The sequence below is a fragment of the Amblyraja radiata genome, chromosome 3, assembly GCF_010909765.2.
Source record: "Amblyraja radiata isolate CabotCenter1 chromosome 3, sAmbRad1.1.pri, whole genome shotgun sequence".
Lineage (NCBI taxonomy): Eukaryota > Metazoa > Chordata > Chondrichthyes > Rajiformes > Rajidae > Amblyraja > Amblyraja radiata.
Genome location: NC_045958.1, coordinates 85,546,763 through 86,700,195, shown reverse-complemented (window position 1 = coordinate 86,700,195; position 1,153,433 = coordinate 85,546,763). Strand labels below are relative to the sequence as shown.

General features: G+C 42.6%; 7 protein-coding genes, 2 long non-coding RNA genes and 1 other non-coding gene across 18 annotated transcripts; 2 read left to right on the top strand and 8 right to left on the bottom strand.

Annotated features, from left to right (window-relative positions):
* Window positions 1-89,137: 89,137 nt before the first annotated feature.
* On the bottom strand, window positions 89,138-96,329 carry saxo1 (stabilizer of axonemal microtubules 1). The gene is made up of 3 exons (XM_033017200.1): window positions 96,000-96,329; window positions 92,956-93,158; window positions 89,138-90,168 (listed from the first exon to the last, which is right to left on the bottom strand). The coding sequence occupies exons 1-3, from the start codon at window positions 96,257-96,259 to the stop codon at window positions 89,138-89,140; spliced, it is 1,494 nt and encodes a 497-aa protein (XP_032873091.1). The 5' UTR covers window positions 96,260-96,329.
* A 42,784-nt stretch (window positions 96,330-139,113) lies between these two features.
* haus6 (HAUS augmin like complex subunit 6) lies at window positions 139,114-177,252 on the bottom strand. Of its 5 annotated transcripts, XM_033018244.1 has the most exons (18): window positions 176,678-176,771; window positions 175,599-175,707; window positions 173,518-173,613; window positions 169,015-169,093; window positions 167,481-167,613; window positions 166,287-166,431; window positions 162,679-162,744; window positions 161,716-161,761; window positions 160,584-160,757; window positions 159,040-159,224; window positions 157,781-157,910; window positions 156,399-156,501; window positions 153,710-153,818; window positions 150,680-150,737; window positions 150,366-150,554; window positions 149,168-149,303; window positions 142,547-143,758; window positions 139,547-139,708 (listed from the first exon to the last, which is right to left on the bottom strand). In XM_033018244.1, the coding sequence occupies exons 3-18, from the start codon at window positions 173,607-173,609 to the stop codon at window positions 139,623-139,625; spliced, it is 2,943 nt and encodes a 980-aa protein (XP_032874135.1). In that variant the 5' UTR covers window positions 173,610-173,613; window positions 175,599-175,707; window positions 176,678-176,771; the 3' UTR covers window positions 139,547-139,622. The 5 variants fall into 5 exon arrangements, with proteins under 5 accessions (XP_032874132.1, XP_032874133.1, XP_032874135.1 ...); XM_033018241.1 differs by lacking the exon at window positions 175,599-175,707 and having other exon boundaries at window positions 139,114-139,708; window positions 176,678-177,240; XM_033018242.1 differs by lacking the exon at window positions 175,599-175,707 and having other exon boundaries at window positions 139,268-139,708; window positions 153,710-153,812; window positions 176,678-177,252.
* Window positions 151,869-152,000, bottom strand: LOC116971672. The gene has a single exon (XR_004411549.1).
* A 19,446-nt stretch (window positions 177,253-196,698) lies between the features above and the next one.
* Window positions 196,699-228,914, top strand: LOC116971245 (perilipin-2-like). 2 transcript variants are annotated; one of them, XM_033018239.1, is made up of 8 exons: window positions 196,699-196,793; window positions 197,046-197,085; window positions 197,706-197,901; window positions 215,851-215,933; window positions 218,375-218,639; window positions 219,628-219,806; window positions 221,196-221,330; window positions 228,165-228,914. In XM_033018239.1, exons 2-8 carry the CDS (start codon window positions 197,065-197,067, stop codon window positions 228,558-228,560), a joined length of 1,275 nt encoding a protein of 424 aa, XP_032874130.1. In that variant the 5' UTR covers window positions 196,699-196,793; window positions 197,046-197,064; the 3' UTR covers window positions 228,561-228,914. The 2 variants fall into 2 exon arrangements, with proteins under 2 accessions (XP_032874130.1, XP_032874131.1); XM_033018240.1 differs by having other exon boundaries at window positions 228,168-228,907.
* A 34,691-nt stretch (window positions 228,915-263,605) lies between these two features.
* On the bottom strand, window positions 263,606-274,205 carry LOC116971244. The gene is made up of 3 exons (XR_004411446.1): window positions 274,196-274,205; window positions 273,594-273,595; window positions 263,606-263,721 (listed from the first exon to the last, which is right to left on the bottom strand). It is a non-coding gene; the product is annotated as an uncharacterized LOC116971244 (long non-coding RNA).
* Window positions 274,206-274,958: 753 nt separating this feature from the next.
* plgrkt (plasminogen receptor with a C-terminal lysine) lies at window positions 274,959-301,459 on the bottom strand. The gene is made up of 5 exons (XM_033018237.1): window positions 301,302-301,459; window positions 288,656-288,753; window positions 277,709-277,839; window positions 276,882-276,991; window positions 274,959-275,266 (listed from the first exon to the last, which is right to left on the bottom strand). The coding sequence occupies exons 2-5, from the start codon at window positions 288,734-288,736 to the stop codon at window positions 275,145-275,147; spliced, it is 444 nt and encodes a 147-aa protein (XP_032874128.1). The 5' UTR covers window positions 288,737-288,753; window positions 301,302-301,459; the 3' UTR covers window positions 274,959-275,144.
* A 28,261-nt stretch (window positions 301,460-329,720) lies between these two features.
* On the bottom strand, window positions 329,721-576,421 carry jak2 (Janus kinase 2). Of its 4 annotated transcripts, XM_033018234.1 has the most exons (25): window positions 575,995-576,421; window positions 521,153-521,236; window positions 427,987-428,248; window positions 405,218-405,341; window positions 400,864-400,981; window positions 398,178-398,323; window positions 394,350-394,671; window positions 376,846-376,965; window positions 365,860-366,017; window positions 363,981-364,092; window positions 362,714-362,900; window positions 361,692-361,816; window positions 360,333-360,467; window positions 356,477-356,564; window positions 354,114-354,241; window positions 352,067-352,205; window positions 348,073-348,224; window positions 345,826-345,976; window positions 342,654-342,790; window positions 341,169-341,358; window positions 338,969-339,093; window positions 338,283-338,455; window positions 332,680-332,797; window positions 331,487-331,600; window positions 329,721-330,614 (listed from the first exon to the last, which is right to left on the bottom strand). In XM_033018234.1, exons 3-25 carry the CDS (start codon window positions 428,201-428,203, stop codon window positions 330,507-330,509), a joined length of 3,387 nt encoding a protein of 1,128 aa, XP_032874125.1. In that variant the 5' UTR covers window positions 428,204-428,248; window positions 521,153-521,236; window positions 575,995-576,421; the 3' UTR covers window positions 329,721-330,506. The 4 variants fall into 4 exon arrangements, with proteins under 4 accessions (XP_032874125.1, XP_032874126.1, XP_032874124.1 ...); XM_033018235.1 differs by lacking the exon at window positions 521,153-521,236; XM_033018233.1 differs by lacking the exons at window positions 521,153-521,236; window positions 575,995-576,421 and adding an exon at window positions 450,454-450,701.
* A 13,212-nt stretch (window positions 576,422-589,633) lies between these two features.
* On the bottom strand, window positions 589,634-592,999 carry LOC116970691. Its single transcript, XR_004411268.1, has 2 exons — window positions 592,796-592,999; window positions 589,634-590,173 (listed from the first exon to the last, which is right to left on the bottom strand). It is a non-coding gene; the product is annotated as an uncharacterized LOC116970691 (long non-coding RNA).
* A 148-nt stretch (window positions 593,000-593,147) lies between these two features.
* Window positions 593,148-881,168, top strand: dnah6 (dynein axonemal heavy chain 6). Its single transcript, XM_033018232.1, has 78 exons — window positions 593,148-593,257; window positions 600,650-600,747; window positions 608,388-608,636; window positions 614,379-614,564; window positions 616,220-616,470; window positions 625,150-625,417; window positions 630,767-630,901; window positions 635,891-636,014; window positions 637,602-637,722; window positions 637,810-637,984; window positions 639,320-639,508; window positions 642,776-642,976; window positions 648,698-648,818; window positions 651,757-651,908; window positions 653,640-653,792; window positions 655,562-655,813; window positions 657,884-658,012; window positions 662,861-662,974; window positions 663,302-663,445; window positions 667,079-667,291; window positions 672,796-672,888; window positions 674,021-674,140; window positions 678,385-678,565; window positions 682,240-682,336; window positions 684,026-684,239; window positions 688,278-688,442; window positions 689,417-689,530; window positions 691,719-691,844; window positions 694,832-694,987; window positions 695,579-695,740; window positions 697,420-697,557; window positions 699,202-699,369; window positions 702,129-702,277; window positions 706,859-706,966; window positions 711,781-712,336; window positions 713,438-713,560; window positions 718,610-718,792; window positions 720,759-720,902; window positions 724,670-724,891; window positions 726,849-726,996; window positions 736,984-737,141; window positions 739,805-739,936; window positions 740,273-740,444; window positions 743,960-744,106; window positions 745,624-745,697; window positions 749,198-749,352; window positions 751,448-751,679; window positions 756,520-756,672; window positions 769,662-769,802; window positions 771,410-771,652; window positions 773,073-773,240; window positions 773,822-774,057; window positions 777,157-777,418; window positions 784,498-784,621; window positions 790,518-790,714; window positions 793,375-793,578; window positions 799,057-799,182; window positions 800,466-800,630; window positions 801,033-801,100; window positions 806,444-806,624; window positions 806,979-807,158; window positions 809,993-810,226; window positions 816,823-816,958; window positions 817,385-817,560; window positions 828,864-829,054; window positions 831,801-831,961; window positions 835,038-835,126; window positions 843,188-843,334; window positions 844,582-844,720; window positions 845,515-845,634; window positions 848,134-848,255; window positions 850,365-850,494; window positions 853,980-854,107; window positions 861,779-861,964; window positions 869,881-869,953; window positions 873,803-873,954; window positions 875,581-875,803; window positions 880,718-881,168. The coding sequence occupies exons 2-78, from the start codon at window positions 600,682-600,684 to the stop codon at window positions 880,819-880,821; spliced, it is 12,639 nt and encodes a 4,212-aa protein (XP_032874123.1). The 5' UTR covers window positions 593,148-593,257; window positions 600,650-600,681; the 3' UTR covers window positions 880,822-881,168.
* A 29,164-nt stretch (window positions 881,169-910,332) lies between these two features.
* Window positions 910,333-1,103,838, bottom strand: LOC116971571 (neuronal acetylcholine receptor subunit alpha-7-like). Its single transcript, XM_033018804.1, has 10 exons — window positions 1,103,799-1,103,838; window positions 1,087,098-1,087,237; window positions 1,024,600-1,024,644; window positions 1,020,040-1,020,149; window positions 1,001,808-1,001,887; window positions 993,863-994,030; window positions 978,297-978,491; window positions 970,036-970,122; window positions 943,687-943,796; window positions 910,333-913,153 (listed from the first exon to the last, which is right to left on the bottom strand). Exons 1-10 carry the CDS (start codon window positions 1,103,836-1,103,838, stop codon window positions 912,638-912,640), a joined length of 1,491 nt encoding a protein of 496 aa, XP_032874695.1. The 3' UTR covers window positions 910,333-912,637.
* Between the last annotated feature and the right edge of the window lie 49,595 nt (window positions 1,103,839-1,153,433).

Below are 1,153,433 nucleotides of genomic sequence, written 5' to 3'. Positions count from 1 at the left end.
AATGAGCATAAATCATCAGTAAGGGCTTAAATATGTGCTGTGGATGGTTGTTATCCTGCTGCTCTATACATTCTGACAATGAAACATCCCCTCTGTGCTGCACACAGCCACTGTGCATTACACACTCCTCCTATTGTGTTATGTACTCCCAGCAGGTGTTCACCATAATGAAGGCCATGGAGGCCAAGCTACGGAATATATTTAAAGACGAGGCAATAGGTTTCTATGCACAAAGGGTACAGCAGGAATGGGTGCAGAGATCGGTGATTTGCCACCCATAAGCAGTAATATGGAACAGACTCAAAGCGAGTGGCCAATGCTTGTAAAGATTTCCTTAAATTCGGCGCATTCATGTTTAAACTCTAGGTTTTTCTTTAAGTGGTCAAGGAATTATTGACATCCATCAGAGAAATAGGCCCTTCAGCCTATCCTGCCTGGACCGATCATCAATTATTTAACAGTAGTAATTATTATTTCTATCTTAGCCCTAGGACCTTCTATGGCCATTGTGTTTGAAGTGCTTGTCCATATACTTCTTGAACAGTCCCTGCCTTCCACCCCACCCCCTCAGGCAGGCATTTCTGACTTCAGGCCAGCTCTGAGTGGAACATTTTCTTTAAATTCCCTCTAAGTTCCACCCCTTTCTGTAAATAATTACTCATAGAAGCCTTTGTTCAGGAAAATTGTTTCTCACAAAATCTCCCTATCTATGCCCCTCATAACTTTGAATATCTCTATCAGGACCCCCTCAGCATTCCATTCTCCAAGGGAAACGATCTCAGCTTTATCCATGTGTAGGAAGGAACTGCAGATGCTGGTTTACACTGAAGATAGACTCAAAGTGCTGGAGTAACTCAGCGGATCAGGCAGCACCTCTGGAGAAAAAAGAAAAGGTGACATTTCAGGTCGAGATCCTTCGTCACATGCTGCCTGATCAGCTGAGGCACTCATGTATTTGTGTCTATCTTCAGCTTTATTCATTCTCTTTTGTTTCTGGAGCTAACTAATATGAAGTAAATCCAGAATGGAAACACAGCCTGTCCTAAAGAGAAAGGTGCTAGTTCCCATTATTCAAACAAAATCCTATTTTCTACAGTTCATAAGTGATAGGAGCAGAATTAGGCCATTTGGCCCATCAAGTCTACTCCACCATTTAATAATGGTTGCTCTATCTTTCCCTCTCAACCCAATTCTCCTGTCTTCTCCCCATAACCCCTGACACTCATACTAATTAAGAACCTATCAATCTCCACCTTAAAAATATCCATTGACAGCCTCCACAGCCTCTGTGGCAATGAATTCCACAGATTCCCCACCCTCTGACTAAAGAAATTCCTCCTCATCTCCTTCCTAATGTTCCGTCCTTTTATTCTGAAGCTATGGCCTCTGGTCCTAGACTCTCCCACTAATGGAAACATCCTCTCCACATCCACTCTATCCAGGCCTTTCACTATTCACTAAGTTTCAATGAGGTGTCCCCTCATCCTTCTAAACTCGAGTGAATACAGCCCTAATGCCATCAAATGCTGATCATATATTAACCCAATCATTCTCATAAACTTCCTCTTGACCCTCTCCAACACTAGTACATCCTTCCTCAGATATGGGGCCCCAAACTGCTCACAATACTCCAAACGTGGTCTGATCAGTGCCTTATAAAGCCTCAGAATTACATCCCTGTTTTAATATTCTAGTCCCCTCAAAATAAATTTGCCTTCGTTACTACAATTCATTGCATTTGCCTTTGTTACTACCAATTCGACTTGCAAATTAGCATTTTGGGAATCCTGCACTAGCACTCCCAGGTGCTTTTGCACCTCCGATTTCAAAGGCTTTCTGAAAATCTAGGTAAACAACATCCACTGAATCTCCTTTGTCTGTCCTGCTACTTACTCCTCGAAGAACTCCAACAGGTTCGTCAGGCAAGATCTCCCTTTCCCAAAGCCATGCTGACTTCGAAGTACTCAGAAAACTCATCCTCTATAATGGACTCTAAAATCTTACCAACCACTGGTCAGGCTTACCATAGTTTCCACACTTCTGCTTCGCTCCCTTCTTGAACAACAGAGTAACAACATTTTACAGCAAATCCTTTTACAGCAAATCCATTTTACAGCAATCCCCTCTCCTTCTGAATCGAAAAATCCAGGGCAAAACTCCAGGGTTAACAAAGACCACCTGCAAATTCAGAAATTTAGTTGCAAAAAGTGAGTTTTCTTCAAAATATTTGGTAATTCATTAGCCTATTTAAGAAAAAGAAGTAATTAATGAATAGAACCTAGCTCAATCTGCCCGAAGTTCATGGCATGATCATTGCATCCAGCACCCGAATAGCAAAATAAATTCATAAACAATTACATAGTTGTCCCTTTGCACAGATTCACATTTGAAGAATTCCATTTTATTCATGTGTAGGTGGTGTCCATGGCAAAAAAATAGTTGTGTAGTTGGCCTCTGTGCTTAGCTTGGTTTCATTATTTAACAAGGGATGCAAATAAAGTAAACTTGCGTAAAGCTATAAAGATCATCAAGAGAAGGGATTTATTCAGAGACTCATGCTGAAAATATATTGTTCAAAGGATGATTATGACATGTGAAGGAACTTTTGGTTGGAAGATCATTGACCATCATCTTGACCTCAGTCGTGTACAATTGTCACTAAAACCTTGAATTTTTGGCAATGTCTTTACTAAAAGGTGTTTGATGTTATTTTTCCACCTAGGTATTCAGGAGGCAATTGTCATTTGCTTCAATAAACAGACGAGAGAGAGGGCAGATGAAAGTTTGTGCAGCATCTTGGTTCGCCCTCCACGGCTGCTTAAAGTTTGCAGGCTGGGTCCCTGCCCTTCCAGGTAACTCCACCATCATTATAGTGTATGTATTTTATTCACAATTATCGCAAATGCAAATGGTTCCTGTTTTCTGGATAGTTATTCTGTCCAGCTAATGTCAGCCTTGAATTCATTGTAACTTTGTTGCATGATGTTGGACCACACATAGAATATAAAAAAGAGATGTATTACTGAGGCTTTATGAGGTTAAGGTCAGACCGCATTTGAAGTACTGTGAGCAGCTTTGGGCCCCATATCTGAGGAAGGATGTGCTGGTGTTGGAGAGGGTCCAGAGGAGGTTTATGAGAATGATCCTGGGGATGATTGGCCTAACGTATGATGTGCGTTTGACGGCACTGGGCCTGTACTCGCTGGAGTTTAGAAGGATGAGGGGACACCTCATTGAAACTTACTGAATAGTGAAAGGCCTGGATATAGTGGATGTTGAGAGGATGTTTCCACTAGTGGGAGAATGTCGAACCAGAGGGCGTACCTTCAGAATAAAAGGGCGTATCTTTAGAAAGAAGATGAGGAGGAATTTATTTAGCCAGAGGCTGATGAATCTGTGGAATTTATTGCCACAGACGACTGTGGAGACCAAGTGATTTGGGTATTTTTATGGTGGAGATTGATGGATACTTGATTGGTGAAGGGTGTCAAGCGTTACGGGGAGGATGGAGAATGGCATTGAGAGGGAAAGAAAGATCAGCCATGATTGACTGGTAGAGTAAGACATGATGGGCCGAATGTCCTACTTCTCCTCCTATGACTTATGAATGTACCTGAGATATAAGCTAAGGTTTCTGCTTTGTAAACAGAATTAATGAAAGTAGAAAGTGCACAAATCTGGGCTTCAGTTCAGGTTGCACTTCAGGGCACTCATCCAGGCTCACAGCAGAAGTGTAGATATGTATGTGGAAGAGTGGGTAAGTGAGGTGAATCTGTGCCTTTAGTCATGGAGTGTAATTGTGTTTGTCCTCAAGTCATGTTGCTCTTGAAACCCTCCATGAAATCACTACATAGTGACTCTTGGGAATGCATTATTCTCCTTTATAACTCCACTGACATCAGTCTGAAGAAGGGTCTCGACACGAAATGTCACCCATTCCTTCTCTCCAGAGATGCTGCCTGTCCCGCTGAGTTACTCCTGCATTTTGTGTCTGTCATTCTCCTTTATAACTCTTAAAACTAGTTATTCACTCAGGCTCATTTAGTATTAGATTCAAAATACGTCACTTTATTGTCTACAAGACAGAACAACTGAATTGATGGGTAAAATTAACATTGAAAAAAGTTATTTTGAAGAAAAATTACTCCAATTTTAGAACCATTCTTTCAATTGTATTGAATTTGTGCAGCTGTCCAGCCTGTGATCATTCCCAGTGAGTCAAATTTTACAATGTGTCTGTTACATTACTTCTGGCAGTCATATTCTCGTCTCCACTGTGATTCAACAGCACATGAACAGAGCTGTCTCTGCATCCCATTATTATTCTGTGCAACACGTTCCTGCGTTGGAACCATGACAGTTTGGAGCAGTATTGGTAAAAACTTTGGATTTGTTTTGTGCTTGGTTCCGTGTTCTTTAGTTCTCCATCCAAAATCATTATCCAGCTGATTATAGTGGCAAGATTCTTTCAATTATATTCATTTTTTGATGGCTTTTTGCAAATAGAGCAATCTGAAACCAGAGATATTGTTCATTAACACATTCCTGCCTCAAGATGACATCAGTGGTGCTCACAATTATAGATGTATGAAACTGACAAAATTTATTGGTTAAAATATGATTCATTTTTAAGGTTTGCTTGTGCTCACTTGGGTTGGATTTGTCATGAGTTTATAAAGAAAGCAGGACAGAAAAATAATACTAATTGTAAGAGATTTTTGAATAGGCACGTGGATATGCCATGCATGGAGGGATAAGGATATATTGCAAGTAGATAAGCATTGGTCTTGACATTATGTTCAGCAAAGATGGAGTGGGCCGAATGGCCTATTGCTGTGCTGTACTGTTCTGTTTTCTGTATAGGCCTCCACAACCTTATGTGGTGAATTCTACAGATTCAACGTTCCTGAGTGAGGACATTTCTCCTCACCCCAATCCCAAATGTCTTAACCCATTCCTTCTCCCTTCCAACCGAATCTCCCTTCTTAGACAGTAACGTTACATTTGCGAATTTCCAGTCCTCTGGAACCATTCCTGACACTAATGATTCTTGGAATATCACTACTATTGCATGCTATCCAAACATGTCAGATGTACCGTACAAAGACACAGTCAATTCTAACTCAAGTACAATACATAGACCAAAGGGGAAGACACAATGTGGTTTTATATTTACAGGTAGAAAAGAGATTTAAAAGCATGGAGCAATTGTATTGGATGGTAGTAGATCCTTCTTTAGAGCTTGCAAAGTCATCATGTTCCAGCACCATCATGGTGTCGTCATGGCCCTATGTAATTGTAGTAAGATATGATTATTTCTTTATTCAAAACCTATATGCAATGATGATCAAAATACCATTTTCCTCGTTAGCTGGCTGTCTTACCTTTTAGGTTTCCATGACTGGTCAACAAAGATACGCAGGCCAGATTATACATCAACATTTCCTAATCTGTCACCATTTAAATAAAACTATTTTCTTCTGTTTTTGTACTGAAATGGATAACTTCACATGTATCCACATTAAGCTGGATCAGCCAGGCATTTGCCCACTTGCTCAACTTGTTCAAATTAATTTGAATTTTCAATGCATCCTCCTCACAGCTCATAGCCCCACTCAGCTTTGTGCCATTGGCAAATTTAGAAACATTACATACAGTTCCTTCATCGAGATCATTGATATTTACATTGAGTAACTGGGATCCTAGCACTGATCTCTGTAATACTTCATTGATCACTACATGCCACCCAGTTAAAGATCCTTCTCTGCCTAGTTGTACGGCATGTTTGCGCAGCAGTAGAATTGCTGCCTTACATCGCTTGCAGCGCCAGAGACCCGGGTTCAATCTCAACTACAGGCATTGTCTGTATGGAGTTTGTACGTTCTCCCCGAGACCATATGGGTTTTCTCAGAGATCTTTGGTTTCGTCCCACACTCCAAAGATGTGCAGGTTTGTAGGTCAATTTGTTTGGTATAAATGTAACTTGTCCCTAGTGTGTGTAGGATAGTGTTAATATGCGGGGATCGCTGGTCGGTGCGGACTCGGTAAGCCAAAGGGCCTGGTTCCATGCTGTAACTCTAAACTAAACTAGTTTATCTTTCCTGCTTGTTATCAATTTTCAATCCCTGCAATCCCATACCTAATATCGTACATTAATTTTGGAACTTTACTGAAAGCCTTCTTTAAATTCAAAACACCACATCCACTGTTTCCACCGTATCTTTTTTTGTTGGTTACATCCTTAAAAATCACCAATAGTCCTGTTAAACAATTCCCCTTTCCTAAATTCCCATTAACTTTGCTTAATCTCATTGATATTTTCAAAAACATGTCTTCTTATCACTTTCTTAAAATAGTTTCTTATATTTGGCTAACAGCTAATGTAGGCTAATTTGACTGTAATTCCCTGTTTTCTCTGTCCCTCCTTCTTTAAATAATGGGATAACATTTTCCACCGTCCAACCTACAAGAGCCTTTCTGCTGAAGAAAAAGTAATGTGAACATTGAAATTTAAAACTTGTTGACCCCCATTTCCCTTTTCGGATTCCCTTGAAGGATTAAAATAAGAACAGAAAATGCTGCAGCTATTCAGCATGCCAGGTAACATTTGATTAGAGAAAAATGTAATCATTGACTTTCCTCATAAGTTCTGGCCTCAAATGTTAACTCTGTTTCCGTCTCCACAAACCCAGTTTTCCACCATGTTCTGTTTTCATATCACATTTCCGGTTTCTGCAGTTTTTACCTTTGGAAAGTTCACTAACAACTCTGCAGTGGTTGTTCAGCTTTCACTGACTTTTACAGGTACACATGGAGACTGTTCAGCCCATCAGACCTGTGTCAGCTTTCCAATCAATATTCCATCTTTGCTGTCACCACGGTGTTGCATAAAGCATTATTGTTGTATTATTACAAATGCAAAATCATGAATAGAAATTAGACTTTCTGCTGCTGTGTATTCCAGGCACTATTGTAAGAATCATAAAAAGGGTAGTAAGACTGAGTTGTAGAAACTCCCGAGGTCCCTGGTTGCAAATTATTTTTTTTAAATGGTAGCTATGAAGGAAATGTAGATCAGAGAACGTTTATATTTTGCAACCACAATTTAACAAATAATTGACCTTAATATCAATGCTGAATTGTGGAAAATTTTAATTTCCCTTGGGGAAAATGGATGTTATGATCCTCAACATCTTTCAACTGGAACAAACCTCTGCATTTCTGTATTTCTAGCTCTTAACACAGAAAAATGAGTGAACCAAAGTGACATTTATCTTGAATTGACATTGTGGGAAGACTTTGGTTCAATGCTGGCAAAGTCTGTCTCTGTTTGTCTAGCCTTTCTGTCAATCTATCATCAAATACAATCCATGTAGTCAGAGCATGCAGCTAAAAGATTAATGTTTCCAAATCCTGTGAAAAAATATTATTCATAAATATCTGGGGAATGAGGTACGGCATTAATCCTAACAAAGCCCTCATTATTCCAAAAAGGACCCATGGTTTGGTTAAGATTCTGGCTGAAATGTGATAAAGAAGAAAGAAACAGACATCAAAAAAAATCCAATGCGGTAATACCAATGGGGCAATTTACACGCTTCATTGGCAGGGACCATTAGTTCAGGAAGTCTCTTTGTCCATTTTCTCTGGCTGAAACTGAAAGAGTCGTGTTGTTCCATCTACAAGCAAGCTAACACATGGCAGATTGTCACTGATAGTATCCTAGATTACTTTTTACACAAAAAGATATAAAAATGCAAACTATTAATTTGGGGAAAAATCCAAAGTAGAAACCAAAACACAGAGCCTTTTGAAACACTTGAATGCCTGTGTTCTTTCAAGTCTGGAGGAATAAGAGGAGAAAATATTGAGATTTCAAACTTCTTACAAGAGTCTACAAGTTGGATGCTGAGGTAAAAGATCAGGTGTGAATTGAAAGGATACAGAGAAGGCCATATCCTGCTCTTAAGTTTGAGAATAATTGAAGTTCTGAATGGTTACCATGCCTCTATTAATTTCAAACTCAAGGAATGAAGCAATAATCAGCCAATCATGCAGCATCTGTGTGAAGCGTCAACATTTTAGACCAATGACTTACATAAGATTTTGGAAGTTAGATATCAAACATACTTGAAATTGTGAAGAAGGCTGGATGTTGTGGCAGGAGGAAAGGGAATCCCCTTGATCAGGTAGGAACTACGAAAAACTTAACGATACATGTCTCTGCTTTTATTTCAGATTTCCAGATCCCTTTAAGGTATTTGAGCAGGTAACATTCACGATAACCTTTCTGAGAAAAAATGATGAACGCCCTGGACTGTGTCACTCTCTTGCCCCATTTTTCTCTAAATTTCTTCCTCATAGAAATTCCCTTCCTAATTCTGGCAGTCCCCCTCCCGGTCTCCCTCTCTTGGCCTCACACGTAACGTCCCAAAGCCTCACTTCATCTTATGTTTTCCCACCCTCCTTCCTGTGCTCCCCCACTGACACTCCCTCCCCTCAGCTGGACTCCCTCCTGCAGTCTCCCTCTCCCCAATCTCTTGCTCTCTCCCTCCGGCACTGTCCCTCACACCCCCTGCAGTGTAACTTGATCACCCTCCTTCCCTCCTTCCTGTAGTCTCCTTTGATCTCCCTTCTTCCTGCACTCTTCCTCACTCCCTCCATCCTACATCCTTCCTCCCTCCTGCAGTCTCCATTACCCTCCCCCCCTCTTGCCGTCCACATCAATCTCCCTCCGGTTCTCCTTCCTGCAGTCTCCCTCAATCTCCCTCCATCCTGCAGTCTCCATTGATTTCCCTCCCTCCTCTACCTCCCTTGGTTTCTCTCCCTCCCCAATCTCCCTCACTGCCCCAGTCTCACATTCCTCATCAGTCTAACTCAATTTCCCTCTTTACTGCAGACCCCCTCTCTCCTGAAGTCTCTTTCCCACAGTCTATCTCCTCCCCCTCAGATTGAAACATATGAGATTTTCTGTGGTTTTGACAGGATGGATATGGAGAGAATGCTTCCACGTGGGAGAATCTGGAAATAGAGTTCAATATTTTATTGTGGTGGGTCATCCATTTAAGGCAGAGATGAGACGATTTGTTTTCTCTCATCGGGTTGTGAGTCTTTGTCTTCTCTTCCTCAAAGTTTGGTGGAAGTAGATTGAGATCTTCAATATTGATGGCCTTGGCTCCTTGGTTGGCACAGACATTGTGGGCCGAAAGGCCTGTTCTTGTGCTGTACTGTTTTATGTTATTATGTTTAAAGCCACAATCCCAGGAACCAGTCTGGTAATTCTATGATGCACACCTTTCCTTGGATAGTGATTCCAGACCTGTATATAAAATTCTAGATGTGGACTCAACAAGCCCTGCGTGATTGTAGTAAGTCATCTCTATTCTTGTGCTCAAACCTCCTTGCAATAAAATCTTTCCTAACTGCGGTACTTCTGTGTTAACTTTCAATGAGTTATGTACAAGGGGACATGCCGACACCTCTGACTACCAACACCTTTCAATCCCTCACCATTTAAAAGCTGAATTCTATTATCATTCTCTCATCTGACCTAATCTGTCAAATTGAGTTAAATGTTGATCTATGTTTAACTGTAACCTCATACTGAAACATAAAACTCTAATTTTGATTACCCGTCACCCCAAGGCTGAGGAGAAACTCTACTCAATGACACAATAGAGATTAATTCCATTCCTTCATCTGTCAATTGTCATATTCTGGCCCATTAATGGCCAATCATTAATACAAATCAAATCATAGTCTCATTAAGGTTTGAAACTGCAAAATATGACATTGACTGTGAAAGGTTATCTTTAAACAGGAAATAGTCTTGACATGTTTACACAGCTGTAGGAACTTAGGCCATCAAAAGATCCATTTCTAAACCCCATTCATGAATTTTCAAAGGTTATCTCCTCAAAGAACAAAATAGGCAGTGAAAATTAAACAAAAAAACTGCAGATGCTGAAAAATGGACTTAAAAAGAGCTGGAAGTGTTCAATGGGTCAGGCTCCATCTGTGGCAATTGAAAGTGAGTTAAGCCCCTGTCCCACTGTGCGAGGTAATTCAAGAGTTCTCCCTAGTTTAAAAAAAAATCAGACTCTTGGTAAGTACACAGAATGTACTTACCGGGAACGTCTGAGCTTGGGACGTCTCTCAGCGACTCGTAACGCTAACGGCAGGTACCCGGGAAACGCGGTAAACTCGTGAAGATTTTTCAACATTGTGAAAAATTTCCACGAGAGCCCCAAGTACCCACAAATGGCCATTACCGTAATTCTCCGAGTTCGAATCAGGGGAAACTCGGGAGAACTCTTGAATTACCTCGTGCAGTGGGACAGGGGCTTTAACCTTCAGGGCAAAGACAGAACTGGGAAGGAGATAAAAGAAGCTGCCAGGAAGTTGAAGGAGGGGCAATGTCTGTGATGCGTAAAACTAGGGTGAGTATGAGGCCAAACAATAAAGAAGGTTATCTGGTCACTGAGGGAATGGGAGCAGTTAGAGAATGAGATCATAGGCAAAAGAATTGTTGCAAAGTGCAGAGCAAGTACATCATGCCCGGATCAAGCTGGGCATGTCTTCCACTCCCAGAGGAACTAAAAGATGGGAAAAAGGAAAGAAACAAACTCACAAAATCAATGATGAATAACTGATGTAGTCAGAGATCACGTTAACGAAGATTGGAAATCTGAGAGAAGTAAAAACTAAAAAGTGTGCGATTAACCTAAAGGGGCTGTCCCACTTGGGCGACCTAATCCGCGAGTTCTGGCGAGTTTGCCCTTGACTCATACTCGCAGCATGGTCGACACGGGGTCGTAGGAGGTCTTCGTAACTCTCCTTCATGCTCGAGAGTGGTCTCCACGTACTCGAGGCCTCAGCTAGGTCGCGGCGTTTTTTTCAATATGTTAAAAAATGCCCGCGAATAAAAAAAGGTCGCCATGGAAAAAATCGATACTTTTACTCATGGGCTTAGTAGTAGTAGGTCGTCATGTTAGTCGTAGGTAATCGAGGGTAGTTGAAGGTAGTCGTAGATAGTCTTCATCATGGTCGAAGGGAGGTCGAAAGAGATCGAAGGAGGTTGTCTTCACTCTCCACTATTCGGTGCCCAATTTTCCCGAAGTTAGTCATAGCTAGTCGTAGCCAGTCGAAGCTGGTCTTCAACATAGTCGAAGGAGGTCGAAGGAGGTCGAAGGAGGTCTTCTACATATTCGAAGGAGGTCTTCAACATGTCATTTTTTCAAACTCTTCTAAACTCGCCAATTAGGTCGCCCAAGTGGGACAGCCCCTTTAATGTATTAGAAAAAAGTGGTTGTTCAGTGTGAACTCTTGCTTACTCATTAAGATCATTTGTTTTGGACTATGAACATTTTATTAGTTGCCTATTTATTGCAGAAACAATAAAAAATGAAGCACGCTGAGTGAATGAACCCCACCAGGTGTCAGGACAAACAGACTCTCGCTGTCAGGCATTCAAGCTTTCTTTCATTTGTGGTTCATAGCAGACTTAAGATCATACACTGCATGTGAAATCTTCCTTGACGGATTGGGTTTACTCCACATTGGAAAGGGAGCATCGCATGTCAAACTATGAGTCTGATAGGAAGTGCTGTGTTTTGATGTGGGAATGGGGTAGGGATGGATCTGTATTGGTCAGTAAGTGCTCTGTGTTGGGTCTTTTTGGATTGAAGAAATCGCAGGTAGCTAGAATATTGGACCTTTGTTAATCTTATAGGATAGATACAGATAGAATTTGTAGGTAAATTGGCGTGGTATAAGTGTAAATTGTCCCTAGTGTGTGTTAATGTGGGGGGATCACTGGTCGGTACAGATTCGAAGGGTCTATTTCCACACTGTAGCTCTATACTAAACTAAACTAAACTAACTTCAAAAGCACCAAACTGTCGGCTACATAGAATCAGAGCATGATCTCTCCCTTTGTAATTTTGCAGGTGGGAACTTGGAAGGTGGAGCGCCTGTTCATCCAGCTGTGGGGTCGGGCTGCAGACGAGAGACGTCTTCTGTACGCACCTCTTATCTCATGAAACTAACGAGACCGCGACCATCGAGCACAAGAACTGCCCACAGTCAAAGCCGGACAACGTGCAAGCTTGCAATCACATCAACTGCCCCCCGGACTGGAGTGCGGAGGAGTGGCAACAGGTATTCACTCTCGTCTGTCTGAATGATGATCTTACACCAATAAAGGCAACATTCTGTCCCTTCTGCTTGCGCCAATCTTTGAATGAGCTCGAGAGCAACATCCCTGCTTTTGCCCACTTCTCTGCCACTGATTCACAGCAAGCTTTTTAAAGCTGATTGTCCTGCCCTCTCAGGTATGTTTCAGGTCTTAACAATTGCCTGCATGCAGAAACTTCCCCTTGGCATGTTCTTTCATGCCAACTACACTGAATTGGTGACCCCTAGTTACAGACCCATTTGCCAGAAGACACAATGTCTCATCATCAAAATCCCATATAATTTGAACTAGCTCAGCAGACGGATTGTCCTTATGGCCAATGCTCTTGGATGAAAGCACTCCCATCTCTCTGCATGACTAAAAGGGCCTTATCCTTGAGACCGTTCCTGTAAATCTCTTCCCCATCCTTCCTGAAGTGCTTTTTTTTCAAATTTCCTTTGGTACTGCATTGGGACTAAAGGTCACACAGCAGGAGATACATGTGTGTTACAGAAGCACATCACTCCTATATGCATTATAAGTAGATGGGATGGATCGGTGCAGGTAAAGTGCAGTCATTTCCATGGCATGCCTTGAAATGTTTTAGAACCAGAAAAGATGAGTGGCATGTGACCAATCAGGGAGTGAGGGCCGGATCACAATCAATTACTCGTGGGCTTTAGATTCATGACTGAATGAGGACAAAGAGTACTTAAATAGCATCTGCCTTCAGCCAGCAGTGAACACTTGGAGATCGATCTACCATGCCTGGCATTCCTGAGAGGGTGAAATCTGAAACAGTTCCTCATGGTCTATACAGGCAGCTATAATGCACAATCATTGTTTGAAGCCTTCACACATGTCAGAGGACTCTGCTGGTTTGCCCAGTGGATGTACAAGGGACATGGAGGTATGTTTGAGGGGAGTAGGGGTTGGATCACTGCCATCCATTCTGGACCAGCACGGTCTGACTAATGCCAAATAAGAGAGATGGAGGAGCCAGACAGACGACAGCACCTCCATTTTATTTTTAAACTGATCAGCAGTATTTTGCCTGGGCTGCTTTGGGAAGAAGATCATTTTATGTAGAAAACCAACTTGAAAAGTGAATTAATCTTCATTGATTTAGCATCTTAATAGTCAATAGTCAATCGTACTTTATTTTTCACATGTGCAACTGCACAGCAAAGTTTATTTGCATTTATTACACAAGCAGGCTCTGCCATTTTTGGTGCCATTATTCAAAGTCCAGTCGGCCATTTCGCTCGATGTACTGGAGCAGTTCCCGCAAACCGATGTCCCCGACTTAACTGATTTCCACCCTGCTCATACTTACCTTTTCCAGGTGTGTGTAGGCCAAACCTGTAGACACTCTACCTTGGGATTGAAACAGTGGTGAAGGGGCAGTGTAATGAGGAGGTCCAACCGCAGCAACTGGGTTGCAGAGATTTTCAGCTGTGATAGTTCTCATTGATATTGATAGTGTTTATGCAGCTGTTGAAAATTGAATGATTAAAAATAAAAATTAAAACCATTGTCCTGTCGGACACAATAATTAAAAATAGTAAATTAAAGCAAAACGATTTACCGCCACCCCCCTTTCGCTACAAGACCTTTGCTCAAGTTCTTCCATTGAAATCACTGAGGCATCAGATCCTGCACCAGATTTAATCTGGCACCGGCAACATCAGGCAAAGAATAAATGCATAAATTAGAAGTTCATGTTACAAGGATAATGCAATATTTCTGCCGGACCTCAATCTACATATTGATTGGGCAAACTAAATGAGCAGTAATAGTTTAGTTTTAGTTTAAAGATATAGCTTTGAAACAGGCCCTTCAGCCCACCGAGTCCATGCCGACCAGTGATCTCTGCACACTAGCACTATTCTACAGATTAGGGACAATTTACAATTTTTACAAATTAACCTACAAACCTGTATATCTTTGGAGTGTGTGGGTGGAAACCGGAGCACCCGGAGAAAACCCATGCGGCCACGGAAAGAACGTACAAACTCCATACAGATAGCACCCTTAAGGGCCTGTCCCACCTTCACGACCTAATTCATGACCTCTGCCGAGTTTGCCCTTGCATTACTCGAAGCATGGTCATCACAAAGTCGTAGGAGGTCGTAGGTAGGTCGTGATGCTAGTCGTAGGTACTCATGGCATCAAGTAGGTCGGGGCGTTTTTCTAGCCTGATGAAAAATGTCCACGAGTAAAAAAGGTCGTGAATTAGGTCGTGAAAGTGGGACGGGCCCATTAGTCGGGATCAAACCCGGGTCTCTGGCTCTGTAAGGCAGCAACTCTACTGCTGTGCCACCGTGCCGCCCTTGCTGAGTTCCTCCAAGTACTTTGTGCTTTGCTCAAAATTCCAATGGTGTTGAGGCAGAACACCTGGAATGGATAAGAGATGAAGACACAAGATGGACATCTTGAGTTAAAAACAAACTACTGGAGGAAATCAGTGGGTCAGGCAGCATCTGTGGAGGGAAATGAACGGTTGACTTTTGGGGTCATCAGGTCATAAGCGATAGCAGAATTTTTTCACCCCGGAGCTATTACCTCCGACCACCTCCGACTACCTACGACTACCTACAACTAGCATCACAACCTACTACGTCCTACCTATGACCTACCTACGAGTAAAAAGTATCGATTTTTTTTTATGCCAACCTTTTTTTTACTCGCGGACATTTTTTATCCGGCTAGAAAAAATGCCGCGACCTACTTGATGCCACGAGTACATGGAGACCACACACGAGCATGAGGAAGACCTCCTATGACCTCGTGGCGACCAAGCTGCGAGTATGAGTCAAGGGCAAACTCGGCAGAGGTCGTGAATAAGTCGTGAAAGTGGGACAGGGGCTTCAATAATTCAGTTGTTTAGGAGCATTTAGGGAAGGGTGTGCCTCATGATTCAACTGATACTTTATGTAAATTCAATCTGAAACCAGGGTCTTTAATCTAATCAAAGTAAAATCCAAATGTATGAGGCATGAAGTGGCTACATAGATTGGGAAACTGCATTAAGCTGTATGATAGTATAAAAGCAATGGTTAATATTATTATTAAGGAAATTTGAGAAAGTAATACAATTGAGCTTAGTGGGCTCAGATTTATGAAAGACAAGTTTTGAGGTCCCTTCAACCAGCCACCCCCATTTTCTGTCATTTTGCACATTCTATATTCTAATCTAATATATTCTAATACAATTTTCTCCACTCGCTTTTTCTGCCTGTGATTTACCAGAGGAAAGTACCTTATCAGTCATTGGCACAACATGATCCTTTGGCTCATTCTCACCCAGAATGGCCTTTTTTATAGCGTGATGATGCTTAGCCAGGCAATGCTGGGTTAAAATGCATTCTTCAAAATCTCAGGAAATTGTCTATTCTGTTGCAAAGTTCCTAACACATTTTGTTTTTGAATGGGGAAGTGTTCCCAGAGCTGCGGCCGTGGGGTACAGATTCGACGGATCTCCTGCAGACAGAGAATGGCCGATGGGAGTTTCAGGTACCTGGCTGAGAAATTCTGCCGCACTCAGAAGCCAGACAGTCGTCAGCTCTGTGCTAGTGTGGACTGCCCGACTCAGTGGATACCTTCTGAATGGTCACAGGTAGGTCCATTGCAACCTGGTCCCTGTAGAGTTTTTAGGCTGACATTGAACTTCAGATTTAGAATTAGGATTCACTCATTGTAATAAATAAAGACAAACAGGTTACCTACCCAGAAGAAGATCGAGGAAAAGATTGGGAATAGTTGGGATAAAATGTATGTGTACTATCTTGGACAAGAAGATTTGCATGTGAGATATTAAATATTTCAGAAGCAAAGACTAATACTTTCACCCTATGTGTCCTGCCAGAATCCAAAATTCAACTTTCAGAAGGGATGTCTGAAAAGGAGTGTAGGAACTATAATGAAGGAAGAAGGTTGAGATAGGTACTGGTGAAGAGGCTTCAGCCTAATGGCCAAGTAGTTGGCTTAATCATTTTGGAGAATATATATATATATATATATTTATATATATTCCCATTCTATCTTTCACATGGTGGTAGGGGTTATTTTAATATGCACATAAGAGGATAGATGAAGATGTCTTGGAGCAATGTTTATGGAGAGGAAGGACATTTGTCATTGTCATGGCAGACAGGTAGTTGTGTAAGGCAACAGAGGCCTGATGTTGAACCCTTCTCATTGATCCTTGACCTTGCAACGGGGGAATGCTGAAGGATGCCAGTATATTCCATGTCCACATAAATTTCAGGATCACCTCTCTGAGATTTTCAAAGTTCCTTTGAAATCTTGGATTTTGACATTAGTTTTTTTGGAAGTAATCTTTGGGCTGCACTTTCAACAGCCAAAACATTGCTCCTGTAAGAGCATTTACTGTTTATTGTTAATGTAACTGACAATGCCTTGATTAATGTGATTAGTGTTCCACTACGTGTGGGGAAGGTTCGCAGAGACGTGACGTTGTTTGCAAGAAAATGGGCCACGGTGGTATCTCCGTCAGTCTCAATGCTTCCGATTGCGCCAGTCTCTCTCGCCCACTACTGCTCCGAGCTTGTTTCGTCATGTCCTGTGCAAGTGAGTTCTATCAGTTCATATGCTTTATCTTCTTTTGATAGTTTAGAAACAGTGAAACACAGTTAATAGCTGTTTGATACCTTTTTTAATTTAGAAAAGTGATGGTATGAATAAATAAATAAATAAGATAGCTCTCAGTCATAATTTTTTTTTAAAGGAAATTGTTTTCCTACTCAGATTTGATTGTGATTTTAAGATTTGTTGTTTAGTTCCAGGAGTGAACAGAAAGGAGAACAAACCTTTTCATCGGCATGGCCCTCATATCCTGGGGCTTCGAAAAATCTATGTCCAGCTGAGGAAAGAAAGGAAACTCCAGTTCAACATTGGTGGACAGGCATATCTACTTCCCAAAACATCTGTGCTTATCAGGTGCCCTGTTCGAAGATTTAGAAAATCCATGATAATTTGGGAGAAGGATGGAAAACATTTGTCCAGCTCGACTCATATCACAGTCACTCATTTTGGTTATATCAAGATAAACCAGCTGAAACCAGTAAATGTTGGTACTTATACCTGCGTCGCAGGACCTGCTCGTGATAATTTTGTGATTAAAATAATTGGGAGCAATAATAAGCTGGTTGAATCACCATCATCCAACAGACAGGAGGAAACAAGTGGCATTTCAAACGAAGCACTGAGTCCAAAAGACAAACATCCACCTTGGGTGAGGAGGAATAGGACAGATAAAAGTCGATTCTTCGTTCATCCCCTTGCTCAGTACGATGGAATTATTCTTAAACTGCTTGAAATAAAAGGTTGGTCTCAAGAGAGTCTGGATTCAAGGGAGTCGCAGGAGTCCACGGAAAATTACTTTGTTTCTGTAGAAGATGCCAGTGTGGAATCCATCGTTCCATTAACCCTAGTGATAGATCAGGAGAGACTGGATGAAATCAGTGGAGCTATATCAAGGCAGAACGATAATCTCAAGGATACTTATGCTACCCACGTTATTGCCCAGTTAATTGCAGAGATTTCCAAGGCCCAGTCAAATGCCAATGAATCCAAACTGAAACTTAGTGAGAGAAGCAAAGGTGCCAGTTCAGTGGAGTTTTTGTACCATAAAATTACTACTGATGACCATGGATTATCAAAGTTATCCTCAGTGGAACAGTCCAGTTCGAAGGGACCCATTCGTACATCTACAGAACCATTGAAGGCACCAGTAATACGGCAAAAATCCAATGGCAAGATGTTAGCTTCATTGACGGAGGTGATTGCTGAAGTCGGTCGAACAGTACTGCTGGCCAGCTGGACTCGATCACTGACACTGAGCTGTGAGGCAGAGGGAAATCCAAAACCTCTCATCAGCTGGACCAAGAATGGCCAACTGTTAAAATACAGCCAAAGGTATGAGCAGTTTTACTCTTAAAAAAAATATTGCAGAAGGTCTCAAATTAAAAACATCGATTGCTAGAAATATTCAGCAAGTCAGGCAGTGTTGGAGCAGAGGGGAACAGCTGATGACAGGACATGGAGCTGAAGTCTTAACTTGTTTTTTTACTCTGCAAATGCTGCCTGGCCTGCAGAGCATTTCCAGCCCTTTCTGTTTTCAGTCTGATTCATTATGTTTGCAATTGTCAGTCCATTGGTCACCTGTGACTATGTTGGGCTGTTCAACACTTTTACTTACATTCCAACCCTCAGAAAACAACCATATTAAGCTTGCTGCCCTCAAAGCTGTTGATATTTCTGAAAGTTCACTTGCCTGTGGGCTGAATCATCTCTGATTTTTCCGAAAGAACCTGTTCAGAGTGAGCTTTAGAAATGTAATTTGAAAAGTTATTAAATTATTTTCAAAAATATATTATTACAATATTAAGCAATTAAAGAAAGTGATTTGCCAAATATATTTATTTAGTTAGTTGTTGTTATATTTTTAATTCATGTTTGCAAGATTCAGATATCTCTGGCAAGGCCAGCATTTATTGCACATCTCCAATCGCCCTTGTGAAAGTGGCGATGAGCTGTTATCTTGAACTTCAGTCATTGCACTGTGGGGAGAACTCTCGCTAGAAGGTCATTGCTGAAGCTGGTTGGAATGAGGACTCTGCCCTCAGGAACCCCTGGGGTGGTGCCGTCGTGACCTCCTCCAACCACAACCGCCTTCTCATCTCGGTTTTAAAGGGGGGCAGTGTTAGCTGTGAGGAGGATGCTAGGAGACTGCAAGGTGACTTGGATAGGCTGGGTGAGTGGGCAAATGTTTGGCAGATGCAGTATAATGTGGATAAATGTGAGGTTATCCATTTTGGTGGCAAAAACAGGAAAGCAGGCTATTATCTAAATGGTGGCCGACTAGGAAAAGGGGAGATGCAACGAGACCTGGGTGTCATGGTACACCAGTCATTGAAAGTGGGCATGCAGGTGCAGCAGGCAGTGAAGAAAGCGAATGGTATGTTAGCTTTCATAGCAAAAGGATTTGAGTATAGGAGCAGGGAGGTTCTACTGCAGTTGTACAGGGTCTTGGTGAGACCACACCTGGAGTATTGCGTACAGTTTTGGTCTCCAAATCTGAGGAAGGACATTATTGCCATAGAGGTAGTGCAGAGAAGGTTCACCAGACTGATTCCTGGGATGTCAGGACTGTCTTATGAAGAAAGACTGGATAGACTTGGTTTATACTCTCTAGAATTTAGGAGATTGAGAGGGGATCTTATAGAAACTTACAAAATTCTTAAGGGGTTGGACAGGCTAGATGCAAGAAGATTGCTCCCGATGTTGGGGAAGTCCAGGACAAGGGGTCACAGCTTAAGGATAAGGGGGAAATCCTTTAAAACCGAGATGAGAAGAACTTTTTTCACACAGAGAGTGGTGAATCTCTGGAACTCCCTGCCACAGAGGGTAGTCGAGGCCAGTTCATTGGCTATATTTAAGAGGGAGTTAGATGTGGCCCTTGTGGCTAAAGGGATCAGAGGGTATGGAGAGAAAGCAGGTACGGGATACTGAGTTGGATGATCAGCCATGATCATATTGAATGGCAGTGCAGGCTCGAAGGGCTGAATGGCCTACTCCTGCACCTAATTTCTATGTTTCTATGTTTCTATGTTTCCTTTGTGCGAGACATGACAGCACCCAAATAAATGTTTTCCTACACCCATTTAAATGCTCAGTCCACGTAAACCTACATGATCCCCCGGTTGCTAAACACCTTAATTCCCCTTCTGTCCTGGACCTCCTCCACTGTCAGAGTGAGGCTCAATGCAAATTGGAGGAATAGCACCTCATATTTCGCTTGGGCAGTTTACAACCCAGCGGCATGAATATTGATTTCTCTAACTTCAAGTAACCCTTGCTTTCCCTCTCTCTCCATCCCTCCCCCACCCTGGTCCTCTGACCTGTTTTGCTGATTTAATTTTATCTTTGTATGCTTTGTTGTCACCTTCCCCTAGCTAACTATTCTACATTTTCCTTGAACCTCGTCCCCTATGATGTCTCGTTTTCACACCTTACCCTTCCATATCTCTGTGTCACCCTCTCCCCTGACTTTCAATAGGAAGAAGAGTCTCAGCCCGAAATGTCACCCATTCCTTTTATCCAGAGATGCTGCCTGTACTGCTCAGTTACTCCAGAATCTTGTGCCTAAAATGTTTTCCTATACCCATTGACTTTATTTGTACCAGGGCATCCTGATGCCGCACTCGGTCACACGCTGCCATGGTGTCAAGGCCAATCACTCTTATCTCACCTCTTGAAATGAGCTCTATGCGCTAAGACCACGTTAAAGTGTAGATCCCGATGACCGTCTGAAACCCAAACTGGACATTGGCGAGCCATTCATTGGAGAGAAAGTACATCTTGATAGCATTCCACAAATTGAGAATTTTATTAACGTAATCAATAATTGAAGATCTGGGCATCATTGGCAAGGGCAAAATGTATTTCTGGCCCTAATTGCCTTTGAGAATGCATTCACCCTATCTATTCCCCTCATGATCTTATACACCTCTTGGCTAGATCCGATTCACGCCTACATGCCACTTTGTGTGGATAGGCGTATGTGGGCTTTTTTTTTTACACCAGCAGGAAAATGCCAGTGTTGTAACTATTGAAACCTCTTGGCTGAAGGCACGGTAAGATATGAATTACATGTGTGAAAGCCTCATGTTGAGCATTTAGCCGACCAACTAGTTTGTAATTATCGTACTTCAAAAAGTGAGTGCTGCATTTTATTGGTGTTTTTATGATTATGAGTTTTATATACCCATGTGGTCCTCTTTATATGCTTGTACTCAGTTACTAAGTGGAGTTTTCAAAGGCTATTGACAAGGTTGGACAATTCAAGGGGATTTTTGTAACAGCTTGAAGTAAGAAATTGACCAGAGGACTGGTGAATAGCGAATATCTAAAAAGGGGGATGAAGCATGTTCAGGAAATTATACTCCAATCAGCTTAACATCATTGTTAAGAAAAATCATGAAATCCCTTACTAATGGAAGAAATAGAAATAAATAGTATATAATGAATTCAAAATTTTATTTGACCAACGTTATTGAATTTTTGAGACAGTAATGGAGAAGGGAGACAACGTTAATGCAGTTGAAATAGCTAATCCACATTTTCAATCAGCCTGCAATAGTGTACCCCTTAATAGATGAGTGGATAATGTCATAGAATAGAGTGGGTTTGAAAGAAAGTGGGTAGTGTAATCCCACTGGTTAGTGCTGGGACTGCTACTGTTCACAATTTGCATGGACGATTTAAATTGTATAATCTAAATAACAATTTAAAATGTGCAGATATAAAATAAAGGGGGAGGGTGTACATTTAGGAGGAAGGAAACAAAGCAGAATCTATTAATGGACTTGCAGAATGGGCAAATAACTGGCAAATGAAATTCAGTGCAAATAAATACGAAGTTTTAATGGAAAGAACAGAGATGTGTAAATCCAGTTGAAACAAAGGAATCTTGAAGTACAAATGCACAATGATTTTCTCTCTCTCTTACTCTGTCCCTCAAGATCAAGGATAACTTGCTTTCACTCTGCTTTGGTTTTGAAGTGACTGATGAAGCCAATGTGGAGGCCAAAGATGCTTCCAAAGATGTGCAGGAGGTGCTGGTAGGACAGTGGGAGGACAGTTTGTGTGCTTTCCATTGCCTACACAGGACGTATGGGTGTTCCCAATAGATGGCCTCAATACCATCCCAAATACTCCTTCTGCACTTTGAGTGGCCATGAGCCAGAGAGTCCCGAGTGTCAGTGAGAGGTTTTATGTCTTCAAGGAGGAGATAAGAACAACCTTAAATCTTTCCCTACGACTGCCTGGTAAACGTCTTCCATGACATTGCTTCGAATAGAGTATCTCTTTCAAAAGTATCGTGCTGAGCACTTGCAAATATTTCTCCCTTCTGCTGCCTCCCCCTTATCTTCCCACATTATTACTTCTTGCTTCACAATTTGCAACTTTTCAATCCTTCTGTCTCCCATTTTCTGTTTTAATTCTGGCCTCGTGTTCCAACCCTCTGTCTATCAAAAAAAAAACCCTGGCCTGTATCCACCTATTACTTGCCATATTTAACACGCTTCTCCGCTCTCTCAGCTTTCTCCCCCCCCCCCCCCCTCCACCCCACCACCACCACCTACAATCAGTCTGAAGAAGGATATAGACCCAAATCGTCACCCAGCTATGTTCACCAGAAATGCTGCCTGATCCGTTGAATTACTTGACCACCTTTAAGCCCTCTGCAAAGATTTATTTCTAGAGGGATATAATTGAAAATTAGGGAAATGTTCAACCAGTTTCAACTTGGATAACTGTGTACAGTTCTATCTGCCATAATATATAATGGGTGTCAAGGCACTGAAGTGGTTTCCTTCAGATGCTCCGAGTTCTTCCCATGTCCCAATGATGAGTGGGTAGGTAGATCATTTGAGAAATTGCAAAATTGTCCCTAGTACATGGGTGAGTGGCAGAATCTGGGAGCAGCTGCGAATGAATAGGGAATAAAAAAAGATTGGTGTAGGATTAGCATAAATCAGTGGTCGATGTGAACTTGTTGGGCCGAGGGACCTGTTTATGTGCTGCCTCGCTTTGTGAGGTTGCACTGTTTTGCAAGGATAATACCAAAATAATAACAGACAAATATGTTCTTTCCTCTGAGGGAACGAAGCTGAGGGGTGACTCCTTGGAGAGAACTTAAAATAATGAAATGTATTGAAGGAATGGATGCAGAGAAATAATGTATCTATTTGTCAGGAAGATTGTAACTGGAAGCCATCAATAAAACACAGACTCCGAGCATTCCAATAAGGATTTCAGAAGAGCGCTTGAGAGATTATGTAGATGCATTGATGATAGACATAAAATGCAGGAATATCTCAGCGGGACAGGCAGAATCTCTGGAGAGAAGGAATGGGTGATGTTTCCGGTCGAGACCCTTCTTCAGACCTCAAACATTTCTTCTCTCGAGAGATGCTGCCTGTCCCGCTGAGTTACTCCAGCATTTTGTGTCTATCTTTGAATTAAACCAGCATCTGCAATTCTTTCCTATACATTATGCAGATGCATTTGAGGGTGGGGACGGGGTAGGGTTGGACAAGCATGTGAGGGAGAGGGAAGTAAATTGTTACACTGATAGATTTAGAGGATGAAAGAATGGGAGAAGCTGGAGAGGGGCACAAAAGCTGGCATGGAATGGTTGGGCCTAATGGTGTGTTTCTGAGCAATTTGTAAAGTCTTACAGCATTGGCTGAAATGCAAAACGGGTGTCAGAGATATTCATATTTGTTATTCATATTTGGGATTATGAAGATGGCCGTAAAGTATATGAGGTTTAAAACTGTTGCAGGACTGTTGTTCCGTGAGAAGAGAGTGATGCTGTTTGACACAAAAATATTGTAGGTATGTGCATCGCAATCTCTTGGATACTTTCCCTGACAATAGCTGCAACCCAATCTATTAAAGGTACATTATTACCATGTGGTTTTGAACACTGCACCTATTTGAGAATTGCTTCAGAGTTATACTTGCAGGAATTTATAAAATCCTCTGGCTTTAACATCGTGACCTCCTTTTGGAACTGGAAGACAATAATGTGGAGACTGCCAGTCACTGTGTCCATTCCAGTAATAATAGCTGCATGAATTACTTCCCATTTTTAACTTTGGTTTCAAGTTTTTTATATGCAGTGGGAAGAACAAAAAGCACACTTGAGAGTAGATTGATATGTTAAAACTTTTGGTGTGTCAGCACGACGGGCCATCCAAATGCACAAAGAAGAATTCAACGGATTGACAAATGGTGCAAAGGGATATTTTATTCTAAAGTATTCCAGACTTAGAAAGCCTAACCTTTCTGAATTAATTCACTGTACTTTACATTTAAATAAAGAATAACGTAAAATGAGGCTTTCAGGAAGCAGGTCAAACATTCCATAGTCTAAAGCATTTGAGTTCAACTTCAAATTCTGTGATGGACTGCCAATACATCAGCATTGTCCTGTTTAAAGTAATTACTGGCCATTGAAGCCATTAGAAATTGTACAAATGTTCAGTTTTTAATTTGCTAATGCGTCATGTCGTTGGCTTGCAGAAATATTAGAAAGGAATCAAAGTCTAAACACCCTGCCATGGAGAATTACACCTTGCAAGCTGTGCACCACACCTCCCCTTCTCCTGTCTATAGTCTGATAATTATGAAAATGAATCCATAAATGAGACTTGTTGGACAGACAGAAAAAAAAACAATCTCTGGACTGATTGCAGAATGTCGGAAAACAGGAAAGTATATTCTTGGTCTAGGAATCTATTCACCTACACATTAGTGGGGCCCTCTCAGAATTACCATGTTTCAAGGGTGCTGCTGTCAGCAGTTCCAGTCCTCAGCTGTGAACTCCACTTGAGTTGGTTCCATTTTCACTTGCTTTCCTTTATGCCCCATGCCCTCACTAACATACAAAGGTTGGTCCATTAAGGATAAATAATGTATCCAATGCAATGTGGAAACAGGACATTTGGGCCACCAAGTCCACACCAACCAACAATCACCCGTACACTAGTTCTATCCTGCACACAACGGACAATTTACAGAAGCCAATCAACCTACAAACCTGCACTTCTTTGGAATGTGCGAGGCAACTGGAGCACCCGGAGAAATCCCACTTGGTCACAGCGAGAGCATAAAACCGCAGTACAGACAACACCCGTGGTCAGAATTCAAGCCGGGTCTCTGGCACTGTAATGCAGCAACTTTACCGCCATGCCACTGTGCTGCCCTGGTTTCTCGTTTGTTTCTCTAAGATAGAAAGGACCACGTTGTGGACTCCAATTGCAGTGCAGTGCACTTGATTGGACGAAGCACTGCTTCCTCTGAGAAAAACAGTTTTTATCTCTGAATGGTGGGAAAAGAAGAGATGAAAGGGCAAGTGATGCTTTCCACATGGTCGTTTGGGAAATTGCCATAAGTAGGCAGGATGGTCTGTGGGAACTGAAGACTGGAGCAGGAAGGCTCAAAGGGAATGGTCATGTAAAGTGTTGAAAGAGAGAGAGGAAGATATGTCTGGCGGTAGAATCTATTGAAGGATGGGGGGGAAATGTAGAAAATGATCTATCGAATGTGGACGGTGATGGGATGGAAGATGATGACCAGGGAAACTCTTATCTTTCCCTTTACCTCCCCCTCGACTCCATCCAAGGACCCAAACAGTCTTTCAGGTGAGGCAGAGGTTCACTTGCACCTCCTCCAACCTCATCTACTGTATCCACTGTTCCAGGTGTCAACTTCTCTACATCGGCGAGACCAAGCGCAGGCTCGGCAATCGTTTCACTGAACACCTCCGCTCAGTCCCTAAACCAACCTGATCGCCCGGTTGCTCAGCACTTCAACTCCCCCTCCCATTCTTAATCTGACCTTTCTGTCCTGGGTCGGCTCCATTGTCAGAGTGAGGCCCAATGCAAATTTGAGGAGCAGCACATCATATTTCGCTTGCATAGTTTACACCCCAGCGGTATGAACATTGACTTCTCTAACTTCAGATAGCCCTTGCTTTCTCTCTACTTCCTCTTCCCCTTGCCAGTTCTCCCACTGTCTCCGCCTACATTCTATCTTGGTCCCGCCCCCTGACATCAGTCTCGACCCGAAACGTCGCCCATTCCATCTCTCCAGAGATGCTGCCTCACCCGCTGAGTTACTCCAGCATTTTGTGTCTACCTTAAACTCTTATCTTTGTTCTGACCCAGTGAAGAGAGGGTGATAGCAGTGGCACATAAAGTGGATGAGATGAGCCCATGGGCTTTGTTAACAATGGTAGACAGGAATCCACGGTCCAAATGAAGGGAAATGTTTCAAAAGCATCTGTCCGGAAAGTCTCATCAGCAGAATGAGTGTGGCAATTGCATGACACCATATAGAAACTTTGCATCTTTTTACACAGCAACTAGCTCTTGTTCAGAGAGCAACTTCATTCCTCTGGATCGGAAGTTGTGGGTTAGTTCCACTCCAGAGAGTTGGGGGAAATTTTAATCCTGATGCTCAACCAAGAACTGGATCAATGCCACACTATTGGACGTCAGTCTTTTAGATGAGGTGTTAAAATTGGGCTTGCCTTCTCAGGTAGACCTGAGGGATTAAATGGTAACATTTCAAAGAGTGTAGAACTTCTGCCAAATGTCTTGGTGGATAGTTATCGTGCTCAACATTGTCAATAAAACAGATTATCTCATCACTGTCACAGTGCTACTTATGGGAGTTTGCTGCACGCACATAGGCTGCCAGATATTTCCTTACAGCATCGAAGGAGGACTGAGAGACCAATCCCATTCCTGCACTATTTTTCCTTGGAAGGTATTCTCCCCACATTTTCATTAACTCTCCCCAGATTCTACACACTATGGGCAATTTATCAAGGACAATTAACCGACAAACGCCCACTTCGTTTGGGTGCAGGAGGAAACCAGATTATCCAGGGAAAATCGAAACATTCACAGAGTGGATGTGCAAACTCCACACAGACAGCACCAAAGGTCATGGTTGAAACTGAGTCACGGGATCTGTGAGGCACCTGAGCGCCTGTGCTGCCCTGCAACATAACAGTGACCACACTTCACTGGCTTTTTCATTGGCTTTTAAATACTTTTTGCTGTTCAGAGAACGTGAGAAATGCCATGAAACTGCCGGTTATTTCTTAAACTGAGGCACAGAATGCATTAGCAACAAAGTTACATTTATGCCTCAGCTAGAGAGCTCGCTACTGTTTCAGAATCCTAATGCCCCTGTCCCACAGGCGATTTTTTTGGCGACTAGGCTATCGCCACATGGTCGCCGGGGTGTCGATTGTAAGGTCTCCTCAGTCGCTCAAAGAGCATTACCTTTTTTCTGGTCGCCGCTGGAATTTGAAATGTTCAAAACTTTTCAGTAACAGTCGGCGCCCGTGGGCTTGACGCCAACAATCATAGCCTGACATAGGTACTGCCGCCAGGATGACATAGGTTGTCACCAGGAGGACTTGGGTTGTCGCCAGTGCTGACTTCGGTGAATTCCATTGGCGACTACGTCAACCGACGTCAACCAGCGATAGGTACCGGCGACTGAATGGTCTTACCTTGTCGTAGCTTGTCGTGGGTGGACGGTGGTTGTCGTAGGTGTGGTCGTAGGTGGGTCCTAATGGGTCGCCGGTTGTCGGTAGCTTCCCGTAGCTTGACATCGACTAGGAGGTAGGTTGTTGGATACATTATCGTAGACATTGTCATAGGGGGGATCCAGACGCTGGTTTTTCGGCGACCTGCTACAACTATGACAGTCGCTGATAAAAATCGCCTAAGTGGGACAGGCCCAACGCTCAAGAGAATATGTCATGGGTGGAGTAGATGGAGAGGACAATTACATGATAATACAATTGTGCAAAGATTGGAGATGCTGGGATTCATTAAGTATAGTGCTTGAAATCAGGAAATTATCAAAGAGGAACAGTGTCGGCTGGATAATAATAGAATAGAATAGAATGCCTTTTATTGTCATTCAAACAGATAAGGTTTGAACGCAATTTCATTCCTGCAGACATGACATTACAAAAAAACCAAGACACACACTTAACACAATTTACACAAACATCCATCACAGTGAATCTCCAACACCTCCTCACTGTGATGGAAGGCAAAAGTCTTATTTCTTCCCTTTGTTCTTCTCCCGCGATCCAGCAGTCCAACTGCAGCATCGAAGCGACTGGGGCTCACGATGTTAAAGCCCCCGGCGGGCGATGGTAAATCCTGCGGCCGTTTAAGCTGCGCGGGGTGATGTTAGGCCCCGCTCCGAGTCATTTAAACCCCATGATTCCAGCGGGATAAGTCACTAACCATAGGACATATATTGTATTTGGTCAGTGTGTACAACTAGCAAGTGATGGGAAAATAAGTGCTTATTTCACAGTGCAAGTGAGTGATTGATTGATTGATTGATTGATTGATTGATTGATTGATTGATTGATTTGAAAGAAAGTACATGGAAACAGGCTCTTCGGCCCACCTAATCCACACTTGCCATCAATCACCCTATGTTATCCCACTTTTGCATCTACACCCTACACACTAGCACAGAGGCAATTTTACAGAGGCCAATTAAACTCGCCTACAAATCCACACATCGTTTGGCATGTCAGAGGAATCTGGGGCACCCGGAGGAAGCTCAAGTGGTCACAGAGTGAACGTGTAAACTCCACACAGACAGCAGCACCGGAGGTCAGGATCAAACCCGGGTCTCTGGCATTGTGAGGGAGCAGCTTTACTAGTGGCGTCACTGTGATCTGGAACACGATGCTTGGTAGGACAGTGGAAGCAGAATCAATCAAGCTTGAAAAGATAATCGGTTCATTAGCTTAAAAGGACAATAGTTGCAGGACTGTGGGGAAAAAGAATGAAAAAGCTCTTTAGATATTTATTGGAGTACTACTTCAAAGAACTGGCAAGGGTACGATGGGCAGAATAGGCGTCTGTGTTGTAGCCAACGCTAGGAGGAAGGAACACAGAGATTCACACTGAGTGTAAATGTTTACTTTAACTTGATAATGAATATGCTGTCCAAAAATTGGAAAAAATTAACTATATACTCATGACTTCAGGGCCAAGCTGAATGCTGAAAAAACTCAAGAAGGAAATGGATTGTTGTTTTGCAGAGCTCCGTAAATACTGAAGTAATGTATGTGTAATGGAGCATGGTGAATATCCCAGCGTTTATATAAAGGAAAAGGGCACGAATCTGGCAATTGGAGGACAGTTAATGTGAAATATATGGTGCACAAAATCTTTCAGGTGATTAACTGAGACACTATAAAATAATCTCTGAAGAGCAGAAGTAGCAGAGGGAGTAATGAGATGTAAAGGTTCATATCTTAACAACACACCGGAATTCTTTGAGGAGGTAATTAAGCTCCTGATGGAGGAAAATCCAATAGAACTAGTTTGTTTAGATTTTTAAAAGGCTCCCTTGACATTAATGAGGTAATTTTAAGGGCTAGGAAACGGATCCTAAATGTGTTGAATTGTCCGATGGTTTAACCCAAGTAAGCAAGAGTTAGTGGCAAATTGAAAATATGTACCTGGAATAAAACCAGTAAAGCTCCACAAGGAAACTACAGCATGATCCATGTTATTCATAGTATTTTTGAAGTGAGGCCATTCAGTCCCTTGAGTCTGTCCTCTCATTCAATTGGATCATAATTCTAACACAGCCACATTTGTCTACTTTAGTCCTGCATTCCTTGATAATTCAAAGGTGAATTAAATCTATCAATTTCAGTCTTGAAAGCTCCGACTGACCCGGCATCCGCAGGATTTGGAGCAGGAGAGTTCCAAATTTCTGAAATAAAAACAGAAAATGCTGGAAATATTTGGCAGCATCCTTTCAGCCAGATTTCAGGAGAAGTGCTCCTGATTTCACTCCTGCTGTTTTCATACAAGTGATGGTTTTTCATGAATAACGGTGAAGAAATAATTTTGGGGCCATATAAATGTGTTGATTATGTGAATACATTTGCTCAAGGACAACTTCTGGGAATAAATTAGCAAGAACTGCCACAAAGGTTCCTCCTGAAGACCTAGTGGCGAAGAACAAGTAGCAAAGGAACCTCATAAAGGAACCTGAATATACACCAAAATCCTTGCAGGCCTTTCAAGGGCAATCACCTGGAAACCCATGTTGAGGACTTTGTCACCCCAGGTTTCCTGGAAGTCACTAGGATATGGCAGACAATGATATGGAGTTACACACAATTGCTGGGGAAACTCAGCGGGTGCAGCAGCATCTATGGAGCGAAGGAAATAGGCGACGTTTCGGGCCGAAACCCTTCTTCAGACTGATGGGGGGTGGGGAAAGAAAGAAGGAAAAGGGGAGGAGGAGGAGGAGCCCGAGGGCGGGCGGATGGGAGGGTGGGAGGAGACAGCTAGAGGGTTAAGGAAGGGGAGGAGACAGCACGGGCTAGCCAAATTGGGAGAATTCAATGTTAATGCCATAAGGACGCAAGGACCCCAGACGGAATATGAGGTGCTGTTCCTCCAATTTCCGCTGTTGCTCACTCTGGCAATGGAGGAGACCCAGGACAGAGAGGTCGGATATGTGTGATATGGAGTTGACCACTTGCTTGCCCCATTTTGAGCATTGACTTGAAATTCCTACCTCCTTTTATCATCTGATCAAAAAACCAGTGTGGAACTGAATTTAAGCAATACTTTTGTAGAACTCATCACTCCCTTGACCTGTTCATGAACACAGACTGAATATAGCAGTCTCACAAGTGAGAGCACATGTTATTAATCTGATTTATTTGCTAGCAATTTAACCGCACAGAGAAGAACTTTTTAGAAACAAGGAAATGCAGACGCTGGGTTACAAGAAAAGTACACAATGTGCTGTAGAAACTCAGTTGGTCAGGCAGCATTTCAGGAGACCATGGATGGGTGACATTTTGGGTTGGAACTCTTCTTCAGACTGATGAAGAAGAGAACCAACCTGAAACGTCTGCCAATGAAGTCATTTTGGTGCTTTCTTTAATGCTGATCCCTATTTCCTTTCTCAACACTATACAGCAGCTGAAAACACTTGTACAATGTACAAATAGGCAGTTCCAATATGCAGTTGTTAATGTTCTGATTACCCTCAGCAATCTTTGTGTTGGCAACATGGGTTAAAGTGGACAGCTTCCACCATGCCATAGAGGTAGCACTGCAACACACAAGGAAAATGAGCTAAAATCTACTATGAATATTTAAAGCACAGCACATTGGTATAGGAAATTTAAATTTTCATCAATCACACATGTAAGTGATTGACCAATTCATTGTCGAAATACTAAAGAGGAAAGTCGACTGCGCACACCTTCTCAGGCCAGAACTTCTAATTGCTTATTTTCCCCTGCAGAGTTAAAATTCTTCCAGATCAGGCCTTGCAAATACTTGATCCAAATGAGTCTGATGTCGGAGTCTACAATTGCACTGCCACCAGCCCCGTTGGTTTGGATTCACGGTCGTCCAAAGTTGTTGTTGCAGGTTTGCTATACTTATAATCATCTATTCCTTTCAAAAAGGAGAAATTTCAAGTAGTAATTGATAGCCCGTACAGTTAGTACATTGCCATTTTAATATAGTCCATTAGATCAACAAAAGATCAAGAAACTAAACTAAACTAAATTATGAATATGTCAGTTCATTGTCAAATGTATATTAAACTCACAATACAATGAATGACAGAGTTACTGTACTGTACAAGGAAATGCTTGCACTCATTTTTGATCTTTCATTGAAAAAGGAAATTGAAGTTCCCTGGATGTTTCATGTAACCATGGATTTTTTCTTGTTTGGTTTAGGCAAGCCGGTAATTAAAATGTCCAAACATGACTTGGTGAATATTAATTCAACATCTTCCATTGTGGATGTGGGCAGTGTTGTGATCGCCAGACTAGGAGCCAATATCACAATCAAGTGCCAAGTCAGTGGTAAGACTTCTTTTACATGAACACATTTTGTTTTAAAATAACAATTAGTCAAATAATTGAATCAGTGTTTTATGTACTTTAAACTTTTAAAAGCAATGTTTACTACCATATTGCATGGTACAATAAATTGTCTGACTGTGACCTGAGCTCAATTGGATGATATAGTTGCTGAATGACTGGTGTGTCACAGTTCATCAGTCTGTGGGTCTGGATTTAACATGCAATCTGATCCTAATTGTTGAGCTCCAGAGTTTCAACTTCCTTGGAGAAGCTAAACCAGACTTCAGGTCCAGCACTGATCAAACTCAACTATTGTAAAGCTGTTTGTGTGGGCTACTCACATCCATTCCCGTTGAAGGGGTGGAGCATGCTAGCTGGCACACCACAGCAAACTTGGGATAGCTATGGAACTGAGGAAAAAGCTCCAGAGGGGTGCAGGATATCCTGTATTGGAGGGTAGAAGAAACCCATTTCATCAACTATCAACCTTCCTGCAAAAACTAAAACTGCACTGCCTGGTCTAATCACCCCCTCCTCCACTCCCTCACCCACCGCTGCATTCTTCCACTGGACCCAGGGGTCGCACCGCTAAATATCCACATGCCGGCAATCCTTTGCTCTCAGAGTTTCATGATAATCTGTACTCAGAGACTAGTGATTTAGTCAATGAGGTGGAGTGGCATTGCACACATTCTTTTCAGGGAAACCATCAGTGAATTTCCAGGATAATTAGTACAGGAGTGCTGTTGACATTTTCTCAAAGTAATATATTCCAAAATTCCTGTTCAAACCTCCAGCAGCAAGAGATTTCTCCCTAAACAGGGCTACAAATCACCTGTAATAGCTGCTTTAGTCCAATTCAGCTGTTTAAAGAGAGGGTTAGGGCAAGCACTATCCTTAATCAGCCCCAGCAATTTAAGTGACAATCAGATACATAACGATCTTCCAGATGGATGTTTCTAGTTTAAGCTTTAACTGCTTGCCAAAATCCTGTCTCACGCTAACAGCTTAAGACCCCATCTTGGCCACCTCAGAGACTCTATGATGCCTGTCAACTGTTGGAGATCAGCCATTTACACCAGTGTTGCACCTGGCTTAAATTAAACTCAAGGAAAAGTTACCCATGCAGTCTCCAATCACAAATTGCTGAATTCACAGGCTTGGAATATCCAGTGGAGGGGTCCATGCCATGGTAACTATGGGCATCCATGAATATATCCAGCAACAAAGGGGGGGATAGCAGGTGCACAGCCATAAAAACATCAAGAATTAGCAGAAAATATATTTCACCACATTCTACTCATCAGTGGCTCCCAGCAGTAAATCCCAGGGAGGGTTTCTTTCACAGGCTCCGGGATAGGAAGGAAACATAAACGGACTCTTGTCTCCTGTTGCTAGCTCACAGCCAAACATTTCCTCAGACTCAAAAAATATACAATTAATATTTCTGCGCACATATCTATTTTCATACTGCTTTACTCTTCCATCTATTGTCCTGGAGCCTAGCTTGACTCCTAGTCCAGTCCTTTTCTCAGTCCCTCTCCAAGCCCTTTTGGTCCCTCAATTGGCCACCCCACAGTCCCTGCCCTGGGCCCTATCGGTGTCTATATCCTACATGATTGTAACTCAAAGCTTTATGGTACAATGAGTATCTTAGCACTGTGGTTACCTGATCTGCTAAATTATTTGTGTGGTTCACAAGCAGCTTCTCACTACTTCAGAAGTGTGAACAGTTTACTGTCGGATCCCAGTACCCGCCTGAGAGCGGCAATCAAATGGGCATGGGAGTGGGGTTGGGGAGGGATCAGTGCTGGAAGGGACATCCATGGAAAGGCAACATTGTGAAAGCAGAATGTAACCATATCATCCTGGTCTGGATCAGCAAGCAGACAAATCTGATGGGAAATCATGAAGATCATGTGAAATGTCAGCCTAATGCCCCTGTCCCACTTTGGAAACCTGAACAGAAACCTCTGGAGACTTTGTGCCCCACCCAAGGTTTCCGTGCGGTTCCCGGAGGTCAGTCTCCCTACCTGCTTCCAATACCTGCAACCTCCGGCAACCACCTGCAACCTCCGGGAACCGCACGGAAACCTTGGGTGGGGCGCAAAGTCTCCAGAGTTTTCCTTTCAGGTTTCCTAAGTGGGACAGGGGCATTACTCTCCCAGAACCAGCCTTCCATTATTCTGCCCATTACATTGCTCTAAGTCCCTTCATTCATCGCCTAATGTGATGACTGGGTTCTGCTACCACACTTGCCATCTGTCTTTGGCCCTCAAGGATCATTCTGAATGCCACGATGTGAATGTAGCTCATAGGATCTTATTACAATAGAGAGTTAGGTGATTAGGTGCCAGCCGGGACAAGGGGTGGGAGTTATGTGCTCAGAGCCAAATAAGCTCTGAACCTAGACTATTATTTTTATAATTGCTCTATTATTGTTTTTTATGTGCCCCTATGTGTATGTGTTCATATGTGTGTGGGATATATATATATATATCATATGCATGTATGTATGTATGTATAAATTATATATGTATGTATATATTTGTATGTATGTATATATTAATAATAATAATAAACTTTATTACGGACTCAAGGTCCAGACAAGGGGCAACATTACATTAAAAAAGCATTGCATATCAAATATCATAAATACATATAAAATCTTGGTATATCACTTATAAAAACATCATAATTTATATATTTTTGAAACACAATACTTAAGTTAAAAATCCAGATTAAAAGATGATCAATGTCCTACAACGAGACAACGATACCAGTGTCTCCACAGCTGTGATTCGTAGCATGTAGTGCTAACCCTTATGTTTGTCAAGGCCACAATAAGCACATTTTTAGAGTCATTTATCCTGCAAATGAATTTATACATGTGGTGTCTTAGGATAGCTTCTAAAGTACTGACTCCTGCAGCCACAAACATATTACTGGCACTACACCATCTAGGTTGCCTTAGCAGTGTTCTCATGGCATTGTTATATGCCACCTTTAGTCTCTGCACACTTGTCTTTAAATAGTTTTGTATATATATAGATATAGATATATACAGATATAGATATCTATATTATTAAAAGTCTGATCTTGACCGCTTTTGGCCCACTGTGCTGCGATTTCTGAGAGAACGCCGCCACCTACGGCCATCATTTTTGGCCACCTCGCTCGGAGCCCTCCTCCGCATTCCGGGACCAGAGGATTTTTCCCATCGATGAAAAATCAGAGAGATATTAATATTTTTACAAAATTCCCCATTCTCTCTGCTGCCCCCGCTGGAGGCAGGGGGGAGGGTGGAGGGACTACAAAACGCGGAAGTGTCGTGCCTCACCCAGTGTCTGCCAGACCAGGAAGTGAGAGTGTCACGGCTCTCTGAGCTATGAATAACACTGAACGCACGTCTACGCCACGGTGAGTCGCCTCGATGTGGCTGCTGCCAAATTGTTTGCCTTTTTATTTAAAGTTTGTGTTCACAAAATGAATTTTGGTTGTCAGGTGGCTGCTGCCCAATTGTTTGCCTCGCCTTTTTAAAACAGTTTGTGTTCACAAAATGAATTTTGGTTGTCAGGTGGCTGCTGCCCAATTGGTTGCCTCGCCTTTTTAAAAAGGTTTGTGTTCACAAAATGAATTTTGGTTTTCGGGTGGCTGCTGCCCAATTGTTTGCCTCGCCTTTTTAAAAAATTTTGTGTTCACAAAATGAATTTTGGTTTTCGGGTGGCTGCAGCCAAATTGTTTGCCTTGGCTTGGCTTTTAAAATCGTTGCAACAGTTGGCTGCCAGCCCGAGAATCCATTCGGCCCACAATGTCTATACTAGCCCTCTGGAAACCAGTACCTTCGGCCCGCAACACCCATACTAGCGCAACAGAAAGCTTGCCCCCCCCCACTGGCGGGCAATATTGGAATTGGTGGAGAGGTGGAATATTGCGTTGATGACCAGCCCTCCCGTGTGATGCTGGGACCCAACGGGTCCCACTTAGTCTAGTATATTTAGATAGATAGATAGATAGATAGATAGATAGATAGATAGATAGATAGATAGATAGATAGATAGATAGATAGATAGATAGATAGATAGATAGATAGATAGATAGATAGATAGATAGATAGATAGATAGATAGATAGATAGATAGATAGATAGATAGATAGATAGATAGATAGATAGATAGATAGATAGATAGATAGATAGATAGATAGATAGATAGATAGATAGATAACATTCCCAGCTATTCACACCATCCTTCTACACCACCTTGCCAAGTCCTCCCTTTCCCTGCCTCCTCCATCTTCCCCTCTCACTTCATTGCTCCGCACAAGCCCATCCCACTCTTTCCCATCTGGGTCCTATTTCTAGATTGCCAAAATCTAGTCCAAACAATTTGTTTCTGACTTATTATTCTTGATTTGATTCTAATCCTTACAATGGCAAAATGATTAATCTAGGTAATGACTATAAGGATTTGTTCTCATCAAAGGGTGTGTATGTATAGACTTTGTTCAAATGTTCTGGTCTATTATTTGCATTTTGTTTATCATTCTGAATTCATTGTTTGTGGTTTTGCTGTGAGTCTTGTACAGCAGTCTTGATAGTAACTTAATTCATGTATTTAGAAATGTTGTGTTTTTAAACCAGAATAAGACCATGGCTGAGAGGCCAGCATTTATTGTCCATTCCTGTTGTTGCTTAAGAATGTGATGATGAGCTAGCTCTTGTACTGCTACAGTTTTTCTGCTGAGTGTACTTCCACAGTGCTATTGTGGGGGATAGCTCCAGCATCTCAACCCAGTGACTTTGAAGGACAGGTGATACATTTCCAAGTCAGTTGTTGTGCAGCCTGGTGTGGAAATTATAAGTTGTGATGTTGTACTTATTAGAAGAGGTAGCAGTTAGGGAAATGCAGTGGAACTGCATCGGTGCAATCTGCAGCTACAGCCACACCAATGGTGCTGCATTCATTAAGGTAAATTGAGAAAGTTGCATCACCTTCAATAGATGGGTACATAGATGGCGGGAAACTTTGTGGAGTCAGGAAGTATTATTAGTGTTGATTTATGTGCGCCAGTCATGTGCGCCTGGATGCAGGCAGATAATATCACATGTACGCACATCAGGTTTTGCAAAGGAGAAAGTAACAGCGTGCAAAATACAGTATTACAGCTATAGGGAAGGAACAGATAAAATAAGTGCAAAGACCGCAACAAGGTTGATTGGGAGATCGGAATACATCCTTAACTTATGAGAGTTCTGTTCAAGAGTCAGATTAGAGTGTGGAAAAGGCTGTTCTTGAATCTGGTGGCACGTGTTTTCAGGCTTGTCTATCGCCTGCCTGTCAGGAGAAGGGGAGAACAAACAATGACTACGGTGTGAGTGGTCTTCAGTGTTTGACTGAGGCAGACTGATTTGTTTGATGGTTTGGGCTACATTCACAACCCTCTGAAATTACTTGTGGTTTTGGGCAGATCAGCCGCAGCAGAACACTCAACCTCTGACCCACTGCTGTAAGCAATCTATTTATTTATTTAGCCGAGCTGAGTTCCTGGGCTATATGGACCTCCAGCATGTTGATGATTAAGGAATTGGTGATGGTAATTCCAGGACATAGAGGAAATATCCCGGCAGTCTCTCTAAAGCAAGACCGATCAAAGCTTGACATATATGTGCCACTCCTAACCAGATCAAAATCAATGTGGATGATCACAGTTCTTTAAAGATAGCTATTTGCTTAAATACTGTTCAACACCTTGTTGTGTCTTTCCTTGCTATTGTTTATTCTTTGATTTCGTAAAAGTTGGGTTGTGATCTTAACTCCTTCATAAAAAGTGGGAAATGCAAAGACTGTAATAGATCAGCTCAATGATTCTCAACCTTCTCAAGGCAGATATTAAGGGATAATATTCCTTGTTCTGCATGTTTTAACTTAATTGATGATTATCAACAGTGTATTATTTTCAAAGCAAATTGTCTGGAGTTCATGATCAAAGACCCCACTGAAGGAAGAGAGAGAAAGACACCAGGTTCTGGAATAACTCAGCAGGTCAGGCAGGAAAACATGGACAGGTGACATTTCGGGTTTGGACCCTTCTTCAGGCTGATTGTGGGGTTGGGGCGGGGGCTGGACAAAGCTGGGCATGTAATAGTTGGATACAGGTGAGGGGGGTGTGTGTGTGTGGGGGGGGGGGGGGGGGGTATAGGCAGATAGTTGGGCAAAGGCCAGAGATGAAACGGCAAATGGTGTGACAAATGGATTGAAGAGTTGAGAATTGTGAAGCTAAAGGAAGGAATGTTGGTGAAAAGTGAGGGGGAGGAGAGAAATTGGTGTGAGTCCAGATGGGGAACAGGGTAGAGGGGTGGAGGGGAACAAAAGAGGGGATGGGGAAGAAGGTGGTGTGGGAAGTAATGTACCCACTGTCGGAAACTAATGTGTCTATGTGAGCCTATGGAATCAGGCTCACATGAAAATAAATGGATACTGGTTAGACCATGGTTTGTGTGATACCTGAACACACAACACTGTGCCCAACTTTAATCCACGTTGCTGTACCTACTTCCATCCAAAGCATTTTTTCATTATTTTTCTTATTAAAGTTAAGTTAGGAGATGACAGTCCCACTGACTAGCACTAAACTGACCTTCTAACCCACACACACAGAGTGACTGTCTCACTCCCGAACTAACCCAGAGTGACAATTCTACCCCATAACTCAGACCAACAAGTGACAACCAGAACATCCTGTATTGCAAAGCTCACCTCTTTCAAAATTTTATGATGCAATCATCAAGTCCATGAGATTTATTAGCTTTCAAGCTCACCAATTTCTCTACAACTAATAGTTAGTTCGTCCAATTCCTCATCCTCTCTAGACATATGGTTCCCTTAAATATTAGCCAAGTTCTGTGTCTTCTTCTATGAAGACAGACACAAAGTAATTGTTTAATTCCTCTGCCATTTCCTTATTTTCCTCTTTAAATCCTCCTCCCTCCGTGAGGGGCCTACATTTACTTTCGCAAGTCATTTCCTTTTTACGTTCCTATTAAAGCTCCTGCAGTCTGTTTTAATATATTTTGCTGGTCTGGTCTCAAATTCTATCATGCCTTTCTTTATAAATTTCTTGGTCCTCCTTTGCTGAATTCTAAAATGCTCCCAAACCTCAGGCCGACTGCTATTTCTGGCAACGTTATAAACTTCTTCCTTGGATTTAACACTATATTTAATTTCTCTGGTCAGCCACAGATGTATCACTTTTCCTTTTGGGTTTTTTTGCCTTAAAGGAATATATTGTTGCAACTTGGCATTGCTTCGTTAAATGTTAAGCATTGTCTGTCATGCTGTTCAATATATGGTCCCAACCAACCATAGCCAACTCTCCTCTCAAAACATCATAGTCTCCTTTGGTTACATTTGAGACTCTAGTTTTGCATCGGACTACATCACTTTCAAGTTCACTGTCACACTATCATTTACAGTCACTCTATCCCTAAGGCCCCTTGATCATGAGACTATCATAATCATTGAATTGTACAACACAGAAAATGTCCCTTTGGTCCAACTTGTCCATGCCGACCAGGGTACTACCTAAGCGAATCCCATTTGCCTCCATTTAGTTTAGTTTGGTTCAATTCAGTTTAGTTTAGTTTAGAGATACAGCATGGAAACAGGCCCTTCGGCCCACTGAGTCCATGCAGACCATGATCACCCATTTCCTAGTTCTATCCTACACACACTAGGGACAATTTTACAAGTCAATTAACCTTACAAACCTGCACCTCTTTGGAATGTGGGAAGAAACCAGAGCACCCGGAGAAAACTCAAGAAAAATGTGCAAACTCCGTACAGACAACACCTGTAGTCAGGCTTGAACCCGGGTCTCTGGCACTGTAATCAGGCAATTTTGTTGCGCCACTGAGCCCCCCCCCCCCCAAAAACGTATTTATCCAAAATCCCTCTCAACCCATTCTCTTTATATATCTGTTCAAACGTCTCTTAAACGCTGTGATTATTTCCAACTCTAGCACTTCCTGTGGCAACTCATTCCATACATCTATCACCCTCTGTGTGAAAACTTGCTCCTCACGTCCCCTTTAATTCTTTCTCCTCTCATCACAAACCTACGCTCTCTGATTTTAGACTCCTCCACGCTGGGTAAAGACAATGACTATCTACCTTATGTTGTGCTGAGCAGTCGGTTTCCAGCCTGGAGGGAGAGCATAGCAGGACAGTGTGAAAAAGAGCCATTTGGTTAGCTCTTTCAGAGGTGCAGCAGCCAACCGTTAGAAAGGAAGCTGTAGTGGAAGAGAGACACAAAATGCTGGAGTAACTCAGCGGATCAGAAAGCATCTCTGGAGAGAAGGAGTAGGCGACGTTTTGTGTCAAGACCCTTCTTCAGATTGAGAGTCAGGATGAACGGTCTTGACCCGAATCGCCACCTATTCCTTCTCTCCAGAGATACTGCCTGACCCGCTGAGTTGCTCCAGCTTTATGTGTCTATCTTCGGTTTAAACCAGCATCTGCAGATCCTGCCTACACACAAGCTGTAGTGGAGCTGTCTATTGGGAGCAGCCATGCAATGAGGCAGAGTGCTGTGTTTGGGGGTATGTGCTGAGGCTTTGGCGGTGGCAAGGAGGCTGCGGGTGAAATAGGCTGAGGTCTTTTCCTTTCACAAGTTCCTTTAGTGAGAGTGCGGTGAAAATGACAGTCAATTATGGGCCTGTCCCACTTAGGCGACTCTTTAGGCCACTGCCAGGGACTGGTTTTAATGAAATTCATCTACGACACCTGCCGCCAACCTACGACAGTACCTACGACAACCTACAACAGTAAAAATTGTGGCCACTGTCGGCAACAATGTTTCAACATGTTGAAAATTTTGCGGCAGTCGCCCGTAGTCGCCCAAGAAATTGCCTAAGTGGGACAGGCCCATTAGGGAATTGGTATGCTCCTCCTGCGTTGGAAACGCTTCCAGCTGCAGCTCCTGACTGATTGCATTAGGGAACTGGAAGCATGGCGGGATAACTCCAGGATCGCCTGGGAGTATGAGAGTGTAATAGATAGATGGTAGAGTGAGTAGTCACACTCAGGGTACAGGCAGAAAGTAGATGGGTGACCATCAGGAAAGGGAGTAAGCAGATTGTGCTGGAATCCCCTGTGGCAAATCCCCTCCCAACAGGTGGACTGGAGAGTAACTAAAGTTGTTCCTTTGTTACAGAAGGCAAGTAGAGAGAATCCAGATAATTATAGGCTGATGAGCCTCATCTCATTGGGAGGGAAGATACTGGATAGGTTCTTCAGCATGGGATTTACTCTTATTTGGAAGAGGGTGGGTTAATTGCGTACAGTCAGCATGGCTTTGTATGCAGCATGTTATACCTTAATATTAATGAGTTTTTTGAGGAGATGATGAAGGTGATCGAAAAGGGTAGTGCAATGGATATTGTCTAAATTGATTTTAGTGAGGCATTTGATAAAGTCCTCCATAGTAGGTTGATCTAGAAGATTAAGATGTGCGGATTTAACAGAGACTTGGTGGTATATCCCACTGGCCTATAGTTCCCTAGCTTGTCTTTCCAGTCCTTCTTCAATAAAAGTACATTAGTCACTGATGAGTCCATAGCTGATGAAGATACAAATTTTTCTGCTAGGCCTCTGCAATTTTTCATTTGCTTCCAACAGTGTCGTTGAATACACTTAAGGGCCTGTCCCACTTTCCTGAGCTGCTCACAAATTCTCCCGAGTTTTCTCCTTGATTCAAACTCAGAGAATGTTTGTAACGGGTCCGCAGGAGGCCGTAGGAGTCCGTAGATATATCGTAGCAGCTCGTTATGTCAGCCGTAGGTACTCGGGGCATCAGGTAAGTCGGGACGTTTTTTGCAGCATGACAAAAAATGTCCACGAGTAAAAAGATAGTTGGGAGGAGAAAAATTGCAACATTTAATGCCCCGAGTACCTATGGCTGACATAACGAGCCGCTACGATATATCTACGGCCTCCTACGTCCTAACATTCTCAGAGTTTGAATCAAGGGGAAAACTCGGGAGAATTCGCGAGCAGCTCGGCCCTTAAGTCAGACCCTGGGGATCTATCCATCTTCATGCACCTCAAAACCACCTTCTCATAATGTCACTTTGTTTCAGGATATCACTGTGCTTTTCCCAAAACTAGCTTCCATGATCTTCACGGCAGTAAATACAGAGGAGACTCAACTTTTCTTCACTATTGTAAACAAGATATAAAATTGCCTTCCCTGAGTTCTTTCTTAAGTTTATCTTTCTGGAAAAGCCTCACAAGTACATTCCATGAATTCACCTTCTACCTCATTGCAGCAAGTATAGGATGTCTCTGTATGTGGATGTGGACATTACCCACAGTAGAGGGTGCTTGTGAGAATGGACTCTACAGGAGGTACGGCAGGTGTGCAGGGTAGTCACAGAGCAGAGGTTTACTGAAGTGGCTTCCTTGAGTTGTGTGCCAATATTCCCAGAGAGCATGTTCTATGTATGTAGAATGTTCCGACTTTTTGTGTAGCTGTGTGATATAACGTCATCAATGTATTAAACATAGGAAACTTATTTCATTTCTCATCAGTACTCTGGCGCCCTCCTATGGAAGTGTTAATAAGTAGGAAAAATGAAATCGCAGCAACACTGAAATTACAACTGCTGTTAAGCAAACTTGCAATTTAGTGTGCTTGAAATACAATTTCTGAATCCACACTGTACTTTTCAAGGTTCTACTTTCTAAGTTCACCTATCATTTGTGATGTTATAGTTTAAGAAATGTGCTGTCTGAAGAAGGGTCTCAACCCAAAACGTCACCTATTTCCTTTTCTCCAGAGAATCTGCCTGACCCTCTGAGTTACTCCAGCTTTTTGTGTCTATCTTTGGTTTAAACCAGCATCTGCAGTTCCATCCTGCACCTGCTGTTTTTATTGCAGAATTTACTTGCTAGTTTAATATGTTGTGTGTGCTGGATAGTCTGCCAGTTCACGTTGTCAGGTGGCTGAGGTGAAGCATAGTGATTACATTTGAACTAAACCTGCAAAATAATGTCCCGGTTAGATCTGGAATTGCCACCATGGTGAATATTGCTGTTTGCGTACATCCTGTGTTATGTAGAGGATGTCCATGAAATAAGTTCCCTTCAAATTTTATGGATGATAAGCCAAGGAGAATGTCTCAGAATAAATGTGGTATCAATGTATCTTGAATATGATTTTTAAAGGACCTAACTCTCATTTCAATACATTGCAAACTCCACAGATATGAGAGGTTCAAAACAGCCCTCTGCCCGTGCATGGACATTGTACATCCAGTATCTGGCACCATTGCCCTCTCTACTGAGCAGTCTACACCCTATAGCCAATTCTATCCCCTCTGTACATGGAACTCCACACCCAGGGTTTGCTTCCAATCTGTCTGCACAGTGCAGTGTACACTCTGGAGCTGGCTCCCTCCCTCTGTGTACTGGACACTGTGTATCCAGGGCGACATGGTGGCGCAGAGGTAGAGTTACTGCCTTACAGCGCCAGAGACCGGGTTTCAACCCTTACTACGGGTGCTTGCCCGTACGGCGCTTGTACGTTCTCCCCGTGACCTGCGTGGATTTTCTCTGGGATCTCCGGATTTCACCCACACTCCTGAGGCATACAGGTTTGTAGGTTAATAGGCTTGGTATAATTGTAAATTGACTCTAGTGTGTGTCGGGTAGTGTTAGTGTGCAGGGATCGTTGGTCTGTGCGGACTGCGCTGTTTCACTAAACTAAACTAAACTATCCTGGCTGTGCACTTCCTACCTTACGGCAGTCACCAGTCTGTTGCTTGAAAGCATGTGAAGTGTTTTGGACATCCTGAGTTCATGAAAAGTGCAGGTGATCCAATTACAAGTGGAAAGGGTTGATGCATTCCCTGGATGCATAAATTTACAGTACGCTTCACCTTGCAAAACCCTTTTATTCATCTTGTTCTTCAATGGCAGAAATATTATTAGAATTGTCAAATAATTAATATTTGTATTTTGTTGATAACACCTATATATAAATGAAAACTGCACTTCATCTAATTGACAAACACTTGCATTGTAATTGTTCTTAAAATCCATACAATTGACATTCTTTGAATGCTGTGCCCTGTAATTAGAGTCAACGTGCAGTTTCAATGTTTATTACGTGCAAGTAATATATGTTGAGTATATGACTTCTTCAGCCTGAGGAAGGGCCCTGACCCAAAACGTCACTTATCCATGCTCTCCTGAGTTGCTGCCTGACCCTCTGAATTGCTCCAGCACTTTGTGTCTTCCTTTGTAAACCTGCACCAGCAGTTCCTTGTTTCTACATTCTTCTAACTATATTACTTCATGGCCAAGTACTACAGGTTTACAAAACCTAGAGGCTATGATGGTGTTGGATTATAAGCAAACAAGGAGCTTGGCACTTTATTGAAAGTACATGGCATTGTGTGGAGGAGACCTGCAAGTCAACTGGTCAAGGTGATAAGCATATATATTGGTCTCATCTGAAACATGTTTTCAAATTTTCAACACGAATATACAAAATAAAAGAAAGTGACCGTTATTATGACATAGAAAGAGGCCATTCAGTCGATCAGGTCCATGCTGGCTCCCAGTGAGCCAACCTCTTAAATTCCATCCCTCTATAGTCTTGTAGCTGATTCTCATGCGCCCATCAGTTCACTTTTGATTATTTTGCTGCTTAACTACACTAAGGGGCAATATACCAACATCAACAAATTTGTGCATCTTTGACATGTGGAAGGAATCCGAAGTTCCCAGAGGAAACCCATATTGTCACAGAGTGAATATGCGGTCTCTATACAGACAGCGCCAAAGATCAGGATTGAATCAGGGTACCTGGTGCTGTGAGAATTACTAAGCACCAATTACAAAATCACCATGAGCAGCAATATGCTACACACCCATCAAGCTCGATCGATCATTTAGTGGAGTCCTCCAGATAGGATCATCAGCCTCCTCCCTTAACCTGCTTGACCCCCCCCCCCCATAGCTCTTGACTCTTCTGTCATTCACAAGTCTGTGAATTTCTGCCTTGAATATTATCAATTACTCTACCTCATCGATTCTCTAGAGTGAAGAATTGCAACATCAAACAGCCATTTGTGAGAAAAAAATTGTCCCCATCTCTGAATTAATTGGGTAAGTCCTTATTCTGAAACTATGTCTCCTCACTTCAGATTCGGCATAAGCAGATACATCCTCAGAGGATCAGCTTGTCAAACCCCCTCCAGAATCTTTTGCTGAGTAAATGGCTATAAACAAACTGTTTATGCTGTTTTCCTAATAATCCACTTGGTAACTGCTCGGCTCTTGACTACCTGAACCTGCAGAGTGGTGAACATGTCCCAGTCCATCACAGGCTCATCACTTCCTTCCATCCAGTCCATTTTCACGGTGCATTGCATCAGCAAGTTGGAAAGCATTGTCGAGAATGACTGTCACTCTGTTCATTCCCTTTTTCTCTACTACTTTCTTGGAGATGATGCAGGAGCTTGAAAACCTGGGTCCAGACAGCTTCTCTCCCTCTGTGCTCTGACTCTTGAGCCAATCACCTCCTTCACATGCCATTCCCGGAAGTGCTGTCATGTACTCTTATTCTTAACTCTACCTCATCGGGTTATTCTGTTTAGAGATAGAGAGTGGAAGCAGGCGTACCGAGTCCATGCCAACCATTAATCACGCATCTTTCTATGTTATCCCTCTTCCGCATCCACTCCCTGCACACTAGAGGCAGTTTACAGAGGCCAGTTAACCCACAAACACATGTGTTTGGGATGTAGGTGCGCCTCTAGGAACCCCACTGGATCACAGGGAGCACGTGCAAACTCCACACAGAATGCACCTGAGGTCAGGATCGAACCCAGGAATCGTGCACTGTGCTGTCCTTTGTTGTACATTACATTTCTTTTGCACAACAATCTTGCATCATTCTGCTCTTTTGCACTTGTCATTGCATTTATTGGTGTATTTATTATGACTCTATTAATTTGTTTACTCTGTGAGCTTCAATGAACAATGAATTTCACCTTGATGTGTATGACAATAAACTAATCTGATCAAATTTAATATTACCTTCATAAAAGTGAAATGGAAGTCATATTAATGCTGTGCTACACTGATCTTGATGTTTTGAAGGTATTCCCAAGCCCTCCATCAGCTGGACAAAGGAACAGGCTCCACTTGGTGCAAATGTTCATCTTTTCCAAGATGGATCTCTCTCAATAATCAAAGCTAACCCAGCCAACCAAGGATTATATTCCTGCGTGGTGCTGAATACCCAAGGCCAGGCAACAGGAGCAACAAATCTGATATTACATGGTAAGAGAGATGCCTTCATCACATTACACACAGTGCACCCGGCTTATCACCAATCACTGAGGGAGTTCTAATGCTTGGGATCATTGCTGCTGCCGAGCAGTGATGGCACTCTCACTGTGTTTTGTTTCCTAACCACTCTTCACACTGAGCTCATTCCTACTGCTCCTGCTCGTCATTTCAGTTCATAATTCCAATTCCCTTTCCTCCCCCCTCCATGATGTGCTTGTTGGAGCTTGGTTCTAAGGTATGAGGCTCCCTGCCTTCCCCTAGCAACCTCATCTTGCACACATCCCTGCACTGGCCAGCCTTACTCCAGGCACCCACCATTCCTACCCGGTCTGTGCCCCACTGTCTACTGCCAGTGCCACTTTATCTACTATCTGTGATGTGCTGTCTGTCCTTGGTATTGCCACAATCATCAGGTCATAGAGAGATGCAGCAACGAATCAGGCCCATTGGCCTCCCAAGCCCACATCGAACATAACCACCTATTTATACTAATCCTACACTCACTATATATTTTTATTTTCACCACATTCTCATGTATTCCCCTCAGGTTCTGCCACTCACCTCTACACTCTGGGTGAGTTACATTGACCAGTAAATATATCAAAAAAACAGGACCGTTGGCCTCCCAACCCCACATCGAACAGAGTGTCAGGTTTGTGTGTCAGCTTGTGGTCAGTTTAGACTTATGCCCCTGTCCCACTTAGGAAACCTGAACGGAAACCTCTGGAGACTTTGCGCCCCACCCAAGGTTTCCGTACGGTTCCTGGAGGTTGCAGGTGGTTGCCGGAGGTTGCAGGTAGTGGAAGCAGGTAGGGAGACTGACAAAAACCTCTGGGAACCTCCGGGAACCGCATGGAAACCTTGGGTGGGGCGCAAAGTCTCCAGAGGTTTCCGTTCAGGTTTCCTAAGTGGGACAGGGGCATAACAGTATCTGTAGTCTATACTACTGCAGAGGGCAGTGATCATGTCGCAGTCCATCACAGCCTCATCACTTCCTTCCATCCAGTCCATTTTCACAGTGCATTGCAACAGCAAGATGGGAAGTATCGTCGAGAATGACTGTTCAAATTCCCTCTTTCCCTACTCTTTTTTTTCTACCTCTTTGATGACCCTTGGACTAACCTTGATCAGACTTTGTGTTCAAGAAGGAACTGCAGATGCTGGAAAATCGAAGGTACACAAAAATGCATTTTTGTGTACCTTGATCAGACTTTGCTGGCTTTACCTTGCACTAAACGTTATTCCCTTATCATGTATCTATACACTGTAAATGGATCGATTGTAAGTAAGTAAGTAAATTTTATTTATATAGCACGTTTAAATCAACTCGCGTTTAAACCAAAGTGCTTTACATACAAGAAATAATTAAGTTTCCGTACATCCATAGAAAAAATAAATAAAATAAAAATGACACAACACATTATAGAATTCAACATGAACGTCCCCTCACAACAGAATCAACATTTTCCACTGCAGGGAAAGGCATCAGAAAGTTCAGTCCTGTTCCTCTGTGATTGTAATCATGTATTGTCTTTCTGCTGACTGGTTAGCATGCACAAAAAGCTTTTCACTGTACCTCGGTACATGTGACAATAAAATAAACTGAATTGAACTACTAATTTCTTGGAGAAGATACAGGAGCTTGAAAATGGGTCCAGACTTAAGAACAGCTTCTCTCCCTCTGCACTCTGACTCATGAGCCAGTCACTTCTCCCACATGCCATTCCCAGAGATGCTGCCATGTACACTTATTCTTAACTCTACCTCATTGGGTTATTCTGTTTACTCTATCTGTCTGCTCTCGGTGCTACATTATGTGGTGTCTCTGCCACATTGCCTACTATCCATCCCTCTCTTCTTGATGTCTATCCCACTCTGCCCAACATCAATTCCACTCTGCTCTGCCCAATGTCTGTCCGTCTCTTTGTGCCTGCCCAAGTCTGCAGTAATGGCCAAGATATGCAATGCACATAAACTACTTCATCCCATTGAAAACTACTTCAAGTGATATTACCACTTTAAATATTCTGTTTTTTGCCCTCCTTCCAGTTAAACACCATCTGTTCAAAATTCAATCTGTTACAGATCCCCCAAGAGCCTTTCCAGAATTTAAGGACTTGATGTTGAAGTTAGCAGTGGCAGGGTACGACTTTTGTGCTGTACTTGCCTCTAGTCCTGGCACCAAAGAGTTGCTGAGTTTGGGAAGCAATGTTCTGATTGGTAAGTGACTTATTTTATTTTAATCCATGTTGGATTCTACACGTGCATATTTTCTCAAAGTAGGAGGTTAGAAAAATAGAATTTCAAGGTGTTCCATTGCCTTGGAAATTTGATCTTTGGTTAGTGTTATGATTAAGGTGTAAATGTCTCAAAGTGCTTCACATAAAGTGTGATTTTATGTAAGAAAGCATAGCAATCCATTTTCACAAGATGATGCAGGCCAATTTGCACGTCATACCTGCATTGAATTTTTGAAAGAATTATCAAATTAATTTTACTTCCTTGCAAATTTTCCATGCAAATAACCAATCAAATTTGCTTTTATATGAAGGGGAGACATTGGCTGAGACAGGAAGCGTTCAAATATTGCTAATGGATTATTATCCCATTCTAAGATTAAAACCTCTCTCCTGTGCCATCTCTCCCACTCTGCATTCCATTTTATGTTTGCATGGAATAACCACACGAGACATGGATTTACATAAATGACGAAGTGCCATCAACTGTACGAATAACAGCATTGACCCTTTTTGGTAAGAATTGACTCTATCCTACATAGTGAAGGCTGTAAGCATGATCAAGGTATGTGCAGGCTTTCAGAAATAGTTGAAAGTGGTCCCATGTCAGTCCTGCAGAGCAGAAGTGACAAGACTGCTGGGGAGGTAACAACGAGATCTAGATCAACAGGAAAAGTGGGCTCGGGAATGGCAGGTGGAGTTTAACTTGGACAGGTGCATAGTGGTTCACTTTACGACATTAAACCAGGGCAGAGCATATGTAATTCTGGGGACAATTCTGCTGCTTGCTTCAATAAAAATCCCTCTATATACACTGATCCTAATGGCCCTGTCTCACGCCGCGAGTCCACCCACGAGTGATCCCGAGTGAAAGAAAAAATCACACTCGTGGTTGTCTACGAGATTCCAAGTTTGGAATGCGCAGGCGTCATTAATCTGTCTGGGGCTGACAAGGTTCTTGGGTTAGGCTGGGATCATTCTATGCTCTCATCTCTCTCTTTCTGTGTGTGCATTAGCAGGGGGAAGAGCGGTCTACCTCTCTGGGGCACGAGACCTCTTCTGCCTGCCTCTTGCAGCCATCAACTTGTTTGTTCCTTTGGTGCACCACATCTGCCCTGCTCCCATCCCAGCCCTGCCCCAGCTCTCTGCCCCATTCTCTTGGAAATGTCGCTTCCGCCGCTGTAACGAGGAGGGGTCCAGTTGGCTGGCTTGGTGGGTGGGTGGGTGGGCAGGGAGGGGGAGTGGGTACAAACCACCGAATCCAATCTCAAAAGTCGGGCAGAGCCGTGTAGAACTCACGTTTCTCTCTGCTTCATAAACGTGGGAATTCCCTCCATATGGTCACTTTCCACGTGTCTACCAAAGACTACCAAAGTGTCTGCCCACACAGTCAGTACACCTCTCCTACACTTGTCTCCCGTACTGTTTTTCTTTATATTGGTGCTACCATCTACAATTACTCGGCAGATCAGGCAGCATTCCCAGGGAGTGACAGAAGTAACAATTCACATCAATTACCTTTTATTAGAAGTACAAACTACATTTGAAAAATAAAGAAAACAAAGGAAAGAAAATGCCAAACAGAAAACAAATGAGTGGGCAGATGCTGTATAATATAGATAAATGTAAGGTTATCCACTTTGATGGCAAAAACAAGGGGGCAGATTATTATCTCAATGGGGTTAGGTTAGGTAAGGGGTAGGTACAGCGAGACCTGGGTGTCCTTGTACACCGGTCACTGAAAGTTGGCGTGCAGGTACAGCAGGCATTGAAGAAAGCTAATGGAATGTTGGTCTTCATAACAAGACGATTTCAGTATAGGAGTAGAGAGGTTCTTCTGCAGTTGTATAGGGCTCTGGTAAGACCACATCTGGAGTATTGTGTACAGTTTTGGTCTCCTAATTTGAGGAAGGACACCTTTGTGATTGAGGCAGTGCAGCGTAGGTTCAAGAGATTGATCCCTGGGATGGCGGGACTGTCATATGAGGAAAGATTGAAAAGACTAGGCTTGTATTCACTGGAGTTTAGAAGGATGAGTGGGATTTTATAGAAACATATAAAATTATAAAAGGACTGGACAAGCTAGATGCAGGAAAAATGTTCCCAATGTTGGCCGAGTCCAGTACCAGGGGCCACAGTCTTAGAATAAAGGGGAGGCCATTTAAGACTGAGGTGAGAAAAAAACTTTTTCACCCAGAGAGTTGTGAATTTGTGGAATTCCCTGCCACAGAGGGCAGTGGAGGCCAAATCACTGGATGGATTTAAGAGAGAGTTAGATAGAGCTCTAGGGGCTAGTGGAGTCGAGGGATATGGGGAGAAGGCAGGCATGGGTTATTGATTGGGGACAATCAGCCATGATCGCAATAAATGGTGGTGCTAGCTCGAAGGGCCGAATGGCCTCCTCCTGCACCCGTTTTCTACGTTTCTAAATATATCTTTCGATTGAATCATTCCATCTTTCTATTTTAAGTATTCCCGAAATTCCGAATTAGTGCATTCCACATGCCGTTTGTTTCTCATGCACCAGTTCCTGAGGGTATATGTCAGGGAAAATATAACTTTTATTTTCTTCACAAGTATCAAAAACTCAGATGAGTAGAGATAAACATGTGGCTTAGCTGCGGAAAGTTTTTTTCAATGCTCCCAAGAGATGAATCTTGTTTGTAGTTGCCACAATGTTACTCCAAGTCTTGAATTTAAGCAAGTTCAGGGTAAATCTTTACCTCTTGGTGACATATAACAAACATGAATCTGGGAATGTGTACACAAGTGATGAGAGTCGGTGCCTGTTTAACCTTGTCAAGCCCTTCCTGGTCCATGGTACACAAAAATGCTGGAGAATCTCAGCGGGTGCAGCAGCATCCATGGAGCGAAGGAAATAGGCAACGTTTCGGGCCGAAACCCTTCTTCAGACTTCTTCAGGGTTTCGACCCGAAACGTTGCCTATTTCCTTCGCTCCATAGATGCTGCTGCACCCGCTGAGTTTCTCCAGCATTTTTGTGGAAAAACTTTGATTTTCCAGCATCTGCAGTTCCTTCTTAAACATCTTCCTGGTCCATGTTCTATTCTTATTGGCTTTGGATATGTTATAAATATTCATGGCCCTAGTCAGTGGAACCAGCAGCCTGATGAGATGAAGGGAATCCTTCACACAAAGGTATACACCTAAATTATACACACTCTCATACACATGAAAACCATGTACATGCACTCTCTCACTCTCCCACCCACACCAATGAATGCACATGCACAATTATTGAAGAAATCTGAGTCTGAAGAAGGGTCTTGACCCAAAACGTCACCCATTCCTTCTCTCCAGAGTTGCTGCCTGTCCCACTGAGTTACTCCAGCTTTTTGTGTTTATCTTTGGTTTAAACCAGCTTCTGCAGTTCCTTCATTCACATATGCACAATTATCTAAATTAATTTACTTTCACACATGCCTACTCTCACTCATTTACTCATACTTTCTCCCGCATGCCCAAACACGCTTACACATGCACATATTAACTTACGTTTTTAGACGTTTAATCACACATCTGTGTTTCCCCACGCATTCTCAATTACATTCACACCAAGAGGCACGCACTGTCCACCCCGTCATCATGCACCCAGTCTAGCTGAGGGGCTCACTGATGTCCTGATGATGTGTGGTTTGCTGCCCTTGGCATAGTGCAATGTTGAGCCTGGTGGAGGTCCCTGCTCTCAGGCTGCTCATTCCTGGCCCATGACTGTTTATTGTAGGAGCTGCCTGTTCCCCAGACCTGGGGAAAATCTCCAGTGCTAATTGTGGAGAAAAACTGACTGCCAAATGGACACAAACCATTCTCACCTACAGGTTCGTATCAAAGAGCAGTAGACAGGACTGGCTCATCTTGTTTCATTTGCCACCAAAGGACTAAGTTTATTGCTATGTAGTCTTTGAGTAGTTTACATCAGTTTCTTCGTGGCTGGTGTCCCTAATGCACAACAAGCAGATCTATTGTGAGTTTGACTCTGCTCATCTCAAACTGCTCCCTGTTTACTGAAGAAGTTTATAAACTGAATTTGGTGTAAATCTAGAATATAAAGAGGCAGATGAGTGGCAGATACTACCAGCAGGGTGAATACTTCCAGCTCATTGCCCAGGCAGTGGGAATGCCAAGTGTAGGTGCAATGCAGGACATTTATTACTCGGGTCCTCCACCAGAGAATGCAGGAACAAACAAGTAACGTGAAACTCAAAGAAAAGCCGGGAAAGTGAGGATCTGGGAAATAATAGAATAGAAGTAAGAAAAGGACGAGAGGTGGAGTCAAACATTCCCCAGGAGTTCCATTTGCCAGCCAATAGATGATGGTGGTAGCAGAATTAGCTCTGGATACTTCCAGTTTCCAGCTCTGCGACGTGGATGGTTCAGCTATGGGGCCACCAAAATGTATAAAAATGGCCTTTATTAAAATCTGACAATGTGCACTTTAACCACATGTGGATTTTTTCCATTACAAATCTCAAATTGTGGAGTACAGAGGAAAATAAATAAATGATGGGTCTTTGTCCCAAACATTATGGAGGGCATAGTTTGGCACAGATTTACCTAAGTTACTGGCTACATTATGAGTCATTCAATGAAGCATATGAGCACTTAACATCCAGTAGACAATGGTCTGTAACGAACGAGCCTGGCCCTGCATTAAAACACAATTCTCCAACAATAAATGCAAGCCAAGGCCCTGGAAAACATGAATCATTTTCTATATCTCAGGAGCTAACTCTCGGTGAAGAGAGACGTCAACAAATAAATTCACCACCACCTTTGATGCATCAGCAATTGAAGAAAAGGTATTTTGATATCAAAATCTCAGACCAGGCACAAAACGCTTGGTTTACTGGGCAGCATAATCCTTACAGTCGTAGTTCCTTCTAAAACTTGGACTACTAATCAATTACCACCGACGCTGTCTGTGCAAAACCTTCACATCCATTGCCGGATAAGCAGCCCAATGTCAGTGCCCTCTCCGGTACCAACATCTCCAACAATAAATGCAAGCCCTAGCTCGAAGGGCCGAATGGCCTACTCCTGCACCTATTGTCTATTGAAGCCTTTGTTAAAACCAGGCTAGTGGACAAGATTCAAGCATTGCGTGTCCTTGAAAAATTACAAAATCCATACAGCGTAGAACAGTATAGTACCAGAACAGGCCCTTCAGCCCATGATGTCTATGCCACTCATGGTGTATCCTTCTGCCTACACATGCTCCATATCTTTCCATTCCCTGCATATTAATGTGCCTATCTACAAGTCCCCTAAAAGCCACTATCACATCAGAATGCCATTATCGTATCGCATCGTCTCTGACACTTGGCCCATGACCACTCAGGATGCCACTGAGAACCGCAAGGCTATGCAGTACACAGACATCCAGTGGAAGGTGTGCACCACGCCATCTGCCTTGATGCCATCTGCTTCCCTATATGCTCAATCAGGTGATTCTATTGCAACTGTAGAAGAGTCTGCTGCTCCCAATATTTCTTCATTAGTCAGCACAGAGCCCACATTAATGGAGTGGATTAAGTCATTCACAATCACGAGGGACTGACTAAGAAGAATAATGTGAAAGCCACTGTGTCAGTGTTGAAGGTATCACACCCACAGTCTGCAAACCTCTACATCTGGTACACAAATGTCACTGCTAACATTGCTAAAGGTTGGCAGTGTTTTATCTGGCCATGTCAGCAGTCAAAGTATGACAACTGTAAATTGATGGCCGACTTTACACATGTAAATAGTTACTGGTGAGTGATATTCAACAGCAGGCTAGCTTCATTTAAATGCTTAAATTATAATGTTGGCTTGCTTGAGAGGAAATTGAATTCAAACGCATCTCAAAATTAGCCAAGACCAGTTTCACCCTCCCTTCATAGAGAGAGGTTGTGCAGACTAGGACTTTATTTGTTGGTGTGTTGGAGAGTGAGGGGTGATACAAAATCATTTGAGGCATAGAAAGGGTAAATGGATCTAGCCTTTTTTCCAGGTTTGGAGAATGAAGAACTAAAGCTTTCGATAATATAATGAAGAATTTTTTAATCTCTCAAAATGGGAAACATTATTTCCTTCCCTTGTTCTTGCCACTTGTGCATACTATGGATTTCTCAACACATTGCGTGAGATTGTTTTTAAGAATACATTTTCAGTGCTAATTTGCTCCCTATTATTTATCCATGTTATAAAATTTTGAGATGTTTAAAATCAAGTCTGCAATTTATCCCATCAGATAAAGCATAAAAATAAGTTTAATTTGACACCTAATTCACTTTCATATCTTCAGTATTGAAAAGGTTATGGCCGTTTTCATACTCGGAAATTAGCATCTTGTTCCCTATTGCTTTTCCATTGACTTAGCACAAAAGCTGTGATCGAGGACAGTCAAAAGCCCATAACTTTCTTAAAAATTAAGAGAACTGAATGAAATTTTCAGTTATTATAGATTGAAGCATTCTGAAACAAATATAAACCATCTTACTTGGACGACCTGAAATTAAAGCATATAATTAGTTAATTACCTAATTGTAGCTAATTACAAAATTGACCGTTGTGACGGAAATGGTAATAAACACCCAGATTGCCTTGAAAATACAAAAATGTGATATTCTCAAGATCAGAACTTTAATATTATTGTATTCTATGCTGTAAGTCCGTAACGGATAGGTAAATAAATTACAATTTCTAGCAATAGAGTCTTTATGGAGAAGATCAGTTGCTTGCTGGTACATTGGCATTTCATAATCAGTAGCATCACCATACTCCTCAGGTTGTAACCAATAATCAACTGTACTCCTTGTTTTTCCTCAACTTTTCAATTTTGGCATTGTAAACTACAAGTTTTTACTCTTCAAACCATGCTTGACATGCCTTTCTGCCCACTACTTTCTGCCCACTACTTTCCCATTAACAATGTTCTGTAGATTCCATTTCTTAAGAAAAGGATATATTTTTTAAATAGCCTAAGTATCCAAATAACAAACTAATCCCATTCACACAAGAATTCACAATATAACATGATTGTTAAATCTCACTGTCATGAATTTATATGCCAGATGGAAGGAATTTAATGTTTAATTCCCATAAATTAATCCAGAAACATCCACTCAATATAATCAAAATTATTATTTTTTGCACAATAGATGGGACTAAAACTGTTGTGAATATTTAGTTTAAAAATAATGATCATGGAGAGAGAATAACACAAAATATAGACAATTTAGACGGCTTATGACATGATTGTCCAAAAAATATGAGCATTTTAATCATCTTGCTTCTGGAACGCGATCGTTTAGAACGTTGCATTTGCGGTGAATTTGAACCCCATATCGGCAGGAAAGACACTGACAGTTCGTATGGGGCCCAAATAACATTTTCGCAATGTAAAATTAGATTAAAGCCATCCCAAGAAGCAAGATTATATGTAAAATAACCGACTTAACCTTTGTTTTTCCCGTTCTTGCGATCCGTCACGTTGTAGGCGTTGAGGGCATTAGAAGTCGCTTTTAATTTTAATTCAATTATTAAATTGTCCGGCGAATTTTTTTTTAAATAAACCGCGAACAGAAGTCCGATCGATTTTTCTTCATCAGCTAGCAGCCCGAGGAAATCCGCCTCCGACAGGCAGTAAAAAAATGGATTTTACTCTCCCCTCCCCCTCAAAGGTGCCAAAGTCACGCACATGGCCAGTGGCAGAACTGCAGCGCCGCTGAAGGTAGGTATTGTAACATCGCTATATTATTGGACTTATTGGATTTAACCAGGAAGTTTTTAAATAAACTATTTTGAAGAAGCGCAAAATGATGACGACTGAATTAGAGCCGTAATTAGCAAGATTGAAACATTATTGAATGAACTAAATTTGATACAAACCAATAGTACCAGAAATAATACTACTTTTTGCTTTATTCCTCAGGCTGTCCTGTTAAAGGATTTCCCAAGCCTGGCATCAGCTGGTCATACAATGGCAGACCCATAAACACAGGATTAGGACCAGGCCAAGTTCTGGCTTTACAACAGATCCTTCAAATACCAAATATCACTGAAGAACTCCAAGGAGATTACAGCTGTCAAGCTCAGAATGAAGCTGGCTCTCTCACACTAAAGGTGACAGTGGAGATAGCAGGTATGTTGCCAAATGAAAGTTTTTGGATCCCTGCACATTGCCTTCAGAGACAATTTCCATCCATGGTCTCACATTATCAGAAAAGTTTTACAATCTAGTGAAGCTCAAAATGGAAAAAAACATATTTTGGTGAGAAAGTTGAGGGGCCTGCGCATGGCTCAGAGAATAAGATGGGAAATGGGATTGAGAAACAGAGGGCTGTGCTGTGTTCCCTCCAGCTGTCACACATACCCCCTCATCCACGTGCCAACGACACAGTTTCCACACAGTTGTGCACACAGGCAAGGATTATGTTTTGGAACCTAATGTTTTGGAACCTAATAGCACTAATGTTTTGTCGCACAAAAATTGGTAGATTTTGCAGAACACATTGACCAGTTCCTGCTCCTATTCTATTGAAACCATTTGGAAGTGCTGGGGAAACCATAAAGTAGATTGATTGAATGTTGCTGTAACTGAATGGTTTAGATTTCCAGCATCTGTAAGCTTTTTGATTATCTGGAACTGAGTGAATCTGCCTGATTAACTTTGTCAGGATTCTTCCTGTGGGAGATGATCTGATTGAGATCCTTATAATTATATGAATGGCTTGATGGAGCAGAAAATAATGCTGATGATAGGAAAGACCAGAACCTGCCACCTTGAATATAATTAATCCAAATAGCTTGCCCAGAGAGCAGCAAGAATGTGAATTTTGCCACCACAAGTGCTAGAGGTGAAAGCCACGGTGTGAATTTAAAGGGAAGCTGAATAAAGAAATGAAGGGAAATGCTATAGAAGGATGTGGTGATGCAACATTTGAAGCCTGCAGAAGGAGACTCCTGTGGAGTGCAAAGATCAAATTGTCCATTGCTAAACTGTAGACGTAATGTAGTACTGTTGAAGCTGTGAATAATATCTAACACCTGTTCTAGGGAAGGCAGCAGACAATATGCAGTCAGGTGAGAATAACCTGTAATTCTCAATAATTCCTTCTGCAGCTGCATGGCTTTGTTTTAACGTATAAATATTAATAAAATCCAGATATCTAACGACACTGAGTCTCATTGAAAGTGATCATGTCCCATTCCTAGTGTCGCTATCCTGCGTCCCTTGGATTTGGGCCGAAGGTATTGACTGATTTGCATCAAATCTAATTTCATATAAAGCTCGTAGTTTATATTAGATACGTTGATTAGAAGACTGCATTATACATCAGCAATTGTACCGATCCTCACTGTTTATAGAAGAAAGATTCCCTCAAATTGATGAGGCCAGATGGCTTAATCCCTGCACCATACCCAACACCACACATAGTATTTGCACCCGAATGGGATCTGTTGAGCTCCTGGCCTCACTGTGTGGAAAACCCACTAGTGATCCTCGTGCAACCACTGGTGCAACCACCTCTGCAACTGCCCCATGAGGTGGAGTGTTTGCCCAGCCCATGCTCGGCCGGTCCAGTGCCAGTCCTCGCTCCTGTGGCAGAGAGAGCCATGAGGTGGAGCAGTCAGCAAGGAGCCTCAAAGCCCGCTGCCCCTGACTACCAGATGGCCTTTAGGCTAATCAATACTGTCCAGGGTCTTTCAGTTCTGTTCATCAGTAGCTTCTCATTTGAGGCTCCTCGTAAAGTCATTCTCATTTAATCTGCGGCAAGCAGTGCTTGCATCCATGTTTAATGAGAGCTGGAACTAAGTTGTCTTGGCTAAAATCAAATTGGGCATTGGTGAGCAGCTTATGAGTGCTGATGGAGTTGTCAATGTCTTTGATCACAAATACTAAACATAGAAACATTGAAAATAGGTGCAACCATCACCGCCATTCAATATGATCATGGCTGATCAGTACCCCATTCAGGCTTTTTCCCCATATCCCTTGATTCCCTTAGCCCCAAGAGCTAAATCTAACTCTCTTGAAAACATCCAGTGAATTGGCCTCCACTGCCTTCTGTGGCAGAGAATTCCACAGATTCACAACTCTGGGTGAAAAAACATGTGCGAAGCTGCTAACCTTCTGTATCATTGCAACCACCGGAGCCAGAAATGTGAGAGGACAACAGTTAATGATCAATGCTCTCATCCTAATGCCAAAGGTAAAGCTTCTTCCCTTAATGCACATTGAAGATTTCTAGAGCAGTACGGAGGTGATTCATTTGTTCTGGAAAATGTTCAAATGGATTCCATTTATTTTGCACTATTGCAATAAATTCACATCTTATGTTTTCAGAGTATAAGTGGGTGATTGGCGGCCTTTTACCATGCTCAGCTCCATGTGGGAATAAAGGCCTGAAGTTTCCAAAGCTAAAGTGTCTGCAGGACAATGGCACTGAGGTTGACAAGTCTCTCTGCAAGGGGAAAATTCACCCAGACCTTCAGCCCATTGAATGTAACATAAGGGATTGTTCTCCAAGGTGAGTAAATCATTTCAGAGCTAAACATCAAGATAGCTCATATACTCAATTTATTGTAGAACTGTAAAGAATAATCAAAAAGCAAAATAAATAATGTTTGTGTTCCAATATTGTAAACATCATAATTGATCCAACCCTTGGAACATATCATTGGAGAGGGATTATTTGTTTACCTTGGCACAGGTTGTATGAGTCCAGTTTAGAAATGGCCATAGTTTTGCAGCACCTACCCAGAGTACAGTGAGTTTGGGAGTGTGAATGGACACAAGCGAGAGTGTAGGAGTGGGTAGGTGAGTGAGCAAAGGTTTGAATGAATAATTATGACAAGTGAATGAGGGTTTGAGAGTGTGAAACCACATGTGAAAGTGTGATAAAGGTTCATTCTGATTCAGTCACATAGCCCACATGTTTGCCCTGGGTCATTTTTTAAGTTGAAAGTTACGGCCATCAAAATGGAATAGATTAATATAGAATTTAGAAAGAATTTAGAGAATGGAGAGAAGCTGAATAGACCATTTATGGTTAATGCTAATGCAGCTGCTCTGAACATCTGACTGTAGTTATGTTCCAGGTTGGCCCTGAGTTAATCATTCCCTGGGCTCACCGATTGAAGTGTCTGGTCAGATGACCATTCACTGGGAGCTTTTTATTAAATTGCATTATGTGAATTTTCCTGTAATTTTCCATGAAATGCACCTGCTAAATATGTATTCTCCTGAATTACAAATTCAACATGAAAGAAATTAACATTTTACAACCTGCATCGGAAACAATCAAATGCTATGAATAAGCAGGAACGTCTGATGGCTAAACGTCCTTCACTGCCTTGCAGTTTCTCCTAATCTTAATAGGTAACATCATAAAGTCATACGGCACAGAAGCAGGTCCTTTGGCACACCATGTCCATGCTGACCATCAACTACCCATCTTCTCTATACACATTTAGCAGTACTTGGTCCGTTATCATTTATTCCTTGATGCTTCAATTTCTCATTCAGATACTTCTTCAATGTTATGAGAGTCTCTGCCTCTCCCCTCTCAGGCAACAGAGCCCAGATTTTATTCCTGAGTGAATAATTCTTCCTGAAAATCCCTCTAACTCTCCTAACCTTACGGTAGAACCATGCCTTTTGTTTTAGATATCTCTACAATGGGGAAAAGTGTCTTACTATCTACCCTACAATGTTCCTCTTACCTTCTGTTTTCCTTTGAATCTCTTCCTCGCCAAGGAACTCAAATCAGGAACCTATACTTTAAACTTCTCTTTCATAACTTATTCTTCATTACATTATAACCTTTCATATCACAGAATGATATTCTATAGCCTCTGAAGAATAAACAAAGTGCATTCATTAGAATAGTACAACCAAACTGTCTTCAAGCTGTGCTTGGCACAGTTATACAGCATGTAACAGGCCCTTCAGCCAATCATATCCTTGCTGACCATCCAGTATCTATCGATAGAGACATAGAGTCATCCAGCACAGAAGCAGGCCCTTTGGCCGAACTTGTCCATTCTGGCCATGATGCCCCATTTAAGCTATCCTAGTCACATTTTCCTTATGTGCCTTGGTGCGATCAATGCTTAGTTACCTAATCTCAGCTGCAACAGTCAGGGATAGCATCAATATTTTAAAGATATAGAATCTGCCTTTTTTCACCGATCTGACTTTAGTAGTATTTGAACAAAAACAACCTACCAATACATGGAATGGCCTGTTCGGATTTGTAACGGGTGAAAGGGTAGGAGATGCTGCGGGAATCTAGCAATGTCATCCTAGCAGGAGTCGGTACCTTCAGGAGAGAACGAGAGAGAGGAAGCCTTTGCAAAGTTAACAGTGAGTGAATGGTACACAGCAGGATTGGATAATGTCACAGGTGGGCACTTCTCCAGATTCCAAAAGGGTTGCTGTAGGTGTCAATGGTCAATAGTGTTGGATACAGAATCATGAATTGACTAAAAGGTAGGTTTCACAAGGGGTGATCTATGGAACTGAGAAGAGGAAAAGCTCTTGTTAAATGGTTTCTGTGGAATAATTAGGGGTGAGCCCAATGAGTGAAGGACAAGTGATTTGCTCGTCTTGGTTTAGGAGATCAAATAGATCCATAGTGTGGGTAGAGATCCAAACGAGGAAGGGTCTCGACCCGAAACATCACCTATTCCTTCTTCCAGAGATGCTGCCTGTCCCGCTGAGTTACTCCAGCATTTTGTGTCCATTTTCGATTGAAACCATCATCTGCTGTTCTTTCCCACACATTAAGTTGTGGCTTGATGTTAAACAAACTTTATTCCTTCAACATCCTTTTGTAGGTGGACTGTGACCAGCTGGTCCCCTTGTTCCCAGCTCTGTGGGGGAGGGACGCGGAAGCGAAGGGTCAGTTGTCAGCAGGTAACAGCACGTGGAATGCTCATCGATTTGTCACCCGGCTTCTGTGCTCAGTCGGGAAAGAAACCACCGGATTCCCAGACCTGTGACAAGCAACTGTGTTCGCAGTGGGTTACGTCAAACTGGAGCCAGGTCTGTACCAACTGGGTCAAACATTGGGCTGGGTTTGTGGTTGTAATGATAATAGAGCTATTGCCACTTTCCATTATTTCAATGCGAGATTAACCACAGCTGAAAGTGCCCACATCTGCCCAATTCAGCATGGAAATCCACAGGTTGTGTCTGGGAGACTTACTGCTACTTCGCAGCCTGTGCAGTCTTGAGCCATCTGCTGCAGAATTAGTGATGTTTTGAATCTTGCCTTGTTGTGTTATGAAAAAATATTACAGATTATTGAATGAGACATAAATGAGTTGAATGTTAACAGTGTGTGTGTGTGTGTGTATATGTATGTATGTATGTATATATACATGCATACTGAACTTTTTTTTTCTCTCTCGTTTATTATATTGTTTACAGTGTACTCTATGTTTACATAACCTGCTGTGCTGCTGCAAGTCAGAATTTTATTGTTCTATCTGGAACATATGACAATAAAACACTCTTGACTCCCATGTTTCAAATCATCCTAAACTGCCTTTCTGGCCTGAAAACCTAATTATTGCCATATAGCATCTAAATACCTTCAAAATAATTATTTCAGAATTCAATGCTTTATAAAATAATAACAGAACGATTTTATTCATAGTTTTATTATAATGTTATTATATTTTGTTTATTTGTGATATTTCATCTTCTACCCAAATCTTGTGCATGTCCCAATCTTTATTTTGCTATGTGCAAAATCTTTAAAGAGCAAGTTAAAAAATATGACCTTTTACCTCCTGGTCCGTGTGTCTATTAGATTTATTCTGTGTGATTGGCCAGGTTGGTGGACATTGCTCTGAAGGCTAGAGATTCTCTATTGAAGGCACCTTATGTCAGAAATTAGAAATTTATGTCATGGCTGCAGAATTTCTCTGAAATGGTGATGAACCCTAATGCATAACTGCTAACCAGGAACGCAGAAATGATATTAAAGGTGGTGTCAATAGACTATGGGAAATAGTGCAAAGTTAACTCATTTTAGATCAAACCTGGTCTCGGGTACTGTTTTACCTAAGTGAAATGTGTTTTACTGGGGTATTGAAGATTTTTGTGTCACATTTTCATTGAAGCAATGTGCGCTTCACAGTCTGAGCCAGATGTAATTGCCCATTCCTAATTGCCCTTGAGAAGATAGTGGTGAGCTGCCTTATGCCTTGAGGGGTGGGTATACCCTCAATGCTGTTATGGAGAGAGTTCCAAGAATTTGACCCGGTGACTGTGAAGGAATGGCAATATATTTCCAAGTCAGGATGGTATGTAGCTGTATGTAGTTGTATGTAGTATGTAGCAAGTCAGGATGGTATGTAGCTGTATTTAATTGTATGTAGTAAGTCAGGATGGGATGTAGCTGTATGTAGTATGTCGCAGACAACTTGTAGGTGGTGATGTTCCCATACTTTTGCTGCCTTGTCCTTCTAGCTGGTGGAGGTCATGGGTTTGGAAGGCGTTGGTTAAGGAGTCTTGATGAGTTGCTGCGGTTCTTCCTGTTGATGTTACAAACTGCTGTTACTGTGCTTTGTTTTTGGAATGAGTGAATGATTGTGGATGGGGTGCTCATCATGTAGGCTGCTTTGTACTATATGGTGTCTTGTTTCATTTTGCTTTTAATTTCCTGGCACGTGTGAGACATGAATGTTACATGCCATGTATCAGCCCAGGCATGGATGTTGTCCAGGTCTTGCTAAATTCAGTTGTGAGTGCACCATTATATGAGGAGTCAAGAATGAAGAACAAATGTAGACAAAGGTGCTGGAGAAACTCAGCGGGTGCAGCAGCATCTATGGAGCGAAGGAAATAGGCAACGTTTCGGCCCGAAACTTTGCCTATTTCCTTCGCTCCATAGATGCTGCTGCACCCGCTGAGTTTCTCCAGCACTTTTGTCTACCTTCGATTTTCCAGCATCTGCAGTTCCTTCTTAAAAACAATGAAGAACAAATGTTATAATTGCACACAGTTAATAATGAAACACATTTTAAATTGAAAAAAAGTCTATAATTTTATTTTGGCTTCAGGGCATTACATCCAAGTGCCTCTGCAGACTAGAAATCAGAGTTAGCGACTTGTAAAGAAATGCAGAGGCATCTCCCAGAAAGCTCACAACAGCCTTTGTCATTAGGATGTATATATACCTGAGGAGTGGTGGGGCAGGGACTCTTGTAACATTGAAGTAGATTTGGATGAGTACTTGATCACGAAAACAAAGAAGGCCATAGAAAGTGGGATTAATATAGATGGGCAGCCACAGTGGCCAAGGGACCTGTTACAATGTTCATTCACTCTAGGATAGATTAATTGATTAATTCACAAACTGACTGATTCATTAAAAATGGTTGTTGTTCCAGGGATGGGACAGGGGCTCCAGCTCTCTTCTCACTTTCCCCCAGTCCTTCACCATTAAATCTCTCCAGTCAACTGCTCCTGTAGCATCATGTCAGCTGGATGTTTGCATCCATTTGGCAATTAAATATCAAAATCTCATTCTTTTACTTCAAAAATGGCTGCATTCAATATGAGAATACCCTAACAGGTTGATGCTGGAAATGCCATGTAACTCACTCAGATTCTTACTCATAGATTCTGAACTCCTCTCACTTCTCAGTTTAAAACCTAGAGACAACATTAAAGTCATTTGGCTGAATGCAATAGATTTTACAATTTTTTTCAAATAAACAATAGATAGATGGCATGTAAAAAGAGTGAATATGTGTTCTTCAGGCTCTCCCTGAGAACAATGTGCAGAGTGCCAGGGAGAGGGTCCCAAAAGTTGGATCAGAAGGAGGCACAATTATAAATCAGATCCTTCCACGAGCAGCAGTCTTTAGATGTAGTAGTCTTATTTATCAGCCCCTCAGTAGATGGAGTATAGATCAGGATGCCCAGCGCAGTAATCTGGGAGCAATATATCTGACAGTTGTTCCTTGCTGGCATGAAGCCACTAACCTAGAGTGACCCATCATTGATGGTTGTAGTGTAGGTTAGCTGAAATTGCATAGCGCATTTGTGGTTGTTTTAAGCACTTTCCTAAAGTTTTGACATTCATTCAGCAGGGGGTTGGGCCCTGTCCTGCCTTTTTGCATCTGCAACTTGCACTGCCAAACATTTAGGGAGAGACCAAAGCAATAGTAGCTGTTTCCTCACTCATCTTGCACTATATAATACATTTATATAATGAGGAATAAGATTATTTCTTGCCCTCACCTCTAGATCATTATGTTTACTAAGCCATTCTTCGGTTTTGAGTGAAGTCAAGTTTCCTTGCCTGGCAGAATTGTGGCTGATGCCCGCTGCCTGACTAGTATTTATATGTTAACATCATTAATAAACTGTAGGTATTCTTATGGACATTTTTGTGTGCTTATTATAATAATGTACGAGTACATCTAAATCTATGCCTCTCCATACTCCCTCCCCTGCGATGTTCTAACAGTACTCAAATGTATAATCGTATCCCACCAATCTAACAGGAATGAAATGGAATGTAACCATTTCCATTAAGATCGGTTTCTGAAATTGCTGATTATTGTCCCTGGGGTTAAAATTGTACTTTCCAGGATCCATAACTACACAATAAAATTATCCACAGCCAATCCACTAATTTATCATATGCAATAAGTTCACTTTCAATCACTTTAAACAGATTTGTTTATGATCTGCAATCTATAAAAGCTCTGATATGTATCACAACTAGTAATTGCCTGGAGTAATTCACATTCATTTAACTAATAAACCTGTTGCTACTCAAGAATCGGGCTGCAGTTCAGGGAACCCCCCCACCTCTCAGAACACCAAGATTACAAATTCTATGTCAGCAGCTTCATACTCAGAAGACAAGATCGCAAACTCTCCCTCAGGAAGTGCTGCTGTGTTATCCACAAAGTTATTGACCATCTCCTTGTTTTGCCAGCCTTGATATTAGACTAAGACAAGGAGTATGCTCTCCCTGCTGTTCCCTGCCCACACTTTCATCTATTGCACACCACTGTGTGCAAGGATGCACACTCTCCCATTCTCTTATCTACCATGCCCCGTTCTATCTTTTATTCCAAGCAGCTTCATGATCCAAGCTTCCCCTGACCAACTCTCTCATTTTCCCCTGCACGGTCTCCACACAAACATTCTGCTTATGATTTATCAATTGGCCTATAGATTGAAGAGAACAAAGTTGCTTGTGTACGAATGGTGATGAATAATGGGATCTATTCACAATAGTTCTCTGTAATAGTGGCCCAGATCCAGCATTGGGGTAAGGTTTGCAATTACAATTAGTCATTAAAAGCCTTATGATGCTTAATAAAGATCATAATGCAATGTAGATCTGGAAGGGTAATATGCGAGATAGCTACTTGAATCAAGATTAAGGCCAACTTCTAAACAATTAACTAGAATGTTCATGGTAAATTGGGCACTTCTACAAAATAGTAGCCCCAGGAAATCAACGGGATTTTTGGGGGTAAAAAATAATGCAACTTAAATCAGGTTATACCCTAAACTTGCCTCGAAACGGACACAGACATCTAAAAAGATAAAGGGGAACATATAATGAGTACAAAGAGACAAAATCAAGTGCCTCAGAGATACAAAAGGACAGTTAAAAGTGACAGAAAAGCATGAAAATAAACCCACAAGGCACATCAAAAGCAGCACGAAAATATTTGGGAAAAGTGGATGGTCAGGATAATGGGTACTGCAAATAAACCTAAACGATCTTGATTACTTCATGTGACTTTTTGTATGACAGAAAGATTGAAGAGCTCTTGACAACATGAGAAAACTAATGTTGAACCAGGGCAAGAACTTGCAAAATATTAATCTAAGTGGAATATCAGTAATGAAGATAATAGTGGTCGTGAAGATGGACAAGTTCAGAGGAATAAATCGTTTTCATCCGAGGGTTTTAAACAACTAAGAATTGATTTTACAGATGATCTAATGATAATTTTTGCTCCATGAATACAAACAAAATGTTGAAATCTCTCAGAAAATAGGTTACATTTGGATAAGTTTCACAAATTCTCCTGATTTAGTAATATTTTTAGATTGGAAAATTGCCCACTTTAAGAGAAACAAGGAAGTGAAAACGTGGACTAATAGATCAGTTAGCTTGCTACGTGCTGTCAAGTAAGTGAGTCGAGATAGTCTTTGAAGAAGACAGAGTGACTGAAGCTTTTTGGTTGATCAGACTGAGCACGTGAATTCAGGAGTGCGAAGGATGCTGGTTTAGACCAAAGATGGATACAAAAAGCTAGAGTCACTCAGCCTGGAGGGAAGGAATGGGGGACGTTTCGGGTCAAGACCCTTCTTCAGACTGGATGGTCTGACCCTTCTTCAGATATGAATTTAGGTCATGTGTGATAAACCAATCAATTTGTTGAATGGCCAGTATAATACAGGATGGGCAATGGCTGTCGATTGATGTTATTTTTTACAGATCTCCTGAAGGTGGTGGCTGATTAAGATGTATTGGGTCCCTGGGCAAAAAGACAACTAGAGGCCCCCAAGCTCTGTATGGGCAGAATCTGATGTGCATTGACTTGTGCAGGGCTTCACTGTATAACAGAAAGTACGAGGGCTACTGTACTCAAAAAGTTATGCAGGGATGATAATCCAAAGGATCTTACAGCCCGATGTGCTTGTTCAAGACAAGAGTCAGAGTGTTTAATATACATGTTCGAGACAAGTCAAGAGTGTACGTTTAATTGTCATATGGCTGATAATGGAACAATAAAATTCTTACTATAGCTTAATTAAGCTTTTAAAGAGTTTGTTGAAATGACTATTGTGCCAACAGGGAATCTGTTACACAGTTATAGACCTGTCTCCACCAATACTATACCCCAGTTTATGCAGATAGATCTGCCCCAGTTTATGCAGATAGCCCTGTATCAATGCTGTTTCCCAGTGTTGTAAAGTCATAGATATCCCCAACAACACTGTACCTCAATGTTACACGGATAGACCTGTCCTCACCAATGCTGCATCCCAATGTTTTCCATGGATAGACTTGGCCCCACCAATTCTGTATCCCAGTGTGGTAGAGAGATAGACGTCCCCACCGACACCATATCCCAGTATTATACAAATGGACCTGTCCCCACCAATACTGTACCCCAGTGTCATAGATAGACCTGTGCCCACCAATACTGTACCCCAGTGTTATGGTCTCGGGTGTGCCTGTACCAACGGTTACTGTGGCAGACATGAGATGTGTCCTCATGAGAGTGGATCCGCAGAAAGCAACTGGCCCGGCTGGTCCCTGGCCACGTCTTCAGGACCAGCTGGCAGGGGTATACACAAACACCTTTAATCTCGCAGTATTCCACTCTGAGGTGCTCACCTGCTTTAAGAACATTACCATCATCCTAGTACCAAAGAAAAGTAAGGTGATGTGCCTTAATGGCTACTCTCCAGTGAATCTGATATCCACCATCATGAAGTGCTTTGAGAGACTGGAGATGATGCACATTAACTTCAGCCTCCCAGACAGCCCCGATCCACTGCAGTTTGCCAACCATTGCAACAGCTCTACAGCAGCCACCATCTCCCTGACCCTAAACTCATCTCTAGAACACCTAGACAGCAAGAGTACATCTGTCAGCATCTTATTTATTGACTATAGCTCTGCCTTCAATACCATAGTCCCATCAAATACTTCTGCAAACTACTGGACCTTGGAATCAGCAACCCCCTCTGCCACTGGATCTTCAACTTTCTGACCCACCTCTTTCTCCAGCAATACTATACGTCAGTGTGGAATATTGATAGATTGATTCCCACCAATGCTGTAGATGTGAAACACAATGACTGACCTGTCCCCACCAGTTATGTCTCCCAGTGTTATACAATGACAGAATTGTCCTCACTATTACTCTCCCCAAGTGAGATGTACGGACAGATCTGCCCCCCTGCAATTTTCCCCACTGTGAGACAAACCTGACTGCACACCATCATTATCCAGTGACCTGTCCCCATCAGTATTGTACCCAGTATTATACAGTGACAAACCTGACGCTGTTAGTACTGCACCCTAGTGTTATACAATGAAACCTGTCTCCACCAGCACTGCATCCAGTTTTATACAGGGGCCTGTGCCCACCACTAATGTATCCAGTGTTATATTGTGACAAACCTGAGCTCATCAATGCTGCACCACAATGTTATACAGTGAAACCTGTCTCTGTCAGCACTACATTTTATTTCCGCTACCTCCTGTACCCATCAATCTTGTCTCGCAATGTCGAGTTAGAGATTTTCAATTAAGATTGAATGATACGAACAGATCCAACATGGGAAGAGAGATACATCAAATATGCTTTGATTCACTCCTCCTTTAATGCTGCCTCGCTGAAACTCTCATTTGGTCTTAATTTCCCATGTGTATAGAACAGCAATAATAAAAAGAAAAGTCTTGCAAAAATCCCCTGCCCCTTCCTCTGTCGGCTATTCCTATATCGTTATAGAGATTAACGGATATGCATTCGATGAATGACTTTTATTATGGAAGGGTGAACTCACTGAGGATCTCATATTGCAGTTGTGGTATCCAAAAAGACTGAATTAAATTGTGACACAAAATGTTCTTTTCTGTAGTGCAATGGTCCGTGCGTGGGGCTGAGATGGGGCGTGCAGTATCGCCAGGTGATCTGTCAGGCACAAAACTCAACCAGTTTGCCTTCTCAGCAATGCAGCAGCAACACAAGGTATCACAGTTTTCTGAGATTTGTGATAGGATGTAATTTGTTTTTCATTCAGCATCAACATTTTGTTATGTAACGTTGCTGATTTCCAGCAGGCCTACATCACCAATGGTCTGATTGTAAACTCAACTTTACATTCCAGTCTACCCCTGGTAAACTTTCACTCCGTTGCTTTTCAAGAATCTGTCCCCCTTTACCTTAAAAAATGTTTAACTGCCTACTTCCAGTGCCTTTTGAGGAAGAGTTCCAAAGAGTTTAGTGTAGTTCAACGATATAGTGTGGAAACAGGCCCTTCGGCCCATCATGTCCGTGCTGACCAGCAATCCCTGCACACTAACACTATCCTACGCATACTAGGGACAGTTTGCAATTTTACCAAGCCAATTAACCTACAAACCTGTATGTGTTTGGAGTGTGGGAGGAAACCGTGGCACTCGGAGAAAACCCACGCAGGTCACGGGGAGAACGTACAAACTCCATACAAACAGCACCTGTAGTCAGGTTCAAACCAGGGTCTTTGGCGTCTGTTATTGCCGATTGTCCGCTATAACCGAAAGAGGAATTATCATTTTGTGTAGTTGAAACAAAGAATTGCGAATGGTGGTTAACACACAAAAGACACAAGGCAGCCGCTGGAGAACATGGATAGGTGACGTTCGGGAGTCTTCTTCAGACTGATTCAGTATGCTGAGTTACTCCAGCACTTTATGTAGTCTCACCATAAAACTAGGTGCCAATGCCGCTGGTTTGCACCAGCGAGCCCTTCCTCACCAGCTGCTGTACAGTTTAGTGATACAGCTGTTGTTGCGCCTCACGTTGTAGCTGCTGGCCAACAGTGCTTTCTTCAGATCGCTGCTAATGACTAGACCCACTCTGTCACCAAATCTTTAGTCAGAAGTTGGTGAATCTGTGGAATTCTTTGCCATAGAAGGCTGTGGAGGCCAAGTCAGTGGATATTTTTAAGGCAGAGATAGATTCTTGATTAGTGCAGGTGTCAGAGGTTATGGAGAGAAGGCAGGAGAATGGGGTTAGGAGGGAGAGATAGATCAGCCATGATTGAATGGTGGAGTAGACTTGATGGGCCAAATGGCCTGATTCTACTCCTATCACTTATGACCTTATGACCATGGAACATCCTCCTTTCACAGCTACTGCTGCCTCCAAGATGGAGTATGTCAACATAATAAGATGACATTTAATTGAAAATGTTTTTCTGACTGTTTTAGGTCTTCCATTGCTGGGGAATTTTTAAGTACGTAGATTTGGAATATTCTGGTTAAAATATACCCTGTGTTTGATGTTATATTGTCTTTAAATGATCTGTGGGCATGCATGGTGGCTCTGTATATTAAAAAAAAAACACTTGAGAATGTAAGTACGTCCACACTGACGTACAGAATGCAAAAAATGGAACCTTTAACTATGCAGAAAACAAGCTGAATTGAAAGCAGCAAATTCTGAAAGTGCATAGTAGGACAATTGCTAACTGAAAGGAGGGTAACATCTCTGCTGAAATCTAATCAGAGATTCATAATTACAGCAGAATTGTGTAGGAATCGTTTGATTTTTGGTATGTATCCTGTGAGCCTGTGTTCATCCAGTGCTGCCAACAGGATTCATGTGGAAAGGATGTTTCTACTGGTGGGTAAGTCTAGGACCAGAGGTCATAGACTCAGAATTAAATGGTGCTCTTTTAGAAAGGTGGTGAGGAGGAATTTCTTTAGTCTGAGGGTAGTTAACCCGTGGAACTCATTGTTAAAGAGGGCTGTAGAGGCCAAGTCAGTGGATATTTTTAAAGCAAAGTTAGACAAATTATTGATTAGAACGGGTGTCAAGGGTTATGGGGAGAAGGCAGGAAAATGGGATTAGGATCATTGGGATTGGGATTGGCCTAATTCTACTCCTACAATTTATGAAGTGTGAAAATACCTTATTTTTCAACATTCCCCTTAACGGATGTTGTTGAATTTAGGCCAGTCAGCACACGAAACTGCACCTCAGATGTTTGCACAGTCCAATGGCGGAGTAGTTCCTGGACCCCATGTACGTCGTCCTGTGGAAATTATGGCTTCCAGTCCAGAAGGGTCGAATGCGTGCATCTACGCACGAACAGGCAAGCAAGGGAGCAGCTGTGCTTGTGGAAGCACAGGCCAGTGAACTGGCAGCGATGTAACATCATCCCATGTGAAAAATGTGAGTCCAGACTGCAACAAAGAAACCATTTATTCTGCTGTTATCACTGTTGGCAAATTGTAGTATCGGTCAAAATCAGCCCTCAATCTTTCCTTCCAGGGGAGATCAGGCTCCCAACTGAGATTAAAGTATCTTCATGCAGAGAAAAACTTGGAAGAGGAAGAGAATCCACACACCATTTATCCATTTATACAGTGCATTCAGAAAGTATTCAGACCCCTTCACTTTTTCCACATTTTGTTACGTTACAGCCTTATTTAAAAATGGATTACATTTTTTTTTATCATCAATCTACACACAATACACCAGAATGAAGAAGCGAAAACAGGTGTTTAGAAATTTTTGCAAAGTAATTAAAAAGACATAACTGAAATATCACATTAACATAAGTATTCAGACCCTTTGCTATGCCACTCAAAATTGAGCAAAATTGACCGTAGACCTCCGTGACAGGATTGTGTCGAAACACAGACCTGGGGAAGGGTATTAAATAATTTCTGCAGCATTGCAGGTCCCGAAGAGCACAATGGCCTCCGTCATTCTAAAATGGAAGAACTTTGGAACCACCAGGATTCTTCATAGAGGTGGCCGCCCGACTAAACTGAGCAATCGGGGGAGAAGGGCCTTGGTCAGGGAGGTGACCAAGAACCCGATGGTCACTCTGACAGAGCTCCAGTTTTCCTCTCTGGAGATGGGAAAACCTTCCAGAAGGACAACTATATCTGTAGCACTCCACTAATCAGACATTTATGGTAGTGGCCAGACGGAAGCCTCTCCTCAGTAAAAGGCACATGACAGCCCGCTTGGAGTTTGCCAAAAGGTACCTAAAGGGCTCTCAGATCATGAGAAACAAGATTATCTGGTCTGATGAAACCAAGATTAAACTCTTTGGCCTGAATGCCAAGCGTCACGTCTGGAGGAAACCAGGCACCGCTCATCACCTGGTCAATACCATACCTACGGTGAAGCATGGTGGGGGCAGCATCATGCTGTGGGGATGTTTTTCAGCGGCAGGAACTGGGAGACTAATCAGGATCGAGAGAACGATGAACGGAGCAAAGTACAGAGAGATCCTTGATGAAAACTTTCTCCAGAGCATTCTGGACCTCAGACTGGGGAGGAGGTTCACCTTCCAACAGGACAATGATTCTGAGCACACAGCCAAGACAATGCAGGAGTGGCTTCGTGACAAGTCTGTGAATGTCCTTGAGTGGCCCAGCCTGAGCCCGGACTTGAACCCAATCGAACATCTCTGGAGGGACATGAAAATAGCTCTGCATCGACGCTCCCCATCCAACCTGACAGAGCTTGAGAGGATCTGCAGAGAAGAATGGGAGAAATTACCCAATACAGGTGTGCCAAGCTTGTAGCGTCATACCTAAGAAAACTTGAGGCTATAATCACTGCCGAAGGTACCTCAACAAAGTACTGAGTAAAGGGTTTGAATACTTATTTAAATGTGATATTTCAGTTATTTATTTTTAATTAATTGCAAAAATTTCTAAACACCTGTTTTTGCTTTTATATTATGGGGTAATGTGTGTAGATTGATGATGAAATAAAGGAATTTAATCCATTTTAGAATAAGGCTGTAACGTAACAAGATGTGGAAAAAGTGAAGCGGTCGGAATACTTTCTGAACGCACTGTACATCTAGAGTTCTTAAACTGTCAGTTGAAATCACTTGCTTATTCCAAACATATGTAATGCCTAGATTGGTCTTATTCAATTTTAGTTTGTCAGTGAAAGGCTTTCTTTTTCTTCCTTGATACTTAAAACCCTAATTCCTGTAATATTCTACCTTATTTTCTTCCAAAGTTTCTCCATTCTAGAAATATCCTCTATGGCAGTAGCAGGCCTGGCATTGCAGACTATAAGGTGATTTATAGTTTTTGTACAAAAGGTTTGAAGCAACTGGCAGCCAAATCTAATTCTGTTTTCAATGCATATCCAGATACAGAATACCGATCCCGTTAGGTGAGCAGAACGGATGTTCCCAAATTATCACCACACTGTGGTCTCCATAGTTAGAACAAAGTTTCATTAATTTTGCTGATAATAGCCGATGCATTGATTTGAAACCCTCTGTGAACGGTCTACTACTATTGTTCAATTACAGTGATTTATTGTCAATTGTAGTAAGATGCTGTTAGAATTATGTTTAATTTATGGTTTCATTCACTCACAGCGGAATGCAGAGACACAACCAGATACTGTGTAATGGTAAAGCGGCTAAGACTCTGTCTCTTACCCCAGTACAAACTACGCTGTTGTGAATCCTGCAGTGGGATCTGAAGATGGCTGCTATTCCACAGTTCATCCTGAAACATTGAAATGATGGGGAAAACAAACTCAAATTTGTCCCATTGTTTTGAACTTGCAAAAGTGCTCCCTGTGCTTTTTTTTATGACTATTGACAGATGACTATTGAAGAGAACATCTGCATTTGAACAGGCACGCATCTGTCAGCTGCCATTCCAGCTGTAATACAGCTGTTACAATACATTTAGAAACACTGTACATTCCTTTATTGCCGCTGTGCTTTGGAGGAGGGTTCTAGCCTTTTGGGTGGGTGCTTTTGTTGCACTGACGATGATGCTGGGAAACAGCACCTGCATTGGAGCAGACAGTGGAGAAGTGCCAACGTCTGACCCACACCTCAACGAATATATGCTGTGCCCCAGCAATCCATGAGAAAGGGTGGGAAACATTCTGGTGAGAAACAAACCGCATTCTGCCCAGAGTTCTTGCAAAATAATCCTGCCGTTGGTGATTAAGTTAAAATAATCTAATTAAATTGATTCCCCTCTTGCCTCATCCTACCTACCATTTTGTCTGCAATAATCTTACAAAATAGGTAGGATAAGGCAAGAGGGGAATCATATTTGGGGGTGGCACAGTGGTGCAACTTTAGAGTTGCTGCCTTACAGCACCAGAGGCCCGGGTTCAATCCTGACTATGGGTGCTGTCTGTACGGAGTTTGTATGTTCTCCCCATGACTGCATGTGCTTTCCCTGGCAGCTCCAATTTCCTCCCACACTCCAAAAAACTACAGCTTTGTAGGTTAATTGGCTTTGGTAAAGATTGTAAAATGTCCCTAGTGTGTTGGATAGTGCTAGTGTACGGGGATCGCTGGTTGGCGCCGTCTCAGTGGGCCTAATGGCCTATTCCCACACTGTATCTCTAAACTAAACTAAACTAAACTAAACTGAAAACATCAAAAAATGAGGATTGATATAGCTACTGCTTTGGTTTATGCCCCTGGTTATTTAGTGAAATGTCATTTTATATCAACCTCTTGTCCCAACAACCATGTATTTTATCTCCAGGACCAGCCATTCCCAAGCCACTCCGTGCCTGACCATTTCCCAGCCAACCAGGATTTGTGGGCATTGGCAGCTCAGAGGTGGAAAATCAGTCCCTGTGGAGCCAAAACGTTGTACTGAACAAGTTGGCTCAACAACCATTGTGTTGCAATTTGTCGTAAAAACTTTAAATAAATGTAATCCCACTCCTCACCAGCCCCCCCCCCCCCCCCCCCCCCCCCCCCCCCGCCCCCCAATGCACTGTGAGGAAAGTAGTACGAAAGCTCTGAATTATTCACCAGTCTCTAAGTCGCAAGGTGTTTGACACACCCTATTATTAAAAATATATTTGCATAGTTTTGTCATTGCTACAGATTTCCCCAAACCACATGTTGTTTCGGCTAGGTTCAGTATTAGTTCAGATAACCAGGGAGGTTGTCTGAGAGGAAGTCTATTTTTACTCATCACTTAGCTGCAGAATATAAATTCAATATTATGGAAAGATCATTTTCAAGGTATCTCATTGAGCAGTGAAGTGCATTGGATTATTATCACATCCTCCTAATTCCCTGTCCTCATTGTCAGAGATTTAAAGTATTTAAATATGATCAAGTGTCTCAATTAATATTATAAGACAGATTCCTGACTCCGTGTTATGCTCTTTCCCCTTTGAAAATGTAGACAAATCTAAAATGTTCTAGAAATGTCCTTAATTGAATCAAGGTAATTCTCAAGCAATTTTACAGTTATTGTGAGAAACAATGCTCATCACAAGGTTATCCTGATGGTTATGAGTAAGATATCAATTGTATGACTTGTATTAAATGTTGTCTCTTGCAATCCAGTTCCAGGCCGGTTTCTGTAGTGTGTAGAACTATCCTTGCCAGGCCATTCCACACCTGGAGGAGCAGCTCTTATTTCAGCTAAGTGGGCCTGAAGTCTAAGCAAACTAGTTCATTAAATTTATGTATAATTTAAGATCAGACCTTTGTAAAATAAGCTCTCTATACCTATTTATTAGAAAGTCTTGTTGAAAATGTGCAATATACTTTAACTGTACATTATATTGTCCAGAAAATACTATTTTGGGTGAACTTATATTTTCTTATTACCAAAGCTTTTTTTTTTGTTACTTATTCTTTTGCAGGAGTATTTGATTTTTTATTCTTTTTAATAGCACTTCCATTGAATACCTTTTTGCTCTTTGTTTAATGTTTCACTGCTGGAAGTTTCATCCTCAATTGTTGAAATATGCAGCACGTTCTCAATGTGTTGGGCTGTTGCACTTCTATTTACATTCCTATTGATAACTGGTTTCCCAGACTTGTTACTATATACATACTCCAATGTTTCCTCTGGGGCAAACATTTAAGGATCAGAATCAGTATACAAAGAGAATATTCTTTGTTATCATGGATGAATTTGTCCATTTGACTAATTGATATTGGATTTCATTGGAACAAGTCTTACTACAAGACGTACATTAGAGGATACATGGATTAGGTATCCCATTTACAATGGTTTATGTTCCCAAGTTCAACTGTGGGTCACTGGTGTAGTTACAACTTCCAGATCAGTTAATTGAATTTGTTGTGAATGTACTTTAGTTCTATGCTGTGACAAGGACCCAGTGACACATCTCTAATGTCAGTTGCTGGATAAAGTCTGAGATTACATACCAAATGCCTATTTATGTCTTTTTTTTGTACTAAGTGTGCTTGAGCTCAAATTTTTTGAACTTACAATGTTTCATTCCGTGCTTTTCATAATACTAAAATTTAAACACTGTTAATCAGTTTTGACTTATTTCTTCAAAATATAACAAAATAAAACACCTAATTTCCTCAAAAATAACCCCCAAAAACTGCTGGGCTAGAGTTGAGTTTGAGGTTAAAAATGTTAACATTTCCTTCCTGGACCTTAAACATTGCCATGGACGGGCAGAATGGAGCAGGAAATGTGGCTGGGAGCCAGGTTGTTTGCCAGGCAGCAGGTTGGAATTTTAAACGTTATTTTGAAGCTCGCAACATACATTCCCTGCTCTACAGGTTAACCCCAGCAGCCTGCATTTGCCAGCTGGCTTCAATAAACCAGCAGCTGAAAAGAGGCGGCAGACAGATTCAGTGAGAAGCTAAATAATTTCTCAGAGAGGCACAAAATGCTGGCGTAACTCAGCGGGACAGGCAGCATCTCTGGAGAGAAGGAATGGGTGACGTTTCGGGTCGAGACCCATCTTCAGACTGACGTCGGGGGGGGGGGGGGGGGGGGAGATTGATAGACAGGGCTGGCCTTAGGAGGTGCGGGGCGCAATTGGGAAATTTTTTAATAGAAATATAAATAAATAATTATAAATGAGTCACATGTCATGAGTAACATGACAATTCGGGGGAGAGTTTCTTTCACAGCGTGTGGGGAGTCTAGCCATGGGGTAAAGTTGCGGGGAGCGAAGGAGCGTTGAGAAGGAGAGGGTCGGGGTTCATGCCAGTAACTCGCTTCCTCCCCGCTGCCACGGCGCTCCGGGCGCCACCGCATTGTGGCCGGGGAGGGAAGCAGCTTGCGTGGCTACGAGCGACCTCCATCACCGGACAGCGGAACCGACTGCCATTTCAGCGCCTTCTGCTGGCCCGCTCACCTCTGGCAGTGCTCTCCGTCTGAACAGTGAGGGGACCAGCTCAAGAGCAAAGACCATAGAGCGGAGCGGGTCAGCGGGTGATGGATAATATCACAGCGGGCGGTGGAGCTTAATCCTGTGTCAGCGCGAACAAGGGATCAATTGAGGTTACTCGCACTGACATATGGAGTAAGCTCCACCGCCCGCTGTCCTGTTATCCATCGCCCGCTGACCCGCTCTTGAGCTGGATGATCCCCAGCCGACCCCCTCCTTCTCAACCCTCCTGCCCTCTCCGCAACTTTACCCCTGGACAGACTACCAACACGCTCTGAAAGGAACCCCCCACCCCAGCAGCGCTGTCCTTTTACAGCCGCTTCCCACTTTACAGCCGTTTCCCATCAGCTGCTAGCAATGAGGGATAGACTTGGCTATACCTCAGTACAGCAACATTGTTCTTGATGTTGCTGTACTGAGGGATAACAAAGTCTATCTTTCTTGGTTAACAACCTAACCTTCGGCCTCCAAGATGCAGGTACATTTTCTAGCAATGTTACAAAAATTTGAGGATTTTTAAAATCAAGTCTGCAATTTATCCCATCAGAAAAATAAGTTTAATTTGACACCTAATTCACTTTCATATCTTCAGTATTGAAAATGTTATGGCCATTTTCATACTCGGAAATTAGCATCTTGTTCCCTATTGCTTTTCCATTGACTTAACACAAAAGCTGTGATCGAGGACAGTTAAAAGCCCATAACTTTCTTAAAAATTAAGAGAACTGAATGAAATTTTCAGTTATTATAGATTGAAGCATTCTGAAACAAATATAAACCATCTTACTTGGATGACCTGAAATTAAAGCATATAATTAGTTAATTACCTAATTGTAGCTAATTACAAAAGTGACCGTTGTGACGGAAATAGTAATAAACACCCAGACTGCCTTGAAAATTCAAAAATGTGATATTCTCAAGATCAGAACTAATATTATTGTATAATATGCTGTAAGTCCATAACAGATAGGTAAATAAATTACAGTTTCTAGCAATAGACCAGGTCTTTATGGAGAAGATCAGTTGCTAGTTGGTACATTGCAAATCATAATCAGTAGCATCATCATACTCCTCAGATTGTAACCAATAAGCAACTGTACACCTTGTTTTTCCCTCATCTTTTCAATTTTGGCATTGTAAACTACAAGTTTTTGCTCTTCAAACCACGCATGACATGCCTTTCTGCCCACTACTTTCCCATTAAGAATGTCCTGTAGATTCAATTTCTTAAGAAAAATACATATTTTTTAATTAGCCTAAGTATCCAAATAGCAAACTAATCCCAATTCACACTAGAATTCACAATATAATATGATATTTAAATCTCACTGTCATGAATTTATATGCCAGATGGAAGGAATTTAATGTTTAATTCCCATAAATTAATCTAGAAACATCCACTCAAGATAATCAAAATTATTTTTTGCACAATACATGTGGCTAAAACTGTTGTGTATATTTAACCTGCCATCTCTTAGTGCTAACAGCAGGTACTTGGGAAACGTGGTATATCGTGAAGATTTTTCAACATGTTGAAAAATGTCCACAAATAAAAAAAATATACTCAGGATGTAAAAATTTGATACTTTTTAACACCTAGTCATACCGTAGTAGCTCGTGAGTTTACCGTAGTAGGACCTGGTGTCCTATATCACTATTGTATGTTCATGATGGAAATAAGAATACTCTGTATATTCATTACCTTTGAATTGTAGTTTTATGTAATCCTCCCATAATTTCTGAGTTCCATTTCACAATATCTATCAGACATACAGAATGTTGCAAGGTAATACCTTGCCCAAACTCCGTTTTATCTTTCTATCTCAATAAATATCACAAAATATGTCATTGCGGTTTCAGCCACATTATGACAAAATATAGAATGTAGGTTATTTGTTATCAGAAATCCCATCCCAGAAACAACAGTACTTAAAGAACATTTGTTTTACTAATTTACGAGCATGTACCATAGGTTGATCCATATCCAACAAAAAGTTGTGATAATTGCATAAAATGTATTATTGTCTAAGGCATTTGGTGTGGAATGATAATCCATCCCAGTACACATTTAGGCAAGTCCCAAGCTATAGATACTTTTCCCCCACCCCCAATCCCTCTCGCCCGATCTTCATTAAACCTACCATTTGGCTAATCTTTTACTCAGCTGCTGTAACGTTTCCTTCCTATCAAAATGTCTGTGTAGCATCTCTGTCCCTATCTTCCAATTCCCACTTTGAAATAAAATACAACTCTCGACTTTCGATTTTCGACTTAAAAATGTCGCAGCAGGATCGCTATATAAATGCAAATATATGGTATTTTATCCTAGCATCCCCCCCCCCCCCCCCCCAGTTTCTACCATTCACATAAGGGGCAATTTACAGAGGCCAATTAACCTCCCAACCTGCGCGTCTTTCAGGTGTGAGGGTGAAACCGGAGCACCCGAAAGGAAACACACACAGTCACAGGGAGAACTCCACACAGACAGCACCTCAGGTCAGAATTGAACCCGGGTCTCTGGTGTTGTTCCATTTGTAGCAATTGTTGGTAACCCAAACAGTTCACGTCAAAAAACAACCAAGGGCAACATATAGTTAAACCAAGGTGTTTAACTCAACCATTTAGATATTACCGTGAACTGTTCCCACACAGTAAAATATGTATGCAGCCCCGCAGTAGCCGGCAAATCTATCGCGTAAGACTCCCTCCCATATGCTCGTTCACATGTTTGTGCTGTACAGTTGGGAGTTTGTTAATTTGAGGAGCACCTGTATGAAATTAATACCGGCAAGTGGGATCAGTATTAAGAGGCATGAAGTCGGCATAGATGTGGGCTAAAGATTGGGTATGCTCTAGAACTGTATTACTGTAATAGTGAATGCCACTGCTTCACCAACCCACACAAACCCCAAGCCAAGCTTCACCCTACTATAATGCTGCTTGTAAATATCTGCCGTACTCCATATTGAGTTTGTTAATGTCCACAGTTATAGATAATTATAATAATTATAAATAATTATCTACGTGAGTTCTAAATTTCAATTTTCTGACTACTGTATCCAGATGGCAAACTCCAATCAACTGATGTAAGAAAGAACTGCAGATGCTGCGGTAACTCAGAGGGACAGGCAGCATCTCTGGAGAGAAGGAATGGGTGACGTTCTTCAGACTGATGTCAGGGGAGTGGGCGGGACAAAGATATAATGTAGTCAGAGACAGTAAGACTGGTGGGGGAACTGGGAAGAGGGAGGGGGATAGAGAGGGAAAGCAAGGGCTATTTGAAGTTAGAGAAGTCAATGTTCATACTGCTGGGGTGTAAACTACCCAAGCATAATATGAGGTGCTGTTCCTCCAATTTGTGCTGGGCCTCACTCTGACAATGGAGGAGGCCCAGGACAAAAAGGTCAGATTGGAAATGGGAGGAGGAGTTGAAGTGCTGAGCAACCGGGAGATCAGGTAGGTTAAGACAGACTGAGCGGAGGGGTTCAGCGAAATGATTGCCGAGCCTGCGCTGGGTCTCGCCGATGTAGAGAAGTTGACACCTGGAACAGCGGATACAGTAGATGAGGTTGGAAGGAGGTGAAAGTGAACCTCTGCCTCACCTGGAAAGACTGTTTGGGTCTTTAGATGGAGTCGAGAGGGGAGGTAAAGGGACAGGTGTTGCATCTCCTGCGGTTGCAGGGGAAAGTACCTGGGGAGGGGGTGGTTTGGGTGGGAAGGGACAAGTTGACCTGGGAGTTTCGGAGGGAACGGTCTCTGTGGAAATCAGAAAGGGGTGGAGATGGGAAGATGTGGCCAGTGTTGGGATCGCGTTGGAACTGGTGAAAATGTTGGAGGATTATATGCTGTATGCGACGTTTGATGCGGTGGAAGGTGAGGACTAGGGGGGCTTTGACGTTGTTATGAATGGGGGGGAAGGGGAGCAAGAGTGAAGCTGTGAGATATCGAGGAGACCCTAGTGAGAGCCTCATCCATAATGGAAGAGGTGAATCCCCCCGTTCCCTAAAGAATGAGGTCATCTTCGATGCCCTGGTATGGAAAACCTCATCCTGGGTACAGATTCGGCGTACACGGAGGAATTGGGAATAGGGGATAGAGTCTTTACAGGAAGCAGGTTGGGAAGAAGTGTTGTCTAGATAGCTATGGGAGTCAGTAGGTTTGTAGTAGATGTCAGTCCAACGTCTGTTTCCTGTGATGGTGACGGTGAGATCTAGAAACGGTAAGGAGATGTCGGAGATGGTCCAAGTGAATTTGAGTGCAGGATGGAAATTGGTGAAGTTGATGAAGTCAGTGAGTTCTGCATGGGTGCAGGAGGTAGCACCAATGCAGTCGTCAATGTAGCGGAGGCAGGGTTCGAGCATAGGGCCAGTGTACGCCTGGAACAGTGATTGCTCAATGTACCCTACAAAGAGGCAGGCATAGCTAGGGACCCATGTGAGTGCCCATAGCTACGCCTTGGATTTGGAGGAAGTGGGAGTCGTCGAAGGAGAAGTTGGTGAGAGTAAAGGGCCTGTCCCACTGTGGCGACCTAATTCGTGAGTTTAGAAGAGTTTGCCCTCGACTGATACTCGCAGCATTGTTGACACGAGGTCCTAGAGGTCTTTGTAACTCTCCTTCATGCTCAAGAGTAGTCCCCGTGTTCTCGAGGCCTCAGCTAGGTTGCGGCGTTTTTTTTAACATGCTGAAAAATACCCGCGAGTAAAAAAAGGTCGCCTTTTTAGTCGAGGTAGGTCGTAGTAGGTCGGCATGGTATTCGTAGGTAGTTGAAGGCAATCGAAGGTAGTTGAAGATAAAGCTCGTTGAGATAAAAAAGGTAAGTAAATGCCCACAAAACTTTATTAAAAGTTGTCTGGCTTCTTACAAGTGTCTCCACTCTTTCTCCCCTCCCCCCCCTTCTTCCCTCTTCTTCCCTCTTCTTCCCCCTTCTTCCCCCTTCTTCCCCCTTCTTCCCCCTTCTCTCCCCTTCTCTCCCCCACCCCCAGACCCCCCCCCCCCCCCCCACACTCTCTGGACCAGGTGGGAATGTCAGGATGGAGTAGTGTGAGGTTAAAGATGTATGTGAATGCCTCTGCTAGCTGGTCCGCACCAGTACCTGTACTGAGAAAGCAACTAGGAACTCCATCCGAGCCAATTGTGGTGGATTCACTCCCAAGGCCAATATTACATCTGCCATAGTAACTATTGGTTCAGACGCGGGGGGGGGGGGGGGAACAATGAGGTGGAATAAATTGACCCTTTTCAGGCTGGAGAGATGATCGGATCTTGTTCCTCAATTGGTTAATATTTACTTTCTGATTCTGTTAAGGGATCAATAGATGGAGCAATTGGGCAAAAATGTGGCAAATTAAGTTTAATACAAGGAAGTGTGAAATCATGAACCTTCAGTAAGGAATCAACGGGTGGATTATTCTCTGAAGGAGAGAGACTGCAAATAAGTGAGTTTCAAGGGGCTCTATGTGTTCTAGTGTATGCAACACAAATAAGAAAGCAGCTCCACCAAGTAGCTACAAAGCAGACTGCTGGAGAAAGCACTAGACAGCATCTGCGGAGGAAAATAAGACAGATGAAGTTCTTAACCATGTTCTGGTCCAACAAGTCGTTGAGAAGTGTAGATTGGTTACTTCTTACTAACCAATTGTAGTGCTTGTTAGTAGAAGCTCCGCCTACTATGCGGTTTATATTTTCAGAAGTCTGCTTATGTAATTAGTCTGAGTAGTTGCTAACTTACTGTAACACTATGCAGAAGTGTGCTGTGAGTAGCATGTGTTGTACCCTGACATGCATATGATTTGCTTCATTACAAGAAGGGAAACAGCAAATGGCATGTTGGCCTTTATTGTGAAGGGATTAGTGTTTAAGAATAGAAAGGTTTTGTTACTGTTGTACAGGATAGCTTTGAGCGTGGGGAAAGGTGTCTCACCAGTTATAGTATAGAGGTATATAAAATCACAAGGGGTGAATATTCACTGTCTTTTCCCCAGGGTGGGGAAGTCTAAATCTAAAGGACTAATGCTGAAGGCAAGAGGGGAGACATTTAAAAGTGGCTTTGGGGGCAACTTGTTAACACAGAGAGTGATGTACAAATGGAATGAGCTGCCAGAGGAGGTGGTAGGGGTGGGTTCAGTAATGACATTTAAAACACACCTAAATCGGTGCATGATTTGAAAAGTTTCCAGGGATATGGGCCTGATGCAAGGAAGTGGGACTAACTCGGTTAGGTAACTTGGTTGGCTGAGATGAGTTGGGCTGAAGTGCCTCACTCTATGCTGTAAAACTCTAAGCAAGTCACAATATTGACTGGACAACATACCATTTATTTAATGATAATAAATTTATTAAATCACCAAGAACTAGTAAACATTCGGATTGGTTAAACACTGATTTATAATACAATAACAAAACTTCAAAAAATTTATAAGAATAGCTTGAAGTTAAAAATATTTCTTTCACCACACAAGTAGGATATCCATGAAGCAATCTTGCCCCTTATATTTTTATCTGATTTCATTTATCTTATGATAAGTATTCTTCATGATAACATTGGCACATCTGCATGCTCCGACTGAGACTGGGCAAAGTTTTACAAGTCACTGAAGCTAAGAAGTTCATTCACATGTAAACATTCAGTCCAAGAATGACAAAAGGCACAGTACCAAACAATGGGCCAGCAATAATTAGTCAATAGAAATCTGGCTAAATACATCTCAAAAGAATTTCAGCCATAACACTGGCACAATATAAGGAAATATTACAAACATTCCTGAGAAGAGATTTTGAAAAAAATATCTTGCAACAGGAGATTCCACTTGAGTTCTTTGTTGCAGTGATAGTTACAGTATTAAATGTTGAAAATGTGTGGTGAGTTAAAGGAGTTCTTGAGCTACTAGGTAACGTCAGATCTACCAAAGAATTTGCAAAGTTTTCTTCAGATCATAATGTCACATCTTTAGCAAATGAAAATTTAAAAAAAGTTGAAGTATACCTATTTTCACTCGTAATTTTTTTGCTCAGAATGATTACATTCTGACACTACTAATACTTGGCTAGAAACAAACAATATAGAAACAAAGTTTTAGAGAGTCACATGGACACTTCAATTTTTTTTGTGGTGCGATTATTATGTGATGATGTTCGCATGCTTACAAGCTTATTAATCAAAACCATATCAATTTTCAGAAAGCACTAGTCAAAATACAAACCATTTTCAGCTGACTGTTCTGGTCACAGAGATTATACTGTAGGTTTGGGAGTAACTGAGGTGAGTATTTGCAGTGCATTTTATACACGGTGCACACTGCAGTCACCAGGTGAAGGGGTAAATGAGTGTTGGGTGGTGGGTGTGCTCCTTTGTCCTGGATGGAGTTGATCTTGGGACGTATTGAAGCTGCATTCATCTAGGCAAGTGGAGATTGGTGTAGAGATTGTTCACAAACTATATCAACAATTTAACTGACCAAATGAATCATATCCAAATTTCCCGACGATATTGAAGAAGTTTGAACAAACTATACACTTGTCAGTGTATGGAAGGGGACATAAAGAGACAAGCTGAATGAATGGGAAAAAAATATGACAAATAATGTGGATAAATGTAGTATCATCTAGTTTGGTGAATATTACAGAAAATCTGAGTATTTGTCACTTTAACACAAGGATCTACTGGTGCTGGTTTTCACAAAATAGATGAAGTGTTGGATTATCTCAGCAGGTTACACTGCAACTAATCACAAATTACCAATCTCTGCTTTAAAAATACCCAATGATTTGACCTCAACAGCTGTCTGTAGCAATTAATTCCACAGATTCATCACCCTCTGGCTAAATGAATTCCTCCTCATCTCCATTCTGAAGGTACATCCTTTTAATCTCCTCTCTCCCATCAGGCAAGAGGTATAGATGAATGAAAATGCATACCTCTAGATTGAGGGACAGTTTCTGCCCAGCTGTTATCAGGCAACTGAACCATCAACTAGAGAGTGGTCCTGAGCTAGACCCTCAGACTATCTTTAATCAGACTTCACTGGACTTTATCTTGCACTAAATTTTATTCCCTTTACCATGTATCTGTATCCTGTAGATGGCTTGATTGCAATCATGTATAGTCTTTCCGCAGACTGACACCCAACAAAAAGATTTTCATTGTACCTCAGTACATGTGACAATAAACTAAACTAAACTTTATTCTGAGGCTGTGCTCTCTAGTTCTGAACTCTCCCATTGCTGGAAAGATCTCTTCCATGTCCACTCTATCTAGGCCTTTCATTATTCGATTGGCGGTGATAACCCCTAACAGCACTGTATTGGGCAGAGACCTCTGCATTGTGTGGACTGGTGGGGTCATCGCTATTACTTTGTGATTTATTTGTAAGTTGGCATTTCAAAGTTGTACAATGTGTCAGTAAGTTACATCATTTTAACACATTTGATTGTCACTGCTCATGTGCACAGTCTGAGGACCTCAAATAAACCAGCCGCATCTTTTGCACTTTACTCTGCACACTCTGCAAGTTACTACAGGATCCTGGAACCTTGAGCGAAACACAAACATAGAAACATAGAAACATAGAAAATAGGTGCAGGAGTAGGCCATTCGGCCCTTCGAGCCTGCACCGCCATTTGATATGATCATGGCTGATCATCCAACTCAGTATCCCATCCCTGCCTTCTCTCCATACCCCCTGATCCCTTTAGCCACAAGGGCCACATCTAACTCCCTCTTAAATATAGCCAATGAACTGGCCTCAACTACCTTCTGTGGCAGAGAATTCCACAGATTCACCACTCTCTGTGTAAAAAATGCTTTCCTCATCTCGGTCCTAAAAGTCTTCCCTCTTATCCTTAAACTGTGACCCCTAGTTCTGGACTTCCCCAACATCGGGAATAATCTTCCTGCATCTAGCCTGTCCAACCCCTTAAGAATTTTGTAAGTTTCTATAAGATCCCCCCTCAGTCGTCTGAATTCCAACGTGTACAAGCCAACGTGTACAAAGCACTGGAAGAACGCAAAGGGTCAGGCAGCATCTGTGGAAGGAATGGACAAACGACCGTTCAGGTCGGGAGTAGGGAGGGGAGAAGGCTGGAAAAGAGGGGCGGGGGAAGAACATAGCCTGGCAAGTGATAGGTGAATACAGGTGAGGGGGACTTGATTGGTAGACGTGTGGATTAAATGTCAAAGGCTAGAGGTGAAAAAGAGATGTGAAGGATGTCAGATAAGGAGAGGAGTAAGGCTGAAGGGAGGGATACAGATGGAAAGGGATGGGGAGGGGGATAAGGGGTGATACAAGAGAGATAGGAGATGGGAATGGGAGATGAATGGACAAAGGAAGAGAAATCTGCAGGATGATTAGTTGGGGGGGGGATGTGGGAGAAATAATTCAATATTCTTACCATTGGATTATAAGACACCCAAGCAGAATGTGAGTTGCATTAAATAGAGAAGTCAACCATGTACTCTCATATTCCATTTTGTAGCCATTGAAAAGGGAGAGCTGCATGGTCCTAAATGTCAGCTTAGCATGTGTAGCTATTTTCGATTAGGATTTAAACTGAGATATGAATTGCAATGTAAAATAGAGTTTAGTCAAATGAGTTAGTGGAAAATTTTAAGCTGCCTGATTCCTTGCACAGGAGAAATTTGGAATCGCAGTTCTGAATATTGAGCCCATGTTTCACATTTCGCTTATTTAACTCTATTTTTGAAATTTGAATCAGGTTTTCAGTCTTTTAACTCCATGTGTTTGGAACTGGGGAAATGTGTTGCCTTAGAACATTTGCAACATTTGAGACTGCTACTGGTATTCACACAAAGATAGACACAAAATGCTGGAGTAACTCAGCGGGACAGGCAGCTTCTCTGGAGAGAAGGAGTAGGTGACATTTAGGGTTGTGATCCTTCTTCGGACTGATGTATTCACACAGCAGTTTCAGACGATGAATACGGCTGCCATAGTAACTATTGATTCAGACGCGGAGTGGGGGAAACAATGAGCTGGAACAAATTGACCCTTTTCAGGCTGGAAAGATGTAGCTACTGAAATATCCAAGAGATCGGATCTTGGGACTCAATTGGTTACTATTTTCTTTCTGATTCTGTTAAGGGATCAATAGATGGAGCAATTGGGCAAAAATGTGACAAATGAAGTTTAATGCAAGGAATTGTGAAATCATGAACCTTCAGTAAGGGATCAAAGGATGGATTATTCCCTGAAGGAGAGAGACAGCAAATAAGTGAGTTTCAAGGGGCTCTCTGTGTATGCAACACAAATAAGCAAGCAGCTCCACCAAGTAGCTACAAAACAGACTGCTGGAGAACTCTGCCACTAGGCAGCATCTGCGGAGGAAAATAGACAGATGAAGTTTCAGGTCTTAACCATGTTCTGGTCCAACGAGTAGTTGAGAAGGGAAACGGCATGTTGGCCTTTATTGTGAAGGGATTGGTGTTTAAGAATAGAAAGGTTTTGTTACTGTTGAACAGGATAGCTTTGAGCGTGGGGAAAGGTGTCTCACCAGTTAGAGTATAGAGCTATCTACAATCATGAGAGTAGTAGATAAGGTGAATATTCAGTCTTTTTCCCAGGGTGGGGAAGTCTAAATCTAAAGAACTAATGCTGAAGGCGAGAGGGGCGAGATTTAAAAGTGGATTTGGGGGCAACTTGTTAACACAGAGTGTGATGTACAAATGGAATGAGCTGCCGGAGGAGGTGGTAGGGGTGGGTACAGTAATGCCATATAAAAGACACCTAGATTGGTACATGATTTGAAATGTTTCCAGGGTTGCGGGCCAGATGCAAGGAAGTGGGATTAACTCGGTTAGGTAACTTTGTTGGCTGAGATGAGTTGGGCTGAATTGCCTCACTCTATGTTGTAAAGCTCTAAGCAAGTCACAATATTGACTAGACAACATACCATTTATTTAATGATAATACATTTATGCTCCAGTATGCTTCACTGGAGAGTTAGGAAAATGAACATGTTGCTCCAGTTTAGTGGCAGGATGATCAAAAAGTTGATCAAAGAGGTAGTAGGTTTCCTGGAGGGTGTTAAAGGAAGAAAGACATAAAGATGTCCAGCGAGAGGATTTCAGAATGTGAGGTCAAGGTGGTCAAATGTTAGGGGAATGGGGTAGATGTCAATGTTAGGGGAATAGGGTTGGGAGCTATCCATCTCACACAGGGTGATAGCAGCAGGAATGCTTTTGGGTGCCAGAATGTTAAATCTGGGGACGTTCATGGAAATGTGGGGAGAATAAAATGGGTCTAGTAGGGTTGGTACAACAGCTGATGGGGGCACAAAGCTGGTGGAGTGAGGGCATTGCTTGGCTCTGTAATTCAATTAAATAAGCTAAAGTCCATTGAGGCTAGAAGAGTATCGTTAACTTTTAACTGCACTTTGAAATGTTCCAGTGAGTCACTCAGCTCATGAGGTAATTATCGCAATGTGAAATCTCCACAATTCATTTTTCTTCCTGAAATAATGACTCCAAACTCTAGATTTTCCAACAGGAGAGATCAGCCCCCTCCCCCCCCCCCCCTAGCAGCAAACATGTCAATTAGAAACATACATCTCAATGAGATCATCACTCAATCTCCTAGTCTCCAGTGAATATTGGCCAGCCTTTGCCCACCTCTCTTCATCCCAAGGAATTATACAGCAATTATTATAGGCGTTGATTTGAGGTTTATTTTACCAAGTTACCAACCTGAGCCACAGTGACCAGAACATATCCATCCTGTAGAGAAGGTACAAAAAGGTACAAAGAGAAGGTACAATTCACCGTTTCTAAACCAATCAGTGGGGTATTTTTTCTTCAAAATGAGGAGTTTACTATTTCGTACTCCATCGAAATAAATCAAAAGGAAGCACATCTGCAACCAGCGTTAATTAATGCTTCTCAAATATATATATATATATTTAGAGATAATGATTTGCTTTTCCATTAAGCTGCAATGATTGCATCATTTGGGAAACTTGCTTTCAAATCATTGACAGTCCTTTGAGGGCTTGGTATTTTTGAAATCAGTGTGGGGTTAACATTCTCCCCGTCATTTACTGGTTGATATAGCTTATGACCAAGGGCATCGGTTTCCACATATTCATAGCCAGGGGGTACGGTGAACGAGGCAGGACACACATCCACACTCTTCGACGTGTAACTGGTTTGATACGTGGTTTCGTTATCTAATGCTATTGCGCTGGGAATGTAAGAATTGCGGGGCTTGTAGGAGTGCATGAGGTTAATCTGGTGTGGTACATAATGAGCCCTGAATGTTGTCATATCATCCATACGGCCAACAGCTTTCTCCAGTTCCTGACGCGGCTTGATGAGAGGTTCCCGTGTAGAGTCCCAGTACTTGAAGTCTGCCTTCATGGTCGACTGCCCTTCAAAGGGAATATTGTGCCCACTCATCGCAAGTATGGGGCGGATAGGAGCATAAGGTAGGATTTTATGCCCAACAAAGTCAGTTTGAGTGGTTGTGCTGAGATGCATTTTCCCCTCTGGAACCATGGGCTCCAGAGCTTTGTGAACCTGAGGTTGATCTATAGTCCAGCCTCTGTACTTGTCACGGGATTCAGTTAAGTCGTAGAACTGCTGATTGGAGTTGAGTTTGGTATAAGATGGCCGAAACGGCTTTGTGAGCTCTCCAGGCTGACCCTTGAAATCTCTCCTGTGCACAGTAAGACCATCAAAAAGCATATCATTTGGCTTGTATTGTTCTGGTTCGCGTCTTTTAGGGGGCTCCTGTTTGTAAAGTACATATTCCTGGCGATAATTGGTCTTGTCATCGAAGGGCATATCTAATAGCCTTGCTGCATTTGGAGGTCTAAAACTCTGGTTGGGAACTGGAATCTTGTATGAATAGTCATCCTCAAAAGTGGTTGGATTTCCAAATTTAATGGCTGGTGCTTTGAAAGTATGTTCTGGTTTCATTGTTTCTCTTTTTGAAAGTTCCCATTGTTTGTAATGATCTGGAACAAAAATAAATGTTTTTCTTTTACCTTTCCAAAGCATTCAGGACATAAAAATCAGAAACTGAGGCTTCCAACTAAGATCAATGGGACGAGGACCATGTTCACCAGCACACACGTATTCCTTAAATCCCCGTAATCACGTATATCAACCATCTTACACACTGTACAGCAATAGTTTAATGACTGAGATGTTAGCACTTGAATGACCATATTTATTGCCCAAGTCAAGGTGCCGCGCAGGTACAACTCATGTTCATCTGCTCTAGTATTGGTTCTGATGGGGTTCTGATGATGGTGTTGGCTGGGAACCCGGTAATGATGAGTGAACAGCACGAGAAATATGAAGTGTAATTTGGAGGACATGATCAACCTGTGTGCTCTTATCTATCTCCTTGGTAGAAGTTGGTTGTCTGAGAGATTCTGTAAAATAAGTGCAGTCAGAGGAATGGGTCACATGGCAATGAATTCCAGTCCTTCCATGTGGGAGCTGAGGTAAGGCTGGGGACAATTCCTTGAAAACCTTGAAGAGGTTCACGAGAAGTTAACATAGAACAGTACAGCACAGGAATAGGCCACCATTTCCATTCCAAACATGCCACAAAGTTAAACTAATCCTCTCTACCTGCACATGATTTATACCCCTGCATATCCACGTGTCTATCTAAAATCCTCTTGAATGCCACTATTACATTTGCCTCCACCACCACCCTTTGCAGGGCGCTCCAGCACCTACTGCTGTGTAAACACTTGCCCTGCACATCTCCTTTAAACTTTGCCACTCTCACTTTAAAGCTATGCCCTCCGGTCTTTGACAGAAAAGGTTATATCTGTCTATGCTATCTGTGCCTCTCATAATTTTACATAAGTTTATATGGATCTCCCCTTAGTCTCCGACTCCATTCTTGCTCACTTGCTCATCAACTCACTCTGACTTTCCCCAACTCACACTCACACTTTACAGCAATCTACCAACCCAAACAACTTAAGACATGTGAGAGGATTGAAGCATCTGTGAGGAAACCACGCAAAATGAAGGAGGGGGGTGGCACGGTGGCGCAGCGGCAGACTTGGGGCCTCACTGTACCAAAGACCCAGGTTCGATCCTGGCTACGGGTGCTGTCTGAACAGAGTTTGTATGTTCTCCTCGTGACAACTTGGGTTTTCCCCGGGATCCCTAGTTTCCTCTCACACAGGTTTGTAGGTTAATTGGCTTGGTAAAATTGTTCCCAGTGTGTGTTGGATAGTATTAATGTGCAGGGATTGCTAGTCAGTGGGCCGATGGGACTGTTTCCATACTGTATCTCTAAACTAAACTAAACATGCACATGGGTAGATATATACATGAAGATATATAAACATTTGTATAGATACAAACAGCATGGAAGGGTAAGCACATGATATTGCAGACGCACACATGACAAACATGGGTACTTGCACAAATAAATAAACACATACACACACAAGCACGTGCACGCATGTATCTGTATGTGGTGTGGTAAATTGGATTAGTAAGTATGCAGATGACACTAAGATAGGTAGTGTTGTGGATAATGAAGTAGATTTTTAAAGTCTACAGAGAGATTTAGGCCAGTTGGAAGAGTGGGCTGAAAGATGGCAGATGGAGTTTAATGCTGATAAGTGTGAGGTGCTACATCTTGGCAGGACAAATCAAAATAGGACGTACATGGTAAATGGTAGGGAATTGAGGAATGCAGTTGAACAGAGGGATCTAGGAATAACTGTGCACAGTTCCCTGAAGGTGGAATCTCATGTAGATAGGGTGGTAAAGAAAGCTTTTGGTGTGCTGGCCTTTATAAATCAGAGCATTGAGTATAGAAGTTGGGATGTAATGTTAAAATTGTACAAGGCATTGGTGAGGCCAATTCTGGAGTATGGTGTACAATTTTAGTCGCCTAATTATAGGAAGGATGTCAACAAAATAGAGAGAGTATAGAGGAGATTTACTAGAATGTTGCCTGGGTTTCAGCAACTACGTTACAGAGAAAGGTTGAACAAGTTAGGCCTTTATTCTTTGGAGCGTAGAAGGTTAAGGGGGGACTTGATAGAGGTCTTTAAAATGATGAGAGGGATAGACAGAGTTGACGTGGATAAGCTTTTCCCACTGAGAGTAGGGAAGATTCAAACAAGAGGACATGACTTGAGAATTAAGGGACAGAAGTTTAGGGGTTAACATGAGGGGGAACTTCTTTACTCAGAGAGTGGTAGCTGTGTGGAATGAGCTTCCAGTGGAGGTGGTGGAGGCAGGTTCGATTTTATCATTTAAAAATAAATTGGATAGTTATATGGACGGGAAAGGAATGGAGGGTTATGGTCTGAGCGCAGGTAGATGGGACTAGGGAAGAATAAGTGTTCGGCATGGACTAAAAGGGCCGAGATGGCCTGTTTCCGTGCTGTAATTGTTATATGGTTATATGGTAAACATGCAATGCAAACACATACACAAACATTGCATGCACACAGATGCATGTGTAGACATGCAGATGTGAGCTTTGAGATACAGATGTGCAAAAACACAAGGTCACATGTAGACCTGCACATACAGGCTAATGTGCTCACATGCATTTGGCAACATGTACATGTGCAGGAACGCACATTCAAAAGTGTGTGCAGGTATGTGCTCATGAACACACAGACAAGTGGACGGGCACAGCTTCCTTGCAATGAAGAGCATATTTGCAGATTCAGATACAGGAGCAGCCGCATGCTCACATGGAAAAAATAACTTCAGAGCAAACATTTAAAATAATGGTGAGAAAGATTTACCTTTGTACGTAGGAATTGTCAGCATCTTTGCTCTGGGGAGGTGCTTCTGGTCTGCTGGCTGGGTTGAGGCCACTGGCTGGAGTGGGTGAAGGTTAAAATTCCGTCTGTAAGTGGTGTCCAAGTTCATAACTCCAAGGGGATGCCTGGCCTCTTCAGTTACCATGCTGGGTCTAGGTGGTACATCATGAGGAACAAAATCTGCCCTGAGGTTGGTGGAGAATGTGCTCAAAGTTACTGAAATATAAATCTGATGCAAAGAGCTGATTTCCTCCACTCTACCAGCACAGATAATGTGGAGCAGCAACAATAACATTGTTTATTTTGCCTTGGACGAGGCTTGTCCTGGACCTCAGGGAAGCTGCGGCCAGGGCCATTCTCCACAGAAGCGTGGTTGATATTTGAAATCTATTCCACAAATGGTATTGATGGCTCAGTCAATTGCTTTGTTAACCAAAAGCATTGAGAGAAATGGAACAAGTTGTGTATATGTGGTTAGGCCACAGATCAGCTGAGGTCTGGACAAAGGGGCGGAATGGAATCTCTGCCTCTCCGGAAAGATAACAATGACACCACCTTAATACAATTTTTTGCCATCAGAAGTTATAAAAAAGATCTGCAGATACTTTTTTTCAATTAGGCTAGAATCACAGGGCGAGTTGTTTTACACAGATGGTAGGGGGTGGGCTAGGGATATGGTGGTGCCTGGAACATGTTGCCAGGAGTGTTGGTGTGATAGTGGCGTTCAAGAGGTTTTTGGATAGGCAGGGAACGGGACAGGGAATGGAGGGAGATGAATCATGTGCAGCAGTGTATACTCTTGGCATCATATTCAATACGGGCATTGTAGGCACAAGCACCTGTTCCTGTGCTCCACTGTTCTATGTTCTATGCTCCCACAACAACCTGTCTGTCCTCAACCTTTTCCAGTCTCATGCTGTGGCCAAAAGCAAACAAGAAGAACAATTCATCATATTCTGCTGGGGTTGCCAATAATCCAATGATATGAATATTGAATTTCTCAATTTCAGGTATCCAACATCCTCTGTATTATTTTCCCACTCCTATTGGCCCACATAGTTTCTCTCTCCCTATGTTCACCTTTTCCATTACCTAATTTAGCAACCCTTGATCGCCTGGTTCCATCTGCTAATCACCCTTTCCTTATATGGTTCCATTTAGCATCTTCCAGTCTTTGTATCTATCTTTCCTCTTCCCCCCACATTTGCCCATTTTTTGTTCTTATCAGTTTCCATCTAGCCTTCTATCAGCCTTTGTCTCAAAACTCTCCTCCTGCAAATGGCTCCATCTGCCAACCCCCACCCCTCAACTGGTTCCATCTATCACCTACCAGCCCCGCTGTCACCCCTCTCTCTCACACATCCTTTTACTGGCTTCGTTCCATCTACTCTCTCAGTCCTGATGCAGGGTCTCAAGCACCCCTTTGCCTCCACTGGTGCTGCCTGTCCCACTGAATTCCTCCCGTGGTTTGTTTATTTTATTGCAGATTCCATTTTCTGAAACCTCTTGTGTCTCCACTATAATGGTCTAATTAACAAATATGTATGATGCTAATTGCTTTAATGAGACAACAGGCAGGGAACTGAAACGAAAGGATGTGAAGAGCAGTAATTATTTACAAAAATATTGATGCTGTGAACTGAGTAACAAATGGTGATCAATAATACTCAAATTTCCTGTTTATTTTCAGATCATGAAAGTCAGAAGTGAATTGTAACTTCCCAAGACTTCCCACTACAATATATCTCACTGATTCACAGAAACATATGATCAAGAAAATAATAAAAAAATGCAAAAATATTTAATCCCTTCCTCACACATCCTGCACATTATAATGAGAATAGACACAAAAAGCTGGAGTAACTCAACAGGTCAGACAGCACCTCTGGAGGAAAGGAATATGTGAGGTTTCAGGTCGAGACCCTTCTTCAGACTAAAAGTCAGGGGAAAGGGAAACGAGAGATATACATGGTGATATAGAACAAATGGATGAATGATGTGCAAAATGTAATGACAAACTGGGACGACTGATGGCACAATGGGCTAAGTGTTCGGCTGGCAACCGGAAGGTAGCTGGTTCGAATCCCGCTTGGAGTGCATACTGTCGTTGTGTCCTTGGGCAAGACACTTCACCCACCTTTGCCTGTGTGTGTGGATGTAATTATGTGAAGCACTTTGGGGTCAATGCAAGTTGACTAAAAATGTGCTATATAAATAAAAAGAAAAAAAGAAATGATCAAGGAAACGGTCCACTGTTGTCTGTGCGTTAGGTGATAACGAGTTATACACGCAATGAAACTCAACAGATGACAATCAAATTAGTATGACAACTAAGGTGGTTGGGATGGGGCGAGAGGGGATGCAATGGTTACTTGATGTTAGAGAAATCAATTTCATACTGCTGGGTTGTAAGCCGCCCGAGCAAAATAAGCCCAGCGGTATAAATATTGATTTCTCTATCCCCTCTCTCTCTGTCCCTCCCTCATCCTAGTCAACGTACTAGTTTCACTGTCATTCTGGTGAGTTTCATTGCTCGTTAAAGTGCTGTTTCTTTCCCTTTTTCCTTCCGCCCACAATATTTAATATGTAAAATAATCTGTGATCCTGTTCCATTCTGTTTGTATGTCTTTTTGCACAAAGTCCGCGAGCATTGCCACTTTTCATTTCACTGCACATCTCGTATGTGTATGTGACGAATAAACTTGACTTGACTTGACTATAACTCGTTATCACCTAGCCCACAGCCAACAATGGACCGTTTCCTTCATCATCATTACTATTTTGTATATCTTTGATTCATTTGGCCTATATCACCGTCTATATTTCTCTTGTTTCCCTTTCCCGACTCTCAGTCTGAAGAAGGTTCTTGACCCAAAGATTTTCCCCAGAGGTACTGTCTGGCCCCCTGAAGTTACTTCAGATTGTTGTGTCTATCTTCGGTTTAAACCAGCATCTGCAGTTCCTTCCTATACATTATAATGAGGTTGCATTACCCAAAGTCTGATAGGATGTGTGATCTGGAGTACCTGAATGTGGTCATGGATGGCATCTTGCCTGGGTGACGCTGATAATCTTCTCGTGGTCTGTAGGATTCTCTTGGCTCAACAATTCCATATGGAGCAAATTTCTCCACATACTCAGAAATTAAGCATGGTTTATTAATCTTTTCATAGATTGTAGAAGGAAGGTGTGGACAGCGATGACGCCTGTTGAGAAAAACAATGTTCAAGCTCAAGTCAAAAGCATTGCAGAGAAAGTCATTACACCATGGAACATATTCCTTCATTGAAGTTCAACAATAAATGTTTGCTACTCTTCCAAGCCAGATGTAGAAATATGGGCAGACAGATGAAAAGGTATTTAGTCCAAGAGTTTGTGATAAAGGCTGATTTCTGATGCGACTCCAAAATTTTTCAATAACATTTTAAAAAAATGCTGGAAAATTTCAGCAGATCAGGCGGCAGCTGATAAGAGAGAAATTGACTCAATGTTTCGGGTTGACGAACTGTGATAAAAGCTTTCAAGAAACTAGCAAAAATGCATTAAATCTAGGTTAAAAAACCCCACTGTATTTTGATGTAATTGCTTTTAACAGTAAAACTGCTATTAACAGTTCACCATTCTCTGTAAAAGAAGGGGAGAGGGAGAGGGAGAGAAAGATAGATAGAGAGAGAGAGAGAGAGAGCGAGAATAGGAAGGAGAAGGAATGTGGGTAAGAGTGAGAAGGGGTAGTGAGAAGGAGTGAGACACGAGAAGGGGATAGAAAAAGAGTGATAGCAGAGTGTGGCATCGGGATTGACGCCGGGTTCATCATTGATCACACCGTCCTTCGCAGGAGCGTGAGCTGATGTGATATGTATTATTTACAATGATAAGAAAGTCCCGGACTACAAGGGGGAGGCTGTCCCTTGTCATTAGGGTGCATAAGAGGCGAGGCTGGCGATCTTGGGTTTGTCCCGGCAGCTCAGTAGGCTGAAAAGTCCCAGTGGCCAATCCAATTTCAGCTAATTGGACTCCGCTGATTCCAGTGATGCTGAGGATTGGCCTCTCCTGGCCAGTCAGCCAGTGATAGGGATCAGAGCAGCATCTGAGGAAAGGACGGAGCAATGGAAGGGGATAGATAGAGGAATGGAAGAGAATAAAAGGAAACAGTAGAAAGTGAGAGAAAGTGAGTGAGGGGTGAGAGCAGCTAACAGATTACTTTTATTTTTGTTTGATTTCCTCTCTCTCTCTTCCTCCTTGTCACACTTCCTCCAGAGAGACCAGCTGTCGTTACAAGCCTTCTGCACCCTCTTAATCAATACCATCCGGAAACATTCATCTTCTCTTCGATTCCATTCTAACTCAGTTGTTCCCTTTCTTTTCACAACTTTCCCCTACAATTTAATGCAGCCTGTTGTAGAAAGCAGCCTGGTGTAATAATACATATCACGTCAGCTCACCCTCCTGCCAGGGGCGGTGTTGATCACTGATTAACCCAGCGTCAATCCCGATGCCACACTCTGCTATCACTCATTATCTATCCCCTCCACCTGTCTCACCCCTTCTCACTCTCACTTCCCCTTCTCACTCTCACCCACATTCCCCTCTCTCTCTCTCTCTCTCTCTCTCTCTCTCCCTCTCTCCCCTGAAAAGTTTACATTTCCAGCCTTTTCTGTTATTTTAGAATAGCATAGAATGCAATTTATTGTCATTCAAACCTAGGTTTGAACGAAATATCATTTCTACAGTTTTTTACATTACAACACAATCCAAGACCCACACTTAACACAGTTTACATAAACATCCATCACAGTGAGTCTACAACATCTCCTCACTGTGATGGAAGGCAAAGTCTTTATCTCTTCCCTTTGTTCCTTCTCCCGTGGTCCAGCAGTCCAACTGCAGTGTCGAGGCGAACTGGGGCTCCGATGTTAAAGCCGCCGTCGGGCGATGGTAAGTCCTGAGGCCGTTTAAGCCACGCGGGGCGATGTTAGGCCCCGGCTCCATGTCCTTAAACCCGCGATTCCAGCGGGAGAAGTCGCCGTTGCGGAGCTTGGAAAAGCGGTCTCCCACCAGGGACTTGGAGCTCCCGATGTTCCCGTCCACCGGGCCTGCGGCCGGTGCCTCCGAACTCCAAAAGTCGGGTCGCACCCGCGCGCCACCACAGCTCTTCCCGCTCCAAAGCTGGCCAGCTCCGCGATGTCCGTTCCGCAGGCTCTGCAACTGGAGCCCCCGGGTTAGTCCCGGCCGGAGGTCGCCGCCGGCTCCACGATGTTAGGCCCAACAACATCCGAGACCCGACAGGGAATAGTCGGGTCCCCGCACAGGGAAGAGATTTAAAACGGTTTCCCCCACAGCCCCCCCACCACCCCCCACATATACACAGCTAAAAAAAATAATTAAAACTAACTCAAGACATACATTTAACAAGACAAAAATAAAAAAAGACAGACGACTGTAGTCGAGCCGCTGCCGTTAGGCGCCGCCACTAACTCCTAGTCACACTAACTAATTTTGCTGTGTGACTCTCTTTCTCTTTGATCCAGACCAGTTGGGTAGGTGGGCCAAGGGATGGTATATGAACTTTAACTCTGATACGTGTGAGATGTTGCCCTTTGTTACACCAAACCAGGACAGGATTTGAATATTAAATGGTAGAGCCATGGAGAAGGTTATAGAACAGAAAGATCTGGGTATAGAAGTACATGGTTCTTTGAAAAGAGGCAATACAGGTGGACAGGGTGGTGAAGAAGGCATCTGGCAGACTTGCCTTCATTGGGAAGGGTACATAGAAACATAGACATAGAAATTAGGTGCAGGAGTAGGCCCTTCGAGCCGTTGAGTATAACTGAGTATAAACGTTGAGACATCATGAAGCAGTTGTACAAGCTGTTGGTGAGACTACACTTGGTGTACTGTGTGTACGTCTGGTTACCCAGCTTTAGAAAGGATGTAATAAGTTAGAAAGGGTGAAGAAGAGATTCACCAGAATGCTATATCGAGTTGTGGCTTGAGATATAGAGAAAGATTAGATATGTCGGGTTCTTTTTCTTTCCAGCCTGGAAAGCTGAGGGGTGGACTAGCCCAGAATGCCAACTTGGCTGACATCGCCAAAGTGGGCCGAAGGGTCCGTTTCCATGCTGTATATCATTCTAATAGTGTTGCAAATTCAAAGAAAATCAATAAGCTAAACCTGGAGGAGTGCAGACAAAGTAGAGCAATGTGAGACTGGAGGTGATTCTAGAGGCAATGAGGTATGAGGTCATAGAATGAGAATGAAGAAGTGTTATCCATGAAAGTCAGTGTCTATCGAGGTGACAGTGGGAGGTTAACCAGGGAATAATTGGAAACATTCTAATTGGATATCAATCAAAAACAATCACATTGACATTTTCCAGATAAAAATTCTTATGCAGAAGAAATGTTAATTGAAATTTCAGTATAGCTCGTTACTATACCGTAAAGAGTACTAAATAGATAAAGTACCAATGTACATTATTACAATTTCACTTTTCCTGTTCCCAATTGAGATTCTCATTTTTAGAAGCCAGCAGTTTAATATCAGCATTTACCATTTGCTGCTGTAGACCCATGATTATTCTTAAAATAGATGAATGATTAACGCTACAGCATTCCAGTTAAACCTCCCCCGCGCCCCAAACTGCCAATCAAAAGGGCCTAGATTGTGAAGGAGTCAAATAATCAAATGTGCGCACACATGCACACATACACACGCACGCACATGCACTCGCGTGCATGTTAATGTGCACACATACGCACACGCACACGCATACACCAAACTTTTCAAAAGGAGGTTTTAAATGTTATCCCTTTCTGATTCTGTCAATGTTTTAGGTAAAGGAAGCCTTAGCATGATGGGAATAGAGAGAAGAGAAGCATATTAAATTTCGGTGAGGGAGAGGGCCAAGGAGAACAGTAGAAAACGCCATTGTTTTTATTACCTTTTCCCATTCGAGCTTTTTCCTCCTCACCTGTGAACCTGTGTTAATGGGGAATAACTCCTCCATTCATCTGTATACCCTCACACGTCAAGCATATGACTGGCAATTACCATGCCAGTTATGGCAAAGACATAATCAAGAACTTATCCATTTAAAATGTCGATTCATAACACTGACTCTGGAAAATTGTACATCATAGACAGTTATAGCCAGGAACATGAATGCCTAAAAATATTCTTGTGACTATATTATTCATATCATTCAGGTCATGTATTATTAAGTAATTTATTCAAATATTAACATAAAATTTGCTTTTATTATTCAATGTAGCATGACCTCATCCAGGACTGGGAATACTTTGACACACGATTGGATAACATTGAAATAGAAACACTTCATTCTTGTCAAGTAGCAAGACAAAGCTATTCTATTTCTTTCTTCTGTTTTTGGTGTGAGACTTTTCAACAAGGCCAGCATCTTTTACCCATTCCTGAAACTACTCTTGAGAAGATGGTGGTGATGTGTCACACAGAACTGCTGTTACATCCTCCCACTTTGCTCATTAGTAAGGTGTCCAGGAATGATGAAGGAACAGTGATCCATCTCCATGTCAGAAAGGTGTGTGGCCTGAAAGTGAATCTGCAGGAGGTGGTGTTCTCCTGCATCTACTACCCTTGCCTTCTTAGTTGTAGAGGTTGCGGTTCTGGGAGGAATTCGATATTTATGAGACACAAAATAGCTTCTCAGCTCCTCAATTGTCCTAAATGTTAATTGATTGTGGAAACATTTTGACAGTTCTGTAAAACCAGTGAACTAAAAAAAGCCAGCTTGAAGAGAAAAAATAACTGTAGATACTGGAAACCTGAAACAAAAACAGTAAACTCCCAGCAGGTCCGACACATTGGCACTTTTGACTGTTTGCTTGTGGCTGATGGACCCCTGACATTCCCCAGCATTCTTGTTTAGTTCAGATTAAATAACTATGCACTTAGTTTAGGTTTAGGTTTATTATTGTCACGTGCACTAAGGTACAGAGTAAAGATTGTTTTGCATGCCATCCAAACAGATCAGATATACTATTCATAGATACAATCAAGTCAAACTCAAATACAGCAGATAGAGCAAAGGGGAAGATATGGATTGCAAAATATTTATACAATACAATACAATACCGTTTATTGTCATTTGAACTAAGTTCAAACGAAATTTCGTTTCTGCAGTCATACGAACAAGAAAAAAGACACACAATTAACACAATTTACACAGACATCCATCACAGTGAATCTCCAAACACCTCCTCACTGTGATGGAAGGCAAAGTCTTGTCTCTCCCCTGTACTTTATTCTTCTCCCGATGTTAAAGCCCCCTGGCAGGCGATGGTAAGTCCCACGGCCGTTAAGGCCGCGTCGGACGAAGTAAGGCCCCGCTCCGAGTCGGTTTTAACCCCGCGATTCGGGCGGGAGAAGTTGCCGTTGCGGAAGCTCTGATAAGCGGTCTCCCACCAGAGACCAGCGAGCTCCCGATGTTACTGTCCACCGGGCCTGCGGCTGGACCCTCCGAAGCTCTGAAGTCAGGTCATAGCCACGCGCCACCACAGCTCTCCACGCTCCGAAGCCGGCCAGCTCCGCGATGGTGAGTCCGCAGGCTCTGCGACTGGAGCCCCAGATCGATTCCGGTTGGAGGCCGCTCCACGGTGCTAGGCCCTAACGACAATGGAGACCCAACAGGGAAAAGGTCAGGTCCCCGTACAGGGAAGAGATTTAAAAGTTAAAAAGTTTCCCACGCCCGGCCCCCCCACATATACACAGCTAAAAACTAAAACCAAAAACATACACCTAACAAGACAAAAAGAAAGAAAAGACGGACGGACTGCAGTCGAGCCGCTGCCACAAGGCGTCGCCACACCAAACACCACCACACCAAACTATTTCTCAGCACTGCAGCTCGTCGGTTCCATAGTCAAAATCCAATGTCCACAATGGGGTAGAGGTGAATTGGACAGTACCCTAGCTTAGGGGAAGAAGCTGTTCCTGAGTAAGATGATGTTCGCTATCAAACTTCTGTATCTTTTGTCGGGTGGAAGGAGGAAAAAGAAGAAATGACTAGGGTGAGACGTCTTTGATTATTTTGGCTGCTTTCTGAGGCAGCGTGAAGTGTAGATGGTGTCAACGGTGAGAATTCTGGTCTGTGTGATGGACTGGACTACATCTCCAACTCTCTGCAAATTTTTGTGGTCTTGGGCAGAGCTGTTCCTAATCTAAGCTGTGATCCAACCCAACAGTATGCTTCTGATGGCGCATCTGTAGAAGTTTGTAAGAGTCATTGGAGACATGTCAAATTTCTCTCAGGAAGTAGAGGCGTTGTTCCTTCTTGGTTGTCGTATTAATGTGGTTGATCCACGACAGACTGTTGGTAAAATGAATGCCAAGGAACTTGTAGCTCCCACTATTTCCACTTTAGCACCATAGATGCTGTTTGGGGCATGTACTCCACCATGCTTTTTGATGTCAATAACTATCTCCTTCATCTCGCTGACATTGAAGGAGAGGTTATTGTCCTGACCCTATGTTATTAAGTTATCTATCTCCTTCCTGTATTCTGTCTCGTCATTGTTCATGATCTGGCTCACCACAGTGTTGTCATCTACAAAGTGGTAGATTGAGTTATAGTCGAATTTGGGTGTACCGTTATGATTGAGTAGGGAATATAGTAGGGGACAGAGAATACTTCAACAATTAAGACTAAAAGTGACTGAAGTGTAAACAGTAAACAATGTGTAAAAGTCAAAGCTTTGCCAAATTAGATGGCACTGCTGCAGAGTTTGTTTTAATCTAACTGCAGCTTTTGTTTCCCATTGTACAGTGATGCAGCAGTTGGTGCTGCTACCCCACAGCCCCAGTGAAGCAGGTTCGATTCTGAGCTCAGTTGTTGCCTGCGTGGAATTTACATGTCATTCCTGCGACTACCTGAGACCCCTCCAGGTGTTCCAGTTTTCTCCCAAAAATATGCTGATAGGTTGTGTAGGAAGGAACTGCAGATGTTGGTTTAAACCGAAGATAGACACAAAAGGCTGGAGTAACTCAGCAGGTCAGGCAGCATCTCTGGAGAGAAGGAATGGGCGATGGTTCAGGTCGAGGCACTCTGAACAAGGGTATCGCCCCGAAACGCCACCCATTCTTTCTCTCCAGAGATGCTGCCTGTCCCGCTGAGTTACTCCAGCATTTTGTGTTTATGCTAATAGGTTATTTGGCGATTATAAATTACCTCCAGTGTAGGAGAATTAGGGCAGGGTTGATGAGCATGTGAGAGAGAACAGGTTCCAGGGAAATTAATGGGGCCATGGGATTATTCTGATTCAATGGGCCAAATGGCCTGCTTCCATGTCATAAGAAAATATCAGAACACACTGTTTTGCCTGTGTGCTAATTAATGTGAACATTGAAAATGTACACAAGTGTGTTTCATTGTTACAATGGTTACAAAACTATTCGGAAGACATTATGGAACTCACTTGAAATTCCAAAATGAGGCCCTATCTTCCCATACACAGTGTGTGTGAGTGGATGTATGATGGGCATTACCAGCACTTCAGCAGCAAACACTTAACACACTTGAGCACTAAAAATGGTGCCATATGGTCAATCACATTTCCTGGTCCATTACTTCCCTTGAGGAGCCCCTTGACAACAAAAAAACAAGCTGATACCTCATTGAATGCATGTAAACCTTTACCTTTCAAGCAACTATAAAACTTGCAGCAGTAAGATTTTACGCACATGCTTACACCAGCACTCAAATAATTTGGTGGTCTATGATAAATGGCATATATTGAAAGAATAATGCAATCTCTCAAACCTGAAGGTGACCTGATCAATATGAGGTTGTGAGTGTATGATAATAAGGGAAGGTGTCCATTTCACCTATTAGCGGGTTTGGAAATGTATATTTCATCTTCAGCAAGTCAGTAACCAATGGAATACTCCTGTGTAGGAAGGATCTGTGAATGCTGGTTTAAACCAAAGATAGACACAAAAAGCTGGAGTAACTCAGCGGGACTGGCAGCATCTCTGAAGGAAAGACTGAAGTCTGAAGGTCTCGACCCGATAAGCGTCACCCATTCCTTTTCTCCAGAGATGCTGCCTGACGCAAGGGAATACTCCTGGTTCTTTAAATAAGAAAATGGTAATTAATTTATTTTAAATAAGCTGAAGATGGGACCTCACAGTTTCACATATCTGTGAGGCGTTTACTGGCCATTATCTATCTTACAATTGGAAATTAATATTAGAATCTCATCAGGTCAAATGCTGATGTACCTGAATGCCTGTGCACTAGAATGAATCATCCTTTAACTTGAGAGCTTTAATTTTAGCATGGTCCTATGTGGTAAGCTTTCAAACAAAATAGAAAATGATCAATTATCTAAACAGACACTAGGAACTGCAGATGCTTGATTCCATAAAGGACACAAAGTGCTGGAGTAATTCAGAAGATCAGGCAGCATCTCTGGGGAACATGGGTAGGTGACATTTTGGGTTAGAACCCTTCTTTAGACTGTTGGTGTGGGGGGCTGGAAAGCTGGAAGAGAGGAGGGACAAGACAAAGCCTTGCGAGTGATAGGTGGATACAGGTGAGGGGGGTTACATTTGTGCAACTCAGCAGTCCCAATAACTGTCACAGCACCTGTAGATGTCCAAAAATTACTGCATTCATGATCTTGAAATTCCAAAGCCTTCAATTTGCCAGGCATGAAGTAATAATCACTACTGGATAATCTTCTAGATCAAATATTACATATTCCAGCTTCCTCCATATTAGCATCTCCCATATTACATATAAGCACCTTCCAGCTTAATGAAAATAAATTCTGTTTGTTTCGAGTAACATCAAAACAATTTATATTTAAATCCCAAATGTTAAAGTCACCCAGGCCATTAATATACTTATAAATCAACTACCTTCAACCTGTCCCTCTAGCTATTTACCCTTCAGCCAAGCTAACTTCCCCTCTCTGACTGAACATAATTACTGCTCCACTTAACAGTAAGGTGGTTAAATCCTCACATTGAATCTACTCTGTAGTCCAAGTTAGCAATTCCCTTTCCAATCAATTCCATTATTTCATGGCCTAGAAAGTGCACAAGTTGGAGAGGAGCCCGCGTACTTTATGAAGGCAAATCCTGCTTGCACAGTTGCTGTGAAAGGCTCCACTCCCTACGGGCTGGTTTAAAGCTCCAGACATAAGGTGTTTGTTTTGACGAGCCAGCAGTGCATAAATCTGGCTGCAATCCTCACCAAGGAGAGTTGGTGATCTTCCCCTCGGCTCATAAACCTCTTACAGAGAAAAATATTAAAATATACCACATTGACTGGTTTAATCCTGGATCAATCTAAATATTCTGGGCATCCTTGAAAAAAGTGTATCAAGGGGTTTACAAGATTAGCATAAAACGTGACCTATATATCATGTAGTCAAACGGGTTTCTCAGTGCCTGCAAATGTTGTCGTCTATAAGGCGATGATTGGCATTTCTCTGGCCAGACAGAATAACTGTTACATTTCAGACATTCACAACCATATGACCACTTGGGAAAGGTTCCACTGTTACATTAAAATTAGAGTGGAAAATTCCATATGTAGGTTACACCCTTAATTAATGAATTAACAAGACACGTATGCTGTGGCACAAATCATGTTATACAAAATACGAACAAACTTTACTTAGCTTACAAAGAACTCTAGGTTACTTTAAAATGCCCTCCTGGCTCTTGTTGTTCACCAACAACAACACAATGAGTGGAACTACATAAACTAAATGAATAAAGAATTCTCCCACACCGTATTATTAGAGCCTGTATCGGTAGCCTTGGTCTCGTCTCAAAGACATAAGTAACAAAGCCATTGGACCTCAGAAATGGAGGTTTAATACTGGAAAGAGGGAGAGATGTGGGAGCAAGAGAGTGCCTGCTCTCCTAAGAATAGTCACTCAACAAGACAGTAACAGAAAGGCATTTACAGCCCAGTCAACCCAGCTATAAATTACTCATTTTGCGGATCATACCACATTTACGCACTAATGTTTTATCAGCTTCTGCTCTACATCTGGAACAGGTCTTTGTTTGCATATCTCCTCCAAACTATTTATTTGAAATCCAAATAGATGTTGGGTGTAATATAAATGAAAATCCAAGTTAGCGACAGAGATCAGGAGGCAGCTGCACCCAACTCAACTACTTTATTTCTGGCTGGGATAGGCTGTCGTATACTTTGCAACCGCTAAAGAAAATATCATAAAGCATATCGTCATATTGTCCTCATCCTTCAACCCATCATCTACTGTTCAACCCATATCCAACACATCATCATCACCATTATCATCTCCTCCAACAGGCTCACCACTAGTCACATCTTCCCACCTCCACCCCTTTCTGCTTTCTGCAGAGACCATTCCCTCCGCAACTCCCTGACTCACTCATTCCTTCCCACCCAAACCACGCCCTCTCCAGGAACTTTCCCCTCCAACCACAGGAGATGCAACATCTGTTCTTATGCCTCCTCCCTCAACTCTGTCCAGGGACCCTAACAGTCCTTTCAGGCGAGGCAGAGGTTTACTTCACCGCTTCATCTACTGTATCCGATGTTCCCGGTGAGGGCTCTTATATATCGGCGAGACCAAGCGCAGATTGGGCGATCGTTGCACTGAACACTTACGCTCTGTAAACCTTAGCCTACGCGATCTCCTGGTTGCCAAACACTTTAACTCCTTTTCCCATTCCCATACTGACCTTGCTGTTCAGGGACTCCTCCATTGTCAAAGTGAGGCTACATGCAAATTGTTGCAACGGCACCTCATATTTTGCTTGGGCAGCTTACAACCCAGTGATATGAAGATTAATTTCTCTAATTTCCAGTAACTCCTGCATTCCGGGTCAAATGGTTTGTGTGTGGTGACCATATATCCCCTAGAGTTGAGAGCTCCTCGATATTTCAGAACCTCACTCCATGTCACACTCTCCAATAAGTCTCCATTTCAAAGCAATCTTGTTACGTCTGCAAACACTTTAATCGCCTAATCTACCACGAACATTTGCAATGTACTGATTATTAAAAATTACTGCACAAGTATTTCTGCGAGTGGGGATTGAATTGTGTTTCACTTTTGTTGTATATTAATGACGTGCCATATATTTATTGAGTCATTATATGTGCAAAGTACTGAAAATTAACACAGTCAAACCATTTAATCAATAATTGTTAACCTTCCTGAAAGACTCATTTGACCTCCAGCAGCTCTGATCATTGATTCAACAAAGCAATTTTTCAAAGTAAACCAAAAGGAAAAACCTATGAAACAGTGATATAAAGATTTAGTAATTGTGTCATAAAGTCTTATAGCACACAAACATGTGCTTCAACCAACCACATCCATGACACTTTTTGGCCTATCTACATTAATCACATTTGCTCACATTATTAGCGTACCCTTCTATGCCTTGCCTACTTATATGTCTGTTAGGTGTCCTCTTAAATGTAGTAACTGTATGAGTTCATCACTTTCTCTGACATTCCAGATATCAACCACTCTCAGTGTAAAAAAACGTATCCTCAAATTAAGGGCGGCACAGTGGCGCAGTAGGTAGAGCTGCCACCTCACAATGCCAGAGGCCTGGGTCAATCCTGGCATTGGGTGATGATTGTGTGGAGGCTGCATATTCCCCCTGTGAGCGGGTGGGCTTCTTCTAGGTGCTCCAATTCCTCCCACGTTCCAAAGACGTGGGTTTGTAGGTTAATTGGTCTCTACACCTTGCCCCTCATATGTTGGGAGTGGATGAGAAAGTGGGATAACGGAAAATAAGTTTGAACGGGTGGTCGGTGTGGACTCAGCAGCCTGAATGACCTGTTTCCTTGCTGTATATCTAAACTAAATCCCCTTTAAAATTATTTCCTCTCAGCTTATGCCCATTTGGTTTTGATACCATCATCATAGAAAAAAGATTTTGACTATTTGCCCTATCTACGCCTCTCATAATCTTATATACTTATATACAACTCCATAAAGTAATTACAACTCCATAAGTGATCACAACTTCACAAGTTTCAAGAATGTTTAGGGGCAGGTCTGGATGTTGTGTCTATAATATGTTGTGTCCATTTTTTATTCTTTTTTTAAAAAAAATTTTAAAAACCTTTTTCTATGGTTTGCAATGGAACTTATTATTTAATTTATGTGAAGCACTTTGGGGTCAATGCAAGTTGACTTAAAATGTGCTATATAAATAAAGTTTACTTACTTACTTACTAGGTCGGGATGTTGGGGGAAGGTACATATTTGGGGTAAGGCAGATTACAATGCCATTGGGCAGGATGGAATGGGAGTAGTTGTTATTGGGTAAATCCACAGATGGCATGTGGAAGTCATTTGAAGACCAGCTGATCAAATGCAGGATCAGCATGTCCCAATAAAGAGGGGGGATAAGGACGGCGATGTAAGGGAACCGTGGATGCCCAAGGAGGTTGTAAACTTGGTCAGGAAGAAAAGGGTATGTCAGGTTTAAGGTGGCGGCATCAGTTGGGCTTTATAAGGAATTTAAAGCAAGTAGGAAATAATTTGTGGGGAATTAGAAGGGCCAAAACGGGCCATGAATTGTCATTAGTGAGTCGGATTAACAAAAATCTCAAGGCTTTTTAATACATGTGTTAAAAACTGGGATCTGGGAGCAGGTTGGACTGCTCAAGGATAAAGGAGGGAATCTATGCTTGGAGGATGTAGGTAAGGTACTAACCAAGTACTTTGGTGCTGTTCCAGTTGTCAACTTCTCTACATCGGTGAGACCAAGCGCAGGCTTGGCAATCGCTTCGCTCAACACCTCCGCTCAGTTCGCAATAACCAACCTGATCTCCCAGTGGCTCAGCACTTCAACTTCCCCTCCCATTCCGAATCTGACCTTTCTGTCCTGGGTCTTCGCCATTGTCAAAGTGAGGCCCAACGTAAATTGGAGGAACAGCACCTCATATTTCGCTTGGGTAGTTTACACCCCAGCGGTATGAACATTGACTTCTCCAAATTCAGGTAGTCCTTGCTTTCTCCCTCCTTCCCCTCCCCTTCCCAGCTCTCCCACAAGCCTACTGTCTCCGCCTCTTCCTTTCTTTCCCCCCCCCCTCCCCCGACATCAGTCTGAAGAAGGGTCTCGACCCGGAACGTCGCCTGTTCCTTCTCTCCATAGATGCTGCCTCACCCGCTGAGTTTCTCCAGCACTTTGTGAAACGTCACCTCTCCATGTTCTCCATAGATGCTGCCTCACCCGCTGAGTTTCTCCAGCACTTTGTGAAACGTCACCTATCCATGTTCTCCATAGATGCTGCCTCGCCCGCTGAGTTTCTCCAGCACTTTGTGAAACGTCACCTATCCATGTTCTCCATAGATGCTGCCTCACCCGCTGAGTTTCTCCAGCATTTTTGTAAACCAAGTAATTTGCATCTGTATTCAATGAGGGTAGCTTGGAGGACGACAGTGAGAGCTTCTTCTTCTTTCGTGTGGCGTGCACAGCCTAAAGTTGTAGGACAACTTGGTCTATTTGATCTGCTGTTTGACAGTGAGATCAGTGTGGAGAAGAGACATATGCTGTGGCAGTTTGAGATTGCGAATGACTTGTTCTTATGGGGTTTCAGAACTGGCTTATTCATAGAACGGAGAGGGTTATGGTGCAAGGAAAATATTCCGGTTGGAGGTCTGTGCCCAGTGGATTCCACAGGGATCTGTGCAGGGACCTCTGTTGTTTGTGTTATATCTAAATGACCTGCACATAAATGTAGATAGGTTGGTGGGTATGTACGCTGACAACACCAAGATTGGAGGAATTGCAGACATTAAAGATAGAGTTTAACCCAAGCAAATGCGAAATTTGCACTTTAGGGGGTTGAATGTAGGGGGAGATTGTACAGTTAATGGCAAGATCCTTAACAGCATTGATATGCAGAGGATCTTGGAGTCCAAATTCCTGGATCATTGGAGGTGTCAGCACAGGTAGAGAGGGTTATAAAGAATGTGTATGGTATGCTTGCCTTCATTGCTTGGTGTATTGAGTTTCAGAATCAAGAGGTCATGATGCAGCTCTAAAGGACTTTGCTTAGGCCACATTTGGATTACTGAATGTAGTTCTGGTTGTCCCAAGACAGGAAAGATGTGGAGGTTTTGGAGAGGTTGCAGGTAAGGTTTACCAGAATGCTGCCTGGATTAGAGGGTTTCAGCTACAGGGAGAGTTGGATAGACTTGGATTGTTTTATCTGGAACGTTGGAGGCTCAGGGGAGACTTGATAGAATTATATAAAATTATGAGAGGCATAGATAGATGGTAGATAGTCTAAACCTTTATCCCGGGATGGAAATGTCCAATACTAGAGGGCAAAGCTATAAGGTGAGAGGGGGAATGTTTGCTGTCAATTTGATTCACACGGGGAATAGTTGTGGTCTGGACCACATTGCCAGGGGTGTTGCTGGAGGCAGATATGATATTGGCCTTTAAGAAGCTTTCAGGTGGGCACATGAAAGCGCGGGGAATAGAGAGATATGGATCATGTACACGCAGATGAGATCAGTATAACTTGGCATATTTGGCACAAATATTGTTGTCCAAAGGGCGGCCCATTCCTGTGCTGTATATTCTATGTTCCATATTTTCATATAGGTTTGCTGCTCAGCTCCTTCACTTGAGGGGAAAACAAGCCCAGCCAAAGTAATCTCTCCGTTTAATTAAAATCTTCCACTCCAGGCAACATCCTGGTGAATCTCCACTGCGCTCTCTCAGGTGCGATCATGCGTTTCCTATAGAGTGGCGACCTGACTTTGTCCACGTTCAGCCTAATCAATGTTTTGTACAGATGTAACATAGAAACATAGAAACCTAGAACATAGGTGCAGGAGGAGGCCATTCGGCCCTTCGAGCCAGCACCGCCATTCATTGTGATCATGGCTGATCGTCCCAAATCAATAACCCGTGCCTGCCTTCTCCCCATATCCCTTGATTCTACTACCCCTTAGAGCTCTATCTAACTCTCTCTTAAATCCATCCAGCAATTTGGCCTCCACTGCCCTCTGTGGCAAGGAATTCCACAAATTCATAACTCTCTGGGTGAAAACGTTTTTTCTCACCTCAGCCAACTTTCAGTAACATGACATCACATCTTTTTTATTCTACGCACTGATGCGAGAGACAGCATGTCATTTGCCTTTAGCATCCTAGCGACCTGTGTGGCCACTTTTAGGGAACTATACATTTGAAACTCAAGGACCCACGGTTAGGCAACATTCCTTAGTACTCTACCACGTTCTGTATATTTAGTTTAGTTTAGATATACAGCGCGGAAACTGGCCCATTGGCACACCGAGTGCGTGCCGCCGAGCGATCCCTGTACACTAGCACTGTCCTACGCACACTAGGGGCAATTTTATAATTTTACCAAGCCAATTAGCCGACAAACCTGTATTTCTCTTTGGAGTGTGAAAGGAAAATGGAGCTCCCAGAAAAAACCCACGCAGGTCGCAGGGAGAACATACAAACTCTATCAAAGCTGGACAGAAAATGCTGGAGTAACTCAGCGGGTCAAGCAGCATCTCTGGATAGCATTCCTTCTATCCAGAGATGCTGCCTACCCCGCTGATATGTCTGATTTGTGTCTGTCTTCAGTTTAAACTAGCATCTGCAGTTCCTTTGTACAAACTCTATCGCCGCACCACCATGTTGTCCTTTCCCACCATGTTCTACCTCTCCAAAATGCGTCATCACCCTACATTTGGAAGATACCATTCCATAGTCCATTGCTTGAAATCCTGCGACAGCCAGGTGATGTGATCCCTCCAACTTGTAATTTATAAAGAAAATAAGAAAAGAAGATTCTGTTTGATGTGGAGTGGAGTGTAAAGTGAGGGTTCAGAAGTAGAGGCTTGAGTAATGCAAAGTTCTACTGCGAACAGTACAAGTCCCAGCATGTAATAGAAAACAACTGCAGCAACTGGACATCAGAAGCAGCGTTATGCCCCTGTCCCACTTAGGAAACCTGAACGGAAACCTCTGGAGATGTTGCGCCCCACCCAAGGTTTCCGTGCGGTTCCCGGAGGTTTTTGTCAGTCTCCCTACCTGTTTCCACTACCTGCAACCTCCGGCAACCACCTGCAACCTCCGGGAACTGCACGGAAACCTTGGGTGGGGCGCAAAGTCTCCAGAGGTTTCCGTTCAGGTTTCCTAAGTGGGACAGGGGCATTACTCACTATCAGTAAACCACAGATTAATTTACAATTCTTTGTGTGCGAATTGTTTCCTCAGGTTGTTATAACTGGGAAAGAAAAATGTTGGTCAGTGTAACAAATGCCACAATTGTAAAGTTAACCCTGCAGATAAAGGCCCATTCTTATTCCCTTTTCACTGGAGCTTTCCAGAGACATGTTTCACAACCAGGATAAGAATGCGTAAAGAGATCCAATCTCTAGGGTTTCTTTTCACATGAAGTCCAGACCCATGAATGGATTTTCTGAAAGTACACTGAAAAACATCAGCCTATTCACCAGCAAATAAAGATCAGGATCATTTATTGAACAGACTATGCACGTAAGTTCAAAAGGTCTGGTACGATCCACACTGATGCTCAGCCCTTTCACTGTTATTTCACATCATTCCTTCCCCAGCACTTAGATTTATTGGGTCAATAAAAGGTCACTGGGAGCTCGCTGCAAAAAAGTGCATATTTTTCCTCTAAAATAGGACAAGTAACGTCATTCATGATTTTAATAATTTAATTTGATAATTTCACCACTGGGTGGCGCCCGTAATGGCCGCTTCGCCAACAGTCTGTCTCCCTTCTCTCTTTTTATTATTTTAAGTATGTCTTAAATATATGTTTCAATGTATGTTTTATGTGGGGGGTGGGGGGGATCGGGCGAAACTTTTTCCAGTCACTTACCTCAACGGAGATGTGATTTTTCTCCGTGTCGCATCTCCGTCCCCCCCTGCGGCCTACAACGCGGAGTGGTGCGGCCTTTCCTGGACACCGGCTCAGAGCTTCAAGCCGTGGACGTGGACTTACCATCGCGGAGCCTGCGATCCTTTGCCGAGGAATGCCAGTGAAAGGACTCCGACAGCAGGGCCTGTGGACTTTAACACCGTGAAGCCGTGGCCTCCGGTAAGAAGAGGCCGATTCAGGAGCTCCACGCTGATCCGAGTGTTCCGATCCGTCCGTCCCAACGCCGGAGTTTCGATCATCTCGACAAGATGGCTTGGACATCAGACCGTCGGCAGTGGCGAACTGCAGAGGGTTCAAAGGCTCCGACCACAGGTGAACAAAGGAGGAAGATGACTGAACTTTATTGCCTTCCATCACAATGAGGAATGTGGATTCCACTGTGGTGGATGTTTATGTTAAATTTTATTTTATGTGTGTATTGTTGCTTTTCACTTCGTATGGCTGTATGGTAACTCAAATTTCACTGTACCTTAATTGGTTAAGTGACAATAATTGCAAACTTAAACTTGAACTTGAATAAATGAAGGAAAAATCCAACTAATGTGTTTTGAATTCAGTAAACCAATTGAAACTCAGAAATCCTCATCTGCATTAATTATTTTGAGAAATGTTAGATACCAAATGATACAATTAATGTAATTCAAGCAGAGATGGATGAGGAATGACCTGGTAGTTTTGTTTTAATAAAATCATTGCCAATACCTGCTGTTGAAAACAACAAGATGGATGGTTAAGATCGTAAATTGTTGAATTGGATAGCAAACGGAATGAGTTGGAACTTCAACACCGTCTCAGTAATGTTTAGCACAAATGCAAGGAATAGCACCTCTCCTCCATCTGGGCCGATTACACCTTTCTGGATTCAACACTGTTCAACATTTTAAAGGTAATCCGCTTCATCTATTTATGTTTCAGATGCCCAGCAGTTGACCCATCTTTCTTCGATAACTTCAGATAATTATTCAACATTCATAGCTCTGCTAGGCTAATCTTCTGTGCTTTCTCTCCACTTTATTTAATATCATACTATTGTTCATATTGTCAATGAATTCTCCTTAAACTCCCAGACTACCAGTGGAGTGCCCTCACTTTCTTTGCCAGCTCAGCTCCCAGTTCTGATGAAATATCATGAAACTTAACTTTGTTGCATGATGTTGTGTGATTAGCTCAGCTTTTCCAGCATTTTCAGTTTTTGTATCATGGAGCAAAAGAAAATTAAATGTGTATGATGTAGATATATACGCTCTTTTAGAAAGGAGGTGAGGAGGAACTTCTTTAGTCAGAGGGTAGTTAATCTGTGAAATTCATTGCCACAGAGGACTGTGGGGGCCAAGTCAGTGGATATTTTTTAAGGCAGAGATAGACAAATAGACGGGTGTCAAGGATTATGGGGAGAATGCAGGAAACTGGGATTAGGAGGCAGAGATCAGCCATGATTGAATGGCGGAGTATACTCGATGGGCTGAATGCCCTAATTCTATTCCTATAATGTGAACTTGTGAACGAGTTGATGGTGCATATTTCATATCCTCTAAGGTCGTTTAATACTGGTGTTACTCTGGACGGAAAAGATGAATCCACAGGAAATGAAGTGATTGATTTTGCAGAAATGATTTTGCCAGCTCAAGAGATGATGAGCCTATGTAGCTGAAATCTGGGTGAAACATGCCCATCAGGAAATTCCATCCCTGGTTTTCCGGCAGGGTCTTTTCTTTCCAGCAGAAAACTCCCGTGATGGAAGTGGCAGGAGTGCAAGAGCTAAACTTTATCAACCTCACTGCTATGAAACTTGACAGTTCTTACTTACTCACAAAACAACACAGCTTTAGTTAAACTGTGCTATTCAGAGGTCCAGCACTCAAAATAGCTTTCTTGCCCTGCACGAGACAGAAGCTCCTGTTACACCACCTCACGTGTATGCTTGGACTACTTTGCCTGTGGAGGTCAAGGTCATGCTCACTCTCAAGGCCTCAGGGCCATTCGAGGTTGATGCTGATCCCTGCACATTCCACAGTTTGCTGCTCACTGCTGCGTTAGGTAGGTCAGGCAAATCTTACATTCAAGAAGAAACTTCATATATGTGTAGGAAGGAACTGCAGATGCTGTTTTAAACTGAAGATAGACACAAAAAAAGCTGCAGTAACTCAGCGGGTCAGACAGCATCTCTGGGGAAAATAAATAGGTGACGTTTCAGGTCGAGATCGTTCTTCAGTCTGAAGTTAAGAGTTATTGCTCTTCCACTGCAGTCCTTGAGAAGATGGTGAAGTAGCTTGTTAATGTGTGAAGGTTTCTCACGTTGCTATCGAAGAGAGCACCCGGGATTTAGACTCTGCAATGAAGAAGGATGGATGACTTTATTTCTACATCTAGATGGTGCGTGACTTGGAGGAGAATTTAAAGTGGCAGCGTTCCCATATTCCTGCTGTTCTTGTCCTTCTTGGCAGACGAGGCTGTTGTTTTGGGAGGTACTTTCAGAGCAGCCCAGATGAGTAACTGAAGTGTATTTTGTTTATGCAGCCACTATATGCCAGTGATGGAAGAAATGAATATTTAGAGTGGTGGGTGGACGCTGATCAAGAGGCAGCTTTGTCGACAGAGTCCTGAGTTTCTTGACGACCAACCAGAGTAGTCCTGCACACTGCTGCCTTATGACTTGGTGGAAAAGCTTTAAGGGTATCAGAAGGTGAGTCAGTCACCATAGGATAGTCAGCATCTGACTTGCACTTGTAACCAAACTATTTAGTAGAAATAAGAAACTGCAGAAGGTACACAAAAATGCTGGAGAAACTCAGCGGGTGCAGCAGCATCTATGGAGCGAAGGAAATAGGCCACATTTCGGGGAGATGCTGGTTTACAAAAAGTGACACGAAGTGATTGAGTAACTCAGCAGATCAGGCAGCATCTCTAGAGAACATGGATAGGTGGCATTGCGTGTCGCGACCGTTCTTCAAACTGGTATTCATGTGGCTGGTCCGGTTAGGTTTCTGGGCAATGGTGATCTCATTGTAGACACAATGAATCTAATGCCATTGAACGTCAAGGGTAGGTGGTTGGAATCTCTCTTGGGGCAGTTTGTCATTGATGTCATTGAATAGCATAAATATTTAGTTTAGATTAGAGATAAGACATGGAAACAGGCCCTTTGGCCCACGGAGTCTACGATGACCATCCAATCACCTGTTCACACTAGTTCTATGTTACCGGGTCGAGCAAAGCGGCTGACGGAAGCAGCGGCTGGGGCCCGGGTCGACACCACGGAGGCGTGAGATGGGGTGTCGACAGCGAGGAGGCAGCGGTGGAGCCTCACAACGAAGGGGCCTCAGTGGTGGTGAAGCCTCACGGCAGCGGAGATGCCTCGCGGGTCGACCCGCGGTCACGGTCGCTGAGAGCGTGGAGGACCACCGTGAGGGGGGGAGGAGAAGAACAATGGAGTACCTGGCCTGGGGGAACCACCATGAGGAAGGTGGGTGGAGGACAATGGACAATGGGGACCTGGCATGGGGGGGTCAAAAGATGGAGCTGGCGAGCTTTGTAACTTTATCAGCGCCATAGGTGGCTGCTATTTGTATAGATTGGATATGCAAGAAAATAATCTCACTGTGCCCAGTCACAGGTGACAATAAAGTATTCCTTCCTAATTTCTTATGCATCCACTTCCTACTCTCGAGGCAATTAACCTACAAACTCGCACTTCTTTTGGGATGTGGGAGGAAACTGGAGCACCCAGAGGAAGTCCACACAGTCACATGGAGAACGTGCAAACTCCACACAGTCTGCACCTGAGGTCAGGATCGAACCTGGGTGCCTGGCGTTGTGAGGCAACAGCTCTATTAGCTGCACCATTGAGCCGCCCTTGCAACTTGGGTAGTCCATCCCGGAATGTAAGCAAGCCTGTACAAGAGTGTCCATTCCGGTTTAATCTACAATGATACAGGCCACTGAAGGTTGCCCCAGCAATGCAAACCCACATACTGCTCTCATGTAATATGAATCTTTACAAGGACATCTTTTGCATCCTGTCCTGGTGATTCAAACCCCCAGGAGCACTCTCCGACTCCATCGCTCTTTCACTATAACATCTATTCTTTCAAATCAACTTCCCAATTGCTGATAGAGTGTTTCTGGTATTATAGTGCGATCCCTAAGAGTTGATCGTTAACTTCCAACACATTGCAATTAGATGAACATGTTAACATTGTGTTGAAACTGACAGAGCATGACATTGTACAGTGAAGCCTAACAAATATGTTATGTTGTTCTTCACCATTGAAGATTTCCATCTCCACTGTTTTAATTCCATAAAAGATGTAGGGGCAATTTGTTGGCCAATGGGTCTGCAGCCTGTCCATGTTGGATCATTCATTGTTTTGCGTTGAAGACATCCCTTAGGTTTCCCTCTGCTGGAGGAATAAAAAAATGCCTGTTGCAAGGTCTGTGCTGGAATGATGTTTTCTTAGATGGAGTGAGATAATCACAACCCCTTCCACATCTTCTCTGGTCTCCTCCTTCCCCTCTCCTGTCAGCGATTAGCTGAAGAAGGTCGTGGGATCCCATGACCATTTTGATCCTCAATCTCTAGGTCTTGGACAATCATTCACCACCAGGGGTGGCATGGTGGTGCAGCGGTAGAGTTGCTGCCTTACAGCGCTAGAGATCCATGTTCGATCCCAGCTACGGGTGCTGTCTGAATGGACTTTGTATATTCTCCCCGTGACCGCGTGGGTTTTCTTCGAGATCTTAGGTTTCCTCCCACACTCCAAAGACGTACAGGTTTGTAGGGTAATCGGCTCTGGTTTGTATAATTGGCATAAGAGTAAATTGTCCCTATTGTGTGTAGGCTTGTGATGGTGCGGGGAGATCACTGGTCGGCCGGGACTCGAAGGGCCGAAGGGCCTGTTTCCGCTCTGTATCTCTAAAACTAAAACCAAAAACCTGTGGGGCACAGACTAAGGCAGCTTCAGTGTAAGTTTAGCTAGTCAATAAATATACTCATTTATCTGTCAGCAGAAGCCAAACAGCAAATGGGAAAAAGGCATAAATATAATGAGATTCCCAAGTCCTAAATTTTGACCAAAGGTAAATCGAAAATAATGCGCAAAACTATATATTGAATTAGATATATTGTTATATAGAGTTACTATTGAACAACATGGCTGTGCCTGACTCAATCTTAATGCATATCCTGCCACCTAGTGGTAGTATTTGATACAGTCGCAACCTGTATTTGGACTGCATGTATACAATCCAGTTAAGCCTCAGTGTTGAGGGTGAGGGTGACAGGGGGTGAGGGGTAGGGGGTGGTGGGAGGGTGGTGGGGGTGAGGGGGGGAGGCCGGAATGACCCGTCCTGTCTTGCGAGTGCATTGTGACGTCGCTCGGATTTTCTTTCTCCGAAATGGGTGAGTTTGAAGAAATTGGGCTGTTTTTTAAATTTCAACAATTAATAACTTCGGAAATATAGGTGGAAATGCGACGGGAAGATGTTTATCGCCACCACGGGAAAAATGTGAGTAGGATGTGTGAAAATGGAAAGGCTGTGACCTAACTTTTGGAAGAAGATAGGAATTAACCAGATTGACACAGAGACACATCATGGGCACAAACAAGACAAAGACTTTTAGTTATATAGAGTTACTATTGCAACTCACATTTTAGCAGGGGTAGACACTGAAATATTACAATATTTTTAGCATCGCAGTGATGCAGAGTCTCGAGCTACTGGCTCAGAGTTCCAGCAATGTGTATTCAATCCTAACCAACAGTGCTGTTTGTATGGAGTCTGTTTTCCCCGCGACCCTGTGGGTTTCTTAAGGGATCTCGGGTTTCCATCTGTTTCCCGAAGACGTGCTGGTTAATAGGTTAATTGGCCACTGTAAATTGCCACTGCTGTAGATGGATGGCAATTAATAAAAAATGTGAGAGAGTATAGGGCAACACAGTGGTGCGACAGTAGTGTTGGTGCCTTACAGCGCCAGAGACCCAGGTTCAATCCTGACCATGGGTGTTGGACGTACAAGGTTGGTACATTTTCCTGTGTGGGTTTTCTCCGGGTGCTCTGGTTTCCTCCCATATTCCAGAGATGGAAATTGCCCCTGTGATAGAACTAATGTACGGGAGATCATTGGGTGGTGCAGTGACCCAAAGGGCCTGTTTCTACACTGTTAGAAGAGCCGACAAAGACATGATGGGCCAAATGCCATCTTCCCATGTCATGAGAAATAGGGAGCAACCTTGGATCTAAATGGAAAAGGTCACCCAAATGATCAGTTTTCATATTTCCCAAGGATTGTCATGGAGCTCGGGATGCCAAATAATAGTCATTTGGGAAGTTTGGATGAACGTGATATGCTTAATTGACGCAGGTCATTTGATGCACTTTGAGTAACTCAACTCCATCTTTTCACTTCCCTCAGTTGTTTTATTTTGCCATACTATTGAGTTAATAAACAGCAATATTAAAGCAGATAACATATTAAGAACTGCAGTTTAGTATACCTCATCAATTTAGTACAAAACTTCAAATTCTTCCTGCGAGTCTCTGCGCTTGTCGTGATGAATCAAGCTGCTCACACTGTGCATGGAAACAAGGACTGAGTTACGTGCAGTACTGGCTATCACAGGGTGTGTTGTGGGGGGAGTGTGTTGTGAGGGGTGTGGTGAAGGGGTGTGTAGTGGGGGGGGTGTTGTGTTGTGGAGGGAGTGTGTTGTGGGGGGGGGGTTTGGGGGAAGTGTTGTGGGGGGAGTGTTGTGGGGTGTGTGTATTGTAGGGGGAGTTTGCGGGAGGCTGTTGTGGGTGTGTGTGTGTGTGTGTTGTGGGGGGTGTCGTGGGGTGAGTTTATTGTGGGGGAGTGTGTTGTGGGGTGGGAGTTTTTTGTGGGGGAGTGTTTATTGTGGGGGAGTTTATTGTGGTCCTCAATGAGAAGATTTCGACAGTTTCCAGAAATATCTGCTGGGAGCATCATTCAATGGGACGGTTCCATTAGGTGGAGGTCAAGATCTACTTTCTTGTGTCAACAGATGATTCTGGGATAAATACCTTCTGCAAAACATACTGATCCAGATTACAGAATCAGAATAGGAGTCCTAAGTGGAAACTTTGCCTCCCCAGATGCTGCCTGATCTGCAGAGTTCCTCCAGCACTCTGTGGTTTGATCCGGAACAGCATGGGACTCGGTGGTCATGGGACTGGGTGCTCAGGTTGGGAATATTAGTTGAGAACAAGATAATTCCATACTGATATCGTACAAGGCAGCCAATTTCTGATTTAACTACCATGCAAATTGGGATTGTTGGCAGCTAATTGCATTCTGAAATTAAAATTCCTTAATTTCATCTCCAAATCTCTGCCAAGCCCTGGCCTGAGCAGCTCTGCAACTGTTTTCAGTTTTATGTCTTTCCCAGATGTTGATCTTGTAAGCAGTTCACCCATTAACAGTAATGCCTTCAGCTTCATCTGCTCATTCCCAAAATCCCTCTGCCTACATCCTATAGTTGCATCTCTTCTCCAACTATCATTGCAAAGCAAACATTCTCTAAACTCATTTTCTCAACTGTTTTTGGCAATTGTCCCTAACTCTTGATACTATGTCAAGCTATCTTAATAGATAAAGACACCTGCCATTGTAATTCTACTGTACATTTTCTATATGCACAGCACTATGCAAAATAAAATTATTGATGCATTATGTTTCAGAGTAAGAAGAAAATGCAGGCCAAAATGTAAAGAGCTAAATATCTTGAAGACTCCATTCTTTAAAACATAAAGGCCATCCACAGAATTGCCTCATGTGTTTACTATGTTCCTATTCATCCAAACCAGCGCTAGGTTCTCCTGTGCAGGAAGGAACTGCAGATGCTGGCTTACACCGAAGATAGACACAAAATACTGGACGAACTCAGCAGGTCAGGCATCCATCCTCTCTGGAGAAAAGAAATAGGTGAATTTTGGATCGAGACCCTTCAGACTGGGAGTCAGGGGAGAGCGAAAGTGCCCTCTAGTTTCCCTTTCCCCTGACTCTCAGTCTGAAGAAAGGTCTTGACCCAAAACCTCACCTATTCCTTTTCTCCAGAAATGCTGCCTGACCCGCCAGGTCCTCTTGGTTCTTTTTTAATATCACAAAATCATAGAATCCTACAACACAGGTCCTTTGGTCCAGCTCGTCCACGATGGCAGTGATGCCTATGAAAACTAATATCATTTGCCCCCATTAGTCTAGTATCAATTCCATACTGATATCATATCTATTTAAATATTGCAATTGTATCTTCCTCCACTTGTACCAGATAATCAACAATCACTATGTGAAAACGTACTTCTCAGATCTCCCTGAAATTTCTCCCTTCTCATCTTAAACCAGCGCCCTCTAGTTCAAGACCACCCTACCCTGGGAAAACTACTGACCAACCATCCTATCTAAGCCTTTCATAATTTTACAACCGTCAAAAATATCACCTCTCAGCCCATCATGAGAATAAATCTGGCCTGTCCACACCCTTCTGATAACTACAGCCTTCTATTCCAAGTAACATCCTGGTGAATCATTTCTGCATTTTCTCTGCTGCTAACAGACCCTTCCATTGTTTGGCAACCATAATTGCACAAAATACTCCTAGTACAGTCGAATCAATGTTTTGTACAATTGTAATATGACATCCCAACTCATATATTCAATGTCTTGGACTATGAAGGCAAGCATACCAAATGCCTTCTTCGCTACCCGATCCACCTGTGTTGCCAGTCTTCACTGAGCTATGGAAAGAGCGTTCACGTTGCGGCCCTGTTTCAACCAATCTTTCCACCACCTCGCACAAGAAGCACAAGAAGCGCAAGACAGACGCCATTGTGCAGATGTCGAGAAGTGTGTTCAGCTCTGGCTGAACAACTTCTAATCTTGTGTGTGAACTCGATAAGAAGAAGACTGAGCTATGTAGTCCAATGCCCCTCTGTACATCAATACTGCGAAGATCACTGCCATTTACTCTCAATGTCGTACCAGGATTTATTTCTCACAGTGCATTACCCCACACTGATCTGGATTAAACTTCATCTGCCACTGTCCTGGCCTACTTTCCAGCCAATCTCTTTCACATTGTATCGCAGACAACTTTCTTCACCTCACCTTTTTAGGCTAGGCTTGTTTTAACCACCAATTTTTAGGACATCAGCAAACATAGTAAGCAGATCACCTACACTCTCATCCAAAGCTTTCATGTATATTACATCATCTCTTCCCTTAATTCTCTTCCATCTTCCCCCATGCCCTCTCATGGTTTATCTTCAAAATCAATGCCCTCAACTCCAACTAATATTCCTAAAATACAACTTCCCTTGGTTCTGATGATGAGTATATTTTTTATTTTCCCTTTGAAAGCTGTATCAATGTCGTGTTGAGAAATGCAAAATTCATCCTTGGACAAAACTACCTCCCTGCAACATCCCCTTCCATCCCAAAGGCACTCAATATACTGACACCCATTCAGGAATGGGGGGCTGAGAGAAACAAAGAGACATAAAAGCAGAGAGACAGATAGAGGGAGAGGGAGAGAGGAAGGGAAGGGAGAGGCAGTGAGGGGCGTCCATTGTCCATTGTCCATTGTCTTCAGCTTGTAATATTTGTCCATTGTCTGGGGCTTCTCAGTCAAATGGTACTTCATGCCCTGTGGAATGAATTGGGGTGACTGAAAGCTGGTCTCTATGATGATGAAGAAAATCATGATAGATCAACTATTTAGCACTTAGGCCTGAACATGGTTGTGAGTACTTGAGCCTTTTTTTTGTGTTCTGATTTGGCCCCGCTATCATTGACGACGGGATGTTCTTGTTCCTGTTCACCTTTTGACTCTTCACCACCCTCAAGCAGGAATGTCAGAACTGCAGAAAACTGGTCAGATCCAAGACCGTGGAATCACTCCTCTCTCTCTATTGCATGTTTGTTTGCCATTTAGAAGCCCTGGGTTGCCACCTCACTTTTAGGTACATTGGTGCTGCTCACCCTCCTCAATGAAGCAGGGTTGATCCACTTGCTTGTTTGTTATGATGAGGAATCTGCATTTTTGCTGCTATGATCCACAGCTTACAGAAAGGGTTCTAGGAAGTAGAGTAGAATTAAAGCCATCAATCTGGCCAGGCATTATCTTATAGTGTGGTGGACTATGCTTGAGGGGTCATATGACTTATTCCTGCTCCCACTTCTTCTGTTCCAAATATTGCTTGCTTTTTCTCAACCCATTTCCACATCTCCAGCCATTCAAGGGCTCCATAAATCTTCCTGAGGTCTCGTGACCAACATTGAACTTACTAGATCCCCCACATTGGTGATAATTCAACAGGGTGTTATGTACATTGCAACACAAGTAATAAAACACCGAACCCAGTTGGTCTACCTTTTCAAGTGAATTATGTTTGCAACATAGCGACATCACAAAGCCATTCAATCTAATCTGGGCAACATATCAAAATACTTCCTTTGCAAACAAATCACTTCTCATTATCAACTCTAAAGAACAGACATGATCAAAGAGCCTGCCATACATCAGATGAAAGCAGCAACTGCTTTCAAAATAGCCTTTATACTTATAGGTTATTAATATAAAAATTCACAATAAACTCAAATATTTAAATTAAGCTAAATTATGGAAAGAAAATGCAAATTACATCATGGTGGAGAATTAAGCTAAATCAAAGGGGCTAAATCTCACGGCAAATTAGGTACAGAGGGAGAGAGCAAGAGATAGAGGGAAAAATTAGATTCAACAAAAGAATAGAGAAAAATCTTGAATTTAAAAGCAAATGTCATAAAAAGAGCCCATAGAAAAAAACAGTTCAAAAGAGACTGCATAATTTCAACCGGATTTGCAGTGGCTGAGATGTTCTCTAGCAACAAGTAACACTTAACAGGTTGCTAACCGTGCCAAAGTCCTTTTCACAGAGAACCCTTTGATTTCATCAATCAGGAACGGTGGAACTTCCTTCTCCAATGCATCAGGTGCACAGAAACAGTGTGCCAAAGTACTTTGATAGCATTTCTCAAATCCTTGACTGCCAAGAAAAATAACAGTGGCTGCATGACAACACACCTTCTCCTTGTCACACCCTTCCTGTTCAGAGCATCAGCCTTCAACACCACTGGCCCAAAATTCAGCAACTCCATCTCACAATCTTATATGTTTCAATGAGATCCCCTCGCATCCTTCTAAACTCCAGAGTATACAAGCCTAGCTACTCCATTCTCTCAGCATATGACAGTCCCGCCATCCCGGGAATTAACCTTGTAAACCTACGCTGCGCGCTCCTTCAATAGCAAGAGTGTCCTTCCTCAAATTAGGGGTCCAAAACTGCACACAATACTCCAGGTGTGGTCTCACTAGGGCTCTGTACAACTGCAGAAGGACTTCTTTGCTCCTATATTCGATTCCTCTTGTTATAAAGGCCAACATGCCATTCGCTTTCTTCACTGCCTGCTGTACCTGCATGCTTACTTTCATAGACTGATGTACAAGGACCCCCAGATCCCGTTGTACTTTTCCCACTTGACGCCATTTAGATAGTAATCTGCCTTCCTGTTTTTGCTGCCAAAGTGGATAACCTCACATTTATCCGCATTAAACTTAATCTGCCATGCATCTGCCCACTCCCTCAACCTGTCCATCACCCTGCATTCTCATAGCATCCTCCTCACAGTTCACACTGCCACCCAGCTTTGTGTATACTCGCAGCATGGTCGACACGAGGTCCTAGGAGGTCTTTGTAACTCTCCTTCATGCTCGAGAGTAGTCCTCAGCTAGGTCGCGGCATATTTTTCAACATGCTGAAAAATGCCCGCAAGTAAAAAATGGTTGCCATGGAAAATAAATCGATTTTTTTTTTTACTCGTAGGTTTAGTCGAAGTAGGTCGTAGTAGGTCGGCATGTTATTCGTAGGTAATCGAGGGTAGTCGAAGGTAATCGAAGGTAGTCTAAGGTGATCGTAGATAGTCTTCAACATAGTCGAAGGAGGTCGTCTTCACTCTCCACTATTCGGTGTCCAATTTTCCCGAAACAAGTCGAAGCTAGTCTTCTACATAATCAAAGGAGGTCTTCAACATGACACTTTTTCAAACTCTCCTAAACTCTTCTAAACTCACCAATTAGGTCACCGCAGTGGGACAGCCCCTTTACAGCGCTTACAACGACAGAGAACCAGTTGCTGTCTGTACGGAGTTTGTACGTTCTCCCCTTGATCACATGAGTTTTCTCAGAGATCTTCGGTTTCCTCCCACACTCCAAAGACTTAAAGGTTTGCAGGTTAATTGGCTTGCTATAAATGTAGGATAGTGTTAGTGTGCGGGGATCACTGCCAGAACGGACTCAGTGGACCGAAGGGCTTGTTGCTGCACTGTATCTCTAAATTAAATTAAACCTTAACTTCACAAGAGCATTTGGGGAAGCATTTAAATTAGGGAGCATTTAAAGGTATTAAAATGATCACTGTATTTGGATACCTTTTCCAGGCCATCGTCCTCAACATCAACACCTTAGTCACACACAGTTACTTAGGTCCGGCCATTCCATTCACACAGCTGACACTGAACTCATGAAAAGAGACACAAAAAAATGAATTAACTCAGAGGATCAGGCAGCATCTCTAGAGAAAAGGAATAGGTGACGTTTCCAGTTGAGCCCCTTTTTCAGACGTTCCCCCATTCCTTCATCTCTACTATGGATGTTCAGTCACTCTACATTCCATAAAGCCCTGTTTCTTCCTCAACCACAAAACTAGCCAAAAACAAATTTGAGTCTGAAGAAAGGTTTTGACCCGAAACGTCACCTATTCCTAGTCTCCAGAGATACTGCCTGACCCGCTGAGTTACTTTTTGTGTCTATCTTCGGTGTAAACCAGCATCTGCAGTTCCTTTCTACCAAATTCATGAAACAGGTACTCTAATTCTAGCTCTGAGGAAATATTCCCATCAGATGAACATCTGAAATTTTTAACGGATATGCCCAAAGCCTGCTTGAAGAAATTTTAAATCCCTACTGACTCCCAGGAAAGACAAAGAATGAGCATTCGGGACGGTTCTGAGAACCACGATTTCGTGCAACAGGAGTATACTGGGGCCCTGAGCAAGTAGCTGAAAGAGCATGCTACAACTACCCACTTCATCAGCCACTTCCTTTCCCATCTATTTAAAAATCTGCAGTCTCCACATTGACGTCATCCATCACAGCAGTGCCCACAGATTGGAGTTGAAGTCATCCTCGGGCCTGAGGGACTACATAAGAATTATTGCTTAAGACAGGTATAACATAACAGGATTATTTTTCAAAGCTTTAAGCAATCGATTGGATGTTTTTCTCTGTTTTATACACACCCACACTGACAGCACCAATACAGATTGAATGACCTTATACAATGTGAATGCAGCAAAAAGCATTTTACAGTCCTAAGCGGCTTGACATTGCACTGATTCTAAGAGGATTATCATTATCTCCACCATCAGTAAAGTTATTATAATGATGCAGTGCCTGAAATAGACTGAGCAACTGCTAGGGTCTGCCCTATCTAATGTAAATCTCTGTCATACCAGCCAACCTGCTGCCCCCCAATGTACCTGGTAAGCTTAAAAAATATATACTGTAGCCTTCAAAATACGAAGGAATCATTGAACCGGAAACTCATGACAATTGTTCTTACTGCTAGTTGTTCTTGAGAATTTATATCATCAAATATCTAATTTTAAACAATATTAATCTGGGAAATTAGGAGTTTTTCAAAGGCAAATTATGTACAGATATGAAATGCAAGCCTGATGAGTTGAATTTGACAGCATAGTGTGAATATAACATGACTAATATCAACAGTGTGTGATTTTTGGCATTCTTGCCTTCATTGGTCAGGGCACTGAGTACAAGAGTTAAGATGTCACATTACAATTACATACGATTTTGGTGAGACTTGGAGTATTATGTCTGTACTGGTTGCCAAACTAAATAGGAACAATGTGGTTAAGATGGAAAGGGTGCAGAAAAGATGCACAAGATGTAAGGCTTAACTCAGAAGGAGAGACTGGATAGACTTGAGTTATATGGAGAGAGACTGGATAGGCAGTGATTTATTCCCTGGAGTATAGGAGGCTGAGGGTTGACCTTACAGAGGTATATGAAATGATGACAGCATAGATAAAGTAATAAACTTTCTCCTAATATAAAACTAGAGGGCACAGATTTAAGACAAGAGAGAAAAGATTTAAAGGTGATCTCAGGGGTACATTTTCCACACAGTGGGTAGTGGTTATATTGAAAGCTGCCAGAGGAAGTGGTTGAGGCAGATACAATTTCAAAAGAGATTTGGATAGGTATATGGATAGAAAAGGTTTAGATAGACCAAGTGCAGGCAAATGGGATTTGCACAGGTACACAATTTAGTTGGCATGGATGAGTTGTGCCGAAGGACCTGTTTCTGTGCAGTATAATCTCTAACTGTATAAACTTCCAGCAGTGTGTGACTAGACAAATCACTCCAGCAATGTATGTTTACAAGACAACTAACTTCAACAATGTGTGATTAAAAGGATAATCGCGGCAGTGTTGTTGCAGAAACTATAACAGTGTGTGATTACAAGATAGCACAATAAAGGAAAGTATGATTACAGGACACAATAATTGCAGTTTAATTCAGAGATATAGACAAAAGGGCCTGTCCCACTTAGGCGATTTTATCGGCGACAGCCGAAAAATAGGCTGTCGCCTCATGGTCGCGGCGTGACGCCTGTATTGTCGTGAGCTATCTCCTCAAGTCGCCGACCTGCCTGCGACTAAACGGGTGTCGACAGTCACCGAAAGGGTCGCGTAAGTGGGACTAGGCCCTTAACTGTTTATACAGCTAATAAAACAAAAAAAACAAAAAAAGTATTATTGATATAATCTGCATGTAGGAATCACATTTTACAGGACATTATCAGCCAATCTTCCATGACATCAGCACATTCTCTATGACACAGAAAGAGGCCATCAAGTCAATGCAGGCTCAAATGACAAATGGAGTTTCATTCAGATAAGTGAAAGGTTTGCATTTTAGGAAATCAAACCAGATTGGAAAGTTTGCAATTGGAATGGCCCTGGGGAGTGCTGTGGAACAGAGGGACCTTGGAGTATTTAGAACATTAAACAGTAGAGCACAGAGACAGGCGCATAGTTCCATAATTTCGGTTCCGAATATGATGTCAAGTTATATTAATTGTCTTTGCCTGCCATCATGTTCCTCCTTTCCCTGAATATCCATGTATCTACCTAAAAACCTCTTAAACTCCACTATAGTATGAGCATCCACCAATACTCCTGGTAGTACAAGTACACAGTTCCCTGAAAATGGCACCACAGGTAGACAGTGTGGTGAAGAATGCTTGTCCTCATCAATAAGAGAATTGAGTAAAGAAGTCAGGATGTTATAATACAGTTATATTACAAGACATTGGCAACACCACCCTAGGAGTGTTGTGTTCAGGTTTGATCAAGCTGCTATAGGAAAGTAGTCATTAAGCTGGAAAGAGTGCAGAAAATATTTACAAGGATGTTACTAGATCTCAAGTAACAGAGTTATTGGGAGAGGCTAGGCAGGCTATGATTTTATTCTTTGGAGCGTAGAAGATTAAGTTGTGATCTCATAGAGGTTTATAAAACCATTGGAGGCAGATATAGGATAAATACGCAGTCTTTTTCCCAGGTTAAGAAATCAAGATAAGTTTATGGTGAAGGGAGAAAGATTTAATAGGAACCTAAGAGGCAACATTTTCACATAGAGGGTGGTCGGTATATGTAGTGAGCTACCTAATGAAATGGTTAAGGCAGATACATAACAAAAGTTCCAGTTAGACAGGTACATAAAGGAAATGTTTAGAGGGATATGGGCTAGACCCATGCAATTGGACCAGCATAGACAGGCATCTTACTCAGCATGGAGAAGTTGGGCCAAAGGGCCTGTTTCCGTGTTGCATGACTGATCAGCTGGAACTCTTTAACAAGAGGGCTATTCTAGGGGGAAATGAAGCAGGAGAAGCATTAGGCAGGTGCATTCAGAGAAGGGGGATTCTCTGTCAGTGTAGAGCCAGTGAGGGTGGAAAGGAAAGTGGCAGAGAATGAAAAAGATTAGGATTTATGGGTGGAACAATCTAGTCAGTTTATAGGCTGTGAGCAAAGTGCATCTAAATATTGCACAGGAGGAGGGAAGTGGTGGTGTGGTCCGAGACGAGTGTGGATGGGGGTAGAAAGTTTAGAGAAGAAAGTCGTTCTTCTCCCTTCAGGCCAACTAGTCTTGGTTAATTGATTACTTAGTTGCTGGATCCAATTGTCTCGATATCACATGCTCTGGGAAACACTGATCGTGGCTGTTCAGAGCACACATACACTCCATGCTGGAATCATGTAGCTTCATTAACAGAGGGCTTGATAAGCCAGACCAGGAGTGCAAGTTGTGCAAAGGGCATAATAAACCTGCAAAGGGAAATTATCAAGTGACAGGTAAGAGGCCGATGGGGTATAATATCGGAAATGCAGTTATCCACTTTGGAAGGAGAAAAGAAAGAGCAAATTTGTTTTTATAAAGGGGTGAGACTACAAAATGGGTTAATACAAGGGTTTAAAGCTCCAAGTACATGAAGCAAGAAAACAAGAAAAGCCAGCATAACATCAATAATTAGAAAGTTTAGTGGAATACTGGCCAAAGTTCATCCCGATTGTTCAAACCGAAGGCTTTGCTGAGGTCAAAACGGGTCATGTCTGGTGCTGTCCTGCATGTTTTATTGGAGTTTAAAACCGCTCTAATTTGCTCTAGATAGATAGAATTCTCACAGTGACTCATAGAGGAGTTCTTTGGCCACCAGGAGGAGGTGGTTGAGGAGGATCCTATGGCGGACAGTAGAGTCATCGTTCTGTGATGACAATGGTTGGATTTGTCCACTTGAAGGTAGTCTTGATTAAGATATTGCTGTAAATTGCTTTTATTGCACACATGCACATTGAACACCCTCCTCAAATTTGGCTGCCCACATAAATATGCCTCCATGTTACATTTGAGTCCAAAACATAATCCATGGTGCTAAACAAGGGGTCTACAGCAAAAATAATCTCAGTGAATATAGGCTACATTTTTGCTCCAGTACTTTTCTTAATCTTTCTCACTGCAACGTTGCAGTTCACCTCCAACAGACTTTGAATCTGTTCAGTCGAAATTGACAGATATTTCTACCGCAAGGGAGTTACGGAGAGCGCAGGAAGGTGATGATGAGGCCAAGAATGGATCAGCTTTTGAGTGGTGGAGCAGGTTCAAGTGGTCATCTAACCTGCCTGCCGTTGTTTCTTACATTGTTTATGCTTATAATACATCAATATATGGCGATATTGATCTTATGGCCTATTCCTGGACTATTTTCCTTTGTTCTTGCAAACTTGTAATTTTGTGACTCACATGTGAGCCGCAAGTGTGGCAAGTCAAGGCCATTGCAAACTGAATAATATTTCATCTTCAGACTTTAATAATCCCCACAAACATAAATCTATTAAATACTGTTTATTCAACGGTGAATGTCAATGTCTAAAGCACTCCGGATTATGTATTTTGAGATCACATTTGCAGTTGCCTGAACATGACCACTAACATCTATTTTCTCCTCAATCTCTCCCTGCTTCATTTGCCAAACATTTTTTAATTGAGTGTTTCTCAAGGAGAACAGAGCAGTTATAAAAAGAAGCAATCTTAAATTTGGTATGTTGATTTCCCTTTAGTTGGACAAGCCTTATATTTAGTCATCATCCTCGATTGTCCTTTCAGTTTGTTTTAAAAGAGAGAATGGGCAGGCAGAGGTTGGGCTCCCCTGGAGTTTTGGATTGTTGTCTCTGGAACACCAGAGGTTATGGGGAGACCTGACAGAAGTATATAAAATTATCAAAGGCATAAATCGGGTAGACTGTCAGAATCGTTTTCCCAGGATGGAAAAAGTCAAGTACTAGAGGGCATAGCTTTAAGTTGAGAGAGGCAAAGTTTAAGAAGTGTGGCGCAAGTTTTTTTATACTGTGGGTGATGAATACCTGGTGGTTGAAGCAGATACATTAGTGGCATTTAAAAGACTTTCAGATAGGCATAAGGATATGCAGGGAACAGAGAGTTTTAGATTATGTGCATGTAGATAAGTAACGATCATAAGTAACAAACCTAAAAACCCCATCAGAGTTCAAAGTAGGCTGCATGTGTCTGTTGTCGCTCCTGTGATATCACTCAGCAAGTGGTTTCTTGCCTTCGGTCTACTTCTGGTCTTCTGCCTTCGGTCTACTTCTTGTCCAATTCCCATATTATTTCATTTCAGTAAATTCCAATGTGGAAAGGTAGTTATGGAAATAGCTACGGTTGGTTTTCAAGTTAGGGTCTTGATTGGGCGAAGGCTGAATTCAGCAGTTTAAGTGACTGGTGAAAGTCCAAGAACTAAAATGTTGAAGATAGTGAGTTCAGAGAATGATACATGGATAGTCTGGAGATTTTCAATTGACAGTAGGGATCCCTCTTGAGGCAGCATCTCATGTAGATGTTTTCAATGGAGGGGAGCGCTGTGCATGTGATGGACCAGACTGCGTTCATCACTCTCTGCAGCCTCTTGCATTTCTGTGCATTGGAAATGCCATACCAGGCCATGACGCAATCATGGATACATTCCACAGTACATCTGCAGAAGTTTGTGAGAGCATTCAGAGATGTGCCAAATCTATTTAGATTTACAAAACAGTGGATTTGCTGGTGCACCTTCTTCATGGTCGCATCTAAGTTCTGGGCCCAGGACAGTTCATCTGAGATGTCAATACCCAGGAATTTTAAGCTGATAAATCTTTCCAGGACTGATCCACCAATGAAAAGTGGGGAGCTGTCTCCCAAAGTTTATTTCTTTCTGAAGTCAACAATTAGTTCCTTGGTCTTGTTGACATTAACCAAGAGGTTCACTGGTACAGCACCACTCAACCAGGTGTTCTATCTTTCTCCTATATGCTGACTCATCACCACTGATTATACCAACCGTAGTGGTGTCATCAGCAAATTTATAGGCAGCATTGAAGCTGTGCTTAGCCACATGCTCATGGGTGTAAAGAGAGAAGAGCAGGAGGTGAAGCACCAGTCTTGAGATGTTGCCAAGTTGATGGCCAGTGAGGGGGAGATTTTGGTACCAATTCGCATTTTTGGATAGTCTGGCTTTATTTTCCCTGGAACTAAGGAGACTGAGACTGAGACTGAGACTGACCTGATAGAGCCATACAGCACGGAACCAGGCTCATTGACGCAACTTACCTATGCTGACCAAGATGACCCATCTACACTAGTCCAACCTGCCCATGTTAGGGCCAAAACCCTCTAAACCTGCCCTATCCATGTACCTGTCCAAACCTGTCTTTTAAATGTTGTTATAGTACTGGTATAAACTACCTCCTCTGACAGCTTGTTCCATATACACACAACTCGCTGTGTGAAAAGGGGTCCTAGTAAAGACTCTGTGCATTTACCTGACATTATCCTCCTGTGCTAAAAAGATTAAAGGTCTAGCCTGCCCAACCTGTCCCTATATAGCTCAGCCCCTCAAGTCCTGGCAACATCCTGGTCAATCTTCACTGCACTCTTTCCAGCTTAACTATATCCTTCTTATAGCAGGGAGAAAAAAACTGGACACAATACTTCAAATGTAGCCTCACAAATATCTTGTACAACTGTGACATAACATCCCAATTTCTATGCTTAATACCCTGACTGATGAAGGCCAATGTATTAAAAGCCTTCTGGTCCACCCTATCTACTGTGATAGACACAAAAAGCTGGAGAAACTCAGCAGAACAGGCAGCATCTCTGGAGAGAAGGAATGGGTGATATTTTGGGTCGAGACCCTTCTTCAGACTGATAAGGGAAATTGGAGATATAGACGGTGATGTGGAGAGATAAAGAACAAAGAATGAAAGATATGCAAAAAAAGTGCATAATAAAGGAAACAGGCCATTGTAAGCTGTTTGTAGGGTGACAATGAGAAACTAGTGCGACTTAGATGGGGGGGGGGGGGGGGGAGTTTACCGCAAAACGATCGCCCAGTCAGCGTTTGGTCTCGCCGATGTATGTCCACATCTTGAACAACGCATACAGTAGACGAGGTTGGAGGAGGTGCAAGTGAACCTCTGCCTAAACAGAAAGGACTGTCGCGGTCCCTGGACAGAGCTGAGGGAGGAGGGAAAGTGACAGGTGTTGCATCTTCTGCGGTTGCAGGGGAAGGTACCTCCCAGATCCCTATCCTCTACAACAGTTCCCTGATTGTGCCATTCGCTGTGAAGGTCCTCCCCTGGTTTGGCTGCTCACAATGCACTACTTTGCACTTATCTGCATCTGAATTGACTATTCCTCGATCCACGACCAATAATCAAGATCCAGCTGTAATTTCTGACAACCATCTTCACTATCTACAATACTACCCACTTTAATATCATCTGTAAACTTACTAATCATGGCGTCTACATTCTAACCCACATCATTGATATAAACCACAAACAGCAATGGGCCCAACGTCAACCCCTGAGGTGCACCACTAGTCACAGGCCTGGTTTAAAATCTACATCTTGGATGTAGACTACATCTAAAGGTTTCATTTTGACTAAACTGACAATCACATTCTTAAAAAACTCTAGTAAGAGTCACTGCCATCCAAGACATAATTTGTTCTACAATGCTCCTCCAACAATTGTATCATACAAAATTGGATAAAATCAAAGTAATCCAGGAGGGTGGAGATAGATCACAAGGACGTTGCCTGGATTGGAGGACTTGTTATCAGGAGAGATTAGATAGGGTGGGTCTGTTTTCCCTAGATTGAAGGAGGTTGGGAGATATCATGTCTAAAAGTAGAGGGCATATGTTTAAGGGAGGAGACTTAAAGGAGATCTAACGGGAATTCAAAAAGATATGCAAGTTGGCATTGATGTCATGTGCCAAAGGAGTATTTACATGCTGCGCCACTCTTTTTTTTTTAAATTAGAAGTACAATAAGTTGCAGTAATACACACCACATATATCTCATTACATTTGTTGTACCCCTTCATTTTTTGAACTTTAAAAAAGATAGAAATAAAAGAAGTAAGGAAAGTGAGAAAGAGTCGTGAAGGTGCAGGAAAGTGTTGGGAAAAGAAAGCCCATTAGAAAAGGAGTTAAAGAAGAAAGTTAAGAAATAGACCCTAGAAAAGAAAAAAAGAAAAAGTAACAATCGCTCTATTATAAAAATTTAAAAACTCCGCAAAAAGGGATACACCAACCGTATTTTTCACCCCCCATTACCAGATCCTGGCACCATTTATTTTTTAAATTACTATTGCACCTTATGCTTGTAATACGTCTATAAATGCAGACCACGTCTTTTGGAAGTGGTCTGCTTTGCCTGCTAGGAGGAGTCTCATCTCTTCCAGATGTAATGTTTCGAACATGTTTGAAATCCACATTTTTATTGTTGGTATAGGAGCATTTTTCCAGAATTTGAGTATAAGCTTTCCCCCCCATTATTAACCCGTAATTAAGTAAATTCTTTTGAAACACGTTTAGTTCAGGGCTACCTTCCGTTATTCCAAAAATAATCCATTCTGCTTTTGGTATGAGTTTTATTTTAAATAGTTTTGTGAAGATTTCAAATATTTCGTTCCAGAATTTTTATACAAAAAACAAAAGTGCGCTATGGTAGCTTCATGAGACTTACATTTATCACAAATGGGTGAGACGTTAGGGAAAAGTTTATTTATTTTTGTTTTTGAATAGTATAGTCTATGTAATGTTTTGAATTGAATTAGAGTATGTCGTACGTTGATCGAGTATTTATGCACATATAGTAAATGTTTATCCCAGCTCTCTATTGAAATTTTTATAGCTAGTTCTTGTTCCCAATCTCTTCTAATACCATCAGTTGTAGGTATTTCTATATTTAAAACAGTGCAGCATTCCATTTCCCGCCTAATGCCACACCACAGGCATGATTGGTCTTACAATTTGATAATTTGAGTCCTTTTGAAAGACAGTACAAGTTGATAAGGGATCCATTCAATTTTGGGCATCATACTTTAGGATTGTTGTCATGGTCCAAAGAAGGTGCAAAGGAGATTCATCAGAAATGTATCAGGGTTAAGCTGCCCCATGGGAATTAAGTAACTGGAGTTGTTCTCCGGTGTCAGAAGGATCTCAAATGAAAAAAATATATATTTAAGGTGATTAGCAAAGATTAGCATGAAGAAAAAAGTGCAAACATTGATTTTTTAGAATGTCAAAACAAATGGCTAAGGAATTGTGCCGGGAAATGGGACTGATGTAGAGCATAAAGAACCAACATATGCACAATGAACTGAATTACTTTCTTCTTCTCATGATTCTACTATTTCAATTATACAGCAATTTCATGACAACTCTGCTTGAAAAGTATTGATAAGTATATAAATGTTGACGTAAAATCCTGAATCTATTTTATCTTTAAATCTGTGAGAATCTCTAGTCTGTCATGTTTTGGCCAGGTGAAGCTATAGATCTCTTTGGAATTAAAAGACAAATCAGTTGTGCCAAAATCAGCAAGTTTCAAACAAGAGGATGAAATCAGGGTAACAGGCAGATAGATGGTGGTCATTAGCGCCGTTGCATACTTGCTATCAGCCAGTCACAAAGAAGCACATAGCCACAAACATCACAATTTTCCACCCACAGGTCTTGGCTAGCGGGTGGGGATACAAAATAGTTATCAAAAAATCCTCATTACATTATTTTGATTGCGAGTTTTGCTACTGGGTCTTCTAAAAATAATATCGTCTGAACTGCTCATTTGATTCTCCCTTTCCGTGTAGTTCCCCAATCATCTGGCGCTAATCAGATTACACGCTCTCTGTCTCTCTCGTTATATTAAACTTGCTGTACAATATATGTCCCCTTACAGCTATTATTCTGATATTTCAAAACTGACAGCACACATTTTACCAAAGTACCTTTTTCCCCCCAATGGGTGGACTATGATTTCTTGTATCAATAGCACATGTGATAACTGTCGATGGTTTGCCAATTACCAGGAGTGTTTGCTTTAGTCACAAGGCGATTTCATACTGCCTGCATTCTGATATTCTGCAACTTTACTTTGATTAGTTTCATCACGTTTAAGAATTGATGCAGCTCTAGTCGACGATCGCTGTACTTGCAATAATGCTATATATATAAAATAGCAGCAGTTAACAGGCAAGCGTTTCTATGGTTACGGTTTTATGTATTATACGTCTCTTCACTTACATCATAGTTTTATTGCTCACCCAGTGCATAAACATTTTTGTATCGCTCAAATTGAGTAAACGGGTTGCATTTCCATGGTATGTAAATGGTAGTCCTTTCTAATTGTTCAAATCAATGTAACATTTGTAGTTCACACATTATGGATTTTAATCAACGCAAGTTAGATTAAAACAAAAGTGACTCGTGATTCGTCTAAATAACGACCAAGGCAAAATTTAACGCGTGCTATACATCCAAATAATCGATTATCAAAGGATATTTTGCGAGCAGAAACCCAAGTTTATGTGCAGCTGAGAATCAATGTTATTCTCCAGTCAACGGAATAAACCAATTTCAAAATCATTATCCTAATTTTAGTTACAGCTCCGTCAGGAAACAGGGACAGATCCCATGAGAACATTCTGGGACGGAGCATTAACTGCATTATTATCTATGCCCCCAGGTATTTGCACTGTTTACGTACCCACAAGTGCAGAGCTCACAAATGCATTTCCTCTTCATGGTATGGATTGCAGTCGGTGTCTGCTTTGCACCGTGCGCTCTGTGTTGGTTATAAATCCGTGCGGGTATCTAAGAAACCCGCCCGAGTAACAGATGAATTCGGAACACCTCGACCTGGCGGCGCATTACTTAAACATGCCACATGACGAACATTACCCTTTAGCCGAGATTAAAATTCAGCAGTTCCCCCCAGCAGAAACAGAAAACAATCGTCAAATCGTGCAACTGCAATTTAGCTTCTGTAAAAGTCTCCGCGTTCGATTTGCTCGTTTAAAATAAAACCTGTTAGGTGTTGTAATCAAAACCGGAAAAAGTCGCGTTTTGAAATTGAGCTGTGCAAATATAGGCCACAAAAAATTACACGGAGCGATCAGACATTCCTGCATATTTAAAACAATAATCTTAAACTGGCGAGGCTTTGATATTGAATAAGAAATATTCGAGGTATTGGTGGTTTCTCACTATAGATGCTACCTGTCTGCAGTTCGCCTTTGGTTCATGGAGAGACAAACCTTTCACCTCACCCAATGGATGCTGGTATTTATGCTCCAGTAATTCCTGTAAATATATCAGTGTAACCCTCCATTCCTCACCCATCTCGTCTGGCCTTCCGTTAAATGCATCTATAATATACACCTCAACCACTCCCTTTGGGAGTGAACTCGGCACTCTTACGGTAAAGTTTCATCTTAATACCCCACTGGATTTCTCAGTAACTGCCGTCTATTTCTAGACTCTGGGTGTGATCTACTCAACAAGTGAAAACATTCGCTCTGCCTGTACTCTTTATCAAAATATTTCATAGAACGTTGAACAGTATAGCTCAGAAACGACCTTCAGCCCACAATTCTGTGCTGAACACAATACCAAGTTAAGCTAATATTTTTGTTGGCACGTGATCCATATGCCTTGATTTCCTGCTTATCTATGTGCCGGTCTAAAAGTCTCTTAAATAGCCCTATCTTATCTGCCTCCACCATCACTCTTTGTGTAAAAGGTTTGCCCCATACATCTTCATTAAACATTGCTTCTCTCACCTTAAAGCTATGCTTCCAGCCTTTGACATGTCCACCCTGAGCAAAAAAAAAAAAAGTTCTGACTGGTCTACCCTACATTTAGAAATCTTTGAAGGTGAATTGACACAACGGATATAGAAACATTTAGAAAAAAGGTATAGAGGCAGAGGCAGACATGTCTATGTCGATGAAGAAGGGTTTCGGCCCGAAACGTTGCCTATTTCCTTCGCTCCATAGATGCTGCTGCACCCGCTGAGTTTCTCCAGCATTTTTGTGTACCTTCTGTCTATGTCTATGATGTGCTACAATGTTGAGAACTATATTCTGCATCCTATCTTCTTTGCTCTATCTATTGTAGTCTAGTTTGACCTGATTGTATTTATGTATGGTATATTTGATCCATTTGGATAGCATGCAAAATAAAGCTTTTCATTGTACCTTGCTACACCTGACAAATCTAAAAGAAACACTATTTCCCTCCGATGTTAAGTCAAAAAACAGATACAAGTTGGATAGAGTGTAATTGATTCAGTTAACCATTCATATAAAGTAATAAAATATGAATTGAGCAGCTTCATAAGTTGAAGATGGAAAGATATTTTTTTAAAAACTAGAAAGAAATTAAGCATTTTATACAAAGACCAAGAAACTTTGACAATTACAAACACTCTATTGTAAAACATTTTTAAAGTACAAAGACTGAAGTAACAAATGGTTTACAATTTATTTTGAAGAATCCTGAAGTAAATAGTATATTTCAAGATTCTGCAAAAAATCCCAGTTATGTTAAAAAAAAAGTAGGATGTGCAGCATTTGAGGGAGTGGGGGGATTGATAGAGAAGGGCGCTATTAAAGAGAAGGAGGGTGGGGAAGGCAGGAGACAGCAGGTTAAAAGGCAAACTGAGCAGTGGTGAGGAATGATGTAGCCAGTTGGGGGACAGAGAAGGGTGAAGTTTGGATACAGAGACTGACAGGTGAAAGCAGACAAGGAAGAAAATGCACAGAGCAAGGTAGGGAGGCAAGGGTGAAGGTAGACAGCTGTTGGTGGACGATAATTAGGAAGACAATGGCAACAACATACTATTTGTAGACCGTGTTCTTGCTTATTACCCCCCCCCCCCCCCTCCCCAGCAGTCTCCACCTTCACCCTTTCTACCCCACCAAAATCCATGCACCTTCCACCCCCACTATGTCTGCTCTCTCATATCACATCATCATCCCCTCAGTTCGATAATCCCTCAGCTTTCCTCGGCCCTTGTCACCTATCAACCTCTGTCTCAACCCACCCCCTCTCCTCTTTATATCAGCTCTCACCCCTCTCCACTCAGTGCTATGTAGGCTTTCAGCCAGAAAACTTTACCCCCTCCCCCTAAGAATTAAGAATGGGATACAACCATTACTATATTTCCAGTCTAATCAAAAAATTTCATAAACATAAAGTTACTGGATATCCCAAATCTGCCAGACATTCCTGTAGAATTTCAAAGGTCGAATTTATCCTAAACATCTGATAGCTTTTGCAGAAGAGATTAGTTGAAATAAGATGAATTTAATCTGGAACAGTCCAAGATTGACTTTTACAGTTCTTTAAAAAAAATGCAACTGTTTTATAAATACTTCTATACAATAAATCTATGGAAAAAAATCTATACAATACTTTACTTACGCCATAGTAAATTTAAATTTTTTATTTACCACAAATAAGAAAATTTGTCTACGGTTAGGTTAAACATGGTGAAATGTACAATGGAACTAATTTTACACTTGAAATGTCTTATTCCAAATTTCAAAGATGGTTGTTGTCGAAAAGCAGGCATCAATGTGTCAAGGTTTGCAGACTTTCACTCTGGGGTGGATTTGATTCCACTACTGTAGTTAGTCCCCATTAAAACGTTATTAGTTGTCCCACTCCATCAATGCTGACAGAGGATGCTTCAGACTGGGCAAGATATGCCATTTGAGGCACTTCATCTGAAAATTAGACCAAAAATTACATAGAGGAACAGGAATTCTGCTTTTCAGCAGCGTTGATTAAAACATTAGGGTGAGGGACCAATTACTGGTTGTTCATCCAAATTGAGAAGTGTTGCAGTTTGTAATATGTCAGTAATCCTCGTACAACCTGTATCATCATATTCAAGTGATTCATGAATGAAGAAACTGTAGCACAATATTTACAATTCAATCTACAATTAGCTCACAAGTTATAGGAGTAGAATTAGGCCATTCAGCCCATCAAGTCTACTCCTCCATTGAATCATGGCTGATCTCTGCCTCCTAATCCAAATTTCCCACCTTCTCCTCATAACCCTTAACACCCGTTGTAATCAAGAATTTGTCTATCACCGCCTTAAAAATATCCACTGACTTGTCCTCCACAGACCTCTGTGGCAATGAGTTCCACAGATTAACTATCCCGACTAAAGAAGTTACTCCTCACCAGTGGCGGACTGGCCAGGGTGTCAGCTTGCCCAATGGAAAGTGGGCCCCTGATGAAGTGGGCCCCCTTTGTCTCCTGGCAACCAATATTTTTAGACCCAGTCCGCCACTGCTCCTCACCTCCTTCCGAAAAAAGCACCTTTTATTTCTGAGACCTCTGGTCCTACTCTACCACCAGTGGAAACATCCTTTCCACATCCACTCTATCTATGCCTTTCATTATTCTGTAAGCTTCAATGAGGTCCCCCTCAAACTTCCCAGTGCTGACAAGCGCTCATTATATCCTAACCTACCCACTCCTGAAATCATTCTTGTAAGCCTCCTCTGGACCCTCTACAGAGTCAGCACATCCCTCATCAGATATGGGCTCCAAATTTGCTCAGCATTACAAATGAGGTCTGACCAGCTCCTTATAGAGCCTCAGCTGTGCTGCGACACAGATCAACGCTGAAGGGATGCGCTCCACTCTGCAATAGAATGGGTTTTCTGGAGGAAAGCCAATGAGTATGAAAATCACATATACTCCCTGACCTGCTAAGCTTTTTTCAGCATTTTCTATTTTATGCTTACATTGCTTATTGTACCCGACACATTTTTTTGGTACTAGCGCATCTAGATATATCTGAACATTTAATATTGTTTTACACTATTTAAATAATAGTCTGCCTTTTTATTTTTCTCTCACTGACACACCACCCCTAATTCCACTGAATTGAAATCCACCTATCATCTTTTTTTTTGTGAACCTACAGCACTTTGCAAAACTTTGTGCCTCAGAATCAATCTGATTGTAGTTAAACTAATAAAACGTCAAGACGGTAGATAGACTCACTGGCAGATGGGTCAAAAATCCCGTAAAATAGGCAAAGGGAATTGGCAACAGAAGTAAAATCTCTTTTTAGAGCAGATCATAAGGATCTGGAATGCACTGCCAGATGTAGTAGTGCAATCAGATTTAACCATAGTTTAATAGGGAACTCGGTAAATGCTCCAAAAAGGGGACAATGGCTCAATGGAAAAGTGGAAAAAGTGGAAGACTTGTAAACCAGTCAGAATGCAATGTGTCCAATGGCCACTTACCTGTGATCTGTTGTAATCTGTAATTTTCCAGGCTACCTCATTGTATCCAATGGATACAAGGTATTCAATCAAAATCGAATGGTTCTGTAGCACAACAACATAAATACCTAACTCACACTCAAAGGTGTGTGTCCCTGACCATTGCTTAAGTCTAGGCTACTCCATTGACCATGTGATGTATCGCTTTCCTGGATCAAACTGCTCAGTAAATGTTTCCTTTCCCAATACATTAATGTCTGTAATTCAGAATCTCACTTAACACATATGGTTTCTGGGGATATTTTGGAACTCTTGCAAAACTCATCCATTAAAAGTATGTTGCAAAAGTAGCACATTGCCCGGCCTACTAATCAAATTCTAGTTTTATACATCTGTTTTATTAATGAATTCAGCTACATAAAATGAATTGGTCTGATATGTATTTTTATAATCTCTGTTTCAGTCTGAACTTACCAAGCTGCAATTTAAAGGTCAGCTAAAATGAAATTCATTCAAGATGATCTCAATATTGGCATCTATATCAATATATATATATCACTAAAAGTCTGTCTTTCTGTCTACCTATCTATGCGTATGTGATCTGGGACCTACGCCAAAACGGTACACAGTAGCTCAAACAAAATTGCACCACCTTACTCAACTTTGTTCCTATAAAGTTTTGTTCACATTGATGTTATATTTCACAAGTTATTCATAATGTTTAAGTTTAAAAGGATTTAATAGCTAAATCCTTACTGGCCCAGCTCGCAAAAAAAGTTGCAATAGAGCAACAATCAGTCCTTCCAGCAAGTTTTTAGATCAACAGGAGTGGGAGGGGGCAATTGCATTTTTTAAAGTTCTTGAAGCGAGAGAGCGAGAGAAGAAAAAAAAACACTCCAGAGGGACAAGAGATAAACTGAAATACACAAGGAAATTAGGTTTCCGGTTCATACACACAAATCTTTCAGTGGGAAATCTAGGGCAACACAGCAAATTGAATTTGGTTGCCACATAGGAGGACTAGAAAGGAAGCAAAAGTAATTCACTAGGATAATGCCTGGGATGCTTGTGCAGACTAATTCCAGTTTTCCAATGAGTTGAAAGTTGAGCCCTGCAATTTTTTTTAATACATAGTACTTATGCTATTGCTTGTTAGTGCTTTCAAAACTACAGCATAACAAATGGTCAACTTTTAAAACTGGCATTTGACCATTATCAATGATGAATACTATTCTACTTACCTACTGCAAGTGAAATTAGAATCATTTATTTGTTGCCATTAAAACCATATACAGTATTACACATACTTACTTGTAGTAGAACTGAGCAGAGAAGAGTCAAAAACATCTTGAAGTTCCATAACATTCACTGAAGAGCTGCTCAAAGAAATAAGATTTAAACCAGATTTTTGAGTTTCCAAAGAGGTAAGAGCTTTCATCGATATTGATTCTTGGGTAAACAGTTTGTCAGTATTGACAACTTCATCATCCATGCAGTCTATTTTGCAAGTAAGTTCCAACTTGCATTGATCTTTATTGTCAGTATTATTCTGGAAATGAGAATGTCCCATATTTTCAACTAATATTTTCTTTTCACTTACACCACACGTGAAAACAGCCACACTCCTCTTTCGCAATTCCTCCATTCTATTCCGCAAGTCTGTCATGTCCAAGTGAGGATCATCTGGCTGATCAACACTGGGACTTCTGGTGCTATTCAAACTGACATTGCCAAGGACATCAGGAATAGTCTCATGCAAAATTCCATACCTTGGCGGCTTCAATGAATCATTTGGAGTAGTAATCACATTCTGTGACTGATTCCATGGTAAAGTACTATCCGAGTTACATTCACCATCAAAGGATGTATAGAGCCCGGAATTCTCCAAAGTATCATTGTTTTTGCACATTTTCAAAATGAAACTTTTTGACAATTTTTCCTTTTTAATTGGAGATGGTGGTTTTAATTTTTCAAGAGGCAAAAATTGTAGAGAGCGACTAAGTTCATCATCCATTACATTGTCGATGAGGCTTACAGAATTTGTTTTGCCATAATCTTCACTAGAACAGAAAACTTGAGAAGAAACTGGGGAGAGAAATTTACCTGTCAACAAACCATTTGCATCATTACTTCTAGCTTTACCATTGAAGTAACAATCCTCATCTTCAGATCCAACATCTGAGCAACGTATTTCTGGTTCCCTACAGTTATTCCACTTTTCATTTCTGATGGAACGGCAATTTGAACTAGCTGACTTAACATCAGGACTAAACAGTGTCTTACTCCAGGTTTCCACTTGATCAATTTCAGCACACTGAAGCACAGACGTATCTGGAGGAGCATTCTCACAAGATCCGGACACCTTCATATATGTTGCAAGTGGTGATTTCTCAGGTTCCAACTGAAATTGGTCATTTGCATAGTTTGGCTGTGTTGGATGTGTTGATACATTCTCCTGCTGTTTCATTTGCTCATGCTCAGATTCCTGAACTGCACATCTCCAGGTGTTTCTAATATCTGTAACTGCAAGATCAGAAGAGTTATTAGAGACAAGGCCAAGTGGGACCCGTTGGGTCCCTGTCTCACGGGAGGGCTGGCCCCCAAACGCAATATTCCACCACTCACCCATAGCCCCCAACTGCGCAGGCGTGGCTGACGGGTTCCCGTTGTGACGCCAGAGATCCCCGCTGTGACGAGTCACGGCAACCGTCGCCAACTGTGCCTCGCCATCCATCTTCCTACCCCTATCCTCTGTAAGACGTGGATAAGTTACATTTTGGATCAAGACCCTCCTTCAGATTTATTTAGTTAGATTTAAATCCCACAGATGCCTTAGAGGGATTTGAACACCTTTCTCTGGTTCAACAATCAAGCACAGTTTATTGATTAGGAACATTGACCTGTGGAGTAAATCTGACAATTCCAATTTGGAAAATATCCAATGTTGAAAAGTTGTAGAAAATTTGTGGAGCACTTTTTATTTCTCTTGGGCAGCTTACAAGCCAGGATTTGAACGTTGATTTATTTAATTTCTAGTAACGCTTTCATTCGCTCCTTTCCCCCCCATCCCCTGCCCTATCCACTCACGTATAGCCCCCGACTGCACAGGCGTGGCTAGAGAGAGAGTGGGAGGGGGGGGCAGAGAGAGTGGGAGGGGGGGGCAGAGAGAGAGGGAGGGGGGGGCAGAGAGAGATGGAGGGGGGGGCAGAGAGGGAGGGGGGGCAGAGAGGGAGGGGGGCAGAGGGGGAGGGGATGGGGCAGAGGGGGAGGGGAGGGGGCAGAGGGGGAGGGGGCAGAGGGCAGAGGGGGAGGGGGCAGAGGGGGAGGGGGCAGAGGGGGAGGAGGCAGATGGGGAGGAGGCAGATGGGGAGTAGGCAGATGGGGAGGAGGCAGATGGGGAGGAGGCAGATGGGGAGTAGGCAGAGGGGGAGGAGGCAGAGGGGGAGGGGCAGATGGGGAGGGGAGGGGGCAGAGGGGGAGGGGGCAGAGGGGGAGGGGGCAGAGGGGGAGGGGGCAGAGGGGGAGGGGGCAGAGGGGAGGGGGCAGAGGCGAGGGGAGGGGCAGAGGGGAGGGGAGGGGGCAGAGGGGGAGGGGAGGGGGCAGAGGGGGAGGGGAGGGGGCAGAGGGGGAGGGAGGGGGCAGAGGGGAGGGGGCCAGAGGGGGAGGGGCAGAGGGGGAGGGGGCAGAGGGGGAGGGGGCAGAGGGGAGGGGGCAGAGGGGGAGGGGGCAGAGGGGAGGGGGCAGAGGGGGAGGGGGCAGAGGGGGAGGGGGGCAGAGGGGGAGGGGGGGCAGAGGGGGAGGGGGGGCAGAGGGGGAGGGGGGCACGAGGGGGAGGGGGTGCAGGGGAGGGGGGGCAGAGGGGGCAGAGGGGGAGGGGGCAGAGGGGGAGGGGGCAGAGGCGGAGGGGGCAGAGGGGGAGGGGGCAGATGGGGAGGGGAGGGGGCAGATGGGGAGGGGAGGGGGCAGACGGGGAGGGGAGGGGGCAGACGGGGAGGGGAGGGGCGGGTTGGAGGTACTCTCGTGCCCGGAGTTTGCGAGAGGACTGACGGTAAAAAAACTTGCATTTTAAAAATGTGGAAAATGTCATTGGAGCGCGCGGAGTGTCACGTCCTGCCTTGCGAGTGAATTGTGACGTCAATTGGAGTTTTTTTTCTTTAAAATGAAAGCTTGAAAAAAAAATTGGTATTTTGAAACCGTTTTTAAAAGATCAGTAACTTGGGAAATATAGGTTGAAATGCAGCAGGAGGATTTATCGCGTCCGCGGGAACAATGTGAGTAGCATGTGTGAAAATGGGATGACTGTGACCTAGCGTTTGGAAGATAGGAATTGAGGAGATTGAGCGTGTGAGTATTGCGCAGATAGATTAAGCAGGTAAAAGAAAATTAGTTAAATTTGAACAATTAAAAAAAATCTTCAATTGGGAAATATTGTGGATTTCAACATATTGATAGCAACAACCCAGAATATTCTCTCAAAGTAACGGTGCTTTCCAGCGCTATTAAGCCTCTCCAGCAATAACCCCCTCCCCCATGACCCACCTGAACTCCCCCCCCACTTCGCACCCCCTCACACTACTTTCCTCTCTCCCTGGCTTCACAATCGACATCTCTTCAAACCTGTCTCAAACCTACTATTGTTAGCGCTGGCCTTGGTTCCAACCGTTTGCCTGTAAAAAAAATCCTTCGACTGTGTCGACCCATTATCTGCCAATCTTGTTCATGCCTCTCCTCCTTTCCAGCTCACCCCCCACCAGTCTAAAGCGTCTCGACCCAAAATGTCACCTATCCATGTTCTCTAGAGATACTGCCCGATCTGCTGAGTTACTCCAACCAGACATGATGTTAACATACAGAAGAAAAGTAGGAAGTATTGGCTGGGGAGTCCTAGAGGCCGGCTAGGCCTCCGGCGGGGTCCAGGGGCAATGCCCCGGTGGGGGTTCAGGGGACTCCTACATTGTCAATAAATTGAAAGTAATTCTTAAGCTTTCTGCTGCTGGTTTACACATAGAAGCTTAGATTTTTTCCTCACAAATAACCAGTAAAATAACCCACAAAATAAAAATATTTCATGAAATAAAATACCATTCCCTTTCCAGTTGCAGCTCTATATGGGGAAACACTATATTTTCCCCACAAGAGGGGAGAGGGAGGGGATCTACACCCCGCTGCCATCACCCCAGTCTCAGCTCACGCTCACCGAGCCCACGCTCCCGTTTGTGGCCCGCGTCTCATGTGCTCCGGTTCACTCCGATAAACGGGCACCGTCACAGCTCGCACGACGCCGCTGGGCTGATCTCAGCCAGCGTAATTGAGTTCCTTCCACCCAAGGCCTCCCTTGTGCGCCCCCCCCCCCCCCCCCCCCCCCCCCCCCCCCCCCCGCCGCCCCGCTATTGGCTGATCTTGCTGACAAGCTTGCCCGCCTCCAGACCGGTACCTCCACTGACACTTCTTCCTCGCTCTTTTATTTTACGATCTTGCCAATTAAACGGTGTGAAAATCATTATTAGGAAAAGAACAAAATCCGAATTACGATTTAAATCGGAAGAATATCATGCATGTCCTACACTGTGTGTCCTTTTGTGTATTAACCAACATATGCACTTCTGTTTCTAAATAATAAAAAGCCAGCATTGAAGGCAGCTATTTGCCAAATTGTGTCAGCTGATGAAACCTGGCCCAAAACAAGCTACCCTGACAGCAGCTACATTTTGAAACTGCAATCTTTAAATCTTACTCATTATGCTTTAAAGTATCTGAAAAATTGCCATCCCAAATACTGTTGCACTTCAGCAAGCCCGCTGCTTGAATAATGCAGCATTTTAGGGATTAGGAATAATTATAGCAAAGAAAAGCTCTCGACACTGCTGAAGGCATATTTGATAACACAGATTGTAATAAAAATAAAAATGTAGCCATGTCTCAAATGTTTCCAGAGGGCATTTCCAAGTAATTTTCCTATTAATGAAGGACAGAGGTGAAATAAATTACCACAATTTAGCAGAGCAGATTAAAATAGCTCCATGGTCGACTATTACGCCTCCAACTTGAATTTACTGTTTCACTTCAACAATGGGGAAATGTTGCCTTAATGTATGTAAGCAATTTGTTTAACTTTGAAATAAAGACATTTTGAACTTAATTTTAATAATCACCTGCAATAATTTACGTGCAAGTCTTCTGACTCAAGAAAAGCTATGATTTGCATTTGCAAATTTTTTTTTTGGCACCCCATCAAAATTCTCACTGTCCTGCATCACCTCCATTGTCAGAGTGCAGTCAAACGTAACTTGGAGAAACAGCAACTCACATTTCGCTTGGGCAACATACAACCCAGAGGCACGATAATGATTTCTCTCACTTCAAGTAACCCTCGCATCCCCATCTCTTCCCGTCCCTCCCCCACCCTAGTCGTCATACTATTGTCACCCTGTTGAGTTTCATTGTCTGTGTAGCTTGTGTACCTCACCTGGCCCACAGCCGATAATGGACCATTGGAGGGAAGTGGCGGCGCTGCCTTGCAGCTGTGGCTCGCCTGCAGTCCATTTGTCTTTTCTGTTTTTTGGTTTCTGTTGTCCCGTTTTTAGTTTATTTAGTTGTGTATGTGTGGGGGGGGGGGGGGGATGCGACCTTTCCTGCCGTATCCCCCGTCTCCGTGTCCGTCTGCGCTGAGGCCTATTGCGGAGATGGCGGCCTCCAACTGCGACCGACCTCGAGGCTGCGGAGTCAGAGCCAGGACTTACCAACAAGAGGCTGGCCGACTTCGGGGCTGTGGTTGCGGTGCGACCCAACTTCCGACCCGACTTTGGAGGCTCGGCCGTGGGCCAGTGGACAACATCATCGGGAGCTCGAGTGCCGTTTTCCGGAGCTCCCGCAACTACAGCTGCGTCCGCTGGACTGGAGGACGGCAGCTACGGCAGCTTCGACCGCCCCGGGCCGCGGAGTTTGAACCGGCCCGTTTGCGGAGCACGGTTTCAGCCGCAGGACTTACCTACCATCACCCGGCGGGGTCACAACATCGGAGGCTTGGATTGCCTCAGCGCAGAGGGAGAGCAAGGAGGGAAGAGACAATGACTTTGGGACTTAAACTGTGTTGAGTGTTTGTTATTTATTCTATGTTATGACTGCAGGCTAAACCATTTTGTTGCACTGAAAAGTGCAATGACAATAAATTGAATCAAATCAAATCAAATTGTGGGCTCCACCTTTCCTTGATCATCTCTACTTTTTGCACATCTTTAATTTGTTCTATATGACGCTCTCTCACCGTCTATATCTCTTGTTTCCCTTCCCCTGACTTTCAGTATGAAGAAGGGTCTCGACTCGAAACATAATCGATTCTTTCTCCTAGAGATACTGCCTGACTCGCTGAGTTACTCCAGCTTTTTGTGTCTACCTTCATTTTAAACCAGCATCTGCAATTCCTGCACATTTTTTTTAACTTAGTTTTGAGATAAGCAAGAAAACAGGATCTTTGTCCCACCGAGTCTGCGCTGACCTGCAATCCCCGCACGATAACCCCATCCTACACACACTAGGGATAATTTACAATTTTTATCAAGCTAATTAACCTACAAACCTGTACATCTTTGGAGTGTGGAAGGAAACCAGAGCTCCCGGAGAAAACCCACGCAGGTCACGGGGTGAACGTACCATCTCCATACAGACAGCACCCGTCATCGGGAACGAACCAGTCTCTAGCGCTGTAAGGCAACAACTCTACCTCTGCGCCACCGTCCCACCCTTGCACATCTTGAAATCAAATCATTAATTAAAAATGTAATAGAAAACAACGGTAGATGCTAGTTTATAGACCCAAATTGCGGTAGTAACTCAGTGGGTCAGGCAGTATCTCTGGAGAGAATAGGTTACGTTGAGTCAGGACCCTTCTTCAGACTTCTTATCATTAATTAAACAATTATGCAGAAAACTTACTCAAGTTTTCAGGTGTTCTTAGTAGCTCACTCTGAACAATAAAAGGATTGGTGGTCCATGACAAATTATCGCCTTCTTCGACCAGATCTTGACTTTGGAATCCTCCAGGTGAATCGTTTGTAATGTTATCTGCTACCTGTAGGACGAAATGTATTAAGTATAACTTCATGTTGATTATTAGGATGATACCACTTGTCACCTCAAACAAGTTGAAGGGCAAACAAGAGGATATGAAATAGCACTGGTGAGCATAACAGATAACACTTTTCAAATATTCTAAGTATTTGAAGGGCAGGATGGTAACCTGTGGGGGGAAATAAGTTCTATTTGGGACCAAAGAAGCATTCTTTACGTGTTGTTATGGAATGTAGATGTGGTCTGAAAATGAGGCATTTACATGTTCTCAGGAAAAAAGGATTAACTATTCAAACTGAATCTCCATATAGAATGCTGATACAAATGAAGGCTGAGATCAATGATTTTAGAGCTGATATACTCCAGAAATGGAAGCACAAGGTAAAGTAATACAATTTGGAATGAAAGAGGAAATAAAATGGAAGAGAAAGCTGGGGCTCACACAACTTTAAGGTGACAGGACAAATTGATCAAATAGTCCAATTCAAGTGAAAAGGCTGCAGCGTCCTTATTTTCATGAAATACGACACAAATGGAGAAGCAAGGAAGTTATGGATACATGTATACATTTATAACATTTATTGGTCAGCCTGCAGTTAAAGAAGTGTCGAATTCAATAACCAATTGATTCAATAGAATCAATGCATAGAAAATTATAGTTTTGTCAAAACTACTCCAGGAACTTCTGGATAGAATAAAAACATGACTGCTCCAATAGCAAGAGGTTAATTTAAATATAGTATTTTTACAGTTTAAATTATTTAAGTGGAAATTGTTTCAATTGACAGAATGATTGTCAAACAGAAGGCACCAAGAGTCGAAAGGAGAGCATGAGCAAATGTTCCCATGCGTGGTTATAACTTGCAATTGAAGCTAAATTAATCTGTTTCAATAGCAACTTTCTAAAAGATGGACCTTCTTGAAAACAGACAAATGTACATCAATTGGATGAAAACAGGGAAATGCAGTTAACTGTTTAGTTCTTTAAAGAATTAGCAATACAACTAGTCAAATAAAAAAATTATTCTGTTGCAAGGATGTGATAAGAGGAACTGATTCTTACTGCTTCTGCCAACTGGTCAGATGTCTTTTGATGTGGTTCATTTCCTTTAGAGTAACTCTCTTTAGGTTTATTTAAAAGTAATGGACTTCGTTCTTCGTGCGTCTGCCAAGTTTCTATTTCATCCACGCATGGAGTCTGCAATCTACTTTCATGAGGTTGTTTAGTTACCAGCGGTATTTCAATTGATTCCTAAAAACACATTTTTTAATCAAGTAAATAGAAGTAATAATGATGGCAAATTGTATAGTCAACAAAATAATGCATTGATGCAAGTGAAATGTCCCTTGTAAATATAATATAAAAAGATATCTTACATCTCCAAGACAAGTAGAATTTATTTGTCCATTTGTATTTCTGATGGGAGGGTTGAAACTGCAAAATCAAAAGGAGGAATTAATCTTCGTTCTATTGATTCAATCCAAAATTCAAGGCAAAGAGTTAATAAAATGTGAAAGGATATTCAATGTTCAAGGTGCATTGGTGAACTTTACATTTACATGAACGATACCAATTCTTCATACCCATCTCTGACCAACTTCACTCCGTTCCAGCTCAGATATCATTGTTTGTTTTGCAAATACTTAACACAAATCAGTACCCTTGGAGGATGGATGTCTTTTCAGCAAATCCACTCCAGCAGCTGGCCACATGAAAGCTGTCAAATGTTCTTCAACAGCACTGATCATTTAACCCTGCACCTATCTTCAGTTCTATATTTTTCATCTTGCTGCATTAGCTAAACAAATTTTCAAGCAATAGGAAACAAACAACTCCAATGGAATCCATCTTCGACAGCTATATCCCATTGTCACATTTTCAATCAACATGCCCAAGCTGTCCAAATTTTCAATCAAACAAATCCATTCACAACTCCATTTGATCCAAATGATTGGCCTTCAATTGATCCTGAACCACTCATGATTTACTAGGTATTAATTCAGAGATCAAAACATCTGTCATTTCTTTCTCCTGGTACACAAGACTCATCATTCTTGTTTGTAACTTTGTTGTTAAAGGGCCTGTCCCACTTTCACGACCTCTGCCGACTTCGCCCTTGACTCATACTCGCAGCATGGTCGTCACGAGGTCATAAGTAGGCCGTGATGCTAGTCGTAGGTACTCCTGGCATCAAGTAGGTTGGGGCATTTTTTCAACATGATGAAAAATGTCCACGAGTAAAAAAGGTCGTGAATTAGGTCGTGAAAGTGGGACATGCCCTTAACTATCAGCCACTTTTCCACTTGCATGTCCTCCCTCACTACCCGTGGCCTATTGGTTTCTCTCTATTGTTTTATCAAAAATAGCAGTTTAGACATTTCTTTCTCACCTCAAATTTTGAACCCTACTACCACCCCCACACTTATCGAAACATTCACTATTGAATATTTTAATAGCTTTGAACTGAAAAGTCACGCTTATCATTGCATACACGATTCACAAGTTTAATTATGGGGAACACACCATACTTGCAGCACCATTGAGCACCACACCAAGTGCAACATCTTTTGTTCGCCTCGTATCTGTCCGCTCCGATTTCTCTCAAGTCGGCTCGGTCATCAAAAGGCTAATTTTATTCTAGGGAGATGTTCGTGACAACTAGAGTAAATTTAGCTCTAGTTATGTATCAGCCTCCCAAGGATTAAAAACAATAAATAGTACCAGACTATTCCAAGTTAGTTACCCATATTATACAATCAGAAAATGCTCATAAAAATAGATAAAAGCGATGCAGCAAGCTTTTGCAATTTGCGGTATTTCCTTAGCATTAAAGGTTGAAGAATTGAAAATGAAGTCCTACAATATTAAACCAGATCTATTCCTCCCACCTCCCATACCGTCCCTCATGTTTTAAATCCAATTAGATCCAATTTCAAAGACAGCTTCGTTGACTATTTAGCATGACAATAATAATCCCCATTCTTTTGCTAAACATTCTAATGGAAAACTTAGAGTCTGCAATGTTCATCCTGTTTGCATCCACGGTTTATAAACTTTTCAAATCCATCTCCACACAATACTGCTCCTCTAGTTTTCCATGCTCCATTGGGTGCATGATTAAGAATCATACTGCACCAAAACAGGTCCTCCAATCCAACTTGTGCATGTCAACCAACTGTTTAAGCCTGTCCCTTTTGCCTGTGTTTGGGCCCCCGTTATCCTTCTAATCTTTCGTCCAGGAGCAGAAAAGGCTGCAAAGAGTCATAACCACTGCCCAGTCCATCATCGCTTCTGACCTCCCTACCATCGAGGGAATCTATCGGTCGCTGCTTCAAAAAGGCTGCCAGCATCATCAAAAACCCACACCATCCTGGCCACACACTCATCTCTCCGCTGCCGTCGGGTAGAAGGTACAGGAGCCTGAAATCTGCAACATCCAGATTCAGGAACAGCTTCTTCCCCACAGCCATCAGACTATTAAACACAACTTCAAACAAACTATTAACTATAACAACCTATTGCACTTTATCTGTTTAATATATATATATATACTAAAAATTATTGTCCTATCTGAGACACATGACAATAAACTCACTTGAGTCTTGACTCTATCCATGTACCTGTCCAAAGGTAATTTAATGTTGATATTGTATCAACTCAACTACTTGCTTTGGCAGCTTGTTTGATATGCCCACCACTGTTGTCCCACAGGCTCCAAGTAAATCTTTCCCCTCTCACCTTAAACCTATGCCTCTATTGGTATCCCTACCTACAGTGCCCTCGATAATGTTTGGGACAATGATCCATAATTTATTTATTTGCCTAAGTACTCCACAATTTGAGATTTGTAATAGAACAAATCACATGTTGTTAAAGTGCACACTGTCAAGATTTTAAGAAAAGCCATTTTTATACATGTTGGTTTCTGCAACTAGAAATTACAGCAGTGTTTATACATAGTTCCCCCATTTCAGGGCACCATAATGTTTGAGGTAACATAATACAGAGGTAAATAAACGATGGGTCTTTGTCGCAAACATTATGGTGGGCACTATCTTTTCCCCTCTTGATTTTATTATACACATAGATATCACCACTCAGCCTCCTGTTTTCCAAGGAATCAAGTCCTAGCCTGCTCAACCTTTCCCTACAACTCGAGCCTTGCAATCCTAAGTCTATTTTCCAACTCAGAATATCATAAACAAACTAAGAATATCTTAAACAAATGCTTAACCATTAAGATAAAATTCAAAAGTCTTTATTGCTTTATTGCCCAAAAAGTTAGAAGTTCTAGAAAAGTATGATTTAAAATTTTCAGGGCAGCCAGAAATGCAAGATTTCCAAACTTGATTGGATTCAAAGACGAGGTCAAAATGAAAAGCAATTGAGTGTACTACAAAACATACCTCTCTGAACACTGGTGTTCTGATGTGCTTGGATCATTGGAAGTTATTGAAATGCTACTGATCCCATTGTCATCTCTTCCAGAACCTTTTGTGCATTGTTCTTCTAAATCTCAAGGATAAACACATCGGTTAATTGGCTGCTGTAAATCACATTATTGTACATTAAGTGGCAGAAGAATCAGATGATGTTGATGAATACGAGTGTAAACAGAAGAATTAGAAGCTCCCTACTATATTCTCTATACATTCACGACTGCAAGGATAAATTTGGCTTTAATTTAATCTACAAATTTGCAGATGACACTATGGCGGGCCGAATCACGGACAATGACGAGATGGAGTACAGGAAAGAGATGGAGAACTTTCTTACATGATGTCAGTACGACATTGCTGAAGGAGCTAGTTATGGTTTTCGGGAATTATGGCAGAGTACATGCCCCAATCAGCATCAATGGTGTACTTCCCGAAGAGACTAAGGAAATTTGGACTGTCTGCAGCAATTCTTACAAACGTTTACAGATGAACCATAGAAAGCACATCACTGATTGACTTTAGAACAGCTCTGTCCAAGACAGCAAGAAATGCAGAGGTGTGGATGCAGCCCTGCCCATCAGAAACCAGACTTCCCACCATTGTTCCATCTAAACTTCATGCTGCCTTGGTCAAGCAGCTAACACAATCAGACTTCTCTCACACCACCCACCCCACTCGTCCCCATACCTGAATTTGCACCCATTTCTCCCCTCCCCCCTCTGCCCCCTTCTCCATATATTCCTTTCTCCGATTTGACAATTTTCACTTCTATTTTTTTATTTATTGCACTTTTGGCTTTTCAACTCTGGTCTTTGTCCAACCATCTACCAATTACCCCCCAAAACCAAGCTTTCAGCTTTCTCCTCCCCACACAGATCCCAACCCAAAATATCACCTATCCGAGTTCTCCAGAGATGCTGTCTGACCAGCTGAGTTCTACAGCATGTTATGGCTTTTTAAAAAAAATTCAAAGACTTATTCCACACCAGTTATTCCTTCTTATCCCTGCTCTAGCAGAAAGTACAGAAGCTTGAAAGTGCACACTACCACTGAGGAACTGTTTCTTCCCCTCAGTTTTTGGGCTTGTAAATGGTCCTTCCATAAGATAGGATACTGTCAAACCTGCCTCTATTCCCATTTGTCTATGATGCACTACAATGCTGAGAACTATATTCTGTAATTGATTCAGTTAACCATTGATGTAAAGTAATAAAATATGAATTGAGCAGCTTCATAAATTGAAAATGGAAAAGTATTAAAAAAAATCTCAAATATCCTAGCTAACAAAAATGAAAACAATAATCATCAAAGTGCATCTCCATTGAAGTTAATGATTTGAACAAATGTTAAACATTTAAAATCAGCTAAGAACAAGGGTTCAACGTAGTTTTAGTTTATACTAGACCAAGTGCAGACCCGTAGCTACCCCAGAGGAGGAGGAGGGGGGGAGAGGAAGAGGAGAGGGGGGGGGGGGGGAGAAGAGGAAGAGGAGAGGTAGAGGAGGGGAGGGCGGGGGGGGGAGAGGAGAGGAGAGGGGGGGGAGGGGAGAGGAGAGGGGGGGGAGGGGAGAGGTGAGGGGGGGAGAGGTGAGGGGGGGGAGAGGTGAGGGGGGGGGGAGAGGTGAGGGGGGGGGGAGAGGTGAGGGGGGGGGAGAGGTAGGTGAGGGGGGGAGAGAGGAGAGGGGGGAGAGAGGAGAGGGGGAGAGAGGAGAGGGGGAGAGAGGAGAGGGGGGGGGGGAGAGGGGGAGAGAGGGGGGGGAGAGGGGGAGAGAGGGAGGGGAGGAGAGGGGGAGAGGGGGGAGAGGGGGAGGGGAGGAGAGGGGGAGGGGAGGAGAGGGGGAGGGGAGGAGAGGGGGGAAGGAGAGGGGGGGGTAGAGGAGGGGGGGGGGGAAGAGGAGGGGGGGGGAGAGGAGGGGGGGGGAAGAAGAGAGAGGGGGGGGAAGAAGAGAGAGGGGGGGGAGAGGAGAGGGGGGGGAGAGGAGAGGGGGGGGGAGAGGAGAGGGGGGGGAGGGGAGAGGGGGGGACACCAGCGAAAGACAGTTGTTTTGGAGACACTCTCTCCAAATTAAAGTGGAAGAACTGATGCATCGCTGATTCATCTTACCCCATACTTCGGGTGAAGCTGCGCGTGTCTGGAATTTATTTGCTACAGGCAGTTGAACACAAAGATGGTTTTCTTTGGGACTAATGGTCCCAATTAATGGACTAATTTACCATAATTCGTCAACAGTTCAGTTTTAAGCAAAACCAGCAAGAGAGGCGATAAAGTTCCATTCGCCAGTATGTTCAAAAAGGAAATTCAGTTCTAAAAATGGAATTAGCTATCAGTAGGAATGGTAGTGTGGAGAGAAAAGGAGGATTTGTCAAGGAGTGGGACTATCTTTATGGAGCACAAGTACTAGCAAAGTATTGTACAAAGTACAATTACTGTGTTGAATGGCTATGAAACAGTACACACCAGTCTAATCACAATAATATGACCATCCTGTACTGCTAATTATTAACATCCTAAACAATTCAATTTTGCAATAGATTTTCTTATGTATTTTATTAAAGATACATCTTACTCACATGTTAATGGGATATTCATTCCAGGCAAAGAAAATCAAATTAGAAGGAATTGCTATTACAGTGTAACAATCATTTTCTGAACTCACCTGAAAATGTTGCAGAGTGTAAATAAAATATACTGCTTTTATAAGCTTCTTCTGAAACAGGCACAAAAGATAAAGTTGGCATGGTTGGGAGAAGATCAAGGACCTTTAAAAGAACATTGATTATGATGCTGATGGAATGAATGTCCATATTTCAAACAGTACATCAAGATACACATGGAATATTCAAAGGCAATATGATCACAATGACGTTTTAGGATTTATTCACATGATATTACTTGCAATTTTACCATTGAAGGGGACGAGCAAGTTTCACAGCTATGATTGGACTACTATACTTTTCTTTAAATTTCGGAGTTACTTAAAATCATTTACATTTTCTAGCAATAATGGTAGGATTTGAACGTCATTCCAAGTAATAATGCAGATCGTTGGCTGCTAAATCTGCAATTTACCCAACGTGCTATCTTATGTGATATCTATCTATCTATATGCAATTACGACTCTCATCTTATCCTATTCTGCTTTGCGTTGTTTCCACATTTGCGCAAAAATGGTGCCCAGTAGCGCTACGATTTTTCGCCATCTTGCTCACCATTCTCCTGTGGTGCAAGTGCTACAACTTTTGTTCCAATCGGTGGAATATTACACAAGTCTAAGGTTTAAAAATCATATAAACCACGCAAGCGCAGATTGGTCTCCTCTTCTATCTTCTCTCCTGTCGTTTGCTGGGACGGCGACGCAACCTCCGGCACCCGCTGTCAATCACAGGCGACGAGGAGAATAAAGCTGAAGGAGCTGAGTGAGCAGAGTGTGGAGAGTGGGTGCATTTGCGGGCGGAGGCGACCACCTTGACAAGCTGGGCGCCGCTGAGTGAGACCGGAGCAGGGAGCCACTGACTGAGGCCGATTTTCCAGTATCAATGGATCCAAAACGTTTCTGAATTATCCATTTTGCCTGACCAACAACGGTCACGGTCTCGAAGAGGAAACCAACGGTACTGGAGCAGTCCGTCTGGGTAGTCGACAGGAGGAATCGGCCCACAAAGTTGGCCTTGGAAGTTGACTATGGGAATGGAGTTCACAAGCCCCGGTCGCAGGGGAATTTCAAGCTTGCTCTCGTAATTTTGTCTGGATTAAAGAAAGTACCAGTTGGCAGACCCAGTATGTTAACAAATATGTTTCACGCTCCAATATTTTCCATACCGAAGGTAATGTCTCTTCTTGTACAACTTTTCTATTGATCACTAAATTCGTTTTTCGACTCCTGTCGAACTCAAAAACATACAGGTCTACAGATTGGGGTTCATTAATGGCATCCACACTTACATTAATAAATTAAAACTGACTTTACCTGTATAGGAAAGGAAAAAGGAAAAAATAAAAAAGGAAGAAAAAAAAAAATCAGCAAAAAGATCTACTCACAGGATATTTTTTTCTCATTTGGGAAAAAACAGTGTTATTTGAATACTGTTCCCATTTCATGTCCCACGCACTTTCCATTTCAGCTATTGATTGCTGGATAGAGGGGAACACTTCCTCTGTTATCTTCTGGCTGTAAAAAGAATTTGACCAAATAAAAGAAAATCCAGAGAAATATATTCTATTGAATACTGATGGACCTTCAAGAATTTCTTACAGATGTCACACAAATTGTGATTTTGATCCCTTAGTTTGTGAATGATAATCAGCTGCAAGAAATGGAAAAATGCTTGCTGGCCACCATAAAACGCCAAAATATCCCCAAACCACATGATTTTATTTCGAAGTCTTGTGACGAGACTACGTGAAGAACCAGCCGGTACGCACGCGCATCAATACGTTGATGCATGGCGCGTGATTCGAATTGATTCGGAAGGGGAAGTTGATATCGGGAATTTCCCTGAAGTACACCTTCACAGCTTTAACGGTCGAAGGTAAGGTTTTTCCCCAGGAACTGGTTTCAACGCTGGTTTGATTTCCAAAATGGACAAACCAAGAAACAAGAGGAAACAGGCAGCTGAAAATTCAGCGGGGAAAGAGGACAACGAGCAAGATCGTTGGCTGTCGGTATCAAGCTCGGAGACGCTGGCAGGCGTGACCTTCACAGCAACCTCCGCAAAAGCTCCGAAAGGGAGCAGCTTGTCAACCCCGGGCTCAGGGAAGACCAAGTCAAAATGCGCTGTCCAAAAGGACAATACTGGCCAGGGAGGCACTGCCTCAACATCCAATTATGTTATCAGTCAACTCACAAGACTGGAAAAATGGATTGAGAGGCTGGTTGAAGGACATGTGCACCGCACACGTGTCTGATACAGGCAGTTCAATTCAAATGTCTGAGGCGGCAATACCCGGTCAACGGCTGGATTATGAAATCTCCCGCTCAGAGGCAGGGAGATTTGAGGATTAATACACGGCAGACACTGACTGTGTGGCAATCGACAATTAACGAGAATTCTCTCAACAAGCGGAGAATACCTTTCAACTCATGGCTAAATAGAGCTGCCGGCACTCGTGACCAACGTTCCCTCTAATTTTTAGTAGTTCGTGTTCGCAGAAATCTTGTATTGTGCAATTTATGCTGTTACAAATGTGTGTGTGCGCACTGAATTAGTTCCCTATGAACAAATACTGTACAAACCTAAATTTCAAGGTAGCACTTGCCTCCTCCAACACAAATGGCAATAGTTAAACCACGCATTTACCTTTTCTCTTTCATTTCAATTAGTTCACTTTTCAATGATTTTGCAAGCTTTTCCAACGAAAGATTTTGTTCCAATTCTGCTGAGCCTGCTTCGATGCGCTGGTCATTAAGAAGTCTGAGAGACCAATAGCACAGCTGGATTATCGCTACAAGATTCAGTTCACCAGCTTTGTACAGGTCATCAATCTGTGAACAGAATCACAGGTTAAGAGCAATAGATAGTGTTTATTCGAACTGAAATTTTAATTACTGATAGAGTCATAGAGTGATACAGTATGGAAACAGGCCCTTCGGCCCACACCTGCCAACATATTCCAGCTATGTGTGTGTGTATTATACACATACAAATATATATATATTTATAGTTATATATTCATATATAAATATACACTGTTTAGTTTTCTCATTTATAACATTGTTTACAGAGTACTATGTTTACATATTCTGTTGTGCTGCTGCAAGTAAGGATTTCATTGTTTAACTGGGACGTGAGAGAATAAAACAATCTTGACTTACATTGCTAATGTGTGGGATAGAACTAGTGTACGGGTGATTGGTGGTTGGCGTGGACTCGGTGGACCGAAGGGCCTGTTTCCACGCTGTATAAATTAAACTAAAAACATTAAAACCAGAGGGAGTCTAAAGAAGGGTCTCTACCCTAAACGTCACCCAATTTCCTCTATCCAGAGATGCTGGTTGCTCCATGCAGTTCCCCCGCACAATTAAAGCCTAGAATAGTCTTCATCCTACCATAGTTACCCAACCAGACGCAACTAAATTTAAGGTAGCTCTTTTTTCCCCCAAGAACCCTTTTTTGCTTAAGTCCAAGTCGAGAGTCAAGAGAGTTTTGTCATGTGTCCCAGATAGGACACTGAAATTCTTGCTTGCTGCACCACAACAGAATATGTAAACATAATATAGAACAGGAGATAAAAGTTCAGTGGATCTATATACCATAGACCATACATATACACACAATAAATAAACAAATAAAGTGCAAAAGGCTGTTATTGTTCAGAGTTTGGAGTTTGGTTGTGGACCCCCCACCACCTCCAGCTTAAATTCCATTTGGAATATTTTTGGAGGACCAGGAAACCAAGAAGCAAGAGTTACTCCAGGGAGTTACTCCAACTCCAGGGAGTGATTCTGCGTTTATTCAGCATTGGCGGGCCCCCCTCTCTATCTCTCTCTGTCTCCACCCGCCATATCGTGTCCGGGCCGCCAGGTCTCCGCTCTCCGGCCGCTCCTCATCCACTGGCACGGCCGGCCGCCTTGCACATGTGCACTGCCACAGCCAGCACATTGGGATATGGGCCATTGCAGGCATTTGGGACAAATGTAAACGGGGCATCTTGGTCGGCGTGAGCAGGTTCGGCGAAAGTGCCTTTTTCCTTGCTGTATCACTCTATGGCACTATCGCCGACGCAAAATTTCCATTCTAGCGAATGTGAAGCACTTGAGTTTAGATTTTTTTTTTTGTCCATTTACCAAGAGTGCAGCAAAAAGAACTTTAGGCAGAATTGATTATTATAAAGCAAAACCCACCTGAGCACCTTCATTTTCAATCTTATTTAATAGTGATCTTGAGACTTTTAAGGCTACATCTGTTCCATCAAGTATGTCCAGGTCTACACGTCCCTCCATTATGGAATCAATAATTTCTCTTTCTTTTTCCAACTCCATAAGTGCATCCATTACTGTGTTCCACATCTTGCGTAGCTGAATGAAAGGTGTATGTAGTGTGAATAAATTAGTTTCAGGTGTGCACAATATCCGTATTTCTTAATCATTCCTAGTTTCTCTCATTGCAGATTGAACAACCAATATTCTCTGACTTAGTTACTACAATTATAGACTAGGTCATTTCTTACAATCAGTTTTCAGAACGATACAGTGACAGAAATATTGATTGACTAAACTTAATGTAGTTTAAAAGATTCCTTAGATTATACAATAGCAAAAGAAACGTGCCTTCAAAACTGGATAAAAGTTTGATATATACCAAACAAAGCCAGTGAGCAAATCAAATATTTTTAAGAGTGTAAACAAGTAGTAAATAAGGCACTTAATAACCTTTTAAATGATGGGGATATAAAATACTTCAACCACTAGAATCTGGAGCAAACTGCTGGAGAAACTACAAGATCCCAATGTGAAACATTGATAATTATTTTCCTCTTAGACGCAACTCGACCCGCTGAGTTCCTTCAGCAGTTAGTATGTCCTCCCCCAATTGTAGTATGGCTTTGGTACTTCCAGGAAAACTCAGATCATTGTTTACCGTTTTGCTCTGCTGCAGGTTCTCAAAAAAACCCAACTCCAGATACGGTAGGAAGAGGCCTGCTTACCAGAATCCCCACACAAGCAATAAAGTTAATAGCAACAAACAAAAATCACCAGTTTCATAAAATGAATTCCAATGTAAAAAAGGGATAATAAATGAAGGGGCGGGTACAAGCCAAAACACTCAATTTTAGTTGCAAATTTGTTTATAAAACAAAAATCATTGCTTCCTCTGAAAAATGTATTATTTTATATTACTACCTTTACAAAACAAACAATTAAGCCCAGATATATGATGAAATATGACATAAAACCAAACGTCTAGTTTGCTAAAAGTAAGAAACCTTTAGCTGTCGCTTTTTGAAAACTAAAGAAAATTAAATTTTATACAAACCTCTTTCATTTCTGGATAATGTTCTTTTGCGAAGCCATTAGCAGATCTAGCAAAAAAGTTTAAAATATTTTATTTTAGGTTTTCTATAAATGGATTTATTCACTACATATCTCTTCATGGAACACATGCAAAACAAGATATTTAGGATGATTACAGAAATTAGATTTCACGAAAAATATATAAATTTCACATCAGGCGCTATTATCAAGGGCCGGAGGTTGAAGCCACGAGAATAAAAGGACTGAATGAAATATTCTGTAACTTTTTCGCCATTATATATGCGGTGACTCTTTGTGTACCTTGGGTATGCAAAACAAAGAATCTCACTGTCTTAACCTTCTGGAACAGCATACCACATTAGACCTCAGCAAAAACCTTTCTAAAAATTCTATATAAACCACATCTACCATCATCATTTTTCTAAGTTACTTTCTTTAAAAACTTGAGGCATATTTCTCCTGCCCACAATACATGTCATTCTCCAACCATGAACTGGCATCCTGTTTGATCACTGCCTCCAAAAGAAATGAGCACGGGCTTTAGGGCAAGATTAACTAAGCAACATTATCATCTCCAAGTTGAATTTCACAACAAAGTAATCTCGAAAAACAATATACAAGAAGTCTGAAGAAGGGGTTCGACTCGAACCGTTGCCTATTTCCTTCTCTCCATAGATGCTGCCTCCCCTGCTGAGTTTCTCCAGCATTTTTGTCTACCTTCCATTTTCCAGCATCTGCAGTTCCTTCTTAAACATACAAGAAATCATTTCAAGTTATCCTCAACTGCAATCTTTCAAAGTATCATGCTTGAGAAATTACTTTTACTGAGCTCAAACAACCTACTGTGGCACTTCACTTTAGGTCTATTTCGTCACAGACAATTATTGTCACATTAAAATTACTCAAAAGCCAAAGCTCATAATCCATTATGAATCCACAAAATAAAACACTAAATGAATCTTACTTTTCCAGTGCATCTTTCATTTCTTTATGTTGTTTCCTCAAGGCTTGATTTTCATTAACAAGTAATCTAGACGCAAATATAAATTAAAGTTCACTTGTTATAAAAGGTCATTTATCACTATTAATCAAGTAATGCCAATTTCATGTCCTGAAAGAGGGAAAAAAAAACAAGGGTGGTTAATCTGTAGAGGCAGTCAGTGGGTATATTTCAGGTAGATATAGATTCTTGATTAGAAACATAGAAATTAGGTGCAGGAGTAGGCCATTCGGCCCTTCGAGCCTGCACCGCCATTCAATATGATCATGGCTGATCATCCAACTCAGTATCCCGTACCTGCCTTCTCTCCATACCCTCTGATCCCCTTAGCCACAAGGGCCACATCTAACTCCCTCTTAAATATAGCCAATGAACTGGCCTCGACTACCCTCTGTGGCAGGGAGTTCCAGAGATTCACCACTCTCTGTGTGAAAAAAGTTCTTCTCATCTCGGTTTTAAAGGATTTCCCCCTTATCCTTAAGCTGTGACCCCTTGTCCTGGACTTCCCCAACATCGGGAGCAATCTTCCTGCATCTAGCCTGTCCAACCCCTTAAGAATTTTGTAAGTTTCTATAAGATCCCCTCTCAATCTCCTAAATTCTAGAGAGTATAAACCAAGTCTATCCAGTCTTTCTTCATAAGACAGTCCTGACATCCCAGGAATCAGTCTAGTGAACCTTCTCTGCACTCCCTCTATGGCAATAATGTCCTTCCTCAGATTTGGAGACCAAAACTGTACGCAATACTCCAGGTGTGGTCTCACCAAGACCCTGTACAACTGCAGTAGAACCTCCCTGCTCCTATACTCAAATCCCTTTGCTATGAAAGCTAACATACCATTTGCTTTCTTCACTGCCTGCTGCACCTGCATGCCCACTTTCAATGACTGGTGTACCATGACACCCAGGTCTCGCTGCATCTCCCCTTTTCCTAGTCGGCCACCATTTAGATAATAGTCTGCTTTCCTGTTTTTGCCACCAAAATGGATAACCTCACATTTATCCACATTATACTGCATCTGCCAAACATTTGCCCACTCACCCAGCCTATCCAAGTCACCTTGCAGTCTCCTAGCATCCTCCTCACAGCTAACACTGCCCCCCAGCTTAGTGTCATCCGCAAACTTGGAGATATTGCCTTCAATTCCCTCATCCAGATCATTAATATATATTGTAAATAGCTGGGGTCCCAGCACTGAGCCTTGCGGTACCCCACTAGTCACTGCCTGCCATTGTGAAAAGGACCCGTTTACTCCTACTCTTTGCTTCCTGTTTGCCAGCCAGTTCTCTATCCACATCAATACTGAACCCCCAATGCCGTGTGCTTTAAGTTTGTAAACTAATCTCTTATGTGGGACCTTGTCGAAAGCCTTCTGGAAGTCCAGATACACCACATCCACTGATTCTCCCCTATCCACGCTACTAGTTACATCCTCGAAAAATTCTATAAGATTCGTCAGACATGATTTACCTTTTGTAAATCCATGCTGACTTTGTCCAATGATTTCACCACTTTCCAAATGTGCTGCTATCCCATCTTTAATAACTGACTCTAGCATTAGGATGGGTGTCAGAGGTTATGGGGAGAAGGCAGGAGAATGGGGTTAGGAGGGAAAGGATAAATCAGCCATGATTGAATGGCGGAGTAGACTCGATGGGCCAAATGGCCTAATTCTGCTACTATCACTTATAATCTTATGCCTATCTTTAAATCACCAATAGTAAAATTTTACCAAAGTATAAATAGAAGTACAACCCTGAAAAAGATGGCAAGAGCTTAGTCAAAATAATTAGTATTTGAAAAGATTTCCATGGAAGAGGTGGTGATCAGAAAATAGGAATATTCAGGAGGCTACTAATGGGAGGAGTGATTAACATAGGAGATGGAGAATAAAAATATGCAGCTTTTTTCTAAAAAAACAAATCCTTTTGCATCATTGGGCAATCTTCAACGTCACTGCATATTTCACCATTCCTTATTTTCTCAAAACTTATACTTTTACTTATTTTGAATATTGATGTCCCTAGCAAATCTGATGCCCATGTGATGCCCAATTTTGACTGAACTAAGGGTGCAGTTAAGATACAATCACCTTGAATGGCATGGAGACATGCCCGAGGCCACGAAATCTCCTATATTAAAAAATCCTAATTTTAATAAAATTCTCCAAGATTATGCTCTTGGGTCTAGTTGTCAAATGTCTTCACCGGGAAATAATTTGAGATTATCCATAGGGAAAAAAATGCCATCTCTAAACTCTCCAGTAGGTAACAAACAAACTGTTAGATACCCCTCTTTTAGCATACACTTTATTTTATTAAACTGATGATAGTTTTCTTGCTGATTAGAAATTAGCTCCCACCCACCAATGGCCTGAAACTCTAAATGGCTTCGCACTAATGGTTTTTTGTAGGGAACAGTGACAGCGGGTGGCATTTTGGCACCAATGCCCATAATGCTATTAGTTTTAAAGTAATTAGGGAAAAGGATTGGACTAGTCCACAAGTTAAGTTTCTATATTGGGGCAAGTTTCTATGTCGGAGGCATTTAACTTGGAGGTTGATTAAGAGAGCAGTTTGAACACAAGGGGGCGGCTGGCAAGTGAGAGGTTGAGGCAGCAAGACTACAGGTCTAGCATGTGCCAGTTAGAGTGACGGTCATAGGCTGGCAAGTTTAGGGAACCCATGTTCACAAGAGATGTTAAGGTTCTTGTTATGTAAAAGGAGGAAAAATACATCAGGTTTAAGCAGTTGGGTCAAGTCACACTCTCCGCGAGGACAAGGAGTGTCGGAGTACACTTAAAGCAGCAATCAGGAAGGTTAAAAATACAGCTTTGGTCAGCATGGACAACGTAGGCCAAAGGGTCAGTTTCTGTGTAGAAAAGAACTGTAGATGCGGTTCAAATGGAAGAGACACAAAATGCTGGAGTAACTCAGGGGACAGGCAGCATCTCTGGAGAGAAGGAACGGGTGATGTTTTGGGTCGAGACCCTTCTTCAGACTGATGTCAGGTGAGTGGGAGGTACATAGATAAGGAAGTCTAGGGTGTGAAAACATAACCAAGGGAATGGCGATCATGGATAGACATAGAATAAATAGATCATTGTTAGTCGGGAGGTCAGTTTCTGTGCTGACTAGTCTTTCAAGCAACTATTCCATTTACAATCCTACCTCAAGATCAATACACTGGAGTGTTTCAAATAATCAGGTATACAGCTTCTAATTATTTAATGAAAGGCTTGATGGGATGTGAAACGGTGTAGCTTTTCTTTACAAATAAATCTATTGAACCTAAACTAAGCAAAAAACAAATTGTGGCGTTGGCGTCAATCATCATTATACCCTTTCTACCACTGCACCTACCATCCTGCTCGCTGCCATCCAAAGAATACCAATGAACTGGGCTATAGTCAATGTGTTTTATCCCGCTTCATACAGGGGCAAGTTAGTTTGTTGCATCACATCTGTGTTGAATAGTTCCGGGATAGCAACCGGATGCAAACCATAGCTTTATGAAAATATAAAACAATAGACGATACAAAAAAACCCCCACAAAAACTGAAATATACTCACGACTCCCTTCTTTTATATTCTTGAACAACGAAAGCTTCTTTTTGAATCCCTTCTGAAAACTGGTTTCGCTCAATACAACACTTCACAGCTGCCAAATGTAGATCTTGTGATTTTCCTACCACTGTCTTGTGGCACGAGTCACTCTCTTTTTAAAAACAGGTGTAAAAAGATAGAACATAGAGTGAGATTTTTCCTCCTAACCTGAAAGAAGCCAAAAAAATCTCATGGACGCACTCCATCCCAAACCTGAGCTTTCAAAACAGAATATCTAATGTAGATCCTTTAAATTGGAAACCCCAACTTGGCAACCCCTACAAATTTAATATCAAGATGAAAATGTTCTCACAAATTAGAACATTTTGGTATGGGTGTAACTTGCATCCCTTTATATTTAAGGAATGCAACTTAAGGAATACACCCATACTCACGTTCCCCTTTTCGGCAAAATCTCCTGTTCCTGCTTTGGATAAAAATCACTTTTAACTTCGAAAAGGAAAGAAATGTGACCATGTTCTTTACATAGTAGTCAAAAGCAGAATGAAATCTTAAAATATCCTGCCTGAACTAAGATTTACTACTGCTGGTGAATAGGATCTAACAGTATCTGTACCCAATTTTTATCTGCACAACAGTAGATTCCAAGTATTCGAGTACAAAAACAGACTTTCAAGTAAAAGGTAGAATGCCATTGGCAACATACTTTCACAAACCTAGCTAAAATTAGGTTAATCAACTATGCTGCTCTGAATCATTTGATATAGAACTGACCAACACAAAGCAGAAACCAAAATAAATACCTAAATTACAATTGTGAAAAATACTAGACTAAAAAATTGATTTTGGCAAAGCCTCCTGAATATTCCGACACCACGAACATAGAATCTGGTCAGTGACTTTCACGATTCGTTATCAATGAATGTCATGCAATCAAGCAGATTGCAGACATTATCTACGAAGTGAAGAACACAAGTTCTTCCAAATCAACTGTTAATATTGCCAACAGGTATGTTGTCAAACTAAATGCACAAAACTTTTTTTCCCCAAAAATTCTGTTGAGATTTAGCATATCAGTTAGTCATTTGCAAATAACTATTTTAGAGTCAGAGAATTGAAAGATCAATAAATGTATTATTTATGCATTGAAACGTACATGCTAAAAGTTATTTTGGGCTAAACTTAAAATAATTCACTTACTTTCAATTTGTTTTTTTAACTTCTGTGTGAGCACATATATTGAAAAAGCATACATCAGATTGCTAAATTTAGGGCCTCCTGGAGAAAGAAATAAAGAAGCCACCACTTGAGGAAAACCATTTCCAACATCATCCTTCAGGGGTGAAAGAAAACAAAGATTTAAATTAAAGGCATATTAATTCATTGGAATAGAATATTCTATGACCACACAGTTGAATTTTATGCTGCTACCTTCTTATAAAATATAATCATGGATGCAATTTCAAACAACAGAAAGTTATCATGGTTTTCTTACGTTATTACCCAACCCCGACCGGCAAATTTTATTGGCCTTTACCGACCACTTCTCCCCACCTCTACCAAAGGTGGTTATAATATGCCAATAAAGCAATGAGACAACAACAGGTATATTTGTCTGCAGCAAAGGTAGTTAGAATGGTATTCCAACCAGTCAAAAGATAAACATTAGTTCCGTTAAAGGCTCTTGTTCCACAACAATATTGGACAATTAGAAAGATTGTGCTTTCCCCAAGTTTTACACTGCAGGATGCTACCTTACATGCCATTGCCTCTCTTCCAAACATTCCTTTAAAATAACAAGGGATCTCTGATCACTTAGATGCAGTTTATTGAACTTTTGCCATCATCCCTTCTACTTTTCCAGAAGGAATCACAGGGCTCACCTTCTACCACTGAACTATTTACTTAGAAGAACTTGCCTTGGCATATCCATAATGATGCTAGCAAACACAGGTAATAACCACCATCGTATCCAAAAATTCAAGTTAGCTTTTAAGGACTGCCGAAAAGAAATATGGATACACAGGACAAAAATCTATCTGGACTTGGCTGAAGCAGCTGAATGTATAGCTGGAACCAACAAAAACAGAGATGGTGGCCAATATGTGCTGGGGAAGAGGTAGGAAATGGACAGAGTTTTGGATAAGAGTAGGAGTATCAGCAGCAAAAGGGCTGAGACATGGTGAGGGTGCAGTCAGACTACAACATGTTAGGGAGAAACTCATGATTAAAGTCATAAGCAACTTTGTTTGTTTCAGACAATTGCCAGAGTAAAGGACAGAGCTATGACAAGAGTTAATGTCTTCTCAACATTAAGCTGCAAAAATTTGGACGAGCAAAAAAAAAAAAAACTGTGCATAAAGATACTTAAATCATTTCCACTGGGTTCTATCAACAATTACAATGTTTCTAGCATCTTGATGTCCAACGGTGACACTTAATTGGATTAAATTGCATAAACGACTCAATGATGTGTAGGAAAGAACTGCAGATGCTGGTTTAAATCGACACAAAATGCTATAATAACTCAGTGGGAGAGGCAGCATCTCTGGAGAGAAGGAACGGGTGACATTTCGGGTAGAGACTCTTCTTCCGACTGATGTCACTCCCGACATCAGTCTGAAGAAGGGTCTCGACCTGAAACGTCAAGCTCATTCCCCTAACATCAGTCTGAAGAAGGATCTTGAACCGAAATGTCACTCCAAACATATGTTTTTTTTGTTTAATTACTTACAGCAATTTTCTTCATCCATTCACAACAGGCTTTTCTGAAGCACGCAGCACCTTTCTTATCATAAATGGGCCAACAATCTCTTTAGGAAAGAAAATGAATGGAACAGTTGTTAACTTTGCAATTAAATACAAAATCAGAATTTTAAACAACAGCAATCATAGAAAATAACAAGCAGCTCGGCCAATATCTAGGGAGTGAGACATTTTCAAATAACTTTAAAATATTAGATCAAACTGATTTTAATCAACTGTAAAGGGCACGGAGAGAATGAATTATATAAGATCATCAGCCCAAAACAAATTGCATCTCCCACCACAAACAGCCGAGTGCAAGGCATCTATCATTTTGTTGAACACCTTCACTAAGTCTGCCTTGGCCTACGTGATCTCCCGATCCTAGTTGCAACGCAATGCCAAATCCTGCTTACAAATTGGAAACAAGGTCTTTGGCCCAACTCATCCACGCCAATCAAGATGCCTTCCTCAGCTTGTCTGCATTTGGCACATACAATTCTGAATCTTTCCTATACGAACCTGTCCAAAAGTCTTTCAAACCTTGCAATTCTACTGCTTCTCATACTTCCTCTGGCAGCACATTCCATATACCCATCAGCCTGTGATAAATTTGCCACCAAGTCCTCTTTAAAATCTTTTCTTCTCATCTTAAACCTATGCCCTCTAGTTTTAGACTACCGTGGGGGATAAAAACTATGAAAAGTCACCGTATCTATGCCTATAATGATTTATAAATCCCTACAAAAGTCACCTCTTGGCCTCATTCTGGCACATCAGGAGTAGGTCAGCCCACAAATTATCTGATTTTATTGAAATCACAGAATTCTAAGTAAATGAATTCACAACAGCATGCAAATAAAGCTGCCACCAAAACTTGGTCTCAACAACATACAAATGCAGCCCCAAAGAGGTAGACTTGGGCAATAATAGTAAAACAGTTCATATTTATACTCATTATCCAAAACAAGCAACAGCATTTTGTGTGTGGACCAACAGAAATATATCAAGTCATTATGCTCACACCTAAATAGTGTATAGGAAAGTAGTTTGATCACACATCAACTGCTGCTCAAAGCATAGGTTAGTTTGCAGCTCACATTTATATTGGTACTGTGTATCCTACAGTAGCATATATAGTATGAAGGAAACTAGTTTCATTACACAGCAACTGCTGCTCAGAGCACTGGTTGGTTGGCAGCTCACATATTTGTATTGGTACGGTGTACATATCCTGATTAGCTCGAGCCAAAAAATTTCTGGCTGTTCAGTAAAAATCAAAATAGAACTTCAGTATGAATATTATGGGTATTACCGAGTACTATCTTTATATATCTATTGTGTTGCTGCAAGTAAGAAGTTTGTTGTTCACTTTTGGGGCATATGACAGCGGATATCCGGGTTCGAACTTGACTACGGGTGCTGCCTGTACATTTTTCCTGTGACATGACTAGGGTTTCTCCGAGATCTTCAGTTTCCTCCCATATGCCAAAGACGTACAGATAAGTAGGTTAATTGGCTTGGTGTATGGGTAAATTGTCCCTGGTATGCGTAGGATGGTGTTAATGTGCAGGGATTGCTGGTTGATGCAGACTCAGTGGCCCATATCCATGCTGTATCTCTAAAATAAAATAAACTAAATATTTCAATAAAATAGTTTTGACTCTTGAAATATTTGCAATCTTGAAAATACTCAACTGTTAATTTTGTGAATAACTGATTTGCTCAAGCAAAATTTAGAAATTCTAACAAAGTAGACGTCTGCTTCACCTGCATGTAAATTAACATTTCAAAATAATATCCCATGCATAACACCTGAGATTTAGTGCTCAAGGAACTCGGTAAACCAGGCATTATCTGTAGAGGTGGACAGGTGACATTTCAGGACAGAACCCTTCTTCAGACAATCTGAAGAAAGGTGCCAATTTGAAACACAAATGCAGCCTGGCCTACCAAGTTCCTCTAACAGTTTATTTTCCTCAAGATTCCAGCATGTGCAGTCCCTTGTAATTTGACCTCAGATCTATAATCTGAATTAATCTATAATCAAATACTGCTACATTCCAAGGAATGTAGACTGAAAATCTATGTTTACCCAATTATTCCGATCTTTATTTTAAACCATATTAAAACAAATCACAAATGTAACTTAACCTTACTACAACCAGACTCCATACTGCAAACTAGTGCCGTCCACAATGTTTGAGACAAAGACCTGTCATTTATTTATTTCCCTCTGTAGTCCACAATTACGGTGCCCACCTTTTCAGGGCACCGTAATGTTTGGGACATGGCTCCGTATATGTTTGTAAATGCTCAGGTGTGTTTAATTGTCTCCTTAATGCAGGTATAAGAGAGCTCGCAGCACCTAGTCTTTCCATCACCTTTGGAAACTTTTATTGCTGATTATCAACATGAGGACAAAGTTGTGCCAATGAAAGTCAAAGAAGCCATTATGAGACTGAGAAACAAGAATAAAACTGATATCAGCCAAACCTTAGGCGTACCAAAATCAACTGTGGAACATCATGAAGAAGAAAGAGAGCACTGGTGAGCTTATTAACAGCAAAGGAACTGGCAGGCCAAGGAAGACCTCCACAGCTGAAGACAGAAAAATTATCTCTATACTAAAGAAAAATCCCTAAACACCTGTCCGACAGATCAAACACACTTCAGAAGTCAGGTGTGGATTTGTCAATGACCACTGTCCGCAGAAAACTTCATGAACAGAAATACAGAGGCTACACTGCAAGATGCAAACCACTGGTTAGCCGCAAAGATAGGATGGCCAGGTTACAGCTTGCCAAGAAGTACTTAAAAAAGCAACCACAGTTCTGTAAAAAGGTCTTTTGGACAGATGATACAAAGATTAACATATCAGAGTGATGGCAAGAGCAACGTATAGAGAGAAGGAACTGCCCAAGATCCAAACCACACCGCATCATCTGTGAAGCACAGTGGTGGGAGTGTTATGGCCAAGGCATGTATGGCTGCTGATGGCACTGGCTGACTTATCTTCTTTGATGATACAACCGATGATGGTAGTAGCATAATGAATTCTGAAGTGTATAGACACATTTTATCTGCTCAAGTTCAAATGAATGTCTCAAAACTCATTGGCCGGCGGTTCATTCCACAGCAAGACAATGATCCCAAACATACCGCTAAAGCAGCAAAGGAGTTTTTCAAAGTTAACAAATGGTTCATTCTTGAGTGGCCAAATCAATCACCCGATCGGAACTCAATTGAGCATGCCTTTTACATGCTGAACAGAAAACAGAAGGGGACTGGGGATGTCCATGAATTGCAGACTTGATGCAAAGGATATGCAACAAAATACTAAACATGATGCTTTCATTTACATGACATCGCTGTGTCCCAAACATTATGGTGCCCTGAAATGGGGGGGGGGGGAACTAGTTATAAACACTTTTTTTAATAGAGAAACCAAAATGTATGAAAATGGCCTTTATTAAAATTTGACAATGTGCACTTTAACCACATGTGATTTTTTCCTATTACAAATCTCAAGTTGTGGCATACAGAGGGAAATAAATAAATGGGTCTTTGTCCCAAATATTATGGAGAGCACTGCAGATACAATGCAACTAGGAAACACTATTTACATTATGCAGACTGACTGCATAAAAACTGTCTTGCAAAAATGTCTTGGGGGAAAAAAATGTTACTTCCTTGCAGTAATCAGACACCATTGTCTGCCAAGAACACAGTCCGTCAGTTTCACCGAAGGTGGTCATTGAAATTCACACAAGCAATTGCTTCTATTGACATTTGTTTAATGTTACTCGATTAAACAAGGTAACAGACAATAAACCCTCATTGTAACCGACCTCGAGGGATGGTGGGCTGAAATGGTGTTCATTATTGCTAATTATTGTCTATTGTCCTCTACAAGTACAGCATTGCAGTAGAATCTACTAAATCCCACGACAGAAGGTAAAGGGCCTGTCCCACTTAGGCATTATTTGCGCGACATAATTCAAGCGTCACGACGTGACATCATTTACGCTTCGTGACGCGCGCGTGGTGACGTAGGCAGTGACGAGCGGCGCCCCAGGATTTTGGAATTCACCAAATCTTCGCACGCCAACTGCGTGACGCGCAAATGACGCCCAAGTGGGCCAGGCCCTTAAAGAACAAACGACACTTAGCTGAGGAAGACACCTTATGTCTAGTTTATTCCAGAAGCCTCTTTTTACCTTCATTCTCACTAATCATAACCCGTGTGCAGATAAGGCCAATTAGTGCACCTGACCTTGGAATTATTGAGCTCTTGCAGCTGGACCTTCTTGTGAGGTTGCTGGCGCAAAACTAATGTGGGAGTTAAGGCGTCACGGTATTATCATTGTCGAGCCCGCAACTCCCTTTTCCCTATAGACGCAATTACTTTCCCAACTTGATTTTCAATAACAAAGTTTCTTTGGAACAACTACTTACTTGGATCAGTGGATGTAAGCTAAACTAATCTTACCTGAAGACAAAATTGGCACGTGTCTGGTCCAATTGCAAGAACAAATAGTACACAACAATTTGGAACGCTTCCACATTTGGTCTGTCAAACATATTCCTGTTGAAGAAATTACATTATCTTTATTATCAGCTGTACTGAAAGCTTAGCCATGAACGGCAACAGATTTTCAGAACTATATTCTGCCCAGTATCTATTCTACATAAATTTGACTTGATCGCATTTACAGTGCCATCCATAATGTTTGGGACAAATACCCATCATTTATTTATTTGCCTCTGTACTCCACAATTTGAGATTTGTAATAGACAAAAAAAAAAAAAATCATATGTGGAAAAGAGCAGTCAGATTTTATTAAAGGGTATTTTTATACATTTTGGTTTAACCATGTAGAAATTACAGCAACGTTTATACATTTCAGGGCACCATAATGTTAGGGACACATGGGTTCCACAGCTGATGACAGAAGAATTCTCTCTATAATAAAGAAATATCCCCAAACACCTGTCCGACAGATCAGAAACTGTGATAGACAGGTGTGGATTTGTCAATGATCTCTGTCTGCAGAAGACTTCAGAAACAGAAATATGGAGGCTACACTGCATGATGCAAACCACTGGTTAGACACAAAAATAGGATGGCCAGGTTACAGTTTGAGCAAATAGCAAGAGCAACGTATTAAGGAGAGAAGGAACTGCCTAAGATCCAAACCATTCCACCTCATCTGTGAAACACGGTGGTGGGGTGTTATGGTCTGGGCATTTATCTTCATTGATGATGTAACTGCTGATGGTAGTAGCATAATGAATTCTGAAAGGTATAGACAGACCCATCCAATCTGCTCAAGTTCAAACAAATGCCTCAAAACTCATTGGCCGGCATTTAATTCCACAGCAAAACAATGATCCCAATCATACTGCTAAAGCAACAAAGGAGTTTTTCTAAGCTAAAAAATTGTCAATTCTTGAGTGGCCAAGTCAATCACCTGATCTGAACCCAATTGAGCATGTCTTTTAGATGCTGAAGAGAAATGTTAAGGGGACTAGCCGGAAAAAACAAGCATAAGCTTGGCATAAAGATGGCTGCAATATAGGCCTGGCAGAGCATCACCAGAGAAGACACCCAGCAACTGGTGATGTCCATGAATCGCAGACTTCAAACAGTCATTGCATGCAAAGGATATGCAACACAATACTAAACAGACCTACTTTCATTTACATGACATTGCTGTGTCCCAAACATTAAGGTGCCCTGAAATGGGATGGGGGGGGGGGGGGGGGGGGGGGGCTATGTATAAATACGGCTGTCATTTCTACATAGTGAAACCAAAACGTATAAAAATACCCTTTAAGAAAATCTGACAATGTGCACTTTAACCACACGTGAATTTTTCTATTACAAATCGCAAATAGTGGAGTACAGAGGCAAATAAATAATGGGTCTTTGGCCCAAACTTTATGGAAGGCACTGTATGTACATTATATCTGATCTGTTGGGGGTAGCATGCAAAACAAAGCTCAATAGACAATAGGTGTACGAGTAGGCCATTCGGCCCTTTGAGCCGGCACCGCCATTCACTGTGATCATGGCTGATATCCACAATCAGTACCCCTTTCCTGCCTTCTCCCCATATCCCTCAATTCCATTATCTTTAAGAGCTCTATCTAACTCTCTCTTGAATGTATCCAGAGAATTGGCCTCCACTGCCTTCTGAGGCAGAGAATTTCACAGATTCACAACACTCTGGGAGAAAACGTTTTTCCCCATCTCAGTTCTAAATGGCTTACCCATTATTCTTAAAACTCTGGCCCGTTTCTGGACTCCTACTGTACCTCATTACACATGACAATAATGTACCTCATTGCACATAATAATAAATCTAAACAGATAAAAATGGAAGACCCAAGACCCATTATTCAATTTCAATAAGAGCTAACAGAACCGAAATGAACATAACACAAGGGCCAACAATCCGCTGGAAGAACCCGACGGGTCCGACTGCATCTGTGGTTTTGATGCAGGGTTTGAACCCAAAACATGCCCATTCTTTTCAACCCACAAATACTGCTCGACCCACGGAGTACCTTCGGTTAGTTATTTAATGCTTCAGTTTCCAGCATCTGCAGTTACTTGTGCCTGTACAAAACAAGGGGCCTGCTGGAGCGAGTAACATACCAACACTCTTGGATTGATCTTTAAACAGAGGAGAAATTAATAATTAATGAACTGCAGATGCTGGTTTACACTGAAGATAGACTCAAAATGCTGGATAACTCAGTAGCAGCATCTCTGGAGAGAAGGAACGGATGAGTTTCGGTTTTCAAGCCTAAAGGAGCTGTCCCACTTGGGCGACCTAATTGGCAAGTTTAGAAGAGTTTGAAAAAATAACATGTTGAATATCTTCTTCGACTATGTAGAATACCTCCTTCGACTATTTTGAAGACTAGCTTCGACTAACTTCGGGGAAAGTGGACACCCAATAGCAGAGAGTGAAGATGACCTCCTTCGACCTCCCTTTTGACTATGATGAAGACTACCTTCGACTACCCTCGATTACCTACGAATAACATGACGACCTACTACGACTAAACCTACCAGCAAAAAAAGTATCGATTTTCCCCCCATGGCAACCATTTTTTATTCGTGGGCATTTTTCAACATGTTGAAAAATATGCCGCGACCTTACTGAGGCCTCGTGTACCACTCTCGAGCATGAAGGAGATTTAAAGACCTCCTACGACCATGCTGCGAGTATGAGTCGAGGGCAAAATCGCCAGAACTCACGGATTAGATCGCCCAAGTGGGACAGCCCCTGAAGGATCTCGACCCAAAACATCACCCAATCCTTCTCTCCAAAGAAGATGCCTGTCCCTCCGAATTACTCCAGCATTGTGTCTATCTCTAGAGGGATTAGTCGCCATGTTCAGGTGGGAGAATTTTTATCACAACTCCGTCTTTGCACAAGGGACGCTTACAACAGTCAGGAAAGTCTGCACCGGCAGGAAGCGAGTGGGGTTTAATTGTAATCGTGTAGACTTTCCACTGGCTGGACTGGTCAAAATGAAACAAAATCTTTTCACTGTACTTCGGTACACGTGAAAACACACTAAAGTAAACTCTCGGACAGTTACAAGTTGATAGACATGGGCACGCATTAACTCACGCGCCAAAGACGGGGCGCTTCGCCGTTCGCAGCTTATCTCCTGGCGGCGTGAAGCCAAGAACCAAAAGCGTCTTCCACAGGCTCTCCTTTCGCCATCCTCCCGCCATCCGCCGCGGCCCACCACGTCCCGGTCCGACCCACGCAAAGCTCGGCCTCTGCTCGGCTCCGACCCTGCTCCAGCGCACCGCGGTCTGGTCCGGCCCAGCCCGTGAGCGTCTCGACTCCAACCCGGTCTTCCCAGTCCTGTGCGCGGCTACAGGCTGATCCGGTCCGCTACGGCGCGACTCGACCCGCTCCTTTCTGGCTCAGTCGTCTCCCGCTCCACTGCACAGCGGCGGTCTGATCCGTGCGGCTCCGGCGCTAACCGCTCCTATGCACCACACTCTCCTTTCCTCCTGGGTCGTCTCCTCGCTTCTATGCACTATGTTTACGCTCCCGCTCCTGTGCAGCACAGTCCGGCTGCTTTCACCCGCTCCTGTACAGCTGCAGCAGCAGCAGCACCGCCACCGTCACCTCGATGGTTTCCGCTTCAAACCGCCCGCAGCGTCTCCCCGCTCGCTCGCTCGCCTGCCAATCAGAGCTCGGCGGTGACGCGCGGCGGGAGCCAGCTCCTCGCTCTCATTGGTCGAGGCGGCGAGCGCGCGCTGGCCCGCGCCCTTTCCGTTGGCAGGAAACAAAAGCGCCAATGACCTGAACCGTGGAAACCAACATGGAGAACAGGCGTCTTTGAGCAGCGCCGACGACCATCTATGATCTTTGAGCAGCACCGCCATTCAAAATGATCGTGGCTGATCATGGGGTGGAAGATTGCAACCTTCACGTGGTCCGCCCTGTTTCAACTAATGCAATCAACTCGACGTGCACAAACAGAAGATCTAATAATAGAACAAGTTGTCCTACAACTTTAGGCTGGGATTAACCTACAGGGCCACAGTCAAGAACACCCAGCACAAGTTACTATCAAACCATGCTGGGAAAAGGAGAGAAGGGAAACAAAAAGTTTTGGATGGACAGTGACCCAGAGAGCAGTACAAATCGGCATAGCACAATTAAATGTGGTTCCAACAGTTCCATTACCTTCAATTCCACCTTGGATACTTCCAGATGCAACAGTAGACTTTACAACATTAGAACAGGAAAACAAGGATAAACAACATAGGTATAATTCAGTCATCATACAGGAATACATTGACAGATACTACAGTTTTGTCCAAATTTATACAGATGCATCAAAAGATTCAGTAGATAAAGTAGGAGTAGCATTTATTGTACCAGAATTTCACATCAAAGTAGGGAAGAGGATCAATAATGAGGTCTCAGTATACACAGGTGAAATGATTGCAATATTGTTAGCGGTACAGTGGGTCGAGGATACTAGGCCTTTAAGGACAGTTATTTGCTCAGATTCAGGTTTAGCAATAAAGAGTTTACAGCACAGCCATTCAGACAGTAGACCAGACATTTTGATTGAAATACAACAAACACTATTCAGAATTCAAATGATGGGGCTTACAGTCATATTTTTATGGGTACCAGCACACATTGGCATTAGAGGAAACGAATTGGCAGATAAGGTAGCAAAAGAGGTAGCAAAAAGAAGTAAAATTGATTTAAGTATTAACATAGGTAAAACTGAAATCAAAGACATTATTAAGCAAAGACTGAAGGAAAGATGGCAAAAGCAATGGGATGAAGAGCGGAAAGGACGGTGGTTCTACAGAGTCCAGAGGAAAGTGGGAGAAATGAGATGTGCAGGAAAAAACAGAAAAGAGGAGACAGTAATCTCAAGAATTAGATTTGGACACACTGGTCTGAACAGTACACTTTTTATAATAGGCAAGCATAATACAGGTAGATGTGAATACTGTGGGCAAGAAGAGACAATAGAGCATGTCATTGTACATTGTGAGAGGTATGAGGAGGAGAGAGAACGGATGAGTGAGCAGTTCAGAAAAGAAAGAATACAATTTGATTTGGTAGATATTTTGCAAGGAAGTTCATATAAGTGCTATCAAATCCTGTTGCATTTTCTTAGGGTAACCAATTTGTTCGGAAGGATATAGGTTATTAGTATATGTAATGGTGTTGTTTGATCCACACTCCATGCCAGTTGGTGGCGGTAATGCACCAAAAAAGTTGTTTGCCAACCGCCAAAAAACACCACATAGAAGAAGAAGAAGGAGAACTTTAGGCTGTGCACGCCACACGAAAGAAGAAGAAGACGAAGTGCCCCGTTCCAGCCTTTCCCCCTATATCCCTTGATTCCACTAGCCCCAAGAGCAATACCTAACTCTCCCTTTAAAACATCCAGTGAATTGGCCTCCACTGCCTTTTGTGGCAGATATTTCCACAGATTCACAGTTCTCTGGGTGAAAAAGTTTTTCCTCCTTTCAGTCCTGAAAACCTACCCCTTATTCTTAAACTGTGACCCCTGGTTCTGGAGTCCACCAACATTGGGAGCATTTTTCCTGCATCTACCCTGACCAATCCTCTAAGAATTGTATAAGTTTCTATAAGATTGTTATATGTTTCTATAAGAAATATCAGAGAGACCTGGCTGATGACTCCCAGAGGATTAGTACATGGTTATAACTGGTGTGCGAAAAGAAGACCCAAACAAAGATCCTTAAAATTCTTGGTTATGGGGAATCCAAGAAGATATCTCCTTCACATCCAGTATCTTCTTCACATCCTACACAAGGAAATCCAGCTGCTGTAATCCCATTCACATCCATCAAATAACACCTGCAGACCTTCCAGGTGTGACGGGGATCAAAATTGCAAGGAATTTCAGAGTTGTGGATGCAACCCAGTCCATCGCACAGACCAGTCTCCCCATCATTGAATCCATCTACACTTCACACTGTGTAGATGAGAAAAGAACCAAAAAAAGATCCTTAAAATTTGTGGTCACGGGGAATCCAAGAAGATTTCCTGCACAAGGAAATCCAGATACTGGAATCTCCTTCACATCCATCAAATGGCACAAGCAGGTGAGACGGAGGTTCAAAACTAAGAAATTGCAGAGTTGTGGGTGTAGCCTAGTCAATTACACAGACCCATCATTGACACCATCTTGGGAAAACAGCAAATATAATCTCCAACACTTTGTAATTTGCTCAGGAAATCCATATGGCCAAAGAAGGAAGTGGGAACACACGTTCCAAGGTTGAAAAATATAAACTCAGAGACTACAAAGGATTCAACAAAGGCGACCAATAAATAGATCTCAGACAAGAGAAGGTTCATCCAGAAAACACATAGCTAATCCCTGGACCAGTATAGGATCCAGAAGGCATGGAGTAAGAGGAAGATCAACTTAGAAGAGAGTATTAGGAATTATCAATAATATCAATAATTTTATTTCTATAGCACATTTAAAAACAACTCTTGTTGACCAAAGTGCTTTACATCCGTGCAAGTACTAACGTTCTACAAACAGGGTACATAGATCTAACAATACATACATAAATACATACATACAGTGCTCCCTCAGAGGACCTCAAGAAACGCTTGTGAGTAAAAATAAGTTTTAAGTCTAGACTTAAAAGAATTGATAGAGGGGGCAGTTCTGATGGGTAGAGAGATGCTGTTCCATAGTCTAGGTACTGCAACCGCAAAAGCGCGGTCGCCCCTGAGCTTATGCCTGGACCGGCGGATGGTCAATCCCACGTCGGCCGACCTGACGGACCTGGAAGTAGTAAGGTTGGTTAGCAGATTTCTGATGTAGATGGGGGCAAGCCCGTTAAGGGCTTTGTATACATAAAGGAGTAGCTTGAAATTGATTCTGAACCGCACTGGGAGCCAGTGGAGAGAGGCCAAAATCGGGCTGATGTGGTCCCTTTTCCGGGTGCCCGTCAGAAGTCACGCTGCGGTGTTTTGGACCAATTGCAGGCGGGACAGGGATGTTTGGCTGATGCCAGTGTAAAGGGAGTTGCAGTAATCAAGGCAGGAGGAGATAAATGAGTGGATGATCTTTTCCAAGTCGTCAAAACAGAGGAATTAGGCTGTGGGCCGAACATCAAAAATGTGTCTAGAAATCGATTTTCGTGACCCACGTCACGGAAGTACAGTGGCTTGCAAAAGTATTCATACCCCTTGAACTTTTCCACATTTTGTCACGTTACAACCACAAACGTAAATGTATTTTATTGGGATTTTATGTGATAGACCAACACAAAGTGGCGCATAATTGTGAAGTGGAAGGAAAATGATACATGGTTTTCAAATTCTTTTACAAATAAAAAACTGAAAAATGTGGCGTGCAAAAGTATTCAGCCCCCTTTACTCTGATACCCCTAAATAAAATCCAGTGCAACCAATTGCCTTCAGAAGTCACCTAATTAGTAAATAGAGTCCACTTGTGTGTAATCTAATCTCAGTATAAATACAGCTGTTCTGTGAAGGCCTCAGAGGTTTGTTAGAGAACATTAGTGAACAAACAGCATCATGAAGCCCAAGGAACACACCAGACAGGTCAGGGATAAAGTTGTGGAGAAGTTTAAAGCAGGGTTAGGTTATAAAAAAATATCCCAAGCTTTGAACATCTCACGGAGCACTGTTCAATCCATCATCCGAAAATGGAGTATGGCACAACTGCAAACCTACCAAGACATGACCATCCACCTAAACTGACAGGCCGGGCAAGGAGAGCATTGATCAGAGAAGCAGCCAAGAGGCCTATGGTAACTCTGGAGGAGCTGCAGAGATCCACAGCTCAGGTGGGAGAATCTGTCCACAGGACAACTATTAGTCGTGCACTCCACAAATCGGGTCTTTATGGAAGAGTGGCAAGAAGAAAGCCATTGTTGAAAAAAAGCCATAAGAAGTCCTGTTTGCAGTTTTCCACAAGCCATGTGGGGGACACAGCAAACATGTGGAGGAAGGTGCTCTGGTCAGATGAGACCAAAATAGAAGTTTTTCGCCTAAATGCAAAGTGCTATGTGTGGCGGAAAACTAACACTGCACATCACCCTGAACACACCATCCCCACTGTGAAACATTGGTGGTGGCAGCATCATGCTGTGGGGATGCTTTTCTGCAGCAGGGACAGGGAAGCTGGTCAGAGTTGATGGGAAGATGGATGGAGCCAAATACAGGGCAATCTTGGAAGAAAACCTGTTAGAGTCTGCAAAAGACTTGAGACTGGGGCGGAGGTTCACCTTCCAGCAGGACAACGACCCTAAACATACAGCCAGAGCTACAATGGAATGGTTTAGATCAAAGCATATTCATGTGTTAGAATGGCCCAGTCAAAGTCCAGACCTAAATCCAATTGAGAATCTCTGACAAGACTTGAAAATTGCTGTTCACAGATGCTCTCCATCCAATCTGACTGAGCTTGAGCTATTTTGCAAAGAAGAATGGGCAAAAATTTCAGTCTCTAGATGTGCAAAGCTGGTAGAGACATACCCCAAAAGACTTGCAGCTGTAATTGCAGCGAAAGGTGGTTCTACAAAGTATTGACTCAGGGGGGCTGAATACTTTTGCACGCCACACTTCAGTTTTTTATTTGTAAAAAAATTTGAAAACCATGTATCATTTTCCTTCCACTTCACAATTATGCACCACTTTGTGTTGGTCTATCACATAAAATCCCAATAAAATACATTTACGTTTGTGGTTGTAACGTGACAAAATGTGGAAAAGTTCAAGGGGTATGAATACTTTTGCAAGCCACTGTACATGAAATTTTCCACAGGTATAAATTAAATATAATTGAGAAGGATGTCATAACTCGTCAGTGCCAAAAGTTGCACATTAATTAATTAAATTAATTAGAAAATGCGATCGGGAAAGTAAGCGCCATCTAGTGGCCAATGCCCATATTACAGCATGGGCAGCCTATTTCCGTGATGCAGTCCATTTCAACTATATATTATTATACCTATACATATATATGACTTGTAAATATGGCTGTAATCATATATAATTAAGTATAATTATATTATATAAAAATAATAATATGAATATAATTGTGTGTTTTTTTAATGACACTGTCGCAGAGGTCCTGCTCCTGAACCAGCCTAATTAATGGGTGAGAGCAGTTTTTGTGGGTTCCTCCCTTTACTGAATCCCATTGATTGCCAGTGTGCAGAGTGGGGGTCAGCACCATAGTGGGATTGTGGCAGTTCCAGGCTGGGGGACAGTCCTGCAAGGCATCTTCCAGTCACTTTAATAGGAAATTAATGAGACTGCAGCAGAGGTCCCAGGTTTTAAGTGCTCATGAACCTGCCTAATTAAAGGGTCAGGACAGATCCTCTGGGTTCCCCTGTTTACTGAACCCCACTGACTGCCATAGTGCGGAGAATGGGGGTAACGGCCATAATGGGACTGAGGCAGTGCCAGGCTGGGTGACAGACCTGTAAGAGGCCTGTCTTATTTCTGATGTAAATGTCACATCCTGACCAATGTGTGTGTGTGGATGTACGTGTGCATGTATGTGTGTGTGTGTGCATGCATGGAAGTGTGCGCATGGATGGATGTGTGTGTGGATGGGTGGGTGGACTGTCACACTGTCATCCACTAGCACGCCATTACCATAAGTAATTCACTCATTGTTTAAATAATTTGACCAAATAAACAGTGAAACGATAGACATTAAAATAAAACTTTATATAATCATTTATTTCCCCTATTTATTTGTTTACATTGCATCTAATCTATCTGAATATTCTTCATCAGATTCCAAGTCTTTTGATAAGTTTTGATAAGTTCTTTGATAAGTTAGTTCAAGTTCAAGTGGAGGGTCAGGCAGAGGCTACAAAAAAAACATCTCATAGTCATTAAATCTGCATGGATTATTATATGACAAGCCGACGGCAAGAATACTAACCAATAACATGTTATCTTCAAAATTTCAATTATCAAGGGGCAATAGACAGGGATGTGCATTATCACCCCTGCTATTTGCCCTTGTGATAGAGCCTTTAGCAGAAAGTATAAGAATTCATCCGAATATTCAGGGATATAATACCAAAGACTCAAACAAATACTAACATTACCCAAGGATATCAATGATAGATTTTCTCAATACTATCAAACACTTTATTCAACGAAAACGACAGAGCGTTCTGCAGGAATGGAATCATTTTTACAGAAATGTAATCTTACAGGTTTAGATCTGAAAGAGAGGAAATTATTAGGGGTTGATATATCAGTAAAAGATATTGAAGAGTCTATTAGATCTTTAAAAAAGGGAAAGGCCGCAGGCCTTGATGGCTTAAATAGTGAATTTTATTTAAAACGTTATGATCTGATCTCTCCACGCCTACAGACATTATATACTTACGCCTTTACTCAACAGAAATTACCAGAAACTTTAAATGAATCAACAATAATACTTATACCAAAAACGGATAAGGACCCTGAGGACCTAGGTTCATATAGAGCAATTGCTCTCTTAAACACTGATCAGAAAATATTAACTAAAATTTTAGCCCATAGACTAAGTTTAGTGATTCATAAATTAATACACCCCGATCAAACAGGCTTTATTCCAAAACGTTATTCATTTTATAATCTGAGACGATTATTTAACATTATATACTCAAATAGAATAGCTAATGTAGATTTAGCAGTTATCTCGTTAAATGCTGAAAAAGCATTTGATTAAGTGGAATGGCCCTATTTATTTCCGGTGAATAAAAAATTTAAACTGGGTGAGAAGTTCTGTACATGGGTTAAGTTTTTATATACTAATCCAACAGCTAGAATAATGACAAATCAAATGTTGTCAACAAAATTTGATTTATCTACAGGTTGTAGACAAGGATGCCCGTTATCCCCGTTATTATTCGCCTTTGCTATTGAACCATTGGCAGAAAATGTTAGAGCCCACCCAAAAATATTTGGGTATAATACTAAAAATACATCTCTTTATATGCAGATGATGTATTACTATATATTACAAATCCAGAAACCAGCATTCCAAACTTGCTAAATCTCATAACTCAATTTGGCTCATTTTCGGGATATAGAATTAACTGGAATAAAAGTGAAATTATGCCAATAACGGAACTTAACATATATATTGCACCAATCTCCCTTTAAAATAGTCCATGAAAAATTTAAATATCTAGGAATTTATGTGACCAAGGAATATACTTCTTTATTTAAACTAAACTTTCCGCCTTTACTTAACAAACTGCAATAAGAATATTCAATATTGAAAAACACTTCCCATTTCAATGCTCGGTAGAATTAATGCCATAAAAATGTTTTTCTTCTGCAATTACTATACCTTTTTCAATCAATCGCGATATATCTCCCAAACATTTTTTTTTTTAAAGTTGATTCTATTGTCACAAGTTTTATTTGGAATTATAAGAATCATAGAATAAGTAAAAAACATCTATGTAAATCCAAGACGAGTGGAGGATTAGTTTTATTAGTTTTATAAAAAAAATATTTTACTTTTGGGCAGTCAATATTAAAAATATGAACTTTTGGTTGGAAGATATGGATCAGCGACCAGACTGGTTAATGATGGAAAAGGAGGATTGTTTGCCTTTTGAAATTGGCCCGATTCTGTTAGCTCCCACAAAACTGAATTAAAAATCCTATAGTGAAAACCCTATAATATACAGTGGTATACGAATTTGGAAACAATTAAAAAATACATTAAAATTGGATAATTTATCACTTTCTCTCCCCATTGTAAATAATCCTTCATTTAAACCTTCTGTGTTGGATAAAGGTTTTGTACAATGGAAAAATTATGGAATTAAAAAGGTGGGACATCTTTATAGAAAAGGTATTTTTCTTTCATTTCAGGAGTTACAACAGAATTATGGATTACATTCAAATATTTTTTTTAGATATTTACAATTTAGAGATTATGTTAAATCACATACACAAGAATACAGAACTAGAGAGCCAGAGACTCTTGATGAATGTTTGAATAAACTCCCTAATACAGTTAAATTAATATCTCGCATTTATAACACTCTTAGGTAGTGAAATCCCGTCGACGGAATTATATAGACAAGCATGGGAAAATGAATTAGCTCAACCTATAACAAAAGATATTTGGGATGAAAGTCTACAACACATACATCAATGCTCGTTAAATGCTAGACATTTTTTAATATAATTTAAAGTACTACATTATTCTAAACAAAATTAAATAGAATTTTTCCTAATATCTCCCGTCTGTGACAAATGTTAATATTCAGCGGCTAATTTAACCCATACTTTTGTAAATTGTATAAAAATTAAAAATTTCTGCACGGATATTTTAAAAATTGTTTCCGAAGTTGTTAATATCCAATTGGATCCCGACCCTAAACTAATAATATTGGGAATATCAGAACAATGCTTAAAACTTACAACAAGCCAAATAAATTTCCTTGATTATAGTATTTTAATATTAAAATTTTGGAAAAACCCAACAACCCCCACAATTAAAATGTGGATTATGGAGATGTCGGTGACCTTACCTACGGAAATATCTCCTAAGCTGTATGTAAAAGGACTTGCTCGACACACAAAGTCTTTTACTAAGTATCTTTATTAAAGGCACTACACACATTATGCCCTAGCTGTCCGTGGTCATCACTGGAACTAGAGAGCGAGCTGGAGGTGGGGAAGCTACAATTATACAGGAGACAATGGGGAGTGGTTAGTAGTGGTGAGGTCACTATGTTAAAGGAGCATGCACTGATCTACATCCTTCCTCTTGGAAACAAAAGCGACCACGGCTCATACGCTAGAATCAGACCATAAGCAGGGAACAGTTAGACAATCATGATACAGACTACTCGCACACTCCGTACCGGACAGGCGGCTTGACCAACCGCCCAGAGCGGGTGCGCAACCCGCCTTCCCCTTCAACCGCAGGAGCTGCAGGAACGGGGGCAGGGACAGAGATGGGAGACCCTGGTGAAGAGCGCACCGGGGAAGGAGGAGAAGGGGGGGGGCGAAACAGGTACACCTGCAGGTGAGGCAGGAGAAGGAGGCTGGTGTGTGCGGGGCACAGAGAGCTGAGAGGGCAGTGTCCGGGGCATGCGAGGAGTGACAGGAGCAGGAGGAGTTTCGGGCAGTGGGGAAGAGATCGGCGGCGAAAACGGGTCCGCGGGGGGCGGAGCAGGCTCGTTGACAAGCAGCAGGTGCTGGCGTGTCCAACGGTACACGGTGCCCTCGTAATCAACCAGGTATGACCGGGGAGAGTCAGCATTGCCAACGACAATGGCCAGCCGGTGATGACCGGAGGTGGACTTCATCCGGACAACCTGGCCTGGGAACAGACGGGGAAGGAGACGGGATGATTTGTCAAAGGAGCGCTTCTGGATGACCTGCTTCTCGATGATGCGCTCCGTGACAGCGGCAGGGCTGCGGACCGCGGGCTTTAGGGATTGTTGAGAGACCGGGAGAGGGGGTCGAGTGGTGCGGGACATGAGGCGCTGGGCAGGCGAGCCGAGTGCGGGGTCCCGGGAAATGTTGCGGAGGTTGAGGAGGGCAAGGTAGAAGTCCGAATGAGAAAGCCGACAATGTTCCAGCAGCTCCTTGGCGCTGCGGACAGCGCGCTCTGCAAGGCCATTGCTTTGCAGGTACTCGGGGCTGCTGGTGATGTGGCGAAAGTTCCATCGGGTGGTGAAGGCGCCGAACTCCGCGCTGGTAAACTGGCTGCCGTTGTCGGATTGGAGAGTCACCGGGGAACCAAAGGTTGAAAAGTGGCGGCGAAGCTTCCCGATGACGGCAGCAGACGTGAGGGACAGCAGCTGGTCCACCTCGAACCAGCTGGAGTAGGAGTCCACCAGGACCAGGAAGTGTTTGCCACGCCATTCGAATATGTCAGTGGCGACAGCCATCCACGGCAACTCGGGAGCCGGCTGCTGCATGAGAGGTTGGCGCTGTTGATGGGGCCGGAGACTGTTACAGGCAGCACAGGCGGAGACCCTGTCCTGGATGTCCTGAACCATGCCAGGCCAGTAAAACTGGGCTTGGGCCTGGGACAAATTGGCTTCCACGCCGGGGTGGCCGTTGTGGGCGGTTTGAAAGTAATGATCCCGCAGCGCGGCCGGCACCACGACCTTGTGACCCTTCACCACCACGCCGTTGTGCAGCACCAACTCGTCCCGAACCAGGAAGTAGGGCACGGCACCAGCCGGTAGGGAAGAGCGTCGGTCAGGCTAGCCACGGCGGATGACGCCCTCAAGCTGTTGCAGGGCAGGATCAGCGGCAGTGTGTTTGACCAGGGACTGCATCTGCCAAGAGGGAATAATGTTAACGTTCAGTACCATCAGGTCAGACGATTCGTATGGATGGCGGGCAACGGAAGGGAGCGGCGCACGGTACAATATGTCGGCCACGAACATTTCCTTGCCCTTGCGGTACACAATTTCAAACGTGAAGCGTTGGAGCTGCAGCATCATTCGCTGCAAACGTGAAGAGGCCGCGTGGATAGGCTTGTTCAAGATAGAGACCAGCGGCTCGTGGTCAGTTTCAATGGTGAAGGAGTTGCCAAGAATGTAGTCCTTGAATTTGGAGCATGCGAACACCACGGCAAGGAGCTCCTTCTCGATCTGAGCGTAGCGCTGCTCAGCAGGGGTCATGGTGCGAGAGGCGTAGTGAACAGGCAGCTGCCGATCGTCATAGAGCTGCAGGCAGGCGGCACCGAGGCCGAACCGAGATGCATCGCAGGTGAGGACGATTGGCCTGTTCAGGTCAAAGTACTTTAAAGTCGGGGTGCGTGCGAGCTTGGACTTCAGGGCCACGAAGGCCGACTGGTGGTGCGGGAGCCAGACCCAGGCATTGTCCTTCTTGGTCAGCTCCCTCAGGGGGGCACTCAGTTCACTGAGGTCGGGTATGAACTTCCCCAGGTAGTTGACCATGCCCAGAAAGCGCTGCAGGCCGGGCACGTCGGTGGGAGCGGGCATTTCGGTGACCGCTGCCGTCTTCTGGGGGTCTGGCTTTAGTCCCCCGGCCGTGAAAACGTGACCTACGTAAGTGACTTCCTGAACACGGAACCGACACTTCTTCGGGTTAAGTTTGAGATTGATCTCACGAGCCCTGTCCAGGACTTTGCGGAGGTGCAGGTCGTGCTCAGCGACGTCCCTCCCGTACACCAGGATGTCATCCACAATGATAGCGCACGGCAACCCGGCAACAGCTGTTCCATGGTGCGCTGGAAAACCTCGCTAGCTGAGTTGATCCCAAAAGGCATGCGGAGAAAACGGAACCTGCCGAAAGGTGTGCTAAAGGTAGTCAGGAAGGAGGAACGTTCATCCAGAGGGATCTGCCAAAAGGAGTTCTTGGCATCTAGGACCGAGAAGACTGTGGCCGGACCGACCTGTGCAGCGACGTCCTCCACCGTCCGCAAGGGGTAGTGCGGGCGTTGGATAGCAAGGTTCAGGTCTTTTGGGTTGATGCAGATCCTGATCTCGCTCGCATCCTTCTTGGCAGCGACAACCATGGTGGAGACCCACAGGGTGGGAGCACTCACCTCCTTGAGGATGCCCGTGGCCACCATGTTACGCAGTGTGGACTCCACGCGGCCCTTCATGGCAAAAGACACCCGGTGGGCCGGTCTAATTACCGGGTTGACCCCCGGGTCAACAACGATTTTGTAGGCACAGGGCAGTTTGCCCAGAACGTCATCAAAACGGTCGGGATACTCGTTCAGGGGGTCCATGGGAGCCTGCACCAGGTGGATGTCGTGGTGGAAAGAGACCAAACCAAAGTCCTGGCATGCACGGGCGCCCAGCAGGGTGACGTTTTCAGATTCCAGCAGGAGAAAAGTGAGGGGCCGAGAGGTCTCGAGAACTGTACAGATAACCGTGGCCTTCCCCACGGCGGCCAGAATACCTCCCCCATAGGCATGAAGGCGGGAGTCATCGGGAGTCACCCTCTCCCCTGAGCTTATCTGCTTGAAGAGGCTAACAGACATAACATTGGCAAACGCACCAGTATCGACCTTCGCAGGGAAGGAGTGTCCATTGACAGTAACATGCACGGAAGGATCTGTTATCAATGCAGGTGCACCCAAAAGCGAAAACGCAGTCGAATCACCATGGGAGGAACTCGTATCAGAATCAGGGAGTTCAAGCTGGTACTGGGAACCAGGCGCGCTATCACAGTCCGCAAGGTTGTTTAGACTCCTTCTAGGAGCAGGGACAGGTTTCCCACGCGACCGACAAGCTGCAGAAAAATGGTTCAGCTTCCCGCAGGAATTACAAGTTTTACCCTGCGCTGGGCAAACGTTGAACTGGTGTGAAGAGAAATTACAATTGGGGCAGCGACAAGGGGTGACCTTAGCGGGTGCAGAGGGGGTGAACCGGCGTGGCGGGCTATTGATCCGCCGGCGGCCAGCGGTACCGGTGAAATTGATGTCCTGGGACACCGGTTGAGATACGGAGCCAACAGCAGAGGCCATGCGAGCGGAATGCATGGCATCCTTTAGCGATAGATCAGGCTTCATCAGGAGCTCTTCACGCAGTTTAAAGTTTAGGAGACCGTTGACCAGGACGTCCCTGATCATTTCGTCCGGTGTAATCACTTCAAGGCGGCACCGCCGAGCCATATGTCGCAAAGAGGCAATGAAAGCGTCAATGTGCTCACCTGGAACCTGACGCCTTGTGAAGAACTTGAAACGCTCAATAATGTTATTGGTGGGTATATTGCATAGGGCAGTGAATTTGGCTATGAGACATACCGGGTCGTAACGGTCTTCCGGAGGGGCGAACTCGAACGATGCATAATGTTCCATTGCCTCCGGACCAGCCAGGTTGAGGAGTAGGTGAGCCTGTACCGCAGGAGTGGCACCAGGATGAGCGATCGCGATGTAGTGTTCATAGTCGCGCTGGAAGACAGTCCAGCCGGGCACGATGTCCGCGTCAAAAACGAGCTTGTCGGGACGACGACACGAGTTAGCCATAGTAAAATGTAGAGGTGGGGACACAACTGGGATAAACAAATAATAAAATAAAGCCGATTAACAGGAGACGCAAGTCTACCGCGCTGACACCATGTAAAAGGACTTGCTCGACACACAAAGTCTTTTACTAAGTATCTTTATTAAAGGCACTACACACATTATGCCCTAGCTGTCTGTGGTCATCACTGGAACTAGAGAGCGAGCTGGAGGTGGGGAAGCTACAATTATACAGGAGACAATGGGGAGTGGTTAGTAGTGGTGAGGTCACTATGTTAAAGGAGCATGCACTGATCTACACTGTATTATTGATAATTTACTCTATTTTTTTTTCATTCTTTTTTTTTCTTTCCTCTCTTTCTATCTATAAATAAAAATAAACAATTAGAAGCAGTGTTAATACGTAATTGATAAATGAGGACCACATCTATTTTGATAGCTGGGACCCCGGGACCCTAGATACTAATAATATGTAATCGTTAAACAAAGTCTGTATTGGTTTGGATTATGACATAAGACATACTAAGAAACATTTAAAGCACACATTTAGACACACTAAAAATAACAAAAAGGGTTAAAGGACTAACAGCTGCTGGTGAGGCAGCCACTGCGGGGACCCAAGTATTAATGTCAGAGTTAAACCACTTGGTAAAATTGCACAATGCCAAAATTCAAATGGGAGCCATTCGTCGAGCTGCACTTGATGTCAAAGAGCCATGGAAACAGGATATTTTTCAAGGGAGAGAGGTGTCAATGGTAAACATCACAATTCAGTTTGAAAATAATGATCAATCACTTTGTGGAGTAACTTCTATTTTGGTAAAGGTATTATCCAACATTGTCAAATTATCCAAATGTCATGCTGATTTTCACAATCAAGAGATGTTCAAGCTAAAGGCCTATACATAACACCAGCACCCTACCAAACTTGACCTGCCCTTAACATTAACCATCTTAGAATATTTTGCTCTTTTTGTCTGGTCATCTCTTACCATTACAGAGCTCAAAATGTCTATTTAGGGAGGGTGGTGATGGGCATGGGAACAATGCCCAACTTGAGAGTGTGGAGTGGAAACAATGTATCATCAATTCCGAGAAACTCAGCCCTTAATGCTGTATCCAATGACTTGGGAAAGGATTGCTGTGTTTACCCTTCAAGTCGGTTTGGAGGTATTTTTCCAGTAAGGTGTGATACCTGCAGGAGGTTGCCCAGTTCCTAGATGCATACAAGAGGGCATAGATCACTGTAGCCTGGTAGACAGAAGTTATGTACCAGTCTGAGCTATTGATTTTCAAATATTTTTTCCCTTTGTTGAAGGCAATGATGGATATCATCATTTATAGACCTTATTTATACAAAATATACATGTACTTGTTTACACCATAATGTATGTGCAAATAAATTACCATTGTTATGACCTGTAATTCTTTGCCTGAACGGATGGTGGAAGCAGATTGAAATGTGGCTTTCAGTAGCAAATTTAAATTATTTTTAAACGAGAAACAATGCACAGCTACAACAAAAAGAACCTTAAGGTTATTGCTACCAGGATCTTTGTGGTAATGTGTTCTCTGATTACGTGGGTACTGAATAATTTTTAATGTGTCATAACATAAATCCATAGTTGAGTAATTTACATTACCAGAACCATGGAATTCTTTAATGACCACTACTTCATCCTTTAGGTGATGTAGGAGGGAATTTTGTACTATACCCGTACCCTATATTGACTTTACTCGGATAGGCACATACACAAAATAAAACAACTCATAAATCAGTGGTGAGTCTATCGAACAAATCAGTTTAATAAAGGCTTTAGCGATGTACTTCAGGAAACAGTGTGAGCAAGCTCAAGTTGCTTCAACAAACCAAAGTAACTGGGATTTCTATACCCTCATGACACAATGGTTACTTGTGTAGTTGAAATAAACCATCATTAATCAATGTCTTCATAACCTTTCAACTTTGTGTTTCCCTGAAGTTAACTTTAATCTTGAGTTTCTTGGTGTTCCTCTCATAATCTTCCTCCCATATATCTAACATGTATATATCATAAATGTTCAGATTCTACTCACCAAATTGAGTCCCCTCGTAAAAGAGGTAATTTGTTAATCTTTGGGAGACTTGCCTGCTAAACACAATGACCAAGAGCATCTGTAATGCAAGATTGCAACAGAGAAGAACCTAGACTGGACTGCAAAGGACTAACCTCTCACCTACTGATAAGAAAGCTTGCTTTTCAGCAGAATGTTTCAGCTTTAGCTATTTTAACTACATTCTATCTTGACCATTTTCCACATGCTCCCCAGTATGTGAGCTCCAGGGTTAACCAAACTATAACCTACTCATGGGTAGACACAAAATGCTGGAGCAACTCAGCGGGACAGGCAGCATCTCTGGAGAGATCGGCGACATTTCGGATCGACACCCTTCTTCTGTCTGAAGAAGGGTCTCGACCCAAAATGTCACCCATCTCTTTTGTGTCTACCTTCGATTTAAACCAGCACTTGCAGTTCTTTCCTACACATATAACCTATCTATCTATCTATCTATCTATCTATCTATCTATCTATCTATCTATCTATCTATCTATCTATCTATCTATCTATCTATCTATCTATCTATCTATCTATCTATCTATCTATCTATCTATCTGTCTATCTATCTATCTATCTATCTACTTTTAAAACTCTGTGGGTATGTGGGTGTACGGCATTTTGCATTTGATTCGTTACTCCGCGCAAACCGCTCAAAAACAGCAACATTTTTACCATTTCACTAGCGATTTTACTTTTACATTCGCACATTCACTCCTTGGTCAATTATTTCCCCAGATTTGAGTAAAATTGATCACAAAACTCAATTTTTAAGATCTGAACGGCTCTTACCAGCTGCTGATGCCACAATGCCAACCAATCCAAGCCGCTTCTCACTCGCTCTTCATTTGGCAGCCTGGCTCTACTCCACTGCAAATGGTTGTGTGGGTTGAAGTAAAAATGCACTGCAAATAGTTGTTTGGGTTGAAGTAAAAATGCACTGCAAATGGTTGTTTGGGGTGAAGTAAAAATGCACTGCAAATGGTTGTTTGGGTTGAAGTAAAAATGCACTGCAAATAGTTGTTTGGGTTGAAGTGAAAAGGCACTGCAAAGGGTTGTTTGTCTAAACTTGACAACTTCCTGTTTGCACTATATTGATTTTAGGTAAAACGCTACCACTTACGGCTGTGATTTTTGCCCATCTTACTCAGTCCCCCTCCGCTGATCAGGTGCAGAGGATTCTTCCCATCAATGAAAAATAAAAGTGTTCTTAGTGTTTAAAAAATGTTGAGAATCTCTTAACTGTCAATCACGCCATGAAGGCCATACCTTTTCCGGTGGAAAGGGGAGGGATTATAAAACCCGGAAATCTGGGTGTGGCTCAGTCTCTGTATGATGGGGGAGGGAGAGGTCACAACTCTGTCTGAGCTGTTAATCAATTGAACACACTGAATGTCTAATGAACTATGTGTGTGGTTTTATGGTGGTTTCATGGTGGTTTCACCTTGCTTGAAATGATATGAAACTGCATTAGAATGTTGTGGCCTTGCACCCTGCATGAAATGGTATGAAACTGCATTTGAATGTGGTGTCGTTGCACCCTGCATGAAATGGTATGAAACTGCATTTGAATTTGGTGGCCTTGCATCCTCCTTGAGTGGCATGAAACTGCACTTGAATTTGGTGGCCTTGCACCCTGCTTGAAGTGGTAGGAAACTGAACCTGAATTTGGTGGCCTTGCACCTTGCTTGAAGTGGTATGAAACTGCTCTTGAATTTTGTGGCCTTGCACCCTGCTGGAAGAGATAAGAAACTGCACTTGAATTTAGTGGCCTTGCTCCCTGCTTGAAATGGTAGAAATATGGATTTGAATTTGGCGGCCTTGCACTCTGCTTGAAATGGAATTTCAAGGAATAGCCGTGAGTCAACTGCCAGCCCACCAGCTGTGAGTGAGCTGCCGGCACATCAGGCTTGAGGGACTGAGCTGCCACCCCAAGAATTCCTTTGGCCCACAATGTCCATACTAGCCCTCTGGAGACCAGTATTCCATGCAGCCAACAACACCCATACCAGCACTCCAGAAAGCCCCCCCCCCACTGGGCACCAATATTGGAATTGGTGGAGAGGTGGAATATTGCGTCGGGAAACCAGCCCTCCCGTGTGAACATGGGACCCAACGGGTCCCACTTAGTCTAGTAGACAATAGGTGCAGGAGTAGGCCATTTGACCTTCGAGCCAGCACCGCCATTCAATGTGATCATGGCTGATCATCCCCAATCAGTACCCCGTTCCTGCCATCTCCCCATATCCCCTGACTCCGCTATTTTTAAGAGCCCTATCTAGCTCTCTCTTGAAAGCATCCAGAGAACCTGCCTCCACCACCCTCTGAGGCAGAGAATTCCACAGACTCACCACTCTCTGTGAGAAAAAGTGTTTCCTTGTCTCCGTTCTAAAGGGCTTACTCCTTATTCTTAAACTGTGGCCCCTGTTTCTGGACTCCCCCAACATTGGGAACATGTTTTCTGCCTCTAGCGTGTCCAAGCCCTTAACAATCTTATATGTTTCAATGAGATGCCCTCTCATCCTTTTAAACTCCAGAGTGTACAAGCCCAGCTGCTCCATTCTCTCAGCATATGACAGTCCCACCATCCCCGGAATTAACCTTGTAAACCTACGCTGCACTCCCTCAATAGCAAGAATGTCCTTCCTCAAATTAGGGGACCATAACTGCACACAATACTTCAGGTGTGGTCTTATTAGGGCTCTGTACAACTGCAGAATGTGCTCTTTGCTCCTATATTCGATTCCTCTTGTTATAAAGGCCAACATGCCATTCGCTTTCTTCACTGCCTGCTGTACCTGCATGCTTACTTTCATAGACTGATGCACAAGGTTTATTAATGTACATTAGTTTAACTTGACATCATGTTTGGCATGTTCTTTATGGGCTGATGGACCTGTTCCTGTGCTGTACTATATGTTCTATATTCATATATTTAGATGATTTTAAACTTAACAGTGACCTTAAATTTCAGTTGAATGTTGTAACAATCTTTCATCAATAAGTTTAACCTCTTTAATATGATGTACTATGGATTTTATTTTAATGAATCCTAATTAAATCATTGCACATGAATTGAATAAAATATTAATTAGATAATTATGTAATGGGAGCCATTGGCAAATATACTTTGTATTGAGATGAATCTACTTGCCTAATTTGACCTTGATCATCTGTTGATGTAACCAATTATTGCATGTGGAAAAGGCAATGTGCCTCTGACAACAACCAAAGCAACTTACAAGTAGCCAAAATAAACATTAAAATCCCATGAGTAATTTCAGCAACAGTGATCTCTCCAAAACTGAAGCCAACTACCCTTCAAACTACTGTATTTACCAAAGGGATGAAATGCCCTTCATTATAGAATTCCAGATTCCATAGAATTTAACAGTGACACCCCCATTGTGTCGCTGAAAGCGGAGATTTTAATCGTTTTTTTTCCACCGAATTTGTAAATCCGGATTACAAAACATGGGGGGAGGGGGGATTGTCCCCCACCACTCAAAACATGGGAGAGACGTGTGTCCCCCCCCCCCCCCCCCCCCCACCCGGATTTCCGCCCATGTTTTCACGCACTTGTTTTCTCTGGAAAGTCGAAAATTGAGGGGTGACCTGATGGAATTATACAAAATTTTGGGATGTATAGGTGGGGTAGACTATCAGATGATGTAAATGTTCAAGATCCGCGGGCATAGCTTTAAGGTGAGGGGGACAGAGTTTAAAATAAATTTGCGGGGGAGGTTTTGTACACAGAAAGTGATAGGTGTCTGGGAATGCGCTGCTAGGGGGTGTTATGTGATATATGTGGGGACATATGTGAATACTGGAGTGGTGCCGGCGGCAGCGCACAGGGGCAAAGATCCGCTATAGGATCTTTGCACAGGGGTAGATGTTGCATCGGCGGCAGCGCACAGGGGAAGATGTTGCATCGGTGGCGCGCACAGGGGTAGGTGTTGCAACGGGGGCGCGCACAGGGTAGGCTGTTGCAACGGGGGCGCGCACGGACGGGACGGATCTTGCCCAATGGCAGTGGAGCGGGGTTTGTGCAGGGACGGCGGTACTCGCAGTTCCGGGATCAGCACTGGTCCGCTCGGTGTTGAAGTCGTGGTGTGCCGGACTGTGAACCACTTTTCCACTTGTTTGGTACGTATGCTCTAACAATCTTAGTAGAGACGTTTGCAGATGTAGCCTTGTTGAATCTTTGTTTTATTTAAGTCAGTGTAGATTTGCGGCTTGTTTTCGGGTTTGCTTCAGCAACCTCGATCATGAACTCTGGCCGGGATGAGACACTTCGTGTGCAGGAGGGAACTGCGAATGCTGGTTTTTACCGAACATAAGCACAAAATGCTGTGGGCCACTACGTTGAACTGACATTTAATGTTTACTTTCTTATAGAGCGGAAATTGATATCACGATGGCAGTGGAAATGTCTCAGGTACGATTCATTAAATATTATTCTGCTTGGACCTTCTGACCAGCAGTTTTCAAATTACTACAATTGTTTCCTTAATAATAAGTGCGATTTCGTGTCTTGACATTTGGGGTCAAGTCCTCAAATGCTTCATGTGCACAGCACCATTTTAAAACATTCAGAATGAATAGTAATTCCAATTGTAAACTGTGACCAAAATAATATATTAAAATATAATGTTAAATGTTGCTCTGTATCCCAAGCCTCTTTAAACTTAAGTAATTGGTTGGTCCCAATTCAATGTGTCTCCAGATCTGAACTTGGTCTACCACTCTACCAGGATGGTGGATGAAGGGTTTTCTGAAGCCCACTCAATTTCTTTTGTGAAATGCTTCTGTTTTTAGTGGGTTGGAAGATGCCTGGGCTGTGTCTGAGAATTAATTTCCAAAATTTAACTTCGAACTTTAAACTTTTTTCACCTTGCTTCAGCAAATAGTCTGATGTTAATGATTGCCAAGGAGTATAAAAATGTCAAGAATGGCACTGTGGTATGAAGACAGAATCAATACCTGAATAATGCAGAAATGGGGAAGGGATTTGTCTGCAGGAAAACATTTTATTCTGAATTTTTGTCTCCCTCCTAGAATGCGTTTGTTAGAGTGGCCCATTTGCCACTTTTCAGTACTGCGTACAACATGGTAACTTCTGTATATAGCAGCACAAAGGAGAATCACCCCTACCTAAGGTCGTTGTGTGAAGCAACAGAGAAAGGTGTGATGGCCATTATAGCAGTAACTGTCACCAGCGCGATGCCAATTCTCCAGAAGTTGGAACCACAAAGTAAGAAATGGGATTTATTTTGCTCCTGATTCAGATTTGCGAAGTTTATTGTCTAACTGGAATGTAATTGAATGTACGGAGTTAGTTCTCAAAATGGTAAGAATAGGAATTGAAGCTGAAAATCAAATTCAAAACAAATAGGGAGTTTTGGGTATCGACTTTACAGCCCTGGTTTTAACTCAAACCAGGGCTATGGAGTCAATACCCAAAACACCCTACTTTGACTCCTTGATTTCTTGTGTATCCAACTTCAACCCTGACCCCCAGGGATAATAATTCTAAATCTGCTATGATGACATTACACAAGATGGCATTTCGGTAAAACCACATGAATCATCAGGCTACCTTTTAAACCCATGTCCTTAAAGTTTTTAGTCTAATGCTTGTAGCTATGCTAATGTGGCTTTTTATTGTTTATTCTTGAAAAAACAACCATAATTCATTATGCTAAAAGAAAAGAAAAATACAGAAAGGACCATAACAAAATTAAAATTCCATTGAATTAAATAAAAAATATAAAAGCATTAGTCAAAAATTTATTAAACAAAGGCCACAGGTATGAGCTAAATGGCTAAATTATGACAAAAAACATCTCAAGTTCAATAGAAATTAAAGGTAAATGCATAGGTAGTAAGTTTACTATACAAGTACATACTTAAAATGTATTAATAACTTGTCCTTAGGAACAGATTTGCTTCGACCAGATCCTCTTTCATTGAAGCCCTTAAATCAGATTTAATTATTTTCAGTGCGGAGAACAGTGGTATGGCTGTTACTATCATAGCTGCAAATTTTGCTATTTCTGGATAAGCAAGGTTGACGGGGAATTATAGCCTGACATCGGTGGTGGGGAAGATGCTGGTGTCAATTATTAAAGAAGTAATAACGGTGCATTTGGATAGCAGTAAAAGGATTGGTCCAAGTCAGCATGGATTTATGAAGGGGAAATCCTGCTTCACTAATCTTCTCGATTTGTTTTGAGGATGTGACAGGTAAAATGGATGGAGAGCCAGTGGATGTAGTGTATCTGGACTTTCAGAAATACTTTGATACGGTCCCACACAGGAGATTAGTGGGAAAATTAGATCAAATGATATTGGGGGTAGGGTATTGACATGGATAGAGAATTGGTTGGTAGACAGGAAACAACGAGTAAGAATAAACGGGTCCCTGTCAGAATGTTACATGGCTCGGTGCTGGGGCCACAACTATTTACAATATATATTAATGATTTAGATGATGGAATTAAAAGTAACACTGGCTAATTTGCAGATGACACAAAGCTGGGTGGCAGTGTGAACTGCAAAGAGGATGCTAGGAGGTTGCAGGGTGACTTGGATAGGTTGAGTGAGTGGGAAGATGCATGGTAGATGCAGTATAATGTGGATAAATGTGAGGTTATCCATTTTGGTGGCAAAATCAAGGAGGCAGATTATTATCTCAATGGTGTCAGATTGGAAAATGGGAAGTGCAACAAGACCTCGGTGTCCTTTTACACCAATCACTAAACATGCAGATAAAGCAGGTAGTGAAGAAAGCTAATGGTACATTGGCCTTCATAATGAGAGGAGTTGAGTATAGGAGTAAAGAGGTCCTTCTGTAGTTGTACAGGGCCCTGGTGAGACCACATCTTGAGTATTGTGTGCAGTTTTGGTCTCCTAATTTGTGATAGGACATCCTTGCAATTGAGGCAGTTCAATTGAGTAGGTTCAAGAGCTTAATCCCCGGGATGGCAGGACTGGTATATGAGGAAAGATTGGAAAGATTGGGCTTGTATTTACTGGAATTAAGGATGAGAGGGTATCTTATAGAAACATATTATAAAAGGACTGGACAAGCTAGATTTAGGAAAAATGTTCCCAAGTGTTATTTATGGCCCTTGTGATAATAAAGACCTCATGCCATGTCAGGTTAAACACTGTTTATTCAAGACAAACAAGTACAAGCTCTCACTTGGGAGTGTACTCCAAACAGCCCACAGTAATAAACTAGTAGGCGTAACTACAAAAGCATGACTCATAACATGAGCCTCTAATCTACACCAAGGTTGGGGGAGTTCAGAACTGGGGGGCCACCGTTTAAGAATAAAGGGGGGCTATTTAATACTGAGATGAGAAAAAAATGTTTTCACCCAGTGTTGTGAATTTGTGGAATTCTCTGCCACAGAAGGCAAAGGAGGCCAATTCACTGGATGAATTTAAAAGAGAGTTAGATAGAACTCTTGGGGCTAATGGGATATGGGGAAAAGGCAGGCACGGCCAACTGATTGTGGATGATCAGCCATGAGCACAATGAATGGCGTGGTGCTGGCTCGAAAGGCCAAATGGCCTCCTCCTGCACATATTTTCTATATTCACATTCAACCTCCCAAAGTGCATCACCTCACACTGGATCAGTCATTAGGCCAGAGGTAAGGCAGGGCATTGAATATAAGTGTCTATAGAAACATATAAGATTATAAAAGGACTGGTCATACTAGATGCAGGAATTTTTTCCCCATTGCTGGGGGAGTCAAGAACCAGGGGCCACAGTCTAAGAATAAGGGGGGGGCATTTAAATGAGATGAGAAAAAAACCTTTTCACCCAGAGAGTTGTGAATTTGTGGAATTCTCTGCCACAGAAGGCAGTAGAGACTAATTCACTGGATGAATTTGAAAGAGAATTAGATAGAGCTCTTGGAGTTAGCGGGAACAAGGGGTATGGGGAGAAGGCAGGCACGGGTTACTGATTGCGGATGATCAGCCATGATCACAATGACTGGCAGAGCTGGCTCGAAGGGCCAAATGGCCTCCTCCTGCACCTATTTTCCATGTTTCTGTGCCCCATCTACACTATTCCCTCAACATTTTATGCACTTGTAGGGCTTTTATTCAATATTATTAGTGTTATTAATTTATTGAATGTGTTTATTGCATGGTATCTATGTATATTACGTTAATAGGCCTGTAAATCTCCACTGTAAAAAAGTAATTGTTCCACTGTTGGTACATATGACATCCAAAATAGCTGAATGGATAGAAAATTAGCTTCAAGGAAGGAAGAGAGGGTGATGGTGGAAGGTAGCTTCTCGGACTGGAAGTCTGTTACTAATGGTGTGCCTCAGGATTTGGTGCTGGGCTTGTTACTGTTTGTCATCTACATCAATGATTTGGATGAGAACATACAGGGCAAGATTAACAAGTTTGCTGATGATACAAAGGTGGGTAGTTTTGCAGATAGTGAAGATGATTGTGAACATTTTTTGTGTTCAATTTTGCTCACTATGTTAGGAAAGATGTCGTCAAACTGGAAAGGGCACAGAGAAGATTTACGAGGATGTTGCCAGGACTAGAGGGTCTGAACTATAGGGAGGTTGTGTAGGCTAGGACTCCATTCCTTGTAGTGCAGGAGGATGAGGGGTGATGAGTAAAACCATGAAAGGAATAAATCGGGTAGATGCACAGTCTCTTGCCCACTCTACCTATTATTGTGGATAATTGGCCTAAACGTTGCGTGTGTTTTTAAAAACAGGTTATTTTTGTGATCCAAATTCAATTGCAGGTACATTGGCCTTCATCAGTCAGAGCATTGAGTATAGAGTATTGTGTTCAGTTTTGGTCATCGTATTATAGGAAAGATGTTATCAAGCTGGAAAGGGTGGGGCCAGGGTGGGCCGAAAGTCTTCTTTCCATACTTTATGACTAAGAAAAAACATTGAATAAAATGAAGAGATCTATTCCATTACAAAGGCTATATTCTACAACAATATGCTATATTCTGTTCTATAATAACTAGGATATTTATATTCTTATGCGTCAATATATATGTCATGTGATAGGAATAGAATTAGGCCATTTGGCCCATCATGTCTACTCTGTTATTCAATCATGGCTGAACACTCTCTCCTTCCTAACCCTATTCACCTGCTATCTCCCCATAACCCCTGACACCCATACTAATCAAGATTCTATCTATCTCTGCCTAAAAAATATCAACTGACTTGGCCTCCACAGCCTTCCATGGCAATAAACACCACAGATTAGTCACCCTCTGACTAAAGAAATTCCACCTCATCTACTTCCTTAAAGAACGTCTTTTAATTCTGAAGCTATGACCACTAGTCCTAGACTCTCCCACTAGTGGAAACGTCCTCTCCACATCCACTCTATCCAAGCCTTTCACTATTCTGTATGTTTCAATGAGGTCCCCCCTCATTGTTCTAAACTCCAGCGAGTACAGGCCCAGTGCCGACAAATGCTCATCATAGATCAACATACTAATTCCTGGGATCATCCTTGTAAACCTTTTCTGGATCCTCACCAGAGCCAGCACATCCTTCCTCGGATATAGTGCCAAAAATTGCACACGATACTCCAAATTGAACCTTACCAGTCCCTTACCGAGCCTGATTATATGATTCTATGTGCTGAAGTTCTCTCTCTCCGTGTAGCTGCTTTGCAGCAACAGGGTTTTATCAGCATGGCAATATGTGAGATTAGACGGCAGAATGTTTGGCAGAGGTTCGGCATATTTTAAAGATGCCATCATTTGTGGGTGGTGATGGAGTAATTGGCATTTATGATCCACCCCTAACTAACAGAGTGCAGATTTCACTGCTGAGGCTTAGTCTTATGTAATGCCGAACGTCCTTACAGAACTAGTTGGGATTGGTGAAGTTTCCAGTAGTTCAGTTCAGTTTTAATTTATGTGTATGAAGAAACTGCTGATGCTGGTTTAAATTGAAGATAGACTCAAAATGTTGGAGTAACTCAGCAGGACAGGCGGCATCTCTGGATAGAAGGAATGGGTGACGTTTCGGGTCGAGACCCTTCTTCAGACACGTTTCCCTCGAGAGATGCTACCTGTCCCGCTGAGTTACTCCAGCATTTTGTGTCGATCTTCAGTTTCAGTTCAGTTTGGTTTATTGTCACGTGTACCGAGGTAAGGGCCTGTCCCACCAGCATGCAATTGCATGCGTCTAGCGCGACCAAACGTGGTCGCTTGAGGCATACGGCCTCGCTGGACCGGTCCCTATTCGAACCGCGGAGACGTATGGAGTTGTGCGGGGCTGGTCCCGACATCATACTCGCCAATCAGCTGGGCAGGAGGCGGACGACTGAATTTGGACGTCGCACAGCGTCGGGCGGTGACGTCATCACGCGACGGCACGCCGGGCGGTGACGTCATTGCGCAATGCCACGTGCTCGGCGTACGCCGTCAAGACGCTGCGTAAGCCGTTAAGACGCTGCGTACGACGTCAAGACGCTGCGTACGCCCATCGAGGCGCTGCGTACGGCCTCAATGCGGCTGCGGGCCGACAGGCTGTTGTCGCGCGGGATTTTCGGACAGTGCAAGATTTTTGGAGCCCCGCGCGATGTCGGGACCAGCCCCGCACAACTCCATACGCCTCCGCTGATCTAAGTGGGACTGGCCCCGCGAGGCCGTACGCCTCAAGCGACCACGTTTGATCGCATGCTGGTGGGACAGGCCCTGTACAGTGAAAAGCTTTTGTTGTGTGCTAATCAGTCAGCGGAAAGACAATACATGATTACAATCGAGCCATTTACAGTGTACAGATACATGATTAGGGGATAATGTTTAGTGCAAGGTAAAGCCAGCAAAGTCCAATCAAGGATAGTCCGAGGGTCACCAAAGTGGTAGATAGTAGTTCAGCACTGCTCTCTGGTTGTGGTAGGATGGTTAAGTTGCCTGATAACAGCTGGGAAGAAACTATCTCTGAATCTGGAGGTGTGAGTTTTCACATTTTTGTACTTTTTGCCTGATGGGAGAGGGGAGAAGAGAGAGTGGCCAGGGTGAGACTCGTCCTTGATTATGCTGCTGGCCTTTCCGAGGCAGCGTGAGGTATTAATGGAAGGGAGGTTGGTTTGTGTGATGGTCTGGGCTGCGTCCAAAACTCGCTGAAATTACTTAATACTTGCTGACATTTATTTTTCTGGGGCGAGTTTAGTTTATTGTCATGTGGACCGAGGCATATGGTCAGCATGGCCTGATTCTGTTCAGTTTAGCTGTATTACCATATATTCATCTTGAGAACATACACAGTATGATTAGAAAGTTTGCAGATGGTACTAAAGTAAAATTGGTTAGAACAATGTCAGGGGTTATGGGGAGAAGGCAGGACAATGGGGTTAGGAGGGAGAGATATATCAGTAATGATTGAATGGCAGTGTAGACATGGGCAAAATGGCCTAATTCTGCTCCTAATTGTGGGAGAGTTTAGGAATAGAGGTCATAGCCTCAGAATTAAAGGACGTTCCTTTAGGAATGAGATGAGGTGGAATTGCTTTAGTCAGAGGGTAGTGAATCTGTGGAATCCTTTGCCACAGACAGCAGTGGAGGCCAAGTCAGTGGATAAGGCAGAGATTTACGTAGCCTCTGAAATTTATATTGAGTTCGGAGTCGGGAAGTTTTTACCGACTCCGATGCCGACTTCAGCAGCACCAAAATTGCCCCGACTCTACGACCGACTCCACAGCCCTGGTTAAAACATTGCATTGCATAATTTTTCACAGAGGATGACTTTTAATCTTATGTTACTGTGGTGCTTCTTTTGTCCTTGGCTGTGTTATACAGTGCAATGTCAGAGTTGTGCAATACAGCGAATGTTCTAAGAGCTGCTGACCTTTTGCCTAGTTGAGAATCAATACCTGCACTTCCCTTTTGCCCTTTGAGTTCGGCTGTCACGTTCTATTTTATTGTTAACAATTCCTCAAGTGGTTGCAATATACATACGGTTGTGCGATACAGTTGTTAAATATGCTGAACAACTTACTTCTGTGCTGACGGTTGATTCAGCTAATTCTGATTTCCTTGGAGGGTAAAAATTGTTCTAGCAACTTAGAGGTTTAAGCGTTTTGTACAATTTTTAGTTGCAAAACTGGAAACAGTAGCTTATTGGCGCCTTTAACCCAAACATTTCTGTCACCTGGAGGGGTAAGGGTAGCAAGCTCAAGGGGCATCATCACCAGGATCCCCTTCCAAATCCCACACTATCCTAATTAAAAAATGCTCTGCTGTTGATTCATTGTTGCTGGGACAAGCTCCTTGCCAAACAGAATAAAACCCCTGTCTCACGGTGAGAGTTGACACACGAGGTACCCCGAGTTAAAACTCGTGGTAATAACGTACGATTAACGTAGCTGTAACGTCGGAACTCGTGGACACAACTTAGAGGCTCGTGGCGCTAACGGCAGGTACCCGTGAAACTTGTCAACTCTTGAAAAAAATCAAACATGTTTAAAGTTTTCCACGAGTCAAATTTACTCTTGTGTTTAAGAATTGAAACATTTTAACTCGTCGTAAGAACGTAGTGGCCCGTGCGTTTACCTTAGTGTATCGTGAGTCTACTGTGGGAACTCTTTAACTCAGCGGGCAGGCAGCATTAAGTTCACAACACGCGAGGATTATGTGTGTCATGTATTCGTGTGAATGAAGCGTGTTGGTGGGCGGGCAGAGTGTAAGATGGATAACAATACCATGGGACAAACTGGAGTCATACATAAACAATAAAGAATAGGACTCGAGAATAGAAAACTCGCCACTAACCAAAGCTTCGACGGTTGCCATGTGCATGAGCGTATCGAATGGAGCCCCCCACTGTACCGGCTTCCTGAAGCCTGAGCAAGAAGCGGCCGTCCCTCGACTGGGTCGAGTCCCCACACCGGGCTCTCCTGTAGTGTTGAAGCGTGTGGGAAGGAACTGCAGATGCTGGTTTAAACCCACGAGGAGAGAGAAAAAGCCGGAGTAACTCAGCGGGACAGACAGCATCTCTGGAGAAAAGGACAAGAAGGGTCTCGACCCAAAACATCGAGGCGCTGCGTACGGCCTCAATGCGGCTGCGGGCCGACAGGCTGTTGTCGCGCGGGATTTTCGGACAGTGCAAGATTTTTGGAGCCCCGCGCGATGTCGGGACCAGCCCCGCACAACTCCATACGCCTCCGCTGATCTAAGTGGGACTGGCCCCGCGAGGCCGTACGCCTCAAGCGACCACGTTTGATCGCATGCTGGTGGGACAGGCCCTGTACAGTGAAAAGCTTTTGTTGTGTGCTAATCAGTCAGCGGAAAGACAATACATGATTACAATCGAGCCATTCACAGTGTACAGATACATGATTAGGGGATAATGTTTAGTGCAAGGTAAAGCCAGCAAAGTCCAATCAAGGATAGTCCGAGGGTCACCAAAGTGGTAGATAGTAGTTCAGCACTGCTCTCTGGTTGTGGTAGGATGGTTAAGTTGCCTGATAACAGCTGGGAAGAAACTATCTCTGAATCTGGAGGTGTGAGTTTTCACATTTTTGTACTTTTTGCCTGATGGGAGAGGGGAGAAGAGAGAGTGGCCAGGGTGAGACTCGTCCTTGATTATGCTGCTGGCCTTTCCGAGGCAGCGTGAGGTATTAATGGAAGGGAGGTTGGTTTGTGTGATGGTCTGGGCTGCGTCCAAAACTCGCTGAAATTACTTAATACTTGCTGACATTTATTTTTCTGGGGCGAGTTTAGTTTATTGTCATGTGGACCGAGGCATATGGTCAGCATGGCCTGATTCTGTTCAGTTTAGCTGTATTACCATATATTCATCTTGAGAACATACACAGTATGATTAGAAAGTTTGCAGATGGTACTAAAGTAAAATTGGTTAGAACAATGTCAGGGGTTATGGGGAGAAGGCAGGACAATGGGGTTAGGAGGGAGAGATATATCAGTCATGATTGAATGGCAGTGTAGACATGGGCAAAATGGCCTAATTCTGCTCCTAATTGTGGGAGAGTTTAGGAATAGAGGTCATAGCCTCAGAATTAAAGGACGTTCCTTTAGGAATGAGATGAGGTGGAATTGCTTTAGTCAGAGGGTAGTGAATCTGTGGAATCCTTTGCCACAGACAGCAGTGGAGGCCAAGTCAGTGGATAAGGCAGAGATTTACGTAGCCTCTGAAATTTATATTGAGTTCGGAGTCGGGAAGTTTTTACCGACTCCGATGCCGACTTCAGCAGCACCAAAATTGCCCCGACTCTACGACCGACTCCACAGCCCTGGTTAAAACATTGCATTGCATAATTTTTCACAGAGGATGACTTTTAATCTTGTGTTACTGTGGTGCTTCTTTTGTCCTTGGCTGTGTTATACAGTGCAATGTCAGAGTTGTGCAATACAGCGAATGTTCTAAGAGCTGCTGACCTTTTGCCTAGTTGAGAATCAATACCTGCACTTCCCTTTTGCCCTTTGAGTTCGGCTGTCACGTTCTATTTTATTGTTAACAATTCCTCAAGTGGTTGCAATATACATACGGTTGTGCGATACAGTTGTTAAATATGCTGAACAACTTACTTCTGTGCTGACGGTTGATTCAGCTAATTCTGATTTCCTTGGAGGGTAAAAATTGTTCTAGCAACTTAGAGGTTTAAGCGTTTTTGTACAATTTTTAGTTGCAAAACTGGAAACAGTAGCTTATTGGCGCCTTTAACCCAAACATTTCTGTCACCTGGAGGGGTAAGGGTAGCAAGCTCAAGGGGCATCATCACCAGGATCCCCTTCCAAATCCCACACTATCCTAATTAAAAAATGCTCTGCTGTTGATTCATTGTTGCTGGGACAAGCTCCTTGCCAAACAGAATAAAACCCCTGTCTCACGGTGAGAGTTGACACACGAGGTACCCCGAGTTAAAACTCGTGGTAATAACGTACGATTAACGTAGCTGTAACGTCGGAACTCGTGGACACAACTTAGAGACTCGTGGCGCTAACGGCAGGTACCCGTGAAACTTGTCAACTCTTGAAAAAAATCAAACATGTTTAAAGTTTTCCACGAGTCAAATTTACTCTTGTGTTTAAGAATTGAAACATTTTAACTCGTCGTAAGAACGTAGTGGCCCGTGCGTTTACCTTAGTGTATCGTGAGTCTACTGTGGGAACGCTTTAACTCAGCGGGCAGGCAGCATTAAGTTCACAACACGCGAGGATTATGTGTGTCATGTATTCGTGTGAATGAAGCGTGTTGGTGGGCGGGCAGAGTGTAAGATGGATAACAATACCATGGGACAAACTGGAGTCATACATAAACAATAAAGAATAGGACTCGAGAATAGAAAACTCGCCACTAACCAAAGCTTCGACGGTTGCCATGTGCATGAGCGTATCGAATGGAGCCCTCCACTGTACCGGCTTCCTGAAGCCTGAGCAAGAAGCGGCCGTCCCTCGACTGGGTCGAGTCCCCACACCGGGCTCTCCTGTAGTGTTGAAGCGTGTGGGAAGGAACTGCAGATGCTGGTTTAAACCCACGAGGAGAGAGAAAAAGCCGGAGTAACTCAGCGGGACAGACAGCATCTCTGGAGAAAAGGACAAGAGGGTCTCGACCCAAAACATCGAGGCGCTGCGTACGGCCTCAATGCGGCTGCGGGCCGACAGGCTGTTGTCGCGCGGGATTTTCGGACAGTGCAAGATTTTTGGAGCCCCGCGCGATGTCGGGACCAGCCCCGCACAACTCCATACGCCTCCGCTGATCTAAGTGGGACTGGCCCCGCGAGGCCGTACGCCTCAAGCGACCACGTTTGATCGCATGCTGGTGGGACAGGCCCTGTACAGTGAAAAGCTTTTGTTGTGTGCTAATCAGTCAGCGGAAAGACAATACATGATTACAATCGAGCCATTTACAGTGTACAGATACATGATTAGGGGATAATGTTTAGTGCAAGGTAAAGCCAGCAAAGCCCAATCAAGGATAGTCCGAGGGTCACCAAAGTGGTAGATAGTAGTTCAGCACTGCTCTCTGGTTGTGGTAGGATGGTTAAGTTGCCTGATAACAGCTGGGAAGAAACTATCTCTGAATCTGGAGGTGTGAGTTTTCACATTTTTGTACTTTTTGCCTGATGGGAGAGGGGAGAAGAGAGAGTGGCCAGGGTGAGACTCGTCCTTGATTATGCTGCTGGCCTTTCCGAGGCAGCGTGAGGTATTAATGGAAGGGAGGTTGGTTTGTGTGATGGTCTGGGCTGCGTCCAAAACACGCTGAAATTACTTAATACTTGCTGAAATTTATTTTTCTGGGGCGAGTTTAGTTTATTGTCATGTGGACCGAGGCATATGGTCAGCATGGCCTGATTCTGTTCAGTTTAGCTGTATTACCATATATTCATCTTGAGAACATACACAGTATGATTAGAAAGTTTGCAGATGGTACTAAAGTAAAATTGGTTAGAACAATGTCAGGGGTTATGGGGAGAAGGCAGGAAAATGGGGTTAGGAGGGAGAGATATATCAGTCATGATTGAATGGCAGTGTAGACATGGGCAAAATGGCCTAATTCTGCTCCTAATTGTGGGAGAGTTTAGGAATAGAGGTCATAGCCTCAGAATTAAAGGACGTTCCTTTAGGAATGAGATGAGGTGGAATTGCTTTAGTCAGAGGGTAGTGAATCTGTGGAATCCTTTGCCACAGACAGCAGTGGAGGCCAAGTCAGTGGATAAGGCAGAGATTTACGTAGCCTCTGAAATTTATATTGAGTTCGGAGTCGGGAAGTTTTTACCGACTCCGATGCCGACTTCAGCAGCACCAAAATTGCCCCGACTCTACGACCGACTCCACAGCCCTGGTTAAAACATTGCATTGCATAATTTTTCACAGAGGATGACTTTTAATCTTGTGTTACTGTGGTGCTTCTTTTGTCCTTGGCTGTGTTATACAGTGCAATGTCAGAGTTGTGCAATACAGCGAATGTTCTAAGAGCTGCTGACCTTTTGCCTAGTTGAGAATCAATACCTGCACTTCCCTTTTGCCCTTTGAGTTCGGCTGTCACGTTCTATTTTATTGTTAACAATTCCTCAAGTGGTTGCAATATACATACGGTTGTGCGATACAGTTGTTAAATATGCTGAACAACTTACTTCTGTGCTGACGGTTGATTCAGCTAATTCTGATTTCCTTGGAGGGTAAAAATTGTTCTAGCAACTTAGAAGTTTAAGCGTTTTTGTACAATTTTTAGTTGCAAAACTGGAAACTAGCTTATTGGCGCCTTTAACCCAAACATTTCTGTCACCTGGAGGGGTAAGGGTAGCAAGCTCAAGGGGCATCATCACCAGGATCCCCTTCCAAATCCCACACTATCCTAATTAAAAAATGCTCTGCTGTTGATTCATTGTTGCTGGGACAAGCTCCTTGCCAAACAGAATAAAACCCCTGTCTCACGGTGAGAGTTGACACACGAGGTACCCCGAGTTAAAACTCGTGGTAATAACGTACGATTAACGTAGCTGTAACGTCGGAACTCGTGGACACAACTTAGAGACTCGTGGCGCTAACGGCAGGTACCCGTGAAACTTGTCAACTCTTGAAAAAAATCAAACATGTTTAAAGTTTTCCACGAGTCAAATTTACTCTTGTGTTTAAGAATTGAAACATTTAACTCGTCGTAAGAACGTAGTGGCCCGTGCGTTTACCTTAGTGTATCGTGAGTCTACTGTGGGAACTCTTTAACTCAGCGGGCAGGCAGCATTAAGTTCACAACACGCGAGGATTATGTGTGTCATGTATTCGTGTGAATGAAGCGTGTTGGTGGGCGGGCAGAGTGTAAGATGGATAACAATACCATGGGACAAACTGGAGTCATACATAAACAATAAAGAATAGGACTCGAGAATAGAAAACTCGCCACTAACCAAAGCTTCGACGGTTGCCATGTGCATGAGCGTATCGAATGGAGCCCCCCACTGTACCGGCTTCCTGAAGCCTGAGCAAGAAGCGGCCGTCCCTCGACTGGGTCGAGTCCCCACACCGGGCTCTCCTGTAGTGTTGAAGCGTGTGGGAAGGAACTGCAGATGCTGGTTTAAACCCACGAGGAGAGAGAAAAAGCCGGAGTAACTCAGCGGGACAGACAGCATCTCTGGAGAAAAGGACAAGAAGGGTCTCGACCCAAAACATCACCTATTCCTTCTCTCCAGAGTTGCTGCCTGGCCCGGCCCGCTGAGTTGCTCCATCTTATGTTGTCTATCTGCGACTTGGTACTCTGCAGATTAATAAACAAAAACAAAGTTTCAAATTGCCCACAGGGAACTCAGCGGGTCGGGCCGAGATTTTTTCCATTTCGGTAGAGATTTCACTTTTTATTCCAAGTATCCATTCCTGATTACATTTCGTCGTGTTTATGTACACATTTTTAATAAAATCCTTCCCCCCCCCCCCCCCCCCCCCCAAAATTTCAAAAGAAAACTGCTTCTCACCCATAGAATGTTGGTGAACATTCCATCGTGTGATGTCACAATGCCCAATGCTCACAGATGTCCAATCGGAATGGATCTATTTACATATGCCTTTGCAGCAGCCCCAGCCCCTCCCCCCCCACCCCCGCAGCCTGTGTCGAAGCGCGTCATCACGTGTGTGGGAATAGAGAAAGAGGGAACAGATGGACTGCCCCTACCCCTCCCCCTTCCACTATCCCTCCCCACTATTTCCCCTCTCTCCCCCCATCCCTCTCTCCCCCTCTCCATCTCCCTCTCCTCACACCTCTCCATCTCCCTCTCCTCTCCCCTCTCCCTCTCCTCCCCCCTCCTCTTCCCACCCCCTTCGCTCTCTCCCCCACCCCTTTCCCTCTCCCCCACCCCTTTCCCTCTCCCCCACCCCTTTCCCTCTCTCCCCCACCCCCTTCCCCCTCCCTCCACACTCTTCCCCCTCCCTCCCCTACCCTATCTCCCATCCCTCCCTCCCCTCTCCCACACCTCTCTCCTCCTCCCCATCCCTCTCTCCCCCTCCCCCCTCCCTCTCTCCTCCCCCTCTCCTCACCCCTCTCCCTCTCCTCCCCTCCTCCTCCCACCCCCATCCCTCTCTCCTCCACCCCCCTTCCCTCTCCCCTCCCCCACCCCCTTCCCTCTCTCCCCCACCCCCCACCCCCTACCCCCCTTTCCTCCCCTACCCCCCTTCCCTCCCCCACCCTTTCCCTCTCTCCCCCACCTTCCCTCTCTCCCCCACCCCTTTCCCCTCCCCACTCTTCCCCCTCCATCCACACTCTTCCCCCTCTACCCCTACCCCATCTCCCTCCTTGCCTCCCTCCCCCTCCCCCACACCTCTCTCACCCTCCCCTCTCTCCTCGCCTCCCCCACCCCTCTCTCCTCCCCCTCTCCCTCTCCTCACCCCTCTCCCTCTCCCATCCCTCTCTCCCCCACCCCCCTTCCCTCGCTCCCCCAGCCCCCTTCCCCCTACCCCCCTGCCCCTCTTCCACCACTCCCCCTACCCTTTCCTCCCCACTCTTCCACTTCTCTCCCCTTACCCCACCCCTCTCCCTCTCCCTCCACACCCCTCTCTGTTTCCCCCTCTCTCCCCTCTCTCCCCCACCCCTTCCCCTACCCCTCTGTCCCTCTTCCACCACTCCCCCTACCCCTCTCCCCCTCCCTCCCTCCCCACTCTTCCACTTATTTCCCCCCATCCCCCTCCCACTCTCCCTCCCCACTATTTCCCCTCTCTCCCCCCTCCCCCTCCCCCACACCACTCTTCTCCCTCCCTCCCCTACCCCATCTCCCCCTCCCCCCCCTCCCCCACACCTCTCTCCCCCTCCCCATCCCTCTCTCCTCCCGTCCCCCACCCCTCTCTCCTCCCCCTCTCCATCTCCCTCTCCTCACTCCCTCTCCCCCACCCCTCCCCCCATCCCCTTTCTCCTCCCCATTCTTCCCCCTCCATCCACACTATACCCCCTCTACCACCAACCCCATCTCCCTCCTCGCCTCCCTCCCCCCTCACCCACACCTCTCTCCCCCTACCCTCTCTCCTCCCCTCCCCCACCCATCTCTCCTCCCCCTCTCCATCTCCCTCTCTTCACCCCTCTCCCTCTCCTCCCCCTCCTCCTCCCACCCCCATCCCTCTCTCCCCCACCCCCCTTCCCTCTCTACCCCACCCCCTTCCCTCTCTCCCCGACCCCTTCCCCTACCCCTCTGTCCCTCTTCCACCACTCCCGCTACTCCTCTCCCCCTCCATCCCTCCCCACTCTTCCACTTCCCTCCCCCTCCCATTCTCCCTCCCCACTCTTTCCCCTCTCTCCCCCCACCCCTCTCCCCCTCCCAACCCACTCTTCCCCCGCCCCCTACCACTCTCCCCCTCCCTCCACACTCTTCCCCCTCTCCCTCCTCCTTCCCTTCCCTACTCTCCCTCCTCCTCCCTCTCTCCCCTTCCCCCACCCCTCTCTCCCAAATGCGCGTTGGGGAAACAGACCCAACGGGTCTGCACTTGGTCTAGTACATAACTAAAACTCTGATCTTGTGCTCCTCTGGTTTGTGTGGTTTTTCTATTTGCACAAAAACGGTACACGATCGCGCTACGGTTTTTCGCCACCTTACTCACCATTCTCCTGTGCGACAAGTTTTGTTCTAATTGACGGTATATTTTAAAAGTTATTAAGGTTTAAAAATCTTATAAACCACGCATGCTCAGATTGGTCTCTCCTGTCAGTCAACACCACGGCCGGGACCGCGACGCCCCTTCCTGCACCGCGCCACTCCTGCCTCGCTCACACTCCTCTCTCTCCTCCTCACAATAACCGGGGAGGGGGTTAAGTGGAGGCCCTGGTCCCGTCTCTCCCTCACTCACCCCGCCCTCCCTCTGCGGCAACGGCGGTCCCGTCCCCCCGGGTGACTGGCTGCAACCGTCCATCTCCTCCACTGCTGCTGAGGTAACTCAGCCTCACAGCCCTCGCGGAGGAGATCTCCTCCACCAGTTCGTCGAAACTCGAGGTGTCCACCATGACGAACACCGACTCCACCCCCCCCCCCCCCCCCCCCCGCGGCTCAGCCCAGCAGCGAGCAGGCAGGTAGGCGGGTGGGTGGGCAGGGAGTGGACGGGCTGAGCAGCAGCGGTGGGCAGGGCGGGGACGGCCAGAGCGGCAGCAGCGGGCGGTCGGGCAGGACGGGGATGGGCTGAGTGGCGGCTGCGGCGGAGTGGGCAGAGGGAGGGAGGTAAAGTCGGGTTGCAGGGTGGCCGAGCTGTTTGCATGGAGTTTGAGTCACACACTCACACGAAAACACGCACGCGCACACACAGTGCAAACTGGTCCAATCGTCAAGTCAACGGGATCTAAACCACAGGTAACAATGAATCACCTGTGGAGGAAGGAACTGCATGCGCTGCTTTTTATGGAGGGAGGGAAGGAGTGACTGAGGGTATGGGGAAGGAGAGGGACGGAGAGGTGAGAGAGGGATTGGAGGAGGGGAGGAGAAGAGGGGAATATCCTGGGGAGGAGAGGAGGGAGAGTGCAGGGGATTGGGGGAGAGTTGGGGGTAGGGAGAGAGAGGGGGGAAAGTTGGGGAGGTGAGAAGGGAGAGGGAGTGGAGGGGGAATAGAGGGATAGGAGGGCAGTGGGAGAGGTCAGGAGGGATAGTGGTGGGATAGGAGGGGTGAGGAGTGGGAGATGGAGGGATAGGAGGGGAATAGGGAGGTGAGAGGAGTTATGGAGGGGAAAGAAGAGGCAAGGTAAAGAGGGGGAGGGAGTGCTCGGGGATGAGGGGAAACACCTGCACAGTTGGGGGCTATGCGTGAGTGGTGGAATATTGTGTTGAGGGAATGGATGAGTGGTGGAATATTGCGTTGTTGCACTTAGGGGTCTAACGGGTCTGCACTTAGTATAGTTTACTCCTAAATCGCTGGGTGGCAGGAGGATTGGGGCTGTTGGAGATGGGAAATTATGCAAGAAATTAGATTACTGGGAATTTAGTGTGATATTGGCACTGCTCTGAGAGAAAGCAAAGACATAATGGGTCGAGTGGCCTCTACCTGAGCCATACGGAACTATAAATATGAAATAAATCATTTAAGATTACGTTATAAACGTGATTAATTACTTTTACGCAACACAATGAGTTGCTTTTGTAATCAAAATACATGTCCTTTCATCTCTAAATTCTAATACTAATTTCATAATGTTCCTGCATACTTATTTTCTGAGAGACACATGTCTCTGTAACTTGGCATTTGTTAATTATGAAGGTTTTCTGTGAACTATCCTATCACCAACAGCCAAGAGTGCACCAATGCCTCTTTCTTCTGGGGCCTGAAGAAATTTAGCACGTCTCCAGTGACTCTCACAAACATCTACAGGTGCACCATAGAAAGTATACTGACAGTTGCATCCCAGCTTGGTTTGAGAACAGCTTTGCCCTGGACCGCAATAAATTACATATGTGTGGATGTACTGTAGACATCCATCACACAGACCAGGTTTCCCATCATTGACTCCACATACACTTCATGCTGCCCAAGAAAAGCAGCCAACATAACCAAAAGACTTGTTGCTGCCCTGTCATTCCTGCTCTTTGCACTCTGATCGGGCAGAAGATACAGAAGCTTGAAAGTGTGCACTGCTAGACTAACAGTCCTTCCATAAGATCGGGCAACATTTGATGTACCTCTATCCCATTTTGGACATTGGACTTTGACACTGGAACTTTCCGACTACAATGTTACGAGCAATACTCTACTCAAAGATACTCAATCTTTTCCTTTGCTTTTGTACTTGAGTTTGACTTGATTATATTTATGTATTGTATTATCTGATTTGATTAGATAGCATGCTTTTCAGTCTACCTCATGAACATATGGCAATAATAATATTAAATGTCTGCCATTTACTTATTTGTTAGTTCCCAATGACATTTTCCAAGGGAACAATATATGCCTTAGCAACTCTCCCTTAATATCCACATGTAGAAACGTTTTATCTATTTTTAAACAGAGGATCCCAGGTTATGGATGAAATGACCAATGGAATGTTCACTTTAAGCAAATTTTCCCAACTTACTTTGGACAAATATCTAGTAAAATTTGATTTATAAATAACTTGGTGGTTAAATAGGTGAAGCTTCTAAAAGATTTTAAAAGTGGTTATATATATGTTTGGAGAAGTTGTGCCATTATATTGGTTTCTGTTCAACGATAATAGTCTGATGAATTTCAGTCAACAAACTTGGATGTTTAACATTTCCTTTACAGTTGCTTTTGCAAATGACTATGCCTGCAAAGGACTGGACAGAATAGAAGAGAAGCTGCCTTTCATCCACCAATCCAGTAACCAGGTATGGACTTACTGAATTATACCGTGAAGCAGCAGGTAATTTCCAGTGGTTGAACTGGAGGTTTAATTATCATGTGGAATTCAAATGTTTAGTTGGACTAATTATAGTGAATTCGATTGGATTTGTTTGCCTTTCCCTAATGTTATTTTCATCCTGATTTTTAAAAAACTCTTCTTTGTTGATCTTATATTTAATCGGGTTGCTAGATAATCCATACTTAACTAAAACGCTCATCTTGTCCTCTTCTGGTTTGCGTTATTTGTAAATTTGTGCAGAAATGGTACCCGATGGTGCAACAATTTTTTGCCACCTTACTCACCGTTTTCCTGTGCCCCAAGTGCATCAAGTTTTGTTCCAATCGGTAGAATATTACAAAAGGTATGAAGGTTTAATAATCGTAAGATCAGCAGATTGGTCTTCTCTCCTGTCAATCACCTGGATGGCAACACCCCTTCTGGCACCAGCGGTCAATCACCGGGGCGAGGAGAATAAAGCCCTGGAGGCCAGGCTGAGCTCAGAAGCCGGGATTGAGTGAGTCCAGAAGCCGGGAGTCAGTCAGTGAGTGAGTCCAGAAGCCGGGAGTCAGCCAGTGAGTGAGTCTAGAAGCCGTGAGTCAGCCAGTGAGTGAGTCTAGAAGCCATGAGTGAGTCCAGAAGCCGTGAGTGAGTGAGTCCAGAAGCAGTCAGTCAGTCAGTGAGTCCAGAAGTCGTCCGCCCTGAAGCCGGTCCGGTGTGCGAAGGCGGCCCGTTGTGTGGACCCTGGCTGAATGCGACGCTGACTGCTGCAACCTCAAGATCCTGGTGAAGTGAGAATGGGGGGCTCTGGCGGGGCAGGGCTCCGGCAGGGCACACCAACCCTGCGCACACACACCCATCCCCCTCCCCTCGCACCCCCCTGACCCCCCCCCCCCCCACCAGCCTGAAGCCGTCGTCCTCCCCGGGTAGAGAACCTCCCTCTGGCCCCCACCTGAAGCCTCTCCGTCCCCAGCTTCTGGACTAGCCCAAGCAAAGTCCATTCGACCCGCAATGTGCATACTAGTCCACCAGAAACCAGACCCTTCAGCCCACAACACATACAATCCCTCCAGAAAGCCCTCCCCCCCCCCACTGGCCCCCACCTGAAGCCCTCCCCCTCTCGCGGCTGCAGGATGCCCCCCCTCCCCACACCTGGCCCCAGCCTGCTTCACATATTAAGCTTTAATAAAACCCTTTTCCACTTGCCATCCCCGTCAGCTGTGCCTGCGCAGTAATGCCTGCATGTTCTACGTCACAATGGGAACCCAATGGGCGGGAAAGGCTGCGCCGCTGGAGAGCCGCTAAAAGTGGATGGGGGGAGGGTTTGAGGGGGGATGGATTGAGTGCGTGGGGAGGGGGGGGTGGAATGACAAGGGGCGGAGTGGTGGAGGGGGTGAGGAGGGATCAGGAGCATCATAACTGGAACCCTTCAGCTGCGTCTGCGCAGTTGGGGGCTATGGGTGAGTGGTGGAATATTGCGTTTGGGGACCAGGCCTCCTGTGTGAGAATGGGTCCCATTTAGTCTAGTGAAGAATAAATGCAAACCTATTAACGAAAAATCTTATTTCTCAAATGCCTTTACCCAATTAATGGTGCCTACATTTACAATTGTTGCACAGGCCTTTAAACGTGACGGGATCTTTTTTGTTTGGGTGGTCAATGGTGTTAATTCAATTGTAAACCTTATACAAGGTATAATTGTCTTAAAGGTTATTTAATCCAATTTAGTTTATACGTATTAAACAACATTTTGGTGTGTAAAACAAAAAAATAAATGTTTGGCAGGTGGAGGGGGAGGCAAGCCTATAGAAGAATCCTGGTTGCAAATAATGTTCCCCAGCAAGGGCCTTGTATAACATAAGTCATGTGCAAAAACAAAATATTGCTGATATTAGCAATTTAAATTAAACACAAAATGCTCAATATTCTGACAGAAGGTCATCAATCTGAATCATTCACTCTTTCCCTTTCTCCATTGTGACCATTCGACCTTCAGAATATTTTGAGCAGATTGGTTTATACAAGATATAGGGTTTTGAGGAACATTTTGTTTTATGTGCTTTACCTTTTATCACTCCAATTACACTTTGTATAAAATTGATAAGTGTGCTGTGCAATAACCTTGTTTTACCAAACGTAGCTTTTTTAATCCACCTTGTACATTTTTTAAATTTCTCAAAGATCCATTAAGATTAAACAAAGCACGTTAGTGCAAGATGTGTCTAAATCTTTGAGAGTGAAAAAATGCAACAATATTGTGACCTGATGTTAATAAAAATTCTGATCAATTCCAATGATGTTGCTTGTAAATTGGCTGAAGAAGGATCTTGAGGCTCATCCTTTTTTTGGGATTTGGTTTGGTATTCTGATTGCACTCGGTATTTTGAATCATTTGAAGTGGTTGAGTAATATTAATTTTGTTCTCAGATTGTTGCAGATGCAAAATATGTGGTCACTACCAAAGTGTCTGATGCCAAGGAGACTTTTACAAATACAATTTCTGGGGTAGTGGACAAGACAAAGGTCACAGTCAGCGAAAGTGTGGAAATGACCATTGCTATAGTGAACAGCAGTGTGAATCACATGCTTGAGTTGCATGTGGCTAAGGTCCTGAACAGTAGAGTAAATTCGGCTTTGACTAGCTCTGAAGTGCTGGTAGACCGCTATCTTCCACTGACGGAAGACGAGGAAGGTGAGAAATTGCGGGTGGACACCAAGAAAAACATTTCACATTGTTTCCACATTTATCTTATTTACATTTCGATCCCGAGGATGATATTTCTTTTATCTATTTCTAAAGGTTTGTAAGGAAACAAATGTCATTGAGCTAACATTTAGCCATGCAGTTATTTCATTGTGGCAGAATATCAAAATAGCCTGTTTACAAATAGTGCCAATCTTTACATAAAAAATATTAACCAATACGTTAGCCAACAATAATGAGGCCAGTTGAAATTTAGTCATAATTATGCAGCATGGAAACATTTGCATGTGTTTGTCCCACATCCCTGCAAAGCTGTCCATCCAAGTACTTATCCGAATTGTATTTTTAATTACATTCGAATTGTTCCTGCCTCCACAGCTTCCTCTAATAACTAATTCTATATACTCACCTGTGTCATAAAGTTGTCCATTGAGGATCTTATAAATCTTTTTCCTCTAACTTATGCCCTCAGGATTAAAACTGCCCGACCATAGAATAGACGGTGACCATTTACTTCATACACGCAACTCATGCTTTTATATACCATCTCTAAGGTTACCCCTCATCCTTCTATTTTCTAGGGGAAATTTCCCCAGCCTATCCAGTTTCCCCTTATAATTCAAGCCTTGTCATAACATCCTTGTGACACTTTTCTGTACCCTTTCCAGTTTAGTAATATCATTTCTATAGCTGGGTAACCAGAACTGTGCACAGTCCAATTGGTCTCACCGATAACTTGTACAGTTGCAACATAATGTCCTGGCTCCTGTACTCATTGCCCTGATGGATGAAGGAGAGTGTGCCAATGCCTTCTTTGCCACCATGCCTCACTGTGTCTTCACATTCATGGAACTATGTAGCTGTATCCCCAGAGATCTATGTTCTACTCTACTCTCCAGGGCTTACCATTCGCTGGTCCAGCCCTGCCCTGGTTTAACTAACAAAGTGCAATGTAGATTATGTTTTGTAATTTCAGCTGAGCAAGCCAAAACAATTGATGATTTCGAAGCACTGGCACCAAGTTATTATGCGAGATTGGGATATCTTTCTACTAAAGTACGTCAGCGGACTTATAAACAAGCGACGATAGCAATCCTCAATGCAAAGCAACAAAGTCAAGAGGTGATTTCTCAGCTTCGCCATAACCTTGATCTGGTAAGTTCACACAATGCTAATTACTCAAGAAGACAAGTCAAGTCAAGAATGGTTTATTGTCATATACCCCGAAACATAACAATGAAATTCTTACTTCACAACAGATATGTAAACATATTACTGTGTAAAACCCATAATAAACAACAAGAAAAAAGTTTTTGTGTGCAAAGTCAAAACTAATACCTCCAAGTCTATGTAGTTTGGGGCTTATTTGGGAGATTAAAATGTTTAACAGCTTGATGATTGTAGGGAAGAAGCTGCTCGTGAACCAGGACATTACAGTTTTCAAGCTCCTATACCCTTTTCCCATTGGCAGGTGAAATGAGAGTATGGCCAGGGTGGTTTGGTTCTCTGATGATGCAGGCTGCCTTTTTGAGGCAGGAACTTGTAGATCCCTTCGATGGTGGGGAGGTTGGACCCATGATGGACTGGGCAGTGTTCGCCACTTTTTGGTAATCCGTGATGCCACCAGTCAATATGCTCAACTGTACACCTGTAGAAGTTAAAGGGAGTATTCCTTGACATGCCGAATCTCCCCATTCTCAGGAAGTAGAGGATTTTTTGGGCTTTCTTTGTGATTGCATCAATGTGCTGGGTCCAGGACAGATCTTCAGGAATTTGAAGCTTTTGAATATCTCAACCAATATCCCATCAATGAAGGCAGGTTTGTGGATTCTCGTCCTTCCTCTTCCAAAATCCACAATCAATTCCTCTTACTGATGTTGAGATCAAGGTTGGTGTTCTGCCACCACTTTGTCTGTCGATTGATCGCCCTTCTATACTCTAACACGTTGTCATCTGTAATTCGTCCTACAACGGTGGTGTCATCGGCGAACTGGAAAATGGAATTTGAACAGTGACCTGCTGCACACTCGTGAGTACAGAGTCAGTAGAGCAGGGGGCTGAGCTTGCAGCCTTGTTGTGCTACCAAGAAGGTTATCAAGAAGGTAGTCTTGCTGCTAATTCGTACAGATTGTGGTCAATGTAATTTAAAGGAAATGCAGATGCTGGTTTATACCAATGGTGGACACAAAATGCTGGAGTAACTCAGCGGATCAGGCAGCATCTCTGGAGAAAATGGATAGGTGATGTTTTAGGTCGGGGCCCTTCTTCGGACTGATTGTGGTAGGGTGGGGGACAGTATAATCAAGCTCTACTGTAAATTGTATTTTCAGGCTTTTAGGAATTGAAAATGTCCTCTTCTAGGTGTTAAAAATAAAATTCTGGTGTTCCTTACACACAATTTTGTGCTGCCTACTTTATGCTGAGAGTCTCTACCAAAGTGGACAAATTTGAACATGTATCCAGATTGAAATTGGCTAAACATCTGCAGATGGACCACCACAAACTCACTGAAATATGGTACTTAACTGTTTCTTTGTCTTCCAGATTGAGTACATCAGAGAAAACGTGACTACAGCAAGCCAACTGATTAATTATGCCCAGGACAAGATATACCAGAAATTGGAAACATGGAAAATGTCTAATTTAGGATGTCAGGCCAACGAACTACATGTGGCAAAAGTGAGTTTGCATGACATAGTCTTGTATTTAGTTTGATGTGTCTCAAAGTTCAGACCTGACAGATTAGTCATTAAATATTTCAACAACTTTGTGTGGGTGGAGCCATCAGTGAAAACAGTTGGGCTTTTAGGCTCATCAATGCAAAGAAGGTGACATGACAAATGCAGAGTGTCTTTAAGGCAACCAAGTTAATTTACTGATATTGCAAGGATCCAGAAATGGATTAATTGTGGAGCAATATATCTAAAATTAATGCACTTATCTGGTTTATCTCCTCACTCGTACAGCTAGTCAGCATGTGAGAGGACTTTTACACATGCCTGCTTTCAAAATCATTCAGCTGGCTGCAAACAATTAGTACATATTCAGATCAAGGCATTTGGGAACATGGCACAGTCAATGGACTCGGGTGCAGATTTAAATATAATTTATTTTAATACTGCAGCCCTTTTCCAAATCCAATACAAATTAAATTGAAGAATGGGAACAAAGAAACAGGATAAACACTCAAGCTTGATGTGTAACTACATTGGTTTGCAAAAGTATGCATACCCCTTGAACTTTTCCACATTTTGTCACAATGAAAAGTTGTGACCACAAACGTAAATGTATTTTATTGAGATTTTATGTGATAGACCAACACAAAGTGGCACATAATTGTGAAGTGGAAGGAAAATGATACATGGTTTTCAATTTTGTTTACAAATAAAAAACTGAAAAGTGTGGCGTGCAAAAGTATTCAGCCCCCTTTACTCTGATACCCCTAAATAAAATCCAGTGCAACCAATTGCCTTCAGAAGTCACCTAATTAGTAAATAGAGTCCACTTGTGTGTAATCTAATCTCAGTATAAATATAGCTGTTCTGTGAAGGCCTCAGAGGTTTGTTAGAGAACATTAGTGAACAAACAGCATCATGAAGCCCAAGGAACACACCAGACAGGTAAGGGATAAAGTTGTTGAGAAGTTTAAAGCAGGGTTAGGTTATAAAAAAATATCCCAAGCTTTAAACATCTCACGGAGCACTGTTCAATCCATCATCCGAAAATGGAAAGAGTATGGCACAACTGCAAACCTACCAAGACATGGCCGTCCACCTAAACTGACAGGCCGGGCAAGGAGAGCATTGATCAGAGAAGCAGCCAAGAGGCCCATGGTAACTCTGGAAGAGCTGCAGATATCCACAGCTCAGGTGGGAGAATCTGTCCACAGGACAACTATTAGTCGTGCACTCCACAAATCGGGCCTTTATGGAATAGTGGCAAGAAGAAAGCCATTGTTGAAAAAAAGCCATAAGAAGCCCCGTTTGCAGTTTGCCACAAGCCATGTGGGGGACACAGCAAACGTGTGGAGGAAGGTGCTCTGGTCAGATGAGATCAAAATTGACGTTTTTGGCCTAAATGCAAAACGCTATGTGTGGCGGAAAACTAACACTGCACATCACCCTGAACACACCATCCCCACTGTGAAACATGGTGGTGGCAGCATCATGCTGTGGGGATGCTTTTCTTCAGAAGGGACAGGGAAGCTGGTCAGAGTTGATGGGAAGATGGATGGAGCCAAATACAGGGCAATCTTGGAAGAAAACCTGTTAGAGTCTGCAAAAGACTTGAGACTGGGGCGGAGGTTCACCTTCCAGCAGGACAACGACCCTAAACATACAGCCAGAGCTACAATGGAATGGTTTAGATCAAAGCATATTCATGTGTTAGAATCGCCCTGTCAAAGTCCAGACCTAAATCCAATTGAGAATCTCTGGCAAGACTTGAAAATTGCTGTTCACAGACGCTCTCCATCCAATCTGACTGAGTTTGAGATATTTTGCAAAGAAGAATGGGCAAAAATTTCAGTCTCTAGATGTGCAAAGCTGGTAGAGACATACCCCAAAATACTTTAATTGCAGCGAAAGGTGGTTCTACAATGTATTGACTCGGGGGCTGAATACTTTTGCACGCCACATTTTTCATTTTTTTATTTGTAAAAAAATTTGAAAACCATGTATCATTTTCCTTCCACTTCACAATTATGCACCACTTTGTGTTGGTCTATCACATAAAATCCCAATAAAATACATTTACGTTTGTGGTTGTAACGTGACAAAATGTGGAAAGGTTCAAGGGGTATGAATACTTTTGCAAGCCACTTGTATGCATCTTGGTCCTGTTTCCTTGTATCCTAACCTTCTGTTTTAAAATTAACAATAGGTAGGTAGTTGGCATTTACAGAAGGATAAAATTTTGAATTTTGTTCAATCTAGTCTTGAAATTAAATAAAGACAATTACGCCGAATGAAGAGGTGATAATTAGGTAAATCTGCAGTTGATAAAGCAAAAAATCAAAATTTCAAAATGAAAACATATTTGAGAAATAGCATTTTACAGCAAACTGTGAAATTGGTAGGTAGCAATTGGAAAGAAAGATTGAGGTGTTATATGTAACAGGAATTGCAACAAAAAAGTCACTGGAGAAGTTACAGGCATGAAAAGCTCACCGATTCCCTGGACTTGATGTCCACATACATTATAGATGCACAGATAGTTTAGGAACACCCTCTGCAAATTAGAAAGTAGAAAACGAATTGGTAGGCTGTTACTTGTTGAATTCTGAGGAGATAATTAAACTTTGGCTCCAAATATTTCACAATTTCAAAAGTCGTAACTGAATGTAGGATGAACATATCCCAGTTTGATAGAGAAATGGTGTAGGGAAGTGGGTTGGAAGAAGGATGCAGATTTCAGGTTTTGATGGTTAAGTGAAATAGCAAGATGGTGACAGATTTTGGGGAAATTATGAATTTATTCAACTCGGTAGGAAAAGTAAAATCTTGTTATACTGGTAAAGATTGAACATACACAAGGATCTTGGTGTGGTAATTCCTAGTCATGCAGTCACCGCCAGAATGAACTGGAAAACAGAATAAAAATTTAGCAGGAAAAAGACCAGCTCGACCCCAAGGCTGCTCCACAGTAACTGTAAAGTACTGTTGACCCATATAAAGAACTGTAACAGTTGGAAAACCCCATGTCCAATTAAAATATATTTAAGAAAATTCCTTTCTGCTCATCAAGCAGCCCAGGCACATGCTAGATAGCCGGATGCCTTTGTTCCAGTCACAAATTTGTCCAGTTATTCCACTGCATCTACTGGCAAAATTGGAGAATTGCAGTACCCGAGAAAATTAGAACTACCTAGCGTTATCTATTTGGAAGTGTCTTGATTTAATTCATTATACAGAATAATTTGTTTACAAACTTCACTATACAGACAAATTGCAATTCATCTAAGTTTTAAACTGTTCTAAAATAGGCTCAAGCACCATATAACCATATAACAATTACAGCACGGAAACAGGCCATCTCGGCCCTACAAGTCCGTGCCGAACAATTATTTTCCCCTAGTCCCATCTACCTGCACTCAGACCATAACCCTCCATTCCTTTCCCATCCATATACCTATCCAATTTATTTTTAAATGATAAAATCGAACCTGCCTCCACCACTTCTACTGGAAGCTCAGTCCACACCGCTACCACTCTCTGAGTAAAGAAGTTCCCCCTCATGTTACCCCTAAACTTCTGTCCCTTAATTCTGGTCATGTCCTCTTGTTTGAATCTTCCCTATTCTCAATGGGAAAAGCTTGTCCACATTAACTCTGTCTATCCCTCTCATCATTTTAAAGACCTCTATCAAGTCCCCCCTTAACCTTCTGCGCTCCAGAGAATAAAGACCTAACATATTCAACTTTTCTCTGTAACTTAGTTGCTGAAACCCAGGCAACATTCTAGTAAATCTCCTCTGCACTCTCTCCATTTTGTTGACATCCTTCCTATAATTGGGCGACCAAAATTGTACACCATACTCCAGAATTGGTCTCACCAATGCCTTGTACAATTTTAACATTACATCCCAACTTCTATACTCAATGCTCTGATTTATAAAGGCTAGCATACCAAAAGCTTTCTTTACCACCCTATCTACATGAGATTCCACCTTCAGGGAACTATGCACAGTTATTGCTAGATCCCTCTGTTCAACTGCATTCCTCAATTCACTACCATTTACCATGTACGTCCTATTTTGATTTGTCCTGCCAAGATGTAGCACCTCACACTTATCAGCATTAAACGCCATCTGCCATCTTTCAGCCCATTCTTCCAAATGGCCTAAATCTCTCTGTAGACTTTGGAAATCTACTTCATTATCCACAACCCCACCTATCTTAGTATCATCTGCATACTTACTAATCCAATTTACCACACCTTCATCCAGATCATTGATGTACATGACAAACAACAGTGGACCCAACACAGATTCCTGAGGCACCCCACTAGTCACCTGCCTCCAACCTGACAAACAGCCATCCACCATTACTCTCTGGCATCTCCCATTCAGCCACTGTTGAATCCATCTTGTTACTCCTGCATTTATACCCAATAATTGAACCTTCTTAACCAACCTTCCATGAGGAACCTTGTCATAGGCCTTACTAAAGTCCATATAGACAACATCCACTGTTTTACTCTCATCAATTTCCCTAGTAACCTCTTCAAAAAATTAGTCAAACATGACCTTCCAGGCACAAATCCATGTTGACTGTTCCTAATCAGACCCTGTTTATCCAGATGCTTATATATATTATCTCTAAGTATCTTTTCCATTAATTTGCCCACCACTGAAGTCAAACTAACAGGTCTATAATTGCTAGGTTTACTCTTAGAACCGTTTTTAAACAATGGAACAACATGCGCAGTACGCCAATCCTCGGGCACTATTCCCGTTTCTAATGACATTTGAAATATTTCTGTCATAGCCCCTGAACTTCCCTCAATGTCCTAGGGAATATCCTGTCCGGACCTGGAGACTTATCCACTTTTATATTTTTCAAAAGAGTCAGTACTTCTTTTTCTTTGAGTCTCATAGTATCCATAGCTACTCTACTTGTTTCCATTACCTCACATAATTCAATATCCTTCTCCTTGGTGAATACCGAAGAAAAGAAATTGTTCAATATCTCCCCCATCTCTTTTGGCTCTGCAGATAGCTGTCCACTCTGTCTCTCTAAGGGACCAATTTTATCCCTCGTTATCCTTTTGCTATTAATATAGCAGTAGAAAACCTTTGGATTTACTTTCACCTGCCTCAGAGTAAAGGGCCTGTCTCACCAGCATGTGATTGCATGCGTCTAGCGCGACCAAACGGAAGTGGAGTTCACGCTAAGTTCCGGGTAAGTACGAGGTAAGTACATACTGGGAACGAGCACAAAGTTCGCGCGTAATGTAATTTACGTCATCAGCTGGGCAGGAGGCGGGCCGATTGAATTTGGACGTCGCACGGCGGCGGGTGGTGACGTCATCATGCAACAGCACGCCGGGCGATGACGTAATTGCCGTCAAGACGCTTGGTACGACGCCGAAACGCTGCGTGCACCGTAGAGACGCTGCGTACGCCCTCTGCGCCTGCGGGCACAGAATATTCGAACGGTGCAGGATTTTCGGAGCCCCGCACGAAGTCAGGACCAGCCCCGCACAACCCCATACGCCTCCGCGGTTCGAAGTGGCCATGCGGCCGTACGCCTCAAGCGACCACATTTGGTCGCGCTAGACACATGCAATCGCATGCTGGTGGGACAGGCCCTTAACTTTAAATTCCTTAAAGTTAGGATTCGATCTCCAAACCTTCTGTCTCTGTGCTATCAGGGGCAAGTACATAAACTCAAGTTGTGGCCTGATCAGCAATCAAATGTGCAGGATGATAGCGTGTGCAGAAATGTGCAGAAATGGATTGTGATGGGATGTTAGATGTGTTTGGGGGCGTGTGCAAGGATCTTTTCCAAAGGCAGAAATGCAGCAGACAGGCAAATGCAAAATCTATCACTCGTTGGGACAGAGTGGCAGAGATGAAGTTATGTTTAAAAGCAGGTGGCCTGAACTACGTTTCAGTTCCGCCTATAGAACATTTGATGTTGGGTGTTCAATCACTTGAATGTTCAGCTTTCGCCCCTTTGTAAGCGTTGGATTACCTAATGGACAAAATCCAATCATCTGAATGTGCTCAATGGAGAAAACATGTGTGTCACATAATGTTTGCTATAGATAACTACTAGACTAAGTATGGGTCCCATGTTCACATGGGAGAACTGGTCCCCAATGCAATATTCCACCTCTCCACCAATTCCAATATTGGTGGCCTGTGGGAGGGGGGAGGGGGGGGGGGGGGCTTTCTGGAGCGCTAGTATGGGTGTTGTGGGCTAAAGGGACTGGTTTCCAGAGGGCTAGTATGGACATTATGGGCCGAATGGATTCTTGGGCTGGCAGCTCAGTCACTCAGGCCTAGTGGGCTGGCTGGCAGGCCACCAAATTGCCACACAAATTGCGTTGTCGTTAAGGACCGACAAATAATTTATTGCAAGTACATTGCAGACTCACAGTTCAGTTGATTCACAGCTTAGAATCACAGTTGTGGACTGTGATCTCCCACACGATCTTCCAGAGTGACTGACTCGCGTCCAGGCATCCGAGGTTTTATAGTCCTGCCCCCCCCCCCAGGAAGGGGCGTTACCTTCATTGTGGTGATTGACAGGCGAGAGGATCAATCAGCTGATCTCAAGTTTTTTTAAACACCCATAACTTTTTTATTTTTCATCGATCGGAAAAGTCCTCATGGCTGCCTCAGCAGAGAAGGACTGTGAATAAGATGGCCAAAAAATTATAGCGATATATGGTAGCGTTTTTTTCTAAAATCAATATACAACGCAGACAGGAAGTGGTCAAGTTGAGACTTTTAGTTATATAGATAGAAAAAAGCTTTGGTCTTTGAAAACTATTTTCTTTTGTATAACAGATTGAGTCCCCTACAATGGTCATAGCAGATAATCTGGGTCAACAACTGCAGACAGGCTATGTCATGCTCGTAAACATAATTCGGGGTTTACCACAAAGTATTCAAGGACAAGTCCAGTGTCTAACCATATCAACTAGGGAAACATATGTGATATCGAAAACTTCTATCAAAGAACTTCCTGACCAGATCTTCTCCACAAGCAAAGATCAACTGACTAAAATGAAGGACATGCTGGATGGACTAATGATTTATTTGGTCAATAACACACCTCTGAATTGGCTGGTGGGTCCCTTTTACCCACAGGTAACTGGATCTCAGCATCCTGATCAGCATGTGAAAACTGTGATCGCAGAGGAGGAAAAATCTGAGCAGATACATGATTGTGATGATTGAGCATCTTTACCTGTTTCTTGCAATATCATGCTGAACTCTGTGTCTGTATTAATATTTTCCAAATAACAAATGGCGCATTATGTAATGCAAATTAATGTTTATATTTTTCTTACTTTGGATTACTTTCATACACTAAATTCTAGCGCAAACATGGCTGTCTAATTTATTTTAATGCATTGTTCTCTATGAAATATTGCAGTTTTTGTCATCAAAAATAAAATTTGACAACTTGAAACAGAGTAACAGTGATTTAATGAGAATGTTGTTAAATGTTTAGAATGTTGCCACACATAATGGAATGATAGTCTTTGAAGGAATTTATAGAATGATTACCATTAAATAATTTTGAATAAATAAATGGCCTCCAATGAGTTAATTTAATAAGATTTCTGATGGAGCATGTTTTTATACCGAAACGTCAAAGATCTTTACCCCTGGCTCAGCCGTCTGCTTAAACTCTTATCATCGATTTTGTTGCTTGTAGACTTTTTTAATGTTCTCCTTGTCGGCCTATTTCCAAACATTCACTTGCCTGTCTTTTTGAGCATCCCTGAATATATTGGATTAAATATCAGCAGATCTGTTTTAGTTATTAGCCTCCTGAAAGAGCCTACACAGTAAAACTGTTAATCTGGTGTGCTTGGGACTTTGGTGCTCAACTAGCCGAGTCTGCAAACTGTTGATTCAATCCCTTTAATACTCCTTTAAGTTGATTATGTTCGCATTAACCAAAGTACAAAGAAAAACATTGCTTTACATGCTATGAAATCAGATAACACTATACATGTCAATCACAATGACAAAACATAGAGCAAAGTGCAAGATACAGAGTGTAGAGTATATTTTTAAAGCTTGCAGCATACCAGTTTTCAACACTTTTATTTAAGATGTTACATAATACTATCTGTGTAAACCTGATGAGTTTTAAGCAGACATAGCCAACAAATCTAGATGAGTTTAAAGGGAGATGGGAACTGTGAGTAGACAAGGAGCATGGGAACCGAGGCACAGATGAGTAGATGGAGAACGTGAGCAAGATGCCAAACCATGAATCCTGGAAAGACTCTGACTAGGGTAAGTTGAAGATAAGAGAGAGAGAGAAGCTGAAGATCATTGAGCCTTGCATTTGATTTGGGGAAATCTCTGAATTGGAAAAGAAAGCAATAGAGACAGGGCTTTTAGAAAATGCAGTCAATTAGGTGGAGTATAATTCTTATGAAATAAAAATGCAGTTAGACATCAACTCAAGTACTTTGTGTTATTTAAAAAGGAGGATGGATGAAGAACCAGTTAATGTGTGAAGATATCTGAAAGAATGCTGCTTAAAAGCTAGATAAGGTGGTCAAAAAGGCTTTTGGCATTTTGGCCTTTATCAGTCAGAGTATTGAGTATAGAAGTTGGGAGGTTATGGTTGCAGTTGTATAAGACTTTGGTGAGACCACATTTAGAATATTGTGTTCAGTTCAGGTCACCATCTCATAGGAGAAATATTGTCAAGCTTGAAAGGGTTCTAATAAGATTTACGAGGAAAATGTTATCCCACTTTTTAAGAAAGGTGGGAGAGAGAAAACAGGGAGTTATAGACCAGTTAGCCTGACATCGGTGGTGGGGAAGATGGCTTCAATTATTATAGATGAAATAGCGCCACATTTGGATAGCAGTAACAAGATTGGTCTGAGTCAGCATGGATTTACGAAGGGGAAATCATGCTGGACCAATCTTCTGGAATTTTTTGAGGATGTAACTAGGAAAAAGGATTGGGGAAAGCCAGTGGATGTAGTGTACCTGGACTTTCAGAAAGCATTTGATACGGTCCCAAATAGGAGATTAGTGAGAAAAATTAGGGCACATGGTATTGGGGGTTGAGTGCTGACATGGATAGAAAATTGGTTGGCAGACAGGAAACAAAGAGTAGGGATTAATGGGCCCCTTTCAGAATGGCAGACAGTGATAGTGGGGTACCGCAAGGCTCAGTGCTGGGACCGCAGCTATTTACAATATACATCAATGATTTAGATGAAGGGATCCAAGTAACATTAGCAAATTTGCAGATGACACAAAGCTGGGTGGCAGTATGAACTGTGAGGAGGATGCTATGAGAATGCAGGGTGACTCGGACAGGTTGGTTGAGTGGGCAGATGCATGGCAAATGCACTTTAATGTGGACAAATGTGAGGTTATCCACTTTGGTAGCCAAAACTGGAAGGCATATTACTATCTAAATGGTATCAAGGGAAAAGGGGAAGGACAACGGGATCTGGGAGTCCTTATTCATCAGTCGATGAAAGTAAGCATGCAGGTACTGCGGGCAGTGAAGAAAGTGAATGGCATGTTGGCCTTTATAACGAGGAGTTGAGTATAGGAGCAAAGAGGTCCTTCTGCAGTTGTATCGGTCCCTAGTGAGGCCACACCTGGAGTATTGTGTGCAGTTTTGGTCCCCTAATTTGAGAAAGGACATCGATCGATTAACAGAAAGGCGATTGGGATAAATAAATAATTTTCAAGTTAGCAAGTTATGGTAATGGGGATCAATGCTGAAACCTGTTCAGTTTAATTGATTCCATAAACCTAAAGGGACCTATGTTTTGCAATCATGTTTGCTGATTTCACATGGATGGATGGGAAAAGATGGTAATACAAATTTGGGTGCTACAGTGGCACAACGGAAGATTTGCTGCCTTACAGTGCCAGAGCCCAGTTTCGAACCTGACTCCGGGTGCCGTGTTCAGAGTTTGTACATTCTCCCTGTGCAAGCATTTTCCCCGAGTGTTCCAGCTTCCTCTCACACTCTAAAGGTGTACCAGTTTATAGATTAATTGGCTTAGGTAAAAATTGTTAATTGTCCCGAATGTGTAGTGTGTGCTCGTTTAATGGGATCGCTGGTCAAAATGGACTCCATGGGCCGAAGGGACTGTTTCCGTGCTATATCTCTGAACTAAACTAAACAAACTTTCTAAAAAGAAATTTAGACTGGTTCAGAGAGAAGGCAAACATTTAACACATAGATAGGATGCAGGGAAATGAGAGTATGTCCATTTTGAGAACCAATGAAAAAGATATTATATTCTACATGGCCAAACGCAATAATATTCCCCATGCACAAAATGTAGCAAGCATGCAGGAACTGCAAACAATTTGAAAGGAAATGGAATCTTGCCCCATCCTAAACCAGGTCAAGGTCATGTTTTAATTAACAATGTTTTTGAACAGTGTATGGCATTTAAGAAATGGGTCATATAAATATACTTTTGACATAAGGAACTGCAGATGCTTGTTTACAAAAAAAGACAAAGTGCTGGTGTAATTGAGTGGGTTTGGCAGCATCTCTGGATAACATGGATGTGACATTTCACATGGGTAGGTGATGTTGCAACATTTCATTCTCTGACATTTCCCCACCTTCAATGAACCAGCAATCACAACTTCCCATCCCCACCCTTTTGTGCCTTCCGCAGATGCCGCTACCTCCACAACTTCTAGGTTCATTCATCCATTCCCATCTAAACCACACCCTTTCCAAGTACTTTCCCTAGCAACTGCAGGAGATGCAACACCTGCGCCTCTGCTTCCTCCCTCCCATTCATATCGGGACCCCAGAAGTTCTATCAGCTGCATGTGCACCTTGTCTAACCTCATCTGCTGTATCAGGTGTTCCTGATATGGTCTCCTTTACATCAGCGAGACCAAGTGTAGACTCGGTGGCCATTTTGATGAACACTTACACTCAGACGCTCTCTCCGTGGATTGTCACCTTGTCGTGGTGGAGAAGCTTGTGTGGACCTGAGATCCTGAGAGCAATGCCGTCAGGAGCTATGCTCCTGGTAGGGTCACCCATGGCGGTATGGTCAAGGGGGAAGGTCTGACATAGAGCCATCTAACCAAGACCTAAATGGTGGAAAAGACGGAGGATGATGGCTGAGAAGTGGAGCTGGGAAGGCGGATGAAGGCTGCAGCATAAAGGGTCCCCGGTCGACTTGGACTCCATGCCACTGGATCCTGACCCAGAACTGTGAAGGACCGTGGGGTGGCTGTCTGTGCACCAGTCTCCCCACGATAAACAAAGTAATGCACAGGCGTCCTCCATATAGGAAATAGCACCCTGGCGACACCCATGGTCAGCCATGACCAAAGGGGGCCATAGAAGATGCTCAGACTGCAAAGGCCTGCAGCATCTCCCTTCTGCTACCCATTTTAAGTCTTCCCATTCCCATTCCCATGCAGACCTTTCTACCCTCACTCCTCCATTGCCAGAGTGAAGCCACAAACAAACTGGAGGAACAGTATCTCAAATTCTGCTTCAGTAACTTACAACTAAACGGTATGAACATTGAATTCACCAATTTTAAGTAAGTAAACTACAAAGAACCCACCAGCCCTCTTTCACTGTACAGCTGTTGGGCTTGCATCCATTTCTAGCCTTTCACCTATATTCCTTCCTCTTTCTTTACATTTGCACCTATTCTCATCTCACACCTTTCATCTTTTCATCTCTGGTTTTATCCAACCATCTGCCTTTCAAATATCCTCCTCAGCTGTATCCACTCATAACTTAGTTTAGCACTGCTTTGCCCTGTCCCTTCTGTCTTCCAATTTTCTTCCCTTCCGACCACCTTCAATCGGTCTGAAGAAAGATCACGAGCCTTGTGGCTACTCTGACGAATAGGAAAAGGTTAGAGGGATACAAGCCTCATGCGGGTGGGTGGGACTAGTGTAGATGGGGCAAGTTGGTCAGCATGGGAAAGTTGGGCTGAATAGTAGCTGCAGAAATGCAGTTGTGGAGACATGAGTAGTGATCTTTCAGGAGTCACTAGAGTGGGATGGCTCCAGAGGACTGAAATGGTGCAAATATAATCTGTTTAAAAATGGTGCGAAGCAAAAGACAGGAAATATAGGTCGGTTAATTAGATTTCAGTTGTCGGTAGGATCTTAGACTCCATTATTAAGAATGAAGTTGTGTGGTGCTTGGGTATACATGATAAAATTGACTGAAATCAGCATGGTTTTGTTAGGGGAGATCTTGCCTGACGAATCTGTTGAGGAAGTAAATAGCAGGATAGACAAAGGACATTCAGTGGATCTTGAAACAAAGAACTGAAGATGCTGGTTAATAAACAGAAGAACATAATGTGCTGGCGTAACTCAGTAGGTCAGGCAGCACTTATGGAAAACATGGATAGATGATGTTTCGAGTCAAAGATCTCAACCTAATCCATGTCACCTATCCATGTTTTTCATGATATATTTAATGATCTGGATGATGGAATTAAAGGTTTTGCGGCCAAGTTTGCTGATGATACAAAGATAGGTGGAGCCTCGGACATACACCAGCATCTTTCATGTTTATTGTGGTGTAGTGAGGAACTAGTACTGACATTTATGCCAAGTTTTATTTTCATACCTCATAATTCACACCTAATATTCCATCCAACAAATATTTCCCAATTCTACCGTCTGACAATATCAATCACAAGCTTCTTTCTTCTAGCCAAGTCAGAACTAGAACCTACGCGTTCTTCTTAACTGGTTAAATAATGGATAAAATATATATATTACTGGTGCAACTCGTTAATGGTTGCATTGATTATCTTTGATCTTTCTACAAATTGCCTTACCATGTTACAATCAAATGTTTTTCTGAAACTGGAGTAGTTCAATGGGTGACCAAGCAAGTTGGGTGTATTACTGCATTTAAGATGGCAGTGGTGGCAGATGCAGGAAAACAATAGTGCCAGTAAGTGGGGTTGGGGTCTTACCTCCTGCACCCTCAAAAATTCTGGATGCTGCGGAGTCGACTGCAGGAGGCGCCTCCGGGCACGAAGACTGAACGGTAGCCGGGTGAGGCGAGAGAGAACGGTTCGAGGGTCAAATGCATCGATTAAGGCATTTCTGAAGTAGACTGCTGGACGACCTGCAGCAGCCTGGGACTGATTGGACAGGATGCCACTCCAATAGGTCCAGTATGTGGATCGGACGTGATCTGCAGCGGCATGGAGTGATGGAGCAATGGTGGAGGACACCTACAACTGTGCTTGGCCAGACCGACCCTGCAGGGCCACCAGGACATTGGGCCTTTACGATCAAATTAAGACTACATTGATAACACCTTTAGACTTGAATCATGAAAACTGGTGCCAGAATCAGGGTGACTCTTGTAATCTACTATTCCAATGCACTTGTACTTAACTATGATTCTGCTTATGTTTTGTACTATTGGTACTAAACTGTATGCAAAAATGGCATTTAATAGTGCATCAGCTCACATGCCAGTCAAGTCCTATTGAACCTTTGATATGGAGGGAAAGCTGACTTTGCAATGGAGCTCCAACCTCATTGCTTGAATGTTTTGTGCAAGCATTGCCACATAGAGGTAGCTGGTGGCTTACAATCATACTCACACCAAATCTTAGTGTTCATCTGGGATGGGGTAACATTTTTGTCATTATACATACTTTGCACCTGTTATAATTTTATTGTTGTTGAGTGAAGTTTTGCAATTAAAAAAATAATATTGTGCCAAGGCCATTTCCTTTATGGCAAGTACCAAACAATGCAGGGTATAGATGTTTGCACAGAGGAAACCTAGTAAAACTGTAATGTTCCATTGTGCCCTGATTCATGCTACCTATCAAGATTGTGATGGTTTTCATTTATATTTTCTTCTACCAGTAAGTGACAAACATTTTTTGATGATCAACCAACATTTCTTTGTCCAATGATAGACACAAAATGCTAGAGTATCTCAGTGGGTCAGGCAGCATCTCCGGAGAAAAGGAATTGGTGACATTTCAGGTCGAGACAGATTGCATGTTGTTGAATTGCATGCCAGTGCAGGTGTGTGGTTTTTAGCTATAGTGCACAGGAAAATAATTTAAAGCATTTGTCAAAATGTTTTAACTATTAATGTAAAATAAATTGTCATGAGAACCTAAGAGCTGAATCATTTAGAGCTTTATTTTTTGTTGAAAGATTTAGATGATAAGCTAGTCACAAAGACCACATTAAAAATTACATTTCATTTTTGTTTGCTTTTTCCATGTTTGCAAGATCCTTAATAAACTACAAGGTTTAAATTCTCACTGAAACAGTCCACCTCTATGTTTTATTTTATAAATAAAAGCGAGAAGGTCCACAGACCCTTGCAAAATCTGTTCTGTTGCAACCAATAGCACAGCATTTCTCTACGAAGCCCATTTTTTCTAGCCTTTTGTTCCTGATGAATCCAGATCCATGAATATGATGATTCCGTGCAAATACTTCGTCTAGATTTCCGCCTGCGTTGTTCTGCCGGGCGTATTCATCAAGATGGGTTATTAACTCATCGTTATCACTTTCTTCGAGAAACCTTTCTACATTAATGCTGAATGCATCAGACGTCTCGCTGGGGGCCATGGTGTTATCTAGAAGACAATAGACAACAGACGAAAGAGAACAGAATCCATCAGTGACAACTGCTATATCATTCAAGTTGATTTAATTTTCCTCTATCCATGTGCATTATTTATCTGGAGTATGTTCCAGCCTTGGCCCAAAAAGATTCTCTGACTCCATCTACATCTTAACATCATGTGCCCTCAGACAGTTGATTAAATGTTCATTGAACTTCATAAAGTCTAAGTATCAACTGTCCAGAATAAACAACATGTGGTCAACAGTCAAAAAGGTTGTGTGTGTAGTTGCATAGAGAGAGGATTGAAACATCAAAGGTAGACAAAAATGCTGAAGAAATTCAGCGTGTGAGGCAGCACCTATTAAGCGAAGGAAATAGGCAACGTTTCGGGTCGAGTTTTCCAGCATCTGCAGTTCCTTCTTAAATAGCCAAACCATTATAGGAAAGAAGAGGAAAATGGTCACTCCTCCTGAAATCAGTTCAGACTTCTTTCATCCCATTTTTTAATCAGTGTATTGCCCCTTTTTAATTAAACACTCTAAAACAACTGGTCCAATCTTATTTTTAAGATCATAATCTGGAACTAAGGAAGTTATCAAAAGTTTAGCCACCACGAATACTTACTATGGAACAGAAGTAGGTTACTTGGTCCAACATGTCTATGGTAGCTGCCAACCATCCCTTTTGTTGTGTTCAACCTCTCTATTTTCCTGCAACCTTAAGCTGTGGGGCAGCAGCACTTGCTGCTTCATTACCTGTTCCAGGGGAAATTGGCATAGGTATACTATTGATGATGACCAACCAAACATTTATTGTGCTAAACCTTTTTACGACCGGTGTTGTGTTTTCCAACATTGATCTCCATGTTCCAGGATGATGTACCAACATCTTGTCAGCTTTAGGGTACTCCCTTGACTTGATGCAAGGTTTTTTCTCCCAGTACTCTAAACTTATGGTTATTATGGGCATTTTCCTTGCAATTTCCAAACAATGTTGCCTTATATGTGGTGTCACAATATATTATGCAGATATCTATGAGATATGGGAATCCCTGGTGCATTAAATCTGGAAGTATAAGTTGGCAGAGTTGGGAAGCCCTTAATTTATCCATAATACTTTATACTCCAGTAAAGAGAAGAAACAATTGATGAAGGAGTAAACGGGTCCTTTTCAGAATGGCAGGCAGTGACTAGTAGAGTACCGCAAGGCTCAGTGCTGGGACCCCAGCTATTTACAATATATATTAATGATTTGGGCAAGGGAATTGAATGCAACATCTCCAAGTTTGCGGATGACACTAAGCTGGGGGGCAGTGTTAGCTGTGAGGAGGATGCTAGGAGGCTGCAAGGTGACTTGGATAGGCTAGGTGAGTGGGCAAATGCATGGCAGATGCAGTATAATGTGGATAATTGTGAGGTTATCCACTTTAGTGGCAAAAACAGGAAAGCAGACTATTATCTAAATGGTGGCTGATTAGGAAAAGGGGAGATGCAACGAGACCTGGGTGTCATGGTACATAGAAACATAGAAACATAGAAATTAGGTGCAGGAGTAGGCCATTCGGCCCTTCGAGCCTGCACCGCCATTCAATATGATCATGGCTGATCATCCAACTCAGTATCCCGTATCCTTAAGATGTGACCCCTTGTCCTGGACTTCCCCAACATCGGGAGCAATCTTCCTGCATCTAGCCTGTTCAACCCCTTAAGAATTTTGTAAGTTTCTATAAGATCCCCTCTCAATCTCCTAAATTCTAGAGAGTATAAACCAAGTCTATCCAGTCTTTCTTCATAAGACAGTCCTGACATCCCAGGAATCAGTCTGGTGAACCTTCTCTGCACTCCCTCTATGGCAATAATGTCCTTCCTCAGATTTGGAGACCAAAACTGTACGCAATACTCCAGGTGTGGTCTCACCAAGACCCTGTACAACTGCAGTAGAATCTCCCTGCTCCTATACTCAAATCCTTTTGCTATGAAAGCTAACATATCATTCGCTTTCTTCACTGCCTGCTGCACCTGCATGCCTACTTTCAATGACTGGTGTACCATGACACCCAGGTCTCGCTGCATCTCCCCTTTTCCTAATCGGCCACCATTTAGATAATAGTCTGCTTTCCTGTTTTTGCCACCAAAATGGATAACCTCACATTTATCCACATTATACTGCATCAGCCAAACATTTGCCCACTCACCCAGCCTATCCAAGTCACCTTGCAGTCTCCTAGCATCCTCCTCACAGCTAACCCTGCCCCCCAGCTTAGTGTCATCCGCAAACTTGGAGATATTGCCTTCAATTCTCTCATCCAGATCATTAATATATATTGTAAATAGCTGGGGTCCCAGCACTGAGCCTTGCGGTACCCCACTAGTCACTGCCTGCCATTGTGAAAAGGACCCGTTTACTCCTACTCTTTGCTTCCTGTTTGCCAGCCAGTTCTCTATCCACATCAATACTGAACCCCCAATGCACCAGTCATTGAAAATAGGCATGCAGGTGCAGCAGGCATGAAGAAAGCGAATGGTATGTTAGCATTCATAGCAAAAGGATTTGAGTATAGGAGCAGAAAGGTTCTACTGCGGTTGTACAGGGTCTTGGTGAGACCGCACCTGGAGTATTGCGTACAGGTTTGGTCTCCAAATCTGAGGAAAGACATTATTGCCATAGAGGGAGTGCAGAGAAGGTTCACCAGACTGATTCCTGGGATGTCAGGGCTTTCATATGAAGAAAGACTGGATAGACTTGGCTTGTACTCGCTAGAATTTAGGAGATTGAGGGGGCATCTTATAGAAACTTACACAATTCTTAAGGGGTTGGACAGGCTAGATGCAGGAAGATTGTTCCCGAGTTTGGGGAAGTCCAGGGCAAGGGGTCACAGCTTAAGGATAGAGGGGAAATCCTTTAGGACCGAGATGAGAAAAACATTTTTCACACCGAGAGGGGTGAATCTCTGGAACTCTCTGCCACAGAAGGTAGTTGAGGCCAGTTCATTGGCTATATTTAAGAGGGAGTTAGATGTGGCCCTTGTGGCTAAATGGGATCAGGGGGTATGGAGAGAAGACAGGTAAGGGATACTGAGTTGGATGATCAGCCATGATCGTATTGAATGGCGGTGCAGGCTCGAAGGGCCGAATGGCCTACTCTTGCACCTATTTTCTATGTTTCTAAGGAAAAAGGCAGATGAGGCAAATTTCCTTTCAACTTTCTTTTTTATAGAAGAAAAAAAATGAGCCGCCTGTTTCTCAACATTCCTTCCCATATGAGCAAAATGCTCTATAAACATCCCACGTTTAAATAGGTTTCAAGAGGAGCAGTGAGTTTCTGCTCTCCCTGGTCTAATGCTGTCGGAATCCCACACTTTTTTTGCAACCACATATATGAAACAGTACAATACCTGCACTTCACCACTAGGAGCTGAAAGTAGTCTAGTTCATCACAAATAAGGTTGAATTAGAAATTTGTAGGAAGCAACTGCAGATTCTGGTTTAAACCAAAGATAGACACAAAATGCTGGAGTAACTCAGCAGGACAGGCAGCATTTCTGGAGAGAAGGAATGGGTGACATTTCGGGTCGAGACCCATCTTCAGTCTGAAGAAGGGTCTCAAACCGAAACTTTACCCATTCCATCTCCAGAGATGCTGCCTGTCCCGCTGAGTTACTCCAGCTTTTTGTGTCTATCTTTGCAATAAATATTTTACTGTTTGCATGTTTTAATCTTGCAGTGAATTGAATTTGAAAAGTGAGGTAAGTACAAAGATGTGTAAGAAGGAACTGTAGATTCTGCTTTACACCGAAGATAGACACAAAATACTGGAGTACTTCAGCAGGTCAGGCAGCATCTCTGGAGAAAAATGAATAACTGACGTTTGGAATTGAGAATGATGAACATTAGCAATTCCTTTTCGCCAGAGATGCAGCCAGACCTACTGAGTTCCTCCAGCATTTTAGATCATGTCATAAGTGCTAGGAGCATAATTAGCCTATTTGCCCATTCAATCATGGCTGATCTATCTCTCCCTCCAAACCCTATTCTCCTACCTTCTCCCCATAACCCCTGACACCTATACAAAAATGAGAAACTATCACTGCCTTAAAAATATCAATTGACAGCCTCCACAGCCTTCTATGGCAATCTTGCAACCGTCTTCATTTTGTGTCTATCTTCTAAGCACAAAGATGAATGAACTTATTCCAATCACCCTTGCATGGCTATTACCCTGGGCTCAGTACGTGAATAAATATACCATTCCAACAGTACAATTTGTGTTTGCAACATTGTTTAGTCAGGGTTAGAATAGTAAAGATTTGAAGACTCACCGTCTGCAGCACGGGATGGCCTATATGTCATATCTGTGCCTGGAGGTATTGTCCAGCGAACGGCTCCGCAGAGGTAGATGAAAGCTCGGATTACGTCCCTCCCACACAGCCTGGACGTCTCTACCCAATTTGGCCGGGACCGTGGGGAGGAAGGGGAGCAACAGGCCTATGACCAGAACACACGCCAGAATCTTCATCTCAGCTCAGTTGTTCGTGCCTGCGTTTCTCTTTGAAATAGCTGTTGAGTCTTGCTCACTCTCACTGGGTGCAGATCTTGCAGGATGTCTCCACTGCTGCCTCTTCTGCTTCAGTTCTCTAAGTGCTTCAGATTTCTTCCCCTTTTATACTTCTGAATTCCTTCACCGTGAATCATATTTTTTTTGTATCTTCGTCCCTCCTACTGACCAACTCCACCCATCCACCAACACATGGCTTCACTAATCCCACCTCCCAGATTTTCCCTCTTGAATTAAATGATTCAGTCATACTTTATTGACACGTGCCCAGGTACAGTGGAATTCTTTGTTTTTTTGCATACAATACACAAAGTGCTCAAATGTGTCACCACTGTCCGGGCGCTGAGGAAGTTACAAAAATTATTCATTAGATTCATTTTGGTCCCCCTTTGTTCTCGGCATTCTCTCCCCCAACTCCCCACACTGTCACCCCCCCCCCCCCCCCCCCCCAGCAAGTCCCTCTTAGCTCTCGGCGCCCCCCCCCCCCCCCCCCGCTTGCTGGGTCTCCCCCTTTTGTTCTCGGTAACCCATCCACGCCAGGATTCCCAATAACCGTGTTATTGCTGTAACTCACTGGTTCCATCAATTGTTTGAATCAGCACTTTGCGCCTTAACTGTGTCATGAGCTTGTTCTTTCTCGCACTAGAAACTGATGAATTATTACAGAGACTGACGAATTATTGCTTAGTACGAAGCCATTTGATCCATTGTGACCACCTGGCAGAAGTGCCCAGAACTAACCCCCCAGGGACTATCCACACCCCCACAGCGTGGGATTACACATCTGTTTCAAATATAGGTCATATCTGTGAGCCCCAGTAATTTCCTCCCTTCCCTCCCATTCATTTCCTGGGAATTTATCCACCATTAGGTCTGCTGAGACCCTAATATGTTTTTGTTATTAATGATAAGATGTTTTAGAAATTTACTATCCCTCTCCTTAAATTCACCAACTGCAATGTCCTTTTCTTTATTGAATGTAGGTGAGTAGTTTTCATTTAAACACCTGTATCCCATGGCTCTCTCAATGCTTAGAAGATGATTTTGGTTAAGATAACAATAAGTTTATTGAACATACTTTTAAAAGGCAATAATTACATTGTTTACATCATGAATTTTGCGTCTGAAAAAATGTTTCCACCCTAGCTCCACATTTATGACTGTAACAGACAAGGCTACCTGCAGAGAGCCTTTCCACCAGCGTGCTAAGTTTAATTGGAACTAGATTATTAGAATGACAAGGCAGTGGGTGTCACCCTCGATCCACCATTTTTCATGAAGATTCTCCAAGCATTGATTTGATGCCCAGTCAATATGATACTAGAAATACAGCTACTGAACTGGAAATGTCACAGTTGCAACACCCAAGTGATGGGGACTATGCAGACAATTTTTTTGCCTGATGTTAATCATGTTTGATTATTATTAAATCTATGTAGCTAATCGATATAACAGATTAAGGTAACTGCGAGTTGAATCTATTTCAAGCTGTTTCATCAGCGTGTGACATCTCGGACTCACACTCACACTATTTGTTTGCTGAACAATCAGCTGAGGTGATCATTGTACCTTAATCTCGATTCTCTTGATTTTTATACTTAGTAGATGTAGTTCTTCATTTTTGCGCATGTGAAAGGCTGCTGAAATCTAAATACTGTAACACTCCACATATCTAGTACATTCCAATTCTCTTAGTACCAGACTGGCAAATTTCAGATGTAATTCCAATTAACACAGCAACACATTCTTAATTCAGTTTTTGAATTGGATGTTGGTCATGGAGTCATAGAGTCATAGTGATACAGTGTGGAAGCAGACCATTCGGCCTAATTTGCCCACACTACACTAGTCCCAGCTACACTAATCCCACCTGCCAGCATTTAGTCCATATCCCTCCAAACCTGTCCTATTAATGAACCTATCTAGCTGCTTCTTAAATGTTGGAATTTTACAGTATTTTAAATTCCCATTTACATGCATGAAAATTATATTCATCATAATATCATATCGTCTTACAACATAAAAACAGGCCTTTCACCCCAACAATTCTAAGCAGAGCCATGGTAGCACAGGTGAGGACAGTAGGAGTGAGGCCCTTGGTATTTGCAACAAATTAATAATGCTGTGCTGCCCTTCAGAAATTCTGTACCACTGGATGCAGTGCAACTGAATTTTGGAACAGAAGCACAAAACACATATTTCATAGCAGGTATGCTATAATGGTTCACTGACTAAACCCATTCTCCACTTATTTTCACCATAACATTTTTCACCCACATTCCCATTAATTCATCCACCCATCCACACACTCATATCGACATAGAGTCATAGAGTTATAGAGTGTGAAAACAGACCCTCTGGTCCAACTTGTGCAAACCAGCCTGCCTGCGCTTGGTCCATATCCCTCCAAACCTGTCCTGTCCGTGTACCTGTCTAACTGTGTCTTAAATGCTGGGATAGTCCCAGCCTCAACTGCTTCCTCTGGCAGCTTGTTCCATACACCCATCACCCTTTGTGTGAAAAAGTCCCCCCCTCGGATTCCGATTAAATCTTTTCCCCTTCTCCTTGATCCTTTGTCCTCTGGTCCTCGATTCCCCGACTATGTTAAAAGACTTTGTGCATCTACCCAATCAATTCCTCTCATGATATTCAATACATCTATGAGATCACCCTAAATCCTCCTACGCTCCAAGAAATAGAGACCCAGCCTACTCAGCCCCTCCCAAAAGCTCACATCCTCTACTCTTGGCAACATCCTCGTAAATCTTTTCTGAACCCTTTCTAGCTTCACAATATCATCCCTATACCATGGTGCCCAGAACTTAACACAATACTCTAAATGCGGTATCACCAACACCTTATACAACTGCAACATGACCTCGCAACTTCTATACTCAATACTCTGACTGATGAAGACCAAAGAGCCCAAAGCCTTTATGACCACCTTATAATCGTATAAAACTTGCCCAATCCATGTACCTGCGACTCGATCATCAAGGAACCATGCACTTGCACCTCTAGATTTCTCTGCACCACTACACTCCCCAGAGGCCTACCATTTAGTGTAGGTCCTGCCCTTGTTAGATGTCTGAAAATGCAACACATCACTCTTTCCTGTATAAAATTCCATCAATCGTTCCTCCGCCTATCTTGCCAATCGATCCAGATCCTGCTGCAATCTTTCACAACCATCTGCACTATCTGCAAAACCATTCACTTTTGTATCATCAGCAAACTTGCTAATCTTGCCCTGTATGTTCTCATCCATATCATTAATGTAGATGACAAACAGTAACGGGGCCAGCGCTGAACCCCGAGGTACACCACAATATTAATCTCAACACATAGGTAAAGTCTCAAGCGGCCTTTTCACGGGGCGAGTTGACGCAAGATGTCACCAGAGTGAAGAGGTCGTGGTCCAGCACGAGTCTCGCACGATATAACGGGGATAGATAAAGAGTTCCCACGGTACTCGGCATTTCTGCTATTTGTGCGAGTGACTTGTCCGTTTCCCGAGCTTTCCCGTTAAATCTTGAATGAACATCGTGAACTACACGTGACACAAATGATGTAACTTTTTTTTTCACACACTATATATATCCTCCCTTGGTTGAATTGGCTCATTTGGAGACATATTTTACTGTGTATGTGGGAGACACAGATGGACTGAGCACAGTACCTCGGTCTTACTGTGTGTGGGAGAGGAGGAGAAAGAGACGTACACTCACAGAGGCAGAGTCTCTCAGCCTGTGTAAGAGGGAGGGTGAGAGAGAGAGAGAGGCACACACAAGGTGGATGTGAAATCTCACCTGCCTGTTTCAGTGACAGACACCCGCCGTCAGTAAATGAAGACACCCCCATCTGTCTCCCCCTCCTCTCCCTCGACTCCCCCACCTTTCTCTCCCAACTCCAGTCCCGTCCCGACCCCCTGGGAAACTGAATAGAGCAACGGTCAACTGCTGCCTGTGCACTGATATGACAATAAAGGCTACTTTACTTTACTGAGTTAAAGAGTTCCCACGGTAGACTGTAAAACTGGGACCCTGGTTCTGGACTCCCCCAACACCGGAACCCTTCTTCAGACAGCCTAATCGGAATTGAGTCTGAAGATGTGTCTCGTCCCGAAACATCAGCTTTTTTTCTCCAGAGATGCTGCTTGACTCGCTGAGTTACTCCAGCTTTTTGTGTCTGTCTTCGGTTTAAACCAGCATGTGCAGTTCACTCCTTACACGGGTCTCTGTACAACATTGATTGGTAGCGTTCCGGACCCCTGGAACCGAGGACTCCGACCTGTATCTCTCAAAGAAGTACATGTGAAAATTTTCTCACGGACCATAAAAATGCGTAACCTTTCAGTAAAGTCCCTTTTAAAGTCCCTTTTAAAGATTATAGTTATTTTCTTGAATCTCATTAACATAACTCATGAATAAGTTGATGTCCATATGCGGATGCAAATCTTTATTTTTATTTATTTTTTAAATTCAATCCCACATAAGATAATTTTTACTCACCTTCTGTTCCCTCTGTCCAGCTTCCGGGTTCACCGTTCGCAGGAGTTCCCACGGTACCCGCAAGAGTTATTACGGATATCGCACTGGCCACTACGTTCATATAATGTTGCAATACTCAACCACAAGTGTACAAGTCACTCTTGGAGAAATTCAAACTTTCTTGAATTTTCTCCCGAGTGACCAAGTTACACGATGACCTGCCGTTAGCGCTACGGTGGTCCACGGTGGTCCACGAATGCCGCACTGTTATCGCACGAGGTTCCCACGATGTTAAACTCCGGTTAACTCTTGCGTCAAGTCGCCCCGTGAAAAGGCCGCTTCAGTCTTTGGAATAAGCCTGTGAGAATGAAAGGTTTAAATGTGAAAATGATCATTTCAACTGAATTGGCAAGGAACACAGTCTGGGCTAAATGTAAATGCTGAGATATTATACACTAACAAATCCTTATTGTATTTTAATGTTAATGATGGGATCATGAGGCAACACTGGAAATGGAGTTTTGCATGTTTTGTCAATGCGTGATGAGTATACCCAGCCTAGTTTTGACAAAGCCAATCTGTGACAATTGGTGGTGGTACTTTAGGCTAATCGTTGAACATCTTTCACTTAACTTATTCAGCTGGATCGCCATTTTAAGACAAGCATCATGTCCTTAATGGGCTCATATTGCCACATTTTAAATATAAAAAGAGGCCACCTCAGACCAGGTACGCAATTCTGGTTCGCAGACGAACCCATTCTCCACTTATTTTCACCATAACCTATTTCTCCCACATTTCCATTAATTCATCCACCCATCCACACACTAATAGAATCATAGAGTGACACTGTGTGGAAACAGACCCTTCGTCCCAACTTGCCCACACCAGCCAACAATGTCACACCTGCCTGAGCTTGATCCATATCCCTCCAAACCTGCCCAATCCATGTACCTGTCCAACTGTTTCTTAAATGATGGGATAGTCCCAGCATCAACTACCTTCTCTGGCTGCTTGTTCCTTACACCCACCACCCTTTGTGTGAAAAAGGTAACTCTTGGATCACCCCTCATCCTTCCGCACTTGAAGGAATAGAGACCCAGCCTACTCAACCTCTCCCAAAACTGCAAATGCAGTCCCACCAACATCTTATACAACTGCAACATGACCTCGCAACTTCTATACTCAATACTCTGACTGATGAAGGCCATTGTGCCAAAAGCCTTTTCGACCACCTTATCTACCTGCTACTCAATCTTCAAGGAACCATGCACCTGCACTCCTAGGTTTCTCTACTCTACAACATTCCCAGAGGCCTACCATTTCCTGTGTTGGCCCTGCCCTTGTTAGACGACCCAAAATGCAACACCTCACACTTTTCTGTATGAAATTCCATTTCTCCGCCCATCTGACTAATCAATCCAGATCCTGCTGGAACCTTTCACAACCATCTTCACGCTCTGCAAAACCACTCATTTTTGTATCATCAGTCAACTTGCTAATCTTGCCCTGTATGGTCTCATCCATATCATTGATGTAGATGATAAACAGTAACAGGGCCAGCACTGAACCCTGAGGCACACCACAATATGAATCTCAACACATAGGTAAAGTCTCAGTCTTTGGAATAAGCCCGTGAGAATGGAAGGTGTAAACGTGAAAATGATCAACTGCATTGACAAGGAATTGTCTGGGCTAAATGTAAATGCTGAAAGATTATACACTAAAAATTCCTTATTGTATTTTACAATACAATACAATACAATTTATTTGTTGTCATTTGAATCCAGAGGTTCAAACGAAATTAGGTTTCTGCAGTCATACAAACAAGAAGAAGAACCAAGACACAACACAATTTGCACAAACATCCATCACAGTGAATCTCCTCCTCACCGTGATGGAAGGCAAAGTCTTATCACTCCCCTGCACTCCTCGTTCTCCTCCCGATGTCAGAGTCAAAGCCCCCGGCGGGCGATGGTAAATAAGTCCCGCGGCAATTAAAGCCACGCCGTGCGATGCAAGACCCTGTTCCGGGTCTTGGTGTTGGAGCCCCTGGCGTGCGCTAACAAGTCCCGCGGCCATTTAAAGCCGCGCCAGGCGATGTAAGGCCCCGCTTCAGGTCATCCTCAACCCCGCAACTCGGGCGGGAGAAGTCGCCGTTGCGGCAAGCCCCAAAAAGCGGTCTCCCAGCAGGGACCCGCGGGCTCCCGGTGTCCCCGTCCACCAGACCTGTGGTTGGAGCCTCCGAATCTCCGGGGTCGGGTCGCAGCAGCGCGCCACCACAGCTCCTCCCGCTCCGAACTCGGCCAGCACCACGATGGTGGGTAAGTCCGCAGGCTCCTCGACTGGAGCCCCAGGTCGTTCCGGTTGGAGGCCGCTCCACGGTGCTAGGCCCCAACGACAACGGAGACCCGACAGAGAAAAGTTCGGGTTGTCCGTGCAGGGGAAAGATTTTAAACGTTTCCTCCCCCCCCCCCCCCCCCCACACACCCAATTTAAAAATAAAATAAAAACTACATTCAAATGAGACAAAAAAAAATTTTAAACGACATACGGATTACAGAGGTCGCTGCGACGTGAGTCGCGCCGCCCACCCGCCCAAAAAAAAAAAATCCTGCCATCAATGTTAATGATGGGATTATGAAGCAACATTGGAAATGGAGCTGGTCACATGCACAGGAGTTTTGCATGTTTAGTCAATGTGGAATGACTATGCCCAGCCTAGTTTTGACAAAGCCAATCTATGACAATTGTTGATGGTAATTTAGGCTAATTTTTGACCATCTTTCACTCAACCTTTTTAGCTGGATCGCCATTTTAAGACAAGCCTATGTCAAAAGACTCTGTGCATCTAGCCAATCTATTCCTCTCATGATATTCAATACCTCTATGAGATCACCCCAAATTCTCCTGCGCTCCAAGGAATAGAGACACAGCCTACTCAACCTCTCCCTTAAGCTCACACCCTCGAGTCCTGGCAACATCCTCGTAAATCTTGTCTGAACCCTTTCAAGCTTCACAATATATTTCCTATACCATAGTGTTTCCCTCAACTTCTTTAGTGGGATCGCCATTTTAAGACAAGCATCATGTCTTTATTTGGCTCATATTGCCACATTTTGTACAATAAAAAGAAGCCACCTCAGCCCAGGTATGCTATACTGGTTCGCAGAGTAAACCCATGTTCTACTTATTTTCACCAAGACCTTTTTCTCCCACATTCCCATTAATTCATCCACCCATTAACACAGTAATATCGACATAGATTTATAGAGTTATACAGTGTGGAGACAAACCCTTAGTCCAACTTGCCCACACCAGCCAACAATCTCACAGCTGCACTAGACCCACCTTCCTGCGCCTGGTCCATATCCCTCCAAACCTGTCCTGTGCATGTACCTGTCTAACTGTTTCTTAAAAGATGGGATAGTCCCAGCCTCAACTGCTTCCTCTGGCAGCTTGTTCCATATACCTATCACCCTTTGTTTGAAAAAGCTACCTCTTGGATTCTGATTAAATCTTTTCCACTTTACCTTGAACCAATCCCCTCTGGTCTTCGATTCCCCGACTCTGGGCAAGAGACTGTGCATCTACCCAATCTATTTCACTCATGATTTTGTATACCTCTATAAGATCACCCCTCATCTTCCTGCACTCCAAGGAATAGAGACCCAGCCTATTCAACCTCTCCCAAAAGCTCACACCCTCTTATCCTGGGAACATCCGTGTAAATCGTTTCTGAACCCTCTCAAACTTGACAATGTCATTCCTATACCATGTTGCCCAGAACTGAACACATTATGACAAATGCGGTCTCACCAACATCTTATACAACTGCAACATAACCTCGCAACCTCTATACTCAATACGCTGACTGATAAAGGCCATTGTGCCAAAAGCCTTTTTGACCACCTTATCTACCTGCAACTCGAACTTCAAGGAACCATGCACCTGCATTCCTAGATCTCTCTGCTCTACAACACGCCCCAGAGGCCTACCATTTACTGAGTACGTCCTGCACTTGCCCGCACCACACACAGCTGCACTGGACCCACCTGCCTTCGATTGCTCCATATCCCTCCAAACCTGTCCTGTCCATGTTCCTATCTAACTGTGTCTTAATGATGGGATAGACCCAGCCTCAACGATTACCTCTGGCAGCATGTTCCATACACCCATCACCCTTTGTGTGAAAAAGTCACCCCTCAGATTCCGATTAAATCTTTTCCCCTTCACCTTGATCCTTGGCAAGGAACTTTGTCTGGGTTAAATGTAAATGCTGAGAGATTATACACTAAAAAATCCTTATTGTATTTTAATGTTAATGATGGGATTATGAGGTGGCATTGGAAATGGAGCTGGTCACATGCACAGGAGTTTTGCATGTTTCATCAATGTGTGATGAGTGTACCAAGCCTAGTTTTGACATAGCCAAGCTAATCTTTGAACATCTTTCCCTCTATTTTTTAGCAGGATCACCATTTTAAGACAAGCATCATATCTTTAATTGGCTCATATTGCCCCATTTTTTACAATAAAAAGAGGCCACGTCCGCCCAGGTATGCTATACTGGTTCACAGACTAAACTCATGCTCATCATATTTTCACCATAAACATTTTCTCCCACATTCCCATTAGTTCATCCACCCATTCACACACTAATATTGACAGAGAGTCATAGAGCTATAGAGTGTGGAAACAGACCCTCTGGTCCAACTTGCCCACAGCAGCCAACAATGTCACAGCTGCACTAGCTCCACCTGCCTGCGCTTGGTCCATATCCCTCCAAACCTGTCCCGTCCATGTTCCTGTCTAACTGTGTCTTAAATGATGGGATAAACCCAGCCTCAACTATTTCCTCTGGCAGCTTGTTCCATACACCCATCACCCTTTGTGTGAAAAAGTTACCCCTCGGAGTCCGATTAAATATTTTCCACTTCACCTTTATCCTCTGGTCCTCGATTCCCCGTCTATGGGCAAAAGACTCCGTGCATCTACCCAATCTATTCCTCTCATGATTTTCAATACCTCTATGAGATCACCCCAAATCCTCCTGAATATACAACTTCAACATGACCTTGCAATTTCTATACTCAATACACTGACTGATGAAGACGAATGTGCCCAAAGCCTTTATGACCACCTTATCTACCTGTGACTCGATCTTCAAGGAACCATGCACCAGCACTACTAAATCTCTCTGCACCACTACACTCCCCAGAGGCCTGCCATTCAGTGTAGATCCTGCCCTTGTTAGATGTCACAAAATGCAACACCTCACTCTTTCCTGTATGAAATTCCATCAACCATTCCTCAGCCCATCTCGATCCAGATCCTGCTGCAATTGTCAGGTCTCACATTTGATCTAGTTTCTGTTTCTTATTGTTTTTATTATTATTGTTTGCATTCTTGTTTTATTCTGGTGTCTCACATCTCCTCTCGTTTCAGGTCCCATTTCCTGTCATGTCGTTTCCCCTTGTGTGCTTGTTGGTCCCGCCCTGATGTGTTTCACCTGTGTCTCGTTATCCCCTGTTAGACTGTGTATTTAAGCCCTTTGTGTTTTAGTTCTCATTGCCAGTTCGTTGTGTATGTTACTTCGTATCACCTCGTGCCAGCTCTAGAAATCTTTTGACCTTGTTATCTCGACCATTGCCTGTTTTTCGACCACTGTTTTTGCCTGCTCCTTGATTGTACTGTTGCCTCTGTTTTTGCTTACCTGTGTACCGACTTGGACCGATTAAACTCTGAAAACTGATCTGCCCTGTGTCTGAGCCTGCATTTGAGTCCTCATCCTCGTTCAAGTTCTGACATTACGAACTGGCCAACAATGGACTCAGCGGGCTCTGATCTTTTTCGTGCAGCGCTCCATAAGCAAGAGGAGCGCATCTCGCATTACGAGGGTCAACTCTCCTCGATCGTCGCCGGGTTCCGGGATCTCGACGAGCGTCAGCAGGGGTTCCAGGCGGACATCGGCTCACAGGTGAACACTTTGAGCACCTGGTTGCTCGGCTGGATTCTTTGTTTCCTGCCGCGGCTCCCGTGCCTGCCGAGTCTGTTTCCTTGTCTGTGTCTCCAGGAGCTCCGATGGCCACGGCTGCCGCAGCGTCTCCATTCGTCCACCTGGCAAGACCGGAACACTTCTCGGGGGAATCGGAGAAGTGTAGACCTTTTTTGATTCAGTGTGGACTGCATTTCGAACTTCAAGCGGCTTCCTTTTCATCAGAACGCTCAAGGGTAGCCTTTATCATCTCACACCTGTCGGGCAGAGCGGAGGCTTGGGCCACGGCGGAATGGTCTCGGAATTCTCCTGTTTGCCAGACGTCGGTCCTGTTCGTGGAAGCTCTGTCCCGCATGTTTGATCACTCCAATCCTGGCCGAGAGGCTTCACAGAACCTGGTCTCCATGAAACAAGGTAATCGCACAGTTATGGATTTTGCTATTGACTTTCGAACTGTTGCTGCTAAGAGTGGATGGAATGAGGCTGCTTTGTTGGATGCTTTTCGCAATGGATTGTCTGAAGCTATCAAAGATCAGTTGGCTCCACTAACCCTGCCTTCCGACTTCGGGTCTATGATTTCCCTGGCTGTCCAAATTGACGCTAGGCTCAGAGAAAGAGAGCGAGAGAGGAGATCGGCTGCAGTTCGGTCCTCCTCCCAGCAGTGGCGGCAGCGTCGCCCTTCACCTTCCAGTCGGGACTTCTTCCCTCTCGGCCGGTCCAGTCAGCCTACAGCGCCACCTGTCCCTTCGGAGGAGCCCATGCAGGTGGGACGAGCCAAACTCAGCCCGGAGGAACAGCAGCGCCGCCTAAGGGAGGGGAGGTGTGTTTACTGTGGTGAACTGGGACATTTGTTGAACAGCTGTTCAGTAAAAGACAAAGCTCACCAATGAAAGAGAGGACATTGGTGAGTTGTACCGCTCCTATGAGCCTTTCCTCTCGTCAACTCACGGCTGTACAATTGTTGGTGCATTCCCAGCGTCACTCCCTGCAGGCTTTGGTTGATTCTGGGGCAGATGAGAACTTCTTGGACATTCGCTTGGCTGATGAATTCAAGCTGGAACGTGAACAGCTTCAAAATCCTCTGGAGGCTAGTGCACTGGATGGGCGCCTACTGTGCAGGGTAATTCACCGAACTCAACCTGTTCAACTCATCGTGGCAGGTAATCACATTGAGACCATCAGTTTTCACCTCCTCGACTCTTCTCTTCATCCTCTGGTTTTGGGGCTCCCTTGGCTGTCTGACCATAATCCTCACATGAACTGGGGTACTGGGGAAGTAATTTCTTGGGGGAATAACTGTAAACTCACCTGTCTGGTGCATGATTCTTCTCCTGAGCCTATGAAGGATCCGTCGAGGAGCAGTTTGCTTGGATCTTCCAGGACCACCCTCCGGCAGCCTCCCCGTTCAAGGGAGGGGGACTTTCCAGATCTCACCAATGTTCCCTCGTGTTATCTGGACCTAAAGGAGGTGTTCAACAGGGCCAAGGCCACATCTCTTCCACCGCATAGACCGTACGACTGCTGCATCAACCTTCTGCCAGGTACAGCGCCTCCTAAGGGTCATCTCTACTCCTTGTCTTCACCTGAGCGGCTCGCCATGGAAAAGTACATTGACGACGCCCTTGCTGCTGGGATCATCAGACCTTCCTCTTCACCTGCAGGAGCTGGATTCTTCTTTGTGGATAAAAAGGATAAAACACTTCGGCCCTGCATTGACTACAGAGGACTCAATGACATTACTGTTAAAAACAGATACCCTCTTCCTCTTATCTCCTCTGCATTTGAACTGTTAAAAGACGCTAAAGTATTCACTGTTAGATCTTAGAAATGCTTATCATCTGGTGAGGATAAGGGAGGGGGATGAATGGAAAACTGCGTTTAACACAACCAGTGGTCATTATGAATATCTGGTCATGCCGTTTGGTCTTACTAATGCTCCAGCAGTTTTTCAAGGCCTGGTTAATGATGTATTATGGGACATGCTGAACAGATTTGTGTTTGTGTACCTTGATGACATTTTGATCTTTTCTCCAGACGAGACTTCCCATGTGCAGCATGTACACCAGGTGCTGGAACGTTTGCTCCTGAATGATCTGTTTGTGAAAGCTGAGAAATGTGAATTTCATGCTAACACTGTTCTATTCCTTGGTTATGTTGTATCACCTGCTGGTATACAGATGGACCCGAGCAAGGTCAGTGCTGTGGCCAACTGGCCTACACCCTCCAGTCGTAAGCGACTTCAGGGGTTCCTTGGGTTTGCTAATTTTTATAGGAAGTTTATCCGGAACTTTAGTGTCACTGCTGCACCACTTCATGCTCTCACCTCACCCCACGTGCCTTTCTCTTGGTCCCCTCAAGCAGAAACTGCATTTATGAGACTCAAGAGGAGCTTCACCTCAGCCCCCATCCTGGTTCACCCTGACCCGTCACTCCAGTTCGTGGTTGAGGTGGACGCCTCGGGTGTGGGCATCGGGGCCGTACTCTCCCAGAAATCCCCCACAGATGGTCGACTGCATCCCTGCGCTTTCCTCTCAAGAAAGCTTTCTCCTGCTGAGAGAAATTACGATGTGGGTAACCGTGAACTGTTAGCGGTTAAAACAGCCTTGGAGGAATGGAGACACTGGTTGGAGGGTACCAAGCAGCCGTTTCTAGTTTGGACAGACCACAAGAACCTGGAATACATCAAGTCAGCCAAACGCCTCAACTCACGCCAAGCAAGGTGGGCTCTCTTCTTTAATCGGTTTGATTTTGTACTGTCTTACCGCCCTGGTGCCAAGAATGGCAAACCTGATGCTCTCTCCAGACAGTTTGATCCTGACCCGGCCCCTAAGGTTTCAACTCCCATTCTGCCTGCTTCCTGTTTTGTTGGGGCGGTTACTTGGGAGATTGAGAAGAGAGTTTCCGAGGCTACTGCTGGTATTCAGTCCCCGCTAGGGTGTCCCTCTAATCGTCTGTTTGTTCCCGAGTCTCTTCGCTCACAGGTGATTCACTGGGCTCATACGTCTCGGATCTCCTGTCATCCCGGTGTCCGCCGAACCCTGTTTGTGGCCAAACAGCGGTTTTGGTGGCCCTCCATGGAGAAGGGGATTAAGGAGTACGTCGCCGCTTGCGGTATTTGTGCTCAGAACAAGACCTCACGTCTGCCCGTCTTTGGCCTCCTGAGTCCGCTGCCTGTCCCCTCATGCCCCTGGTCAGACATCTCCATGGACTTTGTCACGGGCCTGCCCTCTTCTGAAGGTAACACCACAGTCATGACTGTAGTGGACAGATTTTCTAAGATGGTCCACTTCATTCCATTGCACAAGCTTCCCTCTGCCAAGAAAACGGCGGAGGTCATGCTGTCTCATGTTTTTCGAATTCATGGATTTCCCAGAGACATTGTGTCTGACCGGGGGCCTCAGTTCGTGTCCAGGTTTTGGAAGGAGTTTTGTTCTCTGTTGGACGCCACGGTCAGCCTTACATCTGGTTATCACCCGGAATCCAATGGACAGACTGAACGCCTTAACCAGGAATTGGAGACAGGACTGCGGTGCTTGGTGGCACAGAACCCTTCAACTTGGAGCAAACACCTTATTTGGGTGGAGTATGCACACAACACACTTCCTTGCTCATCCTCTGGTCTCTCTCCATTCCAGTGTGCCTATGGTTATCAACCGCCATTGTTCCCTGCTGTGGAGAAGGAGTCCAGTGTGCCCTCCGCTCAGGCTCTCGTCCGTCGCTGTCGCAAGGTTTGGAATGGGGCTCGTCAGATGCTGTTGCGCAGTTCTGCGCGTTACAAGAGGATGGCTGACCGTGGAAGAACGCCGGCTCCAGTATACTCGCCTGGCCAAAAGGTGTGGCTCTCCACTCGAGACTTACCTCTGAGGGTGGAATCCCGGAAGCTGGCTCCTCGTTTTGTTGGTCCTTTCCCCATATCGAAGGTCATCAATCCTGTGGCGGTTCGTCTCCAACTCCCCCGTGCCATGAGGGTCCACCCTACTTTCCATGTCTCCCGACTGAAGCCATTTAAGGAGAGCCCCCTGGTCCCTGCCTCCAAACCCCCTCCGCCCCCCCGGCTCCTTGATGGGGGTCCAGTGTTTACGGTCAGCCGGTTGCTGGGGATGCGCCGGCGTGGTCGTCGGTATCTTGTGGATTGGGAGGGTTATGGACCTGAGGAGCGGTCTTGGGTGCCAGCTCGCAACATATGCGACCCGGAACTTATCAGGGAATATTGGCGCCAACATCCTGAAGATCCTGGGCCGTCAAGTGCCGGCCGTGGAGGGGGGGGGGTACTGTCAGGTCTCACGTTTGATCTAATTTCTGTTTCTTATTGTTTTTATTATTATTGTTTGCATTCTTGTTTTATTCTGGTGTCTCACATCTCCTCTCGTTTCAGGTCCCATTTCCTCTCATGTCGTTTCCCCTCGTGTGATTGTTGGTCCCGCCCTGATGTGTTTCACCTGTGTCTCATTATCCCCTGTTAGACTGTGTATTTAAGCCCTTTGTGTTTTAGTTCTCATTGCCAGTTCGTTGTGCATGTTACTTCATATCACCTCGTGCCAGCTCTAGAAATCTTTTGACCTTGTTATCTCGACCATTGCCTGTTTTTCGACCACTGTTTTTGCCTGCTCCTTGATTGTACTGTTGCCTCTGTTTTTGCTTACCTGTGTACCGACTTGGACCGATTAAACTCTGAAAACTGATCTGCCCTGTGTCTGAGCCTGCATTTGAGTCCTCCTCCTCATTCAAGTTCTGATAGCAATCTTTCACAACCATCTTCACTATCTGCAAAACACTCACTTTTGTATCATCAGTCAACTTCCTAATCTTGCCCTGTATGTTCTTATCCATATCATTGTTGTAGATTACAAACAGTAATGGGGCCAGCACTGAACCCTGAGGTACACCACAATATTAATCTCAACACATAGGTAAAGTCTCAGTCTTTGGAATAAGCCGTGAAAATGAAAGGTGTAAATGTGGAAATGATCATTTCAACTGAATTGTCAAGGAACTTAGTCTGGACTAAATGTAAATGCTGAGATATTATACACTAACAAATCCTTATTGTATTTTAATGTTAATGATGGGATTATGAGGCAGCACTGGAAATGGAGCTGGTCACATGCATGTTTTGTCAATGTGTGATGAGTGTACCCAGCCTAGTTTTGACAAAGCCAATCTGTGACAATTGGTGGTGGTACTTTTGGCTAATCTTTGAACACCTTTCGCTCAACTTCTTCAGCTGGATTGTAATTTTAAGACAAGCATCATGTCCTTAATGGGCTCATATTGCCACATTTTTTACAATATAAAAAGTGGCCACCTCAGACCAGGTACACGATACTGGTTCGCAGAGTAACCATTCTCCACTTATTTTCACCATAACCTATTCCTCCACAATGCCATTAATTCAGCCACCCATCCACACACCAATATCGACATAGAATTATAGAGTGATGCTGTGTGGAAACAGACTCTTCGGCTCACCTTCCTAACACCAACCAACAATGTCACAGCTGCACTAGTCCCACCTGCCTGTGCTTGGTCCATATCTCTCCAAACCTGCCGTATCCATGTACCTGTCTAACTGTTAAACGATGGGATAATCCCATCTCTGGCAGCTTGTTCCATACACCCATCACCCTTTGTATGAAAACGTTACCTCTTGGATAACCCCTCATCCTCCTGCGCTACAAGGAATAGAGACCAAGCCGACTCAACTTCTTCCAACATTGGGAGAGGTTGAGTAGGATGTTGCCAGGACCATCTAGTCCTTGCAACATCCGCGTAAATCTTGTCTGAACCCATTCAAGCTTAACAATATCTTTCCTATACCAGGGTGCCCAGAACTGAACACAATACTCCAAATGCAGTCTCACCAACATCTTGTACAACTGCAACATAATCTCGCAACTTCTATACTCAATACTCTGACTGATGAATGCCATTGTGCCAAAAGCCTTTTTGACCACCTTATCTACCTGCGACTTGATCTTCAAGGTACCATGCACCTGCACTCCTAGATCTCTCTACTCCACTACACTCCCCAGAGGCGTACCATTTACTGTGTAGGTCCTGCCCTGGTTAGATGCCGCAAAAGGCAACACCTCACTCTTTTCTGAATTAAATTGCTTCAACCATTCCTCCGCCCATCTTGCCAATCGATCCAGTTCCAGCTGCAATCTTTCACAACCATCTGCATTATCTTCAAGACCATTCACTTTTGTATTATCAGCAAATTTGCTAATCTTGCTCTGTATGTTCTCATCCATATCATTGATGTAGATGACAAACAGTAACGGGCCCAGCACTGAACCCTGAGGTACACCACAATATTAATCTCAACACATAGGTAAAGTCTCAGTCTTTGGAATAAGCCTTTGAGAATGAAAGGTGTTAATGTGAAAATGATCATTTCAACTGAATTGGCAAGGAACTTTGTCTGGGCTAAATGTAAATGCTGAGAGATTTTCCACTGAAAGATCCTTATTAAATGTTAATAATAATGATGGGACTTTTGCATGTACAGGAGTTTTGCATGTTTCGTCAATGTGTGATGAGTATACCCAGCCTAGTTTTGACATAACCAATCTGTGACAATTGGTGATGGTACTTTCGGCTGATTTTTGAACATCTTTCACTTAACTTCTTCAGCTGTGTCGCCATTTAAAGACAAGCATCATGTCCTTAATGAGCTCATATTGTCACATTTTTTAATATATAAAAGAGGCCACCTCAGCCCATGTACGCGATACTGGTTTGCAGACTAACCCACTTATTTTCACCATAACCTATTTCTCCCACATTCCCATTAATTAATTCATCCATCCACACATCAATATCAACATAGAGTCATAGAGTGATACTGTGTGGAAACAGACCGTTTGGCTCGACTTGCCCACAGCAGCCAACAATGTCACAGCTGCACTTGTCACACCTGCCTGCGCTTGGTCCATATCACTCCAAACCTGCCCTATCCATGTACCTGTCCAACTGTTTCTTAAATGATGAGATAGTCCCATCCCCAACTACCTTCTCTGGCAACTTGTTCCATACACCCACCACCCTTTGTGTGAAAAAGTTACCTCTCGGATTCTGATTAAATCGTTTCCCCTTTACCTTGAACGTATGTCCTCTGGTCCTCGATTCCCCGACTCTGGGCAAGGGACTCTGTGCATCTACCCAATCTATTGCTCTCATGATTTTGTATATAAGATCACCCCTCATGCTCTGATGGGGCTGACGGTGGCCAGCGGCGGGGAGGTGGAGGGCTTCAGATGGTTGCCGGTGGGGGTGGGGACTTTCTGTAGGGCTAGTACCGGTGTTGTGGTTTGAAGGGACTAATTTCTAGAGGGCTAGTTGGACATCCTGCAGCTGGGGACAGGGATGGCTACAGGCAGGGGCCAGCGGGAGCCGGCGGGGTGTAGGATGCAGCTATCCCCAGCTGCAGGATGCTCCCCACCGGCTTCAGGCAGGGACTGGTGGGGAACATCTTGCAGCTGTGGATGGGGATGACTTCAGGCGGGGGCTGGTTGGGAGTATCCTGCAGCTGGGGATGGGATGGCTTCAGGCGGGGGCTGGTAGGGCCGGAGCATCCTGCAGCGGGGGAGGGGGACAGCTTCAGACGGGGGCTCTTGGGACTGGTGGGGGGAAAGAGCGTTCTGCACCGGGGGAGGGGGACGGCTTCAGGCGGGAGCTGTCGGAGGCTACTGGGGTTGGGTGGGAGCGTCCTGTACTCACTCCATCCCCCTCAAACCTCCCCATCCATTCATCGTGGTTCACTGGCGTTACAGCCATTCCCGCTCATTGGGTTCCCATTGTGACGTAGAACACACAGGTATTACTGCGCAGGCACAGCTGATGGGCATGGCAATTGGAAAAGAGATTTATTAAAGCTTAATATGTGAATAACTTAAAATATCACAACAATTTAAACGTTAAAGATGATATTATTCAGTTCATTCTTTCTTGTTGCGTTCTGCAGCCAGGGGAGGGGGACGACTTCAGGCGGGGGCTGTCGGGTGCCAGTGGGGGGGGGGGGGGGGGGGGAGGTTGCCATGGCCTACCGCTGCACTAGCCTACCGCTGCCTACCCCTGCCGCTACCGTGACCTACTGCCGTCTCTCGCTGTTGTGGCCTACCGCTGCCGCTCCCCAACGGCTTCAGGAGGGGACAGGTGGGGAGCATGCTGCAGCTGGGGACGAGATGGCTTCAGGTGGGGGCCGGTGGGGAAGAGAGTCCTGCAGCGGGGGAGTGGGACATCTTCAAGAGGGGGCTTTTGGGGGCAGGGGGAGAGGCGTACTACGGCCAGGAGAGGGGGATGGCTTCAGGCGGGGGCTGCCGGTGTCCAGTGGGGTGGGGGGGGGGGGCCATATTGCTTTCATGGCCCACCACTACCACTGTCATGGCCTGCCACTGCCACTGCCATGGCCCATCACTGTCGTGGCCTATCGTGGCCGTGGCCTGTCGCTGTAGTGGCCTACCGCTGCTACTCCCCATTGGCTTCAGTCGGGGTCTGGTGGGGAGCATCTTGCAGGGGACAGGCTTCATGCAGTGGGGAGTGGGGGGTGGGGGAGCGTCCTGCTGCTGGGGATGGGACGGCTTCAGGTGGGGGCCGGTGGGGGGGGGCGTCCTGCAGCTGGGGACGGCTTCAGGCGGGGACTCGTGGGAGCATCCAGTAACCAGGGACGGGGACGGCTTCAGGCATGGGCAATCAGGGACCAACCAATGATCAACCAATGTTTTTTTGTCTGATGATAGACACAAAATTCTGTAGTAACCCAGTGGGTCAGGCAGCATCTCTGGATGCTCTGGATGACACTGTGGTGGTGGGCCTGATCTCAGACAACGACGAGAAGGCCTACCGGGAGGAGGTGGCTGATCTAGCACTCTGGTGCCAGGATAACAGCCTCCTCTTGAACATCAGAAAAATGAGGGAGCTGATCATGGACTTTAGGAGGGCACATCATCCGAGGACGTACACTCCAGTGAGGATAAATGGGGATCCTGTGGATAGGGTGAGCTGTTTTAAATATCTGGGGGTCCACATCTCCGAGGATATGACATGGACATCACACGCCTCAGCACTCGTGAGTAAGGCAAGGCAGTGCCTTTACCACCTCAGGCAATTGAGGAAATTCAGAGTGTCTCCGACGATCCTCCAGTGCTTCTACGCAGCGGCTGTGGAAAGCATCTTGTCCGGGAATATTACCATCTGGTTTGGGAATTGCTCTGCCCAGGACAAGAAGGCTCTGCAGAGAGTAGTGCGTTCGGCCGAACGCACTATGGGAACTTCACTCGCCCCCCTGCAGGAACTATACATCAGGAGATGCAACTCCAGAGCCAACAAAATCATGAGAGACCCCTTCCACCCATGCAACAGACTGTTCCAGCTGCTACGGTCAGGCAAACGCCTCCATTGCCATGCTGTGAGAACGGAGAGGTTGAGAAGGAGTTTCTTCCCAGAGGCCATTCGGACTGTAAACTCTCATCTCACCAGGGACTAACTATACTGAAAGTTTTTCCTCCCAATATTTATTATGTAAAAGAATATGTGTGTTTATGATTGCGTTTATAGTTTGTTTGGTTGTTTGTTTGTTTGTCTTTTTGCACAAAAGACCGCGAGCATTGCCACTTTTCATTTCACTGCACATCTTGGATGTGTATGTGACGAATAAACTTGATTTGACTTGGAGAAAAGGAATTGGTGACGTTTCCGAGGGGCTCATCAGACAGATTGAGATCGAGACAGATTGCATGTTGTTGAATTGCATGTGAGTGCAGGTGTGTGGTTTTTAGTTATAGTGCACAGGAAAATAATTTAAAGCATTTGTCAAAAATGTAAAATTATTAATGTAAAATAAATTGTCAGGAGAACCTAAGAACTGAATCTTTTAGAGTTTTATTTATTTTTTTAAGATTCAGATGATAAGCTAGTCACAAAGACCATACTAAAAATTACATTTAATTTATGTTTGCTTTTTCCATGTTTGCAAGATCCTTAATAAACTACAAGGTTTAAATTTTCACTGAAACAGAGTCCACCTCTATGTTTTATTCTCTAGATAGAGGTGTACAGTTTCAGCAGACCATTCTAAAATCTTCTGTGCTGCAACCAATAGCACAGCATTTCTTTGAGAAGCTCATCTTTTCTTCCCTTTTGTTCCTGAAGGATCCAGACCAGGGAATTTGTTGATTCTGTGATGATTCTTGGATCAGATTGCTGCTTGCGTAATTCTGCAGGAGGTATTCATCAATATAGTTTGCAATCTCATCGTTATCCCATTCTTCAAGAACCTTGTTTTTATCTACATCAAACATCAATGGGGACTTCAAGTTGTCTTTATTACTTAAGGCCATGATGGGATCTAGAAGAAAACAGAATCCATCAGTAACAACTGCTATATCATTCAAGTTGATTTAATTTTCCTCTATCCATGTGCATTATTTATCTGGAGTATGTTCCAGCCTTGGCCCAAAAAAATTCTCTAACTCAATCTACTTCTTAATATCATGTGCCCACAGACGGTTGATTAAATGTACATTGATCTTCATACAGTTTAAGTATCAACTGTCCAGAATGGATAAACAACATGTGGCCAACAGTTAAAAAGATTGTGTGTGTAGTTGCATAGAGAGAGGATTGAAACATCAAATCAGTGAACCATCAATTTATCAAAAAGACCACAACACATCTTTTACCCATTCCAAAGTGTGCTCAGTTGAAACATTTTAAGTGTTGCCAAATATACATTTTCTAAAGCTTACGATGTTGCCTGTTTTTTTTTAACCGTTTCCATACTTCCACCTACTTAGGCGAACTCTGGGCTGATATTGATTTGAAAGTTTCTGATCACTGCTTGACAGTTGGAATATCTGCTACGTTACACAATAGCCAAACCATGATAGGAAAGAATAGGAAAATGGTCACTCCTCCTGAAATCAGTTCAGACTTATTTCATCCCTTTATCTAATCAGTGTATTGCACCCTTGTAGTTACACACTCTAAAACAACTGGTCCAATCTTATTTTCAAGATCATAATCTGGAAACTAAAATAAGTTATCAAGAGTTTAGTCACTACAAATACCTACTATGGAACAGAAGTAGGTTACTTGGCCCAACATGTCTATGGTGGCTCCCAGCCATCCATTTTGTCTTGTTCACCCTCTCTATTTTCCTGCAACCTTAAGCTGTGGGGCAGCAGCACTTGCTGCTTCATTACCTGTTCCAGTGAAAATTGGGATAGGCATTCTATTGATGATGACCAACAATACATTTATTGTGCTAAACCTTTTTACGACCGGTGTTGTGCTTTCCAAAATTGATCACCATGTTCCAGGATGATGTACCAACATCTTGTCAGGTTTAGGGTATTCCCTTCGATTTTCCTTAATACTTTATACTCCAGTAATGAGAAGAAACAATTGATGAAGGAAAAGGGCATATGAGAGGCATTTTTACAAAATAAAAAAAGTGAACCTCCAGTTTTTCAACATTCCCATATGAGCAAAATGCTCAGAATTAGGTGCAAGTCTTTACACAGGCCAAAACAGCACCTGGGAATATTTCAATAAGGCATCTTGCTTACGTACTATATAAACGTTAAAAAATTGGATTGAATGTATGCAATTTAACTTGTTTTAAGTCACTTTCTTAACCTACATGTTTAATCACATCTTTTAAAAAATGCTCTGCATAAAAATCCCAAGTTTAAATAGGTTTCAAGAGGAGCAGTGAGTTTCTACTCTCCCTGGTCTAATCCTTTCAGAATCCCACACTTTTTTTGCAACCACATATATGAAACAGTACAATACCTGCACTTCACCACAAGGAGCTGAAAGTAGTCTAGTTCATCACAAATAAGGTTGAAATAAATATTTGTAGGAAGGAACTGCAGATGTTGGTTTAAACCGAAGATAGACACAAAATGCTGGAGTAACTCAGCGGGTCAGGCAGCATCTCTGGCGAAAATGGAATAGCTGACATTTCGAATCGAGACTGATGAAGGGTCTTGACCCGAAACGTCAGCAATTTTCTCCAGAGATGCTGCCTGACCTGCTGAGTTTCTCCAGCATTATAGGTCATGCTATGTGATAGGAGCAGAATTAGTCCATTTGGCCCATCAAGCCTGCCATCTCTCCCTCCTAACCCCATTCTCCTGACTTGTCCCCATAACCCCTGACACACATACCCATCAAGAACCTATCTATCACTGCCTTAATAATATCCATTGACTTGGCCTTCACAGCCTTCTGTGGCAATCTTGCATCCGTCTTCATTTTGTGTCTATCTTAGTACAAAGATGAATGAACTTGTTCCAATCACCCTTGCATTACATGGCTATTACCATAGGCTCAGTAAGTGAATAAATATACCATTCTAACAGTACAGTTTCTGTTAGCAATATTGTTTAGTCAGGGTTAGATTAGTGAAGATTTGAATTTGAATACTCACAGTTTCCAGAACTGGGTAACCTTGTCCAGCGAGAGCCTCCGCAGAGGTAGATGAAAGCTCGGATTAAGTCCCTCCCACACAGCCTGGACCTCTCTTCCCAATTTGGCCGGGACCAAACAACCGTGGGGAGGAAGGGGAGCAACAGGCCTACGACCAGAACACACGCCAGAGTCTTCATCTCAGCTCACTTGTTCGTGCCTGCGTTTCTCTATGAAGTAGCTGTTGAGTCTTGCTCACTCTCACTGGGTGCAGATCTTGCAGGATGTCTCCACTGCTGCCTCTTCTGCCTCAGTTCTCTGAGTGTCTCAGATTTCTTCCCCTTTTATACTTCTGAATTCCTTCACTGTGCATCATATATTTTTTTGTATCCTCGTCCCTCCTACTGACCAACTCCACCCATCCACCAACACATGGCTTCACTAATCCCACCTCCCAGATTTTCCCTCTTGAATTAAATGATTCAGTCATACTTTATTGACAAGTACCCAGGTACAGTGAAATTCTTTGTTTTTTTGCATACAATACACAAAGTGCTCAAATGTGTCGCCACTGTCCGGGCGCTGAGGAAGTTACAAAAATTATTAATTAGATTCATGTTTGTCCCCCTTTGTTCTCGGCATTCTCGCCCCCAACTCCCCCCGAACTCTTACCCCCCCCCCCTAACCCCCCACCAAGTTCCTCTTAGCTCTCGGCGCCCCCCCCCCCCTGCATGCTGGGTCTCCCCCCTTTTGTTCTCGGTAACCCATCCACGCCGGGATTCCCAATAACCTTGTTATTGCCGTAACTCACTGGTTCCATCAATTGTTTGGTTCAGCACTTTTCTCCATAACTGTGTCATGAGCTTGGTCTTTCTCGCACTAGAAACTGATGAATTATTACAGAGACTGACTAATTATTGCTTAGTAGGAAGCCATTTGATCCATCGTGGCCGCCTGGCAGAAGTGCCCAGAACTAACCCCCCAGGGACTATCCACACCCCCACAGGCGCCGAGAGAACAAATAGGGAGCATTGGGGACTAAATGGAACATTTTGCAACTTTGTCAACGCCCTATATGTGGCGACTTTGCATAGATGTGACACTATGACAGTCTCACTCATTCATCATGCATTCATTGATTCATCATGCAGAAACATTGATGTCAAGACCAAGTTCATGAACTTCTGCCACACCACTCCTTGAAAACCTCTGCACGGTCAAGTACATCTTGCTCTAATTTGAAAATATGGGTTTCAAAGCAGCTTTGATGCATTGATTCACCCTTTTTCATGAAGATTCTCCAAGCATTGATTTGATGCCCAGTCATTATGATACTAGAAATGCAGCCACTGAACTGGAAATGTCACAGTTGCAACAACCAAGCGATGGGGACTATGCAGACAAATATTTTGCCTGATGTTAATCATGTTTGATTTTTATTAAACATATGTAGCTAATCGATATAACATATTTGATAGAGCCTTTAGAATAGTTGGAAAGTCCTGAACTACCAAGATCGAGGTAACGACGAGAATGGCTCCTAGATGAATCTATTTCAAGCTGTTTCATTAGCCTGGGAGTAGACAACTCGGACTATCACTCTATCGTGCGATCAATTAGTCAGGGAATCCCACAGACTGATGAATAATTTCATCCACAACTCCCTGGTCAACGCATCCCTTCCCACCCAATCCTAGGTACTTTCCCCTGCAACCGCATGAGATTCAACACCTGTCCCTATACTTTCCCCCCTCAACTCCATCCAAGGACCCCGACAGTCTTTTCAGGTAAGGCAGAGGTTCACTTGCACCTCCTCCAACCTCATCTACTGTATCTGCTGTTCCAGGCCCATACCAAGCGCAGGCTTGGCGATTGTTTCGCTGAATACCTCTCAGTCCGCCTAAACCTACCTGATCTCCCAGTTGCTAAACACTTTAACTCCCCCTCGCATTCCCACACTGACCTTTCTGTCCTGGGCCTCCTCCATTGGTAGGGTGAGGCCCAGTCAAAATTGGAGGAACAGCACCTCATATTTCGCTTGGGCTGCTTACACCCGAACGGTATGAACATTCACTTCTCTAACTTCAAGTAATCCCTGCTTTCCCTCTCTCTCCATCCCTCTCCATTCCCAGTTCTCCGACCAGTCTTACTGTTTCCGACATTTGTCTTATTGTCTCCGACCAGTCTTACTGTCTCCGACCAGTCTTACTCTCTCTGACATTTATCCCTGTTTGCTTTGTTGTTGCCTTCTCCCAGCTAACAATGATATATTCTACATTTTCCTTGATCTCCATTCCCTTTGAACTACTTTCACACCTTACACATCCTTGTCTATGCATCTCCCTCTCCCCTGACATCAGTCTGAAGAAGGGCCTCGACCTAAAACGTCCCCCATTTTTTTTCTCCAGAGATGCTGCCTATCCCGCTGAGTTACTCCAGCATTTAGGTCTATCTTCTGATTAATTAATTGGTAGGAAACGCTTACTCCAATACCAGAGGCAATCTAAGCTTGCCTCTGGATTCCAGTTCATCGTTGTGTTCAAGAAGTGATGTGGCAAGAGATGTTTCCAAAGCATATATTTATGAAGGATGCAAATTTTATTTAACAGCCTCTATCTTGAGGGCCTTAATGTTGCATCTGCTCTTGAAAATAGTGGCTATTTCAAGGTTGTCCGCTTACTTGGCCCACCTGGACTCACACCTATCCCCCCCTTCCACCTCCATTCCTTTCTCTAGCTTCACAACTTGCAACTTTTCAATCCTATTGTCTCACATGGTATGTCTTTTCAATGTCTGGCCTTTGTCCAACCATTTGCCTATCACCCACCCCTCATATTGATTTATTATTTATTACTTGCCATGCTATATCCTGCCCCATCTGTCTTCCAGCCCCCCCCCCCCCACACACACACACACACACACATACACCACAATCTGTCTTAAGAAGTGATCCAACCCGAAATGTCACCTATTCATGCTCAGAGTTACTCCATCACTTTTTTTTCTGTAAAACAGCATCTTCAGTTCCTTGTTTCTACATTTGTCTCCATACTTTCCATTATGTGCATGGAAAGGCTCATGTATTGTATAGTCTATTGTATGTTAAGCAGTAGAGTTGTTGATGATCATAGATTTATTTATATAAATATATTGTACAAGCAACTACTTTCAAGAACAGTTCCTGCCCATGCCTATCTTTGTTTTGTCTCAGCCTTAATCAAGATGTTAACTGCAATGATGTGCACAATTCCCAATATTCTGTATTCACAGCACTGGCTCCTTAAACAGAAGGCTGCATGGTTTTGATTTTATCAAGCTAATTGGTTTTACCTGCTCCCGTGTTGGGCAATTTGCAAATTTGCCACCACCACCAGCTCTCTTCTGCCTGAGCTGCACTTATTACTGCATGATTCAGACAAACTGTTCATTAGAGAAGACGTCCCTTGCTGACCTTCAGACTGGATTGGCATGTCTTTACCGCACAGCTACCTTTTGCAGGCAGTGCTGCATTCAAACCTGTCCATTCCTTTTCTGGCCTTTGTGAACTCCACCAATGTTGAGTACCAACTCCCACAAATCCGTGCACTATTTAAGCACAGTAAGTTAGAGTCATAGAGTCGTACAACAGAGAAATAGGCCTTTTAGTCCAACTCATTCATGCCGGCCAAACTGACTACCTGAGCTAGTCCCAGTTGCCTGCATTTGGTCTATATCCCTTTAAAGTTTTCCCATCCATGTACCTGTCTAAATGTATTTTCAACATTGTATACTGGGCTCTGCAACTTTCTCCAACAGCTCATTTCATATACCCCCCAGGGTCTGTGTGAGAGAGTTGCCCCTCGGGTCCTCTTTAAATGGTTCCCCTTTATGTCGCCCTTTAGACACAGTGAAACCACCAGGATTTGCCCTCCTTCACAAGTAATGACTAACCCTGAACAGAATCCGCACCCTCCATGCAAGAACAGCCCATCACCCGCATAAATGTGGGATGACAGACAGCCCTGCTTGCGACTGTGGACATCCAGACCAGACCATCCCACACATCGTAAATGACTGCTCAGTGAGGCCATCAAAGCCATGACTGCATCAAAGCCATCCACCCAGTAACTGATGCTGTCCCGGCATGGATGCCTACCCTTGACCTACAACTTTAGGCTGTGCACGCCATACGCAAGAAGAAGATTGCCCTTTCGTTTTCATCTACTCTACTCTGATAAAAGATGGTGACCATTAACTTTATTTGTGTCCCTCATGATGTTGTAAACATTGATAAGGTCCTATAATGTTAACGCCAGCCTCTTTTGTGCTGGGGAATATATTCCCACCCTTGCAGCTCCTTCCAGTCCCAATAACATCCTTGAGAATCTATTCTGCACATTTTCCAACTTAATGGCATCCTTCCTATAGCCAGGCGACCAGAACTACACACAATCCTTCAAGTGTAGTCTCACCAACGTCTTGTACAGATGTAATATGACATCCCAACTCTTGTACTCAGGGCTCTTGACCCATGAAGGCAAGCATGCCAAATATCATCTTCACCATCCTGTCTATCTGTGTTGCCACTTTTAGGCAACTATATACTTATAGCCCTGCGACTCTTTGTTCCACAACATTCACCAGTGGCCTACCAATTTCTATGTAGATCCAACCGTATTTTAGCTTATCAAAGTGCAACACTCCACTTGTCTGAGTTAAATTCCATCTGCTATTTCTTGGCCCCTTTGCCAATTGATCTTGATGCTATTGTAATCTTAGATATTGTAATCTTCATTGTCTAATGTGATGTTATCTGCAAACCTACTAACTATGCCAACTCAATTCTCTATGATATAATTAACGAACAACAGTGGACCAAGCATCGATCTCTGCTGCACATATCTGATCACATACCTTCCATCTGAAATTAATTCTCGACTGCCATTTACTGACTCCTATCACCAGTTAATTTTGTATTCAATTGACTAAAACACCCTGGATCCTATGTGATCTAACCTTCTAGACCAGCCTACCATGCCGGTCTTGTAAAATTCCTTGTTAAAGTCCATGTAGACAACATCTACCATCCTGCCGTTATGAATCCTCTTGGTCATCTTTTCAAAAAATGCAATTAAATACACGATAAACTGTTTCCCACACACAAAGCCATGCTGACTATCTCTAATCAGTGGAGGCAGGAACCACAGATGCTGGTCTACACTGAAGATAGACACAAAGTGCAGGAATAACTCAGCGGGTCAGGCAGCACCTCTGGAGAAAAAGGATGGGTGACGCTTTGGGTCATAATCCTTCTTCTGACTGAGATCTGTTGTTCAGATGACTCTCATTGCCACCCCGAGGCCACCGCTCTGCTGCTGTCAGCCGACACTCCTCGACTCGACCACCCGCAGGCCCAGGGCTTAACCGTTGAATCACTCCACTTGCCCAACCGCCACAGGGCCAAGACCTGGGACGCCAAGAGGAGCAGCACTAACATCCACCGCCGCTCCGACTCTTACCATCTCCCTGGTCGATCCAAGGCCTGGACCACCAAAACTGTCTCAGCCACTGACCCTCACCACCTCCCCAGTTAAACCCAGGCCTGATCCCCCTCTGGCCACAAACCCCACCCGACCAACAGGGGGCGCTGACCTGTGCGCGGCTGCCCAGCCTGCAGCTGTCTGTCTTTTCATCTTTTTTTTATTTTTAGTTAGTTAAAGTGTTTTTGTTTCTGGAGTTCTAGACTTTTTTATGTGGGGGGTGGGGGGGGGAAGGGGGAAACTACCTTTCAGGGTCCCTACCTGGTCAGAGAGGCAGCTTTTCTCCGGGCTGCAGCTTCGACCCGTCCTCGCGGCCTACCAGCGGGCCTGGAGCAGCGTTTCCTGTCTGGCACTGCCCAGAACCACGGCTTCGGCAGCGGCACAGCGCTGGAGCGCTATCGTGGAGCGGGCGATGCCTTGCCTGGGTCGCCGCGCTGGAGCTCCGGTGAGCTGAAGACAGCCGAGTAAAACATCGCGGAGCTGCGGGTTTGAGGAGCGGCCAGCTGCGGGCGGCGGCGCCGAACTGTACACCGGGAGCCTGGGATCTCTAGATGAGATCGCCAGTTGTGGAGCTCCAACCGGCGCGGCCTTGTTGGCTTCGGAAGCCGCGGCCTCCAGTACGGAAGCGGCCGTTCCAGGGTTCCCAGGCCGCTGCGAGGATTCTCCCGACGCCGGAGCAACATCACCCGGCGAGAACGGCCAGGAACATCGGGCCTCCATAGAGGCAACTGTGGAGGCCTCAATAGGCCCGACTATGGGTGAACTGGGGTTGGGGACTGGACATTATGCCTTCCCTCATGGTGGGAGCCATTGTGGGGGGATGTTCTTTATGTTTAAATCTCTTATTAATGTTATGTCTGTATTCTTTCTTTATGTGCTGCATTGGCAAGAAGCATTTCACTACACCTAGGTGTATGTGACCAATAAATAACCTTTGAACCTTTGAACCTTTGTTTTCACCATCCCTTCTGACCTTGCCTTTCCGATATAGACAGGTCTGTCCAAAACAAGGTCTCACCTTTGTACCCATGTGCCCCCAATTCAACGTGAGTGATGTAGAGCTTCCCCCCTCTGTGCCTTTTTCTATAGCAAGAAGTCCTCACCACCCAGTGATGACCTCTTCTTCCATCTCCAACGGTCTTCCACCACTTGGACACCCTGGACGGCCTTCCACCCTCTTTAGACCTTTTCATTTCTATTTGCCAGTGGGACATCAACCGCCTTAACTTTTCCACTGCCCTCATCTACTCTAACCTCACCCAATCATACAGCTGTCCACTCACTTCGCAACAATGCCAACATTATTATCAAACCTGGTGACAAAGGTGGGGCCATGGTAGTCTAGCAGGCTGAAGCCAGGCACCAGTTCTAGGACACCTCCTACTACTTATCTCTAGCCCATGACTGTACAGATGAGCACCAGGCCATTATCTCAGACCATCTCTGATTTTAACACTTCCAGCTGTCGTTGCAGTCTGGAGAGGGGTTCCGACCCAAAACGTCACCCATCCTTTTTCTCCTGTGATGCTGCTTGACTCAATGTATTACTCCAGCACTTTATGTCTATCAATCTATCTCTAAGCAGTCCTTGCTTTACAAATTTAGATTGAACTTGTCTCTCAAAGTCCCCTCTGGTAACTCTCACACCACTGATGTTAGGCTTACCAGCCTGCAGTTCCTTGCTTGTCCTTGCAGCCCTTCTTTAATGCACAACATTAGCCACATTTAAGTCTTTAATGATGATACAAATATATCTGCTAGAACCCCAGCAATTTCATGCATATAATGTCCTAGGATACATTTGACCAGGCCCTGGTCATTTACCCGCCCTTTGACTAATCTTCTTGAATTTTTTGAAGCGGTTACTAGGGAAATTTATGAGGGTAAAGCAGTGGATGTTGTCTATATGGACTTTAGTAAGGCCTTTGACAAGGTTCCTCATGGAAGGTTGGTTAAGAAGGTTCAATTGTTGGGTATTAATGGTGGAGTAGCAGGATGGATTCAACAGTGGCTGAGTGGGAGATGCCAGAGAGTAATGGTGGATGGCTGTTTGTCAGGTTGGAGGCCGGTGACTAGTGGGGTGCCTCAGGGATCTGTGTTGGGTCCACTGTTGTTTGTCATGTACATCAATGATCTGGATGATAGTGTGGTAAATTGGATTAGTAAGTATGCAGATGATACTAAGATAGGTGGTGTTGTGGATTAAGAAGTAGATTTCCAAAGTCTACAGAGAGATTTAGGCCATTTGGGAGAATGGGCTGAAAGATGGCAGATGGAGTTTAATGCTGATAAGTGTGAGGTGCTACATCTTGGCAGGACAAATCAAAATAGGACGTACATGGTAAATGGTAGCGAATTGAGGAATGCAGTTGAACAGAGGGATCTAGGAATAACTGTGCATAGTTCCCTGAAGGTGGAATCTCATGTAGATAGGGTGGTAAATAAAGCTTTTGGTGTGCTAGCCTTTATAAATCAGAGCATTGAGTATAGAAGTTTGGATGTAATGTTAAAATTGTACAAGGCATTGGTGAGACCAATTCTGGAGTATGTTGTACAATTTTGGTCGCCCAATTATAGGAAGGATGTCAACAAAATAGAGAGAGTACAGAGGAGATTTACTAGAATGTTGCCTGGGTTTCAGCAACTAACTTACAGAGAAAGGTTGAACAAGTTAGGTCTTTATTCTTTGGAGCACAGAAGGTTAAGGGGGGACTTGATAGAGGTCTTTAAAATGATGAGAGGGATAGACAGAGTTGACGTGGATAAGCTTTTCCCATTGAGAGTAGGGAAGATTCAAACAAGAGGACATTACTTCAGAATTAAGGGGCAGAAGTTTAGGGGTAACATGAGGAGGAACTTCTTTACTCAGAGAGTGGTAGCTGTGTCAAATGAGCTTCCAGTGGAAGTGGTGGAGGCAGGTTCGATTTTCTCATTTAAAAATAAATTGGATAGGTATATGGATGGGAAAGGAATGGAGGATTATGGTCTGAGTGCAGGTAGATGGGACTAGGGGGAAATAAGTGTTCGGCACGGACTTGTAGGGCCGAGATGGCCTGTTTCCGTGCTGTAATTGTTATATGGTTATGCTCTTTAAGACTACTCTCACCTCCTCTTTAGTAATGCGATATTTTCAAAACATCACAATTCTCTTTCTTGAATTGTCTATGTCCTTCTCCACAGTAAATACAGGCAAGAAATATTCATTTAAGAACTTGCCCATCTCCTGTGACCATATTTTCTCCCTTGTTAACCTTTTGCTCTTAATGTACTTACAGAATCTCATAATTTCTCCTTAACTTGTTTGCCAAAGCTATCTGCCAGTTAATTTTGAATATTGCTGTCAGCATTTGTATTGTGTGTGGTAAACAGATTAATTATTTAGCAGATTGCAAAGAGACTTCAAGGATTATTTTGAAACATAAGCAATATTGTTCTAAGATTGATAAACACTGATCCCTTTCACTCCACTGTGTACAGAGGTGCTGAGAATTTGATTTCACCCATTTTTTGCACATTACACGAATGCAAATTTTAGCCATTACACCTAAGCAAAGGATCTTTTAAAAACTGCTAAATTAGTGTAACTTACCTTCAAAAAAACCTTTAGCGTGTCTTCCAACTTATATTACCCATAAATATATATATATGTATGCACACACACATCTATATATTTAGGACAGTAAGGGTGAGTAAACCAGTGTAAAGAATAGAGAGCTGATCTTGAGGACAGAACATGCAATTGTGGATCTGTTGAACACCAAGAGGGTGAAAGTGATTTCTGATAGTCGGCAGGCAAAATGGGAAACTATTTTGTTGCCAAGGGTTCAATCGGAGAATGTGCTGAGGTATACTGAGGTTAACTCAGGCACTGGAATAATTTCAGAAGTCGCGAAACTGGCGACTCCGTATACTGTCTCAGTCTACTACTGTTATACACTTGCACTGTATCTGAGATGATTATCTAAGATCCATCTTAGTTCTTATGTATGGTGATACTTGTACTGAACTGTATATAAAAATGAATTTCACTGTACCTCGGTACATGTGACAAATAAAGTACCACTCTAGCACATGAGTGCAGTGCACAAACTGAACAAGATAGTCAGAGTTGGGTGAAAGAGGAACCACTGTTAGACCCTGACAAGGAAATGTATGCAAACTTGAGGAAGTACTATGATGGTGTTCACAAAACAGGATGGCTACTAATACTGGGTAGAGGGGCATTACAAAGAGCGATTCTGCCTATGCGGTGGAGTCGCTAGCCCTTGGGAGCAGGGAGAAGGAAGGTGAGTAAATATATATGCCGATAGCGATATGCATTTGGGATAGTGCATGATTAGATGATAGCTGGTGCAAGGTTAGGGTTCATGACCACTGGGAAGGTAGAGGTGAAGTATGGAGGAAGAATCAGTCAATTTGTTGAGGTGACTGGGAGACCTGAGGAAGTAGCTGTAAATAACAAAGGGGAGACCAACTAAAGCTTATGCTGACAAGAGAAGCCATGTTGGATTTAGTGCCTGCTGAGCACCCGGCAGACTGCATTGTGGGTAGAGGAGGAAGATATCAAAAGAACCCGAAGATGAGATGAGATAAAGACGGGAGCCAACGGGGCTAATCCAGAAAATGGGGTGTGCACCATGATGTCTGAGCCAATCACTCCTGAAGTCGTACCACTGTATCACTCTTACAGGAGAGGATGTCACACACATTGACGCAATCCTGACTCGACCAAGAATGGGGAGAGATGCAGCAAAATATTTTCAGAGTTGCATGATATAGCAGAGGAAAGCAATGGAAGGTGCAGATGGGCCACCAACCAGGCCCATGCAAATCTTAGGAGAATATCCAGATTGATTAAATGGAAAAATTAAATCCAGTCAAAGGCAAGTGATTTTGTTTAGTAATGACTGATTGCTTCGCAAAATGGATAGAAACTTTATGTCACGTGAGATTGTTCTGCACTAATGGAAACAAAGACATATGGAACAAGGTTATACCTCAAGGAGGAGTGCCCATGCAAGACAATGGAACATATTTTATTGAAGGATATATGCAAGTTGCTGGGTAGCGGTCAGAAGTATCATATTTCATATGATGTGTGGAGTTTGGGAGTGGTCGAGTGAGCCAAAAGGCCAACTGTTGACCAAGGTGATTGATGAATCGGGTAAGGGATGGTGTGTTTTGTTATCCCAAATATTGATGTGGTTGAGAGTTACAGGAACGAGAACAAGATTAACTGGTGACAGTAAGAGCTATGCAGTGGCCAATGATACAGTGCTTCAGGTAAGTCAGGATATATACCATCGAATGAGTGTCTGGTTAAGTTAAATCTGGAGGTGAGGTAGATGTCGAATCACACACAGGGGCAACATGAGAGTGCCGATTGGGAACGCCATGGTTTGAATGAAGATGCCCCACGTTTACCAGTGGTGGAAGACAGGTAATGAGTTTGGATATTGACCCCTAAGAAAGGGGTGAAGTTAGTATGGGAAGTGCAGAGATAAATGCAGAGGCAGATCATTTATAATTTTGTTAAATGTCAGCCGCTGACTCTCCTCAAGCTGCTCAAAACACAGCGCCCCTTCAGCTTTTTATTCTCCTTGCCGCATTATTGACAGCGGATTCTGGAAAGGGCGGTTTTTACGATTTTTAAACCTTCATAACTTTTGTACTATTTCACCGATCAGAACAAAAAGCCCGCTTCCTTGCTGTATGACTCTATAACAGCATTGTGGTGGCACTTTGATTACTAAGACTGCCGGGGTTCAAGAAAGTGTCTCGCTACCGCATTTACAACAATTATGATTATGATTATGAACAATGCTGGGTTTGCATGCAACATATAAATCCCTATAAATGTATATACTGTATTGGAAAATGTGCTCCTAATTTTCGTTGTGAAGCTGGCAGTCAGTTTTGGATTGTCTATTGCCTTGTGCTTCCACATAGATCCCAGAGGCGGTCTGCTGGTTTTGGATTGAAATGGGTATTTCTCAGGCTTCAGGACAAATTTATCACCACATTCAGCCATGCACATTTTTCTAGATAATCTAAAAAAATCTCCCAGAATATTTGGAGCTTTATTAAAGAATGGGCACATTATTAAAGAGAAAAGCTGCAAGTCGATTCAACAGATCTATACAGTAACAAGTGCACAACATTCAGGTATTCTTCTTCTTTGATCCAATTTTTCAATCTGGGGTAATCTTCTGATCTAATAGCCTACTTTTGAATGAAAAATGTACTCCGCGCCCTCCTTGCTTTTTCAATTGTTTCAAATGTTGGCACTCCCTTTGGCATCCCAAGTAGTGCTGGTTCTGAATCTATTATGTTCTCTGCCTCATCTAGAAGATAAAATTGTGACAACAAGCATCCATGTTATTGCCGGATGTTCAACACTCAGGAACCATTCTTGCTTTTAATACAGAAAATAGATGCCTAGAAGCAGAGGGTAACTTTCATATTCAGCAAGCCTACACCAAATGCCTTTCTTGATTAAGTTTGAATAATTATTTTGGTGATTATAATCTGCAAACGGTAGCTACAGCATCAACGCAATTTATGCAACTTCAGAAGCAATAAAACTATTATATTATTTTATGTGGCTTGAGGCAGTCAAGGATTCATTATTACAAGTGTGCAGGAAGAATGGTCTCGACCCGAAATTTCACCCATTCCTTCTCTCCAGCGATATTGCCTGTCCCACTGAGTTACTCCAGCATTTTGTGTCCATTCATTACTACAACTTTGATGACATATTTCTTAATGCAACTGGTAGAAAATTAAACAGAGTTTAGTTGAACCCCGTCTGGAGTTGATACTGACTGCAGAAGATGAATTGATGGGAATAGTTATTGAAAGTTAAACTTTTCGCAGTGCTTCAAAAAGCAACATGCTTGACTCAGTAAAGCATCTCAAAATCAATGCTGAATGTAAAATAGTAAATTGATAACCCATTACTCAAAAATTCAAGACACAAAGTACGGGAGACACTCAGCGGCTCAGGCAGTTTCTCTGGAGATTGGGTCAGGACCTTTTTTCACTTGTCCATGTTCACCAGAGATGCTGCTCTCCCCCCTCCACAATCATTCTCTTTTCTTTCTTCTATTTTCTGGGAGAAGTGATAGGAACTTGCAAAACTGGATGTCCAGTCTTAAGAACGGCTTTTTCCCCACTGCTATCAGACTCCTGAACCAATCACCTGTTATACCCACTTTCTGAAAGGGCTGCCATGTATTCTCTCTCTTAACTCTACCTCATTTGGCTATTCGTTATTTTACTCAAATAGTTTTTGCACATCTTCGGATTGAAGGTTTCTACTGGCATTTATTGTTGTATTTTTTACTGTACGTATACAGTTTAATTGCATTGCAACCTTGTGTATATGACTATAAACTAATCTGATCTGATCTGATGTGTTCGATGATCATTTGAGCTGTCCAGGTTACAATGGTGGAAGTCCTTACAATAAAGTTAAGAATTGAAAGCACTTCAGCAACTGAAACTTGCCTTTTAATATATTTAGGTATTGTGTTGAAAAGAATTACATCAGATTACTATAAAACTCAAGTTGCTTTGCTGCAGATTGATGTGAGACTATTATTGACTGTAGACTGAAGGTCAATTAGAAATTAGGTAAATTTAACATTAGATTTCTTCAAACAACATTCAGAAAATTAAAAAAATGTTCCTGTTGTTTTTGGCATGAAGGTGTAATGGAGACTCTTGCTTTCTTAATTTGTTTAGTTTGTACTGACGCACATCAATTTAATCTTCGTGATCTATAAATACTCAATTCATTATCAATTGCATAGAATTTTATTCATTAATCAAATTTACTATCTTGAGCAAAATTATAAAACCTGGAGAGCATATTATCTCATTCTGAACATCAACAGAAATAATGGCAACCCTCAACTGAACTAATAAACTTGTAGTTACATCATTGATTCGGCTTACCTTTCATTCTTATCATTAGGGTTCCATATGCCAGATCATATTGATAAGCTAAAATGAAGGTCAGGGGAACAAGAGGTGCCAGATATCTTGGCGATTTCTTCTTCATGGCTCTGACAAAGAAGAAAACCCAGATCAGATATGAATTACAGATTAGTAACTAAGTAGTAAAAATTAGTGTCTGTAAATCTTCCTTCCAAAATTCACATCTGCATACTCTTCATGGATGATACTGTAGTGGCTGGGGAGAAGGTGCAAAATACATCCTCCAGGCATTCTGGGGTCAGAAATCCAACTTCCTAGACTCAAAGTCATACACTCGGAGTTGTAAAACAGAAATAGGCCCTTGGCTAACCATCCATGCCACCTGCTGTACCTCTTTACACTAACCCATTGGTTGTGAATGTAGGTCCCAACGTAAATAAAAGGGAGTAAAGCTAAAATAATTATCTGTTAAAGCAAGAAGGACCCAAATTTGCAATTATTTTAAGAGACCTGCGGCTGGTGTCAAATCAGGAAAATATAATTTTATGGCATGCATTTATAACCAGGCCATTTAATTACCCACCCAGTAATATAATCACATGCACTCTTAACTCTGGTTTGACGCCCAGCTACTGTATTTTCTTAAGTGGTAAACAGAAGGTGCATGTATTTGAGGTCATGGTAGATATGGAAATCTGTAGATCTGGAGAAGACTGTGATACAACAGTGATGGCAAACAATAGTTTTTCATGTCTGCACAGCCTACATTTGGAGCTTCAGATTTTGATTTTTTTTTTTAAAGCAGCAATCTGGTTGGAAGTTTTGAAATAATCAAAAGTACTTACCCTATTGTTAAACCAACAGTTGTAAGTCCAAAGAAAGTTCCAAAGTACTTTATTGCTTCACGAGACCATGCAATCTGCATTGCTATTTGTCTCTGTCTCATCTCGTTCTGCATCAGCATCTGCCTCTCCAGCTGAGAAAGCAATTTAACAGATTTATCAGAAAACATTGTAAGCAATATGCTTCATTTGTCAAATCAACTTTAACCCAAAAAATCTAATCTGTTCAGGAAAGGAGGGAAAGGGAAAGAGGGGGAATGCAAAGGAGATAAGAGCCATGGGAATGGGAGATGAGCATATGCACAAGGGGAAATGAACAGGTTGACTAGGGTGGTGGAGATGGTGGGAGAAATGTGTACACAACTACCCCCACCCATGTGTGCACAGATTTCACCCACCATCCTAGTAACCCTGTTCCTTTCCCATCCTCCCTCGGCTCATCTCCAAATGGAATCCATAGCAAAATTTCAACAACAAAAAATCTGCAGATCTAAATACAGTAACAATCCACATATCTGGTACATTGCAATTCTCTTAGTACCAAACTGTCACATTTCACAGACAATCGGATGTGATTCCAATTAACACAACAACACATTCTTACTGGCATCATAGAGTCATAGTGATACAGTGTGGAAACAGACCATTCGGCCTAATTTGCCCACACTACACTAGTGTCCCAGCTACACTAATCCCACCTGCCAGCATTTGGACCATATCCCTCCAAACCTGTCCTATTAATGAACCTATCTAACTGCTTCTTAAATGTTGGAATGTTACTGTATTTTAAATTCCCATTTACATGCATGAAAATTATATTCATCATAATATCACATTGCCTTACAACATAAAAACAGGCCTTTCACCCCAACAATTCTATGCAAAGCCATGGTAGCACAGGTGAGGACAGTAGAAGTGAGGCACTTGGTGTTTGCAACAAATTAATAATGCTGTGCTGCCCTTCAGAAATTCAGTTCCACTGGATGCAGTGCAACTGAATTTTGGAACAGAAGCGCAGAACACATATTTCATAGCATTGTCTGTTGAGTACTTGCAGTATTGGATTACACTCCCCAGTTGGTTTCTACTGTATGGCACTTTGGCTCATGTTCTTTGATCAACAACATATTTGGAATTAATTGCAGAGCCCCAATACGTGTTTCATGTTGGTCCACGTGGTTCACCCACTTCAAGAAACTGCTTGGGTCACCTCCAACTGTCATTGAGGAAGATGAGATCGAGACCTCATGGATGTATAGATTCACGACGGCCCCTTCACCATGGAGGAGCTGCGAAAAGTGAAGACCTTGTTGAAGCAAGGGAAGAGTCCAGGCCCTGATAACATTCCTCCAGAGGTGTTGAAAATCTGTGAGCTCAACGACATCACGCTCAAGTTTTGCAACACAGCACTAATGACGAATGACAAGCCAACACAGTGGTCACAATCCAACATCTTTCCCGTCCCCAAATCTGGGAAAGACTGACAACCATCGTGGCATCAGCCTGACATGTGGCTTGGTCAAGGTCTCCAACCGCATGATTCTCAACCGGATTAGGGCTGCTGTTGACCCAAAGCTATGTTACAATCAGAACGGCTTCAGTGAGAAGAGGATTCACACAGATCCTTGCCCCTCGAAGAATCATTGAGGTGAAGAATAACAACCTGCCAGCCGTCCTAACCTTCATAGGCTTCAAGAAGGCACTTGACTTGATTCATCGATGCAAAATGATGAGGATTTTGAAGGCCTACAGTATCCCTCCTCATCTCCTGAGAGCCATTGAGGATACTCACTTGGGTACCACAGCCAAGGTTGTCACCTCGGACGGCGAGAGCAAAGTGTTTGAGATCCTCGCGGTGGTCTACAGGAAGATACGCTGGCACCCTTTCTCTTCGTCAATGTCCTTGATTATGCCATGAGGCAGGCGGTCAATGAACATGACAACCTCAGCTTCACAATCATCCCATGGCGTTCGAGAAAATTCGGGCCAGTCAACTAGTCAGACCTCGACTTCACTGATGACATTGTCCTACTGTCAGACCAGATTATGGAGGCACAGGAGCTGCTCGGCAGGGTTGAGACGGAGTGTGGGAAAGTGGGCCTCCACCTCTATGCCAAGAAGACGGAGTAGATGCCGTTCAACGTTGGTGACCATGAGCCTCTCCAGACCAGTGGCGGTGCATCTCTCAAGAAAGTGTAGGACTTCAAGTACCTGGGAGCGAGGATGCAGAGCTCTGAGAATGACATCAAGATCCTGAAAGCGCTCGCATGGAAAGCCCTCAACAACATGGGGAAAATCTGGACGTCTCGGGTGTCTAAGGGTCACAAACTAAGATTCTTCCATGAAACTATAGAGACTATATTATTGTACGGGTGTGAGGTATGGACTGTCACTCGAGGACGTCCAAGTCTCTCGATGGTACCTACACCCGAATGCTCAGAAAAGTTCAAAATGTCATTTGGAGGGACCATATCACCAACGCCCAGCTCTATGGGGAGATTCCACCTCTGACCAAGAAGATCAGGTCGAGAAGGATGAGGCTCGCTGGTCACTGCCACCGCCACCCAGAAATGCCAGCAAAACAAGGTTGTGCTGTGGGAACCCACCCATGGACGACGTGACCCGGGACGACCAAGACAATGCTGAAGACGTTGATGGAAGATGTATGTGTAGAGACAAAAGAGGAGCGTGCCAGCTGCATGGAGGACAGAGGTGTGTAGTGCGTCCATCACAGTGCCCGTCGGAAACCAGCACCACTGGTTTTGAATGATTTAATAAAAATTAAATAAATAATGATAAATGTGTCAATTGTTTGCATTCTCACCAACATATCTGTATTGAGCAACTTTCCAAAGAGTCTATACCTGCAAGCTGATGCATCTCACTCAGCCTGATGCATCTCACTCAGCCTGATGCATCTCACTCAGCCTGATGCATCTCACTCAGCCTGCACAAATTTCCAACACAATTAAACAACCATTGTTTTAAGACTATAGATAATTCAAACATCATATGTTAACTAGTTGAAACACTAGTTGAAGAATAAAGTGTCAAGAATTTAGATCAGGTAATGATACTGAAGTGTTTCATCTGTGGTGCTAACTCATGTGTCCACATTAACACTGTTGTTTATGCTCCTTCACTGCCTTCCAAGTTACATCGCATGCATTACTAGATCCTTTGCTTCCATCAAATATTGTCTTCTAGTTATATGTCCATTATATAAGATTATTTGTTGATAATCTTCTGATGGCCTATTCTGCATATCCTTATTTTGTCCATGCCCATTTTTTTTAAAGAAGACTCCTTTGAAGAGCTACAAGACCATGGTGCTTAAAAATACAAGTAGTCAACGGTAGGTTACAAATTTAGCTGATAACTACAGAAGATTAAGATTTTATTTACAATACAATACTTGTACTACAATACTCAACTGGCTGCTGTTTCTAGTGAGAGCTCTCCATAATTAACTCCTTTCTATTAACAATTGTATCGCATTTGCATCAGTGTTGTGTAGTTAGCACATACATCAAACTTACAAAGAATGTTTCCATATACATAACGAAACTATAAAAATGCTAGGAATTCAAGAGTTTAAAATCCATTTCACTTCCATAAGAGCTCCTCATTAAAGTGGGTATATCATTGCCAGGAGCCATAATGGGGAAACTCTTTCTTCCATAAACTGATCAACCCAGACAAAGACAATCAAGCTGACTGGTTGCATCATGGCCTGGTATGGAAATGTCAATGCACAGGAACACAAGAGGCTGGATTCAGCCCGGACATCATGGGCACATCACTCTCCACCATCAAAAGCATTTACATGTGCTGCCTCAAGAAACCAGTATCTATCATCAAAGATCCCCACCATTTGTGTCATGCCTTTTTCTTATTGCTACCATCATGCAGGATGTAGACACCGCATTATTCATACTACCAGGTTCAGGAACTGCTAAATTCCTACAACTGTAAGATTCTTCAACTAACCTGCACAACCATAAATCCTATTTTGCGAAAGGAACACTACAGCCCAAGTCTTGCATTGCATAGACTTGTTTTTTAAATATGTATTTTAGCACCAATGCCTTTTTTTGCACAATCTTTTTCATTTCACTGTCTTGTAAAATGTATATGTAATGTTTTTGCAGATTTTGGATATCTCTTTTAGACCAGCAATGTGCTGCAAGCACTCTGCTGCAATTTATTCCACCTATATTTTACCCTAGAATTTTCACTCGGTTTTGGGTCATGTTTTACATGAACCTGTTCTTCACTTAATAGGTCCTGTGGAGGCCGGTTGAAGAGAAATACTTAAAAAATATATTTTGCCATGTTTGATACAAACCTATTCTGATGAAAGAGACGCCTGGACATTTCATTGATCTGCATTATTACACGACTGCTAAACCGATTCTTGACAAATTCCTGAATCCAATATTTTGACGCTGCTGCTTACTTAAAACAAACATGGTATAAATATGCTGAATGTTCATATATGAAAATATTGGATTATTTATTTTTTAGTCCCACATTACTTTATCACTATTCTTCTTATCTTCTGTTAAACAGCACAATGTCCTAAGCAAAAATGTAAGTGATTTGAGCTGGAGATTATGAAAAGTAAGCAGTAAGTTTTGATAACTGATTTGGGGTAAAGGTGCTACATTGTGTAAAGTAATGGCGCAAGGATTCTGACCTTGCAGTGTTTTGCACATTTAAAAAATCTTAAAAGATTCTTGATATCTTTTGTAAGGTGGCGACACTGATATCCGAAGTCTGAATATTTTTGCTCTGGATCCTGACAATAGTTTAGTCTGCTTGAAATTGTCTTTATTCGTTTGCAACAATGATAAACAGGCAACATTGTCAATACAGCACACATTTTTGTTTCTGGCAAGAATGACTCTTCCAAAAAAATTCTAAAGAAATCTCACATGATCATTGATTCTCTCTTCTCCATCCAAGGGGAATTGCCCTTCCATGGAGCAGAGACCAGCAGAGAAACTACCCAGATGTGCAGGAATTTCTGAGTTCCTGACATTTCAATGAGTGATATTCTGTATTCAGGGATAAGCCCTTTGGGTTCCTCTGAGAATCCAAGTCTCTACAAGGAGCCCAAGGGATCTTGCTCCCTGAAAGTGCCGCTTGTCTGCAACCACAACATGAAATCTCTTATTGCCATTCTGGGGGCATCTGCTATATTAAAACAGTAGTCTGACTGTGGGTTAAGCAGAACATCACCTCTCTTCTAGGCTTTCCTAAATCTTGCTGATAAAACTGAACATCAATATTACCAGAGCCATGGTGACACCAAACAGCCTCTTAACTGCACTATTAAGGTCCTCATCATAGGATGCTGTGGATCCTCTAGTAATTAGCAGAGAGTTGTGTGTTTTCGGCAGTTATCAGGACATTATGTGGGCTCATACTTCATTTGGAGCCTTCCAGCAGGAGGAAGAGGAAGAGTAGGCAGAGAAGCAGCATGTTTGTAGGTAGCAACAATGGGAGGACTCCCTCCAGTTACTGCGCATTAGGGTATAGAGCTTCTGCTGAAGATCCCAGTACCCAGGCAAAGAGGTAATAAACGAACCCCCTAAGGTGACTCCATGTGGTTGTGGGATTGGTCTAGCTATGTAACGTCTCACTGGAAGCAACTATTTCAAAATCGTTAGATACTGCGTGCACTTACTCTTCTACAACTAGACCAATTTCCACCTTCCTGCTGCCTTGATGAGTCCCTCTGAGAAACAGCCACATTGTAACTTAGGGTTGTTCAGAGGCCTTGAAGACTCCTCTCAATACCAAAATGATTCAGCAAGTGTGATACCCAGGCTTTTAAGATTGCTGCATACATTAAGAGAACTACCATCTAAACACCAGGCCGGGGTGGGAGATTGCAACCTTCACGTGGTCCGCCCTGTTTCGACGAATACAATCAACCTGGCGTGCACAATCAAATAAGATCAAATAGAACAAGTTGTCCGACAACTTTAGGCTGTGCACGCTATACGCAAGAAGAACAACGAGCCTTTTCACTATAGTTCACAGCAAGAATCATCTTTATCAGATCAATGATAACAAACTCAACATCTACAGGGTTAGCTCACTGACAGGTCTTTGCACTCCTTCATTAACCCTGAAGGCTACAGTTATCTTCTTGGATTGACATGCAGCGCTATTTTATTTCAAAGTCACGTGAGTGACTACGTGAAGAAGCCTGCCAGGCCGCATGCGCGTCATTACGACTAGCGCATGGCGCTAGTCAGAACAGTTCCCGCGCTGCTCTGCAAGGTAAGTCAGTCTTTTTCGGGGCCGTTCTATAGCGGGCCCCAAAAAAGTAGCCGCTCCACTGGAGCTAGCGTAGGGTATATTTTGCCGCAGTCCCCAACGGGAGCGAGAGGCTCAAGTTAGAGGGTTTCATGCGGCTGTTTGCCGTTAGTCTGCACGGCAGGGGACGACCAGTTCAGAGCCGACAGGCTCGTTTAAAACTGAGTTTACGGCTGTAGCCGTTACAGTTTTCAGCAGACGGCCCTAATTATAGAAGCTGCTGACATCACAGCTCCACTTGGGAGCAGGCAGCCAGAGTTACAAATTCAGCGAACTTGCATTCATAAATTGCGGGTGTTACTACAGGTGAGTTTTTTAAATACCGCTTGGGTAAGTTCAGCCTACTGTAGCTGAGTACCTGCTACAGCCACAGCTATGTTATAGCACATATAGTATATTCTTTTAATGTATGGCTATAATAAAGTTGGCATTTATAATAGTTGCGACAGGGTCACGTTTGTGACTATCATAGCCAATACATCCTATGAGCTGCAAACTCCACACAGATATATCTGTAGTCAGGAGCGAAGCCTGATCTGGTGCTGTAAGCCCAGGTCTCTGGCATCAGCTCTACCAGCTGCACCATTGTGCTGGTATCCTTTGATTTATAATATCAGTTCTGATTTTATTCTTGGCAATATCAAAAATATGTATTATCATGCCAATTTAGTTTATGTTTTAAAAGAGAAAAATTAAGGTGTAGTGGAATTGGAACTGCCATGGCAGTCCAGAGCCCCTGGCTTGGGAAGCCTTGTTGAGCTGTGCCTATCAGTCACCTGTGGGAGCTACACCTGGTGGCGTCACGGTAAGTTCCGCTCATTAGAGGGGACTGTGGAAGATTCCAACGAGAACCAACGAGAGAGCAGGCTATTCTAGACTGGGTATTGAGTAATGAGGAAGGGTTAGTTAGCAGTCTTGTTGTGCGTGGCCTCTTGGGCAAGAGTGACCATAATATGGTTGAGTTCTTCATTAGGATGGAGAGTGACATAGGTTCTGAACTTAAAGAAACAAGGGTTCTGAACTTAAAGAAAGGTAACTTTGAGGGTATCAGACATGAATTGGCCAAGATTGACTGGCAATTGATTCTTAAAGGGTTGACGGTGGATATGCAATGGAAGTCATTTAAAGACCGCATGGATGAACTACAATAATTGTTCATCCCAGTTTGGCAAAAGAATAAATCAGGGAAGGTACTGCATCCGTGGACAACAAGGGAAATCAGGGATAGTATCAAAACAAAAGATGAAGCATACAAATTAGCCAGAAAAAGCAGCCTACCAGAGGACTGGGAGAAATTCAGAGTCCAGCAGAGGAGGACAAAGGGCTTAATTAGGAAAGGGTAAATAGATTATGAAAGAAAACTGGCAGGGAACATAAAAACTGACTGCAAAAGCTTTTATAGATATGTGAGGAGAAAAAGATTAGTTAAAGCAAATGTAGGTCCCTTGCAGTCAGAAACAGGTGAATTGATCATGGGGAACAAGGACATGGCAGACCAATTGAATAATTACTTTGGTTCTGTCTTCACTAAGGAAGACATAAATAATCTGCCGGAAATAGCAGGGGAAGGGGGTCAAATGAGATGGAGGAACTGAGTGAAATCCAGGTTAGCCGGGAAGTGGTGTTAGGTAAATTGAATAAATTAAAGGCCGATAAATCCCCAGGGCCAGATAGGCTGCATCCCATAGTTACTTAAGGAAGTAGCCCCAGAAATAGTGGATGCATTAGTGATAATTTTTCAAAATTCTTTAGATTCTGGAGTAGTTCTTGAGGATTGGAGGGTTGCTAATGTAACCCCACTTCTTAAAAAGGGAGGGAGAGAGAAAACGGGTCTAACATCGGTAGTGGGGAAAATGCTAGAGTCAGTTATTAAAGATGGGATAGCAACACATTTGGAAAGTGGTGAAATCATTGGACAAAGTCAGCATGTATTTATGAAAGGTAAATCATGTCTGACGAAGCATAGAATTTTTCGAGGATGTAACTAGTAGAGTAGGTAAGAGAGAACCAGTGGATGTGTTATATCTGGACTTTCAGAAGGCTTTTGACAAGTTCCCACATAAGAGATTAGTATGGAAACTTAAAGCACACGGTATTGGGGGTTCAGTATTGATGTGGATAGAGAACTGGCTGGCAAACAGGAAGCAAAGAGTAGGAGTAAACGGGTCCTTTTCAGAATGGCAGGCAGTGACTAGTGGGGTACCGCAAGGTTCGGTGCTGGGACCCCAGCTGTTTACAATATATATTAATGGTTTGGACGAGGGAATTGAATGCAACATCTCCAAATTTTCGGATGATACAAAGCTGGGGGGCAGTGTTAGCTGTGAGGAGGATGTTAGGAGGCTGCAACATGACTTGGATAGGTTGGGTGAGTGGGCAAATGCATGGCAGATGCAGTATAATGTGGATAAATGTGAGGTTACCCACTTTGGTGGCAGAACAGGAAAGTAGACTATTATCTGAAAGGTGGCCGATTAGGAAAAGGGGAGATGCAACGAGACCTGGGTGTCATGGTACACCAGTCATTGAAAGTAGGCATGCTGGTGCAGCAGGCAGTGAAGAAAGCGAATGGCATGTTAGCATCCATAGCAAAAGGATTTGAGTATAGGAGCAGGGAGGTTCTACTGCAGTTGTACAGGGCCTTGGTGAGACCACACCTGGAGTATTGCGTATAGTTTTGGTCTCCTAATCTGAGGAAAGACATTCTTGCCATAGAGGGAGTACAGAGAAGGTTCACCTGACCGATTCCTGGGATGGCAGGACTTTCATATGAAGAAAGACTGGATAGACTCGGCTTGTACTCGCTAGAATTTAGAAGATTGAGGGGGGATCTTATAGAAACTTACAAAATTCGTAAGGCTAGATGCAGGAAGATTGTTCCCGATGTTGGGGAAGTCCAGAACAAGGGGTCACAGTTTAATGATAAGGGGGAAGTCTTTTAGGACTGAGATGAGAACATTTTTTTTCACACAAAGAGTGGTGAATCTTTGGAATTCTCTGCCACAGAAAGTAGTTGAGGCCAGTTCATTGGCTATATTTAAGAGGGAGTTAGATGTGGCCCTTGTGGCTAAAGGGATCAGGGGGTATGGAGAGAAGGCAGGTACAGGATACTGAGTTGGATGATCAGCAATGATCATATTGAATGGCGGTGCAGGCTCGAAGGGCCGAATGGCCTACTCCTGCACCTATTTTCTATGTTTCTATGTTTCTATTTCAAGAGGACTAGAATATAAAAACAGGGATGTAATCCTAAGGCTTTATAAGGCACTGGTCAGTCCACATTTGGGTATTGTGAGCAGTTTTGGGCCCAATATCTGAGGAGGGATGTGCTGGCTTTGAAGAAGGTTCAGCGGAGGTTTACATGAATGATCCCAGGGACGATGTGGTTAACGTGTGATGTGTGTTGATTGTACTGGGCCTGTACTCACTGGAATTTATACAGATTATACATTGAAAAGCAGAGGTCCCTTTTAAATCTCTCACTTCTCACCAATTGCGGATGCCCACTAGTTTTAGAATCCTCTACCCTGGGAAAACGATTGTGACTGCTCACAGTATTTATGCCCCTCATGATCTTGTCACTCCACCACCTTCTATGCTCGGAAGCAAAAAAGTCCGAGTCTATCCAACCTCTCCTTATCTCAAGCGCACGTCAAGGTAACATCCTGGCAAATCTTTTCTGCACCCTATGCAGCTTACAGCTGAGCCACCACAACTGCATGCAGTATTCCAAGCATGGCCTCGCCAATAACTTGTACAGCTGCATCTTGATGTATTAATTTCTGTACTCAATCGCCTTTCCCAATGAAGGCAAGCATACCAATGCCTCTCCCAACACTTTCCACAGCCATATATGCAGCAGCAGTGAAAAATGATCTGGAGGAATGTCAATTATCAGAGAGGTCTACTTTGATCCAGTATGTTGATGACCTTTTGGTAGCCTGTGTGACAGGTCCTGATTGTAAAGAAGACTCAATGCTGCAACATTTGGCAAGAAGAGGGCATAAAGTATCCCTGGGAAAATTACAGTTCTGCCAGCCTAGAGTACAGTATCTGGGATTCCAGCTGCAGGAAGGCAGAAGGAGATTTGGAAGAGACAGAGTAAAAGCAATAGAGAACGTCCTGGTCCTGAAGTCAAAGGATGACATTCTTTCCTTCTTAAGGGCCTGTCCCACTTTCAAAACCTAATTCACGACCTCTGCCGAGTTTGCCCTTGACTCATACTCGCAGCATGGTCATCACGAGGTCGTAGGAGGTCGTAGGTAGGTCGTAGGATGTTGTGATGCTAGTCGTAGATACTCGTGGCATCAAGTAGGTCAGGGCATTTTTCTAGCATGATGAAAAATGTCCACGAGGAAAAAAGGTCGTGAATTAGGTCGTGAAAGTGGGACAGGCCCTTTAGGCATGGTGGCTTACTGCAGACAGTAAAAGCCACTTTTAATAGTGATAGGTCATGCAGTCTTGTTTTAATGCAATACAATGTTAGACCTCAGAGAAGGTGAATACGGGATTCACCAAGGCTTTCCATTAAGTTTATGTGATCAATTTCCAAGCATTCATTGAGTTATATTTCAGGAAATGTATATTTACTGCCCATAGCTAATAATTTGAATGTTGTACCTGGAGAGCGCTGTTTGCTGCCATGAACTCTTGTTGTTTCTTTAGGCTTTCATCCATACTTTTAGACATAAAAAAGCCCATCCTGGACCTATAAAGAACTGAAAAGAAACAAAAATTTACAACTTAAATGACACGCATACATTTGGTCATTCCAAAGGAGTTCAATCGTCATTCTTAGTCAAAATGTTTGATGCCTTGTCTTCAAAACCAACTCTCCCAAGATATACACAAAATGCTGGAGTAACTCAGAGGGACCGGCAGAATCACTGGATAGAAGGAATGGATGACGTTTTGGGTTGAGAAGGGTCTCAACCCGAAACGTCACCTATTCCTTCTATCCAGGGATGCTGCCTGTCCCTCTGCGTTACTCCAGCAGTTTATGTCTATCCAGTGTAAACCAGCATATACAGTTCCTTCCTACCCATTCCGTCTGCTCTCTTTCCCACCTGTATTTGTATATTTAATGAGCACATGTTCATACGCTTATATATTTTTTAAACTCCTATTAAAGTGCTCCTCCAAAACGAGTCAAATTTAAATTGCTGCTCTGTGTTAAAATGGATTTTCCATTTCTTAAGGTAAAATCTGAAATTATAGAATTGAACAAATTATGAGGCAATACAACAAACATATGTTTATATCAAACAAAGTCTGTTATCATTTTTCAAAATTATACTTTAAGCATCAATGAGTGTTCCTGTAAAGATGATCTTTGCAACCTGCTATATTACAATGTGGCAACTCATTGAATATTCTCAGCTTTACAGGAATATTCCACAGACTACACGTGATTCTACTGCCTTTAGCAGGTTAATATGGTGTCTATTCTTCCTAATTGTGAATGCATCATTGGTTTAACACAAGGCAAGTTTAGTTTAGACATACAGCATGAAAACAGGCTCTTCGGCCCACCAAGTCCATGCTGGCAATCTCATCCACTCCTTGCACATTAGGGACTTTTATTTTACAGAGGCCAATTAAATTACAAATCCACACATCCTTCGGTTGTGGGGGAAAATTGGAACATCTGGAGGTAACCCACAAATTCACATGGAGAACCTGCAGACTCTACACAGACAGCACCAGCAGTCAGAATCGAACATGGGTTTCTGGCACTGTGACAGCCCTGAGGATTTTTCCGATCTATGAAAAATATCGAAGTTATGAATGTTTAAAAAATCTTGAGATCAGCTGATTGGTCCTCTCGCCTGTCAAGCATCATGATAAAGGTATCTCCCCTTCCGGAGGGGGGGGGGGGGGGAGGGCAGGAGTATAAAGCCCAAATGGTATGAAATTGCATTTGAATTTGGTGGCCTGGACTCTGCTTGAAATGGTATGAAATTGCATTTGAATTTGGTGGCCTGCACTCTGCTTGAAATGGTATGAAATTGTATTTGAATTTGGTGGCCTGCACTCTGCTTGAAATGGTATGAAATGAATTTGGTTGCCTGCACTCTGCTTGAAATGGAATTTCATGGAATATCCGTGAGTGAACTGCCAGCCCACCAGCCGTGAGTCAATCAACTGCCAGCTCACCATCCATGAGTCAACTGCCAGCCCAACAGCCGTGAGTCAACTGCCAGCCCAACAGCCGTGAGTCAATCAACTGCCAGCTCACCATCCATGAGTCAATCAACTGCCAGCCCACCAGCCATGAAGGAGTGAGTAAACTGCCAGCCCACCAGCCGTGAGTGAGAGAACTGCCAGCCCACCTTTGGCTTACCTGAAACCACTAATTTCAGACCACAAGGCCCCTATTAGCCCAGAAACCAGTCCCTTTTGCCCAAAATGCCCGTATTAGCCCAGGAGGCGCATTTTGGCCCAAAAGGCCCGTGCCAGGCAAGGAAAAGTCCACAAAAAGTGCCTTTCACTGAGATTTCACACTGATTTTTTTAGGTCCCTTCGGCCCATCTGGCATGTACTAGCCCAGGATTCCCTTCGGCCCATCAGTCAGTATTCCCCCTGTAAGCATTAAACCTCACCCCAGTATTTTCCTCCCTCTCTTCATGGGCTTCCTGTGAAATCCAGGCCAGGATAAACTTTCCTCCTTCATTGCTGTGTTCGGTAGAAAAATGTCTAAAATTGATTCTCCACCCTCTCCCCCTTCTCTCTCACAGTCTTGCGCCTGTTTTGGGCAGAATTTCTGACTGTTTCTGAGCTACCAGCCCTGAGTAACTGATCTGCCATCCCACCAGCCCTGAGTAACTGAGCTGCCAGCCCACCAGCCCTGAGTGACTGAGCTGCCAACCCACCAGCCCTGAGTGACTGAGCTGCCTGCCCACCAGCCCTGAGTGATTGAGCTGCCAGCCCATCAGCCCTGAGTGACTGAGCTGCCAGCCCACCCATATAACCATATAACAATTACAGCACGGAAACAGGCCATCTCGACCCCTCTAGTCCGTGCCGAACACCCGGCCTGAGTGACTGAGCTGCCAGCACACCAGGCCTGAGTGACTGAGCTGCCAGCCCAAGAATCCATTTGGCCCACAATGTCCATACTAGCCCAATGGAAACCAGCCCACAACATCCATACTAGAAACCCCCCCCCCCCCCATCCCACTGGCCACCAATATTGGAATTGGTGGAGAGGTGGAATATTACGTTGGGGGACCAGCCCTCCCGTGTGAACGTGGGACCCAGTGGGTCCCACTTAGTCCAGTAGGTATTATCTGTGAAGAAATCTCAAACTCAGCAGTGTTTAAGAAGGAACTGCAGATGCTGGAAAATCGAAGGTACACAAAAATGCTGGAGAAACTCAGCGGGTGCAGCAGCATCTATGGAGCAAAGGAAATAGGCAACGTTTCGGGCCGAAACCCTTCTTCAGACTTCAGCAGCACTTGAATGAAATTGTTCTCCATTTGGAACTATTTTGAGAAAACAATATCTCATGGTGAAATGAGCTTGTAAAAATACTTCAAAAAAAAGGCCATCTCCAAAAGCAGACACATTGAAAGTTTTAGCTACCTTACATAGTCAAGAGCCACTCCCGAATATTGGGCATTAACAAACCAGACTTAAAATCCTTTCCATTAGCAATTTGATTTGTTCTCAAGATACCAGCAGTTGCAGTCGCTTGTGTTTTCTGTGCAACATGGTCTTTCACAAATTTGCATTAAGGCATCACCACTGTAGTTAGAATCTTCACTGAGATCAGAAGCCTTAACTCCAACAGGTGCTGCCAGGTATGTTAGGCATTTCCTTCGTAGTGTGGTTCATTTACAACAACTGCTGATGAATCTTGTCCCTCCCCCATGGGACAAGATGCATTAACAAAGACCTTCTGGCTTGACCCAGCGGTGGGCCGATTGCAGCCCTCAGTGGAAAGAAAAGAGTTGCAGCTCATTTCTCGAACACCGAACACAATCGCCAAGCCAGTCTAGTTCAAAATTGCCCTCATGACCCCATCTCTTCCAGTAGTGTATTCATGGTGTGGGCATTTTTGGTCATTTCGGACCCACTGTCGGGCAGCCTAGCAGAGTCACTGAGGTGGGAACACTTCCAACACCACTCCAGCCATCACTGCCAAAGGCTATGGAGCCCACTCTTGAATGCAGTCCGACCCCAGCCCAATGAAACATCCAACTCCTGCATACCCAACCACCACAAAACCCTGACTCCAAAGCATATATGGATAATCACATATCTAACATCCCAGGTCCACCAAAAGTCTGAACCGAATGTATATGAGAATGTCTAGCCTGCAGTATTAGATCTGGATCTGGTTCAACCACTTCTCATTTGGCTAAAGGGTCAATGGGTTATCTTTTTAACTCAAGGTTAATCCTTTGCTGCTTAACTCTTCCTCGTCTACTAAGATGATATATTGTTGAACAAACTGTAAGACACATAATTGCATCAAATACAATGTTTTTGTGCCAGAAACCCATGTTCGATTCTGACTATGAATCAGTCACCAGCACAGTCACTTCAAAAGCAGTGAAACATCTGTTAAAGACAGTGACCACCAGTGTTGGGTGGAAAGTGAAATCTTTTTACTTTATAGACCCGCATGACTCTGAGAACATGCTAGTGTCGCACAGTGATGCAGCAGTAGTGCAGATTCCTCACGGCTCCAGAGACCCAGGTTCGATCCTGACTACAGGTGATGTCTATGTGGAGTTTGTACATTCTCCCTGTGACCTCATGGGTTTTCTCAGGGTTCTCCAGAAGGCCAGAAGGTCGTTGCTTCTGTAAATTGTCCCGAGTGGGATAACATAGAAGAAGTGTATGGGTGATCGATATTCACCGTTGTCTCAATGGGCTGAAGGGCCCGTTTGCATGTTGTATCTCTGAACTGAAGTAAACTCAACCTGACTGGCAGCTTGGCATTCCCTGCACTTCCCCAACGTGTGCTGTCAATTCTAACTATCTGGCAAAGAGCAGACTCTGATACTGCTGGCTTTCTGCCAACAATGTAGATGAATTTCAACTAATTTCTGCATTGGCTTTAAATACCACATTCACTCTATTGCTAAGACTTCTCACTCTAGCCTACAAACATTCAATAATGGTCTCTGCAGCTTCACCACCTGAGGCAGCAGGCATTCAAATGAGGGTTTGATTTGATTTCCATTATTAGGTAAAGGAAAATGATTAAAGGATTAAATATTAGCACCCCACACCTCCCATCCCTTCTGCACCACAACTCTCCAGGTAATGATTAATTTAGTTTCAGAACCATAGTAAGGATGTGCATCAGAAATATATATTTTAAGCTAGGAACTTCAGTGCACAATAAAGACTTTGACAAAAATATGTCCACTCTCTCTGTGCATCTACTGAAGCAAAAGGATGCACAGCCGGTACATAAATACCTCCAAGGACTTGGTTCATTTCAGCTTTGAAATCTTCTCCTGCCCAGGCCCAACTGATCTACTGTAACATCACCCAATCACCTCTGTCCAATAAGTCCCTAAAAGCACACCAAATACATGATCACAAATTTCACGACTTGACATTCAGATTTGGGGAGGGGGGGGGGGGGGGGGGGGGGGATGGCTTTCCCACCTATTCAACCCAATGTGCTCTTATGATTTTAATAATTTACTGGAGACCACATAATCCAGAGATTTCCAAGCATTGTGGATAGTGGATATATTAGAATGCACGAACTGTGAGAGGAATTACTCTGTTTTAACACCAGTTACAATCTGGTGCATTTAACACCATTTGCAATCTGGTGCATTTACATGATAAAGATGGTGCATTTTACAAAAATAAATTGTAACCGTCTTAATCCAGTTTATATCAATGGGACAATGGTGGAGAGAGTCAAAACTTCAAATTCCTGGGCGTGCATATTTCCGACGATCGTTCCTGGACCCAGCACACTGATCCAATTATAAAGAAAGCATATCAGTGCCTCTACTTCCTGAGGAGGTTACGGAGATTCGGTCTCTCAAAGAGGATTCTCTTGAACTTCTACGGCTGCACAGTAGAGAGCATACTGACTAGTTGCATCGTGGCCTGGTTTGCATCTTGAACGTCCAGGAGCGGAAAAGACTGCAAAAAGTTGTGACCACTGCCCAGTCCATCACCGGCTCTGACCTCCCCACCATTGAAGGGATTTATCGGAGTCACTGCCTCATAAAGGCAGCCAACATCATCAGAGACCCACACCCCCATCCCACACACTCATCTCACCACTGCCATTGGGAAGAAGGTACAGGAGCCTGAAAACGGTAACATCCAGGTTCAGGAACAGCTTCTTCCCTGCAACCATCAGGCTATTAAACACTAAAACCTCATAAGCTATGAACTACAATAGACGATTATTATTATTGCACTGTTATTGTTTGTTTTATTGAGTTTTGTCATATTATTTATTATGATTACATATTCTGCTGTGCTGCATCAAGTAAGAATTTCATTGCTCTATCTGGGATATATGACAATAAAACACTCTTGACTTGATTTCTTCTAAATGTGTTTAGCAGTCCCTCTGTATTGGGATGACTTTTATATATTATTTTAGAAATACGGAAGTATAAAGTGAAAAAACACAGTGGGCATGAATGATTGCAGACTTGACTTCAATTAATTTTGCTAATAACTGATACACACCACCAGACCCAAAATTCTCTTTCTGAGGAAATGTCTGCCTTTCTTTCTAAACTCCTTCTTGTGGCAGAACTTGGAATGTTACAAGGAGAACAGCAGAGATGTTCACAATCTAGTTTACAAATCAAGTACACAATTGTTGTTAGAAGATGAGGACAACCAAGGGAGATCAGAGCTGTTGAAGATTATTGTAATGAAATGTTTGATTAAAGCAATAAATCCTAACAGGATTTGTACACCCTCGTTATTTGTTAAATGTAGAAAATTGATCAATTAAGAATATAGTGCATTACTACAGTTTAAGAAAATGAGAACAATTTACGTGCAATCATAACATGAATTTAAACAGGCAAGGGATTTTTACAACACTAAAAATAAAGCTTCAGATTAACTGTTGCTTTAAAGTACCCTGCATGTGGTCCATGCATACAAATTACAGGTGGCCTGCAGGAAGAAACTATAATCTACTTGCCAGGAGTTCTAGGGAGAAGGCAGGAGAATTGAGTTATGAGGGTAAGATCAGCCTCATTCAATCGGCCACGATTGAATGACGGAGTAGACGATGGGCCGAATGGTCTAATTCTGATCCTATCACATGAATTTATGAAATTATGGAATGGGTTTAAATAAATCTTTAATAATCAAACATATGCATGTAAGCATGTAATTGTGTGTTTCTTCAAACTGTAAATTTACCTGGACCATAGGTTGGATATTTCAGTTATTGTGGAAGTGTATAGATTTTAAGGATGAAAATGCTTCAGGAGATCTCCAGAATATTTGGAGGGGGAAAAAAATAACCCAGAGCCACCAAGTGGTCACATTGCTCAGTTACAGAAGATGATTATCCTGAAAATCAGAATTTTATATACTTCTATCAGGTCTCCCCTCAAACTCTGGCATTGCAGGAAAAACAATCCAGGTCTGCCCAACATCTCCTTGGAACTAATACACCTCTATCCCGACATCATTCTGATAAACCTCCTTTGCACCTTTTCCAAACCCTCCACACCCTTCCTGTAATGTGGCAACCAAAAGTGCATACGATACTCCAAATGCGGCTGAACCAAAATCCAATAAAGCTGCACCATGACTTCCTGACTCATACACTCAATGCCCCGACCAAGGAAGGCAAGCATACCTTACACCATCTTTACCACTCTGTTTACTTGTGTTGCTATCTTCAGGGAGTTATGGCTTTGAACTCCAAGATCCCTCTGTTCATTAATGCCGCTTGGGGTCTTGTCATTAATTGTATATTTTTCTCCTTACATTTGACCTCCCGAAGTGAAACACTTCACACTTGCGTGGATTAAACTCCATCTTCAATTTCTCCACCCAATTCCCTGCAGTGTGCAGCCCCAGAAATTTTAGTATAATCTACAAATTTACTAACCAACCGATATATGTTTGTTTGTATGTACGTATATATGTATGTATATCAGAGGCTCCCCAACACCGATCACTGCAGAACTCCATTAGACACAAACTTATGGCCTAGATATTGTCCTTCCACCACAAGTAGTCTCTATTAGTAAACAAGTTCTAAATCCATGCAACCAATTCACTGTTAATCTTGTGCATCTTAATCCTCGGGATCAGCCTACTATGGGGAACTTGTTCAAACACCTTACTAAAATACGTCGACGACATCCATTCCCCTACCCTCATCCATCACCTTCATCACCTCATCAAAAAACCATCGTTAGTAAAGCATGACCCGCCATGTACAAAACCATGCTGACAGTCCCTAATTAATCAATTTCTTCCAAATGGAAGTAAGTCTTAACCCAAAGAAACCTCTCCAACAACTTCCTCTACCGCTGGCCTGCCTACAGCCTATAACATCGGGCCGTCCATAGCGGCTACTGCGGAGGGTCAAGGCCCCAAACACGAGAGGAAGACTGACTGAACTTTTATTGTCTTCCATTACAGTGACCAATGTGGTGGATGTTTATGTTAAGTTCAATCATTCCTTTTAATTGTGTGTTGTTCTTTTTAATCGTATGGCTGCATGGTAACTCAAATATCACTGTACCCTTAATTGGTGCATGTGACAATAAATGGGAATGGGAAAGTGAATCTGACATCAATGGACATTGAACTTTCTAATTTCAAGTCATCCACACCTCCTGTGATCCTTTCCCTTTCCCACTGATCCACCCAGGCACTTCCAACCTTTCATCACATACTCTCCACAACCCCCACCCCACCACCCCCACCCCACCGCACCTAGTTTATTTCCCCATCAGCCCTCCACTATCTGATTCCACAAATCTCCTCATTTACTTATCAGATGACAGCATCTGCAATCTCTGTCACTTTTCAACCTCTGTCTCTGCCCCCACCCTACACTTCCCATCTGCTCTTTGTCCTCTCTCCTAACCCGTCACCTACCAGCCCCTGTTTCCCACCCTCCTGCCCATCATCCCCCTCCTCACCTGGTTCCTCTGCCTCACTCCTCCCCTCCCCTCTCTCATTCCTGGTGCAGGGTCGCACCCTGGAACGTCTACCCCCGCCCTGCCTACACAGATGCTGCCTGATCCTCTCAGTTCCTCCAGCAATTTGCTCGATGTATTTTTTTGCTGCGAACTAACGGCGAGCTGCATTAGTTGGCCACCTGTGTTAGCAGCAGCTTTCTGCGCCGGGATCGGGAGGCTGCAGACAGGGTCGCTATCGGATGTCGCCACAAACCTCCCTGCAGTTCTGACAAACCCCAATGTGTTCAGCAAAGTGTGGCCGGGAGAGAGTAGCGGGGTCGTTTTCCCACAACGGAGTAACTACGAAATGCTGGGGGTAACTCAACGGGTCAGGCAGCATATCTGGGGAAGATGCATAAGCGACCATTCGGGTCGGGACCCTTCGTCAGACCGATTGTAAAGTGAGGGGAGGGAGAAAGTTGCAGGAGAGGTGGGAGACTCGACAAAGATTGGCAAATGATGGGTGAAGATAGACACAAAAAACTGGTAACTCAGTGGGTCAGGCAGCATCCCTGGAGAAAAGGAATAGGTGGCGTTCCGGGTCAAGACCTTCTTTAGACTGAGAGTCATGGGAAAGGGTAACGAGAGATATCCAGTGCCCTCCATAATGTTTGGGACAAAGACCCATCATTTATTTATTTGCCTCTGTACTCCACAATTTGAGATTTGTAATAGAAAACAATCACATGTGGTTAAAGAGCACATTGTCAGATTTGATTAAAGGCAATTTTTATACATTTTGGTTTCACCATTTAGAAATTACAGCTGTGTTTATACATATCCCCCCCCCCATATAAGAGACCCCTCAACACTTAAGTCTTTCCTCCAGTCTTTCCATCACCTTTGGAAACTTTTATTTCTGTTTATCAACATGGGGACCAAAGTTGTGCCAATGAAAGTCAAAGAAGCGATTATGAGACTGAGAAACAAGAATAAACTTTTAAGGGCCTGTCCCACTTAGGCAATTATTTTAGGTGACTACAGGCGACTAGGTTGTCCCCACATGGTTGCCGGGGTGTCGCCTGTATGGTCATGAGTAGTCTCCTCAGTCGCCCAAAGAATCGTGGCATTTTTCTGGTCGCCGCTGGATTTTGAAATGTTCAAAGCTTTTCGGCGACAGTTGGCTTGACACCAATGAACGTAGCTTGACTTCTCCTGATATAGGTGCTGTCGTAGGTTGTCGCCAGGATGACGTAGGTTGTCGCCGGTGCTGACTTCGGTGAATTCCATTGGCGACTACCTACATCAACCGGCAACAGGTACCGACAACCGAATTGTCTTAAGTTGTCTTCAGTTGTCGCCGACAGGGTCGTAGCTTGTTGCGGGTGGACGTAGGTTGTTGTAGCTGTGGTGGACGTCCTGATGGATTGCTGTTTGTCAGGACCTTGCCCTAGCTTGACGTCAACTTGGTGGTAGGTTGTTGTCGACATTGTCGTAGGGGGGCCCAGTCGCCGTTTTTTCGGCGACTTGCTACGACTATGACAGTGCCGGCAATCACCGAAAAAAAATCACCTAAGTGGGACAGGCCCATTAGAGACATTAGCCAAACAGGCTTACCAAAATCAACTGTTTGGAACATCATTAAGAAGAAAGAGAGCACTTGTGAACTTAATAATCGCAAAGGGACTGGCAGGTCAAGGAAGACCTCCACAGCTGATGACAGAAGATTTCTCTCTATAATAAAGAAAAATCCCCAAACACTCTTCAGGAGTCAGGTGTGGATTTGTCAATGACCACTATAGGCAGAAAACTTCATGAACAGAAATACAGAGACTACACTGCAAGATGCAAACCACTGGGAAGCCGCTAAAATAGGATGGCCAAGTTACAGTTTGTGAAGAAATACTTAAATGAGAAACCACAGTTTTGTTAAAAGGTCTTGTGGACAAATGAGACGAAGATTAACATATCAGAGTGATGGCATAAGCAAAGTATGGAGGAGAGAAGGAACTGCCCAAAATCCAAAATACCACTGTGTGAAACATGGTGGTGGGGGTGTCATGGCCTGGGCATGTATGGGTGCTGAAGGTACTGGCTCACTTATTTTCATTGATGATACAACTGCTGATGGTAGTAGCAAATTGAATTGTGAAGTGTATAGACACATCCTATGTGCTCCATTTCAAACAAATGCCTCAAAACTAATTGGCCGTCCAGCAAGTCAATGATCCCAAACATACTGCTAAAGCAACAAAGGAGTTTTTCAAAGCTAAAAAATGGCAAATTCTTGAGTAACCAAGTCAATCACCTGATCTGAACCCATTTGAGCATGCCTTTTACATGCTGAAGAGAAAACTGAAGGTGACTAGCCCCCAAAACAAGCATAAGTTAAAGATGGTTGCTATACAGACCTGGCAGAGCATCACCAGAGAAGACACCCAGCAACTGGTGATGTCCATGAATCGCAGACTTTAAGCAGTCATTGCATGCAAAGGATATGTAACAAAATACTAAACATGACTACTTTCATTTACATGACATTGCTGAGTCCCAAACATTATGGCGCCCTGGAATGTGGAACTATGTATAAACACTGCTGTAATTTCTACATGGTGAAACTGAAATGTATAAAAATGGCCTTTATTAAAATCTGACAATGTGCACTTTAACCACAAGTGATTTTTTTCTATTACAAATCTCAAATTGTGGAGTACAGAAGCAAATAAATAAATGATGAGTATTTGTCCCAAACATTATGGAGGGCACTGTAGATGGTGATGTAGAGAGATATAGAACGGCGCAAGAGGATGTGGCAGAACTCTCATCGGAGAGAGTAGGAGAACTTCTTCAGTCCCCTTGAATACCAAAGTACCCCCCATACCTTGAGGAGAATTTGCAGTGGAGCAGACAAAATGTGTAGGAAGGAACTGCAAATGCTGGTTTAAACCGAATGCAGGTGAGAGGGGTTTTGAATGACAGATGGTTGGACAAAGGAGTAACCAGAGTTGTATATGGAGAATGGTGCATTCAGCACCAGGGCTGTGCAGGGACAGTGTCAGAGTCATACAGCACAGAAACAGATAATTCGGCACGGATCATCCATGCCGACCAAGATGCACCATCTAAGCTCGTCACGTTTGCCCATGTTTCCCCCATATCCCTCTTAACCTCACCTATCCACGTGCATGTCCAAGTGTCTTTTAAATGCTGGTAGGGTACCTGCTACAACTACTTGTACCCATGTTACAAAAACCCATCGGGTCACGGAGAATGTACAAACTCCATAAAGACAGTAGCACCCTGGCACTGTTAGGCAGCACCCTACTGCTGCACCACTGTGCTGCCCTGTGTCATTGATATAGATGGCAAACACCAATGTGCCCAGTACCAATCCTTGATGTAAACCTGTGTTCACATGTCTCCAGTATGAAAAACAACACACCACCACCACCCTCTGCTTCCTACATGGTGCCAATCAAAGATACTAGAGGAGCGCTCCTCTAGTATCTTTGGTGCCAATTCTGTATCCAGTTTGCTTGTTCTCCCTGGTTCCCACGGGATCTAAACCTCCAGAGTAACCAATCACGCAGGACCTGGTGAAAGGCCTTGCTGAGGTGCGTTTCGACTATGTCTTTTGTGCTGCACTTGTTAACCTGTGGGGTGTCACACGGGGCTGTGTGTGGACAGTGTCACACGGGGCTGTGTGTAGGGGATGTCACACGGGGCTGTGTGTAGGGGATGTCACACGGGGCTGTGTGTAGGGGATGTCACACGGGGCTGTGTGTGGACAGTGTCACATGGGGCTGTGTGTAGGGGATGTCACACGGGGCTGTGTGTGGACAGTGTCACACGGGGCTGTGTGTAGGGGATGTCACACGGGGCTGTGTGTGGACAGTGTCACACGGGGCTATGTGTAGGGGATGTCACACGGGGCTGTGTGTGGACAGTGTCACACGGGGCTGTGTGTAGGGGATGTCACACGGGGCTGTGTGTGGACAGTGTCACACGGGGCTGTGTGTGGACAGTGTCACACGGCGCTGTATTGGCAGAAGGTCACATTACGCCTCGTTCATCTGCTGCTCTGAACACGCTGCCCTTGCCGACTGTCCTGGGCGGGGGTGTCTGTACCCAGCGTGGTTCCGCTCAGTTATGCCGCAACAACCTACCGTGGCCGCGCTGCCCACCGACTCCCCCGTGTCTCGCTGCCTGGTTGCCGGCGCTGCGCAAGGTCCCGGCCGCCGCTCCTCCGACTCTCCACACAGGCTGGGCACGAACAGTGTGGGTACAATACCAGGCCGAAGACGCATATGCTTGAGTGAGCCGACCAACACTGTCCCAGAGTTGCAGCAGCTGCTGCTCTTAGACAACCTGTTAAACTGTTATTAAACCGGCCCATTAAAAAAAAACAATTTTCTTCAATCCGAAATGACATGTTTATTTATTTTTTGTTATTCAAGAATATGTCCCGATAGCACGTCAGGTTTGTCAGACATTCTCATCATTCACACATACAATTTAATTGCAATTTCTGCCTAATCAAAAATTAAAAAAAAAAAATGCTGGTCAGACCACATCTGGGGGAAGAGAAATTGAGTTACCGTAATTTTAAAAAGCTCTGAGCTACGATATGATCAAGCAAAACCAGGTTGACCATGGGGATAAGATAATAAGTTTATTGGATCAGAGAGTGGATGGGAGTAGTTAGAGGTCAAGAACATAGACAAAATGGGAGTTGCAAAATGTGAAGAAGGAGAACATGTCACAGTATTCCTGGTGTGATCTCACCAATGCCATGTGTACAAATAGCATCAGCATAACTTTATATTCAATTTCCCAAACAATAAACAATAACATTATCTTAGCTTTCCTAATTTCTACATCTGCATTTTAGCCCTTAGTAAATCATCCATTATTACACGTAGATCCCTCTGCATCTCAGAGCTCTGCAATGTCTCACAGTTCCGTTTATTTCCCATGCCAAAATGGACAGATCTGTATATCTGTCTAAATATCTAATTATTGAAATTGTCCCCACCCCCTTTAGTAGCTTGCTCTATATGTCAATTATGCTCTCTAAAAAACTTGTCCCTCACCTTAAAATTATGCCATTTAGTTTTAGATTCCTCTCTTGAGAAAAAGGCTATGACCATTCATTTTACCTACAGTGGCTTGCAAAAGTATTCATACCCCTTGAACTTTTCCACATTTTGTCACGTTACAACCACAACCACAAACGTAAATGTATTTTATTGGGATTTTATGTGATAGACCAACACAAAGTGGCGCATAATTGTGAAGTGGAAGGAAAATGATACATGGTTTTCAAATTCTTTTACAAATAAAAAACTGAAAAGTGTGGCGTGCAAAAGTATTCAACCCCCTTTACTCTGATACCCCTAAATAAAATCCAGTGCAACCAATTGCCTTCAGAAGTCACCTAATTAGTAAATAGTGTCCACTTGTGTGTAATCTAATCTCAGTATAAATACAGCTGTTCTGTGAAGGTCTCAGAGGTTTGTTAGAGAACATTAGTGAACAAACAGCATCATGAAGCCCATGGAACACACCAGACAGGTCAGGGATAAAGTTGTGGAGAAGTTTAAAGCAGGGTTAGGTTATAAAAAAATATCCCAAGCTTTGAACATCTCACAGAGCACTGTTCAATACATCATCCGAAAATGGAAAGAGTATGGCACAACTGCAAACCTACCAAGACATGGCCGTCCACCTAAGCTGACAGGCCGGGCAAGGAGAGCATTGATCAGAGAAGCAGCCAAGAGGCCCATGGTAACTCTGGAGGAGCTGCAGAGATCCACAGCTCAGGTGGGAGAATCTGTCCACAGGACAACTATTAGTCGTGCACTCCACAAATCGGGCCTTTATGGAAGATGGCAAGAAGAAAGCCATTGTTGGAAAAAAGCCATAAGAAGTCCCGTTTGCAGTTTGCCATAAGCCATGTGGGGGACACAGCAAACATGTGGAGGAAGGTGCTCTGGTCAGATGAGATCAAAATTGAAGTTTTTGGCCTAAATGCAAAACGCTATGTGTGGCGTAAAACTAACACTGCACATCACCCTGAACATACCATCCCCACTGTGTAACATGGTGGTGGCAACATCATGCTATGGGGATGCTTTTCTTCAGCAGGGACAGGGAAGCTGGTCAGAGTTGATGGGAAGATGGATAGAGCCAAATACAGGGCAATCTTGGAAGAAAACCTGTTAGAGTCTGCAAAAGACTTGAGACTGGGGCGGAGGTTCACCTTCCAGAAGGACAACGACCCTAAACATACAGCCAGAGCTACAATGGAATGGTTTAGATCAAAGCATATTCATGTGTGAGAATGGCCCAGTCAAAGTCCAAACCTAAATCCAATTGAGAATCTCTGGCAAGACTTGAAAATTGCTGTTCACAGACGCTCTCCATCCAATCTGACTGAGCTTGAGCTATTTTGCAAAGAAGAATGGGCAAAAATTTCAGTCTCTAGATGTGCAAAGCTGGTAGAGACATACCCCAAAAGACTTGCAGCTGTAATTGCAGCGAAAGGTGGTTCTACAAAGTATTGACCAGGGGGGGTGAATACTTTTGCACGCCACACTTTTCAGTTTTTTATTTGTAAAAAAATTTGAAAACCATGTATCGTTTTCCTTCCACTTCACAATTATGCACCACTTTGTGTTGGTCTATCACATAAAATCCCAATAAAATACATTTACGTTTGTGGTTGTAACGTGACAAAATGTGGAAAAGTTCAAGGGGTATGAATACTTTTGCAAGCCACTGTATGCCACACATGATTTTATGCACCTCTATAAGGTCATCCCTCGGCCTCTAACACTCCAGGGAGAAAAATACCACAACCCAACCAATCATTCCCAATAATTCAAATCCTTCATCCTTGTAAACTTTCTCTGCATGCTTTCCAGCAACATAATTCCTCTAACTGGGTGACTAAAAGTTGCAGACAACACTCCAAGTGCAGTGTCACCAACACCTTGCATATCTGCCATTGGGCATCACAACTCTTGTTCTCCCAAAATATTTCACCATCCTACCTGGTCACCATTTTCAGGGAGAGTGGGAAATCATGTCTCAAAAATATTTTGAAGAGGTAATCAGAATATATATGAGGGCACGGCAGCAGGTTGCCCACCTGGATTTTAGTTAAGCATTTGATAAAGTCCCTCATGTTGACTGCATAGTTATTTTATATGTAGGTCTTTGTGCTACAACATGAGAGTTGCAATCCGAACAAACTCCATGTTATAGGAAAATCATGTGAAGAAAAACAATTGTGTCAATGGGAAAAGGAATTTAGGGGTGAGAGAGTTACAGACTCGTAATAACAGAATTATTTTCCTCACAGAATTTTCAGAAATAAAGGTATTTTATTATATGGGTCTATTTTTAATTCTGGAAGCTAAATCAGATTCAGATTCAGATTCAGATTCAATTTTAATTGTCATTGTCAGTGTACAGTACAGAGACAACAAAATGCATTTAGCATCTCCCTGGAAGAGCGACATAGCAAATGATTTGAATAAATAATAATAAGTGATAATAAGTGTCCGGGGGGTGGGGGGGTGATTGGCAGTCACCGAGGTACGTTGTTGAGTAGAGTGACAGCCACCGGGAAGAAGCTGTTCCTGGACCTGCTGGTTCGGCAACGGAGAGACCTGTAGCGCCTCCCGGATGGTAGGAGGGTAAACAGTCCATGGTTGGGGTGAGAGCAGTCCTTGGCGATGCTGAGCGCCCTCCGCAGACAACGCTTGCTTTGGACAGACTCAATGGAGGGGAGCGAGGAACCGGTGATGCGTTGGGCAATTTTCACCACCCTCTGCAATGCCTTCCGGTCGGAGACAGAGCAGTTGCCATACCATACTGTGATGCAGTTGGTAAGGATGCTCTCGATGGTGCAGCGGTAGAAGTTCACCAGGATCTGAGGAGACAGATGGACCTTCTTCAGTCTCCTCAGGAAGAAGAGACGCTGGTGAGCCTTCTTGATCAGAGTTGAGGTATTGTGGGTCCAAGAGAGGTCATCGGAGATGTTGACTCCCAGGAACCTGAAGCTAGAAACACGTTCCACCTCCGTCCCGTTAATGTGGATGGGGGTGTGCGTGCGTGTAAATATGCTAAAGGCTGCATGTTACATTGTTCAATAGAGTATTATTGTACAAGTGACTTGTTTGACTTCCTTATCAGCAAATCGCAATGAATGCAGATCAGTAACAACATTGCCTCTTCACTGCCTATCTGCATAGGTGTACCTCATGGCTCATCTCATTGTTCTCTTTGTACACCAATGACTGTGCCTAAGCTCAGCACCAATGCCATCTATTCATTTGTAAAAGACATCACCATATTTGGCTAAATCATGCATTAGTTTCATTTAGTTTATTGTCACGTGTACCGAGGTACTGTGAAAAGATTTTTTGTTGCGCTATCCCATCACCGCTGGGCCACGGGCCCAGTGGACGACATCGTCGGGAGCTCGCAGGTCATAGGTTGGTGACCTGTTTTTCCGGAGCTCCCGCAACTACAGCTGCGTCCGCTGCACTGGAGGGTGGCAGCTTCGACCACCCCGGGCCACGGAGCTTGAACCGGCCCGTTCGCGGAGCTCGGATTCAGCCGCGGGACTGACTTACCATCACCCGGCGGGGTCACAACAACGGAAGCCTGGATTGCCTCGGCGCAGAGGGAGAACAAGGAGGGAAGAGACAGAGACTTTAAGACTTTTGCCTTCCATCACAGTGAGGAGGTGCCTGGTGAACTCACTGTGGTGGATGTTAATTTGTGTTTATTGTGTGTTTTGTTATTTATTATTATATGTATGACTGCAGGCACAACATTTCGTTCAGACTGAAAGTTCTGAATGACAATAAAGGAAATTCAATTCAATTCAATCAGTGGAAAGATTATACATGATTACAATCAAGACATTCATAGTGCACAGGTACAGGATAAAGGGAATAATGTTTAGTGCAAGGTAAAGCCCAGTAAAGCCTGATTAAAGATGGTGAAGAGTCAGTGTAGAGGTGAGAGATATGGAGCCACTGGTTGAGTGGTGCTGCAGCAACAACCTCTCGCTCAACATCAAAACCAAGGAACTCATTCTTGACTTCAGAAAGGGGAAGTCGGGAGATCAGGCGCCAATTGGTGCCAATGGAGGCGAGAGTTAGGAGCCGCAAATTCCTTGGTGTTAATATCTCGGATGAACTGTCCTGCATCCAGTGCATAGATCGCACAGAAGGATTACCAGTGCCTCTACTTTCTCAGAAGTTTAATGAGATTTGCTATGTAACCAAATGCTCTAACAAACATCGCCAGATGTACTGTAGAAAGTAACCTGACCGGTTGCATAATGACCTGCCTGGCAATTCTAATGTACAGGAATGCAAAAGGCTGTAAAGAGTGGCGGAATCAGCCCGGTCCATCCTGGGAACAACCTTCCCTTCCATCAAAAGCATCTATGTGAGACACTGCCTCAAGAAGGTGGCATCTATCATCAAGAATCCCCACAATATGGTCCATGATTATTACTCATTGCTACCATCAGGCAGAAGGTACATAAGCTTGAAATCTCACAGCACCAGGTTCAGGAACAGCTACTTTCCTGAATCAATCTGTACAATTTTATTCTTATCTTGACCATGAAACACTACAGTCCAACTCTAGAACTACCATGGACTTTCTTTTCAATTGTATTTTTGCACTGCCTTAGTTTTTGTTGTCTTAGTCCTCTTTCTTTTAGAAATGTTATGTTGAATTTATATGTAATTTATGGATAAGTTATTTTTGTGTTTGTCTCGCCCTATGTGCAAGTGCATGTGCATGCTGCAAGCAAAAATTTCCATTGTACCTGTACTTCACCATACCTGCATAGATGCCAATAAACTTGACTTGTCACTTTATGCGATTGCTTGTCAATTGAATGGCCAGCTGCAGTGAAACTGATGGACTGCTGTTCTTAAGAGACAATATTGTCTGATGCCATTGAAATAATCAGCAGCTATTTTTTCTGCTTGCCAACTTCCAAATAAACTTTTACGTAGTTCTTCAGTTGCTGATTGAAATCACGTTACAACCAATTCTGCCAGCATCATAGACATAAAATGCTGGAGTAGCTCAGAGGGACAGTCAGCATCTCTGGAGAGAAAGGAATGGGTGACGTTTCGGGTGGAGACCCTTCTTCTGCCAGCATCATGCTCTTCTTAATCCGTCAATTACATTGTATCCAATTTACCGCATGGAAACATGCATTATTAGCAGAACTACGTGTTGCTAGAATTTATTTTTTGTTACTGCATGTTTAAAAGATACTAGAGGCTTCATGTTACATTGTTTAATAGAGCATAGTTGTACCAGTATCAATAGAAACAATTGATTGTCAATTTCTATGACCACCCTCTGTAAAACTCACAAACTGTGTTCTGACGAGACAATGGAGTCTGTTCCTGCAAATATTTTTTTCCAGTTTTACCAAGATGTTTTTTTCCCTTCTTGTCAATTTCCAAAGTACTGCCAGAGTTGATCAAAATTGCATTATTACCAATAATAATACAAATAATATTTCCTGACTTATCAAGCATGTAAATCCAAATTGGAAACGTGTTATGGCAGAACAAACTGTACTGATAATAAACAGCCTGCATTTTCATTCAAGTCGTTGATATAAATTGTTAAACAATGATTCCTGCAGACATCCAATTGTAACGTTCTGTTGACTGAAACCAACCTTTTTATTCCTCGGTATAAGGAACTGCAGATGCTGGTTTGCAAAAAAAAAGACACAAAGTGCTGGGGTAACTTAGCGGGTCAATGATACTTTAATGGTTCAATGGTACCTTATTGTCACATGTACCTAGGTACAGTGAAATTACTGTGTGCAAAAAGGAATTTCACTGCACCTAGGTATATGTGGCAATAAGGCACCATTGAATCAATGAACCTTTCAACAGACCCATTGAATTACTTCAGTGCTTTCTGTCTTTATTTTTGGAAACCAGCATCTGGAGTTCCTTTTATTTGTAGATTTTTCGGTAATCATTAACAATGCTCTAACCATACTAAAATGTGATATACATCTGGGACCCTATATTTTATGCAACAATCCTTTTCTGACAGAGCATTCAAATGCTTTCTGAAAATCTTGGTACAGCACATGCACTACTTCCCTTTATGGTAGAGATGTTTGCATCCTTTCTTAGAAATCACAATAATAGATTTCGCTTCGTAATACCTGGGTGTCATATTATTTTAGGCTTTTCTAACAGCCCTGTTACAATATCCTTAATATTAGATTCCATTAATTTTGTTGAAACTATTGCAATATTAACAACTCTGTTATTCTTATATTTTTCTCTCCCTCTTTTCTTGAAATGGCAGTATTATTATTGCCGATTCTCAATATGCTGAGATTCCTCCAGAAACAAGGAAATATACAGCCCACAATCTCATTCTTTCTCATTTCCCTCTCTCTAGTCTCTTCCTCCCTTCTCCCACTTTTGATCTCTCCTTTTTCATCTTCGTTCGTCCCATCATCTGCTTTTCACCTCCCCATCTCTCCTTCTCCCATCTGCTGCTGTTGATCTCTCATTTACTGATCTCTCCTTTTCTATCCCCCCCTCCCCCTCCCCTTCTCTCTCTTCCATCTCTCCATTCCCACCCTTCCCTCACCCTTTTCTCCTCATTTCTCTGTCTCCCAGCTCTGGGTGTCCATTTCTTCCACTATCTCTCCTCCACTATCTCTCCTTCCTGGTCTCTCTATTCTTCACGGTTAGTGCTTAGTGCACCAAGGGGCGATGCAGCTGGGAGATGGGAGTTGCGTGCATAAGAGTTTTATTAACAGTGAGATAGCAAAGTTGAGTCAATAATTATGGATGGAGATAAAAAGAGAAGCCCAGGACAGGATTGACGTGGGTGGGTTTTCCAGGTGGTGCACAAGGGAAGACTAGATGTGACTTGGATGGCACAGTGGTGCAGCGGTAGAGTTCTGCCCCTTTCCCACTTAGGAAACCTGAAAGGAAACCTCTGGAGAATTTGTGCCCCGCCCAAGGTTTCCGTGCGGTTCCCGGAGGTTCCCGGAGCTTTTTGACAGTCTCCCTACCTGCTTCCACTACCTGCAACCTCCGCAACCACGTGCAACCTCCAGGAACTGCACGGAAACCTTGGGTGGGGCACAAAGTCTCCAGAGGTTTCCGTTCAGGTTTCCTAAGTGGGACAGGGGCATTCCTGGCCTATAGTGCCAGAGTCCTGGGTTCAATCCTGACCAGGGGTGCTTGTCTGTACGGAGTTTTACGTTCTCCCTGTGAACTGCGTGGGTTTTCTCCGAGATCGTTGGTTTCCTCCCACACTCCAAAGACGGACAGGTTTGTAGGTTAATTAGCTTGGTATAACTTGGTATTACAACTTCTTCGCAAAAAGAAAAATGCAGCCTACATCAACGGTAACAAGGTTCAGTATAAATCAGCAAAATATGAACTCAGGTCTGCAATTCGGAAAGCAAAATTAGCTTATTCAAACAAATTGGAACAACAACTCAAAACCCACAATTCAAGAGAAGTCTGGAAACATCTACAGAAGATGACGGACTACAAAAAACGTCCTGTTCCCATCCCAGACGAGGATCCGGATTTACCGGAAAAGCTGAACACTTTTTATGCACGTTTTGACAATGCCACCCCGCCATCCATGCCTCCCCCCCCACCTAACTCAGCACCATTCACCATCTCTGAGGAGGTGGTTAGGGCGGCCTTCAAAAATCTTAATAAAAGAAAAGCGGCAGGGCCTGACAACCTCAGCCCCGCTGCTCTCAACCACTGTGCAGCTCAGCTGGCCCCTGTGTTCACCTCCATCTTTAACACCTCCCTCAGCCAATGCAGAGTCCCGCAGTGTTTTAAATCATCCATTATCATCCCTGTGCCCAAGTCCTCCAAGGTGAGCTGCCTGAACGATTATAGACCTGTGGCATTAACATCAGTCGCCATGAAGGCCTTTGAGCACATAGTCCTCACCCATCTCAAAACCCACACTGCCCCCATCATGGACCCTTTCCAATTTGCATATAGGGCCAACCGGTCTGTTGAGGATGCTATCAACTTAGCTCTTCACTATTCCCTTCATCATCTGGAATCACCGAACACCTATGCACGCATCCTGTTTATAGATTTTAGCTCGGCCTTTAATACTATACACCCGATTAAACTCTACAATAAAATGTTGGACATGAGCATCCACCCAGCCATGTGCCATTGGATTCTACACTTTCTAACAAACAGACAGCAAAGAGTCAAGGTGGGTGAAAAACTCTCCAGCCCTTTGACTCTCAACATAGGAGCCCCCCAAGGGTGCGTTCTGTCACCCCAGCTCTTCTCACTTTACACCAACAACCTCACATCCCAATGCAGCTCAGTTAAAATTTTTAAATATGCAGACGACACAACAATAATTGGCCTAATCTCAGACAACAAAGAATCACAATACCATCTAACAGTCGATAGCGCAGTCAAATGGTGCGCAGACAACAACCTTCAGCTTAATACTTCAAAAACCTTAGAAATCATCATAGATTTTAGACGCAATCAAAACCACAAACCCCTGGTCCATGTCAACTCTCACCCCATAACCTCCACGAACTCATTTAAGTTTCTAGGCACCTATATCTCCAATAATCTAAAATGGCACATCAATGCAGACCACGTCATCAAGAAAGGTCAACAACGTCTATATTTCCTCAGACAGCTCAAAAAGTTCAGAGTTGATAAACACCTCCTGGTCCGTTTCTATCAATCAATCATTGAAAGCATCATCACCTCCTCAATCACAGTCTGGTACGGTAACACCGATAGTCACTCACTACACAGAATACAACGCATTGTCTCCAAGGCATCCAGGATCATCAACTCCCCCCTCCCCTCAATCCATTCAAGTTATCTCCAACGTACCTCACAACGGGCAAAAAAGATCATCTCGGACCACTCCCATCCAGCAAATCACCTTTTTCAGTCTCTCCCTTCGGGGAGGCGCCTCAGGTCACTTGCTACTAAAACCACCCGCTTTAAAAACAGTTTCTTCCCCTCAGCAATAAGAACTCTCAATTCCGTCCAATAATCAGACAATAATATGACTTTTGATGTATACAGTGTCTTGTCTATGGTCTTTGTTTGTTCTTTTGCACTATGTATTGTTGGTGAGATTTGTGATTTGTGATGTGGTATGGATGCACTTTATTACAGTGATCTGTGTTATTAGTGGTATGTAACAAAAGCAGTGTACCATCATGTACCGAACCCAAATACCACCAACCCTGGTTGCGTGGCAATTAAAGATTCTATTCTATTCTATTCTAATGTAAATTGTCCCTCGTGGGTGTTGGATAGTATAAGTACAACAGGTAGCACCAACAAAAGTATTTCACTGTACCTCAGTACAGGTGACAATAGTAAATTAAACTAGAAGAATTGATTAGAGGTTTAGGATAGACAATCAGTACCTTTTACCCAGGATGGAAAATACATGAGGCCATAGCTTTATGGTGAGAGGTGCAAAGTTTATAGATGTGCAGGGAAAGCTTTTTTACACAGGGGATGGTGGGTGTCTGCAACTTGCTGCTGGGAATGATGGTGACATTTAAGAGATATTTGGAGAAGCATATGAATATGCAGGGAATGGAGGGATATGGATTATGTGCAGGTAGTTAAGTGTTGGTATTATGTTCAGCACAGACATTGTAGCAATTCATGATGGTGGGTGACATGGTCACTGGACGGTCCAGAATTCCTAAGAATGGGTCATGTCAATTAATTTTATACAGTCTTCATTCAGATTAAATTTTACGTCATAAATTGAATCATAAATGCAATTATCACCAACAATTACTGTATAAAGCAACTGAAAATGCTTATAATTGGACACATTATTTGTGCAATTAATAATCAATAGGATCAATAATCAATACGAGAGATACGAGAATTGCATGTCTCCTTCGGCCGAGATCGGTCGCTTCGGCCTGGAGCTGGGGCAGCGGCCCGGAGCGGAGACTGCGGAACCCGGAGCTGGGACGGCGGCCCGGAGCGGAGACTGCGGGACCCGGAGCTGGGGCGGCGGCCCGGAGCGGAGACTGCGGGACCCGGAGCTGGGGCGGCGGCCTGGAGCTGGGGCGGCTGCCCGGAGCTGATGCTGTGGCGGGCCGTCTCGGAGCGGAGACGGCGTTCCGGCTTTCGGCGGAGGCGACATCACCACGGAGGTCCGCTGGACTGGAGGGCGGCATCTCCGGCCTGGATCGATCGCCTCAGCGCAGAGGGAGAACAAGGAGGGATAAGACGGAGACTAAGACTTTGCCTCCATCACAGCGAGGATGTGCTTGGTGAACTCACTGTGGTGGATGTTTAATTTGTGTTATTGTATGTTTTGTTTTTATTGGTTCTGTGTATGACTGCAGGCAACATAATTTCGTTCAGACCGAAAGGTCTGAATGACAATAAAGGAATCTAATTCTAATTCTAATTCAGAGACTTGGAAGTTGCAAACTGGTGCTGGAATGTGGCGATTCTCTGCATGCTGTTCCGGAAGCGTATCTATTGTATGGTATCCATGGATGATTTGATGGATAGCATGCAGAACAACCATTTCACTGTTTCTCTGGACAGGTGACAACAAATAAACCATTGAATCAATGAAGAAGGGTTTCTTTGGTTTTCTACCAAGCCACCAATATAAGTCTGTGTCACTCACGTGGAACTCATAGTCTCATTTATCAGGTAAAATATATAATGCACTTTCAAAGACCAACTTTGTTTCTGGACTTACAAGTGCTTGTTTATAAACTTCCAGCAGATCAGATTTATTTAATTCCCTTTTTACTTCATATTGTATTAAATTACCTGGAATCATTCAATCATTCAACCTCACCTTTAGGAAACACAATAAATCAGCAAGTTTCAAAATTAAATGTGATTTTATTTTCTTCACAAACATTATATATTTAAACAATGTTTTATAATGATTTCAACATTCTGAGGCTGTTCTGAGATTGTTTAAATTTGTTTCAACGTCATCTGGCACCAGATACAAACTGCCAAGAAGGAAAAGAGAGATCTGCATGTGGTTTTCTTAGATCTTGCCAATGCCTTTGGTTCGGTGCCCCATGAGACTCTTTGGGCAGCTTTTAGTTTCTTCCAGGTCCCAGTGGTCATCACAAAGCTGGTAAAAGCTTACTTCCAGGACCTCCAGTTCTGTGTCACAACACAGGGCAACACCACCGCCTGGCAGCACCTTGAGGTAGGCATAATGGCAGGCTGTACCATTTCTCCTCTGGTTTTCACCGTGGCAATGAAGCTCATCATTTGAGCATCACGATGGGTGGTCGGAGAGGAACGCTTGAAGAGTGGGCTGCATCTTCCTCCAATCAGAGCGTACATGGATGACATGACCACAATAACAACAACAAAAGCATGCACCAAACGCCTGCTGGATAAACTCCAGGAAAACATCAAATGGGCACGAATGGGGATTAAACCCAGCAAATCCTGCAGTATTTCCATCGTCAAAGGCCGGCTCACTGACAAAAGGTTCCGCATCAATAATGAGACAGTACCAACTGTCCTGGAGAAGCCTGTCAAAAGCCTCGGGCGATGGTGCACCGCATACCTCAAGGATGCAGATCAGGTGGAACAACTCAGGCAGGATACAATCAGTGGCCTCAAGCAAATCAACACCCCTGCTCTCCCAGGGAAGCTGAAGCTTTGGTGCCTTCAATTCGGTCTACTGCCCCGACTCATGTGGCCAATTACCATCTACGAGGTCACTTTATCCCATGTCAACCAGCTGGAGAGACTGGTGAACTCACAAGTGAGGAAGTGACTTGGGCTACCGAGATGCCTCAGCAGCATGGGGCTTTATGGGAATGGAGCCCTCTCACTGCCAGTCTCAAGCCTGGTGGAGGAATACAAATGTGCCAAAGTGAGGCTGGACATGACACTAACAGAATCCCGGGACCCAATAATAAGAGGTGTCGCTCCAACCCTAGCAACAGGGAAGAAATGGACTCCAGCAGCAGTGGTACTGAACGCCAAATCCGCCCTCCAACACCGGGACATAGTGGGCCATATCCAACAAGGCCGAAGGGGCTTTGGCCTGGGAGCAATGAAACCTACCTGGCGAAAGTCTACTCCAGCTGAACGTCGGCACCTGGTGGAGGAGGAGGTGCGCTACCAGGAAGAAGCAGCCAGGTGTGCCAAAGCCATATCCCAAGCCAAACAAGGCCGCTGGATGACGTGGGATGGCGTTGAGAGGAGGAAGATCACATGGAGAGAGCTGTGGACCATGGAGTCAAATAAGTTGAGCTTCATTATCAGAGCCACATATGACCTCCTTCCCTCTCCCACAAACCTAAATCTTTGGCTTGGAGAGGATCCAGCCTGCCCCCTGTGTGCAGTTCCAGCAAACCTCAAGCACATCCTGGTCGGTTGTAAGACCAGCCTAACACAAGGCAGATACACCTGGCGACAACCAGGTGCTGAGGTGTTTGGCCGCTGAACTCGAGTGCAAGAGAGTTACCACCAACGCCATGCCTATCAATGCCCAGATAACATTCCCGCAAATGCCATCCTTCATCCGGGAAGGAGAGAAACGGAGGACTAAACCCTCGCCTCTCAACTCATGCCCACTGAATGCCGCCAGGGATTGGGAAATGCGTGTTGACCTAGGCCAGAGGCTTTCGCTCCCAGTTGCAATCGCAGTTACCAACCTGCGAACAGACCTCGTTCTCTGGTCCAACTCCTGTTGGCGTTTTCATCATTGAGCTGACGGTCTCCTGGGAGGAGGCTGTGGACGAGGCTTATGAAAGGAAAAAGCTTCGATATTCAAACCTTGCAGCAGAGGAGAGAGGCTGGTGTGTAAGGGTGTGTCCAGTGGAGGTGGGGTGCAGCGGCTTTGTAGCCAGTTCCACCGCAAGGCTCCTGAGGGAAGTAGGAGTCAAAGGGCAAGCACAAAGGAGGGCAATAAAATAACTTGCCAATGCTGCCGAACGGAGCAGTCACTGGCTGTGGCTAAAGTGGAAAGATGCTGTCTGGGCTGCCACGTGACCATCTAGAGGCTAACAATAAGACACACACCCAGGTCTGATCAACCTGTGGTGGGCCTGCCTCGACTGAGGGTGTCTTGTGATAAAAGGTCGAAACACCCAGTGACGTTGAGGTACGCAACTGAAGATGTGTCTGATTGTTAGCAAATTCACCTAGTGGTCATACCCAAGAATGCCAATTGTAGTGAAATTTTAGGGATTATAACACCCAGTCCTACTAATCAATCTGGAAATAGGTCTCAGCAGAATAAAAATGTCTTATATTTAATCACAGATATATAAAGCTTGATGTATTTACTGCAATTTACAATGCCTTTTGAGCTACTATAGTACAAAGTGTGGTAACAAATACCATAAAATGGGAGGAATTAAAAACACTTTTCAAAATACAGAGATAAGACTTTGCCTTCCATCACAGTGAGGAGGAGATTCACTGTGATGGATGTTTGTGTAAATTGTGTTGTGTCTTGGTTCTTTTTCTTGTCTGTATGACTGCAGAAACCAAATTTTGTTTGAACCTCAATGAGGTTCAAATCACAACAAATAAATTGTATCATTGTATTAGAAATTTAAGCAAAATACACAACATTGTACAATATTTTGATTAAAATGAACATTATTTTACCTTCCCTGAAAGATTCAGTGAGTTTTCATACATTGAATAGTAGCACAACTCACAATGAATTGAAATCATGATTATTAATTATTATTGAGGTGATCAAAAAGTAGCAAAGTTCATTAATGTCAGGGTTAGTCAGCAAGCAGTGATGCAATGTTTGAATTCAGTTGGTGCCTTGGCTACATTAAGCTGAAAGAATGGCATTCACCCCAACTCCAGGATATGGTGATGTCTAGGTGCCAAATGTTTCATTAAAATTCAGGAATTAAGATCACAAATTTATAGGTTTTAATGGGAAAATCTGGAAAAAAAACGGAGTACTTGACACATCTGTCTGAAACATTGTGGTGGGATAAAGTGGCCGAGATAAATTGAAGTAGGAGCATTGATAAATGAGGCCATACAACCTTTAAAACCGGCTCCAACACTTAGATCATGGATCATCTGTATCTCAATTACATTCACCAGCTCTGCTTCCTTATCTTTTGATGCTCTGAACTAACATATAACTATTGCACTTGCACTTGCTGTGGACCTAGCACCCACAGACTTTCAGGGAGAGAGTTTCTATTACTCATTGCAGGCAAAACTGCTTCCAGAATGACTGAAGCGTCGGCACTGAGGGGTTAATTCTAGCTCAAATATTAATGTTACGGCTTTTCACTATTCCCATATCAGAAGAATTAGTATCTCTGCAGTGAACCCTTTAAAATCACATAAACGTGAATGTTTAGGACCATGTGACCTCGGGCTTTGATGAGAGATTTCAACATGAATCTTTGCTGGAAATTGGGCCATTGTAGATTAGTGAGTTGAGAGCTGATAAGGTGAAAGGGCGTGGTGCGCAAACATGTATGGACAGCAGAGTTCAAAGTAAACTCAGGGTTGGAATGAATGTACTGTGGAGTACAGTTGAGACAAAAGATAAGTGGCCAAAGTCTTCTGTCCAGATGAGCTGAGGTGAACAGGTGAAAGTAGATGGGGGTGGCTTAGAACTTCTGTGCGAATGTCCCAATTCAACTTGGGAAGCAGCAAAGGATCAGGATGGAAGTGGTGCTTACAAAACTTTGTCTGGGCTTATTGAGAGATTATACACCCAAATTCCCCGTGTGTCTTTTTGGAAAGTTGTAGTGTTTGACACGGAGATTTGGATACGATATGATAGAATTTTTTATATCACAGGAGGGAAATTGGCCTGCCAACAGTCATTAAACACAAGACACATGAAATTAAAGGGATCACAGTAAATTTTGATGAGGCTTGAGTGAAAAGGAGAGATGGATAGGGGCATTTCCCTGGAGCGTAGGAGGTTGAGGTCTGAACTGATAGAGGTATAGACAATTATGAGGGGCAGAGATAAGGTGAATGATCACAATCTTTTTGCCAGGTTGAGGAAATCTAAAATTAGAAGTCATTGGTTTAAAGTGAGAGGAAACGATTTTAAGGGGATGGGACAGTCAGAGTTTCCACAATAAAGGAGAAGGGTATATGGAATAAGCTGTCAGAGAAGGTGGTGGAGGCATGTACAATTACAATGTTTAAAAGATATATAGACAGGCACATGGATCATTTTCTTCTTCTTCTTGCGAATGAAACATAAACCAAAGGAATAGTTAGATCTCAAGCCGGGTGTAGAGCAGCCAGGTTGTTGCCTCTGCATCAATGTCTGCCAGGCCCTGAGCTCCATTTGGTGGGTGGTAGAGCGGGTACCCAGAGATGACATGGTTGGCTGTCTGTTGTTCTGCTCCGCATTCACAGACTGGGATCTGGCGGAGTCCCCATCTCCACATGCTGGCATTGAAACGCCCAACTCCAGTACGAAGGCTGTTGAGCTTCACCCATGCTCCTCTGGGGAGGTCAGACCCAGGGCAGCTTTTATCTGGTGAAAAGATGTAGCTGGGTAATGGAGACGAGGTTGCCTTCCACTCCTGTGACCACTTAGTGGCTATCCAGTATGCTTTTGGCTCAGTTGGCTGGATGGATGCTAGGAGTTGTTTTCCATGTGGAGAAAAGGGGTGACGGGACTTCAGTCGGGGTGGCCTCTGCTCTCTGCTCTCTGCTGATAGCCTGATGGAGAAGGTGATCTGGGTCCATGGCACGATGGGATAGTGCCAGAGTTGCTGCTTGCCTTCTGATCCCTGCAGGTGGAATACCTGCAAGTATAGGGAGCTGCTCGACTGGGGTAGGTTGAAGGCACCCAGTGATGGTTCGCAAGGTGCTGTTCAAGCTCATGTCTACCAGGCTACTATGTCTACTACTACTCCATACGGGTGCGCAGTACTCAGCTGGAGCATACACAAGAGCTAAGGCAGAGGTGTGAAGAGCTGATGGACTTGCTCCCCAACTTGTTCCTGCCAGGCATTGGATGAGGCCGCTACGTGCCATGACCTTGTCGCGGAGACCAGCCAGATGTTGATGGAATGTAAGCGACCTGTCCAGCTTTACGCCGAGGTAAGTGGGTGTTTGAAAATAGATAGTAAAAGGTTACAGGGATATGATGCAGCAAATGAGACTAGCTCAGATGGGCGACTTGTTTAGCCAGGTTGAGTTGAGCCGAAGGGTCTTGTTCTGTTCTGTATAATTCTATGGAGCTATAACATGAAATATTAATTTTACACATAGGTAAAGTCTCAGTCTTTGGAATAAGCCTGTGAGAATGAAAGGTATAAATGTGAAAATGATCATTTGAACTGAATTGGCAAGGAACTTGAATTGGCAAGGAAATGTAAATGCCGAGAGATTATACACGCAAAATTCCTTGTTTTATTTTAATGTTAATGATGGGATTATGAAGCAACACTGGAAATGGAGGTGGTCACATGCACCTGTGTGTTGCATGTTTAAATAATGTGTGATGAGTATACCCAGCCTAGTTTTGACAAAGCCAATCTGTGACAATTGGTGGTGGTACTTTAGGCTAATCTTTGAACATCTTTCCCTCAACTTCTTCAGCAGTATTGTCATTTTAAGACAAGCATCATGTCTTTAATTGGCTCATATTGCCACATGTTTTACAATTAAAAAGAGGCCACCTCAGCCCAGGTACGCTATACTGGTTCGCAGACTCCGCCTATTTACACCATAACCTATTTCTCCCTCATTCCCATTAATTCATTCACCCATCCACACACTAATATCAACATAGAGTCATAGAGTCATACTGTGTGGAAACAGACCCCTCCGCACAAATTGCCCACACCGGCCAAAAATATCCCAACTACACTAGTCCCACCTGCCTGCGCTTGGCCCATATCCCTCCAAACCTGTCCTATCCATGTACCTGCCTAACTGTTTCTTAAATGATGGGATAGTCCCAGCCTCAACTACCCCCTCTGGCAGCTTGTTCCATACACCCACCACACTTTGTGGGAAAAAGTTACCCCTCGCATTCCGATTTAATCTTTTCCACTTCACCTTGAACCCATGTCTTCTGGTCCTCGATTCCCCGACTCTGGGCAAGAGCCTCTGTGCTTCTACCCAATCTATTCCTCTCATGATTTTCTATACCTCTATAAGATCACCCCTCATCCTCCTGCACTCCAAGGAATAGAGACCCAGCCTACTCAACCTCTCCCAAAAGCTCACACCCTCTAGTCCTGGCAACATCCTCGCAAATCTTTTCTGAACCCTTTCAAGCTTTCCTGTACCATGGTGCCAAAGAACTGAATACAATACTCTAAATGCGGTCTCACCAACATCTTATGTTGTGCTGTAATTGTTATATGGTTATACAACTGCAACAACTCGCAATTTCTATACTCAATACTCTGACTGTTGAAGGCCAATGTGCCGAAAGCCTTTTTGACCACCTTATCTACCTGCGACTCGACCTTCAAGGAACCATGCACCTGCACTCCTAGATCTCGCTGCTCTACAACACTCCCCAGAGGCCTACCATTTACTGTGTAGGACCTGCCCTTGTTAAACGTCCCAAAATGTAACACCTCACACTTTTCTGTATTAAATTCCATCAACCTTTCCTCCGCCCATCTGGCCAATCGATCCAGATCCTGCTGCAATCTTTCACAACCATCTTCACTATCTGCAAAATCACTCACTTTTGTAACATCAGCAAACTTGCTAATCTTGCCCTGTATGTTCTCATCCAAATCATTGATGTAGATGACAAATGGTAACGGGCCCAGCACTGAACCCTGAGGCACACCACATGTCGTAGATTTCCACCCTCTGCTTCCTTCCTTGCTATCCATTCATCTATCTCTCCTTGGATCCCATGCGATCTACTCTTCCAGAGCAGCCTACCATGTGGAACCTTGTTGAATGCCTTACTGAAGTCCATGTACCCAACATCTACAGCTCTGTCCTCATCGACCTTTATGGTCACGTCTTCAAAAAAATCAGATTTGTGAGATACGATCTCTCACGTACAAAACCATGCTGACTATCCCTAATCAGCCTTTGCCCATCCAAATGCCTGTACAACCTATCCCTCAGAATACTCTCTAGTAAAGGGCCTGTCCCACCAGCACGTGACTGCATGCGGCGCGCGACCTAACGTGGTTGCTTGAGCCGTACGGCCTCGCGGGGGCGGTCCCACTTCGATCACCAGAGACGTATGGAGTTGTGCGGGGGCTCCGAAAAACTGACACTGTCCAAAAATTCCACGCGACAACGGTCTGTCGGCCCGCAGCCGCATTGAGGCCGTACGCAGCGTCTCGATGCCGTACGCAGCATCTTGACGGCGTACGCCTAGTGCATGGCGTTGCGCGATGATGTCACCGCCCAGCGTGCCTTTCCGTGATGACGTAACCGCCTGACGCCAAATTCAGTCGGCACGCCTTCTGCCCAGCTGATTGGTGAGTGTGATGTTGGGACCAGCCTCGCACAACTCCAGACCACTCCGCGGTTGGAAGTGGGACCGGCCCCGCGAGGCCGTACGCCTCTAGCCACCACGTTTGGTCGCAGCTAGACGCATGCAATCGCATGCTGGTGGAACAGGACCCTTAACTTTGCAAGATGCAGAAATGCAGATGTTAAGATCACCGGCCTATAGATCCGGCATTTTCCCTACAGCCCTTCTTAAAAAGAGGCACAACATTTGCCACCCTCCAGTCTTCCGGCACCTCTCCTGTATTTAAGGACGACTCGTAAATTTCAACCAGGGTTTCTGCAATTTCCTCTTTAGTTAGTCCTCAGATATATCTGACTTCATCTACACTTCACGCTTCGTCGAGAAAGCAGCATTTTTTTACCCCGGTCATTCCATCATCTTCCCTCTCCTGCAAAGCAGAAGATAAAATAGCTTGAGAGCAATTACCACCAGATTTAGGAACAATTTCTTCCCCACTGCTATCAGACTGCTGAAAGGTCCTCTCATAAGCTAAGGGTGTAGACTGCTGAAAGGTCCTCTCATAAGCTAAGGATCTGCTAATTTAAATAATTGCAGTCCTTGCACTCTCTGTAATTATCACACTGAAATGCTTTGAAATATATTCTGCACTCTGGTATTTTCCTCTTTACACTACGTGTTGCGCAATTTACAACTGCCAATTAACTTACCAGCTTGCCTTTTGTGATGTGGAAGAAAATCACAATACGTAGAAATCCCACGTGGTCACAGGGAAAATATGCAAACTCCACACGTGCAGCACCAGAAATCAGGATCAAATCAAGGCCATGGGAGCTGTGAGTCAGCAGCTCCACAAGTTTACCTCAGTCCCCATACTCATGCAAAGTCCCTTGTGACATTTTACTTGCTGAAAGAGGTTATTTAACTGCAAGCTGATGTTGCAGTAAGCTCCCACGCATGGCAAGAGCAATCGCCATGCTGTAAAAAATGCAATCATCTTCCTCCTTTCAAATCTGGTAACTTCCTCGGAGTAAAAATAGAAGGGCCAGTTCTCTGAATTGAACTTTACTGAGAATTCACAAGTTAGAAGTTATATGAGTAGAATTAGGCCATTTGGCCCATCGAGTCTACTCCACCGTGGCTGATCTCTGCCTCCTAATTCCAGTTTCCTGCCCCATAACCTTCGACAATCATTCTGATCAAGAATTTGTCTATCTCTGCCTTAAAAATATCCACTGACATGGCCTCCACAGCCCTCTGTGGCAATGAGTTCCACATATTAACTGCCCTCTAATTCAGTGCTGGAATTAATATATTATTATTTAAATCAAAATCATGATGTTTTTACAGAAATGAATTTTGAGAAGGCTGCAGATCTCAGATTATGATGGAATTCTCCTTAGATATATTTAAATTTAAATGCTTTAGAATGAGGATTTGCGTAGACTTTGCAGACACAGAAATAGCACATTGTAATTCAGCACCGTTGACCAATTGCTCTACAAATGGAGCCATTAAAAGAACCCATTTCTTTTAAAAAAACTAACAAGCAACTTCAAATCTGCCTTCTGATTCACCCTTCGAGTTGTCCCAGTATAGGTGAAGACTACAGTATATTTATCACTTCAGTCAATGAACAAGCTCTAAATTCAAGATTATCATCACAAATTCCCACTTGATTCATGAACTCTGCTGGTATCAGTGTCAGAGCTTGCCTGAAAGGTTGCATTAAATGTCTGGTAGCAACATTGGGATTTCTGCATAAAACCAGGGAAATCCAGATGTTGCTGCTATTCCCACAGATAAATCCATCCAGTGATTTGGCCTCCACTGCCCTCTGTGGCAGGGAATTCCATAAATTTACAACTCTCTGGGTGAAAACGTTTTTTTCTCACCTCAGTCTTAAATGACCTCCCCAATGACTGTGGCCCCTGGTTCTGGACTCCCCAACATTGGGAACATTTTTCCTGCATCTAGCTTGTCCAGTCCTTTTATAATTTTATATGTTTCTATAAGATCCCCCTCATCCTTCTAAACTCCAGTGAATACAAGCCTAGTCTTTTTAATCTTTCCTCATATAACAGTCCCGCCATCCCAGGGATCAATCTCGTGAACCTATGCTGCACAGCCTCAATCACAAGGATGTCCTTCCTCAAATTAGACCAAAACTGTACACAATACTCCAGATGTGGTCTCACCAGAGCTCCATACAACTCCATACAACTGCAGAAGAACCTCTCTACTCCTATACTGAAATCCTCTTGTTATGAAGGCCAACATATATCATACAGAGCTATATCACTTTTAAATACAGATCAGAAAATTTTAGCAAAGATTTTAGCAAGAAGATTAAGCAACTATATTAGTAAATTGATAAACCCTGATCAAACGGGGTTTATACCTAAAAGATACTCATTTAATAATCTGAGACGTCTGTTTAATATAATGTACTCGCATAAAGTAGAGGAAGAAGATATATCAATTATTTCTTTGGATGCAGAGAAAGCATTTGATCAGGTAGAGTGGCAATACTTATATAAAGTACTACAAAAATTTAATATGGGAGAGAATTTTATAACATGGGTAAAATTATTATATGATAAACCGATGGCAAGAATTTTAACTAATAACATATTATCTCAAAAATTTCAACTATCAAGGGGTAATAGGCAGGGATGTGCATTATCACCCCTGCTATTTGCCCTTATGGTAGAACCCCTGGCTGAAAGTATAAGGATTCATCCGAATATTCAGGGCTATAATACCAGGGACTCAAAGAATAAAATCTCATTATATGCAGACGATATACTTTTATATATTACAAAGTCACAAACGAGCATACCAAATTTATTAAATTTAATAGAGGAATTTGGGTCTTTTTCTGGATATAGAATAAACTGGAATAAAAGTGAAATCATGACATTAAAACCTCAAGAACCTACACACTTATTGAAGTTCCCCTTTAAAATCGCAACAGAAAAATTTAAATATTTGGGTATTCAGATTACTAGAATTACAGATAAAGCATTATTCAACGCTAATTTCATACCTTTATTAAATAAACTTAATACGCTGATTAAATTTTGGAAAACACTTCCCTTATCATTATTAGGTAGAATAATGCAATAAAAATGACCTTCCTACCACAATTACTATACCTATTTCAGTCTATACCGGTATATATACCAAAATATATATTTTTTAAATTAGACTAATATTACTAATTATATTTGGGACTATAGATCACATAGAATCACAAAAAACACTTATGTAAACCAAAAGAGGTCGGGGGACTTTCACTTCCGAATTTTATGTATTATTACTGGGCAGTGCATATTAAGAATATGATTTATTGGTTGGATAGTTCTACCCAACAGACAGAATGGATAAAAATGGAGAAGGAGGATTGCCATCCTTGTAATATAGGAACGATCCTCTTCTCCCCAAAAAAACTGAATAACACAATATATAAGAAGAACCCAATTATATATGGTACAATAAGAATTTGGAAACAAATACAATTATTTTAAAATTAAGAAATCTATCATTGTTAATGCCAATAGCGAATAACCCTTTATTTAAACCATCTCTTATTGATAAGACATATAACCAATGGGAAAGTCTCGGAATTAGAAGGATCGGGGATATGTACGAAATGGGAAACCTACTATCATTCCAACAATTACAATTAAAATTTAAATTGAAAAACAACTAATATTTTAAATATCTTCAGATTTGCGATTTCATGAAAAAATATATACAAGGATGTCAAAAAATAACCTCTGAAGTATTGGAAGAAGCAATGAATATTGAAGCTGACTCACAAAAATTAATATCATATTTATATAATAGTATTCTAAATATAGACCTACCATCAACAGAGGTACTTAGAGAAAAGTGGGAACGGGAACTAATGATAAAAATCATGAAGGTTACATGGGAAAAATACTTGATATATATTCACAAATGTTCAATTAATGTAAGACATAATCTAATTCAATTTAAAATTGTACATAGATTATATTATTCAAAAACAAGATTGAACAAATTTTATCCAAATATATCTGCCACTTGTGATAAATGTCTAGCTCAAAATGCAACTATAACACACTCCTTAGTTTCCTGCATAAAACTTTATAGATTTTGGAATGATATTTTGTAGTTCAGTACATAGTCATGATAGGTCTGACAGGAGACTGCGGGGTGTTGCATTATTTGCTTTAACAAAAATGGAAAAAAAAACAAATAAGAACATTTGATTTATTATATTATCTTTATTAGTTTAAAATTCCAAATCAATAAAAAAAGCCCACTTTTGTCAGTGAGGCAGGGATATTTTTAAGCAAAAGACAAAGTGTTGGAGGAACTCAGCACGTCAGGCACCATTTGTGGAGGGAGTGGACAGATGATGTTTCAGGTGATGACTTCTTCCAACTGATAGAGAAGGGGGAAGAGAGCTGGAAAAGGGACATTCTTCAGCTTATTTTCAGCACATCATGTCCTCAATGGCAACATTTTCAGGCAGTACTAATTCTGTCCATAGAAATATTGGATAACAAACGGGATCATAGCAAAAGAAATATATTAACGAGGCAATTCATCATTGAGTTCATCATTGACCAAGATTTCCCAGTCTAATCACACTTTAGGATTGCATTTGCAGTTCACGGCTCTTCAAGTGCACATCCAGGTACTGTTTCAATGAGGCGAAGGCTTGTGGTTCTTTCACTCGGTCAGGCAACGAATTCCAGATCCCTGCCACTATCAGGGTGAAATTATTTTATCTCTTCTGCCCTCTAAATATTCTACCAGTTACCCTCCTCCTTCTAGCCAAAGTGGCCTCTTCCAGTTTACTGTTTCCGGGATCTTTACAATTTTATTCATCTAGCACCCCGATCAAAAGAGGAAAACCTCAGTCTGTCTGATCTTTCCTCATTGCTATAATTTTCCAGTGCTAGCAACATCATTGTTAATCTTCTCTACACCAGAGCAACCATGTTCCTTTCATAAAATAGTGAACCAAGTCAAATGCAGCACTCAAACTCTCATCGAATTAACCATAGAGCCAGAGTCAACAGGCTGTGCAGTCCACTGAAACCACCATCAAACATCTATTTGCACTAACTGCACACTAATGCTTAGTATTTCTTACCACATTATCATCAACACCTCCTCTCCATCCGAAGATTCCATCACACACCTACAATGTTAATGGCAATTTACAATGGTTCCAACCATCACCTCACTGGGACATGAAAGGAAACCAGAGCACCCCAAAAAAACTCATGCAATCACAGTAAGAATATGCCAACTCCATAGACAGCAGAGATCAGGACTGAATCTGTGAGGCTGCTGCTCTACTAGGTGAGTAGTGTGCAATCAAATCTAGCACAATTTCCCCACTCCTGATTGCCAGGTCTTAATTGATAAAGAAAAGCAACTGATATTTTTTTTAAACTGGAGACATGAGGAACTACATCTGGAACCACAGAATGATGGAGGAACATAGCATGTCAGGCAGCATCTCTGGAGGCAATCGATAGGTGGTGTTTTGGGTCAAGGCCCTTCTACGGGCTTTCATCAAAGTCTATAGAAGGGTCCCAACACGAAAAGTTGCCTATCCATTCTCTTCAGTGATGCTGCCTGACCCACTGAGTTCCACACAATGTCAATGCCGAACATGCTGCCAAGATCATCTCTTGTCGTAGTGTGGCCCAGCGCAAATTGGAGGAACAGCTTCTCATATTTCGCTTGGGTCGTTTACACCCCAGCGGTATGAACATTGACCTCTAACTTCAAATAGCCCTTGCTTTCCCTCTCCTCCCTGCCCCTTCCCAGTTCTCCCACCAGTCTTACTGCCTCTGACTACATTCTATCTTTATCCCGTCCACTCCCCTGACATCAGTCTGAAGAAACGTCACCCATTCCTTCTCTGGGGTCTGAAGAAGGGTTTCGGCCCGAAAAGTTGCCTATTTCCTTCGTTCCACAGATGCTGCCGCACCCGCTGAGTTTCTCCAGCAATTTTGTCTACCTTCGATTTTCCAGCATCTGAAGCTCCTTCTTGAACACCCATTCCTTCTCTCCAGAGATGCTGCCTGTCCTGCTGAGTTACTCCAGCACTTTCTGTCCACCTTCACTCTTATCTACCTGCGCATTATCCATATCCCTCCATTCCCTGCATGTCCATATGCCTATCCAAAAGCCTCTTAAATGCCACTATTATATCTGCCCAACTACCAACCCTGGCAGGGCCATGCCATCAATTGTATATTTTCCTCTTATATTTGACCTTGCACTTGCTCGGATTAAACTCCATTTGCCATTTTTCCACTCATTTCTGTAGCTGATCCATATCCCGCTGTATACCTTCCTCACAGTCTGCGACCCCAGCAATCTTGGTAACATCTGCAAACTATCTAACCAACTTGTCTATGCTTACATTCAAGTCATATAAATGTATATCACAAACAGTAGAGAACCCAGCACAGGTATCTGCAGGACTACACTAGTCTCAGACCTCCAGCCTGAATAATGTCCTTCCATCACAACATTCTGTCTTCTGTAAGCTATTTCCGAATCCATACGACTAAATCCCTGTTCATCCCATGCATTTTAAAGATTTGGGCACATATCTTTTCTGCTCAACTGTTCATCTATAATCTTCCAGGATTTTTAGCCAATGTTATCAGTGTCAACCACAAAACCTATTTTTATCTCTTTTGCACTCTGTGCCTGAGCCAATTTTGGATCCAGCATGACCTTGTGAAAAGCCTTACTAATATCCAAGTGGATTATGCAAAACCACTTATGCATTGACCCACTTTGTTGAGAAATTCAATCCTGTTTGTGGGATATGATCTTTTAACAAATCCATGGTGATTAACATGAATAAAGCATCTTTCTAAATGCTGGTTTATTTGGTCTGTTTGAATTGGCTCACTATCAAAATTAAACTTAGTTTATTCCTTCATCCCTTTTTTTGAACAACTTTACACATGAGCAATCCTCCAATCTTCATAACCAGGGTCAGTTGAAAAGTGGTGGTCAGAGCCTTGGCACTTTACTTTCTTGCTTCTTTTAACAGCCTGGGATATGTTTCCACTTTCTATCTATCCACTTTCAACAAATGCTAGACTCCTTAATAACTCCCCTTTTACTATTCATCCCATCCAATATTTCACACTCATCCTTTTAACCACAGCAGTATTCTCTCCTTTTGTTGTGAAGACAGTTGCAAAATATTCTTTAAAAACTGACCCACATCCTCCATCTCCACAGGTTAGGACTATTTTGGAACTCAAATAGTAACTTATTCATTATTTTCTTCTGTACTTCTTGCAACTAGGTATTGACCATATCCTCATGTTGTTGATATGCTTACAAAATGTTTTAGGATTTTCTTTGATTTTACATTGGAGTATATTTTCCATAACCCTTTCCCAATTTATTTATCGTTTCACAGCTAGACTTTTGGACTCTTCCAGGAATTCTTTCCTGTCTGAACAAGTCTTCCCTTTTAACTGTGCATTGTCAATTATGGGCCCGTCCTCTCGAACTTTTGACACTGGTTTACCTTCAAGGAGTCGGTTCTGCTTAAATTATTGACCAACACCAGTAATATTGGTTCTGTTCCATCAAGAACCCTCACTCCTTTTTTGTTGGTGACTTGTTCCATTCTTATACTAAAAATGTACCCAACTTATGATCACCTGCACAAAAATACTTCCTCATTAATAATTCTTCTACTTGCTCTGCATAATTTTCTAGATCGGAAATTACAACTCTTTCCCATTCTTGCTCCAACCTGTTGTTCAGCTTGTGACACACTGTCTTAGCTGCGTCATACTTTCAAGAATGTATTGATGCCTTCAGCTGCCAGTCATGTATCTGGCTCTGCTTTCCGTTCTCTTGAATCTTTACTCACATTTCCATTTTTGTACAAGCACGTTTCAACCCTCCCCAACAGCACGAGCAAACCTGCCCTTGAAGATATTGGTCCCAGCCCTTCTCTGGTTCAACATATCTGGCCTGCACAGGTCCCAGTGTCACAGACATCTAAAGACTTTCTTTCTGCACCATCTCAGCTCAGTCCTAACCCAATAAACTGAGACTGTGATCCTTCATTCTGCACACCTGAGCCAAGAGGGGAAAACCTCCCTGCATCCGATCTGTCCAGCATTGTCAGCGTTTTGTACATTTCAAGATCTCCTCCCATTCTCTTAACTCTTGTGAATATTTCTTAGATAGTGAAATGGCTTCATGGATCTCCTGACACACCTGCCTGCTCATATTTGTTTGTCTAGCAGTTGCACATTCCCTTTCCATGTGCGCTCTCTTGACCTTAGCACAGACCACTTCCTGAAACATATTTTCCATGAGTCACACAGCCTTGTGAACAGCCTGCAGTGAAGTCCAATGCTGCTCAAGCACTAGAACCCAGAGCTCAAACTCATTTGCACTCCAAGCCTGAAGTGAGCAATGCATGATCAGAATTTCGCTCCTTCATCATTTACAAGTTTTTTAGTAGGGATTAATCCCATATGAAACAACTATTTTTATAGCAGCCAAACCGATAAACAAGCCTGGTCCCTTCATATTTACATTTTTGTACATCATGATGTACTGAAGAATGATTTCCTAGTTGGGAGCAAGGATGTAAGGGGACCTGTACAAATGGAGAAGAAATTTTTTTTTGGATATGCATCACTGGTAAGACCATTTTTCATTGGCCATCTCCTGTAGTCCCTGAAGAGATGGTGACACAGTGGGTTTACAAAAGCGATCTGGGTCTGACATCCTACCTGAATAATGTATGCAAATTATCTGAATAGTCTAAACAATGAACCCTGCATTCTCTACTTGTAAAACAAATGTCCCTGAGCTCTTCTTTGTACAGTTACCTTAGCAGGTTGTATGCAATATTATTGATCTAAATGTAAAAAAACATATAAACATAGTTGGAGTTTAACACACAAGACTATCAGGTTGGTACTACTTATGACATCTCAGATCAATTGTGATGTAGTAAATATTTTTTCTTCACTAATGTAGATTATTTTGCATTATACATTAAATTAATTTCAACCTTTAATCACCATCATATCCCATATCTGACATGCACATTATTCTTCAGTTTTACATTCTGTCTAAGATGCGGCTTAATGCACCACTGTTTTCGCATTCACAGTTTCACTGTTTTCAGCTCCAGATCTGGTTGTTTTTCTTTTAACACTAAGAGTGAATTGAATTTATTTATATTTACACCATGGCACTGATTTCCATTCCTGTCAATGTTTCTGTATGTCCTAACCTATGGCAAGTATAAATGAGATTGCAATGTAGTATGATGGAATTATTCCCTACTCTCTGAAGGAATCTAAATTGGGAGCAGTTTTAGATTATTAATGGCAAATACAAAATCAGAATTTCTTTTGCTAGTTCTTGCGCAAATTGCACAGACAATACAGTTTCACATGCAACACAAGGCAATTTGGTGGTTGTTGTTAAGTAAAGCTCCTATTATCACCATTAGGAAGTTTGAAATCTCTGTGAAGGCAACCCTGCTACTATAAGCACTTGAAATGGACAGATCACAGCACAGTTACAAAGCCCTCTTCATTGCTTTTCGGACTTCTTCAGTTGGTTGCCCCAATTAACTGTGACTTCACCGTGGAAAGGCTACTATTTTTCCAGAGGATGCGGAAGAAATCCATAGGGATCCAAGCTGGCAGAACATGATAAAATGACACTAGGTCTCTTCAACTTGCAATACAGTTCACGAGTGGATGGTGTCAGCTACACATTGGATAAGCAGCAGTTGTGTTTTCACGAAAGAGTACTCGGTTGAAATCTCTGCACATTCATCCTCCCACCAAACTTCTCATTGATTCCACTTTTTGAGCAAGTTCTTGAAAAGTAGGGCGCTGATTTGATCCATTCTTCCAGCAATCCATCATCATAGAATACATCTGAGGTTGATAAAAGATGAATGATTGAGATTTAAAAGGTACCAATGACATTGCCTAATTTAGCTTTTTTTAAACACGTAGGCACTATCGTAATAACCGCAAAATAGAATTACATAGCATTTATAAGATTTTTTTAAAACAAATTTTGCAGACGGGATAATGAGAAAAGGATTGGTTTTCCAAACATTCCTCAGTTACATGTGAAAGATCAGCAGGAAATATAATGTTTTTACTTTACGTACACCTGGTCTGAGTGGAACTTTTCTATATAATAGAATGTAGAATTTTGAACAGTATTTGTCTCCCACATTTAAAGACTAGGTGAAGGGAGATATGGGAATGGAAAAGAAAGATATAGAGAACTTGATATAGAGAGTGTCAGTGCACCTCCAAACATATTTCTGATGATAGTTCTTACAAACAGGGAGGAGACATGTGTGTCCCATTGGATGGGATTTTTTCAAAGAAAGTGGGAAGAATTTTCATACTTTGCTCGATGCAAGTTCACATCTGATTCACTTGAATGTTTTCACCCACTTCTTAGTCAGTGCGGTTCAGACCTGCAGAACAAGCTTCATTTAAATTTGATGTCAGATTGGTTGTGTGACCAAGAAGCTTGTTCCAAGAAGAAAAATATTTTAAACATTAAAAGATGAGGAAATAATCAAGCACAAGGAAATAGTGGGGATGGGAGGTAACAAACATTAGCATTCAAAATACAGATGTACTGGATCTGGGGCTAACAGGCTTGAGGGAAAGATTACAATTATTTTAGTGAACTAATTTCGACTCCACAATGGTTATCATCCACTCTCTTCCTTCCCCTCCATCCACCATAAAGTTCAGCTATGAGCACAATGAAGGCACAGTACCGTGTCAGAGCACTCTTCTGGTTTAGGCAGCCTTCTCCCCGCTTTAAGCAGCTCAATCAAGTGGAAAACGATCATCTGTCCTTGCTTGTCACTGCCGATCATATGCATGAATTCCTGGAAAAAAGTTAAGATATAAATAATTAAGTGTTGAGAATCTGAAGTGGGTAGCATCCACTTGATTTATGTACAAACCACGCGTAAAATCCATCTGGAGCACGTTTTAACTATTTCTGATGGAAGACCCATGAGAAAAGGTCCTGGAAGTTCATGGGAAGATGCATTGCTGGCAGAGCTGACATTTATCCAGTCACTCTTTCAGTCATAGAGTGAAAACAGTATGGAAACAGGCCCTTCGGCCCAACTTGCCCATGTTGACCACGATGCCCCATCTACACTAGTCCCGCATGCCCGCATTAGGCCCATATCCCTCTAAATGTTTCCTATCAATTTACCTGTCCAAATGTCTTTTAAACTTTGTTACAGTACTGCCTCAACTACCACTTCTGACATCATATGTTGTAACATATCTGTGCAACAATCATCTCTGCCTTCCCAACAGAAATTGGGGAAAAGCATACATCCTATTATCTTCATTCATAACTTTCTATAAAGATAAGCAAGCCCCATAGCAAGTCTGCTGCGAGGCGTGAATTAGAGTCCCGGATGGAATATCAACATGTTGTTTGCATCTGCTTATCTGAGTTTTAATTGCTGTGATTTGTATTACACAATTGTGGGCTCTCACAATGCTGACTGCAGGCTTTTAAAACCATGCAGAGCAGAGGTGCTGTGACTTCTGCTTGTGCACTGAGCCCTGACGCAGTGACTTGGGGCCAGTTGCAAAACTGGATGCACACTGTGAGGAGGATTGTGAGTGGGTGAGGGGTGTTGGGAGGCTGTGTGCACCAAAGACAGTCATTTCACAACATTTTCCCTCACTTCCACTGGCGTTGTTCATACCATGCACAATGGCAGTCACGTGGGGTGCTCTTTCCATCAGCGATCCCACTCCCCATGAATCCCAGAAGCAAAGATGCAGCAGCTGTGATCTCTTCAGGCAGCTGCGGTCCACAACTGTGCAGCTCGCATTTAAATAGAATGATCAGACAACTAACTAAATGTTTTGTGTTGGAAAAAAATGGTTTAGTTTATAGACAAATGCAAAAATTAGTCAACAGAAGCTGGAGACTCACCGACGGTGGACTTTTTGTTTTCTCACTGTACGTGAAGAGCTCATACAACACCACCCCAAAACTCCACACATCCGAAGCTACTGAGAACTTATTCTCCATCAGAGACTCAAGAGCATACCTGTTGCAGAAGTCCAAAAAAAGAGTAAGATTTCATCCAGCAGCTGTTCTTCTTGCTTACCTATTACAACACAGGAGGCTATTCAACCCATCAGAACCACCTTGTCGGTGACCCTCGGACTGTCCTTGATTGGACTTTGCGGGCTTTACCTAGCAATAAACATTATTCCCTTATCTATATAATGTAAATGGATCAATTGTAATCATGTATTGTCTTTCTGCTGACTGGTTAGCACGCAACAAAAAGCTCTTCACTGTATCAGTACACGTGACAATAGACAAACAAACGGAATGACTCCCAACAGAGGCCCTCTACCCATTATATTTACCCACAGCACAGCAATCTATTCTTGCTAACATGTTCATCAATACCCCTTTGATTCTATTGCCACATACCTACATTTGGTGTAACTGAGTATCCTATTAAACTATCGTTTGTCTTTAGGGGTGTGCGAAGAAACTGCAGTAACCAAAGGAAATCCACGCAGTCACAAGTGAGCGTGCAAACTCCACACAGACTGCACGGAGGTCAGGAGTGAACCCAGGTGTGGGAGCCACTGCATTGCACAATGCAATCCTAGCCAAACTAAAGATGGATCAGTGTTGTTCCCTCCACTGCTCTGATCCTTCAGCAAGCAGTCCAAAGAAGTAATGGTATAAATTTATACTGGGGATGACCTGAGCTCAATGGTTCCATTAGTGATGAGCTTCACAGAGAAAAATAATAATGCAGAATGCTACTTGTAACTCAGTGTTCACCACAATGACAATACCACAGAGAGGTTATAGTCTTGTTATCCCCTTATACGTCTGTTATATAGACAATGGACAATAGGTGCAGGAATAGGTCATTCGGCCCTTCGAGCCAGCACCGCCATTCAATGTGATCATGGTTGATCATCACCAATCAGTACCCCGTTCCTGCCTTCTCCCCATATCCCCTGACTCTGCTATCTTTAAGAGCCCTACCTAGCTCTCTGTTGAAAATATAGGGACTACTTTTTGCACCAGGCATTGAACATAGAGTGCAGGAAAAGAACAGCCCTTCGGCTAACAATGTCTGTACCATACATGATGCCAAGGCTATATCGTATCTACCAGCTCATAATCCATATCCCTCCATTCCCTGCACATCCATTTGCTAGCTAAAAGTCTATTAAATGTCACTTATGTATCTGCCTCAATCACCAACTCCCACGGCACATTCCAGGCACTCATCACCCTCTGTGTAAAAAAGTTGCCCCACACATCTATATATTACTAAAACTCTCATCTTGTATGTGTGTGTGTGTGTGTGTGTGTGTGTGTGTGTGTGTGTGTGTGTGTGTGTGTGTGTGTGTGTGTGTGTGTGTGTGTGTGTGTGTGTGCGCGTGCGTGTCCGTCATGCCCTGAATTACGCAAAAATGGTACAGGATAGCCCTACAATTTTTGGATCACCTTACTCACCATTGTCCTGTGGTGTGGTGTATCAAGATTTGTCCAGATTGATGTTATATTTTACAAGTTATTCACATTTTCAACTTTACAAAATCAAGTTTGAGAAAAAATGACTTGAAGTTGCAGTGGCAGTTACAGCTGTGACGTTACACTGGGATCTCATTTACATAAACTGCCTGTCAGCAGTGCTCCACTCTTACAATGTTAACAAAGACCGGACTGCCAGTGCAATGAGAGATTTGTTACATTGTTGTAAGGAGGGGGAGGGAGTGGGGAAGGGGACGAGGAGAGGATTGTTGTTGAATGTTATTTAAATGGATAGAGGGAGAGGTGGGGGATATGGAGGGAAGAGGGGTTATGGAAGGAGGGAGTGAGTGACTGATGGTAGGGGAAAGGAGAGGGAGGAAGAGGTGAGGGAAGGAGTGGGGGTGGGGAGGAGGAGGAGAGGGTAAAGAAGATGGATGGTGAAGAGGAGGGGGAGGGGGATGTGTGGAAATGATCCACGCCTGCGCAGATGAGTGAGTGGTGGAATATTGCATTGGGGTAATAAGTTGCATTGGGGGAACGGGTGAGTGGTGGAAACGGGTTGCGGTGGGGGAACGGTGAGTGGTGGAATATTGCGATGGGGGAACGGGGCCCAACGGGTCCCACTTGATCTAGTCTTCCTTAAACTTTGCCTCTCTCATCGTAAAGCTATGCCCTCTACTATTTGAGTTTTTCATCCTGGGAATAAAGTTCTGACTGAGCACCCTATCTATGCCTCTCATAATTTTAATTGCAGTGAAACTAATCCAAATCTGCCCAACATCTCCTGGAGGCTAGCACCCCATTAATCCTGTAAAGGGGAAAACAGAATTGCATGCATCACTCCAAATGCGGCCTAACCAAAGTCCTAAAAAGCTGCATTCTCACTTCCTGACTAACACTCAATGCCGCGACCTATGAAAGCAAGCATTCCATAGATCTACTATCCATTTCTTTCATGGATGCTGCCTGACCTGCTGAATTACTCCAGGACTTTGTATTCCATGCAAGATTCCGCATTTTCTTGCGTCTCTTCGTCAACATCTTGACGTTAATTCCTATCATATTAATTTACGGGGAAACGTGGCTTATGCTATGCTATTTGAAAGAGTGTTTCTGAACCATTTTTTTCATTACAAGAAATAATGCATGGAAAGAAGATGCCCTATGTAGCTTTGAATTGCTTTGTCGAGCTGAATGTAACAGCAATGTAACATAATGTAATGGATGTGATGTTCTAGAGGAATTGTACAGGACACAAATGTTTTTTACAAAGTGTGTGGGGATTTTCTGGAATGTACTGGTTGGGCTGGTGGTGGAAGCAGATACAACAGCGGCATTTAAAAGATTTTCAGATGGGCACATTGATATGCGGAGATGGAGGGATATAGATCACATGCAGGCAGAGGAGATTACATAGATATGTAGACAATAGGTGCAGGAGTAGGCCATTCGGCCCTTTGAGCCAGCACCGCCATTCAATGTGATCATGGCTCATCATCCACATTCAATACCCCGTTCCTGCCATCTCCCCATATCCCTTGATTCCGCTGGCCCTAAGAACTCTATCTAACTCTCTTTTGAATGCATTCAGTAAATCGGCCTCCACTTCCTTCTGAGGCAGAGAATTCCACAAATTCCCAACTCTCTCTGTAAAAATATTTTTCCTCATCTCAGTTCTAAATGGCCTACTCTTTATTCTTAATCTGTGGCCCCTGGTTCTGAACTCCCCAAAATCTGGGACATGTTTCCTACATCTAGCGTGTCCAATCCCTTAATAAGTTTATACGCTTCTATAAGAAGCCCTCTCATCCTTCTAAATTCCAGTGAATACAAGCCCAGTCGCCCCATTCTTTCATCATAAGACAGTCCAGCCATCCTGGGAATTAGTCTCATGAACCTACGCTGCACTCCCCCAATAGCAAGAATGTCCTTCCTCAAGTTAGGAGACCAAAATTGCACACAATACTCCAGGTGTGGTCTTACCAGGGCCCTGTACAACTGCAGAAGGACCTCTTTACTCCTGTACTCAACTCATCTTGTTAATAAGGCCAACATTAGCTTTCTTCACTGCCTGCTGAACCTGAATGCTTACTTTCAATGACTAATGTACAAGAACACCCAGGTCTCGTTGCACTTCCCTTTTTCCTAACCTGACACCATTCAGCTAATAATCTGCCTTCCTGTTCTTGCCACCAGAGGATAACCTCACATTTATCCACATTATACTGCATCTGCCCACTTACCCAATCTGTCCAAGTCACCCTGCATCCTTATAGCATCCTCTTCATAGTTCACACTGCCACCCAGCTTTATGTCCTGCAAATTTGCTAATGTGACTTAATTCCTTAATCTAAATCATTAATGTATATTGTAAATAGCTGCGGTCCCAGCACCGAGCCTTGCGCCACCCCACTAGTCACCGCCTGCCATTCTGAAAGGAACCCATTATTTCCTACTCTTTGTTACCTGTCTGCCAACCAATTTTCTATCCATGTCAATACCCTACCCCCAATTCCATGTGCTCTAATTTTGCCCACTACTCTCCTGTGTGGGACCTTATCAAAGGCTTTTTGAAAGTCAAGGTACACTACATCCACTGACTCTCCCTTGTCCATTTTACTTGTTACATCCTCAAAAAATTCCAGAAGATTAGTCAAGCATGATATCCCCTTTGTAAATCGATATTACCTTGGACCGATCCTGTTACTGCTATCCAAATGTGCCGCTATTACATCTTTAACAATCGACTCTAGCATCTTCCCCACCACCGAAGTCAGGCTAACTAGTCTATAATTAGTTTAACTTGGCATCATGTTCAACACAGAAATTGTGGGCTCTAGGACCTGTTCATGTGCTCTTCTGTAAACCAGCGTCTGCTGTAACGGCAGAGGCCTGTTTAGCAAAAAAGTCTCAAAGTGCTGGTAACTCAGCAGGTCAGTCAGTATCTCTGGAGAACAAGGATAGTCAATATTCTTTGATTGGCATCCTTCTTCAGTCTGAAGAAGGGTCCTGACCCAACACATCGTCTATCCATGTTCTCTAGAGATGCTGCCTGACTCGCTGAGTAACTCCAGCATTTTGTGCCGACAGTGTTCAATGATCTATGTATGCAGCATGACTATCATGGGATTTTACTTTTGTTTACTTTATTTCACAATCATTTTCTCAACTAATGATTCAAAACGTTCAGCCATTTGTGAACTGACTACCCAATCAGCAGTGGTGAGAGTATAAGGTGAATGGTCCCTCTGAGTGTAACTCCAGACTTCCATCCAACAGCCCCAAGTGCCAGCTATTAATTTTCTCTGCATAGCCATCCATTTAATTACGTTTTTGCTGGAAGTAAGATTTCCCATTATTTACAATTTCTACCACAAATTAAATTACTTTCAAAACTCTGTCCAGAGTCACAGAGTGATACAGTGTAGAAACAAGCCCTTTGGCCAAACTTGCTAGTCATTGTAACTAGTCCCACCTGCCTGCATTTGGTCCAGATCCGTCCATACTTGCCCTATCCATGCACCTGTCTAACTGGAAATTTGACAATTTGATCATTTTGTCAATTAATATAAACTAACAGTCTTGTCTATCATGAAATCACAGCGCTGAGTTGAAATTCATTGATAGGTGAGCGTGGATCTACTTTTTATTTAATTGATTCAAATGTAACCAACCACAGCGTGTTTCAGTGTTGCACATATGTTAATTGCCATCATTTAGAAGGAAGAATTATTTGCTTCTTTACATTATATGTCATTGGTTTCTAACTTAAGCATCCATTCCTTATATCATTTCACATACCATTTCAGTCCATTGAGTCTATTTAGCCCACAGAACAGTCCTTGTCAACCCCTTTCCCCCACTTACATCAATACCCACTCAGTTTTACATTGTGGGAACTACTGGCCTCATTGTCTCTGCCTCAGATCAAGGCAAGATTCTGAGAGGATTAATTGCTGACACTGTTGAAATAATTACACATGCACAGATAAGTCCTCTACATTGTTTTGAACTAGACTTACCAAAAGATTGGACTTTCCCCCGGCTCCTTCACCTTGTAATACTCTTTGTCTTGTGGTAAAACCTTGGTTAGGCCAAAGTCACCAATTTTCACTCTGTTCTCATTCTCCACAAGAATGTTCCGTGTGGCCAGATCTCGATGTATATACCGTTTGGTTCCAAGATATTCCATTCCCTGTAATGGCCCAACAGAATCAGTGCACACTACAGGCTGAGATGCTTGCCTTTCAGGGCAAAAGTGATAGTTTGTTCCTTTGCTCAAGTGGTTTATAGAAGGACGGATTGAAAAACACCTGCCTAATAGTTTAAGTGACCCAGGCTCTCTCCTGATCTTTGTGTTGTCTCTGTGGAGTTTGCATGTCTTTCCATTGAGCATGTGACTTTCCCAGGGTGCTCTGCAAGTTCCCACATCCCAAATATGTACAGGATGATAGGTTAAGTAACCACTGCAAATTAGATTAGTAGAAGAGTGGTAATGATCTGGGGGACTTGATGGGAACATGAGATGCTCGACATACTCAGCACTCATTTTAATTTTTGTGGAGATTTGTTTGTCAGAAATGAAAATAATTGAGCAAAGTGAGGGAGGTTTCCTCTGAGAAGTTCCTATATTATAATGGTGTATTTGTAGTGAAACTTAATCGGAATAAGCTAAAGTAACAGGTCCCTGCTGGTAACAACATATTACCTTGCAGATCTGAGATGCGTAAACAAGTGTCTTCCTGCGATCAATCCGATCTTTATTTTTCTGTAAGTAGTCACGTAGACTTCCATGAGGCAAGTACTCCATAATCAATCTCAGGTTTCTCCGTCCTATAAAAAGCACAACTATTACAGCATATTATAAATTGGACATTGGTCGGTCAGAGGAGTGAGGATGAGGAGGATGACTTTGAAATTGTGTTGTTCTTTGGCTGGAAATTATGGTTGGACGGACCCATTTGTGATCATGACAGTGTCGGTGCTCTGGTGGAACTATGTTTAATACCAAATCTTAACAATGCAATAAATCCAGGTGTCCAATAAATGCGAACCTAAAACCTAACACTAGTTGGGACAATAGACTGGCATTTGTTGAGGATTGATTAATGGGAAAAAAGAAAGCAAAGGTTTGTGTTGATAGGTTGCGTGGGGTGGTATCAGGACTGATGCAGAATGCCCAGCTATTCACAATCTACACCTCAGTGTAGGGAAGTGGCGCTGAGATAAAAGATCATGATCTCAGTGAAGGTGGAGCAGGCATAAGGGGCAGAATGGCCCTTTCCTTTCCTTTTCCCTCTTGTGTTTTGTTCTTGGACCGTGACTGTTTTGGTATGGAATATTGATCTGAGCCTTCAATTGACTAACCAAGAATTTGCCAATAGATTGCTGGAAATTGTGCTAAAACATCCAATTCTACAGGGTGACTGCACCTTTGCATTCTCATAAAATACTCCTGATAGAAACATAGAAAACAGGTGCAGGAGTAGGCTATTCGGCCCTTCGAGCCTGCACCGCCATTCTATATGATCATGGCTGATCATCCAACTCAGTATCCTGTACCTGCCTTATCTCCATATCCCCTGATCCCTTTAGCCACAAGGCCACATCTAACTCCCTCTTAAATATAGCCAATGAACTGGCCTCAACTACCTTCTGTGGCAGAGAATTCCACAGATTCACCACTCTCTGTGTGAAAAATGTTCATCGGTCCTAAAAGACTTCCCCCTTATCCTTAAACTGTGACCCCTTGTTCTGTACTTCCCCAACATCGGGAACAATCTTCCTGCATCTAGCCTGTCTAACCCCTTAAGAATTTTGTAAGTTTATATAAGATCCCCCCTCAATCTTCTAAATTCTAGCGAGTACAAGCGGAGTTTATCCAGTCTTTCTTCATATGAAAGTCCTGCCATCCCAGGATGCCCTCATCTCCAACCCAACACCCTCAAATCCCGTGCACTCATTGTACCCAGGGCCTATCCCTGAACATCAGTTGTACCATGATTTTTCCAGCCCCAACCCGCACTGGATGCCTCAGTTATGAGATTATAAGTTTATAAGTTATAAGTTTAAGAAGAAGGGGTAAACCATTTAGAACGGAGACGAGGAAACACTTTTTCTCACAGAGAGGTGTGAGTCTGTGGAATTCTCTGCCTTATGGTGGAGGCCGGTTCCCTGGATACTTTCAAGAGAGAGCTAGATGGGGCTCTTAAAGATAGCGGAGTCAGGGGATATGGGGAGAAGGCAGGAATGGGTTACTGATTGGGGATGATCAGCCATGGTCACATTGAATGGCAGTGCTGGCTCGAAGGGCCGAATGGCCTAGTCCTGCACCTATTGTCTATTGTTATGATCTTTGGCTCATCTGTTAAACACAGTTGATATATGAAACCATTTGTTTTGCGAAGGCTTGGGCAAACAAACTTCGGGCAATGATTCCAATATTATTGGCCATTTCATTTGGAAACCAGAGTCAGTTAAAGTCCGACAAGCCACACCCACTCCCCACAGCCTACTCCACTCATTGGTTCACTTTCTCACTGCACTTATCTATCATTTACAAGCTATAGGGTGAAGTGTGCACCTGATGGAATTGTCTCTAATGAAACACAAAATATCTCCACAGGAGATCAAATTCCCTGTGTGGGTCACTGTGTTTTGGATGTTGGGAATATTTGAATGATATCATTAAAAACTCTTCACTACCCCCTTTCTCTAAAACCCAGTCACTTGGAAACCAAGCTTTGCTGAACTTCCTCACTCCTCCAGAAAACACTCTGCTGGAGGTGGGTAAACGTGTCTTCTTCAACGCAGGGAAGAGGCCAGGTCTGTAAATCAAAGCCAATCAATATTTAGGAGAATCTAGTGTTCAACAATAAGTGAGGCTGACACCATTATTCAATACACACCTGCGCTATAGCACACTCCTTTGTACTTGACAATGTTCTCATGTTGAAGAGACTTGAGAATCTCGATTTCTCTTTCAAAGTCGCGAACGTGTTCTGCGGTGCTCTGCTGCAGTTTCTTCACAGCCACCACATCGCCTGTGTTGTCCTGCAGTGGGTCATATCGGCAGAGCTCAACGCTACCAAAGTTGCCCTGTTTGGGGAGGAGCAGCACTGCTTTAGTGTGTGAACAACACTGAGATGTTGTGGTTGCAATGCATGTCAGTCCCTGCCTGTATCGTACTTAACAAGAACACGTGCTAGTGAAGCCAAATGACTGGACTGTATAAAAAAACTTGAGTTTTGATTAGTTTAGAGATACAGTGCAGAAACAGGTCCTTTAGCCCATCGAGTCTGTACAACCAGCGATCCCTGCACACTAACGCTGTTCTACACACAGTAAGGCCAATTTTACATTTTTAGCAAGCCAATTAACCTACAAACCTGTACGTCTTTTCAGTGTGGGAGGAAACCAGAGATCCCAGAGAAAACCCACGCAGGTCAAAGGTTTCAAAGGTCTTTTATTGTCACATGTGCCAATTATGGTACAGTGATATGCGGATTACCATAAACTACAGCTATATTAAAAAAGCAACAAGACACATAACTGCATAAAAGTTAACATAGACATCCACCACAGCAGATTCCCCACATTCCTCACTGTGATGGAAGGCAAAAAAGTCCAATCCTCTTCCTCTTTATTTATATAGGTCACGAGGAGAACATATAAATTCCGTACAGACAAATACCCATAGTCAGGATCGAACCCGGGTCTCTGGCGCTGTAAGGCAGCAGCTCTACTATTGCACCACCGTGCCGCCCAACTTCATAATTGCAAGTGTTCAGCTACAATTGGTGAGAAAATCTCAGAATTCAAATTTTTTTTTTTCTATGTAAGATTGATGTTGCTAGTGTTGAGGAGTTACTGAGGTTCACGCAGGCATGGATCTTTAATACATGAAACAGTCCCTTCAGCCCAGTGTGCTCATCCTGAATGTCGGAAATTCAATGCTAATCCCAATTTTTATTTAATTCTCTCAACATATCCAGATTCTACCATTCTCCTTCCCCCTAGGTATAACTTACAGTAGCCAAATAACCTACCACCCACATATCTTCAGTATGTGGGAGGAAACTGAAGAACTTGCAGAAAACCCAGGCCATTCCAGGGCGAACACACAAACCACCTCTGAAATGTTCTAACTTGTCTATTCAGGCAAAATACCATCAGCCTGGAACATAATTCTGTCTCTACAGATGCCGCATGACCTGCTGGGCGTTTCCAACAATCTCAGCTATTATTATTGCTTCACATGGGGTTTTGCAGCAAGAAGATTCATTAAACTACGAAGATGTTCTGTGTAATGAAACACCACAGTTAACCTATTTGAGTGTGGATTCGAACAAAGGAATTGTGAATTAGACACTCGGCTCAGGATGAATCATTACCTTGCCCAACTGCTGCAGGAATATGAGGTGCCGTTCTTCAAACTGTGCAGGGTCATGATTTCCACAGGCAGCAAGAAATCCTAGTCCACCTCCTCTCACATTTGGCAGTAGGTCACTTTCGACCAACAACTCATAATCTGTATGAGAAAGTACATAGTGTTTCTAATCTATTCAAAACTGTCCTTTTCCTAATCAAGATCTTTTATTTTCACACATTCTGTTTTAACATTTTGGTGGCCTAATTAGAAGGGAGCTGATGAAAACTGCTTTTCACCTGGAGGATGTTGAGCTCTGGAGCTCAAAGCCAGAAAGGGTGGAGATGCAGAATCCATAACCAAGTGTCTAGATATACACTATGGTGGAAGTTGAGGAAATTGGACATATGCTCAAGTGGTTCTGGAAGGGGTCAGATCCACAAGACAGGTTTTGAATAAAACCCAGATAGTTTTCGCCCAGAGAGTTGTGGAATTCTCTGCCACAGAAGGCAGTGGAGGCCAATTCACTGGATGTTTTCAAGAGTTAGGTATAGATCTTAGGGCTAAAGGGATATGGGGAAAAAGCAGGAATGGGATACTGATTTTAGATGATCAGCCATGATCATATTGAATGGCGGTGCTCGCTCAAAGGGCCAAATGGCCTACTCCTGCACCTATTTTTCTATGTTTCTAGTACCGGCAACAAAGGGAGGTGATTATTGAGGATGAGCTGGTAAGGAAAAGATACCGAGAAACATATTTCAAAATATTATACTTGGAAGTTTGGGACTTCTGGGCTGTGGAACTGAAAAATAGGATTGAATAAGGGTTTAATTAAGACTTGATTTGTTGCAGCACCCAAGGCCAAAATATTTTTAGGCAAGCAACAATAGGCATCTCTTGTGCACCATTTAGTGTCAGTGCCTACACCCAGCCTTCTCAATGGACACATTGACCATACACACTGTGCACCAGCAGCATGGACACATTGGACACACAGAAGGGACCCAGGAGCACTTGGCAACTGTTTCTAGATAAAGTTCATGTGCGCAGCTTGCAAAACTTAATGTTAGCATAGCCCTCCCACTATTTCGCTGCCAGTCACACAGGAATTTCTAAAGTGCAAAATCATATGCACACTTCTCCAAATAACAGGAAAGGGTCACTAACCAAAAAAATGGTCTACATGACAATGAAGCTTTTGCTATTTTAAAAGACAAAAAAATTGAAAAATTGTTGAACATCAAAAAACTATTACAACACACACTTTGGCGACCAGTTAATAGATCTCTTTCTCAGATTAATTAGATTAATTAAGAAGCAACATACTGCAGATGCTAGAAATTGAGTGTTAGTTTAATAATGAATCAGATTAGACCTTTTGTACCCTTAAAGGGGTGTTAATTTATAAAATTTATAAAAACCCGTGATATGGCAGTTTATTGCTAAGATTCCAATCTATACCAGATTCCAACAATGTGTTGATGTGGAAAAGAAACCGAATGTTCAATCTAGATGGAAGAATTGGCCAAAAATGAGATGCAAAGATAAAGCAAGAGAAAACATGGATGTTGGATACAAATTTCAACATGTATGTAATTGAGCTTCACATACATCGTAAAAAACAGAGCCAAAATAATTTTGCTATCACTACATTTACACTTGTTGCACATACAATAGTTTATTGGTGCACTCACTACATCTTTACAATTCCTCACAAGTTTTGTGTAGGAGAGTTTTCCATTCAGTTAACCCAAACCCCTTGAGTCTTTCTTTCTTCTGATCCACCAAGGTTCTCTGCTCCTTGCCCCCCAAAAGCTCCTGGTTACCAGTTTAGTTTCCCATCCCATTTGGTTCCACCAGCCTATCACCCATATATGTAACCTACTAGTTATCCTAACCCATTACCTAACTCATTCCATCTGCTCATCATCACTCCATTATCTGGTTCCACATCACCTTTATTATTTATCAGATTCCAGCAGCTGCAGCCTCTGATGTCCAGATTTATCATTTTCTAGCTTATGTCTATATCATCACCCTTCCCTTTTTTACCTTTCCATTTCTAGCGAACACTCACTGGCCACTACCTCTCAACTCCACCCTCTCCCTCCCCTACCGATTCCATATGTCCATTATTCCCTTCCTTGCCTATCACCTACCAGCCTCTGCCCCATGCCTCACTCTCATCTCTTTATATCCCGTCTCCCTCTTGTACACTTTCTGTTCTGCTGCAGGGTCTCATCTCAAAATGTTAACCATTCCTCTGCTTCCGCAGATGCTGTCTGTTTTTGGTCTGCAGAATATTTTAGAAATGTGTTTACTTTCATTTCTAGCATATGCACTCATCTTTTAACCAATATTTTATTTGCATTTTATATCTTTTCATAACTTTACAATTATTGATATCGAAGTTCTATTTTTGCAAGAGAGACACAATGCTATAGTAACTCAGTGGGACAGGCAGCATCTCAAGGGTCTCAACCCGGAACGTCACCCATTCCTTCTATCCAGATATACTTCCTGTCCCGCTGAGTTGCTCCAGCATTTTGTGTCTATCTTCAGTTTAAACCACATCTGTAGTCCCTTCCGTCACCTGCTTTTTTTGCAATCCAGTAAGTCCCTTTCTGTAATTGGCATGTTCCCTTTCTCCCCGACTGCACAATCTCCTTTCCCCAACTCAACTGAAATGCTTATTTATTGTTTGAATCTCAGTTCTGATCCAGGCCTTGGAAAAGTAACTCCGGGACCTGCTTTTGCTTTTGACTGGCCTGTCATTCTTCTTTTTAGTTCCAATGTCTAGAAGTTGTGTGATTTTGCATGCAAATTAAAAAAAATCAGATCATCCCAACTCGTGTTGGGATGCTGTAATTTCATGTTGCAGTCCAGCTTAGAGCCATTCAATGGGTTCATGGACATCCTTGAATGAAGGGATCCTCCCCTGTGGTCGAGGTGTGACTTGAGGTCCGGATAGTGATTTTTTAAAAATGGTGTCAATGGTGAAAGGAGAGTGGCTGCAGTCTCGGCAATGACTGCCCCAACTCAGGGTGAAAGATAGACAGACAGCCATTATTTTAGCTCAGATATTATTCTGTACAGCAAAAAATGATTTCTTGGAGATTCAATGCAGGTATAATCAATGAATGCAGTTTCTTTCAATTTGTAATTCTCTTGGGAATGGAGTGGAAGAATCAAACCTGGAGTAAACAGGCTGTTGAGATCACGTATGATGGCGCGGAATGATGGCCTGAAGTCTGGTTCATAATTCATACAGTGATTGATGAGATTTGCCAGTTCCAGCCACTTTGGAGCAGGAAGTTGATGTCTATCTTCATAAAATTGCAATTTCTATCAAAAGAATAACACAGGTTAAAAAAAATTCATAGCACTTTTTTCTTGGTGGCAGCTAGCTCGAAAATCTTGAGAAAAGTCTTGAAAGTGCCAGGTTAGGAACTGACATTTGTCACAAACCGGAATTCAACTTTCATGCCAAACATATTTTCCTTTGAGAATGAAACCTTGCAAACCTTCTGCTACTTGTATCGGAATGCCCAAACCCCTCCAAAGTTAAGCAAAGGAACCCATGTGACTTTCCTCGCGATCCATCCCATCATTACTGTGGTCCTTTATTGATATCGTAAAGTTTAATGCAGCAAGTCAGGTTTCTGTGGCAGAAAGTTCAGACTGCAATGGATTGGAGATGACACAACAGCTCCCATGGAATTTGGTACACCTGGGTAAACTACTTCTTGTGGTTGCAAATCTGTCACACTGTGATGAATGACAACCACTTGTTAAAAGCTCCTGGTTGTTCTGGAAGTGTGCAGTTTGTTTCATTTGGTGCCACACTATGCCAGTAGAAATCCTGAACTGGCTCAGAAAGGTCCAGAGGTGAAGGGTCAATAGCGCTCACCTTTAGGATGCGAGTCCACCAAACCTGACAAGAAGCACATCCCTTGTGATAGGCTGCCAATGTTTGCACCAATATCTATTTAATAATCTTAGCCTGCAAATGCCCTGCTCTTTTGAAAAACCCAGGAAGCTGACCTTCTGCTTATGTTATGAGGAGTGTCTTCCATGACCATGGCTCGCTTTCTGTGCATCTCCTTTTTAGGCACTGGAGCTCCCTGCCACTTCTGTGAATTGCAATCGTCTTACTTTGTCAATATTTTGCCAAACACATCCAAAGCATCTGTTTTCCTGGCTGCCTTATCCATATAACCATATATAAACCATATAACAATTACAGCAGGGAAACAGGCCATCTCGGCCCTTCTAGTCCGTGCCGAACACTTATTCTCCCCTAGTCCCATCTACCTGCACTCAGACCATAACCCTCCATTCCTTTCCCGTCCATATAACTATCCAATTTATTTGTTATTTATACAACATTAGATGACGAGCAGGACTACTGCTCAAACTCATCTATCCTCGCCTAGTCAGATTCCGGGGTGGTATAACCATTCTCCAAGTTTTTTCTGAGCTAATTTTAAAAGTATTTGTTAATTGGACAAGTAAGTGCCAAAGGCCTGCTCCTGTGAAAAAACCAGGGAGCTCACCCTCTGCTTATTTTATGGGGATGACTTTTATGACCATGGCTCCTTTATGGGCATCTCCTTTTTAGGCACCATAGCTCCCTGCCACTTCTGTGACTTGGCCAACTCTTATATCATCAACTTCCCCCTCCCACCGCTATCTCCATTTAACTGCGATGGTTTATCACTGGGACCCTAGGACACCTCAAGAGCGTGTAGCTCTCAACTCACAAGCTGCAATGTTTCATTCTGAGAATAGGCACAAAAATGCTGGAGTAACTCAGTCTGATGAAGTCTGGACCCAAAACATCGCCTATTCCTTTTCTCCAGAGAGGCTGCCTGTCCCGCTGAGTTACTCCAGCTTTTTGTGTCTATCTTCGGTGTAAACCATCACCTGCAGTTCCTTCCCACGCAATGTTTCTCTCTGCTGGACCAGCACATGGCAATTCCAAATCACCTCAAAGAAATGCTGACCAAAAACTGAAATAACAACATTTTATTTTAGAGGTATCAAGCCTTATCAAGCAAATGCAGATTAATTTAGTTTAGTTTAGAGATACAGCGCGGAAACAGGCCCTTTGGCCCATCGAGTCCGCACCGACCAGTGATTCCTGCACATGAACACCATCCTACACACAGTAACTACAATTTACATTTATACCAAACCAATTAACCTACAAACCTGTTGGTCTTTGGAGTGTGGAAGGAAACCAAAGGACTCCCCGCGGTCACGGGGAGAACATACAAACTCCATACAGATAGCACTCGTAGTCGGGATCGAACCCGGTTCTCCGGTGCTGTAAGTGCTGTAAGGCAGCAACTCTACCGCTGTGCCATTGTGCCACCCTTAACAAATTTTAAACTGATATTTAACAAGAACGAATTATACTTCCTTTGCGTCTGACTCACCCTTGTGCTGTCGAAATGACCAAGTGGTCTGTCTCCTCCACTGCAAATTTCCCATAAAGTGGCACCAAAACTCCACTTATCTGTTGCCAAGCACAAATTCTTGGTATCCTCAATGCATTCTGGTGGCACCCATGGGATACGTTCAACTAGAACTATATAATGAAATTGATTATGAATATACAGACTGCATGCAACAAATATACTCATGATAAAATAATGCAGTTAAAAATTCACTGAATCCAAAATCTAAAGCACAGGTTCCAAGACATACTAACAAATGTGGCTTCCTAATTAAGGCAACAGCAATATGAATAAATGGATGGGTTAACATTATTTAAAATAACATTATTTGCAAAAAGCACAGATAAGTGGGTTACTTTAGTTTCTGCATAGATTCAGCACAATAATTACATTTGCTTCTCCATTAAAACCGCACACAACCTAGCAAAGACAAATTACATTTCAGAAATTGTCCTTTAACTCTGGTCAACAAGTGTGTTTTTGGATAGCAAGTGGGATTACTTATGTAACTCCATCAAATAAAAAAACAGAATATTTAACCACAGGGGATAAAAAGCCCATTCATCTCTTCTAGCTCACGCCCGGAAAGAGACCCATGGGTCCTTCAATATAATTCAGTTGCTTTTGAATGATTCCGCAGATTTTCCATTGTGCACAGCACACACTTATTATTAATATCCTAAATTTGATCTTTCTTACATTAAGTGTCTTATTCTGGGTAAATCAATTTTAATGATTGAGGGAACTTGTAGATTAACACCTCTCAGGTTCTACTGTTGTGGGTGGACAAGTTCCAAATTGCTCCAGATGTTCCTTGTGAGGCAGACAAGCGAACAAGTCCAGACGAGGGACAATTTAAGTGGGTAATTATCCTAAGATCCCCCCCCCCATTGGGATGTGGGAGAGTAATGGAACACCAAGAGGGAGCTTGCACTGATCACAGGGAGAATGTGCAAACTTCACAGAGATAGCACTGGAGATCAGGACTGATCTTAGATTGCGAGAGTGCGAGGCTGCAGCTCTGCCAGCTGCACCACTGCGCCGCTCCAAAGGCAAGAGCGAGGATAGATGTTTGAAGAAGGGCGTCAGTGGTAGAGTTGCTGCCATACAGCGTTTGCACCGCCAGAGACGTGAGTTTGATCCCGACTACGGGTGCTGTCTGAACAGAGTTTGTACGTTCCCCCCGTGACCGTGTAGTTTTTCTCCGAGAACTTTGTTTTTTTCCTACACTCCAAAGACGCACAGGTTTGTAGGTTAATAGGCTTGGGTTTGTATACTTGGTATACGGTGCCCTCCACAATGTTTGGGACAAAGACCAATCACTTATTTATTTGCCTCTGTACTCCACAATTTGAGATTTGTAATTAAGAAAAAATCACATGTGGTTAAAGGGTTTTTATTAAAGGGTATTTTTATACATTTTAGTTTCACCATGTAGAAGTTACAGCCATATTTATACGTAGTCCCCCCATTTCAGGGCACCATAATATTTGGGACACATGGCTTCACAGGTGTTTGTCATTATTCAGGTGTGTTTAATTGCCTCCTTCATGCAGGTATAAGAGAGCTCTCAGCACCTAGTCTTTCCTTCAGTCTTTCCATCACCTTTGGAAAGTTTTATTGGTGTTTATCAACATGAGGCCAAAAGTTGATTAATGAAAGTCAAAGAAGTCAAATAGGCCATTATGAGTCTGAGAGACAAGAATAAAACTGTTAGAGACATCAGCCGAACCTTAGGCTTACCAAAATCAACTGTTTGGAACATCATTAAGAAGAAAGAGAGCACTAGTGAGCTAATCACAAAGGGACTGGCAAGTCAAGTAAGACCTCCACAGCTGATAACAGTAGAATTCCCTCTTGTATAAAGAAAAATCTTCAAACACCTGTCTGACAGATCAGAAACTTTCTTAGGAGTCATGTGTGGATTAGTCAAGGCCACTGTCCGCAGAACACTTCATGAACAGAACAGGTTAGTTTGCCAAGTAGTACTTAAAAGAGCAACTATAGTTCTGGAAAAAGGTCTTGTGGACAGATGAGACGAAGATTAATTTACATCAGAGTGATGGCAAGAGCAAAGTATGTAGGAGAGAAGGAACTGCCCAAGATCCAAACCATACCACCTCATCTGTGAAACACGGTGGTGGGGGTGTTATGGCCTGGGCATGTATGGCTGCTGAAGGTACTGGCACTTATCTTCATTGATGATGGTAGTAGTATACTGAATTCTGAAGTGTATAGACACATTCTATCTGCTCAAGTTCAAACAAATGCCTCAAAACTCATTGGCCGGCAGTTAATTCTCCAGCAAGACAATGATCCCAAACATACTGCTAAAGCAACAGAAAAAATTCAAAGCTAAAAATTGGTCAATTCATAAGTGGCCGTCAATCACCCGATCTCAAACCCAATTGAGCATGCCTTTTATATGCTGAAGAGAAAACTAGCCCCCAAAACAAGCATAAGCTAAAGATTGCTGAAATACAGGTGTGGCAGAGCATCGAAGGTACACAAAAATGCTGAAGAAACTCAGCGTGTGCAGTAGCATCTATGGAGCGAAGGAAATAGGTAACGTTTTGGGCTGAAACCCTTCTTCAGACAGAAGCTCTTCTTGGCAGAGCATCACCAGAGAAGACACCCAGCAACTGGTGACGTCTATGAATCGCTGACTTCCAGCAGTCATTGCATGCAAAGGATATGCAACAAAATACTAAACATAACTACTTTCATTTACATGACATTGAGGTATTCCAAACATTATGGTGCCCTGAAATGGGGGGACTATGTATTAACACTGCTGTAATTTCTACATGGTGAAACCAAAATGTATAAAAATGGCCTTTATTATAATCTGACAATGTGCACTTTAAGCACATGTAATGTATTCTATTACAAACAAACAATAGACAATAGGTGCAGGAGTAGGCCATTCGGCCCTTTGAGCCAGCACCACCATTCATTGTGATCATGGCTGATCATCCCCAATCAGTACCCGTTCCTGCTTTCTCCTCATATCCCTTGACTCCGCCATCTTTAAGAGGTCTATCTAACTATTTCTTGAAAACATCCAGAGAATTGGCCTCCACTGCCTTCTGAGGCAGATAATTCGACAGATTCACAACTCTCTGGGTGAAAAGTTTTCTTTTTCTCAATCTCAAATCTCAATCTCAAAAAATCTCAAATTGTGGAGTACAGAGGCAAATAAATAAATGATGGGTCTTTGTCCCCAAACATTATGGAGGGCACTGTAAGTGTAAATTGTCCTTATGACCCTGTCCCACGGTATGAGTTAATTCCAGGAACACTCCTGAGTTTAAAAAAAAATCAAACTCGTGGTAAGCATGGAGAATGAACGTAGCGGGTACGTCGGAGCTCGGGGACGTCTCTTAGCGGCTCATAACGCTAACGGCAGGTACTCAGGAAGACTCGGTAACGGCAGGTAAGCTCGGTAAGACTCGTGAAGATTTTTCAACATGTTGAAAAATGTCCACGAGAGCCCCGAGTACCGACGAGCGGCCATTACCATAAATCTCCGAGTTCGAATCAGGGCAAACTCGGGAGAGCTCTTGGAATGAACTCGTACCGTGGGACAAGGCCATTAGTACATGTAGGATAGTGTTAATGTGCGGGGATCGATGGTCGGCACGTTCGGTGGGCCGAAGGGCCTGTATCTCTAAACTAAATTAAACTTGGCTAACATAGGCATAAATTAGGGAGACCAAATGTTCAAAGAGCTGAAAGGAAAAAAAAGTAGTATTTCCCACTGAGAATACATTTCTTCTTTCAGAGAATACAGAGAATACAGAGAATACATTTCCTATTAATTTGTGAAGAGGAAGTTTGAAGGAATTCAGGCAAGGGTTTATGTAAGAATATTTAGATATAATCAGAACTAAAGAATACCATATATACCACTGTATTACCAGAACATAATGAGCAAATATCCATTCAAAGTAATGTATGACAGTATCCTCACCATCTTTTGACAGAACTGTTATACCCACTCCTGGATCAGCTAGCTTTATGAATGGTGGGCTTCTAGTTTTTCTGTCCTCTTCTCTGATCATCAGAACATTCTTTGCACAAATGTTTCCATGGACAAGGTTTCTGTCTTCCTACATACGGATGAAAAAGATTCAGGTTCACCGTGGATGTCTCTCGTTGGTAATCTCATTCTTGCTTTGCAACGAAGTGTAATTGAGGATGAACCAGCTAATTCAAGACCAAAATCGGAGAACTTTCCACAATGTAATTATTCTATAATTTGGACTCATTCGGACTTGTAAAGAAGAATGAGTCAATTGTCTTATAATTTTTCTATCAGTCTTTAAATATAATGAATCGATCGATTTATTTGTGTTTTTCACTGTTTGGTCTTGGATGATAGATATTAATAGGTGGTCAAATTCTCCTGACAATGAAGTGTGTGAATAGGAATGTAACTGGATGAACCTGTTACAGGGCCCTAAAAGGGAAAAAGCACCACAGTTGCACAAAGTCAAAGCTGCCACAGCCAGACATAAAAACAGCTTTTTTCCCCACGAGTAGTAGCTCTACTCAGTAACAAAAAAATCTGTAGCCTCCTTTTGCTCTGGTATTTTATTTAATTCACATGTTTAATCAATAATGTTTTATTATTAATGTTTAATGCTTTATGTGTCATTCCTAACTGTCACTGTATGTCATGTCACTTGCGGGCGGAGTACCAAGGCAAATTCCTTGTATGTGAATACTCAGCCAGTAAACTAATTAATCAATCAATTCATTCATTCATTCAAAATTTACATGATTCAGTTCCAGCTTGAGACTTGTAAATAGTGGGATGTATAGGAATGTATCAAATAAATAATATCCCTTTGAATTTGGATGTTTTTTATTTATTCATTTAAAAGATAAGTAGAAGGAACAGGAATAGGCCATTCGGACCCTGGAGCTTTCTGCGGTAATCATGATTAATCTGCTCTTGGCCTCAACTCCACTTTCCTAACTGTTCCCCGTAATTGTCGACTCGCCTTTATGCCAACAATCTGTCTGCCCTGGCATTTAAATATACAATGATTCAGCTGCACCGATCACCGGAATATAGAATTCCAAAGATTTGTGTCTCTCTGAAAGAAGAAATTACTTCTCGCTTCAATCTTAAACTGGTAACGTCTTTTTATGAAATTCTGCCCCCTAATTCAAGGTTCCCCATTGAGAGCTTGCGCGCACACACAAACACTCACACACACGCACGTACACAACATGTGCACACACACACACACACACACACACACACACACACACACACACACACACACACACACACACACACACACACACACAGCCTGCCAAGCCACACACACACACACACACACACACACACACACACACACACACACACACACACACACACACACAGAGCCTGCCAAGCCCCCTCAGAGCTGGGTATTTCAATTGGCTAAAAATAGGAGTAATTTTCTATATAATTCATCTATCGGGAAACAACATGGACAAGGAATATATAAAACCATGGGATTTTTGTGGCGTCGAGCCATTTACATGTCAGTCCTTCTCTTGTAAATCATTCTTCAATCACTCATTCATTCGGATCCAACATGCAATAGCAAGCGCCAGGGCAATGAATATGGATTAGATACACATAATATGGCTCTCTCTGCTCAGCTGAGACCGAGACTGCTCTCCACATGCATGGTGCAATAAGAGAATTTACAGGCTCACTCCAATCTAACATTAGATGCTCTTTCAGGGAAGTAAGCCAACACCTGAATCTGAAACAGGATTGGAAACATTTGGGAAAGTTATTTCTTAAAACATACTCCTTTGAGCATATATTTGTTGCTAAATCTCGTTGCACTGACGTGCAATGACAATAAAAGATATATTATTATTATTATTTGCATGTCTGATTCTTTTGTAGTTTAGTATGAAAATAAAGTCTGATTAAGATCTTGTGAAGTGTATTTACTACACTCTCTGTACAACCACACTCCCTCACAGTCCTTTCTATCAACTTGACTTACCAAGTAGTGCACTGCCCAAGCTAACTGCTTGGCTACATCAAGCTTCCACAGGATGTTCACGTTGTTTTTGTTTCTCTTCAGGTACGTGTCCAGCGATCCAAACTTCACATATTCCTGAACCATGATATCTGATTTCCAAATAAAGACGAGAAAAGAGAATCATTGTAAAGCACTCTCTTGCAGAATCTATTATAGTCATTTGTGATATTGATAAGGTACATGAGGCAGTTATGCCTCAGTTCATCTCCAGAGCAAAACTGCAAATGGCTATTGGTGCAAAGAATTAATTCTATTATATCATCACTATTCTCACCTCATGGACCCCTGCATTTTTCCCAAATTTACTTACCTGTAAATATGTTACAGCTTTAGAGCAAGGTTTTCTCTGTAGAATAGGGAACATCCAACTCACTATTAAATTGAAGGTAAGGGCACTAGTTTAGATTTAATTCTCCTTCCCTGTTCCCAACTGATATCTTTGTCTTTGGCCTCCTTTACTATGGAAGCGTTTTCTAGTTCTGCAATCACATTCCTTGTTAAACAGCTTACCTTGTTTGAGCGGATAAAGGCCTTTCACTATCTATTCTAGCTTTAACACCATCCCTTACCTTGTTTGAGCGGATAAAGGCCTTTCACTATCTATTCGAGCTGTAACACCATCCCTTACCTTGTTTGAGCGGATAAAGGCCTTTCACTATCTATTCTAGCTTTAACACCATCCCTTACCTTGTTTGAGCGGATAAAGGCCTTTCACTATCTATTCTAGCTTTAACACCATCCCTTACCTTGTTTGAGCGGATAAAGGCCTTTCACTATCTATTCGAGCTGTAACACCATCCCTTGAAGTCTTTGCATCTAGTTACCCACTTAATTTAGTTTAGATATACAGCAAGGAAATAGACCCTGCGACCCATTGAGTCTGCACCGATCAGCGATCCCCCACATATTAACACTATCTGACACATAAGAGGAACAATTTACATTTATACAAAGTCAATTAACCTACAAACGTGTATGTCTTTGGAGTGTGGGAGGAAGCCGATGATTTCGGACAAAACCTACGCGGTCACGGGGCGAACGTACAAACTCCACACAGATAGCACCCGTAGTCGGGATCGAACCCAGGACTCCGGTGTAAGGCAGCAACTCTACCGCTGCGCCACCGTGGCTGCAGCTACCAAAGTGAATCGGAGGGAGAGTGAGAACCTGGCCCTCAGCGAGTTAGATGGGAGCATGAGAACTGGTACCCAGTGAATACCGCAGGAAAGTGGGAAACAGGATCCCTGTGAGACGGAAGGGCGCGTGGAAAGGGGATCCTGGCGAGTCAGAATGGAGCTTTGCAAACATTATCCAATCAGCCTGATGCCTCTTGAACGTCTACAGGTGTACAGTAGAGAGCATATTGACTGGTTACATCATGGCCTAGTTCTGTAACTCGAACGCCCAGGAGCAAAAATTCTATTTTATTTTTAATATGTTTTATTATTTATCATTATTTATTTATTTTTATGATACTGCCTGTAAGGGAAATTCATTTCGTTGTCTCTAACTGAGGCAATGACAATAAATTTGAATACAATACAATACAATACAATACAAAGAAGATTGCCAAAAGTGGTGAATACTGAGCAGTCCATCACGGGTTCTGAGCTCACCACCATCAAAAGGATCTCCAGGAGTCGCTGCCTCAAAAAGGTAGCTAGCATCATCAAAGACAGACACACCACCCTGGCCACACTCTCATTTGACTCCTGACATCGTGAAGAAGGAATAAGAGCTTAAAAACAGTAACATTCAGATTCAGGAGCAGCTTCTTCCCAACAACCATCAGGCTATTAAACACTACAACTTCAAAATAAGCTCTGAACGACATAGACTTGGGGGTATTGTTTTTGACTTTGACCTATTATTGTTTGTTTTGTTTTTCATATATACTGATCATTTTTTATTGTTATTATGGTGTTTGCAGAGTACTATGTTTTCATATATGTTGTGCTGTGCAAGTAAGAATTTAATTTGTTCCGTCTGGGACAATAAAACAAACTTGATTATCTTGAAAAACATTGAGATTTTCAAATAGTTGGAGAGCAGATTATCAGAGTTTCTTGCACGAATAAATTCTTTATATGCCTATGTTTTGTTTAGATAAAGTATTTTGGATAAAACATTCAAGTTTTGATTTGATTTTGGTTGGCATGCCAGGTAGTGGAAAGTATTTTCAAGAATTAATATTGCTTCAATTATACGTTTTTCTAGCTTTACAATTTCAGGTCCATGTGCGTAAAAACCCATTTGGAAACCGAATGACTCACAGCTTTGCTAAACGTTTGCCACTGTCACAGAACTAAATAATAATGACTTACTTTCCTCGCCACACACGCTGACTCCATAGTTCAACACCAAGTGCTTGTAGGACAGTTGGGTCATCATGCTCGCTGCTTCAAAAAAGGACTGAAAAAGAATCACATAAATAATTAAGAGACTTTGTTTATACTTTCGCAAACGAGATCTTAGATTTCAAGTAGATATTTAGTTTAGTTTAGTTCGGAGATACAGTGCAGAAACAGGGCCTTCGGCCCACCGAGTCCGCACCAACCAATGATCCCCACACATTACCACTATCCTACACACACTAGGGACAATTTACACTTATACCAAGCCAATTACTCTATAAACCTGTATGTCTTTGGAGTGTGGGAGAAAATCGAAGAGTTCAAAGAAAACCCTTGCAGGTCACGGGAGAACATACAAACTCTGTACAGACAGCACCCGCAGATGTGATCGAACCCGCGTCTCCGGCGCTGCAAGCGCTGGAAGCAGCAAATCTACCATTGTGCCACCGTGCTGCCCTTTTCATGGCACTTATTACTGAGACGTGGCTCCAGGGTGACCAAGGCTGGGAGCTAAACATGCAGGGGTTTCGATATTCAGGAAGGATAGACAGAAGGGAAGAGGAGGTCGGGTGCTATTGCTGGTTAAAGGGGTGATTAATGCAATAGCAAGGAGAGACATTAGCAGACTGAAGATATGAGATGGGAATTGACTAGGATAGACTGGCAAATTATACTTAAAGGATTGACCGTGGAGATGCAATGGCAAAGATTTAAAGACCGCGTGGATGAACTCCAAAAATTGTTCATCCCTGTCTGGCAAAAAAAATAAAATGGGGAAGGCTGCTTAACCGTGGCTAACGAGAGAAATCAAGGATAGTGTTAAATTTAAGGAAGAAGCATATAAATTGGCCAGAGGAAGCAGCAAACCGGAGGACTGGGAAAAATTTAGAACGCAATTGAGGAGGACAAAGGGGTTTATTAAGAGGGGGGGGGGGGAAAGAGCATGAAAGAAAGCTTTTGGGGAATATAAAAACTGACTCGAAAAGCTTCTTTAGATTTGTAAAAGAAAAAGATTAGTGAAGACACATGTAGGTCCCTTACAATCAGAGACAGGTGAATTTATAATAGGAAACATGGAAATGGCAGACCAGTTAAAGGAGTACTTTGGTTCTGTCTTCACTAAGGAAGACACAATCTCCCAGATATACTAGGAGGCAGAGGATCTAGTGGGAGGGAGGAACTGAAGGGAATCCACATTAGTCAGGAAATGGTGTTTGGTAAACTGTTGGGACTGAAGGCAGATAAATCCAAAGGGCCTGATGGTCTGCATCCCAGAATACTCAAGGAGGTGGCCCTAGAAATTGTGGATAGTTTGGTGATCATTTTCCAATGTTCTCTCGACTCTGGATCAGTTCCTGTGGACTGGAAAGTAGCAAATGTAGCGCTACTTTTTAAAGGAGGGAGAGAGAAAACGGGGAATTATAGACCAGTTAGCCTTACATCGGTAGTGGGGAAGATGCTTGAGTTGATTATTAAAGATGTTATGGTAGCGCATTTGGAAAGCAGTGACAGGATCGGTCAAAGTCAGCATGGATTTATGAAGGAGAAATCATGCTCGACTAATCTTGTGGAATGTTTTGAGGATGTAACAAGTAGAATGGATAAGGGAGAACCAGTGGATGTGGTGTATCTGGACTTCCAAAAAGCCTTTGACAAGGTCCCACACAAGACATTAGTGTGCAAAATTATAGCACATGGTATTGGGGGTAGGGTATTGACATGGATAGAGAACTGGCAGACAGGAAGCAAAGAGTAGGAATTAACGGGTCCTTTTCAGAATGGCAGGCAGTGACTAACTAGTGGGGTGCCGCAAGGCTCGGTGCTGGGACCCCAGTCATTTACAATACCGATTTAGAAGAGGGAAGAGTCACATCTCCAAATTTGTGGATAACACAAAGCTGGGTGGCAGTGTGAGCTGCGATGAGGCTGCAGAGTAACTTGGATAGGTTGAGTGAGTGGGCAAATGCATGGCAGATGCAGTATAATGTGGATAAATGTGAGGTTATCCATTTTGGTGGCAAGAACAAGAAGGCAGATTATTATCTGAATAAATGAATGAATACGTTTATTGGCCAAGTATACACATACAAGGAATTTGCCTAGGTGCTCTGCCCACAAGTGACGACATGACATACAGGAATGATACATAAAACATTAAACATTAATAATAAAACATTATTGATTAAACATGTGAATTAAATAAAATACCAGAGCAAAAGGAGGCTACAGATTTTTGGTTATTGAGTAGAGCTACTACTCGTAGGTCATAGGAGGTCGTAGGTTGCCGCGACCTTGATTTTTTTTTAGGTCGTTTAAGATCGTCAGAGGTCGCAAATTAAGTCGTGAAAGTGGGACAGGGGCTTACCACTCTCTGAGGTGTAACAGTTTTTAGATCCAACGGTTTGAACCCATGTCATCCAATGTTTATTACATTTTCATGGGGTTGTCTGATTTCTTCCTGTAACTGATTCATTAAATTCAACACTGACTTTATCAGTACTATTCTGCCTGTGGAGAGTGGGGTGAGATCGCCAGCTAGAGGTTCTAATCCGATGCAAAGTGTTGTAAATGCTGGAAGTCCAAAATAAAAATAGAGAACGCTGGAAATGCACAGCAGTATCTTGAATATTTGCCGAAAGGTCACTGAATTGGAATGTTGATGCTGCTTCTCTCTATCCAGATGCTGCTTGACCTATGACTGCTTCAAGCATTTTCTGTTCCCATTACAATCTGTTAATTTATTGTTTCCCAGCAAACTCAGAATGCTGCCACGAATGTGTACACTACACTCAGGCAGTTTCTGCTTCATTCAGATTTATTGGCTGGAAGATAAGAGGAAAGGTCTGGTGAAATAACTGTGTGTATTTGTTGACTGTAGACCAAACAAAAGAGTGGAGGAACATTCCTGTCCCACTCTCCAAGATAGTTTTAGACTTGTGGGATGGAAAGAACAGTTTAGGTGACAGAGCCTTCTCCAGGACAGCTCCCAGGCTCTGGAACTCCCTCCCCCAACTGATCCGCAATTCCGTGTCCCTCACCATCTTCCAGTCCCGCCTCAAGACCCATCTCTTCACCTCTGCCTATCCTTAGCCCCACGTCCCCCTCCCTTTTCATCTGTGCATTAATTGCCTCATATTGTGTTTTGAATTGTATTCTGTCTTTACTTTGTGTACTAGTCATGTCTCTACTATTTATTTCATTCCCCTTACATGTTTTTCCTCTACCTGCTAAATTTTTGTAAGGTGTCCTTGAGACTCTTGAAAGGCGCCCATAAATAAAATTTATTATTATTATTATTATTAAAGAACGACCAATTTGCATTCTGCTGATTTTTATTTCATGGCCAAAGGGGAGGGATTGTGGGAAGCTTTGATTGAACTTTTAAGGGCCTGTCCCACTTTCACGACCTAATCCACGACCTCTGCCGAGTTTGCCCTTGACTCATACTCGCAGCATGGTCGTCACGAGGTCATAGGCGGTCGTAGGAGGTCGTAGGTAGGTCGTAGGTAGGTCTTAGGTACTCGTGGCATCAAGTGGCATCAAATGCAGTGCTCTGTGTTGCACTTGATCAGCTCGGCATATATATTTTTTAATTAATTTGTCATTGGCAAAGCAAGTACTGATCCAAAAAATGCCTTAAGACATTGGGAATAGATCTTCTAGTGATAGGCAGCATCTGGATAGGTGATGTTATGGGTCGAGACCCCTCTTCAGCCTGACGTGCTGAGTCACTCCTGCACATTGTGTCCTTTTGTGTATTAACCAGTGTCTGCAGTTCTTTGTCTATACTTATTAAGTTTTAAAATTACTTAGTATACAAACAAACCTCAGAGTAATTTCTGTGTGCTTTTCCCAAAACTTTTAGGAGAACTTCTGTCTTGTGTATCTGACCGTAGTCTCCCAATTCTTTCCTCACTCCTTTGAAAATTTTGGTGAACGTTCCTTGTCCAAGACTTTCACCCTATAAATGAATAAACACATGGAATTCATATAGGGATGCGCGTTTCACCAATACCACCAAGCAATGCTAAACATCAATAATTATACTACTTAGTGTTTGTTACAAGTCATAAATTAAGTTACTCCTTCCGACACCTCACAATTGGACATAACAGCAAAGAAAGCATAGGATCAAATACTAAACAAAAGTATTGATTTCCTACATCAGGGTCGATAGGAAAGATGGCATTAAGCTGGAAATAATGTAGAGAAGATTTACAAGGATATTTATTTTATATAATGTCTAATACTACAATGAGGTCAGTGTAAATTTTTATCTGCTTAATTATATTTATATCAGTAATGGATATAAGCGAGAGAGTCAACAGCTTCAAGTTCTTGGGCATCTGTCTTGGACCCAGCACATAAATGCAACCACAAAGAATGCTCATCAACGCCCTTACTTCCTGAGAAGATTGACGAGATTAGGTATGTCATTGGATATTCTATCAAACTTCTGCAGGTGTATGGTAGAGAGCATACTGAATGGTTGCAACTCAGCCTGGTTCAGCAACTCAAATACTGGAAATAAAGAGATACAGAGAGCGATTGACACAGTCTGCTCCATCACAGGTACTGAACTCTCCACCCATCAAAGGGATCTATAGGGCTTGATGACTCGGAAAGGCAGCCAATATCATCAACGACCCACACCATCGTGGCCATACTCTCAAGTCACTCCTACCATCGGGGAAAAGGTACAGGAGCCAGAAAACCACGACTATGATGTTTTATGGACTGTGTCTTTGGTTGCACTATGGACTTTGTTTTTTACACTATTAAGGTTATCTATATTATGATTATTAATTTATAGTATTTTTGATCTTTATAAATATCTATGCGCAATTGTATTTACGGCTTGCTAAGCTGTAGCAAGTAAAGATTTTATGTTCTATTGTTAGTATGTATGACAATTATATAATGTTCAACTACTCAACACACTTGACTCTTACGTTACGATAGAGCTTTATTCGAAGGGGGTAGATGGCAGAAGTTGATCTGCCAACAGTCATAAAACACAAGATAGGGGTGGGGGTGAAGATATGTGGATCTGCACAAATTGCATTTTTAGAAATGATTTGTGGAAGTCTTGAATAGGCACAGTTTAACAAACATCCTTTTGCAGGCAACATGCACATCAGCTGTAATGCACAAATATTCATGTAAAGTAATACATTTTACTTACAAATATCAGATCCTCTTTTCTGATCTTGTGAAATACCATTTGGCTGACATTATGCCTCTGTAACATTGGAGATGTTGGCACATCACTGGCACAGTTGCTTCTCATGACCAGAAGATTAGATTTATCTGTGGATGCACACAAATGTTGGCAAGTTAAAAGTAAATCAATGAATAAAGCACATTGAATAGCATATTTAATGTTCAGTACCCAATTTTATAGTTACTATTCTTCATACAGATGTTAGACTCAGCAGTCCTCATTCACCCAAGTTACTTTCACATCACCAGTATTCCTGCACCATGACCAAGGAAGGAAGATTGGATTCTTACATGTTGGCGTCCCACCCCACCCCACCAATGCAAATTTGGAGAATCACTAAGAGAAACATTCTATTTGTCCTCGAATAGTAAACTATTTTTTTGCTATTGTAAAAATGTAGCAATCCATGAAGGTATTTCATTAGAATGTGTACTGTGTAAACCACAAGTCTCCTTGTATAGGATGGGATGTTCATGGTTTGGGAGCAGGTCAGGATATCCCAGGCTAATACCTGGAATGGGCAGGAAGCCTTACAAGAAAAGGTTTGACAGGTTAGCCTTGTAACCACTGAAGATTAGAATCAGCAGGAATCCTGAGGATCTTGACAGATTGGACTTGGAGAAGATGTTTCCTCTTTTGGGTGAATCTAGAACTACAGGTCACCATTTAAAAATAAGGAGTTTTCCATTTAAGACAGGGTTAAGATGATTTATTTTTTTCAGAGGATCATGATTCTTTAGAAATCTCTTCTTCAAAGGGTGATGGAGTCTTTGAATATTTTCAAGGCTGAAATAGATAGATATTTGATAATCAAGGAAGTGAAAGTTAGTGGGGGTAGATGGAAATGTGCGGTTGAGGTTGCATTCAGATTAGCCAGAACAGATTCAAGGGCCTTCATATCCATGTGCCGATATTAAAGCCTCTTAAACACCACTACTTCTTCACACTGAAATGAGTGAATGTGAGATTAATGAAAATATTACCTTTTGGTTTTGGCGGACAGCATTTGGTAAACTGGAAAATAACTCCGTCTGATCGAACAGTCTCCTTCTTGTAGCAGTTCAGCAAATCTTTGAGACTGCTGAAGCTCTTCTTAGCCCCATTCAGAATATACTCATTATTCTCGTTCTTGGTAATTAAACAATGCTTGCATTCAGTCACGCCGTCCTTCTAAATAAAAGTTAGAGGGTAACAAGGCAAAATATTCTGAAGATGGACACAAAAAACTGGAGTAGCTCAGCGGGACAGGCAGCATCTCTGGAGAGGAGGAATGGGTGTCGTTTCGGGTTGAGGTCTTTTTTTGTGTCTATCTTTGGTTTAACCCAACATCTGCAGTTCCTTCTGGCACAAGGCAAAATATTCTACCATTTTGCAAATTGTAATCTTCAGTAATTAACCTTAAGTTGGTAGCATTTATGTTCACTCCAAACAAAGGAAATGATAGACCCATAGGTACTGTCCTCTTTGACTTGACAGAGTTTTGAAGCCACTCAAGAAGCACTGTGGGTGTCCTACTTTGAAGACCTATTGTTCTGAGCTTCAGTATTAGCTTTCTAACAAGGGGAGTTAGCACTAAGTCATTCAGGATAACAAAGAGAGAGAGAAAATGACAGAAGGAAGAAGAGAAGTGCAATTGAAGGATAGCAAGGGAAGGAAATAATTAATTTGGAAACAATCATAGTGCATAGGCTATGTTCTGAACTGCAACTACACAAAACAATACCAAGTACAAGCAATAGTAAAATACCCATCATTGATTAAATCCCCTGTATACAGTGAAATTAGTCAACAGTTACTTGATTTAGAATGGGAAAGGAGAATGACGTGGAGGTTAGAAATCCGTATGGTTACTCTGGAACTACATGAGATGCACTATAGTCGTTATTCTTAAAATAAGTGAATTATGCTTTGGAACAAAGCCCCAAACATAAAGGGTACCTAGACTGGACAATAGATGTTGTGAGTGAACACGTGAAATGGAGTACCCAAGGAGACAGTGAAGACAGACAGTATTTGAATGTAAAAGGGTGAAAAGGATAGACATTGAACAGCATGAATTATTATTTGGAACCGATTGAATCCAAATTTAGAAGCAGTATCCAATGTGCATATGTAATAACATTCTGCATATACTGAGGGTGATCAAGGGCAATTGGTTATCTTAACAAGTACGGAGATCTGCCTGATGAACAAGTCAATTTAGCTTCTGTTCTGGTCCATATATAAATAACTGTACATGTGTGGACTTACCTCCACTGCTACAGTGAGAAAGTACTTATTGAACTCTTTTGGACTGCATCGAAGAATATAAAAGCCTTTCTGATTCCCAGCCTTCTTGATTTTGTTCACAGCAAATTCCATCCTGTTGTAGTAAGTGAAACTCAAATTATTTTTGACATTTTCTTCCTTGGAGACTGGCATTATCAATATGGCACATCACAACAAAGAGGCCTGAACTTCCTGAGTTCAAAGAAACCAAGGAGAAGCTGCTTGAAATGGTTTATTTCACTTCAACACATTTGGAAGGTATGTTAGTCTGGAAAACTACCCTGCCCCGCTGAACCATGGAAAAGCACATTTCCAGATGTGTGTGCTCAGCAGCGTGTACACTTTTCCCTGCCAAGTTTCTGCTGTGATCATGGCCAGCTGTTTGCAAAGCTCCAACCCGGCTTGGAAGTATGAAAGCAGTTAAGAAAAAAATCAACTTCAGTCAATGAAACACACAATTTTACAATTACCCTAGTAATGAAGTTATAGTCAACATCAAATCTACTGTTAAATTCAAAAATTGAAGGCATCGTACAAATATTATATAGGGCAGCACGGTGGCGTAGCAGTAGAGCTACTGCCTTACAGCACCAGAGACCTGTGTTCGATCCTGACGATGGGTGCTGTCTGTAAGGAGTAGGTACGTTCTCCCCATGACCTGCGTGGGTTTTCTCCGAGAACTTTGGTTTCCTCCCACACTCCAAAGACGTACAGGCTTGTAGGTTAATTGGCTTGGTATAAATTTAAATTGCCCCTAGTGTGCGTAGGAGTGTTAATGTGCGGGGATTGCTGATCGATGCGGACTCAGTGGGCTGAAGGGTCTGTTTCTCTAAACTAAATATCTCTAAACTAAATAAGACAAGATATAAAACCACAACTAATCTTGACACGTGTATTTCAGATTGAAAAATACACCATCAGGATGGGCAAACACACACCTAAATCTTAGTAAATATTTAGAAATGTAGATAGCTGTCAAACTATTGTAATTTTAAAGGGGCAATAGTCCTGTCAATGTGTTTTTGAAGTGTTCTACAGTACAAGGGCAGCAAGGCACTGTGTTTGAAGTTTCTGTTATCCTTGTAACAGCAGCAGGGGGATCCACGTGGCAATGGCCAAGAAAGCACGCCAATGCCATAGAAGACTCAGGAAGTTCGGCATGTCCCCAACAACCCTCACCAACTTCTACAGATGTGCTATAAAAACTTTTTATTGAGATGCAAGACTTTATGGTTTGGGAACATCTCCATCCAAGACTGCAAGAAATTGCAGAGAATTGTGGACACAGCCTGGACCATCACACAAACCACCTCGCTTCCATTTACTCAATTTATACCTCACGCTGCCCCGGCAAGACAAGCAGCATAATCAAGGATGATTTTCACCCTGGACACTCCCACATCTCCCCTTTCCCATCAGGCAAGTGGTACAGAAGTGTGAAAACGCACACCTCCAGATTCAGGGAGCTTCTTTCCAGCCGTTATCAGGCAACTGAACCATCTCAGCACCAACTTGAGAGCAGTTCTGACCTTCCATCTACCTCATTGGAGATCCTCAGACTATATTTAATCAAACTTTATCTTTTTTCCTTTATCCTATATCTGTAGACTGTAGACTGCTTGAATGGAATCATGTATAGTCTTTTCACAGACTGGACAGCATGCAACAAAATAGCTTTTCACTGTACTTCAGTACACATGACAATAATCTAAAGTAAAGTAAACTATTTAGGTACCCAACTTCCATTTACTTGGGACATATCCCAATGGCCAACTAGTTTTCCTTTTGAATGGTTTAAAAGGGTACATATTGATTATAGCTTTAGCTTGCAAATTCTTCCGAAAGACGGTTTAGTACTTACGAGATGGGGCCATGACAGTTGCTCTCAATGTTTTCCAACAAGCTTGGTGGTGCAACCTCTTTACAGAGATAGTGATGGGCATCTGCCGTTAATCTGTAGTATCCATCGATTAGTGACACAAACGAGAAACCTTCTTTCAGTGACGGAAATTCAACTTCCTATTTTAAAAACGGCAATCCAAGTAAACAACTGAAAACATATAAACATGTAACTTAAAGATAAGAAATTTCACAGCTGTTCTTGCACATATTGTATTAATGCCACTGTTTTTCTGTGGTGCACATCTTAGGGCAGTGGTTCTCAATCTTTTTTCAGTGATGTACCCCCTGTGAAATATTTTTTCAGCCAAGTACCCCCTAACCAGTGCAAAGCATTTTTGGTTGAAAAAAAAAGACTTAAAACAGAGCACTGTGCCATCAGTGTCTGATTTATTAAACTTTGGAACTGATAAACACATACAAAATTCAAACATTTGAAAAAAAACTATTTCGAACATTTTAAATGTTAATAATCCATGACTAAATTTATTGCAAATATTTCTCATCACTAAAATGTAGTGATCCAAACTAATGTAGTGAAAACAGTGACCATATAACCATTTAAAACTGTAAAATGAACCATTTAAAACTCCATAAATGTGCAAAACACTGCTCATTTGTAGTGGTCTCTCTTGAACTATTTGGAAATAAAAAGATATAACTAAAAAAAAGAAAGAAATAATTAACTTAATTATAAATAAAGATTTGTACACATAAAAATAATTATCAACATAAAGTGTCCTCTTTTGGGATCATAGTAAAGATCTGTGCTCAAAAAGAAATCATTAACTTAATTTGTGGTGGATTACCACTCAGGTGGATTACCAACGTGACATCCATGTTTTGTCTTAAGATGACGCTGAAGATGTGCTGGCTTCATGCTACTGTTAGCTAATTTCTCCCCACAGAAAAAACACAGTGCCTTGGGTGGGTTGCAACTTGTGGACGTAAATCCAATTAAAACATAATCTTCAAGATACAGCCGGAATTTTTCCGGCTCTGGTTTGGCCTTCTTTGCCACTTGTCCCTCCGTGTTTTCAAAAGAATTGCTGCTACGCTTCAACCACGACTCCATCGTTTGAGTTGTGATTGACAGGTGATGCCGGGTGGCATATGACAGGTTGGGTCGAACCATCTTGGAATGGGGGAGACTCTGGGTTTTTAGGATAATGAAATTGAATAGCCTACTGAATATAAAATTCATTTTATGAACTTATACTTATATTTTCCTGAAATATTTATTAAATAATTATTTTTAAAGGATTTTTGCATGGATGCTACTTTTTAAATATATGTAGGCCTATATTTTAAAATCTCACGTACCCCCTGGAGTGCCTTCACGTACCCCCAGGGGTACGCGTACCCCCATTTGAGAACCACTGTCTTAGGGTATTGCAGCCTTAGGCTAAGTAACAATTGTAAGTGCAAATAATGGTAAACTTCTGAATCACTTCTGTGGAGTGTCACATTTGCGGCCAGCAACTCACATTCTAAGAATTATCACCTCGTGACAGCTTTGGTCTGAAAAGCACCAGTTCCTTGCATCAAACATGTTGTCACATAGTCATCAAAAGAAAAATACTGCAGATGCTGGACATCGAAAATAAAAACTGTTAGAAATATTCATCAGATTAGGTAGTATCTGTGAAGAATGCTTCAAATGGTGATTTTGTCATTAACCTGAAATGTCAATCCTGTCATGACTTATCCACAGAAGATAGACATAAATTGCTGGAATAACTCAGCGGGACAGACAACATGTCTGGAGAGAAGGAATGGGTGACGTTTCGGGTCATGACTATTCTTCAGACGTCTTTTCCACAGATGCTGCCTTACATAACCTAGAATTTCCATCATGATCTGTTTTAACCACATGGACCTTCCAGTTTAAAATAACCTGCACTGTAGATTATGGTAGAATAATTCATTGAAATTTTCACAAAACTGATTTTGCCAACAGCCAAACAAATTTATTAGAACACTAAAATTAGGTTTCCTTACAAAGGAAGAGTTCCTCTGTATTACCTCTTTAGTAAATGGGAGCAGGTAGCCTGCATCTATATCAGTGCCAACCAATACCATTCCAAACTAAGTAGGACTGTTTTGTTTCACATCAAGCTTTTTTTTTAATTTTGGAACGCGGAATTAAGTGAAGCCAATCTCTGCTATTTTAGGGCAGTGTTAACTTTTCTAAGTTCCTATTCACAACTGTCACCACACACTAATCTGAAGCTATACCCACTACTCAATCAACAACTAGGAACTTGCAAGCTGCAATATTAAACAACCTATCAAATAAGCTAGAACTCAATAATCTCCATTCATAATTTTCATCAAGCTAAACTAGTTGAGGTCAGTGTGATGGATCAAGTAAAAACCATAGTATAATGATTTATAAACATTTAAGGCCTCTCAAACCTTCTTTACGATTCAATAAGACCTCCACATTATCTCCATAAGCCAACCACCACATTAACTCCACTAGACTACCCAAAACCTATCTGTATTTCTTTAGTGCACCAGATCTCTGAATCTTGAGCTCAAATGTACTCAAAGATTATCATCCATTAATCCATATATAAAACTGCACTGTATGCACGCTGCCTACTGCTAAATAATTTAGCAGTTGGTATAGTTTAGCAGTTGGTGAGTAAGTTTGCTGTCAACACCAAATTTAGAGGAGTTGCAGACAGTGAGGAAGTCTGTCAGAAGATATAGCGGGATATATATAGATCAGCAGTAGAAATGGACGCTGAAATAATATAATAATAATATAATATATCTTTTATTGTCATTGCACGTCAGTGCAACGAGATTTAGTGTGCAGCTCCACTGATGTACAAGAAAGGTAAATAAATACAATACATAAATAAGCAAGCTGAATTGATTGACGTGACCATCTGAGGGAGACTGTCCAAAGGGAGTGGGTGGGGGGGGCACTCATTAGGGCCGGTTCAGAGCCGCTATAGCTCTTGGGATAAAACTGTTCCTGAGTCTAGAGGTTCGGGCGTAGAAGGCCTTGTAACGTCTGCCGGAGGGAAGTAGTTGAAACAGACCGTGGCAGGGGTGTGATGAGTCCTTATGGATGCTGAGGGCCTTCCTGAGGCACCGCGTGTGGTAGATGCCCTCCAAGGCTGGTAGCTCTGTCCCGATGATCCGCTGCGCTCTGTTGACGACGCGCTGAAGAGCTCTCCTCTCCGCCTCCGTGCAGCTGAGATACCACACAGAGATGCCATACGTTAGTATGCTCTCTGTGGTGCAGCGGTAGAACGTTGTCAGCAGCTGTTGGGGCAGACCAGTCTTTTTTAATGTCCTCAGGAAGAACAGTCGTTGCTGTGCCTTCTTGACCAGCGCGGCGGTGTTTGTGGACCATGTGAGGTCTTCTGAAATGTGAGTGCCCAGAAACTTAAAGCTGGACACTCTCTCCACACTTTCCCCGTAAATGGAGATTGGGGCGTATTCTCCAGAATGGGACCTCCTGAAGTCAATAACCAGCTCCTTGGTCTTGGAGGTGTTTAGTGCCAAGTTGTTATTGGCGCACCAGTCCGCCAGGTTCTGCACCTCCGCTCTGTAGTTTGTTTCATCACCGTTGGTGATCAGCCCAATCACTGTTGTGTCGTCTGCAAACTTCACGATGGTGTTGGTGTCGAATGCAGGGACACAGTCGTGAGTGAAGAGGGAGTAGAGCATGGGGCTTAGTACACAACCCTGTGGTGTGCCGGTGCTCAGGGTGATGGTGGAGGACAGGTGCGGGCCCAGTCTCACTGCCTGCGCTCGCTCCGTGAGACAGTTCAGGATCCAAGCACATATCGGTGAGCTGAGGCCTAGCTGGTGGAGTTTGGTGGTGAGCTTGGTGGGGATGACCGTATTGAATGCAGAGCTATAGTCAATGAAGAGCATCCTCACATACGTGCCCTGTCTGTCCAGGTGAGTCAGGACAGTGTGAAGGGCCAGAGAGATGACATCCTCTGTCGATCTATTTGCCCTGTATGCAAATTGATGGGAGTCCAGTGAGGCAGGGATGCTGGAATTAATATGGGAGAGGACCAGCCTTTCGAAGCACTTCATGGGGATTGGAGTCAGGGCAACCGGCCGGTAGTCGTTGAGGTTGGTGATTTTGGACTTTTTCGGCACTGGCACTATGGTGGCTGTTTTCAGGCACTTGGGGACCGTTGCCAGAGATAGAGATAGATTGAAGATTCTCGTGAATACCTCAGCCAGCTGTCCAGCACAGTCCTTTAATACTCTTCCCTGTACTCCATCCGGGCCTGCAGCCTTGCGTGGATTGATCCTACGCAGAGCGCACTGTACCTCCTGAGTGCTCAGTGTTAAGGCCTGTCCCTCCGCTATGGCCGGGGTTATTCCACACCTGGTGGTGTTGCCAGTATCGAACCGGGCAAAGAAGGTGTTTAGTTCGTTGGCCAGTGTGATATCACCGTGGGGGCAGGCGGGGCTGCTCTTGTAGTCAGTGATGTCCCCGACACCCTGCCACATGCTTCTGGTGTCCGCGGTATTGAAGTGGTCTTCTACCGTTTGCCTGTGGATGACTTTGGCCTTTCTTATGCCTCTGTTCAGGTTCGACCTGGCCGCACTGTAAGCAGAAGTGTCCCTGAATTTAAAGGCGTTGTTGCGTACCCTTAGCAGATCCTGAACCTCCTTGTTCATCCAGGGTTTCCGGTTTGGGAAATGGTAGAATGGCAAGACCCTTAACAGCAATGATGTGCAGAGGGATCTTGGGAGTCCAGGTTCATAGATCACTGAAGGTGGCAGTACAAGTGAATAAGGTGGTGAAGAAGGAATATGGTATTCTTGCAATCATTGCTGAGGGGCATTGAGTATAAGAGTCAGGAAGTCACAATGCATAAGGATTTGGTTAGGCTGCTTTTGCATTATTGCATGTAGTTCTGGTCACCCCATTGCAGGAAAGATGTGGAGGCTTTCGCGAGGGTGCAAAGGAGGTTTACCAGAATGCTGCCTGGCTGGATCAGAGTGTTTCAGCTATGAGGAGAGGTTGAATAAACGTGGATTATTTTCTCTGCAACTTCAGAGGTTCAGGGAAGACGACAAATGTACATAAGATTATGAAAGGCATAGATGGGGTACACAGTCAGAACCTTTTTCTCAGGGTGGAAATGTCCACCACTATGGGGCATAGATATAAAGTGAGAGGGAAAAAGTTTAATGGAGATGTATGTAACATGTTTTTTACACCGAGTGTGGTGAGGGCCTGGAATGCATTGCCGGGCTGGTGGTGGGGATAGATATGATAATGGTATTGAAAAGGTTTTTAGAGAGGCACACCCAAGTGCTCCGTACAGAGGGATATGGATCATGTGCAGGCAGATGAGATCTGTTGAGCTTGGCATCATGTTCTGCATAAACATTGTAGGCCGACGGGCTGTTTCTGTGTTGTACTGTGCTATGTATGTTCTATGTAATACCTGCCAACTGATCTACAAATGTGGGGATTCCTTGTGGAAACTCTTCATGTTTGCAACATAACTACCAAAAATCATAACTAAAAGAATGCATTACTGACAGATATATATTTGGTTTTCCTCATACCATTATTTTCTCATACTATTTCCAATGAGGCCATTAAAAATATGGGAGTAAATGTAATTTAGATATTGTGTGGCCTATGCAGTGGCAGTAAATGAGGAAGAGGAGGGGGGTCTCATTGTCTATCAGGCCCACTCAGCTACAGAGCCAGCCAGAAGAGGCTCTCTGCGGCCGCCTTAGCCCAGTAGAAGGCAGCTGGAGGCAGGCTGGAGGAACCAGTAAGCACCCAATGACGAGAGCAGGCATCGAGCTGGACTTTAGAAGGTATGGTCAATCTCTCCATACACACAGGGCCATGTATAACCTTAATGCCAGCATTTACAGAGAAGGCACACAGAGGATTATACATTACAGATAAATGTGGTGTGGTGTTTCAATTTTTTTCTACTGAAAACTTTAATATTCTAGCACATACTCCTGTGAGTTAGCCAGAAATGGAATAAATTAATTTTAATATTAGGTCAACAGGTTTTGTCCACCATTAACTTTTCCCTAATATAAATAAAACCATTTACTGCATGTGTTTATTTACCTTGAGAGTAATGAGGCCTATAACATTCGGACATCTTCCACCGAATCCACACTTTTGGTTTCTACTAATGCAGATCGGCATAGCAGCTAAACAATCCCAAAGCAGAAATAGTTCTGTTCTATCCAGAAGAGGCTGAGCACAAACCGATGAACAGATGCGGCTGTTTGTGTCTGAGTGAGGTTGGACGGCACAGCTGGTGTCCTGATGCAGAAGCCCTGCCTCCGGGGACAGTCTGGCCCATTCTCTTGCCGCTGGGCCAGACGGTGTTAGTGGCAGACGGAGGAGAGGTACTGTGCCGGTGAGTGGGCTTGGGATGTGCCTCCCACATCTTCCGGGGCACTCTGGGTGTTCCGAAACTCCGGGAGGCTTATTGAGTGCACGGAGTCAGAGTTGGAACGGTGGGCGTGGGTGGATTGGGATGACAGATTTGTGGGCCGCTGGAGGCCCTAAAGCAGCCTGAGGATTGCTTGGATCGGGCGCCGGCACACAGTGTGACACAGCAGCATTTTCTCCAGACCAGGCCGCTCCCTGCAAACTGACCCAGCGCAGCTGCCAAAGACCACAGGCCTTTAAGGCCAAATTAAGAATCCATACTTTTAAGATCTTTGAACTTGAAGATGGCATCAGAAATGTGGTGACTCTTGTGTACTGCTACAGTGTAATTTATTATTTGTACACCCTTGTTTTTAATATAGATTGTGTTTATGTATAGTAAGTGTTTACTGAATTGTATACAAAAAAGGAATTTGACTGTACCGAGATACATGTGACAATAAATTATCATTGAACTATTAAATTGAATGACTTAACCTCTCAGCAAAACATGCATTCACATACTCCATCTGTTCATAACCTTTCTCTGCGGGCTTTAGCTACAAACTTTCAGAATGATTACCGAGAAATATAGCTCACATTTCATACACAAGTCTCAATACATTTAACCACATTTCAATATATCCCTCACCCTCCCTTAACTCTAGAAATCACCATAATTGCAATTACATATTTAGAACAGAACTCAATTCTATTATCCTTCATTCATTTGTACCCAGGTGTGTTTGGCAGTGAATAATTTGCTTCTATCATCATTTTCAAATTTGAAAATCTTAGTCAAATCTCCCAGGTGATTTTTGCAATGTAAACAAGCCAACCTTTTCACCTACTGCACCAATAAAAGCCGTCAGACCATAGAAACATAGAAAAATAGGTGCTTCGGCCCTTCAAGCCAGCACCACCATTCAATATGATCATGGCTGATCATCTAAAATCAGTATCCCGTTCCAGCTTTTTCCCTATATCCCTTGATTCCTTTAGCCCAAAGAGCTAAATCTCTCTCTTGAAAACATCCAGTGAATTGGCCTCCACTGCCCTCTGTGGCTGAGAATTCCACAGATTCACAACTCTCTGGGTGAAGAAGTTTTTCCACATCTCAGTCCTAAATGGCCTACCCCTTATTCTTAAACTGTGACCCCTGGTTCTGGACTTCCCCACCATCAGGACCATTTTTCCTGCATCTAGCCTGTCCAATCCTTTAAGAATTTTATATGTTTCTATAAGATACCCTCTCATCCTTCTGAATTCCAGTGAATACAAGTTCAATCGATCCATTCTTTCATCATATGTCAGTCCCGCCATCCTGGGAATTAACCTGGTGAACCTACGCTGCACTCCCTCAATAGCAATAATGTATTTCCTCAAATTATGAGACCAAAATTGCACACAATACTCCAGGTGCGGTCTTACCAGGGCTCTGTACAACTGCAGTAGGACCTCCTTGCTCCTAAACTGAAATCCTTTTGCAATGAATGCCAACATGCCATTAGCTTTCTTCACTGCCTGCTGTACCTGCATGCTTACTTTCAGTGACTGATGTACAAGCACACCCAGGTCTCGTTGCACCTCACCTTTTCCTAATCTGACACCAGATAATAATCTGCCTTCCTGTTGTTGCCACCAAAGTGGATAACCTCACATTTATCCACATTCTACTGCAACTGCCGTGCATTTGCCCACTCACCCAACCTATCCAAGTCACCCTGCAGCTTCATCGCAGCTCACACTGCCACCCAGCTTTGTGTCATCCGCAAATTTGGAGATGCAACATTTAATTCCCTCGTCTAAATCGTTAATATATATTGAAAATAACTGGGGTCCCAGCACCGAGCCTTCAGCACTCCACTAGTCACTGCCTGCCATTATGAAATGGTCCCATTAATTCCTATTCTTCGCTTCCTGTCTGCTAACCAGTTCTCTATCCATGTCAATACCCTACCCCCAATACCATGTGCTCTAATTTTGCGCACTAATCTCTTGTGTGGGACCTTGTCAAAGGCTTTTTGAAAGTCCAGATACACCACATCCACTAGCTCTACCTTATCCATTCTGCTTGTTACATCCTTAATAATTCCACAAGATTAGTCAAGCATGATTTCCCCTTCATAAATCCATGCTGACTTTGACTGATCCTGTCACTGCTTTCCAAATGCGCTGTTATAATATCTTTAACAATCGACTCAAGCATCTTCTCCACTACTGATGTAAGGCTAACTGGTCTATAATTCCCGGTTTTCTCTCTCCCTCCTTTCTTAAAAAGTGTGGTTACATTGGCTACCCTCCACTCCACAGGAATTGATCCAGAGTCGAGAGTACATTGGAAAATTATCACCAATGCATCCACAATTTTGAGGGCCAACATGCCAGTACTCTGGGATGTAGACCATCAGGCCCTGGGGACTTATCTGCCTTCAGTCCCAACAGTTTACCTAACACCATTTCCTGACTAATGTGGATTCCCTTCAGTGCCTCCCTCCCACTAGCTCCTTGGTCCCCTAGTATTTCTGGAAGATTGTTTGTGTCTTCCTTAGTGAAGACAGAACCAAAGTGCTCGCTTAACTGTTCTGCCATTTCTTTGTTTCCCCAATATAAATTCAGCTATCGCTGAGTGTAAGGGACCAACATTTGTCTTCACTAATCTTTTCCTTTTTACATATCTAAAGAAGCATTTAGTCAGGTTTTATATTCCCCGCATGCTTTCTTCCATGCTCTCTTTCCTCACCTCTTTGTCCTCCTCTGATGAGCTCTAAATGTATCCCAGTTCTCCTGTTTGCTGCTTCCTCTGGCCAATTGATATGCCTTTTCCTTGAATTTAACATTATCCTTGATTTCCCTCGTTTGCCACGATTGAGCCGCCTTTCCCGTTTTATTTTTTCGCCGGACATGGATGAACAATTTTTGGAGTTCATCCATGCGGTCTTTAAATCTTTGCCATTGCATCTCCACCGTCAACCCTTTAAGTATAATTTGCCCGTCTATCCTAGTCTATTCCTGTCTCATACATTCAAAGTCTCTTTTCTTTAAGTTCAGGACCCAAGTCTCTGAATTAACCGTCGTAGAATTGACTACTTTCTTGTACCATTTTCTGCTTTAGGGACACACAACATGGAGGAAATGGGCCCTTTGGCCCGCTGAATCCGCGCATGCTTTCAAGCTCCTACCTGCTCCAATTCCATGTTTCATCTCTAACTCCGACACCACAATATTCCTGTTTCCCATTCAAGGACATTTTTCTGACCGGCCTGCACATCATTGTGATATGATAAACAACTGGGCCATCCAGAGAAAACCAGCACAGTCACAAAGGGAATGTGCAAATTCCATTATGCCCGCGGAAGAGGACTGATACCAGGCCATTGGAGCTGAGGCAGCAGTGTTAACCACTGTGCCACTGTGCTAATATTATTACGATCTTACATCTTTATTGCTAAAAAAAAGAAACCACAAGCTTGAAGATCCAATCCAGCAACTCATACAGGATGGAAATTTGGCTTGGCTATACACACCAGTTGAATGAATCATTAAGAAAGAACTACAGATGCTGGTAAAATCAAAGGTAGATACAAAATGCTGGAGAAACTCAGCGGGTGAGGCAGCATCTATGGAGAGAAGGAATAGGCAACGTTTCGCGCCGGTTTCCATCTGAAGAAGGGTCTCAACCCGAAACGTCGCCTATTCCTTCTCGCCATAGATGCTGCCTCACCCGCTGAGTTTCTCCAGCATTTTGTATCTAGCATGTTTAACATGTTCACTTAGGACAAAGTAAATGAGGCTTCCGAAACTTAAGAAGTGATTAATGACTGCAACCTCTCTTCGAAGGATCACAAACCAGCTGTGAGATGCAGAAGGTCAGTGTCCTCAAACACTTCACCATGTCTATAATGCTGTGGAGAAATGCCGATCATCTCTGTGATTGATATACTACATGCGTTACATGAAGCATGCTTTGAGTACAGCTATGATCTGAATTCTTGACCCTGCTTCTTACACTGCCCCAACCAATCAAATCCAGCAAAACTACAGAAACAGAATTAGATCTTCGTCCAGGACACTTGCCAGTGCTATCAACTTAACTGAATTTGGAAATTATGTTCAGAAATTTATAAAAAGTTACAGCAGAATGAAAAAGTGCACATTGGTTTAAACTTGGTCTGCATAATAAAGTAGAATATGGGACTGATGCGGCTAAAAAGTGAAGTCTGATTGTTCTTTGCAGTTATCATTCTGCTGTTTTTGGCATCTAATGTGAAAACTCCGTCGTGCAATTTGCGATAATATTTTATGTGGAAAAATAGTGTCATTCAAGGTTAAGTTTCAGTTTCCGTTTTCAAGTAGTTAAACACAACCTTGACATTTGACCAGATTAGTTCTTGATCATTTCTTCATTTAACAAAACCAGTGGCTAAAATGATCATTCTAATGAAGGGTTTATTTAGCACAAATCACTTTCAAGGTTCACCAGAAGCTCCTGGAGTTGCCTGTTATTAGCTGCGCAGTGCACATATCACACTTCATCCTTACCAAAGTTTTACTGTCCTGCTTGTTTATGGTGACAATTCTGCCCTCAGAGGAGCTGTCTTTGCTTGCTTCCTTGATGCTGACGTTGATGATTTCTGGGAAATCACAATACGATTGCAGATCCTGTCAACAGACAAGAAGATTATGACAATACATTACAGCAAGTTTGGCAAAGTGCGGATTGACTTGATTCTTATGCAGTACCAACATGACATATAGCTTGAAGATAGAGTATGCTAGAAAATGCTAGAGTAACTCAGCAGGACAGGCAGCATCTCTGGAGAGAAGGTATGGTTAATGTTTTGGGTAGAGACCTTTTTCAGATGGCTTGTCTTTTCCGATTCAACAACTGGATGGATTCACATGCATTTCCTTTCTCCTTATGTTTTGGTTCCAACTGATCATTTATCCCAAACAGTTGTGCAAAATTGTCAATCTGTAATCTTTGCAAACCTTTGTCCCATTGTTCAGCAAACACGTTTGTTAATGAATTACAAAGCAATTAACAAAATTAGCGAAACAGTATTGCATTATGAATTCTCACTGATGAGAATATCGAGCCACCCAGCTCCACTGGATAACCACCTTCTCCCTTTCAGAAATCAGTCCAATGCATCTTTGTTGCTCTGATTCCAAGGTATTGTTTTACAAGTAAGAAGGCCAAAGGCACACTCAGTGTTATAGAGTCATAGTCTTACAGCGTGGAAACAGACTGTTCGACCCAAATTGCCCACACCATGTCAAATCTACTCTAGCCCCACCTGCCTGCATTTTGCCCACAGTCCTCTAAACCTGTCCTATCCTTGTACCTGTCTAATTGTTTCTTAAACATTGCGAAGGTCCCTGCCTCAACCATCTCAACTGGCAGCTTGTTCCATACACCCACCACCCTTTGTGTGAAAAAGGTACCCCTCTCAGATTCCCATTAAATCTTTTCCCTTTCACCTTAAACCTACGTCCTCTGGTCCTAGATTTCCCTACTTTGGGCAAGAGACTCTGTGCATCTACCCAATCTATTCCTCTAATGATTTTATACACCTCTATAAGATCACCCCCCATCCTCCTGCGCTCAAAGGAATAGAGTCCTATCCTACTCAACCTCTGCCTATAGCTCAGGCCCTCGAGCCCTTCTGTTTTTAATTACTCCCTCAACCAGTCTGTTACTTTTCTGTGTTTAAGAAGGAACCGCAGACTTTTCTATGATTTGTGTTCAAGGATAATACAAATTTCCCTGCATTCTAACATTTTATTATTTCTCAATTTCTAAAAATGTATCCTTGTGTTTCATGCTTAAACAAGGCACAGAGCACATTTACCTTGCGCCTCCTACTTTGCCCACACATTATCAATAAAATACCAGAGGGTCTACTGCTCCTTAGTGCTAACACTAATCTATTTAATCAGTTGGTCGGGAGGGGAATACATATGAATACTAAAAAAACCAAAACAAATTCTCAAAGGTTATCAGCTTGCCAAGTGCCAATACATAGTTCATGATTGCTCAGCCGATGAGAGTATTCAGTTTCATTGGTGCTAGGCTATGCTGGGAGGCACACACAAAAAATACACCTTCCGTAAAACCTGGGCCGTAACAATAGGCTCAATAGTCATTTCAATTTAACACATATTATCTGCCAAGGAGACAGCTGGCATGCTCATGATTTTAATCTAAATTGAGGTTGCATACTTGTCACCTTCTCCAAACCAGCACAATTCTCCAAAGCACAATGTCAGTGCCTTCAAAGCCCTTAATTATGTCTTAAATTGTACATTTTCCAAAGGATTCAAAGAGGTTAGCTCTCATTGATGTTTTGAACCAGTGAAAGGCACTGCTAAAAATCACCCCGTGAAGTTGTATGCAAAACACAAAGTGCTTGCAAGGGCATTTCCAGCCAAAAGAGCAAGCTGCCTGCGTGGTGCCTTTTTGAAAAAATACTGTGTTGGGGACAGTGCATTTTTGATGACTGGCATTGCTGAATTAAAACAAACAGTAATATGGGAATTACAGTGTACTTTAAAAGGTCTGCATGTGTTGGGTGGAATGCAAATTTTAGCTCGTTCTCCTAAGACTCTTTATTTTTCCTACATTCATATATTTTTACTGTATGGTTTCCTTGGTGACGAATATCAGATAATTTAAGTACTTTATGAAAATTTGTCTTGGATTCGCAAACACTCTGAACAAAACCTGACATGGATGTACGTCAAGCTGCATTGCAAGATAGCCAGAATGACTGCAAGAGACTTAATCTTTGCTGCCAGCATTATGGCAAGTGGGGTGGATATGTAGAAATTGTTTACACTGAGCCACGTAGGAAAACTGGAGAACACAGTAAGATAAGGAAACCACAAACCGCACAGCTTAAAGGGACCACGACATTTAACTTTTTTTCCACCGATCTATGAATACATATTTGAAAGTAACAGTCAAACCAAATAAAGCAAAACTAATATTTAACTTCAAACGTTAAAAACATTTCCAAAGAAGTTAGAAAAGTCAATACCTCTGCCAATTACGTTAGTATAAAAAAAATGGCTAATGGACCACCACCTAGCAAAATACATGCACATTCAATTAGAAGATTACAAAAAGTAGTAAGGTCAGGTTTCCTATTCACTCATTGACTTGATAATCTTGTTTCCAGAAAATCTCCATGGTCACCTCAGTTTTATCTTATCAGAGAGATCTACCACCCCCCCCCCCCCACTCCCTGCAGTTTAACCAGCATCCTTTCTCTCCTTCCCAGTTCTACGACCTGAAATGTTAACTCTGTTTCTTTTCACATAGACGTGCCCTGACCAGCTGAGCATTTCCAGCATTTTCTGCTTTCATTTAAGATTTTCAGCAGTTTTTTTAATTTTTTTGTCAGGTTTCTAAAACTGCAGACATAATTAGATGATAGGAAAGTAATTTGTGAAGCCCTTGAACACAAATCTAATTGATAAATTAAATTAATGGATGGCACAAACAATAATTACTTTCGCTTATCCTCATATAAATGCCTACTTTAAAAGTTTGTTTTATGAAGTCTCTGCACCACTCAATATAGATTGAGCAACAATAAATTTTACCTGACAGGTTTCATAAACTATCATCCATCTGGATTCGAATATGATCTCTTAGATATGTTTTGCCAACCAACAAACATACATCTTTTGTACAAGTTATGCAAGGCAGTTGACGCAGCAGTACATTTTATTTTATTATTAAAACAACCTCTGATACATCTGAAATGCCCAAGGATTTTTCCACAGGAGCTAAAATACAGACTCAATTTATAAAAGATTAGTTCACCAAGATCAGTGAACTGCAACGAGAACTGTATTTTACCATTATATTTCCGTTTTCTTTCTGCTCAGTACATGAGCTAGACTGGTAAAAATCATATCACAAATATAAAACCTGAAAATGTTGGTAAGCAGCAACTGTGGAGAGAAACTGAGTTCAGAAAGGGAACAGATCTCAACCTTGTCTCTCTCCACCGAAGGTGCCTGATTTGCTGAGCACTTCCACATTTTGTTTTTATCTCTGAATTTCAGCATCTGCTCTGCATATAGAAACATGGAAAATCGGCACAGGAGTAGGCCATTAGGCCCTTCGAGCCAACACCCCCATTCAATATGATCATGACTGATCATCCAAAATCAGTACCCAGTTCCTGCTTTCTCCCCACATCTCTTGATTCCATTAGCCCTAAGAGCAATATCCAACTCTCTCTTGAAAACATCCAGGGAATTGGCTTCTACTGCCTTCTGTGGCAGAGAAATCCACAGATTCACAACTGGGTGAAAAAGCTTTTCCTCATCTCAGTCCTAAATGGCTTACCCCTTCTTCTTAAACTGTGACCTCTGGTTCTGGACTCTCCCCTCTTAAGAATTTTACATGTTTCTATAAGATCTCCTCTCATCCTAAATTCCAGTGAATATAAACCCAGTCGATCCATTCTTTCATCATATGTCAGTCCCGCCAGCCCAGGAATTAACCTCAAAAGCAAGAATGTCCTTCCTCAAATTAGGACATCAAAACTGCACATAATATTCCAGGTGTGGTCTCACCAGGGCCTTGTACAACTGCAGTAGGACTTCCTTGCTCCTATACTCAAATCCTCTCGCTATGAAGGCCATCATACCATTAGCTTTCTTCACTGCCTGCTGTACCTGCATGCTTATTTTCAGTGACTGATGTACAAACACACCCAGATCTCGTTGTGCCTCCCCTTTTCCTAATCTGACACCATTCAGATAATAATCTGCCTTGTTCTTTCCACTAAAGTGGATAACCTCACATTTATCCATATTATACTTCATCTACCCACACCAACCTATCCAAGTTACCCTGCAGCTTCATAGCATCCTCCTCGTAGCTCCCACTAGCACCCAGCTTTGTGTCATCCGCAAACTTGGAGATGTTAGATTTAATTCCCTCGTCTAAATCGTTAATATATATTGTAAATAATACTGTCCCAGCATTGAGCCTTACCCCCTTAGCCACTGCCTGCCATTCTGAAAAGGACCCGTTAATTCCTACTCTTTGCTTCCTGTCTGCCAACCAGTTCTCTATCCATGTCACTGTCCAAGTGCTCTAATTTTGCACACTAATCTCTTGTGTGGGACCATGTCAAAGGCTTTTTGAAAGTCCAGATACATCACATCCACTGGCTCTCCTTTATCCATTCTAATGTTTTTTTAAGATAGATGTACTAAATTCCTATAAACACAATATCTAGATACCTAATGGTACAATAAAAAAAACCTCTGGATTAAGTTGATAGTTACAACTTGAACACTGTAACAATATGCATTAATTGCTTTACATTTACGAGTTACACAATGTATTTAAATTTCCTAATAAGATGACAATAGGAAATTTTAATTATGCACACTAATGTCAACAACATTAAAATTCTCATATTTGAAACATAATCATTCTGCTCACCAGGCCAGGGAGTACAGAAAACTGATTAAAAATCTGTTTAATGGAATGGTTACGTGCATTCAACCCAAGAAATAAATGGAACCAAAATCCAGAGACAGAGTTGTCTATATCAGTACACTGTGCATCGTGCATGTGCAACTGAATTTTTATTGCATACAATTTGACTCAACGAAGAAGATGATGTACAACAATGATGACATGGATATCAATCAATAAATTATGGGCAATGAATACAAAATATAATTATAGACGGTATAAATCTGAAAACCCCCCACTGGAAACACTCAACAGGTCAGGTAGTATCCGCAGAGAGTAAAACAGAATTAACATTCCAGACCAAAAGTTGTTCGCCAGTTTTGACGAAGGGTCTTCGACCTGATTTATAAATTTAGGTTCTACGCTGCCAGACCTACTGAGTGTTGCAATATTTTGTTGTTATTTTAAAGCTTAGACAATATCACTGAGGGTAGTACTATCTGATACGGTTCTGAATTTGAATGTATTCACAAATTTTCAATTATTTCCTCCTTACTCTTACAGTCTTAACAGCTGCATGTTTCATTTCATTATATTCATGTGTAGCAATTCATATTATATATGAAATGTTCGTCTCATTGTTCTTTCATATTTACTTCAGAAAGATTCACCCACTCACATGGACAAAGAAAAAAATGAGCTTTAAGTCGAAAGATATTTCAGTCTTCACTTTCATTTTTCTGTCTGCTCTTTCCTTAGCTATCCAATTTTTTTTCCACCTGTCATCTCTCTTATTCCCACCTGCCTACTTTGACTGGTATTCCCAACCACAGCTGCCAATCTTGAATCAAAGTTAGCATAAACACCTGTGAAGCAGAGGTTGGAGGAATCAGGGCCTACAGAGTTTTACTGAGACTGGTGATGCAGTCCCAGGTGGATATTTAAGTGGAATTTTGAGAGTGTGTTTGCCTGTCAAGAAATGTCTATTAACTGAGATGCAAGGAGTCAGATGGCTCTGTGGAAAGTGTTGAATTCATAATTCACTTAACAGTTATCCTCGATCATTTTTTTTAGATTTTTAGACCCTAGGCCCAGTCATTGTACTAGTTTCACTGGCGTCCTGGTGAGTTTCATTGTCTGTATAGCTCGTTTTCACCGACCCCACAGTTAACAATGGACAGTTTCCTTGATTATCATTACTTTTTTGCATATCTTTCATTTCTTTATACTATATTACGCTATGTCGCTATCTATATCTCTCATTTCACTTTACCCTGACTCTCAGTCTGAAGAAGGGTCTCAACCCAAAATGTCACCCATTCCTTCTCTCCAGAGATGCTGCCTGTCCCGCAGAGTTACTCCAGTATTTTATGTCGATATCCGGTGTAAACCAGCATCTGCAGTTCTTTCTTACAATATATAGACATTTGCGGTGGTCATTACCTTATACAGTGACTTGCAAAAGTATTCATACCCCTTGAACTTTTCCACATTTTGTCACGTTACAACCACAAACGTAAATGTATTTTATTGGGATTTTATGTGATAGACCAACACAAAGTGGCGCATAATTGTGAAGTGGAAGGAAAATGATACATGGTTTTCAAATTTATTTACAAATAAAAAACTGAAAAGTGTGGCGTGCAAAAGTATTCATCCCCCTTTACTCTGATACCCCTAAATAAAATCCAGTGCATCCAATTGCCTTCAGAAGTCACCTAATTAGTAAATAGAGTCCATTTGTGTGTAATCTAATCTCAGTATAAATACAGCTGTTCTGTGAAGACTTCAGAGGTTTGTTAAAGAACATTAGTGAACAAACAGCATCATGAAGCCCAAGGAACACACCAGACAGGTCAGGGATAAAGTTGTGGAGAAGTTTAAAGCAGGGTTAGGTTATAAAAAAATATCTCAAGCTTTGAACATCTCACGGAGCACTGTTCAATCCATCATCCGAAAATGGAAAGAGTATGGCACAACTGCAAACCTACCAAGTCATGGCCGTCCACCTAAACTGACAGGCCGGGCAAGGAGAGCATTGATCAGAGAAGCAGCCAAGAGGCCTATGGTAACTCTGGAGGAGCTGCAGAGATCCACAGCTTAGGTGGGAGAATCTGTTCACAGGACAACTATTAGTCGTGCACTCCACAAATCGTGCCTTTATGGAAGAGTGGTAAGAAGAAAGCCATTGTTGAAAAAAAGCCATAAGAAGCCCCTTTTGCAGTTTGCCACAAGCCATGTGGGGGACACAGCAAACATGTGGAGGAAGGTGCTCTGGTCAGATGAGACCAAAATTGAGGTTTTTGGCCTAAATGCAAAACGCTATGTGTGGCGGAAAACTAACACTGCACATCACCCTGAACACACCATCCCCACTGTGAAACATGGTGGTGGCAGCAGTTCCAGTTCCTCGTGCTGGCGAGAGCAGAAACAGGGAGATACGGGACCTGAACGTGTGGCTGAGGAACTGGTGCACGGGGCAGGGATTTAGATTCTTAGATCACTGGGATCTGTTTTGGGGTAAGGGGGAACTGTACAAAAGGGACGGATTGCATCTTAACAGGTGTGGGACCAGCATTCTGGCAGGCAGGTTTGCCACTGCTACACGGGTGGTTTTAAACTGAATAAGGGGGGTGGGGTGTCGAATGGGATAGTGGAGGATGGAGTTAAAGGGAAAGGGTTTCTTAAATGTGTGAGCGTAGAGACAGAGGGGTGTAAAATGAGGGTAGAAGCAATAGGTAGCAAGGTGAAAAGTAAAAGTGGCAGGCAGACAAAACCAGGGCAAAAATCAAAAAGGGCCACTTTTCAACATAATTGTATAAGGGGTAAGAGTGTTGTAAAAACAAGCCTGAAGGCTTTGTGTCTCAATGCAAGGAGCATTCGTAATAAGGTGGATGAGTTGAATGTGCAGATAGCTATTAATGACTATGATATAGTTGGGATCACAGAGACATGGCTCCAGGGTGACCAAGGCTGGGAGCTGAACATCCAGGGATATTCAATATTCAGGAGGGATAGAGAGAAAGGAAAAGGAGGTGGGGTAGCGTTGCTGGTTAGAGAGGAGATTAACGCAATGGAAAGGAAGGACATTAGTTTGGAGGATGTGGAATCGGTATGGGTAGAGCTGCGAAACACTAAGGGGCAGAAAACGCTGGTGGGTGTTGTGTACAGGCCACCTAACAGTAGTAGTGAAGTTGGAGATGGTATCAAACAGGAAATTAGAAATGCGTGCGACAAAGGCAAAACAGTTATAATGGGTGACTTCAATCTACATATAGATTGGGTGAATCAAATTGGCAGGGGTGCTGAGGAAGAGGATTTCTTGGAATGTATGCGGGATAGTTATCTAAATCAACATGTAGAGGAACCAACGAGAGAGCAGGCTATTTTAGACTGGGTATTGAGTAATGAGGAAGGGTTAGTTAGCAGTCTTGTTGTACGTGCCCCCTTGGGCAAGAGTGACCATAATATGGTTGAGTTCTTCATTAGGATGGAGAGTGACATTGTTAATTCAGAAACAATGGTTCTGAACTTAAAGAAAGGTAACTTTGAGGGTATGAGATGTGAATTGGCCAAGATTGACTGGCAATTAATTCTAAAAGGGTTGACGGTGGATATGCAATGGAAGACATTTAAAGACTGCATGGATGAACTACAAAAATTGTTCATCCCAGTTTGGCAAAAGAATAAATCAGGGAAGGTAGTGCATCCGTGGATAACAAGGGAAATCATGGATAGTATCAAAGCGAAGGATGATGCGTACAAATTAGCCAGAAAAAGCAGCATACCGGAGGACTGGGAGAAATTCAGAGACCAGCAGAGGAGGACAAAGGGCTTAATTAGGAAAGGAAAAATAGATTATGAAAGAAAACTGGCAGGGAACATAAAAACTGACTGCAAAAGTTTTTATAGATATGTGAAAAGAAAGAGATTAGTTAAAACAAATGTAGGTCCCTTGCAGTCAGAAACAGTTGAGTTGATCATGGGGAACAAGGATATGGCGGACCAATTGAATAACTACTTTGGTTCCGTCTTCACTAAGGAAGACATAAATAATCTGCCGGAAATAGCAGGGGACCGTGGGTCAAAGGAGTTGGAGGAATTGAGTGAAATCCAGGTTAGCCGGGAAGTGGTGTTGGGTAAATTGAATGGATTAAAGGCCGATAAATCCCCTGGGCCAGATAGGCTGCATCCCAGAGTACTTAAGGAAGTTGCTCCAGAAATAGTGGATGCATTAGTAATAATCTTTCAAAACTCTTTAGATTCTGGAGTAGTTCCTGAGAATTGGCGGGTAGCAAACGTAACCCCACTTTTTAAGAAGGGAGGGAGAGAGAAAACGGGGAATTACAGACCAGTTAGTCTAACATCGGTAGTGGGGAAACTGCTAGAGTCAGTTATTAAAGATGGGATAGCAGCACACTTGGAAAGTGGTGAAATCATTGGACAAAGTCAGCATGGATTTACAAAAGGTAAATCATGTCTGATGAATCTTATAGAATTCTTCGAGGATGTAACTAGTAGCGTGGATAGGGGAGAACCAGTGGATGTGGTGTATCTGGACTTCCAGAAGGCTTTCGACAAGGTCCCACATAAGAGATTAGTATACAAACTTAAAGCACACAGCATTGGGGGTTCAGTATTGATGTGGATAGAGAACTGGCTGGCAAACAGGAAGCAAAGAGTAGGAGTAAACGGGTCCTTTTCACAATGGCAGGCAGTGACTAGTGGGGTACCGCAAGGCTCAGTGCTGGGACCCCAGCTATTTACAATATATATTAATGATCTGGATGAGGGAATTGAAGGCAATATCTCCAAGTTTGCGGATGACACTAAGCTGGGGGGCAGGGTTAGCTGTGAGGAGGATGCTAGGAGACTGCAAGGTGACTTGGATAGGCTGGGTGAGTGGGCAAATGTTTGGCTGATGCAGTATAATGTGGATAAATGTGAGGTTATCCATTTTGGTGGCAAAAACAGGAAAGTAGACTATTATCTAAATGGTGGCCGACTAGGAAAAGGGGAGATGCAGCGAGACCTGGGTGTCATGGTACACCAGTCATTGAAAGTAGGCATGCAGGTGCAGCAGGCAGTGAAGAAAGCGAATGGTATGTTAGCTTTCATAGCAAAAGGATTTGAGTATAGGAGCAGGGAGGTTCTACTGCAGTTGTACAGGGTCTTGGTGAGACCACACCTGGAGTATTGCGTACAGTTTTGGTCTCCAAATCTGAGGAAGGACATTATTACCATAGAGGGAGTGCAGAGAAGGTTCACCAGACTGATTCCTGGGATGTCAGGACTGTCTTATGAAGAAAGACTGGATAGACTTGGTTTATACTCTCTAGAATTTAGGAGATTGAGAGGAGATCTTATAGAAACTTACAAAATTCTTAAGGGGTTGGACAGGCTAGATGCAGGAAGATTGCTCCCGATGTTGGGGAAGTCCAGGACAAAGGGTCACAGTTTAAGGATAAGGGGGAAATCCTTTAAAACCGAGATGAGAAGAACTTTTTTTCACACAGAGAGTGGTGAATCTCTGGAAATCTCTGCCACAGAGGGTAGTCGAGGCCAGTTAATTGGCTATATTTAAGAGGGAGTTAGATGTGGCCCTTGTGGCTAAGGGGATCAGAGGGTATGGAGAGAAGGCAGGTACGGGATACTGAGTTGGATGATCAGCCATGATCATATTGAATGGCGGTGCAGGCTCGAAGGGCCGAATGGCCTACTCCTGCACCTAATAATAATAATAATAATAATAATAATATATCTTTTATTGTCATTGCACGTCAGTGCAACGAGATTTAGTGTGCAGCTCCACTGATGTACAAGAAAGGTAAATAAATACAATACATAAATAAACAAGCTGAATTGATTGACGTGACCATCTGAGGGAGACTGTCCTAAGGGGGTGGGTGGGGGGGCACTCATTAGGGCCGGTTCAGAGCCGCTATAGCTCTTGGGATGAAACTGTTCCTTAATTTCTATGTTTCTATGCTGTGGGGATGCTTTTCTTCAGCAGGGACAGGGAAGCTGGTCAGAGTTGATGGGAAGATGGATGGAGCCAAATACAGGGCAATCTTGGAAGAAAACCTGTTAGAGTCTGCAAAAGACTTGAGACCTGGGCGGAGGTTCACCTTCCAGCAGGACAACGACCCTAAACATACAGCCAGAGCTACAATGGAATGGTTTAGATCAAAGCATATTCATGTGTTAGAATGGCCCAGTCAAAGTCCAGACCTAAATCCAATTGAGAATCTCTGGACTTGAAAATTGCTGTTCACAGACGCTCTCCATCCAATCTGACTGAGCTTGAGCTATTTTGCAAAGAAGAATGGGCAAAAATTTCAGTCTCTAGATGTGCAAAGCTAGTAGAGACATACCCCAAAAGACTTGCAGCTGTAATTGCAGCGAAAGGTGGTTCTACAAAGTATTCTCAGGGGGGCTGAATACTTTTGTACGCCACACTTTTCAGTTTTTTATTTGAAAAAAAATTTGAAAACCATGTATCATTTTCCTTCCACTTCACAATTATGCACCACTTTGTGTTGGCCTATCACATAAAATCCCAATAAAATACATTTACGTTTGTGGTTGTAACGTGACAAAATGTGGAAAAGTTCAAGGGGTATAAAAACGTTTGCAAGCCGCTGTAGCTATTTACAGGATCCCATGTACCAAATGGCCACACATTCCCTTGCATTAGAACAGTGGCTCTACTTTAAATGTAGGTTTTGGACAGCAAAATGCTTGAGGATATTCTGAATTGTGGTAAACATTTTCTCCACTTTGTTCTCATACAACTTTTATTTGTTGGAGGACAGAAGTGAAAATGATCAAAATAAAATCCAACAATGAAGATAATTCACTTTGGATTTGGCACCAACCTTCGTTAGATTAATAAAGGAGTAAGATATCACAGTACACCCATTGACCTCAAGGTTGGTTCAGACTTTGCACGAGTTGCCTTTGCAAAGAAGTACAGACTGTTCTGCTACAACATATGATTCTATAATGCAATTTCGATAGAAAACGATGATGAATCAGGAAACACGGTTTGCATTAAGTGGGTGTGATTAGTTATAACGCAATTTTAATCGGGAACTAGAGAACTACTTAAAAGTTACTTTGGGAATTGACAAGCAGAAATCAAAAAGCTGCCTTAAATTTAAATAGAATAGGGGAAAAGAACCCTGTTTCCGCACACTAATCAGGTCACTGTGCTTAAGAACACAGCTGCCACTTTAATCATGGATGGTTATTGAAATTGATAAGTAATCATTGACACTTGTGCAATGATACGCTACTAATCAATCCACCACACAGTCTTTAGTATTTTTAGCTTGCATGAAGAAAAAGAAACATTACTATTTAAAATATCTTTATTTCTGAAAATTCTGCAGGAAAAATAACGTTGTTATTGTGAGTCTTAAGTTCATTAGCCACAAATCTCCTTTCCCCCACTGACACAATTGTTTTTATAACTCTATTTTCTAGTGCACGAGGTTTGTTATGAACAACTATCACATTCAAGCAGAACTGACTGTACTATTCAAGCAGAACTAACTGTACTATTTTGTCTGCTCCAGCATATTCTAAACAAAGTAAGCCGCTTAGTCTGCCCCATTTAGTATCTTTATTCTGCCTGCTTTTTCTTTCTAAGCCATAAAATGTAAAAGACAGTGTCCCTCTTATCACCAAATTATATTTTCTCCAATATTCGCGCATCCACTGAGATCAATGTTTTCCAATTATTTTCTCTTCATTTTTGCATTATTTACAATCTCCTCGACCCCAAAGCCTGATTGCATTTCTGTGATTCTTCCTTTATTTTCGATAAAATAATCAATATCTTAGCAGATGCAGTTGTAATCGCTTTCTCGGCTCCCATTATTTTCTCTCCACTGAACAAATTGCCTTCATGTTGCCCCGCTTAATTTTCTTTACCCCAATGTATTCCACACCTTGACTTTGCTATATCTCAGGAAGCCTCTTTATATCCTTTGATTTCAACATCGACAAGTTGCCTGTCCTGCACAAATCCCTCAGCCACCACCATTCTTAACCTTTCCAATGTAATTTCCTTTTCTGTTCATCCCTGAAAATTTATTTCTCCAAAATATCTCATAGCAATTATTGCCTCCAAAGACACTGACAGTAATTACGTTCTAGCTCTCAATTATCTTCCAGAACACCTAGCTGTTGACTACTTGAACAAATTCCATGTGAACACTTCTGATATTTTTTGATGCATTGCATTTCCCACTACTGCCCACCAGATCCTCTGCAAAAAAAATCCTAAAATTGGTCAAAAGAATGTCTGAAACAGCATTAAGATGGTTTCTTCTCAGAAATATACTGGGATAGCGACATGACACATCAGATGGTGCTATGCCTCACAGGTGCAGTCAACCACATTTGTTCTCTGTTGCTCTCTGTGTGGAGCTTGCATGTTTTTCCTGAGACCTAGCCTCCAGGTGTTCTTGTTTCCTGTCAGATCCCAAAGACTAACTGGATACTGTAAATTGCCTAGGGGTAGCTGGGTGGTAGGAGAACAAGGGAAGTTGATGAGCGTGAGAGATTAAAATTCATGGGGAAAGTCCAAATAGATACCTTGTGTGACATGTTAAACATAAAAATGTGCACAGAAACAGGAACTGTGTGGTTTCTAACAGAACCACACTCAGTTTAGTGCTGCTGCCAACACTTTACACAAAGACAGAAGGTCATCAGCCTTAAAGGCATATCCCACATAGCAGCCATACAGCTGTTGCAGCCAGAATAACTGTCAGGGAAGAGAAAGGAAGAGAGAAGGTACTGCACAATTCACACAAGGGTGTGCTGAAAAGCAGACACAAGAGATCGAGGCCAGGAGGGACAATCGGCGTGGCAACGTGAGCAAGGGCCAGAGCAACTATTAGAAGAGCCCAATGGCCAAGAACATGAATTCCCAAACATGAAGTAGCACTACAGGAAACTTCACAGACTCACAGTGCAGGACTATGTTCAACCTAAATATTGCTTCCTCATGCTTCAAACACACAGCATTTGACCATTACTTCTTGATGTCACTATTTCCAAAGCAGTGGTACCATTATTCACCCCAGCCACTGCCATTAACATTCTACACCCTCCAACAATGAAATTGAGGCAAAACTTCCAAAGGCATGTTTAAAAATCACAATCTCCTTCATCTCTTCAATTTAAGCAAAGGCATTTGGAGGGAGATTGCCTGCATGGGAGGGCAGGTCTTCACAAATACAACACCTACTTACAATGGAGGAGGACCTCCGGCACTGGACAGATGAACTACTGAGTCCTAAAGTACCCCAGAGTAATTTTGCTCCAAAGTCTGAAGAAGGGTCCCGATCGAAACATAATCTATCCATGCTCTGCAGAGATGCTGCCTGAAGGGCCTGTCCCACTTACGTGTCCTTGGCATGCAAATTACCCAACTTCGTGGTCGTGTTGAGCCGCGACGGTCTTGCGAAGGTCGCTCGCGACTTCATTCGAACGCACAGCCATCTGGAGCGCGTGACATCATTTGAAGATGGACGCAAAATGCCGGAGTAACTCAGCGGGACCGGCAGCATCTCTAGAGAAGCAATGGGTGATGTTTCGTGTCGAGACCCTTCTTCAGTCTGAAAGAAGGGTCTGGACCCGAAACGTCATCCATTCCTTCTCTCCAGAGATGCTGCCGGTCCCGCTGAGTTACTCCAGCATTTTGTGTCTATCTTCAATTTTCTTGGCCATGAGTAGAAGTAGGGGCGGATCCGGACTGCAACGGCCGTGAGCCCAAGGCCGAGTTCGGCGATCGTTTGCCTACTTCTGCTGCTGTTGCAGGTGAAAAGATGCATCGCGCCAGGGTCTTGAGCCTATCCCACTTTGGCCGTCAGTTCTGCGACAGGCGATGTCGCACACAACTACATATCCCGCCGCGTAAGGACACGTAAGTGGGACAGGCCCTTGACTCACTGAGTTACTGCAGCATTTTGTATCCTTCTGTGATCTACAATCTGCTAGGTACAGTCATTACAATGTCATGTGGTGATCATGGCACTCTCTTTGATCTGAACAATAGTGGATGTTCTCGTTACCACCTGTGCCTTGCAATACTGTAAAAATGTTTTGTCTACAGCTTACAACAGAGCTAAATTTGTCTTTGCTGGGATTGGGATGGGCAGGAGGACTGGGAGAGGACACTGGAGGATGGAATGGCAGTGATGATGGTGCCACTGTTATGGAAACAACAACATCAATAAGTATGTGTCAAATGCTAAATAAACTTTAAATCTGTACAGGATGGGTAGGCAGGAACTGCAGGTGATGGTTTAAACCGAACATAGACACAAAAAGCTAGAGTAACTCAGCGGGTCAGGCAGCATCTCTGGAGAAAAGGAATAGGTGACATTTTGGGTCGAGACCCTTCTGCAGACTGAAAGTCAGGAGAAAGGGAAATGAGAGATATAGACGGTGATATAGAGATATAGAACAAATGAATGAAAGATATGCAAAAAATAACAATGATCAAGGAAATTTGGAGCCCACAATGGTCTATTGTTGGCTGTGGGCTAGGTAATAATGAGTTATACAGAGAGTGAAACTCAACAGAACTACAGCAAAACTAGTACGATGGCTAGGGTGGGGGAGGGACAGAGAGAGAGGGGATGCAAGGGTTACTTGAAGTTAGAGAAATCAACATTCATACCGCTGCTTTGTAAGCTGCCCAAGCAAAATATGAGGTGCTGTTCCTCCAATTTATGTTTGACCTCACTCTGACAATGGAGGAGGCCCGGGACAGAAAAGTCAGTGTGGAAATGGGAGGGGGAGTTAAAGTCTTTGGCAACCGGGAGATCACGTAGGCCAAGGCTGAGCGAAGGTGTTCAGCACCGACCTCTGCGGCACTCCACTGGTCCGAGACCTCTCATCAGGGAAACAACCCTTCACAACTACCCTCGGATTCCTTTGCAATTCTATGCAATCTAACTTCCATGCTAGTCCACCATGTGGGATTATTATAACATAATGGGGTGATCTTATAGAGGTGTATAAGATCACGAGGGGAATAGAGAGGGTAGATGCACAAAGTATTTTACCCAGAGTAGGGGAATCAAGAACCAGAGGACATAGCTTTAAGGTGAGAGGGAAAGATTAAATAGGAACCTGAAGGGCATTTTTTTCACACAGAGGGTGGTGAGTATAAGGAACGAACTGCCAGAGGAGGTAGTTGAGGCATGTAATATAAAATTTAAAAGATAATTGGACAGGTACATGGATAGGAAAGGTTTAGAGAGATATAGGCCAAACGTGGGCAGGTGGGACTAGTGTAGATATGGCATCTTGGTTGCCATGGGCAAATTGTGCCAAAGGGCCTGTTTCCATGCTGTATGACTCTATTGAAGGAGAAGGCAGCCCAACATCAGAGGCAGGAAAGAGTGCATGATTACATGATGTACATGTGACGACTCTAGTGTATGTACAAATGGAAGTCTAGACTCAGTGGGCTGAATGTTGTCTCTCCGCTACACAGTACTCGATCATGCGGTAATTTCAAAATGTTATTAGCAAATGGAAATAAAACATATCCAAAAGAAATGAACAGAAATTTCAGAAAAATAAAACAGCTGTAAAAAAGGTGCACTCTGTAATGCTTTTATAACATGGACATCATTGGGTGTTTATCGCTGGACCCATGGTTTAGAATCAGTGGTGTTAGGCAACAGCTGGGGATCCAATGCACACACCCTCCATACCGCAAGCTTAGCCCATGTCTACTCAACAGCCGAGTTTTGCTCAACAGCTTGGGCTAATAGCTGCCACACCAAACCAGTTGACAATGACCTTAACTCTGCAATGCGGGTCATCACAGGGACACTTAAGTCAACATCTTTGCAGTGGCTCCCTGTCCCCTCTCATATCGTCCCTCCCAGCATACGCAGAAGGGAGAGGATATTGAAAGATTGATGCACCATTGAGGTTAACCCTGACCTTCCCATCCATGCTGACTTGACCAATCTGCCCAATATGCGCCTGAAGTCCCGCAAACCCTTCTGGTCTTCAGTCAAATCACTGGAAGACTTTGACTCCAAGACTGAATGGCGCAGAGCCTGGAAAGATGCCAACACCAACAACGGAGAGGTCATCACAGACCCCACAGTGAAACCATCAGGATTTGACTTCCATCGCAAGTAACAGAACAGCCCATCACCTGCATAGGTGGGGGATGACAGATAGCTCTGCTTGCGACTGCAGATATCCAGACCAGACCATCCCACACATCGTGAATGACTGCTCACTGAGGCTTTTCCCTGGTGGCATCAAAGCCATTTACCCAGTAACTGATGCTGTCCTGGCCTAGATGTCTACCCTTGACCTAAAACTATAGGCTGTGCATGCCATACACAAGAAGAAGAAGTAGAAGCGGTGTTAGCTTACATATTGACCTGTATAAGCTCAGGTAATTATGTTATGAAGGGTGAACTGTAATTGATTTTCTTATTATGGATTAGCATACAACCAAATGCAATGCTTTAATAAGCTGCGATTTTTGCTTGCCAGCATGTTTATTCAAAAACAAGCACGTTAAAATAATGGTGGCAATTACCTGATCAGAGTGAGATTCAATATCATTATATTTCCCCTTCATCCACTGAATGCCGCCATTTGCAGTTACAATGATGGTTGTAAATATATCTTCTCCCGAAGGGCCACGCTCAGGCTCTTTCACTTCAAAATACTCGGAGAACAAGGCAGGCTGCAGGTTTTCCATATTAATGAGGTATTTCAGCTTCAGGTCTCGCGCACTTGCATTGCATTGGCTGAACTGCCGGATAAACCTGTAAAATCTGTATCGGATCCGCTTCCTTGTCACAAAATGGTAATTCTGGATTTGTCGGCAAACGTTTTCTGGCAACAACGATTTATAACTGGAATTAAACAATACAATTAACAGTTGAAATGGAAATAATCATTCATAGTAAGTCTTTTGAAAAAGTTTTGGCAAATAAAAGTGCAAGGTTAATAAGGTCATAAGCGATAAGAGTAGAATTAGGCCATTCGACCCATTGAGTCTACTTCGCCATTAATCATGGCCGATTTAACCCCATTCTCCTCCTTCTGCAGTGAACCTAATGAGCAATAAACAAATAATGATTATCCTTCCTTAAGAAATACATCATAGCTGCAAAAGTCAAAAGCACCACACTAACATCAATAGAGTTTGATCCATAAACTAGGCAGTTTCAGTGGGTGCTGAGCAGTTTGTAACTCCTGCTCGGAACACAGATGGTGCCTTTGGGTGGCCGTCTTCAAGTTATGGGTTGTGAGTGCCCATAAACCTCAACCACTAGACTGGACCGACCATCTACCTCATAGAAGTTTCAGACCAATATCAGTCAAGCATAATCAGTCTGCAAATTATTCAATGGCACTATCTCCTGGGAAGACAGGTTTTGTATAACAACAGCAATAATAACTGTTTTTGGACACCACCTTGCCAAACTGCCTAACATTGAACAATAGAGCACAAGAACAGGTCCTTCAGCCTACAATGTCTGTGCCAAACATTATGCCAAGGCCATCTGTTATCTACATGAACATAATCCACATCCCTCCATTCCCTGCTTATCCATATGCCTACCCAAAAGCCTCTTAAAAGCCAGTATCATAGCTGACTCAACCACCAACCCCAGCAGCACAATCCAGGCACTCACCAACCTCTGTGTATAAAACACTTGACTGCCACATCTCCTTTAACCTTTGCCCTTCACACCTGGTGTGTGAAGATTTTTCATGTGGTTTTTAACTTTCCCAATATTAACTGGAGTTGCCCTTAGTTTAAGGGGCTTAAATGGGGTGGAATTCAGAAAATGCATTTGAGGGATTTTTTTTTTAAGCTGTATGTCGATGGTCCTACTAAGCAATTGGGCTGGTACTTTGATAGGAAAGAAGCAGAGGGATACAGGCCTAATGTGGGCAAATGAGATTATAGGTTGGAGTCGCACATAGACAGCATGGATGAGTTGGGTCAAAGAGTCTGTTTCTATACCGTACAATTCTTTGGCTCTATTAAAGGCACTTGTAAAATTCACAGTACGCAGCTTATTCCTCAATGCATTCATACTTTTTATCTTTTCTTTGAAGGTGACAATTTGAAACTGCTTAAAATGAGGGAGCTAGGAGGTGCTAATATATCAGTAAGCTCTTTTCCTGTAGCTCTGCACTATTTTCCTCTTAAAGCCCTGTTGTCAGAACGGGTTCCAAGCATTTTGTCCAAGTTCACAGAAAAAATATTTGGCATTCATTGAATTTGACACTGCAAGCAGTTTCTCTTAATAGATTCAATAAAACCCTAGATGAATTTGAACACATCAATCAAAACTATCCCTGGTCTAATAAAAGTTATTCCAGCTTCTGCAGTGTTGGAACATCTTGGTGATGACTTTCCCTGTGACAGATGGGGATCCTCTGTGGTTATCACAATTGGACTTCTCGTGTTTCTTGAAGTGGTCATGATTGGGGCATCTGAGGTCCCCTGGCCCATTCACCTCTTTGTAGATACAGGAGATGAACTTGTGAATTGCTGAGCAGTGTCCTTTACTGCCAATCTATAGAACATCAGTTGATACAACCATACAACAATTACAGCACGGAAACAGGCCATCTCGACCCTTCTAGTCCATGCCGAACACGTATTCTCCCCATGTCCCATATACCTGCGCTCAGACCATAACCCTCCATTCCTTTCCCGTCCATATAACTATCCAATTTATTTTTAAATGATAAAAACGAACCTGCCTCCACCACCTTCACTGGAAGCTCATTCCACACAGCCACCACTCTCTGAGTAAAGAAGTTCCCCCTCATGTTACCCCTAAACTTCTGTCTCTTAATTCTCAAGTCATGTCCCCTTGTTTGAATCTTCCCTACTCTCAGTGGGAAAAGTTTATCCACGTCAACTCTGTCTATCCCTCTCATCATTTTAAAGACTTCTATCAAGTCCCCCCTTAACCTTCTGCGCTCCAAAGAATAAAGCCCTAACTTGTTCAACCTTTCTCTGTAACTTAGTTGCTGAAACCCAGGCAACATTCTAGTAAATCTCCTCTGTACTCTCTCTGTTTTGTTGACATCCTTCCTATAATTAGGCGACCAAAATTGTACACCATACTCCAGAATTGGCCTCACCAATGCCTTGTACAATTTTAACATTACATCCCATTTTAACATTACTTCTATACTCAATGCTCTGATTTATAAAGGCCAGCACACATAAACTGTCTAATCCAAAGCCTTGTTGATTTTCTATTGGCACTTGACCTTATCAACCCTTTGTGGATCAAGGGTAGCAGTGTATGGGATGTAGTCAATTAAACTTGTGCAAGGAGTGATTCACAGTAAAGGGGTTCTTTGAAATGCTCCCGTCTGTCATCTGCTTTCACCAAGGTTGGCCCTGGGGTTGCGAATTTTCTTGAATGACTGAAGAATCTGAAATTATGGTTTTGGAAGAATGACTGGAATGCCTGCAGCTTTCCCCTCTGTCCTCTGTTCATTATGCCACAAGTGTTCTGTTATACCTCCGTCATCAGATGCCTGTAGAGCTATCTTATTTCTCGTGAGCATTAATTCTTGCCAATATAAGAACCATTATTGTTTGCAATTAATTACATCATGGATCGCTTAGTTATCACCATCAAATTGGTGCCTTCTGGAAGAAAAGCCATATATCAATGTCAGGACTTTCATATGAAGAAAGACTGGATAGACTCGGCTTGTACTCACTAGAATTTAGAAGATTGAGGGGGGATCTTATAGAAACTTACAAAATTCTTAAGGGGTTGGACAGGCTAGATGCAGGAAGATTGTTCCCGATGTTGGGGAAGTCCAGAACAAGGGGTCACAGTTTAAGGATAAAGGGGAATTCGTTTAGGACTGAGATGAGAAAAACATTTTTCACACAGAGAGTGGTGAATCTCTGGAATTCTCTGCCACAGAATGTAGTTGAGGCCAGTTCATTGGCTATATTTAAGAGGGAGTTAGATGTGGCCCTTGTGTCTAAAGGTATCAGGGGGGTATGGAGCGAAAGCAGGTACAGGATACTGAGTTGAATGATCAGCCATGATCATATTAGATGGCGGTGCAGGCTCGAAGGGCCGAATGGCCTACTCCTGCACCTATTTTCTATGTTTCTACCAACTTCATCAGCCACCTGAGCACTGCAGCATCTACCTTGAGGGTGAATAGTTGGTTGACCTTCATTGCATGCTCCCAGTAATTTGAAAGAATCTAGAGTGGCACATTCCCTCTATGTTAAAACCAAATGGAATGACAACTTCTCACTGAAGAGAAGTGAACACTGGGGGTTACTGCCTTTAGTCTCCTGACTGACATGAGAGTTACAAGGATAACAGGACAATCATACAATTGCAAATAATACCTTTTTGAATGATAAATGTCCAAAGGAGATTGGTCCTTCTCCTTTGCCATCCTCATCATATCGAGCACTGCCATACCCAGACATTCCTCTTGCATTTCGTGTGTAGCTGAGACTTTAACCCATCCATTAACAAAATCGTCACGCCACTATGGAATAAAAGCAGAAATCAGTGATAGCTCTTTGTTCTTGCATCTTGATGACTTGCAAAGGCTTCACTGCATCTTTGTTTTCACTCAAATTGTTAGCAGTCCATCCAACCAGCACTATGCATCGTCTTCAGCATACGTACTGGGGTCAAGGAAAGAGCGTTCACGTCGCGGCCCTGTTTCCACCAATCTTTCCATCACCACGCACAAGAAGCACAAGAAGCGACAAGACAGACACCATTGTATGCAGATGCCGAGAGGTGTGTTCAGCTCTGGCTGAACAACTTCTAATCCTGTGTTCCTGACTCGATAAGAAGAAGAAGCATACGTACTAGGGTGGTTTAAGGAGACTCAATCCCTTCCTAAAGCCAATTAGGATTGGGTAATAAACACTGACCTTTCCTTCAATATATGCACCATTTGAATGAATGAGGAGAAAATTACAAAATATAATATTTTCACTTAACAACATTTTGAAAAGGAAGGTCTAAAACCTTAATCTGCCAAAGTTGTAATTTAGTTTATTGTCATGTGTACCAAGGTACAGTGAAAAGCTCCAATGGATCATGAAAGCATTGAGTGGCTAGGGCCATGCACCTCCACCACTCGCCATTACAAGCTGTGCATTATTCAGCAGTATTTCTCCAGGGAGTTGGGAAAGGAAGCTATGAGCAGGGTAGTGGTGGTGATGGTGGGCACGTATGGTGGTTTGTGCTGAAAAGACATAAGGAATTGTGGAGGTTGCAAACCTCAGGAAATGGAAGAGTGGTGACCAGGTTGGATTGAAATTTTTCCAAGGTGTAGGGATGGTTTTCTCTGAGATAGATTCAATATTGCAGTGAGGATCGCGTGCAGCTATGAAGTCCCTTGCATGCAGCTATAGCTGGTGTAGGATTGATTTCCATTGTCAATAGTTTAAATGGCAGGTATTGCCATACTGTCACCCTGCCAGTTTAAGGCCTTTGAGTTTCTCAGGATTAAACCTCACCCTGCCTCACTCACTGCACTAATCACAACTTAGCTGAAAAAAACCTACTGCCACTTCCATTTCAACTTATCTTAGGTCAGTCTGCAGTATCCCATTCATGTGCGGAGCTTACAGCTGACAGATAAAAAATAAATCCCTTTAAAAAGGTAATAAGCTATAGAAAACTTTGGTTAAGACACCGCTGAAGTATTAAGCGCAGTTCTGATCCACATACTATGGGCAGGGCATGATTGTACTGGAGCAGGTTCAGGGCAGGTTTACTAGGATGATGACACAAAGTGCTGAAGTAAAACAGCGGGTCAGGCAGCATCTCTGGAGAAAAAGTATGGGTGACATTTTGGGTCGGAACCCTTTTTCAGACCCTGGATTACAAGGATATAACTTGGTATAGAGTGTTTCAACTGCAAGGAGAGACTGGACAGGATGAGCTTGTTTTCCTTGGACCAGCAAAGACTGGGAGGAGGGTGGGTTAGAGGAACTTGATTGGGACAATCAAAATCTTAGGGGGCTTCCTTACTCTTACCAGAGGTAACTCTAAACGGACAGCTGGGGTTCAAGGAAGCAGGAGGATTTAAAGGGGAACTGAGGTAAACACGAACAAACCGGGGAACTCAAGGTAGGGTTTCAGTTTTGTAACATAAATACACTACTAAAAAAACAAATCCAGTTTGTGCTGACATGAAATTGCAATGCCAATACTGTTTATAGCAACAAAATGTACCTGACCACAGGATTATTTTTCAAAATGAAGATTTAAAAAAAAAATCTTGCCTTTAAAAATAAAAGACGTAACACTTAGAAGGATTTGGAGGAAGAGGGAAAAACAGGCTGGGAGGTCAGCCATGAGCCATTGCCACTGTGTGAGCACAGGCATTTAGAAACTGGCTACATGATTAAACGACTGAGGCTTGGAACATTTGGCAAGTGGTTGAGACATAAGGCAAACTGATCAAACATTTGAGGCGGATGGATATGTCGGACTCTGAGGAGGATGCAAGTAAGCAAAGCTTGCTTTGGAATGTTCCAACAGAGCAAGCACAAACTTAATGGACTGTTACATTTCATACATCATGGTTACTTTGGAAGGCTTACTTTTTTAGTTTAAATTGGAAAAAAAAAGACGCATTCAACATAATATTTTCAGTTTTGAAACAACACTCCCTTGTTTTGTTCATTTGCAGTATTTGTTGGTTCATACCAATATGTCAATAGTTCCTTCCTGCAGATCAAGTAGTGTCAGGGCTACATTCATCTTCTAATCTGGGCACTATTTCCATTACAGGGTAAGTAGGATTTCTCCTGTTATATAACCTTTCCATTTATACAACGTAAGATGAAACGTGATTTATTCAAAGAGCACCGTCTAGGCAATTCCAGTTTAATTAGCATCACTCAAACTCAAATTAAGGGCCCACCGCCAAGATTCTCATTATACAGTCAAAGCATTTATAAGCCGTATGCAGATGACAAATCAACAGTAGCTCCATGCATGTCAATGTGGTAAATGTATGCTGCAACACTTCTCTGTCAAAGCCAATCTGAAACTCTATACCTGAGCAAAAAGATACATCATTATAGAATCATCGATGAAAGGGCTCTCTGTACCCTTGGTAACACTATAACGATGTGCTCTCCTGTGTCCAGGACTATACCAATGTGGAAAGTAGAATCTGTGGAGGGAATATAAAAATGGTTACTTCAATCATGGAATTAAATTCTTAGTTTAGTCTAAAGACTGTAACGTTATCAAATCTAATTGCTATGCAAGATCTATTAGCACAAGGAGTATTTGACATAGGTTGTACACTGACCTCTAAACATTAAAAATAAAGTATCTGAATAGATCAGAAAATTACAGTATCAGCCCCACAACCTGCAGAAGAAGCTATTGTACAGTTACTTGTCTACTAAGTGTAATGGTTCATAAGTTCTAGGAATAGAATTAGGCCATTCGGCTCAGCAAGTCTACTCCGCCATTCCACCAGGTGGCGCTTCGATGGCAGCCTCGCCTACAGTCTGTCTATCCTTTTTGTCTTTTTTTGGGTTATTTTTAGTGTGATTAAAAAGTACGTGTTAATGTTCTCTGGTTTGTTTTATGGGGGGAGGGGGAAACTTTTTTTCAATCTCTTATCTTGTCGGAGATGCGGATCGTATCTCCGGTCACTCTCCGGCCTAACTTCATGGAGCTGGAGACCTTGCTCGGGACTGACTTTGAGTTCCACCGCGGGGCGTGGACTTACCATCGGAGCCAATTCCTTGCCTGGGATCGACGCTCCAACCACGGCCTGCGGACTTTAACATCGCGGAGCTCACAGTCTCGGGTAGAGACCAAGTCGGGAAGCTCCAATAGCCGCACGATGTTCGACTAGCCCTGACCCGGGGTAGATCGCCCGGCGCGGGGGTGGGGGGGACTGAGATTCCTCCTCGATGCAGGAGCTTGATCGCCTGACGAGGAGGCCCGACGAGGAGGCCCGCCGCCGGCTATGAGAGCCAAGAACGTCCCAGCAATGGAAGGCTAGAGGCCCCTGACCTCTGGAGTACAAAGAAGGGAGAGATTGAACATTTTTTCGCCTTCCATCACAGTGAGGAATGTGGAGGAGTCACTATGGTGGATGATTATGTTAAAATGTATTTTGTGTGTTCTGTTGCTTTTTATTGGTTTGACTGTATGGCAAATCAAATTCCTCGTATGTTGCAAAACATACTTGGTTAATAAAGTATGATTATGATTATGATTATGGTCTACCTTTCCCTCTCATCCCCATTCTCCTGCCTTCGTACCATAACCGCTGGCACCTATACTAAACAAAGTATTACTAAACTTTCTAAAGGTATTTGAACATATATCTTTAAAGGAAATAATTGCTGAGCTGAGTGTAAATTCCAGCCGAGTGGTTCTAATTTAAAAGAGACCTCCTTCTGTCCAATCAGGCAACATTTTATTCCACAATTCTGCAGTTTTTTATGGTCAGTGTAAGGTTATTAATGTATGCAAAGAGACTTAAAATGCAGTGTTTACCTATAGGACTGGATCTAGCCTGGGGCGCCAGCAATGGCTGCCTCGCCAACAGTCTATATGTCCTTTCCTTTGTGTTTTAATAGTATGTGATAAATGTATGTTTTTAGTGTTCTTTAGCTTGTTTGATATGGAGGGTGGGTGGTGGGGGGTTGGGGGAAACTTTTTCTAATCTCTTACCTCGACGGAGATGCAATTTTTTTCTGTATCGTATCTCCGTCTGCACTGCGGCCTAACATCGAGGAGTTGGCGGGCTTTGCTGGAGACCGATTTCGAGAGCTCCACAGCGGGTGCCTATGGGACTTTAACATTGTGGAGCTCGCGATCCTTTTGCCAGGGATCGGCCTCGGAGCGCCAACCGTGGGTGCTTGTGGACTTTAGCATCACGGAGCCCACGGTCTCTGATCAGAGACCGACGTTGGGAACTCCAAGCCGTGGGAGTTTCGACCGCCCCAACGCAGGAGTTTTGATCGCCCCGACACGGGAGCTTCGACCACCGGCTGTGGGAGCTTCGATTGCCCCGATGGAAGGTTCGACTGCCCCGACCGTGGGAGAATAAAGAGGAAGAAGATTGGACGTTTTTGCCTTCCATCACAGTGAGGAATGTGGGGAATCCGCTGTGGTGGATGTTTATGTTAACTTTTATGTAGTGTGTGTCTTGTTGCTTTTTTTCTCTCGTATGGCTGTAGCTTATGGTGATTTGCATATCACTGTACCTTAATTGGTACCTTAAAATACCTTTGAAACCTTTGAAAGTGGTGTGATTAATGAGTGAAGATGGCATTCAAATAATAAAGTCTTGCAATGAATAAACAACTGGAATTTTGCCGCATACTCAGGTTGAAAAAAACTTTAGGTTTCATTCCCCTCACGCTCAAGTTATTGTTGTTTATTTAACTAACTCCTATCCTTGATCTGAACAACCCCCTTTAAAAAGTCTTAAATATTTAGCTCTATTTGAACAGGTTTAAAACGCAAGCCTCCAGAAATATAATTGCGGTCATACAATTCTTCAAATACTATATACCTAATTTCTTGCCTTACTTCAATTAAAAGATGCCATCACAAGCTATTGGTGCCCCTGGCACCCAAGTAGATTTTGGATCCCATGCTTCTGAAGTGGCGGACATGATGCCGATACACTTTCAACATCCAGCCCGCAGAGTCAATTCAATGCGTCCAGGAAATGTGACACTTTCATCCAGAGGTAGTTTGCTGTCAGATTTCAGTTAGTGTAGTGGATGGTTGAATTAATGTTTTTTTATGGGACAGGCTATATATGCTTGGTCTAGTCCTATCTCCTAATCGTGTGGAGAGCACAGCTACACCTGCAGATCTGGAGCTTTGAGGAGCTTCACTGCGGTCCTCAAGATGAGATTCCACGATAAGCACAAGACAGCAGAAATCCTAGTGTACCTGTCTGTCATCATTTGCTACTTATCACATGGTCTTCCCATTGTAAGGCATGGACCTTGCCTATAGTACAACACAAGATGGAAGAGGAGTCGCAGGAGGAAGGGTGGTGGTGGGGAAAATAAGTGAAAATAAGCTTGTTATTAATTTGGTGTTGAGGCAAGTGTGAGGGCTTTAGCGAGTCACTTGGGGACCCATTCTATCAGCTCAAGGTGTGAACAGAGAGGTGGCTCAGGCCACAATGTGCATAGAATAATGAATGGTGGCTTCCCATTTTTGCCGCACTGGTATCGAACAATGATCAACTGCACGGGGAGCTAATTTCACCACTTCATTGAGGATTGTAAAGACATTGCTAACTATCCCAACAGAACCATCCAGGGAATCACGAGTGTACAAAGAATCTGAACCTGACACCAAATTACCACCGCTGCAACAGCATGTCACAGACTGTGTGTAGTATAAACTAAAGCTACAGTGTTTAGTTTAGAATAGAGATACAGTGCGGAAGCAGGCCCACTGAGTCTGTGCCTAGCAGCAAATCCTGCACATTAACACTATACTACATACACTAGGGGCAATTTACTATTATACCAAGCCAATTAACCTACCAATATGTCTTTGGGGTGAGGGAGGAAACCGGAGATTCCGGAGAAAACCCATGTAGGTCACAGAGAGAAGGTACAAATTCCGTACAGACAAGCACCATTAGTCAGGATCGAACCTGGGTCTCTGTTGCTGTAAGGCAGCAACTCTACTGCTGTGCCACCGTGCGCCCAAGGACTCTACATTTGAAGGTTGCAAGGTTTGTTCTCTGCATTCCCAAAGATGTCAACATATTGTCTCTTCTTGCCTGAGTGCAGCTTTGAAGGCATTGACAAATGCACAGATTCATTTAATAGGAAGAGGTGACTGGTCACTTGAGGCAAGGACCAGACCCGAGTCTCTAGAGATGTGAGTTACTAGCGCTAATTGTGTGCTACCATATTACACAGTGGTCAGACTGTTGACATAAGGATTTGGTTGCTTCTGGCGAGAGAAACTTGGAGACAAATTTTGAAACAATAAATGAGGTAAACTGATTTCACTGGTAGGAGGGTTGGTAACTAGATGTTCAATACTTAAGATAATCGATAAACAAAAATCAAGAAAGACTTGTCTTTGTTTGATGAGCCTTGTGATCTGGAATACATTGACCAGAATCAAATTTAGAAGGAACTTTTTAAAGGTAATTGAATATATACTTTTAAATGAAATAATTGCTGAGCTGTGTGTAAACTCCAACTGAGTGGTTTTAATCTAACAGAGACCTTCTGTCGAATCAGACAGCTTTTTTATATGTAAACCCAGATTCCATGTTTAATGTTAAAATGTGATCCACAAAGAAATGTGTGGACACTTATACCAGCAGTTAAATTATAATATAATAAGAAATATTTATGGTAATTTCCATTTGTGATTGTGGATTTCAACCTACCTTAATCGATAGATGGTACATTCATCTGTTGATGCATCAATATGGAAGATGTGGTTTGGAGGATACCAGGACCGGTCTCTCTCATTCATCAGAGCAAACAGGGAGTTGTACACTGGGAGAATGCCTAATGAATCAAGAATATTGCCGTTAAGTAGATTCAAACTAAAATACTGACTTTATTTCAGTTTTAACTTGATTTTTATTTAAACGACTGCAGAAATATTCTGAGAAACCACTGAATTTGAAGGCCATAGTTAATAATAGTTTCCCCAAATCAGATATCTTTCATTTAATACTGCTGAAAACATCATCGTACTTTACATTACCCGTGACATTTTTTAAATTGCAATGAATTTATCATCTGTCGGTGTCAGTTTACCTCAAAGACTGAAGATCATCACTGGGGAATATTTCCTTACAATTTTCTTTAAACTAACTGCAGACATAGATATGGTGTGAATAAAAATTCTGACAGTGAGGAAGATATACAAACCCTCTATACATCAACGGCTAGGCTTCAGATGGAGAAATGCATCTTTTCTTGAGGCTACAAAAGGAGTTAAATGTATATACATACAGCACCATGAGGTAAGATCATCGTAAGTGAGTTTAAGTGAGTTTCATAGTGCTATACTGGAGGTGCTTGAGGAGTATAAGGAATGTAAAAAGAATCTTAAGAAAGAAATTAGAAAAGCTAAAAGAAGATATGAGGTTGCTTTGGCAAGTAAGGTGAAAGTAAATCCAAAGGGTTTCTACAGCTATATTAATAGCAAAAGGATAACGAGGGATAAAATTGGTCCATTGGAGAGACAGATAGGAGAGCTATCTGCAGAGCCAAAAGAGATGGGGGAGATATTGAACTATTTATTTTCTTCGCTATTCACCAAGGAGAAGGATATTGAATTATGTGAGGTAAGGGAAACTAGTAGAGTAGCTATGGATACTATGAGTTTCAAAGTAAAAGAAGTACTGACACTTTTGAAAAATATAAACGTGGATAAGTCTCCAGGTCCTGACAGGATATTCCCTAGGACATTGAGGGAAGTTAGTGTAGAAATAGCCGGGTCTATGACAGAAATATTTCAAATGTCATTAGAAACGGGAATAGTCCCCGAGGATTGGCGTACTGCGCATGTTGTTCCATTGTTTAAAAAGGGTTCTAAGAGTAAACCTAGCAATTATAGACCTGTTAGTTTGACTTCAGTGGTGGGCAAATTAATGGAAAAGATACTTAGCGATAATATATATAAGCATCTGGATAAACAGGGTCTGATTAGGAACAGTCAGCATGGATTTGTGCCTGGAAGGTCATGTTTGACTAATCTTCTTGAATTTTTTAAAGAGGTTACTAGGGAAATTGACGAGGGTAAAGCAGTGGATGTTGTCTATATGGACTTTAGTAAGGCCTTTGACAAGGTTCCTCATGGAAGGTTGGTTAAGAAGGTTCAACTGTTGGGTATAAATGCAGGAATAGCAAGATGGATTCAACAGTGGCTGAATGGGAGAAGCCAGAGGGTAATGGTGGATGGCTGTTTGTCGGGTTGGAGGCAGGTGACTAGTGGGGTGCCTCAGGGATCTGTGTTGGGTCCTTTGTTGTTTGTCATGTACATCAATGATCTGGATGAAGGTGTGGTAAATTGGATTAGTAAGTATGCAGATGATACCAAGATACGGGGTGTTGTGGATAATGAAGAGGATTTCCAAAGTCTACAGAGTGATTTAGGCCATTTGGAAAAATGGGCTGAAAGATGGCAGATGGAGTTTAATGCTGATAAATGTGAGGTGCAGGACAAATCAAAATAGGACGTACATGGTAAATGGTAGGGAATTGAAGAATACAGTTGAACAGAGGGATCTGGGAATAACCGTGCATAGTTCCTTGAAGGTGGAATCTCATATAGATAGGGTGGTAAATAAAGCTTTTGGTATGCTAGCCTTTATAAATCAGAGCATTGAGTATAGAAGCTGGGATGTAATGTTAAAATTGTACAAGGCATTGGTGAGACCAAATCTGGAGTATGGTGTACAATTTTGGTCGCCCAATTATAGGAAGGATGTCAACAAAATAGAGAGAGTACAGAGGAGATTTACTAGAATGTTGCCTGGGTTTCAACAACTAAGTTACAGAGATAGGTTGAATAAGTTAGGTCTTTATTCTCTGGAGCGCAGAAGGTTAAGGGGGGACTTGATAGAGGTCTTTAAAATGATGAGAGGGATAGACAGAGTTGATGTGGACAAGCTTTTCCCTTTGAGAATAGGGAAGATTCAAACAAGAGGACATTACTTCAGAATTAAGGGACAGAAGTTTAGGGGTAACATGAGAGAACTTCTTTACTCAGAGAGTGGTAGCGGTGTGGAATGAGCTTCCAGTGGAAGTGGTGGCGGCAGGTTCGTTGGTATCATTTAAAAATAAATTGGATAGGCATATGGATGAGAAGGGAATGGAGGGTTATGGTATGAGTGCAGGCAGGTGGGACTAAGGGAAAAAAGTTGTTCGGCACGGACTTGTAGGGCCGAGATGGCCTGTTTCCGTGCTGTAATTGTTATATGGTTATATGGTTATTCGAGCACAAAAGACTAAATACTGCACTGTTCTGTTTAATTCCACCATTATATGCTGGAAGAAGGAAGCACATGTCACTGCTAACGCAAGGATCAAAATAGCTGGTCCAATGCACCTGCTTCCTTTTCAATCATGTTGCACTTTCAATGCATGCACTGTTACTCATGAGTCCACTAGAAGGGCTAATGTACTTATTCAAATGTACCCCTGGCTTCTATTCCAACAAAATAAAGAAAACAATATTATAAAACCAGGATTGCTCAACAAAGCATTTAGAGGAAATCTCAATCCTAGATACCCCAATTTAAAATTATCCCATCAAACATGAATATACGAGGATTGTATAAGACCCCATCCTGGCTTCACTGGATAAAACATTAAGTACAATCAGATACAGTATATGTCAGGCATTGAATGGAATCTCATTTGTTAGCAGAGGTTAAAGGTGGGGTTCAAATGAATAATACAACATTTTGAACTGCCAGTTATCCTCTTAAATCTTTTGGTCTCTAGCCCCATGCCACATTTTGACGATGCTAATGAATGTATGTATCGCCTCTGAAAATGTCAGAAGAATTCTTGCACAATTCTTGTTTGATATCTATTATTTATTTTGCTTAAAGTTTATTTTGATTTTAAAAAACATTACGACTGTGCTGTTGTTGAATGCCTGCTACACATTCTTACATAGGGAGCAATTTCATCCAAATGAACCTTGAAGAATGAATGCCTGATCGACCTACTTTCTGGACTCAAACATTGGCGGAGCCAGATTGTTTGCAACCTCCAATGTGTTTCTGGCCACATAACCCGAAGACTTACAAAGACATTCTACAAAACATACAGCATTTCGTTAAACAAATCCTACACTCCTCAAAAAATGCAATACAATGCCATTACAGTTGGCATCCCAAATTGGGATGTGTGGGAACAATGAGTGAGCAAACTGCCTGAGTAAAAATGTTCTTGCTGTCTGGCCTTAAGCCGGCTGATGGACTAAAAGTGGAATTCAGCAGAAAACCCCAAAGCCCGAATCTGAAACTAAGAGGAGAGGGAGAACATGGAGAATTATCCCTACCTCTTGTCAACCATATCAAAATCATAAAATGAAATATAATCACTCGCCTTGCAGGCAACAGGCAACCTCCATGGCAATTTATACTTGATTCCATTAGTTACCCCACTCGCCTACTCAAAGAGTAAAACAGCTCAACAATTAATTTAAAAATATGTAGATTCTTGTTTTTTTATTTACTAAACATCCAATTAAAATTGTTATGAATGCAATTGTTTCTTTAGCTCAATCAATTAATTATTCTCTCAGCTGTTCCACCTCCTCATCCTCACAGCTTCCACTGGAATGATTTTGGAATTGCTAAAATTGGAGCCTCGTACGGTATTCCTTTCTCGTTTTCTCCATCCTTTCTTCATTCCTTTTTACTTGCTAAATTCCAGTGCTCTTATAAGGAGGCCCAGAAACACAGTAATCCAAGCTGACAAGTTCAGTAATTCCATTTACTCTACATTCCAAAAATGTGAATTATCATTCCTGATTTCAGAAATGATTACTATGCAGACTCCAATAACATGTGGAGCAAAGCTATACGCTCTCATCTCAATTTTGTCCATTTTGTCAGTGTCTGCTTTTCTATTACTCCATATTTTGACATGAATAGTTTTAGTGCCATATTATTTCCTTGTCAAAATAATTGTGCATGAATTAAAATTTAAGTTAATTATGTATAGTGCAACATGAAGGCAAATTTAACATGTTCACAAAAAAAATTAATATTAACCAATATTTTGTAGCCAACTAACCAAAGATCTAGCACCAAATACTTGTTCCTGAAGCTGTCACAAACTCTCAATGATGAGATCCTGCTGCTGTCAGTGTTACTATATGCAGAAGGGTTCAGAACAAGTCAGCCCCAAAATCAGCTGAAAAACCTTTCCAAGTGGTTCAGTTTATCCCTCCAATTCAGCCAACTGTGAAAAATATGGAAGCATTGAAAATCTTTTAATCTTAATGAGTCCGAATAAACATACCAAGACAAGGGGAGTCTTCTTCTCACATTCATAAGGGATAGAAAAGGGCTTGAAAATGTTTTTGTCTGATCAAATATTTTTAACTACTACACAAATGAATTTTATTCAAAACTCGAGTGAGCGCCTGTGCCGTGCACTTATGGAAACTTTTATTCGTAGGAGCTTTTGGACATGTGTGTAATGCCAGTATTATACATTATCGCTCAAGGTGACAGCACATATACACACAACATTCAGTCAGTGTAGATTTGGCTGGGGCAAATTCCAACCAGCAATTGTTATAAGACCCACCTCCATCTAAGCCTCAGCCTTGAAGACCGAGGCATCCATTTTTCTTTAGGCTCATCTCGGTTCCCTTTATTCACCAACTGCTTCAACCAACCAATCTTGCCTTAGCTAGACTCCCAATTTGCTTTAATTCCCTGCTGATGTTATAAATCTTTGTCTCTCTCTCCCTGCCCTCCAACTCCTCCACTACATCAATCTTCTCCTAATATCTTCGGAGTATTGCTTTCCATGATTACCTATCGGTCACTCTCGCCTTGATTGTTGCATTGGCATCCCAGGCTTCCTCTCATAAACATCTTCCTCCTCTCCTGGCTTTCCCTCCCGCTCCTTTAAACTCTCTCACCTCTATGAAAAACGGATACTTTTAATACCCACATAATGCATATATGGACTCTGAAAATATTTAATGAGACAGTATACCCATGAGCTAGGTCAGATTTCCAACTTAGTTTTTCCCTCTCCACATTTGTTGCCCGGCCTGATTTCAGATTTTCTGCAACTGCAGAGCTGTCTGCCTTGCAATTCCAATTTTGCTTTTGCTTTTTTTCACACTCTCACTTTATTTGCCTCCATCTACTCTCCTCCATACAGATTAGGTGCAATCAATAAGCCTTCACCATCCCTTTCCTGACGCCATCAAAGTCCTTCCTGGCTTTGTCCCTACCACAGATGTTCCTCTGGTTCTCTCTAAAGGGGCTGTCCCACTTGGGCACCTAATTGGTGAGTTTAGAAGAGTTTAGGAGCGTTTGAAAAAATGCCATGTTGAAGACCTCCTTCGACTATGTAGAAGACTAGCTTCGACTAGCTACAACTAACTTCGGGAAAACTGGACACCGAATAGTGGAGAGTGAAGACGACCTCCTTAGATCTCCTTCGACCTCCCTTCGACTATGATGAAGACTATCTACGACTACCTTTGACTACCCTTGATTACCTACAAATAATATGACGACCTACTATGACTAAACCTACGAGTAAAAAAAGTATTGATTTTTTCCATGGCGACCTTATTTTACTCGTGGGCATTTTTCAACATGTTGAAAAATACGCTGCAACCTAGCTAGGCCTCGAGAACACGGGGACTATTCACGAGCATGAAGGAGAGTTACAAAAACCTCCTACGACCTCGTGTTGACCATGCTGGGGGGCAGTTGGGGGGCAGTGTTAGCTGTGAGGAGGATGCTAGGAGGCTGCAAGGTGACTTGGATAGATTGGGTGAGTGGGCAAATGCATGGCAGATGCAGTATAATGTGGATAAATGTGAGGTTATCCACTTTGGTGGCAAAAACAGGAAAGTAGACTATTATCTGAATGGTGGCCGATTAGGAAAAGGGGAGATGCAACGAGACCTGGGTGTCATGGTACACCAGTCATTGAAAGTATAAATGCAGGTGCAGTAGGCAGTGAAGAAAGCAAATGGTGTGTTAGCATTCATAGCAAAAGGATTTGAGTATAAGAGCAGGGAGGTTCTACTGCAGTTGTACAGGGTCTTGGTGAGACCACACCTGGAGTATTGCATACAGTTTTGGTCTCTCAATCTGAGGAAAGACATTCTTGCCATAGAGGGAGTACAGAGAAGGTTCACCAGACTGATTCCTGAGATGGCAGGACTTTCATATGAAGAAAGACTGGATAGACTCGGCTTGTACACGCTAGAATTCAGAAGATTGAGGGGGGATCTTATAGAAACTTACAAAATTCTTAAGGGGTTGGACAGGCTAGATGCAGGAAGATTATTCCCGATGTTGGGGAAGTCCAGAACTAGGGGTCACAGTTTAAGGATAAGAGGGAAGTCTTTTAGGACCGAGATGAGAAAATCATTTTTTACACAGAGAGTGGTGAATCTGTGGAATTCGCTGCCACAGAAGGTAGTTGAGGCCAGTTCATTGGCTATATTTAAGAGGGAGTTAGATGTGGCCCTTGTGGCTAAAGGGATCAGGGGATATGGAGAGAAGTCAGGGATGGGATACTGAGTTGGGTGATCAGCCATGATCATATCGAATTGCGGTGCAGGCTCGAAGGGCCGAATGGCCTACTCCTGCACCTATTTTCTATGTTTCTATGTTTCTATGCTGCGAGTATGAGTCGGGGGGAAACTCGCCCGAACTCGCGGATTAGGTCGCCCAAGTGGGACAGCCCCTTAACCCTCTCACTTCTACGCAACTAGTTTATTTCTCACCTTTCCTTGTTCTAATAAAATTAAAACAAAAATTACGTCAAACAGAATTCATATAAAAAATGTCAATATACAAGCTGGGAAGTAAATGCGAAACAGATGTAATTGATTGATCTTTGGGGTTTTTCCAACAGTCTCCTTTTGGTTTCAGTTCTTTGTAACAGCTGTGACCTGTATTTCACAGATTTTCTATGATTTCCCTACTTTGAATTCCCCTCATTAATCTACCAACGAGGTGACTTTGTGAACAATGTATTGCTGTGGCAACCCTAACATCATCCCCACAGAGGTATTCGCTTTGTTCTACCCATGCTGCTGCCCACCACCCCTCTTCCCCCACCTTCACTCTCTGCAATTTAAAAGTACTTTGTTTTTTCTCTCTCTCTCTCTCTCAATTCTGGCAAAGGGTCATCAAAATGAAATGTTAAATCTTTCATTTTCCACAGATGCTGTCAACCTTCTGAGTGTTTCCAACATTTCTGGCTTTTATGACAAATTATATTCATTCTTGTGGAACAAAACCTCATCTTACCAGTGGGCATGTTGTGGCTTTCGGGAATCAGTATTAAGTTCTCCCATGTTAGGTCTGGCTTTCTTTCCGATTGTAACAGAATTGGTTATTTCTGCCAGTCACCATTTTGGCTCAGTTTTTCATTTTCTAACTGTAAGGTTTATATGTATGTGTCCTACAGTTTTACTGATGGCACATTTACACAAGTAACATTTATCTACTACTTTATCATCACATTTATTCATTTGATCTCACTCTATCAGAAATGTTCTTTGTTCTACTCATCCTTTGACCCATTGTCACTGCTGCTGATGTTGGAATATTGAGCAAAACAGTGATGGAGCAACTCAGTGGGCCAGGCAGCATCTGAGGAGGGAAATTCTTCCGTCTGAAGAAAGATGCCGACATGAGATGTCATCTGTACATTTCCCTCCACAGATACTGCCTGACCTGCTGAGTTTTCTCCAGCACTGTATTTTTTGGTCTCTTTCCCTGTTTTATTGAAGGATCTTGCACCTGTAATGTTAATTGATTCTCTCTCCACAGATGCCACCTGACCAGATGAGTGCTTTCAGCATTTTGTTTTGTTTTATTTCAGTTCTAGAAGAGCTTAACAATTAAAAATCACGCATTTCTTGGAGAAAGATAATGGCATTGTTTAAGCAACGGAAGAAAGAGTTTTATGGGATAAACACAGAACATGTTTCAGCCCATGGGGGATGTTCAGTACAGAGGGAATTAATGATAAAATAGCCACTAATAATTCTGCTCTGAGAGCAAGGCAAATGTGGAACTTCCAGCCTTTAAAAATGTTTGAAAGGGTTTGGACGTGCATTTTACGGGAAGCAGAGTAGGTAAAGGTGAAGTTGGCAAGCAGCATGTACAGAATCTAAACACTTGTATGAACGTGACCCAATGTTATGCGGCACAATTCTATATTAAAATTGGGGAGGCGTGGGAATGCGGAGTAGTCGACCATGATTGGGACTTCTGTTTAAAACCAAAACAACATGACCACCACATCAAGTACGTCTCTTAAAATAGTCTTTGTAAATTGTAGCAGGTGAAGAAATAAATTTGCACAACACGGACACGTCTGACAGGACACGCAGGCATTTGATGCAAGCTAATACTGTTGATGCTCTTGCTAAGGAGAAATTATAACCAATTCACTCAATCTTTTCAAGACGTAACAGATACTATGTAGATGGACTGCACCTTGAGACCCAGATAGCACTTGAAAACATACATATCCAAGGAAATTGAGGAAAATAAAAGTTCATGGTGCGGGAGGTTACATATTCCATTGATATAAGTTGGCTGACCAGTACAAAGAAGACTGTGACCAATAATGAGTCTTTTGCTCATAAAAAGATTATTGAATGGTGTGTCACAGGAGCCAATGCTGAGCCTTCAAATATTTATATAATTTAGTTGGATACAGTTCCACTGGTGGAAACATCACAACATTTATACCCTTGAGCATCTTATATGTTTCAATAAGATCACACTTCATTCTTGTAGCTTTGAAAGAATATAGATCATATTTCCTCGCCTTTCTTTCATAACCCTCTCATCCTAAGAATGAGTTGAGTGAATTTGTGTTTGATTGTTTCCGATGTTAGAAGACATGGACTTATTAGTACCTGTGCATCTGAAAGTAAATTTTCCAGTTTCTAAATTCCGACTCACTTTCAAGAAAGACCAATATAGTATTTGCTTTCCTAATTATTTGCTTCACCTGCCTGCCAACCGTTTGTGATTTAGGCACAAGAATACTCTGTACTTCACTTATCTGCAATCTTTCACTCTTTAGACAATAGTCTACCTTTAGGTTCCCCTCACCGACGTGCATGAGCTCACATTAACCTCCATTTCCAAACTTATGTGCCCACTCACACTATCCATCTATATCCTGTTGCAGAGTCTGCACATCCTCAGTGTAACATATCCTTCCATCTATTTGTGTCATCGCCAAACTATATGATTAATTTTGTGTGTAGAATGGCATTTTGGAGTTGAAATTGAAGAAGAATTAAAACACAATGAATCCATTGACAGGAGCAGTGGTACAACTGGTAGAACTGCCACCTCACAGCGCCAGAGACTCAGGTGTGATCACTACCTTGGGTGCTGTTTGTGCGGAGTTTTCACATTTTCCCTGTGACCGGCTGGATTTCTCCAGGTGTCCCGGTTTCACCCCACATCCCAAAGACGTGGGGGTTTGTAGGTTAATTGGCCTCTGCAAACTGCCCCTAATGTGTAGGAAGTGGAAGTGAAAGTCGGATAAGGTAGAACTAGTCTGAACGGCTGCTCAATGGTCAGTGTTATCTTGGTGGGTGGGTGGGCTGAAGGGCCTGTTTCCATGGTGTATCTCTAAACTAAACTAATACCTAAGAGATGATAGTTTCTGTGAAACAAGTAGTTAATTGGGTGGGAAGGAACTGCAGATGCTGGTTTACGCTGAAGATAGACTCAAAATGCTGGAGTTACTCAGCAGGACAGGCAGCATCTCTGCATAGAAGGAGCGGGTGACGCTTTGGGTCGAGACCCTCTTCAAATGGCCTCCTCCCTCTGCAATGAGGGAGGAGGCCATTGCATTCAATCTGCAATGATATTCCTATTTGCCACAGCACTTTTTAAAGACATAAGCCCTCATTCAGAAGGACTCAGTAGCTTTGAAGAATAAAAACAAACTTCTAAAGTTCGGACAACACGAGAATTTTTTTTTCCATGCTTCTGTATTGTTTAATAAATGCTGTCGTATTTCATCTTGAATCACAATGTGATATTTCAAAACATTTACAGGACAGGGCCCATTGACAACAAAGCACTGTTGGCTTTTGGATTTTTCAGCTGTCTTTGGCAGCTTTGAGGGAGAACAATGTGCAAAGTTATAATCACGATCCCCTTTACCAAACAGCAGGACATACACTCCTCCCTAATATCAACACCACCACCCAGTTTAACCTTCGTACCTCTTAACTAAAAATGATATAATCATGTGTTTTCTTTGGAACTAAAGGAGTTGGAGTGACTTTTAACTGATTATGAGGGGCCTAGCCTGAGTAAATAGAAAGGACCTATTTTCCTTGGCAGTTTGGTCAAAAACCAGGAGGTGTGGATTGGAAGTAATTTTTGAAAAGATTGCATGAGAATATATTATTTCGCTCATTGTGTTGGGGATTTTGGAATCACTGCTTAAAAGGCTGACAGAGGCAGAAATCCTTATCCTTCTTGAACTGTATGTAGATGTGCAATTGGAGAGCAATGGCTGGCAGAGCCATAGACCTGGTGCTAAGTGGCAATTGGGTTGAGTAACTCTTTCTTGACTGGCACAGATATGGTGGGTTCAATGGCCTCTAGTAAACTTTCCTTGATTCAACATTATTATAGCTGAAGAGTATGCATAAGAGAGGAGGATGATAATTAAAGTCGTGAAGGCATTTATTGCCATGCAGTCCCTGGGAATTGTCACAGGCCAGATCATTAACAATCATGACTCTGTCATGGTAGTAAAGATGTATAATGTTAAATAATCTTGCCTGGAAATTAGTTTTATTGTTTGAATTCAGAAGGTGCCATATTGACCCATCTGTCTACATGACCGTGATAAAGAGGATGCAGAGAACCAAATTTGAACGATATTAATGTCGTTGTGCTGTTAGCCTTTTGCTGTGTCTACTGCTCCCAGGTTGGGAATGAAATTAGAACTACAAAAAAAGAAAAATTGGATCACAATGTGTAACGTTTGTGTGTGTTCGACACTGAATATCCTAAAAAAAAAGGGACATTAATTTCTCATCTTCTATGCGTCTGATGCACTAACGCAGAGAGGCACTTTAGAATGACAGTGACTGGCAGTGACTTTGTTTAATTTTAGTTTAGTTTAGGGATACAGCACGGAAACAGGTCCTTCATCCCACTGAGTCCTCGCTGCCCAGCAATCACCACACTCCAACACTATCCTACACACACTAGGAATAATTTACATTTATAGCAAGCCAATTAACCTACAAACCTGTACGTCTTTGGAGTGTGGGGGATACCGGAGATCCCGGATAAAACCCACGCAGTCAGAAGGCGAACGTACAAACTCCGTACAGACAGCACCCGTAGTCAGATTCAAACCCGGGTCTCTGGCAGTGTAAGGCAGCAACTCTACTGCTGCATCACCGTGCCGACTTCATTAGCCCAAGCAGAAGAAGATCTTTACAGCATTTGGGCTGACTTTGTCCTACATTAAAGGGGTCTGACTGAAACAGGTACCAGATATATGGTGTGTGGGGCTGGAGTCCTGCTTTGGTCTCTTTTCATCCAACAGTGGCTGTGGCTTTCTCTGAGGCTTCAACAATCTGATGCTTAAGGTTTTGATCGCCAATATTTCTCTTTTCAAATATGCTACCTAACCTGGTTATTACATTTTCTGATCTTATTTCACCAGATTTCCATAAAAATGTATATTGCAGTCCCTGCTCTCTGACATACTGTAACATTTAGGACACACTCACTGGCACTGACTGGGAGCCTGACACCAGTATTGTGCAGGGTCTCCAAGCAGGTATCTTTCTCTAACAAATTCCAGATGTAGTTTTTGCAAACAGTTTACTGAATAGGTGGTGAAATATTTTAGCTGTTAATTTTTGGTAGACTCTTGTTTAAGCTCCGCACTGCAGTACCTGACGCATACTACACCATACTTAATGTACAAGAACCTAAGAAATATTTCACTTAATAAGACCATTTATAAGACCTTTTATGTCAGCACCACTTCCCTTCAATAAGTCCCTGTTGCTCAATTCACTGAATATCCAAAATTCAACTAACTTCTGTTCGGGATGATTATTGCGGCCACAGCTCACATGGGTGGAGAATTTCAAAGATCCATTCCTCTGAATAAAGCAATTTCTTCTCATCTCTGTCCTAAAAGGCTGACCCTTTATTTTGTCATCTCTACATCAGCCCTCACAAACCCCATAGAAATTTTGTAAATTTCAATTGGATCATCTCTCTTTTTTTTAAATTCTAGAGAAGAGCCTCTGTCTGTATAAATCTCTTCTGACAGGACAACCCCTGCACTACAGCAATTGCTCTGGCGAACCTTTGCTGTTCCCCGTCAGCTGTGAGTATAACCTTCCATTGGTAGGAAGGCATTAAACATGCTAGATGTGGTCTCCCTAGGCCCTAATAATATTGAAACACATCATCTCTATCCTTGTTCTCAAATCCTCTTTCAATAAAGGCCAACATATACCACATATCCCAGGCCCTGAGAATACAAGAGTGAAACTATTTCGCAAAGAAGAAACAAGGCAACAAAATAGGAACAGTCTTGCTGGAATATCAATGGGCGTGGAATTACTCATGGTTCAAAAAATATACTTCAGATGAGTCAACAGGAACTGTAAAGATCAGGGGGGATTGTGGCTCTATTTTCAGGCTGTGCTTAAATTATATTTCTCAGGTTGAGTAGAAGAGATCCCAGCACATTTGGGTTTGGGGCTGAAAGAGTTACTCACTTTCCAATCATCACTGTATCTATTAAAATAGGAGCTTGTGGACTTTCTTGTCAAGTGCCTGGGTCCCGTCATGGTGAGACTCTGGATAATGATACACCCAAACATTAATAAAATAACAAGAATCTACAGATGCTGGTTGATACCAAAGATGGACACAAAATGCAGGAGTAACTCAGCAGGTCACACTCTGGAGAACATGGATCGGGGATATTTTGTGTCAGAGAACCCCTTTTCAGTTCCATGTTCTCCAGGGATGAGGACTGACCTGTTGAGTTCTCCTGCATTTTGTTTCTATCCATGACCTAAACATTAATGCCAGTTTTCAGACATCCACTACGCCATGCTGGAATGTCCAGTTGTCAGTGGCTGCGGTAACCAATGGTAACCACCGTCTGTCCTGTTTGGAAGGCAACTGGACCTGCAGAGTAGCTTGCTGCTTGCCGAGCTGGTGACTTTCCCTCACTGCATCAGTAAGAGTGATCTGTGGGACTTATCATTCTTACCGAGTGATGCAAAACCTTGCCTGAGTGAGACCCCAGGGGATAAATGACGTTTCCCCTGCAAACCAGGATTTGGGAGGAGTCCAGGGGCTTGTTTTGTGGAAGGAGGAGAGTTGATGACAATAAATGTTTTCATTTTCATTTTTTCCCCCCACACTTTTTCATTTTTGGCCTTCTGGATTCTGTGACAGATGACCATTCACTGGGGGGACTACGCGAGCGAGCACAATGCTTTGAACCAAATGGACTAAGCTTTTCACTCCTCTCTCCAGAGCTTTTGACTGTACGTGTGGGTCAGAGACTACACAAACCAATTGCAAACAGAGGTAACAAGTTAACAATGATTCTTCTCCCCTCCCGCACACATCACTTTGCTGAATCATGAACGTACCTACTGACAATTCCTGCTGTTCTGCAGTCCTGCACTCTTTAATTCCAGTTCACGGGCATGATTGTCTGCTGGCCATTCCTGCTTTCCTTCACTAAACGTCTAATCCAACCTGCCGGTCCTTTGTCATCCAGAGATGCATTGTCCCGCCCTTGACTGTGTGTGAACAGCCCTGGGAACAATGCCCTGGCACTTTTTGCTGCACTTTTGCCAATGAACGACAGGCCGACTGAGACCCCAGAAAGAAATAGGGCCCTGTGGCTCTGTCCAGGACCACAGTGGAGTAAATGGGGTGTGATGACTGACTCGATCAGGGTAAGTGAAGGGAACTGGACGACAAGGCCTGGCACATACACTTACACCAGTGATACAACACCCAACAATATTTAACTACATTTTCACAGAAAAGGAAAGGTGTCTCCTACTACTTCTTTCTGACTTTCATAAACAAGACAGAGAGGAAGGTATATCTCCATCTTTTCTTTTCTTATTTCTTTTCTTTTCGCCTGCACTTCTTTGGTAGCTTAGGGGTCTTTTTCTTGCTCTTTTGTATTTTACTTTTCTTTTCTTCATCCTTTTCTTTCTTCTTTCTTTGTTTTCCCTTTTTTCCCCTTTTTTTTGATTTAGGTTATAAGGTTAAAAATGAAGCTGTACAATAATTGTATAACTGTTATGTCGATCGTCTTATCCTGTACAATTGCTTCTAATAAAATTAATTCCCCCCAAAATATTAATAATAATAATTTTAAAAACATATAAATAAATAAATAAATAAATGGATGGGATGATAAAGAATGTCCATTCATGAAATGTGTCAAGCGTTGGGCTAATGCGAATATGCTGCATCATCCCCTCACAACACGAGCCTTATCCCAGCAGCCGTACAACTTACAAACGGAGAAACCTTTCATTTATTAAGGAGTGGAAATAGATGATAGTAAAGGACTGCAGAGAGGATTGGGCAGAGAGCAAGAGTTCTGAAGAGTTGCAACAGCAGATTATCAGAGGGCGCTGATCACTGAAAGCGAATGTTGGGGGATGATACAGGAGGAATGGAATCAGGAGGCCTCTGGCTGAATGAGATCATGGGGAAAGATCTCAGTCAGTCTCTTAGATGGACACAATTAGCTGGAGTAACTCAGCAGGACAGATAGCATCTCTGGAGAGAAGGAATGGGTGACGTTTCGGGTCGGGACTCTTGTTCAGACTAGTCAGGGGAAAGGAAAATGAGAGATATAGACAATGATGAAAGGAGATATAGAACAATGAATCAACAAAAGCAAAAAAGTAACAATGATAAAGGAAATAGGCCATTGTCAGCTGTTTGTTGGGTGAAAACGAGAAGTTGGTGTAACTTGGGTGGGGGAGGGATGGGGAGAGAGGGAATGCCGGGGCTACTTGAAGTTAGAGAAATCAATATTCATACCACTGGGTTGTAAGCTGCCCAAGTGAAATATGAGATGCTGTTCCTCCAATTTTTGTTTAGCTTCACTGACAATGGCGGAGACCTAGGTCAGAAAGATCAGTGTGGGAATGGGAAGGAGAATTAAAGTGTTTAGCAACCAGGAGATCAGGTAGGTCCAGGCGGTCTGAGCGAAAGTGTTCCGCAAAATGATCGCCCAGTCTGCATTTGGTCTTGGCGAAATATAATTGTTCTATATCTCTCTACATCATCGTCTATATCTCTCATTTCCCTTTCCCCTGACTAGTCTGAAGAAGGGTCTCGCCCCAAAATGTCACCCTTTCCTAGTCTCCAGAGATGCTGCCTGTCCCACTGAGTTACTCCAGCTTTTTGTGTCTATCATCAGTTTAAACCAGCATCTGCAGTTCCTTCCTACACAATACCTCATTCAGTCTCTTGCTCAGTCTGGGGCTCAAGGAGGTGAGGATGCAGGTGCAGCTGCAGCTTGGGAAACCAGTTACTTGGTAACAAGATAGTGATGGAAGCAAAATCATTTCTTGCAACCAAACACCGTTCTTCAGTCTGATCGCTGATCTGAGATATGTGCAGATAGAGTATAGATGAATCTGAGGGAATACATGGTAGGATAAGTAACAACCTTTGTCCTGGGTCTCTTCATCCTCACCATTATAACAGACCTCAGGAATGCTCATTCCTCATGCATGGAGATGCAGTTCTGCAAAGTTCATTTTATTGCCCAATGCTGTTGCTGAAGACACTGAGACTAATTGTCTTTCGCCCAGAATGTCTGACTCTGCAGTCTTGGCCCTGAGTCAATTTTGTTTGTAGAATTAATTGCGCAAGAATACACAATGGTGTTGGGCAGGGATGTTGCAACGTTGAAGGCCAGCGTTTTACTTCCAAGCAAGGATCGTGTGAAATTTGAAGGGGAAAGAGCAGTTAACATTTTCCATGTACCCATTGCATTTTTTAGCCTCACAAAAGACCCAGGTTCGATCCTGAACTCGGGTGCTGTCTGTGTGGAGTTTGCACATTCTCCCTATGACCACATGGATTTTCTCCAAGGTCCAATTTCCTCCCGCATCCCGAAGACATGTCTGCTTGTAGGTTGTGACATTGGGATAACATAGAACTAGGGTGAACAGGTGATCAATGATTGGCGTGGACTAAGAGGGCAGATGGGCCTGTTTCCATGCTGTATTTATAAACAAAAAATGCTTTTTCGGATTTTAAGTCTGCAAATTGAGTGTTGGTCTTCATGGGCACATTTTGGGCAAAAGGCAGAACCTTCATTGGAGATGGAACAGATTAAAATGATCATCAAATCAGGACCCAAGACTGAAAACTTCCTGCAACAAAACTATATTCAAACTTCAATAAACTGGATTGGTTTATACGAGGCTCCAGGATATGATCAACATAAGTCATTGTGTTTTAATGCAGTAGAATTTAGTGCATTAAGATTCACAATGCAGGATAATAAAATATTTGGCTCTGTCCAATAACTGCGCGATGCTGGAATGCAGCCAGGACATTCTTGTTCATTCTTTAATAATAGAGCAAATTCAGGTATCTGTGTTGCCAGTCAAGTTGAACAACAAGGTTTTGGAGGCTGTGCCTTGAACACATGAGGCCTGGTAACATGACATAGGATTCACCAGAGGGAGAGGAGATTTACTGAGCAGCTAACCACAAAGCACATTGCAGCCGTTACTGCTGGATAAAATACTGGCGAGCAGCAGGTCGTTTGGAGTCGTTGCCTGGAGCTGGAAGTAAGGAGGGGAGGAAGGCAGGAATTGAGAGAAAGAGAGGAAAGAAAATGTGCTTGAGCAATACTCATCGGCTCTCATTAGTTATTTTTCCCATGAGTAAAGACAGAGTTCCTCGAAACCAGTAATAACTGTTCTTTCCGTTATTTTTAAAAAATACATCAAAATTAGATCTGGGAAACTCCTTGCACGTATATCCTTATCCATCAGCCATTTGTTAAAGAAGGGAAGGCACCATAGATGCATTGATACCAATCATAATTTGCATTTGTTTAATATTTACTTCTGAAACTTCACACCAGGACTGCATAACTAGATGTCATCATTAGATATCTATGTTTTCTCATACAAATCTACTGTAATGTTCAAAGGTGTGTGCGAGGATGGCTGATCACAACTCAGTAAACATTAAAGTAGCTACAATTGGTGTCAATGCTTTTCGAAGCTTGTAAAGCTTGGTAACACACTCAAGTGAGCCTGAGGACCTAAGTTCTGCTCTCACACTGGACACCTGAGGACAAAAAGCAGTATATTTGGAGGCAGCATCTTTGAGAGAAGCTGTTAAACTGAGGCCCCAGTTTCAACACACTGCAATGACAATTTCTTCAGCCTCCTGACTGTAGCCAATCCATCAACTGCAACCAGCAAAGTTCACTGATAGAACTGAGGTAATTCTATTGGTCATCTAAGATTCACTCATCCCACCAACAAACTGTAAGGTTGCCATTTTGGGGGACCAATGCTCAGGATTTATTTCCCTTTTCTTTGCAGGCAACCACCCCCTAGTTCATCCTATAATTCCATTTTATAAAGTATGCCATTAGTGTGTAAGGATGTCTAATGACTGAGCTGCAAATATAAAACCTGTTTGGCAAAAGGAGAGAACTTTATTCAGCAATATTTGAGCCATCACTTCAATGCTGGTGACTTGGCTTTGATGAAAACACAATTGTTGGTACAGTAGCCTCCCAACTTGATGTAGAGCAATTTTCAGAGGCATCACTACTGGTACCTCTCAAAGACCATGTAACGGTTTAGATAAGTCGGTCAAGTTACACATCCATAAAAAGTGACAGGGATATTAACAGAGATGTGTACTTGTATTTGCATCATTCCTTGGGTCTAGGTCAGCAATAAAAAAAGTTTAAAAAAAGCTACAAGTGCACTATATCTTACTGACATTTTCACCGCTGGAGAAGGGGCTGTCAGGATCATGGAAGTGCCCATCTGTTCCTGGGTCTGTTTATTGTTGGCGGACTGTGCAAAGCATCATGAGGTCTAGCAGAGCTCCTTGTCTTCTCAATGACATGTTAGAGTCCAAGCCTTGGTAAATTCCCCAAAGAGATATTGCAATTTTATGTAGATAGATGGTACAGCCAAGAAGGTGTCAGTAGTGAAGAATGTCTTGAAAATTCTCAAGCAATTAGTCAGTTAACAGCCCCTGATGCTACTATTGATCTATCTCCTCGTTCTGTCCCCATGAGAGTGAATTTCTTGTGACCTGTTACCTCTGTAGAAGCAAGAAGTGTTAGCAAATCTGCAGGATCAGGTAACAAGCCCAATTACTTGTTTAATTCTTGGGATAATTAACTGGGGTTGAAGCTCTTGAGATGCAACTCTTCCAACAGATGCTCCAAAATTTGAACAAAGATGAGACTCTAAAAATGCCAGAGTCATTGGGGAGACTGACAGTGTGTTGGAAGGATTGAGATAGTTCTTCACAACTGGCAAAATCCTCACTGTATTCTGGAATTTTGACTGGATTTAGATGACTCTACTAGATAACAAAGCTGGTCAACTTGACAAAGCAGATCTAAGAACATTTCTAGGGACAGTCACAGCAGTGGGATATAAGCTTCATCAATCCAATAAGGATTCTGACTTTGAAAATTAGGATGCTTGTGAATGAGTGGCACAGTGGTGCTGTTAGCAGTGCTGCTACCTCATATCTCCAGTAACCCGGGATTCAATTCTAACCTCCAGTGCTAGCTGTGTGGAATATGTATGCTTTCCATGACCCTGTGGGCTTTCTCTGTTCTATGATTTCCTTGCACATCACAATGTGGGAGATGCGAGATTAATTGGTCATTATTAAACTTTCCTAGTGTGTAGGTGAGAGGTAGAATCGGAAGAAGGAGTGGATGGAAATTTAGGCAGATTACAGGAAAAATTAGAGGATAAATGGGAATGCACTGAAAGCCGGCATAGTCTAGATAAGCAAAATAGTCTCGCTTTTTGTTGTAAGGAAACATGGAAGCTTGGTGAGCATTACTGGCAAGATTTAAAAGAAAACCAAAATAAGTTGACTTGGAATAGTACCAGGAACTGGGAACACACTCTGTAATATTAAGAATGGGAGAAAGGGCATTCAGCCATAACTCTATCCAGTGTTACTCAAATCTACATGGCAATCAAAATTCATGTATTTCCATTCCAAATTCTACAGGGGACAGACATTTTAAAGTGCATTGTGAAATATCCTGCTGCATAAAGCAACAGCTAAAGAAAAAATTGGAAATTCATCTCAGCTTATTTTAACTTCTGTTTATAATCATACCCTTGCATCTAAATTCCTCTCCATTTACCTCATGGTGAGGTTCACCTCCCAGACCACTGTTGCATATCACCCCTAAGCACGCTGTTGTGACCAATAACTCATTGGCTCTATAACTGATAGAACTTTATTTAGCCCAGGAGGGAAATTGATCTGCCAACAGTCATAAAAACACCAAATACATCAAATATTAAATTAAATTGACGCGTGGAAAGGATGGGGGAGGGGGGATGGGGGGAGGAGTCAGTCTCAGTCTCAGTCTACCCCCCGACAGAAGGGGGAGGAGTTGTACAGTTTGATAGCCACAGGGAAGAAGGATCTTCTGTGGCGTTCTGTCCTGCATATTGGTGGAACCAGTCTGTTGCTGAATGTACTCCTCAGGTTGTCCAGTGTGTCATCGAGGGGGTGAGCTGTATGGTCCAGGATGCTCCGCAGTTTGAGGAGCATTCTCCCCTCCAAGACCATCTCCCATGAACCCAACTTCACCCCCAGGACGGAGCCAGCCTTCCTGATGAGTTTGTTAATTCTATTGGTGTCCGCGGCCTTTGCCCTGCTGCCCCGGCACATGGCAGCGAAGAAGTGGGCACTGGCTACCACCGATTGGTAGAACATCTGCAGGTTAACAACATTAGCACACAACAAATGCTTTTCACTGTACCTCGGTGCACCTGACAATAAACTAAACTCAAATAGAGGCCAGTCGTGGATGGGATTTGATTTGGATGCAGTGTTTGATTCAAATGGAGTTTGGATTGGTTGCAGTTGGCCGAGGTCAAATTCGGATTGGCTATGGTTGGCTGAGACCAAGTTTGGATTGGCCAAGGTTATCTCAGGCTGGAGATAGATGGAAAAAGTTGGAGTAACTCAGTGGGTCAGGCAGCATCTCTGGAGAAAAGATAATGTTTCAGGTTGAGACCCTACTGCAGACTGAGAGTCAGGAGACAGGGAATCGAGAGATATATACGGTGATATAGCAGGATATAAAACAAACGAATGCAAGATATGCAAAAACTAAAAATGATCAAGAAAATGTTCCATTGTTGGTTGTGGGCTAGCTGGCAATGAGCTGTAGCTGGCTTGCATCAGAACCAGATTAGCCATGGTTGGCTCTGGTCGGAAGGATCCCTTATGGTGCTAATGCAGTGGTTAAGTTACTGGACAACCAGCCAGTTTCTGGGCCATTCATTTGGAGCCACAAGTTCAGACGCCCCCATGGCTACAAGGCTACATTAGATGAATTTGGTATTAACCCAGGTCACTGGAGCTGCGACACAGCTGCACGACCCGTTGAACCACCATATTGAGTTTATCGCCCAATACCACTTTAAACACACTTGAAGCTCCTGTTGATTGATGAGAGGAGAGGGCTTTTATTTGAGATTTTTGATCAGGAGCCAAGAGTCACCAAGATACTGTGGTCTCTGAGGTAGAATACATTCAGAAATAAACTCGAAACCACGCTCCTGGCCATTTGGAAACGTATAAAAACAAGTATTTTTTAGAAAGCTAACTGTTCACACTTTCTCAGAGGGCACACCTTTCCCACTCCCATAAGTCAGGAAGCTGGATAATTCCCCCACCCACAATGTCCACCATCAATAACCACTGAACTTTCTAGCATCTACTTTATCTGAAAATCCCTCAGGTTCCTGTCGCCCACAAGAGTAAATTCAAGGAGAGAGGCTGGGGCATAGATGGGAAATTAAAGGATTTTACAACCCAATATAAGGTCGTAAGGTCATAAATGATAGGAGTAGAATTAGGCCATTTGGCCCATTGTCTAGTCTGCCATTCAATCATGGCCGATCTAACCCCACTCTTCCTCCTAACCCCATTCTACTGCCATCTCGCCATAACCTCTGACACCTGTACTAATCAAGAATCTATCTATCTATCTCTGCCTTAAAAATATCCACTGACGGCCTCTACAGCCTTCTGTGGCAAAGAACTCCACAGATTTACCACCCTCCGACTGAAAAGAAATTTCTCCTCATCTTCTTCCAAAAACAAAAGTCCTTTCATTCTGAGGCTATGACCTCTAGCCCTAGACTCTCCCATTATTGAATCCATCCTCTCCACATCCACTCTATCCAAGCCTTTCACTAATATTGCTAGTATTAAGTTTGCTTTGAGTATGCCTGTTACAATCTTTAAAAGAGCTCATTAACATAATAGTTAGTGCCAGAAAGAGACCAACACCCTTCCATGCTGTTCACCCATGTTATGCAGTGACAGACCCAGCCCCATCAACACCATACTCCGTTACAAAGTGGCAGATGCAGAAAGAGACCTGTCCTCACTATAAATGTGCCCAACGTTATACTGTGTCAGACCTGTGGCCACCAGCACCATACTCCAGTGCCCTAAAGTCACAGATCTGCAACCACCAGTATTATACTGCACCATTGTACAATACTGTGCCTTGGAATTATATTGCGACAGATATGTCTCAACAGTACCATACCCCGTGCTATAAATGACAGACCTGTGTCTTCCATTACTGTGTATGTGTTATAGTGATAACCCTGTACCCCCAGTTACAGACCTGTACCCCTACTCAACCCCAGTGTTATTCAATGACAGACCCACAGCCACCAGTCTTGTGTGCCACTCATATTCCATGACATTCTCATACTCACCATTACTGTACCAGTGTTTATATTGGCAGACCCGTACCCACATTATACAGTGGCAAAACTATTCCTGTGTTTTGCAGTGACAGATCTATATGGTCTGATAAAGCCCTCTGGTACAATACCTCTGTCACAGAGTGACTGATGTGTGCTAATCAGGACTGTGTTATGGGAGTCTTTGTTCTTGACAACAAATGTTAGGCTGTTGGTAAAGATTCATTCTGAATTTACAACATTGGAATATACAATCTTCCCCCAGCAAAGGTTGCTTCTGAGAGACGCACTAGCAAGTCGATTACAACCAGCAAACCTTTTATTAGTGCTATTAAAGAAACCCAATCTAATGAAGCAAAAATGTTGTGCAAGTATGTGCAGGAAAAACATCAAAACCTTACTCACCACAGGCTTTGGCAGCAGTCACACAGATCTCCTCCGCAACATATTCGCCCGGTGGCAATGTTAGGCAGTTGTTCTCGGGTTTGCCAGGGATAGGGTAAAAATTAACCTTCAGCCCTGTTCCAGCCTGCTTCGGGGCGCATGGGCTCTGATGTAGGTTTCCGTTTTGGAGTGGGCTGGTCCCGGTGTCCATATCGGTGATCGTGATGCAGGCCATCATTTTACAACGGGAGGCCGTGTTTACTTCTCTCCGCACAACTGCAAACTAAAAACAGAAAGGCAAATCAAAAGAAAAAAAGGGAGGCGATGTGCTGAAGCATGCCCTGCTGTAGGATTTCCTGGCACCAAATTAATTTAGTGTTATAGGGGCCACTGAAATCAACAGGAATGCCAACTGGCTGAAGTCTGTGGTGTGTGTGGTCAGGCCCACTCTCATGATCATCTGTACATTAAACATTAAAAGCGTTCTTTCACAATTCATTCTTAAGATTACTTTGAGAGGATTGCAAGTTTACTGCAAATTCCTTCCTTGCACTAGTCAGAATTCGGTTAGAAACTAAAAAAATCCTTTCTTTCATAAGATGATAAGAAATGAGAGCAGTAGGAGATCATTTGGCCTTTTCAGCCTGCGCAACCATTCATTAAAATTGCCACTATCCTTCCGGCTCAAGTCTGCCCATCTGCCCAATCCCCGAGTCCCCAAGTGCCCAAAATTCAATCACTCTTAGTGACTGCATCCACAGTTCTGAGCGGTCGAGAATTTCATCCCCGCGAACATTGATCAAAGTACCTGTGAGCTCATGCTGCCCTGTGATTAGCTAACATACAATCAACTAGTTTGGCTAGTTTCTCCACTTTATTTCTCGTTGGAAAGGCTCTCCTTGTTATTGAGCAAAGTTATGACTGGGATACGAATATAGTCCCCAGATTGTGTTTGTTGAATGGCCTTCACTAGATGAACACTAACCGGGTAAAGACCCCTGACTTCCTGCTGGTAACTGCTTTGGTTAAAAGCACCTTGTCACAGCTGATGAAAGTCACATGCATTTCAATCAGCACAGTAATTTCCACTCACATTTACTTGGTTTCATTTTCTACAACTCATACGTTGTTGGGGAATGGCCTGGCCACCGAGCTCTCAGATAGAACTTTGACAATAGTCGACTACAAAAAGCCCAAAACTATCCCAGTTTCTTCTGCTGCTTGATTTGAGTCTGAGAAGAAAAATTCAAGTACTTATCTTGTCCTAACAGCCATCCTATCCCGATGTTATTTACATTACATTGCACAACTCTGTACTACATCACTCTCCTCCCACACCAGTTTATGGGAGTTTTGGTAACTTTGACTAAAATTTTACTTCGGAGTCACGTGAGTGACTACGTGAAGAAGCCCTGCTAGGACGCATGCGTGTCATTACGCTACACGCATTGCACGAGTCATTTCGATGGAGGAAGGACATTCCTCCTAAAGGGCTGGTGTATAAAACCAGCGAAGACAGGTAAGAGATCTACGTTTTTCTTACCTCTAGGATGGACAGAAGACAGACCAAAGCTGCAAAAAAGCTGGCGGGGGAGAGCCATGCAGGAACGGGCAGCCAGCAGCGGCAGACGGCAGGGCTGTCTCCATTGTCGGGAGCACCTGTGCTGAAGTTAGCCTCACCACCGGCGGGTGGAAAGGCTAAACGTAAAACCGACCGAGCCGTTCTTTCGGACGACTCGGATTTCGAACAGCCCCACGCCACCTACGCTAAGGGGCCTGTGGGGCTGAAGGAATTGGAGGAGCAGCAAGCGACCAGTGACCGAGATCACTGGAACGCGTTTGAGCTGCGGGGCCAGCGACCACGAGCGGGCAGCGCTCGAAAGCTCTGTACCGCGTTGGAGCGGCAGCTGGTCCAGGACAAGCCGCAAGTGCCCGAGAGCACTGGACGAAAATGGAGCGGCTGATGGAGGCAATACTCCAGAGGGGGTCTGGCTCTACTGGGCAGACATTCAGCCCCTTTGCAGTACCTTATTCAGGGCTGTATTCAGCGTCTATTGCCTCCCAGGACAGCATAGCGGGGCAGATTTGGACTGACCCTGAACAGGAACTGATGGACAACTCAGTGCAAGGAGTAAGTGGCAACTTACTTGAAATGGTGGCTCAGTTCGCGAAGCCAGAACTCACAGGGGATGATTTAAAAGCCAGGTTAGCGGCAAGTGTTAATTACATGTCCATGAACCAGCTACAGGGACAAGCCCTAATTGACACCATGGGGCGTCACTTGCAACCTGGAAACTGTAAATCCCTTAATGTCCCAACCGTGAACGCATGTATTTGGAAGCATGTAGGAGCAAGCATCAGGACCAGGGATGTCTTACTACAAAAAGTACTGAAAACCCTCACCGCAGGGATAACGGCATTCACACGAACCTTGGATGAGGAAGATATGAGTCAACACCACAAAGATGCCCTCGCCCTCTTCTGCAATACCCAATATGAACTGAATAATATCAGAAAGAAGCGTATACAGCCGGTACTAGACCCAAAATTTGCGGGATTATGCAGAACAGAAACAACCACCGAAAAGACTTACCTGTTTGGAGGGGACCTACCAAAACAGGTAAAAGATTTGGACGAAGAATCCAAAGCCCTGGGAATTATAAAAGCTACCAAACGCTACCCCCAGAAGTACCACCCCTATGCACTCATGGGTCGCAAGGACTACTCCGGAGAACAGTCGAGGGCAAGACCAATTCAACAGCGGTCTTTTTTAGGACATGGCCCAGGCCGGCCCTCGTGGAAGATGCACCCATCTACAACACAAATCAAGACAGTTGCCTTTGAAGATCTCTGTACAGAATGTCGGAGTTGTTAAGAATGTGATTTGCATTTGTTTAATAGACTCTTAAGACATGTAGTTAAACATTTTTTTACCCTGTTTCTGGCCTCAATGTCCTCGGGGACAAGGGAAGAAATAAGACCACTGGTAACCATAGAGGTAGGTGGGTCTGGTCCCTTACTTATTAACGATAGCATGGGTGTTGGTGGCAGATTACACTTTTTTCTGGATGCATGGTATAAGTTGACATCAGATACTTATATCCTAAGCAGTATCCAGGGATATACGATAGAGTTCTTACAACCACGTAATCCTCCAGTCCAGCATGTACCGAACAGAGTGTTCAGGCTTAACGGCGAAGATAAAGCAAAAGCACATGCTGAACTGCAGAGACTCCATAAACTGGGGATAATTGAACAAACCCAACACGAACCTTTAGAATTCGTGTCCAACATTTTTATTAAACATAAGAAAGATGGTGGTTGCCGCATCATCATAGATTTGAGTAATTTGAATGTTTTTGTAAAATATATTCATTTCAAAATGGAAACCTTTGCTACTGCTAAACTATTAATCTCCAAAGGTTACTATATGGCAAGCATTGATTTAAAAGATGCTTACTATTCAGTACCCATAACAGGTGACCACAGACGTTATTTGAAATTTAATTGGATGGATCAACACAGAGCATTACCAAATGGGCTTACTTCTGCACCTAGGTTATTTACCAAAATATTAAAACCAGCCTTAGCTTTCCTACGTGAACATAAACACATTGTGATGGCTTACTTGGATGATATACTTATATTGGGCAAAAGGTTAAAACAAGCAGAATTAACAATAACAGCCACTATACAATTATTTGAAAGCCTAGGATTCATTATCCATCCAATTAAATCTAAATTGAAACCTTCAACAACAATGGATTTCTTGGGATTTACCATTAACTCAGTTCTTATGTCCGTGGCTTTGCCACAAGACAAAGCAATAGCCTTCGAGGAGGATTGCGGCAAAATCATTGACACAAGAAAACCATCTATTAGACAGGTGGCGAGAATGATTGGCAAGATAATAGCAGCCTTTCCAGCTGCACAATTCGGACCCTTATATTATCAGAATTTACAAAGGGCAAAAATAAGATCTCTAAAATACAATGGAGGTCATTTTGATAGGCCTATGGAACTACCAAAAGAAGCCATACTAGAACTACAATGGTGGAAAGAAAACATTAGGCATTGTTCCAATCCAATCATTATCAGCAATCCGTCTATCACACTACAAACGGATGCTAGTGCTCTCGGATGGGGTGCCACGGATTCCATCACCAGCTGTGGTGGGAGATGGAATGAACAGGAGTCATCATTGCTACACACTTTGGGCATAAATTACTTAGAAATGTTGGGAGCTTTTCACGGCCTTAAGTCATATTGCTTAGGGTTATCTCACCAGCATATAAGATTACAAATTGATAACACCACTGTGGTAGCATACATCAACCACATGGGTGGAAACAAATCGACATCATGTGACAATCTGGCAAACAAGATCTGGCAATGGTGTATCCACAGAGGAATTTGGATATCAGCTACCTACTTACCAGGTAGACAAAACTTAGTGGCAGACACCAGGTCACGCAAATTCAATGAGAACATCGAATGGATGTTGGACAAAAATGTTTTTGCTGAAATTACAGCACGATACGGAACACCAGATGTCGATCTATTCGCATCCAGGCTTAACCACCAAGTGCCAAAATATGTATCATGGGAACCAGACCCTGGGGCAGCAGCTACAGATGCTTTTTTGCTGCATTGGGGGAAATTGTTCTTTTATGCATTCCCTCCCTTTTGCCTCATCAGTCGGGTACTAAGTAAGATAAGACAAGACTCTGCGTCTGGTATCTTAATAGTACCCGGTTGGCCTACCCAACCATGGTTCCCATTGGTACAGGAGATGATATTAGAACCTCACATTACCATTCAACACCAAATCTCACTCCACCAGGGCTGCAGCTACGTCGGCAGCATACAAGTTGGATGTTCCATTGGATCAGATCCTCAAAACGGCAGGATGGTCATCAGAAGGAACTTTCCGTAAATTTTATAATAAACCAGTGGAGGAAACTGGAACTTTTTCAAAACCTATATTAAGTTCTGTAATATAATTTGTCCCCATCAATATTCGGGGTTTTATGATTTATTTTGTTAATAAAATTGTTTGTTGCATCCACATACCGTATGGATGTCGAAAATATTTCTCCCCTATACCAAGGCAGATGTGTGTCATGGACTCGTCCACGGCATGAAATCACAGAGCTTTGAAATCTTCACGTAGTCACTCACGTGACTCCGAAGTAAAATAGTAAGATTAAACGAGAACTTACCAGTTTGAAGTTTGATCTTTATTTTCTGAGGAGTAACGTTGAGGGAATACGTGCCCTCCGCTCCCACCCTTGATCATATACTCAACTGGTATCTCTCTCTAATCTTACTATGTTTAGTCATTATAGTTATCTGTGATTCCACACCGCTGCTTTGAAGAATGACACGCATGCGTCCTAGCGGGGTTTCTTCACGTATTCCCTCAACGTTACTCCTCATAAAATAAAGATCAAACTTCAAACTGGTAAGTTCTCGTTTAATCTTACTATTTTATATACCACGGAATCTCAGAAAAGTTATGGCACAGTGAAAAGCCATTTGGCGCATTGTGTCCATGCCCTCTGGCCTGATTCCAATTTCTAGTCCTTCAAAGATACATCCAAAAGCTGTCTAAATGTCTGTGACCGCCTGCCTTTAAGGAATTGAGTTCTGCATGCTGATCATCTTCTGGGTGGAAATATTTTATCTTATCCCCCTTCTTATTTCCTCAACCAACTACTTTAAGTCTATGCTCTCTGGTTTTTGACACCTCTGTCAAAGTAAATAGCCTCTTCATATCTATTCTATCTAGGCTCCTCTTAATTTAATACAGCCTCTTTCAATTCCATACAAGCCAGTGACAATGGTAACATCTTTGTGCATCTCAAAATCCCTAATGCATCTCAAAAGCAATCAAACATTTTCTGTAAGTTCAGCTATTTGATAGCGTAGCTGATTTTATTTCCCAATTACAGACTGTAATCTTACAGCAGCACCATGTTTCCTTAATGTTTGGATTTTTTACAGACAGCAAAAATGTTGAATTATATTCTATACTCAAAATATTGTTATAGTATTATTAGAAACAGAACTAAACTGATGACCAAAACACAAACTGCTGGAGGAACATAGTGGGTCAGGCAGCATCTGTGAGGTTGTTGAGGAAAGTGGACAGATGGTCTTTTGGATCAGGACCCTTCAAAGGTTGAAAATGCTGTAACATTTAGAATAGAAGATTCCAGTGTTAGAACTTGGTTTATTTAATCAGTGGAGCTTTGATTCTGAAGAAGGGTAGTGACCCAAAACGACCCCCATTCCGTCTCTCCAGAGATGCTGCCTGTCCCGTTGAGTTACTCCATCATTTTGTGTTGAGCTTTGATTATCATTCCGTTTCATCGGTTAAAAGTAATTTTAAAAGTCTGAAAGCCTTTGCATGTGAGTGGGTGTTAGCATGCTGCCTGCACCTTCCCCCTTCCCCTTCCCCTTCCCCCCCACACTGTGAGCCTGTACAGTAGGTACAAGCATGTTTTTCAAGTCAAGCAAATGCCAATACAAGACCTATTGTAACAAACCCCACTGCGTGGGGATCGGCAAGTGACAACCATCATTATCTCTTGCACACTCCGGTATCATGTTGCAACCAAACACTTATATTGCCAATAACAGAAAATAATCATAACTCATGTAACAGCAGTGTTTCTACAATTTGTAATAACACAGGAGGCCGTCAGATCTATTGGTTAGACAATAGGTGCAGGAGTAGGCCATTCGGCCCTTCGAGCCAGCACTGCCATTCACTGTGATCATGGCTGATCATCCACAATCAGTACCCCGTTCCTGCCTTCTCCCCATATCCCGTGACTCCGCTATCTTTAAGAGCTCCATCTAACTCCCTCTTGAAAGCATCCAGTGAATTGGCCTGCACTACCTTCTGAGGCAGAGAATTCCACAGATTCACAACTGTCTGGGTGACAAAAAAAGTCCTTGTCTCCGTTCTAAATGGCCTACCCTTATTCTCAAACTGTGGCCCCTGGTTCTGAGACTCCCCCAACATCGGGAACATGTTTCCTGCCTCTAGCGTGTCCAATCCCTTAACAATCTTATATGATTAAATAAGATCCCCTCTCATACTTCTAAATTCCTGTGTATACAAGCCCAGTCGCAACATTCTATCAACGCATGACAGTCCTGCCATCACGAGAATTAACCTTGTTAACCTATGCTGCACTCCCTCAATAGGAAGAATGTCCTTCCTCAAATTTGGAGAGGAAAACTGCACACAATACTCCAGATGTGGTCTCAATAGGGCCCTGTATAGCTGCAGAAGGACCTCTTTGCTCCTATACTTAACTCATCTTGTTATGAAGGCCAACATGCCATTAGCTTTCTTCACTTCCTGCTGTACCTGCATGCTTACTTTCAGTGACTGATGAACAAGGACCCCCAGATCTTGCACTTCCCCTTTTCCTAACTTGACAGTTCAGATAATAATCAGTCTTCCTGTTCTTGCCTCCAAAGTGGATAACCTCACTTTTATCCACATTAAACTGCATCTGCCATGCATCTGCCCACTCACCCAACCTGTCCAAGTCGCCCTGCATCCTCATAGCATCCTCCTCACAGTTCACACTGCCACCCAGCTTTGTGTCATCTGCAAATTTGCTAATGTTACTTTTAATCCCTTCATCTAAATCATTGTATATGTCTAAATGTATATTGTAAATAGCTGCGGTCCCAGCACAGAGCCTTGCGGTACCCCACTAGTCACTGCTTGCCATTCTGAAAGGGACCCGTTATTCCCTACTCTTTGTGTCCTGTCTGCCAACCAATTTTCTATCCATGTCAATACCCTACTCCCAATATCATGTGCTCTAATTTTTCACACTAATCTCCTATGTGGGACCTTATCGAAGGCTTTCTGAAAGTCCAGGTACACTACATCCACTGGCTCTCCCTTGTCCATTTTCCTAATTACATCCTCAAAAAAAATTCAGAAGATTAATCAAGCATGATTTCCCCTTTGTAAATCATGCTTGACTAATCTTCTGCAATTTTTGGGGGATAACGAGGAAATGTATCTAGGAACTGTGCTTATTCCCAGGGAAGCAATCCCATTAGTCCCAATCTCATTCTCCTTATTGGTCTGTACTCCGGGCTTTATTCACTCAAACATTGGATCAATTTTCTGTTGATTCTTTTTGCCATTAACCAACACCAAAAGGAAATTTACAGCAGCATATACAGCTGCAGCACATCTTTGGGATTAGGGAGGAAAACTGTAAGACCAGGTGGTCACAGAAAGAACATGTAAACTCAGTATAGATAGTGCTTGAGGTCAAGATTGAATCTAGATCCCTGGAGCTGTGAGTCAAGTTACTTGCAGCAGCACAACAGAATATGTAAACATAGTACTCTGTAAACAATATAATAAACGAGAAAAAAGCTCAGTGTATGTGCACACACGCACACATATATACACACACACACATAAACATAAAAACAAACAAACAATAATAGTGTAAAAAGACAAAATGAATGCCTCCAAGCCCATGTATTCAGAAGCTTATTTGGAGGTTGTAGTGTTTAATAACTTAATGACGGTCGGAAAGAAACTGCCTGATTCTGCACCTTACGGTTTTCTGGCTTGTATATCTTCTTCACGATGGCAGGAGTGAAATGAGAGTGTGGCCAGGGTGTTGTGCATCCCTGATGATGTTCGCTGCCTCAAAAAGGCAATGACTCCAGTAAATCCCTTTGATGGTGGCGAGGTCAGAACCTGTGATGGACTGGGCAGTGTTCACCATTTTACTGCTTCACTACTGCACCACAAATCTTGACCAAGAACAAAATGGAAACAAACAAACGGGTGCTCAATGGTTGGTGAATATTGTTTAACAAACTATAACAATGTAATATGAGCAATGTAATCTGTTTCGTCCCTCTCTCTCTTTGTTGTTTTTTAATCTGTAGTTAAATGTTGTTTTAGTGTATCTTTGGATTTGTAATTTGAGGGGGAGTGGGGGAAACTTTTTTATCTCTCTCCTCGACGGAGATGCGACTTTTTCCTTATCGTATCTCCGTCTGCACTGCAGCCTAACATCACAGAGCTGGCGGCCTCTTGCTGTGCATCGACCTTGGGAGCTTCCAACCGAGGGAACCTGCGGATTTAACATCTTAGAGCTGGCGGTACCCTTGCCAGGGATCGACCTCGGAAGCTCCAACCGTGGGAGCCTGCGTACTTAACATTGTGGAGCTCGCAGTCCCTGGTTAGGGACCGGATTCGGGAGCTCCCAGCCATAGGAGCTTCGATCGCCAGCTGCGGGATCTTCAATCCCCCGACCGCAGATGGTTCGACTTCCCCGACCGCAGGAGAAAAAGGATGAAAGAAGATAAGAGGAATGTGGAGGAGCCGCTATGATGGATGTTTATGTTAAATTTTCATGAGGTTGCATGTTTTTCGTTGCATTTTTGGTATGAATTCCACATTCCACATTTGATTTACATACTTGTTTCGTTTTTATACGGCTAATAAAATCAATTACAATCGCAAAGTGCTGGAGTGCCCAGGCAGCATGAAGGGAACAGAAACTTTTCAGGCTGGGACCCTTCACCAGACTGATGGAGAAAGGGGAAGAAAGCCGAAAAAGAGAGGTGGGGCAAAGCCGAGAAAGTGATAGGTGGATACGGGTGAAGGGGTGCGATGGGGGGATTTTCTTCAGTAAACATGGTTTCCTGCCTGCTGTTGTGGAGGTAGGCCTCATCTGAATCTTATCTGTTTCTGCTCGCAGTCCTGCTTCCCCACTGATCAACTGCCACCTTCAATGTGATCCCACCACCAGTCATCTTCCTGTCCCCAACTATTTCCCCATTCCATAGAAAACACTTCCTCTGAAACTCCTTACTGTGCTCTTCCCTTCCGAACCACCCCTCCCCAGGCCCTTTCCCTTGCAGCCCCAAGAGACTCTCACAAGTCCTTACACCTCCTCTCTCACTTCCTTCCAAGAGCTCTAACAGCCCTTCTAGATAAGGTTCACTTGCAACTCTCCCCTTCCTTCACCTCTTTCCACCTATAACTTGTGTAGGAAGGAACTAGATGCTGGTTTAAACCAAAGATGAACACAAAATGCTGGAGTAACTCGTTGGGACAGGCAGCATCTCTGGAAAGAAGGAATGGGTGACGTTTCGGGTCGAGACCTTTCTTCAGACTGGTTAGGGAAAAGCAAAATGAGAGATATAGACAATTATGTGGAGAGATAAAGAACAATGAATGAAAGATATGTAATAAAGTAACGATGATAAAGGAAACAGGCCATTGTTAGTTGTTTATTGGGGGAAAACAAAATGCAAGTGTGACTTGGGTGGGGGAGGGATAGAGAGAGAGGGAATGCCGAGGTTACCTGAAGTTAGATAAATCAATATTCATACCACTGGGCTGTAAGCTGCCCAAGCAAAATATGAGATGCTGTTCCTCCAATTTGCATCTGACAATGGAGACCTAGGGCAGAAAGTTCTGTGTGGGAATGGGAAGGAGAATTAAAGTGTGTAGCAACCGGGAGACCAGGTAGGTTCAGGCGGACTGAGCCATTTCATGTCAATGGCCCCAAAAGCAGAATTGGAGAATGTATGACAGGCTGTATGGTCTCCTAGGGTCGTGAGAGTTCTCCAAAGAGTCGTGGCGTCTTTCTGGTCGCCGCTGAATTTTCAACATGCTGAAAATTTTCGGCGACCTATGGCGGGTGCCGGCAGGCGCCGAAAGGTCGAGTAATGAAATATGTGCTAGATCTCTGAGCTATTTGGAAGATGTTGAATTTCGATACAGGATGCAGTGAGTGTTAACTTTTTAATATCCAATTTCAACATCACCTCCCAAAAACATGCATCTACTGAACTTCTCTTCACAAGCAAACAGTTAACAGGTATAAGTTTTTAACTATAACCACATTAAAGATGCTACATAGTTATGCCAACATATACTCCGTCTCCTCAAATCCATTCCATTCAGTGAGAGAGAGAGATAGAGTACAATGTTGTGTTATATTATTCATGCCATATGCAATGGCATTGCAACAACATTTCTAAGCAACTGTGACAAAATGCAAGACAGTAGAACAGAGAAAGGTGATCAATGGTTATCCAAGCTTTCCATCACTTGGAGTTTCCTTATTTTGTGTAATTAAGCAAAATGATAAAAACATTCTGGGCATAGCACCATGCAGTTCACCCAATCCATTCACCACATCTAATCCAGTTCTATGCAAAGCACCTCATCATACCTATTCAAACTGGTCATTTTACTTCGGAGTCACGTGAGTGACTACGTGAAGAACCCGCCAGGACGCATGCGTGGCATATCGCTTCACGCATTGTGAAACGACAGGCGGGGTGGAGCGTTCCCCCGCAGCGGTAATTCTGAAACCGAGACCGCAGGTAAGTGAATTACTCTGCGGTCGTTTTTTGTTTCCCGCGCTGTTTTTTACAGGGGGAAACTGGGCAAAAATAGTCCACAAGGGCTGCGTCTAAAGCTGGCTGGGGAGGACCGCGGAGTTGCGGGCAGCCAGCAGCAGCTGAAGGCACCAGCATCACCATGAGTGGGATCAGCTGTGCCCGACTTAGCACCCACGCCGGCCAGATCAACACCACGGCTGGGCGGGAAGACTACACAGAACAGAGCTGTTGACTCTGACAAATCAAAACGGCAAGTGGGGGGGGGGGGGGGGGGGGGGGGGGAGCATTCCCCTGCAGCGGCAAGTTTTAAAAAGCCAAGACCGACAGGTAAGGGAATTACTGCGGTCGTGTTTTGTTTCCCGTGTCTGTTTCTTACAGGGCGAAACTATGGACAAGAGTCCACAAGGGCTGCACTGGCTGGGAAAAACCGCGGAGTTGCGGGCAGCCAGCAGCAGCCAAAGGCACCAGCATCACCGTGAGTGGGATCAGCTGTGCCCGACTTGGCACCCGCACCGGCCAGATCAACACCACGGCCGGGCAGGAAGACTCTGCGGAGGGAGCGTTCCCCCGCAGCGACAAGTTTAAACAGAGACCGACAGGTAAGGGAATTACTCTGCGGTCGTTTTTTGTTTCCCGTGCTGTTTTTCACAGGGGAAACTATGGACAAGAGTCCACAAGGGCTGCACTGGCTGGAAAGAACAGCGGAGATGCGGGCAGCTAGCACCGGCTGACGGCACCAGATCACCGTGAGTGGGATCAGCTGTGCCCGACTTGGCACCCGCGCCGGCCAGATCAACACCACGGCCGGGCGGGAAGGCTATACGGAACAGAGCCGTTGACTCTGACAAGTCGGACTGCAAGAAATGCCGCGGGGACCAGCGTTGCTGGGGCCAAATGGAGCGGCTTATGGAGCAGATGCTCCAATGTGACAGACTCCGGGAGATGGTCTAGTCACCATGGGTTATACAAAACACCCACAGCAGCACCTTACGTAGGGCTGCGCAGTGCATCTCCCACGTCAGAGGGGAGTACTGGGGGTCAATTCTGGGCTGACCCTGAAGAGGGGTTTGCTGAACAAACAACAAGTGTGCAAGGGGTGCAGGAAGGAGAAAGAAGGAGCTCGATGAGAGGACCTCCTGCACTCAAAAACAGCACCCTCACGCACCCACCAGCAGAGCAAGACAATCAGAAGCTGGTGAAAGCTCAAAGGCCGGACATACAGGACGGCAGTCTTTTTTAGGCCATGGCCCAGACCGGTCTTCGTGGAAAATGCGCAAACCCCAAACCCAAACCCATACACCGGCGCCTCAACCTCCTCGAAGACTACACAGGAAGGAGTAAACTTTCCAGTGGTAACCATGGAGGTAGGTGGGTCTGGTCCCTTACAAATTATAGGAAGTGTGGATAATACACATATCGGTGGAGATTACACTTCTTTTAGGAGGCATGGAGTGCATTAACAACAGACACTTATATCCTAAACAGTATCCAGGGATATACCATTGAATTTGTGCACAATTTGTGCACCAGTTCAGCATATACCAAACCGAACGTTTGTACTTTCACGAAAATAAAAATTGGAAGCACATGCTGAACTGGTGAGACTCCACGCTAAGGGGGTTATTGAAAAAAGATGGTGGTTGTCGCATCATCATAGATTTGACCAAATTGAATACATTTGTGCAGTATATTCATTTCAAAATGGAAACCTTTGTTACTGCCATACAATTGATTTCCACAGGCTACTTCATGGCCAGCATCGACCTAAAAGATGCTTACTATTCAGTGCCTATACGGACTGATCACAGACGTTATTTAAAATTCAACTGGATGGGGCAGCTCTGGCAGTATAGAGCTCTACCAAATGGTTTAACATCAGCCCCAGGCTGTTTACAAAAATTTTGAAGCCAGCCCTAGCGTTTCTTCGGAAACAAAAACATATGATCATGGCCTATCTAGATGACAGGTACACAAAAATGCTGGAGAAACTCAGCGGGTGCAGCAGCATCTATGGAGCGAAGGAAATAGGCGACGTTTCGGGCCTAAACCCTTCTTCAGACTGATGGGGGGTGGGGGGGAGAAGGAAGGAAAAAGGGAGGAAGAGGAGCCCGAGGGCGGGGGAATGGGAGGAGACAGCTCGAGGGTTAAGGAAGGGGAGGAGACAGCAAGGGCTAGCAAAACTGGGAGAATTCAACGTTCATGCCATCCGGACGCAAGCAACCCAGGCGGAATATGAGGTGCTGTTCCTCCAATTTCCAGTGTTGCTCACTCTGGCAATGGAGGAGACCCAGGACAGAGAGGTCGGATTGGGAATGGGAGGGGGAGTTGAAGTGCTGAGCCACCGGGAGTTCAGGTAGGTTATTGCGGACTGAGCGGAGGTGTTCGGCGAAACGATCGCCCAACCTCCGCTTAGTCTCCCCGATGTAAATCAGCTGACATCTAGAGCAGCGGATGCAGTAGATGAGGTTGGAGGAGATACAGGTGAACCTTTGTCGCACCTGGAACGACTGCTTGGGTCCTTGAATGGAGTCGAGGGGGGAGGTGAAGGGACAGGTGTTGCATTTCTTGCGGTTGCAACGGAAAGTGCCCGGGGAGGGGGTGGTACGGGAGGGAAGGGAAGAATTGACAAGGGAGTTGCGGAGGGAGCGGTCTTTGCGGAAGGCAGACATGGGGGGAGATGGGAAGATGTGGCGAGTGGTGGGGTCACGTTGGAGGTGGCGGAAATGGCGGAGGATTATTTGTTGTATTTGCCGGCTGGTGGGGTGAAAGGTGAGGACTAGGGGGACTCTGCCCTTGTTGTGAGTGCGGGGATGGGGAGAGAGAGCAGTGTTGCGGGGTATGGATATGACATATTGATTGTGGGCTAAACTTTGGAATTAGCCAAACTAGCTGTATCAGCCACCAAACAATTGTTTGAGAAACTGGGGTTTATCATCCATCCAGTTAAATCTAAACTAACGCCTTCCACCATAATGGATTATTTGGGGTTCACTATTGACTCAGTTCACATGTCGGTGACTTTACCAAATGACAAGGCTACTGTCCTAACTAAGGCCTGCAACAACCTAATTGACATCAGTGAACCATCTATCAGAATGGTAGCAAGGGTAATTGGCAAAGAAGTGGCTGCTTTTCAGCCACACAATTTGGACCTTTGTATTATCAAAATTTACAAAGGGCAAAAATACAAGCGCTCAAAATTAATGCTGGTCATTTCGACAGACCAATGAAGCTACCAATCAAAGCAATTATGGAATTAAAATGGTGGAGGGATAACATTCGGCATTGTTCCAGCCCTATCATTATCAGCAACCCCTCAGTCATGCTACAAACTGATGCCAGTGCACTTGGTTGGGGTGCTACCAATTCCATCTCCAGCTGTGGAGGTAGATGGAATGCACAGGAGGCATCATTACTACAGACACTTGGCATAAATTACCTTGAAATGTTGGGTGCGTTCTATGGCCTAAAGTCATACTGTTCTGGAATATATCACCAGCATGTTAGACTACAGATTGACAATACCACCGTGGTGGCATATATTAACCATATGGGTGGAATTAAATCGACATCATGTGACAATCCGGCTAATACAATTTGGCAATGGTGTATCCAGAGAAATATTTGGATATCAGCTACTTACCTACCAGGTAACCTAAATTTAGTGGCAGACACCAGGTCATGCAAATTCAATGAAAACATCGAATGGATGTTGGATATAAAAGTATTTGCTGATATTGTAGCACGGTATGGAACACCAGATATCGATCTATTTGCATCTAGACTCAATCACCAGTTACCAAACTATGTTTCTTGGGAACCAGACCCTGGGGCATCAGCGATAGATGCTTTTTCGCTGCATTGGGGGAAATTGTTTTTTCTATGCATTCCCTCCTTTCTGCCTCATCAGTCGGGTATTACGCAAAATACAACAAGACTCGGCGTCTGGTATTTTGGTAGTGCCCGAATGGCCTAATCAACCATGGTTCCCTGTGATACTCGACATGGTTCTTAGAACCATGTATCACCATCCTGAAATGACCAGATTTGTTGGTTCATCCCGTAACTGGGGATAGCCATCCATGTCATAATACGACAAACTTATTAATTTGTAGAGTTTAAAGAAACCTCTACTGGAACTGGGACTGACGGACCGAACATTGAACATTATTTCAGCGGCTCACAGGCAGTCCACCAAAAAACAATATCTGGTATACATCAGGTAATGGGAGATATATTGTCACAGAAACAACATCACTTACAGCTCGATGAACATAACATCTGTTCTGGAATTCCTGGCAGGCCTCCATTATGATGAGGGGCTCAGTTACAGTGCCATTAACTGCGCCAGAAGTGCCCTTTCAGCATATCTATGGCGAGGATCAGAGCATCATTCTGTTGGGACTCACCCCCTGGTAACCAAACTTATGAGGGGAATTTTTAATATCAATCCCCCAAGAACCAGGTTCTCTCAAATATGGGTTGTGAGTATTGTCCTAACGTTGCTAAGGAACTGGTCTCCAGCAACAGCTCTGTCCCTGCAAAAACTGACGCATAAAACAGTCATGCTGATGGCTTTGGTCACAGTACAAAGGGTACAGTCTTTACATAAGTTAAGGCTGGACAATATGACTTCTTCAACAAGAAATATACCTTTTCATATTCACGAATTAGTCAAACAGAACAGACCGGACCATCAGGCCTCAAAATAGAATTTAGGGCTTACCCTATAGATGATCGTCTCTGTATAATAAGACATTTGTTGTTATATATGGAGAACACCAAAAACATCAGAGGCTATGAGATGGCACTACTAATCAGCCACAAGCAACCCCACAAAAAAGTGTCGGTTCAAACTTTTCCAGATGGCTGAAACAGGTTTTAACAACAGCTGGAATGGATACTAACATATTCAAATCTCATTCCACCAGGGCTGCAGCTACATCGGCAGCTATGGAGTTGGACGTACCGATGGACCAAATCCTGGAGACAGCAGGATGGTCAAGGGAAAAAACGTTCCAACAATTCTACCATAAACCAGTGGTTAAACCTGGAACTTTTGCAGAATCAATTTTAAGTTCTGTAATATGATTTCACCCCATGAAATAAGGGCTATAATTTGTTGTTAATAACTTTAACTTCATGCCTACTTTCAATGACTGGTGTACCATGACACCCAGGTCTCGTCGCATCTCCCCTTTTCCTAATCGGCCACCATTCAGATAATAGTCTACTTTCCTGTTTTTGCCACCAAAGTGGATAACCTCACATTTATCCACATTATACTGCATCTGCCATGCATTTGCCCACTCACCCAGCCTATCCAAGTCATCTTGCAGCCTCCTAGCATCCTCCTCACAGCTAACACTGCCCCCCAGCTTCGTGTCATCCGCAAACCTGGAGATGTTGCATTCAATTCCCTCGTCCAAATCATTAATATATATTGTAAATAGCTGGGGTCCCAGCACTGAGCCTTGCGGTACCTCACTAGTCACTGCCTGCCATTCTGAAAAGGACCCGTTTACTCCTACTCTTTGCTTCCTGTCTGCCAGCCAGTTCTTTATCCACATCAATACTGAACCCCTAATACCATGTGCTTTAAGTTTGTATGCTAATCTCTTATGTAGGACCTTGTCAAAAGCCTTATGAGTGTCCAGATATATCACATCTACTTGTTCTCCCTTATCCACTCTATTAGTTACATCCTCGAAAAATTCTATAAGATTTGTCAGACATGATTTACCTTTCATAAATCCATGCTGACTTTGTCCAATGATTTCACCACTTTCCAAATGTGCTGATATCCCATCTTTAATTACTGACTCTAGCATTCCCCAATACCGATGTTAGACTAACTGGTCTGTATTCCCTGTTTTCTCTCTCCATCCTTTTTTTAAAAGTGGGGTTACATTAGCTACCTTCCAATCCTCAGGAGCTGCTCCAGTATCTAAAGAGTTTTGAAAAATTATCACTAATGCTTCCGCTATTTCTGGGGCTACTTCCTTAAGTACTCTCGGATGCAGCCTATTTGGCCCTGGGGATTTATCGGCCTTTAATCCATTCAATTTACCTAACACCACTTCCCGACTAACCTGGATTTCACTCAGTTCCTCCATCTCATTTGACACCCCTGCTATTTCCGGCAGATTCCTTAATGAAGACAGAACCAAAGTAGTTATTCAATTGGTCTGCCATGTCCTTGTTCCCCATGATCAATTCACCTGTTCCTGACTGCAAGGGACCTACATTTGTTTTAACTAATCTTTTTCCCTTCACATATCTATAAAAACATTTGCAGTCAGTTTTTATGTTCCCTGCCAGTTTTCTTTCATAATCTATTTTCCCTTTCCTAATTAAGCCCTTTGTCCTCCTCTGCTGGACGGAATTTCTCCCAGTCCTCTGGTAGGCTGCTTTTTCTGGCTAATTTGTATGCTTCACTTCAATTTCTACGTTTCACTGCTACACTGCAAAATCTCTTCAAGGTACGCCTACTTTCAAGAAGTTCTTCTCCACTCTCCGATCTCCTGAGATGCTGCAAGACCCTTTGTGAGCAATGGAGCTGTTTGGCCCATCACGTCCGGACGAACTTCATGTATAAGTAATCCAGCCTATCCCATTTCCGTCATTGTCAAATACTTGTTCGGCTTCCTTTTGAGTGCTCTTACTGAATCTGCCACCATTATTATCCATGTGCATTCAAAACCACAACCATTTGCTTTGTAAAAATACTTTCCTTCATGTTAACTTTGGTTCTTTTGCCAATCACCATCAATCTTTGAAACATACTTTGAGAAGAAATTAAACATTATAATCCATAGTATTAGGTTTTGAATTTGTATGTCTGCTTTTCACTGCAGCTAAAACTCAAGAGGTAGGAAAATAGTTTCAGAGAGAGAAACGGGGAGAGAAAAGAAAGAGCAGGAGAAATAAAACGACATTGAGCTGTGTGAATGTATGGGTTGTACGAAGTAAAAGATTGTGAATACTAATTATTTTGTAATATAAAGGAATTAAGTAACAAAGTAGCATAAAAAAGGAATTCAGCTTTATAATCCATTGTATTACGTTTTGAATTAGTATGACTGCTTTTCACTTCAGCTAAAACTCAAGAGGTAGGAAAAAAGTTCCTACTTCAAAAGATCTATTAACATCCAAATACTTGCATTGATTGGACTTTGTACAATTCAGCCGTATTGATGGCTTGCGTGTGTGCAAGTGATGAGTTGTTCTTCTACTCATTTCAGAATTAGAAGCATCTGATTAAAAAAAAATGTTCCCTATCAAGGTTTGGCATCCCGTTCTTCATCACCACAATAAATCATGTACATTGTTCATGTTTTGCTTACTCAGTCATAACTGGTGTAGTTCAAATATTTGTATATTTAAATCCAATCCATAATGTAAACGCATTTCCCCCAGCATGACATTTGAAGGGAGATGCCTTATTTTTTTGGACAAGGTGGCCAACAACATAAAGCAGTGCTGCCAAACGGATACTGAGCCTCTTACAATCATGCAGAAGGAAAGCATTTGGTCCATCAGGTTTGTGTCAGTTTGCAGCAGTGCATTCCAGGATTCCGCTCTCTTTATTTCCCGACAGCCCTGCCACTTAAATTTCTCACACATGCCCTTTGATTCTTTTACCAACTATCCATTTTAGCCAGTTGCCAATTATCCTACCAGTACTTCTTTTGTATGCAAAAGGAAACTGGAGCATCTGGCAGAAACCCAAACATTTATGGAGAAAATGTGCAAATCTCACACAGATAACACCCAAGACCAAATCATATCTGATTTCTTGATTCGGTGAAGGGATAACACCAACTCCTGCACCACTGTGTACGATGGATACTGCTAGCATTCTGGCTCACAAGACAAAGGGTTTCTCCGTTCATTTTATCATTTCTGCAACCAAATAGCTCACAGATCAGGAGCCATAGAGATGGTGTTTTGCTGATAGATGTTCTGAGGACAAAAGTACAAGGTTAATGCAAACTTTCTTTTCATGGTTGATCTTAAATTGATAAAAGTTAATACTAATCAACACGTCCATTGGCACTTAAATGGTCCAATTCTATTTTTAAAGTTCTGCTCCTCCTGATGTTCTCAAGGACTCATCTAGCAAGCTGCCAGATGCATCCTGTTGGCCGACTTCCACAATCCATTGGCAGATCCACTCGTAAATACAACATTTGTCAAGTTTCCAACTTTGTATGCCAAATATTACTTTTGACAAACCACAAAACAAAATTGCCCTTGCACATATCGAACCAAGCTTTCTTTTAGAGTATAGCACGGGCTCACTGGCCACAAGACAAAGGTACCATTTATCTGAAAGAAAGATGCTAATCTGGCAAAGACTAGCTTGTGGCCTGGCAACCTTGCACAGTTGTGGATTGAAGAACTACATCTTTTAAAACCAGAGGGCAAATAGAACTGGTTGATCACATTAACTGTCTTCAAGGAGTTAATTTTGCCTGTCTGGAGCATTCACTGTGCAAAACTGGTTATAGATAATTGAATGCAAACAAGATCTGAATCTGATTTGTTATAATGGAATCGCATATTTGAAATTCTCAGAAGCTTCCTAAATAACGGATTATTTTTTGTACACACAAGAGACTGTATGTAGATCTTGAGTAAAAAAAAACTGGACCGCTGGCGAAATTCAGTGGGTCACCTGAACCTATCTGAAGAAGGGTCCTGACTCAAAATGTTGTCTGTTTATGTCCCTTGACAGATCCTGCCTGACCTGCTGAGATCCACCAGCAATTTGTTGTTTTACACAACATTTTATGCGATTAACTGGCAATATTAACCACATACATTTTCCTGGTAAAGTAATTAGTGGCCATGTTTTCCAGAGTATCTGGGGTTGATGTGGACAATAGAACATTTAGCTGCACATCCATTTTGAATACAAGTTAGACAATACTAAGGGACTAATAAAACCTGCTTAATTCTGAATTAATTTCTCAAGCAACTTCTCATTGCAATAAATAGGTCTGGAAATACAATTAATTTTTTCAGAGAAAATGAAATCCAAAATAGAAACTAAACAACAATAAAGTGCTAAACTGAGTCTTCTTTTGGAACACAAGGGGTTTAAGGGCAGAACCATGCCATTTGGCCAAAAGGCCAAGCTAAGGTTTATGATCTACTTGAGCCTCCTCTATTTCTCCTTTAAGCATCTCCATCGTTATCTTTCTTTTCCCTTCGACATGAACTACCTTCCCCTGAAGAGCATTTACACCTCAAATATTCTTTGTGGAAGCATGTTTCACATTCTGATCCAATGAGGTGGATGTTTTTCCTGTGCTCATTATTCTTTTGTACCCACTCTGCATTATCACATAATGTAGAGACCAGCATATGTGTATTTAAATCCAATCCATAATGTATATGTAATCCATAAGGAATCTTGGTTGATGTCTCATCTAAAATAAGGCATGTGCTGTGTTGTGCTGTGGATTTAAAGCTCGGATTCTTTGCTCAAGGGCGGCATGGGTTTTAAGTTCAAGTTCAAGTTACATTTATTGTCACACACACCAATTGGTGCAGTGAAATATGAGTTACCATACAGCCACACAAATAAAATGAACACAACACTATAGAATTTAACATGAGCATCCCCCAATTTCTGCAGATGCTCCAGTTTCCAGCCAGATCCCCAAATTTGTGCTTGCCCAAATTTAGGTTAATGTAAAAGAATCAATGGGGAGTTGATGTGCATATATATGAGCGAGAGTTGCAAATATCTAGAGTTTATAAGGAGGGGGGTATATGGGACTGATGGGATTGCTCTGCTCGGAACTTGTATGGACACAATATACAGGCACTCTTTGGAATGGGATTTGAATCTAAAACCTTCCAATTTCAGAGGCATATCTCCTCGTAGTTTGCTGTGGCAGATTAATGGCACAGCATTGACATGTTTTCATGCTTACCAATTAAAAAAAGCTTCACCTGAAACTACCAATGTAATAATTCTATTTCATTAACTCTTTACAATAGCTTACCCAGAAATAAAATTACTAAACAAAGCTACTGTTGAACTATTGCAGATTGTACGACATGTTACTCAATGCATTTTAACAGCTACATTAGAGTGTAACATTTTAAGTATGACATGAGATGCATCTAGTAAATACAGTACGCACAATTGCACAAGATTACTCATTTACACTTAATTTTAACTTAGTCGAAACTTGTAAATGTTGTTTTCTTCATCCGCCCAGTGCAGTAAAGAACAATTATAAAGAGGAAAATCGGGGCAATTCTAAGTGTGCAACAAGCGAGATAATTAAAACTTGGGTGGTTTTTCCAGTAGTTTTGAGTGTTCTAATATGCACAACAATTACTGAGCATGCAGATGTCCAGAACCAAACATCTGCATATGTACAATGAGGTAGCAATCTCTGTTTTGCATTTTAATCACATCTGGCATAGGTATAAATAATTAATGTATTTTATATATTATTTGCAGATGTAAAGAAATATGTCTAGGTTCCAGGTATAATGACTAGAACTTTATCAAACAAAAGAGGAAGTAAGATGGTAGTCTCTGCAAAACTATTATCAGGAGTGCAATTTCACTAATTCTTCACCCATTTTCCCCTAGAAAATGGTTAACTCAATGTAGCAGGTGGTATCATAGACCTTTGTCTCCTATAGGATTAGCAGCCAAAAAATATATTCAACAAATTGGAAAGCAAATCATAAAGTTAGAAAGTAGAAGGAAGCTTGTTAGATTAGCGGTTATCAAAAGTGCAACTCAAGTTCCTGTTTCTTTCTGCTAAATGGAGCAGCGTATTTCTTTTAAAAAATGTTTAAACCTTTTGGATTTAAAATAACTAATCTGGTTAATATAAAATGGGCTGGTAAAGATTCCATTGAAAGTCTGATATGGAGCAATGGACAAAACCACTCAAGAGAATAAAAATGTGGGCAAAAGTTTAGTACAAAATGAAGTTTAGTACAAAAACACATTTAAAAAGTTTTACACAAGCAAAATCAGCAGTAAACTGAGCATTAAGAGAAAATAATTCAGAGGGCAAAACTCACATTAGCCAAAATAAAGTTGCTGCATTTGAAGTCATGTTTCTCAAACTAGAATTTTCACCCATTTATATCCCTTGGTGAACAGTCCGTTGTAAAACTGAAAATGTAGAGTATATTTGTTACAGTTATGCTTTTAACAATTTGGTTCAGTTGTCGTGGCAGTCTTCAGCAAGCTGGAAATGAGCACGCAGCTCTGAAACTGGTAAACAACCAACCACTCCGCTCATATCAGTCTGTAACATTCGTCTTGTGGAGATTAGAGAGCTGGAGCAGCAGCAGTAGCTAGTCTCCTCCCCTTCCTTTAACCGTCCTCTCACACAAGGATAACCGGTTAATGCATTCTTCAAGTATACTTTTAACCTCTGCTTCACCTCAATTGTTTTGAGCAACAGATTGCAACCTGCAAGCTGAACTTCACCGATTCCCTCTTCCCAAAAATGCCCATTTGTGTGTTTCAGGTGGGAACGTGCGATCATACAAAATGATTAACTTCCCTTTATTCTTTAGGGTTTGAAAGGATGGGTGTAAAATGAAAAAGCCAGGCAAAAGGAAACATCCACGTATGGGAACTCAACCACAAAGTGGTCCCAGCGACATTTTACAAATAAAGGTGGTTGGCTCCATCTTGTGCTTGAAAATTTGATGAAGGAATATTCATGCAGGAGGTGTTAATAGAGCATTGCCTATGATTTTTGTTTATTTTGCAATGTTTGCACACATATCGCTGGTGATAGTGCAGCCCTCCCTGATGAACAATACATTCTGTTATCGCTTTGAGCAGAAGGCCAAAAGGCTGATGACATTCATCCCATCAGACTTAAGTTTGCCTTTTCAGAACTAAGTGCAGAAATAAGTGCGGCCTTCCTCAGGATGAACCCACGAAAAACAACTGGCCCAGCCAAGGTCCTTGGCCGTGACCAACTAGTGGGAGTGTTCACGGACATTTTTTATCTCTCCCGACACCATTCGGAGGTGCCCACGTGCTCCAAGAAGACCACTATCAGCTCGGTGCCAAAGAAAAGCAAGATCTCGTGTGTTAATAACTACCATCTAGTGGCCTTGACATCCACCATCATGAAGTGCTTCGCGAAGCTGGTTATAGCACGCATTAAGTCCAGTCTACCAAGCAACCTTGATCCACTGCAGTTCATCTACTGCCACAACAAGTCTACAGTTGATGCCATCTCCCCAGCCCTACACTCATCTGTGGAACAACTAGATGAAGATCTACATCAGACTCCTATTTATAGACTATAGCTATGTTTTAAATAGCATTATTCCAACCAAGCTCATCTCCAAACTCATGGAACTTGGTGACACAACTCCCTTCTGCGATTGGATCCTTAACTTCCTGACCAATCGACTACAATCAGTGATAATAGGCGACGAATCATGCTCTACAATAATCTTCAACACTGATGCCCCACAAGTATGCATTCCCTGCTATACACCTTATATACTCATGAATGTGCAACCATATACCAATCCAACTCAATTTACAGGTTTCACAGATGACACCACCATAGTTGTGTGGTAATCAAATAACGATGAGATGGAATGCAGAATGGAGATTGAGAACCCTATAAAGTGTCAGCAAGGCTAAGGAGATTGTGATTGATGTCAGGAAGTAAAGCAATACACACACATTAATTGATGGCGCCAAAGTAGAGATGCTGAAAGCTTTAAGTTCTTGGGAATAAATATCACCAGAAATTTGTCCTGGACTAGGCACATAGAAGCAATGACCAAGCATGCATACCAATGACTCCACTCCATTAGAAGGCTGAGGGAGTTTAGTATGTCTCCAGCAACTCTCACCAACTTCTACAGATGCGCCATAGTAAGCATTTTATTGGGACGCATCACAGAATGTTTTGGGAACAGCTCTATCCAAGACCACAATAAATTGCAGAGAGTGTGGATGTAGCTCAGACCATCCCGCAAACCAACCTCCCTTGCAAGTTACTACAGCATTTTGTGTCTCCCTTCCAAGGACACCATCTACACTAAATGCTGCCTCAGCAATGCCACCAGCATAATCAGGGACCAGTCTCACCCTGGTCACTCCCTCTTCCATCAAGCAAAAGGTACAGAAGTTTGAAAACCCATACCTCTAGATTCAGGGACGGTTCCCTCCCAGCTGTTACAGGCAACTAAACCGTTCCTCTCACCAGCTAAAGTTCGGCCCTGACCTCCCATCTACCTCGATGGAGACCTCTGAACTATCTCTGAGATAGCCAAAAGAAGCTGGAGTAACTCAACGAGTTACAGACAATGAAACTCACCAGGATGACATTGAAACCAGTACAACAACTAGGGTGGGGGAGGGATGGAGAGAGAGAGATGCAAGGTTTACTTGAAGTTAGAGAAATCAATATTCATACCACTGGAATATAAGCTTCCCAAGCAAAATAGGAGGTGCTGTTCCTCCAATTTACATTTGGCCTCACTCTGACAACTATGAACTATCTCTAATGGATTTTATCAAATTTATTTTGCACCAAATTATAAATCCTTTATCCTGCATCAGTACACTGTGGAAGGCTTGATGGTAAACATGTCTTCCCTTTGACTGAATAGCTCACAAAAAGCTTTTCAATGTACTTCGGTAAATGTGACAATAATAAACTAAACTGTCCTATTCCAGGGCTGCCAACATTGGGTGAGAGTTGCGAGTGAGAAATGGGGTTTCGAGTTGACCAACCTGGGGCTCACTGCACACCTGGTATTACTCCTGACCCTGACTCCAGTTGCATACCATCTCTTATTCCTGACCCTGAGTCCAGCCTTACACCTGGCCCCCTATTCTACCCTGATCATAGCTGCTTACCTGCTTAGGTTCCCAGTGCTGAATATTCCCCTGGTCCCAGCTTTGACTGCACACCTGCTTTAAAAGGGCATCAAATATACCAGTGCCCAAGAAGAGTAAGGTGACGTGCCTCAATGACTATCGACCAGTGGCACTAACGCCTGTGGTGATGAAGTGCTTTGAGAGGTTGATCATGGCACAAATCAACTCCTACCTCGACAAAAACCTGGACGCACTGCAGTTCGCTTACCGCCACAACAGGTCAACAGTGGATGTGATCTCGCTGGCCCTCCACTCTGCTCAGGACCACTTGGACAACAAAAACTCATATGTCAGGCTGTTATTCATTGATTACAGCTCGGTATTTAACACAATCGTCCCCTCCAAGTTGGTTACCAAACTCGCAGAACTGGGTCTCTGAGCATTCCTCTGCAATTGGAACCTCGAATTCCTCATTCACAGACCACAGTCTGTTCGTATTGGTGGAAATGTGTCAGCCTCGATAACAATCAGCACGGGAGCACCTCAAGGCTGCGTGCTCAGCCCCCCTGCTGTACTCACTCTATACTGATGACTGCGTAGCCGGTCATAGTGCAAACTCCATCATCAAGTTCGCTGACGACACCACTGTTGTGGGACATATCATTAATGGGGATGAGTCAGAGTACAGAAGAGAGATCGAGCGAGAGATTGGACAAAACTCTGAACATTAATAGCCCATTATCTGTTATTTATTAATGTGTGTATATATTTATATAATGGTATATGGACACACTTATCTGTTCTGTAGTCATGCCTACTATGTTCTGTTGTGCTGAAGCAAAGCAAGAATTTCAATGTCCTATCAGGGACACATGACAATAAACTCTCTTGGATCTTGGACCTAGTACTATTCTAGACCTTGACTCTGGATGCACACTTGGCCTTGCTCATAGCCCCTCTACACTGACAATATATCTGGCCCACATAAAGCCCCATATCTGACCCACTGGACTTAACCTATTACGTTCAAGTCCACAGGTGCTTATCTAAGGCGGTAATCTTTTATGGGGCACTTCACAGACCAAATTATGTATAACAAAATTTGCTACATCCATTGGCTTCCTTGTTATCTAACATGCTAGTTACTTTGTTAAAGAAGTCATCAATTGGTTGAACACAATTTCTCATCCATAAAATTATACTCACTCAGCTGTATAAGTATTCTGTTACCATTTCTTTCATTTTCCTAACAAACTGTCCTGAAGCCATTTTCACCCCCAATATTTTCAGTATTTTGCTGTCTTCCTCTCAGCTGGGACTTTTCCGAAATGCAAAGTCCAATAACTATATATTTAAGCAATATTATTCTATTTAATGTGATCTTGAGAGTACATAATATTTTCTATTGTATTCATAACACAACACTGATAAAAAGATCTTTGTTTTGATTGCCCCTACCAACATGCATACATTATTATGTTACAGTTAATATGTACCGAGGGCAAATTTTTGTTCCAATGCTCCCCATTCCCAATTACTTTTACATTGAAGTAATTGAAATCCAAGTTAAGTTTAAATGGCACCATAAAAGTAAAACCTCCGGAATGGATGATATTCATTACGTGGTTGGTTGGGGTCAGTATCAGCACAATTACTATATTAAACTTTAAATCTTCAGATGTCCTGGTTCAAGCTAAAACTAAAGACAAATAATAATCTCCTCACACATTCCGCTGCAAGTATCTCTGTCACACCTTTAAAATATGCCCCTTCTTTGAACAAGCTCTTAAATATCGCATATGAATCAGTTTCCATCTGATAACACTCCTTGAGAATGTTCATCTACGTGTTCAATTAATAAAACAACGAGATTGGGGACATTTCTATTCAACCTGTCAAAGAAATTGCGGGGGGCTGGGGGGGGATTAGAAATAGTCAGTGAGGTAAATAAACATAATAGTTGAGTGGCAAATAACAATAGTGCTACCTTCCCAATATTTAACTGAAGGAAATAATGGGTTTTCGGGCTGACACCTTGGGACTGTTGGGACTGACAGCCTGACACCTTGCATGTCTTTTTCATATTACACTTATCCCCTCTCCCTGGATATTCCGGATTAATAAATTAATGTTTTGTCAACTAATTACAAATCAGGCTAATTGCAAATCAATAACATTAGCCAACTCCAAAACATGAAGCGCTGAGCATTGGGAACCAGACATCACAAACAACTGGCCTCAGTTCCCCGCTCACATCTGGCAGTGTTCTCCGACTGAACCAGGGGCCGCGGAGCATTTTTGAAAGTGGGGAGGCTGAGCGATCACTGATCACTAGCCTTGGGGGTACCCGGTAAGGGAGCGGAGCAACTGAGTGGGGAGAGGGTGTGGAAGGGGGGTGTCCCCCCTCCCAGGGTAGGGACATTTTGAAATTTGATGTATTAAAATCATGTCTTAGTGCATTGTAGAAGTATGATTTCAATATTTTTTGTATGAAGTATTTTTAAGAGGTAACTTTTTATGGGGTAACTTTTTCCACACAAAGGGTGGTGGGTGTATGGAACAAGCTGCCAGAGGAGGTAGTTGAGGCAGGGACCATCCCAACATTTAAGAAACAGTTAAACTGATACATGGATAGGACAGGAGGTTTTTAGCGGAGGTAGAGTTCGGGGATGGGGCCCTGGTACGTCTCGAACAAGGATTGTTCGACGTACCCGACAAAGAGGCAGGCATAGCTGGGGCCCATGTGCGTGCCCATAGCTATGCCTTGTATCTGGAGGAAATGGGAGGAGTCAAACGAGAAGTTATTGAGGGTAAGGACCAACTCCGCTAGGCGGAGGAGAGTATCAGTGGCCGGGTATAGGTTGCTTCTCCGGTCGAGGAAGACCCGGAGGGCTTTGAGACCATCCTGGTGGGGGATGGAGGTGTAGAGTGACTGGACATCCATGGTGAAGATGAGAGGATGAGGGCCTAGAGAATGGAATGCGCGGAGACGACGGAGAGTGGCTGAGGTGTCTTGAAAATAGGTAGAGAGGGATTTAACCAAGGGGGATAGGATGGAGTCAAGGTATGTGGAAAAGAGTTCGGTAGGGCACGAACAGACAGAGACAATGGGTCTACCGGGACAGTCAGGTTTGTGGATTTTGGGGAGAAGGTAAAATCGGGCCGTGCGGGGCTGGGGAACGATGAGGTTGGAGGCTCAGGCGGGCAGGGCGTGGGAGTTGATGAAGTCGGTGATGTCTGAAGAAGGGTTTCGGCCCGAAACGTAGCCTATTTCCTTCGCTCCATAGATGCTGCTGCACCCGCTGAGTTTCTCCAGCATTTTTGTGTACCATGGATAGGACAGGTTTGGAGGTATGGGCTAAAAGCAGATAGCGTAGCTGGGACATGTTGGCGGGTGCAGGCAAGTTGCGCCGAATGGCCTGTTTTCACATTGTATCACTCTATGACTACATTATACCTCCACCGTGCATGAATGTTTCAAAATCAAGTGATCGAGTTTTATTGCCATATACTCAAGCATAGGAACATAGAAAATAGGTGCAGGAATAGACCATTTTGCCCTTCGAGTCAGCACTGCCATTCAATATGATCATGGCTGTTCATCTAAAATCAGTACCCCTTTCCTGTTTTTTTCCCCCATATCCCTTGATTTCGTTAGCCCCAAGAACTAAATGTAACTCTCTCTTGAAAACATCCAGTGAATTGGCCTGCACTGCCTTCTGTGGCAGATAATTCCACAGATTCACAACTCTCAGCGTGAAGAAAGTTTGTCCTCATCTCAATACAATACAATACAATACAATACATTTATTTGTCATTTGAACCCCGTTGAGGTACCAACGAAATGCCGTTTCTGCAGCCATACATACAAAACAAAAAAGACCCAAGACCCAACACAATTTACACAAACATCCTTCACAGCGCATCTTCTCCTCGCTGTGAAGGAATGCAAAAAAAAACATATCTCTCCCCTCTCCCCCCCATGTCAGAGTCAAAGACAGAGTCAAAGCCAAAGCCCCCGGCGGGCGATGTTAAATGTCCCGCAGCCATTAAAGCCACGCCGGGTGATGCAAGACCACGCACCGGGTCTTGGTGTTGGAGCCCCGGCGGGCTCTTGGTGTTGGAGCCCCGGCGGGCGCTCACAAAGCCCCGCGGCTATTCCAAGCCGCGCGGGGCGGTGATGTAGGCCCCGCTCCAGGTAATCTTCAACCCCGCAACTCGGGCGGGAGAAGTCGCCGTTGCGGAAGCCTACCCTTTATTCTTAAACTGTGACCCCTGGTTCTGAACTCCCCCAAAATCGGGAACATTTTTCCTGCAGTTACAGTAAGTGAAAATCTAGCAGGCAAGCAGGATGCTTTCTCCAACCACTTCCATTTGAAGTCCACTATCTTCCACCGTTTCTACCCAGTGCTTGGTACTTACTTCCAGCAACCACTGGCTGTCCTCCAGGATGCACCGAGCCGCAGCCTGATCCATGCCGGTCATCTGGGCGAATTTGGCACAGACTCTCACAGCAGCGGCGCAATGCTTCCGACGCCTCCAACGGCCCGGGACTCTTGCACTGAGGCTGCTCCATGGCCGGAGCTGCAGTGAGCGACTCGCCAGCCCGGCAAACACTCGCCCACCCCACTTCCCGTCTGCATCTGTCCCCGCCGCTGCTTCTGCTTCCAACACCCGTGGCCCATGTAGTTGATATGTTAGGAATTTTCGTTGATCACAGAATTTCTCACGACAGAGCGTGAGAAATTTGTGATCAGCGAGAGAATTTGGCGAAATGCATGATTCTCACGCTCAATGCATGAGAGTTGGCAGCCCTGCCTCTCTATCCCCCTCTCTCCCCCTCTCTCTCTCTCTCCCCCTCTTTTTCCCCTAATTCTCTCTCTCCCTCTCTTTCCCCTAACTCTCTCTCCCCCTCTCTCGCTCCCTTTCTCTCTCTCCCCCTCTCTTTCTTCTCTCCCCCCCTCTCTCCCCCTCTCTCTCTCTCCCCCTCTCCCTCTCTCTCTCCCCCTCTCTCTCTCTTTCTCCCTCCCTCTCTCTCTCTCCCCATCGCTCTCTCCTCGCTCTCTCTCTCCACACTCTCTCCCCTCTCTCTCACTCCCCCTCACTCTCTCACCTCTCTCTTTCACCTCTCCCTCTCACCTCACTCTCTCTCTCCTCTCCTCTCTCTCTCCCTCCCCCTCTCTCCCCCCCATCTCTCCCTCCCACTTCACTCTCCCCCTTGCTCTCTCTACCCTCTCTCTTTCTCCTCTGCCTATCTCCTTTCTCTTTGCCCCACCCTCTCACTAGGATCCTGTGTGGTCTCACTAGGGCCCTGTACGACTGCAGAAGGACCTCTTTGGTCCAAAATTCAACTCCTCTAATGGCCAACATGCCATTCGCTTTCTTCACTGCCTGCTGTACCTGCATGTATACTTTCAATGACTGATGAACAAGGACCCCCAGATCTCGTTGTACTTCCCCTTTTCTTAACCTGACACCATTCAGTTAATAATCTGCCTTCTGTTTTTGCCATCAAAGTGGATACTCACATTTATCCACATTAACTGGCTCTGCCATGCATCTGCCTACTCAACCATCCAATCCAAGTCACCCTGCATCCTCATAGTATCCTACTCACAGTTCACACAACCACCCAGCTTTGTGTCATCTGCAAATTTGCTAATATTACTTTGAATCCCTTCATTTAAATCATTAATGTATATTGCAAATAGCTGCAGTCCCAGCACCGAGCCTTGCGATACCCCACCAGTCACTGCCTGCCATTCAGAAAGGGACCTATTAATTCCTACTCTTTGTTTCCTGTCTGCCAACCAATTTTCTATCCATGTCAGTACCCTACCCCCAATACCATGTGCTTTAATTTTGCCCACTAATCTCCTATGTGGGACCTTATCAAATGTTTTCAGAAAGTCCAGGTACACTACATCCACTGGCTCTCCCTTGTCGATTTTCCTAGTTACATCCTCAAAAAATGCTGGAAGATCAGTCAAGCATGATTTCCCTTTCCTAAATGCATGCTGACTCGGAGCGATCCTGCTACTGCTATCCAAATCTGCTGCTATTTCATCTTTTATAATTGTCCAGCACCTTCTCCACCACCGATGTCAGGCTAACTGGTCTATAATTCCCTGTTTTCTCTCTCCCGCCTTTCATAGAAAGTGGGATAACATGAGCTACCCTCCAATCCACAGGAACTAATCATGAATCTATAGAACATTGGAAAATGATCACCAATGCGTCCATGATTACTAGAGCCACTTCCTTAAGTACCGTGGGATGCAGAGCATCAGACACTGTGAATTTATCAGCCTTCAGTCCCATCAGTCTACCCAACACCATTTCCTGCCTAATGTGGATTTCCTTCAGTTCCTCCATCACCCTAGATCCTCTGGGCACTAGTACATCAGGGAGATTATTTGTGTCTTCCTCAGTGAGGACAGATCCAAAATACCTGTTCAACTAATCTGCCATTTCCTTGTTCCCCATAATAAATTCACCTGTTTCGGTCTTCAAGGGTCCAACTTTCGCCTTAACTAATTTTTTCCTCTTCACATACCTAAAGAAGCTTTTACTGTCCTCCTTTATATTCTTGGCTAGCTTACTTTCGTACCTCATCTTTTCTCCCCGTATTGCCTCTTATGTTCTCTTCTGTTGCTCTTTAAATGTTTCCCAATCCTCTGGCTTCCCGCTCATCTTTGCTATGTTATACTTCTTCTCCTTTATTTTACTACTGTCCCTGAGTTCCCTTGTCAGCCACGGTTGCCCCTTACTCCTCTTGGAATCTTTCTTCCTCTTTGGAATGAACTGATCCTGCACCTTCTGTATTGTTCCCAGAAATACCTGCCATTGTCGGCAGTGGGCAGGTGCTATAGACCTGCACGGGAAGGTAGACGCTCCCGCCCCCATGAGTCTCGGGCAGACGGGGCTCGTCAGTCGGGGAAGGCGGTCCATATAGGAGAGGGAAAACTGATTTAAAACCTCCACTGCCTTGTGGCCATATCCAGTCATGGAAAAGGTTCCTGGAGTAAACCTCAAGAAAATCCGGAGTCGGAGCCCTTAAGGTAGTTCGTTGTTGCCTACAACCTCGCTCTGGCAGCTCCTGCAACGGCGCTAGTGCCAAACTGTAACGGCCCTGCTGTTCCTTTGGATCGATCAGCGACGTGGAGAGGGGGGACGTGCTGCATGGGCAACAGCCTGTCCTCCATATCATCGCCCAGGCTTGCAACCGACCACACATCACCTGCAAACTAGGATGCATCACCCATGGTCAGTCATGACCGAGGTGGGGGGGGGGGGGGGGGGGGGGGGTGCTTCCTGCCATTGTTGTTCCACTGTCATCCCTGCTAGGGTATATTTCCAGTCAACTTTGGCCAGCTCCTCCCTCATGGCTCCATAGTCCCCTTTGTTCAACTGTAATACTGATACTGATACTCCAGTTAAGATGTAACCCATCCCTTTTGTACGGGTCATCCCAACCCCAGAAGAGATCCAAGTGATCTATAAAGCTAAATCCTTGCTCTCTGCACCAGACCGCCATCCACACATTCAGATCCCATATCTCCCTGTTCCTGCCCTCACTAGCACGAGGTACTGGAAGCTATCCAGAGATAACCACCCTGGAAGTCCTGCATTTCAGTCTTTTTCCTAACTCTCTAAACTTGCGTTGCGGAACCTCATTCCTCCTCCTCCCGACGTTGTTTGTGCGCACGTGCACAACTACTGTCGGCAGTTCACCTGCCCTCTCGAGGATGTTCTGAAGTCGGTTTGTGGTATCTTGAACCCTGGCACCAGGGAGGCAACAGACCATCCGCGAATCTCGCCAGCTGCCACAGAAAATACGCCAATTTTTGGCGTAACTCAGCGCGACAAGCAGCATCTCTGGAGAACATAGAGGGTTGGGACCTAATGTGTTAGAAAGTTGTCCTGTGAAACTTCCATACATCATTGTTTTGTCCAGAACAGCACACTGCCTCTTCTCATTGTAAACAACCTTGAAAACATTGGCCTAGCAACTTGGAATCTTTGCCATTTTTCTTCAGATCTGTGTGTTTAAAACTCAACTTTTATTTGGAATGAAACATAATTAGGACTATTGCCATATCACATTTGGACACTCAGAAATCCCATCATGAATTGCTGGGCAAGATTCCGTGGCAGTTTCTCCAGAGAGAGGAACAGTGCTAGTTTGAGGTCACTGACTGTTCAGCTGGGGGAGTCACTGACCTGAAACATTAACTACGATTCTCTTCACAGTGGTGATATCATGGCCCAATCTTCCAGTTTCATTATTAATTATTACCAAGAGCTTCCATATAAACTGGCGAAACTACAAGCTTTCTTTTTCAAATTCTGAAGTACAAACTTTAAGACTAGCTGTATTGGGCATTCAAATTGTTAAGTAGAACAGCATTTATCAACCAAGAGCATTCCACTTCAATTAGTTATAAAGTTTAAATGATACTCTTTATATAGAAACATAGAAAATAGGTGCAGGAGTAGGCCATTCACCCCTTCGAGTCGGCACCGCCATTCAATATGTTCATGGCTGATCATCCAGAATAAGTACCTGTTCCTGCTTTCTCCCCATTTCCCTTGATTCTGTTAGCCCTAAGAACTATATCTAACTCACTCTTGAATACATCCAGTGAATTGGCCTCCACTGCCTTCTGTGGCAAAGAATTCCACAGATTCACAACTCTCGGGCTGAAAACGTTTTTCCTCATCTCAGTCCTAAATGGCCTACCTCTTAAGCTTAAACTGTGACCCCTGGTTCTGAACTCCCCCAACATAGGGAACATTTTTCCTGCATCTAGCCTGTCCAATCCTTTAAGAATTTTATGTTTCTAAAAGATACCCTCTCATCCTTCTAAATTCCAGTGAATATAAGCCCAGTCGATCCATTGTTTCATCAGAGTCCTGCCATCCTGGGAATTAACTGGGATCTTGTGAGGACCAACAATTTATCTCAACTAATGAATTTCAAGAAACAAACAGCATCCTTTAACGCAGCTCAGTCTATCTACAAAGTTCCAATCCATGGATTGCCAGAATAAGGTTGGTATTTTAACAGTTAATTAATGTCGCTTCTGTCTTGACATTTACTCATCAATAATCCACCAACACTAAGCAGAAACACAAAATAAAACAAACTCTGAACCAAACTGGCATTGTTTGATTATCAGATCTGACCGTTACCTCTCCTCCTTTAATATAAAACGCAATGATTCGATTTTGCAGTTTTAATGTCAGTTAAAGCTATCAGATTTATTCATCATTGCACCATGAAACCAACAGTTGCGTCTCGGGCATGCACATGGGTAGATAAACTGAAAGATCCAATTTTGATTTCGGTGTTTCCTTCTCTTCAACAACTCAGGCTGCTTTAGAAACTTCTTGAGGGAATATGCAGTAATCAGTTGTTTGAGCAATTCAGCAACTCTCCATAGACGGCTCGCATTGGAAAAAACCTTGAAAACATTGGTCAGCAACTTGGACGTTTGCCGTTGTTTGCTCAAGGCAATGTCATAGAGTCCAAGAGTTACAGAGCATAGAATTAGGCCCTGGTCACATGGAGTATTAAGCACCCATTTAACTAATCTCTTTTTATTCCCACCACATCCCCACAACTCCCACCACTTACCTACATATTGGAGAAATTTACAGTGGCCAAGTAACTTACAATATAGAGAGTTAAACCAGTGCAACTGGGGGTAACACACATGGTCACAGAGAGAACATGCAAAGTCCGCACAGGTAGCATTGAACCTCAGTGGCAGGAGATATGAGGCAACTCCTGTACTAGTTACATCACTGCAACAGCTGACAAGTAACTGAAGTTCAAGTACTTTTCTGGAATGAAACAAGAGTTTGACCATGTCACACCACACCACTCCAGAAATTCAGTCATGCCCTCCTGATCAAAATTCTTCTTTGCCCATTTTAGCTCAAAACAAGGCTATTTGTCTCACCCTGCCAACACAGTTCTCTACCATATTAACTCACCAATTCCACCCAGCCTCTTCTCCATAATCTTGCAATTTTACTTTGGAGTCACGTGAGTGACTACGTGAAGAAGCCCGCCAGGCGCATGCGTGTCATTGCGCTACACGCATTGCAACTCGTCATTGTCGGGAGGAAGGACGTTCCTCCCGAACGGCAGGTTTCGAACCTGCAACAGAAGGTAAGGGAACATCGTTCTATACTTACCTTTTTTCTACAGAAGGCTGTTGAAAGCTGGCGGGGGAGGAGTCTGCAAGCAGCAGGCAGCCAGCAACGGCCGGTGGCACGACAGTCTCCCTTAGCGGGAGTCCGTGCGAATTCAGCTCCGGTAGAGAACGCCGACAAGGGAGCCTCCGGAGCCGTCAGTCCGACAAACCCGGACAACAGCCCCAAGGACCGATGCTACAGGGGTCTGTGGGCTGCGGAAATCACAGCGGGAGGAAGGACGTTCCTCCCGAACGGCAGGTTGAGAACCAGCAACAACAGGTAAGAGATTTCCTTACCTTTATTCTTGATTGCACGAAGGCTCCCGAGCTGCAGTTGAACAGCAGCAGGCAGCCAGCAACGTACGTTGGCACCACTATCCCCCATAACGGGAGCGAGTGCCAAACTTCACCCCAAACGGGTGGAGGAAATCGGAGCCAACAACCCACAAAGACAGTGGGTTGTATTTGTGCTCTGTCCCCCTTTTAATATTAGGGGACAAAAGGAGATTGTGCTCCTGCCGTGGCTAAGCCAGGTGGAGTAAGCACAACAGGGGACTACAGCTGCGGCCGGAGTCGGATCCCGTAATGGGAATAGCTGTGCCCGACTTTCGCTCCCGACTCGCTCCCGCACCAGGCCGGGCGGGAGAGGGAGCAAAACTAATGTTTCCCCGCGCTAAGTCTGTACAGGAGGGGAAGCTGGACAAAGGAGTGTCCACAGTGCTGCTAGTGAAGCTGGCTGGGGGAGACAGCAGAGTCACAGGCAGCCGGCAGCAGCAGCCAAAGGCACGTTTATCTCCCGTTATAAGGAGAGCAGTGCCGACTTTTGGTCCCGCGCGGGCCAGAACACCACGGCCGGGCGGGAGACCATTCAAATGGGGCCGTTGACTTTGACAGTCATTAACGGCAGCAGACGGGGTAGAATGACGCTCACCCGTAGCAATGGACCTGCAGGTAAGAGCTGCAATCTTTTTTTTTTTGCATTTCTATGCTGATTGCAGGTGCAGAAACAACGGGCTGCGACAAAGCTGGTGGGCTAGATGGAATCAGCTGTGCCAGATGTCCTCCACACCGGCCATATCCACTCCACGGAAGGACAGTAAGGACAAAGCTGGAGAAGGAGGACCGTGGAGCAGCGGGCAGCCAGCAGCAGCCAGCGGCACTTGGATCACCCATAGTGGGATCAGCTGTGCCCGATGTCGCCTCCGCACCGGCCAGATCCACGCGGCCGGGCGGAAAGGCTAGACACAAAACAAACAAGGTCGTGGACTCAGAGGAGTCCGACTTTGAATCACCGCCGGCGGCCAGCGCCCGAGAGCGCTGGAGCGGGAAGAAGCGGTGTATGGAGCTTTGCTCCAACGTGACAGACTCCGGGACATGGAGTCGGGTCACTGTGGGCCCTATGATAACCCACAGCAGTACCTCTTTAAGGGCTGCACAGTGCTTCTACCTCATCAGAGGGAAGCACTGCGGGTCAGTTCTGGGCTGACCTGGAAGAGGGGTCCGCAGAAGAAAGTGTGCAAGGGGTGCAGGAACAAGAGAACCTACTGGAACCTAGCACCCCCACGCACCCACCAGCAAAACTGGTGAAAGCTCGAAGGACCGGTACTCAAAAACATGAGTCTTTTAGGCCATGGCCCAGACCGGCCTTCTTGGAAGATGCGGGACCTCCAACGCAAACCAAACCGTAAATCCAGACCCCAGCGCTACAACAGCGAAGAACCTACAAAAAGGTAAACCTGCCACTGGTAACTATGGAGGTAGGTGGGTCTGGTTCCCTACAAACAGTGGGCATGGAGATTGGGTGGAGATAACACTCTCTTCTGAATGCATGGAGCATGATAACAACCGATATCTACATCTTAAGCAGTATCCAGGGATATACAACAGAGTTTATACACAAGTACAGCCCTCCAGTTCAACATATACTGAACCGAATGTTCGTGCTTTCTGATAAAAGAAATCAAAAGCGCAGGCTGAACTGAAGCGGCTTTACATAAAAGGTGTAATTGAGAAAACTCAACACGAACCATTAAAATTCGTGTCCAATATATAAACAAAAAGATGATGGTCATCGCAGCATCATAGATCTAACAAAATAGATACCTTTGTTACTGCTTAACAATTAATTCCCAAAGGTTACTTCAATGGCTAGCATCATTTTAAAAGATGTTTACTATTCAGTGCCTATACGAGGTGACCACAGATGTTACTTAAATTCAACTGGATGGGACAACTCTAGCAGTATAAAGCACTGCCAAATGGGTTATCATCAGCCCAGGCTGTTCACAAAAAAAATTTGAAACCAGCCCAAGCGTTTCTACGGAAACGTATACACGCTTGGTCATGGCATATTTAGATGACATACTCATTATGTGCAAAAACTTTGGAATTGGCCAAACAAACTGTAACAGCCACAAAAAAAGTTATTTGGGGAACTGGGATTCATTTCATCCAGTTAAATCTAAACTAACGTCTTCCACTACTATGGACTACCTGGGGTTTCACCATTGACTCAGTTCACATGTCGGTGACTCTGCCTAAGGGAAAGGCTACAGATTTAATAGAGGCTTATAAAAACCTCACTGACATCAGCAAACCATCCATCAGATTGGTAGCCAAAGTAATTGGCATAATGATGGCTGCCTTTCCAGCCACACAATTTGGACCTCTACATTACCAAAACATACAGAGAGCAAAAAACAAGCACTCTAAATTATGCAGGTCACTTTGACAGATCTGTGAAACTACTAATCAGGCTAAAATGGAACTAAAATGGTGGATAGATAACTCTAGCCTTGTTCCTATCCAAGCATTGTCAGTAACCTTTTCCATGGTACTACAAACTGATGCCAGTACAATTGGTGCGGAGCCACCAATACCAATACAACCGTGGTAGCATACATTAACCACAGGGTGGAAACAAATCGACATCATGTGACAATCTGGCCATACAAATTGGCAATGGTGTCTCCAGAAAGATATTTGGATATCAACCACTTATCTACCAGGAAGACTAAATTCAGTGGCAGACACCAGGTCCCAGTTATCAAGTTATGTTACACAGGAACCAGACCCTGGGGCAGCGGCGACAGGTGCATTTTTCGCTGCATTGGAGGGGAGGGGAAATTGTTTATTTACGCATTCCCTCCTTTCCTGCCTCATCAGTCGGGTATTAAGGAAATACAACAGACTCTGCATCTGGAATTGGTAGTACCCGATTGGCCTACACAACCATGGTTCCCAGGGGTATCAAACATGGAATCAGAGACATGAACATCCCATCTGTTCTGGAATATCTGGCAGGCCTCCACTACGATGAGGGGCTCAGTTACAGTGCCATCAACTGCGCCAGAAGTGCCCTATCGACTTACCTATGGCAGGGGACAGACCATTACACTGTTGGGACTGACCCACTGGTACAAAGCCTATGAGGAGTACCAGATACTCCCATATATGGGATGTGAGTATAATCCTGAAGATGCTCAGGAGTGGTCTCCAGCAACAGTTCTGTCCTTACACAGACTGACATTAAAACGGTCATGCTAATGGTATTGGTCACGGCACAGAGGATACAGTCACTGCAAAACAAGACTGGACAACATGACTTTCTCAACGGAAAATATTACGTTTCATATTTATGAGATAGTAAACAGAACACAAAAAGGGATCAGCAGGCCTCTATATACAATTAGGTCATACCCAACAGATGACCGTCTGTGTATAATAAAACATCTGTCGTTACACATGGAGAAAACGAATATCCTAAGAGGCAATGAAAAGGCACATTTTTTATCAGCCACTAGCAACCACACCAAGAGTGACAGTCCAGACCATCTCAAGATGGCTGAAACAGTTGCTAAACACAGGCTGGGGTGGATACTAAAATTTTAAAAATCTCTTTCCACCAGGGCTGCAGCTACATCGGCAGCGATACAGTTGGATGTACCAATGGACCAAATCCTCAAGGCAGCAGGATGGTCTGGAGGGGAAAAACATTCCAATTATTTGTAATAAACCAGTAATGAAACCTGGAACATTTGCAGAAACAATTTAAGTTCTGTAAATTAATTTAAACCCATATAAAGGGGTTATAAACTTGTGTTAAAAATTTTATGATTTCAATGTCGAATTCATGTCCAAATTATGTTAACACAATCCTCCCAACAGTCAAGGCAGACGTGATGCATGGACTCGTTCCACGGCATGAAATCACAGAGCTTTAAAATCTTCACGTAGTCACTCACGTGACTCCGAAGTAAAATAGTAAGATTAAACGAGAACTTACCAGTTTGAAGTTTGATCTGTATTTTATGAGGAGTTACGATGAGGGATTACGTGCCCTCCGCTCCCATCCAGATCATATACTTAACTGGTACCTCTTCTCTAATCTTACTATGTTTAGTCATTACAGTTATCTGTGATTCCACACCGCTGCTTTGAAGAATGACACGCATGCGCCTGGCGGGCTTCTTCACGTAATCCCTCATCGTAACTCCTCATAAAATACAGATCAAACTTCAAACTGGTAAGTTCTCGTTTAATCTTACTAATCTTTTCTACAAACCTTCGCAGCTATTTCACTTTATGGTTATTGCGTTTGCTGCAGTTTATACAATTCTGGATATGTTTTAAAGCAGTATTCATATTTAGTTTCAAACATGTACAGTGCCCTCCATCATGTTTGAGACAAAGACCCATCATTTATTTATTTGCCTCTGTACTCCACAATTTGAGATTTGTAATAGAAAAAATTACATGTGGTTAAAGTGCACATTGTCAGATTTTAATGAAGGCAATTGTTATACATTTGGTTTCACCATGTTGAAATTACAGCAGTGTTTATACATAGTCCCCCCATTTTAGGGCACCATTATGTTTGGGACACAGCAATGTCTATATAAATAAAATTAGTCATGTTTAATATTTTGTTGCATATCCTTTGCATGCAATGACTGCTTGAAGTCTGCGATTCATGGACATCACCAGTTGCTAGGTGTCTTCTCTGGTGATGCTCTGCCACGCCTGTATTGCAGCCATCTTTAGCTTATGCTTGTTTTGGGGGCTAGTCCAGCTTTCTCTTCAGCATATAAAAGGCATGCTCAATTGGGTTCAGATCAGGTGATTTACTTGGCCGCTCAAGAATTGATCATTTTTTAGCTTTGAAAAACTCCTTTGTTGCTTTAGCAGTATGTTTGGGATCATTGTCTTGCTGTAGAATGAACCGCTGGCCAATGAGTTTTGAGACATATTTGTCTATACACTTCAGAATTCATTATGCTACTACCATCAGCAATTGTATCATCAATTAAGATAAGTGCGCCAGTACCTTCAGCAGCCATACATGCCCAGGCCATAGCCTCCCCACCACTGTGTTTCACAGATGAGGAGGTATGCTTTGGATTTGGGCAGTTCCATCTCTCCTCCATACTTTGCTCTTGCCTTCACTCTGATATAATTAATCTTTGTCTCATCTATCCACGACCTTTTTCCAGAACTGTGGTTACTCTTTTAAGTACTTCTTGGCAAATTGTAACCTGGCCATCCTATTTTTGCAGCTAACCAGTGGTTTGCATCTTGCAGTGCAGCCTCTGGATTTCAGTTCATGAAGTCTTCTGCAGACAGTGGTCATTGATAAATCCACACCTGACTCCTGAAGAGTGTTTCTGATCTGTTGGACAGGTATTTTGGCATTTTTCTTTATTATAGAGATAATTCTTCTGTCATCAGCTGTGGAGATCTTCCTTGGCCTGTCAGTCCCTTTGCGATTAGTAAGCTCACCAGTGCTCTCTTTCTTCTTAATGATGTTCCATACAGTTGATTTTGGTAAGCCTAGGGTTTGGCTGATGTCTCTAACAGTTTTATTCTTGTTTCTCAGTCTCATAATGGCTTCCTTAACTTTCATTGGCAAAACTTTGGTCCTCATGTTAATAAACAGGAATACAATTTTCCAAAGGGGATGGACTGGAGGCAAGACGAGGCGCTGAGAGCTCTCTTATACCTGCATTAAGGAGGCAGTTAAACACACCTGAGCAATTACAAATGCCTGTGAAGCCATGTGTCCCAAACATTATGGTGCCCTGACATGGGGGGACTATGTGTAAACATAGCTGTAATTTCTACATGGTGAAACCAAAATGTATAATAATGGCCTTTAATAAAATCTGACAATGTGCACTTTAACCACATGATTTTTTTCTATTACATATCTCAAATTGTGGAGAACAGAGGCAAATAAATAAATGCTGGGTCCAAACATTATGGAGGGCATTCTATGAAGGTTACTTTATGTCATCTTCAAGGCTTCTTGAAGGGAGTCACCTCTTGAAGGGAGACCTGGGGTATTAAAGCAAAACCAACATAATTTAGTGGGGAGGTCAGGGTTTACCAAGTGACAAAGTGACATTGGTACCATTGATTTCTCAGAGTTTCAGCAGTCAGGTGGTCAGCACGTGGCGATGTATTCTCTCAGTAGTGTGTCTGCGTGCCAAGGCTCTAGGGTTCAAGACCTTAATATCATGGAGTGTGCGTTAAACAGTAAATATCTAGTAAAATATTTAAACAATTGCTAGATTTATCTTTTCTTTTTCTCATATTCCCTTGAGTCCAATTGAGTGCACACCAGTTATCAGTACAATCCCATTCCTCCTCTTATTACCTCTTCTCTTCCACAAGCCTGTCAGTCCCCCATTCATCTACATTATAGATAATTTATAAGAACCAATTCATCTAACTAACTGGGCGGCATGCAACCGTAGTGGTAGAGTTGCTGCCTAACAGCGCAGGAGACCCGGGTCCGATCCTGACTATGTAGCAATGTTACAAAATTTTGAGATTTTAAAAATCAAGTCTGTAATTTATCCCATCAGATAAAGCATAAAAATAAGTTTAATTTGACACCTAATTCACTTTCATATCTCAAGTATTTAAAAAGTTATGGCCATTTTCATACTGGGAAATGAGCATCTTGTTCCCTATTGATTTTCTATGGACATAACAAAAAAGCTGTGATCGTGAACAGTCAAAAGCCCATAACTTTCTTAAAAATTAAGAGAACTGAATGAAATTTTCAGTTATCATAGATTGAAGCATTCTGAAACAAATATAAAATAATCTTACTTGGATGACCTGAAATTAAAGCATATAATTAGTTAGTTACCTAATTGTAGCTAATTTCAGACTTCAATTACTAGATCTAAACATCTATCCATTTCTTAATAAATGATTAACATTTTTAAATAGCCTAAATGTCCAAATAATATTCACAAATAATTCACAATAAAACATGATTTTTAAATCTCATTTACATTAATTTATAGGCCAAATGGAAGGAATTTAGTGTTTAATTGCTGTAAATAAATGCCCATTTAAATCAGCTTTCCAGTGGGTCCCTGTGGAACGCGCTGGTTTAGAACGTTCACATTGCAGTAGATTTGTGCCCCAAATGCCGAGAAAAATACTGCGCGATATAATGGGCCCAAATTGAGCTACTCGCAATATTAAACTTAGTATAAAGGGATCTTTAGAAGCCCTTTTTAATGTAAAAATATACAACCTAACTTCTGCTATTTGCTTTATGAGACCCTGCGGTTGCTGTCGGTCGCGGGTTTAGAGATTGATTTTTAAACTACTATAACTATTATTCAAGGCCTTTAAACCTAATAATAGCTTTTGCGACGGGGTCTTCCAGCGATTTTTCGTTAATAATTAACTAGGCTGAACATTTTCGATTGGAACAGCTTAGAGAAAATCGCGTTTTAAACCCGCCCCCTCTAAACGGCGCCAAAATCGCTCACACCCTCAGCAGCAGATCTTCAACGACGCTTCAGGTAGGCTTTGCAACATACCTAGACTATGGGTGCTGTCTGTGTGGAGTTTGTACGTTCTCCCCGTGATCTGCCTGGGCTTTCTCTGGGAGCTCTGGTTTCCTCCTACACTCTAGAGATATAAAGGTTGTAGGCTAATTAGCTTGGTAAAATTGAAAATTACCCCCAGTGTGTATAGGGTGATGTTGATGTGCGGGGATCGCTGGTCGATGTGGACTCGGTGGGCACAATGACCTGTTTCCGTGCTGTATCTCTAAACTAAACTAAATTTGTTGAAAGTATTTGAGATTTAAAAGCATATGAAAACGTAAGGATTTCCAGAAGAGACAGTGTTGAGATAACTGAGGAGGTCAGGCAGCTTCTGGAGAGAAAAAGAGAAATATTGAGACTGATGACTTTTCATCAGTGCTTTACTCTTTTTCTCTCTCTGTCCCCACAGATACTGCTTGACCTGTAGAGTACTTCCAGCACATTTTGTTTTTCCACTTGTGGCAAACTTAATGTGCTTTGCAGTGGAAAATACTTCACACCCATTCTGTCTGCAGCTTGCTCAGTATTTTCCATTGACAATATTCCAAATGTGCTAAACATACTTTGATATATCTTGATAGATACAATGTAAATGCATAACCTTTTTGTTCTACGGAAGAGTATCAAATGCCCAAGTCAAAAGCATTGCCAAATGCTTGCAAAACATCTGCATCTTATGGAGTGGATGTTTGCAAATTCAAACACACGTTATTCAGAAGAAGAGTCTGACAACCTTGAACAAACTGGGTTTTTCAAAATGAAATGATTCATCTATTTGGTTCTGTGTTATATGTCACAGAATTAATATTTATTAGTTATCCAAATATATGGCATACCTACTTTCAGTTCTAACACATGGAAATAAAATCAAGTTATATGGTAAGCATGCCTCGCAAAAAAAAAATCAGTGTACATCACCATTCCATTCCCTTAAGATGGCATGATCGATGTTCCTTACTTATGGCAGTTATGGTGATGGAAAGTGAAGTAAACAACACCCACTTGTGTTCCGCAACTGGTTAAATTCCTGCCATTTTACCAATCGGCAAGAAATAAATCTCTATGCCGGTGGCAGGCATGTCTCGTGGGGTTCAAAAGGATCAGTTGTTAAGTAGCTAATCATAATATAGATCAAGCTTCCCAAGCCTCCATATTGGTTCTGGGATGAGATAGAAGGTGGGAGAGCGGTATCTCTGTGCATAAGGAGAACTATTCAAATTATTTTAAGCAGGCATGGTCTCATGCATAAGAACATATTGTGGGGTAGGGGGCTCGTGCATAAAGCATTCAAGGCCCATCACCTTTGGACATATGGATCGCATCTAGAATTTCCTTTGAAACATTGCAGGTTTGTCAAAGCCAGGCAGCTCACCTCAGGCACAATCAACAATTTGCTCCACTTTTGTGTATTCATCTTGAAATGTATTTGCTAATGCCCCTTTACTTCTGACTCTCTTTTACTGTAGTGAGGAGAATCATATTTTTGTTCCCTGGCACAAACAATTATCAACTGGAGAGCAATAGCACAACAAATAAACAATGCAAAACATCTGGAAACAAAAAAAATCATTTTTATGTACTGCATTTATTAATCCTAGTCACTTCTGTTGGGCTCACATATATAACACAATTATTGTGTTGAGTCTGAAGAAGGGTCCTAACATAAAACGTCACCTATCCAGGTTCTCCAGAAATGCTGCCTGATCCGTTGAGTTACTCCGCTACCACATGTGTTTCCTGAACACTTGCTTGCGCTGCCATCTTGATTTCATGGCTTCCAGCTCCATTTCCAGACCACACAATTCCTTGTGTAGGAAGGAACTGCAGATGCTGGTTTAAACCGAAGATAGGCACAAAATACTCAGCGGGACAGGCAGCATCTCTGGAGAGAAGGAATGGGTGATGTTTCGGGTCAAGACCCTTTTTAAGCATTCTCTCCAGAGATGCTGCCAGTCCTGCTGGGTTACTCCAGCATTTTGTGTCCAAACAGTTCCTTCCCAACTTGAGTTTTGGATACCTATAGAGTCTGAAGTATGGTTCAAACTCAAAACAACAGATGTTCTACGGAGTTGCTGCCAGACATGCTGATTTATTCTAACTCTTTATGTCCTTTGTGTATCCAACATCTGCAGTTCCTTGTTTCTAAACAATTATTCTGCCTGCTCAAAATTCTTCTATAAATATGACTTGAGTTGGTATGACTGCCCTCAGTTCAGCAAATCTAACAGTTGAGTACAGAAGTGTATTCATTTTGTTTAGAAGTGTGCTTCAGTCAGGATATAAATTATTCAAAGACTTTCAAGGTGATGTACACAGGACTCTGTTAAATCCCAAATGTTGCTGATCTTGTCTGGAAAATTTTGGCCCTTCACAGATGTCCCCAGTAGAAATATAGTAGGCTTCTCCCCAGTCACTAAATGTTACATGATTGGACATGTTTCACCACCCTGCATTTTATATCACAAAATGTGAGCAATAGGCAGCTATTGATGAACATTTATCAAAGTTAGCAAAATCTTATAGTTGATTTTCACTGCTGAGAATAACTTTTCAGCCTCTAATTTATTGGTGAACAGGCCATGCAGAGGAGAATCAAATGCATGGGATTTATGCATGCATCAAGTTCCTTGATATCTGTGTTGTAAGTAAGAATTTCATTGTTCTATCTGGAACATATGACAATAAAACACTCTTGACACTGTAATATAATTTAAAAAACCATGCATTGCTAAGTGTGTCCACATAATGCTTAGAATGCTTCACAGCTCTGTTTCCCACCTCATCCTCCAAACTAAAGCAAGAATTTTGTGCTGCTACAACTATGATCACTTATGAAACTCCTCACCTTCAATATCTATTTAAAAAAACTCTGAACTTTTGGAACGCATGAAAAAATTGATGAGGTCGCAGGGAGAACACGCAACAGACTGCAGCTGAGATCAGGATCAAAGCCAAGTCCTAGATTGTAAGGCGGCCGCACTAACTGATGAAATGCCCAGACACTTTCCTGCCAACAGCACAAATCCTTCAAACTCTATTACCCTTTCCCCCGCTCCAAGGTATCTCCTTTGTCTGCATCTACGTGTATCCAACGGCCATTTGAGATGGGAAGCAAATCTCCAGCAAGTTAATGAGGATCAACCTTAATAACCACCTCATTATTCCTTGGGGGAAGGAAAATTTCCTGATTTCCCTGAAAAGAAATCACTAGGAACTAAAAATCCGCATTCATAAGTACAGGAAGTAATTTATCATTTTCCTTTAATTCGGAGTGCCACTGCACCCACATCAATTATGTCTCTGAGATGTTAAGAAGAGAGGGCAATGCATAAAATTGTATGTTTATACTCCAATCCCAAACTCAGATCAAGATAAGTATTCAATGAAACTACACAAATTGGTTAAATCCAATTCTTCATAGAAAACTGAAGCATAAGCAAACAAATGTAATTTACAACCAGATGAAACATAGAATTTTGTTTATATTCTCCCATTCTAACTATCTAAATAGTATTGTTTATATTCATCTATACTAGTGGGACATCGGCACAGTTGGCAATACTAGCGCTTGTTATCAATCTCCAAATGTCCCTCAGGTGAGGCAGGTAACAGGCAGCCACCTCGCCTTTGGGTCTGAAGTCAGTACTGGCCAGACCGAGTAGAGATGGCAGATTTATTTCCTGGTCGAAAATCAGACAGAATGTTGTTAGTGAATAAAAATAATTTTTACCACAACTTAGAGGTTTCGTAATCACCATTACTGCCAGATGATTTTTATTTTAAATTCTGGAGTTATTTAATTTGCTCAACTGCTGTGGGAGGTTTGAAATTACCTCAGGGCTGATAGTCCAGGACTCAGGATCTTGAGTAGCAACCTTATACTATACTGCCACCAAATTAAACCCGGGTCATACAGCATCTCTGGAGAACATGGATAGGTGTTGTTTCTGGACGAGAACGCCACCTATTCATATTCTCCAGCAATGCTGCCTGACCCACTAGTTACGATAGCATACTGTGTCCTTTTGTGTAAGCCAGCATCTGCACTTCCTTGTTTCTACATTTATCCTAATAGTGCTCAGCATATCCTTATCTGTTATCTGCACCCATCCAAGTTTCCTGTAAATGTCAAGAAGATTCCTACTCTCCACACATTGTAGTCATTAATATTTCAGTATGACATTGAAATGTAAACAAATCTCATTGATTTTAAATATGCCATGCAAATATGTTTGAATAGCTGCCTTAATTGAAGATGCAAATGGCAATCAGCATCAGTCAAGAGTTAATTTAATCTCAAAAACCATACATTTACGGGTAATGTACAACCATGGTCTAGAAATGCATCTGCATCCAGAGAGGAGCGTAATAATATTGCTGTGCTGTACTCCCATTCTGTTTCAATGATGCAGCAGCTCAAATGCACAATCACAAGCGCTCCCTTTTATTGGAAGAGGCAGGGACTAATACAAGCTCCGAAGGAATCTTTAATAATCTATCACCAACTTGCTCCCATGCAACGGCTTCCCATAGCCATGCAGCTCTTGCATGTGATGGTCTCAGTGCTAAATTACTTGAACTGTACTAATGATAAAGTACCATTACTCTATGTTTAGGGAAGTCTTAGTCTGGAGCATAGCTTCAACTGCATCTCCTGGCAGGTAAACTTGATGGCCTCCTGGCACAAAGGACCTCTGTCCTGCTGTAGATCTCTTCCGCTATGTCATGGTCCTTCCACTTTCCTGGTTCTCTGTGTGTAATGTTGCATCGTGTCTCGCACAATCCCCACACACACTGGGATGTTATCTTCACTTTACTACAGAGTTCACCTCATCATATCCCATCTCTTAGCATCTATCTTTTGTATATTATTGATTGGTTGCTTTGCTTCTACCGTTTTAAATACCTGTCTCAGCCTCCTGAAAGCTCTTGACACACATAGCCAACCCAGAGTGTTTGCCTTCTTTTGGAACTATCAAGCTATGTTCTCACACCACTTCCAACACTTCCAAAAGGTCTTAAATCATTGTTAATCCACTTTCATCAAAGCCCTCGTGAAAAAATATGCCCCTCTCTTCAGAAGTTACTCTTGAGGCACATCTTCCATTTATCAAAATATTCACTCTTTTCCTTGGAATTTTTAACATCTTCAAAACTTTAGTCTTATCCAGAGAGATATCCATCTTATGATCATTTCTCTGGCATGCACGTTATCCACCAATAAATGCAGTTTATTCATACACTAGACCAAGAGGGACCTGTTGGGTCCCGTCCCCTCGGGTTGCGGGGGGGGGGCGGCCTTCGGCGTCACACACGCGCACACACACTAACCCCCCCCTTGATATTATATTAATATTATTCATTCGCTCCTTTTACCCCATCCCCCGCCCTATTCACTCACGCATAACCTCCAACTGTGCAGGCGCAGAGGGGGGAGGGGTGAAGAGGGAGGGGGTAGAGAGGGAGAGGGAGGGGGGTAGAGATTGTGGGATGGGGGGGCGGCGTCACAGGGGAGGGCTGGTTCTCGAACGCAATAGGTCCCAATATTCGTAACTCGTACACGTAACTCACAGCTCGTGGCCGCGCACTAAAAATTCGGCGCAGCTGGCCGCGAGTAGCAAAGGCATTGAGACATCATCCAGCTGGCTTCAGCATGTTAGATTTTAAAAAGATGTCAGATTGGTGAACAATTTTAGTAAAAAACTCGGGAAACAATGAATCAAATTTACAGATGAGAGGATTTTTGAAATCGTGTGGTAAATCTCTACCGGAATATGTAAAGATTTCACCGTTACCGCGTCGGGTTTTCGAGGAGATGTGAATCAAAGAAAAAGTTCAAGTTTGAAAGCAAGATTTCGCACAAGCAAACATCCAGAGTTGTACGTTATACAAGTAATGTTATTTCTTTGTTGCAGTCCGTAACATAGAAATAACAGCAAAATGAGGTAAATGGAGGTAATTGGAATTCTGTACAAATAGAAGAGAACATTTTTCTTCTGGATCATTATGTCAACCAGTTGGGATGGTCAAAGTCATTCTGCTACCCACAACTGACTAAGTGGTGCACTGTGTGCAAAACTGATTATGGAGGAAAATGTCATTCTGCAGAGGTTCAAGAAATGAGTCAGAGCAAAAATGTTATGTCTTTTTGATGGATGATTTATTTATAACCACTTATAAATCCTTATATAGAAACACTAAATGGCCATTTTCAGAGTATTGCATCACAACTGAATTGATGTCTAAATTCAGCAAGTGTTGGAAGGAAATTTGGATACTTTAGAGCAACAAAATAGGGTGTATTTTTCTTAAAAAAGCTGGCTGCTTGGCTTCAGTCCAAATGCCTGTCTCTACTCCACAGTTAAAGGGCTTTCTCACGGTGCGACCTGAAGCAAGACTTAACAAGAGTTTAACATCGTGGGAACCTTCTGCGATAGCAGTACGGCATTCGTGGACCACCGAGGACCTCCGTGGCTCTAACGGCAGGTAGTCGTGTAACTTTGTAAGGTCGGGAGAAAATTCAAACATTTTTGAATTTCTCCAAGAGTGACTTGAGCAGCGTTGCAACATTGTATGAACGCAGATGCCAGTGCGATATCCGTGCGATATCCGTAATTACTCTTGCGGGTACCGTGGGAACTCCTGCGAACGGTAAACCCGGAAGCTTGACAGAAGGGACATAAGGTGAGTAAAAAAGGTGGTCTCAATATCGCCAATGGACCATGTGTCCATCGAGGACGTCCCACCTAATTGTCATTGTTTGAGAATCTTTTTCACAGTAAAGACTTGCAGAGATGCCTCTCAGAAAAGCGCAAAGAAAGGGTTCAAAGAAAGTCAGAAAGTTTTTAGCCATGCAGGTAAATGAGGAGGAAACTCAGCAAGAGAGACAGGTGGAGAGGCAAGAGGAGATGCCAGAGATACCACTGCCTGTGTGCTCCTTGGAGCAGGGAGAGAGTGATCAAGGTGGATTTGAGATTGCCTCCCCAGTAGCTGTTGCCTCCCCAATATCCTCAGCAGACGATAACATAAAGGTAAGATGGCAGAAGGTAAGGCCATATAACTTCAACAGGGAACAAGAAGGGGAACTGGTGGAGTGGTACCAATGCAATGAGATTCTCTATGACAAATCCAGAGAGGATTATAGAAATAGGGAGAGAAAGCGCAACCTGCTGGAGACGAAGGCTGCGGAGTATCCCGGGTGCTCATGTGAGTGGTGATGTGATGCTCATGTTGGTGGCTCCACATTTTATTATATCCTGTGGATATGGCTTCATAATCCAGGGCCGTAGTGCAAAGGCTTCATCAGCAACCATCGCATATGGGATGTCCGGGCTGTCTTCTCCTGACAGAGGTTCTGGATCAGGCATGCCTGCTGTTCCACCTTCCATTTTCTTTCCAAGCCAGGTTTCTTTCCAAATCCGGCCATCACCAACACTTCCAGGTGTGCCCACATCCACATACAGGAAGTTGTAGTTATAATCAACCACCGCCATGAGTACAATTGAGTGGAATTTCTTGTAATTGAAATAATTTGAGCCACCTCCGGGTGGTTTACGAATTGCCACATGCTTGCCATCCAAAGCCCCACATGTTTGAGCAAAGTTCCACCTGTTTTCAAACCCCAGTGCAACTCTCTTCCACGCATCTGGTGTACTGGGGCATTCCATCACTTCAGCTGAATAAAATTGGATGATCGCCTCACAGGTTTCTCGGACAATACCACAGATGCTGTTGGTGGCGACAAGAAAGTTGTAAGATAGACTTTTATAAGAATCGCCTGAGGCCAAGTAGCGGAGGGTGATTGCTATGCGCAACCCTGGTTCCAGTGCCTTTCTCATTACAGTGTCAGTCTTCTTCAGCAGAGGTCCCAAATTATTCTTTACCTCATTAAAGAGCTCGGGTGAAATTCTGACAAAGTTTTTGAATGCACTTTTATCCTCTTCGCACAGCACATTAAGCAGTTGCTCATATTGTCCAAATTGAGGTCTCCGTTGAAACATGGGCTTAACCCAGTGAGACTTCCTCTTAATTCTCTTTTTAATTAATCTCACCCTTCTGCCTTCACGCAAGCGTTTTCGATGCACATGTTGCGCTAATGCATACAGCACGTCAATGAAAATAACAACCAGCCTGTACTCGAACCAACTTTGTATAGGCATGTCTGCAAATGAGCCAATTCTACGAACGGAGGATATTTATATAGTGTGTGAAAAAAAGTGACATCATTTGTGCCACGTGATTAACTACACTACCGTCCACGATGTTCATTCACGATTAACGGGAAAGATCGGGAGACGGACAAGTCACTCGCACAAATGACAGAATTGCCGAGTACCGTGGGAACTCTTTATCTACCCCCTATTATATCGTGCGGAACTCGTGCTGGACCACGACCACTTCACTCTTGTGACATCTTGCGTCAGGTCGCACCGTGAGAACCGGCCATTATAGCATTTTAAAAAATGCCTTTATGCAGTAGTCCCACTTACACTTAGAGCCAGTCAGGCACTCCACAGATACACATTGCAAAAGACTATCTTCAATTTGACTGCACATTATTAGATAAGGTTCCACTCAACAAAGAGCCATGTGCGAAAGACCATCCCAGTAATTACTGGCACCTTGCTTGTTCGGCACAGGTGCATGTTGCTGCGGATGGCTCATGGGCATAATAGGTATCGGTGAACCTCACAACACTTCAGTGTGCATCATCTAGCCTCAGTGTGGAATACAGAACAAGCTTTTCACTCCAGTGACAATAAAGAAACCAATGAACCATTGTATTTCTAGCCTCTTTTTTGGAAACAAAGAGGGCAATGGGGGGGGGTGGAAAACCACCAGAATACATTTCAGCCAGTTAATAAAACTATCACTAACAAATGCAAGTCTGATAGAACACTCAATTGGTTTTTATTGACATTAGACATTGTTGAAGTGCAAGTCCAGAACAGCTGATAGAAATAGTCAATAAAAGTAAAACATTCACAACTGGTTGTGCCAGGAGCCCAGAACATCAGTTTCCTGGGTTAACGATATATGTTTGCACAACAAGAAACAATTTGGCAAATTCTAACATGCAACAGATACATCAAGCCCTAACTGCCCTTTTTAAAAGTCATCATCCACAAGCCAATAAGTACCGCAAATTAAGGAACACTCAATGCCAAGCAGTGGACATATTGCTTTACAAGCCATCAGAGTTATACTTATGGCAAACGTAAATACATACAGGTTACAATCTTTCAACCGAAATTCCGAAAACCGAAAAGCTCCGAAAACCGAACATTTCTAACCCCCGGGATCGAGGCGCAAACTCGCGACCTTGCGGCCACGAGCCGAGCACTCTACCACTGAGCCACCTGGTCCCCTGTAATGTTTTATCTAAAAAACGTTAAAATCTACGCTAAAAATCTTCCATTCCGAAATCCGAAAAATTCCGAAATCCGAAAAGTGTCTGGTCCCAAGGTTTTCGGATAAAAGGTTGTGAACCTGTATTTATATATCCCAACGTGAACTCAGTAAACACAGCTGAATAAAAATCTCTGCACCTTATTCTTTCTTCATTATCTTCTAGTTTACTGAGGCTTGGAAATGATTTTTGATCAGGTTCCCAGTGACAACTGTGTTTGTTGAACATTTGCAAGCTCCACTTCAATTGGCAGCAGAAGACAATTAGAAGGCTGTCATTTCCCTTCCTGGCAAGATTAACCGGGAACCATGGTTCATACTGAAGTTAATGCTAATGGCAACACGTCTTAGATTCCCGGCAAGAATTCCACCTGTCAAGGGATAGATGGGAAAAAAAAACTTCATCGGTAAATAGGTCACAGTTGTTATCAGTGTAAGAAAAGCTGGATGAAGTTAAATGTATCATCAAACAATGGGGAGGGGATGGGTTGAACAGTGATAAGACTGATATCTTTGAGGGAAAATGAACTGTTGATGGTTTGAACTAATGTGGCCACATTAACCAAAATTAGAAATATTGGAAGAACAGTTGTAGGTTTATTACAACTTAAATGCACAAGGATCAAGCTTAAAGAGATAATGTAAGTTGGGCAGGCAAAGTCCTTAAGTTGGTTGAGTTAAACAAAAAGCTGCTTGACCTAAATAAAATCAAAAAATGTATATGCACAAATTGTAAGAATGTAAACACGAGAACTTAAGTCAATGGTTAGCATTGAAAGCCATTATAAAATAATAGTAACTTAAAGAGGAGGATCAGGATTGATAATTAAGTATTCCCATGTATAAAGGGCCTGTCCCACTTGGGCCACATTTAGGCGACAGCCTAAAAAGAGGTTGTCGCGTCGTGATCGGGTCGTGACGTGTGGTGAGAAATGGTGACGCATGCAGCAACGCGCGGTGCTCCCTGTCGCCCCAGGATTTTGAAATGTTCAAAATCCTGGGGTGACATTTGGGTGTCTCATCATGTCTTGCGCCCTGTCACAGAAGGTAGTTGAGGTCAGTTCATTGGCTATATTTAAGAGGGAGTTAGATGTGGCCCTTGTGGCTAAAGGGATCAGGGGGTATGGAGAGAAGGCAGGTACAGGATACTGAGTTGGATGATCAGCCATGATCATATTGAATGGCGGTGCAGGCTCGAAGGGCCGAATGGCCTACTCCTGCACCTATTTTCTATGTTTCTATGTTTCTATGTCACACGCTGATGTATGATGTCCTGTGGGTGACGCCCAGTTAGGGTTAGGGTTGGGGTTAGGGACCACAGATGGGCTGTAAAATATTCTTCCTTCAATGCATGGATTTTAAACATTAATATATTAAAATTAATACAATAAAATCAGTTGTGCAAATGAAAAGATGTCTGAATGGTTCAGTTTTATTTATAGATGTATTGGTCCGCTTCCCGATGCAATCACCGTCTCCATAACTTTCACAGGAATGAATTCAGTGAGTGTAGACTGAACTCCCCTCTCCCCTCTTCCCCTCTTGCCCCCATCCCTCCTTCTCCACTCCCCCCTACCCCGTTCCCCCTCTTCCTCCCTTCTCCCCGTTCCACTCTCCTCCCCCTACTCCACTCCCCCCCTCCCCTCACATCTTTTTCTCTACCTCCTTACTCCCATTCTCCACCCCCACACTTTCCCCGACGCCCCCCATTTGTGGACCCAGCCTGTGACAGCTAGATCCCACTATTAGTACTGCACAAAGGCCACATCATCTGTTTTAGTAACATTAACTATGGGATAAATGCAGACTTTGGGTGGTGGGTATTTAGACTGAGGGAACGTGGGGGGGGGGGGGGGGGGGGAGAATGGGAGAAGGGAGGGAGAGGGGGAGGAGGGGATGTGAGGGGAGGGGGTAGTGGATAAGGGGGAGAAGAGTGGAGCAGGGAGAAGGGAGGAAGAGGGGGGAAGGGAAGGGGGGGGGGGAGAGCGGAGGGGAGAAGGGGAGAAGGGTAGTGGGGAGTGGAGAAGGAAGGATGGAAGCGGACCAATACATTTATAAATAAAACTGAACGACTCAGACATCTTTTCATATGCACAATTGATTTTATTGTATTAATTCAAATATTTTAATGTTTAAAATCCATGCATTGAAGGAAGAATATTTTACAGCCTCAACCCTAACCGGGTGTCCCCGCATGACAGCATACGTCAGCGTGTATGTCGTGCAACTTGATGGTTTTACGGGCGTAGTGACTGACGCTCCGCAGTCGCCCAAATATAGCTCAAGGCCCTTACCTCAGATACAAGGACGAAAGGGAATAAAGACAGCTAAGTATAGCCATGTCAGCAGCGCGTTAGTTTTTTTCCCAACTTTTTAAATTTTTTTAGTATGTTTTAAAGTATGTGTTTGATGTTTCTCGGTGTGTTTTGTGTGGGGAGTGGTGTGGGGGGGATAAGGGGGAAACCGCTTCGGTCGCCTCCTCCATGGAGAGGCGACTTTTTCCAGGTCGCCTCCCCCGTGGCCTAACATCAAGGATCGGCGCGGCCTTTCCCGGAGACGCGCTCGGGGCTTCAGCGGCGGGCGCAGCGTGGACTCTCGTCGTGGAGCGGGTGAGCCCTCACTGGGGCTCGCTGGAGGGGAGCGCTCCGTTTCGCTGGCCCGGGGCAGCCGGCAGCCTGAAAGTCGCGGTCTGCAGAGCTCCAGCTGGTGCGGCGTCTACAGCCCGGGATCCCTCGTGGGGGACCCGGGGGGGGAAGAAGAAGCCACCACTGCCGGCCCGCGGCCAACTTCTACCGCGGGCCCGGCGTGAACTTAACATTACCCCTGGAGGGGAGCTTCGACCGCCGGCCCTGCAGTCTACGGTGCTTCTGGCTGTGGTGGACTTTAAATCTCGACCGCCGGCCTGCGGCCTACACCAACTTAAAGCCGCGGTCTCCGGTGAGGAAGAGCCGATCCTGGACTGACTCTGGACTCTGGTCCTGTCCACGGGGGGGAAATGGAGGAGGACTGGCCAAATTTTGTGCCTTCCACCACAGTGATGAATGCTGTGGTGGATGTTTGTGTTACATTTTTATTGTGGTTGTGTGTTTTTTATTATTGTACTGCTGCAGACAACCCAAATTCCATCGACCCTGGTTGTGTGGCAAATAAATTCTATCAAATTCTATCATCAATTGATATTTATATAATCTCTATTAAGAATTAATATTCTGCCATGAGGTTTAATTAAGCAAGTTGGCATACTGGACGTCCCAATTTCCTGCATTTAGCCCGTATTCCTCTAAACTCTATCCATATATCTGTCCAAATATATCTATAAGGTTGTAATTTTATCCTCTTCTACAGGTTCCTCTGGTAGTGCACTCCAGATACAAACTCCACTCTGAGTGAAAAGCCCACAAGCCCAGGTACCATACTGGTAAATCACTTCTGTACCCTTTCCAACTTAATGACATCCTTCCTGTAGCTGGACGACCAGAACTGCACACAGTGCACAAGTATGTTTTTACCAACGACTTGTAGAGCTACATCATGATGTCCCAACTTTTATACTCAGTAACCTTCCCAATGAAGGCAAGCATGCCTCAATCCAAGAGTAATAATAGATGAGAAGTATTTATTCAATAACTCCCCACATCTCTTAGAACATAGTGGCTCTACACTAAGGTCACCATATTGATCTTTTAGGGTACCTAATTTTTCCCATGTCAATCTTTTGCTCTTAATAACGCTGTAGAATCTCTTGGGATTTTTCTTTATCTTTCCTGTCAGCTCTATTTCATTGATCAGTCCCATCAAAATGATTTGTTTGGATGATTATCATACATACTGCAAGCTCCAGGCAGGAACTGGAAATGAAATTTCTGGACACAGCTGAGTAGCATGTTTTAGTAATAAAACAGCAGCAAATTAGAATTATCGGAAAATGTACAAAAGGTCCTGGTATGGCATCCACTTCTTGTTCACATTTCTGCAAAGCAGCTTAGGACATTTTCCTACTAAAACACTGAATTTTTGTAAGTCATCATTTCATTCTGTGCTGAAGAAAGATGTAACCTTTGGCAGCACCTTCAATCTGCAGGGGATTTCCCACTCCCCTTGAAACTTTTATCAAGTTGGAGAGGAAATGTTATTAATTTGATAATTGTAGCACTGATAAGATGATTCAAGCATCAGCTCAAAGATAACCTCAAGTCATGCAATTCTGTAAACCACAGTTCCTGCTTAATGTGTGAGTTGCACATAAACAAACCACTGATGTAAAAATTATCTTGCGCAACTGGTCACACACTCCTTTCCTGCAAAATAAATGTCATAAATAACCCAAGGACAGATAATATTGAAGCTCAGAGGAATAGCAATGGCTTATCAACATAGAACACCCATCACTTGAAGATACACAGCAGCAACACCAGATATCTGGTTAACTCTCACCACGACTTTACAAAATCCTAACATTCCATGGAGCTCCTGAAATCAGCAACCACAGACAATACATGGACACATGTCACGAAGCAGCAGACTGAATGGGATGAGAGGTATTGGGTGGGGGTCTAACATTATCCTGCTTTGTCCAGTGCTCGAGATGGAACGTGTGTCATTTGGACATTGTTTGATTGTCCAGTTTGTCCTAGTGTAAAGAAAACAGTCAGGACAAAATAAATTTGTAAATATGATGTCTAAACTTTATGGAGCTCAAGGAGAAATCCTGGTCTTACAAGGCCGAATGAAATCATCACCACTTACAATTGCTGCTGCTGCTGGTTAAGTGGGCCTCACCTGCACTATGGATGAAGGACCTGTCATCGTCAGGCAAGTTTCCTTGCTGCCAAGGGCAGGTCATCAAATTGCAAAATGTAGCAGAACTGGAGCTGAAAATCACCCAGTAGATTTAAACCTCATGCCCACCTTGTTTCTGCGTTGTGAGAGGAGTTAAAATTAGCTATTGTGGCGTCCGGTATGACTTTGAACACTAATCACACTCATTATGTCTCTGGAAAAAATACTGTGGATATCATCCCAAACCATCCCAATATATTTACCATAATGAATTCCTTACACGTGTCCATGTCCCTAACTCTGCTGGTACCAAATTTCCCTAACCCTCACTCATTAGCTCGAAAATATTATTCCCAAGTGTCAAACAAAACATAGTAGAGTGAAAGATGAAAATACAGGTTAAGCAGCATCTGTGGAGAAATAGTTAGTCTTTTGAGTTATTCATTTGAACAGTAAACACTGCTTCTCTCTCCCACAGATTATGTCACACTACTGATGTGGAGGTTATTAGCCCATGACCAGGTACTCCATGTACCAATGTTAAGTATGAGTTTTCCATAGCTCAACACCTGCAACATATCCTTGGTCCCATCTCAGATCTGGTCTCATCTCTTCAAGTTCAAGCGAATAGGGGAGATTTCAGTGACATTCCCAACATCGATTTGTGATGGGAGCCCTGCATCATTCACACGAATAAAAATAAACAGCCTTTCACAATCTTAGGTTATTCCCGAACACTTAAAGGACTCTATCACTGTAGGGCTGTTTCTTCACTGTTCCAGCAACCCGGGTTCAATTTCTACCCTCTGGTGCTGAAATACAACTTTGCACGTTCTCCCTGTGACCACATGGGTTTCCTTCAGGTGTTCTGGTTTCCTCCCACATCCAAATACATGCAGATTAATAGGTTAATTGGCCACTGTAAAATGCCAATATTTGTAAAACATGCAGATTGGTAGGTTAATTGGCCACTGGAAACTGCCAACTGTAAACTCGAGTGTGTAGGTGAGTGGTAGAATCTGGGGGAATTGTGGAGAATGTGGGAGTAATGAGTGGGAATGAGTGGGAATTAACGTAGAAAGGTGCTTGATGATTGGCATGGGTGGGTCAAAGTGCCTGTTTCCATGCTGTAAAATTCAATGCCAGGTAAATAAGTTTGAAGTTATGGTAATAAGGTAATTGCAAATTGTAAAATCCCAAAATACAGCAATGAAATAAATGACTGTATGATTGTTTTTTCATGTTGTTGGCTGAGAAATAAATATTATGCATCACAAAGCCTTGCCAACAGAATAGCCCACATTGTACTTTCTACACTTAATGAAGAGGACAAACACAGCCTCAGTTTAATTGTTCATTTGAAAGGCATTGTCACTTAAAACCAGGATCTCAACCAAAAAAAAGATTCTCTGGTTACTGAACTGAAACAAAAGCTTTATAGGCCTTGAATTTGGAAGCGAGCATTGCCACTGAGTAAAGCCTAGTGCCTATTCTCTTACTGTCCTGCTCATCTGAACTGTTCAGCTGGAACACAACGCAAAGCATAGGGTATTGCAAACACAAGGCTACCAATAGTATCCTAATATAGTGGGATATTGAAAAACATGTGGGCAAACATAATTTGCATCCATGAATGGAACAACATTTAAAGTATTTACAAGGACAAGGCAAACATTGCAAGAGCAGGGAGGTATGCTGATGTTGTACAAAGCTTTCCTTCGCTCCATAGATGCTGCCGTACCCGCTGAGTTTCTCCAGCACTTTTGTCTACCTTCGATTTTCCAGCATCTGCAGTTCCTTTTTAAACACTTTGTACAATGCATCATTTGGGTCACTGCACGACAGAGGTTTGTGATAACACTGTCCAGATTTTGGAGGTGGGTTACAAGCGTGTTGATGACATTGCAATTAATTTTCCAAGAGCTGCCTTGCCCTGTTTTAGAATAAACAACTATTGCAAAACAATGCCATTACAACACAGCCATATTTAAATGAGTGTTGGGGAATTCATCCAATTGTCTTATTTTCTTGGTGTTTGGTTCAGTTTTTGTAAACCAGAAATGATTATCATTTAGCATACGAGTCTTTTTATAATACTGAAGAGATTTTGAGGAACAAGATTATTATTCAGGTTTTTACACCATTACACTGTTCTTAACAAAAATCTACCCATCATGTGAAACCTTACAAATAGCAGATATAAATTAGATAACTTCGAGACCAAAAATCAAAAACTTTTTTCTTAACAGACTAATTTTCAACGTTTTACCACCATTTTGGACATCAAAAATGTGACATTAAAAACATTTAGTCATGAATATTTAATTCATAAATAAACTTCATATGGCCCCTCATACGTATACGTTTTGATAATGATATGGGAAATATCTTCATCAATACCAGGAGAAAAATACAGTAACATGTCTGGTATTCCGCCCAGCAAAGATCCCGTAACGGTAGTTGTGCTTGGTGTCCATTGTCACAAAGACCGTTATTGGGGTCAGTACCTCCGTAAGTTAAACCACAGAGGCTCCAAACCTCTAATGCTTTTCAAAACCCTACGAGGTATCCTATGGCAGTAGCGATTTTTGGGCGAGTTAATTATTTTTTCTTATTTTCCAATTTAATATATCAAAAACATCGTGGTGTCAAAAACGCAACGACCATTTGCGATATATTTTCCGACTTTATTAAATAATTTAAAAAACCATTTGGACATAAATTGGTCATCAAAACTAAGAAACTGAGCCAATCTTCAATTTGGCAACACTCTGTCTCTTGTTTACATTTCGTATGGACCAAGTCACTAACTTCATTCCTTCGTGTCAATTTCCGGACGCTCCACAACGACCATTACGGAGATATTTTACTTTCTAAATAAATCATCCCAGATCAAACCTTCTGAAGAATCATCGGCTATCGATATAGCTCAAATCCATAAGATTTGATCACATTGGTGAAAATGTTTGGTTTTTGCTAAACGTTCGTTTTCTGGGACACCAAACCTTTGAGTGTACGTTTGCGTGTATGATGTGTAATGCGCGTTGCGGTGTCCACTCAGGTTGATGCAGTGTTCTACTACGTGATTAGGTGAATGGAGTGGAAACAGTGTTTGCAATTTTATTGTTCCATGTGGTATTCATAAACATAGAAAGGAATAAGAAATACATGCACTTACTGTGCCAACCAGGTCACTCACTGGTGGACCATGCGACAACCGTTGATGCAATTTTTGGAAACTTGCCATAAAAATGCTATCTTTTCTTATATTTTTTGTTGATACTATGTTAGCCATGAACCCAATAAAGTGCTTGTCAACTTTTTTGAAGGAATTTGAAATTTGACCCCCTTTGTCACATTATTGTGTGCAGTGTTGTAAAAAAGACACATATACCAAATTAAAAATAGAGTGTGCATATGATCAATCCAGGGAATAAGCCAATTTCCCTAATAAACATGTCATCTCAAAATTCCCCTTTTGCTGGGGGTCTTTTGATTCAGAACAATCACAAGAAGTTCACAAGAAATAAAGAGGAAACTTGAAACAGCAAATAAAACCGTATCTGCAATCAAAATGTTAATACTCTAGGCGAATTTCCAAATTGAACACTAGTTCCAATAGATCACTTAATGGTTAACATTTTTTAATGTTATTGAAGTTTAGTGTGACATGGTAATAATGCTGCAGGAGTAGATGACGGAATTGGCCTCGATATTGATAATTTTGAGTGTCAGTTGACCAGTGGGGAGAAGTAATGTGGTGAAGGAATATTTAAGTGCTTGACATATCACTCTGGAAGGAAAGAAATGTTGGCAGGTGGAACAGGCGTTGAATTGTTGGCAGTTTCAGGGAAATTCCAGCCTGGCCTGTCTGAGAGACAGCCGGCAGCTCCCACTAAAGCAACCACTGTATCATATTTCTACACCTACTCAAATGACAGGAACAGTTTTATCACAGTAATAACACTAAATTACGAAGATAAAAATATATTGTAACTCTCCCTCTTTCCATTTTCACTCATTTTAATCATATAACTATTTTTTTCCAATTCACTCCCAATATCTCATTAAGATTATTTTAATTTAAAAGTGCAGATAAGAAATCATGAGCAAACCTTCGGATTATTAGCAAAATCTATTACAGAGGCATCTTGAAAGGGAAACCAAGTGTGCTCAAAAAATTAAGTTGACAGAAAGCTGACAATTTGAAGGCAGCATATTCAGGGATATATTCTGGTCATGCTCCAAAGCATATATTATGTCAGAAACGGCTAACTAGGATTGCCTGAATTCATGTTTAGCCTTCTAAGCTCATTCATATGTCACTGAGTACATGGTCTATAAGCCAAAAGCTACCAAAGATCCTCCTTAGCATTAAAAAGCCATGAATTTACTCAAAACGAATGACTGGGACAAATGAATGTCATCAGGCACATAAAGATGATTGAACTTTGAAGAATACGAGATGAAGAAATAACATTTAAAGAGCTTCGGCCACAATGCAAACACACCCTCAAGCACTGGAAAATAGCCAACATTTTCTGGATATATGGAAAAGGACTGGGCTACGAATAATTAAAAACTGCATCCTTCACCCTCTTCTCTGTTATTTCTAAAATCAGCCACACAAATCATTCATGGCTGACCTGCCTCAGTCTACTGACCTCAAACTTGAGTGCTTCCAATATTTGTTGGTATTAGTGCAGCGCTCCTTCTCTAGGGGCACTGCACTGGCAGCAGCCTCTGCCTACAGCCTGTCTGTCATTTCTATCTTTTTTTTAATTTTCAGTTAGTCCAAAGTCTGTTTTAGGGGGAAACTTTTACTTTTCTATGTGGGGGAGGGGGGCAGGGTAAGGGGGAAAACCGTCTCCCAGTCTCTTCCTGGCGGGGACGCGACTATTTCTCCGAGTCGTGTCCTCGCCCCCCACCTCGCGGCCTACCGGCTGGATCGGAGCGGCCTTTCCTGCCGGGGACCGGGAACCGGACCAATGCTGCTACAGCGGCGGCGCAGCGCTGGAGTCACCGCGGAGCGGGCGATGCCTACCTGGGTCGCCGTTTGGAGCTCCGGAGCGCTGCTCCAACATCGTGGAGCTCTGGTGCGGAGAGCTTCCAACGTGGGCGGCGCTGAACAACATCGTGGAGTCCTGGGGCGCCTTGCAGAGGGCCTACAGCAGCAGTCTCCATCCGGCGCAGCCTGCGGACTTTGGAAGCCGCCGACTCTGGTGTCCACGCCGCTGAGGACGTCCCGCAGCCCTGACGTCGGACTAGTATCACCCCGGCGAGCGGTCCTGGACATCGGGCCGCCCATAGCTGCAACTGCGGAGGGCTTGGGGAGGCCCTGACCACGAGGAACAGTGGAGGAAGAGACTGACTTTGGTGCCTTCCCACACAGTGGGAAACTTTGATTTGAAACTTGGGGATGTTTTATGTCAAATTCTATAGTGTGTTGTGTTCTTTATTTTTATTATTGTATGGCTGTATGGGAATTTCATTTCACTGTGCCATCTGGCACATGTGACAATTAAATGTATCTTGAATCTTGAATCTTGAATCTTGTATTAGTCTAACCCACATGGTACTGGAGAGACTCAACTGTGCAACCTTTAATAAGTCCTAGTTCTCAATAGTGGGCTTTCTTATTACTATTCTGTAATTGGAATAGTCTATAAGGAATTGGCCCCTTTTGTGTATTGTGTGCACATGGAATGTCACCGAAAAGGCACAAGAATTATACTATGGCCAAAAGGACGAGAAAACCAGGGCACAAACTTAAGGGCCTGTCCCACTATACGAGTTTATCCAAGAGCTCTCCCGAGTTTAAAAAAAAATCAAACTCGTGGTAAGTACATAGAATGTACGTAGCGGGTATGTCGGAGCTCGGGACATCTCTTAGCGGCTCGTAACACTAACGGCAGGTACTCGGGAAACGCGGTAAGCTCGTGAAGTTTTTTCAACAGTGTGAAAAATGTCCACGAGAGCCCCGGGTGCCTACGAACGGCTATTACCGTAATTCTCCGAGTTCGAATCAGGGGAAACTCGGGAGAACTCTTAAATTACCCCGTACTGTGGGACAGGCACTTTAGCTGCTGTTGAGATCTACAATGGCATTTGCAACATATTTTGATAGTATTACAACATGTGGAGGAAAATATAATCAAGAGTTATTTTAAGAAAACAGGAAGTTACAAACATTTATTTTGTCCTTTGTGGAGGTCTACAATTTATAATCACCTATTCATCTTCATCCATGCACAAAAGATGGGATGTGGGAGAAAAGTAAGTAAAGGTGAACAATTGTTTATACAAAACTTTGACACTCATAAAATATCTCAAAATTGTTCATGTGCAATTACTTTTGAAGTGCAGTTACATTTGATGAAATAAGCTATCTATATGTGCACAGCAAGATCTAACAAATATATGCAAGGATAGTACACAAAATGTTAATACCATTTCATTGATAAATATTGTTTTTTCACTGAATTTGGGTATACCGGGGTTTCTACCCTTATTGAAGGATAGACAGCATAGGTTGCAAGCATAGTGCACCAATCCACTTCCCAGTCATACTCCAGCCTTCAACTTTGAAACCATAAAATTGTCCAGGAACTTCAACTTTTCCTCTTACAAACATCTGGAATATCTATTGTTCTCATTTAGGATAAATAGCTCTGAGATCGTCAAGGAAGAAACCAAAGCACCTTGCCATTCCTATAACTATGAAAATACTCGAGCACTCCAGCAATACAAGATCAAAAATATGGATCTGGAAAACAGAAGCCGTCGACTGAATTTGCGAAATGTTAGTTTGTCGAAAGGTCAAGAAGGAGATAATGTAATAAAATATGCTTCTAAAATGATAAAGGAGATTTTATAATAGTAATAATACATTTTATTTATGGGCGCCTTTCAAGAGTCTCAAGGACACCTTACAAAAATTTAGCAGGTAGAGGAAAAACATGTAAGGGGAATGAAATAAATAGTAGAGACATGACTAGTACACAAAGTAAAGACAGAATACAATTCAAAACACAATATGAGGCAATTAATGCACAGATGAAAAGGGAGGGGGACGTGGGGCTAAGGATAGGCAGAGGTGAAGAGATGGGTCTTGAGGCGGGACTGGAAGATGGTGAGGGACACGGAATTGCGGATCAGTTGGGGAAGGGAGTTCCAGAGCCTGGGAGCTGCCCTGGAGAAGGCTCTGTCCCCAAAACTGCGGAGGTTGGACTTGTGGATGGAGAGGGGACCGGCTGATGTGGATCTGAGGGACCGTGAGGGTTGGTAGGGGGAGAGGAGGTCAGTGAGATATGGGGGGGCCAGATGGTGGAGGGTCAGGATTTTGTAGGTGATCCGGTGGGAGATGGGAAGTCAGTGAAGTTGTTTGAGGACTGGAGTGATGTGATGCCAGGATTTGGTGTGGGTGATGAGTCGGGCGGCTGCGTTCTGGACCAGTTGGTGTCGGTTGATGACTTTCAACATTGAGCACTATGAAAATCTTCCATTTTTGGATAACGCACACAGGATTGGGAAGAAACCTGGCAATAAACCAAGACATTTGATTGTTCGGTTTCACTTCTTGCAAATGAAGGATAATATTCTCCAGGCAGCAAAAAAGTTGGGCGTGCTTGAATATGAAGGATGCAAATTTCGGTTTGTTCCTGATTATAGTTACGAGCTTTTGGAATTAAGAAGGTTTTTCCATAATGTAATGTCTGATTTGTTTAAGAAAAAGTTGCGCCCAGCCTTACTTTATCCAGCTAGACTGCGTATACGACTTTTGAATGGTAACATTCGATTTTTTAACAATCCTCAAGACGCTTCCAGTTTTCTGGAGGCTTTCGAGGATGAAGGGGTGTAATTCATAGCTGATTAAGTTATAATTGGAGATTTACTGTTCCTATTTTGACAATACAGGTGCACAACCTTTTATCCGGAGTTCCGGAAACCGAAAAACTCCGAAAACCAGCCATTTATTCCAGGATGTCGTCTGCACACCAAAACTCGCGTTTGGCGCCAAACTTGACCCGAAACGACCCACGGTCAACCCAGGTCTGTACTACTGTAGCGGCTGCCTCCTCCCCGGAGACCGGGGAGACACTTAAACATCTGTAAATCATTGCTTAAATGTTAGTCAGTTAGTTTGGAGGGCTTTTATGTGAAAGGGGGGGGGTGAAGGGGGAAACTTTAATTCTTAGTCCCCTACCTGGTCGGAGAAGCGGGGAGCGGTCAATGCCTTACCGGGTCGCCGTGCAGTAAGCTCCGGAGCGCTGTGGCCGCCAACTCCCAGCTGGGGCTGCGGGCGTCCGGCCGCGGGCGGCGCCGGTTGTAGCTCCGACCCCGGCAACTCTACCCCTGGCTGCGCGGCGCTCCAAATCCAGCGCGGCCCGCGGCCGGACGCCCGCAGCTGTGTTGTGTGTCGGCGGCCACAGCGCTCCGGAGCTTACCGCACGGCAACCCGGTAAGGCATTGCCCGCTCCCCGCTGGTATCCCAGCGCTGCGACGCCGCTGACTCCCAACATTCGCGGAGCTGGGGCTGCGGGCGTCCGGCCGCGGGCCTCGCTGGATTTGGAGCGCCGCGCAGCCAGGGGTAGAGTTGCCGGGGTCGGAGCTCCAACAGGCGCCACCTGCGGCCGGACGGAGCCCCCAGCTCCGCGATGTTGGGAGTTCGGCGGCCACAGCGCTCCGGAGCTTACTGCACGGTGACCCGGTAAGGCATTGCCCGCTCCCCGCCTCTCCGACCAGGTAGGGGACTAAGAATTAAAGTTTCCCCCTTCACCCCCCCCCCCCCCCTTAAAATCCCTCCAAACTAACTGACTAACATTTATGCAATGATTTACAATGATTCCCCGGTCTCCGGGGATGAGGCAGCCGCTCCAGACTTTTCAAGCCGCCCGCGCTACCTACCTAATCTACGCTAAAAATCTTCCATTCGGAAATCCGAAAAATTCCGAAATCCGACAAGTGTCTGGTCCCAAGGCTTTCGGATAAAAGGTTGTGCACCTGTATATTGTTTGGTAATGATTAAGAATTTAACTGGACGAGTTGTTTTTCTTTTATATATATTAATTTTTAAGAATTTCTCTGTTAGTTTTTCTATTTTTAAATTTGAGGGAATTTGTTTTCCCCCTGTCTTTAGACAAATTAAGTGAACACAGTTCTTGTTTTTCACATTTTGACCTGGGATAAAATAATATGAAGTAGCTCTTGCTCTTCAGCTCCACTGCCAATATGTACATTTTTTTCTTCCAAACCACAACATTGACCGTGTTTTGGCTATTGAGTGGAAAATATGCTTTTTTTAATGCTGGGTGCTGTTGTTAGGAGAGATGGGGGTAGGGAAGGGATTAGGTAGCTTACTGACTGTTTATTGGTCAGTTTCGGGCTTTACATGGGTGGGTGGGGGGGGGGGGGGCTCTTTTGTTTCTTACTTAGTGTTTTTCATTTGTGCAGAATCTGAAGTACAAAAATGTCTGAAATGTCATCACTTCTGGCTCCGCCCTAGATTTTTCTTCCAGTATCATGAACTATTAGGCTTTAAGAAATTAACCCTTTACATCCCACATGATTTTTACAAACAATATGGATAAAGTTATTAACTTCCTTTCATGGAATGTGAATGGCTTGAACCATCCCATTAAGAGGAAATTATTTTTTAAAGTTCTTCGTAGACTAAATGCTCAGATTATTTTTGTTCAGGAAACTCATGTAAGGCAAGATGACAATCAACGATTTTTCAAGTTTTGGAGAGGACAGCAGTTTCATTCAAATTCACAGGCTAAGGTGAAAGGAGTCTCTATTTTTATTGACAACTCAATTCCGTTTGTTCATAATGAAACAATTTCTGATCCATATGGTAGATTTTGGGTGATTACTGGTGTTCTTTATAACCAAAAAGTTGCTATGGTGAATGTTTATGCACCAAATATTGATCACCCTGAGTTTTTTAAACAGTTAATTGCATCCTTTCCTAATTTAAATGAACACTTTTTAATAATGGGTGGAGATTTCAACTGTTGTTTGAACCCCTTGATTGACAGATCTACATCTGATCATGTGCTTTAGCTAGTTTATCAATTCTTTTTTACTTGACTCTGGAATGTTAGAAGTTTGGAGATTCTTACACACAAATGACAAAGAATTTTCTTTTTTTTCTCATGTATATCATAGTTATTCTAGGATTGACTATTTTATAATAGATTCTCGGCTAGATTCATTGGTCAATGCCTGTTAGTATGATGCAATTGCTATTTCTGAACATGCACCATTGAAACTATCAATCAAACTACCTGATTCCAAGTTTAGTGCTAAACAATTTCGATGTAATGCTACTTTGCTTCAAGATTTAAATGTTGTTAATTTTATTAAAGATCAGATTGCTTTCTTCTTCTTGACAAACTCTAATGAAGAAATATCCAATGGTGTAGTCTGGGATGCTTTTAAGGCATATATTCGTGGACAAATTATTTCATACTCCGCGGGATTAAAAAAACAAACTCAAAAAGAAATACGTATATTGGCTGACGAGATTAAAGAAATTGATAAAAAATATTCAAAAGCCCCTAGTTTAGAGCTCTATAAGAATAGAGTTGAATATCAATTGAGATATGATTTGTTATTAGTATCACCGATTGAAAACCAGCTACTTAAAACCAAAAGTCAATTTTATGTACATGGTGAAAAATCTGGTAAATTACTCGCTAATCAGTTGAAAGCGGTGTCGGCCAAACGTCAGATTACTAAAGTGAGTAAATGGGATGGTACACTAACTGGAGACCATGATGAGATTAATACATTCTTTCAGGAATTTTATACCTCCCTATACCAATCAGAACTTCCTACTGATTCCTATATAATGCATGAGTTTTTAAAGAAACAGAACTTGCCAAATTTACCACATAATGAGTCTCTGTTGTTAGATGAACCCATCACAGAGGAAGAAATACAGAAAGCAATTATTTCAATGAATTCTGGTAAAGCTCCCAGTTTAGATGGGTTTACAGTAGAATTTTTAAAGTATTTTTCAAGTTTATTGTCTCCCTGGCTATGCAAGGTTTTTAAAGAAGCCTTTTTAAGGAATAGATTACCACAATCCTTTTATGAAGCATCTATTTCTTTAATTCTTAAAAAAGATAAAGACCCTACTGAAGTGACATCATATGGACCTATATCACTGTTAAATGTAGATTCCAAAATTCTTTCCAAAATATTAGCTATGAGATTGGAAAATATTTTACCGCAAATTATCTCTGAATATCAGACAGGTTTTATTAAAAATCGTTACTCATACTTTAACGTTAGGAGATTAATGAATATTGTATATACAGCGTCAAATAAAACCCCAGAATGTGTCATTTCACTTGATGCCGAGAAGGCGTTTGATAGAGTAGCATGGGAATACTTATTCAATTCACTTGAAAAATTTAAGATTGGTCCAAAATGTATTTCTTGGATCAAGCTGATATATCATATACCTCAGGCCTCTGTACTTACCAATAATCAGAGATCCCCTTTTTTCAGGCTCTTTCGAGGTACCAGACAGGGCTGTCCTTTAAGTCCTTTTAAAGGACTTTGATATTGCTTTGGAACCTTTGGCCACCGCTATTATGGAATCCCCTAATATTTTTGGTAACGGGAATAAGACACATAAGCTATCTCTCTATGCAGATGATCTGTTATTATTCATTTCTAACCCTGAGAAATCTATTCTGGCAATAGTAGCATTACTTAATCAATTTAGCAGTTTCTCTGGTTATAAACTAAATCTTAGTAAGAGTGAGCTTATTCCATTAAACAATCTAGTTTCGAATTATGGACAGTTTCTACTTAAATTGACTACCGAAAGTTTTACTTATTCAGGTATCAAGATTACCAAGAAATACAAGGATTTATTTAAAGCTAATTTTATGCCTTTAATTGACCATATTAAACATCAGTTTGCTAAATGGTCACCAATGTCCTTACCTTTAATCGGCCGAATCAGTGCTATTAAAATGTTTATCTTACCTAAATTTTGTATTTATTTCAGACGATACCAATTTTTATTGCCAAATCTTTCTTTGATATTATTGATTCCAAAATCTCTTCATATATATGGCAGAATAAAAATTCCAGACTAAGTAAAAAATACTTACAGAAATCAAAAAAAGACGGTGGTTTGGCATTGCCGAACCTTAGATTTTACTATTGGGTAGTTAATGTTCGTTATCTAACGTTTTGGACAAAAGATTTAGAAGATACCCAATGCCCAGGATAGATAAATCTTGAACGTGATTCTATACAAGGGCTATCATTGGCTTCTATTCTAGTGGCCTCGTTACCTTTTACAATTACGAGATTGAATAAATATACGACTAACCCAATAATAAGACATACGTTTCGAATATGGTTTCAATTTCGTAAGTTTTTTGGACTGAATGATTTTATCTTATCGAGTCCTATCTTATCTAATTTTCTCTTCCAACCTTCTAGTACTGATCAAGCTTTTCTGTTATGGAAGAGGAAGGGATTAGTAGCTTTTCATGATTTGTTTTTGGATGGTTGTTTTATGTCTTTCGAACAACTCTCGATTAAATATAATTTACCTAATTCACACTTTTTTAGATATCTACAAATTAGACATTTTTTGAAGGCTACTCTATCCCTTTTTTCCGCTATCACATCAAACCGAAATTTTGGAAAACATTTTACATTTGAACCCTTATCAGAAAGGATTAATAATGACTATTTATGAGGATTTTGAAATTACAAATAGATATATTTGATAAAATTAAGAATGACTGGGAAAGAGAACAAATTTATCTATCTATAGAGAAATGTGCGAGGATTCTTCAATTAGTTAATACTTCCTCAATGTGTGCAAGACACGCTCTAATACAATTCAAGGTGGTTCACAGAGTTCATATGTCAAAAGATGTTAGCTCGTTTTTATGGTCATATAAATCCTACCTGTGACAGATGTAACTCTGAAGTGGCCTCACTGACCCATATGTTTTGGTCCTGCCCACTTTTGGAAAAATATTGAAAATAAATTTTTGATACTATTTCTGTAGTTTTAGGTATTGATTTACAACCTCATCCTATTACTGCAATTTTTGGGCGACGAATGTTAGATTTTATTCATTTGTCCCGTTCCGTCCATCGGCTGATTGCTTTTACCACATTAATCGCCAGAAGATCTATTTTATTTAAATGGAAAGACTCCAACCATCCGACCACACTCCATAGGTACTCTGAAACGATATCATGTTTAAATTTAGAAAAAATCAGGAGTGACATTGTTGAAATGGTTAAATTTGATAAGACTTGGGGAAAATTTATTCAACATTTTCACACAACATAAATTGCTCCCTCTTCAACCGTTATAAAAATTATTTTACCTTTATATGGAGGAACGGACTTGACGACAAACAGGGACTTAAATTGTTGAAATTCTCAGCTCAGATTCTGTTTTGCTTTTTTTTTTCTAGTTTAGTTTGTTTCTTCCTTTTTTCTCTTTTTTTTCTTTTTTTTTCCTTTTTATCTTTTTGGGTTTTTTTCCTACATATATAAGTTTTCTTTTAAACATTTAACTATATTTACATAGAGACTGGGAGGTCTATATTCAATGTGTATTTTGATACTGGACTCATATATAGGTTATACCTGTTATTAATGTAATCCTGATCCCTATGTATCAATATCATTGTTATGTTTATCATATTCTCTTTGTTTTGTTTTTTGGAAAAAAACTAATAAAAAGATTTTAAAAGAAAGAATAAACTTTTCACCATATAAAATCAATCGATTTTCACAGGATCGAGGAAAACCAAAGAAGGAAAAAAGAAAATAAATAAAAGCCATGTACAGGTAATTCCATGTGGTCATCCAAAATATCCTTCTTCAGACCTGAAACGTCACCTATCCAAATTTCTCCAGAAATGCTGCTTGACATGCTGAGTTACTCCAGCACTTTGTGTCCTTTTGGCAAAATAATATGATATATGTTTACCCAAATTATACTGAAGGCAGGGCTCTCATTAATAGAGTATTCGTTTACGGGACAAGAATACAAAGGCAGTGATGATCATAACAATATGTTATCCGAACCTTAACTTTATTTAACGGCTTTAGTATCCCACTACGTAGAATCAAGTTTTGAGGGAGCTGTGATCCACTTGCTCATACTCCACATCATGATAAAACTATATTCAATTCTATAACATCTTCAGGAAATGAGGCATGTTATTGCCAGGAAATTCTGCAGCTCACTTTTCATACAAATGAAACCTGTTTATTAGACTTTCAAAACACTGACTCTTAATAGTATTCACATTACACCTTTATTTTTTAACAAAATCACACAATCCTGAATGTGATTCTAAGCGCAGGTTATGACAAAACATTCACTGCCGTAATTTCCTAATTAATTATAAGACACTTCTCCCATCAGCCGCAGTGCTTACAAAAAGTTGACATTCAAATGTTAACAAAGATGAGATATTTCAAGAACTAAATATTTGCCTTGTAAAGCATCATTATTCATAATTTTTAGTTGAAAATATTTTTTAGCTCTATGGCCTGCAGGATGACATGATGGTTGGTTCCCAGATGCAAGACAATAGGAAACTACAAAATTGCCATCCTTTTCCTGTCATTGATAATTATATAATTGGTCCAGTTAAATAATGAATTGAGAGTAACTTGATTCTGTTTTCCATTGCAAATGTAGGTATAGAAATAGCTGAATGAAAACACAAGAATAAATAGATGTAGTGCTGAATTAGGTCGAAGATTGACACAAAATGCTGGAGTGACTCAGCGGGACAGGCAGCATACATCGAGACCCTTCTTCAGACATCAGACCCTTAGGTGTAATGCGTAATGCCTTTCATTCACACTTCACCCAAGAATTTACTTAACACTGACATTTCATGCCAGTTTATAAAATTCTTTTATGCAGATATTTTAACAGCATTTTTAGTATTTCTGAACTAATCATTAATTAATGAGAAATGTTCCAGTACACTCAACCTTGGACCACTATCCTTTGGCAGTCACCTCTTCAAACAATAGTGAGAATGGCTCCACGAGAGCTCGCTGTGCACAAAATAGATGGAGGTTCAGTTATCTTCTTGGAAACTTTTCTTTCGTTGCATGTGGGATATATATATGAACACAATGGAACCAAAGAAACCAAACAATGTCTCCATCCCGACTACACCATCCACATTTCTAATTGTTGGTAAAGGGTGTGGGACATAATAGGGATGTGAAAGAAGAGTTAAATCATTACATTGTAGCGGGTGCGTGTGCGAGAGCCCGGAATGAAGGCGAGGAGCCAGGCAAATTCTGTAGATGCGTTAATGAGCACAGCACACTACTCTCCGCTTCAGTGAGAGACTGAAGACTGGTCACATGCCAAAAATTCCTGCTCTTATCTTTGCAGCTGGGAGCCGCCCCCGGACTTGTCCATGAAGTGTCAAGGGGCATGAACCAGGGAGTGGCCTACTCCCCAGGAACCGCCACAGGACCCCCCCCAAGAACCGGAGGTACGAAACGGACAGGGGGACGTATGGGACGACCAGCCCGTGTGCGCAGGAACCGGAGACACACTGCCAGGCGAAGGTTGCGGCGCGGGCACTTGGGGAAAGGGCCGGAACGGAGGGCGACCCTGAGGGCGAGGTCGCGCAAGTAGCTGGCTGATGTTCACGTGTGCCAGTTTCAGCCGTGCAACAGAGACCGTCTCACGACGACCCCCCATATCCAAAACGAAAGTGGAAGGGTCATACTCAAGGACCTTGAATGATCCTTCGTACGACCGCTGAAAGGGCGTCCGGAGCGCGTTCCGACGCAAGAAAACTAACGGGCAATCCTGGAGAGCGGAACGAACCGTGGCGAGACGTCGGCACGGTAGCCAGCTTACCCACCGTCTCCCGAAGCCATTGCAGGGCGGCTGATGGCTGCTCCATCTGGCCCTGTGCTGATGGGATAAACTCACTGGGCACTGTCAGCGGGGCCCCATACACCAACTCAGCTGAGGAGGTGGCCAAGTCCCCTTTGGGCGCGGACACCCAGTAAAACCCACGGCAAAGCGTTGACCCAGTCCGGGTCCGTGAGCCGAGCCTTCAGGGCAGCCTTGAGCTGCCGGTGGAAACGCTCCACCAGGAGCGTTTCGACTGTGCGACCAGTCGAGACGTCGCACAGCCTCGCACTCCCGGGGCCACATGGAACGTCCTCCAAACGCAGGCCCGAAACTGCGGTACGATAGACGGACATCTCATCATCCGTCAGCTGGGCAGCAGCCAGGGCTGAGTAGTCAATGCCAGCGGACACCTGCAAAACGGCGTTGACCGCGGGACGAGACAAGGCTACTCTGTTGTCTTTGCCCTCGATTAAACAAATGCAGGTTGTGTATTGAGAGACGAACACCAACTGCCACTGCTCGCGACCGAACGACGGGTCGGAAACCTTGGCCAACGCAAAGGTGAGGGGCTTGTGGTCCATGTAAGCGGTAAATGTCCGCCCCTCCAAAAAGTAACGGAAGTGGCGCACGCTGAGGTAAAGGGCGAGGAGTTCGCGGTCAAAGGCACTGCAGTACCGCTATGCGCCGCTGAGGTGCCTGCTGAAAAAGGCCAGAGGCCGCCAACGCCCGTCGAGCAGCTGCTTTAGCACCGCTCCAACCACTACATCGGAAGCGTCGACCGTCAGCCCGATTGGTGCATCCGCTCGTGGGTGCACGAGCATCATGGCCCTCGCCAGGGCCTCCTTGGCCTGGTGGAACGTCACGCAGCAGGTCGACCTTGGAGAACACCGCAGCCTCGACCAGGTGCGCATTGAAATCTTGAATGTGGGGGACCGGGTACCTGTCAGTGATGCTGGCATCATTAAGCCGACGATAGTCTCCGCAAGGGCGCCAGCCACCATCCGCCTTGGGGACTATATGGAGCGGGGACACTCACGGGCTGTCTGAGTGGCGCACGATACCCAGCGACTCCATAAGGCGGAACTCCTCCCGAGCTAGTCGAAGTTTGTCCGGTGGAAGACGCTGCGCCCGGGCATGCAGGGTGGGCCTGTAGTCGGAATGTGATGCTCCACCCCGTGTTTTAGGGCAGAGAAGCAGACCTGCGGGTCGAGGATTTCAGGGAAGTCGGCCAGTACACGCAAGAATGTAGCATCCACTGACGACAGGGGCCAATCAGGCAGCACGACCGGGTCGCCCACGCGGAGGGAAACAGGCTCCAATGTCACAGAGTGCACCAGACGCTGCCGCTTAACATCCACAAGCAGGGAATGTGCGTGTAGGAGGTCCGCGCCCAGCAACGGCTGGGAAACGTCAGCAATGACGAATGGCTATGAAAAGCGGCCATCCCCGAAGTTGAGGGAGAGTGCGCACCCCATATGTGCGGATTGGGCTCCCATTTGCCGTGGTGAGGAGGGGGCTGCATTTACCGACGCGGACGTCACCATTAGAAGGGGGCAACACACTTATCTCTGCCCCGGTGTCGACGAGGAAACGAGCCCCCAGTGCGACGATCCCACGCAATCACGCGATGAATCTGGCCGGCCGCCGAAGCAATCACTGACGGCCGGCCCATTCGTTTCCCGGGAACGTACAGGGCTGCCGACACTGACTAGCTGCAGCCCCCCAGCGGCGGTGATAGTAGCACCAGCTTCCCCTGCTGGCGTCTGAAGAAACAGGTAGAGGTGCAGGCTGATCCGACCACCAGTGTCCTCTGGTGGCATCCAAAGGAATTGATGGCAGGCCACGCTGGGACGACGTGCCGGCGCCCGGGTGTGCAATGGCGGCCGGATCCCGCCGCGGAGGGCATTTAGGCACGGCGGGGACGCGGTCAAGTGAAACACCTACCTGCTGTGCACTGCCCGGCGCCGTCGGGAGGATCTCCAGCGCATCCAGGGCCTGCTGACCGGCCATCCAAAGTTGATCGGCGCGCTGGCCCACCGACTGCATGTCGGTGAATGGGTCGCTGGTAAGCTGCAGCCGGATGTCCGATGGAGCTGCTGCAGGTAGGCATATATAAAAAGAAAACAGGGCTCGTGGTTGCCCATAAGGGCCGACGGCTGGCGGTCATCCAGGCCAGTCATCCGCAAGATTTGGGTTACCCGCTCGGCCTCGCTGGGGCCAAACCTACGTAATAGGGCCTTAAGGGCCTCATACTTATTAGCCGCCGGGGGTCCGTGGAGAAAAGGCATGCAGAGACCTGGTCGAGTGCACTGATAACATAATAGTATTTTGTTGCATCTGCCGTCACACCCCACAGTGTAAACTGCGCCTCAGCCTGGTCAAACCAGATCTCGGCCTCGTCGTTCCACAGGGTAGGCAGCTTCAGCGCAACGGCGTGGAGATCTGCGGTGCCGGCAGGGCCCAAGGATGGTAGACCGGCTAGGTCCAAGGGCGGTTGACCAGGTTGTGCGTCCTGTAGAACATTCGGGTCCATCGCAACTTGCAACAAAATGTCAAGGGTCACCAGTGTAGCGGGTGCATGAGAGAGCCCGGAATGAAGGTGACGAGCAAGGCAAATTCTGTAGAGGCTTTAATGAGCACAGCACACTACTCTCCGCTTCAGAGAGAGACTGAAGACTGGTCTCGTGACAAAAATCCCTGCTCTTATCTTTGCAGCTGGGAGCCGCCCCCGGACCTGTCCATAAAGTGCCGACGGGGATGAACGATATAATATAAGCATATAACAATTACAGCACGGAAACAGGCCATCTCGACCTTTCTAGTCCGTGCCGAACACGTATTCTCCCCTAGTCCCATATACCTGCGCTCAGACCATAATCCTCCATTCCTTTCCCGTCCATATAACTATCCAATTTATTTTTAAATGATAAAAACGAACCTGCCTCCACCACCTTCACTGGAAGCTCATTCCACACATCCACCACTCTCTGAGTAAAGAAGTTCCCCCTCATGTTACCCCTAAACTTCTGTCCCTTAATTCTCAAGTCATGTCCCCTTGTTTGAATCTTCCCTACTCTCAGCAGGAAAAGCTTATCCACGTCAACTCTGTCTATCCCTCTCATCATTTTAAAGACCTCTATCAAGTCCCCCCTTAACCTTCTGTGCTCCAAAGAATAAAGCCCTAACTTGTTCAACCTTTCTCTGTAACTTAGTTGCTGAAACCCAGGCAACATTCTAGTAAATCTCCTCTGTACTCTCTCTATTTTGTTGACATCCTTCCTATAATTAGGCGACCAAAATTGTACACCATACTCCAGAATTGGCCTCACCAATGCCTTACACAATTTTAACATTACATCCCAACTTCTATACTCAATGCTCTGATTTATAAAGGCCAGCACACCAAAAGCTTTCTTTACCACCCTATCTACATGAGATTCCACTTTCAGGGAACTGTGCACAGTTATTCCCAGATCCCTCTGTTCACCTGCATTCTTCAATTCCCTACCATTTACCATGTACGTCCTATTTTGATTTGTCCTGCCAAGATGTAGCACCTCACACTTATCAGCATTAAACTCCATCTGCCATCTTTCAGCCCACTCTTCCAACTGGCATAAATCTCTCTGTAGACTTTGAAAATCTACTTCATTATCCACAACCCCACCTATTTTAGTATCATCTGCATACTTACTAATCCAATTTACCACACCATCATCCAGATCATTGATGTACATGACAAACAACAGTGGACCCAACACAGATTCCTGTGGCACCCCACTAGTCACTGGCCTCCAACCTGACAAACAACCATCCACCATTACTCTCTGGCATCTCCCATTCAGCCACTGTTGAATCCATCTTCCTACTCCACCATTAATACCCGGGAGTGGCCTACTCCCCAGGAACCGCCACAATATTATTTTTGTATGCAAAACAAAATTTTGTAATCTTTTGGTCATTGGTATAAATCTTCCACAACATGCATTCAAATTTGACAGGAGCATTTTGACTCTTCCAAAACTGAAAAGTGGCTCACAGATGTTGCATCAGCAGTGTGATACCACAGAGGGGAGAGAAGGCAAACAAATTAAAATGAAAGTTATTTTACCTTTGAGTCCTCTTCATTTTCAGAAGTTCCATCCGTGTATGCTCAGGACCCGGCAGCACTATTACTAGAGTGCAGCTTTAAGGCTTTACAGACAGAATTAATGCTGCACTTCTCTGATTCAACGTGCTACTTGACAGAACATGGTTAACACTCAATGGGAGTTCGACTCCAGATGAGATAGAAGCCGATTGAAAAACAATGGTGCAGAGACAAACTTTAATGTTCAGTTTGACACCGCATCTTCATGTGCACTAACTAGTTCTGTCACGCCCACAGGATAGACATGCAAAGTCAGCTGCTGCCAGCAACCAGTTAATGTTTTGTTTTCATTTCTTTGCAATACCTTATCTATATTACTAAATCTCTGTTCTTGACCGCTTTAGAATAGAATAGAATAGAATAGTTTCTTTATTGTCATTGTAACATGAACCATGTACAACAAAATTTAAAAATGTCAGCCAGTCAGTGCACCATTTCTAAAAGCTAACGATACATACAAGGTAAAATATTAAAAAAGATAAAATAAATATCATGAAAATAGCACGCATAAACACCCAACCCTACATCCTTCTGTCGATTTCACAGTGTACCACAGTCCCTTAGTATGTATCGCCCCTGCGTTCCTTGGCGGCTACATTTAGTGCCTTTATAGCAGTGGGGTAAAAACTGTTTTTAAGTCTGTTTGTCCTTGTCCTTGTAGATCTGTACCGTTTGCCTGACGGCAACAGTTCAAACAGGGAGTGTCCGGGGTGGGAAATGTCCTTTATAATACTCTGGGATTTTTTGATGCAGCGGGAACTGTGTAAGTCCTCCAAGGTAAGGAGAGGGCAGCCGACAATCCTCTGGGCATTGTCAATGGCCCTCTGGAGCGCTTTCCTCTGAGCCGCTGTGCAGCTGGTGTACCATACGCATACACAGTATGTTAGGATGCTCTCAATGGAGAGCCTTTGGCCTTCTGTGCTGCGATTTCCGAGAGAACGCCGCCACCTACGGCTGTCATTTTTGGCCACCTTGCTCAGAGCCCCCCTCCGCCGCATGTGTGATGAGGATTTTTCCCGTCGATGAAAAATGACGGAGATATTAATGTTTTTACAAAATTCCCCATTCTCTCTGGAGGGAGGGGGAGGGTCTATAAAACCAGGAAGTGGCGTGCCTCAATCAGTCTCTCATCAAGATGGAGCTCTGTCAATTAGTCTCTGTCACTCTGAGCTCTGAATGACACTGAACAAATTTCTTCACACCTGTGAGTAAGTACCCTTAATGTGGTTTGAAAATGAAAATATGGTTAGTTTGAAATAAAAAAGCACTGCATGCAAATGGTTGTTTGGGGGGTTTGGGTTGAAGTAAAAAGGCACTCTCTTTCTCTCTCCCCTCCTCTCTCTCCCCACATCTCTCTCTCTCCCTATCCCTCTCTCTTTCTCTCTCTCTCCCCTCCTCTCTCTCCCCACATCTCTCCCCATCCCCCCCTCTCCTCTCCCCCTCTCCTCTCCCCCCCCTCTCCCCCCCTCTCCTCTCCCCCCTCCTCTCCTCTCCCCCCTCCTCTCCTCTTCCCCTCCTCCCCTCTCCCTCTCCCCTCCCCCCTCTCCTCTCCCCCACAGCCTCTCCTCTCCCCCCCTCCCCCCTCTCTCCTCCCCTCCGCACTCTCTCCCCCCCTCTCTCTCTCCCCTCCCCCCTCTCCTCTCCCCCCCTCTCCTCTCCCCCCTCTCCTCTCCCCTCCCTCTCCTCTCCCCCCCTCCCCCCTCTCTCTCTCTCTCTCCCCTCTTTTTCTCCCCCTCCATCCCCTCCCCCAACGTCCCTCCCCTAAACCCCCCTCCCCTCCACACACCCCTACCCCCTTCCCTCCACCCTCCCTCCCTGCTCCCCAACTTTCCCCCTCCCTTCACCTCCCTCAGCACACCCTCTCTCTCCCCCTCTCTCTCCCCCTCCCCCTCTCTCCCCCCTCCCCCTCTCTCATCCCCCCCCTCTCTCCTGCCATCAGGCAAGAGATATCGAAGCATCAAAGCCCGGACTACAAGACTGCTAAACAGCTTCCTACCACAGGCTGTGAGGCTGCTAAACTGTCACTCTGTACTCACAGTCACTTGATTCTGCGGCTGGCACGGACACTTTAATAAATGGCACTGGCCACTCAAATCAGCTGCCCCAGACATTTTTATGATTGGTTTATCGTATTTTAACGTTGTGTTTTACCTGCTTTTAACTATTTATACTGTTCCATCAGGGACTGGATTGTTTTTAGTGTTATTATGTGTGAAATGTTTTAAATTTCATGTGCGATGCTCTGCTATTCCCTGGGAAACGTCTTTTCATTTTGCACTGTACAACTGTTGCTTGCAAGATGACAATAAAGGTTGATTGATTGATTAATAAATTTGGATGCATTCTGGTCCTAGTCCAAACAGGAAATGATACGTGTTTGTACCTCACATCCTAGAGACATGCCATTTGAACAATTCCAGCAATGTGTGCCAAATAAGAGTGACCACAAGAATATCTTCATTGCTACATGTCTGGAAGTTCAGAGTTTGCCAGAATAATTTTTTTGCTTCCAGCCCAGGACAACCATTTGCATAATTGCTTAACAAGCATGGACAAATGCGAGGCAGCAGGAAACCACAGGCCACGTGATCATGGGGTAATGCGGCACCTGAAAAGATTAGTTAAACGGTATTTCTTTGTTTTCTTACCAAGTGTTCAGTTTTCAGTTCAGTTTAATTTAATTTAGTGTCACATGTACAGTGAAAAGCTTTTGTTGCATGCTATCCAGTCAACAGTTGAAGCTATATAAAAACAAAAGTGGAAGGGGGATGGGAGTATGAGCAGAGATATAGTGGGGTGTACAATGAGGGTAGAAGCAATAGGTAGCAAGGTGAAAAGTAAAAGTGGCAGGCAGACAAATCCAGGGCAAAAATTAAAAAGGGCCACTTTTCAACATAATTGTATGAAGGGTAAGAGTGTTGTAAAAAAAGCCAGAATGCTTTGTGTCTCAATGCAAGGAGCATTCGTAATAAGGTGGATGAGTTGAATGTGCAGATAGTTATTAATGAATATGATATAGTTGGGATCACGGAGACATGGCTTCAGGTTGACCAAGGCTGGGAGCTGAACATCCAGGGATATTCAATATTCAGGAGGGATAGACAGAAAGGAAAAGGAGGTGGGGTAGCATTGCTGGTCAGAGAGGAGATTAACGCAATAGAAAGGAAGGACATTAGCTTGGAGGATGTGGAATCGATATGGGTAGAGCTGCGAAACACTAAGGGCAGAAAACGCTAGTGGGAGTTGTGTACAGGCCACCTAACAGTAGTAGTGGAGTTGGGGATGGCATCAAACAGGAAATTAGAAATGCGTGCAACAAAGGTAAAACAGTTTTAATGTGCGACTTCAATCTACATATAGATTGGGTGAATCAAATTGGCAGGGGTGCTGAGGAAGAGGATTTCTTGGAATGTATGCGGGATAGTTTTCTAAACCAACATGTAGAGGAACCAACGAGAGAGCAGGCTATTCTAGACTGGGTATTGAGTAATGAGGAAGGGTTAGCTAGCAGTCTTGTTGTGCGTGGTACCCTGGGCAAGAGTGACCATAATATGGTTGAGTTCTCCATTAGGATAGAGTCAAATAGACTGGCAATTGATTCTTAAAGGGTTGACGGTGGATATGCAATGGAAGGCATTTAAAGACCGCATGGATGAACTACAACAATTGTTCATCCCAGTTTTACAAAAGAATAAATCAGGGAAGGTAGTTCATCCGTGAATAACAAGGGAAATCAGGGATAGTATTAAAAGACCAGTTAGTCTAACATCGGTAGTGGCGAAAATGCTAAAGTCAGTTATTAAAGATGGGATAGCAGCACATTTGGAAAGTGGTGAATTCATTGGACAAAGTCAGCATGGATTTATGAAAGGTAAATCATGTCTGACGAATCTTATAGAATTTTTCGAGGATGTAACTAGTAGAGTGGATAAGGGAGAACCAGTGGATGTGTTATATCTGGACTTTCAGAAGTCTTTCGACAAGGTCCCACATAAGAGATTAGTATGCAAACTTAAAGCACACAGTATTAGGGGTTCAGTATTGATGTGGATAGAGAACTGGCTGGCAGACAGGAAGCAAAGAGTAGGAGTAAACGGGTCCTTTTCAGAATGGCAGGCAGTGACTAGTGGGGTACCGCAAGGCTCAGTGCTGGGACCCCAGCTATTTACAATATATATTAATGATTTGGACGAGGGAATTGAATGCAACATCTCCAAGTTTGCGGATGACACGAAGCTGGGGGGCAGTGATAGCTGTGAGGAGGATGCTAGGAGGCTGCAAGCTGACTTGGATAGGTTGGGTGAGTGGGCAAATGCATGGCAGATGCAGTATAATGTGGATAAATGTGAGGTTATCCACTTTGGTGGCAAGAACAGGAAAGTAGACTATTATCTGAATGGCCGGTCGATTAGGAAAAGGGGAGATGCAACGAGACCTGAGTGTCATGGTACACCAGTCATTGAAAGTAGGCATGCAGGTGCAGCAGGCAGTGAAGAAAGCGAATGGTATGTTAGCATTCATAGCAAAAGGATTTGAGTATAGGAGCAGGGAGGTCTATTGCGTACAGTTTTGGTCTCCTAATCTGAGGAAAGGCATTCTTGCCATAGAGGGAGTACAGAGAAGGTTCACCAGACTGATTCCTGGGATGGCAAGACTTTCATATGAAGAAAGACTGGATAGATTCGGCTTGTACTCGCTGGAATTTAGAAGATTGAGGCGGGATCTTATAGAAACTTACAAAATTCTTAAGGGGTTAGACAGGCTAGATGCAAGAAGATTGTTCCCGATGTTGGGGAAGTCCAGAACAAGGGGTCAGAGTTTAAGGATAAGGGAGAAGTCTTTTAGGACCGAGATAAGAATTTTTTTTTTCACACAGAGTGGTGAATCTGTGGAATTCTCTGTCACAGAAAGTAGTTGAGGCCAGTTCATTGGCTATATTTAAGAGGGAGTTAGATGTGGCCCTTGTACCTAAAGGGATTGAATTGAATTGAATTGAATTTCCTTTATTGTCATTCAGACCTTTCAGTCTGAACGAAATTTCGTGCCTGCAGTCATACATACAATAATACAATAATAGACAACAGAACAGACAGTAAACACAAATTAACATCCACCACAGTGAGTCCACCAAGCACCTCCTCACTGTGATGGAGGCAAAAATCTTAGGGCTGCAGTCTCTTCCCTCCTCTTCTCCCTCTGCGCTGAGGCGATACCCCACCGGGCGATGGTAAATCAGTCCCGCGGCTCACTGAGCTCCGCGAACGGGCCGGTTCAAACACCGCGGCCCGGGGTGGTCGAAGCTGCCGCCCTCCAGTCCAGCGGACACGGCTGTTGACGACGTCGTCCACTGGCCCGCGTCTCAGCCCCTCGCCAGGCCGCCCGCAATGGGAGCGTCACAGCCCCTCACGGGAGCGCCGTTCCAGCCCCGAGCTGGGCCTCCCTCACGGGAGCGAGCCCAGGGCGAGTCCTGACAGGCTGCTTCCGGAGCCTCGAGGTCGCCAGCTCCGCCATTAGGCCTCAGCGCAGACGGAGGCAGAGAAGGGGGACACGACAAAAAAGTCGCATTCCCCCGAAGGGAGAGACAGCAAGCCCTGTTTCAACCGCCCACCCCACATAAACACAACCTAAAAAAACAAAAACGTAGCTAGACAAAACGAAAAAAACAACACAAAAAAGTAAAAACAAACGGACTGCAGGCGAGCCGCAGCCGTTCACCAGCGCCGCCACTTCCGGATCAGGGGGTATGGAGAGAAGGCAGGTACAGGATACTGAGTTGGATGATCAGCCATGATCATATTGAATGGCGGTGCAGTCTCGAAGGGCCGAATGGCCTACTCCTGCACCCATTTTCTATGTTTCTCTGTTTCTAAAGTGTATAATTGCTATAAAAATAAACTCAACTGAAATTACTTTACATCACCGGCATTACAGTCTGCAACATTCACATGTTGCAAAATTGGGAAACTATCAATTTCACATTTTAATTTCAGGTAGTGGTGGAAGGGTCTGGCTACAAAAGTATGAAACAAATGTAAACACATACATACTGAACCTGGACTTTGCCATTATTTGGAGACTTTTAAAGGAAGCAATAATTTACTCTGCAACGTATTCCAGGACAAATTCTAGTGTTGATAATGTCTGGGTAATTGGGTATAGTGACAACGGCATAATAACAGGGCTGCCAACTCTCACGCTTTGAGCGTGAGAATCGCGCATTCCAACCAATTCTCACGCCCTCACGCTGATAACAGAATTCTCACGCTGTCTTCAGTCCTTGCACAGCAAAGATCCTATAGCAGAGCTATACGATCTTTGCTGATCCAAATTTGTCTCTTTGCGCCACATGACAGCAATCTACATGGTCTGGGGAAGCGCGTAGGTCCCGGGCAGCGGGTGTCAGCGCCTCTGTGTGCCTGCTGCGAGCGCTGTGCTGCCGGCCGCTGCTGCAGCCTCGCTCCCTCCCTACCTCCCTCCTGCCCTTCAACTCACACGGCAGCGCCAGCGCCGCCAATCCACGCTACACCGTGCCCGCCAGACTCCCCATTGGGCGGTCGGGAGAGAGAGGGAGGGGAGAAAGAGAGAGAGAGAGAGAGAGGGAAAGAAAATAAGGGATGGATGGAGGCAAAGAGAGACAGGGGAGGGAAGGTAGAAAGGGGATGAAGGGGGGAAGGAGAAAGAGGGAGGGTGAGGAAAGATGGGGTGAGGGAGAAGAGGGAGGGAGGGGGAAGGAAATGTGTGTGTGTGTGTGTGTGTCTGTGTCTGTCTCCCTGTGTGTGTCTCCTTGTGTGTGTGTGCATGTCTCTGTGTGTCTCCCTATGTGTGTGTGTGTGTGTGTGTGTGTGTGTGTGTGTGTGTGTATGTGCGCGTGTCTGTGTCTCCCTGTGTGTGTGTGTGTGCGTGTCTGTGTGTGTGTCTCCCTGTGTGTGTGTGTGTGCCTCCCTGCGTGTGTGTGTGTGTGTGTGTGTGCCTCCCTGTGTGTGCGTGCCTCCCTGTTTGTGTGTGCGTGTCTCTGCGTGTGTGTGTGTCTCCCTGTGTGTGTGTGTCTCGCTCTGTGTGTGTGTGTCTGTATGTGTGTGCGTGTGTGTGTCTCCCTGTGTGTGTGTCTGTCTGTCTCCCTGTGTGTGTGTGTCTGTCTCCCTGTGTGTGTGTGTGTCTGTCTCCCTGTGTGTGTGTGTGTGTGTGTCTTCCGTTGTGTATGTGTCTCCCTGTGTGTGCGTTGTCACATCCTGGCCTTAGACAGGGCTGCCAACTCTCACGCTTTGAGCATGAGAGTCACGCATTTCAGCCAATTCTCACGCTTTCACGCTGATGACAGAATTCTTACGCTGTCTTCAGTACCTGCACAGATTGTCTCTTTGCGCCACATCAGAGCGATCTGTGCGGTCAGGGGAAGCGCGTCAGTTGATGGCAGTGAGTGACGTCGCGTTTCTTCTCTTCTCTTCTTTCTTGGTTGGATGTGCAGCCGCCGACAACATGAAGCAGCCGGAGATAGAACTAACCAGGTGAATCAGTTGTAAATCATGGTCAGGACCACAATGAGGCCAAACATCTAGGACAGGGTTCGGCTACCTATGGCACACGGGCTGAATCCGGCCCGTAACCCGAAAAACCGTGGGGTTTTTTTCCCAATTAGTTTTCGCGGGGTCGGGGCAGGCGAGCCGACCTGAGAACTGCAGCCAGTCCCTGGGATGCGAGCTGATCTGGGAACTGCAGCCAGTCCCGGGGCACGCAGAATGCCAATTTGATCATTATGGACAAATTGGGCCAGCAATGTACATGTTGTATAACTCTGACTCTATGCAGGTCTGAATGGGCTTAGAATTGCCATTTAAGCAAAATTGCCCCCACTTTCCCGATTTTGATTCTTGAGATTAATATCCTTTTGCTCTGTTAACAGCGTTAAAGAACTTATGAGGTAGAGTCAGGAAAGGGAACGTGTTATCTTTTTTTAGTTTGCTTTAATTTGTTAGTTGACTGCCATAATTTCTGAAATGGTCTTAAAGTAACTTAACTGTTATAAAGCAGTAATAAGTCCGGGGGAGGTAACCCTCACCTCCCCCAGACCCCAGCTGGACAAGGAGCACCTGGGCCGGCCCGCATTCCCGGGAGGGGGGGAGAGGGAAACGCTCCCCGGGCAATGCCAAGTCTCCGCTCACTCCGGATGTTGTCGCCGCTTCACTGACACACACTCTCACACACACACTGGCACACACAAGATTTAAAGGGATATAGGCCATATGCGGATAAATGGGACTAGTTTAGATGGGGCATCTTGATCTGCATGAACAAGTTGGGATGAAGGGCCTGTTTCCATGCTGTAAGTCACATTATAGAAAGGGTGCAATTGCTCTGGAGAGGATCCAGGGGCGATTTATGAAGATGTTGGCAGGGCAGGAATGTTTTTTTCATTTTTAAGAAAGATTTGATAACTGGGATTATATTCTCTGCAGCAACGGAGGTGAAGGAAAAACTTAGTTGAGGTGAATAATATTTTGAGAATAGGACATCTGCAAATTTGCAGATGACACAAAGCTGGGTGGCAGTGTCAACTGTGCTAGGAGAATGCAGGGTGACTTGGACAGGTTGGGGGAGTGAGCAGATGCATGGCAGATGAAGTTTAATGCGGATAAATGTGAGAATATCCACTTTGGTAGCAAAAACAGGAAGGCAGATTACTATCTAAATGGCGTCAAGTTGGGAAAAGGGGAAGTACAACGGGATCTGGGGGGGTCCTTGTACATCAGTCTATGAAAGTAAGCATGCAGGTACAGCAGGCAGTGAAGAAAGCGAATGGCATGTTGGCCTTTATAACAAGAGGAATCGAATATAGGAGCAAAGAGGTCCTTCTGCAGTTGTACAGAGCCCTAGTGAGACCACACCTGGAGTATTGTGTGCAGTTTTGGTCCCCTAATTTGAGGAAGGACATTCTTGCTATTGAGGGAGTGCAGCGTAGGTTTACAAGGTTAATTCCCGGGATGGCGGGACTGTCATATGCTGAGAGAATGGAGCAGCTGGGCTTGTACCCTCTGGAGTTTAGAAGGATGAGAGGGTTCTCATTGAAACATATAAGAATGTTTGGACACGCTAGAGGCAGGAAACATGTTCCCGATGTTGGGGGAGTCCATAACCAGGGGCCACAGTTTAAGAATAAGGAGTAAGCCATTTAGAACGGAGACGAGGAAACACTTTTTCTCACAGAGAGTGGTGAGTCTGTGGAATTCTCTGCCTCAGAGGGCGGTGGAGGTGGGTTCTCTGGATACTTTCAAGAGAGAGCTAGATAGGGCTCTTAATAATAGAAGTCAAGGAAGTGGGGAGAAGGCAGGAACGGGGTACTGATTGGGGATGATCAGCCATGATCACGTTGAATGGCGGTGCTGGCTTGAAGGGCCAAATGGCCTACTCCTGCACCTATTGTCTATTGTCTATTGACCTGTTTTGCTTAACATATAGTGGAAGAAGGAATTGCAGATGCTGGTTTAAACTGAAGATAGACACTAAAAATTAGAAAAACTCAGCAGGACAGGCTGCATCTCTGGAGAGAAAGAATGGGTGATGTTTCGGGTCGAGACCATCAGACTGAAGAGGTTAAAAACCAGCCATAAAACACAATGACTGGAGATGTGTGTTATCCAACTAAGGGCAGAAATCAGAATCATGTGTTCATCTTTATTGACGTGACACCATAATAAATATATTACAGAAAAAATAATTTAATGGGGTGGCACGGTGGCGCAGCGGTAGAGTTGTTGCCTTACTACCACATGGGTTTTCTTAGGATATTCCAGTTTCTCCCATATCTGAAAGAAGTGCCGGTTTGTACGTTAATTGGCTTCTGTAAATTGTCCCTGGCGTGATGGATGGAATTGGTGTATGGTAGATTGCTGGTCGGTGTGCACTTGGTGGGCTGAAGGGCCTGTTCCATAAATATTTTTCACATATATATCTTAATTTCATTGAACCATATATGATTGAATATGTGACATTATTTTTGTCTTGTTTCTATATTCAAAGGGTAAGGTTGATTGATTTAGTTGTGCAGAACAGTGATGGAAGTCCGACTTTTGCTTTGTTTATCTGTGTTTTTCTCTTTATAAATACATAACAGCATGAATATAATCTGATTTCCATACATGAATATAGTCATTCATTTACTGCACCTGTTGATCAGAGCCTGGCTCTATTGTGGAATGTAATTAGGAATGTAATTTAGCCTAACCTTATTCATACCTAATCCAATTTAAAGCATAAATGTTGCATTCAAGTGTAAGTTAAATAACTCGCTACAGTATGCACCAGATTGCACAATTTCAAGCTGAAAAATGTGAAAGCTCCCTACCACCAGAGGGGGGGACACCCCCCTCCCACCACCCTCAGTCGCTACGCTCCCTTGCAATTTCTCCCTCTCAACTCTCACTCAATGTTGGCAGCCCTGTAATAATGTGGTCCAGGGTGACACCTAACATATATTGATGACAACTACTTCTTTAAGCTGCATTAATACCTACGTTAATTTTGACCCGAGACCCATCTCCATAAATTACAGGCCTCCTTTACGGCAATATCTGTGGGAAGAGAAGCTCACTATACTTACAAAGACAGATACAAAATGCTGGAGTCACTCAGTGGGACAGGGAGCATCTGTGGAGAGCAGGAATGGGTGACGTTTCGGGTCGAGACCCTTCTTCGGTCTCCTCACTATACTTACATTGGGTTGGGTCTGGACCACTATGCTGGCATTGTGCAGTAAAATAGTTTGTGTGCATACAAAAATTAAGCCTCTGCACAGTATTCCTGCAGACGACTGATGTAAAACATAAACCGCAAGCCTTGTTTCTCAGGTTTTTTTTTTTAATATATTTTTTTATTAAAGGTAATCAATTACAATGCTTCAAACAACTTTATATCAAATTAATTCAATTTGCATTAAGTAAAACACTAGTAATACTTATCTACTATTTTTTTAGAAATAATGATAGAGAAAGAATAGAACAGTTATAAATCATTAAGAGAGTGATTAAATAATAATTTGATTATATATAAGAAAGAAAAGAGAAACGGAAAAAAAAAAATAAAAAATTGAGTAACCACAATATGTATTATTAATAACACTACTACAAGTGATAGTATCAATAAAGACATATATGTTAATTCCAATATAAAAATGAATTATTCTCACCAAATCCCGCAGGGTGCACGCCGAGCTGTGTTGCCAAGAACAGCTACTTCTCTAAATACTGTATATATGGAGACCATATCTGTTCAAAAGAATTATACTTGTCCAATAGGACAAATCTAATTCTTTCCAGATGTAACGTCTCCATCATCTCTGTTGCCCACATTTTGGTTGTGGGGGATAATGTTCCCTTCCAAAATTTCAATATGATTTTTTTCCCAATTATCAAACAGTAATTGTTTCTCAGGTTTTGACAGAGTTATAAGCAGTATTCAGTTTGTAAAGTGTATTTATTAGCGAACTCCTGGGAAAGTAAACATTTTACAGTGCAAATCATCTCTTTCCTATATATGTTATATATGCATCTGGAGCTGATTAAGGATAGAATTGCATTGAATGCTCAGGTAGCAGGATTGGCCCCATGGCTAGAAGTATAGGAATATTCAAAATGCTGGAGTAACTCAGCGGGTCGGGCAGCATCTCCGGTGAACATGGATAGGTGATGTTCAGTGTCAGGATCCTTCTTCATATTAAGTATGAGTAAAGGTGCTGGCTCGACTGGCGTTGGCATCAAACCTTAACTATCCTGGGGAACCACACACTTGCACCAAGTGGTGTGGGAAATAGGAGATGGATCTGCATTCAAAGTCAATTTGAAGGCAGAGGTGGGTTCCTGGCTGGGTTTAGCTATGTAGAATGGAGTAGAGGGAAATGGGATGCAGAATCTATAACAGTAGTAGAAAAAGAAAGGATTATTAAACTACCAACAGGCAGAGTTCTCTGCATGGTGTACTGTGGTGACACATCCCATTGACTGTCCCTACAGTGCAAAGTGAGCTCTGACTCTAACTTCACATAAAACTCTTGCACTGGATGAATAGTGATGTGGCCGAGAAGGGGTTTAATCCCAAAGTACAGAAAGCATATTGTGTGGGGGTAGCACATGGTATTGGGGGTAGGGTACGAACATGGATAGAAAATTGATTGGCAAACAGGAAACAAAGAGTAGGGATTAACGGGTCCCTTTCAGAATGGCAGGCAGAGACTAGTGGGGTACCTGCAAGGCTTGGTGCTGGGACCGCAGCTATTGATAAAAATTATTAATGATTTAGATGAAGGGATTAAGAGTAACATTAGTAAATTTGCAGGTGACATAAAGCTGGGTGGCAGTGTGAACTGTGAGGAGGATGCTATGAGGATGCAGGGGAACTTGGACAGGTTGAGTGAATGGGCAGATGCATGGCAGATGCAGTTTAATGTGGATAAATGTGAGGTTATTCACTTTGGTGGCAAGAACAGGAAGGCAGATTTTTATCTGAATGGTGTCAAGTTAGGAAAAGGGCAAGTACAACGAGATCTGGGTGTCCTTGTTCATCAGTCACTGAAAGTAAGCATGCAGTTGCAGTAGGCAGTGAAGAAAGCTAATGGCATGTTGGCCTTCATAACAAGAGAAGATGAGTATAGGAGCAAAGAGGTCCTTCTACAGTTGTATAGGGCCCTTGTGAGATCACACATGGAGTATTGTGTGCAGTTTTGGTCTCCAAATTTGAGGAAGGGCATTCTTGCTATTGAGGGAGTGCAGTGCAGGTTCACGAGATTAATTCCCAGGATTGCGGGACTGTCATATGTTGAAAGAATGGAGCGACTGTGCTTGTATACACTGGAATTTAGAAGGATGAGAGGCGAACGTATTGTAACATATAAGATTATTAAGGGATTGGACCGCTAGAGGCAGGCAACATGTTCCCGATGTTGGGGGAGTCCAGAACCAGGGGCCATAGTTTAAGAATAAGGGGTACACCATTTAGAACGGAGATGAAGAAAAACATTTTCACCCAGAGAGTTGTGAATCTGTGGAATTCTCTGCCTCAGAAGGCAGTGGAGGCCCATTCTCTGGATGCTTATAAGAGTTAGATAGAGCTCTTAAAGATAGCAAAGTCAAGGGATATGGAGACAAGGCAGGAACGGGGTACTGATTGTGGATGATCAGCCATGATCTCAGTGAATGGCGGTGCTGGCTCGAAGGGGGTGAATGGCCTACTCCTGCACCTATTGTCTATTGTATGATCAGTGAAACCATGACTGGTTCCTGCTGAATTTGACTTTCTTTCAGTTAGCCAATTTCTGATTGATATAAAACCATTTAACTTGCTTCAGTAATTAGACTGTATCCACCATCGGACTAGCTGTGTGTTACAACCCACTCCTGGATCGTACATAGAGCCGGGTACAGTCATTGTCGTTTTGTGGTTTCCTTAGATTCTGGTCAGGAAATACACCAGAGATATTAGTACAGATGATCTGTCGTACTAAATGGGGCTCTTGTTTTTCCTGTTTCATCCACAACTGGAGCTGCAAGGATCAGGGCATGGTTTTTATTGATCAAATATTTGCAGGAGCTGGTAAATGTGGAGCCAATAGAGGGATAAAAAGAACAGTTAAAGATGTGTGATTCTCACCTTCCCAGAACATAGGGGAAACTGATGAAATGTGTAACAAGAGCATCATTAATATTAGGTATTGAAGGTGAATTAAGGAGCAGAAATTTCAAAGAGCCGAGAGGCCTTGGCATGAAAAATGAAATTCATTTGAGAATTGGAATCTTGTCATTTGTTCTGATTCACAACTCCTCATCATGCTGAGGCCTATGTTGGAAACAGAGATTTAGTTTAGTTTAGTTTTAGTTTAGAGATCCGCACCAACCAATGATTACCTGTACTCTAGTTCTATGTCATCCCAGTTTTGCATCCTACACACAAGGGGCGATTTACAGAAGTCAATTAACTTACAAACTTGCACGTCTTTGCAATGTGGGAGGAAACCGGGAAAATTCAGATCTCTGACGCTGTAAGGCAGCAATTCTACTGCTGCGCTACTGTGGAACAGACTTTATTGTCATATGACAATCAACAACAAAAACAGGAAGGGCCAGGTCACTACGCAAAATTTATACTCAACAAGAACAGGGATATAATAAGTTACATTTACTTGAGCCCTTGAGGTGTGAAGACAGCAGTCAATTAATTGTGCAATCCTGCAGCAACTCCGATGGGAAGAATGGCTGACTGCACAGACGTCAATCAGCTGGACAGCTGGCTGTATATTCATTGTGCAGTGTTTGCATGCACAATGCAGAAATTGGCCATAGAGTCATAGTGACATAAGATGGAAACAGACCCTTCAGCCCAACTCGTCTCTTTGCCTGCATTTGACTCCTATATCAGTAAACCTAGTATAGACACAAAATGCTGAAGTATCTCAGCAAACAGGCAGCATCTCTGGAGAGAAGGAGAGACCCTTCTTCAGACTGAGACTAGGTAAACCTAGTACCTGTTTAAATGTCATTTAAACGTTGCAATTGTACTCGCCTTACAGATTCCATTGACAGCTCGTTCCACATACCCATCACCTTCTGCCTGAAAAAGTTAACCCACGGGTCCCTTTTAAATCTTTCAACTCTCACCTTAAATCATGCCCTCTGGATTTAGACTCCCTCACCCCGGGAAAAAGACAGTGACCATTCAGCCTATCAATGCCCCTCATGATTGTATAAACTTTAGTAAGTCATCCCTCAACTCAACCTTCCACGCTGCAGGGAAATAAATCCCCAGCCTATGCCGTCTATCCTTATAACTCAGGCCCTCCAGTCTCAGTAACAACTTTTTGAATCTTGTCTGTGCCATTTTCAGCTCATTACATAATTCCTGAAGCTGAATGACCAGAACTGCACGCAATGCTCCAAGTGTGGTCTCACTTGTACCGTTGTACAATAGGTATCTCCTTTCCTTTGTAAAACAACTTTGTGAATGTAGAATTTGTGAGTGAGAACATGTGTGTGACACGGAAGGAGAGGGAGAGACTCGGAGACCTGACCTCATGCAGTTTCTGATTATGTAGCCAGCGCAACATTATTATAAAATAGAGGCTCTTTGTGCCAGAAGTTTGCCTTTAGAAAGCTTTTAGAAATACTGCTATTGCTTATGTACACGTGGCAAGGGTTTAACTTGGTTCAGCAGCAGATAGCTGGTTCTGGGAAGTTAAAAAGCATTTGCTTCTTCACCCAAAATGGAATTTCTGAAATTGCATGCGATCGCTTGGGATGCAATTGTAAAATTATGGCTCAGTAATGCTATAATTATGTGCAAGACCTGACACATTCTGCAAGTCCCAAAAGCCGTTGGAGGTGTACAATTCATCAATACATTAAAACAAACTGCCGGTTAGTATCTGTTGTTTAACATAATCATTTTCCCTACCTTTGAACTCCGCTCCATGCTAGTATCGGCCATTTAACATACTGTGTTATTTCCATTATACCTCTAATACACACAGACTTGCCATTAACACATTTGTTGTCACTACCTTTGTACGCCACTGCGGGCAAAGTTCAGAGGGCACCAGCTAGTATCAATTGTCAATATATTCATTGTCCTTACCTTGACACATGCGACACACGGAAGCCACCAGCCGGTATTTGCTATCTGTGCATCCCGTTAAGTCAAGAACCAAGAAGTCGCAATCTAGTGTCAAAATTATTAACATATTAAGTATCCTATAATGTAATTATTAACATATTAAATATCCTATAATGTAAGAGTAAAGTATGTGGATAGAGAACTGGCTGGCAGACAGGAAGCAAAGAATAGGAGTAAACGTGTCCTTTTCAGAATGGCAAGCAGTGACTAGTGGGGTACCGCAAGGCTCAGTGCTGGGACCCCAGCTATTTACAATATATATTAATGATTTGGACAAGGGAATTGAATGCAACATCTCCAAGTTTGTGGATGACATGAAGCTGGGGGGCAGTGTTAGCTGTGAGGAGGATGCTAGGAGGCTCCAAGGTGACTTGGATAGGTTGGGTGAGTGGGCAAATGCATGGCAGATGCAGTATAATGTGGATAAATGTGAGGTTATCCACTTTGGTGGCAAGAACAGGAAAGTAGACTATTATCTGAATGGTGGCCGATTAGGAAAAGGGGAGATGCAACAAGACCTGGGTGTCATGGTACACCAGTCATTGAAAGTAGGCATGCAGGTGCAGCAGGCAGTGAAAAAAGCGAATGGTATGTTAGCATTCATAACAAAAGGAGCAGGGAGGTTCTACTGCAGTTGTACAGGGCCTTGGTGAGATCACACCTGGACTATTGCGTACAGTTTTGGTCTCCTAATCTGAGGAAAGACATTCTTGCCATAGAGGGAGTACAGAGAAGGTTCACCAGATTGATTCCTGGGATGGCAGGACTTTTATATGAAGAAAGACTGGCTAGACTCGGCTTGTACTCGCTAGAATTTAGAAGATTGAGGGGGGATCTTATAGAAACTTACAAAATTCTTAAGGGGTTAAGATGCAAGAAGATTGTTCCCAATGTTGGGGAAGTCCAGAACAAGGGGTCACAGTTTAAGGATAAGGGGGAAGTCTTTTAGGACCGAGATGAGAATTTTTTTTTTCACACAGAGAGTGGTGAATCTGTGGAATTCTCTGCCACAGAACATAGTTGAGGCCAGTATATTTCAGAGGGAGTTACAGGGCTCTTGCTTAACTTTTTTTCCCCTGTTGCCAGTCGGGCAACCTTGGCAGCTTTTTAGGTTGCCAAATGACAGTTTAGGTGGTCATTTAAGATGGCTTGCATGACGCGTGCGATAATGTGCTCGGACGAAGTGCGCAGTTACCAGTCGGGATTATATTCAATGATGCATTCACATATTATTTCTGCTTCAAATAAAGTCACAAACTAAACATATTCACCAATCAAGACATGATTTATTCCACAATGACATGCAGCAAAATTATAAGACAGTATCTCAACTATTTTTACACATTGCAATTAATGCAATTTCTATTAGTTCTTTCCACTTCCAAACAAAAATGTGGTTGGCTTATTCAGCGTATGATCAACCTGTGTCAATAAATCCTGGACCATGGTAACATATATGCGTACGTATAGTTGTGAATGTTGCTCATTAAATAACTACAGTACTGAAACTCCATATTAAGAGCATTGATTTGCTGTTAAAATGAATTCTGTAATAACATGTCAACGGCAGCAGTGACAATCGAACACTGCGGTTTTAATGCGGTTTTAATGTTTCACGTGTTCACAATTTAGATTAATCCATTAATCCGTTAGTAGTTGCGTCTGTAAATGGCCCCGTCTCCGCTAACCAGGTAGGAGCGCGGTTCTTTGTCAGGGCCGTGGATGCGACCCAGACAGCCATAGCCCTTGTTGGTCTGGAGGCGAACAACCTGTCCACTGGAGAGAGGTTTAAGTGGTTTTACTGGACTTGTGCATTGCGCTTGAATTGTAGTTGTTTCTGGACTGCGGGCAGAGAACGGACCTGTGGCTGCAGAAGCTGCTGGGATACAGGCAAGGCAGCATGGGTTTGACGAGACATAAGTCGTTGGGCTGGGGAACCCAGTATGGGATCCCTGCCAATGTTCCTTAAATTGGGCAGGTCTAGGTAGACGTCAGATTTAGCAAGGTAAGAACGCTCCATTAGTTGTTTTGCACTTCGGACGGCCCGTTCGGCGAGTCGGTTGGACTGCGGAAAATCAGGGTTGCTGGTGATATGTCGAAAGTCCCATCATTGTGCAAAGTTTTTGAAAAGCTGGCTGGTGAACTGAGTGCCATTGTCGGATAGAAGGCGTGCAGGGGAACCGTGCACGGGAAATGACGTTGCAACTTCTGGATAACTGCTTCAGATGTGATGGTTTGGAGTAGATCAATGTCAAACCAGCCCGAATAAGAATCAACAAGATCTAGATAGTGTTTCCCATGCCATTCGAATATGTCGGTGGCTACCGTGGATCACAGTAGAGGAGGAATCAGGTGCGGCTGATAAGGGCTGCTTCTGCTGGTGTGGTGTCAGGCTTTTGCAGATGGCGCAGACTTCAGTTTTGTCACGTATATACTTGGTCATACCAGACCAGTAAAACATGCTCTGTGTGCGTTGTAAGGTTGCCTCCACGCCAGGGTGGCCCCTGTGGACGACGTCGAAGTACTTGTCCTGGACGACAGCTGGGACAATTGCCTTGTGGCCCTTGATTATAATCCCTGTAATACCAGTTCGTCGCGAACCAGGAAGTATGGGTGGATCGCAATCGGGGTGCTGTGTTCTTTATCCGGCCAGCCACGCCGGATGACTGCGGACAGTAATTGTAAAGTCTCGTCAGCAGCCGTGTGCTCTGCCAGGCTGCTTAGGCAATCAGTAGGAACATACGGTACCTTCATTACTGAGAACTGGTCCTGTTCAGAGAGATGTTGTTCGCTGGTTTTGCATGGGGCTCTTGATAGCGTGTCAGCTATGTGTATGTCCTTGCCCTTTTTATAGACAATGTTAAAATGAAAATTCTACAGCTGCATCATCATCCGTTGCAGGCGAGCCGGAGCAGCGTAAATGGGTTTATTCAAGATGGCGACCAGCGGCTGGTGGACTGTTTCTATATTCACAGACTTCCCAAAAATAAAGTCTTTGAATTATCCCATTTTTTAAGAAAGGCGGGAGAGAGAAAACAGGGAATTATAGACCAGTTAGCCTGACGTCGGTGGTGGGGAAGATGGTGGAGTCAATCATAAAAGATGAAATAGTGGCATATTTTCCAGGGTTGATTTTCAGCTTGTTTTCCTTGTTCGATGGCAGGCACAAAAATATATCCAGCTGACTCCTGCATCACAGCCATTTGGGTTATGGAAATTCACCCTTATAGAATTAACAAATCGTTACACAAATATAATAATCAGATCAGATTCGTTTATTTTCATATATACCATGGAATTCTTTGTACATTTGAAGTTCATAAAGTGCACAGTATACATGGTAATGATAGATGCAACAATACATTTTGAACTCTGTATCTTCTCCCAGAAGATAGAAGAGAAAGAAAGGCCCATAGTGGCAGACATTCATAGTAATACTTTCAGTCTTCCTGATTCAATGAACCATGAAGATAGACTTAGAATATGAAATAAACTTAGCTGCCATGGAATATATTTGAAGAAAAGTAATTAAGTCCATACACTATTTTTCAGCTTGCGTTTCTTGACGAAAAAATCATGATACGATCCATTTTATCGGAACGCAACTCTTTCCCATCCCCTCCCTCCAACCCCAACAGCTTTTAAGAAATAGCATAAAGGAGACGTAGGTGAGAGCATGAGGCAGAAAAGAAAAGGGGGTCATGCAGTCTTGAATAAATATGCAGAGCTTGTGCACTGATGATGGATATGGTTATTTCCTACTAGCCAATTGTAGTGCTCGTTAGTAGTTGCTCTGCCTAATATGCGATTTATATTACCAAGATCTTGCTTACATAATTGAGTCTGAGTAGCTGCTAGTTACTGTAATGGCCTGCAGACCAATGTTGTAAGTGGACTTTAATAAATATGTGTTGTATCTTGACGTGTGTACGACTCGACTCATTACCCGGTTAGTTACATAACACTAAATCCAGAATTGCCTTCTCCTTGGTAGGCTCCAATACAAGCTGCTCGAAGAATCCATCATGGAGGCACTCCACAAGCTCCCTTTCTTGGGGTCCAGTACCAACCTGATTTTCCCAGTCTACCTGAAATCTCCCATATCAACAGTAGCATTACTTTTACGACATGCCAATTTTAACTCTTGATTCAACTTGCACCCTATACCCAGGCTACTGTTTGGGGGCCTGTAGATCAGTTCCATTAGGGTCTTTTTACCCATACAATTTCTTAGTTTGATCCATACTGACTCCACATCTCCTGTTTCAATGTCAGCCCTTGCAAGGAACTGAATTTCATTCCTCACCAACAGAGCTACCCCACCCCCTCTGCCCACCTATCTGTCTTTTCGATAGGAGGTATACCCTTGAATATTCAGTTCATAGGAGGTATACCCATGAATATTGAGTTTAGGCTTAGTTCAGTTTGTTATTGTAGCGTATACCGAGGTACAGTGGTAAAGCTTTTGTTTGTGTGCTATCCAGTTAAAGAAAAAACTATATCCAGTTGAAGAAAAAATACATGATTGCCATCAAGCTGTCCACAATGCACTAATAAATAATAAAGGATACAACATTTAATGCAAGAAGAAGTTTGATAAAGTCTTATTAAAGATAATTCAAAAGGTCTCCAATGAGGTAGATAGGTGGTCAGGACAGCTGGGAAGAAACAGTACCTGAATATGGAGGTTTGGATTTTCAAATTTCTGTACCTCTTGCCTGATGGGAGAGGGGAAAGAGGGAGTGACTGGCATGAGACTGGTTCTTAATTATGCTGGTGGCATGAATTGGAGATGGTGTCAACGGAAGGGAGGTTGGTTTGCGGATGGTCTTGGCTATATCCTTAACTCTCTGCAATTTCTTGTGGTCTTGTATGGAGCTGTTCCCAATCCAGGGTGTGATGCATCCTGATAAAATTCTTTCAATGGCACATCTGTCAAAGTTGGTGAAGGTTGTTGGGACATGCCAAACTTCCTTAGTCTTCTCAGGAAGTAGATATGTTAGTGTGTTTGCGTGGCTATAGCTTCCATGTGGCTGTCCAGGATACATTCCATATCGAATGGTTCTGAATGGTCCTTACATAAGCTGGGGTATAGTCCTGATTTTCTAGCCTACCTCATTGTGGACATTTTCTCTGGAACTTTTATGCTACAATGCTGAAAAACTATTGTGCCTGTGCCATGCAGGGGGTTGAGCACACAGCCTTGATGTGCTCCTGTGCTGATGGTTATTGAGGAGGAAGTGTTGCCGCCTTAGAATTATTTCAAATATTTGGTGTTATTTTTATCATAAACATGACAACAGTTCCTCCCAAGACTGCAGGAAATTACAGTTGTGGATGCAGCCTGGTACATCATGCAAACAACCCCCCTCCAACAACAACGATATCTACACTTCCCGCTGCCTCTTGAAAGCAGCCAATATAATTAAGGACAACTCACACCTCTCTTTCCCTCTTTCACATTCTCTCTTTTCCCCTCCTTAATTGGGCAGAAATACGAAAGCTTGAAAGCACGTACAACCAAATTAAACAATAGCTTCTGTCCACTGCTATCTTGAACGGACGTCCCATAGGCCTAGGATTCTCAATCTTCCAAACTACCTTGTTGCGGCCCTTGCACTTTTGTTTTATCTGCACTTTCTCTGTAGCTGTTTGTTTTCTCTTTGCACTTCCTGGTGTACTCCTGTATGGTCTGATATGCCTAGATAGCATGCAAAATAAGGATTTTCCTTTATATCTCGGTACACGTGGCAATAATAAACTAATAGTGAACATATTTTTATTGATGTTGTGAATCATAAACCACTATACTCAAAATGACTGGAGGAGAATGCACTGAGCTAACAAAGCCAATGTGCAAACATTTCCAGAGATGAATCTTACAATCTAGTCTCCTTTGAATATATTGTAAAATACTAAAGGCAAAAATATCTACAAAATGAAAGGCAGAGAGGACAGCATTGTTGAGTTTACAAGCGCCTGCTATTTATCCACTGGACTGGGGATGCTCTGTATATTTTTAGTTGAGTGTCTAAAGAGAATCTGGACTCAGATACAAGACAGGATCCATGACTGTGTAATAACATTCAAGTACTGTGACCTCTGGAAAACATTCTCAAATTCTTGACAATCTTTGGACCAGGATCTGGAAAGATTTCAAAATGCTGACTGTCCAGCTGAACGTGTATTTTAATGAGTTTCTATCTTGGTGGATTTTTTGAAATGTACTTACACTGGTGCCAGCTTGGTGCTTGGGAACAGTGAATGATTCATTGCTGCAGAAACACCAGTGCAGAACATCAGTGCAAACCAGATTCTTGGCACAGGAGTACTATTAACAGTGTAGCTCTCCATAAAGACCCCTTTTAACACTGATTCTAAAATACCTCGTATTCTTGGAAACATATCCCAAGTGCTGAGCAAAGCACCAGGAAATAATCATTTTACTTCGGAGTCACGTGGGTGACTACGTGAAGAAGGCCGTCCAGGCGCACGCGCGTCATCTCGTCAGACGCATTGCGCTGCGACCGCGGTAGGAGGTGTGGAACCTCCAAGCGGTGAGTGAATGAAAACCTGAACGTAAGTATTTTACTTTCACTTTCAGGCTGCTTTTCTCCGTGGAGACTGCGTGCAGAGACACAGGCAAGTCTTAATGTATGGAGAAAGGTGGGAGGAATAATGGTAAGCGCACCGCAGTAAGCACTCAATAAGACAAAATGTCTGAGAGAAGCGGGCGCCCGACTAAAAAGTCGATTGTAAAGAAACAACTATTTTTACACGGGAGAAAAAGGTCCCGTTGAAACTCCCACAGGGAGCAAGGCCATAAAGAAAATAATAGGCCTGTAAGACTCGGAGGAGTCTGTACTATAAATCATGTCAGATAGAATTTATTAACTGGAATTCCTCATAGGTAAAGCAAACTCCAGAAGGAGTATAAAAAACGCGGGCCTAAAGAGCCAGCGCATGGAACACCCAGGAGAGGTCCTGGGAAACGTTGGAGATGAATATGTATGTTGGCCTAACACTGAGCTAGCAACAGAAATGTCTCTACAGGAGACCAGAATGGAGCAGCACCTAAAAGTGGGCTGTCAGTATTCAGCTCTATGAAGAGCTTGAGATACCCCAAAGAGGGTCAAAGAAGCGTAGGCTTATCAGAGCCAGCGCATGAAATATCTGATGAAAAATACCAGGTGAAACCCATTATGAGGAGGAATATCCAGAATATTCTGACAATGAATCATATAAGGACCAGAGCCCACACAAAAAAGAAATGTACCAGGGCTGGCCCATAAGTTCTCTAGTCCCAGAAAAAAGGGACAACCTCTAAAAGAGGATATAGCAGCAGTATAAATACCTGCTTTCCCATCATTTGGAAGAACCAACGATGGATGAGATTGAGAACAAATATGAAATCCCGCAGAATTGCGCTCTGCTAGTAGTCCCATCTGTCAACAGTGAAGTATGGAGTTATGGGCACTGCAGTATGCGTTCAAGAAATGAGGTTACAGCGGGTACTAAGATTAATGTGGTCAAGCATCAAGGCATTGCCAGAGACCTGGAAGAAGGAAATGTGACAACGTCACATCAGGATGTTATGGGAATGATGTGTAATGCACAATTTGAAATAAACTGTATTCGTAAAAATGCAATAAGACCGAACATACATCCTAAGTTTGCAGGGCTCTGTAAACCATCTAATATACAATTGCCATAACGAAGGCAATATCCATACCGAAGGGTGGCTGGAACTGGTGAAGGAACAAGTCACTCGTACCCGCATACACGATATTGGCGTACGACCCTAGGACGTGGAGATTCCCACAAGGGGCAAGGTACAAAAAGTGACACCAGCAAATCCTGAGGTAGGTGGTTCTGGTTCTGAGACAAACATATTAGATGTGTCCTATTCACAAATTGGGGGAAATTACAATTCTTCCTAAAAGAAGGGCAACAAATAACATCTGATGCTTATATACTGTGCAGTATAATGGGGTTTAGAATTGAATTCTACCAAAAATGAAAATTCCCCTACTCAACATATTCCAAGACGAATACATGTTCTCTAAAGAAGAGATTAGAATTATTCAAGTAGAACTTGACATATTGAGTAAAAAAGGGGTAATTGAGAAAACAACTTATCAAAACCACTAGTTCATATCTAGTATTTTTTCTATACCTAAAAAAGGATGGTGGCAGTAGAATCATTTAGACCTTACAAGTCTCAACCCTTTTGTACAGTATAAACATTTCAAAATGGAGACATTTACTAATGCTTTGCAGTTAAATTCAACAAAAGGCTATATGGCAAGCATAGATCTCCAAGATGCGTATTACTCTGTGGCTGTGCAAGGTAAGATCGTAGATATTTGAAATTTATCTGGATGCATCAATAATGGCAATTCAAAGCATTGCCTTATGGGTTAACCTCAGCCCTAGATTGTTTACTAAACTGCTAAAACCAATCTTAGCATTGTTAAGAGCCCAAGGCCATTTGACAATGGTTTATTTGGATGATATTTTAGTTGTGGGAGACACTGAAGCCATAACGACAGCATCAGTTTTAAAAGTCAAACTAACATTCAAAATCTAGGCTTCTTTATCTATCCAGATAAATCTAGATTGACACCCAACAAAATAATTGATTACTTGGGGTTCACTATTAATTCAGAGCACATGACAGTGACTTAACCAAGGACTAAAAGCTGCAGTAAATTGAGGGTTGTGAGGAACTAATTTCAGGCAAACAACCATCAATCAGGCAAGTGGCAAGCCTAATTGGCAAACTAATTGCTTCTTTTCCAGCTGTTCAGCTTGGCCCACTGCATTAACAACAACTGCAGTGAGCAAAGGTTTGGTATTTAAAAGACATTCCGGGTATTTGATAGACCCATGGCTAATTAAATTGGCAAATAGATCACCTGTCTAGAAATCACCAAACTCGTTTAATTTAACCTGAATTAAATATAGAGACCGATCCCAATCCAAGTGTTGGGTTTTGGCCTCCGCCGGCTCCAACAGCAGGAGCGCACTCGATGCCACAATGGCCGCCGTGTCCTGGTGAATGTGGAGAGAGGGACTAGGAGTTGGCGGTTGGCATAAACTGGTTTGTGACTGGATCAAATGGCAACTCAGGTAGGATTAGAGGATGACGAAGATCAAGATGATAGGGTTTTTGGTGACTGGACGTCAGTGTCTAGTCAGAGATCAGGGAGGAATCAAGGAGAAGGAGGAGTCAGGCAAAACGAGCTCAGCCAAAGCAGCAAAAGGAGTTTTGAAGGGAACAGTTCAGAAGAGGATAGGAGAACGGTTCGGCAAAAGGTTGAAAGGAAGGAGGTTAAAATAATACTGAAATTCAGAAAGGAAGATGAGCATGTCAATTTAAGTCCGATAGCTTTATCTAGGGAGCTAAAGAAGAAGGTAGGAGAGGTGGAAACAGCTAAGATTTTGAGAGACGGGAACTTGTTAATAATATGTAAAACGGAGGAGCAGAAAAATAATGAAGATTGAAAGTGTTTGCAAGAAGATGGTCAGTGAAAGAAAGACTCTGGGTGAGAGTAGAGTGACAAGGGGAGTAATAACAGGTATTCCTGTAGATGAAGACTTGGAGAAACTCAAACGGAGTATTTTTGGTGGCCAGGTGAGTGTAGCTAAGAGATTGTTAAGGACAGTGGAGGGTAAGAGGGTAGAGAGCTTGTCTGTGCTTCTGGAGTTTCAGCAGTCTGAACTACCAGAAAAAGTGAGAATCGGATGCATGAGCTTTCCAGTGAGGCCTTATATCCCTCCACCGCTCCGATGTTATAAATGCCAGAGGTATGGACATATAGCAGTGGTGTGTAAGGGGAAGCAGAGGTGTCCCAAGTGTGGAGGAGAGCACAGATTTGAAGAGTGCAGAGAAAATATGCAGGATAAATGCTGCAATTGCGGAGGACCGCACAGGGTAACGTATGGGGGATGTGAAGTCAGGAAGAGGGATGTGGAGATTCAGCAAGTGAAAACAGTAAGTAACATAAGCTACTCAGAGGCAGTGAAGAAGGTGCAAGGACAAAGGGGAAGAGTGGATATTAATGGAAGAGAGAATCATCCGTTTTTGAGATCAGAGGAAAGTCAAGCAGTCAAAACTCACACAGAACTGACAGCTGATAAGCTTATTGTTTTCATTGCATATGTAATCAACTGTACTGATCAGGTTAAACACAAACAGAACAAATAAAAATCATTGTTAAGGGAGCAGAGAAGTTTTTGGGTTTAAAAGAAGTATTATGGGAGAGTATCAATAAAAAGCTTGAAGCAGATGGAAGGTTCTGGTGATAGGTCAACTTGATTATATTACAATGGAACGCAAGGAGCATAATAGCAAATGGACAAGAGTTTAAAGGATTCATTAAAGAGTTAAAGAAGAAACCAGAAGTCGTATGTATTCAAGAAACCTGGCTTAAGCCTTCATTAGACTTTGTCATCAAAGGTTATGATAGTATCCGTAGAGATAGGGGGGAAGGGAGTGGAGGGTGGTGTGTAATATTTATAAAGCAAGGAATACAGTATAGATTGTTGGTGAAAGGAACAGAATTAGAATATTTAGTGGTTTAAATTTGGACAAGAGAAGGTAAGGTTAAAATTGTTAATTTTTATAATCCGTGTAAAAGGCTTTCAATGGAGTTGATGGATGAACTTGCTGGGTATTTAGGGGGGAAAGTTATATGTTGTGGAGATTTTAATGCTCATAGCACGTTGTGGGATGATTGTAATGATGAAAATGGGATGGTGATTGAGGATTTAATGGAGAATAAAAACCTTGTGTGTCTTAATGATGGAAGTGGGACACGAATCAACATCAGAACAGGGTCAGAATCAGCCATAGACCTCACACTAGTGTCAGACTCATTGGCGGGTGTTTGTTCATGGGAAGTAATTCGAAGAACAACGGTAAGAAGTGACCACTACCCGATAGAAATAGTAGTAGGAGTGAGTTTAGAGGAGTATAATACAGAGAGAATACAGAAGTGGTCTTTTAGTGGTGCTGATTGGGAGAAGTTTAAGATTATTAGTGATCAAGAAATGGAGAAAATTGATATTTATGAAGATGTGGATAATTTAAATATTTCTGTTTGTGAAGCCATTTTAGAGGCAGCAACGAAGTCCATTAAGAAGAAAGGAGGTAAGCACAACAAGAAGAGTGTACCATGGTGGACTAAGGAGTGTGACAAAGCAATTAAGTGTCGAAATAAAGCTTTTAAAATTTTGAAAAGAAATCACAATTTTCAGAATCTTATTGAATACAAAAGGTTGCAAGCAAGTGTAAGAAGAGTAATAAAAAATGCAAAGAGGGAATTTTGGAGGACATTTTGTAACTCAGTGGGAAGGGAGACAAAAGTAGGTCAAGTTTGGGGAATGATAAGGAGAATGAAAGGAATTAAAAGAGAATACAAATATCCAATCCTAACTGACGGTGAAATTACAGCAGTGAAAGATGAAGAGAAAGCAGAGATGTTGGCAAAATCTTTTGCTAAAATTCACAGTTCAGACAATGTTAGTGAAGAAGGAAGAAAAGGAAAAGAAAATACCATAGCAGAGAATATACAGTTAATACGACATGAGGAAGACACTAACGATGTACTCAACAAACCATTCCCAAAGACAGAATTCAACCGAGCTCTTAGAAAAACCAAGATGTCAGCACCAGGTAAAGATCAGATTTGTTACACCATGTTAAACCATCTCAGTGAAACATCCAAGGATTTTTTGTTAGAATTTTATAATAAAGTGTGGGAGGGTGGGAAATTACCGCAAAGCTGCAAGGAGGCAGTAGTAATCCCAATAGGAAAGCCAGGTAAAGATCTGACAAACCCAGGGAATTATAGGCCTATTGCGTTAACATCCAACATATGTAAAGTAATGGAAAAATGGTAAATGAAAGGTTAATATATTATGTAGAAAATAAAGGATATTTATCCAATTACCAGAGTGGTTTTAGGAAGGGGAGAAACACCATGGATCCAGCTATATGTTTAGAACATGAATTTAGGAGAGCACAAATTAACAGAGAAAGTGTAGTAGCTGTATTTTTTGATATTGAGAAAGCATATGATATGATGTGGGGAGAAGGGTTATTAGTGAAACTAGGTAAATTGGGGATTAAAGGTCGTATATTTAAATGGTTTAAGGATATTTTATTTGGGAGGTCAATACAAGTACGAGTTGGAAATCAATACTCAGGAACATTAGATATTGAAAATGGAACACCTCAAGGGAGCATAATAAGTCCTTTACTATTTTTAGTAATGATAAATGATGTATATGAAGAAATTGTAAATGAAATGGGAGTTTCACTGTTTGCAGATGATGGGGCAATCTGGAAAAGGGGGAGAAATGTGAAGTTTATTGTGCAGAAACTACAGAGGGCTATAATAAAGGTACAAGAGTGGTCATATAAATGGGGATTCAAATTTTCTGTGGGAAAAAACAAAGATAATGTTTTTTACTAGGAAGAAAATTGGTAGTGAGGTAAAACTAAAATTATATAACCAGGAATTGGAGAGAGTAAAATACTATAAATTTTTAGGTTTATGGTTTGATGAGAGGATTACATGGATGGTTCATATTCAGAAAGTAGTGGACAAAATGTAAGAAGATACTTAATGTAATGAGATGTTTAGTTGGATGTGATTGGGGGGGGCAGATAGAACAGCTTTGAAGGCTATATACACTGGGTTAATTAGATCTGTGTTAGATTATGGTTGTGTGGTGTATGGGTCTGCATCAAGTACTTCTCTTAAGGAAATAGACAACATTCAATATCAGGCATTGAGAATATGTACAGGTGCAATAAAAACAACTCCAACAGCAGCATTACAGGTTGAAATGGGGGAGATGCCTCTAGAGATGAGAAGGATACAGCTTTCATTGAATTACTGGATTAACCTACAGGGCCACAGTCAAGAACACCCAGCACAAGTTACTGTCAAACCATGCTGGGAAAAGGAGAGAAGGGAAACAAAAAGTTTTGGATGGACAGTGACCCAGAAAGCATTACAAATCAGCATAGCACAATTAAATGTGGTTCCAACGGTTCCATTACCTTCAATTCCACCTTGGATACTTCCAGATGCAACAGTAGACTTTAAGATATTAGAACAGAAAAACAAGGATAAACAACGTATGTATAATTCATTCATCATACAGGAATACATTGACAGATACTACAGCTTTGTCCAAATTTATACAGATGCATCAAAAGATTCAGTAGATAAAGTAGGAGTAGCATTTATTGTACCAGAATTTCACATCAAAGTAGGGAAGAGGATCAATAATGAGGTCTCAGTATACACAGGTGAAATGATTGCAATATTGTTAGCGATACAGTGGGTCGAGGATACCAGGCCTTTAAGGACAGTTATTTGTTCAGATTCAAGTTTAGCAATAAAGAGTTTACAGCACAGCCATTCAGACAGTAGACCTTACATTTTGATTGAAATACAACAAACACTATTCAGAATTCAAATGATGGGGCTTACAGTCATATTTTTATGGGTACCAGCACACATTGGCATTAGAGGAAACGAAATGGCAGATAAGGTAGCAAAAGAGGTAACAAAAAGAAGTAAGATTGATTTAAGTATTAACATAGGTAAAACTGAAATCAAAGACATTATTAAGCAAAGACTGAAGGAAAGATGGCAAAAGCAATGGGAGGAAGAGTGGAAAGGACGGTGGTTCTACAGAGTCCAGAGGAAAGTGGGAGAAATGAGATGTGCAGGAAAAAACAGAAAAGAGGAGACGGTAATTTCAAGAATCAGATTTGGACACACTGGTCTGAACAGTACACTTTTTATAATAGGCAAGCATAATACAGGCAGATGTGAATACTGTGGGCAAGAAGAGACAATAGAGCATGTCATTATATAATGTGAGAGGTATGAGGAAGAAAGAAGACAAATGAGTGAACGATTCAGAAAAGAAAAAGTACAATTTGATTTAATAGATATTTTACAAAAGAATTCATATAAGTGCTATCAAATCCTATTGCTTTTTCTCAGGGTAACCAATTTGTTCGGAAAGATATAGGTTATTAGTATATAAGTTATAATGTTATTTGATCCACACTCCATACCAGTTGGTGGCGGTAATGCACTAAAAAGTTGTTTGCCAACCGCCAAAAAAAAACTACATAGAAGAAGAAGAAGCAGAAGAAGATGATAGACCCATGTAACTACCAAACACAACAATTGATGATATAAAATGGTGGATTAAAAATGTTGATTGATCTTACAGAAAAAATTCTGGTTGAATCACCAACTATCAGCCTACAAACCGATGCAAGTGCACTAGGTTAGGGATATGCTGATATCATCTCAAGCTGTGGAGATGGATCGAATGCAGAGGAAGAACCTTCGCTCGAGACACATGGCATTAATTATCTTGAATTACTAAGTGTATTTCATGGGCTTAAAGCCCTTTGCCGCAAGGTCCAAAAATTTGCATGTACAGGTTCAGATTGACAATACTACGGCAGTAGCATATGTCAATCATATGGGTGGAATCAAATTAGAAGCATTTGACAGATTAGCAAACAGGAATTGGCACTGGTGCATTAAGAGAGACATTTGGTTTCTGCAATTTACCTACCAGGTAAATTCAATATATTGCAGACACTAGGTCACGAAAATTTAATGACAATATAGAATGGATGTTAGAAACATAGAACATAGAAAATAGGTGCAGGAGTAGGCCATTCGGCCCTTCGAGCCTGCACTGCCATTCAATATGAGCATGGCTGATCATCCAACTCAGTATACTGTTAAACCGTGACATTTTCCATAAGATTGTGAATAAATTTGGGAAACCAGAAATTGACTTGTTTGCATCCAGATTGAACCACCAGTTACCTCAATATGTTTAGTGGGAACCAGACCTAGGTGCAACAGGGGCACATGCGTTTTCGTTAAATTGGGGTGGAATGTTTATATGCATTTCCTCCCTTTTGTCTGATCAGTAGAGTCTACAGAAGATCAAACAAGATAATGCTTCAGGATTACACAAAATTGCTGGGGAAACTCAGCGGGTGCAGCAGCATCTATGGAGCGAAGGAAATAGGTGACGTTTCGGGCCGAAACCCTTCTTCAGACTGATGGGGGGTGGGGGGGGGAAAGAAAGAAGGAAAAGGGGAGGAGGAGGAGGAGCCCGAGGGCGGGCGGATGGGAGGGTGGGAGGAGACAGCTAGAGGGTTAAGGAAGGGGAGGAGACAGCAAGGGCTAGCCAAATTGGGAGAATTCAATGTTAATGCCATAAGGACGCAAGGTCCCCAGACGGAATATGAGGTGCTGTTCCTCCAATTTCCGCTGTTGCTCACTCTGGCAATGGAGGAGACCCAGGACAGAGAGGTCGGATTGGGAATGGGAGGGGGAGTTGAAGTGCTGAGCCACCGGGAGGTCAGGTAGGTTATTGCGGACTGAGCGGAGGTGTTCGGCGAAACGATCGCCCAACCTACGCTTGGTCTCACCGATGTAAATCAGCTGACATCTAGAGCAGCGGATGCAGTAGATGAGGTTGGAGGAGATACAGGTGAACCTTTGTCACACCTGGAACGACTGCTTGGGACCTTGAATGGAGTCGAGGTGGGAGGTGAAGGGACAGGTGTTGCATTTCTTGCGGTTGCAACGGAAAGTGCCCGGGGAGGGGGTGGTGCGGAAGGGAAGAATTGACGAGGGAGTTGCGGAGGGAGCGGTCTTTGCGGAAGGCAGACATGGGAGGAGATGGGAAGATGTGGCGAGTGGTGGGGTCACGTTGGAGGTGGCGGAAATGGCGGAGGATTATGTGTTGTATTTGCCGGCTGGTGGGGTGAAAGGTGAGGACCAGAGGGACTCTGCCCTTGTTGCGTGTGCGGGGATGGGGAGAGAGAGCAGTGTTACGGGGTATGGATGAGACCCTGGTGTGAGCCTCATCTATGGTGGTGGAGGGGAATCCCCGTTCCCTGAAGAACGAGGACATTTCCGATGCCCTGGTATGAAATGTCTCATCCTGGGAACAGATGCGGCGTAGGCGGAGGAATTGGGAGTAGGGGATGGAGTCTTTACAGGGGACAGGGTGGGAAGACGTGTAGTCCAGATAGCCATGTGAGTCAGTGGGTTTGTAATGTATGTCGGTCAGGAGTCTGTCCCCTGCGATGGAGATGGTGAGGTCAAGGAATGGTAGAGAAGTGTCGGAAATCGTCCAGGTGTATTGGAGTGCCGGATGGAAGTTGGTGGTGAAGTGGATGAAGTCAGTCAGTTGTGTGTAGGTGCAGGAGGTGGCACCAAAGCAGTCGTCAATGTACCGGAGGTAGAGGTCGGGGATGGGGCCCTGGTACATCTCGAACAAGGATTGTTCAACGTACCCGACAAAGAGGCAGGCGTAGCTGGGGCCCATGCGTGTGCCCATAGCTACGCCTTGTGTTTGGAGGAAATGGGAGGAGTCAAATGTAAAGTTGTTGAGGGTGAGGACCAACTCCGCTAAGCGGAGGAGAGTGTCAGTGGCTGGGTATAGGTTGCTCCTCTGGTCGAGGAAGAACCGGAGGGCTCCGAGGCCATCCTGGTGGGGGATGGAGGTGTAGAGTGACCGGACATCCATGGTGAAGATGAGGGGGTGAGGGCCCAGAGAGTGGAATGCGTGGAGGCGGCGGAGAGTGTCTGAGGTGTCTAGAACATAGGTGGGGAGGGATTTGACCAAGGGGGATAGGATGGAGTCAAGGTATGTGGAGATGAGTTCGGTGGGGCACGAACACGCAGAGACAATGGGTCTGCCGGGAGAGCCGGGTTTGTGGATTTTGGGGAGAAGGTAAAAACGGGCCGTGCGGGGCTGGGGAACGATGAGGTTGGAGGCTTGGTCAGGTAGGGCGTGGGAATTTATGAAGTCGGTGATGTTGCTAGAAATGGTGGCCTGGTGCTCGTCAGTGGGGTCATGGTCCAAGGGTAAGTAGGAGGAGGTGTCCGAGAGTTGGCGCGTGGCCTCAGCTTTGTAGAGATCGGCGCGCCAGACTACCACGGCACCTCCCTTGTCGGCTGGTTTGATGACCCAATCTGGCTTTTTGCGGAGTGATTCGATGGCAGTGCGTTCAGGATTGTTGGTGGTTCCAGACTGGCCACACAACCATGGTATCAACTAGTGTTAAAAAATGATGACAGAACCTATAATGTATGTCTCAAGACAAGAAAACCTACTCGTGCACCCTGTAACTGGTGATTTCATCCTTTACATGATCGTATTGATTTATTGATTTGCAGATTCAAAAAAGGCCATATCTTGGAAGAAGACTAACAGATCGCAGTATGCATGTAATTACAGGATCCTGGAGGGATAATATCTAGAAGCAGTATATCTCTTACATTAAGAAATGGGAGCAGTTTTGTTCAACACAAAATATTTCTTACCATACTGCACTCGTCAGATGTTGTAGAATTCTTGTCAACATTACATTTTGATGCTAATTTAAGTATAGTGCGATCAACGCTGCAAGGAGTGCCCTCTCTGCATATTTATCGAGAACATCTGAACAACAAGTTCTAGGATCACACCCCTTGATTTGTAGATATATGAAGGGCATCTTGCTAAAACAGAGCAGACCAGGAGTCTCGGGGTGTAAATTGGTTTTCAGTATATCCTACAGATCAAAGACTATGTAGTTACATATTTGAAACACTACATTGAGACCACCAAGCACCTTAGAGGTGTAGAATCCGCATTATTTATCAACCATAAATAACCACACAAAAAAGTGACAACACAAACAATTTCAAGATGGCTGAAGAAGGTGCTATTGGATTCAGGAATTGATACTGACAAATTTTAATCTTATTCCACCAGGGCGGTGGCAACATCGGCGGCCAAGGATTTGGACGTTCCAATAGACCATATCCTCACGGCCGCAGGATGGTCAAATGAAAGGATGTTTTACAAATATTACCACAAAGAGATTGCAGACCCTGGTGTAATTGGTGGTACTGTTTTGGATTTAGTATTAAATGTTCCCAGTGATTAAAATGGGACACATAATGTTTATCATATAACAAACCATTAACTGATTAACAAATGTTATGGTTGCATGTTATTGACTGTTTTTCACTCGTAGTCAATCAAAATGCAGTGATACGCCGGAATTGAATCTACGGCCTGAAATCACAGAAGCTTTAAAATCTTCACGTAGTCACTCACGTGACTCCGAAGTAAAATAGTAAGATTAAACGAGAACTTACCAGTTTGAAGTTTGATCTTTATTTTATGAGGAGTTACGTCGAGGGACTACGTGCCCTCCGCTCCCACCCTAATAAAGATCAAAGGTAAGTTAAGTTTGTATCACGTAGCTTACTATTATGCTTCGGTATATATCATCTGTGATTTCACACTGCTGCTTTGAAGTTTGATGCGCGTGCGCCTGGACGGCCTTCTTCACGTAGTCCCTCGACGTAACTCCTCATAAAATAAAGATCAAACTTCAAACTGGTAAGCTCGTTTAAGCTTACTATTTATAATTGCCCTTTTTAAAAAAAAAATCCAGATTTAATGTAACTAGACCAAGTGCAGACCCGTTGGGTTCTGTTCCCCCAATGTGCGGTTGCGGGGGGGGGGGGCGCGGGGTAGCATGTGACGTCACACACACTAACTACCACCCCGCACACCCGCTAACTACCCCCCTTGATATTATATTAATATTATTAATTTGCTCCTTTTACCCCATAACTGCCCTAGCCCCCAACTCGGAGCGTCTGGGGGGGTAGAGAGTGAGGACGCGCACACAGACACACAGACACACAGACACACAGACACACAGACACACAGACACACAGACACACAGACACACAGACACACACACACACACACACACACACACACAGTTTTAAAAGTATATAGATTACTTTCAGAATCATTTTAGATGTTCTCTGGATAGGGGGAATGGATTCAGAAGTAACTAGTACTGAGAACTGAAGGTAGTTCTTGTACCTTACATTCAAGTGTGTTGCACCTTTGACCCAAGAGAATATTCTAGAAAATTAGTTCAATGTTGTACTTGATGTTATTTTGACCATAAATATGGCAATCACTCTGCCCAAAACTGCAGGAAATGACTGAGTTGTGGACACAGCCTAGTACTTCATGCAAACCACTGAATTGATGTTTCGTGGGAGCAACGTTAAATAAAATATGATAACAATCACAAAACCTGGTCAAAAACATAGGTTTTAAGGAGTGCCGGAAAGGAGGAAAGTGGAGATCTTGGCAAAGATAGAGCCTCTGATGGCAGAGCACATTTCTATCACATTTATTTTTGACTGCTCAGTTTCACAACTATAAACAATGAAAAGCTAACGAAGAGCCAACTGGTCTCCCTTTTTCCCAAGTGACAGACAATAACTTCAAGACACATCTGCAAACAAATATTAATAAGTAACCCTATTAGGAATCTCAAGGATGCAGAAATGTGGTCCACTTATAACTGAAGTTTCATGCCAGACGACTTTGAAGAAATAACAAGAGAAAGGTAGGTCTTTCCAAAGATATACCTTGGAAATTGTTTAAAAAAGGCCATACTGAAATCAAATAAGTTAAAAGACATGCATTTATATCTCATGTTGATGATGTTAGAACAGCCCAAATTATATTACAGCCCTGGAGTGGTCAGTACTCCAATGTAGAATGTAAACAGGTTGTGCGAACTATAGCATGAAAACAGCATGTCTGTTGGTCCAAATAAATAGTTTAAAAAAACACCTGGGAGATAACTCACCTGCTCATCCATATAGTGACAAGAGACTGTAGAAGCTGTAATCTGGAGTTAAAAGTAAACTGCTGGAGGGATTTAGTCTTGATGCAGGGTCTTGATCTGAAATATTGACAATCCCGCAAACAGTACCTGATCCTCTGAGTTCTTCCAACAGTTTATTTTATGCTTTCAAAACAATGCGGTTGAATCATTTACGTTCCCCAAACATTAACAACTCATTGAAAGGATGGGCTTTTGAGAAATGCCTTTGACACTGTAGAGAAAGTGTATATTGAACTATGTCTTTGACACTGGTGTGCATATTGAACTAGCAACTTTCTTGCACAGATGCAAGCATTCCACCACTGAAACACATGTAGCATTAGCAGATGTTCTTGCTCTTTATGTGGATTTATTATAACCATTTACAAGTGTGCATGACTATACATCAAAATGAAATCAATGAAATCTGCTTCAAGAAGCTGAGAACATTTTACTCTGCATGTGAAATTATTATGTAATTCAAACTTTGCTGTAATGGCAGTGCCAAGGGATTCTCTCTAACAAAGAATGCACAAGATAGATATTCATTATCAGCAAAGTTGAAAAGAGAAGAAATGTCATTTCACAAAATAAATGCCATCTACTATTATTTGTCAATCTGTTTTTGCAGCCAGTTCTGCAATTTGAGTCATTTGTTTAAAAGTTGGAACATTATTCCCTTAATCTATGAGCATCTATAAATTGGGACGCTCATTACTTGTACATAACGAATCCACCAGGAAGGTGGAGCTAACCGCAATAACAGCCGCACAAACCTGCTCAGTTACTGGAATTGATTCCTCACTTTTTTCTCAGAAACACTGGTGCGCATGAGACAGGACACATCAGGAAGTCTTGCAAAGTATCTAAACCTATTCTGATGATCTCAATATTTAGTATTTTACTAGACCAAGTGCAGACCCGTTGGGTCTGTTCCCCCAACGTGCGGTTGTGGGGGGGGAGGCGGCATGCAGCGTCACACACTAACTACCCCCCCCCCCGCACTCACGCTAATGGAGGGGAGGGGAGAGAATGAGAGGGAGATGGGGGGAGAGAGGGAGGAGAGAGGGTGAGAGAGGGAGTGCTGAGAGGGGGGTGAGATGAGGGGCGGGGGAGAGGTGGGGAGCAGGGAGGGTGGAGGGATGGTGGGGGAGGGGATGGAGGGGAGGAGGGGGAGAAAAAGAGGGGAGAGAGGGGGGGAGAGAGAGGAGAGGGAGGGGGGGGGGGGGAGAGGAGAGGGAGGGGGAGAGAGGAGAGGGAGGGGTGGGAGAGAGAGTGCCTTTTTACTTCAACCCAAACCCAAACAACCATTTGCAGGCAGTGCTTTTTTACCTCTAACCATATTTTCATTTTCAAACCAAATTAAGGGCACTCACAGTGCTGTAGACATTTGTCAGTGTCATTCAGAGCTCTGATTGAAGCACACCACTTGTAGAGACTGATTGAGGCACACCACTTGCAGAGACTGATTGAGGCACACCACTTCCTGGTTTTATAGTCCCTCCCCCTCCCTCCAGCAGGGGCAGCAGAGAGAATGGGGAATTTTGTAAAAACATTAATATCTCTGTCAATTTTCATAGACGGGAGAAATCCTCGGCACACATGCGGCGGAGGGGGGCTCTGAGCGAGGTGGCCAAAAATGACGGCCGTAGGTGGCGGCGTACTCTCGGAAATCGGAGCATAAAAAGCCATAACCGGTCAAGAACAGACTTTTAGTAATATAGATTTAATCCCACATGAATAAAATCAGTTTTCACTTTCCATGTATTTTAATTAACAGCATGAGGCTGTATAAATCCATTTTAAATTGGAAGTTCTTCCCACAGAGGATGGGCTGGCCTCATTGCTGTGCATTCATTTAGACCTTGCTGCAGGAAGACACCATCAACACATGTCCATCAAGACTTTGTCAAAGTTTCTTTGGGGCACCTGCAATGCACAGGACTTAAAGTCTATGCTCTGGAATCTCCATAGATAAAGACCTGTAGAATTTAATGGAGTATTGTCATGAAATAAGCATTGAGAGAAATATTGAATACTCTATTGTCACGTGGTGTCAGTGAAATTATTTGCTTGCATACCCAAGATATGCAAATAGTCTCCCATCAAGGGCGTTTACAAAGTTACAAAGTACCCCGGCACCAATTCCCCCTTTGTCCATTCCCCTCCCTCACGGCGGTCCCCCCATGCAGGGTCCATTCTATTGTTGAAGAAATTTAATGAAAGGAGACCATGTTTTGGAAAAATTGGTCTGACTTATCAGCCAAAACAAATCTTATTTTTTCTAAATGTAGTGTCTCGGTCATTTCTGTGATCCACATCTTCACTGTAGGAACTGTTATCTTTTTCCAGAATTTAAGTATAAGTTTTTTCGCAGTTATTAAGCTATAGTCAAGGAAACGTCTTTGGAATGTCATTAACTTAGAGCAGCCCTCTGACATTCCTAGTATTATTAGATTTGCAACTGACTCCAATTTAGTGTTTTAGAAATGGTATTGAATATTCCCATCCAGAAATGTTGTATTTTTATACAGGATACAAAGGAATGGGTTAAGGTAGCTTCTTGGAGGTGACATTTATCACAGATAGGGGAGACAGTTGGAAAACCCGTATTCAATTTGGTCTTTTAGTATGCTATGCAATATTTTAGTAACCTATGCAATATTTTGAATGCCTGACATTTAAAGAACAGTAATGTATGTATAGTAGGCTTTCCTCCCATATCTCTATTGAAATAGGTAAACCCAACTCGTCCTCCTATGCTCGCCTATAAATCTCAGAAGGTGGGGTATCAATATTTAAGAGTGTTATAAATGTAAGATATCAACTTACGGGATGTCTATTCAAACAATCGTCTAATATATCTGGACCCCTAAAAGGACAATCTTGTGTGTATGTTTTCACATAATCTCGGATTTGAAGGTATCTAAAAAAATTGCATGCGTTCGTGGTATTTCTCCTGTAGTTCTTGAAAAGAAAAGAGAGTCCCCTTCTTATAGAGGTCTCCCACAGTGTTAATTCCCAGGTTTTTCCATTAAACAAACACCCTATCTAAAGTAGACGGTTTAAACGAGGGGTTGTTTGCAATAGGCAGAAGGAGAGACAAGTTTCTCAGTTTAAGACTTAATTTCAACTGTTTCTGGATACGTATAGTACTATGTATTATCGGATTTTGCTCATACGTTGACTTATTCAAATGTATTACAGATAGGAGAATCGAGCCTATATTAAAAAGAAAACAATCTTCCCTCTCCATTTTTAACCAATTCACCTGTTGACATGTATCGTCCAACCAGAAGATTATATTTTTAATGTTAGTTGCCCAGTAGTAAAAAAGATAATTAGGAAGAGCTAATCCTTTCTTTCTTTGGGTTTGCACAAATGTATTTTGTGTATTCTATGGGTTTTGTAGTCCCAAATAAAATTAGTAATGGTAGAATCAATTAAAAAAAAAAAAACTTTTAGGGAGATATATCGGTATTGATTGAAATAAATATAGGAGTTGCGGAAGGAAGATCATCTTTATGACATTTACTCTACCTATAAGGGAGATAGGAAATGTTTTCCAAAATTGAATATAGGCATATAGTTTAGTAAATAATGGTGGAAAATTTGTTTTAAACAGAGAGGAATATTTTCTAGTCACGTAAATTCCGAGATATCTGAACTTTTTGGTAACAATTATGAAAGGAAATGTTTTGAAGTTGAGAAGGGTCTTGTGCTTTTATTCGCATAATTTCACTTTTATTCCATATCCTGAGAAAGAACCATATTGTCTATAATGTTTAGCACATTTGGAATACTAACATGGTGATTAGTAATGTATAGAAGTACTTCATCTGCATATAACAAAATCTTATTGGTGGTATATTTAGTATTATATCCATAAATGCCCGAATGTGAGCTAATACTCTCAGCAAGGGGTTCTATGGCTAAAGCAAATAACATTGGTGAAAGGGCACATCCTTGTCTGTTACCCCTAGATAAATGAAATTTAGATGAAAGTATTTGATTTGTCAGTATTCTGGCTGTCGGATTAGTGTATAATAGCTTCACCCATGAAGTAAAGTTTTCTCCCAATAGAAATTTTTCCAACACTGTGAAAAGATAAGACCATTCCACTTCGTGGAAAGCTTTTTCTGCATCTAGAGAAATAATTGTTAGATCCTCGTTTGTCGTTCTCTGCGAGTTTATTATATTAAACAAACGTCTCAAATTATAAAACGAATGTCGTTTAGGTATAAACCCAGTTCGGTCTGGATGTATTACTTTACTAATAACCAAGCTTAATCTGCGAGCCGAAGTCTTAGCTAGTATCTTCTGATCTGTATTTAAAAGGGCTATTGCCCTATAGGAACCAGGCTCCTCGAGATTTTTATCTTTTTTTGGAATCAATGTAATAGTTGATTCGGCAAGAGTTTGTGGTAAAGTCTGTTCTTTAAATGCTTGAATATAAAGGGCTTGTAAACATGGGGAAATTAAATCATTACATTTTTTATAAAATTCATTACTAAACCCATCCGGACCCAACGTTTTTCCTCTTTTCAATGATTTAATATTCTCTACAATGTATTTTGTTGTTATCTCTGCTCCTAATTCATATCATTCCTCCTCATTAAGGGATGGGCGATTGCAATTCTCAAGAAAACTTTTCATCTTTGCAGGGTCGGCTGTTGTCACTTTGTTTACATAATTGTTTATGCCTTAGCTTTATGACATCCCTTTTCCATCTTTTCTGCTCTAATCACCCAAGGCTTGTTTCTCATTAGCAGTGCATGCAAACAATAAAGCACACAACAAAGAGCCCTCAGTCTCATTTAAGGGGTCTATTTGTTTTTAATGCAAACACAAGTAATTGCAGATGCTGGAATCCTGAACAAAATACAAAGCAGAGCAAAGTCCTTATACGATTGCAAGGAGGTCCCAGATAATTGAGGTCAGACTCTGCTGCATAGACATAGTGCTTGCACACATGAACAAACACTCAAGAGACAGGGCAATACCACAAGCACAAAGATATGGTTTTCGAACTTATTTACTTTAAATGTGTAATGGCCATTCAGTCGAACCTGATCTTTCATAACCCAAAGTTGCTCAGGCTGCAACTTGAACAATTATTTTCATGACATAAAAAGCTTGCATGTGACCATTTTTAAATTCCTCACACTACTCAATAACCACGTATCCGAAGTGAGCTGGAATTAGAGTGATAGTGTCAGAAAAGCAAGAAAACAGGGCCTTCAGCCCAACTTGCCCACGCCGACCAATATGTCCCATCTACACTAGTCTCACCTGCCTCCCTTTGGATCATATCCCTCTAAACCTGTCCTATCCATGTACATGTCTAAATGTTTCATACACGATGCGATAGTACCTGCCTCAACTACCTCCTCTGGCAGCTTGTTCCATACACCCACCACTCTTTTGTGAAAAGTTATCCCTCAGGCTCCTACCTTTCCCCCTTACCTTAAACCTATGTCCTCTGCTTCTCAGTTCCCCTACTCTGGGCAAAAGACTACCCAATTTATTCCTCTCATGATTTTGTACACCTCTATAGGATCATCCTCCTGCACTCCAGGGAATAGAGTCCTAGTCTGGTCAACCTCTCCCTATAGCTCAGGCCCTCGAGTCCTAGCAACATCCTCGTATATCTTCTCTGCACCCTTTTCGGCTTGAGAACATCTTTCCTATAACATGGTGCCCAGAACTGAACACAATAATCTAAATGTGGCCTCACCAACGTCTTATACAACTGCAATATGACACCCCAACTTCTATACTCAATACTCTGTCTGATGAAGGGCAAAGTGCCAAAATTCTTTTTGACTATCTTATCTACCTGTGATACTCTCAGAATCACCCTGGGCAAACCTCACACAATGTTGAGCAAAGAACAAACCCCGCGAATGATGGAAGAAAAAGTCGAAATTCAAAGTCTGGAAGTCAAGAAGAGGAATAGGAGAGAATAATTAAATTTAGAAAAGTTTGCTTTAAAAAACGAGTTGGTAAGATCAAAACAAGAAAGAAACACCCCCTTTGACTCAGAGTCCATGCTGGACAACAAATAGCTATTTGTACCAATCCCATTTCCCAGGAACCTTCTGTGCCAGGTATTTCAAGTGCTCACTGTAATACTTCTTAACATGTTGTTGCAGTACCTTCTTCACCATTCTCTCAGGATTTGAAACAGTTTTGCTTCCAAGAGAGAGGTGGGGGAAGAGAGCAAATGCCAGATAGGTCCAATAACAGAGGGGGCACAATCATTGATGGTACACAAAAATGCTGGAGAAACTCAGCGGGTGCAGCAGCATCTATGGAGCGAAGGTAATAGGCAACGTTTTGGGCCGAAACCCTTCTTCAGACTGATGGGGGGTGGTGGGGAGAAGAAAGGAAAAAGGAGGAGGAGCCCGAGGGCTGAGGGATGGGAGGAGACAGCCCGAGGGCTGAGGGATGGGAGGAGACGGCAAGGGCTAACAAAATTGGGAGAATTCAATGTTCATGCCCGCAGGATGCAGACTCCCCAAGCGGAATATGAGGTGCTGTTCCTCCAATTTCCGGTGTTGCTCGCTCTGGCCATGGAGGAGACCCAGGACAGAGAGGTCGGATGGGGAATGGGAGGGGGAGTTGAAGTGCTGAGCCACCGGGAGGTCAGCTTGGTTATTGCGGACCGAGCGGAGGTGTTCGGCGAAGCGATCGCCCAACCTCCGCTTGGTCTCACCGATGTAGATCAGCTGACATCTAGAGCAGCGGATGCAATAGATGAGGTTGGAGGAGATGCAGGTGAACCTCTGTCGCACCTGGAACGACTGCTTGGGTCCTTGAATGGAGTCGAGGGGGGAGGTAAAGGGACAAGTGTTGCATCTCTTGCGGTTGCAAGGGAAAGTGCCCGGGGAGGGGTGATGCGGGAGGGAAGGGAAGAATTGACAAGGGAGTTACGGAGGGAGCGGTCTTTGCGGAAGGCAGACATAGGGGGAGATGGGAAGATGTGGCGAGTGGTGGGGTCACGATGGAGGTGGCGAAACTGACGGAGGATTACTTGTTGTATGTGACGGCTGGTGGGGTGAAAGCTGAGGACTAGGGGGACCCTGCCCTTGTTGCGAGTGGGGGGAATGGGGAGAGAGAGCAGTGTTGCGGGGTATGGAAGAGACCCTGGTGCGAGCCTCATCTATGGTGGAGGAGGGGAACCCCCGTTCCCTGAAGAATGAGGATATTTCAGATGCCCTGGTGTGGAGGGCCTCATCCTGGGAGCAGATGCGGTGTAGACGGAGGAATTGGGAGTAGGGGATGGAGTCCTTACAGGAAACAGGGTGGGAAGAAGTGATCATTGATGTTGAGGACCATTATATCATTGATGTTGAGGACCAAGGGCAAGGATCCAACTCGGGTTGGAGGACAGTGAGGAAAACATGGAATTGGTCAGTTGAAGAAATTGAGATTGCTATTATGATGTTGTAAAATGCACCATCGCTCCAGAATCCTATGAATTCTGCCCCACCACTGCTCAAAGTAGAGAAGGAGCCTTCAACATATTATTGCGAATGTTAGGTCCCTGACGCAGGAGCACTCAGATGGCCAGTATTAATGGCAGGAGCGCACCACATCGCTAACTAGCCAACCTTCTGCACTGGCACCAGCTCCATTGGTGGTATATTTTTCCAGATCCCCTATTAGCTTCATTAGCCACCTCAGAATTCAGTAAATTGGAAGTCATCCTCCACTCCGAAGTACGGCTGTGAGTACGAGCAGCGAGTATGTACATCTGATAAGAGTTACAAGTGTAATGAGTATCCACTATGGTATAAAATGAGGAAAGAGGTGTCAAATCTGGAACAGTCATAGAGTGATACAGTGTGGAAACAGGCCCTTCTGCCCAACGTGCCCACACCAACCAACATGTCCCATAGATACTAGTCCCACCTGCCTGCATTTAGCCATATCCCTCGAAACCTCTAAAAAGAGAGAACTTCAATGCTCATCTGATTGTGGACGGAACTCTTAAAGTCGATCTGTGGCAGATTTGCCCTTATAAAGAACTGGGTATCTCTGAGGACCGATGGGATAAACTGCAAACATTGCTGGGCACATGGGACAAAGACCAGTATGGTTGATCACAGTGAATGAACAGTGAGTGTCTGGGTCGGTGGGGGCGCTGCGATCCGGCTGCCCTGCCAGCAGCGTGTTAGTCATTTTCTACTTATGTGTTTTTAGTAAGTCCCAATGTGTGTTTTTAATGTTTCTCGGTGTGTCTTGTGTGGGGGATGGTGTGGGTGGCTAAGGGGGAAACCGCTTTGGTCGCCTCCTCCACGGAGAGGCGCCTTTTTCCATGTCGCCTCCCTCGCGGCATAACACAAAGGATCAGTGCGGCCTTTCCCAGAGATGGGCTCGGGGCTTCAGCAGCGGGTGCAGCGTAGTTTTTTCATCGCGGAGCGGGCGAGCCCTCGCCGGGGGTCACCGGAGAGGAGGGCTCCAATCGTTGGCCCGAGGCAGTCTGAAGCGGAACTCCAGCTGGAGTGGCGTCCGGAGCCTGGGATCCCTCATTGGGGACCCCGGAGGAGAAGAGCTCCGACTGTCGGCCCGTGGCCTACTTCTAACCACGGGTGCGACGGGGATTTACCTTACGGAGCGGGATCCCTCGCCGGGGATCCCTGGAGAAGAGCTCGGACCGTCGGCCCGTGGCCTACAACATCTTTTGAAGCCGCGGTCTGCGGTGCTGCTAACTGCAGCGCGGTGGGGACTTTAGATCTTCGACCGCCGGCCTGCGGCCTACACCATCTTGAAGCCGCGGTCTCCGGTAGGGAAGCACCGATTCAGGACTTACCTTGTCTGCACATCTAGCCGCCCGCAGCAGCAACTGCGGAGGGTTGTGGTCCTGACCACAGGGGAAAATGGAGGAGGACTGACTAAACTTTGTGCCTTCCACCACAGTGATGAATGCTGTGATGGATGTTTGTGTTAAATTTTTATTGTGTATTGTCTGTTCTTTTTTATAGTACCACTGCTGGCAAGTTCATTTCGCTGCACTTTATTGTGCACGTGACGAATACATCTGACTATTGACTATTGAGCATTGAGATGAATGGATATGCCCCATGCATTCTTGCAATGTGATGTTTAAAATAATGACAATTACCTCAGAGCACACAAGAATCTGTAGTAAACTGATCAATGGTAGTCGCATATTTTTGGAGACATTTACTAAAGTTCTATTAAGTTACAATAAAGTCTTGTGCATGCATTGTTGGGATAAAATATTTTGTCTGCTTGTTGTAAGAGGCCTATAATGAAACATGTTTTGACATGGCCACATCACAAGAAAGTATTGAGTATTACTCAGGAGCCCAGAGGATGACTAGTGTGAGAAATTGAGATATTATGTTGATACATCATGTCAAGCTACTCTGGGCCTGGGATGAGTTACAGGACTGAGACAAAACAGCAGAAGCTTCAGCCTACAGTTTAATCATGCTGTTGGAATGCTGGAAATGGGTGCCTGGAACATGTTGATTTGTGCAAATATATTTTGTCTTTATTACCACAGAGTTTATGAAAATTGTCCTGAGATTAAAACTGGTAACATAATTGAAACCACACTTATGACAAGTAAAATTGATTTCTTCTGTGCTCTACTCTTGCAACAGTGCAAACTTTGACCCTATTAATAAAAATGCAATTTGATCAGTCTTTAAACATCAGCAAATGTCTTGATCATGGAATCTTTAACCTGAAAGGGCCTCTTAAACTGATCTTGATGAAAAGGTAGATTTCCTCTGGCTTTAAAACTTTATGTATCTACAGAACAAGAAATGGACTCTTCATTCTAATTTGAATGGGGATTTAATAGTTCAAATCAATTGTTCGTTTGACTCTGAGAAATGTTCTAATGAGGTTTATCACAGTGTTTTAATGCGATGCCTGTGAACATAAAAAGATGATGTTAATATAAAAAAAACAAATTTTCCTAGTTGGGCTTGTAAAAATATTTAACTCGTATATCATAAACCCTTTTGGGTATCATTAAAAAAACGTTTACACTGGCAAAATGACCAAACTTGGCAAAGGATTACTACAGCATACATATTTTCAACAATGCTAAAATTCAATGATAGCTTCTCTCTGAAGTTAGCCTTGGCTCTGAAATTGACTTTTACCACTTAATTTATTTTACCAAAAATACAATCCTTTTCAGAGAAGCTCATTATAAACACAACCTCATTTGCACAGTATTTTTAAAATAATATAGTTGAAATCACTTTCAATTCTGGGAAAAAAATGATTGCTTTTGTAATTCACTCATGATTAGTTTTGACCTCTCAAGCCAAAAACGCAGTATGTCTTTTTGACTTAAAATCCTAAGTGAACAATTGAATCCACTGAGGATTACCATAAGTGTTTAAGAAGGAACTGCAGATGCTGGAAAATCGAAGGTACACAAAAAAGCTGGAGAAACTCAGCGGGTGCAGCAGCATCTATGGAGCGTAGGAAAAAGGCAACGTTTCGGAAGAAGGGTTTCGGCCCGAAACGTTGCCTTTTTCCTTCGCTCCATAGATGCTGCTGCACCCGCTGAGTTTCTCCAGCTTTTTTGTGTACTGAGGATTACCATAAATTGGGTTGGAATGAATGCTGTGTCAAACAGGGAATCACCTCTTAAGACCTCATGAAATAATCAAAAAACTACATTAGGTGGAGTTTACAGTGCCGAACAAGCCAAATGTTTATTCTTAAAGATATTTCCCATGGTTTCTATTTCTTCTCAGATTTGTAGCAATTCCTGAGGATGCAGCTGTATGTATTTTTTTCAATTCTATTAATAGAATCAATGGTTCATCTTGAAAGGAAAGATAATTGTCCCCATTTTCAAACACAGCAAGAGATGGTCAAGGATGACTTAGGGCTGTGGGCAGCTGCTGTGCACATTCACTCATTGCACAGTCCTGGAGCAGTCTAGCATGAATGCATCCCGCACACAACAGTCAATAAATACTGATGATTCTGAGCCACATTTAACTATAGGCATGACTTAATAGTCAAAGTTTTATTTATTGTGGGGACAATCTGTGGCAAATTGAAATGTTTCCAAGAAACATACTTCAGCATGCAGAGGATCATTGGGACACAGCTACCAGCCTTGGAGGGCATCTACCACACACAGTGCCTCAGGAAGGCCGTCAGCATCCATAAAGACTCATCACACCCCTGTAACGGACTGTTTGAACTACTTCCCTCCGGCAGACGTTACAAGGTCTTCTACGCCCGAACCTCCAGACTCAGAAACAGCATTATTCCAAGAGCTATAGCGGCTCTGAACCGGCCCTGCTGAGTGCCCCCCACCCCCCCTGGACTGTCTCCCTCGGATGGTCACGACACACAGCTTATTTATTTATTTTACTTTTCTTTTTCATCGGTTGGAGCTGCATACTAAATCTCGTTGCACTGACGTGCAATGACAATAAAAGATATTATTATTATTATTATTAATAAAAAGTGGAGACCTAAAATTCGATTAGTTTAGTTTAGTGATACAGTGCGGAAACAGGCCCTTAGGCCCACCAAGTCCGCGCTGAACAGCGATCCCCACTCACCTACTGGCGACGATTTCCAATTTTACCAAGACAATTAGCCTACACACCTGTACATCTCTGGAGTGTGGGAGGAAACCAGAGCTCCCGCAAAAAATCCATGCAGGTCACAGGGAGAACCCATAGTCAGGATCGATCCCGGGTCTCTGGCGCTGTAAGGCAGCAACTCTGCTGCTGTGTCACCTTGCTGCCCTAGAGAAATTGTCCTATGTCTTATAATTTGCTGGGTCCCAAATAAATTTAACTCTGGAAGCTGCCATTAGATTGCACTTTTGAAAATGTTTCCTTTATTTTATTTTCATTCAGTCCTACTTTTTGCATGTATTCTGCAGACAGAAAAAAAACAAAAAAGGACTGGTACAGATGAAGCATGCAGCCCCTTATAATGATAACTGTTTGAAACTACTCAAGCTGCACTTTTGTAATTTGCGTTGGCGTCTGCAATGCTTGAAAAAGTCATGACTTTCTGACCAACTGTATAGATATGGAGAAAGGAGAGAACACAACACTCCATAGATGGTCCTTTAATTTATTTTCTGCTGTTTTTTTTTTTTAAATCAGAGTAAACAGTGACACCATCATGTTTCCAAAAATGGTAATATGCTCAAGGAATGATTAATGATCATGATGGAATCAGTGCTATTCAAAATGATTAGAACAAACAAACATTTATAATTACAGTAATAACGTTTTTGGGAGGGTGCTGAAGTGAATGTCGACCTCAGCATCTCCAATAGATTAAGAAGCACTGAGTTTTTGCATACTACATAATCACATTTTCATGAAAACTGATGTTGAATGAGATTGTGCTTGTAAAATGTGATGGGTGAAATCATTTTGGATTTCTCTGTATGCCTACTCTATAATGATTGAAGGGCCTGAGGTATATGTGGGTTGTGCAACAACGTGGGACATGTCTGGATATCATGTTCTCGATTTTTCGTTACACTTGTGTGGTTCATGCTACTTGCAAGCCGCTTGTGCAGAAACATTCACCAAGCCAACCTGCTGGGATCTTACAGGTAATCTCCAAAAATCACTGGCTCTCCCTTGTCCATTCTACTTGTTACACCCTCAAAAAATTCCAGAAGATTAGTCAAGAAGATTAACATTAGCAAAAGGGATTGAGGGAAAAGGATGAATACATTTCATTTTGCCCTGTCCCAGTTCCCTTCGAAGATATATTGATTGATTTGCTAACCCACTTTAGAGATCTATTAAGCATTACACTTGAGCTACAGACAAACAGCTCATTACAGTAAACAGCTCATTACCAATTAAGGTCAAGAAACAGTAGATGCTGGAATATTGGGCAAAACAACAAAATGCTGGAGTAAAACGTGATTTCCAGCAGCAGACCTCGTCCCCTTATTCTATTAAACCTACTTCCACTCTTTCTTTAATGCTTAATGTTCAGACCATGTGTACGGACACCATGTTTTGAATCAGACATTAAAAGATATTAAAGAACTTGAGTACAAGAAAGACACCATTTTATACAACTATAGGAATGTTTTGAAAACACAAGGAATAATTTGGTAAAATACAGGTGGAGGAGTATTGGGATAGAAAGCTTTTATTCCATTTAACATCTCATTCAGATTTGCTAAGTAATCTTACTTACTGCAACACATGGTGAAAGGAAAAATAATAAAATTCAAAAGTGGAGAAAGAAAAGATGGCAGAGGCTGGAATCTGGAGCAAAAAACAAACCGATGGAGGAATTCACACAAGCTTGGCCGTAGACTAGACCTAGTGCTTTCGTCTGGTCTCCCAATTTGTAATACAGAAATTATTGATGCCTGTCTGACTGATCATAGTGCAATTATATCTCTGCCTTTCTCTCCCTCAAAATCCCATCTCCCTGCTCACTACTCCCGCTACGTAAACTCCACGACGGCCAGTAAGTTCTCTGAGGCTCTCATAGCCGCCCCCGACATCTGCACTATTGAGGCGTCGCCCCTCCATCTCAGCACCGACAACCTCATTTCATTATTCTATACTACTTGCTCTTCCATTCTGGATTCTGTTGCTCCTCTTAAAATGAAAAAGCCTAAGCTTAAGGGCTGGCCGTGGCTCAATGACACCACCAGAGCCCTAAGAAGAGAATGCAGAAAATCAGAAAGGAAGTACAAATCTGATAAGCTTCAAATTTCCTGAAAAACAATCTTCACAAATACCAGGAAGCAGTAAAATCTGCAAGAACAAAATACTTTTCCACCCTTATTTCCAAAAATGCTCATAACTCTTTTTAGTACCATCACCTCCATCATATGTCCTGCCCCCCTGCATCAGCTTAACTGGGTCCCCTGCTAAGTACGGGGAATTTACTACATTTTTAACCAGCAAAGTAAAGAACATCAGAACGAATATTTCCCCTCCCATCCGTGACCTGGCTGTCTCATTGTTTTAACCAGCAAAGTAAAGAACATCAGAACGAATATTTCCCCTCCCATCCGTGACCTGGCTGTCTCATTGGCCTGTTCTTCAAAATTAGACTGTTTCCAACCCGTTACTCTGCCCTCCCTTGTAAAACTGGTCACCACCATGAAACCTACTACCTGCCCCCTCGACCCTGTCCCCTCTGCCCTTCTAAAGGATGTCATTACAATAGCCGGTCCCAGCATCCTCGCCATCTTCAACAGTTCTCTGGCCACTGGCACTGTTCCTACCTGCTTCAAGCATGCGGTGGTCCAGCCTCTCCTGAAAAAACCTAATCCCACCTTGCCAAGCAACTACAGACCCATTGCAAAACTGCCTTTCCTTTTAAAAGCCCTTGAAAAGGTAATTTTAAGTCAACGTATGCCTTACCTTCACCAAAATACTATCTTGGAAACTTTCCAATCAGGTTTCACGGCCCACCGCAGCACGGAGTATATACATAATGACCTACTGCTCACCATTGACTCCGGCGACTGTGCAATCCTGCTCCTTCTCGACCTCAGCGCAGCATTTGATACTGTCGACCACACCATCCTAATTGACCATCTTCAGTACGGGGTTGGTATTGATGGCACGGCCCTGAGCTGGTTCATCTCCTACCTCAAAGGTAGGAGTTTCTCTACTAACACAGGTAACTCAACATATAAGATTGTTAAGGGCTTGGACACACTAGAGGCAGGAAACATGGTCCCGATGTTGGGGGAGTCCGGAACCAGGGGCCACAGTTTAAGAATAAGGAGTAAGCCATTTAGAACGGAGACGAGGAAACACTTTTTCTCACAGAGAGTGGTGAGTCTGTGGAATTCTCTGCCTCAGAGGGCGGTGGAGGCAGGTTCTCTGGATGCTTTCAAGAGAGAGCTCGATAGGGCTCTTAAAAATAGTGGAGTCAGGGGATATGGGGAGAAGGCAGGAACGGGGTACTGATTGGGGATGATCAGCCATGATCACATTGAATGGCGGTGCTGGCTCGAAGGGCCAAATGGTCTACTCCTGCACCTATTGTCTATTGTCTATTGTCATTCTCCTCCCCAGCTAGCCTCTGCTGCGGGGTTCCACAAGGTTCCATCCTTGGCCCTATTCTCTTCTCCCTGTATATGCTCCCCTTAGGCCAAATCATTCAAAGGCACGGCATTTCCTTCCATTGCTACGCAGACGATACACAACTCTATCTCCCCCTGAAGCCCAAAAACCAATCAAATCTGCTTAACCTTATCCACTGCCTCGAGGATATAAAGTGTTGGATGGCCCAGAACTTCCTCCAACTAAACGAGAGCAAGTCAGAGGTCATCCTTCTCGGCCCCCCGGACTCAATCAAAATGATAGCAGGCAGCCTTGGAAGCCTTACCCCATTACTCAAACCTCACGTCAAAAACCTCGGTGTGATATTTGACTCAGCATTGAAATTTGACAAACAAGTCAATGCCGTGGTAAAAGCTAGCTTCTTCCAGCCTCGGACGATAGCTAAAATAAAACAATTCCTCCAGTTTGATGACCTCGAAAAGATCACCCACACATTTATCTCATCCCGCCTAGATTACTGCAACTCCCTTTACACTGGCATCAGCCAATCTTCACTGTCCCGCCTGCAACTGGTCCAAAACGCCGCAGCGAGACTCCTGATGGGCACCCGAAAAAGGGACCACATCACCCTGATTCTGGCCTCTCTCCACTGGCTCCCTGTGCGGTTCCGAATACATTTCAAGATCCTCCTTTATGTCTACAAAGCCCTACATCAAATGTCTGCTTACCCACCACACCACCTCCAGGCCTCTCAGATCGGCCGACTTGGGGTTACTGACCATCCCGCGGTCTAGGCATAAGATCTGGGGCGATCGCGCCTTTGCGGTTGCAGCTCCTAGACTGTGGAACAGCATCCCTCTTCCTATCAGAACTGCCCCCTCCATCGACTCCTTTAAGTCGAGACTTAAAACTCATCTTTACTCTCAAGCCTTTCTTGACGTCCTCTGAGGGAGGGCTATTTGTATGTATTTATGTATGTACGTAATCTATGAACAAATGTTGTATAACGTTAGTACCTCCACCAATGTAAAGCACTTTGGCCAACGAGAGTTGTTTTTTAAATGTGCTATAGAAATAAAGTGACTTGACTTGACTTGAGTATCTGTGGGACAAGATGAATTGTCAGTATTTTAGAACACAAGACAGGGTGTTACAGGGTCTTTTACTAGAATGTTGCCTGGGTTTCAGCAACTAAGTTACAGAGAAAGGTTGAACAAGTTAGGGCTTTATTCTTTGGAGCGCAGAAGGTTAAGGGGGGACTTGATAGAGGTTTTTAAAATGATGAGAGGGATAGACAGAGTTGACGTGGAAAAGCTTTTCCCACTGAGAGTAGGAAAGATTCAAACAAGGGGACATGACTTGAGAATTAAGGGACTGAAGTTTAGGGGTAACATGAGGGGGAACTTCTTTACTCAGAGAGTGGTAGCTGTGTGGAATGAGCTTCCAGTGAAGGTGGTGGAGGCAGGTTCGTTTTTATCATTTAAAAATAAATTGGATAGTTATATGGATGGGAAAGGAATGGAGGGTTATGGTCTGAGCGCAGGTATATGGGACTAGGGGAGATTATGTGTTCGGCACGGACTAGAAGGGTCGAGATGGCCTGTTTCCGTGCTGTAAATTGTTATATGGTTATATGGTTATAGGGTCTTGATCCAGAACATCAACAATTGCTTTAACCCCCACCACAGGTGCTGAACAACCCAAGTTTCATTTCTGATTGTTCTGAAATTCTAGTTGATTAATGCCGTTGTTGTGAAAGGGATGATGACTGCTTATGTGTTCTGTTGTCACAGCCATGATCTTTTCCAGAACAGTACTGCCTACAGGGAATCATGCTGGCAGCCCTGTCTGTGTATGAGCAGGTACGAAAACAAGACACCTCTTCAACTAGATGCAAGAATCTCGACTGAGATATTTAAGGATGGATTTTAAGGTGCAGAATTCTCAGGGAGTTGACATTTTAGAAACCTAGAAGTGCCTGTGGTCAATCTGTCAGCAGATTTTTAAAGCTAGTCACTGTAGATTAATGTCACTCATAATGTGGCTCCGCCCACAGGCTTATTAGCGAGCTCCCTCTCTCTGTTAGCCTAGTAGTATGTGTGCTTAGATGAAAGCTCTTTGAATTTCCTCTGCAGAATAGCAAATAAAAGACTATGGATTCTAATCACTTGTGTGAGTCTGATCATTATCCAACAGTCACCTCAATGCTACTTACAGATTTCCCTATCCGATTGGTAAAAGCAGGTGATAATGATGATGATGATGATGATGATGATGATAATGATGATGATGATGATGATGATGATGATATGACATTGTTTCCAATCCACTGCAAACTTGGAAGTTGGAGAGTTTTGGGAGTTCTCATGAAGATATGCAAATCTGTTGCTAAGGAATTGAGATGGAAAGGGGCCACATCCACTGTAGAACTGGCTAAAAGGCTGTGAAACTGAAAGTTTAAAAGTTTTGGAGGGAGAAATGCCTTCAGGATGAAGATGGACAACAGAAGTGAGGTTCCCAGTTTATGAATCCAATAATCTAAGCAATTCACTGACCTCCCCAGGACAGGAAAGGTGAGAAAAATGTTGCTTTGTTCTTGATATCCCCTTCACCTGAATGCCAAGTTCAGCATGCTTGTCATGGAACCACTCCTCTCTGCTGATCTAATTATCCCAGTCAATCCATGCACTAATACAGTTCCAACTCTCGCTGGTTATTTGAACCTCATCTGAGGTCCAACATAATAATAGGTAAATAAGTAACTACACACATCAGAAAAATCAAGATTTTACATCAAAGACTTCCAAACATACCAGGGATAGTGCCTGCTGGAAAGAGTGCTTTGAAGAGCTCCTCAATCAAGGTTCAGAAGTCAGTTCAAGTGTCCTTTACACCCTGGACAAGTGCATTATTTGATCCAATCCCATTTGCACCACAAAACCATTTGTACACTGCAAGGGCCAGGAAGCGAGCCGGTAAGATCATCTCTGACTCCTCTTATCCTGGCCACAAACTCTTTGAAGCACTTCCCTCTGGAAGGCGACTTCTGTCAAAGCCGTCACAGCCAGACATAAAAACAGCTTTTCTTCCACGAGTAGTAGCTCTACTCAATAACCAAAAGTCTGTAGCCTCATTTTGCTCTGGTATAGTGTTTTATATGTACATACTTGGCCAATAAAGTTATTCATTCATTCAAACTGATAAGAACAAGACAAAGAAGACTTTAAATACAGAAGACCTTAAACTATGCACAAATGCTTTGAACGCAACTATTCTCACGAGGGAATTAGTATTTATTGGCAGTTTTCATTTAAGCAGCTCCCTCGATTACCACTATGTTCTCTACTATTTTCACGGGCTAGTCCTAGAAAAAATTACTGAACACAAATTTATTGTGCAAATTTCACACAAGGACAGAATGACTGATCACAACTGACAACCTATCTTTCCTGAGGGTGTTACTCACATGCAAGCTAATGCATTGGAATGAAATTCAAAAGAAATTCAAGCCAGTGTATCTTCCAGATTCCAACCCCACCTGTGCACTTGATCGCTCATTCTCTTTTCATTTAAAATTCATCTGAAAAGTCTAAACCAAGAAATATATATATATATAAATCAATCTAAACTTGGGTTCAAAATACAGATTGGATGAATGATGGAATTAAGGGAGCAGGACCAAAAAAACTAAATTAAGTTTCTGAAAACAAGTTTCTCCAGCAATAACAATGCTCTGAAGCAATTAGAATTTATTTGCGTGAAAGTAAATTCTTTTTGTCAGGCCTGTTCTTTGGCAGTACATAAGATTAATTGTAACATTAAATATTCACTTCGGACCAGTCAACACAAAGGCTTCCCGACTTCTATGCTTAGTTGTCTGTGTCTGATTTCCATTCAAGCAGCGAGTTCCCATAAGCTCTAAATGCAATAACTATGCTATTAATATTAACCATTTCTCAAGTTGACCTCTGCCATCACATTCTGTGGATATCCTCCTAATAGGATTTACTCTGTAGTACAAGCAACAAAATCAATTAAATAACTTACCATTACTAAAATGTAGTTGAATCAGGAATCGGTGCCCCGCTCCCTGCCATGGATGCCCTCCACCGAAAGCGGTGTCTGAGACGGGCTGGGAAGATCATTAAAGACCCCTCCCACCCCAACCATGGACTGTTTGCCCTCCTCCCATCAGGGAGGCGGTACAGGAGCCTCAGGTCTCGTACCAGTAGAATGAGGAACAGCTTCTACAATTATACCATCACATTGCTGAACTCGGAGTCCCGCCGATAGATTTCTCCGGTCCCTCCGTCCCCATTGTTTAATTATTCTGTATTTTTGATTATTCTGTATCTTCTTTTTTTTTAAATTTCTATATGCACTACTACTACGGACTGACGCAAAACTGCATTTCGTTGTACCCATACTCAGTATTTGTGCCATTAGTATTTGTGCCATGACATTAAAGTTGATTGAATTGAATTGAATTGAATTGAATTGAGTAATGCGTGCACTCTGCTATACTGAAAACTATTTTCTTTGCATCATTTTACATTATAAAGAAAAATAGCAAATGTGATTTTCCTTCTATGTACAGCTTCGTATGCCCTGTCACTTCGGCGACTGTGGAGGCCTCAAATAGGCCCCGACCTCGGGTGAACATAGAGGAAGAGGACTGAACTTTCTACTGCCTTCCCTCAGAGTGGAAAATGTTGATTCTGCTGTGGGGGGGCGTTCATATTAAATTCTATTGTGTGTTGTGTCTTTTCTTTTTTAAATTTTGTATGGATGTATGGAAAACCAATTTTTTCTATGTACAGCACTTTGGTTTCAACGTGAGTTGATTTAAATGTGCTATATAAATAAAAAATACGTACTTACTTACTTCAGTTCCATGGTAACTGATTTGGTTGATGAGGTCAGTGCGGGAATCTACATTGAGGAAGATTTCTGTCTTCTCTCTCTTTATAACTGTATAATTGCAGTCAACTGACACCAATGATGTGCTCAAAACAAACTGGAGTAATTAGATGCTTTAACTGCTAACTTCAAAATGTTGGCATGAATACTATTGGTTTTGGCCAGTACAGGTGGTCTCTTATTCATATTCAGAGCAGAACCGCTAACTAGTTTGGCTCAAAAAGTGTGGAGGAGGAAAGTCCCATTGTCAACCCTGGTCTACTTTGAGTTTTTGCTAGTTCCACCAATGTGCAGGAAGGGGAAAAACCCCATGTATTTTCTTCCACCACATTTACAAGCTGGGGACAAACCACACGTGCAGTTTAATAAATTGCAACATTTTCGATTTTAAAAACCTGAAACTTAAATTTTCATGCCTCATTGAGAAAAAATAAGTTGCTTGGAAATTATGCTTTTCATAAGGTGCTTGTTTTTCACTGATGTTCACCATCCTAAATGTTGGGGCAAAACTTAACAACTACAAACTGACTACCCTATTTCTGGATGTATTCACAGAAAGAATGGTAACTGATGGTAATTGGCACTTCATCAGTTACTACAGTGTACTACTTTCAGGGGATGAGATGCAAGTATTTTTGAACATTCAAAATTAACAGTGGCATGAGATGAAGCTTATTAAGTTACTCTGAAAGCAAAATAAATGTAGATTCTGGAAATGTGAGGAAAAAGATGACATTTTGGAAACAGGCAGCAACATCAGAAAGAAAAACCGAGACAATCATTATTGTTATCATCAATCTGCAAAATCAAGTGTGCTACCTTGTACATAAAATAATTTCATGAGAACTTCATTATCTGCTACACAAAGAGAAAAAAGCTCAAAATGTCTTGGATAACTATCTATAGCTAAAACCCTGTGCTCAACCCATTTTGGAGCTATAGGTTTACTGCTGCAGCTCTACCAATAGTCTCACAGAAAATGAACAACATCCATAATAGTTTAATCTCAATTAACTCAACAATGCTCTCAATTGCTACATGCTATGCACACTAACACATGAAGAATGATAATAAACTAGAAATGCTGACTCTGTTTTTCTCTATGCATTCTATTTCAGAGTCATTGCCCAATAGGTGATAATAGGAGGCGGCAATGTAGCCTGTCATCTCTGTTTACCAAAGCAATGGCCAATGAGTAGTGGGAGTTTTCTTAAAACAAGCCACTCAAACAGCTAAATTAAGTGGTTTGGGCCATAAATTATAATGGTATTGTTTGTCACTAAAATTAACACTTGTTTTAAAATGTACATATTCGTTAACAGAGGCAATTTAATGCTGATGGTCCTCTATCTCTGTTGATTATGCGACTAGAAGAAATTATGTTTTGAGAAGTGCAAGAGGAAATCTCTTTGCTGATATGGTCAAAAGATAAAGCCACTGATAGGTAACATGACGTATCGAAATACAAAGCTGCCAGCAAATTTAAAAAGTACACTGAAAGTTCTTGCATTACTCAAAATGTGAATTAAAATAACACAATATTGCAACAGGCTTTAAATAGTGGAAGTTCAGTGAACCCTTCGAACAAAGCACATGCAGCCAAAGGAAAAGGCATCATCAAGTTCGCCTCCACAAAGTGAAATTAAGTTTGAGAAGGCGGCTTCATTTTGTCAACACACTCATTGCTGCCATAGTCAGGCAAGTCAGTTTTGGTGGTTCAATCAGCTGTTGACAAGAGGTTCAAAAGACTTAAGTTACAAATATCAAACTTCTGTTGAATGACAATGCTAAACAGTAACGGAAACTAGACGGTATTCCTGGCATTATTAGTATCGGTATTGCCGACGTTTCATTATACTGATTAATTTGAAAATGAAATGCTCTGATGGGTTAATTTATCCAGTTTAGGGATTCGACTACTTGAAATCCAGCACAATTCTTCTTCTAAATCTCATCAAAACCTTAACTAACTGACCTTACAAAAGTAGGAAATCTAAATATTCAAAAATATTTAAATTACAGTCAGGAGAATCTGAAAACACTTGATTATTGTTCTTCGAGGCTCATTGATTGAAGCTGTCAAAACATTTTGAACAGCACTACTTCATATCACTATTGTGTTTGCTGTATTTACAATCCTGATCAGCATTAGGAATATAAAATACGGGGGCAGTTACGTTACTGATCACAACAGGGGGTTATATATTGTAATTCTTAAAGAGCACAAGTTGGGCGCATGCCTAAATGCTCACACTCGTCAGTAGTGTGAAAAGTACTTTACTATTGTGTGAACATGCTTAACTTTAGAAAGCATATGCCTCTACTTCCTCAGAAGGTTTAGGAAGTTTGGCATTTTCCCTCCAACCCTCACCAACTTCTACACATCTGCCATTGAGAGCATTTTATCAGGATGCAGCACAGCTTGGTTTGGGAAGCTCCCATCTTTACACCTTGTACACCCATGATTGTACAGCCAAGTACAAATCCAATTCAATTTACAAATTTGCAGAAGCCACCACCGTTGTGGGCCTGATATTAAATAATGATGAGATGGAATGCGGGAAGGAGATTGAGAACCTCGTGACCTGGTGTTGAGGCAACAACCTTTCGCTAAATGTCAGTAAGACAAAGGTGATAGTGATCAACTAGGAAGCAAAGCCCGGAAGCAAATACCCCGGTTTGCATTGACGACGCCGAAGTAGAGATGGTTGAAAATATCACCAGCAACTTGGAGAAAATCACCAGAATAGGAGAAAATATCACCAGCAACTTGTCCTGGATCATCCATATTGAAGCAATGGACAAGTAGCACACCAATGCCCCTACTTCCTTAGAAGGCTTAAAATGTTCAGCTTGTCCCGAATTACTCTCAACAATTTGTACAGATGCTCCGTATAAAGCATTTTATCAGGGTGCATCACAGCATGTTTTGGGAACAGCTCCATCCAAGACCACAGGAAATTGCAGAGAATTGTGGACAGAGCTACCTATCTAATTGGAGACCCTTGGACTATCTTTGATTGGACTTGACTGGACTTTACTGTCAAAGCTGCCACAGCCAGACATAGAAACAGCTTTTTTCCATGAGTAGTAGCTCTACTCAATAACCAAAAATCTGTAGCCTCCTTTTGCTCTGGTATTTTATTTAATTCACATGTTTAATCGATAATGTTTTATTATTAATGTTTAATGTTTTATGTGTCATTCCTAACTGTCACTGTATGTCATGTTGTTACTTGCGGGCGGAGCACCGAGGCAAATTACTTGTATGTGAATACTTGGCCAATAAACTTATTCATTCATTCATTCATTCATTCATTTATCTTGCACTAAACATTATTCATGTTATTCCATTTATCATGTATTTTTACACTGTGGATTGCTTGATTTTAATTATGTATTGTCTTGACTGGTTAGCACGCAACAAAAGCTTTTCATTGTACCTTGGTAAATATGACAATAAACTAAACTCTATTCAACAGCACCCGTCAAGACTGCAAGACGTTGCAGAGAGTTGTGGACGTAGGCCAGACCATCAGGCAAACTAACCGGGAAGCTGGCCAGGAATATAAAGAAGGACAGTAAAAGCTTATTTAGATATGTTAAGGGAAAAAGAGCAGCAAAGTCAAATGTGGGTCCCTTGAAGGCAGACACGGGTGAAATTATTATGGGTAACAAGGAAATGGCAGAAGAGTTGAACAGGTACTTCGGATCTGTCTTCACTGAGGAAGACACAAACAATCTCCCAGATGTACTGGAGGACAGAGGATCTAAGAATGTAGAGGAACTGAAATAAATTTTCATTAGGCGAGAAATAGTATTGGGTAGGCTAATGGGACTGAAGGATGATAAATCCCCTGGGCTTGATGGTCTGCATCCCAGGGTCCTCTGAGAGGTGGCTCTAGAAATAGTGGACGCATTGGTGATCATTTTCCAATGTTCAATAGATTCAGGATCAATTCCTGTGAATTGGAGGATAGCTAATGTTATTCCACTTTTCAAGAAAGGAGACAGAGAGAAAACGAGGTCCCGCACAGGAGACTGGTGACGAAAATTAGAGCACATTGTAGGTAGGGTGTTGACATGGATAGAAAATTGGCAGACAGAAAGCAAAGAGCGGGAGTGAACGGGTCCTTTTCAGAATGGCAGGCAGTGGCGAGTGAAGTGCCGCAAGGCTCGGTGTTGAGGCCACAACTGTTTACCATATATATTAATGATTTGGAAGAGGGAATTAGGAGCAACACAAGCAAGTTTGCAGATGACACAAAGCTGGGTGGCAGAGTGAACTGTGAAGAGGATGTTAGGAGGTTGCAGGGTGACCTGGACAGATTGGACAGATGCGTGGAAGATGCAGTATAATATAGATAAATGTGAGGTTATCCACTTTGGCGGCAAAAACAAGGGGGCAGATTATTATCTCAATTGGGTTAGGTTAGGTAAGGGGGAGGTGCAGTGAGACCTGGGCACCAGTCACTGAAAGTTGGCGTGCAGGTACAGAAGGCAGTGAAGAAAGCTAATGGAATGCTGGCCTTCATAACAAGAGGATTTCAGTATAGGTGTAATGAGGTTCTTCTGCAGTTGTATAGGGCTCTGGTGAGACACATCTGGAGTATTGTGTACAGTTTTGGTCTCCTAATTTGAGGAAGAACATCCTTGTGATTGAGGCAGTGCAACGTAGGTTCACGAGATTGATCCCTGGGATGGCGGGACTGTCATATGAGGACAGATTGAAAAGACTAGGCTTGTATTCACTGGAGTTTAGAAGGATGAGAGGATATCTTATAGAACCATATAAAATTATAAAAGGACTGGACAAGCTAGATGCAGGAAAAATTTTCCCAATGTTTTCCAAGGGGTGGTAAATTGGATTAGTAAGTATGCAGATGATACCAAGATAGGGGATGTTGTGGATAATGAAGAGGACTTCCAAAGTCTACAGAGTGATTTAGGCCATTTGGAAAAATGGGCTGAAAGATGGCAGATGGAGTTTAATGCTGATAAATGTGAGGTGTTACACCTTGGCAGGACAAATCAAAATAGGACGTACATGATAAATGGTAGGGAATTGAAGAATACAGTTGAACAGAGGGATCTGGGAATAACCGTGCATAGTTCCTTGAAGGTGGAATCTCATATAGATAGGGTGGTAAAGAAAGCTTTTGGTATGCTAGCCTTTATAAATCAGAGCATTGAGTATAGAAGCTGGGATGTAATGCTAAAATTGTACAAGGCATTGGTGAGACCAAATCTGGAGTATGGTGTACAATTTTGGTCGCCCAATTATAGGAAGGATGTCAACAAAATAGAGAGAGTACAGAGGAGATTTACTAGAATGTTGCCTGGGTTTCAACAACTAAATTACAGAGATAGGTTGAATAAGTTAGGTCTTTATTCTCTGGAGCGCAGAAGGTTAAGGGGGGACTTGATAGAGGTCTTTAAAATGATGAGAGGGATAGACAGAGTTGACGTGATCAAGCTTTTCCCTTTGAGAATAGGGAAGATTCAAACAAGAGGACATGACTTCAGAATTAAGGGACAGAAGTTTAGGGGTAACATGAGGGGGAACTTCTTTACTCAGAGAGTGGTAGCGGTGTGGAATGAGCTTCCAGTGGAAGTGGTGGCGACAGGTTCGTTGGTATCATTTAAAAATAAATTGGATAGGCATATGGATGAGAAGGGAATGGAGGGTTATGGTATGAGTGCAGGCAGGTGGGACTAAGGGAAAAAAGTTGTTCGGCAAGGACTTGTAGGGCCGAGATGGCCTGTTTCCGTGCTGTAATTGTTATATGGTTATATGGTTAATGTTGGGCGAGTCCAGAAACAGGGGCACAGTCTTAGAATAAAGGGGAGGTCATTTAAGACTGAGGTGAGAAAAAACTTTTTCACCCAGAGAGTTGTGAATTTGTGGAATTCCCTGCCACAGAGGGCAGTGAAGGCCAAGTCACTGGATGGATTTAAGAGAGAGTTAGATAGAGCTCTAGGGGCTAGTGGAATCCAGGGATATGGGGAGAAGGCAGGCACGGCACAATGAATGGCGGTGCTGGCTCGAATGTCCGAATGGCCTCCTCCTGCATCTATTTTCTATGTTTCTATGTTTAATCCTGATGCAGGGTCTAACCCAAAATACTATTTATCCCTTTGCCTCCACAGAAACCGAATGACACACTGAATTCCTTCAACAGTTTGTTTTGTGCTCTAGATTCTAGCATCTGCAGTCTCTCGTGTTTTCTTTGATGCTTTACAAATGTCTGTCTAAATGTCTCTTACATCTGATACCACCCCCTCCTTTGGCATCTGGTTCATATATCAACCACTCTTTATGTAAATAAAGCTTTCAGATCCCCTTTACAACTCTTTCCTATCATCTTACATCTATGCCTTCTTTTTCTTTCTTCTACTCTGAAGACATATATTTTTTTTTAATCTGGCAGATATATGGATATGAACGGTTCAGAGGTCTATGGTCCAAATACACGCAAATAGGACAAGCCCAATATGCCAACTTCGTCAGCATGGACAAGGTGGGCCAAAGGACCTGTTTTTGTGCTGTATAGATCCTGGTGAAAAAGTAACCAAAATGTCAAAGTTACAAATCACTCTGCTACCTGACCTGCTGAGTAACTCTAGCACTGAGTCTCCTTTGTGTATTGACCATCATCTGAAGTTTTTCAACTACATACAACAATACTCGGTTATAAAGGACAACGGCAATAACGGACACCATTGTCCCCCCTTCCAAGGTCCATTATTACAAAGGTCTACTGCAATTGAAAAATAAAAGGAACTGATGTGTTGTGACCAGCAAAAGTTATACATCTGGACCCAAGGTATAACATAACTGCCAAGCTACAAATATAATCATTCCCCGGGTTAAATTATGCAATGAGTCAAATGATTAAGGGTTGATCACCGTGCTGTCCATATCTTTCAACAAGAACTAAAAGCACTTCAATAAAATGTTTTTCCACTTCAAGAATATGCCACAGGCTACAGCAAAATAAAATAATTTATTCAGTCTAAAAATATTGTTTACAGGTAGCCTGAATAGTTTTGTATCAAATAGAAAAATAGAAAAATAGGTGCACGAGTAGGCCATTCGGCCCTTCGAGCCATTCAATATGATCATGGTTGATCATCTAAAATCAGTACCTCGTTCTTGCTTTTCCCCCATATTCCTTGATTCCTTTACCCCTAGAGCTAGCTCTCTTGAAAACATCCAGTGAATTGACCTCCACTGCCTTCTGTGGCAGAGAATTCCACAGATTCATAACTCTCTGACTGAAAACGTTTTTCCTCATCTCAGTCCTAAATAGACTACTCCTTATTCTTAAACTGTGACCCCTGGTTCAGGACTCTCCTAACATGGGGAACATTGGTCTTGCATCTAGCCTATCCAATCCCTTAAGAATTTTTAATGTTTCTCTAAGATATCCTCTCATCCTTCTAAATTCCATTAAATACAAGCCCAGTCGACCCATTCTTTTATTATATGTCAATCCCGCCATCCCGGGAATTAACCTAGTGAACCTACGCTGCACCCCCTCAATAGCAAGAATGTCCTTCCTCAAATTAGGAGACAAAATTGCACACAGTCTCACCAGGGCCCTGTACATTGTGCATTTTATTTACAGAAATGCAAGTGCACTCTTGAGAAGCTCTCAGCTGAATAATGTATATTTTAATTTATCTAATAATATGCAATAAAGGAAAACAGCCATGAAGATCACACAACCTGACTCAACTCAAGAGGTTGGAACTAAACTGAGGACATTGTATCAAGCTGCTATACAATTTGTAGCATTTAAGAATTTATTTATTTTCCCAGCCGATTTTACACAATATTAATTAAAAAGATACACAAAATTTAAAATTGTGCTTCATTGCCATACAACAGGAATTCTGGACTGTCATCACTCCTGGTTTACAAATGAGATGTTAAATAAAGGTCCCATTTAAAATATCTAATTATATGATTTATAAGTTATATCTGATATAATATTTATTTCTCAATCAACATTTCTAAAAGTAGATTTCTGGTCATTACCACAATATAGATTGTGAACACTTATCATGGGCAAATCTACTGCCAAATTACAAGCGACTACAACTCACAAGCACTTCATTGGCAGTAAGGTGTTTTGGATTGGTTTGATATGTGCTCCAGAAATACACGTTTCTCTCTCACTTTGCTAATGCTTCCACCTATTTGCTGTGTAACCAGCAGCTGGATTCCACAAAACCCACCTCTCTGGGAACGATCCAAGATATCCAGTCCATTTGTGAGATATAGAAACATAACAGGAAGAGTGCAGGTACATTCCCAGGCAGAGAGATAGACTGCATTTTTGAAAATATTTATTTGAATATAACCATATACTATGATAAACTATGATTCAGCAATTTAGTATGTTGCACAATCAGAAGAATATTTAAAGCAATGCCAAAATGTATCAAATACTAAAATAAACTGATGACATAAATCAGAACACGTAACATTATGACATTTACTGGTTTAGTTTGGCGAACTTATGGTTAGGCTGAGTAATCAGAAACAAATGTTTAATTTCAATATCTACAGTGGCCTCCATAATGTTTGGGACAAAGACCCATCATTTATTTATTTGCCGCTGTACTCCACAATTTGAGATTTGTAATAGAAAAAAAATCACATGTGGTTAAAGTGCACATTGTCAGATTTTATTAAAGGCCATTTTTATACATTTTGGTTTCACCATTTAGAAATTACAGCTGTGTTATACATAGTCCCCCTATTTCAAGGCACCATAATGTTTGGCTCACATGGCTTCACAGGTGTTTGTAATTGCTCAGGTGTGTTTAAATGCCTCCTTATTGCAGGTATAAGAGAGCTCTCAGCACCAAGGCTTTTCTCCAGTCTTTCCATCACCTTTGGAAACTTTTATTGCTTTTTATCAACATGAAGACCAAAGTTTTGCCAATGAAAGTCAAATAAGCCACTATGAGACAGAAACAACAATAAAACTGTGAGCGACATCAGCCAGACCCTAGGCTTACCAAAATCAACTGTTTGGAACATTATTAAGAAGAAAGAGAGCACTGGTGAGCTTACTACTCACAAAAGGACTGGCAGGCCAAGGAAGACCTCCACAGCTGATGACAGAAGAATTCTCTCTATAATAAGGAAAAATCCCCAAACACCTGTCCGACAGATCAGAAACACTCTTCAGGAGTCAGGTGTGAATTTGTCAATTACCACTGTCCGCAGAAACTTCATGAACAGAAATACAGAGGCTACACTGCAAGATGCAAACCACTGATTAACCCCTAAATAGGATGGCCAGGTTACAGTTTGCCAAGAAGTACAGATGAGACGAAGATTAACTTATATCAGAGTGATGGCAAGAGCAAAGTATGGAGGAGAGAAGGAACTTGCCAAGATCCAAAGCATACCACTTCATCTATGAAACACAGTGGTAGGGGTGTTATGGCTTGGGCATGTATGGATGCTGAAGGTACTGGCACTTATCTTCATTGATGATCTTCATTGATGATACAACTGCTGATGTATTAAATTCTGAAGTGTATAGACACATCCTATCTACTCGAGTTCAAACAAATGCCTCAAAACCCATTGGCCGGAGGTTCATACTACAGCAAGTCAATGATCCCAAACATACTGCTAAAGCAACAAAGGAGTTTTTCAAAGCTAAAAAATTATCAATTCTTAAGTGACCAAGTCAATCACCAACAAGCGAGTTCGGTATTCAGACAGCACATGCCCAAGTCATAGGTCCCTCGCGATAAGCATTCTAGGCAACTGTACTGCTGCATTGTGTGCAGGCCTGCGTTTTGTCCTTGTTGAGGGCCGGGCCCGGGTCTCCGGCACTGCGGGCACTGTTGCTGCTGGGCCGTCCCCATCCATTTCCGGGTGTGCTGTGGTGACTCTGCGGGTCAGGCAATATCTCTGGAGAAGGGTCTCGACCCGAAACGTCACCCATTCCTTTTCTCCGGGGATGCTGCCGGTCCTGCTGAGTTTCTGCAGCATTTTGTGTGTGTCCCCGTTGATGGCTGGTGCTCGGCTTTCGCCAGCTCCTGGGGGTTGGCCGGCGGTCGCTGGGTGGGGTGGTCGGTGCAGCTGGCGGTTCCCGACCCGTCGCAGAGCAGATTCCTCGGGAGTTGGAGCGGGATTGGGCTGCAATTGATGCTTCATCTCCTCGCTGGCTGCGGACCTGTGGGCCACCGCTGCTCCGGGCCAGTGTCCCATCGGTCCGGGGTCAACTGGGCGTCTCAGGCCGCCCCTTGGGCGGGGATGGGACACTCGGGGGGACGGTCCAGTGGCTGCTCGGCAGCGCTTGCGGCGCCAGGGACCCAAGTTCGATCCTGGCTGCGGATGAGGCACGGGTCTGTGTGCGTGCAGCTGCCGAGAATGTCGGAGAAGGGTTTCCGCCCGAAACGTTGCCTATTTCCTTCGCTCCATAGATGCTGCTGTACCCGCTGAGTTTCTCCAGCCTTTTTGTGTACCTTCGATTTTCCAGCATCTGCAGCTCCTTCTTGAACACTGCCGAGAATGTCTCTCCGCCTGTCCAGTCTCTCCCCTGTCTCCCACTCGCATCTGCCTCCTCTCTCTCACTGTTACACCCCACTCTCCGGCACCCTTGTTCCTCAGATTAAATATATTTTTACACATAAATTAAGAATAATTTATACACAGTATATACAGCCAGCGCTTTGTTCGCTTTTTCTTTATCGCGAATGACCTTTGACAAATCCCATTCCTTGCATTTTTCGGAATACCGAACTCGCCTATTGAGCATGCCTTTTATTTGCTCAAGATAAAATTGAAGGGGACTAGCCCCCAAAACAAGCATAAGCTAAAGATGGCTGTAATATACGCCTGGCAGAGCATCACCAGAGAAGACACCCAGCAACTGGTAATGTCCATGAATCGCAAACTTGAAGCAGTCATTGCATGCAAAGGATATGCAACAAAATACTAAACACGAGTACTTTCATTTACATGACATTGCTGTGTCCCAAACATTATGGTGCCCTGAAATGGGGGGACTATGTATAAACACTGCTGTAATTTCTACATGGTGAAACCAAAATGTATAAAAATGGCCTTTATTAAAATTTGACAATGTGCACGTTAATCACATGTGATTTTTTCTATTACAAACCTCAAAGTGTGGATACAGAGGCAAATAAATAAATGATGGGTCTTTGTCCCAAACATTATGGAGGGCACTGTATCTACCCCATCCCACCTACCTCTCCAGTCATCACAATCCGAAAAATATGAATTGTACAACTTAAGTTGTTTTAGATGAGAGCTAAATTATGCAATCAACAATATTTCTGTAATTCACATAAATCCAGAATGCAGTGCAAAGTACGTTATGAAAGCACTTCTGTATCCTGGGAAATCCCTTGGGGTTATAGACAACTTTCTTCAACTATGGTTTAATGGATTCCGGAGCTGGCTAAAGAGTGAGGCAGAATCTTCGGGTTCCACAGAGGACTTGATGGAATGTGTAAAGGGCCTGTCCCACTTGGGCGACATTTTAGGCGACAGCCTGAAAAGAGGTTGTCACGTCGTGGTCGGGTCGTGACACATGTAGTGACGCACGGGCGATGCGCCGCCCCAGGATTTTGGAATGTTCAAAATCCTCGTATGACACCTGCGTGTCTTATCATGTCGTGCGCCCTTTCGCACGATGGCATACGGGTGACGCGTGGTGACGCACGGTTATTGCCTATGCTAATTTATTGTGCGTCATCGTGCGTCACTATGCGACAATGATGCGTCATGATTTATAGGGAAGCTGGGTAATCAAATGACATCACGTGCCCCAGATGACGCAACCTGTCGTATATTACCGTATCGTGTCGCGGGTGGACGTACATTGACGCCGCTCGACGGCTGTGACGTTGCATGCTGTCCTATGGCGACGCATGGTGATGCGTGTCCTGTCCTATGGTGACGCATAGAAATTGGTGACGCGGAGTGTCGTACCTTGACGCGACTGTGTCGTACTACTTGACGGTTTTTAGGCGACATCGGGCATCAGTCACTGACGCCCTTCGTCGCTCATAAAATTGCAAAGTGGGACAGGCCCTTATGTGGGTTATTTAGTATTCAGTAATCCCCTCCCACTGCTTGAACCTCGCATCTGGCAGGCTTCCTTTGTAACGACTCATTATAATTATAGCCGTTGACTCATACAGCATGGAAACAGGCTCTTCGGCCCAACTTACCCATGACGACCAATCTGTCCTATCGATACTAGTCCCATCTGCCTGTGTATGCCCCATATCCCTCTAAATCTTTCCTATCCATGTACCTGGCCTTTTAAATGTTGTTAAAGTATCTGCCTCAACTACTTCCTCTGGCAGCTTGTTCCATACACCCACCATCCTCTGTGTGAAAATGTTACTCCCTCAGATCCCTATTAAATCTTTCTCCTCTCACCTTAAACCTATGTCCTGTGGTGCCTGATTTCCTTACCCTGGGTAAAAGAGTCTGCGTATCTACTCTATCGATTCCGCTCATGATCTTATACACCTCAATAAGATCACCCCTCATCCTCCTGCACTTGAAGGAATAAAGTCCTAGCCTACACAATCTCTCCCTATAGCTCAGGCCCTCATTATTACTCATTGGACTGTGTATTTTCACAATGCCACTATACTATATCTCCTCCCTCCCCCCCCCCCCCCCCCCCCCACCCCCACCCCCACCAGAAAAAAAGTGAAATGGGATCAATGTTTTCCAGAGCTTTGCTGTAGACATATATTGTCAGAGTTGGTATCTGCTGCAAGCAAAAGTTGGTAGATAACTTCTCTATTTCACATATATAGTGCTAGGTCACCCCTGCATACATCTCACTGAATATGTTAACCATTATTGCAGTCAATGTAATAAAAAAAGAACTGTAGCTGCTGGTTGATATCAAAGATAGACACAAAGTAACTCAGCGGGTCAGTCAGCATCTCTGGAGAAAATGGATAGGTGCTGTTTCGGGTTGAGACTCTTCTTCAGATTCTCACAGCTTCCAGTTGAAACCCTCCCACCCCCCTCGCCTGCAATCAGTCCGAACAAGGATTGCAACTCGAAACGTCACCTATCCATAGTTTCCATAGTTTTATGATACTGACTGTAAAGGGAAATTCATTTCGTTGTCTCTAATTGAGACAATGACAATAAATTTGAATACAATACAATACAGAGATGATGCCTGACCCACTGAGTTACTCAAGCACTTTGTGTCTAACCATGATTGAAGCTTGGTCTCCAAGTGTGCAAATATGCAGAAGTTAACTGCTTATTTTAAATGCATTGGTGCCTCATTGACCAGAATTCTTGGTCCTGTAGACTAACTCCCCTTCACCTGGAGGCTTGTTAAATGTGATGAAAAGGTTGCTTGATGTGTTGCTTGCGTGGTGTTTATTTTACATGTACAGAGATGGGTGTGCATACCAACTATCACACAGACTGCACGGGGCAATATCAAAGATGATTGAAGTCAATTAGATGGAAATACCAGACGATTTGTGTCTATTCACTGTGCAGGAAAGGTGAAGGGAGAATTATGGAAACATTTACAGGTGTGGCCTTCAAGAACGTACACCAGTGAATCTCGTTTTTTGACGTCTGCCTCTATGTCTCACTCAAGCCTCGAGAAAATTTGATGACAATATTTCCATTGGTAGGCAGGTCAGTAATCAGTGGACTTAAACTTAGAATAGTTGGCAAGAACCAAGTAAGATTAACTGAAGAACATTATCAAAGAGCTAACAGAGACATGACAAGTCTCCTCAGATTTAATTGGCGAGCTCTCTTAAAGAACTGGCACGGGCTCCAGGAGCTAAAGTCTCCTGTGCTTCAGCATCCTGAGATTGGCTGCCGCACACGAATAATAAATCACAGTTCCAACATCTGAGTTCCCAGACATCCCCCCACCGGGCGAAGTACTGGATTGCTATCAGCCTCCTCTGGAGGATCCACCGAGGAGCTGGCCCGCTCTAAATGTGAATGCAGAGGAGAAACCTAGAATGTCCACACACTTTACACAATGGCTATGCCCACCCTTATACACGGGGTAGTGAGGAATCATCCATACTTCGGAAAATTCTGGAAGTAACTTTGGGAGCAGCACCTCAGGCAATGCACCCACACAGAACTAGCTAATGGATTTTAAAACAATAAACATTTATTTTTGCCAGGACTAGTGGGTCTGAGCTATAGGCAGAGGTTGAGTAGGCTGGGACTCTATTCCTTGGAGTGCAGGGGATGAAGGGTGATCTTATAGAGGTGTATAAGAACATGAGAGGATTAGATTGGGTAGATGTACAGAGTCTCTTGCCCATAGTAAGTGAATCGAGGACCAGAGGACATAGGTTTAAGGTGAAGGGGAAAGATTTAACATAGCTGGGACATGTTGGCCAGGGTGGGCAAGTTGGGCCAAAGGGCCTGTTAACACACTGTACACTGTTCCACGCTATGACTCTATTTTGGAAGGAAAGCATAGAGAGGAGTGTGTTACTGTGCCATCTTTTCAACAACTAGGACTATTTCCAATACCCTGAGGGGTGGCAGAGGATTCCCCACATTAAACACGAATCTTAACTTCCACTAATATGCATCTCTCCTTACAAGAACACAAAACACAACAACCATCACTTGTTTAATCACTTCCCTCAGTACAGAAAATAAGAAGTCCGAGTTTTCTTTCCACGTTAGGTGAACAGCATAGAACCAAACAACGAAACAATTAAATATTCAGATGGAAACTGTACAACACCTCAGCTGGACTAGGCATTAAATGGGGGGTAAAACACCTACACAGCCACCTGATGCATGCCAACGCTGACTGGCTTTGTGGGGAAGCATAACCATTTTTAAAAGATGGATTAAACAAAACTGGGCATATTATTTCCAAGATTTCTTGAAAATAATATTAGGCTTGTGGATGCCAGATTAGGCCTCCGTGAGAAAATGCAAACTACCAAATTGAAAGAACACGCGTATAAATGAAGCTTTGATTCTAAGCCCGGGAAAGGGGCTGGATGGGAAGTGGAAATAAAACACTTACCGGCCGCTGCCTCGGTTTCCGACACCCGGCCTTCGCACTGCAACAATTTGAAATATATACAGTAAATTGTCATAAAAAAAACGAAGTTGCGGCCGCTTCGAGGATCATGCTGATAATTTGTGAGTTGATTTCCTGGTGTGGGGTGGCTGCTGAGCAGCAAAGCCCGGGCAGAGTGGAGCCAGGGTGGAAATTCCCAACACAGAAACACTCGTTGCAATTTCTGGTCGCTTCCTGCTGCGCTCAAAAACGCAAACACCGATTATTTTGAAGATTCCTTCCTCTCCCCACACTCCCGAACACAAGCCCAAGCTTTACAATTAGATCCAAAAGAAAAGCAGAATTTTCCGTCACCCGGAACTAGTATGTAGTCTGGATCGATGATTACTATCTGTTTCGTTTCCAGTTCTACAGTAAATGTCAAGCGCAGCAAAGAAGCGCAGCCCTTTCGCCTCCTCTCCCACTAGACGTCAGAATAGTGCGGCCACGGCAGCGACTTGCACAAGTAAAAACTGATACTTAATTAAGGCCCTGCTTTGAGGTGCGAACTTTTAAAATCGTGGCTCTCTGTTGCCGACAAAATTAAGATAAAAAAGATACTTCAGTTTTATTCGTTGCAGTAATTTGCAAACGTTAGTGGGACATTTACTTCTGGGGTAAATGTTTGAAGTACATAAACCTTTTAGCTTTTATAAGCATCTTAATAAAAAAAAATTCAATACACATGCCTTGTGTCCATAGAACCATTGATCCAATCCCGGCCTGTCGTTAGTTTGGTTTATAGACAATAGACAATACACAATAGACAATAGGTGCAGGAGTGGGCCATTCGGACCTTAGAGCCAGCATCGCCATTCACTGATCATGGCTGATCCTCCACATTCAGTACTCCGTTCCTGCCTTCTCACCATATCCCCTAACCACTATCTTTAAGAGCTCTAACTCTCTCTTGAAAGCATCCAGAGAATTGGCCTCACTGCCATCTGAGGCAGAGAATTCCATAGATTCACAACTCTCTGGGTGAAAAACTTTTTGTTCATCTCCGTTCTTTAAAAAAAATATATATTTTTATTAGAAGCATATACATATAATCAAAACACATTTTGTTTATCAATTACATATTGTTAATAGTTGGGATCCCGGCTATCAAAAAAGCTGGGGTCCTCGTTTATCAATTACATATTAACACAGCTTCTATTTGTTTATTTTTTTATAGATAGGAAGAAAGGAAAATAAACAATAAAAAGAAAAAAAATAGAATAAATGACCAATAATACAACTTTGGAGATAGGTCCGTAGATTATAAAACATAATTATTCATCTAATCCTGGGTTCAAATTTCAGTCAGGCTTCCGTGCTGGACCAGTTTACCCTTTCAGAAAATTAATAAATGGAGACCATATTCTAGCAAATAATTCTGGTTTGTCAATTAAGTCTAGTTCTTTCCATATGTAAGGTCTCTGACATCTCCATGATCCACATTTTAATTGTGGGGGTTGTTGGGTTTTTCCAAACTTTTGACATTAATTTTTCCCCCAATTATTATACTATAATCAAGGAAGTTTCTTTGGCTTGTTGTAAGTATTAGGCTTTGTTCTGATATTCCTAATATTATTAATTTTGAGTTGGGATCCAATTGGGTATTAACAACTTCAGAAATTATTCTAAAAATATCAGTCCAAAATTAGCCTCTGAGTATTGACATTTATCACAGATAGGGGAAATATGTGGAAAAATTCTATTTAATTTTGTTTAAGAGTAATGCAGTCTATGTAGTACTTTAAATTGTATTAAAGAATGTCTGGCATTTAACGAGCATTGATGTATATGTTGTACACTTTCGTCCACAATATCTTTAATTATAGGTTGATCTAATTCATTTTCCCATGCTTGTCTATATAATTCCGTCGATGGGACCTCACTATCTAAAAGAGTGTTATAAATGTGAGATATTAATTTATCTGTATTAGGATGTTTATTCAAACATTCATCAAGAGTCTCTGGCTCTCTAGTTCTATATTTTTGTGGGTGTGATTCAACATAATCTCTAAGTTGTAAATATCTAAAAAAATTATTTGATTGTAGTCCGTAATTCTGTTGTAACTCCTGAAATGAAAGAAAAATTGCGCGCATGCGGGCGGCAGAGCCCGCAGCCCACATGCGCATCAAACTTCAAAGCAGCTGTATGAAACCACAGAATAGTTGCTGACCTAAGCTATAATAAGATTAACGAACTAGAACTACCGAATGATCTTTATGAGAGTAGGGTTGGAACTGGAGGGCACGTAAACCCTCACTTCAACCTCATAAAATAAAGATCAAACTTCAAACGGTAAGTTCTCGTTTACTTTCTATTTCATTTCGAAGTCATGTGAGTGGCTACGTGAAGATTTCGAAGATCTGTGGTTTCATGCAGTGAACCCGAGTCCATGCCAACAAACTGCCTCAGTTGATCAGACAAGGCTGAAGAAACATACTGCATTAAAACATGATATTGACTTAACCATGTCCATGTTTTTAATGAAAATAATAATAACAGTCCCTTACATCAGGGATAAGCAACAGATTATTTAACAGAACTTAAAAAATTTCTAGCAAACAAACCAGGCCTGGTAATAGGCTTATTATAAAATGCTTGAAACGTTCGCTGATTCGACCATCCTGCTGTCGCTAGGATGCGGTCCAGTGGAACTTCCATGACTTGCTGCCGACGTGGCTGCAGCCCTGGTAGAGTGAGATTTAAATACATCAGTGTCCACTCCTGCGAATGCTAATACACATCTCAACCATCTAGAAACGGTCTGCACCGATACCCTTCTGTGTGGTTTCCTGTGACTGATGAAAACAGCCAGTTCGGTGCCTCGAAGGTCCTTTGTAACCTTTATATACTGTTTAATATACCTAAGAACACATAACCTTCGATCAGGTGGAAATGCCAAAAATTCCAGTTTAAATCCTAGCACACCTGGTCTACTTTGCTTAAGTAACTCATTTATGAAAAAGGTTACCCTATTTTTAGACATAACTGCCTTATCCAGCCTCAATTTCTGTAATGACTGGACACGTTGCGCCGAAACGAGCGCCATGAGCATTATTGTTTTATAGGTGAACTGGACCAAAGACAAAGATGCAGCTGGAGCCCAACAGCGAAGCAGCGTTAATACCACATTAATGTCCCATACCTCCGTATATCTGGGCATGGGAGGGTTTTTGTTAAATCTACCCATCATAAATTTGGATACCAAAGGGTGAGAGCCGACTGAATGGTGTCCCGACCCCAACAGCAAGTATGACGATAGAGCACTTCGAGCAGTGTTAATAGCACTGTAACTGAATTTTTAATCAAAATATAGTTGAAAGGAATTCCAACACATCGGCCATATCTGCCGTAACGTAGGTTATATCTGAATTAACACAAAAACTTCCCATTGCTTAATGTAAGAAATGTACTGCTTCTTAGTGCCGTCCCGCCAAGCTGAAGTGATCACGTCCACCGTTCGGTCGGATAATCCGAGCCCCAGAAAAGGTCTTCTCAGACTCTGCAAATTAATAGGTTGATTCTGTGATGCAGAGGATGAGACTCCCGAAAGACGGGATGGACAAGCCAGTATTTATGTTTACGAATAGCCATATGTGGTTCTGTTAGCATTTCGAACAGCAAAGGGAACCATGATTGTGTAGGCCAGTTAGGCACTACTATAATACCCGAAGCGGAGTCTTGCTTGATTTATTGCAAACACCGACCGATGAGGCAAAATGGAGGGAAGGCACGGAAGAACATTCCCCCCCAGTTTAGTGAGAATGCATCTATAGCTTCCGCCCCTGGGTCTGGTTCCCAAGCTACATATCTTGGCAATTGGTGATTAAGCCTGGATGCAAAAAAAAATAATATCAGTTGTTCCATAACGAGCAATAATGTCGTTAAACACTTTGTGATTTAATATCCACTCAGTGCGGTCATTAAATTGACGAGATCTAGAATCTGCCACCATGTTAAATCTACCCGGCAAATAAGCAGCTGAGATCCAAATCCATTAGATAATACTTTAAACTGCCACAGCTGTCCCATCCAGCTAAACTTTAGATATCTCCGGTGATCCTCGTGAATCGGAACCAAATAATATGCATCCTTGAGATCGATGCATGCCATAAAGCAGCCCGCAGAGATTAGTTGCTTAACAGTAGAGAAATTTTCCATTTTTAAATGTCTATATTGCACATACGAGTTGAATTTTGCCAAATCAAGGATGATACGGCATCCATCATCTTTCTTCTCCTTCGAGAATATATTAGAGACGTATTGATGTTTTTCATAAACTGATCTCACAATGACACCTTTATTGTGCAATGCGTGTATTTCCGCTTGCATATCCAAAGCCTTTTGTTTGGAACACGTATATGACCTACTTGGCATATCTTGTGTGGGTGGAAATGAGTTAGGCAAAAAAAATCAATTTTGAAACCCTTTATGCTGCGCAATATAACTGAATTTGAGGTTATCTGTCGCCACTCATGCAAAAACAAACTTAACCTACCACCAACTTGTAATTGCTCCTCACACCCCGTATGACTGATGGAACCAGACCCACCTACCTCAACGGTTACGGGTGGTTTGATACCAGGCCCAGCAGACCCTAATTCTGGATTTGTTTCCTTCCCCTTGTTCTGAAGGGTTGAGCTGCTGCTGGGGCGTGAGGCTGCCGTATCTTCCATGACGGGCGGGACGGGCCTAGGCCTAAAAAAGACCTGTGGAACAAATCTGGAGCTCCCACTGGCTTCTGAAAACCACTTTTTGCTAGTAGAGGCGTAGGGGTGCTGACGCCGGAAGAGCGGAGACTTGCCCATAGATAATGCCTTGATCAATCCTGCTGCTCTAGATTCGTCGTGTAAGTCTTTGACCTGTTTACTCGGGTCTTCTCCGAAGAGGAGATTGGGGGGCTGAACATTACTGGCCCTGCACAGATGTGCGAACTTAGGGTTCAGTACCGGCCTGATGGCGTCCTTCAGGATACAATTTATCTCAAAATGGGCGTTGCACATCAGTGCCATTGTATCTTGCTGAACATCAGATAGTGGACCGCCATCAATTGATCTGGCAAAAGCCGTGATGCCTGCAGACAATAATTTCATGATGTGTTGGAGCTTCATCTCTTTGGCTCTAATGTTGGCCCCAATATAACCCCAAATAGAGGCGTTGACCAAAGGCCCATTTAAAGCTGCACAATTCTCTGGAGTGAGGTATTTAGCAGCTGTTTCCACCATAGCTTCTTTTAGTTGATGGGAAAGAAGGTAGCTGATGCTTGAGGCCATTTCCTCAAGGAGTGGTTTTCCTGTTTGTGAAGGAACAGCGAATTTGGAGGCAAGAGCAGGCAACTCTTTTTTATGCGATTCACGCATTTCATGCATAACAGCATGAGCCATCCACACATATCCATATTCGGAGTCAGCTGTATAATGACCTCCAAATCTCCCCTCATCTGAGTGGTGGGAAATACGCAGCCCTGTACCAGGAGCTACAGTAGGCGTAAGCATAGAGCTGCCTGGATATGCCTCCATACCACAGAGCATACTGTGTGTCAGCATCCTCTCCATGAGGTGCTCCATTTGTGATAATCGGCCTAACACATCACTCATTGATGTGGGAGGAGAATCCTCCCGGCCTGTAGGAACTAAATCTGATGTAGCTGAGCAAACTGCCAGCGACTCTGAAGATGAAACAGACGGCCGCCGGCCTCCCGCGGTCTTCTGCAGCCTGTTTCACCGCGGCCCGTCTAGGTTTATTGGTCCTAGGTTTATCCATAACTCTAGAGACTACTTGAAAAAATACATATACCAAGGTACCTCAGAGCAAGTTTCACACTTACCTTTGTGAGCCGACGCTCCTCCCAGCCTGTCGTGCGCGATGCGTTAGACGAAATTGACATGCATGCGGGCGGCAGGCTCTTCACGTAGTCACTCACATGACTTCGAAATAAAATATCCAATTTTAAAGTCTTTTTTTCCAAATTCGTATACCACTATATATTATAGGATTTTCACTATAGGTTCTTTTATTCAGTTTTGTGGGAGCTAACAGAATCGAGCCAATTTCAAAATGCAAACAATCTTCCTTTTACATCTTTAACCAGTCTGGTTGCTGATCCATATCTTCCAACCCGAAGTTCATATTTTTAATATTAACTGCCCAGAAGTAAAACCAAAAATTTGGTAAAGCTAATCCCCCATTCGTCTTGGATTTACATAAATGTTTTTTACTTATTCCATGGTTCTTATAATCCCAAATAAATCTTGTGACAATAGAATCAACTTTAAAAAAAAAATTTTTGGAAGATATATCGGGATTGATTGAAAAAGCTACAGTAATTGCAGAAGGAAAATCATTTTTATGGCATTAATTCTATCGAACATTGAGATGGGAAGTGTTTTCCAGAACTGAATATTCTTATGCAGTTTATTAAGTAAAGGCGGAATATTTAATTTAAATAAAGAAGTATATTTCTTGGTCACATAAATGCCTAGATATTTAAATTTTTCGATGACTATTTTAAAAGGAGATTGTTGCAATGTATGTAGGTTAACTTCCGTTATTGGCATAATTTCACTTTTGTTCCAATTAATTCTAAATCCTGAGAATGAGTTATAAGATTTAACAAGTTCTCGCCCAGTTGAAATTTTTCCATCACCGAAAATAAATAGGGCCAATCCACCTGATCAAATGCTTTTTCAGCATCTAGCGAGATGACTGCTAGATCTACACCATGGTGGATAACCTCACATTTATCCACATTAAACTGCATCTGCCATGCATCCGCCCACTCACTCAACCTGTCCAAGTCACCCTGCATCCTCATAGCATCCTCCTCATAGTTCACACTGCCACCCAGCTTTGTCTCATCTAAAAATTTGCTATTGTTATTTTGAATCCCTTCATCTAAATCATTGATGTATAATGTAAACAGCGACGGTCTCAGCACCGAGCCTTGCGGTACCCCACTAGTCACTGCCTGCCATTCTGAAAGGGACCCGTTAATCTCTACTCTTTGAGTCATGTCTGCCAACCAATTTTCTATCCATGTGCAGACCATCAGGCCCATCAGTCTACCCAACACCATTTCCTGCCCAATGTGAATTTCCCTCTGTTCCTCCGTCACCCTAGATCCGCTGGCCACTTGTACATCAGGGAAATTGTTTGTGTCTTCCTTAGTGAAGACGGATCCAAAGTACCTGTTCAATTCGTCTACCATTTCCTTGTTCCCCATAATAAATTCACCTGTTTCAGTCTTCAAGGGTCCAACTTTGGTCTTAACTATTTTTTTCCTCTTCACATACCTATAGAAGTTTTTACTATCCTCCTTTATATTCTTGGCTAGCTTACCTTCGTACCTCATCTTTTCTCCCAGTATTGCCTTTTTAGTTATCTTCTGTTGCTCTTTCCAAATCCTCTGGTTATACTTCTTCTCTTTTATTTTTATACTGTCCTTGACTTCCTTTGACAGCAACGGTCGCCCCTTACTCCCCTTGGAATCTTTCTTCCTCTTTGGAATGAAATGATCCTGCACCTCCTGTATTATTCCCAGAAATACCTGCCATTGTTGTTCCACTGTCCTCCCTGCTAGGTTATTTTTCCAGTCAACTTTGGCCATCTCCTCCCTCATGGCTCCATAGTCCCCTTTGTTCAACTGTAATACTGACACTTCCGATTTTCCCTTCTCCTTCTCAAATTGTAGATTAAAACTTATCATATTAAGTTTAAGTGTCTGTGGCAGAAAAAAATAGTTGGACGAGCCACAAGAGGCGTTGAGAAGGGGATGAGCAAGTACAAGAATGGCCGAGAAGGAAACCAGAGACCCTGGGAGCAACCTGGCCTTTCTGGTTTGTCTAGAAGTGACCCGTTCCGTCTCTGCCTGCATTTACTCAAGCTGTGGGTGACCAACCTCATGGAATGTGCTGGAGATGGGCCTTTCAGCCCACCAAATCCATATTGACCATGAGGTGACCATTTACCCTAATCCTACATTTATCCCATTTTATTTTTTTCCATGCACATATTACTTCCCTCAGATTTGCAACTACACAATTTACAGCAGCCAATTAACCTACACAGTGGCATGTCTTTGGGATACACAACACCCACTCACGTATTCTCTCACGTGACTCCTGCCATTGTTCAAGGTGTGAAATCTGAATCTTGTTCTCTTTCAGTTAGTGGTTCTCTTTCAGTTAGGGACCATCAGTGTCAGAGGAGTTGTGGTGATTCCATGTGTAGGACCCACAACCTTGTCATAGTAAGAAAATAAAGGAATGATGCAGCTATGTTATTGTCAATATGTTAAATTTGATAAAAACCATATTGCTTTTGAACCTAAGGCAAAAATAAATGAAATAAAACCAAAACATAAATTTGCTTATGTGCAAAAGGTGACATCTCATATTGGTATCAATGGCATAGGTAGAAAGAGGGATGAAGTCTTACTGAAAATTATACCTAGTGGCGGCGCGGCTCTGGCTGCAGCGGCTCTCCGGCAGTCCTGTTTGTTTTGTGTTTTTTGGGTTGTTTATTTTCGTTTTGGTTAGTCTAGTTTTGGTTTTTAGTTTCTGTTTTGGGGGGGGGGGGAGGTTGAAACGGGGCTTGCTGTCTCTCCCTGCGGGGGAATGCGACTTTATTGTCGTATTCCCCTTCTCTGCCTCCGTCTGCGCTGAGGCCTAATGGCGGAGCTGGCGACCTCGAGGCTCGGGAGGCAGAGCCCGCCAGGACTCGCACTGAGCTCGCTCTCGTGAGGGCGGCCCGGCTCGGGGCTGGAACAGGGCTTCCGTGAGGGGCTGTGATGCTCCTGTGAGGACGGCCGGCCCGAGGAAGGAACGGTGCTCCCGTCGGAGTGGCCGAGCTCGGGGAGGTACGGCGTTCCCAGCCCGAGGGAGGAGCGGCGCCCAGTCGGGGCGGCCCAGCCCGAGGGAGAAGCGGTGCCCAGTCGGGGCGGCCCAGCCCGAGGGAGGAGCGGTGCCCAGTCGGGGCGGCCCAGCCCGAGGGAGGAGCGGCGCCCGGTCGGGGCGGCCCAGCCCGAGGGAGGAGCGGCGCCCAGTCGGGGCGGCCCAGCCGGGGCGGCCCAGCCCGAGGGAGGAGCAGCGCCCGGGCGGGGCGGCCTGGCGCGAGGCTGAGACGGTAACGGCACTCACGTGAGGGCGATCCGGCTCGGGACTGGAACGATGCTTGGACGGTGTTCTGGCGGCGGTGGCCTGAGTCCGGGGTTCGGCCGCGGGCCAGCGGCTGTGTCAGCAGGACTGGCGGGCGGCAGCTTCGACCACCCCGGGCCGCGGTGTTTGAGCCGTGGGACAGTTGTAACATCGCCCGGGGGGTATCGCCTCAGCGCAGAGGGAGAAGAGGAGGGAAGAGACTGGAGACCTAAGACTTTTGCCTCCATCACAGTGAGGAGATGTTGGGTGGACTCACTGTGGTGGATGTTAATATGTGTTTATTGTTGTTTTTTATTGTATTGTATTGTATGTATGACTGCTTCAATTTCGTTCAGACTTCGGTCTGAATGACAATAAAAGGCTATCTAATCTAAAAAAGCTATCTATCTATCTAATATGGAACAGGGGAGGAAATTAAGGAGCAGGGCATCAAATGTAACTCAGTAAAACTCAGTTAATGTAGCACACTTGGGACTCTACTGGTGCTGGGCTGACATATTTTATGATATTTTCTGGAGTATTTCAGTTAAAATCCAGCACACTTTAATCTTAGCTTAACAAGGTAGTGTAATAAAATATCCAGTGAATCCGGTAATCTTCTAGAGAGTATGGGGAATAGGACCCAGTATGTGTAAAAAAGCGCAGAAATCAGCATCAGGGGAACCAGATATCGGTTCATTGGGATTTCCACACTAACATAGCACAGGTTATCATGTTACAGGCTTTCCCTATGTGACAGGGTAGGGGAGGGAATGTGCATTCTTCTCCTTCAAATATTTATTCTCTGAAGCCGACTACCGATGTTGGCCAATACTGTGTCCATCATCTTTACCAGACAATGCAATTCATATATACCTCACGAATAAAATTATAGATTCTCATTACGAATTCCTTTACTAATTACTTTAGGTCTGTGCCCGTTCCATATCAACTCATAGGCTATACATTATCGAACGTCATAATGACTTTAATCATCTCTGTAAAATCTGTCCTTGATAATCAAAATTGGATGCAATGCTCTTGCAAGGTCGAACTATTGATTTAACATAACTTCCTGTCTTCATTCTTACTGTATGCCCAGGATCCTGTAAGCTTTGATAGCTGCTTTGATAATCCTTCCTGCTGACATGAAAGGTTTATTTTCTTACTCGTTTATGGGATGTTCGCATAGCTCGTAAAGCCGACATTTACTGTGCAGCCGTTGAAAAGAGACTATTGCAGAAGTCAAAAGTCAAAGTCAAAGTATCCAGAAGGCAGTTTGACTACATTGCTGTAGATTGGGTTCACATATTAAAGTCAAAGTCAATTTTATTCGTCAGACCAGCAGATATCCCTCCCTACAAGACATTAGTGAAATTTCTAAACTTAATCTTACCATAATCTCAGTTTCATGGCAATTTAGCAACCGGAACAAAAAATACCAATATTCGCCTTCTTGTAGCCCTTTCAATTGAACCACATATATTTAAAGCTGAAAAAAATAGTTATATCACCTGTCTTCTCATTCCTTTAATATTTGCCCATTTGAAATCTAGAATTAAGAAGTTGGCACCAGAGGTTGATAATGTGGTCATGAAACCAAATGGATGAGGAGATCAATCTGTGATATTGGCTCAGTTTTCTATTGCCTTTCTTACAGCCTGGCCCACTGGGCATTTTTCACACTCCTGCTTCAGCAATGATAGCATAATAGCAGACAAAAAAGTGTAAACACCATCTAACTTTCCTTATCAACCCATTTGAATTGGATTTTGCACAATTATAAATATTCCCTTTGTTCAGTTTATCCATTCCGGGCACATCGTCCCCCCCCCCCCCTCCCCCCCCCCCCTCCCCCCCCGCCTCCTGCTCTACAATTTAAAACTAACTTATTTTTCTCGTTTTCCCAGTTCTGACAAAGGATCTTAACTTGAAACATTAAGATATGTCTTTCTGCAAATGTTGAATGACCCAGCATTCTAATTCACTGATACAGCATGTAAACAGGCCCTTTGGCCCATCAAGTCCTTGCCAACCATTGATCATCCGTTTACATCAGTTCGATGTAATCCCACTTTTGCATCCATTCCCACCCACTATGGGAAATTTCCAGGAGCCAATTAACCTCCAAATCCATAAGTCTTTGGGATGTAGGAGTAAACCGGAGCACCCGAAGAAAACCCACGTGATCACAGGGAGAATGTAGAAACACCATATAGACAGTACCCAAGGTCTTCAGCGAAGACCATAGCCAATTGATTAGGACATGATTTCAGAACCTGTCCAAGGACTCCATTCAGGCCAGTCGCTTTCCAATAGTTTACCTTGGTGAAAACAGATCTGACTTCTGCCATTGAGGTGTTTGGAACAGAGCCAGTGGGGGATGTAGGGACGCTCCTTGGTACTTTGTTTGCTTGCTCAAAATGGGTGTAAATGCATTGAGCTCATTTGATAGAGGTGCACTATTGCCAGAGATGGCCCCCCAATTTTGGCTTGTAGTCTCTTAAGAGTATTCAAGCCCTGCCACAGTCATCTGGCATCCATTTGTTTAAATTGAGCTTTGAGCTTTATTTGAAATTTTCTCTTCTGCGGCATTCCTGATAACATTGTGGAAATTATAGTTAGCCTTTTTGTACAGCACAGGATCCTCTTTTTAGGAAAACCTCAAATCTAGACTTTAGCAGACAGTGAATTTTCCTGTTCATCCAAGGTTTAAGGTTTGGATAGACTACTTCAAAAGGAGTCATCAACACATTTCTTGATGACGGAGATATACTCACTTTCGTTGTTAATGCCATGTGCTTCAATGTCTATCTGTAATTTGGTAGGAACAACGACAGATGGTCAGACTGGCTGAAATTACGTAAGGGATGGAGCTATTGGCAGGTGGTGAAGAAGTGGTCTTGAGTATTAACACTCAGCCTAGAGTGATATGGAATAGGGATATCACGGTTTGCTGCCTCAAGATTGATAACAACAGCGTAATTTGTCCAATGCCACCTTGGAGTTGGCTTGGAGTGGTATGTAGACCACCGACAAAATGGTAGACGTGAATTTCATTGGCAGATAAAAAGGAAGGAATTTTATGAACAGGTATTTCAGGTCTGGGGAGCCCTGGAATACTGCCATGTCAGTTCACCAAAAAGTGTTGATCAAAATGCAGACACTATACCTTGTCTGAACCCATCGTATGGTCCATACAATAAACAGATAAATCATCGGGTTGTATGGCAGGGTTAAGTGTGTCATGGGTGAGCCATGTTTCTGTGAAATGCAGCAATCCCAGTTCTTCTTTTGAAGCAGCAGCCTTGCCTTCAACTCTTCAAATTTATTCTCAAGTAATTGAAGAAATAATCTGGGGATATGGGGTGGAAGGCAGAGGGGAAAATTCACCATTATTTCAGCTGTACCTGGAACCCCCTCCATTACCATTCCTTAATGATTGGTTTGTATTCACAGCTGTCCCCGTATCACGGGTCTAAAAAAAATCTGTAATTACAAGAGTACTTCAATTTAGTAATGAATGACAGGAGACTTTCAGCGCTGATCTAATTACTTTCTCAGTATTGGAATGGATTGATACTAAAGACAAAATGATTATATAAAGCTGTTTTAAGAGTAACCTAAAATGTCACCACTCTCTGGCACCATTAAAGAAAACTTCATTGGAATGCCAATCAAATGGATGTCAATAGATCAGTGATTCTTTTTGTTATGTTTTCTCCAATACTGTGATTATGAAAATTTACTCCATGGAACCTTAATGGCCTTGAACGGGCAATGACTTGAATGATGCGCAAATTAAAAGTACTGATAAATAATCAGCTGGTCAGACAGCATCTGTGGTTGAATGTAGGTTTCGACAAAGATCTTTCATTGGAACTGGAAAAAGACATGTAATAGATTTTAAGTTGGGAACATGAGTGGGAATAAAGAACAAAGAAGAATGTGCTTCTGAGAGTTAAAGGCTGCAGTTTTAAGACTGCACATTATGCCAATTCTTGATTAGTACAAGTGTCAGCGGTTATAAGCTTTATTTTTATTGTATGGCTGTATGGGAATTTCATTTCACTGTGCCATCTGGCACATGTGACAATTAAATGTATCTTGAATCTTGAATCTTGAAAGTGTCAGAAGGCAGGAGAAAGGGGTTAGGAGGGAGAGATAGATCAGCCATGATTGAATGGCAGAATAGACGATGGGCCGAATAGCCTCATTCTACTCTTATTCCTGACAATTCTATAATGAGGCAGGGTAGAAATGCCTGTACAATTCACCTGGTGACTATTTAGTTATGAGTGACTGAAATCGATTTAATGAAATGTAATGGTTGAAATGATGGTGAAAGGTAAAAGCAATAGTTTTAAAATGTAAAGGAACAAAAGATTGGACTGGAGAAAGTATAAATCAAAAAAGATTCACTGCTAACAACAACAATCCCAAAAATTGGAAGAATGCTTATCATCCGAAATTGGATTCAACAAGTGTATTATTTATTTAATCACAGAGATAATTTCGCCAAGGTCAACAACATTGCCACATAGAAAACCAAAGGAACAGGATGTCAGATTGACAAAATAGACATTTTCTAGCAAACTACATTGCAGTTACAAAATTTGGCATTTACTTGATCTGAATTAAACACAATAAAGGCGTATACATCCCTGCCGTAAAATTTTAAAAAAATACAGCTTTAAACACGAATTCACATTTTCCTTTTTGTTGGCTTTCTGATAAGAAGCCCACAAGTTAATATTTTAATATTTCAAATAAAAAATAGCACATACTACTTTGTTTCAAAAGTGTTCTTTGTGAAATTGATCTCAGTGTGATGATATATTGTTTCCTTTCTGGTTAAATGTACACGTTAATATTTCAAACAAAAATAGCAGACTACTTTGTTTCAGAAGATATGCTTTGTGAGGTTGATCTTTCAGTCTCATAGTAATGATTTAACTGTTCAAATTAATGCGGAAGTTCTTTAAAATGCCATCTTTTTCTTTTGTATTCTCTTCCAAAAAGACATATGCAAAGAGTTAAAGAAAGAATGCTTGTGTCTTTCACAAGCTCAGGAAGTCCCAAAGCACATAACAGCTAACAATATTTTTGAAGTGTGGACTCTGTTATAAAACAGGAACGAAAGTGAAGACCACTGATAAAAGATTAAAATACATTACACAATAACAAAATGCCATTTTGCGCAAATGTGCAGAGAAAGATGTTGGGAAGAGAAAGACAGATTGAACAAAACAAGTTGACAGAATGAAGCATAACATAAATCCTGAAGGCTTTTCAAAATAAAGGAAATTTAAAGGACAGATTAACTGCATGGCATATATATTTTATACAGGGTTGTTACTAATGATATTGTGAATATGGCTGTATTTTGTACTTTCTAAATTAAAAACACCATAGCTTAAGGGTACTTAAGGAAGTGGCTCTAGAAATCGTGGATGCATTGGTGATAATTTTCCAATGTTCTTTAGACTCAGGATCAGTTCCTGTGGATTGGAGGGTAGCTAATGTTATCCCACTTTTTAACAAAGGCGGCAGAGAGAAAACAGGGAATTATAGACCAGTTAGCCTGACATCGGTGGTGAAGAAGATGCTGGAGTCAATTATAAAAGATGAAATAGCCGCACATTTGGATAGCAGTAACAGGGTCGGTCCGAGTCAGCATGGATTTACGAAGGGGAAATCATGCTTGACTAATCTTCTGGAATTTTTTGAGGATGTAACTAGGAAAATGTACAAGGGAGAGCCAGTGGATGTAGTGCACCTGGACTTTCAGAAAGCATTTGACAAGGTCCCACATAGGAGATTAGTTCGCAAAATTAGGGCACATGGTATTGGGGGTAGAGTGCTGACATGGATAGAAAATTGGTTGGCAGACAGGAAACAAAGAGTAGGGATTAACGAGTCCCTTTCAGAATGGCAGGCAGTGACTAGTGGGGTACCGCAAGGCTCGGTGCTGGGACCGCAGCTATTTACAATATACATCAATGATTTGGATGAAAGGATTCAAAGTAACATTAGCAAATTAGCAGCTGACACAAAGCTGGGTGGCAGTATGAACTGTGAGGAGGATGCTATGAGAATTCAGGGTGACTTGGACAGGTTGGGGGAGTGGGCAGATGCATGGCAGATGAAGTTTAATGTGGATAAATGTGAGGTTATCCACTTCGGTATAAAAAACAGGAAGGCAATTACTATCTAAATGGCGTCAAGTTGGGAAATGGGGACGTACAACGGGATCTGGGGGTCCTTGTTCATCAGTCTATGAAAGTAAGCATGCAGGTCATGAAGAAAGCGAATGACATGTCGGCCTTTATAACAGGAGGAGTCGAGTATAGGAGCAAAGAGGTCCTTCTGCAGTTGTACAGGGCCCTAGTGAGACCTGGAGTATTGTGTGCAGTTTTGGTCCCCTAATTTGAGGAAGGACATTCTTGCTATTGAGGGAGAGCAGCGTAGGTTTACAAGGTTAATTCCCGGTATGGCAGGACTATCATGCTGAGAGAATGGAGCAGCTGGGATTGTACTCTGTAGTTTAGAAGGATGAGAGCGGATCTCATTGAGACATATAGGATTGTTAAGGGTTTGGTCACGCTAGAGTCAGGAAGCATGTTCCCGATGTTTGGGGAGTCCAGAACCAGGGGCCACAGTTTAAGAATAAGGGGTAAGCCATTTAGAAAGGAGACGAGGAAACACTTTTTCTCACAGAGCGTTGTGAGTCTGTAGAATTCTCGGTCTCAGGGGGGCAGTGGAGGCCGGTTCTCTGGATACTTTCAAGAGAGAGCTAGATAGGGCTCTTAAAGATAGCGGTGTCAGGGGATATGGGGAGAATGGGGTACTGATTGGGGATGATCAGCCATGATCACATTGAATGGCGGTGCTGGCTCGAAGGGCCGAATGGCCTACTCCTGCACCTATTTTCTATATATACACTAACAATTAAATCAAATGGAAACTTCAGTCACCATGCCCCATATAGCTGATTTCCCCAAAACGATGTAAAGCTGACTACTGGATTCCATCAGCACAGTGCAGAAACCCCCAAGGCCCATGCTCTGCTGAGTCTGACTATAATCTATCATGAATACCTGGTAATGGGCACATCAGATCTGTTCTGATAGTTGCAAGATACATGATCTGACATTTATCCCTCTACTCTCCCCAACAGCGTATCAGAATCATTCCAAATTGTGTATTTCTGACAATTTCCATTACGATTCCAATGAAGATAAGAAGCTCATAAGTGAAAGGAGCAGATTTAGGCTATTCGGCCCATCAAGTCTACTCCACCATTCAATCATGGCTGATCTATCTCACCCTCCTAACACAATTCTCCTGCCTTCCCCCCATAACCCCTGACACCCACATTAAACAAGAATCTATCAATCTCTGCCTTAAAAGTATCTGATGTTGATTAAGGAATGAGTGTTGACCCAGGGAAAGGAGGATCTATAAATTCCTCCACCAATGTAAAGCACTTTGGCCAACGAGAGTTGTTTTTTAAATGTGCTATATAAATAAAAGTGAAAGTGACCTGACTCTCGAAATCACCGTATCATGTATCTCTCGTTTCCCTTCTCCCTGACTCAGTCTGAAGAAGGGCCTCGACCCGCAACCTCACGTCTTTCTTTTCTGCAGAGATGCTGCCCGACCCGCTGAGTTACTCCAGCGTTTTGTGTCGATGTTCAACCACAACGGTCTATATTATATTTTGTAAATCAGCACCTGCTGTTCATTATATTCACCGCCCCACCGTGGCCATGGTCCCGCCTCTGAAACTCGTGCTGAGACTCCGGGGCGTTACCCCGATGTCGGCGACGCGCACGTTGGCCTGTCGTCGGCGACGCGCAGGATGACAGATGACGGCGACGCACACGTTACCCCGATGTCGGCGACGCGCAGGATGACAGATGACGGCGACGCGCACGACGACAGATGACGGTGCCGCGCGCGTTGACCCGGTGACGGCGACGCGCACGTCGGCCTGGTGTCGGCGCCGCGCTGTTGCCTGGAGACGGAAAACAAATCGGAGCGGGGAAACGGCGGAGCCGGAGCAAGTCGCGGCCGCTGAAGCCCATCGTCGGTAAGTGCGTAGGAAGCAACTGCAGACGCTGGTTCACACTGGAGATAGACACGAAAGGTCCCACGTCGGGAAGGCGAGCGGCATTTGCAATCTGTGGGGTGGCACAGGCAGAGGTTGTCGTGGCCCGATGCCAGGCCTTGGTGGGGTGGGTGGGTGGGTGGAGATGATGCTCAGCGGATGATGCTTTCAGCCCAAGATAGACACAAAATGCTGGAGTAACTCAGCGGGACAGGCAGTATCTCTGGAAAGAAGGAATGGGTGATGTTTCGGGTCGAGACCCTTCTTCAGACTGATGTCAGGGGAGTGGGCGGGACAGTGATAGAATGTAGCGGACGGAGGTAGACAAAAGTGCTGGAGAAACTCAGCGGATGAGGCAGCATCTATGGAGCGAAGGAAATAGGCGACGTTTCGGGCCGAAACCCTGCATCAGACAGTTTCGGCCCGAAACGTTGCCTGTTTCCTTCGCTCCATAGATGCTGCCTCACCCGCTGAGTTTCTCCAGCACTTTTGTCTACCTTCGATTTTCCAGCATCTGCAGTTCCTTCTTGAACAATAGAATGTAGTCGGAGACAGTAAGACTGGTGGGAGAACTGGGAATGGGGAGAGGATGGAGAGAGAGGGAAAGCAAGGGCTAGATGAAGTTAGAGAAGTCAATGTTCATACCGCTGGGTGTAAGCTACCCAAGCGAAATTTCACTCTCTTTGTAAATTTCACTCTCTTTGTAAAAACATTGCCTGGACATCTCTTTCAAACTTTAAATCTATGTCCTCAAATGCTTGACATGTCCACCCTGTGGAGACGTTTCTGACTGTCTACCCAATCTGTGCCTCTCATAATTTTTTATGCTTCTATCAGGTTTCCCCTCAGCTTCCAATGCTCCAATCCCAGTTTGTCCAACGTCTCCTTATAGCCAATACCCTCTAATTGGAGGATCAGAAAATATTGAGGGATGATGTACAAACCATCTACACATCCATTCCACATCAAGAGGGTCTGTGGGCCCTATGCTTCTTCCTTGGACAGAGGCCCATTTAATTGACCTTCACAATATTCTCATTCACCTGACTATTGGTACCCTCACGGAAAACAACTTCAACTCTGGATCAAAGGAGTAGCTGTGGGCACTAGGTTAGATTCAAGGTTCAAGGTTCAAGGTTCAAGAGAGTTTATTGTCATGTGTCCCTGATAGGACAATGACATTCTTGCTTTGCTTCAGCACAACAGAACATAGTAGGCATGACTACAGAACAGATCAGTGTGGCCATATACCATTATATAAATATATACACACATGAATAAATAAACTGATAATGTGCAAATAAACAGATAATGGGCTATTAATGTCCAGAGTTTTGTCTGAGCCAAGATTAATAGCCTGATGGCTGTGGGGAAGTAGCTATTCCTGAACCTGGTCGTTGCAGTCTTCATGCTCCTGTACGTTCTACCTGAAGGTAGCTGGGAGATGAGTGAGTGGCCAGGATGGTGTGTGTCCTTGATGAAACTGCCAGCCTTTTTGAGGCAGCGACTGCGATAGATCCCCTCGATGGAAGGAAGGTCAGAGCCGATGATGGACTGGGCAGTGTTTACTACTTTTTGTAGTCTTTTCCTCTCCAGGGCGCTCAAATTGCCGAACCAAGCCACGATGCAACCGGTCAGCATGCTCTCTAGTGTGCACCTGTAGAAGTTAGAGAGAGCCCTCCTTGACAAGCCGACTCCGTAATCTTAGAAACATAGAAACATAGAAAATAGATGCAGGAAGAGGCCATTCGGCCCTTTGTGCCAGCACCGCCATTCATTGTGATCATGGCTGATTGTTCCCTATCAATAACCTCTGCCTGCCTTCTCCCCATATCCCTCGACTCCACTAGCCCCTAGAGCTCTATCTTATAGAACATTTTATATGGTTCTATAAGATATCCTCTCATCCTTCTAAACTCCAGTGAATACAAGCCTAGTCTTTTCAATCTTTCCTCATATGACAGTCCCACCATCCCAGGGATCAATCTCGTTAACCTACGTTGCACTGCCTCAATCACAAGGATGTCCTTCCTCAAATTAGACCAAAACTGTACACAATACTCCAGATGTGGTCTCACCAGAGCCCTATACAACTGCAGAAGAACCTCTTTACTCCTATACTGAAATCCTCTTGTTATGAATGCCAACATTCCATTAGCTTTCTTCACTGCCTGCTGTACCTGCGCAGCCCCCTGCTGTACTCACTCTATACTCATGACTGCGTAGCCAGTCACAGTGCGAACTCCATCATCAAGTTCGCTGACGATACCACTGTTGTGGGACGTATCACTGATGGGGATGAGTCAGAGTATAGAAGAGAGATCGAGCAACTGTCCATATGGTGCCAGCGCTAAAACCTGGCCCTCAACACCAGCAAAACCAAGGAACTGATTGTGGACTTTGGAAGGAGTAGGAGGGGGACCCACAGCCCCATTTATATCAACAGGTCGATAGTTGAAAGGGTCAAGAGCTTCAAATTCCTGGGCGTGCACATCTCTGAAGATCTTTCCTGGTCCGAGAACACTAATGCAATTATCAAGAAAGCTCATCAGCGCCTCTACTTCCTGAGAAGATTACGGAGAGTCGGTTTGTCAAGGAAGACTCTCTCTAACTTCTACAGGTGCACAGTAGAGAGCATACTGACCGGTTGCATCGTGGCTTGGTTCGGCAATTTGAGCGCCCTGGAGAGGAAAAGACTACAAAAAGTAGTAAACACTGCCCAGTCCATCATCGGCTCTGACCTTCCTTCCATCAAGGGGATTTATCGCAGTCGCTGCCTCAAAAAGGCTGGCAGTATCATCAAAGACCCACACCAACCTGGCCACACACTCATCTCCCTGCTACCTTCAGATAGAAGGTACAGGAACCTGAAGACTGCAACAACCAGGTTCAGGAATAGCTACTTCCCCACAGCCATCAGGCTAATAAACCTGGCTCGGACAAAACTCTGATTATTAATAACCCATTTTCTGTTATTTGCACTTTATCAGTTTATTTATTCATGTGTGTATATATTTATATTATGGTATATGGACACACTTATCTGTTTTGTAGTAAATGCCTACTATGTTCTGTGTGCTGAAGCAAAGCAAGAATTTCATTGTCCTATACAGGGACACATGACAATAAACTCACTTGAACTTGAACTGCATGCCAACTTTCAGTGACCGGTGTACAAGGACACCCAGGTCTCGCTGTACCTCCCCCTTACCAAACCTAACCCCATTGAGATAATAATCAGCCCCCTTGTTTTTGCCGCCAAAGTGGATAACCTCACATTTATCTATATTATACTGCATGTGCCACGCATCTGCCCACTCACTCAACCTGTCCAGATCACCCTGCAACCTCCTAACATCCTCTTCACAGTTCACACTACCACCCAGCTTAGTGTCATCCGCAAACTTGCTAGTGTTGCTCCTACTTTCCCTCTTCAAATCCAAATATATATGGTAAACAGTCGCGGCCGCAACACTGAGCCTTGCGGCGCTCAACTCGCCACTGCCTGCCATTCTGAAAAGCACCCGTTCACTCCTACTCTTTGCTTCCGGTCTGCCAACCAATTTTCTATCGATGTCAACACCCTACCCCCAATACCATGTGCTCTCATTTTAGTCACCAGTCTCCCGTGCGGGACCTTATCAAAGGCTTTCTGAAAGTCTAGATACACTACATCGACTGGCACCCCTTCATCCATTTTACTTGTCACATCCTCAAAAAATTCCAGAAGATTAGTCAAGCATGATTTTCCTTTCATAAATCCATGTTGACTTGGACTAATCCTTTTACTGCTATCCAAATGCCCCATTATTACCTCTTTAATAATTGACTCCAGCATCTTTCCCACCACCGAAGTCAGGCTAACTGGCCTGTAATTCCTCGTTTTCTCTCTTGCTCCTTTCTTGAAAAGTGGGATAACATTAGCTATCCTCCAATCCACAGGAACTGATCCTGAATCTATTGAACATTGGAAAATGATCACCAATGCATCCACTATTTCTCGAGTCACCTCCCTGAGGACCTTGGGATGCAGATCATCAGGTCCAGGGGATTTATCATCCTTCAGTCCCATTAGCCTACCCAATACTATTTCTCACTTAATGAAAATTTCTTTCAGTTCCTCTACCCCCTTAGATCCTCTGTCCTCCAGTACAACTGGGAGATTGTTTGTGTCTTCCTTAGTGAAGACAGATCTGAAGTGCCTTTCAGCTCTTCTGCCATTTCCTTGTTGCCCATAATAATTTCACCCGTGTCTGCCTTCAAGGGACCCACATTTGACTTTGCTGCTCTTTTTCCCTTAACATATCTAAAGAAGCTTTTACTGTCCTTCTTTATATTCCTGGCCAGCTTCCCTTCGTACTTCATCTTTTCAGCCCATATTGCCCGTTTTGTTTCCTTCTGTTGTCCTATGAAAGTTTCCCAATCCTCTGGCTTCCGGCTACTCTTTGCTGTGTTATACATCTTTTCTTTTAGGTTTATTCTATCCCTAACTTCTCTTGTCAGCCACGGTTGCCTCCTACTCCCCTTAGAATCTTTCTTCCTTTTTGGAATGAAATGATCTTGCGTCTTCTAGATTATGCCCAGAAATTCCTGCCATTGCTGTTCCACCGTCATTCCTGCTAGGATCCCTTTCCAGTCTACTTTAGCCAGCTCCCCTCTCATGCCTTCATAGTCCCCTTTGTTCAACTGCATCACTGCCACTTCCGATTTAACGTTCTACTTATCAAATTGCAGATTAAAACTAATTATATTATGATCACTACCTCCAAGCGGTTCCTTTACCTAGAGTTCTCTTATCATATCTGGTTCATTGGACAACACTAAATCCAGAATTGCCTTTTCTCTGGTCGGCTCCATTACAAGCTGCTCTAAGAATCCATCTCGGAGGCATTCGCCAAAATCTCTTTCTTGGGGTCTTGAACCAACGTGATTTTCCCAGTCTACCTGCATATTGAAATCCCCCATCACCACAGTGGCATTACCTTTGTTACATGCCGGTTTTAACTCCTGCTGCAACTTACACGCTACATCCGGGCTACTATCTGGGGGTCTGTAAATAACACCTATTAGTGTCTTCTTGCCTTTACAATTCCTCAACTCAATCCACAGTGACTCTACCTCGTCAGTCCCTATGTCTTCCCTCGCAAGGGACTGAATTCCATCCCTCACCAGCAGAGCTACCCCTCCCTCCTCTGCCCACCTGCCTGTCCTTTCTATAGGATGTATAACCCTGAATATTAAGTTCCCAGGCCCGATCCTCCTGCAGCCATGTCTCAGTAATCCCCACAAGGAATCAGGAAGTAGAGGCGCTGATGTGCTTTCTTAATAATTGCATCAGTGTTCTCGGACCAGGAAAGATCTTCAGAGTTATGTCATGATTATAGTTATATCATGATTATAGTTCTTCCCATCCCTGATTATAGCCACAAAGGTGAAAACAATGCTGAAATGGTCAGTAGATTCGGAAGCATTTGTGGAGAGAGAAGCAATATTTCAGACAAATTATATTTCATCAGAACTGAGTTTAGCAATATTTTTTTCTCCACTTAAACTAAACCAAACTAAATTACTAAGAGGAAGGAAGGACAAAAATACTAAAAGGCAAGGTTTGTGATGGGGGGTAGTGCAGGAGAGAATGACTAACACGTGATATCTGTGACAAAATGTATGGAAGGTTAATAAAATCTCCAATTACCAGGAGAAAAGAAAGGATGCCCATTATTGGTTCAGTCATTCTAAATCATTGGACATCATTCAAGTCAAGTCAAGTCACTTTTATTTCTATAGCACATTTAAAAAAACAACTCTCGTTGTCCAAAGTGCTTTACATTGGTGGAGGTACTAACGTTATACAACATTTGTTCATAGATTAAGTTCATAAATACATACATAGTCCTCCCTAGAGGACATCAAGAAAGGCTTGAGAGTAAAGATGAGTTTTATGTCTCAATTTAAAAGAGTCGATGGAGGGGTAAGTTCTGATGGGAAGAGGGATGCTGTTCCACAGTCTATGAGCTGCAACCGCTAAGGCGTGGACGCCCCTGAGCTTATGTCTAGACCGCATTTCGAAGGAATTGCTCTCTTCGCGACTGGACACTTTTGTTTGTAATCTCCCTCTTTTTTCTATTATTTGTATATTCAGGCCTGTTGGACATGTTCCAAAAGACCAGACTACATCACTTCATAACATTACCAGCATATTACACAGGTTGAGGAGGTTAACTATCTATTCCTTGCCACATTATTTCACCCTTTTAGGTTCATATATTTTGTTCCACCCATTGCCCTCTCTCACCCATTTGCTTTTGCCATCTCACAATTCCGATGCAGGGTCATCAGAGTTTAGTTTAGAGTTGAGAAATACAGCATGGAAACAGGCTTTTGGCCCACCGAGTTCACGTCGACCATCAAATTAGTTGTATGTTATCCTACTCCCTGCACATTAGGTGCAATTTTACAGAGGCCAATTAACCAACAAACCAGCATGTCTAGGATGCCGGAGAAAACCGGAACACCCAGAGGAAACCCACGCGATCACAAGCATCAGGTCTACCAGCCATATCACTGTGCCATCCTAATTTAATCCATCTGTCTGTCTGACCATCCTTTTGGTGCTCGACGGCAGGCAACTTTAGTGAAAATTAACAAACTTTGCAGAGATTAAGAGGCTGTGGTAAACTGGAACTAGTGGTTACTCTTGCACAGGAGTAATTTGATGTTTTCAATATGATATTATTGAGAGGCAGCATGTAAATAAGAAAAAAACGAGTCAGAGATTTAATTCTGGGGATTCCAATTGTAACCATATAGGAGTAGGAATGTAATTATTGGTGATTCTCAAGCTAGAACTGAAACAGCTTGCTCTGCTTGTCTCATCACATCATGTTTCACACATTTAAATCTCAGCACTAATCACATAACACACTTGGTCAGTTCATATAGCTACCCAAAGCCACCAATGACTCCAGTCTCAATGCAATAAAAAGCATTTGTCAGATGGCCACTCTGACTGAACGGTCTCTGTCTATCATATGATTGCATTAACTTAACTTCTCAAGGGTCTGAACTTTTTAACCCCTTGTAGGAAATAAGTACAGTAAAAATAAGGAGGGAGAAAACTGCACGTGGCCCATCAGTCTCAATAATACATAGAATTGTGATACTTAAATAAATCAAGCATCTTCATCATTGTCCATCAGAGATGGAAGGAATGGGATTTCAGAGAAGGCTGGTGACAGAATTAAAAATGATCTCCGACACAATTGACTTTATTTTATCAATACCTGAATTATGAGAGGACTGAACATCATGAATTTAAGAATATTTCTTAACACATTAATTTGACTAATTCATATCTATTTATTTTATTTCAAGGACCTTGATGCTTAGAACATGGGACAGTGAAGATGCATGAGGAGGATTCCTTAGAGGAGCCAGTTCCTTCTGAGGGTGCTCGGTTACAAAGCATACAGGCAAGCATAGAAACATAGAAACATAGAAAATAGGTGCAGGAGTAGGCCATTCGGCCCTTCGAGCCTGCACCGCCATTCAATATGATCATGGCTGATCATCCAACTCAGTATCCTGTACCTGCCTTCTCTCCATACCCCCTGATCCCTTTAGCCTCAAGGGCCACATCTAACTCCCTCTTAAATATAGCCAATGAACTGGCCTCAACTACCTTCTGCGGGAGAGAATTCCAGAGATTCACCACTCTCTGTGTGAAAAAAGTTTTCCTCATCTTGGTCCTAAACGATTTCCCCCTTACCCTTAAACTGTGACCCCTTGTTCCGGACTTCCCCAACATCGGGAACAATCTTCCTGCATCTAGCCTGTCCAACCCCTTAAGAATTTTGTACGTTTCTATACGATCCCCCCTCAATCTTCTAAATTCTAGCGAGTACAAACCGAGTCTATCCAGTCTTTCTTCATATGAAAGTCCTGACATCCCAGGAATCAGTCTGGTGAACCTTCTCTGTACTCCCTCTATGGCAAGAATGTCTTTCCTCAGATTAGGAGACCAAAACTGTATGCAATACTCCAGGTGTGGTCTCACCAAGACCCTGTACAACTGCAGTAGAACCTCCCTGCTCCTATACTCAAATCCTTTTGCTATGAATGCTAACATACCATTCGCCTTCTTCACTGCCTGCTGCACCTGCATGCCTACTTTTAATGACTGGTGTACCATGACACCCAGGTCTCGTTGCATCTCCCCCTTTCCTAATCGGCCACCATTCAGATAATAATCTACTTTCCTGTTTTTACCACCAAAGTGGATAACCTCACATTTATCCACATTATACTGCATCTGCCATGCATTTGCCCACTCACCCAGCCTATCCAAGTCACCTTGCAGCCTCCTAGCATCCTCCTCACAGCTAACACTGCCCCCCAGCTTCGTGTCATCCGCAAACTTGGAGATGTTGCATTCAATTCCCTCGTCCAAATCATTAATATATATCGTAAATAGCTGGGGTCCCAGAACTGAGCCTTGCGGTACCCCACTAGTCACTGCCTGCCATTGTGAAAAGGACCCGTTTACTCCTACTCTTTGCATCCTGTCTGCCAGCCAGTTCTCTATCCACATCAATACTGAACCCCCAATACCGTGTGCTTTAAGTTTGTATACTAATCTCTTATGTGGGACCTTGTCGAAAGCCTTCTGAAAGTCCAGATATAACACATCCACTGGTTCTCCCTTATCCACTCTACTAGTTACATCCTCGAAAAATTCTATAAGATTCGTCAGACATGATTTACCCTTCATAAATCCATGCTGACTTTGTCCAATGATTTCACCACTTTCCAAATGTGCTGCTATCCCATCTTTAATAACTGATTCTAGCAGTTTCCCCACTACCGACGTTAGACTAACTGGTCTGTAATTCCCCGTTTTCTCTCTCCCTCCATTTTTAAAAAGTGGTGTTACATTAGCTACCCTCCAATCCTCAGGAACTACTCCAGAATCTAAAGAGTTTTGAAAAATTATCACTAATGCATCCACTATTTCTGGGGCTACTTCCTTAAGTACTCTGGGATGCAGCCTATCTGGCCCTGGGGATTTATCGGCCTTTAATCCATTCAATTTACCTAACACCACTTCCCGGCTAACCTGGATTTCACTCAGTTCCTCCATTTCATTTGACCCCCGGTCCCCTGCTATTTCCGGCAGATTATTTATGTCTTCCTTAGTGAAGACAGAACCAAAGTAGTTATTCAATTGGTCTGCCATGTCCTTGTTCCCCATGATCAATTCACCCATTTCTGACTGCAAGGGACCTACATTTGTTTTAAGTAATCTTTTTCTCTTCACATATCTATAAAAGCTTTTGCAGTCAGTTTTTATGTTCCCTGCCAGTTTGCTTTCATAATCTATTTTCCCTTTCCTAATTAAGCCCTTTGTCTTCTTCTGCTGGTCTCTGAATTTCTCCCAGTCCTCTGGTAGGCTGCTTTTTCTGGCTAATTTGTACGCTTCATCTTTTGTTTTGATACTATCCCTAATTTCCCTTGTTATCCACGGATGCACTACCTTACCTGATTTATTTTTTTGCCAAACTGGGATGAACAATTGTTGTAGTTCATCCATGCAGTCTTTAAATGCCTTCCATTGCATATCCACCGTCAACCCATTAAGAATCAATCGCCAGTCTATCTTGGCCAATTCACGTCTCATACCCTCAAAGTTACCTTTCTTTAAGTTCAGGACCATTGTTTCTGAATTAACGATGTCACTCTCCATCCTAATGAAGAACTCAACCATATTATGGTCACTCTTGCCCAAGGGGCCACGCACAACAAGACTGCTAACTAACCCTTCTTCATTACTCAATACCCAGTCTAGAATAGCCTGCTCTCTCGTTGGTTCCTCTACATGTTGGTTTAGAAAACTATCCCGCATACATTCCAAGAAATCCTCTTCCTCAGCACCCTTGCCAATTTGATTCACCCAATCTATATGTAGATTGAAGTCACCCATTATAACTGTTTTACCTTTGTTGCACGCATTTCTAATTTCCTGTTTGGTGCAATCCCCAACTCCACTACTACTGTTAGGTGGCCTGTACACAACTCCCACTAGCATTTTCTGCCCCTTAGTGTTTCGCAGCTCTACCCATATCGATTCCACATCCTCAAAGCTAATGCCCTTCCTTTCTATTGCGTTAATCTGCTCTCTAACCAGCAACGCTACCCCACCTCCTTTCCCTGTCTGTCTATCCCTCCTGAATATTGAATATCCCTGGATGTTCAGCTCCCAGCCTTGGTCACCCTGGAGCCATGTCTCCGTGATCCCAACTATATCATAGTCATTAATAGCTATCTGCACATTCAACTCATCCACCGTATTACGAATGCTCCTTGCATTGAGACACAAAGCCTTCAGGCTTGTTTTTACAACACTCTTACCCCTTATACTATTATGCTGAAAAGTGGCCCTTTTAGATTTTTGCCCTGGATTTGCCGGCCTGCCACTTTTACTTTTCACCTTGCTACCTATTGCCCTCATTTTACACCCCTCTGTCTCTACGCTCACACATTTAAGAAACCCTTTCCCTTTAACTCCATCCTCCACTATCCCATTCGACACCCCACCCCCCTTATTCAGTTTAAAACCACCCGTGTAGCAGTGGCAAACCTGCCTGCCAGAATGCTGGTCCCACACCTGTTAAGATGCAATCCGTCCCTTTTGTACAGTTCCCCCTTACCCCAAAACAGATCCCAATGATCTAAGAATCTAAATCCCTGCCCCGTGCACCAGTTCCTCAGCCACACGTTCAGGTCCCGTGTCTCCCTGTTCCTGCTCTCGCCAGCACAAGGAACTGGAAGCAAACCGGAGATAACAACCCTGGAGGTCCTGCTTTTCAGCATTTTTCCGAGCTCTCTAAAGTCACGCTGCAGAATATTCATCCCCTTCTTTCCGACATCGTTTGTGCCGACATGCACTACCACTTCCGGATGTTCACCTTCACCCTTGAGGATTTTCTGCACTCTGTCCGTGACATCCTGGATCCTGGCACCAGGAAGGCAGCACACCATCCTCGCATCCCGTCTGTTGCCCGCAGAAACCCCTGTCCGTACCTCTCACAATGGAGTCTCCCACTACAATGGCGTTGCCTGCCTTAGGCCTTTTTGGTTTTGGCTCAACAGCCCTATTCACATCGCAAGCCAGTCCGCCGCTCAGTGTAAACACGTCTTCTGTCCCGACAGCTTCTAAGTGGGTGAACCTGTTCACAAGAGGTACAACACCCAGGGACGTTGGCATTCCATGCTTCCCTCCCTTTCTCACTGTCTCCCACCTTCTCTCTTCTAGTACCTTAGGTGTAACAATCTTACTGTAGGACTTGTCGAGGAACGACTCAGTTTCTCGGACGAACCGGAGGTCTTCCACTTGCTTCTCCAGTTCCCCAACACGGTTCTTCAGGAGCTCTACCTGGATGCACTTCTCGCATTTGTAGCAGCCAGAGGCACCAGCGGTGTCCTTGATGTCCCACATACTGCAAGCATCGCACTGAATCAGCTTGCCTGACATCTCCTTCTTTCGTCTCTACCTCTCAAGCGTATTGCGTGGTCTCCTCTCCTAAGACTCTCGAGCCAAAGACTCACACTTTACTCACAGGGCCGCTCCTCACTGCCGCTCCCTAAGAGCAGTCTTGCTTAAATTGACTGATAAATTGCCTGATTTACCAATTTACAAACCGAATTCCTCAGTTTTCAACTGTTTTCCCGGCACTGACTCACTTCTCTCCTCCCACTCGGGCTAGAGCCAATCAGTCTGATCTCTTGCTAATCTCCTCCTGCTGTTGCTCCCAAAACCTACAGCAGTTCTGAGTAGAGCATCAGTGCAGAAATCTGTCATTTTTACCCGAGTTTGCAGAACCACTGACCTTCAAACCTATTGAGAAAGCTGAGACTTTGTTGGTAGATTAACTCATTTGTGTGGTATCGTCTGTAACATCCGCACCTCTTTATTTTTGGTTTTGTGTTGTGAACCTCTAACCTGCCTTCTGGTCACCTCTAACCTCTGCACTTGCTGACCACATTGTTGCTGCCATCAATGTAATGACCATCCTCATCCAGTACAATCTTGAAAATATTCATGTCATCCCCCATTTTATTGTCAGTTTTTAATCGGCCCAAATTTCTCCAAATTTTCTAACCAAAAAAACGAAGTGTTTATCAGGGCAAACTAATAAATCTGGTTCTAATTATTTTCTTTATTAATTTTGTGTTGTTTGAACTTCAAAAATGTTTACAAACTGCACTTTGCTTCATTTTAATTGAGAAGCATCCTGATCCTTGACACCCTGTATTCAAATCCCTCTGAAAATGAACCAAAATCTGTTTTCCTTCACATTTCTTATGGTGCACAACCTTTCATCCGAAAGCCTTGGGACCAGACACTTCTCGGATTTCGGAATTTGTCGTATTTCCGAAAGGAAGATTTTTAGCGTAGGTAGCGCGGGAGGCTTGAAAAGTCTGGAGCGGCTGCCTCCTCCCCGGAGACCGGGGAATCATTGTAAATCATTGCTTAAATGTTAGTCAGTTAGTTTGGAGGGCTTTTATGTGAAGGGGGAAATTTTAATTCTTAGTCCCCTACCTGGTCGGAGAGGCGGGGAGCGGGCAATGCCTTACCGGGTCGCCGTGCAGTAAGCTCCGGAGCGCTGTGGCCGCCGATTCCCAACATCGCGGAGCTGGGGGCTGCGGGCGTCTGGCCGCAGGGCGGCGTCGGTTGGAGCTCCGACCCCGGCAACTCTACCCCTGGCTGCGCGGCGCTCCAAATCCAGCGCCGCCCGCGGCCGGACGCCCGCAGCCCCAGCTCCGCTATGTTGGGAGTCGGCGGCGTCGCAGCGCTGGGATACCAGTGGGGAGCGGGCAATGCCTTACCGGGTCGCCGTGCGGTAAGCTCCGGAGCGCTGTGGCCGCCGACACACAACATCGCGCCGATTTACAGATGTTTAAGTGACTCCCCGGTCTCCGGGGAGGAGGCAGCCGCTACAGTAGTACAGACCTGGGTTGACCGTGGGTCATTTCGGGGCAAGTTTGGCACCAAACGCGAGCTTTGGTGTGCAGACGACATCCTGGGAAAAATGTCCGGTTTTCGGAGGTTTTCGGTTTCCGGAACTCCGGATAAAAGGTTGTGCACCTGTACCATGTATGAAATGATCATGAGGAAGTTTTTGCCCTACATGGAAACCCGTCTATTTTATTCAATTTCTGCGTAATTTGAACCTGTGCCAAGCATGGTAGGTGTTTTATTGCAATTTATAATTTCTATATTTACTATGTCTATATTTTAAAATATATATATTTTTGAAAATGTATATTTTCATTGAAAAATAATATAAATTACTAGACCAAGTGCAGACCCGTTGGGTCTGTTCCCCCAACGTGCGGTTGCGGGGGGGGGGGGGGGAGGCGACATGCAGCGTCACACACACTAACTATCCCCCCCCACCCCCCCGCACTCATGCTAATTACCTCCCTTGATATTATATTAATATTATTAATTTGCTCCTTTTACCCCATAACCACCCTATCTACTGATGCATAGCCCCCAACGCAGTCACATCTAGAGAGAGGGGGGGGGGGGGGTTAGAGAGTGAGGGCAGAGAGAGAAGGGGCAGAGACAGAGGGAGAGACAGAGACACAGAGAGAGGGGCAAGAGGGATAGGGGGCGGAGAGGAGGAGAAGAGGGAGGGTTGGTGAGGGGGGAAAGGTGGGGGAGGAGGGGAGGAGAGAGAGTGAGGGGTAGAGAGAGGGGCAGAGAGAGGGGCAGAGAGAGGGGCAGAGAGAGGGGCAGAGAGAGGGGGTGCCGAGAGGGGGGTGAGGGGGAGAGGTGGGGAGCAGGGAGGGGGAGGGAGGGTGGAGGGAAGAGGGTAGGGGGTGTGGCGGGGAGGGGGTTTAGGGAGGGAGGGAGGGAGGGGGGGAGGGGAGGAGAGAGGGGGAAGAGAGGGGGAGAGCGAGAGGGTGTGCTGAGAGGGGGGTGAGGTGAGGGGAGAGGTGGGGGCAGCAGGGAGGGGGAGGAGGGTGGAGGGAATGGGGTAGGGGTGTGTGGAGGGGAGGGGGGTTTAGGGGAGGGACGGTGGGGGGAGGGGGATGGAGGGGAGGAGAGGGAGGAAAAAAGAGGGGCGAGACGAGAGAGAGAGAGAGAGAGGGGGGGAGGGGGGAGGAGAGGGAGGTGGGGAGCAGGGAGGGGGTGGGAGGGTGGAGGGAAGGGGGTAGGGGTGTGTGGAGGGGAGGGCGGCTTAGGGGAGGGACGGTGGGGGAGGGGATGGAGGGGAGGAGGGGGAGAAAAAGAGGGGAGAGAGAGAGAGAGAGAGAGAGAGAGAGAGAGAGAGAGAGAGAGAGAGAGAGAGAGAGAGAGAGAGAGAGAGAGAGAGAGAGAGAGAGAGAGAGAGAGAGAGAGGGGGGAGAGGGGGGAGGAGAGGGGGGGGAGGAGAGTGGGGGGAGAGGAGAGGAGAGGGGGGGGAGAGGAGAGGACAGGGGGGGAGAGGAGAGGAGAGGGGGATGGGGGGAGAGGAGAGGGGGGGAGAGGAGAGGGGGGGGGGAGAGGAGAGGGGGGGGGGGGGGGGAAGAGGAGAGGGTGCCTTTTTACTTCAACCCAAACAACCATTTGCAGGTAGTGCTTTTTTCCCTCAAACTAACCAAATTTTCATTTTCAAACCACATTATGGGTACTCACAGCTGTGGAGACATTTGTTCAGTGTTATTCAGAGCTCTGATTGAGGCACACCACTTGCAGAGACTGATTGAGGCACACCACTTGCAGAGACTGATTGCGGCACACCACTTCCTGGTTTTATAGTCCCTTCCCCTGCCTCCAGCGGGGGCAGCAGAGAGAATGGGGGATTTTGTAAAAACATTAATATATCTGTAATTTTTCATCGACGGGAAAAATCCTCGGCACACATATGGCGGAGGGGGGCTCTGAGCGAGGTGGCCAAAAATGACGGCCGTAGGTGGCGCTGTTCTCTCGGAAATCGCAGCACAGATGGCCAAAACCGGTCAAGAACAGACTTTTAGTAATATAGATAGATAGGTAAGATTGTTACAGTTAACAATATTGCCTGTAGATGATTTCACATTGCAATATTTCAACTTATTTTTGCAGGTCAAAATGTTAAATCTTCCAAATACATCAGCATGTTTGCCACAGCATCTCCAAAAAAAAAGAAGGAGATTTGGGGATGACTTTACTGCGCCCAATACAGATATTGATCCTTCACAGCTACAAACAAGGCTAATATCAACAGCACCTAAACAGATGAGCCCAAATCCTCTTGCTTTGAAATTTAGCCGGACCACAAAGGCACGGGAGAAAAGAATAGCAAGAGAGCAGCCTGTAAGATTGCAACCATTGGTAGGTGTTAATGAAAATATTTCATGAATGCAAGTGTGAAGGTAGTTCTATTACTTATTGATAACATTCATTCCTGTTCAATTAATTGCCTTGATGCAGTTCTAAATGAGAAACAGATATTAAAGATTTCTAGTGCAAAATAATTTTCACAATTACCTATGTTGCAATTGTTTAAAATTATGGTTAGGCCATATTTGGAGTAGAGTATGCAGTCTGGTCACCACATTCCAAGAAGGATGTGGAGGCTTTGGAGTGGGTGCAGAAGGGGTTCACCAGGATGCTGCTTGGATTGCAGTAGATTAGGTGTGCAAAAAAGATTGGGCAACCATATAACAATTACAGCACGGAAACAGGCCATCTCGGCCCTTCTAGTCCATGGCAAAAATTGTTTTCCATACAGCGTTGGAGACTGAGGGGAAACCAGATAGAAGTAACAAATATTGCAATACATAGGCACCAAGAAAATGAAAAATTGTCAAGGAGATATTGCAAATATATCTTGGCTTTCAACCAATGTAGATATTGTGTAACGTTACATATTACTGACACGTGAAAACTGTTGAAGAAGCCATTTATGTTTAGGCTAGTTACTGCTGGCATATTATATTATTTTGTCTAGATATATCTTGTAGTATTATTTTGGACACTTGGGGTCGGTCATTAGATGCACCTAGGGCCTACACATATGGGCATAGTGGACAGGGAGTGATCAGACCAGGTACAGGGGAGATGTAGATTAGTGTGTTGATACTATATATATGTTACCACACAGATTATGCTTGTTGCACATTACTTATGTCACTCATACTACTGGTCCGCCCACAGGCTTATTAGTGAGCTCTCTCTCTCCAGTTAGATTAGCTGAATGCTTGGAGACGAAAGCACCTTGTGTTTCCTCCGCAGAGTTGCTAATAAAAGACTATGGATTCTAATCACTACGGGAGGAGAGTATACATTTCTCACCAGACCGGGAGAACAGGCTTTACAACTAATATGCAGAATAAGGAGAACCTGGTACGTTCATCTCTTTGTTTGTACAACTACTTCAATAAAGAGCCAATTATATACCTCCAATATATATATGAACATATAAAAATATATTAATCCACTGGAAATAACGGCTGGAAAATCTGTTCTATTTGGTCTGCGTAAGATTACTCCTACTTACCTGTGTAGTATTGGCAACGGAAAGTTGGACATTCCTAGACAGGAAAACCTGATACAACGTCCTTACTTGAAGGATATCAAGATTCCTAAAATGGACTGGCATCAACCTACTCATTGGAACAAAAGCTTCATTGACAGCTGGTCAACAGCCAAGGGGATTGACCATTCATCGTGAAGACCCTACTGGGATGGGTCCCCTGAGAAGAGACAATGAAAGCAGGGATAAAAATGGCTGCCCTGCTGCTGCTGTCAATCAAATATCCATTGTAAACCTAGAGGAGCTATTGGTCAAACAATACAATCACGACTTCAGTGAAAGAACCATCAAGGAAACAGAGGAAATGTCCAGAGAAGATGTATTATGAATCTCTCCGCAAAGATGATAGATGGACTATTATGTAGACTTACCTTTCAAACAAGGAAGCGGCAGCATACCAAATAACCGTTGCATTGCAGAGCAGCTCATCCAGAGCCTGAAACGCAGGTTTGGCAACAATATGAAATTTCATGTTGAATATACATCTTTCCTCACAGAAATGATTGACAGTGGTTATGCTGAAATGGTACCAGTGGACCAGCTGAATCGAGGTGATGGAGAGCTCTGGTACATCCCTCGCCATGGGGTGTATCACTCAAGAAAAGGAACCTTAAGGGTGGTCTTCGACTGTGGAGCAGTCTTTAAAGGAACTGCTATCTGCTGCAGGGTCCTGACCTTACCAACTCACTCATTAGAGTTTTCATCAGATTCAGCCAAGAACCGGTTGCTTTGATGGCTGATATTAAAGCAATATTTCATTAGGTCAAGATATCAGAAAAGCATATTGACTATCTGCAATTCCTGTGGTCACCCGAGGCTGATGTGCAGCACGGTCTTGTTGAATACAAGGAGAAAGGTACATCTTTTTGGAGCAGTGTCGTCACCAAGTTGTGCAAACTTTGCATTAAGGAAGACCGCTGAAGATAACGTAGCTCACTTTCCAGCAGAGGTGACAAACACAGTAAAGAACAACTTCCATGTACAATCTGCCAATAGAAAGAGCACTGGGATTGGACTGGTGCGTTGAAACAAATGTGTTCAAGTTCAGAATTGCTCCACAGGAACGACCATACACAAGACGGGGCATCTTGTCTGTGGTTGGCTCTATATATGACCCTTTAGGATTTCTAGCACGATTTACTCTGCCAGCCAAGCTGATTATGCAGGAGCTCAAGTAAAGACTCCGATGGGATGAAAACATACCCCAAACCTTCTCTCAGCGATGGACAGGCTGGTTAGCAGATCTCAACAAGATGGTGGAATTTAAAGTGGACCGGTGCATGAAGTCCACAAACTTTGGTCAAATCAGATATGCACAGCTGCACCACTTTACAGGCGCAGGCTACGGTACTGTTTCATATCTAAGACTGGTAGGTGATAACAAAGAAGTGCATGCTACATTCATAATGGGAACATCCGGAGTGGCACCATTAAAGCAAATGACGATTCCCAGATTGGAGCTTACAGCTGCAGTCCTAGCTGTCAGAGTGGACACAATGCTGCAAAAGGAATTACAGCTTCAACTTGACAAATCCATCTTCTGGACCAATAGCACAACAGTGCTTAAGTACATCCACAACAAAACCAAACGCTTCCAAACATTTGTAGCAACCAGGATCCCTTTTGTGAGGGACGCTACTGATGTATCACAATGGGGATATGTTCGCATAAAGGAAAATCCTGCAGGCAAGCCTCCATTTACAGATTTAGGAGTAGACTACTTTGGTCCTATAGATACGATACGATACGATGGCACTTTAATGTCAGACCGGGGTCTGAAATTAGTTTTTGCATACAGCCATACAATAAAATAAAGAAAATAAAGAAACACAACACACAATAGAGTCCAACAAAAAACATCCCCACACAGCAGAATCAAAAAGAGATCAAGAGAGGACAAAGTCTTGTGAAAAGGTATAGTGTAATCTTCACCTGCATGGCAAGCAGGGCAATACATCTTGAAGTTGCATCTACACTTGACAGAGACATGGATTACGAAGATTCATCTGTCGACGAGGTCAAGTTTCATCTTTAAGATTAAATACTATCAGAGCGGAAAGAGAATTAGAAGCACATAGTGGCTTAAATCAGGACAAGGTCCAGAATGCTATGCTTCAGCAAGGGATAAGTTGGTACAGTGTTTGGGAACGATTGATCCGCATGGTTCGAAAGTGCTGCGCTCTGTTCTTAACCAACAAGTTCTGGACGATGAAGGATTGCAAACTTTATTTTGTGAATTTGAAGCATTTTTAAATGATCGACTCATTACCAAGAGTTCTGAAGATCCAATGGACCTGGAAGGACTTAACCAAACCATCTTCTTCTGTTGTAAACCAAACCATTACTGCCACCATTACTGCCTTGTGAAGGAAGACTTGTACATCAAACACAAATGGAGACAGGTGCAATATATGGCAGATATCTTTTGGAAACTGTGAAGACAAGAATACTTGCCGCTAATCCAAGAAACTCAGATCCAGGTACAGCAGGAAGATTAAAGAATCACTAAAGAAGACTAAATGCCAACACATAGTACATACCTTTTGTTTTTGATAATATGCTAAGCTTTTATAGCTCCTTTTAATGTTTATTGGTAATTGTTTTGTTATATACGAAGAACAATTTGGGGCCGGAGCCATTTATGTTTTGGCTAGTTACTGTTGGCATATTATATTATTTTGTCTAGATATTTTGCAGTATTAATTTGGACACCTGGGAGCGGTCATTAGATGCACAGAGGGGTGTATACATATGGGCATAGTGAACAGGGAGTGATCAGACAATGCACAGGGGAGGAGAGTATACAGTTCTCACCAGACCGGGAGAATAGGCTTTACAACTTGTATGCAGAATAAGGAGAACCTGGTACGTTCATCTCTTTGTTTGTACAACTACTTCAATAAAGAACCAATTAAACTGGAAATAATGGCTGGAAAATCTGTTCTATTTGGTCTGCGTAAGATCATTTCTACTTACCTATGTAGTAATGGCAATGGAAGGTTGGACACTGGAAGAATTGGAAATTTGCCATTACAACTGTTTTACACTGAACATTTAACTTTTTTATTTTACATAAGATTCAGAGGTTCAGTATAAACATTATTAGTTACAGGTTAACTAATAATTCAAGATGGCGGCGCTGGCTTAACAGCTGCGGCCCACCTGCAGTCCGTCTGTTTTTTTTCTTTCGTTTTGTTCCTTGTCATGTTTTAGTTAATTTTGTTTTATTAAGTTGTGTATGTGTGTGGGTGGGGTGGGAGAAACATGCTTTGGTCTCTTCCTTCGGGGGATGCGACTTTTTCTTCGGTCGCATTCCCCGTCTCCGTCTGCGCCGAGGCCTAATGGCGGAGCTGGCGGCACCGAAGCTGTAGCGGTGGCAGCAGCAGCAGCGGAGACCCGGCTCGACCCTGGAGCTGTGGCAGCGGCAGCAGCAGCAGCAGCAGCGGAGACCTGACTCGGCCCCGAAGCTGTAGCGGCGGCAGCAGCAGCAGCGGAGACCCGGCTCGGCCCTGGAGCTGTGGCGGCGGCAGCAGCAGCAGCGGAGACCCGGCTCGGCCCTGGAGCTGTGGCGGCGGCAGCAGCAGCAGCGGAGACCCGGCTCGGCTCTGGAGCTGTGGCGGCGGCAGCAGCAGCAGCGGAGACCCGGCTCGGCCCCGAAGCTGTAGCGGCGGCAGCAGCAGCAGCGGAGACCCGGCTCGGCCCCGAAGCCGTAGCGGCGGCAGCAGCAGCAGCGGAGACCTGACTCGGCCCCGAAGCTGTAGCGGCGGCAGCAGCAGCAGCGGAGACCCGGCTCGGCCCTGGAGCTGTGGCAGCGGCAGCAGCAGCAGCGGAGACCCGGCTCGGCACCGAAGCTGTGGTGGCGGCAGCAGCAGCAGCGGAGACCCGGCTCGGCACCAAAGCTGTGGCGGCGGCAGCAGCAGCAGCGGAGACCCGGCTCGGCACCGAAGCTGTAGCGGCGGCAGCAGCAGCAGCGGAGACCCGGCTCGGCACCGAAGCTGTAGCGGCAGCAGCAGCAGCAGCGGCGGAGACCCGACTCGGCCCTGGAGTTGTGGCGGAGGCAGCAACCACCCGCGGAGTTTGAACCGTCGCCTCGGCGCAGAGGGAGAACAAAGAGGGAAGAGACAGAGACTTTAAGATTTTGCCTTCCACCACAGTGAGGAGGTGTTTGGTGAACTCACTGTGGTGGATGTTAAATTTGTGTTGATTGTGTGTTTTTGCCATTTTTAAAAATTATATGTATGACTGCAGGGAAACAAAATTTCGTTCAGACCGAAAGGTCTGAATGACAATAAAACGAATCTAATCTAATCTAATCTAATCTAATCTAATTTTAAGTATCAGAGGTTCTCTGAAGTGTTTTGGATTGTCAGCTTCCTCAGAAAAGCTGGTTATTACCAATCTAAATTATTTGGCATATTGTACACTTGTTAATAAAATTCCATGCACTCTACTGTGTAATGTTACTGTTTCATTACCAAATGCATTTCTTATTTTGTTGGAGAAAATTTTCTTAACGCCATTATGTTGTGTAACTGCAGCCTATATTGAAGATCTTTCAAGATCACAATCAGCCAGAATCAATCTACGCAAAGAATAGAGAGCAATTGATCAACGCAGGATGGACTCCACCCAGTGCACCAACAATAATCTTACAACCTGCCTTAGATTTAGTCAAATCCTTAAAACGGCTGCCAGAACTCCCAGCTGATGTGACAAAGAAGCAGGTTTGAACAGTATTGTATAAATGTACATTTTTATTCTTTCTTAATTGTCATTTAGGCTCCTTTTGATGTACCTTGTCTTTACATCTCCACCTATAAATGTACATGTGATATTCTTATAAAGCTGAAAGGCAGTAGATGATTTGTCAATTGCTTCACAGGATCACGAATTCCTTCCAATTTTTGTTAGCCTTTTGGGAAAATAATTGCAACATTTAATTTTACCAATTTTACCAAGTAACCTAGGACTCAGTGTGCATTCATTCTATGTCTTGCATAGCTCAGCATCCATTTACAGCTGGTAACTGATTGAAGAAAAATAATTGTTTTTCTTTGTTAACCAAATGATGAGCCTTCAGAAATAAACTTTCCTGCTGTTTTCACTAAGATTTTTTTCTGAAGGAGAGGTAAGAAATAAATCCCTGGAAGATAAAACCAATAAAATAAAATATGTTGTGTTATGAAAAATGTATAAGCTAAAATAAATTATTTTTATAGTAAGCAGTTAAGAAAGTTTTTGAAGAAGAAATATGTATGTGGTAGATTAATTGGCTGCGGTAATTTGTCTTTCATGTGTAGGTGAGTGATAGCATCTGGGAGGAGTTGAAAGAAAGGTGAAGAGAATAAAAACAGGAATAGTGCAAAATTACAAAATTAGTGGAAATAGATGATCAATTGTTGGTAGGTACTTGGTGGGCCCAAGAGTCTATTTTAGTGCTGTATTACCATGCACAGTGCATGTGTGCATGTGCGTAGGTGTGTGAGTGTTTATGCATGTCTGTATGGGCGTAACCAAATTTAACCAGACACCTTTTACCTTTTTGCATCCATCTCTTAAAATTGAGCAATTAATAATACAGCAAACCAAAGGCGAGAGGAAGTTCTCATTGCAGAACAGGCAAAAATTCCTAGATGCAAATTGTAAAAATTACAGGAATATACATTTCTGACAAATTTAATGGACTACTTGATTCAAATGTGATACAGGATAATGACAGGAGGTTTCATTCCAAAAAAGGTAAATGTGACAGAATGTTTGAATGGAGAAATTAATTTTTTCTGTGAAGTGTACTCATTTTAATAGAACTGAAACCTATACTCAGAGGCACTTTCTTAGTTTAGTTTAGTTTAGTTTAGTTTCGAGATGGAAACAGGCTCTCTGGTCCACTGAATCCGTGCCAACCAGCGATCACCCATACACTCGTTTCATCCTACACACTAGGGACAATTTACATAAGTCAATTAATCTACAAGCTTGCACGTCTTTGAGATGTGGGAGGAAACCGGAACTCTCGGGGAAAAGCCACGCAGTCACAGGGAGAACATACAAACCGTACAAACAGCACCAGAGGTTTGGACCGAACCCAGGTCTCTGGCACTGTAATCCACTGCGCTGCTGTGCAACCCAAGTGAGCGGGGCATGAACAGGAAGCAATCTAAATTTGCTTCAATGTTTCTGAATATTTGATTTGTTTTACTGATGCACATTTTGTGAAAAAGTGAAAAATACTTACATTTGGTGGAATTTGTATCACTGTCAAAACAATATAGTTTACTGGAAAATCTCTAGAAAGTGAAAATGAAATTATTGCCATTATATTCTGCATGTTGTTGAATGGGGCTATTTTAATATTAAACCTATTGTATATTTTATACAGATTGATATCGACACATGTATACAGCCAATCCCACCATCTCCTGCACTTGCTTTGTGTAGAACAAGTTCATGCATGAGGATGATTTCACCTCCAGAGCTAACATATAGAACAGCAGCAGATGTCATCAAGGAAAACATTCAAGATCCATTGAAAATTACTTCAATCATTCGGAAGAATAGGCACCTGGGATTTTTATACATGACCCATAATGCTCCTAAATACTCAATTAATTATGATTTTTATAATTTGAGGTACTATCTTTTATTTTGGACTGTTTATTTTATGCTTACATTAACCAAATCTGTCAAACATGAATATCTATCACTTCATCTTTCCAATTGAGTAAGGCATTAAACATCTGATTTCTCAATACCTGAACTTGGTAGTATCCTCCTTTCAATTCAGAAGCTTTTGGATGAAGCCACACATCAAAAACCATTAGTATTTAAGGTAGTATTTAATGTCAGTGCAAAAAGGAATGAATGCTGTACAGCACCGTTGAAATGTTGAACTTTGAATAAGACATTTGATTAGAGACACCCACCTCATACCTTCAAAATTCCACTATACATTTTTGCGGTGCAAATGTTCAGTAAAATAAATCAGGACTGAGAAGTGACTGAGGATGCCTCTTTTCTTTGAACACATGTTTGGAATTGTATAGGAAACCAGGTCTTGGTTTATCCTTCTTGCCAGACAGATGGTATTTTTACTTAGCATTAATGTTGTATTCCAGTGCAATTTTTGTTGGATTGCATGCAGCTGGTGCATCTTTTATTTTAATTCTTATGAGGTTGGATTTCTGTCACATTTATTTCCCATCTCTAATAGCCATAGAGACATGAAATCATACAGCACAGAAACAAACCTTTCTGCCCAGCTCATCCATGTTGACCTGGTTTTATAAATGAGCAAGTGATTTGCCTGCTTTTTGCAAAATTCTTGTAAACCTTTCCTACCCATGTACATGTCCAAGTGTTCTTTAAACATTGCTCTTGTATCTGGCTTTTTCAACTTTCTTTGGTAGGTAGATAATTCCATTTATTCACCACCCTCTGAGTGAAGAGGTTATCCCTCAGGTTGCCATTAAACCATTGCCTTCCCACCTTAATCCCATGCCTTCTAGTTCTAGACTCCTGAGATAAAGACTATAACTATTCATCTTATTGACGCCTCTCATAATTTTGTGCATTTCCAGAAGGTCATCTCTCAGCCATTTGCACTTCAGGGAAAAATGTCCCAGCCTATCCAACCTTTCCATACAACTCATGACCTTAAAATGAGTAAGATCTGGGCGTACTCGTTATCGGAGGAAGTCAGCGAGCCGAGATGCGGCGCAGTCAAGTCAGTGTGGAGCAAGACGATTGACTCGAACGTCTCAGAATAGACAAGACGTTGTCCCTTCACGTCAACCAGTAGGGAGTGTGCCCTGAGGAAATCGGCGCCCAGCAGTGGAGTCGAAAGTAAGTGGGATCATGTAGTCTCCGTACGTCCTGATGTTGCTGCTGTTGACGGCGGTCAGCGAAGGTCCCCTCTTACGAGTGTCGTTGGGGCAAAACGCTGACCTCTGCTCCTGTGTCCACGAGAAAACACCGCCCTGAATGACGGTCCCAGGTGTACAGGAGGCGATGCTTCTGGTCAGCCAAGGCGTTTCCCGGATGCTCGCAGAGTGGTACGGCATCGGCAGGCCTCAGAACCTCACCTTTGGTGGTAGTAGCATCACGTACCTTTGCCGGCGTTGCTTGTGGCCGGCCTCAGTGGAGGTGGATGCCTTCGGTGGAGGCTGGGACCGACCGCTTGACCTGCCGAGGCACTGCTGACACTCGACTGATAGTGGCGCTATCAGTGGACAGCGTTTTGCCTGCCACAGCACGTCCGCACAGGCAGCCACCCGGCGGGGGTCGGTGAAATCCTCGTCCACGAGAAGCAAGGCGAATGTCTGAGGAAAATCTGTTCGAACAGGAGGCAGGGCTCGTGGCTGTTCAGCAAGGTGAGCATTTTGTTCATAAGCATGGTCGACTTGCGGCTGCCGAGTTTGGCTGCCTTGTTGCGGTGGCTGAGACCAAAAGTGCGCAAGAAGAGTATTTTGAGGCACTCGTACTTGCCTGCAGCTGGTGGCTGGCGAAGGTAATTATTTAGATGACCGGCGGTGTCCTGGTCCAGCGCACTGACCACGTAGTAATGTTTATCCGCATCGGCCGGAATTTGTCGAATGTGGAACTGGGCTTCACACGTGGGGTTGAGATGTCCAAAAAACGTGCAGTTTGATGGAAACTGCATTTTGCTGGTCTGTGTTGTCGGCTGCATACGTGGTAAAAATCCAAAATAAACCGTTTTGGATTGTCGGGGTCACCACTGTGGAGGTCCAAGTTTTGTGTACACAGCTGTGTCTTTATTAATAAATACAGTTCCGGCACTGACGCGCATTCAATAAATATTTAAGTAAAGTCCTTGCCGTTGTTTGAGAGCACACTAGTTAACCTTCGACTCCTTTTTCTCTCATCTCTCCCCACCCTGCTCACGCGAAAGTTTCATCTCGACAATTGAAGGTTCTAGAACAAGTGGCTTGGTCACAAGATGGCGCCACATGACCCCCCCAGAACCGGAGTAACGGAGGCGAGTAGGTCTACGAGTGAGGTGGCCTGATCTCGTGTACACGTCTCCCGTGCTCGGGGTCACAACCGGTAAAGTTGAGGGCAGGTGCGGTCGTAACGGTGGACACCCTCTACGGCGGGGCTGTGCCACCTGCACAGGCTGATCCATGTCCAAATGTGCCAGCTTAAGACGGTCCACGGAAACAGCCTAGTGCCTACCGCCCATGTTGATTACAAAAATTGAGGTGCTGTGTTGCAGCACCTGGAAAGGTCCCTCGTAAGGCCTTTGCAGTGGCGTACGGTGAGAATCATGGCAAAGGAACACATATTGACAGTCTGTGAGGGCGGGTGGGACATGCGTGGGGTTGAGTCCGTGGCGGGACGTCGGGACAGGAGAGAGCGTGCCTATCTTCTGGAGCCGCGTCAGGATGGTCATGGACGGTTCCTGATGTCGATGTACCGCTGGGTGAAATCCCCTGGGACCATAAGTGGAGCGCTGTACGCCTAGCTCGGCCAAGGAAGTTGCCAGGTCCTCTTCCGGGGCAGTGCATATGCCCAGCAGGACCCATGGCAACTCGTCCATCCAGTCCTGGCCCGTGAGCCGTGCCTTTAAGGATGCCTTCAGGTGACGGTGTAAATGCTCCACTAGACCGTTGGCTTGCGAGTGGTAGGCTGTAGTGTGGTGTAGCTGAGCGCCCAGCAGCCAGGCCACTGCTGACCACAACTCGGAGGTGAACTGCACCTCTGTCGGAAGAAATATCCACCGGCACACCAAAACGGGCGATCCAGTGGGCAGTGAGGGCACGTGCACACGTCGAAGCAGAGGTATCTGAAAGCAGGATGGCTTCCGGCCATGGTGTGGCAGGGCAAAATCCTGCAAGGGCGCCTTGATGTGACGCTGAACCTTGGATGTTTGACAGGAGATGCACGCCCTGGCCCAGTTGCCGACCTGCTTGCGCAACCCGTGCCACATAAACTTGGCTGCCACCAGAACCGTTGTTGCCCGATGGAAGGGTGAGCCAAACCATGAACTATGTCGAAAATCCGGCAGCGCCAAACTGCGGGGATGATGGGTCTCGGCTGTCCAGTAGACACATCGCAAAGTAGCGTGTTGTCAGCGGGTCCGAATCTCACATCCTCCAACAACAAGCCTGAGATGGGGATGTGGTAGGCGAGCATCTCCTCATCCACTCGCTGTGCGGCGGCCAGAGCCTTGTAGTCGATGCCTGGGGCCAAAGCGTGGATGGCATTGATGGTGGTGCGACAACACATCTGCGACCCGGTTGCTCTTGCCCGCAATATGCTGAACGCAAGTCGTGTACTCAGAAATGTAGGCCAAGTGACGCTGTTGCCAGGATGACCAGGGAGTAGACACCTTTGCAAAAGCAAACGTGAGTAGTTTTTGATCGGTGAAAGCCGTGAAACCCCTGCCCTCGAGGAAGTAGCGGAAATGCCGGATGGCCAGATAGAGTGCAAGGAGCTCTCGGTCAAAAGCACTGTACTTCTGCTAGGGAGGTCTCAGGTGATGACTGAAAAAGGCAAGGGGCTGCCAGCTTCCATCGATCAGTTGTTCCAGCACTCCGCCCACGGCTGTGTCAGGTGCATCAACTGTGAGAGCAGTCAGCGCGTTGGCCCATGGATGCACCAGCATCGTCGCCTTTACCAGCGCCTCTTTGGCGTTGTAGAAAGAGGTTGTAGCTGTATTGTCCCAAATGAGGTCTCTCTGCTTCCTGGCCAGGACCTTCAACAGAGGTTGCATGATCCTGGTGGCTGCTGGCACGAAATGGTGATAGAAATTCACCACACCGACAAACTCTTGGAGTCCCCTCATCTTGAAGGGTTTAGGAAACTTGCGAATGGCCTCAATCTTGGATGGGAGCGGAATTGCACCATGCTGATTAATGTGGTGGCTGAGGAAACTGATGGAAATGAGGCCAAACTGACAATTAGCAAGGTTGATGTCCAGGCCATGCTCGCTGATCCGCTGGCAGAACAGCCGGAAGTGTGCGCGGTGCTCCTGGCGAGAGCGGCTGGCGACGAGGATATCATCAAGGTAAATAAACAGGAAATCCAGCCCACGGCCCACCATGTCCATAAGCCGTTGGAAATCCTGAGCGGCGCTCTTGAGGCTGAAAGGCATCCGGAGGAACTCGAAGAGAGTGAAGAGGGTGATGATAGCCTTCTTGGCGATGTCGTCTGGGTGGACTGGAATTTGATGGTAGTCACGTACCAGGTCGATTTTAGAAAAAAACTTTGCGCCGTCCAGATGGGCTGTGAAGTCATGGATGTGAGGGATAGGGTACCGGTCGACCGTTGTGACTTCATTGAGACGGCGGTAGTCCCCACAGGGTCTTCAGCCCCCAGATGCTTTGGGGACCATGTGAAGCGGAGATGCCCATGGGCTGTCTGAGCTGTGCACTATGCCCATTTCCTCCATCCTGCAGAAATCGTCCTTGGCCAGTTGGAGCTTGTCAGGGGGAAGCCCACGTGCGCGTGCATGGAGTGGCGGCCCGATGGTGGGGATATGGTGCTTTACCCCATGCTTGGGGCTGGCCGTTGTGAACTGGGGGGTTAGGATGTCGGTGAAATCGGCCAATATCCGGGCGTACTCATTATCGGAGGAAGTCACCGAGCTGAGATACGGCGCAGTCAAGTTAGCGTGGCGCAAGGCGATCGACTCAAACGTCTCAGAATGGACGAGACGTTGTCCCTTCATGTCGACCAGCAGGGAGCATGCCCGGAGGAAATCGGCGCCCAGCAGCGCTTGGGAGATGTCGGCAATAGTGAAAGGCCTGGTGAAGTGACAGGAGTCGAAAGTGAGTGGGATCATACAGACTCCGTACGTCCTGATGTTGCTGCCGTTGACGGCGGTCAGAGAAGTTCCCCTTTTACTGGAACAAGTGTCGGCTCCCGATGGGGGCAAAATACTGACCTCTGCTCACGTGTCCACGAGAAAATGCTGCCCTGAATGACGCTGCCAGGTGTAGAGGAGGCGATGCTTCTGGCCGGCCGCAGTAGTCACTACTGGCGGCGGGCCTCGGTGTTTCCTGGATGCACGCAGGGTGGTCGGCATCGGCGGGCCTTGGAACCCCACCTTTGGTGGTAGTAGCACCACATATTTCTTTGCCAGCGTTGCTTGTGGCCGGCCTCACTGCCGTACCTTCGGTGGAGGCTGGGATCGACCACTGGGGTCGAGGCACGGCCGACACTCGACTGATGGTGGCACTACCCTGCTGTTTCGCCTGCCACAGCACGTTCGCACGGGCAGCCACCCGGCGGGGGTCAGTGAAAACCTCGTCCGCGAGTAGCAAGCGAATGTCGTCAGGAAAATCTGTTCGAGGAAAATCTGTTCGATCAGGAGACAGGGCTTGTGGCCATTCACAAGGCGAGCATTTCATTCATAAGCATGGTCGGCTTGCGGTCGCTGAGGCCATCCATATGAAGGAGTTTGGCTGCCTTGTCGCAGCGGCTGAGACCAAAAGTGCACAAGAGAAGCATTTTGAGGCCCTCGTACTTGCCTGCAGCTGGTGGCTGGCGAAGGTAATCAATTAGGCGACCGGCGGTGTCCTGGTCCAGCGCACTGACCATGTAGTAATATTTAGTCGTATCAGCCTGAATTTGTCGAATGTGGAACTGGGCTTCAGCCTGTTCGAACCACACGCGGGGTGTGATGTCCAGAAAACGTGCAGTTTGATGGAAACTGTATTTTGCTGGTCTGTGATGTCGTCTGCATATGTGGTAAAATTCCAAAATAAACCGCTTTGGATCGTCGCGGTCACCACTGTGGAGTTCCATGTTTTGTGTACACTGCTGTGTCTTTCTTAATAAAGACAGCTCCGGCATTCAAGCGCATTCAGTAAATATTTAAGTAAAGTCCTTGCCATAGTTCGAGAGCATACCAGTTAAACTTCGACTCCTCCCATCTCTCCCCCACCCCGCTCACGCAAGAGTTTCACCTCAACAATGGAAGGTTCCAGAACAAGTGCCTTGGCCACAAGCAGTTCGGAATCAACTAATTGTGTTAGAGTCACATGCAGACTGGGTAGGTAGGGCAGATTGCTTTCCCAAAAGAACATTAGCAATTTGGTTGTGTCATGTTCACAATTATTAATACTAGCATTCTATTCTGAATTTATTGAATAATCTATTTCCCAACTGTCTTGGCGGGATTTGAACTTGTATTTCTTAAGCATTTGCCTGTGCTTCAGGATTTCTGCTCATGTGACAAATTTACTCGGCATTTGAGACCTCAACCTAAATTGCTTGAGACAATTGAAAGAAAATTGTTTCTTATTTTCCATAATTGTCCCATGGCACTCCCGTTGTGTTAATTACATGCCTATGTGATTGTTTTGTTTCTGAATAACAGGGCTTAGAGTGACAACAAATGATCAGGAGGTCAGGAGTGGATAAATTTAATGATGCGCACTTTGAAACAGTTTTATTGTAATAGTTCCCACTTTATTGCAAAACATTTTGAAGATCATGGCATGCTCCTAGGGAAAGTTAACAGTTGCTTCATTCCTGGTAATCTACACTGTCACAAGCAATAGCACCAGGCAAAAAAGGTCATAAACTACCCTTTAGTTAAGAGGCGAGTAATGGATACTTGCAACTTGGGATCATCTAGCCCCCTTATTCCACAAGGACCATATGGGTAAATTTGATGCATGCCTTTACATGCCTTGGATCTTCCCTGGAGATAAACTAGAAGTGTGTTACAACTATGACAAAGCACTACTCTAATCATCTGTAATATTGTGAATAATCGCAAGCACCAAAAATATATCTGTCTTAGATAAGTACAGAGACTTCCAGGGTGAGATCTGGATGCCAGTTGTAAAATTAGGAGATGCAATTCCGGTTGTGCTCTCTAGAAATTACAGATTAAGAGCTAAATTGATTGAAATGCTCATGGTATCAAGGAGATTTGATAGATCTGTTCAAGCAGAAGTATTCCCACTCAGTTTAGGACCAGGGAATATAGTCTAAAATTTGGAACTAGTTTTTTTAAATAACAAAATGCTGCAACTCACTGTTATTTGTTACAATTAAATCTCAGATTGATCGTCTTTATTCACTTTCTACATTAAAGTATGTGGGGCAAAGGCAGGTATGTGGAGTCAGATCTCAGATGAGCCATGACGATTTTGACTGGCAGAACACACTTGAAGGAATAAATGGCTCAGCCCTGCCACTGTGATTCAAAGCCTTCTCTCTACCTACAATTCACAACGTTATCATTTATTATGTATTTTTCTAGTCTTCACCATAACAAGTCATGCTTTTAGTCTCCGTGCCTAAAACTTGCTACTTTCACCTCATATTTTTGTTCTTCTTTTGCTTATTTAAAACCTTTTTCAGAGTTTCACAATTTCATTTCCACACTGGTTGTTGGCAATTATTTTATGCATTTTAGTGCTCAAATCTAAGATTGACATCTTCTTGGCCATTTTTGAGCTTTGATTGCCTATAGATGAGGCCATTGAAGATCAGTACAATTAGATCTATTACAAGGTTCTCCAATTTATTCCAATTTTTGCTCTTGGGATTCTGGAACCTGCTTACGATCTTGATTTGGATATTTGAGAAGCCTAATGTGTTCTCACATCTTCACATGTCCTAAGCCCTTATGGCACTTCTGATCGTGATGTGGCACGGAAAATTGCAAAGCAACATTCAGACGTTATTTGAAGAAAGCAGAGAGCTCAAAGTATTCCATCGGGTTTTTGAAATACAGTTGTAAATATCTGTATGAAAAGAAAATGCATATAATAAATCACACATTATGGCCGTATCTTGTTAGGGTAGGATTTAAGTGCTGTGAAAAAGCAAAAAACAGCATAAAGATGGGAGAAGTAGTTTATTCTTTGGATGACTGTTTTGTCATTTTCCAAAGGGATTCATTTGCCAGTAGTTCATTGAAAAAAGGGATTACTTCAGCGATTGTTTTCATACTTCTCAGGGCAATTGTAAATTCAGCAAGACGTGGTTCAAATGGAAAAACACAGGCACAACATAGGAATTAATAGATAACAAAGTTCCAAAATTAATAGGATAACATTTAAAATGAAGTGCATGAAAAAAAGATCATCAATATCTGACAATAAACTAAAGAACAATTACCATTTTGGTATTGGAGTGAAACCTTGAGAACTCTCACTTATCTTTCTTTGGTGCTGATATAAATGTGAGCACACAAATTATTTGAGGCCTCCAGGATTGGTATTATTTTTCTTTTTATCTCATCAATGATTAAAAAAAAAGGAGATATGAGATTGGTAAAAAAGTTAACTACAAATATCACTTTAATGAACCTAATATTTATTACTTTAGTGTGGTTGCCTATGAGAATGCCAACATGAATGACTATTATACCATCAGTCAGGATGGAGTTCTGCACATGAGGAGCGAGGGAATTGATTTTATAGTCCTCGACCGTTGGGAACAAGAATATTTACATCATAAAAAACTTACAAAAATTCCAGTCTTTGCACTATTTCGCAAATGGAAGGCCTTTACTGTCTGGCGAAAAAATGTACGTTCAAAGAAAATCAACAATTGTCGCAGAGCATTGCAGGAGAACCTGTTCATCATCAACCCAGTGAGTATTACATTTATCTTTATACGCAATGTAATCATTTGTTTCACTAAACTTTAGTACCTACATAAATGTAGATCGTAATGCTTTTTATTTCACATCTTGTGTAAGCATTTTAAGGGAATATGCTAAAAACAGCTCATTGTCCTGCTGAAATATTTTATGTGACACTTTATCAAATGCCTTTTGGAAATCCAAATATACAAAATCATCAAACTCCCTTTTATCTGTCCAGCTAGTTGCACCCTCAGAGATCTTTAATTAAACACTTTTTAAAACATGGCTTCACCATTAAGAGTTAGAGTCTCGTGAAATGAACCACACGTTGCATGTGTGAAGGGAAATTAGATTTTATAAGTTAATTCTTATCAATGATCACCAATCCTCCACTCCACAAGAATTTCATTGTTCTCAAGAATTTCATTGTCCTATCAGGGACACATGACAATAAACTCTCTTGAACTCTGACAGCTGAACCTATGACCATAGCCATCCTACACTCAACGTGCCCAAGTTTGTAATAATTGAATGCTATTCCAGTTCATTGTTGCAGGTATTGTTGTGCTCCTTCTCCTGCAAGACAGTAACATATAGATTAATGAATGTGTTGTCAGTCACTGTATGATCTGTCTACCATGATTGAATCGTTGTGTTTGTGATGTGTGAGTCTATTAGTCGAGTGTAATAGACATTCGTTGGTGAGCATAAACTCTGTTAATTAAGTGCAGGAAATATAATACAAGGAGCAATGTAAGTCTATTCAATGACATGATGTTGCATGTGTGAGATCATTAATGATATAGGAGATTATACGCAACTTGATATACACGTGAGATCATCAGCAGGTGTGCAGCCAAATTTCGCTCTTACTCCATTTACAAGTTAGCAGATGATGCCACTGTCATGGGCTGGATCTTAAACAATCATCAGACAGAGTGCAGGAAGGAAATAGAGAGCTCAGTAGCGTGGTGTCATGACACCAACCTCAATGTCATCAAAATGAAGGAGCTGGTCATCCACTTCGAGAAATGTGGTTGAGTACACACCCCATTATGTATAACTGATGCTGAAGTGGAGAAGGGTGAGTGCTTCAATTGTCATGATCCAACCACATTTGTGCTATGGCCAAGAAAGCATACTAATACATCTACGTTCTCAGAAGGCTAAGGAAATTTGGCATGTGTCCAATGAATCTTAAACAATATCTACAGATATACCATAGAAAGCATCCTGACAAAATGCATCGCAACTCAGTATGGCAACTGCTTTGTCGAAGACCACAAGAAATTGCAGTTGTGAACATAGCCCAGTCCACCGCACAAACCTCTCCCAACACCCTCCTCCATTGACCTCATTTGAATTTAATTGAATTGAATAAATGTTATTAGCTAAGTATGTATACATACAAGGAATTTGCCTTGGTTCTTTGCTCATAAGGATAACAACACGATATACAGTAAACAATTAAAAATAAAACGTTAGAATTTAAACATGTGAAGAATAAAATAAAATACCAGATCAAAAGGAGGCTACGGACTCTTGGCTGTTGAGGAGCTACTGCTCGTGGGGAAAAAGCTGTTTTTATGTCTGGCTGTGGCGACTTTGACAGTCCGGAGTCGCCTCCCAGAGGGAAGTACTTCAAAGAGTTTGTGGCCAGGGTGAGAGGGGTCACAGATGAGCTTACCTGCTCACTTCCTGGCCCTTGCAGTGTACAGTTCGTCAATGGGGGGGAAGGTTGCAGCCAACAACCTTCTCGGCTGATCAAATAATACGCTGCAGCCTCCGGATGTCATGCTTGGTGGGGACAGACTTTATAATGGCAGTATAACACTGGACCATCAATGCCTGTGGTAGATTGTGTTTTTTCAGCTGCCGCAGGAAGAACATCCTCTGTTGTCCTTTTTGAATGTGGAGTCGATAGTGGCCTCCCATTTTAGGTTGCTGGAGATGATGGTTCCAAGAAATTTAAATGACTCCACAGATGTGAATGTGGTGTTGTTGGTGGTGAGTGGGGGGAGGGGAGGGGGAGCTCTCCTAAAGTCTCCAATCAATTCCATCCCAAAGCCTCTTGATTTCCCCGCTGCCTCCGCTTAGCGGTTGGCTTTGTGTAGTTGAATGCCAGCCAGTTGTAGCGCATTGTCCAGGGTCGACTAACAGAACCAGGTCTCAGTGATGCTCAGGATAGTGGCTCGAGAGAAGTCCTTCTTTGTTTGGCACAGGAGTTGCGGTTCATCCATTTTGTGGTTGAGAGAATGTAGATTTGCAAGGAATATACTGGGGAGCGGTGTGCGTTATCCTCATCGCCGGAGTCAGGCGAGTGCCCCAGAGCGCTTCCCCCAGGTCCTCCTCCATCTCAAGACCTTGAACACAGCCACACCCACTGACAAGTATGTCCAAATAATCCAGTGAGTGGGAGAAATCCAGAACAATGTTTGGAGGTACCGTATGTCGATGTTATTGTGTACCTCTCTCATGAAAGTCGTCTTTGTTGGATTTCACAGACTACACAAAGGAACATACATAAACATAAACAAATTGGCAAGGAGCAGTACACCGTGGCAGCCATCATTGGCGCCAGTCACATCATCGGCGCCATTTACACGTTCTGTTGCCTCATGAAAGCACCTAATATAATCAAGAACCATTCATACCCTAGTCATTCTCTCTTCCCCCCTTTCTCGTCAGACGGAACATACGAAAGCTTGAAAGCACTTACCACCGTTTTCAAGAACAGTTTCTTACCTGCTGTATTCAGACTATTCAACATACCTCTCTTGTTATGAATTAATTCCTGCTCTTTCAATCTGTGTTTAGTGACATAACACTGTATTATGTACTCTGCTTATTTTCTCTCTTGCACCACCTGATGTACTCATGTATGGAATTTATAAGAATGAGAGGGGAATTCATGAAAACCACAGGAATGTTTTAATCCGCAAACTTGACCACAATGTGCTTGGTGGGTGACTTATGGGCCTGTCCCACTTACGCAATTTGTTCAGCGACTTGCGGGCACCCGTCATAGTCGCCGCAGGTTTCAACATGTTGAAAATCCAGCGGCGACCGGAACAAGGTACGACTCTTTGGGCGACTACTCACGACCATACAGGCTTCACCTTGCGACATGTTGCCAGGGTGACGCCTGTATGGTCGTGAGTAGTCTCCTCAGTCGCCCAAAGAGTCGTAGCATCTTTCCAATCGCCGCTGAATTTTCAACATGTTGAAAATTTTCGGCAACCTATGACGGGTGCCGGCAGTTGCCGAAAAAGTCTCGTAAAGTGGGACAGGCCTATAAGAATACTGTTAATGGCAAGACCCTAAACAGCATTAATATGTAGTGCTTTCTTGGCATTCAATTTCTTGGCCTATAACTACCCCTTTAGGGGGGGGGGGGGGGGGTTAAATGAAATTGTCTAGGAATGGGGAAACTCAAAGGTGGAAGATAAGGTACATTGGAAATTGTTCAGATGAATTAAAACAGAACAACAACTTGAATAAAAGAATCACAACAAAACATTGTGTTGGATGCATATTAGGTTCAGATTCAGATTAGGGTTTATTGTCATATGCACCAGGGTGCAATTAAATTAATTGTTTGCATGAAGCTCATAGAGTAATTAGTATACAATAGACACAATAGTGAATATAAAACCGTAGTAAGTTGCGAATATTTAGTGCAACCTGCAATAGTTCAAAAAATACAAAAAAAAAAAAATAGAATAACCGAATGAGGTAGGTTGAAGTGTATGAGCATGTGGCAGCTCCTCCGGGAGGGGCATCTGAAATAGGTGATTGGTTCAGGAGTCATAGGTGTGGGAAAAAAGCTGTTCTTTACTGGATTTGAAAGGGCTTCAAGCTCCTGTATATTCTCCCACGGTGGCGGGCATCGTTGATAATATTTTCAGCCTACCTGATGTAATGGATCATGAAGATGGACTGGACGGAAGAAAGTGACAAATCTGTGACGGACTGGGCAGTGTTCACCACACTCTATTCAGGCAGTCAAGAGCAGAGCAGTTGCCATAGTAGGCTGAGATGCATCGTGTCAGAAAACATTCTGTAGTGCATCTGTAGAACTTTGTGGACATGCCAAATCTAAAATTCCCTGTAGAAATACAGTAAATAAGTTGATATGCTTTCTTGATCACTGCATCAACGTGAAGGGACCAGATTAGGTTGCTCATAACAGAGAGTCCAAGGATCTTGAAGCTGTCGACCCTCTCCACTGCTGCTCCATTGAAGAGGACTGGATTATGTTCACTACCCATACCACCTTACCTCAGCTTCCTGAGATGAACAGCAACTCTTTCCTCTTGCTGTTGTTAAGAGTTGAGTTGTTGTTCTGACAGCGTGACACTCTTTCCTTACTCCATCTCATTGTTGTTGATTATCCGGCCAACAGCGATGTTATCATAACATAATACTATAACATACTTTCTTAAGTGTGAACAAGAATGGGAACAAAACATTCCAGGTTGCAAGTTACTTTGGAGAGACAGGGCACGGAAATGAAAAGGGTGACAGAAGCAGTGAGGACAATGATCACACTAACCAAGAAAAATATAAAAGTTCAACAATGGGCAATATGCCTTTAAGTTCAATAAGTGAATCTATTAGAATGGAGAAATTACAATATAGAACCTGTATATTGATGTCAGTTTAAAATAGACTCAAATATTGTTGAGATTATGGACACATTTCATCTGCAATGCTGATACGTATTACTGTCTATATAAACATTTTAATGAGCACCAAATCATATTATCACTAATTGTACAGATATTCCAATTAAGCATTTTTAATAAATGACCAAAAAAAATGTTTGTTATTCGGTTGTAAAATACTTGTGTGTTTTCTAGATTACAGTAACTTTAATATTAAAATTGTCACCAAAACAGTTTTCCCTTTCTTAAATCCCCTTTGTGCTATGTGTTGTATCTTTCTCACCACCCTTAAAAATATTCTGTTTGACCAAGCCCTTTAGTAGCCCTCAAATATTTGGTTTGTATTTATGTACTTTTATATATTTTTCTACGTTTAGTACATTATACATGTACATTGTCATTATTGTTACCTCCTGAAATGTTTATTTTCCTACATAATACAGTAACATACAATAGCTTAAAGTAATGAAGAAATTTTCAAGTATCAAACTTCACAGGCATATAGTCAGTTTATTTTTGTGGGATCATGTGAGAAGAAAGGTCTCTTCATAATATTTACACGGTATTTTGGTTTAATTATGGTATTGAAAATATATAGAGAATATGTAAAACTCTAAGAAAATGTCTAGTCCAGTTTGATTTTATTGTGGGCTCACAATAACATATTTTGTCTTTCTCTTCAATAAAGTCGCTGAGGTCTGCACTTCTCAACATCAGAGATATGTGTTACCGCATTAGTGACATGTCTCTGTGTAAAATTAAGAAAGGGCACACATATACCCTGGATGAGTTCAAGACAATTCAATCTCAACAGCTTAGTGAGGTAATGTATAAACATCTAAAATGTTATCCTGACATAGAAATAGCTAACTTGTTTGAATATGACTTGTTTTGGGTGCAGACCAATATTTCCAGATGCATTGTTACCTTCCAGGGACAAGTCTAAAGAGACATTATAGGAAGGCTGAAAAAATATTGAAAGGCTGGGAGAACACTCTCCTGATTCCACATGAGCCCAACATTAATGGAAAGAAATGTCTGAAGCATTAGCAAGCAAGTTCAACGGTGGGACTTAAATGGGCAAGACTTAAATATGACCTTTGACAAGTTCCACATGAGACTGGTCCAAAATGTTAGGGCCATGGACTCAGTGCAAGTTGGCAAATTGGATCCAAAGTTAGCTTGACAATAGGAGACAATCGATGATGGTAGATAGTTTTTTTTGTGATTGGATGTTTACGACAAGTGGTGTTCCACAGGTATTGGTAGTGGGTCACATGCTGTGATTAATAGGTGTGAATTATTTAATTGTAGTTGTAGGTAGACATGATCAGTAAGTTCCCAAATGACAATATTATTTTGTAGTGTCGACAATATGGAGGGTAGTCGTAGGCTATAGGGGGATATCAATGTGATGGTTAAATGGCTGGGAACTGGCGGATGTAATTTAATCCTGATAAATGAAAGGTAATGCATTTTGAGGGTATTGCTCAAGCCAGGACATATACCACAAATGGTGAAGTCCTCAGGAGTACTAAGGAATAGAGAGACCTTGATATGGGATCTAAAGATTCTCGAAAGTGACAAGGCTGATATATAAGATGGTCAAGAAAGCATAAGGGAGACAAAAATGCTGGAGAAAATCAGCTGGTGAGGCAGCATCTATGGAGTGAAGGAAATAGGCAACGTTTCGGGGTCGAAACCCTTCTTCAGATAAGGGATGCTGGCCTACATTAGTCAGGGTATTGAATACAAAAGCAGGAAAGTTAGGCTCTGACTACAAAACATTAGTAAAACCCCAGCTGGTGAACCGCATTCAGTTTTGGTCACCTTATCTTAGGAAAGATGTGATGGCGCTGGAGAGTGTGCAGAAGATGTTCACAGGATGTTGCCTGGGACGGAGCGATTTAGTTATTAGGAGAGACTGGAGACTAGGTCTGCTTTCCCTGGAGAGGAGGAGTTAATGAGGGACATGATTGAGGTTTATAAAATTCTGAGGGGTATAGGTGGAGTAGACTGCAGGAATCATTTTCCCTTATCAGAAGATAAAACTGGGGGACATAGATTTAGGGTAAAAGGTAAGCGATTTAGAGGGGGTCTGAGGGGAGCTTATTTCAACTACAGAGTGGCGAGTACCTGGAATGCTCTGCTGGTGAGTGTGGTGGAGACAGTCACTAGCGGTATTTAAGAGGTGTCAATATGAGCATTTGTATTGTCTGGTTATTGAAGGCTGCAGGCCAATTACTGGACTTGTGATTATTATAGATGGGTGCCCACTGGTCATCAAGGACGTGGTGGGCCAAAAGTGAAGCCACTGCCTCACAGCGCCAAAGATCCAGGTTCAATCTTGAACTCGAGTTGTATCTGTATGGAATTTGCATGTTCACCTTTGGACTATGTGGGATTGCTCTGGGTACACCAGTGTAGTCTCACATCCCAAGGAGATGCGGATTTGTGGATTAATTGGCCGCTTTAAATTATATATACTGTATCGGTGAGTGGTTGAATCTGTGGAGAGTTGATTAGAATGTGTCGTTATTAAAAATGAGATGAATGTAGGATTAATGTAAATGGATGATTGCTGGTCAGTGCTGATTCCATGAGCAGAAAGACCAGTTTTATTTTTGCTGTATCTCTCTTTGCTTCTATGACTGGCAGCACAGTGACACAATGGTAGAATTGCTGCCTTACAGCGCCAGAGACCTGGGTTAGATCCTGATTATGGGTGCTGTCTGTATGGGGTTTGTACGTTCTCCCTGTGACCACATGGGTTATCTCCGGGTGCTGCAGTTTCCTCCCACATTAAAAAGACATGCAGGTTTGTAGATTCTGTAAATTGTCCCTAGTGTGCAGGATAGAACTAGCTTGCTGGTCGGCATCGCCTTGATGGGCTGAAGAGCCTGTAAACTAAACCAAACTGGGCTCCAAGATTCAGGAAATCATCCCCAATATCTTTGCCAATATTTAAAATGGATTCAAAACAATAAGTACTGGAATAACTCAGCAGGTCAGGCAGCATCTATGGAGGGCATTGATAGGCCATGTTTTGGTTTGATTAATAGATATTTGGATAAGACTGGAGATCAAAAGTAGACAAAACGTTGTTCACTAAGGAGAGAAGAGGAGTGAAATGTAAAGTTGGAGGGAGGAATATGTGGAAGGGCACTGGGTGAATAGAGGGGTGCGATAGTGAGATAAATGGGTGCACAGACAAGTGAGGAGGAACAGGGGTGTTACTTAAAATTGGAGAATTCAACGTTTCTACCATTGGGTTGGAAGCTACCCAAGCAGAATATGATGTACTGTTCCTACAGTTTGTGTGTGTAATCTAGCATTAGAGGATATCCAGGACAGAAAGGCCGGTATGAAAATGGGAGGTGGAGTTAAAATGGGTAACAGTCGGGTGATTTAACAGGCATTAGCAGATCAAGTGCAAATGTTCGGTGAAACAGTCTATGCTTGGTTTTGCCAATATGAAGAAGGCCATATCGGGAGCACTGAATGCATTTGATGATGTTAGACGAAGAGTTTTGCTCAAGATTCCAGCATCTGCAGTTCCTTGTGCCTCCATTTAAAACAGATTATCAGATAATATCACACCGTGTAAATTATCTTTATTTAGTTTATTGAGCCCAGAATGGCTGATGTGATTTTTGAATTATGACCACAAAATTATTTTGTAAAGCAGTGCTTTCAAGTTTCTAACTTCCTACTATTTCATTTGACACTTCCTTTGTTTTCATTGTTGATGATCACATGAGAATTTACGTTATACTGGCGAGGACATTGTGACAAAAGAAAACAATTATGTTAAGGACCGCAGTTGGAGGTCATGAGGAGGAAAGGATGCTGGAGAGAGACACAAAGGAAAATGGAAAATGAGTTGGGAAACGGGTTATGAGAGGAATTGTAATCCTGTGATTTTGGTGACATCATTAGATGGGATCGGTTTATAAGTAGTTGCTGGATGTGTGCAAAGATAGGTTAGTGAATCAGTGAGGCAAGGTTGGATCAGGTAAAGGAAAGGTAGTTGAGTGTGTGACTGGCTTGTGGAGGGGTTGACTATAGGAACATTACTGGCAACTGGAAATATAAATTGATATAGGGAGACAGACAGCTGCTCTGTTGGTTCAGCTCTTATTTACTGACCTATTTCAAACGAATACTTTGCAGGCCGGTAACTTGCATCCCCCCCCTCCCTCCCCCCCTCCCTCCTCCCCCCCCCCCCCCCCCCCCTTCCCCAAGGGCATGACGACTGTTGGCCCCGCAAAATGGATAATGCGGCAAGGTTCTGGAACCAAGAGTGCAGGAAAATCGGTGGTGGACTTGTATGCAATAAATTGCAGGATTCGATGGAGCATTGATGTACTGGAAGATCTTGGCCTGTAATCCATAGATCTGTGAATATGGAACATAGTAGACAAGGCGGTAAAGAAAGTGTATGGCATACTTGGCTTCACCGTTTGGGGTATTGAGTGTAAATGTTAGGAAATCATGTTCCAGCTGAATTTAAAAATGCTGTCTTTATCCCGAGAGCCAATGTTTACATTTATTTAAATGTTTTTGCTGCCTTTGCATCAGATTCAACTGATGTAGATTTAACAGGCAATTAATCCAGTGTGGGAGCAAAGTAATCTGCAGCCATTCACCAAGACCGTCTGAAGTTCATAAAGGAATTATAAACATAGCGACTGGCGGTCCTTTTGTGCAAGTAATGCGATTGCCCTGAGATATTCACTCTCAGTTGGTGGTGAAAGTTTGAGCTGTAGCTAAGTAGTATGTAGTTATGACCACTTTGAAGAAATTCTCACCAGTCTGAAGAAAGGTCTTGACCCAAAATGTGACCTATCCTTATTCTCCAGGAATGTGGCCTGACCCTTGGAGTTAGAAACATAGAAACATAGAAATTAGGTGCAGGAGTAGGCCATTCGGCCCTTCGAGCCTGCACCGCCATTCAATATGATCATGGCTGATCATCCAACTCAGTATCCCGTACCTGCCTTCTCTCCATACCCTCTGATCCCCTTAGCCACAAGGGCCACATCTAACTCCCTCTTAAATATAGCCAATGAACTGGCCTCGACCACCCTCTGTGGCAGGGAGTTCCAGAGATTCACCACTCTCTGTGTGAAAAAAGTTCTTCTCATCTCGGTTTTAAAGGATTTCCCCCTTATCCTTAAGCTGTGACCCCTTGTCCTGGACTTCCCCAACATCGGGAGCAATCTTCCTGCATCTAGCCTGTCCAACCCCTTCAGAATTTTGTAAGGTTCTATAAGATCCCCTCTCAATCTCCTAAATTCTAGAGAGTATAAACCAAGTCTATCCAGTCTTTCTTCATAAGACAGTCCTGACATCCCAGGAATCAGTCTGGTGAACCTTCTCTGCACTCCCTCTATGGCAATAATGTCCTTCCTCAGATTTGGAGACCAAAACTGTACGCAATACTCCAGGTGTGGTCTCACCAAGACCCTGTACAACTGCAGTAGAACCTCCCTGCTCCTATACTCAAATCCTTTTGCTATGAAAGCTAACATACCATTCGCTTTCTTCACTGCCTGCTGCACCTGCATGCCCACTTTCAATGACTGGTGTACCATGACACCCAGGTCTCGCTGCATCTCCCCTTTTCCTAGTCGGCCACCATTTAGATAATAGTCTGCTTTCCTGTTTTTGCCACCAAAATGTTACTCCAGCACTTTGTGTCTCATTGTTTTGTAAACCAGCAACTGCAATTCCTTATTTCTAGTATGTAGGTTATACTTGATTATCCATACTAGTAGACTCGGAATTCAATGTTATTTTTGTTTAACAGGGTTCTGAGCGCCTATCTCAATTCAGGAAAATTGCACAACAGACAGTCAAGATTGCGTGCTGCACAGCCCTACTGGAAGCTGGATTTATTCCAGATGATTATCTGTCTGAGATGCAGAGTGCAGGTACTTATTTGCCCATAATATACATGCATGTATGTGTGTGTGTCTTAATATCTTCTATCTATCTTCTATATTACTAAAAGTCTGTTCTTGACCGGTTTTGGCCATCTGTGCTGCGATTTCCGAGAGAACGCCGCCACCTACGGCCGTCATTTTTGGCCACCTTGCTCAGAGCCCCCCTCCGCCATATGTGTGCCGAGGATTTTTCCCGTCGATGAAAAATGACAGAGATATTAATGTTTTTACAAAATTCCCCATCCTCTCTGCTGCCCCTGCTGGTGGCAGGGGGGAGGGACTATAAAACCAGGAAGTGGTGTGCCTCACAGTCTCTTCAAGATGGAGGAAGGCAGAGGGTCACGTTTCTCTGAGCTGTGAATAACACTGAACACATGTCTACTCAAATGTAAGTGTCCTTAGTGGTTCTAAAACGCTTGCAGAATGTGTATTGGTTCTAAAATATTTGCAAAAAGTGTCTATTGGTTCTAAAATGGTTGCAAAAAGTGTCTCTTTCGGTTCTACAATGCTTGCAGAATGTGTCTTTTTTGGTTCTAAAATGTCTTTTTAGGTTCTCCCCTCCCCCTTTCCTCTCCCCCCCTTTCCTCTCCCCCCCTCTCCTCTCCCCCCTCTCCTCTCCCCCCTCTCCTCTCTCCCCTCTCCTCTCCCCTCTCCCCACCCCCTTCTCCTCCCCCCTCTGCCCCCTCTCCTCTCCCCCCTCTCCTCTCCCCCCCTTTCCTCTCCTCCCCCCCACTCCTCTCCCCCTCTCCCCCTCTCCCCCCCCTCCCCTCTCCTCCCCCCCATCTCCTCTCCCCCCCTCTCTCTCTCCCCTCTTTTTCTCCCCCCTCCCCTCCATCCCCTCCCCCACCATTCCTCCCCTAAACCCCCCTCCCCTCCACACACCCCTACCCCCTTCCCTCCACCCTCCCTCCCTGCTCCCCACCTCTCCCCCTCCCCTCTCAGCACCCCCTCTCTCTCCCCCTCTCCCCCTCTCTCCCCCTCTCCCCCTCTCTCCCCCCCTCCCCCTCTCTCCCCCCCTCCCCCCTCTCTCCCCCCCCCTCCCCCCCCCTCCCCCCTCTCCTCTGCCAGAGTGAGGTAACCTGCAAACAGAGTGAACGGCACCTCATATTCTACTTGGTTAGTCTACTGCCCAACAGTATGAGCATTGAATTCTCCAATTTCAAATACAAAATCTTGCCTCCTCTCTTCCCCCCCCATTCATCCCAAATTGCACATTCAGTTATTTCACTATCTCCTATCATCAATTATCCTAACCTTGTTTCTCATTTCACACCCGTCTAACTCAACACTTCTCACCCAAACCATCGCCTAGTCATCATCCCCTTTCCCTTTTATCCTTCATTAAAACAAAATGTTTATATGAAGTGATAAAATAGATGCAGGGGATGCACATCAACTCCATAAATTATATTGCACTTCCTCGGGAAAATCTTCATAAGAAACCATATGCTACTTGTGGGATAAATATGTATTTGTGTCCATCACTTTGAACTGCATAACATAACTTTATACTGCATGTCTTTTCTGATCATGTACTGTATATTGCTGCAAAAGTAAAATTGTTTTGACTTACAGAAATTGGTGAACCTGACATGTTACATTCTAGTATTGCCATGGAGATTCTTACAGAATCATCTGACAAAATAAACTATACAGGGCAAGCAAACAAAAGATCTCACTGTAGGAGGTTAACTTGGTTAGTATTAACATTTACAAACTCTGTTTCAATTGTTGCATACTGTTCATGATAAATCTCACTGTCCCATTCACTTCTCCTTTGTAGCTTCATCCGACTTACAGACTATCTTATAGTCAATACATTGCATGTCCTTGCAGTAAATTCCATCACAATCTTGTACAACCAACTCACAGAGAAGCTGAAGCATATTCCAGAGGATGATCTAATTAAAATTTGGAGCGCTAAGGACCAAGCAAGAGAAAATAAGTTGCAACAGGAGGTAGACATTCATGATATTTGTCATAATTTTCTTAGGAATGGAAAAACTATATCTTAAAACCTATGTGTGTTTTTGATAACACATTATCTTGGTGTTTTTTGGCATTGTCTTTAACAATACTCATTAGTTTGGGGGACTGCATGCAGTAGATACCGTGTAGATACCGTGTTCTCTCAGACTATTATATACTTAGGTATTAAAAAGGCTGAACAGCCAAGGTGAAAGTGTTCTGGAAAGCACACACTATAATTGCAAAATAATTATCTAGAACTTTTAATAACAAGCAGTTTTAGAGGTCAAATGCAGGCAAATACCGGAAGTGACGGCGCTGCCTGGCAGTTGAGGCTCGCCTGCAGTCCATCTATTTTTCCTTTTTTGTGTTGTTTTCTTTTGTCTGTTTTAGTTTAGATTAGTTTATTAGGTTGTGTAAGTGTGCGAGGGGGGTGTGAGAGAAACATGGTTTTAGTCTCTTCCTTCGGGGGGGTGCGACTTTTTCTTGTCGTGTCCCCTGTCTCCGTCTCCGTCTGCGCTGAGGCCTAATGGCGGAGCTGGTGGCCTCGGGGCTGTGGCGGCGTTCCGGCGTTTCAGCGGTGGCCCGACTTGGAGCTGTGGTGGCGTTCTGGCGTTCCAGCGGCAACGGCGGACTGACTTGGAGCTGCGGCGACGTTCTGGCGGCAGCGCGGCTTCGGGGCTGTGGCGGCGTTCCGGCGGCGGCGGCCCAACTTCGGAGGCTCGACCGCGGGCCCAGTGGACTCGGCCGCGGGCCCAGTGAACGACATCATCGGGAGGTTGCAGGTTGGTGACCTGTTTTTCCGGAACTCCCACAACATCAGTTTCGTCCACTGAACTGGAGGACGGCAGCTTCGGCAGCTTTGACCACCCCGGGCCGCGGAGTTTGAACCGGCCCGTTCGCGGAGCTGGATTCAGCCGCGGGACTGACTTACTTATCATCACCCATCGGGGTCACAACCTCGGAGGCCTGGATCGCCTCAGCGCAGAGGGAGAACAAGGAGGGAAGAGACAAAGACTTTAAGATTTTTGCCTTCCATCACAGTGAGGAGGTGCCTGGTGAACTCACTGTGGTGGATGTTAAATTTGTGTTTATTGTGTGTTTTTGTTATTTTTATTATATGTATGACTGCAGGCACGAAATTTCGTTCAGACCAAAAGGTCTGAATGACAATAAATTCAAGTATTCAAGTATTCAAATGGGACTAGCCCAGAATGCCAACCTGTTCGACATGGACAAGATGGCCGAAGGGCTTGTTTCCATGCTGTATAACTCTATGATTCTATAACTCTGATGTTGAAATATATTGATCTTGTCTTTCTCAGTCACTTGCACGACTCGCTGCATCTAATATTCACGCAATCAATGTTCTTGGAGACGAGGATGAAGATGATGAAGATCTCCAGGATATAGTTCTCCGGGAAGAAGAACTTGTTTTAATACCAATGTTTATTGTCGACATGATATTGCATTTGAATGGGTTGCTGTTTCGACCTGCCTTGGGTGAATTTGAGGTTTGTCAAAAATGTATAATTTCCAGCAAAGCAATTTCACCAGTTTATTTACTTCCTTCTTAACCTGAGTAAATTTTTTTTCATCATAGTGAATTATCAAATCAGTTGCCATAAGCAATACCCCACAGCAGAATTTACTTTTAACAATGAATATGAGTTTTCTAATGCAAAGTTAATTAACCAAATGTGTATTTTTACAATACTGGAGAGATTTTAGCACAGAACATTAAAAATGTCATATCTCCACTGTTTCAAGTAATATGGTGTTCATTTTTTCAGTGATTGTTACTCAAATGTGCAAGAGGTAGTAGAGATAAAATCAATGTAGGAATTAAATTAATTCCCTGATTCAACCAGTTTATATCTCAAAAATATCAAATTTTTGGACACCAAAAATGTGACATGCTTTGACACAATGAAATAAAGAGGCAATGTCTGCATTAATTTAATTATAATGCAAACAATTTTCAAGTTTGTTGCTTTGCAGAGATGCATGTTTCACATTAATAAGGCAAGGCAAGGCAACTTTATTTATATAGCACATTTCATACACGAGGCAGACTCAAAGTGCTTCACATAAAAACATGTCATACAATAAATGAAATAATAAAATGAAATAAAATAGAAGAACTAAAAGAAAAGAAAAGCAAAATTAAAAATGCATTATAAAAAGTGCAAAAGTTAAAAGTGCAATGTAGTTAAGATTTAGCTGAAAGCTAAAGTAAACATAAAAGTTTTCAGTCTTGTTTTAAAAGTGGTCAAAGTTGAGGCAAGTCTTAAATCTTCAGGAAGTTTATTCCAGCTATTTGTTGCATAGTAACTAAATCCTGCTTTCCCATGTTTTGTATTTACTCTGGGAATCACTAGCAGATTGGTTTCAGAAGATCTTAGCGGTCTAGAAGGCTTATATAGTGGAAGCATGTCAGTGATATACTTTGGCCCTAAACCATGTAGTGATTTATAGGTGAGCAGCAGGATTTTAAAATCAATTCTCTGACATACAGGGAGCCAATGTAAGGATTTAAGAATTGGTGTAATATGCTCAAATTTTTTGGTCTTTGTTAGAACTCTAGCAACAGCGTTCTGAACAAGCTGTAGCTGCCTGACAGTTTTTTTTGGAAGACCTGCAAGGAGACCGTTACAATAATCTAGCCTACTATTAATAAAGGCATGTACAAGTTTTTCTAAGTCTTGAGCTGACATGAGTCCTCTTAATCTTGCTATGTTTTTGAGGTGATAGTAGGCCGATTTTGTTACTGATTTGATGTGACTGTCGAAATTTAAATCTGAATCCATAATGACCCTAAGATTTCTGGCTTTGTTTGAAGTTTTCAGGGACAGAGAGTGAAGGTGTTGGGTTACTTTAAGCCTTTCTTTTTTAGCACCAAAAACAATTATCAATAATAAGCAAAACTTTTGATGAATTTGGTATTAATTGCTCTGAATGGCCATATTTTGAAGAGTGTAACGGTGGTTACTCTGGGTGTCCACCCTATTTTAGCGTAACCACCATTATACCACAATGGTAAATTAATACCAAAGAACTTCGCAAGGAGATTGAAATTTTTTCTGGTTTGAAGAACTCAATAGATGAAAATTATGAGAAGAAAGTAACCGTAATATCCAGATTTTGTAAAAGCTGCTGCATGCCAAAATTAGTGAATATTTTTGGTGTCCACCATCACACACGTAACACCAGTATTTTGCAGTAGCTATTTTCCATCAAATAATGTATCTGCAGTCTCTTATTATGTGTGGACAATTACTTCCATAACGTTTATTCAAAACATGAGAAAGAAATTACAAAAAAGAAATACTGGAAGAACCAGGAGTTACTTTCATTTTGGTGTCCACCCTTAGACACTGTGTAACGTGTGTAACACATGTTTTAGAAGATAACAGGAATATTGCTCATATGGTTACATACTCCATGTTTAGAGCAAGAAAGTACATTTGTATGTAGAAAAACAGCAAAAGTGAAGAAATAAACTGTAATGATTTAGAAAAAAATGACTTTCTAAATTTAATGTAACGGTCGCTATGGTGGACACCAAACATAATTTTTTTTTAAACGGATATGAACGCATGTTAAATAAGGAATTTTGAACATTAATCAAATTGTCTCACACTTCATGAACTATCTCTCCCTGTCATGTATTGCCGCTGTGAGGGTTTTTGATTAATCTGAATCATGTTGAAATAATTTATTTGTGAACTTCAGTTTTATGTATGATGTCACACTTTGTGTACCCAGTATTGTTGTCATTTTGAAGCCCTTTACTATCTTGTCTAAGTAACAACGACATTGAATGTGTATTACTAAATGTCAGGAAGAAAGAATGTACAAACTTAGTGATGTTTTGTGTAGGAAGGAACTACATATACTGGTTTAAACAGAAGATAGACACAAATAGCTGGAGTAACTCAATGGGTCAGACAGCATCTCTGGAGATAAGGAATAGGTGACATTTTGGGTCGAGACCCGAAACTTCAGTCTGAAATGAAACATCCCCTTTCCTTTTCTCCAGAGATGCTGTCTGACCCATTGAGTTATTCCAGCTTTTTGTGTCTACCTTAGTGATATTGTGCTCTAACCACTGAGCATAATGAATTGCTTGTATCACTCTCCTCTGGACAGGCCAGTATCTGTAGTCTCAACTCAAAACTATTACATTTGACTTGCTGTCAGTTTAGAACAGGATTTTGTTATATTTTTTCAGGAATGAGTTTAGAGTATAATTGTTAAAGCAGGCAACAATCTGACTTTCCAACTAAAGATAGCTAAACGTTGCCTATTTCCTTTGCTCCATAGATGCTGCTGCGCCCGCTGAGTTTCTCCAGCATTTTTGTCTACCGTCGATTTTCCAGCATCTGCAGTTCCTTCTTAAATATTTAAGAATTGGTTTGGGCACAGAGAAAACAATCAGTAATATCAAATAAAAATAAATAAAGACATTCCAGAAATATTATTAAATGTAAATAGGAATTGTCTAACGTAAGGTTTATTTAACTATAGTATAATTGGTATAAATCTGCAGATGCTGATTTATACCAAAGAGACACAAAATACTGGAGTAACTGAGCCGGTCGAGCAGCATCTCTGGTGTAAATGGACTGATGACGTTTCAGTCAGGACTCTTCTTCAGACTATTTTCTTTTACTTATCATAGTTTTATTGTATCATGTTCATTTATATATTCATATTTATATATATATTGTTTTTTTAAATAGATTATTTAACTATGATTTGTTTGATTTCTTTGTCAGGTTGGGATTTCAGATCTTGTCTTACAAATGCAGGCAGTGGTTCTCTCCATAAGTAATCTGGTTTCTGATTCATACTTTAATGCCTTTACCCGTCCAATAATCAATAAAAAGATTGAAGAAAAAACCTGTGGTGAGGGACCAAACTTGGCAGAGGTTCTTGAAGATGACAATTACATGGTGGAAACCATTCAGAAAATAATGGTATGATTTGCTTTAAACATTCACTGTTAAACATTCACTGTAGCGAAACAGCAATTGTGATTTAAAGCATAGATATTCATTCTTGGATTTCAAAGTTATTGATTAAACGGTTTCAGTATTGTGAAAAATGTAGATTCCATTCATTGCAAAAACTGTTGAATGCCAGATATACTCTCCTGTGGATGAAGTAAAATTTCAAGGCAAATTGTCACTTATTTTGCTTATTATTCGATAGTCAGAGAATGAAGTAAATGGTCAGGGATTGTAGCAGTGATGGACAGTGTTGCAATCAGGAGTCAGGTACTTGGGAGATCAGTAATTGGCTGATGATTGGGTCAGATGGGGAGCTTCTTGGGTGAAGATGAAAAGGTGTCAAGTAGCTTCACTGTAAAAGTCAAGATGAAGCAGGCATTTTGGGGAAATGTTGTTCTGAGAAAATAAATCAGTGATCTAGCTTCTCATTCACATGGAAATAAACTGGGCATAAACAAAATACGCTGTGGTGCTTAGCAACCAAACATTAAAGCACAATTGTAGGCAACAATGTTGATGTAGTGAAATTATTAATCTACTGTAGCTACAACATGCTGTCAACTGCAATTCAGGATTTGAAACTGAAGCACATGATGCAGTTGAACCTTGGCAATTGGCAAAAAAATCAAACATTTATTAGATCTTGTTCACGAGTAGTTGAAAAGTAGTGTTCTGTGGACAAAAATTATGTAATCATTTAATCAGAAATTTGATTCAAAATTTAGCAATCATGGAACTTTTAAATTTCATATCCATGGCTGCTGCATTGATTTTGGTGCTAATGTGGATTAAGATTAATGTATTTTCAGAGAGAGGCATTGTGAAATTTTAGTTCCTTGTTGGTGATCGATCTCCTATGCAGATCTTGCAAGAATCAGGTAATAATAGGAATTGGCTAGCAGAAGACATGTTACAGAGACCAGTAAGAATACCTTCCATTGACAGTTGTAGCCTGAAGAAAGAATTTGATCAAAGAAATGTTGACCCAGAAAAGCATATTTGCGAAAATGAATAATTCATATTTATTTTTCCGGATTCCTTTGGGTTCTGGCTCTTTTTCATAGTTGGTCTGGTTCTTGGCCTGGCATAAAACCCACACTGTTTCCGCAGCATTAGGTTAAAATTGCAGTAAGGATCCCATGAACGTTATTTATATTTTTAAGCATCCAGTTGATTTGTTGTGTATTAAAAATGTAGTCCACTAGATTAGTGAGCGAAAGAAATGTGCTAATCCCCAGATACAATTTAACTGTTCCCTGGGTTGGAATACACAAGAAGGGTATTATTTGAAATTTAGGATTGTGGCGGCACCTGGTGGCAACCCAAGGGCACAACGCACCATAGGCTCTTGAGGGCGGCGTCTTGGTGTGGGAGGCGCTAGTCACGGGGTCGGTACCTGAGTTGGTATTTAAGGCTGGGCAACGCCCGTGACCTTGAGTGAGTAAGGAGCTGTATTGGAGAGTCTAGTGCACACAACTCATGTCCGACTAGTTTTTGGCTGGACTCCTGTGAGTCCCCGCTACACTGGTGACCCCCGACGCTCAAGAGTGTAATCCTGGAAGGGAAATTAAAAAAGAAAATGCTTTCTGCTGCTGCCGCCTACGAGGCCGACGTGGCCGAACTCAACGCGGTCTCCCTAAAGCTACCTACATTTTGGATCTCGCAGCCAGAGGTTTGGTTTCGACAGGTCGAATCCCAATTTTACATTCGCGGGGTTACAGCCGATGAGACTCGCTATCACTATGTGGTAAGCGCCCTTGACCAGCAGACGGCCGGTTGGGTCATTCCTTACCTGGATAATCCTCCGGCGGCGGGTACACAGGCCTCAAGGAGCTGCTGCTCCGGATCTACGGGCCGAGCCGAATGCAGCGCGCCTGTCAGCTCCTTAACATGGGCGGGCTTGGCGGCTGGATGTCCTCGGCCCTAATGAGCGAGATGGGGGAGAGCTTTGAAGATGATGAGCTGTGGCTTTCTGACCAGCTGGAATACCTGGAACCGGTGGAATCCCTGGAATCGCTGGACCGGATTGATTCAACGCCTTGCCAGACCCAGTGGCCCAGGACCACGCCCACAAGAGGGCCACGCCCACAAGAGCCACAGACAAGACAAGTGGCACAGGAGAGGACGATGGATGAGCAGGACCCAAGAGATCCAAGGAGAAGGATGTGGTGTTTTTACTACCAGCGCTGGGGTTCAGCAGCCCGCCAATGCCGCCAGCCTTGTTCGTTTCCAGGAAACGGCAGCGCCGGCCGCCGATGTCACCGCGGTGGCCGGCAGGATCCATCGACTGTATGTCTGGAACCGGCGCACGGGGCTCAGGTTCTTGGTGGACACCGGGACAGAGGTCAGTGTATTGCCCCCATCTGGACTCGACCTTCGTACTGGTAAGATGGGCCCCCCGTTAACTGCTGCGAATGGCAGTTCAATCCACACATATGGCGTCCGCATGGTTCCTGTCATTTTCGGCGCGTGCCATTTCACCTGGCCATTCATAATCGCGGACGTGGCCCAGCCACTGCTGGCCACAGATTTCTTGCCGGCGCAGTCGCACTTCGTGAACATGAGGGACCAATGTCTCGTCCATGCGTCAACATTTGAGAAGGTCTCCTTGCGCTCTACTGTGCCTACCGCGCCGGTCAGCAACCCCGTAGCGATGGTGGACAATGTCTACGCCCAGGTACTGTCTGAATTTCCGGATATCGTCACTGCCAATTTCGGCTCGGCCAGCCTGAGGCACGGTGTCATGCACCATATTCTGACATTGGGTCCACCGCCGCACACCCGCAGGCTTGCTCCTGTCAAGCTCCTCATAGCAAAGGCGGAGTTTCCGAGGTTGGAGGCTATGGACATCGTTTGACGCTCCAACAGCCCATGGGCCTCCCCGCTGCACATGGTGTCGAAGGTGTCTTGGTGGCGGCTGGAGGCCATGCGGGGACTACTGCCGCCTTAAAGAGGCCATGACCGCTGACCGCTACCCTATTCGCCACATACAGGACTTTAAAGCCCATCTGGCCGGGGCTAGGTTCTTCTCCAAGATCGACCAAGTCCGGGGATATCACCAGATCCCCGTGCGACTGGAGGATGTCCCCAAGACGGCAATTATCACCCGGGTTGTTCATTCGGGTTGTTCGAGTTCCTGCGGATGCCCTTTGGCCTCAAGGATGCCGCGCAAGCCTTTCAGCGCCTGATGGACAGTGTGGTGTGCGGGCTTGACTTCCTGTTTGTCTACTTGGATGACATCCTCGTGGCAAGTCGCTCGCAAGAGGAACACTGCGCCCACCTGCGTCTACTATTCCAGCGCCTCAGTGACCATGACCTCGTAATTAAACCTGGCAAGTGCCAAATTCGGCCTTCGGGCAACTTCCTGGGGCATTGGGTGCCATGGCACGGAGCAGTGCCTCTGCCAGACAGGGTTGAGGCAATCCGCCAGTTCCCACAGCCTGCTTCGGTAAGTGGCCTCCGGGAGGTCGTAGGGATGGGCACATTTTACCACCGGTTCGTTCCTGAGGCTGCCAAACATTTGTGGCTGCTTTTTCAGTTTCTGACGGGCAAGCAACGGGAGATACAGTGGGACGCTGTCGCCACGGCAGCATTTGAAGGGGCGAAGGAGACCTTGGCTCGGGCGACTATGCTCGTGCATCCGTTGGCTCACGCCCCCACAGCCCTTACCATGGATGTCTCCAACTATGCGGTTGGCGGCGTTTTGGAACAGTCGGTTCAAGGCCGTTGGTGGCCTCTCGCCTTCTATAGCCATCACCTGCAGCTGTTTCGACCAGGGGTTGCTCGCCTCACACCTCGCAGTGCGGTACTTCCGGTACTTCCTCGAGGGCCGTTCCTTCGTAGCCTTCACGGACCACAAGCCCCTCGCGTTTGCTTTCACGAAGGTTTCGGATCCGCCCGTCAGCAGCGCCAGCTAGCGGCTATTTTGGAGTATACAACGGACGTCCGACACATCGTCGGGAAATGCAATCTCGTGGCGGATACTTTGTCCTGTCAGACAATTGCAGCCGTGCTTAACCCGCCTCAGGAATAGATTACTCTGCCTTGGCGGCGGCCCAGCTGTCGGACAATGAGATGCCGGCGTACTGCACTGCAATCTCTGGCTTGGTGCTTGAGGACGTGCCATTGGGTCCCTCGGGTTCCATCCTCTGTGATGTATCCATGGGCCAGCCGAGGCCTATTGTTCCGGCGAGCTGGCGCCGTCGCGTCTTTCAAGTGATCTATGCGGGCCACGGTCGCTATGGTGGCCGCAAGGTTTATGTGGCACGGACTTCGGAAGCAGGTCGCTCGCTGGGCCGGGGTGTGCATCCCGTGCCAGACATCAAAGGTGCATCGACATGTCCGGGCGCCCATTCAAGACTTTGCAGTGTCACACCGGCGGTTCGATCACGTCCACATGCACATCGTGGGGCCACTGCCGCCATCCCATGGTGTTTCACACCTGCTTATCCTGGTTGACCGTTTTACGCGGTAGCCTCAGGCTATCCCGCTCTCGGACACTTCAACTCAGTCGTGCACTCGTGCGCTCGTGGCAACTTGGATTGCCTGCTTTGGGGTTCCACTTCACATCACGTCCGACCGGGGCGCCCAGTTCACGTCTGAACTGTGGTCCGCCATGGTCAGCCTGTTGGGTGGGGACGCAGTTCCACCACTCGACAGCGTATCATCCCCAGTCAAATGGGTTGGTGGAGCGGTTCCACCGCTGTCTGAAGGCCGTCCTGAAGGCTCGTCTCACAGGCCCTCCTAGGTGGATGGACGAGTTGCCATGGGTCCTGTTGGGGATTCGGATGGCCCCCAAGGAGGATCTGTCATCCTCCTCTGGAGAGTTGGTATATGGCGTTCCGCTCACTGTTCCCGGAGAGTCTGTCCCTGCTGCTGATGGGTCCCAGGAACCCCGATCCACTTGCAGGAAAGGGTCGGCGCTCTGTCTCCCATCCCGACGTCACATCATTGACTGGCCCCTTCCCATGTGCCACTGCCGCTGATGGGCTGCCCTTACTTTTTTCGTCGCCGTGACTCCCACAGGTCGCCCTTGCAGCGCCCGTATGAAGGTCCCTTTCGCGTGTTGCGGCACGGGCCTGTTACATTTGATTTTGACATGGGAGGCCGGCGTGAAACTGTGTCTGTGGCTCGTTTGAAACCGGCCCACTTGGACCTGAGCGAGCCAGTCCATGTGGCTCAACTGTCCCGTCGCGGGCGTTCGCCTTGCCGGGCTACCGGAGATTATTCTGAACCGAGCAAGCCCCCGGGGCGTGGGATTGTATCTACACATTCGGGCAGCCTCGTTCGGCGTCCCGTCCGGTTCGGTGCCTCTGGTTCTGCGGGGGGGGGGGGGGGGGGGGGGGTCATGTGGCGGCACCTGGTGGAAACCCAAGGGCACAACGAGCCATCGGCTCTAGAGGGCGGCGTCTTGGTGTGGGAGGCGCTAGTCACCTGAGTTGGTATTTAAGGAGAATAAAAACGTCTAGTGCACACAACTCGTGTCCGACTAGTTTTTGGCTGGACTCCTGCGAGTGCCCGCTACAGGATATTGATTCCATTAAGCAACCAAAATAAATTGCTTGAACTATGTTTGATATACAACTAATGTAAACCAAATAGTGTGAACATTTTCAAAGATATTTTGATAATTCTGCTTCTGTTTCATTGTGGGTTTCCAAACATTAATCTCACAATTTTCTCTTTTAGGAATGCGTTCAGGAAGGATATCGTGCAGCTTTTACATTTGCAGAAATGCTTGAAGTATTTCGGGAATGCTATCAAGAAAATGAAAGTCTCAATTTGGCGGCTATTAAGAAGGAGGAACATGGTATGTTTGTCAGTATGCCATTTTTCTAAATCTGCACTGCATCACTTCCAAAGCCAGATTATCTTTATTGAGATAACAAGGACTGTCGGCAGCAATTTCTACTCACCACAATATAACTTTTAATGTATTCCTGTCTTTCTGAGTGACCTGTTGGGAGACAGCACTGTCATTACAATGTCATAATAATGATATGCTAATATCTTGATCCTGGTGTCAGCTGACTTGTGTGCGCTGTGTAAGCACATCTGAAGCAAAGATGTGACGAGCACCTTAATCAAAAGAATTTGGGAAGATTATGACTCAAGCATTAACAATTACTTCTTCCACGCCCTATAATATTTTCAGGTATTATTCACTTGGTACTGTTGTCTATTTTTAATGACAATGGGTAGGGATTTCTGTTCATTGGGCAGCCACTTACTTCCCTTTACTTCACTTGGTTCCTCAGGTGTGAATTTTCCAAGAGGAATTGGTCTCATCCTCAGCCATGAGGCACTTTGCAACAGCAGGGCTTTTTGAAACATTATTCTATAATGTGGGAGAAGAAACAGAATATGTCCTGTCACAAAACTACTGAGAAACAACCTTGCCAGATGGTTAGGTTGGATAATGCATCCTTTGAAGAAATATATTTCAGATCATGATGGTTTTCTGCATAAAGTTAATTGGTTGAAAGATGCAGCATGGAAACAAGCCCCCTGGGCCCACAGTCCACGCCGACCATCGATCATCTGTTCATATTCGTTCTATGTTATCCCACCTTTGTATCTACTCAAATACACAAGGGGCAATTTACAGAGTCCAATTGACTTAGAAACCCACATGTCTTTGGGATATGGGAGGAAACTGGAGCACCTAGAAGAAACCCCCCACACACAGGGAAAACTTGCAAACTGCACACAGACAGCACAAGAGGTCAGATCGAACCTGGGTCTCTGGCACTGTGAGGCAGCATCTCCACCATCTGTATCACTGCTGCTCCTGTAATTTCTCATCACATATAAATAATTTCTCATATTTACTGTAATACAGAAATGTCAACAAACCTAAAAAGATTTCCAATATTCAATGTCAAATATACAAAAATGTATTAAAGTTATTAAAACATGTAAAATGCATAATCTTTAAAAAAAAAAGTTAACCAAAATCCTGAATTCAAAACATTTAATTAAAACAATGATATTAACTCAAGCAATTTAAAAGCTCTAAAAAAAGATTTATAGAATAACATCTAGTGAGCTACACTTTTGTTTTAGAAATGTGAGTTCAAAGTTCATTGTACTTACTGCGGAACTTTAAGGGATAATTTAAATTCATATTAAAAACCAAATAGAGGAAGTTGGGATGTAATGTTAAAATTGTACAAGGCATTGGTGAGGCCAATTCTGGAGTATGGTGTACAATTTTGGTCGCCTAATTATAGGAAGGATGTCAACAAAATAGAGAGAGTACAGAGGAGATTTACAAGAATGTTGCCTGGGTTTCAGCAACTAAGTTACAGAGAAAGGTTGAACAAGTTAGGGCTTTATTCTTTGGAGCGCAGAAGGTTAAGGGGGGACTTGATAGAGGTTTTTAAAATGATGAGAGGGATAGACAGAGTTGACGTGGAAAAGCTTTTCCCACTGAGAGTAGGGAAGATTCAAACAAGGGGACATGACTTGAGAATTAAGGGACTGAAGTTTAGGGGTAACATGAGGGGGAACTTCTTTACTCAGAGAGTGGGAGCTGTGTGGAATGAGCTTCCAGTGAAGGTGGTGGAGGCAGGTTCGTTTTTATCATTTAAAAATAAATTGGATAGTTATATGGATGGGAAAGGAATGGAGGGTTATGGTCTGAGTGCAGGTATATGGGACTAGGGGAGATTATGTGTTCGGCACGGACTAGAGGGGTCGAGATGGCCTGTTTCCGTGCTGTAATTGTTATATGGTTATATGGTTATATGGTTAACTATTGTGTTGTGAAAATGATACTTGGTTCACTGAGAAATTACCAGAACATGTCATAAATCCATAGTAAACCCAGAATGGGCAGCAAATTATGTGAAATTAAGAAATACTGATCTACAGCTGCTAACAAGTTCAGTACTGTACTTTGCACTCATTTGAGATGTACAGAAATCTCAGTTGTTGGGACAGCGAATTACTGACAATTGTACACAAACTGTGAGGATTTACTTCAAAATTCAGTCCAATATTTTCTTCATTACAATCTTTTTAATTACATTGAAATCAGTTAATTCCTCCCCTTGACATAATAATAGTTTAAGCTGAATTTTATCCATAATCAAGATTTCCATATTCTCTCACATCATTAGAAGGAAACCATTTGGCCCATCAAGTCCATGACTGCTCATAGAGCTATCCCATTATCCGCTAATTTTCCCTGTTACTTATTCTCTCCACATTCCATACAATACTACCTACTTTAATGTCATCTGCAAACATACGAATCATGCCTTAGGCATTCTATTCCAAATCGTGAATTTAAACCCCAAAACAGCAAAGGGCCCAACCATTTTCCATAAAGTGTTTATGCAGTTCTTTTTTTAAAGTCACATTTGAATCTGCCTATTGCATTTTTTTCATGGAGTATATTTACGATTTTTGCATAAAATGTATTCTCTTAATTGAAGTGACTTGTTTGCCAATGACAATGCATTTCTGTTCTTGTGTAATCAGCATCCTGGTAAAGGAAAGTTTCTCCTGTGCATTCTATCAAAATGGCGAATCCTCCCTTAAATCTCTTCTGCTCTAAAGAAAATAGTGCCTGCTCCTCTAACCTGCACAATACTGAATTTCCGCCTTCAGATATTTTAATCAGGAAATTACTAATATCTATAAAAATGTATTCTGTCAGAAAAAGGTTTCCTTAAGTTAAAAATGTATTTGCTTTATTTGGGTTCATGTCAAAACATAAAATGTGTTTACTCTTAATTCAGATATCTATTTCTTTGTGAGCTGGCTGGAGAAATATCACCAACAACATGAAGATGCAGTCAGTATTAAGCAAACTAAAAACTTAGGATTGTTGCTGATTGATAACACCTCTCTGAAAAAAATACTAATTCCTTCACCACTGCTATGTCTGGAGGTAAGCATTTTCATTTTGTCAAAAACCTTTTAACATTAAGAAATAAGAAATGAATGAACACTTTGATGGCATTGTACCCTAATAGTCAGCAGGTATTAATGCAAACTATGTAGGAATATAACAAATTACTGCAAGAATAACAAGGTTATAATATCGGTGATTTTAACTTTCCATTATTGACTGCGATAATGCAAAGGACCTGAACGTGGTTGAATTTATTACATGCACTCAGGAAAGTTTGGTCAATCAATATGGAGATAGCCCTACTAGAGAAGATATAGTAAATCCATAGAAAATAGATGGTCTCCTTTTGGAAATAAGGTCAGACAGAATACAGAAGGTTAAGTGAGAGAGGACTTTGGAAACAGGGACCATTATTATATTAGTTTCAATGTAATTCTGGAAAAGGATAAAGGTGGTCCAAAAATTGAGATTCCAATTTAAGCAAGACCAATTTCATGGCATTAGAAAGGTACTTTCAAAAGATGATCGGGGAGGAAAGGAGGGTCCTGGTAAACAATGAGATTGACAAGGGCAGTGTGGTAAGTGTGAAGCCAGGGGGATACCTTACATTGCAGCTGCTGACCTGAAGGGTTTATTGTTCATGTTCTGGGTATTACTTCTTTCCATGATCTTCAATCTTACTTCACTTTGTTGTATACTGCAGACCTCCTCATTATTATGTCAGCGATTAATCTCACGTGGTTGTAAAACAAAATAGATTTATCTGACAGGTGGTCAGACAATACAAAGAATAAGGAACTACCTTTACTCCTCCAGCTTATTTCAGTCCAAGAAGTCTTTAAGCATCTGAGTTCACCTGGGTGTGCTCCAGATAGTACCTGCATTAATATTTTCTCCAAATAAGCCTTCTACATAAAATTGTGACTGATATCCAGACAAAATGTCATTTAGCAATGTTTATTTGATTGGTATATTCATTTATAAAGTAAATCTCATAATCAAATATATTCCATTACGTCTTTTGTGGTGACGATGAGCTATAAAAGTCAGTATACCATCAGGTAAAGAAGTGCCTGATAGCACTTCAGATATACATGATTCTGTTTCTATTGGAGGGGCTTTTCTTCTGTTCTGTTTATAGCACAAGATTTGTTTGTCTAACTTTATAATGGAAACTGTCAACCCATAAACTACATCCTCTTGTAAGAACTAGTAACGTGTATCTGTATTGATATTAATATGTATTTAAAAATAATGACATTGCATTCAATTTCCATTATATGTGATCAAAAGATCTTTGAAAAGAATGAAACTAAATGTATAATATTATAATGATTAACATAATTTTGAATTTAAATGGTGTAATTTGCTTGCCATTCATTTATGGTTTGCTCTTTTAAGTTAATACACTATTTAAAAAAATCAGTTGTGAATATTAAAAGATATGCAACTGTAATCACTATTGAAGAACTTTTGAAATTCAAATACAATTCATTTTTAAAAATTGGACACTGGTTTATAATTGGTAGTGGAACAAGATATATTTCTGCACTATCATAATGCTATTCCAAACATTTCTAATTTGGTTAATGTATACTTTGTAATATTAGTGTTTATTTTAATAGGCCTAAAATAGGTCACATTGTAACTTGTTCTAATTCCTACTGACTATTAGGAAAACAGCTTAACGGTACAATATAGTAAGAAGTAAAAGTAAATGTAATACTCTTGCTGATAATATTAATTTGATTTTTTTTAATCGTTCAGGCTATTTATGATATACTTCCAATACTTGCCAAGAAGAAAACCGATTCTATTATTCATGAAGCACAAGATGCTGAATTTAAACTTGAAATCATTCCAACAGGGACCACGGAGTATGTGAATAATTTGTTATTCCTTGACGAGATGCAAGATAGGGTATGTAGAAATATATTCATAATATATGCTATAAAATAGTCATAATTTTCCGTCTACTTTATTCCTGTTTTTCCTCTTTGCGATCATGTATTCTTCTTCAGGAAAATAAAGGTTGGCTTTACATTGGGTTTTTAGATGTTCTGGTTTAACTAGAAAAGGGTATTTCAGATTTGGAAAATAAAGATAATTGGAAAAGTAATGATAATTGGATGTGATTTCCATTGTATGTCAATAGTAAAATTTTAGCCATATTAATGACAGAGAGGAATTGATCACCCACCTAATATGGTAAGAATGCATCTATATTCTGCTTCGATAACTGAAAAATACATAATTGTGCATAATAAATTTAGTAGAAATTTAGTAGGATATTTGATTCAATTTTAGTCTGATATTTTTCAAATACATAATTTTGTGCTTGGATTATTTCTTATTTTTATTATGAAATTTTACATAATTGTTTGGAAAGTTACACTTTAATTAAGGCAGTTGGCAATTTTTTTACTCAATTGATATTTGACAGATATGATTGCCATTTTTAACGTAGGTAGAACATTTGAAGTAGGGCAAACACAAATGCACAAAGAGAGTTTGAACCTAAGAAGATACTGCATTGACAAGTATGGAGAAATGGGGGATCAAGGATTGATGACCACTGATCCCAGAAAATAGTAATCAAGCAATTGTGATGATAAAAAATGTAATACATTTAAGATACTTGCTGTTATCGATTCAAACATAAAATGTAAATGCAGAGATGGTTGGCATGGACTCGGTGGACCGAAGGCCCACCGAGTCCATGCCAACCATCTCTGCATTTACATAATTACATGCCAACCATCTCTGCATTTACATAATTCTCTATTATGATCTTAGAATTATATGCACTTTTCGATCACTACATGATAGGAAAGATGTGAATATATTCTAAGAAGACTCATAAAGCCTTGTGAAGTTTAGTTCTAAGAAATGATTGGTCAGATTGAAACAGTTTGTTATGGCATGGAGAAGATGAGATATGTTGAGTGTATAAGTATGTGCTACACTTGAGAAAAGAAAGGCTGAGATTTGACCTAAAAGAGATTTTTTAAATGGTGAAAGGATTTGACAGAACATATAGAGAAAATATTTCCACGTAAAAAATAACATAATTAGAGGCCATCAAAATAGGATATCCTGGAAGAAAACCAATTCAGACGAGTGTTTGTGTCATAGAATAATGACAATGTGATGCATTTAAGAGGAGGCTGCACATGTATGTGAAGGAGAAGAGAGTAGGATGTTACACTGATTAACACGGGAGGACGCTCAAGAGAATATAAATGCTGGTGTGGACACATTGACCAATACAGGTCCATCACCGATTTTCTGGCAACTGATGGCCCGACACCTCCTTTAATCCAGGCAAAATTACGATAATGCATTTGAAATCTCCCCCCGGAAGTCGACCCCTCCCCCACAATTTATATTTATAGAAAGTCAATTAACATACTAACCTGTATGTGTTTGGAGTGTGGGAGGAAACCGAAGATCTCCAGGAAAACCTACGCGGTGACGAGGAGAACGTACAAACTCTGTCCAGACAGCACCCGTAGTCGGGATCGAACCCGGGTCTCTGGAGCTGAAAGCACTGTAAGGCAGCAACTCTACTGCTGCGCCACCGTGCCGCCCAAGGTAGCATGGGAATTGGCTGATGGAGTTAACAATCCATAACCTTATGATGAAATATGCTATGATAATTTACTTATACAGCTATTGATTTTTTATAGATTGAAGTATTGGAAGAAGAATCAAGTACTGTTGTCATGATGTATCAGCTCATTGAAAAGTACAAGATCTCCACACCTCCTGAAGATCTTGCTGTATTTGCAACTCTGAAACCTTCGATATCTGCAGTTCGCACTGTAATTGACAGAGCTGTAAATGAAAGAGAAAGCAACATAGGCAAATTATGTCGCTGCCTGGATAAAGATGTTGAAGTTCTGAATGAGGAAGTCAGAGCAGTATGGTTGCAAGAGCAGGTAGGTTAAGTGGTTACCTTTATCCTCAGTCCTGATTCAGAATTGCATATTTCTTTTAATCATGAGTTATATTATATCCATTTAAATTTTTCCTCTTTTTCACTACTTTGGAAAGTTTGAGAATTCAAAAAATTGTATCTTGCATAGTTGGTAATGAGATCCTAAAATTGACTTTTAAATTGCTAAATCTGTGTTGTAGATTTATCAATTTTAATTGCTTTTCAATTATTTCTTCTAAATGACGATTTTGTAAACTAAGAAAATGATTACCTGGGGTTTATCATTTTGTTCATAGACCAATTCTAAGTCCTAAGGTGTCCTTAAAGGTGAAGTGTGTGCTAATTTTCTGATGTTGTGCTATTACCTAGGGCAAAATAATATATGAATCTAATAGAAACATATAAAATTATAAAAGGACTGGACAAGCTTGATGCAGAAAAAATGTTCCCAATGTTGGGCAAGTCCAGAACCAGGGGCCACAGTATTAGAATAAAGGGGAAGCCATTTAAGACTGAGGTGAGAAAAAACGTATTCACCCAGAGAGTTGTGAATTTGTGGAATTCCCTGCCACAGAGGGCAGTAGAGGCCAAGTCACTGGATGGATTTAAAAGAGAGTTAGATAGAGCTCTAGGGGCTAGTGGAATCAAGGGATATGGGGAGAGGCAGGCACGGGTTATTGATTGGGGACGATCAGCCAAGATCACAATGAATGGCAGTGCTGGCTTGAAGGGCCGAATGGCCTCCTCCTGCACCTATTTTCTATGTTTCTATGTTTCTACTCTGCCTCATCATTATTTGATATCTGGCAATGTGACATTAAATCTGCAGAAATGCCCGCTAAACTTCATTTGCACCCATGATTGTTGAAATTTTTAACTAGCCATGTGAGCTAATCAACACACCAACAGGGCCGCCTCATTGACACAATGCTGTGGACCAATGGGAAACCTTGTTCTTTCTCTATCTTGATCATCATGAATACCAATCTATTTTATACTGCTTCCAGATGCCCCTTCAACAGTGGATTCTATGGTCAAGGCTGAACTAAAATATGTCAAATTGTAGCTGAATATATATCATGTTTTAAAAAAATCTGCAACCACAGTCACAAGAATTGACCCTCTGCATTATAATTCCCTCCACCCATGATCATCATCCGGCCTACCAAGGTTTTTGTTAGCTTCAGACTGTAATCTCACCAAATACTGCCAGATGTTAATGATCTCACATTCCAGTTTACATGGCTTGAAGCAGTCCCGTATTTCTGCCCACACATTCCAAGGTTGCTTTTTTTTTTACCCAACTGCATATAACTGGAAAATGAATCAGGCAGTTCTGCATTTCTGTGCATTCAGCAGCTCAATTTTGACGAAGAATCTTTCAGGTAGGAAAGTTGTGGTTTAATTGCAAGTTCCATGATGCCCTCTGTGTTCCTTATTGGTTGTCCTTGCATCTGACATGGATGAAGCTTGGGAGGTGTGGAGTGGTCTCCACTTTGGGATGTTGATAAGTGACACATGGACAGCACAGGCCACACTCATGTCGAAGCAGGCCTTCACATGCCATGCAAAAAACAGTCTCAGAGTTACATAAAAGGATTTTTCCAACTAGGCATCTTTGGTTCCTAGGCAGTAAACCTTCTGAGTTCCCTGTCTTCTATTCTGCCATACAAGCACTTTAATATATCCTGAGACTATGCAAAGAATACATAAATACAAAATACTTTTCATTTGTTCTCACCTGCATCATCCAATAATGCATTGCTTGCCCTGGCCTATTCTGCAGGTTCTCACTTAAATTTTGATTACAAACCTCTTTATCCAGTGATTGTTAAAACTTGCCGGCAACTGAATTGTCGCTGAGGCCAGGAATATCATGACTCACTTCTAAATTTGGGGATATCATTGGGATTTGCCTAAGGAAGGCAAATGAAATAAAAAGAAACAAAGCAAGAATGCATTAGATCCTTACACTATAATTTGTCATATTTAGTGATTGTAGCTCCTTGTTCTAATTTTACATGATACTTGTAATTCCATTGATCTATTTTCTTTGCCATATATGTTATAGGATCCTCAGATTCTGGATATCAATTCTGACAGAGAAAAGGTGCAAGGCATTCTGGATAACCTGCAGAATGTCATGGATGAATTACAGAAACGTGCATTTGAATATAAATCCTACCAGAAGAACTTCAAGGTGACTGGTTTTAACTATTTCATGACTTCATGGTAAACATGAAGTCATTAAGTCATTTATGGATTAAAAATAATAGTTCTGAGGAACACTTTATCCGTAGGAACTGAATATAATGCAAATTCATGGAATGTTTGATTTAGTGAATGGGAAAATGCTAGTCCATCAAATTATGGAGTCACAAGAGGAAGGCATTTGAAAAATCATTAGAAAACTGCAGGTAGATATTATGATATATTTTTTTAGAGAAATAGAGAGAAATCATTCATATTGAAAGGAACAATTTACAAGTGTTTGAAGCAGAAATTCTTGGTATAAAATCTAAGGAAGAGATGAATGTGTTTATGCAGTGTATGCATTGAATGGAGGGTAGAATGGAGGGTTTATTTCCCATTGGTGCTGCATTTTAGTCAGCACAAAAATAATGGCCTAGGCCCTCAACATAAACAAGTCTAGAGATCTTTTAGATCCATATTACATTTATGAAAAGCATCTTGACTCGAGGAAACTGCACGCATTTATATTGTTTTAAAGGCCAAATCAGGCTACCAATATTCAATAATTATCCAATTCTAACATTTATATTTCATGTTTTATCAAGCTACATGTTTCAGTTTAAAAATGTAGGTCTTAAATTCATTTAGTACTCAGTAATCACTGTTACATTGGAGGGTGCAACTGAGTTGTGTTCAATGCTAGGATCAGGAATTTGGTTTTACTTCAATAGTTGTATATTTGTCTCAAAGCCAAGAAATAACAGGCTCTTGAGTGTTGCCAACAGAAAGATCACCAGATGTTAGTAGCTTTCTCTATGAAAAAGTGAATAGTATTTTTCATGGAATGTCAACGTTACAATACGATGTGATACAATAGGATTTTATTTATCCCAGGAGGGAAATTGATCTGCCAACTGTCATAATACACAAAATCCATGAAACATGAAATTAAAGTGATGAGTGGAAAGGATTGGGGATGTGCAAAGATTGGGGAAGGGGTGTGGGGGAGGGAAGTCAGTCAACCCCACGACAGCAGGGGGAGGAGTTGTACAGTTTGATAGCCACAGGGAAGAAGGTGGGCTTGATAGCCACAGGGAAGCATCTTGGTGGAACCAGTGTGTTGCTGAAGGTACTCCTCAGGTTGTCCAGTGTGTCATGGAGGGGTTGAGCTGTATTGTCCAAGATGCTCCGCAGTTTGAGCAGCATCCTCCCCTCCAAGACAACCTCCCATGTATCCAACTTCGCCCCCAGGATGGAGCCAGCTTGCCTGATGAGTTTGTTAATCCTATTGGCTTCCGCTGTCTTCGCCCTGCTGCCCCAGCACACGACAGGGAAGAAGATGACACTGGCTACCACTGATTGGTAGAACATCTGCAGCATCTTGCTGCAGATTTTGAAGGAGCAGAGCCTTCTCAAAAAGGACAGCCGGCTCTGTCCCTTCTTGGACAGGGCCTCAGCGTCCTGGACCAGACCAGTTTACTGTCCAGGAACGCTCCAAGATATTTGTAGTCCCTGGTAAACGGCGCATGCACACCATTGATGGAGACAGTGGACAGGGGTGTTGCTCTCCTCCTAAAGTCCACCACAAACTCCTTAGTCTTGTCAGTGTTGAGCTGCAGGTGATTCAGCCCACACCACTCAACAAAGTTGTTGACTATACCTCTGCATTCAGCTTCCCTCCCCTTTCTGATGCAGCCCACAATTGCAGAGTCATCTGAAAACTTCTGCAGGTGGCAGGAGGCAAGATGCAGATGGTGAACTGTAAGGGAGAGAGGACTGCCCCCTGTGGGCCCCGTGTTGCTCACAACCATGTCCGAGACACAGTTCTGTAGCAATTGAAAAAATTAGCCTTTACTAAATTGTGTTCTGCAAAAAACAATTATTTGTGCATAATTTTAGTAAGCAGTAGTCTTCACTAAGCTTACATATCCACTAATGCAGAATGAATAATGATTTAAGAACATGAATAGTGGTATCAAAAACTGGTCATAGGTTTAGGATGAGAGGGAAGAGGTTTAAAGGTGATTTGAAGAGTGTGTTTTTTCTCGCAAAGAGTCATTGGCATTTGGAATGAGTTGCCAGAGAAGTGGTCAGCAGAAACAGTCACAATTTTTACGAGACATCTTAATGGGTACTTGAATGAGATGGGGATAGAGGTATATAAAATGAATACAAGGAAGTGGGATTAGTATAAATAGGCATGATGGTTGGGATAAATATGGTGGGCCAAAGGCCTAGTTTCTTCCCTGTACAATTCTATGACACTAATGGGCAGTATGGAATGGTGGGTCATGGGGCCTACTTATGTGCGGTGTGACTCTCTGGCTCTGTGACTCATATTTAAATGCTCCCAATTGTCAGTTGTAGAAATGCCAGCAAATAACTGTGCAATGTCTACTCTTGCAAAGTCTGTCTTATGATCCTGAAATCAACCTCCCCAATCCAATACCTTCATTTCTTCAGATAGACACAAAATGCCAAAGTAACCCAGCAGAACAGGCAGCATTTCTAGAGAGAAGAAATGGGTAACGTTCCAGTTCAAGACCCTCCTTCGGACTGGTCACCCATTCCTTCTCTCCAGAGATGCTGCCTGTCCCGTTGGATTATTCCAGCATTTTGTATATATCTTCAGTGTAAACCAGCATCTGCAGTTCCTCCTATACCTTAATTTTTATAGTTGGGCGATAAAGCTCTCCTTTAAAATTCCACTCATCTGAGGCTTTCCAATTAAAATGGTCCCAATTAATATTAGGGAAGTTAACATTCTGTACTACTACTTAATCCACATAAGGACACAAAGTACTGGAGTAACTCATCAGATCAGAGAGCATCTCTGAAGAACATGGATAGGTAACGCCTCGGGATTAGACACTCAGTAATCCAATTATAACTACTATAAACCAATTAAAACTATTATAATACAATTGCTCTTGCATTTCTCTAATAATTTGTTTACGTCTAATCTTCTCTCTCATGTAGACTGTCAGGAGATTTATAGAACACGCATAAGGTGGTCACTCACATTTTCTTCCTAAATTATACCCATGGGGTTATCTTTGAAAAATATATCCTCGTTCATTACTGATGTAATTGAATCCTTAATTAACATTGCAATGTCACAACCCCTTTTACCCCATCAGAGTATGTTGAATATCTCGAGTAAGGGCATCTAGTTGTATCGCCTCCAGCTCCTGTGCGCTACTGCACAAGGCAGTGTTTAAAGTGTCGCAAGCTACCTTCAACTGTTTCTTTGTGATAGAAACATTATCAAATTTCCTTGTGCCAAACAACATTCTATTCATCTGCCAAATTAAACTCCTTGCTTCAAAATAAATACTGTTTTGTCTTGCATTGCTTTCATAGATCTTAACATTGCCCATATTTACTTTTCCTGCTGGACTGAGTTAGTTTACATGCAACATTTCACTACACCTCCCCTTCAACTGTACATTCACTCTGTGTTTATTCCGCTGCCAAATCTGTTTAAACCCTCCACAACAGCATCAGGGTTTAAACAAATTTGGCAGTAAATGGGGCACAGTGAAAATGCAAGGATATTAGTTCCACTTTTGTTCAGTTGCAGCCCATCTGGTTTGTGGAGCTTCTTACTTTCCTCAAAAGCATTTCCATGGATCCAGAAATATAAAGTTATCTATGCTACACCATCTTTTAGGCACACATTAATCTGACTGATCTTCCTATTCCTATACTCACTAGGATTTACACTTTAAGTATTTCAAAGATTATAACCTGAAAGGTCCTACTCTTTAATTTATGACCAAACCCTCTAAATGCATGTGCAGGATCTCGTTCCTATTTTTACCTCTGTCATTGGTACCATTGTGCACCATGACCTCTTTTAAAATGCCCTAAAGCAGTTCTGTGACTTCCTGGACCCTGGCATTAGGGAGGCAATATACCATCCAGGAATCTTGTTTGCAGTCACAAAAATGAGGTCTGTTCCACTTAGAAGAGCTCTTTTAATCTTTTTCCACCTCTCGTGTGTAGCAGAGCCATCTGCGGTGCCAAGAGCTTGGCTGTTGTTGCTTTTCTATGAGAGGTCAATCCACATTCTCTCCTGCAGCATCCAATGCAGTTACTTTGTTTGAGAGGGGACACAGGAGACTCCTGCACCATCTGCCTTTGCCTGTTGCTCCATCTGGTGATCACCCATGTAGACAATATTCGTGGGACAATCAACTCATTAAAATTGCTAGCCATGATGTCCTCAGCATTGCAAATCTATAGTGAATCAATTCTCAATCCAGATGTGTATTGTTGTCAAATGGTAGCTACTGCTGGAAAGTACTCATTTCTATGGACACGGTTGCCAGGAAATCTGGAAGTATCCTTGATTTGCCATAAACCCCTTCCGCCCTGCTGATGGATTACCTTGCCATGGATTACCTTTGCACTAAGGGGATTTCAATAAAATTGATTTTTTAATTCTGTATATTGAAATACATGACAAATGTTTCTTAGCATATTGTTTAAGAAAGTCAATTGCAGCAATACTGTTATGTATGTTTTGTTTCATTGTTACTGTTAATTGCAATTATTTTCTGAGATACTAACTTGTGGATGGTACATTTATTTTTGACTCATCCCAGACGCACAATGTTTGTCATAGTCTTTGTGTGAGTTATGGCATCTTATAGCATGGAAACAGGCCATTCAGCCCACCATGTACATATGACCAATGAGCACCCATTCATCCCATCTTCCAGCACTTCTAGATAATTTGAATATTCAACTAGATATCTCTTAGATACTGTTAGCAACCCTGCTTCTAACAACATGAATCCTGTGGCTTATTTTTTTTTCTAATATGTGCAATCATATTTTATATACATAGGTAGAAATAACCAAATTTGACTTTCTGGAGGAAGTCCATGCTAATATGAAACTAAAAAATCTTCTTTGGAATTCTTTAAATGACTGGGATCGTCACACAGATGAATGGCTGCAGGTAGGTTTTCTCAGTTAAGGTAGCTACTTCAGGATAAAAAGTAAATAGTAAATATATTGTGCAGATCAGGCATCATCTGTAACATTTTGGCATTATTTGAAAAGATTAATGAATTGTAAATTTTCAAATATATATACGGCAAAGGGAAAAGCTGGATAATTTTGAAAAGATGAATGCCAAATGCACTAATGTTTATGGATGTACATGATTAAGAAAATAACACATTTTTGGAAAAATATATATATCTTAGTTCCTTCAAATTATTTGGATATCCCAACAAATAGAGCAATGCTTAAGTTATTATTTTGTGTCCTTTCTTTCCCACAGCTTAGATTTGAAACCATCGATGCAGAGGAATTGAGTGGTGAAGTAACCAAGTATAGCAAAATTGTGAATCAACTCGAAAAAGGTCTTCAAGTAAATAGCGTGGTGGCAAAACTTAAAGATAATGTGGACCAGATGAGACAAAAGGTACTGGGATAGAGGATCTGCTTGCAATATGCACATTTAAATTATACTGTGGTAGGGACTTGCAACCAATTTGGGTTGTGAATGCAGGGAACAATATTCTAGCATTTACAACCTACAACATGAAATTATTATGAATACCATGATAAAACAAAGTGAAATTGTGCTAAAGACACAAATTTTCTGCACAAGTTTGTGCATAACAATTGGTCCTTGTTGGAAACCACACTTGCACTTTTTTTGTAAACCAGCACATGCAGTTCATTGTTTCTAGACTTTATTTATTTATTTGTTTTTTAAAATGCTGAATTTAAGAAAATCATAAATTATTTAATTTCACCTTCCTCTTCTACAGTTGATTTGTTTTTATGCTGGAGCAATGGAGCACAAAGTTGGAATGTTAGAAAGTGTGAGGGCAAGAACTTTTAGACAAGAGAATCAACACAGGAAGAAATGTAGACATAAGGTTGAATAATAGCTGTCAAATTAAGTCCATTGCAAATCACCAGAAGACAAGTGCAGTTAAAATATAATGATTATACAGGTGCCCAAATACTATAAACTAGTCTGAAGTAATTGTATAATTTCACATTTATAATCTGATCAATAATCACTGTGAATAGTATATAGTTACTGACTTTAAAAAAAAACGTATTTATCTCTCCCGATCCTCTGTCCACAACTGGATTTCACGATATCCTTGAAGACTTTGATAGTTAGAGTTCTTAAACAATCTAGTTATGAGGACAGTAATAATGCAAAAATCAAGGCCATGTCTGTACAATTGCATGTATGTCCCAAAGAAATGAAGTGTAAGATAAGCAACATAAGCTTCACTATAGAAATTTGGGAGATAGCAGAAATCTTAAAATTCACTTTTAACAACCAAAGGGTAGGCACATAGCTTATGTTTATTCTACATTAAGATAAGAGAGATAGAACAAGTGCAGAGAAAGTAGTAAAGGGCCTGTCCCACTTGGACGTCATTTGCGCGTCACGCAGGTGGCGCGCGAGGATTTTGAGAATCCCAAAATCTTGGGGCGCCGCGCGCTACTGCGCGTCACTGCCTACGCCACCACATCTCACCACGTGCCATGTGCGCATCATGACGCGTAAATTATGTTGCGTAAATGACGCGCAAATAACTCCCAAGTGGGACAGGGGTTTTAGAGGTTAGAACGTTGAAGTCATGAAAATGTGAAACAATCATACCTATTTAGCCCTCGCGACTGGAAAAGCTGGCTATGAACCCAGATCTGCACTTACTCTTTCCAGATGTGGAAATCGTAAATTACTCACTGGCCTATGATAGCAAAGCTGGGGTCAGATCTGTATTGTTTGTAAACTCTTCAATTGATTTTAATAGTTTTAAGCAAGTTTAATATTTTAGAGACAATTTAAAATATGTTAAAATTAAAGTAAATAAAATTCCAATTAAAACCCTGTCTCACGGTGCGAGTCGACCCACGAGTGACCCCGAGTTTAAAACAAATTAAACTCTTGGTAATCACGTATGATTAATGTAGCGGGAACGTCGGAACTCGTGGATGCAACTTAGCGACTCGTGGCGCTAACGGCAGGTACCCGTGAAACTTGTTAACTCTTGAAAATTTTCAAACATGTTTAAAGTTTTCCACGAGTCAAATTTACTGTTGGTTAAAAATTGAAACATTTAAATTTGTTGTAAGAACTTGGTGGCCTGTGAGTTTACCTTAGTGACTCATGAGTCTACCGTGTTAACTCATGGGCACTCTGAACTCGGCAGCTGGACAGAGAACAGTGACCTGGGAAATTAGTTCCGTTATCCCTCTGATGTTGATTTTTATCTGTATGTTTATGTTGTTTTTTGCCTTTGAGCATATTTTAGTTTCTTTTGGATACTCCCACTTTTTCTAATAGCTTAAAGTGTTTAAAAGCTTTTTACTAATCCGTTTGATCCTCACTGTTTGTTTACTTCATTGCACAATAAAAGAGCGTTCTTTGTTATCAAGATCAGATTGATGTCTGGAAGTTCATTTTAATATCAATACAAAGTCTCATGACTTGAATGTAATATTCCTTTCATCATACAACACAAAATTGAGGCAGTGGCACAATAAATTCACATCTTGATTCTCACAATCATTTGTGAGAGTTAAGGACTCAGGTGCCTCATATGCTGTGCTTTTTAAATGTTAAAAATTGTCCCCTCTCAGTAGATCAGAAAATAAGACAAACAGCACGGTGAATATGAAACAAAGTCTTTATTCATCTTGTTCAATATAAAAAACGCTTTTTTGCACATATTGAGAAAAGGAGCACCACAGCAAACACCACAGTGGTCTGAAAAAGGGCTTCTTAAACATGCAAATCAACAAATGAAGCACAACTAGGTATTTCCAGTATATACTCTCATTCAGTTGAGAAATGGAGCACAAGCCGAAATTCAGGCAATAAAAGAGACAATGCAAAGCACTCAATGGCAAGTTTAATGATCTACCATCAGGTAAACAGATGCATGATAACCACTTTAATAAAAAAAGACAGATGCAATTGTGGCTGATATATTTTTCCCTCTAAACCCCGTTCTTCTGCCTTCTCAGCAGGACAGACAGCAAACGTGGAGCAGGTGTTAACTTTCCCTGCAGCTAATTCTCCCTAATCCAGGCATCTCCTTTCTTAAACCTTCACATCCTTCCTGTATTGTGGCTACCAGAACTCCACGCAATACCCAAAATGGGGCCTAACCACAATCCGTACAGACAGCACCCATAGCGGGATCGAACTCGGGTCTCGGGTCTCGGGCGCTGCAAGCGCTGTAAAGCAGCAACTCTACTGTCACACCATCATGCCGCCAAAGGATCAAACATAGAATATGTTATTTATCGTCTTGGGATAAATGACTTGGGAAAAATTATAGTGCATGTGATGATTTTTCAACGTTGTTGGCTCAAGAGTAACTCGGGAGAGGAACTTGGTAACTCGGGAGACGAACTTGGAACATCGCAGAAATGACAAGTAAACGGCAAACTTGTCATACCCGTGGGAACTCGGTTGTACTCTTGATCATAAACTTGGAATCTCGTACACAACCACGAGTCTTTCACTCGGGGTCACTCGTGGGTCAACTCGCACCGTGAGACAGGGCCATAACCACGCAAAGCACTTACGTGTAATTTAAAACATTAAATGAAAACAAAACAGGCAAATGTAATTTGTCTTCCTTTTTCATCCTATGTTCTCATTGAAATCAATGTAGTTCAGAATAAAGCATACTGATAGATATGGAATCCACAAGGAGACCAGAGCAAAACATAGTTTAAGAGGGCTTCCTTATCATTCTGTGGAATCACCTCTCAGATCTTACACTGGGTGAATGTTGCACTGGTCTGAGACCTTCCAATAAGATATCAGAACAATTCGGCCCACAGGAGTGAAATTTAAAGCATTTACGCATTTAGAAAATTACAATAATAATAATGTAAATGAAGATAGGATGAATTGTCATGTTGATGGGGTTATAATGAATGTTTTTGGATGATTTTTAAATCGGAAGTAAAATCAACAGTATAAATAGGCTGGTTGGGCCTGACTCTACTTTTACTGTTTACATAATTTTGCCAAAAAAACTTAAATCATTTTTCTTTCATATTCCAGCTTCCTGTAATCACTGATCTAAGGAACCCCTTCCTGAAGCACAGACACTGGGAATTAATGGAACACGTTGTTGGCGCTAAATTAGTTGAAGTTCTTGAACCTGTAACTCTGGCAGATCTAATGGAACTTAATGTTTTTGAACATGCTGAAGAAATACAGAATGTCTCAGGCCAGGCCTCTGGTGAAGCTGCTTTGGAAACAATTTTGAAAAAGGTGAGAAATGTGTCTACTGAAGTAGAATGTACTACTGAAGTAGAATGTAAGGGCCTATCCCACTTTGGTGATTTTTTAAGGCGACCACAGGCGACTAGGCTGTCGCCACATGGTCGCCGGGGTGTCGCCTGTATGGTCGTGAGTAGTTTCCTCAGTCGCCCAAAGAATCGTAGCGTTTTTCTGGTTGCTGCTGGATTTTGAAGTGTTCAAAACTTTTCAGCGACAGTTAGCGACAGTTGGCTTGACACCAATGATCGTAGCTTAACTTCTCCTGACGTAGGTGCTGTCGTAGGTTGTCGCCAGGATGAAGTAGGTTGTCACGAGGTGACATAGGTTGTCGCCGGTGCTGACTTCGGTGAATTCCATTGGTGACTACCTACGTCAACCGGCGACAGATACCGGCGACTGAATTGTCTTAAGTTGTCTTCCATTGTCGCCGACAGGGTCGTACCTTGTCATAGCTTGTTGCGGGTGGACGTAGGTTGTCGTAGGTGTGGTCATAGGTGGACGTCCTAATGGGTCGCCGGTTGCCATTAGCTTGCCGTAGCTTGACGTCTACTAGGTGGTAGGTTGTTGGATACATTGTCGTAAACATTGTCATAGGTGGGTCCAGTCGCCAGTTCTTCGGTGGGCGGCGCGACTTTCGTCAGCAGCGGCCTCTGCAGTCCGTCTGCGTTTTTATTATTTTATGTCTATGTTTTTATGTAGTTTTTGTTATTTTTTGTTGGGGTATGTGTGTGGGGGGGGGGGGGGGGGGGGGTGGGGGGGGTGGGGGGGGGGGGAGGGGGTAACTTTTAAATCTCTCCCTGCACGGGAGACCCGACCTTTTCTTTGTCGGGTCTCCGTTGTCGTTGGGGCTGCAACGAGGAGCGGCCTCCAACAGGAAGACCGGGAGCTGTGGTGCCGACTACTCACCTCACCGTCGCGGAGCTGGCCGAGTCCAGAGCGGGTGGAGCTGTGGTGGACGCTGCTGCAGCCCGACCTCCGGAGATTCGGTGGCTGCAACTGCGGGTCTGGCGGACGGCGGCACCGGGAGCCCGCGGGTCCCTGGAGGGAGACCGCTTTTCGGGGCTTCCGCAACGGCGACTTCTCCCGCCCGAGTTGCGGGGTTGAAGAGCTCCTGGAGCGGGGCCTTACACCATCGCCCCGCGCGGCTTGGAATGGCCGCGGGACTGCGAGCGCACGCCGGGGGCTCTAACACCAAGACCCGGTGGCGACCTTGCATCACCCGGCGTGGCTTTAATGGCCGCGGGACAATCGCCATCGCCCGCCGGTGGCTTTGACTTTGACTCTGACATCGGGGGGGAGAGTGCAGTGGAGAGAAAAGTTTTTTTGGCCTTCCATCACAGCAATGTGATGGATGTTTATGTAAATTATGTTGTGTCTTGGGTCTATTTGTTTGTAATGTATGGCTGCAGAAACGGCATTTCGTTTGGACCTCAAGGGGTCCAAATGACAATAAATTGAATTGTTTTGTATTGTATTGTATTGTATTGTATTCGGCGACCTGCTATGACTATGACAGTTGCCGGCAATCGCCTTAAAAATTACCTATGTGGGACAGGCCTGTAAGGATGTATGAAAACAGAAGCAGGAATCGACTACATGTCTCCTCAAGCTTGTCCTGCCATTTGATTATGAATTGCTCCACAGTTTAGTAAACTGTAGAAGTAGCTGGATGAATCCAGCACCTCATGTGTAATCTAATATTGTTGTTTTTGTCCTCAGAATAGTCATAGGTATTATTGTTAGTAAATGCTAGCCTCCTTGTTTTTGCCAGAGATTGCTGATTTTGTTTTGCATCAAAACTCTTTCAGGCATCATTCCAAATGAATGGGCAATCAGATTAAATATAGTATGATAAAATATATCACTGTAGTTTAGTTAGATGGGTATATAATGCAGACACAAGAAACTCCATGTGCTGGTTAATATCCATGTTTGCAGATTGTACTGAGCTGGAATACTTGACAAAGTGTGAAGAAGAAAGATAATATGTTGAGAATGATAGGATCAAACTGGCAAAACAGAAGATTGTGACTGGCCTTGTGAGGCTGACCTTCCCTTAAAGCCTGATAAAAATCTCAAAATCAATTGAGGAAGTTTTTATTATGAAAAAGAGAGAATGGGCGAGACCTTCTTCAGGTGTGAATTTACCCAATAGTTTTATCATGATATTTTAAACATCTTGAAGACTTTCCCCAGTGAGGAAAGTCTTCAAGATATTTAAAATGGTAAGAGAAAACACTTTTATGCTCCTGTATCTTATAATTTGACATTGCAAACCCTGGTACAACTCCAGTGAGCCCGTCTTGCACTTCTTTCATGGGCAATATGTCCTTCCTGAAATGTGATGCGCTAAACGGAATACTGTAAGAAACTGTGGCAGTACATTTTCCATTGGCCAAGCTTCGGACCTCTTGTGCCAAATACTTGTGCTGTTGACATTCCCTTAACTGCCTTCACAGTGCCCTAATCAGAATGGAGCTAAGCAGAATAAATTGAAATTACTGTAGGGTGTCATTCCTGGACTGCAATTTTTATATTGGCTTCATGAATATCTTGCACTGCCTGTTCATTCTTTTCCTACCCGCCATGTGTTGAAGTCAAACAGCATTTGTAGAGTTCTATCTAGTGTGCCTGCAATGATTATGACAAAAGCAATAGGAAAGAAATTCTGCTCGCATTGTATTTTGATTATTTTAGACAGAGGAGCCATTTCAATAAGGATGGGAGAGATGATGAGGCAGCAAAACATATGTGCCTACTGTATACATTTCCCACTTCCTCAGGTTGGGCCTCGGTTTCCCAGCGTCCACGGGGAAAGCAAATTTCACCTCCAACCTAGTCAGATTCTGAGTCTGAAAGGGGTCCTCTTTATCTGCTTTGCTAGCCACCTATTATGGACAATTGTGTCTGAAAGATGCTGATAAGTGTGTGTGCATATGTGCGCATATGTACGCATGCTATTTGTCTCAATATGGCATTGTGTTGGGTGTGTGTCAATTTAAGAATGGAAAACTGTACCTATGTGCTTTTGTCAGTTATCACATCAGCAAAGTCAGCTGAAGAGTAAGATTTGGATTATGATTCCCTTGCTCTCTCACCAAGAAAGCAATGTCTTGTGAAAATGCATCTGCACTTTTGTACTATATGGTGAATACAAATTGCCATCCGAATGCGCAAGACGGAAATAATATGATTGAGCTGAACAGAGATATTTTAATTGTTGTTTAATGTGACTGACGGGGATATTTTGGGCTGAACCCTGCCCACTGCCTGGAGTAATTGACATGTGTGGTCTCTGTGTACCATGCTCACCCAGGCTGGATGCAGAGAGGCATAATAAAACATTGCAGGTCTGCTGCGACACGTACACCTCAGGCAAATAATTGATAGCACCTTGTCCTTAAGACACCCTGACGCTGAGAAGTCAAATCTGATATGAAGCTTTGTCTCTTGTCAAAATTTGTGAGCTTTTTCTTTTATAGATTTTAATTGTCTCTCATAGTCACAGACACAGGCCCTTTGCCCCTACTCATCCATGCTAACCAAAACGCCCCATTTAAGCTAGTCCCATTTCTCCATGTTTCACAGAGACAGGCGTGCCAGAGTGTCCTCCCCCCCCCCCCACCACGTCCGCATGCGGACAACACAATGCCCAGGAGGGAACGGGTCAAAGACCTCTCCCGTCACTTTGCATCCCACCACTGGAGTGGTAGGAGGAGGCATTGAGGACTCCAGGCTCTGCATCTAGGGGGACAATGAGGGGGTTAACCCCTCTGTGACACCCTAGCCATGTTCAGAGATCTTTAAAAAGTATGGAAATTGTTTGAGATAATTAAAAAAAAATTAAAACCTCTTTTTAAAAATTGACTGAAATATAGATATTAAAATAAAAAGACCTACTGGAACTGTGCCTCATCATGTTCTTGGCTTAAAATGCATCCATACAAATCTGAGCCTTGCAATTTGGGAGTCGAAGAAACTACAACCATAAGCACCAGGAGTTGTCTTAATGGATTTCTAGGCCATCATAGGAGTTGTAGGGCACTCATTAGGGTTGACAAACGAGTGGATTGCACCTTCTCATCGGAGAAATTTCCCATTGCTGGTCTTGAAAGATCATTGACCATGGGATTGGTTGAGTCTATGGCAGGAGTACAGGGAGTAGTGCTTGGAGTAGTTTTCAAGTAGTTAGAGTATGGGTTATGATTGAAGTTTCACCCAGATGACAAAGGAGGGAGTTGGGAGTTTGTGCTTTACATTGTACTGACCATTGTGGACTGGTAAGCAGGGTGAGCTATAGACATTATAGAAAATGCAAGAATGGTTTAATAGAATGACTGTACACAAGAATGGTTTAATTAAAACACATTGCCCAAAATCAGGAATGTTATGAAGTAATTGACTCGTCCAACATGGAAACAGGTACTTTAGCCCACTCCAAGTCTGCACTTACCATCTAGGTACCATTTACATTAATCCTACACTAATCCAATTGCATTTTCTCCATTTATCAAAGGCATACTGCTGGGTTAATTGGTTACTGTAAATTACTACTTTGTGCAAGGTATTGACAAAATGAATCAAAGTGGAGTTTATTGGCATGTATGAGAGAGTACAAGTTGCAGGAGTATAGGTAAATAAAGAGAGGAGGTACGGGGCTCCCTTGGGAGCCGACACACATATATTGGGCTGAATGGTCAGTTATAAGAATCAGTCCTATCGGTTATAAATTTAGTTATATGTACATACCAAATAGTGAAAGACTTGGATAGAGTGGATGTAGAGAGGATGTTTCCACGAGTGGGAGAGTCTAGGACTAAAGGTCATAGCCTCAGAATTAAAGGACGTACCTTTAGGAAGGAGATGAGGGGGAATTTCTTTATTCAGAGGGTTGTCAATTCTTTGCACAGAAGGCCGTGGAGGCCGTCAATGGATATTTTTAAGGCAGAGATAGATTCTTGATTAGTACTGGTGTCAGGGGTTATGGGGAGAAGGCAGGAGAGTTGGATTAGGATGGAGAGATAGATCAGCCAGGATTGAATGGCGTAGACTTGATGTGCCGAATGGCCTAATTCTGCTCCTATCACTTATGACTTTATGACAAACTTGTAGAAGGTTAATTGCAGGTTAATAGACAGAATTATGCACAATTCAGCCCACAGTCTAAACTAGAATTTATAGTCAAAATCTGCCAGCAGGAATAAACACAGTTAGACATTATGAATGTATCTGTTAACAGATATATTTACAATTTACAGTCTGTTTTAATGAGGTAAATGTAAAGAAATTCAATTTGAAGCATTATCATCATCAAAGCTAGAACATTGAAAAATATAATTGACATATACACTGTGGCATGCAATTTTATTTAGTTAATGCATAAATAAATTGCATTTTAATGTGTGCTATTTTATGTGATGTAATATCTGTAATGCCATTTTCCATTTTTTTAAATGTGTTTACTTGATATTGTTGTGCAAATGCTTTTTTTTTAGGTGGAAGATGCCTGGAAAATTACTGAGCTTATTGTCCTTCCTCATCGTGATGCCAAAGATGTTTTCATTCTTGGAGGGACTGATGAAATTCAGGTAGGGCTTATTATCCATTGAAATGCATCAATAAAAAGAGTCATAGCTTCATGGAGTCATACAGCATGGAAACAGGCCAACCAAGATGTCCCATCTACACTAGACTCATCTGCTTGCTATATCCCTCTAAACGTTTCCTATCCATGTACCTGTGCAAATGTCTTTTAAATTGTGTTAATGTTCCTATTGATTTTAGCTGCTGAACGAAAAATTCATGTCCTTTACCTTCTACTTCTTAAGAGAGATGTCTTCTTAGGGTACACAAAAATGCTGGAGAAACTCAGCGGGTGCAGCAGCATCTATGGAGCAAAGGAAATAGGCGACGTTTTGGTCCGAAACCCTTCTTCAGACTCAGTCTTCTTAGGGGATATGGCCCATGGGGGAGTGGATGAACTTTTACCTCTTGTCTGCTGACTATACTAGAACATGCACATACAACTTGATCATGCACAGACAGCATCAATATCACATTCTGCCTGGGACAATATGGACATACATTTAAAGGAGGGATCACGTATCTGGAACTACAGGCATAAAACTGAGGAAAAAACGTGGCTTCCCACCTGAGTATTGATTGCCAGTTTGCTAAAGATGAGAGAAAGATGAGAGAAATAATAGCAATAAAGTAGGTTTACTTGGTTATAATCCACTCAAGTTTGTGATATAATATACAAGGACAGAGCTATCAACCCTATGTTTGATTTCTGTGCAAATTAACGTTAACCACAACATTTCCAATAAAAATACAAGTGGGCAAAAGATAACGAGTAAAATCTTTTATTTCATCTGATAAAGATAATGGTATTAAAACTAGCATGCAGTTTTGTCTATTCTTCTTGTTAATCTCATGGGGATTGGCATCTGCAATAGTTGGGAAAAGAATAGAAACATTCTATTGAGATAACCACATGCAATGCAATGCAATAAGATTTAACCACACAATAAAAATATGATGTAGAAAGAAATACATGAGAAATGCAACAATCTTAATGGTCAAAACTGGTCTAGTTGGAGAATTTACCAACGCCCAATGACTAAAAGAAAATAAACTACTGACGTTCAGAGTTGTGAATATTCTACATTCAATTCTGTTTTGTAGTTGACTAATTTCTATAAAATATTTTGGCTACAGGCTTTGCTAGATGACAGCATTATCAACGTATCAACCATTGCATCATCACGTTATGTTGGTCCTATTAAAACCCGTGTTGACGAGTGGCAAAGACTTCTAACACTCTTCAATGAAACATTGGTGAGTTTTGCTTCTTTTGTTGGATAGATCACAAAAAGGTTTTTCTTCTGCAGATGGCTGCTTTGCCATGTTTGCATGTATCATATCATATCATATCTATATACTATTAAAACTGTGCGTGCGTGCGAGCGTGCCTGCGTGCCTGCGTGCCTTTGATTGCTTGGTCCGCCCAAACCACACGCTGAAACGCTGTGATTGTCTACATTTTGATAGCGAATTAACTTTTACATTCACTCATGGACTCCTCAAAACATTTGGACATTTTTATGTACACGTCTTTTAATAAAATCCTACCCCCTCCCCCCCCACACACTCATTTTGTCGCCGCCTGCTGGCCAGCCACCATAACTCAGTACTCAGGGTCTGAAGCATTTTGTCGCCTCCTGCTGGCCAGCGACCATAATGGCTGCTGACGCCCGGCTCTGCTCGAAAAACGCCGACATTTTTCCCAACTGGGGTCTGAAGCACGCTCGGGGACCAGACCCAACGGGTCTGCACTTGGTCTAGTATCTATCAAAACTGTGTGTGTGTGTGATATTTTTGGCCTTTGATTCGTTACTCCGCCAAAACCACACTCAAAAACGCCGAGACTTTTACCACTTCGCTAGCGATTTTACTTTTACATTCGCTCATCCACTCCCCATAAAATTTAGTCATTTTTCTGTGCGCATTTTTAATAAAATCCTTCCCCCCCCACCCCTCCCCCCACTCACTCATTTTTTCGCCTCACGCTGGCCACCTTCATATCGCGTGCCCCGCGTGACCATAACGGCTGCTGCCGTCCGGCTCCCCTCCACTCCTCCCCCCCCCCCCACCCCCCTCGGCCCGGCTCTGTCACTCTGGCAGAAGGCACAGATCGGCTCTTCCCCCGCTGCTTTTCGCCATCGCCACTGGCGGCCCACAAGCTTGCACTGTCCGAAAATCCCGCGCGTCAACGGCCCGCCTGCCCACTCAACCCTGCCCCCTCCCCCCCCTTCTCCCCCCCTCCCTTCTCCCCCCTTCCCCTCTCTACCCCCTTCCCCTCTCTACCCCCTCCCCCTCTCTCTCTCTCCCCCCCTCTCTCCCCCCTCTCTCTCGATCGGCCACCCCTCTGCTGCTTTTGATCGTCCGCCCGCTTGCAGCAGCAGGGTCGCCCGCTCAAAAGACGCCGCAAATCGGAAACCCCAGCTCCAAAAGGCGTGTTCCTCTCTGTGTGCCTCACTCAGTGCCTCTGTGTCCCTTTCTGTGCCTCCGTGTCCCTCTCTGTGCCTCCGTGTCCCTCTCTGTGCCTCCGTGTCCCTCTCTGTTCCTCCGTGTCCTCTCTGTGTGCCTCCGTGTCCTCTCTGTGTGCCTCCGTGTCCTCTCTGTGTGCCTCCGTGTCCTCTCTGTGTGCCTCCGTGTCCTCTCTGTGTGCCTCCGTGTCCTCTCTGTGTGCCTCCGTGTCCTCTCTGTGTGCCTCCGTGTCCTCTGTGTGCCTCCGTGTCCTCTGTGTGCCTCCGTGTCCTCTGTGTGCCTCCGTATCCTCTGTGTGCCTCCGTGTCCTCTGTGTGCCTCCGTGTCCTCTCTGTGTGCCTCCGTGTCCTCTCTGTGTGCCTCCGTGTCCCTCTCTGTGTGCCTCCGTGTCCCTCTCTGTGTGCCTCTGTGTCCCTCTCTGTGTGCCTCCGTGTCCCTCTCTGTGCCTCCGTGTCCCTCGCTGTGCCTCCGTGTCTCCCTCTCTGTGCCTCTGTCCTTCTCTGTGCCTCCGTATCCCCCTCCGTGCCTGCGAATTGGGGGCTATGTGTGAGTGGGTAGGGCAGGGCATGGGGTAAAATGAGTGAATTAATAATATTAATATAATAACAATGGGGGTGGTTAGTGTGTGCGAGAGGGGTGGTTAGTGTGTGTGAGAGGTTGGTTAGTGTGTGTGTGACACCTCAGGCCGCCCCCCTCCCCTAGCAACTGCGCGCTAGGGGAAGAGACCCAACAGGTCTGCACTTTGTCTAGTATGATTTAAAATTGGCATATGGGTGAAAATTGGTTTAAAATTATTATAAAATGCATCTGCAGTTTTGTAAAATGTTTAATTGTACATTGAAAATATTAATGAAATTATCTAAATTACTGACTAAATTTAAAATAATGCTTTATTCTTCAATAAGCCACATTTTCCATGATCATTTATGTCACCATTTCTCTATTCTGTAGAGATATAATATTAGGGACAAACAACATTTCCTTTTTTATTTGCCAAACAGAATGGGTCTAAATGATTTGACATACTTTACTATTTTATTCAGCAATAAGTATCTTTCAAAGTAAGCTCGGGCCAATAAAGGACAACATAGCTTCCTTTAATTTCCTGCCAGAACTATGGGGAGAGAGCAGATGCCTGAGAATAGCTTGATTGCACTTGCATAGACCCGCTATGGAATGAATTGACCAGTTGGCCTTTCTCCATTTTGGATTGCAGAGCAATCTGATTTTGTACATCCAGAGCAATCTGCTCTGCATTCCAACAAAAACGATTTGCTTGAATAAAGCACCTTAACCACCGGAATGCTATTAAACTAAATTGTATCCAATGCTATTTAATTATATAGTATGGCAAATGACCAAAAAAACGTAATCAATAGTTTTTTTTAATGGTCCTTCCAAGGAGGAAAGAAAGACAGAGAACAAGAAAGATTTAGGGAAGAAACTTTAGAAGAGTTAGATAAGATTTAGGACCTTGGCAATTCAAGGCAAGGCTGTCTGTGGCGAAACAATTAAAATTTGGGGCTGACCAAGGGCCCATAATTATTAATATGAGAGGGTTGCAGGGTTGAAGTAGATGAGAGAGGTGAGGCACTGGAGAGATTTTTAGAAGAATGAGAATATTAACATTAAAGCATTTCTAAACTGTGAGCCACATTATGTTGACAAACAGACCTGATGGCTAAGCAAAACTAGCTGTGAGCTATGAAATGCTCGATAGAGTTTTGAATAAACTTAAGTTTATGGAAAATAAAATGAGACTACCCAGCACAATGTTATATCAGCAAAATCTAAAGTTAATGTCGGCACGAACATACAGCAGCACAGAAATAGCTCATGCAGATCTTAACAAGTTGTCATTAATTTAGGGACGAATTAATGTCAAGAAAGATAAAGCTGAGATGGAACTCGATGTCACTAGCATATGCGTGCAAATGGTCACAGCGTTGTAGTTGTTGCTGATTCTGAGGCGACAGATATGGGCACCAGAGATAACAATACAAGAAAACTAGCGGAATATTTGCTTTTTTCTGGTTATGACTGGATAGGTAGTTAATGCAATTGTAGCCACATTGTGAGGTTTACATCACACATGTTGAGTAACCTGAAGTGAAAATCCTAATATTATTATCCTAAAAAGGAACTTTTATCAGATTAATCATGAGGCTACAGATTCAGCAAGTTAACAAACTTTCTGTATGGTCATTACTCTCCATCTTTTTCAATTTCACTGGCGAGAGAAGGGAGAACTCAGTAAATTGAAAAGTGAAGAGATCATGCTCCACATTAACCTTATCACAATTAACATTTGTTGCAACAGTTGGTACAATAGGCCATTGTAATGTAAATTGTGTTTGTAAGTGTCACTTGGGAAGAATTTAAATCAGCAACGTTCCAAAACGAGAAGTGATCTCCATGATATTTGCTATGGTTGAGGTGTAGTGACTGAACAAAAGCAAATACAGTACTATCATATTTTGCACCCTTATATGATTAGAAAAAAAGCTGTTGTAGTTTTTATGTAACAAGCTGATTGAGAGCCTAATGTTACCAGTCAAAGACTATAAACCATAGCCATAGAAGGTCAGTGACTGAGATATCAATCAATTTGAAAGGGGCATTAGCCAGGAATTGAAGCATCAGAAAGATTTTTCCTTACTGTACACATTTTAGAAACCAGGCCACACTGTAAATGGTTTATCTGAGCAACCTATTCTTCAAGGCTGATTGTTCTCGACTTGAGAAAGAGATTCCCAAATACTATTTTCTTAATCTTTCTTTCCAGGGATATGTCACCTTCTGTTGCTGCCAAAAATTAAAATCTTTCATTTGTATTTGTCATTTGAAATTAAATACTTGATTAATTCAAATAAAAAGTTATTTTTCAACAGATTTGTTACAAAACAGAATTATTCTCTGTGCATTGGCTGGCTCATGTTGTAAAGGTCTTTCTAAGTTGCCAGTCTGAGTATTTGTTGGATGATGCCAGTTTGCAAAAAATGAATAACGTCATTTTTTGTACTGCATTACAGGACCAATGGATGACATGTCAACGAAACTGGTTATACCTGGAAAGTATTTTCTCTGCTCCAGACATTCAACGGCAGCTGCCAGCAGAGGCCAGGATGTTCACTCAAGTGGATAAATCCTGGAAGGAAATCATGAGAAGAGTAAACCGCCTACCCAATGCTCTGAGGGCAGCTACTCACCCTGGTATGTAAATCTCAAAACATTACCAGCTTTCCTAAAATGTATTTTTTAATATATACCGAATGAGGTATTTTTCTTTTTCAAATTAATATATTTCAGTCTAAAATGTGGGTTTTGTTTGGTCAACTGAACTGGCCAACTGAACTATTTACTTTGTTTGTCAATGATTTATGTTTTTCAAATTTTTTTGTAGTTTATTCCGAGATATCGGCTGTTATACAGACAACATATTCCTAAAAATCTACATTCAGTCTAATTCAAAAAATACCCCAAATGTTGCAGACACACAGTGGGTCAGGCAATATCAGTGGAGAGAGAAAAATGCTTTATGCTGTTGACCTTTAATTTATGTCTGAACTGCTGTATTATCAGCGTTTTCTGTTTTAGAAACATAGAAACATAGAAAATAGGTGCAGGAATAGGCCATTCGGCCCTTCGAGCCTGCACCGCCATTCAATATGATCATGGCTGATCATCCAACTCAGTATCCCGTACCTGCCTTCTCTCCATACTCCCTGATCCCTTTAGACACAAGGGCCACATCTAACTCCCTCTTAAATATAGCCAATTAACTGGCCTCAACTACCTTCTGTGGCAGAGAGTTCCAGAGATTCACCACTCTCTGTGTGAAAAATGTTTTTCTCATCTCGGTCCTAAAGGATTTCCCCTCTATCCTTAAGCTGTGACCCCTTGTCCTGGACATCCCCAACATCGGGAACAATCTCCAACATTACTGGACTTCCCCAACATCGGGAACATCGTTTTCATCTGCAATACTTTGCTTTATACTTATTTAAAAAAATGTTTACTCCCTCTATTGTTTACTTTATGGCGACTGGCCAAATGATTAGAATAACATAGGCTGTCCCATATTCCCATATTCTAACCTGTACATATCTTCAAATTTGACATTACCGAAAGTAACAATCCGTTCTTGGTTCTTGGTTTCTTGGTCCTCCAAAATATTCCAAATGGAATTTAAACTGGAGGTGGTGGAGTGAGGTTGTTTTCTCATTACAGTATTTCATAAAATGACATTTTAACCTCTGAGATACACATGTGTGTGGTCATTTGAAGGTTGAGTCGGCAGTAAGGAAGGCAAATGCAATGCTAGCATTCATTATGAGAGGATTAGAATATAAAAGGAAGGACGTAATGCTGAGTCTTTATAAGGCACTGGTCAGGTCACATTTGGAATAATATGAGTAGTTATGGGCCCCATATTTGAGGGAAAATGTGCTGGCCTGTACTCAATGGAGTTCAGCAGGATGAGGGGGGGATCTCATTGAAACCTGCCGAATAATGAAAGGCCTAGATTGAGTGGATGTGCAGAAGATGTTTCCAATAGTGGAACTAGGACCAGAGAGCACAGCCTCAGAATAAAAGGACATATCTTTATAATGGTGAGAGGGTGGGCTCGCACTCTGCTCACCCCGCACCTTCAGCTTTCGGCCTCATGCAGCAGATCCCGGTCCCACTCCGGCTTCACTCAGAGGCTTCCCGTTCAACTTATCAGTTTCCGGCCGGTCGTGCTGGTCACCGCAGAAGCAGCCCACGAGCTGCTGACTCACCGTGAGCAGCTCAATACACTGCACCCCTTCAGCTTTTTATTCTCCTCACCACGTTATTGACAGCGTGTTCCAGAATTTTTTACGATTTTTAAACCTTCATAACGTTTGTACTATGCAGCAGAGGAGAATGGTGAGTAAGGTGGCGAAAAATCGTAGAGCTATGAGGGATCAGTTTTGTGCAAATTTAATTCCAACGCAGACCGGAAGTGGTCAGGATGACAGTTTAGTAATAGTATAGATAGATGAGGAAGAATTTCTTTAGCCAGAAGGTGATGAATACCTCAAATTCATTGTCATAGAGGGCTTTGCAGGAGTATGGATTTGAGAGGGAAAAATAGATCAGCTATGATCGAATAGTGGAACAGACTCAATGCGCCGAATGGTCTAATTCTGCTCCTATGTCATATGGGTCATGGGATCCAAGTTGTGGGGAGCTTGTCGCATTTGTGGTTGTAGAGAAAGCAACAAATATTTTAAAAGATACAAATCTCTGGAGTAACTCAGCGGATCAGCCAGCATATCTGGAGAACATAGATCGGTGACATTTCGGGTCATGACCCTTCCTCAGATGATTGTGATGGGGTGGGTGCGGGAGACAGCTAGAAGAAATGTTGAGGCAGGAAGAGACGGCAAAGGGATAATAAATAAGTTAATAAATAAACAGACAAATAAATAGAATGATAGATAAATACAATATGAATCCACTTTTATTGTATAAACTAGCATCTGCACTTCCTTATATCTCAAAGCATCTAATATTTTTCAGATCCTTAACTAACAATTGTGGAGATTTTGTTACAACTGAGCAAATTTTATGTTCTTTTGGATATTTGACATTCTTCAGTAATTCTTGTGTGGGAGTTCCCATCTCCCGATCATCATGAGTATTTCCATTTACCTACAACATCCACGTAAGCCTGCTGTATTGTGGTACAGCAGAACAGCCATCTTCTTAATGGTGTTAGCCATTGGAATTATCATCACCTGTCTTCATCATCCTCAAGAGGGGACAACAAAGCAAAATAATTTGCTCACTTCATATTTGGCATTGAAGGCAAAATAATGATTGAATGTATGAGCTTGAGTGGCATTTAATGAATATGTAGTATGTGAGTGAATTAAATTGGAAAGGGTGGGAATAGATGAATATAAGTGATCAGTTGCTGAGTGTCAAAAGTGAGAGAATGATTCATTAACTATGGTTGAGAGATGATTTAAACATTAGGAAAGTAAACACCGAGACTCTGCTATTTGAGAATGGAAGGGGAGCACATGATTGCTGAACATTAAATGAGTGAGAGCTTTGTAAGTCTAGAGAAGAAAATGTACAGTCTCCTGGGCATTTGGTGGGTGATAGGGTGATGGAATGAAGCATTATAAGATTGTTTGTTAGCCCTGGACCCAGAAGCAAACTTGGAACTTTGCCTGCTACAGTAACCTTTCATCCAATCCAGGGAATTCCCTTGCCACACATTCATACAGCAGGCAGGTGACTAGAGATAATCCAATTTTCCAGGGATCAATATCTATTTGCCAAGTAATTGCTAATAATGGCAGAAATCAGGAATACAATATAATCATAAACTATATAAAATAAGAACCTACCTAATGCATTGCATTAATTCAGATATCTTTTGCATCTGTTGAATTCTTAATGAGGCATCAAAATTTAATTAATAGAAATATATGGTGAATTATCATTTTGCAGGAAATACATGCGGGGAAGGGGAGGCGGGGGCTGGTCTCATATGTTTGTGGTTCTCCAAGTATCCTTTAATTACCACTCTCCTTATTTGCAAGGCTGCTGAATCTATTCTGCAGTGTTCAATACTGTATGATGTGGTGTTCCTACTGCTTTATTGTTTTATTTTACAATATGCAGAAAGCTATGGGGACTAACATAATGTGATGATGTGCAACTGAATTTTACCTGGTTGGACAGCACACAGAGACATCTACATGTTATACATGCATATCTGTCCTCTCCTCTGATGCTGTTAGGTTTGTTCAAGTGATCCTAGAACCTCCAGGTTTCTGTTCTTGTTGCCAAATTATATATATTTACCATGTGAGACATTATTATATCATTCATTATTTCTTTAATAGGCATTTTGGAAGCTTTCCAGAGTAACAATGCATTATTAGAGCAGATTCTAAAGTGTCTGGAAGCCTACCTGGAATCGAAACGAGTCATCTTCCCCAGGTGGGTGTCCTTATTTTACCTCTTGAATGTATTATAATTGATTTCTGCCAGAAAACAAAAAAGGATTATTCTGGAAGAAATATGAATTAATCTGTTGCAAAATGTTGACGATGGGGTACTTTATTTCTTATCATCATTAATTACAACCAGTCAGGGGATGAAAACAACAGGACTCCTTTTAACCTATTGAATTTCCTCTGCTGCCTGTTGTTTATATACACTTGTTTTTGTTTCCTACTTCCCCCGTCATTAATTGTTAATTTGTTAAACACGTTCTACACTTTTTCTGGTTCATTGGGCAGTCCTGCAGTAGTTTTTCTTTTGGTCAGCTACATGACAATGGGTGTTCTTAAAAGCCACTTACTTTGCCTTATGCATTGTTACCTTCGGAACCGTAATACAGTTATGGCACAGATCAATGCTGAAAACCCTCACTGCCTCCAAAGTGCGAGTAATTTGCCACCTGCTGTAACGTGTGTTTGATGTTCAAATTTAAAAACTGACACTATGCCTATGGTCCCACCCTGTGATATTGATCATCAATATGAACAAACTTGCAGTAGGTACCTTAAACTTAAAGCAATGGAGATGTCTCCAATGTCATCCAAATCTACAATGTCAGCATCCTCTCCCAAGCCAATATTCTTAATATTAAGACTCTGATCGCATTCAACCAGATGGACGGTGCACATTATTCACATAACTTGCAAAAAATGCACTGTAGTCTGAGTTTTGTGATGACAAATAATATGAAGGATGGCAGGGCAAACGCTTTAAGAACATCCTCAAAGCCTCCTTAAAAAATGTTGATCACAAACCATTGAACCTTTGGTCGAGAAGCATCCAGGAAGACAATTATCTCCGAATGGAGTCCAGGTAGAGCAGCAGAAGGAAATTACGTCAGTTCAGATAATTGCCTATCTCTCCTGGCATGCACCACCTGGCCCATTCATGGCATTGTCTCTGTATGTTAGCTTGGATTCAGCAGTCACCTTATAACCCACAGACCTAAAGTGGAAATAGGAAATAAGTAATTGACTTCACAGGACTGCTGAGGAAGACATGATCACCTGGACATGAGTTTAATAGAAGGTATTTAGTTTCCCTTCCACCACTGTATTCGCTAATATAAACACATTGCTGTACCAGCATCTGCCCTGCTTTACCTGAAAACTTCACACCAGCTGGAACTCATGTTGGCAGCTGTTTCACAATATAACCTATTGCTGCTTTTGTCTTTTCCTCTTCCTAATAAAAACCTCTTCAAAACTTATCCCTTTAATCTTATTTTTGTTCAGATTCCATTTTTCCTCTCTGTGTGCTTATAACTGTAATTTTGCAGTTCAGTATTGTGCTTTGGGTGGCTATATTCATTACAATTCCGAGACAAAGAAGTTACTTTTACATTCAACCCTTACTTGATTTTTTTCAAATCAACAAATCATTTGGGGTTTTTTTAATGATTGAAGTCAAGCCAATAGATCTATAATTTCTAAAACAAAAAATGCCTCTCTTTCATATGTAAATTATGTAATTATCTATCATCAGTCTGCTGGTCCTCTCACTGTCCCTCAACTGCCTTTGTCCCTTTTTAACGATCGTTTTAAAATTATTTTACAAAATGTGCTTTTGGTATTGAGCTCAAGGGGTATTAATATCTGGTCATTCTTGTTCGAATCTGGATCATAGGTTTTACTTTCTGTCCAATGACGAGCTACTGGAGATTCTAGCACAAACTCGCAACCCACAAGCAGTCCAGCCACATCTGCGCAAGTGTTTCGATGCGATTTCAAGATTAGAGTTTGCACTAGCTACCCAGGGTGAGGAAAAAACAGCTGAGGGAGAACCTGAGAAGTTGTACACCAATGATGTCTTGGCCATGATCTCTCCAGAAGGAGAAAAAGTAAGGACGCTTTTATTAATAACTAGACCAAGTGCTGACCCATTGGGTCTGTTCCCTCAACGCGCGTTTGCGGGGAGGGGGCAGGATGTGGCGTCACACACACTAACCACACACACACTAACAACCCCCCTTGATATTATATTAATATTATTAATTTGCTCCTTTTACCCCATAACTGCCCTATCCACTGACGCATAGCCCCCAACTCGCAGGTGCATCTAGAGAGGGAGGGGGGGGGGGGGGGGGGTAGAGAGTGAGGGCAGAGAAAGAATGGGGAGAGACAGAGAGAGACAGAGACAGAAGGGCAAGAGACAGAGGGAGGGGGGGTGGAGGGGAGGAGGAGAGGGAGGGTAGAGAGAGGGGGAGAGGGAGAGAGGGGGGCTGAGAGGGGGGGAATGGAAGGGGGGAGTGGGGGGAGGGAGGGGGAGAGGGGGAGGGTGGGGAGGGGATGGGGTGGAGAGAAGGGGATAGGGTAGAGGGGGAAGGGGGTTTAGGAGAGGGAGGGTGGGGGAGGCCAAGGGGGTGGGGGAGAGGAAGGGGAAGAGAGAGCGGGAGGGGGAGAGAGAGGGGAGGGGGAGGTAGAGAGAGGGGGGGGGGAGAGACTGAGAGAGGGGAGAGAGGGGGAGAGACAGAGAGCGAAATGCAACCGTGTGTCACGCATTCAGAATGTTCTGGAAATAAAGCGTGCGCGTCTCATGCACTATAGCTGTCGGTAGCTCTATGGAATTCAGGGGAGGAGCCTGCCGCGTCACACACACACTAACCACCCCCTCCTCCCCCACATATACACAGCGGGTCCGATCTAAGCTGTCAATGAAGACAGCAAATTATTTTTTTTTAAACTGTCTTTGAAATTAAACGTAATGTTAAGAATTAGTGGTGTTATGTGAGAAATAATAAAATTCAATTCAATGAAAAACAATGGAATCAACAACTGGGGAGGCGGGGCCAGGAGGCAGGCGGGTGGGCGGGGCCGGGCGGGGCCAGGAGGCAGTTGGGCCAGGTGCAAAGGCATTGTGAGGTCAGCAGCTGAGCAACCTTAATATTAAAAAAATCAATCAGTTTGGTTATAAATTTTAGTAAATATCTCAGGAAATAATTGATCAAATTTATAGAGGATTGGATTTTTGAAATCATAAGGAAAATTTCTACCAGAAGATGTAAACATTTCACTGTTATTGTAACGTCAGCAGCTGGGCAGCGGTCATATTTTTAAAAAAAGGTCAGATTGGTAGCCAATTTTAATAAAAGAGTCAGCTAAAGAATGTACCAAATGTACAGAGGAGTGGATTTCTAAAATCACAAGGAAAGTCTCTACTCAAATATGTAAAAATCTCCCCGTTTCGACATCTGGTTTTCGAGGAGACACGTTTCAAAGGCAAAATGACACACACACACGCACACACACACACACACACACACACACACACACACACACACACACACACACACACACACACACACACACACACACACACACACACACACAATGGCTACATGTCCACCAATCAAGGCACACCTGGCTCCTGCCCCCCCCCCCCCCCCCCCCCCCCCGCTGCTGTGGATTAAAGGGGCAGAAAGATCGAGAAAGTTCCGCAGAACAAATATTCTACAGCTACGTTCCGCTATAGGATCTTTCTTCTACTGATCTCGGCAAGTGGCGATTATATTTTAAAAAGTGAGTTTTGTGAACAATTTAATTAAAAATCTGGGGAAATAATTGACCGAATTTAGAGAGGAGTGCATTTATGCGATCGTAAGTTAAATCCCTACCGAAATTGTAAAAATCTCCGCGTTTTTGCGTCTGGTTTTCGAGGAGATACGTTTCAAATGTAAAATGCTGTACACCCACACACACACAGAGTTTTAATAGATATATGATATGATATATGATAGATGGATATGATATATGATATATGATAGATAGTTGGCACTGAGAGATATTTTATTAATTGGCTTTTAACAAGGTTGTAAATTTGCCTTAAATTCTTATTTGTAACAAGTCTTCTGTTGCCAACATATGATAAAGAATGAGGTTGATATTTGATTCATTATATGTGTAATCTTCATTCTCATTTATGCTATCAGGAAGGAATGGAGATGCAGGAAGTTAGGCATGTCTGATGGTTCAACATATTACAGAGACCCATTTCAGAGCTACCCTCTTCTGCAGGGTAATACTACGTATCGTGGGAGGTTTAAAATAGAAGTAAATAAATAAACAGTATCTAAGAAAATCAAATTCAAAACTGATAAAGCCACTGAAAAGCATGATTGGTTGAAATGATTTAGAATGCATAATATATCAGGTATTATTCATTTTGAATTTCTTTGAAAAGGGTCCTAACTGGTGTGTCAAGAGAGCTTTATTGTCATGTATCCCAGATAGGACAATGAAATTCTTGCTTGCTGCAGCACAACAGAATATGTAAACTTAATACAGAACAGGAGATAAAAGTTCAGTGTGTCTATATACCATAGACCATATATATATATATACACAATAAATAAACAGATAAAGTGCAATAGTAATAATAGGCTGTTATTGTTCAGAGCTTGTTTGATGTTGTGTTTAATAACCTGATGGCTGTGGGGAAGTAGCTGTTCCTGAACCAGGATGTTCCAGATTTCAAGTTCCTGTACCTTCTTCCCGATGGCAATGGAGAGATGAGTGTGTGGTCAGGATGGTGTGGGTCTTTGATGATGTTGACAGCCTTTTTGAGGCATTGACTGCGATAGATCCTTTTGATGGTGGGGAGGTCAGAGCCGATGATGAACTGGGCAGTGGCCAAAACTTTCTGCATTTATTTCCTCTCCTGGACGTTCAATTTGCCGAACCAAGCCCCGATGCAGCTTGTCAGTATGCTCTCTACTGTGCACCTGTAGAAGTTCGAGAGAGTCCTCCTCGACATACCGACTCTCTGTAATCTTCTCAGGAAGTAAAGGCGCTGATGTGCCTTCTTTATAATTGCAACAGTGTGCTTGGACCAGGAAAGATCTTCGGAAATATGCGCGCCCAGGAATTTGAAGCTTTTGACCCTTTCCACCATCATCCCATTGATATAAACGGGATTGTGGGTCCCTATCCTACCTCTTCCAAAGTCCACAATCAGTTGCTTGTTTTTGCTGGTGTTGAGAGCCAGGTTGTTGTGCTGGCAACATTTGGTCAATCGGTCGATCTCACTTGCATACTCTGACTCATCACCATCAGTGATTCGTCCCACAACAGTGGTGTCGTTGGCGAACTTGATGATGGAGTTCGCATTATGTCCAGCTACACAATCGTGAGTATAGAGTGAGTACAGCAGAGGGCTGAGCACACAGCCTTGAGGTGCTCCCATGCTGATTGTTATCGAGGATGACACGTTTCCACCAATATGGACAGACTGAGGTCTGTGGATGAGGAAGTCGAGGATCCAATTGCAGAGGGATGCGCAGAGACCCAGATCCGTGAGCTTGGTAACCAGCATGGAGGAGATGATGGTATTAAATGCCGAGCTGTGATCTATGAACAACAGTCTGACATACGAGTTTTTGTTGTCCAGAGCAGAGTGGAGAACCAGTGAGATTGCATCCACTGTTGACCTGTTGTGGCGGTAAGCGAGGTTCTTGTCGAGGTAGGAGTTGATATGCGCCATAATCAACCTCTTAAAGCACCTCATCACCACAGACGTTAGTGCCACTGGTTGATTGTCGTTGAGGCCCGTCACCTTGCTCTTCTTGTGCACCGGTATTATTGATGCCCTTTTAAAGCAGGTGGGAACCTCAGACATCAGAAGTGAGGTTGAAAATGTCCATAAAAACTCCAGCCAGTTGGTCTGCACAGGTTGTGAGATCACGACCGGGTATACCATCAGGTCCAGGCGCTTTCCGAGGGTTCACCCCTCTGAAGGATCTTCTGACGTTGGCCTCTGTGACTGTGACTGAAATGCCATCACGGCGAATGGGGGCTCGGGAAGGCACATCAGTGTTCTCCCTATCAAAGCGTGCTAAAATGACTAGTGATTACCCAAAATAACATTTTGTTCTGCCCTGTAGGTTAGTTTGGGGAAAGGACTTAAGGCCAGAGGCAATGTAGAAGATTGGCTTGGAAAAGTAGAAGAAGCTATGTTCACATCACTTCGTCGTATGTGCAAAGCTGCAATCGCTGATTATCAAACTCAACCCAGAGTGGAGTGGGTGGTGTCTGGACACCCTTCTCAGGTATAAAATAATTTATTTCCTTTAACTTACTTTGTAGAAAGGTGGTAGCTCATGTTAAATGTTTCTCTAGTATAATATAGCTCTTGTTATTTTCACAGTGATCATTTTTTCCACATGTCACAGTGCATGCAGCTTTTTCAACATTTAGGTCCAGGTGTCCACAGTGTAAAGCTATAACAGCTACTTGATAGGCTGCCAAATGACAGTGAATATTTTTGTTTTTGTGCGTTTTAGAAGATAATATATATTATTCACTGCTTTTTCTTTCCATGGACATAACTTGCAAAAATTAGTAAAGTTCAGAAGTTTAATTGACTTGTCTCTAGCTTCTCAAGGCTACACTTTTATTTGTCTTTAGAACTTAATAATGTATGCCAGCTTAGAATGTCAGGACTTTGAAAGCTTTCTTGAAAAGGAACAGAGCTTTTCAGAGCAATATTGAGCAATAAATGTATCACATTGCTCAAGTTTGGCTTTGTTTAAACGATACAAAAAAGTGCTGTAGGAACTTAACAGGTTAGGCAGCATTTATGAAGGGTTATGGGCAGCTGAAGTTTCGGGTCGGGATCCTTCTTCCGACTGATGGATGGAGGAGTGAAAGCTAGTAAAGAGAAGATGAAGGTTTCTCTCTCGAAACCTTGTGGTTGATTTTTCGTTATGCTGATCCTTCCAATTTTCCTCATTACAACAGAATACAGGTTAGTTGCACACATTTGCATGTTTTCCTGTTGTTTGAGAAATATTCTCCAAATTGCAGTCAAACTCAAATTTGAGAATCAATGCCTACATTACAACCGGACAGCACTAAATCGATTTAGATGTTTTTGAGCAGGAAAAGGACAAAAATTGAAGATTTTAGCATGTTGTGATTCTAACACTTTGCTTGCCTTCAGAGCTCTTCTTGCTATAAATGTGTGTAATGCAGAGACAATCAGTACTTTTCATATCTTTTAACTTTGTTTCCATCATAACAGGTTATATTGACCATCTCACAACTAATGTGGTGTCGTGATTTGCATCACTGTCTAGAGGGCGATGACCATGATCATATTACAACGATGATTGAGTTTGAAAAGACCAACTTTGAGGTAACCTTAATGTAGTTTACAATTTTTATGTTAGTCAATATGAGCATAATTACTTGAAAAGTGTTGGGTCAAAATGCATTTACAAAAGAATTACACTTCTCAATGTAATAAAAAGGAACTGTAGATGCTGGATTATACCAAAGAAAGACACAAAATGCTGGAGTAACTCAGCCATTCTGAAGAAAATGGACAAGTGGCGCTTCGGGTCGGGACCCTTGTTCGGTCTTGAAAGAAGGGTCCCGACCAGTAACTTTACATGTCCATTTTCTCTAGAGATGCTGCCTGAACCGCTGAGTTACTCCAGCATTTTGTGTTTATCTTTGGTTACATTCCTCACTTCTTTAGTTAAAATTATTTCAATTTCCGAGGCCTTGAAATGTTAATAAGAATAATAAGAATAAGAAGAATACATTTATTGGCCAAGTATTCACATACAAGGAATTGGCCTTGGTGCTCTGCCCGCAAGTGACAACATGACATACAGTGACAGTTAAGAATGATACATAAAACATTAAACATTAATAATAAAACATTGTTGATTAAACATGTGAATTAAATTAAATACCAGGTAAAAAGGAGTCTACCGATTTTTGGTTATTGAAAAGAGCTACAACTAGTGGAAAAAAGCTGTTTTAAAGTCTGGCTGTGGCAGCTTTGACAGTCAGGAGTCGCCTTCCAGAGGGAAGTGATTCAAAGAGGTTGTGGCCAGGGTGAGAGGGGTCAGAGATGATCTCACCCTCTCACTTCCTGGCCCTTGCAGTGTACAGTTTGTCAATGGAGGGAAGGTTGCAGCCAATAACCTTCTCAGCTGATCGGACGATCCGCTGCAGTCTCCGGGTGTCGTGCTTGGTGGCTGAGCCAAACCAGACCATGATGGAGAAGGTGAGGACAGACTCTATGATAGCCCTATAGAATTAATAATAATAATAATAAATTTTATTTAATGGGCGCCTTTCAGACATCTCAAGGACACCTTACATAGTAATCCGAATAAAAACATATAATCGGAATAGAACAGGTAAAAAAGACATCACAGAGACACAAATTAAAAACAGAATTCAATCCAAAAACAGAAAATCAAAAACACAGTGTGAAGAGAGAGCAGCGGCAGCCAAAGCGCGCCAGCGTCCACTCTCCCTTCACGGCAGCCATCTTGGACACAGACCTACAGGATAGCACTGTGGAGGAAGGCACAATGTCCAGTCCCCACCCCATGTTCACCCCAAAGTCAGGCCTATTGAGGCCACCGCAATTGCCTCTACGGAGGCCCGATGTCCCTGGTCGTTCTCACCGGGTGGTCTTGCCCCGGCGTCGGGAGAGTCCTTTCGGCGGATGGGCCACCTGGAACGGCCGCTTCTTGGTTGGAGCCCGCGGCTGCCGAAGCCGACAAGGCCGCGCCGGTTTGGAGCTTCCAGGCTACCGATGAAAAAGTCGGCGCCGCCTCTCCGCACCGCCGCCTCTCCGCTCCGCAGACCTGCAGCCCGGAGATGTTGCTCTCGGCGGTCCAGCTCGCCAGAGCTCCAGTGCGGCGACCCAGGCAAGGCATCGCCCGCTCCACTCCGCTCCGCTCCAGCGCTCCAACGCTGTGCCGCCGCCGAGGCCGAGGTGCTGGGCGGTCCCCGCCAGGAAACGGCGCTCCAGGCCCGCAGGTAGGCCACGAGGACGGGTCGACGGGCAGCCCGGAGAAAAGGCTGCCACACCGACCAGGTAGGGACCTAGAAATAAAGTTAGACCTACCCCCCCACATTAAAAGACCATATCCCCTACAAACAAAAAAACAGGACTCACTAAAAACTATAAAAAAAACGAATTTAAAACGGACGGCTGCTGGCTAGCAGCCGTTCACCAAGATGGTTCCTCCTCCTCCTGAATTGGACCATCATTGCCTGTGGTAGATTGCTTCCTCAGCTGCTGCAGGAAGTACATCCTCTGTTGTGTCTTTTTGACACATAATGGAAATTAATGGAAATTAATAATGGAAATTAGAATTGCTTTTATATTCTTAAGTAAAAAGTATTTTTGCAAACTTGAATAAATTCAAAGAATCCTTTTGTTTATAGTTTTGTTTATGTTTATTTCTTCTGAATAGTTGTTAAGGATGTGATAGAATTAAGGGTATCAGCTATTTTGTAGCAATGTGATTTTGCTCATAATGGCAAACTAATAATTGTGTTATTTCTCTTCATAGAAACTAAATTCTCTGGCTGCGTTGGTTCGAGGCAAGCTGTTATTTCTTCACCGGAGCATTGTGACTGCTCTCATAACCATTGATGTTCACGCAAGAGACATTGTTACTGAACTAGTTAAAGAAAAGGTACTTTAAACTGTAAGAGGACTTATTGTCCGTTGACAGTAGGGCAGCTGAACAATCTTCTTGACTTTTCATTGGCTCTGGCAGTAGCCAAAATCCTTGTTTGCAATTTTGTCTGTCAATCTATCTTGTCAAGCATGATGCCTTGTGTTTGAGCTAAACGGATGCGAGGGAGCAAAAATTGGGCAATTTGACAATAATTTTGGGACATCCAAGCTTGTTTTCTTCAGTACAAAGAATGAAAAGCATAATATTGTTCAAATGTAGAGAGACTCAAAATTGCTAGGTTCCTCTATAGACCTTTGGTATATTAAATGCAAAAGGTGATGGATAGCCAAATGTTAGTCTTTATTGTAAGAGAGATGGAGCACCAAAGTAGTGACCTCATGCTATAACAGGATATGAAGGATGGACATACTTGCATTGAACAGTGGGATGATAGAGTCATTTTACAGAAATACATGAGCAGGTTGGATCTAACATTAGTGAAAATCAAATAACTGCAGATGGTGACAGTCTGAAATAAAAATAGAAAACAAAGGTCGGTAGGCCATGCACCATCTGTTACCACTGGTTAGCACGCAACAACAAGCTTTTCACTGTACCTCAGTAAAAGTGACCATAAACTAAACTAAACTAAACTAAACCATCTATGTAAAGATGAACAGTTTACATTTTGAGTCTAGTTGGATAAGGTTGAGGTTACATTAGGAAAACATGTTGATAAAGTAATATGACATATGGATTTATTAAGGCAGTCAGACAGATAGCATGAATGTAAAAGCTGCAACATGCAGAGGAGCAGGAAATACTGAGCAGGTTAGCTCAGGGAGATAGGTGAAAACAGCCCAAATTATGGACCTGAGCATATTTGATCTATGGCAAAATAATGGTTTACATAACTAAGAGAAATAAAGAATTGTATCTCCCCCACCAGCCACAATCTTATTTAATGGTGGAGTAGGAACAATGGGTTATTTGTCCTTCCCATGATAGAACATAAAACAGTGCAACAAAAGGAATGGGCCCTTGAACCCACAATATTTGTGCTGGAAATGATGTCGTTAAACTGATCTCATTTGTCTGTACATGATCCATATCCCTCTATTCCCTGCACTTCCATGTGCCTATCAAAATGATTCTTAAACACCACTATCATATCTGCCTCCACCTCTGGCAATGCTTTCCATGCCTCCACAACTTTCTGTAAAAAATCTTGCTCTGCAAATCTCCATTAAACATTCCCCCTCATTATAGTTATGCCATCTAGAACTGGACATTTCAACCCTGGGAAAAAAGTTCTGACTGTCTACCCTATCCATGCCTCTCATAATTGTATATACTTCTGTCAAATCTCTCCTCAACCTCCAACGTTCCAGTCCAAGTTTATCCTCCCTCTCCCTGCAACAGAAACCCTCTAATACAGGCAGCATTCTGGTAAACCTCCTCTGCACCCACTCCAAAGCCTTCACATTTTTCCTGTAATGGGGCGACCAAAACTGCATGCAATACTTCAAATATGGCCTAACCAGAGTCCTATAGTCCTACATCATTACTTCCTGACTCATATTCAATGCCTTTACCAATGAAGACAAGCATATGCATGATTTACCACCCTACCTGCTTGTGCTGCCACCATCAGTGAGCTATGAAATTGGATGCCAAGAAAGCATTACATATTAATGCTGTTTAGGGTCTTGCCATTAACTGTATCCTTATGGGCCTGTCCCACTTACGTGACTTTTTCGGCGACTGCCGGCACCCGTCATAGGTCATTGCAGGTTGCCAAAAATGTCAACGTTGAAAATTCAGTGGCAACCAGAAAGACGCAATGACTTTTTGGGCGACTGAGGAGACTACTCATGACCTTACAGGCGACACCCTGGTGAAGCCTGTTTGGTCGTGAGTAGTCGCCCAAAGAGTCGTACCTTGTTCTGGTCACCGCTGGATTTCCAACATGTTGAACATTTTCGGTGACCTGCTGCGATTATGACGGGTGCCGGCAAGTCGCCGAAAAAATCGAGTAAGTGGGACAGGCCCATAACATTCAACCTCCTAAAATGCAACACCTAACACGTACACGGATTAAACTCCATTTCTCCGCCCATTTTAGCAGCTGATCTATATCCTGCTACATCTTCTGACAGCCTTCCTCATCAAAGTTACTCCAAGCAGTGTCATTAAATTATTAACTGACAAAGCACAAGTGTCAAGGCCTACTGGATCTCCCAGTTGCTAACCATTTCAACTAACTTTCCTACAGTTGCTGCCTGGCCTGCTGAGTTACTCCAGTATTTTGAGTCTATCATTGGATAAACCAGCATCTGCAGTTTATTTTTATTACATTACTAAATTTATGGATTCTCTTTCCATTGTACTTAAATTGATATTGTTTGTCACACTACATTGATCATATTTAAAAAAGAGTGCAAAATGGGATTGTCAGATTAAATGTATACCATTTTAATAAAATGAGAATGCACTTAATCCAGTTTAATTAATTGGATAAATGTGCCAAATCAAACAGAAATTGTAATGACAATGAAATTACAGTAATATAATATACCAAACACTTTCCAATTTGGAATAATGTAAATAGAGTGACAGGCTGGATGATTTCACAAATGCATGGAGGCTTTAAAGCAGATTTAGAAGAAAAGATTTAAGAAAGATACTTTCAAAAATATTGTAAGCAAATGGGTGAGGGGAAGCAATTAGGTCCATTGATTCTTAAAACATTTATACATCTGCTGAGCTCTGCACTGTTGGTGTTACATCATGGGCAAGTATTCGGCAGGCATGTTTTTATGGTTCGGTAACCTATTATAATCACTATCATATACTGCATTTGCATTTATGCCAGTTCAAAATTTACAATCAAAAGAGAAACAGCAGTAACCTGTAGAATCTTTAATATAGTAATATGAAACAAAATTGTTTGACTGGGAAATTGTTTTCTATAAGTAATGTTCATTATTTCTTGTGGGTAGGTGGACACTGTAAATAACTTTGAGTGGCAGAGGCAGTTGCGCTATTATTGGGATCTTGATGCAGACAACTGTGTAGCAATGATGGCCTTATCTAACTACACATATGGCTATGAGTATCTTGGATCATCTGCTCGACTAGTCATTACACCGCTTACTGTAAGTATATTTGGATAAGAAGATAGTTACCTAGCATTTAAATAATAGGATGATTAATGGCTGGACTTTTCTGCTGTAATGAAAATTCAAACAGTATCGATGATAAATATACCATCTTGTTTTTGACCACCTTATCTGTGTTGTTAAAAAGGATATATTGTTGAATGTTTAGGGAAACATTGTTCCTGTTACTGGATAAAAAATTATGTGGAACATTTGTTAATTATTTTCTACAGACCTAAAATTTTGGAAAATTTATCAATTTTGCTTTATTCTGTTATTTTGCTGTCAGTCAAAACATTTTAATTACACTGCCTGGAGTGATTTGATAGATAATTTATTTTTCCACTCTCTTGGTATTGACGGAGAAAACTAGCCGGATGTTAATAGTATCTTTCAACAAGAGGATTACTGTCAGCAGGGAAAATGAGAAAACTGTGTGAAAGATTAGTTTACCTCTGCTGCTGACAACTCATCTAATTGAATGATTGTCCAACCTGTTTATTAAATAATAATGGTCTTATTCTCATTTTTTTAATACAATTTGCAGTAGAATCATAGAAGTGACTGAATATGTTGTTTGTATTTTAGGATCGTTGCTATCTCTGCCTCATGGGAGCTCTGCAGTTAGATCTAGGAGGAGCTCCAGCTGGCCCAGCTGGTACTGGTAAAACGGAAACTACCAAAGACCTTGCTAAGGCTCTGGCCATCCAATGTGTGGTCTTTAATTGCTCCGAAGGGCTTGATTATAAGGTGGGTAAATATTCAATAAAGACTAATAATTAATTGAATATGAAGGTTGATATTCTGTATTTTTAAAGGATTTGTTTACCTTATATTGAGAATAATGTGTTCTAATGGAAATTATCTCAGCTGAGAATTTGTGATCAGCAGCAAAGCACAGGTACTTATTGGGACCTTGATAAAGGCTTGTCACAAAGTTCCAGACATCTGTTTGGTGAGACAACACACTGTTATGCCCCTGTCTCACTTAGGAAACCTGAACGGAAACCTCTGGAGACTTTGCGCCCCACCCAAGGTTTTCGTGCGGTTCCCGGAGTTTTTTTCAGTCTCCCTAATGGTCGAAAGTGGTTTCCGCTTCTTCTATGTTCTGGCGATTATTTCAAAAAATTAAAAACCGGCCGCGACTAAAAATAGGTTGCCGTTTTAAAAATCGGTAATTTTTTAGTCAAAAAGTTGGTTGCGATGCTAGTTGAAGGTGGTTGCCAGAGGTTGCAGATAGTGGAAGGTAAGACCTCCCTGGTGGAATAAAACTGGGTGAAAAAAAGGTCTTACCTTCCACTACCTGCAACCTCCAGCAACCACCTTCAACTAGCATCGCAACCGGCTTCGACTAAAAAATTACCGATTTTTAAAACGGCACCCTATTTTTAGTCGCGGCCGGTTTTTAATTTTTTGAAATAATCGCCGGAACATAGAAGAAACGGAAACCACTTTCGACCATTAGGGAGACTGACAAAAGCCGCACAGAAACCTTGGGTGGGACAGGGGCATTAGAATGCCATTTGCCACCCAGTAGATGTGAACTAATGCAAAGAAAAAAATGTCATTTGCTGGAAATTTGAAATAAATACAAAATACTGAAAATGCTCAATAGGTCAGGCAGCATCTTGGGGAAGCGAAACAAAGTGAATGGTTCAGATTCAAGAGCCTTCTTGAGAAGAATACTGAACCTAAAACAGTATCATGGTTTCTCTTTGCACAGATGCTGCCAAACCTACAGTTTTGTGATGTGATCAAACTGGCTGTGCAACCAAGCACATTAAAGAATTATCATAGCAAACCAAGAAGCTCATACATGTTTTTTTACTATTTTTTAAAAACTCGTACAGAATACTAAATAAAGAATTGAACAGGCAGATAGAATTGAAATAGGAGATTTAAGTAAACCTTATAAAAATACAGATGTATTTCAATGTCACTAATATTTTACATTGTTCCTGAAGAAATGACAGTTCACGTAATTATTTTTCATAGTGCGCTGAGAGTAATGATGGTTGAGTACACCCTTGATGCAATTAATACACTCGGTGCACTTGAACACAATTGTCTGTAACATTTTCTAGATATTTTGTAGTAGGATGAGCAGTAAATATTTAAATTCACATTAGTTATTAGTGTTCTATTTTGGAAAAATTGCTTTAGGTAGCACAGATCAGAGATGTGCACTGAATCGCTGACAACTTTGGGATGTCTCTATGAAGTAGTATGTGTCAAAATCGGTAGGTTGCTGTCAAGACAAATGACACTTATTGTCTGAAATTTAAGTTTCATTGTGCTTGAGTACTACCCAATCTGGGGCAATAGATTTATCTTGGAAAAATATTTATTTTTTATTTGCCATTTTTTAATTGAATACCCAGCTCACTTTTTAAAGTGTTCATTTTATTAAGTTTTATGTTTTTCTTTAGATGATGGGACGATTCTTCAGCGGCTTAGCTCAGTCAGGAGCCTGGTGTTGCTTTGATGAGTTCAACCGGATTGATATTGAAGTACTTTCTGTCATTGCACAGCAACTCATTACGATCCGAACAGCAAAGGCAGCAAAGGTAGCATCATTGTATTGGTACCAGTGAAACTTAATTAGCAAATGACATTTTGGCCTAAAGGAGCATGAGTGGATTTATTTTGAGGTTCTCCCTATTAATGAATTGTTGTTTTGGCTGAGCAGCCATGGAAACTTTGAAAAATAGTACTACAGTAATTATATCATTATCTGAGAGTTTTCTAGCTCAAACCAATGTATCAGCACCAAGGCAAATTCCTTGCATGTATATATTCTTGGCTAATAAATTTATTCAATTCAATTCAATTCATACAAAATATTATGGTTGATTTGCATGGGAATGCATTCCCATGATGTTCCCAAAGCAAATGATATTAGATGGGTTTATATTAATTGATTTTTTCCTTTAAAGAGCTTGTAAGATTGTGTATGACACAAGGGCATTGCAGGGACTCGGATCATGATCCTGTTGGTGTAAAGTTTCCCCATTCTCTGTGTGACAACTTAGGTTTCCATCGGGTGTTCCGACCTCCTTCTACATGACCCAAATGTTCTTCCAGTCAATTTCCACTTAGTTATCCTTTAGTGCATTTTAATGGAGCAAATAATCACAGTGCAACTGATGGCCATATTTGAGAGAGAATAAGTTGCAGGAGTACAGAGAAATGAGGCAGAGAATAGGACTAATGGGGCCCACCATGGTTCCAATGAACTGCATGGGCCTCCTTCTTTATTGTTATAAATTTTAGATAGGAGAAGAAGCATTGGATCATATTAGATAAAAATGATAATCTGGTCTCATGCCCAATTCAACAGAGGCAATGGGTTAAAGCACAATCAATTGCTGAAATGGATATACTATTTATACACATTCACAATTAATCTTTCAGATAAAAAGGTCCAAAACACTCTACCATTTTATTTTGTTTCACTGAGGGGTTATGTTTGCACAAGATCGCATCCACAATCTGGAAGTTGATGTACATGGTTAAAGTAGTTTCAGTGTAGAGAACCACAACACAGATGGTTACAGAAAGATGCACTAAGGTTTATTGGGATTATAGAAAGGCCAACATGATGATCAATAATGTGAAAACTGTATTCATGGAGCTAAATATATTAAATGGAAATTAGAATAATCTAGTAATTGTAATAGTAAATAATAACATATTATTATCAGTTGTGAATTTTTAAGAAGTTGGCATTAGTATTAAAAACAAAATGGTGAACGACAGATTTTTCTCCAAAGAAAATAGTGATTAGAATTTTGAAGAAATTACTGTAAATGATCATGTGCAGTATTTGACAAAGCACATGAACATTTGAAATAGAAAAATAATAAAGATTAAAGTAGAAAGATAACTTAATTTTGCTACACAACTAAAATTAGCACTGCCACAATGGTTTAAACTGTCCTGTTAAAATTCTTGATTCTGTTCTGCAAATATGCTCGATTAATGTAACAGCAAATGGCCATGTGAAGTTGAGTTGAGATTTTGGTAATACATAGGGAGATTTACACTGCATTCATTGATATGCTACCTGGTCTAAAATTATTTGAAAGATTTCATCGTACTGTTTGGAGCAGAGTGGGTGATTTCTCCCAGCATTTTAGCAAACAGCTAAATCAATGCCATAAATCAGCTAGACCCGCAGAAAAATAACATTTTTTGTTTCTTTTCGATAGCTCTCCCGTTTCATGTTTGAAGGCAGGGAAATCAAGCTGGTCATGTCTTGCGCTGCATTCATCACGATGAATCCTGGCTATGCTGGAAGGACAGAACTACCAGACAATCTAAAGGCTCTTTTTAGACCTATTGCAATGATGGTTCCAAACTATGCTCTTATTGCTGAGGTAATCAAATTGTTGAGTTGCTTTTGCTCATGTCTTTCAGGTTATTTTTGTTGGTTTATATTGTTAAATGTGGAATCAATACCACTAATCAAAATAACTTATAAATCATTTTTGTTTATCTTTGAAAAATCTTTGTTCAATTGCATGCCAAATAATTAAAAAAACATTTCAAAATCTTTGGCCAGGAAGCAAGGGCACAATGTGTACTTGAGAGAGAGGAATTAAATTGCACTGTTTTCATAGCTTGTCATGCCCAAATTTGAGAGCGGTTAGATTATTTTTTCATGTGGATGCCAGATATAAGGCCAAAGGAAAAAATTCTACTGATTGGCATTTACTTCAGACATCAAGCAAGTCTTTAAAGACAGGTTAATCGACTGTAGGCAACAAAACCATTAATCAAAATGCAGGTAAGTGCTAATAAATGAGACTATGATAAGAAAATTGGGATAGGGTGTGTACTGGATGCTAGCAACCTGCATTTGCAATATGGATCTGAAAATACTCTTGCACTTCTGGAGTCCCCAGTAAATTTGGTGGGAACCTCAAGAGACCAATCTTTGTATGCTTGCCGTACATGAAGAACTTACCACTGGCTCAGTTGAGCTCTTTACATGCCGAAGAAGAATGCATGTGATAAACTTGTGTTACCGAAAATCTCGACCATTGCCTGTTTTTCGACCACTGTTTTTTGCCTGCTCCTAGATTGTACTGTTGCCTCTGTTTTTGCTTACCTGTGTACCGACTTGGACAGATTAAACTCTGAAGACTGATCTGCCCTGTGTCTGAGCTTGCATTTGTGTCCTCCTCCTCGTTCAGTTCTGATAATGTTGATAGTAAAGGGTTGCACAGAAGAGCAGCAGGCAGTGCCATTGTACACAGCTCCAGCATTTGAGGTTCTATTCTGCCTTTGGATGTTTCTGTGTGAAAATAACATATTTTCTATGTGACCTCATGGGCTTCTTATAGATACTCTGGTTTCCTCCCACGTCCCGAATCCCCAGTTAGTAGCTTAATTGCCCCTAGTCTAAGTAGGTGGCAGGAGAATCTGAGAGGAGTTGATGAATATATGAGAGAAATATTAGCAGAATGGGACTGATGAGAATAAGAGCCAAGACACTCAAAGAATCGAATGGTTTTCTTGTTTGTAAGAAAATATAAGCAAAATTACACCATATTATAGTCACTTTTCCATAATTTACATGAACTACCCGATTATTAATCAATCATTTCGCATTGCACAATGCTGGATCAAAAATAGTCTGTTCATTAGTTTGTTCCTCAGCATACTGAACAGCATCTTGAGTAGATTCTATAAATTCATCTTCCATTCTGTTACTGCTAATTTGATTTGCTCTGAATGCATGTAGATTAAATTCATCCATGATTACTGTACTAAACTCATTATATGCACCACTGATTATACTTTGCTCCATGTTACCACTCCAGGTTAGATTCTGTAGCCTCTTCCGCCAATGTTTCCATGCAATGTTTCCATGATTTCGATTTGCACTATTAATCTGTCTCTTTCGTTGCAATTACTGTGTACATTCAAATAAAAGTGTTCAATTGTGTCTTTTTTCCGTATTCCTTACTCTGACTCTCAATGTGTATATACCCTTCCTGGCACACTTAGGTTATTATTACCTGTTTCCATCACACTGCCCTATTGCCTTGTCTTTTCTCTTTAATTTACCTAATTTCCCTTCATTAGACTATCTCTTTCATAATAAAGATTAAATCTTTATTTTAATCCCCTGGGCATTCTATTCACATGAACACTTCTTCCAACCCGATTCATGGGACGCCTGCCCTCAGAGAACAGCTCCACCTTTTTCAGTACTGGCGCCAGTCTCCTATGAATAAAACACATTTGTCCCATTCAATTCTTGAGCCATACATTTGTCTCTCTGAACTTATTGACAGACTGCACAAAATCTGATTATTTTGTTCTGAAATAAACCGATCCGTGTACGATGTAGACATGGAACTGCCGATACAAATTAAAACCCATAAAGTGCTGTAGTAACTTAGCGGGTCAGGCAGCATGGATAGGCAATGAATCGGGTCGGGTTGGGTCTAATGAAGGGTACTGGAACGTTGCCTATCTATCTCTGTGAAAGATGCTGCCTGACCCGCTGAGTTACTCCTGCACTTTTGTGTATTCTTTTTCATGTTCTATGTATTAGCTGGTCATAACCCTTTTAAGGGTCAACAGATGTTATGACGTTGCTGAATAAATTCAGACAAACCTAGACATTTATCTATTTTGTATATTGTGCTCATAATACAATCCTATGTTTGTTCCTGGTAAAATTCTCATCTTTAATTTTAAATCTTTAATTAACTGATCATTTCCTTCTCCGTTCACTTATCAAGGAATGTGGAATACTCTCCTTTTTCCATTTCCAGTGTCTTGTGCAATCACCAATCTTTTGCCCTAAGATGAGCAGCTTAGACATGCTGTCTGCGCTCTTTCTCTGCCAGCAATGTTTGACATGCACATATATGTAATATGTCAGCTGGCTTTGGATGGTGACCTTTGGCCTTAATTCAAGGGAGCAAGTAAAAATTGCAGGCTTCATTTGCCCTGATTGGTTCTTTTTGTACTAGTCACACTAGTTTAACATTATTAGTAAATTTGGATTTATGCCTAGATATTTTGCTGCCTAATCCTTGATTTGATAAGTATAGCAAAAATTAACGTACAACTCATTGATACAATCCCTGCTTAAATTATTTTTTTTTGCTCACTTCAGGTCATTTTGTACTCGGAAGGTTTTGAATCTAGCAAGGTTTTGGCCAGAAAGATGACTCAGATGTACAAACTATGTAGTGAGCAGCTCTCCCAGCAGGATCATTATGACTTTGGCATGAGAGCAGTCAAATCTGTGCTCGTCATGGCTGGGTAAGAAAACAAATTCAAATATGCCTGTTGTTTATAGTAACTATAAAGGAAAAGAATAAACTTAGCAGAAAAATGTTAAATCTGTTCGTATATAACTAGAATTATCAGTAGGCTTGTTGCTCAACTATCTGACCTTAATTAAGTTTAGTGAAGAAAATCAGAAGGTTTCTACCATTTAATGCTTAATTTAATTTGAAAATTATACATCAATGCATTAAGTCAAATACTATGACATTAACCTTGAAATCCAGAACAAGAGGTCACAGTTTAAGGATAAGGGGGAAATCTTTTAGGACCGAGATGAGGAAAACATTTTTCACACAGAGAGTGGTGAATCTCTGGAATTCTCTGCCACAGAAGGTAGTTGAGGCCAGTTAATTGGCTATATTTAAGAGGGAGTTAGATGTGGCCCTTGTGGCTAAAGGGATCAGGGGTTATGGAGAGAAGGCAGGTACAGGATACTGAGTTGGATTATCAGCCATGATCATATTAAATGGCGGTGCAGGCTCGAAGGGCCGAATGGCCTACTCCTGCACCTATTTTCTATGTTTCTATGAAATTGAACATGAGAATTAAATTAACTAAGGGAAAAGACAACAGGGCCACTATTATGTACTTTGAAAATCATTTGAAGCAGGGATTAGTGCCAGATGACTAGGTACGGCCATCGTGACTGGGAAAGATAATTAAATCCTTACATAAGCTTTTTATAGAAAGCATTTAATATTGTAATGCAAAGATTAGTTAACATGTATTTAAAAAGGTAAGATTTAAATTAATTTAATTTTTGAACATGTATAAGAAAGAGTAGATGAAACAGTGACTAGTGGGCTACCACCAGGCTCGGTACTGGGACTGCAGCTATTTAGAATGTACATCAATGATTTAGAAGACGGGATTCAAAGTAACATTAGCAAATTTGCAGATGACACAAAGCTGGGTGGCAGTGTGAACTGTGAGGAGAATGCTATGAATATGCAGGGTGACTTGGACAAGTTGAGTGAGTGGCCTACTCCTGCACGCATTGTCTATTGTCTATTGTCTATTGAAGATGGGTACCAACTTCAAACGTCTTAAGTCCACTTCCCTCCATCAGTGCTGCCTGACCCACTGAGTTCTGACACTGCTTCGTCTTTTGCTTCAAATTTCATCATCTGCAGTCTCATGTATATAATTTGAAAAGATTGCAGTAATTGCAATATTTGCCTCATTCATGTGTGCAATGATGCTATTGTGCTCTTTATTTCAATTTCTTCTCAATGTGGCAGCCTGAATTGCACCCAATGGAATAGAGTCTGAGCTTCATTTTGCTTTCAGCAGTTTACCATGCAGCAAGCTTTGGACCTTAAAGGCATACACTCCATGACTGTGTCACTGTGGTTTTCAGGGGACGCAGAGAAAAAAAAGAAGCAAGAGAGCCCCAAGGTCCACTGGTCTTAATTAGCTAGGTTAATGCTGGTAAAAATGTTCTCTGCCCTGATGGGCCAGGAAGCCTGCTATAGCAGCCAAATGAAGAGCAAGGCAGGAAGCAGCTCTCATCCTTTCCTCCAGGAGAGAGACACAAAATAAATCATTAGGTAACAAGATCTGAACTTGGCCTTAATTCCTCAAACAGTGGAGGGTTGTCAGACATGCCCAGCAGGCCATGCTCAAATAATCGAAAGATAAAAACTGAGGAATATCATATAACTATAGCTTACAGTGGGTCAACTGATTCACTTGGAGAGAGTGTGTATCTAGAAGCAGAAGAGTTAAATATTGAATAAGAAAAACTGCAACATCTCCAGTAACAAGATGAAGTGCCATTCTTCAAGCTGGCATTAAGCCTTATTGTAACAGTGCAGCAGGCGACAGATAAACAGGTCAGAATGGAAGTGGGATGGAGGTTTAAAGGTGGAGATTGCTTGCTATTATAATTCTCCATCCTGGCCTCCTGGCATTTTACAACAATTTATACTCCTTTCTTATGTTTGCATTTATTCTGCAAGTCGAATCGGTAGTAAAGAATGCTAGCATTTATTTCGAGAGGGCTTGTATACAAAAAACGGGATGTAATGCTAAGGCTCTATAGGCGCTGGTCAAGCACATTTGGAATATTGTAATTTTGGGTGGTAAACAGGCCATCTCGGCCCTTCTAGTCCGTTCCGAACACTTATTCTCCCCTAGTTCCATCTACCTGCACTCAGACCATAACCCTCCACTCCTTTCCTGTCCATATACCTATCCAATTTATTTCTAAATGATAAAATCGAACCTGCCTCCATCACTTCCACTGGAAGCTCATTCCACACAGCTACCACTCTCTGAGTAAAGAAGTTTCCCCTCATGTTACCCCTAAACTTCTGTCCCTTAATTCTCAAATCAATATCAAAGCTATATCTGAGGAACTGTGTGCTGGCTCTGGAGAGGGTCCAGAGGAGGTTTACAAGAATGATCCCAGGAATTAGTCGGTTAACATATGATGAGCGTTTGATGGCACTGGAGTTTAGAAGAATGAGGGGGGACCTCATTGAAATGTACAGAATAATGAAAGGCTTGGATAGAGTGGATGTGGGGAGGATGTTTCCACTAGTCGGAGAGTCTAGGACCAGCCTCAGCATTAAAGGATGTTATTTTAGGAAAGAGATGAGGAGGATGTGGTGGCCAAGTCAGTGGATGTATTTAAGGCAGAGATAGATATATTCTTGATTATTATGGTTGTCCGAGGTTATGGGGAAAAGGCAGGGGAATGGGGTTTGCAGGGAGAGATAGATCAGCCTTCATTGAATGGCGGAGTCGGCTTGATGGACCAAATGGCCTAATTCCGCTCCATGATCTTATGATCTTTTGATCTCTGTTTTCTCACTCTTGAACTTTGCTATTAACCATTAACATTAAATCTGCAACCATGACCTCACCTTTGTCCTTTATTCCCTATCAACACCTCTTCTCACTTTCTGTGCAGCTTAAATCTAACTTGCTTTTCTCTCGTTCCCAGTTCTGGCAAAGGTATCTGACTTGAAATGTTAACTCCATTCCTCCTGGGACCTATGCAGCCTGATCTGCTAAGCATTTCCAGTACATTCTGTTTGTATTCCAATTTTAAATGAAATGGGATTTATGATTACGGGAGGGTTGTGGCGAGCATAACCATTCATAGCCACTTTTTCCATCACCTTATGTCAGAATTATGACCAGTCTCTTGTGATTGCATAGTGTTCACTTCCTCTTCAGATAATGCAGCAGCTTTCAGCAACCTAGACAACTTCCTGTTTTATTTGACAAAAGACAAGTAATATTTATGTCACGCATGGCACCCATTCTGAAACAAAAGAGTCTATATTCTCTTGACATTTAGCGACATCACCCAATCTTACGGATTACCAATAATTTTAAAAAAAATGTAAAACAAATAATTGGCCAGCTACGTTGCTTGATGCTTGAAACTGCCACGGTGCTTTTACTTATAAATTTACCAGCTATGGCATCAGAACTACCTCGGAACCCACACCCTCACCTCTCTGAATGCCCTCCACCAAATGCCTCTTATGAACCTCCAACCTTAACCATCCTACATCATTCCTGCTGATCTCTACCAGGTGATTCTGACCATACTCAACTATCCAGGCCCCAGTACTTATGACTGATGTCACGGGCCTCTCCTGCTTATTAGGCTTCTCCTCACCAATAACTTCCACCAGTGGTCTTGGCTCAGGATCCAGACTTGTCTTTTTTTTTGTGTTCCAATGTGTAAAGTTTGTGCAATGGTATGCAATGATTTGGAATTCCTGTGTTACCAAATTTTGCAGTTGTGTGTCTTTACAAAATGCTCATTGGTCCAGTGCGGACCACCCCAAGAAAAGTTGTTAGCACTGCTTTCATCTGGAATAGATGATAGCAACTGGTGAAATGGAACAATCTTTTGGAGGAACTCAGAGGGTCAGCATGATCTGTAGTAGAGAAATGGACAGACGATGTTTCAGCTTGGGACCCTTCACCTGGATTCAGTTAAACAATATATTGTTATGGACAATAGACACAAAATGCCGGAGTAACTCAGCGGGACAGGCAGCATCTCTGTAGAGAAGGAATGGGTGACGTTTCGTGTCGAGGCCCTTCTTCATGTTATGGATATGCAGCCCAAAAATAAAATAATGCAGTAGTGGTAGATAGATGAAGTGAGGGAAGAAGGAATAGAAAATGAGACCGTCAGCAAACTGATCGATGTGAAATAGCTGTGGATTAAAATGAGACTATAAAACCTGTTTGTTAGTCAATTTTAAAGGTAATATTTTCCAGAATTGAGTCTTTTGCTCACCTAAATACAGATACATGCTGCTATGAATGGAGCTATTCAATGTTGCCATGATGAGTGAAATCTTTGCCTTCATTTAGTTGTTGTGGAAATATGTTGTTCTCAACATTTCTGATGGCATTTGATGAAGCATACAATAATATTCAAGCAGATGTGTATTAATATTTCACTACAATAAAAATAAGGATATTCATAAAATATATATTTTGGCTATATAATTAATCGATTATACAAGGTTTAAAGACAATTTTGATGTTAACATTTCAATTATTATTTTTCCTGTTCAGGTCATTGAAAAGGGAGAATCCAGACCTGAATGAGGATGTTGTGCTGATTAGAGCATTAAGAGACTCTAATTTACCAAAATTTCTGACGGATGATGCACTGCTTTTTGGGTATATATTGGATCCTTAAATCTAAATGTATCCTGATGAACATTTCATGTACTATCTTCTTTGGCATAATATTTCAGAATGTTGTGCAATATCAATTATCATTTAGCAATGTAAATTCAGTGTATTCTTTCAAGAGTGAAATCAAGGGTGTTTAATTTTCATTTATACTGACCATGGAACTATGAAATTCTTACTTGCAGCAGCTTACCAGGCCTGTAAGCACAATACACAGATAGATAAAACAATTTTTTTTTAAATCACTAAATTAATCAACATAATTCAAGTGTAAAAATAAAACAAAGTCTGTAGTACGACCAAAGACACAGTCAATAGTATTAGGAGTTCATAATTGCTGAGGTTAATGTTGTGTATTATTCTAGAGCCTGATGGCTGCTGGGAAGAAGCTATCCTTGAACCTATTCTTGGTGGTCATGGTTTTCAAGCTCCTGCACATTCTTCCTGATGGTGGGAACAATATGAGAGTGTGCAGGATGGTTTATAAATGTCCAGTAATTGGATCATATTCATTTCCAATATTCCCTCAAGATATTATACAGAGCCAGAACACCACAACCTCCACTCTGGCGGCCATGTATACATCACCTGGGGTGCCGCATGATTGGCAGCCCTGCCAACAGTCTGTCAGTTTTCCTTTAAAAAAAATTTTTTAGAGTGTTTTAAAAGTGGGTGGAAGGGAAGGGGGTCAGGGGAAACTTTTTTCAGTCTCTAACCTTGCTGGAAATGCGATTGTTTTTCGGATCGTATCTCCGGTCGCTCTGTGGCCTAACATCGATGGAGCTGGAGGCCTCCTCGGACTGACCTTGAGCCCCACCGCGGGGCGTGGACTTAACATCGGAGTTGATCCCTTGCCTGGGTTCGCTCCAACTGCGGCCTGCGGACTTTAACATCAAGGGCTCGCAGTCTCGGGAGAAGCTGGTTTGGGAGCTCCAACGACGCGGAAGGTTCGACAAGCCCCGACCCGGGGTCCAATCGCCGGCGCTGGGGAGCTGGCCTCCCCCCCCCCCCGATGCAGGAGCTGATCGCCCCGATGCGGCCCGACTTCCGGCTACGGGAGTCATGATCGTCCTGTCAACGGAGGGTTCAAGGTCCCCAACGGCCGGAGAACAAAGAAGGGAAGAGATTGAACTTTATTTTTCGCCTTCCATCACAGTGAGGAATGTGGAGGAGTCACTGTGGTGGATGTTAATGTTAAAATGTATTTTGTGTGTTTCATTGCTTTTTGTTTGTATGACTGACTTGGCAAATGAAATTCCTCGTGTGTTGCAAAACATACTTGGCTAATAAAGTATTATTGCGATTGTGATTGTGATTTGTTGGGGCTCATTAAAAACCCTATCACAGAGCACCTTCTGGTGTTGAGCAACTTCTTGAGCACGTGCGTGGCTGTTTCCACACCATGTAGCTGACTCTTCTCAGTGATCTACAGTACAAGATTACTACACATGGATAGCTTACAATTGTCCAGCAGTAGAGTGATAATAGACCTGTAGCTTTTTGCTCTGCATGAACAGAGGGATGCTGCACCTCGGCAGACTGGTTTCTTGCAGAATCAGGGATATCCTATTAGGGTAGCGACAAGACCAATGTGAAATAGTTTTTGATCCTTGAGAAGGGAGATTTGCACCCCTATATAAACATGTCTTCATTATGAGTAGAGTCCTGGTGTGACGGCACAGAACTACCTTAAAATAGAGGTGTGAAGATTGCGGAGGCCAGATTCAGGATCTGTTATTTGACTGTGTTGAAGATCTGGAAGTTGAATCAATGGTGAGAAGCTTAAAGTGTCAGCAAATAATGGCACTGTTGTCTAGCCAGTCTCCAGAATCAGCCACTGCGCAGTCATTCATGAATGCAGCATTACCTCCCTCCACAGCCTCTCAATCAACACACTCACCCATGCCCCATAGATCTGGCAATCCCAGACCATCTTTCATTGGCCCAGTTCAGCTGTTTAAGGAAGTCCCATAGCTTGGGGTGAAGTTTCTCATATGCCATGACGTATATTTGAGATGATTAAAAAAAGAAGAGAGAGCAGTCTTTTAGCAGTCAGACTGAAGCCAAAGAAGGGAGTCTATTAGGACAGCTTGGTCCACAAATAAGTAGTTAAGCATGAAAGACATTACCATGTTTTCTTTAACAGTTATATGTATTGATTATATTTGTAAATATTTTTTTGATTGATATAATGTATTCACAAAACACATTACCTGTTGAAACATATTTAAGTTTATTACCAATTATATATTTAATATTACTGCGATAAAGCACACTGTTGTAGCGGCTGCTGGCATTGCTGCATGCAATGGTTCATGGCTCACCAAGAAAGAGTGTTAACCAGATGAGTTTTATGTCCACCTGTTTAAGCTATGCATTGATGGCTTTGATACATTGCATGATACTTTTCTCTTCGCCTCATTGAAGTGAATGATTCTAGAATAATTAAGCTTGTATCAAGCTGCCATATTGTTCCAGCATTGATTGTGTCTGACTCCCTCCCTCCCTCTAATGTGAGGTTGTTTACTATCCTATGAATCGTATCCAATTCCTTGTTTGTATAATAGTATTATGGATTAAATTTATAACCTCTCATAAATTATATATTTCTGTTAGGCATAGATAGGCTAGTCAGTCAGAATCGTTTTCCCAGGGTAGAAATGTCAAGGACTAGAGGGCACTACTTTAAGGTGAGAGGAAAAACATTTAAAAGAAATGTGCAGGGAAAGATTTTTACACAGAGTGATTGGTTCCTGGAACGCGTTGTAGGAGTGGTGGTGGAGGAGATATGATTGTGGCATTTAAGAGGCCTTTCGATAGATACATGGATATGTAGGGTATAAAGCTATGTGGATCATGTGAAGGCATAGGAGATTCGTTTAATTTAGCATCATGTTTAGCACAGACATTGTGGGGTGACGGGCCTATTCCTGTGCGGTACTGTTAAATGTTCTAGGTTCCATTGTTACCTTTGAGGTGAGGATTCCGTTGAGGTTCAGAAATTTTTCAGAGATGACACATCAGCTTCAGGTAATACTCCATAATGAAAAATTACATCAGAACTTTAGTAAGAAATGCCCCTATTTGTAGAAAAGTGAGCCACTGCAATGATCAGATTGGTTTGTTAAGATCTGACTGAAAAGCAGTGCTTCTTCTGATGAATCAATAGTTGTATCCTAGATGTTCCTTGATATTGTCAATGGATCAATGGATTAATATTGATCTCAGTTACAGTTTAATGGGAGACTTGTCAAAGTTGAATGATTGTGTACTTGACTAAGTTTAAATATTGGTCCCTCAAGTATCTCCATCTTTTGAATGTGCATTACTGCCATTCTTTGTGGCTACAATATTGACTAGTTGGCATTGATAAGATGAATGACCACACTTTTTCCCAGGTTAGGCAGTCTAGCTAGAGGGTTTAAGGTGAAAGGTGTAAGATTTGTTGGGGACGTGAAAAATAAGTTTTTCACACAGAGTGTAGTTGGAATATGGAATGAACTGGCTGAGGAAGTGTTAGATGCGGCTACAAATACAATGTTTAAAAGACATTTGGACAGTTATGTTGATAGGAAAGGTTTAGAAGTGTATGGGCCAAATCCTGGCAAATGGATCTAGCTCAGAAAGATGGATTTTGGTCGGCATGAACAAGTTGGGCCAAATAACCTGTTTCAGCATTGTAGAACTCGATGAGTCTATAAATAGTCCAAGAAGATCAAGACCTAAACAGCCTCAGAGTTATCTGAAGAAAATGCGCAGTTATTAATATATTGACTTTTCGTTCATAATATATTATCTATGTGTATTGTGTTTACAGGCCTATTAAGCTGTTGCAAGTAAGAATTTCATATTACATATGACACTCTTCACTCCTGACTCTTGAGATTGCAGTTCATTAAGCATGGTACCCTTCATCAGGAACTAGAATACACTTATCTTAAGACCACTTCATGCCATACTATTTCAGGAATCATTCACTTGTGTTATATACTCTGCGGGTGGTTTTGTATGGCAAGATAATGATGAGAGGGATAGACAGAGTTGACGTGGAAAAGCTTTTCCCACTGAGAGTAGGGAAGATTCAAACAAGGGGACATGACTTGAGAATTAAGGGACTGCAGTTTAGGGGTAACATGAGGGGGAACTTCTTTACTCAGAGAGTGGTAGCTGTGTGGAATGAGCTTCCAGTGAAGGTGGTGGAGGCAGGTTCGTTTTTATCATTTAAAAATAAATTGGATAGTTATATGGATGGGAAAGGAATGGAGGGTTATGGTCTGAGCGCAGGTATATGGGACTAGGGGAGATTATGTGTTCGGCACGGACTAGAAGGGTCGAGATGGCTTGTTTCCGTGCTGTAATTGTTATATGGTTATATGTTATATGGTTAAGATGCGAGGATTTATTATAAATCATCTCGGCTCTTTTTACTCATTATTGGTGGAAATATGTTGAGAAGAGTTAAATAAAAATTTGTATGGATGAGAGACTATAAATATGCTAGTGTTCAGGAGACATCTCTGGATGAAGGCTACCCTGACCCAATAACATCAATGGCTTTAGACCATTGATCTATATTTCCTGATGAATGACATTCTGGGAAAATCTTCAGCTGTGCGAAAGCAAATTCTACTCGGAAGTGTCTCTTGCTCCTCTCCCTACATTATCGTGCATTAAAAAATGACTGCAAATTGAGATCCAATTTTTACATAAATGCATCTTAAATTTATTGAGTAATAAATGTACCTATGTATGATCAGAATGGAATGAATTACAGAGAGATTTGTCTTCTTTTCCTTCAGTGGAATCCTTTCAGACTTATTTCCCGGAGTTATTATTCCAGATCATGATTATGGTTCGTTCCAACAAACCACTATTGAAGTCATGCTTAATCGGGGACTGCAAGCTGTTCCTGCAATGATTGTCAAGGTGATACAGTTGTATGAAACCATGATTGTACGGCATGGTGTTATGCTGGTTGGGCCGACAGGGAGCGGCAAAACAACAGTTTATCAGATTCTGGCTGATACTCTTGGAACCCTGCATAATGCTGGTGAGAAAGACCCAAACTATCAGCCTGTGAAAACATATGTGCTCAATCCCAAATCAATCACAATGGGCGAACTGTACGGTGAGATCAACAACACTACAATGGAATGGAATGATGGACTAATGGCACTCAGCGTTCGTGCAGCTGTGAATGATGAATCACAAGAACACAAATGGATTATCTGTGATGGGCCTGTTGATGCCCTGTGGATTGAGAATATGAATACGGTACTTGACGATAACAAGATGCTGTGTCTCGCAAACAGTGAACGGATTAAACTTACTCCTTACATTCATATGGTTTTTGAGGTAGGTGATTCTAAAATTGTTCATTATGCATATTTAAAGACCATGGGCCCCAGTCAATTTCAAAACAAACGTTTCATACCTTCTATGGGTAAGAAGGAACTGCAGATACTATTTTAAACCAAAGATAGACACAAAAAGCTGGAGTAACTCAGTGGGACAGGCAGTATCTCCGGAGAGAAGGAATGGGTGGCTTTTCGGGTCGAGACCCTTTGTCTGAAGAAGGGTCTCGACCCGAAACATCACCCATTCCTTCGCTCCAAAGATGCTGCCTGTCCCGTTGAGTTACTCCAGCTTTTTATGTTTACCTTTTCCTACCTTCTAGCTTTAATAAATGTTCAGAAATGACCATAAAAATGTTTCTTGTATTACTATCAACCATATTAATGTGAATTGTATTTTAAACTTTGTAAGATATTTAACTAAAGCATATTTTTTTTAGTTGATGTTTGGAATATTGTTTCTATCAACAGAATTTTGGATGGTCTTATGGACAACCACTTGTTGAGATAATGAAAACCACCCAATGTAATTTATCTTTGTACCGAGACATTATGACACAGGAAGCATTCATCCCATTGCATCATTGGGTGCTGTAGCAGAGCAGTCTAATCAGTCCCACCCCCTTCTTTACCTCTGCTTCCCTGCAGCCCTATAAAGTTTCTCGTTCACATGCCAATCAATCTCCATCTTTTATTTGTCACTTACCTATACTAAGGGCTAATTTACAATAGACAATGAACCAACCAACATACCTTTAGGACATGGTAGGTTACCTAATATGGCTGTGAAGCAAAACAGGCCATAAGCAAGGAACTGTGTTACCTGTTCAGTAGCCATGCCAGCAATTTTATTTTATTTTTAAATATAGTCTTCCTATAGTTTACCAAATGGTTAGTAGAAGTATTTTTCATTCGTGCAATGTGCATTACATAAACAAACTTTTCCAATGATTATGATGCTAGAATATACATATTTGGCAGTATTCACAAATCCTAAAACTCCAGTTATAGTACACATATTTTATTACTTCATTATGATTGTTGCAGTTTAATTTGTTGCATTTGGCTAATTTTAGACAAAATATTTCTTCAAATTTTCCAGGTACAAGACCTGAAGGTGGCCTCTCCTGCCACTGTCAGCAGGTGTGGAATGGTATATATTGATGCAGAGGAACTTAAATGGATGCCATATGTGAAAACATGGATGCAGAGGGTTTCAGATACCGTAAGCTATAATATTAATATAATGTGGGTTAGCTGTTAAAGAATGATTAAACTTTAGGACACCACTTTCAGAGTTATGTTTTTTTTCTCAAAGTAAGTTTGAAATTCTACAATTCTATGATCACTCTTTCCTGGTGATCGATTACTGTTACATCCCAATAAATCTAGTTTGATTATTGGATCTAAAATAACCTGCTCCATAGTTAGCTTCTCAATAGAGGGAGAGGAGGGGAGTAGGGAGGGGAGAGGATTTATGGAGGGAGGGAAGGAGTGACTGACAGTTGGGGAAAATGAGAGGTGAGGGAGGGATTGGGGGAGAGTAGGAGGAGAGGGAAAAGAAGAGGGAGGAGGTGAGGGTGGGGGTAGGGAGGGATAGGAGGGGGTAGGGAGGGAAGAGGAGTTATGGAGGGAGGGAGGGAGTGAACGAGGGTAGGGGAAATGAGAGGAAGGGAGAGGTGAGGGAGGGATTGGGGAGGGGAGGAGGGGTGGGAAAAGAATAGGGTGGGTGTAAAGGAAAGTGAGGGAGTGCTGGGGGAAGATGGGAAATGAGCCGCGCCTGCGCATTTGTGGGCTATGCGTGTGTGGTTCAATATTGCGTTGGGGGACAGTTTGCATTGGGGGAACGGGTGAGTGGTGGAATATTGCATTGGGGAACGGGTTGCGTTGGGGGACCAGGCCTCCCATGTGACAGGGACCCAACAAGTCCCACTTAGTCTAGTCTTTATTTAAATACTCATTCCACCTCCTTTTCCTTTCTGCCTATCCTTGCAAAATATCAAATACAGTATCTTGAAATATTCAGTTCCTTTGATCATCTCGCAATAATCTCAGTAATAGCTATTTGATCATGCCCTTTTTTGTTGTTGACTTACACCTTTTGCATCCACAGATGTTGATTGATCTGCTGAGTTCTTCTAGCATTCTGTTTTAGTTCTAGATTCCAGCATCTGCAGTATTTCTTGTCCCTGTTTGTTTCTATTTCTTCTTCAGCTCATCTAGTGTGTGAATTCAGATAATGCACCTTGAAATTTTAACTCTTTGTAAGATTTTATTACATTCTTGAGTTTGTTAAATATTTGGATGGTAGCTACCTGGATTATCTAAAACACACCTGAATAAACAGGCCCATGGTTAAAGATTGTCTGATTAGAATGGAACTGAATAACATCTGATATATGAATACTTTTAGTTGCTTTGGGGCGACCTTTATTGTGACTTGGGTGTAAACTATTATTCTTTGTATCTCTGGGAATCTTGCCAGAGAAGAAAGTCCAAGTTCTTTTTCAATCAGTGGTGTTATCTGTGGTGGAGTTGATGTATTGATGAAGAATTGCACTTTGGGAAATTAAACCAGTGCAGGACTTGGATAGTAATTGGAAGTCCCTGGGGTGTGTTGTAGAACAGGGAGATTTAGGAATACAAGTACATAGTTCCCTGAAAGTGATGTCATAGGTAGACAGAGTGGTGAAGAAGCCAGTTGGCATATTTGTCTTCATCGGTCAGGGCACTGTGTAAGAATGGGGATGTACTTTTACAACTGTACAATACTTTGGTGAGACTGCACTTGGAGTATTGTTTGCGGTTCTGGTTACCCAGCTTTTGGAAGAAAGTCTTTAAGGAAAGAGTGCAGAACGATTCATAAGGATGTTACCAGGACTGGAATGCTTGCATTATAAAGAATGACTGGATAGGCTGGTACCTTTTTCCTTGGAGCATCGGAGGCTGAGGGTCGACCTTATAGAGGAAGATAAAATCATGGGAGACATAGATCAAGTGAATGGCCATTGTCTTTTCCCCATGATAAGGGAGTCTAATGGGCCTGTCCCACTTAGGCGACTGCATAACGGGCTGGTGAAGGAAGCGTTGTGTGTGTGTGTGACAGTCGCCGTTCCAGTAAATGGTTTTTCAGGCGACTACCGGCAACATGACAGTCGCCGGCAGTCCGCTGGAAAATCGCCTAAGTGGGACAGACCCGTTGAACTTGAGGGCATTGATTTAAGTTAAGTTGGGAAAGATTTAAAGGAAACCCTGGGGACAACATCTTTACACAGAGGGTATTGAGTATTGAGTAAGTGGAATGAGCTGCCAGAATGAACTGCCAGATATTATACATATTGTGTTTTATCTGTTTCTACCACTTGATAGAAGCAGATAAAACACAATATGTAAAATACATTCAGACAGGTACATGGATAGCAAAGATTTTTTTTTTGGTTGTGTTTTTTTTGTTGTTTTTTTTTTGGTTTTGGTTTTGGTTATTTTATTAGTCACATACACCTTGGTGTAGTGAAATGCTTCTTGCCAATGCAGCACATAAAGAAAGAATACAAACATAACAATAATAAAGAAAGTTAAACATAAAAACATCCCCCCACAATGGCTCCCACTGTGGGGGAAGGCACAATGTCCAGTCCCCATCCCCAGTTCACCCATAGTCGGGCCTATTGAGGCCTCCACAGTTGCCTCTACGGAGGCCCGATGTTCCAGGCCGTTCTCGCTGGGGTGATGGTGCTCCGGCGTCGGGAGAATCCTCGCAGCAGCTTGGGACACCTGGAACGGCCGCTTCCCTTACCGGAGACCGCGGCTTCCGAAGCCAACAATGCCACGCCGGATGGAGCTCCACAACTGGTGATCCCGCTGAGAGATCCCAGGCTCCCAATGTTAAAGTCAATGCCGCCGCCTGTGGCTGGCCGCTCCACAGACTCGCAGCTCCGCGATGTTTCATCGGCGGTCTCAACTCACCGGAGCTCCTGCGCGGCGATCCAGGCAAGGCATCACCCGCTCCTCAATAGCGCTCCAGCGCTATGCCGCCGCCGAAACCGTGGTTCTGGGCGGTCCCCTCAGGAAACGCCGCTCCAGGCCCGCTGGTAGGCCACGAGGACGGGTCGAAAATGCAGCCCGGAGAAAAGCTGCCTCTCCGACCAGGTAGGAGACCCTAGAAAGCAGTTTCCCCCTCCCCCCCCACCACCCACATAAAAAAGGCTAGTACTCCTAAAAACAAAACACTCAACTAACTAAAAACATAAAAAAAGATGAAAAACAGACAGCTGCAGGCTGGGCAGCCATACCACACAGGACGGCGCCCCCTCTCCAATTTCGAGTGATTTAGGTCAAATGTAGCCAAATGGAACTACAGTGCATTCAGAAAGTATTCAGACCCCTTCACTTTTTCCACATTTTATTACGTTATAGCTTTATTCTAAAATTTATTATTTTTTATCATCAATCTCTACACAATACCCCATAATAAAAAAGCAAAAACAGGTGTTTAGACATTTTTGCAAAGTAATTAAAAAGAAATAACAGAAATATCACATTTACATAAGTATTTAGTCCCTTTACTCAGTACTTTGTTGAGGCACCTTTGGCAGCGATTACAGCCTCAAGTCTTCTTGGGTATGACACTACAAGCTTGGCACACCTTTATTTGGGTAAATTCTCCAATTCTTCTCTGCAGCTCCTCTTAAGCTCTGTCAGGTTGGATGGGGAGCATGGATGCACAGCTGTTTTCAGGTCCCTCCAGAGATATTCCATCGGGTTCGAGTCTGGGCTCTGGCTGGGCTACTTAAGGACATTCACAGGTTTGTCACAAAGCCACTCCTGCATTGGCTTGGCTATGTGCTTAAGGTCATTGTCCTGTTGGAAGGTGAACCTCTGCCCCATTCTAAGGTCCTGAATGCTCTGGAGCAGGTTTTCATCAAGGATCTCTCTGTACTTTGTTACGTTAATCTTTCCCTCGATCCTGACTAGTCTCCCAGTTCCTGCCACTGAAAATCATCCCCACAGCATGATGCTGCCACCACCATGCTTCATTGGCCATGTGATGAGCGATGCCTGGTTTGCACCAGCCTCCAGTCATGACACTTGGCATTCAGGCCAAAGAGTTAAATCTTGATTTCATCAGAGCAGAAAATCTTGTTTAGATGCCTTTTGGCAATCTCCAAGCGAGCTGTCATGTGCCTTTTACTGAGGAGTGGCTTCTGTCTAGCCACTCTACCATAAAGGCCTAATTGGTGGAGTGCTGCAGATATAGTTGTCCTTCTGGAAGTTTCTCCCATCTCCACAGAGGAACTCTGGAGCTCTGTCAGAGTGACCATCGGGTTCTTGATCACCTCCCTGACCAAGGCCCTTCTCCCCTGATTGCTCAGTTTGGCCAGGCGGCCAGCTTTATGAAGAGTCCTGGTGGTTACTAAGTTCTTCCATTTAAGAATGACGGAGGCCACTGTGCTCTTTGGGACCTGCAATGCTGCAGAAATTGTTTTATACCCTTCCCCAGATCTGTGTCTCAACACAATCCTGTCTTGGATGTCTACGGCCAATTCCTTCATCTTCATGGCTTGGTTTTTGCTCTGACATACACTGTGAACTGCGGGACCTTATATAGACATGTGTGTGCCTTTCCAAATCATGTACAATCAATTTAATTTACCACTGGTGTACTCCAATCAAGTTGTAGAAACATCTCAAGGATAATCAATGGAAACAGGCTGCACCAAAGCTCAATTTTGAGTGTCATTGCAAAGGGTCTGAATACTTATGTAAATGTGATATTTCAGTTATTTCTTTTGAATTACTTTGCAAAAATTTCTAAGTACCTGTTTTCGCTTTTTTATTATGAGGTATTGTGTGTAGATTGATGATAAAAAAAAAGAATTTAATCCGTTTTATAATAAGGCTGTAACATAACAAAATGTGGAAAAAGTGAAGGGGTCTGAATACTTTCTGAATGCACTGTACTCAAGTAGGCAACATGGTCAGCATACATGATTTGGGACAAAAGGTCTGTTTCCATGCTTTATTACACTACACTATGATGGCTTGCCAAGCACATGGTGCAGTTATCATTAATTGATGTTGGCTACTTTTTGAAGCATATTAATGTTTCAATAACTTTATTTAAAATATTTAATTTGTATTTCGTTGTTCATTTATGCTATATTGGTCGATGTAGTATATTCTTTGGAATATTTAAAGTATTGCAGAATGTAGATATTTTTGCTGGGTGTCTCTGGATAAAAAGAATGTTAATGAAAAATGTACTTCTGTTTAGCTAACATTTGAACCACGCCAGCACCTAATGGGACTTTTTGAATCCTGTGTTGAAAATGGGTTGCACTTCGTCAACAAGAAATGCACACAGGGAATACCTCAGGTTGACATTAGTAAGGTCACTACTCTCTGCTGCCTTCTTGAATCTCTGGTGCTGGGAAGTCATGGTCCAGATCTCACCATGGTAAGTGAAAACTGAAAAGGCGCCCGGAATACAGTCTACAGAAGTGACTTAAGAAAACCATATCTCTGGTGTAGAGTTTTACTCAATGTGGGCTAATATAAATGTATTAATTTGTTACTAATTTGTTTTGGCATTTACAAATATTGCTTGAAAATTATTTTTGTTTCTATGTGTTTTGTAATTTGGAAAAAGCTTGGGATTTCCATTACAAGGCACAATTTTTTTCTAAGTTTCTAATAATCTCAAGCCAGTTATACATTTGATTCTTTGCTATTGTGCTGCTTGCAAAATGTCTCCACAGAAGTGCTATTTTGAAAAAATAATTGCACAGTTAGTGTTTAATTACAGTATAATGGCCAATTAGCACAGGCATCTCCTATTACTATTGAGGTAGTGCAGCGTAGGTTCATCAGGTTAATCCCCGGGATGGCGGGACTGACAGATGATGAAAGAATGGATCGACTGGGCTTATATTCACTGGAATTTAGGATGAGAGGGGATCTTACAGAAACATATACAATTCTTAAGGGATTGGACAGGCTAGATGCAGGGAAAATGTTCCCTATATTGGGGGAGTCCAGAACCAGGTTTCACAGTTTAAGAATAAGGGGTAGGCCATTTAAGACTGAGATGAGGAAAAACATTTTCATCCAGATAGTTGTGAATCTGTGGAAATCTCTGCCACAAAAGGAAGTGGAGGCCAATTCACATGTTTTAAAGAGAGTTTGATTTTGCTCTTAGGGCTAACAGAATGAAGGGATATGGAGAGAAAGCAGGTGCTGATTTTGGATGATCAGCCATAATCATATTGAATATTGGAGCTGGATCGAAGGGCCAAATGGCCGACTCCTGCACCTATTTTCTATGTTTCTATCAGTTTGCATTATGGTGTAAGGATTTGTTTCCATTTGTCAAGGCAGTGGGCCATTCTTAGAAATCTGATGGAAGCATAATGAGAATACAGTACATTTTTATTTTATGGGGGACAATTAAATCAGTGAGTATTGTGAGCCAGAAATATAATCAAGCTTTCTTCTTTGTCTTCTTTGGCAGTGCTTATGTTCAAGTATGACTTATTTTAATCCAGTTCTGAGTTGATGAGACCAATGTGAAATCCAATGGCTCTGCCTCAGGTGGAGCAGGAGGTGCTTTGCAAGACACAAGTGTGGGTGGTACAGGAAGTAGACTGCTCCTCCCATAAATTGCAGGAGGCTGCTGCATGATTCTGAGAGTGAGATTTAAGTTTTTCAAAGCCAGTCTTGAGGTTCTTTCAGCATTTTGCATATGTCAGAGTTAGTGAGGTTGTCACATTTGTTCATGGAGAATTTGAGAATATCCTTGAAGCATTTCCTTTGTTATGCTTGTAATTTCTTGCCATGGCAGACCTCGGGGAAGAGTGCCCCTTTTGGAACATGCAAGGGGATTTGTCTGGCCACCAGAACTAGCTGAGGATAAATAGAACCTCAATGTTGGGGATATTGGCCTGGGAGAGGACATTGATTAGGTTAACTTATTGGGCCAGTAGACAGGGAAGAATTTGCAGAGATTTTACAAAGGCGGTATTTCTCCCATGCTTTTAGGAACCTATAGAATGTGCGACGTAGGCCATGAGCTTTGTGCCATAGTTTTGATGCCGATTTGCCATTGCTACATGGGTGTTTCTAAACTCGATTGGCAGGAGGGGCTGGTTCCAATGCGGAGCTGAGGCAGGTGAGAGGCTGGAAGTCGGTAGAGAAGGTGATGAATGTAAGTTCAGTGGCCAGAATAGGCAGGAGCACAACAGGCAGCAAGGGAGGATTGTTGGATTGAATTGCATTTATTTGAATATGAGCGGGTGAGGTAGATGAACTCACAGCGTGGGTATATATAGGCAACTGGGATGTTGTAGCTGTTAGGAAAACATGTATTATTATTATTACCTGAAACTTATTATTAACAATATAATTTTACTTTTTTTTTCTCAAAGGATGTTTCTCAATTGAATGGTGTTATTACTCAGGCATTTGCATTTTGCTATATTTGGTCTATTGGTGGAAATTTGACTGAGAACTATTGGGATAGCTTTGATTCATTTGTGCGTCGTCAATTGGAAGATCATCCTGAAGCTAAGGTATCTATGAAGTGGACAAATAAATATGTTTATTTTTATAACCAATAAATACATCTGTGATAAATAATGTGAAAAGCAAACTGCTGGGAGAACTCAGGTGGTCAAGCAACATCTGTGGGGGAAAAGGGATGGTCTATATTTCGGGTCCCGCATCAGGATTGAGATTGCGGAGTGACAATGGCTAGTGGTGAGGGCGCCGGGGTGGGGGGGGGGGGGGGAGAGGGAGACAAGAAATGATGGGTGATAAGTAGCATGAGATGAGGGAAGATAGACAGAAGGAGACAGATGGGATAGGGAGTTTTGAAGAAGAGACTGGTAACTGATAGTGGAGATAGATAGGGGAAAAAAGGGAAGATGGAGCATGGTGGGGTGATGTACATTGGAAGTTAGACACAAAAATCTGGAGTAACTCAGCGGGATAGGCAACATTTCTGGAGAGAAGGAATGGGTGATGTTTCGGGTCGATACCCTTCTTCAGACTCGAACGGAAACGTCACCCATTTCTGTTCTCCAGAGATGCTGCCTGTCCCGCTGAGCTACTCCAGCTTTTTGTGTCTATCTTCGATTTAAACCAGCATCTGCAGTTCCTTCCTACACAAGGTAGGGACAGAGACAGGAAGATGATGCAGAATCAAATAAGGAAGGAGTGATGGGCAAATGAAACCAGGTGGGGAGGAGCTCGGGAGAGGAGGTTAAGGGAGAAGAAACGCAGGTGGACAAGTCTGAGGGTGATAGAAACATGGAAACATAGAAAATAGGTGCAGGATGTGGCCCTTCGAGCCTGCACCACCATTCAATATGATCATGGCTGATCATCCAACTCAGTATCCCTTACCTGCCTTCTCTCCATACCCCCTGATCCCATTTAGCCACAAGGGCCACATCTAACTCCCTCTTAAATATAGCCAATGAACTGGCCTCAACTACCTTATGTTGCAGAGAATTTCACAGATTCACCACTCTCTGTGTGAAAAATGTTTTTCTCATCTCGGTCCTAAAAGACTTCCCCCTTATCCTTAAACTGTGACCCCGTGTTCTGGACTTCCCCAACATCGGGAACAATCTTCCTGCATCTAGTGATGGGCATAAGGAAGTGAGAAAGGAAAACAAAGGGAGAGATAATCTGGATAGGCCAGAAGGAATGGGAAAGAAACACAAGGAGAATGGGTTACCTAAAACTGGAAAATTCAAAGTTCATTTTATTGGGCTGTAGACTACCCAGGTGGAATATGATAACTGTTTTTCTTGCCTGCACATGGTTTCACTGTGGTAGTAAAGAATGCCATGGATAGATAGGTTGGTGTGGGAATGGGAAGGAAATTAGAGTTGTAGTCAGTAGACTGGGTGATGTTCAATGACTAGGCAATGGTCCTGAAAAAATACGCACGGTTGCTACTGACTTCATAAAGAAATGTATGATAGCGCATGTGTCCACAATAAAAACATCCAAGTGCAGCCCAATCAATGGTATTGCAATCTTAGTCATGGAGGCTGACGATAGTACATCCTTCACAAGGGTCAATCCTCAGAGAGAGTCTGGACTTGATGGTGTACCTGGTCGTGTTTTCAAAAGCTACGTAGACCAACTTGTTGGTGATTTTGTGGACATTTTCAACCTCTCATTGTTGAGGTCTGAGGTTTCCACCTGCTTTAAAAGGGCATTGTAAATACCGGTGCCCAAGAAGAGTAAGGTGACATGTCTCAATGATTACCCATTGGTGGCACTAACATCTATGGTGATGACATGCTTTGAGAGGTTTGTCATGGCACCTTTCAACTCCTACCTCAGCAAGAAACTGGACCCACAACGATTTGCTTTCCGCCACAATAGATCATTGGGGGGTGCAATCTCGCAGGCTCTCCACTCTGCACTGGACCTCTTGAACAATAACATCACATACATCAGACTGTTCATAGATGATATCTTGACGTTCATCCCCATCAAATTTGTTTCCGAGCTCAGAGAACTAGGTCCCTGTGCTTCCCCTTGCAACTGGATCCTCGACTTCCTCATCAACATTACACAATCGGTACAAATTGGCAACAATACTTCATCCTCAATAACCATCACCAGAGGGGCACCTCAGGGGCACCTCAAGTCTGTGTGCTCAGTCTCCTGCTCTATGCACCCTATACGCATGACTGTGTAGCCGGGCACAGTTCCAACTCCATCTTTAAATTCACCAACAAGACCATTGTTGGAAGTATTACAGATAATGACGAGACATATTATAGGAGGGAGATTGATTGTCTGATTGATTGATTGATGCCAGAACAACAACCTTGCTCTCAATGTCAGTAAAACCAAGGAGCTGATTATTGACTTTAGAGAAGGAAGGACGAGCATCCCCACATTTATCCTCATCGATGGTCACTGTTGGAGAGAGCCAACAATTTCAAGTTCCTGGGCATGCATAATCTGAAGATCTTTTGGGACTTAAAACATTGATGCAATCATGAGGAAAACATATCAATGCCTCAACTTCCATCGGAGATTGAGGAGATTCAGTATGTCAACTCTCTTGAACTTCTACAGGTGAATGATAGAGGGCATATTGACAGGTTGCATCACGACCTGGTTCAGCATCTTGAACGCCCAGGAACGAAGGAGACTGGAAAAGATGTTGAAGGAATTGACCTGCTCACCATTGAAGGGCTGTATAGGAGGCTCTGCGTCAAAAAGGTAGCCTGCATCACCAAGGACCCTCGCCGCCCTGGCCAAGCCCTCATTTCACTTCTGCCTTCCAGAATAGGAGTCTGAAAACTGTAATGTCTTAGATCAGGAACAGCTTCTTCCTAACAACCCTCAGGCTGTTGAACACTACGCACGCCAACTAAACTCTGAACTATCAACTAGCTTGGTTGCACTAGGGGCTCAGGGTTTAATCAGTTTTGCCTTATGTTTGGTTTTTCATTTATTAAACTTTTTATTGTTTATTATGTTATTTGTTGAGTTTTGTGTTTACTAATCTGCTGTGCAGCTGTAAGTAAGAATTTCATTGTTTCAGTACATATGGCAATAATACACTTTTGATTCTTGACTCTTGGAAAGTTGAGTGACATGCAACTGAAAGCTCAAGATAATCATTGTGGACAGAGTGCAAGTGCTCTGCAAAATGGTTATTTAGTCTTTCCTTGATCTCGCCAATGTGGAGGTGGCCATATCAAGAGCACCGACTGCAATGGATGTTGTTGGTAGAAGTGATGGTCAAATCTATGTCTCACCTGGAAGGACTGTTTAGGTCAATGGTGGTGATAGAGGTGTAGGGAGAGGTGTGATGTGCCCCACAGTTACAGAGGAAAGTGTCAAGGGACTGGTTGGGTAAGAGGAGGGATGAGCAGGCCAAAGAATCACAGAAATAGTCCTTACAGAAAGCAGAAAGAAGGGAAGATGTGATGGTGCAAACGCAGGAATTGAAGTGTCATTCCACAGCCATATTTCTGTTTTTTGCTCAAATCCGGCATCTATATTATTTTGTGTCTCTAATTAATATGTTGTTGTCACATTTCTGAGAATCACAACATTAAAAAAAAAAAATTGCTAGAATATAATAAATAGGAGTGTGCTGCCAAACCTTGCTAGTCAATATGATCATAGCTGATGGTCATGTCCACCCATTGGGAATTGTTCAATATTCTGGTGTGAAGAAAAATGAATTGGAAATGGTGGATATTCCATTTTACTCCAGGGGAGGTGGTAGTTCGTTAATAACATTTTGCTTAGTTTTTGAATTGTACAAGAAAAAGCCTTTCTTATGTTACCCTAGATACCAACCTCTGGTGATCTATGGAATTACTACATGGACTTTGATAACAATCGACTAGACCCATGGGATAGAATTATTCCCAGCTTCAAGTACAATAGTCAAATACCGTTTTTTGAGATGCTAGTTCCCACAACGGACACTGTGCGATTTGGGTACCTGATGGAAAAACTTCTCGCTGTTGAGCACTCTGTTCTTTTCACTGGGACAACTGGAGTGGGCAAGGTAATTTTTTTTCCTATGTTAATTATATTGAAAGTAGTACTCTAAAGAGTTTTCTTGTAAATGTAATTGCATTAGCTTTACCATATTAATTTATGATAAATGAGATTCTACATTTAAGCTTGAATATCACCGGTGATTTGATAAAACAGATGGATCATTACAAAATTTACTTTTTATAATTTCCAGTTCATCTCTGAATTTGAGAGGAATCCAGAAAGAAAGAACGTGGATCATTTTGTGTCTTTAAATGATCATAAGGCATTTCAAAATGCTTCACACTGAATTTGATTGCTTGGTACAGTTACAGTTATAAAATCCCATTTTTACTCAGAATGACTTTGTTGAGTTTGCCTTTTACCCACTTGATTTCACCTATTGATTATCATTTCCATGTCAAGTCATCAAGTCACTTTTATTTCTATAGCACATTTAAAAATTAAATCTCATTGACCAAAGTACTTTACATTGGTGGAGGTACTAACGTTATACAACAGTGGTTCATAGATTAAGTACATGCATAGATACATACATATAGCCCTCCCTCAGAGGACGTCACGAAAGGCTTGAGAGCAAAGAGAGGCGGTGCAGGCTCGAAGGGCCGAATGGCCTACTCCTGCACCTAATTTCTAAGATGAGTTTTAAGTCTCGACTTAAAAGAGTCGATGGAGGGGGCAGTTCTGATGGGAAGAGGGATGCTGTTCCACAGTCTAGGAGCTGCAACCGCAAAGGCGCGGTCGCCCCTGAGCTTATGCCTAGACCGCGGGATGTTCAGTAACCCCAAGTCGGCCGATCTGAGGGACCTGGAGGTGGTGTGGTGGGTAAGCAGACTTTTGATGTAGGTGGGGGCAAGCCCGTTAAGGGCTTTGTAAACATAAAGAAGGATCTTGAAATTTATTCGGAACCGCACAGGGAGAGAGACCAGAATCGGGGTGATGTGGTCCCTTTTTCGGGTGCCCGTCAGGAGTCTCGCTGCGGCGTTTTGGACCAGTTGCAGGCGGGACAAGGAAGATTGGCTGATGCCATTATAAAGGGAGTTGCAGTAATCGAGGCGGGAGGAGATAAATGTGTGGATGATCTTTTTGAGGTCATCAAACTGGAGGAATTGTTTTATTTTAGCTATCGTCTGAAGCTGGAAGAAGCTAGCTTTTACCACGGCATTGACTTGTTGGTCAAATTTCAATGCCGAGTCAAATATCACGCCAAGGTTTTTCCTGTGAGGTTTGAGTAATGTTTCCAGTCCCTTCTATTGCACTGTCCTTCGAAGTGGATCAGAATTTGGCAGCCTGCCTAGACAATTACACAATTCTGTCTCCACAATTCTGATGCTTCTATGATCATTGAGATATCTAATCATTACAAGAGGCATTTGGACAGGCACTTGAACAGGCAATGTGGAAGGACATAGACCTAATGTAGTTCAAATGGTATGTGTGTATATTGTCACAGACATGTTTCCTCGGTGCCTTATGACACTATAACTTACAAGATCTGTTAAAAGTAGAGATGGCACTACCAAAACCTCCTTCGTGCTTCCTCATGGACAAAGTAGAGGCAAAGAGGGAGGAATGGGCAGAAGTGGCTGATTAAGTGAATCACCTACATCAAAATTAGCACTTTGATCTGCAGTGGTCTAATATTAGCTTCAGAGATTGGATTTTCAGTAATTAAATAAATATTGCTGAGATGTTTTCAGTATTCTTAAATAATCATAGCTTGCACAGTAGAGGAACAATGTGTCCATTCACAGGAGAATTGAAAGCAGGCCAGTGGGATTTCTAATTGGTTCCATATATCTCTTGTTGCAAGGCTCCAGTGACCCTTGGATGTGCATTTCAAAAGATGGCATGACAATTGAGTTAAAGTTCATAAATAGATTAGACACAATCAGAAGTAAAATTGGTAATGTTTCATTGTTAAATTATTTATGTTTTTAAATATTTTTTTATCCTTCTTATAGTCTGTGGTTGCACGAAGTTTGTTAACTCAAATTCAAGATGAAGCTGGTTATGTTCCACTTTATATTAACTTCTCTGCTCAAACATCTTCAGCGAGGACACAAGAGATAATTGAATCAAAATTAGAAAAGAAACGAAAGAACATAATTGGTAGGTCACAGTTACAGAAATATTCATAATCTATAAAATGTGTAAAGATTATAAAGGTCTCAAATTATTTGTTTCATTATTTTAGTGTAGAATGAATAGACAATAACAAAAGGCCATGTTTAATGCTATGAAGTCTATAGCAGTATTAGACAGCAAAGTTTGTAGTGATAACTTGTGGGTACATATAGATCATACCTTGTGCTTTAATGGTGAGTTAAATATTCTCTGCTCCCGCAATAGGAACACTTCAGCCTGATTTCCTTGGAATTAACAAGTTGTCCACTGCTTTTGTCAAAGCTTAGTTAAGAATTTGCAACATTGCTGAGGCCACAGTAACTCTTGGTAAGAGGGGGCGTCTGGGCAATCTGGCCAGGAACTAGTGGTGCCTAAAGGGCGCAATTGATGGCTGGGTGTTTTGGGAGCGTAGTTAAGGATGTAGCTGGTTTGGTTGATGCTACTGCATGGTAAAGAGCCTGTCCCACTTACGTGTCCTTGGCACGCAAATTGAGGCGCACGGGCATCGTATGGCCACGCGGGGCCGGTCCCTCTGAAACGCGGAGGGGTATGTAGTTGTGCCCGACATCGCGCGGGGCTCCGAAATTTTTGTAGCGGACGAAATCTTCGCGCGCCAATGACCTGTCGCGTAACTGACGGCCAACCTGGGACAGGCTCAAGACCCTGGCGCGACGCAATGTCTCACCTGCAACAACAGCAGAAGCAGGCAAACGATTGCCGAACTCGGCCTGGGGCTCACGGCCATTGGGGTCCGGATCCACCCCCACTTCTAGTCCCAGAGCAGGCCCAAGAAAATTGAAGATAGACACAAAATGCTGGAGTAACTCAGTGGGACACACAGCATCTCTGGAGAGAAGCAATGGGTGACGTTTCAGGTCAAGACCCTTCTTACAGACTGAAGAAGAGTCTCGACACGAAACGTCACCAATTCCTTCTCTCCAGAGATGCTGCCGGTCCCGCTGAGTTACTCCGCATTTTGTGTCCATCTTCAAATTACGTCACACGCTCCAGACGGCTGTGCGGTCGAATGAATTCGCGAGCGACCTTCGCGGGACCGTCGCGGCTCAACGCGACCACAAGGTCGCGTAATTTGCATGCCAAGGCCAAGGCCCTTAATGCTATTGAATGTCAAAGACGGATGGTTAGATTGTATTTTATCGGAGAGGATCATTTTCAGGCTCTTTAGTCGTGCAGATATTACTTGCCACTTAGCAGTCCATGGAGATACAAGGGACTGCAATGACTATAATCATTTTTCTTTAACCGAGGGATGAATAATTTCCCCTTAAAGTGCCTTGACTTCCATTCCAGCAGTACTCCTTGATGCCACAGTCAGACTCAGACAAGGTAGTGTCTTGATGCCAAGGCAATCACTCTCCTCTCAGAAGGGTTTTTGCCCTGAATTTTTTTCCTTTCCTGCAAATGTGACCTGACCTGCAGAGTATTTTCTGCATTTTTCTTCAGATTTCCAGATATGCACTCATCTCAACTAAGCTCCATATATAGACCAAGGCTTTAATGAGATTTAGAGTTGTATGGTTAAGTTAAACATAAACTGAGCATCAGCAAGCAAATTCTGATGAACAAGCACCTTTGATCACTTCACTGATGATTGGGAATAGACTTAAAATCATCAGCAAATGATAATTAGCCAGATTGGTTTTTCCTATTTTTAGTGAACAGGACAAATCGGAGCAATTTACCATATTGTTGTTGTAAACCAGTATTGTTGGTGTACTAAAACAACTTGACTAGATTCTGAGCTAATTCTGGTGGGTAGGTCTTTAGAACTGACACTGGGAAGTTGCCTTATCTTTTACTCTAGTGGTGTTCTCAGACTAGATATAACATGCAGGCAATTGATTTGGCTGACGGCTGGCCTGTAATTCTGTGGATCTTAGACAGAAGCCAGGTTGAATCATCCACTCGTGCTTGCAATATTGTGTGCCGTTCTGGTTACCGCATTAGGAAAATGACGTGTTAGTGCTAGAAAGAGTGCAGAAGAGATTCACCAGGATGTTGCTTGGAATGGGGGGCTTTAGTTACCAGGGGTGATTGGATAGTTTGGGATTGTTGTCACTAGGACATAGAGGGCTGAGGCATAAACTTATAAAGATTTATAAAATTATGAGGATAGAAAGTCACATCGTTTTCCAAATGTTGGGGAACTTAAAACTAGAGGACATAGGTTTCAGATGAGTGGAGAACTATTTAAAGGAGATCTATGGGGAGGAGAATGGTGGGCATATGGATCAAGCTGCCAGAGGAGGTGGTAGAGTCAGGTACAATAATAGCATTTTTTAAACATTTGGACAATAGATGAGTAGGAAATAAATGGAGGGAAAAGAGTAGCAATGTTACAACATTTTGAGATTTAAAAAATCAAGTCTGTAATTTATCCCATCAGATAAAGCATAAAAATAAGTTTAATTTGACACCTAATTCACTTTCATATCTCAAGTATTTAAAAAGTTATGGCCATTTTCATACTCGGAAATTAGCATCTTGTTCCCTATTGATTTTCTATGGACATAACAAAAAAGCTGTGAACGTGTGCAGTCAAAAGCCCATAACCTTCTTAAAAATTAAGAGAACTGAATGAAATTTTCAGTTATCGTAGATTGAACCATTCTGAAACAAATATAAAATAATCTTACTTGGATGACCTGAAATTAAAGCATATAATTAGTTAGTTACCCAAGTGTAGCTAATTTCAAACTTCAATTACTAGATCTAAACATCTATCCATTTCTTAATAAATGATTAACATTTTTAAATAGCCTAAGTGTCCAAATAATATTCATAAATAATTCACAATAAAACATGATTTTAAAATCTCATTTACATTAATTTATAGGCCAAATGGAAGGAATTTAGTGTTCAATTGCTGCAAATTAAAGTCCATTTTAAATCAGCTTTCTAGTGGGTTCCTGTGAACGCGCTGGTTTAGAACGTTCACATTGCGGTAGATTTGTGCCCCCAAATGCCCAGAAAATTACTGCGGGATATAATGGGCCCAAAATGAGCTACTCGCAACATTAAACTTTGTATAAAGGGATCTTAAGAAGCCCTTTTTAATGTAAAAATAAGCAGCCTACCTTCAGTTGTTTGCTCTATGAGACCCTGACAGCTGCCGGTGGTCACGGGTTTAGAGATTGATTTTTAAACTATTATAACTATTATACAAGGCCTTTAAAACTAATAATAGCTTTTGCGACGGGGTCTTCCAGCGATTTTTCGTTAATAATTATCTAGGCTGAACATCTTCGATTGGAACAGCCTAGAGAAAATCGCGTTTTAAACCCGCCCCCCTCTAAACGGCGCCAAAATCGCACACCCGCAGCGACAGATTTTCAGCGACGCTTCAGGTAGGCTTTGCAACATACCTAAAAAGAGCCAAATGCAGATAAGTGAGTTTTGCGATGATAGATATCCAGGTTGACATGGACAAGTTGGACCAAAGGACCTGTTTCTATGCTGTATGACACCATGACCATACCCATGACTTCTTGGTGAACAATGTTGGGTTGTTTCAGCCTTGTCTTTAGCATTGACATGCTCATCCCCACTGTTGCTGCTGATCAGGATGTTCCTGGGCTCTCCCTCCTTTAGACTTTAGATCACATTAATAATTCATGACATGTGACCGAATTGCAGAGTTTTGTGTTGATCTATTCACTGTGAGATTGCTTAGCTCTGTCTAGGGAATGTTAATTTTATTGCTGAGAAGATAGGTAGTCTCGAGTTACAGTTTCTGCAGGCAACTCGTGGTTAAGCATGCCCTGTACTGTTCCCTTCAGATCTTTCTGCACTTCTTCTTGAACCAGGGTTGAGCTCCTGGCTCGATATTGTTGGTAGAATGAGGGATATGCCGGACATGAGGTTACAGGTTGCAGTGATGTACATTGGTGCTGCTGCTGATGGCCCCATAAATCCTCACGGCATTGGTATGGATTGAGAAGTGGTTGACAGACATGAATTGGGGAGTAAGATTTAATGCGTCTTTTCCAGGTGACTGATTCATGGGATGCCTCAAGATTCAGAACCTACTCCCCAGCTATTCACAATATGAATCAATAATTTGAACTAAATGTAATATCTCCAAACTTGCAAATAACCTAAATCTTGTGAAGGTGAGCCGTGGGGAGGATGCAAAGAGGCTCCAATGTGATTTGACAATTTTTGAAATAGACAGTGAATGAAGATTAAAATTGAAATACATGAGGTTATCCACACTGGCTGTAACAACAAAAGGACAGATTATCTCAATAATGGATTGGGAAGATAAAAGTTACAACAAGTTCCAGATGTCCTTGTATAACTGTCATGAAAACAAATGTTCAGGTGCAGTAAACAGGAAGGTTACTGATATGTTGATCTTCATTGCAAAAGGATTGAGTACAGGAGCAAGAATGAAACCGTAAAGGACCTTGATGAAATGTCATCTGTAGTTTTATTTTTATTTAAGGAAGGATATTGTTTTGTTTAGTTTAGCTTAAAGATACAGTGTAGAAACAGGCCCTAAGGCCCATCGTGTCCACGCCCATGAACGATCACCTGTACACTAGTTCTATCCTGCATACTAGGGACAATTTACAGATGCCAATTAACATACAAACCTGCACATCTTTAGGATGTGGGAAGGATCCCACCATCCAGTGGCGGCATATGACGCTGCGGATGTTTGTTTTTTTTTGCCTCACAGCGCCAGAGACCCGGGTTCAAACCTGAGCATTTGTCTGTATGGAGTTTATACGTTCTCCCCATGACTGTATGGGTTCTCCCCAGGTGCTCTGGTTTCCGCCCACACTGCAAGATGTACAGGTTTGCAGGTTAAGTGGCTTTGATAAATGTTGTAAATTGCCCCTAACGTGTAGGATAGTGCTAGTGTATGGGGAATCACTAAACGGTGCAGACTCAGTGGGCCAAAGGTCATTTTTTCCATGCTGTATGTCTAAACAAAGTGAACTAAACTAAACCTAGAGAACACCCATGCGGTCATAGGAAGAATGTACAAACTCCGCACAGACCCTCCTCTGATCCTCGATTCCCCTACTCTGGGCAAGAGATTCTGTGCATCTACCAGATTTATTCCTTTCATGATTTTATACAACTCTATAAGATCACCCCTCATCCACCTGCACTTCAAGGAATAGAGATCCAGGCTACTCAACCTCTCCATATAGCTCAGACTCTCTAGTTCTGGCAACATCCTTGTAAATCTTCTCTGAAACCTTCCAAGCTTGACAATATCTATATTACTAAAAGTCTGATCTTGACCACTTCCTGTTGTCCTGTATATTTATTTTAGAAAAAACGCTGCCACTTATGGCTGTGATTTTTGGCCATCTTACTCAGAGCCCCTCCGCTGCGCAGGACAAAAGGATTTTTCCCATCGATGAAAAATAAAAGAGTTATTAGTGTTTAAAAAATGTTGAGATTCTCTCTCCTGAAGGCCACGCCCCTTCTGGAGGGACTATAAAACCCGGAAGTGTTGAGTGCCTCAGTCAGTCTCTGCAAGATGGGGGAGCGAGTGGGTCACGTCTCTCAGTCTGAGTTGTGAATAACGCTGATAATATGCCTACTAAACTCTGAGTTATTTTACTGACCTCTCAGTGCCCTTAATGTGGTTTGAAAATATAGTTTGGAAATGCTAAAGCTGTGTTGCCTTAGGTTTGGAAATGCTAAAGCTGTGTTGCCTTTGGTTTGGAAATGCTAAAGCTGTGTGCCTTTGGTTTGGAAATGCTAATGCTGTGTTGCCTAATTAAAGTTGCCTTGCCTAATTAAAGTTGCCTTGCCATCTATATAATTAAAAGTCTAATCTTGACCCTGTTTGCGTTTTATATTGATTTTAGAAAAAACGCTACCACTTACAGCTGTGATTTATGGCTATCTTACTCAGTCGCCCTCTGCCCATCAGGTGCCGAGAATTTTTCCCATCGATGAAAAATAAAAGAGTTATTAGTGTTTAAAAAAATGTTGAGATTCTCTCTCCTGTCAAACACGCCATGAAGTCCATGCCCCTTCTGGTGGGAGGGGGAGGGACTATAAAACCCAGAAGTGTGGGCGTAGCTCAGTCTCTGCAAGATGGAGGAGGGAGAGGTCACGACTCACTGTCTTTAGTGGCCTTGCACCCTGCTTGAAATGGTATGAAACTCCACTTGAATTTGGTGGCCTTGCACCCTGCTTGAGTGGTAAGAAACTGCACTTGAATTTGGTGGCCTTGCACCCTGCTTGAAATGGAATTTCAAGAAATAGCCGTGAGTCAACTGCCAGCCCACCAGCCATGAGTGAGTGAGCTGCCAGCACAAAAGGCTTGAGTGACTGAGCCGCCATCTCAAGAATCCATTCGACCCACATTGTCCAAACTAGCCCTCTGGAAATTAGTCCCTTCAGCCCACAATGCCCATATTAGCGCTCCAGAAAGCCCCCCCACCCCCCCCCCCCCCACTGGGTGGAGAGGTGGAATATTGCGTTGGGTCCCAGCCCTCCCGTGTGATGCTGGGACCCAACGCGTCCCACTTAGTCTAGTATTTCGTATAACATGGTGCCCAGAACTGAACACAATACTCTAAATGCCAACTTCTATACTCAATACTCTGACTGATGAAGGCCAATGTGCCAAAAGGCTTTTTGACCACCTTATCTACCTGGGACTCGACCTTCAAGGAACCATGTACTTGCACTCCTAGATCCCTCAGCCCTATAACACTCTCCAGAGGCCTACCATTCAATGTGTAGGTCCTGCCCTTGTTAGACGTCCCAAAATGCAACATCTCACATTTCTCTGCTCCTCTTCTGTACCACACTTCTGTACCTGTTCCTGCCTTCTCCCCATATCCCTTGATCTCTTTGGTACTAAGACATATATCTCCCCATTTCATGAGTATCTTTAATGATTTGGCCTCTACTACCTCCTATGAAAAAAAGTACTGTTGATTTACCACTCTCTGGGTGATCCTTGATATCAATTTTTATGGCATTTCCCTATATCTTGACCATAACTCCTGCTTCTGGACGCTCAAGCCATCAAGAAGATCTTCCCTGTTTCTTACATATCAAAACACTGAATCTTGTCTTAATCAACCAAATCCTTTCTCAAGCATCAGTCGTAATATCAAAGGAATCAGTCCAAGAAATATTTGTTGCCCTCTCCCCATGTCAAGGGGTGGCAGAGTGGTGCAGCCATAGAGTTGCTACCTTACAGCGCCAGAGAACCGGGTTTGATCCTAACTTTGACCGCATAGGTTCAAGGTGAAGGGGAAAAGATTTAACAGGAATCTGAGGGGTAACTTTTTCACACAAAAGGGGTGGGTGTATGGAACAAACTGCCAGAGGAAGGATCTCGACCCGAAATGTCGCCAATTCCTTCTCTCCATAGATGCTTCCTCACCCACTGAGTTTCTCCAGCATTGTTTGTCTACCTAAGCTGCCAAAGGGGGTAGTTGAGGCTGGGACTATCCCAACTTTTAAGAAACAGTTAGACAGATACATGGATAGGACAAGTTTGGAGGGATATGGACCAAATGCAGGCAGGTGTAGCTGGGACATGTTGGCCAGTGTGGGCAAGTTGGGCTGAAGGGTCTGTTTCCACACTGTATCACTCTATGACTATGACTATGACTCTAAGTGGTCAGCTATGATCTTGATAAGTGGCGGAGAAGGCCTTAGCAGCCAACTAGCCTCTTTCCTGATTCTATTTTCCATATTTTTAGATGGGACTTTACCTTCACAAGGATTGTGCAGTGATCACTTGCGATAATGATATCATGGACACATGCATCTGCCACGGGGAGGTTTTGTGATGAAAAGTTCAATTAGGCTTTTCCATAGTATCAAAGATAGACACAAAATGCTGGAGTAACTCAGCGGGACAGGCAGCATCTCTGGAAAGAAGGAATGGATGACATTTCAGGTCGAGACCCTTCTTCAGACCTTCTTCTCGATTTAAAACGCCACCCATTCCTTCTCTCCAGAGATGCTGCCTGTCCCGCTGAGTTACTCCAGCTTTTTGTGTCTATCTACGGTTTAAACCAGCATCTGCAGTTCCTTCTTACGCATTTAGACAATAGACAATAGACAATAGGTGCAGGAGTAGGCCATTCGGCCCTTCGAGCCAGCACTTCCATTCAATGTGATCATGACTGATCATCCACAATCAGTACCCCGTTCCTGCCTTCTCCCCATATCCCCTGACTCCGCTATCTTTAAGAGCCCTATCAAGCTCTCTCTTGAAAGTACCCAGAGAACCGGCCTCCACCGCCCTCCGAGGCAGAGAATTCCGCAGACTCACAACTCTCTGATTGAAAAAGTGTTTCCTCATCTCCGTTCTAAATGGCTTACCCCTTATTCTTAAACTGTGGCCCCCGGTTCTGGACTCCCCCAACATTGGGAACATGTTTCCAAACCCTTAATAATCTTATATATTTCAATAAGATAACCTCTCATCCTTCTAAATTCCAGAGTATACAAGCCCAGCCACTCCATTCTCTCAGCATATGACAGTCCCGCCATCCCGGGAATTAATCTTGTGAACCTACGCTGCACTCCCTCAATAGCAAGAATGTCCTTCCTCAAATGAGGAGACCAAAACTGCACACAATACACCAGGTGTGGTCTCACTAGGGCCCTGTACAACTGCAGAAGGATCTCTTTACTCACATGCTCAACTCTTCTTGTTATGAAGGCCGGCATGCCATTCGCTTTCTTCATTGTATCAGTTCACTCACTGGTGATGCTTATTCAATCTGGGTGTGGCAGTATTTCCTTCAGATTCAGTTGTGCTGGTATTAATCCACTCGAGGTGATGGATATTGAAGTTTGCCACCGTGAGTCTTTGCTTCTTTACTTTTCTTCCTTTGTTATCAATTGCTGTCTTTGATTAACAAGGTTGACCAGTGTGCAGAAGATGATCATTCGGTCTCGTATTGTATGGGTACCTAGACAAACATAAGTATGAAATTGCATCTGTGGGATGTCATTGATTTTTTCCAATATTAAATGTGTTTATTTCTTATTGTACTTCTGCTCATTTGTTGTGGTTAGAGAGTACATTGCTGTAAGTAGTGAACATGGAGTTCAACTTGTATCAATCCATTGGGGTCTTGTTGGCTGCAAGATTTTCTCACACTATGGGTGCCCTCAGCATGAAAACATCATGCATGCTTCTCAGAAACATAACACTTACCATGAAGCTTTTTTTCTTGTGATCGACACATTGGAGGAGTGAAAATCTTTCCTGTGGGCAAAAGGTCTAGGTTATTCAGAGGAACCTCTATGGGCACATGAGTGGAGATGATGTCTGCAAGAAGCCAACCTGCAAGAAGGCAACAAAACTGGCAGGTCTCAGTTGCCTCCTGCCCTGAGGTTTCCAACCAACATTGAGTGGGAAAATATTGTCATAACAGTTCTTCCAGCAAGGGATGCTGCAAGTAGAGTTACTGCTGATTCATGAGCATCCCAACAGCTAATTGCTGAAGTAAACTCTCACTTTCATTGAGCATGCTGACTTTGTTTGTTGGGTGAAGATGCCACTCTGGTGTCATAATGTCAGCTAAGCACTACATTAAATAATGTAAAAAGCAACACAATAGCATAATACACTTCAAATGTTATTGAGATTGCTTCATTTTATCCTGCTCTAATTATAAAAGTATGGTTTACACAAAAGACAATGTAATTTTGGTGTCTGTCAGACACCAGGAAAATATTAGGTGTTCTTTGGTTTAACTTTATTTCTTGAAATGATTCACAAGTAGAATTCAAAATGATCTTCTGTGTAATCTTCTCTGGGTAAGTTTGAAAATATAAAACATACTGCTTAAAATGTATGTAGATGGTACACAATTAAACCCTAGGGCTACAAATCTAATTGAAAACTTAAATTTGATTGTATCAGCAATCTAGCTTAATGACAAGAATCTATTGGGTTTGCAAAAACAGATCTAAAATGTCTATTCTCTTGACAAACAGGTGCTCCAGGGAATAAGAGAGTTATTATTTTTGTGGATGATCTTAACATGCCGAAATTGGACCGTTATGGATCTCAGCCACCCATTGAGCTTCTTCGACAATACCTGGACTTTGGTGGATTCTACGATAGAGAGAAGCTCTTCTGGAAAGAAATACAGGTGACATACAAAAACAAATCTAACTTTTGAAAAGTGACATTACAATAAATTTCACAGTCATTTTGATTAGCTTAGTATGACTTTCACTGGTAAAAAACACACAGTTTTGTGGCATTAGCAGTTTAGTTTTTAGTAATATGTGACATGAATAGATGTCCTTTAGAATCTAAGCATGAGTATCATTCAAGACTATTCAGTCCTTTCATTCTGATTTGCCAGTTAGAATTCCAGCTGTCTGACTTAATCCTATATCTCTCAATTCCCTTTCATAAAGAGTAAGGAATCTTTCTCAAGTATTTGTATTTTTAATTTGACCTAACTTCAACAAAGTTGTAGATCAAAGGGCAATGAAATTTACTATTTACATGACAATAGACAATAGGCAATAGGTGCAGGAGTAGGCCATTCGGCGCTTCGAGCCAGCACTGCCATTCATTGTGATCATGGCTGATCATCCACAACCCAATCAGTACCCTGTTCCTGCCTTCTCCCCATATCCCTTGACTCTGCTATCTTTAAGAGCTCTATCTAACTCTCTCTTGAAAGCAGAGAGAGTTAGACAGAGCTCTTAGAGATAGCGGAGTCAAGGGATATGGGGAGTAGGCAGGAACGGGGTAGTGATTGTGGATGATCAGCCATGATCACAGAGAATGGTGGTGCTGGCTGAAAAGTAGTTCCTGGCAACTTGCCTAAATATCTCCATGCTCATTTTAAAATTATAAAGTCAAAGCTTTGAGAGAGACTTTAAACCATTTTTATTAGTGAATGAAATTAATCAATGTCTCATTGTGACAATTAGTAATCCTGAACTAGGCTTGACATATTCTGGCCATTTAGAATTAAATACAGTAAAGCACATGGGAGATTGACGGGGAAAAAAATACACTTGAAATTTGTAATGTAGTAAAATATATTTGTAAAATGTCAACAATTTCTGTTCAGTGGTGTGACTTAGCTAATCTAACATGCATTTCTGAAGTTTATTAACAAACCCTAATGTTTGATTGTATATTTAAAATGTTAATGTTTCTAATGTAGTGAATTACCATGTTCAGAAAAACTCATTTGTGCTCTATCTAAATTCTGGAAGACCAAAAAGGAACAGCATTTTCCAATCAATAATTTGTCAACAGATCACCATAAAAATAGCATTGCCCACAAAACATAATTGAAAACCCATCTGCATCTCCTGAGGCAGCAACAAATTGAATGTTGCCAAACCAAAGCTCCGACAGAAGTGAGCACATGAGAGACACATGAGACAGCTGATTCTGGAATCTGGACCAAAAAAACAAATTGCTGGAGGAACTCAGCGAGCTCCACACAGCATCTGTGTGGACAAAGACATTTTGGGTCGAGACTCTGCATCAGCAATGAGGGCTGGGGTGCGACGGACGATAACCAGCATAAAATGGAGCGAGGAGGGGTGAGGAAGGACAGGCAGAAGGAGGCAGTTGGGGAACGGGAAGAGAGGAGTTGGAGGCAGTTGGATAGTTGAAAGTTAACAAGGAAAATAAAGGGCAGATGGAGCCATGTGGGAAGAGGGGAGGGTGAATGTGGAGACAGAAGCTGGAGGATAATACGCGGGGACACAAGGCTACAAATAACTCAGGAAACGTGATTATGGATAGGAAGATAATAACTGAGAATGAACAGAATTTGCCAATCCTTCCCAGCACATTAAATAAGACCTATTTCAAATTATACAGAGCCATAACATTAAAAACAAAACCTAGGTATAGGATATTCATGAGTTTCATCCAAGAAGTTAAATATATTTCTCCACAGATGTAACTGAATATTTCTAGCTTCATCAGTTTTGTTTAGAATTTCAACAGCTGTAATATTTTATTTTTACACAGAAGCCTCAAAGCACATTTTACAAGCTGAATCATCTACTGACTCTCAAAGCTTTGAATGCAATTAAAATATAATTTAATATACCACCTCACCCAGAATAGTTGTCACCAAACATCTATACTCACCAATATCCTGACTCTCTACCTTCCCTCCATCACTACAGCAACTCACATTGCACAGGTTTGTGGCTGTGTTCATTCCCACTGAGATAAATGTCAAAACTTCACCCTCAATCATTCTCAACACAACTTTCCTGCCATTGCACTTTCTTTCATCTCTGTTTCTACTAATTAAGGATAGCCAGCATGGCTTTTACACGGCAGGTCATTTCTCACTAATTTGATTGAGTTTTTTGAGGAGGTGATAAAGGAGATTGAAGAAGGTAGGGCGGTGCATGTTGGATACTTGGAATTTAGTAAAGGTCTTGATAAGATCTCTTATGGTTGGCTGATGCAGAAGATTAAGATGTATGGGATTCACATTGACGTGGTTGTATAGATTCAGAACTGCCTTATTCATATAATTCAGAGGATGTGGTGGAAGGTAAATATTCTGGCTGGAGGTCTGTTCAATTTCTCATTTGGCTCAGTCTTTAATTAATCACTCTTATCCTCACAATATTCCCATAGAAGTGAGTTCCACACATTAACCACCTCCAGAGAAAGAATATTGTTTTGAATGCCTTAATAGATCCATGACTCTGACATAGTAGGCTGCTCCACAAATAGACACATTTTCTCAACCTCATCAAATCCCTACATAATTTTAAAGACTTCTTTAACTTATCTGCAATGTTATTTTAGGATGTTACTATAGCTGCTGCCTGTGCCCCTCCTGGTGGAGGACGGAATCCAGTGACTCCTCGTTTCATAAGACATTTCAGCATGCTGTGCCTTCCAACTCCATCTGAGCATAGCTTGAAACAGATTTTTCAAGTGAGTAATTATATTTTCCAAAAGATGTAAAGCAATTTGACAAATTTTATGTTATTTGAGTTTGCTCAGCTGTGAAAACATGAACTAACTTTTCCAGTTGTAATAGACTCAAATGAACAGCATTTAAAAACAAAACATGAATATTAAGGAAAGTCTTTCAATGAGACCAGATCCCTCATCTCTGGCTGGTCATTGATTCCTAATTCATATGTTTTAAACTTTTCTATAATGACTTGAAATTTCTTCTATATTTCTAATATGCAATATATATCCATTTTGTACTAAGTTTAGGCATTCTGAATATGTTGAATGTTCTCTCTTTCGTTGTTTATGCAGGCCATTTTGAATGGATTTCTGGCTGAATTTACTCAGGCAGTGAAACACTGTTCCATTAGTATTGTGGAAGCAGCTGTTGAGATGTACCATCGAATGAGCGTTGACCTTCTGCCTACCCCTGCCAAGTCTCATTATGTTTTCAATCTGAGGGACTTGTCAAAATGCATACAAGGTAGGAATCCATTGTTTTTGCTCACACATTTATGCATTCATTACTAATATTTTAATTTTGTTGTAGGCGCTATCATGTATCCATATAAAATGTTATGAGTCATTGATCTATAATTTTACAGCTACTTCCTCTCTTCCCAGTGGTCAACCAAGATGCCCCATCTACACTAGTCCTACCTGCCTTTGGTCCATATCCCTATAAACCGTTCCTAACCATGTAACTGTCAAAATGTCTTAAATGTTTTTATAGTACCTGCCTTAATTTCCTCCTCTGGTCACTCGTTCCATATACCCATATGTGAAAAGGTTGCCCCTCAGGTTCTAATTAAATCTTTCTGCTCTCTCGTTAAACCCATGTACTTTGGTTCTTGATTCCCCTACTCTGGGTAAAAAAACTGCATTCACCATATCTATTTCACTGATGATCTTATACACCTCTCTAAGATCACCTCTCATCTTCCTGTTCTCCAAAGAGTAAAGTCCTAGACTGCCCAACCTCTCCCTGTAGATCAGTCCCTCAAATCCTGGCAATATCCTTGTAAATCTTCTCATCACTTTCCAGCTTCCTTTCTATACATCCTTACGAAACAACATTCTCTCTATAACAGGGTGACCAAAACTGAACACAATAGTCCAACTGCGAACTCACCTATATCTTGTACACTGCGTTGACGTTTTAGAATAATGCAGCACAGGAACATAGAAACTTAGAAACATAGAAAATAGGTGCAGGAGGAGGCCATTTGGCCCTTCGAGCCAGCACCGCCATTCATTGTGATCATAGCTGATCGTCCCCAATCAATAACCCGTGCCTGCCTTCTCCCCATATACCTTGATTCCACTAGCTCCCAGAGCACTATCTAACTCTCTCTTAAATCCATCCAGTGATTTGGCCTCCACTGCACTCTGTGGCAGGGAATTCCACAAATTCACAACTCTCTGGGTGAAAACGTTTTTTCTCACCTCAGTCTTAAATGGCCACCCCTTTATTCTAAGACTGTGGCCCCTGGTTGCGAACATTTTTCCTGCATCTAGCTTGACCAGTCCTTTTATAATTTTATATGTTTCTATAAGACCCCCCCCTCATCCTTCTAAACTCCAGTGAAATCAAATCTAGTCTTTTCAATCTTTCCTCATATGACAGTCCCGCCATCCCAGAGATCAATCTCGTGAACCTACGCTGCACTGCCTCAATCACAAGGATGTTCTTCCTCAAATGTGGAGACCAAAACTGGTCACAATACTCCAGATGTGGTCTTACCAGAGCCCTATACAACTACAGAAGAACCTCTTTATTCCTATACTGAAATATTCTTGTTATGAAGGCCAACATTCCATTAGCTTTCTTTACTGCCTGCTGTACCTGCACGCCAACTTCCAGTGACTGGTGTACAAGGACACCTAGGTCTCACTGCACCTCCCCTTTACCTAACCTAACCCCATTGAGATAATAATCTGCCCCCTTGTTTTTGCCGCTAAAGTGGATAACCTCACATTTATCTATATTATACTGCATCTGCCATGCACCTGCCCACTCACTCAACCTGTCCAGGTTACCCTGCAACCTCTTAACATCCTCTTCACAGTTCATACTGCCACCCAGCTTTGTGTCATCCGCAAACTTACTAGTGTTGCTCCTAATTCCTTCTTCCAAATCATTAATATATTCGGAAGACAGTTGCGGCCCCAACACCGAGCCTTGCGGCACTCCACTCGCCACTGCCTGCCATTCTGAAAAGGACCCGTTCGCTCCTACTCTTTGCTTCCTGTCTGCCAACCAATTTTCTATCCATGTCAGCACCTTACCCCCAATACCATGTGCTCTAATTTTAGTCACCAGTCTCCCGTGCGGGACCTTATCAAAGGCTTTCTGAAGGTCTAGATACACTACATCTACTGGGTCCCCTTCATCCATTTTACTTGTCACATCCTCAAAAAATTCCAGAAGATTAGTCTAGCATGATTTCCCTTTCATAAATCCATGTTGACTTGGACTAATCCTTTTACTGCTATCCAAATGCCCCATTATTACCTCTTTAATAATTGACTCCAGCATCTTTCCCACCACCGAAGTCAGGCTAACTGGCCTGTAATTCCCCGTTTTCTCTCTCGCTCCTTTCTTGAAAAGTGGGATAACATTAGCTATCCTCCAATCCACAGGAACTGATCCTGAATCTATTGAACATTGGAAAATGATCATCAATCGTCTACTATTTCTGGAGCCACCTCCCTGAGGACCCTGGGATGCAGACCATCAGGTCCATGGGATTTATCATCCTTCCGTCCCATTAGCCTACCCAATACTATTTCTCGCCTAATGAAAATTTCTTTCAGTTCCCATACTCCCTTAGATCTCTGTCCTCCAGTACATCTGGGACATTGTTTGTGTCTTCCTTAGTGAAGACAGATCCGAAGTACCTGTTCAACTCTTCTGCCATTTCTTTGTTACCCATAATAATTTCACCCGTGTCTGCCTTCAAGGGACCCACATTTGACTTTGCTACTATTTTTCCCTTAACATATCTAAAGAAACTTTTACTGTCCTTCTTTATATTCCTGGCCAGCTTCCCCTCGCACTTCATCTTTTCAGACCGTTTTGCCCGTTTTGTTTCCTTCTTTTGTCCTATGAAAGTTATCCCAATCCTCTGGCTTCCGGCTACTCTTTGCTGTGTTATACAACAGTTGCCTCCTACTCCCCTTAGAATCTTTCTTCCTTTTCGGATTGAAATGATCCTGCGTCTTCTGGATTATGCCCAGAAATTCCTGCCATTGCTGTTCCACGGTCATTCCTGCTAGAATCCCTTTCCAGTTGACCTTGGCCAGCTCCTCTCTCATGCCTTCATAGTCCCCTTTGTTCAACTGCATCACTGACACTTCCGATTTAATCTTCTCCTTCTCAAATTGCAGACAGAATTGCCTTTTCTCTGGTCGGCTCCATTACAAGCTTCTCTAAGAATCCATCTTGGAGGCACTCTACAAACTCTCTTTCTTGGGGTCCTGAACCAACCTGTTATTTTGGGAAAATAAAATTTTAATAAATGGGAAAAGAAATGAGTATTGTAGCTCAATGTAGTGGACATTCCAGGATGTATGGTTAATTATAATATGTCAAAGAATTTGTCAAAGGCTATGGAGATTAAATCTCACTCATTCGTGTGTGTGTGTGTGTGTGTGTGTGTGTGTGGAGGTGTGGGGGTGTGGGGGTGTGGGGGTGTGGGGGTGTGGGGGTGTGGGGGTGTGGGGGTGTGTGGGTGTCTTTTCCTTTGACACATGCCGTAAGACAAACTCTTCTATTAATTTAGCCTCTATTCTCATATTGACCCTCTATCTATCTTTTCTCCATTGCAATAATTGATTTTCAAACCACATCCACCATATTATAACCATGATGCACTTCCCTTTCTGTTTCAAATGTTGTTCCTTCTATGCAGTTGTATCATTTTATCTCTCAATTGCTAATTTCAAGAGATTGGATTTTCTTTATTCTCAAAAACTTTTTTTTTGTTTTTTTGCCAGGAATTCTGCAGTGTAATCCTGGGACAGTGAGAAATGAAGAACAAATCTTTCGATTGTTTTGCCACGAATGCCAACGAGTTTTCCATGACCGCCTAATCAACAGTGAAGACAAGCTCTACTTTAACAACATGTTGTGTGAAATGGCCAGTAAGAAAATCCAACATATTCAAACATTCAAAGTGATCACAAATTATATCTTATGCAAAAATCTTTGATTTACTTGAATTCTGGATTTATCTAAATCAATTGCAAAGTTTATTTTGTAACTTGCAATAGTCTTCATGAGAATAGATTGGATGTTTCTCAGGATCTAAACGTGGTTTTGTGAAATAGATTGGACACCACATTCGATAAATTGCATTTCTTTCAAATTCATAGGTGCAACTAACCAGGAAGCTTTAATGGAACGGGCTATTAGTGTCTAAATTTAACAGAATAGCTGGAATGTCATGTCTATTACATTACTCACTTTTAAATATAAGGGGACACTATCAAACATGCGGAGTGGGCAACAGAGACAATAATTTAATTTCAACATGGGCATCTTCAATGCTGTAGATTTTATCAGTCTAATAGAGGTCATATTATCCTCTAAACCTAATAATTTAAAGCGAGTAGAGAAACAATGTTTTGAAATTCACAAATCCTTCATGCAGCTTAAATAAGCCATAAATTGCAAACCAAGCACTTCTGGAGGTCTAGAATTGAAAAGTAGTGAGGTACAAAGTACAATTTACAAAATACAGGAACAGTAAAGATTTAAGCTATAACTGATGCAAGATTGGCACTCTTCCAAAGAGAAGGCCGAAGGATTTAAATCTTTGAAGGAGTTTGACAAGTAGATGAAAAGGCAAAGTGCATACTTGATGTGTCCAAAAGTAAATGTTCTAAATATGACATATTATTAATACATTTAATAGGCAATAAGACAATCCTTGTTTACTCAGAGACTAAATAGAATTATAACTTTTCCTGTGTTGTTGAGGTGATGACAAGCATTTGTTTAAGGGAAAAAACTTGTTTGGAGCATCAGCTCTGGTGTATATCAGCTGGACTGAATGAACAGATTCAATTCAGTAATTCTCTGTGATTATAGTTAAGTTGTGCTGCCCACTGTAAAATGAAATCATGGGTGTCACAGTGAGGCCCATTTTTTGTTTCTTAAGATCTATGCATAGGAGAAATTTAATGCAACACAAATATATTTAGTAACATTAATCATTTTTTATGAAAAGGCATTTCAGCCTAGAATTTCTTATGTATGCAAAAACCTATGTTAAAATCATACCTTGGGGAGGTCTGAGTTCACTGTGGTTCAGGATTGAGAAGGAATATCATTCCCATTCATGCATAAAATCAATATTTAATGGATGCTGAATATACTCAGAGGGTCGGGAAGATAGAAGATTTTTTAGATATTAGGTTTATGATCTTTTATCAAAATTGTGAATATTGTATTAAAACTATAGGAATTGTCAGTTGAGCTAAAAGTTTATTGTCAAAGCCAAAACATTTTTTGATTTGTATTACATAAAATTGGTAAAACACATACTCTGAAAGAATTGCACTGTATGGAGTTATTTTTTTCCAAATGTATAGTAAATCTTTTGTTTATGTTTTAAACATTTTAATTTCCATAATGACAATATTTATTTCTTTGAAAGACAAACACTTTACAGTTCAGCTGGAGCCAAGCTATTTTACTTCACAATCAATTATTTTTGGTGATTTCCTGAAGGTAAGAAATGCACCTTGTGTTACTTTTGTAAAATGCATTTTATTGCTGAATTTATTATAATAGAATGATGGAGTTGTGTTATTTGTCTTATTAGAATGAGTCAATGATAATGCAATTCAATTATTCCAACTTTCTTGTTCTTTTTCTGACATTCCTACTTATTTTTCATTCATGTTGTTAACACATTCTCTTTCTGCTTTCTCTACCTCTCAACCAGTGCTTCCCGACCATAGAAACTTATTTGCACATAAACAACTTTTAATTTCTTGTGGTTCTATAATCAATCACTTTCAAATTGTGTTGTTTGTTTACTTATTTAGTTTAGTTTAGTTTATTATCGTCACATGTGCTGAGGTAAAGTGAAAAACTTTTGTTTGCATGCTATCCAGTCAAAGAAAAGACTTTACATGTTTACAATCAAGCCATCCATAGTACATAAATAAAGGATGAAGGGTGCAAAATTAGTGCAAGATTAAGTCCGGTAAAGCTCGGTTAAATATAGTTCAAAGGTCTCCAATGAGGTAGATGGGAGGTCAGGGGCGTTCTATAGTTGGTGAAAGGGCTGTTCAGTTGCATAAGAACTGTTGGGAAGAAATTGTCCCTGAATCTGGAGGTAGGCGTTTTCAAACTTGCCTGATGGGAAAGGGGAGAAGAGCGACTGACCAGGATGAGATTTGTCCTTGATTATGCTGCTGGCCTTGCCGAAGCAGCGGGAAGTGTAGATGGAGTCAATGGAAGGGAGGTTGGTTTGCAAGAAGGTCTGGGCTACGCCCACAACTCTGCAATTTCTTGTGGTCTTGGGGGGAGCTGTTCCTAAACCATGCTGTGATGCATCCTGATAAAATGCTTTCTACGGCACATATGTAGTGGTTGGTGTAGCAGACGATTTTTATATCATTCGAGAAATTAACCCTGTAGCCACTAAATGGATGAGCATGGTTAAGGGGAATGTCTTTGAAACGCATGCGAGCTCACCCACAGAGACCTTCAGAGCTTCTTCAAAGATAAGTCTTCAAAACACAGTCTTTGGATGAATAAATGCTTTATTGTTGATAGAAAACAGTAAGATACATCCAAATTTCTTCTGACTCGTTACTACTATCTTCATAAAACTCCAGCTTATCACTTTAAACGTTAGAAAACTCCTTGTGTGTCCGTTACACTTTGCATGTTCTCCTTTACACCTCGCATGGTCGAAGGGTAAACCTCCATGGTCTCACCAATCTAATCTAAAAACTAAACTTCTGCACAAGCTACATAGCCCAATACACACTCAAAAATACTTCATAAATCCCACCCACAATATAACGAGCAGATTGTTGGGGACATGCTGAACTTCCTAAGCCTTTTAAGGAAGTAGAGGCATTGGTGTACTTTCTTGTGTTCAAGAAGGAACTGCAGTTGCTGGAAGATCGAAGGTACACAAAAATGCTGGAGAAACTCAGCGGGTGCAGCAGCATCTATGGAGCGAAGGAAATAGGCGACGTTTCGGGCCGAAACCCTTCTTCAGACTGATGGGGGGGGTGGGGGGGAGAAGGAAGGAAAAAGGGAGGAGGAAGAGCCCGAGGGCGGGGGGATGGGATACTTTCTTGGCCATAGCTTCAATGTGGCTGGTCCAGGCCAAATTACTGGTGCTATTTATTCATAAGAGCTTGAAGCTTTCGATCATGTATACTTTGGCACTGACAATGTATACTGCTTTGCTTCCTGAAGTCAATCACATTCTCCTTTGTTTTGCTGACATTAAGGGTCTTGGCACCAATTTACAAGGTTACCAATCTCCATTCTGTACTCCGTCTCCTCATTATTTGATATCCGACCCTCCTTGGTGGTGTCATCTGCGAGCTTGTATATTAAGTTGGATTAGTATTTGGCTGCACACTCATGAGTGTATAATAAGGAGTATAGAAGGGGCTGAGACATTCTTGTGGGACACCAGTTTTGAGAATTACCATAGAGAATGATTTGGCACCTATCCTCTCTGATTGTGGTCTATTGGTCAGGTAATTTAGGATACAGTCGCAGAGGAAAGTGCTGACTCCAAGTTCCACGGATTTTGAGATGAGCTAGATTGGGCTTATCCTTCAGCTTATCCTCTGCCTCTGGAAAACTTTTCTCCCTATTTGCTCTATCAAAACCATTCACAATTCTTAAACGTCGCACTTAATACTTAAAAAATCACTTTTTAAAAATGTTTCTTCCTTCTCCTCCCTGAAGCTTTTGCATCCTTAGAATTCAGCACAAGGTTCTCCAGCTGAGGCTGACTGTTATTTTCTAAAGTTTTAGTATACTCCTCTATTCTTTTAACTATTTTCTTGTGAATAAAAACAAATATTCCAAATTAATGTTGATACCTTTCTCAAAGTATCCAAAGGATCTGAATAAAGACATCCCCTTTGAAGTTTGCTTGATAATCCCCTTTGACGTTATATCTCTTCATTCATATTGTATGGCCTCATTCTTCTCCAGTCACTTCACTTTACACAATCCTGCATCAAACATCATCTGTCATTTTGCCATATACATCTGAAATTGATTACAATCCCCTTTAGTTTTACTTACATTTCTGAGTTCTATGATATCAGCAAGCTTTGAAATTACCCCATGTATATGCACGCCCAGATCATTGATATCTAATGAAAAAGCTTATCATTGTTTTCTTCTTTTATTGCAAATGCCATTGCATTGCTCTAAATGGACTCTAAGCAAATATAAATAGGTATTAAATGTCACAACTTGTAAAAAGGTTTAATTAGAGGCATTCTGGATGGAAACAGGTTCTTCGGCACATTTAGTACATGCCAAGCATTAATCACCCAGTTGCACAAGTAATAGATTAATCCCACTTTTCATTCTTCTCACATTGCCATCAATTCCCCCAAGACTCTACCATTTAGCTATCCTTGGCAGCAATTAGAGTTGTGAATTAATCCACCATCTTTAGGATGTGGAATAAAACAGGAGCATCTGAAAGGTGCCCTTGTAGTCAGTGGGAGACCTTGTAAACTCCACACAGATTGACAACTATCATTGTCAGGATTGTACTTGAGTCTCTGGCTCTACGAGGCAGCGGTTGCTTCACACTGCTGTCCAAAATTTGTGCCTGGAGTCACAGGATGCTGATCAAGTCTGAAAAGAATACTTCTCATTGGTATTCACACTGGAGAACGATACGGTGGATATAAAATTCAGGGAGAGGGATGGCGACATTGAAGGCATGTTAGTATCAAGAGGGAGGATGTGTTTGATTATTGGCATTGAGTTTTCCACCAAATGTATTTAGGTTATTCCAGCCCATACATTGTTCGCTGTAATATCAGTGCTTTATTGTTTTTTTTAATCTGATCTTATTCCAAGTATAAATTATTTTCTATGTACTCATGCTCTGTATAATTATTGCTAACTTGCCATTATTATTAAGTCAATGGAGAGACAAATTCCAGGGAATTTGTTATTTATGAAGTAACTTGCACAATAAAATTCACAATTAATCCTTTCAGATTGGAGCAGAAAAATCAGACCGCCTTTATGAAGATCTTAACAATTATGGAAAAGTTAAATCTATTCTTCGGGAATACATGGATGATTATAATATGACTAGTTCCAAAGAGATGAAATTGGTTTTCTTCCAAGATGCTGTTGAGCATGTTTCCAGGTATTTACTTTAGGATTTGCTGTTTTTTTTGTTAATATGCTTGTAAATATACACAATATATAAATGCTGTCTTCCCATGAACAGTATAGTATAATTGGCCAAAGGCTCCAATGCCCAAAGCACAGCTAGAATTGCAGATGGATTGCTGATTCAAGAATACTGTCACTGCAAACCTTCATATATCATGGGGATGAATGCACCCTGTGGTTGCCCTACATATGTCACAACAGTAGGCTACAAGTGTTCTTGGGATGTTCTGGGATATCCCAGTAATTCAAGGCAGTAAATGATCTGCTAGATGCAGCAGGATAATGAAAATATATACATTAAAAAACTGCAGATGCTGAAAATTAAAATTATAAATAGAAAATGTGAGGAAAGCATAACAGATCAGGTTATATTGGGAGAAAGAGTTAAAGACCACGTTGTAAGCAAGATGATCATGGGTGACTTTCAAGAATTTCATTGTCCTATACAGGGACACATGACAATAAACTAACTTGAACTTGAACTTGATTAAGGATGATCTGAAAAATACACAAAAAAACCCCAGAAACCAGCAATATGCCATTCAGTAGCACGATCATGTGAAATAAGAGCAAAGACTTATGTTCCACAATCTCAAGCAAGTTTGTAAACCTTCACTCAGCCTTTAAGGGAATTAAATCCTCCCAAAAATAAGCCAAAAATAGATTGGAGTACTTCAGGTGCAACCTCACCAAACCCTATCCACCTGAAGCATTTGACTTGCATCTCATGCCAAAGGCCATTTAAAGACTACTCTGCTTTTCTGTTCTTGCATCAAAACAGATAAACAAATATTGCCTCTCTTTTATATCCCATCCATTTACATTTTGCCTTTCATTTAGCCAATGTATACGCCTTTGGAGACAATTTCTCTTCACAACATACATTACCACCTATCTTTGTATTGTCATCCAATTCAGATACATTAGGTACAGTCAATCTCTTCTGTCACTGATGTAGATTGTAATTAACCTGGCTTCCTGCACAGATCACAAAAGCATCCTCCTTGTTATAGATTGTCAACTTACCAGTTATATCTATGCTTTGTTCCAATTAACTAAGCTACAGTCTTTGCTAATATATTATTCTGAACTGCATGGACCATCATTTTGTGCAGTAACCTTTAAATGATGGAAACAAAGAAATGCAGATGCTGGTAAAAAAACCCCACAAAAGGCCACAAAGTGCTGGAGTAACCCAGCAGGTCAGGCAGCATCTCTCGATAACATGGATAGGCGACGTTTCTTCTCCCTCTCCTACACCAGACTGGTTGTAGGGGGTGAGAAAAAAACGGGGAAAGGAGAGAGGCTGGACAAACCATGGCAGGTAACAAGGTGACAAGCAGATGGTTGGAACAAAGGCTAGAGATAAGAACAATCGGTGTGAGACAGGTTTAAAGAGTTGCAGATTTTTAAGCCAAGGGGAGGAAAGTGGTGGGTGGGTGGGGGAGGTGTGGAGTAGAGGGGAGGTAAAGGTGGGAGTCCAGCAGAGGGAAAGGAGGGGGACTAAAGGGGGGACGGGTGGGTGGGGAGAAAAGAGTGGTGGGGTGATTAGTTAGAGATGACCTAATATTGGTGAATTCAACTTTCATACTCTGGGTTGAAAGCTATCCAAGTGGAATATGAGATGCTGTTCCTCCAGTTTGCACATGGTCTCACTCTGCCAATGGAGGAGGCCCACGAATAGACGTTTAGTTTAGTTCTTAATCTCACCATTTGCCCACTGTTGTTTTTTTTTTAAAGTTCCTCACACTCTTTTGCTCCTTAGCAACCTTGTGTTTTTATTATACCTGTTGAGTCTTCTACTGTGAAGGCAGACGCCAGATATCTCATACTTCTCCTTATTTCAAATGATGAATTTTCTCTGAGCTTCCGATGGACCAATTTCTGACGTTCTCTTTCTGTACCTTTGAAGCTCTTAAAATCTGTTTAATATTTGTGTTTGCTTTTTGCCCAAGCATTTGGTATTGTTTATTTACATTATCAGGTACTGTGGGTCAAGGTTTGGTTACAAATTGATGTTTAATCATTATGATTCTGTGTAAAATGTTTCTATAATTGCCTTGCAGAATTGCTCGCATGATTCGCCAGGAACGAGGAAATGCACTTCTTGTGGGTGTTGGGGGTACAGGCAAACAGTCACTCACACGATTGGCAGCTCACATCTGTAATTACAAATGCTTTCAAATTGAGCTCAGCCGTGGCTATAACTATGAATCGTTTCATGAGGATCTTCGATCTCTTTATAAATTGGCTGGGGTTGAGGAAAAAGATACTGTCTTTCTCTTTACCGACACACAGGTATGACTTTAAAATAATCATTTAAGTTTGCATTTGTAATTTGTAAAAAATAAATAATGTGATACAAATCACTGTAATTGTTCATAACATCAGTTTGAAATGTTCTGCTGGTAAGAACAGAAATTGGAACGATTACAGCAGGATTTTAATCAGTTGGGCAGATGTGGGCTGAGGAATGGTTAATGGAGTTTAATGCAGATAAGTGCGAAGTGTTACATTTTGAGAAGTCAAACCAGGGTTGTACCTTTCCAGTGAATGGGGGAGTGTTGTAGGGCAGAGGGATCGAGGAGTGCTGGTGCATAGTTCCTTTAAAGTAGCGTCTCAGATAGATAAGGAAGTCAATAAGGCTTATGGCACATTGGCCTTCATCAGTCAGAGTTCTGAGTACATAATATAATAACAAGGAACTGCAGATGTTGATTTATATCAGACTAAGACAAATTTCTGCAGTATTGCAACAGGTCAGGCAGCATCTCTGGAGAACATGGATAGGCAATGTTTTGGATTGGGACTCTTCGTCAGACTGATTGTAGGGGAGCAGGAAAGAAAGCCAGAAAAGTGAAGGGGCAGGAGAGAGCAAGGGCATTAATAGATAACAACAGGTGAATGTTTATTGATAGGCAGATTGTTGGACAAAGCCCAGGGATGAAGAGGAAGGTGTAAGCCTAAAAAGGATAAAGCATTACAGATGGTTATAGTCAGGAATAGAAATGTTGTGCATTGTGTAGCCATTGGAAAGCATGCCTATGGAGGGCAGAAACTGGGTGCATGTTCTCCATAGATGCAGCCTGACATGAGTTATTCCAGCATTTTGTGTCTTTTATAGAGTATAGAAGTTGTGATGTTATGTTACTGTTGTACAAAACGTTGGTAAGGCCACATTTGGAGTATTGTGTTCAATTTTGGTCATATTGCGAAGCTGGAAATAGTGCAGAGAACCTGAGGAGTGCATGAAGCTGCCAGCGGAGGTAGTTTAGGCTAGTACTATAACAACATTTAAAAGACATTTGGACAGATACAGGAAAATTTAGAGGGATATAGGGATGATTCTTCAGTAAGTGTCTACTTTGGTGTCCCTCAACTTTGATGCTCTATATAAGGAAAACCTGTAATTCTATCCCATTTCTTCTTTTTCTATATTGTTAATAAACATAATCCTCATAAATAAAGATTAAACCGGAAATGAATATAGCGTTATTTTTATTTTTTCCCGATGTTCGATGACCCCCCCCACCCCCCGAAAACCGCATGGCCCAATGGTTACTTGTGAAATTTCAAGTCGGCATATTTATTTAATGGGGGATCTATCTGAAATGAAAATACTTTTAAACGCTAGGTATTAATAATTAAAATATTTATCACCCTTAAAAAAAATCCTCTATTCTTGATAAAATTATAAATCTTGCTGTATTTAAAAAAAATTCCTTGTCCCGATGATTGGAGCCATTACCGTCACTCAGCCTTGTTGAGCCATCCCACATGGCTATTGTAAACAAGTGTACGAACACTGTTTGGTGTTTAAGTCAGCTTTAATCATCAATCATAATGGCACAATACATGTTAGTTCCACTCTACCACTAGTGCGACTACGTAATATAGGAAGTGAGTGTTGATATGAAGTGTTCAATAGGGTGGAGTTAGTGGTAGTACATTAGTCTGATTGGTTCACATGCAATATTCCATCTACATCCTCCCCCGTAGAGGAAAGAGTTGTTAATCAGTTGTTAGATTACGTGCGGTTAAACATACTCGCCGTATCTGTCCGGCGGTCTACTAACCCGACCCAAGCGCGTGCGGACAAACCCCTCCCCCTCCATTCCGGAAGGGTTAGTAGGGCTGGGTGGTGGAGAACCTGAGAATGAGAACGCAGCCGGGGAACCTGGAGATGAACGGCAGGGCGAGCATGCAGGACCAGGAGCACTGGGGAGTGGGGGAACTGAACGTCACGGGGAATACATGCTGGGGTCAGTGGGTCGTGGTTGGACGACAGCAGCAGGCGTCTTGAAAACCAACGGCGGGGCATGAAGACCGGGAGGAGCTGGGGCCTTGTAGTGCGGGACATCAGGCGCTGGGTGGGAGAGCCCAGGACACAATCCCTGGAGATGTTTCTTAGGTTTAACAGATCTAGGTAGACATTGGATTTGGCAAGATGTGAATGTTCCATTAGCTGCTTTGCGCTCCTGACAGCATGCTCCGCAAGGCCATTGGATTGAGGGTATTCGGGGCTGCTGGTGCCATGCTGAAAATTCCATTGTCTTGCAAAGTATTTAAATGCTTGGCTGGTGAACTGTCTTCCATTGTCAGTTTGCAATCAAACCGGTACACCGAATACAGAAAAATATCTCTGAAGCTTTTGTATCACCATCTCAGACGTAATGGTAGGTAGCAGATCAAGTTCAAACCAATTGGAATAGGAATCGTCTTCTGATCCCACATCTGACACCATGTAAACAAGTGTACGGACACTGGATGGTGTTTAAGTCAGCTTTAATCATCAGTCATAATGGCACAGCACAATACAAGTTAGTTCCACTCTACCACTAGTGCGACTGTAATATAGGAAGTGAGTGTTGATATGAAGTGTTCAATAGGGTGCAGTTAGTGGTAGTACATTATTCTGATTGGTTCACATACAATAACCAATCTACAGCTATAAATAGAATAGACGCGAACTTCCAATCTCAAAAGACCGCGGAATTCAAAAGTCCTCTACCTTGTGAATTTCTCCTGATTCGCGGGATGAGAAGCGTGTGAAAACTACATTTTTTGCTGCATAGCGGGTAAGTACCTTTAATCAACGCCATTCCCTAACGGTGCTGAACACTTAGAATTTCTTTTTAAAATCCTTCTCCTTCTGGAGAACAAATCGTGCCATGTGCCGTTCGGGAAACGATATGGCCAGGCATGGCCTTGCGGCGAGGCGATCCTGGGCTAATGGCTTGGGCCACCATTCCCATCACGGCCACATCCACAATTTAACCCCCGATCTCCATCCAGCTCCAGCCGGACACAAAGCCGTCGCAGCCGTCGCATCTTCCCGTGACCCGATGTCCCTCTCCACGCCCGCCCTCTTCAGCCCTTGTTCCCCGGTGGGCGAACAAGGGCTGAAGAGGGCCGAATGTGGAGAGGGACATTGGGTCACGGGAAGATGCGACGGCTGCGTGTCTGGCTGGAGCTGGAGCTACTGGTGCTCGAGATGGAGCTGGAGCTGCTGCAGCTGGAGATCGGGGGTAAATAGCCCCAACCCTAGCCCCAACCCTAATCCTAGCCACAGCCCCAACCCTAACCCCAACCTTAACCCCAACCCTAACCCCAACCCTAACCCCAACCCTAACCCTAACCCTAACCCCAACCCTAACCCCAACCCTAACCCTAGCTCCAACCCTAGCTCCAACCCTGACCCTAACCCTGACCCTGACCCTAACCCTAACCCTAACCCTAGCCCCAGACCCAGCTCCAACCCCAGCTCTAACCCCAGCTCTAACCCCAGCTCTAACCCCAGCTCTAACCCCAGCTCTAACCCCAGCTCTAACCCCAGCTCTAACCCCAGCTCTAACCCCAGCTCTAACCCCAGCTCTAACCCCAGCTCTAGCCCCAGCCCTAACCCCAGCCCTAACCCCAGCCCTAACTCTAACCCTACCCCCAGCCCTACCCCCAGCCCTACCCCCAACCCTACCCCCAACCCTAGCCTCAGCTCCAATCCCAGCTCCAACCCCAGCCCTAGCCCGAACCCTGGCCTAAAGATAGTTTTAGTCATCTCCATCATGTGACGCTCCCAAACTTGATCATCTCCACCATGCTGAGTCATATCCGTCACATGAGTATTTTATGCTCATAATGTGTAAAAAATACAATTACCATAATTATCAATTGTAATTGGTAAATGAACAGTATGTTTCTGCCTATTCATATTGTTTTAGAAGAAGTTGTTGAAAAGTTATGTGAAGGTTACCATTCTTGCTGAAAATCACCACTTTTCTCGGCAGTAAACTTTTACGAAGGTTTCAAATCAATGTGTTAGACTGAAAATGTTTTTTTTTTGGTGGTTTATTTGATGAAGATACTCTATAATTTGAAAGACTGCGACAAAAATTTGATTTTATATTCTTAAATCAGTTATATTTTACAGTGTTCATCATAAAAAATATGACGGATATGACAGAATGCAATAGGCAGCCTGGATAAAGAAGAGGAAAAAATTAATTAAATTCTCTAAAAGATTGCGCCAAACATATTTTTCCCATAGTAGAGATGTTCATCTATATGAAATAACATTCAAAGTTGCAAAAATTTAAGTTTTATGTTCGAGTTTCCAGAAACTTAAAAGTAGACTTACTGAAGAATCACCCATAGGCCAAATGCCAGGCACATGGAACTAGTGTAATTGGGGCATCTTGTTTGGCATGGGGAAGTTAGGCCGAAAGGCCTATTTCCATGCTGAATGACTCTTTGACTTTACATTTTCATTTAGATTTTCACATTATACTATGCATTAGTACTTCATATGCATAGAGGGTGAAGAGGAAAATTGTGGACTTCTTTCAACTTAGCCACAATAAATGTTGCAGAATAAAACATTGCAAAATAACTTATCACCTTTATTTTCAGTGGAATTACTGTCACTTCTGCTTCATCTTCAGATATCTTCAGATATCAGATATTAACTTCAGATATCACTTCATCTTAAAAATTCTAACTGAATTAAGAAAATACCCCTAGGGGAGTGATTTTATTGTCATTTCCAGCATAAATATTATAATAGCCTGTCAGTTGATGATTGTGTTTCCTAATTATGTTTGTCCACATGCAATTTAGCTAATATATGTATGTTTTCAAACAGATAGTAGTAGAGGAATTTCTGGAAGACATCAATAACATCCTCAACTCAGGAGAGGTCCCAAATTTGTTTGAGAAAGAAGAGCTTGAGTATGTCCTTGCAGCCACACGTCCAAAAGCTAAAGAGGTTGGAATACCAGAAGGAAACCGAGACGAAGTAAGATTATAAGTGCTGATGCCATTGGTGCCACAATTTTAGTCTGAGGATATATTTAATATGCGGGATTTTGTGCATTGGAAATCATACATTCCTTTGTTGATGAACTAACCATTGGGGAAAGGCAACATATCTCCCATGTGAAAGTATGGCGGTGCAATGATTGAGGTGTTCTTTTCAGAAGAATTAATGGAATTACTTTATTCGGTCTCACAATATTTTGTGAACAATGGAAAATTACTTAACCTACCTGATCTCCCGGTGGCTCAGCACTTCAACTTCCCCCTCCCATTCCCAATCTGACCCTTTCTGTCCTGGGCCTCCTCCATTGTCAGAGTGAGGCCCAGCACAAATTGGAGGAACAGCACCTGATATTTCACTTGGGTAGTTTGCACCCCAGCGGTATGAACATTGACTTCTCTAACTTCAGATAGCCCTTGCTTTCTCTCTCTCCATCCCCTTCCCAGTTCTCCCATTAGTCTTGCAATGTCCGACTACAGTCTATCTTTGTCCCGCCCCCTCCCTGACATCAGTCTGAATAAGGGTTTTGACCCGAAACATCGCCCATTCTCCAGAAATGCTGCTCCACCCCAGCTGAGTTACTCCAGCATTATGTGTCTACCTTCGCAAAATGGCTCTACATGTACATTTGTACATACATGTACAGGACATATTTTTTAACCAAAGGGTCACACAGGTTGACCACTGATTTTCCGGCATCTCATGATCCCCCCTCTATAATCCTATAATCCAGATAAAATCACGAGAACTCAGTTGAAATTCCCTGAGTGCCATTGCGAGCAGCAAGTGCTCTTTCGTGCGGTGTCCTTTAGTCACGAAAGAGTGATTTTGGTAACTAAGTAACTATATGAAGGATTTAGGGATTTGGATCAATGAATGGAGAAAGCACATGCTGAAGAGCACAAATAACTATTAAAGCAAAATACAAGTAAAACACAGAAAAACTATCAACTATCAGTAAAGATACACAATACAAAATAACAGGTTTGTCGCCCCCCCCCCCCCTCCGAGTGTTGAATTCTCCTACCAAGCTCTCTTTCTCCCTCTCTCCTTCTCTCCTCTCTCTCTCCCTCTCCCTTCTCCCCTCTCTCCACTCTCCTCTCTCTCAAAGCTCATGCTCTAATGGTAGAAGCATCTACGTATATTTTTTATTTCTTAGAATCTATGTGTCAAACCAGCTGTCCTCCTTAGTACCATAATGATGTGAGTTATGTGTCCTGTCAGATGCCAATCTTGTCGGGGATGTCTCTAGGATGGCATATCTTAGTGACTTTGCAGGTGGCCTCATGATTTAATGGTCCCTTCGAGTTAGCCTAATGGGCCTGTCCCACTTAGGTGGTTTTTTTTGGCGACTGCCGTCGACTGTCATAGTCATAGCAGGTCGCAGAAAAAACAGCGACTGGACGAATGGGCCTGTCCCACTTAGGCGATTCTTTGGCGAGTGCCAGCAAATACGACATTGAAATTCACCAAAGTCAGCACGAAGTGGTGACAACCTACGACATCTTGTTGACAACCGACAACATGCTGATGACACCTTACGACATCCTGGCGACTGCCTACATTAACCTTTCGACAACCTACGACAGCACCTGCGCCACTGTTGCCTAAAAATTTTCAACATGTTGAAAGTTTTTCGGAGACCAGAAAGATGCTACGACTCTTTGGATTGAGGAGACTACTCACGACCATACAGGCGACACCCCGGCGACCACTGGTGACCATGTGGTATTCCTTATTCTGTATACGTTGTAGTTGGCTGTTCTCCCCGGTCTGGTGAGAACTGTACGCTCTCCCTCCCTGTGTCTGTCACTTCCTGTCCCCTATGCCCATATATATACGCCACTTTGTGCATCTAATGACCGCCCCCAAGTGTCCAAAATAATACTGCAAGATAAATCTAAACAAAATAATATAATTTGCCAACAGTAGCTAGCCTAAACACACTAACCCCTAATTGTTCTACGTATATAACAAAACAATTACCAATAAACATTAAAAGGAGCTATAAAAACTTTACACATTTTCAAAAAAAGGTATGTACTATGTGTTGGCATTTAATCTTCTTTAGTGATTCTTCAATATTCTCTTTCTTCTTCTTATCCTTCTTCTTATCCTTCTTGCTGTACCTAGGTCTCAGCTTCTTGGAGCAGACATATCTTTGTTATCGGTCTTTCCAAGATGTTGCTCTTACTCTGAAGTCGAAATGTGCACACGAGACCTTGTGAGTCTGGTATGGTCTCCAATATTCTGCCCATTAGCCAGGAGCCTCGTGGTGCAGTGGAATCAGCCACCACAACAATGTCACCTGGAGCAAAGCTTCTCCTTACCCTTGACAATTGTTGTCATTCTTGGATTAGAGGCTAGTATTCTTGTGTCCACCGTTTCCAAAAGAGATCTGCCATATATTGCACCTGTCTCCATCTGCATTTAATGTACAAGTCTTCCAGGTAGTATTGGCTTGGTTTTCAACAGAAGAAAATGGTTTGGTGTAAGTGCTTCCAGGTCCATTGGATCATCATTGGTAATGGGTCAATCATTTAAAATTGCTTCAACTGCACAAATTAAAGTTTGCAATCCTTCATCGTCCAGAACTTGTTGGTTAAGAACAGAGCGCAGCACTTTCGAACCATACGGATCAATCATTCCCAAACACCGCCATGATGGTATCCTGCTGGGGGGTTAAAGTACCACCTTATCCCCCGCTGAAGCATAGCATTCTGGATCTTATCCCGATTCCAGCCATTGAGTGCTTCTCTAAATTCTTTTTCCTCTCCGATAAAATTTGCGCCTGTCTGATCTTAAAGATGAAACTTGACCTCGCCGACAGATGAATCTTCGTAATGCATGGATGCAGGAGTCTGTGTCAAGTGTACCGCCCTGCTTGTCATGCAGGTGAAGATTACACCATACCTTTTAACAAGACTTCATCCTCTCTTGATCTCCATAGGACCGAAGTAGTCTATTCCTACATCTGTAAATGGAGGCTTGTGTGGTAGAATCCTCTCCAGGGGCAAATCTGCCATTTTTGGTTCTCCAACATTTCCCCGCTGTCGTCTACACACAACACAGTCTGTTATGACCTTTCTTGCAGCAGAGTTGGCTTTGATAATCCTGTGTCTTTTACGGGGGCGAGTCAGCATGTGATTTCTACCTCCATGTCCGAGCTGTTCATGGATATATCGTAACAGTAGTGTTGATATGTGAAGGTCCTTCGAGAGAATAATAGGATTTTTGGCCTCTTCAGACATCGCAAGCCTATTCAGGCAACCACCTACTCCCAGAAATCCATCATCTAGCACCGGATTTAGCTTGTACAAATGACTGCTTCTTTTGACATCATTTTTACCAGCTTCTAATACTGATAGTTCTTTGAATCTTTGTCTTTGACTGAAAGAGATGACTGCGTTTTCTGCTTGGAGAAGATCTTCAGTACATAAACACTATCTGCGGAGTGGTGCTTTAAAGACTTGCATCTCCTTATGAACCTTTTCCGTTAGCTTGCCAGGATCTTTTTCAAAGCTATTCATAGCAGTCTGAATCTCCTTTCTTTTTCGAGTCAACTGCAAGAGTGTTGTCCTTACTTTAAGAAACCAAGCTACAGCAGTCTTCCGATTCCTCCAAGATGAGAAATAGGTGATGAGAGAGTCTGTGGGGTTCAATGGATCCTTGACAATGACTGTTGATTGTGATGTCTTGTTTGATTTCCGGATCATTAGCAGAGATTGCAGATTCCAAGTGAAGCTTTGCCCATTCTCTGTCTGGCTTACAGAGAAACTCTGGTTCATTGATCCATCTCTTGCAGCTTAAGAAGTGGTCTGCTGTAGGTCCTCCAGAGCAAGGGTTCCCAACCTGGGGTAAATTTACCCCCAGGGGGTAAATTAAATTTCGCCTACCCAGGGGATAAATTTGTTGAATCTAGATTTGTTAAAAACAGTATTTAAAAATGTCACCTTTGTTGGTTGCTTTATCATGGTAAAAGTGTAAACTCAAATTACTGAACAAAACAGGGTGGGGGTAAATTTACTTTTGAAAAGTTGCCAGGTGGTAAACGGGACGAAAAAGGTTGGGATCCCCTGCACTAGAGGCTCCATCTGCAGGATTTTCCTTTGTGCCAACATATCTCCATTGTGATACATCAGTAGCATCCCTTACAAAAGCGATCCTTTTTGCTACGAATGTTTGGAAGTGTTAACCATATAACCATATAACAATTACAGCACGGAAACAGGCCATCTCGGCCGTACAAGTCCGTGCCGAACAATTATTTTCCCTTAGTCCCACCTGCCTGCACTCATACCATAACCCTCCATTCCCTTCTCATCCATATGCCTATCCAATTTATTTTTAAATGATACCAACGAACCTGCCTCCACCACTTCCACTGGAAACTCATTCCACACCACTACCACTCTCTGAGTAAAGAAGTTCCCCCTCATGTTACCCCTAACTTCTGTCCCTTAATTCTGAAGTCATGTCCTCTTGTTTGAATCTTCCCTATTCTCAAAGGGAAAAGCATGTCCACATCAACTCTGTCTATCCCTCTCATCATTTTAAAGACCTCTATCAAGTCCCCCCTTAACCTTCTGCGCTCCAGAGAATAAAGACCTAACTTGTTCAACCTTTCTCTGTAACTTAGTTGCTGAAACCCAGGCAACATTCTAGTAAATCTCCTCTGTACTCTCTCTATTTTGTTGACATCCTTCCTATAATTGGGTGACCAAAATTGTACATCATACTGCAGATTTGGTCTCATCAATGCCTTGTACAATTTTAACATTACATCCCAGCTTCTATACTCAATGCTCTGATTTATAAAGGCTAGCATACCAAAAGTTTTCTTTACCACCCTATCTATATGAGATTCCACCTTCAAGGAACTATGCACGGTTATTCCCAGATCCCTCTGTTCAACTGCATTCTTCAATTCCCTACCATTTACAATGTACGTCCTATTTTGATTTGTCCTGCCAAGGTGTAGCACCTCACATTTATCAGCATTAAACTCCATCTGCCATCTTTCAGCCCATTCTTCCAAATGGCCTAAATCACTCTGTAGACTTTGGAAATCCTCTTCATTATCCACAACACCCCCTATCTTGGTATCATCTGCATACTTACTAATCCAATTTACCACACCTTCATCCAGATCATTGATGTACGACAAACTACAAAGGACCCAACACAGATCCCTGAGGCACCCCACTAGTCACCTGCCTTCAACCCGACAAACAGCCATCCACCATTACCCTCTGGCGTCTCCCATTCAGCCACTGTTGAATCCATCTTGCTACTCCTGCATTTATACCCAACAGTTGAACCTTCTTAACCAACCTTCCATGAGGAACCTTGTCAAAGGCCTTACTAAAGTCCATATAGACAACATCCACTGCTTTACCCTCGTCTATTTCCCTAGTAACCTCTTCAAAAAATTCAAGAAGATTAGTCAAACATGACCTTCCAGGCACAAATCCATGTTAACTGTTCCTAATTAGACCCTGTTTATCCAGATGCTTATATATATTATCTCTAAGTATCTTTTCCATTAATTTGCCCACCACTGAAGTTCTAAGTATCTCTAAGTATCTTTTCCATTAATTTGCCCACCACTGAGTGTTTGGTTTCCTTGTTGATGTACTTAAGCACTGTTGTGCTATCAGTCCAGAAGATGGATTTGTCCAGTTGAAGCTGCAATTTCTTTTGCAGCATTGTGTCAATCGCTAGGACTGCAGTCGTACGCTCCATTCTGGGAATCGTCATTTGTTTTAATGGTGCCGCTCTGGCTTATCCCATTATGAATGCAACATGCACTTCTTTGTTATCATCTTCTAGTCTTAGATATGAAACAGTACTGTAGCCACTTTCGCTTGCATCTGAAAAATGGTGCAGCTGTGCATATCTGATTTGACCAAAGTTTGTGGATTTCATGTACTGGTCCACTTTAAATTCCACCATCTTGTTGAGATCTGCTAACCATCCTGTCCATTGCTGAGAGAAGGTTTGGGGTATGTTTTAATCCCATCTGACTCTTTCCTTACATAGCTCCTGCATAATCAGCTTGGCTGATAGAGTAAATGGTGCTAGAAATCCTAAAGGGTCGTATATAGGGCCGACCATGGACAAGATGCCCCGTCTTGTCTATGGTCGTTCCTGTGCAGCAATTCTGAACTTGAACACATCTGTTTGAACGCATCAGTGCAAGCCTCATGCTCTTTCCATCTGCAGATGTCTTTGTCCAAGCCCAATCTGTAATGGGACTTATCTAAAGGCCCCCAAACAGTAGCCTGGATATAGGGTGCAAGTTGAATCGAGAGTTAAAATTGGCACGTTGTAAAGGTAATGCTCCTTGTTATGGGAGATTTCAACATGCAGGTAGACTGGGAAAATCAGGTTGGTACTGGACCGCAAGAAAGGGAGTTTGTGGAGTGCCTCAGCGACGGATTCTTAGAGCAGCTTGTACTGGAGCCTACCACGGAGAAGGCAATTCTGGAATTAGTGTTGTGCAATGAACCGGATTTGATAAGGGAACTCAGGTAAAGGAGCCAGTAGGAAGTAGTGACCATGATATGGTAAGTTTTAATCTATAATTTGAGAGAGAGAAGGGTAAATCGGAGGTGTCCATGCTACAGTTGAACAAAGGGGACTATGGAGCCATGAGGGAGGAGCTGGCCAAAGTTGACTGGAAAGATACCCTAGCAGGGATGACAGTGGAACAACAATGGTAGGTATTTCTGGGAATAATACAGAAGGTGCAGGATCAGTTAATTCTAAAGAAGAAGAAAGATTCTAAGGGGAGCAAGAGGCGACCGTGGCTGACAAGGGAAGTCATGGACAGTATAAAAATAAAAGAGAAGAGAAGACGTACAATATATAAAGATAAGCGGGAAGCAAGAGGATTGGGTAATGTTTAAAGAGCAACAGAAGATAACTAAGTGGGCAATACGGGGAGAAATAATGAAGTATGAAAGTAAGCTAGCCAAGAATATAAAGGAGGATAGTAAAAGTTTCTTTAGGTATGTGAAGAGGAAAAAATTAGTTGGGACCAAAGTTGGACCCTTGAAGACTGAAAAAGGTGAATTTATTATGGGGAACAAGGAAATTGCAGATGAGTTGAACAGGTACTTTGGATCCGTCTTCACGAAGGAGGACACAAACAATCTTCCTGATGTACTAGTGGCCAGAGGATCTGGGGTGGCGGAGGAACTGAAGGAAATCCACATTAGGCAGGAAATGGTTTTGGGTAGACTGAGGGGACTGAAGACTGAAGTGGCTCTAGAAATTGTGGACGCATTGGTGTTCATTTTCCAATGTTCTATAGATTCAGGATTAGTTCCCGTGGATTGGAGGGTAGCTAATTTTATTCCACTTTTTAAGAAAGGCGGGAGAGAGAAAATAGGAAATTATAGACCAGTTAGCCTGACATCGGTGGTGGGGAAAAATGCTGGAGTCAATCATAAAAGATGAAATAGCAGCACATTTGGATAGCAATAACAGGATCGGTCCAAGTCAGCATGGATTTACAAAGGGAAAATCATGCTTGACTAATCTTCCGGAATTTTTTGAGAACGTAACTAGGAAAATTGGCAAGAGGGAGCTGTAATAAATCGAGTTGTACACACGTCAAGATACAACATATTTATTAAAGTTCACTTACAGCATTGGTCTGCAGGACATTACAGTAACTAGCAGCTACTCAGACTGAATTACGTAAGCAAAATCTTTGTAATATAAATCACATAATAGGCAGAGCAACTACTAACAAGCACTACAGTTGGTTAGTAGGAAATAACCAATCTACAGTACATCCTTCCTTGTAGAAACAAAATAAAGCATAGATACGTGGAAACATGGTGGCTAAACAATACAGCAGCCGAAATGTTAATAACGCACATGGGGAAGTATATATGGTTACACAAAATCTCCGTATCTAATGGGTGGCCTGCTGACCCGTCCGGCACGTATGCCGCATCTCCTCCTTTCACTGGTGAAGTGACTGGGGAGGGGACAGGGGATGTGACCGGGGATGGCACCGGAGACCCGCCAGGTAGAGCTGGTGAAGTAGGCGAGCTGGGCACTGAACGCCGTGGAGAGGCTGCAGGGGCTACTGTCTCTGGTAGTGGAGCAGCCGGCCCGGTAGTGGGAGGGTATACAAATCGCCAGACCTCTGGATTCGTACTCGCAGGACGCGGTTCCTTCACAGGAAGGAGATGTTGACAGTTGCGTCTGTAAATGGCCCCGTCCGCGCTAACCAGGTAGGAGCGCGGTTCTTTGGCAGGGCTGTGAATATGACCCAGACGGCCATACCCTTGTTGGTCTGGAGGCGAACAACCTGTCCACTGGAGAGAGGTTTAAGTGGCTTACTGGATTTGTCGAAAAAACGTTTTAGTGCATCGCGCTTGAATTGTAGTTGTTTCTGGACTGCGGGCGGAGAACGGACCTGTGGCTGCAGATGCTGCTGTGGTACAGACAAGGCAGCATGGGTTTGATGAGACATCAGTCGTTGGGTTGGGGAACCCAGTATGGGATCCCTGGCAATGTTCCTTAAATTGGGCAGGTCTAGGTAGACGTCAGATTTAGCAAGGTAAGAACGCTCCATTAGTTGTTTTTGCGCTTCGGACGGCCCGTTTCGGCGAGTCGGTTGGACTGCGGAAACTCAGGGCAGTTGGTGGTATGTCGAAAGTCCCATCATTGTGCAAAGTTTTTGAAAAGCTGGCTGGTGAACTGACTGCCGTTGTCGGATAGAAGGCGTGCAGGGGAAACGTGCACGGAGAAATGGCGTTGCAACTTCTGGATAACTGCTTCAGATGTGATGGTTTGGAGTAGATCAATGTCAAACCAGCCCGAATAAGAGTTCAACAAGAACCAGATAGTGTTTCCCGTGCCATTCGAATATGTCGGTGGCTACGGTGGACCACGGTAGGGGAGGAACTGAGTGCGGCAGTAAGGGCTGCTTCTGCTGGTGTGGTGTCAGGCTTTTGCAGATGGTGCAGACTTCAGTTTTGTCACGTATATACTTGGTCATACCAGGCCAGTAAAACAAGCTCTGTGCCCGTTGTAGGGTTGCCTCCACACCGGGGTGGCCCCTGTGGACGGCGTCAAAGTACTTGTCCCGGATGACGGCTGGGACAACTGCCTTGTGACCCTTGACTATAATCCCGTCCTGTAACATCAGTTCGTCGCAAACCAGGAAGTATGGGCGGATCGTGAGCGGGGTGCTGTGTTGTTTATCTGGCCAGCCACACCGGATGACTGCGGACAGCAATTGTAAAGTCTCGTCAGCAGCAGCAGTTGATAGCAGCAGTTTTTGATGGGTCCAGTCTGAGTCCATCACTTGTGAAAACATGTCCGACGTAGATAACTTCCAGGACTTGAAACTTGCACTTCAGGGGATTGAGTTTGAGCTGAATGTCTTTGGCACGGTCTAACACTCTCGTCAGATTGGCGTCATGCTCAGCCAAGTCGCACCCGTAGACAAGAATGTCATCAACAATGATGGCACATGGATACCCCATAAACAGTTGTTCCTTCATGCGCTGAAAAACCTCGCTGGCAGAGTTGATGCCAAAGGGCATTCTCAGGAATTTGTAACGGCCGAAGGGGGTACTGAACGTAGTAATGAGTCTGGGTCCAGCGGAATCTGCCAAAACAAGAATTTGGCATCCAGAACGGAGAACACTGATGCGTTACCTATTTGAGTGGCAACTTCCTCTACCGTTCGCATAGGGCAGTGTGGGCGTTTGATAGCTGTGTTGAGATCCCTGGGGTTGATGCAGATACAGATTTCCTCCTTGTTTTTCTTCGTTGCAACCACCATGGTGGAAACCCAGTCAGATGGGTCAGTAACTTCAGCAATGACACTCTGGAAGACCATCCATTTGAGCTCATTGTGTACTCTGTCATGCACGGCATGCAGAACACGATGTGGTGCTTGAACTACAGGAGTGACTTTGGGATCAATGGCGATGTTGTACTTGAGGGGCAGCTTACCAAGCCCATCAACAGTTCTCTATATTGAGAGAGTTTTTGCTGAGTGGAGCCCTCAGCGAGAAAGAGTTGATGGATAGCGTGGCCAAAGTAGACTTGGCCGAGATCGTGTCATGCATTGTTACCAAGCAGAGTTTCAGAATCCCCCTTGACGATATAAAACTTCAGGGTATGAGACTGCGAGTCTATGATGCAGTTAAAATCAGTTTGTCCAAGCGGGTGTAGAACATCACCCCCATAGGCCCGAAGTGTGGCCGAAGCCTTTTCAATATGTTCAGCATTACGTATTTTTTAAAACTCAGATAACGAGATGACATTACATTTCAATCTTTGCGATCACAGGCTTGTTATTCACAAACATGGTTATCTCAGGGTCAAGTTGCTCATTAGAGGAAGGGAGGAGGGAGTGGATGGCTGAACTGTTATCTTCACTTGCAGAGAGCTGAGGGGATGGCTCCTCAATCTCCTTGCTTTTGTTATCAGGAAGCTCATGTTGTAACAGGTGCAAACTCGTCTTTGGAACAGATTGAGTCGCACGAGAACGGCAAAATTTTGCAAAGTGGTTGAATTTCCTGCAGAAATTGCAAATTTTACCATAAGCAATACAGAACACCCGACCCGGAGCATGAGATTAGTTACAATTAGGACCAAGCAGCAGACCTTCTCTGCTGCCAGGCAGGGGAAGGCTGCAGGAGCTTGTTACGACAGGAGGTGCCTGTAAGGTTAACACTATACTGGGATGGCTATCCAGAGATCACAGACTTAGTGTGAGAAGCCGTTGACTCAGCAATCCGATAGGCGTGTTCTGCTTGATTTAAAGTCAGTTCAGTGTTACAAAGTAATTCGTGTCTCATCTTGTCACTGAGCATACCTCCAACGAGTTTGTTGCGGATCAGTTCATCACATAAATCTCGAAAATGACAGCGCACAGCCATATATTTTAAGACGTTAATAAAGCACTCTACTGGCTCGCCAACTTGTTGCTTACGAGCAAAAAAATTGTTACGTTCGATAATAGAGTTCGAGGGGAGGTCACATAACTGCCTAAACTTTGCAAGTAGTCAGCAGGGTCATCAATCGTTTCTGCAGGCACTGCGTCTGACAGTTTGTGTCTAAAACAGCAGGATCAAAAGTAAAACGGTCCGCACGTTTCATTGCCTCAGAACCAGCCAGGTTTAGTAACACAGAAGCACATACATCTGGAGGATCGTTGCGATGAATGATGTGAATGTAGTGAATGTACTCGCGCTCGAAAAGGCGCCAGCATTCAGCAATGTCAGAGTCAAAGATCAGAGGACTAGGACAGCGAGACGAGTTTGCCATGATTGAGATAACAGGCACATAAAACAAATATAAAAAACAAAACCCGATAAACATGAACGGAGTAGGTAAGACTCACTTCTTGACCATGTAATAAGTCGAGTTGTACACACTTCAAAATACAACACATATTTATTAAAGCCCACTTACAGCATTGGTCCACAGGACATTACAGTAACTAGCAGCTACTCAAACTGAATTACGTAAGCAAGATCCTGGTAATATAAATCGCAAATTACGCAGAGCAACTACTAATAAGCACGACAATTGGTTCAAAGGAAATAACCAATCTACAGGAGCCAGTGGATGTAGTGTACCTGGACTTTCAGAAAGCATTTGATAAGGTCCCACATAGGATTTTAGTGGTCAAATTTAGGGCACATGGTATTGGGGATAGAGAGCTGAAATGGATAGAAAATTGGTTGGCAGACAGGAAACAAAGAGTAGGGATTAACAGGTCCCTTTCAGAATGGCAGGCAATGACTAGTGGGGTACCGCAAGGCTCAGTGCTGGGACCGCAGCTATTTACAATATACGTCAATGATTTAGATGAGGGATTCAAAGTAACATTAGCAAATTTGCGATGACACAAAGCTGGGTGGCAGTGTGAACTGTGAGGAGGATGGTATGAGAATGCAGGGTGACTTGGACAGGTTGGGTGAGTGGGCGGATGCAGTTTAATGTGGATAAATGTGAGATTATCCACTTTGGTAGCAAAAACAGGAAGGCAGATTATTATCTAAATGGTTTCAAGTTGGGAAAAGGGGAAGTACAACCGGATCTGGGGGTCCTTGTTCTTCAATCAATGAAAGTAAGCATGCAGATACAGCAGGCATTGAAGAAAGCGAATGGCATGTTGGCCTTCATAACAAGAGGAGTTGAGTATCGGAGCAAAGAGATTCTTCTGCAGTTATACAGGGCCCTAATGAGACCACACCTGCAGTATTGTGTGCAGTTTTGGTCCCCTAATTTGAGGAAGGACATTCTTGTTATTGAAAGTGCAGCATAGGTTCACAAGGTTAATTCCCGGGATGGCGGGACTGTCATATGCTGAGAGAATGGAGCTTGTATACTCTGGAATTTAGAAGGATGAGAGGGCATTTTATTGAAACATATAAGATTATTCAGGGTTTGGACACATTAGAGGCCAAGACACACAGTGTTGGGGGAGTCCTGTTCTCTACTGGCCTGGCCTAGTAGATAGGCATCTATTACCCTATGCACAGTAAATATACATCACTCTGTGCATCTAACGATTGCCCCCAAGTGTCCAAAATAATACTGCAAGATATATCCAGACTAAATAATATAATATGCCAACAGTAGCTAGCCTAAACATAAATGGCTCCTACACAAGCGATAATGGGGGGAAAGTGTGGTATCCTTACTGGTATCCACTAATAAAATAAATGTTTGAAAATTAAGCATTCAGTGTGTTGTATTTGTCTAAAAACAGATGTTCTTTTTAGATTTATATCAATTTAATTAAGAATTGATTACATTATTATTGAATATAGACAATTAACCTATTTTTTTCACGATATCTGAGCTAAATGCTAATTTAGTTAAATCTGAGCTAAATGCTAAGCTGTCATTATAATGAAAGATAATTAATTCAGATGAGGTGCAAAATACACATATTAAATGGACTGTTCTTTTCTCAGGTATTTCAATATTTCATCAAGCGGGTTCGCCAGAAACTACACATTGTAATATGTATGAGCCCTGTCGGCGATGCCTTTCGCTCTCGATGTCGTATGTTTCCATCCTTGGTAAATTGCTGCACCATTGATTGGTTTGTGCAGGTATGCAGTATTAGTAAGTCTGCCAAAATGTTATCGATATATTCAGATATATTAAAGCATTTCAATATTTTAAAGAGATGAAAATTCAATAGCATTTCCTGGATCACTTGTAACTCATCTTTTTTTTCCACCTACTTACCATCCAACATGGCAATAGGCAATAAAAATATGGGTGCTGACTTCCACTAACCAGCTAGCTATCTGATTTCATGATGAAGTGCCTCTTTGAAGGTGTCAGGCTTTGCCTTAGCAATGCCTTGACAGATGGTGATTATTTTAGAATAAGGCTGAAATTTAACAAAATGTGGAAAAAGTGAAGGGGTCTGAATACTTTCTGAATGCACTGTATATAGCAAGAAACATTTGTGCCACCAGAGTGTTAGGGACTACAATGGACTATCAACCACAACAAGTGACTATAGCCATTTTGATATTCAATCACATTGACATCAACATCCCCTCCCCAACCCTATCCCCACCCCAACCCCACGAATGATGGCTACCATTGTTCAGAAACTCAACTGGACCAACCACATAAATACCATGTTTTCAAATACAGGTCAGAAACTGGTATTATGTGGCAAGTGACTTACCCCCCGATGCACTTAAAGAAGTTTCATCATATAAAAGGCACACATCATGAGTGTGATGGTGTTCCTTTCACTTGCCTGGAGGTATGCAGCTCCAACATCAAAAATAAGACACCTACCAAATCTGTGACCTCCTTCACCAAGAGGAGCAGATACTGTACTTAACAGCACCACCACCTTCAACTCCCAACTTAAGAAGTATAGAACTGATCCTTCATTGTTGCTGCGTCTAAATTTTGGAATTTCCTGCGCACAGGGAGCCAGAAGGGTGCAAAGGTTCAAGAAGGTAGTTCACCATCATTCTCTCAAGGGCAGTCGGGATGGCATTAAAAATTGGCCTTGCCAGCAACATCTACAACTGGACTCACTGGGGTGGATGTTAATATGTGTTTATTGTTGTTTTTTATTGTATTGTATTGTATGTATGACTGCTTCAATTTCGTTCAGACTTCGGTCTGAATGACATTAAAGGTTATCTTATCTTATCTTATCTTATAAAAGAACTCAAGAATGCTATCAATTTAATAACTTCTATTAAATTAATGTTTCCACAATTGGGTTATTGTAATTTGAATGAAAGCTGAAGAGATTTTAATGGGTAAGTTTTAGCAATAGTTCCAAACATAACATGGCCTGATATAGTCTAGTTACTGATTTCCCATTAGTTCCAATTGACCATTAGTTACCAGGATGCAGTAGAAATTAGGGTAATACATGGACTGTTCAGAAAATGTCTAGTTAGAACCTAATGGTGTTATCGGAACATTAGAAAGGAACTCCCTAACATTTAGCAGTTATCCTTGTTAACTTTACCGTAGAGTTGGCTATAATAGTCATCCAGCTCCCAGGATTGCCTACTTGCTTGGTCACATACCCCGCAATTGAACATATGATTTACAACTTGCTAATATTTCAAACATGCAGTGTCATTTGGTCAGCCACATTAATAAAATCACATGGAGCTATTTCTTTCTTGCTTAATGCTAAAGAATTAATGGAGTTAATTCCTTTCTTCAGTGGCCACGAGAAGCTCTTCTTTCTGTCTCAAAAAATTTCTTTGCAACTGTTGACCTTGGCAGTGATGAAATGAAGGATAAATTTTCTGAAATGTGCGTACAAGTCCATACCAGCGTTAATGACATGGCTGAGCAATACTATGCAGAGTTGCGACGAAGGTACTACACAACACCCACATCTTACCTCGAGCTGATTAATCTGTACCTGGCCATGCTGCAGGAGAAACGGAAGGAACTGATTACAGTAAGGAAAACCTTTGTTGTTGTTCTTCAAAACTACAAAGATAAATTGAATTTCTGACAATGTTCCATTTCCTTTAAAAGCAATTTTTATACAATATTTGCAAATCTTTAAATTAACCAGGTTTGTACTTCAATAGAATGATTTTTTAGAGGCAGAATAAAACATTATAGCTGTATACCAATAATGAATTTCCAGACACCAATATTAAGCCAGTTATATGATCTACAGTAAATCTGTGCCTATTTATGTTTGTTTATGGTTCTGCAGTGTTTTGAAAAGTACTTCATTAACTTCCTTTAAAGTTCATTAGAGGAACTGAAATAAATTTCCATTAGGCGAGAAGTAGTATTGGGTAGGCTAATGGGACTGAAGGATGATAAATCCCCTGGGCCTGATGGTCTGCATCCCAGGGTCCTCAGGGAGGTGGCTCTAGAAATAGTGGACACATTGGTGATCATTTTCCAATGTTCAATAGATTCAGGATCAGTTCCTGTGGATTGGAGGATAGCTAATGTTATCCCACTTTTCAAGAAAGGAGCGAGAGAGAAAACGGGGAATTACAGACCAGTTAGCCTGACTTCGGTGGTGGGAAAGATGCTGGAGTCAGTAAATCATTTTTGACGAAACGGAACTTTAAAAATAAAATGACAGGGAAGGTTAATGAAGGGAATGCCATTCATGTAACTTCAAATCAAGAGTGTTTCATTGTTATATATATATATATATATCAATGACGGAACAATGATATTTTTGTTTGCTGCAAATTAATAGGCTCATAAATGGAAGATAATGTATATTAATCAGAAACACAATAAATTAATAACCATAATACTATCTAACTATAACAGTGCAAAACACCAGTCATAGTGCAACCAAAGATCCAGTCAATAGACGATCATAGTGGTTACTGAGAAGAAGCTGTTCTTGTTTTTGGTGGTCATGATTTTCAGGCTCCAGTACCATTTTCCTGATAGTGTAGTAAAATAAGAGCATGGCCAGGGCTGTAACCCTAACTCTAAATTTCAGAAGGCACAAAAGCAAGATTAAAAGATCAGTAGCATCTCCGTCAGTAAAATACCTTCAAGGTAGAAAACAGAAACTAACGGTCAACATTTTTTCAAAATGGAAGAGAATAAACTGTAATGTTCATTCATGGGTCAGTACTGGGACCACTATATTTTTTGTTAAACATCTATAATCTGGGCATGGGTATACATGGCAAAATGTCCAAGTTTGCTGATGAAATTAAGCTTGGAAGTGAAGAAGAAAATAGTAAACCTCAGAAGTTTATAGATAGACATGATAAATGAGAAGACTTGAAGCATTTAAAATTTAATATTGAAATGTATGACGGGATAGACTCTGATAAGTGGCGTTATGAATTATCATACTGAATGTAATATTTTTGATATAACTCCAGGCTCGGAATCGTGTGAAGAATGGACTCACTAAATTGTTGGAGACCAATGTATTGGTAGACAAAATGCAAGTTGATCTTTCGGCTCTGGAGCCAGTTCTTCAACAGAAATCAATTGATGTCAATGCTTTGATGGGAAAGTTGAGTGTGGACCATGCAGAGGCAGACCAGGTAAAGAACGACTAACATTAAAGAATGACTATAAATATTAATTATGGATTCATGAATTCCCAATTGCTGTTTCTGATCATTTTTATGTCCTCCTTGTTTTCTCAGAAAACATGTGGAATAGTTCCTAATGTTTAAACACATATAGGTCAGATACTTTGTTATTTTGGGGGCATACAGAGAAGCTAGTGGCAGGAGCATACATCTAACAGAAGAACTTAAAAACTGGACATGCTGAAAATAAGGCAACAAGTTAAGGGAGTGAAAAATAAAGTCAAAGACTGGGAAAAGGAAGGTGGGCTAAGGGTTGGTGGAAGGATTTGATCAAGCATTTTGCAGGACATAATTAAAAAAGAGTTGTTCTGGTGATTCACTGATTTACGTCTGGGTCATTAAAAGTTTATATGCTTTGAAGCACATTTTTCCCCCAATATTTATCGTGGATTCATGTGATAGTTTCTCAGAACATTTCTCAGTGAGAGTAGCCACTATGGCATAGATTTTAATATTATTTTAATCAAATAATGTTCAATTATTGATGTGAGTTTTATTGTACTAATGGCTTTTCTTGTTGGATGTGCTAGATTCGCAGAGTTGTACAAGATGATGAAGCAGCAGCCAAAGTAAAAGCTGCAGAGACCCAAGCTATAGCTGATGATGCACAACGGGATCTTGACGAAGCTATGCCTGCTTTGGATGCAGCAAATAAAGCCCTTGATTCTTTGGACAAAGCAGATATATCTGAAGTTAGAGTATTCACCAAGCCTCCAGATCTTGTTATGACTGTCATGGAAGCCATTTGCATCCTACTTAATGCAAAGTGAGTGGATACTATGAATACATCTATCTTTCCAATCAATTCTCTGAAAACCTCTTCCACACTCCTCCTGGTGGACAATAAAAAATTATCAATGAAGATAGACACAAAACACTGGAGTAGCTCAGCGGGTCAGGCAGCAACTCTGGAGAAAAGAAATAGGTGAATGGTTAGAGTTCGGGTTTTGGGAAGAAGGGTCTCTACCCGAAATGTCACTTATTTGAGAGATGTTGCGTGACTTGCTGAGCTACTCCAGTATTTTGTGTCTATCTTCTGTGTAAACCAGCATCTGCAGTTCCTTCCTACAAATAGAAATTTATCAATGTTGACTGAACTATATTCAACCACCAGAAACTTATGATTGGTGTGATAACTACCATGCATGCCCAGTTAGTGCATTTTCATCTTCAGCATTATAATTTCTAGTTTCATTACTCAAAAATCATACTGGCGTTTTAATGCTCTGCCGGTTGTGTCCTGTACAGATGGGTTCGCTGACTTTATTTGTTTAAATGTAATGCATCATAGAGGTTAAATTGCACCACTATTGCTCCAGAAACTAAGAGTATCAACCCATAGAGATGAATTCAAATCCTATCAGGGTAGCTGCAAAATTTAAATTCAGTTGACTCAATAATCTTAAACTAGTTTTAAGGTGAATGGGGAAGGGTTAAAAACAGGATAGTGGGTATATGGAATGAGCTGCGTTAGGAAGCTGTAGAGATGGGCACAATTATAATGTTTAAATATTGTAATCGTAATTAATTTATTAGCCAAGTATATTTTGCAACATACAAAGAATTTGATTTTGCCATAGTCATACCAAAAAAGCAACAAGACACACATCTACACAAATTTAACATAAACATCCACCACAGCAGCTCCATCACATTCCCCACTGTGATGGAAGGCAATAAAGTCTTATCTTCTTCCCTCCTTTGTAATCAATATAGTATAGGTTAGGTTTAGAAGTCTATGGAACAGGCACAGTCAAATGGGACAAGATCAGGGAGACATCTTGGTCGGCATAGTCACAGAGAGAATGTTCAAACTCCACACAGACAGCACCAAAGATCAGGAACAAACCTGGGTCTCTGGCACTGTGAGAGAGCAGCTCTGACAGCTGTGAGAGTGGAGCTGTACCACTGGGCCATCTTTTGCATCGGTTTCCCTATAACTCGCCATTCTTCAATCTTTCAGATATTTATCCATCTTCACCTTAAATGTATCTAACAATCTGGTCTCCACAATCCTTGGTGGCAGAAAAGTCACACCCTCTGGGAGAAGAAATTTATATGAACCTCAGATTTATAGTAAATGATCATCTGCTTATGACCAGTTATGTCCGCTTGATCATGACTCCCTAATATGATTGAAGTTTAAACCATTGGTCTTCTCTCTTTGTCATGCTCCCAGCTGTCCTGTCTGGGAAACTTGCTCTTTTCGATTCCAGTATTTGTTCCAATGTGCTCCCATCCTTCTTCTGAACTCTAAGGAAAAGAGATTTGGTAGGGGTAGTAAAATCAACTTTGGAAAAAACAAGTGGATGTGTAATTGGAGGATTAATTTACAGGGAAAATAGGGGCATGAGGTTACATTGGACCAAGAAAAGTGCTGGAGTAACTCAATGGGTCAGGCAGCATCTCTGGAGAATGTAGATAGGAGGAGAACTTCTTCAAAGAAGGGATAACTTCAAATTTTGTAGTGGAGCAGTAAAATGTGGACCCAAGAATCTGCTGATGCTGGTTTGGCATACCTTGAAGAGTTTGGATTATTCTCTTACATAAATTGTACAGTTATTAAAAGCAAAATATGTTCTGTACAGAGCACAGAGGACCAATTTATTATTTGCTTGATTTTTTCCCTAAAAATGTGTATTAGCAGGGCACAAATGAGTTTGAGAATTCAGTCTGAAATTTGACATTGGTTGCTGCCCTTACACATTTTTGGCATATCTCAATTTCACTCCCGTTGGAAATATCAGCAAGTGTCAAGAGGTATTTATAGGAATTATTATTTTATGAGTGAGGGGAGTTTCAAGCATGGAACATTCTGGGAATGTGATGGTGCAGCTGTGAAAAAATAAGATTTGCTGATGACTGTGGCAGTACAACTGAAGGAAGGCTCCCAATCTGAAACATCACCTGTTCAAGTTCTCCAGAGATGCTACCTGACCAGCTGAGTTACTCCAGCACTCTGCCTATTTTTTTGTAAACCAGCAAATTGTTCCTTGTTTCAACAATTTGTTGCTGCACTGTCTCCATCTCCTGGGAACTTTGTGCCTGTCAGCGGGAGGTGAATCTGTGGAATTCTTTGTCAGTGGATATTTTTTAGGCAGTGGTAGGTAGATTCTTGATTAGTAAAGGTGTCAGAGGTAATTGGGAGTAGGCATGAGAATGGAGTTAGGAAGGAGAGATAGATCAACTATGATTGAATGGTGGAGTAGACTGGATGGGCCGAATGGCCCAATTCTACCATTCCTTATGACCTTATTACCTGTCATTGCCTTCATCAGCTTCATTCTTCCCCTGTAACTTCCCAACCATTCTTGATGTTTTTTTGGACTAAGAAGACCTCTCTCTTTCTTTGTCTTTCCTGGAGAGTATCATCCAAAAAAACAGAGAGTACCAAGTTTTGTAACAAGCTTTTCAAAGCTTTTGGAGGGAATGAACACCTCCCTTTTAAGAATTGCAGGCACGGTTTTATTCAGTAGTCATTTTCAGCTAGAGCTAGCTCTTGAAACTGCATCCATGAATGAGTGATAATGCACTAATCAGCACTGATGATAGTGACTGAACAGTGTATCCTCTTTAATGCGATGTGTACACATATTTCAAGAGCAAATTGCGACAAGCTAAATTGGAGGTGATGCACATTTTTTATTGCAATTTAATTCTATTAGTCTGTATCTTCTGCAAGTAATTTTCTTGAATGTCACATAGTTGTTACACACATTATAGTTGTGATGATATTTTGAGATCATTGATCTTTCAGAAGATGCCTTTTTTTACTTTTCATTGACAATGATATAAATAATATATTCTTGGGTCTGTGTATTCACTTCTCAAATTATTTCCAAAAATGTCTCATTTTATTGTATAGAACTGACTGGGCTTCAGCTAAGCAAGTTCTTGGTGATTCAAATTTCTTGAAGAAACTCATGGAATATGACAAAGACAACATTAAACCCCAGATATTGCAACGACTTCAGAAATACATAAACAATCCAGATTTTGTACCTGATAAAGTGGAAAAAGTGTCTAAAGCTTGTAAGTCCATGTGTATGTGGGTGAGAGCCATGGATCTGTATTCCCGAATTTCCAAGGAGGTGGAACCAAAACGAATAAAACTCGCGGGAGCTCAGGTGAGTTAGAAATTTGGCTTCAAATTATGATACACAATTTATAAATGCAGATGATTGGACAACTTTTAGTTCCATCAATCATGGGGCACATAGCTAAATTCAAATTTAACTTGTCTGGTGACTATTTGTCCTGCCAATCTTTTAGGAAGGAGGTGAGGAGCAATGTCTTTAGTCAGATGATTGTTAATCTGTGGAACCTTTTGCCATAGAAGGCTGTGGAGGCCAAGTCAGTGGATATTTTTAAGGCAGAGATAGACAAATTCTTGATGATTAGAACACATGTCAAGGGTATGGGGCGAAGGCAGGAAAATTGGATTAGGGGGCAGAGATCAGACATGATTGAATGGTGGAAACGACTCAATGGGCCCTGAATGTCTACCTGGCCCCTTTCTTCTAACTTGTGCTGGAGATTTCACTTTCATTTTCAATCTTACACTGCTACGGTTGAAGGTTCCCACCTACTTTAAAAGGACGTCCATAATATTGGGCTCATTGGCTACTGACTGGTGACACCCATGCTCTTTGTGATGAAGTGCTTCAAGAGGTTGGTTATGAGACAAAATTGAAATACACAAGAATGAAGGAGCCAGAAAGTGGTGAACATTGTCCAGTCCATCATGGGTATTGACCACCCCACCAATGAAAAGATCTACAGGAAGTACTGCTTTAAAAGGGCTGCAAATATCATCATAGACCCACACCACCCTGGCCTTCCTCTTATTTTGTTACTACTATCGGGAAGAAGGTACAGAAGACGAGAAGCATTCCTTCAAGATTCAATAGTAGCTTCTTCACATCAACCATTAGCATTTATTTCAAGAGGGCTAGAATACAAAAATAGAGATGTAATGCTGAGGGTTTATAAGACACTGATCAGACAACATTTGAAGTAACGTGAGCAGTTATGGATCCCATATATGAGGAAGGATGTCCTGCCATTGGAGAGGGTCCAGAGGAGGTTTATGAGAAGGATCGCAGGAATGATTGGATTAACATATGATGAGAGTTTGAAGGCACAGGGCCTGTACCCGCTGGACTCTGGAAGGATGAGGGTGGACCTCATTGAAACTTATTAAATAGTGACAGGCCTGGATAGTGTGAATGTGGAGAGGATGTTTCCACTAGTGGAAGTGTCTAGGGCCAGAGGCCAGAGCCTCAGAATAAAATTACGTACCTTTAGAAAGAAGATGAGGAGGAATTTCTTTAGTCAGAGTGTATTGAATCTGTAGAATTCATTGCCACAGATGAAAGCCAAGTCAATCAATATATTTCAGGTAGAAATTGACAGCTTTTTAATTTGCAAGTGAGTCATGGGTTACAAGGAGTGTGCAGGAGAATGTAGGAGAATGGGGTTGAGAGGGAAAGATAGATCAGCTATGATTGAATGGTGGAGTAGACTTGATGGGCCGAATGCCCCAATTCTGCTCCTGGAACTTATTAGCCTCTTGAACCATTCTGCACAATCCTAACAACAACCCTACCTCAGCCTCGACCTAATATAAACATGTGAAACTTCTGTAAAGTTATGAAAAATAATGATTTAAGTAATTGAACTATGTAGTGAAGTTTTGAGTTTGAACGGCGATAATCAATATAGTTGTTAGTTTAGTTAGTTTAATTTAGTTTAGTTTAGAGATGCGGCATGGAAACAGGCCCTTTGGCCCACCGTGTCCGTGCCGACCAGACATGTACATTAGTTCCATCCTACTCGCTAGGGACAATTTACAGAAGCCCTAGTTTTCCACCAGCCTAAAAACCTGCATGTCTTTGGAGTGTGGGAGGAAACCGGAGCACCCGGAGAATGCGCACGTAGTCACAGGGAGAATGCACCAACTCCGTACAGTGTGATGTATATGTAATATAAATGCCAGTGCCTCTTGAGGCCAAAAGCTGAAGCTGGAAAAAGTGCCTGTGCCTCGTGACTGAGGTCAGGTGACCTTCGAGACGTTTCCTTGGTTCAGATTAAATCTTACTTACAAGATGTCGGACGTGTATTCATTGTGCTAGTCACAACAGTGCCTTACAGCTAACATTACATGGTGTCAGAAGTGGGACAAGAAGTCGGAACCGGCTTCTTGTGCGAAAGGAGGCGGTTGATGGCGTGAGTGTGAGCCCATCATACACTGCGAGGATCATTGAGGAAAATCGCGAGATATTCCAAGGACTGGGAAGGCTAAAAAGCATGAGTACAACATAGCGCTGCAAGAGAACGTGCAACCTAAGCAAAACCCACCCTGCACTATCCCCTATAAGATCAGGGATAAGGCCAAAGCCGCATTAGAGAGCATGGAAAGCTTGGGAGTCATAAAGCCCGTGAGGAAACTGACAGATTGGGTGAATTCAATGACTATGGTTAACAAGCCTAATGGCGAAGTCCGCATATGCCTTGACCCACATGACCTCAATGCGGAATGGTTCTCGAAATTTGAGGCTACAAGTGGGTACTGGCAGTTCCCATTGAGCGATGACAGCTCGCGTCTGACCACATTTAATACTCCCTTTGGGAGATACCGATACTTCGTGCTTCCATTTGGAATCTCATCAGCAAGTGAGATTTGGCAGCGGGCGATGCAGGAAGAGTTTGGCGATTGTATTCATTGTGCTAGTCACAACAGGGCCTTACAGAGAACATTACATGGTGTCAAAGTAAAAAAAAAAAAAAAGAAAAGAATGGCAGGACTCAAGCCTCCGGGGCCACTCTCCATGCAAGAAAACTTGGCCAAGAATTATAAGGACTGGATAAGGGCATTCCAGCTGTACGAGGCGGCAACAGAACTAACGAATAAACCAGATATGATTCGCTGTGCAACATTCCTCCATGTAGCCGGGCCGGCTGCTCAGGAGATTTATGAGACCTTTAAGTTTACCCAGGAGGCAACTGACAAAATACAACCGCTGAAGAACAAGTATCAGACATGCTGTGAACCAAAAAATAACTTAACTGTCTCAAGATATATCTTTAATACACGTAATCAGCGGCGAGCAGAGACCTTCTCCAGCTACCTGACTGCAGTGAAGTCTTTAGCTAATGATTGCGAGTTTGGCATTATCCATGACTCATTGCTGCGAGACAGAATTGTCTGCGGCATCACCAGCCAGCCACTCCAGGAAAAACTACTACAATGCGATGCTTTAACACTGGAAAAATGCAGTGACATGTGTCTGATAGTTGAAGCAGCAGCCGAACAGATGAAGCAGATTGCCCCAACCACCATCGACACCGAAGAGACTGTTGATTACGTGAAACGGGACAGCGCCAGACGGCCATGGGGCCGAGGCAGGGATTCGCGACCCAGACAACCACAGACAGAAATCCGTGATTCTGGTAAAGATACCGTCTGCCGGTCATGCACCCGCGGGCATAAAGGCAACTACTGCCCTGCTCAGTACATGAGATGTTATACCTGCGCTGAGATTGGACATCTTTCCAGATCCCCCAACTGTCCGGTAAATACAGCCGCCCACGTCCCCAACAATATGACCGGCTAATCAGACAAAAGGCCGGGGACTGGAGCCGTGACGTCTGCGACGTCGAGTTCCAGATGAACACTTCACCACTGCCTGAGCCAGTGAACGACGATGTTGATGTCTTCTACATTGACGCCGTGATTGAGTCGACGCGTGAATGGGGACAGATGTGCAGCATCAACAATGTGAACATTGAGTTCAAACTTGACTCTGGAACTCTGACATCCTGCCAGAGCACTTGTTCAGAAAGACTGGTTTTGCTTTACTGAAGATGAACATGACACTGAGATCATTCTCTAGACATACAATGAAGCCTGTGGGGCAGGCAAAAGGGAAGGTCAAAGTAGGTAAGAAAGAACACAGGGTTGTCTTTCAAATAGTGAGGGGGAATGTGAAACCCATATTTGGGAAACTAACTTGTGAAAAGTTAGGGCTTCTTGTGCGAAAGGAGGCAGTTGATGGCGTGAGTGCGAGCTCATCATACACTGCGAGGATCATTGAGGAAAATCGCGAGATTTTCCAATGGCTGGCAAAGCTAAAAAGACATGAGTACAACATAGCGCTGCAAGAGAACGTGCAACCTAAGCAAAACCCGCCCCGCACTATCCCCTATAAGATCAGGGATAAGGTCAAAGCCGAATTAGAGCGCATGTAAAGCTTGGGAGTCATAAAGCCCGTGAGCGAACCGACAGATTGGGTGAATTCAATGACTGTGGTTAACAAGCCTAATGGCGAAGTCCGCATATGCCTTGACCCACATGACCTCAATGCAGCCATTCGTAGGGAGCAATTCCCGATGACGACGTTCGAGAACATTGCAGCTCGCATGCCAAATGCAGAATGGTTCTCGAAATTTGACGCTACAAGTGGGTACTGGCAGTTCCCACTGAGCGATGACAGCTCGCGTCTGACCACATTTAATACTCCCTTTGGGAGATACTGATACCTCGTGCTTCCATTTCGAATCTCATCCGCAAGTGAGATTTGGCAACGGGCAATGCAGGAAGAGTTTGGCGACTTAGAAGGGGTGGAGATAGTCGTTGATGACATTCTCGTTTGGGGTGTGAACGCAGCACAACATGACGCAAGGGTGAAAGCCCTACTCGAACGGGTGAAAGAATCCGGCCTAAAGCTCAATCCCCGAAAGTCGGCAATGCGCTCAAATTAGATTGAATATGTGGGACACGTCATCAAGCAGGCGTGTCACCAAGCCCATCTCGTGTCAGCAGCATGCTACAAATGCCATACCCAACACGCGCCCGTTTCAATTGCCACAGATGCTTCCAACAGCGGATTTGGAGCGGTCCTGATGCAAGACAAGAGACCTGTTGCCTACGTATCACGACGTGTGAACGCGGCCGAGCGCAACTATGCAAATATAGAGAAGGAGCTGTGCTCCATAGTGTACGCATGCAGAAAGTTTTATGACTTCATTGTCGGTCAGTGCACAGTAATTCTTACTGACCACAAGCCATTAGTAGGCTTGCTCGCCAAGCCACTACACAAATTAAGCCCCAGACTCCAGCGCATGCGAATGCACCTGCTACGGTACGACCTGGAAATACGGTGGAAGCTGGGACGGGAAATGTTTGTCTTGAGGGAAAACCAAATCGTAGTCCCCCAAAGCATGCGGAGGCAGATGCTGAACGCGCTACATGAATCACATCTGGGAGTAGTGAAACTTAAACAACGAGCCCGCAATTTATTTGCGTGGCCCGGAATGAATGCACAGATTGAGGACACAGTGGGAAATTGCTCGATATGCCAGGTGACCAGGAAAGCACAAGAAAGCGAGCCGCTCCAACCACACTTCATCCCCAGCAGACCTTGGTCTAAGGTCGGCGCAGACATCTTCCATCTGGAGGTAGTTGACCATTTGCTTGTAGTAGACTATTACTCCAAGTACCCAGAAATAGTGCAACTGACAGACATGACGTCACATTCGATGATACGTGAGATGACGGGCATGTTTGCCCGGAATGGCATTCCTGACTTGGTGATGATAGACAACGCAAGACAATTTGTCTGTGCTGAGTTTCGTAGGTTTCCAGGATGACTGGGAATTTGCCCATGTCACCTCAAGTCCCATATATCCACAGAGCAACGGGCAGATAGAGCGCTGTGTGCAAATTATAAAAAGTATTATGAGAAAAGCCAAACGCAGCGGCCATGACCCGATGTACACCATCCTCGAATACTGCAACACCCCCCTTAACGAGACAGGCGGCTATGCCCCCTCACAGTTACTGAACAGTAGACTGTTAAGAAGCAAATTGCCATCGCTTCTATCACACTTACTGCCTCATCATGTCCCTCCCATGGGACCACAACTGACCATCCAGCAAGAAAAACAGGCAGCATACTTCAATGTGAAGGCAAGCAGCGAGCCGCTGCTGCGCCTGGAACCACAACAACAGGTGTGGTTTCATGCCAAACCAACTGAGTGGCAACGTGGCCATATTGCAAGAGAAAACCTGTCCCCTCGGAGCTACGTCATCTCTACACCGAGCAGTACTGAGTTCCACAGAAACAGGAAGGACATATACGACCTGTGCACGAAGCAGCTGAGCCATGCCCTGGCAACACGCAGCAGACAAGTGTGAACACTCCCACAAGGAGGAACCCCTTTCCCAGAAGGAGCTAGTCTCCCAGACTCAAGAGAACTATCACAGGTCGCGTCACAAGGTTCTGTGGTGGGGGAATCGGCTCAAAGCGAGTCAAGCCACACTCGCACACAACAGAAATGCGACACAGAACGAGTTGGAAATACGACTCGCACGACTTGTTATGTAAAATTGTTGGGCAATTATTTTATAGTTTTGGAGTATGAAGAGCACTGTGTTATTTATGGTACTTTATCCACATTAAATTGATTAAAGGTTCAAGTTATTAGTTTTGACCAACGTTGAAGGGGGAGATGTGATGTAATTAAAGTGAAGCGGAGATGTAAGGTAATTTAAGGGAAGCGGGAGAAGTGATGTAATTAAAGTGAAGGGGGAGATGTGATGTATATGTAATATAAATGCCAGTGCCCCTTGAGGCCAAAAGCTGAAGTTGGCAAATGTGCCTGTGCCTCGTGACTGAGGTCAGGTGACCTTCGAGAAGTTTCCGTTGGTTGTTCAGATTAAATTACAAGATCTTACAAGATGTCGGACATGTATTCATTGTGCTGGTCACAACAGGGCCTTACAGAGAACATTACAGACAGCACCCCACAGTCAGAATCAAACCTGGGTCTCTGGCTCTGTTGCCTGATGTTAAGCCTTTAAACAATTGGCAGGCTGTAACAATACAACATATTGGAACGTATGGCTACATGACTGTTTCATAATGAGACCCAAGTCACTATTCTCAGTGAATGGCTGAATATTCAGCTAGTTGGTATTATGGAGTTAAAACCTTATCTACATTTCAGGATGTGACGGGTTTGTATCATTTGATGAACACAAAACTGGTGATAGAAGAAAGTTGAGCAAAGTATAAGATTTTAATTGTGGGTGCAAAAAGTTTGACAAATCTTTGTCAAACTACTTGACAGACTACTTTTTTTAAAAGAAAAATATTTTTTACATGAATTATTGTTTGGAAGTACAACGCTTTTTAATTAATAGGCTGAACTCGATGCCACACTGACAACCCTTAAAGAAAAACAAAACAAGCTACGACAACTTGATCAACAGTTGGAGGATCTGCAAGAACAGTATGATAATATGATTGAAGAAAAGGAGGAACTAGGTGAGGTATTTTTAGAAATGTTCCACGATTATTTTCTATTTCATTTTTGATATTTGTTTTGGTTTATTGTTGTCACATGTACCAAACTACAGTGAAATTTTTTGTTTTGCTTTCTATTCAGCCAAATCATGCCATCCATGAGTACAATCAAGCCATATGCAAATGTAACAAGTAGTGCAAAACAGAAAAATAATCAAAGTGCAGAATATAGTGTTACAGCTACAGAGAAAGTGCAGATAAAAAAGTGCAAGGGTTGCAATGAGATATGTTGGGAGATCCTTAGCTTATGGGTTGTCCATTCAACTATCTGTTAACATTGGGAACAAAGTTGCTGAATTTGGTGGGCAATTTGGTGAATTTCAAGCTGTTTGTATCTGGAGAGTGGGAGAGTGGAAATGATTGGGGTCCTTGATTATGTTAACTACTGTCCCGGTGGAAGAATGTGTTAGTAGAGAGAAATTGGTTGGGCCTCTATTCAAGGAAGAAACAGGGGGCCATGAGACTCTCGTGGTGGGGGTGGAGATGTGGAGGGACTGGACATCCATGGTAAAGATGAGTGACTAGCTTCACAGTTCGCAACTATGTATCCCTCTTTGGCTTGCACCAGTTTCTTCCTAACAATTTGCTATCAGGGAATCAACCTTGCCTGAGATCATCTGTTGTCCATTGTGATCCGTCCTCCCTCTTTTCCCTTCCAGTTTTTCCCCCGTTCGCCCTACTATAATCAGTCTGAAGAAGGGTCCCAACCCTAAACGTCACCTATCCATTTTCTCCAGAGACTCTGCCTGACCCACTGAGATACTCCAGGATTTTGTTGCTATCTTCAGCATCGTTGATGTTGACTGGGGTGTGTACACCACACCGCTTCCTTGAAGTCAATGATTAGCTCCTTCATCTTACTGAGTTTGCGGGAGAGATTTTGCTTGACACCATGTTACTAAGCTCTCTATCTCCTTCCCATACTAGGTCTTAATATTTTATTTGAGTTCCTGCCCTCTGTGGTAGTGTCGTCTATAAATGGTGTTAGAGCAGAATTTAACTGCACAGTCGTGAGTATAGAGAATATGGTAATAGGCTGAGAATGCATCCTTGCAGGTCACTGATGTTCAGAATTATTGTCGAGGATGTTTTTTATTTCATACAAGATAAATAAAAAAGAAACCATTCGGTCAAGTGGCGCTAACGAATGTATCAGCCAATTTATTTTTGCTGACAATTTAATTTTATGGCATATAATGGAAAATATGGTAAAATGATGTCAGCAAAAAAGATGCTAGCTGATGTTCACATTTATAGCTTTCTTACTAAAGCTTAGCTCTGGCATAGCATGATACAGCATTGGCTTAAGTTAGAAAGCCATACAGGTAATGGAGTAGAGAAAATAAAGCTAAAGTAATACTGTACAAGCTAAGATTTTTGACGATCAAAATTAGGGTTGAAGTAAGTAAGTATTTTGTATTATTAGCTGTCAAAACAGATGGAAACAAGGTAGTTAATGATGGTTTATGTCACTTCTATCCTGACTCCACCTCTGCAATCAGAGGTTCCCTCGGCATTGTTTCCCCATAGTTCCATCAGGTTAAAGGCATGTTATTGCATATTTTAAGAAGCTGCTGGATGTGTTGATTTGATAATGCTGGACAAATCTCATATATTCTCTTGTACTTCAAACAATGCTATATCTTACTTTGGTTCTATCTTACTTTGAGGATACTTAAAGAAACACTGCCAGAACCAGACTTTGAGGTTGCGATGTTTCATTAACGTGATAACATGATATGTCTGCTGGAGCCAGACTCTGCTACAAGTAGTTCAGTGATATCTTACATACCATAGAACATACAAGTCTACATGACTAAAGTCACGTTTTAGTTTGCAATAGAATACACAAGTAAGAAAAATACGAGCAGCATGATAACTTTTAACCGTCTCATGGGATGGCCACAAACTCTCCAACCACTTCCACCCCGTGTACCTCGGAGTCACACTCGACAGGACACTCTCTTTCAAAACCCACCTTCAGAACACCAAAGCCAAGGTCAACACGCAACAACATCCTGCGCAAACTGGTAAACTCAAAGTGGGGCGCTGATCCACCAACCATCCGTGCAACTGCCCTAGCCCTGTGCTTCTCCACAGCTGAATACGCGTGCTCAAGCTGGTGCCGCTCCCACCACACCAAACTGGTTGACACAGCCCTCAACGACACCTGCCGCATTATCACGGGATGCATAAAGACAACGCCAGTCCCGTGCCTCTACGCCCTAGCCAGTATTGCCCCCACCCCCAAATATCAGACGATCCATCGTCGCCCAAGACGAGCGGAGAGCACAGGAGATCGATACCAGGCACCCCCTGCACGGACACACAGCACCTCCACCCCGACTGAAATCCAGAGCCAGTTTCTTGCAGACAGTCCCACCTCTCCAGACAACCAAAGAAACAGCAAGGACCAACATCTGGAAAGATGAATGGAACCAGCTCAACACACGAGCCCACGACTGGATGGAGAGAGGAATCACTCCGACTGAATGCCTCGCCAGCGGGCACGACCTCCCATGGCCAACCTGGAAGACCCTCAACAGATTACGAGTGAAGCAGGGGAGGTGCAAAGCACTTATGAAAGCATGGAACTACCAGGCAGAAGACACATGCAGCTGTGGAGCAGTACAGACAATGTCCCACCTACTGGAGTGTGACGACGCCCCCCAGTGCAGCCCCCAGGACCTGGCTGAACCGACCCGACCAGCTGTGACCTGCGCCAGATACTGGCAGAACGACATCTGAGATTGCAACGGACTCGAAGAAGAACTTTTAACCTTCGTTTCTTAATATACAGGGAACGGTTATCTGCAACTGCTGACAAGTAGATTCAGAAGCAGGGAGGGAACATACAGGCAAGCACAATGGAGACATTACCAGAGAGTACCAAGCTTTAATTCTTGATTTGCCAAACACGAACTTTCTTCCACAGGATAGTTCAATGTTTCATCCAAAATACAGTATTTGATGTTGTGAGGTACTCACACATTTAGTGTTCATCTGGTTTATCTGCTTAATTGTCCTTGAAAAATTGATGATAAGTTGGCTTGAAGCTCTGTAGTCAAATATTGAAAGTGCTTCTACAATGCCATTCGATGGCAAGCTCCATGATTTTGGTGCTGAAGTGATTAGTTCCTCATAAACAGAGACATCTATATTTGTATCAGATATAATTTCAATCACTGGAAAGTTTTGTTTTCCTTGATCTTAGTCTTACCATGACTCTTTAATGTTACGCCGTTCATCGGCTGGCAGCTTCGCCAGCAACTGTTCGTCCTTTCTACTTTTTTTGTTTTTAGTATGTTTAAAAGTGTGTTTTAGTGTGGGGGGGTGGTGGCGGGAAATAGGGGGAAAGTGTTTTTCAGTCACTTACCTCGGTGGAATGTGACTTTTCTCCGAGTCGCAATTTCGCCCTCCCTGGCGGCCTAACAGCTTGAATTGGTGCTGCCTCTCCTGGAGTCGGGCCCAGAGCTTAAGCAGCGGGCGCAGCGCGGACTTTCCATTTCGGAGCCGGATGTTCCCTTGCCGGGGATCGCCAGAAGAAGTGCTCCGATCGCTGGCCTGCGGACTATAACATCGTGCAGCCGCGGTCTGCGGAGCTTCTAGTCGAGGGCACGGCGTGGACTTTCCATCACGGAGTCTGGGATCTCTCGCCAGAGAAGAGCTCCGACCGTCAGCCTGCGGCCTATAACATCGTGAAACCGCGGTCTCCAGTAGGAAGTGGCCGATTCGGGACCTCCAAGAGTGTCCGTCTATACCAATGTCGGAGTTTCGAGCATCCCGACGAGAGGGCCTGCACATCGGGCCATCCGTAGCGGCGACTGCAGAGGGTTCATGGCCCCGACCATGGATGAACAAGGGAGGAGGACTGACTGAACGTTATTGCCTTCCACCACAGTGAAGAATGCTGATTCCACTGTGGTGGATGTTCATGTGTAATCTATTGTGTATTGTGCTTTTTTTGATTGTGTGGCTGCATAGTAAATCAAATTCCATTGGTGTATGTGGCAATAAATATGAACTTGAACTTGAACTAATTGAATGTAACCTAGATGTGAAGACTAATCACTCTCACTTCACCAGTGGAATTCGTCTCCTATTGTCCATTTTGAACCAAGACGCTAATGAGGGTTTGGCTGAGTGCTTTGAGGAGAACCCACTGACACCAGTGACCAGGTTTTTGTTAAGCACCACTTGATAGTACTGTCGATAGTATGCATATAAGCAACTTTTCAAAATAGAAAACGCTGGAAACTCTCAGAGGTCAGGGAGCATTGTGGAAAGGGAAACACAAGTAATATTTTAGGTTGAATGAAGACATTAATTCCGTTAAGTCTGCCTGATAGATACTGCCTTATTCGCTGTATACTTCCAGTATTTTCTGTTTTAATTTCAGATTTCCAGCATCTGCAGTTTTTTTGTTTTCATACTTTGCAAAATATATTCAGTAATGTACTGCGATGAATAATGTCAATTGCTACTTTTTTTTACTAATAAACAGGATGATTTGTTATGGAGAACAAGGAAATGGCAGATGATTTGAACAGGTACTTTGGATCCGTCTTCACTAAGGAAGACACAAACAATCTCCCTGATGTACTGGTGGCCAGAGGATCTAGGATGACGGAGGAACTGAAGGAAATTCACATTAGGCAGGAAATATTGTTGGGTAGACTGATGGGATTGAAGGCTGATAAATACCCAGGGCCTGATGGTCTGCATCCCAGGGTACTTAAGGAAGTGGCTCTAGAAATCGTGGATGCTTTGGTGATCATTTTCCAATGTTTTATAGATTTGGGATCAATTCCTGTGGATTGGAGGGTAGCTAATGTTATCCCACTTGTTAAGAAAGGTGGGAGAGAGAAAACAGGGAATTATAGACCAGTTAGCCTGACATCAGTGGTGGGGAAGATGCTGGAGTCAATTATAAAAGATGAAATGGCGCACATTTGGATAGCAGTAACAGGATCAGTCCGAGTCAGCATGGATTTACGAAGGGGAAATCATGCTTGACTAATCATCTGGAATTTTTTGAGGATGTAAATAGGAAAATGGACACGGGAGAGCCAGTGGATGTAGTGTACCGGGACTTTCAGAAAGCATTTGATGAGGTCCCACATAGGAGATTAGTGGGGAAAATTAGAGCACATGGTATTGGGGGTAGGGTACTAACATGGATAGAAAATTGGTTGGCAGACAGGAAACAAAGAGTAGGGATTAAAGGGTCCCTTTCAGAATGGCAGGCAGTGACTAGTGGGGTACCGCAAGGACCGCAGCTATTCATAATATACATTAGTGATTTCGATGAAGGGATTAAAAGTAACATGAGCAAATCTGCAGATGACACAAAGCTGGGTGCAGTGTGAACAATGAAGTGGATGCTATGAGGATGCAGGGTGAGTTGGACAGATTGGGTGAGTGTGCAGATGCATGGCAGATGCAGTTTAATGTGGATAAATGTGAGGTTATCCACTTTGGTGGCAAAAACAGGAAGGCAGATTATTACCTGAATGGTGTCAAGTTGGGAAATGGGGAAGTACAACGATATCTAGGGGTCCTTATGCATCAGTCACTGAAAGTAAGCATGCAGGTACAGCAGACAGTGAAGTCTCTGTGGAATTATCTGCCTCAGAAGGCAGATGATGCCAATTCTCTGGATGCTTTCAAGAGAGAGTTAGATAGAGCTCTTAAAGGTAGCAGTCAGGGGATATGGGGAGAAGGCAGGAACTGATTGTATTGATTGTGGATGATCAGCCATGATCACAGTGAATGGCAGTGCTGGCTTGAAGGACCGAATGACCTACTCCTGCACTTATTGTCTATTGACTGGCATGTTTTCTTTCTTTCTGTTTAGCTCGCACAATGGCCCTAACTCAGGCTCGACTAGAGCGTGCTGGAAAACTTACTGCCGCTCTTGGAGATGAACAAATTCGTTGGCAAGAGAGCATAATTCTATTTGAAGATGAAATATCAAACATAATTGGAAATGTCTTCATTGCAGCAGCATGTGTTGCCTATTATGGTGCATTTACAACTCATTACCGACAAATGGTATGGCAATAGAATCTTATATTCATATATTTCATAACAATGTAGAAGGAGGCTATTCGGCCAGCTGGGTCCATGCCAGCTCATAGAGCAATCCCATCAACATTTTCCCACCTCTTACTTTGTTGTAACTTCTCCTCTATCACATACCCATCAGATCTTCCTGTGGCACAACATACAAATTGCACAAAGGTCAGCACCGAACCACAGTAACTGGGGTTGTGACTTAGCAATCTCACAACTACCTGTTGCGCCACCATGCTATCCCAAGAATGTGTTTAGATGGCTCAGTGGCTCATGAACAGAACTTAATATTAAAAATGCATGGAGTTACGAATCTCTGCAAAGTATAGAATTATTTTTACAATTTGTTGTGACCCTGAAAGCCAATAACCTTTTCAGACTTTCCACAAAGAATCGGTTCAAGATTAGAATTTTACCAGCAATCTATCTTCAGTTTTTTTCTCAAAGTAATAACTTTATTCAGGCTCAGATTTATTAAAAATAACAAATATTTGTATTTATATATCACCTTTATCCATAGCTTTCATGATCTCCTAAAGCACTTTATAGCATGCAGTTCCTTTTGTAATATAGGAACCACACTTGCACAGAGCAAACTCCCACAAACAGCAAAATAATTCATCTATTTTTATTATTAAAACAGAAAATACAAGAAAATGTTATCAACACTTATGGAGGGAAAGAAAATAGAATTACCAATTCAGGTTGATGACCCTTCATAGTATTAAAAGTTGATGATCCGTTCTCATGACATTGACGCATTTGACAGGCAATGGACCTGTACTCGCTGGGTTTTAGAAGGATAAGGGGGGACCTAATTGAAACTTTCCGAATATTGAAAGACCTGGATAGAGTGAATGTGGAGAGAATGTTTCCATTCATGGGAAGGTCTAGGACCAGAGACCATAGCCTCAGAATAAAAGGATGTACATTTAGAAGGATTTGTTTAAGAAGGAAGGGTCTCGACCCGAAATGTCGCCTATTTCCTTCGCTCCATAGATGCTGCCTCACCTGCTGAGTTTCTCCAGCATTTTTGTCTACCTACCTTTAGAAGGAGATAAGGATGAAGTTCTTTAATCAGAGGGTGGTGGATCTGTGGAATTCATTGTTAAAGAATAACTTGGAGAGCAACCACCAACAAGTAGACTTTTTAAAAGTTAAAATCAGCAAGTTTCTGTCAATGACACCTCCCATGGCTTTGATGATTATTGAAGAAAACTAACTAGGTAGAAATTAGCTGGACTGAATTTGTCCTGCTTTTATTAGCGGGATATCTTCCAGTCCCTTGAATTTCTACTGCTGTCTTAAACATATTAATAAAACTCTGTATCCAATGTTTCTATGGGATCATTCAACTCAACCTTTGACTGTTAATTCTATTTTTCTTACTCTTCCTGTAATTGTACATTAATCAAATTTAAATTCAATATCCTAGGCCATACATCTTGATCCATAGTCTGTGTATTTCACTAGGAATTCAGTATACTTGATTGAGGAGATTTAGCAATTGCTTTCCTTTTTCACAAAGGTCCAAAATCCTCCAGAGATCTCCATACTGAATGTATTTATCAAAGTTTCATGACTATAGCAAGAGGAATGAAAAATGGCACCTTTTGTTAGCTCTGATTGCCAAATCTAGGCTATGGATTTAGAAATGAAAGTTTAACTTGTTTACATTGTGTATTAAGCTACTTAAGAGATTTGCCTTCCAAATATTTTGCAGATAATTGGTGCTGACTTTGCCCAAACTTAATGTTAGTTTTATCTATGCAGATTTTTTTTGTCAGGTTGAGATCCCCAGTGATAATTGATAATGTACTTACTTGATTCAGGTTCTTTCCCCACAGGGATGAACCAGAACCTGTCCTGGGCTTCCACCATTTCCTGTCCCATTTTAAGAATTTAAGACAGGCATTCAATGACATTTGTAAAAATATTGCTTCCAATTTTAATACAGTGAATGGCTGGAAAAGGCTTTACAATATGGAAATATAGCAGAACTTTCACAGTGGAATCAATTAGTTTATCATTCTCAATTTGTTCTATATTTATAGTGCCTATTAATGTTAACATTATTGTGTGGCGGTCCCTGGGGGGTAGGCCACTCCTTGGATCATCCCCCTCGCCGATTGAGGGACAGGGGCGTTGGTCTGCCACGGGGTTTCCTGACGACACTCCCTAGGGGTTCTGACAAGGGTGTCGTGGTGTGTACTCTGACTGTTGGAATTAAAAAGCTTCTTTTGAATCCGCATGGCGTCTGGTCTTTTCCTGACCTTGACCAGGCCACTACAATTGCAAGAATATATTCTCCACCATCCATAATTGGTGTATTCTTAAACATTAAGTATAGACTAACGTAACATCAAGGTAAAATCCAGTGTATTGTGTTGAATATATAATTGTCTTCTGGTTAAACTTCTGTATTTCCTTGCAGCAAGATTTATAAAACTATATTCTAATTTGTTTTTTGCTATTATAAATACTTTAACAATATACTCAGTGAATTTAATTGATAGTTTATTTTTCATATCTGTATTTGTTGCATATTTCGAATTCATGCCTCTTCATTGTAAAACAAAACTTATGTATGGGACCTGCTTCTTATTTTTATTTATCACAGTTCTTGATTTTTTTTTTAGCTAATAGACCACTGGATTAAATGCTGCACAGAAATTGGAATCCCCATCAGTGCAAATTTCAGCCTCATTAATATCTTAGGAGATCCCTTTGAGATTCGTCAGTGGAACACTGATGGTCTCCCACGTGATAACATTTCTACTGAGAATGGCATTCTTGTGAAGCGAGGTCATCGGTGGCCCTTGATGATTGATCCACAGGATCAGGTTAGAATACATACTGTTATGTTGCATTATAAAATGTTACATATTCTTCATGGAATTGCAATGCTTTATACTTTGATTCGCTCGTGTGTCAGACGACGTATAGCTATCTGTTGGCTTCTGTCGTCGTCCAACATGTTGACAGAATTGGTCGCCCGACGTGTCACAAAGTGCATCGTACAATACAATACAACAATACAATACGGTTTTATTCATCACATTGCACATAAAGTGCAAGTGAAATTAATTTGCCAGCAGTGGTACAATGATAAAGAACACACAAACACACAAAAAATTTAACACAAACATCCACCATAGCATTCATCACTGTGGTGGAAGGCACAATATTTGGCCAGTTTCCCCCGTGGTTGGGACCTCAACCCTCCGCAGCCGCCGCTGCGGGCGTCCAGATGGTAAAAGGACAAGGTAAAAAGTCCAGGTAAGTCCAGAATCGGCTATTCCCCACCGGAGACCGCGGCTTCAGGCTGGTGTAGGCCGGCGGTCGGAGATTTAAAGTTCGCGCCGCAGCCAGAAGCACCGCAGACTGCAGGACAGTCTAAACTCCCCTCCAGGGATCCCCGGCGAAGGGAGTGTTTCGAGGAATCGCCATGAGGAGGCTTCTGTCATGATCCCCTGCTTTATACTGTGGCTTTATCTTTCAGTAGCCCTTTTATACATTTTGTTCTTCATAGTCATTTTTGGGTGAACTAATAATTAAAATTCTAGCTTAATTACATTATATCCACTTCTGAAAAGGTATGTTGATATGCAAACATAAATACGCAAAGTTGACTAGACACAAGGGACTGCAGATGCTGAAATCTTGAACAAAACACAAAGTGTTAGAGGAACCTAGCGGGTCTGGGGAAGGAATGGACAAGTGATGTTTTGGGTTGGGAACTCTTCAAGTTTGTCCATTCTTCATAACATTGAAATGTTTGTTATTTTCTGCGCTATTGTAAGGGTGGGTTTAAACTAAATAGCGGGGGGGGGGGGGGTGCGTGGGGGGAGACAAACTGAAAATACAAGGATGGAGTTCAAGGGAAAGAGAGTATAGGAAAAGTTAAGAAAGACATCAGAATTAATGGGGCAGAAAGCTCAGGAAAGGGTAGGAGATTATGGCCAAGTGAAATAGGAATCAATGTGAAAGGTGAGGGAAGTAATGGATTAAAAGTATTATATATGAATGCACGAAGTATAAGAAATAAGTGGATGAGCTTGAGGCTCTGTTAGAAATTGGCAAGTATGATGTTGCAGGAATTACAGAGACATGGCTGCAAGAGACCCAAGGCTGGGAACTGAATAATCAGTGGTATACATCCTACCGAAAAAACAGACAGGTGGGCAGAGGGGGTGGGGTAGCTCTGTTTGTAAGGAATGAAATTCAGTCCCTTGCGAGGGGTGACATAGAATCAGGAGATGTAGAGTCAGTATGGATAGAACTGAGGAATTGTAAGGGTAAAAAGGCTCTAATGGGAGTTATCTACAGGCTCCCAAACAGTAGCCTGGATATAGGGTGCAAGTTGAATCAAGAGTTAAAACTGGCATGTCACAAAGGTAATGCTACGGTTGTTATGGGAGATTTCAACATGCAGGTAGACTGGGAAAATCAGGCTGGTACTGGACCCCAGAAAGGGAGTTTGTGGAGTGCCTCCGAGATATATTCTGAGAGCACCTTGTACTGGCGCCTACCAGGGATAAGTCAATTCTGCATTTAGTGTTGTGTAATGAACCAGATTTAATCCTTCGAGGTAAAGGAGCCATGAGAACGTAGTGACCATAATATGATGTTTTAATCTACAATTTGAGAGGGAGAAGGGAAAATCGGAAGTGTCAGTATTACAGTTGAGCAAAGGGGACTATGGAGCCATGAGGGAGGAGCTGGCCAAAGTTGACTGGAAAGATACCCTAGCAGGGATGACAGTGGAACAACAATGGCAGGAATTTCTGGGAATCATACAGAAGGTTCAGGATAAGTTCATTCCAAAGAGGAAAAAAGATTCCGAGGGGAGTAAGGGGCAACTGTGGCTGACAAGGGAAGTCAGGGACAGTATAAAAATAAAAGAGAAGAAGGACAACATAGTCCAGAGCGGGAAGCCAGAGGATTGGGTAACATTTAAAGTGCAACAGAAGATAACTAAAAAGGCAATAAGGTGAGAAAAGATGAGGTACGAAGGTAAGCTCGCCAAGAATATAAAGGAGGATAGTAAAAGGTAGTTAAGACCATAGTTGGACCCTTGAAGACTGAAAAGAGTGAATTTATTATGGGGAACAAGGAAATGGCAGATGAGTTGAAAAGGTACTTTGGATCTGTCTTCACAAGGGAGGACACAAACAATCTTCCTGATATACTAGCCAGAGGATCTGGGGTGATGGAGTAAATCCACATTAGGCAGGAAATGGTGTTGGGTAAACTGATGGGACTGAAGGCTGATAGCTCCCCAGGGCCTGATGGTCTGCATCCCAAGGTACTTAAGGAGGTGGCTCTAGAAATTGTGGACACATTGGTGATCATTTTATAATGTTTTATAGATTCAGGATCAGTTCCTGTGGATTGGAGGGTAGCTAATATTATCCCACTTTTTAAGAAAGGTGGGAGAGAGAAAACATGGAATGATGGACCAGTTAGCCTGACATCTGTGGTGGAGAAGATGCTGGAGTCAATTATAAAAGATGAAATAGCGATCCATTTGGATAGCAGTAACGGGATCGGTCCGAGTCAGCATGGATTTACGAAGGGGAAATCATGCTTGTCTAATCTTCTGGAATTTTTTGAGGATGTAACTAGGAAAATGGACAAGGGAGAGCCAGTGGAAGTAGTGTACCTGGACTTTCAGAAAGCCTTTGATAAGGTTCCACATGGGAGATTAGTGGGCAAAATTAGAGCACATGGTATGGTACAGACATAGATAGAAAATTGGTTGGCAGACAGGAAACAAAGAGTAGGGATTAACGGGTCCCTTTCAGAATGGCAGGCAGTGGCTAGTGGAGTACCGCAAGGCTCGGTGCTGGGACCGCAGCTATTTATAATATATGTTAATTATATAGATGAAGGGATTAAAAGTAACATTAGTAAATTTGCAGATGACACAAAGCTGGGTGGCAGTGTGAACCGTGAGGAGGATGCAGGGTGACTTGGACAGGTTGGCTTAGTGGGCAGATGTATGGCAAATGCAGTTTAATGTGGATAAATGTGTGGTTATCCACTTTGGTGGCCAGAACAGGAAGGCAGATTATTATCTGAATGGTGCCAAGTTAGGAAAAAGGGAAGTACAGCAAGATCTGGGTGTCCTTGTTCATCGGCCACTGAAAGTAAGCATGCAGGTAAAGCAGGCAGTGAAGAAAGCTAATGGCATGTTGGCCTTCATAACAAGATGAGTTGAGTATAGGAACAAAGGGCTCCTACAATTGTACAAAGCCCTAATGAGACCACACCTGGAGTATTATGTGCAGTTTTGGTCTCCAAATTTGCGGAAGGACATTCTTGCTATTGCGGAAGTTCAGCGTAGGTTCACGAGGTTAATTCTCGGGATGGGGGGGACTGTCATATGTTGAAAGAATGGAGCGACTGGGCTTGTATACACTGTAATTTAGATGGATGAGAGGGTTTCTTATTGAAACATATGATTATTAAGGGATTGGACATGCTAGAGGCAGGTAACATGTTCCTGATGTTGGAGAGTCCAGAACAAGGGGCCACAGTGTAAGAATAAGGGGTAGGCCATTTAGAACGGAGATGAGGAAAAACTTTTTCACCCAGAGAGTTGTGAATTTGTGAAATTCTCTGCCTCAGAAGGCAGATGAGGCCAATTCTCTGAATGCTTTCAAGAGAGAGTTACATAGAGCTCTTAAAGATAGCAGGATCAGGCGATATGGGGAGAAGGCTGGAACGGGGTACTGATTGTGGTTGATCAGCCATGATCACAGTGAATGGTGGTGCTGGCTCAAAGGGCCAAATGGCCTCCTCCTGCATCTATTGTCTATTATCAGAGATATATAAAACTTTGACAGGTTTGACACTCTGCCAAGTGAGTCCTTTTTTTAATCCAGCTGTTTTCTAGGTGGGCCTTGGTCTGCCCCATACTATTGTATTTTCCTTGAACAAAGTTTTATTGATGAGCAGGCTTCACCACTAGCTTTATCTGTGAGTACCTGCTCCACTTAGTAAATGCAATCTTTTTTTAGGGGTCAGATGAAAGCGTGAGCAGCATGCCAGTGATGAAATATTCTGAACCATTAGCAGTACAATCTCCAAGAAATTTTAACACTCCTTTTGACACTCCTTTACTATCAATGCACTAATTATTTGAAATGTCCAATTATGCATCTATTTTGTGCATCAGCGATGAGCAAAGACATACAGGCAGAATGTAGGATGCAATTCCCAGATAAGAACTCAATTGAATCATTAGCCCAGATATTCTTGGGAGATTGAGTTGTCTCAATCAACTCAATCAATTAATTTAATTATCTTAAATGTATTTAATTGTTTTAAAAGTGTTGTATGTGTTTGACCTTTAATATATATTCTTAGTGTGATTATTTTAGAACTAATTTTACAGGCATCCTGTCTGCTCATTTTTCATTTAGCTAGAATGGGTCTTTAAGCAACATCTTTGTCTATCAGGAAAACGGTCCTGATCGTATGTCAGAATGTGTCACGACCTTTGATGGATTTGAAAACCTCAGAAATTTAGCAACCTCAGAAAATAATTTTAAACGAAAACACTGGGAAAATATGTTACGTAAAAAAGCTATTGGAGAGGATTATTTTACTCAATATTAAATTGAGATAGGATTTACTCAATTTAGAAGTGCATGGGCCAATTAGGGATAGTCAGCATAGCTTTGATTACATTTTTGACGAGGTTTGCAAATTTATTTTGCAATTTTCTGCTCTTTCCCAATTTGACAGAGTTTTCACTGACAGAGGCTTCAGTGGTTACATAATCTGGAGCGAGATTGCAAAAAAACAGCTCTTTGCATAGAAATATATTTTTTGTAAGATTACAAACTTATGTAATAGTATATTTTCCATATCGGAAGTGTACATTAAAATATATTCTTCCCTTGCTTTGGAAACTGATAAAGCAATCTCTTCCTATGATACTCGTACAACAATACTTTATCAACCAATGTAACATAATTTCCAGTTAATTAAAATATAAACGCTTTTCAATTCTGCCTACAATACCATCAGAATTCCTTTGCCAGTTGACCATGCATCCACAGGGGCATTATTGTTGAGAGGAAAACTTCCCATAGAAATGCATCTCCACTTATCACATATGATTCTTTGGGGAAAAAACGTTTTGTGTAATAGAAAATTATGATACGGACGGTTTACTAGGAATGCAACCTCTCTGGATGCATTGTATTTTTTAAATCCTATGGTGAACAAATATTCAAAGTTGATGTGGGAATCTTAATACCTACATTTATGAGTGAAATAGTTGATAATGCATCTCAAATTATTTACAGGCAAATCGCTGGATAAGAAACATGGAAACTAAGAATGGTTTGAAAATAATTAAACTAACAGACAGTGGACTTTTACGCACGTTAGAAAATTCTATTCGACTGGGCATGCCTGTGCTTTTAGAAGAGGTAAATGTATTCTGCCATACTCAATTTTCTTCTCACTTAAATAAACAGTTTGGCTGCCAAAAACACAAAAAGTGTACTTATTGAAAACCTTTTCTAGCTCCAATATAAAACTGAAATAAAAAAACAAAATAGTTCTCTCTCCATGAAAATTTATACTGGTGGATTTAAGCTCTAATTACGAAAAGCCAAGAATTTATTGTCTTAGGAAATCAGAAATATATACATCACTTCAAGTTCGATTGCCTTTTGACAGCCTTGAGGAATGAATACCATGTTTTTTATATACAGCAGGGAAGGGACAAGGAGTGAGTAGATCTCAGGCAGCTTGATCTAAGACACTGCCTGTGGATTGTCTGGCATTCAATAAGCTTATGGTGTTGAAGGCCAGTTCATTACTTCCAAATGTACCTGATAGTCAGGGACATGTTTAAAAATTATAACCAAATATTAAAAAAGATCAATTAAAGACAGAATTAACATGCATAAAGTAATTAAAACAATCAAAATAATATTTTTTTCATAAAACATACTTATCTGTCCAGTGAAGATTGGCAATCCTTTTTAAATTAGTTTAGCCCCTCTAGGTGTACAATCTGTGGCCGGTATGAAGTTAACAGGTCAACTCAGTTCGGCACTGAAAGTTTTCGGACTCAATGACCAGTTCAGCAATAGAGCAGCAATCAGATTGGCTGGCTAAAATCATACTTGCCGTGTACTTACTTACCTGGTCTAGAACATGGTGACTCTTCGCATCTCTTTTGCAGCTTGTATTGTAACAGGCAACAGAATAATGAAGCTTCTGTTGAAAGTCTTTGATGTTGGCAAAGCACTGCCCCACCTAAGGCAATCATAAGAAATCTAAGTTACTTTTAGTAGTAGTTACATGCTTTTGACATTCAGACATTTAGATTCTGTAAAAGTTGAGAGGTAAATAATAGATTATTTTTAAAATACAAAAAAACCCCACGTATTTAGCATTAAACTAAAGCAAAAATAATTAAAAACCATGATAACATTAACTTCCACTTACCCTCCTAAATCTTTGCTCTACAATCAATCAATGGGGTCTTGAATGCTTTGCCGGATTTTGACTCAGCATGGGATTGAAGAGACATTTTCCCAACATGATGCTGGAAAATCCCAGCAAGTCCCGCCTCTGGCTGGGTTCAATGTTGAGTGAACTGACAGATTTAACTTTCTGAATCTGGATTAAATTCACTGTAAGTATTCACTTTGGGTGTTTCATTTGTTTGCTGACTCAATATTTTGTTTTTATATTACAGTTGAGAGAAAGCTTGGACCCATCTCTGGAACCTATTCTTTTAAATCAAACATTCATGACAGGTGGCAGATTACTTATGCGTTTGGGCGATACAGACATTGATTATGACAAAAACTTCAAATTTTACATGACAACTAAAATGTCTAATCCACATTATCTGCCAGAGGTATGTGAGATTTTTATTTCTTACTTCCCTCATTTGCCAAAGGCAGCAATCTCTGCTGGCCAATGGTTAAACGTATATGAACAAAGATGTTACAATATTTATTTGGCTATTTGCAGGATTTTGTTGTTTACTCATGTGCCTCTTCACTGGTGAACCAAGATGATGAGTCTTGTCAGGTACTTAAGCATGTAAAGACATTACATCTCTCACTGTATCTGTAGTCTTCATTATAGAATCATGTATTCATTCTGCATAAAAATCTTTCAGACATTATTGGGTTTCATAGTATCAATAAAATGTGAATGTGAAATACTGGAGCAGAGTTTGCATGATTTTGTGAAATTAGAGAAATGGAAATCTATTATTATACAATTAACATGTTTATGATTTTTATTACTTCAGGTATGTATAAAGGTCACCATCATCAACTTCACTGTGACTAAATCTGGCTTGGAAGATCAGGTTCTGAGGTACAGTTCCTTGCTTTTTGTGATGTAATGCTTTGTCAGGCTAAATCATAATTCCATTATTAAAACATACCTCAGAATATGTTGTAATTTAGGTTCTATTTTGGTATAATTTAGGTTTCATTGATTTATGTCCTGATTTCACATTGCCATAGAAATTTGTTTTTATAAGAGGTTGACCTATGAAGCTATAAATGTGTACAATTAAGTAGAGATGCTTACCTAAATAGTAATCTAAGTAAGTGTGAGCTAATTCAGTAATGTTGCTATGCAAAGTTCAGGTATGATATAACAATTCTGGTGGGCGAAAATGTGTGTGTTTTGGCACTAACAACCAATCAGGTCTCATAGAGTCATAAAGTGATACGGTGTTGGATCACTGTATCACTTTGGCCCAACCTTCCCACACCGGCCAACGTGTCCCAGCTACACTAGTCCCACCTGCCAACGCTTGGTCCATATCCCTCCAAACCTGCCTTTTCATGTGGTACACAAAAATGCTGGAGAAACTCAGCAGGTGCAGCAGCATCTATGGAGCGAAGGAAATGGGCAACGTTTCGAGCCGAAACCCTTCTTCAGACTGCTCCACTGCCTTTTCATGTACCTGTCTAACTGGTTCTTAAATGTTGGGATAGTCCCTGCCTCAACTACCTTCTCTGGCAGCTTGTTCCATACACTAACCACTCTTTTGTGAATAAGTTACCCCCTCAGATTCTTATTAAATCTTTTCCCCTTCACCTTAAACCTTTGTCCTCTGGTCCTATTCACCTACTCTGGGCAAGAAACTATGTGCATCTACCCGATCTATTCCTCTAAAGATTTTATACACCTCAATAAATCACCCCTCATCCTCCTCCACTCCAAGGAATAGAGTCCCAGCCTACTCAACCTCTCCCTATAACTTAGACCCTCTAGCCCTTGCAACATCCTTGTAAATCTTCTCTCTACGCTCTCCAGCTTGACAACATCTTTCCTATAACATGGCGCCCAAAACTGAACACAATACTCTAAATGCGGCCTCACCAATGTCCTATACAACTGCAACATGACATCCCAACTTCTATACTCAACTCTCCTGTCAAAAGATATCACATTTTTGGCCAAAATCTAGCTTGAAAGAAAGTAATAGTTTGGTTATACTAAGAAGCAATTACTAAAACAGGATTGCCAGTGCATTTCCCAACTTTTCATTCCATAGATATCAGTACACCCTTAAAGTCCAGCTCCCCGGACATCAGTCTGAAGAAGGGTCTCGACCCAAAACGTCACCTATTCCTTCTCTCCAGATGCTATCTGTCCCGCTGAGTTACTCCAGCATTTTGTGTCTACCTTAGATTTAAACCAGCATCTGCAGTTCTTTCCCACACCTCATATTCTTTTTTGTGATGATCCAATTTGGTTCCTTCCTTTCTCCGACAGGCTTCTTCAAAAGCATAAAATAAACTTTTTCAGGCAAGAGGTACCAGAAAATCACTTTAATCTTTTTTAAATAGCTTTATTTTCCTCCCCGCTCCTCCACAATGCTTGTAATTAATAAGCTTTTATATATATATATTTCTTCATGTTTTTATTTCATGCAATGTACAATGTATCTTGTCACCAGACTTTGTCTACTACTTCCCCACTTTGTTTTTTTGCCACCACCAACTCAAACTCTCCGCCTCCTGCATCGGGAAGACTTGATCTGCTTCCATTTCTATTATCAGTTCTAATAATGGTTTACGTGAATATTTATCTTTAATGTTATTTGAAGTATTCAGTTGCATTTAAAAAAAATTACATTATAAAAACCAGAAAAAAAACCCTTTGTATTACACAATTGTGTAATTGTGTAATTGCAAGGTTGTATTAGACAACCTTGTAATTAGACAAATTTAATATTTTTTGCAGCTGCTTTTGAAAGATTAGCATATTTCTAGCAAAGTTTCATCAACTAGAGACTGATAAAACTGAAATGAAAGGCAAGATATAGCAATGTTACAAAATTTTGAGATTTTAAAAATCAAGTCTGTAATTTATCCCATCAGATAAAGCATAAAAATAAGTTTAATTTGACACCTAATTCACTTTCATATCTCAAGTATTTAAAAAGTTATGGCCATTTTCATACTCGGAAATGAGCATCTTGTTCCCTATTGATTTTCTATGGACATAACAAAAAAGTTGTGATCGTGAACAGTCAAAAGCCCATAACTTTCTTAAAAATTAAGAGAACTGAATGAAATTTTCAGTTATCATAGATTGAAGCATTCTGAAACAAATATAAAATAATCTTACTTGGATGACCTGAAATTAAAGCATATAATTAGTTAGTTACCTAATTGTAGCTAATTTCAGACTTCAATTACTAGATCTAAACATCTATCCATTTCTTAATAAATTATTAACATTTTTAAATAGCCTAAATGTCCAAATAATATTCACAAATAATTCACAATAAAACATGATTTTTAAATCTCATTTACATTAATTTATAGACCAAATGGAAGGAATTCAGTGTTCAATTGCTGTAAATAAATGCCCATTTAAATCAGCTTTCCAGTGGGTCCCTGTGGAACGCGCTGGTTTAGAACGTTCACATTGCGGTAGATTTGTGCCCCAAATGCCCAGAAAAATACTGCGCGATATAATGGGCCCAAATTGAGCTACTCGCAATATTAAATTTTGTATAAAGGGATCTTTAGAAGCCCTTTTTAATGTAAAAATATACAACCTAACTTCTGCTATTTGCTTTATGAGACTCTGCGGTTGCTGGCGGTCGCGGGTTTAGAGATTGATTTTTAAACTACTATAACTATTATACGAGGCCTTTAAACCTAATAATAGCTTTTGCGACGGGGTCTTCCAGCGATTTTTCGTTAATAATTAACTAGGCTGAACATCTTCGATTTGAACAGCTTAGAGAAAATCGCGTTTTAAACCCGCCCCCTCTAAACGGCGCCAAAATCGCGCGCACACGCAGCGGCAGATTTTCAAAGACGCTTCAGGTAGGCTTTGCAACATACCTACAAGATATTTTGACATTTTTCATCCCACTCTACCCTTTTACTTGTGGTCTGGTGTGATGAATATAGTTGTGGCGTTCCTTCATTTTTTCTTTAAGGGGGTGGAAGATTGCAACCTTCACGGGGTCTGCCCTGTTTCGACTAATGCAATCAACTCGACGTGCACAAACAGAAGATCAAATAGAACAAGTTGTCCTACAACTTTAGGCTGTGCACGCCACACGAACGAAGAAGAAGATTTTCTTTAAGCTTCATGCCAGGGGATTGTAAAGCTCCATGCAATCATAACAGTACATAGATACTGGTCAATTTATTTCCCTTATTGTCAAGTGTGTTTTAGATCATGACAATTGCGGTTTATAAACATATACGTGGGATGCAAGAGATCCTTTTCCTGAAATGAATTCATTGTTCTTAAATTCAACAGCGCTTGGGAAAATCGTAAAATACAGCTGATTTGAAATGAATTAGCAGCAGAATATTGTTGATATCAATTCTGAGTTTTACTATAGTTTTGCATTGTGCGTGATGGGAAAGCTTGTATTATGGATTAAAGTTATGCATTCTGTAAGGAAACTGCACGTTGCAATGCTTCGTCCAAAAAAATAAAGTTAACATTTGTTTGTTTATGTCCTGATCAAATGGTTGAATTTCTGCCTACAGTGCATAAAGCCACAGGCTTCACAAGTTCACAACTATAAGCAATATGAATCAAGATTATATTGAATGGCAGAGCAGAATCAAAGGACTGAATGGCCATTAATGCTCCTATTTAAAAAAAAAATGTTTTAATGGAAGGAAAGATTATTAACCTTACAGTTAACCTTAGCATGATTTCCAGAACACTTTGAATCTCCAATTTTTGATGGACTATTTTCTGTAGAATCTAAGAGCCATAAAGTTCTATTGCACAGAAATATGCAGTATCAGCTGTCAGATACCTGTATATACTAATCCCATTTACCAGTGCTTGGTCTGGAGCTCATAATGCCATAGCAATTCATGTGGTTGATTAAATGATTTTTAAATGCTGTGAAAGTAACTGCATCCACCACATTCTTAAGTGCATTCCTGATTATGACCATCCTTTGGGTGAAAAAGTTTGTCTTTAGATCCCCTCTAAACCTTTTACTCCTCACCTTAAACCTGCGACCTTTGCTCCTAGAACTCTTCCTTACAGAAGAATTCCACCCTATCTATACCTCTCATAATTTTTGCATATCTCTCAGGTCACCCTTAGCCCTCTTTTGCTCGAAAGAAAATAAAATGAGCCAATCACAATTTCATAACTGTATCATTCCATCCCAGACAGTATCTGGATGATTCTTCACTCCTTCCTCACTATGGCCTTTCTGTAGTGTGACTATCAACACTGCACACAATATTCCAGCTTGGGCCTAACTAATATTTATGAATATTTATGAATCTTATCATGCTGCCTACTAGACTACCCACCATCCTTCTTTATATATCATGGTCATCTTCTCACAAAGCTTTGAAATAATTGCTTTGTAATAAATTGTGTCCTATTTGATATGATTACATTTTAGAAACTCCCGAATCTCTTTAATTAGAATCAGACTGTATTAAGTCCTGGTATTAAGTATTGGTCTCTGCCCAAAATGATATTCATCTCCACAGATGCTGAGTTCTTTCAGTAATTTACTTTTTGTTGTTTTAGACAATAGACAATAGGTGCAGGAGTAGGCCATTCGGCCCTTCGAGGGAGCACCGCCATTCAATGTGATAATTGCTGATCACCCCCAATCAGTACCCCGTTCCTGCCTTCTCCCCATATCCCCTGACTCCGCTATTTTTAAGAGCCCTACCTAGCTCTCTCTTGAAAGCATCCAGAGAACCTGCCTCCACTCTCCTCTGAGGCAGAGAATTCCACAGGCTCACCACTATCTGTAAGAAACAGTGTTTCCTCATCTCCGTTCTAAATGGCTTACTCCTTATTCTTAAACTGTGGCCCCTGGTTCTGGACTCCCCCAACATCGGGAACATGTTTCCTGCCTCTAGCGTGTCCAAGCCCTTAACAATCTTATATGTTTCAATGAGATCCCCTCTCATCTTTCTAAACTCCAGAGTGTACAAGCCCAGCTGCTCCATTCTCTGAGCAAATGACAGTCCCGCCATCCTGGGAATTAACCTTGTAAACCTAGGCTGCACTCCGTCAATAGCAAGAATGTCCTTCCTCAAATAAGGGGACCAAAACTGCACACAATACTCCAGGTGTGGTCTCACTAGGGCTCTGTACAACTGCAGAAGGACCTCTTTGCTCCTATATTGTTTTATATTGTTTGCCATTGTATGAGTCTCTTGGTGTGCTCTTTTACAGTGATGTTGTAAGAATAGAGAAACCTGAACTTGAAGAACAAAGAAATCAGCTAATTGTTCAAATTAACTCTGATAAAAATCAGTTGAAAGCTATTGAAGATAGAATCTTGAAGCTGCTTTTTACTTCAGAAGGTAACATTCTGGATAATGAGGAACTAATAAAAACTCTTCAAGAGTCAAAGGTAATTTGTTTTTATGGAGCTTGTTTTATCAGTGCAAAAAGAAAGAGAATTTGTAATAAGGGACAAAGTATTATGAAAACTCATTGGACTAAAGGGAGACCATGTTACAATTTGGATGGATATTTTTTCCTTTTGGAGCTTTGTACTTAAACAAACATACATCACTGGAAGTTATGCTGTATGTCTTCAAATGCCAGACATTCCTTGCTCTTGTATTTAATTGTTATGATTAACTAGATCAATCATAGCATGGATTCATAAAATTGTTAAAAGATTAGGGATAGCAAAAAGAAATATTAACAAAATTGGCATGATCTTTATTCTAAAAATTGACATAACTGTGCTTTTACATAGGTTACTTCAGGTGCTATTAAAGTGCGACTGGAAGAAGCTGAGGCCACTGAAGAAAAAATTAATTCTGCTCGTGAGAAATATCGTCCTGTGGCTGCTCGTGGATCCGTTATGTATTTTGTAGTTGCCAGCTTGTCTGAAATAGATCCAATGTACCAGTTTTCTTTAAAATACTTCAAACAGGTTTGCATTTTTATTCGGTAATGTTTCTAAAATAGGTACTTCAAACTAATTTTATGGTCTTTAATATTCTGTGTTTTTTTATTTTGGGCATGTACAATGCATTCAGAAAGTATCCAGACCTCTTCACTTTTTCCACATTTAGTTACATTACAGCCTTATTCTAAAATTGATTACATTATTTTTTTTAAATCATCAATCTACATACAATACCCCATAATAAAAAAGCGAAAACAGGTGTTTAGGCATTTTTGAAAAGTAATTAAAAAGAAATAACTGAAATATCACATTTACATAAGTATTCAGACCCTTTACTCAGTGCTTTGTTGAGGCACCTTTGGCAGTGATTACAGCCTCAAGTCTTCTTGGCTATGACGCTACAAGCTTGGCACACCTGTATTTGGGTAAGTTCTCCCATTCTGCTCTGCAGATCCTCTCATGCTCTGTCAGGTTGGATGGGGAGCATGGATGCACAACTATTTTCAAGTCCCTCCAGAGATGTTCGATCGAGTTCAAGTCTGGGCTCTGGCTGGGCCACTCAAGAACATTCACAGACTTGTCAGAAAGCCACTCCTGCATTGTCTTGGCTGTGTGCTTACGGTCGTTGTCTTGTTAGAAGGTGAACCTCCGCCCTTGTCTGAGGTCCAGAATGTTCAGGAGCAGGTTTTCATCAAGGATCTCTCTGTACTTTGCTCTGTTCATTTTTCTCTCGATCCTGACTAGGCTCCCAGTTTCTGCCGCTGAAAAACATCCCCACAGCATGATGCTGCACCACCATGCTTCATCGTCGGTATGGTACTGGCCAGGTGATGAGCGGTGCCTGGTTTCCTCCAGATGTGACACTTGGCATTCAGGCCAAAGGGTTCAATCTTGGCTTCATTAGACCAGAACACCAGAGAAAACAACCCTTTTGGAAAACTCCAAGCGGGCTGTCATGTGCCTTTTACTGAGGAGTGGCTTCCGTCTGGCCACATAAAGGCCTGATTAATGGAGTGCTGCAGATATAGTTGTCCTTCCGGAAGGTTCTCCCATCACCACAGAGAACTGGAGCTCTGTCAGAGTCAGAGTGACCATTGGGTTCTTGGTTACCTCCCTGACCAAGGCCCTTCTCCCCCGATTGCTGTTTGGCCGGGCGGCCAGATCTATGAAGAGTCCTGGTGGTTCCAAAGTTCTTCCATTTAAGAATGACGGAGGCCACTGTGCTCTTCAGGACCTGCAATGCTGCAGTAATTGTTTTATACCCTTCCCCAGATCTGTGTCTCAGAGGTCTATGGACAATTCCTTTGTCTTCATGGCTTGATTTTTGCTCTGACATGCTCTGTCAACTGTGGGACCTTATATAGACAGGTGTGTGCCTTTCCAAATCATGTCCAATCAATTTAATTTACCACTGGTGGACTCCAATCATGTTGCAGAAACATCTCAAGGATAATTAATGGAAACAGGATGAACCTAAGATCAATTTTGAGTGTCAGCAAAGGGTCTGAATACTTATGTAAAAGTGATATTTCAGTATTTCTTTTTAATTACTTTGCAAAAATTTCTAAACGCCTGTTTTCGCTTCTTCATTCTGGGGTATTGTGTGTAGATTGATGATTAAAAAAATGAATTTGATCCATTTTAAAATAAGGCTGTAACATAACAAAACGTGGAAAAAGTGAAGGGCTCTGAATACTTTCTGAATGCACTGTTTATTACTGGAAAAACTTTAAAGGTGTACGTTTCATTGTTGAAAATATACTGATTTGCAGCCAATAATGCTCGTTGCGCTGCTGGCTAAGATTAGACAATATCTACTATTCAGTGATTACAGGTTTAAATTGCTTAAGAGACCATTGACTGGGAATTTACTTGATTTGACTATGATTCCTTTGCAAGTACCTTTAAATTGTATTCTTTGTAAGGTTACAAGTAAATAAGGTTTCTCAGACCTATTTCATTTGAAATTGGCTATCCTGAAACAGGGCTCAGTAGGGTCACATGAGAATGAGATTCGGAAAGTCATAAACACAACATTCTGAAAATTGTGATTAGTAATCTGTTGCAATTACTTGAAATTAAAATGCATAGGTTATTGGAATGGCTATTTCCATATATGCTGTTTCTCAAACTGTCATACTCAATTTTTATTCCTTCAGGACTGTTAGGCAGTTTAAATGGATTGTCAAGGGAATGAGAAAAACAGAAGAAGTAAATTCAGTCGAGGCTGATCTTACACAATTCTTACACAATGGAGAGGAGGACAAAGAACTGGGAATATTTGTTTAACCTCTTGACAATGTTATATTGACATATGGCTAATTAAAAGCAGAAGTGATATAAAACTATTTGCACAAGATTAATTGGAAATGAACAACTTTTTACCCAATGTATTATAAACAGCATAATGGACAAAAATAATTAACAACATCATTATTGTCTGTTCCAGTATCTTATTGGCATATCTCAAATGACAGCACTGCCAGTGTTTCAATATTCTTAGCAAAATTGACCTTCCTTAAAACATTTTACTGTCCAAATTAATACTATTTTATTTGATAGACATTAAGATATTTGAGTTTCTGCTTCATTTTTATAATTCAAATCCCTGAGTGTATAGATTGCATAGCACCCGGTTTAAACAGATGCCAATTTTCGATTTCCCACTCTCCAATCTGTAAGAGGACTTGATCACCAGAGATCAATGGATAAACCTGACTGACTTTGTGCTTTCATTACCATAAGCACTTGTCGACAATAAAAAAATGATTGTTTTGGTTCTTCAAATGAAGAACAAATATTCATATAGAGTTCATTTGCAATAAATTATTATTAAATGCTCTATTTTCTTTTGATAGTTATTTAATATAACCATTGAATCGTCTGACAAGACCTATAACCTGCAGAAGCGTCTGAAGATACTGTTAAAGACAACATTATTTGCCATATACACTAATATTTCCAGAGGCCTCTTTGAACAACACAAACTTGTCTACAGTTTCTTGCTGTGCACTGAAATCCTGCGGCAGGACAATAAAATCACAGATGCTGAATGGAACTTTTTCCTCAGGGGAGTAGGAAGCTTGGAAAAGGTACATGCTGGAAATTCAGCTTTATTGATCTGAACAACATGTAATGAAGTCATTTGAAATACTAACCTAGCTGAATGTTGTTTCAAAGCAGAGCATTGGGTTTGTAAACTTGTCCAGCTGTAATATTATCACTATGTTTATATTCCATTGTTTCTGATTGGTGTCCATAAAATAATCCAGGTAATACTACTAATGGACTATTTTCTTAAAGAGCAACCCAATTTGAGAACCACATCACTCTACATCACTGAGCCACTACTTTAGTTTCCAGTATTTTGATTATTGATTAATTATTGTTCATTTTTTTAATTTTTGTGATAAATTAAACAGGAATAAAGAGTGGTGAAATGTAGCTTTGGATTCCACCTTAAATTCCCACCGTCAACAGAATGGCTCAAACACATTAGATTCACTAATTGTGGCATCAAAACAAATGCTGTATGGTCGTGTATGAAATATGCAGCCTGTCATATTAAAGATATGCTCTTGAACTAGCTATGACCCTAGGTCAAAGGGAGTAAATCAGCAGGTTAGACAGCATTTCTGGAGAATATGGATGCATGACATTTCGGGTTGGGACCCTTCTTCAGACTGATTGTGGGGGAATGGAGGGGGGGGGGGGTAGAAAGCTGGGTGAAAGGAGTGGAGAACAAAGAATGGCAGGTTAGAGAGGGGAGGGGCTATGATTAGCTCAGTTGTTCAAGTACAAACTGGCAACTACCCATCAATATGGAAAAGCACACATTTCCTGTTCAAAATAAACAAGATGATCTAGTCCAACTAATGAGTCTAAGGAATCATCTCAAAATTGAAGAAAAGTGTCAGTACGCTACAAAATGGCACTTCATAATAAATTGCTTACCAAAGTTCAATATGGATTTCACCAGAATCCTTGTCTCTTAACTTTATTAGAGTCTTGGTACTAAACTGGGCAAAGAATAAAATTCCAGAAATACGATGAAATTGATTGCCTTGATGTCATTGATTGATTTGAGTGCGGCATCAAAGTCTTTAGGTTTAGGTTTATTATTGTTACAATTTTGTTTTGCATGGTATCCAATCAGAATGGATGAATAAATAAAATTAAGTTAAACTGAAGTGCAGTAGGGAAAGCAAAGGTAAAATAGAATGTAGGGAATTGTTCTCAGCTGTGCCACACACCCGTTTGACTTATAGTTAGACTGAGCCCCATGAACATCAATAGGAAAAAAATATGTCACTAGTTCCTCACACAAAGAACAATACTGTCGAAGTTTAATCATCCAAGTCCCAGGCCAGCACTGCAGGTGTTCCTAAGGGCAAGTAACATTCTTGTCACACAAATTCCCAACCAGTAACCCTCTCTAACAAGAGGAAGTCTGGTTAACTCTGTTTTACATACCATGAGTTACCATCACCATATCATTTATCATCAAGATCCCAAGGTTACTAATTACCAGAAACTCAACTGGATCAAACATATAAATACAGTTGGTACAAAAGCAGATCAGGAATTCAATTCACTGCAATGAGTGATCCATTTCTGACACTCCAGCACCTTTCCATGATATAGAAGGCTCAGGCCAGGAGTGTGATGAGATAGTGTCCATTTGCCTGGCTTAATGAGCTCAAATAACACTTTAGAAGCTCCAGGGCAAAGTACCCCTGGCATTTCCTCCAACACACTAAACATTGATTCCCTCAACCAGTACCTGTGACTAGTAGTGTGCCTCAAGGTTCGGTTTTAGGCCATTACTGTTTGTCATCTATATCAGTGATTTGGATGAGAACCTACACGGCAAGATAAGAAAGTTTGTATATGATACAAAAGTAGGTGGTTTTGCAGCAGGATCTTAATCAATTGGTCAAGTGGGCTGAGAGATGGTTAAAGAAATTGAATGCAGGAAAATGTGAGGTGTTACGTTTTGAGAAGTCTAGCATGGGCAGGACCTACACAGTGAATGGTCGGGGTCTGGGTAGTGTTATAGAGCAGAGGGATCTAGGATTGCAGGTGCATAGTTCCCTGAAGCTGGAGTCACAGGTAGATCAGGTGGTCAAATAGGCTTTTGGCACATTTGCCCCCATTAGAAATTATTTCCCTCCATACAATTTGCCTCCATACAAATTAGCCAGAAAAAGCAGCCTACCAGAGGACTGGGAGAAATTCAGAGTCCAGCAGAGGAGGACAAAGGGCTTAATTAGGAAAGGGAAAAAAAATTATGAAAGAAAACTGGCAGGGAACAGAAAACTGACTACAAAGGTTTTTATAGATATGCGAAGAGAAAAAGATTAGTTGAAACAAATGTAGGTCCTTTGCAGTCAGAAACAGATGAATTGATCATGGGGAACAAGGACATGGTAGACCAATTGAATAACTAATTTGGTTCTGTCTTCACTAAGGAAGACATAAATAATCTGCCGGAAATAGCAGGGGACTAGGGGTCAAATGAGATGGAGGAACTGAGTGAAATCCAGGTTAGTCGGGAAGTGGTGTTAGGTAAATTGAATGGATTAAAGGCCGATAAATCCCCAGGGCCAGATAGGCTGCATACCAGAGTACTTAAGGAAGTAGCCCCAGTAATAGTGGATGCATTAGTGATAATATTTCAAAACTCTGTAGATTCTGGAGTAGTTCCTGAGGATTGGAGGGTAGCTAATGTAACCCCACTTTTTAAATAGGGAGGGAGAGAGAAAATGGGGAATTACAGACCAGTTAGTCTAACATCGGTAGTGGGGAAAATGCTAGAGTCAGTTATTAAAGATGGGATAGCAGTACATTTGGAAAGTGGTGAAATCATTGGACAAAGTCAGCATGGATTTATGAAAGGTAAAGCATGTCTGACGAATCTTATAGAATTTTTCGAGGATGTAACTAGTAGAGTGGATAAGGGAGAACCAGTGGATGTATTATATCTGGACTTTCAGAGGCTTTCGACAAGGTCCCACATAAGAGATTAGTATGCAAACTTAAAGCACACGGTATTGGGGGTTCAGTATTGATGTGGATAGAGAACTGGCTGGCAGACAGGAAGCAAAGAGTAGGAGTAAACCGGTCCTTTTCAGAATGGCAGGCAGTGACTAGTGGGGTACCGCAAGGCTCAGTGCTGGGACCCCAGCTTTTTACAATATATATTAATGATCTGGACGAGGAAATTGAATGCAACATCTCCAAGTTTGCTGATGATACGAAGCTGGGGGGCAGTGTTAGCTGTGAGGAGGATGCTAGGAGGCTGCAAGGTGACTTAGATAGGTTGGGTGAGTGGGCAAATGCATGGCAGATGCAGTATAATGTGGATAAATGTGAGGTTTTCCACTTTGGTGGCAAAAACAGGAAAGTAGACTATTATCTGAATGGTGGCCGATTAGGAAAAGGGGAGATGCAACGAGACCTGGGTGTCATGGTACACCTGTCATTGAAAGTAGGCATGCAGGTGCAGCAGGCAGTGAAGAAAGCGAATGGTGTGTTAGTATTCATAGCAAAAGGAATTGAGTATAGGAGCAGGGAGGTTCTACTGCAGTTGTACAGGGTATTGGTGAGATCACACCTGGAGTATTGCGTACAGTTTTGGTCTCCTAATCTGAGGAAAGACATTCTTGCCATAGAGGGAGTACAGAGAAGGTTCACCAGACTGATTGCTGGGATGTCAGGACTTTCATATGAAGAAAGACTGGATAGACTCGGCTTGTACTCGCTAGAATTTAGAAGACTGAGGGGGGGATCTTATAGAAAGAGATAGATTAGCCTGAGTACAGAGGATGGGAGGTCATGTTGCAGTTGTGTAAGACATTGGTGAGGCCACATTTAGAGTATTGTGTTCAGTTCTGGGCAATGTGTTATAGGAAAGATGTTGTCAAGCTGGAAAGTGTACAGAGAAGATTTACGAGGATGTTGCCAGGACACGAGGGTCTGAGCTCCAGGCAAAGGTTGAGTCGGCTGGGACTCTGTCTCTTGGAGCACAGGAGGATGAGGGGTGATCTTATAGAGGTATATAAGATCATGAGATGAATAGATCGGGTAGATGCACAGTGTTTCCTGCCCAGAGTAGGTGAATTGAGGACCAAAGGATATAGGTTTAAGGTGAAGGGGAAAATATTTAATAGGAATCTGAGGGGTACCATTTCCACACAAAGGGTGGTGGATGTATGGAACAAACTACCAGAGGAGGTAGTTGAGGCAGGGACTATGCGAACATTTAAGAAGCAGTTGGACAGGTACATGGATTGGATAGGTGTGGAGGGATGTGGACCAAGGATATGGACCAAATGTTGGCAGGTGGGACTAGTGTAGCTGGGACATGTTGCCTTGTGTGGGCAAGTTGGGCGAAAGGCCTGTTTCCATACTGTATCACTCTATGTCTCTAACCAGCTGTATATTGTGGCTGCCATGTGTGTCAGCAACAAATGGACTCTATTACTTCTCCATGCAACTGTAACAACACCTCCCACACCCATGATCTTTACCACCAACAACATAGAACATAAAGTACAGAACCCACTATGTCTGTGTGGAACACAACGGCAAATTAAACTAATCTCATCTACCTTTATCCACTATCCATATCCCTTGATTTTCTGTATATCCTTGTGCCGATCTAAAAGCCTCTTAAATGCTCCTATCATATCTGCTTCCATTATCTCACTGGCATTGTAGGCACCCACCACTCTTTGGGTAAAATACCTTCCCTGCATATCTTCTTTCAACATTCCCCCTCTGATCTCAAAGCGCACCCTCTAGTCTTTGACATTTCCATCCTGGGAAAAGGGTTCTGAGTGTCTATACTTTCTATTTCTCTAACAATTTTATATACTTATATCAGGTCTCCACTCAACCTATGATGCTTTAGAAAAACGAGTCTAAGTTTGTCCAGCCTCTCCTTATAGGTAATACCCTCTAATCCAAGCACCATTCTGGTAAACCACTTTGGCACCCTTTCCAAAGTCTCTGGAGATTTATGTTATGATGACTAGAACTGAATGTAATCCTCCAAATGGGATTGAATCAAAGTTTTTAAAAACTGCAGCATGATTTCTTGACTCTTATACTCAACGCCCTGACCAATGATGGCAAGCACACCATCTTTACCACTCTATCTACTTGTGTTGTTTCTTTCAAGGAGCTATGGACTTGGATCCTAAGATCCCTCTATACATTATTGGTGTTAAGGAACTTGTAATTAACCATATTCTGTCTTCTTACATTCGACTTCCCAAAGTGCAATATCTCACACTTGCTTGAATTAAACTCCATCTGCCAATTATTGTCCCATGTCTGTAACCAATCTATTTCATGTTGATTCCTTTGACAGCCTACTTTACTGTCTGCAATTCCACCAAGTTTGGTGTCATCTGCAAACTTCCAACCAACTTATATATCTTTTGTGGGTAAGACAGTTCTGAATCAAAACTACTAAATCACTGTGGATTCTATGCATCTCCTCAAAATATTCAATCGTTAGTAAGACATGACATGTTAGTAAGACATCCGGTAGGCGGCGCGGCTCTCGTCAGCAGTGGCCTCTGCAGTCTGTCTGCGTTTTTATTATTTTATGTCTATGTTTTTATGTAGTTTTTGTTATTTTTGTTGGGGTATGTGTGTGGGGGGGTGGGGGTGGTGTGGGGGGGTTGGGGGTAACTTTTAAATCTCTCCCTGCACGGGAGACCCGACCTTTTCTTTGTCGGGTCTCCGTTGTCGTTGGGGCTGCAACGAGGAGCGGCCTCCAACAGGAAAACCGGGGGCTCTGGTGCTGACTACTCACCTCACCGTCGCGGAGCTGGCCGAGTCCAGAGCGGGTGGAGCTGTGGTGGACGCTGCTGCGACCCGACCCCCGGAGATTCGGTGGCTGCAACTGCGGGTTTGGCGGACGGCACCGGGAGCCCGCGGGTACCTGGAGGGAGACCGCTTTTCAGGGCTCCCGCAACGGCGACTTCTCCCGCCCGAGTTGCGGGGTTGAAGAGCTCCTGGAGCGGGGCCTTACAGCACCGCCCCGCGCGGCTTGGAATGGCGGCGGGACTCTGCGAGCGCACGCCGGGGGCTCTAACACCAAGACCCGGTGTGCGACCTTGCATCACCCGACGTGGCTTAAATGGCCACGGGACAATTCGCCATCGCCCGCCGGGGGCTTTGACTTTGAATCTGACATCGGGGGGGGGGGGGGAGTGCAGTGGAGAGAGAAGTTTTTTTGGCCTTCCATCACAGCAATGTGATGGATGTTTATGTAAAATATGTTGTGTCTTGGGTCTATTTGTTTGTAATGTATGGCTGCAGAAACGGCATTTCGTTTGGACCTCAAGGGGTCCAAATGACAATAAATTGAATTGAATTGAATTGAATTGAATTGAATGACCTGTCACAGACAAAGCCGTGCTAACTGTCCCTAATTATCCAAATCTCTTCCAAATGTAAGTAAATCCTATCCCCAAAGAATTTCTCTCACTGTTTCCTGTGAGGCTCACCAGCCAATAATTTCTTGGATTATCTCCACTTCCTTTCTTAAACAAAGGAATAACATTGGTACTCACATCCAAGGAAGAGAAGTCCACTGCCTGTAGATACCAGTAAATGATTGTTTCCTTGAAATAAACAATATGATATTGAATTTCCATTTTATATTTTTTAGGAATATCCTCCAAAATCACCAGAACATTGGCTGACAAATGCAACGTGGCATATGTGTTGTGATCTCGAAGAGAATTTGCCAGGCTTTAGAGGGATTACAATAGAAATAACTGCAACTCCCATAACTGCTAAATTAGGTAAATTACAACTATTTTACTATGTGTTCCACAGGAGATTGCAACATCTTTTAACATTACTAATTGGCATTAACATCAACATCATCCACTCATTTTTATGCTATCTATGACAAACTTCAGTTTATGCAAGAGATTTAAACACACGATTAAATGTGTTCACCCTTACTATAGTTTCTCTTTTAATTCGTTACATACTGCGGCTACTTCACAATTTGAGATTATAGATATATTCTGTAGGCTTTCCTTGATAGAACAGGCCAACCATTAGCATTTAAGTGATTTGCAGTAGTACCTGTTTTATTTTATTAGAAAATATTGTTTCTTACATCAACTACATTATTTCACATGATAATGAATATGTAACAGCTTACTTTCAAAATCTGATGCAGCCGAATATTTGATAACATTTGTAATCTAATTTTCTAGGACGTCTCGATCTTAGTATCAACCCTTCAACTTGGGGAGGTTATGTGAGCAGATTACCACCTTATAAACCAGTTCCTCAGGAAGAAGTGGATGGTTATGTTATCAGAGGACACTGGAACGAAAGGTTGACAATGTTTCAGAAGCTCATTTTAATCAAATGTTTTATGGAAGAAAAGGTATGCTACTGATTTGACTGGTAATGTTATGTTTTTACCCATCTAATATTTGAAAAAATGATCAGGTTTTTTACATCGCCTTTCTATGCTCTGCAGTATTCAACATGAATTGTTCCTGTGAAGTTTCCACTCAGGCAAATCATGGTTGCAAAAGAGAAAAGATCTTTTTATTTGGCATCTTTCTATAATTCCTGACCTGGAGAGTTATAGAATCATAGAATCATAGAAAGTAGGTGCGAGAGTAGACCACCAGGTCCGTCGAGCCCGCACCGCCATTCACTCATGGCTGAACACTAAACAGACACACTTACCCACAAACAGTAGACACAAGACACAGAACACAAGACACTACCCTCCCCTCTATACCGCTATCACCCCTCTCCACCCCAAGAATCGCGTGATCTCCTGGGGGAGGCAAAAAACCGGATAAAAACCCAGGTCCAATTCGGGAAAAAAATCCGGGAAATTCCTCTCCGACCCCAATCCAGGCGATCGACACTTGTCCAGGAGATCACTCAGGTCTACTATACTAACCATACCTAGGTCCATATCCCTGCCCTCTCCCCGTAGCCCCTTATCCCCTTGGCAGCTAAAAAACCATCTATTTTTGACTTAAATATATTTAACGTTTCTGCTTCCACTGCTCCCTGGGGCAGTGAATTCCACAAACTAACCACCCTCTGGGTGAAGAAGTTCTTCCTCATCTCAGTTTTAAAAGAGCCCCCCCTCACTCTGCAACTATGTCCCCTAGTTCTAGCCTCCCCGATCATTGGGAACATCCTCGGTGCATCCACCCGATCAAGGCCCCTCACGATCTTATACGTTTCAATGAGATCGCCTCTCATTCTTCTAAACTCCAAAGAGTAGAGTCCCAGCTTACTTAACCAGAAAGAACTGCAGATGCTGGAAAAATCGAAGGTAGACAAAAATGATGGAGAAACTCAGCGGGTGAGGCAGCATCTATGGAGCGAAGGAAATAGGCAAAGTTTCGGGTCGAAACCTTTCTTCAGATTGATTAAGGGTGTGAGGGGCGGGAAGAAGAAAGGAAGAGGTGGAGCCAGTGGGCTGAGGGAGAGCTGAGAAGGGGAGGAGAAAGTAGGGACTACCTGAAATTAGAGGTCAATGTTCATACCGCTGGGGTGTAAACTACCCAAGCGAAATATGAGGTGCTGCTCCTCCAATTTGCGGAGGGACTCACTCTGGCCATGGAGGAGGCCCAGGACGGAAAGATCGGATTCGGAATGGGAGGGGGAGTTGAAGTGCTGAGCCACTGGGAGATCAGGTTGGTTATTGCAAACTGAGCGGAGGTGTTGGGCGAAGCGATCGACAAACCTACGCTTGGTCTCACCGATGCAGAGTAGCTGACACCTAGAGCAGCGGATGCAATAGATGAGGTTGGAGGAGGTGCAGGTGAACCTCTGGCGCACCTGGAAAGACTGCTTAGGTCCTTGGATGGAGTCAAGGGGGGAGATAAAGCGTCAAGTGTAGCATTTCCTGCGGTTGCAAGGGAAAGTACCAGGAGAGGGGGTGGTTTGGGTGGGAAGGGACGAATTGACCAGGGAGTTACGGAGGGAGCGGTCACTGCGGAAAGCTGAAAGGAGAGGAGATGGGAAGATGTGGACAGTGGTGGGATCCCGTTGGAGGTGACGAAAATGTCGGAGGTTTATCTGTTGTTTAGTTATGTTTAGTATTGTCCACATAGCAAATCTCCCAATCTTCTAAGGAAGTAGAGGCATTGTTGAACAGTATGAATGCATTGATGTGCTGAGTCCAGTACAGATCTTCAGTGATTTACACACCAGGAACTTGAAGTTGATAATTCTCTCCACCACCAACGTGTCAATGAGGGCAACTTTGTGGATCTTCGGCCTTCGTCTTTTGAAGTCAACAATCATTTCCTTGGATTTACTGATATTGAGAGCAACGTTGTTTGTTCTGCCACGATTCAAACAGGCGATTGATCTTCCCCCTATACTCTGACTCATCATTACCCATAATTCGTCTAACAGATGTAGTGTTGTTGGTGAATTTGAAGATGGAGTTGGAACTGACCGGTTATACAGTCACATGGATATAGAGTGAGTAGAGTTGGGGACTGAGCACATAGCCTTGTGGTGTCCCTGTGCTGATGATTATCGAGGAGGAGGAGGAGTCTTGTTGTTAATTTGTGCCGATTGTGTTCTGTTCTTGGTTCTTGGTTTCCTGGTCCTCCATAAATATTCCAAATGGAATTTAAACTGGAGGTGGTGGAGGGTGGACTTAGGCAAAAAAGGGTTCTTGCAGAAAAAGAGCAACCTTAAATTTAGTTGCGTCTGGTTGGGAAACTATTGGTGAAGACTATTCCTTGCTTTAATTGTGTGGGGGAAGAATAAATTGCTGTACACATCTGTCTTGGTAGTTGGTATCACAAATTGGATTGAATGCCCTCGTCTGTTCCTAATAGGTTTGGTGTAGGTTTGATAATCTATGCCGAGCTGACCATTTAACATTTTGTAAAAACAGGTAAAACGGTGAGCTTTATGTCTGTCTTGGAGAGGGTTCCACCTCAGTGAATTCAGAAGTTTGGTAACACTTGCTTCTCTCTCTCATAGGTATTAGTAACAAATCGAGCTGCCTGTCATTGGACACGTTCGATGGAAGAAATGTTTTTATTTGCATATGGGTATTGTGTATTGTGTATTGATGAGGAAGTCAAGGATCCGGTTGCAAAGGGAAGCACAGTGACTCAGTTCCCGGGGCTTGGTAGCAAGCTTGAAGGGGATGGTGGTGTTGAATGCCGAGCCAGCGAAATCACATCCGTCATCGGTCTATTGTGCTGTTAGGCAAATTGTACCAGGTCCAGGTTCTTGCTAAGGTAGGAGTTGATATGCACATAATCAACCCCTCAAAGCAATTCATCACCATGGACAGACAAAACTGGAGTAACTCAGCAGGTCGGACAGCATCTTCAGAGAAAAGGAATAGGTGACATTTTTGGTCAAGACTCTTTTTCAGAAGGACGTTGGTGCCACTGATCGGTAATCGTTGAGGCACTGGTAATATTGATACTCTTCTAAAGCAGTTGGGAACATCAGACCTCAGTAATGAGATGTCCATGAAAACACCAGCCAGTTGGTCCATACAAGTGTTGAGAATGCGACCAGGCACACCATCAGGTCCAAATGCATTCTGAAAGTTCTCCCTCCTGAAGGAACTTCTGACATCAGCCTCGGTGACGGAGATTGCAATACCATCAGAGTTATAGCGGCCTGAGTATAGGGGAGCAGAGAAAAGGCCCCTATCGAGTGTTGTCCCTATCGAAGCTTGCAAACAAGCCATTGAGCACTAGGGTGAAACAGTGGGATCTAGAAACTGCTTATTGGCCAAGGCATACTATGGGATGTCCTGAAAACATGATAAATGTAACATAAAGGCAGGAAGTCATGTTGCAACTTTATAAAAGTTTGGTTAGACCTATTTGGAGTATTGTGGTGTATTTCTGGTTGCCTCATTACAGGGAGGATGTGGAGCTTTGGAGAGAAGGCAGGAAGAATTTACCAGGATGATGCCTGGATCCAAAGTTCTTAGTTATAAGGAGAGGTTGAACAAACTTAGATTGCTTTCTCTGGAGCTTTGGCGGCTCAATTACCTCAATTACTAATAATACTAGACTAATTGGGACCCGTTGGGTCCCAGCATCACACAGGAGGTTGGCCACCCAACGCAATATTCCACCTCTCCACCAATTCCAATATTGCTGGCCAATGGTGGGCGTGGGGGGGGCGGTTCTGTTGCGCTAGTATGGGTGTTGTGCGCTGAAGGAACTGGTTTCCAGAGAACTAGTATGGACATTGTGGGCCGAATGGATTCTTGGGCTGGCAGTTCAATCACTGAGGCCAGGCAGCTCAGTCACTGAGGCCTGGCAGTATAGTCACTCAGACCTGGCAGGCTGGCAGCTGAGAAACTGCCAGAAATTCTGCCCAAAACAGGTGACAGACTCTGTGAGAGAGAGATGGGGGCGAGGGTGGACTGAATGGATTATTGGGCTGGTAGTTCAATCACTTACAGCTGGTGGGCTGGCAGTTCACTTACTCACGGCTGGTGGGCTGGCAGTGCAGTCACTCACGGCTGGTGGGCTGGCAGTTCACTTACTCACGGTGAGTGGGCTGGCAGTGCAGTCACTCGCGGCTGGTGGGCAGGCAGTTCAGTCAATTACAGCTGGTGGGCTGGCAGTTCACTTAAGGCTGGTGGGCTGGCAGTGCAGTCACTCACAGCTGGTGGGCTGGCAGTTCAGTCACTTACAGCTGGTGAGCTGGCAGTTAATTTACTCTCGGCTGGTGGGCTGGCAGTGCAGTCACACACGGCTGGTGGACTGGCAGCTCAGTCACTTACAGCTGGTGAGCTGGCAGTTCACTTGAGGCTGGTGGGCTGGCAGTGCAGTCACTCACGGCTGGTGGTCGATTGGCAGTTCAGTCACTTACAGCTGGCGGCTGGCAGTTCAGTCACTTACAGCTGGTGGGCTGGCAGTTCACTTACTCACGGCTGGTGGGCTGGCAGTTCACATACCCACGGCTCGTGGGCTGGCAGTGCAGTCACTCATGGCTGGTGGGCTGGCAGTTCAGTCACTTACAGCTGGTGGGCTGGCAGTGCAGTCACTCACGCCTGGTACGCTGGCAGTTCACTCAGTCACCCCTCCTCCCTTCACCCCGCAATCTGCTCCTTGCCATTCCCCTCCCCCCACACATTCGGTCCACCTCCCCACAACCTTCCCCATGCATTTTTAGTGGCTCTCCCACAGAGCAGCCATTCCTGCCTATTAGATTCCCTTTGTAATGAAGAACACACAGGCATGAAAGTGGAAAAAGGATTTATTAAAGTTTAAAATGTGAATGACTTTTAAAATATAAGAACAATTTACATGTTAAAGATGAGAATTATTAAGTTCTTTCTTGTTGTGTCTCTTGTTGCTGCTCACTGCGCCTTTATGTCTCTTTGCTGTTGATAAAAAATATATAATTTAAATATAGAGAGATTGAGCGGTCAAATTTTAACAAAGAAAATCTGAGAATTTATCTCAGAAGTTATCATTCAACGAAGCACGCTTTTAATTACAACATTCTTGGTCGATGTTGCATAATTCAGGAAAACTTTGACATTTCCCTTCATCTTTCCTCGGCTAAGAGCCACATAGTTTTCCATGCTGAAATACCGATTTTTCAAGGTAGATCAACACCTTCTGCATTGTTTGGCCTTGTGCTTTATGGATCTTCATAGCAAAACTTGATTGAATGGGGAATTGGGTCTGCTGAAGGGGAATGTCTTCACCTTCTGTTAAATTGAGTGCATACACTGCTCTCTGCTCAGCATTCAGCAGATGCCCATTCACCTCAACAAATTGCTGTTCTTCAGTTCTATCGTATTGCAATTCCTGCAGCAATTCTGGATTGTCATCATCAAGGTGCATCCTTCCATTTCTTGGCTATGGCAAATTAAAGAATTCCATTGTTTTGTTGTAATTCTCAATCCTCCGGACTCACTGAAGAATTTGTGCAAAACATTTTTTTGAGGCCGGGGCTGTCGGGGTGGGGTGGGGGGTGGCAAATGTCCTGCAGCCGAGGGAGTGGGACGGCTTCAGGCGGGGGCTCTCGTGGGCTGATGAGGGGGTCCTGCAGCGGGGGATGGGGTCGGCTTCAGGAGGGGGAGCATCCTATAGCCAGGTGGAGGGCAGCGTCTTGAGGTGGGGTATGTCAGTAGTGGGGGGGGGGGGGGGGAGGTGAGCGACCTACTCATGGCCTCTGGACTCACTCACTGCCTTGGGACTAACTCATGGTCTCTGGACTCACTCACTCACTCATGGCCTCCGGACTGACAGTCTGAATCACGGCTTGTGGACTGACTTACTTATGCCCGACTTCTGGAGCCACGTCCGACTTTTGCAAACTGAAAACTGTAACATCCGCATTGAGGAACAGCTTCTTCCTGACAGCCATCAGGCTATTACACAAAACAAATAAGCTCTGAACTATGAAAGACTATATTATTTGTACTATTTATTATTTGTTGATCACACACACACCCTCCATCTCACACAGACACTCACACGCACAGATGCGCACACACACAGATGCGCGCGCGCACACACACACACACACACACACACACACACACACACACACACACACACACACACACACACACACACACACACACACACACAGACACAGACTCACACACACACACAGACTCTCAGACTCACACGCATACTCTCAGTCACACATACACACACAGACTCACACACACACGCACAGACAGACTCACACACACAGACCCTCAAAGGGCTTTCTCACGGTGCGACCTGACGCAAGACTTAACAAGAGTTTAACATCGTGGGAACCTCCTGCGATAACAGTACGGCATTCGTGGACCTCCGTGGTGCTAACGGCAGGTAGTCGTGTAACTTTGTACGGTCGGGAGAAAATTCAAACATTTTTGAATTTCTCCAAGAGTGACGAGCACTTTTTGGTGAGCGTTGCAACATTGTATGAACGCAGATGCCAGTGCGATATCCGTGCGATATCTGTAATGACTCTTGCGGGTACCGTGGGAACTCCTGCAAACGGTAAACCCGGAAGCTTGACAGAGGGGACATAAGGTGAGTAAAAAAGGTGGTCTCAATATCGCCAATGGACCATGTGTCCATCGAGGACGTCCCACCTAATTGTCATTGTTTGAGAATCTTTTTCACAGTAAGACTTGCAGAGATGCCTCTCAGAAAAGCGCAAAGAAAGGGGTCAAAGAAAGTCAGAAAGTTTTTAGCCATGCAGGTAAATGAGGAGGAGACTCAGCAAGAGAGACAGGTGGAGAGGCAAGAGGAGATGCCAGAGATACCACTGCCTGTGGGCTCCTTGGAGCAGGGAGAGGGTGATCAAGGTGGATTTGAGATTGCCTCCCCAGTAGCTGTTGCCTCCCCAATAGCCTCAGCAGACGATAAGAAAGTTGTAAGATAGACTTTTATAAGAATCGCCTGAGGCCAAGTAGCGGAGGGTGATTGCTATGCGCAACCCTGGTTCCAGTGCCTTTCTCATTACAGTGTCAGTCTTCTTCAGCAGAGGTCCCAAATTATTCTTTAACTCATTAAAGAGCTCGGGTGAAATTCTGACAAAGTTTTTGAATGCACTTTTATCCTCTTCGCACAGCACATTAAGCAGTTGCTCATATTGTCCAAATTGAGGTCTCCGTTGAAACATGGGCTTAACCCAGTGAGACTTCCTCTTAATTCTCTTTTTAATTAATCTCACCCTTCTGCCTTCACGCAAGCGTTTTCGATGCACATGTTGCGCTAATGCATACAGCGCGTCAATGAAAATAACAACCAGCCTGTACTCGAACTAACTTTGTATAGGCATGTCTGCAAATGAGCCAATTCTACGAACGGAGGATATTTATATAGTGTGTGAAAAAAAGTGACATCATTTGTGCCACGTGATTAACTACACTACCGTCCACGATGTTCATTCACGATTAACGGGAAAGATCGGGACACGGACAAGTCACTCGCACAAATGACAGAATTGCCGAGTACCGTGGGAACTCTTTATCTACCCCCCGTTATATCGTGCGGAACTCGTGCTGGACCACGACCACTTCACTCTGGTGACATCTTGCGTCAGGTCGCACCGTGAGAACCGGCCATCAGAGACACACTGTCAGACACACACAGACTCACACAGACTCTCTCACACACACACACACACACACACACAGACTCACACACACATATATATACACACACACAGACTCACTCTCGCAGACACACACACACAGACAGACACACACTGACTCACACACACACAGACTCACACACACACACACACTCACAGACACACACACAGAGACTCACACATACACACACTCACGCACACACACTCACTCAAACAGACTCACTCACACACACACATACTGACACACACACACACACACACACACACACACACACACACACACACACACACACACACACACACACACACACACACACACACACACACACACTGGCACACACCCAGACTCACACACACACAAACACACAGACTCACACGCTCACACAAACAGACTCACACACACACACACACACTCACACACACACACACACACACACACACACACACACACACACACACACACACACACACACACACACACACACACACACACACTGACTCACAGAAATATTATTTTAGTTAGAAACAGATATCATGAGCTGAAGAGCCTGTTCATGTGCTGTACTGTTCTCGAGTTATAGTAATAGAATTATATATAGCATGGAAATAGGCCCTTCAGCCCAACTTGCAAATAGAATCAAACATGGTAAACTGTGGGATCGTCGATGTCAGTAAAAAATGTGTAAAACTATGTTTTTTTTAATAGAAAAGCATTGAAAGGCAATGGTGTTCAGAACAACCTAGTTGTCCTTACACAAATTACTGAAATTACTAGAATATAGTGCATATAGGGCTGCTAGTCTTTCTAACGAAGGATAGCTATATATTTGCAGTGAATGCTGTAGCATAGTTGCTAATTCTCTTGTCTCTGGCTAAATGGTTCTCAATTCAATCGAACTTCAAAGATGTGAGAAAAAAAAATCTAGACTGACACTTCAGAGCACGACTGAAGAAATACTGCACTACTGATTATATCTGTCAAATAAGAATGGAAGGATGAAAGTTCTCTCAGTTAATCAGAAAAACATTGGTACTCATTAACTCTGATGTTTTGGGATCTTGATATGCGCAATACCTTTTTGTATTACAATATTCTAAAATTCTAAATTCAATTTTTGCTATTAACGCACGCTTTGACAGGGAGAATACTAATGTGCCTTCCCGATCCCCCATTCGCTGTGATGGCATTTCAGTCTCAGTCACAGAGGCCGATGTCAGGAAATCCTTCAGAGGGGTGAACCCCCGAAAAGCACCTGGACCTGATGGTATACCCGGCCGTGTTCTAAAAACCTGTGCGGACCAACTGGCGGGAGTTTTTACGGACATTTTCAACCTCTCACTTCTGAGGTCTGTCCCCCCACCTGCTTTAAAAGGGCATCAATTATACCGGTGCCAAAGAAGAGTAAGGTGACATGCCTCAATGACTATCGACCAGTGGCACTAACGCCGGTGGTGATGAAGTGCTTTGAGAGGTTGACCATGGAGCAAATCAACTCCTACATCGACAAAAACCTGGACCCACTGCAGTTCGCGTACCGCCACAACAGATCAACGGTGGATGCGATCTCGCTGGCCCTCCACTCCGCACTGGACCACTTGGACAACAAAAACTCATATGTCAGGCTGTTATTCATTGATTACAGCTCGGCATTTAACACAATCATCCCCTCCAAACTGGTTACCAAACTCGCAGAACTGGGTCTCTGCGCATCCCTCTGCACCTGGATCCTCGACTTCCTCGTCCACAGACCACAGTCTGTTCGTATTGGTGGAAATGTGTCAGCCTCAATAACAATCAGCATGGGAGCACCTCAAGGCTGCGTGCTCAGCCCCCTGCTGTACTCACTCTATACCCATGACTGCGTAGCAAACCACAGTGCGAACTCCATCATCAAGTTCGCTGACAACACCACTATTGTGGGGCTTATCACTGATGGGGATGAGTCAGAGTACAGAAGAGAGATCGAGCAACTGTCCATATGGTGCCAGCGCAATAACCTGGCCCTCAACACCAGCAAAACCAAGGAACTGATTGTGGACTTTGGAAGGAGTAGGAGGGGGACCCACAGGCCCATTTATATCAACGGGTCGATGGTTGAAAGGGTCAAGAACTTCAAATTCCTGGGCGTGCACATCTCTGAAGATCTTTCCTGGTCCGAGAACACTAACGCAATTATCAAAAAAGCTCATCAGCGCCTCTACTTCCTGAGAAGATTACGGATTGTCAAGGAAGACTCTCTCTAACTTCTACAGGTGCACAGTCGAGAGCATGCTGACCGGTTGCATCGTGGCTTGGTTCGGCAATTTGAGCGCCCTGGAGAGGAAAAGACTACAAAAAGTAGTAAACACTGCCCAGTCCATCATCGGCTCTGACCTTCCTTCCATCAAGGGGATTTATCGCAGTCGCTGCCTCAAAAAGGCTGGCAGTATCATCAAAGACCCACACCATCCTGACCACACACTCATCTCCCTGCTACCTTCAAGTAGAAGGTACAGGAGCCTGAAGACTGCAACAACCAGTTTCAGGAATAGCTACTTCCCCTCAGCCATCAGGCTATTAAACCTGGCTCGGACAAAACTCTGATTATTAGCAACCACTTTCTGTTATTTGCACTACCAGTTTATTTATTCATGTGTGTATATATTTATATCATGGTATATGGACACATTTACCTGTTTTGTAGTAAATGCCTACTATTTTCTGTGTGCTTAAGCAAAGCAAGAATTTCATTGTCCTATACAGGGACACATGACAATAAACTCACTTGAACTTGAACTTGAACTTAAATTGCATTAGGATATCCTGAAAGAAGAATGATAGGTGATTTATAAAAGTAGGTCTTTCTTTTCATTCCTAATGTGATGAATCACGTCCCAGTTCAGTTTTCTGTGTTAAATGTTAAATGGTAAAATGGCCCATTTCACCTCTCTTGGCTCTTTCCTCATATCTATCATTATCTCCTCACTTTAAGGTGTTTGGACAACATTTGATATCATTTGTAAACTGATATAGAATAGAATAGAATAGAATGCTTTTTATTGTCATTCAAACAGGTTTTAACGAAATTTCATTCCTGCAGTCTTGACATTACAAAAAAATCCAAGACACACACTTAACACAATTTACACAAACATCCATCACAGTGAATCTCCAACACCTCCTCACAGTGATGGAAGGCAAAAGTCTTATCTCTTCCCTTTGTTCTTCTCCCGCGGTCCAACAGTCCAACTGCAGCGTCGAAGCGACTGGGGCTCACGATGTTATAGCCCTCGGCGGGCGATGGTAAGTCCCGCGGCCGATTAAGCCGTGCTGGGCGATGTCTCCCAATTTTGTGTTTACTGTACACATGAACTTCCTTTTTGATCCTCTGGTTTTTAATTTATTATGTTGTACTTTATCAAATGATCAACTGCAATACCTTAATTAACCCTCTCATTTACTTCATCAGTGAACAAAAACACGATTTACTTTTGGCCAAAATGCACTGACAGATATTTTATCATATTGTTTTTAAAAATGGCATCACAGTTAGAAAAATAACATGAATTCAGAAAATCCATAAGAAATGTTATTAAGTATATTGTTTTTTCACTTTTTTGTAGGTTGTCTTTGCAATCACAGATTTTGTCATAGAATCTCTGGGACAGGAGTTTGTAGAGAATCCTCCTGTTGATTTAGCTACGCTTTATCAGGATATGTCCAACAGCACTCCACTCATTTTCATATTAAGTACTGGTTCAGATCCTATGGGAGCATTCCTGAGATTTGCAAAAGAAAAGGATTATGCTGATAGGTAAGTTCCGTGTTTTCTTGGTCTATGTTTAATGAGGATATTTTTCTATGAATTACCAATGCCAGCTGGTGAATGTAATGGTGCAGAAAAACACAGAATAGAATTTCAAAGGTTTCAAAGGTTTCCAAGGTCTTTTATTGGCACATGTACCAATTAAGGTACAGTGAGATGCGAATTACCATACAGCCATACTAAAAAATGCAACAAGACACACAACTACATAAAAGTTAACATCATCATAATAATAATAGTCATAATCATAAACATATTTTATTAGCCAAGTATGTTTTGCAACATATGAGGAATTTATTTTGCCATACAGTCATACCAATAAAAAGCAACAGAACACATAAAATACATTTTAACATAAACATCCAGCACAGTGTTCCACATTCCTCATTGTGGAAGGCGAAAAAAAGTTAAATCTCTTCCCTTCCTTGTTCTACCGTGGTTGGGGGCCTTGAGTCTTCCATTGAAGGGGCAATCTTGGCTCCCGTAGCCGGCAGCGTTTGGGCCCTCGCGTCGGGGCGATCAAGCTCCTGCATCAGAGGGGAATCTCAGCTCCCCCACACCGAGCGATCTGACCCGGGTCAGGGCTGGTTGAAACCTTCTGCTTCGTTTGGAGCTTCCCGACAACTGTCTCTACCCGAGACTGCAAGCTCCTCGATGGTGAAATCCGCAGGCCGCTGTTGGAGCATCGATCCTAGGCAAAAGATCAGCTCCAATGGTATGTCCACGTCCCCGCGGTGGGGCTCAAAGTTAGTCTCGAGCAAGGCCGCCAGCTCCATGATGTTAGGCAGCAGAGCGACCGGAGATACAATCCGGAAAATAATCTCATCTCCGGCAAGGTGAGAGATTGAAAAAAGTTTCCCCGACCCCCTCCCCCACCCCCCACATAAAACAAACCAGAGAACATTAACACAAACTTTTAAAACACACTAAAAATAACAAAAAAAAGATGAAAAGAGAGACAGACTGTTGGCGAGGCTGCCATCGTGCGGCGTCACCTGCTGGTCATAGACATCCACCACAGTGGATTCCCCACATTCCTCACTGTGATGGAAGGCAAACAAGTCCAATCTTCTTCACCTTTATTCTCCCGCGGTCGGGGGAGGCAAACCATCCGTCGGGGTGGTCGGAGCACCCGCGTCGGGACAATCTAAGCTTCCGCATTGGGGCGATTAAAACTCCTGCGTCGGAGCAGTCAAAGCTCCTGCGGCATAGAGTTCCCAAAGTAGGTCTCAGACCAAAGACTGCGAGCTCCGTGATGTTAAGTCCTCAAGCACCCACACTTGGAGCTCCGAGGTTGATCCCTGGCAAAGGGATCGCGAGCTCCGTGGTGGTAAGTCCGCAGGCACCCACGGTGGAGCTCTTAATAGTCGGTTTCCAGCAAAGGCCACCAACTCCTCAACGTTAGACCGGAGATAAGAGATTAGAAAAAATTTCTCCCACCCCCCACATAAAACAAGTTAAAGAACAGTAACAACATACCTTTAACAGTTCATTGGCTATATTTAAGAGGGAGTTAGATGTGGCCCTTGTGGCTAAGGGGATCAGAGGGTATGGAGAGAAGGCAGGTACGGGATACTGAGTTGGATGATCAGCCATGATCATATTGAATGGCGGTGCAGGCTCGAAGGGCCGAATGGCCTACTCCTGCACCTAATTTCTATGTTCTATGTTTCTATGTTTCTAACACATACTATTGAAACACAAAGAAGCAAAGGACAGACAGACTGTTGGTAAGGTAGCCATTGCTGGTGCCACCCGATGATTGAAGCGTAAATGGATGGTACTCTGCATGAAGGTAGTGGCATTCATGTCGTTAAAGCCACATTTCCTCATTAATCTGCCAGTGAAACTAAATTCCTCCAATCTTTTTTTAAGAAGATGGAACCAGATTTGTAGAACCGATATTGCTGTCGTCAGAATTTGTCAGTGATTCTCTGACCTATTGCTTTCTTCAGAATCACACCTGGTTGAATGCTAATGTGATAATATGGAAGTTCTGGGCACGAAGAATGTAATGAGTTTTGCTGGACAATCTGGTGTTATACTCCATCTACAGAGGGATCACCAGATCAGCATATAGGATGATCCATAGAGTAGATGTCCATATCATTTAAGGTGTGCAGTCAATGCCTCTTTAGATCAAACATCAACAAACCATACCATGCCTTTAGGTTTTTGTTCATGATGGGCGAAACCACTGACTCCCAATAGGCCTGAAATAAAATATATAGCATGCCTTGAGCTATACTGGTTTCATGGCAACAACATATATCTGGAGGAGATGAGTGTAGTCAAAGATAATGTTCAATGTTAGAACAAGTTTTGATTCTGCTTTGCAGGGCTATAGAGAGAGGACAGAGGAAGGGCCTAGGTTGCTCTTTCATGTTGTAACCTTTTGATTATTCTATGAATTTAGGGAGCCAGTGGAAAATAGTGAATAGCAAACTTTTGTGTGCTTCATTGAAAGAAGAAACAGACAGACCTCAAGTTTGTCTATTTACTGTAGAATAAGGATGCAAAAGGTTTATACGTTGATATTGAAAGTGAGATGGTTAGGTCCAGAATGCTAGGAAGATAAACTCCTTCCATCATTATGTGTCTAGCCTTCTAACCCTGAACATCTTGTAACAATGCCCAATCCATTTTGTAGTTCTGAATTACTTATATGTAATCTTACAGTAAATCTGTTGCTTCTTTATGACAAGAATACCCGGGTCTTACTTTCCTATTACAGGGTGAAGTCTATTTCTCTGGGACAAGGACAAGGACCCATTGCGGAATCATTGATTAAACAGGCTGTAAAGGCAGGAAATTGGGTTTTTCTTCAAAATTGTCATCTTGCAGTATCATGGATGTTAGCTATGGAGGAAATGGTTAAGGCATTCACAGAACCAAGTGAGTACATGTCATATATCTCAGCTAAATAAAAGCCTTGGGATATCTGTCTATTTTCCAGAATCTTTGTCACTATTGCATTATCATAATTGTTAAAATTGATCCAAATAATTATTTGTTACTGTCATTTTTTTATGTGCTGAAGGGTGATATCGCGTAATCCAATTATTCAACACTTCAAGACCATATTTTCCAAGTTCTGACAGAAGAGTAGATATAATTAACATAAAGGTTCATAGAATATTGTTGAGTGCAGCTGCAGGAACCATTGTTAATGTTATGACCTGTTCTGAATGTTCCTACACCCCTGAGGTGGCCATAATTGCACATAATAATCCCAATGGGGACTAATCAAAGTTGTAACATGATTTCCTGACTCTTATTCACAATACAGCAAGGAATTGTTCCTCCATCTTAGTGATTTGATTCAGTTTACTCCATGGCCATTGGTTTACACTTATTGCCCAAAATTTTGATGGGCAATTGGACCAATCCACCTCTAGTCAGAGTTGTACAACACAGAAACAAAACTTTGGCCCAAATTGTCCATGCGGATCAAGATGCCTTTCTCAGCTATGTAGTCCCATTTGCCTTTCTCAGCTAGTCCAAATAGCTGGCATTAGGCCTGCAATTATTGTTTATCTTTTTCTACCCACCTTCCTGTCCAAATGGCTTTTAAACATTGTAAATGTATCCACATTTACAGTGCCTCTTACAGCATGTTCCATATACCTACTTCCCTCATTGCGAACAAACTTGTCTCTCCTCAGGTCTCCTTTAAATCTGTCCCCTCTTACCTTGAGTCTTTGCCCTCTAGTGTTAAACTGTCCTAGCCGGGGGAAAAATAAACTATGACCCTCCCCCTTATCTGTGCCACTCATGATTTTATAAATCACTATCAGCTTACCCTTCAGTCTTCTTAGCTACAACATAGACGGTCCTAGCTTAATCATTCTCTACATATTATACAATCCTCCAGTCTCAGCAATGTTTTTGTGAATTTTTGCTGCACTTTCTATAGCTTAATTGCATCCTTTCTGTAGTACAGTGACCGGAACTGCACAAAATACTCTAGGTATGATCTCAGCAATATCTTGTACATCTGCAACATCATGAACCAACTCTTATACTCAATCCATGAACCAGAAATTCATGACTGTGAAAAATATATATCATACTCCACCTTCACCAACTTTTCTACCTATATCGCCACTTTCAGGGAAGCATGTAGCAGAGCTCTGTGTTCAACAACACTCTCAAGGGACCTGTCATTCACTCTGTGTGGCCTGCCCTGATTTAGCTTCCCAAAATGCATAATTTTGCATATGTCTGAGTTAAATTCTTTCTAACATTCCTTTGTCCCCTTTTCCAGTTCATGTAGATCCTGCTGTAACTTCAGACAACCTTCTTCACTTTCCATCTCACCACCAATTTTGGTGTAATCTGCAAATTTACTAATCAAACCACCTATAATCTTGTCCAAGTGGTTAATGTATATGACAAAAATATAGGGGACCTTGCCGAGAATACTACTGGTCACAGGCCTCCAATCTGAAAAGCAACCCTTCACCTCTTACCTCTGATTTCTTCAACAAAGCCAGTTTTACATCCAGTTGGCTATTTCACCCAGGATCCCATGTGATTAACCTTCTGGACCAGCCTACCATGCAGGATATTGTCAATAACCTAGCAGATATCCATGTAAACTATATCTATCACATTGTCCTTGTCAATCCTTTTGATGATCTCTTCAATAAAAGTAATCAAATTCATGAAATTATTTTCCAAACATAAAGCCGTGTTGACTTTCCCTAATCAGTCCTTGCCTTTCCTTACTGTTCCTCAGAATCCCTCCAGTAACTTCCCCACCTCTGATGTAAGGTTCATCATCCTGAAGTTCTCTTGCATTCTTACAGCCCTTCTTAAATAAAGGCACAACATTAGCCACCAACCAGTTTCCCGATACCTCACCCATGACCAATGTACAAAGATCTCTAACAGAGCCCCAGCAATTTCTTCACTGGCTTCTCAAAATATCCTCAGATACACTTAGTGAGGCTTTTATATTTATCTACCTTTATGCTCCTCAAGACAGTTAACATCTCTTTCATAATGTCAATATATTTCAGGACTCATTCCGCAGTTCCCTTTTCTGAATTCCCTAAAGGGGCTGTCCCACTTGGGTGACCTAATTGGTGAGTTCTGGCGAGTTTGCCCTCGACTCATACTCACAGCACGGTCGACACGAGGTCGTAGGAGGTCTTCATAACTGTCCTTCATGCTCGAGAGTGGTCTCCGCGTACTCGAGGCCTCAGCTAGGTCGCGGCATTTTTTTCAACATGTTAAAAAATACCCGCGAGTAAAAAAAGGTTGCCATGGAAAAAATCAATACTTTTTTTACTTGTAGGTTTAGTTGTAGTAGGTCGTAGTGGGTCGCAGTAGGTCGGTATGTTAGTCGTAGATAATCGAGGGTACTTGAAGGTAATCGAAGGTAGTCAAAGGTAGTCGTAGATAGTCTTCATCATAGTCAAAGGGAGGTTGAAGGGAGGTTGAAGGAGATCGAAGGAGGACGTCTTCACTCTCCACTATTCGGTGTCCAATTTTCCCGGAGTTAGTCGTAGCTATTCGAAGCTGGTCTTCAACCAAGGAGCTCTTCTACATAGTCGAAGGAGGTCTTCAACATGTCATTTTTTCAAACTCTTCTAAACTCACCAATTAGGTCGCCCAAGTGGGACAGCCCATTAACTTCATTGGCTTTCTCCACAGTAAATACAAATGAGAAGTATTTATTTAAGACTTCACCCATCTCCTGTGCCTACACACATTGGTGCTTACATTTATCCTATGTTATCTCTGGTTAGCCATTTTCTCTACTGAATATATAAAAGCTTACTTAGCCCATAACATCATAGTAATTGCACAATAATGCTGGCACTCTGAATTTTGATTACAACAATGGAAGATCTCCAGAAAACTTGTTTACAGTTTGCAGTGCTTGTTGCAGTTAAAATATTTTGTCATCATTATTTATGCAGATACTGACAAATGACGGAAAAAATACTTTGATTTTTTTTAGATGCTGTCATTAATGAAAATTTCCGACTATTCCTGAGCTCCATGCCGACTAACACCTTTCCTGTCACAGTTTTGCAGAATTCAGTCAAGGTAATGCATTCTGAAGATCACAGTTAAATATTGTTATAAAACTAATCTGCAATAGAGCTGCATTCTCTATGAAATTATTCAATTGCAAATATTATTTTATATTTTATCCAATGATTCATGATAATTCCTTCAATTCACAGACATTTAGCTCAAATTCTGTTTTTTATTCTTTTTATTATTTGGTCTTGGGATGTGAACATGGCTGGAAATGTCACCATTTATTGTACGTTTCTAATTGTCCTGAGCTCTAGGAGCAGTCAAAAAGCAACTTTGTTGGTGGGTCTGGAATCACAACTAGGCCAGACCAGAGTGACCCATGTGGATGTTTATGACATATTTGAAGTTTCATGGAGACTAACTTTTTTTTAACTTAAATTTATACTCTTCAGTGGGGAATCAAACATGTGACTCTTGACCAGAACCTAGCTTGCTTATCCAATTTTTTATCCATGTACTGGACTAGGAGTGCCCCTTTTGTCAATCAATGCTCAGGGCAGTTTACTGTGTATTAATGTTCAGGGGAGTTTATCAGTGAGAATGGAGTAGGCATGTTTAGCCAAGCATGTAAAATGCAAACAGGTATTGTACACATCTTTCATTATACTTTAGATGTTAATAGATCTAAATGTTTGAAGTGGAGTATAACATGCAAGCAGGACTATCAACATGTGTTTAGCAGATGTGATCAAAAGTAAATTTCTCCATAATGAATTGATTATTTCATTCACTTAGGGAATGTTGCTCCCACCCAAAACTCCAAATTGTACTTTGTGTGAAGTTGAAAATTACAAATGCACAGAACTGAGCCCTAACCAATTCTGAATAGAAATAAATGAACTAACGTTGTTGTTGGAACATTGTGATATTTTGTCTGCTGTATTGTTTGTGAGGTGAAGAGATTGATTCATATTTACTTGGCTCAACTAAACTGTGCTTTAACTTCCATTTCCAATTTCAGTTTTATATTTTAGTTTTTATTGGATAAAAACATACTTATGATCCATCAGTCCATCATCCAGTCACGATTAGACAGGTGAACATGGATCTGAAAGTTACATATAGTTTTATCTACTAAATCTAGTTGAAACAGATTCTAGGAGAATTTGCCATCACTTGTGTCGTTTTATCCAGAATCTGACTTCTGAGCATTAGGCATTAGATCGGATAATAGATCAGAATGTGTTGACAGATAATTGGTGGTTCTAGGCAGAAATGGCAGCAGTGTTGCAGCACAACATTTTTAAATTAGGTCTCCAACTTGGTCGTAAATATCTGCATCCTCACCATTACTCCTGCCATAGCTGATACACCAAACATTGCCGCATTCATTTGAATGGAGTCACTGATTATGTATGCATTTTGCATATTTTTTATTTTATTGCACATGTATTTTAAATAGTAACAATCAAATATTTGAATGATTTTAATGTTTTGTGGCAGCACCCGGTGATTGGGCCACTAGCTCCACGAACCCTCAGCAGTCGGTCACGTGACTGGGCAATGGCAGGAAGGAGTTTATAACGAACCCTGGGACAACCATCTCTCTCTCTCTCTCTCTCTCTCTCTCTTACTTCGAGCTGACCAGCTCTCTTCTCTCTCGGGGTGAGTGTCCTTCCACCTCAGCAGGGGCTCAGCTCGAGCCCACGAGGCAACAGCCTCGCAACAGCAACAACAACATTATGTTAGAGGACCAACGTACATGTATAACAAACCTTTTATGCCTGAATAAAGTACCCATTTGTTCATCACGTTTGGTGCCTCTACATTGGTGACCCCGACGTTCCAAAACAGATATTTTAGATTTTCCGACGCACGCAGCTGACCATCTACCGTGGTGACCTGATGTTGCCAGCCTGCATTCCGGTACGGTAATGACTGCTATGGATGCAGCCATCAACTCTGCGCTGCACCCGGACGCCGCCGCCACGGTCAGCCGATCGCCTCCCGCCAGTAACGTGCCTTTGGGCCCTCCGCCGCCGTCGAGCTGCTCGACACCCGCCTATGCCTCGTCTAGCCAATCGTTGGCCGCCTGGGTCGCCCGCCTGCATTCCGGACCCAACGCAGCAGACAGGAGCGCAGCTGCCTCGGCCCTTGCTATCTCTCCCGCTTGACCCCCCAGAGCCGACCACTGGGGCTGAGAGGCCGTGGCTGCCGCCGCTCCCCCACTAACTGCTGCCCATCGTGGCTGAAAGACCCCGGCTACCGTTGCTTCCCCACCAGCCGCCGCTCCCCCACCAGCTGCTGCAGGAGCTGCGAGGGTAGCAGCCCCCCCACCCCCTGCATCATCGACGCCCCCCCGACGGCCCCGGGTGCGGGGAGAGAGTAGACCCACCCATTACCCTGCCGGCTGCTGCTCAAGGCCCAGCCACCCGATACGGTGGGCCTACCTGGGGCGGCTGCCCGAAGACGTCCTCACCGGCGCACCTCCCGATAGAGCGGGCCTACCTGGGGTGGCTGCCCAAAGACGTCCTCACTGGCGTGGACCCCGAAGATCCCTGGGCGCTGGCTGCCCATCCGGCCCAGCAGCGGGGTGGAACCTCGGTCAGTCGTGAGTCAGCGGTCCCGTGATGGATTCCCCAGCAGTTTCCAGCCTCCGCCGAGGGCGCTGCAGTGCAGCCGGCCTCCGATGACACCGGCGACAGTGGGTGGAGTCCCTAGCTGCAGCGGTGTGGCGAGGCCCGTCGATGCTGGCCACCAAAATGGCCGCCGTGGCCTACTCCCACATTGCCGCCGCAGTGACTACAAAAATGGCCGCGCAGCTGGCCGGAAGCGACTGGCCGGAGACGACTGGCCAGAAGCGACGCTCGACCTGCTGACCGCCGTCAACAGCTTCATCTCTGGTCGAGTGGTGACTCTGCAGCCCGACTGCCGTCGGCAGCGCCACCTCTGGTCGAATGGCGTCCATGCAGCCTGACCGACGTCTACAGCGCCACCCCTGGTCTGTTGGTGTTACTATAGCCTCCAGTTTCAAGCACAGAAATCCAACCACTTTGGACCGTCCCGACCCACAGCCGGGGTGCCCCCGACCCCACAGCAAGAGCCGCCCTCGACCATGCTTGCGCACCTTCCGGTAGAAGGTGAGTGCGCTCCATGCCTTTTCGACGTCTGCCCTCACGTTCTGCCTGTATGTTTATGTTTTGTTGGCCTGCTCATTTCCCTGCCTCTGGTTCTTGGGTGGTCCTGTGGCAGCACCTGGTGGTTGGGCCACTGCCTACACGGACCCTCAGCAGTCGGTCGCGTGATTGGGCAATGGCAGGGAGGAGTTGTCACGGGGTACAGGGGTGTGTCCTGGGATATATAACAAACCCTGGGACAACCCTCACTCTCTCTCTTACTTTGAGCTGACCAGCTCTCTTATCTCTAGGCATGAGTGTCCTTCCACCTCAGCAGGGGCTCAGCTCGAGCCCACGAGGCAACAGCCTTGCAGCAGCAAAAACAAATTTTATGTTAGAGGACCAACGTGCATGTATAACAAACCTTATATGCCTGAATAAAGTAACCCATTTGTTCACCACGTTTGGTGCCTCTACAGTTTCTTGATTTTAATATTTGATGTTTAATTTTATCATTTAAGTATTGTTGAACTTTTTCCAAATGTCTCCAGATATCACTAACATCCCAAATTATCTACAAAGACACGTCAGGAGTGTGATGGAATACTCTTCCACTTGCCTGGATGAATACAGCTCTCAAAACCCTCCAAAAGCTCAACACCATCCAGGCAAAGCATTCCACTTGATTATCACACCATTCACCATTCATTGAGCAGGCCAGGCCAGATATTGCCTGTCCTGCTGAGTTACTTTTGTGTCTATCTTCAGTGTAAACCAGCATCTGCAGTTCCTTCCGACACATTGAGCAGGCCATGTCATTCTCACGGCCACTCCTGATTCCTGATGTGTCCACACCTACTCAGTGAGGCACCAATTACGTTGATCCGTGGAGTCCGTGAGTCTAAAATTGACCTCATTAGTCATCTCAGGACACCTGAAACAGGAGTATTAGTAAGTGATCCCAAATGACTGCTAAGATGAAGCTATCAACTAGATGTGGAGGTCCACTCTTGCTGCCTCTTGATATGCAGTACTCCAATTGTGTGGTCATTGGAGCACCAGCAGGACCCTTGGTAGTACCTCCTCGAGGTCCCGCTCTCTTAAATCTGTAACCACAGGCCCCACCCACATCTTTTTGCAGGCTGTAAAATTTTTAATTGATGCTTAATACTTTTTTACGATCAGCAAACATGATTAAAATTAAAGTAAATAATTAATATTATTGGAGCAGATCATCATCTATCCTAAAGATTCTCAGCCACCTTTCAATGCAAAACATTTTCATATTTCCATAAGCTTGTTTGTCATTTTGTTCATCTCTTTCCTGTGACAATGATGAAAGATTATTTTTCATCTTCTGGTATGCCAAAGTTTCAGTTTGCATTGAGTTAACCAGCATGTGTTTGAAATTTCACAAGTAGCATTTGGGTCCACTAGATGGTGCATTTTACCACAATTCATATAAAGAAATACTGTGAATCACTATGTATGATCAAGTGACACTTTCTGAATCTTTTGTGTGTGGTTGGTGCCATCTGTCCACTGGCCCACTGAGGAGTCAGAATTATTTTCATGGTTCGATCTCATCGATAGGCTCAGTGGTAGAGTTGCTGCTGAATACAGCGCCGAAGACCCGGGTTCGATCCCGACTACGGGTGCTGTCTGTACGCAGTTTGTACGTTCTCCCCGTGACCTGCGTGGGTTTTCTCAGAGATCTTCGGTATCCTCCCAATCTCCAAAGATGTACAGGTTTGTAGGTTAATTGGCTTGGTAAATTTTAAAATTGTCCCTAGTGGGTGTAGGATAGTGTTCAAAAGGGGACTGCAGATGCTGGAATATCGAAGGTACACAAAATTGCTGGGGAAACTCAGCGGGTGCAGCAGCATCTATGGAGCAAAGGAAATGTTTGGCGTGATTGGCGTGGTTGGCGTGATTGGCGTGGACCCAGTGGGCTGAAGAGCCTGCTTTTGTGCTGCATCTCTAAACTAATAAACTAAAACTTATGAATGTCTAAGTCTTAATGCTAACTTTTCTTTTCTCTGCTTGTTGACCCTGTAGTATCTGTACTGTGACTCTATGCTCCCCTGAACCAGCATTCATTTATTAACCTCATCATCCAAGCTCCCTGCTTCTCCCAATCCTGTAACAAATGCCTCAGATGGTACAACTGGATAGCAGGAATAGTAATTCAATATTACAAAATTATGACAGTTGAATGTAGCAAGAAATACACCTAAATGTTTTGAAATTCAGTGTAACTAATGGGTGAAATGATTTTCAAATGAATTTGAATGGAAAGGAAAGGAGAAAATAACTTTTAAAGTGGCTGCATTTTGAATCTGAAGTAGAAGCTTCAGCCATTTCTATCTGCTTTCCAGACACATTGGTTTGTAATAGGATTAGTACACAATTGCTATTTGTAATGGATATGTCACATCCACATCCAAAAAGAGTATCAATTTATTTTTGCTCTCTAAACATTGGATTACACAGAGCTACACAGTGCAGTATTTGGTTCTTATAATGATATCAGGAATAAATGGCCTGTCCCACTTGGGCGACCTAATCTGCGAGTTTAGACGAGTTTGCCCTGGATTCAAACTAGCAGCATGGTCAACACAAGGTCCTAGGAGGTCCTGTGAGGTCGCTGGAACTCGCCTTCATGATCGACATTTTCAGCATATTGAAAGATTTTCCGCAAGTAAAATTTAGTCGGCATGGGTCATTTTGACTCGTAGTGCAGTGGAGTGGGGTCGCTATTTAGTTACAGGCAGTCGAGGGCAGCCGTAGGCAATCTCTTTCACTGACTGGGCATTTTGATTGGCTCATTGGAGTTTTCAGGACCAGGGAAAACCAACCGGTAGGTTAAATGCCCGCTAAAAGTTATTAAACTTCTTAAAACTGTCTCCACTCCTTCTCCCCCCCCCCCCCCCTTCTCTCCCCTTCTCTCCCCCTTCTCTCCCCTTCTCTCCCCTTCTCTCCCCTTCTCACACCTTCTCTCCCCTTCTCTTTCGCCCCCCCCTTTCCGTACTGTCTAAAGGACTTACCATACACTGTGGTAGCCATTTTACCTTCCTCTTCATCGTGCAGACAGTGCTCCTCTGCTTTCCCTGGCGATGTGTTTGTGTGTGTGTGTGTGTGCAGTCGGTAGATGCAGCTCGCGGTTCGGTCGATGCAGCTCGTGGTTTCAACGCGGCCGGTCTATCCAGCTCGAGGCTTTCCAGGAGAGTGCCCTCGAGCTTGAAGGTCGAAGACACTATTCTGGACTCGCGGATTAGGTCGCCCAAGTGGTCCCACTGCTTTGTCAGGAACTTGGTGCGATCTCCTACCTATCTGCTGCCTGTAACCTCACTGCTGTCTGGCCTAATGTGAAATGAGCCACTGAAGCAATGTGTAATGATTATCTGTGAGGACTAATGTTGGATGGGCTGCAGCAAGTGATGTAACCACTCAATGCTAAGAACTGCAGTTTAGGGCTGCACTCTGGCCTATATGATAATTATTTGCCACTGCTGGGGACTGGGAGCATCTGCTCTATCTGTGAACAGACGACTCTGAGCTTTTGGCCTTTCCCATCGACCACAACTCAAAAATTGCTCAATATTAACAAGCACAATGGGGGTTGCAGGCCCAAATTCAGAAGCTTCTCCAATGAAATCAGTCATTGTGCAGTCCATTTTAAGCATTTAAGGCATAAATTGGAACTCACTGGTGCAAGAAACAGCCAACAAATAGGTATCACAAAAGCACAATGAACACAGCATGCAATGAACAGCATTTCAAAGGCAGCTCAGCTTTCATTGGAAACTTCACAGGGCAACTCCAAACCTTACAGAGGAAGGCTGACTCTCTGTCCAATGTACTCCATCTATGCTTAATCTAACAATTTATGCTTTAATCAATGTGTCTGATTATGGACAGTGCACGGAACTTGGGGCTGGAGACGCAGAAAATATGGATGAGAAGACCTTATCCCGAGAGAGATTGTGTAGATATTAAATCCTATCTGACTGCTCTGAGGCTTTGTCTTTCTGCGGGAGGGCATACACCTGGACCTGCACTGCTCTCACAGTGGAGAACAAGGTCACTGTTAACTTGGAAGAAAGATCTCGACCTGAAATGTCATCTGTCCATTTCCTCCACAGATGCTGCCTGACCCGCTGAGTTCCTCAAGTAATTTGTTGTTACGGTCAACAGATATGGCTTGACTTGCTGAGAATTTCCAGCATTTTCTATTTTTGTTCGCTGTCATCTGCTTGGCCTTGTGTTCATAATGGTTGTATCTGACTTCACCATCTCCTCCAACAGTGAGTTCCAGATAGCAACCACTCTCTGCATTTAAAAAAAAAAGTTCCTCCATCCCCCTCAAATCCCCATTAAACCCCTTCCTTTAAAGTATGCACCCTTGGTTTCCCTCAGCCATGGGAAATAAATTCTGATTCTTGACCATTTTTTATGCCTCTCTATGACACATTGACCTTCAGCCTTCTTCAACAGCGAAAACAACCCCAGCCTTTCTAATAAGTTCATAAACCATAGGAGCGGACTTATAAGCAGAAGAGTGCTTAGCTCTCCAAAAATGCTGAATACTAATTTCAGGGAAAGTATGTTCCAATGCAAAATCACAAAGAAGAATAGGAATTGTAACATTGTAACAGCTTATGCCTTTCACTTAGTGCTGTGATAAAATGTGGGCCATTGAATTTTTTTTTCCAATTTTATCTTTTGCTATATTTTCTTTTTGGTTTGAAGAATCATTAAACTGTATTCTATAATCTTAACGGGCACCACACTGTTTTTACTTGATGATGCTTCTGACTAAAAAATGCTCCTCTGTGTAGCTTAAAGCTACTAAATTATTTTAATATTATAGAATATGTATATTGTATATATGAACCTCACAATTTAAAGCTTATCTTGCAGCAGGCTCTAATAATTGTGGGAGAATTAACAAACAAAATGTTGACTAAATTGAAGAGATCGAGCAACTTAATTTATTCTCCTCCAGGTCACCAACGAACCTCCAAAAGGACTTCGTGCAAATATCCGCAGAGCATTCACTGAGATTACTCCCACTTTCTTTGAGGAACATGTCTTGGGAAGGAAGTGGAGGAGGCTTATATTTGGTGTTTGTTTCTTCCATGCAGTGATTCAGGTAAGTCAAGTTTAGTTAACTGCCGGCTGATCTCTGTCTTCAGGGAACAGCACTACACACTTGAGTTGTTGGGTGGGCTGGGCCATCAACCAGCATTTTGTTTGTTTGTAATCTGTTAAATCATATGGAAGCTCTCATCTGAATTCCAGTTAGATGAACTGATTGCTGTGGCATCCAACCCCAGTGCCGATTTGCTTGTGCTGCTGAAGTTCAAACTTTTAATATTTTATCAGAAAACACATTCTTTCATAGTTTGTGCAAATTGAATCACGTGCCCACAACTATTTCCTTTATTGATTTTTTTTAATATTCAAAGGTAAGATGCATTTCTAATAGTCAAGAGAGTAATTACCATTTAAGTTATTTAATAATAAATAACTCTTGGTTGCTTGCGAATTCCCGAGTGCCCTCTTAATGCTGCCCTGCAGAGTGCCGATTCGTATATCACTCTTGGTCTTCCGGGCCAATTACTTACAGGTACATGTCCACTGTACTTTAAAGGTGCCACCTGCTTGGGCTGTGTTCTGCTGTGCTAAAAACTTAATGCAATCTCTTGCTTCCACTGGAACTCATGCAGAAATTAATCACCTTTAGCACGGTGTGAAGGCTGGTGAGGGCTGTTGTTGACCGACGCAAGTGGTTCAGACATGCAGAAACAAGGAACTGCAGATGCTGGTTTACAAAAAAAGGAACAAAGCGCTGGTGTAACTCAGCGGGTCTGGCAGCATCTCGGGAGAACGTGGATAGGAGACATTTTGAGTTGGGACCCTTCTTCAGTCACAAACCTGAAATGTCACCCAACCATCATGTTAGTCTGAAGAAGGGTCCTAACCTGAAACGTCATCCATCCATGTTCTCCAAAGATACTGATTGACTAGCTGAGTTACAGCAGCACTTTGGGTCCAGCCATGCAGTAATAATGTGTGCTGCTCCCTGCATGGCACAACTGTTATTGGGGACCTGAATCGCACAGTCCCTTTCATTACCTCCTGTTGGATCTCCAGATTCGGGAGAGCTGTGCAGCCAAACTCAGAGAGAGGGATATAACAGATTGCTCTGTTCGGATGCTCTATTTTCTCTGCCACCTAGATTAACTTGCTTTCTCAAGGGTGCTAACTGTTTCTCTTTCCACAGATGCTGCCTTTTTTTGCATTATCTGTTTTTATTTCAAATTGTCATCTACTTTTTTTGTTCTTTGACTTTCATTGTTAAATTGCCTGATGTGAAAATGTGATGTATTGATACAGGAAAGGAAGAAGTTTGGTCCATTGGGTTGGAACATCTGTTATGAGTTCAGTGATAGTGATCGTGAATGTGCCCTTCTTAATTTAAACCTCTATTGTGAAGGAGGGAAAATACCCTGGGATGCTCTTGTTTACATTACTGGTAAGCCTGTGAACTTTTCTGTTTTCTGTTTTGCCTTAAAATCTGCAAATATCATATTATATATTTTCATTCACACAGAGTTATTAACTATCTTCGACAAAAGAAAAGCAACAGAAACTAATGGAAACATTTATGATACCCCAGGAACAATTTATTGCTCATGATCAAAATGACCATGTGCCCTTTTGATATTCATCCAGGCATCTTATTAAGGTTTCGAAGGTCTTTTATTGTCACGTACTAATTAAGGTACAGTGATGTGCGAATTACCATACAGCCATACAAAAAAAATGCAACAAGACACACAAATACATAAAAGTTAACACAAACATCCACCACAGCAGATTCCCCACATTCCTCACTGTGATGGAAGACAAAAAAGTCCAATCTTCTTCCTCTTTACTTCTCCCGCGTTCGGGGCAGTTGAACCATCCGCCGGGACTGAAAATGCAACTTCCATACAAAGTTTGACAAAGATATTGAGGACACAAAAATATGGTGAAAAGCTGCTTACTGGGTTCATCTATTTGTCTTTCTGTATTTTTTAAATCATGTATTTGTGTGCAGAATTGCCTGCCGTTTTGTTTCCTGATTGCTGATTGTTTATGGAATTATTACAATTTGTATTTAAATACTATCAGACTGTGCAAATCATACTAACAATGACTGGGTTGTTTTTTTTTTGCATCCAGAACATACATCCATAATAGAAGAAAATTGACCATGTAGACGAGATCACTTTTTTTAAAATTGCATGGAAGTTCTAACACCTAATTACTTTAATTCCCCTCTAGGTGAGATCACTTATGGAGGTCGAGTTACAGATGCTTGGGATCAACGATGTCTGCGTACCATCTTAAAGCGATTCTTTGCACCCAATATCTTAGCAAATGTTTATAAGTACTCCTCATCAGGCAAGTGAACACTCAAAAATATCAGCATCTACATTCTTTAAAAAAAGGAACCTACCTGGAAATCTAGTGGATTGGACAATGCCATCTGTTGCCATGTGCATTATTACAATTGAATCTCTTAGCTTGCTGTCTCTTGGCACACATCAAATTTCTTATCTCAATAGGAAGGGGTCTCACATTCACCTTTTCATCATTGAGCACTAATGGCACTACATCCCAGTATGTTTGATCTCTAAGTTGCTGACTGGAGGCTTGTTATCGGTCTGGAGGCCCGTGTCTAGTGGTGTGCCTCAGGGATCGGTTGGGCAAGTAGGCTTAAGAATGGTTAATAGAGTTGAATGGAGGTAAGTGTGAGGTGTTGCATTTTGTGAAATCAAATCAGGAAGGGACCTACATAGTTAATGGCAGGGCCCTGGGGAGTGTCATTGAGAAGAAGGATCAAGGAATGCAGGTACACTGAAAGTGGCGTCACAGGTAGATGGAGTAGTCAAGAAGACTTTTGATACATTGTCTTTCATCAGTCAGGGTATTGAGTACAGAATAGTAGAAATAAGGGACTGCAGATGCTGGTTTACAAAAGAAGACACAAAGTGTTGGAGTAACTCAGCGAGTCAAGCAGCATCACTGGAGAACATGGACAGATGACTTTTCGGGTCATGACCTTTCCTCACACTCCCCTTCTACCGACTTTGTAGGGGGGGGGTGGGTTGGGGGTGGACAAAGCAAGTCAGGTAATAGATTGTTGCAGGTGACATGGGTTATTTGATAGTCAGTTAGCTGGACAAGTGCCAAAATGAAAAGATTGTCAGTGTGATTGAAGAGTTGTGCATTGTGAAGCTAGAGGAAGGAAGGGGAGAAGTAGATGCAATTCCAGATGGGGCACAAGGGAGGGGGAAGATTGAAATGGGGGGGAGTTATGCAGTTTTCTAAAATTGGAGAATTCAATGTTCACATTGTTGGGTTGTAAGCTACCTAAGTGGAATGTGAGGTGTTGATCATTCAGTTTGCATGTGGTATCACTCTGGCAATAAAGCAAGCACGGGGCAGTGGGATGACGAGTTAACATGTTTCGCAACCGGGAGGTCCAGCAGGCCTTGGTGGACTGAGTTTAAATGTTCAGCAAAATGGCTGACCAGTTTCTGCTTGGTATGGCGGTGCACAGGAGTCCGCAAAAGGAACACTGGATACAGTGGATTAAATTAGATGAGATTCACATGAACCTGTCTCACCTAACGTGACTGCAAGGGTACCTGGACAGAGGTAAGGGAGGGGGTATAGGGACAGATGATACATTTCCTGTGGTTGCATGGGAAAGTACCTGGGAAGGAGATAGTTTGGGCGAGAATGAATGAGTGAACCAAAGAGTTGTGAACGTGGTCTCTACGATATATCTACAAACTCCTACAACCTCCTACCGACTCATTACGAACATTCTGCGAGTTTGAATCGGGAAAACTCGGGAGAATTTGTGAATTACCTCGTGAAAGTGGGACAGGCCCTTAACTATGACTATGACTCTATGCTGGAATAGAGTCAGCAATTCAAACACACAAGGATATTTTATTAAATAAACTTACTTCCAGAGAGGCAGTCACCATCAGGTAAGTTGTATCCAAGACATTGTTGTAACATACTGTAGACAGTCACAAAATGCAAGTCGTAACCAGTACATACCTCATATAGCCATGATTGTTCACAACTACTTTTATTTATGACAGATATATCACACTGGTTAAGCATGATCGATTTTTCTGAAGGACATTAATAAAAATAATGTCCAGAAAACTATGTCAATCCAATAGTTTATGATAATTGCACAAACTATCATATGAAAGAACTGGATTTGATATAATTTCCTAAAGATTCTGTTTTCTAGTAATTGTAGAAATTGTGACAACATTTCTAGGTACGCATATTTTTAAACAACTTTTGATGCAAAATAGTGTAAATAGGATATTATATTTTATGAGATAAGTAAGTTTTCATGACATACTAAGTTGTAATTACTTTGTAATTATCTGACCATTAAGGACTAGATTTTTCTGTAATGACTTGATTCCTCAGTAATAAGTTCTGTGAAACATAATGGATATTGAAATAGATTATTTCTTTGCTTTTTCTCAAGCTTGTTGATGATAATTCACTTTCTATTCTAAATCCATCTAAATGTTTTCATTTTTTATTTGCATGGTGATGATTAAATTGTTAATTGCACATTGTGGTTTTTGCTTGGGTTGCTCAACCATCTTGATGATATCATTGAAGTTTGAATGGGGATGTATTTGAACACACTTGTACATGGGGACGTCCATGCTGGAGAACACTTGGATCTTTGTGGGCACAGGACAATGTCACTATTGTACCATTGACGGCAAATTCCTGGCCCATGTTTACATGGTTTAACATTGGAGACATTCAGAAAGATGTATCTTCAGTCGCTTACAGTTATGCAACTATCTATTTCTACATAATACAATTATTCAATTTTCTGAATTACAGGAATTTATTACAGCCCTGAGGTAGACAGCTTGCAGGCATTTAGAGAGTACATCGAAGGTCTTCCCCTAATTGATGACCCAGAGATATTTGGAATGCATGAAAATGCTAATTTAGCCTTCCAGGTTTGTATTGAGTGCAATGAAAGAATCTTAGTAATATTTCATAATGAAAATTAAAAATTAAATAATAAAAGGCCTAATTTACTAAGATGACTTAATGCTACAAATTGACAGGGCAGTTATTCTATTCACGGTTGCATATTGTCACTTTATGAATATCAATTAATAATCTTTTTTTCTGACATGATGGATGAAATACTTTTGGAATGTTTTTGTTTATTACTTATTTTGTACAATTTATTGCACTTTTGCTTTGTGAGCATTTACATTATTCAAGCTTAAGCATGTCAATGAGTGTTGCTCTAAGTGAAAGAACAAAGATTTATTGAAGTGGCCTTGCAACCACTGACAAGCAAAGTACAATTCTTGATAATAATATATCATGCTTTAAAAAGATACTCGTCAAATTATAATGTTACCAAAAGAATATGCGTTATTATTAATTATAATGATCAGTATAATTATACTATTATACTGATAATCATACAGAACAGAACCAGTCTCTTTGACCTACAATGATATGCCACCATCATGTATACCCTTCTATACAAATCGCATTTACCCAGCATTTATACCAAAGTGTCTATGTTTTGGCAATTCACGTTTGACTTGGTAGTTCTTAATTTTTTGGGAGTACTTGTAAGTACTCCATAAGTACTCCCATTAGTACATGGGAGTGCCAATAACACCATATTGTGTGTTCCAGGTTTCAATTGCACTCTGAAAGAAAAGTAAAATCTTCCTCAGATTCTCTCTTTGGAGGGGAAAAAGAACAACTCTCCATGTATTTATGCTCTTCATAATTTTGAACACTTCAGTCATGTCCCTCCTCAGTTTCTGTAGCTTCAAGGAAAATAAACCCAACCTATTCCGTCCACCCTGTTTTGCTCCTCCTCATTCTGAGCATTTCACCAATAACTTTTTAAGTGTGTTTTATCCAGCTGTTTAATACCAACAAGAGGATAAAGGACACAAGTCAGATCCAGAGTCAATGCAACATCATTCATTCTCTCACATTACACACATTAACACACAGATAACCATGTTAAGCATGCAATACTTAACCCAGGCTCTATCTGTCCAAGTCCCAACCACTATCTGTTACTCTTGGGGCTGGACACAGGTGTCTATCTGCGATCAGGAGTTCAGGGTTCTATGCTCTTCATGAAGGATGGTCTCCTCAAAACTATGGTCTTTCCTGTGTCCACTGGCTGCTGTTAAGGTTCTTCACTGCTGACCAGCAGCTGCACCTCCTCCAGTAAAAACAGCATATAATCCTCCAACACTTTTGCCACCTCCAACGGGATCCCACTATTTGTCACATCTTCGTATCTCCACCCCTTTCTGCTTTCCACAGAGACTGTACCCTCCGCAACTCCCTAGTCAATTCACCCCTTCACACCCAAATCACCCCCTCCCCAGGTACTTTCTCCCGCAACCGCAGGAGATGCAACACCTGTCCCATCACCTCCCCCCTCGACTCCATCCAAGGACCCCGACAGTCTTTTCAGGCGAGGCAGAGGTTCACTTGCACCTCCTCCAATAAGTTATTTCCTATGCATGGAATTATTCCTGCTCTGGCTTGTGGATTGGAGTGAAGTAATAATTACACCTGCTATGGCCTTCCAGAAGCTTCTTTTGGCTTAATCAATTGGATGGCAAGGTGGAATTGCCATTGCCTGTCTCTTCAATGATAACAAGCATTCATGTATTTCCTGTAGTGGTACAATTCAGACTGTATACAGTACTCTCAATTTGGACTGATTAATGTTTCATAAAGTTATTTCATCACCTTCCTGCTCTTATATTCTATTCTTTGGCGAATGAAGACTTGGAACAGGTATTTGTTTTTCACTACATCATGTATCATATATCTGTGCTGCCGCCTTCAGGGATCCTTGTACAGGGAGTCTGAAGAAGGGTCTCAACCCAAAATGTCTCCAGAGATAGTCCCTGATTAATGTTGAAAATGAGAATTGATGTCAAGTCAAATCAAGAGAGTTTATTGTCATGTGTCCCAGATAGGACAATGAAATTCTTGCTTGCTGCAAGTTTTGAATGGAACTATTCATACATTGTTTTTGTGTTCTTTCATCACTCCTCCTATTCCAGCGCAAGGAAACCAGCACCATGATACTGACAGTTCTTGAAGTACAGCCCAATGTTATTGCACGTGGAGCTGGCAAAAGCAGTGATGAAATTGTTAATGAATTAGCAGATTCCATTCTATCAAAACTTCCAGGTAAACAAACTAATATTTCAAAACATTTGACCTGTTAGCCACCAGAAATATTCTCTTCTGGAAATGTTACCAAATGTATTTTGTATTTGAGGTGAGTTCAAATATAGTTCCTTGTTTATTTCAATTTTATGAATAGTTGATTTTGGATTCTTGATTAGCACGGGTGTCAGGGGTTATCGGAAGATGGAAGGAGAATGGGGTTGAGAGGGAAAGATAGATCAGCCGTGACTGAATGGCGGAGTAGATGTGATGGGCCGAATGGTCTAATTCTGCTCCTATCACTTATGAACTTATGAATTCATAATAGCACTGTCTCATTCACATATGATTTGCTGGCAAAACTTATATTTATTTCCCAGCTCTTAATGTGCTGAGAAGCTGGCAGTGAACTGCTTACTTGAACTATTAGGTCCTTGGGATACTCACACAGCACTGTTAGATTCCAGGAAATTGGTGTATAGGTAGTGAAAAAATAGTGATGTTTTACCAAAGCATGGCATTTAACTTAAAAGGGAGGAGCTGGTGTAATTTCCATGTGCCCACTGCTTTGTTCTTGGTTTTAACAATGCAGGACAATGCTATTCTCGGTTTTTGTTAAATTGTTGCAGCATATGTTGATAATAACATGGATTCTACTCATAACATGATAGTGGTGAATGATATACCAAAAAGGAGGGCTGCATTGAAGTCCTTGGCCCATGATCTCTCAAAGTGGAGCAAAGGCTTTCAGGATAGCATTGAGATCAAGCATAAGATGTGGACAGGAGCCTTCTGTAACTGGCACAAAGAATTGACAACCTTATATACACTCCACCCACTCACCCTAATATTCTGTGGCAGTTTCAGCGGTTCTTACATTGACCTCATTGGCCATTTCAGAACCAATAATAATGGAATGAAACTAAGTTGATCCCAAAGGATTACAGAGAAGAAGATTTGGTTCAGATGTGCACAATTAGTTATTGAGAGCAGGTTGAACGATTAAATCATTTAGAGTATCAATAAATATAATAAAAGAGAATAAATTCATTGAAAATGGTGTTTAACAGTTAAATTAAACACAAATATGGTTATTGATTCAAACAAAAGTTAAGGCATAAACCTGATACCTTGACTTGGCTTTTTAGTGAAGGTTAGCAATCCCATTCAAATGCAGTTGGCTGCCCCCGATGCACCAACAATTACTACTGGAAACTGATGGATACAGTTCAGGACATTGTGGAATATCACTGGATATCTTCTAAAAAGAATATCGTTGCACTAAGTGCTCCAAATCAGTATACTTGCAATCATCAATAGTGATGGAAGCAGCCGTTGCCAGTGTTATCAAATGGTACTTCCAATAACCAAATTACTGATACCCAGATTGTGTTTTGCCACTCAGCGCCTGGTAATGCCTACTGCTTCACTTTTTGCTCTCACTTTGGAAAGTCGGACCAGATGGCTGTGATCCTTCTTGCTGCATATAGGCAGCAACGGAAAAGCACAGCTCTAGCAGTGAGGATTGCAGGACAATGCTATTCTCGTTTATTGTTAAATTGCGGCAGCATAGAGCTGATCAGAGGAATTATTGTTTGGCACTGGTAGATTGGGTATTGTTTAAGGAATTGGCAACAGACCTGAACGAATGTGCCACGGTTGTTACCGACTTCATAAGGTAATGTGTGGAGGACTGTATTCCCATCGACCATCTGTGTATTCCCTAACCAGAAGCTTTGGATGAACCAGGAGAGCTGCAATCTACTGAGGAGCAGATCTCGGGCATTCAACTGGCGATATAAGATCATGTAGCCCAGGTATGGCCTCGGTAAGGTCATCAGAAAAGTAAAGAGACACTTTGTGGTGTAAACAGGAGGATGAGACAGATGTTCAGCAATTGTGACATGGCTGCAAGCAATCATTTCCTACAAGGCTAAACAAAGCTGTAGCTCAAGTTACAGCGAGGCAACACTCCCGGATGAGCCTAATGCTTTCAATGCTCACTTTGAAAGGGAGAACATTGATGTTCATCGATGGCCCATTATTCTTAAGCCCCCATAGCCCCTGGCCTCACGGTAATATTAGGGACCAAGGCTAATATCAGATCCATCATGAGGATTAACCCTCGGAAAGCATCCGACCCCAGCGATGTACCTGACACATTCTTAAAATGTGCGCGGTCCATCGTGTCCATACCACCCATTCTAACATCTGCACTAATCCAATTTACCTGCAGGTGGCCTTCTATGCATTGATGATTCAAGCACTTGTCCAGACACTTCGTAAATATTGTGACAGTATCTGCAACCATCACCTCTTCAGACATTGCATTCCAAACTCTGTCAAGCACCTGATGTATGAAAAGCTTTTCCTCCTATGAAACCCTTTCAACCTACCTCTCACCTTAACCTCATGCCCTCTTACGTACCCCCCCTATTGGAAACATTTTTTATTAACTATTCTATCTGTATGATCATAACTTTATACCTTTAACATGTCACCTCTTAACCTCCACTGGTTCAGAGAAAACAAACTTTCTAGCTGATCACCATCTTGCTGTGGTGTTGAACAAACTTTACTGTCAATGACACCACTGTTTTTGTAACATCTGTTAGGTAAAATAAAGGCTTCTGGGGTCAAGGATGACAAGCAAGGATGGAAGATTCATTTGAAGGACACAAACTGGAGAGTAGGACCAAATGGATTATTTTTGGATTGGTAGATTGTTAGGAGTCTAAGTCACAGGTATTAGCTGTGGGCCTTTAGCTCAGACCTCCAAGGAGAAACCACAGAGTATAATGTATGAAAGAAAAGTGATAATATAAAGCAATCGTGAAAGTGAGCTGTAAAATCATATATCTGTACGGATAGATTAAGTGATTCGGAAAAAAGTGGCAGATAATGTATCTTGTTGGATATTGTGAATTTATGTGCTAAGTGTGAATAATAAACAAAATATTTTTGACTTTTCAGGTCAATGATCTTTCGAAAGAGCAAGGCAAAATTAGAAATTAAGTGTGTTCAAAATTGCAGAGAAAGTTTGGAGGAGTGTTGAGAGAACAAATCAAATATTAGTTTCACATCCTGCACACTAGGCGCAATTTATAGAAGCCAATAAACCTATAAATCTGCAGTTGTTTGAAATGTAGGAGAAAAACAAATCTGTAAGTGTTTGAAATGTAGGAGAAAACCCATCAGGTCACAGGGAGAATGTACAAACTCTGTACAGACAGCACCAATAGTCAGGATCTACCCGGGTCTCTGGTTCTGTAGGTCAGCAATTCTACCACTGCACCACAGTAATGTTCAAGATTCTGAGAGGAATTAAGAAAGTAGATATAGTGGAGCTATTTCTTCTGCCTTAAGTTGTGCAAGAGGGTATTGTCTCAAAATTATAGTCATTTACGATCAAAGGAAAGAGAAGTATTTTATATAGCAGTGTTTTGTCGTTGTGAATTCAAACTTACCTCCAAACTCTAATTTTTTTCAATTTTCTCCAATTTCAGCTAATCTTGACCTTGAAACTGCAACTGAATCTCTATTTGTTAGGGATAAAAAAGGACGCTTAAATTCATTGACCACAGTACTAGGACAAGAAGTTGATCGTTTTAATAGTCTCCTGGCTGTGCTAAAAGTGAGTAAAATAATACATTCAGTATTGTTCCTATCTTCTCACTTACATAGCATTGTGTGAATTCTTTCCTTAAATTAATTCAAAGGTTCAAAGGTATTTTATTATTTCACTTGTACAGTGAAACTCGATTTACCATGCAATCATACTAAAAAAAGCAACAAGACACATATCTACATAAAAGTTAACATAAACATCCACCATAGCGGATTCCCCACATTCCTCACCGTGATGGAAGGCAATAAAGTATAATCATCTTCACTCTTTATTCTCCTGCGGTCGGGGCAGCCGAACGATCCGCAGTTGGGGCGATCGAAGCTCGCGGAGCCCGCGATCGAAGCCCACGCTTCTATGGGGCGATCGAAGCTCCTGCGATCGGGGCGGTCGAAGCTCCTCTGGTTGGAGTTCCCGAAGTTGATCCCTAACCAAGGGACCGTGAGCTCTACGATGTTAAAGTCCGCAGGCTCCCGTTGTTGGAGCTCCAAGGTCGATCCCTGACACGGACCGCCAGCTCCACAATTGTAAGTCCTGCAGGCTCCCAAAGTCGATCCCCAGCAAGAGGCCACCAGCTCCTCGATGTTAGGTTGCAATGTGGACGGAGATAGCAGGTACTTATTCTTACCGACCACATAACCCTTTCATTTTACTTTTGAACATTGTTGAACATTGTTGATTAGTATTTTCTGCAGCAATGTTCCTTACATATGTGATACTTTACATTAAAATCTTATAGATCACTACTGCTTTGCAAGTTATATGATGATGATTGTCGATAACACTACTTAACATTGAACATTTTGAAATGTGTGTTGACTTCAAAAATGGCACTTGCATGAGTTCTACAAGTGAATTGGAAGATGGCACAGCTGGTGAAGCTAGTGTTCTCCCTGTAATCAATGGGTTTTCTCTAGATGCTCTGGCTTCCTCCCACTTTCAAAAAAAGTGCAGGTTGGTAGTTAATTGGTCACGGCATTCACCCCTAATGCGTAATAAGTGGTAGAATCTCATTTGTACCTGTTGAGAATGTGGGAGAGTAAAATGGGCTAGGGTAGGAATAGTTTAAAAATGGATATTTAATGGTTGGTGTGGACTCACTGGGCCAAAGGACTTGTTTCTATATTGCATCTCTCTATGATTTTGTGATGGCTTATTAATGGTCACTCTGAGGGTAATGGCTATAACTTAGCAGTGCAGGTTGAATATCAGTGAAAGCACCTGGACCTGATGGTATACCCGGTCATGTTCTAAACACCTGTGCAGTTTTACGGACATTTTCAACCTCTCACTTCTGAGGTTCCCGCCTGCTTTAAAAGGGCATCAATTATATCGATGCCCAAGGAGAGCAAGGTGACGTGCCTCAATGACTATCGACCAGTGGCACTAACATCGGTGGTGATGAAGTGCTTTGAGAGGTTGATCATGAAGCAAATCAACTCCTACCTCGACCAAAACCTGGACCCACTGCAGTTCGTCTACCGCCACAACAGATCAACGGTGGATGCAATCTCGTTGGCTCTCCACTCTGCTCTGGACCACTTGGACAACAAAAACTCATATGTCAGGCTGTTATTCATTGATTACAGCTCAGCATTTAATACAATCATCCCCTCCAAGCTGGTTACCAAACTCGCAGAACTGGGTCTCTGCGCAGACATAGAAACATATAAAATTATAAAAGGACTGGACAAGCTAGATGCAGGAAAAATGTTCCCAATGTTGGGCGTCCAGAACCAGGGGCCACAGTCTTAGAATAAAGGGGAGGCCATTTTATGACTGAGATGAGAAAAAACTTTTTCACCCAGAGAGTTGTGAATTTGTGGAATTCCCTCCACAAAGGGCAGTGGAGGCCAAATCACTGGATGGATTTAAGAGAGTTAGATAGAGCTCTAGGGGCTAGTGGAATCAAGGGATGTTGGGAGAAGGCAAGCACGGGTTATTGATTGGGGACGATCAGCCATGACCAGCTGGCTCGAAGGGCCGAATGGCCTCCTGCACCTATTTTCTATGTTTCTATGTTCTATGACACTTCTGGATGTTCAGATACATTTGCTGGGAATATGTAATTCATATGAATGGTCTAAAAACTTCTGGAGACCGAGAATCCAGATACCAAAATTGGTGAACTCTGTTCAAGGCACAGGTACCCTAATTATTAATGGACAAGTAAATGTGCCAATAGTGATGTTTCATGTGCCAAAGGACAAAATAACTGGTCTAGAAGCTTCCTTCATTTCTAATACAATGGTGTGAAATAACTTAAGGTGAACATTTCTCGTTTGATGTAGGCCAATTAATATGCCCGATTGTCTTGCATCCAGCTGATTCATCCAAGAACGAGTCATGGTCATGTGAGAAGACAGTCTGTACGTTTGCAAAGATGTCTTTTTAATTTCCAAATTGATTCCTGCTTTCAATATAAAATAGAACAGATATTCTGAAGACTGGTGCTTGTTTTGAATTAATGGCTCCTACTTCCACATATAGTAATATAGTAATAACTTCTGAATAATCCCTAACAGCCATCAACAGTGTTGTGGCATTGAGTCTGGAGTCTTCAGCTCATTGATCTGAATTGTTCCTGCATCCCACCTAAAACCCCTGTCCCACGGTACGAGTTCATTCAAAGAGTTCTCCCGAGTTTTCCCTGATTCGAACTTGGAGATTTACGGTAATGGCCACTCGTCGGTACTCGGGGCTCTCGTGGACATTTTTCATCATGTTGAAAAATCTTCACGAGTCTTCCCGTGCTTACCTGCCGTTAGCGAGTCTTCCTGAGTACCTGCCGCTAGCGCTAAGAGACGTCCCCGAGCCCCGACGTACCCGCTACGTTCATTCTCCGTGCTTACCACGAGTTTGATTTTTTTTAAACTCGGGAGAGCTCTTGGAATGAACTCATACCGTGGGACAGGGCTTTAAAACCAAAAATCCACATCTTCAAATGGCCAAACCATTTTCGTAGAACAGATCTATAAGGCACAAGCATTTGCAATCTCACATTTGAAATGATTAATATACTCTTCTGCAAGAGAAATTATGGCTATGAATATCAGGTATTGTTTATATTTGGGCTACAGAGCAACTATTTGTCAGCTGTGAGGTTCTATTCATTCTTTCCCAGTATAATAACATGCCTCAGTTTTCAGCCATATCAATCTATTAAAAAAAAACATGGTAAAGATTTATATTGCATTCATATGTATACTTTCTATATGTTTCCAGAAACTTCCACAGCTCTTATCTTTTTTCTGGAAGTCTAAATATGAGTTACTCTTGATGATCAGGTGTATTCTTTACAAAAACAAATGTTTAAACATTCTGTTAACTTTAATCTGTGCACTGTATGATCGAGGCACAGTGAAGGATCCATTCCCCACCTTTAATCATTTTATACACACCTGCCAGGAAATTCAAATTTCTTCCTGCCAAAATACCATTATTTTGTGGAAGGTGCTGATTGAATGCAAAAATAATGGTACTTATGTTGGAGCAGAAGTGTGCATGCTTCACTGGTTTAATTTAGCTAAATCTACATATTTTCCAACATATTCCATTTTCACAGTCATTATGTCAGCATTCTAATTTGAGAATACATTATTAAAAATAGACTTTACAGAATAATGTATAGGCCGATTGAATGTTTGAATGATGAATATTAAGAAACAAATGGAAGAATAGTTTAAATCCATTCAACCCCATTCTCCTGCCTTCTCCCCTGACACCCTGGATGTTGAATTCTCCAATTTTAGGTAACGACAGAGCCCTCCCCTTCTCCCCTTCACCCTCCCCCCCCCCCATATAATCTCTACTGGATGTATTCAAGAGAGTTAGATATAGCTCTTAGGGCTAACGGAATCAAGGGATATGGGGAGAAAGCAGGTCTAGAGTACTGGTTCTGGATGATCAGCCATGATCATATTGAATGGCAGTGCTGGCTCGAAGGGCCAATTGGCCTACTCATGCACCTATTTTTTATGTATGTTTCTATGTTTTCTCCAGTTCCTGACTCCCTATGTGTCTAGGTCCTGGTCCCTCCTGCACATAGAAACATAGAAAATAGGTGCAGGAGGAGGCCATTCGGCCCTTCGAGCCCATTCATTGTGGTCATGGCTGATCGTCCCCTATCAATAACCCGTGCCTGCCTTCTCCCCATATCCCTTGACTCCACTAGCCCCTAGAGCTCTATCTAACTCCCTCTTAAATCCATCCAGTGACTTGGCCTCCACTGCCCTCTGTGGCAGGGAATTCCATAAATTCACAACCCTCTGGGTGAAAACGTTTTTCTCACCTCAGTCTTAAATGACCTCCCTTTTATTCTAAGACTGTGGCCCCTGGTTCTGGACTTGCCCAACATTGGGAACATTTTTCCTGCATCTAGCTTGTCCAGTCCTTTTATAATTTTATATGTCTCTATAAGATCCCCCTCATCCTTCTAAACTCCAGTGAATACAAGCCTAGTCTTTTCAATCTTTCCTCATATGACAGTCCCGCCATCCCAGAGATCAATCTCGTGAACATACGCTGCACTGCCTCAATCACAAGGATGTCCTTCCTTAAATTAGGAGACCAAAACTGTACACAATACTCCAGATTTGGTCTCACCAGAGCCCCATACAACTGCAGAAGAACCTCTTTACTCCTATACTGAAATCCTCTTGTTATGAAGACCAACATTCCATTAGCTTTCTTCACTGCCTGCTGTACCTGTAAGCCAACTTTCAGTGACCAGTGTACAAGGATGCCCAGGTCTCGCTGCACCTCCCCCTTACCTAACCTAACCCCATTGAGATAATAATCTACCCCCTTGTTTTTGCCGTCAAAATGGATAACCTCACATTTATCTTTATTATACTGCATCTGCCACGCATCTGCCCACTTACTCAACCGGACCAGGTCAACCTGCAACCTCCACAAATGCGTTCACACTGCCACCCAGCTTTGTGTCATCCGCAAACTTGCTAGTGTTGCTCCTAATTCCCTCTTCCAAATCATTAATATATATGGTAAACAGTTGCGGCCCCAACACCGAGCCTTGCGGCACTCCACTTGCCACTGCCTGCCATTCTGAAAAGGACCCGTTCACTCCTAATCTTTGCTTCTGGTCTGCCAACCAATTTTCTATCCCTGTCAACACCCTACCCCCAATACCATGTGCTCTAATTTTAGTCACTAGTCTCCCGTGCGGGACCTTATCAAAGTATTTCTGAAAGTCTAGATACACTACATCCACTTTATCCCTTCATCCATTTTACTTGCCACATCCTCAAAAAATTCCAGAAGATTAGTCAAGCATGATTTCCCTTTCATAAATCCATGTTGACTTGGACTAATCCTTTTACTGCTATCCAAATGCCCCATTATTACCTCTTTAATAATGGACTCCAGCATCTTTCCCACCACCGAAGTCAGGCTAACTGGTCTGTAATTCCCCGTTTTCTCTATCGCTCCTTTCTTGAAAAGTGGGATAACATTAGCTATCCTCCAATCCACAGGAGCTAATCCTGAATCTATTGAACATTGGGAAATGATCACAAATGCGTCCACTATTTCTAGAGCCACCTCCCTGAGGACGCTGGGATGCAGCCCATCAGGCCCAGGGGATTTATCATCCTTCAGTACCATTATCCTACCCAATACTATTTCTCGCCTAATGAAATAAGGATCACATAAGGAAGAATGGTCTGGTATGATATACATTGTCTATGATTCTAAATAAAAGATGTGACTAAATCTCTACCCACCATTTGAATTCTCTATTAAAAGTCAAGTTCACATGATTCATTTTGTATAACAACATTCACATGATATTAAAGAATGGACATTTTTTTCAGGAGATAACTTTCACAATATTTTAAATAAATACTATATGGCGACATTTTATTTTTATACATAGCAAACTCTGCAAATTAACATTTGTCCTTTTAATGTTTAATAGTGTTTAATTTCTCAGTGTTCAGCAATGTATTATAAATACATGGAATATGTGCTATGCTTTTCAGTTCAATAAACTGAGAATATATTTATTTCAGTTTTGTAGACTCGTACAACTTGGAAAGAGGCCCTTCAATCATCAAGCACCCATCTTACACTTATAGCATTTCATTCTCCCCACGTTCCTATCAACTCCTAAATTCTCACCCCAAATTCTACCACTCATTCGGGCAATTTACAGTGGCCAATCAACTTAAGTAAGTAAGTAAGTTTATTGGCCAAGTATTCACATACAAGAAATTTGCCTTGGTGCTTCGCCCACAAGTAACAACATGACATACAGTGACAGTTACGAATGACTCAGAAAACACTAAACATTAATAATAATAAAACATTAATGATAAAACACCATTGATCAAGGATGTGAACGAACAAAATACCAGATCAAAGGGAGGCTACAGATTTTTGGCTGTTGAGTAGAGCAACTACCATTGGATGAAGAAGGGTTTCGGCCCGAAATGTTGCCTATTCCTTCGCTCCATAGATGCTGCTGCAACCGCTGAGTTTCTCCAGCACTTTTGTCTACTCGTGGATAAAAACTGTTTTTATGTCTGGCTGTGCCAGCTTTGACAATCCGGAGTCGCCTTCCAGAGGGAAGTGATTCAAAGACTTTGTGGCCAGGGTGAGAGGGGTCAGAGATGATCTTGCCTGCTCGCTTCCTGGCCGTTGCAGTGTACAGATCAACATTTGTGTAGTTAGTGCATCTCCATTACGCAGACAGTTTCCTCTGCGTACTCTAGTTTTTTTCTACTATCCCAAAGATGTGCAACTTACCAATATGCACATCTTTGGGATAGGAGAAAAAACTAGAGTACGCAGAGGAAACTGTCTGCGTAATGGAAATGCACTAACTACACAAATACAGCACCAGAGGACAGGATTGAAGCTAGGTTGCTCGAGCTGTGAGGCAACAAATCTACCAGCTCTGCCACAGGCACTGCTGGTCCTTATCTATGAACTGCTGCAGATTTGGTGAACAAAGTGCTACATCTATGTTTTGTTGGAATTTCAGAGTATTGACCCAATAAAAAGAGAGAACTTAAACCTTAAAGTCAAATCTGAATTGTTTCTGGATTCACAGAAATAATAGTTTTCCACTGCATTGCTCTTATCATCCACAATGGTAGAGGCTGCGATGAAAGGTCCTGCGAGTAAACGTAATTCCACATCTGACATTGTCACCCCAGCTCCAATTTAACACAGTGTATTACTTGTTACCTTTGCACTGTGCCCACTTTACTCTACTCCATTATTTATGTTGCATTGTTAAATGTCATGGGCACAGACATGCCATTCCCATATTAACTAAGATAGATGGGTTTTTCCTTACTTTCCAAGCTCACATCTTCCAATATGACAAGGAGCTTTATTTTTCCATTGCTGGTCAGGTAAGTTGGTACTGAGCATTGAAACTCCTTTCAGAGTTTTCCTCAGATGTAGCTCCATCCTTAACGCTGCCTTCGAATCACGATACAATACTGTGCCAGTAGCTGTGTTGAAAGCATATCCAACAATACTATCGGTGCACTAGATTTAGACATGTATCATGCTGGATAGGCAAATCTTACTTTAAATGCCTGTCCTGATCTCGTGATGGTATCGGTGTACCTGGAGTATTGCCATTTCAGTCACAGAAAATATAATATTCATTACAAGTATTGATGATTGTTTTTCATGTCTGTACAGAACTCTTTGGTTATATTGAACAAGGCAATTGCTGGATTTGTGGTGATGTCTGAAGAGGTAGAAAAGGTGTACAGCAGCTTCCTGAACAACCATGTTCCATCTTTGTGGTCTGATGCAGCTTATCCATCACTCAAGCCCTTGGCATCGTGGGTGAAAGACTTCATATTGAGAACAGAGTTTATAGCGGTGAGACATAATGTAATATCAAATTAGAGCTCACTTATTTGTAGTTGTGAAAATCTGTTTTTTTTCTAGCTTGTTTTCCATAAGAATTGACTAATGTTATGGAATGTTATGGATGAGGTAAGATCTGTGGAAGTAAGAGCATATTTTATCATTCTATGTGATCACTAAGCACTTGTTTCAACTTTATTTAGTATCAAATATGACTTACTGTGTAGCACAATTATTGAGTAATGGGCCTGTCCCACTTAGGCGATTTTTCAGGCGACTGCCGGCGACTGTCAAGTTGCCGGCAGTAGCCTGAAAAACCGGCAACTGGAACGGCGACTGTCAGAGTGGAACACACACACATCGCTTCCTCCACCAACCCGTTATGCAGGCGGGGGACAGGGTAAGCGGGGTGAGCACTGTCTGAGTGAAATTCACACGGTGCAAAGCCTAGGTAATACAGACACACGCCGCGATGAACAGGAAGGTTGGCGCTGTAATTACGACGCTAAAGCACGTTGTACGGTAAGTCCTTTAAAAGAGTGGGGGAGAGGGGGGAGGAGAAGGGGGGAGAAGGAGTGGAGACAACATTTAAGAAGCCAGAGATACACAGCTGTGAAGCTCGGCGGACATTTAACATTACCGGTTATCCTTGGTTCTGAAAACTACTGCTTACGTTTTTTTTCACAATGAGCGAATTCCACACATCTAATTACTATGATGATGCAGCAGTGCTTGTTTAACAATTAGCTTCAAACCATATTTGATTGCGTTAGGCAAGTGACTGATTACTTTGAACATCACTGCACATGTTGTCAAATCTTCTGCACTTTTGGTAATTTCAGTTCTCCATTATTAAACAATTTTATTAAACAGTAATAAACCATTACCAATAAATCTCAAAATTTACTTATATTTTATCCACGGTATTTCACTACCAAAAAATGACAGTCATTAATTTAAGTGAAGAGACAAAATAGTCTCTTAATTAATAGATGAGTTTGGTTCAGTTAAATATAATAGAAAGATTAAACGAGAACTTACCGTTTGAAGTTTGATCTTTATTTTATGAGAAGTTGAAGTGAGAGGCTACGTGAAGAACCCGCCAGCCCGCATGCGCGTCAATCTTCAAAGCAACTGTATGAAACCACAGACCACTTGCACCAACTTAAACTATAGAAAGATTGATAACGCTTGACTTACCGAATGATCTTTATGGGATTCAGGGTTGGGAATGGAGGGCAGTCCGTGCCGAACACTTACTCTCACCTAGCCCCATCTACCAGCACTCAGACCATAACCCTCCATTCCTTTCCTGTCCATATACCTATCCAATTTATTTTTAAATGATAAAATCGAACCAGCCTCCACCACTTCCACTGGAAGCTCATTCCACACAGCCACCACTCTCTGAGTAAAGAAGTTCCCCCTCATGTTACCCCTAAACTTCTGTCCCTTAATTCACAAATCAGACATCCAGACATGTTCAACAAAAATTTATAACTTCTGAAAGTGCGCTTATCTGAGCCTCCTGCTGTTGCAAGAAGATGATCAAAGGGGAAATCCATTCTATTGGCTGCTAACGAGCCAGCCACCCCCCTCTGGTAGAGTGAGACTTGAAATTATTTGAATTCACTCCCGCTTTTAGCTGCTTACACTCTGTCCATATTGAAATTGTCTACACCAACAATTTCTTGTGAAACTATTAAATAACTGAAGAAACTATCCTTCATCTCACAGGCACTTAGTAACCTCAGTGTACCTTTTTACAGCACCAATCTCCTATCTGGTGGGTATGCTGTCAAACTTGTACCCAACCATGCCTGATTTGCTTTATGAGTTCATTCCCATTATGTCAGATATGAGCGAGAGATCCAGGCAGAGATTGTGTAAAGACTGTGCTCTTTGTGCTGAAATCAGTTGTCATAAGCATAACTAACTTAAAAGATACTGCTTCAGCATTAGGAATACAGTTGATGATAATCCGCATAATAATTTATACTGTTACATATTACACACTACTTTGTATCTAGGCTTTAGAGTGTTCATATAAAAGACCCATCCATAACCTTAGTCAACAGTGGGTGAATAACCAATCATTTATTGTCCCACTTATAGTACTAGATACAATGACAAAGCAGCACGAGCAGTATCAATTGCGCTATAACATAGTCGCGTCTCTTAACCCCTAACTGATAGAAGCCACAAACCTCTTCTACCTTTGTTTAAAAGAGACATGTGTCTCTTCACAAAACTTCCATACCACCATGCAGTGTTAGATGCATGAGAAATAGGCTGAACCGCTCATGTCTTCGAGCAATTATAGGAGCTTCTTTCAGCAGACATATTTACAACGGAAGCCCTGGTTTAGTAGGCCAATTTGGCACTACTATAATCATGTTGCCTCATCTTGAATTATCGTAGGAGGCATCTACTGATAAAACCCCTGAGTCCTATCTGTGGGTAGGGTCCGAGTCAAAACCCCCTAAATATGTAATAGATAATGCCGGCTCCAGAATGGACTTCCTGAATGAATAACAAAACCTAGAAATTCTAGGAGAGCCTTGGTTGCTGAAACAGCTAACTCTGAGACAACTGATCTCCTTCCTACAATAATCATGTCGTCTATAAACTCCATAACAAAATGCCCTTTAGATCTGAGTAGGGCAGCATTCACTCTCGTGTATTGATATGGAAAAGAATGCTTCTTCAAGATCAATTGAGGCCCTAAATCCTCTGTAATCAGCTGCATTGCTGAATGACAATTATCCATCTTAAACTGGTTAAACCAAGCACATGATCAGACTAGCTCAATCCTAGAATGATTTGGCATCCTCCACTTCCTTCAGCCTTGAGAAAATATTAGAAATATACCCTTCTTGGGCAGACTGCTCATCCTTTGTGAGATGTCTCTGTTTCAACTTGGATAGCCATTGGTTTCCTCTTTTAACCATAAGTACGGAAATCTTGGCTTCTCTACCGCGGAGGAAATAATCAGCCAGTAACCGTTTATGATTTGTAAAATGGAAAAATTGGAGGTTATCTGTCCCCACCTGTTTGTTGAACCGTCTCACCTATCTCCGACTTGAATATCGACAGCACCTGTCATGTGACTGATGAATAACATTCGCATACCTCAACCCCTCCACCTCATTGTCGCTTTGCTGTCCATGACGAGACAGACGGTGACTGTAGATGTGATCAAGGCAGTTTCTGAGAAAGCACTTGCTATAAATACCACCAAGGCTGCCAATATAATAATAGACAAAAGGTGATTATCACCCCCCGCCACCAAGATGCAGCAATCGCTGAGACTGACACCACCAAAAATGGCCTCAGATGGATGACTAATAGTCAACTGATCCTAGACTTTGCTCTGTCCCCTTGCTCAGGCATCATGGCCAGCTGGGGACGATACTGAATATGTGGAGAGTGCTGTATCCATGTTGAGCGTTGAAACCTGCGATTAAAAAGCCCTCTGGCTTGGTTAATTGTATAGGCCTGGTGCTCCAACTAGCCTCAGTGTAGCGGTATCTGCCACTCAATTGGTACAGATGATATGTATGCAGGTAAACGGGAGTCTTACCCACAAAGGGTGCATTTACCGCACCCACCGCATCCTTGAAATTCCCTTGTGAGTCTTAACTTACTAGCCCAAGTCTTCTCCCAAAAGATATTAGCAGACTGCACATGCTAACATAGCACAAAATTAGCATAAATTGGGTTGACCTCAGGCCTATACCCTCCTAACACAATTGAGTTTAGGCTGCGCATAACACAAAAGTGCTAAGGCGTCTACTGAAATTCAGACAGCTGAATTCCCTCTACTGACCTTGCACAGCCGAATCCTTCCCTTAGGATCTCTGACTTTCTGGGGGTTAAAGCCTTTTGACTTTGATTTGCCCTTCATATAGCCTCAACTGGTGGCATTAACCTACGAACCTCCAGTGTCTGGCAGAATCAGAACATACATAATATCCAGCAGTGTCCTGCATGATCTTTTCAATCAACTGATGAAAAGTCAAATAACCAATGCTACTTGCCAGTTTTATCTCTAACAATTCTCCTATCCCCGAAGGGATGGCAAATTTAGTCACAAGTGCCAGCAGATCCCTTATGGCGCTTTTGCTTTTATTATTTATATATATATATATTTTTTAACTTTTTACAACCTGAACCTGCAAGTCAGGTAAAAAATGCTACATGCCCGATTGGCCTTTTGCTAGTTAGTTACCTATCACCCAGAGGATGGCAAATGATGTTCCAGCGAGCTGGCAACTCTTTAGCCAATCTGAAAGAATAAGCATGTGTTGAGGGAATCCTCAAACTACCTCACTCTACTGAGCAGCCTGATAACCTCAATCATAGATGTTGAGGCAGTGCTTCCCTGGCCAATATGATCTAATGGACGGCCAGTTTCAAATTGGTCTACCTTGAACCAGGGCAGACAAGCTGTTCCTTCTTGGAACTTGAATGAATGAATGAATGAATACGTTTATTGTCATTGCACAATACTGTGCAACGAAATTCCATTACATCTCCTCCGGTTAAAAACAATACAAACACGACAACCATTGACACATATGTACACTTATTAGTAAAAATAAATAGGTGTTTTAAAAGAATTTAAAAGAATTTAAAAGAATTTGGCGGCATTTCTTAGAATTACATTTTGCTTCCCCAGCAGAGGTTGCTGTGCAAGGCACCCTGCCAGTGTCTCTGCATCAACCTACTCTTCTCCAGAGGCAGTGAAGGGTACTAGACAGACTATGCTGCCAGTTTTTCCAAACCCGGGTCGACAGGCTGCTCCATTTCAGAGCTTTTACAGAGGTTAGTAAGGGGACCTTACCTGCCAGCGTCTCCAAGCCCAGGTCGACCTCCTTGTTGGAGCTTCAGCGAAGTTCCTTTTCAGGCCATGTCTGACCACATCTTCAGCCCCACACTTGCCAAACAGCTCCCTTTTGGAGCTTTAAAAAGACATCGCTGTGCAAGGCGCGCTTGCCAGCATCTCTGAGCCCGGTGGGACAGACCGCTCCTTCGCCTTCTGCCTCTTTGGAGCTTTGCTGGAGCTTACTGTGCAGAACGCGCTGCCAGTTACTCCCAGCCTGGTTTAACAGGCCGCTCCTTCCAGTTACTCCCAACCTTAGCGGAGCTCACTGAACAGGCCGCGCCTGCCAGTACTCCGAGCCTGATTCGACAGGCTGCTCCTGCGGCCCTTCTGCCTCTTTGGAGCCTTGCTGGAGTATACTGTGCAGATCGCGCTGCCAGTTTCTCTCAGCCTGGATTGACAGGCTGCTCCTTTGGGCCAGCTGCTCCTTCGGAGCCTTAGCGGAGCTCACTGGATAGGTCGCACCTGCCAGGTTCGACAGGCTGTTCCTGCAGGGCCAGCTAGTGACTCCCGCCTGTTCCTTTCTGGAGCTTCAACGGAGGTAGCTGTGTTGGCCGTGCCCGTCAGCTTCTCCGTGTTCAGCCGCCTGCTCCCTTTCAGAGCCTTAACGGCGGTAGCTGCACGGTCTGTGCCCAACAGCTTCTCAGAATCCAGTCGCCTGCTCCCTTTCGGAGCTTCAACGATGGTAGCTGTACTGGCCGCGCCCGTCAGCTTCTCCGAGTCTGGCCGCCTGCTCCCTTTTGGAGCTTCAACAGCGGTAGCTGTACGGGCCGCGCCCGTCAGCTTCTCCGAGCCCGCTGCACCTATTTTCGGAGCAGCGGCTTGTTCCTGAAACAAAAATGCCTTACCTGCCAGAACAGTTTCAAATTGCTTCGAATCCCGTACCATGCGTCGACTTATTGACGCGCATGCGGGCTGGTAGGTTCTTCACATACTCATCACGAGACTTCGATATAAAATTAAAATATTCCTGACCATAACACAAAGTGGTGGAGTAATTCATTGGATTAAGCACCATCTGTGGGGGGAACATGCTGGGTGGGGATGCTTCTTCAGTCTGATTCCTGAATTGCGCATTTCTATTGACTAAATAAATACAACTGATTAAGTACAGCTCGTCCATTGATCTTTTGGGGGTAATTGATGAAATTGAAAACAGGATTAAAGATTATACAAGTACTGGCATTCATCTCTTTTCCATCTAGAGTGATGGAAACCAAACAGGGTTCTGTTCTTCTCATTACTTGCTGGTTCTAAATCTAAGGTAGAAACCTTATCAGCAGACCTTTGATGTTGTAAGCCATCGGGAGACGGCATTAATGTTAAATTACATGTAAACTACTGTGATTTTTGACCTACTGCAATGCCAAATATATCTTTCCTTGAAGAAGTCCCATCAATCTTGAATTATTTATATTTAGAAAAAATTAATATTCAAAAGCTTATTGGCTTCAAGGACCACCATCCTTTCATTTTGCCATCTCTCCGCAGAGTCATTAAACAGAGTCTCAATTGACATCTCAGGTGGCTATAAAGAATCTTACAGCACTGCAGCAAAATCTGATGGTCCTCCCACTGTTTGGTGGGAATTGCTTTGTGCAAATTCATTGGAGAAATCCCTACAATTCAAATACATTTAATTGGCTGTAAAGTATTTTGAAAGAACTATGATAGGTGCAGACATAAGGAACCGCAGATACTTAAAAAAACTCAACACAAAGTGCTGGAGTAATTGAAAAGGTCAAGGCAGCATCTCTGGAGGACAAGGATAGTTGATAATTCTGGTCGTGACCCTTCTTCAGACTGAAATATGCTATATAAATGTTATCTATTTGTCATCTATTTCATTTAAAGCAGTTGCCCTCAGGTGGGGGGAAGGGAGGGTGAGAGGTGGGAGAGGGGAAGGGAGGGTGGGAGAGGGGTGAGAGGGGGTTATGGATGGGAGGAGCAAAGTGGTGGGGGGGAGAAGGGGGGGAGGGGAAGGGGGGGAGAGAAGGGGGGGAGGAGAGGGAGGAGAGGGGGGGTTGTTACCAAACTGAACTCACTGTGGAATGAATCCATTAACGGAGCCACTCTGCTGCTGGATTCGAAGTTGTCCCTGCCTTCCCTCTGGAAGCCTCGTCCCCATCAGATGCCGAGTTTGCAGAGTCCTGGTTAAACGCGGGGGCCGCTCACGCTTAAGTCTGTGAAAGCGGCCCCATCAGAGACTGTGAGGCCTCGCATCCTCGGCACTTCAGACTCCGAGTATGGGGAGGGGAGGGGGGGGGGGGGTGGAGTGGCTTGGACAGAGGACGGCAAAAAGCAGCGGGGGAACAGCCGATCTTTGGCTTAAGCCAGCGTGATAGACACACACACACACACACACCCCCTCCCCTTAGCAGAGAAGGTCCAAAAGCATTAAGTACTAACTCAAAACAAAAGCAGAAAATGCAGGAAGAACTCAGCGTCTCGCTACATCATAGAAACAGAAACATAGAAAATAGGTGCAGGAGTAGGCCATTCGGCCCTTTGAGCCTGCACCGCCATTCAATATGATCATGGCTGTGGAAAAAGAGACATTATTGCTCTGTGGCCCTTCAGCAAAACTGGGAAAGAGAGAGATGCAAGTTACTTTTCAGATGGCGGAAGGTTGGGGAGGGATGTATTGAGTAAATGGAGTGTCTATAATAAAATTAATCAAAATGACTTGATGGGGATGTTAAATTATGCTTGTTAATGATAAGGTGGTAGGTAGTACTTGCACAGCAGGCTTGGTAACCTCCATAAAGGTAACTCACCTGTCTGCACTGGAAACAATGATTAGACCAAGTAGCATAAAATGAAATAAAGAGTGATGATAAATAAATTTGATTTTCCTCTCCAGGGTAGAAAAATGCCTTTATGTTAAATGAAATAAAAAGAGCTGCAGTTTAAAATTGGAAACATCAATTGTCTGTATTAATTACAGTAATTTTATATGTGCGGCTTAATGAATTAATGTGAATTGCAATTTAATAGATTAAAGCAATTTCCTCATAAGCATATCCTTCTTTTTTGGTTTTAGACTTGGATCAAAATTGGTGTACCGAAGTCCTTCTGGATTTCAGGATTCTTCTTCCCTCAGGGATTTTTGACAGGTATAACAGTTTCTGAAAACATTTTACTTAAATTATTTTGCAATAATCTTGATGTTTATTAGTCTGTGACCTCTCACAGTCATAGTTTATAGTTATTTGATCTCAGGGTGATTTAAAGTAAGGGTATTTGCAGAAAGATTTTGAATTAAAGAATGAGTTATGATGAGTAATTTAAATTTAGAATGAAAAAATATTGAGTGCAGGCATTACTGATTTATTAAGATCATATAAAGATGTAATACAGCCTGCCCTGAAATCTGCGAGACAAAGAATAATTAAATTGGATATCACCCATTATTTATTTAAATACTGTTGGAATTTTCAGAGCCATATTGTGCTGTTGGAAGTGCAACAGATCTAAACTCATCAGGTAGCTCAAAGCAATTTTTATTCAGTCAGATGACTCCACCAAGGTAACAAATACAATATATACAGTATATGATTAGAATTTAAGCCAAAAAAAATCAACCTTCCATTAATTGTGTATGCTTTGTGTCTTGGGAGCCCTAGGCCTACACTTTTTTAAGATTTTAATTCCGAACCAGGTTGACATCTCCAATTCGTGCTGTAGCTACTTTCTGACCTCTACAAATGACACGGTAATGCCTTGAGAGATGTTTAAATTCTTTAAAAGCTTTCCTGCCTTTTTGTTTATATCTGAAAGAGAGGGTTCGATTTAGCTCATAGGGCTAAAGGAATCAAGGGATATGGGGAAAAAGCAGGAACGGGGTACTGATTTCGGATGATCAGCCATGATCATATTGAATGCAGGTGTTGGCTCAAAGGACCGAATGGCCTACTCCTGCAACCATGTTTCTATGAAATAAAATATTGTTAAGTATTTCTATCCAAATACGTTAAAATTTACACCCAAGATTTATCATTTGAATATTGATTGCTTTCCGAATGTGCGTCTAAAATAGGAAAATAACCCTAAATTATGTCCCTCTATTATTACTCTTTAAATTTCATTATTGGTAAGTTATCAGGCCAATCCATTCGTGGAACATAATGTTTCCCAGCACAGCACGTTTTGAGAATTTAAATATGCTTCTCCAGAAATCAATGGTTTTCACTGGAATACCTTTACATAGTTAGCTGCAGGAATTTTATATGATGGCTTCATTTATACAACGTGCATTTGCTTAAGTGTTTTTTTTCCTGATGTTGTAAAGTTTTATCTCTAATTGTACTGCAATTAGTGGATAGTCTGACATGACTTATCCATCTTCATATGCATATTCACAATAGAAGTGCTTTTCATTTTTTTTAATTATAATCTGCGTGTGTATCTTACAACGCAACGGTATGAACATTGAACTCCAATTTCAAGTAATACCCTCCTACCTAATCTCTCTTCTCCCTGCACCCTCCCCTTTCCACCACAATGTCCCACAATTTCTTTCCCCACCCTTATCACCCAGCCCTTCTCCCCCACATCATGTGCTCATCTCCCATCTCCGATTCCCGTATCCCATCCACTTTCTCCTTCCACCTATAACCCTTCCTCTAGCTTTACATTTCAATCCACCTCGTTTTTCCTTATATGACATCCTTTTCACCTCTAGCCTTTGTCATTTTATCCATTGGACAAACACTCCCCCCTCACCTCGATCCATCAATCCTTTCCCATTTTCTCTCCCCTTCTCAAATCAGTGAAGAAGGGTCCCCACCCAAAATGTCATCTACCCATTCCCTCCACAGATGTCTGACCCGCCAGCACTTTGTTTTATGCTTAAGATTCCTGCATCTGCAGTTTCATGTATCTCCTCTTTATCATAGATTTTCTATTTGCATTTCAATCCCTGTGAAAATAAACCCAAAGTTTTGGTTTACATTTTTAGTTATCTTGCTAACCTACATCGCTACTATTAATATAAAACCAGAAAATGCTGGGACTACAATTCTTCATTATTTTTAGGGTTGTGTGTTTTTGCACTTTAAAAATGCTATTGCTCTTCTGTTTCTTTTAAATCTTGATTTTCAAATGTTATTTAATAAAGATATGATGCCTCATTCTTATCTGTGTTAAATTCATTTGTTGATTTTCTGCTTATTCTTCAAATTGTTATTAAAGTCTTGTAATTTGTTCTAGTCCTCAGTATTGAGTGCCCATTCTAATGTTATTAAATCCACCCATCATAAGTTTTAGAGTATTGCACAAAATGCACTCCAATCTTAGAATTAGATTCCTTTATTGTCATTCAGACCTTTCGGTCTGAACGAAATTATGTTGCCTGCAGTCATACACAGAATCAATAATAACAAAACATACAATAAACACAAATTAAATATCCACCACAGTGAGTTCACCAAGCACATCCTCACTGTGATGGAGGCAAAGTCTTAGTCTCTGTCTCTTCCCTCCTTGTTCTCCCTCTGCGCTGAGGCGATTGATCCAGGCCGAAGATGCCGTCCTCCAGTCCAGCGGACCTCCGTGGTGATGTCGCCGGCGCCGAAAGCCGGAACGCCGTCTCCGCTCTGAGACGGCCCGCCACAGCATCAGCTCCGGGCCGCCGCCCCAGCTCCGGGCCGCCGCCCCCGCTCCAGGCCGCCGCCCCAGCTCCGGGTCCCGCAGTCTCCGCTCCGGGTCGCCTCCCCAGCTCTGGGTCCCGCAGTCTCCGCTCCGGGCCGCCGTCCCAGCTCCGGGTCCCGCAGTCTCCGCTCCGGGCCGCCTCCCCAGCTCCGGGCCGCCGCCCCAACTCCAGGTCCCGCAGTCGCCGCTCCAGGTCCCGCAGTCTCCGCTCCGGGCCGCCGCCCCAGCTCCAGGTCCCGCAGTCTCCGCTCCAGGCCGCTGCCCCAGCTCCGGGTCCCGCAGTCTCAGCTCCGAGCCCCGCTGCATCAGCTCCAGGCCGCCGCCGAAAGCCAGAAAGCCACACCAGCAAGTCGGGCCACCGCTGCCTTAGCCCCGAAGACGGCCAGCCTCTCGTTGGTATGTCCTGGCTGGCTCTGCCTCCGGAGCCTCGGGTTCGGTCGCAGGTTGGAGGCCGCCAGCTCCGCCATTAGGCCTCAGCGCAGACGGAGGCAGAGAAGGGGGATACGACACGAAAAAGTCACATTCCCCCGAAGGAAGAGACAGAGAACATGTTTCACCCACTCTAACACAACCCAACAAACTAAAACTTAACCAAAACAAGACAAAAAAAACAACAGATAAAAGTAAAGACAGACGGACTGCAGGCGAGCCGCAGCTGTTAACAGCGCCGCCACTTCCGGAATCTTCTTTCCTAATTCACGTTTGCTATGTACTGCTGGTCATTGGCATGGAAAGGTATTTTTTTCTGCAATCTTTACCAAGGTCAGTTTCTCAAGCCTGAGCTAACTTGGGTGGTGATGTGAAAACATTATATTTTACGTGGGCACTCCTGATGTGACATAGTCTAAAAAAATAGCTCTTCTCTCACCTCCTTTCAAAGAACCACCTCAATTTATCTTGACTTCCAGTTACTTCAATAAGAATAGATTAAAAGCTAGCAAATGATTTTGTGCAGTAATTGGATATATATAAATTTCGGAAGTGTGGAAATTCAAAAATTTCCATGAGTAAAAACTGAAAGCATCATTAAATGGGTAGATACAGAGGTAAAATAAAATTACTTTAGGCATATGATAGCCATCGCATTTGGAAGGGAAATCTTATATGCAGGCATATCATTTCTATACCTGATAGGTTAGAAATCTTGGCTTTAATCGTTCGCTTCATACCCCACAAAGACAAATTAAATCTCTACTTACTGTAAGAAGAACTTTTAAGAAGAGCTAAGATCTTTTAAGAAGTGATAAACCAAACAAGTTACATGTCTCATCCAACTCCATCTCCCAATTGTTACAGCTTTTGGTTTTTTTCAGGGACACTTCAGAACCATGCTAGGAAATATAACCTACCCATTGATGAACTTAGCTTTCGTTACAACATCATTCCTGTTTATCGGGATGCAGTGCAAGTCGCAGAAGCTTCCCGAAATTTAAAAAATGGAGAGATTCTTCAAATGGATGTTTTGGTAATTTCAACACTTCATTTTAAAAATATTCCAACACTATAATATGTTTAATATTATTTGTCTATTTTCGGAGGATCTGGGCATTGCTGGCAAAACCAGCATTAATTGCCCATCTATAATGTCAGAGAAGGTGGTGGTGCACCCCTCCTTTATCCAATGCTGTTTTTGTGGTGAAGATGCATCTCCAAAGCCATTGGGAATGGTGAGGAAAGAACACCATTTTTTATTCCCTCATTAAGATTGTGTGTTATATAACAGAAGCCAGGTGTGTCCATATGCCTATTGCCCTCGCCCTTCGTAGTGTAAAGGTCACATGTTTAGGAGGTGCTTTCAGAGTAGTTTGGCTGAATAACCAGGATGCTTATCACTCCATCTCTCGCCATCATTTTGGGAAATCTGGCCACCTGGCTGTGCTCCTTCTTCCTGCGTATGAGGAGCACAGCCCCAGTGGTGAGGACTGCACAGAGAATGATTTCAGGAATGGCAAACTGGGCAATGTTCAAGGACGGGTGGCATAGTGGCGCAGCGGTAGTGTTACTGCATTATAGTGCCAGAGACCCGGGTTCGATCCTGACTACGGGGGCTATCTCTATGGCATTTAGATGTCAGTCCCTGTGACCCCCACCATTCAATATGGTCAGCCCAGGCCACCAGTGGAAACATCTCAACATCTGCTCTGTTATGTCCCTTAAGGTTCATATATGTTTCAAAAAGTTCACCCCTCAAGAGTTAGCTGAGTGAATCTCTTCTGGACTGAGGCCAATTCTAATACATCACATCACAAATAAGGGAACCAAAGAAGACAAGAACAAAAGAAAATGGGGGCCTGAGTAGGCCAGCAGGTACTTCAGGCCTACTCCACCATTCATTATGATCATGGCTGATGAATGCTTGCCTCAACTCCTCTTCTGTACCAGTTCCCAGTCATTTCCAGCAGATGCAATCAACAGAAATGTATGCAATAATAATGATCTGAAATTGTTAAATTCTCTGCTGAGTCTAAAAGAACAAATCTGAGAGCGTGTTTTTGGAATATCTAGCTTCATTAAAACAGTGTTGGAGGTTAAGCAGAGACGTGTCAGAGAGGGAGTGAAACGGAGAATTAAAACCATTGGAAACCGGATGCATGGGATCACATTCATGGATTGAACAGAAGCATCGTGCTATCCAATCAGCATCAGGCTTTCCCCAAAAAAGAGAAGACTTAAGAAGGGGGAAGTCAGTACTTTACAATTCCACAAAATACAATTTCTGTTTCAGGTGATAGGGTTATTTGGTAACCTGAAGGAGGCATAATCGCAGGCACTGCCTCTCCTGTGGTTGCACAGGAAGGTGCTGTGTGAAGGGAACTGGATATAGATCCGATGACAAATAGACCTAAATGTCAGGGATGGACTCCTAATAGAAGAAAAGACAGGAATAAATCTATTGATTTACACATAGTCTACGGTAAAAGATTGGGAAGATATACCCAGATCTATAAATCCAATTTGTAAATTAAATGCACAAATCAGTTAAAAATACCCAATTTTGTGGCAAAACATCATCATTAAGTTAAAAATAAATCTTGTATTTTAAAATTATGTTCAATCTGTTATCTGCATCTCTATTTTCTCTTTCCATTAGTTACCTTCCCCCAAAGATGGGGTCATAGTCCATGGAATGTTCATGGATGCTTTTCGCTGGGATGATAAACAAATGGTGATAGAAGATTCCTTTCCCAAGGTGATGAATTCTGTTTTGCCAGTTATACACTTTGAGCCTGTACAGAATTATGAACCAAGTCCATTACTGTACCAGGCACCGCTTTACAAGACAGCAACCAGAGCAGGAACTCTCTCAACAACAGGTAATGTACTCAAATTATTGCAGTTTGAATTTGGTGTCAGTTGTATATTTCATACCTAATTGCATAGCGGGTCAGTTCCTAAGTCTTTCACCTCTAAGGCATGTCTAAAACCAATCCAATAGCTCTTCTCCGGAAATTGTATTGGGGAAATATCAACCTACTGCACAGTGGCTTCAAACCCTTTAAAACATCGATACCACGCTTGTTGGTTTGTTAAGCTGCCTCTGTCTTTGAAATCATTGCTTGCATGCACATTATTTAAAATGCACTAATGTGTGTTGATTATGACTGCATGCTTTATGGAAAATCACTATGGAAAATCAACAGGAAAAGAAAAAATGACTACATTCTGTTGAATATTACAGCATGCATAATCTAAATTCTCCATAATTGGAAATGTAAAAATGTATTCTTCCTTCCAACACTAGTTGCTATGTATAAAGTCATGTCCACCATAAATGCCATGCATTGCAGATTGTATAACACAGGTATCCATGCAGCATGGAGTTTGAAACATCAATCTGATATTTCTTAATCAGAAATAAGCACGACACAACAATATCACAAATGAAGAAGTAGGGCTGTATCATACAAATATAAGTAATGAACCTGAAAGAAAACTATCAATAAGGAGCTAGAAAACCCCCCCAAAGGTTTAACAATTGCATTTCCCCTCCAAATAACAATACCAAGATCATAAGATCATAAGTGATAGGAGCATAAGTGATCATAAGTGATATTCCGCCATAGACCATGGCTGATCTATCTCTCCCTTCTAATCCCATTCTCCTGCCTTCTCTCGAACAAGGCGAGAAGAACACAAATGGCTAAATAAAATATGAAATTAGTTTGTTGCCATTTTTGCTTATGTTAATATTTATAACAAGGTACAATGTTAAATGTAAATGGTTATTGTTATTAGCAATAATCTCTATGTAGTGGTCCCTACCTGGTCGGAGATGCAGCTTTTCTCCGGGCTGCACTTTCGACCCGTCCTCGCGGCCTACCAGCGGGCCTGGAGCGGCATTTCCTGAGGGGACCGCCCGGAGCCTCGGCATCGGCAGCGGCAGCGGCGGCATCGGCGGCGGCTGCGGAGCTGCGGGTCCGAGGAGCGAGGGGACCGCCCGGAGCCTCGGCATCGGCGGCGGCGGCACCGGCATCGGCTGCGGAGCTGCAGGTCTGAGGACGGCGGTGCAGCGCTGGAGAGCCATTGCGGGGCGGGCGGTGCCTTGCCTGGGTCGCAGCGCTGGAACTCCGGTGAACTGGGACCGGCGTTAAAAACATCGCGGAGCTGCGGGCGGCGGCGCTGAACTCGCGACGAGATCGCCAGTTGAGCTCCATTCGGCGCGGCCTTGTCGGCTCCAGAAGCCACGGTCTCGAGTAGGGAGGCGGCCGTTCCAGGGTTCCCATGCCGCTGAGAGGACCCTCCCGACGCCGAAACATCATCACCCGGCGAGGACGGCCTGGAACATCGGGCCTCCATAGCGGCAACTGTGGAGGCCTCAATAGGCCCGACTATGGGTGGACATTGGGGATGGGACTGGACTTTGTGCCTTCCCCCATATTGGGAACCATTGTGGGGGGATGTTTTTATGTTAAAGCTATTTATTATTGTTATGTTTGTATTCTTTCTTATGTGCTGCATTGGCAAAAGGAATTTCACTACATCTAGGTGTATGTGACAATAAATCAACCTTTGAACCTTTGAACCTTAGTGATATGACATTATGAGATTTTGTTTAAGGAAGGGAAGCCTTTTTTAAGCCTGAGATTCATTTTGGAGTTCTTGGCAAAAGTTTATCCTAATTATCGAACAGGACTTTCCTGGGCTTTATAACATGTGGGGTTATGTCACCTTCGCAAGAGCACTACCTAAGCTCAGTGACCCAATAGATATGGTAGCTTGGTTAGTTGGACTATGTATAAATAGATGATCTGGAACCCATAATAATCAGTATTTTAAAAGTGTTAATCTGCCTCCTACATTTTTGGCTGGAAAAGATATGGTTTCAGGGAGAGATGGGTCAAGTGAGGTGGGATTGGCCAAAGGTTGAACCACTTGATCAATATCTCAATGCAAGCAATTCCCAGCTGCTATGCTTCATAGAAACATGGAAAATATATGCAGGACGAGGCCATTTTGCCCTTCGACCCTGCACCGCCATTCATTGTGAACATGGCTGATCATCCATAATCAGTAACCCGTGCCTGCCTGCTCCCCATATTCCTTGATTCCTCTAGCCCCTAGAGCTCTATCTAACTCTCTTTTCGCTTCATCCAGTGAATTGGCCTCTACTAAATTCTGTGGCAGAGAATTCCACAAATTCACAACTCTGGGTGAATTTTTTTAAATTCATCTCAGTTTTAAATGGCCTCCCCTTTATTCTTGGACTGTGGCCCCTGGTTCTGGACTCCCTCCATCATTGGGAACATTTTTCCTGCATCTAGCTCATCCCTTTTATCATTTTATACATTTCTATAAGATCCCCTCTCATCGCTTCCTAGCATTTGAGTAATTAGTTGGTAGGTCAAGCAACTTTAATCAGCTTGAATACTTTCTGATCCATCTACTTTTCTTTAAATTAGCTACTATCAGTACAAGAATAGCAGGGTGTTCAATAATTTACCTTTTTCTCCTGCCATATTCCACATCTTCCTGGATTTTCCATGTTTTCTCTCTCTGTTATTTTATTTTAGAAAAAAACTGGTGGCACAGTGACAGCACAGTGGCAGAGCGGTAGAGCTGCTGCCTTAAACTCCTGTCCCACAGTACGAGTTCATTCCAAGAGCTCTCCCGAGTGTGCCCTGATTCGAACTCGGAGATTTATGGTAATGGCCACTCATCGGTACTCGGGGCTCTCGTGGACATTTTTCAACATGTTGAAAAATCTTCACGAGTCTTCCCGTGCTTACCTGCCATTAGCGATTCTTCCCGAGTGCCTGCTGTTAGCGTTACAAGCCGCTAAGAGACCTCCACGAGCTCTGACATTCTCCGTGCTTACCCCAAGTTTGATTTTTTTTAAACAACTCGGGAGAGCTCTTGGAATGAACTCATACCGTGGGACAGGGCTATTACAGTGCCAGAGACCTGGATTCAATCCTGACTATGAATGCTGTCCAAAAGGAGCTTGTATATTTTCTCTGTGGCCGCGTGGGTTTTCTCCGGGTGCACCAGTTTCCTCTCAAACTCCAAAGACGTACAGATTTGTGGGTTAATTGGCTTCGGTAAAATCGTAAGTTGGCCCTAATGTGTGGAGGATAGTATCAGTGTACAAGGTGATCGCTGGTCTGCACAGACTCGGTGGGGTGAAGAGCATGTTTCTGCTCAGTATCTCCAAAGTCTAAAGTCTAAAATCATTAAAATAATGCCCTCTGTCAGCCTGTTATATGTTTTATTCTCTTATCTCTGCCATTGTTGCTTCGTGGTCTTGCAGGATTATTATTTCTGCCTTTAAATGATCAACAGGCCAACCTAAAAGTTTCTTTTGTTTTTCCTCCTTCAGACCTATTTAACCTTAACATTTACAGGTCTAAGTGAAGTCAAATAGCCCAGCCATCCCAAGTAGCTCTGATGTACCCCTCCTAAGTACGTCTTTACTGATTTACTTTTCTTGGAAATAGGTGATGATGCAACCCTGGAATTATCAATCCAAATCTATTTGACATGAGTCTTAGTGTAAAAACTGAGTTTTTACAATATTTTATCTTTTTAGATTTTTGAGCATTCTCAGCAATTTCCTCAGATAATAGATATTTCATACCCTTTGCCATAAATGGTTTCAGTTATTGTCTAATTTTCGTTGACAGATTGAAAACTGTTGGTGGCTTGTAGCTGTTTCAGTTGATTGCACTGTGGCAAAATTGCAGTGTCATGTTTTAGGATTTTAGTGTCTAACTCAACCAAGTGGGACCCGTTGGGCCCTGTTCCCCCAATGCAATATTCCATCACTCACCCCTTCCCCCAATGCAACCTATTCCACCTCTCACCCATGCAGGCACAACTCATTTCCCCTCATCCTCCACCACTACCTCCCCCTCCTCTTCACACTCCCCCTTCTATCCCCTCTCCTCTTCCCCTCCCCCACTCTTTTGCTCACCTTTCCCTCCCTCTCCTTTCCCCTACCATCAGTCACTCCCTCTCCCCTCACCTACCTCCTCCTCTCCCTCTATCTCCCTACTCCCCACTCCTCACCTCTCCCCTATCCCATTCCCCCACTAAACACAATGGCATTAAACAACAATCCTCCCTTCCCCCATTCCATCCCTCTCCTTACAACAATGTAACAAATCTCTCACTGGATTTCTGTCATTTGGTAACATTGTAACAGGCAGGGCAAGTTTTAAAGAGAAACGTTTGATTTTTTTAAAGTGAAAAGTTGATTTTTTAAAAAAGTTTAAAATACAACATAAATCTGAATGGAACGCTGCTGTGTTTTTTTTTTAATATGGAATGGTTTTTTAATGTAAATGAGATCCCATGGTGACGTCATTGTGGGGTGGGACACTGCTGACTGGCATTTTATGTAAATGAGATCCCATTGTGATATCATTGTGGAGTGGGACTGCTGACGGGAAGTTTATGTAAATGAGATCCCCCTGTGACATCCTAGCTGCTAACTGCCAGTGCATGTTCAAGGGATTTTTCTCAAACTGGATTTTGTAAAGTTTAAAATGTGAATAACTTGTAAAATATGTCATACATCTGAACAAAACGTTGTACACCACACACCAGGACATTGGTGGGCCAAATATTGTAGCGCTATCGTGTACCGTTTTGGCATAGTTCTGGGAGCACAGCTCGACAGACACAAAGACAGACATAATAACAAACATGATGTGAGTATTAGTAACATATAGATTATCATTATAAGAAAGCATACATTTCTCATACATATCTGTTTTGTGTGATTGCAGGTCACTCTACGAATTTTGTTGTAACTGTCCTATTGCCATCAAAAAAAGACAGCGACTATTGGATCTCAAAAGGATCCGCTTTGCTTTGTCAGCTGAGTGACTGAATCTGTGACATTTTGCAGATCAGGTTGTGTGTTTCTAACATATTTTTAACTATGTAAATAACTTTGGAATATGGCAAATTTGGAAAAATTACAAAACAATAAGATAATAGGGTAGAATTTTCATTGTGATTTGAACTGCATTATAATTTTGGATAGATTCTTAAATGCCTTCCATCTTATTTTACAGTTACTCTTTTACTCTGTGTCTATTTGAGTATTCATTTGTGATGGGTTTTCTTTTAGTTATATCATTATAGTGTTCCTTTGAGAACCAATTTCAGCTTATCTAAACTCTTAAATTGCATTGCTATAAAGATAAGCCATATCTCTTCATATTGATAATCTGTGCCAACATTTATTGGATAAAATATAGAGAAACTGATTATTAATGTAATTTCAATATATTTCTTATAATTAAATACATTTGGTTTTCTGAATTTGTTAATTATATAATTGTTTGAAATCATTATTTATTTCCAGTTAGTTGTTGTTCTGTTACCAAAGTATGTAATGGTAATTATCTTCTCTCTTTACAATTAATTTCATGATTCACAACAAAATTTGAAGATGATCCAGGTGGACAATTTTGAATGTCTCGCTGATGGAGCAATTTCTTTATCATTTTTTTCATGACATATGTCTTCTGGAAAGCTGTTGAAAGCTGGAAAGCCACCTTGCAAGCTGTCACCCACAATTTTTAACTTGTCTCAGTGTGCTCTCACATTCCTAAAATTAGGTTGCTGTGTGAGAATCCCCAGATCCTTCATCCATTCACCTGCTACTATATGCTTATAATGAAATCAATGAATATGAATGATGGGGAGATGCCACTTTAGTGTATTGCGGATGAAGGCATTTGACCCTAGCCGTAACAATGTATTATACATTAAATGTCCTGCACCCATAATAACGTGGTTGCAGCTGGAGACATCAAACAATGAGAAAACACCACCAGGTAAGAGGGATTCATCTGGTAATCAGAGGTGAGTATCTATTAAGGATAGACACAAATGCTAGTGTAGCTTAGCAAATCAGGCAGCATCTCTGGAGGACATGGATAGATGACATTTTGGGTTGTGCTCTTTCTTCAGACTGTGTATTGGGGAGAGAAAGCTAGAATAAAGATTGGAATGGGTCAGAGCCAGACGAGTGATAGCTGGATACTGGGAAGGGAGGGCTCGATTGGCAGATAGGTGGACAAAGGCTTGGGATGAAAAGAAGACAAAAGGATGTATGATAAGAAGAGAAGTGGTTTGAAATGTGAATCCAAAGGAAGGAATATAAGGATCTGGGGATTCTCACACAGCAACCTAATATAAGGAAGGTAGTGGGGAAAGGGGGAAAGCAGTTGGGGTTATAGGAGAAATGGCGGCACCTCTAAGAGGGGCACAAAGGAAATGGGGTGAGTTGGGGGAAGGTGGGGTGGTTATTGGTCACTTATCTAAAATTGGCTAATTTAATGTTCACACCATTGGATTTAGATTAGTTTAGAGATACAATGTGAAACAGGCTCTTTAGCCCACCGAGTCCACAACGACCAGCGATCTGCACACAGTAACACTACCCTACACACACTAGGGACAATTTTACATTTTTACCAAGCCAATTAACCTACAAACGTGTATTTATTTATTTGGCGTGTGGGATAAAACTGAAGATCTTGGAGAAAACCCACGCAGGTCACTGGGAGAAAGTACAAACTCTGTACAGAAGGCACCAGCAGTCAGGATCAAACACGGGTCTCGAACCCGGGTCTACCACTATGCCCACACACCGCCCCGCCCCGCCCGGGTTGTAAGCTACCCAAGCAAAATATGAGGTGCTGTTGCTTCAGCGTGTGTGTGGCCTCACTCTGACAATAGAGGGGACCTATTACAGAAAGGTTGGTTTGGGAATGGGAAGGGGATGGTTAGTAGCCAAGAGATCCAGCAGGCTTTGGTGGACCGGGTGCAAGTGTTTGGCGAAATGATTACCTATCACTACTTGGTGTCAGTGAGGTAAAGGAGGCCATGTAGGGAGCACTGAATGCAGGAAATGATGTTAGAGGAGGTGTATGTGACCCTCTATCTCAACTGGAAGGGCTGCTGGGGTCCCCAGATGAATGTGATGGAGGAGGTGTAGGAGCAGATGTTACAGCTCCTGTTGCTGAAGGGGAAAGTACCTAGGGAAGGGCTGGTTTGGGTGGGAAGGGATAAATGAACCAAAGGGTTGCAGTGGGATTTTTCTCTGTAGAAAGCTCTCATTCCCCTTCCCCACAGTTGGGACAAGAATAGAGTTCCCCTGGTCCTTATCTTTCTCCCCACTAGCTCCGCATCCAACACATCATTCTCTGACATCTTCATCACTTTCAACATGATCCGAGCACCAGTCACATCTCCCTTTCTGTTTTCCACAGAGACCACTCCCTTCAATACTCCTTGGTTCACTCATCCCTTCTCACCCAAAATATCTCCTCCCAAAGTACTTTCCCCTGCAACCACAGGAGATGTAACACTTATCCCTATACCTCCTCCCTCACCTCCATCCTGGGTACCTGCAGCCCTTCCAGGTGAAATACAGGTTCACATGCACCTCCTCTAAATTCATCTACTGCATTCAGTGCCCCCAATGTAGTCTTGTTTACATTGGTGAGACCAGGTTTCGCCAAGCAGTTACACTGAGTCCACCAAGGCCTGTTGGATCTCTCAGTTGCAAACCATTTTAACTCCGCTTCTCATTCCCACATCAACCTTTCTGTCCTGGGCCTCCTCCATTGCCAGAGTGAGGTCAGATGCATTGCAGAGCCCTGGTAAAACTGAAGTCAATGGGCTTCAAAAGAAAAACACCCTATGGTTGAAGTCATTCTTTGCTACAGTAAAATAATTGTGGTCCAGGACATTGCTCCAGGAGTTTTTCAGGCAGTGTCCTGACCCCAGCCTCTCTAGATTGTTCATTAATAAGCTTATATCATTCTTTTTAACAGGATGATTTTTGTAATGCTTTATGCCAGACATGAATGTGCATCCTGTTGGTGTCATTTTAGAACTCTAAGTAGTTTGGTGGCACCAACAGGACCAAGTCAGATGTGTGATTTAGAATAGAATAGAATAGAATAGTTTCTTTATTGTCATTGTAACATGAACCATGTACAACAAAATTTAAAAATGTCAGCCAGTCAGTGCACCATTCAAACATTTCTAAAAGCTAACGATACATACAAGGTAAAATATTAAAAAAGATAAACAACTAAAATAAATATCATGAAAATAGCACGCATAAACACCCAACCCTACATCCTTCTGTCGATTTCACAGTGTACCACAGTCCCTTAGTATGTATCGCCCCTGCGTTCCTTGGCGGCTACATTTAGTGCCTTTATAGCAGTGGGGTAAAAACTGTTTTTAAGTCTGTTTGTCCTTGTCCTTGTAGATCTGTACCGTCTGCCTGACGGCAACAGTTCAAACAGGGAGTGTCCGGGGTGGGAAATGTCCTTTATAATACTCTGGGATTTTTTGATGCAGCGGGAACTGTGTAAGTCCTCCAAGGTAAGGAGAGGGCAGCCGACAATCCTCTGGGCGTTGTCAATGGCCCTCTGGAGCGCTTTCCTCTGAGCCGCTGTGCAGCTTGTGTACCATACGCATACACAGTATGTTAGGATGCTCTCAATGGAGCACCGATAAAAGGACAGCAGCAGTCTCTGATTGATGTTATTCTTCCTGAGCACCCTCAGGAACTGCAGTCTCTGCTGGACCTTTTTCAGCAGCGCAGAGGTGTTCACGTTCCACGTCAGGTCCTCCTCAATATGGATTCCCAGGAAGAGGAAATCCGCCACCCTCTCCACACAGTCCCCTCTGATAATTAATGGTACCATGTCCGTTTTATTCTTCCTGAAGTCTATTATTATTTCCTTTGTCTTTAAGGTGTTGAGGAGCAGGTTATTTTCTCCACACCACACTGTCAGCTGCGGACTTGAAGAAAATGCTCCCCAAATTCTACCAGCATGTTAAATGTGCTACAAGAGGAGCTAACACACTGGACAAGGTCTACTCCAACATCAAGCTGGGCTACAGGGCTAGACCACTACCACACCTGGGTCAGTCGGACCATATTTCCCTGCTTTTAATTCCTGCATATGCCCCCCTCAGGAAAACCGCTCCTACCATCACAAAGACCATCACAACCTGGCCTGATGGTGCATCTCAGCAGCTGCAGGACTGCTTCGACAGGACCAACTGGGATGTGTTTGAACACCGGGACCTGGAGGTGTTCACAGACAGTACTGTGTTACATTAAAAACTGCATGGACACGGTCACAGTGGACAAACGCATCCGGGTCTACCCCAACCAGAAGCCCTGGATGACCCGGGAGGTCCAGCGGCTGTTAAAAGAGAGGAACACCGCTTTTAGGTCTGGCGATAGGGCTTTATACAGCACGGCCCGAGCTAACCTGAAGAGAGGCATCAGAGAGGCCAAATCAGACCACAGGAGGAAGATAGAGGACCACCTGGACAGTAACAACAGCAGGCAGGTGTGGCAGGGGATCCAGTATCTCACCAACTACAAGACCAACCTTGGAGCTGCTGAAGGTGACACCTCGTTGGCAGAGGAGCTGAACCTCTTCTTTGCTCACTTTGAAGTGGAGCCACCCGAGACAGCCACATCACACCACATGGTCCACAGCAGCCTAACCCTCAAGATAGTGGAGCATGAGGTGAGGCGCACGCTGCGGGCCATCAATCCAAGGAAGGCTACTGGACCCGACGGCGTCTCTGGACGCGTGTTGAAGGACTGCGCAGACCAGCTGGCTGGAGTCTGTACGAGGATTTTCAACCAGTCTCTGGCCCAGTCCACTGTTCCACCCTGTCTGAAGTCTGCAACCATAGTCCCCTTGCCCAAAAAAACCTACATTTCCAGCCTCAACGACTACCGGCCAGTCGCACTCACACCAGTGGTGATGAAGTGTTTTGAAAAACTGGTCCGGGGTCATATCACATCACTCCTGCCCCGAAGCTTTGACCCCCACCAGTTTGCGTACAGAGCGAATAGATCTACAGAGGACGCTGTAGCCACAGCTCTCCATGCTGCACTGTCCCACCTGGAGCAGCGGGGGAGCTACGTGCGGATGCTCTTTGTGGACTACAGCTCTGCTTTTAATACCATCCTTCCCCACAAACTGGTGGACAAACTGGGGGACCTGGGACTTCCACACTCCACCTGCATGTGGATAAATAGCTTCCTGTCGGGTCGCAGCCAGAGAGTCAGAGTGGGCCATCACACATCCACGGCCCTCAGCCTCAGTACCGGCTCTCCACAGGGCTGCGTGCTGAGCCCCCTACTCTACACCATCTACACACATGACTGCACCCCCGCCCACCACAGCAACACCATTGTCAAATTTGCGGATGACACTACGGTGGTGGGACTCATCTCCGGGGGGGACGAGTACGCCTACCGGGATGATGCGGAGCAGCTGACAGTGACACCAACTTTCCAGACCCTTCAGCACCAAGTAAAATATAACTTGAGACATTTATTATACATGCTAACTGTTAATGAGACAGCGCGATTCCTGCTGAAATCAATATCTAATTTGCAGGTAGCTTAATTCATTTTAAATTCCAGTGGTCCAGAATTGACCGTTATTGTTATTATGCTTTCAGCATATTTTGTACTGATCAATTTTTGTCCAGGTTTATGCAATGGAACGTAGCTTCAGTCAATCCTACTTTAAATGGCTTCTGTCTGGACAGACTACCTCACACTCAGAAGCTTGAGTATTCACTTCAGATCCATTAATTTGAGCTGTGTTCAATCTTTCAATATTTGCAAAGCACCTTTACCTACAGGCATTGCAGCCAAATAGAGGAGAGCAAAGTAATAGTAAGATTAAACGAGAACTTACCAGTTTGAAGTTTGATCGTTATTTTATGAGGAGTAACATTGAGGGATTACGTGAAGCACCCCGCCAGGACGCATGCGTGTCATTCTTCAAAGCAGCGGTGTGAAATCACAGATAACGGTAATGACTAAACATAGTAAGATTAGAGAAGAGATACCAGTTGAGTATATGATCAAGGGTGGGAGCGGAGGGCACGTAATCCCTCAACGTTACTCCTCATAAAATAACGATCAAACTTCAAACTGGTAAATTCTCGTTTAATCTTACTATTTTACTTCGGAGTCACGTAAGTGACTACGTGAAGATTTTAAAGCTCTGTGATTTCATGCCGTGGAAACGAGTCCATGCATCACATCTGCCTTGATTATGGGGAGAATAGAGTTAACATCATTAGACATCAATACGATATTGAAACCCAACGATAAATATATTAACACCAATTATTGCCCCTATTTATGGGGTAAATTATATTACAGAACTTAAATTTGTTTCTGCAAATGTTCCAGGTTCAATGACTGGTTTGTTATAAAGTCATTGGAAAGTTTCCTCCGTTGACCATCCTGCTGTCTTGAGGATTTGGTCCATAGGAACATCCAACTTCATAGCTGCCGATGTAGCTGCAGCCCTGGTGGAGTGAGATTTAAAAATGCTACTGTCTTCTCCAGCCTTTATTAATACCTTTTTTAGCCATCTAGAGATGGTCTGGACTGTCACTGTTTTGAGTGGCTGTTTGTAGCTGTTTAAAGTGACATTTCTTTCCCTCTGATGATCTTAGTATACTCCATATATAATAGTAAGTGTGTTACAATCCAGAGACGACCATCTGTCGGGTAGGCCCTGAATTCTGTTTTTAGGCCTGCTGATCCCTGTCTGTTCTGTTTGACTATTTCATTGATGTGAAAAGTTAAATTTCCAGATGAAATAATCATGTTGTCCAGCCTTAGTTTCTGTAGTGACTGGACCCTTTGTGCCGTGACCAAGGCCATCAGCATGACTGTTTTCATAGTCAGTTTCTGTAGGGACAGAGCTGTAGCTGGAGACCAGTTTCTTAACATGGTCAGTACAATGCTCACATCCCATATTTGGGAGTACCTGGTTCTTGGGGGATTAACATTAAAATGCCCCTCATGAGTTTGGTTACCAGGGTGTGTCCCAACAGAATGCCGCCCTGTTCCTTGTCACAGGTATGTTGACAGAGCACTTCTGGCGTAGTTGATGGCACTATGACTGAGCCTCTCATCGTAATGGAGGCTTGCCAGGAATTGCAGAACTGACGGGATGTTCATACATCTGTGGGTGATGTTTATTGTTGTGACAGTACTTCCCATTTCTTGATGACACCAAGTACTGTTTTTTGGTGGACTGTCTGTGGGCCGCTGAAATAATATCCACTGTTCGGTCCGTCAGTCCCAGGTGTAGTAGAGGTGCTTTCAACTCTATAAATTAATAGGTTTATATAATGATGACATGGGTAACTACCCCTTGTTGCGGGAAGAACCAGTAAATTAGGTCTAGGATGGATGGTGATGCATGGTTCTAAAGCCATGTCGTGTATCACCGGGACCCATGGTTGAGTAGGCCAATCGGGTACTATCAAAATACCAGACGCGGAGTCTACTGTATATTCCTAAATACCCGACTGATGAGGCAGAAGGAGGGAATGCATAAATAAATAATCCCCCAATGCAGCGAAAATGCATCTGTACCACTGCCCCAGGTTCTGGTTCCCATGAACATAATTCGATAACTGGTGAGAGCATGGATGCGAATAGGTCGATATCTGGTGTTCCATACCGTGCTGTAATTTCAGCAATACATTTTTTATCCAACATCCATTCAGTGTTTTCATAGAATTAGTGTGACCTGTTGTCTGCCACTAAATTCAGTTTACCTGGTAAGTAGGTAGCTGATATCCAAATATCTCTCTGGATACACTATTGTCAAATTGTGTTGGCCAGATTGTCACATGATGTCGATATGTTTCCACCCATATGGTTGATATATGCTACCACGGTGGTGTTGTCAATTTGTAGTCTAACATGCTGGTGATATAACCCAGAACAATATGACTTAAAGCCATGGAATGCACTCAACATTCCCAGGTAGTTTATGCACAGTGTTTGTAATAATGATGCCTCCTGTGCATTCCATCTCACCCACAGCTGGAGATGGAATTAGTAGCATCCCATCCAAGTGCACTGGCATCAGTATGTAGTTCCATAGACGGGTAGCTGATAATGTTTGGATCGGAACAATGCCTAATGTTATGTTTCCACCATTTTAGTTCCATTGTGGCCTCTGTTGGTAGCTTCATTGGTCTGTCAGAATGACCCCCATAATTTTTGAGTGAACGAATGTTTGCCCTCTGTAATTTTTGATAATGTAAAGGTCCGATTTGTGTGGCTGGAAACGCAGTCACTATAATGCCAATTATTCTTGCTACCAGTCTGATGGACGGTTTTGTTTTGCTGCAAGCCTCCATTAAGGCTGTAACCTTTTCTTTCGGCAAAGTCACTGACATGTGAACTGTGTTAAGGGTGAACCCCAGATGATCCATTGTGTTAAATAACATCTATGGTCATCTCTAATTGGTACTGTATAGTAAGCATCTTTTAATACGATGCTTGCCATGTAGTAACCTAGGAATCAATTGCTTAGCAGTAACAAAGGTTCCCATCTAGTGATGAATATATAGTACGAAAGTATTCAAATTAGTCAAATCTATGATGATGTGGCAACCACCATCTAGTTTATGATAAAGATTTTGGACACGAATTCCTGTGATTCGTGTTGGATATCCTCCATTACTCCTTTTTTATATGGGCACTGTAGTTCAGCATGCGCTTTTGATTTTTTTTTTTCTTTTTTTTTTTTCTTTACCTGTAAGCACGAACATTCGGTTCGGTACATGCTGAACTGGAGGATTATGTTTTGTATAAATTCTATGGTATAACCCTATACTTCTGAAAATATAAGTGTCGGTAGTTAATTTATTCCATGCATCCAGATAGAATTGTAATCTCCCACCAACCTCGTAAGGAACCAGACCCACGTACCTCCATGGTTACTATTGGTAGGTTTGTTACTTTTTCGGCATCCTCCGTGGACGTTGAGGTGCCGGTGTCTGGATCTGTAGTTGGGTCGGTGTTGAGGGTTAGCGCATTCCCCAGGAACTAGTTTTTAGACGTTGCTGTATTGAGCCCCAGGGTTTTACCCTCTTTGTCAAGTTCTTTTACCTGTTTTGATAAGTTGCCTCCAAATAATAATATTGGTGGTTTGGAGGTTCCAGGTTTGCATAGGTCTGCAAATTAGGGTCTAAAGCCGGTTGGATGGCACTTCTTCTAATGCTGTTTACTCATATTGGTAGTTGCAAAATAAAGCCAGTGCATCCTGGTGATCTTGTGTCATGTCTTTTTTGTTTATTGTGCGGGCGAAAACCCGTAATTCCCGCTGTTAGGACTTTCAGAACTTTCTGTTGTTTCAAGTCCCTGGCTCTGCCATGTTTTCAAATACACTGGTTGACACTGGGAACATTCAGTGTTTTACAGTTCCCTGATGGTAAGTGTCTTCCAATAGGTTTTCTTGCACCCCATGTGCACTAGGGGTATGTTCTGCGGCCCTCTTCAGGTTCAGCCCAGAATTGACCCCCTATACTCCCCTCTGATGAGGGAGAAACATTGTGCAGCCCTACAAGAGGTACTGCTGTAGGACTTACTAGCTGCCCCCTATGACTAGTCTCCATCTCCCGGAGCCTGCCACTTACCTGCTCTAACAGCCACTCCAGCTGGCTCCAATGCTCTCGGGCACTGGCCACTCGCTGCTGCTTCAGTTCCTGCAGCCGCTCCATCCGGCTCCAATGCTCATGGTCACTGGCCGTCGTGGCTGCTCCTGAAGCCGCTACTCCTGAAGCCGCTCCTGCTCCAGTTCCTGCAGCCGCTCCAACCGGCTCCAATGCTCACGGGCACTGGCCATCGCGGCTGCTCCTGAAGCCGCTCCTGCTCCAGCTCCTGCAGTCAGCCCAGGATTGACCCTCCATGCTCCCCTCTGATGAGGGAGAAACACTGTGCAGCCCCACAAGAGGTACTGCTGTGGGGTTTACTAACTGCCCACTGTGGCTAGCCTCCATCTCCCGGAGCCTGCCACTTTGGAGTATTTCCTCCAGCAGCCGCTCCAACCGGCTCCAATGCCCATGGGCACTGGCCGCTCGCGGCTGCTCGTCATCCTGCAGCCGCTCCAACCGGCTCCAATGCTCACGGGCACTGGCCGCTTGCGGCTGCTCGTCATCCTGCAGCCGCTCCAACCGGCCCCGGTGCTCACGGGCACTGGCCGCTCGCGGCTGCTCAAAGTCAGACTCATCAGAGTATGGCATTCGGTCCGTGTTCTGCTTCGCTTTGTCGGGCACAGCTGTTCCCATTTCGGAAGATTGGCGTGCCGTTGGCTGCTGTTGCCGGCTGCCCGCAACTCCGCGGTTCTCCCCCGCCAGCTTTTCCGCAGCCTTTGTGGATCTGGTCCATGTCTCCACCTGTAAGGTAAGTGGAAGGAACGCAGAGTCTCCTTACCTGCTGTTCCCGGCTTTCAAATTCTGCCGCTAAGGGAACGTCGTTCCCCCTGCTGTGACTCGTTGCAATGCGTGTAGCAATATGTCACGCATGCGTCCGGGCGGGGTTCTTCACGTAGTCACTCACGTGACTCCGAAGTAAAATTGGCCCGCAGTGTCTGATTCATCACACAAGGAAGAACGAGTGAAAGAACATGAGCATTTGAAATAAACAGACCATTTAAATCTCTTTCATTTTGCAATCAGAATGGATTTTTGGGGACCTATTACAGAAAGGTTGGTTTGGGAATGGGAAGGGGATGGTTAGTAGCCAAGAGATCCAGCAGGCTTTGGTGGACCGGGTGCAAGTGTTTGGCGAAATGATTACCTATCACTACTTGGTGTCAGTGAGGTAAAGGAGGCCATGTAGGGAGCACTGAATGCAGGAAATGATGTTAGAGGAGGTGTATGTGACCCTCTATCTCAACTGGAAGGGCTGCTGGGGTCCCCAGATGAATGTGATGGAGGAGGTGTAGGAGCAGATGTTACAGCTCCTGTTGCTGAAGGGGAAAGTACCTAGGGAAGGGCTGGTTTGGGTGGGAAGGGATAAATGAACCAAAGGGTTGCAGTGGGATTTTTCTCTGTAGAAAGCTCTCATTCCCCTTCCCCACAGTTGGGACAAGAATAGAGTTCCCCTGGTCCTTATCTTTCTCCCCACTAGCTCCGCATCCAACACATCATTCTCTGACATCTTCATCACTTTCAACATGATCCGAGCACCAGTCACATCTCCCTTTCTGTTTTCCACAGAGACCACTCCCTTCAATACTCCTTGGTTCACTCATCCCTTCTCACCCAAAATATCTCCTCCCAAAGTACTTTCCCCTGCAACCACAGGAGATGTAACACTTATCCCTATACCTCCTCCCTCACCTCCATCCTGGGTACCTGCAGCCCTTCCAGGTGAAATACAGGTTCACATGCACCTCCTCTAAATTCATCTACTGCATTCAGTGCCCCCAATGTAGTCTTGTTTACATTGGTGAGACCAGGTTTCGCCAAGCAGTTACACTGAGTCCACCAAGGCCTGTTGGATCTCTCAGTTGCAAACCATTTTAACTCCGCTTCTCATTCCCACATCAACCTTTCTGTCCTGGGCCTCCTCCATTGCCAGAGTGAGGTCAGATGCATTGCAGAGCCCTGGTAAAACTGAAGTCAATGGGCTTCAAAAGAAAAACACCCTATGGTTGAAGTCATTCTTTGCTACAGTAAAATAATTGTGGTCCAGGACATTGCTCCAGGAGTTTTTCAGGCAGTGTCCTGACCCCAGCCTCTCTAGATTGTTCATTAATAAGCTTATATCATTCTTTTTAACAGGATGATTTTTGTAATGCTTTATGCCAGACATGAATGTGCATCCTGTTGGTGTCATTTTAGAACTCTGTAGTTTGGTGGCACCAACAGGACCAAGTCAGATGTGTGATTTAGAATAGAATAGAATAGAATAGTTTCTTTATTGTCATTGTAACATGAACCATGTACAACAAAATTTAAAAATGTCAGCCAGTCAGTGCACCATTCAAACATTTCTAAAAGCTAACGATACATACAAGGTAAAATATTAAAAAAGATAAACAACTAAAATAAATATCATGAAAATAGCACGCATAAACACCCAACCCTACATCCTTCTGTCGATTTCACAGTGTACCACAGTCCCTTAGTATGTATCGCCCCTGCGTTCCTTGGCGGCTACATTTAGTGCCTTTATAGCAGTGGGGTAAAAACTGTTTTTAAGTCTGTTTGTCCTTGTCCTTGTAGATCTGTACCGTCTGCCTGACGGCAACAGTTCAAACAGGGAGTGTCCGGGGTGGGAAATGTCCTTTATAATACTCTGGGATTTTTTGATGCAGCGGGAACTGTGTAAGTCCTCCAAGGTAAGGAGAGGGCAGCCGACAATCCTCTGGGCGTTGTCAATGGCCCTCTGGAGCGCTTTCCTCTGAGCCGCTGTGCAGCTTGTGTACCATACGCATACACAGTATGTTAGGATGCTCTCAATGGAGCACCGATAAAAGGACAGCAGCAGTCTCTGATTGATGTTATTCTTCCTGAGCACCCTCAGGAACTGCAGTCTCTGCTGGACCTTTTTCAGCAGCGCAGAGGTGTTCACGTTCCACGTCAGGTCCTCCTCAATATGGATTCCCAGGAAGAGGAAATCCGCCACCCTCTCCACACAGTCCCCTCTGATAATTAATGGTACCATGTCCGTTTTATTCTTCCTGAAGTCTATTATTATTTCCTTTGTCTTTAAGGTGTTGAGGAGCAGGTTATTTTCTCCACACCACACTGTCAGCTGCGGACTTGAAGAAAATGCTCCCCAAATTCTACCAGCATGTTAAATGTGCTACAAGAGGAGCTAACACACTGGACAAGGTCTACTCCAACATCAAGCTGGGCTACAGGGCTAGACCACTACCACACCTGGGTCAGTCGGACCATATTTCCCTGCTTTTAATTCCTGCATATGCCCCCCTCAGGAAAACCGCTCCTACCATCACAAAGACCATCACAACCTGGCCTGATGGTGCATCTCAGCAGCTGCAGGACTGCTTCGACAGGACCAACTGGGATGTGTTTGAACACCGGGACCTGGAGGTGTTCACAGACAGTACTGTGTTACATTAAAAACTGCATGGACACGGTCACAGTGGACAAACGCATCCGGGTCTACCCCAACCAGAAGCCCTGGATGACCCGGGAGGTCCAGCGGCTGTTAAAAGAGAGGAACACCGCTTTTAGGTCTGGCGATAGGGCTTTATACAGCACGGCCCGAGCTAACCTGAAGAGAGGCATCAGAGAGGCCAAATCAGACCACAGGAGGAAGATAGAGGACCACCTGGACAGTAACAACAGCAGGCAGGTGTGGCAGGGGATCCAGTATCTCACCAACTACAAGACCAACCTTGGAGCTGCTGAAGGTGACACCTCGTTGGCAGAGGAGCTGAACCTCTTCTTTGCTCACTTTGAAGTGGAGCCACCCGAGACAGCCACATCACACCACATGGTCCACAGCAGCCTAACCCTCAAGATAGTGGAGCATGAGGTGAGGCGCACGCTGCGGGCCATCAATCCAAGGAAGGCTACTGGACCCGACGGCGTCTCTGGACGCGTGTTGAAGGACTGCGCAGACCAGCTGGCTGGAGTCTGTACGAGGATTTTCAACCAGTCTCTGGCCCAGTCCACTGTTCCACCCTGTCTGAAGTCTGCAACCATAGTCCCCTTGCCCAAAAAAACCTACATTTCCAGCCTCAACGACTACCGGCCAGTCGCACTCACACCAGTGGTGATGAAGTGTTTTGAAAAACTGGTCCGGGGTCATATCACATCACTCCTGCCCCGAAGCTTTGACCCCCACCAGTTTGCGTACAGAGCGAATAGATCTACAGAGGACGCTGTAGCCACAGCTCTCCATGCTGCACTGTCCCACCTGGAGCAGCGGGGGAGCTACGTGCGGATGCTCTTTGTGGACTACAGCTCTGCTTTTAATACCATCCTTCCCCACAAACTGGTGGACAAACTGGGGGACCTGGGACTTCCACACTCCACCTGCATGTGGATAAATAGCTTCCTGTCGGGTCGCAGCCAGAGAGTCAGAGTGGGCCATCACACATCCACGGCCCTCAGCCTCAGTACCGGCTCTCCACAGGGCTGCGTGCTGAGCCCCCTGATCTACACCATCTACACACATGACTGCACCCCCGCCCACCACAGCAACACCATTGTCAAATTTGCGGATGACACTACGGTGGTGGGACTCATCTCCGGGGGGGACGAGTACGCCTACCGGGATGATGCGGAGCAGCTGACAGTGACACCAACTTTCCAGACCCTTCAGCACCAAGTAAAATATAACTTGAGACATTTATTATACATGCTAACTGTTAATGAGACAGCGCGATTCCTGCTGAAATCAATATCTAATTTGCAGGTAGCTTAATTCATTTTAAATTCCAGTGGTCCAGAATTGACCGTTATTGTTATTATGCTTTCAGCATATTTTGTACTGATCAATTTTTGTCCAGGTTTATGCAATGGAACGTAGCTTCAGTCAATCCTACTTTAAATGGCTTCTGTCTGGACAGACTACCTCACACTCAGAAGCTTGAGTATTCACTTCAGATCCATTAATTTGAGCTGTGTTCAATCTTTCAATATTTGCAAAGCACCTTTACCTACAGGCATTGCAGCCAAATAGAGGAGAGCAAAGTAATAGTAAGATTAAACGAGAACTTACCAGTTTGAAGTTTGATCGTTATTTTATGAGGAGTAACATTGAGGGATTACGTGAAGCACCCCGCCAGGACGCATGCGTGTCATTCTTCAAAGCAGCGGTGTGAAATCACAGATAACGGTAATGACTAAACATAGTAAGATTAGAGAAGAGATACCAGTTGAGTATATGATCAAGGGTGGGAGCGGAGGGCACGTAATCCCTCAACGTTACTCCTCATAAAATAACGATCAAACTTCAAACTGGTAAATTCTCGTTTAATCTTACTATTTTACTTCGGAGTCACGTAAGTGACTACGTGAAGATTTTAAAGCTCTGTGATTTCATGCCGTGGAAACGAGTCCATGCATCACATCTGCCTTGATTATGGGGAGAATAGAGTTAACATCATTAGACATCAATACGATATTGAAACCCAACGATAAATATATTAACACCAATTATTGCCCCTATTTATGGGGTAAATTATATTACAGAACTTAAATTTGTTTCTGCAAATGTTCCAGGTTCAATGACTGGTTTGTTATAAAGTCATTGGAAAGTTTCCTCCGTTGACCATCCTGCTGTCTTGAGGATTTGGTCCATAGGAACATCCAACTTCATAGCTGCCGATGTAGCTGCAGCCCTGGTGGAGTGAGATTTAAAAATGCTACTGTCTTCTCCAGCCTTTATTAATACCTTTTTTAGCCATCTAGAGATGGTCTGGACTGTCACTGTTTTGAGTGGCTGTTTGTAGCTGTTTAAAGTGACATTTCTTTCCCTCTGATGATCTTAGTATACTCCATATATAATAGTAAGTGTGTTACAATCCAGAGACGACCATCTGTCGGGTAGGCCCTGAATTCTGTTTTTAGGCCTGCTGATCCCTGTCTGTTCTGTTTGACTATTTCATTGATGTGAAAAGTTAAATTTCCAGATGAAATAATCATGTTGTCCAGCCTTAGTTTCTGTAGTGACTGGACCCTTTGTGCCGTGACCAAGGCCATCAGCATGACTGTTTTCATAGTCAGTTTCTGTAGGGACAGAGCTGTAGCTGGAGACCAGTTTCTTAACATGGTCAGTACAATGCTCACATCCCATATTTGGGAGTACCTGGTTCTTGGGGGATTAACATTAAAATGCCCCTCATGAGTTTGGTTACCAGGGTGTGTCCCAACAGAATGCCGCTCTGTTCCTTGTCACAGGTATGTTGACAGAGCACTTCTGGCGTAGTTGATGGCACTATGACTGAGCCTCTCATCGTAATGGAGGCTTGCCAGGAATTGCAGAACTGACGGGATGTTCATACATCTGTGGGTGATGTTTATTGTTGTGACAGTACTTCCCATTTCTTGATGACACCAAGTACTGTTTTTTGGTGGACTGTCTGTGGGCCGCTGAAATAATATCCACTGTTCGGTCCGTCAGTCCCAGGTGTAGTAGAGGTGCTTTCAACTCTATAAATTAATAGGTTTATATAATGATGACATGGGTAACTACCCCTTGTTGTGGGAAGAACCAGTAAATTAGGTCTAGGATGGATGGTGATGCATGGTTCTAAAGCCATGTCGTGTATCACCGGGACCCATGGTTGAGTAGGCCAATCGGGTACTATCAAAATACCAGACGCGGAGTCTACTGTATATTCCTAAATACCCGACTGATGAGGCAGAAGGAGGGAATGCATAAATAAATAATCCCCCAATGCAGCGAAAATGCATCTGTACCACTGCCCCAGGTTCTGGTTCCCATGAACATAATTCGATAACTGGTGAGAGCATGGATGCGAATAGGTCGATATCTGGTGTTCCATACCGTGCTGTAATTTCAGCAATACATTTTTTATCCAACATCCATTCAGTGTTTTCATAGAATTAGTGTGACCTGTTGTCTGCCACTAAATTCAGTTTACCTGGTAAGTAGGTAGCTGATATCCAAATATCTCTCTGGATACACTATTGTCAAATTGTGTTGGCCAGATTGTCACATGATGTCGATATGTTTCCACCCATATGGTTGATATATGCTACCACGGTGGTGTTGTCAATTTGTAGTCTAACATGCTGGTGATATAACCCAGAACAATATGACTTAAAGCCATGGAATGCACTCAACATTCCCAGGTAGTTTATGCACAGTGTTTGTAATAATGATGCCTCCTGTGCATTCCATCTCACCCACAGCTGGAGATGGAATTAGTAGCATCCCATCCAAGTGCACTGGCATCAGTATGTAGTTCCATAGACGGGTAGCTGATAATGTTTGGATCGGAACAATGCCTAATGTTATGTTTCCACCATTTTAGTTCCATTGTGGCCTCTGTTGGTAGCTTCATTGGTCTGTCAGAATGACCCCCATAATTTTTGAGTGAACGAATGTTTGCCCTCTGTAATTTTTGATAATGTAAAGGTCCGATTTGTGTGGCTGGAAACGCAGTCACTATAATGCCAATTATTCTTGCTACCAGTCTGATGGACGGTTTTGTTTTGCTGCAAGCCTCCATTAAGGCTGTAACCTTTTCTTTCGGCAAAGTCACTGACATGTGAACTGTGTTAAGGGTGAACCCCAGATGATCCATTGTGTTAAATAACATCTATGGTCATCTCTAATTGGTACTGTATAGTAAGCATCTTTTAATACGATGCTTGCCATGTAGTAACCTAGGAATCAATTGCTTAGCAGTAACAAAGGTTCCCATCTAGTGATGAATATATAGTACGAAAGTATTCAAATTAGTCAAATCTATGATGATGTGGCAACCACCATCTAGTTTATGATAAAGATTTTGGACACGAATTCCTGTGATTCGTGTTGGATATCCTCCATTACTCCTTTTTTATATGGGCACTGTAGTTCAGCATGCGCTTTTGATTTTTTTTTTTCTTTTTTTTTTTTCTTTACCTGTAAGCACGAACATTCGGTTCGGTACATGCTGAACTGGAGGATTATGTTTTGTATAAATTCTATGGTATAACCCTATACTTCTGAAAATATAAGTGTCGGTAGTTAATTTATTCCATGCATCCAGATAGAATTGTAATCTCCCACCAACCTCGTAAGGAACCAGACCCACGTACCTCCATGGTTACTATTGGTAGGTTTGTTACTTTTTCGGCATCCTCCGTGGACGTTGAGGTGCCGGTGTCTGGATCTGTAGTTGGGTCGGTGTTGAGGGTTAGCGCATTCCCCAGGAACTAGTTTTTAGACGTTGCTGTATTGAGCCCCAGGGTTTTACCCTCTTTGTCAAGTTCTTTTACCTGTTTTGATAAGTTGCCTCCAAATAATAATATTGGTGGTTTGGAGGTTCCAGGTTTGCATAGGTCTGCAAATTAGGGTCTAAAGCCGGTTGGATGGCACTTCTTCTAATGCTGTTTACTCATATTGGTAGTTGCAAAATAAAGCCAGTGCATCCTGGTGATCTTGTGTCATGTCTTTTTTGTTTATTGTGCGGGCGAAAACCCGTAATTCCCGCTGTTAGGACTTTCAGAACTTTCTGTTGTTTCAAGTCCCTGGCTCTGCCATGTTTTCAAATACACTGGTTGACACTGGGAACATTCAGTGTTTTACAGTTCCCTGATGGTAAGTGTCTTCCAATAGGTTTTCTTGCACCCCATGTGCACTAGGGGTATGTTCTGCGGCCCTCTTCAGGTTCAGCCCAGAATTGACCCCCTATACTCCCCTCTGATGAGGGAGAAACATTGTGCAGCCCTACAAGAGGTACTGCTGTAGGACTTACTAGCTGCCCCCTATGACTAGTCTCCATCTCCCGGAGCCTGCCACTTACCTGCTCTAACAGCCACTCCAGCTGGCTCCAATGCTCTCGGGCACTGGCCACTCGCTGCTGCTTCAGTTCCTGCAGCCGCTCCATCCGGCTCCAATGCTCATGGTCACTGGCCGTCGTGGCTGCTCCTGAAGCCGCTACTCCTGAAGCCGCTCCTGCTCCAGTTCCTGCAGCCGCTCCAACCGGCTCCAATGCTCACGGGCACTGGCCATCGCGGCTGCTCCTGAAGCCGCTCCTGCTCCAGCTCCTGCAGTCAGCCCAGGATTGACCCTCCATGCTCCCCTCTGATGAGGGAGAAACACTGTGCAGCCCCACAAGAGGTACTGCTGTGGGGTTTACTAACTGCCCACTGTGGCTAGCCTCCATCTCCCGGAGCCTGCCACTTTGGAGTATTTCCTCCAGCAGCCGCTCCAACCGGCTCCAATGCCCATGGGCACTGGCCGCTCGCGGCTGCTCGTCATCCTGCAGCCGCTCCAACCGGCTCCAATGCTCACGGGCACTGGCCGCTTGCGGCTGCTCGTCATCCTGCAGCCGCTCCAACCGGCCCCGGTGCTCACGGGCACTGGCCGCTCGCGGCTGCTCAAAGTCAGACTCATCAGAGTATGGCATTCGGTCCGTGTTCTGCTTCGCTTTGTCGGGCACAGCTGTTCCCATTTCGGAAGATTGGCGTGCCGTTGGCTGCTGTTGCCGGCTGCCCGCAACTCCGCGGTTCTCCCCCGCCAGCTTTTCCGCAGCCTTTGTGGATCTGGTCCATGTCTCCACCTGTAAGGTAAGTGGAAGGAACGCAGAGTCTCCTTACCTGCTGTTCCCGGCTTTCAAATTCTGCCGCTAAGGGAACGTCGTTCCCCCTGCTGTGACTCGTTGCAATGCGTGTAGCAATATGTCACGCATGCGTCCGGGCGGGGTTCTTCACGTAGTCACTCACGTGACTCCGAAGTAAAATTGGCCCGCAGTGTCTGATTCATCACACAAGGAAGAACGAGTGAAAGAACATGAGCATTTGAAATAAACAGACCATTTAAATCTCTTTCATTTTGCAATCAGAATGGATTTTTTTTGGACATATCCAGTTAATTTTAAACTAAGTTACGGATATTTCAGCTGGTAGTAAAGACACGAATAACTAGCAAAAATTGGTCAAGAATTTTGCCAATGGAATGTAGGTGAGGCAAATATGATTGGCAGGGGTATGAGTCTGATTGAATGTTTTACAATAAAGAAAGAATAAGAAAAACTTCTGGTATCTTTAGTATTATTCTTCTATCAACCCAAAGTACCAAAACTAGATGAACTCTTTGTTCTTTCTGTTACTGTTTGAAGGTATTTAGTTTAGTTTAGTTTCAAGGTACAGCGCAGCCTATCGGCCCACTGAGTCCACACCGACCATCGATTCCCATACATTAACACTATCCTACACACACTAGGGACAATTTACAATTATACCAAGCCAATCAATCTACAAACCTGTATGCCTTTGGAGTGTGGGAGGAAACCGGAGGTCCCAGAGAAAACCCATACAGGTCACAGGGAGAACGTACAAACTCCATACTATTTGTAAAATAATTAGGAATTTTCAAATGCCCATGTGCACTTCAGTAATTTATTTCATGCAAACCTCTTCGAAATCTCTCTGAAAAAAAGAGCATTGGTAAATATTAGGCTCTTCTGATCCAAATAGTGGGGGAAAGTAATGCAGACACAATAGGAAAGACAAAAGAAGGATAATGATTTTAATGTACTTCAGTCAGTTTTCTGTAAGCACATCCCACTCTTGCTGTGATCAAAGTTGGAACTCTTTTGATGTATTTGAGTTTTAGATCCTCTGACAGATTAGTCAGGAAAAGCAGGCAAATCGATAGATTTATCTCAGATCTGAAAATGGTGAAGGTGAACAGAATAGCTTAGTTCAGTTTGGTTTAGAGATACAGCGTGGAAACATGCCCTTTGGCCCACCGAGTCCGCGTCCAACATCAATCAGTACACTAGGACTGTCCTACACACCATCCTTAGCATTTGTGGAAAGTGCTAATGACCTATTCAGGTCTCAAATTGTCACTGACAAAAAAACAGGGTGAGATGATACGTTAACAATAAGGTAGCACTGGTGGCCTATGTGTTTTTAATGATATTAATACAATCTATCTGCAATGGAGATAAATATGACAAGAAATGGAGAAGGAAAATCAGAGATGGACCAATGAAAAGTGAGAAGTGGGAGGAATTTAACAGGCAGCACGGTGGCGTAGCGGTAGAGCAACTGCCTTACAGTGACGTGGACCTGGGTTCGATCCTGACTATGGGTACTGTCTGTACGGAGTTTGTACGTTCTCCCCGTGATCTGCGTGTGTTTTCTATGAGGTCTTTGTTATCCTCCCACACTCCAAAGGCTTACAGGTCTGTAGGCTAATTGGCTTGGTATAAATGTTTTTAAAAATTGTCCCTAGTGTGTGTAGAATTGTGTTAATATGCACGAATCGGCTAGTCGGCACTGACTCGGTGGGCCAAAGGGCCTGTTTCCATGCTGTATCTCTAAACTAAAAGAAAATAAACTAAAGAGCAAAGGTGATGAAACTTTTGTATTCTGTTTAAGAGGGGAAAAACAGTCATGAATGCACTGGAAAAGAGGTGCATTTTTCTGCGTGTGTATGTGTGTGTAAGTGTGTGGGGGGTGCAGGGGTGCCTGAATAGGACTCAAAAGAATGTTGTGCCATGTATCCCACAATGAAAAAGGCAAAACTCGGACCCATCCAGGTTACTTTTGCAACACCCTTTGATTTGGACGAAACAAGTGGCATTAGAAGTGAAGTTATTCTACACCTCTAATGGACACAAAATACTGGAGTAACTCAGCGGGTCAAAATGGACAGGAAATCTTCGGGTCAAGAACCTTCTTCAGACTCAGATTGTTCCGCACCTCCATTATCTCCATTATGTCTGTAGCTTCGCTGCTCCAGGTGAAGTAATGTGGAGATTGGGGAATAATGGAAATGTAGAGCAATTGGATGGTAATGGTAAACATGGGCTGGTTGGGACTAGGAATCTGAAAATTGTGAATGTGCCAGAGTACTTCAGAGCATTTATTTCAAGACGGCTTGTGTTCAAAAACAGGGATGTAATGCTGAGGCTCAATAAGGCGCTGGTAAATCTGCATTTGGAATATTGTGAACAATTTTGGGCACCATTTCTGTGCTGGCTCTGGAAAGGTTCCAGAGGAAGTTTACAAGAATGATCCCAGGAATGAGTATGGTTAACCAATGATGAGCATTTGTCGGCACTGGGCCTGTACCTGCTGGAGTTTAGAAGAATGTGGGAGGACCTCATTGAAACATACAGAATAAGGCAGTTAGATAGATTCTCAATTAGTACAGGTGTCAGAGGCTATGGCGAGAAGGCAAGAGAATGGGGTTAGGAGGGAGAGATAGATCAGCAATGATTGAATGGCAGAGTATACTTGATAGGCCAAATGGCCTAATTCTACTACTATCACATGATCTTATAACTAATTGGAAAGAGAATGGGCAAGGGAAGAAGGAAAAAAGGGTGAGATAACAACTCTTCAGTGTACTCTTGCCTTTGGATCTTGGGGACGAGGTAGTGAACAGTGTGTGTTTAAATTCTGTGGAGGACTAATCTCCCAAGGAAATGAGGCACATCAATGTACCTTTTTTCAGGCCCCCTAAACCACGGACTGAATAATAATCTCAGTCACAGAGGCCAAGTCAGAATGTCTGTCTTCAAGGTGGAGGACTTGCAACTCTTCAATCATCTCACACCTTCTGCTTTTATCCCTAGCCTCTGTTCCAACTATCAGAACCCCCCTTGTCTGTGTGCACCTATTACCTGTGACACTTTGTCCTGCCTCTCCTCTCTTTCAGCTTTCTTCTTCTCCCCCCAACAATGTCTGAAGTCTCGATTTGAAACATCACCTATCTATGTTCTCTAGAGAAGGATGAGAGGATATTATTGAAACATATAAGATTATTAAGGGTTTGGACACGCTAGAAGCAGGAAAATGTTCCCGATGTTGAGGGAATCCAGAACCAGGGGCCACAGTTTAAGAAAAAGGGTAAGCCATTTAGAACGGAGATGAGGAAACACTTTTTCACACAGAGAGTTGTGAGTCTGTGGAATTCTCTGCCTCAGAGGCTGGTAAAGGCCGATTCTCTGGATACCTTCAAGAGAGAGCTAGATAGGGCTCTTAAAGATAGCGGAGTCAGGGGATATGGGGAAAAGGCTGGAACATGGTACTGATTGTGGATGATCAGCCATGATCACATTGAATGGCGGTGCTGGCTCAAAGGGCCGAATGGCCTACTCCTGCATCTATTGTATATTGTCTATTGCCTGACCTGCTGAGTTACTCCAACACGTTGTGAGCTTTTGTTTATAAACCAGCATCTTCAGTTCCTTGTTTCTACATTAAATTCAGTCAACTGGGTCTCTGCTGGTCTCCATGCAATTGGATGCTCAATTTCCTCAGCGGCCAACCACAATAAATATGAATTGACAACAACACTTCCTCCACAATGACCATCAGCACACTAACACCACTAGGCTACATGCTCAGTTCCCTGCCTACTTTCTTCCTACATATGACGGTTTAGCCAAACACTTTAAGTTGCAGAGAAGGTGGGAAGAGATAGATAGGACAAAGGAGAATACCTCTGGTGCAATGAAGCCAAGGTTGCTGTGATAATTCCACTGTTTGTGGAGCAAGATGTTTAATTGCTTAATGCAGAAAGTTAGAGTGAGTACAAACAAAAGAACATGTAAAACATGTGATATGTAAGTCAGATTTGTTGGAGGAACCTGAAACCAAAAGGAAAGTCATTTTTCAGCAGATCAGGAAGAAAGAAAAAATGAGTTAATATTTTCGATGCAATATTGACCGGTTATATGGAAAATTAGCTCCCTGATTTTGTTGAATTTGATATTGTGTCCCAGAGACCGCCATGTGGAAATGTAAATTTGCAGCAAATTAATTTAAATTCCATAATTACTGTTCACCATCACATTATTTTGACCACCCACTACATTAGTAGGGAAGGTACATGAAAATGGGAATAACTCTTGTAATTAAAAAAAAATAAAACAATTTAATTTTCTTTTGGAATTTGTTCTGGCTGGTGTCTTCATTTATCCAGTTGTGCCTGTTATTACCCTGTTTTTCATGTGTAAACTGGACGATCAATACTGCAAACTCATTGATGAATGTTCTTCAGTTAGTTACTGATCATCTATATTACTAAAAAGTAAGATCTTGACCACTTCCTGTTTTTCAGTTTCATGTTTTTTGAAAAAACGCTGCCACTTACGGCTGTAATATTTGGCCAGCTTACTCGGAGTCCCCCTCTGCTGCGCAGGACAAGAGGATTTTTCCCATCGATTAAAAATAAAAGAGTTACTAATGTTTAAATAATGTTGACATTCTCTCTGCTGCCCTTACTGGTGCGAGGGACTATAAAACCCGGAAGTGTTGTGCCTCACTCAGTCTCTGCAAGATGGAGGAAGCGAGAGGGTCACGTCTCTCCGAGCTGTGAATAACACTGAACACATGTCTACTCAACTGTGAGTGCATTTAATGTGGTTTGAAAATGAAAATGTGGTTGCTTTGAAATGCTGCACTGCAAATGGTTGTTGGTGGTGGTAACTGCTTTGAAATGCTGCACTGCAAATAGTTGTGATGGTGGTAACTGCTTTGAAATCCTGCACTGAAAATGGTTGTTGGTGGTGGTAACTGCTTTGAAATGCAGCACTGCAAATGGTTGTTGGTCGTGGTAAATTGACAACTTCCTGTTCGCACTGTATATTGATTTTAGATAAAACATTACCACTTACGGCTGTGATTTTTGGCTATCTTACTCAGTCCCCCTCTGCTCATCAGGTGCAGAGGATTCTTTCCATCAATGAAAAATATAAGTGTTATTAAAAAAATGTTTAAAAAAATGTTGATAATCTCTCTCCTCTCAATCATGCCATGAAGGCCACACCCCTTCCGGTGGGAGGGGGAAGGATTATAAAACCCAGAAGTGTGGGTGTGGCTCAGTCTCTGCAAGATGGGGGAGGGAGATGTCACGACTCTCTGAGCTGTGAATCAACTGGACACACTGAATGTCTACTGAACTGTGAGCGTGGTGATTATGTGGTGTGTTATGGTGGTTTCACCCTGCTTGAAATGGTATGAAACTGCATTTGAATGTGGTGGCCTTGCACTCTGCATGAAATGGTATGAAACTGCATTTGAATGTGGTGGCCTTGCACCCTGCATGAAATGGTATGAAACTGCACTTGAATTTGGTGGCCTTGCACCCTACTTTAAATGGTATGAAACTGCACTTCAATTTGGTTGTCTTGCACCCTGCTTGAAATAACATTAAACAGCTCTAGCATTTGGTGGCCTTGCACCCTGCTTGAAGTGGTCAAAACTGCACTTGAGTTTGGTGGCCCTGCACCCTGCTTGAAGTGGTATGAAACTGCACTTGAATTCGGTGGCCTTGCACCCAGCTTGAAGTGGTCGGAAACTGCACTTGAATTTTGTGGCCTTGCACCCTGCTTGAAGTGGTAGGAAACTGCACTTGAATTCGGTGGCTTTGCACCCTGCTTGAAGTGGTAGGAAACTGCACCTGAATTTGGTGACCTTGCACCCTGCTTGAAGTGGTATGACACTGCACTTGAATTCGGTGGCTTTGCACCCTGCTTGAAGTGGTAGGAAACTGCACCTGAATTTGGTGACCTTGCACCCTGCTTGAAGTGGCATGACACTGCAATTGAATTTGGTGGCCTTGCACCCTGCTTGAAGTGGTAAGAAACTGCACTTGAATTTGGTGGCCTTGCACCCTGCTTGAAATGGTAGGAAACTGCATTTGTATTTGGTGGCCTTGCACCCTGCTTGAAATGGAATTTCAAGGAAAACCCGTGAGTCAACTGCTCGCCCACCAGCCGTGAGTGAGCTGTCACCCCAAGAATCCATTTGGCCCACAATGTCCATACTAGCCCTCTGGAAACCAGTCCCTTCAGCTCACAATATACATACTAGCGGTCCAGAAAGGCCACCATACTGGCCACCATTATTGGAATTGGTGGAGAGGTAGAATATTGCGTTGGGGGACCAGCCCTCCCATGTGAACATTGGACCCAACGGGTCCCACTTAGTCTAGTATTGTATATATCTAATACTGTATGGTTTCATATACAATGTTTCAAGTAAATAAATAATAACAAAAATGTGCTGATATTTCACATCACAGTTCCATTGGTTGAATCAGTGTCAGAGCAGCAGCGGGAGATTTCTAAAGACAATAAATATATTAGTTAGGAAGGAACTGGAGATGCTGGTTTAAACCGAAGATAGACACAAAATGCTGCAGTAAGTTGGCGGGACATCAGCATCTCTGGAGAGAAGGAATGGGCGAACTTCTTCAGATTGGTTCGAATAGATTGGTTAAGTGAGTCTATTTCAGTATCTGCCATATCTTCTGAGTTGTTGGAGGCGGAAGGGATTCAGATTTTTGAACCTTTGGGATCTCTTCTGGCGCAAAGGTGACTTATACAAGAGGGATGGGTTGCACCTGAACCGGAGGAGAACCAATACCCTGGCAGGAAGGTATAGGCAGGGGGCGGGATGCATTGCAAGACTGAGGCAGGTGAGAGGCTGGAAGCCGATATGGAAAGTGATGAAAGAAAGTTCAGTCGACAGAATAGGCAGGAGCATGGCAGCATGCAAGGAGGGACTGTTTGATTTGACTATCTGAGATGATATTACTGATGGTTCATCCAGTGTGGCTATATGGTGGAGCTGAGAAACAAAAAGGGGGTGGTCACATAGTTGGGAGTGACTATAGGCCCCCAAATAGTCAACTGGAATTAGAAGAGCAAATATGCCAGGAGATTGCAGGCAGCTGCAGAACTATTATGGTTATCAGAGTCGTGGATCTTAACTTTCCCAATATAGACTGGGACTAAAATGGTTTTCGAGGAGATACGTTTCACATGCAAAATAACACACACACATCCACACACACATACACACAGAGTTTTAAAAGTATATAGATATGATATGATGGATACAGGCAGGGTGGGCTCGCAAATTAAAATTCTGAATTGGCGCAAGACCAACTTTGATGGTATTAGATACAAACTTGCTCGGGTTGAATGGAGTAGGTTTGCGGGCGAAGGAAATTCTGGAAAGTGGGATTTTTATTTAAGTGTGATTACAAGAGCTCAGAGCATGCATGTTCCTGTCAGAGTGAAGGCCAAGGCAGGTGGGAGTAAGGAAGCTTGGATGATGAGAGAAATTGAAGCTCTGACCAGAAAAAGAGGCATGGGACAGGTAGAGGCAGTTGGGATCAAGTGTATCTCTGGAGGAGTTCGGGAACTGAGAAGCATATTTAAGAAGGAAACAGGAGAGCTAAAAGGGGGCAAGAGATAGCTCTGGCAGGTAATATTAAGGGAAATCCAAATAAATATCTACATTAAAGGGAAAGAGGGTGACCAGAGAGAGAATAGAGTCCCTCAGAAACCAAAGTGGTCATCTCTATGTGGAGCCACAGGAGATGGGCAAGATCCTCAATGAGTATTTGTCTTCTGTTTTTACTGTGGAAAAATACATGAAGACTGAGGAACTTGGGACACTTACTTAATAGGAATGTCTTGAGGAAAGCTTGCATCATGGTTGAGGAAGTGCGGAATTTCTTATGGCATGTGAAGGTAGATAAATCCCCTGGGCCTGATCAGATCTCTCCGAGGATACTGTGGGAAGCCAGTATGTGAGAAGAGATTTCAGGCACTCTGCCTGATGTACATGAATCATCATTCGATATGAGTGAGGTGCCGGAAGATTGGAGGGTGGTTAACGTATCTCTATTTAAAAAAGGCTGCAAGGAAATGCTTGGGAACTATAGATCAGTGAGCCTGACATATGTGGTAGGCAAGGTACTGGAGAGGACTCTGAGGGATAAAGTATATATGCATTTGGATAGATAGGGGATGATTAGGAATAGTCAGCATGGTTTTGCATGTGGGTGATCATGTCTTAGGAATCTCTCTCTACAATAGGGTTCCCTAAACCTACTAGCCTTACCCTACACCCGATAAAGAACCCACTGCTTTTTGCAGGGTGAAAAATATAATACTTACTTTTGAAAGTCATCCATCTGCCTCTCATCCCCTTACCTGCAAACAGAATTTCTCAGTTGACCTCTACAAGTTCCCACCTCATGCCTCTAAAATAGGCCTTGCCCCATTTTAGGATCTAACATGGGTCAGTCATATCTTTCTCCGTAATTACTTTAAAGCGAATAGAATTATGGTAACTTCTCCCAAAGTGCTCCCCACTGTCACCTCAGTCACTTGCCTAAGCTTGTTCCCCAAGAGGAGATTCGGTGTTGCACCCTCTCTAGCGGAGCCCTTTATATATTGATTTATGAAGCTTTCTTTGGCACATTTGTCAAATTCCATCATTTTCAAGTCCTTTGCACATTGGGAGACCACCATAGTGCATCTAATATTTTATATAATATTTTTCTTGTATATTTCCAGATATAAATATCTAGCATTTTTCTCATTCGCATTAATAAATCGGCAATAGAAGAAGTTCACAGAACAATGATAGATTTTCGTTATAGCTTGTGTTTCTCAATCTTAAATTATATTTGTAAAATAATTTGTCTTATAGTTCACACAAAGTTATTCCTATATTTGAGAAATCATTTCTACTTTTACTATCATGCTATGAATGCTGCGGACAATCAATTCTTCCAGGAGATGTACACAACCCGGGATTAAACAAGCAACAATTTGTCCGCTTGGAGGAATTGGCTTGATGGGGTAACTCATATTTTGGCAATATATCGTTCATCAAATTAATGAAGCATCATTTCTCCGTTATAAAGTCATAACCACCGGGTGGTGCCAGCAATAGCTGCCTCGCCAACAGTCTGTCTGTCCCTTCCTTCTTTGTTGTTTTATAATATGTGTTAAATGTATGTTTTTTGTGTTTTTTAGCTTGTTTTATGTGGGGGGGGGGGGAGTTGGGGGAAACATTTTTTAATCTCTTTCCTCGACAGAGATGTGATTATTTTCCATATCGTGTCTCCGTCCACACTGCGGCCTAACATCGAGGATTTGGCGGTCTTTGCTGTAGACCGACTTCGGGAGCTCCAACTGCGGGAGCCTGCAGGACTTAACATCATGGAGCTTGCGATCCCTGTCGGGGGGGAATCGCCTTTGAGTCCCAACCGCGGGAGCCTGTGGAATTTAACATCATGGAGCTCGTGGTCCCCGGTTAGAGGCTGACTTCGGGAGCTCCAAGCCGCGGGAGCTTCGACCGCCCCTATGCGGAAGGTTCGTTCGCCCTGACACGGAGGCTTCAATCGCCCCGACGCGGGAGCTTCGGTCACCCGCTGCGGGAGCTTCAATTGCCGGCTGCGGGAGCTTCGATCGCCCAGACTGCGGATGGTTCGACTGCCCCTACCGCGGGAGAATAAAGAGGAAGAAGCACATACTTTATTGCCTTCCATCACAGTGGGGAATGTGCTGTGGTGGATGTTTATGTTAACTTTTAAGTAGTTGTGTGTCTTGTTCCTTTTTTTGTATGGCTGTATGGTAATTCGAGTTTCACTGTACCTTAATTGATACATGTGACAATAAACTGACCTTGAATCCTTGAAACTTTGCAACCTTGAAAAGCTGTGGGATATTACATGCACCGATGAACTCATTTATTATGGGACAGGTCCCCAGAGCTCTCAGAATTCATGTCCCATGAGATTCCCAATGGCTGTGCCCTGCATCTTAATACCTACCTAAACTTTTCTTTGATGCCTGGACATTAAGCAACTAAAGTGGATTATTATATGTTTTTTATTTGCAAAGAAACTTCAGGCAGGCTATAAGTGCATACTCTTGTAAACTTTAATTAAATATTGAAACAATGACATACCAGATACAAATGAAATTTACAACTACTTTTAGCTTCTTACTTGATGGATGAGGCACTCATCAAATATTGGATATCCTTGGTCAGATACTACAGCTAGTCTTTTTAAAAAAGTCTACCTGAGACTAAGTGAAAACTTTAAGTGTTTTTTTATTTATTATAATACCAGCATAATGCATGAACGTACATTTTTAAAGCCAAGTAATATGGATAGAAACAAAAACCAACAAGCATTAATTATGCACATATTTATAGTCAGCTAGTTTATCAAATATAGCCTTTGCATATACGGTCATGTTAATTGATAAAGTGGACAGAAGGACATATCCAAGTACATGTAAACTCCAGTAGAATCACCAGAATTTCAAACAACACCAACGATTATGCAGTTGATTTTGAGTTAATCAACATAGTATACTGTAGAGGATAAGCATTGAAGTAAGTGACATCTCACATTAAGGGTTAGGCTGGGGCCATGGACACAATGAGTAAAAATGTCTAAAGATAAGAAACGTGGATGACAACACAATTTCAGAAGCTACTGTGTGCTAAAGTCATCTTAGTTCCAGTGCAAGATTTACTAGAAAATGAATGAACACCAAAGGATTCCCTAGTGCATTGTTTCTTTGGGCCATTTCATGGAATCAATGCACTTTACAGGAGAACCCCATTTTAATACTTTGTAACAGTATGGATTTTGACAGGTGTGAGACTAAGCTAGATGAATTACTGAAGTAATAACAGGTTTATTGATCAGTGTCCTGAACAGGGAACATTAATCAACCTTTGAAATGCTCACTTGGCCCTCTCCATATATACTTACTTGTTTAGTGTATTATTTCATGAAAACACCAAAATATGAATTCATGTTCTTATCGAAGCATCATGGTTGCAGAAATGCACAAAATTGGTGTAATCGCACCACAAACTAGCTTCAAGATCAGTTGCTATTAATCAGTGTTGAAAAATAAATTCTGCAACCAGAAAGGGGACAGCTGTGAAAACTAATATAATGTGCCTTACAAGTTGTGCCCATTTCTTTCATTCATCTGTAACAAAGGCACATTTTTTTCTTTTAATAAGTTGCAATGTCTTAGAAAGACACAAAAGAACCAATTTGTCGGCTCAATGCAGAAATGGAAAAAGGAGAATAGGTGCATATAATTGTTCAAATGAAGCAGTATAACATTGTATGCAGAAGATATGTAGAATGTGGAATTTGCAATGCATGCACTCGTTAAGGTGAATAACACAAACCTTGAGCATGAGGGAAAAGTAAAAGTGAGATATACAATTAGGGATAAATGGAGTAAAATCTCATGTAGAGCAGAAACATCAACAAAGAGCAGTTCAGACAAATGGTCTGTTTTCATGCTATAAATTCTACGTAATGATAAAAAGTGAACAGGATGAATACTTTCATTTATATGGAGCCTTTCAGGACTCAGGATGCATGTATTAGTCAAAAAACTACTAATGCTGGAAATCTGAAATTATAATTAAAAAAAGCTGGAGACATTCAGCATGATGAAAGTTAATTTCATAACAGTTTATTCACCTGGAACGCTTACTTTCCACAGATACTGCCTGGCCCTGTGTAAATTGCCAGTACGTTCTGTTTTTATTTCAGGATTTATTAATATTTGTTACAGCAAAATTAGTTTTTTGTTTAAATGCAGCATTTCCTGCAACGTTGGAAGCATATATATATATATATATATATATATATATATATGAACAGCATTAAAATAGATTATCAACTAATGTTTTTGTGATTTGACTGTATCTTTCCCTAGTTATCAAGAGAAGCTATCTTTTCCTCTTTGAAAACTGTTGTAATACACCTTGGGGTGGACATCTCATTATATGTACAAGAATTGAATGGATGTACAAATTGCATTCTTATTCGATCATCAATTGATTTGACCTTCTTCTACAGATTATTTGCCAGTTTTTATAGATTCTTTCTCTGCAAGATTATTCTAATCTAGTCACTCATTTCAATAGCAACATCCTTAACAGTCACATTAACCTACCAATAGCTTAAACAGATCTGCAACTTTGTTACCCAGCTGATCCATATGCATAGGAAAGCTCTAATCTCTTTATGAATGATTGGTCATTAACAAAGGAAAGATATCTTGGGAATTTGACTATATATTAGAGAGCACCACATGCAATTATTGTACATCATAAGTGCTGACTTTAAAAAGAAATGCAAAATGCTTTGATGATCATATAAAAAAACAATATGACAGGTAAAAAAACAATATACTGTATGTTGGGTTTTGTGTTGAATGATTTTATATCCATTGATCAGTAAGGGTCACCCAGCTTTACATTTTTGTAAGTTTCACCTTAGCTGACCTGTGATAATTTGCTGAGAAACTCGTCTCACTGATACAAATCAAGTTTCATGCAAAATCTTTAGAAATAGCTTCTATGAAATTCGGAGCTGACATCAAAATGGCAAATGTACAAACTATAGAAAATACAGTAAAGGCTACCAGGCAGAGCCTGTCAACCACCGCGGCAGCAAACTTCCATTCACTGCAGACGGCTTCACCCTCATCGTGGTCCCGGAAGCGCCTGGTGATGAACTGCAGCTCCTCCAGAATCTTGCTCATTTCAGGGGGGCTGCCAACCAGGAGCCCATTCTGTGCATTGTCCTCAGTGTGTGTGCAAGTGATCCGACCACACATAACGCCCGAGTCGTTGCATGGAGGGCAGCAGGGGTTCTCCATGGTGTGATAGCCAACGTAGATCACGCTACCATTGCTGGAACGCTGCCTGGGTATTCTGTTCATCTCCACACTGCTGATGATGTCTTGCCGCTGTTGATTGTACCTGTAAGGTATGCCAGTCTTTCCTTCCCCGGGCTTCTTCATTCGGAGAAACCATGCACACCAGTTCAACAGTACCACTCGCACCTGTCAGAAAGTTAGGAGAAATATATTTCAGAAGGAGAAACAAATTTACATTTAGATAGAGCCTTTTACAATCACACTAGAGGAAAACTCTGATTATCTGACACACTCAGTGCCTTGGTAGGCCAACATATGTTCTGTTGGATATTCTTTTAATATCTCACCCCACATTTAATTCATTTTTAGAACTTGTTACGCAGTGGTCTGAAGAAGGGTCCCGACCCGAAACATCACCCATTCCTTCTCTCCAGAGATGCTGCCTATCCCGCTGAGTTACTCCAGCATTTCGTGTCGACACAGTGGTCTAATATTTTGTACACTCTACAGGCTGCTTTTCACACACTGAAAAAGCTACATTGATGAAGATGAGAACCCCGTAAACAATGCCTATTGGCAATTTCCAAGTCCCTGGATGCAGTCGGGCTGCTTTCTGATTGATGAATTGGCTCATTTTGAAAAAGTAATGAATTATTAATTAATTGCTTTGTCACTGATTAAAAATGATTAATTTTCAAAAAACGGATTTTTGTGATTTTCAAATTAAAACTCATTCTTTCACGGCAAATTTACCATTATTTCACAAACGTAAACTTACTTTAGACCAGGGATTCCCAACCTTTTTCGTCCCATTTACACCTAGCAACTTTAATAGCACATAACGATGTTATTTCACTTATTTATGAACAACTAATGATGAACAGATACCGGTGTACCATAACCAAACAATGTCAGTCAATGAGAAAAAATATGTACAAATACAGAATCAACAAATTTATCCCTTGTAGACAAAAATGCTGGAGGAACTCAGCAGATTAGGCAGCATCTATGGAGCAGAGGAAATAGGCAACGTTTCGGGTCCGCTTCATAGATACTGCCTAACCCGCTGAGTTTCTCCAGCATTTTTGTCTACCTTCAATTTTCCAGCATCTGCAGTTCCTTCTTAAACATGTATCCCTTGGGTAGGCAAAATTTACCCCCTGGGGGGTAAATTTACCTCACGTTGGGAACCCTTGGTTTAGAATCTCTTTGGTGAGATCTTAAAAAACATGAGGTGGCAATGGTCTCATCACTCAATGAGGTGTGCAATTTTGCGTCAAAGAGGCCAGCAGCACTAAAACATATTTCAAGTTCAACTGAACTAGAAGAAATTGTCCCGACAGCTATGTACACTTTTTTCCAGTGTGTTTAGCCATTTCAACATGCTTTCCAGGACAATATCTTCAAAATGTCTTGCTGGTTTGAATATGACTCCATCGGCTTTGGCTTCTTGACATTCTTTGTGGAGAGAATGGCATTGAGCTTTTCTGAATTACTTTGCTTCGCAATGGGCTCAAATTAATCATTATGTTCTTGACCATTATCAAATAATTCATCATTGTGGTTTGTGAAAAGCCGCATGTAAACGTCTCTCACAATTTTGGCAAGATCATTTGTCGGTCGGAATGCAAGTTGGGAGTTCCAGGCAGAGTCATAATCTATTGTATCATCCAAGTATCTGAGGACTCCCGAAATGTGTCGGAAAGAACTGCAGATGCTGGTTTAAATCGAAGGCAGACACAAAATGCTGGAGTAACCCAGCGGGACAGGCAGCATCTCTGGAGAGAAGGAATGGGTGACGTTTCAGGTCAAGTCTGAAGAAGGGTCTCGACCCGAAATGTCACCCATTCCTTCTCTCCAGAGATGCTGCCTGTCCCGCTGAGTTACTCCAGCATTTTGTGTCTACCTTCGATTTAAACCAGCATCCTGTCCCGCTGAGTCCTGAAATGCCTGGGTTTCTTCTCTGCTCAATCCTGGAACAAACAGTTTCATACAGTCAGATAGGTCAGCATGAAATCAAAATTTTTTTCAGCTTTTACTAAGTTGCAATCACATCATCCAAGAGCAAGGATGCTAATTTCAATCAAATGAAACTTTCAGCTAACTCAGATGCAGCTGAAATTAAATTTCAGATGGGAAAAATGTCTGGATGAAAGCTTACTATGACATCTTTCAGTTCCAAAAATCACCTCAGTATAGGCAGCATTGAATTCCAATGATGTCGACACGTTTGGTGAAAGTTGCAAATGAAATTCTGTCTAAAGCTGTCAAACATGCAATAACAAGCAGGGACATCTGAGGATTTCTTCTTGAAATGTGAAAGAATTGTCCCTAATTTGTGCAGGATGGAATGCCAACTGACATGTTTGAAGACACTGGGTCAAATTTGAAGCTATGTTTGTGTTCCAGATGATATTTGAATGACGACAGGGATGGCTGATATTTGAACATTCTTTTCACGATGATTGCGCGTCTCTAAATTCCTATTGTTTTTGATGATAAGAAAGTTGTGCCAAACGTCTGACTTTTTATCTTGAAAATCCAGTTATTCAACATGTTGCTGTTCAAACTTTTCTGAACGCATTTTACTGCATGATAATGTTTACGTTTTTGCTTAGCTTAAAGGGCCTGTCCCACGAGCATGTGACTCCATGCGGCAAGCGCGACCTAAAGGGCCGGTCCCACCAGCATGCGCCTGTATGCGGCAAGCGCGACCTAACGTGGTCGCTTGAGCCGTACGGCCTTGCGGGGCCAGTCCCACTTCGATCGCCGGAGCCGTATGGAGTTGTGCGGAGCTGGTCCCGACATCGCGCGGGGCTCCGAAAAACTGACCGGGTTCAAAAATTCCGTGTGGCAACGGCCTGCCGGCCCGCAGCCGCCTCGACGCCGTACGCACCGTCTCGACGCCGTATGCCCGTCGGACTTCGCTCGAACTTCACGTCACTCACTCGACCTCCGTGCGTACAGCGTCGAGGCGGCTGCGGGCTTTAGGTCGTGCTTGCCGCATGGAGGCGCATGCTCGTGGGACAGGCCCTTTACTGGATCGACTGGCTTAAAAGTTACCAAACATTTATTTACAAAACAAGGCACTCTCGAACCATCCTATTCTGACATTAGCTTTAGAGAAGAGAGATTTTTGAAATGTTATTACATTGATCGATTAATCATAATTAATCATGGATGATTAATTGTTAATCTTTTTTTTCAAAAAAACTGCTTAATCAGTGCAGCGTTAGTGCAGAGCTGAAGAACCTTGAGTTGACTCCCATGAGATTTGCCTCTGCCATCTATCATCACAATGCACCTGTTCTAGATTCCCCTCAAATATGCTTCCTGTTTCAATTGCAGGTTTTTTAAAAATTATTAATAAAACACTGCACAGTGATGTATTGGGGAACTATGGTTGGCGTGGAATATTAATGCTCTGGTCAGGAAAAAAAGGGTCAGATATCAAGCACAGCCAGCTGGGATCATGGAAATTACGATATATACGGGATGAGCACATTTAAAAAGGAAATCAGTAGGAAAAAAGAAAAGGACATGATACACACTTAGCAGATAGAATCCTTAGAGAAAATCCTTAGCATTTTTAGAAGTATATTAAGAACAAAGGGTGAACTAGTGTGGTCATCTACATGTAGAGCCATTGGGCTTAAATGAATGTTTGAGTTTGAGTTTAGTTTATTGTCGCGTGTATCTAGTACAGTGAAAGGCTTTTGTTGTGTGTTAACCAGTCAGAAGAAAAACAATACATTATTACAATCGAGCCATCCACAGTGTACAGTTACATGATAATAATAACAACTTTATTTGTATAGCTCTTTTCATACAATTGAATGCAACCCAAAGTGCTTTCCACAAAAACACAGATTTAAACAAAAATACAATTTAAAACAGTAAGGAAATAGGCAGTTAATAGCACAGATTTATATAAAAATATAAGCACAGATTTATATAAAGATATAAAATATAAAATTGAGAGTGTAAAAGGACAAAGGAAGTAATGTCAACTGAGTGGGTGCCTCTCATAGCCCTGGGTATGGTCATAGCCTTGGGGGCGTAATGGAAAAAGGCTGCTTCACCAATTTTCTTATTGCTGCGGCATTGAGATGCTAACAGGACAGCATCAGGTGACCTGTGCGCTCGAGTAGGGGCATAGGGAAGGAGGGAGTCTATAAAATATGCTGCTCCTAAGCCATTTAGGGCTTTATAGACAAGAAGGAGGACTTTATAGTCTATCATGGATCTCACAGGGAGCCAATAATGGGAGTATAATACTAGGGTGATATGTTCCTTTTTCTTGGTATTTGTTAAAAGCCAGGCTGCAGCATTTTGAATGAGTTGTTACTTGTTGATGGATTTTGAAGGCATTGCAATAATCAAGTCTGCTTGATATGAAAGCATGAATGAGTTTTTTAGTCATGTTGAGTTAAGAAAGGGCGTGCTTAGCAATATTTCTGAGGTTATAGAAAGCACACTTTGTTACCTTATTTATGTAAAGTTTCCCAGTTTACCGAGTAACATCTCTCTCTTGGGTTTTGATCCAAGAAATAAAATTTCTGTCTTGTCATCGTTGAGTTTAAGAAAGTTAGCATTCATTCATTTTGTAATAGGAAATAGGCAGGAGGTCAAAGAACTTAAGGCATTTGCATCAGTGGGTTCGACAGAGAGGTATAACCAAGTGTCATCGGCATAACTTAGAAAATTTACATTATGCTGTCTGATAACTCCTCCTAGTGGCAGGAAAAGAGTAACGGGCCAAGGCAGCTACCTTGTGCTACACCAAAGGACATATCATGCAGCTGTGACACATAGTCCCCAAGGCAAACAAAGTACTTCCTTCCACTTATATATGATTGGAACCAACTTAGTACCTAATCTTACAGGCGCTCTATTGGAATACTGTGATCTATGGTGACAAAAGCTCCTGTGAGGTCTAAGAGGATCAGCACTGAGACTTTGTCTCATCAGTACTAACTCTAAGGTCACTAACTATTTTTATCAGGGTAGTCTCAGTGCTGTAATTTGCTCTGAAACCAGATTGAAATTTCTCTAAAATGGCATTTTGATTCAGAAAATGTTGTATTTGGTTGAATTCCGCAATCTCCAGTACCTAACTAATAAAGGCTAGATTTGATATGGGTCTGTAATTAGTCAATAGCCCACTGTCTAAATTTGGTTTCTTTAACAGAGGCTTTACGACAGCGGTTTTATAAGTATCTGGGAAAATTCCAGTCACAAGGGAGATGTTTATCATTGTAAGAACAAGACTGGATAAACTGTTAAAAACATTTTTTTTAAACTTTGTAGGAACCGCATTGAAATGACAGGTAGTGGATTTGCTCTCAGCCACAATTTTACAAAGTCCTGAGGTAGAAATACTTATGAGACTGCTCAATTTTGCCTGTGCCTTGCTAGGTTGGCAGCAGAGGACAGTAGAATCTAAATGGATACCAGCTCTGATAGAATGAATCTTATCTTTAAAATAATCGGCAAACAGCTCACATTTTTCAGCAGAAGATTGGTTTAAAAAATCATAATATATCTGCAAACGTGTGGAAATGTAAAATCCTTTTAAAGCGACGATTAAAAGTCGGAATTGGTCCTGAGACAAAAATAAGTTTCTCTGAGTCCTTCAATGAGTTTAAGATGGAGAAGAAATTGCGTTTCAGTTGCTTGGATTGTTCCTGGGATGTGTCATTTGTGCTCACATGGATAATGCCAATTTTCACATCTGGATATTTATCAAGAAGACTTGGAATCTGAGCTAAGACGTCTGGGGAAAGAGTAAGTTAAGGGCCTGTCCCACTATACGAGTTTACCCAAGAGCTCTCCTGAGTTAAATAAAAAAATCAAACTCGTGGTACATACGTAGAATGTACGTAGCGGGTACGTCGGAGCTCGGGACGTCCCTTAGCAGCTCGTAACGCTAACGGCAGATGCTCGGGAAACGCGGTAAGCTCGTGAAGTTTTTTCAACACATTGCAAAATGTCCACGAGAGCCCCGAGTACCTACGGGCGGCTATTACCGTAATTCTCCGAGTTTGAATCGGGAAATGCGGGAGAACTCTTGAATTACCTCGTACAGTGAGACAGGCCCTTTACAGCTGAATTCACCCTCACACTTTTATAGTCACCTATTATAAGCGACGTCGGAGGAGGATGCGAGGGACTCGGGCCCACTGATACTGAAATTGCCATTGGATAACCCCTCTTCATGGGGGGTGGTCGTCTCTTGAGTCCTGCTGGAACTGCAACCTGAGATGCACCCTGTGTGGGAGGGGGTGAACTCCTCTGGGCCTTCGCCGGAGCTACAACGTGGGAGGCTGAAGCCATGGCATGGGAGAGACTGCCCGGGACCGCCACTGAGGCTACAGGTTGGAATGCTGTGGACAGCTCCGGACGGGAAAGGCCAGTGAGAGGCACCGGAGCATAATCGGCGGGTGGCGATGCATGCCTGGTCGCAGTTGACGGATTCAGGAGAGATGAGCTAGGAGAAACAGTATGGCGTAGCAGTGACGGGAATTAATGTTCATCCAGGATGTTAAATCTATCGCTTAGTCGGAGAGTTTGCGATGGTGGGAGGCGAGAGGGCCGTCAACCATGTTGCTTTCCTCTATGGACTACAGACCATAGCTCTGATGAACAAGGTGTAGATCTGGTCATAGCTCTGGGTCTGGCTCCATGCTGTGTCCAGGGACAAGGGGCTTTGTTCTGGGATGGTGCAATAGAATATGGGACAGTAGAGTCTGACTCCTCAGCAACAGTAGTGGGTCCAGCAGGACCTAAGGCCACCAGGGAGTCGAGGAGTTTTTCATCCACTTGGATTGTGTGTGACGGATAATCTGCCTTCCAACTCCGCAATTTTCGTACTCAGGCAGACACAGCTGTCACATCCAGATGTAGAGGTGAGTGAGGACATGGTGAAGTGGAGTGATCAGTTGATGTCTGGCTCGGCCTCCACACCTCTCCTGCTCACTCTCTGGGTCCGCAGGTTCACCTTGGGCAACGGAGCCTCAACAAACCCCATCCTGCCGGCGCTGGCAGCCCGTGGCTCCTCGGCGCCATCCCCGGCCTGCCCAGGCCCGGCGTCTGGCCCAGGCTATGCGGCAAGCCGGGGCTTGGTGTGCCGCCCTCACCGGCGGGAGCCTGCTTCCTCCACAAGTCCACTTCAGGCGGCGGAGCTGCGATCAGGCACTTGGTAGTGCCCTGCGTGTCAGTGGACTCTGGGGCCGGACTGATGGCGCGGTGATGCGGCGGCAGACTCCACGCCTGCTGCACTTGTTGTCGGGAGCGGAGCTGCCTGAGGATGATGTCTGACATTTTTCTTAGAGATGCAGTGCGGAAACAGGCCCTTTGGACCACTAAGTCCGTGCCGACCCGTGATCACCCCACACACTGATAAAGGGAATAACGTGAATAAAATTTAGTGCAAGAAGTCCTATAAAGTCTGATCAAAAGTAGGCCGAGGGTCTCCACTGAGGTAGATAGTGGCTCAGGACTGCTCTCTAGTTGTTGGTAGGATGGTTCAGTAACCTGATAACAGCTGGGAAGAAACAGTCCCTGAACCTGGATGTGTGCGTTTTCACACTTCTATGTCTCTTGCCTTATGGGAGAGGGGAGAACTTGCCTTATTGTCGAGGTGCGACGTCCTTGATTATGCTGGGTGTACTGATATCCAAGGCAGCGGGAGGTTTAAATGGAGTCACATCTGTATTTACCACAGAGGAGGTCATGGAAGCCACGGGGTTCAGGGAAGAGAACAGTGAAATACTGAAACTTATCAACATTGTGAAACAGGTTGATGGTGGTTTTAAAGCGCTTAACAATAGATAAATTCCCAGGGCCTGATCATGTGTATCCCAGAATGTTGGGGGAAACTGGGGGAAAAAGTGCTGGAGCTCTGGCGGAGATTTTTACAACTTCCTTAGCGACGGGTAGTGCATCTGAAGTTTCGAGAGTGTCTCGTGTTGTGCCTTTATTTAACAAGAGCTGCAAGGACCAACCAGTAGTCTACAGACCAGTGAGCATAAGATCAGTGGTGGGAAGATTATTGGAGAGGATTCAGTGAGACAGAATGTATTTGCATTTGGAAAGACAAAGAGTGATTAGGGATAATTAGCATAAGTTTCTGTTTGGGAATCTTATCTCACTAGATTGATTGAGTTTTTTTTGAAGAGGTGAGGTGATCAGTGGATTTTATAGGGGTCATAATATGATCTAGATCAACTGAGAACATGGGCAAAGGAATGGAAGATGGAATTTAACTTTGGCAATTGCGAGGTATTGCATATTGGTAGATTAAACCAGGGCAGGACTTAGACAGTAAATTGAAAGGACATGGGGAGTGTTGTAGAACAGAGAGGGGTACAAATATCTGGTTCTCTAAAAGTAGCCACATAGGTAGACAGTTTGGTGAAGAAGACATATGGCATGCTTGTCTTCATTGGTCAGGGCACTGAGTACAAGAATTGTGCATTCATGTTGCATTTGTATAAGAGATTGGTGACACTGCACCTGGAGTATTGTGTGCACTTCTGGTCATCGTACCACAGGAAAGATACGATTAAACTGGAGAGACTGCAGAAAAGATTCACAAGGATGTTGCCAGGATTAGGGGGGCATGAATAGTAAGGTGGAACTGAATAGGCTAGGAATGTTTTCCCTGCAGTGAAGGCTGAGGAGTGAATTTGTAAAAGTATATAATATCATGAGGTGCATAGGTAAGGTGGGTGGATGATCATAGTATTTCCTTTACATTCTCAGTGCATGCAGGGACTCAGCCTGAAACATCATCCCTTTGCCTCCATAGATGCTGCTTAAACCATTGAGTTCCTCCAGCAGTTTATTTCGGCTGAGTTACTCCAGCATTTTATGTCCATCTTTGGTTTAAACCAGCAACTGCAGTTCCTTCCTACACAATATTATTTTTGCTTCAGGTTCCAGCACGTGCAATCACTTATGCTTCTTTATTGAAAGGCTTATTATTTTCTTGTTAGCAAAGTCTCTGGTGCCTTTCTTTTGACAAGAGCTGTCAAAGTGATATCAGTTTCCATTGCAAAAACTGAACCACTTAAAATGAAAACCAATTCATTTTGAAGAATCAGTCAATCATGTTGATCCACTTATTTTGGTTTTGGTTATTTATGGTTCAGTAATAGGAAATGAACTGGCTGGATTAGCTATAATTTACGAACATTTACCCTGTGGTAATGCCTCCACAGGGTAATTTGTAGCCCACTGAACAATTCAATATTTAAGGCTGAAAATAGTTTGAAGCACATTATTTTATGAAAATAACTCAAACTGCATTATATGTGTGTAATCCGATTTAATGTATTTTACAGGGGGATAATTTTTTCACATTACTTTTTTCCCTGTGGCAAATTTCTACACAGTATTTTCTGGTACAAATCCAGCTTTAATCTGCTGGCTTGCAAGTGTTCCATTATTTTCCCACCTACATTTGTGCTTAAATATTGAAAAAGAACAAAGCATAACATTCATATCTGATGAACTGTGTTCAAATGTGTTACCGATGCATTCAAATATAAACATGACATTGTTTTTCAATTCAGTTCAGTTAACCCATGGCAGAATAATTAGTATTGAAATATCTCACCAGACAAATGTTAAATAGGGAAATGAGAAAACAATGACAGATCATTTCTGTGAAATTCTATGATACATAGACTTGCAATGACATTGCAATGAAACTACCTCAAATTGAAGATGATGGAATTACACTCTGATAATATATAGAAAGGGCTAACTACAATGATATATTGAGAGGCTTTAAATTACTATGTAAAATTATATAGTTACAAGCCTAAATGATGAGAAAGCCTTGACATCCAAACCCCAAAACTATATACACAACAATCCAAATGTACAAAGATCGATTGAGCACTGATGGCAAAAACCTGTATTCATATAAATCAGGAACAGTATCAGGCTATTTTGCCTGTTTTGTCTGTTCTGCCACTCAGTAAGATAATGGCTGTTGTGATTGTAACCTCAATTCTACATTCCACCTTACTCTCACTTAGCAATCACCCTCTTGCTGATAAAGTATCTATTTATATCTGCTTTATAAATATATAAATAAATATTATATATATATATACATCTCAACCCTACGTTTGAGGAGGAGGAGGAGGAGGAGGAGGAGGAGGAGGAGAAGGTCTTGAGGTGTCAATGAGACTAACAGCTCCTAGTGGGGGTGAGTTATAAAAGGAGTGCCAATGAGAGTGGGAGTGGCCATCTTGGAGCTGCCATTTTGAGAGGGGCTGTGAGGTTGAAATGCTGCTCTTGAAAGTGCTTTGAGGAGCATCAGGTTTCCATGAGGAAGGTGAATAGTGATCAGATAAGTTATAGTCATGCAGCGTGCAAACAGGCCCATCGGCCCAACTTGCAGACACCAACCAACATGTCCTATCTACACTAGTCCCACCTGCCTGCGTTTGGCCCATATCCCTCTAAACCGATCCTATCCATGTACCTGTCTAAATATGTGTTAAACATTGTGATAGTACTACCTCCTCCGGCAGCATGTTCCATATACTCACCACCCTTTGTTTAATAAAAGTAACCCCTCAGATTCTTATTAAATCTTTTCCCCCTGACCTTAAACCTCTGGTTCTTGATTCCCCTGCTCTGCGCAAAAGACTCTGTGTGTTTACCTGATCCATTCCGCTCATGATTTTGTACACTTCTATAAGACCATCCTCACCCTCCTGCACTTCAAGGAATAGAGTCCTCAACCGCTCCCTGTAGCTCAAGCCCTTGAGACCTGGCAACATTCTCGTAAATCTCTGCACCCTTTCCAGCTTGACATCTTTCTTATAACATGGTGCCCAAAACTGAAAACAATGCTCTAAATGAGGCCTTACCAACGTCTTATATAACTGCAACATGACCCCCCCCCCGCCCGCCCCCAACTCCTATACTCAATACTGACTGATGAAGGCCAAAGTGCCAAAAGCCTTTTTGACCACCCTATCTACCTGAGACGCCACTTTCAAAGAAATATGTATCTGCACTCCTAGATCCCTCTCCTCTCTAATGCTCCCCTGAGCCCTACCATTCACTTTATAGGCCCTGCCCATGTTGGACTTCCTAAAATGCAATGCCTCACATTTCACTGTATTAAATTCCATCAGCCATTCCTCAGCCCAACTGTCCAACTGATCAAGATCCTGCTGCAATTTTTGACAATCATCTTCACTATCTACAATACCACCCATTTTGTGTTGTTTTTCTTTTCTCTCCTTAGCAGAGGGAACTGGGGAAAATGGATATGGAAGCTTGCCCTTTCTCCAAGATGTGGGAGGTCAAGGATTATACCTGTGGGACATGTATCCAGCAGAAGCTCCTGGCAGACTGCACAGGGCAGGTGGAGTCGTGGACGGACTCACTATGGAGAATGCTGGGCATAGAATTTGGCTTGTTACAGGTACAAAAGGAGAATGTGGGTGAACATCAGAAAAGGTACTAAGGGCAGTTAAGTAGCGCAGGAGTCTCCTGTACTTCAGTATCAGTGAGGTGCTGTGTGAGGGGAGCTTCATTTTGCAGGCTCCTTTAAATCTTCAGTGTTGATTATCACGTGGTATAGTTTCTGTAATTTTTGTTTTGGGGACAGGTAACTGAAGGCAATATATTATAATATATACGCTGCAGTGAAAACAATCAAGACTGTTTAATTGTCATATACACCGACTACAGAACAATGAAATTCTTACTTGCAGCTGTATAATTGGCCAGTAAACATGCTATTTTTCGTGAGCACTTTTTGTAATCTGCTTCACTTCGAGTCGCCAAACCAGGCTACGATATAACTAACAATATGCTCGCCACCGTACATCTTTCGAAGTTCAAGAAAGTATTTGAACTCTCTAAACCAGTTCAAGTTTGGCCAAGCAAACTCATTATACCTAATATTCTCCAATTCAGACAATAGACAATAGGTGTAGTAGGCCATTCAAGCCAGCACCGCCATTCAATGTGATCATGGCTGATCATCCACAATCAGTACCCCGTTCCTGCCTTTTCACAATATCCCTTGACTCCGTTATCTTTAAGAGCTTTATCTAACTCTCTCTTGAAAACATCCAGAGAATTGGTCTCCACTGCCTTCTGAGGCAGAGAATTCCACAGATTCACAATTTTCTGGTTGAAAAAGTATTTCTTCATCTCCATTCTAAATGGCCTTCCCCTTATTCTTGAACTGTGGCTCCTGGTTCTGGACTCCGCCAACATGTTTCCTGCCTCTAGCGTGTCCAATCCCTAATAATCTTATACGTTTCAATAAGATACCCTCTCATCCTTCTAAATTCCAGAGTATACAAGCCCAGTCGCTCCAATCTATCAACATATGACAGTCCCGCCATTCCGGGAATTAACCTCGTGAACCTACTCCCTCATTTGATTCTAAACCTGAATATGCAACTGCCTTGAAGAGTTTAATGCAAAACAAGATTCAAATAACCTGACCAGAGCTGCAAGGGCAAGTTGAAGACTTCAGAAAACTGTGTCCTTGCCTACACCCCATACTAATATTTGCCCAGCTCTTGTTGACTTAGCAGGTCTGACAGCATCTATTGAAAGAGAAACAGAGTTATTGTTTCAGATCTAATACCTGAAATATTAGCTCTGTCTGTCTGTCTGCAGAGTCTGCCTGACCTACTGAGTATTTCCAGCATAAAAGCTTCTTCTTATGAAGGTATGTCGTCTCGTAACGTGTGTGTCGTGATCAATGAACCAGAGTTTCTCTGTAAGCCAGACAGAGAATGGCCAAAGCTTGAACTGGAATTTGAAATCTCTGCTAATGATCTGGAAATCAAGCAAAACATCGCAGTGAATGTTATTGTTAAAGATTCGTCAAACCACACGAACAATTTAATTACCCATTTTTCATCATGGAATAAGTTGATGACTATGGTGGCTTGGTTTCTTAAAGCCAAAACACGATTAATGCTGTTTGCTCGAAAAAGGAAAGAGATAGCTGAAAGTATTTCTGGAGAAGATCCTGAAAAACTAAAGGAAAAGGTTGAAAAGAATATGCAAGTCTTTAAGGCATCATACCACGTACAGGGAAGACATCTTGAGGATCTTCTCAGAGTAGAAAACGCAATCATTTATTTCTGTCAAAGACAAAAATACAAAGAAGAAATATTGACGTTAGAAGCTGGAGTACATGGTGTCAAAAGAGACAATCACTTGTGCAAGCTTGATCCGGTATTGGAAGAAGGACTTCTGAGAGTAGGTAGATAAGTATGTGAGAGAGTAGGTGGTCGCCTGAATAGACTGGCAATGCCTGAAGAGGCTAAGCATCCTATGTCAAAGGACTTTCATATTTCAACATTATTGTTACAACATATCCATGAACAGATCGGACATGGAGGAAGAAATTATATGTTGTCAAAGCTTCGTAAGAAATATTAGATTATCAAAGCTGACTCTGCTGCACGAAAGATAATAAAAAAATGGGTTGAATGTAGACGACAGCGTGGAAAAGTTGGAGAACAGAAGATGGCGGACTTACCTCTGGAGAGGTTTCAACCTAATAATCCTTCATTTAAAGATGTAGGAGTAGATTACTTCGGTCCTATAGAGGTTAAGAGAAGACAAATCTTCACTTGCGTGGCAAGCAGAGCAGTACATCTTGAAGTTGCATCTACACTTGACACCGATTCCTGTATTCATGCATTATAGAGATTTATCTGTTGATGAGGTCAAGTTTTATCGTTAAGATCAGATAATGGTACGAATTTTGTTGGAGTGGAAAGATAATTGAGAGAAGCACTTAAAAGCTTAAATCTGAAGAAAATCCAGAGTGTTAGGCATCAGGATCGGATAGAATGGAATTTCAATCCTCCTGCGGGATCTCATCACGGCGGTGTTTGGGAACGGTTGATCTGCATGGTTAGAAATGTGCTACATTCTGTTCTTAAACAACAAGGTATGGACGATGAAGGATTGCAATCTTTATTTTGTGAACTTGCAACAATTTTAAATTATCGACCCATTACTAAGAGTTCTGATGATCTGAATGACCTGGAAAACGCTTACACCAAATCATATTCTTCTGTTGAAGACCAATCCAATGCTACCACCTGGGCTCTTTGTGAAAGAAGATTTGTATATGAGACGCAGGTGGAAACAAGTGCAATATACGGCACATCTTTTTTGGAAAAGGTGGACACAAGAATATTTGCCTCTAATCCAAGAACGACAACGATGGTTGAAAGTAAGAAGAAATTTTATTCCAGGTGATATCGTTTTGGTGGTTGATTCTACTGCACCACGAGGTTCTTGGTTGATGGGAAGGATACTGGAAATCATGCCGGACGTTAAAGGTTTGGTGCGTACAGTACGACTTCAGACTAAGAACAATGTCTTGGTAAGACCAATAACCAAGATATGTTTGCTTCTAAAAGGTGAAGATGGAAGAATTGCTAAGAAGTCTGAATACTAATGTATAATGCATATTACTTTTGTTTTTGATATATATTAAACTTTTATAGCTCCTTTTTTAATGCCTATTAGTAATTGCTTTGTTATATACTCAGAACAATTAGGGGCTGGTATGTAGGAGCCATTAAGCTTAAGTCAGTATTATTATCATGTCTGATATTTTTAGTTTTTGCTATTTGCCTGTGCTTTTGTAGGTGGGATTTGATACGTAGTAGGGGTGTGTTCTTTTGTTAGAGGAGTCTCGCTCAGACTCGCAGATTAGAAGTTTTAGTTTTGTGTCGGAGTATGAGAGGAAATAGTTTTCTACCATGATCATGACACACATGTTAGGAGACGACATATCTTTATAAGAAGAAGCTTTTATGTGATTTATATGACGTGAATGGAACAGCGATTAAGAACAGAAAGTTATGAGTTACTTCTTTGTTTTTTATTATTTCAATAAATGACTAATTAATCAAGAAACAATGTCTGGAAAATTCATCTTTGCTGTCTTATGTGTGTCGTGAGTGCGTTAGGCTATACCTTCAAAGCATCCCAGATAATTAATGGCTATCGAAATTGGATTTTGAGAACGTTTTAAAAAACTGCCATTATAACATATGAGGAGAGACTTTAAATGTACACGTATTGTAATACACATAGTTGATTTTTTGTATAGGGTACATGGCTTTTAACCCCACAACAGTTAACCATAGTGGGGCGGGGTGGTGGGAGGAGAGGGGGGTTGAATTCAAATTAAATAATCTGTTTACACAGGATTTTGGACAGAATGACTTGCCTTTTCATGAGGTACTTATCGCTGTCAAAATACCAAGACAACCTTCTATTCTTTGTGATTGCATTGCGAATGAATGTACTTACTCCTTTTGGTTGATTAAATCCTCAACAAATTCCAGCTGCTACCTGCTTATTTGCAGAGAAGCATTATGATGCAGATGGAATTGTGGCTGCTTGTTATCAGAATTCTCTCTTCCCGACAGCCAAGAGATTTAGAAACATTGGAAACCAGTTTTAGATTTAACATAAATAAGAATGTTTGCAGTAATCTCTGTGTCTCTCCCATATTCTGTATCACTGCCATACAACCAGAATCCCAACACCAAATCTCTTACTGAGCCTAAACATAATACAAATGTTTGAGGCTACTAATCAATTCTACATGAATCTACTTTCAATTCAGAGACCCGTGGCCAGTTTAGCAATCCAAATGCAGCAAAAAATACTGAGATTAGAATTTTATTTTTGTGATAATCAATGATCACTTTTATCCTAAAGTCTAGAATTTCACCGTATATCATACTGTGCAGAAGGCAGATTACTGATATGTCTCAACATAGATCACAGGACAGCACAGGACTGGAACAGACCCTTTGGCCCACAATATTTGTGCTCAACATGATGCCAAATTAAACTAATCTCATTGGCCTCTACCTGATCCATATCCCTCTATTCCCTGCACTTCTATGTATCTATCTAAAAGCCTCTTGCCAGCCACTATCATATCTGCCTCCACCACCACCCTGGGCAATGTGATCCAGTCCCACTACTCTCTGTGCAAAAAAAAACATTTGCCCACGCATCTCCATTAAACGTTCTCCCTCTCACCTTAGAGCTATGCCCTCTAGTGTTGGACATTTCCATCCTGGGAAAAAGGTTCTAATTGTCTACCTTATCTATGCCTCTCATAATTTTATATATTTTTACTGTTTCCCCTCAACCTCTGATATTCCAGCAGAAACAGACCCATATCTATCCAATACCCCATAGCTGAAACTCTCTAATCCAGGCAGCTTTCTGGTAAACCTCTTCTGCACCCACTCCAAAGCCTTCAATTCTTTCCTGGAATGGGGTGACCAAAACTGCACACATTAGTCCAAATGCGGCCTAACAGAATTCTATAGAGCTGCACCGACTTCCTGACACTTATATTCGCTGTCCCTAGCAAAGAAGGCAAGCATTCCATACACCTTCTTTACCACTGCACTATGAACTTGAACTCTAAGATCTTTCAGCACATCAATGCTGTTAATGGTCTTGCCATTAACTGTATACTCTCCCCTTACATTTAATCACCCAAAGTGCAACACATCACACTTGCTCCATCTGCCATTTCAACACCCATTTCTGCAGCTGATCTATATCCCACTGTTTCTTCTTACAGCATTCATTACTGTCTGCAACTCCTCCAATTTTGGTGTTGTCAGCTAACTTACTCATCAACCATTTACGTCCAGGTCATATATGTATGTGTATATATATATATATATATATATATATATATATATATATATATATATATATATATATATATATATGTGTGTATGTGTATGTGTATGTATATGTATATGTATATATGTGTGTGTGTGTGTGTGTGTGTGTGTGTGTGTGTGTGTGTGTATATATATATATATATATAAACAGCAAAGGTCCCAGCACAGATCCCTGTGGAACTCCACTGGTCCCAGACCTCCAGCCAGAATATCTACCTTCCACCACAACCTTGTCTTCCATGAATAAGCCAGTTTGAATCCATACGGCCAAGTCATTCTGAATCCCATATATCTTAATCTTCTGGATAAGCCTACCATGAGGGACCTTATCAAAAACCTTACTGAAAATCCACGTGTACACCATCCACAGCCCAACCTTCATCAATCTCCTTTGTTAGCTCCTCAAAAACTCTATTAAGTTTAGTGAGACAGGACCTGCCTCGTATAATTAGTGAGACAAGACTGCCGTGTACAAAGCTGTGCTGGCTGTCCCTATTTAATTTGACTTGTCTTTCTTTTAATTTGCATGGGAGTGTGCTGAGTTGGATCCTTCATGGTGTGGGAAGGCATGAAAATAACCCACACACAAACCTCTTGAAAAAATCCTTTGAAAGCTAGGCAACTACGGTCCACTTTTTCCAAAGGTTCAGTGAGGAATGTGGCAATATCTCACCAAGATATTGCCAGATTGATGATTCAAATGAGCTTGACAGAGAAACTCCAAGGATTTTAAATTAAAGTGGGATTAAAATAGACACTTCTAGATTGAAATTATTCCTTTTAGGCCTAAATATTTTTTGATATTAATATCAAGTATTAGTAAAGAAAATTGTGAAAAATGTGAAATAAAATCCTGGGATAAGATATTCATTGGAAGGAGCAACAACAAGGCAGTGGTGAATAAAATCTGTGAATAAATACCAGCGTTATTTATTTAAGAGAGTTGAGCACAACTGCTGTTGCACAAATTCAGAGCCAAATAAATTCATTCTGCATTTTAAATTCTGGGATTGCTACATTCTGTTAGCAGCAGAAAAAAATACTGACATTTTCAGACCAAATTTTGCAGGAAATATGGGTTAATTATTCCGTTATAAAATGTAGAGATCTTGCTATAATATCTTTTAAATATATGTCTGAAGAAGGGGTGTGGGTCTTTTGCGGGTGTACTACAAACCCCCAAATAGTCAACGGCAATTATAAGAACAAATATGCCATGAGATTGCAGACAGCTGCAGGTCAAATAAGGATGTTGTGTAGTTGGGGATTTTAACTATCCCAATATTGACTGGGAAAAGCATAGTGTGAAAGGTTTGGATGGGGTGCAATTTCTTAAAAGTGTTCAGGAGAGCTTTCTCCAGAATTATGTAGAGGGCCCCAAATGTGAGAGGGCAACACTTAAACTAGTCAAAATCTAAATAAGGTTGGTGGGGGCGATGCAAGACGGCTGCTCTGCCAGCAGCTTGTTCGTCATTTTTTTTTTGTTTTTGTGTCCAAATGTGTGTTTTAATGTCACTTGGTGTGTCTTGTGTGGGGGGTGGTGAGGGACGGTAAGGGGAGAACTGCTTTTGGTCGCCTCCTCCACGGAGAGGTGACTTTTCCATGTCGCCTCTCTCGCAGCCTAACACCATCGATAGGTGCGGCCTTTCCCGGAGTCGGGCCCGGAGTGTCAGCAGCGGGCGCAGCGGGGACTTTTCATCGGGGAGCGGGCGAGCCCTTGCCGGGGTCGCCAGAAGGGAGTGCTCCGATCGCTGGCCCGCGGACTGTTACAGCCTGAAACCGCCGTCTGCGGAGCTTCTAGCCGCGAGTGCGGCATCCGGAGCCTGGGACCCCTTGCTAGGGATCGCTGGAGAAGAGCTCAGACCACTGGCCCGCGGCTGATAACATCCTGAAGCTGCAGTCTCCGGTAGGGAAATGCTGATTCGGGACTTAACGTCCCGACGAGAAGGCCTGTACATCTGACCCCCGCAGCGGCGACTGCGGAGGTTTATGGCCCCGACCCAGGGGGAGCAATGGAGGAGGACTGACTGTACTTTGTGCCTTCCACCACAGTGAAGAATGCTGTGGTGGATGTTTGTGTTAAATTTGTATTGTGTATTGTGTGTTCCTTTTCGATTGTACCGACGCTGGCAAATTTCATTTCACGGCACTTTATTGTTGTATGTTATGAATAAAACTGATTGATTGATTGATTGATTGATTGATTGATTGATTGATTGATTGATTGATTGATTGATTGATTGATTGATTGATTGATTGATTGATTGATTGATTGATTGATTGAGTCTTGGGAAATTGAGAAGGGCAAGTGAATGAAGTGTTTGTGGAGAAGCCTATTGGGACCTGACCACTGTTTGATGGGGTTTAAGATCATTATAGATAGGGGCAGGGAGAACCCACGTGTTAAAATGCTAAATTGGGGTAAGGCCAAGTTTGAGGGAATGAGAGAAGGTCTCGCTCAAGTTGATTGGAGCAGGTTGTTTGAGGAGAAAGGAACATCAGCCAAGTGGAACATGTTGGTCGCCGTGGGCACGTTGGGCCGAATGCCGTGTTTTATGCTCTATAACTCCATGACTATGACACACAAATACCAGAAACCTGCCACTTGGAGCAGTTTATCATCACTGAGCAGAGAGGTATCATTCATGAGCTGATTGCTGCTATCAATAGGGATGAGCAGCAGCAGAATCTGCTATGCCTCATCTGGAAAGGTTACTCATGAAACCCATTGAATTAATATTCCAGCAGCTAAATCTTGGGAAAGGACTCCCCAGTGTTTATAGCTTACTCTCTGGACTTTGGATGGTGAATAGAAAGTGCAATGGGTTTTTGAAGGTGACCAGTCAGATCCCCCAATGTGAATATATCAACAAAGAATTTTCTTTAAATAGTATGAATTGTGCAATGTATTGTAATGTGCTCCTAGTTGTACTAAGATAGTTAGTTCCATGTTGGTTGTATGTTCCGCCATCCAGTTACAATTTAACTCAGAAAATGGGAATACTGCAAATGGCATTGTACTGAGGTGTCTGTTTGTTGCTGGTTCGTCATCTGGATTGTGCACAGTTGTGTCTGGTCTAATTTCATAATGTGTACAGGTTCACAGGAAAATCATCACCAGTGAAACATTGAGCAAATTAAATTGATACTTGTAATGTTGGAATAAATAATTGATCTGATTTCAAGGTTAATAGATTTGAAAAAGAAAATCCTGAAGGCAAGAGGTTGTTGAAACAGGGTTTTTCCTGAAACAAAAACAGAACGCTGGAAGAATTCATGGGTCAGATAGCATTTGTGAAAATAATAGGTGTGAGTTGATGCTTCAGATTGCAACCCTGTGCAGGACTCTTCCCACACGCACTCACCTTTCCACCTAGTTTATTCCTTCCTTTATTCATCCCACCCATCTCCTCCTCCCACCTGATTATATCACCCTACCATCTCATCCCCATCTGGCTTTACCTGTCACCTACCAGTCTCCGTCCCAACACTCCCCCTCTCCATTAGGCTCTTACCCACTCCCTTTCATATGGATATTTACTGGGAATCTCCCTCAGTCCTGATGAATATTCAACACCTTGACTTGAATGTTTTGCCTGCACTGGTGCTGCTTGACCCACTGAGTTCTTAGAGTTTTCTGTTTCTGAAAATAGTACTGCTTTGACTTTTTAACAGACTTTACATCGTATCCCTATGTTCCGATCTTCAGATCTGTGTAAAGTACAAATGTGTTAGCTAAAATGTTTAAAACAGTAGCTGCAACAGAAACATTAGCTTTCTTCAATGTCAGAGATAAGTGCCCTCACTTCATCACTGACAGTAACATTTAGGCCTCTGTAATTATTTTGAAGAAGATAGTAGGAACCAAAGAGACGCTGATAAGAATGAAAGAGAATAAAAAGATTTCAAATGGAATTGAATGCCTGTGAATGCCATTATCTCCTGCATTGAAGCAAGTACTTATTATGGGATTTGCGATGAAGGGTTTACAGTCCATTAAAAGTAATTCTTCTAATCTATAAAGTTGTAAAATAAAGCTGATGGAATTCTAGGTTTTATTACAACAGTTATAGAATCTAAATCTAATTGCAATGGTAATCCCACAATTGCAGGGTGTTCCTAGTGCTTTGCAACCAAATAAGCATTTCAAGGCAAGAAGTTTAACTGGAAAAACAGATGAACTGGGCATAGATTTTTGCAGAGAACTTGAATGTTGTAGCCATAAATGCCATCTGCCATCCTCAACCCCTTTTCTACCTGTGTGCTAATTTTCAGGGATCTATATATTGGTACCCCAAGGTCATTTGGTTCAACCACACCTCCCAAGGCCCTGCCATTCACTATGGATACTACTTTGGTTTAACTTCCCAAAATACATTACTTGGTACTTGTTAATTTACATCTGCTATTCCCTTGCCCATTTTCCTATTGATCTAGATCTTGTTGTAATCTTAGACAACCTTTCTCACTGTCCACTGAACACCAAATTTTCACTGTCCACTGTCCACTATACACCATCCACAAAGTTACTAATCATACCACCTGCATTCTCATCCAACTCATTAATATACATGTCAAATAATAACGAGCTCAAAACCATGAAGTGCACTGCCCTTGTCAAATCTCTTGGTCACTGCTTCATAAGCTTCAGTACTGTCCAATTGACCTCTTCTCATCGTGGACATTGGACTTTGTATCAGGAACTGATGTGTTACAATGCTGAGAACTATATTTTGATCTCTGCATCTTCTCTTTTGATCTACATATTATACTTAAGTTTGATTTGATCGTGTTTATGTATATTATATCTGATTTGTATGGATAGCATGTAAAACAAAGCTTTTCGCTGTACCTCACTACAGATGACTAATAAACCTAAACCTACAAAAAACTCAGTCAAATTTATGATATGATTTCCCACGCACAAAGCCATACTGAACCTTAATTGTCCTTGCCTTTTCTAATGCAAATAAACTTGCCACCAAGAATCCCTTCCTGTAGTTCCCTGCTTCCCTTCTTAAATAAAGGCACAATATCCACAACCTTACTAATCATGTCACCTACACTTTCATTCAAATCAATTATATTTATGACAAATTATCCAGAATCAATCCACATGGCACAGCACTGGTCACAAGCCTCCAATCTGAAAAACCAGCCTCCACCACAGATGACGTATTCATTTAAGACTATGCTCAGTTCTTGTTGTTATATGCATAGATCACCACACTGATCCTCAAGGAGACCTACTCTCTCCCTAGCTGTCCTTTTGTTCTGAATATACTTATTGAATCTCTTAGGATACCACTTTCCCTTGGTCTGCCAAGGATATCTCATGCCTCTTTGTGCCTTCCTAATTTCTTGAATGTCTTGAATATGCTTGTCTTGAACACTGTCCCTTTACCTGCACATAAGCTCATCTAATCAATTCTTGCAAATTTTCCTCTGATGCCTTCGAGAAAGAACATTAGGGATGTTAAAAGCTAAAAGCACTTATTATTACAATATTATTCTTCCCTCCCCTCCTGTGATGGCATTGGGGGCCTTTAGCATGAAAATGGTCCCCCGCTACTAATTTCAAAATTCTACCCTCATGACCTTTCCGGACATTCTCCCCGGGATATCCTCTCTAAGTACTGCCATGATGCTCTCTCTCGTCAAGAGTGTAACTTACCCCTACTCTCTTACCTCCACCTCTGTCACGCCAGTAAAACCGATACCCCAGAACATTGAGTAGCAAGTCCTGCCCATCCAATAGCAGTTATACTTCACTTTCACTAGGAAGAGGAGAGCTCTTCAGCGCGTCATCCACAGAGCGCAGAGGATTATTGGGACACAACTACCAGCCTTGGAGGGCATCTACCACACACGGTGCCTCAGGATGACCGTCAGCATCCATAAAGATTCCTCACACCCTTGTAATGGACTGTTCGAACTACTTCCCTCCGGCAGACGTTACAAGGCCTTCTACGCCCGAACCTCCAGACTCAGAAACAGCTTTATTCCCAGAGCTATAGCGGCTCTGAACCAGTCCTGCTGAGTGCCCCCCACCCCCCTGGACTGTCTCCCTCGGATGGTCACGTCGCACAGCTTATTTATTTATTTTCTTTTTCTTTTATATCGGTTGGAAGCTGCACACTAAATCTCGTTGCACTGACGTGCAATGACAATAAAAGATATTATTATTATTATAAAACAATAATAACGAGATGACCATAGTGCAACTTGAGCAGTATCCATCGGTTCAGCACTGTTGATAATTCCTCTGCATTTCTTCATAGAATCATGGTACCTTTTAGGTCTACTGGAAATGGTAGATGAGACTTTGGCTTAACATCTCAATGAAAAGCCATCGCAATGGGGCAGCACGGTGGCACAGTGGTAGTGTTGCTGCCTTACAGTGCTTGCAGCGCCGGAGACCCGGGTTCGATCCCGACTATGGGTGCTGGTTATATGGAGTTTATACGTTCTCCCCGTGACCGCGTGGGTTTTCTCCGAGATCTTTGGTTTCCTCCCACACTCCAAAGATGTAAAGGTTTGTAGGTTAATTGGCTTGGTATAAGTGTAAATTGTCCCTAGTGCATGAAGGATGGTGTTAATGTGTGGGGATCGCTGGTCGGTGTGGACTCGGTGGGCCGAAGCACCTGTTTAAACTAAACTAAACTAAATCTCTAAACTAAACAACAGATAATGCAGCACTCATTAGTTTTTACCATGAATTTAAGCTTTGAAGTGGGGAATGGACCCACATATTTCAGTCGCAGAGACCAGAGCTGACACTGAGGGTGATTAAAACAAAGGAGTTGACTTTGGAAGTTGTTATGTCAGCATAGTGGAGTTTATTCTAAGGATGTGACGACAGTGCTCGAAGCAATATTTAACAGTACAAGTACACTAAAATAGATTATCTGATCACTTCATTGAGTGCGTCATGAAGGGATCTCTGATCATTAACATGAAGTTGACTGTCAGAAGATTTATGAGACCTCTGGTTTAAGCAGTCAATATTGTAATGGAGCTTAATGATTTTATCAAGTCTCACCTCATTTGTTGTGTCTCTAAAGTTACATCAGCAGATTAAGAAATTAATTAACGTTTCAACCTCCACTTCATTAAATTTAAGAGCATAGGAATGTTCCCATGACAAGTCACGCGTATTCAACACACAATGAATGTCACCCAACATATGTTTTGGGCAACGACCTCCTGTTAGAAAACATGCAGCGAGATCTGGAATCTAACGTGTAGTTAGCTGAAAGTGGGTCAGGTGGACAGGATGGTGAAGAAGGTGTGTGGCACATTTGTCTTCAATGGGATGGGAATTGAATATTAAAGTTGGGACATCATGCTACAGCTACACAAGTCATTGGTGAGATCACACTTGTCGTACCGTGTGCAGTTCTGGTTGCCCAGCTGTAGGAAGAATGACATTAATTTGGAAAGGATTTGGAAGAATTAATCAGAATATTACCTCGACACAGGCTTGAATTATAGAGAGAGGTTGGATATGCTGGGGCGCAGGAGGTTCAGGGGTGACCATATTGAGGTGTAGAAAATCCTGAGGGGCATAGATAAAGTGAATGCCCCTAGATTTCTTCACATGGTAGAGGATGCAAAAATTAGGAGACATGGGCTTAAGTTCAGAGGGGAGAGACTTAAGAGGGAACTCAGGGCCAACTTTATCACTAGGACAACAGCCCGTATTTGTAATGAGTACCAGACAAAGCTATAGATCGGATACAATTATCATTTACACAAGACATTTGGACAGATATATGGACAGGCAGGGTTTGGAAGAATATGGGCCAAATGCAAATGATATGACTTGCCCAGAATGCCAGCTTAGTCGGCATGGACCAGTGGGCCGAAAGGCCTATTTCTTTGTTGTATAACGCCATGACTATGCATCCTGCATGATCAATCATGATTTGCATATTTAACATCCTTGCAACATTCCATTGTGGATCGCGTGGAGGAAATAGGTTGCGGGTCAGTCGGCAGATCTTTGAAGATCTGGACAACTGTGTACAATTGTGTAGAATGCAAGAGTGCTGAAGTAACTCATTGGGTCAGGCAGAATCCCTAAAGGACATGGATATGTGTGAAAAGAGGCATGTGAGGATAGGTGAACAGGACTCCGAGGGTTGAGTTGGGGCAATCTTGCCGAGGGGGAATAAGGAGAGGAATATTAGGTGGGGTGAAGTAGGAAAAGGGCAAACTCATGGCGGGGGAGGGGGGGGGGGGGGTTGTTGGGGTCACAGTCAAAGTATGGGTACTCAAGGACGAACAATAGTAGGGGTAACCTTTTATGCAATCTTTAAACACTGAAAGATAAACCTCCTGCAGTGAGTTTCTAGTGCTGGACTACAGCAAATGTAGTTCAGCCTCTGGGTGAGTGACCCAGGTAGCCTGCAGGTCATTCATTTGTTGTAAGATAGCCAGAAGCACCACCCAGCCTTCTAATGCATGCCATATTATGGCACAGCTCACATCTGGACAACTGAGTACAATTGTATAGAACACAAGAGTGCTGGAGTAACTCATCGGGTCTGGCAGAGTCCCCAAAGGACATGGATAGGTGACATTATCAGTCAGGACCCTTCTTCAGACTGTATACTTGTGCGTTTGGAATACACAGCAGGAAAATCACAAACCTCGATAAATTATGTAATCATTCAACAAATGGTTTACAATAACATCTAACATAAGAACATTAATAATGGTTGTAGTAGGAGGTAATCCATGCCTTGAACCTGCTCTGCCATTCACTAGAATCATTGCTCATCCTTCCACCGCAAACATTTTCCTGTCTTATACCCATGTTCCTTGATTCATCCAATATCCAAAAATTTAGCAATCTCTGTTTTGAATGCGGTCATTAACCAGGCCTTCACTGCCTTCTGGGATGGCGGATTATGAAGATTCACCATCCTCTGCACAAAGAAATGTCTCCCCAGCTCAATCCTACACGAGTTGCCCCATATTTTCAGACTGAGCTCCATAACTGTGCTTCTCAGCCCTCCCTTTATCCACCCTCATTGAAGCCACTGAGAATTTTGTGCATCTCTGTGAGGTCACCTCTCATTCTTCTAATCTCAAGAGGACACTTGCCTAACATATGTGTGAGTTGTGAAATATAGACACATTTCTTGGTAACATTTTTTTGTCACATCTTTTCTGTGGAAGAATGGTTAGAACATTCTGCCAACTGACAGTGGGCATTGTTGTTCATCGATTTTCACTTCTGCGCCTCACTTTATTCCAGAAAGATCATCCTTGAGAAGGAGCTATTGTGCCTCAGGTTCTTTTGCACAATAAAATACCGCATACAATCAAGCAGCCTTTGATAACTGCAGGTGTTCAGGATGAGGACCTCTGGGACCCTGCCAATGATCATGAACTATTGACTGATGTCAACTATTTGGCACAATAATAAATCAAAGTTACTGACTCCACTGTAGCAAACAGAAAAGAATACAAATGCAGACAAGAGCTTTGCAGATTACACACAAGGTGCAACAGTTTAGCAATGAATTTTACTTTAGAATTCAGGTAAGAACAGTGGTAATAAACAGACCACAGCACCGATCCTCGAAGAATATCAGCGTAGATATTCACAAAGCCCCAATCTGCTGTTTTGCACGTCATTATATTTATCATAACTGTATCAACACTGTCTTTGTGAGCCACAAAGCAGATAGCATATGTGCAATAGTGATAACGTATCATTTTATTACTGTGTATATACTATCCATTACTATAGGACCCTTGGTGTATATGACAACAAAATAATTCAAATCCAAATCTACAAAAACCTTCACAGAGATGTACAATTTGGGAACAAGTCCTATTTGTCCACAGCATCCATGCCAACCTTGAACTACCGATGTCCAAATGCATATCCAATTTTATTCTTCGTACATCCCCTCAGCTCATCCACCCCATCCCTCCAGGTATAACACTTACTCACACGTGAGGGGCAATTTACATTGGCCAAATAACCTACCAACCTTTCCCACTTTCCCACTTCAGATAAATTCCTGATGCTAAAACATCAATTATTTTTCCTGCAACAGATGCTGTTCTGACCTGCCACATGTTTCTGGCATTTCCTGTTTATATTTCCATAATCTGCAGATTTAAAAAAAATATCATTTTATTAACCTATTTACATTTAAATTGTGTTTGCAATCCTAACCCTCTGCCGGTGAACCACAATGTTGACATGAGGAATTTCTCAGGAGGGGAAAGAGGAAGCAAAACAAATCAGGAGGTGAATAATACCAACCTTAATTTGCCTCAGTGGAGAGCACTTGAGAGCCTAATGATCTGTCAGATCCCAACAATTTACAGCCAGAACATAGAACATAGAACAGCACAGGAATAGGCCCTTCGACCCATAATGTCCGTGCTGAACATGTTGCTAAGTTAAAATCATCTTCTCTGCCTGAAAACAATCCATATCCCTCCATTCCCTGTCTGTCATGTGGCCATCCAAAAGCCCTCAAAATGCCACTATCGTATCTGCCTCCACCACCACCCCAAGCAGCATGGTCAAAGCACGTGCAGTCTTTGCGTGAAAAGCTTTCCCTGCACTGTTCCTTGGACCTGCCCCTTAAAGCTATGCCCACAAATGCAGGAACGCAGGACTAAGGTTTATGAGGCATCTTGTTTGGCATGGGCAAGTTTGGTCGAACGGCCTCCTTCCATGCTGTATGGCTCCATGACTCTATTTCCACCCAGGGCAAAAGTTCTGACTGTCTACCCTATCTATACCTCTAATCATTTTATATACTCCAATCAAGTCTCCCCTCAGCCCCCAATGCTCCAGAGAAAGCGATCCAAGTTTGTCCACCCTCTCCTTTTAGCTAATTCACTCTAATCCAGGCAACAATCTGGCGAATCTCTTCTGCACTCTCTCCAAACCCCACACATCCATCATGTAATGGGACAACTAGAATACTCCATGATACTGCACAAAATATTCCAAATGTGGCCTAACCAAAGTTGCAACCTTACTTTTATACTCAATGCCCTGACTGATGAAGGCAAGGTTACCATGTGCTTTATATACCATTCTATGAACTGCCATTTGTCCGCCCATTTCTCCAGCTGATCTATATCCCGCTGTATACTTTGACAGCCTTGCTCACTCTTTGCAACTCCTCCAATTTAAGTGTCATCTGCAAACTTACCAACCAACCCATCTACATTTAAGTACGTTGTTTATATATCACAAACAAAACAGTTTGCAACCCAGATCCCTGCAGAATTTCACTGGTCATAGATCTCTGTGAGTATAGTACCCTTCCACCACAACTATCTGTTGTCTTTGAATAAGCCAGTTCTGAATCTAAATATCCAAATTCAAACAAGTCACCAAGGATCCCAGATATCTCATCTTCTGGATCAGCTACTGTGAAGGATTTTGTCACTTGTCTCTACAAAAATCCATGTTGACAACATCCAATGCCCGACACTTATCATTCACCTTCATCATCCCCTCAAATAACTCAGTCAAGTTTGTAAGACATGATCTGCCATGGACAAAGCCTAATTGGTCCATTATATTAATTGGCTGGACTAGGATGCTGTTGTTGGGGAGTGCAAGAAGGCTGACAATTGATTAACACCAACATTCTTTCATGTCAGTAAAATCCTAATGAAACTTTTATGTGGATTAGATTGGAGAAACCTTGAGGAAAGAAAGAGTTCTCCTTCTCCATTCTTTCACGGGATGTGTCTATCACTGTCAAGGCCACCATTAATGATCCTTTCGCAAACATCAATGAATTGAATCTCAAAGGCCATTCCAGAGGAGAAATGCAAGTGAAATGGATTGTTGTGGGGCTACACTTGCATACAAGCCAGACTGGAACCTTCCCTAATGAATGTCAGTGAGTCCGATGGATATTTATGTCAGCTCCAGTACTAGTTCCTTTGAATTATATCTAACTCTAATGAGGTGGTGACACAGTGGCATAGCAGTAGAGTGCCAGAGATCCAGGCTGGATCCTGACTATGGGCGCTTGTCTATTCGGAGTTTGTACATTCTCCCCGTAACTAGCATGTGTTTTCTCAGGGTGCTCCAGTTTCCTCCCACAACCCAAAGACATAGGTTAATTGGCATGGTATAAAATGTTTAAAAAAAATGTCCCTAGTGTGTGTAGGGTAGTGTTAATGTGCGGGGATCACTGGTTAGTGCGGACTCGGTGGGCCGAAGGGCTTGATACCGAGCTGCATCAGAACTAAACTGAAAATTAAGGAACTAAGCTGTAAACTAAACTAAATGGAAACCTCTTTTGAACTTGCATTTCTATGTCACTACATCACTATGTCACTTTGTTAGGATTCACATTAATGGCTATTACTTCCCTATGTGGGGATAGTTTAAGCTTTGCTACATTTAAAGCATTACTACATGTGATAAACAGAACCACTTCCTCTAGTACAGAACATCGAATCAGAGAAGTTGGGAGCAGGAGTAGGCCATTCAGCCTTTGAGACTGCTCCCCCATTAGATATGATCATGGATGATCATCCAAATTAATTTCCCTTTGCTTGTTTTAGCCCAATAGCTTTTAACCCCTTTAGCATTAAGAACATTTCCTAGTTCCTTCTCAAACATTTGGCTTTAATTGCTTACTATGGTAAAGAGTTCCATAGTTCATCGTGTTTAAGAAGGAACTGCAGATGCTGGAAAATCGGTAGACTTCTACATCGGTGAGACCAAGTGTAGGTTTGGCGATCGCTTTGCCCAACACCTCCGCTCGGTTCGCAATAACAAATCTGATCTCCCGGTGGCTCAGCACTTCAACTCCCCCTCCCATTCCGAATCCGACCTTTCTGTCCTAGGCCTCCTCCATGGCCAGAGTGAGGCCCACCATGAATTTTAGGAGCAGCACCTCATATTTCGCTTGGGCACTACACCACAGCGGTATGAACACTGACTTCTCCAATTTCAGGTAGTCCCTGCTTTCTCCTCCCCTTCCCAGCTCTCCCGCAGCCCACTGTCTCCGCCTCTTCCTTTCTTCTTCCCGCCCCTCCACCCCCCCACCCTCACATCAGTCTGAAGAAGGGTCTCGACCCGAGACGTCGCCTATTTCCTTCGCTCCATAGATGCTGCCCCACCCGCTGAGTTTCTCCAGCATTTTTGTCTATCATAGTTCATCATCGTCAGGGTGAAGAAGTCTCTTCTTATCTCATCTCACTCCTATGTGGCTTACCCCTTAACCCTTTTGACCCCTGCTCCTGAACCGTCCCACCATAAGAAACATCCTTCCTGCATCTGGTCTGATTGGTACTGTTCGGATTTTATAGGTTTCTATGAGATCTCTCATTCTTCTGAACTCTAGTAATACAGGCCTAATCAGCTGGTCTCCTTTAACGCATTGGTCCTACCATCTCAGAAACCTTTGCTGTACTTTCTCCATTACAAGAACATCTTTTCTCTGGTGAAGAGGCAGAAACTGCTCACAGTACTCAAGGTGTGGTCTCACCAAGGCCTTGTCAGATTTCTGGATGTAGTTTTTTTTAATACATTTTTATTTCCTAAATAAACACCACAGGACATTGCTGCTCATCAACCTGAGTCCTCTCATTACCAAGGTCAACATGTGACTTCCCTTCTTAACTGTCTGCAGCATTTCTAATCTTCCTTGCAGTGAATGGTTGATTTTCCCTCTTTCCCAATCTATCATCATTCAGACAATAATCTGTCTTCCTCTTTTTGCCTCTAAATTGGATAACCACATTTATCCACATTGCGGTGCATCTGCCATTTTTTTCCCAACACACTAACCTGTGTGTATCATAGTGGAGTTTTTCTGTATTCTCCACAAGGCTCACACCACCACCCAGTCATGTGGCATCCGCAGACCTGAAAATATTACACCTAATTCTCTCATCCAAATCATTAGTATTGTGAGTGACTCACTATCTTTGATCTTTGTGATGATGTTGTTAACTTACCCACTTGGGCATTTTTCCAGCATGAGGATCATGGTGATGAAACTGAAGAACCAGCACAGTGACGACCACAGACAGGCCCACGATGAACATTGTGCTCGCAAAGTACTGAGCTGAAACAATAATACAATGTATATCAGTGACACACTAGTTTAATTGCTTCACACTAGTGTAATTGTTCATTCCCAAACTCCTCACTCCCCTCCTGAAAGGTTTCCCTTGCAGTGTGGTTAAGGGTCTACTTACAACATCGATTCACTCAATGGCATCATGTGAGATGCTGAACAGATCTTTCAACATATAAACAAAATTACAGCCAAGCCCAGGCCTATTCTTACTTAGTCAGGATTCCCAAAAGGAGTCATGAGATATAGATCCATGGGCTGAGCTCCAAAGGATGGTTTAGTTTAGTTTATTATTGTCATGTGCGCTGAAGTACAGTGAAAAGCTTTTTTGTTGTGTGCTATACATTCAGCAAAATGACTATACATGTTTACAATCAAATTGTCCACAGTGTACAGATACAGGATAAAGGGAATAATGTTTAGTGCAAGATAAAGTCCAGTAAAGTCCCATTAAACATAATTCAAAGTCTCAAAGAGGTAGATGGTAGGTCAGGACCACTCTCTAGTAGTTTCACCGTATCTCACTGGAGGAGGAGCCATCTTGGGGAACGGCTGCTAACCAGCAGCCGTCCGTTTAATTCACTTTTTTTTGGAAGTTTTAGTGTGTTCTGTGCCTTGTCTGTGGGAGAAATTACTTTTTAATGTGGGGGGTAGGGGGTAATAATATTTCTAGGTCCCTACCTAGTTGGTGAGGCAGCTTTTTCTCCGGGCTGCCCCGCCGACCCGTCCTCGTGGCCTACCAGCGGGCGTGGAGCGCCGTTTCCTGTCGGGGACCGCCCAGCATCTCGGCTTCGGTGGCGGCACAGCGCTGGAGCGCTATTGCGGTGTGGAGCGGGCGATGCCTTGCCTGGGTCACCGCGCTGGATCGACGCGCTGGAGCTCCGGTGAGCTGTGACCGCCGTGTTCAACACCTCCGGGCTGCGGGTCTGCGGAGCGGAGCGGGCGGCACCGACTCTAACATCGGGAGCCTGGGAGCTTCAAACCGGCGCGGCCTTGTCGGCTTCGGGAGCCGCAGTCCCCAGTTACGAAGCGGCCGTTCCAGGTGGCCCAGCCACTGAAAGGACTCTCCCGACGCCGGGGCAACACCACCCGGCCAGAACGGCCAGGAACATCGGGCCTCCGTAGAGGCAATGGCGGTGGCCTCAATAGGCTTGACTTTGGGAGAACTGGAGATTGGGACTGGACATTGTGCCTTCCCCCACAGTGGCAATCATGATTTTTTTTTGTGTGTAAGTTAATATGTTAGTCTGTGTCCAAGATGGCTGTCGGAAGGGAGAGTGGACGCTGGCGCGCTTTAGCTGCCGCTGCTCTCTCTTCACATTGTGTTTTTGATTTTTTTGTCTTTGGTGCGATTTCTGTCTTTAATTTGTGTATTGGTGATGTCGTTATTATTTATTTTACTCCGATTATATGTTTTTTCTCTCTTGTTAATCTCTGTAAGGTGTCCTTGAGACTTTGAAAGGCGCCCGCAAATAAAATTTATTATTATTATTATTATTATTATTATCTTGGTGCACATGACAATAATAAACCTAAATCTAAAATCCAGGTTTGCTTCAAGCATAATGGCTACTTAGTCCCACTCAATTAAGTATTGGCTTTGATTAGGAGAAAGCTACATGTGGTTCTAATTTTTTTTGCCATAATGGGCCATGCTTGTAGATCTCTTCATGCTGTGTGGGCCAGATCTATGTAACTCATTACCCACCCACCCAAAATACATTTTATAGAGATGTTCCATAGGCTGCAGCAGTGTGCTTCCCAGTGGCAATTAGTTCAAGGTCGTTGTACATTATGCAGCTTTTCCATTAACATAGTTGACATCCCATATGAATGCATCCTCATATAATTTGCTTATTAAAAAAAATTGGTTCATTTACATTACTTCAATAATTTTTTTTCATGGATTTGCATAAGTATGAAAGTGAAATTATTAAGTATTAATGTAAAAGTTAATAAAATATGTGATTTGCAATTATTTCAGGAAGTCTGTTCTTTCAAGACTCTTGTCATCACAGCAGCTGAACAAACATTATAAGACTGTTCAAAAATGATTACAATGTACCTTTTTCAGAGGCCACAGGAGAAATTCTTCAATTAATGCCCTGGTAGATTAATTCATTTAAACATTGAATTACAATTAAAATAGACACTTAGCAGGGCAATTTACTATAAAATATGATGCAGTGAAATAGGTTGCTAGCCAATCCACAGGAGAAACATATGACTGTCAACGAGAGATCACTGCTGCTTTGGACTTTGTAAATAACCATAGGATTCAATGGCATTGTATATCAATTTGAATCCAAGTTATATTGCATTTCAGATTAAATAATCATGGTTGCTTTTTGTATTCTCTCATGGGATGAGGAGTCCTTGACAAAGCCAGCATTTATTTCCCTGCTCTAGTTTCCCTTGAGATTGGCACAGATTGTGACAGACATATCCTACCAGGGAATGTCTGTTGACAGTCCCTGTCCCAAAAGTGGTTGCAGCCACATTTGGTGATGAGAATGGAGGCAGCAACAGAGAGCAACATATATGCTACTGCTATAACAAATACATTAAGCGTGAGCTACATCATTGTCAACATAAAACAAATTTGGCAATTGGGCTTCTTGGTAGAAAAAATCTCTTCATATAGAATATGAATTTATCATGGGCTGCCAAGATTCATCACCATGGAAACAGAATAACTCAAATGTAAATGTTCTATTTAATTAGCATAGTGGAAACACAGGGACAATTAAAACAAGGCACTTCATATCTAAATATTCTCAAGGCACACATGTATGGAAAGGCTTTGAGTAAACTCTTATTTGCTTTCTAGCATTACTTATGTGTACAATGCATTCAGAAAGTATTCAGATCCCTTCACTTTTTCCACATTTTGTTACGTTACAAACTTATTTTAAAATTCATTATTTTTATAATTAATCTATGCACAATACCCCAGAATGAAAAGAAAAAAACATGTGTTTAGAAATTTTTCCAAAGTAATTGAAAAGAAATAACTGAAATATCACATTTACATAAGTATTCAGACCCTTTGCTATGTTACTCAAAATTGATTTAGGTTCATCCTGTTTCCATTGATTATCCTTGAGATGTTTCTACAACTTGATTGGAGTACACCAGTGGTAAATTGAACTGATTGGACATGATTTTGGAAAGGCACACACCTGTCTATATAAGGTCCCACAGTTGACAGTGCATGTCAGAGCAAAAACCAAGCCACGAAGACGAAGGAATTGTCTGTAGACCTCCGAGACAAGATTTTGTCAAGGCACAGATCTGGGGAAGGGTATAAAACAATTTCTGCAGCATTGCAGGTCTCGAAGAGCACAGTGGCCTCCGTCATTCTTAAATGGAAGAACTTTGGAACCACCAGGACTCTTCATAGAGCTGGCCGCCCGGCCAAACTGAGCAATCGGGGGAGAAGGGCCTTGGTTAGGGAGGTGACCAAGAACCCGATGGTCACTCTGACAGAGCTCCAGAGTTCCTCTGTGGAGATGGGAGAATTTTCCAGAAGGACAACTATATCTGCAGCACTCGACCAATCAGGCCTTTATGGTAGAGTGGCCAGATGGAAGCCACTCCTCAGTAAAATACACAGGACAGCCCACTTGGAGTTTGCCAAAGGGCACCTAAAGGACTCTCAGACCATGAGAAACAAGATTCTCTGTTCTGATGAAACCAAAATTGAACTCTTTGGCCTGAATGCCAAATTTAATGTCTGGAAAAAACAGGCACCGCTCATCACCTGGCCAATACCATACCTACAGTGAAGCATGGTGATGGCAGCTTCATGCTGTGGGGATGTTTTTCAGTGGCAGGAACTGGGAGACTAGTCAGGATTTAGGGAAAGTTGAACGGAGCAAAGTACAGTGAGATCCTTGATGAAAACCAGCTCAGACCTCAGACTGGGGCGGAGGTTCACCTTCCAAAAGGTCAACGACCCTAAGCACACAGCCATGACAATGCAGGAGTGGCTTCGTGACAAGTCTGTGAATGTCCTTGAGTGACTCAGCCAGAGCCCGGCCTTGAACCCGATCGAACATCTCTGGACGGACCTGAAAATAACTGCATTGACGCTCCCCATCCAACCTGACAGAGCTTGAGAGGATCTGTAGAGAAGAATGGGAGAAATTACCCAAATACAGGTGTGCCAAGCTTGTAGTGTCATACCCAATAAGACTTGAGGCTGTAATCGCTGCCAAAGGTTCCTCAATAAAGTACTAAGTAAAAGGTCTGAATACTTATGTCAATGTGATACTTCAGTTATTTATTTTTAATTACTTTGCAAAAATTTCTAAACACCTGTTTTCACTTTTTTTTATTATGTGGTATTGTGTGTAAAAAAAATGAATGTAATCTATTTTAGAATAAGGCTGTAAAGTAACAAAATGTGGAAAAAGTGAAGGGGTCTGAATACTTTCTGAATGCACTGTAACTACCTGGAGCTGGAGAAACAATGTGTTGAGAAGAAATAAAGTGTTCATCTATAATTATGTGGAAAATTGTCTATCTCTCTTACATAAATGTAAGAGAACTGTAAGGGCGGCATGGTGGCATTGGGTTGCCACCAGTTGCTGACTTACGGTGCCAGATACCTGAGTTTGATCCTGACTGGATGCTTGTCTGTAAGGACTTTGTGTGTTCTCCCCATGACCAGCATTGGTTTTTCTCCGGGATCTCCGGTTTCCTCCCACACACCAAAGATGTACATGTTTATATGCTAATTGGCTTGGTATAATTGTAAGTTATCTCTACTGTGCGTAAGATAATGTAAGTGTGCAGGGATTACTCATCAGCGTGGACTTGGTGGGCTAAAAGGCCTGTTTCCACACTGTATTAAACTATACTGCAACAAAATTGGAGATGCTTTATAAATGGACCAGACATTTCCTTCCATCCCTTTACATGCAGCCTTCAGGAAAGGCTTCTTTGCATTCTGCAGTCCCACAAACAGCTTCACGAAGTAATCAAACAAGCAGCAATGATCGCTCCAATGTTGTACTCTGATGCCGTATTCGATCACAGGCTGAAGATTATTTGTAATATTTAATTAGTTATCGTGATGATTACTATTCCTTTATACATCTATTATCCAATACAATTTGGTGAACCATTCAATTAAGCTCTTTTAATAAATTTGTCATATAGTCAAAACAAAACATTGCAGATGAAATGCTGAATGGGTCAGGAAGCATCTGTGGGCAGGACTAACGTTTCAAACAGATCAAAGCTTGCATCATAAATATTGCAGCCACTTTACCAGTTTGATGAAAAATCAACTAAATTGAAGCATTAATTGTTGCTCTCATCTCTGTCTACTCTGCTGAGTACTACTGTAAATGTCCATTTTCATGCATTTTTTAGGACTGGTGATAAAAGCTCTGGTCAAAGGATAACATTTAAGCAGAGCCTTTTAATAAGAGAGCTATATCAAAAAGAAGGGAGGTTTATGATTGGAATTCTGGAGCTCAGGGCCCTGACCTCAAAAGACAACAATGTGGTGATTGTTTTTTCATGAATGAGCCTTTCATATTGCTCAGCTAGTTTTACATAAGAAGACAATTGAGTTAAGAAAGTAGATGACAATACATTCAGGTATTAAACATTTAGGGATTTTTGGATGGAAGGATTGACTAAGTGGAATTCTGCTCTGCTTGACTGCACTGAACATTTGTGAGACTGTTGATTATTCTCACCTCTGTGCAGTCTGTTCAACTGAGTGAATTTAATTTTTCATACTCCTTCCTGACCTTTTCTGTCCTAATTCATGGTGAAGCACATCTTCAGAGAGTGTTAGTAGGTTGACTCAGGGCATCTGTGTATTTTTGCCAGACTAATCCAGCCAACTCTGTCCCCTGAGACTTTGGATTAGTGAAAGGAGTCAATCTTATTTTTCTCTCGTCTTGTTCAAGAGAGGTCAGTCAGAGGTTGCTTGGACTTAGTTATTTTATGGATCTCCAAATCACGTGGGACTACAGTGGAAGAGGCTGGGGATACTGAGAAGGGAAGCCCACTGCTAGATTCCCACCCAGTTTAAACAGGATGACAGCAGAATGCATTCCATTATTTCAGTGGCATAATTCAATGATCTTGCAATCTGCATGGTTGCCAGCACTAAAGTGTTCAGACTCAAAAACCATCATGTGAAAGGCAGTATTATCTAAGTAACAAAGACAATGATAGTTATGCAATCATGCCCAGAACAATGCTAGGTAGCACCCATCGACCCATTATGATAACCAGTATATTAGCTACCCCCACCTCCACCCTCTCCCCCCCCCACCATTTACACTAGCCTTAGTCACTTAAGGGCCTGTCCCACGACCATCTGACTCCATGTGGCAAGCGTGACCTAACGTGGTCGCTTGAGTCGTACGGCCTCGCGGGGCCGGTCCCACTTCGATCGCCGGAGCCGTATTGAGTTGTGTGGAGCTGGTCCCGACATCACGCGGGGGTCCGAAAAACTGACCGTTCAAAAATTCCACGCAGCAACAGCCTGCCGGCCCGCAGCCGCCTCAACACCGTATGCACCGCCTCGACGAGCGTGCGCAGCGTCTTGACGCCGTACGTCACGCGGGAACTTCCCGCAGATTTCACTCAAATTTCACGTCACTCACTCGACCTCCGCGTGGTCCCCGCTTCCGGTTTGGTCGCGCTCGCCACATGCAGGCGCATGCTGGTGGGACTGACCCTGTACAGGGTTCACTCGACCTCCGTGCGGCCCCCGCTTCCGGTTTGGTCACGCTTCCCGCATGCAGGTCGCATGCTCGTGGGACAGGCCCTTTACTATGGTTCAGTTTGCGATGTTTAGTGAAGGGAATGATTCACTCTTCTGTGTGTTTCTCTCCCTTTGAACTGATCCTCCTCTCCTGCCACTTCATGAGTCAAGTCCAAGGAGTGGACATCACAGTGAAGCTAAACTGACCTCACCATCTTATACTAGAGTCCTGCTTACTTCCCGACTTACTACCACCTTACTCAAACTTACCGACTGGATTACCGCGTCCAGAGGTATCACCACATGCGGTCAGAAACACAGAAATATGAATATGAACTTTGGAGCATGTAATGTGCGCACATTGATGGATAATGTAACCGGTAACAGACCAGAGAGGAGAACCGTGATCATCGCAAGAGAACTGAGAAGATTCCAGATTGATATAGCTGCCCTTTCTGAAACCCAGTGGGCAGACGAAGGACAATTGAAGGAGGAGAAGGGTGGCTACACTTTCTTCTGGAAAGGAAAAGCTGCTGATGAGCCCAGGATCCATGGTGTTGGGTTTGCCATCAAGAACCAGCTCATCAGCCACATCTCTGAACTTCCTGTGGGAATCAGTGAGCGTCTCATGACCATCTGTCTGGTGCTTGTCAACAACCAGATGGCAACAGATGTGAGTGCCTATGCCCCTACTTTAGACTCTGAAGAGGAAGTAAAATAAACCTTCTTCGCCTGCTTGGATGAGACACTGTCTAAAATCTCCAAGGAGGATAAGACTATTCTCCTAGGAGACTTCAACGCCTGGGTCGGCCGGGACCAACACCTCTAGAAGGGTACCATAGGCAAGGAAGGCATCGGGAACATCAACATCAGATGGAGCTCTGCTTCTCAGCAAATGTGCTCAGCACGAGCTCATCATCACCAACACCCTCTTTCACCAGAAAAATTAATTTAAGGCATCTTGGAGACACCCACGCTCCAAACAGTGGCATCTCATTGACTATGTCATTGTACGAGCCAGGGATCGCCGTGACGTGAACATCACAAGGGCCATGATCGATGCAGATGACTGCTGGACATATCATTGCCTCATCTGCTCCATAATGTCCATTAAACGCAAGAGGAAGAGGAGGATTCAAACGAAGCAGATCCGGCCAAGGTTGAACAGTGAAGGCCTGGAGGAAACTGCCACCCAGCAGCGAATTCTGCCATCTCTTGGGGAAAGCCTCCAACAGGAATATCCTGATGATATTGAAGGGCACTGGAGCCGGTTCAAATCCACCATCCTTGATACCTGTAAAATCATCCTTGGGTGCTAGTCCAGAAAACACCAGGATTGGTTTGACGAGAACAACACAGAGATAGAACAGCTCATCTCCAAGAAAAGGAAAGCCTTTTGTGCCTAGAAAATGATGTAACCTGCAAGGCCAAAGGAGCGTCTGTGGAGGTACTTCCAGAATCACAGTGTGGCTTCCACCCATCCAGAGGTACAGCAGACATGATATTCACAGCGCGCCAACTCCAGGAAAAATGCCATGAACAAAGGCAGCCTTTGTACATGGCCTTCATAGACCTGACAAAGGCTTTTGACTCGATAGACCGCCAGGCTCTTTGGAGCACACTATCAAGGTACGGTAGTCACGCCAAGTACATCAGAGTATTGAGGCTTCTACATGATGGCATGTCTGTCACAGTGCTCAGCAACTGCAGCTCCAAGTCCGAGCCCTTCACTGTGGAAATGGGGGTCAAACAGGGATGCATCATCGCACCCACCCTGTTTGTCGTCTTCATCACTGCCTTATCTCATCTCATTGGTGAAGAGCTGCCACAGGTGATCCCAATCCTCTGCAGAATTGATGGTCGGCTCTTTAACCTTAATAGGTTGAAGGCCAAGAGCAAAGTCAATAACATCGCCATCATGGAGCTTCAGTACACTCTGTAGAAGACCTTCAGGGCATCCTGAATGCCTTCGCCAAGGCATACAGAGCCATGGGCCTAGCCTTAAATATCAAGAAAACCCAGGTCTTACATCAACCTCCACCCAACCAGCTGTCTACCCAGCCCACTATAAAAGTGGACGACACCACTCTTGAAAACGTTGATCGCTTCCCCTACCTTGGCAGCATTCTTTCCTCAAAAGCTGACCGACTCTGAGGTCAACCATCGCATGAGTTGTGCCAGCGGAGCCTTTGTCAGACTTAGGAAATTAGTCTTTGAAGACCGAGACCTAAAGGCTCAAATAAAACTGCTGGTCTACAGAGCAGTTGTCCTCTCCACCCTGTTGTATGGAGCCGAGTCATGGACTACCTACACCAGGCACCTGAGAGCCCCGGAACAATACCATCAAAGATCCTTACGAAAGATTCTGAGGATCAGCTGGGAGGACAAACGCACCAACATCAGCGTTTTGGAGGAAGTCTACATGACCAGCATCACCACCACAATAATGCAGCACCAACTTCGATGGACTGGCCATGTCATCCACATGTCCAACACACATCTCCCTAAACAAATCCTGTACTCTCAATTGAAGGAATGTCGGCGAGCCCCCGGTGGGCCAAAGAAACGCTTCAAAGACAACATCAAGAACAGTCTGAAGAAATTCCATATCACGTCAAGCAACTGGGAGCACATTGCACTGGACAGGCGCTCCTGGAGGAAATCCGTGCAGGAAGGAGCTGCACTTCACAAAATGGAACTACGCCGTGTCGGAGAGACAATGCGACAGCACCGTAAAGAGGGAGAGAAGGGGACTCGACGACTACAAACCACCGCCAGTCTCCATTGCCCACGTTGCACCAAGGTGTGTCGATCGCAAATCGGCCTCTGCAGACATCTGCAGACCCACAAGTAGACGACCCTATGGAGAGGAGAGGACCGTCATTCTCGTTTCGAGTGACCGCCGATGATGATGATGATGATACTAGAGTCCTGCTCTCTGCACCAACTCAATTCATTTGCCAACTTTGGAACACTCGACACATCATGAGAGGTCCATTCATTGCCTTCACTTTCTACAATGTACATTTAGGACAGATTCTAACTGAGTTGTAGCTAAGACGCATAACAAATAAGTCAATGTACTTTCGTTAGTACATTATTCTCATTTACATGGCACCATGGGGGGTAATGAGCAGACTGCTGAAAGCACAAAGCTATTCAGTGGATTACTAGGCAATATGGACTATGGAAAATCACCCACAATAGCAATTGAGAGTGTTTGCAATGTGATGTCCATCATTTATTCTTTTTCATATGTTCTATGTAGCTTCAACTGTTAGAACCATTATAGTGCAAATACCAATCCCATGAAGTTGGATTTGGTTCATCACTGGAGTATCTTCAGCATCATGGGCACCTTAGCAACATATTACTTTTCACTGTATTGATTTCCAAGAACTTTTTAGCAGGAATAGCATTTTATTGCAGTCGTTTCATAGGAACTTCCAATTAAATAAAGTTTATATCCAGCTGCACTGCATCAAAACATGAGTAAACTATTCACATCAATTGATTTATTTTAATAATAGTATCAACAATAATAATAATCTTCATCATCATCATCATCTTAATAATCATAATAGTTATTAACTAATAATAATAATAGCAATAGTAATAACTATGATGATGATGATGATGATTATTATTATTTTCATTAGTAGTAGTAGTCCCAGTACTAGTAGTAGTAATAATATAATAATAATACATTTTATTTATGGGCGCCTTTCAAGAGTCTCAAGGACACCTTACAAAAATTTAGCAGGTAGAGGAAAAACATGTAAGGGGAATGAAATAAATAGTAGAGACATGACTAGTACACAAAGTAAAGACAGAATACAATTCAAAACACAATATGAGGCAATTAATGCACAGATGAAAAGGGAGGGGGACGTGGGGCTAAGGATAGGCAGAGGTGAAGAGATGGGTCTTGAGGCGGGACTGGAAGATGGTGAGGGACACGGAATTGCGGATCAGTTGGGGGAGGGAGTTCCAGAGCCTGGGAGCTGCCCTGGAGAAGGCTCTGTCCCCAAAACTGCGGAGGTTGGACTTGTGGATGGAGAGGAGGCCGGCTGTGTGGATCTGATGGACCGTGAGGGTTGGTAGGGGGAGAGGAGGTCAGTGAGATATGGGGGGGCCAGATGGTGGAGGGCTTTGTAGGTGAGGACCAGGATTTTGTAGGTGATCCGGTGGGAGATGGGAAGCCAGTGAAGTTTTTTGAGGACTGGAGTGATGTGATGCCAGGATTTGGTGTGGGTGATGAGTCGGGCGGCTGCGTTCTGGACCAGTTGGAGTCGGTTGATGTAGGTGGAGCTGATGCCAAGGAGAAGTGAGTTGCAATAGTCCAGTCGGGAGGAGATGAAGGCATGGATGAGTCTTTCAGCAGCAGGCGGTGTGAGAGAGGGTCTGAGTTTGGCGATGTTGCGGAGATGAAAGAAGGAGGTTTTAATGACATGGCGGATGTGAGGCTCAAGGGAGAGGGTGGAATCAAAGATCACACCAAGGTTGCGGGCCTGGGGAGATGGGGAGACAGTGGTGCCTCGATGGTGAGAGTGGGGTTATTGATTTTGCTGAGTGTGGCTTTGGAGCCTATGTGGAGGAATTCTGTCTTATCGCTGTTGAGTTTGAGGAAATTATGTTGCATCCAGGTTTTTATAGCTGACAAACAGGAGTTGATATGGGAGAGGGGGGGGTTGTGGGGGGATTTGGTGCCAAGGTAAATCTGGGTGTCATCAGCGTAACAGTGGAAGTCCAAATTGAAGTGGCGGAGTATCTGACCAAGGGGGAGGATGTAGATGATGAAGAGGAGGGGGCCGAGTACGGAGCCTTGGGGAACGCCTTGAGTGACTGCGGCTGTAGCAGAGGTGTGGTTGTGGAGAGAGATGAAGTGGGATCTGTTGGAAAGGTAGGAACGGAGCCAGCTGAGTGCAGAGCCTTCAATGCCGAGGTCTTTGAGTCTGGTGAGCAGGATGTTATGGTTCACTGTATCGAAGGCTGCGCTCAGGTCGAGGAGGATGAGGATGTTGAGGGAACCAGTGTCAGCAGAGGTGAGGAGGTCGTTGATAACTTTGAGGAGAGCAGTTTCTGTGCTATGGAGGGGGCGAAAGCCAGATTGGAGGGGTTCAAGTAGGTTATACGCAAGGAGGTGGGAATGAAGTTGCGACGCAACGATACGCTCCAGGGTTTTTGAAAGAAAGGGGAGGTTTGAGATTGGGCGGTAGTTAATGAGAGAGGAGGGATCAAGACCAGGTTTCTTTAAGATTGGTGTAACGGCAGCAGTTTTGAAAGCGGAGGGGACAATTCCTTGGGACAATGAGGAGTTGAAGAGATTAGTGAGGTAGGGGCAGAGAACGGGGAGGCAGGACTTCAACAGGGGAGTGGGGAGAGGGTCAAGGGAGCAGGTAGTGGGTTTGGAAGAGCTGATGAGTTTGGAGATTTCAATAGGGGTGACCAGGTCAAACTGGGAGAGGAAGCAGTGTGGAGGAAGGGTAAGGAGGTCAGTGGAGATGTTGAAAGGAGGGGCCTTGGTAGGTGGTGGAGTAGATGCTGGGGAGTCGGGTACAGGGGATAAAGATTGATAGATGGTGCTGATTTTATCAGCGAAAAAGTGGAGGAATGAGTTGCAGAGAACCGGAGTAGAGGTAGGGAGAGTGTTGGCTCGAGGCTTGAGGAGGTTGCCCACTGTGGAGAAGAGGGTTCTGTGGTTTAGGCAGGGATCGGTGAATATGGAGGAGAGGTAGGCAGATTTTGCAGCAATGAGGGCATCTTTGTAATCAGTGAGGTGGAGTTTGTAAGCTTCAAGGTGCACTGTGAGAGATGATTTCTTTATAAGTCGTTCGAGTTGGCGACCAGTCTGTTTCAGTTTACGAAGTGCAGGTGTGTACCAGGGTGAGGATGTGTTGAAAGTTACGGTTCTTGTTTTGAGGGGGGCCAGAGTGTTGAGGGAGGTAGACAAGGTGGAGTTGAGATGGTTTGTGAGATCATCAGGTGAGATGGGGGTTGAGTCCAGGGGGAGAGTGGTGGAGAGCAGGTCAGAGAGATGGTGGGAATCAATGGATTTTAGATTACGGAAGGTGATTTCTCGGAGGAAGCGGGGGCGAGGTGTCGGAGAAGGGATGGTGAACCGTATAAGCTTATGATCAGAGAGGGGGAAGAGGCAAGGATGGAGGTCGAGTACCGGTTGATTTGTGGAGCAGACCAGGTCAAGGATGTGACCTTTGTCATGGGTGGGAAAGGTAACGTGCTGAGTGAGAGAGAAGTTGTCTAGTAAAAAGGCGAATTCAGATGCAAGCTTGCAGGTGGGGGAGTCCATGTGAATATTTAAGTCACCAAGTAGCAGCAGACGTGAGGAGAGGGATGAGGCAAGTGTGAGGAGTTCAGTGAAGTCAGATAGGAAGGAGGGGTTTGGTTTAGGTGGCCGGTAAATGAGGATGACTGTCATGGAGGAAAGGGCTTTGAAGGCGAGGAATTCAAATGATGCTACTGGGGGGAAGGTGAGTTCAGTGATACGAAAATCCTGGTTAAAAATAACAGCTAGGCCACCTCCATGGCGGGAGGGGCGGGGCTTGGAAATGTAATTAAATCCAGGTGGGGATGTTTGATTGAGGGAGAAGAAGACATTGGGTTGTTGCCAGGTCTCAGTGAGCAGAAGGAAGTCCAGAATGTTGTCAAGGATTAGTTCATGGAGGGCAAGGGCTTTGTTGTTGAGCGACCTGGTGTTGAGGAGGGCAAAGTTGGCATTATGAGAGGGTGGGGGGATGGGGGCAGGCTGGAGAGATCTGAGGTTGTCCCAGTTGACAGTGCGTGCGGTCAGCTGGGGTGGGGGGTGACGTGGTTGAGGGGGGGCAGAGCGTGGTAGTGAGCAGACGGATGGTAGTAGTAGTAGTAGTAGTAGTTGTAGTAGTAATAGCAGTATACTAACACCCAGGTCAATAATATTGTCATAGGAACTTAAATATGTCTGCAATAGAAGCAGGAGTAAGACACTCATATTTTAATATATTTAAATTGAAGATTTAATAGGAACCTGAAGGGAAACTTTTCACACAAAGGGTAGTAGGTATATGGAATGAGCTACTGGCGAAGATAGTTGAGACAGGTACCATCACAATGTTTAAAAAACATTTAGACAGGTACATGGTTAGGATAGGTTTAGAGGGATATGGGCCAAACACAGGCAAGTTGGATGAGTGTGAATGGGGCATGCTGGTCGGCCTTCAGCAAATTGGGCTGAAGGATCTGTTTCCATGCAATATGACTCTATGATTCTATATACCTGCTGCCCTTAGGTCCATCATTTTTATGCCAGTTCTCAAAGCAATCCTATCAATCAAATTTCTCACTAATTTCTCTGTAACCTACGTATTCTCTCACACATGCCCATTAACACTCCACTCATTCAGCCATCATCCGTTTACACTAGGGGTAAACTTGACAAAACTTTTATCTCTATCCTTCACTAATCCTATATTGCCGGACTCACTTGATACTTAAGAATGTATCAAGCCCTTTCTTGAACATACTCAGTGACTGAGACTCCACAACCCTTTAGGTTAAAGAATTCCCAGGATTCACTACCCTCATTGAAGTATACCAGTGAAATGAAGGAATATATTCTGCTGTCATCCCGTGTGCCTCCCTTCCCACTTATCTCAGTCCTGAAAGGCCAACCTCTTACTTTGAATCAGTGACTCTTTGGTCTATAAACACCAGCCATGCGAAACATCAACTTAACACTGACCCTACCAACTTCACAAGAATGTTTCAAATTGTAATGTGATCACTTGTATTCCTCTACCCTTCCAGGTTAACTATTTATTCTTCTCAGATTGTAAAGGACCTGGGATTTCTAATCCTCTTATTCCAGTTCATTGAGAACATTGGATAAATCAATTAACAGACCTCCAAATTATGTTTCTCTTGGCAGAAAAGAAACAGCATGCACCTTATATATCTACTTCCCACTGTACTCTTCAATTTCCTCTGCCGAAATTTATCAAATGGACATGAAACCAATTACATTAAATACCTCGGTGGTTTTTTGCTGTTACCTTATTCTGCCAGTGAAAGGTTCCATCAAATCTCTAAGGCCAATAGAAAAAGATTAATCAAAAACTAGGAAACTATTCAATCCCTTGCAGCTCTTTTGAACAGAAACATGGTAGCTCTCATCATCACTTTTTTTTCTCCTTTAATTACATTTCTTTACAACAATTATTTACTCAGGTCTTTTGGAATGTAATTGTCATTTAGGTGATCTTACTGTTTGTAAAAATGCTCGTGCTTGTGCAAGTGACAGGTAAAAAATGCAATTTGCTTCAAATGGTTTCAAGTGAATTCCTTAATTATCTTTTAGCATATGAATTAGTCAAAATAGTGTACCTTCATTGTTCTTTATCTTTTATCATTTACTAAATGGAAATTCCTGAAAATTCCTTCTTAAATAATTTAATATCACAGGATCCACAGTCTTACCTGCAGATTACATTAGTAAGAGCAGATAATTTTGTACTGTTGAATTTTTTAAAGTACAATTCCTTGATGGAAAATCTTTGCAGATAAATATGCACACGATCGATGTTTGGCATTTTAGAACATTCTTTCACTCTCCCCTCATCTGTAGCCAACTGTCCACAGACTGACATTTCCAAGGGAAACCCCAGGAAGGATTCAATTAAAGCAGCCCATTTTATTCCATGAGGGAAAATCCACTGCTCCCATCTTCTCTATGGAAACTGTGCTTAAAGCTGGTGGGATTCTAGTATAACCCACTCCTTTGAAGTCTGAGATTGGGAAATTTACCCTTACAGTTTCAATTTATTTCTCCATCTCTATCTACCCTCTGATCAAAGAAAATTGAAGTTTGAATAATTGAATTTGTTTTAATGGCATTGATGGCAATATTCGACCAAGCTGCCTCTTGGGAACTGAAGTTTTGTGATAGTGCATGCTACATTTCCGTTGTAAATTATACCACAATCCCTGGTGAATAGCAAGCAAAGGGTGCCCATTATCCAAGTCTTGAACCAATATTCATTATGTTAGTAGCCTGCTAATAGAAACATAGAAAATAGGTGCAGGAATAGGCCATTCGGCCCTTCGAGCTTGCACCGCCATTCAATATGATCATGGCTGCTCATCCAACTCAGTATCCTGTACCTGCCTTCTCTCCATACCCCCTGATCCCTTCAGCCACGGGCCACATCTAACTCACTCTTAAATATAGCCAATGAACTGGCCTCAACTACCTTCTGTCGCAGGGAGTTCCACAGATTCACCACTCTCTGTGTGACAAATGTTCTTCTCATCTCGGTCCTAAAGGATTTCCCCTTTATCCTTAAACTGTGACCCCTTGTCCTGGACTTCCCCAACATCGGGAACAATCTTCCTGCATCCAGCCTGTCCAACCCCTTAAGAATTTTGTAAGTTTCTATAAAATCCCCCCTCAATCTTCTAAATTCTAGCGAGTACAAGCCGAGTCTATCCAGTCTTTCTTCATATGAAAGTCCTGACATCCCAGGAATCAGTCTGGTGAACCTTCTCTGTACTACCTCTATGGCAAGAATGTCTTTCCTCAGATTTGGAGACCAAAACTGTACGCAATACTCCAGGTGTGGTCTCACCAAGATCCTGTACAACTGCAGTAGAACCACCCTGCTCCTATACTCAAATCCTTTTGCTATGTATGCCAACATACCATTCGCTTTCTTCACTGCCTGCTGCACCTGCATGCCTACTTTCAATGACTGTTGTACTATGACACCCAGGTCTCGTTGCATCTCCCCTTTACCTAATCGGCCACCATTCAGATAATAGTCTACTTTCCTGTTTTTGCCACCAAAGTGGATAACCTCACATATATCCACATTATACTGCATCTGCCATGCATTTACCCACTCACCCAGCCTATCCAAGTCACCTTGCAGCCTCCTAGCATCCTCCTCACAGCTAACACTGCCCCCCAGCTTCGTGCCACCCGCAAATGTTTCACTTTGAATGGCCCGAAGATGCTCATACCCTCCAAGGAAACCCAAATCCCACTTTCATAAAATTGGGAAGTATTTACAGTAAACAACCATGCTTCCATTCTTGAAACCACCAAATGCACTCCCAACCTTTATCCAAGCCCACACCTACTAGCCTGGCTTCTAAACTACCTGGCAGCACTCCTGACCTGGCAACAATACTCATGGATACTGAGCTTCTCCTACCCGACCTCTCAATCATATTTTCGAATCTTGTGTCTTTTCTATTTGCCAATAATTCTCTCAGGCCTAATATTCCTATCTATGTCAACAATTGTGAGGACCCGAGCCACATTATTTTTCTACCCTTTTCCCCTCTTCTACCCTCACGATTTGGTCCAGTGATCTTCCTACTAGTGCTCACACCAGCGGCAATTTCTTATCTGACCTTTAAACATGTCACAAGACCTAGTTAACCCTTTTAAAATAATTCTGAAGCCCACAACCTTCTTATCTGTGTCTGCAATATGCTTAGAATCAGATGTAATAAATAAAAATGGTAATACTGGACCCTGGATATGAAGTGCATATGACCATATTTTGATTACCATTATTTCATGTGCTGGGCAAATATATTGCAGGAGAATCTGTTCATGTTTCTGAAATCTGTTCCAAATACTGGAAAGACTATGCAACAGCTGAACTGAAGGTGAAAAGTGACTGTGTCATCAATTTAAACTTAGAGTGCATAAACAGACCTCAACTAATGGTTGGATTAAGTGTTCTGAGCTGTGTGCATGCTTCATCTGTGATACTTGTTTTCTAGCTCAGTGAACATTTAAAACTTTCTTGTTCAATGAATGTTAAAAATATCAACACGTCACTTTAATGTTCATAGAGGGGTGGAAGATTGCAACCTTGTTTCGATGAATGCAATCAACTTGGCGTGCACAATCAAATAAGATCAAATAGAACAAGTTGTCCTACAACTTTAGGCTGTGCACGCTATACGCAAGAAGAAGAATGTTCATAGAGAGACTGTAAGTGTTGAGGTTAAGGGCTATAAGGACTACAAGGGCTCTGCACAATGTCCAACCATTTTATCTACTGCATTTTATAAGGATGTACAGAAAGTAATTGAATAAAACCACTGCTGCTCATGCCCTTAAATCATGCCAAGTCATGCACACACACTATTGCTGTGTCCTCTTGACCTACACTGGATCCTGGAGCAGCACTGCCTCGATTTTAAAATTTTCATCCTTGCTCTCAATCTTCCATCACCTCATACGCCCACCCCCAGCTTTGCAATCTCCTTATAAACCTCTGAGAATTCTGCACTCTCACAATTCCTACTACTTCCTTAATCATCATTGTATTACCGTCAGCAGCTGGTTGGATCCCAACTCTTGTTCTTTTCCAGTGCAAACAAATCTCCAGTGTCATATATTGGTAAAAAAAATACTCCTCTTAAATGCCCTGTCATATTTTTGGCACATTGAAGGCACTATGTATATGCAAGTTTTTATTGTCTTGGTCAACTAAATTGAGTTAATCCTGAATTCAATTAAATGCTGAAACTATTCCTAAAGGTACACTGATAAAATGATTCAAATATAGTCTAACAACCTCGCAATATTGCTGAAAACAATTGTAAACTGAGTTTAATTGAGTATCTTAAAAATTATCTTATGCTATTATCCACTCTCAATTTCAGTTCCTGGATGCTTCCCTCAATAAATTCCAGTTGTTATTACTTAATTGGGGAGCTTATGTGCCAAGTTTTAAAATGATACTACACATTTCAAGCATAGGCTGTTTTCACACTGAGTCTTTCATATACTTTTATTAATTAATAGATCTCCCATTTCACAAATCATATTGGCAACTGTGCCACAATTGAAAGTTGTGGGTTTAAATTCCAAGATAGGGACTAAAACAAATAATCGGAGCTGCAATCCAGTGCAGTGCCAATGGAACATTTTGCTTTTAGTGGTATCATCTTTTGAATGCCATCTGACCTTGCAAATGAATGTAAAAGATCCTGTAATCCTGTGAATTTATTTTGAAGTACAGGCAGAATAGATTGTTAACCCCCGTGCTGTAAAGATACATTAATCAAACCACCTGCTATTCAATCAATGTCACAAACAGACTATCTGGGCATTATCACATTGTGTTTTATGGCAGTCTGCCACATTTCCCACATTATGAAATTGACAATGCTTCAAGAAGTGGATTGATCTGTGCATATAAAAAAGCCATAGCATGGCCTGACCAGCCAGACATTTTATCCAGCACAGCATTTCACTACCTTTATATAGAGGTATACGTGGAACTGACAGTTGAGGTCAGCATAGATCGACCATGTTCTTAGTGAATGGTGGATTGGGCTTGAGGATTCTAATGGCCTACTCTTGCTACAATTTTCTTGTGATTTCTTCTTGTATAAATTCGCTCTCTATCTGGGTACTTTTCTGGACTCAATGTTGAATTCAATGACTTCAAATAACTCACGTTCACTGTTTTCGTATGAAATGGCCAGTTCTGCTGAAGGTCATTCATTCATCTGTAATATTGGCTCATTCTCTTTCCACTAGCATAGCCTGACCTGCTGAGCATTTTTTCCTGAGATCTGTATGTTTTTGCTTGTTCATCTTTACTCTTTCAAATCTCCTTCATTAACCCCTTAAGCAAATCACTTCATATAAAACATATTACCATAGCAACACAGGTCTCACCCCATAAGAAATATTCCCTTTGTCCCAGCCATCTCTTCCCCTACCCTATCTGCAACTTGAAATAAATGTGTTTTCTTATTCCCAGTTCTCAGTGTAATCTTTGATCTGAAATGTTATTTATGTTTCTCTTTGCATGAGTGCTTCCAGTGTTTTCAAACAACGATTCATATAAAAAAACGATGCAATTGTAAGTTATTTTTCCCTTTCATAGATTGAATAAAAAACTTAATTGAAGATTGATCTAAAAATCCTACTGCAGACGAAACACGTCAGTAGTTTGTTCATTATCAAAATGCAGTAATTTTATTGAAATAAATGTATCTAGCAATGGACAGAAATTAAATGTAGTCCAGCAAAAGACACAGACTTCACAAATGACATTTGAAATAATAATGTCCAAAAGATAATTGCTCAGTTGGGACTCAGGTTATGTCCATCTAGCTTTCGATCAGATGTTTCACCCCAGAGGCTTAAGTACAAATTCTGCAGTCACCCTCCTTTACAATATTCAACGAACACAATCTTGTCAGTGCTGGTGTCCTGGAAGCTGTAAACTGTCCACAAAAATACAGGAAAGCAGGACTAAATGGCACACTTTTTAATTTCCAAAATGTTCAATCGTACAGTTCACCCAAACTTTGGGAAAGAAATAGCTTTTGGAGAGGATGCAATTGTTGGGAATTGAAGAAAAGTTATGAGGAGGCCGCTTGGTTGATCACGTCTACATTGGTTAATGAAGAGCTCTGTTGGTCAGGTCCACCATAACCCTAAAGATTATAACTCTGCAAGTACACATCCAAATTATATCTGGGATTGGTGAAATTATCAGTACCGCAGGCAATGAGTTCCAGAACCAATACAACTCTCCGGTGAAAATACATTCCTTGATGTTCGGATTGGATAAAATATGGTAAAGTGAGGGTATTAGAAAGATTAAGGTGGAATGCGTCCTACATAGCCGAGAGAAGTAAGGGTGACAATTACAGAGGTCTTGAATGTAATCTTCCAAACATCTGTAGATTACAGGGAATTACTGGTGGAAATGTTGCACTCTTGTTTGAAAAATCACATTGGTATAAATCCAATAAGTTAGTTTAACCCTGGTAGTGGGGAAGGTTCAAGAAGCAATTATCAGTCAGAATTATCAGTCAATTGAATGACTGTGGATGGATTATAGACACCAGAGTGGATTTGTTAAAGATGTCATTTCCATCCAAACTGATAGTGGTTTTGATGTGCAACAGAGGAAGTTGATAAGGAAATATGGTTAACACATTAAATGTGGATTTAGAAAGTAAGGAACCACGTAATAATGCTGATGTGTGATTAAAAGCATGGAACAAAAGATGCTGTAGCAAAATTAGCTACTGGAGGGAAGTCTACATTGGAGTTCCGGGCATTAATGCTAGGTCATAAGGAATAGGAGTAAAATTAGGCCTGTCGGACCACCAAGTCTACTCCACCATTCAATCATGGCTGATCTATTTCTCCTTCCTAACCCCATTTTCCTGCCTTCTCCCCATAACCTCTGACACCTGTACTAATCATGAATCTATCTATCTCTGCCTTAAAAATATCCACTGACTTGGACTCTATAGTCTTCTGTGGCAAAGAATTCCACAGATTCACCACCCTCTGACGAAATAAATTTCTCCTCATCTCCTTCCTAAAAGAATATCCTTTAATTCTGATGCTATGACATATAGTTCTCACCAATGGAAACATCCTCTCCACATCCACTCTATCCAAGCCATTCACTATTCGGTCTGTTTCAATGTGGTCCCCCCTCATTCTGCTAAACTCCAGTGAGTACATGCCCAGTGCCAACATACACTCATCATAGGTTAACCTACTCAGTCCTGGAATCATTCTTGTAAATCTTCTCTGGACCCTCTGCAGTGCCAGCACATCCTTCCTCAGATATGGTGCCCAAAATTGCTCACAATATTCCAAATGCAGCCTTACCAGCTCCTTATAACATTATAAGCTGCAACATTACATCCCTATTTTTGTATGCAAGCCCTCTTGAAATAAATGCTAGGACCACCACCTTTCTTCATATACAGTAGAACCATGATTTCAGTTTAGTTTATTGCTATGTATACCGAGGTCCAGTGAAAAGTTTTTGTTGCTTGCTATCCAGTCAGTGGAAAGACAATACATGATTACAATCAGACCATTTACAGTGTATAGATACATGATAAGGGAGTAACGTTTAGTGCAAGGTAAAGCCAGCTAAGTCCGATCAATGATAGTCCGAGGGTCACCAATGAGGTAGATAGAAGTTCAGGAATGCTTTCTGGTTGTGGTAGGATGATTTACTGTAGTTGCCTGAAAACAGCTGGGAAATTACTATCCCTGAATCTGGAGGTGTGCGTTTTCCCACATATACCTTTTGCCTGATAGAATAGAGGGGAAGAGGAAGTGGCCAGGTGCGACTCATCCTCGATTATGCTGCTGGCCTTGCTGAGGCAGCGTGAGGAATACATGGAGTCAGTTGAAGGGATGTTGGTTTATGTGATGGTCTGGGTTGCATCGACAATTATGATTTGGGTAAACAGGATACAAATCAGGAGGTGATGCAAAACTTGAAAGGATAGTAAATATTCAGGATAGTAAAATACATCAAGAAGATGTAAACAGGCTGTTGGAATAGGTTGCAAGTGAAATTTAATGTTGAGAAAAGTATTATGTTGTAGTGGCGCCTGCTAGTGCACGCAAATATCGAACCCGGCGTTCGGAAGCCGCGGTCACGTGACTCGGGAGGGGCTGCTGGTTTCACGCGGTTTTTCCCTTGCGCGCGTTAGTTCAGCGCTGACCACCATTGCGGGCAGACGTGTTTGAAAAGTCTGTTTGCTGGTTATTGAACTTTCGAATAAAGATCTGTTGAAAACTCCAGTAGTCGTTTCTCAGACCACTAAAATGTTACATATTGATAACAGGAAAAAGGATGCAATATGAAGTACAGGGTGCAATTTTAAAAGCACCAGAAGAACGAAAATATCTGGGTGTATATGTACATTGTGCACTGAACATGGCAAGGCAGGTCAAGAATGTAGTTTGAAGAAACTGTATCTGGGGCTGTATGAAAAAAGGTATGCCATTCAAGAGCAAGGACGTACTGAAGAACCATTGTAAAACATTGATTTGGCCTTAACTTTAGCATGTAGAATTCCGGGCACCGCACTTTACGAAAGATGATAAGGCTCAAGGGAGGGTGCATAAATTTATTGAAATGATTCCAAAGAATGAGGGACTTTAGTTATATGGATAGACTGGAGAACCTAGAGTGACGATGATAGGATCAGATGTTTAAATATGATAGAGTAGGGAGTAATTGTTTCTGTTAGTGGAAGTGCTGGTGAGGTTCTGGGTGGATGGGAATTTGGGGACATAGAATGCAGGTGATTGACTAAAGAGATGAATGGGACGTGAGAGAAAACATACAGAGAGTATTTAGTGTAATGGGATGTACCATCGGGGTAACCATGGTGGCAAATTTAAGTGTACGATTGAAGAGATTGGATTGCAACCTTGTTGTGGTCGGGGAGCTTGTGTGTCTCAGTGACCCCTAGAGCTATGCCAGTGGGAGATTCATCTCCTGTTAGGGTCTCCCATGCTGGACAGGTCGAAGGGTAGAGGCAAGACGAAGAGCGATCCACTGGTCCTCCAGGTTGGAGGTTGATCACAGGGCTAACAACCCTGTCTCGTAAAACAAATATGTTATGGAAACAGCAACTGAAGGAATCAACACCACTGAGTGGAGGACCTTCATTGCTGCCCTATATGCCAGGAGGAATAATAGGCAGTAAGTAAGTAATTGAAGAGAGCTGGATATATATTTGAAAGGAAGGGATTTGGCTGGCTGTGGGAGAGTGCAAGGAAGAGGGGAGAGCTGTTTTTATCTTACAAAGGGCTGGTTTGGACTTGATGGACCAAATCTCTTCATTTACTACGTAGACAAAAGTGCTGGAGAAACTCAGCGGGTGCGGCAGCATCTATGGAGCAAAGGAAATAGGCAAGGTTTCAGGCCGAAACCCTTCTTCAGACGGATGCGGGGGGGGGGGGGGGGGGGGGGGGGGGGGGGAGTTGAAGTGCTGAGCCACAGGGAGATCAGGTTGTTAATGCTTCATTTACATCTTCATTTACTATGTGACTTTGATTTTTCCTTTATTCTTTCAACAAATTACTCAAAATTGTCATATCTAGTTAATTGACCTATTTCCTAATGACTTTGTTCCTCATGGCACCTTATTTATTCAATACAATAAGCCTACGTACTCCCCCTACATGTCTTTCCCTCAGCAGCTCACTCCAAAGAAAAACATAGTTTTCTTCTTGAATCTCAAGCCAATCTTTGACATATGGCAAATTGACACTGTATCTTTTCTATGCAAGATATATCTACATCTTGGATGTGAAATCCTGGAGTCGTTTTATTTAATCTAAGAAAAGCTACGCTATTCTCCTTAAAGCCCTGGTGAAAATTTAAATTCTCAGATGACACACAGAGAGTGGTGAATCTCTGGAATTCTCTGCCACAGAAGGTAGTTGAGGCCAGTTCATTGGCTATATTTAAGAGGTGGCCCTTGTGGCTAAAGGTATCAGGGGGTATGGAGAGAAGGCAGGTACAGGATACTGAGTTGGATGATCAGCCATGATCATATTGAATGGCGGTGCAGGGTCGAAGGGCCGAATGGCCTACTCCTGCACCTATTTTCTATGTTTCTATGTTTCTATGACCTCAGAGAAATAGTTCATTTAGTGTAAATCATGGTGCAGATTGTGTATCACATTTATTTCATTCCCACACCTGCAATGTGCTTGTTGATTGTGAAATACATCAAGTTGTTCTGAGATTGGAAGAGTTTGTCTATAGATATGTCGTTCTTATTTTGCCCCTCACTCATGTTTAGGTTTAGGATTATTATCAACACCTGCATCAAGATACAGTGAATAGCTTTTGTTTGTGTGCTATCCCTCAAACAGATAAAACTCTAGATGGATACAATCATGCCAAACACGTACAACAGGTAGAATTAAGAGAAAAATAGCAGAGCACAGAATATAGTTTCTCAGCAGTCAAGCGTAGCAGCCCCAGAGAAAATGTCCAATGTCCACAATGAGGTAAGTTGTAAAATAGGGACTGTACCCTAGCTTATTGAAAGACCATTCAGAATGATAACCAATTGAGAAAATACTAAGGCTCACCAGACTATTTGCTGGGTTGGCAGTAATGCTTTGGTTCAACATGTGTCAGGAATCACATGTGTTTTGAAGATCTCATTAAAATGTGAAGAACTCTGATGAGTGGTAGTGGTATCTCCCTCTGCCCGGGCTAAGTCTAGAACCAGGGTCACCGTTTATGGATATAGGTGATGAACTAAAATGAAAATAAATCTCTGTAAGCAGAGAATGGTGAGCATATGGAGTTTGCTATCTCAGAGGGATATAGTGGCCACATAATTGAATATGTAAGAGATAGATCTTTCTTTAGATAAAAATGCCTGAAGAGCAATGGGGAGAGAAAGATTGTGGCAATGAGATAGTTGCAGGTGTTAGAGTTGTTGCCTCACAGCTCCGATCCTGAGCTCCTGTTTTGTCCCACATCCCAAAAACACGTGGTTTGGTCAGCCAATGCTAATTCTCCTCAGGTCCATGAGTAGGATAGGTGGACAGATGATGAGAATGTGTGGAGATATTGAAACAATGAACAGCAGATGCTGGTTTACACAAAAGGACATAAAGTGCTGGAGTAACTCAACAGGCCAAGCAGAATCCCTGGAGAATATGGAGAGGCAACATTTTGGGTCGGGACCCTTCTTCAGACTGAAAATATAATGATATTACTATTGCATTAGTGTGAATTGGTGCTTGATGGCTTGTGCAGACTAAATAGTCAGAAGGACCTGTTTCTGTGCTGTATGTCTCTCTGACTATGACTTTATGATCAACAATGATCATAATGAATAGCGCAGGCTCAAAGATCAATTGTCTCTGCATATTTAATTAATTATTCAGTATATTTTAAATTATTTTCCACACTGCCTGCACTATGTACATTTTATCTGCTCATTTGTGACAAGATGTACCCTGAGAATTGTAGTTTCATATCAGCAAATTTAAAACACTCAGATTCTATGATGCATCTCCCTACCTACAGTACCTCCTTGCTCTGTCAGCCACTCTCACTCACAAGTACCCAGACACACACGTAAGCACACAAACACACACAGATCTATTTTTACCATTGATGAGATATGCAAGGAAAATAATCATTACAAGTTTACTAGGAACTGCTCTTTTGTATATCTGTTTTGGAGCTCTTTTACATTCACTGCGATTTGATTTCTAATCAAACAGATTTATACAAAGGTAGACAAAAATGCTAGAGAAACTCAGCGGGTGAGGCAGCAAGTATGGAGCGAAGGAATAGGCAACGTTTCGGGTCGAGACCCTTCTTCATTTATACATGTTATTTATTTTAAACTTCCACTACTTGTTGTAATGGTTTATTTTATGGGTAACTCTGGCTTTCAAAATGCTGGCAATCTTGATAGACGTACATTAGCATCAGAAGACAAAGACCCTGCACAAACTTTTTCCCATGGGTGCACAATCCCCAGAATTTCATGCATGGTCTTTATTTAGCCATAAATTATGTGTAGGGACTATCTTCCGTTATCAGGGCATTGGTGAGTATGGGGCACTCACAATTTGCTACTACACATGCAGTCTATTATATCAAATGCACAAATTCCACTAGACACAAGTGAGGGCCCACTTACCAATCAATGGGACAGAGTCAGATGTTGCTGGCATTATCTCAGCCACTAACAGCATGAATACAGTTAGGGACAACAGCACAGTGATCCCTGTAAGAGATAGAAAGAGACAAAATAGCACAAGGTATGAAAGTTACACACTACACTCCAAAACCCAGCATCAGCAGTGTTTGATTCAAATAACAACTGAAACAAAAACTTATTTGGTTATCCTTTTGTGCTAATTTGACGGGCCAATGGAATCTGAGGACTTTTCAAGGGGGCGCAGGGCTTCAGTACTTCCATGCTACTAGTGTTTTTTATGTGGTATTTCTGGACTGGTGTTGGACTTCTCTGGGAGAACTGAGTTAGGCCAACTCTATACCAAATGATACAAACCAGGTTTTGCCTCAACTGCCGTAATGTAATCTCAATGTGCATCCATAAACTGATCATGCCCATCCTGGAACTATGTTTATACTCCATACATGTTCAATTTCACTCCTTGAACTGTGTTGACTCCAGTTCAAAAGTCAACATTGCAAACTCTGTAGGACAGAGTGTACAAAGGGAGAGATGTCTGGTGTTCAGTTCAAGGCAATGCTTTGGGGAGATTTATCATTCTGGCCACTGAATAGGAAATGATTAAGATTGGATTAGCAGTCCAGTGTTGCACATCACCAGAATTCCATTTCCATTGTGCTGTGACTTTTCCTGATAGTTCTCTGAGGATAGGTTGAGCCAGTTGGGAGTTTGAAAGATTGAAATGTGATCTTTCTGAAACATATAAGACATTAAAAGGTTTAATAGGGTACGTGCTAAGAGAATGTTTTGTTTTCCCTTGAGGACGAATCTAGAACCTAGGGTGTAGTTTCAGGATAAGAGGTGACCCACTTGGACAGGGATGAGACAGATTTTCTTCACATGGAGTGCTTTGACTCAGTAATCTTGGAAATTCTCTGTCGCAGAGAGCTATGGAAGTAGAATTAATTTTATATTGAAGACACAGACAGTAATTTGGTCCATGGGTGATTACAATTGGTTGGAATCAGGCAGGAAGTTGAGCCTCAACTCCTCATTGATATATGGCAGTCCAAGCATCAAATGGTCTACTCAGATCCTTTTATTTTTAAATATTCTGGTGTGTTGGACCATTTAGAACCAGAGAATGATAGAGCAGAAAATAAAGCTATTTTGTCCATTATATCGATGCCGACTCTTTAAACTAGTTAGCTCAAGGTCCCTGATCTTTCCCGACTACCCTGCTATTTTCTTCCCCTCAAATATTTATGCTGTTTGGAGTGTGGCAATAAGCAGCAAGGGCATCGCTTGTTGCTCAGTTCCAATATATTCTGCACAGTTGGTGGTGTCCCTGTGTGTCTGCTGTCCATGGAAAGTTTGTCTTGAATCTGATTTCACTGCATGTTCATATAATGCAACCAGCTCCAAGCCTGCTGTGTAATTGTTTTATTATCTTCTATCTGTTTGTTTTGTCCATTAATTCTAATTGCCTACCTCCTGTGCAGGAAATGGTTTCTCTCTCCTTATTACCACCCCTCATAATTTTCAGCCCACTTGACCTTCTTCTGCTCCAAGGAGCATAATCTCACTTTCCCTCGAGTCACTGCATAGCTTTGGGAAGTTATTTACAGCGATTCATGCAAGGGCACTGATGTACATTGTACATCATATTATATGGAAGCAGGAACTGCAGACGCTGGTTTTCACCAAACACAGACACAAAATGCTGGAGTAACTCAGCGGGTCAGGCAGCTTCTCTGGAGAAAAGTAATAGGTAACGCTTTGGATCGAGATACCAGTATAGCATATTAACAAAGTACAAGATGCAGGAGTTACAGGAAGCACACACCAAGTAGATGCAGGTATTTTGTACATTGATAAGTGTTAGTAATGCCGTAAGACACATGAGCAGAATTATGTCTTGGAGTCTACTGCACACAAAAGCTGCAACATAAATACTGCTCTACTGAATTAAATCATAAAATGGTTAGAATCCCAAACACGACAACTAATATGATCTACTTTTGTTTACTATGTGAATTTAATACAGAAAGGATTTACAGAAGAGAATTGAACAAATACAAAGTGTTGCGCAAATTCTTGTATGACCCATTTGATCATAGTCTGCCAATCCAAAATGAAGAAAGGTATCAACCCAAATCATCTCTTATCCATGTTCATCAGAGACGCTGGCTGGCCTGCTGATTCAGTCCAGCACTTTGTGTCCTTTTGTATATTAACCAGCATCTGCAGTTCTTTGTTTCTACTGTGAGGTATTAAGTATAAAGCTAGGACATAAAGCCCCTGTCCCACTTAGGAAACCTGAACGGAAACCTCTGGAGACCTGGCGCCCCACCCAAGGTTTCCGTGAGGTTCCAGGAGGTTTTGGTCACTCTCCCTAATGGTGAAAAGTGGTTTCCGCGTAGTCATAGAAACATAGAAAATAGGTGCAGGAGTAGGCCATTCGGCCCTTCGAGCCTGCTCCGCCATTCAATATGATCATGGCTGATCATCCAACTCAGTATCCTGTACCTGCCTTCTCTCCATACCCCCTGATACCTTTAGCTGCAAGGGCCACATCTAACTCCCTCTTAAATATAGCCAATGAACTGGCCTCAACTACCTTCTGTGGCAGAGAATTCCAGAGATTCACCACTCTGTGTGAATTTTTTTTTTCTTATCTCGGTCCTAAAAGATTTCCCCCTTATCCTTAAACTGTGACCCCTTGTTCTGGACTTCCCCAACATCGGGAACAATCTTCCTGCATCTAGCCTGTCCAACCCCTTAAGAATTTTGTAAGTTTTTATAAGATCCCCCCTCAATCTTCTAAATTCTAGCGAGTACAAGCCGAGTCTATCCAATCTTTCTTCGAGGCTTCTTCTATGTTCCTGCGATTATTTCAAAAAAACAAAAACTGGCCTCGACTAAAAATAGGTTGCCATTTGGTCGAAACCAGTGGAGTGGGGTTATTATTTGCTTACAGGCAGTCGAAGGAAATCTCCTTTGCTGACCGGCCATTTTGATTGGCTCATTGGAGTTTTCAGCGAAGATCCTGTCAGATCTTTGGTTTTCAGGACCTAGAAGATCCGCCGGAACGTAAAATGCCCGCTAACTTTATTTAACTTCTTAAAACTGTCTCCACTCCTTCTCCCCCCCCCTTCTCTCCCATTCTCTCCCATTCTCTCCCCTTCTCTCCCCTTCTCTCTCCCCTTCTCTCTCCACTTCTCTCTCCACTTCTCTCTCCACTTCTCTCTCCACTTCTCTCTCCACTTCTCTCTCCACTTCTCTCTCCCCCCTTCTCTCCCCCCTGTACCTGCACGGCAACTTTCGGTGACCGGTGTACAAGGACACCCAGGTCTCGCTGTATCTCCCCCTTACCTAACCTAACCCCGTTGAGATAATAATCTGCCTCCTTGTTTTTCGCCGCCGAAGTGGATAACCTCACATTTATCTATATTATACTGCATCTGCCACGCATCTGCCCACTCACTCAACCTGTCCAGGTAACCCTGCAACCTCCTAACATCCTCTTCACAGTTCACACTGCCACCCAGCTTTGTGTCATCCGCAAACTTGCTAGTGTTGCTCCTATTTCCCTCTTCCAAATCATTAATATATATGGTAAACAGTTGTGGCCCCAGCACCGAGCCTTGCGGCACTCCACTCGCCACTGCCTGCCATTCTGAAAAGAACCCGTTCACTCCTACTATTTGCTTCCGGTCTGCCAACCAATTGTCTATCCATGTTAACACCCTACCCCCAATACCATGTGCTCTAATTTTAGTCACCAGTCTCCCATGCGGGACCTTATCAAAGGATCTCTGAAAGTCTAGATACACTACATCCACAGGCACCCCTTCATCCATTTTACGTCACATTCTCAAAAAAATCCAGAAAATTAGTCAAGCATGATTTCTCTTTCATAAATCCATGTTGACTTGGACTAATCCTTTTACTGCTATCCAAATGCCTCATTATTACCTCTTTAATAATTGACTCCAGCATCTTTCCCACCACCAAAGTCAGGCTAACTGGTCTGTAATTCCCCTTTTTCTCTCTCGATCCTTTCTTGAAAAGTGGGATAACATTAGCTATCCTCCAATCCACCGGAATTGATCCTGAATCTATTTAACATTGAAAATGTTCACCAATGCGTCCACTATTTCTAGAGCCACCTCCCTGAGGACCTTGGGATGCAGACCATCAGATCCAGGGGATTTATCATCCTTCAGTCCCATTAGCCTACCCAATACTATTTCTCGCCAATGAAAATTTCTTTCAGTTCCTCTACCCCCTTAGATCCTCTGTCCTCCAGTACATCTGGGAGATTGTTTGTGTCTTCCTTAGTGAAGACAGATCCGATGTGCCTTTCAACTCTTCTGCCATTTCCTTGTTGCCCATAATAATTTCACCCATGTCTGCCTTCAAGGGACCCACAATTGACTTTGCTACTCTTTTTCCCTTAACATATCTAAAGAAGCTTTTACTGTCCTTCTTTATATTCCTGGCCAGCTTCCCCTCGTACTTCATCTTTTCAGCCCGTGTTGCCCGTTTTGTTTCCTTCTGTTGTCCTATGAAAGTTTCCCAATCCTCTGGCTTCCGGCTACTCTTTGCTGTGTTATACATCTTTTCTTTTAGTTTAATACTATCCCTAACTTCTCTTGTCAGCCACGGTTGCCTCCTACTCCCCTTAGAATCTTTCTTCCTTTTTGGAATGATATGATCTTGCGTCTCCCGGATTATGCCCAGAAATTCCTGCCATTGCTGTTCCACCGTCATTCCTGCTAGGATCCCTTTCCAGTCTACTTTGGCCAGCTCCCCTCTCATGCCTTCATAGTCCCCTTTATTCAACTGCATCACTGCCACTTCCGATTTACATTCCCCTTCTCAAATTGCAGATTTAAACTAATCATATTGTGACCATTACCTCCAAGCGGTTCCTTTATCTCAAATGCTTTTATCATATCTGGTTCATTGGACCACACTAAATCCAGAATTGCCTTTTCTCTGGTCGGCTCCATTACAAGCTGCTCTAAGAATCCATCTCGGAGGCATTCTACAAACTCTCTTTCTTGGGGTCCTGAACCAACCTGATTTTCCCAGTCTACCTGCATATTGAAATCCCCCATCACCACAGTGGCATTACCTTTGTTACATGCCAGTTTTAACTCCTGTAGGATGTTTGGTCAGTAGATGCAGGTCACAAGACTTTCCAGGCAAGTGACCAAAACCTCTGGCGACTCATAAAAACCTTGGGTGGGGGCGTAAGATCACCAGAGGTTTCCGTTCAGGTTTCCTAAGTGGGACAGGGGCTTAATGATGCAGCTGTACAAATCGTTGGTGTGATCATACTTGAGTACAGTGTGCATGATTAGTTGCCCAACTACAGGAAGAATGTCATTCAGTTGGAAAGGGTGAAGAAGCGATCCATTATGTTGTTACCTGGGCTTGCAGGCTTCAGTTCTAGGAAGAATTTAGATAGGCTGGGTCTTTTTCGTTGGAGGGTTGGAGGCTGAGGGGGGACCTTACACGAGTTTTTAAGATCATGAGGGCCATGGATAAAGTAAATGCTCACAGTCATTTCCCCAGGGTCGAGGATTCAAAAGCTAGAGGGCAACAACTTAAGGTGAGAGAGAAGAGATTAAGAGGGACCTCAGGATCAACTTTTACCTTCAGAGGGTAGTCCATATCTGAAATTAGCTGCCAGAGCGACCTGTACAAGCAGATACAACTACTACCTTTAAAATATATTTTGACAGATATATGGATAGGAAGGATTGAGAGGTTATGGGTCAAATGGAACTAACCCAATGTATTAACTTGGTCAGCATGGACAAGGTGGATCAAAGGGCCTATTTCCATATTGTGTCACTTTATGATGCTGACTTACCAGAATTTCAAAGGTAACTGATGTAGGGCCACTAGTTTTATTCTAATAGCCCTATGGATAAATTATCCAGATCTCCTTAAGGTGGAGAAAGGAGGGTAATACATTAAAATTCTAAAACAGTGCTGCACATACAGTAAAAATCTTGGCCTGTGCAATCCTCTTTTGCAATTTTTTTTGTATATTAAAGATGTACAATAAAAAAAATAGGTTATGCACAAAAGGAGATCCGAGATTATACGCAGGAGAGCTGAAACAGTGAAAATAAACTATTTCAAGACATTCTCCCCTTAATCCTGCATTTGCATGCAATATTCGTTTGATTTGAATAAAACTCTGATTCCTTGCTTCCATTGTCTATTCTTCTTGAAGACTATTCCCACTGATCAGATACACCCCTTGAGAGCTAATGTTAACCCTCCAGTCTATCACTTAGCTATTGAAATTGTGTGGACTTGAAAACAGCATCAATCAGGCAAAGAGCTGCACAGGAATATCTATTTTAAATAAGGTTTTTTTTTACTTTTAGCATCTTAGAGATATACTATAGAGAGACTTTTACTGAAAAAACATGCAGTGTAATCCGGTGCTTTGAAGATGAAATATCTGCAATGAGTAAATGCCCCTGGAGAAACTGATGTGCTCATTAAAATCTCGTCTGGTGTCTTTGCGTGAACATATGAAACATTACTCCTGAAGGTCTGCTGTAATTTATTTTTAATGTGGTAATATTTCAGAAAAGTTAAGGAAGCTTTTCCCTTTCAAGAACCAAAAAATAAGAGATTAATTGCAAAATGAGCATTTGTGAACCAGTGTATCTTTTGATGTGTGTATTTTTCCCATTTAAACAACACTACTAATCAGCAAGCTGAATGTGACTATTGCTTTGCTAAAGCTGCACTGATGAGCAGGTAAGGTAGTGATGAAGTTTTGAAGATTTTTTCTCTTGAATAGCATGTGGCAGCCACACTAGCAACCATGTCACTGGCTGAAGGAATGTGGTGAATTTAAAGTGGAAAAGAACAGTCAAATTATGGATGAGCTATTTGTCTAAACATCCACTGAATGATGTTCTCTGGTTTTAGTCTTACTGAATAGCGGGCCACCTGGATAGAGTGGATGAGGGGAGGATGTTTCGACTAGTGGGAGAGTCTCGGACCAGAAAGCACAGCCTCAGAAAAAAAGGACTTTATGACGGAGAGGAGGAGGAATTTCTATAGACAGAGAGTGGTGAATCTGTGAAATTCATTGGCACAGATGGCGGTGGAGGCCAAGTCATTGTGTATTTTTAAAGTGGAGATTGACAGATTTTTGATTAGTATAGGTGTCAAAGGTTTTGGGCAGACGGCAGGAAATTGAGGTTAGTGTGGGAAGGGGAATTAAAATGTTTGGTAAACAGGAGATTGCATAGACCAAGGCGGACTGAGTGTAAGTGTTCAGTGAAACGATCGTCCAGTCTGTGCTTGGTCTCGCCGATATATAGGAGCCCACACCAAGATCAATGGCATAGTAGATGTGGTTGGAGGAGGTGCAAGTGAACCTCTGCCTCACCTGAAAGAACTGTCAGGGTCCCTGGATGGACTCGAGGGAGGACGCGTAAGTGCATGTTTTGCATATCCTGGGGTTGCAAGGGAATGTTCCTGGGGCGGGAGTGGTTTGTGTGGGAAGGGATGAGTGAACCAGAGAGTTGGGAAGGGAACTGGAGTCCCAGTGAGTAGAAATGGTGCACAGGAACCTGGGTTCTGGTAAGTCAGAAAAGAACACAGGAACTGGGGTCCCAGGCATTGTGCATTGTCACCCTTGACTGCCAGACCCCAGTTCGCAGTCGGTTGAGACATGTCCAGTTCAGCCAGTGTTCATCAGCACCTGGTGGTAAGCGCTCTGCTGCTAATATGCCCATCATGGTGGAAATAGGGACAGTTTTACATTATGTCTCCTCCTGCACAAACCTGCTCAGTTCATTCTGTAAAAAATGGTTAACAGTTTGAGAAATATATAAGGTGGAATTGTGGAGTGAATTGGAAGAATTGGAAGTGTCTTGGAAGATAGGACCAGAGTAATTTACTTGGTTGGAATATAGTCAGCCTCTTTCTGCATTGATCTGTGTTGTGACTGATGATATAGTTTAATTTAGACCATTGTATTGGAAATGGAAAGCATTGATGTGCCAATACGGATACAATTGCTTCGTGAAGTGCAAAAGTTCAAAAGAAAATGAAAAAGAGTGCACTGCACATAGAATATCACTGTTGCTATTTATAAGGGATTCTATTGACTTTTCATTACTCTCACCGGTTTATGTCCAAATGCCTCAAAATATCAACAAATAATAGAAGCATAGAACAAATAAAAGAATAAATATTAATTCACACTCTACCTAATGAAATTTTCTCTCCCGAATCTGCTGGCAATAAGAATACCAGAAGTGCCAGCCCAGAGATTAGGACACATGGAATCAGAAGGTTTAGTCCATAATATAGTGTACGTCTGCGCATCATCACCGTGTAGGTCACGTCAGGGTAGGGTTCATCACAGCACTCATAGTGGAGTTCATTCCTTTTCCCTGGTACTCCTGCAATAAAATAATAACAGGCATTTTGCTCTTCTAGTGAAAGCACAATTCATCACTTGACGTAGAGCATTGTCTACACAAGCAGGCAGAGGACATTTCATATCAGTTGCCATGGGGCAGTGATGCTTAATTTCTATTGTTGATGGGACAACATGAACGTGTTTTTAAAATGCCTAGTTACTCCAAACCAATACAATAATTGGAGGGATGTATGATGTCCTATGGGTTTTTGGAAGCCAGATTTACACTATCAGAGAGTCACATATTTCACATTTCAAATGTTGTCAAATTAATTGGTTACATCAGGGCAGAAATGTATCCATACAGTAAGTAGTTGTCACAAGCAACTACAGATGTCATACAGTAAGTACTTCCCTTTTGAATGTCTGCCTGAGTTTTCTTTGTGGCCAGTCATCTGGAGTTAAGACAGTAAAGTACATCCCTGTTCCACATTTAATGCCCATTCTTCCTCTAACCATCCAACAGCCACCAAAGAAGGGAAGTCTTGCCTCTCACTATAATGCCACTTACAACCTTAGAATGCTCTTGTGACAATTAGATGTTTTGAAAGTCTCCTAAAATAGGAGATGAGAGAGTCGATTGGATATACAAAAATCCCATGAATTTCAAAGTGAAAATGATAGATAATTTATTTAGCATTTTTGATCTTGGGATATATATATATATATATATATAGTTGGCCAGATGAAAACCCCTGATCATTTTGAGCTGGTTATTTCAGTAGACAGGTGGATCAATGGTTTAAATAATGATCAAAACAGCATCACCTCCACTTCTATAACATATGCCCAGCACAGCAATGAATTTTGAGTCTAGACATTGCTCAATCTCTGGAGTGGGAATGCCTTATGTTGTATCACAATTAAACCACAACAGCTAGAGGGAACAAAATGATGTTCGTTTACTTCTCCTGTTCCAATTCTATTCCATGATCAAAAATGTAATAAAATAATCTTGGACCTGTGGTTAGATTCCAAAGTTTTTCATTGGTGAACTTAAATCCTTGACACTTACAATGGTTAGGCAGTTGCACTGACATCAAATGTCTTGACTTGTCTTGATCCTCGAATTTTCTAGTCGCCGGTACACCATTGTACACTCTTGTACATAACCAAAAAAAATGTCTGATGTACAAACACTTGATCAAGGAAACCCTCATTGCTATAAATGATCTCATCAGATCAAATTCAATATGTAGAATCGAAGAATCATAGATTTGTTATAACGCAGTCAACCATTGAGTCTATGCCAGCTCCTAATAGATCAATCGCATTAATCCCGTTCTCCCACTTTTTCACCACAATTGCCTTGATGTTGAAATCTCTTGACCCTGCAGCCATTCTAGTAAATTTCTCCTGCACCCTCTCTAGAACCTTTGTATCACTCTTGAAGTGTGGTGACCAGAATTGGATGTAATATTCCAATTGCAAAATAGGTTCAACTTAATTTTCCTGTTTTTAAACATAGTGACTTTATGAATCCTGGTCTTCCAAATATTTTCATCTCTGCTCTCCTAATATGTGCATCCACTATCAAGGATTTATAAACATTCACATTCTGATCTCACTTTACAAAAATGCCATTTAGTCCATATTGTCTTATATTCTTTCTGCCAAAGTGCACCACTTCACTGTTCTCTGAATTAAATTTCATTTGTTGTAACGATCCACTCACCCAGCCTTTCATATCTTCTTCCAGTTTATGACCATCCTCTTCACTGTCATCACACTTCCTATCCCCCTAAACCTATGCTATCCATGTACGTGTCTAAATATTTCTTAAATGTTGCGATAGTACTTGATTCAGCTACCTCCTGCGGTAGCTTGTTCCATATACCCACCACCCTTTCAGGTTCAATCTATCTCCCCCTCACATTAAACGTATGTCCTCCGGCTGTTTCCCACTGCTCTCTCCTGTTAAGCATTTTTCCACCTCTGCTGCAACTGATGCTTTGGGTCCATGTCCACAGTTGTATTGACAACTCTATTGTAAGAGATTTTATCAAATGTGTCCTGAGAATCCAGATAGATGGCATCTACTGCATTCTATTCAGCCATCTTCTCTGTAATCTCATCAACAATTATGGCAAGTTTGTCAATTATGATTTGCTGTTGACAAATGCCGACTTGGCTCTCTTTTATAAATCCAAACATTGCCATATGCCCATCAGCTTTTCACTGCTTGTGATTTCAAGAACCTGCTCCATATCTGAGGTTAAACACATTCCTCTGTAGTTGCCAAGCATGTTCTTTTGATGAATGAATGGATGAATTAATGAATTAATGAATTAATTAATAAGTTTATTGGCCAAGTATGTGCACATATAAGGAATTTGCCTTAGTGCTTCGCTCGTAAGTAACAACACGACAAACAGTAAACAATTAAGAATAAAACATAAACCATTAAAACATTAAGAATAAAATATTATAGTTAAACATGTGAATGAAATAAAATACCAGAGCAAAAGGAGGCTACAGACTTTTGGTTATTGAGTAAAGCTACTGCTCGTGGATAAAAGCTGTTTTTATGTCTGGCTGTGGCAGCTTTGACAGTCTGGATTCGCCTTCCAGAGTGAAGTGCTTCAAATAGTTTGTGGTCAGGGTGAGGGGGGTCAAAGATGATCTTACCCGCTCGCTTCCTGGCCCTTGCAGTGTACAGTTCGTCAATGGAGGGAAGGTTGCATTCAACAACCTTCTCGGCTTATGTTATGATTCGCTCCAGCCTCCGGATGTCGTGCATGCTGGCTGAGCCAAACTAGACCATGATGGAGAAAGTGAGGACAGACTCTACGATGGCCATATAGAATTGGACCATCATTGCCTGTGGCAGATTGTGTTTCCTCAGCTACCGCAGGAAGGACACCCTCTGTTGGGCCTTTTTGACTGTGGAGTCGATGGTGGCCCTCCATTTAAGGTCCTTGGAGATGATGGTTCCCAGGAACTTAAAAGACTCCACAGATGTGACTGTGGTGTTGTTGATGGTGAGTGGGGGGAGGGAAGAGGCTCTCCTAAAGTCTTCAATCAATTCCACTGTCTTAAGAGCATTGAGCTCCAGGTTGTTGTGATGGAACCAGGATGCCAGCTGTGACACTTCCTGTCTGCAGCCAGATTCCTCCGCATCCTGGATCAGTCTAATCAGGGTTGTGTCGTCCACAAACTTGAGAAGCTTGACAGAGGAGTCTGTGGAGGTCCAGTCGTTGATGTAGAGAGAGTAAAGGAGAGGGGAATGTACGCAGCCTTGCGGAGCTCCCATGCCGAGATGTGCTTTCCCAGCCTCACATGCTGCTTCCTGTCTGTCAGGAAGTTGGTGATCCACTGACAGATGGGTTCAGGCACAGTCAACTGGGTGAGTTTGGAGTGTAGTAGCTCTGGCACAATGATGTTGAATGCAGATCTAAAATCCACAAACAAAATCCTTGCATAGGTCCCCTGGCGGTCCAGGTGCTGGAGGATGAAGTGCAGCTAGATGACTGCGTCATCCACTGATCTATTGGCCCTGTATGCAAACTGCTGAGGGTCCAGCAGGGGGTTTGTGATTTTTTTTCAGCTGGGCCAGCACAAGTCAGTGCGACAGGCCTGTAGTCAATAAGACCAGTAATTCTTGTCTTTTTGGGCACAAGGATAATAGTGGAGACTTTGAAGCAGGCAGGGACAGTACAGGTTTCCAGGGACTGGTTGAAAATGGTTGTGTATGATACCGGTGCCAGTTGTTCAGCACAGAGCTTGAGGGTAGAGGGGGAAACATTGTCCGGCCCTGGAAATTTCCAGCTTTTCTGTCTTCTGAATAGCCTCTCGACCTCCTCAAATTCTATTGTTGGTGATGAGAAGTGGACAGACTGATGTTGAGCAGCAAGGAAGGGGTGGGTAGTGGACAAGGGCCCAGTCTTTGCAAACTGGAGTCAGGCTGTAAGTGGGTGTTAAAATGGTGATTGGAGAGGGGTGAGTGGGAAAGGGCCCAGTCTTTGCAGACTGGAGTCAGGCTGTGAGCAGGTGTGAAGTGGTGATTGGGGAGGAGGTACCAGAGTGAACCAAGATAGTAACCTTTGTTATCTTCCAGTCTTCTTGCACCTTCCCCATTTATGGAGGACAGGAAGAGTATTGAAGCTTGCCTGCAACCTCCACGCTGCCCCCCTAAGAAACTGAGGATATGTTCATACTACGCTCTGTGATTTGTTTATCTGAAGCATAGTCAGGCTTTCCAGTACCTCCTGTTTATCAATTTTCACCACTCATAATCACTCCTATCTTTCCTTTCAATGAGATTAAGATAACGTTCGTCCTCTTTGGCATATGCCAATACTAAGTACTCATTTAGTATTCCAGCCGACCTTCTGCCTTTGCAAAGGCACCACCTTTATCCTAATTTACTCCACATCTCTACAGTTTACTATTGAGAGCCTTTCTAAAACTTTTAGGTTCTTACATTAAAAATCTTTCTTTCTCTTTCTCTCTTCTGGTCTGAGTTTTCATAGCATCGTAGAATTATAATGCAGCAAAATGAGTCCTTTCAATCCACCTTGTCTCCGCTGACCCTGATGCCGATCTATGCTGAACGCATTTGCTCACAATAGGTCCTTATCCCTCTACACCATCTAAGTTCCTGTCCAGAAATATTTTAAATATAATTGTATCTGCTGTCCAAATGCAATATACACATTGCAATTGTTTTCTTCTTACTTCTCGGCTCAGTTTACTATATTCAGAATGGTTCTCACTGAAATTATTAACTGGTACCTTGCACCATGATACTACTCGCATTTCTTGGCACTGATTTATTATTCTCATGTGTACCGAGATACAGTGAGAAACATTGGTTGCATGCTATCCATTCAGATCAAATCATATGTATACAATCAAATCGTACACAAGTACAAAGACAAATACTAGTGTAGAATGTTGTCTTACAGTGTTACAACCTTACATTTGGAGAGAAAAGGTCAAACAGCTGCATGAGGTAGTTTGGAAGAGTGGGACTACACCCTATCTTATGGGAGAACCATTCAGTAGGCTTATAACTAAAGGAAAGGAGCTGTTCCTGAATCTGGTGGTATGTGCTTTCAAGTTTTTGTATCTTCTGTCTGAAGTGGGGAGAAGAGGGAATGAGTGGGATGAGGGAATGATCAAACTACATGTACAACTCTATGCAATTTATTGCAGTCTTGAGCAGGGCTGTTCCCAAACTAAATTTTCATACAACCCGATAGTATGCTTTCTACTGTGTATCTAAAGAAGTTGGCAAGAGTTGTATGAAATTTGGCAAAAGTTCATCTCCTGCAGATATAGAGGCATTGGTGTGCTTTTTGGCTATAACTTCAACATGGTTGATCCAGGACAAATATTTACACCACAGAACTTGAAACTCTCAAGCACTTCCACTTTGGCACCATTGACACTGATTGGGGCATGTACTCCATCATGCTTTCTGACGTGAATAACTAGCTCTTTCAGCTTGCTGACATTGAAGAAGAGGTTGTTATCTTGACACCATGTTACTAAGTTCTCCATATCCTTCCTGTACTCTGATACATCATTGTTCATGACCCAGCCCACTGCATGGATATAATCTGGAAACTTGTTGATGGAGTTAGCCTAAAGTTTACACACAGTCGTGAGACCCTTGTCTTCCAGGATACTGTTGTGGATTCCTTTCCTTTTCATTTGTGGAATGTACCTGGACTGTACCTGATACAACTAGTCCTCATAGATGACTCATGTGCTCCCTGTATGGAGTTTGCATGTTCTTCTTGTAACTCTATGGGTTCCTACCATCTCATCACCTGGGGGTTTCAGTTTCTTTCAACATCCTGAAGGTCCATTTCTTGGTAATCCTTATCTATCTTTTCTATTACTGAACACTCTTGCCTCTCTATCTAATCATTCAGCTAAACACTGCCCAACACATTTTTGAAGTAAAAATAAGTCTTGAGTTTATATAGCACTTGCCACAGCCTCAGGGCATCCCAAATGTCTTTTCTCTCAATGCAGTGCTTTTGAATTGTAGCCACTATAATGCAGTGAACAGGACAGCCAATCTGCCCATGGCAAGCTCCATGGAAAACATTGCAACAATTACCAGAAAAACTGTTTCTGTGATGATACCTAGGAGTAAGTAATAGCCAGCCCACTAACTGAGATTTGTGGAATATTTTACATATGAACAACAAGGTAAATTGGGCCTTGTTAACATCTTATGCCAAGGAAGTCACCTCTGGTAATATCGTATACCCTAGTAATGGGCAAACGTCGACCTGGAGTCTTGTGTGCAAGTCCTTAGAGTGGGATAGGAAGCTTTAGTACCCTGAGTCAAAGATCAACTGAACCATGGTTAACATTTATAAATCAAATGAAATTTTGTAAGGGTCAGAAAACTGAATTTGCAGCCAAAGGAAGAAAGTAATTAAAATCAAAATCTCAGTAATTTTCAACATTAAGCCAAATGGTCTTTTTGGATGATTGATTAAAGGGCCTGTCCCACTTTCACGACCTAATTCACGACCTCTGATGAGTTTGCCCTTGACTCATACACGCAGCATGGTCATCACTAGGTCGTAGGAGGTCATTGGTAGGTTGTGATGCTAGTCGTTGGTACTCGTGGTATCAAGTAGGTCGAGGCATTTATCTAGCTTGATGAAAAGGTCCAAGAGTAATAATGTCGTGAATTAGGTCGTGAAAGTGGGACAGGCCCTTAAGCCTTCTGGGATACTAAGATCAGAAAATTAAGTTAATTATGTCCTTATCACTATCAGTTCATTATTGCAGGAGATGTTTAAAAAGACATTAGGGATCAAAATATATTCAAATTAGTTGTTGCGATGCAATTGAAATATCAGAGTACATTTTAACTTGGTCCATAGCTGTTAAACTGCTGCTGCAAATTGGCCACTTATTACAAAAACTACTGTAAACCCCTTATACTGAATTCTGCTGAATGACTCCTACTCCATGCTATGTCCCATTCACCCATGTGATTGCTAATTGACACCAACTCCCCTTTGGCAATGCCTCGAATATGAAACTTTCATTCTTCTCTTTGAATTACATTGTGACCTCTCCTCCCTATCTCACGGAGCCTCATCTACTCTTAAAATCCACTGAGAGTTCTCTATTTTAATTCTAGTCTTTGGTGCATTGACTATTTTATTCATTTCACTAATGCTGGCTGTGGAGTTTCCAATGCCCATTCTCTATCTGACTTTTTTGTCTTTCTCCTTCATCGTCCTCTAGGATACCTAAATATTCACTTTGACTTGGGATTTGTCCTCCTATTTTCTCTTTGTGTCAGATTTTGTCACGGCCCCACGGCCCTCTTTTAAATTACTTCTGATATTTTGCCATGAGACAAATGCCATATCAATATTGTTGCTGAGATTAAGTCTTGAAGCTTTGTTCTCCCTTGTTCTTATTTTTGGGTTGCTTAATTTAGGAAGGCAGACAAGGCTAAGAGACTTTCACACACTCTCGGCTCTTGGGACAGAGTACATATTGTGATGTGACTTTAATCCATATATTTACAGTACAAAGAGTTAAAGATTACTTTGACTAATGTGCACAGTTAAAAGCACAACCTCATGTGTTGCCACTGTGTGATACCTATTTTTGCAGGAGCACAGCTCAGTGTACCTCTGCAATGATTGCATTGGTCACCAAGCCAGTCTCACACCCAATCAATGTGATCAGGATTGCTGTTCCCTCAGCCAGAGTATTTAGCTTGATAAAGCAACTTCACCACCACTGAAGTAAACCATTTTCGTGCAGTGTTTGAAAGCAAAACCAATTAATATTTTTTGCATATCGTTTTTTCATATCTTTCATTCATTGTTCTTTATCTCTCTACATCAGCGTCTATATCTCTCGTTTCCCTTTTCCCTGACTGGTCTGAAGTAGGGTCTCGACCCAAAATATCACCCATCCCTTCGCTCCATAGATGCTGCCTGTCCCGTTGAGTTACTCCAGATCTTTGTGCCTATCTTTAATTTATATTTACTTGGGATCAAGCAGTTAGCATGTGGCAGCCTCCACTCAGCAGTTCAAAGGCATTAAAGTTCTGTGACTGGGATTACAGTGTAATGAGATACCAACATTTGGTGATGTAGCTGCCATTATGGATTAGAATAAAGAAAAGTGCAGCACAGAAACAGGTACTTCGGGCTGCAATGTCTGTGCTAAGCATAATGCCAAACTAAACTAATCTCTTCTGCACTCTTAATCTCTTAAAGCCACTTAAACACACTCGCTCAATATATCTGCTTCCATCACCACCCCTGGCTGCATATTCCATGTAGCTATCACTCTCAGTGTAAACAACGTGGTCCGAACATCAGATTGTGGAGGAATTCAAAATAATAACTGAAATTCCTACCAAAAATGAGTCCTGTATCTAAATGATAAATGATAAGAGACATTTTCTTCTCCGTTTCGGATGCTAGAATGGAAAAGCGATATATAATGGCATTATCTCACCTCCAGCACCATTAAGTCCAACGCACAGCCTCACGCTTGTTGAAATTGCCATTTTTCTTACTCGGGTGTGTGTGATAAACATGATTAATGTGGTTTTTGTTATTTTCAGATAACCTTCAAAAGTAGTAAAAGTCATCTTCTGATTAATCCTGATCTCACCAAATTCCATTTACTTTCAAATCACAGATAACAAAGCCAGCAGTGTGCAAATAGGCAGCTGACCTAGCGCTTCTTCACAATTAATTGCAGCCATTCGATTACATTGCCCTGTCAGATGTCTTTAGTCACACAAGCATTGTCTGATGTCTCGACCAATCTCCACAGTTTACATAAAATACCCCTTTCTCTCTTCTGTGCTTACACTAGGGAATAAACATGCCAACAATAACAATGTATTACTTGCAAAGAGGATTTGTGACAAGCCACAAAATGTCTGACTTTTGGTCATGCTGCAATATTAACTCATAAATCTTCTGATACGTGCACCGTCTTCGTATTGTTTGTATTTAAAAAGATTATCTAATGTGGGCTGTAAATGTTTACCCTCCTCCTAATGTATGTTGTTGAAAATCCTCAGAAACATTCTTTGAAAATAAGTAAGAAGAGATTGGTGTTTTAGGACTTCTTCTGGTGCTGCATTTGTGGTGTGAACCTAAAGAGGGAGTCCAAGTCTACCTCAAGTTGACTGCATGGAGCAATTGAACCTTTAAACTTACGTCTACCACCAAAGGGGCAACAGAACATCTCCTGGACCACCCATATTGAAGTGATGACTAAGAAATCACACCAATGCCTTCACTTACTTAGGATTAGGAAGTTTGGTAGGTCCATAACAACTCTCACCAGCTTCTACAGATGCGCCAAGAAATTACAACGAATTGTGGACTCGTTGAGCCCAGACCATCACACAAACCAACCTCCCTTCCAGTCTGAAGAAGGGTTTTGGCCCGAAACGTCGCCTATTTCCTTCGCTCCATAGATGCTGCTGCACCCGCTGAGTTTCCCCAGCAATTTTGTGTACCTCCCTTCCATTGACCCTATTTACAGTATACCTCACGCTGCCCTGACAAGGTCAGCAGCATAATCAAGGAGGAGTCGTACCCTGGACACACCCCTCAACTCCCCTCTACCATCGGGCAAAAAGTAAAGAAGTGAGAATGCACACCACCAGATTCAGGAACAGTCAAATGAGGCCTAATGGCGGAGCTGGCGACCTCGAGGCTCAGGAGGCAGAGCCCGCCAGGACTCGCACTGGGCTCGCTCCCGTGAGGACGGCCCGGCTCGGGGCTGGAACAGGGCTTTCGTGAAGGGCTGTGACGCTCCCGTGAGGACGGCCGGCCCGAGGAAGGAACGGTGCTCCCGTCGGAGTGGCCGAGCTCGGGGAGGTACGGCGCTCCCAGCCCGAGGGAGGAGCGGCGCCCAGTCGGGGCGGCCCAGCCCGAGGGAGAAGCGGCGCCCGGTCGGGGTGGCCCAGCCCGAGGGAGGAGCGGCGCCCTGTCGGGGTGGCCCAGCCCGAGGGAGGAGCGGCGCCCAGTCGGGGCGGCCCAGCCCGAGGGAGGAGCGGCGCCCAGTCGGGGCGGCCCAGCCCGAGGGAGGAGCGGCGCCCAGTCGGGGCGGCCTGGCGCGAGGCTGAGACGGTAACGGTACTCACGTGAGGGCGATCCGGCTCGGGGCTGGAACGGTGTTCTGGCGGTGGTGGCCTGAGTCCGGGGTTCGGCCGCGGGCCAGCGGCTGCGTCAGCAGGACTGGTGGGCGGCAGCTTCGACCACCCCGGGCCGTGGTGATTGAGCCGCGGGACTGATTTATAACATCGCCCGGGGGGTATCGCCTCAGCGCAGAGGGAGAAGAGGAGGGAAGAGACTGGAGACCTAAGACTTTTGCCTCCATCACAGTGAGGAGATGTTGGGTGGACTCACTGTGGTGGATGTTAATATGTGTTTATTGTTGTTTTTTATTGTATTGTATTGTATGTATGACTGCTTCAATTTCGTTCAGACTTCGGTCTGAATGACAATAAAGGCTATCTAAAAAACCCATCCTACCAACATTTAGAGAACAGCCCTGAGCAGCTATCTACTTCATTGGAGACCCTCGGACTAACTTTAATTGGAATTTACTGGATTTGCACTAATTTCCTTTATCATGTATCTGTACACTATGGATGGCTCAATTGTAATTATGCATTGTCTTTCCGCTGATTGGTTAGCACGCAACAAAAGCTTTTCACTGTACCTCAGTACACGTAACAATAAACTAAACTAAACTAAACCTCCTGACTGAATACATCAACAAAGCCACTAATTAGCAACGTCATCAACATTATAGGAAAGGGCCTCAAGTTAGATATACTTCTCCGTCCAGGCGAATGCTTGGAACCCATAGAAAAGTTGTTGTGCAAGAACAGGTCTTTAGATTTGTTTAGATAACAAGAACAGAATCCACTGCTGCTCCATCCATTTGAGAGCTTGTCATGGATTTCAACAATAAAATGAAGCTTGATTGGGGTGAATGCTTGTTAGAAATCTCTCTTCCTGACAGAGGGTCAGGACCTATTTATTGAGAATCCTTCAGTCATCTAAAACATGACCTAATAAGCTGTCAGTTGTTCCTGAGAGAAAGATCGGCCTTTGAAGGGCATTAATGACTCCGTGACAAACTGTGACAATCATGTTCTGTGTCTTATGGAGCTAATTTGTAGGGAGAGACCAGAGAACTGTTTCTCTGTAACTAGACATTAGATTGTGTGGCTGTACTGGAGTTCACCAGATTATGAATCTCTTTCATAATCTTGCAGTTCCACAAGCTGTGAGATGCCATACAAGATTTATTTTCTATCAGTCTGATTATACCTGCCTGTTTTCATTCAAGCAAATTTATTGTTACATTTATATTTACCATGCTGCAAGCCAAGAATAAAATGTTTTATTTTTCTATCCAATTCTACTAGATGGGAAAAACAAATCGACATTGTTGCAATCAGGTAAAAATAAAAATAAACTAAGTCTAACAGATTTACCTTAGGTGTGTGTGTAAAATGCAAAGTGCTGGAGTAACAATCAGGTCAGGCAGCATCACTGGAGGACATGATAGGCAATGGTTCCCTTTAAAATGGGAGTAGGGAGGTGAAAGCTGGGTAAAAGTTGGGGGCGGGCAATGCCTAGCAATTGATAGGTGGATATAGATGAGGGGGGGGGGGGGGGTTTGATTGGCTGATGGGTGGACGAATGATGGTGGACCCGATGGTGTATCTGTTCTCAAAACCAATGCGGACCAACTGGCTGGAGTTTTTGTCGACATCTCCAACCTCTCATTACTGAGGTCAGTTCCCACTTGCTTTAAGAGGGCGTCAATAATACCATTGCCCAATAAGAGTAAGGTGACATGCCTCAATGACTACCGTCCGGTGGCACTAATACACATGGTCATGAAGTGATTTAAGAGGCTGGTTATGGAGCATCTCTATTCCTAGCTAAGCAAGAACCTGGACCCATTCAATTTGCCCACTGCCACAATATATTAATGAAGGATGGAATCTCGCTGACTCTCCACTCTGCACTGGACCACTTTGGCAATAAAAACACTAATGTCAGGCTGTTATTCATGGACTACAGCTCAGCATTCAACACCATCATTCCCTCCAACATGATTACCAAGCTCAGAGAATTGGATCTTTGTGCATTCTTCTGCAACTGGATCCCCAGCTTGCTCATCCACAGAACATAATCGGTTTTAATTGGTGGAAACACTTCCTTCTTGATAACTGTGAGCAGAGAGGAGCACTGTTCCACTCACTATATACGCTCGACTGTATAGCCAGGCATAGTTCCAACTCCATCTTTAAATTCACCAATGACTCCACCATTGTTGGACGAATTACGAATGATGATGAATCAGGGTATAGGAGGGAGATCGATCGTCTGACTGCATGGTGCCAGAACAACAACCTTGCTCTCAACATCAGTAAATCCAAGGAACTAATTGTTAACTTTAGAAGAAGTTCCACAAACCTATCTTCATTGATGGGTTGGTGGTGGAGAGAGTCAAAGACATACCTTCCTGGGTGTGCATATTCCGAAGATCTGTCCTGGACCCAGGACATTGATTCAGTCATAAGGAAAGCCCGACGGCGTCTCTACTTCCTTAGAAGATTGAGTGGATTCGGGATGTTGACAAATACTCTCTTGAACTTCTACAGGTTTACAGAAGTGATCACATTGACTGGCTGTTTAAGAAAGAACTGCAGATGCTGGAAAAATCGAAGGTAGACAAATTGCTGGAGAAGCTCATCGGGTGAGGCAGCATCTATGGAGCGAAGGAATAGGTGACGTTTCGGGTCGAGACCCTTCTTCAGACTGGCTGCATCGCAAACACCCAGGAATGAAGATGATTGCAAATATTGGTGAACACTGTCCAGTGTGGCATTAAAGGAGGCCTTTTCTGGTCAGCTGCCAGTGACTGCCGCAGTTCCTGCTGGGGTTGCTGCTGGAGCCGATACTCTTCACGATGAGGGAATTGAAAATGTTGTGGCCAAGGTTGCGGATGATACGAAGATAGGTGGAGGGGCAGGTAGTGTAGGGACAGCAAGGACTCGGCAGAAAGACTTGAACAGGTTTAAAGAGTGGGCAAAGGAATGGCAGATGGAATACAAAGTGTCAAGTCATGTATTTTGGTAGTAGGAATAAAGGCATCAACTATTTTCTAAATGGAGAGAACATTCTGAAAAATCAGGTGCAAAGGGACTTAGGAATGCTGGAGCAGGGTTCAAAAAGGTTAATTTGCATGTAAGGAAGGATTGATGGACAGAATGGCCTAATTCTGCTCCTATGACCTATAAACTTATGCATCATCAGGGACACACACCACTCTGGCCACACTCTCATTCCACTCCTGCCATCGGGAAGAAGGCGTAAGAGCCTGAAAACTGTAATGACCAGGTTCAGGAGTAGCTTCTTCCCAACAACCATCAGGCTATTGAATACTATGAACTCCAACAAAACTCCGAACTCCAAACTGATTTGATTGCGTAAGGGACTGAGGGGCATTGGTTTTGTGTTTGGACTGTTTTGTTTTAAAAAATATATATTTTACTAGACTAAGTTGGGTCCCAGCATCACACGGGAGGGCTGGTCACCAACGCAATATTCCATCTCTCCACCAATTCCAATATTGCTCGCCAGTGGGGGGGGCTGTCTGTTGCGCTAGTGTGGGTGTTGCGGGCCAAAGGTACTGGTTTCCAGAGGGCTAGTATAGACATTGTGGGCCGAATGGATTATTGGGGTGGCATCCAACTGTTGCAACGATTTTAAAAGCCAAGCCGAGGCAAACAATTGGGCTGCAGCCACCTGACAACCAAAATTTATTTTGTGAACACAAACTTGTTAAAAAGTCGAGGCAAACAATTGGGCTGCAGACACTTTACTGCCGCATCGAGCGGACTCACCGTGGAGTAGACGTACGTTCAGTGTTATTCACAGCTCAGAGAGCCGTGATCCTCTCACTTCCTGGGTCTGGCAGAGACTGAGTGAGGCAATACACTTCCGGATTTTATAGTCCCTCCCCCTGCCACCAGCAGGGGCAGCAGAGAGAATGGGGAATTAAAAAAAAACATTAATATCTCTCTGTTGTTCATCTATGGGAAAAATCCTCTGGTCCCGTAAGGCGGAGGGGGGCTCTGAGCGAGGTGGCCAAAAATGACGGCCGTTGGTGGCAGTGTTCTCTTGGAAATCGCAGCACAGTGGGCCAAAAGCGGTCAAGATCAGACTTTTAGTAATATAGATTGTTTATTATGGTGTCTACTGAGAACTATGTTTACATGTCTATTCTGCTGCTGCAAGTAAGAATTTAATTGTTCCATTTCATGACATATGCAATAAAGTACTTGAGACAGAAGGGTGTAAGATGAGGAGAGAAAAGGAGTGACATGTGAAGCCAGAGGAAGAGATATAGTGGAAGGGGATGAGGAGAAGGGGAAAAGGGGGAGGGATAATAGGAAAAATGGGTCTGCACCCAGTGGGGCACCGGGAAGAGAGGGAGCGGTTTGTTACCTAAAATTGAAAATTAAAATTGAAGCCAAGCGGAATATGAGGTGCTATTGCTCCAGTTTGAGTGTGGCCTCACTCCGGGAATGGAGGAGACCCAGGACAGTGTGCTGCATGGAAAGGGGGATTAAAATGGTTAACAACCCTGGGAGATCTGGTAAGCCTAGGCTGACCAAGCACATGTTCCACGAAACGGTCTCTGAGTCTATGCTTGGTCTCCCCGATGTACAGGAGGCCACATCGGATGCAGTAGATGAGGTTGGAGGAGGTGCACGTGAACCTCTATCTCATTTGGAAAGACTGCTGGTGTCACTGAAAGAATGTGAGGGAGGAGGTATTACAGGTGTTACATCTCCTGTGATTACAGGGCTAAGTAGTTTAGTTCAGCACCGACCAGCGATCCCCGGACAGTGACATGATCCTACACTAGGGACAATTTACATTTATACCAAGCCCATTAGCCTCCAAACCTGTACATCTTTGAAATGTGGGAGGAAACCGTCGATCTCAGAGAAAACCCATGCAAGTAACAGGGAGAACATACAAACTCCTTATAGACAACACCGGTAGTAATGTTCAAACCTGGGTCCCTGACACTGTAAGGCAGTAATTGTACCGCTGCACCAGCGTTCAGCTGTAGATGTTCCTTTACTTTGGAATACTTCAGAGCTGTGGCATAGCCAAACCTGCCTGCCCAGATTCAAAGGGACATGGGAGCCAACAAAATCCAACGTCAGTTAAAAAAGTCTTTTGGATTTTGGCAAGTGGAGAAGAAGTTGGACATTTTTAAATTTTCCCTCCTCATTTTATGTTGTTGCATAGCATTTAGCTATTTTCAGGAATGTAAGCTTACCAATGAGATCCCATTCTCCATTGGGTATATAAGTGGAAATATCAGCTTCCATCATCTGCAGATCTAATAGCCAGCCGTCATGTGTCCAGGAGCCAAACTTTAAATCACATCTCTGGACATCAAATGGGAACCAGCGGACATCAATGTAGCATGTGCTCTTCAGGATACCTACAGTTCAAAGATATTAAAATTAATTATTGAAATTGTTTTTTTTTGCATAGCTCTGTTTTATTTTAAATTCTTAACATTGATTTGTTTGGAAAGGTAAGACTAATTGAGGCTCTGTTAGTCTCACTGGTCTGTAGTTCCCTGGTTTTGCTTTGCAGTCTTTCTTAAAAAGAGGCACACCTTTAGAAGGCCTCCAATTTTCCAGAACCTGGCTCGTGACTATCGGTGAGACAAATATCTCTGCTGCGGTCCCTCTATTTTCATTCCTAACTTCTCACTCGGTCCTGGGGAGATGGTGCAAGGTTGCATGTGACCTAACTTTGGTATAGGAGGAGGCTGAGCCTACAGATAAGAATAGGAATGGGAAGGGGAATTCAAGTGGTTAGTAACCGTAAGCTTCAGTTGTTCCTAGTGGGCTGAGTGACGTGCTGGGTGGGCTTGGTCTCCGGTTAATTGCAGCCCAAAGGCATAAACATAGAAGTCTCCAATTTCAGGTAACTGGCACCCCCTCCTCCACCCTTCCCCTGATCTATCTGGGTTGCCTCATGCACTCCTTTCTTCCCATTAGCCTGCCCTCCCCCATCACCCAGATCCTTTCCCCTCCATCTCCTCCTCCACTCCTCTTTCTTCAAATCTAACCAACATCACTCCCTCTGGTTCTGCATTTCACTCCTCACTTTCCCTTCTTGTCAGCTTCCACCACCTGGAGCACTTTTGCCTTCTCCAACCTGTGTGACTATCTCCACCCTACCCCTCCGACTCATTTCCCATTCAACGCCTCATTACCTGGATTCACCTATCACTTACCAGCTCTTGCCCACCCTTTCCACCCACCGTTTTCCACCAACTATCGCAACCCCCTCTACTTCATCAATTTGGAGAACACATTTTAATTTTATTTTCAATTTTTTTCGCCAGATTGACCCACTGAGTTCCTCCAGCAGTTATTTTCTTTTGTGCTCAAAATTAATTGTTCCGTTTAATTATTTAATTGTTATTGAGATACGTTGGGGAAACAGCAGGATTTAAGTTGCAGAGGGGGGTAGATTGAACAGAAAGATTGTCTGTGATAAAGTGCAGATCAGGAAAAACACCAGTAATAGATGTAGATGCTGCCTGAGGGAAAGAGGTGAAGGTCTGTTAATCATAAATTAATGGAAAAGTAACAAATAGAAGGAGATGAAGGAAGGTGTGGGGGAGGGACATACTGGTGATTCCAATCAGAGATTGATACTTCGCTTTAGAAAAATCTTCATGTATGGTTACTTCAATACCATCTATTATGAATTCCACCAGACAACCTTACCTGACCTTCATTCCTTTATCTTTCAGCCAGAACAGACAAAAATTCCCAAGTGTGCATTACATGCTTATATCTCATTGCGAATGCTCTTAGAAACTAAGCATTTGATTGTACAAGTTCCTTCTTACGTGGGTTGGTGTCAAGCTGTGCTTCATGACACTCAATGAGTGATCTTGGAACATTTTACTACAATAGTTTCTATTTGTGTATGGATGATGGGTCCCGACCCATAACATCACCTCTCCATGTTCCCCAGAGATGCTGCTTGACCCTCTGAGTTATTCCAGTACTTAGTGTCTTTTTCTTACCTATAATTGCAATAGTAGAAGATTGGGCAGCTGCCTCATTAAGCAGTTAAAATATATATTTAAGGAACAGTTGGCATGTGGAACAGGATGTTCTGTTTTTTTGTTTATATTTTGATGAAATAAAACTCCAGCGAATAACAAACTGGAAGGAACAAGACACATCTTAAAACACTTTCCAAACTGAACTGAATGAGGTTTACGTTATTGAAGGAATTACATTTCTCACTTAATTTCTCTTTATTCTGGGTTTCCCTCAGCATTGCTGAAGCCATCAGGTGACTGACAGAGACCAGACGTTATTTGTCGTATGTTTATTTTTTATGATTTGCTTCCCCTCTGCACCAACCTGAACATCTTTGCTTATGTACTAACATTGTCCATGGTCCAGGACTGACATGTGTTAATCTGATTCCAGCAGTTCATGCCTCAATGAGTTGAAAAATCAACCCCTTGGATGACAACACCACTGGAGAAAACTATATTATGCAGAAATTACAGAGCACGGCCCTGCAGGCAATGGACTGACATAAAAATAGCTATAAAAATGGAATGTAAATTGACCAAAGTGGATCCATTGGAAACTCTTACACAACAGTGTTCAAAGATAATTGAGAGGGGACATAATTGCAGTAGAGAGCAGGAAACAGGTGAGGGAAACATCCCAAGGACTACATAAGTCAATTTAATTGAGATGGGTCCATTACTGGTTACAGCATCAATCATGAGGAATGATCCCAAAAGAGATATTGTTATCATGCCCTTCAATTCATGCCTGCAAGTGCAATGCTATTTATGGCAAATGATGCTCTGGACGTTATTAGTTTTTATGACGATTACATTTGGAAGGGGACTACAATGCAGCATTTGTTTCAAGGCTGCTGTGGCAGCTGCTCAGTGCTGTGAATATGGCCATCATGGAATGAGGAACAAGTACAGCCAAACAAAGGGAAACACGTGTGACAAGATTCAATTTCTAATGACGGAAACAAACAATATGCCATTTGCTGAGTGAGTTATCAGTGTCTGAGGGGGGAAAGGAATAGTTGACATTTTTGGTCAAACCCGTACATCAGGACTGAAAGTGAAGAGGGAAGATAACCAATATAAAGGCCAGGGTTGATAAGAGAACAAGTGTGAGATAAAGACTTAAGAATAGAGGAGGCATGAAATATGAAGCCAGAGGAAGGAATGTAGGTGGAAGTGGACAGGGGGGGGAGTGGAAAGGGAGAAATGGATGTACATGAAACTGGCGCACAAGGATGAGAGGGGGAAACCGAGGGCGAGAGCGTGTGTTTGTAGGTTAGTTACTTGGATAATCAGAAAATTGGATAATCGGAAGAATTTAATATTCATACCAATGGGTTATAAGCTACCCATGCAGAATATGAGGTGCTGTTCTCCTAGTTTGCATGTGGCCCCACTCTGGCAATGGAGAAGGCCCGGGACAGGAAGGTCAATATCAGTCTGAAGAATTATCTCGATCCAAAACGTCACCCATTCCTTCTATCCTGAGATGCTGCCTGACCCACTGAGTTAACATCAGCAGTTCCTTGTGCCTAAATAGCTTAATTATTTGGTTGCTTAAGGTCCTGTCCCACTTGCATGCCAAACGAAAGTGGAGTTCACGCGAATTTCGCGCTAAGTTCGCGCGTGACGTCATTTGCGTCATGCTTACCAATCAGCTGGGCAGGAGGCGGGCCAACTGAATTTGGGCATCGCACGGCACGGGCGGTGACGTCATCACGCAAAGCCATGCCGGGCGGTGACGTCATAGCGCAATGCCACGCGCTAGCCGTACGCCGTCAAGATGCTGCTACAACGTCAAGGCACTGCGTACGACCGCAATGCGCCTGCGTGTCGACAGGCCGTTGGCGCGCAAAGATTTCGGCCACTGCAAGAATTTCGGAGCCCCACGCGATGTTAGGACCAGCTCCGCACAACTCCGTGCTTCTAAGTGGGATCGGCCATACGGTGCCCTTACGCCTCAAGCGACCACGAGGTCGCATAATTTGCGAGCCAAGGTCGCGTAAGTGGGACAGGTCCTTAACAACCCAATCGTATGCACATTGAATTCTCCAAATGTAGACAACTACATAACCCTCGCCCTCTCCCTTCTTCCCCCATATAACCCTACCTTTTACCCCTCCTCCTTCCTCTGTGCCCCTCCTGTACATGCATCTATTTCTCCCCTCTCCCTCCCCTTTCACCTACATTCATACACCCCTTCCTCTAGTTTCACAATTTGCAACTCTTCAACCCTTTTGTCTCGCACCTTTTGTCTTTTCATCTCTGTCCAACCATCTGCCTATAAAATAACCCTCCTGTAGTGCGTGGGTCTCAGAATGAAGCACGAAGTCGTGTTTTGAGAGGCACTTTTTATTCTGTTCCTCCCGGTTGTAGGGAAGACCAAACGAGAGGAAGTTGGCACCCAAACCCCTGCCTTTAAAGCCTCCGGCTAAGGGCCGCCTCCGGACTGAACCACTCCTGTGCCGAGGGGTTCGACACTATGGTGGCACGACCCTTGGGAGCCGCCACAGGTCCCCCCCCAGAACCAGAGGCACGAAACGCACCGGCGGGCGCACGACCCGGCCGGCCCGCGTGCGGAAGTTAGCCGCTCGTGGGGCTTGCGGAGGCATCCGGACCGCTCCCAAAGAGGACTTGGCCTCATCATCGGCGGAGCTCGTTTACGGGTCGCCACTCACGGTGCCCGGGGAGTTCGTGCCGTCGGCGCCGGGGCAGCAGGGAACGCCCTCATCCACCCTAAAGCGCCTTCGCGAGCAAGTTGGCAGGCTCGCACCCGTCCCGACATCCCGATTGATCGCCCCAAGCGGCAGTGAGGGGTACTGCACCTGCAGTCCAGCGCCAGCAAGCTGCAGGCACCACCAGCAGGAGCAGGCAAGCTTTGTTGGCCTATCACCTGTCAGTTTGGCCTGCCTCTCCACTCTTCCAGCTTTCTTACCCCCCCCCCCATGCATAATTAGACTGGAGAAGAGTCCTAAGCCGAAATGTCACCTATCCACGTTCTCCAGAGATACTGCCTAACCCATTGAGTAAAGGGGCTGTCCCACTGCAGCGATCTAATCAGCGAGTTCAGACGAGTTTGCCCTCGACTCCTAATCGCAGCACGGTCGACATGAGGGCCTAGAAGGTCTTTGTAACTCTCCTTCATGCTTGAGAGTAGTCCCTGCGTACTCGAGGCCTCAGCTAGGTCGCTGCGTATTTTTCAACGTTGAAAAATGCCCATGAGTAAAAAAATGTTGCCATGGAAAAAATCTATACTTTTTCACTTGTAGGTTTAGTCGAAGTAGGTCCTAGTAGATCGACATGTTATTCGTAGGTAATTGAGGGTAGTTGAAGGTAATCGAAGGTTGTCGAAGGTAGTTGTAGATAGTCTTCATCGTGGTCGAAGGGAGATCGAAGGAGGTCGTTTTCACTCTCCACTATTCGGTGTCCAATTTTTCCAAAGCTAGTCGAAGCTAGTCTTCAACATAGTCAAAGGAGGTCGAAGGAGGTCGAAGGAGGTCTTCAACATGACACTTTTTCAAACTCTCCTAAACTCTTCTAAACTCGCCAACTAGGTCGCCGCAGTGGGACAGCCCCTTTACTCCAGCACATTGTGCTGTCTTTAACTGCCAGTCTGGTTGGAAGTCAATTTTAAACATGCTGTTTGAGAAGTGTTGTCTACTAGTTTTTTTTTTTGGGAAATCAATAATTCACCTGTTCCTGCTGATTTCTGCACTGCTATGTGACATTCCTCAAATGTGATGTTCATCTCACAAGTACTGATAAATTGCATAATAAATTGTTCCAAATTAACCTGAAGAAGTATGATCAGGGAAGTGAAGATATTAAGGATTAAAATATATTGAAAACATAATTAGAATCTCCTACTATCAAATCCAGACCATATTTGAAAATAGCAGACGTATTGAAATTACATGAACTAGGCATATTAAAGATGCATATATGAATGAGAGTTCCGTACATTAGGTTTTAAACTTGCTTTATTAAGCTGTCTGCTATTGATCACTAAAATGAGGTAATGGTTATTAAATAATGAATGCCTTTGTTATAATAAATTGGACAGGGGATGGGAGGAAATTAAGTTAATCCACCACCACACAATTTGCAGCATGCAGCATTATTTTAAACCTAAATTATTTAAATGGAGATGGGGACAAGTTGTTCCAGTGTGTTGGCCAGTTCTCTCCCTCAATAAAATCAATAACAGTGGTCACTTCCATTGATGAAGCATCATTGATGTTATGACATATCCCACGTAATTTAACAAGGGCAATATAGAACAAAAATTAGCTTGTATCACAGGGAGAGTTATTAAGACGTATGACCAAAAGCTTGTTGGTGAGATAATTTTGCGCAGTCTCTTAAAGGAGTAGAGAGAGGTGGACGCAGAAAAGATGAACAGGAAATTTTAATGGCACGGCTATTAAATCCATGGACACCAATGGTGGAATGATTCATGTTAAAAGAGTGCAAGAATCAAAGTTGTAGAAACAGTGATCTAGAAGCATGAATTACAATTGGAGATGGGTTGGGGTGCGATTGGCAGTGGTGTAGCATATGCCTTTCAGTGCATCCTTAAGAATAGGATGAGGAATTTGAAATTAAGGCATGGGAGAGTCATAGTCTGAATGGAGTAAACAGCACAAGAAATGTTGGTGATTGTAATGGGCAAGCTGAGATCTCAACAAAGTGAGCGATTTGTTTATCCTTATGCTGTCCTGTGGATCAGTAAATCAGCTGTCACATTGCATGCTGATTGTATTTTTGATGTTATTTATGCACTACATTGGGACTTTTTGAGCTAAATTGAAAACCATTTTTCAAGTCAGTTGTATTTATTGAGTACCAGAAGGGTTAGGTCTTGCCTAAATTTAATGTTTATAACATATTTCAAGTGATGCCGATGAGGCAGCACACAAGTGTATCATGTACTATATTATGGAATGATTGACAAAACAAGTACCAGAAATTCCTAAAGTATCTTTTCCTTCAGACATCTTTTTCTCTCCCCTTGTATTTCACCTTCTCACCCTCCATTTTCTCCCTTTTTTGTATCTTCCTCTCTTTCCCTCCCTCTTCCCTCTCCCTCCATATGTCAGGCATGCATTAAGGAGAAAATAAACAAATAAGATTTAAAACAATTAAAATTGGTAAGGGCTTTACACTTTGGATTAAACAGCTTGACGAGATTTGTTATTAAGAACATTAAACGACACATACTGACAGTGTTCCAACAATATGAGCACACATGAATAATTTTCTAATCTTTATTAAGTATGGTACTGCTGAAAACAACTTTAATTCTCCACAGAAAATATTGACAGCAAAAATAATCTAACACAAGGTACAGATGGTTGTTTACTACTTCATGGAGATCTAAATGAAATATGTAACTGAACAGTTACTGATGTACGGAGATGCATAATTTTGCTGAAATTCATTTCTTATTACCAGAGATTCTGTAACTTTAATCATTAAGCTTCACACATTCTATTTTTTATTATCAATGTTTTAAGGCTTGCCAGCAGCTGCAAATCAAAAGAAGTATTTCTGAAATGTTACACATTTCATTTATATTGCTGGGCATGTTAGTGTTTATCGGCGACCCATATGAAAAACACACACATGGTGAAATCCAACTTTATTCCATTAAGTAAACAGGAACCTTACAAACAGCCAGCTGCTCACATCTGGCTTCACTGACTAGCGTGCCTGAGTGAGAGCGAGAGAGAGAGAGAGAGAGAGAGAGAGAGAGAGAGTCTGTGTAGTACCATAATACCATGTAAAGGGTGGCCTGCACATATATGTGGGGAAGGTTATGAATGGCATGAATTAATAAGGGTTAATCTACAATTAGTTTGTTGTTTAGCACTATTAACCTCCTCTATTAAGGGGAACAGTTCTCTGGAATAGGATATTAATGACAACTTTTTGAGACAGAAGGAAAAAAGCTAAAAACTGAGCCATGTCTCAACAGTAACAAACTCTGTTCAGGGACAATGCTGTTTTGGGGCATATATAGCTTCTGACGCAGCACTGATTTGGGCAGTAAAGGTGTTCAGAAATGAACAGTGTGTTGTGAGGATAGCCTCACTCTAATTTCATACGTTGAATGCTTTGATGATCAATTAACAGCACTCACCGGGCGGGATGTATTGACTATATCCATTTGATTTTACAAGAACATTGGTGTGAAACGTCGCATCAAATCTTTCATCAGCACTGCAAAATAAATGGGGTGAAAACATTATAACATTCCAATAACATCTTAACATTAGATTATTCAAATTGAGTGGTACCTGTACCAAGTTTTAAATAGTCACTAATAGATCTAATAAAGAGTTCACCAGAAACAGCTTTGCAAGTGTAAGCCATTTCAGGGATGGGTTGTCTTATTTACAAATAAACCATTTTTCAAAGAAGGAAGGTGGAGAGGGTACAGGGCCGAATATAGCCTGGACATAGAGTAGCAATGAAACCATGAAGCTAATCAGTTGATAACTTGAAAATAACCATTTCCTAAATTTAATGCCAATTATCTGCACCTTCAAATCAGACCCTTAAGAATTATAAAGTTGAATGTGGTGTTAGGTCCTTCACTTTGATTCTGGTCATTATCATCCCATTTCTCAGCTTCTTTCATGTCTGATTAATGAATGAATAAGTTTATTGGCCAAGTATTCACATGCAAGGAGTTTGCCTTGAAATCCTCGTCATACGCTGACAATCCTATCACATTTCCCCAATCCCAAGACAGCTTTCCCGACCTGGTCTTGTAAAATGCAAGTACACACACATATTTCTGGGTAGAGTGGCACAGACAGACCCTTGCAAAAGACTGAAATAAATCAGGTTAATGGTGCTTAGACATGGGATATTAATTAGCCTGAACATCTCATCAAGAGACAGACTGCACTGGATCCAGTCAGCTGCACAGCAATTTGAGCATAATTCCTGACTGAAATATTCTGAGAGCCACATCTGCTATAACCCCCACCCCTCCCTCCACCCCCAGCTGAGACATCTCAAAAATATGTATCTTCTGAACATTCAAAAACATCTTCTAAAAATTAGAAAAATATATATAATTTTTAAGATTAAAAATGAAGTATTGAAGAGAAATCAAAAAGCATATTTAAATTAACACAATTAAATCATAAATGATTTAACTTTTGTACTTAACCTCATGTTGACAAGTGGAAAGGCCAGCTTTTATTTTAATTGCCACTGTTAACCTGGCTAAGTCGGCAGCTTTCCCAGCATATGTTCAGAGGTGTGAAACTTAGTAATGCAATTGGGAGCACCCTTGCAATCAGCTGCTTGTAGATTTGACACTTCCACATCTGCACAGAATTCCTGAACTCCCTCACATTACGTAGCTAAATGCCACTACCTCCATGCAGAACCATGGTATTCAGCAGAGATGTGTGTGGGCCCCTGCCACCTTTATGGTGCTCCTAATAATGGTAACTTTTGTATTCTTCTGTTATACCATTGGGAATGGATTGTCAAATAGAGAGTGATATTCCATTTGGTGACATTTGTAGTCAATCGATAAAGAGACGTGGGTGATAGCAGCTGTTCGGTAATAAAAAGCAGAATTGTCAACATGCACACTTACAGTGTGTAAGCACTAGCGGGCATAGATATGAACAATGGAAAGCATAGATACATCTTAGGCCAATTACAAAGAGCTCAGATGAAATTCCCTACCTAATAGAATCTATGGAAGGATAGACGAGTGGTGGTGGAAGTACCTCACAGGAATGAAGGGTTTGTTGTATGAAGGGACATTAAGCAAACTGAGCCTATACTCTCTTGCAAAATTTTGAAAGGGTTTACAAAGTTCATGTTGAGCTAATGCTTCCTCTGGCTAGGTTGTTTAGAATTAGGGGTCACAGTCTCAAAATAGGAGGCAGCCATTCAAATTTGTATCTAGGGAATAAATCTTTTGAAATTTCTGCCCTAGTGGGCTGTGAAGGCACAGACACAATGATATTTAAGTCATTAATCGACAGATTGTTGGTTATTCAGAGAGTGAATGAGAGTGGTCCTGAGGTACAGGTCAGTCATGGTCTTAATGGATGGCGGAGCAGGCATAGGGACCAAGTGGCCCCTATGCCAGCTTTTATTTATTATCTTCTTGTAATGTGCTGGTGACCAAATGTATACCGGTAGTAAGAGAAGAGCAGAAGATGCTTTTGAGATGCCCTCTAGATGCAAAGTCACGGAGTCATGGAGTGGTTCATTTTTCACTTTACAGTAATCTATGCCAAGACAAATTTATCAGTATTAAACAGGTATAGAATTGTCCGTATTTTCTTAATTCAAAACTGCATGAAATTCGGTTTGCACTATCGGTGAATCTATAACAATTTCCCTACGGGCAAAGAAGCTATCAGCTATTCCCAAATTCCTATTCTCTGCGTGACTGACAGGATTGAAGAAAACAATTTATTCACAGTCTCCAGGCTATAAGCTTTAGAGAAGGCTAGGATAAGTCCCAAGGCAGGTTTGCAACACCTGATTACAGAGTTCATTTCCAATCTGTCAGGCCAACAACCAAGTTCATTTTTCAACTTCTGAAATCAAGCCGTTATTGGAGCACAGCTCAGAGTCATCAGTCGGAAAATGAAGCCAAACTATTGCCAAAAGTCAAAGTGTTGCACATAGACCAAGTTGCTGCACATGTTATTGGACGCAGATTTTATATTTCACTTTCTTGTATTTGGCAACGATTAGGAATCGACAAATAATGAGAAATAGCAGCTTAGGAAAGTGAAGCAGCGCAGTTCAAACCTTGTTCCTCCTCGGCAGTGATAAAAATTCACCATCACATTCCTGGCACAGAAAGGCTGAAGAAACCAGTGGAAGTCAGTAAAAGGTCAGATAAATAATTGTAGCCACTAGAAGAACCATTGTAACCAGGAGGATAACCAGTAGAATAATTATCCATATTTGATGAATTAAGTCTGTTCTTGTATATTTCATTGTTGTGCCTCTTGTTTCGTTGTGAAAGTGGAGTTGATAAACAGGGTGCCATTCTAATAAACCCAATGTTTTCATTTCACTGCCCGAACTTAATTACTTCTGCAGTTGGAAGCCTTTATATTGGTTTATTACAAATGGCTACTGTGGAATACTCTGCCACGGAAGGCAGTGGAGGCCAATTCACTGGATGTATTCAAGAGAGAGTTAGATATAGCTCTTAGGGCTAACGGAATCAAGGGGTATGGGAAAAAAGCAGGAACAGGATACTAATTCTAGATGATCAGCCATGATCATATTGAACGTGCGGTGCTGGCTCGAAGGGCCGAATGGCCTTCTCCTGCACCTACTTTCTATGTTTTACTCTTTTAAAAAAAAAAGGGAATTTATTTTAAATGTGATACATATCTCAAAGAAGGAATATAAAAAAATAAGCAGAATATCAGGAAAATATTAGGAAAATGTTAGCAAATACAGACATAGATGGGCTGAATGTACTTCAGATGTTTTAATTTCTGTGATAATTTCTTTTTTATTGTAGATAGATGACAACTCTTTTTAAATTAAAATGTACTGATCTCTGTCTTATTTGACAGTAAAAAGAATGTTCATGTCAAATTTAATGATAAATAATTTGACGAACTGTAATTCTGATTCACAGCTAATTTGTCCTTGTTCAAGGATAAGGTTTTCTGCACAGTGCAATGTGCTTTGTGGTTTAACAATTGGTCCTTCAGCCAAAAAACTTGTGAAAGATGGAAATGCAAAGCAGAATTCCTTAGCTGTCACGTTCATGAGTGAACTATTTTAATATCTGATAATATATGAACAGCAAAGGATACAACAAAGGTGGCAATTAAACCCATCTATCTTCTATGATTGAGATCAGCCCTTTTAATAAACTGTTCAACCAATTCTCTATCCATTCTGCTGTTGACAAGTCCAAAATATTGTGATTTTATTATTTTCAAGCAGCATATATGGACCATTGCCAAAAAAGGCTCTTGGAAAAATTAATAATATCTATAAAGTTAATTATTTATTATGATTATTGGTTTAATCATTTCTTCAAGGTTCAACTGATGAAATGAGACACATTCTGTACTTCTTAAACCCATGTTGAATAGCCACAACTATAGATTGCATACTGACTGGCAAAGTGTTCCCTGGTAGTTTCCTATTTGACACTTTTAAGCACATTTCTCATATGTTGTTACAACATAGAAGGAGGGCAGTCAGCCCAATATCTATGGTGACTCCCAGACCAATTCCATCAACCTCTTGTCTTCATTTATTTCCATTCAATCTATTCTATTTCTTGTGACTTTCAACTCCAAGCTAATTCTCCAACATGAGTGGTAATGAGTGGTAATCCTTTGGGTTATGGGAGGAAACTGGAGCACCAGGGGAAACACAAGTGGTCACCAGGGAGTGTGCAAGTAGCACAAAAGCAGCACTCAGTGTTAGGATGGAATCAGATTGCAGGAGCTGTGAAACAACATCAAAACCTGCTGAGGCTCTCCGCCACCTCATATCTTTCCCAAAGGTCTAGTTACGTTTTTTCACAGTTCCTGCCTGTGGACCAGCTTTAAGTAGCAGAGCCATGACCAGCTTCCAAAGCTTTGTAATAATCCAGACATGAACAAGCCTCGGGTGCAACCATAACCCACCCTCTTGCTTTCACTCTTTCGTTTTTACAAAACACCCTGGAATAAGGTGGACAGGTTTCTGCAGATCTATAGATCTTAGTTCTACTGAATTTGCTTCCAATTCTAATCATACCTAATTTAATAATTTTCCTAATCAGGTGTGATGTAAATTGAGATCGAATCCAGGATGAATTCCGATATAGTAACCTGATTTCATTATACTGACTGTTCTTCATTGTCTCTATTTATATGACAATCTTCCCGCTTGAATTTTCATACTTATTTATTCACTCATCTAACAAAGCTGCAACTTAGTTCCATTTCCCCCCCAGTTCAAATAATTTTATGTGGTAGCGCAACTGAAATGTTAACTCTGTTTCTCTTTTCAAAGATGCTGTTTAGCCTCCTGAGTATATCAAGCATCTTTTATTTTGATACAATGTCCTTGCCTATCCTGGTAACTATTCCTGACCTTCATATACTATTTAACATTAATTTTCCGATTTTCCGATTTTCTTCAGTTGTGTTTTCCAATGTAATTAATATGATAATGTTCATTGCTTTTACTGAAATCTACTATCCTTTATCCAATGTCATATTTCATATACATACTCCTGGCAATTTGGCTTCAATTTTGGCACTTGTTTTATTTTAGAGATTTCGTTTTTTTTAGTTTAGAAATACAGTGTGGAATCAGGCCCTTCAGCCCACCAATGCCGGCTAATAATCACCCATACACTAGTTCTATATTATAACTGTTTTGCATCCAACACAGTAGGGGCAATTTACAGAAGCCAATTAACCTACAAACTTTTTTGTTTAAGAAGGGACTGCAGATGCTGGAAAATCAAAGGTACACAAAAAAGCTGGAGAAACTCAGCGGGTGCAGCAGCATCTATGGAGCGAAGGAAATAGGCAACGTTTCGGGCCAAAACCCTTCTTCAGACTGATCGGGGGTGGGGGGGGCGGGGACAAGAAAGGAAAAAGGAGGAGGAGCCCGAAGGCTGGGGGATGGGAGGAGACAGCAGGGGGACTGAGGAAGGGGAGGAGATAGCAAGGACTAACAAAATTGGGAGAATTCGATGTTCATGCCCCCAGGATGCAGACTCCCCAAGCGGAATATGAGGTGCTGTTCCTCCAATATCCGGTGCTGCTCGCTGTGGCCATGGAGGAGACCCAGGACAGAGAGGTCGGAGACGGAGTGGGAGGGGGAGTTGAAGTGCTGAGCCACCGGGAGGTCAGCTTGGTTATTGCGGACCGAGCGGAGTTGTTCGGCGAAACGATCGCCCAACCTCCGCTTGGTCTCACCGATATAGATCTGCTGACATCTAGAGCAGCGGATGCAATAGATGAGGTTGGAGAAGATGCAGGTAAACCTCTGTCACACCTGGAACGACTGCTTGGGTCCTTGAACGGAGTCGAGGGGGGAGGTAAAGGGACAAGTGTTGCATCTCTTGCGGTTGCAAGGGAAAGTGCCTGGGGCGGGGTGGTACGAGAGGGAAGGGAAGAATTGACAAGGGAGTTATGGAGGGAGCGGTCTTTGTGGAAGGCAGATATGGGGGGAGATGGGAAGATGTGGCGAGTGGTGGGGTCACGTTGGAGGTGGCGAAACTGACGGAGGATTACTTGTTGTATGTGACGGCTGGTGGGGTGAAAGGTGAGGACTAGGGGGACTCTGCCCTTGTTGCGAGTGGGGGGGATGGGGAGAGAGAGCAGTGTTGCGGGGTATGGAAGAGACCTTGGTGCGAGCCTCATCTATGGTGGAGGAGGGGAACCCCGTTCCCTCAATAATGAGGAAATTTCAGATGTCCTGGTGTGGAACGCCTCATCCGTGGAGCAGATGCGGCGTAGACGGAGGAATTGGGAGTAGGGGATGGAGTCCTTACAGGAAGCATGGTGGGAAGAAGTGTAGTCCAGATAGCCATGGGAGTCAGTGGGTTTATAGTGGATGTCGGTCAGAAGTCTATCACCTGCAATGGAGATAGTGAGATCAAGGAATGGTAGGGAAGTGTCGGAAATGGTCCAGGTGTATTTGAGTGCCGGATGGAAGTTAGTGGTGAAGTGGATGAAGTCAGTCAGTTGTGTGCGGGTGCAGGAGGTGGCACCAAAGCAGTCGTCGATGTAGCGGAGGTAGAGGTCGGGGATGGGGCCCTGGTACATATTGAACAAGGATTGCTTGACGTAACCGACAAATAGACAGGCATAGCTGGGGCCCATGCGTGTGCCCATAGCTACGCCTTGTATTTGGAGGAAATGGGAGGAGTCGAACGTGAAGTTATTGAGGGTAAGGACCAGCTCCGCTAGGCGGAGGAGAGTGTCAGTGGCTGGGTATAGGTTGCTTCTCTGGTCGAGGAAGAACCAGAGGGCTTTGAGACCATCCTGGTGGGGGATGGAGGTGTAGAGTGACTGGACGTCCATGGTGAAGATGAGGGGGTGAGGGCCTAGAGAATGGAATGCGCGGAGACGACGGAGAGTGTCTGAGGTGTCTTGAACATAGGTAGGGAGGGATTTAACCAAGGGGGATAGGATGGAGTCAAGGTATTTGGAAATGAGTTCGGTGGGGCACGAACAGGCAGATACAATGGGTCACTGACACTCTCCTCCGCCTAGCGGAGCTGGTCCTTACCCTCAATAACCACGTTCGACTCCTCCCATTTCCTCCAAATACAAGGCGTAGCTATGGGCACACGCATGGGCCCCAGCTATGCCTGTCTATTTGTCGGTTACGTCGAGCAATCCTTGTTCAATACATACCAGGGCCCCATCCCCGACCTCTATCTCCGCTACATCGACGACTGCTTTGGTGCCACCTCCTGCACCCGCACACAACTGACTGACTTCATCCACTTCACCACTAACTTCCATCCGGCACTCAAATACACCTGGACCATTTCCGACACTTCCCTACCATTCCTTGACCTCACTATCTCCATTGCAGGTGATAGACTTCTGACCGACATCCACTATAAACCCGCTAACTCCCATGGCTATCTGGACTACACTTCTTCCCACCCTGCTTCCTGTAAGGACTCCATCCCCTACTCCCAATTCCTCCGTCTACGCCGCATCTGCTCCACGGATGAGGCGTTCCACACCAGGACATCTGAAATGTCCTCATTATTCAGGGAACGGGGGTTCCCCTCCTCCACCACAGATGAGGCTTGCACCAGGGTCTCTTCCATACCCCGCAACACTGCCCTCTCTCCCCATCCCCCCCACTCGCAACAAGGGCAGAGTCCCCCTAGTCCTCACCTTTCACCCCACCAGCCGTCACATACAAAAAGTAATCCTCCATCAGTTTCGCCACCTCCAACGTGACCCCACCACTCGCCACATCTTCCCATCTCCCCCCATATCTGCCTTCTGCAAAGACCGCTCCCTCCATAACTCCCTTGTCAATTCTTCCCTCCCTCTCGTACCACTCCCTCCCCAGGCACTTTCCGTTGCAACCGCAAGAGATGCAACACTTGTCCCTTTACCTCCCCCCTTGACTCCGTTCAAGGACCCAAGCAGTCGTTCCAGGTGCGACAGAGGTTTACCTGCATCTCCTCCAACCTCATCTATTGCATCCACTGCTCTAGATGTCAGCAGATCTATATCGGTGAGACCAAGCGGAGGTTGGGCGATCGTTTTGCCGAACACCTCCGTTCGGTCCGCAATAACCAAGCTGACCTCCAGGTGGCTCAGCACTTCAACTCCCCCTCCCACTCCATCTCCGACCTCTCTGTCCTGGGTCTCCTCCATGGCCACAGCGAGCAGCACCGGAAATTGGAGGAACAGCACCTCATATTCCGCTTGGGAGTCTGCATCCTGGGGGCATGAACATCGAATTCTCCCAATTTTGTTAGTCCTTGCTATCTCCTCCCCTTCCTCAGTCCCCCTGCTGTCTCCCCCATCCGCCAGCCTTTGGGCTCCTCCTCCTTTTCCCTTTCTTGTCCCCGCCCTCCCCACCCCCGATCAGTCTGAAGAAGGGTTTCGGCCCGAAATGTTGCCTATTTCCTTCGCTGCATAGATGCTGCTGCACCCGCTGAGTTTCTCCGGCTTTTTTGTGAACCTACAAACTTTTATGTCTTTGGAATGTGGAAGGAAATTGGAGCACCCGGAGAAAACCCATGCGGTCACAGGGAGAACGTGCAAACTCCAAACAGCCTGCACCCAGAGACAGAATCAAACCCTGGTCTCTGGTGCTGTAAGGCAGTAGCTTTACCGTTGTGTCACCGCGCCGCCCCACATTTTCTTACTCAGCAAGTGACACTTTTATCTCACAACTTTATTATCTTCAGGTAATACCTGTATATAAGAATACCTTTCTCTCTCAAGAAACATGGTTTTTAAAAACTGTTCTTTGCAACTATCTTGCAAGAATTTATCTCTAAAATTACAATTCAGTTACCTGTTCTTCACTCATCATGTCTTCAGATGTTATTCCGCTAACTAGGATATGCAATTCCCTACTATGATGAAGGTCATTGGTCATAAACTTAAACACAGTTCCACTCGCCACAGATCTTGCTTGAACAGTTGATTGATTCCAGCATTATCCAAATTTATTCTGGAGTTACAGCTTATACTCATTTTATTTTTGTGTCCTTTTGAAATAATAATTGAAATTTAATGATGCTTCTATAACCAAACCTAATCACATTAATTAGTGATGTTACAATACTTACCTTCAGCGGTACTGCAGTTCTGCCACTGGCCGTGGGCGCCTTTGAGGGGGGGGGGGGGGAGGCGGCGGGATTAAAATCCACTTTTGCACTGCCTGTCGGAGGCAGACTTCCTCGGGCTGCAAGCTGATGAAGAAAAATCGATCGGACTTCCGTTCCCGGTATATTTTAAAAGAATTCGCTGGACAATATAATATTTGGATTAAAATAAAAGGCGACTTCGAATGCCCTCAACACCTACAACGTGACGGATCGCATGAATGGGACAAAACAAAGGGTAAGTCATTTATTTTACATATAATCTTGCTTCTTGGGATGGCTTTAATCTAATTTTACGTTGCAAAAATGTTATTTGAGCCCCATATGAACCGGCAGTGTTTTTCCTGCCGATATGGAGTTCAAATTATTCACAAATACAACGTTCCAATCGATCGCATTCCAGAAAAACCCACTCGCAAGATGATTTAAATCCTCTTTTTTTTTTTGGACAATCATATCATAAGCCGTCTAAATTGTCTATATTTTGTGTTATTCTCTCTCCAAGATCATTATTTTAAAACTAAATATTCATAACAGTTTGAGTCACATGTATTGTGCAAAAAAACAATAATTTTGATTGTATTTTGAGTGGATGTTTCTGGATTAATTTATGGGAATTAAACATTAAATTCCTTCCATCTGGCATATAAATTCAGGACAGTGAGGTTTAAAAATCATGTTATATTGTGAATTCTTGTGTGAATGGGATTAGTTTGTTATTTGGATACTTAAGCTATTTAAAAAAATATATCCTTTTCTTAAAAAATTGAATCAACAGGACATTCTTAATGGGAAAGTAGTGGGCAGAAAGGCATGTCATGCGTGGTTTGAAGAGCAAAAACCCGTAGTTTACAATGCCAAAATTGAAAAGTTGATGAAAAACAAGGTGTACTGAGTTGCTTATTAGTTACAATCTGAGGAGTATGATGATGCTACTGGTTATGGTATGCCAATGTACAAACTAGCAACTGATCTTCTCCATAAAGACTTGGTCTATTGCTAGAAATTATAATGTATTTACCTATCTGTTATGGACTTACAGCATATTATACAATAATATTAAAGTTCTGATCTTGAGAATATCACATTTTTGAATTTTCAAGGCAGACTGGGTGTTTATTACTATTTCCGTCACAAGGTCAATTTTGAAATTAGCTACAATTACATAATTAACTAATTATATGCTTTAATTTCAGGTCATCCAAGTAAGAAGTTTTATAGTTGTTTCAGAATGCTTCAATCTATAATAACTGAAATTTTAATTCAGTTCTCTTCATTTTTAAGAAAGTTATGTGCTTTTGATTGTCCTCGATCACAGCTTTTGTGTTAAGTCAATGGAAAAGCAATAGGGAACAAGATGCTAATTTCCGGGTTTAAAAATCCATAACATTTTTAATACTGAAGATATGAAAGTGAATTAGGTGTCAAATTAAACTTCTTTTTATGCTTTATCTGATGGTTATAAGTTGCAGACTTGATTTTTTAAATCTCAACATTTTGTAACATTGCTACATTAATGCACCAAACGTTATTCGCTTATCATATGTCTAATCACTATAAATGGCTTGATTGTAATCATGTATTTTCTTTCTGCTGACTGGATAGCATGCAACAAAAGCTTATCACTGTACCTTGGTACACATGACAATAAACTAAACTAACTGTTAATATCTTGCCTCCATGTTGATCTCCATATGTAATACAGAAACACATTCCAAAAACAGCAGAAACTGCAGATGCTGGGGTCTTTAGCAAGAAGCAAACAGTGGGAGGAACTCTACGGTTCAGGCAATGGACAGGCAATGTTTATCGGTCTCACAATGTGGCCTTTTTTACGTTGTCGAAACCAAGAGTAGAATGAGTGACTCACTCACCAAGACATGTAGGATTTCCTGGTTGCTAAACATTTTAACTTCCCTTCCCATTCCCATACTGACCTTCCTGTCCTTGGCCTCCTCCATTGCCACAGTGAGGCCACACAAACTGGAGGAACCGTACCTCATATTCCACTTCGGTCGCCTACAACCTTATGGTACAAATTGTAAATTCTCCCATTTCAACTGACACCCCCCTACCCCATCACTCCTGCCTGTGGTCACCCCACACCAATTTATTTGACCATTTCCCACCCCATCAGCCATTCTTTCTTTCCCCTCTTTCATACACTCATCTTCTATACCCGAGTGCCCCATTTCCCTTTTACCTGCCATCTTTTCCCTCCCTCTGTCCGCTTCTACCCATATCCATCCTCCCTGTTTTACATTTCACACATTTTCTCTACTTATCTAACTTGTCTCCTTTTCACTTCTAGTCCTTGTCACTTATTCCACATCTTCCAATCAACCTCCCTCCCCCCCCCCCCCCCCCTCATCTGCATCCACCTATCACTTGCAGGCTTTGTCCTGTCTCCACCTGTCTTTTCCAGCTTTCTCTCCACTACCCCAATCAATTTAAAATAAGATCCTGACTCGAGACATTGCCTGTACATTCCTTCCACAATTGCTGCCTGACCTGCTGAGTTCTCCAGTATTTTTCACTCTACATTCCAAAAACAATCAGCAAACCGTTGGCTGCAATTTCAGGACAAAATTGCTCGTATTTTACAGAAAAATGTTTGGGTGTGAATGAACTAAGCAAAAGACAGGGAACAAATCCATTTCTGGTACATAGAATATAGAACAGTACAGGACAAAACAGACTCCTTGGTCCACAATGTCTATGTGAGCATGATTCATAGAAACATAGAAACATAGAAATTAGGTGCAGGAGTAGGCCATTCGGCCCTTCGAGCCTGCACCGCCATTCAATATGATCATGGCTGATCATCCAACTCAGTATCCCGTACCTGCCTTCTCTCCATACCCTCTGTTAAATTAACCAACTCTGCCTGCCCACGATCTAAATTCTTCTATTCAATGCACATTAATGTGCCTGGTTATAAGCATGTTAAATGGCACTATAATGCCTGCTTCCACCACCACGCCATGCACCAGGCATCTGCAACACTCTGTGTATAAAAAAGAATTGCCCTGGACATCTCCTTTAAAATTTGACCTTTGTCCTTAAAGTTATGCCCTCTAGTCATTGACATTTCCACTCTGAGAAAAATACTCTGAGTGTCTATCCTTTCTGTGCCTTTCATAATTTTGTATATATCTATGAAGTCTTCCCTGAACCATTGACACACTAGAGAAAATAATCCAAGTTTGACCTCTCCTCACAGCTGATACCTTCTAATCCAGGCATCATACTGTACCTTTTCTTCATCCTCTAAAATATATTAGAATTTTATAGAATCAATTCCCTTCAGTGTGTTTACAAACTTAATATCCTAAGGGAACTGTATGCAATAATGTGTTTTCATTTTAAGCAACACCATGCTTCATCATACAGATAATTAAATTATTTTACACCGGGAACTACCAGCATGTTCTGCTGACACCAATGCATTGAAAGTCAAGTCAGCACTTACTGATGCAAATCTGTACAGCAATTCTGCTTCGGTGGTGCCATACCTAACTATTTTTCCTGAATCGAGTTAATTCCTTCAATATCTGCTGCCTTACCTGTTAGATAGCCTCGGGCCTATTTGATGCAAAAATAGAATTTCTCATAAAAGGAGACTATCACCTTCAGGGAATTTAAAAAATATTTATATTGCTGCAACGAATTTTGACTAATATTTGCATTTTTCCTGCATCTGAGTTATTTCTTTTCTCTGGCTTATTATTAATCTTGTTGATGGGAGTCAGATTTTTCTAATTTTCTTTTTGCCAATATTCTTCTTCTTTTCTCTTGGGGTAAAGATATATACTGCCACAGTTCCTCTAGCCAGATGTTGTTAAACACTGATGTTCCCTTGGCATTTACACATTTTAATGGAGGGTTTGTTTTGGAAGTGCATGGAATGCTGTCACTACCCTCTTCAATGCCAACAACTAGTCGTGCTGATAAAATGGAACCGGTTTAAGATGATGTCATGAATATTATCAGCAGATTGCTTAATATCGAGCTATATTCACATTCATAAGACTGAAAAAGGACGGGAGGTTCCTTTCCCCATGTGATATTGCAGGACCAAGTATTTTGTAATAAAATATAAGCATTCAAAGATCATACAGGCCTTTGTATCACTACCAGCTATGTGATCAAGCATCAAGATGGTCTACCTGCCTAACTTTTCCCTCCAGTTCAACTATCAATCCAACATTGAAGGAATCAATCAGCACCTATGGCAAGAGAACGTTATGACCCTTAATTCAAATATCCCATGCTATAATATTGTCATTACCACATTTTTTAATCACAACAGCAACAAAGGTCTCCCTCTCAGAGATATTCACTTTGTCTTATCCATCTCTCCCCCACCATCTCTGCAATTTAAAATCATCCTGTTTTCTCTCGTTCTCAACTGTGATGAAAAGTCTTTGATCAGAAATATTAGCACTCAGATGCTGTCTAACATGCTGAATATTTTCTGATTGTATCCCATTCGAAAAATGCTGTTTAATTTATTCCCATCCTACAGTGAATGTATTTTTGATCATAACAACTGATAGCTAACAGAAATTCTCCTCATTAATTCATAAATAAAGTGATTTATGCAAGATAAGTTAGTCAATAATAAGTTTGCTGGTGTACGTATCAAGCATGTCATCACCCAGTTTATATTATTCATTATATCGCTGCTTTGGTCAAATCTACCATTTGTTCAACAGATAAAAATATATCTCGTGGATTTGTTTAGATACTGTGCTTCATTTGTGCAGGTATGCAGAGCAAGACATTGGCACAGGGTTGTCCATTAACATGACTGCATAATATTGCAACATTGCTTGTCTCTGCACTGATGTGTCAACTTTTCCATGGGTTCCAAGAATTCGCCTGGGCTGAGAAGTACTCCTAACTCGTGGTATTTTCCGATAATGTTACTGAGGTTGCTAATTATTGCCTTTGTTGATATATTCAATCAGGAAGTTCAGTTTAGTTTATTGTTAAGTATACGGAGGTACAGTGAAAAGCTTTTGTTGCAGCCAGTGGAAAAACAATGCACGATTACAATTGACCCATCCACAGTGCACAGATACATTATGAAGGGAATAATGTGTAGTGCACTACATGTCCAATAAAGTCCGATTAAAGATAGTCTGAGGGTCTCCAATGAGGTAGATAGCAGCTCAGGACTGTTCTCTAGTTTTTGGTAGGATGGTTAAGTTGCCTGATAACAGCTGGGAGGAAACGTTCTCTGAATCTGGAGGTGTGCATTTTCACACTTGCCTGATGGGAGAGGGAAGAAAGAGGGAGTGGCTGAGCTGCCCATGTCCCTGGGTTTAAAGAACATTGATTGATTACTGTTTGAGAAAAATCTTGACAACTGCAGATGCTACAGATCTCAAATAAAGACAGAAGGTTCTGGAAACACAGCGGGACCAAATGCCTGATTTATTGTGTGTTTCAAACAGCTTCTGTTCTAAGTTGAGATTTTCTAGTGACCTGCCTTCATCAATTTTGAGTTATCACCCTCTAAAGAAAATCAGATTTGTCTGACAGGATCTCCCCAGGTCAATCTCCTCCTAATCAATCCATTCCATCCCAAGTGAACAGAAATCCTACCCCTTTGAATCTTTTTCAACAACTTCCCTATCACTAATGCAAGGTCCACGAGCCTGTAGTTTTGAGGTTGTTTTTATCATCGTTTTTGAACGGATGACAATATTAGCTATGGCCCTATGTTCTGCTACCTCACCCAGAACTAACAAAGATGCAAACATCTCTGACAGAGATACCACCATTCTCTTCCCTTGCTTCCTTTAACACCTTGGGATAAATCCCCTCAGTCCTTAATTTGCCTATATTTCCAACACTTCCTCCTTCTACAGAATATCAGATACCATCCCCTTAACTTTCCAACCTCCACATCCTTCTCCCTGGTGAATACTTTAGTTTAGTTTAGTTTAGAGATACAGTGCAGAAACAGGCCCTTCGGTCCACGGAGCCCACGTCGACCAGCGATCCCCGCACATCAACATTATCCTACACACTAGGGACAATTTACAATTTTACCAAGCCAATTAACCTACAAACCTGCAAGTCTTTGGAGTGTGGGAGGAAACCAAAGATCTCGGAGAAAACCCACGCAGGTCATGGGGAGAACGTACAAACTCTGTAGAGACAACCATCCCAATGATCGAACCCGGGTCCCTGGCTCTGTAAGGCAGTAACTCTACCGCTACGCCACCATATAAAGGTATAAAGTCATCAATACTGATGAGGTGTATTCATATTCCCTGGCTGTACACAGAGATTTCCCTTTTTATACTCGAGGGACCTCCCATATTCTTTGCTTTCCTCTTGCTTTTAATATACTTACGATCGGTTCAAGGATCCTCCAATGTAATTTCTTGTCCCCTTTAACTGTCTTTATTATTTTCTTACGTTCTCTCATATTTCCCCTTCAACTGCAAATAACGTGGCTGATACTAATTCCCTATGCAACATACATTTCCTTATTTTCCCTGATCATAACTTTAGTATCCTTTGTTAACAGATATTAATTATTAACTGACTGTATGGAATGCCATTGTACTCAGTTTGCTACAACATTGTCATCTGTTCAAATGTATTTCACAAGGATATGCTTTACAATTCTCTAAGGCTGCAAAATGCATGATATAAATGCAAAACCATTCACTCTAAGTTATACTGGATCTTGGTCCTATTTTTCCAGATATCAGAATTCCTGATTCAGATGTTTTCTGACAGTGCAAATGAAGGAACTGTTTCAGGACAATGTCAATCCCATGATGCAGTCTCTCGTATAGCTGGCCACAATGGGTTTGAATCATGCAGACATAAGAGACTGCAGATGCTATAATCTGGAGAGAGAGAAAAATAAAGCTGCTGGAGGAACTCATCAGGCTGAATCGCAACTGTAGAGAGAAAGGAATTGGGTTGAAGTCCTATATATTTGCTCCTGTAATTTCTGCTGACTATTGGGGGCCTATAATAGAAACCCAACAAAGTGATCATCCCCTTCTTATTTTGAAGTTCTACCCACATATATAGCTCACCCCCTTTACAGCACACTGGTCAACCTGAGGAGTACCCTCAGCAACAGACTGGTTCCACCAAGATGCATGACAGAACGCCACAGTAGATCCTTCTTCCCTGTGGCTATCAAACTTTACAACTTCTCCCCCTTCTGTCGTGGGGTAGACTGAGACTGACTGACTCCCCTCCCTCCCCCCCCCCCCACCATCCCAAATCTTGGCACATCCCCCAAGCCTTTCCACTCGTCACTTTAATTTTATGTTTCATGTATTTTGTGTTTTTTATGACTGTTGGCAGATCAATTTCGCTCATGGGATAAATAAAGTTCTATCGTATCGTACATAACCTCACTGGACATTTCACTTGGAATGAATGCCCTCTCTAGTACTGCAGTTATGCTTTCCCCAGTCAATATAGCAACTCCCCTCCTCGCTTACTCAACCTCTATTATGCCGGTGGCATCAGTACACTGAAATTTGGGCTGCAAATTCTGTTCATCGCTCAACTTTTTTTTTCTGTCATGGCTGTAATATCATAATCTCATGTGCCAATCTATGCCCTGAGTTAATCTGCCTTACCTATTAGGCTATTGCATTAAAATAAATGGTTAGTCTATCAGACCTTCCTCAATCCCTGTCCCTACCCTTGGTTGTCTTGCCTACAAGATTTACTCACTTTAACTATCTCATTTGATACACCAGCACTTTAGGTTACATCTCCTTGCCAGATTTATTTAATCCTCCTAAAGTAGTTCCAGCATGTCTCCCTATCAGAAAATTTAATCAGATAATCAGAGCATAGGTTTTGTCTAACTTCAGAGACTATGTCAAGAAAAAGATGTTTTCTCAAAGACACTGAACAGGGCATGAAGTGAGAGCAAAAATAATTGAATAAAACCATAATTTTCTGTCAAAGCAAACTGGGGTAAGCATATTGCAATATGGATTTGATTCAGAATAGAAGTTACAACAAACATCGGAAAACATCTCGCTATATGTTTATGATGCAAACAAATTTGCAATTTACGACGAAGTGTCACCTAGTGACCATACATCATGACAGTGTGTCCCAGAAAAAGGCTATGTAACACAAAAGTACAATACTGCAGATGTTGAAATCTGCAATAAAAACAGTAGAAACACCCTATAGTTCAGGAACTATCAGTGAACAGAGTAACAGAGCACATATTTCAGAAGGATGACAGATTAGAATGTCAACAGTCGGATGTTGGATGATCAGCCATGATCATATTGAATGGTGGTGCAGGCTCGAAGGGCTGAATGGCCTACTCCTGCACCTATTTTCTATGTTTCTATGTTTCTATGTAACAGTCCTGAAATGTTAACCCTGTTTCGCACTCCATAGGTGCTGCACTTTCAACATTTTCTGTTCTTAATCTTGACAAGCACATTCATTGCCATGTTACCCTACATATTAACAATGAATAATGTGTTTTGTATTTTAAGAACATCTTAACTCTGACTGAAGAAATTCCTCCTCATCTCTTTCCTAAAGGAATGTCCTTTATTTCTGAAGCTATGACCTCTAGTCCTAGTCTCTCCACATCCACTCTATCCAAGCCTTTCACTATTCGATAAGTTTCAATGAGGCCCCCCCTTATCCTTCCAAACTCCAGCGAGTACAGGCCCAGTGCCGACAAACGCTCATCATATGTTATCCCACTCATTCCCATTTTCCCATCAACAGTACCGTGCATCAGTTACACTATGCAATAATTTATCTGTATTAATAGTAAATACATTTTTACATATGAGTACAACATACAAGATGCAGGATTTATTTTTTAGAATGCAATGCCCTGGATTTGTTAAGAACAACTTACAGACCATCCTCAATAAACACCACATAGTAACAGGTCAAATCCTGCTCTGTTGCCTTTGGGGATGAATTGCCAGGCAATAGGCTGTTGAACATCCAGAGAGAGGTAATTATTACACTGGGCAAAGGTAAATCATCTCACCTGTTGTACAGGAGGATATCCGGGACCCACACATGATCTGAAGGAAAGCGTACTGTTCGAATGCCACCATATTCAGTAATATTCCACTTCAAATAGCAGTCTGTCCAATGCTAGATAATGTAATATACATGTTATAATATCTGTACACATAACAAAATAAAAATAACATCTTGTAAAAACAGCTGTACAAATTCAATATTGCCAATTGTTATTCCTTTCCTTTCCACCCTTTTCTCTTTGTTTTCCATCTCAACTCTCTCTCCTCTAACACAGTGGTCAGGCAGCTTGCTTAGTGTTGTCATGTAATAAGATATTGCATTAGGAAGCCTTGACCTTCTTTCATTAGGCTGCATGGGCCTCCACTGAGTATTCCACTCCAAAGCATGGATGAGGATGATCATCCTTGCTGTGCGACATTGTTGTAGCAACTCACTATGGCAGTCCCAATGTGCATCATCCCCTCACTGGAGAACGGCATTGGCATATTCAATGCTGCCTTGTAATACAATGTTCCCCATTTCATGACAATATTCAATGGATGATTTATAATAATGGAAGAAACAAATCACAAGGTTTAAAAAAAAGATTTCAGTCCCAGCCTACTTAACGTCTCCCATTAGCTCAGACACTCTAGTCCTGGCAACATCCTTGTAAATCTGTTCAAGAAGGAACTGCAGATGCTGGAAAATCGAAGGTACACAAAAATGCTGGAGAAACTCAGCGGGTGCAGCAGCATCTATGGAGCGAAGGAAATAGGCAACGTTTCGGGCCGAAACCCTTCTTCAGACTGATCTTCTTTGTACCCTCTCCAGCTTGCCATCCTTTGATTCTTTTGCAGGTTGGCTACTCACAGTAGTTAATTTATCTACCTGCCTTTGAGATAGGCAATAACCTAATACACCTAAACTAAAGGGGCAGCACGGTGGCACAGCAGTACAGCCTTACAGCACTTTCAGTGCCAGAGATGTGGGTTTGATCCCGACTACAGGTGCAGTCTGCATGAAGTTTGTATGTTCTCCCATGACCCCGTGGGTTTTTCTCAGAGATATTCAGTTTCCTCCCACACGTCCAAAGATGTACAGGTTTGCAGGTTAATTGGCTTGATATAAATGTAAAATTGTCCCTCGTGTATGCATAGTAGTGTCAATGTAGGGTATCGCTGGGGATCGCTGGTCGGTGCGGACTCGGTGGGCCGAAGGGCCTGTTTCTGCGCGGTATCTCTAAACTAAACTAAACTAAACCAAACTAAATCTGGGGGAAACACACACTGTCATGATCAAATGCCACACAAAGAGCGTCCACGATCATGATAGATCCAGTTTGCCTATGAAAATGTGGCAGCAACTGCTGCACCACCGCACCTGCTTCAAGGATGGTGACCTTTCAGCATAATAGGTTGAAGCACCAATAGAGTTTACTAAAGTATTATGTACATCATTGAACACATACAGATTAATACAGAGCTGCACACTCAAACTAGAAGCTGGATTCATAGAGTTATCTAGCACGGAAACAGACCCTCAGTCCAACTTGCCCATGATGACCAAATTGCCCCATCTACAATAGTCCTTCCCGCCTGCATATGACCCATGTCCCTTTAAAACTTTCCCATTCATGTACCTGTCCAAATGTTTTTTTTAATTTTATAATAGTACCTGTCTCAACTACCTCCACTGACAGCTCATTCCATATACCCATACCCTGTGTATGAAAAATTTGACCCTCAGGTTTCTATTAAATCTTTCCCCTTTCACCTTAAACCTATGTCCCCTTGTTCTTGATTCCCTTATTCTGGGTAGAAGACTCTGTGCATTTATACTATCTGTTCCCCTTTTGTGATCTTATCACCCCTCATCCTCTTGTGTTCCAATGAATATAGTCCAATGACACCATCTCTGTGACGTTCACCTGCACATTCATTGCTGGCACTCGGTGTGCGCTCATCGTGTGGAAGCAAATCTTCATGACAGATGTGCCTTCTCAAGCCTCAAACTAAAGGAAAGCTGGCTGGGCAGTCCCTGGGCTATGGGCACTCATTTGAAGTAGAAATAGTCATCCAGTTAACATCTTAATTTGAATTATGGTTTCCTGAAGGTTACAGCATATGGGGCCTAACACGTGTGAGCAAACTGAATCTAAAATTAACTTGGTGATAGAAGGCAGAGAATTGCTGTGGGGAGTTGTTCACTGACTGTAAGTCTATAATTAATGGTAATCTGAAGGGATTGGTGCAAGGACATTTGTTGTTTGTCAAGTATATAAATGATTTGCATGAAAATGCAAGTGGTCTGATGAATAAATTTGTTGATATCACGAAAATTGGTGGAGTTGTAAATAGTTAAGAAGATTGTGTAATTTACAAAGGGACATAAATCAGTTGGATAGCTGGGTGGAGCAGTGGCAAATGGAAATTAATCCAGCCAACTGTGAGGCAATGCATTTGCAGATATTGAAGGTAAATACAAAAAGCTGGAGTAACTCAGCACGTCCGGCAGCATCTCAGAAAAGGAATAGGGTCTAGACCCTTCTTCAGACAGAGTCAGGGGAGAGGGAACTGAGAGATATGAAAAGGTACATGGAACAATTTAATGAAAGGTATACAAAAAGACAGATCAAAACCAGCAATGATGATTTAGGAAAGGTGGAGCCCACAATGGTCCATTGTTGGCTGTGGGAAAGTGGCCACGAGTAATACAAACAGTGAAGCTCAGCAGGATGACAGTGAAACTAGTACGATGACTAGGGTGGGGGAGGGCTGGAGAGAGAGGGGATGCAAGGGTTAGTTGAAGTTAGAGAAATCAATATTCCTACCGCTGGGTTGTAAGCTGACCAAGCGAAATATAATGTGATGTTCCTCCAATTTGCATGTGGCATCACTCTGACTGTGGAGGAGGCCCAGGATAGAAAGGTCAGTATGGGAATGGGAAGGGGAGTTAAAATGTTCGGCAACTGGGAGATTGGCCAAGGAGGACTGAGAGGAGGTAACAGCAGGCTTTAGTTACAAGGAGAGATTGGATAGGCTGGATCTAGAGGAGATTGAGGGGTGACCTTATTGAGGTCTATAAATTCTGAGAGGCACAAATAAGGTAGATCGTCATTTATTTTCCTGGGGGGGGGAGGGGAGTAAGGAGGGAGGGGGGGGGCAGGGGAGTAAGGAGGGAGGGGGGGGGGCAGGGGAGTAAGGGGTGAGGGGGGGTGGGGGGGGGGGGTAAGTCTAAAACTAAAGACCACAGGTTGAAGTTGAGAGGGGAGGAATGTGATGGAGATCTGAAGGGGTCGTGTTTCACAATGAGGTTGTTGATTACATGGCGGCAGAGGAGATGGGAGAGGCAAAAACAATTGGAAAGTTGACGAGGCATTTAGATGGGTACATGGATGTGAAAGAAGTAGAGGTATTTAGGCCTAATGTGGGCAGGGATTAGTATAGACAGACATTGTGGATGAGCTTGTTGGAAGAGGCTATTTCTGTGTTGTGCACCTCTATGGCTCTGACCTGCTTCTTTCTGTTTATCCATCCAGTGCGATTCAAATCCTCACTTTCTCTTCCTTTGCAAAATCCAATTCTTTCTTTGCGAGTTCAAAGTGTTTCTCACTCCCTCTACCGTTTTAAAGTTTATACCTCAGGTTGATTACTTTCCATGTTAAACAACACTTGCCGTTTATTCCATAAGTATCTTCAGATAGCTTTGAAACACTGTCTGATAGATCCTCCACCATTGTTATTTTAAGCAATTATTTAAATGAGTTAAGTTTGCACCTTGAGAAATAATGTACCACTGTAAGAATATTTCCCAGATGGCTTGTTTATTGGACTTTGGGTATCACTGGGGCTTACTCGTAACATATTGGTAATTCTCTTCACAACTTCATACTATAGTCAGCACTGGAATGGGCTTACAGTTTAGTAAAACTGGATGTAGGTTCATATAAATGGTTGTGGTTTGATCTATACTTTCGCTCAGATCTATAATTTTTCTCTGATTTACTGCTTCAGCTATGTAGTTCAATATCCGGCTGGTAATCTTAATTGCTTCTGCACCTTGCTGATTATTTAGGTATCCACAGTTTAAATAACCTTTGAATCTTTTAGATTGACCCATAACCATTTAGTTTAATTTAGTTTAGTTTAGAGATACAGCGCAGAAACAGGCTCTTCAGCTCACCGAGTCCGCACCAGCCAGTGATACCTGCACATGTTAACACTATCCTACACACACTAGGGACAATTTTACACTTATAACAAGCCAATTAACCTACACTTCTTTGAAGTGTGGGAGGAAACCAAAGATTTCGGAGAAAACCCACGCGGTCACAGGGAGAATGCACAAACTCTGTACAGACAGCACCTGTAGTTGTGTCGAACCCGGGTCTCCAGTGCTGTAAGGCAGCAACTCTACCACTGAGCTGTCTCAAAGAGTTAAAGATTTCATCATATTATTTTCAAGTAATGCAGTGGCTATTTAGCTGCGCGGGCTCTCTTAGTTTTATTCTTCCTCTCTTTAGTAAAACATCTGCATCAACCTCCATGGGGCAATAAAATGAAATGGATAATATTCTTACCATTTGCAGCCACACATTTGAGATCAACACCTGATTTTTTTCATCCTATAAAGAGAGAATAATAATTAACAGTAAACAAAAATGTTTTTGTCTTTGCAGTCACAAAGTGAAGAGATATCTCAGTTTTTTTAAATATGCATCACAGCTGGAAGTCTACATTTACATGGGAGCATGTGGGGAAAACAAGGGAAAAATAGTAATTACAATGTAATGGATGACACATAAAGATACAGTAGCTGAGCAGACAACCATAAACATAATATAAAGGGTTAGTGCATCACCACAGGCAGTTCAGGCACTGGCGTGAAATAAAAAATGGATGATTAATTAAGCATAATAAGGAGGCAATGTGCATAAGTAAAAAAGGCAGCTTATCAAAGATATTTATTATAATTTTTTTTAAACAAATCATGTCGTAATATTATGATGAAAAGTGACAATGTTTCCAACCAATGCAAAATGGAACAAATGCCCAACCCTGTGACTTCCCCTTACCCGATCATACTTCTGGTGCTTTGCTGTCTTACAAACACTTATAGAGGACCACATTTGCAGAAATTTCAATATTCCAAATCAATTGATTTCATTAATGATCTGATGTTTAGATTAGTTTATTATTGTCACGTGTACCAAGGTACAGTGGAAAGATTTTCTGTTGCATGCTATCCAGTCAAAGAAAATACTATATGTGATTCCAATCGAGCATTTCACTGTGTACAGATACAAGATAAAGGATATATTATTTAGTGCAAGTTAAAGTCAGATTAAAGATAGTTCAAATGTCTCCAATGAGGCACAGTAGATGGGAGGTCAGGGCTGCACTCTAGCTGGTGAGAGGAAGGTTCAATTGCCTGACAACAGCTGGGAAGAAACTGTCCCTGAATCTGAAGGTATGCATTTTCAAACTTCAGTACCTGTAGCCTTATGGGAGAGGGGAGAAGAGGGAATGACTGGGGTGAGACTGGTCCTTGATTGTGCTGGTGGCCTTGCCAATGCAGCGTGAAATGTCAATAAAGAGTCCATGGTTGCGAGTTTGGTTTGCGTGATGGTCTGAGCTACTTCCACAACTCTGCAATTTCATGCAGTCTAGGATGAAGCTGCTCCCAAACCAAGCTGTGATGCATCCTGATAAACATGTTTTCTACGGTGCCTCTGTAGAAGTTGGTGACATACTGAACCTCTGAAGCCTTCTAAGGAAATAGAGGCATTGATGTGTTTCTTGTCCATTTCTTCAATATGGTTGGTCCAGGAACAATTGTGGGTGATATTTACTCCTATGATCTTGAAGCTGTCAACCATTTCTACTTCTGCGCCATCAGTATCTGTACTGCTTCGCATCCTGAAATAAATCATTATCTCCTTTGTCTTGCTGAGGGGAAGGCTGTTGTTTAGGCACTAGGTTGCAAGGTTTTAATCTCCATCCTGTACTCCGCCTCATCATTATTTGATATCCGAAACACATCGGTGGTGTTGTCTGCGAACTTGTAAATTGAGTTGGGTTGGTAATTGGCTGCAGGATCATGAGTGTATAGGCATCGTAGTAGGAGGCTGAGAACACATCCTTGTGGTGCACCAGTGTTGAGGATTATCGTGGAGGATGATAATACGAGGGGGAACTTCTTTACTCAGAGAAGTAATACGAGGTAATACGAGGTAATACGAGGGGGAACTTCGTCACTCAGAGAGTGGTAGCTGTGTGGAATGAACTTCCAGTGGATGTGGTGGAGGCAGGTTCGATTTTATCATTTAAAAATAAATTGGATAGGTATATGGATGGGAAAGGAATGGATGGTTATGGTCTGAGTGCAGGTAGATGGGACTTGGGGAAAATAAGTGTTCGGCACGGACTTGAAGGGCCGAGATGGCCTGTTTCTGTGCTGTAATTGTTATATGGTTATTGTTATATGATTATAATGGTAATGTGAAAATATTTGCTTTTCCAAATTTGAATTTTCAGAATATTAGGTTCATTGGAATTTTACTTACTGTACACTTCAATACACCAGCCATTTCCTACCACATTAAATAAAGTTTGCAGGTTTAGATATTTAGAACACGTCATTTTCCAGTTCAAAAGACCTTTGTCAGATCTGTCTGTAGCATACGTGAGGGAAGTAACTGATTCATCAAACACCAGACCAAAAACAGGAGAAAGATCTTTACTCCTTCAAAAGCTTTTTGAGATCAAACTAGGGAATCTTTGCTCTGAGCTCCCTGCTGTCACATTTTAGGCTAAGCTCTATAAAAGAGGACACATGCCAGCACTCTGCTGCTGGCTCATTAAAACCACCCACCAGCTGCCATCTCCTCCTGCACATTTCCACTGGATTGGTTTATTCTGAAAGAATACTGTTTCTGAATAAAATAAGGATTGTGAAAGAAAAATTGTGTCAAGTCAACTGTGCCATGGGAATCCCCTCCATTATTCTGAGCGCTGTTTTGTGATAAAAAACTGAAACCTTTATTATGTTCTGCTCAAGGGAACCAACTTGATGTGGAGAATGTGGGTACAGTTTTTTCTCAGTGAATGTCTTATTTCTTATCAACGTATCTGCTATTGAACATAGTATACTTGAAAATGATTTGAATATGGATCTTAGAAACAATTTTAAAAAGGTAGATAAGTTTGTAGGTTGGTATGTAAGTAGGTAAATGTGGGTAAAAATGTAGGTAACTGAATTAAGTTTGGTTCTGGAGGTATAAAATAAAGCATAGCAGATCTATTAGTTTGGTATTGAGTTATGGAGTCATGGAGAGATATAACACCAAAAATTATGACCTTGAGCCCACAGAGTCCATGTCAACCATCTATCTATCTATATTACTAAAGGTCTGATCTTGACCACTTCCTGTGGTTCTGTATATTGATTTTAGAAAAATGGCTGCCACTTACGGCTGTGATTTTTGGCCATCTTACTCAGAGTCTCCCTCCGCTGTGTAGGACAAGAGGATTTTTACCATCGATGAAAAATAAAAGAGTTATTAGTGTTTAAAAAATGTTGAGATTCTCTCTCCGGAAGACCACGCCCCTTCCAGGCGGACTATAAAACCCAGAAGTGAGAGTGCTTCAGTCAGTCTCAGCAAGATGGGTGAGCGAGAGGGTCACGTCTCAGTCTGAGCTTGAATAACACTGAACACATGTCTACTAAAATGTGAGTGCGGCTTTACTGACCTTGAGTGCCCTTAATGTGGTTTGAAAATGAAAATGTGGTTGCTTTGAAATAAAGCTCAACAAATGGTTGTTGGTGGTGGTGGCTTTGAAATAAAGCTCAGCAAATGGTTGTTGGTGGTGGTTGCTTTGAAATAAAGCTCAGCAAATGGTGTCTAAACTTCACAACTTCCTGTTTGCACTTTATATTGATGTTAGATAAAACGCTACCACTTACGACTGTGAATTATGGCCATCTTACTAAGTCCCTCTCCGCTCATCAGGTGCAGAGGATTTGTCCCATCAATGAAAAATAAAAGTGTTATTAATGTTTAAAAAATGTTGAGAACCTCTCTTCTGTCAATTACGCCATGAAGGCAACGCCCCTTCCGGTGGGAGGGGGGAGGGATTATAAAATCCGGAAGTGTGGGTGTGGCTCAGTCTCTGCAAGATGAGGGAGGGAGAGGTCACGACTCTGTCTGAGCTGTGAATCAACTGAACACACTGAATGTCTACTGAACTGTGAGTGTGGTGTTTTGTGTGGTTTTATGGTGGTTTCACCTTGCTTGAAATGGTATGAGACTGCATTTGAATTTGGTGGCCTTGTACCCTGCTTGAAATGTTATGAGACTGCTCTTGAATTTGGTGGCCTTGCACCCTGCGTGAAATGGTATGAAACTGCATTTGAATTTGGTTGTCTTGCACCCTGCTTGAAGTGGCATGAAACTGCACTTGAATTTGGTGGCCTTGCCTCCTGCTTGAAGTGGTATGAAATTGCACTTGAATTTGGTGGCCTTGCACCCTGCTTGAAGTGGTATGAAACTGCACTTGAGTTTGGTGGACTTGGACCATGCTTGAAGTGGTATGAAACTGCACTTGAATTTGGTGGCCTTGCACCCTGCTTGAAGTGGTATGAAACTGCACTTGAATTCGGTGGCCTTGCACCCTGCTTGAAGTGGTCGGAAACTGCACTTAAATTCGGTGGCCTTGCACCCTGTTCGAAGCGGTAGGAAACTGCACCCGAATTCGGTGGCTTTGCATCCAGCTTGCCGTGGTGGGAAACTGCATTTGAATTTGGTGGCCTTGCACCCTGCTTGAAAAGGAATTTCAAGGATTAGCCATGAGTCAACTGCCAGCCCACCAGCCGTAGTGCTTCACAGCAGTGTTCAAACACAGTAAATGATCATTGTAAAGCCAAACATTTTTTTACCTGAGTACATAAATGCTCATTCACTGTGCATCCATGGTTTGTGTTAATCTATTCAATCTACTTCACCTTCCATTTATTCCTTATAAATTCTAATTCAGGTCCTCCGAGTTTCATTCCTTGAGGTTTGTGAAGTTCATTATGATCCAATAGGTGCTACAAAATTGTTAGATTCCAGGAACAACTATTGAAGATGATTGTTGAATAGAACTAGTAAAGTGAAGATGAGACTGTGCATTATTCATCAAGTTGTTCTGATCTGAAATCTGTTCCAGAAAGGAGTGCCTGAAGTGAATTCACAGATACTCTCACAGCAAATTGGGCAGAACAGGAAACATTTGCAGGATTATAGGGGAAAAGCAGAGCGGAGAAATAAGTTCACTCTTTCAATGAGGGGGCACTAGCACAAGAGGCTGTGGGGCCCCTGTCAGAGTCTGTAGTGTGTACACCACCTCGAAATGGTGCCTTAGGAATCACTCAGACATTTGAGTGTTTGCATCAATTTTGAACATATCTCAAGTTGCTGACAGATGCTTCAAACTTCCACATCATCACTGAAGGCTGAAGAATACACCCTGCCAGGAATGAGAAGTGCAACAATTTATCACTTATCAATTATTTGTCAGGCATCCTGAATTATATTATTTTAATCCAGGAATGATTGAAAGTCAATGGCAGGAGGGCATGTCATTGTATTTCTATTTATTTAATCATATAGACTATCACCATTTAGTTCTCTGTCATTTAACATTAGTTTAGATGTCAATGGAAAATAGCTGGAAAAAAGGGAGCCTGGGAGCAAACAATATATATTTCAGAGCTGATGAGTAGTTTTACAAGGATTTTTGAACATATTGGTCATTTCATAAAACTGAATTTTGATTTTGGTGTAGTTAAAAGATTTCTGCAGATCCCATTTGCACCTTGTCACTCATGGAGAAGTATTCCCTATAATTCCTGAAACCTAGTTTAGAATGCCACTGGCAGAAAACTGTAAAGTCTGTGAAAGGTGGGTGAATTTCAGAGCAGCCCAGCAATGGAAGGGAGTGAGGGAAGAGGGAAACTACAATCTCTTTGACGAGTTTAGTATTTAAAGCTAAGCTAAGTTTAATTTCTTAGCTTTATTAAATTCTAATTCATACTCATACTCATACTTACTTTATTAGCCAAGTATGTTTTACAACGCACGAGAAATTTGATTTGTCAATCAGTCATATTAATAAAAAGCATAAGAACACACAAAATCCATTTTAACATAAACATCCAACACAGTGACTCCTCCACATTCCTCACTGTGATGGAAGGCGATAAAAAGTTAAATCTCTTCCCTTCTTTGTCCTCCAGCGGTCGGGGGCCTCTAACCTTCCGTTGACGGGACAAACTTACTCCCGTAGCCGCCAGCGGGCCTCCTCGTCAGGGCAATCAAGCCTGCATCGGGGGGGGGGAGGGATCTCAGTTCCCCCCCGCCGGGCGATCTACCTCGGGTTGGGTTAATCAAACCTTCTGCATCGTTGTAGCCTCTCGACGATGCGTGTTCTTGATGTTGCAGACCGCAGGCCGCGGGTGGAGCATCGATCCCTGGCAAGGAATTGGCTCCGATGGCAAGTCCACGCCAGGTGGTGGGGCTCAAATTCAGTTCCAAGCAAGGCCTCCAGCTCCATAATGTTAGACCGGAGATATGACCCAGTAAACAATCGCATCTCCGGCAAGGTAAGAAATTGGAAAAAAAAGTTTCCCCCGAACCCCCACCCCTCACCCACCCCCCACATAAAACAAACCAGAGAACATTAACACAAACTTTTTGAACACACTAAAAATAACAAAATACAGACGAATGGGACAGACTTGGCGAGGCTGCTATCAAAGCGCCACCCGGTGATGAGATTATAGTCATTGTTCTGTTCAAAAGAATAAACGGGGAAAAATATTAAAATATTAAAATATTAAAGCGTAATTGCAGTTCGCAAGGCCATTTATTTCCAAGTTTGCAGAATGGATCATTAAATCAGGGATAATAGGAAATTGCGATGAGACTGAATGTAGGGGAATGGAGAACACAGGCACCACAGGTGTTTGTACTGGTACTTGTGGTCAGCATGGTTGGATGGACAGTAAGGATAATGGCAGAATACATAACTGGATGAAATCAGCTGCAATATTCTGATAGTTGGGATAACCAATGGCTTGAAAAGTACATGGTCTCCAAAAACGTAACAGCGAGCATGTGAGGATGAATGTGGACAAACAGCAAAAGGACCAGGACACCCCACCTGCAAGCTAATATAATTTTGAAACCAACTTTAATAACTAGTGTCAAAATACTGTCATTCATAAAATCCTAATTGTATCAAATAGTGACAACTTTGAACAACTTGGAAAAAAGAACAAAAAAACTAATGCCAGAGATTAAAGTCATGAAAACTGAGAGATTTTTTTGAAAGTCAAAAGCATTTTAGAGTAGGTGCAAAATCTGAATTTAAGAAGAAAGTCAACATTTTTAGACTTTTTTTGGTGCGATAGTGTGGAGTCTTCACTGCAGGGTGTTCTGAATACTCATTCATATTAGGCTAACATGAATAAATTACAGGGAAATAAATGTGAGAATGGGACTGTTGGAATTACTCTGCAATCTAACATGGACTCAAGGGCCTAAAGGCCTCCTTTATGTTGTTGTGAAAATGTGAAAAATGAGAATCAGTTTTGCTTTGTAGATAGCCAAATGTTCCTGTGAACTATCAGTTTGAAACTTATTCTTCTGATGTACCATTATATACCATTCCTCCTTACACTTTTTATAAGCAAAACTGCATGTCATTTTGTAGTTGTCAGCACAAATAAATAAACACATTTTTACAGGACCCATTTAAAAAAAATCTCTGCGTGAATATCATCTTCACATTAATTATGAATACTGCTGCTATCTTGTGGAAACAAAGAAGTTTGAATTTATGTTGCTATGTGTCAACATAAATGAATATTCATCCCTAAAATAAGTGGTTGTAGAAAAATTTGATTCTGGAATACAGAGAGACATATTTAAAGCAAGGTTATGTAATGTAAATCTTAACTATTTATTGATGGCCAAGGCTGCATACAATGAAAAGAACAGAAGGTTTCAGCAATTACTAATATACACTTGTGTTTGGCAATGGCACAAACATTAGTACCATCATCAGAGTACTTTGTGCAGAGTGATAACCAAAATATAACCTGGAATCTGGGCTACATAGCAATTTTCTTCTTATCAACTAACTTAAACTTCAGCTGAGCCAAATACAAAAAGGCAGATGCAGCTGTACTGTAGGTTCCGCTTTCAACTATGAAACCATCCCTGAGACAGATTTGATCCTCCATCATTGTTTGTTATCCAGCACAGTTCATTGCTCAGTATCAGGGTGGCATCGATGAGCGGGGATAGAAATGGCTGGGTGTCATAGTGCTTCACAGCAGTGTTCAAACACAGTAAATGATCATTGTAAAGCCAAACATTTTTTCTACCTGAGTACATAAATGCTCATTCACTGTGCATCCATGGTTTGTGTTAATCTATTCAATCTACTTCACCTTCCATTTATTCCTTATAAATTCTAGTTTCATTCCTTGAGGTTTGTGAAGTTCATTATGATCCAATAGGTGCTACAAAACTGTTAGATTCCAGGAACAACTATTGAAGATGATTGTTGAATAGAACTAGTAAAATGAAGATGAGATCGTGCATTATTCATCAAGTTGTTCTGATCTGAAATCTGTTCCAGAAAGGAGTGCCTGAAGTGAATTCACAGATAATCTCACAGCAAATTGTCCAGAACAGGAAACATTTGCAGGATAATAGGGGAAAAGCAGAGCGGAGAAATAAGTTCACTCTTTCAATGAGGTGGCACTAGCACAAGAGGCTGTGGGCCCCCTGTCAGAGTCTGTAGTGTGTACACCACCTCAAAATGGTGTCTTAGGAATCACTCAGACATTTGAGTGTTTGCATCAATTTTGAACATATCTCAAGTTGCTGACATGCTTCAAACCCCCACTGAAGGCTGAAGAATACACCCTGCTAGGAATGAGAAGTGCAACAATTTATCACTTATCAATTATTTGTCAGGCATCCTGAATTATATTATTTTAATCCAGGAATGATAGAAAGTCAATGGCAGGAGGGCATGTCATTGTATTTCTATTTATTTAATCATATAGACTATCACCATTTAGTTCTCTGTCATTTAGCATTAGTTTAGATGTCAATGGAAAATAGCTGGAAAAAAGGGAGCCTGGGAGCAAAAAATATATATTTCAGAGCTGATGAGTAGTTTTACAAGGATTTTTGAACATATTGGTCATTTCATAAAACTGAATTTTGATTTTGGTGTAGTTAATAGATTTCTGCAGATCCCATTTGCACCTTGTCACTCATGGAGAAGTATTCCCTATAATTTCTGAAACCTAGTTTAAGAATGCCACTGGCAGAAAACTGTAAAGTCTGTGAAAGGTGGGTGAATTTCAGAGCAGCCCAGCAATGGAAGGGAGTGAGGGAAGAGGGGAAACTACAATCTCTTTGACGAGTTTAGTATTTAAAGCAAAGCTAAGTTTAATTTCTTAGCTTTATTAAATTCTAATTCATACTCATACTTACTTCATTAGCCATTTTACACCATTGTTTATTTTTTTTAATATTTATTTATTTATTTTTTGGTCTCGTTTTTATGTAGTTTTATTTTTTTTGTTGGGGTATGTGTGTGTGGGGGGTGGGGGTGGTGTGGGGGGAGGGGGTAACTTTAAAATCTTTCCCCTGCACGGGAGACCCGACCTTTTCTTTGTCGGGTCTCCGTTGTCGTTGGGGCTGCAACGTGGAGCGGCCTCCAACAGGAACGACCTGGGGTTCCAGCTGCGGAGCTGCCGACTACTCACCGTCACGGAGCTGGCCGAGTCCGGAGCAGGTGGAGCGATGGTGGAGCGCTGCTGCGGCCCGACCCCCGGAGATTCGGAGGCTGCAACTGCGGGTTTGGCGGACGGCGGCACCGGGAGCCCGCAGGACCCTTTTCGGGGCTTCCGCAATGGCGACTTCTCCCGCCCGAGTTGTGGGGTTGAAGAGCACCTGGAGCGGGGACACTCACCATCGCCCCGCGCAGCTTGGAATGGCCGCGGTACTTTGCGAGCGCACGCCGGGGGCTCCAACAACAAGACCCGGTGTGCGACCTTGCATCACCCGGCGTGGCTTTAATGGCCGCGGGACAAGCGCCATCGCCAGCCGGGGGCTTTGACTGTGACTCTGACATCAGGGGGGGGGAGTGCAGTGGAGAGATAAGTATTTTTGCCTTCCATCACAGCGAGGTGATGGATGTTTGTGTAAATTGTGTTGTGTCTCGGGTCTTTTGTTTTGTAATGTATGGCTGCAGAAACGTCATTTCGTTTGGACCTCAAGGGGTCCAAATGACAAATAAATTGTATTGTATTGTAAGTATGTTTTACAACGTACGAGAAATTTGATTTGTCAATCAGTCATATTAATAAAAAGCATAAGAACACACAAAATCCATTTTAACATAAACATCCAACTCAGTGACTCCTCCACATTCCTCACTGTGATGGAAGGCGATAAAAAGTTTAATCTCTTCCCTTCTTTGTCCTCCAGCGGTTGGGGGCCTCTAACCTTCCGTTGACGGGACAAACTTACTCCCGTAGCCGCCAGCGGGCCTCCTCGTCAGGGCAATCAAGCCTGCATCGGGGGGGGGGGGGGGATCTCAGTTCCCCCCCGCCGGGCGATCTATCTCGGGTTGGGTTAATCAAACCTTCTGCATCGTTGTAGCCTCTCGACGATGCGTGTTCTTGATGTTACAGACCGCAGGCCGCGGATCGAGCATCGATCCCTGGCAAGGAATCGGCTCCGATGGCAAGTCCACGCCAGGTGGTGGGGCTCAAATTCAGTTCCAAGCAAGGCCTCCAGCTCCATAATGTTAGACCGGAGATATGACCCAGAAAACAATCGTATCTCCGGCAAGGTAAGAAATTGAAAAAAAAGTTTCCCCCGAACCCCCACCCCTCACCCACCCCCCACATAAAACAAACCAGAGAACATTAACACAAACTTTTTAAACACACTAAAAATAACAAAAAACAGACGAATGGGACAGACTTGGCGAGGCTGCTATCAAAGCGCCACCCGGTGATGAGATTATAGTCATTGTTCTGTTCAAAAGAATAAACGGGGAAAAATATTAAAGCGTAATTGCAGTTCGCAAGGCCATTTATTTCCAAGTTTGCAGAATGGATCATTAAATCAGGGATAATAGGAAATTGCGATGAGACTGAAGGTAGGGGAATGGAGAGCACAGGCACCACAGGTGTTTGTACTGGTACTTGTGGTCAGCATGGTTGGATGGACAGTAAGGATAATGGCAGAATACATAACTGGATGAAATCTGCTGCAATATTCTGATAGTGGGGATAACCAATGGCTTGAAAAGTACATGGTCTCCAAAAAGGTAACAGCGAGCATGTGAGGATGAATGTGGACAAACAGCAAAAGGACCAGGACACCCCACCTGCAAGCTAATATAATTTTGAAACCAACTTTAATAACTAGTGTCAAAATACTGTCATTCATAAAATCCTAATTGTATCAAATAGTGACAACTTTGAACTTGGAAAAAAGAACAAAAAGACAAATGCCAGAGATTAAAGTCATGAAAACTGAGAGATTTTTTTGAAAGTCAAAAGCATTTTAGAGTAGGTGCAAAATCTGAATTTAAGAAGAAAGTCAACATTTTTAGACTTTTTTTGGTGCGATAGTGTGGAGTCTTCACTGCATGGTGTTCTGAATACTCATTCATATTAGGCTAACATGGATTGAGGAAATACTGTGTAAATTCTACAAGGAGGACAAGGGCCAAATACCTCTCAGATATTGATATCCCATCTTGTGTACTCCAAAGCCACGTAACACATTCTGAATTCAAAGACCTCCAACAACATTGCTGGTTTTGTGGGGAAAAATGACATTGAATGTCATTGATCGAGTTGCTACAGTTGAATCCAATTTCCATAATAATACAGCAAATCTGCAGCACAGCAGGTCGCTTCTCTTTCAGCGTGTCCTAATGTGCATTGCATGTCTGATCACATCGATCTCCTGGTGCGGAAGACAAGGATGAAAGAAGCATTCTTCCATGGGCAGAGGCAGAACAGAAATGAAACAGCTCTTTGAGCCCTGCTGTTCCTATACACAACTCATGAACTTAGCATTAAATTTATGTTACTCTTGCACAGAACATTGGCTATATTACATGTGGAGTGCACTGGCAGTTTTGATCATATTTTCATGAAAATTATGAGGCTTTAGAGAAGGAACAGAAAAGTTCACTGGTGCTACCAGAGCTGAAAAATTCTACCTACTCAGAAAGGATTGAATAAAGTGAGCCTTTTAAAAAAAGTGATCCAGTTTGATATATCGTTATGCAAGTGATATATTGTTTGATAGGATAAAATGTTTCTGTTTTCAGGGTAGATCAGAACTAGTCACCATACATGAAAGAAAGTGATTAATAATTTCAGAAGAACGTGTTGATGATGTTGCATAGAGACAGCGAGGAGGTGTGCTGTGCAGAAGAACTGATATGAACCCAGGGGCACCAAGTGACTTGTTTTCGCACCATAATATTATGCAGCTATGCATCAGATGGCCAACTTAATTTCATTTGTACAACAGCAATCCTGCCTATCAGCAAAACTGTTAAGTCTTGCTTGCCGGAGCTAAAATGGAACAGGAATATCAAAACAATTATGTTGATTAAGTTTTAACAAAATGATGACAAGAGAGTTTTTTATTTCTATGCCTGCCAAATCATTGCTACAGTAGACAGGTAAGGTAATTAAAAATAATTGTTTTCTCTATTGCCACTGACTGGATTCCCACACTGGCTGAAGGTATTGCCAGTTAGTCTGATCCTGAAAAATCAGCACCATTTCCAGACCATTTTACACAACTTCCTACTCTTGTCGCAGTCCAATTCTTGTTGGCCTGCTCACTGGTCTGAAATCCTTTAATGTACTGTGTTTTCAAAGCTTTATATAGGAAATATCAGTTCAAAGTCATTAGTGAACCTCAACCCCCTCCTTTTCCATGATAGCTGCCATTAATTAAACTTCATTTGAGTTAAATATGAATCAAGTGAGTCCTTCAATTTTCCTTTGCTTTTAATTTCCTTCCTAACCATAAATATAACCTATCTATCAATGCAATAGGTGAAGATATATCTGGAAAGACCCAATGGTTCCATTAACTTCATCTACTTACTGTACATAATTTCACTTGCACTGGTAATTTTAAACAATGATTGGATTGAATAGAGTTCCAACTCAATCATCTCCTGACCTTCCTCTTCATGAAGTAAATTAAAACTTGTCAGAAGTTGCTAGCAGCCTCTGCCTGCAGCATGCAGCCTGTCCATTTTTTCTATTTTTTTTTAAATTTTCGTTTGTCTAGATAGTTTGATTTGGAGATTTCTTTAGTTTTTTATGTGGGGGAGGGGTGTAGGGTAAGGGGGAAACCGCTTCCCAGTCACTTCCTGGCGAGGATGCGACTATTTCTCTGAGTCGCGTCCTCGCCCCCCTCCTCGTGGCCTACCAACTGGTTCGGAGCGGCCTTTCCTATCTGAGACCGGGGACTGGACCAGAGCTGTGGCAGTGGCAGCGGCGGTGCGGCGCTGGATTCACCGTGGAGCGGGTGATACCTACCTGGATCGCCGTTTGAAGCTCTGGAGCGTTGGGCCTGCTGTGTCGACATCGCGGAGCTGTAGTTCGCGGAGCTCCCAGCGCAGGCGGCGCTGACCTCAACATCACGGAGTCCCTGGGGCCCTTTGCCGAGCCTGGGGACGTCGGGAACCGCGGACTCTGGTGGGAAGCGGCCGATTCGGGGGTCCAAACCGCTGAGGTGGGCCTCCCGTTCCGACACCGGAGTTCCATCATCCCGGCGAGCGGGCCTGAGCGGCGGGCCACACGTAGCGGCGACTGCGGAGGGCTCCGGAGGCCCCGTCCATGGGTGAACATCAGGAACATCAGTGGAAGATGATTGACTTTGGTGCCTTCCCTCACAGTGGGAAACTTTTTGATTCTGCGGTGTGGGGATGTTTTATGTTGGACTCTATTGTGTGTTGTGTTCTTTATTTTATTGTATGGCTGTATGCAAAAATAAATTTCAGACCTCAGTGTCATTGTATCGTATCGTATCGTATTGTAAGACTAGAAGGGTCGAGATGGCCTGTTTCCGTGCTGTAATTGTTATATGGTTATATGGTTATATGGTTATATAAAACGACTCTGGGCTATGTTCAAATTAAATGAGCAGATTTCTGAATTCAAGTTCAAACAATATAAACTGTTGCCTTACATAAAGGACATTTTTGCCTGCTATATGAAAATGCATGTGAAGATGTAAAAATAGTGTACCCAAAGTTTCCTGTGCCTAATTCATAGATTCATTAGCATAGAAACATGCCCTTCACCGCACCAATTCTTCACCAACTTTCAAACACTCATGATTCCTTCTAGGCACAGAGTAACTCATACTTCCAGTTATTCTTCTCCACTAAAAAATTTAAGTGGCAAATAAAAATGGTAACCCCCCCATTTTTATTGCATCATTCAATGCTTTTATTTGGCCTGTAATGGGATTTCACTGAAACGCCAATTGCTAACTATATTTCGCAATTGATTAGCGTTACTTGGAAAATCATAGGGATGTTCTCGCTGTAGTGCTTATGAATGTCAGCTGTTAGGTGTGCACAGTGACATCAACTGATGTCCATTGCACAGTGGCAGGGTGGCGTAGCGGTAGAGCTACTGCCTTGCAGCGGCAGAGACCCGGGTTCGATCCTGACCACGGGTGCTTATCTGTATGTAGTTTGTACGTTCTCCCTGTGACCCTTGTGGTTTTTCTCCAAGATCTTCAGTTTCCTCCCACACTCCAAAGACATTGGCTTGGTATAAATGTGATTTGTCCCTAGTGTGTGTAGGATAGTGTAATTGTGCATGGATCGCTGGTTGGTACGGACTGGGTGGGCCCAAGGGCCTGTTTCCGCACTGCATCTCTAAACAAAACCAAATTAAAAACTAAACTGTTGTCAGAATTGTAATGCTCAACTGTGCATTTTCTAAGGGCAGATGACATGGGTCTCGACCCTGGAGCTGACTTTACCACAGCCAGAAGCTGATGCTCAGCCAGTCCAATGGAGCACTGATTGAATAACAGATTTTATCTTCTTGATTCATGGGGAAGTCCCGATCTGCCTGGCAGCTTGGAGAAATGACGACAGTCCATGCAGAGATACTGGCATTTCCCAGGAAAAACAAACATGCAAACATACACTTGCATATCTTTCCAGAAGATATGAAATCTTTTTAAATTATAGACAAGAACAATTTGTTTTGTTTCACATTGCAGATGATGAATGATGAATATGGATGAATCCCTGAAAGTCACAATATTGCTTTCCTGGCTCTGCATAATTTTAATCAGCGCTCTCTCTTTTATGTTCCATAATTAGAGATACAAAATGAAAGGCAATATGCTCATTTCATGACCTAAAGCAATTATCCTATTCTACTAATAGATTAAAAAACAAACATAAGTCAGTTATGTGCTTATATTACTGCATTAAAATATTCACTAGGAATATTTTTGATCATGTATGTAGAATATATAAATATTTTCCATATTCAATTTTGAACGATCAACACTAAATGTTAAACAAGTCAGTAATCCCTTTCTCCATGAATAAATTAAGATATAAATATCCAACTTTGCATATGACTATTTAAGAATTTGTATTCAGTTTAGCGGGTCTTGGAACACATAATGGTATTGCTAAAGGTGACCGTGAAGCTGTCCAATGGTGAATATCTTTCAGGAAAGATGTCATGCAGATTTACAGATGGTGGAGTTTACGCATGTGTCCAGCCCTTGTTTGCTCCATCTTACGAGCAGAGGCTTGGGAGTTATTATAGAAGCCTGTGTGAGTCTCTGCATTGAGTTTCTTGATGATACAATACCACAATTTAATTTGCTGATCTAATGCTCTGTTCTATAACCCCTGCCACATCTTGTTTATACCCTCGGAAGTAGCACTAAAAAAACCTTCCTGTAAAAATACTGGTTTCCCTCCTGTTCAACCCATCCTTCTTGTACAGATCACCTCTGCCACAGAAGAGAACTCAACGGTCTAAAAATTTGAATTCCTGCGTCAACTCCTGAGCCACACATTCTTCAGTACTATCCTCCTATTCCTACCCTCAGTAGCAATGGCACTGGCAGTAGTCTGGAGATTACTACCCTTATGACCCTGCATTTTAATCATGCCTATCTCCATATATTCACTCCTCAGGACCTCATCCCAATGCCATTTGTGCCAAGCTGCACAATAAAGTCCGCTATAATGTTCTGCAGCTGCTCCAAGACATTCAGGACCCTGGTATCAAGGAAGCAACGCACCATCCTGGAGTCTCATTTGTTGCCACTGAATCATCTGAATCTGTAGCACTTCATTCACTAAGGAAATGAGTATCCACAGATACATACTGATTTATTGAGAATCTCCAGTACTTTCAATTTATATTTCTGATTTTATGCATAGCTTTCTGCATCTGTAGTACTGTGCTTTTGTCCTGAATGTTGGATTTCTTTTGTTATGATATAGACTCAGACGGCTGCTATTTAAAACTAATCTCAATTTTCTGCCTTGAAAATGGAGGCTTGCATTCTGTACATTCTGAGCCAAAGGCTTCTTTGTGAGAAATAGATGAAGCTAAGAAACACTCAGGAGATTTCCAGATTAGTTATCAACCTGAAGATATCGGCCTTCACTGATGCTGCCAGACCTGCAAGGTGTGTGCATAATATTTTTTTCAGACCCAGTTTGATCAATTCACTGACTCCGGTTCTTTGCTTCCTAGTTCTCCTTCCCAATTCCTGCTACACTGAAACTATGTTTTACAGCTCAGAATTTTTGACGCAGAAGAGAAAGCTCTCTACCCTGTATATATTTATCAGTCTTACATATATTGGTGCTATGATGTCGATAGTCTTCAGCAATTTTGAGAAGCTACAAATGTTGATACAATGCCCTGGGTGAAAATTCATATCAAAATTGAAGAAAGGCATACTATGACATAAACACATATTCTTTAATCCTTGAAAGAGTACTGTATTTTATGCAAAAGTAACGATTTTTAACTTACTAATTAGTGTAAATCAGTATAATAATTTAACAATATATGACAATACTCATTACAGTTCAAAAATGTCCAGAAATCATTATATTTATTGTAGCAATTTAGTGTCCTGTAGGAGCAATAATAATGAACCTAAAGTATTTTGATCATCAACAAAAATCACTATGCTTGTTAAAAAAAAGCATCTGAAAGTAAAAATCTTGCAGCAAGAAACCACTAAGTCATCATGAAATTCATCTGACTTAGCAGTAACATAAATTATTTTCTATTTGGTAATTCTTTAGGTAACAAATATTTCTGTGCTGGTATCCAAAAGGTTGTGCTTATTTTTTTTAACTCTAGAATTCAATTTTGGAGGAGCTTTCAGCAAAGCTTCATCCAGCCTGAAAAGGGCTTGGTCACTCCTATGGAAAGCTGCAGGGCCAATTGCAATGTTCTTGAGGTCTGTACAAAAGGCCATGGAGATTCAAGTTGCAATTTTTTTTTTTAACTCCAAATATTTTGTGCTAGTTACATGACATCATGGAAAACATAGAAACATAGAAAATATGTGCAGGGGAAGGCCATTCTCCCCATATCCCTTGATTCCGTTAGCCCTAAGAGCTATATCTAATTCTCTCTTAAAAACATCCCGTGTTTTGGCCTCCACTGTTGAAAAACGACTATTGAAAAAAACGAATGCAACCAAGTCCAAAGGCCCGCAAACAACTGTTATTGAACTTAGCATGTGTGAATAAAGCAGTGACGCGTATATACAATGCAGCAATTTATTGACCAACTGTCAGCCATGAGAACAATTTATGAAGCTCGGTGTCTTTGCTGTTGTTTTCTTATTGGAACTTCTACCAACAAAAACATTCATCAATCATGGTGCTTTTATAAATGTCAAAATCACTCTTTAGCCTCAACATCAAATCAAACCCAATCATGCTTTATGTTTTGGCAGTGATGGCTTGGGTTTTCCTCCTACCTTCCAATGACGTGTGGGCTGTTAGGTTAATTGACCATTTTATATTGTCCCTCGGGTGTAGGTGAAAGGGAGAATCAAAGGGAATTGATGGGACTGTGGTTGAATAATATAGGATTAGTGTAGATCAGTGAAAATGGGTGCTTCATGATTAGTGTGGGCTTGTTGGACCAAAGGACATGTATCTGTGCTGTGTGACTCTTTGACTCTCTGTATGACTCTATTTTCTGTCAGTGCAAATTACAACAGTAAGGATTGTTCAGTCATGGTGAATTACATTTAAACTGAGAAATCCTATTCTGACATATGACATCTTATTTGCTCAATTTAATATCTGACTTTGTTGGAATGAAACATGGCACAGAGCTCACTGCACAGAAACAAATCATTTGGCTGACTGGTCAATGTGGCGTTGCTTGCTCCTCATTAACTTCCAAGTTCTGTAAGTGTATCTTTCTCTTCTCTTACCTATGTTTATCCAGCTTCTCCACAAATGTATCCATGCTATTTACTTCACCTACCCCTGTGGTAGTTAATTTCACATTCATGTCACGCTTTGGATACAGAAATGTCTTCACAAATAAAAAAAAGACAGGTGATGAGGGGTGTTGGTTGATTGGCAGATGATTAGACAAAAGCCAGAGATGAGCAGACAAAAAGTTAGAGATAAGGATAGAAGATGCATGGATTGTAAAGCATTTTGAAGAGATATAGGTGAAAGGGGATGGGGGAAGGGAGAAGGGGAGAAATGGGTGCACATCGAGGTAGGGCACACGGTGAAGGATAAAAGGTGATGGAAGGGGTGTTGCTTGTAGGTTAATTACCTAAAATTGGAGAATTCAAAGTTCATACCATTCACACCAACTTTAGGTAATTAACCTATGATCAACCAACTCCCCACCCACCCCTACCTGGTTGCACACCAATTTCTCTTCTTCCTCTTACCTCTAACCCCTTCGACCCATATTCTTTCCTCTGGCTTCACAATTCATGCATCTTCCGTCCTGAACTCCTTTCTCACACTTCTAGTCTTTTCATCTCTAGTCTTTGTCCAACAAATCTGCCAATCAAAACCCTTGCTCCCCTGTATCCACCTATCACTTGCCAAACTTTGCCCTGCTTCCATCCTCTTCCAGCTTTCTCTCACCCCCTCCCTCCCCACCACAATCAGTCTGAAGTAGGGTCCTGACCCGAAATGTCGCCTACTCATGTTCTGCAGATATGCTGCATAACCCGTTGAGTTAATCCAGCACTTTGTGGCTTTTCTTTCTGTAAATGAGCATCAGCAGTTTCTTGTGTCTGTTTTCTTCACAATTCCAGAGTTATATTTATGCTCTCTGATTTTGGTCACACCCATGTCCTCTAACAATGCTCTTCATAATTTTAGAGACCTGTATCAATTCACCTTTCAACCATCACTTTTCTAAAGCACTGAGTTTAAGCCTACTCAAGCATTTCTAATAAATTCTGGCAGAGCTGACTCTAAAGTTAAAGATCAGTTTTCTTATATCATTAAATCACAGCACTGTTTGCTGCTATAATTTATTTTCTCTCCCAACAATCTGCCTGACACTACAATTTTAGATGATTAAATATAATGTTTCAGAGTAATGCAAGGAAAAAACAAGGCAAAACAATGCATCAAATCAATATCATTAAACCTCCGTTTTTTAAGCCCCACTTCATTAGTTCCAAGTTAAGGATTGCCTCAGAAACTTACATTAATGTGAAGCCGTGATTGATTTTCACATGACATTGCCGCTAAGGATTTTTAAAAATGTATAATGGAATTAGATCTCAGAGGAATTATTCTAGGAATTTTTGGAATTAGTTCAATATATCGACAGATTGCCAGTTCACATTGTCCAGTGGGACTGGGAAGGCTATCAATGGCTAGCCTTCACGGAAGGAGCATAAATGATCTACTGAATTGTGCTGAAGATCACCAAATGTTTCCGGATGTGGCCAAGATAATGTGAACCTTCGTGACCTCCACTGATGGAGAATATGTTGCTGTCCTGATGGAAGCAGGAGTCATGCCATGACTTCAAGGAAATTGGTAGAAATTAATTCTCAATCAATTGTGCTAAATATACAATATCGTATTGGCCGATTGTTGTACTCCACTCTTGAAATCGGTAGAGGGGACTTTAGGAAGTCTAGTAGGCTGGTGCTAATGTCTTAAACATTTAGTACAAGTAACCAAAGATGAACTTAAGTACAGGCAGCTACAGAAGTTGATTGGTCCTACTGCTCCAGTTAGGAACATTTTCAATGAAATCTCACTCAAGAGTTTCTTACCTAGAAATCTGATGTTCAATGCCAAACACAGGGACAGCCATTTAATATTTGACACCTATTCTAATATTCAAACAAAGGTTTCTTTATTCTGCTTCTCCTCCCCGTCACTTGCTTTCCACATATAATAAACAATTTCAGATTGCAATCTTATGAATAATAATTCATCATTGTTCACTGCCCTCTTGGAGTTTATCATTGTCCTCTTCATGGAGTAAGAATGGATATTTTCATTGCCAAGTTCATGCCTTGAATGTAAAATAGCACTAGTAGAGTTGCATGAAATAAAATGTAGATGACCTGATCAAACCTCCAATTTACTCATGAGGTTGAGGTATAGGCAATATAGCAAAAGCCTTGCTGGTGTACTTGTTCTGCTGCTAACTGCTATTTATAACTATCTCTCAGAAATGCAAGGAGCTTCATTACATGGGGACATGCTATATTTCTCACTAACACATAACATGGCAAACATGATGATGTCATCACATCACTTGCATATGTGAATGGTTTACATGTTTACAAATGTACCAGAGATATATAAGTATACACATATATCAAAGAGTGCTTCACATATATACAGAAATTACTGGTTCAGTCTATTGGCAGGTTTCCTCAGGCATTTTGACTTTCTTAGCTGTTGTGGATCTAAAGAACATCTAACATCTTGACACAACCTGCTTTTGATTTCTGTCTCCTCTTCACTAATTGGTTCTATATCCACTCTGATAATAAAATAAACATCATCAATACTGCCTCCACTTTCCCATGGGACAGATATATACCTTGCAGCAATTACTTACCTTCTGATATGTCCCCAAACTACCATTATATGTCATTAAGTATTGCATACTAGTAGAGTATCACAAATAACTCACTTCTGTGTGTCATACTTGTTTAAAGGTCTTAACTCTTTCACTTACTCATATTGCTCGTACTGCTTCTCTTTGCTTCTTCCCAATGAATTGTCAGGCCGTGGCTCATGATTTTTGCTTTCCTTTCAAAGAACACGAGGCATAGCTTTGTCAGAGGGGGAAAGTTTAAAGAAGATGTGTGGGACAAAGACGAGCGGGTGCCTGGAATGCTCTGTCAGGGGTGCTGGTGCAAGTATATATGATAGTGACATTTAAGAGGCTTTTAGATAGGCACATATGCAGGGAATTAGTTTAAATTGACATCATGTTCAGCATGGACACAATGGGCAGAAGGGCCTGTTACTGTGCAGTACTGTTCTTTGCTCTATGTTATGTTTGTTCTATTCTTCTGCTATCCTTCACCTTTCCTTCAAAGTGTCTGTGGTAAATGTACGTATATTTGAAGTTTACAATACAGCAACAGGTAATTTGTGGCATTGTAAAATACATGAATAACAGACAGCTAAACAATAATTTGTGAGACTCAAATTGCATTGGAAAGTCTGCCTCTTCATGTCCTCCTTCAAAATATAAACAGATATTTTAGTTGCATCATTAGAAGCAACATAGTCTAGAGGAATTAATAAATGCCTGATACTGCTCATGAAACATTCAGAAATAACATGATATCTGTGGTTTGACACCAAGTCTTCAGGCATGTTACTGGATGCAAAAATTATTCTCAGCTTCGTGATTGTAAGTTCTCCTGCTTTGTAAACTCCTACATGTTGTTGCACTTCAATCGGTTGCTAATGCATGTCGGCAAGGATTTTGAAAGATGTCACAGACTTTCTGAAATGGTCACTTAGCCACCTATAAGATCTTATGGGAGTCTTTGCTGACTTCCTTCTACCATATTGATGGATTTTATATTCAATATTAAATCTTTTTGATTTTGTCAATACTCAGACAGTACAGGAAGCTTCTGCAAATAGCCTTCATATTAACAATGCTCTATGTCCTGAGTGCATTTAATCTAATATTCAATTTCTCGGGACATTGGGGCTTCAGTCCTACTTGAGGCAACCTTGAATAGTGAACAATTCAAACTTTCTGTTGTGAAATGTTTTGCATGTGTACATCTGGAAACATACCTGACTTGCAACAACCTTTGCAAATTTGGTCATAAATCATTTCAAAAGCATAGCTTTCTGTGTTGGGTCTGCATGGTGTCATTGGAAATCTTCACTCTCCAGTTGTAATACACAATGTGCGTACGTGTTGTGTTCACATTGCCAGCATCAAAATCAGCATTCCTGATAAAGTATCTGTGTGAACACCTCTGCCCAGTTGATTTTATTAATCTGTCTTATTCCAATAATGATAATTAGTTGTGTAGCCAACTGATCATCATAACACATGATGTATTATGTTTGACCATGTACCTATAAAAGATTACTTGGGTATGTCTTGAAACTCTCTGTGCATTCTGTCAAATGTAAGTCACCGAATTTCCTGCAGAAGGTAACACTACTCCTGATAGAACAATCTGATGCAGCATAGATATTCATCTCTACAATGGAGTATTTTATCTTGAAAATTCACTGCTTTCTGCTATCTGCACTAGTTGTATAGATACTGTACATCAGGTTCTCCTCTAACTGATCAGCTTCTGCATTATGCAGACTCCTTCCCTTTAGTTTCTTGCTCAGCAAATGTCCTCTCAGTGCAGTGGGTAATGTTGGCAGAGATGTTCTGGTTGGTTGCCCTGGATTTTGATTTACACTATGTGGCAAATGTCTCATTTTCTAACACATACAACACTCTTATTCTCAAAAGGGACAAATGCATAGTGAATGGCTGCCACTTCAAAAATGGGCAGCTCTCACAATTACATGGTGCTGACTTAATTTCCTGTATGGAGTTTTCACCCAAAAGCTACAGTCATTATTGTCTTGATTTTGGACAGAAGTTAGAATTTGCCAAGGCATGGTGGTGCAGCAGTAGAGTTGCTGTCACAGGCATGCAGCGCCGGAGACCCGGGTTCAATCCCGACTACGGGTGCTGTCTGTACGATGTTTGTATGTTCTCCCCGTGACCACGTGGGTTTTCTCCGAGATCTTTGGTTTCCTCCCGCACTCCAAAGACGTACAGGTTTGTAGGTTAATTCACTTGCTACAAATGTAAATTGTCCCTAGTGTGTGTAGAGTAGTGTTAGTGCGTGAGGATCGCTGGTCGGCGTGAACTCGGTGGGCCGAAGAGCCTGCTTCCGCGCTGTATCTCTAAATTAAACTCAACTAATAAGACTTTATGTGCTCAACAATTTGGATGGAATCCGTTGATCATTTAATCCATACATAAATCTCACCCAGATTACACATTATAAGGATTCATCAAATGTCAGCATAAATCCCTTAATGCCATGTAGTTACTGGCTATTTATCTTGTTCTTTGATCTGTCATGCCATGCTACCTATTTCAAATGGCTGTGGATTGAAATAATCCTACAATTTCTGCCTTTTTTCAGTGAATGTCATTTTCATTTTCTGTGGGGCTGCCTAATTAGTGAGCATATGAATGGTCTTGAAACCAAATCGAAAGTAGAAAACCTTTCTCACACTCTCAGCATTCATTGCTAATGCATTTCAATGTGATTATCTTCTCTGAGAAAAAAAGTACATCCTTTTGCCTAAATAGTGAGGGATTTCCAAAATTATCCGGGCTTCACTGGAGCTGCAATTTAGTAAATTTCTTGCCTAATTAGTAATATCTTGACATTTGAGGTCTTGTTACACTCTGGGTGTTTAATTCTCCATGATCGGGTTCATGTTAAGGACTATGATGGTGTTTTTTTCACTGGCCGTTGCCTATGCAGGTTTAGGGTTAGCTGTGCACCAACAACACTTTGATGCTTGAGCTCTTTTCTCTATCTGACTGCAAGGTCCTGCTCAATGGGTGTTTCAAAACCTTTCCTGCACTGTTCGGCTATACTTAGCTGTGTGATGCCTATCCTCATGATGTATTCTGTAAATTAGTCTTGCAGTGCTGGGAAGTTCTAACTATAATGATTTCTAGAAGACGGCAGCCACATCAAAATATTAGTTGTATTTGATTGAAGATTTACAGCAACTAAAATGTCAATTATCTGGTTTTGTTCCACATCCCAAAGACATGCTGGTTTGCAAATTACTTGGTAGCAATAGCAGCACTCAAAATGGCCCCTTGTGATCACTCTTGGCTTACTTATAATATGACAAAATATATTTTGGGGACTATTGCAATGGAACTTCTTTTGAAGGAGTCATCTCAAAGAACCCTCATTTATTCCAATTTACAAATGAAATGTACCTAATTCATGTTTGCTGAATACAGACCACGTGAAGAACTTCTATGTCAGGAGAGATGTGAATGCAATGGGGAGAAACTAAAGAAGATACAGTAGGGAAGAGTGGTCACTTGCACCGTTTCAATGGGGGCCAATAGAACTCAGGGGAACAGAACTTATCAAAATGGCAGGGGACAAAGAATGAGATGACATAAGGCAACCCAATGGAGCATTAGATAGCATTGCTGCCTCACAGCACCAGTGACATATCCGTATGATGCTGATCGCTGGTGCTTTCCATGTAGAGTTTGCATGTTCTTCTTTTCATTGTATGGATTTCCATTAGGTGCACCAGTTTCCTCCCATGTCACAAAGATGTCCTGGTAATTTAATTAGCTACTGTAAATTACCCAGTAGTGTATGCAAGTGCCAAATGAATAATTGTGCAATTGATAGACCTGTGAGTGAGACTATGTTACAGGGGAATGAGAGATGAATGTGACTAATGGGATTTCTCTGCTCAGGGGAAATGATGGGCTTCTGTGACGTAATGTGTTAAGGTATGATGGAGTCATTTAGTATGAGAAACAGTGGCGAATGAAGGGATCAGCCTCAGAGATGGTCACAGCAATGTCCCGAGTTAGATAGGAAAGTCTGAAATCTACACCGAAAACAGACAGCTCTTCAAAGGAGGGTTTAACCCAGTATTGTGCAAAAGGATGTAAGATTTGGGGGATGAAGAAGTAATGATCACAAGTGCAAGTTGGAAGGGACTTAGAAACATAGAAACATAGAAAATAGGTGCAGGAGGAGGCCATTCGACCCTTCGGGCCATTCATTGTGATCATGGCTGATCGTCCCCTATCAATAACCCGTGCCTGCCTTCTCCCCATATCCCTTAACTCCAGGACAGAAAGAACAGATTCGGAATGGGAAGGGGAGTTAAAGTGTTGAGCCACCGGGAGATCAGGTTGGTTATTGCGAACCGAGTGGAGGTGTTCTGCGAAGCGATAGCCAAGCCTGTGCTTGGTCTCATTGACGTTGATCATACGCTGAATAATCCAACCACATTTTTGTTTGGAAGTGGAAAGAAATAATAAAAATTGCATTAATTGCAGTGTGTAAAAAGAGTTGAGATACTGTATTATAATTTTGCTGCATCATTGTGGTATATATCATGTCTTGATTGGTGAATATGTTTAGTTTGTGACTTTATTTGCAGCAGAAATAATATGTGAATGCATCATTGAGCATAATTCCGATTGGTAACTACACACTTCGTCTGAGCACAGTATCGCACGCGTCATGCAAGCCATTTTAAATGACCACCTAAACTGTCATTTGGCATCTTAAAAAGCTGCCAAGATTGCCCGGCTGACAACGGAGAAAAAAAATTAAGTGAGAGCCCTGCAAAATGTATAATATGTTTGACAGTGCCTTTTTTACATATGCTGTCAAAACGCACTGCAGTCTCTAAACAACCCTTCAGTAATTTTCCTTGCCCTCCATTTCAGAATAATAGTGTTTTAAGCCAATAACTCGACACTAGCGCTGGCAATAAATAAATAAATTAAAATCGCAGCTTTCCAGCACCTTATCTCATTGGCCACGCTCGGCTGAAAATCGGTGTCAATCTGGTGGACCATCTTCCTTTAGTCGTGGGGGTGGGGGATTGGGAGGGGCCTCACAAGTGGAACAGCTTATGGCCTCTCTTCATCTAAATCCGGCCCTGGGTGTAGGGGGTTGTAGGGGAGCTGTGAAGAGGCAATAGGCAAGAAAGGTGCCAGAGCTGGAGACAAGGGTAGACACCGGAAAGGGTAGAAACTGGAAAGAGGCTGGAGGTTAGGTGGGACAAAAATTGCCTGAGAATCCTGAAGGAAATGGACTTGCGTGTAAAAATTCATGCATTGCGTCACTCTAACGGTTTATAACTTTAGTATTAAAAAATCTACCCACATGCAAAAGAAAGTGCAGCTGGGGAAATTCAATAGGTCAGGCAGCATCCGTGGAGCAAAATGGGCAGTCAACATTTCATCAGGTCTCGAGGACTCGACTCGATATGTCAATGGTCCATTTCCCTCCATAGATAACGGCTGATCAGTTGTGTTCCTCCAGCTGCTCTGCTTTTTTTCTGCTACAGATTCCAGCACATGCAATCTCTTGTTTCTCTGCCTATCCACATGCATGTGGTGGAAATCTCTTTGAAGGCATAAATTAGCACTGTTAATATAATTGTCGGCATGACAGCAGTGTGTGAGGGGGCAAATGTCCTAAATCTCACACCTGACCCTCACCAACAGTCAGGTTTACAAAATGGTTGGAAGATCAGCTGGTGTGGAACGGGAGAGGAGATTTAAAATGAGCACCATCTTGGAAAAGAGGAATAAACTACTAATTGGTTTGGTGGTATCAATGTCCTTGTTGCTTTATTTGATTATGCAAATCAAAAGAACATTCCTTCCATGGATTATTTATAGTCAGCAATTTAAACATTCAAATTCTGTCATTAAGGGAGAGGCATTAGGAATAATATCCACTGAACTGTTGGAGCATGGAATTGCATCTAAAGGGAGTAGTTGGAGGCCATTAGACCTTAATAGGGGAAAAGGGCTTAAGTATTCAAAGCAGATAAAGATTAGGAAGAGCAAGGACTAGTTTATGATTGCTCTGGGAATGAGGCTGCACAGGGACCACTTCATACTGAAAGCTTCTATGGATCATTGGAAGTGTTCTTGTCAAGATGATGCTTCCATAATTTCTCTGTTCAGAGCCAACAATAATGTCTGGTCTGAGATTTAAAAACAAACAGCTGACAAGACAACATTAGTTTGAGCATTTGTACAATGTAGCTAAAATGATGTTGTTGCTGCTTCTCGGAATATGATTTCAGAATCCTTGTTAGCAAAGACAATTGAGCACAAATGCAAAGTTGGCTTTAATAATTTGATTCTATGTATTAAATGATGAGGGAAGAAGTCGCTGTTCAAGGTTAGCAGTCAAGGGATTGCAATAATGTAATGCAATAATGTAAAGTAATGCCAATGAATCTCAGTAAGTGGATGATCGGTACGTGGATGTTCTGCCTTGGTTGGCCCCAATCACAATTTGGATTCCGCGTCTCCCCTGCCATCTCCTCAACTGGTTGTATGGTGGCAAGGTTTTTCTTCAGAGGTTAAAGCCTTGGTTTCAGCCTATGGTGTTAGTGGTGATAAAACAAGTTGTTCTAGATGCGGTGCTGTCAATGGGTTGCGGGGTTTACAGTGTTCCAAATGAGATTCTGGAATGTCTGGTATCTGTGGGGAGGGATTTGAAGGTCCTTTGCAGTTTGAGTTCTTTATTGACTATCGGCTCCTGATGTTCAAAAAGGATATTTATCCATGAATTTTAATGTGGACCCACACATTATAGTGCTGGAAGCCGCAGTAGTTATGTTGATCTCGGTGCTCCAGATGTGACCCATGAGTCAGGTTGAACAGCAGGTAGTGCTGCTGGTTAGACAGGGTAAGTAAAGTATTGTAGGTTGTGCAGCCCCAGGAGACAGTTGTTAAGTTCTGTAAGAGATTTAATGCTGTCTTGATCTTATGGCAATGGTCTGGAGGTGTTGTCAGGGAACCTGCATTTGGCCAATAGGTTCAGATGGCCTCTACTCCATCTCCATCAAAAATAGCAAGTTGGCCATAACAGATGACTACAGGCCATTAAATAACTGTGGCCTAACATAGATTTACAGCTTCCAACCCCCTTGGCTTCTGCATAGGCCACTGGCCATGTCAGCATCACACATGGCAGTACCAAAACCACTGCCCTGCTTCAAGCAGATTGGCTTATCATACATATATCCTGAGATGCTACGAGTGAGATGTCAATAACAGTCCCATGAAGGAAATATTGTTAATGTTCAGTTGTAATAAAAGCCTATGGTGAATGATTTGAATGTAACCATTTTCTCATATATTTTATGTCAGGTGGCGGATAGGGGATGTCCTGTAATCACAGGGACCAGGAAGCCCCCAAAATACATGAACAAAAGCTACCTGGGATGGATAGTTGGATAGGCCAATGCCAAGAGATAAGCCCCCAATACTTGGATGTTGCATCAAAAGAAATTCATTGATACTGAATAAATTGTCAAGGTCAATGAAGGATGGGAGATGAAACATACTCCACAGTAATTCTTAACACAGATGTCCTGCAATGACCATTCTCTAGCCATCACCTATCCATGTTCTCCAGAGATGCTGCCTGACCTGCTGAGCTACTCTAGCACTTTGTGTCTTCTTTTGTAAATCAACATCCACAGTTTTTTACTCCTTCTCATGGACCTTTTCCCAGCAAACATTGGAGAGACAACATCTACCATTTTATCTTACAAAGTGCTAGAGTAACTCAGCAAGTCAGGCAGCATCTCTGGAAAAGATGATTGGTGACATTTTAGGTCACATCCTGAAACATGAAAGATACTGCCTGACTGCTGAGGTGACTTCAGCACGTTGTAAGCTTGTGTGTATTAACCAGCATCTGCAGTTCTTTGTTTGTATCTGTCATTTTATCTCTTCTCACCATCAAGACTCAGACAATGCTTCAACTGAATCAGCATTAAGCACATCTTTCCATTTCATGTATTGTATCTTGGAGCTCACAATGTGTCTCTTCTACATCAGCAAAATCAACAGCGGGTCAGGTGACCATTTGTAGAACCCCTTAATTTAATATGCTAGGGTTATGGCCTTGTCTCACTGAGGCAACTTTTTAGGAGACTGTCGGAGACTTTGCGGTCGCCACATGGTCGCCACATGTTCGCGGGTAGTTGCCGGGGAGTCACCTTCATGGTCGTGGGGAGTTCCTGCGTTCTGAGAACGAGTCGCGGCCTCATTATGGTTGCCGCAAATTTTTCAACATGCTGAAAAATTAGCAGCAACCAGAATGAAGCTGCCATGGAGAGTAACGAGAATTCTCGTACTGTAGGCGGGTCGCCAGGAGGTCCTAGTGGGCCGCCAGGAGATCGAAGGTTCTTGTAGGTTTTAGCTGGTGATGACTGGTGAATTTCATTGGCTCATTGGGAAAAAAAACGTAAGCAGTAGTTTTCAGACCAAGGATAACCGACCAGTAATGTTAATGTCCGCCGAACTTCACAACCGTCTATCTCTGGCTTCTTAAAAGTTGTCTCCATACTTTCTCCCCCCTTCTCCCCTCTTCTCCCCCTTCTCCCCCCTCTCCCCCCCCCTCTTCCCCCTCTTTTAAAGGTCTTACGTGACCCTTCCCGAAAACACTGTGCTTTCACTGTCTTAATTACAGCGCCAACCTTCCTGTTCATCGCGGTGTGTGTCTGTATCACATTGGCTTTGCACCGTGTGAATTTCACTCAGACAGCGCTCCCCCCATTTGCCCTGTCACCCGCCTGCATAACGGGCTGGAGAAAGAAGCGATGTGTGTGTGTTCCATTCTGACAGTCGCCGGCATTTGCCGGAAAAACTACCTAAGTGTGACAGACCCATTACACTGAATTTTCTTAAAACTATAGTTTTTACATTTCAAAGGGCTTTGGCTTGCATTATTTCAACAAAACCCAATGCAAGCTTAAATTACAGCACCTTTGCTTTCATCTAAACATTTTGCATTCCTGAGGACTCAATATTAAATTCAGCTGTTTTAGATAAACATCCTTTCCTAGCCAGTTGTAATCAATGTTCATCCATCTCAACCCGGTTCTCTCGCTTCACAAAAACTGCCCAATGTACTGGGCATTTCCAGCACTCCTTTTTTGCTTCAGATTCTCAGCAGTTGTCAAGCTCTACCTCACAAATCTCCAGCATGTTATTTTTGTTCTCTCTTCTTTCACTAACTGACATTATTCGCCAACCAACTAGCAAATAAACACACGGCGGCACGGTGGCGCAGCAGTAGAGTTGCTGCCATACAGCGCTTGCAGCACCCTTCGATCCCGACTATGGGTGCTGCCTGTACGGAGTTTGTACGTTCTCCCCTTGACCACATGGGTTTCCTCCCACACTCCAAAGACGTGCAAGTATGTAGGTTATTTGACTTGGGTTTGTATACATGGTATAAGTGTAAATTAGTGTGTGTAGGCTTGTGTTAATGTGCGGGGATCGCTCCTCAGTGCGGACTCGATGGGCCGAAGGTCCTGTTTCTGCGCTGTATCTTTAAACTAAACAAAATAAATGAGCAGCAGGGGTGATTTAATTGTTGGGGTTGTATTATAAGCCCCAAAGTAATCAACGGGAATTAAATCATCAAATTGGATGGAAGATTGCAGCAAGACTAATAGGATTGTCATTGTAGTCTTCTTCTTATCGAATCCACACACAAGATTAGAAGATGTTCAGCCCCACCACCCTCTGTATTAAAAAAAAATGGTCTGCACATCTCCATTAAACTTTCCCCCACTAACCTTGTAGATAAGCCCTCTTTTGTTGGACATTTTTATCCTGATAAAAAAAGTTCTGACTGTCTAGCCTATGTCTGCCTCTCATTATTTTATACACTTCTATCAAGTCTCCCCTCAACCTCCAGTGATCCAGAGAATACAATCCATGTCTATCCAACCTATCCCTGTAGCTGAGACACTCTAATTCAGGCAACATTCTGGTAAACCTCCCTTGCATCCTCTCCAAAGTTCCATATCTTTCCTGTAATGGGGTGACCAGAACTGTACATGCGGCATAAACAAAGTCCTATAGAGCTGTATTATGACTTCCTAATTCTTATATTCAATGCCCCAGGCAATGAAGGAAGGCATGCCAAATGCCTTCTTTACCATGATATCTAATTGTGTTGCCACCTTGAGTGAACTTTGACCTTAGACTCCAAGATCCCTCAGTGCGTCAATGCTGTTAAGGGTCTTACCATTAACTATATAGCTTAGGGAATTTGGCTGAGCAAGTGACTAAAGTTTCTGTGGATGGTTCCTTTGTGACCAACAACGACAATTCTATTGTTTTCATGATATATTAGTTCATAAATGCAGCATGGAAATTGGCCTTCGGCCCACCATGCCAACCACCAATCACATTAGTTCTAGATTATCACACTTTTTCATCCACTCCCTACGCACAAGCTGCAATTTACAGAGGCCAATTAACATGCAAACCGCACGACTTTAAGATGTGGGAGGAAACTAAGAGGAAACCCAGGCGGTCACAGGGAGAACATGCAAACTCCACACAGACAACATCCAAGGTCAAGATCGAACCCCAGACTCTGGAGCTATGAGGGAGCAGCTCTATCAGCTGTGCCACTGTGTCACCCTTATTATGGATAGCTATGGATAAGGGAAGGTCTGGTCCACAATTTTAAGTTCGAAATTGAGGCATGGCCAACCTTGATGATATTAGCGAGGAGTTTGAAAAACGTTGATTGGAATAGGTTATTTACGGACAAGTGACCAACCGGAAAGTGCGATAGTGAGAATTCAGAGTATGCATGTTCCTATTAATATGAAGGGCAAGTTAGGTAGAAGTTAGGAAACCTGGATGATGAGAGAAAATGAGGCTCTGATCAGAAAAAGAAAATGGCATAGTTCAGGTATAGGCAGCTGGGATCACATCTCTGGTGAAGTATAGAGGATTGTGGAATATACATAAGAAGGAAATCAGGAGAGCAAAAAACAAGTAACCATTGTATCATGAGAATATAAAAAGCTGTAGGTACTGTGAATCTTTGAAACACTTTGGGTTCTCTCTGAATGTTTTTAGTGCACACTGATAAGGTCTTCTATAAACTGATGTTTGATAGATTCACCACTGATCTACGAGCTGTTTTATTTTGTAACTGTGCCTATCTAAATCCAGATACAGGATACGGGTGTAGCACAAAATACCCTCCTATATGTTTAAAACCTCTATAGGGATAACGTAACAGCTCTAGCAGATAAGATTAAGGTGTTTTGTAAGTCTATTTAGGGAAAAAGCATAAATAGAGTAGGAATTAAGCTCTTCCCAAAACCAAATTGGTAATTTATGTGTAGAACCGCAAGAGATAGGCAAGAACCTCAATGAATATTCCTCCTCTAGTTTTACCACAACTAGGAAGGAATTTTGTGTTCTATACTCGCACATTCCCATTGGGAGGGTCACTGTTAAATTTGTTTTGATTGAGAATGCATGGAAATCTAACATTGCTCCAAAATCTGCTGCATTGCTTTTTATGCCTTTTGAATTCTAACTCTTTGGGTATTTTAAAATATGCATTTCCTTCACTCTCTAGGAAAGTGATGAATTTCCTGCAATACCCAGCAACTGATTGCCATTCATCTCATCCTGGATCAGATATCTTGAGGCCTAGATTGCCTGTACTCACTAAAGCCTGGCACAATGAAGATTCAAGTCAATCCTTTTCATGGAGTGGTTTCTCCTATTTGTGCATAGACTAAAAAATCACTTTAAATTGCTCTGTTAGGTTACTTTTTGGTTAATATTAACTTTTATGACTCACAAGCATTAAATCCTTCACAAGCAATTGCAACTTTCCCTTTCTTCTTCTGCTGTGTTTTCCAACAAAGTAATCGATCCTTTCTTGGGTGGGCACAGTGGCAATGATTTACTGGGTGCATGGTGACAGCAGTAATCGAACAGCGCAATAAGTGCACAATAGGCAGAGTGGCTTCTTCCCAGTAATACGTGACCGAGATATATTTGAGGGCGATGAGCAAATGCCATTATAATAATGCTGCAGGAAAATGGGTTCACTACGCAAAATAAGCATTACAAATCCAGACTTCCACCTATGAGTCATCAGATACAAAATGACTTGATGATCCACTTAATTGTTTCAATAAATATCTTCAGCTGACCACTTATAAATTCAATATTTTTGTGACGGGAATTATTAAATTTAAAAATACACCAGCTCTGCCAGAAATCCAAGAAAATGAACAAATTCTGTTTATTGACTGGAACTACAGAAGGGATGTATTTGGGGGAAAAAACACAACCGTGGAACTGAGGGCCTGGCCAGCTTAAAGGTGGGACCTGATTCAGGAGAATTGCATCTTGAGCTAATGTAAATGACATGAATGAATGATGTTCCAGATGTGCTCCCTTAGTTGAAAATTCCTCCATTTTGCTCAACTAATTATGCCAGTCTAATTGTGTAGAAAATCAACTCCACTCCTTTAGATCTGAAGACAGATATCAACTCACTAGATACATAAGAGGACATAGGTGAAGACCAGGCAATTGGTGAGAGTTGGTGAGACTGCCGGTGACTGTCAAGTTGCCGGCAGTCGCCTGAAAAACCGGCAACTGGAACAGCGACTGTCAGAGTGGAACGAGCGAACACACACACACACACACACACACACACACACACACACACACACACACACACACACACACACACACACACACACACACACACACACACACACACACACACACACACACACACACACACAGCTCCCTTCACCAGCCCGTTATGCAGGCGGGGGACAGGGCAAGCGGGGGGGAAGCGGTATCTGAGTGAAATTCACACGGTGCAAAGCCAAGGTCATACAGACACACATCGATGAACAGGAAGGTTGGCGTTGTAATTAAGAAGTTAAAAAGCACAACGTACGGTAAGTCCTTTAAAAGAGGGGGGAAAATGGGGGGGGGGGGAGACAGGGGGAAAGGGGGAGAAGAAATAACTTTTAAGAAGCCAGAGATACAAGGCTGTGAATCTCGGCGGACATTAACATTACCGGTCGGTTATCCTTGGTTCTGAAAACTACTGCTTACATTTTATTTTCCCAATGAGCCAATGAAATTCACCGTTCAGCACCAGCTACAACCTCCGAGAACCTAAGAGAACCTTCAACCTCCTGGCAACCCACTAGGACCTCCTGGCGACCCACCTACGGCTCGAGAATTCTCGCTACTCTCCCTGGCGGCTTCATTCTAGTCGCCGCTAATTTTTCAACATGTTGAAAAATTTGCGATGACCATAATGAGGCCGCGACCAGTTCCCAGAATGTGGGAACTCCTCACGACCCTGAAGGCGACTCCCCGGCAACCACTCGCGACCATGTGGCAACTATGTGGCGACTGCAAGGTCTCCTGCAGTCGCCTAAAAAGTCGCCTTAATGGGACAAGCCCATTAGTTATGTGGATAGCCTAATAAAGCAGAATGGTTTTCCATGGAATAGAGGGATTTTAAGGGAATGGAGATTTTTTTTAAATCAAGATGAGTGTAGATTAAAAAAAAAACTTCTTCCTGATGTTTGGGTTAAGAACTAGAATACTTAGCGTAAAAGTGATTAGCAACAGAGCCAAAAATAAGGTGAGGATAAATATTTTCTCAACAACAAATATTTATCATTGGGAATGAACTGCCAAATGCAGTGGAGGCAGATTCAATAATAGTGTTCAAAAGGAAACTGCGTTAGTATGTCAAAGGGAGTAGAAATACAAGGGTATGCAGAGCAGGGAAGCAGGACCAGCTGGATTGCATTTGTATGGGACATAGGGGGCTCAGTGGGAAGAATATGGCAGTGTGCCTTAGTACACTGGCAGTGTACACCATCTGGCGGCTTAGTACACTGGCAGTGTACACCATCTGTAATATGGCAGTGTACACCATCTGGCGGCTCTGACATCCACTAACCATATAACCATATAACCATAGAAGTGTTTCTTGTGGCTGGTCATGGTACACATAGAAACATAGAAAAATAGGTGCAGGAGTAGGCCATTCGGCACTTCGAGCCAGCATCACCATTCAATATGATCATAGCTGATCTAAAATCTGTACCTCGTTCCTGCTTTTTCCCCCACATCCCTTCAAATCGAACTCCCTCTCAAATCTAACTCAAGCCTCCCAGATAGTCTTGATGCCTGCAATTTGCCTACTGTTGCAACAAGTCCATGACAGAGGCTACCTCCATGGCCCTGCACTCATCCCCGGAACATCTGAATAATGAGGACATCTACGACAGACTTCAGTTTATTGCCGATAGCTCCAACTTCAAAACCCTAATTCCAACCAAAAGCATCCCCCTATTCCTGAATTTAGGACTCTGCACCATCCCGAATCCTTGACTTCCTGACCCTTAGACCACAATCAGTAAGGATAGGTGACAAAACATCCTCCATGACAATTCTCAATTCCAATGTCCTGAAAGGCTGCATTCTCAGCCCTTCACTATACTCCTTATGCATTAATGACTGTGCGACCAAATTCTGCTTAAACTCCATTTATACGTTCACAGAGACCATAAGACATACTGTAGGAATAGAATTAAGCCATTCAGTCCATCATGTCTCCTCCACCATTCAATCATGGCTGATCTATTTTCCCTCTCAATGCTGTTCTCCTGCCTTCTTCCTGTAACCTTTGGTGCCATTCCTAATGAACCCATGGATCTGCTTTAAAAATACCCAATGTCTTGGCTTCTACAGCCATCTGTGGCAATGAATTCCACAGATTCACCACTCTCTGACTAAAGAAATTCCTCCTCATCTCCATTATAAAGTTATGTCCTTTTATTTTGAGGTCGTGTCCTTTGGTTCTAGACCCTCCCTTTACTGGAAGCACCCTTGCCATGTCTACTGTATCCCATAGAGGGAGTACAGAGAAGGTTCACCAGACTGATTCCTGGGATGTCAGGACTTTCATATGAAGAAAGACTGGATAGACTCGGCTTGTACTCGCTAGAATTTAGAAGATTGAGGGGGGATCTTATAGAAACTTACAAAATTCTTAAGGGGTTGGACAGGCTAGATGCAGGAAGATTGTTCCCGATGTTGGGGAAGTCCAGGACAAGGGGTCACAGTTTAAGGATAAAGGGGAAATTCTTTAGGACCGAGATGAGAAAAACATTTTTCACACAGAGAGTGGTGAATCTCTGGAACTCTCTACCACAGAATGTAGTTGAGGCCAGTTAATTGGCTATATTTAAGAGGGAGTTAGACGTGGCGCTTGTGGCTAAAGGGATCAGGGGGTTTGGAGAGAAGGCAGGTGCAGGATACTGAGTTGGCTGATCAGCCATGATCATATTGAATGGCGGTGCAGGCTCGAAGGGCCGAATGGCCTACTCCTGCACCTATTTTCTATGTTTCTATGTATCTAGGCCTTTCATTATCCAGTAGGTTTCAATTAGATCTCCCTTCATCCTTCCACAACTGACAGAGGTGAGCTTTGCTCCTTTTGTTTCATTGCTGGTTCATGATAAATGCAAGGAAACTTAGAAATGTATAAAATATATGTCCGATTTGGCCATTTATTTCTTCGTCTCCTTTTCGATTTTATATAATCATAGCTGATGCTCTATCTAATAATATATTCGCACTGTTGTGCTGCGGCGTCAAGTAAGAATTTCATTGTTCTATATATGACAATAAAAATTGTCAATAAAAAACTCTTGTGGTATTGAATTCACTCTCCCAACTCTATGTTCAGCAGGCACTTTGATGGGATGTCATGAAAGGTCTTCTGTAAATCCAAATGCACCATAAACACTGTTTTTTTCCTTATCAATTCTACCAATTACATCCTGAAAATGGATTTTTGTTAATGACAGCTCATGCCTTTATATGTATTGATGTATCTATTGTATGCTACCTGTATGTAATTTGATTTTGCAGACATTTAAATATCTATTGGACTGACAGGAAGGAAGTTAAATTCAGTGGTGTTCATATTAGCAGCTATGAGCCTTTCAGGTTATTTTCCCTACCTGTTGTAATCATATGAGAAATGCCAGAGCCAGTGGTGTTCTCTGTTTAGAAGATGCTATAGTTACTGATATTGGTACATAATCATCACATGTACCGAGATGATAAACTTTGTTTTGCATGCTATCCAGGCAAACTATACTACACAGAGTACTTCAGGTAGAACAACAGAGAGAATGAACAGCATGCAGATTATAGAGATCCAGCTACAGAGAAAGTACAGTTTAAAAAAGCACCAGGACTGCAATGAGGTAGATCGGATAATCGGGAAATTCATCACTAGCATATGGGAGGTCTATTCACGAGTCTGATGACTGTAGGCAAGACACCTTTCTTGAATCTGGTGGCCATGTGCATTCCAGGTTTTGATTCGTCTGCCTGATAGGAGAAGGGAGAAGTGAAAATGACCAGTGTGAGTGGTCCTTCATTATGGCTCTGGAGAAGGGTTTTGACTTGAAACATTATTTAACCATTTCCTTCCATTGAGACGAGAGAACAACTGCTGTGTACGTGTCCCCTGTTTATATTGGCTGCGTACCTGAGGTAGTGTGAGGTATAGATAGAGTTGATGTAGACTTTCTGCGGTTTCTTGCTGTCTTGGATAGAGCAGTTGCCATACCAAGCTGTGATGCAGCTAGATAGAATGCTTTCGATTGTGCATCCATATAAATCAGTAAGAGTCATGAGTAGAGCCAGGATTTTGCCATGAATGCCATGTGCATTTTCATGCCTTTTTTGATGATTTCACCAGGATAATGCCTTTTTCACGATTGAGTGCCTAAATCAGCCTTTTTTTGCCGTTTTGCTCAAAGGTCGTGCTATCTTCTCTAGTTGTACCGTGATTTCTTGGATCTTGGAAACTTTATTGTCATTCAGACCTTTCGGTCTGAACGAAATTTTGTTGCCTCGCAGTCAAACATATAATAAAGTAACAAAACACACAATAAACACAAATTTAACATCCACCACATTTAGAGTTGAAGTTGCACCAGACACCTCCTCACTGTGATGGAAGGCAAAAATCTTAAGTCTTTGTCTCTTCCCTCCTTGTTCTCCCTCTGCGCTGAGGTGATCCAGGCCTCCGATGTTGTGACCTCCACCGGGTGATGGTGCTTTAGTCCCGCGGCTCAACCGGGATTCGCGAACGGGCCGGTTCAATCTCCGCGGCCCGGGGAGGTCGAAGCTGCCGTCCTCCAGTCCAGCGGAAGAAGCTGTTGCCGCGGGAGCTCCAGAAAAACAGGTCACCAACCTGTGACCTGCGAGCTCGCGACGATGTTGTCTACTGGGCCCGCGGCCGAACCTCCGAAGTCGGGTCACTGCCGCCGTCAATTTCAATGACGTTTTCTACGTTAACACATTAATATTAATGTTATTATTAACGTGTTAACATAGTATAACTTACAAGAACATTTCCACCACCGGGGCAAAACCAGGGACGCCACCATCGGTCATTCATTCGTTCATACCGCTGCCCGCTGGTTCAGCCATCTCCAAGATCTATTTAAGAATGAACTGCAGATGCTGGAAAAATCATAGGTAGACAAAAATGCTGGAGAAACTCAGCAGGTGAGGCAGCATCTATGGAGAGAAGGAATAGGTGACGTGTCTGGTCGAGACCCTTCTTCAGACTGATGGGGGGGGGGGGGAGTTGGGAAAAAGAAAGGAAGAGGCAGAGACAGTAGGACTAGAAGGAGAGCTGGAACGGGTGAGGGGGGAGGAGGGAGAAGACAAGGGCTATCTAAAATTAGAGAAGTCAATGTTGATATCACTGGGGTGTAGACTACACAAGCGAAATACCCAAGCTTGTCTCCTCACTACATTTACTGCTGGCTCCAGTCACAAATCTGAGTTTTCGAGTGGTCTGTGCAAGGCATTCATTGATGCTGGAATTCCATTTGGAAATTGGAAAACAAATCTCTCAGAGTTTTTTTTAGAGAAATACACAGAGGAACATATACCAAGCGAGTCATAATTACGGAAAAATTATGTTGACATCAACTTCAACATTGTTGTGCAGAAAATTAGAGTTGAAGTTGCATGCAACATAATATGGATCTCAGTAGACGAAACAACTGATGTTGTGAGGAGATATGTTGCCAATGTGGTCATCGGTACACTGGAGGCAGGTCAACCATCAAAGGAGTATTTGTTGACATTGGAAGTATTGGAGTAGTCAAACAGCTCAACTATTACTCAGTTGTTTACATCTTCACTTGCCAGAAGATATAAAACACGAGAATGTTCTTCTGTTTGTGACTGATGCAGCTCCGAACATGAAAAAAGCTGCTCGTGCTCTTAAAGTTTTATTCCCCCAAAATGTTGCATTTGACATGCTTAGCTCAAGGACTTCATAGAATTGTCAAGCACATACATGGTTGTTTCCAAATGCCTACTTCCCAATGTCAAGAAAATCTTCCTCAAAGCATGTTCAAGGAAATGGCACCCGAGATTCCGCTACCTCCTCAGCCCGTTTTGACTAGGTGGGGTAGATGGCTATCTGCTGTACTCTACTATGCTGCAAATTTCGAAAACATAAAATAATTTGTCAACTCTTTTGAAGAAGAATCTGCTGCAGTCAGGATCGTCAGTGAAATCATGCAGAAAAAGTTCCTCCACCGCGATCTTGTGTTTATTTCTTCCAATTTTGTAAACTTCCCACAAGCTATCACTTCCCTTGAGAAATGTGGCAAAACATTAGTGAATAACTTGCAGGTTTTCAACAAAGTAACTGACGATATGCGTATAATTCCTGACGATGTAGGTAAAGATATACAAGGAAAATGTGAGAGAGTGATTTTAGCTAACAAAGATCTTGAAGAAATACAAAACATAGCTAAAGTTCTCAAAGGTAGTTGTAATGCACAAGATGACATTGAATATAGAGTCTGTAGCTTGTTTTGGGTATGCACCAGTGACCTCAGCTGAGATAGAAATACGTTTTTCACAAGTGAAGCATATTCTGTCTGAGAGGCGGCATAATTTAATACCAGATAATTTGAAAAAATTGCTTGTAATTATGTGCAACCAGGCAACTTTGGTCATTTAATGTAGAATATCTTTATTTTATTATTTTTAAACCATATTTTGGGGGTGGAAATACATGCCTTTTTATGCCTTTTTTTGTTAATGTGCCTTTTTCGCAATTTTATTACACCTCTTTGCCTGCCTATTTCAGAGTTTTTTAGCGCCTAAACATCCTGGCTCTAGTCATGAGAGTTATGCCAAATTTCCTTAGCCTACTGAGAAAGTTAAGGTGTTAGTGTGCTTTCTTGGCACATGTATTGTGAGACCAGGACAAATGATTGGGAATATTTACACCTAGAAACTTGAAGCTCTCAATGCTGGGCATGACATCAAGTTGGACACTCAATTGGATAAATAACTAATGCTTAATATAACTTTGTTTTATTAAGCATTAGTTATTTATCCAATTGAGTGTTTTACGACAAACATTTTGTTTGGTTGAACGGCTGTTGCACTCATGGTGACTGGAACTAGCAGATAACTATTTTTGATGAAGAAAACACACATCTGATAAGGAACTATTAAAGGGCAGGTAGTGGTTATTGAGGGTGGGGGGGGGGGGGGATAGGCACCTTATCAGGCAGTCCATTCCTTCTGCCACCTATGCAGGGCTGCTATGTGCTCCCAATGCATGCTTCTCCACCTTGAATGGACAGGGGCCAGAGGTTCCCAGGGGACAGTGAGGATGTTGCATACATTCCAGGAGGCTTTGAGCCCATCCTTGAATCTTCTCTAAGGTACACAAAATTGCTGGGGAAACTCAGCGGGTGCAGCAGCATCTATGGAGCGAAGGAAATAGGCGACGTTTCGGGCCGAAACCCTTCTTCAGACCCTTCTTCTTCTCTGTCCAGCTGATCATCTCTTCCTGTGATGAGCTCAGGATAGAGTTTTTTGTGAGATTTGTGAGGAATACAGCTTGTCAGTGGTTAATTATCCCTGGCTCCAGGGCTTTGTGGAGCATTTGGTCACAGAGTACACTTGTTTGCCCTGTAGTACCATTAGCAGCAGACCTTTTGGCAATGATTGCTCTCTTATTAAGGCTTGCATTAACTTTCATATTACTATCTAAATATTAAATTAATGCTGCAATATATATATTTATTTCCTCACCGGAGAAAATTCAATGAAGAAAAGCAGCTCATAATTCTGTAGATGTAATATTATAATGTAGAAATTTCAGCGGGTAACTAAGATTGGGAGTTTGGTTTCAGCAGCCTTATGAAATTGCATGGATTAATTCTTTGGACTCTGGGGTTGAATGCATTGCTATTGGAGTATGACTAAAGAACACATCAGAGCACAGCTGGAAAATTGCCAATGAGCCACTGGTTAAACGGCTAATGAGCTGAGCTCCACAAAACATGAACCATTGCTGCTGCATCTACAATATCTTTGGGGCAAAATGTTTCTTGCTGTGGTTATTATAGAACTAACAAAACAGTAGCACAGGAGAGTCTCAAAGCAATTTTGCCTACACTAATGTGAATGAAATGATGAACTGCACTCCCCAATGAGATTTAGCCTGACCAGTTTTAAATTTCTAAGAACAATGACCTTGCATTCCGCAAACAAATAGAATATTGCCTCAGAATTCTCCAAGATCATCTTTCAATCCAGAGTTCACTGAGACTCTGAGGAGTGGGATGAGATGTGCTCTTGCTTCTGCTTCCAAACGGCTCACAGGGAGAGCTCCGTGATCCACAGCCCGAAGGAATAGGATGGCTCATTAGCATCTTCGCAGACGGACATATTCAGGATCTGCAGATCCTTTTATACTGATCTGTATGACAGAAAGGTCACAGACAGTGCAGCCTCCCAGAACTTCCCGTCCTCTAGCAGGGAGATTTTGGAGGTCAGCAAGCGGGAGAGTCCGCATCAACCACTGACCTTGGAGATGCTGACTGACTCCACCCATTCCTTTGATTTGAATAAGACTCCTAGAAGTGACTGTTTACTAGCTGAGTTGTACTCAACTCTGTGGGACTATGCCTGGACCTGTTGAAAATGTACAATACTAAACCTCTGACTGGCAGCATGTCAGACTCCACAAGGAAGGGCATCATCACCCTCATCCACAAAGCAGAGAAAAGGATGATATCAGAAATTAGAGAGCCATCTCACTGCTAAATGTGGACTATAAGGTCCTGCCCAATGGGATGTCAGGACTTTCATATGAAGAAAGACTGGATAGACTCGGCTTGTACTCGCTAGAATTTAGAAGATTGAGGGGGGATCTTATAGAAACATACAAAATTCTTAAGTGGTTGGACAGGCTAGATGCAGGAAGATTGTTCCCGATGTTGGGGAAGTCCAGAACAAGGGGTCACAGTTTAAGGATAAGGGGGAAGTATTTTAGGACCGAGATGAGAAAAACATTTTTCACACAGAGAGTGGTGAATCTCTGGAATTCTCTGCCACAGAAGGTAGTTGAGGCCAGTTCATTGGCTATATTTAAGAGGGATGTGGCCATTGTGGCTAAAGGGATCAGGGGGTATGGAGAGAAGGCAGGTACGGGATACTGAGTTGGATGATCAGCCATGATCATATTGAATGGCGGTGCAGGCTCGAAGGGCCGAATGGCCTACTCCTGCACCTATTTTCTATGTTTCTATGTTTCTATGTTTCTATGCTGCAAACCAGGACAAGTTTCCTCTGGGACAAATGATCCACCAGGACCAAACCTGTACTGTACCTGGCAAGAAAATCTTGGGCAACCTCATGCTGCACAGTGATACCATTGCCTACATGCAGGACAGAGGCGTAGACACCTGCCTGGTGAGCTTGGACCAGGAGGAGGTCTTCAACAGGATATTCTACATGTACATGATGGACATGCTCTCCAAAATGGCCTTTGGGGAAAGAATCAGGAGAAGGATACAACTGCTCTACGCAAATATCAGTCGAAAACAATGGATGGAAATGGATAGCTTCCCCATCAGGTCAGGCAGCGTTGCCCACTCTCTTCTGTCTTGTTTTTTCTGTGTATAGGACCTATTGCTGAATCGATCTGATCCTCCATCCCCTTCACCATTAGGTCTGACCTCTGATGGCACTGGGGATCTGAGGGGCTGAGGGGTGCAATGAGAATTGGGTGGAATGGAAAGTTAAGGACAAACAAAAATTGGGACTGTGGATGCAGCGGTCCCTCTTGATAACCAGAAAACAATTGGTCATCAGGTGTGAGGTACTCTCAGAGCTGCTGTATTTGGAGCAGGTGTGGCCCATCCCCTGCTACTCTGCCTTGGCGATCACCCACACAGTTTCCCAGTTCCCCTGGGGATCAAAGATGGAGCAGGTCCGACAGATCACGATGCAAAAGTCCACAGACAAAGGAGATAAAGTGTGCTGGCTGCATTAGGCTTTGCTTAGAGACACCACATGGGCACCAAATGTTATTTCTTGCTGAGATTTTACCTGCCCCTGGTTTTGTGAAGGATGGGCCTGGCACTGATGTCACCCAATGTGCCATCCACAGTACCTGCACCACCTGTCATTTATGGAAAGGTTCGTCCAGACCAATAACTTTGACCACGTCCATCATGTAGTGGTCAGCAGGGAATATCCTGTAGGCTCTGCAGGGCAAGGAACCAGTGGATCTTGTGGCGTGGTTTCCAAATACAAATAGCACCATTTGGAAATAATAACAAAATTATCAATTTACTAGGAATCCCTGTAATATAATGTTTCCTGATGATATTTGGAATTATGACATAAATGCTTTAAAACTGCTACTTTGGCATAACTGCCCATTTTAATTTCAATTGAGATATCTAATTTTCCGGCAAGCATTCATCATTGTTTCATCAAAGCCTATAGAAACACAGAAACAAGTTGCTCTGAAGGAGACAGCAGTGTCCTTCCAAAAAGCTGTCTTTAATGACTATTCAGCAGAAACATTGTATTTTTTCCTACCTTGTTAATCAAACCTTATGAGCAACTTTAAAACCTTGAAACAGGTTATTTTCCAGACCAATGTTAGCTATTCCAATCTCACCTCATGATGTATATCCCTCACCCACTGGGAAACATACTGGACAATATTTTAATAATCTTCCGTAAACCATTATTTCTTCCCAGAATTGTCCAAGTTCTGCAGCCGAGGCCAAATCAAAAATTCATGCAGTTTGTACATGATCACTTTAATTTAAAAAAATCGAATCCCCCGTTGACAAAGCCACCAAGGAATAGTTCTTTCTCAAAATAGGGCAACAGAATTTTTTTTCATAGAGCAAATGAAGCCCTGGTCTAATGGCTGTTTTGAGAGATGGTATCTTCGCTAAAATCAGTAAATGGGAAAAATCTCCTTAAAGCAAAGCAGGTCCTGAATAACTAAGAACACACCAGAAACACACAGAGATCAAGAAGGAACAAGTTATTGATGTGGTGAATATAAAGGAATGCTTGTAAAAAATGCTGAAAGATCAGGACCAGTGCATGCATTATCCTCCAATATATTGAAACATATAAACTTAGATTCTGGGGCTTCATTGCCTTTCAATCCTGGATTCTCCAATAATTATTATATATTGATGCTCATTATTCATGCCAGAACTGTGCTGTTCCATTTTGAGAGGTGATCTATGCCTTCTTCCATGAACCAAACACCAAATAATAGTTTAATTGTTCTGTTAATTCCTATTTCAACATAATATCTCCTGTTTCAGTCTAAATAATCTCACTAATGTTGACTAATCTTTACTTTCCATAAATCTATAGAAGCTTTTGCAAGCTTTCATCATTTTTTACAAGCATTCTTTTATATTCACCACATCAATAACTTGTTCCTTCTTGATCTCTGAGATATTACCTGTCTTTGGGCTTGCTGCTATTTTATCATAGCCTTTTTCTTTGATCTAATACTGTCTTTAACGATAAAAACAAACTATTATATGTTGGAAATACAAAATGAAAATTGCTGGAAGTACGCAATATCTGTGAAAAAAGAAGCAGAAATAATATGACTTTTTTTCCTCAGATACTGCTTGAAATGCTGACTATCTTTAACAGCAGGTCCACACTTTGCTCTCAGTGTTTTATATCATATGAGAATATTTAGTCGTGTTTAAGAGGTTCAGTTTAAACCAACGCACTTTCAATTTTACATAAAATTTTATCATGTTATATTCATTTTTCTTTAGAGTCCCCTTAACTACCAAATCATTAATTAAAGACACAAAGTGCTGGTGTAACTCAATGGGTCAGGCAGCATCTCTAGAGAACATTTGGGCCAGGGCTTCTTCAGTTCCCCCCTCCCTTCCTCAGGCTCATTAATTAACCCTTTTTCATAATAAAATAGAAATTCTCGAATAAATGTTCCTACAGTGGTTCCTCAATATACTGATCTAGAAAATCATCTTCCATAAATTAATTATCCACATTGTTACTGTAATATGTAGATTAAAGTACCCCATGATTAATACATTACCTCATTACATGTACCTCTAATCTCCTAATATATACTGTGCTCTGTGTTACCATTACTTCTGAGGAGTCTGTGGAAAATTCCCACCAAATATTTCAGGCCCACGCTATTGTTTAACTCCATCCAAGCTGATTCGTCTTCTGTTCCTACTCTTCTCCCCCAGGGCAGGGGACTCAAGAACTAGAGGGCATAGATTTAAGGTGAAAGGGGAAAGATTTAATATGAACTTGAGGGGCAACTTTTTCGCACAGTGTGGATATATGTAATGAGCAGCCAGATGCTGGCTGCCAGTGTTTGAGGCAGGTACCATAATAATATTTAAAAGACATTTGGACAAATACATAGACAGAAAATGTTTAGTGGGATATGGACCAAATGCAGGCAGGTGGGAGTAGTTTAGATAGGGCATCTAGGTTGGCATGAACAAGTTGGGCTGAAGGGCCTGTTTCCCTGCTGTATGACTCTTTTGGTGTGGCGTGGCATGTTCTGGTGAGGGACAATTTTTAAAAGATAATACGATACAATACAATATAATAGAACTTTATTTATCCCAGAAGGCATCATAAATCTGCTTGGCTTTCTGATTTCCTCGGGCAATTTGCTTTTTGCTCCAGATCCCAGATCTGCAGTCTTGTGTGTCACCTTGCTTCCGCTTCTTGGTTTTTGGAGTTATTATCCTTCTTCTTTACTGTTTACATTCCATTATTTAATATCAGGCCATCTAATAGTTTTTCTTCCATTTTGTCAATCTCAATATTAAGTGTGCTGGAATATTTAATTCTCAAGCTCAATTTCATTGCAATCATGCCTCTGTAATAGTTATTAGATGGCACACATTCATTTTCATTTGTACATTAATTCACCAACCTTGTCATGAATGCACTGCATTCGGACTATCCACCTTCAATTTAGTCACTGTACCATTTTTCCAATTCAAGGGATTATGGCTCTACACTCTGTTCCTTAGAGATAGACCCTGGTTATCATTGTCCATCTTGCTATCGCCACCACTGGTTTATTTTTACTCAATTAACAAGCTCATCAGGAAGACTGGCCCCATCCTGGGGGCAGAGTTGGATTCAAGAGAGGTGGTCTTGGAAGGGAGGATGCTCCTCAAACTGCGGAGCATCTTGGACAATACAGCTCACCCCCTCCATGACACAATGGTCAACCTAAGGAGTATCTTCAGCACCAGACTGGTTCCACCAAGATGCAGAACAGAACGCCACAGGAGATCCTTTTCCCAGGGGAAATGAAACTGTAAAACTCCTCCCCCTTCTGTCGTGAGGTAGACGGACTCCCCTTCCCCCTCCTCACCCCCTCCCCAATTTTTGCACGTCTGAAGAAGGGTTTCGGCCCGAAACGTTGCCTATTTCCTTCGCTCCATAGATGCTGCCGCACCCGCTGAGTTTCTCCAGCACTTTTGTCTACCTCCAAATCCTGGACTTTCCACTCATCACTTTAATTTCAGGTTTCATGTATCTTGTTGTGTTAGATGACTGTTGGCAGACCAATTTCCCTTCTGGGTTAAATAAAGTTCTATCATATTGTATCGTATCATATTATCTTTATGCTCAGCAGAACATGCCTTGCCCCACCACTCACCCCCACAATGTAGTTTAAAAGCTTTATCTGTAGCCAAAGTTATTCAAGTCTCAAGGACACTGGTCCAAGCTGGATCCAAATGATGTCTATCTGAGTGGAACAGCTACTGATTTCCCCTGCACTGGTGCCAGTGCCCCAAGAGTAACAGCCCCCTCACCCTCACCCCATTCATTCAATTCTCTGATTTTATTGATCCTGTATCATTTACGCGTGGTTCAGATGGGAATCCAGGGATTATTATATGTATGATTTTTGCTTTTTAGCTTAGACCTGAGCTTCGGTGGAACTTCATTCTGCATCCTATCTATGTAATTGGTTCCAATATAAACCACTACCACTGTGGATCACAACCGCTGAGCCTCTCGCCGCCCTCTCTCTGAGTTTCTCTCCAACCTTGAAGAGATGTTCTTAACTCTGACCATGGGCATGCAAAACAGCTTTCAAGTCCCATTCTCATGCCTACAGGGACCAATATCTATCCCCCTAATACACAAGTGACTAAATAGAATTACACTACATCACTCCCCCAACTTGAATAGCCCCTGTACCACCAATGCTATGGTCACTCACTCTGTTCATTCACCCTCCAACCTCTGCTCTGATCCACACAGATTGCACGAAACCTATACCTCTTGGAGTAATATTAGCAATATCACCAGTATTTCCTTTTGGATTCCCATGTCTGCCTCCACTGTAATCACATAGTATTTAATCTGGGAGGAGTGATTGCTCCACAGTATCCAGGTATCTTAGTCCTCCTTGATGCATCGTACAGCATTGCAGTGAATATACTAATGCTTAAATCCTTCAACCATCAATTGTAAGGACTGTTTCAATGCAGTTTTAGCTTAGCCTTTAGAAACCTTGAGACAATATAAAAAATGCCTTTTGTAAGTAATGAGGCACTAAAGTAAATCCAATAATATTTAATGCTATATTGGTCAGTTGCCAAAAGTTATATTACAGTCAAAGTGAGATAAATGTATTACTGCTAAGGACAATTTATAATATCACCATACCACAGAGTAAGGGCCAAGAATTCCGTTAAAAGAATGACATTTGAAGGACATGTTAGAGTATAAATTATCCAGCAACTTATGTCTAGGATATAATGCCTTGTAAATTCTGAATAACCATAAGTTCCCAGGCATGTTGTGCCAACTCACCACTAGATTTACAGAACCAGCAAATCACCTTCACCTACCTGTCCTTTCATAACATTGAAGCAGTTACGTTAATTGGATATTAATCTTGAAATAAAAATTAAGTCGAGCAATAAATCATCTAAGTAACCCTTTAACTATGTAATGTAAATGATTATCATTTATTTGCTCTAAAAAATGACCATAATTTAGTTGAGTCATATTCCTTTGGGAAAATAGTTAAGATATTATTTTTTTCCATTCTCTTTCCCATTGTTCCATTCAATGCGTTTCTTTTTTGTATAATCCATACTCTTTTAAAATATTTCCTTTCCTTTTTGTATTGAATTTGTGTGGTTTTGTTTATCTTCCCCTAATCACTACGATACGATATAATAGAACTTTATTCATCCCTGGAGGGAAATTGGTCTGCCACAGACATAACACACAATTTGTGGTAAGCACGGAGAATGAACGTAGTGGGTACGACGGAGTTCGGGGATGTCTCTTAGCGCTAACGGCAGGTTCCCAGGAAGACTCGCTAATGGCAGGTAAGCACGGGAAGACTCGTGAAGATTTTTCAATATGATGAAAAATGTCCACGAGAGCCCCGAGTACCGACGAGTGGCCATTACCGTAAATCTCCGAGTTCGAATCAGGGCAAACTCGGGAGAACTCTTGGAATGAACTCGTACTGTGGGACAGGGCTTTTACCAGGGCACACGACAGGATACATTGCAAATTCTGACCCATTGCAGTATGCTCATCGTGAATATTAAACACTATGCTTCAATGGGTCCAGCTCTGGATAATGCCATTGCCAGCACCTGAAGCTGTTTTTTAAATATCACCAAACACTGAAAGGGATTCCACATTCATCCTGCAAGACGTAAACACATATCTGCCCTACTTTTCTGCTTGTGTGCTTGGCAGATGTTGTTTTATTCTGAATAAATGGGTGAAAAAAACTGTGTTCATTCAGTACACAGACTGACAACAATGGTCCAGTATTCCACACCAGCAGCAGCAGCCTCATTTACTACTGCCTCATCTGGTGAGTGTGAACTTGCTTTGTGCAGAGACACTGTTCATTTTGGTCGCTTAAGCAAGATGACCCTTAAAGGCAGCAATTCATTCCATGGATGATGATTGTCACTGGGGTGCCAGTGGGCAAAAGCACAGGAAAATAATCTTTCTCAGCCAGCTAAACCACTTTTCAAGTTGAAAACAGCTTTGAACTCTTCTAAAGTCTCTAAAATCCAGAGATATTCAAAACAATTGAACTATTAGGAATCAAGCAATTTAAAATGTTAAAATTATTGATTTTTAAAGAAGTGAATTCAAACAATTAAAATATGTAACTAAACACAATTTAGTTACGGTCGGCACAGTGGCACAGCGGTAGAGTTGCTGCATTACAGCGCTCGCAGCACCGCAGGCCCATGTCCGATCTCGGCTATAGGGGTTTTCTGTACCGAGTTTGTACGTTTTCCCGTAACCGCAGAGGTTTTCTCCGAGATCTTCGGTTTCCTCCCACACTCCAAAGACATACAGGTATGTAGGTTGATAGCTCAGTGTAAGTGTAAATTGTCCCTGGTGTGTGTAGGATAGTGTTAGTGTGCGGGGATCGCAGGTCAGTGCGGACTCGGTGGAGGAAAAATGGGAAGAAAGGGAATAGGAATGGGAAGAAGATGGGGCTTTTTCATCCAATTTTTCAACATACATCCCCAACACACATCACAATCAGCACAGTGGAATGACTTCAATTGAATAAACTTCAGAGGCAAACTATGGTGATTGATTGCCTTAATAAAGTGCATTTAGTGCCAGCAATCGTGGATGCATTTCTGGGTGGACAGTGTCCCATAGTTTCTAGTGCTATCTGATTTCTTTCTTTCTTTACATTCCTCCAACATTGTCCATAGTGCATCTCCATCACTGTTATTGTGCTTTCATCCCCAACTATCTTGGTCTTAATCCATTAATTCCATCACTAACTTCTTTCCTCCTCTTCCTCGAGCCTTCCTATTTTACTCTTCGCCTCTCCCTCTTATTTTAAGCCTATCTTTTTGACAATAGATGTTTGAGAAATACAAATTATTAGATAAGAACAAATTATGTGGCACTTACAAAAGCAGCAAACATGTGAATGGCACAGGCAGCATCTCTGGGGAGAAGGAATGGGTGACATTTCAGGTCGGGACCCTTCTTCAGACAAGTCGCCCATTCCTTCCCTCCTGAGATGCTGCCTGTCACGCCGAGCAAGTCCAGCATTTTCTGTCTATCTTCAGTGTAAACCAGCAACTGCAGTTCCTTCCTACACAACAAGTAAATGGGCTGGATTCTGCAGGGAAGTGAAATAATTCTATCAGAAACTGCTAGCATTTCTCAAAGTATCAAGTTCAGGAATCCTGAACTTGGTGTTATCAAGTTCCCAAGTTCAGGATTCCTGCACAAGCATGATTACCCCAAATTTACCAGCCACCCTCTGCCTTGCTCATACTACGCCCTGATGCAGCAAATAGAGAGATATACTTGTGGGACGACAGATGGCACAATGGGCTAAGTGTTCGGCTGGCGACCGGAAGGTAGCCGGTTTGAATCCCGCTTGGAGTGCATACTGTCGTTGTGTCCTTGGGCAACACACTTCACCCACCTTTGCCTGTGTGTGAATGTGTGTGAGTGATTGGTGGTGGTCGGAGGGGCCGTAGGCGCAGAATGGCAGCCACGCTTCCGTCAGTCTGCCCCAGGGCAGCTGTGGCTACAGAAGTAGCTTACCACCACCGAGTGTGACTGAGGAGTGAATGAATAATGCGATGTAAAGCGCCTTGAGTATTAGAAAGGCGCTATATAAATCCCATCCATCATTATTATTATTATTATACTTGTAGGTAATATTTTGAATATTACATTATACAAGCACAAATCAGTTGTCAGTAGAAGAATGTGAACATTTAAAATGGTTGGTCCAAAATGCAAACATTTTATTTTTACTTCAGCCTCTTTCTCCTTGGTAGTTTTATGTTTTAGATTTTCCAGTGCTAGCTGTTTTTGTTCCAATTAATGTAAGAGTGTTGCTGCAGTTGATAGTGCAGACTCCTCTGATAGTTCATGACAGAATCAAAGACGTGACAGGCATTATAATTGAAAAGAATCACCTTCACTGGGTTGAAAGGTTCAGACACATTGCACAGACCTTAGTTGTCACATAGCATCATTCTGATTTCGACCCGCATTTCTGCAGACTTCTTTTCTTTATTTGGAACTTTTTATATGTATGAAAATAAATGAATGGGCTGGTTTCTACAAGGAGGTGAAGCAGACATTATTTGTTGTTGGGTGTAAAGGCTCCTGAGAATGGTAATCACACCATCAGATTCATTTCATGCACAATTGAAAAATATTGCACAATTAGGGAGAATTTTTCCAGGAACCATATTCCAAACTTCAGAAGTCAGCTTCATCACAGCTCCATCACAGACCTGCGCAAGGCAACCTTTTTTCCCCTCCATTCACACACAATAGAAATTATATCTCAAATCATTAAGATATAACTAAGTAGAAATTTAAAAATTGTCTACTGAAATTTTAAGTCAAATTGCTATGAAGTACGAAAATTATTCACTGATTTAAGCCAGAGTGTGTACTTCATCTTATTTTCTGGTTGGAGTGTTCTGGCTTTTATTTTTATTTAAGTACTTAAATTATGGCTCACATTATTCAGGTTGACAGTGCATATAGTGTTTGAACAGTGAACATCCAGAAATAAAACTTTGTTCCAGCTAAAAAATATATTGTTAAAGTGATATATTGCTTGAGTGCAGAAAGATGCTCTTTGGGAAGATGCAGCAGCACTTAAAACAAGGCCACAGGTGTTCATGGGTGACTTAATTCAATAAGATGGGGATTGACTGGTTGGAAGTAAAACGCTTTACCACCTTTGATAAACCAATGTCAGGACCAAGGTTAAAGAAAATACTAGTTAGATGTGGAGTAAACTCCCTACTACTCAGCACGAGCAACATTCATTAACCCAAATCTTTGAGTCAGCACAATTTGTGGAAAAAAATGGGAACTTTCCATGACTTGCATATCAACCTTCCTGTCTTTTCTATTAGTGAATAACACAGGGCTGTTTGCATGAAATCTTAACAAAGCAATTGTTTATCTTCTCTCCATTGATTAATACAGCAAAAACATTTCATATAAACGTGAAATGCCTCAGTATAAACATAGAACATAGAATATTGATTTCTCTTAATTTCAAGTAACCCTTGCATTCCTTCTCTCTCCGACCCTCCCCCACCCTAGTCATCCTGTTAGTTTCACTGTTCGTATCCCCTCGTTATCACCTCTTCCATAGCCAACAATGGATCATTGTGGGCTCCACCTTTCCTGGGTCATCAGTGCCGGATCTGATCTGTATCTTTTCATATCTCTAGTTTCCCTCTCCCCGACTCCCAGTCTGAAGAAGTGTCTCAACCCGAAACATCACCTATTCCTTTTCTCCAGAGATGCTGCCTGACCCACTGCGTTACTCCAGCATTTTGTGTCTATTTGAACTGAGATGAGGAGAATCTTTTTCACACTGAGAGTTGTGAATTTGTGGCATTCTCTGCCTCAGAAGGCAGTGGAGGCCGATTCACTGGATGCATTCAAAAGGGAGTTAGATAGATCTCTTAGGGCTAGCGGAATCAAGGGGTATGGGGAGAAGGCAGGAACGAGGTACTGATTGTGGATGATCAGCCATCAACCGAATGGCCTACTCCTGCAACTATTGTCTATGTTTCTACATATCTATGTAACCCAGCATCCTTCCTACACATAGAACTGTACATCACACGAACAGGCTCTTCAGCCCACAATGTACATGCTGAATATGATGCCAAGATAAACTAATCTCCTATGCCTGCATTCGATCCATATCCCTTTATTCCCTGCATAACAATGTGCCTATATCAAAGGCTCTTAAATACCACTGTCATGTCTTCCTTCACCTTAAAGCAATACACTCTAGTCTTTGACATTTCTACCCTGAAGAAAAGGTTCTGAACGTCTATCCTATCTATGCCTCTCATAACCTTACATATTTCTACAAGGTCTTCCTCAGCCTCCGACATTCCAGAGAAAACAACTTAAGTTTGTCCAACCTCTCCTTATGGTTAGTACCCTCCAATCCAGGCAGCATTCTGACTTTTTAAGTAAACTGACCACAGGTACATCAGAACACAGACATGCTTCAGTGCTCAGTATACTCTACCTCAACCCCTCATCTCTGTTCTCAGTCAGAGGGAATTCAGCCATTCTGATTGTGTAAATATTTGATCTTAAGGAGTCTGCACATAAGTGCATGAGTGTTGACCAGCTGTTCCCTTGCAATGTATTAATCACAGTGGGAAAGAAAGTAAATATTTCTAGCAGAGACTGAAGTCAGATAATATTACTAGAATGATATGATTGCATTATGTTGAAACTCAACATTTTCAATATTAGAGCTTGAATACAATGTTCAATGGTTCTTTATTGTCACACATGCGCATAGTGCAGTGAAATTCTTTTGCACAGTCCACAAATGCACAGTTGCCATATTTAGGAACTGTTTACAAAGAAAAATCCTAAAGTCCAGTCCACATGGAGAAGTACTGGGGAAATATGAGTACATTGGGAAATATGAGGTGCTGCTCCTCCAATTTACGGTGGGTAAATTTACCACCGTAAATTGAGGGAGCAGCACCTCATATTTCGCTTGGGTAGTTTACAACCCAGCAGTATGAACATTGACTTCTCCAATTTCAGATAGTCCTTGCTTTCTCCCTCTTTCCCCTCCCCTTCCCAGCTCTCCCACAGCCCACTGTCTCTGCGTCTTCCTTTCTTCTTCTCGCCCCCCCCCCCCCCCCCCCCCCGCCCCCTACATTAGTCTGAAGAAGGGTCTCGACCTTGTCAGCGATTGGTCCAGACCCCCGCGTCCATCACATCACTGACCAGGAGAGATGGGAGGGTGGGGGCCATTTTCCCCGCACAAGACCGCCCGGGGCTGGAGGGTGACTGGGCACTCTGAACCCGGGCACCAAGATGTAAGCAGCCGAAGGAGCGCATCCCTCTGGACAGCCCCCACTCTCCACCCCCCCCCCCCCGGGGTCAGCGCTGTCCGACCACTGCTGCCCTCCGCCTCGTCTCCCCCATGAGGCCGCATGATGACAGCGCACACACACACGAGGCCGGGTGGAGCGGGGCCGCAGACACACGGGGACGAAAACCCAGCAATGTCCCCGTCAGCTGCAGCAGAGTTGGGGACAGTCTGGTCCCTCCGCCCACCTAGAGTCACTGACCGCGATGCACTGCCACTGGGCCCCAACCCCTACACCAGGGTGATTCACCTCTCCCGACACCCACACCGGGTGATTCAACCCCCCCACCCCGGCCGCGGTGACAGACGGCCCGGGGTGCTGGTAACCATAGTAAATTTGTTGTCATGCACACTTGTCATCAGCCCACCAGGGAATTTGTGCGTTCCCCACATTTCAAAACCGATTTACTATGACTGCCACCAGCCCGGGCCACCTGTCCCCGCAGTCGGGGGGGGGGGGGGCTAAATCACCTGGTGTGGGTTTTGGGGTGTGAATCACCCCGTGTGTGGGTCGGGGTCCGGGGGTCTGGGTCATGTGGTGGTGCATCGCGGTCAGTGACTCTGTGTGGGCAGAAGGACCAGACTGTCCGCAACTCTGCTGCAGCTGACGGGGACGTTACCGGGTTTTCGTCCCTGTCTGTCCGCGGCCCTGTTCCACCCGGCCCCATGTGTCTGTGCGCTGCCAAACCACAGCCCGTCACAGTGCGGCTGCATGGGGGAGAGAAGGTGGAGGGCAGCTGTGCCGGACAGCGCTGATCCCAGTGGGGAGAGTGGGGGCTGTCCCGAGGGATGCGCTCCTTCGACCGCTCAGGTTCAGAGCGCCCAATCACCCTTCATCCCTGGGTGGTCTTGTGTGGGAAAATGACCCCGAACCTCCCGTCTCCCCTGGTCAATGATGTGATGGAAGCAGGGGTCTGGACCATTGCTGTCAAGTCCCGCCCCCCGGCGGCTTCATGTCCGTTATTAGGCTGTTCCGCTTTGCATCCGTTTGGTGAGTTGGCTTTTCGGCACTGCGCTCTTTCAGTTAGTTAGCTTTTTGCCATCCCGCCCTTTCAGTTATTTGGCTTTTCGGCATTGTGTCCATTCGGTTATTTGGCTTTTCGGCGTCGTACACCGTTCGGTTATTTGGCTTCCACTTCTTCGCTTCGGCTTCTCATTCTTCGACGCCACGTCCGCACACGTCAGCCATGATCACATTGAATGGCAGTGCTGGCTCAAAGGGCCGAATGGCCTACTCCTGCTCCTGTCTATTGTCCAAGATGGGAAACTCCAAACATAAACACGATGTCTACAAGAACAGACCAGAGACTGGGTGCCCTACAGCAACTGACTTACCTCCAAACACCTGAAGGTTATTCCACCATCTACAAGGAACAATGCAGGAGTTTGGTGGAATATGCTCCCCTTCCCTGGATGACTACAACACCAACTACACTCAACAAATTTGGCATCATTCAAGCCAAAGCATTCCACTTGATATGAAACTCATCCAACACTCAAAATATTAATTCCCTCCATCATCAGTGCTCAGTGGCTGTAAAAACAAACTGCATTTACTCACCAAGCAACAGCTCCCTAACACATGGTCTCTGAAATGTTGTAGTTCAAAGATAGCTGGTACATGTGCCATCTTCAAGTCGTGTACTATTTTGCAATCTAATTACATTGCTGTTCCTTCATTGTCATTGTGGGTAAACCATGAAAGGCTCAACTCAACATTGTTGGGAGTCTCCTTACTGAAGATAGTAACATTTTAAAAAATCAGGTCACCATTGCCTTCTCAAGAACAATCAAAGATGGACAAGATGTGCTTGGGCTACCAATGATGACAGCATCTCATTAATAAGATAAATAGATAAATATAAAATAATATTTTATTATTTTGCATAATTTCCAACAAACAATTAAGCATTTGAAAACAGTTTAAATTTCTGTAGGAACGATCTGTAGATATTGGTTTACACTGAAGATAGACACACAATGCTGGAGTAACTCAGCGGGACGTGCAGCATTTCTAGAGAGAGGAATAGATTACGTTTCGGGTAGAGACCAGTTGTAAAACACATTGACCTCTGAATCACTTGTCCTGGTAAGATCACTCAACTCATTATAGTCAAAGGATAACATTTCAAGTATTCTTGCTATGTATTGCTTATTATTTCACCATAATATGGTAGAGTGAGTTTTAAATATTATTTAACATTTTATGAAAGATAGATTTTTCAGTCTGCTGGATAAACTGCATTTGTGGCCTATCACACACAATAGCCATTTCCATAAAGAGCAGAAATATTTTCAAAGGCTTTGGCTTCCATTCCTTGTGCTGCTCTCTTGTCCTTGACATTCACCAGGCCAAAGAAAACTGAAGTAACTTGCGTTTGTGCAATTGTTTCAAATATGAAATTAGATTACTCTTAGTAATTTAGCTATGGCTGTTCAACAGGTATGCCCTGTTCTGAAGATGCATTAATGCACAATTATATAATTGTATTGAACATAAGTACCTAGGGGACAATAGCAGGAGTATGCCATCTCACCATTCAGGCCTGCCCCACATTCATGGTTGATATTTGCCCTCATCACCATGCCCTGCATTATCCATCTTAATAGATTCCCTTCATAGCCAGAAATCTAACAACCTCTATTTTAAAAGAAGTCAACGACTTAATTAAGGAATTGCCCCCTTTTCTTGGCCCTACAGTCTACCTCTTATTCTGAGACTAGGTCCATCAGCCTATAGACTCTCCAAGAACATAAATATCCTCTTGATATAGAAACATAGAAAATGGGTGCAGGAGTAGGCCATTCGATATGATCATGGCTTGTCATCCAACTCAGTATCCTGTACCTGCCTTCTCTCCATACCCCCTGATCCCTTTAGCCATAAGGGCCACATCTAACTCCCTCTTAAATATAGCTAATGAACTGGCCTCAACTACCTTCTGTGGCATAGAACTCAACAGATTCACCACTCTCTGTGTGAAAAATGTTTTTCTCATCTCGGTCCGAAAAGACTTCCCCCTTATCCTTAAACTGTGACCCCTTGTTCTGGACTTCCCCAACATGGGGAACAATCTTCCTGCATCTAGCCTGTCCAACCCCTTAAGAATTTTGTAAGTTTCTATAAGAACCCCCCTCAATCTTCTAAATTCTAGCGAGTACAAGCCGAGTCTATCCAGTCTTTCTTCATATGAAAGTCCTGACATCCCAGGAATCAGTCTGGTGAACCTTCTCTGTACCTTCTTCTATGGCAAGAATGCCTTTCCTCAGATTAGGAGACCAAAACTGTACACAATACTCCAGGTGTGGTCTCACCAAGAACCTGTACAACTGCAGTAGAACCTCCCTGCTCCTATACTCAAATTCCGTTGCTATGAATGCTAACATACCATTCGCTTTCCTCACTGCCTGCTGCACCTGCATGCCTACTTTCAATGACTGGTGTACCATGCCACCCAAATCTCGTTGCATCTCCCCTTTTCCTAATCGGCCACCATTCAGATAATAGTCTACTTTCCTGTTTTTGCCACCAAAGTGGATAACCTCACATTTATCCACATGATACTGCATCTGCCATGCATTTGCCCACTCACCCAACCTATCCTAGTCAACTTGCAGCCTCCTAGCATCCTCCTCACAGCTAACACTGCATCCCAGCTTCGTGTCATCCGCAAACTTGGAAATGTTGAATTCAATTCCCTCGTCCAGATCATTAACATATATTGTAAATAGCTGGGGTCCCAGCACTGAGCCTTGCGGTACCCCACTAGTCACTGCTTGCCATTCTGAATTCACCACTTTCCAAATGTGCTGCTATCCCATCTTTAATAACTGACTCTAGAATTGTCCCCACTACCGATGTTAGACTAACTGGTCTGTAATTCCCCATTTTCGCTCTTCCTCCCTTTTTAAAAAGTGGGGTTACATTAGCTACCCTCCAATCCTCAGGATCTACTCCAGAATCTAAAGAGTTTTGAAAAATGATCACTAATGCATCCACTATTCCTGGGGCTATTTCCTTAAGTACTCTGGAATGCAGCCTATCTGACCCTGGGGATTTATCGGCCTTTAATCCATTCAATTTACCTAACACCACTTCCCGGCTAACCTGAATTTCACTCAGTTCCTCCATCTCATTTGACCCCCGGTCCCCTGCTATTTCCGGCACATTATTTATGTCTTCCTTAGTGAAGACAGAACCAAAGTAGTTATTCAATTGGTCTGTCATGTCCTTGTTCCCCACGATCAATTCAACTGTTTCTGACTGCAAGGGACCTACATTTGTTTTAACTAATCTTTTTCTCTTAACATATCTATAAAAACTTTTGCAGTCAGTGTTTATGTTCCCTGCCAGTTTCATAATCTATTTTCCCTTTCCTAATTAAGCCCTTTGTCCTCCTCTGCTGGACTCTGAATTTCTCCCAGTCCTCTGGTAGGCTGCTTTTTCTGGATAATTTGTATGACAGCCTATTGGGCCTGTCCCACTTAGGCGACTGCAGGAGACCATGCGATTGCCACATGGTCACCACAAGTTCGCGGGTGGTTGCCGGGTAGTCGCCTTCATGGTCGTGAGGAGTTACCGCATTCTGGGAACTAGTCGCGGCCTCATTATGGTCGCCACGAATAATTAAACATGTTGAAAAATTAGCGACGATCAGAATGAAGCCGTCATGGAGAGCAGCAAGAATTCTCATACCATAGGTGCAGTGGTAGTGGGTTGCAAGGAGGTCGAAGGTTGTCGTAGGTTCTCGTAGGTTGTAGCCAGTGCTGACCGGTGAATTTCATTGGCTCATTTGGAAAAAAAACGTATGCTGTAGTTTTCAGAACCAAGAGTAACCGACCGGTAATGTTAATGTCCGCCGAGCTTCACAGCCGTGTATCTCTGGCTTCTTTAACGTTGTCTCTCCCCCCCTTCTCCCCCCTTCTCCCCCCCCCCTTTTAAAGGATATATGTGACCCTTCCCGTACACTGTGCTTTCACCGTCATAATTACAGCGCCAGTCTTCCTGTTCATTGCGGTGTGTGTCTGTATCACATTGGCTTTGCACCGTGTGAATCTCACTCAGACAGCGTTCCCCCCGCTTGCCCTGTCCCTCACCTGTATAATGGGCATGTGAAGGAGATGTGTGTGTGTGTGTGTGTGTGTGTGTGTGTGTGTGTGTGTGTGTGTGTGTGTGTGTGTGTGTGTGTGTGTGTGGGTGGGTGGGTGGGTGGGTGGGTGTGTGTGTGTGTGTGTGTGTGTGTGTGTGTGTGTGTGTGTGTGTGTGTGTGTGTGTGTGTGTGTGTGTGTGTGTGTGTGTGTGTGTGTTCCACTCAGACAGTCGCTGCTCCAGGCGACTGCCTGAAAAATGGTCTAGGTGGGACAGGCCCAAATCAATCCCTGTAAAAGAAATTTTTTATTTAAATGAGTTCTCCTTAACTCCAGACAAACCAGGTCACAAGTTCATAAGTCGTCAGGTCATAAGCGATAGGAGCAGAATTAGGCCATTTGGCCCATCAAGTCTACTCCACCATTCAATTATGGCTGACCTATCTCTCCCTCTGAATCCCATTGTCCTGCATTCTCTCCATAACCCTTGGCACCCGTACTAATCACAAATCTATCTATCTCTGCCTTAAAAATATCCATTGACTTGGCCTCCACAGCCACCTGTGACAAAGATTCCACAGATTCACCACTCTCTGACTAAAGAAATTCCTCCTCATCTCATTCCTAGAGGAATGTCCTTTCATTCTGAGGTTATGAACTCTGGTCCTAGACTCTCCCACTAGTGGAAATATCCTCTCCACATCCACTCTATATAAGCCTTGCACTCCAGTAAGTTTCAATGAGATCCCCGTCATCCTTCTAAGCTCCAGCGAGTACAGGCTAGCCTACTCAACCTCTCTCTTATGTCAAACAATATCCAATGCTAAATCATGTTACAGACATGAAATGTATGCCTTTTTATCTGCTCATATAGCTATGGTAAACAAAAATTCAAAATGACACTATTTACTCTCAGAATGTCAATGTAGATGTTTTTTTGCTCTGTGGCTCAATGAATTCGTAAGATAGATAATGCAAGTGACATGTTGCATATTGTCATATTTATCAGATGTGAATTAATTTCTGGATTAAATAGAAGCTAACTTCACCATCGCATCTCAGTGCAATGTGAAAAACGTCAACCCTGATACACTTTAGATATTGTTGCCTGAGGGTAGAACTCGGCCAATGATAAAATAAGACATTGCTGCTGTTCCTCAGCAGGCAGTGCTCGACGATCTACAACTCATGAACTAGACATGATATGACCCATGGATTTTAGAGCACACAAAGTACTTGAGGAAAGAACTGGAATATGATAACCAGACATGATGTACAGCCAAATGGAAACATAATCAGTTTGAAATAGCAAAAAACTATGGGGCAAAGGTGAAACAATGATAAAACCGAAGCTACGATGAAGTTATAAAGAACTGCAGATTGTTTATTAAAAAAACCCATATAGTGCTGAACTAATTCAGCATCTCAGGCTGGAGAGAATGAATAGGTGATGCTTTGCGCTGCGACCCTTCCCGAGACTAGTTGTAGTAAGGGGGAGAAAGCTAAAAGAGGTGGGGATGTAACTAAGCCAGGCAAGTAATAGATGGATACAGGCGGGGGGGAGGGGGGGGGGGGTGTTGATTGGCAGATGGTTGGACATAGGTCAGAGATGAACAGACAAAAAAGTATGAGATAAGGAGATATGAAAAGGAAAGACGTGAAATGGGAAAAATGGGTGTGCACCCAGGTGGTATGCAGGGAAGAGAGGGGGGAACATTTGGAAGAGAGGGCATCAAGAGGGGTGTTGTTAGTAGGTTAGTTAGTGCATGCGTGATGGACCAATTGCAAGTGTTTGGCAAAATGGTTGCTTAGTCTATGCTTGGTGTAGCAGATGTAAAGGAGACCACATCGGGAGCACTGAAAGCAGCACATAAGGTAAGAGGAGGTACATGTGAACCTGGAAGTGCTGCTGGGGTTGATACGATGGATGGATACAATGGAAGTGCAATAGGGCAGGTGTTACAGTCTTCTGCAATTGCAGGGTCACACTCTGACACCACCATTGCTACTATTTACCCAGATCACCAGAAGAAATACTCTGCAACCAAATCTCACTTGTTACCTGTGAATGTGGTCGGGGTATAAGTGAATCAATTATGGAAATGAGGTGCTAACAATGAGGTCAGCTGGATCTCCACATGCACAGATCTCTGGATTAGAGAAGTCATTTTAGCAGAAAACAGAAAAGGGTGGGGAATTGGGAAATGTGACTGCTGGTGGGATCAAACATTCTCATGTAACGTGCTTGATCTTTGCTTAAAATCAGTGAAAGGGTAGAGAGAGTGGGCCACAGACTTACCAGGTTAGACAAACGCAGTCTAGGTTTACGAGAGACCGATCATGCTTAACAAATCCAATGGAGTTTTTTTAAGGATCTAACTAGTAAAATAGATGAGGAAATCCATGAATATAGTGTATTAAGTACCTGGGGTGGTGTTGTTTAGGTGGGAAAGAATGAGTGAACCAAGGAGTTGCAGAAGGAGTGGTCTCTGCGGAAAGCAGCAAAGGGTGGGAAATTGGAAAATGTGATTGCTGGCGGGATCATGTTGAAGATGGCAGAAATGCCTGAGAATGATTTGTTGGATGCAGAGGCAAAGAAATTAGTATATCATTGATTGGTTGCTTGGGGATTGGACCAACATGATGAACTACTATTGACTCACCTTCTTGAGAGAACCAGTGAACAATCAACAATATGTGGTCAAAACTGAGAGATACAGTAGTATGCCTCTCAAAAAAACAAATATTCAGGTTGGCAAAATATTGACGGGCTATGCAACAATATGCGACATACTTATGACACTGGTCATTGGTCAGCTGACCAATCACTGAGAGCTGTACTGTATGTTGAGTAACAAGGACTATCCCTTAGGTTGCCTGTTCAAAGTGGAGTACAAGGAAAGATTGCCCAAAGTTGGTAGTTAGCTATCTAGGGAATGAAGTGGTCTGGAAAATCTACTTGGAGGTTGGAACAGAGAGAACGGATTATCCCATCCCATCTGATCCTCGGAATGATCCAAGCAATCAGGAACCCCAGCCTTTGTGCATACATGAGTATAATGCCTGTGCTGTATCGTGATAGAGTTCTTATTAAATTTGATAAATGTGTTTGGTTTGGACAAAATTTGTGATTTTGAGTTAATGATACTAAAAGTAACCTGTAGAATGGGGTAACCTACACGATATTCAATGGCTTTGCATTGCTCCACAAAAGTTGTTAAATCCCTACTCAAATCCTCAAGCTGGGCTTGAACTCATAGTCTTCTGATTCAGAAGTACAAAGTGTACCAGGTAAGACTAGTGACACCCACAATTATTTATGGTATTTTCAGTGCAACAACCAAGATGTGTTGACAGGTGATTGAAACAACAATGTAAGGACCAACCTTTGTTAATTTATGACTCACCACATCAATTATCTGTATAAACGTAATTCCAAGTTCAACAACCAAAGACTGTGAGTCGTTCAGTACAGGACGCTCCAAATGATTGTAGCCTTTCATCAAATCCCTGTAGAGTTTTCTTTGGTATTCGCTCTGCTGTGAATCTCAACATTAAAAAGAGCACTGTTAATTTCCATTCATTCCTGGACACAACACACAGTAATGACTGCTGTCTCGGGACATCCAAAATTATTGGCCGAGATATCTTAGCAATTTCTGTCTATTTAACAATGTGTTGTGATAAAGGCTTTGCTGGTTGGCTACTAACTTACAAAAATGTAAAATATTGTTCATTTTCAAAATTCCTTATAGACTTGGGATCATAACATTTCTAAGAAATCAATATCATGTGTCATAAATCTCACAAGAGCTTTGTTAATTAATAAGAGATCATCGATTTAATCTAAAGGAATTCCTGCTTTCTGAGTTCAGCTTCCATAATGGCAATGTTTGGCAGGATGTGTAGGAAGGAACTGCAGATGCTGGTTTAAACTGAAAATAGATACAAAAAGCTGGAGTAACTCAACGGGACAGGCCCGCATCTCTGGAGAGAGGAGCATGGGTGACGAAGGACCCTTTTCCGCGTCTCGACCTGAAACATCACCGATTTCTTCTCGCCAGAGGATGCTGCCTGTCCTGCTTAGTTACTCCAGATTTGTTGTGTCCAGTGGTTTAGGCAGCATTTTGATGCATAGATTTATGATTTATCATGTCACAATGGCAGAGCTACTGTAGAGGAAATGCTTTATGATTGTGTAATAATCCTGATGGCAGAGATTCTCTCATGCAAACATTAAGCTTACTGCAGTCTCTTCCATCACCCAATTCTTCTTATTCAGTTTGGGTTTGAAGTACAGGAGGAATTCATCCAGCAATCACAAGGGTCAAGCTTCTCCCACTGTGTGTCCACCCTGTTTCTTTTGGTCACACTCTGACACCACCATTGCTACTATTTACCAGATCACCAGAAGAATACTCTGCAACCAAATCTCACTTGTTACCCGTGAATGTCGCCGGGGTATAAGTGAATCAATTATGGAAATGAGGTGCTACCAATGAGGTCAGCTGGATCTCCACATGCACAGATCTCTGGATTAAGAGAAGTCATTTTAGCAGAAAGCAGAAAAGGGTGGGGAATTGGGAAATGTGCTGCTGGTGGGATCAAACATTCTCATGTAACGTGCTTGATCTTTGCTTAAAATCATTGAAAGGGTAGAGAGAGTGGGCCACAGACTTACCAGGTTGGTACAAACTCAGTGTAGGTTGTACGAGAGAACCGATCATGCTTAACAAATCCAATGGAGTTTTTTTTAAGGATCTAACTAGTAAAATAGATGAGGAAATCCATGAATATAGTGTATTAAGACTTTCACAAGGCTTTTGATCAAATCTGCTCTCTTAACATTAGCAAGACCAAAGAGCTGATTGTTGACGTGAGAAATGAAAGCTAAGGGTCCATGAACCTGTCTTTATTGGAAGGATGGCAGTGGAAAGTACAAATGGTACTCACATATAGAATGATGGGAGTATGGAACAAGCTGCCAGAGGAGATAGTTGAGGCTGGGACTACCCCCAACATTTAATAAACAGTTAGACAGGTACATGGATAGGACAGGTTTGAAGAGATATGGACAAAACAGGTGGGACTAGTGTAGCTGTGACATGTTGGCTGGTATAGGTAAGTTGGGCCAAAGGGTCTGTTTCCACGCTGTATCACTCTATGACTATGAGAGAATCAACTGTTACAAATTCTGGCCATGCACATCTCTAATGATCTACCCAAGGCCCAGCACAGGAATACAATCACAAAGAAAGCTCATCAATGATTCTACTTCTGAAATGCATCATTGAACCTCTGCAGGTGTACCTGGAAGAGTACACTTACTGGTTATATCACACTGTAGTTTGGTGATTCAATCAATTAAAAAAAAAAGGGGGCTGCAGAAAATGATAGACATTGCCGAGTCTATCACAGATATTGACCTCGCCCACCATCAACGGACTTACAGGAAGCTCTGCCTCAAGAAAGCAGCTAATATCATCAAAGACTCCACCACCCTGGCCATGCTTTAACCTAGGGGCTGCCATCGGGAAGAAAATACAGGAGCTTGAGAACTGTTACTTCCAGATTCAAGAATAGTTTCTTCCCACCAACCATCATGCTCTTGAATCACACTGCACAACCCCAACCATAGACCTACCTCAGCACTGAACTACTATGGATTTTGTTATAAGATACAATACCTACTTTGGCTTGCACTATCATGGGCACTGGTTACCAAGTAGAACAGTATTGTTTTAATTGTATATTGATTTGATATGTTAATGGGCCTGTAAAGTTGCGGGAAGTAAGAATTTTCATTGTTGCAGTTTCGATGCATATGATAATTAAACTTTCTTCATTCTCAACTCTCTTGAGACTAGTGAGTAAAATTAAAGGTCATGGGGTTTTACCGGTATTGTAATGGCATGGATAGAGAATTGGTTGGCCAAGTAGAAGAAGAGTAGGAATAAATATGTCATCCTCAGTTAGGCACGAATATAGTGGTGGGGTGAAGCAGGATTAGTGCTTTGGTGCCAGATATTTATGATATGCATTAATGATTTGGAGCCAGGAGCTGAATTTAACATCTCTTAGGATCTTTGTAGGATGACATAAATTTGGAAAGGGAGGTGGATGGGTAACCAGGCTAATTCCTGGCAGAAGGGGCTTTATCCATCAAGAGAAGCTGGACAATTTGTATTTGTACCCCATAGGGTATATAAAAATGAGGGGTGAGCTTCTTGAAAGATTGACAGGGTAGATATTAAAATCTTTCCAGTATAGGTGACTCGCGACAAGGCCAAAATACAATATCTGTAAAATAAGGGGCCAGTCATTTAGAACCTAGGTGGGTGGAGATTTCTTCTCTCAAAGGATATGATTCTCCTCAATCTCTTCCCACTGACGGTTATGAAGGCTAGATCATTATAATATATATTTATTTATCTTAGATATATTTGGACATAAGTATTTGAAAGATCAATTAATTCAGGGTTATGGGGAAATTGCATAGATGAGCAGTTGAGCCCTGTAAGTATCAGCCATGATCATACTGCATGGTGGAGTAGGCTTGAGGAGCCATGTGGCCAACTACTGCTCCTATATTCTTGTGTTCTTGTACTTGGGGAATGTGAACTGCGAAGAGATTATAGAGAGAGAGACCACAATGTGACTTAGGCAAGTTATGTGATGTGGGCGAATGTAATGCAGGTGCAGTTATATGTGAATAAATGTGAAATTATCTACTTTGGTTCATAAAACAGAAAAAAAGATAATTATCTAAATGATGATTGATTAAGAAAGGGGAAGTTCAATGAGAGTGTCTTTGTACACCAGTTACTGAAATCAAGCATTCAGGTACAGCAAACAATTAAGACTGGCATATTGACCTTCTGTGCAAAATGATTGAGCACAAGAGCAAGAATGTCTTATGTCAGCTGTACGGTACTTGGTGAGACCACATCTGAAGTTTTGCATGCAGTTCTATCTTCTCACGTGGCGAAAGATGTTCTTAAATGGTGGGAGTGTAACAAAGGTTTACAAAACTGTTTCCTGGCATGGGAGCTCTGACTTTTGAGGGGAGATTATGTAGGATCGGTCATTACTCACTCGTGTATTGTGAAATGAGTGAGGTTCTTATAAAACCCCTAAATTTCTGACAGGTCACGAAATACTAGATGCAGTGAGACTGTCACAAATAACTGGAGACTCCAGAATCGGGGTCACAGCCTCAGGATACAGTGATATCCATTAAGAACCAAAATCTGAAGAATTGTAACAACCCTGTGAATTGTCCACTATAAACCCAATGGAGGACAAGTCATTAAAATATTCAAGGAGGAGGTAGATATATTTCCTTAATGCCAATGGGATCTGGGGAATGGAGACAAGGCAGGAAAAGAATAGGTGACCTAACTGTGAACCCTAGTTCTAGATTTACCAGTCTCCTTGACAAATAGAGTCCTGGAGACGGATGACAGAAAACAGCCTTTCAGCTCAGCATGTCAATGCAAACTACCAAATCCTGTGTATACTCATCCCATTTACCTGCATTCAGGCTCTTGTGCTTTTCAATCATGAGATTGCTTGCACTTTGTCAACGCCAGTGGATACAACCCTAATCTGTCCAAACCTTTCCTTATGAGACAATAAAGAGGTCCCACTCCCTCACATACTCTCTCGTAACCTTTGCCACTCTAAAAAAAATCCAGCTAAGTATCTTTTTTTTGCTATAATTTCCTTGGATACACCATGTTTACATCTATCCCTATCTTTTCCCGCTAATCCTAATGGTGATAGAGGTTGATGTTTGGGTTTTTTTTTTTCTCTGTTGGAACTCAGGAGATTCACACTAATGACTCGAAGATCAGAAGAAACAAAAGGACCTTGAAGCAAGCGCTGAGGCCACTGCTGAGAATCATAGCTGCGCATCAAAGCTAAAGGAAATGCTTCTGTTCACAGTCACAAAAGGTCTCAGATCAGCTGTAAACAGCATGTTAAAGAAATATTTTATTTTTAAGCTATTTATATAATATATAATTTATATATTATTAATTTAGTGATCTCAAAAAAAGGATATCAAAGATTTCTTGCCTCAATTAAAATAAAGTGAAAAGTGATATAAGGTTACACACCACTGCATCTCAAGGTTTGCGCGTTAGAACCCAATCAATGAATTGGCTAAAGGTGAAGATAATTATTTTTATGATGTTTGTTTGACTTAAATGTGGTCATCAGGTTTCATTAAATGGGATAGCCATTTTGTTTATGAAGAGCTGTCAGTTCAGATTTTCCACTTATATCCCAAGTTGTTCTACAGCTTTAATTAATGAGGTTATATGCCCATGTATGACATGTTAAACTCTCCTTAAATAGAAAGTCTTGCTAACTCATGCATGTTGTATTCTTTGATAAAATTCTGCATGGTATGTTGCTCTGGAAGGTTAGATCTCATGGGATCCAAGAACAATTATCTAACTGGATACAGAATTGGCTTAATGGTTGAAGCAAGGGTGCTGGTGGAAGATAGTTTTTCTGACTGGAGGCCGGTGGCTAGTGGTGTGCCTCATCGATCGATACTGGGCCCATTGCTGTTTGTTATCTATATCAGAGATTTTGAGGAGTATGTTCAAGGCATGATAAGTAAATTACTGTAGGATCTTGATTAGCTGGGCAAGTATGGTGATGAAAGGTAAATAGAGTTTGATTCAAACAGGAAGCATTCAGTGTTTTATTTTGAGAAGTCAAACTAGGGCAAGATCGTCACAGTGAACAGTTGGGTAGTGGGGAGTGTTGTAGAGCAGAGGGATCTAGGAGTACATGGTTCCCTGAAAGTGGTATTGCAGTAGATAGGGTGACAAAGAAGCTTTGCCATAATGGCATTCAGCAGTTAGGGGACCGGTACAGAAGTTGGGATGTTATGTTACAGTTGTACAAGATATTGGTGAGGCTGCACCTTGAGTATTGTGTTCAATTTCGGTCAACCTGCTAGTGTTCTCCTCCTCTCAATTGCTGCTGCTCGAGGTCCATGACCTCCCTCTAGTTACATTTGCACCAGATTACTAACTAAGGTATTCTTGCTCACTGATATTGCAACTCTGACCTCACGTTAGCACATTTACACTCCTCCGTTAGGCTAGACACTGGTAACTGGAGGATACCTTTCCCATAAAACCACATTTATAAAGACACGGAGGAACTCCAAACCATTTCCTAATATATGAACTAACCAACCTCTCAACCCTTTCCACCTTAGATACTGGCACCTCATAAACTGTTAACGGCCATATCAAACTAGGGAATAACCCAAACTGCGAGCACCACAACCTCAACTAGCCTGGAAGCCCTGACTTCTCTATCCTTTCTAACCCTATCAATAATATATTTTCTAAGTTGCTGAACCTGTTCAGTGTGATCTGACTTCCTGCTATACCGCCTACCCAAGCTTTTAACTGGTTTTCTCCATTATAAAGGGAATTTCTAACTCATCTACATAAAACCTTATCTCTATTTCCTTCCCCCTATATTCTGTGCATTACTAGGCTTAATCTTCATATAGCCCACTTTAGATAATCATTTAACTTTTCAAATAACATTCTTCTACAAGCTACTGTTGTGGTCACCAAGATCATATCATCCATATAGGTCCTGATTGGGGGGTGTGAAGCTCACCCCACCGTCTCTTCCCATCTACGGGCCACTGTGATGGTCTAATCACTCACTCCATCACCATTGTAAAAGCTAATGAGGAAATAGTACACCCTGCCATAATGCCTATCTCTGGTCTCTGCCATGCTGTTGTGAAGTCTACTGCTCTAAAACACTTTCTGATATATTGGAGATATGCTTTCACTAAAGTTTAGTACTATCCTGAAACTCTAAAAAAACAAAAAAAAACAAAAAAACAAAAGCAGTCCAAATGTGGTACAAAATATAGGAATCTTTAAAAGGTGGAATTAACAAAACATCTCGAGATGCAGGACTCAATAAGGATAATATTTTGAAAAGATCGTGTTTTGCTAACACCACTGGATTATTTTATCAAATAATATAATTGGGATAAGTAGTATTCCACAGATTTCAACACATGTAGCCAAAGACCAGTAAATGTTGGAAATACTCAGCAGATCAGGATAAATCTAAGGAAAGAAACAGTGCAAATGTTTCAGGTGAATGACTGTTCATTAAAATGTGCACAGATTTACTGGTAGCCCAATAAGTAGAAAAGTATCTTCTAACTAGAAATGTGGAAGATTGCCCACATTACTAAGTTGGATAAAAGGCCTTTTATTCATTTAAAGTTATGGAACTACGTGTCCAATAGAGCAGAAAATACAGCTGAAATACCCAAAACGTTCAATTACCCATTACTGCTGTTGACTTGTAAAGAAAAAACAATTGCATTTACTTTAATAGTCTTGCTATGAGGAGCTACAGTAACCCTGTGCAGCAACTGGGCTTTTCCACATCATGTCCAGAAGAAATCCGAGAAAGATATTGACAGCTGACTAAGCTCAATTAACCAGACCCCAGCCCATTGTCAAAGCTTATAAAGACTATAAATGTTTCTGAATGTTTCAGTCATTCATAACCCTTCAAAAACTAACAAAACTATTCAAGCTACTGAAAAGTTAAAAGTTAATTGTTTTTACCGAGAATATGGTTCAATGGTCCTTTATTGTCACGTGTACCGAGGACAGTGAAATTTGATTTGCCATACAGTCATACAAAAAAAGCAACAAGATACATAACTACATAAAGATTAAACATAGACTTCAGCAGCCACCACAGTTCACGTTATTGGCAATTACTGTGATTATGCAATCAGCACTTTAGAATTCACAAAGGAAATTATACTCAGTGATGCAGATAAATAGCTCAAGCATTATGGAACAATTGTTCCCTGAATATCTAAATAACGTTGGGATTTTGTTACCTTATTGAGTTCAACAAAAAGTTAAATCCTTTGGGCTTCTGAGATGAGAAGTACATTTATTTTTCATCTGTTTGCAAATAAGCTCAAATCCTTCTTGGGAACTGTTTTTTGATGAGCAATTAAGAGCAGGTGATCAAGTGCAACAGAAGAAAGTTCAAAGCACAAAACATGATGAGAAAGCATAAAGATCAAAGGAATTTGCTGTGAATGTTTATGTATTCCTTAAAATTACTTGAAAATATGCTCCCATTTTATGAAGTTAATCATTTTTAGAGATAGACACAAAATGGGGGAGTAACTCGACGGGACATGCAGCATCTCATGAGATATAGAGATATGAAAGGGTAAGGTGTGTAAATGAAAGATCAAAGGGGACGAGATCAAGGAAAATGTTGAATAGATCATTGTTAGCTGAGGGGAAGGTGACAACGAGGCATACAATCAATAAAGTACAATCAATCAATCAGGAAGACAGTGAAACTAATCAGAGAACTAGGATGGGGAAAGGTTGGAGAGAGAGGAAAAGCAACGATTACTTGAAGTTAGAGAACTCAATATTCATACCCAACAGGCTGCAGTACGACTGTTATGTAAACTGAATATTAAGCTCTACAATTTTGATTTTGGTCACAATTGGCAGCTCCTACCTGTTGCTACATTAAATGACCTACTTTCTATTCACTCCAATGTCAAACCCATACTGTTTTAATCCATGACTTTAAATAAAAGAAGGTTAAGTGGTTAATAATGTCTTTGGATATTAAGAGATATTCTTTACCATTTGACCTTATCCTTTATGATTGCATCAATCTTCCTGTTCCTGATCAGGGTCCATTGTGAAGATCTATATAGGATTGCACACTTTGTACTCTTGTGTAAAAGCTCCATGATCATTGGGTGGGAGATAAGAAGATTTATTGCTTAAACTGTGAAAGAAACCAGCAGAACCGCTTCAGATTTTTTTGCCAAAAAAAATCATTTAGTGAAAACCAAATATAATAGACAAAGTCTGTGGAATTTCAAAACCATTAGACCCAGATATAAAATGCGAAAGCTATCAGCCATGTCAAGGAACGTGCTGTTTTCAGTTATTAAATATTTTATATTATTTTGATTACCTTTTTTGATTAATTAATTTATGTTTTAATCATTTCTGCAGGATTCTAATTCCCTTTAAAGGTAATCAGATATTAGGATGCAGATGTTAGGTTGCATTTTCTTTGAGAAGGTGAGGTCGAGGAGATGTGAGAGAAGTTTATTAAAGACTGGGAGATCTGAACAGGTGATGATAGTTTGTGCCGGAGAAAGTGTGTGGACTGGATGCCATGGGTGTAAAGGGGAAGTGAATTAGGATTGATATGTGAAATAACTAACGTTCCTGCAGTTTGTGGACTGTATCTGAAACATGTTGCCTGCAGATCTGATGGAGAGAGATGCCATTATGACCTTCTTGAGGGAATATATTGTATGAAAAAAAATTTGCAGAGCTACGGAGAGAGGCCGGGGATCAGAACCAATGACAGAGATCCGGCACCAATATGACGGGGATATGATCTCCTTCTGTGCTGTTATCATTCTATGATTCCATTACTCTAAAAGAAGTTAAGAATTAGGAGCAGTAGGCCATTTGGCCTTTAGCCAAATTAACCGCTGTTCATCAAGGTCATGACTGATCCATGTGTGTTGCAATGTTTCTTTTTAAACAGAGCTATGAACTACAGAATTTAGTCCCTAAGCTACAGTTTTACTGCAGGCACTCTTGCTCAGCGTCAAACGCTTCTGGATTCATGATGTCAAAACTATATAGTAAAACTCTAGTGTGCAATAAAATGATCTATAATGTTACCAACTTGAAAATGACTCATGAGCACGATGTTGGCCAATTTAATAAGCATGCTCATAATTAATTTTTGAATTATTTTTCACAAGGTGCTTCTCTGTGTTTATGTGCAAGTTGATGAGCCTTTCAAACATGGATACTCAGCATGTTTTAAATTCCCTAAGCTTGGAATTCGTCATCTAAATGCATTCAGATTTTGATGGAAACTGGATGAAATGCTAATGGAAAAATCTCAATAGAGTTTAGCGTTTAGAGATACAGGACTGATTGCATTGTGGCCTGGTAACAATTCTGATGCACCTGAATGAAAGAGGATGCAGAATGTAGTAGACTCTGGCTCATCATGGGCACAGCCTATCCCACCATTGAAAGCATTGAACTGAGGTGCTGCCTCAAAAAGGTGGCATTAATCATCAAGACACCCTACTATCCAGGTCATGCTTCCTTCTCCCTGCTCCCACAGGACAAGAGGTACAGAAGCCAGAATTTGCACTGCACCAGGTTGAGGCACAAATATGCCCCTGTCCCACTTAGGAAACCTGAACAGAAACCTCTGGAGACTTTGCGCCCCACCCAAGGTTTCCGTGCGGTTCCCGGAGGTTTTTGTCAGTCTCCCTAATGGTCGAAAGTGGTTTCCGCTTCTTCTATGTTCCGAGAAGAAGTGGAAACCACTTTCGACCATTAGGGAGACTGACAATAACCTCCGGGAACCGCACGGAAATCTTGGGTGGGGCATAAAGTCTCCAGAGGTTTCCGTTCAGGTTTCCTTAGTGGGACAGGGGCATTACTTTCCTCTAACTATCAGGATCTTGAACCAACCCTAATCCTATCTCGACAATAGAACACTATCTCTTTCATTAATGTCTTGTTTTGTTGCAATCTTTTTTCGCTTTACACCTTGGCAGAATTGTATATGCAATTTATATTTATTTTATGTATAAATTATGTTATATGTGTTTGGCTGAGTTTACGAGTATGTGGTGCTGTTGCAAGCAGAATTTGCTGCAAGTACCTCACCACACTTGCATATGGCTATAAACTCAACCTTTAAAGTTCTATTCTTTGCAAACTCTGATTGCTTTTCTCTTTCCCACTTTGAAGAAGCTAAGATGATACTCACTGTCATTGATACATTTTCATGCCTCTGTACGTGAGGCTGTATGTAGCATCGATCAACGCACGCCACCTACATTAACCTGCGTCTCTGCCTTCCCTCTCAAATGCCTGAGATGTATTCCGATTTAATTTCATCAGCAAATATTGCACCATTTCTCCGGTGCTTAAGCCCAAATCATTTTATATAAATGGAAAACAGCAGAGGCCCCTGAGGCCCAACACTACTCTCAGTCTGAAATATATCCATTTAATGAGGCCTGTCTTTTTATGGCTCACAGCAGATTAATAGTTAGCAAAGTGAAAGGTGATCAGTGCTGTGCAACGAGAAGCATTAAACCCAATGTTAAGTGTGATTTTTTCCAACACACTTTTAATTCTCTGATGCTAAAAATGTGCATTGCTTTGACCTTCCTTTTTCAAAAAGGTTGACATACACACATTATCCAGGCTGACAATCTAGCACAGAGCGGTACTCTTATTGGAGTCCACATTAAGAGAGGATGTGGAAATGAGATCCAGCAAACTACAAGAATGGTGTGAATCAAATGATCCAAACAATGATTGATAGAAAGTTTGCCTAATGCCCTGCTTGACATTTCTTCTTCAAAGATTCAGGCCAAAAGTAGATTACCAACTCATTCATCTCTTATATGGCATCTAGGGCTGGGCTGTCTGCCGAATGAATCCCATATTTGCCTACAAGCCATGAGGGAGAGGACTGGATTTCTTTATTTCTGAAGGTCATTGAAGTTTTCACTTCTACAGTCTTATGGATCCACAGTGGTGATCGCTGGTTGGTGTGGACTCGGTGGGCCGAAGGGCTTGTTTCCGCGCTCTCTAAACTAAAGTAAACTAAACTAAACTAAACTAAACTAAGCACATTTATTTTTACATTCTGATTACTTTTTCATATCTTTTGATGCATAATTGTTGGTGGTAAACTGGTAGCCATTCGATCACTGTGGACCGCTATCATAGTGGCATAGAGTTATAGAGCTAAATAGCACAGATAACAGCAATTCAGCTCAGATGTTCATGCCAACCAAGTCTGCATGTTAGGCTAGCCCCATTCTCTGCATTTGGACCCTATCCCTCTAACCCCTTCCTATCCATTTATCTTTGAATCCTTTAGAAGAATGAGAGGTGAGCTTACTGAGACATGTAAGATCCTAAGGGGGATATAACAGAGTAAATATTTAAATGTTTCCACAAGTGGAGAGTCTTGAAGAAGGGAATCAAAATCATAAAGAGATGGGGATTATATAAAAATGAGATACCCTTGAAATTTCTTCTGACAAACGTTGGTGAATCACCGGCATTGTCTTCTCCACATGGTTGTGGAGGCTGGAAGAATCAGAAGAAAATTGGCCAATTCATACTCATTAAGGTCTGCCAATGAGGAAGACAAGGATACAGTTACATATGGATAAGCAGATATACAGTTACATATGGATAAGCAGATATCCAGTTCCCTGAATCTGATGATAAGTTTGGAGGGGATGATAGTGTTCAACACCATATTGTGGTCAATGAACAGCCTGACATATGTGTTTCTATTTTCCAAGTGGTCCAGTAGAGAGTCAGCAAGTTTGTATCCCTTGTTGATCTATTGTGGATGTAGTGGAATTGTAGCGGGTTCAGTTCCTTCCAATGGTTGGAAATAGAAAGATTAAACAAGAACTTACCGATGAAGTTTGATCTTTATTTTGTGAGAAGTTGAAGTGAGGGATTACGTGAAGTGCCCGCCAACCCGCATGCGCATCAATCTTCAGAGCAACTGTATGAAGCCACAGACCAGTTGTATGGTTTTAAACTATAGAAAGATTAACGACCCTAGAGTTACCGGATGATCTTTATGAGAATCAGGGTTGGGAATGGAGGGCACGTAATCCCTCACTTCAACTTCTCATAAAATAAAGATCAAACTTCAAACGGTAAGTTCTCGTTTAATCTTTCTATTTTATATCGAAGTCACGTGAGTGACTACGTGGAGCCTTCAAAGCTCTGTGGTTTCATGCAGTAACCCAATCTGTGTGTGAAACACTTAAACAGATAAACCATAAATGGTAGAAAACATGGGTTAATAATACCAGCTTCTTCTTCTTTTCGTGTCTTTGAAGCTGGTTGGTTATATGACAGTTTCCCATTCCTTTACACAGTCCTTGCGTTTTTATTGAACACTGCAAGATCCTTTGGGCTGCACTGGTAGGGTAGTAGGGGGCAGACAAGGCAGTGCTGCATTGTATGGTCCTCTTCTCCACATTCACAGGTGGTTTGGCCAGTTTCATAGCCCCATCTGGCCATGGCAGCTTTTGATCGCCCTGTTCCTGTTCTCAGGCGGTTGAGCGTCTTCCACTGGACCCATGGTGCTTCTGAGCCCGGAGGGAGGGCTTCAGAAGGAGGGATACCCATGTCAGTAGGAGGGGGGTCGTCCTCAAGCCTTTTTGTCCATAGTTGGAGTCTGGTTTCTTCCCGTGATGCTATTAGGGGCTGGACATGGCTGAGAAAGCTTCTCCTGGACTTCAGCCGTTGGGCCGGGGGTACACGTCCGTAGAGGAGGTGGCGTTTATCACTGCTGGCCTTGGTCATCTCTACTCGGCTGGCGACTTCCCGTCTCACATCAGCAGGGGCAATGCCAGCGAGGAGGTGCAGGTTGTTTATGTTGGTGGGCTTCAAGCAGCCAGTGATTGAGCGGCAGGTGTTATTCAACGGTGGGTCTAGTTTCTTGGCATGGGATGATCTCCCCAAAACAGGACACGCATACTCCGCAGAGGAGTAGCACAGGGCCAGAGCAGTAGATCTTAATGTGTGTGCTGTGGCTCCCCATTTGGAGTTGGTCAGCTGCCGGAGGATGTTATTTCGGGAGTTAACTTTCAATTTGATGTTTTTGACGTGTTCCTTATAGGAGAGAGTGCGATCCAGTGTTACACCGAGGTAGGCAGGGTTGGTGCAGTGCTCAAGAGGTGTTCCAGACCATGTGATGTTAAGGGGTCTGTTTGCTTCCCGGTTCCTGAGATGGAACGAGCAGGCTTGGGTCTTCGCAGGGTTTGCGTGTAGGTGGTTGCGCTCGTAGTAGTATAATACCATGATGCTAACTTGCATACAATGGCCATTGCTCTTAATCGGACCACAGTCCCAATTGGCTTTGAGTTAGACAATAACTGATGCAAAACTGTTCAGAATTCTATCTGCAAACATCCAGGCATATTCAACCAAATTTGCATAACTTCTGAAACCACACTATGTAAGCCTCCTGCTGTATGATGAAACGGAAATATCCATTCTATTGGCTTCCATTCTACTGATAAACCCCTAAGTCTTATCAGCCGCAAATTTTGCCTGTCATCTAAAAACTCGATGACCCAATGCCCTTTTGATCTGAGTAAGGCAGAATTAGCTTCCACCACTGGCTTTGTCATCAAAACACCAGATATATTTGTGCCTCGTGCATAGACATGGCAAAGTATGCATCTTCAAGATCGATTCTCTGAATCAGCTAAATTGCTGAAAACCAATCATCCATCTCAACTGGGTAACCAAACACATGATCAGATTAGTCAAATCCTAACCTGATTTGGCATGCTCCATGTTACTGCAATCTTGAGAAATATCAGAAATACCCCTCTTATTCTTGGGCAGACTACTCATCCTTTGTGAGATGTCACTGATTCCACTTGGAACCATCGTATCCTCTATTGACCGTACGGACGGAAATTTTTCGGCTTCTCTTGCCGCAGAAGATGCATTATCTATTTATTCATTTATTTCGCTGATAACATATAATCAGAACCTTATGGCTAGAGCTGAAACACAGCATCCATTTGATGTGGGAATACAAGTTCCTTGTCAACTCTAGACTGTCAGTCACCACGAATCCTCAACGCTCTTCCTCAGAGTGGAAATTAGCATAATGCAAGCCTGAACCAGGGATTGCTTCGCAGTCCTCTGACTACAACCACCTGTCTGAGTCGCCAGTGTGTGCAACACAATTGCTTCGACTAGCCATTTAATCAGGAATACTGGTATGGAGAGCCTACAGATTATTATATATACATTTTTGATTCACAACATGAACCTGCAGGTTAGATAAAAGTACTACATGCCAGACCGGCTTCCTGCTGGTAGCTACCTATCCCAGAGAGGATGGCAATGATGTTTCCAACGAACTGGCACTCCACTAACTGAGCCGAAATTTAAACATGTGTAGAGGGAGACTTCAACTACTTCACTCTACTGAACAGCCCGATAACCTCAATCATAGATCTTGAGGCAATGCTTCCCTGGTCAATATGACCCATATGGCCAGCCAGTTCCAAGATGGTCTACCCTGAACCAGGGTAACCAAGCTGTTCCTACTTGGAACTTACAGAAGTTACTACGCAAGGCACCCTGCCAATGTCTCTGCATCAACCTAATCTTCTCCAGAGACAGTGAAAAAGATACTAGACAGCCCATGCTGCCAGTAAATCCAAACCTGGGCCGATAGACTGCTCCATTTTGGAGTTTTACGGAGGTAAATAAAGAGACCTTACCTGTCGGCGTCTCTGAACCTGGGTCGACCGGCTAGTTGGAGCTTCAGCGAATTTCCATTGCAGACCCTGTCTGACCACATCTTCAGCCCCACGCTTGGGAACAACTCATTTCCGGAGCTCAAAAGCGATATTGCTGTGCAAGGCACGCCTGCCAGCATTCCTGAGCCGAATGGGACAGACTACTTCTTCGACCTACTACCTCTTAGACCCTTGCTGGAGCTTTTATTGTGCAGGCCACGCTGTAAGTATATTCCCAGCCTGGATAGACAGGCTGCTTCCTTGGCCAGTTGTCCTTCGGAGCCTCAGCGGGGCTCGCTGGACAGGTCACGCCTGTCATTACTGCAAACCTGGTTCAACAAGCTGTTCTTTCGAGGCCAGCTATTGACTCCCGACTGCTCCTCTCCGGAGCTTCAACGGCGTTTCCTGCTCCTTGAATACAGGGTGGAAAACCTGCCGGAATACTGGAGCTTTAACCACCTAGAAAGGTACTCCATTCCCGCAGCCGTCTAAAATTCCCCCTGCTTGTCTTCAACTTGGTTCATAAGTCCTCTTTGAAGAGATACTATGCAGGCTGTAAGTTACTGGCCCTGTAAAAATCTTTTGGGCTTGATGACATAATTTTGTTGCCTACATATCCTCACTGGGATATCCCAACTGATGAAATTGGCTTATGGAAACATCCAAAAGTCTGGTAGTTATCTGGACTGGCATATTCCCTGGATACTTTTAGCCAGATCTTCTATCCCCAAAGAGATGGCAAATATGAGGCAAGAACCGGCAGCTCCTTCATATGATTAAAAATGCAGCATTTCCCCCATTAGTTCAGGAATTTGCTTTCCTTATTGATATCCACATAGTTGGAGTCACATATGTAAGAATCTCCAACACTTCACTCTTCTGAGCGGAAATATCATAACGCAACCCTGAGCCAGGTATTGCTTCCATTCGTCTGAGTGGGAGATATTATCACGCAACTCTGAACCAGGTGTTGCTGCCACAGGCATCTGACTGACACAGCCTGTAAATGTCTCCTGAGCTAGGAGCACATTTCCTTTCCTTTTAATTTGTTCATCCATTTATTTTATTTTTATATTTGTTTGTTTGTTCATTCATTTATTTATTGTACTTACTAGACAGGTTGCGCCTGCTAGTGACTCCGAGTCCTTGCTCCCTACTGGAGCCTCAACGGAGTATATTAGGGGAGGAAAAAAATGTTCAACCCTGAACAAGGTGTTGCCTCCCCAGGCCTACGGCCCCCATCTGGCCCATAATCAGATTCACCTCTGCAATCATCGATTCTCCCCTCATCAGTGGGAGGAATACTGCAACCCTGAACCGAGGTGTTGCCACAGGCATTTGGCTGGAGCCGTCTGTTAATGCCTCCGGTGCACGGAACATATTTCTCGTTACAGAGCCTGCTCCCACGGAGCCTCTCATAGTTTTCCACTGGCCGCGCCGGATGCTGTTATTTTTAGAACATGAGCTTCCGCGGAGCCTTCATAGTATTCAGCAATCCCGGTCGCGCAGGTTGCTGCTATTTTTAAACCATGAGCTCCCGCGGAGCTTCCATAACATTCAGCAATCCTGCCGCTGCTACTTTTTATCTCGCCTCCACGGCGGCAGCTGCACAAACTGTGCCAGCTTCTCCGGGCCCACCGCCCCTGTTCCCGAGCAGCGGCCCGTTTTTTTCCCCCCTTACCTGTCGGAGCAGTTTCGAACTGCTCCGATTCTCGCGCCATGCGTCAATGTATTGACGCGCATGCGGGCTGGCGGGCTCTTCACGTAGTCACTCATGTGACTTCGATATAAAATTATGCATTATATTCAACCTCTCAAAGCACTTCATCACCATGGACGTCAATGCCACCGGTCAGTAGGCATTGAGGCACCTTATTTTGCTCTCTGGCGGTTGTATTATTGATGTATTTTAAAACTGGAAATCTCAGACCTTAGCAATGAGAGGTTAAAGATGTCTGCATAGTCTCCAGCCAGTTGGTTTGTGCAGGTTTTAAGAATGTGACCATTGGGGATGAACGCTTTCCAAGGTTCACCCGGAAGTGGCGGCGCTGGGAACGGCAGCGGCTCGCCTGCAGTCCGTTTGTCTTTTACTTTTTTGTGTTGGTTTTTTCGGTTTGTCTAGTTACGTTTTTGGTTTTTAGGTCGTGTTTATGTGGGGGGGGGGGGTGGGGGGTGTAACGGGGCTTGCTGTCTCTCCCTTCAGGGGAATACGACCTTTTTGTCGTATCCCCCTTCTCTGCCTCCGTCTACGCTGAGGCCTGATGGCGGAGCTGGCGACCTCGGGACTCTGGAGGCAGCTGACAGGACTTGCCCTGAGCTCCCGTGAGGGTGGCCCAGCCCGTGGCTGGAACTGCGCTCTCGTGAGAGCGGCCTGGCGAGGGGCTGAGAGACTTTCCCGTGAGGGGCTGTGGCCCGTCGGAGTGGCCCAGCCCGAGGGAGGAACAGCACTCCCGTCGGAGTGGCCCAGCCCGAGGGAGGAACAGCACTCCCGTCGGAGTGGCCCAGCCCGAGGGAGGAACAGCACTCCCGTCGGAGTGGCCCAGCCCGAGGGAGAACGGCACTCCCGTCGGAGTGGCCCAGCCCGAGGGAGAACGGCACTCCCGTCGGAGTGGCCCAGCCCGAGGGAGAACGGCACTCCCGTCGGAGTGGCCCAGCCCGAGGGAGAACGGCACTCCCGTCGGAGTGGCCCAGCCCGAGGGTGCAACGGCACTCCCGTCGGAGTGGCCCAGCCCGAGGGAGAACGGAGAACGGCACTCCCGTCGGAGTGGCCCAGCCCGAGGGAGAACGGTAATCACGTGAGGGCGATCCGGCTCGGGGCTGGAACGGTGCTCCGGTGGCTGGGACGGCGTTCTGGCGGCGGTGACCTGAGTCTGGGGTTCAGCCGCGGGCCAGCGGCTGCGTGTGCTGGACTGGTGGGCGGCAGCTTCGACCACGCCCGTTTGCGGGGTTCGGTGAGCTGCGGGACTGTTGTGCCATCGCCCGGTGGGGAATCGCCTCAGCGCAGAGGGAGAAGGGGAGGGAAGAGACAGTAACCCTAAGATTTTTGCCTCCACCACAGTGAGGAGGTGCTTGGAGGATACACTGTGGTGGTGTTAATTTGTGTTTATTGTTGTTTATTATTGTATGATTGTATGTATGACTGCAGGCACGAAATTTCGTTCAGACCGTAAGGTCTGAATGACAATAAAGGAATTCAATTCAATTCAATTCAATTCAATGAACTATCTTCTGATATTTGCTTTGGTGATTGAGATTACAGTTGTTGACAGCTCTAGGGGGCTGAAAGGTGCATCAATGTTCTCCAGTTCAAAGCAAGCAGAGAAAGTATTGAGGCTTCAGGCACATAAAGCCATTAACTGAGCAATCAGTTGTTGTATTTTCCTTCGGATTTAAGAGTAATTTCCTGTTCAGAACCAAAGTCAACTGAAGTCTGGCATCAATGTTTCAGAGGTAAAAATTTAAATGACTCTGCTATTTTTGAGATTCTATGTATGATTCTCACATCTATTACACCAAAGAAATGGTGGGGACCTTGATGAAGTTTCCTATCATAAACTCTAATAGAATTTAAACGTGTAGGCAACAAAGTAACTGATCAAAAGCACCGTCCAGATTAGTACCAGGGTCTGCTTCAATGTTGTACAACTCTGTGACTCGATAATTATTAGAGGCTGCATGTTGAAAATAATTTATGAGCAAGGTTTCCATGGAACATTTTAGAAGACAGTGTTAATACATGTTCTTAATGTACTGTATATAAGCATATCGTTGTTTACCATTCTTCAACATAACAGTCAGATTTTCTTGTTTCATAATTCCCCTTTCTATTTTCTACAAGTATTACTATCATTCATGGTGGACAGGTTGGTATGAAGCACTTGGCCAAAGCATGCATAATCAAAGCCATCATTTCCAAACACAAATGTATGTGTTTACGGATGCATTGATGGTTATCTTCCAAAATTCCAGAATGACTCAGATGGCAGCAAATGTAAGCTGACTATAAGGAGGAAGAGGGGAAGCAGGGAACTATAGCTATCTTAACGATATTAGTGGGGAATATATTCTTAAGTGGAAACACAAATCAAGGTTGTTGGCAGCGGGGTTGGGGGGGAGTGGGGGGGGGGGGGGGGGGAGGGAGGGTTATAATCAGTGCAATAGATAAATGAGAATAGTTGGATATGGTATATTTGATCGATCAGATGGCTTTTCATAAGTTTAATAAGATTAATAACCAGAATCAAAGCATTTTCAACTGGGTGTTAATAGACTAGTATGGTTTGAATGAAGAGTAAGATGTAGGAGCTGAAGTCAGCCAGTCAGTGGGTTGAATCTGCCTCAACATGCAATAATGAACGGATTTGTGAGTGGTCCCTCAACACCACTTTTCCACTCTACCCCTTGACTCCCTTACAGCTCACATTGGTATTGCTTAATTATTGTCACGTGTCCTAAATGCAAAACCTTGCATGCATTCCAGGCAAATCATCACCACACATGAGCAGAAAAGGTAGTGCAAACAAAACCTCGTGAATATGCTGTTACAGCTACTCAGTTACAGAGAAAGCGGAAATAAAAGAAAGTGCAAGGGACACAGCAAGCTAGATTTATATGAGATGTCTATTCAAGAGTTTGATAACAGCAGGGAAGAGACTGCTTTGAATGAGGAGCTGTATGTTTTCAAACTTTTGTATCCTCTGCTTGACATGAGAGAGGAAAAGAGAGAATGACCATGATGTGAGTGGGTCATGAGTTGGCAGCTTCTCTGAGGCAATGTGGTGTCGATCGAGTCAGTGCTGGGGGGTGGAGATGCATGATGGACTGGCTGCCAAACTCTGCCTTGAGTATATTCAATGACTCCAGCTCAACAGCTCCTTGACAGAAATAATTCCAAAGTTTCACCAGACTCTGAGAGAAAAATAATCTTCTACACCTCCTTGTTTTGCATTCATCTCCCCTAGTTCTTGATATCCCCACTAGGGGCAACATCTTTATAGCACCCATTCTTTCAAAACTCCCTGGATAGCAATGTACTTCATTAAGATAAACTCTCATTCTTTTGAATTCTAATGAATCAAGGCTCAAACTGAGCACAGTACAATTCACTTCTACCCCATTGCAAACATTGTACTTTGTTTAAGTACTTGGTGCACTACAATGCTGGAAACTATATTCTGCACTCTTTATCTTTCCCATTGCTCTACCTGTTGTACTTGAGTTCGCTTGATTGTATTTATGTGCAGTATTATCAGATTTGATTGGATAGCATGCAAAACAAAACCTTTCACTGTACCTCAGTACAGGTAACAATAATAATAAACCTAAATCTAAAACTAATTTATTCATCAACTCCTTCATCCCAATAATCGAACAAGTGAACTTTATCTGCACTACATCCAGTACAACCTTATTCGTCCTTAAATAAGGTGATCAAAACAGTACATAGCATTCCAGTTTTTGTCTCACCAGCATCCTGTAGCGTCATGTAAAACTTTATTCAGGAATATCTTTGCACTACTTATACATCACAATAAAGGCTGACATTTCAGTAGCATTCTTTATAGAACCATAGAAAATAGGTGCAGGAGTAGGCCATTCGGCCCTTCGAGCCATTCAATATGATCATGGCTGATCATCCGACTCAGTATCCTGTACCTGCCTTCTCTCCATACCCCCTGATCCCTTTAGCCACAAGGGCCACATCTAACTCCCTCTTAAATATAGCCAATGAACTGGCCTCAACTACCTTCTGTGGCAGAGAATTGCACAGGTTCACCACTATATTCTATACCCCTTCCAATAATGTTCAGATGCAAGACCATTAAGATTTTGGAACAATTGGATGCCATGTTCTGAAATATTTACAGTAAACTCCATCTGTCAAAATTTTGTCCATCCGATTAATCTATCTGTAATTATTTGAAGTCTCGATGTATTATCACACTTGCTAGCCACCTGCCTTTGTATCATCAGCAAATCCATCCATGTTATTAGTGGGTTAAGGGCCTGTCCACTAGGCGATTTTATTTAGGTGACTGCCAGCGACTGTCATAGTCATAGCAGGTCTCCAGAAAAACGCCGACTAGACTAATGGGCCTGTCCCACTTAGGCGATTTTTTCGGGGACTGCCAGCGACTACGACAATGGAATTCACCGAAGTCAGCATCGGCGACAACCTCCGTCACCTGGTGACAACCTACGTCATCCTGGCGACAACATATGACAACCTACAACAGGAGAAGACAAGCTACGACAAGCCCACGATCGCCGACTGTCACCGAAAAGATTTGAACATTTCAAAATCCAGCGGCGACCAGAAAAACTCTAAGACTCTTTGGGCAACTGAGGAGACTACTCACGACCATACAGGCGACACCCTGGCCGGGAGTCGCCTAAAAAATCGTCTAAGTGGGACAGGCCCTCTAGTTGAGACCCACCACTCATCCCTGTGTTATTGCATATTTATGAATTACTAATCCAAAAAATGACCCATTCTCACTGATTTCTGTTAGTTACGCAATCCCCTATCCATTGGAATATATTGCCCAAACCTCAGGCAAGCTTATCTTGTGCATGAAGTAAGTTCTTTCCTGAGGATCTGGGAAACTGCAATAGCAGAAGAAGCATGTGCATACTTCAATATCATGGCACTTCAGCCCTCCATGTCCATTTCTGAACTTGCTAGTTATCATCAGGTCAATTAAATTAACATAAAAAATGGTACCTTTTACCATTAATTATACTTTTTATTCTGTTTTCAGGACCTAGGGGAAGGAGTGCACAAATCCAAATGGCTGGGCAATTTAAGAAAATAAGTTATTCATAATTCAGGGCTTTATGAATAGAGGCATCAACTATAAAATCAATGTAGAAACAAGGAACTGCAGAAGTTGGTTTACAAACTAATATACAAAGTGCCGGAGTAACTCAGCGGGCCAGGCAGTATATCTTTAGAACCTGGATCAGGTAACATTTCAGTTCTCGATCCTTCTTCAAACTAATTGTGATGGTGGGGTGGGGGTGTGTGAAGAAATCTGGAAGAGAAGAGGGGCAGGACAAAGCCTGGCAATTGATAGCTAGATGCAGGTAAGGGGAGCTTTTGATTGGCAATGGTTAGACAAAGGTCAGAGATGAAAAGACAAAAGGTGTAAGATAAGGATAGAAGACTTACGAATTATGAAGCCAGAGAAACGAATGGAGGTGGAAGGGGAGGTGGAGGGGAGAAATGGGTGTGAGTCCAGAATGACACATGGCAAAGAGGGCGGATTTTAAAAAAAGGGCGGAGATTAGGTGGTTAGTTAGTTACCTAAAATAGGAGCTTCAGAGATACAGCGCGGAAACAGGCCCTCAGTGTCTCAGAACAAAGGTGAGCTTCACAGTCACCTGCAGCCACTTTCTGACCAGCTAGGAGACCATGAAGAGCATCCACTGCAAAGAAAGCCAGTATCAGCCATGGTTGACTAGTGGAGTAGGCTTGATAGAAACATAGAACATAGAAATTAGGTGCAGGAGTAGGCCATTCGGCCCTTCGAGCCTGCACCGCCATTCAATATGATCATGGCTGATCATCCAACTCAGTATCCCGTACCTGCCTTCTCTCCATACCCTCTGATCCCCTTCGCCACAAGGGCCACATCTAACTCCCTCTTAAATATAGCCAATGAACTGGCCTCGACTACCCTCTGTGGCAGGGAGTTCCAGAGCTTCACCACTCTCTGTGTGAAAAGGAAGATGTGCCGAATGGCCTAAATCTGGTCCTATAATCTGGTCCTAGAACGTCTCAGTAAACCCTATTTGATTCATTGAGCTGCTTCACTCCACTCCCACCACATGTATTCAGCAGAAAATGTTATTTTAATCATCCTCCAGCAATTTATCAGGTCTCATCTCTGTGAAGAACTATTTAAGTTTCAGTTCTTTTTCAGTGGAATTACATTTTCAACTACCAAACCTCCTAGGAAGTTCTTCATGACAGCTTTGTTATTCATTGACTGGTTGTAGTCCTACTACAACCAGATGAAAGGCTCAATCCCTCCCTCTTGAATCATAGCACAAGACTGCACACACTTTCAGACCGTCCATCCTCAGCTCCCTTAATCACTGGCCTGAAATATCCTGGACCTAATCACCAAACCTCATCCCTCTGATTCTCTGCACTACCAATCCTGCACTATTTGATCACTGTGCCATGTAATCCCTGCCCACAACACCATCAATGTCTCTTACTTTGCAGTTTTTTGGTTAGGTTAGAATTCATACTTTGAAGTCCATTCTCTGGGGAAACTGTGTGCATAATCTTGTGCACAGTTTCTAGGTCCGAAGTAGAAAAAGATGGATTGAAGCTGCATTGTGAAAAATTGCTGCAGGTGCTCTATTCATGATATATACATGTCAACGCTGGGTATGGATCAAGATTAACAGCTAACAATCCAGGAACAATTTCTTAACAATCCAGTTGCTGATGATTCAACCCATATAATACAACAGTGTATGAAAGCACTTGGCTATCTTAGACAGCTTTGGGCAAAGACACTGAGGAAGGGATTGAATGTCACCTCCAAGGTGGCCCACAAAGCTGATTTTTCTTTCGATGAGATGGAACTAAACATACTTTAATTACTTTAAAAAATGCTACTATTGCCATTCACTTATCCAGCTCTGTCTCAGTGGTATGGACCTGGTTAATGCCTTACATGTATGAGGCTATTTCATATAATTTATGGCCACGAGAAAGCTATTGTGTGTTAGCAATAAGACACAAAACTGTTTAGTATATTGAGCTATACAATTCATTATGTTTGACTGCCTTGGCTGCCATAGAGCTGGCAAGGGCAAAATGGCCATGAACAGAGCAAGTCCAACTCTATTATTGTAATGACAGTTACTTTATTGCTGGTAGATAATCCTTCAACCCATTCTCAAACAGCAGCTGAAGACAAATGCCAGGGCCACAATGGAGATAATGTGCAAATAGATTTGTGGCATGGTGATGCAGTAGATACTGTTGATACGTCATAGTCCCAGCTAACCACGATGATCATGACATGAGTGGGATCTGTGGAGTTTACATGTTCTCCCCGCAATTGTGGAAGTTCCTCCAGTTCCTTTCTAATGATGGGCTGGTAGGTCAATTGGCTGTTGAGGGTATGTAGCAAAATAAGCAAAAGTGGGGTCTTGAGGAACAGAGAAATAAAGAGAAAGGGGGATTGTGTGGGAAGGAACTGCAGATGCTGGTTTACACCAAAGAAAGACACAAAATGCTGGAGTAACTCACCGGGACAGGCAGCATCTCTGGAGAGAACGAATGGGTGACGTTTCGGGTTGAGACCCTTCAGTCCGAAGAAGGGTTTCGACCTCAAACGTCACCCATTCCTTCTCTGCAGAGAAGATGCCTGTCCCGCTGATTTACTCCAGCATTTTGTTTCAATCTAAAGAGAGGGGGATTTGGGTTGGTGACATGTTCTGCTTGGGCCTGATAAGCTGAATGGCCTCTTTCTGTGTCATGGTAAATAAGTGAGTCAGATGTCAGGAAGCTCTGCACATAGGCTTCCTCCTCAGCACTGTGCACGTCTAGGCTGACGGTCCATATCTACACTTTCCTTCTGAAGTTGTTTCTTCAGGCACGTGAAGTGTAAAAACATGAGCCTTCTTGAAAGCTGTTAGAGAAATCAAGTTTATACCCTCTTGAACCTTAGTTCTCCATCGCAGCACGGGCATCCCCAGATGATTGACTTGAGATAACGCTGTCATCTTTGACATGGTAACATAAATACAATCACAGAATGACACACTTAATGATTGTGAAAATGCGGAGCTCCTTTTAATTCTCAGATGCGGATGTCAGTGACCAGGTCAACACATATCTCTAAAGGACCTGTCCCACTTGGCTATTTTTTCGGCGACTGCTGGCATCATATCAGTGTCGCCAAAAGATTTTGAACATTTCAGAATCCAGCGGCGACAAAAAATGTTTGCGATACTTGAAAAAACACCGTGCGTCATACGTCATCATGCTGCGTCACTGCCGCATCACGCCACAAATTCTTTGGTGACCTGATACGTCAGTCAATGATGCCGGCAATTACCAAAAAAATCGCCAAGTGGGACAGGCCCTTAATTGTCCTTGAGAAGGTGGTGTTGAAGTGATGGCAGCTTGCAATGGCAGCTCGCCCTGAATTTGAAATAAGATCCAGGGACTAATTGTGATTATTCTTCTGAATTTATTCCTGTTATGAGTCAGTTCAATTGTTTCAGGCAACATATTTTATTTAACAAATCAATGCTTTTACTTGATTTATAAATCATTGTCTGATGACATAATTCAAGATACCACTGAATGGTTGCTTTGTTGCGGTTTGGTAAGTAAACATTGAAATTCTACCCTGCTTTGTTCCTCTCCCAATTGTATGAATTTATCCTGAAACTGAGCCCGATTCTAAATGTCAAAAGTAATTGAAATGCTAGCTCTTTAAAACACGAGCAAGGAAGTGTAAGTTTATTTCTTCCCCAGTTTAGATCTTGTGACCGACAAGCAAAAAGGATGCTTTAGGTGTCATCAGGTGGTGTATTCTGGCATGTTATCCAGTTCGGGTATCCCTAGAGCTCAACAGGGAGATTCAATCATGTGCTCCATTCTCTTCTCATCCATCTGTTTACACGATAAATGATGCCTCATGAATTACAGCTAAGTAGCAACATTATTGCCCTCATTGATTATTATTAGTTCCAGTAATTTGGCCACCATTAATTGAGACAGATTGCTGACCACACTTATTCCACTGGGAATAAGCACTGCAACTTCCTGAACATGTGTTCATGAACGGAAGGTGGAGATTCATCTCTGGCTTATCAATGGAACAAACATGCCACCGGCAATTCAAAAGGCAGCCGAAGGAATACCATTTCTGGAAAGAACAGTTCAATGGAGGAGGATTTGTTGTCTATCTCAACAAGAGAAAAAAGGGAGCATGTGGCAAAAGTAATTGTAATTGTGGCAGAGAAAAAGTTTGTTAACTGTGTGAAACTTTTAATATGACATAAAATTTAATATTACATTAGCTACTACATAAATGCTAGCCATTTGCTAGTTCCTGGTCTTGAAAGAGATGGAAAGTTACAAAGCAAAAAAAAAAAAATGTATTTGTTCTCTCCAAGATCATGTTGGCATTGTACTTCCCTGGGCAGCAGAATCTTCCTAAAGTGGTAATTAAAATAGAATATCAGAATAAGGCCATTTGGTCTTTTGACACTGATCTGTCATTCACTAAAAGATTACTGATCTTCTATCTCAATACACTACTTGATTCCATAACCACATAACCTTGAAGTATTTTGTGTCCAGAAGGAAATAGAAGGGAAGATCAATTTGTGCAGGTTTCATATAATCACCATTTATGTTAATTTTGACTTAATTACATTGTAAATAGAACATAATGTGGATCAAATTCAAAGAGCTAAATATATGTTTTATATAGCACCCCAAGGTGCTTCACAGTATTCTGAAGTATTTTAACTTGTAATATCAGAAATATGGAGAACTAACACAACAACAGCAAACCTGACCAGAGAGTATAGTTGGATTACTATGGGGAACTCCTTGACATCCTGATGATTAGTCCCTAATATTGACAGAACTTCTATTGAATTGATGGAGATGGTTATTACCAGGTACCTACTGTAAGGACATGAATGTAATTTGCCAAATATCAGTATGTGTCTGAATGATTACGGTATATGCATTTGGATTTTTATGCATTGCATTTCATTATCTGGGGAGTTGCAAATTGGATTAACTATTAAATAATATTTTCATATTTCATTACAACATCGAAAGAGGCAATTTGACCAAATGAGTCCATGGAAGAACATTCCCATTAATCACATCCTCCCACGTATTTCCTTGCAACTTACCCTGTCTTCCTACACAAAGGTTAATTTACAGTAGCCAATGAATTTGCCAACCAGTTCTGTTTGAGAGACTGCTTTACTGTCAGGGGTGCCATCGTTTAAGAGAATGGAAGACTTTTCCCCCACAACTCAGCAACTATCTTTGGCATAAACTGATCAGGACATTACAGATAATTCTCCTTAATCTTAATCTTTTACATTAACCCAAGAAACCATTGTCTAACATTTCATTTGAAATATGGTAACTCCTGGAGTGAAAATCTTCTTCAGGCACTCTCCAGTAGCATTAGCCTAGATTATTTTGCAAACATCTCAGGAACTGGAGTTGATGTCTTGGTTCATTGGGCTTTGAGCCCAGAACCTTCCAACTCATAGGAAGGAATGCTACCAATTGAACCTGACCTTACATGGATGTCAACATGGCCTGTGTACAGGTGAAACTTGATTCAGTATTTACCCCAGTAAAGACTTACAAATCAAATGCCATATTGGCTCAAGAAACAGTACACCAGCTACATTCAGGTAATAGATTTATGAATGGGCTGAGGTTTATGGAGAACAAGGAAGGAAGTCATTCAGGAATCAAGGGCTAGGAAGAAGAATGAAGCTAGTGGTAAAGGAATAGAATACATAGAGTCTGGATGGAATGCAAAGAATCATGTCTGGAATACCATTGAATATTCTCAACACAAAAGCATACACAATAAGGAATCATAGCACTGATAAGGTATTGACATAGTAGGAGGAAGAGATTTGTTTGGGAGGCCATTCAGACAAATTCTTATGATTAATTCCTGGATTTTATTGATTATCCTGAGGAACTAACGAGAAAGGGAAATTCACATTTGAAGGCTGCGTATCTTTGGAGCTAATGTGTCATTGAAAGTATTCAAGCCTAGGATTTGCAGAATTTTGATCTCTAAAGGATTCAAGATTTTGGGAGTTCTGATGAAGGGTCACTCTCCAAAGGTGCTGCTGACTATCTGATGATGGGTCTTTGAATGGAAACGTTGGATCCATTTCTCTTCCTACAGTTTGAACTGCTGAGGACTTTTAATGTTTTCTATTTTTTAGTCTTAACAAGGCTCTGTGCAATTGCAACAAGACTACTCGGTACACATGACAATAAACTATACTGTAATTGTACTCTTGTATCCAGTAACAGCCTCCAAACCACGTGCCATATTGACTCATGAAGCAGCACAGCAACTACATCTATGCACTACCATCTACTTGTTTGGAATCATCTGTTTTCCCACTTTTCCTATGGAATGGGTGGCATAGTGGCATAGCTCCAGCAGAGGAGCTGCTATCCCACAGCGCCAGAGACCCAGGTTAAAACCTGAGTTTGGGTCCTGTCCATGTGGAGTTTGCATGTTTTCCCTGTGATCGCCTAGTTTTCTTCCAGGTGTTCTGTTTTTCTTCCACATCCCAAAGACATGCGGGTTTGCAGGTTAATTGATCTGTTAATTGCACATAGTGTGTAGGGAATGGATGTAAAAATGGGGTAACGTAGAACTAGTGTGAATAGGTCGACGTGGACTCAGTGGGCCAAAGGATCTACAGTATTTCCATAGTGTACCTTTCAATTACTTCAATGAAAAACATAAAACTCTCTCACATTCATTTACAATCTACTTGCCAACCCATCAATTTACACACCTCTCTTATTAAGCTCTTTGTATCTGCGCAGTTCACTTCTTAGTATCGCGACCAATCTTGTCATTCAGCAGTCTTTAATGGGCAATAACTACAATCCATCAAGTTTAGAGACACCAGCTTCTACCCCTAATAATAATTCTAATAGATTCAGTCTTATTTCAAGTGAATTTTGTTACCATATACATTGCATCAATAAATATCCTGCTGTTGATATGTTGTGTCTCTCTGTAAAATGAAATGTGTGGTAAGCAAAAAATACACAGCATTGTCAATTGCAGCTGAACAATAAATAATATGTTTTACTGGGTCAAAATGCATTCGTTATTTATTGTGTTTAATTGAGTTAATGTTTCAATCCATCACCCTGTCTAATTCCATTCACATTTCAGGGCTTCATAAGGAATTTCCATTCATTATTCATGGTTCAAAACATCAAAAGGTACAGCATAGGAACAGGAACATTGTTTGAAAATGTCTGTGCGGAACAGGATGACAAGTGAACATAATCTCCTCTGCATGCACACGATCCACATCCCTCCATTCCCTGCATATCCATGTGTGTAAAAGCCTTGTAAATGCTACTACCATATATCTGCATTCACCACTACCCATGGCAGAGCATTTCAGGCACCCACCACTCTCTGTGTAGGAAACTTGCCCCGCACGTCTCCTTTAAACTTTGAATTAGAATTAGAATTAGATTGCTTTATTGTCATTCAGACCTTTCGGTCTGAACGAAATTATGTTGCCTGCAGTCATACACAGAACCCATAAAAACAAAACATACAATAAACATAAATTAAACATCCACCACAGTGAGTTCACCAAGCACATCCTCACTGTGATGGAGGCAAAGTCTTAGTCTCCGTCTCTTCCCTCCTTGTTCTCCCTCTGCGCTGAGGCGATCGACCCAGGCCGGAGATGCCGCCCTCCAGTCCAGCGGACCTCCGTGGTGATGTCGCCGCCGCCGAAAGCCGGAACGCCGTCTCCGCTCCGAGACGGCCCGCCACAACATCAGCTCCGGGCAGCCGCTCCAGGCCGCCGCCCCAGCTCCGGGTCCCGCAGTCTCCGCTCCGGGCTGCCGCCCCAACTCCGGGTTTGCCCCTTTCACCTTAAAGTTATGCCATCAGTCTGACATTTCTTCTTGGGCAAAATGTTCCGACTGTCTACCCTATCTATGCCTCTCATAATTGTATATACTTCTCTCAGATCTCCTCTCAGCCTCCGATGCTCCAGAGAAAGCAAACCAAGTTTGTTTAATCTCTCTTTATAGCGAATGCCCTCTAATCCAGGCATCGTTTTTCAAAACATCTTCTGCATCAAAGCCGCTCCAAAGCCTCCACATCCTTCCTGTGATAGGGAAGCAGGACTACACACACTACTTGCCTCTTCAAACAACCTCCTGAGGTGCAATACCTCACACTTGCACAGATTAATCTCCATCTGCCATTTCTCCACACATTTCTGTAGCTGCTGTATCGCTGACAACCTTTCTCTCTGTCCTTAATTCTGCCAATTTTAGTGTAATCTGCAAACTTACTGACCAACCCATTTACATCAAATCATTTATATATATCACAAACAACGGAAGTCCCAGCATAGATCCTGTGGAAAGGAACATAGTGCTGCAGCAACTCAATTGGGGGGGAGGGGTCAGGCTGAATCTCTGGAGAAAATGGATAGGTGACGTTTCGAGTCAAGACCCTTCTTCATATCATATCTTTATATCGGTCTGAAGAAGGGTCCTGACCCAAAACATCACTTATCCATTTTCTCCAGAGCTGCTACCTGACCCACTGAGTTACTCCAGCATTTTATGTCTACCTTTGGTATATTTATTATAATATATCTGAGAACCCTTCTTCAGACAATATCAATGATAATGACCCCAACCTCCCACCCCACCCCTAGAGCTAGTGTAGACTTCAACAGTGGTCTGTTCATGAGATTCACCTGCATTCACCAACTTAACTTTGCTGGAGATATAAAACACTGATCATTCATGTAGTGCAATAAGCGAGTTCGGTATTATGGAAGTTACTTCTTATTTTTACTTTTGCACATTTTGTATCTTTGTGTGTAAACATATAAACCAATATTATAAACCAATATGTATGGTGTGTGGGTAACCTTGGCATAAAGTTGCTTTAGCTGGAACATAATGGTGGCAGGACATAGCTGTGAGATTAAAGTTAAATTTAAGGGTGGCGAGTCAAAGAGAGAGGTAATAATAATAATACATTTTATTTATGGGCGCCTTTCAAGAGTCTCAAGGACACCTTACAAAAATTGAGCATGTATAGGAAAAACATGTAAGGGGAATGAAATAAATAGTAGAGACATGACTAGTACACAAAGTAAAGACAGAATTCAATACAAAACACAGCATGAGGCAATTAATGCACAGATGAAAAGGGACGGGGACGTGGGGCTAAGGATAGGCAGAGGTGAAGAGATGGGTCTTGAGGCGGGACTGGAAGATGGGGAAGATACGAAGGGAATGTAAAGTTTAATAAGATTGAACCAAGGTCGGAAGTAATGGTGGCGAGACAGTAAATACTAGAATCAAAGACAGAATGATGCAAAGGAGTACAGCATGAAAGATAATGTAGCAGAAGATAAGGCTGAAAACTGTAATAAAAAGCTGTTTGTTTCTGTGGATCGGAGAGCAATTGGAGAGCGGACAGGTGGTGTCATCTCTGAATGTTCCAAGCTAAATATTTGCAAATAAAGGCTTTTCGTCTTCTTGAAGAATTCTCCGTGTCTGTGTCATCTTATCCAAATGTTGAGTCTTAAAACCATGACAGTATTCCGAATAACGCAAGGAATCATGGGATTTGTTAAAAGGTCACTCACGATAAACACCCCCGGCAACCGTGCCGCTGCAAGCACACAGACCCGTGCCCATCCGCAGCCAGGATCGGACCTGGGTCTCCGGTGCCGCAAGCACCGCCAATGGACCGTCCCCATCCCATCCTCCCCGAGCGCCCCATCCCTGGCCGTGGGCGGCCGGAGACACCCAGGGTGACACCCGGGGTGACCCCCGACCGATGGGACACCCCTGTCCCACAGCAGCGGTGGTCTAGGCCCCACAGTCAGTGTGGAGAAGAAGCATAAACTCCAGCCCAACTACACCAGTCCTGCCGGGCCAATCGACAGCCCTGGACCGACAGGACACCGGCCCAGAGCATTGGAGCTAGCGCTTCTTCTCCATGCTGGCTGCAAGCCCGGACCACCACCGCAATGGGCCGGTGCCCCACCAGTCCAGGGCTGCCGGTCAACCCGGCGGGACAGGCAGAGCCAAGCCGGAGCCAGCATTTCCACATCGCACCAGCTGCAAGCCCGGCCCGTCACCGCAACGGCCGGCGCCACGCCAGCCTAGGGCCGCAGGTCAACCAGGCGGGACAGGCAGAGCTGAACCGGAACCAGCGCCTCCCCTCCATGGCGGCTGCAAGCCCAGACACCACCGCAGCAGGCCAGTGCCCCGCCAGCCCAGGGCCACCCTGGACATCCTCAGCCGCCACCGGATAGGAGACAGGACACTAAGGAGGGGACGGGGACGGGCCAGCAGCAAATCGACAGCACCTACAGCACCGGAGACCTGGGCCGATCCCGACCACAGACGAAACGCAGGTCTGCACCCACGCAGCAGCACAGCCACCGAGAATGTTTATCACGAGTGGCCCATGACCTGGGCATGCGCAGTCGGAATACCAAACTCGCTCATTCAGTTGTATGAACTGTTGAACTCAAATTATGCCAATAAAGCCCATACCAAAACTACTTAAGATAACACAGAAAATCTAGTTGAAATTTTGGATAATAAGTGGATAGAATATTATCTGTATTCGAACTAGCAAGAATAAAAAAAAATCAGTTTTCTTCTCATGTCATGGTTAACAGCAATATGCAGTATACAAAATCAAAATTACTTTCTCAACCTATAAATCATTGTTTCTACACAATAAAGTGAAAGGAATCCCTGCAAAAGGCACAAATGAGCTTTACAATTAATACCGGAATGGCAACTTCAAATTAAAAGTCAACTCAATTAAAAACTTGCTCCGAAATACATCTTGCTCCCCTAACATGGAAACTTACATAGACAAACATTAACAAGATGGAGCAGTGGATGAAAATAAAATCAAAGGGCAAGAATGAATCCAGAAGATATATATCTGCAATGAACCACATTGAAATAATGAGGCATTAAACATGTGGGAGGTGATGAAACATTCTCCCTCCAAATGCAAGTGGACAGCACAATGTATTTTTAAATTCAGTAGTGAACAACTATGATCTGACCACTGAGCCCAGCTGGAACACAGCCATGATAAAACACATTAACAGCTTGAGCTGTCACTGAAGACAACAATGCTTAGTGAAAGCCTGCATGCTGATCAAACAGCTGCCTTGAAACTATACCCAGAGAAATCTGCATAAAGGCAGCAGAAGTTTTCCATTTTTTTCCTCCTGGTTTTTGACCCTTGAGGCAAGAATATCTCGAATAATACACTTCTCTGTTGCAAAATAGTTTGTCATTATTTTGTGAAAGTTGAAAGTCTTGTGTGTCTGACAGATCAAATTGTATCGTTGGTTATTTTTAGATTCAGATTTAAAGTTTAGATTAAAGTGTATTATTGTCACATGCACCGAGGTACAGTGAAAAACTGTTTTGCATGCTGTCCAAATAGATCAGATATACCAGACATAGATGCAATCAATTTAAACTTAAGTACACTGGGTAGAGCAAAGGGGAAGATACAGAGTGCAGAATATAGTTCTCTTTAAATGCGTAGAGCGATTGTATCAGATGGTAGTAGATCCTTCTTTGGGAGAAGTTGCCACACTCCACCACCATCTTGACAACTATGAAGGATACCAAAGCACTCCAAAATTAACAACAAAATGGGGTGGGAGATTGCTTCGCGTGGTCCGCCCCGTTTCAACGAATGCAATCATCCTGGTGTGCACAATCAAATATGATCAAATAGAACAAGTTGTCCTACAACTTTAAGCTGTGCATGCCATATGCAAGAAGAAGAACAACAAAATGGTTTCCTTTCAATGTATGATGTTTCTGACAGGGATAATATTGCATAACTTTGAGAAAAGTGGAAGTTTAACTTTAAGGCAATATTTAGCACTGAATCTCCAAATCCATTTCCAGCTATTTGAGCTATTTGATGTGCAGATATATGTTATATTTTGAAATAAAAAAGCATTGGTGTGCATTGCCTCTTCCGAAATCCTCACTGGAAGTGTTGGGCGATGTTGAACACATTTTCCCAAATCTGGGCAAATATCTTAAATCTAGGAACTATTGACATAAAGGTACAATATGACTATTTTGCATCATCGTGTAGATCATCAGCAACGTTTGCTGTTCCTAAAATGTATTTACTAAGAACATGGAAGGGATCTCAATATTGTTGAAATTCAATAGATTTCAATCGAAGGCTATTTGTCTGAACAGGTGAATTTAAAAATAAACATCTATGTTTAAATCTTCTATTTCCTCTGCTAGTGTCATCCCCCTCCAGTGTCTGAGTGTCATTATCTTCATTTTGAGGATAAACACATCTGATTTCAAGCATATTATCTTTAAATTATCTCTAGTATTGTCTGACATCAGGCAGCAGAAGGACAACAGAAATAGAAATGAAGATGATTCTACCACAATCATTAACTTTTTACTCTGTTTTCCTATTCATTTTCTCTCCGTTTTTTTTTGACAACCAATAAATATTATTAATATTTCCCACACATGTTCACTGGCATCATTTTGTGATTTGTACCTAGAGGCAGAGCATGATCAGTGCGGCACAGTAGGGCAGCAAGTAGATCCGCTGCCTCACAGCGCCAGAGATGCGGATTTAATCCTGAACTCAGGTGCTGTTTGCATGGAGTTTGTACGTTCTCCCTGTAACCGTGTGGGTTCCCCCCCATATCCCAAAGACGTGCAGGTTTGTAGGTTAATTGACCTCTGCAAAATTGCCCCTAATGTCTAGGTAGTGGATGAGAATAGAAGGTAACATATGAACTAATAGGAACGGGTGATCGATGGTCAGCGTGGACTCTGGGGACGTGCGGTCAGGGGAGGCAGGGGAGGCAGAGACTCACCTGTCATACTCCCAATGAAAATAGCTGTGGCGTGTCTTGAGCCCAGTGAAGGAAGAGCGAGCGTCAATTACGTAGGCTCAGCCCACGTAATTGACTTTACCTCACTCTCCCTCCGCGTTAGCTAGCTTCAGCAGCGGCGGCACAGCACTGGCGGCGCTGACCAAAGATCAGAGAGTGGAGCAAGATACGCCAATCTCTCTCCCTTCCCTTCTCTCTCTCTCCCCTTCTCTCTCTCCCTCCCTCCCTTCTCTCTCTCTCCCTCCCTTCTCTTCTCTCTCCCTCCCTCCCAGCCACGGCTCCACCCCTCTCTCTCCTCGGGGAGACGCAGAGATATAATAATATAATAACATATAACAATTACAGCACGGAAACAGGCCATCTCGACCCTTCTAGTCCGTGCCGAACACATAAACTCCCCTAGTCCCATATACCTGCGCTCAGACCATAACCCTCCATTCCTTTCCCATCCATATAACTATCCAATTTATTTTTAAATGATAAAAACGAACCTGCCTCCACCACCTTCACTGGAAGCTCATTCCACACAGCTACCACTCTCTGAGTAAAGAAGTTCCCCCTCATGTTACCCCTAAACTTCAGTCCCTTAATTCTCAAGTCATGTCCCCTTGTTTGAATCTTCCCTACTCTCAGTGGGAAAAGCTTTTCCACGTCAACTCTGTCTATCCCTCTCATAATTTTAAAAAATGATCAATACAGGGAGAGCCGGGCCACTGATACTAGCCCGTGCCTCCCCAGCTATTGACCTCACTGCACGTCACTGGTGGCCTGGGTGCATAGTCGGCTCCGTTTCAATGCTGTATCTCTAAACTAAATAAAACTAGAATTAAATGAATTTGCAGTGAAATGCTAGGTAAATCAGGCAGCATCATAGATTGTAGCACAATGGGAACAACATGATGGCATGTGCTGACAGATCACAAGCCTACACCATGCCAATGGAGGCTTCTCTTAGTAAAAGTAGGCACCAATAAATACCTCACAGTAGTACTGTGATATCTAAATGTTTTTAGCAGTGGCGGAGGACACCATGGCTAGGCATGGCCAGGCCGACAACACACCTTCATGGTCAGATCAAGATCCCTGCAACAACAGGGATTTGAAAATGATGCCAAACTGGTGACGCTGTATACTGTATTAGTGTACTACTGCTATACATTTGAACAGTATCTGAGATGCTTACCTAATATGTATCTATATTGATACCTATACTGAACTGTACATGTGACAAATAAAGTGCCATACCATACCAAAGGACTGAATGTTACTAATGCATAGAAAAATGATTATTTGTAGCTTGGTAGACAAAAATGCTGAAGAAACTCAGCGGGTGAGGCAGCATCTATGGAGTGAAGGAATAGGTGATGTTTCGGGTCGAGACCCTTCTTCAGACTGATGTGGGGGTGGGGGGCGGGAAGAAGAAAGGAAAAGGTGGAGACAGTGTCTGTGGGAGAGGTGGGAAGGGGAGGGGAAAGAGGGAGAAGGCAAGGACTACCTGATATTGGAGAAGTCAATGTCCATACCACTGGGGTGTAAACTACCCAAGCAAAATATGAGGTGCTGCTCCTCTAATTTGCGGTGTGCCTCACTCTGGCCATGGAGGAGGCCCAGGACAGAAAGGTCGGATTCGGAATGGGAGGGGGAGTTGAAGTGCTGAGCCACTGGGAGATCAGGTTGGTTATTGCGAACTGAGCGGAGGTGTTGGGCGAACCAATCGCCAAGCCTCCTTTTTATCAGCACGTTCACCTATGCCTTTCCAATTTCAGTACCTGTTACTACTATGAAGAAAGAGGATGGTGTTAGACAATAGACAATAGGTGCATGAGTAGGCCATTCGGCCCTTCGAGCCAGCACTGCCATTCAATGTGATCATGGCTGAACATCCCCAATCAGTACCCCGTTCCTGCCTTCTCCCCATATCCCCTGACTCCGCTAAGTTTAAGAGCACTATCTAGCCCTATCTGTTGCATTACCTGCTCATGTGGGGAAGAGATGGAGGAGGATATTACTCTGAGAATGGTCCTTTCAGAAGCGAGAAACATATGATTGATGGTAGACGGGAGACGTGGAAATGTTAGAGGTTGACGTGTAAAAAGCTAGGGCTGGTAGGGAGAGCAATGCAAGTCATTTCTTGGTTAGAAGAGAAAGAAGAGGTGAGGACAGAAGCTTGTGGATTGGAATGAGATCAACAAATAGTCCTGTCAACCATGATGGAGAATTGCCCACTGAATGAAAAAGGAAGACATACAGAAAGTACTGTAGTACTCTCTCAATACACACAATAGAGAAACTAGCAGGTAGAATAGAATACTTAGAGGATTCAGGGTGGAAAATGTAATTAAGATAGTGGAGGGTGTCTATAATCATACAAGGAAGAAACTGAGAAGGAAAGGATTTGTGAAGGCAATGTTGAAGCTAAAATAAAAAGCAGAGTTGATGAGGTTTTTCAGTTCAGCGAAGAAAAACAGGTGGCATTATTCAGGAATGTGCTGTAAATGGAGGTGAGGAAGCAACTGTGTTGGACATGTGGCAGTGACTTGTTGTAAGGATCATCAAAATGAGCAGCCAAATTTTGCAGCATGGCAACTGTTCCCTCAAGTGTGTTGACAAACGTGGTGTTCAAAGCCCCTGATGTAACCTCACTTTTATCTCTCCCAATGGTGTTTATTTCAATATCAGTCCTGGTTATGGCTACTTAAATAATAATGTTGATTTTCTACTGCAGAATAATAGGGCGGCATGGAGGCGCAGCAGTAGAGTTGCTGCCTTACAGCAAATGCAGCGCCGGAGACCCGGGTTCGATCCCGACTACGGGTGCTTTCTGTACGGAGGTTGGACTTTCTACCCATGACCTGCGTGGGTTTTTGCCGAGATCTTCGGTTTCCTTCTACACTCCAAAGATGTACAGGTCAATTGGATTGGTAAATGTAAGAATTGTCCCTAGTGGGTGCAGGATAGTGGTAATATGAGGGAATCGCTGGTTGGCGGGAACCCTGAACGGTCTGTTTCCGCGCTGTATCTCTAAACTAAAAAAAAGGCTCTAACATAGAGAACATTCAGAGAATGTGTCTGTAATGCAGGAATGACTGAAGAGAACATAGAGTTAACTGTCGTGCAGCAATTGAAGGGAGTGAATGAAAATAGGGGAGGGGAGGGTTGATTAGTGAACCTGAAGATGTAAACTAAGAGCAACGGAGCATTGTCTGGTGAGCTCATGAAATATCTTCCAGCAGTACTGCTTGCTCCTTTGCGTTGAGCACTTGACATTCATCAGATCACGCGTCTCAGTCTGTGGACTCTGCTGGTGTTGGTTTTATTGATTTCTGCCCCCTCGAGGGAACATAGAATCACATAGTTGTAAAACACAGAAACAGGCCCTTTGGCCACCATTTTCATGCTGACTTCTTTGCCTATCTACATTAATCCAATTTGTCCACATTAGGGCCACATCCTTCAATGCTTTACTCATTTAAGTGTATGTAAATAAACCTCTTAAACATTGTAATTGTAATTGATTTCACCACCTCCTCTGGCAGCGGGTTCCATATATCAACCACTATTTGTGTAAACTAATCAATACCAACAATTTCCTAAATCTCTTACCTGTCATTTTAAAATTATGCCCTCTTGATTTTAATACCTCGACCAGGGGTAAAACGAATTTGACTTCCTCCCCTTTGAATGCCTCTAACCATAGGCTCTGGTGACACCCTCCTACTGTCCGTTGCTTGGAGCAGCGCGGCCATGATGGAGGGACTCATTCAGAGTTTTACTCATTCTGTTCTTTTTCTAAACCATTCCATCCCCTCTGGAAAGAGAGCACAGTTGCACAGGGCGGCACAGTTGAGCGATGGTAGTTGTTGCCTTAAAGCTCCAGAGACCCGGATTCGACCCTGTCTATGGGTGCGGTCCGTACGGAGTTTGTACATTCTCCCTGTGACCATATGGGTTTTCCCCGGGTGCTCCGGTTTCTGGTTTCCTCCCATGCTCCAGACTTACAGACGTTTAGGTTAATTGTCTTCGGTAAAGATTGTAAATTGTTCCTAGTATAGGATAGCGCTAGTGTATAGGGATCACTAATCGGTGCAGACTTGGTAGGCCGAAGGGCCTTTTTCTGCGCGGTATCTGTAAACTAAACTAAACTTAAAGTTCCCTTTAAAGATATGAAGTACAAGTAGCAGGAGATCAGTCTATTCAAACTCCAAAGCGGACTTGAATATTCCATTGTGTCGCTTATGCATCTTTAGTTCTTTTAGTTTTAGAGATCCAGCATGGAAACAGGCCCTTCAGTCCACCGGGTCCATGTCGACCAGCGAGCCCTGCACATTAACACTATCCTACACCCACTAAGGACAATTTTTACATTTATCAAGCCACTAACCTACAAACCTGTACGTCTTTGGAATGTGGGTGGAAACCGAAGATCGCATAGGAAACCCACGCAGATCACGGGGAGAACGTACAAACTCCGTACAGACAGCACCCGTAATCGGGATCGAACCCGGGTCTCCGGCGCTGCATTCACTGTATGGCAGCAACTATACCGCTGCACCACCGTGACTGCCAACCCAGGTCGTACAATCTTATCCCATCAACTTCTTAGGAGTTGTGGTGGGGTGGTGTGGACATGAACAAGTGTTCCAAGAATAGTCAAACTTCCAGAGTATTCTTGCTCTGCTTTAATATGAAAATACTTCATGACAACTTTATGTGGGAAACTCCATTCTGCAATATAATTTATTCAAATCCTAAATGACTAAATTCTATGTTTCTATGTTCTATGTTTCTATGACTCTCACAACCTCCTCCCGTAAACCTCAAGATGCTTTGACAACTCCATGTTACTGCACATTATATTTATAAATGTGACTTCTAATGGAGCTCTGGTCTGGGCAAACAAGTGTTGTCATATAACAGGGTGTTCCCTTGTTAATTCACTGGGTTGGTTGAATGCATAACTGCCATAGTCACTGAAAGAACAACTCTTTGCAGTGGAATTAAAATGATTTAGCAGTTAGCTCTCGTGCTCTGAATATATGACAGGTTGGTCAGACAAGGCATTTATTCAGCATTATCTGATCTCATCTTGCAGGCCATTTATTACTCTCCAAGGTTAACACAATTAACTGAGCTCGCATAAATAATGATACCACAGGAATGCAACACATTTTTAACAACTTTAACGTAATTTCATTGCATTACTGCAAAAAGCACTGTGATGCCGAAGCAACATTTGCAACATATTTAAAGGCTATTTTTATCTTTTTGCCTCTTTGCTCTCCTTTCGGACCCTTACTGTTACAAATGGGACATACTGGTTGTGAATTTCTCATTTTGATGAGGTGACAAGAGTATCTTTAGATTTATAATAAAAGCAAAAGCAGGAAACATTCAACAGGTCAAGCAGGTTCTGTGAAGAAGGAAATAGAGATACTGTTTCTGCTTGAAGACATCATCTGAGTTAAAAAAATTGGAAATATGTTTTTGTTGTAGTGAAAAGGAAGAAGAGGGAAGAACACAGGGATCACCCATTCCTTCTCTCCAGAGATGCTGCCTGTCCTACTGAGTTACTACTGCTTTTAATGTCTATCTTCGGTTCAAACCAGCATCTGCAGTTCCTTCCTACACAGAACAAAAGGAATGTCTAAGATGTTTGGGGATCAACTGAATGACGTATGTGATGGTGTGCTCTGAAAAGAGGGTGGTTGAGGCTTATTAATTGCAAATGAACTGTTTATTTGGTGTAAATAGGAATTTATTTTTTTCTTGGAGATAATGAAGGACATTAAAATTAAGTCAATGCTAAGCCTACATAGAATATTAATTATGTTTCCAGTAAATAGTTGAATAAGATTAATTAATGGCAGGTTTTAAAACATAGCAAACAATAGGCATGATGCAGAATTGTTTTTCAGAAGTAAGTTTTGGGAGATAATTTTAGAAATTAACTGGGTATCATTAGCAAGCCTGTGATCTTTGATAAATGGAGAAATTATAACCTGTCCAGCAGTTAACCGGATGCTAACGTTCCACTCATAACAAAACAGTTGATGTATTCCCACCTTCAGGTATCTCCAGACATGCACTGGTATTTGGTGGAGGTGGCAACCAAGTTAACTTCTGCTAGAATACTCCATATTAGTCTTTATATCTTCTCTTCCTTCTTGGGTAAAGCAATGGCAGCCCTTGGGAACTTTTTATGTTCCTTCGGGCGACACAGAAAGAAAAAGCTTATGTGTTGCCATTCATAAACTCTGGTCATAAACTCCAGGTTGGCCTTGACAGGAGTAAAGCGTAGATTTGCTAGAATATCTGGACCCCAAGGGGGCATAAATAAAAATAAGATTGTATTCTTTGAGATGTAGCAGGTTAGGGGATTATTTCATTCCATTTTTGAAAATATACCCTGCAACTGAAGGGAAATATTCCATGCACTGGTTGAGCAATCGAGAACTTGGAGGAAGTGTCAATGAATTAGAGGCAGTATTTCAGGAATTACCGTAAGTGAAGAAACAAGCAGATAGTTGTGGAAAGTTGAAACTCTACTTGTGGTCACTTTGCCCTTTATCAGTCTCAGATTTAAAATTACCAATTTTCAGGACAATGTGTTCATTTTAAATCTGAGTGATTAACCTTTGTTAAATAACTGCATCACGATTTGGGCAAGGGTAATGAGCCTGCCTTGGTTCACATGTCATTTTAATCATATTGAAAGGCAGAGCAGGCTAAGAAAGGGTGTCTCTTTCTTCATTCTATAGTAAATTAAACACATCTAGGGAATTTGGGAAATACAGCCGCCAATTTACATGAGCATTTGAAACACAAATGATTAGTAAATTTCATCCCCTGATATGCGCTGCACAAAATTAATACTGTACTCGAGCTAGAGAGGAAAAAAACAGAGTTCTGCCCAGCTGATGCATCACTGATAAAAGAGATTACTGTTTGAACTGACGCATTACTGACTCCCATGGCTCTCTGGACTACACTTCTTCCCACCCTGCTTCTTGTAAGGACTCCATCCCTTACTCCCAATTCCTCCGTCTACGCCACATCTGCACCCAGGATGAGGTGTTCCACACCAGGGCATCGGAGATGTCCTCATTCTTCAGGGTTAGGGTGTTCCCCTCTTCTACTATAGATGAGACTCACACCAGGGTCTCTTATATACCCCGTAACACTGCTCTCACTCCCCATCCCCCCACTCGTAACAAGGTCAGAGTCCCCCATGTCCTCACCTTCCACCCGACCAGCATACAACAAATAATCCTCTGACATTTTAGCCATCTCCAACGGGATCCCACCACTGGCCACATCTTCCCATCTCCTCCCCGCTCCCTCCGTAACTCCCCGATCAATTTGTCCCTTCCAACCCAAACCACCCTCTCTTCTGGCACTTTCCCTTGCAACCGCAGGAAATGCTACACTTGTCGCTTTACCTCCCCCCTTGACTCCATTCAACGACCCAAGCAGTCTTTCCAGGTGTGGCAGAGGTTCACCTGCACCTCCTCCAACCTCATCTATTGCATCCGCTGCTCTAGGTGTCAGCTGCTCTACATCGGTGAGACCAAGCGTAGGCTTGGCGATCGCTTCGCCCAACACCTCCGCTCGGTTCGCAATAACCAACCTGATCTCCCGGTGGCTCAGCACTTCAACTCCTCCTCCCATTCCCAATCCGACCTTTCTGTCATGGGCCTCCTCCATGGCCAGAGTGAGACCCACTGTAAATTGGAGGAGCAGCACCTCATATTCCCTTAGAAGATTGAGGAGATTCAGCATGTTGATGAGTACACTATCAAACGTCTACAGTGGTATGGTAGAGAGCATATTGACAGGTTGCATCATGGGCTAATCAAGGCACCAAACCAAGTTCCATTTCCACTGCTTTGTATTTATACTTTTCTGCTGATTTTTGAACCAGAACACACACAAATCCATAATGCCAAGTCCCTCATATTGTTCTAATAAAAGGTCATCAATCTAAAACATTAATTCTGCTTCTCTCTCCACAGACAGTGTGTGTTTCCAACATTTTGAACTAAAGACTTGTATAGAGGGTATGGTACAGACTTGAAAGACATTCCATTCTTGATTCTTCATCCTTAAAGAAGTGCACAAGGCTAAATGGGGGAGAAAGGCTCCGTGATCTGAAGAGGGGTAAGGACGATAGTGCTGCCGAGTTTAGGCTCATTGCACACGCTGAGTGGTGATGGGGGCCGGTGAGATGCTTCTACTTCTGTAAGGTGAATCTGTCTCCATCGTCATGGAAAGCGGGCACTTGGGCCCATCAGCCAACCTGCAGGGAACCGGGAGACCACAATCTCCCAACATCAGGCAGCACATGCAGACAGTTTCTTCTGAGGTTTCCTCGGAGAGGTCTAGGAATTCTCGGCTAGGATACAGGCCTAGGGTTGCTTGCTACTGAGAAGAGGATGTGTCCCAGGGTTGAAAAGCAAATGGCAATTGAGTAGAGGTCCTCAATAGATCAATGGGTATCACTCTGCAGAGAATAATCAGCTAGCAGTCGGTGAGCTTGATGAGGAGGGTAGGTTAGGCCAGGGTCAGGGAGAGGTGAATGGAGAGGGAAATGAAGGAGCAAAAGAGAAAGAGGGAAGTTAACTAGTGAAATTTAAGGGGAGCTGAAAGGGAAGATGAACAGGGAATGTTCAGTTTACTTTAATGTCACATGTACCGAGGTTCAGTGAAAAGCTTTTTGTTGCGTGCTAACCAGTCAGCAGAAAGACAATACATGATTACTATCAATCCATTTACAGTGTGTAGATATGTATAAGATAATAACATATAGTGAAAGGTAAAGCCAGCAAAGTCTGGTCAATGATAGTCCAAGAGACATCAAAGAGTTAGTTAGATAGTAGTTCAGCACTGCTCTCTGGTTGTGGTAGGATGATTCAGTGGCCTGATAACAACTGGAAAGCAACTGTTCCTGAATCTAGTGGTTTCCTTCCAGAAAGAGAGATTGAGGGAGGCAACTCCTGAAAGGGGTTGGAGGTTGGGAGACTGAAGATCATGGTGAGGGACCATGAGGGAGAAGAAAAAGAGCCAGGGCATGATCATAGGCTTGTGTACTTGTGTGCATGTAGTCCATCTCCTATTGTCTGGGGCTTTGTTGCTATTGAATAAGGACCTCATTCTGTCCAGAATCAATGCCCTGGCATTTTCCACTCCTCATCACTGGAGATCTGACTTTGGTTCACGTACTTTCATTGCTGCAAAGAATCAGTTGTCCAAAACATTGCCAAATGCATTCTGGAACTTGGGTAGCCAAAGCCCATGTATTCTTAGGCAACCTTCTACAAATTTTACCAGTTTCTCTTTCAAAAACTGGAATTTTAGCCTATGCTTTGTCATCACCTGAGGCTCAAGTACACAGCCATCCCAGTGATTAATGTAATTAACGTGTTAACTCCTACTGATGGTAAAGTGGCATACCTACAGATCTTTGTTTCTTCTTTGTCAAACTGTGTTGTGACATTTGCAATTATAGAGTAGGAAGACTCAATGAACCTCATCAATCTTAAAAAAATGAAGTCTCATCTAAATGAGAGACATACAGCATAGAAACAAGCCCTTCAACCCACTGCATCCATAGACACATCGAACACCCACTTACACTAATCCTATACCAATCTCAATTTTATTCTTCTCACCCATCACACACATGCACGCACACATGCAGACATGCACACACACGCACATACAGAAACAGTAGTTGATGGGTGACAGGCCGACATAGATAAGGAGAGAAAAAAGGCAGTAGATGGGGCCAAAGGAGAGCAGAAGAGGGTGGAGAAGGCAGAGGCTGAAAGGTGAAGGGTGGAAGTGGAGACTCTGTAAGCGACAGATGCTGGAATCAGATGATGTGGAACCAGACAATGGGAGGAATGATGGGTAGATAGAACCAGGTAGGAGAGAAGAACAAAACTGGGTGATGTGGATTAAGGGATGTGACTCTGGGGTGGGTTTTGGAAAAGTGGGGTGGGGGGTGAGGTGGGATTGATGAGAGAACCTGGGTGGATCAGAAGGAGAGAATGGGTAGGTTAACTGAATTTATAAAATTCTAATGTTCATATCATTGGGTTATAGTCTATCTTAGTGGGATATGAGGTGCTATTCTAGTTTGCATTTCATCTTTTTGACACAAGAGACTGCAGATTTTATATAATGTATTGGAAGACAACTGCTCCACGAGCTGCGCCTTTATAAGTTCTATTATAATAGAACATAGGACAGTACAGCATAGGTACAGGCTCTTTGGCGCATAATGTCTGTGTCAAACATGATGCCAAGACCAACTCTTATATGTCTGAACATAATCCGTATCCTTCCAGCACTTTACTGTTCAAGATCCCAGCGTCCACACTCAATTTATCTCCGCCTTAAACATAAAACATAGAAGAGTATGATGCCAAGTTAAACTAATCCACTCTGGCTAGGAGTGATCTCATTCACTGCAGATCCATGTGCTCATAAAAATGTCTCTTGTACCCCCTGTTTAAAAAAATGCCACACACTTTTAACTTGCCCCTCTCACCTTAAACCTATGCCCTCTAATATTTGTTATTTCCATCCTGAGAAAAATGTCCGACTGACTACCCTATCTATGATTTTCTTAATTTTATACACTTCTATAAAATCTCCCCACAACCTCTGGATGCACCTTCTGTACCATTCTATCTACTTGTGTTGCCACTTACAGGGAGTTATGAACTTGGACCCCAAGTTCTCAGAAACTGTTCTTTATGCTTTAGTACAAAGTCTCTCCCGTGACTCATTTTTAACTTATTTTAATATTCATTCTCCTCCTATGCTATAACAGCAGATGCAAAAAAAAAACGTATTACTCTCGGACCAAATTTAATTTCTTTACTGTACATTATTACCTCACCTTTAATGGTTGAGCCAAAAACATCTGCACTCCCTTGTGTCTCCTGGTGTTTAATGGTTTGATATTTCCCTTCCAATTTCTTTTTCACTATATTTATGAAATGCTTACATTGATATTCTTGATAAGCTTTACTTTCCTTATTTCTTTTGACCCTCATTACAATCCCTCTCTGCTTGGGCTCAGCTTTTTGGCTCCTCATACCATGAAATTACATGTTTTTGTGCATTTCAGCTGGAACTTTCACACAAGTCAATGCTGTCACCCATCACAGTTATTTACCATGGATACACAAGGACATACGTGAAACATTTCCCTTTTAGAATTAATACTGACTTCACAGTGAATGTAATAATTCTCACATTTTTCGTTAGCAGCCCTGTAGAGTTTTCTGTGAGAATTCACAACTCAACCCATTGACACATTCCTTGCATTTATAGTCTGAAGAAGGGTTTCGGCCCGAAACGTCGCCTATTTCCTTCGCTCCATAGATGCTGCTGCACCCGCTGAGTTCCTCCAGCAATTTTGTGTACCTTGCATTTATAGGCCTGGTTTCTGTTTCTTCCTTCTGTCGCCCAAACCTCATCATACTTTATCATATTATTCTCACTAATTGTAATATGTTACCTTGCTGTCATATTGTTGAATAATTCTCATTCATCACTCATCACTAAGTCTATATTCTTGTTCGAAGAGAGAATAAAAATATCTCATTGGTGCTGCCACATGCTTCGCTGATTACAATATTTATACATGATCCCATCACACTTCTATGTCCGGAGGTCTTTGGCAGCCTCTGCTAAGTTATTGCATCTGTTGTATAACCTAGGCTGTTCCTACAGCTAAAGTTATTGGCATTATTAATTCTGTTTTTCTCCAATTTATGTCCATTCTAAAAAATCTGTAGTTTGGGATAATTAGTTGTGCATCATCCCTAGGCTGAAATAGGGTTTCTGCAGTTGTAACTACATCATATTTTTAAAATAATTAATTATATTTGTGATTCTCCATCTGTTTGTTTCTTTCTCTGCATTTATACATATCCCTGGTATTGTGATTAATTCTTCCCATATTGTCCATTAACCAGAATTGTGTTTTTCTTTCGTGTTTTGAATCAGTATTAGTATTTTTTCAAGTGTTAAGTAGGCAGTTTAATATGTTCTCAACAGGCATTACATTTTTAACAGCAGTCTCATAATCATCAATAAATCATCCTACCACAACCAGAGAGCAGTCCTGTACTATCTGCCTCATTGGTGATCCTCTGACTATCCATGATCGTACTTTTCTGGCTTTACCTTGCACAACGTTATTCCCTTATCATGTATCTGTACAATGTGAATGGCTGGATTGTAATCATGTATTGTCTTTCCGCTGACTGGTTAGCACGCAACAAAAGCTTTTCACAGTACATGTAACAATAAACTAATTAAACTAAACTGAATTATCACTGCATATAATCTTTCTGATTCCTGGTGTACTTACGTTATCATTATCATTCATGATCACCAAGCTCACTTTCTCTTTTGGTATCTTTAAATGCACATCAAAGTAGTTCCCATTCGACATTTATTGTTTTGATCCTTTTTGAAATCAATAGTAGATGCAGTTGTGAGCGCAAAATAACAAACCAACACTTTAATACCATCGTCCCTAACTGCAAAGCTTCTTTGAGCAGTAATGACTACTGCAATTTTCTTCCCGAGTTTTGAATTTAAACTTAGTGTCAAATTCTCCTTGTATGTGTACACATTCATCATTGTAGTTTCTAAAGTCTTAATTTATTCCATAATATAATTGTATTGCGGGATTAATTATTCATCGATGGAACTGCTTAGAATGCAGTTAACCTAATGAGTGCTCTAAAAGTAAATGCAGCATAATGGCAAGCCTTTCAGAGGGGAAAGGAATGTTGAGTTCATATTTTTACACAGTTTGAGAATAATATAATAAAAATTAGAACAGAAATGCATGTATTAATTTGCCTAATTGCCCATAAACCCCCCCCCCCCCAAAAAATCATTTTTTAAAGCAATTATTTACCAAGGACATGGCTGGCTAAGGTCAGTTCAGCCTTCCATGTACAGAACCAGTGACATTTAGTTTAGTTTAGTTTAGAGATACAGTGCGGAAACAGGCCCTTCAGCCCACTGAGTCCACACTGACCAGCAATCCCCACACACTATCCTACACACTCTAGGGATAATTTACACTTATACCAAGCCAATTAACCTACAAACGTACATATTTGGAGTGTGGTAGGAAACTGAAGATCTCGGAGAAAACCCCACAGCAAGCTTTTCCACCCTGCTGGGAACTCTGAAGCCTTCTTGTACCAAGGAGAGCCATCCTTTTTCCCCAATTCTCAACCAATCCCTATTCCCCCCAGAGATACGTTTTTTTTGCAGCATCTTACAGTATATTTAATAGAAGCAGCAATATTTAAAAGTAAGTCAAGTGCTTCGAGACGCTCCAGAAGATATCTGCACTCTTTCAGTTCTTGCCTCTCGTTCTAATTTTAATTCCTCTCACTATTTCGCGATCATTACTTCCATTATCAAGCAGCTTTGGGTAACCTCTTCTGCGCCCTCGTCAAAGTCTCCACATCTTCCTGTAATGAGGTGACCAAAATTGTACACAATACTCCAGATGTAGACAAACCTTAGTCCTATAAACCTGCACCATGACTTCCTGACTATATGTATACATTGCCCCCGACTAATGAAAGCAAGTATACCAAATGCCTACTGTACGACTCTTATCTACTTGTGCGACCACTTTCAGGGACCTATGGATGTGGATGCTAAGATACCTCTGTAAATTAAAGCAGATAAGGATCTTGTCATTGCCTGTATACTTTTTATGTTCAACTTTTAAAGTGCAACACCTCACACTTGTTCAGATTAAATTCCATTTGTCATTTCTCCACCCATTCTGTAACTGACCTATATCTCACTGTATACTTGATAGTCCTTCCTCACAGTCTGCAACTCCAGCAGTCTTGGTGTCTTGAGGGACAAGAGTTTCATACTCAAAGTTATTTTTTCCTCAGGCTTTTCAGGTTAAAGTATTTTCAATGGCAACAGTTTTGTTTTGTAACTGCAAGCTAAAATACTGAAAGTTACTGTTACATTGTTCAATAGAGTATCATTGTACGTGCCAATAGCACGATTTAGGCATGCACCACCCTCTGTGTAATACAGTATACTTAAATTAAATAATCATAAACAGAAGATTGTTTTCCAAACAAATGAATCAAGTAATTGAAGAATTGATTAAGTTAATCCCTGAAGTTTGATGATGAATTTATGATGCTATTAAAACACTTTAAGGCAGAAAACTTTGCAGTTCCATCTCCACAGGAATCCAATCTGATGTGAGATTAGATTTAGATTAGATTATTCCTTTAATAATCCTTTTCAGGAAATTACAGTGCCACGACAGCTTCAAGACAAACATAACACCACGCTTTCATACATAACAAGTTAAAATACGTTAAAGTACAAGTTAAAATACAATTAATTTAAAAAAAGTGCAGTTATTTATGCTCATTAAAAAGTCTTATAGCAGCTGGTAAACAGGACTTCCTGTATCTCTCCGTTTTGCACATTGGTGCAATCAGCCTCTGGCTGAAGATGCTGCTCTTGATCACCTTCAGGGCATGGAGTGGGTGAGTGGGGTTTGTCAATATGGAACCTAGTTTATTTAGAGTTCTGGCCTCTGCCACCTGCTGGACCGTTCGTTGCTCAGCCCCGACCACTGAGCCGGCCTTCCTGATCAGTTTGTCCAATCTGTTTTTATCCGCTATACGGGCGCCATCTCCCCAACAGGCCACAGCAAAGAACAGAGCACTGGCCACCACTGAATGGTAGACACTGCACAGTAGGGGTTGGCAGATATTAAAAGACCTCAGCCTCCTTAAAAAATACAGTCGGCTTTGTCCCCTCCTGTACACCGCCTCCATATGACACTTCCAGTTCAGCTCACTGTCAAGCTGCACCCCAAGGTACCTGTGATTAGCAACCACCTCCACCTCAGTGCCCTTAATGGTGATCGGCGTTGCTTGAGTCCTCCTCCTCCCCCTCCTAAAGTCCACCACTATCTCCTTTGTTTTTTTGGTGTTGAGATGGAGATTATTGTGTGCGCTCCACTCCACAAAGTTACTTATAATGTCTCTGTATTCCTCCTCATTGCCCCCTTTAATGAGGCCGACAACAGCTGTATCATCCGAAAACTTCTGCAAAAAGCAGCTGTTGGTGTTCCATTGGAGATCCGCTGTGTAGATGGTAAACAGGAACGGAGCCAGCACAGTTCCTTGTGGAGCCCCTGTGCTGCTCAAGATGGTGCCCGAGACACTGTTCTGTAGGCGCACGTACTGTGGTCTGAGGGAAAGGTAATCCAAACACCACAGTACCAGTGATGGATCCACTTTCATCTTCTCCATCTTCTCCCCTAGCAGTCGGGGCTGAATAGTGTTGAAGGCGCTTGAAAAGTCAAAAAAAGTAATCCTTACAGATGCATCAGTAGTGTCCAAATGTGTGTACACCCTCTGCAGCATGTAAATGAGGGCATCATCGACACTGATGTTAGGCTGATATGCAAACTGTAAAGGATCCATGTAATTTGACACACTAGTCCTGATGTAGGAAAGGACAAGTCTCTCAAATGTCTTCATTATGTGAGAAGTGAGCGCTACTGGTCTGTAGTCATTGTAGAGAGTGGGATGGGTCTTCTTTGGAACAGGTACCAGGCAAGATGTTTTCCACAGCCTTGGAACCCTCTGTAGACGTAAGCTCAGGTTGAACAGGTGTGTTAAAATACCACACAGCTCTGAAGAGCAAGTCTTCAGTAGCCTTGGGCTGGTGTCATCAGGCCCCACTGCCTTCCCTGGCTTCAGTCTGTCCAACATCACCTTGACCTGAGCAGTATAAAGAGTCATGGGTGGGGCTGCCGGTGGAGTGGGGGGTGGAAAGAGGGGACTCCGTACAGGTGACATCTCAGGAGTGATGGAGAGAGGGATGGGAGGTGGAGAGGAAGCAGCAATGGTCAGCAGACCAGGTGGGGGAGGCTGGGGTGGTGTGGAGCCGTCGAATCTGTTGAAGAATCTATTCAGATCATCAGCCAGACCCTGTTCACCATCAGGCAGTGTACCACCGTCTGCTTCATGCCCGTGATCTTTCGCATTCCAGCCCATACCTGCTTCACACCATCTTGCTGCAGCTGTCGTTCTAATTTGAACCTATAGGCTTCTTTCCCCTCCTTAATCCTCACCTTCAGTTCCTTTTGAAGTTCTTTGATTTTATTCCTGTCGCCCTCCCTGAAAGCCTTTTTCTTCTCATTAGTAAGGCCTTCAGGCTGCTGGTAATCCAGGGTTTGTTATTGGGGTAGCAACGAATTACCCTGGGTGGCATGATGTCATCATAACAGAAAATTGATTGTAATGGGTAATGCATTCTGTTAGGCCGTCAATGCTTCCCCATACTCCTCACAGAACGCATCCCAACTGTTGTCTCAAAACAATACCTCAGGGCTTCATCTGCCTCAGGATACCAGTCTCTTGATGTTCTGATGGTGACAGGCAACTCTTGGCAGCTGGTGTGTAGGAGGGAGAGAGATGTAGCATGTCGTGGTCTGATCGACCAAGAGGGGGCAGTGGCAGTACATTTGTATGCATTTTTGACATTTGCATACAAGAGATCCAGCCGTTTTTATCACCTCTGGTTGTACAGTCAATATACTGTTAAAGGTGGGCAAAGTCTTAGAGAGACAGACATGGTTATAATCTCCCGATACAACAATGAACGCCTCTGGGTACTTGGACTGGAGTCCCGCTATAGTGGTGTGCAGCACGTCACACGCGACTTCCCGCCTTGGCAGATGGAGGAATATAACCACAATGGCTACCACCAAAGATTAAATTGCTCATTGCATATGAAGTGTGTCCGAAACCAATCCTCAAAATATCAGTTATCCCTATTTGACTGTACGAATGGAGACTCACAATTTATGCATTATTGTATTTGAAAGAAAGGAAGAAGAAAATCTCTGTTTAATCGACATCAGAACTGCTGAACTTTCCTGAACTGCTGGTGAGACAAGTTATGGTTAGACCGATGAGCCGACAGACATAATTTACAGTGACAGAATCCAGTCAGTTCCCTTCTTGTGAGTCAGGGGCATTGAGAAAGCTAAAGTGTAGTATTCTGACCAATAGCTTCTTGAGGACAATAATAAAGTACCAACTCATTGATTTAGAGTCCAGATGGATTATTCAATCAGTTTAAAAACAAAAGGAAAAATATGAATTAGTACCAACCAAGTAGAAACTCACCAATGTGAAAGAAGTTAAGTTGCAGACAGAACCTGTGAAACAATCATTGCTACAGTAGGTTGCACTTGCGTCATCTTGTGGCAACTGACTTATCCCTGATGCACATCTACAAAGCACAGGCTGAGATAGCAACACAATACTCTGCAATCCCTGGGTAAATATAGCTGCCAAAACTTTCAAGAATAATGTTCAGTTGTACAAAACAATAGTAGACAACTATACCCCCCATGAGGGACATCACAGAAAGTGCATGGAAATACCACCACCTTCAGCTTCCCCTTCGAGTTGCACACCATTTGTTTGCTTGTCCAATTTCAATGTCCACCAGAGATTAAATTAGTAGCTGTTTCTTAAAAGACAGTGGTATCTGATTACTGTATGATGGATGCATGGGAACACATTTTTATTCCCCTCATTTTGATTTGGAAATTAACTGTGGTCCTTCATTGTCACTGGGTGTAATGAGAGAATCCTCTACCCAGCAGTAATGTGGGAGCATTGTTTCCAGAAGGACTGTAGTGGTTCACAAATGTGTTTCCCATCGGATTTTCCAGGACTTGTATGGCTGTGCTGTAATTGCGGCCTTGCCAGCAACATCCACATCCTGCAAAATGTATAACGATAGATGTTTATACCAATGTTTAATGTTTCAGGATAATCTGAGGTTATGATAATCTTAGGTGACAATGCCATAGAAAGATGCCTCAGCTGCTTGGGTTAGGCTTGATGTAGGCAGCAATTGCAGCCATAATGAAGGTGAAATTGCAATTCGTTGATGAAGGTGATCAGAACATTTCAGAAGGGTTGTACAATACTGCCAATTACCAAATATCAGTACAGCTCAGTCAACTGAGAATGAATTCCTGGGCAAAACTGTGTAGGTTTTGTAGATGGTTCAGATGAGTGAGGAAAGGCAGAAGCAAATATTCAGCAACATTTGTCTATGTTCAGAAAAACAATGAAACAGTCATCACTAACATGCATTTATGTCACCTTGGTGCATCTTCAAACTGATTAAAATGTTTAATAAAAACCTTATTATATTTTAAATAGTTCAGCATGGAATTGCTTTGACTGATGATTCAGGCTCAATGCACTCTCATCTTACATTAGGAATCATTTCAATCCTCCACATGATGTTTAAATTATGCTCATTCATTATTTCAGAAGCGCCAGCAGGGATTTCAGTGAACTACAAAATACAAATACCCTCCAGATCTGTTTTCAATTTGTTTATCCAAATGGAGAATTACTTATTTATTCAAATATATCACCATTTAAATCTATAAAATGAATACTTTTACAGCTTTTAAATGTTTGCATGCATTCTGTAACTAGATTGAGAGCTATCTTGAGATTTAAATGATGTTTTAACACTTAACTTTCATTGTATGAATATACAGCTTACATCTATCCATAAGATTAAATCAGGTTTTTAGTTTAGTTTAGAGATACAGCGCGGAAACAGACTCTTTGGCCCACCAAATCCGCACACATTAACACTATCCTCCACGTGCTAGGGACAATTTTTACATTTATACCAAGCCTATTAATCATAATCATACTTTATTAGCCAAATATGTTTTGCTACATACGAGGAATTTGATTTACCTTACAGGCATACTAACAAAAACGCAACAGAACACACAAAATACATTTTAACATAACCATCCCACATCAGTGTCTCCTCCACATTCCTCGCTTGTGATGGAAGGTGAAAAAAAGTTAAATCTCTTCCCTTCTTTGTCCTCCAGCTGTCGGGGCCTCTAACCTTCCGTTGATGGGACGATCTTATTCCCGTAGTCGGGGGCGGGCCTCCCCGTTGGGGCGATCAAGCTCCTGCATCGCGGGGATGTCAATTCCCTGTGCCGGACGATCTGACGCCGGGACGGGGCTTGTCGAAAGTCGTGCGGCTTTTCGAGCTCCCGAATCGGTCTCTTACCCGAGACTGCGAGCTTCTGATGTTAAAGTCCGCAGGCCGCGGTTGGAGCGTAGATCCCAGGCAAGGATGTTAAGTTAATGCCCCGCAGTGGGGCTCAAAGTCAGTCCAGAGCAGGCCTCCAGCTCCACGATGTCAGGCCACAGAGCGACCGGAGATACGACCCGGAAAACAATCACATCTCCGGCAAGGTAAGAGATTGAAAAAAAGTTTCCACCTCCCCCCTCCCCCACCACCCACATAAAACAAACCAGAGAACATTAACAAAAATATTTAAAAAACACTAAAAATAACAAACAAAAAACGAAAGGACAGGCAGACTGTAGGTGAGGCTGCCATCGAGGCGCCACCCGGTGGTATTAAGCGACAAATCTGTAGGCCTTTGGATTGTGGGAGGAAACCAAAATTCTCGGAGAAAAACCCACGCAGATTACGGGGAGAACGTACAAACGCTGTACAAACAAGTACCCTTAGCCAGGATCGAACCCGGGTCTCTGGCGCTGTAAGCGCTGTAAAGCAGCAACTCTACCGTTGTGCCTCTGTGCCGCACCATCTAAAACATTTTGAATCAGCTAGACATTCTGAAGAAGGGTTTCAACACGAAATGTCAACTATTCCTTTTCTCCAGAGATGCTGCCTGACTCGCTGAGTTATTCCAGCATTTGTGTCTATCTTTGGTGTAAACTAGCATCTGTAGTTCCTTTCTACACATTTAGAACTAGCTGGTAGTTTAAATTCATACAGCAGACACATTTGCCTTTTGCACCATTATTTATCCATAGGTGGGACCACAGGATCCCGCTCCAGTTCTGTGATTCTTGAGTACGCTGATGAAACCAATGTGGGAACCACAGACCCTCTCACATAAGGGGCAGAAGGAATGGTGTACAGTGCAAGTTAGGATACAAACAGTGGCATTGTGTTTCTGGAGTGTAAAACCTGTAAAGATAGCCAGAGGAACACTGAAGCTGAGTCTGAAGGTAACAAACCCATAGAGAATTGGTTATTGTGTAAGAAAGAACTGCAGATGCTGGATAAAATTACAGATAGACACAAAAGAAGGGACTCGCCCCTTCAGAAGAAGGGACTCGACCCAAAACATCACCCATTCCTTCTCTCCATAGATGCTGCCTCACCCGCTGAGTTACTGCAGCATTTTGTGTCTACAGGGCCTGTCCCACTTGCATGCGATTGTGTGCCTTTGGCGCGACCAACCGGAAGTTCACGCTAAGTTCGCGCTAAGTACGCGTTAGGTTTGCGCTAAGTTTGCGCTAAGTTTGCGCTAAGTTCGCGCTAAGTTGCGCTAAGTTTGCGCTAAGTTTGCGCTAAGTTCGCGCTAAGTTCGCGCGTGACGTCATTTACGTCATGCTTTCCAATCAGCTGGGCAGGAGGCGGGCCGACTGAATTTGGGCGTCGCATGGCGACGGGCGGTGACGTAATCACGCAACGCCACGCCGGGCGGTGACGTCATCACGCAACGCCACGCGCTAGTCGTACGCCGTCAAGACGGTGCGTACGCCATCAAGACGCTGCATACGACGTCAAGTCCGCAATGCGCCTGCGTGCCGACAGGCCGTTGGCGCGCGAAGATTTCGGTCACTGCAAGAATTTCGGAGCCCCGCGTGATGTCGTGATCAGCCCCGCACAACTCCGCGCTTCTAAGGGACCGGCCCGCACGGCCAAATGGCGCCCGTACGCCTCAAGCGACTACGAGGTCGCGTAATTTGCAAGCCAAGGTGCATAAGTGGGACAGGCCCTTACCTCCGAGAATTGGTTCTTACTGTTGGTGATACCTTATCACATTGAACACACTGCTGGAACCAGTCTTTGCAATGGAGGATTGAAATAACATTAAAGTGACATAATTTAAGCACATATTCTCTCATCTGTACCATAGCAACATTCAGCTGGAAAGGTTCTATTAATTTCAAATAGTCTACAAGTGAATGCACCAATGGTTAACACATTCAAAATTGTTTATCGTTGTTAATACTTTGTGCCAGATTGATGAGATGTGGAGACCGAAAAATCATTTAAAGTGACAAGTATTTTATGCACTTACTACATCAAAAATGCTCGCAACACTTAGGGGTCAAACTATTCTTAAATACTTAAAGGTTTTTCCCCCACAAAAAGGTTTAAAATGGAATATTTATAAATTCTAGGACATTGACAAATACAACAGATTAAAGGTTTAGATGAGTAGATAATGGAAGTATTCTCCAGCAGCCAGCATTGCTGCCTATCTATCACTAATTGGTCAAATGCAAAGCTAAAGTCATTGCTGAGGGACACAGTTGTGTGCGTTCTTTTATAAATTGGGAATACTGTTGCTTATTTGAACTACAGCCAACCTAAAAGATGCATCCATTTATTTTAGGAATGGCAGTTCTGCCTGACCCAGGGACTGGACTTTTGATGCCTTCCCCCACATTGGGAACCATTGTGGGGGGATGTTTAAATGTTACTGTGAAACTCTTGATGTTGTGTCTTATCTTTATTGTGTGCTGCAATGGCAAGTCAAAATTTCACTACACCAATTGGTGTATGTGATAATAAATGTCCTTTGTCCTTTGTTTTTGTCCTTTGTCCCAGTCAATATACGAAGCACAACATACTTATGAGTATTCAATCTAAAGGAATGATTTCAACCTCTACTGTTGGTAGATTTTCAGAAGCACTGTTATTCACCATGGGAATTTCAGTACTCGTATAACAAACAGGAACGTTTCTGTATATATTGCTATATTGCTATAACCCCATTCTCCTGCCTTCTCCCCATAACCTCTGACACCTATACTATTTGAGAATCTATCTATCTCTGCCCTTGACTTGGCCTCCACAACCTTCTGTGGTAAAAAAATCCACAGATTCACCACCTCTGACTAACAAAATTCCTCCTCTTCTCTTTCCTAAATGAACGTCCTTTAATTCTGAGGCTATGACCTCTAGTCCTAGACTCTCTCACTAGTCGAAACATCCTCTCCACATAGAAACATAGAACATAGAACATAGAAAGTAGGTGCGAGAGTAGACCACCAGGTCCGTCGAGCCCGCACCGCCATTCGCTCATGGCTGAACACTAAACAGACACACTTACCCACAAACAGTAGACACAAGACACAGAACACAAGACACTACCCTCCCCTTTATACCGCTATCACCCCTCTCCACCCCAAGAACCGCGTGATCTCCTGGGGAGGCAAAAAACCGGATAAAACCCAGGTCCAATTCGGGAAAAAAAATCCGGGAAATTCCTCTCCGACCCCAATCCAGGCGATCGACACTTGTCCAGGAGATCACTCAGGTCTTACTATACTAACCATACCTAGGTCCATATCCCTGCCCTCTCCCCGTAGCCCCTTATCCCCTTGGCAGCTAAAAAACCATCTATTTTAGACTTAAATATATTTAACGTTTCTGCTTCCACTGCTCCCTGGGGCAGTGAATTCCATAAATTAACCACCCTCTGGGTGAAGAAGTTCTTCCTCATCTCAGTTTTAAAAGAGCCCCCCCTTATTCTGCAACTATGTCCCCTAGTTCTAGTTTCCCCGATCATTGGGAACATCCTCGGTGCATCCACCCGATCAAGGCCCCTCACGATCTTATATGTTTCAATGAGATCGCCTCTCATTCTTCTAAACTCCAAAGAGTAGAGTTCCAGCCTACTTAACCTTTCCTCATATGTCAATCCCCTCATTGCAGGAATTAATCTTGTAAACCTTCGCTGCACTGCCTCCAGGGCTAGTACATCCTTTCTTAAGTATGGACCCCAGAACTGTACACAGTATTCCAAATGTGGTCTCACTAATACTGTGTACAGCTGCAGCAAGACCTCCGTGTTTTTATACTCAATCCCCCTAGCAATAAAGGCCAAAACTCCATTGGCCTTCCTGATTGCTTGCTGCACCTGCATACTAACTTTTAGTGATTCATGTACTAATACCCCTAGATCCCTTTGCGTTGCATTACAACGCAGCTCCTCCTCATTTAGAAAATAACTTGCCCTATCATTTTTTTCACAAAGTGAATGACTTCACATTTATTAGTATTAAATTTCATCTGCCAAGTTGTTGCCCACTCACCTAGCTTATCTATATCCTTTTGCAGACTCTTCCTATCCTCCTCATCCCCTACTTTTCCTCCCATTTTTGTATCGTCCGCAAATTTTGATATATTACACTTGGTTCCCTCCTCCAAATCATTTATATAAATTGTGAACAACTGGGGTCCCAGCACCGACCCTTGCGGAACCCGCTAGTTACCGGTTGCCATCCCGAGTATGAACCATTTATCCCCACTCTCTGCTTCTATTTGTTAGCCAATCCTCTACCCATGCTAATATATTACCCCCAATCCCATAATTTTTTATTTTTAGCAATAGTCTCTTATGTGGCACCTTGTCAAAAGCCTTTTGGAAGTCCAAGTATACCACATCCACCGGTTCCCCTTTATCCACCCGGGTTGTTACTTCCTCAAAGAATTCGAGCAGATTCGTTAAACAGGATTTCCCCTTCACAAAACCATGCTGGTTCTGTCCGATGAAGTCATGTTTATCCAAGTGCCCCGTTAGTGTTTCTTTAATAATTGTCTCTAACATTTTACCCACCACCGATGTTAGACTAACCGGTCTATAGTTACCCGCCTTCTGTTTACTTCCTTTTTTAAATATAGGTGTACATTGGCCATTTTTCCAATCCACTGGGACCGTTCCTGCCTCCAGGGAGTTTTGGAAAATTATCACCAATGCATCCACAATCCCCACCGCTATCTCCTCAAGACCCCTTGGATGTAATCCATCAGGCCCAGGGGATTTATCCTCCTTCAGTCTCATTAATTTCCCTAATACCACCTCCTTGGTGATCTTAATAGTATTTAGCTCCTCCATTCCTACCGCCCCCTGTTTATCCAGCGTTGGAATATTTTTGTGTCTTCTATGGTGAAGACTGATACAAAATACTCGTTTAATGCCTTTGCCATTTCCATGTTCCCCACCAACAACTCTCCAGTCTCACCCTCCAATGGACCAACGTTCACCTTAGCCACCCTTTTTCTTTTTATATAGCTATAAAAACTCTTACTATTAGTTTTTATGTTGTTCGCTAAATTCCTTTCATAGTCTATTTTCCCCGTCTTAATTAATCTCTTAGTTATTTTTTGCTGACCTTTAAATGCTTCCCCAATCCTCTACCCTCCACTATCTCTGGCTACCTTATATGCCCTTGCCTTCAGCCGAATACTATCCTTTATAGTTTTACTGAGCCATGGCTGACTGTTCTTACCCTTACCCCTTTTTTTCTTCATAGGAATAAATTTTTCTTGAAGGTTATACAGTAGATCCTTAAACGTACACCACTGCTCCATGTACCGTCTTATTCTTGAGTCTGCTATCCCAGTCAACTTGATCAGCTCAGTCCTCATACCTTCATAATCCCCCTTATTTAGACTAAGCACCCTAGCCTGAGTTTCAACCTGCTCCCCTTCTATTTGAATATGGAATTCGACCATATTGTGGTCACTTGTTCCAAACGAGTCCCTAACTATGACATTTTTAATTAATCCTGCTTCATTACACAGGACCAGATCCAAGATTGCCCTCCCCCTTGTCGGTTCTGTGACATACTGTCTAGGAACCCGTCTCTAATACATTCTATAAAACTCTTCCTCTAGTCTACCCTGCCCAGTTTGGTTTGCCCAATTAATATGAAAATTGAAGTCCCCCATGATTACAGCAGTTCCCTTTTTACATGCGTCAACTATTTGCAGATTTATGTTCTGACTACAGCGTCACAGCTATTTGGAGGTCTATAAATTACACCCACTAGGTTTTTTTTCCCTTGTTATTCTCTATCTGTACCCAAGCGTTTCAACTATCCTGATCCTTCCAACGCAATATCCTCCTCTCCTATTGCCGTTATTCCCTCCCTTATTAAAGGCCACCCCTCCTCCCTTTCTTTCCTGTCTATCTTTTCTAATTGTCGAGTACCCTCTATATTTAACTCCAGTCCTGATCCCCTTGCAGCCATGTCTCCGTAATGGCCACGATATCATAACTATATATACTTAATTGCACCGTTAATTCATTTATCTTATTTCGAATACTCCGTGCATTCAGATAAAGCACTTTCAGATGATTTTACTACCCTTCCTTCCCGTTTTTGCCCCTTTTACATCTAGAGCTTTATCTTCACACATTCTGGATCCTCCTGTCACATTTTGATTTTCCGCTTCCCTAGCCTCCCTAGATGAGCCTTCCAATCTATCCTTCCAAAGCACTGCTGTAATATCTTCCCTGACTAGCAATGCAACACCACCACCTCTTGCCCCTCCAATTCTATCACACCTGAAGCAACGAAATCCTGGATATTTAGTTTCCAATCACAGCCCTCCTGCAACCATGTTTCACTGATCGCCACAACATCATACTTTCCAGGTGTCTATCCAGACTCTAAGCCTCATCCACCTTTCTTACAATGCTCCTAGCATTAAAATATGCACATTTAAGAAAAACCCCCCCGTCTCTTCTTCTCTGTTTATTTCCTTTTTTTTCTTTCTCCTCTTGTGTCCGAGTGCTTCCCTTTTCTGCTTCCCTGCCTCCCATTCGGTCTACTATCTTTCTCTATTTGAGTCCCTCGCCCCAACCATTCTAGTTTAAAGTCTCCCCAGTGACCCTTTGCAATTTCCCCGCCAGGATGTTGGTCCCCCCTCGGGTTCAAGTGCAACCATCCTCTCTGTACAGTCCCACCTTCCCCAAAAGAAGTCCCAATGATCCAGAAACTTGAATCCCTGCCCTCTGCACCAGGTCTTTCAGCAACGCATTTATCCTCCACCTCGCTCCCATTCTTACTCCCTCACTGTCGCGTGGTACAGGCAGTATCCTGAAGATTGTTACCTTTTTGGTCCTTTTTCCTTAACTCTCCTCCCAACACCCTAAATCCTCCCTTCAAGACCTCTTCACTTTTTTTACCTATGTCATTTGTACCAATATGTACCACGACCTCAGGCTCCTCTCCCTCTGATTTCAGGATATCTTGGATGCGTTGAGACACGTCCGAGACCTTGGCACCAGGGAGGCAGACCACCATCCTGGTCTCCCGACTGCGTCCACAGAAACGCCTATCCGACCCCCTAACAATAGAGTCCCAATTACTATTGCCCCTTCTTTTTCCCTACCTTTCGGAGCAACAGGGCCGGTCTCTGTGCTGGAGGCCCGTCCGCTTGTTGCTACTCCCGGGTAGGCTGTCATCCTCATCCGTACTCAAACAGGAGTACTTATTTGCAAGGTGTACCGACATTGGAGTACTCCCTCGTTCTGTCTCTGCCCCTTGCCCTTCCTTAGCGTGACCCACATGGCCCTCTCACATCCACTATATCCAAGCCTTTCACCATTCTGTATGTTTCAATGAGGTCCCCCTCATTCTATTTTCCAGCGAGGACAGGCCCAATGCTGACATATGTTCATCACAGGTTACCCTACTCATTCCTGGATGATGTATTGACTTTAATAACATTTAAAATAGGATGCTGGTGGACAATCCTCTGAGTGGGTATAAATGTAGGCAGACCCTCCAGCGAGGTGTGAAAGAGTGCAGCTCTGTCTTTCACAGATAATGTTAAACTAAGGCTTCACCTTGTCCTCTGGGGGGGAGACAGTAGATCCTGTGTGACATATCAAACCGAAGTATGGAAGTGTAGAGAAGAAACTGCAGATGCTGGTTTATACTGACGAGAGGCATAAAATGCTGGAATAACTCTTCAGGTCAGGCAGCATCTTTGGGGAGGGGATGGTTTGGCAGGGAAGGAATGAGTTGCAGAGGGAACAATCTGCGGAAAGCTGGAAGAGGTGGATATAGTGGTAGGATCCCGCTGGAGGTGAGAAAATGTTGGAGGATTATGTAGGTATTTTGCAAAACCTACCGTCAGCGTCGCTGCAGGTCTGTCACTGCCTTGTGCGCGATTTTGGCTCCTTTGAGAGGGAGGGCGGGTTTTAAAACGCAATTTTCTCTCGGCTATTCAAATCAAGGTTGTTCAGCCTACTTAGTTGCTGACGAAAAAATCGCTGCGAGGTTCGTTCGCTGCAGGTATTTTTAAACTTAATTGGTTAATTTAATTGTTATAGTAAGTTAAAAATCATCCTCTAAACCCGCGACCGCCGACAGCGGGACGGATCTCATGCAGGGGACAATGGAGGTAGGTTGTTTATTTTTACATTAAAAAGCGCTTCTTAAGATCCCTTTATACAAGTTTTATGTTGCGAGTAGCTAATTTGGGGCCCGATTAAATCCCGCAGTATTTTTCTGGGCATATGGGGTACAAATCCACCGCAATGGGAACGTTCCAAACCAGCGCGTTCCACAGGATCCCACTCGAAAGCTGATTTAAATGGCCATTAATTTACAGCAATTGAACACTAAATTCCTTCCATTTGGCCTATAAATTAATGTAAATGAGATTTAAAAATCATGTTTTATTGTGAATTCTTTGTGAATGTTATTTGGACACTTAGGCTATTTTAAATTTTCTTAAGAAATGGATAGATGTTTAGATCTAGTAATTGAAGTTTGGAATTAGCTACAATTGGGTAACTAACTAATTATATGCTTTAATTTCAGGTCATCCAAGTAAGATTGTTTTCATATTTGTTTCAGAATGCTTCAATCTATAACAAGTGAACATTTCTTTCAGTTCTCTTAATTTTTAATAAAGTTATGGTCATTTCACTGTCCTCGATCACAGCTTTTGTGCTAAGTCAATGGAAAATCAATAGGGAACAAGAAGTCCGAGTATGAAAATGGCCATAACCTTTTAATACTGAAGATATGAAAGTGAATTAGGTGTCAAATTAAACTTATTTTTGTGCTTTATCTGATGGGATAAATTGCAGACTTGATTTTTAAAATCTCAAATATTTGTAACATTGCTAGATTATGTGTTTTATGTGACAACTGATGGGGCAAAAGGTGAGGATTAGGGGGACTCTAGTTATGACTGGGGAAAGGGGGAGCAGGAGAGGAACTATGGAATACAGAAGAGACATGTGTGAGGGCCTCTTCTATAATAGATGGGGGGGGGGGGGGGGGGGCTCAATTCTTTAAGAATGAAGGCATCTCAGATGTCCTAGTATGGAACATCTTATCTTGAAGCAGATGCGGCAGAGACAAAGGAATTGTGATTAGGGGATTAGCAAGAGGCAGGGTGGGAAGATGTATACAGATAAATGTGGTAGTCAATGGGTTAGAATATGGATGTACTCCCTGCTATCCTGATCAATACTCTTTTATCAGTAAACACCACTAAAAAAGCAGATTATTTGATCAATAATACATTTCTGCGCATAGGAATTTGATGTGCTTTCATTGACCTGCTTTTCTGCAATTACAACTGTAGCAATACATTAAAAGCACTGAAATCAATTTGCTGGAAAGTGGTAGGACATGGAAGGCAGTTTAAAGAGCCATTTCCTTTTTTCTTATATTCTTGTCTTCTTGCCAAGGTTTTATAATATGACTAAGTACGGACCCATTGAGTCCGCTCCCCAATGCAACATTCCACCAAACTGTGCATGCGTGGTTGCCGCGTTCAAAGTGTGCCGTTGTTGGCTGAAAATTAAGTTAAGTTAAATGAAACTTTGATACACCACATGACAGGACAATGGTGAGAAAGGTGAGCCAAAAATTGTAGAGCTATCATGTACCATTTTGCCGTAATTTCAGGATCACACTATCACAGAATCACAGACATATGGACTTCCAGACATAATAACAATCAAGATGAGGTTTTAGTAGTAAATACTAGTCCAAGTGGGACCCATGTGTCCCTGTCACATGGGAGGCCTTGTTCCCCAATGCAACCAATTCCCCAATGCAATTATCGACCACTCACCCATAGCCACCACGGGAGGCCTTATCCCAGCACAACCCGTTCTCCAATGCAATATCCACCACTTACTGTTCCCTCAATGCAATCCGTTCCCCCAATGCAATATTCCACCACTCACCATATCCCCAACTATGCAGGGGCGGCTCATTTCCCCTTATTCACCGTCCCTCATTTTAAACTTTAAAAAAAAATGCAATTGCACTTGCTAGGCCGACAAGACTCAGTGTCCTGAGATTGCAACATTGTAGCTGGCTGGGCTACATCCGATTGTGACCATAGCTGTAACTGCCTGTGCAGATGGAAGACATTTTTCTCAAAGTGGGATTTTGTAAAGTTAAAAATGTGAATAATTTGTAAAATATAACATCAATCTGAATGAAACTTGATACCACACCACATGACAATTGTGAGTAAGGTGGTCCAAGAATTGTAGCGATATTGTGTACAGTTTTGGCACCATTCGGGGATCACATAGACAGACAGACAGACAGACAGACAGACAGAAGACAGACAGGACAGACAGACAGACCAGACAGACAGACAGACAGACAGACAGACAGACAGACAGACAGACAGACAGACAGATAGATATGGATTGATCTGAAACCTTTTATGCTGGTGAGAATAAGAATTTAATTATGTATTCCAGTTGAAATATTATCTGAATTTATTTCAGATGCATGGAGTAGAATGGATGTGAAAATACGAATCTCGTCGTTGGTCATATTTCAAACTCAAAAACAAGGAGAAAGGAAGTAGTTTTTACTGAGATGAAATGCAGATTGTTTTATACCGAAGATCAGCATAAAATGCTGGAGAAACTCAGTCGGTCAGGCAGACATGGAAACATTTGCACTCAGCATTTGTATGCAAAGCATGCATATTAATCAGTTTGCATGTATTTTTGTATGCTTGCACCATTCCTGGTTGAGGTTGGGAAATTCACAGTCTGTGCAGATAAGACACAGCTGAGAGTGCGAGAATGTGACAATTGAAGAGCAAAGGTTGCAATGACCTCTTAAAAGCAAATTTCATTTTTTAAAAAATGTTTATAGGTCTAACCACGTACCCATTTAGCGCACCCACCCGGTTTCCAGGCTTTAATCATAATCATACTTTATTAGCAAGTATGTTTTGCAAATATAGGAATTGATTTACCATACAGTCATACCATAAAAAAGCAACAAGACACACAAAATACATTTTAACATAAACATCTTCAACATTCCTCACTGTGATGAAAGGCAAAAAAAAGTTAAATCTCTTCCCTTTTATGTTCTCCCACGGTCAGGGACTCAAGCATTCCGTTGATGGGTGATCATGGTTCCCATAGCCGGTGGTCGGGCCCTCCGCATCGGGGCAATCAAGCTCCCGCATTGGGGGATCTCAGCTCCCTGCGCCAGGTGATCTGACCCCGGGTCGGGGCTAGTCGAACCTCCTGTGACTTTGGAGCTTCCTGACATCAGTTTCTACCCGAGACTAGGAGCTCCTCGATGTTGAAATCCGCAGCCCGCGGTTGGAGCGCTCCCAAGCAAGGGATCGCAGGCTTCAATGGTAAGTCTACGCCCCGCGGTGGGGCTCAAAGTCAGTCTTGAGCAAGGCCACCAGTTCCATGATGTTAGGCCGCAGAGCGACCAGAGATATGATCCGGAAAGCAATCACATCTCTGGCAAGTAAGAGATTGAAAAAAATATTCTCCCGACCCCCTCCCCCACCCCCACCCCCACACCCCACATAAAACAAACCAGAGAACATTAACACAAACTTTTAAAACACACATAAAATAACAAAAGATGAAAAGACAGAAAAAAACATTTGCGAGGCTGCCATCACTGACGGTGCCACCTAGTATTGCTAGTGTCCCTTGCTTAGAACATAAGAAATAGGAGCTGAGAGTACATCAAAAGCATCCTTCGACACAATCGTAGTTCCCTGTCCTATTGCCACATCGTTTGACCTATCTACCTGGTCCCAACATTCAAACAATGGGGTGGCAGGTGTGGTAGGTGCCGCCTTACAATGCCAGGTACCCGGGTTCAATCCTGTCTGCGGGTGCTGTCTGTATGGGTTTGTACATTCTCCCTATGACCGCGTGGGTTTTCTCCGGATGTTCAATTTCCTTCCACATTCCAAAGCAGTGCATGTTGTTATAGGCTAATTGCTTCAGGAATTGTCCTCGGGTGTAGGATAGAACTAGTGTTGGGTGTCGTTGGTAGGCATGGGCTGATGGGCAGAAGGGCCTGTTTCCACATCGTATCTCTAAACTATACTAAACTAATCTGTTACGTGTCAGGGAAAGTAGGTCACCATGAGGCTCATTGCTCAGAGTCCACATCACAGCGTCATGTCAGGATGATTCATTACAAATCCCAAACCACCAGAACATCTCCAACTGGAGGTTGGATGATATACAATCTTGTAAGAAGAATCAACTGAGATTATGCTCCAATTCTGCCCACCATTCTTTACAATAAAATTAAAATACATTATTACTGAAATACTACAAATGTTAGATTTGGAAAGATGTATTTTTAATTGGAAGGCAAGAAATGAC

Excerpts from the sequence above, each read along its gene's own strand:
- saxo1 (XM_033017200.1), bottom strand. The coding sequence starts at position 96,259 with ATGAAGGAATATGTTCCATGGTGTAATGACTTTCTCTGCAATGCTTTT. Across the intron at positions 93,159-95,999 it reads CCATCCATGACCACATTCAG|GGCAGATTTTGTTCCTCATG; the intron begins GTACTCCAGATC and ends CACCAACCTCAG. Across the intron at positions 90,169-92,955 it reads GACAATTCCTACGTACAAAG|ATCATTACAAACAATGGGAA; the intron begins GTAAATCTTTCT and ends TTTTTGTTCCAG.
- haus6 (XM_033018241.1), bottom strand. The coding sequence starts at position 176,784 with ATGGCGGGAGGATGGCGAAAGGAGAGCCTGTGGAAGACGCTTTTGGTT. Across the intron at positions 162,745-166,286 it reads GAATATAAAAGAAGGGAGTC|ATTACTTGTTAATGAAAATC; the intron begins GTGAGTATATTT and ends ATTTGCGTCTAG. Across the intron at positions 157,911-159,039 it reads ATTGAAATGAAAGAGAAAAG|CCAGAAGATAACAGAGGAAG; the intron begins GTAAATGCGTGG and ends TTCTTTTTACAG.
- LOC116971245 (XM_033018239.1), top strand. The coding sequence starts at position 197,065 with ATGGCAGTGGAAATGTCTCAG. Across the intron at positions 197,086-197,705 it reads TGGCAGTGGAAATGTCTCAG|AATGCGTTTGTTAGAGTGGC; the intron begins GTACGATTCATT and ends TCTCCCTCCTAG. Across the intron at positions 197,902-215,850 it reads CCAGAAGTTGGAACCACAAA|TTGCTTTTGCAAATGACTAT; the intron begins GTAAGAAATGGG and ends TTTCCTTTACAG.
- plgrkt (XM_033018237.1), bottom strand. The coding sequence starts at position 288,736 with ATGGGCTTTTTTATGTCTAAAAGTATGGATGAAAGCCTAAAGAAACAA. Across the intron at positions 276,992-277,708 it reads ACTGTTGGTTTAACAATAGG|AGCCATGAAGAAGAAATCGC; the intron begins GTAAGTACTTTT and ends CTTCTTTGTCAG. Across the intron at positions 275,267-276,881 it reads CCTAATGATAAGAATGAAAG|ATGAGGCAGAGAACATAATA; the intron begins GTAAGCCGAATC and ends TTTATCTTCTAG.
- jak2 (XM_033018234.1), bottom strand. The coding sequence starts at position 428,203 with ATGATGGCCTGCATCACGATCACCGATATGGACACCGGGACCAGCCCA. Across the intron at positions 366,018-376,845 it reads AGCAGGACAGTAAAACTTTG|GAAGTTGAATTTCCGTCACT; the intron begins GTAAGGATGAAG and ends TTTTTAAAATAG. Across the intron at positions 332,798-338,282 it reads GGGGAAAGTCCAATCTTTTG|GTATGCTCTTGAGTCTCTGA; the intron begins GTAAGTCTAGTT and ends CTTCTGCAACAG.
- dnah6 (XM_033018232.1), top strand. The coding sequence starts at position 600,682 with ATGCATGAGGAGGATTCCTTAGAGGAGCCAGTTCCTTCTGAGGGTGCT. Across the intron at positions 699,370-702,128 it reads ACTATGCTCTTATTGCTGAG|GTCATTTTGTACTCGGAAGG; the intron begins GTAATCAAATTG and ends TGCTCACTTCAG. Across the intron at positions 843,335-844,581 it reads TCTTCCATGCAGTGATTCAG|GAAAGGAAGAAGTTTGGTCC; the intron begins GTAAGTCAAGTT and ends GTATTGATACAG.
- LOC116971571 (XM_033018804.1), bottom strand. The coding sequence starts at position 1,103,838 with ATGGCGCGAGAATCGGAGCAGTTCGAAACTGCTCCGACAG. Across the intron at positions 943,797-970,035 it reads TGACTCTGTCCCATTGATTG|CTCAGTACTTTGCGAGCACA; the intron begins GTAAGTGGGCCC and ends TTATTGTTTCAG. Across the intron at positions 913,154-943,686 it reads CTGGAAAAATGCCCAAGTGG|GTGCGAGTGGTACTGTTGAA; the intron begins GTAAGTTAACAA and ends ACTTTCTGACAG.